Raw genomic sequence first — 1,115,251 nt, forward strand, 5'->3', positions numbered from 1 at the left:
GCTTCAGTTTCAGCGCAGTTACCTGCAAAAACTCCTGCTACCCTGGCCGGAACCTTAACAAATTGAGAATTGAGCAAAACCGACAACGACCCCGACGATGACCGAGCAGCGTTCGGGTTCGCCTCGCGTTCGGGCTTTGATCGTGTCAGGGGGGCTGGGGCGTGTTGAAACAGCGTTGTCGCGTTCCGCTGCATGCATGCTCGCCTGGTAGAAGCGGTGCACGCCGTCGCTTGCTTGTTCGACTTGCTTGACAACCAACATGGCGGCGACGCGCTGCATGACGTTGCTGAAACATTTCCCAGAAAAAAAAGGAGCAGTGAAAGTGAAAGAATTCAAACACGTCCGTTTCATTCAACTGCCGTTTTGTTCAGTCAAAAATAAAACCTTCTTTATTGTGTGAGATTGAGATTGTGTGTTGTGGAACAAACTCAAGTTTTGGAAGGTTTCATTCATTCACTGGAAATTCCTGCTCTCTACAATGGCTGTTCGGCTTTTTTTCATTCATTCTATTTGTGTGTTCGCAAACTACTTTCTCACTACCGCGATTGGATTAGAATGAAACTGAATAGTTAGTGGCGCTTGTTACTTGTTCGTTTTTTTCTTGTCGTTAGGTTCAGGAATCACAAAATAAAACAGATTTAAACCTACCGACGAATCGCACACAAACGTGTTTTCTCCCCTTAACAACTTCTACCGTGTCTGCTTATCGCTATACCCTTATCCGCTATCCAACAACAAAAAACAAATGGAAAAACAGCTACTACACACACCCGCTCACACTCCCTTCACTTTTCTTGCCTACATACTACTCAAACGGCTCATACCCATGTCTCTCTCTCTTTCCCTCACTTTCTTCAAGTAATAAAGGGCCCTGGTAAGTGTGTGTGTGTCGAACGCTTTTTATGCTGCCTTTTATATGTGTATGCTGTATATAATATGTATGAATCTACGCACTCTATGGTACACTAAAAAACTGTGGGAGGGGGGGGGAACCAGCACTATGCGCTAGCAAGGAAGTACGTTAACGATCACTTCGGGTTTAGGGGGCCTGGTATCCCTAACAAACCATTCTGGGGCGGGGCCTGGTCGAGTCCGGGGATTTGTGGTCATTTTGGAAGTATCTTCTCCATCACCAACCAACCCGCCCTTATTAACCCCGCTTCTTTTACGTCTTATTTCTCTTACGATTGAATCTACCGCTACTACTAATTCATAACACACACCCACATACACGTTCCCCTTTCGTTCCGTTACTTTTTAAGTATTTCCGGTTTTTGTTTTAATCACTCTATGACTACGATAACTGCGCATAACTTAACTTAACTTATCCTAAACTCCATGAACCGCGTGTGTGTTTGTGTGTGTATAAATAATATTTGTTTAATATATATATATACTGACTTTCTTTTTATACACCTTTTTGTATAATACGGGTTGTTTTGTTTGTTTGTTCACGTGGGCTATTCTAAGTGGGTTTGGTTTTACTTTCCTCTTCCTTCCTTCCTTCTTCTTTTGTTATACAGGGTTTCCCACGATTTATTGGTTGGTTCCCATCAATTTTTGGTGGGTTCCCATATTTTTTTTGTGCGTTCCCACGATTTTTTGGTCGTTCCTTAGAATTTTTTGGTCCAATTGTATTGATATCCAATCGGAAAATACCAATAAATTATGGGAACGAACCAAAAATCTATGGGATACGACCAAAAAATCGTGGGAACGCACCAAAAAATCATGGGAACTGACCAATAAATCGTGGGAAACCCTGTATTATTTAATTATTTTTCCTATTTTTCCTTCCATTTTTATCTCCCCTTTTTTAAACTGCGATTAAATGTAGGCGCGTTACTGTACGTGTTACTGTGTGTTTGTTTGTTTGTTTTTGTCCTAACGGGTTTGCCCTTGTTTTTTTTTTTTGTTTTTGCTTACATACTTATAAATCTTGTATTTTATTGTCTACATTCTAGAAGTACGATTCTCTCCGTCCGATGCTACTGTTTTAGCCACCTTCTTTCCTATTCCACTACACGTATGCTTTCGCCGCTACCCCTTGCGATTGCTTGATCGCACGACGCACGATCGGTCCATGATACGCAACAAACGGAGTTCTAAAACGATGGGGGCGGGGCGCACAATGCCACCGTCAGACAGTCAGAATTGACTAAACCACGCCTAAAAGTATGCAACTCGCCCGACAAAACAGCCTTGTTGGTGGCTTGCCACGTCCAAACGCAACTGACAAAATGGAGCTGAAACGCAAACACACACACACACACACACACACACACACACATACACACTCTCTCTGATATGGCAACAGCATAACCACCACCAACAGGTTAATTTAAAAAGCTCCAACAGTATAGTGATGATAAAAATCAGACTTTGCTGCAAACGGGAAGCCGATAAATGCTTGCACCATTTGCGTTCGTTTTAGCGTTTTTTCTACTTCTCCTAGCAGTACGGTTGCTGATACGATTTTTTCTTCTGATCTAGATGATTTGTGTGTGTGTGTGTGTGTTGTGTAGCTGCTGCTCGCCTTTAATTTGCTGGATATGTTCCCTTGTAATCTATTTGCGCTGCTGCTGCTGGAAGCCTGTTACGTGGTTTTGCGTTAAAACTGTCTCTTTTTTGTGTGTGTGTTTGTAACCTTTTCCCTATTTCATTGTGTTTGTAACCTTTTCCCTATTTCATACACTTTCTACTGCTACTACTCCTACTAATACGGGCAGCCCGGCATGTGATTGAGCTTGGCTGTCGTGCGTGATCGCAAAAACCGAGTAGAAAGCCGTTGCCCTTCGTTCCTCGAATATCGATTCCAATCGATGCGCACTTTACCGACAGCAAAAAAGGGTAAATTAATAGTAAAGTGGGAAGGGCTGATTACTAATGTTTGCTTTTTGATTTGGCTTCAAGTTTCCTTATCTCGAGGACGGTGGTTCGTTGATAAGTAGGTGTTGTGTACGTACGTCCGATCTGTCCGGGTGTGTCTCTAAGCTGATGCACGCTCACGGTGAGATGAAATGATGATGGTGGTGGTGGTGGTGGATGGGGATGAGAGGAAGAAACTCTCACTCAGTCTACAACACCTCCCGCCGTGCATCGCGCTCCTCCTTCTAGAGGAACGAACAGATGGTGAATAATACTGTAACGAAGAAGAACATCAGCACCACATCGCGGCGCAGGTTTCGATCCCGGTAGAAGGGGCGGGTGCTGAAGCTTTCCAGGCGCGTTTGCCGCAGCAACCACAGCGGCAGCAACAGATGCATCACGTCCGGTATCATAAAGCCCAGATCCCGCACGACCTGCAAGCAAGCAAAGTGGACAATGTAGCGATTAATCGAAGGGCTCTCCTTGGATGAAGTGGTGGGCACCACTTCGAACCCGTGTTACCTGATGGGGATAACCTTCGCCGCGAAACACGTTTGATATGAACTGATCGACACCGCTCGCGAGAATGTGCAGCAGGGCGATGCCGACGATGCTAAGCGTTTTGCGGGCGGTCACTTGATTCTCCACATTCGCCAAATGCAGCACGACACTGGTTGATATGAGCTCGGTAATCTGTGTGGCGAGGAACAGAGGAGTGCATTAGCCTGTGCAGCCTAAAGGTATGCAATCGGTCTCACAATAAGGGGCGAGCTTACGGTAAAGAAGAGCTGATGGTTCCACTGGTGGTAGTACTCGTCGTTGTAGTAGTTCAGATACGCCCACCAGGCGTAGTAGTGCGAGAAGATGGAAAGCAGAAACAGCACAATCATCGTGTAGCGCACCTTGCACTGGAGCAGCAGCTGGACGAGATGCTTGGTGCACTCGTACAGTGCGATCACACCGACCACGATCAGCAGCCACATCTTCATCGTGTTTTGCGTTGCGTTGAAGTACATGTGCTTGTAGGACGCAATGCCCGACTCGTACGTTCCTAAACATCGATGAGAAACAGAGGGGTTAACACTATATGAGGCTAGTGAATTGAAGATTAGAAATGTATTTACCCTTGAACACGGTATCCCAGCAGGAGCAGGAACAGAAGCGTTTGTCCACGAATCGGGAATAGTTTTGCCAGAAGTACCACAGCACCGCGATGTGGGCCGGTGGAATTAGCGCCGGGCCAAGGCTGCCACACGCCCCGGGAAGCCACCGAAACACGTCCATCCTCATTTTGGCAAAATGGTTGTTTTCCTAATCCGCAGGATGATTACACTTACGAGACGTTAAACCTACAATTATCGCGAGAAGGGAAGAAAAAGGCATTAATTTTAGTGATCCTGTCGTTACTACTTTTTCGGTAAAGTCTGCCAAAGAAAGATTAGTCACATCAACGATCCCCCCCGCCAGCGACGAATCATCTAACGAGGCGTTTTGTCGGAAGTCATCAAATTTACAGAAGAGCTTTACGAGACGCTACGTGACTGGAGAGTTACCCCCCCCCCTCGTTTCGCCGTCTTTATGCATCTTTAAAGACTGTGCAGAGCGCTGCTGCTACTGCTACGGCTACTGCGATTGCTGCGGGAAGTTGATTGGGAACGTGCAGCGCGCCTAAAGTTATGCAATTACCGAGACACAGCCGTCTTGGCGGTGAGCGTTATTTCGTTCTTTGTTCAAGACTGAAAGGACGATATAAAAGCAATCAAATTTGTGGCTGCTGAATCGAATAAAAATATTAAAAAAAAACAGAAAAAAAAGATTTGCTCGTGATAAATTTAACAAATGTCTGCACACAACTGCATCTCGTTTACAGGCGCGCCCAGAGAGAGGAGAGCTTTTCGCCTTCCCTCATCCTCCTTTTTGGGAACGTTATCATTTGGTCGGTGGTTCATAGGACGGGTGGGGAAAATTATTCAATGGAACGTAAAACCCCCCCGATTCGCTGACGATGCACACGATGCGCAGATGTGCCCGGAATGCACAACACGCGCGGCGGTTTGTGCAGATTGAGCAAGGGAGAAAGAGAGAGAGGGAGAGAGAAAGAGCAAAAAAAGCCTCACAATTTATTCGATCTACGAGGTACGTGCAGCCTGCAACTGGTGCTATCTCCACTGATGTTATGCGCCTCTTTTTAAAGATTTACTTTAATCTCGCTTCCCTTTTCGGCCACAGAGTTGCACACTAACAAAGCTTTAATTTAACTCAATAAATTTAGTTTAAAATACGAAGCTACGAAGCGGTAATGGCAATTTTCCCCATTTTCCTGCAGTTGCCTGCAGGTCTAAATAAGTCCCTTGCCGGCTGGAAGAAGTGTACGGCAAATGTTGTAATAAGGGCATCCGGCAAGGGAGGAGTGCAAAAATCCGCCAAACCCACCGGATGGAATGCAGTTATAAATAGTTCCGTTCGCTTCCCGTGCTTCCATCAAAGTGTTGGGTGGAGTCGTCAGGCAGCGGCAGCGGCGGCGGTGGCCAGTGGTTCAAAAAAGTGTGCAAATGCAAAACCACAACAAATTTAGGCGAGCGTGCTGCGTGCTGCACTCAACCGTGCCCTGTGTGGTTGGCTTTTACACGGCCTGGCCAAAAATAATCATTATGCACAAACACACACACACCATACTCGCCGCTCGCGCAAACATTGCAGCTGCATTTTGCCCCCTCTTTTTGGCTGGATCGAAACATGCCGAACAGTTTCATTAATCGCGTTTGAATTAATACCAAGAACGAAGGAGAAACACGACAGGGGCGGTAGGGCATCCTCGATGTACTGCTTAATGGCATAAAATTCGATTTCCTACCAAAAATTGATTTACCTGTCGAGGCGCCGGTTTTAGCGACGGTGGGGACATGAATAATTCATTAATGAATTAAATTTCATTCAATAGTTGAAGGGGAAACCGGGGGAAAAGAAAAGCAACAAGGGGATAATAATATCGGGGGAGGGTGGGTGTTGTTGGTATTCAAACATCGGTTTGAAGTAATGGTGTGTGACGAAACATTAATTAAGGTATAGAGGGGGATTTCCCACGCAAAGTTGATGAAAGCAGAGAGGCGATTGATTTGGCCCGTAATATGACAGCTTTGTTGTGTAAATTGCATACTTTTAGGCGTTTGGTCGATCGATCGAAATTAATTTCCCATTTTGGAAGTCTTCTTTGAGACTCTTTCTGTCTCTCTATTAAAGTGTCTATTTCGTAACAAGGCTCTAGAAAAGTGGTACAAATTTAACACCAAAATTGACATTTAAAGTCTCCCCAGCACACCATTAGCGACATTGATCGATGGGACAGCTTGTCGAATGCACGTCAGCAACAACCCCCTTTAACCATTCCTTCCCTCTCTTCCTATCACTCGCTGTAAGATTGTACAGTAATCGCTTCCAAAAAGAAAACCCGCTTCCCACCTGATTGCAACCAGCTTTAAGCATAAAAAATGTAACTCCTTGGCATTAGATTCTCTCCCTCCATTCCTGGGAAGGTGCGCAAATGGTGCGCAAATAATTCGCCATACCCGCTCCGCCGCCTTTCCCTGCTGCTTGCTTACGTATGCGACACTTAATTACGACAAATGGTTTAAAGTGGATTTATTTTCGAAACCTTTTCCGCTCCTCGATGCCTCCTCCCCCCTCCCCCCCAACGTTGAACTTTGTTGTGCCGACGCACCGGCTAAAGGTAGAGTAAAAGTACGTCACACGCAGCAGCCACGCCACGCCACGCCATGCCAGCGAACCAACGACAGCGCCAATGGCCCTCCGCTACCGATGAATGGGATAGGTCATGGTATTTTGGCAGCGGCTAATTATAGCCCACAAAAACCGTGTCTATCCGTTCATCCGTCACACCTCGAAGGGACAGAGAGAGAGACAGAGAGAGAGAAGGAGAGTGAAAGCTCCTGTCCTTTCTCCATCTTTACTCCGCTGTGCGCCTACTCTGATTGTCGTAGTCGTACGCATGTGACAATGACGATTGCATTGCGTACGCGCGTTGCGTTGTTGCAGGTGCATCCTTAGTAAGCGCGTCAGCACACAAAGAGATCACACTGCTGGCCGCACCTGTGTGCGTATTGCTTTTTTTTTTTTGCGCAACGGTGTGCGAAGAATATACGCAACAAAAGAAAGCAGCCGCCGGCAGTTCGCAAATCGAAAGTGTGCGCGCCCTCGTTCGGGTTCGACATCGACCTATCGATTAAACAACAAAGTCTTACCTTCCCCGCCAAACGCAAACAACCCACAATGTTGCGCGTTTTTCTGGGGAGTGGAGAGAGAGAGAAAGAGTTTGGAGGGATGGCTTCGAATGGAAATAGATTGGGTTCGGCAGTAAATTCGCCCAAAAAAAGGGGGAGGTGAGATAAATCACATCCAGCTATATTCTGTGTTGCGGTTGAATGTCACTGTCGCAATGTGAGAAGAAACAACCCGTGTAACGATCGGTTTAAATTGAACCATTCATTCAATTGGGTTTAATTAAAAATGAAACAGAAAGAGAGAGTGTTGAAAGTCCATCCGATACTGTTTCCATTTCCTTTCCCGTGTCATCCCTCACACACACACACCAACACCCACAGATCAGTCTCTTAATATCCGCTGCGCGATGAAACGTTTATACGCGCATGATGAATTATGACGAACTGCTGCACACACAGTCCCGAAGCGACCCCACGATCATTCAGATCACCCACCAGAGAGGGGGGGGGGTCGCGGATGCTCCAGGGGGTTTTCTTTTTCATCGCATCGAATATTAAAAACTCATCCGTGCGCTGTGTGTGTGTGCGTTCGAGGCAATAAAACCGACAAATGGAAACCGACGGAAAGAGTCAACTGAAAAGAAAACCTCCATAGATTAAAGGCTGGTCAGTCTGCCACAGTTTGCCAGTGCCCGGGACGAGTGTTGGGTGATTGGGGGGGGATTGGCGCTAGAACGGAACGTCTGTTTTGCCTGTTGGCCCCCCCCCCCCAGGCCAGTTTGGAGTTTATTTTTATCAGCAAATGGAGGTGGGAGTGAAGATTTATCTAACACCTTGCCCATACCTTCAGGGGGATGGGTGGGATTAGAGACGGTTTCCTAATGTAAACCAAACCAACCAACCAACCAAGCAGCAGCAGCAGTGGAAAACGATTGCTTCATTGCCTTCGCAATATCATCCGCCAGCACCAAACTGGGAGTGGGTGAGGGGGGGGTGGGTGGTATTGGAATTGAAAACGCGGCCTTTATATCGCCCTGTTTTGTAAATAATCCCAACACACGTTTGTTTGTTGGTCTCGGTGTTTGCGGTTTGCGGAGCTGTTTGATCACACGAGAGCTCGGCTCGTACGTGGAAGAATTTAAAGACAAAAAAAAGATGCAAAAGACGGTCAAAAAAATGGCCAATAGAAACACACACCCGAAATACAGAGCAGGTGTTTGGAGCCTGTCTTCTGGGAAATCTGTATTCTTCCTTCGAAAAAAATTGGGAAGGAAAAACCTCACACACATAATCAATCAGGAAAGGAAATTGATCATAACTAATCAAATCAGGCGCTGTCAAAATTTCCTCGTCCGGCTTTTCGTGTTTTTTTTGGCAGGACGTGCCGGATGTACGCTCGCCGCTCCTCGGAACTTGCTGCCTTTGCAGGAGCAGGAGTGGGGTAAATGCGATTTCATGTGCTGTTAGTTTGAAATTAAATTTTAAATATGCATGAGCGGTTGTTCCTTCCATCTCTGGTTGTTTCTCGTTTTGTTCAGTTAGCAGCAATAATTCTAAAATCCCCCCCCCCGCCACAATCGATTACAGGGTGCAATAATTTGATTACCCATCCTTTTATGTTGGCTCTCAAAGGCCAAAAAAAAAAGAAACATTTTACAATCGGCACAACGGCACACCATCTACCTTCTGCCTTCTCGAGGCACTTTGTTATAACACAAACATATCTAATTCGCTCTGGTTTTTCTGCTGTTGGAAGCAGTTGAAGGACAAAAACACACCCACCAAAGACGCCGGAAAGTCTTTTGGCCGTCTAACTCGCGCTCTCTCATCTCCTCTCTCTCTCTCTCTCTCTCTCTCTCTCTCTCTCTCTCTCTCTCACACAAACACACCCTGCCTTGATGTGGCGCGCTTGTTGGCACTGGCCTTCCGGAGGCGTCAACAGAAACGGCACCTAATTGAAATGCAAACAGGTCACCACCAGCCACAAGCCGGCATCGTCTTCTGCCGGCATCTTTCTTTTTTTGCAAAAGATTGGGGCCACCCTAGCAGGCCGGGTGTTCTGGCAGCAGGTCCGTGTTTTTCCTTTGCCTTTATAACAAAGCTCTAAAACTTTAAGCTATCCAATGGGGCACACCAAGATTAGGCGATGGTAGCTGGAAGGACTCACGGCAGAGGCTGTGGAGGAGAGACTGTCACCGATAGGTTGAGATTTATTGTCGACAACAAAACGGCACAGATGGCAGCATGCTGTGTGTCTGTGGGAAGAATAGCGTGTTGGGGTGTGTGTGTGATTGTATACTGACCTGCTGATGGTGCTGCTCCTCCTTACGGTTGACTCCAAACACTACACAATGGTCCAGCAGTATTCCGTTTCCGTGCAAACAGTGGCGGTGCCAATCATTCGGGTTTTGGAGGGCTGCTGCTGCACTTTGATCGGTGTGGAGGGGCTTCCAAGGGCGACACTAAACGCTCCGAGTTTGACAGGTCGGCCCTGCTACTGCCTTGACGCCGTCAGTTGGTAGCCGAACAGGCAGGCGTCGCGTTACTATGGCTCCTGCAGGCAACATCATTCCATATGCTCCGCTCGCTGCTCGTCCCCTTCCCGAAAGGGATGCGGTTACGCTTGACGTTGTGATTGCATTTTCCGAATGCACACACACACATACACCCTCTCACATGACACGCGCGCACTGGGGATCAAGGGAAGCTCACACGGCTCGCTGAATGAAAGCGCTGGTGAAGGGAAGAATTTTGCACTTTACTAAAACACACACACACGCGCACCTTCAAGGGCTTTTCCACAATCTCACACCTCGGACGAGGGAAGCAATTGGTCGTGTTTTGGCACTCGTGATGGCGCACCAACTCTGCCTCGAAGATGATAAAATGGAAATGGTTTTCCTACGAACGAATAATACGCATAGAGGTGGGAGTGAATGAGCGGGCTAGTGATAACGGAAGTGAGGCGTGACGTTTGGGAGGCTTCTCTGCTCACATTCGCATTTCGTAACACACATACACACACGTACACGCACACTAGCTACACGCCTGAAGGAAGAACCCACTTCAGGCTTCTGTGCTCAAGTAAGCACGTTGTTGTTGTTCCCTCCGGCGCACAGAGAAGCACTTGAAGCACACTCCCAGCAACTACAACAGCTCAGGTGTCCGGTAATATCTTGACTCCGGCACCAAACAATTCCACCCAAAACTCGTCACACACACACACACACACACACACACACACAGACGCGTCAGGCCAGAGGGAAAATCTCTTTCACCTGTCACTGAGCTACTGTCGCTAGGTCTGGCCCTGTTCTGTACGCGCAGTTGGCGTCCTGCTTGGTCGCACGACGTTCGTAGAGTGTAGCGCTGGCTGGCGGAGTACGCCTACTAAGAGCACACACAAAGAGCGCGCTCGCTAGTATCACGGACGCTCCGAGAGAGGCGAGAGAGCTCGCAACAAAGAGAGAAAGAGTGAGAGTGAGAGTGAGAGCTACACGGTGTTTGTTTACGTTTTATCCGTACAGAAACGTACATCCCCATCGGTGGGATCGCGTTCGTATTTTCCGAACTGTCAAAATATATCCTGCTGCTGCTGGTGGTAGTTGTGAACGAGAGCGGATGGGACCAGAGTCTCCAGGTGTTGAGAGAGAGAGAGAGAGCGCGTAAATTTTCACTCTTTTCCACGCCACTTTTCCGGTGATACGTGTTCGAGAGCAGCACGTTTGCGAAAAATGAAAAACAGATGGTTGTGCCCCACCGGGAGCGTGCCTACGTGTCAAAAACCTCAAGTTGTGGACGGTGAAGCACAACTAAACACCTCACCATCTACACACCAACACACACACACATACAGATGAAAGAGCCGACAGAGTAGGTGCTTGAAATTTACCCACTGCCCGCGCGGTCTGTGACCTGCGTCACTACGTCACGGCTTGACTGCGTTGCCCATCCGGCTGGGTCCATCCCATACCCCCCCTCCCCCACCAAGTCGCATGCTAATTTTTCTGTGCACTCGGTGTGTGTGTGGAAGTGTGTTTGCGCTGGTTTTATTTCTTCATTGTTTGTGTTGCGGGCCGCGCGTCGTCAAACGTTTGCGCTTCCGGTTGCGCCTTAGGCCCCCGTGTGGCGTGGCGTGTGGTAGCTGCCACGCCACGCTGTTGCATGCCTCAAGTTGACTCCTTATAATCCGGTATCTTTGTGCCTGTGTGTGTGTGCAGGTCGTCACGGAATTTAAGGGGAAATGACGGGGGTGTAAAGTGGATAATTTTGCTTTACAAATTGCACCTGACCGCAGTGGGGAGGCGAGCGCGCGCTCGCTCGCTCGTTGTTTCGCTGTGTCGCGTGTGCACATTGGGGGATAATTAGATGGAATGTTTTGACAGCGATATTTCAGCATTCCTTTGCAGAAAGATTATCATCGCAGCCTTATGGTTTCGTGGTGGCGATTTCTTCTTCGTGCCGTGGCGCGCAACAGGCGCAAATGGAGGCGCTTGGTCGTTCACGCGAAAATGCTGCCAAACAGGTTAAGATTCTTATCCACGCCCTCGGAAATGTTGTTTACAAGGTGAAGCATTGAAAATATGGCGGCAAAACGTGCATGAATAAAATAAAATTAAATCAAAGCAAATAACAAACGATCAACTGATAAATAATTTCGGCTTTCAAGCAGTAAAAGATGCATACGTTGCCGGTTTTTTTGCTTCGTGCTTTGTGACCACTTTTAACGCTTCCAAAATATATATGTATGTATATCATTGACTTTGTTTGGGTCTAACTGCGCTAAACACTAACAATACATTTATGGTTACTTTAACAGAGTGTGTGTGTGGGTGTATTTTTTGTTGTGTTGGTTGCGACAAACTAGTTTTTGCTTTTTTGTTCCTATTAGGTAAACGTTGTTTTCGTTCGATATTGAATTTGTTGGTTTAGTTTTGCTTTGCCTTGGCTATGTTTTATCGATGTGTTGTATATGGAAGAGATTGTTTGTTTGTTTGTTTGTTTTTCTTTCTAACAACAGAAATACATGTACATTTGTTCTCCATCTATAGTAAGTAGGTTCTATATACGTGTGTATGTATGTGAAATTCTTCTATGACGCCCTTCAGATCCAGCCTCATACCACTTCTTGTATGTATGCAAAATTCTTCCGAAAATAATGCACACGCACATGCATCCTCACACAAACCTCGTCGCTTTTTGTACTTTCCGTTTCTCGACTGCCTTTTTTATACTTTCGATTCCAGCTTCTGCTTCCCACCCATCACCACTAAGCTCGTTTGTCCATGCTTGCCCTTTGATTCTTCCCTTCCTTTCCATCTCTTTTTCCGCTCAGAGCGTCATTGAGAACTGTTATCTTGCTATTATCTTGCATTGGGAATGGTTTGTTTTAGTAGTGGTAATAATAAAACGAAAAACAACACACACAACATTAACTGCCACTGTCGCTGCCGTCGGTCGGTCGCGCTGCCGTTGCATTTAAGTATCATCCACCACAACCCACACACAGCACACAGCACAATAACCGTTGCGACCGTTGCGCCGGGTGTGGTCTCCTCCTAGCCTAGCGTTTAAAAAGGTTCAGCCAATTGGGTAAAATTAAGGCACAATTTTTTCAGTAACGATTTTCCTTCCCTCCTACCATCCTTCACCTACAATTTGCCTCCCGATCCCATTGTCAAAGATGCTTGCTTGCGAGATATCAAAGTGGTTCGATGCCTCGATGCTTACAAACTTTCCGCTTCGTCGCGGAAACAGACCGCGAATGGAAGGAAACATTTCAAGAAAAAACGCAAAACACACATTTTGCCAACAAGCCGACTTTCCCGAATCCCGCTCCTCCTGAAAGCTTTCTGTCAAACTTTCGGTTCAGGAGAAAGCTTCAACGAACGGAAAAGCTTCACTACGTACTAAATGATGCTTAAAGCTTATGTGGCAAGCGCCAACTGCGACGCGCCAACACTTTCGCCTTCGCCCAACAATTCTTCGTGCGCTTAGTGCGAAGTACTACAAACACAGCGAGAAGAAAGAGAGAGAGAGACAACGCGGAGGAGATGATAACGTTGTGTGAGGCTTCTTCTTCTTCTTCTTCTTCTTCTTCTTCTTCTTCTTCTTCTTCTTCTTCTTCTTCTTCTTCTTCTTCTTCTTCTTCTTCTTCTTCTTCTTCTTCTTCTTCTTCTTCTTCTTCTTCTTCTTCTTCTTCTTCTTCTTCTTCTTCTTCTTCTTCTTCTTCTTCTTCTTCTTCTTCTTCTTATTCTTCTTCTTCTTCTTATTCTTCTTCTTCTTCGTCTGCCTCATCCGTTGGACATTTAAAAACGGGTGTTTATTAACCATAGCAACAACTGCTCTACTTGTAATTGATCTAGCTTTGCGGGAAAATATAACATCGATGCGATACGAGATCTATGTTGCTCTGTGTGGTTGTGTGTGTGTATGTTTCTCAATTGTTCGTTGTTGGTGAGCTAACAGTGTTTAACAAATATAAAGCTTAGATGCTGTGTTTTAAAAATAACAACCTACACCGCACGAATGAACGAGGACGTCTCGTGAGACGCCAAAACCGCGAGAGTGTCATCACATGGCCGTCCTGTCCTGTCCTGTCCTGCCCTTCAATCGATAAACGAACTACACCGGAATGAATATTCATTCCAACAGTTGGCCCTTTATAACAGTTGGAGACGGTGGTGGTGGTGGTGGTGGTTGGTGTCACAAGTGCCGCCGCCAGAATGGTTCTCTCTTTTTGCTGCCCCCACAACTGCTGCAAGAAGTGTCTGCTGGCAGTAAGATTTACGACCACTACACACCACACACACCGCGTACATACGTTGCCATTTTATTCCGGTTAGTAACAGAACCATTTCGACGTTATGTTGCAATGGCTTAATCGTAGAACACAACACACGAGAACGAGGGGAAGAGAGAGAGAGACAAGATATGCATGATACAGGGAAACTACTTCCCCCTCCCCCCGTTAAAAGGAAACGAAAGGGAGGGGGAATGGGTAGTGAACTTTCTGCCACTGTTAACCGCGGACGGTTAAGCAAAGGTTAGTATCGCGTGGCCCGTGTTGTTACCACGTCAAGGGGATTGTGTTTTTTGTTCTTTCGTGTTTTTTTTCTTGCGCGACTTTCACTTAGCATGATAACTTCCGGTCCGAACTTTTGCACCGGGCGAGCAAGAAAACAACCACTTAATCATGTTTTGCGCCACCCCGATTGTTCGCGCCGTGACGCTTCTGTGTGTGCGTGTGTCACCGTTTTGTCCGGCCGCTTTTCCCTCCCTGCTGAGTGTACCCCCTCCTATCTAAGAACGTGTGGGATGGGAGGGGGGGTGTCTTTCTCCCTTTCTCACTCACTCTCACACACACTGTTTCATTTGTTTTTCACTCAGGATCGCTTGGTATGCCTCTTCGCCATCTCCTCTTTCCCCTCCCTTCTCTTCCTCGTTATCGTACGCACGTCGATAAATAACGGATGGTATAACAGATTGCGCGAGTACGCGACGACGAGAAAGAAAAAAAAACCACGTAGAAGAGAGAGTGAGGTGGGCTGGGGGAAAAAACACGTAATAGATTCACCAAAATACTATTGTTGCTATTCTGCGCCTTGTGTGGCGCTATTTTCCCTGTGCTCTCCATTACCACTTCCTGCCACTTTTTGGTCCTTCGAACCGGATTGACCAGATCACACAGAAGCATAAAAAAGCGCAACGTCCGCGTAGGCTAACGGCGCACCGTACCGGCTAAGGAAAGCAACTAACAATCAATCTGTGCGTAAGCTGGAAAAGTTTTTCCTTGGAAAAAAGGAAGGAAAACGCTGTGCCACACACCCAAAAAAACAAGCAAGTGTTTGATGGTGGCGAAAACAATGTGTTATTTTACGACCCATCTCGAGCAAGAGCGAACAACACAGAACACACCGGTTTAGTGATTTTACCATAAAGAATCCATCACACGGGGTGTGTGTGTGTGTCTGTGGGTGAGAAGCAATCGCTTACCGACCGGTGCTTTCGCGTAGGCCGTACACAATTACCGAGCCAAAGACCAAAGAGTGCGCAATAAAGGAAAACCTCGCGCGTTAAAACAATTCAATCAGACGCACGTGTGTGATACGCAATATTCAAGTGTGTGTGTGTATGACTTTCCTCACTCCAAGGGTTTCGTTCTCCGGCCCTATCCGAGCGTTTTGCGGATTTTCCTTCCTCCTCCTTTTACACATCTTTTCCAGGAAGCACACGAACCCCGTTTTGCCTGTTTTAAGCGGAAAATGATTCCTCTCGTTAATTCCTACCTCCATTGGTGCGCCATTTCTTTCTCACGCCAACGCGCTTTGATTCGCCAACGCCGCCCGTAATTACCAGACTCTTCTCGTTCTCCAGCCAACTTTACCCTTTAACTCGGCGCCGTGTTCTGCTACTACACTGTTACTCTCTTCCTTTCTCTTTTCTCTCTCTCTCTCTACACGAAGGCACTGTTTTCGTAGTCGTCCGTCACGCGAAGGAGCTGAACTCCTCGCCGGCAGCACTGTTACATCTCGAGCGATACCTCGAGCGATGTTTCGTCGCCATTGGAGATCTGCTTCTTGAGTGCCTTGACACCGCCGCCTCCGTTGCTGCCGGTCGCGTTTGCTCCTCCACCACCCTTGCCCGCGATCAGTCGTCCACCACCACCACCACCACCACGGACAGTGCCACCGCGTCCCAAACCAGCATTACCACCGCCGGGAGCACGACCAACACCTCCACCACCACCACCGCCGCCGGACTCTTCACCACCACCCTCCGAGTCACCACCGCGCGATGCACCGCGCGTGTAGTGCGACGTCTGGTACTGCGAGTTGCCCTGATCGGCACCCCGGTTGCAGAACATGCGCTCCAGCATCTGCCGATAGCGCGGATGGTTCATGGCGTAAAAGTACGGATCGATCGAGGCCGCAATCTTCGCAAACACCGCCGGTATCATCGAGTTGAGCGGCGTCAGGTACTGCTCGTACCCGAACACGCCCATCATCGCGACCACCGCGTACGGCGTCCAGGCGGCGAACCACAGCCCAATAATGCCGACCACCACACCGGCCAGCTTCACCTCCGTCTTGTTCTTGCTCTTGCTCGACTGGATGGCGTTCGCGTTGATGACCGCGATCAGGATGCGGGCGTAACAGTAGCTAATGATCGCGAACGGGATCAGCCAGGCGAACACAAAGTACACGAACATGAAGACGCGCGCCTTGTACGTGCGGTCGAGATAGTCGAAGCTGCAGGCCGTCAGGTAGCCCTCGGCGGTGTACCGGCTCAGCCCGATCTCGAGCGCCGGGAAGCTGGCAAACAGCAGCCCGTACGCCCAGGTGAACGCGATCAGGAAGTAGCACTTTAGCTTGGTGGTGGAGCGGTTCGGATTCAGCGGGTACACTACCACATTGTAGCGATCGATCGAGATGACGGTGAGGGTAGCGATCGCGACCGTTCCACCGACGGCTCCCATCAGCGCATACACCGTACATCCTGTGAAAGGGGGGAAGAGCACGTTCGGAGAAGGCATTAAAAGGGGAACGATCTTTTGCGTTTGGTGACACTGTAAAAGGTACTTACCAATCGATCCAAGTGCTGGACCCTGGTGGATACTGTTGTAGATGAACATTGGAGCTTCCATCATGATGATGAAGTCAGCCACCGCTAGGTTGATGACGAGATAGTTGGCAGGAGTACGCAATGACCGATACCTGGAATGAGGAGGAATGAAGAGTGATTGATAAGAGAGAGTGAGACAATCAATTCTGACAAATCGAAGCAAAACAGGCGAAGGAGGAGTTAAACGGATGTGCAACACTATTTCCAAGAAGTTTCCGAGATCGTTTATTCTGAGAAATTTAATCCATCAATCCCAAAACGTAATTCCATCAAAATCGAAACACCCCAAGAGTGAACAATCGTGCCAAAAGTTTCTCAAACAATCAACTGATTGATAAGGCGGTGTATTTTTTGTTTACGAACATTTTTATTGTGAAGAGAATGTAAGCTCACTGTCGCTACTCCGGATGTTACTTTTCTGCTAACTTTTCCGAGGCAGTGTATAGTGCAAAAGGATCAGCTCTCGCAATATACACCTCAACACTTCAACAAACTCGTCTTTTTTGATGTTGTGCCCCTGCTGCATTATTTCCAATGCATCTAATATCTGTCTTGGTAACGCCATGCCGAGATATTGACGCTTGTCGCAATTGTCTTTATCTTTCGCTAGTTTCACTTCAAATACACACTGCAAGAAATCAAATAATGTCAACAAATACACACTACACCCGACCCACTCGAGGTCGCTCGCTTTGGTGGACATGTTGCGCGGTCCGATCGGGATGGACTATCGGAGGACTAGCAGGTAGATGTCTTGGCAGCAGGGGTGCGCAGCAGCAGGCCAGTGATTTTCTCATTCAACAACTTATTTGCTCGATTTTCTAACTCTCATCATTCCCGGAGTTTGGAGCTCCAGGGAACGGTATTTTTTTATTTCATGGTCGGCTTGGAGGAGACGACACTACGTCCAATCGCGTGACACAGCAGCTGGCTCCACAGCCCCATCCGTGTTCGTGACCATTCTATACGGTGTTGTTTAGTTTAATCTCCTCAAAGTGAACGGGTTTAGCCTGCGTTCGTTTATGCGAGCCATGGAGCTGGCCAGTCCTCGGGGTGGGGGGTGTCGGGGCGCAGTCCCTGCTTCAACCCCGGGTACCGCTCAACCCGCGAAAGGGGAGGGAACAGGGGGAAACGAAGGGACACACACACACACAAACACAGAGGCATCCCGTGGATAGGCAGGTATCATCGGATCGGAATTCGCCGTAGGTCGGACATCGCAAGTTGGGCAGCCATCGACGACGGTAGAACCCGCGCAGCAGTCCCAGGCTTCGCAGGCATCACGTGGCCGTCACGCACACGGCAGCACGGAGGAGAATTGGAGGCGCTGCACTACTGTCTGGCTGTCGGGGGAGATGTTGTTGTTCAGCCAATACCGTTCTGCCGATCGTCGGTGGAGCCATTTGCGGTTTCTTCTTCTTCTGCTTCTTCTTCTTCTTCTTCTTCTTCGTTTTGCACATCCGCCTCCGGGGAGGACGGATGGCGAGCTGGTTCGGTCGGAGACCGCAGGGGGTGTGTGAGCTCCGCACGGTGGCAGGAGCTCAGTAGTGTTGGGGGAAGTTTTGTAGTGCGTGTCCCCCAGGGCACGCCGAGGTTAGTTGGCCGAGTGCGATGCACTCAGCAGCAACCGATGTGAGGGCGTGTGGTTGTGTGTGTGTGTGCAAGCACACACACGCACAGATACACTGTTTAAACCAACGTCGCATCTGACACAGTTCCGGAACTAAGACACTTCGCTGGCAGGATATGCGACGGGTAGCGGTGCGGGACAGGGTGTAGAACACACGGGAGGGCCTTCCGCAGCAGCAGCATCATCCGGGACAGGGACAGCATTCCAGGGGCACGTGTAGAAGGGGTGTGCGGGAGGAACAATGACGGTTCCATCGCTCTAATACACGCACACATCCACAGCCGTTGCACGATGACGATGAAGGTACGTCGTAGTAGTAGTAGTAGCAGTGGTGTTTGCAGTAGCAGCAGCGTCCATCTTTTCCCTTTTCACAGGAGCAAATGGTCGTGTACCATCCATCCATCTTGAGCAGCAACCGGCGGGATGAGCGGGGAATGAGTCACCGAGAGAATGCAGCTGGGGGCTAATTTCTGCGCATTGGCCTCGACTCTCGCGGCTCCAAAACTCGTTCTTCACACACCAACACACACACACGTCTCGCTCTATCACGGGGCAGTAACAGCCAGGTGTCTTCTTCTCGCCACGGCATCCCAAGCCACAACCGGCGCCCGGGAGGATTCTCGACCGGTGACGGCGAAGGGGGCACTGGGGAACGTGGGAGCGTTAACTACGGCAGTCAACGGATGCACGGCGGCGGCACACGGTGAGGTGAGGCGCCACTCGGGTGCGATCCTAATGCGACGGGAAGATGACGGTTCCAACCGGATGTTTCACGTTCGTCACTGGAGCGAAGCGGGGGCACATCACAGCGCAATCGGAACACCGGTTCTGCAGGGGGGAGGGAGGGACGTAGTAGCTGTAGCCCCGCTATTGGTGGTGGTGTCCCTTCTCCCCCCCCCCCATGTCTGCAGCCCCCTGGCTGGGGAAAAACCGGTTTCGCGCACTGGAAAGACACTCTCTGCCACACAGCGAGTGGAATTGTAACGATGAAACTGACCCTAACGACACCCAAGCAGGCTGTTTTATACTTTAACGGTTTTTAGTAGTAAGCGTGAGCGTTCACTAAACCACACACATACATGCGCGCGCGCGCCTGCACTCCGGCTGTTAGTGTGTGAGTGAGAGAGTTAGAAAAGCATTTGCATTCCACCGCACACAGCTGCCAGGTGTGTGTGTGTTTGTGTTTGTGCGGCAGCGCTGAAGTGTTGTTTTTGTTTTTGTTTTTGTTGCTTCTTTCGTGCTGATTTCAAACATGAATGAACGTGTTTTCTTTCATGGCAAAGGGTGATAATGGCACTTTTTTCTGCTCGGTCTCGTACAAAAATCACATTAAATTCACATTACACTCACCGGTTAATAAAAGTCACATTGAGTCATAGGGATGATGCAATCGTAACGATAATTTTGTCCATATCTTAATCTCGACCTCTGCAATGCTAACGACGACCCATACCCCTGTCCGGTTCCCGGTACTCCACCAGCCCCATCGCGATAGCCAGTGTGGCCACAAACTGTATCGTAACGTTGAACCCATTTGCACGTGCCACACGCCAAATGGCAATCACGATTCTAGGGTAAGCCATCTTCATCGAACAACAGGCACTGGGGCTTGGCACTTGATTAACTTCCGATCTGCAGCGATCTTCACCTGTCAATGTCTCAATATGGACTGGCCATTTCGCAAGAGCATACCCCTAATCAGCCGCGAGTGCGTCACATTGTAAACACATAATAGAAAGAAAGGAGTATTTATGTACACCTGGAGGAGAGGGTGGAGCCCACCTGGGGGTGTAACACACCCTCTGATCTGATTTGATTATCGAGTAATGAGGGGTGCGTCTGTAATTGGTGAAAATAATCCCTTCCCCTTCCCCTACTTTTCCCCGATAGTGGAGATAAAGTCGTCTTATGTGTGGCGTGATCTCTGAGATTTTTTTTTGTCTCTGGAGAGTGGGGTGTGATTATAGAGATTACACAGGTGCTGAACGCGTGATTAGGGGCGGGTCAGGCGCTATGCGTTTTGTATTGTTGCGTGGGGCCACGAGATGACACCACCCTCTCTCTCTTTGCGGCTGGTTCGGTTGCGAATCCCTCAACTCACTCCTCCCACTGCACATTTATCCACAACATTCTTGTAGGTGAGTGTTTAATGCGTTTTTAATCCCTTGTTATGTATTTATTATGAAATATGTGTTAATCCTTCACTGATAAGGGATTGAGGGAAAATTCGGAAAAGATCGAGGATTAGACGAAAATTTGGAAAAAGATCGGAGATTATAAGATTATAAGATAAAGCGATTTACGCAGAATGGAAAGAGAATCGAACCTCGTCCGGCTTTGAAAAAAGGTGCCGCATTTTCCATTACACCGAACCGGTAACGATTAATCCGGGAGTGTAGGTGGGATAAAGTATATATATTTAATGAAATTTGAACAGGAATTTTAGTCAAGTTTTTTTAGGTGCAAAGTGCAATCGTTAAGTCTTACGACCTCCCTTTAGTGGGCAAGTTAAGCCCAACCCCGTCTGAAAGGTTTTGCCTCAAATCAAGGGAAGAGAGGGAAGAAGAAGTGCTTCACAATATTTGTAAAAGTAAATAAACACACCGGTTCTGTATAACACAAATAAATAAACAATAAAATGTAAAGAAATACCTCAAACAAGTCCTGCGGAAAGTTGTGCGTTTTACCAGAAATGTTTTTTGCAGAATTTGATGAATGTTGCATCGAAACTACCCCACTTCTTTACCCCTTTAAAAATCAAACCACTTTTCCCCTTTTTGGCGAGTGCGTGTGACCTACAAATAGAACTGCATCGGATGACATCATCTGGCGTGAGTAATGCAACCCCTTCTTCCGGCACTATGTCATGAGTGTGTTTGTGTCGTTTCGCGGCGCAACACATCTATTGCCGGCTTTCTTTGTTGGTGTATATAGCAAAACCCAAACGCCATTGTGTAGGTTCAATCGTTCGCCTCACGCACACACAATCTCTCGGGGAACATAGATAGAGCGAATAACTTGCGCCGGGCGGTTCGATTCCCACTCACTCACGATCCAAACACGGCAAAAGTCGGCACAGACAAAAGTGACCGGACTCTGAGCGGGGCAACAAATCAACCACAAAATCTCCACCATCCGTTCACCATGGCCGCGGGACAGTTGATTGGCACGATACCGGAGTTTATCGTGAACTGTGACGACTGGAACGTGTACTACGAGCGTCTGGAGCAGTTCTTCGAGGTGAACGAAATCGTGCCGGAGAAGCGCAGCGCCTTTCTGATCAGCTGCATCGGCAGCCAGGCGTACAAGAGCCTGCGGGATCTGTGCCATCCGTCCCTGCCGAAGGATCGCCCGTTCGAGGAGCTGTGTGAGCTGCTGCGGAAACAGTTCAGCCCCCAGGTGGCCATCTTCCGCGAGCGGACGCACTTCTACAACGCCACGCAGAGTGTGGGCGAGAACGTGACGCAGTGGTACGGGCGGCTGAAGAAGCTGTCGGTGGACTGCAAGTTTGGCTCGAACTTGGAGGCGATACTGCTGGACAAGTTCATTACGGGATTGAGGCCGGGACAGGTGCTGGATCGGCTGTGTGAGGAGAACGAGACGCTGAAGCTGGAGCAGGCACTGGACATTGCCGTCAACAAGGAGTGTGCGGTGAAGGAAACGGCATACCAATACCCGGCCGCAGCCCCCTACGGTGGTGGTGGTGGCTGTGGACGATGTATGTGTGGTGGAGGAGCAGCTGTGGCACCGAGCGAGGATGGGTCGTACTGTGGGGAGCAGCCGAAGCCAAAGGGTGGCGCCGGAAGGAACCGAAACCGTCGAAGAAATGCCGGCCGACGAAACAATGACGATGGCAATCGTTCCCAGGCCGGAGACTGAGGGGGAAGGGAGGGAAATGGGTGGGGAGGCAAGCAATTGTTTAGCAATAAGGTAGCAATATAAGTCCACTACTACTGTTCGAATCGGTAAATAAGAGAAAAGGAGAGAGAGAGAGCATATTTAATAAAATGCAAAGCGCAAAGTATTTTTAAACACAACAAACGCTGACTTTCTGCAATTAAATTTCCGCGTAAAAAACCCTCCAAGTGAAAGAAAAACAGGAATTCGAAGAAAAAAACCCCGGCAAAACAGACTCTCACTCTCACACACGTTTGCTGACTCGTGACGGCTGTCAAAGTATGGGTGCATTTCACCGTAGCAACGGTGCAGTTGCGGAGAGCGTGCGTGTATCGTGTTTTACGCAAACCAACCTCTTGTTGTGCGGAAATTGCGCAGTTGTTTTGAAACGAGGAAGAATAGGGGAATTTTGGGGAACAAACATTCCAATAAAATAAAGATGCTACTACACATTTCCCGAAGGAAAAAGGAATATTCCCGCTTCTGTGGAAGATGGTTGAGTATGGGCAAATATTGTAATATCTAGCAAACGGCGCCTAGAGCAGGAGTTTAGAGCTTAATTTCGAGATTTTTGGAAACAATTCGTATTTGATGACTTTTTTCCTGTTTATAGCTTTCCGTGTTTGCCTTTAGTATGGCTTTTTCATGGTGATAGGAAGCAATCATGTTCCTAATGCATTAATAATGTATCATTTGGGAGGCGTCATTAGGAGACAGAGTTGAGTCATGCGGGTCATAGTGTTGGAGTCTATGAATAGAGTATGAAACAATCAACGTTTTCAACGTTTTTATACCAAGCATGTGTGCGTTGTGTTGCATTTATCGCGTTTAAATTTGACCCTTAGCTACACACCATGGTTTTACTCCCTGTGAGATAAACGAAATTCAACCTAGATAAGATAAAATGATAATTAAATCTCTTTATGCAACCATTTTTGTGGCTTTCACGGTGAGTCATTGGAATTTCCACTCGAAAACCCCTTCTCACTGGTGGAATATCTATTTCGCCGGCCGGCTACTCGGTCAATTGGTGTGCGTGACGGCGCCAGCCAATCGATTGCGGGCCCAAGTTCAACGACGATGATGTCATCCGGCACCGTGTCCGTGTTTCTACACGCATGCAGCCGTGTACTCACTCACACTGGCCATCAGCGCCACTGCCACAAACACAGTGAAGCCCTTGGTGGTGGGGACGACGGCACTGCAGTGTACGGCACACAATCGCCAGCGCTATAAACGTCGTTGCCACGGCCAGACCCGCGACCGTTCGCGACTCAGTACTGTTTCACACTCAACGCACACACCACACACTCACTCGCTCGCTTGCAAAATGGTCGGTCAAGCGATGGTCGGTTCGATTCCGGAGTTTAACGGCTTCATCGACGACTGGAACGTGTACCAGGAGCGGCTGGAGCAGTTCTTCGAGGTGAACGACATCCCGGAGGGCAAGCGGACCGCGCTGCTCATCTCGGTCATTGGGACGGATTCGTACAAGACGCTGCGGGACCTGTGCCATCCCGTGCTGCCCAAGAGTCGCACCTTCGAGGAGCTGTGTGAGCTGCTGCGCAAGCAATACAGTCCGCAGGTCGCAGTGTTCCGTGAGCGTACCGTCTTCTACAATGCGCGCCAAGAGCCGGGTGAATCGGTGACGGTGTGGTACGGGCGGCTGAAGAAGTTGTCGGTGGACTGTCGGTTTGGGGAGAACCTGGAGGCGATACTGCTGGACAAGTTTGTGACGGGATTGCGCAGTGGCATGATCATGGATCGGCTGTGTGAAGAGAACGAGGGTTTGACGTTGGAGCTCGCGCTGGAGCTGGCCGTGAACAAGGAGTGTGCGCTGAAGAGTGAAGTGGCCGGTGCGGGAGCCGGATTATGCTAGAACGATTTACTATAAGCGAATGGCCATAGTTCTTAAGTGATGAGGGGTGGGAATTTGTGCGATGATTCTGTGAAGTCTGTGGCGACTGAGTCGAAGTGGTTGGAGGATGCTTAAAAATTAAGTTTAAAATGTATTTAAGTGTACCATAAGCATAAGCATATAAAGCCACGCGATCGCTTACGTTGATCAAAATGTAAGATGTATCTTTTGAATGCAAAGTGATGGAAAATGTGTGACTGAGTCGCAAGTCATTTGAAAAATAGTTTTAAAAGCACCTTTCCCAATTCCTATAAGTGTGAAACATAAGTTGAAGCAAATAAACGCCAACGATCGTGCGAGCGTTCGATCGTTTGGCATCACAGTGACCTCATTTAAACGAATGTTCTTTGTGTTGCTTATTCAATTCCCGTTGGAGCAAATTGGAGCGTGGAAACACGTCCTCTGGGACGCAAGGAAAGAAATGATGCTTATGTTGTGGTTGATTCAAGAAGAAGGTTTGTGTGTTCAGGTTGCTTCCTGACAATCTTGCGTCAGCTGTGTTAGTATGCCAATGCCCTCTCCCTCTCTGTTTCCGTCCCTTCAACCCGCAAACCATGTGGAACAAATTTAATGAACAGCAAGTCATCGAAAAAGACGTTGAAGATGGAAGAACTCGCTTCCACTCGCTCTCGAAGCACCAAGAATTGACAAGTGACGCTTTAATCCCGCCCCCAAATAGCGTGTCTCGAAAATTTACGCACGTGCTTTGCGTGGTGTATGCGTATGTAATCAAATGACGAAAACACGTGACAACGACGAGCACGACTCGACTCGTTCCGAGGAAAAAAGTGTGTGACTCCATCCTCCCTGAAGGAATGTGTTTGAAGTGTGTGTGTGTGTGTGTGTGTGTGTTTGATTGACGAATCCTCCCCCTCCCCCCTGCCATCCTAACACGGTTCCTGATTAAGAGGACGAGAGGACGTAAAATGAGGAGCTAATTTAATTTACAACATTCAACAGTTTATGTCGCAAAAACACACTTTAAAATGTAATTTCACGAACCTTACCCGTGGTTTACACAAGAGGGTGGAAAATGAGAGGGAAATGGCAGTCAGGTGTGAAAGCGGCGTCGGGTGTGTAATGATGGATGATGACATCCATTTGCGGTGGATTTAAAGCTCAAAAAAACACAAATTTCAATGCTGGAAAATGGTCGAAAATCATGTGTGTGCAAACTGCCGTATCATTGGTTCACGGTTGAGGAAACACTTTGATTCCTCCGTGGTGTGTGTGTGTGTGTGTGATGCGCACAATTATTTTCAATGATGCTGAGTCATAGAGAAAGAATTTCTTGTTTATTGTGAAAAAATAACATTGATAATAGTCCAAGCGATAGGAACAGTGCATGACGTCAAGTACGGCGATTAGTGGACCATTCTCAACCGGGGCATGATTACTTTCGCTTCCGACAAGTTGGAACGCGTTGAGACAGGTTTTGGACGTTGGAAATGTGATGCAAACAACATGGCCACCACTATCGCCACCACTACCACACATACCCATAATGTACTTCCATCTGGTATATACAACGCCCTGTGCAAAAGGAAACGTGAAAGATCTTGTCGCGCTTTGATTTGCAACCCTCCTTTGTTTACGATCACCCCCTTGACCTCTAAAAACATGCATACGCACACACTCACACAGACATGCGCGCTACTGGGGGTTGAATTAAGTCCCCTCCCCTTACCACCCCTCGAAGATCCTCATTATGAGACTAAAAGCCGGTTATTATCTAAGCATGCGCAATCTCCCTACCCTCCAACCAAAACCCCATTTTCTCTTCGGTTTGAAGTATTTTCCAGGAAATTAGATTAACTAACACACACACACACACTGATGCGCACATGCTCGTACACGTGTGTGTGCGTGTTTGTGGTGAAATTGGACACGATGACTCATCAAGTATCTCTTTTCCAGTGTGTCCAGTGGGGGTGGTGGTGGGGTATGAAGGGATCGTACGGTGGTGTTCGTTTTGCCGGCACAAACAACCCTCGGAGACGCAACAAAAACAGTAACAGATAGCGGACAGCGGCGTAGAAGCACAGTCGCGAGTATATAAGCGCATTGGAAGGGCAACCGTTGCATCAGAGAAGCGTTGACATTCGATTGTTTGCAACAAACGACAACCCCTCAGGCTCAGTATAACAACGACAACGGTGCGTGAAGCAACAACTACTAGCGAGTCAACTTCAACCGAGAAGAGTTCGAGAAACAACGGGTCAAAGCGAGCAAAAGAAGCGAGCAGTTTGCCAGCAGCGGCGAAGCACGATGGCAAAGGTACCAACGACACCAACAATTCTGCCGGAATTTCACGGCGAAACGGACGACTGGAACGTGTACCGGGAGATTCTGGACGAGTTCTACCGGGCGAACGTTATCACCGGGGATGATCGCGTACCGGTGCTGATCAGTGTGATTGGCAAGGCCACTTACGGGACGCTGCGAAGTCTGTGCCACCCGACCGCACCGAAGGACATGCCGTACGAGGAGCTGTGCGCTGTGCTGGCCCGCCAGTACATTCCGGAGATTGCGATCTTTCGCCATCGGGCCCTGTTCTATCGGGCGGAGCAGCAGCGTGGTGAAGGTGTGAAGGAGTGGTACGCCCGACTCAAGGCCTTGTCGATGGAGTGCCAGTTTGATGCGGGCCTGCTGGAGCCCCTGCTGATAGACCGGTTTGTGGTGGGCTTGGCCCCGGGACCGGTACAGAGCCGCCTGTTCGAGGAGCAGCCGGAGCAGCTGCGTAGCATCGACAGGGCGGTCTCGCTGGCCGCTGGCAAGGAGGCGGAACTGCTGCAACAGCAACATGGCGGTGACGAGATAGCGTACGAGCTGGCCGGCCTGACGATTGGCGAGGGTGGTGAGATGCGGCACGGTAGACGCCATCGACGGCACGGAAAGCACGAGCATCGTGCATTTGGACGGGAGTATGGTCGACATGGCCATCATCATCATCATCGACACGGTGGCCATCATCCGCATCCACATCATCTTTCGGATCATGAGGCAGGCCACAAGCATCACGGACATCGCGGACATCACGGGCATCATGGACATCCAATGCACCCGGGACGTCACTTTGGACGACCACCCTATGGTCCTGGTCCCATGAACGTTCATCCGTTTGGCGATGCAATGACGCGGCGCCATCACTTTGGACCGGGTGGTGGTGGACCGTTCGGCGGCTATCCCGGAATGATGGAGCACTTTGGGCACCGGTTTGGGCGTCATGCGCGAGGAAAGGGATGTCATCATCGTCGCCGAAGCTCGTCCTCAAGCAGTAGCAGCAGCAGCAGCAGCAGCAGCGGTAGCAGCAGTGATTCCAGCAAAAGCTCTTCCAGCTCATCTTCCGGCGCAGAGGTGGAAGTTCCGAATGATAAAAAGATTGAGAAGCAGCTGAAGAAAATCCGCAAGCAATGCAACAAGATGGACAAGCGTGCAAAGAGATACCCTTTCGGCAAGCGGCACGGCCCCGGACGTCATCATCACCACCACCATCGTCACGATCACGATGAGAGCAACAAGGAGGAACGCTGTGGCAAGAAGGGTCGTTGTCGTCGGAATCGCAAGCAGGCGGAGGAAGAACCAACAGCGCCCGAGCATCCGGAACAAGTGTCGCCCACAGATCCTACGACGGAACCGGAACTGATCGAGTGAGGCACAGGATCAGTGCAGCAAATTCTATTCTATGCTTACATCACAATAATCTCAACATTACACCGGTGTAATTACTAATGGGTTATTATTACTAATCGAGCCATCCACCAAAAAAAAAGACAAAAATGAAAATGGTACATGTATAAGCCAACAACAAAAAAACACAAATAAAAGAAAAGGATGGCAAATAAAGAACAAGCAAAAAAAAACAAAAAAACATGTCAAAATACTAAAATCAATACGAGTTTCATTGTGATCGTACCAAGTGGAAAGAAATTAAAAGTAATCTGTATCCGAAAGCCGGCGGAAAATCTTGTTTCATTTTGCATTCCTACACACCAACAACGGCGAGGGTAAAAGCTCGAGATGGAGTTCCATTTTTCGAGGCAAAGTTCAAAATCGATCAAGTTGATTGATTGTGCTTGGTTACTTGGTTGAAGAGCGGGCAACACAGCAAGCCAGCAAGGCAAATGGCAAAAAAGGAATGAAAGTAACGGAAGAAAAGTAAAAAAAAAGGATTACCTTCCGGTTGCCCCCTCCCTAATTCGGTCGGTGTGTGCCGGGAACAAATATGAGCTGTGTTGTTTGTCTTCGTGGGGAGAGTGAGCAGAGGGACAAAGCAATGGACGGTGGTGGCTCGGTAAGAAAGTTTTACGTGTTTTTTCACTCCGTTCGCCGTGCGGCTTATGCAAAAGTTTTTTGCAAATTGAGGGTCTATAAAAAGCGCCAGACAAAGAAATGAAAAATTCTCCACACTTCATTGAGCAGTTCATTCATTCTCTGTTGGCTGCCCGGCCGCCCGCCCGGTCCGGTTCCGTTTTCTCCTTTCATTCACTCCCCGATTGTTTGGCGGCTTTTCCATGCTTTGCAATCGCTACTTCTCCACTCGGTGGGAGGTGGTGATGGATTTATTTTTCTAAACTTTATGATTTTCCTAGACTAAGTTTCGTTGCTACGCTTTGAAGCGGAGGGAATATAGGATAGCAAAAAAAAAGAGGGAAATTCAATCCGTTTGCCGGCGCACCCGATACCCATCCACATGAAAAGAAACCTAATCCAAGGGACTAATATGATCAACAGATTATTAGAACGATGAGAGAGTTGGCAAACAAGGGATAACATTTTCAATTCCTCGAAAAAAAGAAGAAGAAAATTTGTGGAAAAGCGTGTTATTTTTCCTTTTTCCTTTCGCTTGATTTAATGCTTGCGAAGCTCTTGTTAGAACGCGTTCCCTTTACAAGAGAGCTTTGCGTTTGCTCGAGCGCGTCATCCCGATTGCATACTTTCAGGCGTTTTAGCGTGACAGCTTTTAAGGGTGTGCTCTGCTTTGACATTTCGACCAGCCGCAGGGTGGTTGGAAGCGATAAAAAGTATCAATGTCAACGGTTGTTGCTGCTGGTGGTGGTATTGGGACAGGTTAAAACGGATGAGTTATGCATAGCATTGACCTGCAAATACTTCAAAGCGTTTGTAACATATTTTATGCAACATTTAAAGTATGATGTCCCCGCGTTCAATGGAGGGTGGGTTTTGGCGGTGTTAAGTTGTGTGTGTTTGAATCTGATTGCATATTCTATTTAGCCTAAAGGCTGCTGCAAACATTCCACCCGCTGGTAGGCGACAGTATCGGAGCGTATTTAAAATAAACAGAGCACGCACAAACAAAACAGATGGGCACTTTGGACACCGCCGCCGCCGTGGGGGCAGAGCAGATAGATTGTAATGAAAACATGCAATACATTCGCCCGCCGCAGAAGGATGCTGCTGCTGCTGCTGCTACCCCCATGAACTCCCTCTCCAATGTGCTTTGTTTACCCGAATCGCGCATCCTACGCCCATTACATAAATATTCATCACAGCATACTGTATCCGGTTTCGCTCTCCCGCACGGAACGGAAGCGCCATCGCAACGCATACCATAATCATCATCATCAGCAACAAAAAAAGGAACAGTTCCAATCGGTAGTAAATTTGTCTTCATTGCAATAAAACGGACGTCACCGAAAGGCCCAGAAGTTGGGCCCAGCGTTGCGTTGCGACAAAGATAAAGAGATACAGATGCGACAGCTTGGTTTGGTTTACATTGTCCACGGACATGGCCACTTACCTGTAGAACATAAAGACGACCAGCGCGTTGCCGATAACGCCGAACAGCATCATCAGGAAGTAGAATACGGCCAGCCCGTAGTGTTCGCCGGCCGACGGTGGATCGAACCGCAGCCAGAAGGGATTGATTTTGGCCACAAACAGTGGATCGACCGGCAGCACGTATCCGGACCGGACGACGTATTTGCTGTGGACGGGAAAAGGGACAACAAAGCTGAGGTGAGCTGATGAGAAATATGGCTGATTTCGCGACGAGGGGGAAATCCGTACCGCATTTCCTGACCCCTGCGTCCCATTGCAAACGGAGGAGGCAAGGGTTGGTGGGTTGGGGATACGGTTTAGGAATAAATTTTGATTACAACGCACGGGGGGCGAACGGCAATCATAAGCCGGGGAAGAAGTATGCGGCACTACACGGTGTCACGGTGTCTGTTTGCGACCGTTGATTTGGAAACGGTTGTGTTGATTGAGTTTCGCAAGAAGAACTCGTCTCCTTTCGCCCGTAAGACGCCCTTTTGGTCGCCGCTCCGAAAAAGGAGCCAGCGACCGAAAGCAGGGCAAGGAAAGATGATAGTGTGGCGAATTATAGACATTGCAAAACCATTCGCAACATCCGATTGTCGCGCGCTGTGCTGTGGTGTTTGGGGCAGGATTTGCTCACGGCATTGCTGGCGGCTGGCATTGCCCGATTTGCGCCTGCTCGCCCGCTCGAAAGGACACTCAGGACCACTGGGTCGGGTGGTGGAGGGTTAATGGAATGGAAACATAACAACGCGCAACCTTTGGCAAAAATGATAGTGCCACCATCTCTAAAAATAAATACCCCGCCCGGGCGCAATGGCCAATGGTACACCACATTGGGAAATGCGGCAATAACCGTTGGCCATTCCCTTTGATTTTTTTTCGTTTTTGGTTGCTTTGGTTTGGTGTATCTTCTGCACAGTTTTGCGTTGTCCCAGGTCTCAACAATAAAACATTAAATGCGCAACAACAGGGTCCCTTCGCGCACTGCTGGCAGCGCTTCACATCGTTATTGCACTGCGTCCTCCCAAAACGGTCCTTTCCTTTATCTTACTGGGGCGAACAAAGCCCACTCCCCTTTCCAAATATTAAGCTGTCCTGTGGTAAAAGAATACGTCGTTTGTTGTTGTCGTTGTTGTTGCGGGTTGTTGCGGGTAAGCTCCAGTATCCAACGAGTTGTTAATTTGTTTCACATCCCTCGATCCTTACTCCCCCCCTCCATCCGATTGCTATCAATGTACTACGCCCCGAGGATTGTTTCCCGGAATTTAGAGCGCCACATCAAACTGTAATGCTACACCGAATCTGGTTCAGCGCACTTGTGCCGCTCACGCTCGGTACACAAAAGTATCGGAAGCTGAACAAAATGATGAAAATTATCGGTCGCAAAGTTTCCCTTTTTTGTCTTACAGGGAGTAGGGAAAGGTTTTTTTGTTTGTTGTTGTTCCCCGTAGCCGATTTTGCGGCAACGGGCGGCATCAAATTAAACCAATAAACGCACCATTTTCTATGGCTTTTCCGGGAATAAAGATAGCTTTGAACGCGTTGCGAGCGTTGCGGTTTTCCGTATGCAACAACGAACGGTTGTTGGCTCAAACTGTTGCAACGTTTGTACTGAACTTGATATTCTCGAAGCAGTTCAGAAAACGCTTTGTCCTTGAAATTGCTGCCAAGCCCGAAAAAAAGAAGACATTAGATCATGTAAACGCAATCTCTTCCCGGTATCGTGGAACAATTAACGGAAAGGTAAAGAAATTCCCAACTTTTCCTCCATCGCCGGAATGCCTTTTCCTTCACACACAGTCTGCTCTATTTGTTTTTGTGTCCAGCTCGTCAGCGTACCTCCATAAAGCGTCGTTGCTGTCGGTGGCGTTACTCCCGGTGCCATTGTACACCGAGGGTGCCGTTGACGTAAGGTCAGTGCTGTCTCTTACGGAAGCTGCGGCAACGGCATCAGCAGCAGTGGCCTGCAACAGTTCCGTTGCAGCCTTTGGCAGGGTCACGGCTGCGGAAAAACGGGAGAGAGAGATAAAAAAGACAAGACTACACTGTAAACGACTGATGAATGAGTGTCCTGGGGCGTTCTCTTGCTTACCGAGCTCGTTGCCCGTCCCACCGACGGTGGCCGTTCCCGTGCCGAAACTGGCGCCAACATTGAGGCCAACGCTGCTGAGGACACGCTGTGGATCCACCATGCTGTAGCTGGCACTGCCACTGGCAATCGTAATTCCAGTGGCCAGCAGCAGGAGCACCCGGCGAACGAAGACGACCATCGTCATGCTGTACCGTCGTTGCTGGCTGTACATTGTCCGTGGTATGCGCGCGCGATACGCAGATCTGTAGTGTGCGCTGTTTGATACGGCTCTGTTTTGCTAAAATTTCTCCGCAAGTGCACGAGCGCAATCTTTCGCAGTAGCTTCAGTTTTAATTACGCGTACATCATCATCACGTGGTCGAAGGTGTCGGTGTCGATTTGGTGTGGTCGCGCAAAGTGAGCGCTATACACTGCTGTGTCGCTGTGCACGATGGAAGGATCAGGCAGCCGGCGAACGTTCCATGCTCACGACGATGCTCCCCGGATGTGCGCGAGTTTAAGTCGGCTGAAAAGAAAGGAAGAACACGGGGAAAAGTTACATCACATGTGTGTGTGTGTGTGGCTGTTCGCGGTCGGGGCACTTCATTGAAGGAGAAGATAATCGGCAGCCGGGTAGAGAGCCATACCACCATTAGTAGCAAATTTGTAACGGATATAATCCGCCGTGCAGCAAGGTTTCCCATAAATACAGAGCGTGGTTAGTGGAAGGAAGGCGGGAAAAGGTCTACCACATCCCTCCACATGCAGTATTCATTTTGCCCCGGCGCTTCTTAATGAATTCAATGGGATTGGATGGGAAGGATGGTACAAAAGAACAAAGGTACCATCCGCCACCATCGGGAGGGGCTCATCCTATTTTGTCTACTTTGTGCGATACTTTTGTGTGCGGTTTGGTGGTCTTTTTTGTTGAGCCTTTGGAGTATTGGGATGGGAGGGGATTTATGTATCACAATCCTCCTACGGCTCAGTGAATCACACGGAGGCATCGCTGCTATTGTTTTACGACTTGTGAGGCAACACAGCAACAAGCTGCACAACAGGTTCTGCGTTTGGCGAATGAGCTTTGAAAGGTTTCCTCGCTTGAAGTTGTTGCATATTTAAAGTTAGGTTTCAGGACTTTCATGGAAGTTTCTCCAAAGTATCCCCCGAAAAATCCTCACACCAGTTAGATAAGATTAGATTATTTTGTGAAATGATTGTATATTATTCGGTGATTCTCGCCTTCTTCCTTTACAACCTAATGGCGTTTTTTAGGGTGCATACAAATTAAGTTTGCTGCATGAAGTAGTAGTACCGCCTCTCTCTCTCGAAGATTCATCTTTTCAGTCAATTAAAATGTAGTTAGGATCCTTCTGGTTCATCCTTTTCACTTTATGAAGGGAGTACACATTTTGCATAATGGAGCCACTGCCGTACCGGACCCAGTGGACCGACCATCGCAACAGAAGCTACAGCGCTACATCACCAGATAATAGCTTCGTTGTGCATAAGGGCAGAAGCACCCTGATAACGCTCATGACAGACAGACAGGCAGCCGTTTGAGCGACATCAAGCCGAGATTTAAATCATACTGGAACGTTTAACATGCAAGTCCTGGGAGAACGATAAGAGAATTGATTTTTCCTTTTCCCTCTCTTTTTTGTGTGTTCCTGCCTGGCCTCTAGTGCACTGAATTGTGTATTTTGTGTGGGAACAACTCTGAAAGCGTTCTGAAACTTTACATCTCATGGTCAATGTACCTCCTGATGCCTTAGTTTCTGGTAGTTTTTTGTATGTTTTTTTGGGAGGATGAGGCTACAGTTTAATCCATTGTACATTCGTTGAATGCAAGGAAAATGCCATAAAAAGCTAGTGCCGACAGAGTGAAAGGGAGGAATAAGTGCACCACTAATATTACATGCTCTTTCCGCATTCTCGTTCCCATATAATCCAACCTCCAAGGCACGGTGGTTAAGCGTAGTTTGGAACGATCTTGTTGACCGTGTGTTGGCCGTCCTCATTATGTGTTACGTTGTTTGCTGCAACTGTAATTTGCAGAACAACCGTCTTTTTGGTGTCTGTGTGCGTGTCTGTGTGACTTGATTTTCCTGAGGCAAGATGCACATCAGGTCCAACTTTCCAGACTTCCAAAGCACTGCGTCCACTGCGTGGAGATGCCCCGATATTAACATGCGTGTGCCGTATGATTTCCGGGCAAACTTTCCACCGCGTGGTATAATGAACCCCGAATGCGTTGGCCACAAACGAGTGGTTCCGGGGAATTCCGTTCCGGCTGCATCCCCAGCTGCTCATTAAAATCTGCTCCACGTCGCAAAAGGCCAAATGAATAGGCAGCGGCGGCGCGTCGGTGGGTGTGCAAGAGCAGTGTTAAAGCAGAGAACCGTTTAATAGGAAGTGTTCTTTATCGAGTTATGATACACGAACATCGCAAACAAAATCACGTGCTATGCAGACGAACAAATAACATCGAAACGGATGTTTAGTCTGTCTGGAGCTGCCTGGTTGTTACCGGACAGTTAATTTAACCGACCCGTGTTCTACTTGTTACCCTTCGGTGGCCTTCGGACAGACGTCGGAAGGGGGTAACGATATTTCATTACCTCACCACGTTGAGGTTTGTTAGAATTCTTTCGTGACCCGCGTTTGTTTTGGACAACCCCGTGCGTCTTATTAACACTCTTTGTCTAGATGGTGGTGTGCGAAGTTTGACGGCTCTTGGGCCCACGTCAGCCATGACCCTTTGCCAACCGTCTGTCCCGTCTGTCAAAAGTTTGGCACGAGATGGTGAGAGCCGTGTCGAAAGATAATACAATCTTCGTAAGTAACGCACCCAAGACAGTTTTCTAGGTGAGTAATAGAGTCCAATGGACCAACAGGGGACAAAACCGCAAGCGACCGCTGGGTGTGTGTGTGTAGCTCGAGGTGATTGATGATTTTTTTGTTGCTTTTGCACCATTTTGTCTCCACGTTCTGCTGCCCCCAACTCACAGGGAACGTTCGAGACAGTGTAGATCAAACCATAGATGACTTGGTACTCTGGACGGCTGAGAGGATGAAAAATGAACCAAACTCCCTAAAGTGATTGGGTGGCCCCCGGGAGAGATTTGTCTTGCGACCGGCGTACCGATTAGCAAGAGGAATTATGATTTTTGGCTCCATACCTCAATAGTTTCACAATGTTGTAAAGACCTAGAGTTTGCGGGCTTGCCGATTGTTGCCCCCTGAAGGGGCCTTTTTTCCGAAGCGGACAAGAAGAACCGTTTGTTGTGACAGGCACGGCACAGCAAGATTACTGCCGCTGGGTCATATGAGACAGTTTTTCAACCGGTGTGTAAATGAGTTAATTGAAGCAAAAACACACACGCACGCACACACGCGGTAAATGTCTACAAATCTTTGAAAACAAGCAAGATGATAGAATAATTATGTCTGCGTTTCCTTTCTGCGGGCCATTCGTTGCGGCGCGGCTTAAGCAATATCGCAACATCTCACGGGGGGAGGGGAGGGACGCTTAAACAAACATGACACCTCCCGTTTAGTGTAGCCGTTCTGCACAACATTACACATCACCCGGTCTACCACGCGTAACGCTTAAAGTAACGCCACCAACTGTAGTTAAAACCGTCCCAAAGGTACGAGAGTTCGCCCAGCGGCAGATCGTTTTTTGACTTTAGTAGACAGCAGCAGATCGCGGCGCAGACAGATCGCGTCCGATGGCGTCATAATAAGCCGGCCCAGAGGTTGTGTGTGTGTAGTGCGTGTAGTGGAAGGTTGGCAAGAGGGAGAAGAAGAGGTGGGAGAGAGAGGCAGGGCTACACTCGTTTCGGTCAAGCGAGCTTAAAACCGAACCCCAACTCGTCTGGCGGCATCATTTCGTGGTGCGTTGTGGACGCGATCAGACCCTCAAACGCTTGTAGGAGCGTGTACTAGAGTGCGTGTGTTTGTGCAGAGTGTGTGTGAAATAAGCTCTCACTTTCGTGTGTGCAACCAACCTAAGAACTGCCTGTGTAAGTTGCGTGAGAACGTTTTGTTTCTGTGTGTTTGTTTGTCTGTGCTACAGATATGGGATCAAAACCGTGTTTTGCAACAAAAAAAACCCCGTCCACCAAAAGACACCATTTTGCTTGGAAGGGAATTTCGGTTCTGCGTGGCCTCTTTGTGTGTGTGTGTTGTTTTCTTTGCCGAGTCAATACAAATCCTACTAGAATATTTAATGTTGTATTAAAATCTTCGATTTCGCGGCGGAAATCACGCAGGAAGTATAAGCGCAGTAAAGCCTTCCGCCGACTGGTTTTGGGGAGAAAAGATGGAAAAGTAAAGCCCGCGATCGAGAGAGAGAGAGAGGGCCAGCGATAGAGTGCAATAGAAATTACGTATGCAGAAACCAGTTTCACCACTAGTTTCACTGTCAAGTTTCGTTTTTTTAAAGGGGAGCAGCCTTGATGTTTTGCAGGCGGAATTGGAGGATTGGAGCGGAGATGGAGGACTCCCACACAGGCTTGGCTGTGTGCTTGCTTTGGAGTTTGCTTGTACCCATGTCTCGGTGTGACATAATATGCTTTCACTGCTTTCCTCACCTTGTGGAGTCCTCGTTTGGAGCGCTTAGGAGATATAAAAGGAGGAGAAAGGGAGGCAGCATTCGTGTGTGTGTTTGCATGCAACACCAAATCCCGCATATGCAGGAAGGCAAAATAAGGAGCTGCATTATTAATGCACTCATGCCCACCACTATGGGGTGGTTTTGCAGAGAGCGAAAAGACGAAAACAAAATAATACACCTGCACGATGATGAAGAAAAGTGGGAGTCCTGAGCAGTATGAACCTGTTGACTCGGTCGTTTTTTTTTTGCTGAATAGTTCCTTGTTTTTAAGGGTTTATGTTAGATTAGTGGGTGCCTTCCCGTGGCGACTGTTTTGCACGAGGAGTGTGAAAAGCAAATCCTCTTTCATTTTTGGCTTTTTTCATGCTGCTGCTGGTGCTACTCCTGCTAGTGTCACCTGTCATCCGATGTGGAGGAGACTCAGCGGGTTTTAGCATTCATTTTAAATGTAGCAACACAACAACCAATGCACCATCAAAGAATGCACCAGCATCATCATGGCGAGTGACTGTTTGCTGCAACCGAAGCGGAGGAGCAGCTGCGGTTCTGCATTCTCACGGGTGCATTTTCCCGTGACAGTGCGAAACAACACAATCGCAGTGTGCATCCCATGTACGCGTGTGTGTGTGTGTGTGTATGTGGGATATTGTCAACCGAAATTACTCAACACGACACCTTAGGATTAACTGGACCGAAACACACTTCGTCCGCAGTGAGGCAGCCGCTTTGACGCCGCTCTATCAACAAATGACTCCGCCGTCACTAGCACTTATGTCACTGGCCATTGCATGAAGACATTTCACGTGTGGTATAGCAACGCAAGGCGATCGTTTTATTGGCAAACGCCACCACTTGTGGACGCTTTAAAGCAGGGTTAAAGCGGCACGAACTTGTAACAGGCACACGATGAAATTGGATTGGAAAGCGTTTAAAAGATCTTGATTTAGTTTGGCACACAAAAAATCATAAACAACGCATTAAACTTCTGCTAGAACCACCCAAACAAGACCACCATGTCCGAGAGTGCGTTAGAGTCACGACCTTACTCAAGCTGTTTTGGAGTAGACGGCGTACCTGTTTCTTCGCCGAGGGCGTTTTTTCGGTTGTTGGAAGCTTGCTAGGAGGGGAGGGGGGGGGGAGTGTAGGACGCAAACAAGGGAACGAAGAGTTGGATCTGGGTCGGTGCGCTAAAGCTCCATAACCAAGACGGCCACCAATAACTCGGCCGGTGCGGCAAGCAAGGCCACCGAGTTCGGTCGTGCGTGGTACGCGCTTATACTTCTACAAGTTCCCGCTGCTGCTGCTTCTACTTCTTAGCGGGCCAAAACGCTAAATCGGCTCTGGTTGTCCACGTGGCAAGGTTAAAGCGTAAAAATCTAAAAAATACAATACCGCATACTATCCACTATTCTGCAGTAATTTGTGGGAATTATTGCACATACCTAGCTGCAGGCTATTAAACGTTCCCTGCAATTTGGAAGCGTACAATATGCAGCAAAACGCAGCAAAAAACACGCATTTAATAATTACCCCCCGGGTGTGAAGGAAAGATTTTACTTTCAAATTAAACTTTTCTTAAACCCCGCTGGACGTTGATGTGTGTCTGCAGGGCTGGCTGGCTAAAAGCGCAGCATCGTAACGATCTCCCGCGCGCGCATTTTGCTCTCACTAATGAACGCAAATTTAACGACACCAGCAATTGTGGGGCGCCAAAATAGCCAGTGCCAGTGCGCCACTGTGGCAACTCCAGCAAAGCGACCGTGTCATTATGGCAAAGGAATGGCGCAATGTTTAATTCCAACCGTCGGAAGCGTTTCCATTTCCTACCAAAAAAATGGCATCCTTCTAATCAGAATCAGAATAAGGATTTCTTTTGGGGAGAGATGTTTCACAGTGCCTGACCATGGGTATTTCAAAGATGGGGGTGCAGAAATCGTATCCGGTCCTACCCGGGGACCTCCCCAAAGCAAAGCACGATGTTCCGTTGGATAAATACGCTATCAGTGCGCTTTCGGTGATGTATCCCGCCATGGGAGTTGCTCGCCCCCTCCCCATAGGGGACGTAGAAGCGATGGTCGGAATAGTGTTTACCGTGGGATCATCGGCAGTGTGGGATGTTTCGGAAATTTTCCAGTATGCTGAACATCTCATGGCCGAATCAACATTTGCCAGCACCCAAACAGTGCCTTGCGTTCGTTTCACAAAGCTCCCTTCGGAATATCCCCGCGTGTGCCCTTGGCATTGGGTACAGCTACTACACCACTACTCCTCCGAGCAAGCAAGCCGGCAAAAAGAGCAAAAATATCGTTTAAGCTTCCAGCTTCTTAGATTTATCCGTCTCTCCCGCCACCCAAAAAGAACACACTCATGGTCTGTTGACAAGTACCAGCAATGCAGCATTTCAATTCGTTGCTGTTATACTGAGAATAAGCACTCAAGAAAGACACGCCGTCGGACTGGACCGCAACTACACAGTGCAGAATGGGGGGAAAAAAACCGAATGAACATGCTGGTGGTTCTTCTACTCTGTTTTGGTGTGCATATTTTCATGGTTTTTGCGTAGTGACGAAGCGTATAATTCAAATTCACTCGACCTGTTTTGAAATGGACGTGCAACCGGACCTTCGTTCGACCGTGCTCCGTTTAATTCGTGCTAGTTTTGCTGGCAGAATTGAACCAAGAGAGCGTGTGTGAAGCTTTTCTTCCGCACGATAAGCTGTGCAAGAATGGGAAAACGTTTAATGACACCCGAACAGGTTCAACAGCCAATGGACGTCGAAGCAATGCTAATGTTGGGAAAGGAAAAGCCTGATCGCTCGCAAAATGTCGCCAAATAGCTCGCAAAGATTGTTATTATATCGAAGCCTAGTTGTTAATCAAAATTGAATCACTACTAGTGCCCACGGAACCCTCTGGATCTGATGTTTTGGACTAACAAAACAAAAACAACGCAACCCGGCGTTTCTCGGTAGTGTAACAGCGTGACATCGTTTGGTTATTAAATTACATAGCACCCCCGTAAATGTTTTTTTTTCTCTCTTTTGCTGCTCCTCTTCCAAAGGCAACGTTCGTTCGCTACTCCTCTGCCCTTGATGTAACCGAGCAGCGCGCCCTTTTTTCGCTGTAGCGAACATAATGTTGACAGTTTATTAAATTTTAAACCTCAGTTCGACCGACGATCAGCAGCGCCAAACTGGACGGGCTAGCGGGAGGGGTTGGTGGTTGTTCTAAAATGAAAGCTTCGCCCCCACCTTCGCCCCCTCTCGCGGACATTCAACTTTCAGTGTCAAAGTGATTCGTCCCTTGTTTTCCACGACAAGGGGGGAAAAACGGACAAAAAGCGTTAAAGCGTTTTACGGGATGATTTTCTGAAATTCATCGCAACGTGGTCCAACGCGGCTGCAACATAAAACCACAATCACCACCCGGTCCCGGTGGGTCGGAGTGAATGAATTAGTAAGTGCCCCCTCTCCTCATGTTGGCGAAATGTTCCGCGTTAGTTGGCAGACGATAAAAGAGCCATCGCATATTTTTGGCAAGGTAATTAGCTTTTATGCCCATCTCCTCGCTCCGCTACGACCACTGGTAGCAAACGCGGGGTACACTAAAACCGATGAATGAAAGCTCAATGAGTGCGCAATCCGGCCGCCTGCTGCAGAAAAGGTCGTAAACCCTTCGGTGATTCTGTTTGGTGGAAATTAAATCCTTTGCAGAGGAAAATGATACTTTCACGGCAGTCCCACGCTTTCGCTTTTTGCAGAGGTTATTGCCAATATACATCACCCGGAGAAGGGACGACACGAGGTGTGTGGAGGTGTGTGCGTACGTGCATAACATATTAGACGTGCTCAGGCAGGCAGGTCGCACACAAACCACTCTTGTTTACCTTTTTTTCTTGAAGGGGTTTGAAACAGCTCAAGGGTTAGGTCCTCACATCCTTCAGAGGGCAACAACACACAGATCCCTTTTTTCCTCTCTATTTATTTTGGGGTTATATGGCTATCAACCCATCAACGGTAGACACCTGGCCTGGCGTTACGCAAGGGTTTGTCAAAAAAAAAATAGGATCGAACTGATGGAAATTTAAAATCTTTCAATTTAATAAATCTGCTCCAAAATTGGGTAGAATCAATCACCACCATCCAGGGGGGCTTGGTGTGCAGAGAGTGCAAATGTCATAAAACTTGATCCGAACAGATACACCTTCCGGATGAGCATCCTACGGGCAGAGTGGTTGAGCTTGAAAGCAAGATGAAGGATGTTTTGACTTTAAATTAAATGTGACAGATGCTGTACGGTACCGAACGTGCTAACGAGCGAGCGAACGAACGGGTTGATTGCAACCATATCCACCTGTGCCCGTGGGAACCCGCTCGCTTGAAACAACAAGCACATCCTGGGAAGTTCCGGATCCGAAGCACCAGCCATGCGTGGTGGGCAAAAGGTGGTTTGTCATTTATCTAAAACCACGACTGTTATTGCGTCGCTAACACACACACACCAGTAGGCGATGGCATACGTCACAGCCAAGCAATGCCACGTCACGACACGTTCCAACTAATGAGAGCATGAGGGAGCGCAAGAAGGTTAAAGTTTTCTCACCTTCTCGCCGTCCTTTGAAATCTTTCGTCCAAACACAAATTACACTTTCGCACACTCATCCTTCTTCTTTCTCTTCTCTTCGTGCCATATTTCACAGCGGAAAGGAAGCACCGCTCACGGGACACCATGACGTCCGGGAGACGCAGCTGGATGGTGCTGGCAGGGGTGCTGCTAGTGCTTGCGGTGATTGCCGCCCCGGTTGGTAGCTATTCGCCGTTCAAGAAGGGACCGCAGCACGGTTCGTTTACTCGCACTGGCTCACCGGCAGCAGCTAATGGCGGAACTGTGCGCGAGCGGGAGCGGGAGCGCGAACGGGAACGCGAACAGGAACGGCTGGCGACACCGTACGTGGGGCCGCTGGTTGGGCTGGAGGCGGGCGGTAAGCGGGCTGCCAACGACTTCCTAGAGGACGTTGGCAAGAATGTGTTTGACACCGTTTACCACTGGAAGGTGATGGACTTCATGTACCCCTCGCTGCAGCTGCGTAATAACGCCATCCGCACACGGTAACGGCTTTTGGAGCATGCGTTACATTGACCTCAAAACGTGACTAATGTTCTCCCCTATTTTGTTACAGTGAATTCATCCCGGAAAACAATCTGCCCCTCGGTGTGGATCGGTTCCGAGACCGACTGTTCATTACGACGCCCCGCTGGAACCCGGGTGTGCCGGCCACTCTTTCCTATCTGCCACTGCCGGCTCAGGACCGTAGCCAGCCGTTGATGCCGTACCCCGACTGGAGCTACCACACGTCCCCGCGCAATCCCGACTGCTCCAAGATGATGTCCGTGTACCGCATCCAGGTGGATGAGTGTGATCGCCTCTGGGTGCTGGATGCGGGCGTTACCGACACGCTGACCAACCTGCAGCAGGTCTGCCCGCCGAAGATTATGGCGTTCGATCTGCAGAACGACGAGCTGCTGTTCACGTACGTCCTGCCCGAGGAGCAGGTGAAGGAGGACTCGCTGCACACCAACATCGTGGTGGACGTGCGCGACGGCCAGTGCGAGGATGCGTTCGCGTACGTAGCGGACGTGTGGCGCAACGGCATCACCGTGTTCGACATGCGCAAGTTCAAGAGCTGGCGCACGACGAACCATCTGTACAACCCGAACCCGCTGGCCAGCGACTACAACTACCAGGATCTGAACTTCCAGTGGTCGGACGGTGTGTTCGGCATGTCGCTCGCGCCCGTGCACCGCTCCGGCGACCGGATGCTACTCTTCCATCCGATGTCCAGCTTCATGGAGTTCCAGGTGCCGGCCTCCATCCTGCGCAACGAAACCGTCTGGGAAGGGTTTGGGCTGGCGGCGAAGGCGTTCCAGCCGGTGGGCACGCGCGGCCGCATGGGACAATCGTCCACCGCGGGCGTGGGCAAGAACAACGTGCAGTTCTTCACGCTCGTGCAGCAGTCGGGCGTCGGCTGCTGGGATCTGGGCAAACCGTACAATCGCAACAATCTCGGCGTGGTGGAGAAGAACGCACAGAAGCTAACGTTCCCGAACGATCTGAAGGTGGACCGCGAGCCGCAGCAGTCGCTGTGGGTGATGAGCAACAAGCTGCCCGTCTTCCTGTACGACAAGCTCGACTACACGCAAACGAACTTCCGCGTGCTGATGGCGGACGCACGGAAGGCGATCGAGAACACGGTGTGCGATCCGCGCGTCCCACCCAGCTTGGCGTTCGATGCCGCCCAGCTCGAGTGCGAGCTGGAGCTGTAAGGGGAGTAGAGAAGGTGCCCTCATCTTCCCTCCCATTCGCCCTCATCCTCCCGCCGACGCCAAACTTTCGCGTGACAACGCGCGTGGGTGTGAAGCCAAAAACAAACCATTACCAACACCTTCTGTCCCCTATTCTTCCCCCCACTGAAACGATCCTTATTTATCTGTTCCTTTCCGATGGGTGGAGAAGGGAGGGCCAACTCCAAAACTTTATCTCCGCCTAGAGCCCCAATCGAACGCAACGCTCGCACTCACAATCGGGACCGCGGTTAGCCATTGGTGAAATACATTCCTCTATTTAAGGATTAAGGGCACGGTTGTACCACCTTCACTTCGCGCCGAGGACGAGTCAGGAATCCGAAACATGCTCTTCTTCGATTGTTTGGGTGAGTGGGTGGAAGGGGGTTACGGACAGGGCAACAGGGACGCACGGGGCGGAGTAAACTTTCCAAAAAAGGGACCGTAGATAAATATTCCCCACATACAGCCCCCCAGGGGAATTGAAGGCCGACGGAACGACGCAACGACGACAATGCCCTATGAGATGACCCCCGCGGGTGGGGTGGAAAAGAAGGAGCACAAGGGCAATGGAAGGAGTGGGGGGAGGGGGAATTTAATCAGAAGCTGTGAATGCAGCGAACAATGTTTGCTTCTTATTGCTTGCTCATGGATGTTCGTCGGTGCGAGCAGTTCGTTGGACCGAAAGTTCTTCCACTCATCGTTAATCATCTCCAAGTGGAGTTGCATCGTTTGTATTGAACAATTCAGTGAACCGAGTTAGGAGGGTGGGATGAGGGACTGATAAAGAGATGTTGAGATGTATCATGTCTTTCCCCCCCCCCCCCGGTCGGTGCAATCAGGAAGGCATTATCGGGACTCCACCGGGAACTGAGAGCAAAAGGATGCTTCACCTGCACACACACGCGGAGACGGATTGAAAGTAATCCTTAATAAGAAAATAGTAGCCCCCCCCCCCCCCATAGGACTCCCCACTAGTCAGAGCATCGATTTACTGGGCAGTGTGTAGATAGTGAACCTTCCCCTTTATGTGATATGGGAACGTTTCTGTTGGCCAACTCTCCCCAAGCGCAAGATGGATTGTTATCGTTTGCCATGTTGGATCAATCGCAGACAACCGACCGGGTTTGGCGTAGGAGTCTCATCCATTTCGTCTAAATGGCCACAGTTCTCCCACCTCCCAGGTTGTGGGTGGTGGCATTTTATGCTGTTACCTTCAAATCCAATCTTGCGCGTTGCCGGTACTGGCTCGACAACTCACGCTGGACCATTGCGCGAGTACGCGAAGAGAGGGAGCAGAAAAATCCAATTTTCAACTCAACAACAGCGATACAAAAAAATGAGGAGATTCTGCTCCACCTTATTCAATTATACCCGGCAGCCGAATCGATGTAAGCGCGCCGAGGGCAGCAGATTTTGTGAAAGCTTCGCCGGCGACCTTGAAGCGCAAATGGTGCATTCTCGTCGAGGGCAGCTTCCGCAAGCGTGCGCTTTATGCGCATTATGCAGCGTGGTCCTTACTGCCGACCTCGACGCTTTTCAAGTGCAACTCCGCATCCTGAGCCAAAAGTATGGATGCAGTGAGGAATTTGTATGGGTGTGTGTGTGTGTAACGAAACGATTGCCGTTCTGCGGTGGTGGCGCTGGGTATACGCGGGACAACATTTTTTAATTTAAATTTTTGATTCCACTGGATGATGATTCGCTCGTTAGGTGCAGGCTAATGCAACGATCGACAGAGTTGGTAGTAAACGAGATATCAACTGCCGTGTGTGTGTATAAGCGAAGCAATTAGTAACATCGCGATGATGCTCACGAATCCAATCAAAGTTTTGGGCAAAGTTTAATAGTGATCGCGAGCAAAACATTCACCGTCGATACCGCCACTTCACGCTGGGATGACGTTGCATTTCGAAGACTACAAAGTCAACCACAGAGTGCACTTATTTATACGCTTTTCCACTTAGAGATGTCGAATGAGGGACCGTTTTTGAGGGTTTTCATGGTATGATTGGTGTACGATTTAATTTATATATTAAAAGTTATTCAAACATGAAATGATGACATCCTCCTACCAACTCACTGTAACGATGCACATCCCTGGAGCATTTCTGAGGGCCTGATAGCCGATGAATGCGTTTGTGTGTGTGTGTGTTTGTGTGTGTGTGGTCAGCAAATAAATTTAATGGTGCCCAAGCTGATTGTGGTTCTTGCCTCATTTCACGCTGCGGAACAAGAACCAGCAAAAAAAAGTATCTCTTTTATGAACCAATTAAATTAAACTGAGAATCACTTAACGTTACCACGGCCGTTGGCCGAAATGGCCAAAAAAATAACTCAACAAAAATGGAAAAAGTTTCCCTCCGTGCTTCTCACCTGGACATCATTTTATGGTTCAACTTTTTTCCCTCCAACTTCGGACATAAATAATTATGCAGGAATGTTGCGTTTGTGTGTGAGTGTTTGTTTAAAAATCATTCTGAAATTTCCTCACCATTCATCATTCCATTAAACGATATTGATTGCAAAAGGGAGAGAGTGGAGTGTTCAATGCGTTGCTGTGGGCCATTTCCTGGCAGTTTATGATAATTTGTAGCAAATGTGATTCATTCGCCCGAACTGAACGTTCTGCGGTCGACGTATTCTCCTGAACGAAAGCTCATTAATTGATAATTATTTCTTCCTGGCAGTATCCTGGTCACGGCACCGACATAGATGTTCTGTCGATTGATTCGTGCTGCTTCGAAACCCGACTTTGATTGCATTCAACTGAAAATCCCTGCTTCGTTTAACGGTTAACTAGAATGCTTAGTAGGCGTTGCTAATGCATGTTGCTTCACCAAAGCTCTGCGGATTGAGCGTGAGCTTTCAAGTATCGGCATAAAAGCATCCATTTTTCAGTTCGATTTAAGACTTGATTGCGAAGATGACTCTTCCTACGAGTGAAAGGATCAATTTCTCACGCACATCGCCTATGATACTACAACCACTACTGCTACTAAGCACACCGGTCAGTAGTAATACTTATAACCACCCACCTGTTTTTGAGGGAGGATAACGTGTCCGTATGCCTTACTTCCAGGAAGGGTGGATTTAATTTTCATCAAGAATCCACGGCTGTTCAACGGATCCATCTCCTCCAACGCAAAGGTCACGCAAGGCGGAGAAGGAGGCGGAAAGGAGGAAGGTGGTGGAATTGTAATTGAATAATTTATTCATCCGAAATGTTGAGAGCTGTGTGTGCGCGGTCTAGTGTCAGAATTTTTTTCACTATCTGTCAGACAACCGCCTGTTTGAGAATGAAGGTTAAGTTGAGATGATTTTTGATGAATTTCCAAACTAAAGCTTCAGACACTGGAGAAAGAGAGCTTGAAGGTATAATACCACACAGTACTTTTGCCCTTGCAGTACAGACGGAAGACTTAAATCCATCTAGCAAGCGTTGGCTTTCGTATGTGCGTGTGGTACTGTGCGCGTAGGACGCAAAACGGTTGGTTGGTGCGTAAAAGCAAGTGCATATAGGGAAATTAATCCTACTTTTACTCGAGAGCTCAGAAAAACCACGTACGGGCATAAAGTGCGGAAGAAAAATGCGTGTGGTGTTTCTTTTTTCCGGAAAATGTGTCTTTCACCCTCTTCCGTGGAGCAAGTTTCGTGTGCATAAGAAATTGTAGCTAGGAAAAGTCTTGGCTTTCTTCCTACGATCAAGCGTGGTGAGAATTCCGAGGACGTAATGTTACGGCGTTAGGTAATGTTAGATATGAGATGGAGAGGGATTTCGTAGAAACCATCGCAAAAAGTATGATTTATGTTACGACATTCGATCGAAAACCTAGGCAGAGCAGCAGAATAGAACGTACGACTGCTTGGTGCGTGGTTTAAACTTGGCATGGCAAGTACGCCGGCAAAACCTGAAAAACCCGGTCGTGCTGTTTACATCCCCCAAAGGACATCGCACCAGACAGGACATCTTTGTGGCCTCCAAACACTTAAAGTCGTCTCACACTCAGACCGCTTCTCGCTTTAATCGGTTTCTCCCACCCCCTGTATGATTCCTTGTGAGCCAAAAAGCAATAAAGAACATTGCGGGAGGATGAAAACACAAAAATCGCTCGCGTGTGTGAGTAAACATAATGTGCCCTCATTTTCATCGAAAGCATGCCAACAATTCGGTCGTTCGGTCCGGCCTCCCCCCAAAAATTGGACACAGCAACGAACAATCGACGCAGAATCAAATCTACCATGGCAAATGCTAAGGCGATTGGGGTTCGTTCCGGAGTTGTGCACTTACTGTTTTGATATTTTCATTTTCTTCATTTAATAATAACAAAAAAAAAATGGAATACACTAATGGTGGTGAAGGGTGGACAGACTAGGCAAGCAACGTACTACCCCGATTTTCAACACAATCAATTGTTCTCATGAGAAAAGAAAAAAAATGATACAAAAAACACTCAAGAATCTTACTGGGTAAGCTTCTTGCGAGCGTAGAATATGAAGAGGAACTAAGCACACACACAGAGAAATACACACCCATAAAAACGCGAACGAAACACTTAATAAGACAAGAGCAAGCAAGAATGACAGATAGATCGTCGTTCTGCACGAGCAAAAAGATTAATTCCATAAACCCTTTCTCTCCAGTCGCGGGAGGATGGGGGTTGTAATGGACAAAAAGTAAGTGGCGCTTGCTTGCTTCCTGCTCTTCACCTCAAGAAACAGTCGTAAAAATAGATTCGATCACGCAAAACGCTAAGCCGGGACGACGAAGACGACGACGGGCGAAAAAGGACATTCGCAAACTGGTTCTCTTCTAAATGGTTGTGCTGCTGTTTGCCGTTGTTTATATGAGGAGGAGTGAGATGAGGTGAAAGCGCATTAGCAATGGAGAGCCGGGAAAACGGGGAAGAAATAAACTTTTTTAATTTGATATTTGGCCCTTCCACTTGGGGACCCCAAAGGATCCGTACACGCAGCGCGCAGAATGTCTTATTTTAAAACACAACTTTCTTACAAAGTGACACATACACAATTAAAACGGCCACATGGAGAATTCACCCGAACGGAGGAAGGGGAGGGGGGGGTGTCCAACAGCCAGTAGTGGGGTGTGAATTCAGCGTCCAGAGGATTAGAAATGTAAGCAATGTGGTTCATTTAAGCGGATGAGTAAAACAGCTCTAAAACCCTAAGCACCACGCAAAAACAAAAAAAAAAAATGGAAACCACGGGAAAATGGGAAAAACTCTGGGAAAAAGCATCTCTCTCTCCTGGTGCGGTGAGGGAAGGACCAATGGGGATGCTTTTGTGAAATTGCACCGAGTTCCGCAAACGCCGCGGGATAACTATGGGGTGGGATTATGAGCTACTCGCGTACATTCCTGGGGATCGTTTTCCAATTTCAAAAAACAAAAAAACTACATGATAGATGAAAACAACCCCCGCGTGCACGTGTTTCTCCATACCCCCATTTATCTCGATAGGCCGGAGGCAATCTCAACTTTTAATACTAAGGATTCATGTTATGAACATTTGCCTGATAGTGTGTGTGTGTGTGTGTACTAGATGCAATAAAATTCTATGATTGCAGAGTCCCTTTTTTGCGGAAGCAGAGAGTGAGAGAGAGAGAGAGGACGAATGTTGGCATTGCAGTGATTTATATGAATTGTTTGCAGAGCGATATGGTACTACGATTGGAACATTACAGAAGCACAGAATTCGTGGAGTACTACACAGGGAGTAAAACACTATTTGCTATGTGAAAGTTATTCCAAACCTGATCAGACTTGACTTCCTGTTTATTACTGTAAGGGGAGAGGGTGCTTTTTGTGTGCCTCAGATATTGGCAAATCCATTAAAATATGATTTCCAATTGTTCGATTTCACAACTGTAGCAATGGAGATTAATATGATACTGCAAAGATACTGTCACTGTATAACTATGCAAAAAAGGAGTTGCTTTGAAGTGTTTTAAACCCCCCTTGACACAATCGACCGAACATGAAAAACATTTGCGTGCGTCAACAATACAACAAGAAGGACTTAAAGTTGTAAACGGATACACATCACACAACACACCACGGAGAACAGACATTTTCGCACGAAACTACAACTTATTGAACACTGATGATGGGAGGAAAACCTTACATTGCCACCACTGACGCTGACGAGCTCCAAAGGAAGCTGATTTCGTTTGTATCAAACCCCGAACCTGAGACGCCCGATACAGCTTCTTCAAACGATGTATCTCCAAAAAAAAATTCACACCAGCCCTAACGAGCTCCAACGAGTCCACAGGGAGAAAGTTTAACGAGCTGCTGGGAAAACAGACATGCTCCCGGAACAGTGAAACACTTTAAACAACGCTAACGTGGTACCGGGTACCGGCATCGATGACGATAAGATGTGAAAAATAATTAAACTGATCATCACCCATGGCAACATCCCAGTAGCCTTCCCACCATCCCCACCAAAGGCGTCGAGCCGCAATGTTCGCCAGCAGCAGCAGCAGCAGCCTGTTGATTGGATAAAGCACAAGCGTACAGAAAAGCTCGTGTATTTTTTCGGGGGGAGGCAAGTGAGAAAACATGCTAGAGCCTAATAGAAAACCCGGAAACGGAATACTACCCGCGCCGCCTCAGGATTAAGCATTAAAGCTGGCCGAGATTTAAACGTCCGCCGGCATCATCTCCCACGCGCTAATAATTCCTGGATTTTCATTGAATTATTTATTTATTCCTGCTGCCAATATTTAGCAGCAGGTTGGACAATTTATTGGTCCCGCCAGTGCGGCTCTCTATGCTGAGTTCTACTCTACTGCCTCGGTGCAAACAATGCTCCTAATAGTGCTCCGTCACTACACTCGCCCTGACTGAGACAGCTGATAGAGGTGAGGTGAGTACGGATGCTGATGGGGATGTAGAAGGCCTGGCAGAACCATCTAAACGGCAATATATCCGTGCGTAGGGATTTTCATAAATCATCGAGCATTAGCTGCTGCTGCTCCTGCTGCAACTGCCACACCAGTTTGAGGGAAATCGATCGGTTGAGAGATGGATCCCGGATGTCCGTCAAACAAAAAAAGAAGCCCAACAGCAATAAAAAAGGCCTCCTCAAATTTTCCCGTGAAAAATGCCCCCGCTCCTTCCTCCCCTCACCCCCCTTTCCTTGGAACGGAATGTCGAGAACAGTTACCAGAACTTCCGCATTCTGCCCACCGCAACGCAAGACACATTTGCTTCCGGGAACGGGACTCTTGCGATGCGGGACGGCCGGCTATTTGTCAGTGGCAAACAGTGGCAAAGTATTTCATAACGGGCAATTGGCAAGGAGGTGGGGAGGGGAGGGGGGTTTGGGGGAATGGGCAACATGAGCAACAAGCAGCAGCTGCTGGAAACTTTTTCGCACATGAAGGCTGACAAATTGAATGTGAAAGGCAGCCGCCATGCGGGGAGGCTGCTGCTGCTGCTGGTTCGTTGACTCGAAGTTCGTTATGCCCCAAGCCACACACACACACACAAACACGCATTGGGAAAACGGACCCTGGCAACGTGCGTGTGTGCACGAGGATGTGTATTTTGAGCGAATGTCCGTCCAATATCTGTCAATAATGTCACATTCATGTAAGTGAAGTGCGGTACTACTACGTCTCCACTACAGCTGCCCGCTGCTGTTGGTATGGTAGAGATGTGATGATCATCTCTAGTGAGGGGGGGGGGAGGGATGGGGTAAATGTATCCATTTCTAAGAAATCACAGAGCAAAACGGCTCCATATTTGGGGGATTGCTCTTGTTCTTCTCGTGCGTGCCAAATTTCACCTTGTACGGGGAGGCGGCGGCGCTCAGCGGTAAAAGCATTTCCCCCTGACCCAAAATCCATCACTGTGCCAGACGCAGGCAGTGAAGAGAGAGAGAGTGAAAGATGGGAAGGATCCGAAGAACAAATCGGGAACCGGGAGTGGAACCCACTTCCCGACACGTCGAAAAGGCAAACAAATTCCGGGACAGCCGTTGACACTTGTTTGAGTGAAGGATGAAGAAGCCGAGAGCTCCCACACCCCTCCCAGGACTTAATTCTGCAGCCAAAGCAAAAAGTGTGTCTTAAGAGGGGTCCCTGGTCCGGGGGAACTACCATGGTCAGTGGCAGCATCCCCCCTTCCCACCCTCAACTGTACTTAGTCAGCGAAAAGAATCGGAATTATAGGGCAGGAGGCCACGTTTATGCTCTCACCTTGCTTCCTTTGCCCTATTTTTTGTTGGTTCTGGCTGGTGTCACTCGAAGAAATTGCTTCTTCAGCCGAGCACGATCGGAGTTTGACACACACCGGCACACATTATCGGGGAAAAGAAGAATCGGCGGGGCAGGGCTCCACTGAAAGAACTAAAGCCACCACGCGCGAAAGCGTTTAAGTCAACGAACGAACCCGCCAAGCCCCAAGTGGCAGCAAGAGTAAGCTCTCACGTCCTTCCGCGGTTGAGGCCACTTTGCACCTAACACCTATCACCTATCACCATCAATGGGAAGGCAGTACGTCCACACATCTGCCACTGCCACGCACACACGTTTGAACCATTATGTGAAGTTTGAATTTTTAATTTCCGCTTCGCTACGCATCCTTTGGGGATTCGTTGGTTTTTTGGGCGCTTAAAGACCTCACACTGTTTGCAAAAGATGCCACAGGATGTAACTCTTAACTAACACTTCACACTCACACACACACACACACATACACTTACGTACTAAGAAAGGAGTCACGTTTCGGTAAATCGCTTTAAATCGTTTTCTTCTCTTGGCGTTAAGTACCTTTTCCTTCTTTTTTTGGGGATGCCTGTAATCCTTACATTGCTTTCCACCAACAGCAACCCCGTTACCATGCGTTACCACAACCGTTACACCACAGAGAGGGCGATCCGTTTTTTCCGGCGTGTGCGAACGACCAAAAACGCGTGTGTGTCACTGCCGCCTGCGATCCTTGCGCGCGAAAGCGTGACTGCGAACTGACTGAACTTTGCCCAACGTCAGCGAATATCTAGCACCCGAATGGGCCCCGGAGTGAAGCATTTGCAGACACTCTTGCCTTGCCTTCCCACTTCCCACGCACCAACCGGCTTTCCTTCCGCTTCGTTTCGAGTGGATGGCGGGGAAGGCGGGAGGTTTTCCTGCCTTATCCAATGCCCGAGCCTCCGATCGCTTGGGCGAGGGTGTGCAAGCGAGACATCGGCATCGGAGCGAGAGAAAATTGCTCCAGCACCAGGACATATCCTTCTTCGTCCAAACGCCCGCCAGCAGTGAGAGTGAGGATGCTGCTCCATCTCATTTGCGCTCACAGGCAAACAGGATCTCGGTGGCTCTCTCTCTCTCTGTAGCGTGGTTTTGCTCTCTTGCTCTCACCGTGTGATAACAGCAGCGCTATCAGTTGGCGGGAGCAGCTCGTGTGTGCTCGTCCTTGTTCTAGACACACTTGTTCGGCAAGGACCTTCCACTGGAAACACTTACCCCGCGGCCAGGACGGGCAAGGTGCTGCAGTAGCCGGAAGTAACCGGTCACTCGCTTCGGAAACCACCCATCAAACCTGACGACCATCGAGTTTCCTGCTTTTTGCAGCATCCTGACAATGCTGAAGGATTCTTGCGCTGTGGAGAGCTTCCGCGTTACCCGACACTCGACCGTGACCTACGCTCGACCGTTCGCTTAAGACGCAACAAGCTGGCAGTGGTGGCCGGTTAAAGTTTTGTCCAGGCTCCCCTCTTCCCTTCATCCTACCAGAGAAGAGGGATGGCGGGCGTGCTGTCAGGTTGCGTTGTCGCGGACGAGCGCATTTTTGTATTATATCCACGCTGCTTTGGGATGTCAATTTGAATAAGCATCTCCGGGGACAGAAACTCCTTAAGAATTTTATGTCCTGTCATACTGAGCGCACCACACACATACACACACACGGAAGCAACGGAAGCAGCAAGCTAAGATCAATCGTTTAGCACGGTATCAATGATGAAAACACCATTTGACATTGGCATTGGCTGAGCACAAATTTCATTACCTTCTATACACAATGAACCTGCCGCCATTGTTGTTCCCCTTGGCCGTGAGGCTGGTAAGGTTGGGACAGATCTTCGCTGGACGGAAGTGGGATAACTCCCCCGAGTGGTAGAGAGCGCAGTAAGAAGTGCAAACAATTGATCACATTGCGAGTGGGCAGGAATGTTTGACTTTTACTTGGGAAAACCTCTGCAGACTAGGGCAGAGTTTTGAGGGGGCGGAAAAGGAGCTTCGGGGGCTATCTTTGCTGAACTGTTTCCGTTCCCAAGCCCAAGTTATTGGATGTTTTTCTTCCCCGACCCTGTTATTGTAATGCGGAAATAAAATCGATCGCAAAAGGTTATTCTTATTCTCGGATTGTGTGTAACGAGGGCCGGCCGGCAGCCACTCTCCCGTTTGGGTTAGGCAAATGGCAAACGAACCGTGTAGCGGCACTTGGAACCGGCAGCACATTTAGACAAGGTGCAAGATGCTAACGTCTTTCTCCTTTCCGTGATTAGCATACTCGAAGGTAAATATACTGGGATCTGGAAATCAAAGCAGAAAACGGGCGCGAGAGTGCGTGGTGAAGGAGAATGAAGCCTGGGGGAAAGTCAAAGTTGCAAGCGAAGCACATTTCTACACCGAGAAGCGACGGCGGCGGCTCGGGTAGAAGGAAGAAGGAAAACAAATGAGACTGTGGCCAAGGAAAAGCTCGAGCGCATCTTAATACGAAGCAGTGGGCGTTTTAATCGAAACAAGACACAATCGTGGAGTGGAGTAACGAAATGAACAAAAAAAGGGAAAGGACTTTGAAGCCATTCGTTATGATGGATGAGACGGAAACGAATACAAATGTGTAGCAACAAATGGTATTCGAAACAGATAGGAATAGAGAAGAGAATATGTGAATTTTGAGACACAAGGAGAGAAAAAGAGAGTGGGAAAACTCAACCTCAATTGGATTAGCATAATCCACCCCAAAAAAAAAAGGGTTCCCCAAATAGGGAGGGAATTAATTCATTTAAACATTATAGCGCTGCAAGTGTACAAGAAAAAGGATAACAAGAGTAACCAATGTATAAATAACACTTCCAAAAACAGCAACAAAAAACGAATAAGAATAAACCGCCAAAAAGGCCGCGAAGGTCCGAAAGATAAGAAAATGGAATCACGTATCATTGCGCGCTGGGATGGCAATACAAATGACGATAACGAGAGCAACAGCAGCAGCAGGAGAAGACGAACCTCAAAATGTGTAAATGAATGAAGCCAACCCAACGCGTGTTCGACGGGATGGAGATTAAAGTGCGCAAGAATCGAAGGGATTGCGAACATGGGGAAGCTACTTCACTTTGGGGAAAATGGGAAAATCCACAAATGAATCCCCAACAAACGACCGGTGGTGGAATTGGAAACAAATTTACTTCGAACAAATAAACTCTCGTAAAGTAACTTTTGCTCGTTTTACCTCGTGTGTGTTTTTTGTTGAGTTAAAAAAGTTAGTTTTCCCGTGCGAAGTTAACGCTTTCCAATCGATCAGATTTTAGAAAACAACCCGTTCTTTGGCGCGTCCATCTCCTTGGCAACGGGGAAAGGACCCGCACCGGGAAGCTTTTTACGCAAACGGCTAACCGAAGCGGATACGCAAACACACCCACAGCATCCTACTAGTCTCCCCGACAGCTTTTTCGTCCACTCTCGATCGAAGTTGGACTTTTGGTAGAGTAAATCACGCCAAGAAGTACGTAGTTGATGGCGAAAAGTGAGATAATTTCATTTCCGTTTCGCGTCTAGTGCTCTTGTGGTAGGGAACGCGAAGCAGTAGCATGTGTGTGAGTATGCTTCTGGTGTAAAACTTCATGAAAAATTAATCCCACTTGCGTGCACTGGGCAAGTAAATAGATAGGAATGTGGCTGTGGTAACAGAAAACTAACCTGCTGGGAACCAAAGTCTAGTTTAAGACACTTTTTTAAAGCATTCTTCGCAACTTGAGTGAAAGCATTTCCATTGCGGTTAATTTTGCTGCTCCTCCGCACACCCCCCCCTCCCCTTGCTAATCACATTAAGTTTGATCATCTTTGAATTATTTGTGGTTGGATGTAAATCAAAGCAATGTCTCCCAAGCTACCGATCCTTGCTTCCTACCTCCATGCCTTCATAAACGTTCTCCGGAGAGATATTCACTAAATAACTTCTGCTACTCTGTGTCCGGTTGTCGCCGCATGTACACAGCACCTTACATAACCTACCCGAAAGCTTATCACATTAGCTGGCAACGAAAAAAGGGCAAACCGACGGAACTTCTCGGACACCGATGGACACAACTCGGATAGTCGGAAATGGGTGATTTCCTATGGCCGGTCTAGCACACTGTTGCGCATCATTTCCATCTCCCATCGGGGCAATGGCGACACGACATGGCAGTGATTGTTGGCGGCGTTAGCTCCTTCCCTATACAATCAGGACATTGAACGATTCCGATATGTCGTTTAAAGGCACGCATCGAAACTTTTTGCCTTTGGTCATTCCTGGACACACACAGGCGAACACACAAATCGAAACATCAAGTTATCGAATCATGATGATAGGATGTGAAGACACGGGCGATAAGAAGGTGTCCCATGAGAAGAGGAACAGAGTGAGAGAGAGACAGGCCTACAGCTAATGATATGGAGAACAAATTGGAAAAACAAACTGCACGCGGCCTGTGCCCAAAAGACAAACACTATTGATAATTAATTTGTTTCCAGAAATTGAAGAAAAACAATCTGATCACACTGAACACTAAGTGGACTAAGATGAAACAAAAGACGGCGTGCCCCATCGCGTGCCGTTGTTGCTTAAGGAAATGATGTTTTTTCTACCTTCTTGTTGTTGATAAAATCTCAACTTAGCTACTGTTTTGATCTTTAAAGACCGTCGCTTGCCAGTCTGCTCCCCTGAAGCTTCACTTTCAATTGTTTGTTCTGACCGATTTTAATGAGCAAAGCCGCTTTTTGAATTGAATTGCCCGGTGATGCCGGGCTTTCTTTCAATTTCTTCCAAGAACTTGCTAACAAATACACACTTCTGCATTAGTTAGAACTGAAAATTCAAGGAAGCTTACAAAGCCCCAGCACCAAGCTGTTTAAATGTTACACATTTTAAAGAACTCTGACTAAACTTCGCTCGGTGCCCATCCGAATGGGTTCGATGGGCAAATTTAAAGATGTTTATACAGGTCCGTCTCCGGAGTATGATGGAACGAACTATGGAAACGCCGAGGTTCTCGGTTTCATGCAAAGCTATATTTGGGGTGATTGACCGGTTCTGCGGAAAACATTAGCCATATTTCTGGAGAATTGAAGGTTGAAGAGGAAACGTTTTCATAATAAATCATAACATGTAACAGGTTGCTGGAAGAAGATGTGGCAGTGTAAACTTAAAAGCATCATATTCTTGGACGGAGAAGGATGTTTGGAGAAGCTATTAAGGGGAAAATTTTGGTTGTAATCAGTGTGAGATAAATCGTACAAATTATGTTGGCAAATGTTTTCATGGGAAAGGAAATTTGCGCCAAACGGAACGTTGCATGCTGCTGCCTTGGATTGAAGAAATTTTCTTGCACACAAGAGTTGTACGCAAGCTGGCATACAGCAGCCCGGTAGGGCACGGTGGGAAAATATTGGACAAAAGTGTGAAAGATGAAAAGATGAAAGAGGTAATAAAACATAATTCCATACTTCCACAAGTGTGTGTAAAATGTAATATTTACAGGATTTTCCAGGAGTTCTCATAGGAGTGGGACACTTCCTTGACTCTTTCTTATGGGAAGTAAACTTCATGTGTTGGAAATTTGACTCTATGGCACCCTTTTGGGACAGGGTCCTTGAAAATTCCTATTAGATTTGTCCAACAAGAATGCCATAGAGTCAAATTCCCATTACATAAAGTTCATTTCAAGTTTGAAAGAGTCAATAAAGTGTCCCACAGCTATAATAACTCCTAGAAAACCCTGTAAGGAGAAAAATCAGGCCATTATTGTTATAAAGTTAAAGACATGTTCAACGGAGTAAGAAAATGTAGATACACGAGCTTTGGATTTCCCACGAGAGTTTACATTCAAATTAACTTTGCAGATTAGAATGGATCTCATCAGTAGAAAACAAAAGAAACGAACAAAAAGCTGGAGATGTCCTTTGAAGAACAAAACGATACACGATTCTGACTCATGTTCATTCATATCCGGGTCAAGATCAGGAAAATGCCATGTAAATGGAGCAATTTTAAGCCGGTAAAACTATTCATTAACATTCCCCTTTATGGACGCTTTTACTCTTTCCCTCTTTGCACGAGAGAACAAACACGGAAGCAAAGTGATATCACTCTACAAACGTTAACAACTATCAGAATGCCGTGTGCACCACCATCGTTATAACCACGTTATTCCGTTCATCCTTGACCTTAGCGATTGCGCCGCAAACGAAGCAGAAGGATTGAATAGATTTCATTTATTCATTTACGACCATCCCATCCAATTTTCCAGTGAAGTTGCACTTCAAATTGGTCTCCTGTTCGAACGTCCGACTGTCCTTAAGTCATCCTGTGTTTGCATTTCCACGTGCACGCTTACCTGTCCACGCGGTGCAACTACAAGCAAAAAAATGGAAACACAGACCACCCACCCATCGTTGCAATTGCCGGCCTGTGGTTCCCAAGAGAGGCGCGTTGCATTTTTAATCGCTCCCCGCCTACCTTTTGGAAGGAAAAATGCCATTCCCCCTTTCCTAGCCGCTTGTGTGACATTGTTAATGTGCCGATGGACACAACACAAGTGACCCTCCCCCTAGGGGGAAAGGATGAACGACGCCTATGAAGCCGAGGTATCAGTTGTGTCAGTTTCCCAGGCACAACCACCCTCCCCCGAAAGGGACTGTGTGGGGGGTTGTGGGTGAGACCACAAGACCCGGGCGTTGCCGACCGGGTGAAAGAGATGCAACGAAAACAATATAAATCACCGTGCGCCAGTGTGGCCACGAAGAGACCGACCACTTAACGAAGCGACACGAGCGAACGAATAAAAAAACCAACGCGAACGCAACACTCAGCTGACGCAGGCCCGCGAGTAAAAGCAGTAGTAACACCCGCAGAGCTCGACAAATCCACCTGTGAGGTACTGTGCGGTGCTATTTACATTTTCAGCTGATTTGATGTGTTGTGGCTGTATTGAGATATCACAATGTACGTCTTGATCGATCCCCTACTGTGTTGCCTGATGTTGCCAGGGACATACCGATTGCCACATAGAAATTAGCACGTAAGGAGATAAAGTCAATGTGTCGTTGGCAGGGTGGCTTGGTGGTAGAAAGAGCATTCCAATCAAAACAAACCCAATTTTACAAGTCATCTATATCCATCTACACGTGGGCATGCCTCAAAACAGTAATTAATTAGTGGCTTCAAGGGCTATTTTAATTGAGCACGATTTTTACAACTCTTGACAGGCACAAAACTGTTTGATATTTTAGTCCCACACATGCCAAAAACCGTCCCACCGTTATGCTCTTGTTACGTGCGAAAATACGTCCGACGGTGATAATTTCCACAACCAACAAATCGAATTAGCACTGTTCGTCCAGTGCTGTTGGTGCGTGAGTGATGTCAGAAGCTTTGCAGAAGTGTGTAATCGAACGGAAGTTGTCTGACCAAATTCTCTTCTACCTCCAAACAACGTCCCAAGACCACCGTGGTGCAGGCGGATGTGTCCGATAACGAACCTGTTTCCGAGTGTCTGGGCCCCTAAAAGTAAGCAATTCCACGCTGATATATGAGTTATCCCATGCTGTGCCGGATTACAATGCTTCTTCCTCAACACGGGCGATAAGAACCGTTGCAGTGTTTCTCAAAACGTGTTCGTGCCGTTTGCCGGTCTGTGGCAGAGCGCACTCGTCATTCTCGGTCAACGATCGTCCCCCCGCCGGCGGCAAACCGAAGAAGACGACAAACCGATGACAACTTCATCCGATCCGGACGATAAACCGCGTATTGTTCGATAGAGAGCGACCGTGCGAGCGCTAGGGAGATCCATCTCGGCGGAGTAAAATCAGATCGCATTGCCTGGAAAAGCTTGCTCGCGTGCGTGTGTGTCCGTTTGGTGCCGCGGTGCGAAGGTTTATCAGTGACAGTGTCCACCCAGACGCGGCTCAGTTCTTCGCTGGACGTCGCAGGGCTAGGAGGGACCACCAACCGGAACCGTTCTTGATCACGCGCGCGCGCGCCCTCGCTTGCGTTCAGTCTCTCCTCGGCACTGCCATTACCCCTGCAGGTGGGCATCGTAAGAACACGAAAATTGTTCTTTTCACCAACAAGTCAAACTCGTAGAAGTAGTGCAGTAGTGTTGAGTTTTTAAAGGGGCAACATATAAACCAGGGCGAAAGGCGGATGCGATCGTTTCTTGTTGAGGCTTTTGGCAGTTGAGCATACATAATGAAGCATGTGGTGAACATTAGTGCATTTTTGCAGACGATCGTTCCTTCAGGCCAGAACACACACCCTCGTGCGTGCTTCAATATGTGCAAACACTTTCTGTAACTCTTCGTACGCGCGTGTGTGTATGTGCGTGTAAGTGTGTGTAACGGTGAATTGCAGCGAATCGACTTCCGAAACGGGGTGAAAGTGTCGATGTGCGTGCGATTATAATCTATTCTCCCTTCTCCTACAAACTCCATTTCCCATTGTTGTTAGGTGGGTGGGTGTCTGTGCATCAGGTGCGCCGGCAGTTGGATGAGGACTCTTGGACTACCAGTCTGCGGCTGCGACTGTCTGGGGGGAGACGGAGACGGTCCGTCAATCGCCGCAGAACGCCGGACGGGGCAGTGGGTGTTGTGTTGGCTAAAGTAAATTGATTTTATTGATTCGTCGGGCTTTGCGAAACGTTGTCAGCGTCGTACGGATTGACGATTGATTGGTTTGGGGATGGTGGAACGCGCGCGCGGTTGGTTTGCAGGGAAAAGCGGGAAAGTGAAAAGCCGTGAGCGTGTGTGAGTGATTGTGATCTTTCCGTTTATCTGTTCAATCGTTGCAGAGTGTGATCGAGCTGCGTGTGCATCAAAGTGTGATCGCGCGGTGGTGGTGTTGACGGCGCTGACTACCATTTAAGACGCTTCGCCGAATAGCTTCAACCACCAAACCACCAACCAGCATATGATGGCAGCGACTACCACTACGGAGACGACGACGACGACGATGGCGGCTCGTGTCAGCCATTGTAGTAGAAGCCACCGAAGGCGGGGCAGCAGTGGCGTTGGCGGTGGTGTTATGCTAATCGCATCAATTTTGGTATTATCAGGTAATTTTCCAATTTAACACTCCACACCCCGACCGGTTCCGTCCCTTTTGCCACAGCCGGGTGTTGAACATGTGATGCGTTGATGTGGGGAGGGGGATGGTTTAAATTTTATTTTTATTTCGAGAAGTTAGACGAGACGGGTGGGAGGGGTGGGGGACCATACAGACATATAAATATATATAAAAGGCTGTTTTGTCTGGACATTGGCTGAACCATCGGCACAATGAAGGAAATGGTAAACGAAGCGGAAAAATGTCGTCCATATGCAAAACAAATCGCTTCCTAAAAAAAGGCGTTTATACGAACTCGAATTATGTCTGAGTGTGTGTGTTTAATGACTTTTTTCTAATTTAGATTGTGAGGGAGTAGTAACCTACAGCTAGGAACGGTTAAGCAGGCAAGAAAAAGCCTTTAAAACACTCTTCCAAATGAGCCGAAACTGAAATAGTTTCAACAAGGGAGGGAGGTGTTACAAGGGCCCCGGGAGGTGGCATCGGACATCGGTGGGGCCGGATTTGGAGGCCTTGCAAAAATTTCATTCAATTGAAGCTAGTTAGACGCACTCGGTCACACCACACCATGACCACTCACTTTGTCCCCGCCGTGTGAGTGAGTGGTTTGGCGGGAAGGAAGTTTGCAAAATAATACGATTGGGATAATAAACGCATCAGGATTACACACACACACGCACACACGCACACATACGCTCTTGACAACGATCGCAGCATAGATCTGGCCCCCATTGTCTGCTGTGCGCGAGGTGAGCGCGGATGGATGCTCTCTTGTCGCTTTTTACATAATTCCACTCGCTTTAGCTCACATTCCCCGCAGATCAGCTGATACTAGCCCGCTCAATTAAACATAATCACATCCTGACAGGCACGATCACGATCATCGGCGATCGACCGAAACCCCAACCTGGTGTGATCGCGTTTGTGTGTGTGTGTGTGATGGTGGTTGAAATGCTGACAGCATTTAATTATTTACGATACTTACGCCTATAAATAGGCGCCCGCCTTGCATGTGGTAGTAGAGGGCGATCGCCACGGCAACCGAAAATAATTTGTACCGAGCAGAGCTCACTTGCTCACTTAAGAATCAGGTGGATTGTACGGGGAGGGGGTTTTCTTTATCTTTTTGCTTCTGCGACACTGTGTCACACAAAGTCTGACGGTCGGTTTGGTATTTGGTTGCTTTGGTAGGCCAACGGTTGTTTGTTCGCAACGGTCAGGGTTTTACAAATAATGATGCGAAACACGAGCCGCCCGTAACCCGTCGTAGTAAAATCATCCACTGGGAATGCTGTTTTTCACAAAAAAAGACGTTAGTAAGACCTTCACAGCAAATGGAAGCAAGACAACATTGTTCGCTTTCAAGTCCAATTTGTTTCGACGACCGCACGCGTTGAAAATGGGAAACTTTCCACGCTGACTCACAACTGAAGGGATTTTCCTCGATGTGTTTGAGTGCGACAGTTTTAGATCCGAATTAATCCGGCACGTAAATATCATCATTATTGTGGATCAGAATTCGATCTGTTGGCTGTGAATTTTCACGATAGCTTGAGAATTATACTCCCCCAAAGGGTGGGCTAGACTGTTTGGTTTGGCTTTTGCTAGCGTTTACGTGGGATTTGCCCATTGAAGAAACCGAGCGAAGGAACTTTCCGTACGTCAAGCAGCGAATATAAATCACGATTCTTGCACATGATCGTTGCCAGCTGATCAGCATACTCGCGAAAACTTGAACGCACACTCGTCACATTTGAATTGTGTAAAGCACCGCATATTTTTTGCATATTATTCCACACCACAGAACACATTTCATTTCCTGCCGATGGTCGTTGACTGCATGGTGAATATTCATCGCGTACAATAGCTGCACCCTACTGCTGCTGCTGCAACCGCGCGCGCACCTCCAAACGGCGCGAGAGCAGAAACAGCTGGTGGCGCGCGATCATGATCACCTGTTTTCGTGTCCAAATGGGAGGCCGAGGGGTCTTTTTTTGGCACAAAACGCTGTGACATAATACTGTTCTTGCTGGCATTCGCGAAAAACAAAATTAGGGAAACAAACCCCAGACACAAGAGCAAACATTAAACTTGACCTTGGACAGAGCAGCCACAAAATGCCAACAACACCACGAAACCTAATCTAGGTGGAATGACGCAGCAATAAGAAAGCCATATTCAAATGGAGCGATAAAAAGACGATAAACAGTATTGAAAGTAAATTAAAAAGTCCATCATCATACGTGGGATGAGTTCCGTCGACCGGTTGCTACCGGTTTTGTTCTGCAAGGAGAGCTGGGATTAATGCAAAAGGACGCTTCAACAAACAAACCAACAAGACACGGCAAAACATCCAAATGCATTTCAACCCCCCTTGCGATGAGATGTTGACTGATGACGCAAATTTGTCGACGATTACTGTCCCTTCCCCATCTACTCCCACACACTCGCAACACACAAAAAAGGGTCGTGATAATTCCCTCCCTCATGCTTGCAATCAATTGCAAAACGGTCCGTGTGTTTGGGGGGGAAGCGAATGTGTTTTCTTAGATATCCGGATTTGAGCGGTCAACTTCCGGATTGTGGCGCATCGGCGCGGCGAGATGAGGTGCTTTTTGTAGCAATTTATCATAAGCACGCAATCTTCCCTGGATTCAGCCACTGCAATGACCGATGACACTGGTTAAACGATTGCCCGGTTGACATTGAACCTGGGAGCGAGAGAGAGAGAGAGCGATGAGGAAGGTTAAGCGACGTTTTCCAGACATTAAATCATTTGCCTATTTCCCTCATGTCGCCATCGCTCACATGTCATGTTCCATGTTTTGTCGGCAATTCCGGTGGCATTGTGTTTGGCGTACTCACGTACTACAGCGGCACCTCAAGGGGAAGACGTTCGCAAGTCTGATGCCTGATCTCTGATACGAACCAGTACCTGAGCTGATTTCGACACTCTCAGACCACTTCGGGGTGAGGTTGGGAAAAACTTGTTGTTGTATGGAAAATTTATGTGTCATACAGGGCGCGACTGAATGCGTTCCAACACTTGGTGAGAACTTCATCAACAAATCTGCAGTGTCTTGATTGCATTTAAACGATGCATCAACGAATGGTGCATTATTTGCAATGCTCTGAAGACGTTCTCCCTCAAGGTTAAAAGAACTCCTCAAAGGTGACCACAATCGGCCCATAATGACATAATATTGCGAAATGAAACATCTTCAAGTGGCGAATGTTTCTCAAGTGCACAATCCAAACAAGCGCTCAAGTACGAACAGTACCGGAACTTGGCGTTTGCAAACAGGAATACTGCTACTTGAGTTGATTATCGTACAACTAGAAGTCATTCAATCACCACTTCCTCTACCTAGAACCGCTTTATCTACCAAGAAGATAGCAGAAGGAAAAATCAATTAAGAAGGCCGTTTAGGGGGCCGTCCAGGAGGGATGCACAGCCCGATGACTCCTCCAACCAGATTGCATAGCAAATTGCAGCCGAGCGCTTGATTGCACCTGCACCAACACCGACATTAGTGTGCACTTCAAACACACGGGGCGGCGGTGGTGTGATCGTTTGAATAAAATATGCAACATCCGCAAATACCCCCGGCTCACTTCCCGGATATGTCCCCCCAATAGATGCATTATTGATGCACCGGTTGATAAGACTGGAGTGCATTAGTAGCGCCTAACGATCGACAACAAAACAAACGGGCTCAACATCCGTCCCGAAAAACTGCGATTGTTTTCGAAACCTGAAAAGGTTCTACTAGCGTTGACAACACAGATTGGTATCGCGCAACGCATCATCACGCATCTGATCGTGTCCCCATAATGATTGACACAAAGCTTGTTGATTTATGGCTTTCAGGAAGGAAAGGCCCGCGTTAAGAAAGTAAGCGGCGGACATTACGGCCCAAACCCGCATCGAACGAGCCGAAAGCCAATGAGCCAACGATGGAGTGTCAATTGCGCTAATAATTCGTCATTAGAAGCAATTGCGCGAAGCGAGGGTGTTGCAGTCTCCACGCCGCAATCGTTTCCTTTGTGCGGACTTTGTCTCCACTGTCAGAGAGAGAAGTGTCGCTTAAACGGTGTATGGAGAGTAAATGGAATCAAACGGTTACAGTTGCAGTAAAACATATAAAACACCCATAAAACAAGGGCTGTCACACACACACACAGACATGGTCCCTGTCAATTAGTGCCGATGGGATTGTTGCATCCCAGTGAGGAGATGTTGATGCACTTGCACTTGATCTTGCTGCTGGGCACACCAGCTGGCAGAGAAAGGAGACACCCTGGCGGGTGACATTAAATGGCCGTGTGTGTCGTCCACGAGCTTCCTGTGCGATCGTGTGTGTGTGATCTATATAATTCGCTAGAAGGGCGTTTTCGGATTTCGTCCCAAGCCGGCTGGGAGTATCAAGTTGTCCCAGGCAGGCACACGTCTTCTCATGGTTACTTTCAATTAAATCAATAAAGACCATTGAAAGCAGAGCGCTCGAGCGGCGGGTTGATATTGATCCCTTTGTGTCGGCTAACCCCCAACGCGCTCCGGAGATCATTGTACCGGATGGCTTTATTGTGAGACCCTAGAACATGAAGTATCCAAGGGGGGTCATATCACGCAAGTTCAGGGTTAATCAAGAATGTGTCCGCGAGGTCAAATCAGGCGTGAGATTTACGATAGCGATCACGAGTCTGCTCATGCACGCGTCAGAACTCCAAAACTCCCAAACACAACACACGCGCGCATGGGTTGGCAATTTCATCATCATCCATGCCCGCGCAGAAAACCCGCTCTCCGCCGGCGCTTGCAACGTGAAAATTGCTACCACAAACATTCGACGGAGGTTTTGATGGGCGCGCATGTGAGCGCGTCGATCACGACACAAACACACACACACACACGGCGGGAGCGGCACGAATCAGGAAGTCAAATTGATTTTTCCAATACCGCGTGAGCGTGCGCGCCCAGCCGACCGACAAACACAATTTTCACTCCATGCCGACGTAATAGCCGACCGCATTATGGGTAGGGAGAGAGGGGGGGAGGGGAAAAATACCGGGAACTTTGTTTTTAAATTGGCCAAGACATAGTTGTCTCCAAATCCCAACCCCAAGCCCCAGGCCAACATTGAGCTCGAAACACCAGATTATGATGGGATATGTTGTCTCTCTGTGGGACAACCACCGCTTGGGCGGATGTTTCGCATCTTAGCACGGCCATGGAATGGACCTCTGACGCTCTTAACCGAAGCAATGCAGTTCATCCACGCGTGGCTCTGTGCAGTACACTCTGCAAGTGAGCTTTGTGTGGTTGTTGTGGTTTTCGAACGCTCCACACGACGCCATGGCTATTGGGGGCGAAATTGGATGCGGCCATGCGGCCGTAAATCCATGACCAGCTGGAACACCAGCTCTCTTTGTTGTATGTTGGGTGGCAATAAAGGTGGGCAATCTACTGGTAAAAACATCGATCATGCAGAAACCCATTACCAGTCAGACGTCATGATTTACGGACAATTGCTGTGGACAAACACACACACACAACAGCTCATAGATCTCGTGATCTTAACGATTGAGGTTCAATTTTCTAAACATTTATTCTTTCCCTCTTACTCTCCTTTTACAGTCCATTATGGCCACGCACAGGATTTTGGATACGATGGCGATAAAGGTAAGTGTGCAGAGGCAGGAAGAGATAATTTGCCTACAAACTGTGTCCCTTACGACTCCAACGTCTAACGTAATCATCGACCGATGTGTGCGTCGAGGAGTCTATTTTTCCATCGTGACACACCCGAGAATGATGGTAGCGTGAAAAATGCATTCCCAGCAAGCGCAATTCCGATGGCCTGCACAATTATTTCATTAAAATCCAATTCTCTACATACACACAAACACATGTGCTGCTGGTCTAACAGAACGAAGCGTAACGCTTTGTGGTGGATATCGGTGGAATTTGCTTCCATTACCGCCCTTCGTGCTACTGTGTGAGTCGTTCTGGGAGGAGCCTTCATCTAACATCTTTCACCCGCAAAAGACCGACCGAAGGCAATCCATTAGCTGGCTCACACACACACACACACACACACACACACACACACACACACACACACACACACACACACACACACACCCCATTCACAACACACCGCACGTGAACTGATCATCAGATAAATGGATCCGATCCGTTCCACCGGAAGAACCGCGATGACGTGGACTGTAACGGTGGAAGCAGAACAAATATTGCCCACACCATCAGATCCTCCCAACTGCATCGTCATGCACCTGGGGAGGCGCGCATGCACTGCACTGCTTTCACAATCGGATCAATCGGGACGGTCCCCTTCTCTCGCCCTCCCCCGCACTGCTCCCCTTCCATTTGCGTGGGATAATTAAATTGTGCACTTGTCGATGTTGTGTCGCGTACGAGTTATGAATAATTGATTCGAGTCGGTCGGCCGTCGGTCTCGACATAGAACTGGCCATCGTTTGCTTAACTCTTGCGCATCACAGTGACAAGGGATGCGGGGCGGCGGGGGCGGGGGGATGGTTGTTGTGTATATTGTGATGTATTGTCGGCAAAATTGCTACAAAGAATGTAAAAAGTGATTAATGATAACTAGAACATGGCACGTTACAAGCGCCACGTGTTCGGCGCTTACTATTTCCCACGTGTACGAGTGTTTCTAACGAAAAGTTCTTTAATATTTCTTCCCCACTTTTCCGTGCAGGACCCTCCCACTGGGGTGAACAGTACAATTCCTGCACCGGCAAGCACCAGAGCCCTATCAACATCAACTCGCTCGACGTGAAGAAGGTCAATCTGCCACCGCTAATGTTTCAGGGCTTTGATGTTTCACCCCGCGAAACGAACCTCACCAACAACGGTCATACCGGTAAGTGGCTTATGTTATATGCTTTTACATTGCAAAATGCAACTCAACAACAGTTGGTAAAGATTTCTCCCGAAAACCAAACAAAACGGCCACAAAATCTTCGATTGCACACGGAAACGGTTCGGTCACCTTCGCTGTTGCTTCCAACACTAATTAGAACCCACCTTAAACGGGTCGTTTTCGAAGGTGTTTAGATAAGGCGTGTCTTTCGTGTTCAGGAAGCTTCCACGCAGAAGGTTAATTAGTACGCTACCTCATCGCTCGTGTCGTGTCGTGTCAATTGGCCAACTTAAGGTTGGTCGTTGGTGATCACTCCCTCCCCACTGGCTGTTACATAGTAATTACAAGAAAGTATCAACAACGCTCCCCTTTAGTTCGGTGCGATCGGTAAGATTGCTTCGACAGTTCGGTACGATTGAAGTAATGCGAGACAACCCTGAGTTTGCTAATCAATTCGCCAAACCACGATCGCGCTCCCGTATCCTTCACCGACCGCCGATGGCGTCGTCTTCCGAACGCGTCGCCGCCACGTGCCACGGGGTGAACAGAATGACGGTCACGCTTAACGTGAGGTGTTTCAAATTAGCACCCTTACGCCTACGAACATTGCAAACACGCGTCCCGCCAGCACGCCCTAATGTACAACCGATTTCGCCGATTTCCTCTTCACAGTGGTCGTCACGATGGAGTCCGAGGTAACGCCGACCGTGTCTGGAGGGCCGCTAACGGGCGTTTACGAGTACTCGCAGCTTCACTTCCACTGGGGCGATAACGATACGTTTGGCAGCGAGGACATGATCGATAACCATCGGTAAGAGGGGGGGGGGGGGAGGAGGAACACAGTGCCTTTCGGATGTTGCGCTACTTCACCGGTGATCTTTCCAGCTTTCCCATGGAGCTGCACGTGGTGTTCTTCAAGCAGGAGTACAAAAACGCACGCACCGCCCTGAACCATCCCGATGGGTTGACGGTGTTGGCGTTTTTCTTCGAGATCGCACCCGACGACAATCCCATGTATCAGGAGTTTATCGAGCTGCTGGGGAATGTCACCGGTAGCCACCTTTCCGCCCGGTTCGATACGCCGCCATCGCTCAAGGACCTGATTGCGGACGATTTGCTGCATTACTACACGTACGATGGTTCGCTGACGACACCGCCCTGCAGCGAGGTGGTCACATGGATCGATTTTAAGGAACCGATCTTACTATCGCACGCACAGGTAAGCGCAAGCTGTGCTGTGGTGGCGGTGATCGGCAAGCAAGGGGAGTGTGGTTTGCTTAGTGCCTTACTGTTAATTAAATTACACCCCGCGTATCAACCAATCTATTATCTATAAAAAGATTTAATCCAAGGTGCCACTGCTTGGGTGATCGTTCGCATGGGGGCGATATCGGTGACGATGTAAGGCGATATTGTGACGCCGCAATTAACACTGATCCTATTTTTAAACCGTTCTCAGCAGGTCACGATCGCTTTTCAAGCCTACAACAAAACAATTAAATGGCGTTTGATGGCGACCAAAAATTGACCATATTGTTAATGGCTCTCCAACTCCAATTCCAGGTACAAGCATTCCGAGCGCTGGAAAATGAGGAAGGACACCCACTGACACACAACTTCCGTCCGGTGCAACCGCTCGGCGATCGGGTGGTGCTCTACAACACGGATGAGATTATCAAGCAGGTCGATCTGGATGGTGAGCAGCCGGAGGAGCCGTCGGAAGCCGGCGTTGACACCAACCAGCTCGATACGGGCCGGTCGGACGAAGCGCCAAAAGCACCCAGCGATCCAAACGGCAGAAAGCATCCGCGCAATGCTGGCACACCATCGATCGCAACCCGGTGGTCGTCCGTGGCAGTTGTCGCGCTGCCGTTGCTATGGACCGCTTTCCTTCGCTCGGAACGATACTAAAGAACTAAAACCGATCCTTTGCAGTTGTAAATATAGCGAATAGTGTAGTAGGGAAGCACACGTTAGTGTTGTAATAGATAATCCCGAGGGTGTTAGTTCCGACCGACACGCGTTACATTGTTACCAGAGAGACAGAGAGAGAGCGAGAGAGAGAGAGAGCTACTAGTGAACCGTGATACGAGCAGATACGAACAAGAGGAAGCGATAATTAAGCACAATTTTAATGCCACAAACAAAACACAAACACAGAACAGATACAGCTCGCATGTAAGATTTCTAGAATAGAGCGCATCGCTTAGGAAAATTATCAAATAAACTAATTAAAACGTATTTGAACATGTTGCCTACCTTTTAACGATGGTCATCGGACCGCAAGCTAGTAATGGATTAGTGTTTGATTTGCTCTCTTTTTTATTGTTAAATATCACACACGAGATCGGTGTACGTCGATGCTGCCCCTCCGCTGCACTGATCATCCATAGAACCCGCCCAGTAACATCCTTGAAATGTTTCGGCAACGATCTAACACATCCTCGATTCGGGGGACTTTGCGTGGTTGAAGCTAGAAGGAAAAAATGCGAACGAACGAACGGATACACGGTACTGATCGCTATCTCGCAACCGACTATCGGCTTGGGCCCGTCTCCGCGACGAGCATCAACAAACGGAGGCAAACTCGATTGATTGGATGAATGGATGGATGGTGATTAAAAACTTACCGCGCATCGCTGACCATCGAACTGAGCCTTCTCGAATTTCACCGCCCAGCTACGGTTCCCCTCCCCGGCGTCCGTCCCGTCCGTACGCGCCACCAGCTGAAGGTTATAGTGACGACAATCGTTCGCCAGGCACGTGCGCTCGCGACCCTCGTAACCGAGTACGCTTTCCAGCCATTCGAGCGGTACCGTTTGCACGCGGCTCTGGTACGCAATCGAGAACTGCTGCAGCATCCGGCGCCGGAACTGGGGCAGCTGCAGGGAGGCGACGGCCGCCTCTAGCGGACTAAAGCGGAGCAGGTTTCGTATCGCCGCGCAATAGTTCCCCCGGTGGCACTCTAGCTGCGTGGTAATGTGAAGCCGCAGCTCCGGTTCCGAGGCACCGTATCGTGCCAGCGCCGATTGTGTCGCTTCCGGGCTGCCGATATTGAACGAAAGGTACAGTCGTTCCATTTCGAACCGATTTAAATCGCCTCCGTCGAGCTCTTCGTAGCAGCGGAGCACTTTCTTCAAACACTCCTGCAGGTGTTGGGCACAGATTTTCGGATCAAACTCCGCGATCGGTGCTTCACAAAGCCGGTAGGCGCTGTAGCAGAGGAAGCGTACTATCGGCTCAAGGATGGGCAACACTTCACCGACGGACAGGTTCTGTATGACCATTTCCTGCCGGATTGCTCGCATACGATCGAAAATGAATTCATAGCGTTGATGGAACGGGCGCCGTGGGTCGGGAAGCACACTGAAATGGAAAGACAATGAGCGTAAATATCGAGTAAGATGTTTGGGCCGTCGCTATACAAACATTGTTAGGAGATAATGGACCGTTTCCAGCAGCATTCTGGGTGTGCGTATTTCCCACGGCTTTGGTTGTCGTCGGTCGGCAGCCGACCGAGTAAACTCTTTCACCATCCGACTGCGATCCGGCACACCCGCGGCACCGGCGTCGGGATCGGTTTCGAAGAAGTGTACCATCCGTTCGCGGATCCGTCTGGAAAAGACAAGAAAATTGCATTGTAATACGGAAAATCGCAATCAGAAAGTAGCAGAAGTTCAGACTAACAAATCAATCTCCGCTTTTGGACACATCTCGTCGCAAGTTCCTCGGATGAATTCGTTCATTGTTTGGAGTAGTAACTGGTAACGGTTGGATAAAATTATCTGATTAACACACAACTAGCCCTTCAACAAACATAAAGACACTTAAATTAAATTAAATCTTCTAATTTTCTAATTAATTTGCACAGTCGGCTAGTCGCGAACAGATTTGTTTGTAAACAAACGATTCCCTCGTACGAGACGTCAAAAGCGTAAAAATGACAGTTACACCGGGTTGCGTTTATGGGGTACAGTTCACTACTGCAAATGCGATTGGAACATGCACAGTGGTCGCTCCAAACAGGTTGGTTTGGACATGAAAGGTAGAATTTGAATATTATTTCATCCGTTAAAACCCGTTGAGACTGTTTTAAGAACAGAAAATTGTTTCGATTGCCAAATATTATTAAATAGTAATCCATAGTCAAATAAAAATTGCTGATTTCTTTGGATATTAGCAAGCTTCTGTTTTTAGTAGCTTCGTTTCATTACCATTCGAGCTTGAGCTCTTAACTAACGGTTAAGTATTAACTAACTGTGCCTTTTTGTTCATCTTCTTTTCAGCCTCAAAGTCAGAACTTTACTCCCAACCCAACGTCCGATTAGTCGCTAGCTGCAATGCGTTCCGAATCAATTGCTCATGACTGATTGGCACTTACACAATCACACCGATTCTAATACGCTCAATGGTGTGGGGCTCAAAGTGAATACGATTAACACAATCCACCCAGCCCTGGATGGTACCGGGCAGACTGGAATGGAGTTTTTAAACTATGGCCTTGACGCGTACAAAATAAACACGCTCCCGTTTCGGGAGTGGATTGCAAAACCGCAGCCAACAGAGCACTGCTAAGGATTCCGCGGTTGCGGTTTATTAAAAGAAACAAATGCTCAGAAAACGTGGTCCAAATTAATAAACTTGCTGCTAGGCTGTGTCCCGCGTGGGAATCGATGTGCGGTGCCGCTCCTTCGGGAGCTCTCGGGGAAAGTAGGAAATGGTTGGCCCACTCTCACGGACACACACACATGCAGTAGTTCTGTATGCAAAGATTGTACCACTGTACCAAGGAGCCCTCGGCACGGTCTGCGTCACTTGGTCTGTGGCAGCAACGCAAGCAAGTGTGTGGTAGCACGCGACAGGAAGCGCGCGCTTATCGCGGCTAAAACTACTCGGACTAAAAAGGGCACACAATCGGCCACAACGGATTCGATTCGTTGCAGGTTTTAAGCATTCGTTGTGCTGTGTGAAGTGTTGTGTTTCGTTATGCTGCTGCACCCAGCACGATCTTGGGAAACAATCGTTTGAATGTATTTCTAAACTTAATCTAACGACAGCGTGCGTTTTCTGTAGATCGTGAATAGAAACGGTGAACAACAAGCAGAGGCATCTTTAAGTGAAAAGATCACAATTGTGCAGCATTCTGACAAATTGTCCCAGAGGATCGTCCTTATCAGTATCAATTATGCAAGCCATCGGCTACAATGAGCGGTAAGTGAGCTTCGCAGAACCGCAGGAGAGGACCGTCATTTTGTGAAAGTGCGTAATAGCAAAAGGGGAATGGTGGATGGGTGCCATGTTTAGAGCGCCAACGGACAATGTATCAATCGAACGCATAATTCAATCGGCACAATTTACACTTCCGTAATCTGCCAAGATGACCTCGCAGGGGGGAAATTAATTACTGCAACGATGAGTGTAAGGAAAGGGAAGAGTAGCTGCGGAAATTCAAAGGTCCATCGATTGCGCAGCATCAACAGAGATTACCACACAGTAGTGGCGGTATAGTTGCATGATCAGTGTTCGTTGGGAGAAGATCAAGTACCGAATTCACATCACGTTCTTCTTTGCATCATCGAAACGAGCTGCCGGAACACGACGCTATCGTATACTGAGCTGATAATAAGCTCGGCAGAATACCCGTGAGAGAAAGTGGCACAGTCACGGCACGGTCTCTTATCACACCGTCATCGTTTGATGATCGTCACGTTGTGGTGCGTTCTGTCCGAGGGCGCTGAAGCGTTCCATCCCTAATCGAATGCGTTTCAGATTTTGCGCCACTAGCGTGTGTCTTTTTGTTCAAGTACTTTCACATGTGCCTTTTTTGCCCTCTTACCGACAATTGCAACCACTCGATGGATGCAACAATCCCAGGCTTAACCACAATCTAAGCCCACGGGTAATGATGGGGCAGGGCAGTGTGCGTGTGTGTGTGGTGACGAAGTAGGACGTTATCTTCATCAAGAGAGGATCACTTTTCTCGTTTTTTTATGGCTTGTGTTTTGTGACATCTCTTTAGGGCCTCACAGAGAGCGAGAGAGTGCCTTGAAAAGCGTGCTGCATGGTGTAGTTCTTCAGTCGCATTGGAGCAGCGAACCGGGACCGAGACTCTGCGGCTGAAGTTTTAAGAGAAAGTGTGTCGGAGTGTGGACAAAATAGCAAAGAAAAGGGCCATTAGAAGACTCGAAACAATGATGTAAATAGAAACAAGCACACGGATCATCTTCATCATCATCATTACTCATCCAAAAGCACAGTGATCGTTGTCCCGATCGTTCATCTCTCAACCTCTTTTGTGTTGATGCTGTTGTGTTGATTCGATTGTGTCCTATTTGACTAACCTCGTTCTCTCGCTCGCTCGCTTGTCTAATGGCGCATTGAACCGTCAAATTTCGGTGCGGTACACGAATGTTCTGTTATCAGAAAACAAATTGTCCCGGCTACTTCCATTCGTTCCATCCCGTTCCGTCCCATTGCACACACTGATGGAATGAAGAATACATTCCGTTTGTTTGGGTTTCTGATTCCAGATTTTTCGTCGACAATTACTCCACCATGGACGAGGACGATGAGCTGTATCTGAGCTACGACTGGTCATCGGACGCGATGTCGATTAAAAGTGCCGGAAGGTGAGTTTTTGTGGAAAAAAACAGGGAAGGAAGCTAAATAGGTCTTATATAATTGTTTGTTCGCAATTCTATCTCTCCCAGTGACTCAAGCAAATCGGATGACATTGACCAGAACGGCGAGCGGCTCTCGTTGGCGTACGAACGATTGTCACAGATCCCGCGCAAAATCGCCGAGAAGTTCTCCCGCACGACGACGATCCTCGATTTGAGCTACAATGAAATCAAGTAAGAGACAGAGATCAATGTAAAGGATCTTTTTCCACTGGAACTCATTTGTCCTTGTGTCTTCCTGCAGAGACCTCTCCTTCCTGACACACTTCCGGCAGCTGAACACACTCATCCTGGACAAGAACGTACAACCGGACGAGCGAACGCTACCGACCCTTCCCAACCTGGAGCTGCTCTGGCTCAACCACTGTGATATCATTAACCTGCAGAACTGGATCTATCGCATCCGCGAATGCTGCCCCTCGCTCAAGTACCTATCGCTGATGGGTAACCCGGGTGCGACCTCCTCCTTCAACGGCAACTCCACGCTCGAACACAACGACTACCGGCTGTTCGTGATCAGTATTCTACCGCAGTTGCGCTACCTGGATGACGCAGAAGTGACTGCCGCCCAGCGTACGCAGGCGAAAAGCTTCAAGCACAGCTACAACCTTAACCAGGGACCGTACAACATCTTCGAGACGGTAGGGCGTCGTCAGCAGCCGGTACTGCTGCCAAGTGGGGTCGATGCTCTAACCACAACACCACCGGTAACAGCAACAGCAACGGTTAAGACAACGCCAACGACGACCTCGACGGTAACATCAACCTCTAAGCAGTCACCAGCAGCTTCGACGAAGGTGTCCAGCACCGCACAGAAGAAACCCCGAAAGCGTCGCAACGGTGCCACACAGTCACAGGGAAATTCGTAATTACCTTCCCTACACGAGGCACGGAAGGTGGCTAGTGTTGCAAGGTGTGCTTCCATTTTTTTTGTAATAAACAATTGACCTCAAAGCATTATACGAATGCTTTGTGCACGATTACAGCAAAAACATAAACACAGCCAAACTGTTCGCATTATTAGGAAGATTGTTTTGAGAACGATCACGTAGCGTGACCCCTTGTGGTTGGTGTAGATAGGGCTCTAGTCTAGCTGCCAATGCTTGGAGCTGGTAGTGTCTGTGTGCGTTAGAGAGCGTTTTGTGGTCACCGGTCAATGTCCCGTGGCGGGGAGCAGTTGGGAGCTCTGGCTAAGAAAGTTCTTGATTGTAAATGACGTCAATCGGCTGTTGCTGATTGTGCTTTGAGTTTGTGTGCAGCAGTCGTCGCTCATCTGGCATCTGATATTTCATCGCACTGGTCACCTTGGTGGTGTAATCGAATCCACGCTCTGCTCGAAGTGGCCCCGTGTCCCGCGAAGGGAACATCCCGAAGTGCCCTGGCCTCATCGATCCACAGGTGAGATTGAAGGGGGGTTTTGGTCACGTGCTGGGTGCGAGTACGGCGCAGTTAGCCGGAGGTTCGGGGAAGTTCCAGGGAAGTTGCTATTTTTAACAAGAAAGGGCACATGATGTGCATACGCCATGCACGTCGGGTGCATCCATTCGGGTGCTCACTACGGTTGGCATTGAAAGCCGACGCAACCCGAGCAGGTCCCATTATGCAAGACGCGTGTGCTCACGTGTGGCCCTGATGTACGCGTGTACTTGGTGGACGACTCATCGGTGGCGCAGCAGGAAGGGTAGATTTTACCGATTGATACCGGTTTTGCAATTGTCACACTGTGGAGTGCTGATTTTGCTTGATTGTGGAGTAACAATAGACCACGAACCCGGAGGAAGCGAGCGGGTTCAAACCCACGGGGGGGAATTAGCACGATCGAAAACCATGTTGTCATCTTCTCTCTACCCCCAAGAGTGTGCCTTTAATTCGCACATGACTGCTAACTGAGGGTGGACAGACAACCAGTCCAAAACGAATCCTCGGAAGTAACTGTTTGCCTAAAATTATCATTAATTTTTGAGCGACTGATAATAACAAACGATCTAATCAGTACAAATGTGCACATGATACCAAATAAGCGCTCGTGCAGTACATGATCGGACATTTATGTCCACCACTGTCCACTGCCGATTGCAGTAAAATTCCACTCAAGCTTCGTCAATCAACCCGTGGTGCAGTGTTGCCAACATTTGAATTACAAAGTGGTCAAGCAACGCGTCTGTACCGGTTCGTCTGTCTGACCATATATCCCAATAGATACATCGATCCGGCGTGATAACCGTGATCTACCCGCATGCCAAATCCGCGATCCGTGCAGTGCGCGATCATGTGCTTTGCCCTTCGCGTACCAGATGCGCGCGAGAGCGTGTGCCCTTCATGTGCAGCTGCGATTCGCGACCATTCGGGGCCCTTTGTGTGTACCCGAATCGATCGATCGATCAATACCGCGATCACTACCCATCTAATGGTACTGCTGGTGGTGGTGGTATTGGTGGTAGAGCCGCACGAGGTTGTGTTTGTTTTGCGTTAGACGGAGCGCGCAAAAACACGCATACAAGCGCACAAGTGACACACACCATGCTCGAGTCGGGGCCGAGCCAGTCAGTCGAAACGGAATCGAGAAGAAACAAGGCAAGCATTTCGGTTTGTGAGGCCGTTGCGGTCGTCCACGCGTGCTCCCGAGGTGGCGTAACCTGAGGTGATTTGAGATTCAAAATTTTACAGTTGTGCTACTGCTGTGTGTGTCACCCTAAGGGAGAGGGAAAAAGGAGAAGGGGTCAAAGGTGTGGTTTGGCATTTGCTAATCGATTTTTAAACTACCGGTGACCCGTGATGAAAGTAATAGCAGACCAAGACCTGTGGTGTGGTGTGCCGTTGTGACCTATTGAAATCCATCCAGTGCAAGTGCAAGTGCGTGTCTGCAAATGCAAATTTACAGTGAGAGGCGCCTGGTGTTTTTTTGTTTTCTACAACCAACGCCACAGTAACGCGGTAAAAGGCGCACGAGGCTTGACAGCGTGACCGCAGCAGCAGCAGTGTCGTTTGTGTTGTGCCAGCTCGTGCAAAAACAAGAAAAGCCTTTCGGTGGGGTTGTTGAGTGGCGGAGGGTTAGGGGGTTTTGGGGGAGAGCGGAAACCGGTTTTTTCAGCCACCCCGGAGACAGCCCTTTCGAGCCCTTTTCTGGCAGTAGTGTCGACTCCCCCCAGCTCGTACGGGGATCCAGTGTGTCAATCTCGGGCAGACGTACTGCAGCCATTAGGAAGCGAAAACAAACTAAAAACCACTCACAAAAAAAGACGCAACAAACAAACAAAACGAATCAAACACGCACACACAAACTGTCTCGAGTGCGCTCTCGTTGTCTCTCTCCCTCCCTTCCAACACGCAACAGACGACCGGAGTGCGTGACGTAAGCGCGAACCCGTGTGTGCGCGCCAACCCGTTCGCGAGCAACCGCGCCCGGTCGCGCAAAACTGTGCGACGCGTCGTTCGTTGCGGCTGTGTCTTTTCGCTAGTGCGATATCCAGGTGTGTGTTTGTGTTTCCTATACATCATTCATAAAATATCGGCAGAATTGCGTGCCTAGAGACGAACGCCAGCGTGTTGTGTTGTTGCGATCGAATGATCTAACGGTGAAGCAAGCTGGAGAAGATCAACTTCCTCTCTGTGGCGCACTGATCGAATGTAAGTAATACACAGTGTTGACGTGTTGACGTGCTGGGGAATCGCGATCTAGTTCACTATATGGATAGGATAGGTGTCGGTCCACGTAGGCTCTAACTTTATGTGGCGGATTTGCGTAGGCAACGAGCTTGAGTTGTGTGACACAAATGCGCGTTTGAATGCGGATACTCCAGTGTTTGCGCTGGAGCGACCTTCAGCTACTTAAGTGATAAAACTAGTTCCACACAACCACATACACACACACATCCGAATGTGGTCTGAGGCAATTAAACGGATCCTACTGCGGGCTCCATACACGGCGGGAGGGGTTGCGATATAACCCCCTTATCACATCTCACCCCAGCTGTCTGGTCTTTGTGTGTGTGTGTGTGTGTGTGTGTGTGTGTGTGTGTGTGTGTGTGTGTGTGTGTGTGTGTGTGTGTGTGTGTGTGTGTGTGTGTGTGTGTGTGTGTGTGTGTGTGTGTGTGTGTGTGTGTGTGTGTGTGTGTGTGTGTGTGTGTGTGGATGTTTATGTAAGAGAGGTGTTTGAGTATGTGCATACATACATCTTTTATCAACCCCCCACACTCGCACGCGTTTGCAATTCGTAATTACACACAAATCGTCTCCCGCGCCATTGGTTCGCGCATAACGCACCACCACGCTCGGCCGTCATTCGCGCGGAGATTGTGTGAGTGATCTCGTTGACCACTGGACCGGCTAGGGGGGGTGTTAAATAAACAGCTGCCCGCGGATGAGATACGGTCGTGTATAAATCACATGCCTCCATCCACCATCCCGCCGTTGGATGCTTTCTTCCGTGCTTGCAGCGTCACGCATCTTTGTTAGAGCGCAAAGGGGTTGATCGCCGTTGATCGCACGTGGTAAAGGGTGTTTTGGAAATCTGCCACTCGCTGGCAATGCCATGAGTTGTTTGTTGGACAACGAAGTTGGGTATGAAACAAAGTCACCCTTTCCTGGCCACTGGTTGCTTACCTCAGCAGCTACCGTCCCCCTACCGATCTGGGTCAGTGATGGCGCAGCGCACCGCTTAATGCTAATCGGAAGCAGCCACGATCGGTCGAGCGCCGGCCAGACCACGACCACCCGAAGGGCACGCGGGTGCAAACGTGCCCACGTTCGGCCATCGAACCAATTGTGCTCAATTACGCCGAGCGAAGCGAATTTCCAGCGTGCTGACCTGGCCACTGGACGGAACCGGACTGGTGGTTCTACCGGTGGGGTGTAGCGACGCGTTCAATGACTTCACTTGACCCGGGGATCGGGTGATTTCATGCCGGTTTCGAATTTTCGAGCACGGTAGAGCCCTCTACACGTGGTCAATAATCCAATGGATAAGCCGTGCGGGTTGGTTAACCCTGACCTGGCACAAGCAGGAAAGCGTTTATCGTACACGACACGACCCTCTAAGACAGCCCTACAAAAGAAAGCAACATCTTTCTAAACTGTCAAGAAGAAGCAGCACAACGTATCATGTTTCTTTCGCCAAACCCTTAATAACAAGCCTTTTTTTGCTTCTGTGTGTATGTGTGTGTATTGGTTTGCTCTATCTCACTCACAAAAAACGACACAATCAAGCAAGCCCTCCCCGTTGTTATCAATATGGACGCGATGCGATAAGTCGTGACAATGAAAATGGCAATAATTGCAGCTCGGTGCATTCTTCTATCGATACACTGTGTATGTATGAGTGTGTGTGTGCCTGGGGAGTAGAAAATAACGTAATCCACTTGAAAACGTTTCTATTTGTGGCACATTTGTTGTTTGTTTCTAAGCGACCTCCTCGATCGCAAATGGAAACAGTTTCTCACAAAGATCTGTTTGTGAGTAAAGAAAGACCACCGCCACACAAAGGTGCATTGTTTGATATTTCATCCAACAAAAAAGGATACAGAGACCTCAATAGTCTCTTTCCCGTACCGGGAATCGAACCCGGGCCTTCCGGGTGAGAGCCGGATATCCTAACCACTAGACAATACGGGAGATGCATCTAACGATCAACTGCATTAGATCAGATTTGCTCTTCATTGGTTTGTACTATTTTGCTATTTTTTGCAACGAAAACTACTCGAAAATACCTTTTCAAACGCTTCAAACACCTCACAAAAGGAATCCCACTGTTAGAAAAACATACACACACCCACCTCCCGACCGGCCCCTCAGGCGGCAAGCGCCAATAATATCCCGCCTTCTCTATATTTAGCTCACACTCGATAACGATAACTACAAAACCTGTCCGACTTGTTCCGTCGATCTTTGACATGACATGAGAAAGAAGAAGAAGAACTTCATCCCCTCCTCGTATGGTGGGGTGTGTGTGTCTAAGAGGGCAGATTCGGGGGAGGGTCATCAATTGCGTCTTTTCAGCAGTGTGTTTTACTGCGCAGTGTATTAATGCGCCAATGCCTTGGAGGAGACTGTTGCGGCATACGCTGCAAAACACTTTCTACGCACGAGTCTACGGGGCGCCGGGCATACCGGAAGCACACAAACATAAAGCGTTATTTGTTCAGCTGTCTATTTGGCTTGGAACCGATAGCAAAAAGGAGAGAGTTTGCTGTATATCGCCTTTTGCAGCATCAACACATAATTAAAATGTAATAAAATAGCTACCAAGTGTGCACACGCTGTACTTGAGTTACAGTCTCCGGCAGCAGACTCATCAATCAAACCAGTTGAGGGGGAAGCTTGGGAGCAAGAACTCCATTATCAAAACCCACCTCTTCTCAAGTGTTTGTTTACAGCTCAGTTTTCATTTTCCAGTAGCATGCAGCAGAATTTGAGCAGACAGAGGGACATGAAACAGAAGCCCCCCTTGGGCAGCGGCCGTTGGGTTCCATGGTGAACTGCTTTCCAACTCGCATAAGAAACTCGCGCGATAAACAACAGACAGCATTGACATGCATTTTCGGGTTAAAAGCAAACAACTCTCACTGGAGCTGGTTGGGGGAGGGCAAAAATACCTTTTGCTAAAATAACCGGCAATTCATGGGGGGGGGCTCAAAAATAGATATAAACAACTGTGTTGTGTATGTACTATCGGAGAGAACGAGGAAGAGGGAGGGAGAGGGCGAGTACGGCGCATATTAATGTATACTTTCTTTCTTTTGCAATGTCATGTTTCCCCTTCCCTTTCCAGACACTCTACCGGACCACCGTACCCCCTGTAGCTGAAAGTCGTTTCATACGTCCTGGACACTCCCACCCCGGCCGGGACACAAGTGACCTCGATCGACCGAACAAAAAAAAAATCAAACTTCTCGTGCCACACGCTTCACTATCGCCACTATCAGCAAATTGCAATTTGTGTTGTCGAAAATCTAGTCCCCCCCCCTTTCAACACGGATTTTGGATTTATCGGTCAAAATAGACGGTTACCACCCCATAGTACGAACTCATCGCTCAAGTGGCAGGAAATCCACGAATCACAATTCCAACGGACAGACACTCGTTTGAAGTGATTTGACGTGCGCGCGGTGGGTGTGTGAGAGTGGGTTTTTTTTTCGTTGTTCGAGTAAAACCGCGTGCAAAGGTCGAACACCCTCATTCGTAGGGGTAGAATCCGCTCGGCCGCTGCGGGACCACCGTCATTAGTCTGGAATCGCCGGAATCGATAACATCGCGCTCGTGCTATCGCGCTTGTTTCAGCGAGTTTGTGCGCGTAGGCGAGCTTCTAACGCGTCGCAGAGAGATCTAAACGGTTACACTGGACACCATGACTATTTCAGGTAAGCAGTCAGAACGATCTACAACCGATACAACCTGTGAGCTCAAAACTAACGCAAAACTGTTCTTTGCAGCAATCCCACCCCCAGAACCCGTCTGGTGTTTGGACCGGCGGGACTCGGGCCATCTGTTCTGGCGCCGGGAGTCCTCCAAGGTGAAGTTCCGGTACGATGTGGAGGTGCTCGAGTTCACCAAAGACCCGTACGAGGATCAGCTGCTCATCACGGACAGTGAGCTGAGCAGGGCGAAACAGCAACAGCAGCAGGCCGGTGCCGTCTCCAACATGATCGTCGTTTGTGTGACGTGTGTCGCGGCCATTGCCGTTACGGTAGTGCTGCCCTGGTTCCTGATCGGATCGGCTTGAGCATTGGTCTTGAAAATTCCCACCCCCACACACACACACCCACTATGTCATTGTGCGCAGTGGGGGACCGTGTGTATGTGAGTGAAGAGTGTTGTGAAAAGCATGTGAATCGCTTGGAAAGGAGGTTCCCTCTCAACCCAAGCACACCGCAATTGTGATAGCTGTCCCTAGCAGAAAGAGTGAAAACAAAACGGAGTCTACGAAAGTGTTAGGGACATTTTTTCTCCAAAACAATTTTTACAAACGCTAGCCCGTAAGATAGATAGAGCTGTCCAACACGTACTAACCGAGCAAAATCCCGCCTCAACATGGTGTAATAATAAGGTCCAGTTGAATTGTGTAAATAGAAGCTCTGATTCACGCTGATACTGATAAGGTAAAGAAGGGTTGTGATAAAATGGCAACCCAGCTTTAGCGCGCTACGATACGATACGCACCGAATTACTAGAGAAGCAAATGTAATGTATTAAAGCTTAGTTAAATGTGATGTTTGCGCACGCAGCAGCAGACGTAGAAGCAACAAACCACACACACTACAAACCAATAGGGAGAGAGCGAGCCCGTGCGCAATTGTTCTTAGTGAGTTACAAAAGTTGCACCTGGTTAGTGGTTAAGTGCGATTTGTGCTTTTTTTAACACGCAGATGGTGTCAGGGAAAGGCAATTACATTTTACAACGAACAATAAAGGTTGTATTACAAACATAATTACAATTTGTTGTTCTTTTCTGATTATATGAAATAAAGCAAAGAAATTGGTTTAATTCAACGCTCTCTCTCTCTCTCGCTCTGGGTGGATGGGAACGTTAGAAAGCTTTCGTAAAAGCTTTATTCAAAGCCATTCGAAAGTTTTCAAGGTTTCCTTGTGTGCATTGCCTACATTTAGGCGTAAACTTTCGTTAGTGAAAGGAAACTGTGCAGAGCCACGGAAGCAAGCAAAGCTGGCTGGGTGAAGGGGTGCAGGGGTGCATTTATGTGCATTTTTAATAAATGCGCTTCTGCAGGTCCTGCGCAATACATATTTGATGGTGAAATGTGTTTTGATGCGTACAGAAACGTATTCTGTTTGAAACGTAGCAGCCCTCTCTCACATATCCCATATGGTCTAGTGGCTAGGATATCTGGCTTTCACCCAGAAGGCCCGGGTTCGATTCCCGGTATGGGAAGGATCCTTTTTCGTTTTTTTACTCTGGTTTCAGCTTATAACGAATATAATCGATACATTTTTGCATGTCATTGCGGTGGTGTGATTAATCACTGTGTTGTGTTCCAGTAAAACCACAATCAATCTGCGTTCGGTGTGAATGTGGGTACACTTTAAACGTTTTATTTTTCACGATTCGCTTTTTGCAAGAAAAAAAAACATATATACATACACATTTATGCTGTGGTGTAAAAAAACACGGTACACAAATACAAATACGGTAACCATAGCGGTCGAGCTAAGATCGCGATGAGGATGAGACGCTGATGATAATGGCGGCTGCTCTCTACAGCCCCACCCAACAAATGGCGATTTAGTGTGACAAAGTAAGATAAAACACAAGCAACGGCAATGCCGTGGTGCCGCCTGCGTACAATGAAAGCGAGCCAATGTGCAAATATATGTGCAGCAACAATTGGTGGTCGAGAGGTAACAAAAATAATCGTATTGAGTGTGTGTTTCTGTGTGTGCAGCATACATACAAACGATACATACGACGCAGCATCGCCACATTAAAGTGATCTGGTTGCATCCGGGAATAACACGATTCTTGTCAGCCTGTTTCCTCCCTGTTTCCTTTCCATCCCTTGATGCACTCGTAATTAACGTCGTGTGAGAGTTCGTGCGTGAGTGTGCATCACAAGTAGAATAACGTCGTTGTTATGTGTCGTGTTGGTATATTAATTTAAGCGTTTTTTTTTGGTTTCTGTGTGGCGAGGTTGAATAACTTCGACCGAGAGATTCCTTATCCGCCGTCCGCGTGAGTTTCGTGCATTAACGTGCAGCTGAGAAAGTGCTAGTGCACGAGTAAGTAGAGTAAATGTATGTGAACACCGAAGAGTGCTGAACGCGAACACGGTGCGGAACACGGAACCGGCATCGGCTACGATGTCTTGGCTGGTTCCCAAAAGCTGTGGATGACTACGGAACAACGACAATATTTAGAAAAAAAAATCCCCTTTTGCCCCCCAATCTACATCCTTCTTCAATGCGGGGCAATGCAAAACAATGTCTTTATAGAGAGATGTGTGGTCCCTGATCAGATTGTCGCTCAGCTAGTGAGCGGGACTTCCTTTCGCCTCATCCAGGTCGGCAGTTTGTCCTTGACCGCTTCTCGGATGTGCCGGTACATGATCAGCAGGATGACGGGAATAGCTAGCTTGGGATTTTTGAACAGATACAACCAGCAAGCGATCACAAACAGTGCCACATCCGTCAGGTAGGAGATGGTCGGCTTCAGCTCGGTCGCGTCCGGTACGACCGGTGGCATCGGCTCCGGTTCGATCGGTGTTTCCGGCACAGGTTTGGAGCGTGCTGGAGGTTCCGGCGTAGGTTGTTTGTTTGAGATGACGCGTGCAGTAGGCGGAACAGCAGTAACTTGAGGTGGTGCTACTGCTACTGGAGCCACTTTCGGAGCTACTGCGGTGTTACCTTGCATACCCGCTGTCCTAGCAGCAGAATTCGATCGTGATCGGTTCCGTACGCCCGAACCAGCTCGTCCTGTGCCGCGCTTTTTGTCCAACGGCCGACCAATGCGTCCGTCGGGTTCGTCGTCTCTAGCTTGCACCGGACTGCCGATTCTATCCCCCACAACAGACGGTGGCCTGGAAGCTGTCTCACTCTCGATCGACGCGGACCGTTGCCTCAGGATCTTGCTTTCCCGTGCCGGTTTAGTGCCACGCTGCACAACGATCGGATGATCCGAGGCAAGCGAAGGTGATCGAGATGTACGACCCCGCATCAGATAGGGATCCTCTACCGACAGTGGTGATCGTGAGCCTGCCCGCGAAGAGTTGCGCGAGTACTCACGCTCATTCAACCGACGCACCTCGTCCGGACTCATGTACAGCGGGAGTTTGCGTGGCTTTTTCGAGCTTTCAATCTGCTGCACCATATCGCTGTAGAAGTCGGCCACAGCACGCGACTCTTCGATGGAGTTTTGGCGTGATTCGAGACGCCTTTGGCGGGATGCTTCCGACACGATCGCACGCTCGATGTCTTGTCCCTTCGGAGGTTGCTTCTCGGACAGGGGCATTTGTTGTTCCGGAGGTTCTTCCTTCTTCGTTGGAGGAGTTGGCACTTTGACGGGGGATTTCTCCCGCTCGGGAGTCGGTTGCTTTGGAGGTTGTGGGGGACTGAGCTGTAGATTACTGCTCGATTGCTTGCTGACGACAGGTTGTTCGCCCTTTGACAATACCTCCGTCGATGGACGTTTGAGGATGGGTTTTGGCACAAAGTTAGGATCGGGCAGCGGCATCGGCTTGGTGAGCACTTCGATCGCTTGGCTCGGATCGGGATTGCGGTAAGGAGAGCGCATACGTTCACCACCCGGATGGTACGGTTCTTCGTCCGTTTCGTCGTCATCCATGAAACCACGACGCTTGGGCAGGACGAGCACTTGCTGTTCGAGCAGCTTCTGCTGCTGCTCGCGCCTCTTCAACTCCTCGATCATGGAGTTCATCGAGGAGGAGACGGACTCTTCGCCCTCCGAGTAGCCGATCGGGAGGGAGGTGAAGGATTCGAGCTGCTGCTGCTGCTGCTGCTCCACACCGTGCGACGGTTCTTCGACGATCGTTTCCTCGGCCAGTGTGGAATGTGAAAGCTGTTGCTGCTGCTGCTGAGACGGTGGCACGATCGGCTGGTCCTGCTCGAAGCTGGACTGCTTCACGATCGAGTCCTTATCGCCGGACAGACGCTTGCGCAGGCTGCTTCGTCGGTCGGCCAGTCGATTGCTGACGGTTGTGGTCGTGACCGGAGCGCCTGTTTTGTCGTCCTGAGAGGGTTCCTGTGCCGATGCTGCTGCCTGTCGACGACGGACGGCCTGTTCCTGTTCGGCTTCCTTGCGCTGGTTTTCCGATTCTTCATAGGCGACGGCCTGATAGAAGCGTGCCATTGCTCGTTCGTAGAGCAGTTCCGTTGAGCTTACGCCAACACGCATCGTCGGTGCAGGAGGTGGTTCCACGTTAAGCTCCGGTGCGGAGAGTGATAGAGGCGGTGGAGGTGCCACCAGCTCATCCAGCTCAAAGTCGAAGGTAGAATTACCTGCCAAAAAAGCAACAACATTAGATTCTGATACGATTCTGAGAAACGACACACATTGCGTTAAGTACGGTTAATCAAGTGCGTAAAGAGTGTGCTGCAAACTGACTCATTGGAGTAAGAAGATTAGATTGCGGACTAAATGGAACTCTCTATTGTATTGCGTGATCTAAGGACTCAATCTAACAGACAGTTGTGAATTCATTCCGACAGGAGGCGCGAAACACTCGCGAAAGACAATGGATGGATCCATGCAGCGTGCTTCGTTCGAGATATGTAGTGCTACCACCTAGCAGTATTCTGAAGACTCCTTGACGATCAACAGGAACTCCAGGAGGCTTCCCAGAGCGTGATCCAACACCTTGCCTAGCAAGCAGACGTTCGAGGAAGAATCTGTCCTTCTGAAACTTCCACCGATACCAAGGCGATTGCAGCGGGATGGCAAGACGATCTAATCCATCGGGTTTGCTGCTTGCTGTAACAAATAGATGTACTGTATACTACAACCAGACAACTTGAAAAGCACTTGACACACTTGGGTATGTAACGGTGTACAGGGCATGACAATAACAAGACACAAAAAACGGTGACATAAAAATGACCAAAAAACAATTCGGTTTGGTGTCGACGTTGATGGGCTTTTCATGGAAATAGCTTCAATTCAATAAAGGAAATAAAGTCTCCAAATTCGACACCTAAAATCCGACTGCCATTGTTTGGTGGCATTTTTCCCACATTTACAACAATCAAATTAACATCGCTTGCAGCAGTGACAAAATGAGTGGTGTTTTATAAGTTGCGCTGTAGAATGGGCAATAAATATTAACTGTATTTCGCACCAACATAAGTCATTGGGCCGAGCCGCACATAGACCGAGCCGTCTAACACCAAACGAAACCGAAAACTGTTGCTATTGTTTTCATTTTCGTCTAACGCGGCCGCCAAACAGTGCGCGTGAGAGATTTGGTACGGTGTTTGAAGTGTTTGAAGGTTGTCCGTTGCTGTCATTTTGTACGATCACTCACAACGAGCAACCTGTTCCGATCTGTTTGATCATGACGCTTAACACCGTCAAAAGGGAATTCAAAACAAGATATCTACTGTAACGTAATAAACATTCCAGCTCGATCGTTTCTTTGATTCGATCGCGATAGGAATCATCCGTAATGGCCAAAACACAAACTCTCAAAAACCAATAAACAACCGTTTGCCCCTGTGAGTTCTCACTTACGTGTCGATTTCTTCGCTTCTTGCTCGTTGTACAGGACCAACATAAACTCGGAGCTGTTGTGGATGGCTGCCTTCGAGCTGGGCTGCTGCTGGTTGGACTCATTTTCCGAGCCCGATCCCATCTGATCCGAACTGTTCCCGGTGGACGAAAGCTCGCGATCGGACATCTTCAGTGGGCTCGGTTCTTTGGAGAACTTTTGCATCGCTTTGAGCGAAGATGGCGCCATTCCGCGCCCATTACTGACAGGACCGATCGATTCCGACTCCGACTCGGGCTCTGCTAGTGGAGCTGGTTCGGTGACGACGAGTGCTGGCACAGGGGCGATGGTTTTTGTGTAGCCCTGCCCAATGCTACGATCTAGCGGCGTTCCGTAGGACATCTCGCGCATAACGTCCACCCGTCCGTACGGTTCGGGCGTGAACGCTTTCTTGGGCAGTGACTCGCGCATTGGTGATTGGGACAGATCACGTCGTTTGCGGGGTAGAGTGGAGGGTTGCTGTGCTTGCATTTTGGATGCATCTGTAATACCTCGCTTTGGATCGGGCACAAATAGGACCTCCGATTCTTCACTCGGATCACTCACTCCGTATGGATTTTCAGCCTTCACGCGGAACCGATACTGGGAGCCTTCGATAAGATCGCTCAGCGTCGCAGTTAGCTGACGGACGGTGGCCGCTTTTAGCCACACATCCCACCCGACTCGGTTGTATTCCACGATGTAGTTGCCGATCTTGCATCCACCATCATCGTCCGGTGCGGACCAGCTAAGTGTGGCCGTCTTGCCGTACGAGATTGCCACCGTCACGCGCCCTGGTGGCTCCGGACGTGCTGTGACCGTCACCAAGAAGGATGCATTGTCCTCACCAAGCTTGTTCAGCGCACGGATGTGATACTCGCCCCGATCCGCTCGATTAGTGCTGACGATCTTGAGCGTCGAGTTCTTGTCCGTCGTGACGATCTCGTGCCGACCATCGTTCGTCAGTGGTTCTCCGTTGTGTGCCCACTCTACTGCTGGCGGTGGCCGTCCAGCCAGGCCCACCTTCATGCGCACCACCTCCTCCGCCTCTATGATCAATCCGTCCTCGTACTGGCGAGGAAGTCGTATCTTCGGATAGGCGTCGATCGTCAGATGACAGCGCGTCACCGTATGCCCTGCCCGGTTCGTTGCCGCACACTTAATCTCACCCTCATCCGTCAGTGCGGTCTGATGGATCACGAGCACACTAACATCCGCCTCGGTGATGATGCGCGCCCGCCGACTGCTGTATATCTCAAACCCATCCTTAAACCAGCTGATCTGTGGTGCAGGTGTCCCTGCCACATGCACCCGAAACTCGACCTTCTCGTTCTCCACGGCAGTCGCATCGAACAGTTCGTGCACAAAGCGTGGCGCTGAGATGGCATTCCTTTGCAGTGTCACCGTGAGTGGGTCCGAGAGTTCACTGCTCTCCGATCGTCCGACAATGTTTTCGGCCATAATACGGAACTGATAGCGCCAGCCCGGCTCTAGGCCGCTCAGTGACAGCTCCGTCTGCTGGACGAGCGACGGACAGGCACGAACCCAGTGCGGTGAGCCGGTTCTTCGCTGTTCCACCACGTACCCGAGTATCGGCGAGCCTCCATCAGTGGTCGGACGGCTCCAGCGGATCGTTACCACATCCGGTGCGGAGGACGGTGAGCCTGGCACGAGGGCCGGTTTACCCGGTGGGCCAGGTGGTTCTAGAAGGAGACACAAAACAAGAAAAGGGTTATCAAATATACGAAAGAATGATTTTGCAAAGAAGAGAGAAAGAGAGAGAAGGAGAGAGAGCGAGAATTGAGGCAAATTATTTGAATTACACGTTCTGGTCGGGTCAATGGTACACACGGAGCAGAGAGCGTGAGATAGAAGACACAGACAGATGAGTCGGTTGTAACGGCGGCGGCGTATCTGGTTGCTCGAAGAACAGGGCCCGGGCTAAAAATAGACGGGCCCAAACTGTGAAAATCCAAACCCGCGTCAGGTTCGGTTATATGTTCGAGGCAGAGCTTCTATCAAGCGAACAGAGGGGGACAATCTCTCACCAATAGATAAGACGACAACCTACCTGCGGATTTCCAGTGTACGGCTTTCTTCGGTTTGCCCGCGGTACTGCCATGCTTAATTGCTATGCTGTGCTGATTGCCCATAGTGAGAGCTACCAATACTAAACACACACACACACACTTTTTCGGGGAGGTTGTTTTGAGGAGGGTGGTGAAGAGAAATGATCTCACAAAGCGGCCACTAACACGCACACAAACGATCCTCGGGCGTGATCGATTGATGATATTTGCATTGATTTTAAGTGAAGCTGCGTATCGAGAGGAGCACTTGTTGAGGGTTGTCGGGATTTTCACACGTTTAGGGCCAAAACTGTGTGCTCGATATCAAAATCGGAAGAGGGTTATCGAATTTTCACTTTGTTCGCAAGAGCGTCAGAACATGCAGGTCGGACACATTTTCGTTCGTCGCTGTCTCGTACGCAACCGTGACGGAGGGGTTGCGCTCCCTATCACACACGCACACACACACACGCACACGAAGGTGGAGTTGATCGCGGATCCACGCTCGATACCGCCGGAGCGCAAGCTGGTCGTAAACTGCGCCCGAGAACGAGGTTCGTTCTCGATCGTGCCCGACCAAAAGTGATTCAGTTGGCAGAGTGCGAGGAGGGAAAAGGAGGGGATTTGGGGGGACTCTAAATATACGCTGCGCCCTAGGAATGCGCCACGGATTCTGCGCATCTGTCAATATGAGCCGAGAACGACCACCTTCGCTTCGACCAGGCAACGACGACGACGGCCAGTTGTCAAAACGATTGGTTTGTTTACATTCGAGAATTGGTCCAAGAGACGGGCACATTGAAGACAAAAGATTGAAACCAAACCAAACTGTTTTTGTATCAAATTAACATTCCTTTTATTTCATCCAAGCAGTTGTCCGTGGTACGTAAGCCTTAGTTCCAGCCGAAGAAGTTGCGGAAGCGGGTGATGATCTGGTCGACATCGACGCCGAAAGCGCGCAGCTGGGCGGAGAAACGGGTGACATCCGGGTGCTCAATGACGCGGGTGAAGCCAGCGCGACGGGCCTGGGTCATGCGGTACAGCTCACCGAACTCGCTGGTCGGGTCGGCGATGAAGGTGCGGGCCAGAGCCTCGGCGCCCTCCAGGTTGGTGGCGGCACGAATCTCGTCCATCATCGCGTTCCAGGAGCGGGAAGCCGGCGAGCGAGCGTTGACCGAGCGGGTGATCGGGGTCAGACCGAGCATGGCGGCGATGCCGTTCAGGTAGTCGCGGATGCTCACGCCACGGACCTCGGTCCAGGCGCTGATCTCCTGCAGCTCCGGGGTGCCGATCAGCACACGCCAGGCAGCATCGGTCTCCTCCGACTGCAGGAAGCTCCAGATCTCGCCGACCTGGGCGTCGGTCTGCACGTAGCGCTCGTAGATCGTGCGCACCTCATCCATGTTCAGGAAGGGCAGCAGCTGATCGACCTCAGCGCGCAGGTTCTGCCCGAAGGCAGCACCGAACAGGGCCAGCAGGATGATGAACTTCATTGTCGCGTACAGTCTCAGGTAGCACTCGGGTGGTCAACTGAATCTGGTTCACTGCAGGACGCCGGCCGGCTTATATAGTACCTTTCGGACGGTGGTCGATAAGCGGGACGACAAGATTGCAGCGGTTGATAAGGTTCGATATCACAGGGCGCTTTTTTGTGGCACAAACATCGTAGATGCTGCAGCTGGAACGGATGGATGGCGGAGGAAAGGTGTAGACCAGCTGCGGAGCCCATCAATCATATCGTGCGCGCTATCGGTGGGGAGCGTTGGCAACTCCTAGCTATTACCGCAGCAAGATTGCAGCTTTGACGACATCTTCGGGGAGGTCTTTAATCGGTTCATGGAATAATCCTTTTGGGGTTATTAGATTACTCAAATAGCATCCACGTCAAGCCGGCGAGTGCACCGGTAAAGTCCAAGGTCAGCTGGGACATGTGAACTGATACTTGGTGCCAAAATGAATGTTTGATGTTACGTTCCAGGCTTTAGAAAAAGCCTCAGAAATCGATGTTTTAAAAACATATTTTAATGCTTTAAATATTTCCATTCGTATTAAACGACTTTCAGAAGAACTTACCAGATCATGATCAGGATGTCAAAATACTATCAAAATGTAGTCAATTTCTATGGGTAGGTAAGGCAAGTAAGCTAGCGACCAAAACACGTTTCTTTTACATGCATAAAAACACACACGTATATGTATTTTTTTTTTCTATGCCACTCAACTACAATAAAAATGTCTGTTGGCAGCGGTGGGATTCGAACCCACGCCACCGAAGTGACTGGTGCCTTAAACCAGCGCCTTAGACCGCTCGGCCACGCTACCCTTGTGGCGGAGGAGCAGGTCAAGTGCGTCCGGGTTGCTTGCAATTAAAGGGAATATATAATTAGATGGTTCACCGATAGAACTCCACGCTTTTGCCAATGATCACAGCAGTTTTGAATTCTTTGTCCACATTCTCCGAGAGTTACTAATGCATGATGCATCTATACTCTGTTAACACCTTTTCATTGACTGCTTGGATGTCATAACCGTCAAATGCTGAGATAGATTTATTTGAGTTGTGTCGCATATTTTGTTTCCAATAATTTACTAGATATCCAAGATCATCCGTTCCAAATATCGATCGATTGTTTTAACCAATTATTTAATGTGCTAGTGACATTATTTAAGAGTTGCTTTAAACGCCCTATTGCCCTCGATCTATAGCTTCATAACTTCATCTCCAATTGCCTTTCAATACCGAGCAAACAACACGAGGATCGTCAGCACTGAAGCCACAGCAAAAGGTGCTGCAGACAAGCAATCATCCAGAATCGAATGGATTTTTCTTGTTTTATTGCCCGATTGCAGTTTGTACGACTTTTTGTTTTATTTTTGGTCCCGAACCGAGCCCTCCCGCTGTCGTCGCTTATCGTGAACAAGATGTTATCGCGAGTTTTGTTGCAATACGGTAGCGTTCCCTGTACGCCCCGGTCTTCGCTTATCACGCGAGCGTCACTTTGGCTGGCAACGAGATTCGCTCGGACAGCTGGTTTTGGGTATAAAAGGGTCGATTGTCTGCTCCAAAAGTCACCTTTCTATTGCGCTTGCATTCAGAGTAGTCCTTCGACTCAACCGTCTAACAAAATGGTAAGCACAGGAGCAGTAAAAAGTGGATGGATTCAAGGATTCTTCAAGCTAACCGCCACTCTATATGATCTTGTTTGCAGAAATTCCTCATCCTGCTGGCCCTGTTCGGTGCTGCCTTCGGGCAGAACCTGCGCGCTGAGGTCGATCAGCTGCTGCCCTTCCTGAACATGGATGAGGTGCGCACGATCTACGAGCGCTACGTGCAGACCGACGCCCAGGTCGGCGAGATCTGGAGCTTCCTGCAGTCGGAGGAGACCGATGCTGCCTGGCGTGTGCTGATCGGCACCCCGGAGCTGCAGGAGATCAGCGCCTGGACCGAGGTCCGTGGCGTGAGCATCCGCGACTACCTGAACGGCATCGCCGCCATGCTCGGTCTGACCCCGATCACCCGCTCGGTCAATGCTCGCTCGCCGGCTTCCCGCTCCTGGAACGCGATGATGGACGAGATCCGTGCCGCCACCAACCTGGAGGGCGCCGAGGCTCTGGCCCGCACATTCATCGCCGACCCGACCAGCGAGTTCGGTGAGCTGTACCGCATGACCCAGGCCCGTCGCGCTGGCTTCACCCGCGTCATTGAGCACCCGGATGTCACCCGTTTCTCCGCCCAGCTGCGCGCTTTCGGCGTCGATGTCGACCAGATCATCACCCGCTTCCGCAACTTCTTCGGCTGGAACTAAAGTGTCGTCCTGTTAAATAAACGCAAAATTGTTATGTGATCAAACCCCCCAAAACTGGAAAGGTGTGTCGTTCTTTCGTACTCTGATATTATCCTGCACCTTGCGCCGGAAATTGGCGGAGGCGCCAGGTTGCATCCAGGAAAACCGTTAACGTCCTTGAGGGCAGGTGCGGCGCACGATCGTGACCAACGTAGCATTACATTCCCATTCTCTTGTTTCCATCTGCTGGACATCCTTGCTGTCCGCAAGGTCGTGCCTTCGTTCGCTTATGCTACAACATATCAAAGTACAAAGCGTGAACTGGCTGCACCAAGAACAGGTTTTGGGAGAAATTAGGCTCTGCTTAAGGGTGTGCTAGGCACTCACGACGATGAGAGCAGCTCCTCGACACAGTGGCTCTCACAAGGGAAAGCGATCGTACTGGCACTGGCAGTGCAAGCGAGACCACTAGCCGTCGCAGCTGTGGTGGGGAGCCTTTCAGCTGGAGATCGAGCGACCCTTCGCTTGCGCACGCAGTGTGCCGCTCAAAACAAAAGCTCGGCAACAGTGATCTCCGACGGTCGCGTGACGCGGTGTGTCTCGTGATGATCGCGGTTTCTTGACTCGATCGCACGCACGCAATGTGTATGTGTGTCGATGAGTGTGTGTCTGTGTGTTTGCATAGCCAAATTGAGCGTCAATCTCGAGGACTTGTACCTCCAACTCTCGGTGCGCCAGTTCAACTTTGATCCAAGAGGAATTCCTTTGCGCTTTAGGGAGTGCCCCGTGCGCGACTGTGGCATACTGTAAGTGATCGATGCGTGTCAACTGTGCTGATCTTGTGTGTCTGTGTGTGTGTAGTGTGTGATCTGATCCGCAGAAAAAAAAGACCGGGTGTGTCTTAGATTGCTCCACTTCAGAATCGGTTGCAGTTTGATCCCTTCTCCAATCCCCCCGTTCAGTGTTGGCATTGCCGTTTGTCGCGCTTTTAGCTTCGCTTAATGGTTTTGCATTCCCGACGCTTGATCGTAAAATGAGATCGCAGAACGGGGAGACAGGAAGTGGGGTGTGTTTGCAGTGACAGGCGTGGCTAATTTGATAAACCGGTTGCGGAGGAAAGGGTGCCGGAGCCTTATCGTGGCGCGCGGGGCCCGATCATTGACCGTTAGGTCGTCGTCATCGTCGTCGATCCACATCACCACACCACCACCCCAACCTCGACGCCTTGTGAATCAGGAATGCAAATTCGATCTCGTTAGAGTTCGAGCCCGGGACTGTGTCTGTGTGTGTGTGTTTGAGGTCACGCAGCTGGGGTTGGCGATGCAGGAAACCGAACGCAAACTTTCTACAATTAATGCGTTCGAGAGAGCTGAGGGCGAGAATGAGGGCGAGTTCTGCTAATCCCCAAAGGGGAAGAAGGTGAGGTAGTGCAACTGCTGGTAAAGCAAAAAAAGAGCAAGAAAGAAGCGTCGTAAGAAGCTTTGGAAGGGAATTGGTTATGATTTAGCATAAAATTATCTTCCCGTCGGCCGTGAGATGGCGTGTAGACGGTGCAGACACGATTTTCCCATCGATCATCTCTCCCTTTGGAGTGGAGTTTGGTGGTGGTTGAGATGGATTGAATTTTCGCATAATTCGCTAAAACGTCTGATTTCCTGTGGCCTGTGGTGTGTGTGTTACCCGATCGTTTGAGGAAACCCTTCAAAGCACAGCCCAAACCGCAGCAGACAGCACAATTACGCCGGCAAGCAGTAGGCCCCTATTGGAGATCCTAGTCTTGGGACATCGGATCCACTCCACACACTACCTCCTATTGCTCACACGATCTCGCGTGCATTGCCACACTTACACCGAAATACGCGATGAAGAATTAATTACTGCTCCCTGGCCGTTGGCAACAATGAACGGCGCTGGACGTGCCTCTTTCAGCATTGTTGCTTCTGCCTTTGACGATACCTTGTTGGACGCGCCCCGCGTGTTGTTGGTCCCGGTGGTGTGTGCTAGCGTCCTCTAGAAGTTTGTACAGGTTTTTACAGTTATTACGATCAAAGTGGAGCGTCATCAGCAGCGGCATCGTCACCGGTCCCGAGCATTGAGATAACATGCCGCATAACCAGGAAACCAGTGGTGGCGGGGTTGTTTAACCTGTTTCCGACGCGTCCAAACCCATTCTTTAATGTGGAACAGACCAACAGGCTCTCGGTGAGTCGCTCCGTTTGACGTTTGACGCCAAAAAACAGGAATCGAAAGAGCGCACAAAAGCGTTTGCGCGAAAAACGAACACGAAGATAATGAATGAAGCATAATGAAATGTGGTCTAGTTCTCGTCATCACATTACCAACTGACCACAGGTGTATAGAGATCGCGAGATCTCGAGAGAGGATCGCTCGGCAGGGTGATATCTTCACAGTGATACCAACGCCCATAGAGACGCGAGAGAGAGGGCGTTCGAGTTAGATGGCTTCATTTTGATAGTGGATTTGTCCCCCTTCTTTCGTAGTCTCCTGCCGGGTTGTTGAGGTATTTTGGGAACCCATCTAGAGGATGTAGACGACAAACGACGTAAGCAGATTATAAAAAAAAACAACTCCATAAATCATCACCACTAAGGACGAGCGCGCTTGGGCGGATAAGCTGATTGGGCGTAATGGTCGGGAGTCGATCGCTCTACAAAGCTTCCGTGGGGAAGGAAAACAAGCGATCGATTGTGTGCGTTGCTTTCCATCGCGCGTAACCTCTTTCCCATCTCTATCGTTACAATTAACCTAAACAAAGCTCTCTAACAGAACAGGGCTGCTACCTCGGCAAGGTGAGGAAAGCACGAGACAGCGCGTGAACCATCGTTAGGTACACGATAAAAACGCAGCGCAGCACAGAGGAAAAATGGTGTTGAAATTCGTTTTGTCTGTCGCTTGTCTAAATGCGGTTGTAAAACAGAGCGATAAAACGCAAGCAAGCAAACACACAGAACGTGCTTCACATTCATGGTTGTTGTTGTTGAAACGAAACGCCCGTTATGATAACACCCGTTTGGACGCATCGCCGAACAAAGAGAGACCATTTGTCTGAATGGTGCCTTGAAAAGATATCAAAAAACACTGTTCTTTCATTCTAAAAAGCTTAACGTTTTGTTGTAAAATGCATTCTTGAGCAGGAACTAATCCCCGCACAAAGTGAACCACTGTCTGTATTGGAATCGTTTAACAGCCTACGTGTAGAGTAGGAAACGATCGTTCAGGTGACAGGCGATCAGGGTACAGGTTGTGGTGATTGGGAATAGAATTCCGCCTAGGCCGTAGCCACTTCACTTCCGTCTCTGCCCTTGAAGCAGACACTTTGTCGCGTAATCTGACACTGAAATGCGCCTGCACGCCTCTCTGGTCGCATTAGTCTCTGGTTAGGGCAAGCACTCATTGAGCACTTAAGGGTGCGAAGAGCCCTATGTTTCGTATGCTGGTGTCAATTTCGAAAGCAAACATACGAGATGCGTTCTTGGGATGCTTGGATGCAGGCTCGCTCATTTACATAAAATGCAACAGAATCTATGGCTGGAACATGAGTTGGAGTTGCTCAAGTTCGAGATGAATGTAACGGGTACGGTACAGTTATTGCCAGAAATCATGATGATCATGAAGAAGAAGAAGCAGACAAATCGATGTTCATCATTTCAACGTCATGAGCATGACCTTTTTGGGGTTGTGCATATTTCTTTTTCTTTTTCGGGGAAGACCTATACCGAAGTTGCCTTGAATTGAAAGATTTGCATTTATGGGACACCCTTTCCCGTGCACAATTGCGAAAGGAATGTGAAGCGCATCGTCGTTATTGGAATGTTTTATTAAGGGTTTTCGATTGTGATGGCGATGATGAGGATGGTGTCACCGAGCATTCCTCGGTTGGCACTCTCCCCTGCATCGCAGACGCTCCTCCGAACCGGGTCGAGGAGATGAACTTTCAAGATTTCTTTTATGCACCCCAAAAAGGGGCTAGTCATCGCTGCATCCAAGACATCTCATGGGTGCGGTGGTGATGTTGGAAGGACACCTTTTTTTGTCGATTTTTTTTTTCCAAAATTATATATTTTAAATTAAAACATTCAGAAAACGGGTGATTTTTTGGAGGTTTCCCTTTTTGCCATAAGTGGCATATTGAGGACATTCCACTCCTGTTTTGCTGCCAATATCAAACCACAGCACACACACACCAGGGATGCCACTGCTTTGGAGAGCTGATTTTGCACTTCCTTTATCTTCTCATGGAAATTCAATTGATTTATGAATTCTCGACAAGTTGTCAGGGAGGGGGGGCTAGCCCCACGTAGCAAGTCGCGCACGATTACTGACACACTTTTCCCCCGCGTTGGGTGAAAGAAGAAATAGCTGAATAATGTCCCTTCTCTTCTCTCGCTTTCTCAGCGCCCTTTTACTTGGTCAGCGCCTGTGTGTACAATGCAATTCTTGATATTAAGAAGGGGCTTGACACAAGGGCAGGTGTAGCTGGCGTGGGTCTCGAGTAATAAGTTCCACGATGCGATTGCACTTGCCGCGCGGATGTTGATGTCGATGGCAAACTGGGGAAGGGAGGCAGGAGCAGCACTGAGAACTGATGGCGTCCGGCGAACGGTTCTTCCTGCGCGGAACATGCAATGGAAGTGACCGCGTTTCGTTGGTGGTGGTGCTGCTGCAGCTTGTTGCTGGCTGGCAGTACGCAAAAAAGCGGTTTTGTCCGCCCATTCCCATGTGGGGGGAAGTTGGTCCAAGAAGGGCCTGTGGAAGGAAATCGGCATCATCCGTGGCATCCGCTGTAACGGGTTTTCGCTATGAGAAGGTTATACTTTATGGTTGGAATAAATTAAATATAAATATTCTATCAACTGTCTCCCAAAAGAGTCGATAGCTTGCAAAGTTGAGCAAATCCACTAGAAGGACCTGACCTGAGGGAAGAGGTTTTTGAGGCTATTTTGAACAACTGATAATAAGTACCAACAGTTTAAAATAATCACCACGGATGTTGAAAGAGAAAGTGTACTGTTTTCGAGCAGCCGACATACTCACCGAGGTCTCAATTACATCCACAATCCACCTTCATCAGCAGATTGGGGGTAGAATTTTCACATTTGGCTATAATTAAATGCCTCCTCGAGTCACTCGCCCCCATCACCAGGTTACCATGACAACGGGCCGATTTTACGACGCACACACACATGTGTGTGTTTGTGTATGTCTCGGCAGTCTGCGTTCCTTTCGCTCGGGGGGAGGTTTAATGTTCAGGTCTTTTTTGCAAACGCTGTGGGAAATTCGACAACGGGAGTCAACCAACCAACCAACCGAGCAATCAAGCAGAATGTTTTCATGCATGCATGCATGACCTAAAAACCAGAGAGGGAAGCCCGAGCGAAAACCCGAGTAGTGAGTGGGGCAAGCAAAAAGGGAAAAAAGCAAAAAAAGAAATCCAAGAAATACAAGAGCTGAAAAAGAACGAATGCTGCGAATGCGATCCCTCAGGAAATTGACGATCGATCACAAACGGGGAGGGTTTGTGCCGACTGTTCGAATCAAAATTCGAACGAGCAGGTTTGTCACGAAGGAGAAGGGAACGTCGGTCGGTTTATTGAGTGTTGGTAGTGGTTTTGAGTGTCGCTTCTGGTCGGTCAGGTTGTTGTTGTTGTGGTCTATGGGGTCGTTCGTTTATGCTATGCAGAGCATAACTCACACGTTGTGGTTCGTTTGTTTCAGTGTGTTGACATAGCTGCGTTTTGCCTGTGCGGTGACAAACCAGAGAGAAGTGTGCAGCAAGCGACCAACCCAACAATAGTGTGAATTGTTCCGCTTGTGGTGACAGGTAAAGTGGATGTGGAGGAGCAAAAGCAACGCCACAACACACAAAGGCACAGTGAAATCATCTGCATACCGACCACAAAAACGGATGGCAGCATTGGCGTGTCAGTGATTTGCAACATAACGGATCTCTCGCGCTCCCTGTCTCGCTATGGTGCGACCCTTGGCCGTGCAGTAGGCAATGAACGGGCCGCGGGTCTCCTGGAGAACGAACGTGAACGTGATCGTAGTGTGCCGTTTGCTGCGTAGGAGAACCGAGTGGAATGTGTAGTTTGAAGAATGCAAGAGAAACGCAGCACGATCATGTTACACGCCGCTGGTGGCGACGACGAGCGGCGGCAGTGTTGGCAGTGATCGTGGCCCACCATTAAGCCACACCGCGAGCAGTGTGCAGCTACAGTGCTGGTTCGAAAGTGACAGTGCTTTGTGGCCGTTGGAAGTATTAGTTGGGGATTGTGAGTATTCACGTTGTGTTGTGGCTGTTGTAGTTGCCGGTGAAAGCGGCCAACGCTTGACGGCGCTCTTGAAGCAAGCAAGTGGTCAGCAGCAGGAAGCAGCTCCATGGAGGCGGACGTACTGAACGCGCTCAACACGCAGACGGCGTACATGCCGGGCGGTCGGGATCGGGACGGACATCCGCTCGTGGTCATACCGGTCCCGTTCTACGACAATCTGCCCTGGATGAAGGGATTCCTCGAGACGACGGTCAAGTACCTGTTGGCTAGCTTAAGGTAAGCTGTGACACGTGGAATTGGGGAGCCTCAAAGCTTACTAATTGCGTGTCCCAATTCTTCTCATCCGCAGTCCCGAAACGGTCAGCAGTGGACTCGCCGTCATTCTCGATGCGCAAAAGTGTTCGTGGCGCTCCACCCGCCAGTACATACGGCACGTCCAGCAGCTGTTGAGCTGTGAGCAGATGAACAGCTTTCTCGTGATCCGGCCCGATGCGTTCTGGGACAAGAATCGGGTGGAGAACTGTGCCCGCCAGCATCGCAAGGGTGAGGTAGGTAGCATCAACGATAGATTGTTTGAACATCGCAGAAAGGAGGAAGATCGATCAGGCGCGTGTGATTGATTGCACGCGCATTCGAGCAGCGAGATCTTAAACCCGCATCGGCAATTATAAAACCATTTTGGCGACGTGTCGAGTTGTCAAACCAACGGCCAAGGCGTGTGCGATCTTTTGCCAATTGTCGTCGTGTCAGAGATAGTGTTATCAAGCCCCATGCTGGTACAAGCTTCAGGGGGTTGTTTCCGCCAATGTGGCTTCCCCCCTGACCCTAAGGGTGACATTGAACTCTGTGCATTTGCTTGAAAGCTTGTAGAGGAGGGAGTTGTCTTGCTCTGCTTCTTCTGAGCGTGTTGTCTAAAATTGGGGTGTGTCCGGTGGTCCCAAGGTTAGGCCCGGGGCGTGGGTGTGGATCATTTGGTGGCCCCGCGGGTGTGTGTTCATGTTATGATATAACGTTTGTGGGACTTGCCTGGACGAGCTGGGGGTCGGTCCGAGCGGTTTGTTTGTTTGAGCGATTGAAAGCAAGTGATAGCGTCGAGCGCCATGTTTCGATCGTTTGGACACGATCATCGCGGTACAAGATCTGCCCTTATCGGTCGTTCGCAGTGACCTGTGGGTTAGCAAACACGCAATTACCGAAGCTCGATACAACTGTTCTAGAGAGTTCGGGTCTCTGCGTCTTCTTACAGAACGCGTCGCACTCTTGCCATTACTGCAGCGCAAGTGCGGTAATACGCCAACAATGCCCCTCATCTTGCGTACACGTAATTAATCGGTGGCTCAGATTGGGCAGATTATTGCACCGGTTTTACGATCGGGTTCTCTGTTATCGCTCGTCCTATTACTCCGGATATCTTATCGCTCCGAATGGGGGTTTTGTCGCTACCGGGGGTTGCTACTGGATTTGGAGCGGACTTTTTGTGATTGTTATTTGCCCGATTGGCTTAGCAGTAGAGCGGTTGGAACACGTGCATTGTTGCTTCTGTTCCCAACCCGAATCCAAGGACGCAATGCACCTTTTGATAAGAAGGCCAACACATACTGCGCCCAGCTGCATTTATGGTATGAAAAGAGTCGAAGAAGATCATTTCAGACGATGCAGACAGTTCGGTTTTCCGTTTTCGTGATATCTTTTTACCCACGGTGTCCCACAGTGTGGGACCGATTATCCCATGAGCTATGGGGTGAATTGCATCGAAAAGTGGCAAGACGCAAGTCCAATTAGGCTACCATTAGGGTTGGGGCAATTGACGCAAAGGCGCTCACACGTACGTACGGTGGCATGGGGAGTGAAAGATAATTTCCATTTCCCTGCCTTGCGGGGGGGGGGGGGAGTTGTGGCCACCTTTCACGCCGTTCACACATACTGACCCTAGAGAGGAGTACGAAGTGGAGCTATTGGTACGTGACGATAGCACGGTGGGTTTTCCCTTTTCTTCTTCATCTAGCAAGAGCCCTTTGCTTTCCTTTTGCAGTGCTTTGCCGTTGCTAAGGCAACTCAAATTGCACTCACACACGTCGGACGGGGACTGAGATTGTTGTTGGATTGTGTTTTGTTTGTCCGGAGGGGAGATTCTACTCGTATGACGCACCCACCATTCCTGCCTTCGTTAAGTGTCGCATAATAATTGCATAGCATTTCCGTTTCAACATTTACATACAGTGGCTAATGCGTGAACTGCTCACGGCGTATGTTTTTTGTTTTTCTTTCCGCACAGTGGCATGCCACGCATGTGTGTTTTTTGCGCTCTGTTTTTATTAGCCAGCCTTGCGCATTGCGCTGAGACAGAGATGACTAACCTTGCAGGTTAACGATGGGATTTCAGAACCACCGAGCATGTGGGGCATCATGTGGCGCAAAACAGTGGCTTAAGCTATGCTCTCTCTCATGCTTTAATGATTGACAGGGTGAATAAATTAATAGTGATGCTTTGCAAACACACATTCTTATTGGGGATATCTTTCCTAAACGGGGTGGGTACAGTTTTGACTGATCCAGGTCAGCGTGATTTAAGCCGCTGCTCATCTAATTTACATCTAAGGTCACGACTTTAGATTTCTCTACAAAAACCAGGCACTCTGTGTTGATGTTTTTGACGGAATGTTACTGTTACTTGCAACCAGCAACGGAAAATATTTATTGTTTTTAATGGAACCGTATTAACACAAAAAGACCTAAACCCCCTTTTACACCTGTTGTTTAAATAATAACTTTCGGAATTGCTGCAGCGCTCTCCATCCAGCCCGCTGCTTCAGCTGTCAATTGCCTATTGTCTGAACATTGGTGTTGTTCTTTCAATGGCCATTATTATCCACACGAGTCCAATTACGCTTGTGTGAGCGATTGTTGCAGAAAGCTTCCCGGGAGCTTTCCCGCCGCCCAAGAGATTGGTTCCGGTAAGACGGAATGTTCACCCCATCCATACCTTCGACCCCCTACCGGTTGCAGCAACTGCGTATAAAATTGCACATATGACGCCAGCCAGTAAGAAAAAAACACTGGAACCCCTCAAAATCCGTTGCACTTTCTCCCCGTTCTATGCACAAAAGGTGGCTTGGTCCGGGAAAGCAAAAACAAATTCCAGCGGGACTCTTGAGCGGTGTTTCGTGTTTTGCCTGCTCTTTGGCACACAGAGAGAGGGGGGAAATTGATAGTGGTTGGGGTTTAGTGTGCACCGTGCACAATTTCGTCCCCTACACCCTCACGTAGTCGCTGGGGTTTTGGAGGAAGCCGACCAATCAATAAACTGCGGGACTGTTTAGCTGTCTGAATGAGCTTTCCGATTTTGGAAGGGTTTTGTAGATACTTTTGCCTCGCAGAGAATCAACAAACAAATGCACGGAGAAAGCATTGACACGGGGAGGGGAGGGTGGGCTTCGGCATGCAAACATTGCATGCTAAATAGGCGCCTGAGCAGAAACGGAAAGTGTTTGTCAGTGGAACGTTTTTCTTCCAAAGGCACATTGCCGTTTGTAGCAAATTTCGTAATCGATTTTGCGTTTTTCATCTACGATGCGAACACAAACACAGCAAAGCGGTTGGAAATAATTGCACCCCTCCCCATTCGATTCCGGAGGTAGGAGGGGTGAGAAATTAGCGATTCTTCAAAGCGCGCCAAACGATTGGGGGTAATTTGTGCCCCGAAACGCCATTAGGCACGTGGTGGGTTTTTGAGTAGAAAAGTGGATAATTTTAATGCGTGTGTGTGTGTGTTGCTAATCGGCGCCATTGAGGAGGTGTGCAATGCGAAATCGAAATTACTCCACACCGCGGGTCGTGGCGATCATCCTTGTGGTACCGTTCTGGTGCGTTTATTGGATTGCTAATGGATTGGTGCTGGTGCAGTACTCGATGTAACCTAAACGTTCGACCTTCGTGATGCCCCAGTGGCCTAATGGAGAAGGCACCGGCCTCCTAAGCCGGGGATTGTGGGTTCGAGTCCCATCTGGGGTAAAAAAGAATATGGTGAGAGAGAAGGTAGAAGAACATTCTCTCAATTAAAAGAGACAATTGGTTTGCTTGTACCCATGTACACACCAACACAACCAGTTTGAATTGATTGATGAGAGTGTGCTTTTACTTACTATCTCCTCTTATTTTGATGTGTGAGTGATTGTTTCTTCGCCATCTCCGCCTTTTTGCTTACTTTTTTGTTTTACTAATTAACAAATGTAATGTAATTTGATTTTGTTTTGTTAGTTTTTGTTAAACAATGCGGTCTTAATTAAATTGCAATGGTTTTTTTTATCTATCTTTCTCTCTTTTCTCCCATTTCGTTTGTACCAGCCAACCATCATCTCAAAGTCCCGGTTGGGCAAGTACTTTGACACGAGCGAGCTACCGGAGGAGCTTGGCGGCATCATCGCTTATAATCATGAGCAGTGGATACAATCCCGCGAGGTAAGTACGGCACAAACACGCCTTGATGATCGAAAACCTGTCTAGTTGATCGTTCCCTTTTCAACGCAACGTGTCAAAAGTCATAAATAATCGCTACATGATTGCTAAATTACACTTCGATTCAGAAGAGAGTGAGAGCGAGTGAGTGAGGGCCAAAGAGAACGGATTTCGTAAAGTACTTTAACAGTTGATTGAATGAGGAGATCGTAAATGCCAAGATTATAGACAGCCAATCACCCATAAGATTCCTTTCCAATATTGTTATAAAATATCTTTATCTTTTTAAGAAACCCCTTTTCTGTAAGCATTTAAACAGTTCTCGCAGCAAGCGCATCCGTTTTCCAAGTAATTAGATAGCCCAATAGCGCTGCTTTAAACGAAAACTCGTTCCACCCTTAATATAACCATTCCAATGCTAATTGAGTAAGATTCTTGGGCAGATTAGGGATGTTGTCGTCGCCTTACCGCATCTTCACTTGGACGCAGAACTTTCTACTAACGCTTCTTGTTGCTCTCTGTCTCCCTCGCGTTTATCCTCCCTCAACACCCGATGCCAGGGTGATAAAATTCCCATTTTCAATCCGGCTTCGAATCGGGAAGGGATCGTAAAAAATCTTCTCACTCTATCCGTCTGCGTGTGCGTGTTCGTTCGTTTGGGCCATCCACTTGACCGTGCCAGCGTGATCGTTCTTGTCATGCGGTTTAACTAATGTACACTCTTGTTGTTGTTTTGTTTTGCTGTCTTTCTATCTTTCTATCCCTCCACTTTCTTCTCCAAAACCATTGGGTCATCATGCTCTAACGCTTGGCTTCCCCGGACGCTGCCTTTGACCGCCCACTCAACGAGCAGCGCATCGAAGAATTTCGAAAATCCTACGACAAAGCGATGGGCGACCTAGAAAACCTGCACCTCATCCTGCTGGACAACCGGACGGTGCGGGCCAGCGAGTCGACCGCGGCCCTCAAATCTTGCCAGCAGCTGTACGGGGATGTGCAAAAATTTCTCTCCCTAGTGATGGACGGCGGTAAGTAACGTGACTGTGGGTCTGTGGGGGAATCCTGCTGTGTTTTCGCTTCTCCATCGCACCGGAATCACCGGTTTGAAGTGGCAAGCGTGACTGAGCAGCTTTTCAGGGAGGTGGCTCCCACAGGGAATGTGAAAGAGAGACAGGGATCAAGGGACTAATGGGCACACATATTCATAAGTTTCTCCCTTTGGTGATTGATTTGTGGAGGAAGACTTGAGGCACCGTGTGGCCATGTTTGGTTAATTGAACAATCGATACGCCGATGCGTCGATGAAGGCTTCATTCGTCTCTTTCTTTCTTTCCTCGCTTTCCACGGGGCTGGGTCGATCCCACCGGAAGTGTGCCGCTGTGCCGCGAAAGCAGCGATCGTTCGATCGTCTGATCTATCATTTCCGCCCTTGCCAGTGGAGCGGCAGGCAACCTCATCTCATTAGCGGGGTTCAGGTCCAGCCGGGTGTCACAGTTTGTAGCGATCGTTTCCTTCCGCGCAAGGAGTGCCACCACAGCGTGCAGTGTAGTGTTGGACACATCGTTGCTGGCACATCGTTAATGCGCGATTGGTTGCTTAATCACTGTGGTAGTAGCAGGCTGCAGTAGTTGCGGGTTTCTTTTTCTCCTTTGCGACCGAAAAACAACCGAGAACCTGACACCTGTGCCCACAGCGGCGGGGCTACTGTTGGAGCCCAGTTTCTACAGCTCCAATAAATGCTTGCGCCATAAAGGGTAGTTGAGCTGTGCATGAAATTCTGCTTTCCCTATCAAATATATAAAAAAAAACCGTCCACTTAGCAAACGGTCGGGAGTGCGTTTACACAACCGCCACGAACTGGGTCAGTCTCGCGTGTGGCGCTGGCCCATGAGGTGGATTTCCATAACCGAAAGGGGTGCAGCAGCAAACGCTAATGGTCAACCTGACCCTGTGTATGAGGGCAGCCACCAGAGTTCCAGGCTAGCCAGTTTCACGCTGGGAACGTAGTCTAATGCAGGGACATACGAGGCTTGAACAAACAATGGGTCTTTCTTTGGACAGTTGAGTTAAGCTAGTTGTACTGTCTTTGAGGCGTGGTCTGTAATTCTTTTTATCAAATTGTTGCATAGAAATTAATTCAAATGAAAGATAACACATTGTTTCATTCAATTAAAGAGCTTGATATTGTGATAACAGTGGGTTTTAGTATCTAGACTAATTTCAATGTTGTCCACTGATCGTACCGATGCCTCCACTCTGCTTTACTGCTCATGTTCAAGTGTAGAAAAACACACACCCCAAATCCCCCTTGAAATGGTTTCTCTCTTTTGTTTTTTGGTTGCAATTTAGACAATGGTTGTAATAAATCGCACCCTCCATCAGACGCGGAACAGTTTAAGAGCAAAGCGAGGGAGGGAGGAAGCGTTAATTGAATGCATAGCAATACGGTTTAAAGTGGCTGATAAAGTTATAAATTGTATAATTATATACACACACAAACACACACATACACTCTCTTGGAGAGAGGCAACAGTGGGTGCCTTTTAATTGTACTGTCGGTTTTATTGTGAGGGAAAATAACTCCGACCTGAGATTTATAACGCATAGAGATCTATAAATGGTGAGCCACATGCTACAATTTGGGGAAGGGAAATTAAAGCTTCTGCTGGACGAGTTCATACTAAAACCGCTTTCCATTTTTTCCCTCCATTTCCGATCGGTCGACCCACTCAACACACGTGGCTCTTGTGTAGGCAAAAAGCTGCTGGCCCACTTGACCGACCTGCACAGTGCCAAGTCGGCCGTACCGCAGGATCTAACTGATGGCAAGACGCAAGTCGATCGGTTGCTGAACGCACTCGATCGCAAGCAGACCGCCACCAACCAGGCCTGGACGGAGCTGGAACGCACGGTGGAGGTGCTGCAGGAGTTGGCCACCCTGGAGGAGGGCGTTTCGCACGTGACCAGCTGGATACTGACGACGGCCGAATCGATGCTGAATGCACAACTTCGGGTCGGACATGATGTCGGTACGGCTGATCAGTTGCGGCTGGAGCACGAGATTCTGGAGCTGCAGTGCTGGCAGACGTACGGGTGTTATGCGGAACTGCTGCACAAAATCGACCACTTTCCACGACGCAAGGATACGCCGGCTTATCGGGATTTGCAGTCGCAGCGCGAGTGGATGGACTTTGTGTGTCGCAGCTTCGCCCAGCGGCTGGAGCGTCGGCGGAATGTGCTGATCACGTCGGTGCGGTTCTTCCGCCTGGTGGCTGAGTACTTCGATCGCACGAGCGAGGTGTTTCAGTCGCTGATTATGGGTGAGCGGGTGGAGGACTACGCACTGGCCAGTGCCAATCTGCAGAAACTGAATGAAAACCAACGAATGCTTGGTGAGTACTTCCATGAGAGGAACAAATGGAGTCATCTACTAATTTCCAATTATTTTCTTCGCTTATAGAAATGATGGAGAAAGAGATCATCAAAGAGGGCGAAAAGCTGAGCGACGTGTTGCTCATGCCGGTGAAGGATGCGGTCGGGCGTGACATCGACGTAGACTACAGCGAAGACATTAGCAACGTGCGCGACATTCTCGATGCGACCCGGTCCCGGTCGCGCATCTTCGCCGACAGTGTCGAGCTGCAGAAGCTGACGCTCGATCAGATCACGCACATCTTCAAGTACGAGCAGGACGCCCGGACCGCGGTCAAGTGGATGAGTGATCTGCACCAGGTGATGCTGCGTTCACACGCCCACGTCGGTGCAACGGTTCGGGAGATCCAATCGCAAAAGGATGAACACCAGACACTGCAGGAGACGGCCAAGGGCACGTACAACTATGGCTGCCAGCTGCTGAACGCGTCGCTCGCCCTGCGCCAGTCGTGCAAGCTCGAGACGGCCCAAAACATTGCCATGACCAAAGCGCTGCAGCGCACCTGGCGATCCTTCCAGGCGGTGGCGCAGGAGCAGATGACGCGACTGCGCGTCTCGGCCGTCTTTCACCGGAGCGTCGAGGAGCAGTGCGTGAAGCTGCGCGAGCTGCACGAGTGCGTGCTGCGGATCGGGGAGATCGCGGAGCAGGGCCGCCGACGGGTCCGGCTGCGCAAGTATCTGGCGACGCGCGAGCGGCTGCTGCTCGAGGTGGGCCGCATGGTGCGGCTCGGCCGGCTGCTCAAGACCCGGCTGAAGGAACCGTTTCTCCTGGACGACCGGCTCGATGCGTGAGTGTTTGAGTGAGCGGGGGACGCGTGATTTATTAATAACATACTGTTGAAGAAGGGATGCGCTCCACGGCTAATTAGCTGGTGATAGTGGGCATGGACGCATGGGAAGAGTGGCCTAAAAGTTGGCGGAGATTACTTCAGAGAGACCAGATTCTTCATGATTGTTTTAAGAGAGGTAGCTCTAACTGTTCTATCTAAATTGAGTTGATGTTGAGGTTCGTCTCCTAACGCAACGCCATAAAATGTCGTAATTTTAGCCAGTTTTGCTCGTGCATTCTTCCATGGTTCGTGTTTTATGTAACCCAGCATCTTTGCCGGTGAGCATCTCTTACCGGGGCACATGTTTTGGGGTGCCGTTGTTCGCTCAGTTGTTGTTCGTCTCGCTACTTCACCGAACTTGCCCAAAGTCGTCTTCCTAGTTGCTAGTTTAAAGTTAGTTAGCCCGGCAATTTGTCTCACAAAGTGTGTGTATATTTAGATTGCAACAAAGATATGTCTAACACCGACACCGGCGTGCATTTGTTTCTTTTCCCCAACACCAGGATGGCCAGTCCGGAGAATATCATTACCGAAAGTGATAACATAATGGCGTGCGAAGCGATCTCGACCCGGCTGGCGGAGGTGGCCCAGGTTGCGGAAGCCCTGGACAGTGTGCTGAGCGATGTGCAGGGCGGCTTTGACGACGAGGTGGAGGAGCTGACCAGTGCCGATGCTGGACAGGAAGTGGCCGCCGGCAAACGCAGTGACAGTGGAAATCAAAGTGATGTGAGTGTGTTGCCCCTGGGTTTCGTGAGAGATGATTTATTTCATTTCGTGCCCTTTTCCACCCAAAAAACCAACAGGACTGGAGCTCGAGTGTAAAGTCAACGGATGATGGATCGTTTGTGACGGCTTCGGACTGCATCTGTACGCCCCAGTCACGGTCCTCGTCGTACCATACCGCCTCGGAGTGTCGTGCCTCGCCGTGGTGGGGCGTGGAGTCGATCGAGCGGCAAAGTTCGCTCGAGAACGATTCCGCCGAAGATCCCGACCCGGAAGCGTTCCCCTCGATCAAGCTGCTGTCGGGCGTGGTGATGACTTCGAGTGCGAACCTTTCGTTCGACGAGTCGGAGCACAGCTTCCCAACTCCGGCCATTTCGCACGGTTCGGCCAGCGTGGATTCGGACGATACCGTGCCGACGGTGTGCTCGCCTACGAGTGCGATCGGGACGAGCTCCGCCTCCAGTTCCGCCCTGAACTCGATCAATCGGCGGGAAAATTTGGCCCTCTCGCTGACGCCGGAAGAGCTGGAGCAGATCGAGAACGACATACGGAACAACAATCTGCTCGCGTCGGTCGGCAGCGACGGCACGGTGGAGCTGGTGGGCAAGGTCCAGGAGCTCCAGAGCACGCAGGTGACGCCGACCAGCGAAGACAGCGGGAACGTGAGTACGAGTAGCGTTAAGCTGGACGCGGAGGACCCGGCCCGGTTCGAGCCGGTCAAGGGCCCGGGGGACATTTCGGGGCTGACGTACTACTATCAGAACATCATCACCAAGCATACGGTGAAGAGTTGTCTCTGAAGTGAGAGGATGCGGAGGAGAAGAAAGAGGAGGAAACCGTCCGTTTTTTGTGTCTTTAAAACGCCATTCCATTTGCTTGCCAGAGAAGAGATCCAGAGAGTGCCCCGATGGCAACGAACCAAGAATTAGGTAGCTTGATAGGTGATTCCTACGAGAGGGACGTTAGATGTTTAGGTTGGAAGGAAGAAGGGAAGATGAAGTAGCATCGCTCTTAGCTTGCATGGCCGTGTTTTTCGTGTTTGTGTGTATCCGCATGCTTTCGAGTGTATGTTTTCAATGAAGCTAGGTGTAAGTATAGCGCAGTTTTACAATTCTGGCTCTGTTAAGCATGTTGATTTTGTTCTGTTTTTTTGGCCGTGAAATAAAAGTGTGTCGTAAAATAATGCTTCTCTGTGTGTCGTGTGTTTTTGTGTGTTTTTGGTTTTATTTTTACGTTTATGTTTTGCTTGAGAGTTTAAAAAATCTATAAAACATACCCCAAGTTGGTGTGTGTGAAGCTATGATTATTAAACGGTATGCAGTGTTGCGCCTAAAAGTATGCATGGAGTGCGTTTTTCAAACAAATCACACAAAAGTAACGCCATCTGAGGTAACTGCGTTACAAGTTGTAGCGCAACTTGCAAACAGCATGTAATGCAAGCATGTTTTAATTAACCCTTGAAGCAACAATTCTTTCAAGGGGAAGCAACGAGCCGAAAATGAAGCCTTTTCATTCATTTCTCGAACTTTTCACAGGATGTAATACAAGTAAGAGAGTGTTAGAATGTCTTAAAAGCGCCTTTTTCTCTATAGATGGCAAAAAATTAAGCAGTCATACATTTAAAACTCCAAATTTTCCAGTAACCAGCTATTCCCCATCACCAATAAACCCGCTGACCCAACCTGGCCGCCAGCTTGCGTTCAAGTTAGTCTCTTCGCGCAAGGCGAACAGGGTGGGGAGGAGAGAGAAAGGAAAGAATCACAACACTGCCGCCCCAAATCAAGACACGCTCCGGCGCAACTCTCGCAGTCTCTCAGATGCAACCGACCAGTGCGGATCGCCCTTAGCTCCACGAAACAAGATCAAGCTAAGATTATCATCAACAACAACAACAGCATTCAGGTAAAAGGGCACGGAAACGAGTGAAAGTGGAAGTTCTTGGGCTGTCCCGCACGATCGAGGCGCGTGTTTCGGAAGGAGAAGATAAATAACCCACAGCCCGAACCCGAAAGTTTTAATGTGAAAACCGGTATCGTGCGCGCGGGAACGAGCCGTGTTTGTGTGCCAGTGCGGTTGTGTTTGTTGGCCCCCGGGGCGTGTGTGTGTGATGTGCGTCAAGTGACCGTCGCGCGGTTCCGTTCGATTCGCGGTGTGGACGCTCAAAGTTTATGTCATGCCGTTCGTGCTTGGTTTAAACTCGATCGTCACAGTTATCAAAAAGAAATTGGGGAAAGAAATAGAAGACTGCCCCCAAGCAAGCTGCTGGCAGCCGGTGTAAAACCAAAGACCGAAGACAGAGACGGGCGCGGCGGCTACGTGTGAATGAAACGTGGAAGCGCCCCGGTGGCGTCGTCGACATCTTTCATGCCAGTTTTGTTGTGCAGAGATTAGCTTTGCTCACTTTTCAACTCATCACAGGCGTATGGTTCGAATGGTCACAATGGAAAGGGGGCCAGGAAGAAACCCCCCCCCGAAAAAAAAAGCGAAACCGAATCCGCCAAGCCGCGCCCGGGATCTCCGACGAGGTGTGATCTGACGGAGCGTTAACATGCGCGTGCGCGCATCCCGCCCCGTCCCGTGTCACGAGATCCTTAAGTGTTGGTGCGTGCGTTCGAAGCTACTAGCACTGTGTGTTACACCGCACAGCGACCATTAAAAAAAGAAATGGCCCCGCCGACCAATTTGTGCCTTCAATTTTCCCGAGCGAGCCAATTTTTCAGTGTGTAATATTTCATCTTGCTTATGGTTTTTCTTGTTGTTTGCTTTTTACAGAGTTGCATTTGAGTAATTTCAGTTTTTCGACAACTTCGATTTAGTTTTTAGTGGACCGTATTTCTGTTCTCAATCGACGCATTACATCAACTACTATAACCGTGCTTGTGTGCATTTCGTGTGTTTTATGTGTTTCTGTGTGTGCGATATGTGAGTGTGCGAAAATCTGTGTGAAAGGAAAGAAAACGAAGCAGCAGCAGCCAGAGTGATCATCATCATCAGCAGCAGCGAGGAGCATTAGAACGAAACCGAAAGTTCTGATTTTGTTCAGTGTTAAAACATTTCTGGAGGGTCCTCACACGTACAGCGCCGTCTTTTAAAAGCGAACACCGAAAACCAGATAACGAAGCGATGGAGCAAACGCCACCGGGTGGAGACGGACAGTACTCCTCGCTCGATGAGCTGCAGCGGCAGCTGAACGAAGATTTCGCCCAAACGCTCGGCCCGATGACTTCACCTCAGCAGCACATGGCCACGGCGTCGGCCGCCGGAGCAGCATCGTCTGGAGCGAGTGCAACGATCGCGACCACCATCAGCACCGTCGTGCTTCAGGGTGGTCCACTGCAGCTGGTTGTGGCGATTCTAAAGGTAGGTCTTTGTATACATCTCTGCTAAGATCGCCAAGAACGGATAGAAATGAAGCGGGGGGGAATCAAAGATCACATCCAATGCACCAGAACTACGTTAAGCTCCAAGATCGAAGATCACAGTTGAATCGTCCATCATCAATCATTGACAGGGGGTGGTGGTCGTGGCTTACTACGGTTCTTGATCGTTGAAGCACGAGGTCGGCATGGGTCCCGCAAATTCCCCCTTTGCTCGACACTACAAACACCTGCCGATGTGGTTGAGTTGGCATGCAGCAAAAAAAAAGACTCGTTCTCTGGATTAGAATGAAGACTCACGTTTTGCGTATATGCATCGCGTGCCGCACACCTTAAGATGCAGAACATCGCAGCAGATTGCTCATCAGATTTCAACGATGGATTGGGGTGCAATTCCGCTCCAACGTGCTACAATCAATTAGTGATCTATGGTGAAAGAAGATGAGACTAAGAACCACCAGCTCATTTATTAATTCTTTCGTCGATAATTGGCTTCTTGTATGTTCTTCCGCTGTTGTTGTTGGCTGATGGGCGATGGTTGCTTTGATGAAGTAAGTAAACGGTTTCGCACCCGTGCACAATCGCTCGAGCGTGTGATGTAGGAAAAGTGTAATGCTTTCACATCATGCAACGTAAGATCGGGATTGAACAGTGGGTCTGCTCGGTTTACCCTATGAGAAGACATTGTATAACGAACATCTTGTACCTATACAAACACCCATGCACGGTGTATGCTAATGAAACGCACCGTCGTCAAGGTCGTCTTTGGGGGGAATGAATTTGAATTCCAACCACGCTTCCCCGACGGGTTGATGGCGGATGAAATGACCGGATTTGACAAACGAGATTCGGCTTTCCTTGGTGCTTTGTGGCGGGTGATGGACGATGCCGCATGTTAATGTGTTGGAAAGTGCAAATGCCTCACCGAAGAAGGAGTGTGTGCAGGTTGCATTCGTGATGAAGTGCTGTGAAGTGAAATGATCGTGATCTTCGATAGATCTTGTGATGGGAATGTACCTCGAAATGATACCGGACAATCAGGGAGCAAGATTCCAACTTCCTGAAGCAATTTCAATATCCGTCGGTTGATTTCTCACCTCAAGTCGTGGGTCATTATACCTTCCCCACTGACAAACCAATGGATAATTCAATTTTATTATCCGATTTCAGCGGAACACACAAACATGAAATATGTCTCATTGTTTGCACTCCAACCCGTTGAACATTGTTTGACCAACCACACTCGTCGACACATTTGAACAACAACACCACACCACCAGAATACACATAAAATTCGTCTCGCATTCCGCCGTTTTGCCGATTAATCGAGGCCCTTTCTGGCCCACATTCGCGGAAAAGCACGGATGACGCGACCGGTTGGTTGCTCGCGAACGAGTTATTAAATCGTGCGTTGTGAGAAGCACGGGGTGTCGCGGTGTGCGGAGGGGGGATGACACGCGTTACGCTGCATACTAATGTGCTCGCGCTTGCCGTCCTCCGTCGTCGTCGTCTTCTCGCTGGATCTTTGGCGATCGCGCGGATCTGACGACTATTAAAGCGGACCGTTCTAATTGCAACTTGAAACGGGCACGAGTGTGTACGAGTGTGTGTGTGTGTATGTAAAAATCAACGGCGCCGGCGTCTCTAAAATCAAAAATGGTACAAGAAGCATGCACAGGGCGCTAACGATGGACATTGAACGAAGATGTATAAAAAAATAATTAACAACTAATAGATTACGCATCACAGTCGTTGATCAAACCGTTGCACTGCACTGAAAAGAGGTTCGTCCGTCTGCTTAGAAACGATATTCTCAGAAAGCGTGCAATTAAACTGTGGTCGTAAAACAAAATATACAACATAATTAAAATTAGAGCGAGAAGTTCTTTTTTAAATTTATCACGCTGCAAAGCTGACAAGAAGCGTGATCATCGTTTGATTTTCAGGGGATGAGAGCAACCTACCCGGGGTGTTGGTATGGATGGTCGTTTTATTTGTTAAAAACGGGAAAAGGGTGAAGATCGTGATTAGCTCCCCGCCACCCCGTTGAACGAGTGCCATCGACCGGACATGAGTGCGAGTGATGTTTTATGATAAGCACAGTCCGAGCGCAAGTTATGCTGTGACCTGAAAGGGACCTCAATTCTACCGTCTAACGGACTGTCCGGGCTCTCTCCGTGTAATAAACCGGTGCATTGAGCCATTTCCGGCTAATTAGAAGCGATCCTCACACGTCTGGGGGAGCGCCCGGAGTTGGACAAATTATAATTTTACGACGCAATTAAAGGAAAAGTTTGATTTCGAACTGGAGTTAGCGCTTCTTTGGTTTATTAACTGATCTTTAATCACTCTAAAGCAGGCCCTACCTAGGGAGAGGTGTTGGTGTGATTGGAATGATCGAACTGAACACTCAACGTTCGTTTATTACACATCCAGGTTCAAGATCATGCCTCTTCCAAGGGAAGGATAGAACGATGGACAGGGCGAACACAACCATTTATCGTTAAAAGCCCAGCGGCACTAGCGAAAACTGGGAACTCGTTCCGAAATGGGTTCGCTCTTTATTTTTTATTTCGGGTCGTGTTGTTGGTCTTAATCGCGAATGTGCATGCATACAGCCACACAGACAAGAGATCGCGAAATCGGAATCAATCCACATGCAAGGGATAGGGTCCCAAGATTGCCTTGCTGCGGGTGCGTGTGTGAGTGGTTGTGCGCTTCCCTAGAAGCCGGTTTTTGTTCCGCGGCAGTGTTATTATTATTTTAATGTGAAGAGAACCTGAAGAGCTGGATATTGCCCCGAAGGATGAGCAGTACCCCGTCTGTTTTAAAGCCCTTCTGTGGAAGAATGTTGCTGGTTTGGTATTGGACAAAAAAACCACAACAAACCATCCTCTTGGGATGAGGGTTGTTTTTTCGAAACCGCATTGGCGAATGGGGCGAATCTCCTTCGGGGCAAACAACATTTGGCACCAAAAATCTGTACAAAAACGAACGATAAACGAGGATGACTTCAAACGCGATCTTCTTTAAGGGTCGTTGGGAGTCATATTTGCACCAACTGCTTTAGCTTCTTCATCTGCTCCATCATCCCCACTCCAACTGCAGACACAAAGTCCGGAACACAAGGAAATAGGGACCAGATTCGCGAATGAAATTGTGTGTGTGTGTGTGTGCGCACACATCCTCCCCCAAACGACCATGCGGTCTGGGCATAATTTATGGTCATGTTGTCTGTCTGGACCAGCAGCAGCAGGAGCAGCAGCAGAACTAGCTCGTGTTCGATTTGCAATCCGCTTTTCTTGCGCACACTCCCTGCCCGTTGCAAAAGATGCCGGCACTAGGGGGTGAATAGTAGGGAACTGTGAAGAAAGAGAATGTAAACAATGTTGCCACACTCACCACAGGCCAGGCCCTAATAACGACTGCGTGTGTGTGTGTGTGTTGTAAGCCCGTTTCGTGTGGTTTTATTCGTGTTCCTGTGCAGATTTCGTTTCGTTCGATGCTTCTGCTGGCCATCACAAAGCCGAGGTCGAAAGTATACACACAGCTACAGACACACGAGAGAGAGATAGTGGCGAAAGAAGAGTGCGATCTCTACTTGCCCCTTGCGTACGTGTGTGCATGCCAGCCTAGAGCGTTGATTGGAATTATCGCCAGCGAAGGGTAAAGTTTTTGGAGGAATGCAAAAATCAGGTCGCCCAGCCGCTGACTTCCGATACGGTGCCCACAGTACAGTGGTTTGGTTGGTTTGACGTCATCGCGGAAGGGATGTCCGATCAAGCGGGCAAAGAGTTTGTTTTTAATGTTTGAGTACGGCACAGTGTGTGGAATTATCAAATAGAAATCGTTAATAGTTGCGCTTACGCGGCGATTATTGTTCGGTCGAAATCGAAATGATTGATCACTTTCCTTACTTCCCTATTTGCGTTTGGGTGCAGTTTGAAGAAAAGTGTGTTTAAAAAACGAACCTACGATGGCTGAATGCTCTCATAAAATGGCGAAGAAAGCATTAATGTATGGCATCAAATGAGTTTGATGAGTCATTTGCTTGCGAAACAGTCAATTGAAACGGATTAATATTAAAAAGAGACCTTGTAATCACTCACCAATGCCGCATCCATACCATCGTATTGTATTATTTTCCAACTTTAAAGTAAACTAAATTCAGTGAAAATATGCACACGAGGAAGTGGAAAATGTGATCTTTTCAATGATCTTTTCACTGTTTGAGGTTTGCCCCTTTGCTCAAACAAAAGCTCGAATCATCGAACCGGTTCAAACGCATCACCTTCGCTTGAAGTGCTGATAGTTTGTTACAAATTAATTAAAACACAAAATTCCTGTTACCCAGCCACCATTGTCACGTTTCTGCTTGAGAAAGCAAACTAATTATGGGTCGAAATTGGATTGTCCAAAAAAACCCAACAATAGCTATCTATCTATCTCGTCATGCTGTATCATATGGAGAAAACCATTTCCTCCAAAGAATGTGGTTTGGTGGTTTCGTTGAATTTATATATTTTTTTGTGCGAACTCAGCGAAAACACGCGCGCACATTCCAAATGCATTTGCGGAAAACACCCGTCGTACAGGATTGTCGCCCAGATGTGTGGCGATAAATTTTCCATCCCTTTCTTCTTGGACCTTTCTTCTGTCGAACGCTTTTTGACACGAGTTGGCGCGCTTCTCGGCGTATGGCGTATTGCGCGCGTAGGCCGCGCAGAACGGCAGATGCGTAAACAAAGTAAGCCTAGCAACCGGAGGGTGTTTTGTATTATTTGTTATTAATGGCAGAAGATATTCGCCCGACCACCTCCCAATCACCCCCAGTTACCGCCAGCACGAAACCCGACTCAAGATCAATCTTCAGTTTTCCATTTTCAAACACCGGGAAGTCGCTGCCGACCGCTTCTGGTGCGTGTGTGCTGTGCGAATGTTTTTGCTAATTTTCTTCCCACCTCCGCATTTGCCATGTATTTTCCATAGCGTACGGAGTTTTTTTTATGATCTACAGTGTTTCGTGGGAGAAGAAGGTTTGAAAATTCGCACAAAAAATGGAATACGCATAACTGGTTTTCGGCTTGGTTGTTGCCTGCCGGGGTTTTCGGCGTTGATGGAGATGGTTCGCTAAGAACATTTGCTAATTGCTTTATCACACTGTTGCTTTAACGGTTCTTGCAGGTGGGGGATTTTCATAAATCCATAGAACCATAATTTTCCTCCACCTTCAAAGAACCTGCACTCACGCTCGCGAGGAGGGAAAGAAACTGGAATCTCAAGAGCATCGTGCTATTTTTTCACCAACAACTCCCCAAACGATGCTGATGTCACGCTACAGCTACACCGTCTGTGCTGGTTGGTTGGTGGTTGGTTTTGCGATCGACTTTTTCCGAAAATAAAATCACCTCAAAGTCCCGGTTCCATGTCCCCACGGTACGACACAGCCCACAAGACCTGGGGTGGTCGGCCGCCTATTTATTGCCCGCTGTACGTCTGCTTGAAGACGGCGATCGAAAAGCAGAACGATCGTGTCCATCGTCACAGTTCCAGTGCCAAAACATGCTGCAGAAAATGTTGCTTTATGTCCGCACAATAAATTGTACCACCTAAGTTGTACCAATTGTACAAACCAGTGGGGTAACATAAACAGAGATCGTCGTAAATTGCAACGGGAATAAAGTCATACTGTCCTTTCGGTTTGGTGCTGCAGCTTGAACACAATAAAAACACGCGTAAACCGTAAAGGAAAGGAAATGGGGTTAGTTTTCACATCCCACAAAACCCGAATACCCTGCGAAACCCGAATTTCGTGTCCCCTGTTCTGCCCGGTTTAGAAAAAGGGGTTGAAATTAGATCCACAGACGCCGCGTGACCAGGCCTTTGGACGCACTAAATGTGTTTATTTTGTGTTCCGAGCGGACGGAACTAAACAAAAACAAATCCAATTTGACAGTACCATTGCGGTCTGGCAAGAAATTCACTCCGGCTGAAGGGAAATTTTCGTTGTACCATGCCAGTACCGATCGACAGTTGATCGATGGCAAACGCCTACATTCATCTCGACGTTGTTGAAACGTTCCTTCACCTCCTCCTACACCGTGTTCTGGTAATTCCGGGTGCCACTTTTGGGGAAGGAAGTGCAGCAGTTTTCCATGTCCCAAATTCATGATCACGCTGACGGCTGATCGACCAGCGCCAATAGCCGTAACGGGGCAGCGAGAGCAAAGCAGCAGCAGTGCGCGCATTCTTCTGTGCTCCAATAGTTTTCGGGGCACGAAGGGGCGGCTGCTGGGCGGTTTTTCGTCGGGCTGTGCTCAATCCCGGACTCGATCGTACGCAAGCCTCACTGGACTCATAATTATGACCGAGAGTAGTAGTACCGAGCATGTACCGTTTTTCTTGCTTCCCAACTCCCAAGTTCGTGGCGTGCAACGGGTTTCCAATGCTCGTTCGGAACGAATTGCAATTTGGAAGCCGAATTTACGGAGGAGGCGTGATGTAAATTCTGCTGGAAGCAAGTGTGTTGGCCGCGTGGATTTGTATCTTGTTTCGGAAGCGTAAGCCCCACGAAAACCGATGCGCTCGGGTTTAATTGATCATCGATCGTTGTTTGTTATTTTAAGCCTGCTCAATAGGTCAATCGTTGTGCAATGGCTTTAAATCGTTCGTTCGTTTCGTCGAGTGGGCAATGTTGCTACTGCCTGGTGCAAATGCGGACAAGACCTGGCTGGTTGGTTGGTTGGTTAGTTGGTTTGGTTATCATCCCGTTGCTAATAGAATGTCAATTAACGCTTCTTTTGCCAGACTTTTATTTAATAAACGCAACGCAGTGTTGGTGATGTTGATGGTGTTTGCGTGCCCCAATACATAAATATGGCAGCCGTTTGGCAGCAAAAGTACATCGTCGTTGTGCGCTAGGTTCCGGTCATTCCCGGCGCGGTGTTGCACCAGGGGTATAAATAATCGACACGGCAAGACCCAGGGCACAATATGCGTGTAGCTCATAAATAATGCCGCGATGTACGACGGCCCCAGGGCAAACATGGCATGACAGGAGGGAAACGAAGAAGTAAACGAGCTACAACAACAATACTCAGGGTTCATTTGCGCTCCGGCGTGTCTTGCACACATGAATTGCGCATTAATTCACACCACCCGCGACCATTCGTCGTCGTCGTCACCCTGGACGCAGACTTGGAGGATGGCATCTCGTTAAGTCCACCGTCCACACCGATCGGTCGTGTTAGTCCCTCACCTAGGCCCCTATCTGACACTTTAGGCTTCCAACAACAGAGCATACTCTTCCAAAGAGGCCCTACGAAAACATTCGATCCGGGGATGGAAAAGAACTCCAAACTCCGCCGAATGTAACTAGCAAGAAATGGATTTTTGCATGTACATTCTTCGAACAAGAGATATGGAAATGATGGTACATCGATCGACTACGAAATGCTACTGCAATCGATCGAAGCAGTGTCGTCTTGCTGCAAGAGAGTGTCCATTAATCAAGAGTCTTCTTTACGGACCGAAAGCATGAAAGCCTGAGTCACACCGAGTCACAGATGGCGTGCATCTGACGCGTCGGATCTGACATTTGAACTGAGCGCACGCTGAACCATTGACTGAGATTCCAATAAAGCCGCGTGTGTGTGTGTGTGTGTGTGTGTGTTTATAAACAAGCGTCGTCGGTTATCGGAACTTCGAACCTGTTTCCTTCGAGCCCTTTCACTCTACCGTGTGCGCGATTGTGTGTTAGTAGAGGCGACCGAGTTTACAGGTGGTGGTGGTGGTGATGGTGGTTTTCATGCTTGAGACGCCTTGACATGATACCTGAGATCGCTTGGGATGCGGACAACTTCTCCCACCCAACCATCGTGTGCATATTCATTCATGCCCTCACCACAACACGCCGAGGTGCGACCGAGGTCGTGGTTTTTTGGGTTTTTTGTTTGTTTGCCTTCCCCCAATGGCATTTGGCCATATTTGGCGCGGCAATTTCATGTGCACAGCGGCTCCAGCTGGCTTTAGCGGGAGGCCAATTCGTGTGTCTGTGTGTGTGTGTGTGTGTGTGTGAGAAAGGCTGATCTTGAGCCTCCAAGTGGTGTGTGTTTGTGCGCTTGACGCTGTATGCAAAGCGTTGATTGTGAAGGTTCACGCTGGACCAACTGTCCCAGTTTTTCTGGAGCGTGCTGGCCTAAGTGTGGCCTCGCGTACACCGATTTAATGCCGGAGTGTTGTTTGTTTTAAGCGGCGACGTATTTAAAAACCCGTTTGGAGTTGCTTCTGGAGATCCAAAAGTCACTTTGCGATGTGCTTTGAGCGCGTGCATGCATTCGGTGGACCATTTCTTTGTAGATCAACACGAAATCCTCACACGCAAAATGACGTCATGATGGTGGTGGTGGTGGTGGTGCCTTTCGCTCGAATGTTGCAATGTTCTAAAATTAATCTTTGCTTCTCCGTCGGTTGCTCATATGCACACACACACACACACACACACACACACACACACACACACACACACACACACACACACACACACACACACACACACACACACACACACACACACACACACACGAGAGGTCGAGCGGACTGATCGGAAGCAGATTCAAGCTGGGGAATTGTTGTTAATGCTTACATATGTGGCGGTACACACGTATGTAAAGCGGGTCGGAAAACAGGAAAAGGGCAACAGTTTGTTGGGACGCCCGCGAGAGCCAAATGGAAGTACTCGTAATGAATTATGGGCGAGAGGCGAGAGCATCAGAAAAATTATAGGACATTGCTACCGTCTGTGGTTGCATTTTCTTCTTCCATCTCCTTCTTCATTGATCTCCTTCCTCCTGGCTCCCCCCAGAAATAAAAACAGATGGAGCTCATGAGCAACACGAAACGAACACTAAAGCCACAAACCTTCCCTATTTCACAACATTTTAGCATAGGAAAACAATTCTCGCCTCGGGCAGCGTGTGTTTTAGTAGTACCGAAAGCGAAAAAACATATGCCGGCCGCGATTGCTTCGTGTGCCGTTTCTTACTTTTAATGCTCACGCTCACCCTGCTCACCGCTTCCCGCGGCAAGACAAAACGTACAGCTGTTGACGGACGAAAAAAACAGCGCCACAACTTGATGGATTTGGCGTGAAGCACCGTGAGCTGACCCCGCCATCACGAATCATCAACCGTGTTGCTTTCGTTGCCATCAAACACCTTCAACCGTCTCCTCGGGAGAGATCGGGAGATCGGGCGCCTCTGTTTCAACGCGAAACCCGCTTTGGGCGCGCTTTTGGCAAGTCTGACGGCCCGGGCGCCTTCAAATCATAATCAATGCACACAGCGCCTTTGCAGATCTTTCTATGGTGTCCCTACCTTGTTTGGAGTGATATTTTGCTGCCGGTTTTCCAACCAGCGCACGGAGGATCACACGATCCTCCATTGGAGTGAAATGTTGCTTGGGCAGAAGGGTAAAATTATTTCCAAACCAATGACGCTATCTCATCATCACGGCGATGGTGTTACATCATCGATGGGAAAAATCGGTCCCACTCGTCTAAACCCCAAACACAACGATTGCAATCACAGCGCCTCGTTGCACAGGGCGCTTCACAAGGGTCCGTGCGACCTTGCCCTATTAAAGCTGCAATACCCCACACAGTGAGATCATCTTGAAGTAAAAACATCGATTTCTTGTAGGGAGAAAAGTAAAAAAAACACTAGAATTTCATTTCCAATGCTGGAAAATGCCTATCTGCACCCTCCGAGAGGGGTGGGTGTTTGCTTCATGTTTGTAATTTTTCATCATCACTCGTCTCCTCCTCCGTTCCCTTTGCTGCACCATCATAATGCGAACCATACGGAGCGTAAAAATAAACTTCATTCTTCCGATCCACCAGCTCCACTACTTTCTTCTCTATTGGGGAGAGCGAGAGAAAAGAGAGAGAGAGTGTCATTCCGATAGAGCATCTCTCGCTCAGCATAAGAATGACGTTCCGCGCATCGGTTGGATTAGCTTCTCGAGTGATCTCGTGCTGATGCTCTCGCCTCCCTCCGTTACAAGATCCGTTCCTTCGGTGCCCTTTCCCATTTGTTGCTTCATTTAGTGGATCTAATTTTAATTCATCTCGCACACTGCAAACACTGATCGGATGTACGTGAAAACCGGTCGCTAGAGTACGCAGCGCGGCAGGAACCACGGTTTAACGGGTTTAATTGGCAAAATCAAGGGTAGGGAGATGCCAAGGGATCACGCCCAAGGGTGGTATTTGACTCGCGCGAGACAATCACGCGCACAGGCAAGCCAATGCAAACCGCCGAGAGAATTCTTGCCCTGACTTTTCGCACCATGCCAGCGAGAGATTCCTTGGGTGGCGTTGGTTGGTATTCGGCAAACAACTCTAAATCCGTTGCTTTTTTCTCTCGCAGTGAATTTCACAAGCGCGACCTTTTCCTGCGGGTTCGGGGCATTTGATCCACCTCGGGGAGGTGTCCTGACCTTCTCAACGAGGCTCCGATAGCTCGGAGCAGCGTTCACCTAAAGAGGGAGCTTTCCATTAATCCCGTACAGACCGTAATTATCCCATTAATACCTATCCGGAATGTAATCGGGGCAATAAATATGTCCGTATGTGTCCATTTCTTTCATTCTCGGAAGAACGGCAAAAGAAGGCAAGAAGTGGTACAAGATTCCAGATAATTTTGCACGCTGTGATACACATCCCGAGAGAGAGGAGATTTTATGGAGTTGCTTTCATTAAACGAGGCGATCTTGCTGCTGCTGCTGCTGCTCGGATGTCCTTTCCCTTAACTGCAACGATCGTCGGGTGCTGATCGCGCGGAAGAAATTATTTTAGGAACGATGTTTTCCTGAACTCCAATTACAGTTCTGCTGAAGATTAATCTTCTTTCACCGGAACCAAACGACCATGTAAAAGAGATCACGAACACGGGTAAATTGAACGAGCAATTGATTCGTTAACGAGATGGTTCAATTATAAAAGCTTCACCGGCTGGCTAAATGCTTCGAAATCAAAATCCTCCTTCGCACAGCAAAGCCGCTGGACTGCTTTGTAATTGCGCAATTTAGTCTCACTTTTTCTTGTTTTGACTCCTATGCACGTGTGTGTGTATTTATTTGTTTCGAGGTCGATGGTCTGGAAACATATTTTGTTGTTCAAGACGGCACCCAACAGGCATAGACACAGGGTAACGGCAAAGACATTACGATGGAGCTAGGGCGCAAAATAAAAGCAGCAAAACCTGCAAAGCAAACAGCGTCTTGTCCATGCCCCATTACACCTTATCAGCAGGCCCGCTGGCCAGTGGGGTTCCGCCGGAGTTCCACCGGTTTGGATAGCGGGATCAACCGTGACCGTGGGCCTCCGCTGGGCGCGCGATCAAACGTGGAGTTCGAAGCAGAAGACGCACCGAAGAAATACCGTTTCGAGTTGGAAATGAAAACAGAACCGAGTGCCGGACGTGGTTTGCATAATTCCTACCATACCAGCGCGGCATTTTGTGGCGTTGGGCGTTGGGAATTGGTATTTTGTCTCGCGTTTCGGCGAGATTGATTGAGCAGCGTCTTGGGTGGGTGCGATCCGCCTTTGATCGTTGTGCGATGATACGATGGATTGTATGTTTAGAAAGTGAGCAGAAGGAGGGACGATAAAAGACTTTCAATTGTGACGTACCAAAAGGGGAGTATTGTTTGTGTGTATTCTATACACAGACCTTTCCCACAGACCCTTTTCCCGACAAGCATCGCCATCCAGGGAGGTCATCAGCGTGGTGTTTAGAAAGGAAGTTTGGTGCGAAGCAATCGATGAAGAATGCAACGGAAGAAGAGTGATGAGCGTTCTGTGGCTGACTTATCTTTCTCTTCTTTGTGAATGAACGACCACGGTGCATTACGCGGTGAAAGGGTGAAGGGTTGAAAGGCCGATAATTACAAACATATGCAGTTGTTGCCCCGTTTGCCCGTGTGTATGTGTGTGGGGTTTGTTGTTGTTAAGCTGATGTTGTTGTTTAAACCGGAGACACATGGAGATCATTCCGAGCGGTAGATTAGTTAAGGTAGCTTTTCTTGCTCTTCTTTCTCTCCAATGCACGTCTTGGGTGTTGTACGACATTTTCTTATGACTTTTCGGTACTATTAAACCATGCATAACGACCATCAACGACGACGACAGGCATGTTTTACGAGATCATAACCTTCGACGAGCCATGGAAGGTAAGCCTTCCTGTCGCCTGCGTGGAGAAAACGATCACAATAACCGTTCCCCCTTCGGAGCTGGAGCCGGCTTTCACAACTCAGGCACACTTTCTTTCACAAATCTCACCCCCCCCCATCTTCCGCTTCATTCACTCGGGCATAGAAACATTTGTGTCAAATTATTGGTCACCGTTTTTTGAGTTTGAAGCGCGTATTAGTTTGTGCCCTGATTGAGCGTGACCGTCGTTCCGGAACGGAAAAGAGTCGCACAGCAAGTCTCCGAGCCGGGCTCTGCTCCGGGGACGTGGCGGGAAATCGACCGGTGCGAATCGGTGAAATGGAACCTCGCAAAATTGATCGGCGAGAGAAGGGACAGAGCGAAAGAGAGAGAGAGAGAGACAAATCAGACGATCGAAATGGGGGATGCCCAAACCGGCAGTCTACCTTTTCCTTCTGGACATAGGGAGCTTGGCAGGGTTCCTGTGGTTATCTGAAACATGGGCAATTAATTTCGCTCCACCTTTCGCCAGCTAATAATTTTGAATTTTTGAATATTTGTATTTCGCGTTATGAATGCCAGTAGAACACTTACTGAAGGAAAAATGTCATTGCGCCCTAGCTCCAGGGTGATTGAATCGGTTTAGGCTTCTCACCTTCTCACCGATCGGATGTTCTTGGCGCTCTGTTCAGGTGCTCCGCAATACGATCCGCCCGGAGAGCGATCATGTGTCAGTGTGGCCCCCATCACCCCCCACTAACGCTGCAAGTGACAAACAAATTGCTGCCAAACGCAACGGAGCAACCTTATCCGAGGGGACATCCGCTCTAGGGGCGCCTCGGCCAAACAGAAACACACACGCAGGGCTGGTGTGGTCAAGAAGATGTGTGTCGTAGGAGATCCGCAGGGGAGATCTAATCCGGGATCCGATTACACGCTTGCAGCCGGTTGGATGTCGTTTGCGAAAACTGCAACCAGCCTCCCTCTTTTTTCAAATGAGCGTTTTTGCGCGTCAAAATGCCTCACGTTTCTGCGTGTCGTTGCGTAACAGCGTCACCCACCACCTTCATGGCATGGGTTGCTTTGCTTGCCCAATGTCAAGCAGCAGCAGCAGCATTCCGGAGGCAATGCAACAGCAGCAGGCTATGCATTCATTAATTAACCCTTTTTGCGGAGGAAGAACGCCAAACCAACGTCAATCACACATCACGGGAACTTGGCCATCGCCTCATTGATGGTCAGGGACAGGTTAATTGATATGAATATTATCCAACAGCTCCCACTCACTTCTCGGCTATCTTCTCTTATCTTTGCAGAGTGGAGAAAAACTGTACATAAAGGTGGCGGATCTGCTGCCAAAGTTCACATTTCTCGGTCCCAGTTTGGATGACGCCCTGAAGCTTCAGAATGAACACGATGAGTTGTTGCGGCAAATACAGGTACGTAACGAAGCACCCTTTGATCAATCCTTTTTCTAATCAATCTCTATCTTCTGCAACCCTTTTAGAACATGCCAACGCCATTGGAAGAGTTCTATCGAAAGATACAGGAAAAGATTGCATCGAACGAAAGGCCCAACCCAACGCTGATCGAGGAGATGGCCGCCTCGCTCAATGCCGTCTGGCACGACATCAAGCAGATGCTGGCCGAACGGCGCGACATCGTCCTGCTGAACGTAGCCTTCTTCGAGCGGTTGGGCGAAGCGTACGGGAAAATGTCCTCGCTCGAGGTCGCCTGCAACGACACGATGATCCCAATCGAGATCGACGCTGTACGAGAGTTCCTCGACTCGTTCCGAGATCTGCGCGGCGACATGTTGGCGGCTGTTGCGGCCACCCTCAAGGCCGGCCAGCAGATGCTGGACCGGTTGCGTGTCCTTTCCGAGATCGGGACGCTCGATTCCCGCCCCAATCACATCAAGCTGGATGCGGTACAGGCGATCGGGCAGGTCGAATCCTGGCTGGAGGATCTTTCCAACCGCCGTAATCAGCTCGAACAAGCGTGGATCTCACGCAAAACCCAGCTCGAACAGTGTCTCACGCTGGCGATACTTGCGAAGCAGCTGGACGAGATCGAACAGTGCCTGGCGCGTGTGCGCGGCCAAACGCTCAGTTCGTTCACACTGGGCGAGTCGGCGGAACAAGCCGCCGAGCTGCTAGAAACGTACCAAAACCTCAAACCGGAAGCGGCCCTGCTGCGAGATAAATCGCTCAAGATAACCAAAACGACCGAGGAGTTGCTTACGAGCGGATGCTTTGCCGGCGACGAGGCCTGCGCCAAGGCGTACGCGGTGCTGAGCGCTTGCTCGGAGCATCTGGAAGAGATCGATCAGCGGGAGTCGCTGCTGGGGCAGTCGCGTGATTTCTTCGCCCGAGCGGCGGCCGTTCTGAAGCGGCTGGATCAGCTCGAGCAGCAGGTCGCCGGGACGCCGTTGCGACCTGCATCACCGAACGATCTGCCGGCGCACCAGAAGCTGCTGCAGGACATTCGGGAAACGATCGGGGAAGTGCTGCAGATGGGCTACTCGCTGGTGGATGATGTGGGCCGCACCAAGCCGGAGGTTGCGGGTGTGCAGGCGATGATTGAGCGGATCGAGCAGAGGAAGTTACACTTTGAGCGTTACTGCAATGAGGAGAGTGAGCGCAATGTCCGCACGGCGCAGGCACTGAACGAGTTCCTGGAGCGGTATGGTCAACTGTTTGCGTGGTTGGAAGAGGCACGCGAGCAAAGGTTGGTGCGTGGCGATGCGATACATCGGATGGGCGAGAACCTGCCCGAGGCCAAAGACTGTCTGCTGCTTCATCATCAGCTGCTGAATGATCTTGAGGTGAGTTCAAACGCTAACGGACAAGTTGCATACAAGCTGCAAGATGTATGCAACTGATTGCAAGCGAACGATGCAATCGATGTTTGAAAATCTGAAGATCGTTGATCTTGAGACGATTTCGTAACTAGATCTGTTGCTAGATATCGTCTGAGAATGTTTTCAACGTATTTTTCTATTCCTGTTCGTACTGAGAGCCATCTTGAGTGTTTCACTGCCCAGATGTTTCATTTAATTTATGGGCGTTTGTCTCACAATCGGAAGTAGAATTTCTAACCAGGCACCGCTTTATGACACTATCAATCATCATGCAACAGATGTTTTCTCATTTTGGATTACAAATTATACGACTTTTCCGTGAATTTTCTCCGCACAACAACAAACGCACCAAACAGCTTGACAACTGTTCATTAATCCTGACGTACCTGTACCGACGCGCTTCCCTCTCCTTCCAGATCAAAGGCAACGCTATTAATAACCTGCTCGTCCGGCTGACGCCCAGCCTGGAGCATCTTTCCGACGAGCAGCGCGATGACGTGCAGCGGCAGATCGACCTCATCCGTCAGCACTGGATCGCGCTGAAGAACTGCGTCATCGAGCGGGTCGACCTGCTGAAGCTGTACATCCGCTTCCACCAGGAGGCGGAAACGTTGCGCAACCAGTTCGATGCGCACGCGATCCAGTTCGCCACGTTCAAGGACAACCCGGCGGACCACGGGCTCATCCTGGCCGCGATCGCCAACATCCGCCAGACGCTGGAGAGCCTGCGCCCGCTCGGTGGCCAGTGTCTCGATCAGCTGCACCAGGTAGGAAGGGTTCATTTCGGTATTCGCTCGATCATACCCCAAAAAGTAACACCTGTCACTAAAGGGGTGGAAAAATAATGACGACAAAACGTTACTAAATAACGTTTGCACGAGGTTGGACCATTGCCAACTTTACTGCTTGTGTGTTTTGTGTGGACGTTTCGTGGTTTGGTGGAGGAATGCTTGGAGAAGTTTGCCGTTTCTAGTGAGCATAGATGTGCATGTGTTTGTGTGTGTGTGTGTGAGTGTGTGTGGTTTTGGACGGTCATGGTGGTCGAGTTTTAACGGATGACTGCCGTTGAATAATGCCGCGGGCACGGCCAAAGCTCGTGGAAAATATCACGGACCGAGAACCGAGTTAGTAAAAATAAATTAAATGCTTTCCTTCTCATCGGGCATGATGGTGCGCTGATGTGTGCGCATACAGTGAGAGGGAGAGCTGTCGAGGGGTAGGGCAAGAGCGGTGTGTGTGTTGTGTATGTGTGTTTTTGCTTCTTTGCATGCAGTTTGGCGCTTTTCGCGCTTGTAATTTGATCGCCTTTAGACGTAGGGAAGGGGGGGATGATGTCAGGAGGATAGTTTCATGTTTCGGGAACTGCTAGTACATACAAAATCTCGTGTATCTGGGTGGCGAATGTTTTTTCTTTCTTTCTTGGCACGAACTTTGCCATTAGATTCTGGGCAGGAAAAGCCGAGTGCTAAACGATCTGTCCCTGTCGGGTGCAGCGATATCAATTAACTCTCGAGCGTGCTCGAACGGTTCGAAAATTCCGTAAATTAATATTAATTTAGCGCTCGATCGGTGTCGCGGAAATACCAGGCCAACCTAATTAGTGTCAGTCCCCGACCAGCGATACCCTTATCAAATATTAATGAAAATCGATGATCCTCACATTTCCGCAGATCATTGTTGCGCTGCTTGCGGGTCCGTCGATTTGGTCCAGAAATGTGTGCCCCAGACACCCTTTTTCCGTTTGCCGGAACTGTCTGTACGTGTGTGCTTGTGATGGTTTCCTTCTGCGAACTGTTTCGCACTACTATCGGCCACCATTTGCTCGACGGTCTATCATTCCGGTCGGTCGTCATTGGCCACCCGCGCAAACACACACTATTTTTCCAACACGGCCGCCGCAACACACGCTCGAGCACGAGAGAAAGCGAATATAATATTTCGTTTATTCCCGGCCGTTTTGTTGTGCCTTTCCCACTCACGCTCCCTCACACACACACCCACTGCGCTCGGTGCGGTTACACTAACGGTTTATCTCTTTCTCTCTCTCTCCCTCGCGCGCGCACGATCTCCGCATAGATCGGGGACGCATACTTGCAGAAAACTTGCGCAGCGCAGTGCGTCGAGCGGACACTCGCCGAATTTGCCGACCGCCAGTCGGCCGTCAGTAATGAGTGGGAAAGCTGGAACAGTCGACGACGCACGGAGACAACACTGAAGCAAATCATGGCTGCCAACATGGAGGTAAGATGTTCTGCTGGTGTGAAGACAATTCCTTGCCATGTGTCTGGATGCATTCTTCCTTCTTCACTTGCCTTCCGATAGACATTGGCCGTAGCATCCAAGCTGGAGGAGCAGCTGTATCCGCTCTTCAGCACCGCCCTGGACAATCCAGCCGATCTGATCGAGTTTATCGGCCGCAAACGTACCCAGCTGCAGCAGGATGTGCAGGTCGCTGAAGCCGATCTGACCCAGCGCTTCGACACGATCGCACAGCTGGAGGCGGCCGGTGCCGACCCCGGCACGGAACAGGACATGGTGGCGGTGAAGAACAACCTGAACTCGATCAAGACCAAGCTCCACACGCTCGGGGCCGACTTTGGCGAGCTGTCGGACGCGACCGAACACTTCCTGCGCTCGATCCTGCAGTGCCGGGACAGCATCCGGGAGTACTTCGGCACCAAGCAAACCGTAACCGGTCCGGGCAGTGTGGAAGCGATCGCGGAGGGCTACGAGCAGTTCAAGCAGGCCACGATGGAGTACTTCCGCGGGTTGCTGCAGCAGAGCGAGCAGATCATCGAGCGGGTGAAGGCGCTGGAGCCGCCCGGAGCCCGCGAGCTCGACACGGACAAGATCATCACGCTGCTGGAGAACCTGCGGACGTACTTCGAGTCGCAGACCGAGTCGGAGAACTGTGAGCTGAAGAAGCAGCACAGTGTGCTGGCGTTCGACCGTGAGCTCGGAGAGGTGCGGGCTGCGATTCGGGCGGAGGCTGAGCGGTTGGACCGGACCCGTGGACAGTACGGGGAGAGTGTGGCCGAGGCTCAGTCCGTCCGGGTCGCTTTCGAGGAGCGGGCAACAATACTGCAGGTGAGTGAGTGAGTGAGTGAAGGTGTTGGAAGATCATCAAATAGCTCGTGTGGCGTAACAGCGACTCCTATTTATCATTCGCATCAAGTTGGTGCAAGATCCTTCAAGAGCAAGGCCATCTCCGAGCGTCGATTAATCGTGCAAATTCATGTTTCGCCACGGTCTTAGGCGCCATCTTCGTTCGCCCCCTCTGTTTGATCTCGGCAAGCCGCAAATACACATTTGAATTGCGCCCCTACTGACACTAATTGCCAGCAGTGTGAGCCAAAAAGGGGAGAACCACGAGGGGAGGAAAAATAAGACCAACGGCTGTAGTTCGTCGTCGTGTTTTCTTCTACTTCTTCTTATTCTTCTTCTTCTTCTTCTCCAACCAAGAAGTTTTTATGTTTTTGATTTTTCCACCAGTGTTGTGTGTGGAATCAAAGCAAATAAAACAAACGTTCGTTTTCCCACTGTTGCTTCGGAGTGTTTGCGATGGCGGCTTACCATTTTGGATGTCATAAATTTTTGTTTTTTTTTCCTCTCCTTCTCCTCCCACCTCCCCGCATGTGTGTGTGTGGGTGTGAATAAACGGCCACGCGCGCGATTGTGTGTAGGGGTTAGAAATAGATGGAGCGCTGCAGGGTCTCACGTCCGATGAAGGATGTCGTCCCGATCAACGCACAGCTGTTGATTGGGCCAATTATTGATGGGCACACCCGGTGTCGGGAGGGGATTTTTTTTTGCTCTGTCACTGGTCCTATGTGTGTGCCGTATGGGAGGCCTATTTTTAATATCACGACAGCAGAGTAGATATAATTCCCGATGAAGCAATCGATAGCTCGCGGGTGAATAGGCCGAGCGAAACCAAACAAAACGGTCCGCTAAAGATAGCACCCACAAATAAAGTGAACACGATCGGGCGGGGATATTTGGCGCTTATTTAAACACACATACACACACACACACGTGCGCATGAGATGATGCAAAATGTTTGGTCTATAGTGCGCCGGTTCGACAAGGACACACACTGCACATGCAATAATAATTGTTGCTGCGGTGCGGTGCGCATTGCGCAAAGGTTTGTTTTTGTTTCGTTGCGCGGGACTGAGGGTGAGGTTGCATCTTGGGTCAAAGTACAAAGCATGCATGGGGAGCTGTTTACAATAGCCAGACCTGTGTCTTTCATCATAGTTTAGGGAAGCAATCTTTGGAGCTATCCCTTTGCGTACTGCAGCCGAACATTTGTTGGCACTTAGGGCGTCCAATATTGGAAGCTTGGAGCAACCAAAGACCAGAGTTTGATGGGAAACTCCCCCATCCAATCTTCTCTACCGGCGTTGATGGAGAAACGTTGTATTATTTAGACACACATCGGCGCAGCACAACGGCGCACGACAAACACATATCCAACATTGTTTTGGTTTTCAGGCTTCAAAATTAAATCCAACGCTCCCGCCACAGACATTCATTCGAAAATTCATCAACAACTGAGATGCGGTGCAACACGAACGCACCACGATGACGATGTGTGTGTGTCTGTACCACTGTGTATATCCCGTGAGCTATGTAAATATTTATAGAATCGAAAGATTTGTTTGTTCTGGGACGACCCACGGCTTCTAAGCCATCGGGGCCTGGGTGGAACATGCGCCGAACGTTCTGCTGGGGTGGGGAGAAAGAGGGAGCGTGTCCGTCCGATCTGTGAATGACGAATGAGTCGTCTCGGAGTTCGCGCCCCGGGTCCGGCCCCGAGTGGCACTCATTTCTCTGTCACTAACAATTAGCGATCGGCGCACCTGTTGCCGGTTCCACGTGCGCTGCTGCCCGTCACTGCGTCGCGTGATCATGCGTGACATTTAATTACACTACGCCTACCTTTTTTTGCGTGGAAGGTGGAAGTCACGAGAGGAACGAGTGGGAGGAAATTGGCAAAACACTTGCCAACATACGTATAGAGGACATTTTGATGATCGTTAATCACTTCAAAGTGATCGCAGGGATGATGTATCGGTTTGCGCCGCGTGTTGCATCGTTTCTTGGCGAAAGAGAAGAACATCTTCTGAAGTAGGCCTTCCGTTTAGCATCGAATGTAATATTTCTTTCCTTTTTGTACTTTCTGCCCCCATTCAACAGGATCTTGAGCGCCGTATCGATGCATTTATTAGCTCTGGAACGGAGCTCGTACGCCAGTACCCCGAGACAAGCCCTTACATCGAGTCGGAAACGCACAAGATACGCAACGAGTGGACGGACTTGCTGCGCAAGCTCGAGGAGCACCGCCAGATTCACACCATTGCGATCGAGTACTTCGAGCTGATCACCATTGTAAGTCGCTATTTCACAGCTTCCCTAACGCATGAGATTAATTCGAGATATTCCTTTCCAGATTGAGGAACATTATCGCACACTGAACGCAGAACTGATCAACGCCAACAACAAGCTCACCATACTGAACAACGCCGACGTGGCGAACGATCTGGTCGCGCAGGTCGACAACACGATCCGCACGCACGAGACGAGCCAGCTGGACGCGTTGAAGAAGATCGCCAGCCTATCGACCCAGCTGTACGGTTGCGACAAGACTGTCACCCTGTACACGGAAAACACGAAGCTCTTCCAAACGTTCTACAAAATCAAGACGGAGGTGTACGAGCGCTCGAAGGAGCTCGGCGAGGAGCAGGCCCGTCGGGAAGAGCAGCAGCGACAGGAGCAGCTGCAGCGCGAACAGGAACAACAGCGACAGGAGCAGCTGAAGCGCGAACAAGAAGAACAGCAGCGACAGGAGCAGCTGAAGCGCGAACAGGAAGAACAGCAACGCTTGGCACAGCTACAGCGGGAACAGGAACAGGAGCAGCAACGTTTGGAGCAAATGCAACGAGAACAGGAAGAGGAGCAGGAGCGATTGGCACAGCTCCAACGAGAGCAGGAACAAGAACAGCAACGTTTGGAGCAACTCAAAAGAGAGCAGGAGGAAGAGCAGCTGCGACTGGAGCAGTTGAAACGCGAACAAGAGCAGGAGCAGCAGCGCCTGGAGCAGTTGAAGCAGGAACAGGAGCAAGAACAACTGCGTCTCGAGCAGTTGAAACGAGAACAAGAGCAGGAACAGCTTCGCATGGAGCAGCTCCAGCGCGAGAAGGAGCTGGCAATGCAACAGCAACAAGAAGCAACCATTGTAGAGGATGTCCAAATCACCACCACAACGTCTCACGCTGGTTTGCCCCACCAGCAGCAATCGTTTGACGTGCAGACGATCGACGAGGAACAGTACCTGCAGGAGCCTCAAGTGCCTTTGGTCATCCAAACGGTCGAGGAGCAAGTGCACGAGCAGATCCACGAAGTCGTTACCACCACGTCGACACTGTCCACCGCCCAACCGGAAGCGAGTCTGCGTTTCATGCAACCGCTGTCTGACGTGTGCGTCCAGGAGGGTCAGCGCGTCCGGCTGCAGTGTGTAGTGGCCGGCGTTCCCGACCCAATGATCGAGTGGTACAAGAACGGCATCAGTGTGCAGGGCAATCCGGACTATCGCACCAGCTTCGATCCGGCCAGTGGCGTGTGTACGCTCATGATCGACGAAACGGTCACCGCAGACAGTGCGGACATTCTGTGCCGTGCCGCAAACGAGGCCGGAATTGCCGACACCACGGCTCGACTGCTGGTGACGGAAGCGCCTCCACCACCGCCCAAACCGGCCGGAACGGCACCGACGTTCACGATGCGCCTGCTCGACGGTGGCGTTGCCCAGGAGGGCCAACCGTTCCAGTACGATTGTGTGGTAACAGGCCAGCCGACACCGACCGTGCACTGGTACAAGGGCGAGCAGTGCGTGGACGGTTCGCCCGACTATCGGCAGTCGTACGAGCCGGCTTCGGGCGTTGCGTCCCTGCGCATCGAGCAGGTCTATCTCGAGGACCAGACGCACTACACCTGCCGGGCGGTGAACGATTGCGGCTCGGACGAAACGAGTGCGTTCCTCACGGTCAAGCGTAAGTATCGATTTAAGGGGGAAGGAAGAGGGGGTCCGATTGACTCACCGATCGGGGCGCAATCGTGGACCATTTCGTGCTCGGTGGCTGACAACAACAACTTGGTTGCAGCAGTTGACGGTGCGTGAACATGTGCTTCGCTTCGATCAAGCGTTGTATCGGAACAGTGCGCAAGAAAGATTCACCAAGTACGTGCGTGTGTGTGTGTATGTGTGTCAAGTGTACCGTTACCTCGGCATTGCATTGTTTTTTCATGGTTGCAATTGGTAGTGCAAAAAAAAGCGTGATTTTCTTTTTTGGCAATGGAGACGCCTGGTTGCTTGTACAAATGACCATGGAACTCCATTAAGTGAACTCACTTTGGATTAGTTTATGTAAAGAACCTTTGATTAACTGTTTCTAGCAGCAGTTTGTATGGCAAAGATCTTCAAAGCGTACTTATTAGCCGGAAATGGGCCCCTGTAAGCAGGATGAAGTCACCCCATTTCAAGTGACTAAGAAGCAGTGTCTCAAAGAGTGAAGTAGCGTGGAGCACTTTCGAAGGTTTCAGTTCATCCACTTAAACTCTAAATCCATCGCAAGCCCCGCAAACGGAGCGCCTGTACCACCCGCCTCGTTAGCGAGATGCTCTCCGTCACACGAATTACACGCATCGCCGCTAATGCGTGCGTTAATCTTTTGCAATAATTCTCTGCACTCAATTGAAGAAGACAGATGGAGCTAAATGGGTGGAAAGTGGTAGCGCTAGTTTGTACCTCGTTTGAGCTTGCGTCCGGCACACACACACACACACACACGCCCAAACTCAATCCTCTTGGTTTCATTTAAGATTACACGCTCGATCACATTCCTATCTGGCTAGATGCTGCTGCTGCTGCCGCTACTGCTGCGGTTGCTTGGGAACGTTCGCCGCGTGCGCTCTTTCGGCTGCACTTTGGTCGCAGTAGGCGCACTACATTGTTGCCACGATTGGCACGATGCATGATGCACCCAGTGAACGGTGATTGTTTGCCTTGTGTGGAGGGCAGGGAATATGATTTTCATTCGATAACGCGAAGACATCGCTTTGTTGGAGTGAGTGTAAAATGGTTGAGATTTGCTGTTTTCCCCATCCCCACCCGGTAGAAAGGGGATTCTTTGTACCGAATTCTAAGCACCACAGACAGAAGGTACGCGAACACATTTGGAGCTATTTTTGAAGGACCTGAGAAAGTGAGCGCGCCCGTTCGCCCGTTGTATTTTCCGATAGACACCGCACCGCACGGCTAAAAAACAGACAGGCACCATTTTCCTTTGCTTTGTAGGTGTTGGTGTTCAGTAGAGGGGGAGGAGGCAGGAGGCGTTAAACATAGACAGCACAGCAAAATACGAGTGTATGGTATGATCGGCCGCACGATCAGCTGCTCGCACCTGTTGGCACCTAAGCCTCAGAAGTTTGAAATGTCGATGTCGGTGGTGCGATGCGTTCGTTCGCTCTTCTGCTTCTGCCGCTTAATCCCACTTATTTTCTCCCACAGCGCTGGAGCCGACCGAGTTTCCCAACTTCCCGGAACCGCTGTCCAACGTGATGGCCCGGGTCGGCCAGAAGATACGGCTGGAGGCGAAAGTGAGCGGTACGCCGCAGCCGGAGCTTATGTGGACGCACGACGGCAAGCACTTCACCAACCGCGAGGTTAAAGTAAGTATCCGAAACCGAGGCACCGGGGGGGTTCGGGAGGGATCATTAAATGTCACAATAAATCTGTTTCTTTAGGTGCATTTGGGGGTTGGGGAGCGATTTGAGGTTTTCCAACGGGCGCATAATACCTTTTCTTATTTGTTGAGCTGTAGACATTACATACAAACACACACACAAACGGCAAACATACGGAATGGAAAAACATATAAATGCATTTTTAATGACATACACACATACTCACAAAGTCGGACACCCATTCCCCTTGCTAGCACGAATCTTTGCCGCAATTAAGTCATCCAGCGGGACACCACATCGTTGCGGGTTGTCAAATGAATTAGCGCATTCGCGACACATTTCCCGCGCGTTTGCAAGTTTCCGCTACGAGTCCCTTTTTCCCCCGTCTTGCCCCTCTGCCGGAGTGTGTCCCCTGCGTGTGTGTGTGCGTTTTCCTTCGTTTGTGTGGTACTCCAAGCTGTACATATCGCATTAATTTCTAGCTCTAAGTGTTCCTTCGCTGACACTTTGCTCCCTTGATTTGCCTGCTCGTCCCTTGTGATGTGATTTTCCACAATTTTTCACCCCAAAAGCCCCCTGTAGATGTAATGATTTGTATTTGTTGCAGACGTTGTCATTGGATAATGGGGGTTTTAAGGTAACTCATTACTCCAACGTGTTGTTGTTCAGCGCCAAGTACTTCAGCTCGTCGGGTTCAGTTATCGTTATTTACTCCAACGATATGTTCCAATTCTGTAGAGTTTAATTATAATAGTTAAAAATAGAAACAATTTTCCCTCTCGGTCTAGCCGCGAAGGTGCCGGACCGGACAGTTGTGCGCGTTTGTGTGCGTGCGTGTATGTGTTGCGCATGCTCTGTGGTACCCCCGTATGCAGACGAGATATGCACGGGGTGACAAACTGTCGTAAGGGGCGGGAAGAAAATCCACCAACACAGCCAGACGTATGGCCGTATATTATGACACCGACTGATGTGGTGCCGCCGTGGTGTTTGCTGTGCGCAGCCGTTACGCGATCGTTTCCAGAAGGAGCTGCACGAACGGTTTGTTTTTGTGTACCTTTTTTGCTGTGCATGAATGTGAAGGCAACATACACACACACCTGATCGATAAAAACAGATCTTTCGTGCGATCAGTTATTTGTGCTGATTGCTCGGAATGATTCTCCTCCACGCGGTTGCACAGGAGGTACTTTGAACTTGCAAGTCCTTGATTTTGTTTTCTTCCTCCCCCTTTGCAAAATACGCGGCCCACCTTTTGTCGTAAATTTTCCACCAATGAAAATTATGACGAACATAAAAACGCATTCTCGCTCGGCGTGAAGGTGTAATTGAGCGCAGCAGCAGCAGGAGGAGGAGGCGGAGGTTGAAAAACGAGACCGAGCCGGATCGGTTGAATGAACCGCCGTCTCCGTCCAGGCCCGTCCAGGCATTGGAGCACACACGAAAACAAGTGTCCACGAATGGGTGGAGAAAAAAACGTGAAAAACGGTTTGAAAATACCATCATCCGTCCTTTTCTCTTGTCGCTCACGTTCCCCGGTGCAGTCTGACTGCAGCTATGCGGGGGTCGGGAAAATCACCTCCAAGGGGAGATTTTTCTTTTTTCGATGTATTGAGACACATAAATCTGTGTTTGTATAAAGGAAAGGCTAGAAGGCAGACCGAGACAGCAGCATGTTTGCGCGTGTGTGTGGCCATAGCGATCGTTGAAATGGGGAAGGAAAACAGCGACCACCAACGAGACGACGACAGACGATGTGTGTGTGTGTTGACTACTACTACACTGACACTAGTTGCTACTACTACTACCACTACTACTACCACCTACCAACACTGTCGCAACACGCCCGAAGTAGTCCCGAGGCCCCCGTGAGTGGGGGGTCGCACGCAACCGCCCGCGAGAGTTCGCGACTGAATGTGTCCCGTTCTTCATTTTAGTTCTACTACGAAAACGGCCGAGCGCAATTGGTCATAGACGAGGCATTCCTGAAGGATGCTGGTGTCTACACGCTGACCGCCAAGAATATCGCCGGTGAACAGTGCTGCTCGTGTAATGTGGTGGTGAAGGGTCGGCTGCCGAACGAAACCAGCGACTCGGAACTAGCAAGCGATATGGAGCCAGTGAAGCCCGCGGTCCAGCTGCCGCTGCGCGATGTGTCGGTGTTCGAGGGCAAACCGGTCCGGCTGGACTGTGTGATTGTGGGCCAGCCGGAGCCCGAAGTGATCTGGTATCATGGCGAGCGGCCCGTGAAGGAATCGAACGACTTTCAGCTGCTCTTCCAGGGCGACCGCTGCTCGCTCGTGATCCGCGAGGCGTTCCTCGAGGATGCGGGCGAGTACCGGGTAGTGGCTATTAATAGCGCGGGCGAGGCGTCGAGCCAGTGTGCGGTGCTGGTGACACCGCTCAATACGGCCGAGCCGGCGGTCCGGCAGCCGGTCGAGCGGGTGCTGCCGGCGGTCGGTGCTCCGCCGCGCTTCGAGCGTCTGCTCAGCGACATTCTCGCGGACGAGGGCGAGCGGGTGCAGTTTGAGTGTGCGGTCAGTGGTGATCCGCGCCCGTCGATCCGCTGGTACGTGAACAACCGCGAGATCCCGACCGATGTGGCCGTGTCGCCGCGCGTGCACTGTGTCGTGCGGGACGATGGCGTGGTGAAGCTGATCATTGAGCGCGCCCTGCCCGACGACAAGGGCGTGTACACGGTGAAGGCCGCCAACGCGTCCGGCGAGGCAAAGTGCTTCTCCAACCTGATCGTGAAGACGATCAATGCGCCCGAGTTCGAGACGGTGCCGGCCTTCCTCACCGAGAGCCTGGTGTGCCCGACGTTCCGCGAGCTGTTTGCCGATCGCGTGGTGCGCCAGCACGAGCCGTCAAAGTTCGAGTGCATTGTGATTGGCAAGCCGCAGCCGAAGATACGCTGGTTCTTCAACGATCAGCCCGTGCAGGGGCATGACTTCTTGGTGTCGACCAGCGGCGATCGACAGGTGCTGACCATCCCCGAGGTACGCCCGGAGCTGACGGGCAAGATCACGTGTTACGCCGAGAACGAGGCCGGCAATGCGCAGTGCGTCGCGATCGTGCAGCTGCTCGAGCAGCTCGGCTCGGTTGGACCGGCCCCGATGGCCACCCTGCCGGCGGCTACAACCGAATCCATGCAGCAGATCGATACGACCGGTTCGTCCTGCGTGACGCTGCAGAAGCACGTCACGACCAGCTCGACGACGAGCTCCTCCTTCTCCTCCTCATCGATGGTCCAGCAGAACGGAGTCGCCCAGTCGCACGCGGAGGTGCACGCCGAGTCGGCGAAGCTGGACCGTTCCTTCCACCAGGTGGGCGATCAGCCGGCGCAGGTTGCCGAAGCGGCCGAACATCAGCGCTACGACAAGGTGAACGATCTGCCCGCGACTGTCCAGCACGAGGCGTCTTCGTACGTCGGGGTGGCGCCGAGCCACGAGACGATCATTGCCAACTCGGGCCAGATCAGCACGGGCAAGCCGGCGCGGCGCAACATGGCGCCACGGTTTGTGACGCCGTTCAATGGGAAGATCGTCGACCAGGGCGCAGACGTTATCATCGAGGGAATTGTGGACGGTTATCCAACGCCGGATGTGCGCGTCACGAAGAATGACGTGGAGCTGCAGCCGGATGGGGAGCGCGTCAAGGTGTCCTACTCGCTGAACAAGATCGTGGTCGAGCTGAGGAATGTGTCGCCGGCTGATGCGGGCCGATACACGGCAACGGCTTCGAATGCGGCCGGTGCTTCGACCAGCACTGCCGATTTGGTCGTTAAAAGTAAGCTTTGCCTTGTTCCGTTTGGCTTTCAAAGTACTAGAGCAGCTGATGGGGCTCCTGTTGTTCTGAATTCCTATTCTGATGTCTTTGAGGTTACCTCCAAAGAGCTCCTCCAAATAGAAGGAACCTAGGATATTCAATCCAATTCCAAAATTGAGTACAGATCATCAACACAGAAAGCTTATCGGGCTCTGTTTGTTCTCAAACAGCGCAAAAAGACCTCAACTGATAGGTGTTCTGTTGTTCTGAATTCTGAAGACATCAGAATGTCTTTGATGTCATCGCCAAGGAACTCTTTATAATATGATGTCCTTTGGAAATTCAAATCAACTTGTAAATTGGGTTCGCCCCACCAAATCAGGAAGCTTATCAGGTGCTTCTGTTTGCTCTCAAACAACGAAAAAACTTCTGCAGTTAACAGGTTTCCTGTTATTTCTAAATCCTTTCTGATATCTTTGATGTAATTTGCCGTCTTCAAACAGCTTTTCATAATTGGACCTTTGAAACAAAATCCTTTCTGATGTCTTCGATATCATCTGTTACCTTCAAAGAATTCTTCGTAATAGAAGGACCTTTGAATATCCAAATCTTTTCCAAAATTAAGCTCAGAACACCAACACAGGAACCTTATCAGGCGCCTCCGTTAAGCTCTCTAGTAGTGCAAAAAGTCCTCCATTTGTCCTATTCTCATCACATGTTTCCCATGTTTTTCTTTGGTTCTATGTGCTTCTTCCCATTTCCTGTATCCTGTATCTTGCCTGTTCCCCCCCACCCCCTGTGGTGTACATTTCGCGCTCTACCCCTCGAACTCCCGCCATCAGAGTCCATCTTTCCGCCAGTGTTTGGCAGACGGCTGCAGGCCCAAACCGTGCGCAACGGCGACCGGGTCGTGCTGGACGTGGAAGTGTCCGGCACGCCCGAACCGTCCGTCGCCTGGTTCAAGGACGGGCGGCCGGTGCAGGAAGCGTTCGCTCCCGGCAGCTACGCCCTGCAGCAGGTCGGGCCCTGCTTCAAGCTGATCTTCGAGCAGGTGTCGCTGAACGGTACGGGCACCTACATGGTGATGGCGACGAACGCGGGCGGCGAGGCGCAAAGCACGGCCGACATTGCCGTGCTGCAGTGTGAAAGTGCGGCCCAGCCGGCGCCCCAGCCCGCGCCCCAGAAGCATGTCTCGTTCGTGGACATGGTACAGCAGCAGCAGGTAAATAAGAGACGCACGCGCCTGTGTGTGAGAGTTTTCTCTCTGTGTGTGCTTTCTAGTGCAGTAGTAGCGTGTGCGTGTGTGAGCTTTGCTTTAGATCACGGTATCCTGAAGGATCGTACCATCGCCTTCCTCGCCTGCCCAGTAGTACTTGTCCGCCACTTCATCACACAGTTCTCCGCCGCAAATCCTCCAGCTGCAGCAGCAGCGTGCAGTCGGAGTGGTTGAATCCTTTGCATAATCGATCATCTACATGTTATTCTCTCTCTCTTTCTTCTTCGTCTCTGTTCTATTCTGATGCTCATACTCGGTACTCAATCTCATCGTTATCTCACGCCATACTACCACCACTACTATCATCCTCGACAAATGAACACACGTTGGGGGGCTTGCAAATGGGGGACCCCAAAAATAATAAAACACGCACTTCGCAATCGCGCAAAATGTCACCCTCGCGCACGTTCGGTGTCGGCGCACACATGTACACACATACATTTCTCGTTCGTTCGCGCATCCTCCCACCCCCGGGCAGCCCCGCTCGGAGGAGGCACTCGAGGGCGAGGGCGGTGGGTTCAGTGCCCGGCAGGAGTACGCGAGCGAGGCGAAGCTGCACGGGCCGACGACGGAGTCGACGATTGTCACCGAGACGCGCCGCACGACCGAGGCGACGATGCGCATGGAGCACAAGATCAGCTTCCCCGAGCTGCCCCCGTTGCGCCTGTCGCAGCGCACGCAAACGCCCACCGTGCCGACGGTGACCGAGGGCACGAGTCCGATGAGCGCGGCTGACCCGCCGTCGGCCGGGCAGCAACAGCAGCAGCAGCAGTGCGCGGGCACCAATACCGACCCGATCGCGACCCGCTCGGACGCAACGCAGACAGCGCCGACGACGATGACGGTCGACGTGCCGACGGCACCGAGCGTTCGGCTCCCAGCTCAGTCCGAATCGAAACGGGAGAGTAGCAGCATCAGCAGCAGCAGCAACAGCGTCACCAGCACCGTTGTGCGTGAACGACCGAATTCGTCATTCGAGCCACTGTTGCAGCAGCCGGCCGACGTCGGTGAACTGACCTCGGCACCACTGTTGGTAGGTTCGGAGCCGCGGCCGCTCTCCCTTTTGAAGCCCCAGCCGGAAACGATCCCGACGCCCCCGATCGGAACGCTGTTCCAATCGGTGGCGACCGAAGCGCCCAAGTTCCCGCCGGCCCCGCCGGGAAGCAGCAGCGTGCGGAAGCCGAGACCGGCCAGCATGTCGGAGGTGACGCGGGCCCGCAGCACCTCGCCCCGTCCGTCGGCCGACGCCATCGCGATGGAGCGGCTGTGGTCGACCCCGAAGGCGTTCGGGTCGTTCGGTGCGAGGGCGGCCGACGAGCCGCCGGTGTGCCAGGTGTACCGATCGTACCGACCGCCGCCGACCGTCTCCTCATCTTCATCCACTTTCACCAAGCATATTACTACTACTACCACTCAGCAACAGCAACAACCACCACCACCACCACCACAACAACACAACTATTCGACACTTCCGTTCGCACGCAAGCAAACGAAACCGCACCAAGAGCACAACGCCGCTAAAGCTCATTCCGATTCGATTCGATCCGATTTTCAGCCGATCTACCAGCAGCCCCCCCAGCCGCAGCCGCAGCCAGTGGTCAACGCACCCGCCCCGACCCAGATGTACTCGTCCTTCTCCTCGACGCAGCAGTTCCAAGCGTCCTCGACGCTGTCGCAGCAGCAGTACTCACAGTCCTCGATGCAGTACCAACCGTTCAAGCCGTCCCTGGCGGTGGAGGCCCCGGTGCGGGCGCCTTCTCCCGCTCCCGTGCCGACCTTTGTGCCGGCGGCGGCCGCTGCTCCACCGCCCCAGAGCTTCCCGCCGAAGATCACTCCCTTCAAGCCGGCGCCGGCTCCTGCTGCACCGGTCGTTGCTGCTGCCCCGGCGCCAATGTTCGCGCCAGCTGCTACCCAGCAGCCGCTGAACGTTGGCACGACGGCTCCAGCACCGACCTGCACCTTGACGCCGATCGCTGGCGCTACTCCGGCCTTTGTGGCTGGGCCGTCGTACAACCAGACGCCACAGCCGTTCAAGCCGCTGCCACCGCCCGCGATTACACCCAGCTCGCTTGGTAGCGCTGCCCAGCCTTCTGTTGCTGCTGCTGCAGCAGCACCGCTGCCAACCGTCAGCCAGCCAGCGTATGCTGCACCGCAGCCACAGCCCCAACCGCAAGCCTTTGCCGAGCCTACTGGGCCGGTCTCGTTGCCACCGTATCAGGAGCCGCTGTCCTTCTCGTCGAAACCGGCGGTGGAGCCACTGTACCCTGGTCAGCTGGGAGGTTATCAACAGCCACCTCAGCCTCAGCCACCACAGCAGGTACAGTACCAACAGCAGCAGGTTCAGCAGCAACAGCAGCAGCAGCAGGTGTACCAGCAGCAGCAGGTGTACCAGCAGCAACAGGTGTACCAGCAGCAGCAACAGGTGTACCAACAACAGCAGCAGCAACAAGTGTACCAGCAGCAGCAACAATCACAGCAGCAGTACTACATGGAGCAGCAGGACGAGGAGGTGTACAAGAAAAAGTCCGTCAAGGAAACGAAGAAGCTGTTCGAAGAGTCGCTGCTGCAGCAGCAGGCCGCGTACGGCGAGCTGAAGGCACCGCGCATGGTCCAGGGCGTCCGTCTGCCGGTTGCGGCGGCGGCCCCACTGCCCGCCGACTTTGGGTACGGTGCGATCGCGGAGCTGGGTCTCGAGCCAGGGCCCCAGCCGACGATGGGCTACGCTCCGAAGGCCTCGAGTGAGCGCAAGAGCTCCTACTACCGGGAGCAGATCGAGCAGTCCCTGCTGGAGAGCATGGACAAGGAGCCGGAACGTGTCCCGGCCGGCGGTGTCAAGATTATCCCGCCCAGCCCGCGCAAGAAGTCGAAACCGGCAGCGCCGGCGGGACAATCTGACACTGCAGGGGGAGTGCCTGCCCCACTCGAGCAGCCCGCAGAGCCGCAGCAGGGCCAGCAGGGTGCCATGACCAAGAGCCCGTTCACCGCCACCGAGAGCGAGTACGAGAGCGACATGGACGGAGTGACTGGTGCCCGCCGCCAGAACGGCTACCTGGCCGACACGGAGGAGGTCGTGCAGAAGACGGCAGCTGTCTCCTTCGAACAGCAGCAGCAGCAGCAGCAGACGGTACAGACGGTTGAGAGCTTCAGCAGCTCCAGCAAGGTGGAGTCACACTCGTCGGTCGTCAGTGAGGTTGTGCAGCAGCAGCAGCAGCAGCAGCAGGTCGTCGAACAGGTTGAGCAAAAGGTGGAACAGGTTCAAGAGCAGCAACAGCAGCAGCAGGTGACGTCAGAAGAACAGGTACAGCAGCCACAGGAGCCGCAGCAACCAGCGCAGCAGTCCGAGGAAGTGATCATCTCGTCGTCGGAAACCGTCCAGAAGGTTCGCAAAACGCATGTTGTGTTAGTGTGTGTGTGTATTTCTATATGTGTGTGAAAGCACTCAACTGTGATTATGAGTCTGTTGACGCATTCCATTCCTTCTGCTTCTTGTTGACCAGTCGCTCACTCCTTAACACAGAGGCCGCCTCTACCTGACGGCATTACCCACTCTGCCGTTCGTTAACTGATTTACCATTGTTCCACTAGCTGTGTGTGCGCCTTGATGTGTTTGTGTGTGCGTGTGAGTGTCATTTCGCTTAATCTTTAATCGCTAATCTAGGACGGGCCGTCGATTTGTCCCTCAAAGCATCGCACGCGTCTCCTTCAACAAAGGAAGGACCGTGACCATCAGACCAGCCCAGTAGATCTGTAGATCGCATCATCTCTCGATGTCGTTGCCTGTGTGTTACTCGTGTGTCTGTATGTGTGTGTAGTAACTACGAGCTAATCGATCTATGTCAATGTTTATTTTAGCGTGTTATTTCTTGTTTTTTTGTTGTTCTGTTCTTCGGTGCTCACGAGCTGCGACCCCGTCAAGTGCGAGAGTAGTCGACGCGATCCACAGAAGAAGCTTCTTCCTTTCGCCAAACCTTTAAAAAAAAAAACAACAAAACCTACAACGCAACATGGCGTCGGTGGTGGCGGTGGCGTGGCCCGCGCGCGACCCACGGCCGACGAAATGTGCGAAATTTGTGTGTCAATGTGAAATTCCTTTCGTGCCGAGGAGCTCTTTCTCTGTCGTGTAGCGTGTTATTTTAATTGGCTTGTTGTCTCTCTACAGCAAACGCGCCACCAACCAGCCACACTGCCTGTTTGTTGTACTAATATGTGTCTTTTTTCTTTTTTTCTCTTTTGTTTCCCTCCTTTTTTGTTCTACCACTTTTACTTCCCTGTCACCTGTTCTGTCTCGCTCTCTCTCTCTCTGTCTGTCTTACTTGCTACTTTGTATCGTTGTGTGTCTTGCCCAATCTCTCTATCCTCGACGTTGTTTGTAACGTTGAATCCGGACTATCTTTTCCGACCTGCTCGTGTAGGAAACAACGGTTGAGGAGAGCAAGAGCAACTTCCTGGTCAACAACGATCTGCCGGAGGACTTGCAGCCGGTGAAGGTGCTGCCAACGGAGGAGCCACTGCCAACGCTCAAGCATGTGCCTGTTCCGGCCGCCGTACAGCCCGTCCCAGAGCCGGCCCCAGCGTCCGAGCCGACCCCGGTGGAACCAGCACCGCAGCAGCTGCAGCAACCATTGCCGCAACAACCACAACCCGAACCGATCGCTGCGACTCCGGTGCAGCAGAACGGCTATCCGACGCCCAGCCCGGCCCAGCCGTTCCTGTCGGACTACGAGAGTGATGCCGCGGCTCCGTCGCTGGCGGGCTACAAGCCGGTCCATCCGGTGTTTGCGCCGCCGAAGCAGGAGTTCGCCACGGGTTCGGCTGCACCGCCACCGTCAGTATTCGACCCTATCGACAAGATTCAAGCGAGCCAAATCAGCGCCCCAGCGGACGCACCAAAGATCGAGAAGCCAAAACCAATCAGCTACGTGCAGCAGCAGCAGCAGCAGCAGCAGCAATATCAGTCGTACCAGCAACAGCAGACCTCATCCTTCCAGCAGCAGCAGACCTATCAGCAGCAATCGTACCAGTCGGTGCAGCCGCCAGTGCAGCAGTCGTTCCCGCCGGCGGTGCAGTCGATGCCGGCCCAGTACTACACCTCGGTCACCGGCCAGCCCGTCACCAACACGATCGAGACCACCAACTCGCTGCAGATGAAGGAGATGACCGAGAGCAGCAACCGGGTGCTGAACATGCAGCAAACGAAGCAAACTGCCTACTTGCAGCGACCGGGACGCTTCACGCCGGGCGAATATCGCGACAGCGATGGGTACGACAGCGATGGCAACCGCATCCGTCCCCTCTGGACGCCGAACCCGTCCGACAGCGATGAGCCGCACTATCGCAGCGTGCGGCCGAACTTCCAGCAGCCGCGCTCGACGAGCCTGCCGCGCCAGTACGAGCGCATCCAGACGCCGATGGAGTTCGACACGCTGCCGGTGCAGATGCCGACCAAGATCGAGCTGTCGGCGGGCGGAGTAGAGTCGAGCCACCAGCGCAGCAGTTCGCTGTCGCGCCAGAGCACCGAGATCCAGACGACCACTACGATGACGACGGAAACGCTCAAGACGCAAACGCTGGACCGGTACGCGTCGAAGCGGATGGCGACGGCCCCGGTGTCGAACTCGCGCGATGACATGGCGGTCAAGGCGCACCGGGTCGCGCCGATCAACTACATCCAGAAGCAGGCGGACGGTATGGCCCAGTCGTTCAAGACGAAGGCGTACCATTTCAACAACGAGGTCATGACGGACATCAAGAAGACGCCGATCAAACCGATCCTGAAGAACGCGTACGGTGCCCCGATGCCACAGCAGCAACAGATGGCACCGCCACAGCAGCTGCAGCAGCAGCAAGGGTCGGCTGTCCCACCGCAGGTCTACCGGGAAGAGTCACGAGTATCGCAATATGGTGAGTACCGCCACACTACCCTGCATGCTCACTACCTTTCTCCTTCACCTCATTCCCGAACGTCTTCCATTGTTCCCGACCTGTGCAGCGACAGGTCAGCAACCTAAATACTCCGCTACACCTGACTGCTGCAGTCTGCTGTTTGCAGCTGTCTCTCTGTCGAGGAGGAGGATGAGAGTTATAGAGAGGCTGAGTGAGGGTTCGATTCGGGGCTAGATGGGTCTTTGCAAACTGTCAGTACATCATTTCCTCAACTTGCATGAAATGATCCCGAACGGGGCAGGTTGAAGAACTGATAGAAAAAGCAGAAGCAGGGGAAAATAGTCAACCTAAAATAATGAAATCTCTTCTCGCACATCTTCCGTGTGGACGACCGCGATGGCGCAATGCCTGCCGAACAACGGCACGTAATCGAGGTTGACGGGTTACCGTGGCAGACGGCAGGATTGTGTGTTGTGCCGTCGGAAAGACAGGTCGTTCCGTTGTTTTCTTGTTTGCTCTCCCCTCTTGCTGTTGTTGTCACCGCACATCGACAACGATGGGATGAAAAAGATCACCATCTCATTCTACTGCTGCTGCTGCTGGTACGCTCTAGATCACGGGGTGTACGGCAGTGCAGGGTTGTTGTTTTGTTTTACCTTCTGTTCCTGCAGTCCGCCTCTCGAACACGAACACGGGCAGCAGTAAAGCTCCGAATCGAATTCCTCCGCCACTCCACTGCTCTGTACCACTCTCCTCCTAAACAGAGGTTTTTAGCAGGGCCTGAGAGCAGCTGGGTGTATGCGCAGAGAGTGTCGGTAGCGTCTATTTTTAACATGCTCTACCCGCTGTCGCGGGCGAGAAAAATCATATTTCCCCCGTTGCGTTCTCGCTCGCACACACCGCACCAGTGTTGTGACGATGGAGGGTCCATCCATCCGCATCGGTGTGATGTCCTTTGCCTGCCTGCTCTATAATTCTGCCTTCTTAGCAGCCTTCTTCTCGCCACCATCCCCCATTAGCCATTACATCAGAGTGCTCCGCCGCTCAATTTTGTTGTCTTTGCTGCCCATTACCACTACTACCTACTACTATTGCACCTTACCGACCCCTCACTACTAGGCCTCATCTAGCGGGTTGCGCTACTGCTTCGATGATCATCAGCATCACTCGTTTTCAGAGTGATTGTGGTTGTTTTTATTTTCGTTCGTTCAGCTTGCGTGTTTTTTCTTCTGTTTTTTCGTTCAGTTGTTTTTTTTTTTGCTATCGTTTGCCCATCTACATTGATTAGTTTTAGAAGCTGGTTTTTCGGTTTTTTATCCCCCTTTTAACGTTTTTAGAGTTTTTGGTTTTACAGTTTTATTTTTGTGTGTGCGTTCTTGTTTTACGATTATGTTGTTTTGTTTATCATTTCACTCTTTCACACTTTATCTCTCTTGCGGCGATGCTACTTAAGTTGCATAACCACTAGGTTAGTGATTGGCTTTTATTTTTCTACCCCGTCTGGTATCTAACCCGTACTTCATATTTCTGGACCACCTCCACTGCCACTGGAATGTGGGACATGTTTGACGTTTTCACTCTGTTATTGTGTTTCTTCTACACGACCCGTACGAAATCAGGCACGAAGCACGTCGACCCGGACACCGGAATCATTTACTTCAAGTACGATTTCGGGTACGAGTTCGGCATCATATTTCCGGGAGAGGGCCACCGTATCGTGGCCGGCCGTGCCGGCGGCGGTAGCAATGGTAGGAAGCATCCGCGCTACCAAAACACGGCCCAGTTCGCGGCAGGTGACATCGAGGTGCCGGTACAGCACGAGCGTACCGGTCGTAGCAGCGTTCCCACTGCAGGACCTACGCCCTACGGTGTACGGTCGGCTTCAGTTCCGGCGACACAAATGCACGCCAGCGCTCGGTATGGACCGCATCCCGTCCCGTTTGCTGCACCCGACCCGACAGCGTTCCAGGGAGGAATTGGCAGTGGTCGGTCTACACCGTCGCGGGGCTATAGCAATCGGAACAGCTATTGTGCCACACCAGGTAGAAAGAGAGAGACCCATAGAGCTTTGTTGTCGATGTTATTGTTGATGTTGTTGTGCAGCACGCTACTGCGAGGATTCCGTTTGCTGCGGGGGGAAGCCTTATAACAGCACACAACTGTTGCACGGTTGGCTAAAGCTGCAATGCCGGATCCTTATAACAGCGTGACATACATATGTAGCGCTTTGAATGTCGCACCTCGGAGTTCAGAGGTTACTACCGGAATGAGCAAAGTGCATTGAAGATGTCGAGCTGCTTGGGAAATCGATGTCTGGAGAAGGCGCAAGCGTTTGCGTTCTCTCCCCCCAAAACGCTTCTGTGAGCATGTTCAATGTCGTACCACTAATACCTTACACTTGTCCAACTCCTGGCACAGGATTGTTTCACGCCCCTAGCAACTGTATCTGTGTGCATTGGCTTCACCTTTTGACTGGCAAACAAACAAAAAATGGGTTGCAAATTAGAATTCCTGCAGATCATTCAACTCTTTCGACCGCGGCCACTTTCATGGGTCATCTTTGTGGCCACCCCCTGCGTTCAGGCTGTCAAGTATGCGCTCTTAACTAATCACACTGTCGACAGGCCGGTTGAAGGATCCGGTTGCGGGTGGGGAAGGTTGGGAGAGGGCACAGCATAACAATAGCGCACAAAAGCGGGGAGATCTGCTTTTGCGTAAATCAGCTTGCTGACGGGCGCCGAAAATCGACCAAATTGTCACATCGGGCGGGCGGGCCATCGTCGCCAGATGCTTCGCCGTCGGTGTCGCAAATTGTGTGACGTACGGACTAACGGACGCCGCCCTGATGACCTCCCCTTCCCCACTCACTGAGCGTATAGGTTACATAACGACAATTAAAAGGAATTTTTTTACGGGGAATATCTCAAGATTGCGCTGGTAAAACGGGGAGGGTAGATTTAAAATTCCGTGTTTTCTTCCCGCTCTCTCCCGTGTTCTGTCTCGTTTCCAATACGTGTGCACAACCCAGGGCCAGCGCCACCCGTGTATATTTTTCCTATTTGTCGAACTGACTAGCTGGTAATAGAAACATGATACGACGATGGCACGGTGCACATTAAGCAATGAGGAAACGGCCACAAACACCAGCCACACTAACAGTCTCTAGCGTAAAACTCCTCTCCCCCTGCAGTTAGCTGGCCTGGGGTCGAACCAAAATCGTGTCGGAAAGTATTTTCAGCAATCCTATCGCACCCATCCGTCCGTGTGAGTTTATGTGTGTGTGTGTCCGTGCGTCTTGCGCCCGGTTTCGTTGAAGTCGAGCAAGAAATGGGAACAGACGTTCTGCTAGCGCACTGTGACTGTGTGTTAACCGGTGCGACAACATGATCAACTTTTCCACCCTCCACACCCTTCAGGGCGGAACCCGGGCCCAGGGAAATGTTGATAATTTATTGGCACAATTGTTGGGACATGAGCATTTTCCGCTTGAACTACACATGGCCCACGGCTGGTCCGTTCGCTCTGATGCGCTGGTGCTGTGCTGGCTCGGGATTTCAGTTTATTGTTCTGAACACTGGTGAACAATTTCTCGAGTCCTCGAGACCACACCGCACGCAAGACAAACGGCCGCTAGACGGCGATACTTCTTGTGAGGCGGAGAATGATGGATCTCTTCCGCGAACTCATCAACGAGAGGGGATCGCCCAGGGTTGTAGTACCTTGGGGATGATGTTCATTCATCTTCGGTAGGGAAGAGTTTGCATGCCCATTATCTTTATATTTATGTTCGCAATAATGCTGTGTGTTTGTGTGAAGCTTGCAATGGACGTAATGAATTCCAAGGAACCAGCACAGATCTTAAGGTAAGTGGATATGCTTTTAACTGTCAAAATCAGATATAACTGTCAAATTGTACAGCAACTATCCAGACGATTCGTATTCTGAGCATGTCATATTCAGAGTAAAATATCAACTGCCTAGAATACAAGTTCTTCTGGAATAGGCTGTACAATGACCCACCCCCATATGAGCTTCCAAGCTATTGCGCATGATCATGTTGCTTCCATACTGCCACCTGTTAACCCATGAGTGTCTTTCGTACGTGTGCGTTCATGCGTGTGCGAGTGTGTGTGTGAGTGCGTGTGTATATGTAGTACGCTCTGTAAAACGATCGCTCACCCTGGCCACTCCAAATCTGCAATCTGAGCTAATCCCGAGTACCTCCACACTTTTGCGTGCATCCAGATCCAACAGCTCAGGGCTTTAATCGATCCACGACGAGCACACCGAACGTGAAGCATCAGGAAGAAGGTGTTCCCACCAAAACGCCCTTGTTCGTCGCTGTGAGTATTTACTGGTCACTTTGAACGTGCTGCTCATCTCAACCACATGGAATGATCTTTGACCGTCCTCTCTGCTGTTTTTAGCCGCTGAAAGACATCGCAGTTGTCAGTGGACAACCGGCGCGTTTCGAGTGCATCGTAGCATGCGATGCAGCACCATCGATTCGCTGGACGAAGGACGAGGCACCGATCGAGGAGGGGTACAAGTTTGTGCCGGAGTATCGCAACGGCGTCTGCCGCCTATCGCTACCGGTGGCCTATGAAGGTGGGAATGAACCGCCAACAAAGCGTTTGAAGAATTCAGAAGATATTGATCGAATGATTTCCATATCTTCCTTCCCCCCCTCATACACAGGTGACGCAGGCCGGTACTGCTGTCTGGCCGAGAACCATCTCGGGTATGCAGCGACCTGTGCCGAGCTAACGGTGGCAAACAGCGACTGGAGAGCGAACCAGTAATGAACGCCGATGTTCAATCAGCCCACGGTGCGCTCCCGCAGGAATTCATACAGTGCAGGCGCGTTGGTCCTATTATCTCGACTGTCCCGTACAATCTCGACCACGGGAAGGAGCGAATGATAATGCTTCAATGATAAGAAGTTGATAGAGTTTTTTCGTTAATTTTCATGTAGTTGTAAACGCTCTGTGTTGCTTTTATTGATCATCTCTCTATCATTTGTTTGCTATATCTATATCTGTATAGGGGTTTCCTTTCTTTCTTTCTGCTATACTGTTCACGGGTCTCTAATGACGCGCTTTCGTTTGCCAAACCTTACGTCGAACCCGTCACATCGAAAGCCAAATAAGTGTTCTGAGAGATCGCGTGTAGATCTGTGCTGTTTATGTTTTAGTCACTTGCACTGTGCCTCTCATCGGAAGGCGACAGATTGAAAGAAGTATAGAGTAATGTTTGAAAACCCAAAAAACCCTACAACCCTCGAACCGCTGCCAGGCATCCTTATAGCCCGTTGGCAGAACAAGTGAAGAAAGCAAATAATTTCACAATTACGAATTGTCGAAACACCGTTTCGATTGGATGCCCATTTGGTGTTACATATGTACCAGGTTTTGTTCTTTGAGCAATCGAGAAATCGTGTTTGATGTTTATGTTGCTGAACTGTATTTAACTCGAACCCCGCCCGAATCACCCCATGACCCGTTTCTCAAATCCCGTCTCCCGCTATACCTGCCATCCATCCCATTCTCATCTCCCAGTGTACTACAGTGTGTACTACTGTGCATCGCTAAATGATTTTGAGCCCAATATATTGAGAATCTATAAACTGTAACGAAGTGAAAAGTGCATACGAGTTGTTCTGAGATTTTTTCTGCTAATTATGATGTAAAACACAACGCAATTAAATGCAAAATGTACGAAATGAACAAGAAATAAACAATGAATTTGAAACAAAAAACAAGGGTGTGTATTGTTGATATAAAAGGGAAGGTCAAATTTGTCGATCAGATGTCGGTAAACACTGTTGAAACAATTGATTGATACAAACCATACCACCAGTGTTGTGAAATATGATCGTTTTATGATTTATGGACCCCGAGATCAGTCTTTCCAAGTACCACATTCAATACATAAACAGTGGCAGAGGTGAAATTTCTCTTTGAATGTGCCAGCGACATCTGTACGACAAAGCACCAACTTATCTGAACTTAGTGCATTCAACGAGACATCAAAGCTTCTGTTATTCCCCTCTTATCGTGTCCGATATATGGGATTAAAATTGTCTCAACAGACTGGAAATTACTCCATGCACCATTTCTCTAATTTCTGCAAATTACTCCAGCAACCATCGAAAAAAACAGTGTACAAGTTTATCTGTGCGCCACTGTACGATCGGAAAAGCGCTTCGTTGCTTTCGCTACTGTCCGCTAGAGGCGCCATTGTCTTTGGAAACGAACACCATGGGCTGATATTACTTTTATTTGGAAAAACGGTTGGACGCGTTCATTTTCTGAATAAATCTCCTTTTTATTCTCAAACATATTTATGCTTTTTAGATACTTTGATAATGTACATAAATTGTATTTATTTAGAACAAATAAGACAAAGTCTCCATGGTAATGTGATAATGATTCACACAACAATTTTGATCACAACAGTGGGGAGTGACTGCCTAGAGGACAGTAGTTGGCGCATGACGAGATCTTTGATCCTTTGATTCATCAACTATTTACAACGAACTTGATGAGCACAATTGGAAATAGCACACTGTGACTGGGTGGTTATCTCAAAGATGAGCAATTGCTGAGGTGTTCTGTCTAATTCCACCATGTTTATGACTCACGGAACCTACATTTTCGCAAGGACGTCTCTCGGTGAAACTGATTTCTCGATCTTTCTTCAGCCACAAACACACAAAGAAAAACAATCTTTAAAGAAATCAACTTTTCCCGATTGGAATAATCAACTTAACACTTCGTTCCGAGCACGATCATCATCATTATGCCGTTTCGGTACGTAGGTAATAAAAAAACGCCATTACTACTAAAGGAAGTCATCACATTATGCCTTCCAGCTATGCTAAGCCTGCATGGTGAATCATCCGTGTGATTGATTTATGACGAACATTGAAGCAGCGGCCAAGACGGGAAAGAAAAGCATATGCAATTCCGATGCGCTTTTCCATCTCTCCCGCAGACACACACACCCCACAGTAGTGTGCAATTTCTTATCCAGCGCTTACAATGTCCGCCTACCGATAAGCCGCTCTAATTAATAGGAAGAAGCAATGAAAAAAAAATACGTTGCATAGATTTACATTTTGCACTCGCGAATAAACATGCGTATCATTAGAGTGCGGAAAATGTAATGCAGTGCGTGTCAATCCGGCAGCTCCGGATGGGCGAGGGTAAGCCGGGTAGCCACTTAAACGTATGCCTCCGGATTGATGAGCGTGATAAGTATGGCTAAGCAACTCATCAGCCTTACAGACGATAATTGATTTGTTGTAGGAGAAATTTTTCGGTGCGCAAGGGATATTTTCCAAGCATTTATTTATTTGATGAAAAATGAACTTTGTTCTTCGCACTTCTCCAGACACTCTAGAGCTCGCATTCCTTTCCGATGAGTCAGATGCTTCTAGACACGTCCCATACGTCTCCATAAGCGCTCTTAGGTCGTGCAGAAAACGCGAACCGGATGCGTTCTCCAAGCTACATTAGAGCTATTTTTGGCAGTGGGACAAGCGAAAACGTACGCAAAAAACGACCAACACCGACGACGCTCTGGGAAAATGCAAAAGGAATCCACGCCCAGCAGAGTGTGTTGATGCTGCTAAAGAACACCATGCAGCGTTAGTCATCGACTCTCCCTACTTTGTACAAAACCGAGGAGCGCAGTCAAACCGTCCGGAACGTCAGAAGATCATCACAGCATCAGCTGTTTAGTGTCTGAGAAGAGGCTCGGTCTGTGGCAATGTGTGTAAGAGCGCTTGCGAACTCCTACTGCGCCGACTCGGTATCATCTATCCTGTCAGCTCGCGTGTGACGCATGCGTCTCCAATCTCAAGCCGGTGGAAGGTCCCTTCTTTTGTATACAAACAACGCGACACGATCTCCGGCCTTACCGGCGAAAATCGGCCATGTTTGTTTACATTCAAGATGACAACAATAACAAGTTGTTGTGCCGTCGGTCGCAGATACGATCAGATGGTTGGCGAGAAGGTTCGGCTAGACTTCGCACACGAGAAGATCACTCCGAAGCGAGAGAGCGAATTCGTCGGGAGGTTCGAGAACGTTCGTATCTACTTCGCTAGCGGCTGCGCAATCGTTTGATCGCTTCGCAGCCTCCGCTTCCCCGCTTGGTTCCTCCCAGGGGCCGTTGTTTACCTTTCCCTCGCCGCGGCTCAGCGCAGCGCTGCTCCGTCCCCGTGTGTGCGATTTCCTTTACCTTGACATCTTACAATGATTACCGTAATCCCGGGGGTGGATTGCACCGGCGCCATAGCTCATTCATGTTTGTGCGGCTCAAAACGACGTCGACGAGGGGTGCTCACCGTCCCTGCCGTAGTATTCCTTATTCTTCCGCCCCGAAGCAAAAGGTGGAGGAGCGATGAACCAATTTGAGGTCAATACATTGGACACACATACAGTTTGTGACAACAAACTGTCAAGCCGTTGTCAGAGTCGGAATGTTGTCACTGTTGGAGGATTCTCACAGTTAACAACATATCCCATCATGCGCTGTGCACTTATCCCACAGAAAAGGCGTAAATTGAGTTGCGGTTCAATTAAGCAAAGTGCGAAACCAGACTCCTCACGATGGTTCGGCGCTCGGGATGGTTAATTATGAAAAATGGACCGTCCGCCCGAATGTCGAAACCTCTTCGGGGGTCTGGAGGTCAGGGCAGTAGAACAAACAACGGCAAAGAAAAAAAACAAACGCAAACGCATCAATTAAACACAGCCACCACCATTTGCTTCTTTTCTTTTCGCTTCGCCGTTTCGATTTGGCAAGTTGACAAATACCGATCGCTTGGCAGGGACGATTAAAAGGCGCGTGGGTGTTGGTTCGGCTGTAAGCGACTCCGGCTTGTCGGTGATCTTTGACAGGCAGAAGAAGGCGATTATAAGGGAGAGGCGTACGAGAGGATGAAGCGACGAGGAGGGGTTATTTTTAAAAATATTGGCCACCTTTTGTGCTGTTCGTGGTAGTAGGAGTGTGCGTGAGCACTATCTTCAGTCGGACATTGTAGAGATCCACCGTAAGGTGGCGCCCTCTAGACGGCGATCATAGTAAGCTGATATTTTTTCTCTTGTTGTGCAGAGAAACCTAGCCAGCTCATTTCCTCACGAGAAGTTTCTTTTCCCACCAATAAATCTTTCTAAACTCTCCTGTGAAAAACCTAGTTAAAAAAACAAATCGGCTCTGACTGTCTTTCGGCAGGCTACATTCTTTTTCGTCACATCTCGATCCTCTTGGATGGCGATCGTAAAATAATCACAAAATGATTTAGTTCAACCTTATCTTCCACCCCAAAACGAACCAGATGCTCGATTAGAGGGAAAGCAGGAAATAACACACACAGACACACACAGCCGTTCGCAATCTTCTCTGGGCTGTTGCGTGAATTAATTATTCGCATGTCGTTTCTGGCTAGCAGTTACACCAATCTAACCCATCCTCGGCCCCAGGCAGCGGCAAAGGCAGAAGAAAAGCTGCAACACCACCATCTATCCACCGATAAAACGCGATAAAACGGGTCTTACGGGTGTCTGAACATCAATGAACCGCCTGTGGCACTGTCTCTGTCGATTTCTTGGTTGCTTGCTTTGTGTTTTTGTGCTTCCCTAAATCTGCCAGCCCATGGGGAAGCGTATAAATAAAGTAATGTCTGCTTCGAATGGGGTGAACATACAACAAGAGCAGAACAAAAAATGTGACGATCACCTACTTGATGTGGCTCACAGTAGTGCGATGGCAGCTCAAATTACACTCGATCATGAAAATCGCGTCGCACACACACACGCAACGCGCGGAAAGAACGATTATGTCACGGTGGCAATTATCACACGCAGGCTAGAGCAATAGGAAATGTCGTTTGTTGGGAAGGAATTTGTTACAGCAGCGGCTACATTTCCCTTTCCCTTTTGCGAGCATCCCCTAGGGAGGAGGAGATGGGTGGCTTTTTGGTGTGGCCAACCGTTTCGCTGCTGCTGCTGCTGGTCGTTGATTGTCGATCCGTTAGCAAGTGTCGATTCTGTGGTATGTGGTACCCGTGTTGACAAATTGCTGGCACCAAGAGGATCGTCACCAACCGCGCAAAGTCAGAGTTGGCTGATCGATGAGAGGAAGTATTGCAAAAAAAGCGGAATACCCACTGACGCTTCACTTCACCTTAAAAAAGGGCCAATTGACGTTAGCTTATGCTGACGTTTGCTCTCGAGACTTCCGGATTGTTCTTTAATGTGTTGCGCTGATGTCACCATAATGATGAGAATGATCTACGACAATTCTTGTCTTAGCTTTTTGACGGACAACATAAAATTACAATACAAAGGTGCTGGGAAGGAAGTCGAAAAGCGAAAGAGAACACAATGTTGAAATTATACGGCTCAAGGTCTTATACAAATTGAAAAACTATTCCTAGCTGACGAATTTCGAAAACAATTAGATAAAACTCACTAAAAAACTACTAATGCGCTAGCAATCCACCTGTTGATGTTTCCATCCAAGTTACGGCTAATGAAGGACAGCCTCTTTCCGCTTCTTCCACTTTCCGCTTGCTGCAAGAAGACATTTGCGCTTAATTTGATTGTGAAAAAGGAGTTCTCGCCAATAAAATAACCATTAGTACACCGATTGGCAGCTAATGCTTTCCGTTTCTGTTGCTGTTTGTGTCCCCCCGATGCGAGCCCCAATCATCGACCTTTACTTGATAAATGGTTATTTCATAACATTGTTAAGCGTAACTCGATCACGCATGCTTGCGATGCGGAGGAATTGCTCTTAATTAGTTCATTGGTGCGTCGTCCCCGTCTCGTGACAGCGCCCCATCCCACACCGGCCCCAATCGAATGCTGTAGCGCGACCACAACATAATAACGATCGGCTTGATCGCTGTGGTGCTGCTGTACGCAAACAGCGTGCTGAAGAAACAGAAAAAGGCTACACAGGCTGCGAATCACGAGAGATGGAGAGAGCATGGCTTTTCTATTTTTATTTCCACCGGTTGTCGTCGTCGTGGTCGTCTTCGTTTGCTAGCTAGAAAATCATTCTTGAACACTACTAATACTACTACTACTACTACTAGCCGTCTTAAGCTACTGCAAAACTGCACGCAACACAACACACGATGAACGCGTTTTCATGGGGACTGCTGCTGCAAACAACACGACATTTCCTCACCCCAATCGAACTGGCACGCACACCAGAGGAGGCGGGGTGTAAACGCGTGCGACATCACACCACTACGCGCGCACGCGTCACCCACCGTGTCGTCAAACGCAAATTTTCACCACCACCAAATATCGGGCAGGAAAAGCGCAAGCACGAGAGAAAACACAACAGCCACGACACGGTTCTAATTATAGCTCGTGCGGTTCGCTTCTCCTGGTGACGGGTTTTCCAACACCGCATCATCCGTTGCTTGGGTCTGTGGTGATGATGTTTTCGCTTTTCTGTAGGGAGTAGCGGGAGAGTTGGAGGGGATGGGTTAAGTTTTTCCGTTCCCGGCACGGCGAAAGAACGTGTAAAGGGAGCCATAAATTGACACTTTATGTGTGTGTGCGCAATGGGGGTGGAGATGGGCGGAAAATGCCCCGAAACACGAAAGGCGCATGAAAGTGGTTGAAATAAAATTGTTTTCGGATTGCGAGGGCGCTTACTAAGTGGGTTAGTAGAAAAGTGACATCAACAGCAACAGCAAATATTGACTACAATATTCTTGGGTCTATAAATTACACTTTGAGAAGAGGAAGTGTTTGCATTGAAGGGTCTTTTATGTGCTTTTAAATGTTAGAACACATTTTGTAGTAAGAATTGTTTCCATGGTCGTTGTAAAAGGGGACAAGCATTCTTAAAAACCATAATTTGAACGGCAGAAATATGTACTAAACTTCTTTCCACTCTTAAATCCTACGTTACTTTTCCACTAACCCACTCGGGAGTGGAAAAATCGTCCACCGAGGTGTCTTTTACAATAGAAAAAAGAATTTAACGATCTTTTGCTTCATCCACCTTCAAACACCACCATCACCCCCACTCATCCACGATCATCATATGTAAAAGTGTCTTCGCGATGGGAGTTTTCGTGAAGTTGCGAAATTTCCCCCCACGAGATCGCAGCAGGCGCGCCGCGCGTTTTGGTGTGCGTGTGCGGTCTGCTTTTGCTGCTCTAATCTTTCTAACCATTTTTCCTGTTTTCTTCCTCATTTTTCCTGTTGTAGAAGCATCATTCCACTGCTACAAGGAGCTAAAACCGAACGGACAGCCAGCAACGTCAACCCACGACAGCACGAATGGAACGAACGTCGTCCGCACGGTGCTGGAGGAAACGGACACGATCGAGAAGACGTACCGATCCATTTGCCTCATACAAACATGCGAAGGTAGGTGTCTGATCAGAATGGAATTTTAATGAATTTCACATCGAAAAAACGAACCAGCGAACCACATTTCACATTCAAGTTGCTAATCTTTCGAAGGCATTCAAGCTAACCTGCCAAAAATCTAACGGCTCCTGGGCCGGGCCAACCGGCATTGACATTTTGCATTGGAGCAACTAATGCATTTTGAAGTGTATGAACGGGGGAACGGTTTTGGTCGGCATATCAAAGCGAATCATCCATTTCCATCCATGACCGGCCAGAAAAGGGAGGGTGGTTGGGAGAAAATGGGGCGCTCTGGCATTGAAAATTTCATCACCGGGACCTTCAACGAGATCTTCCAAATTGATGTTCTATCTACATGTTTTTCACACTCTGCACTCTGTATGTGTTTTCTGTCCTGTCACTTTGCTTGCCGAACGGTTTCTATCATGTCTTTCCATCATCATCATTGTAGTTTGTGTGTCTTTAGGCTGTCTGGTGTGCCAAAATCTGTCTTGCATGGTGTGCATGGTACCCTCTTTGCGCGTCTTTTGCATGTTCTGGAACGCTTGAATCTATTCTTTTCATTCTGGTTTAGAGCTTTCATCCCCATCACGCCTCTAAAGCAACCCAGAAATTCCCGTCAAAAAATCAACCACCGTATGTTTTCTCTCTCTTCAACGTCTCATTGCAGTGACAAATGGTGGAACCAATCGTATCACTTTCCACAAACTGTAGCAAACTTGTACAGATCCACGCGTAAACGTCTGTAGCGCACAGTAAGCCAGATGATAATAAACGATCAACACGTAGATGTTCGCTTCCCCTTGCACCTCGTTCTTTCTTCGGTAGATGACTTTAGACAGCCAACCCTTCTACCAGTCCCTCCGGTAGCACTCCCTTTACAAGCCCAATTTCCACACGCGCAGCCACCAAAAAACCCAGCGCCCCGTAACGTGTCGCCATAAATTAGGCCCCAAAGTAGTTTTCACCTGTTCAGTTCCTCTCCGGATCAGTACGCCGACCGCGAAATGCATCTTCCTTCCGTGGGGTGTGTAAAGTGGCCTGGCAGCAAGTAGACCTTAACCCCTTTGAACCAACTCACCTCACCAGCCAACTTTTGTGGCACTTTTGTTGAGGGACCTGCAACAGGCATCAGGCAACGCGGCCAAACCTTTCTCTGACTGTTATTTTATTTCGCGCGCCTGTTAAATATTTATATGGCACTACGTACGTATCGGCCGGTTGATTTTCTGGCGTGTGTGAGCCATCGGGAACGGGCACGGGCGTTTTCTGCGACCGCCCTCCTGTGGCACGAAACTGTGTCACGCGAGTTGTTGTTACCTTTATTTTTTTAAATCACACTTGCTTTCTCGCGGCTTGAAAGAAAGTAAGCGAGCCACCGATATCAAATCGCTGTTGGGGGAAGGAAGGGAATGCAGCTTTATGGCCACAGTTTTGCCGAACATCCAGCGGGTCAAGCGGGAATTTGATGCCGCAGGCTGTAAATGTTTACTGGAGCAATATCTTACAGCCTTACCCTGCTTTTAATTACATTGAGTTGTAAAGGAAGAAACTGTCGATTTATTGCAGGTTTATTATAAGTGATTGATGTTTCAAAACATACTCTCGAACAATCGTGAAATGTAACAGGTAAGATGTATTGTCTGATAAATGTTATTCAGAAGACTCATGTTATTACAGTTAGCCCAACAAATGTCTATTTTCTATAGTTAATCTTTGCTATGACAAGCTTGTTTTGAATAAGATCAATAAGATCACTAAGTCTTATAGATTAGCCAAGTGATACAGCTGACTTAACATCATGCCCGTCCTGGGTTCATGTCCAATATGAAATAAGTCCTCAAACGAGAGCAGACTATCCGGCTGAGAGTGATTCACAAAGGATAAAATTATAATATTGGAGCGATTACACGGTTGTTGTTGTCATCATAAGAAGAAGAATAAAAAAGAATGATGAGTTTCCTTCTTCGATCTAAACAACAATTAAAAGGATCGTACATTGGCAGCGTGTCATTCTATCGGTTAGTCACCATCACGAGAATATCGCTCAGATGATTCATGTGATTCGCTTGAAGGCGTGGTGGATTGCTCGACATTTTCCCAGCAAACATTCTTCGTAACTCAAGCACAGATCCTCCTCTTTTCTCCTTTATATGATTCATTATACATTTTCACTGATGATAACTCGATCTATTTACAATCCATTTGAAATACAACCGTCAGGTGGAAAACACCTGTTCCGAGCAGGTATCCGTTGCTCAAACATCTCCCTCATCTGACAGCCTGACATTAGGTCAACATGGTTAAATCAACTCCCCAGTACCGTTGCTGTGCTGGAAGATTGTAGCATCGTGTAGCACATCACTCCAAACGCTTGTTGCCGTTCCGACCGGCTGGAAAGGTGTGATATGGAACTGTTGGGCACTTCAATTTCCCTCACCGCCCAACAAATATGGTGTAAAACCCGCACTAATGATCTTTCAAACGGCACTAGCTCAGACATCCCGAACATGACAACTTCCCGCACACGACGATGCCGGCGAGACGATATGATCGATGCCCCGATGGCATGCACGCCCATAACATCTACTACCTTCGGGATTCCCGAACCCGTGTGCCGTACACAAGTTGTCAGCGAATGATATAAATTTCGCCCAGTCAACGGTTTGTTTCGCTGCAAATGCATTTTCCTGACCGATCGTGAGCACTTGATAGCTCAGGTGCGATATGTGCTGAAATGATACTGTTTTGCAACACGTACGTACGTATACACTCTCTCGAGACTAAAGTGTCGAAAGGGGCTGAAGCGAAGCAAACAGGGAACATCCATAAGTGTGCTTAAACTGCGGCAAATGGCATATCTTCAACGGCGCGTGCCCCTTTGCGTGCGGTGCAAAACGATCGCAAACACGCTCGCGCAAGATCGCGCAGCGCACAGTGTCGGTGGATGTAGCATGGCAAATGGTAACATTTCACCACAAATATTTCCCCCCCACGACTGTTTGGGAAATGAAATCATCAACATGCACACAAACACACCAAGCTGGCTGCATTGTAAGTGTACGCGACTTACGGGCGCCCCAAAATTATGTGCAAAGGGGCGAATTTTGGAGAAGAACACACTGCGACCGATCTCCAAATAACAACGATTGTGAAATTCGGCCGCCCCGTGCGTTTTGGTGTGTGGGGATGGCTAGTACAACTGTCCGCCCACCGCCCAGAATGATGGAGCGCAGGACCTTGAAAGAGCAGCTCTCGTGGACAGGAGCCAAACACGATTGTTGTTTATACGTTGCGAATCATATTTCTGTAGTCTGTTCTGCGTTTCAATGTCTAGTTGAGAGGCGAATCGAAAGATCTTCTGCCTGAGTTTGTGGGATTGAAAGATTATTTGTTTGAAAAGTTGTTTGAAGCAAACGAGATCAACTTTTTGAGGTTAAGAAAATGATATTCCTTGACTTGACATTTACCAAGAACTCTTCTGCCAACAAACAAACATACAAATTATTCCCAAGGATTCCACATTTAATGAAGCTGAAACAACATTCTCTCCCCATTGCTAATTTGGCTAATTTGAATGTGTGTATTTCCCTGTGTGCAAGCACTCAACACCAGAGCAAAGGTTCCGACCCGGTTGAGTCAGCTCACCGACACAGATCCAATCCCATTTCCTTCCTTCTTCATTCGAAATAAGATGGAAATGTCTTCGTAGGTGGAAACCCCGATACCCACAGGTTGTTGGTTGTGTAGAGCTGATGGTTTTACCGTCGTACAAGGTATTCATGGATGTCATGATGTACGGTGGCCAAAGAGGTTCGGGTATGACATGCAACCTGGCTAAAAATATTCCACAACCATCAGCGTTCATCTTTTCGCCCGGCCTGACTAAGCCGCGTTGTCTTCTAGGCACCCGTTGACACCCGTGTTTTGACAGGTTGGCGATTCATGCGATTCGGCTCCTTACGGCATCCTCTCTCACACTTGTGCTCACGGTTGTGACTCACACTTGTGCTCGAGTTTTGGTGTGCGGTGCGATGTTGTGGCTGAAGTCATCTCGCAGGAATGCACTCGCCATCAAGGAAAGCATCATCATCAGCAGAACAACAACAACAACAACGATCACGATGATTTTCACCTGTTCTTCACAAGAAGATTCGCACGCAACGGCACGCTGTGTGCTTGTTTGTAGTGTTTTTATAGTTGTATGTGTTGGTAATGTTTCCTTGCGGGAGAGGTTGAGGGAAATATTTCACCATAAACACACACACAAGACACCAACAGGTATCTTCTTCGCAGTACACCTTCAAGGTGATGCAAAAGGAATGCTTCCTACCTCCCCACGAAATGAAATAAATCTTCCATCCTAATTCTGATGACGATGATGATGGAGGTGGATGGGTTTGGCTGCTTCCAAATATTTCCACGCCTGGTCTGCTAATGTTTTTTTTTCTTTTTTTTTTGCAAACGTTGGGGCTCATCTTTGCAAAAAGTAGTAAACGAGAAAAGTTTGCAGATCGCGTCGAGGTCGTGTCACGTTTATTAATAACATGAAATATTGTTAGTATTGCGAATGAGAGAGTACAGTTTGTCCAAAAGGGTGGATAGTAAGGTTGGGGAGGATCATTTTCTCGCCTGAATTGGACTTAAAAGTTAAAGAGTTCTTTATACAACTATTTAAGAGCTAAAGTATATTTAATATATGTGTATCATGAAATTATTTGCTTAAAAATATGCTCAAGTCGATCGCAAAACACTCTCCCATTAGAAGATCCTGTGCAAATCCTTAAACACATTAAACCGTTCCTCTTTTCTAGCTCTCCTCAACAATGTTGTGAAATTTGCGATCGTTTCTGATGTGCTCATTTCCCCCCTAGAGATCAGCATATCGGTTTTCTTTTCTTTTTTGCGGGGACACATTTTCCACAACTCCTCGCGCCACGCCACCTACAAACACGGCGCAGAATATCAATCGGTGCGCAACAATGATTCCGACTTTAAATGCATACCACCATCCCCCCATTTTACAGCCCACTAGCGGCAGATCATTATCAATTGACCGTGTCCGTGCGCTGGGAGGTGTTAAAAAAATGGCCACCAATTCCCCCCCACTCCCCACTATCCCCCACTTTCAAGCCGTTGTCGGGTGGTTGGCCTTACACCTACTGGTTGCTGGACAAACGATTCGAGCAAAACAAAGCAAAAAAAGAGCCATCTTGTGTGTGCCGCCTTTTAGGATAAATACTTTTTTTGCCTCCGATCGCACGAGAGCGCGCGTGTGTGTGTGATTTTGTATTTTTTTGTTTCCATTTGCACGATGCGTTTTAGTTTAACGATGCACGGATACATCCCAGGCGGACACGCACGCGTAAGTGTGCGATGAATTATTCAAACCTCCTTCCTAAAGAGGGTGAACAAAAAAAACACAACAAACTACCCCCCATTTTTTGTGAATTCTCCGGGAAAGCGATCGCCTTACACAAGAGAGGGAGGGCGAGTGCAAGTGTGTGGGAAGGAATTTTCACCAGTCGCTTCTCACTCATGGAGCGTTTTTCTCCGGGCCAGTTTGCTCCATCTCATACCCATCTCAGCCTCACGCTCACTTTTGCGCTCTCTCGCTCTCTACACTGGGGCGCTCTGGAGCTGGAGCTGAATGCGCCTGCGTAGCTCGGTACGATCGCCGCCAGTCAGCCAGCATCATTCCCATGCTCGACGTTCGAGCGCGCTGAGGTGTGGCGTGTGGCGCACATAGAACACTTCTTTCTCTACACACACACGCACACATCCTTCCTCCTTCCGCGCGTCGGCTCTCTGCCCGCCCGCCCAATTCGAAACATCGACTTCTACCCCCGCCTCCGTTCGGATGGGGACGAAAATTGGACGAGTTGGAAAACTGGGTAAAGAAAACATCATCACCGTGTTATGGAAAATCCAACCGGCCGGGAGATAGATCTGTGTGTATGTGTGTTTGTGTGTGTTGCTAGTATGGCATTCCTGGCCGGACAGGTTTTCCAACAAATCCAACAACACCCCGCCGTTGGGTGGAAATCCGTCCCACTAATGTTGCCACCACTGCAACTGAGACACCAACAAGAAAAGGAAAAACAAAAACATCCGTGAAAAAGTGTCATTATTTTTGGCATCGATCCAACCCACGTTTGTGTACTTCTGAGTGTGTGTTTGTGTGATGTGGCCAGTGCGCGCAGGCGCAAACCGAATCGGGTACGGTTCGGGACCCAAGGGGACATGCGCAAACCGGCCACCGGAAAAGCTCGTGCCCGTGGTGCGCAGTCCTGCCGATGCCCGGGTTGTGGCGACGATTTTGCCAGCCCAGAGGTTCACTCTTCGCTCGCTCTTCAAAAACGACCGACGTCTTCAGTTATTCGTCTCGGGGATGACTTGAACCGTTTTTCCTTTCCAACAAACTCGGTTCTGCGCCTGTGTGGAAAAGTGTGTGCGGGAAAGAAAAATCGTACGTACACCCCCCCCCTCGAGCCCCGGTGCCCTCGGTTTGGGTGTTTGTGCGCGCGCGCGCCCGCTCCTCTGTGTGTAAAGTGGACCCGAGTGTGAAAATTCTTCTAAGTCCCCTTTGCTAACGGGTGTTAGAGAAATTTTCGCATCGGCCTTTGGTGTGACGGCTCGAGTGACAGAGTTTTGGAGTTTCAATGTGAAAGGCACAAGGATGAAAATAGAGAGCAGTTTAGCTCAATTGTGATGGAAGTTTGTGAATGAGTGTACCAAACTGTGAGATAAAAAACAGATTTTATTGGATGTTTGTGGTTTTTCAAAAACTACTTTCTGGTCCTTCGAACCGGATTGCAAGATCAAGTGACAAGAGTTTTGTATGCAACGGAAGCTCTTTTTGTGGAGTTCCAGTGCAAATTTTGGTGATGTTTTTTTTTTCAGTGATCATGAGTTTTGTGAATTTAATTTAAATGTGTATTGGTTTTTTCCCCCATTTCGTTCTGGTTTTTCACAGCAGTTTAAGTCAGTGGAATTCAGCGGACTTATAACTTGAGTCTGATCAGCAAGAGCACGTCTCGATCGTCTATGAAAAGGGAGGCAAGCGAAATTTAGTGATTAATAGCATACCTAGTAAAGCCTCCGACCTTACTCTCCCTCGCCCCCTATTTTTGTTTGAGAAAAAAAGAAGCAATCTAAAGCCCAACCAACGCCAAGAGAAGGTGCGCCTTTAAGGCACTCTTCAATCGAAAAAAAGGAAGTTTTGTGGAATAGTGCTACAGTGAAAAGTTGGTCATTGGTGAACGCCAAAAAGAGCAAGCAAACGGCAATACAAAAGCGGGTGTGGGCGACGGGAGCAGTTTAAGGAAAAAAACAACCAAAATCCTCCTGCTGGATTTTGATTTGCAACCAAAGTTTTGAGTTTCGTTAAGTTTGAGTTTCGCTTATTTTCTGTGTGACTGTGTGAGTGTTTGTTTGTGTGTGTTTTGTAAAAAGAAAAAAAGAAAAAACAAACCCTCTCGACGTGTGCCGCCGCGACGTGTGCATTCTCCGACTGAAGGATGCAACGACCTAATCCGAATCAGCCACCGTTCCAGCTGCAACCGCAGCAGCAGCAGCAGCAGCAGCAGCAGCTGATGCAGCAGCATCAGCAGCAGATGCACCAGCAGTCGTCGATGATGATGCAACAATCATCGACGACGGTGCGCCAGCAGCAGCAGCAGTTTGTGCAGCGGCAGGAGTTCTCGCAGCAGCAGCAGTTCAGCAGCTCGCAGCAGCGCATCAGCAGCAGCCGCACGGAGCAACAGTCCGTGCAGCAGCAAAGCCATCAAGTGATGCAGCAGCGAGGTTAGTTTGCCCAACAACACTGGACACTGGACTGGAGGAGTGAACGAGCCTCGTGTAGAACGGTCCCTTATAGAGGAATTATGTAACGTTACGGACGTGTTTGTGAGAGCTGCAGTGTGATTTATTGCTGTCACAGCGGCAGCAGTAGAAAGGGATCACGTAGTGTGTGTCGTGGGGTTCGTGGGCCCGGCGACTACTCCTCACCAACCATGTCAGCCATTATTCTGACATTCTTTTGGAGTTAGTTGGCCACTTCCTCCGGTGGAAGCTATCGGTTGGAATGAACGCAACGGATGAGAAAATCTAGAACAACCTCATCCGTCGCCTTTTCCCCCGCTTACGTTCTCGCACTCTTTACACCAACCCACAGCTACGAGCACAGCTCGTTTCGCCATTGCGCCTTCGGTGCGCGGCCGCTGTGACAGTGAGACTGCGAACACGGTCTTCTGCACGGCCGCGAATGTGCTAAAAATATGCCTCCGCTGAAAAACGTTATTTTTAGTGCACGAGTACGACCAAACACACACACACACACAAACACCGCTCACGCTCGATCGGACGGGTCCGCACGATCGTCCGCACGTACGCGCAGGATCAGGAATTTCCCGCTGCGTCCTGTCCGATCACCCACCACCACTCCGTGTGTGTGTGTGTGTTTTTCTTTTATTTTTCCCTCCCCTTCTCACTGTCTCTTTTCTCGCCCAACGTTATGTTGGATGCAAGTGTGCGTGGGTGTTGCGTGGTTGTAATAGAGGCAAGATCGGCTGGACGGAGGCAGGCAGGTTGGATGGCAGCGAATGAAAAGAATTGCAAAAGGCCAATAAGAAAATCATTCGCCTATAGCGCTTTCTACTGGGATGGTGGTGGGAAGAAAATTCAAAATTATTTTAGGACAGGCGGAAAAATTCGCTATCCACCACCCTCCTGCCCATCGCGTGTTGGAATGCTTTCCCCATCGCTAGCTGTCAGAATGGTTCATTTATTTCGCATGCATACTGAGCAGCCCTCATGTCGTGGCACGTAGAGGAAAGGAAGGAATCCAAAAATGCTTTAATTTGACAAGTTTTGGAGCACGGCAGCTACACTTCTTGAGCCAAAATAACAGTCATTTGTGCAGCTTTGAATCGCATGGACACCGGTTGAATGTCGGCAGACGCCACTGTGGACACTTGACAGATGACGCCATGTTTATGAATAGACACAGGACCCTCTCCTCGCCGCACCAACGGCCAGCAGAGTTAGAATTAGAATTGTAACAATGCCAACAGCCGATTCTCTGCGTCTCAGTGCGTCATTCTATTTCGTGTGCCCCATCTGTCAAGCGCCGTTTTGGACGGTGCAAGTGTCTTAATAGAATCGTCAACTTCTTCTTGTGCGCTTTACCTTCAGGTTGGAATGCCCAACACGTGGTGTATCATTAGACTCCAATTATCGACCATTGCTTATCCGAACGACGTAAGGAAATTGGATGCCCCGTTTAGCTGATAATGCTGCTCACATTAACCAATCGCTTGCCGCATGAAACACAAAATCCCCCCCTCCCCCCTGCGATCGTCAAACGCGATCGTCTATCATTGAGATGGCGACGACGGCAGCAAACCCTTGGCACACACGGATGTCCATGCCTTTTTCCTCCCTTGTTCTAGGTCATAGCGCCGTCTCGGCTGGATGGCAGAGGGGGGAGGGAGCCGGTTTCACTTTTGCCCATCCGTGGCTGGTTCAAATTTCCAACGCATACGGCGGGCGCTCGTGGTTGCCCTCGACCGGTTCGTCCATATTTGGCAGTCGTCAGAAAAAAGGTGCCACCCGTTCCATAGGGCGTCCAGTGCGCGCGCCCTCGATTTTGAGCGCGCACTAGAACGCGTTGATTAGAGATCGTTCGCGATCGATCGTGCGGCCGTCAGACGAATGCTTTAATTGCTCCCCCTTTGGTGACTTTCCGGGTGACTGCAGTCTCGAGTATGTCATTTGGGAAGACTATAAAACCGCCCCAAAGGGTCAGGGAGAAAAATGCGGGCGCATTGTGCTGAACACGATGGCATGTAGTAATGGCGTTTATTTGGTATCGGCTGCTACTATACATATGTCACGCAGTAATCTGTTCACACTGAATTGATTTGTGAAGCAGCGGACTGATGGTCAGAGGTTGTGGAGGTTACGGACGCATGTTGTTGATTGTGTATGCGCGAGACGTCAATTTGTTTGATCGAGGACAGGGTTTCTGGGCAGTGGTGAAGGTTGCATCAGCTCACATCTTCCCGAAGTATCTCACTTTTCGCCCTGTTTCTTAACTTCAATCTATTTATTTTGATGGAATGTTGTAAGATCTCTCTCCTCTTCACACGATACACTTGATTTCAAGCTTGATCCCAAGAAGAATGTTTCCTCCAATAAAGCCCTCAGGCAATCTCACGCAATCAACGTGCCGGTTTTTGTGGTTATCAGTCATGCAGTGAATGAACCCACTTGCGCTCCCGCTGATCGATTGTAGAAGAAGCCACAAGAAACGACGGATAAAAGCAAGGCAATAATGAGCCCAAACCAAAAGGGCAAAAGGGAGCCGTCCAGCGACCCATCCATGCGAGCAGAAAATTAATGCACCCTTGTGTTTCAGTCTTTTCCTCGCATTTTGATGCAAAAACCTCATCACATTCACACAAACAAGAGCGCACGGATGTACAGTATGAGTTGCGCTCGTATAGAGTGAAAGGTGTTGAGGTTTCTTGTGGCCTGCGTGCGTTAGTGCGTATTTGCGCGACCGAATCGCTACCCTTCCGCCCGACTGACCTCAGCAGGTTCTTGCCCTTTTTCCATCCCGGAATAGGGCGGTGAAAAAAAAATGCCTCGAACGGATATCTGTCGGCCACACCAAACGCCATACGCTCCAGCGAACACTAATATGCACCTTGTGGAATACATTAAATTAATCCGCTTGCAGCACGGGAGAGGAAGCAGCAGGAGAAGCGCTGATGATGATGCAAGGTGCACTGGTAGCTAAATGAAAATGAAAATCCAAATTTCATAAGCCGTGGATTATGCCGACGCGGGACCCTTGAGAAAAGGTTGTTGATTTATCATTCGAGTGGAAATAATTGATCGATTTGATGTGATTGTGGGCAAAAGCGGCGATAATATAAGCGCACCCGTGTGCACGTGACGTGTTATGATAATACCTGTTGCGCTGCCGCAGTGCATCGTGCTTTTAATCGACCCGATGGCACACGAAAATGTTGTTGTTTACACCTCACTGAGCACAATTATACATTTCAATGCAAAAAGAAATCCTTTCATCCTATTTACAACTACGTTTGTCCAAAGGGGGCAGCAAACGCATTGCATTCGTCTGGCTGAACAAATTTTCCACCACCCTATCCGGCTGTGACTACTACACATCAGCTGCAAAATGCGGGACAACTTGTCACCAGTACCCTTGTTTGTCGATCGAGCATCGTCGACAGATTAGCCAGCTGTGTCCGTATTTGGTTCATCCTTTTTAGAATCATTCTGACTTACCAGAGATCGAGTTTTTTGTTCCACAACTTCAACTTGAGGGCTTCATTTTTAATGGAGTTTCTGTGTTCTGTGTGTGTGTGCACTACTGACCGTGTGCAGTACGGATGATGATTCCCATTTAGTGACGTCCATTCGTGACGGCACGCGTCGAAAGTGACGCACGAGTGCCTTACCGTACGCCGCCACGACGGGAGCTCCCAATGGCCTCGAAGGGTTGCCAATGTGCACTGTCCGGAAATGGAAGAAAAAAGAGAGAGATAAACAAATATACTATGCAGCTTACTAGAACACGGTTCGAGCCGAGGCGATTGGAAAGAAAGGTGGTAGAGTCGTAGACGTGTGTGCGCACAGAGACTTACGCTGATGCGCATCAGCCAGCCCTTCTTCGCGTTGATGATTGCGGAATTTGCTGATGCATTACGATGGAGATTATTTACTTAGGTTGTTGTTTTTTTTTCTTCTTGAGCTCTCCCGCCCCGGGTAAGCTCCTTACTGATTTCTTCTGGAATAGCTGATTTTACGCTGCACTGCGCATCGTGCCATAAAGATCAGCAACTGTGGCGGCGGCCACGCTAACGCGTCTTGCAGCAAACGAATCGGGAGCTGATGCGAGGTCTAATCGGTCATTAGCAGCAGCAGCAGAACGGGGATCGGATGCTATCCGACTAGTTGTACCGTTCTGTCATGTAGACAAACACACACACACACACGCACACTTATCTTCAACATGTGGGCAGATAATCGGAATAATATTTGCGCATTCTCTCGCCACCCGGTGCAAGAAATTAGCTTATCGCGATAAGAAGAGCGGACAGCAAAAGCGGAACACCAAGGGCTTTATGAATAAGTAGCAACAATTGTGTAACCTGTGTATAGAAGCACGAAGGTGTGATTTGAATGTATTTTGCAACTAGTTTCAGCCAACGTTCAGTGGATAAGGCGTACAATTTCACCCGAAGCGAAACCTTTAAGTAAATGTTCTCTTCCGGTTGCAAAGCAGCAAAACCGCTTTCCTTGTTCTAATGTAAATAATTCCGCCCAAGCTACACAAAGAGCTGTACCAATACGAACGCACCATCAACCCGGGGTTCGTCGTTTGGCGCACCGTTCGGCGCGCGCTCGTACGCGCTCTCTGGCCGCGGTAAAAAAGGGTCGCTGTTGCTGCTGCTGCAGGTTAAAAATAGTCAGCCGCGGCCACACAGACACAGACCGTCCGCGCTAGTTGCGTAATTCAACAATTTCCCGACTGCCTCTTCTTTGCCTAAAATTACATCACGCAGATTCACGGGGTCTCGGGTCCTGGGGTTTGTTGGGCGGATAATTTATGTGAAAGCGATCCGCGGTGCAGCTGTTCTCGAGCTGCTTTGTTGAGACGTCCACTCGTCCGGGTTCAAGAGACTCGTGAAGGTAACATAGGACCAGAAGGAAAGCAAGACAGATCACATGGAGATGCAAAATAGTGATAAGAATTAATAATTAAATGTACATTAGACTGATCTTCAGGTGGTGTGACCTTGACCCACAAAACCGGTGACAGTTTAGCACGCCGTGAGTGGTCCCACAACTATCTTCCCTTCATTCATGCTAGGTTGCTGAACGCTCAGGTGTGCACGTGAACTTGAACGACCCAGTTGGCACACCTTGCTGTGGTACGCTTGTTCTCGTAGTACGCCTGCAGTATGCCACTAAAAATATACGCAATTGACAGTGGTTGTTGTTGTCGGTTATGTTGTTGATGACAGAGGAAACTGGGTGAACCCTACTTGAAGCTTCTTTACTAACAAACTCCTCCTTTTCCTTCTTTCTCTTCGTGCAACAGTGCAACAGCAGCATGGTGGCTTCATTCAGCAGAGCGCTACACCGCTGGCATCGATCACGCCCGGTCTGCAGACACCAACTGGAGGTGCTCCGTTCCAGCAACAGCAGCAGCAGCCGCAGCAGCAAGTGCCGCTGCAGCCGCAGCCAACGTACGGCATGGCGGCCCCAACGCCCGTCCCAGCCGGCGCCCCTACCGGCGACTACTCGCCGCCGGTCTTCGAACAGATCTTCAAGAACTCGCGCTTCGCCCAGGGCGGCAACGCGCTGTTCGAGGGCAAGCTGAAGGGTAATCCCCGGCCGGAGGTTTCGTGGACTCGAAAAGGCGCACCCCTTCTCGACTCCGCGAAGCACCGGCTGAGCTACAACCCGGGCACCGGGGCCGTCTCGCTGATGATCAACCAGATCGGGCCGGGCGACGAGGGCGAGTACACGTGCAAGGCGCGCAATGCGGTCGGCGAGGCGATCTGCTCCGTGTTCATCCAGCCGGAGGGCATGGCGACGCCGCAGTTCCAGCAGGTACGCCGCGAACAGCAGCAGACCACCGTTAAGCAGCAGCAGCAGCAGTACACCAACGGGTACTCGCACGTGGAGGAAGAGTTCAAGGTGGACACGTTCGAGTATCGTCTGCTGCGCGAAACGTCCTACAGGGAGTCGATCACGCGGCGGTACGCCGGCGAAACGGACGCGCAGCTCATCACGACGGTCGATCGTGCGCTGGGACCGGCCACGGCCCCTCAGATCGGTCAGAAGCCGCGCAACTCGAAGCTTTCGGAGGGTTCCGATGCGGTGTTCAGCACGCGTGTGCTTGCTAATCCGCGTCCGCGTCTGTCCTGGTTTAAGGATGGACAGCGCATCATCCCGTCGGCGGACAAGTACGAGGTTAGCTACTCGAACCAGCAGGCCATGCTGCGCATCAAGAATGTGAACGCGCGCGATTCGGGCCATTACACGCTGCTGGCCGAAAATCCGCAGGGATGTCAGGTGTCGTCGGCAGTGCTGGCGGTCGAGGCGGCCCAGGAGCAGGTGGCTGTGGAGCGTGCTACTTCCTTCTCGGAGCAGCAGCAGCATCAGCAGTTCCAGCAGCACCAAGTCATTGAGACTTCGACCGAGGCTACGAAAGCGCTGTCGCCGTCGTTCATGACGCTGATCCAGGACGCGGAGACGACCGAGGGCAAGATGGTACGGTTCGATTGCCGCGTGACCGGTCGTCCGTATCCGGAGGTGGCCTGGTACATTAACGGCAACCTCGTGACGGACGATGCGACGCACAAGATCCTCGTGAACGAGGCCGGCAATCATTCGCTGATGATTACGAGCACGAACCGCTTCGACCATGGCATCGTGACGTGCGTGGCGCGCAACAAGAGCGGTGAGGTGGCGGCCCAGGCCAAGCTGGTCGTGTGCGAGCGCGAGCAGGTCGTGGCGCCGAAGTTCGTCGAGCGCTTTACCACGGTCAACGTGAAGGAGGGCGAACCGGTGCGACTGTTTGCGCGTGCCATTGGTACGCCGCTGCCGCGCATCACCTGGCAGAAGGATGGCATTCCGCTCGTCCCGGGGCCGGAGGTGCAGATCTGCAACGACGAGAACGGCTGCACGACCGTGGATATCCCGCGGGCGAAGGCGTCCGATGCGGCGTGGTACCAGTGCACGGCACAGAACGTGGCCGGTACGACGGCAACCCGCGCTCGGCTGTTTGTCGAAGCTCCGAAGGGACCGGAGCCGGAGCAGAAGCGTCTCAATCTGCCACGCCCAACGAAGGTCATTCAGCCGGAGTAAGTATCCAATTTCTATGCCGAGCGTTGCTGTGTAAGGGTTCGTCGTCTCACGGTCATCTTACAATTACAGGGCTGTTCCGGAACCGGAAATTATCTATTTGCGTCATGTGGAGCGAGCTGCTCCGCATGCGCCACCGAAGGAGGAGGAACGCACCTATCCGCCACCGAAGTTCATCGTGCCGCTGAGCGACGTTGCACAGGTTGAGGGTGGCAAGGTGCACTTCGAGGCGCGCATTGAGCCCGTCTCCGATCCTTCGATGCGTGTGCAGTGGTTCCTGAATGGCAATCTGATCCAAGCAAGTAAGTAACACAATAAAGAATACAACGAAAGACAGCCATTTTCAACGAATGTCATTGTCATTGCAGGTTCGCGTGCAAACACGACCTTCCAGTTTGGTTTCGTAGCGCTGGATCTGCTGACGATCGTGATGGAGGACAGCGGTGAGTATCTGTGCCGTCTGTCCAGCTCGACGGGAGTGGCGGAGTCGCGCGCCATGCTGAGCGTGCAGCCACGCCCACCGATCGAGCAGCAAACGCAGCACCCATCGTCGCTGGATCAGATCCAACATCTCGAGGACTACTCTAAGTACGTGCGTACCGAGAGCATCGAGGAGGTCGTCAACCAGAGACCAGGCTTCACGCGTCCGCTGCAGGACTTGGGCGAGCTGGAGGAGGGTCGCAATGCGCACTTTGAGGCGCAGATCACGCCGGTCAGCGATCCGACGATGCGCGTCGAGTGGTACAAGGATGGACGCCCGATCACGGCCAGTTCACGTATCACGGCTATCTTCAACTTTGGCTACGTTTCACTGAACATCATGCATCTGCGGGCGGAAGACGCCGGCACGTACACGGTGCGAGCGGTCAACCGCATTGGCGAAGCGATCAGCACGTCGAAGATTTCCGTCGTCAGCAAGGCGCCGGTTACCGGGGACTTGGGTATCCAGGAGCAGCGCAACTACATCCAGAAGATTGAGGAGCTGGAACAGTACCAGAAGTACCAGAACATGAAGTTCTACGAGGAGACGCCGGAGAGCACGCAGCGCCCGGAGTTCAAGAGCCCCATCTCGGATCAGTTGAATGTGCGGGAGGGTGGCTTTGCGCACTTTGAGGCGCGTCTGGAGCCGGTCGGTGATGCAACGCTGCGCGTCGAGTGGCTCAAGGACGGTCATCCGGTGGAGGCGAGCTCGCGCATCACATCGTTCTGCAACTTTGGATACGTGGCGCTGACGATCAAGCAGGTTACGGTGCACGATGTCGGCACTTACACGTGCCGTGCGTACAACTCGCTGGGTGAGGCGCACGTTTCGGCTAAGTTGACGGTGCTGACGCGCCAGGACATCATTGTCGACTCGCAGACGAGCCACATGGGCATGGAGAAGATCCAGTATCTGGAGGATTCGTCCAAGTACATGCGTACCACTCAGGAACAGGTTGAGCAGGTGGTACAGCCGCAGCCACGCTTCTTGGGGCCGCTTAAGGGTACGAACCGCATTGTTGAGGGACAGCGTGCTCACTTTGAGGCACGTCTGGAACCGCAATCGGATCTCACGATGCGTGTTGAATGGTATCACAATGGTCGTCCGCTGATGAGCGCTAATCGCATCCAGACATACCACGACTTTGGCTACGTTGCGCTGGACATTTTGGACGTTCGTGCGGAAGACTCGGGCACCTACACGCTGGTAGCAGCGAACGCGGCCGGACAGGCGCAGGTTGAAGCCACCATGGTGGTGGAAAGTAAGTTTTGAATGTCTCTCCTTCAATGGATGAATTGATGTTAATCCGTTTTTCTTGCTTCCTTCTCCAGCTCGTGCCGCTATCGATACGACCAGCATGCACCACGTTGTGGAACGTTCGCAGCAGAAGGTGGAAAAGCATTTCGTGGAGCCACAGTACCAGGTGGAGGAGCTGTGCAAGTCGAAGCCGATCTTCACGCAGCCACTGTCCGATCCCCAGCCGGTCGGCGAGGGACGCAACATCCATCTGGAGTGCAAGCTGGAACCGCTCGGTGATCCGACGATGCGCGTCGAATGGTACCAGAACGGGCGCCCGATCACGGTCGGCTCGCGCTTCAAGACGTACTACGACTTTGGCTTCGTAGCGCTGGACATTCTGCACTCGACGGCGGCCGATTCCGGCGAGTACACGGTGCGCGCCACGAACCAGCTCGGTTCGGCCCACACGTCGGCCTGTGTGCGCGTCATCACGCGCTCGGACATCATTACCGAGGCGCAGAGTGAAATGTCCGTCGAGCAGATGCAGTATCTGGAGGACGCGTCGCGCATGAGACGCGATGTGCTCGAGGACATTACCGTGATGTCGCCGCCCCAGTTTGCCCGCTCGCTGCACAACGTGGAAACGTTCGAGGGCACCAACATTCATCTGGAGTGCCGTCTGCAACCCGTCGGTGATCCGTCGATGCGCGTGGAATGGTTCGTGAACGGAATGCCTGTCAAGATTGGGCATCGCTTCCGGCCGGCGTACGAGTTCGACTACGTTGCGCTCGATCTGCTCGGTGTGTATGCGGCCGACTCGGGCGTGTACACGTGCCAGGCGCGTAACTCGCTCGGCGAAGCGGTTACCTCCTGCTCGGTGCGCATCATGGCGAAGAAGGACCTGATCCTGGAGTCGCAGTACCCGGCCGGTCTGGAGAAGCTGCAGTATCTGGAAGACATTGCCCGGTACCGCAAGACCGAGTACGTCGACGAAATCGTGAACGTGAAGCCGCGCTTCCTGACCAAGCCGAAGAACATCGATCGGGCGCAGGAGGGTGGTCATGCGCACTTTGAGTGCAAGCTGGAACCGGTCACGGATCCGAATCTGAAGGTGGAATGGTACAAGAACGGTATGCCGATCACCGTCGGTCATCGATTCCGTCCGATCCACGACTTTGGATATGTGGCGCTCGACATCATCGATCTGATCGCGGAGGATACCGGCACTTACATGTGTCGGGCCGTGAACTTGGTCGGCGTGGACGAGATTGCCGTGCAGTTGTCGTGCCGTGGATCGCAGCAGATCCTAACCAACACCCAGAACGAGATGGGACTGGAGCAGATCCAGTATCTAGAGGAGAAGACGCGCCAACAGCGCTCGGACTATCTGGACGAGATGACAACGCAGGCACCAACCTTTACGACCTCGCTGAAGCACATCGAGATCAAGGAGGGTCAGCGCGCTCACTTTGAGTGTCGTTTGATCCCTGTTTCCGACCCGACGCTGCGTGTCGAGTGGTACCACAACGAAGCGCCCGTCAAGACGGGTTCGCGCTTTACCGAAACGAACAACTTTGGCTTTGTCGCGCTGGACATTATGGGCTGCCTGGCCGATGATTCCGGCACCTACACGTGTCGTGCGGTGAACGCGCTGGGTGAAGCTGTCACGTCGGCTACCTGCGTGGTGCACACGCGCAAGAGCATCTACTCGGAGTCGCAGCATGAGCATGCGCTGACGAGTTTGCGCTATCTGGAGGACAACTCGCGCTACCAGCGTGACACGGAGGTGGATGAGGTGATTACGCAGGCACCAGTCTTTACGCTGCCGGTTAAGGACGTGAAGGTGGCCGAGAACCAGGCCGTACACTTTGAGGCACGTCTTGTGCCGGTCGGTGATCCGAAGATGCGCGTCGAGTGGCTGCGCAATGGAGTCCCAATTGAGGCATCCAACCGCACCACGACCATGCACGACTTTGGTTACGTTGCGCTGAATATGAAGTACGTCAACCCGGAGGACTCGGGCACGTACACGTGCCGTGCGACGAACGAGCTTGGCCAGGCGGTCACCTCGGCGAAGCTGGTCGTCCAGTCGAAGGCTTCGCTGGATCTGGAAACGCAGAACGAGAGCGCACTGGAGAAGATCCACCAGCTCGAGGACGCGATCCGATTCCAGCGCCGCGAGGAGGAAGATGTCGCCGTTACGGTGCCGCCAAAGTTCACGACGAAGCTGCACGGTCCGACCAGTCTGGTGGAGGGCCAGAGCGCTCACTACGAGTGCCGCATCGAGCCGTATCCGGACTCGAGCCTGAAGGTGGAATGGTTCCACAACGGACAACCGCTCACGACCGGCCATCGGTTCCGAACGACGTACGACTTTGGCTTTGCCGCGTTGGATGTGCTGACGGTGTACGCCGAAGACTCGGGTGAGTACACGTGCCGCGCCACGAACCATCTGGGCTCGGAAACGTCCTCGATCGCGCTGAACGTTACCCCGAAGGCGGGCATTGTGCGCGAGACGCAGCACGAGGGAGCGCTGGAGAAGATCCAGTACCTGGAGTGCGACGCACGGTTCGGTCGCAAGGGCGAGGACGAGATGTACGTAGCGGAGAAGCCAGCCTTTGGCCGACCGCTCAAGAATGCCAGCGTCGGCGAGGGCCTGCCGGTGCATCTGGAGGCGACACTGACGCCGGTGAACGATCCGACGATGAAGGTGGAATGGTACTGCAACGGGCGCCCGATTCAGCAGGGCCACCGGTTCAAGACGACGTATGACTTTGGTTTCGTAGCTCTCGACATCCTTTATGCGCACGCTGAGGACACGGGTACTTACATGTGTAAGGCTAAGAATGCAATTGGAGAGGCTGTTACGACATGCGCTGTAAAAGTCACAGGTAAGCGGTCTTGCGGTCTCAAAGACTTTCAATTTCTTTACTACATTGTTCCTTTCTCCTTCCCCTTCTTCAGCAAATGCCGGACTATATTTGGAGACGCTTGATGAACAGCGGCTGCAAAAGATTAAGGAACTGGAGAGCTACCAGAAACCACAAACGCAGGAAGTTGAACCGGCCAAGCAGAAGCCAGTCTTCCTCACTCCGCTGACGAGCCTGGAGAATCTGAAGGAAGGCGACTACGCCCACCTGGAGTGTCGCGTCGAACCGATCAACGATCCGAACCTCAAGATTGAGTGGTTCATCAACGGCAAGGCGATCCGTGCAGGACATCGCTTCCGCACGACGCACGATTTCGGCTACGTCGCGCTCGACATCCTGTACGTGTATGGCGAGGACAGCGGCACGTACATGTGCAAGGCCACCAACCAGGTCGGTGAGGCGGTCAGCACGTGCAACATTCGCGTCACCAACAAGCGCAACATCATCTTCGACTCGCAGCATCCGGACGGGCTGGAAAAGATCCAGAAGTTGGAGGCGCACTCGCGCCCCAACCGTCTCGAGCTGGACGAACCGGAAGTGACGGCACCGCGCTTCGTAACGGAGCTGCGCGGCACGACCGAAATTCACGAGGGCCAGACGGCTCACTTCGAGGCGCAGGTTGAGCCGATCCACGATCCGAACCTGCGCATCGAGTTCTACCACAATGGAAAGCCACTGCAGTCGGCTTCCCGGTTCCACATCACGTTCGACTTTGGATACGTCGCGCTCGACATCCAGCACGTTGTGGCAGAGGATGCGGGCGAGTACACGGTCAAGGCCATCAACGCGAAGGGCCAGTGCAAGTCGTCGATCAAGATGCAGGTGACGGCAAAGGGAGCGATCATCTCGGACACGCAGCACCCGGAGGGTCTGGACAAGATCAAGCAGCTCGAGGGCGCCAGTCCATTCCGTCGCCCGGAGGTGCAGGATGCGGTCACGAAGCAGCGCCCGGTGTTTACGCAACCACTGCAAAACATCGACTACGTTGCGGAGGGCCAGACGGCACACTTCGAGTGCCGCCTGATCCCGGTCGGCGATCCAAACCTGCGCGTCGAATGGTTCCGCAACGAGCAGCCGCTCGAGGATAGTTCGCGCATCACGAAGCAGCACGATTTCGGATTCGTGTCGATGGATCTGCAGCACGTGCGCGAGGAAGACGAGGGCGTGTACATGTGCCGTGCGATCAACCCGCTCGGTGAGGCCGTCACGACCGCCTCGATGCGGGTGCGCACCAAGGCAAGCATCCAGATGGATTCGCAGCACCCAGAGGGCATGAAGAAGATCATCGCGCTGGAGCAGCCCCACCAGCAGCGGTCGGAGGACCAGGAGGCAGCATTCGAGAAGCCCATCTTCACGCAGCTGCTGACTGGCCCGTCGGAGCTGTGGGAAGGTCAGCACGCCCACTTCGAGGCGCGTGTGGTGCCGGTCGGTGACGCTAGCATGAAGTACGAATGGTACGTGAACGGCGTCGAGCTGAAGATGGGCTCACGCTTCCGCACTACGAACGACTTCGGATTTGTCACGCTGGACATCAACTCGGTCGTCGCGGAAGACTCGGGTGTGTACATGTGCAAGGCTATTAACCGCGCTGGAGAGGCCGTCTCATCGACCACGATGAAGATCAAGTCGAAGGCATCGATTGCGGGCGAACCGCTGCTGCCGGAAGCTTGGGAGAAGATCCAGCTGAAGGAAGCCGCCATGAACCGTGTGCCGGATATGTTCGTCGACACGACGCCCCAGCAGGCGCCAGTCTTCACCACGCATCTGGAAAGCCACGACAAGCTGCAGGAAGGCCAGCACGTCTATCTGGAAGCTCAGGTGGAGCCACGTGCCGATCCGAACCTGCGCATCGAATGGTTCAAGAACGGTATCGCCATCACGACCGGAGCGCGTATACGCAGCACGTTCGACTTTGGACTTGTGACGCTGTCGATCAACGGTCTGCGCGCGGATGACTCTGCCATCTACACCTGCAAGGCTACGAACAATCTGGGCGAAGCTGTGTCTACCGCTACGCTCAAGATTGACGCCAGCCACTGGCTGCTCGGAGACACGATGCACCCCTCGTCGGTGCAGAAGATCCAGGATCTGGAGGCACCGCGCATGAACCTGCGCGACGTGCCGGAGGATCAGTTCGAGTCGCCCGTCTTTGTCGACCATCTGAACAACGTGGAGATCAAGGAGGGTGAAAACGCTCACTTCGAGTGCCGCGTCGAACCGTCCAAGGATCCGACGATGCAGATCGAATGGTTCGTCAATGGAAAGCCGTTGCCGACTGGCGCTCGCTTCAAGACTACGTACGACTTTGGCTTTGTCTCGCTGGATCTGACTGGCGCGTATGCCGAGGATTCGGGCATCTACACGTGCAAGGCCACCAACAGCAAGGGATCGGCATCGACCTCGGGTTCGTTGCGTTGCGCCAGCACCACCACGATGTATCTGGACACGCAGCACCCGCAGGGTAAGGCCGGTCTGGAGGCGGTACAGGACACGGAAGCGGCATTGGCCAACCGATACCGCCGCCAGGAGTCGAAGCCGGAGTCTGCCTTCCCGAAACCACAGTGGACGGTACAGCTGCAGTCGGAGTTCCGGCTGAACGAGGCGGAAGCACTGCATCTGGAGGGCCAGGTGGAGCCAAAGGACGATCCTAACCTGAAGATCGAATGGTACTTCAACGGTAAGGTGCTGGAGCATGGTTCGCGCTTCAAGATGACGAGCGACTTCGGTTTCGTTACGCTCGACCTGACGGAGGTGTACGAGCGCGACCAGGGCATCTACACGTGCAAGGCATACAACCAGGCCGGTGAAGCGTTCACCTCTTCGACCGTGTACTGCGTGACGAAGGAAAGCCTCATCGAGCGTACCCAGCATCCGAAGGGTACGGAGGGACTGGAGAAGATCCAGGATCTGGAGGACTCGCTGCGCCGCCCAGAAGGTGGAGAGGCCGAATCCGACGCTGGACATGCGCCACGCTTCACGTCCGAGTTCGTCAAGCTCACGAATGTCGGAGAGGGTGAGATTGCTCACTTCGATGCAACGCTCATTCCGACCGGCGATCAGTCGATGACCATCGAGTGGCTGTACAATGGCAAGCAGCTGGAGGCAAGTCACCGCGTCCGCACGGTGTACGCCTTCGGTATGGTGGTGCTGGAGATCCTCGGCACGAAGATCGAGGACTCAGGAAGCTACACGTGCCGCGCCACGAACCGCTGGGGCACGGCCGAGATCAGTGTCGACCTGGAGTGTGTCGATAAGTCGGCTGGACAGAAGCCGCGCTTCACCACGCAGCTCCAGTCGCTCGAGGGCCTGAAGGATGGTCAATCCGCTCACTTCGAGTGCACGCTGGTGCCGGTGAACGACCCGGATCTGAAGGTGGAATGGTTCCACAACGGCAAGCCGATGCGCCACTCGAACCGCATCAAGCCCGTGTCCGACTTTGGCTACGTGCTGCTGGACATTGCGTACGTGCAGAGCCACGATTCGGGCGAGTACGTGTGCCGTGCGTCGAACAAGTACGGCGAGGATACGACCCGTGCCACGCTCAAGTGCTTCGGCAAGGGTGGTGTGTACCTGGAGTCGCTGCAGCCCGATTCGCTGGCCCGCATTCGCGAGCTCGAGAGTCAGTCGGGTGCAAAGCAGACGGCGGCAGGATCGCCAGTTGGCGAGGCACCACGCTTCACCACGAAGATCAGCGACATCACCAAGCTGGTGGAGGGCCAGAGCGCTCACTTTGAGGCGCGCCTGACGCCCATCAACGATCCCGAGCTGGTGGTGGAGTGGTACTGGAATGGACAGAAGCTGCCGCACGGCCATCGCTACCGCACGTTCCACGATTTCGGAATTGTTATCCTCGACATTCTGTACTGCTACGAGGAGAACTCGGGCGAGTTTGAGTGCCGCGCGACGAACAAGTACGGCTCGGACAGCACCAAGGCGACGCTGCGCTGCATCTCCAAGGCTAACCTCATTCTGGACTCGCAGCTGCCCCGTGGAATGGAGGGCGGACTCGAGAAGATCCAGACGCTGGAGGATTCGCTGATCCGTACGCGCGACGAGCGCGAACGTACCGAGGGTGGACGTGCGCCAGTCTTCACCACTCCGCTTTCGAACATCGATTCGCTGCGGGAGGGTGAGAGTGCTCACTTTGAGGCGAAGCTAACACCGACCGACGATCCGAAGCTGAAGGTCGAATGGTTCTGGAACGGCAAGCCACTCAAGACGGGCTCGCGCTTCCGCACGTTCTGCGACTTTGGATTCGTTATCTTGGAAATCTCGCCGGTATATCCCGAAGACTCGGGTGAGTACTCGTGCCGTGCAACGAACGAGTACGGCGAGGCCGTTACTACCTCGACCATGCGTGTGCAGGGCAAGCGTAGCATCATCTTGGAATCGCAGCTGCCCAAGGGTATGGAGAGCACGATCGAGCGTATTGCCGAGCTGGAGGGCCTGGGCATTCCGCACGGAGGACTTGGCTCGCCAGACGATGACACTGGCAAGCCGCCGGAGTTCATCACCACCCCGTCGGACATGACGCTGACGGAGAATTCGCTGGCCCACTTCGAGTGTCGCCTGACGCCGATCAACGATCCGAGCATGCGCGTCGAGTGGTACCACAACGGTAAGGCGCTGTGGGCCGGTTCGCGCATCAAGACGATCAACGACTTTGGCTTTGTGATTCTGGAGATTGCGGGCTGCTATCAGCGCGACTCGGGACTGTACACGTGCAAGGCGACGAACCGCCACGGCGAGGCGACCGTTTCGTGCAAGCTGACCGTGCGTGGTCGTCAGGGCATCATCATGGAGCCACAGCTGCCGTCGAACTTCCGCACTGGCACGGAGAGCATCCAGAAGCTGGAAGAGCAGCTGCACAAGCGCGAGGAGCTGATGGCCGACGAGGAGGAGGGCCGTCCGCCGAAGTTCGTTGTCGAGATCAAGGACAACGTGGACGTGGCTGAGGGTGGTCCGGTGCACTTTGACTGTCGCGTCGAGCCCGTGGGTGACTCGTCGCTGCGTATCGACTGGTACCACAATGGCAAACCATTCGCAACTGGTTCGCGTGTGCATATGCTGAACGATTTCGGCTTTATTGCGCTGGACATGGACTACGCGTACGTGCGCGATTCCGGTGTGTATGAGTGCCGAGCGACCAACAAGTGGGGTACGGCTTCGACGACCGCCAAGGTGACTGTGGTTGCCCGTGGTGGTATCGTGCTGGACTCGCAGCTGCCCGAGGGTATGACGGCTTCCAAGCTGAAGGAGCTGGAACGTGGCAAGGTGACGCTGGCCACGCAGGAAGAGCGTACCTTCGGACCGCCCAAGTTCGTGTCGCAGATTCAGTCGGCCACGATCGATGAGGGCGAAACGATTCGCTTCGAGTGCCGCGTTGAGCCGAAGGAAGATCCGAAGCTGCGCGTGGAATGGTTCCGCAACGGCAAACCACTGCCAAGTGGTCACCGTTACCGCACGATCTACGATATGGGCTTCGTGTCGCTGGACATTCTGTCGGTGTACACGGAGGATGCGGGTGACTACACGTGCCGCGCGTACAACGAACACGGCGAGGATGTGACGAAGGCACACATCAGCTGCAAGAAGTTGCCGTCGATTGTGCTGCAGAACCAGATCCCGAAGGGCATGCAGAAGTCGGAGACGCTCATGCAGATGGAGGCGACGATCAAGAAGTACACCGAGGAGATCTTCCTTACCGAGGACGATCTGTTCGATCCGGACCGCAAGCAGCCGCCGCGCTTCGTCGTGCAGATCAAGGACCAGACCAACCTGGTGGAAATGCAGGCGACCAAGTTCGAGTGCCAGCTGGCCCCGGTCGGCGATCCGGACATGAAGGTGGAATGGTTCTACAACGGCAAACCACTGCCGTACAGTAAGTATCAAGAGGCGTTGGACTGGCAACAAACTACACTGAGCTAAACATCCATTATTTCCTATCTTCACAGAGAACCGTTTCACGCCGATCTACGACTTTGGTTACGTTGCAATGAACTTTGGCTGGATCTATCCGGAAGACAGCGGCGAATATTTGTGCCGTGCCACGAACCTGTACGGTATGGACGAGACGCGCGCCATCATCAAGACGACTGGCAAGCCAGGCATCGTCTACGACTCGCAGCTGCCAAAGGGCATGAAGAGTATCCAGAAGATCCGCGAAATGGAAGCCTTGTGGAACTTGAAGTATGTTGCTCATGATAGTCTTTTGCTTCCTTATTCCTGCCACTAATGAAACTGGGGTTTGGTCATCTCACAGCATCCCCGAGGTCATCGACGAGACGCAGAAGCCCAAGAAGGAACCAGCCTTTGTCAGCCGCCCGGATTCGATCGAGGTCGAGGAAGGTGAATGGGCACGATTCTGCTGCCGTGTCACCGGACATCCGAAGCCGCGCGTCATGTGGCTCATCAATGGACACACCGTTGTTAATGTAAGCGATCTCAAGCTCTACCAGGGCTTTCCAAACAATCTTCTCACACCAATCTCGTCCTTCCTTTTTAGGGTCAACGCTACAAGCTCACCTATGATGGCATGTATCACTTCGATATTCCGAAGACGCGCCAGTACGATACCGGCAAGATCGAGGTCATTGCCCGCAGCTCCGTCGGTGAGGCCGTTGCTAGCTGTGAGCTGAAGATTACGCCCCGCCGCGACGACTACCGCGGTGTGCTGAAGAACTCGCCACGACGTAAGTGTATACCACCACAAACACGGCCATACGATACGATCTCACTGCACCAAAACAAGCAACTATCTTCTATACTTGCGACAGCGTTCGCTGTCAGCATACATCTATCGCTATTACTCCTACTACCACTACTCTGCATCTACTCTATCTGGTACTGTTGCCACTATCTATCACTCACACACTTACTCTTTACTACTGATTACGGCCACTCGAAAGATCCACACTGGAGACTGGTGCTTTGCTTTACCGCGGTAGAGGTCGCTCCACTCCACTCACCATACTCGGAGGGAGGGTGACCCAGCTCCACTACTACTACCTACACTAACACAGAGGTGATATAAACACGCTTCACTATTCCTACCTTCACGCCTCCCGCCGCCACCATTCTTTTTGTTCGAAACATCTCAATACTCAACGGGATGCCTTCCATCGGACCACTTCAAAGCTGATACAGTATCACAACATTCCACGTACTCCGATACTCCCACCAGAGCCAGCCAAGCCAACAAACAGTCAAACCAACAGCCATTCAAATACCCCAAAAATTCCCATTCCTAGTTCCCAATACTTTCCTTTCCTTCGGAGGATTCTCCGAAAGAATCGTCGAATTTCCTAGCAATTTCCCCCCTTTAGTGACATCAGATCTAGCATATAGCAATGCCGCTTCCTTCCCGGGGTTTGAATGAGAGAGATGCAGAGAAAAGAGATCTTCGGTGGAATACTACAACGCTGACAGACTGCTGCAGACTTCTTGAAGGCGAAGTCCCCCCGGAAGCCTACCGTCAGAGCCTCGGTCCAGAAGACATCCGTCTGGACTGCACCGTATGCAACTGATTTCTATCTCTTCCACTCCGTTTTGTATATAACTGACCTCCTTGGTGAAATGGAGAACCCCATTTCCGGCTTGTTCCATAATTTCTTGCAAATTGCAAGACTCCCCTTCCCGATTTTATGCTTGCTGTTGCGCACCCGACCACTTTCTGTTTCGTATTTCACACTTTTGTCTTCTCTGTTGTTCTCACTAATTCGGGAAGCTACTAGGTAAGGCTTCTCAAGAGAGGTAGAAGTGAGAACAACAACGAGATCATTTAACGGTGGCAGTCTCTAATGTATTGGTAACCTATTTCCCACTTTCTGCATATTAACTGCGCTCAACTTCTTCCCCCGATTTGTTCCCCACACTGAAGGCATGTCTGCATGCACCGCAATCTTTCTTCTCTCTGTGAGTTTGTGTGTGGAACTTCTATTTCCTTCGCCTTTTGGCAGCGATCATATGGCACGGTGTTTGTCTCTGTACTGTAATAATATCCCAGGACCGTGGTTGTTTTGTAAAAGAACACCCATCCCATGGTCAGGGACTCCCATACTGGGATTCCCCGTCCATGTCGGTTGTACTGTGCTCAACCACCCATCACCCAATCCGTTTTTCCAAATCCAAATTATCTGATTAACAGCATGGTACGACTACGATCTAGTCGCTTATCAGAAGGGCCGTGTAGAGACGGATCTGGAGGCGACGCTGCAGGAGGAGAAGAAGAAAAAGCGCAAGGTCGTGCAGAAGGCGAAGACGAAGAAGGAGGGCGAAACCGAATGGCAAAAGACGGTCAAGCAGAAGAAGGGCGAGGAGTACTACAGCAAGCTGGCGGAGTTGGAAACCGAGCAGCTGACGAAGGAGCAAAAGATGCGCGAAGAAAAGCATCAGTTTGCGATCCCGGGCGAGAAGGTTGTCAGTCAATCGATCGCCAAGGGTATGGCAAGTGCCTACGAGCAGACGCTGTAAGTAGCAATTGCGGATGATCGGTCAACGATCACACTCTAATACTAATCGATCTTTTTTTATGCTTTGCCAAACAGGGAGGAAACGAAGGAGAGCGAAAACGTGGAACTGATTGACGCTCCCAAGAAGAAGCTGATCCCGGAGCCAACGGAAACGTCCGTCCAGGGCAAGGAGGTGCACATCTCGCAGCAGAAGCAAACGCAAAAGGAGGTGTACGATGACAAGGAGATCATTCGTAAGATCACCGCCACCGAGACGACCGAGATGGAGCACAAGGGTACGACGCAGGAGCGCGTGGTGGAGGGCCCGGTACAGCCGACCAAACCGCCCGTCTTTACGCGCAAGATCCAACCGTGCCGGGCGTTCGAGAACGAGCAGGCCCGCTTCGAGGTCGAGTTCGACGGTGAGCCGATGCCGACGGTCAAGTGGTTCCGCGAGAACTTCCAGATCAACAACTCGGCCGACTTCCAGATCCACACGTTCGGCACCAAGTCGGTGCTGATCATCCGCCAGGTGTTCCTCGAGGATTCGGCCGTATTTGCCGTAATTGCGGAGAACCGCGGCGGAACTGCCAAGTGCAGCGCCAACCTGGTGGTCGAGCAGCGCCGACAGCAGGGCCGTGGTGGAGTCATTCCGCCCAGCTTCGTAAGCACCATCAGCGACACGACGGTAACGGCCGGTCAGTTGGCCCGCTTCGATGCGAAGGTCACCGGTACGAAGCCGCTCGATGTGTACTGGCTGAAGAATGGCCAGAAGCTGGCGCCGAACATCAAGTACAAGATGCTCGAGGAGGACAACAACTACACGCTGCTGATCATCGAGGCGTACGCGGAGGACGGTGCGAAGTATGAGTGTGTGGCCATTAACGGAGCCGGCGAGGCACGGTGCGATGCGGTCTGTACGGTGGACACACCGGTGACGCCGATCATCGAGAAGCCGGCCACACCCGGCACGGAGCGTCCACCGACGCTGGTCGAGCCGCTGAAGGACAAAACCGTGCCCGAGGGACAGTCGGTCGAGTTCCGGACGCGTGTGACCGGCAAACCGACGCCCACCGCCCAGTGGTTCAAGGGTGACAAGCAGATCAAACCGTCCAAGTACTTCCAGATGGGCAAGGATCGGGATGCGTTCACGCTGATCGTTACCGAGGCGTTCCCGGAGGACGAGGGCCAGTATCTGTGCATTGCTTCGAACCCGGGCGGTGAGGTGCACACGACCGCCACGCTGAAGGTGGTCGCGCCCGAGATGCCCGACGCCGGTCCGAAGCTGAGCGAGATGAAGGACTGCCTGGTGGAGGAGGGTTCGCCGGCCCAGTTCAAGACGACCATCGTCGGCAAACCGACCAAGATGACCGTCCAGTGGTTACGCGAGGGTCTGCTGATTCCGGAGTCACCCGATTTTCAGGTAAGGCAAAAGGCTACGGCCCTCATTTCCCTCTCAATTACATTGATTTATGGAGCAACTAAGCGTGCCACGTCGTCTCTAATGACCGTGACATGACTTGGGACATCAATTTCATGCAAGAGGTGTGGATGATGTGTCTTAATTAGGGACTGTCGTGCTGGAGCTAGTATGGCAGAATAAATTGATCTGCAGTAGTTGGCACCAACACGGGATTGGCGATCTTGTTAAATGTCACACCCCTAGGACCAACCAAGTTCGGAAATGCCTCAATTCTTCCCATTTAAATGATTTTCACGCTACTCCGACCGTGTCGCTAACAATCTCGGACAGCTGTTGATGAGGCCACCGTAGCCAAGGTAGTGCACACCGTATTCATTACCTTCGCCCTGACATTTCACGTCTCGAGGGGGGGATACGTCGTCTTGTTTATCCATCAACACGCCTACGCGTGCTCGTGCTCCTTACGTTTCGAAATTAGGTTGGCAGTCGTCCCAAAACAATCCCTCTGCCAATAAAACCTCCCATAGCTCAATCTAGAGCGATGCTAATTGAACTGTGACTCTCTAGGGACTCACTCAGTGTTTTTGCCCCATTTTCTACCTTTCTTCAACGTCCGATAACTAATGCTCCGATACAAAACGCTGTCTCTTCCGCAGATGATCAACGAAGGCAACAACGCGGTGCTGCTGATCGGGACGACCTACGAGGAAGACTCCGGTACCTTCACCTGCCGTGTGACCACGTCCGCCGGACAGGTCGAAACGTCCGCCAAACTGATAGTCAAAAGTAAGAATACTCAGTAGAACCAACACCAAACAACACCCAAAACAGCAAAACACCATCCGTAAATAATTTAGTGCTCGTCCCCCCAAAAAAAGCAAGCAAGCAAGCAAGCAAAGAACCGTTTTGACATTCTCTTCTACTATTACTTGTTTTACACACGCGATTTTTGTTTTTTTTTACACAAGTACTTACTTCTTCCATTAAATGTTTGCAACGCCCAATCTGTGTCTAACACCAGGATGATAGACACAACCACGTTAACTCCCGGAGCCGGAGAGAAGGAGGATTGTTGTTTTGCTGTTGTGCTACCATTGTTGTGTTTTGATTCTCTATAGCCCCCCACTCTTAGCCCTGTTATCTGTTGTTACCAACGCGCGTGTGTGTTTTTTTTGCGCTTTCATAATGCTGCCCTAATGGCGGGTGAAATGTTGTTGGCCGCTCCGTGTGCAGCTGACAATAATTAACCAATCAAAAGGAAGCAAAAACAAACTGGTAGATTGAATTACAAAAAGAACACTGCAAATGTTCGCGCCCAAAATGACACCATCTTGAGGGCGAGAACGAGAAGAGCAAAGACGAAACAGCGTTCGCAGCAAAGGCGCAGAAGGAGAGACGACGGCAATGTCTTGTCCCAGTAATCTTAATAGGCAAATGTCCATTTCGGTACTTTGCTTTCGTTTTGTGCTTAATTTTTACCTAATTACTTAACTAATGTCCAACGTGAAATCTTAATGGCTGACACTGATGATGATGATGATGATAGTACACATGTCGGCGCAAAGGCAGGTGCAAGTGCATACATCGCGTTTTACGACATCGTTTTTACGGATATACACATTCGGATTAGAGGAACGCTCGGTTGAATGCCAAACACAAGATATATAAATGTATAAAGTAACCGTCAAGGGAAGGCAGCAGATGAGAGGAAGAGAGCGAGAGTGAGAGAGATAGAGAGAAATAGCTAGTTTACATACATTTATAATACCCACGCGCCATGTTTTTTGATGCTGTTTTACACGTACACATGATAGCTTTGCCGAATTTTAATGATCAAGTTTACTGACAATTTATATACATCCGCGCATAATTAGGCCAGCTTAGTTTTTTCGCTTAGCTTGAAGGATATGTTAACCTAATAAACAAGAAACAAAAGCGGAAAGGAAGCGCGTTGTGTCAACATTACAAGGGCCAAAGCCATGATCGCCGTGAGGGGTTGAAGGATCAAGTCTGCTATAAAGCGAACGAACAAACGAACGATGGAGACAATCGCTTCCCTACCAATATCTAACATCAAAAACACCCATCACAATGATCAACCCAAAGTGATCAACCCATACCACCACCACACCGACACGCACACAAGCACACGATACGAAACGAGGAACGAGATCCCTTCCCACCGTCGTCCGCGAGGGAGCGAAAGGGACTCTTCCCACGAGTGTCTTCGCTATTTTTAGCAATGAAAGATAGATCGAATGACACACACAAACACAAACGTGCGTATAATACACGCACAATCGTTTTTTTGTGAGCGTCACCGGCGGATTTCGATTCCGTGTGGCCATTTTTTCCAAATTCCAAACCCAGTAGCGCTCCCGCCTCGCGGCCAAAAGCGAGCGAAAGCCGTATTAACGCCTTCTCCAACCCGGTCATACTAAAAACCTACCCCATCCGACTCAGTGTACGACTTCATCCCGGTACACCATCCGTTGCGAGATTGGCGAGCAAGTGAAAACGTCCGGAATTATTACGTTTCGGTTGGTATGAAAACGAATTGAGTACGAATTGAGGAATCAATCTTGTGTTCTTTCGCTTCAATTCTAATCAGTCCATTTGTCTCCTTTTTTACTACAAAACACAAGCGCAAACACGTAACATGTACACGTTTTCATTTCCCACCACCCACCACCCACTGGGACATATTCACATGTCGTCGACCCATCAATCGTTCGTTCGTTCGTTCGTACGTGGCGTTCTCGTTTGCGAGGGCGTCAGAAAAGTATGCAGAACCCAAAAAGAACCGTCTTTAGCATCCCTCCCAAAACCTTACCAAAGCGTTTTCTTTTGCCTCGGCTCATCAAGATTAATAGCCAGCGTCTATCACAATGTCCGTTACACATTCTGTTTGGCTACGAAATGCGCACCGCACGTCACTATTCAGGGCCACTCTCGACGCGGCACCGGCACCGAAACGAAATGGGTGCAGTTTTTTCATGTTTTTTGTGGAAGAATTTTGCAACGTCCCTGAGGATGGCGTTATGCACCAACCATGCGAATCTCGCGAATCTCCCGCCCGGCAAAGAGTGCCAGGAGGGCGCAGGAACCAACTCACGATCTACCTAATTATATTTGGCCACGTCGTGTTCCACGGCTTGGAGGGCGGTGGTTTGGCTGGCTTGGTCAAATTTGTGAACGCCGCGTGCCGTGTGCAGCGCACGCGACGGATGCCCGACTTTTACTTCTCAGAGGAGGACAAGCGAAAACACACGCTGATGAGTTGCAAAGGTGTGAGCATACAGGCGTTTGGAATATTCCAACTCACCGGTGACTCAACCGGCCCCAAAATGCTTTTCGCTGGGGGGGGGGCGCGCGCGTGTAACGTAAGGTGAGCTGATGACAAACCTGACGAGATCTGTTGTTGCACCCCACTAGCAACCGTGTATTTTCGGGGTTTTTTTTTCACACGGCGGCGAGGAGCCGGACGTTCTAATTATAGGACGCCATCGCCGTCGTGCGGTATATAGCGCACCTTCTGGCGGCCACATGCGCTACAGCGTGGTTTGCACACGGAAAAATTGAACGGGCGCGTTGTGTTTGCTTCCCGGAAAACCTCCCCTTTGAGGTCCACTGGAGGGAGCGCGGATGATTCATGCTGACCTTCATTGGGGGAGAAGCTGAATTATGTTTGTTTTATGGCAGGGCGCAAATTACAGCTACTGCAGACCGCATGGTGGTGTTTTTTTTTGTTTTCATTTCTTTCGAAAGGGGTTTCTTTCGATTGATTTTCGGATGATGAGTGAAGACGGCTAGCGTAATTAAAGGTTTCGATTTGTTGTTCTTTTTGGTGCGTGTTTAGCTTTACGAGACTCGGTAGTTTACTTTATTGCGTATGAAAGATATAAACCAGAACATTGGATTTATGAGGCTCGTTACTTACCTTGAAGGTTTGGGATCGATCACTTCGAAACCGTGCAAAAGATACACTTTGGAGAGGATAGGAAGCGATGTTACTGAGGTCCAAGTGAGGCGAGATAGTGAGTAGTACACACTTCTTAACCCTTGTGGTTTGCGCAGAGCAGAAGATCATTGAAAAGCGCGCAAAAAAAGATGGCAATTGAACGGAACGGATTCAGTTTAGGAAGATCAGAAGATAGGAGAGCAGAAGGAGCGAGCAGGAAAACAATTATGTAACCCCCCCTTTCCCCTTCAGAATGCTTCAAACTTTGTGCGGCGTCTAGTGCTTCTTCGAGCTGAATAATTAGCAATAAAGATTTCATTACTAAAATAGATTTCGTTAGCCCCCGGCGGGGTGATATGGCAAGAGGAGGGACACTTGCAAGAAACTGCCGTTCGAGAGAATAATCGTTCGTATCGGGTACTGCTGCAGGTAGCACGTACCAAGAGAAATTTTCGAATGGAAGATGAACGATTGTCGAGAGATAGGTAACATTGTTGCTATGGTGCAGATGTTGGAAATAGCAGACACAGCGTTGTTGCGATCTTGATTAGCGTACAAATCGATCAACAAACTTCGATCCTCTCGAGCACTGGGGCAGGAGACTTTAGGCGATGCAGAAATATTCTAGAACCTTCTCCGGATTTCCCGCGTTCCGTGCATGAATCATCGCGTAAACTTAGTAGGGACATCCATCTCCCAGGTGGGTCAGTTGTTGACTCAGTTCCTTTCAATACAACAATGACGCTACCCACGCGGATCGAGCTTCTGGGGTGTTTTTGGACGATGATGCCATTTGCCGTGTGCCGCATTGTTGTCACACCTGTCCCGGTTCGTTTGATCTACACTTTAGCGTTGTTGTGCCGAGACCGACTTGTTGTTGACACCGATGTATGCACTTGCCCGAATGTACAATGTCTAAAGATGCTGACGTAGCGTAGGGAAGAGTAGTTACCACCGACCTGCCGTCGATATCGATAGAGCCTCCTCGCGGCCAGTTTGCACCAATCCGGCATCGCCTGTGTCCTGTTCAAAAAAGAAACGATATTCAAGCGTTAGTAAACGTTACGATCCGTCTGCAGCCGTTAATGCCGTTACCAAATGTACTGCAGCGTCCTCAAGATTGTGGTTGCAGTTTGGATGCGTACATGAGCTTGTTTATGACATCAACAACAACCGCCACAAACACACACACACACACACACATCGTAACATTAACGCCCAATTACAATTTGTTTTAAAAATTCGGTAAAAATAGATTCGCGCCTTTGTTTCGTGTTTGCCATTTGCAATCCATTGCCATCCTTTAACCCCTGCCTGCGATTTCCTGGCTGCGTAGACTCGTGCTCCTACAGCCTGGTAAAACCTGTTTGACCGCAGTACAACCGGGCGAATGACCCCGAACGTTCTGGGCAAAGTCAAAGGCACGCTACACGCTTTCGAAATCGCATAATGGCGCCTGGCAAGAGCGTTAATAGATTTGTGTGCTTGTGTGCTGACGTTGTTCTTGGTTGTTTTTTTTTGTAATTTTGCTTTCGGCTACTCAGGCCTCCTCTCAAAGGAACAACAGCCTAACCAATAAAATTCCGCTGCAGCAACTGTGGTAACAACGATAACAAGCGCCCCAGAAACAATATACTTATCTCGTCAGCTTTGCGGAGGATATTTAGTACACGCTGTGCTGCAACGCACGAACCTGTTGCATGTTGTTGCGTGTACTGCTGCTACTGCTACCACTTATAACTACTGCTTCCTTGTTCTTGCTGCTTGCTGCTGTACACCCTCCAATCCAATGGAGAGGTGTGCAGGTGCGTGTTTTGGTCGAAGAAGTTCGGAGCTCACTGTATCGAACAGGACAATATGCTAAGCTTAGCTGCGAGTACACCAACACACCGAGTAGCATTGTAGAGTAGAGTGCAATCGATCCGATCGGACTTAGGCTTAGAGCAATAATAATACGATCGAGGGTTCGATCGTGTACCCCCAACGCTTTTCCCGTTGTTACAGCTTGCCGTGTTATTAGATTGTAAGACTTATTTATTAACAAATTAAACATCAACACTTACACACACATTGTGTGGTACACTTAAGGATGATTTAATCGCGCTTTAACCAACAAAACCTTCTCTCCACACCTTTGTCACTATTGCTGCGCGATCGGCGACTAATTATATGTATGTTTTTATACGTTTGTAAGTAAGCAATAAAACCGAACCTGGAGAGTAATACATTAATAATAACAAACAACAAAAAAACAAACAAAACAACACGCTTCACTTCATTTCGACTCCTTTACGGCCCGAATCACTTCCACTTTTCCCCCATTGCTTTTTGTTCACTAACTCTCCCTTCGAGCCCCGATTGGTGACTGCCCTCTAGTGGAAACCGGAAGCATCTGCATGATGCTGCCACAATGGTTTTGGGTTTTCGGGTATGCATCCCATTTCACTATTTGCAGGACAACGAGCTGTTGACAAACATGCCATTCGCGTCATCTCCTCGCACACACAGCCCCACACGACGACACCAGCACACACAACCATCAGCGAACGACGCCAGGATTCGAGTTCGAAAACGTCACGCGACAACAGCTAGTAGATTAGAAGCCTGCTCGAATTGGAATTAGCTCTTGCTGCTTTTTTCCTTTTTGATTCCCTCGTTCCCCCGCTCCATGGTATTTGTGTTCCCCAGCCTGTGCCGCTAACTGTCCCAGCCCTCCAGGCCCCTAAGACCCGTGTGTCCGCCTGGACTCGAAAACCGGTTCGAAACCGTCCAACCGAGCTAACCACACTATATCGACTAAAGTGACCGGTCGGTTAAAAAGAGAGCACCCGGGTAACCGTTCCGTGTTGTGCCTAATGTCGTCCCGCTCGGCGCAGGCGCATCCGGTCCAAACGTGCGCTCTCGCGCGCACACAGACCATCGGAGAGATATTTTAAGAAATGCCGAAAATAATTAATAAGGGTCACTCATACTCACGGTGCTCCACGTACACACAAACTCACGGCTCCGGCGAGAGAACGAATCCCGCGAGATCGGGAGCTAGGAGCTAAAATTAAACATTTCCGTCCCGCGGTCGTCCCGCGGCCACTTTCGAAACGGTTCGACAGCAGCCGTCGCGGAAGCTAATCCGTTCTCGGGTGTTTTGCTTTTTTTTTCGCGAACCGGTTCTTGGGTTTAACCCGGGTATTTCGGATGCTGTCAGTGCTTGTCAACTTTGAGTCGCAAGTACGGCCGTACGGACTAAGCAGGATCGCCGTCGTCGTCGTGACATGACATCTTCACCGCACACACGATTGTCTGCACTCGCGGGAACGATTTATGACCCCATTTCCGCGCAGTTGGCTGTACCGTACGCCAAGTGCACTCCTTCCCTCGGTGACGGATATATGTTCAACTTTTCTTTTCGATTCATTTCTTCCACACTCTTTGTTTGCCACTCACTTTCGCATTGCGCAAGTAGTGATAACATGAGTAGCAAGAGTGTCTGCTTGTTCTACTCTTTATCCTGTTTTCGGCTCCTCTGCCTAACGATGTCGTTTAAACGCAACTTATTTTTGATGCAATATGAGACTGTTCATGTTGAGAGCTTGTTTGTCTTGCGGTTATTGTTTGCGCGCTAGACAGGAAGAGTTCGCGAGTTGCGCGCAAGTGATAAATGTCTAACAAAATTTACAGGATTAGCTTTAATTGAGGGGGAAGAATGCTCGTCGAACACATTTGTACGACGCAGGAAGGTTACAACAGCACACCTACGGCAGCAGTGTCGTGGTGTGGTGGTGATAATTCGTTGAAATGAAAAATAATTTATATCTGTAGGTCTGTCATCAAACTAATCCGCCGGCGATGCGTGCCGCTCTTGCGTGGATGAGAAGGTGATGTACCTTGACAAAGACCTCATAGTAACGCACACTTGAATGGTCCATTCATGGTCTCGTGTTTCATGGTTTTTCATAAATCTTTTGTGGTAGCTACGATAAAACAAAAACTTCCCATTATTGGGAGATTCTCCTTACTAGCTTCACAGATTGATGTAAGGGTTAGTAGTGTACGCTATAGTTGAGTACTTCATCACCAAAGGCAACACGTGACTTCAAGGATAGGATTCTAATATAGTATCTACCAAAATTAGAGGTCGAAGGTTTTGGTCAAGGCGATCGAACGCCTCGGTGAAGGGTATTTGTCAAGCGTGTTTTTCGCTTACCAACGTTAGTCACAATATATTTCCTGTACTCCTGTACCAATGTGAATCATCCGGCTGTTGTTGCCTCGTCAACGGTATAAACAACCGAATGACACACAAACTGACCATCACAATGTCAACTATTCTTCAGCGTTTCAAGGATGAAACCATCAGTGTACCATGACTAATCGCTCGCGTTTGCATAGTGACCATCAACTTGACTATTTTCCCAAAGCAATAGAATTTTAATTGTACACAAGTAGGAGGAAAACACCATGAGTAATACGATACGCCCTTTCTACTTTTCTCCGACCAAAACCAAACGATGATACATTGCACGAAATAACGACCACATTGCACTTATAGCATGTTGATGTGGGGTTACCTTTCGCGAGCTAGAATGCATAGCGCGCTCAAGGTACAATAAAGTCAGTACACCATTACATTCCTTCAACCATGACCAAGATCCCACGGCCATTTTGCACTTCACGTACGAGACCAATTCCTTGATGAGCTAATCCAGACATTCCTGCCCTGCTAAAAATAACCCATCATCTCACCTTTACTACACCTTCGAACGCAACGCAAAGTGCAAAATAACAACGTGCCATATACTCCCCGAAGAATAGAAAGTGCTTCTCTCCACCACTTTTTCCAAAAGTTCTTTCAACACTCAGCATCGCCTGTTCGTTTGTGTGGAAATGTGTATGTGTGTGTGTGTATTTGTGTAGACCTGTGGACGAATTAGACCACGTAACGCCATCTGTTTACGCTTAGCATTCCATACACCCGTTGGTTCGGTGCGCTATTCGCTTCATAAATTTTGATTCTCTCCCCACATCCGAACGGTGTTTCTTCCAAACAACTCCCGCAGGTATCTCCCCCGACTGCCTCATTTACCACTGCGCCCTGTTTATTTTTGCCTGCCGAGGTGTATGCATACACTAACACTGCTGTCCCCCCATTCCGATCGAACGGATCATCACCGTGTCAATCGGTTGCTAAATCATTAACGTTTTCGTACACTTTCCCTTTTTACGCAGAGCGTCGAAAGCAGCTGCGACAGGTGCACGGTGCTGCTGGAGTTCACCTCCAACAGCAAAAGGATGTGCAACCGACACAGCAATTTTCGTCATCGACCACCTCTGCGACTGCTCAACAGTTAAGCGATACATCGTACGATAGTAGCACCGGTACGAGCGAAGTTGACACCGAGTTCGTCCCGCAGGGTGATGAAAATTTGCCATGGAGACGATCTCGAAGCCTATCGCGAGGGCCAACCACTGAGGCTGTTGCTCCATGGCGGCGTGCCTCTCAAGATCGACGTACGTCCCGCGATCGATCACTGTCGATCGATAAACGCGAAGAGATCAAGCCATGGACGGCCGAGGTAGTTAAACTGAAGAAAACGACCAAGGAACGTAAAACCATCGAGAAAGAAAAACTCGAAACGGTACAATTGAAACCGACACAAATCCAGAAGCCGCAGATTAAGCGCGAACAGCTAGAGAAGGTCGAACTGAAGACAGTGAAACGTGAGCAGGAGATATCCGAGCTTAATATGGAAGAAATGGTTCAAGCCATCATCGGAGAGCAGGAAGATATCGACCATATAGATTATAATGTTCAGAAATTACGTCACGATGAGGATATCTCTATTCTAGAGATTCAGCAGCAGGTGGATGAATTAATTCGCAAAGACTCGCAAAAGGCGGAAGGAGTTGCCTGGCGTCGAGGGGGTCCAAGAAAGGAACAGCCTCAAACCGGTAGGGAACAGTTCGTCGAAACTGACGAGAGCACTATGCTTAAGGTAGATCGAAACGAAACAACGACAGAACTAGAACAGCAAAAACTCACTCTGGACCAGGGAGCTGGCGTAGCGTGGAGACGAGGCAAACGTCCGGAGCCAGAACATCAACCTTATGCACAGGTGGAAGATTCTACCATGCTAAGTGTCGATCATTTAGAAGAGCAAGAAGCGAAACAGCAACAGCCCGAGCTCCAGCCAGTTCCTTGGCGACGAGGACCCAAAGAAACTACACCCAAACCCGTAGAGTTTACGGAACGAGAGGACTCTTCTACGCTCAAATTGGAGCAAACCGAACAAGAACTGTCACAAGATTCGAAACCAACCGAGCAACCGGTTGGCTGGAGAAGAGGACCGAAAGAAAAGAAGCCTGTTGTCGAACCAGCAACAGAAGAGCCGGCTCCAGAAGACCAACCAGAAACGCAACTGCCTCCATGGATGCGGGGACGAAAACCAGGACCAAAGCGAGAATTACCAAAACAACCCGAGCCGGAAAAGGTCGAGCAAGTAATGCTCAAGCCTACACCTCGCCAGAAGAAGGAGCTTCCGAAAGAGGCTATTGAGGAGGTCTCGCTCAAGCCTGTCCCCAAGAAGCCAGTTGTGGAGGAGGTTGCTACTGCTGAGCCCGAGGAAGTCGAGGAAAAGACAGTCAAGATTGTCAAGAAGAAAAAGCCAAAGTCCGTCACACAACAGGAGTCTCTTGAGAAGCTGGAGTTTACTTCCACGGAGGTACCCGAAGTAGAGAAAATGGAGATGCCCGAAAAGCTGGAGGAAGTCAAGCCAATCGAGCCTGAACAAGAGCCTGAGAAGCCCAGTTGGCGTAGACAACAAAAGCCTAAGCCTCAAGAGGAAGTGCCAGAAGAAAAGCAATGGCCTACTGGTAAGCGACGTCCTCTTCCAGAAGAACCGAAGGAAGAAGTCGTTCTCAAACCAATTCCAAAGCCTACGAAAGAAGTGGAGCCTACAGAAAGCAAGGAGCCTACGATCAAACCGAAACCAATGCCAGAACTCGACGATAAACCCGAGCCTGAGCTAGAACTGGAGAAACCAGCCGTACCGGAAGAGGACACCAGTCTTCCTCCGTGGCGTCGTGGCAAGAAGCCAGTAGAGAAGAAGCCTCTTCCTCCTCCGGCTGAGCCTGAAAAGGTCGAGCAAGTAATGCTCAAGCCTACACCTCGCCAGAAGAAGGAGCTTCCGAAAGAGGCTATTGAGGAGGTCTCGCTGAAGCCTGTTCCCAAGAAGCCAGTTGTCGAGGAGATTGCTCCAACTGAGCCCGAGGAAGTCGAGGAAAAGATAGTCAAGATTGTCAAGAAGAAAAAGCCAAAGTCCGTCACACAACAGGAGTCTCTTGATAAGCTGGAGTTTACTCCCACGGAGGTACCCGAAGTAGAGAAAATGGAGATGCCCGAAAAGCTGGAGGAAGTCAAGCCAATCGAGCCTGAACAAGAGCCTGAGAAGCCCAGTTGGCGTAGACAACAAAAGCCTAAGCCTCAAGAGGAAGTGCCAGAAGAAAAGCAATGGCCTACTGGTAAGCGACGTCCTCTTCCAGAAGAACCGAAGGAAGAAGTCGTTCTCAAACCAATTCCAAAGCCTACGAAAGAGACAGAGCCTAAAGAAACTAAGGAGCCTACGATCAAACCGAAACCAATACCAGAACTCGATGATAAACCCGAGCCTGAGCTTGAACTGGAGAAACCAGCCGTACCGGAAGAGGACACCAGTCTTCCTCCGTGGCGTCGTGGCAAGAAGCCAGTAGAGAAGAAGCCTCTTCCTCCTCCGGCTGAGCCTGAAAAGGTCGAGCAAGTAATGCTCAAGCCTACACCTCGCCAGAAGAAGGAGCTTCCGAAAGAGGCTATTGAGGAGGTCTCGCTGAAGCCTGTTTCCAAGAAGCCAGTTGTCGAGGAGATTGCTCCAACTGAGCCCGAGGAAGTCGAGGAAAAGATAGTCAAGATTGTCAAGAAGAAAAAGCCAAAGTCCGTCACACAACAGGAGTCTCTTGATAAGCTGGAGTTTACTCCCACGGAGGTACCCGAAGTAGAGAAAATGGAGATGCCCGAAAAGCTGGAGGAAGTCAAGCCAATCGAGCCTGAACAAGAGCCTGAGAAGCCCAGTTGGCGTAGACAACAAAAGCCTAAGCCTCAAGAGGAAGTGCCAGAAGAAAAGCAATGGCCTACTGGTAAGCGACGTCCTCTTCCAGAAGAACCGAAGGAAGAAGTCGTTCTCAAACCAATTCCAAAGCCTACGAAAGAGACAGAGCCTAAAGAAACTAAGGAGCCTACGATCAAACCGAAACCAATACCAGAACTCGATGATAAACCCGAGCCTGAGCTTGAACTGGAGAAACCAGCCGTACCGGAAGAGGACACCAGCCTTCCTCCGTGGCGTCGTGGCAAGAAGCCAGTAGAGAAGAAGCCTCTTCCTCCTCCGGCTGAGCCTGAAAAGGTCGAGCAAGTAATGCTCAAGCCTACACCTCGCCAGAAGAAGGAGCTTCCGAAAGAGGCTATTGAGGAGGTCTCGCTGAAGCCTGTTCCCAAGAAGCCAGTTGTCGAGGAGATTGCTCCAACTGAGCCCGAGGAAGTCGAGGAAAAGATAGTCAAGATTGTCAAGAAGAAAAAGCCAAAGTCCGTCACACAACAGGAGTCTCTTGATAAGCTGGAGTTTACTCCCACGGAGGTACCCGAAGTAGAGAAAATGGAGATGCCCGAAAAGCTGGAGGAAGTCAAGCCAATCGAGCCTGAACAAGAGCCTGAGAAGCCCAGTTGGCGTAGACAACAAAAGCCTAAGCCTCAAGAGGAAGTGCCAGAAGAAAAGCAATGGCCTACTGGTAAGCGACGTCCTCTTCCAGAAGAACCGAAAGAAGAAGTCGTTCTCAAACCAATTCCAAAGCCTACGAAAGAAGTGAAGCCTACAGAAAGCAAGGAACTTACGATCAAACCGAAACCAATGCCAGAACTCGATGATAAACCCGAGCCAGAGCTAGAACTGGAGAAACCAGCCGTACTGGAAGAGGACAACAGCCTTCCTCCGTGGCGTCGTGGTAAGAAACCAGTTCCCAAAAGGGAAATTCCTGCTCCGGAACCTGCTGTCATGGAGACTGTTACTCTTAAACCAACATCAAAACGGGCTAAAGAATTGCCTCAAGAATCGATCGAGGAGGTATCGCTGAAGCCTGTGCCTCAAAAGTCAGAAGTTGAAGAGGTCCCAGCCGACAAGGTGTCAATAGCTGAGGTGAAAGATATCTCCCCAAAGAAGGTGAAGAAACCAAAACGAAAGGAGGAATTGGAACCGCTTGAAAAACCTGTCTATCCTGAGATTCCTGAACAAGAGGAAGTGCAACTGGAGAAGACGGAACACATTCCGGAAGAAGTACAAAAAGAGCCAGAAACAGTTCCAGAACAACCTCCATGGCGAAGAACTCCAAAACCAAAACCTGTTGCAACCGAGGAAGAAGAAAAGAAATGGCCAACAGGTAAGAGACGTCCACCAGTTGAGGAACCTAAGGAAGAAGTGGTGTTGAAACCGATTCCTAAACCGACTAAAGATGTCGAACCACAACCAGAGCAACAGATCACAATCAAACCTAAGCATCCAGAACCAACACCAAAGGAGGAAATTCCCGAAGTAACGCCTTGGCGTCGTGGAAAGAAGGAAAAGCCACCGGTCGAAGAGGAAGAGCCTAAAGAATGGCCGAAAGGAAAACGAAGGCCACTGCCGGAAGCTCCTAAGGAAGAGGTGGTACTAAAACCAATTCCTAAACCATCGAAAGAAGAACCTCCCAAACCAGCCGAAGAACCAACGATCGTTCTGCCTAAACCTACAGTTCAAGAGCCCGAGGAACCGAAACCGGCCCCATGGCGTCGTGGAAAGAAGGAACTTCCCAAAGAAGAAACGCCCAAGGAAGAAATAACACTCAAACCAATCCCGAAACGCGAAGAGCCCGAGCAAACGGTGCAGGAAGAGATCATCCTGAAGCCAGTTCCAGCTCAACAAGCATTGATAGAGGAAATCCCGGCACCGCATGAATTACAACCCGTCCGTGATGTGAAGATCGAGGAGACTGTAACCAAAAAGACGAAGCGCATCAAAAAGCAAATCATTAAACCAATGTTCCCCGAGTCGGGTATTGCCGAGGTGGAAGAATCGGTGACTTTCGAGGAACCCGAAGAACCGGCGCAGGTTGCAGAGACGATCGTAGACATTGTTGCGGAGGAGGTACTCGATCTTATCCCTGATCTTGCACCACGCGAAACTGCTAAAAAGCGAAAGTCACGCAACAAAAAGCATGTCGTCTTCAAGGAAGAGCTGAGCACGTTTGCAATGGAACCAGAGGAGGAAGAGGAGCAAGAAGAGGATGAAGCAGAGGAGGAGCAGGTGCAGGAGATTTCGCGTTCCAGCATAACGCTCACTCGTCCTGATAGCAAACCGGCACCAGTGCCGGTAGAAGAACTCAAGATGGAAGAACAGACCACCGAGTTCCGCAAAGAAATGGAGGTGCGCGTGCAATCCAACATTGTCAAGAAGGAAAAGAAGCGTCGTGTCTTTATCGACGACAGTCAACCGCTTCCTGAGCTGGAAATCATTACGCAGAAACGCGTCCAAGAAGTCACGGATAAGATCGCCGAAGAAAGCGTACGAGAGGATCGTCAACTGATCGAAACAACGCAACAACAAATTTCCGAGACAAAGATTCAGGAGCAAACAGTGAAGATTAGCAAACCGAAGGTACAACCGCCAAACATTGTGGAGAAGCTGCAGCCACAGATCTGTGAGCCAGACAAACCGGTTCTGCTGCGATGCCGCATCGAGGGTGTTCCATTCCCAACAGTGCAGTGGTACTTTAACGACACGGTACTGTTTGCCAGCTCCGAGTACATCATGAATGTGGTGGAAGATGTGGCCACACTGGAAATTGCCACCGTGCAGCCTTACCACGTCGGTATCTACACCTGCGAGGCGAAGAACGTCGCCGGAGTGGCTATCAGCAAGGCAAACATTGTCGTGCAGGAGAAGCCTGAGCACGGCGAGGCACCTCGGTTTGTAGTGCCGCTAAAGATTGAGCTAAATGAACAGAAAACGGTCGCAACTATCACCTGTCAGGTGGCGGGCATTCCCACTCCCAAGGTGCGCTGGTTGCGTGACGAGATTGAGATAATCGAGGAGGAGGAAGAAGAGATCGAAACATACTACGAAGAACGCACCGGACATGTGCGACTGACCGTCAAGCATCCAAAGCAGAACGTACCGGTGGTTTTCACTGTCGTAGCAGAGAACAAGTTCGGCAAAGCAGTTGGCAAAGCGAACGTGTACATTCAATCGGTAGTGATGGAGCGAGCCAAACCATCCGCCGTTGCGCCACAGATCGTGCAGCCGCTAGAAGCACAGGTGGTTCGTACCGGAAGTACGCTTGTTTTCGAGTGTCGGTTCACTGGTCAACCAAAGCCTACGGTGAAATGGTTCCGCAACAGCAAGGAAATCGTCGAGGAGGAAGAAGAAGTCATCATTACGACGGAAGAGTACTACAGCCGGCTGGAGATTCGCCGTGTGACCCGCCAAAGAGGTGGCAAATACGAGATTACGGTCATGAACGAAGCAGGACAGGCTAAATCGTCCGCCTCGGTTGCCATCTCGGACGCTACCGATACGGATGAGGCTAAGGCACCGCGCTTCATCGAACCGCTGGTGCCGAAGCTGATCGCCGAGGCCGAGGTGTGCATACTGGAGGCGTCGGTCGAGAGTTACCCAACGTCTACGTTCCAGTGGTTCAAGGAGGGTGCTGCGATCAAGTCGACCAACGAGCAGCGCATCGTCACGAAGGAGAACCGTTCGATACTGATCATCGAGTCGTTCACCCGCCGGGACACGGGTGCGTACACGTGCCGGGCGGAGAATGTGGCCGGTTCGGTAACTTCCACTGCGACCGTCCAAACGCTGGACACCATTGAAACCGAGGAGGTTACCGAATACATATCACCGCGGTTTTTGGAAACAATCAAACCGACGCGTGTTATGGATGGAGAGCGCTTAACGCTTGAGTGCCAGGTTGTGGCGATGCCGCTGCCGAAGGTCCACTGGTACCACAATGCGCAGCTGATCCAGGAAACCAAGGACAAACAGGTACAGCAGGACTCTACCGGGCGCTGTGTGCTCTCGATCAGCGAGGTATTCCCGGAGGATAAGGGTGAGTATACGTGCGTGGCCACCAACAAGATCGGCGAGGCCATTTGCCGCGCCACAGTCAACGTGGAGCCTTTCGAGTACGTGCCAGACTCGGAGCAGTTCCGTAGCTCAGAAGAGGATTTGTTGACGGATAAGGTAAGACATGAAATGTTGCCCATTTCTTGCACGATTCTGATCAAGCTTTTTTTGCGCTCCAGTCTATTTCAACACTCGAAGAGTATGCGGAACCGATCGAGTATGCGCCGCAGATAGTGAAACAACTGCCCACGATCATACACTCGCAGGAGCGCGAGTTGACTAAGCTGGAGGTGAAAGTACTTGCCCATCCGAAACCACAGATACGTTGGCTAAAGGCCGGCGAGGAAATCATCCCATCGGACGAGTTCCAGATTGAAAACTTTGACGATGGCACGTCGATACTCATCATCAATGACATCTACCCGGACGATTCTGGGGAGATTACCTTCGAAGCGCACAACGCACTCGGCGTGGCCATGACAACTACGGAGCTAGTTGTAGAAGGTACTTTCAGGGGACGGCTCACACGTGAGACAACCCGAACGAGTAGTAGTGCTCCCCGCCCGCTTGTTGGTGGTGATGGTAGCATTTGTAAATACGCTTTACTAAAAACGCTTTCTTCTTTTTTACGATTATAGTAGGCTGTGTAGATATGAAAGTCTGTCTTTTCTCTTGTTTTCTGTAGGATGCTTTCTCTTCTCTAACCTGCTCTAATTGTATTTGATTTTTCTCTATTTCTTCCTTTACAGCTTGTATAGTACTTGTTTTGATGAATTGTATGCATTAATCTTTCTCTTTTCTATATTTTCTATCAACCCTTTCTTCTATTCCTTCCTCCAATCCTAAAACCAAACACATGGGAAATAAAAACCTTCCACCCCCAGTATAATCAAATAAAACACTACCACAACTCTCTTTCTCACCCACTTACCGACAAGTTTCATCTATTTCAAAAAGAAATGAAAAAACAGTGAAAAACTTACCATAAACTGCACTCACCCCAAAACTGCCAGATATATCAATTAAACAGTACTTCACTACTTCAAAAGTCAAATGCCACAGTATTCAAACACTCGACCGGATACAACACGGCGTTCGCACTACGGCACGGAACTAACTTTCACTTTGTTGTACGCTCTTCCAGAAATTGTCGGAACCAAAGCGTATCGCAAACCAGAATGGGTACAGCACATGGAGGAACTAAAGGAGGCACTGCAAGGTAAACCATCTCTTCTAACCGAAATCGACACATCCCGTAACACCACCACCACCACGACCTCCATCGTGGATGCGGTGCAGTTGTATCATCACTTCAAAATTGTATCTTTCACAACAGTCACAATCATGTACAAACTCAAATTCACGTATTCACGTTCACCTTTGATTGTTCCGATCAGCACAATCTACCAGTTGAAGCCACCATAAACTTTTACTGTACGCTTCAACTTACGCTTCACGTAGTAGAACTGCATGCATTTGTGTTGATGTCTTTCCGATTGTTGTTTTGTTTACGTTCGAGTGTACCAACGCTATCGTTTATCGTTTTTTCACGTGTTCAACACTAACTTTATTGTGTCGTCTTTTGCTGGTTCAAACTAACACCGTTTGCACGCCCTTTTTTACACAGAAAGTAGCACCGAAGAGTTGGACGAATTTCTGCAGCTGGAAGCGTACTGTCGCGACAGTAGTCCGCCTACTAGATGAAAGCACGTCAAACACATGCATGCACCGTTTGACAGTTCTCGTTCGGACAGCTGTTGTTTGTTTGTTTGTTTGTGTGGTTGCTGTTGCACGCCAGAGTGTAGTGTTGTAATGTAAAATAGCGTGTAAATTGTTTAATTTGGTTACCTGTACTCATTCACTCACCACAACCCCAAGAAAATACTTCTCCATCCAATCGTCCATGAGCGTACACTTTTCATCAAGGCATACACTGACAGGTGAGTAATGCACAATGTACACGCTTCCACTGGCACACTAGGTGCTGGATTGCTCACAGAAACCAGCTGAATGTTCATCTCGTTCAATGCAACGCATCTGAAGTAGACTACCCGTGTATGCTTCTAGTTATTAATCACAACCTTTTCCTACTCTACTATTTCTTTGCTTGCCGCTATGCAACTTGCAAAAACACAACAACAACTCCATTACAGCCTCGTACTCTACGCCATCGTACTCGGTTGAGATCAAAGATTCGCGCGCCATGCTTGGCGAGAAGGGCTTCTTTGAGTGTCACTTCGCGGGCAATCCTAAACCAGGTAGGCCTATCGTTACTTCTTACGATTCAGTTCCGTCACCAACAACACCGACATAAGCAACATGGACAAAATGAGCAGCAACATAGAAAAACGATCAAAGCAAACACATTGCGGAACTGGAACAGTAAACAGAACCGTCACTCAAACAATTCAGTCTACAATCGAAAGCAGCCAAAACCATAGACGATGCACAGCATCATTCAAACAGTACACTGGAACACGCCACGTTATAGTTTAGATTATCTGAATGACCACCTGTCGACGTGTTTGCAGAACATGTTTCGTACAAATAATTCACATAATCGCGACTATGCCGTAGTAGCAAACTCAAAGCAAAACAGTGATACAAAACAGCATACAACACCATTTCACCGAATGAAACCCGAGTGAACTGAAACAACACATAGGAAAACGATTAAACAAAACCGTTCCATATACTGACTGGTTTCCGATATTTTAGATATTCTGTGGTACCGTAATGGCAAGATCATCATAGCAAATCAGCGAACGAAGATTTGCACGAGCGAAAACACGTCCACACTTACCATTTACCCGGTGGAGGTGGCCGACTTTGGTTTCTACAAGTGTAAGGCCATGAATGAGGCCGGCACCACCGAATCCATCGCCAAGCTGATCGAAAGCATCGTCCCCACGCTGACGGACGACGAGAAGGCGGAGCTCGATGCAGCGCGCAGCCCGAAACGGGGCAGCCGCGCCGGCATCAAGAACGGCAAGGCGATCGACAAGATCGAGCTGGTAGTCGAGGAAACCGAGGAAGAACGCCGCGCTAAAGCGGAAAAGCGCAAGAAGCGCGAAGAAAAGCGCAAGCAGAAAGAGTCGCAGCTGATCGAGGACATTGTCAAGCAGGAGATGGAAGCATCCCTGCAGGAAAAGATCAAGTTTAGCTCCGAGTCGACGACCACGCTGACCACGAGCACGACCTCCGAGATGACGCAGGACGTGAAGCTCACCAAGGACCGGGCGACGGTCAAGTTCAAGGAGCACGTGGAAACGCTGGTCGAGGAGATCGTGACCACCGAAACGGTGCAGGAGATCGAGCGGATGGTCATCCACGAGAAGCTGGACGTTTCCGACGTGGAGAGTGTAAAGAACTCGATCGAGGTGAAGGAAATCCTTACCAACCTCAAAGCCAGCGAGTTTGGCCCTGGTGAGGCACCACTGCGCGAGCTCGCCACGATCGCTTTCATGGTCAAGCACGGTGTAACGGTCAGTGAGATTACCAGCTTTTACCAGGCAAACAACTTCCCCGCCCTGCAGAAGCCCGAGTCCCAGTCGGCAATGGTGCTGCTGCTCGAGCGCGAAGGATACGCCAACATTGTCACGGAGATACTGACCGAAACGGACATGGACGAGACGCAGCTGGCGGCAACGGCCGGTTTCCGTGCGTTCATGCGCATGATCGAGGTGAACCACGCGAGCGTGGAGGAGATCATCGCACACTTCTCGCCGGACGACTTTGTTGTGCAGGAGTGGAAAACCGAAACGGCATTCGAGGTGCGCTAGAACTCTCGCTAAACTCAACCTCTTCCCGTTCGACTAACCCTAGCCCCTGATATCTCTGCTAACCTACTTGCCCTGCTCTTTCGAGTACTTTTCCATCCTACTCTCCCGATTCCTACCACTTTTCGCATGATCTTCTCTGCTTACACTGTCTTTTCGATTTTAGAAACACGAAGAAACGCGTCTGATTTCGTCGAGTGAAGTGCGCACCACTGGTAATTTACAACGCTCAAAGCCATCCTAGCAGGATCGTTTCGTCTAAAAGCTATATTTTCTTCTTCTTTTCTTCTTCTTCTAAACCGCTTGCTCCTTAAATTGCCCGCCCACTACGCAACTGCCGCATGAACGAACCTTAACCAACGCGCAGAGACCACCGTGCGAACGATGAAGGAGCTAGACATCAAAGGTTTGCAATCATAAAAGATCCTATCGCCAACCTTCCCCTCTCCAACCCGTGCACGCCCTGCTCTTCTTCCCAACAAACCTCTTCTTACCGCTTGTGTTGTGTTGTGTGTCGCCAACCGCCAACTCGTTTGCCTGCCCTGCCTGTGTGCGCCCGCTTGCTTGCTGACCGTATTGGCCCGCACCCAGTGCCATACGACTGCTCCAACTCCAACTCGCTATCTATACTTGTTGTAAACCTTTCCCTCGCTTCGACTGTGCGTCGTAGCTCACGCTCTAGTAGTGAAGTAGTGAACGTTTTTCGTAATTTTCGTTTCTATATATTATGCATAACGAAAGAACAGATGATTATTTCTCACTCTATTAGAATAGATTTTATGAACAGAAACTTACCTAGTAGTAGCATTATTGCGATGTGTGATTTGCTTCAAATGAGCTTGTAGTGTGCGTCGCTTGACAACTGTGCGAAGAAGGAATAAAGCAACTGTCTTTACGTACCAAACGATACAACGAATCGATCGTAGCCGCTAGATCTCGCTAGTGGAAGTTCGAAAGATATCGAAAGATACCGTGTTGTTGCTGCTGAAACTTATGCTTTTAGGCTTAATCGCTAACCCGTTGCTTTATTTTTAGCGCATTAAACTTGAAAGTTTGTCGCTTTGATATATGTACAACGGCCATCGTTCATCTCCACCGCTGATGGTAAGTAAAACCAGACATACGATTCTTCTACTACTATCACTTTCAAGTGCCTCAAAATTGAATGCATCCTACGATTAGAAAACAACTCTGTATGTGCAGACTCTTTACCACTAGCTCGGAATGCCTTCGTATCTATAGAACCTATGTCTGTCTGTCTCTCTTTTCCTCTCGCTCTCCTCGACCGTAGTAGAATAGTATTGATGGAATGTTATTTTGGAATGTTTGTTTCACGTCTATCGTTTGATTTTCTACGCTATATACCGTCTATACTTTGCCTGTTCTATACAAGCCTGTGGTTGCAATTTGCAAGGTTGGCCCAAATGCCAACCCAATGTTGCGCTAATGCTCGTTTGGGGCATGACACGATTGTTTGTATCCTATATATTCAGCCATCGCCTGTTAGCCATAGTTTACTACACTAGCGTCGTTAAAGCCTGCGCATCCGTTTCTTTAGGATCACCGCCGGAATGGCTGCTCTGTTGTGTGCCTGTCGATTGAAGAATGTGAATGAGTTAGACGCCAAGCCTCTTCACTATCTCTATTATCTCGATTGGATCGTTCTTTGTAGTGTCACTCGCACTGCACGAAATTCAATGTCTTCCCACTACTTCTTCGTCTGTTCTGTTCTATATCTTCTACATCTTCTATCGCAGTCTCTATGATAAAAAAACAACTCTCTGTCTATCACAAGCTCTGTCTTTGTTTCACTTTTCAACAATGGCAGTACTGCCTCCTACACCAACGGTAGGCTTCAATTGAACACATCAGTTTTACGTCACTTCACGTACACTTTGTACACTCTCTTACAACACATCATGCCACTACTTTTCGGAGACACATCAATGCACCCAATAATTTAGTACACCTTTTCAAACTGTTTAGAGTAGCTCGTAGTAACCCTCTATTGCGCGGCTCCATTGCTGCCCCCAGACCCACTGAATCCTATTGTTCCAACTTCGCATGATTCCACAGAAACACCCGATCTCAGAGAAGACGCCCATCATAGCACCGGCAGCCATACTGCGATTGCCACCACAACCATCACCACGAACAACACCACTGTCACGAAGAAAAAACACAAGAAACTTCGCTCCGACAAACGGCAGCAGCACAAACACGAAGACGAGACAGAGGTTGTCGACAGTGAAGAGTCAATCGAGGAGCGCAGGCGCCTAACGCAGCAACGTCGCAGACAGCCCCTGCATCCGCTGCGCCCTCTGCTGCCAAGCGAGGAACAGGTGCAGGAAGAGTTGGCCCCCGATTTTCTTACCTCGCCCGTCCGCGAAGCGCACAGCCTCCCGCTGGAGGTGGCGACCGTGACGAGCGAGTCGACCGTGCTGAGTCAGGTATCGAATCTGGTCGAGCCTGACACGGCAGCCGGCACTAGTGCTACGGTCAAGGTCGTGCCGGAAACGGCCCTGGTAACTGAGGAGATCTTTTTGTCCGAGCGTGAGTCCGACACGATGCTGCCGGACAGTGCGCGCCTGGCAGCCAGTCCGCACTACAAGCTGTTCGGTGTGAATGAGCCGGTTCAGGTTTCCGAGGTAAGTCCGCAGGAAAGCTCGTTTGATCGAAGCCCGCAAACGATGCCCCAGCAGGCGTCGGCTACAGCCGATTTCGCACCCGTACAATCGCTCATCGTGAGCGAGTCCACAGCGCAGGACTCGACCGCTGTTTTGGAACAGGTGGTCGAAACTGTAGGCAGCGCCACCTTACAGCTGCTGACGCACGATGCAACGATCGTGCAGGAAACGGTGTTCTCACAGTCGGAGCGTGAGTTGTCGATTTTGCAACGCCCAACACCTAGCCATGCCCACACGAACGTACTATCGAAGGAGTCGCTTCAGGTGACGGAAGTAAACCGCATCGAAAAGGAAGAAACGTTTGACGGTCACATGAAACTGCCCACCGTACAACCACACTACCAGATACTACCGTCGGAATCCATTCAGACGGAAGAGACCATCACTCAGGACGCACCGAGCCGTTACTATCCTGAGCTGGTGGTTCCGACGGAAAGTGCCCGTCCAGCAATCGTGGAACAGAAATCGTACACGACGGAGGTTATGAATGCTCCGGAAAAGGAGGACACATATCAACCAGGACGTTTGCCTCCGCAGCAGTGGGCCGATGTGGAGCTCCTGACCAAGGAACCATTGTCCGTTACGGCACAACAGGTTGGAGAGTCTGAGGTGGAGTTTTCAGCAACACCAAAGATAAGCTCCTACCAAGCCACTGGCTCTGTGACGATGTTCGAAAACCAACTCACAACGCAACTGGTTAATGATAATATCACCGCCCAAGACTTCCAGGCTCAGCCGTTTGAGTCCAAACGAGCGAACGTAGAGTTCCTGGAGCGAACGTGTGTCTCGGTGTCGAAGGTACTAAGCAACGAAGCGGAAGCATCGCTTGCACCGTTTGAAGTGACGGACAGTGCGATGGCACAGACCACTCTTACGGCACTCAAACCCGTAAGCGAATCGACGCTGCAATTCATCCACGAGAAGGAAACTCTCCATCAAGGAGCTCCTCGGCCGAACGAAGCAATTGCCGCGACACTGCTCGAACCTATCGAAAATCTTGCAATCACCGAGGTGGAGACAGCTGATACGGCTGGAAGATTCTCACCGGAAGCCATCGTCGACCGTTCCGAGCAGGCATCGACCAGCTTTGTTCCAATCCAATCACACTCCGTTACGACAGTAGATGCAAATGAGAAGGAAGCTGACCTACTTGCTAAAGCTGCTGCACCTTCGGCATATGCCGAGCAGCAGCTTAACCTGCAGCACCAGCTAGAGGTTGTGCAGCATGAAACTGCCGAACGGGAATTTACCTTCCAACCGCACGCTATGCCGCAAGATCAAACACTAAAACCAACGCCAACCGATAGTCTGAAGTCGGTGTTGGTGCAGGAAACGATCGCCAATGTATCTGCGGCTGAGCTGCTCCAAACCACCCCAACGTCCCAGCTGGCACGTCTAGTTGGGGCCGGTGAACATGATGAAAAGATTGTTTCCGAAATCACCATCTACGAAACGGTCCGGTCGCAGGAGGAAACAGTTCGACCGGAAGAGAAGACGGCCGAACTGCAACTGCCTAGTCTGGCCAGCGAGCTCATTGTGACGGAGGTCGTTAGTGGTCAGATGGCGAACGAAGAATGTAAACTGCAGGAGCTGGCCAAGGATCAAACGATCAAGCCAATCCCGACGCATTCGCTCAAGACGGTACTGGTGGAGGAAACGGTTGCCAGTGAAGGAACAGACCGGCTGGACATTCAGCAAACGCAAGATATCACGCAAGCCTACGTCAAAGGTGATGAGCTGGAGGAAACGATCGTATCTGAGGCCATGATACTGGAGGGCACACAACAGTACACCGTGCCTGATGCTCCTGCCCAAAAATCGGCCACCGCGAACGTTGAACGCCCTGTTGAAGGTTTAACCGTGACGGAGATAGTTTCGGAGCAGCGGGAACAGGAAGAAATCATACAACCTCTCAAAGATCGCTCCGCAAAGCCGGTCCCGACGGAAGCGCTCAAGTCAGTGCTCATCGAAGAAGTGCAACTGTCTAGCCACACTGAAACACTGGCAGCTGATGAAACGCACGCTTCTGAAGCAATCGTTAAGATTGGAGACGCACTTGAGCAGACGACCGTACAGGAGATGGTTATCCTGGAAGATGTAAACAATCTTAAAGAGGACAGTAAACCTGAGCAGAAACAAGCCGAAACACTGTTACAACCTAGCACCGAACTTACCATCACCGAAGTCGTCGCCGAGGATCGCGAACGAGAAGGTTTCGATGTGGCCGAAATTGCCAAAGACCATACGGCTCGTTCTGTACCGACGCACACGCTCAAATCCGTACAGGTGGAGACAACAGAAGCGGTCGACTCGGTCACCAGCATCGTGGCTCCTGCCGTTGCCGAATCACTTGCCACCATGCAGCGTGACCAGCTGGAAGAGAAGATTGTAAGTGAGCAACTTGTGCTGGAAGCGGTGAATCAGTATGAACGAGAAAATGTCGCCATGCGTCAGGCCGTCCCAGCGCTGGAACCGAACAGTGAGCTGACGGTAACGGAAGTGATGGTTGAGCAGAAGGAACAAGAAAAAGTAGACGAGCTGGCAGTGAAAGATGCACACGCTCAGTCCCTACCGACGCATATGCTCAAATCGGTTACAGTGGAGCAGGTAGAAGCTTCGGAAAGCCTTACCAGGATAGAACAAACGGTACCGGTTGAAACGCTGGCCAGTGTTCGTAGCGATCAGCTCGAACAAACAATGGTCTCTGAAATGATCGCTTACGAAGCCACCACTGGAATGGTTGAGGAGGTTAAACCGACCGAAAAGTTGGCTGATTTAACAGTGATTCCCATCAACGAGCTACTCGTCAGTGAAACCGTTGCCGAGCAGAAGGAAAGAGAAGGATTCAATGTCGCAGAGATCGCTCAGGATTATGTTGCCAAACAGGTACCGACGCATTCGCTCAAATCGGTCCAAGTAGAGGAAACGATTGCGAGTGAAGACGCATCTCAGCTTAGCCAAGCATTGGCCAGCGAGACGAAAGCAACGACCCAGAATGACGAGCTAGAACAAACGACCGTTTCCGAAACGTTTGTCTTCGAAGAGACGCCAGCACTCGAAGCTACTTCCAAACCGACTCCCAAATCAGCAGAATCGCTTTACGAGCCACAGATTGGCGTAATTGTTACAGAGATCAACGTCGGACAGAAGGAGCGCGATGGCTTCAGTGTAGCGGAGCTCGCACAAGACCACACGGCCACAGCTGTTGCTGGTCATGCATTAAAGACAGTAACGATTGAAGAAATCACCGCATCCGACACGATTGATCAGCTTAAATCTCCCCAGCAGCTGCTCAGCTCGGCTTCGGTGCGCAGCGAACAGTTCGAACAAACCACCGTCCAGGAGATGACTGTGTACGAAGGCTCACAGCAGCTGCCGGTGGATGAGATGCCGGCAGCCAAGTCAGCCGATCGGTCCTTCATCCCCAACGCGGAACTGATCGTGACCGAGATCGTAAGCGAACAGAAAGAACGCGAAGGTTACAATATAGCTGAACTGGCGCGCGATCACACAGCCACTACAACCATGACCTCACACTCGCTCAGATCGATTACGATCCAAGAGACACTTCCCGAGGAATGCGTTGACAAGCTTCGGGATGATGAGACAGCAGAAGCTACCTCTGCCGCCGTCACGGACGACAAGTTAGAGGAGACGATTGTGCGTGAAGCACTCGTTCTGGAGACGATCGATAACTACACGATGGAGTTTACGCCATCGGAAAAGCAAGCACTACCAAACATCACTCCCATGACGGAGCTGCACGTGACGGAAGTAATCGTGGAGCAGAAGGAAAAGGACGGCTACTCGGTACAGGATATCGCACAAGAGCATGTCGTAAAGATGCTTCCCTCGCATACGCTCAAATCGGTCATCGTGGAGGAGGTGCAGACATCGGACGTGGTGGGTGACGTGGAGCAGCTACGGTCCATCCCACTCACGGCAAGCGTTCGCAAGGAGCAGCTTGAATCACAAACCGTCACTGAGCAGCTCATTCTCGAAGGTCTCGAGAAGCTGGATGAACAGCAAAAACCGACACACAAATCAGCCACCACCAATATTGAAGCCATCAGTGAGCTACTCGTGACGGAGGTCATTACGGAGCAGAAAGAGCAAGAAGGATACGATGTGCAGCAGATAGCAAGCAACTACAACGCTAAAGAGGTTCCGTCGCACACGTTGCGGTCAGTACAGATAGAGGAAACACTTCCAATGGACGATGTCAAGCAATTCGTGAATACACCACACACCTCCCATGCCAAACCGCTGACGGACGAGATCGAGGAACGAGTCATTGCCGAAACGGTTGTGCTGGAAAACGTTGCTAACCTAGAACAAGTGTCCCAGCCGGAGTCAAAGCACGCGGAAAAGGTGTTGTCGAGTCAGACGGAACTTCACGTAACGGAGGTGGTTGTGGAGCAGAAGGAGAAGGAAGGATACAGCGTGTCCGATTTGATAGTACAGCAGTCGGCGAAAACGGTCCCTACCGAGCCACTGAAATCGATCACCGTGGAGGAAGTGATTCTGTCCAGTGGAACAGAAAACATTGAAGCTAAGGAAACAGCCTCCTCCACACTTGCCTCCGTACGTAGTGACGAACATCAGGAAACGACCATTTCCGAACAGGTCGTGTACGAAGCAACGGATCGTTTCGAACAACAAACTGTCCCGGAAGGAAAAACCGCATCCTCCTCGATGCAACCTCGCGAAGAGCTAGTTGTTACGGAGGTTGTATGCGAACAGAAGGAATCGGAAAGGTTTGATGTGCAGCAAATTGCCAGCGGCTACTCCGCACAGGTTGTTCCATCGCAGATACTCAAGTCAGTGGCGGTGGAACAGGTTCAAACAGTTGAAATGCACGGTGTGATGAAGGAGGAATTAACTGTTGCCAGCGAGAACCGTGCGTTGGTTAACGAATCTGAACACGAACAAAAAACCATACAAGAAACCATGGTGTACGAGATGCTGTCTGAGAAACCGACCGATCAAACACCCGAGCAAAAGCTCGCCAACATTGGCGTTCAGCCGGTGCAGGAACTCATCGTAACGGAGGTGATTGCCGAGCATAAAGAAAGGGAGGGCTTCGATGTGCATGAAATTGCGAAGGACTACACAGCTCACCCAACTACAGCCGGTTTGCATAAATCGATCGCAATTCAAGAGGTGCACTCTTCGGACGCTCTGGAAGAGCTCGACGCAGCTGTAGCTACTGCCACGGCGACTCCCCAAACGGACAACCTGCAGGAAACGGTCGAGTCGGAAACGACAGTGCTCGAAGCCATCACCAATCTGGTGCCTGACGATCATCCTGCAGGGAAAACGGCCGCCACTGCTGTGCTGCCAAACGTAGAGCTGCAGGTGTTGGAAGTTGTGGTTGAGCAGCGCGAAAAGGAAGGTTTCGATGTGAAATCGATTACTAAAGATTTCCACGCACAAGCCCTTGCAGAAGCAGAACCGATGAAATCTTTCATTGTAGAAGAAGTTCAGGTGAGCCAAGATGCAACGGAGCTGCCTTCCAGTCCTGCTCAAAAGCAAGCGGCAACTTCTACCAAAGATCAGTACGAACAGACGATCGTAAGCGAAACAGTCGTGTACGAGGATCTAGCACAACAGCAAGAGCGTCTAACGCCGGAAGAGCATCGAGCAACGGCGAGCCTGGATGCCGTAACAGGAGTTACCATCATCGAAGTTATCACCGAACAAAAGGCAAAGGAAGGTGTTGAGATAACAGAGATCGATAGTCAAAAGGCGAAACTGGTACCGAGTGATGCTCTCAAATCGCTTACAGTGGAGCAAGTGGACACACTGCAGAGTGTGGTGGATGCACCGCAAGGACAAGTACCCAAGACGAAGGCACTTGTCAAGTCCGATACCATCGACGAAACGACGGTAATCGAAACGATGGTGTTTGAAAACACGTCCGAATACAAGCAACAGCTCGAACTAACGCAACAAACGGCGAAGACACTCGCGGATGAAGACACCAAGAAATCACTTCTGGTGCAGGAGGTATTGACGTTGCAAGAGTCAAAGACGCTACCAGCCGACGGCACCAAGCCGGTTGAAGCTAGCTTTACGCCCGACCAATTGCTACAGACTACGGTGGAGCAGACGACCGTGTACGAGGGAACGGAACAGTTTTCGTCCACGCTAACGATGGACAAAAAGTATCCCACGTTCGACATGCAAGGGCTTGAGCTACCACTTCAAAGTACGGTGGATGTATCAGATGCTGTGAGTGAATTGACACCGCATCGCGAGCCCACAACTAGTGTTAAGCCTAGTCTTACAGAACAGCTTCCTGCGGCTTCCACCACGGAAACCGTGAGCCAGGACTCGTACGATAAACTGTCCACACCGAAAGAAACCACCACGCAACAGGCACAGCGCACGGTATCGAATTTGTTCGTTTCGACCACGACCGAAACAGTGCTAGGGGAAGGGCTAGATAGGGCCGATTTCAGTCTGCGGTCAGAAACCCAAACGGCGTCGATGAAGTTTACCGATATGACGGTTGTACCCCTGCAATCTGAACTACTCACATCCGACACGGCACAGCTACTTGAAGAGACCGTACAGCCACGTAAGTTTGCCTCCGCCACGCTGGAGGAAGGTTTGAGGGCACCTGAATGTTTAGAAGTAGCTAGTAATGAACAGAGCGACGCTGCCATCGACTTCGTAACGTCTGGCAGGCGGGCGTCGATTACCTTTATTACTAACCAAACGGTCCATGTTTCCGAAACGACTCTCGACGAGTGCACAGATCGGATCGAGCTTGCTCAAGAGCCAGAACAGCGGTTCGCAAGACTGACTGAATCTGCTCTGCTCACGTACGAGGAGTCTCGTCCTGTGATAGCACTGGGTAAGTACAGGGTGGGTAAAATGCATAACCAATGCCCATTTTCATCAAATTCATGTCATAAACTATACGGCTTACTAAATATCAATTTTCATTGTACAATATTATCTGTCGTTCATAAACACGGAAACATACGCTAAATGCTATACAAATGCGTACCCTTGTCAATTTTACTGCATTATTACACCATTGTAAACATATCTATAGTGAGGCAAGAACAACAGTTTACACTAAACATACACCTTTACCACTATCCCAACAGATCACACTGGCCACAAAACACGTACCACTACATCACAGAGCAAACAGATCACTAGTCAAGCCACACAACAGGAAGAACAAATCATACACACAGAAGATACACAAAACATACACATTCAGAAACGAAAACAATCCATGCCGGAAGAAGTGCGCGTCTCACAAACAGTCATTGAACAGGGTAAAACGAAAAAACAAGTAATGAAAAAGCGAGTGGTGAAACAGGTCATCGATGGAAAAGAGCACATCACAGAAATTGTCACCATCCAGGAAGATGATCAAGTGCCAATGACAACTGTTACTGTAAGTGCAACGAAACTTCCAGTACAAGAAGCCATCGAAAAATCACTGGCTAACCAGCAAGAACCGGACGCATTGCAAATTTTACAGCCGATTGAGGAAACAATGATCGAAGAGCATCCAGAAGTTGTAGAAGAAGTCAGATCTGACACCGGTGTAGTCAAGAAGAAGGTCGTTAAGAAGAAGATCATCAAGAAGCGTGTTGGGCCCAAGGAAGAGGTCACTGAGGAAGTTACCGTAGAGGAAGATGGAAAACAGCCTGAGACAACTGTCACAGTCACCGAGCATGAGGTTCCATATGAGGTTACAGAGCCTTTCGAGGAGGAGCGCAAGCCTCTCGAAGCTGTTGTGGATGAGTATCCAGAGCCAATGCAGGCAACGCTTAAGACGAAGACTACCAAGATCGTCAAGAAGAAGGTCAAGAAGATCAAGCAAGGCGAGCCTAGCTCCGAAGAAGTTCCTCAGGAAGAGGTGGACGAGTTGGTCCTCGAACAGACTCGCATGGAGCAACCAGTTATTGAGGAGCTCCCAGAGCATGTTGAGGTCGTTGAGACCATCACTAAGGAAGGAAAGCCCAAGAAGCACGTCACCAAAACCAAGGTCATCAAGAAGAAGACGGCCGGAAAGGTCGAGGAGGTCAAGATTGTGACTGTGCAAGAAGACGATCAAGTACCCGAGACCACGGTCACCATGACTGAGGAGGAGACGGCTCCTGAAACAGTTCCTACCGTGTCTGAGGAGACTCCGTCGGTTGAAGTCCTCAAACCTAAGAAAAATAAGATCAAAACCATCAAGAAGAAGGGAGAGGATACGACAACTATTGTTCAGAAGCTTCTTAAGCTCGAAGTCACTAGCACAGAACTGCAACCGTACGAACACGTCGATGGAACAGCGCCTAAACTGGACATCATACCTCAGACTGCTGTAGAAGCTCTTGAAATTGAAGAGCTTCCAGATGAGGTCAAGGTCACCGAAGTCGTCACCAAAACTGGTCAAACCAAAAAGCAAATCACGAAAAAGAAGACCATCAAGAAACGTGTCGGGCAAAAGGAGGAGCATATCGAGGTAGTCACTGTTCAACAAGACGACATGGCTCCGGAAACCACCATCACTGTAACCGAGGAAGAAACTCCCGAGCTCAAACCAGTTGATGACAAGCCCAAGCCCAAGAAGAAGAAGGTCAAGACCATCAAGACTACTGACGACTCTGACGATATCATTGAGCGTCTTCTCAACCTGGAAGTGCACAAAACTGAGCTTGAACAGTACGAGAAGATCGATGTCGATATGCCGAAGCGCTTGCGACCGGTTGAGGAAACAACGATCGAAGAGCATCCAGAAGTCGTAGAAGAAGTCAGATCTGACACCGGTGTAGTCAAGAAGAAGGTCGTTAAGAAGAAGATCATCAAGAAGCGTGTTGGGCCCAAGGAAGAGGTCACTGAGGAAGTTACCGTAGAGGAAGATGGAAAACAGCCTGAGACAACTGTCACAGTCACCGAGCATGAGGTTCCATATGAGGTTACAGAGCCTTTCGAGGAGGAGCGCAAGCCTCTCGAAGCTGTTGTGGATGAGTATCCAGAGCCAATGCAGGCAACGCTTAAGACGAAGACTACCAAGATCGTCAAGAAGAAGGTCAAGAAGATCACGCAAGGCGTGCCTAGCTCCGAAGAAGTTCCTCAGGAAGAGGTGGACGAGTTGGTCCTCGAACAGACTCCCATGGAGAAACCAGTTATTGAGGAGCTCCCAGAGCATGTTGAGGTCGTTGAGACCATCACTAAGGAAGGAAAGCCCAAGAAGCACGTCACCAAAACCAAGGTCATCAAGAAGAAGACGGCCGGAAAGGTCGAGGAGGTCAAGATTGTGACTGTGCAAGAAGACGATCAAGTACCCGAGACCACGGTCACCATGACTGAGGAGGAGACGGCTCCTGAAACAGTTCCTACCGTGTCTGAGGAGACTCCGTCGGTTGAAGTCCTCAAACCTAAGAAAAATAAGATCAAAACCATCAAGAAGAAGGGAGAGGATACGACAACTATTGTTCAGAAGCTTCTTAAGCTCGAAGTCACTAGCACAGAACTGCAACCGTACGAACACGTCGATGGAACAGCGCCTAAACTGGACATCATACCTCAGACTGCTGTAGAAGCTCTTGAAATTGAAGAGCTTCCAGATGAGGTCAAGGTCACCGAAGTCGTCACCAAAACTGGTCAAACCAAAAAGCAAATCACGAAAAAGAAGACCATCAAGAAACGTGTCGGGCAAAAGGAGGAGCATATCGAGGTAGTCACTGTTCAACAAGACGACATGGCTCCGGAAACCACCATCACTGTAACCGAGGAAGAAACTCCCGAGCTCAAACCAGCTGATGACAAGCCCAAGCCCAAGAAGAAGAAGGTCAAGACCATCAAGACTACTGACGACTCTGACGATATCATTGAGCGTCTTCTCAACCTGGAAGTGCACAAAACTGAGCTTGAACAGTACGAGAAGATCGATGTCGATATGCCGAAGCGCTTGCGACCGGTTGAGGAAACAACGATCGAAGAGCATCCAGAAGTCGTAGAAGAAGTCAGATCTGACATCGGTGTAGTCAAGAAGAAGGTCGTTAAGAAGAAGATCATCAAGAAGCGTGTTGGGCCCAAGGAAGAGGTCACTGAGGAAGTTACCGTAGAGGAAGATGGAAAACAGCCTGAGACAACTGTCACAGTCACCGAGCATGAGGTTCCATATGAGGTTACAGAGCCTTTCGAGGAGGAGCGCAAGCCTCTCGAAGCTGTTGTGGATGAGTATCCAGAGCCAATGCAGGCAACGCTTAAGACGAAGACTACCAAGATCGTCAAGAAGAAGGTCAAGAAGATCAAGCAAGGCGAGCCTAGCTCCGAAGAAGTTCCTCAGGAAGAGGTGGACGAGTTGGTCCTCGAACAGACTCGCATGGAGCAACCAGTTATTGAGGAGCTCCCAGAGCATGTTGAGGTCGTTGAGACCATCACTAAGGAAGGAAAGCCCAAGAAGCACGTCACCAAAACCAAGGTCATCAAGAAGAAGACGGCCGGAAAGGTCGAGGAGGTCAAGATTGTGACTGTGCAAGAAGACGATCAAGTACCCGAGACCACGGTCACCATGACTGAGGAGGAGACGGCTCCTGAAACAGTTCCTACCGTGTCTGAGGAGACTCCGTCGGTTGAAGTCCTCAAACCTAAGAAAAAGAAGATCAAAACCATCAAGAAGAAGGGAGAGGATACGACAACTATTGTTCAGAAGCTGCTTAAGCTCGAAGACACTAGCACAGAACTGCAACCGTACGAACACGTCGATGGAACAGCGCCTAAACTGGACATCATACCTCAGACTGCTGTAGAAGCTCTTGAAATTGAAGAGCTTCCAGATGAGGTCAAGGTCACCGAAGTCGTCACCAAAACTGGTCAAACCAAAAAGCAAATCACGAAAAAGAAGACCATCAAGAAACGTGTCGGGCAAAAGGAGGAGCATATCGAGGTAGTCACTGTTCAACAAGACGACATGGCTCCGGAAACCACCATCACTGTAACCGAGGAAGAAACTCCCAAGCTCAAACCAGTTGATGACAAGCCTAAGCCCAAGAAGAAGAAGGTCAAAACCATCAAGACTACTGACGACTCTGACGATATCATTGAGCGTCTTCTCAACCTGGAAGTGCACAAAACTGAGCTTGAACAGTACGAGAAGATCGATGTCGATATGCCGAAGCGCTTGCGACCGGTTGAGGAAACAACGATCGAAGAGCATCCAGAAGTCGTAGAAGAAGTCAGATCTGACACCGGTGTAGTCAAGAAGAAGGTCGTTAAGAAGAAGATCATCAAGAAGCGTGTTGGGCCCAAGGAAGAGGTCACTGAGGAAGTTACCGTAGAGGAAGATGGAAAACAGCCTGAGACAACTGTCACAGTCACCGAGCATGAGGTTCCATATGAGGTTACAGAGCCTTTCGAGGAGGAGCGCAAGCCTCTCGAAGCTGTTGTGGATGAGTATCCAGAGCCAATGCAGGCAACGCTTAAGACGAAGACTACCAAGATCGTCAAGAAGAAGGTCAAGAAGATCACGCAAGGCGTGCCTAGCTCCGAAGAAGTTCCTCAGGAAGAGGTGGACGAGTTGGTCCTCGAACAGACTCCCATGGAGAAACCAGTTATTGAGGAGCTCCCAGAGCATGTTGAGGTCGTTGAGACCATCACTAAGGAAGGAAAGCCCAAGAAGCACGTCACCAAAACCAAGGTCATCAAGAAGAAGACGGCCGGAAAGGTCGAGGAGGTCAAGATTGTGACTGTGCAAGAAGACGATCAAGTACCCGAGACCACGGTCACCATGACTGAGGAGGAGACGGTTCCTGAAACAGTTCCTACCGTGTCTGAGGAGACTCCGTCGGTGGAAGTCCTCAAACCTAAGAAAAAGAAGATCAAAACCATCAAGAAGAAGGGAGAGGATACGACAACTATTGTTCAGAAGCTGCTTAAGCTCGAAGACACTAGCACAGAACTGCAACCGTACGAACACGTCGATGGAACAGCGCCTAAACTGGACATCATACCTCAGACTGCTGTAGAAGCTCTTGAAATTGAAGAGCTTCCAGATGAGGTCAAGGTCACCGAAGTCGTCACCAAAACTGGTCAAACCAAAAAGCAAGTCACGAAAAAGAAGACCATCAAGAAACGTGTCGGGCAAAAGGAGGAGCATATCGAGGTAGTCACTGTTCAACAAGACGACATGGCTCCGGAAACCACCATCACTGTAACCGAGGAAGAAACTCCCGAGCTCAAACCAGTTGATGACAAGCCTAAGCCCAAGAAGAAGAAGGTCAAAACCATCAAGACTACTGACGACTCTGACGATATCATTGAGCGTCTTCTCAACCTGGAAGTGCACAAAACTGAGCTTGAACAGTACGAGAAGATCGATGTCGATATGCCGAAGCGCTTGCGACCGGTTGAGGAAACAACGATCGAAGAGCATCCAGAAGTCGTAGAAGAAGTCAGATCTGACATCGGTGTAGTCAAGAAGAAGGTCGTTAAGAAGAAGATCATCAAGAAGCGTGTTGGGCCCAAGGAAGAGGTCACTGAGGAAGTTACCGTAGAGGAAGATGGAAATCAGCCTGAGACAACTGTCACAGTAACCGAGCATGAGGTTCCATATGAGGTTACAGAGCCTTTCGAGGAGGAGCGCAAGCCTCTCGAAGCTGTTGTGGATGAGTATCCAGAGCCAATGCAGGCAACGCTTAAGACGAAGACTACCAAGATCGTCAAGAAGAAGGTCAAGAAGATCAAGCAAGGCGAGCCTAGCTCCGAAGAAGTTCCTCAGGAAGAGGTGGACGAGTTGGTCCTCGAACAGACTCGCATGGAGCAACCAGTTATTGAGGAGCTCCCAGAGCATGTTGAGGTCGTTGAGACCATCACTAAGGAAGGAAAGCCCAAGAAACACGTCACCAAAACCAAGGTCATCAAGAAGAAGACGGCCGGAAAGGTCGAGGAGGTCAAGATTGTGACTGTGCAAGAAGACGATCAAGTACCCGAGACCACGGTCACCATGACTGAGGAGGAGACGGCTCCTGAAACAGTTCCTACCGTGTCTGAGGAGACTCCGTCGGTTGAAGTCCTCAAACCTAAGAAAAAGAAGATCAAAACCATCAAGAAGAAGGGAGAAGATACGACAACTATTGTTCAGAAGCTGCTTAAGCTCGAAGACACTAGCACAGAACTGCAACCGTACGAACACGTCGATGGAACAGCGCCTAAACTGGACATCATACCTCAGACTGCTGTAGAAGCTCTTGAAATTGAAGAGCTTCCAGATGAGGTCAAGGTCACCGAAGTCGTCACCAAAACTGGTCAAACCAAAAAGCAAATCACGAAAAAGAAGACCATCAAGAAACGTGTCGGGCAAAAGGAGGAGCATATCGAGGTAGTCACTGTTCAACAAGACGACATGGCTCCGGAAACCACCATCACTGTAACCGAGGAAGAAACTCCCGAGCTCAAACCAGTTGATGACAAGCCTAAGCCCAAGAAGAAGAAGGTCAAAACCATCAAGACTACTGACGACTCTGACGATATCATTGAGCGTCTTCTCAACCTGGAAGTGCACAAAACTGAGCTTGAACAGTACGAGAAGATCGATGTCGATATGCCGAAGCGCTTGCGACCGGTTGAGGAAACAACGATCGAAGAGCATCCAGAAGTCGTAGAAGAAGTCAGATCTGACATCGGTGTAGTCAAGAAGAAGGTCGTTAAGAAGAAGATCATCAAGAAGCGTGTTGGGCCCAAGGAAGAGGTCACTGAGGAAGTTACCGTAGAGGAAGATGGAAATCAGCCTGAGACAACTGTCACAGTAACCGAGCATGAGGTTCCATATGAGGTTACAGAGCCTTTCGAGGAGGAGCGCAAGCCTCTCGAAGCTGTTGTGGATGAGTATCCAGAGCCAATGCAGGCAACGCTTAAGACGAAGACTACCAAGATCGTCAAGAAGAAGGTCAAGAAGATCAAGGAAGGCGAGCCTAGCTCCGAAGAAGTTCCTCAGGAAGAGGTGGACGAGTTGGTCCTCGAACAGACTCCCATGGAGCAACCAGTTATTGAGGAGCTCCCAGAGCATGTTGAGGTCGTTGAGACCATCACTAAGGAAGGAAAGCCCAAGAAGCACGTCACCAAAACCAAGGTCATCAAGAAGAAGACGGCCGGAAAGGTCGAGGAAGTCAAGATTGTTACTGTGCAAGAAGACGATCAAGTACCAGAGACCACGGTCACCATGACTGAGGAAGAGACGGCTCCTGAAACAGTTCCTACCGTGTCTGAGGAGACTCCGTCGGTTGAAGTCCTCAAACCTAAGAAAAAGAAGATCAAAACCATCAAGAAGAAGGGAGAAGATACGACAACTATTGTTCAGAAGCTGCTTAAGCTCGAAGACACTAGCACAGAACTGCAACCGTACGAACACGTCGATGGAACAGCGCCTAAACTGGACATCATACCTCAGACTGCTGTAGAAGCTCTTGAAATTGAAGAGCTTCCAGATGAGGTCAAGGTCACCGAAGTCGTCACCAAAACTGGTCAAACCAAAAAGCAAGTCACGAAAAAGAAGACCATCAAGAAACGTGTCGGGCAAAAGGAGGAGCATATCGAGGTAGTCACTGTTCAACAAGACGACATGGCTCCGGAAACCACCATCACTGTAACCGAGGAAGAAACTCCCGAGCTCAAACCAGTTGATGACAAGCCTAAGCCCAAGAAGAAGAAGGTCAAGACCATCAAGACTACTGACGACTCTGACGATATCATTGAGCGTCTTCTCAACCTGGAAGTGCACAAAACTGAGCTTGAACAGTACGAGAAGATCGATGTCAATATGCCGAAACGCTTGCGACCGGTTGAGGAAACAACGATCGAAGAGCATCCAGAAGTCGTAGAAGAAGTCAGATCTGACACCGGTGTAGTCAAGAAGAAGGTCGTTAAGAAGAAGATCATCAAGAAGCGTGTTGGGCCCAAGGAAGAGGTCACTGAGGAAGTTACCGTAGAGGAAGATGGAAATCAGCCTGAGACAACTGTCACAGTAACCGAGCATGAGGTTCCATATGAGGTTACAGAGCCTTTCGAGGAGGAGCGCAAGCCTCTCGAAGCTGTTGTGGATGAGTATCCAGAGCCAATGCAGGCAACGCTTAAGACGAAGACTACCAAGATCGTCAAGAAGAAGGTCAAGAAGATCAAGGAAGGCGAGCCTAGCTCCGAAGAAGTTCCTCAGGAAGAGGTGGACGAGTTGGTCCTCGAACAGACTCCCATGGAGCAACCAGTTATTGAGGAGCTCCCAGAGCATGTTGAGGTCGTTGAGACCATCACTAAGGAAGGAAAGCCCAAGAAACACGTCACCAAAACCAAGGTCATCAAGAAGAAGACGGCCGGAAAGGTCGAGGAAGTCAAGATTGTTACTGTGCAAGAAGACGATCAAGTACCAGAGACCACGGTCACCATGACTGAGGAAGAGACGGCTCCTGAAACAGTTCCTACCGTGTCTGAGGAGACTCCGTCGGTTGAAGTCCTCAAACCTAAGAAAAAGAAGATCAAAACCATCAAGAAGAAGGGAGAAGATACGACAACTATTGTTCAGAAGCTGCTTAAGCTCGAAGACACTAGCACAGAACTGCAACCGTACGAACACGTCGATGGAACAGCGCCTAAACTGGACATCATACCTCAGACTGCTGTAGAAGCTCTTGAAATTGAAGAGCTTCCAGAAGAGGTCAAGGTCACCGAAGTCGTCACCAAAACTGGTCAAACCAAAAAGCAAGTCACGAAAAAGAAGACCATCAAGAAACGTGTCGGGCAAAAGGAGGAGCATATCGAGGTAGTCACTGTTCAACAAGACGACATGGCTCCGGAAACCACCATCACTGTAACCGAGGAAGAAACTCCCGAGCTCAAACCAGTTGATGACAAGCCCAAGCCCAAGAAGAAGAAGGTCAAGACCATCAAGACTACTGACGACTCTGACGATATCATTGAGCGTCTTCTCAACCTGGAAGTGCACAAAACTGAGCTTGAACAGTACGAGAAGATCGATGTCGATATGCCGAAGCGCTTGCGACCGGTTGAGGAAACAACGATCGAAGAGCATCCAGAAGTCGTAGAAGAAGTCAGATCTGACACCGGTGTAGTCAAGAAGAAGGTCGTTAAGAAGAAGATCATCAAGAAGCGTGTTGGGCCCAAGGAAGAGGTCACTGAGGAAGTTACCGTAGAGGAAGATGGAAATCAGCCTGAGACAACTGTCACAGTAACCGAGCATGAGGTTCCATATGAGGTTACAGAGCCTTTCGAGGAGGAGCGCAAGCCTCTCGAAGCTGTTGTGGATGAGTATCCAGAGCCAATGCAGGCAACGCTTAAGACGAAGACTACCAAGATCGTCAAGAAGAAGGTCAAGAAGATCAAGCAAGGCGAGCCCAGCTCCGAAGAAGTTCCTCAGGAAGAGGTGGACGAGTTGGTCCTCGAACAGACTCCCATGGAGCAACCAGTTATTGAGGAGCTCCCAGAGCATGTTGAGGTCGTTGAGACCATCACTAAGGAAGGAAAGCCCAAGAAGCACGTCACCAAAACCAAGGTCATCAAGAAGAAGACGGCCGGAAAGGTCGAGGAAGTCAAGATTGTTACTGTGCAAGAAGACGATCAAGTACCAGAGACCACGGTCACCATGACTGAGGAAGAGACGGCTCCTGAAACAGTTCCTACCGTGTCTGAGGAGACTCCGTCGGTTGAAGTCCTCAAACCTAAGAAAAAGAAGATCAAAACCATCAAGAAGAAGGGAGAGGATACGACAACTATTGTTCAGAAGCTGCTTAAGCTCGAAGACACTAGCACAGAACTGCAACCGTACGAACACGTCGACGGAACAGCGCCTAAACTGAACATCATACCTGAGACTGCTGTAGAAGCTCTTGAAATTGAAGAGCTTCCAGAAGAGGTCAAGGTCACCGAAGTCGTCACCAAAACTGGTCAAACCAAAAAGCAAGTCACGAAAAAGAAGACCATCAAGAAACGTGTCGGGCAAAAGGAGGAGCATATCGAGGTAGTCACTGTTCAACAAGACGACATGGCTCCGGAAACCACCATCACTGTAACCGAGGAAGAAACTCCCGAGCTCAAACCAGTTGATGACAAGCCCAAGCCCAAGAAGAAGAAGGTCAAGACCATCAAGACTACTGACGACTCTGACGATATCATTGAGCGTCTTCTCAACCTGGAAGTGCACAAAACTGAGCTTGAACAGTACGAGAAGATCGATGTCAATATGCCGAAACGCTTGCGACCGGTTGAGGAAACAACGATCGAAGAGCATCCAGAAGTCGTAGAAGAAGTCAGATCTGACACCGGTGTAGTCAAGAAGAAGGTCGTTAAGAAGAAGATCATCAAGAAGCGTGTTGGGCCCAAGGAAGAGGTCACTGAGGAAGTTACCGTAGAGGAAGATGGAAAACAGCCTGAGACAACTGTCACAGTCACCGAGCATGAGGTTCCATATGAGGTTACAGAGCCTTTCGAGGAGGAGCGCAAGCCTCTCGAAGCTGTTGTGGATGAGTATCCAGAGCCAATGCAGGCAACGCTTAAGACGAAGACTACCAAGATCGTCAAGAAGAAGGTCAAGAAGATCAAGCAAGGCGAGCCCAGCTCCGAAGAAGTTCCTCAGGAAGAGGTGGACGAGTTGGTCCTCGAACAGACTCCCATGGAGAAACCAGTTATTGAGGAGCTCCCAGAGCATGTTGAGGTCGTTGAGACCATCACTAAGGAAGGAAAGCCCAAGAAGCACGTCACCAAAACCAAGGTCATCAAGAAGAAGACGGCCGGAAAGGTCGAGGAAGTCAAGATTGTTACTGTGCAAGAAGACGATCAAGTACCAGAGACCACGGTCACCATGACTGAGGAAGAGACGGCTCCTGAAACAGTTGCTACCGTATCTGAGGAGACTCCGTCTATTGAAATTTTGAAAACTAAGAAGAAGAAGATCAAAACCATCAAGAGGAAGGGCGATGACGCGGATGATATTGTTCAGGAGCTTCTTAAGTTAAGTGCTCCCATCTCTTCTGAGGAACCATTCGATCGGCCGACGATCGAGGAACTAGTCCCTGCTTCATGCGAGCTCCTGCAAGCCATCAAGCCGAAACAAAAAGGAAAATCTAAGAAGCAAACACACACTACCACTCCACAGCTTGATACACAAGACACACACTCACAATCACTTATTCTACATGATACCAAGGGTAAGAGATTAGCTACACACATCATTGCATCATATTTTTGTATATTTATTGCAACACACAACTTACAACATTCTTACATATTATTCTAGATGCCGAAACGCACGAACACACATCTCCTGAATACATCACTACATTTGAAACATGTACAGACAACAACCAGACATTCATAAAGTCCAAAAACACAAAGATCATTAAGGAACATGGGGCAGTAATCGAAGAAACATTCGATGATACCATTACTCACACTATTCCTCAAATGCCATCGGAAGTTCTGATAGAAGAGATTGAAGGTAAACATAATATTAACTAACCTATGTTCACATCAAATTATGCAAGATAAGATTAAAGGTTCAAGATTTTCCACATACCACATTTACATGATATCGTATGTCTACACATTCCATATTTTACACCATGACATTAGTATATTTATACAAAACACTCAATCTTTACCCCTCAAACTAATGTATCTACTTATCTCACAGAATCTGCACCACTACTCCAAATCACACAACTCGAAGAAACACCTCAAATCGTACAGGAAGTCGCCACAAAACATAAACCCAAGAAGAAACAAACACAAACACAAGCAAACGAACAAACTGAGACTGTAACAGTTGAGCAAGTTCAACTGATTCCAGGAGAAACAGAACATACGGCCGAGATGCGTACTGTAGTCACAAAGAGGGCTAAATCGAAAAAGTCTAAGGTTACTGTTATACAAGGGGTCACTGAAACTGTTGTTGTCGAAGATGAAGACGAAGTTCCGCTTGAAACTCAACCGGCTCCTGCTCATGAACAAGCCGTAATTATTTCTGAGCTTCCTGAGCAAATATCCGTGCAAGAAGTGATCACTGCCACTGGAGAAGCCAAAAGCAGATCACAAAAAAGAAAACCATCAAGAAACGTGTCGGGCAAAGGAGGAGCATATCGAGGTAGTCACTGTTCAACAAGACGACATGGCTCCGGAAACCACCATCACTGTAACCGAGGAAGAAACTCCCGAGCTCAAACCAGTTGATGACAAGCCCAAGCCCAAGAAGAAGAAGGTCAAGACCATCAAGACTACTGACGACTCTGACGATATCATTGAGCGTCTTCTCAACCTGGAAGTGCACAAAACTGAGCTTGAACAGTACGAGAAGATCGATGTCGATATGCCGAAGCGCTTGCGACCGGTTGAGGAAACAACGATCGAAGAGCATCCAGAAGTCGTAGAAGAAGTCAGATCTGACACCGGTGTAGTCAAGAAGAAGGTCGTTAAGAAGAAGATCATCAAGAAGCGTGTTGGGCCCAAGGAAGAGATCACTGAGGAAGTTACCGTAGAGGAAGATGGAAAACAGCCTGAGACAACTGTCACAGTCACCGAGCATGAGGTTCCATATGAGGTTACAGAGCCTTTCGAGGAGGAGCGCAAGCCTCTCGAAGCTGTTGTGGATGAGTATCCAGAGCCAATGCAGGCAACGCTTAAGACGAAGACTACCAAGATCGTCAAGAAGAAGGTCAAGAAGATCAAGCAAGGCGAGCCTAGCTCCGAAGAAGTTCCTCAGGAAGAGGTGGACAAGTTGGTCCTCGAACAGACTCCCATGGAGAAACCAGTTATTGAGGAGCTCCCAGAGCATGTTGAGGTCGTTGAGACCATCACTAAGGAAGGAAAGCCCAAGAAGCACGTCACCAAAACCAAGGTCATCAAGAAGAAGACGGCCGGAAAGGTCGAGGAGGTCAAGATTGTGACTGTGCAAGAAGACGATCAAGTACCCGAGACCACGGTCACCATGACTGAGGAGGAGACGGTTCCTGAAACAGTTCCTACCGTGTCTGAGGAGACTACGTCGGTGGAAGTCCTCAAACCTAAGAAAAAGAAGATCAAAACCATCAAGAAGAAGGGAGAGGATACGACAACTATTGTTCAGAAGCTACTTAAGCTCGAAGACACTAGCACAGAACTGCAACCGTACGAACACGTCGATGGAACAGCGCCTAAACTGGACATCATACCTCAGACTGCTGTAGAAGCTCTTGAAATTGAAGAGCTTCCAGAAGAGGTCAAGGTCACCGAAGTCATCACCAAAACTGGTCAATCCAAAAAGCAAGTCACGAAAAAGAAGACCATCAAGAAACGTGTCGGGCAAAAGGAGGAGCATATCGAGGTAGTCACTGTTCAACAAGACGACATGGCTCCGGAAACCATCATCACTGTAACCGAGGAAGAAACTCCCGAGCTCAAACCAGCTGATGACAAGCCCAAGCCCAAGAAGAAGAAGGTCAAGACCATCAAGACTACTGACGACTCTGACGATATCATTGAGCGTCTTCTCAACCTGGAAGTGCACAAAACTGAGCTTGAACAGTACGAGAAGATCGATGTCGATATGCCGAAGCGCTTGCGACCGGTTGAGGAAACAACGATCGAAGAGCATCCAGAAGTCGTAGAAGAAGTCAGATCTGACACCGGTGTAGTCAAGAAGAAGGTCGTTAAGAAGAAGATCATCAAGAAGCGTGTTGGGCCCAAGGAAGAGATCACTGAGGAAGTTACCGTAGAGGAAGATGGAAAACAGCCTGAGACAACTGTCACAGTAACCGAGCATGAGGTTCCATATGAAGTTACAGAGCCTTTCGAGGAGGAGCGCAAGCCTCTCGAAGCTGTTGTGGATGAGTATCCAGAGCCAATGCAGGCAACGCTTAAGACGAAGACTACCAAGATCGTCAAGAAGAAGGTCAAGAAGATCAAGCAAGGCGAGCCCAGCTCCGAAGAAGTTCCTCAGGAAGAGGTGGACGAGTTGGTCCTCGAACAGACTCCCATGGAGAAACCAGTTATTGAGGAGCTCCCAGAGCATGTTGAGGTCGTTGAGACCATCACTAAGGAAGGAAAGCCCAAGAAGCACGTCACCAAAACCAAGGTCATCAAGAAGAAGACGGCCGGAAAGGTCGAGGAGGTCAAGATTGTGACTGTGCAAGAAGACGATCAAGTACCCGAGACCACGGTCACCATGACTGAGGAGGAGACGGCTCCTGAAATAGTTCCTACCGTGTCTGAGGAGACTCCGTCGGTTGAAGTCCTCAAACCTAAGAAAAAGGAGATCAAAACCATCAAGAAGAAGGGAGAGGATACGACAACCATTGTTCAGAAGCTGCTTAAGCTCGAAGACACTAGCACAGAACTGCAACCGTACGAACACGTCGACGGAACAGCGCCTAAACTGGACATCATACCTCAGACTGCTGTAGAAGCTCTTGAAATTGAAGAGCTTCCAGAAGAGGTCAAGGTCACCGAAGTCATCACCAAAACTGGTCAATCCAAAAAGCAAGTCACGAAAAAGAAGACCATCAAGAAACGTGTCGGGCAAAAGGAGGAGCATATCGAGGTAGTCACTGTTCAACAAGACGACATGGCTCCGGAAACCACCATCACTGTAACCGAGGAAGAAACTCCCGAGCTCAAACCAGTTGATGACAAGCCCAAGCCCAAGAAGAAGAAGGTCAAGACCATCAAGACTACTGACGACTCTGACGATATCATTGAGCGTCTTCTCAACCTGGAAGTGCACAAAACTGAGCTTGAACAGTACGAGAAGATCGATGTTGATATGCCGAAGCGCTTGCGACCGGTTGAGGAAACAACGATCGAAGAGCATCCAGAAGTCGTAGAAGAAGTCAGATCTGACACCGGTGTAGTCAAGAAGAAGGTCGTTAAGAAGAAGATCATCAAGAAGCGTGTTGGGCCCAAGGAAGAGGTCACTGAGGAAGTTACCGTAGAGGAAGATGGAAAACAGCCTGAGACAACTGTCACAGTAACCGAGCATGAGGTTCCATATGAAGTTACAGAGCCTTTCGAGGAGGAGCGCAAGCCTCTCGAAGCTGTTGTGGATGAGTATCCAGAGCCAATGCAGGCAACGCTTAAGACGAAGACTACCAAGATCGTCAAGAAGAAGGTCAAGAAGATCAAGCAAGGCGAGCCCAGCTCCGAAGAAGTTCCTCAGGAAGAGGTGGACGAGTTGGTCCTCGAACAGACTCCCATGGAGAAACCAGTTATTGAGGAGCTCCCAGAGCATGTTGAGGTCGTTGAGACCATCACTAAGGAAGGAAAGCCCAAGAAGCACGTCACCAAAACCAAGGTCATCAAGAAGAAGACGGCCGGAAAGGTCGAGGAGGTCAAGATTGTGACTGTGCAAGAAGACGATCAAGTACCCGAGACCACGGTCACCATGACTGAGGAGGAGACGGCTCCTGAAATAGTTCCTACCGTGTCTGAGGAGACTCCGTCGGTTGAAGTCCTCAAACCTAAGAAAAAGGAGATCAAAACCATCAAGAAGAAGGGAGAGGATACGACAACCATTGTTCAGAAGCTGCTTAAGCTCGAAGACACTAGCACAGAACTGCAACCGTACGAACACGTCGACGGAACAGCGCCTAAACTGGACATCATACCTCAGACTGCTGTAGAAGCTCTTGAAATTGAAGAGCTTCCAGAAGAGGTCAAGGTCACCGAAGTCATCACCAAAACTGGTCAATCCAAAAAGCAAGTCACGAAAAAGAAGACCATCAAGAAACGTGTCGGGCAAAAGGAGGAGCATATCGAGGTAGTCACTGTTCAACAAGACGACATGGCTCCGGAAACCACCATCACTGTAACCGAGGAAGAAACTCCCGAGCTCAAACCAGCTGATGACAAGCCCAAGCCCAAGAAGAAGAAGGTCAAGACCATCAAGACTACTGACGACTCTGACGATATCATTGAGCGTCTTCTCAACCTGGAAGTGCACAAAACTGAGCTTGAACAGTACGAGAAGATCGATGTCGATATGCCGAAGCGCTTGCGACCGGTTGAGGAAACAACGATCGAAGAGCATCCAGAACTCGTAGAAGAAGTCAGATCTGACACCGGTGTAGTCAAGAAGAAGGTCGTTAAGAAGAAGATCATCAAGAAGCGTGTTGGGCCCAAGGAAGAGGTCACTGAGGAAGTTACCGTAGAGGAAGATGGAAAACAGCCTGAGACAACTGTCACAGTAACCGAGCATGAGGTTCCATATGAAGTTACAGAGCCTTTCGAGGAGGAGCGCAAGCCTCTCGAAGCTGTTGTGGATGAGTATCCAGAGCCAATGCAGGCAACGCTTAAGACGAAGACTACCAAGATCGTCAAGAAGAAGGTCAGGAAGATCAAGCAAGGCGAGCCTAGCTCCGAAGAAGTTCCTCAGGAAGAGGTGGACAAGTTGGTCCTCGAACAGACTCCCATGGAGAAACCAGTTATTGAGGAGCTCCCAGAGCATGTTGAGGTCGTTGAGACCATCACTGAGGAAGGAAAACCCAAGAAGCACGTCACCAAAACCAAGGTCATCAAGAAGAAGACGGCCGGAAAGGTCGAGGAGGTCAAGATTGTGACTGTGCAAGAAGACGATCAAGTACCCGAGACCACGGTCACCATGACTGAGGAAGAGACGGCTCCTGAAACAGTTGCTACCGTATCTGAGGAGACTCCGTCTATTGAAATTTTGAAAACTAAGAAGAAGAAGATCAAAACCATCAAGAGGAAGGGCGATGACACGGATGATATTGTTCAGGAGCTTCTTAAGTTAAGTGCTCCCATCTCTTCTGAGGAACCATTCGATCGGCCGACGATCGAGGAACTAGTCCCTGCTTCATGCGAGCTCCTGCAAGCCATCAAGCCGAAACAAAAAGGAAAATCTAAGAAGCAAACACACACTACCACTCCACAGCTTGATACACAAGACACACACTCACAATCACTTATTCTACATGATACCGAGGGTAAGAGATTAGCTACACACATCATTGCATCATATTTTTGTATATTTATTGCAACACACAACTTACAACATTCTTACATATTATTCTAGATGCCGAAACGCACGAACACACATCTCCTGAATACATCACTACATTTGAAACATGTACAGACAACAACCAGACATTCATAAAGTCCAAAAACACAAAGATCATTAAGGAACATGGGGCAGTAATCGAAGAAACATTCGATGATACTATTACTCACACTATTCCTCAAATGCCATCGGAAGTTCTGATAGAAGAGATTGAAGGTAAACATAATATTAACTAACCTATGTTCACATCAAATTATGCAAGATAAGATTAAAGGTTCAAGATTTTCCACATACCACATTTACATGATATCCTATGTCTACACATTCCATATTTTACACCATGACATTAGTATATTTATACAAAACACTCAATCTTTACCCCTCAAACTAATGTATCTACTTATCTCACAGAATCTGCACCACTACTCCAAATCACACAACTCGAAGAAACACCTCAAATCGTACAGGAAGTCGCCACAAAACATAAACCCAAGAAGAAACAAACACAAACACAAGCAAACGAACAAACTGAGACTGTAACAGTTGAGCAAGTTCAACTGATTCCAGGAGAAACAGAACATACGGCCGAGATGCGTACTGTAGTCACAAAGAGGGCTAAATCGAAAAAGTCTAAGGTTACTGTTATACAAGGGGTCACTGAAACTGTTGTTGTCGAAGATGAAGACGAAGTTCCGCTTGAAACTCAACCGGCTCCTGCTCATGAACAAGCCGTAATTATTTCTGAGCTTCCTGAGAAAATATCCGTGCAAGAAGTGATCACTGCCACTGGAGAAGCCAAAAAGCAGATCACAAAAAAGAAAACCATCAAGAAACGTGTCGGGCAAAAGGAGGAGCATATCGAGGTAGTCACTGTTCAACAAGACGACATGGCTCCGGAAACCACCATCACTGTAACCGAGGAAGAAACTCCCGAGCTCAAACCAGTTGATGACAAGCCTAAGCCCAAGAAGAAGAAGGTCAAGACCATCAAGACTACTGACGACTCTGACGATATCATTGAGCGTCTTCTCAACCTGGAAGTGCACAAAACTGAGCTTGAACAGTACGAGAAGATCGATGTCGATATGCCGAAGCGCTTGCGACCGGTTGAGGAAACAACGATCGAAGAGCATCCAGAAGTCGTAGAAGAAGTCAGATCTGACACCGGTGTAGTCAAGAAGAAGGTCGTTAAGAAGAAGATCATCAAGAAGCGTGTTGGGCCCAAGGAAGAGGTCACTGAGGAAGTTACCGTAGAGGAAGATGGAAAACAGCCTGAGACAACTGTCACAGTAACCGAGCATGAGGTTCCATATGAAGTTACAGAGCCTTTCGAGGAGGAGCGCAAGCCTCTCGAAGCTGTTGTGGATGAGTATCCAGAGCCAATGCAGACAACGCTTAAGACGAAGACTACCAAGATCGTCAAGAAGAAGGTCAAGAAGATCAAGCAAGGCGAGCCCAGCTCCGAAGAAGTTCCTCAGGAAGAGGTGGACGAGTTGGTCCTCGAACAGACTCCCATGGAGCAACCAGTTATTGAGGAGCTCCCAGAGCATGTTGAGGTCGTTGAGACCATCACTAAGGAAGGAAAGCCCAAGAAGCACGTCACCAAAACCAAGGTCATCAAGAAGAAGACGGCCGGAAAGGTCGAGGAGGTCAAGATTGTGACTGTGCAAGAAGACGATCAAGTACCCGAGACCACGGTCACCATGACTGAGGAAGAGACTGCTCCTGAAACAGTTCCTACCGGGTCTGAGGAGACTCCGTCGGTGGAAGTCATCAAACCAAAGAAAAAGAAGATCAAAACCATCAAGAAGACGGGCGATGACACCGACGACATTATTCAAAGGCTTTTGAATCTAGAAGTGAAAAAGACCGAACTAGAGCAATATGAAAAGATTGATGTGGAGTTCAAGAGTAAGACAAAGCACACGGAAGAACACGTGATTGAAGATCAGCCAGAGTTTGCCGAAGTCTCGGATGTACCTGTGCAGCGTGCAGTGAAGAAGATTACCAAAACTAAAACCATCAAACCCAAGCCAGCACTGGACGATGAGCAAAAACCTTCCATTGAAATAGTCGATGAAGAACATGTACCAGAGCTTCCAGAATCTATCCAAGAACAGGAGGAAGCATATGAGCAAGCAGAAGAATACGCGTACGAAATGCCTCAAGAACAAATTCCAGTTGTTGAGGAGCTTCCTGAAGAAATCACGGTTAATGAAGTGGTTACACTTAGTGGCAAGATCAAAAAGCAAACTACTAAGAAACGTACTGTAAAGAAAACCATTGGCGACAAGCAAGAGCTAGTCGAAGTAGTGACGGTTGAAGAGGAAGGCCAACAGCCCGAAACAACCATAACTATCACAGAATCGGAAGAACAGCCAGAACTGCCAGCTACCATTGAACAAATGGAAGTTGAGTCACCCATTAAACCGAAAGAGCCTCGAAAGCTGAAAAAGAAGAAAGTTAAGTCGATAAAGACTACGGACGATGTGGATGATATTATCGAACGATTGCTTAATCTCGAGGTGAAGAAGACCGAACTGGAACGTTACGAACGCGTTGAAGTAGAGCTCAAGAAACGCCACAAAACGCTAGTGGAAGAAACCCTGCACATGCCTGTAGCAGAGATGGCTGTGCTGGAGGTGATGGAGCTTCCCAAACCAGAAACTGTTCGCAAAACTTCCATCACCACAGTTCCACAAGAACCGGAACAAGCTAAGAAGGTTGTTAAGAAAAAGAAACCTACATCTTTACCAGAAGCACAAGTTACAGAGGAACCAGTTTCGATCCCTAGTGTAGCTCTGGAAGAAACCATTGCTTCAGAAGAAACTACCGTATTAGACGATAGTCTAAACGAAGAGCCAACAACGCCAAGTACGGCGATTATTAAAAAGAAAGTCACTAGAAAATCTGTGCGCAAAGAACAACCCATAGCAGCTGAAGATGTGCCATCTGAGCAACCTTCCGAGAAAGCAGAGGTACCAGAAACGGTTGAGATGTTTGAAAGTGATCTAACAGAAGTTGATGTAGCTCGCGAAATTTCAATAGCAGTACCACAGCCACAGGAAGCTTGCGTTGAAGAGTACGACGATTCATTCTTAACATACGAAGAGAAATCGCTCAAGAAATTACAAGAAGAAAAGCTCAAACCGACTACAGAGGCGCAAGCCGAACCCAAGAAGGTTGAAAAGAAGGTTAAGAAAAAACCCAAGAAGGACAAGCCGTCTGAAGAAGACGAACAGCTTCAGCGCTTATTGAACTTGGAGATTGAAAAAACGCAACTCGAGCAGTACGAGAAGGTTGAGCTCGAAAGCAAACCCAAGCCAGAAAAAATGAAACCAGTATTGGTGCCTCAAAAAATTGAGCGCAAAGAACAAAAAGCTCAAAAGATGCTTATCTCAGAGCCAGAAGAACAGCCACAAATGGTACGGCTTCGAAAGGTAAAGGTGCCGGAACGCAAGGAAATAGAGGAAGTAGTCGTTCCCAAGGTACTGCTCAAGAGTCGCATGATCGCGGTGGAATATCCGCCAGAAGCGTTGAAACCGGTCATTACCGATCTGACACCCGTGAGAGCAATTGGCGAGCTGTCGAGAATTGAGGAGGAAGAATCTGCTGAGAAGCTGAAAAAGATTAAGAAGATCAAAACTAGCAAGAGCAAGAAGCTGGAATTGGAAACGCCAGAAACGATGGACTATGAGGACGAAAAGCCAGAAAAGGAAGAGTTCGACCAGGAAGCTCACAGGTATCAGCGTAAACCTAAAGAAATCTCGGGCGAAAAACCGGAAGAGAAAACGCTCAAGCTAGGCAAGGGTAAGCTAAAGAAGGATGAAGACGACATTGAGCAGGTGAAGCTGAAGAAAACGCCCAAAAAGCCCAAAGAGGAAGAGCCGGAAGAGCAAAAGACCGTGACGAAGCCAAAGCAAAAACCAACAGAAGTCGAAACAGACGACAAGCAACGTCATGTCGAAAAGCCCGTCTATAAACCCACTGACATACCAGACTATACGGTTGATATGGAGGAATATAAGGCTCCAGAACCAATTCCAGACGAACCGGAAGAGGAAGCAAAGAAAAAGCCAAAGCCCAAGAGGAAACCGAAAACACCGGACGAGAAGGAAGAGGAACCGAAACCGTTGGTAATGGGTAAGGGTAAGCCTAAACCTGAAGAGCCGGAGGAAGATGTCAAGTTCAGAATTCCTGTTGGTAAGAAAGAGGATGAGGAGCCAACCGAGATCAAGTTGAAACCGTTCAAAAAGCCTGCTTCCAAAGATGAAGAGCCAGCTAAAGATGCTGATAGAGAAATGGCTCTCCCGGCTAGTACTGAAAAGCCTCAGGAACCAGAAGAGGAAACTACTTCACCGCAAAAGGTCAAAAAGATCATAAAGAAAACTAAACCAAAACAGAAACCAGACGCACAGGAACAGCTGGACGAACCGGCCGAAGAGGAAATGCCCCAATCGGTGCCAGACATTGTCGAAGACGTTCCTGACATTGTTCATGCTGTAGTGCCGAAAACTATCACCGATGAGGAGTTCCAAAAGCCGGAAGAACTAGATCTTACCCCACAGCCGCAGTTTGATTTCGTAATAGAGCAGCTGCCCGAGGAGGTTAAGGTGACGCAGGTCAAAACGGAAGCCGGCACAGTTGAGCAGCAAACAGTGAAGAAGCGCATCATCAAAAAGAAGAAAGACGACAAGGAAGAACTCATTGAGATAGTGACCGTGCAGAAGGGCGACGAGCTTCCCGAGGCAACAGTAACAGTTACACAAGTGACCCCGGACGACAGTACTACCACTGCAGCGCAGCCGGAAAGTGCTGCGAAGCGCAAGGTACGCATCAAGAAAACAGTCAAACCGAACACGCTAGAAGCGGACATTGAGCGACTCCTGAATCAGGAAATTTCCAAAACAGAGCTCGAGGTCTACGAGAAGACAGACTTTGAGCCGGCAAAGCGCGTCAAAGAGCAGTCGGTTGAAGCGGTTGCTCCCGAAACAGCCGTACTGGAAGAGCCTACTCCTACCGCACCGCAGCAGGTGAAGGTTAAGTCGAAGGCCTCCAAGAAACAACACCCAGTCACCCCATTACAAGCCATACCACTCGAACCAGCCATTGGACACGAAGCTACCCAACAGACACTCGATACCACCACACACACAGTCGAAGACAGGCGGCCAATCAGTAAGTATTTTGTATCTCCCTTCGTAAACGCTGTCGACAAACGCGCATTCGACTGAAGCCGGAAGGAGAATAGTGTTGTATAGTCTTAGCAAATACGTTAAGTTTACTATTTTATCGGTTTTATCTAACAGTTTGCGAGCTTGATTGAATAATTGATAATCTAAAAACAAGACAGATGAAATATTCCCTTCAGTATTACTACGCAACGATAAGTAGTTATGTACACTACAATATGGTTGTGTAGCATGGGTTCACTGTCTTTATTTGTGTCACCGTCATTCTTTTGTCACACATACTTATACATGTCTTTCTTTCCCAACAACCCCGTAGGTGCGGATACCGTAGATTTGCAGGAGGACACATTCGAGACGAATGAATTCGTTGAGACCGGTCCGTTGCAGGATGTTGTGCAGCCGGTCGATGTACCGGAAGCCGCGCTGGAGAAGCCGGAGGTATCGCTGAAGCCTCAGGTGGCAGCCGCTCCGGTCGAGGAGGTGTTGGACGTGGCGGTGGAACAGACGGACGCTGTGGCAGCCGAGCTTCCACAGGAAGAGCAGGCGGCCGCGTCCGAAATTCCATCCGCCGTTACCGAAACACCAATCGTGAGTAAACCCATTCTTGAAGCAGCTCCAATCGAAGCCGTTCTTGAGCAGCAGGTTGAGGAGACGGGTACGGCCGACGCACTAAAGCTGGAAGGAGAGCAGCTCGCACCGGTCGAGGTGCCCGATGACGCCACCGAGAAGCCGCTGGTGCAGGCCAAACCAACGCTCGAGGCTGCCCCGATGGAAGAGCTGCTCGAGCAGCAGGTCGAGGAAACGGACAATGTGCCTTCGCTGGCGCTCGATACCGTGCAGGTAGCGCCGAGCGATGTGTCGGAGCACGCAACCGAAAAGCCTACGGTACAGGACAAGCCCCTGCTGGAGGCCGCCCCTGTGGACGATCAGTTCGATGTGTCCATCGAGGAAGCGGACACGGTTGCTTCGCTCACTCTGAACGAGGAGCATCTGACGCCAGTCGATGTGACGATCGGAGCAACCGAAGTGCCGGCAGTGCAAGGCAAACCGACGGTTGCTGCAGCCCCAGCCGAAACCGTTCTAGAGCAAGCGGTGGAAGAGGCTGCAGCCGTGCAGGAGCCTGTGCTGGAGACGGAGTCGCTTGTGCCGGTGGAAGAGCAGCGGGCAGAGCCGACGGAAGAGGCGCTGGTACAGCCGGCCGCTACCGTCGAAACTGCTCCGGCCGAAGCGCCCAAGAAGGTGGTGAAGAAGGTGGTGAAGGTAACGAAGAAGTCCAAGAAGTCCATCGACGATGACGAGGAGCTGCAGCGCCTGCTCAACCTGGAGATCGAGAAAACGCAGCTGGAACAGTACGAGAAGATCGACGTCGACGGCAAGCCGAAGGTTAAGCCGGAGAAGGGTGAGATTGTTAAGCTAGAGCCTATTAAGATCGAACGTAAGGAACAGAAACCGATTCAGCCAGAAATCACTGACACACAAGAACCACAAACAGTTAAACTGCGCAAAACCGTCATACCAGAGAAGCGGGAGGTGGAAGAGGCAGCCGTACCAAAGGTACTGCTGAAGAGCCGCATCGAGCGGGTGGAGCTCGCCGTCGAAGGGCAGCAGCCCGAGATCGTGCAGCTGGACACCCGGCCGGGACAGGGAGTGTTGTCGCGCATCGAGGAAGACGAGGTGGAGCGTACGAAGAAGGTGATCAAGAAGGTAAAGGTGATCAAGAAGGAAAAGCCCGAGCTGGAAACGCTGGACATTGAGCGGTACGAGAAGGAACCGAAGGAAGACGAGCCGAAGGACGAACAAAAGCCACAGTACCAGCGGCAGCAAAAGGAAGCTCCGAAGGATGAACCGGAAGAGCGCACGCTGCAGCTGGGCAAGGGTAAGTTAAAGACGGACGAGGAGCATCACGAGGAGGTGAAGCTGAAGAAAACGCCCACCAAACCAAAGGAAGAAACGGTCGAGGAAGTGAAGCCAAAGAAAAAGGTCGAAGAAAAGCCAAAGGAAGAGGAGCTGGACAGCAAGAAGCGCAGCGTGGAAAAGCCAAAGTTCACACCGACCGATATTCCGGACTATGAGACGCCTCTCGAGCCGTACGTGAAGCCGGAACCAGAACCGGAGGAAAAACCGGTACAGGAACCGGAGAAACCAAAGGTACCGAAGGAGCCGAAGGTGCCCGAGGTTCCCGAGGAACCCGAGCACAAGATCGTTCTAGGTAAGGGCAAGAAGCCGGAACCGGAACCTGAGGATGAGTTCAAGTTCCGCAAACCGGTACCAACGAAGCCGGAGGAAGAAAAGGATGAGATTAAGCTGAAACCATTCACAAAGCCAACGCCCGACACAGAACCGAAAGAGCGTGAAGCAGACCGTGATATGGCGCTTCCAGTTCCAAAGGATGTGCCCGATAGTGCAGAACCGGACGCAGCTAAGAAGAAGGTAATCAAGAAGGTTATCAAAAAGCCGAAAGCACCGGCCGAGGAAGAACCTAAACTAGAGGAGCCAGTCACGGTGCCCGAAGCACCGGTTCCGATTGAAGTACCTGCTCCAGTGGTTGAAGAGGTGGTGCCTGTACCTGTTGAGGAGGTCAAGAAACCCAAGGAAGTGCAGGTGGACCAGCCCAAGGAGCTGGTACTTCCACAACCGGCCGAAGAAAAAACAGAATCTCTCCCCGTTCCACAAGTCCCAGAAGAGAAACCAATCGAAACTGTACAAGAACCTGCGCCGGAGGTGAAGGAAGAAGCCCCGGTAGAGGTACTGGAACAGAAGGAGAAGATCGTAAAGAAAAAGGTTGTGAAAAAACCAAAGAAAAAACCGGAAGAAGATGCCGAACTGGAACGCTTGCTAAATCTGGAGATCGAGAAAACGGAACTGGAGACGTACGAAAAGGTTGATCTTGAACCGAAACCCAAAGAAACACCGGCCCCGAAACCGGCCGAAGTGCCTGCAAAGGTTGAAGAACCGGTTGTTGAAAAGCCAGCCGTGGTGGAGCCAGTCGTGTCCAAGGCACAGATGGTCGAGGAAGTACTTGTGCCCGAGGAAGCACCCACTATTGCACCGGTTGAGCCGGCGAAGCCAACCGAACCGGTAACGAAACAAGTTCCGGAGGAAGTGGTAACTGCCGTGCAGGAACCGGCGGTCGTTGTGAAGACCGACGAACCAAAGCCCGTTCCGGTTGAGCCAAAGCCGGTTGAACAGCCGGTTGAGCCAGAAAAGGTGGAAGAGAAGAAACCGGTAATCAAGAAGAAGGTTATAAAGAAACCCAAGAAGGCTTCTATTGAAGATGACGAACAGTTGCAGCGTCTGCTAAATCTGGAAATTGAAAAGACGGAGCTGGAACAGTACGAAAAGGTCGATGTAGACATCAAGAAGCCACAGAAGACGGTCGAAACGGTTGAGGTGCCGCGTACGGCACAGGTGGCCGAAGTGGAGGAGCCAGAACTGGTCGAGGTAACACTGAAGCCGAAGAAGACGGTCAAGAAACCGACCGAACCGGAACCGGTGGAGGCAGAATTTAAGATCACCAAAAAGCCACGTCTACCGGAAGCCCCACAAGAGGTGGAGGAGCAGATCACGCTGAAACCGACACCGCAGAAAGCGGAAGAAACGGTTACCGTTGAGCGTATCATTAAGATCGAGGTAGAGCAGCCGGAACCGGTCGAACCGCCGACCATTGAGGAGGTGGAAGCCGATGAACCACAGCCCGTGGAGGATGTGGAAACGGTTGAGCCGGTGGTTGAAGAGCCGGTAGAAACGGTGGCTCCCGAGGAAGAGGTTGTCCCCGTGCAGCCCTTGATCGAGGAGGTGCACGATGTGCAACCGATCATCGAGGATGCCGTGATTGAGGCACCATCCGAGGAGGCTCCAACCGTGGTCGAATCGGTCCCGATACAGCCCATCGTGGAAGAACCGCAGCCAGTAACGCCTCTGCGCAAGGTGTCGCTCAAACCGGTCGAACCGAAGCCAGAAGCGCCGGCGGAGAAGAAGCCGGCCGAAAAGCCCAAGAAAAAGGTGGTGGTTGTGAAGAAGAAGAAGGCAAGCATCGACGATGATGCGGAGCTGCAGCGGTTGCTGAATTTGGAAATCGAGAAGACCGAGCTGGAACAGTACGAGCGCGTCGATGTGGATCTGCGCAAGCGGGAGAAGATGACGATCGACGACCAACCGCAACCACAGCGAGCTGTGGAATCGACGATTGAGCCGGAAGAGAGCGCACAGGTGAAGCTGCCACGCAAGAAGAGCAAACCGAAGGTAGAGGCTATTGAAGAGACGGAGGTTGAGTTTAAGATCAAGCCTAAGAAACAACCGCAGGTGGAGGAAACGGTCCAGGAAGCGACGGTGTCGCTGAAGAAACCGAAGAAGCCAGCACCGGTGATCGAGGAGACGGCAACGGAGGAGGTGGTTGTGTTGAAACCGTCCGTACCGAAACCGGAAGAGGTGGAAGATGTGGAGGAGTCGATCCAGCTGAAGCCCAAACCAGCACCGTACACGACCGATGAAGCGGAAGCTTCGCTCAAGATCGTCCGAGAAGAGGAACAACCGGCCGAACCGGAGCCTGTGAAGGTGGAAGAGAAGAAGCCCAAGAAGAAGGTTGTTCCGAAGAAGAAGAAGGACGACGATATTGATGAGATCACGAAGAAGCTGCTCGAGATGGATGTTCCGAAGACGGAGCTGGAGAAGTACGAAAAGATCGATCTCGACGTTGTGAAACCACCGAAGGAGACGGTCGACGAGGTGACGATGGTCAAGCGCAAACCAAAGGTGAAACCATCGGTCGAGGAAGAGGAAGAGGTTGAGACGAAGCTTTCTCTGCCCAAGAAGAAACCATCCATTACGGAACCGGAAGAGGCAGAGGCTACGTTTAAGGTAGCACGAAAGCCCTCGGTACCGCAGCAAGCCGAAGATGTTGAAGCATCGCTTACGATCACCAAGGAGGAGGAAGTGCCGGCAGAGGAAGAGATCACCGAGCACGTTGTGGTGCGCAAACAGCGCCCCCGTCCCAAGCCCGCCTTCCGGCGCGAAGTCCTGGACGAGGAGGAGGTGCGCATCAAGAAGATCAAAAAGGTACGCCAACCGCGGCCCGTCTTCAAGGACATCGAGCCCGAAAACGTTACGTTCCGGCCGAAGCGCACCAAGCACATCGAAGACATCGAGCAGGAGTTCAAGATACAGCTCGATTCGTACGCGCGCGAAGAAATCTCCATGTCCGGCCGGGTGAAGCTGCCGGCACCGTACAGCTACGGCGAGGAAACGGGCGAAGCGCACATCACCATCATCAAGCAGGTGGACGAGGACGATGAGGTGGTGTACGAGGTCATCTACGATGATAGTGAGCAGGACGCGGAGGAAGAGTACCGGTACGAGGACGAAGACACCGAGAACGTGGTGATCGAGCTGCGCAGACGGCGCGAAAAGCTCGAGAACCTGATCATGCACCACGAGGAGGAAATCTCACTCGATCTGACGCAGCGTAACAGATCACAGTTCACCACCACCACACACGAAGAAGAATCATTCACACTGAAACAGCCCAAGAAAGTCCTACCAACATACTCTGAAGGTTTTTATCAATTCCTTTTACTTGGTTACGTTTGGAACTTGCTCTCTCTCTTTCTCTTTCTCTTACTCTCTCGCTCTCTTATCTTCTTTTCTCTTATACTTTCCAATTTCTACTTTCTTATCTGCTGGCGAATGGTTTTATAGCGAAGTTTTCACTTTCTCTATCGCTGCCACTTATACTTCCATGCTGATCTTCACAAGCTTTCTTTATCAATATTGGCCCACTGTTCTGGAGCAATTTCTTTCGGAAGGAAAATTTCATCCCAAATTTCTTTCACATACAGCCTGGTGAACTGCTTCACCAAACTCTTCTACCTGCTTAATTCTACCTTCTACTCTTTTCAGCTTGCACACAAACTGCCAAACAGATCAAACAGATCTTACACCAAAACTTGTATAAAGCACAAAGCAAAAGCAAACACACACTAGCAAAAATGCACTACTACCGCTACCACTACCCTTGTATACCTGCAACACTCTGTAAATTATGCTCTACTTCCATCTACTGTCCGCTATACTATTACTACTACTTGGCTCCTATCCTTTACCTTACCTACTCTATCTCTTCTTCTTCTTCTTCTTCTGCCACTCTATCTCTATCGAGTGAATCCTATCGTGTGGTGATTGGTTTTGGATTTATTGAGATATTCCACCGGACGTTCCTGGTAGACTAGAAAACGATTGTATACTATTCACAATATTTTACTATTTTTACTACCACTACTTCCATTCCTACTTCACTTGTACACTAAAACCCAGAGTTGTTTTTACTTCTTGCATAATGATACTCACAGTTTTACTTCTCTGATTTACGTTTTCACTATAAAGCGGGGTGTCGGTTTTGCACCTACTAATATACTCTTTTCATTTGTTTCCCTGTCATCGCTTGGCGTTCGATTTGATGGTGTAGAAACGGCATCGCTGAAAATTATCCGTGAGGGTAAGTTTGAACACTACACGACTATCGGCGAATGCCTTTTGTTACAATCTACTTTTCTCTATACCATTACAGAAGATGCAAACGATATGTACTGCATTCAGGCTGTTGAGGCAGAGAATGAGGAAGCACTGCACATCGTGGAAGGAGAGAAGGTCTATGTTATTGGTATGTATGATTGGTCTATGTGATTGGTGCCTTTGCATGATACTCATGACCCTCTCGCATACCTCACAGAGCATAGCAACTCGGAATGGTGGTACGTGAAGCGATCCTGGTGCGAAGAGCGCGGTTTCGTGCGTCGCGAGTACCTGATGGACGCCGTCACCTATCCGCAGTACGTGCAGAAGACGCTGAACGAAAAGATCGACAAACTGCCGGTGTTTGAGAAGCCGGGCCCGGGTGAGAAGCCGCTCGCACCGAAGATCATCGAGAAGCTGCAGCCGATCACGACGCAGGATGGCTACACGGTGCAGTTCGAGTGCAAGGTGGAAGGATTCCCGCGACCGTCGATCACCTGGTTCCGCCAGACGGCCGTCATTAAACCGTCGCAGGACTTCCAGATCTACTACGATGACGACAACGTTGCCACGCTGATCATTCGCGAGGTGTTCCCGGAGGATGCGGGCACGTTCACGTGTGTCGCTAAAAACATTGCCGGATTCGCTTCGAGCGCTACCGAGCTGGTTGTTGATTCGTACAGCTCGGACCATGGTTCGGACGTTGCCACGCTGTCGCGCAAAAGCATGTCGCGCGAGTCATCGCTGGCCGACATCCTGGAAGGCATCCCGCCCACGTTCTCGCGCAAACCGAAGGCGCAGTACGTGGACGCGGGATCGGATGTGCTGCTCGAGTGCCGTCTCGTGGCCGTGCCCGAGCCGGACATTCTCTGGTACTACAACGGGGTGGAGATCGAGAGCAAGGACAACGTGCAGGTCGTGGTGGAGTCGGACATGCACATGTACTGCACCGTGGTGCACATCAAGGGCATCGACAAGCTGCAGGAGGGCTCGTACCAGGTGGTCGCCCGCAATCGGGAAGGTGAATCGTCGCTCGACATCATGGTGAAGGTGAAGACAGGCGTGCAGGAACCGCCCCAGATTCTAGAACCGCTCAAGAGTATGACGATCCGCCAGGGCGAGACGGTGATTCTGTCCACGCAGATCGTCGGCAATCCGGCACCGGAGGTGCAGTGGTTCAAGAACGGTGTGGCTTTGGACGTGCCGACGCAAGCGGATCGTAACATGTACACCGTGACGCTGGTGGCTCCGACGCACGACAATGCGGGCGAGTACACTGTGCGCGCCAAGAACGCTGCGGGAAGCGTTGAAACGAGTGCCTTCCTTACGGTCGATGAATCGAACGTTGGTAACCCGCAAGCACCACTCTTCCTGGAGCGCTTCGAAGAGCAGAGTGTGCCACAGGGCGGTACGATCAAGCTTCCCGCAAGGGTGACCGGTAATCCAGTGCCCGAGATTCTCTGGCTGCGCAACAACAACACGCTGCTGCCGTCCAAGCGCGTCAAGCAGGCGTACGATGGTGAAAACATTGAGCTGTTGATCAACAACGCCGACTCGGAGCAGGACTCGGGCAACTACAAGTGCATTGCGTCGAACACGATCGGCAAGGCATCGCACGGTGCGCGCGTTACGGTCGAGGTGGACAAGGTAACGTTCACCAAGAAGCTGAAGAAGACGATCACGGTGGAGGAAAGCCGTTCGGTGACGCTGGAGTGCGAAACGTCGCACACGGTGTCCACCAAGTGGTTCCACAACGGCAAGGAGCTGAGCGGCATGGACCATCGCATGATCGTGCAGGAGGGCAAGGTGCACAAGCTGAACATCAAGAACCCGACCATCAACGATACGGGCGTGTACCGGTGCACGGTCAAGGATCAGCAGACCGAGTGCAGCCTGACGGTCATCGAGGCGAAGCCCGAGTTCCTGCGCAAGCTCGAGGACGTCGAGACGAAGGAGAAGGAGCACGCCGTGCTGGAGGTGGAGATCACGTCCGAGACGGCCGACGTTACCTGGTACAAGGAGGGCCGCAAGCTGGTCGATACTACCGGCAAGTACGAGTTCGCCAAGAAGGGCAAATCGCGCGTACTGTTTGTGCGCAACACGTCCGTGCACGATGAGGGCGAGTACACGTGCGCCCTGGCCGATCAGGAGTGTTCGGCCGAGGTGTCCGTAATTGAGCTGCCGCCGGAGATTATCAGTGCACCGCGAGACGTAACGGTTGCCCGCGGGGAGGACGCCATCTTTGAGCTGGAGCTCACCAAGGGCGATGCGCTGGTGCGCTGGTACCGCAACGAGGAGGAGCTGTCGTTCAACGGGCACGTGCAGCTGACGATCGATGGCAAGCGGCAGACGCTCAAGATCAACAAGACGGTCGATGCGGACGGTGGAGAGTACACGTGCGTGGTCGGTGAGCAGCGTGCCAAGGCTCGGCTGACGGTGGAGAAACCGGTCGTCGACTTTGTTCGTCGTCTGCCCGAGGTTACGCTGACGACGCGCGATAACGATGCCGTGTTTGCGGTGGAGTTGTCCGAGTCGGCAGATGTGGTGTGGTACCGCAACAGCAAGGCTATTACCGCCTCCAGCAAGTATGAGCTGGTTGTGGAGAAGTGCATTCGCAAGCTGATCGTGAAGAACAGCGTCGAGGACGATGAGGACGAGTACACGTGTACGGTGTCGAACGCGAAAACGTCCTCGAAGCTGAAGGTGGAGATTATCAAGGTTGCGCCAACTATCTTCGAGGACGGTGCGCGTACGTTCACGATCCGCAAGGACGAGGACGTTACGTTCAGCGTGAAGTTTAACGCGACGCCCAAGCCGGAGGCTGAGTGGCGTGTGAACAAGCGCGTCATCATCCCGTCGGCGAAGTTTGTCTCGACTGTTACAGAGGAGACGGCCAGTCTGACGATCAAGCGTGCGGCGGAAGTCGATGCTGGAGAGTTTACGCTCAAGCTGACGAACGAATGTGGCGATGCTAGCGCTTCCTTCACGCTCATTATCAAGAGTAAGTTTCGAAAGTCTCATGCTCATTGGGAGCATAGATGTAATGGTATTTTGCTCGTTTTGCAGAACAACCCGGTGCTCCAGAAGCACCAGAGGCAACGCTCATCACCGATGACTCGATCACGTTGTTCTGGAAGGCACCAAGCGACGATGGCAACAGCAAGATCACCGAGTACTTGTTGGAATATCAAGAGAAGAATCAAAAGAAGTAAGTAAATGGGGTTTCATCACTCTATGAACCAAATGCTCACAATCTAACTTCCCTTTTTACAGATGGACCGAGGTTACGAGCATCACTGAAACGACCACCACCGTCACGAAGTTGACGAAGAATGCTGAGTACACATTCCGTGCCACCGCCATCAACGAGGTGGGCAAGGGTCCAGCGTCACCCAACTCGCCGTACTACAAGATCGTGGCACCGATCCAGAAGGAAGCCCCGACGGTAAGCGAGCACCTGAAGGATGTGCACGTCGGACTCGGCCAAACGGTAACGCTGAGCTGCATTGTGACGGGCGTGCCCGTCCCAGACGTGGCCTGGTTCCGCAACGGACAGCCGCTCAAGCAGGACGTCGTGTCGTACGAGAACGGTTCCGCCAAGTACCAGATCAAGTCGACCACGGTGGAAAGCGGGGCCAAGTACACGTGCCGCGCCACCAACGAGGTGGGCAGCGTAGAGAGCAGTTGTCAGGTGGTGATCGAGGAGAAACCGACGCTGACGGTCGAGAAGAAGCAGATCGTGCAGAAGCTGCGCGTTGGCGACGAGTGGAAGGTTGTGGCCGAATTCACCGGCTTCCCGGCACCGGAGCTGATCTGGTACCGCGAGGAGGAGAAGCTCACTTCCACCGCCGAGCATACGATCGTTACCGTGGGTCAATCGTCCACTATCGTCATCTCGTCGCTGGACCGTGCCCACACGGGCAAGTACACGGTGGAGGCACGCAATGCGGCCGGTTCGGCAACGGTCGAGCTGACGCTGAAGGTAATCGACAAGCCGAGCAAACCGGAGGGACCGATTGTGGTGCGCGAGCTCAGCCCCGAGGCGGTGGTGATCGAATGGAAGCCACCGTCCGACGACGGTGGGCTGGAGATTTCCCAGTTCACCATCGAGAAGTGTGACGATGCGAACAAGAACGCCTGGATCAAGGTGGCGGACGTGCAGCGCAACATCAAGTCGTACTGCATCCAGAAGCTGATCGACAGCACGCAGTATCACTTCCGCGTGATTGCGCAGAACCCGGTCGGTTGTTCCGAGCCGCTGGAGAGTGCGACGGTGAAGATTCAGCAGACGGTGGAGCCACCGTCGCCACCGCGTGGCCCCATTGAAACGTCCGGCATGACGAGCAGCTCATTCACGCTCATGTGGCAGCCGTCCGAGTCGAACGGTGGCAGCAAGATCACGGAGTATGTTGTGGAGGTGAAGGAAGCGAAGAAGAAGGTCTGGAAGGTGGCTGGTACGACCAGTGCGTCCGAAACGTCGCTGCTGATCGAGAACCTGGCAATGAACAAGGCGTACGACTTCAAGATCACCGCCAAGAACAAGGTCGGCTCGAGTGAACCACTCCAGACGGTGGAGTCGATTGTGGCCGGAAAGGAAATCAGTAAGTATTGGGAAGATGAAGCAACTTGTGTGCGTTTGTTCCGCGCTAACGCTTGTCAAGTGACTTTCTCCTGTTGTGTAACAACCTGTCCTTGTCCTGTGTCCTGTGAGAAATTGGAAGATCATTCATTGGGGAAAGCTCATTCCATCAACTCTCTATTGACAAATCATAACAATACTCCGCAACATTCTACCCAGTATTTACTCACCCACTTACCCACTCTTTGTAGTCCACTCTAAACCACTTACAAAAACCTACCTCCAAACAATTGACCCAACTCGTAACACCCCAAACCCAAACCAACCAGCTGCAACTAAATCAACTCACACAACTTACTCCAAAATGAAACCAATACAGTGTCTAACGATATTCTGAACACTTTCCACCACAAAACCCGTCAACCATTCTCGTGCTCGTCGTGTTCTTGTCCCGTCGTCTTCACCATCCGTCACGCCATTTCAACAACAACAGCTCCACCATCAGCACCGCGCAACCTGCGCATCACGAACGTTACCAGCAAGAGCGTCAAGCTCGAGTGGCAGCAGCCCGAAACGAACGGTGGCTCCGACGTGACCGGTTACATCATCGAGAAGCGGCTCACTACGGCGCAACAGTGGACCAAGATCAAGACGCTCGAGTCCAACTGTCTGTCGTACTGTGTGGACAACATGAAGGAAAAGACCGAGCTGCTGTTCAGGATATTCGCCGAGAATGCGGTCGGGCTTAGCTCGCCCACCGTCTCGGAGAGTGTGGTGCTCAAATCACATGCCAGTAAGATACCATCTAATCATCCCTCTCTTTCTCTCTCTGTTACTCTTCTACCTTTTTTTCTATGTTCTATGTTCTATGTTGTGCCATTCTCATCTACTCTCTATCTATCTATCTATTTCCTCTTTCTGTCCCTGCTGCATTGCTCCAACAACATGTACTCATCTCTTTTCTCTCTCTCTCTCTCTCTCTTTCTCCGTACACCCTCTCCCCCTTTTACAGCGGTTCCGTCTCCACCAACTGGTCCGCTAGAGGTACGCTACCTGGGACCGAACATTAACATCGTCGAGTGGGGCATTCCAGAGTCGGACGGTGGCGCCCCGATCGAGGGCTACACCATTGCCATCCGCAACGCGAAGAAAACGATGTGGATGGAGGTGGGCCGCGTCGCGGCCGACTGCCAGTCGTTCAACATCAAGGATCTGCAGGAAAGCGAAGACTACCTCATCCGCATCATGGCCCGCAACGAGGTCGGCCTGAGCGATCCGCTCGAGTCGGACGAACCGTACACGGTGCAGCTCGGTGCCGGTAAGTACAGTGCCGGATGAACTTCTGTTGCTTGGTGCTTGACTGCATCTCACGAACTGCCGCAACTGTTCGCTCATTACAGCTCCGGACGATGTGCACGACGAAACGACGAGAGACTTCTCCGAGCCGACGGGCACGAACACGTCGTCCTGGCTGCGGGAACACAACATGACCGCCGACATCAACAGCTACGCCCGCCATAAGCTGCTGAGGAGAAGCGAGTACTTCTTCAAGCTGTGGGTAAACGCCAAGAGCCTGTTCAAGTAAACAGAACGAGAGAGATGGAAAGAGAGAGAGAGAAAGTGGGAGAGGCAGAGAGATGAAGAGTTCCAGCTTATAGTCCAACCCCGTTATTAACCGTTATCAAACTGTTCATTTGAATTGTGGATACACAAGGTTCCATGCTCCATCAAAACTGGTGGCTTACCGGAGTTCGAGTAATATGCTAGATGTTGTATGTAAATGTTGCTGTAAAACCGAAGATATCTATATGCGAACGTCCCATTCTACCAATAGATCCTCCCCTAGCAAAGCCAAAGGGAGCAAATTGTAAGAATCTTCATGGAACTGTGATAAAAAGAGCAACAGCAGTTGAACCTCCTGCCCTTCGGTGCAGAGAGAAGGCGAGCAAAGTAGAAGAAGGAGAAAAAAAGGCAATACACACCCCTCCCCCCTCACAGCCCCAGTGGCCACTGTCCACTATCCCCGCGGCTGGGTGGCCACTGGTGTGTGTGCGTTTCGGCGGGTGTGGGTGTTGCGCCGCAAAATGTAATCATGTATGAATGTATAAATTGTAATTGAAGAGAGAGCAGAAAAGAAACAACACAAACACACGACTAACAATACGGCCGGCAACATCCCGGCAACGACGACGCAGCACCTCGACAGGGCAATCCGCAGGACCTATCCTGGGTTGGCCCTTGGCTGCGTTGGAACAATTTTGGTACTGCTTCTTGTAGCTACTCCTGGGAAGAGGAATCATCATCATGACCTTACGGCGGTCGCCGCCCCATCGTATTCAGCATCCACAGGTCTGAAGGGGGACAACATTGGTGCGAATGTTGTCCTTCATCGGGCAAACGGTTGAGAATTTGGGTAGGGCCCGTAGTGAGACACCGATCATGTATAGAGAAATGCGAAACAAAATGCTCAGGAGTAGCGAACACATACAAAAGAAAGAATGAAAAAAACGAGCTAAATACTTTCTTTGCCAATTTTATCTATGATCTTTGTTGAATTCTATGTTACGATCTGTCGAGAGGAGAGAGGAAATTTGATAAAAGAAGAAAGATAGGGAGAAAGAGATAGTTTATTTAAATGAATGTTTTGCTATACTTTCTTGTTTATATTTTCCTTTGAAGAAAAAAAAAAGAATGCCACCAACATGAAGAAGGGGCATTAGCATGTTGAAACGATGTTTTACACTGTGTGTTGAATAAAGTGAATCTTTTTGAAACTATTTAAACAAACCCTTTGGAAGCATCGAATTAACAGCAATAACATCGCGAGGTCATACACACCACCCGAAAACGGCAGAAGAGTTCAGTGACGAGTGAGGATTTCCCACAATGACCACGATCGACCGGCCGGCGGGGCAAACCGTTACGTGACGCTTGTACCCAGTAACCTACTCACTATCTCTCGCCTGCGAACCTCTGCCCAGCGATGATACGCGACGATATGCGCGAGCACTGGAGCGCGCGCGCTCGCTCACCTCCCTGTTGCGCAATCGCCGCACGCCGTGTGGCGTGTGACCCAAATCGAAGAAGAAGTTCAATGTCATGCACGAAATTCGAGCAAAATTCCACCGCCCACAACACGGATAGTCAGCCCTAGCTTTGGTGTGTTGCTGCACTATTTGTACAGCGCATTATCACTCGCTATCGCTCCCCTCCGCACCGTCTCCCGAATGCACATACCGAATGCTCGGCGGCAATGTTGGTTATGCGCCGCGCACTAATGGTGTGGCAATTATTATGCAATGCCTTCGCGATGGTTCAGCTCCCTTGTTGAGCTTTGTGTTTTGCAGTGCGGTGCAACGATCCGGCTGTGCCGACGACCGGCTTGATGCTGATGCGCACGAGCCGGCCCGCACGTAGTCGTACAGTCGTGTGCTGTACGATCCAGGGATGGTTAATCGATTTTTCTTTTCTTCTTTTTTTTTCAATTAAACCAACAACCCACTCCACCTCACTAATGGGTTAATTTTAAATCGCTTCTCTTTCTTCTTCTTTTGCTGGCTCGTTCAAATCGGCAAAACATAAGCCACTGGAAGATTAGCCTCACTAAAAGACACTACACACTACAAGAGCACGCGATTGATCGTACGAAAAAAAACAACCGAAGACGATCGTTTGAGCGAAAAATGGCTCACACTTGTTTGCGGGGCCAATCCTTACATAAGAGCTCTAAGCGGAGTCCCAAACACAAACACACACACACAATATAATCTGTGGCATAATGCGAACGCGATCGCGTATTAAACTGATAGGGCCGGGCCCGGCGTACCACCACACTTTCTTTCAGCGCAGCATTTATTGTATGCATGTTTGTTCGACACGGACGGCGGGGTCGGTTCCAACCCTTCCCGCCATTCCCAGGCATACGGCATTCACGCATTCAAGGTGGGTGTACACAGTTTAGGCGACGAACTAAATGGGCAGCAAGCAAGCATGATCGAACAACAACAACCACAACAACCGATGTGCTTTTGCATGCTTACAATTGCTTCACTTGTAACCCACTTTTTCGATTTCGTCAATTGATTTATTTGCGCTTGTAAGGGGCTGTTGCTTTGTTTCTTTGGGAAATACCAATATTTAAATACGATGCGCCAAGGCAACACGATTTGCGCACGAGCCCCGCTGATCGATCGTTTAGCGTAAGCGACGAACCTACTGGAGATGATTCAACAATTCAACGATCTTACACTAATTGCCAATGGATGATTTACCACCCTTAACAAGCGGTGACATTTTTACTCTCTTTTACTACTGCCATTTCCTAGAAGTTAGATAACCTGTCCCCTGCCCTAGACTAGACGACAAAACCCAAAACATTCGCTCGTTAGGCGCATCAAACAAGCGCAACGACGCTGATCGAGGAGTTGCCCGGGGGAGAAAGGGAATTCTATGATCACAACAAAACGAACCATTCCTTTCCCTTCACCAATTACTCCCGTTCCATCATCGCTTCTCTTTCACTCGATCCAGATCACTCTCCGCTCGTGAGGGTTGTTAGAGATCACGACCTGCAACTACGTTCAGCTAAATCGTCACCACCACCATCATCATCATCATCATCATCTCCGACGAGGTCGTTTTGTTTTGGAAGCTGCCGGGATGGGGGTATGAAAGGGAGAGTCCTCCCAGCGGTTCACGGGCCGGACCGGTTCGAAGGATTGGCTTCGAAACCGCAAGCAAGCAAGCAAGCAAGCAAGTACACATGTTACTCAACCGGCTTCTTCGAGGGCCGGCAGTGGTCTCTCTTGCAAAAGGCGCGACTAAGTGTACTACTACCAGCGAGACCTACCGACCGACTTATGGAGTAGAAGAGAAAAGAGAGAGAAAGAAACAAAAAGAAGTGTACGTCTGCGATCGCCAGCATCAGGCTGGATGCACCCACTCGAGGGAGATACCTTAACGAGATGCGTGCTGTTACAGTGCTGGATGAAATATCAAAACTTGTTTCTTTTTTGTAAGCTTTGTTTAAAGCAATAATAATAACATATCATAAAATTAAGCTATTTTAACAAAAATGTGTTTAAATAAATAATATTATCTTATACATTTTCCTTCCTTTCACACTGCACCGATCGCTTCGTCCATCACTGTACTTACCCTTTCATCGACAACGCGCCATCGAAGGCGGCTGCGACTGCACATTTAGTGCATATGAGCATACCTCCCCCCCCCACCCTCTCTCTCTCCTACATGCACGTTTTGCGCCCAACGCTGGTGTGGGAAACGCCGATCGAGCAGGCAATAAAAGCAACAACAACGGATGAAAAAAGCGAACCTCTCATAAAAACAAAACCCCTCGAACGCCCCCCCCCCTCCACCTCAAAAACGCACCCAAAGCGCGCCGCCCTCCTCCCTTTCCAGCTTCACAAGCCACAGCGAACCGAAAGGCACACATTACATCAAAAGACTTGCGCGAGAGTAAAGCGAGAAACCTTCTGTTTTTTTTTTCCTTCTACTGCTTCGAGCGGGAGCGGGTCGTCTCCCACCTTCCCCCCCACGGGGTGTAGCTTCGGAGCGGGGCGGGAGGTTTTCGGTTTCGTGGTGCGCTGGTTTCGGGCCGCATGGCAGCACCGTACCGGAGTCAGTATCCAATTGCCTGTCGGCACAACAAGACGCATAAGACGCATACGTCCTCGTGAAAGCTTTTTCTCGCTACGATCGCTGTGGGCCGTACCCCCAGCCAGCCAGCCAGTCAGCCAAACCAACCAACCTGCTTTATCCGCGAGATTGAGCGTGTGTGTGTGTGCATGTGGGTCCGATATTTTTCCCCCTTTTCTGTGGCTGACAAATAAGATTGCATTATTTTCTTGCGCGCGGTAATGACGGCGCCGCTCTTACATAAACAGTGACAGATATTTTTGCATGAAACGGGAGAGAAAGAAAGAAAAGCGTGCAAAAGAAAGAAATTCCGTGCATCAGTGATCTCACCGTCCACCCAGTTACGCCAGCGCGACAAAGTGTAAACACAACTACAAAAAACGTTGCAATTAAACCGCAAAATATCACCCAGCTTTACACAAAGTGATCTAGTGTGTCCGTAGTGATCCGTTGCCATACACGATGAAGCTGTTGAACGTGCTACCGGCCGCCGCCTACTTTTTCCTCTTCGTGCTACTCTCCTCCAGTGACTTCAACGAGCGGCGAACGCTTGTCCTCGCGCAGGAGCCACTGTTCGAGCTGCCGGTACAGCTAATCGGCTTCCCCGTGATCATTCTCTCCGTCCGGTTGGCCAACTTTGCCAAAAAGCTTGCTTACTCGCTAAATCCAAGTAAGTAGAGGGTGTGGGGGTAGGGGAGGGGCTTAGTAATCATGCTAGAGGGTCACGGGGCACACTGCTAGAACAATACAATAGTACGCGCTCTTCACGCGCCACTGCGCCATCAGTGGCTTTTTGGCCCTGGGGGGTTGCGAATCATGTAAGGACACAATTTGTTTTTCTCTATGTACCATGTACCAATGCACGCAAACTCCTCAAGGCACGCTACGAGCGCTTCTAATTAAGCGAGAACAGCTTGAGGCAGCAGTGAAATCCAATTTCGTACCGAGACCGTGGCAAGCAAACTCCCTTGAAAGTTTCCAATGCGCGGCCCTTTTGGGAGCTTGTCGGAAACACGTTTCGCTCATACAAGGTGTTGTTTGCTGCTGACGCATCCCTCCCAGGCTCCCAGTGTTTTTCACACACAATCAGTCAAATATTGTCTGACGTCTTACCTTTGGTGAAGGTAAACCAGCCAAGCTTTCGATACGCATCGATCGACGGTGATCTTGATGATCATGATGACTTATTCAAAACAAAAGATCCGTATCCGTACGCGTGTGTGTGTGTGTATGGTTTCTCGTTTTAAAAGACCTCCAGACACACACACACCTGTCGGCATGGCCCCAAAAACCACTAATCAGCTTATATTTCAAGCGCCTCAGTCATTTTCGGGGCCGCATCGTCTCGCATCGCATCACCGCATCCACACTTTATGCCAATAGCAAAAACATGATAAATTCATTTCTCTTAAAGCCATTCCTCGTGATGACGAGGCCCAGCCCCCCCCCCCCCCGCGGAGGTTGACCACTTGACCCACATTCGTGTGCCGTGCCCGGTGGACGATGCACGCACCATCTCGCGCACTCGCTCGCACACCTCACTTACGCTTTTCTTTGCGGCTGGCTGCGTGCGGGGACTGCGCCACCGGTTTTTTCGGTTTCGGCGGGGACGAAACTTCGAGTCCCGTTGCAGCGAAATGACATGAGAGGCAGCCGCGATAATGATGCATCGATTCCGCGTGCTCCAGCGAACCGTGCCGGCCTGGGTCATCCACGGAGTGTGTGTGTGTTTCGAAACGCCCGGCCGTGCCTCATATCACTCCCTAACTTTATGCCATACACCGTGGCCTTATTTCGCTTTAAAGTTGTTCCTCCCCTGCTGTTTTTCTGATGATGAGTGAGATGAATTTATGTATATGTACGTCTTTTTTAGCACACGTTGTTGGTTCGTTACTTCTCTGTGTGTCTGTGTCTTGTTGCAGTGTGGAACAAAAAGCTCGTTAAAAATCTGTTGTTTTTTTGCCAACCATCTGCTGGATACTGTGTATACGACACAGTTAACAGTACATCGCCTAACACACACATACACACACATTGCCTTAATGATCTTGAGGAAGATCAGAATGGTGAGAGTTGAAAATGGGCGTTGGAGGGGTGTGTTAATTTCACTCCCCTCCGCCAACCAAAATAACGGGTGGATGAGCAATTTGCTTACCTTTTGGCCTGCACAGGAAACGAATTCCTGGAATGGAACACCGCTTGACGGGGGCTTGTGTCCTTCTGTGGGTCGTTTCTTTAAAGCCCCAGTGACCTTATCCAGCTAGGTTAATGGAGTGGTTTTATTGGATAAGCTAGTCGTTAAAAGCATCTAGTACAGTGGTGATGGATGCAGATCTAATGCAAAACCTTCAACAAAGTATTGGACTGACCATTGCTTGAGGGTGCAAAATTGGAGTCCATTAAACGCGGGGTAACAACGTCCGGAGTAAAGCTGTCAATCCGTCAACTGCCGTCATCCATCCCATTACGGAATACAACCGCTATGACTGCACCTGTAAGTACAGGAAATCACCCCCGAATGGGGGGATAGATTAATCTGTCCAACATAGCAAAACAAAAACAACATAAACACGATCCATACCGTTGAGCATTTGGCGCCCGTCCGATCCTCTCCGATCGTTATTGGATTGTGTCGGTGTATGTCGTTTGGAAAAATTCAACGCCACATAATGTGGAAAGCCTCCGCTGTCATTTCCTTATTGGCGAGTGGTATCTTTTTTCCTGCAAAAGAAAGTGAATCTAGCGCGGCACAAATATATATTAGCCCGGTACTAATTTCTTCGTTCCTGGGCTTTCCATTATTGCGCATACGCGAGCGCGCGCGCACGGGGCTGTTGTGGCGTATTTGGTCGCCTCATTAAAAAACCTGGCCATCGAATCTTCGAACCGGAGAATAGGCTTTTTTGAAGCGAGGAAAAAGAAAATAACGACAGCCGTGCAGAGCGGGGAGCGAGAGACAGTTTCAGGCTTTCAGGCCCTTCAGGCCGCGCCGAACCGAAAAGCCCCCTTCCCTCTCTCTTTGAAGCTCACGTAATCGCATCAAAATAAAAGTCGCATTGCATAAAACCTTTTGCCTTAAAACTGCTGACTGCGGATGCGGATCGATGCTCCGAACTAAATCGGGCTTGTTTGCGCGAGAGAGAATTAGTTCGGCGTCCAAATTGACTTCTGCTGTTGTGTGGTGGAATAGGGGGCAGAAGGAAAAACGAAAGTGACTTAAGATTGGGTAATAAAATGTAGAATTTCTCGGATCTTCGGAAAGAGGAGCAACGACATCATAAAACGAGATCTAACAATGAAAGCAGCTTAACAAAGTACTTTGAACTCTTTAATCACCTGCTGGCCCTTCTCATTCTGCCCCATTCCAGAGACCTACCAATCCCGCAGCCGCCGGGAGACGCTACACCCGGAGGAGCTTTCGCGGCTAGCCATCGATGTGGCGCAGGCGGAAAGGAAAATTCTTCACGAGTTCGGACCGAAGGCATGCATCGAGGAGGAACCGTGCCGGATTCACGCCGTCAACAGTGCCCGGCTGGACAACTATCAACCGGACTGGGAAGATATTCTGAAGTAAGTCAACGCAGACCCCTTTAGATGGGAGAAAACCACCACGGCGCATGACTAATTCCCTTTCCTTTCCCACCGTTGCACAGGAATTACAAATCGCAAACCAGTGGCATGAAGCAGTGGTACTTGCTGTCCGTCTTCCTCGGCGACTATCTGCGGGATGTGCAGTTCTGTAAGCAGCTGGCGAAGCGATTAGACTGCAATCGCTACCAGCGACCGTTCCTGCGAGACTGAATTTTCATCACCATCGATCCCCCGCTTTCTTGCACCGCGGGTAGCGCGCTTGATGTGCTCTGATGGTGCTTCTAGCTGTAAATTATTTCCGTTGTACATAGTCCGAAAGCAATTGACCAAGTAAACAGAAAACGAAACGTTTAGGTGTAAGTGTAAAGCGTAAAAAGGAATAAAAGAAAACGTGTTTTAAAATTCAACTGATCATGTGGAAGATTTAAATTATTCATTGCCTTCGACGATATGAAAGAAACATTTTTTTATTTTTTTAATACCTACGAATTATGCATGAGTAATAACATTTTCACTCTGAAGGTTGCAAGTTAAAAACCGTTAGAAACGGAGCACGTGGTTCCTCAAACGGTCACATGTTTGTTCAACTCTTTTTCTAAAAAAAATACTTAAAATGCTGATGATAAGTTACTTCTAATATTATTCTCTTTTACTTTGGTTCAGTCAATGCTCACAATTATTCCTTTTTTACACCTGGTTCACTATAAACAATAAAAAAAAACCAATCAAATTCAAATTCACGTTTAGCCGCCAATACAAAGTTTTCAACTAGAGCCTGTAAACGTACACTCGTGGGCCATTTTTTCGTCAAATTTTTAATAATTTCATTCAACTCTTGTGCATTCTCTTCATAATGAATTACAAACTATTTAACTACATGACATGGAATAATATGGAATAATATGTAACTTATTAACTTTTACTCCGTATAATTCACGATTTCCAAACACGATTCACCCCCTCGTGGGGGGGTCGGCTTCGGGCAGGTTCGTGAAGGTTCGGTATTTGTGCTGTCAAAATAACAAATCGCCATTTGACAGTTCATTTGCAGCAATCCCAAAAACACACCGACCAACATCGGACCTTCCGGGAGAAAATGGGTTCGCGAGGTATTCTGCAAATTTTCTCACCGAAAAGCTTTGGCCTCCTGAACGGCAGATTCCCGGGCCGATCTGCCCCGATCGGAGTAGCCGTTCCCGGTGTTGCGACGGTGGGTGCGTGCCATTGCATCATCACGAACCAAAGCCCGATCAGCCGACACTTGTTCACACCGGCAATCACCTCCACCACCGCCGCCGCCGCCGCCAGCAGTAGTGGCCCCAGCCGTCTCCAGCGACCGTCCCCCAGTTCCAGATGTGAGTGGTGGAAGATTGCACCCGGATTACATCATGCTCGATCGATCGATCGGATCGGCAGAAAGTGCAGCAGCTAATGAGTTCGCTTTCCCCTTCCAGGCAGCACACTGCAAAGCACGCGGTCGTTCTACACTTCAAACATTCTGCATAAAAGCGACTATTACAGCACGCTCGGTGTGACGAAAAACGCGTCGCCGAAGGAAATCAAGAAGGCGTACTATCAGCTGGCGAAAAAGTACCACCCCGACACAAACAAGGACGATCCGAACGCGGGGAAGAAATTTCAGGAAGTTTCCGAAGCGTACGAGGTTAGCAACGGGACCGATGTTACATAATGAAAAAAAAGAAACAAAGGAAAAACAACAACAAAGCTAATCGCACGATGTCTTTCCCCGTCTCGTAGGTTCTGAGCGATGAAACAAAGCGCCGTGAGTACGACACGTATGGGCAGACATCCGAGCAGATGGGCCGTGCGGGCGGTGGACCAGGGCCGGGTGCCGGGCCGCAAGGATTCTCCCAGAACTGGCAGTTCCGTTCGACCATCGATCCGGAGGAGCTGTTCCGCAAGATCTTCGGCGATGGGGGCTTTCAGACGGGTTTTGACGATTACAGCGACTCCAAGTTTGGGTTCGGCGGGGCTCAGGAGGTGATGATGAATCTTACCTTTGCCCAGGCGGCCCGGGGCGTCAATAAGGACATCGACGTGAATGTGGTCGATACGTGTCCGAAGTGTACGGGATCGCGGTGCGAACCGGGCACCAAGCCGGGCAAGTGTCAGTACTGCAATGGCACTGGGATGGAAACCATTTCGACGGGGCCGTTTGTGATGCGTTCGACGTGCCGCTACTGTCAGGGTACGCGGATGTACATCAAATACCCGTGCCTGGAGTGTGGAGGCAAGGGCCAGACAGTGCAGCGAAAGCGCGTCACCGTACCGGTGCCGGCCGGTATCGAGGATGGACAGACGGTGCGGATGAATGTGGGCAGCAAGGAGATTTTCATTACGTTTAGGTATGTTCACGGGAATGGGGGTTTTCTTTCTCATTCTTTAACGCGAAACGCTTTGTTCTTTTCGGCAGAGTGGAAAAGAGTCGCTATTTCCGTCGGGACGGTGCGGATGTGCACACGGACGCGAATATTTCCCTCTCACAGGCAATACTCGGTGGCACGATACGCGTGCAGGGCGTGTACGAGGATCAGACGATACAAATTACGCCCGGTACCTCGTCGCACACGCGAATAACGCTCACCGGGAAGGGACTGAAGCGGGTGAATAGTTACGGTAGCGGAAATCATTATGTACATTTGAAGATTCAAATTCCAACCAAACTTACACCGAAGCAAAAAGCCCTTATACAGGTATGGAAAGGAAATTGTGAACCCTTGAAGATGTGGTTGAATATTAACGGTTCTTTTTTTTCCAGGCGTACGCTGAACTGGAGGACGATACACCCGGACAGATAATGGGTGTAACGTTTAAAACCGACGGTAAGTCCTCCTCTTCCACCTCATCCTCCACCTGGTCCTCATCGAACGTTTCCGACAAGCACACGCAAGGGGCCCGCGATCAAGAAGGCTACGACACGTACAAACCGCACGATCCGACCGACACACACGAGTACCGAAAGGAGCGGTTCGATTCTCGATTTTACTACGCGCTCGGTGCACTGCTCGTGATGGGTTGGTTCGTGTACTACACGCACCAACAGACGAACGCACAGTTCGAACGCGACCGGCTGGAAGCACTCGAACGGCAGCGGGTAGCCCGTGGCGGCTACAAGGACGTCACGCAACCGTTCGATGAAGCCTAGGCGCCGTGTTCAACACACAGCCCCAACTAACTTCCAACCATCCAAGCAAGCAACGATTGTTAAGTGGTGCTGTGGTGTAGGGAGTATGCGTTTGTTATTGGTGAAATAGGGTCAACAGAAGAACAGAGTGTTGTTTTGAATTCGAAACGAAAAAAAAGGAAAGCAAGCAAGCATAGCTCAATAAACAACCAAACAGCAACCACCCTTAACAATCGTTGTTTGATTCTTCTTAAGCGTGTTCCGGACAGAGGTCGTGTTCTAACGAAAATGCATCACCATCCTCCCTCGGGTCCTCGTTACAGGTGGAAAAGTGTGCTACGCGGAGCCACAGGAGCTGACGGACATTGTGCGTGAGGCGCTGAAAGATCGTAAGCCCCTTCCTACGTCGAGCGCTGAGGAACCGGCGGCCCCGCCAAAGACGAAAGAAGAGGAGGAAGCGGCCAAGACGCGTAGCAGCAATTAGAGTAGCTTAAAGCGGTAACACACAGTTTAGGGAAAAAGAAAAACACAGCAAGCAAGTCCGTTAACTTCAGCTTCCTCTCTTTTGGAGCTAAAATTATCTGTTTTAATGATAATTATACAAAAAAGAAACACACATAATACAAAAATCAGCGTAAATGCCTAGAGAAAGAGAATGTTGGCCTTAGCATGCTAGTAAGAAGAACGGCAAGGAAAGCCTTTACATTTTCTCGTACGTCTCCGAATGTCCGCAGGTCTCGCAAGAGCGCGTGTACGTATCGTCTGCCTCGTTGTACACCTCCGAATCGCCGTAGGAATGTACGTGCGCCTGAACCGTCTTGTCGTACAGGCTGCTTCGCACGTCCATTCGCAGCTCCTTCAACCGTTTGTTGTACTTTTTCACCTTCGCCACTTCGCGCTTCTCCTCGCGCTCCTCCTTCTCGCGCATCAGCTTTTCCTCGCTGCCCCACACCTCCAGCGCGCGCTTTTCAATCTGCAGGTGAAGGTACAGCTTCATCTCGCCCCACCGCACGTTGTGCGGGTTCTTGCGACTGATGAACTTCAGCACGGGCTCGCGCCGGTCCAGATCGCAATCCTTCAGCAGATACTCCTGCTTAGCCTCGGTGCGCGTGATTAGCGAATGCTGCCCATCCGGCTCACGGCACGCATCGCACACGGAATAGTCGAACGTGGTCAGCAGGTAGGAGTCGGCAAACCGGTCCCCACACTCCAGACACTCATCGTACTCGATGGGCACGGGCACGGCGTCCGACTCCGGCACCGGTTCCTCCTGCTGGTTCGCCTCTTCCTCGGTCGGATTGGTGCGCTGTTCGATCAGGAAACCGCCGCCACTGTCCACGTACTTCGTACCGGACACTTTGATCACATTGTTCACCGAAACGGCCGTTTCCGTCGGCTGCTTGCGGTCCGAGCTGTTGTACGGGTGTGTTAGGAGGCGGGCCTGCCGCAGATTGATTGCCTTCTGACGATTTTCCTCAATACGCCGGCGCTGGTAATCGGACAGGTGTTCCTGCTTCGAGGAGGAGTCGTTCGGCTCGCTCATTTTGCATTGGCGTCCTGTGCGGTGTCCAGCCGGAGACAAACAAAGATTGTGAAATTGCCGTAAACAAACACCGTTCGGCCTTGCAGCGCTGTCAAGCCAAACTCGAAAACGCACGGGATAGGAGCACGAGGAAGGGGACAATCTCTAAATGGAAAAGTGTGTGTAATTTGCGGAAAAGATTAAAAATACAGCTTTCTAAAGGATATTGAAGTTAAATTGTGATTTTTAAATAACTTTGTGGACTTTGTTTTTCATCGATTATTTTCCGCTGTCAAAATTGTCGACGAACAGCAAATGTCAAACTGTCGTCAGTGATGTCAAACGGGCAACGCACAATGAACAATTTTGCTAAAATGAAAAAGTACTTTTAAACCCTCTTTTCATCAGAAGTACTTTGTAATAAAATGAATTTGTAATGTTTTTGTATTTTTCTCGCCATTTTACACAAACCAGATGCGTTTCTTAATTTTCGTATCAATTTCCCCCTATTATTCGAGCTAATCTGTCATTCTATCTGACATGAGGCAACCTCGCCATAGGTACACATTCACAGAACGAAACAGCAGCGAACACCACCACCAAAGCACAAACATCAGTGAGCGCTGCGAGACGGGTGTGAACCTGCAAACCTAGCCTCTTCCGAGCGGTCGTGACCGGAATCATGAACCATTTTCGATAGTCGGTCGGGTCGAAGGTGCAAAAGAAAACGTAAAGAATTGCGAACAAAATCAGTAACAACGCGCGTTTGTGTGTGTGTGTGTGTGGGTGTCCGGCAAAATTAATCCTCCCTTTTTAGCCCACCAATCTGAGGGATTGTCCCACAGCCGAGCGAACCGGCCCAATTCCGTGCAACAACCCAGTCGCCTTCCATAATCGTGTGTTCACACGGGCGCACGGCAACAGAGAGCGGTGTGCCGCAGCATCTCGAAGTAAGCGCATGTGTCACGGCCAAATTTTACCAGATCCACTCTCCTCCTCCTGCTTCCCGCCGAGACGACCAAGACACGACGACGGTCGTTACGGGGTAGTTTTTTTTCTTTCATTTTGCTTTTTATTATTATTGTGTGTCTGTGTGGGGGTGGTGTAGAGTGAAAACCACGGGCACCAAGGGCTTTACTAGGTGAACCGGGAACGACAGGTCAGTGCAATCGAGTCGAAAGACGTCCCCGCGAAGGAAGGGTTCAAAGCCCTCGCCGCCAAAGGCTAATCATTCTTCCATTCGCGACAGAAAAGTCGGCAAAAGCAGCAGGTGTGTGTGGCTTACTGTGTGCGAGTGTGTGCGAAACGCGGGAGTGTGTGTTGTTGATTTGTTGTGTTGCATTACATAAAAAAGAGCAGATTTTGCTGTAAAAGCTGGAGAAGAGATCCTTTCGCACCGTCCTTGCGAATTGCGACGCACAGGTGTGTGCGTGAGTGTGTGTGAGTGCGAGCGTGCATTTCCTGTTGTTCGCAGCAGGCGCTGGCTTCGTTCCATTGTTGTGTCCTCGCCTAGCCCAGCGTTGTGTCAGTGAGCACGCGGGGCCATTTACCCCATACCTGGCACCGCACTGGTTGCGCGCGTGGGAGCGAACGGAACGGAGCTAGATAAATAGAGCACCCGCGCACCCCACCCCACCCGTCGCTCAGGCAGGATTAGTAGACAAAGGCGTGTGTGAGCGAGCGAGCGAGCGGTAGTAAGAATAGAAGGGCAGCCAGGGCAGGTGCCCGTTTCGCGCTTGTCATCGGAAATCATCCGATCTCGCCCAGAGCCGGTTTCGAGCGTGTGTGTATGGGTGTGTGTGTGTGTTTGTGCGATAGTGTGTGAGTGAGTGTCGAGACGCTGGGGGAGGGGGGGATTGTGCATTATCGTATCTTCCACCCCTTCATATCTACCGTGTCCCATTGTCCAGCTTGAATCGCTTATATCGTGTGCCCTTCCCAGCAGGCAGTAAACAGTCGGCCAGTGAAGAGGGCAGTCGTGCCGTGGGTTTGAGACCGCCGGGCCCGAAGACTCGCAGACTCGCTGACGGCGGCGAGCGTTCTACCCCCATCCACCACCACCACCACCACGCCCACCCCACAAACGGCGTGGCAGCACAACATCAACAAGATGCAACAAATAGCCACCATCATCGGGGCGAACGCCTACTACGATGGAAGCCGCGTGTTCACCTGGCTTGCCGACATGTGCGGCCTGTCGGTTGATTTGGTAAGTGTCCCTTTTTCTTTCTGCCCATAAGAAACAAGCAAATCGATGGGCACCTTCTGTTTTCTTTCCTGTTCCAATACGATGCAGAGATGCGAGTGTGTTAGTGCTGTGATTTGAGTTGAAATAATTAACCGCCGCAGCTCTCGGTGTGTGACCGCTCTGTGTAAACTACGGTGCACCACCCCAGCGCAAGATGTCGACGAAAAAGCGACGGGAAAACGATTTCGGATTTTTTTTTTGTGTTGCTTTCTTTGCTTCCGTTGTTTTTCTCATCCTGCTCTGTGTATGTGTATGTGTGTGTCTCAGTGGTGCTTTTTTCCCCGATGGTGGGGTGTCATTTTCACTTTGCTCTCTCGCCTTTTCGGTGGGACGCGCGAGGGGACTTGCAACAACACAGCACGGCACACCACAGCACAGCGACACACAATCATCTCCGCTTTTCCGATTGGAGCTATCTTTAGGGTGTTGCTGGCTTTACTTGGCCGGCATCGATTTTTCCCTCAATTTGCCAGCATCGCAAGCAGCAGCAGCAGTAGTGGCACGAGATGCTCCCGAGACACAACACTGTCAGAGGAAATTCCGGCGCTGGTCGTTATGGCGGCGGTCGAGCGGTCGGTTTTCATTCAAAAAATGTGCCAAAGTAAGCTGGGGGAGGGGGGAACATTTCGACACATCGTTAACTCATAGCTTGCTCTGTCTAATGGTTCATAAAGTTGTTTATTTCTGTCTCTGTTTATATCGATAAATCTTCTGTTCAAACTACTGTTCCGTAAACATCAAGCAAATTATCACACAATTACCAGCTTCTTCGCCACTGAGGGAAAAACAAATAACGCAAATTTAATTTTTAATTACCAAATGAATGATTTCGTTCTTCTTCATCGGGCAGAAAGCCTTTCAAAAGCTCGGCAATTAATTTAAACAATTCATACAACAATACAATGCATTGTGAAGCACCTATTTGAAGCATTATTAACAACAGTTCAAGCTCAAAACAGAAAAACACGTGCGACGACCTAGGGTGGGTTTCGTGCATTTTCACACCTTTTTCTTTTTCCCCATCCATCTGAAAAAATTATCACAAATTTGCTAAAAACCTCCACACACACAGAGGCACATATAGTGAGGGTAGTTTAACAAAAAAACACGCAAACCCCTGACACAACCTCTCAAAGGTGGCAAATTTGTCTTTCAATATCTAATCATTGCAACGACGCAAGGTTTTTTTCAACTTCAAGATAAATGGCTTTGCACCCGACACCCGGGAACTCTCGCTACTAAAACGAGTAAGCAGAAAAAAGGGCGGCAAAAGCATTTTGGGAGAAAAATGGGTTCACATTTATTATTAGCGACAAGTTTATCAACTGTCATAAATTAATCAACGGTTGATAAGTTTATCATGCTGTTTGCGTCGTTTGCATTTCGTTGTGGGCATTTTTTCTCTCTCTTTCTCTCTCTCCCTATCGTGGTTGGGCCAGTCAATGACCTTGCAAAATTGGTGTGTATGTGTGTGTGATCGTGATAAGCGAAAAATCACCCTTAAAACATACGGTTGTGCTGCGCACGAGGCAGTGTAAAGAAGGAGGAGGAGTGTTGTACCCTCTTTGTGCTCTCTAATCAACTCGTATTCGCACTCCTCCCAAACAATCTCCCGAGCCCGGGTTTGGGACGTGTAGTTGATAAATATGACCTTCCACGGCCACTGCTGAGATCCACCTACGACGCGCGGTTACCTCACACGAAAGCAGCGGAGCAGCCGGGCCCGAGTGTATAGCTCTAATCGAATAATTTATGCATCACGCTAATCCCCCGACGAGTGGGGAATCACTGGAACTTACACTGCACCAATGTAGTCGGCAGTCGTCGGGAGTAGTTTCTTTTGCAGCAACAGCACCAGTTAAGCCTCTTAAGGGAGCGGCGCGAGTCCTTTTCATCGTCCCAAGACGAATGACAAGCGATTCTCGTCGCTTTATCGTTCTGCAACTTGTGTTCTCTGCTTTGCTCGCTGTCACGCCCCGCTGGGGTGAAAGTCGCGAGGGAGGAAGGACGCTTTTGTGCCACGACAAAAGAAAAGTCATCTGGCAAATCCGCCACTGCAATGCGTCCACCCGCGAGTGCTCTCTGTTGAGACGACCCTTTTTTGTGTCTGTGTGTGTTGCCGCCGTCGTCTTTTGTTGATGAGTGAGATGAAGGTGGAAGAAGGATCGCAAGGCATGCCCCCCCCCATCCCTCCTCTTTATTCAGTTTGAAACTACTGATGCTTTCGATTTCATTTTTGAATATTCCCACTGAGACGACGACGACCCACGATGTCGGTGTGGGGGATGACTTCTTCCTTTTTCCCCGGCGTCACGCGAACCATGACGATGCGCATCGGATCAGCGAAAGCTTCAAACAAAATGCTCTCCGTGCTCTGTGCTGCTGGTCCTGACAGGGGAATTACTATTCAACGATTACTATTAGCTTACACACACACGTGCACCGCGACATTGTAGCGAAAGGGGGAGGAGAAACTTATAATTAACTCCAAAACGGTGACAAACGTGTCGGTTTTGTTTGTTGGGGAGAGAGTTTTGTTCCATTTCTCAAACGTGTTTAGAAACACAACTGCGCAACAATAGAACGAATCGGAAAGGCCCTTAAGTCGTCCTGACCGTGGTATAGCTACCTACTGATTAAACTATTCGCCCTTGCCAGACACATCATTAAAGAAAAGCGCGCGCTTTCACGAGGGAGACACACTTTCTCCAACCCCCGCGGCTTGGGAATTTTTAATTTCTTTCCACCCCCTTCCATGGGCACGGCGCATACCTCAGTGACCTTTGCAGCCCTGGCAGACCCGAACGAAAACTACTTTCGATTTTTCCCGACATTGAACTGCCCCTTTAGCTCCGAGAACAAAAAAAAACACAAGTCTACCACACGCGACCCCGTCCCGTTGCGTGGCGCTTATGTCATAGCCGGTTGGATTTTGTTGCTGCTGCAAAAAAACGCCCAAATGTGGGCCAACATTGATTTTAAAGTAACACAAACCCGTTCGACCCCCCTGCCATCTGTTTGTGCTCCATCCCCCACCATCGACTTTGGGTTGAGAAGGAGCAAAAACACTTTCAACACTAAATCCATCACAGGCGGCGGCGGTGGCGGCGTTGAGCCGTCCAATAGAGTTGAAGCCACAGGTAGTAAAACGGAAAAGGGAGAGAGACGGCCCAATAGAGTGTGAGAGTATTAGTGCACTGTGTAACCATTACGGGCAAATTGTGACAAGGTTATTGTGCAGTTGTCGAAACTGTCGAGTCGCGGGATACTTCTTGCAGTGGCGAAGTTTGGCAGCATAAAAATGGCCATCGTGTGCAGGCGCTGTTTGAGCAATAAAGTTACAAAAGTCCTCCGTGTGTCCGTCCGCGGTGGTGTGTGTAAAAGTGTGAAGAGCGCGCATTTGGCGCTTTGCTGCGGTGTGTTGTAAAGACGAAGAAGGGCTATAAATGTTCTCCTACTGGGGAGAAGGGGAACTGTTTTAAGTCTTATGACTGACGTACCGACGACTGAATAAGAAGGTTGGTAAATGACCCCTCGGGCGTGTCTCACACTGGTGCAGAGCAAGGGTATTTTGGAGTTCGAGTGTTGGAGGACTTCTAGCACGATGTAAAATTCTAACTAGAATTGTGACAAATAGTTCATTCACTTTGAAGACTCTCCTCCACTTTACAAACAAGACGTGTACAGTCTGAATGGTTGTGTTGATCTTACAGGGTTTTCCAGGAGTTCTCATAGCTGTGGTACACTTTATTGACTCTTTCTTATGTGAATCGTTCCTAATGTAATGGGAATTGGACTCTATAGCAAATCCAATAGGAATTTCTAAGGCGCTTGTCCAAAAAGGGTGCCAGAGTCCAATTTTCACCATATGAAGTTCACTTCCCACAAGATAGAGTCAAGAAAGTGTCCCACAACTGTGACAACCCCTGAAAAACCCTGTATTGCAACAATTCTGATGAATAAACAATTGTCTGCAACAGTCACTGTATTTTCACTGATTCACTTGAGTTTAATTATTTCATTTCGTACAATAATTGAGTCATATTGACCGTCCGCCAGCCGCCACAAGCAATGAGATGATTCGCTCAATCTATTGTGGCCTTACGTTACAGTGCGATCGAATTACATCACCGAAAGTAACAACATCGTCACCATCACCAACACACGATCCTCATCATCATCATCATCATCATCATCATGCTCACCAGGCCGGCAGCTTCATTAGCATTATTTCCTTCTCATCAGCACACCACCGTACGAGTGTGCCACCGATTAACCACGTTACATTCACGTGGCTTGCGGAGGTAGCAGCCACTGGGGGGAGGATATGAATGTCCACAAGATGCAGATGCGCCCGAGAGGAAAATCGTCGATCGCGCGCAATCGTACGATACTCTCTTTCTTGTTTTTGTTTTGTTTCTTCTGCTTTTGCTGCTGAATTTTGTCATCCAAACCAGCAGTCAGCGGTGATGATGGTGCGTGTGGGGTTGGTGATGACGGTGGCATTGAGAATTAAAAATAACAGTTCATGAGTTCACCTTCGAGGTGTTTTTTTCTTCTTCTTACGCGCTCGGAGTACTCTACACAACACCGTACAGGGAGAGCGGATGGACATGATCTCCACTTCAGCAACGCGTGCGGGCCGGGCATCGTACGATCAGCTGCTCGCTCGCTCGCACATGCGCTCAAGTGTCGGGGCGGTGCGGTGCGTATTGCCGCGTGCACGTGGACCTGGGTGTGTGGGACTGTTGGGCTGTGATCTGTCGCACGTGATGTCATGCCCGTTGTATGTATACTGGCTGGAATGCCACGGCTTTGCGGTGATCGGTTGCAGTCTTGCCGCCGCCATCTTCTATTACCATCTGGACGTTAATTTGAATGCGCCAACCATTTCCATCGTGTTCTTGTGGTGCGAATGATTTCTCTTGCTTACAGTAGTCACCTTGAACCTTTTGGCCCTCTTTAACCCCTCTCACCATTCCCTCTGTTCTTTGTTGCAAATCGTTTGTTTACGGTTGGGCAAAGATGCATCATTAATGCAACCAGGTTAGTGCGCGAATTGATTAACATTTCGCGCTACAAAAGGGGCTTATTTTACGAAAACGGGGAGTAGGTAGGCGACAAAAACCCAAACACACCCAAATGTGTAACTGATTCATTTATTTAACTCGTGGCAAACACTCTCACACACACACAGGAACGAGTGGACCGGAATTTAAAATAACTCAATGATGACAACAACACACCCGACGTGACATCACACTGTGTTCGGAATAGGTCACAACTCCTCAGCCATTCGCTCCAGCGTTGTGGGTATGACTAATTGAGTGCACCGCGTTGGGGGAGAGGGAAGGGATAGAATGTTTAAAGAGGGGGCTTTAGAAACAACAAAAGGAAGGGGTTGGAAATCGAACGATGCGTGTTTGAGTGTGTGGCGGCCACTCGCGATCTCGCGTTCCAAAACAAAGCACCACAACAACACACGCACACTACCACTACCACCACTAGCAGCAGCAGCAGCAGCAGCGGGGCCTGTGTATGGGTGTGCTTTTTCCAAATGCAGCGATCGCGCGTGCCACCAACCCCATCCACCACCACCACCAACCCCTTAAGTTAAGGTGTGTGTGGCACGAGTGTGTGGCTGGAGGCGGTAGCAAGTATCGAAAAAGCGCGTTTAGTATACGCGTGGAAGTCTTGGAATTAAGCGTTCGTTTTGAGACAGGCGGTGCAGTTCTTGTTGCGTGTTTCGTGTGTGTGTTTGTGTTGTTAATAGATAAGTGCGTGTGATTTAAGGAAACTTTTGTGCGCGTTAAAGTTTGATTTTCAAAGCACAGACGACTCGGTGGGCACTTGTGACGAGAGGAATAAAGAAAAAAGCCCGTCTAAAGGAGGGCAATCAGCTGAATAGCCAGTCAGTCAGTCGTGATTGTTGATGCGTTGTTCAAACCAGCGCAAACCAGACCCGGGCCGGCCTTAATTGATGTGGCCAGCCCCGTGGCGGCGGCGGCCCCCTCTCTCTTTCTCACACACTGTTCAAGTGCATCATTCGCAGTGCAGCATTTCCCTTAATTGCCTTTCGCCCGTTGGTTGTGATAAGGCGCGTTGTGCCTCGCGGAAATACGAATACGTGGCTTTTCGTCCCATCTCGTGTCTTTGATTTAAACAATTCTCAAGTACTTCTGGAAAAGATAGTGATGATTTCGATCTTATAACGAAGGTTTGTCCTCTTCTCGCCGCGATCGATAAGATTGTTGATCTGGAAGTCACCATTTCCTGCCCTGTCTCTTCTATGGGGCAGAACTCCACCATTTTGTATTAAAATGACAACCATCGCTGGTAGTTTTCAGTGCGCTTTGCGATTTCACTCCCGCCGCCGCACAACGCACTACTCATCTTCTTCGGGCGCGTTTGTCGCGTTTGTCGCGTGAGGCGCAAAATTTAATCGATGACATCATCGCTCTCAACACTCTCAAAAGCAAAAGCAAAAACAACACAAAACACAAAAAAAGGTTTACCAACGAAAACCGGATGGAAGGAGTCGGCGGTCCGTTGGCCCAACTCCGGTAATGTCCCGCCGTGCGAATGTCACGCCCCGGTGTGTCTGTGTGCCCGTTGACTTTTTTGCGTAACGACGACGCGAACCCCCCCCCCCGCCCCTCTCTTTCCCCGCAAAAGCCGCCCGTTTTCCGGTGTGTGTGTGTGTGTGTCTGTGTGGAATATTTTATTTATATTTGACCGAACGCCGCGAGCGCGCGCTCAAGAAGCAAACGCTTTAACCCGAAAACGCCCAAAGGCAATCAAACGTACCAACGCCGATAAAATGTGTGTGTGCGTGTGTGATTGAAGGGTGGAGGAGGTTATTGGGGGGCTGCTGTTTTGACGCTTGTCAGACGCCAGCACGCGACCTTTCCACGGTTGTTTTTTGGAAAGCGGTTCGTTAATTGCGCAAATGTTTAAATTTTTGGCCCTGATTTATGATTTCTCGTGCGCAAGACTCTGGTGAGGAGGGGGAGCAGTGGGAGTCGCTTGTAACTTAGAATTTTGCACTAACATAAAAGTACACTTATGGGAGGGGGGGATGAAATTCCAGCACGTAATGAAGTGGGAGGTTTTTGAAATGCTCCACTCACGCCCGCACTCCCTTTTAATTACACACCAAATCAATACACGCGAGATTGATCGGGCGTTTGCAAACTGCCACCCACACACAAAACTGTTGGAAAAATCCGCAGGCGAAAACCGTAAAACTAACACACGCCTTTGCTCCTTCCTCGCCCTCCTGGTACGCGTTTCTGGAATTCCTACACCAGCCCCAAGGTTTGACACAGCTTCCTTGGAAAAGTGCAAAACCAACGCAACCCCCAACCAGCTGACGAGTTTCACACGCATTGTGTTTGGCATTGGTTCACCAAACCCACCCGCTCGCGCACGCCCGGATGTGTGTTGATTTTAGTTTAGCAAGCGGTCGTTCATTATTATCGTCGTCATTCTACTACTATCATCATGTATGCAACATTTTCCGACCCAATTCCTTTTGATTGTGGTTCTGGGCCCCCCAACCCTTCCCCTTCGTTCGACGGGAGAGGCTTTTGGGTGCGATTTTTGCACACTCGGCACAAAGCGGACGACTCTCCCTTTCCCCTTGTAGTTGTATCTCATTATCTGCATTGCATTGCGATTAAAACTCGCTATCTAAAATTCAGGTGTGTGTTAGGGTTGTGTTGGTTCCCTATTTCCCCAAGCAACAAATAATTAGTCACAAGCAGCAGCAGCAGCAGTAGAAGCAGTATGCGGTGTTATCAGTTCTAATCTAAATTCTCTCCCCCCTTAAAGTCCACTAGCTCAACTTCGACCTTCCCAGTGCAAGCCGCCATCGAATGTGGGGCGATTTCGTAACCAATCCCTTTGTGTCCGTCAATCAATGTCATCCTCTTCGTTCGTTTGGTCGCTCGCTCGCCTGCTCGCTAGCTACTAGCCTAATCACCATGTCCGGCTTGTTGTGACCGGCTTTTGAAGTAGATAAGCTGTCTAAATCGCCTCGTTTTCCTCTAGTCTGCTCAAAGAAAAGCCTCCTCCCTTGCGTTGCCTGCTGGCGCTTGCCATTTTTACCCCCACGCGGTGGTGAATGAAGAAGCAGAGACAAGGCAGTAGTCGTCACTTTAGTTAGAGTCGTTCCTATTCTTTTTGTGTCTCGTTGTTGTGCGAAAAAAAAAACAACAAACAAACAACGAGTGTGTAGCGCGCGCTTTGTGGTGCTGCCGGTGGTTTAGAGCTTTGGATGATTTTATCCTCTTTTATTCTTTGTGGCCGTCTCTAGTATTTGGGATGCTTTTTTCCCTCCATTTTTTGTCTGTTTTTGGACAAAAGCTTCCCTTTAAGAGTTTGTTTAATTTCCTGTGCTTAATGCAGCACTGTCGCTGGGCCGTTTTCCTCCACTCCCGCTGGAAATTGATATTGTTCGCTTTGCTCCTCATCCCTCCATTTGGAATGTGTTTAAACAAGCGCCACCAAATCGATGTTGTGTTGTTTTTTTGTTTATTGACATTGACACACACAGACCGCAAGGATCGCAGTAGTAGTAGTAAGGGTGGGTCCACCACCACCACCACCAGTCGTTAAATATTCATCAAGACTTTTTAGCGAAGGAGCCCTTCGATTACACTGTGTCGGTTTTTAACTCTGTTTGTGTCGTCATCCGGTCCCGTTTTAATGGTTTTGCCTTTTTGGTGGTCTTCAAAATGTGCTTCAAGTGTCGTTGGAAAATCAATCCTCGCTCTCCCTCTCTGCCATCTGTTGACGTCACGGAGTGGGGCGGCGCAGTGTTGTGGTTTTTTCATCTCCTAAGAAAACTCCTGGAGGGTGGGTGGACTTTATTTTATGATTTATTTTGTTGAGGAGCTCACTCAGACGTCCTTTAGCCCTTTTTTGGGGTGGGGGGAGGTGAACAGCTACAGCTCACTATCTGATACGACCTCTCGGCGATAAACCTCTTCTCTAGAACGACTGCTTCTTCAGCTCACCATACGTTCGACCAAAAAAACTCAGTCTAAAGGCTGTTTAAAATGTGCCACTTTATGTGCCTAGAATTGCGGGTGTGTGTGTGTTTATCGTTCCCAAATAGCAGGCAACTTCTTCTCTCTCTCTGCTCCTCACTGCGGATGCGAAGAAAATGATTAAAAATGTATTCGACACAGCTCGTCGTCGTCCTTTGAAGATGGCGTTTGTGTGTGTCCTTCACGATGAAAGGGATATCTCCTCCCGATGAAAGGGTAAACCAAAAAAAAAAACAGCTTCACTGCATCAACACACACCCACTCATACATAAACCAGGCAAACAGGCACTGAAAAAGCGCACAGTTTTTGAGTTTTGTGCCCGAAAATATAAAAAAAAGACACCAAAACACCTCGACACAGGCATACAAGGGGCTGCAGGGGGCTGGGCTGGGAGAATGGTCGGTCATTGGTTCACCCACCGAATTGCGGCATTTTTATATCGCATAGCGATTGATCGACGTGTGTTTCTTTCCATTTTTTCAACAAAACTCCCCCATTCTGAAATTCTGAATGACAACAGCTGCAATTTTTCTGTGTGGCTGGTGGGTGGTGGTGGTGGCGTTGAGTGTAATGTGTGTGTGTGTGTGTGTTGCTCCCCAGGACGATAGAATTTGCAGACAGGCAGGCAGGCAGGCGATCTAAAGAGAATGAGGGATTTATTTTTGGCGAAGGGAAATTGTGGGGTTTTCCCCATTTCCCCCTTTTTTTGGAGTGTTTTTGTGGAGGCAGTAAAAGCTCACACGTAAAAAGAAAGCACTTCTTGGGCACACTATCTAAATCTGGATAATTTGTCCTAATCAATTGTAGTGTATAAGAGTGAGAGAGGGGGAAGAGAGGGTGACTCGTACTCCCTTAATTTGGACGCTTCAAGTCTAGCCACCGTCTAGGAAGTTAGTTTATGGTACGTTTTTCTTCTAGTTTGCTTTTCCTCGTTCTCCCAATGCCGGACGATAAAGCGACATGTATAATTAGTACTCACACACAGAGGTAGAGAGAGTGAAAAAGAGAGAGAGTAAGCAAACGTTTACCGAAGGGCGTCTCATGGTCGGTGGCACTTTGGTTGGTTGTTGCCTTCCCCGGCCGGAGTTTGTGGAACGGGTTGGAAAAGCCAAGGCCAGTGTTACCGTCGTTTTTTCCCGCCCTGGTTACTACAATCTCGTGCTGCCCCCTCCCCCGCTCCGTTTTGTATGGTTAGGGTAAAAAGCGCCTACCCGAGCAGTCCTTGGGCGGTCCGCTCCCCAGTCCCTAAACATTCCTCCCAACATTGACGCACACCACACAAACAAGCGCTCGTTATAGACGCCCGTCCTCGTTGTCGTTGGGTCCCATATATACATATCTACACAATTTGGAGGTGTTATGGAAACGGGTTAACTTTTGACCTTCTCTCCTGTTACCCCGTTTCGTTCTTTCGTACGGCAACGGTATGAATTTGCGTCGGTTAAAATGCCGTCCTCCCGTTAAATGAGAAGCATCGGCGTCCCGCAAAAAGATGCACTTTAGGTCAGCATTCACACACACACATACACAAACAAAGGAAGGAAGAGGATACGGGGCGGCAGCACATATGACATAATCAAATTCATATGCCCACTTTTCCACTGACCGTGTGCTCTTCTGTGTCCTCTTCATCAATCCATCTCAAAGGAAGGGAAAAACTCAGCCCCGCACGCACACACACAGCCTACACAGCTCCTCCCCAAGAAGGTTCGTGTTGTTCGTTAACCTTCTAACCTCAACCTCATCAATGTCACCCGATTAAATGCTGCTGGTGGTGGTGGTGATGGTGTGTACACATGCGGGAAATGTCGAAGCACGAAGCAACGGAATAAAAAACCCCCCGAAAGGAAACCAACCCAGCAGAGGCACTAAGAAGGAAATGGAAAAGCTGCTGTGTGCCTGTGGTCGGAGCGGAGGAAAAACAAAACTGTTGATGGGCGGGCTGCTACTTGTACCGAACGTTCCGTCCGAGCAAATGATGGGATGGGAAGAGAAGCGAAAACGATGAATTAATGGGCTTTCGCTTGGTTGGTGGGGAATTTTCCCCCGGTCACACACCCAGGCAGGCACCGACAAGCATTTTGCCCCGTGACGTGACTTTTGATGCGATGAAATGAGCCAACCACGAAGAACTAGGTTCTAGTGCCATCTTTTTGGCAAAGGTAAAAAGGCATTAATTTTTCGAATGATGGTGTCCTACACGAGGTGACACCTTGCCAATGGTTGAAATTAATTCATTTATGGTGTGTGTGTACCTTTCATGCTCTCGGTGTGGCCCATTTTCTTGTAAAGTTTCCGTTGGTTATCAGGTTACTGTTGTACACAACTCCCCTTCCAATCATTCATCCTCAAAGCTCAAACCAAAGGAGGGTGACCTTCACTCTTGGAAGTAGTATGCTTTTACTTAACTCCAACCGATGGAAAGCCTTTTTGCGCCTTGCTACACTACTACGTACGCGGCAAACGAAATGGAGAAACGGTGTGGTCCTATCGATTGTTAAAATAGGTCAATCGATTTGCATGCAAAGCTTTGTAGTAGTGTGCGGGGGACGAGACACCGTCTTCTACATCCTGCGAATCAAAGGCCTGGCTAAAGTACATCCTTGCTGTGCGTGTGCTGGAGACAGAGCAAGAGCGAAAGAGAGAGAGATAGAGAGAGAATGAATGATCGAGACCTAAAGAGAAACCCCTTTTTCAGTTGCCTTTATTATTTGCTGCAAAGTGGTGTATGATCCACCTCTTCTCGAGTTAAAGTCATCTAAGGCTAGCAAAGGACCACCCTTGGCAAATCCCAATCTAAAACACTTCAACCTTACAGGGCCGACACACTGTCGGAAACATGATTAGGCAGTGATTTTAAACGTCTAATTGCCATCGGGTCATTTTCAAACTTCTCGCCTCCCTTCCTTGGTGGACGGCCATTTGCCATTGGGGGGTTGGTTGAATTGAATTTCCCAAAGTTTAAGGTCCGTTTTGTTGGCCTGCGCCTTTTTGCTAGCAGGCCAAAAGTTTATCGAACTTATCAAATATGAATCCCCATTGCTATCAATCAACCATGCACAGACCCAGCACCACCCCTTCCATGCTGCTGATGATAGACAGAGGGATTGGGCAGAATCCGGCGTGCTTATCCCATTTCCTGGGTGTGTGTGTTTCTAGACAAGCTTTTGGGACGTGGCCCGTAGTTCGTTCGCTCGCTCGTAGAAACTTTGACCCAAACTTAATCCTTCGGGGGATTTCCATTTAGCAAGAGCGCGCAAGAAGGAAGCTCGCTTTTCTTTCGCACACAGTTTCTCGACCATTTCGGGCTTCTGGTTATGGTACAAATGTTCAACACGTGTAAAGGGAAAATTGGAGTACACGCACACGTACCACACTACCTGGGTTACAGGATTAATCTTCATTATTGCGTTTATTGCGTTTCATCTGCACGAAAGCGAGAAGAAGATCCTCCTCCCTACCTACCTGGTGGTGGTGGTGTGCGTTATATCCTCTCACTTCCAACGCTTCTTGTGATGCAAAACCACACCGCACCAAGAAGCCAGGGAATTCCAGCGAAAACCAACATTTTCCCGGCTCACGGCAACGGTTGTGCTCTGCTTGTACGGGATGAGCCGCTTGTTATTTCTTTCCCTCCTTTCCACTCATCAGCTCCGAGCTCCGTGCGAAGCTCTTTCGAGACACACACAAACACTCACACAGTGCAAGAACCTCCTGATGGAAATTGGAAATGGTCTGCCATGTGGCTGCTGATGACTCCGGTTTTGGGAGGGAAGGGGAGGACCGGGAAAAGAGAGCCCGTAGGGGTTGTTCGCGCTGACTACATTATCCTTTTGCCTTCCAAAACTCTCTACGCTCATCCTAGAAGGTGTGGCGGCGGCGAGAAGGACGCGTGCGTGAAGAAAATTCAAATGAAACTTCCATCCTTCTTTTCCTCTCGCACTCGCTCTGTCTCTCTCTCTCATTGCCTTGGCGAGACACACTGTCCACTGACGAGCTTTCTTTTAGCCCCACGGCTCCTTTGCCGGCCCGGCAGCGCCAGCAGTTATCACATTGAACGGGGGAAGTTTTGTGACTCTCTTTCCCTCCTCGTCTCTCTCTCTCTCTCTCTCTCTCTCTCTCTCTGGGGAGACTGTTGCCCTCGCAAACTGTTGAATGGTAGACGAAAGGTCTGTTACGCGAAATTATGCGAATCATACAGAGCGTGTTTGATGGCTGTGGAATCGCATGGTTATGAAGAAGTCGCCCAGAAGTACTTGCGCCATGGATGTTGAGGAATGGGAGCAACTAATAATGGTCGCCTTGCGTTTTAATTTCTGAGGGGGTTAAATATGATGAAGAGAATCAGTTTATCTACATCATCTACTAGCTTTTCCAAATATTCCAATGTTAGTTTTGTTAGCCCCAAGAATGGTTTCAAGTGAAATAAAAGCTTGCAATTGGCTTCATCAAAATGTGATTTTCTAATATATCTGTTGTTGTCTGAACAATTCTTTAAGGTCAACGTTTCCCACCTAAAAAGGTCCAGGTCTCAAACACCAATCTAAAAGCTCGAGTTAATCCACCATCACCACCACCACCATCTAACAATGCAAAACTCGGCGTGATCCTCGTCTGAAACGTATTGCATAACACACAGCACCAATATGTTACTGTTCTTTTGGTCCCGAATCCTTTTCCCTTCCTTCCCTCTGGTGCTAAACAGAGGCCACGGACGCACAAGAACGCCTTTAACCCCACTTCGATGCGCCAGCACGCCCTGTCCTGTCCAGGCTAGAGATGGAGCTAATGAATTTTCCTCCATCTCAACCCTTCCATCTCCTCCTCCTCCTTCTTCTTCTGGGGGAACGGAAAGATACACGCAAAAAAAGGACTCGATGAATAGTAATTTGGTTCGATGTGAAAGCAACATGTCATTACTTTTTTGACACCGCCAAACGTCCGGAGGGCCAATGTTCGAAGAGCAAAAAAGGAGGACACGCAGAACGCACACACACCACAGATCAGAGATGAAAGTTGAACTCGAACATAAGGATGCGCGTCTCGGTGGCAGACGGTGCGATTTCTAAGAGAAGAACCATCATTGCCAGGCCCTGCTCCGGCCCGTGTTCTGGCCTGCGCTGTCCCGCTCCATTCGCAACTTAATTATCATTCGGTCCGCTTTGCGATTCGGACGAACTTTTACGACCTTATGGCACGCAACCACACCACCAGTTCTGAGGGGGTAGGTTGATTGTGAATGTTAATTCGAAAAGTGGCATCTAAATATTGCCCATTTGCTGCTTCTGCTGGGCGAGCGTGTGGAAGCGGCAACAAGAGAGCGTAGATAAATTAACGCACCCGAAATTGATCCCAGTGGACCGTTATGGAGTAGTAGATTGAGTGTAGTGTGGACACAGACACACACACGCACACATTCGTAAATGGGACAAAAGGAGTTGACCCCACACACACACCCAATAACAACACCTGTTGCATACTTTATCGCTTGAATGCGTTTATGCTTGCCATAGAAGTTGTTTGTTTTTTGCGTTCGGTTTAAACTCCCATGAAGCAATGCATGAAAGCAGCAGCAGCAATGGTATGAAACATTAATTGGTCGTGGAAAATGGTAATTTCCAGAGCAATGTGAATGGCTTGGCAAGGCCCCGTGGTAAATAACAAAGTCGTTCAAATGATATGATATGTCGTTACATTTATATGGTTGGCTCGACTTTGTGTGTGTGTTGCTTTATTTATCATTTCAAATACATTTTTATTTGCTCAACAGACGACGACGACGACGACCACACTGTGTCTGTGTCTCTGAGGAAGGGTAGAATAAAGCCATCCAATGATTTTAACTGCATTTTTTGGCCGGTTTTTGCTGGCGCACATATTAAGGGGTGTCCTTTTGGCCGCGGCGGGCCATCACCATCAAAACCATTGTCAACCATTTCGAGAGTTGACTTTTATGATGACTTTTTGGTGGGTTATTCCAAGTTCTGGTTCTTTTTTTCTTACACTGTCACAAGAACCTCTCGCCCAGTTGTTGGTGTTTGTTTACAGAATTCCGATTCCCCCATGCTCTGTAATGCAGTGGGAAAAGCGAGCTGCTGTTGTGGCGGCGTCACAAGAAAGCGAACACGACCAGCTGCTGCCACTCTTGCCTTTCGATGGCGACGCTTTCCACGATGGCCCGCCATTTTGGCACCCGAATCCTACTCCCAAGGGACACCAACGCAACAGATAGACGACGACGACGATGGCGACGATGGTGACGGCGTAGTACTACTACAACACTCTAGCCTCTGTGAAGAAACACAGCAAATGGGGAAGGATATAATATCCTTCCCTACACCTTACCTCTGCCCACTCAAAACGCTTTCCTTGCGTACTGTGTGTGTGGGTGTAGGCGGGCGTCACAATTCCATTTCGTTTCGTCTTTCCCTGGTGGTCGGTCGGGTGCTCCGTGAAATTGGCGAATTTCGGAACGAGCTACGATTAGATTAACAAAAGCAATTAAGATCTAAGGCTTGCCCGAGTTCCCGCCACACACACACACACACACACACACACACACACACACACACAAGCAGCAATTGGACACGCTCGATATCGCATAACGCACATGATACAGGGGGCACAAACGCAACCACACAGTCGATTTTTCCTTCCCGTTTTCCCGTTTATTGTTTATTGTGTTTGTGTTCGGTAGGTTTTAGCCCGTCGATCCGTTTTTATAGGACAAAAATGCGGTTTCGGTTAGTTTTGCAATTATATATTGGCGATGGGGAGAGACCACACTCCACATACTCATACCACACACAACGGTAACGACGACCACAACGACGACGACGAGACTTCAATTCAATTCGCTGCTTTTTGTATGGTGTGTGTGTGTACTAGTGATGGGCGGGTCGACCCGAACCTATTGGGTGTCGGAGCCATCCTTAAGCGACCCGGAGTCATTCGGGTCGACCCAAAAGGTACAAGTAGGTTCAGTAGGTGCAACGACTCCGGTAGGTGCAAGAAAGCATAAGCGACTCCGACCCGTTGGTGCAGAGAGTTCGGGTCGGGTCGAGAAAAGGTGGGTTCATTCCGACCCGCGGGTGCAGCGAGTTCGGATCGACCCGACTCATGAGTAGGTGCGAGAAAGCACCCACTGCACCCACGGGTCAGAATCGATTCCGACTGGCTCGCTCCCGACTCCGGGTGGGGTCGTGTAATGAATCGTATAACCCACCACTAGAGTGTGTACTGTGTTTGGGTGGATGTACTTCGGCACACACACAACATAAAATAGGAAAATTGATATGACGCCGTCGAGGAAAATCGATTGCCGCCCTTTTGTGTTTCGCAAATTGTTTCGTGTGAAATTATTTATCATTATTGTTATTCAATGTGTCTCCCTCGGTAAGTTGCACTGCACGTCGCTGCTGTTATGCCTTTCTCTCACTCTCTCCCTCTCTCACTCTTCCTCCTTCTCTTGGTGTGCAAAGAAAGGGTTGTGTGGGCGCGTTCTATTTTTAAGTATGTCGAGCTTTTTTCCCCCGAAAGGAATGGCCTAATTTTCGTCCGTTTATGCTTTTAAGGTCCTGTGGTCCTGCTGTGTTGCTGGGCAATAACGGGGATAGTAGCATTCTTACTAAAAAGAATAGTTCAATGCGGGGATGAATTTTCTAATGCTCCCTGCTCTATCCTAATGTCAACCTTTGGAAAATTTGGATTAAAACGAACTCAAAAGATCGCTTCAAACATTGTATGGTGCCGTGACCAGGAGGATTCTGCTTATTTTTCTAAAAGCTTTTCCATGTACTTTTTTCCTTTGAGTAAACAACCGAGAATAAAAGTGTGTTCTCTCCTTGAAAAATAACAATATCATGTGAATCCGACACCCACACGTCGGCGTATTGCATGGTTTTTTTTCGTTCTGTTCGTTCTTTGTGCGGTATAAATTTCAACTTCTCTCCACTAACCGACCGCTAGCCCTGGGCCATAATTCATACCCAATCGGCACACACACATACCCACGCGATCGACAGGCCATGGAATCGTCACGCGCGTACCACCCACTCGGTCACCACCCCTATACCCTACCCCCTCATTTTCACCCCAATAATAATGCAGGCCAGCTTAACCTTTCCATCGGAAAGTTGATCCGCAATCGACATTTTTATTTTGCAGCGATTGGTGTGCAGGAGCAGGAGCTTTTCCAATTCATATTGAACTGCTTCGCTTCGATTGCATGATTTCGAAGACCTCTCCTACAAAAAAAGGAAAGGGTCAAACCCACCGCCACGACGGCGGACCCTTTTGTAACGCCGCTTCCATGGTGGAAAAGGAGGAAAAGAGGTTCACAACACCACACCAGCAGTGTGCATGTGCGTGCTCCGGTAGAGTGCTGCAAATGTTTTATTTTTTGGCTTTGATATGCAGTATTTCCACATCATTTTAATGATGGAGGAGGGCAGCAAACAGCAGCACCACAACCCACCCACACGGACCACCGCGTGGCCCAATGGCGCTTAAAAATGCAATACATATTTCGAGTGGCGTTTATCGTCGCCTTGCCGATTGGAGGAAGGACGGTGGTGGCCCCAACGCAAGCATATTTGGATGTGGCGGAGATTTATGTCGATACCGAATTGGGAAAGGCATGATGGGGTGATGATGTTAGTTGCACCACCTGTCTAGTGTCTGTTTTTTTCAACCTGTCTCAAATCACCGCCTGCAGAGAGAGCAGAGAGAAGACCTTGGAGCGGAAAGACATTAAAATAATATGCATCAACCAGAACCTTCATTTCAGTTGCGGGTCATTTGCTGCGCACTGGCTCAAACGCTAAACGCTCACTAAATGGATATTTAATTACAAAAAACGGAGCGCGTTTTAATAACGTTTTTCCCGTAGTAGTTTTCGCTGATTTTGTCGCTCAAATTGAACGTGATGAATTGTTTGCAACGAAGCGCAAAACACAAACAATTCGCAAGAGGTGGGCTGAAAAACGGATCTGACTGCTGATACGAGCACTGATAGAGTGAACGAGAAAGAGAGATTTCGCTGTCGTATGAATCTTGTATTTTATGAAGCATTCTTACTGTCGTTGTCATCCCTTCCCTCCCCGCGCCAAATGGCCTCTCTAACCCCCAAAGGTTGCGTCTTTGTGTGTGTGCTCTATCTTCGGATCGTATTTCCGGCTCTCCAGAGTTGGGCAAACAAAATTCCCCCAACTCATGGGGGGCAAGAAAACATCATCCCCTTCCTCGCACCCATTTCATGCTGTTTGTTTAACTTTCATCGATACGGATCTTCCTGTTACTGCTGATTTTGTTCTTGTGCCATGTAATAGTTGGGTGTCGATTACGCAAACGAGCGTCTTTCCAATCCTCTTGTTCCGTTTTTCCCGGATGATCTCCACTCGACCGACCGAACGACCGGCAGCTAATCCGATCCCTCCTTTGGGGGTAGGGAATAACTCTTCTTGGGATTTTTGTTTGTTTTTTGCAACTAAACTGTGCGCATTTACTGAGCGCGCGCTCTCCGATACTTCTCTTCCTCCATAAATGTCATATAAATCACAACGAACCAAAACAACAGTAACGCGCTTGCTGCCCTCTTCCTTTGTGCTCTAGTGATGGGAAAGGATGGCAGTAATCCGGAGTCAATTGCGATCCAAATTCAAAAAAGTTGGAACTGACTCCGGGAGCATTATCTGGAGTCATCCGGAATCGTTGTCTAGAGTCGGCCTCCGAGCTACTTCAACTCCGCCCGACTCCAGCCGGCTCTGGACGACTCCGACTCCGGACGACTTTGACTCCACACGACTCCGGATGATTCCGGATGATTTCAGGCGACTCCAACTCTGGGAAGAACTAATGGTTATCTGCGTGATATCATCCGGAATAGTTGTTTGGAATTATCTAGTATTGTCTGGAATCGTCCAGAGTTGTTGTGTGTCGGCTTCCGGGCGATTCTTACTCCGGACGACTCCAACTCTGAAAAGAACTAGTTGTTATCTGGGCGGAGTCATCCGGAATCGTCGTCTGGTATCGTTCAGAAGCGTCCGTAATTTTCGGGGACGACTCCGGAGGACTCCAGACGACTCCACGTGACTCCAATTCCAGACGGTACTAGTGGTTCCGTTTTTCCCGGAATCGGAATCGAACTAACAGTAGCCCAAGTCGGATCGGAGTAGTGGGTGCGGTTCAGACATCACACCTCTACTGAGAGCGCTTCTTCTGTAACTAAAAACCTCCTACATTCTTTAACCCCTGTCCTCTCCCCCACACTCAACAGCTCATCGATCATGGTGGGAAAGTTCGCCCGTTAAAGTCCGCCCCCAACGGTGGTGGTGGTGTTGGCGGAACCCGAATACCACCCAAGAAGTTTATAGTGTGTAGTGCAAATTCTTTGCAAATAAAGTTGAACAGATCAAGTGCCTTGTGAGCTGCTGTGTGCTGTGTGTCACACATTCCGTCATCATTCCGTTGTTCCCCTCGTAAGCTCCCCCACTCCCAGAAGGAGGTCGTTAGATGTGATGGAACGGTTGGATGCCCAGAACGCCACCGGTGGCGAAGGTGACCTGCTCCACGAACGGATACGAGGCTATCTCGTCGAGATTGGGGCAATAAAATATGTAAGTTTAAAACACAGCGGCGTAATTAAAGGATATGTTGGTGAGGGCTCTCGGTGTGTGTTGTTGAGACTGAAGTTACTTCAGTGATTTTGATCGTCAATTTAAGTATAATTTTATGTTAAAAAAAGGAATACATTTTGCAACTAAAACTCACTTCCGAAAACAACTCTCGCAAATCGTAAACTGGCTCAAGGTGTTGTGTGCGTCTGCTGGCATGTCGCTGCTGGCGGCAAGCGCTTAACCTTCTCCCCTTCCCTCTCCTGTTCGCCATGCGCCAATGCATTTTGTGCTAGTGCACGGCAAGCAAAACCCGCTTTTTTTTTGTACAAACACGTGCTTAGCTTCACTACTTATGCGCTCACCGAACCATGTCTCTCCAAGGTCTCACGCCCCAAGTCCAGTCACCACCATCGTTAGAGCTCTTCTAGCACGTCGGAAAACTATGCTCTGTTTTATGTCCCTTAGAGAAAGAGAGAGAGAGGAAGAGAGAAAAAAAATTAGCCCTTAAGTTTACTAGCTGTGCATATGTGAATGCGCGGCAAATATAGACAAAACGACCACCCCACATCTTGTGGGCAGCTTAACCCGCCCCTGCGCGCACGTTGGTTGGTGGCGGCAGCTCTATCGTTTAAGTGTGATGCGCTTAAACCCGTTTTTCTACACAACCCCGTCCGTACCGAGCTTCTCGCATGGTGGTTCATGGTCAAGGTCGATCCAAGCGCGGTGAGGAGAGAAATCTAACCCACTAAGCAGCACTCCGGCGTCGGGTATATCGGGCGACCACACGAGCACGTAATAGGGCTGGATTTGCGCAACACACACTCTTTGCGCTTTCGAGATGAGCTCACCGTTTTGGAACAAATGAGAAATGGTTGGCATTAGTCGTTTGTTTGTTTGTTTTTAACTTATAATTGATGTATTAATGCTATTATTTGAAGCAAAATGGTTTTTAATTACAGCTGATGTCTCTTTAATTTAGTACGATAACGATCTTTTAATTGTTCTAAGTCTTCATTTGGAGTTTTCAGTTGAAAAGGACTTTACTTTATTTTCCACTCAAAGAGTCCGCAAAGCATTTGAAACGTTTGCTTCAACACCCATTGGCAATCGCTTGAAAGTTCCTATTCTACTAATGCCCTCGCTTCCTGTTCTTTGCGTATTGACCTAATTATTTAAACACAACAGTAAAACGAAGCGACCAATGCCGAATGAGCATTGTGTTTGGGCTCAACGTTAAATCCTTGACCCCGATCCGATCCGCCCGTATCCAAGCCCAAGTATCCGGTCTTTCCGGATTTTCCTGGATTCGGATTTTGTTTACATTCGGTGCCAAACTCCTCCTTCTCCTCACCTAAACGTTTGTGGTGTGCCACACAGCTGGATGGTCGCACGAGGTTTTTTTGTATTAAAATCTCCTTTGCGAGTTTTGGTGCCAAAATGGGGGCCGGAAGCAAGGTGGTGGGTACCACATTGTGAGCGATATTTAAACACACACACTAAAGCGCAGGTGCTGTGGCGCTGTTTAATTTAAATTTGTGTCGAAATATGGGTCATGTAAGAAATGGTGGTCCCACCTTCCCACCTATCAGACGTGCACAAATGAAACCGTAATGAAGGAGAGTTTCTTGGCCTGCAAAAGGAACGGGGTTCGTGAAGCATGCAGACGGAGCTGAAATGGGAATATCATCAGTCCTGATAAACCATAATTCCGCCACTTCAATTGGCTTAACCTTACAATTGGATTACATTTACTTGTCTCTCACTCTCTCTCTCTCGTGTCTGAAATCGCTTAATAGATGGCATCATCATCATCTTGCCGCCGCTTCCTACTGGTCCATCCCTCAGGGCTTTGGCACAATCTCAGCATTATCATACGCGCGAGCCAACAGTTCATCACGCGGATTATCATGCGCTTTCCGTGATTGGGCTGCTGGCTGGGCTGCCAGGAAATCGCGCGCGAACTCGTTGAACTTGTCCCGTGTGTTGTCTGAGTGTGCCCCACGATAATCAACGTGTATGATGGCGCGACACCGAGTGTGTGATGGTTTGTTTGTCTGCCCCGTTGCCCTGCCCGTTGCTTATTATTAACTGGTACTGATAGCATCGTTGCAGGAGAGATGCGAGCGAAATTGATAAGTGACCCGCTTCTTTTGTTGTTGATGCCTCCAGTTATGTTGTGGGTCAAGTGGAATTTGCACTCAACTCAACTCAATCTCTGCACAGATAGTACGGAGGGCTTGATTTGTGTGTTTATAGGTTCTTTTCTATAATATTGATGCTTGACGACTGAATGTTGTGCCTTTTGCTGTGCGAATTGCATACTTGTAGGCGAATTGGATTGTGTTGCATATCTTAAGGCGTTTTTTAACTTACCCTTTCCCAATTTCTGTTTCCTATCGATTGCAGGTTAACTTTCTCATCACACAGTTCCTGGCGCTGCTGCTGGCGTCAGCCTTCCGCTCCTACCTGCACCCGTCCAAGGTGTCGGCCAGCACGCGGCACGCGATCGGGCTGGTGATCGGTCTGTTCTTCGGTTACTTCTGCTTCGGCCAGCAGGCGATCCACATCGCCGGCCTGCCCGCCGTCTGCTATGTCGTCATCCGCACACAGAACCCCCAAATTGTCCAACGGTAAGGAAAAAACGCTCCAGAATAACACACAAAACTAACTGCTCGCTTGCCCTTTTGCACAGGCTCGTCATGGTCGTGGCACTGTTCTATCTGTCCTGCATCCATCTGCACCGGCAGTACTACGATTATGGGTCGTACTCGCTCGACATTACCGGTCCGCTGATGATCATCACGCAGAAGGTGACCAGCCTGGCGTTCAGCATTCACGATGGTTTCACGCGCGAGATGAAGGATCTGACCCAGAGCCAGCAGCAGCACGCGATCCGGAAGCTGCCCTCGCCGCTCGAGTTTTTCTCCTACACGCTCCACTTCCAGGGGCTGATGGCGGGCCCGCTGGTGTTCTACAAGGACTACATCGACTTCATCGAGGGCTGCCACATCATCAAGCACACGTCGGCGAGTGTAAGTAGTTGGAGAAGAGACTTTTAATTATTGGCGTTGACTTACTCTCGCTCTTGACTCTTTACCCCACAGGCAAAGTACGACATCGAGAAGAAGATCGTACACGAACCATCGCCGGTGAAAGCGGTCGTAAAGAAGGTGATTGCCAGTCTGGTGTGTGCGCTGATCTTCGTGAAGTTTGCCACCATATATCCTATCAAAACAATGAAAGGTCAGTGTCCCCCCCTCCCCCCTCGATCGTCTCCAATCATGCCCACTAACATTGCGCGGTTTGCTCGCGGTACCATCCACAGATGACGGCTTTATCGCGAGTACGGGCTTCTTCTACTCCCTGTGGTACATGATGATGGCCACGACGGCGGTCCGCTTCAAGTACTACTTCGCCTGGCTGATGGCGGACGCGATCTGCAACAACTCCGGCCTCGGTTTCAACGGGTACGACGAGCGGGACGGCGTGACGCCCCGCTGGGACATGCTGTCCAACATCCAGGTGCTGGAGTTCGAGTTCGGCACCAACTTCCGCAACTGCATCAACGCGTGGAACGCCGGCACCAACCGCTGGCTGCGCATGGTCGTGTTCGAGCGGGTGCCGAAGCGCTACGGCACCGTGCTCACCTTCAGCCTGAGCGCCCTCTGGCACGGGTTCTATCCCGGCTACTACATGACGTTCGCGACCGGTGCGCTGATCGTGATGGCGGCCCGCATCGCCCGCAAACTGTTCCGCCCCGCGTTCCAGGGCACGGCCGGCTCGCGCACCCTGTACGACGTGCTGACCTGTCTGGTGACGCGCGTCTTCATGGGCTACGCCACCTTCCCGTTCGTGCTGCTCGAGTTTAAGGCTAGTCTTCGTATGTACCTGAATGTGTTTATGTGCCTTCATCTAGTCGCTCTGATCACTGTGTTTATTTTATCGCAATACGTACCACGGGGAGAGGGCAGTCGGGCGGCGGCCGGGGCCCGTTCGCGCTCCAAGCTGAAAGCCGACACGGAGGATGCGGATCAGCAGTCGGCGGCGGCGGCGGCGACCGGCAGCGGTCGGAAGGATGCCGACGCCCTATCGAAACAGGCTGGCACTGCCGTGGCGGCGGTGGTAGACACGGAACCTGCTGGTAGCAATGGCAGTGCGGCGGGGATCCGATATCGTGGTGCCGAAAATGGGCGTCGCAGTGATGTCGACTCCCAGCACCAGATCGTAAAGGATGTAGTGGACCCGTTCTGTCTGACCACCACCACCAGCATGATGATGATGATGAATGGCAACCACCATCACAAAAAGACTGACGATTTCCTGTCCCAAGAGGATAACAACAACAGTGCCACCATTAATACCACCTCCACCACCACCACCACCAACAACACCTCTGCCGCCGCCACCAAGAGCGGCCCGAAGCTGGCGTGCGAGCGTATCAAGGAGAAGCTCGAGCAGGAGACGCGCAACATCGAAGACTTTATCGACAAGACGGTGACGGGCTTCGTCGAGCTGAAGGACGACCTGATGCGCATGCCGGACGAAACGCACGGCGGCCTGTACATTCCACGCAAAGCGCCGCTCGTTGGCACCGCCGCCCTGAACGGCAATGGCAATGTGGTGGACGGCAACAGCAACAGCACCACGGCCAGCGGCACCACCATCACCGGGGCCACCACCGGTGTAGGCAGTAGTAGCAACGCGTTCCTCAAGAAGGAAATCGACGCGTTGAATGCAGCCGTCCAGCAGGCGAACGTATTGCCGGCCGTACTAAGCAACGGGCATGCCAAGTAAGCGGAAGAAGTGCGGACGGAGCACTGTTTGTCTCTTTTTGGTGGTGTGTCTCGGGTGTGTGTGCGTGTGTGCAACAAAAATCAGCAGCCAAATATTTTCTTCCATTGTTTTATGGTTTTTAAAACACCGATTATCCGGATGTCGTGGCGTCGAGTTCCTACGTGTGTGTGTGTGTGTGGGTGGGTGGTGCTTGTGTGTCATCCCGTTTCCAGCTTCCATTTGGATTTGTGTTCTCTGTGGTTGGAGTGGCAAACTCATTCTGTGTCTTCTATTGGAACCACCACAAAAGCACACACGCACGCACCAACTTCTGGTGATGAAATTTAAGTCTCTTCCTGCTTCATTATTGTTGGTACAACTCTTCTTCCCGTTCGATACGCACAAACAGCCCGATCCTTATGGCATCGCAATTTGCGCAAAGACGACGCAGCGTGAAGCGCACAAACTATTCTACTATCAAGTGCGCACATCAGACACGCACACACAGTCACACTCACACTCACACTCACACTATACCTATACAAGATCGAAACGTGTGTCGGGCCAAGCAAAGGATATATTTTGTAGCAGCAAGAGAAAGGATCCCCATTATTCTATATATACATACATCTATATATATTAATATTTCTAATATGTTAAACAAACGTACACATGTGTCTCTGTGTGTGTGTGAGTGTGTATCGATGCAACAAACAAAAAACGCTGTAATAATTCCACACTCTTCCAATGGCACTGGCAAAGAATAATAATATTAATATTCATAATAATATAGTTCAGTTGCTTCCAGCCTTCGTCAGCGGTGCCCATCCCCCCAACCCCGCCACCACCACCACCCATCAACCCACCAAGAGCGAAACAAAAACACTCAAAGAAGAAATGTCGTAGAAGACAGCCAATTTTTTTAAAAAAATAACTGAAATTGAAATGTATTTTCTATACCATCTTCGCATCCTTACACGACCTGTGTGTGCGTGTGTACTCTATATTAAAATTTGGTGTGTCCTTTCCATATCAGAAACACATAAAAATTATGTAAAAATAACGTAACTTCCCGACACCAACTCAACCCACCCGCTCCAACCCTTCTTCCCCCCACGAGCGATGCTTCCAACGATAAAAGTATCGTTTCGATTTGCGTTCGGGTTTTGTAAATGAAAAGAGAGTTTATTTCTTTTAAATCGATGGAATTTGTTTTTTGTTTTTTTTTTTTGGATGTAAATTTTTACGACTAGAGGAGTTAATGCGTTAAGTCACTTTGTTTTCAGTGTGTGTGTCTGTGTGCGCGCAAGCAAGCAACTAAGCCATACTCCCCCCCCCCTTCCTCGTCTCTTTCCCCCTTTCTCACACACTGCGCACAAGAGTTTTATGTTGTTTTTATCGTTTTATTTTCCCTTTTGATTGCGATTTGTTACTACTTTTTACAGCATTGAAAGAGGGAAAGGGAGAGAAAGGCAGATTTATTATATATTATTAAAAAAAACGCGGATATATGAAATATTAGATAGGAGCTAATTGACGATGTACTGATAAAATGATGAACTTGAACGGGATACAAACAAGCAGGGGCAGGGCAGAGGTGGTAAGGAGAGAGTAGCACGACCACAGAGCTCTTGCACATTTGACCAGTGTAACTATTAATAAGAATAAGAAGAAGACAAAAAAGTAATGGAAAAGAAGCATTGTTACTTTATGCGTGCATCAAAAACACACCCCGTTGTTGCGGGGGATGTGGGGGGGAGGAGACAAGACAAAAAACACGCACACCGTCGGTCACACGCAATGCCGTGGCGGAGGAGTTTTTTGTACATAAATAGTCCGTGCTACTAGCAAGAAGAAGAAGAAGAAAACCTACTAGGAAGTAGAGAAATTTTGCGCACAAAGAGTTTATCCTCTAAGCTGTAAAGTGAAACAAAAGTAACTAGCGAAACGACGGGAAGAAAGAGGACGAAAAAAAAACAAACAAAAAAACACACAAAATATATTACCAATAGTTAAGGTACAACAACTTAAAACGTAAGACAAAACCAACAAACAAACAAACAAACTACTCATGTAAAGCAGAACCTAAAAGAGAGAGAGAGGAGGTAAGAAGCAAAAGCAACAAAAACAAACACTAACTCACGTAAAACTACCAATCAAATGCGCCCGCGCATCCGCAGCGCCATCGTACGCGCAAAGGGTGCGTACGTGCGTGCGTGCGTCCCTCATAACAAAACAATACGCAAGCAAAGATTCGCTCGCACACGTGGTGCGTGGTGCGCCTCTTGTGTGTTGTGTGTAGTCAGGGCGGTAGTTGAATCGATAAGAATAAAACAAAAAACACTCTTTTTGTAGTAAATCATTACAAAATAAATACAAAATCGAAATCCCGTGTATATTTGTGCAGATATGCATCCAAAAGTCACAAAACTATCCGTTTCTTTCCCGTTTTTTTTTAAAGGGCCTCCTCTACCATGCGTCTTCATTTCGTTGTCGCCTCAGGGAAGGGTGTGAGGCGTAGTAGCCTTGTAAAGAATCCTTTATTGATATAGTAGTAATATATACAGCAGCAAATAGCAAAATATATATAAAAAATAGACGCGCAGTATTCACACAAGCGTCCCCGCTCGCCTCCTAAGATTAGCTAAAAATCGTTGCAGACACAAACACACTCACATAGAAGATAGAGTAAAGGATACACTGACGTTTCAAAATTAAATTTTCCCAGCTTGCTTCGTCTGCTGCTCTTGCCATCATCATCAATCATCGTCTCAACCGACCTCCTTTCGTGTCGCTTTCCGGTTTGGTCGTCGCGGTGAGGTGCCCACCGATGGACTGCCGCTGTTTGCTGCACCGTTCGACACTCTCGTGCGACGGATGACGGCGCTGAGGGGAGTGAGCACGATTGCGGCCCGCTTCGTTCGTATCGGGCTGGAGGTGGAGGTGCCGCCACCGCTACTCTCTGTGCCACCACCGGACACAACCTTCCGACTGGCGGTCGGTGTCTTTGTGGTGCTGTCCGATTGCTGCTGGGTGCTGGTGGTGACCGACCGTTGTCCACGCGTACGTTTGCTGCCCGACGGAGAATCGCTCTGCTGACCGGTGGAGGCACTCGTCGATGCTACCCAACGTCGTGTCGACACGGCTCGTACCGGAGATAGTGATGTACGCGACTGTACGGTGGTTTCCGACTCATCGGGCGCTTTGTTCGAGCGACGCGATGGCCGTGGTGCCGTGGTGCCGTTGTGTTTGGCAGGGGAATTCACTTCGTTCGTTGTCTTGCTTCTCGATTTGCTACCCGTGCGCCGTTCACTCGTTGGTGTTGTTGGTGTGGCCGAGGATCTACCGGTACCGGGAGCAGAAGCGTTCAGCTCGGACAGGGATTTGCGCGTCATCACCTTACTGTTGGCCATTTCCCGGCGGGCCGCGGTCCGTGTGGCACGGGGCATCGTCATGGGCGCTTCGGCGAGCTTCTTCCGCTCGAGCAACGTTTTGGCCGCCACCTTGTTTATTGGCCTCGCGTTGCGATTAATACGACTGACCTGTGGAGTGGAGTGGGTTGCGTGATTAGATTACGACGATCGTTGCCATGTTCGAAGGCTCGATTGAAACTTACCGTAACATTCGGTGAAACGTCCACTGCCTCACAGTCCGACGAAGAAGAGGAAGATGAGGAGGTGGACACTGATCTCGCAGCCGGTGTTGATGTCTTCCTGCTCGCCATTCGAGCGCCTGACCGTGTTGTGGATACCTTCCGGCGCATCGCCGCACGTGCCGACGCTGGCTGCGGAGAAGGTGTAGCATCAACAGCACCAGCATCATCACCCGGCGATTGCGTTTCCGGAATTTCAAACTCTGAGTCGGACGAACTGGACGAAGAGCTTGGCTGCCGCCTTGCGCCATCGTTTGTGGCGGGAATTTCAAAATCTTCCTCCGAGTCCGTTCCCTTCGAGGCGGTGGCGGAGCGCGATTGGCTCAGCGCTTCCCGTACCCGCGCCGAGGCGGCTTGAATTTTGCGCAATGCGGACGCATCGGGCACCTTGAAATTGCCACTGTCCGCTGTTGCTGTTGTTGTTGTTGCTGCCGCTGCATTGGCCGAATTCGTCAACAGTGACCGGCGGAGTGATTTCACACCCGAATCGGGCGTCCCGGGTGCTGCCCGGGGTGTCCTGTCCCTTGCTGGGGATGCCAACGAACCGCCCCCCGGTTGCTTCATCGGTGAGGCGAGCAGATCGGTATCGGAATCTTCCTGCAAAATGGATTTGTTTATCAGCGGCCGTTCCTCCGACCGTTCTTCGTCCTCGTTCTCCTCCTGCTCGGTTTCCTCCCCATCGCCCGGTCCCTCCTCCTTCCCATCGTCGTCATTCCCTTCCGCCTCCGGTTCCGCCTCAGCCGCTTCTTCCTCTTCACCCTCCTCTCCGTCCGCTGCTACAGGTGCGCGGGAGGACGAGAAGGTGAGCGTCTCCCGTATCTTGCCCAGCATCAGCTCCCGGAACGTGTTCAGGTTTTTCACCGTCTTCGGATCAAGCAACGGTTCCTTCAGTATCTCGTCCGCCGTACTGGCCAGATCGTTCCGCAGCACCGGATCGTCCTTAATGTCCAGCCCCAGCAGCTCCTTGCTCAGCAGCTTCAGCAGATCCTTCAGCGTAATGTTGTCCCGCATCACGCGCAAAAACGTGACCGCGATCGTGTTGTGCGGATTCACGCCCGGGCTGCAAAAGACGGGCTGCGTCGAGTCGACCACGAACTTGATCACCGTCTCGGGCCGTACCTCCGCGAGCGGGCTTTCGTTCGGCGCTTCCAGCACCATAAACAGTGTGCTCAGCAGCGCCTTCTGCATCAGCTCCTGGCGCCGCTTGGCAATCAGCCGCTGGAAGAAGATGCCCAGCATCTGCTGCATCTCCGGCTCGGTCGTCGGGTTGAAGAAGCGCAACAGCAGCTTCGACATGATGTCCGCCGACGTGCACTTGCCCCGCAGTATCAGCCGGCAGAAGCCCTCGATGATGGCCGAACAGATCACGCTATCGTTGCACGTGTCCATGAAGTGCACCGACATCTTGTAGAACTCGTTCCCATTGCACGACGACGACTGCATCAGATCGTCGTGGTAGCTGCTGTTCTGCCGGCTGAACAGCTGGCGGGAGCTTTTCTGCGTGCGCGAATCGTCCTTGCTCGTGTTGATCGCGTCCTCGCTCTCCAGATCGAAGTACTCGAACCCGTACTTGTCCAGCAGCTCGAACACGCACTCGATCGCCGTCTTCCACAGCCGCGACGAGGCGGTGTTGAGGAACTGCTGGTACAGCAGCTGGAACGTTTCCTTGCTCAGCCCATCGTACAGCATGCTGAACGCGGTCGACGTGCGCAAGGCCCAGTTGCGCGTCGACAGCTGCCCGGACTGCACGTGCCGGCTGATAAACGTCCGGTACAGATCGCAAACCGGCGGCGTAAGCACCCGCACCGAGGGACTGTTTACGAGATAGAAGCAAATCTGCAGACACTTCTCCACGGTGGCCTGCGTAACGCGGCGCGGTTTCAGCATCGAATCGCGGAACAGGAGCGTCGTGTTGGTGGTGTCATCGCCGATGCTGCTGCCACTGGCGCACGTCAGCGACATCTCCTGGATGAGCGGTTTCACCAGATTGGCGTACTTCTCGTTGCACATGTTCAGCTCGTCGTTCATGCGCTGCGCCCCGGCGTAGTCTCGCTGCGCCGACAGCGCACTTTCCTGCTCCTTCAGCTCGAGAATCTTGACGCGCAGGGCGGAAATCTGTATCTTCAGCGTGGTCAGCTCCGGGTGCTTCTCCAGGTACGTGTCGATGAGCTGGCGCGAACTGATCGACACATCCTGCCGGGACGGTTCCAGCACCGAGCTGACGAGCTCGACGAAAAACGTCAACCGCGACTCCACGTCCGTGATGATCTTCTCGAACGTTTCCATTATCAGCCGGACGTTCATCTCGAACAGCGTCTCCTGGCAGAGCATGTGGGACAGCACCTGCTTCAGGCTGTCGCGCCCAAACTCGTCGCCAAAGTCGTACATCAGCACGATCTCGAGCAGAATCTGCAGAATGTACTGCAGATAGAGCTGCTGCAGCTTGTCCATCGTTTCGGGCTGGCTGGGGGAGGAGGCCGCCACCGCCGCCACCTGATTGCTGCCGATCGCCGACGCGGTGACGTTCGCGTTCGCTTTCATGAACGCGAGCGCGGTCGGGTTTTCGACCAGCGCTTTAATGTACTCGCAAAACTTGCTCAGCTCGATCATGTAATCCTCCTGCTCGTCCGAATCGCTCTGCTGCAGGTGCTCCAGCATCGCCTGCCAACAGATGGCCCGCTCGATCGTCAGCTCGCTCAGCGGGACGGTTTTGCTTTCCTCGCCAAAGTTCAGCAGTTGAGCCATGTGTTTTACACCATTTTTTCTGGAAAAAAGGAAAAGATCAGTCTCAGACACATTTTATGGTGGAGATCGATCGATTACCGATGATGACGACTTACTTGAATATCTCCATCAGCACGAGTTTGGAGGTTTTGCGGAACCGTTCCATCTCTTTGTCGTCCGCGTCCAGCTTCAACGCTTCCACGAACCCGACGTAATCCCGCTGGTACGATTCTATCCACTGGGGAATCATGACGTTACGCATCACCTTACGTACGCCGTCCGAGTGATCGGTCAGCCCTTGCTCGAGGAACTTCAGTCGCTGCTCCACCTTGTAGTGCCGCACCGGGTAGCTGCTCATCTGCATGTACGTGTGCCGCCGGACCCGCTCGTCCACGTCCCACAGGCGCTCCAGCACGTACGGGATCAGGCGATAGTTGCGCCCGAGCGCCGAAATGATCGTCTGGCGCACCTTCGGCGACGGATCCTTGTCCAGATGGTACACGTACGCACGCACCACGGGATCCTCGGGCGAGTTCGGGTCCTGCAAGCGCTGCAGTGCCAGCACCGCCTGTACCCGCACATGCTGCGAAACGTCCCGTATCCGTTCGAGCATGTAGCGCAGAATCTTGTCGCAAACCGTATCGTCCAGTGCAGCGTCCGATCCAAGCGCGTTCAGGATCAGATTCACCAGCTGACAGATCCGGAACCGGACCAGCTGCGCACTGCTTATCGTGCTGAGCAGCCAGTCGAAGATCGAAGCCATTATCGGGTGCGTCACGGCCTGCTCGCTGTACTCGGGATCGGCCACAAACTTGGCACAAAACTTGAGCACATTGTTCGCGTACGGGTTCGTTTCCTCGTGCTCCATCTGGCGCTTGATCACCTGGACGAACGATTTCATGAACGAATCGTGCTGCACCGTCGAGTACAGCTGCTTGAGCTGCTTCACCAGCTTCGCGTGCGTCGTTTCGCTCTGCTGCGCGCTCAACACCGTCTGTATGACGGCGGTCGAGTATTTCACTTTTTCCGGCGAGTTGGCCGGTGCCACCACCACTTTTCGCTTTCGGGGAGCCATGAGTTTTCCGACGGGAGGGGCACTTTTCACATAAAAAACACACTGCGGTGGGCACAAGCGAGAACGGGGAAAAGCGACGCTCCGTCGCTTCTTGTTGTGCGTGTGGTTGCGTCGATTGCTTTGTTATGACAGGATGCGCTGCTGGGTTTAAATTGAAGCGTCTTTTTGTAACGGTCAGTAATGACAACTAGAACCAGGCTCGACAACTGTCATTTGCACGACGCCATATTCTTTTGCTGGTGTCAGTGATGTTAGCAGACAATTTTCTGAAAATTTGTTGCTTTTTCTTATTTCATTTAGACAATTTAGGTAGTTATTTGGATATTTTTATATTATTAGATGAAAAATGAAGCTCAAACATTGATATCTGACATCTGGCAAGAATAATAGTAGCTGTTTGTGATCCAACCTGCTCTGATGACATTCCAAAGCACAACAAAACAAACAGCCCTGCTTTTGCAAAACCCTCCACAAATATGTAAGTTATTCTGTAAAATTCCTAATTTTGTACGATTCTCTCGATTATTTTGACCATATTCTACCCTTTTACAGACATTCGCACAATGCCGGAACCGAGCAGTAACGACCAGAGCAACACAAACCTGTACATGCGTCTGCAACAGTCGCAGGTGGTGCGGGCCAACATACAAAACATTTCCCAGTTTCTCAACACTGGCCTCAGCCCAGAAACGCTCGATATCTGCGTGAAGCTGCTCGAGGCAGGCGTTCATCCGCAGTCCCTCTCCGAAGCGGTCATTCAGATACGCAACGAAATGGCCGCCCTCAACAATGGACAGTCGGGCGAGTGAAGTAGCGCGTAAATAAATCTTTATTTCTGTTTCAATCAATTCCATCGGCGCACATACACACTCTAATCAAAGCGTGACATATCACCGTACTTGTCGACGGGCGGTGGTGCTGGCTGGGATATCTCCACATTGGGTCTCGCAATCGGTACGGGCCTCCCGCTCTTCAACGCCTCCATAGGGTCCACCTTCGTGCGCTTCTCGTTGAACGCGTACTGCTTGATGCCCGTGTCCTGGCTCTGCGGAATGGCCTCGAAGCTGGTGAACGGTTTGGGAGCATTGACCGGCTTCAGCTTGTCGCCCAGTGCCGCCATAGAGATGAGGATCGCCTCCTCGGTGCGTATCGTACGCGAACCCTGCGTTGGAACCGTGTTCAGATACTCCTCGAACAGATCCTCCACCGTATCGACGTTCAGCTTCTGATCGTTATCGAGTGCCGGTTCCAGTCCAAGCACACCACCGAAAACGATGAGCGCGTGTTGATATGACAGACTGGCCGGTTGGAGTTCGTGAACGTTTTTTCCCCGATCCGAGGTACCGATGGTCATATCGTACCCGCCCTTGTACGGGCTCTTGGTGAATACCTGCGACAGCGAGTTGGCAATCCGCACCGTGTACCCCCAGTAAATGCCCGTCTCCTGCCGGGGCTGGGACGGAGGCACTACCTTGCCGCGAAGCTTCTTAGACTTCAAATCTGCACCCGCCGGCAACTTCACAGTGACGCGCAGATTCGGGTCAAGCTTCGTGTCTACCAGCACATCGTTCAGCAGGCCAACGTTCACAAACGCGCCGGGCTTGTTACCCTTGGTGGGTTTGGTCGTCACGATACCCTCCCGAAACACGAACTCACTCTGCTGCCGCAGATGGTGCTGGGAATCGAGCGGATTCAGCAACCCCGTAAACTTCAGGTCGTTGTGCAGCGGGAAAAAGTATTTGCGCAGATACTGCGGACACTCTAGGTACTGCAGAATGCGCGCCAGCTGGATGCAGCAGCGCCGGGCGGAGGTTGATCCCTCGTTCGTTTGAATTGTGCCCAACTTGTCCGTCAGCTGGTTGCTGGAGCCGCAATCGTCGAACACAATCACCTCGTCGACCTGAAATATGCAAGCGGCACGTGCTATCTGTCCGGCCAGATAGGTGCGCAGTTCGGGCGATTGTGCATTGTCCATGATTGAACCCGGCACGGCAATGCTGACCGTGGAAACGTACTCCGCCTCCGCTACCGGTGTGACTTCCACCTCCGCCATGCCCGCTTTCTCCCTTTCCACGTCCTCGAACTCTTGCTTCACTCGGTCCAGCAGTCGATCGTGGCGTTTGTGGCGTTTGCGCTCACGCCTTTCCATCTTTTCCCGCTCGGTTAGCCGTTTCTTCTCGTTCACTTTCATGGTGGAAAAGCGGTTCTGTAAATTGGTACCGGCCGAAAAACGTGCGCCACGAGCGATGCACACGCGGTGTAAACAACAACAGCACGGCCGCTGTTGACATTTTTGACAGCGAAGGCATGGGTGGCTGCGTGCGTAAATTGAACTTTTCGATTCGGTGCTGTAGACGGAGGCACAAAACAAATAGTAAACAATACAACTTCCAGTTCAGCTGTTTTGTGTTGTTTCCACCAGATTTTCAGGGAAAAATCGCACGAAAAGTTAATATTTCCTTCTTAAAAGATGGATGTAATGTCGCCGCAGCTTATGTGGATCGGTACACGGTGTTATCGCGTGAATCACACCAAAGCAACCGGACGAGAACAGGAATCGTTCGATGGGCCGCAGGGTTACGTTGAGGAAGACCTGTACGGCGAGGACGACCGGGAAGAGGACTACGATATCGTGCTGACCGATAATGGCAAACACCAAACATCTTTCCACGTGCCTGCGTAAGTTGGCCTATTCTATTGTTCTATACAACATTCAACTTACTAACATCATCGCTCTACTCATTTTAGTGCCTTCTATGCGATGATCATCGGTGCGAAAGGACAAACCCGCCAACGGTTGGAAGCCGAAACGAAGGCACAGATCCGTGTGCCGAAGCAGGGAACGACGGGAGATATTGTCGTTTCGGGCAGTACGAGAAAGTCGGTAGCCGCAGCACGATCCCGCATCGAACTGATCGTGATAGGGGCACGCAACAAGCAACAGTTCACCCACTTCCTGTCCGTGCCGCTGAACGTGCCGGATGTGATGAAGCGTTTCGCCGAATTTCGCCACAAAGTCGTCCGAAAGCTGCCGGTCGCGTTCAGCGTAGACGAATCGTTGTTTCAGCAGCCGGAAAAACTGCACATAACGCTCTGCACGATGGCCCTGATGGACAATGAGGATCGTGCGAATGCGGCCCAAATATTGCTCGACTGCCAGGAATCGATCATCAGGTATTGCTGCATAGAGGAAATAGGAAGCAATCAAGCAATGTGCTAATTCGAACCGTTTTTCTCGCCCCCTCACAGTCCACTGCTTCAGGAGAACGGTCCGTTAGAGATACGAGTGCGAGGGCTCGAGTACATGAACGACGATCCGCACGCGGTGGATGTGCTATACGCGAAAATCGAATCACCGGTCCTGCAGACGGCAGCGGACCAGATCTACGACTACTTCATAGCGAAGGGACTGATGCAGAAGAAGTACGAGCACGTGAAGCTGCACGCCACCCTGATCAATTCGCTTTTCCGCGCATCGCAGAGCGAAATCGTCGACGAGAAGGCGGCCGAACGGAAGCGCATTACGTTCGATGCGAGCGAAATAATGCGACTGTACGGGGATTACGATTTTGGCAGCCTGGTGCTGAATGAAATTCATCTTTCTCAACGATTTTCCACATCCTGCACGGGGTATTACGAAGCAACGGCTGTTATGAAGCTGTGAGGGGAAGGAAATAAATGATCGTGCTAAGCAAAGGAACGATTTAAATGCAAAAATGTAAAGAAACTAGAATGAATGTTGACGAACGAAGCGCTCAAAATGCGTTCCGAACGTCCCACACAGTGTACCCTCTAAGCGTTCAAACGTCTAAGGCGTACTACGTTTCCCAACTGATAAGAGGTCGTGTTTGCTTCAGAGACGATCGGAGCGATTTACTACAGCCATAAAAACTAAAACATTCCGTTAGAATGATGCGATTCGTTCCGCCATTGAACATAAACCGGTTTACTTGTCTGATCAAATTTGTGTCAAACAAAGCAAAATACGATTTGACGATGGTGAATGAGAGAAGCTCCGAAAACTACGATTATCCTATTGCCTAACCCTCCCCGTACTTAAACCATCCATGAAATGTAGCTCCTCCAGCGTGGCAGACCGTAGCTTATTTAGGAATGCTAATTCCATAACTGGACAACCGCCCAAAAGCGTTCGGGGGAGCAGCAGGCGCCAACCACCTTCGGAAGCCATTGTTTTGTTCGGTTTCATTGCCAAGTTCACCCCATTCCCACCCCCCACGCCGATGGATTATATTTCGATCCATAAACGTTCCCACCCACCCTTCCACGCCATCCCCTTACCCCCCATAGAGCGATCTAAGATAAGGTTTCGGAAAACAAACGTACGCGACCCCGAACTCGAGAGACGCGAACGAAAATAGCGAGCATTATAATCGCCACCAACCGAGCGTCCGTCGTGAGCGCATTACAAAGGTGAAAAGGCTTCTTCTCCACTGTTTTCTAGCGCTCGAGCGCTTATGGTGGTGGGGGTGCGAAATAGAAAAAAAATCCATTAGAAAACCGAGCACACGTGCAGCGCGCGCGAGTGGGCTTCGGTTGTCCGCACACACGCGTCGTTCGCGCCGTTCGCTGGACCGCTGCTGACCACGATCAGCCCCATCATCAGTCGGCAGTGGTACGGCGTCGCGGATAGTTTAGCGTTGCAAACTCGCATCGCAAAAGGCAACATGCTGCTGAGTATAGTGATAGGCGCAACGGTGGCCGTGCTGACGTACAAGCTTGCCCGGTAAGCATGACTCGCCAGTTGTTCTCGGTGGAGCGGTGTGATTTTCTAAAACCCCTCAGCCTTACCACCATGCGCACAGGCTCATCATCGAGGGTGGTCAGTTTCGGAAGGGCACACGGTGCGATGGAAAGGTGATCCTCATAACGGGCGCCAACACGGGCATCGGGAAGGAAACGGCCCGCGAGCTGCTGAAGCGTGGCGGAAAGGTGTACATTGCTTGCCGTTCGCTCGAGCGTGGCAACGAGGCGCGGAGCGACATCATCGCACAAACTGGGCTGGCCGATATTCACGTGCGCGAGCTAGATCTTGCGTCGCTGGAATCGGTTCGTAAATTTGCAAAAGGGTGAGCAGGTTTTCGGTACACTTACACTGGGGTCGGAACGAATCACCATTCGCGAACTACGCGTTTTTTCGGCAGATTCCTGGAGGAGGAGAATCGATTAGACATACTGATTAACAATGCGGGCGTCATGGCCTGCCCGAAAGCGCTCACCAAGGACGGATTCGAGCAGCAGCTGGGCGTGAACCATTTGGGGCACTTTCTGCTCACGAATCTACTGCTGGATCGATTGAAGGCTTCGGCACCGAGCCGGATCGTGAATCTGTCCAGCCTGGCGCACAAGTACGGCAAAATCAACCGGAAAGACCTGAACAGTGAGCACTCGTACAACCAGGTGACGGCCTACTGCCAGAGCAAGCTGGCCAACGTGATGTTCACGCGGGAGCTGGCAAAGCGTCTGCAGGGGACGGGTGTCACTGCCTACTCCGTTCATCCCGGAACGGTCGACACCGAACTGCCCCGCCACATGGGTTCGCTTTTCTTCCTGTTCGATCAGTAAGTAGACCAACGTGTGTGATCCTAGATAGCCATGATCGTTAACCGCATATCGCGCCTGTACTTTTGTTCTTCTAGTAAACTGGTAAAACCGTTGCTACGAGTAGCATTTAAGACGCCACTTTCCGGTGCCCAGACCACGCTCTACACGGCCCTGGACGAAGATCTGGCGGAGGAAAGCGGCAAATACTACGCGTAAGTTGATTAGATTTTCGAAGTTTTGCTAACCAAGGTCAAGGTCGTCTAATGTGTCTGGGGTCTGGGCTGTTTGTTTCTTTCAGTGACTGTCGGGAGCAAAAGCTGAGCAAATACGCACGGAACGACGAGCTGTCCGCGTGGCTTTGGGACGAAAGCGTACGAATGACGAAATTAAGCGGCTGAACTAAAGCACCTGGTGATCGTGAAGCTTTTTTGGCCGGGGGAGATCATATGGACTCACTTTGGGGAAGGCCTCTCTCTCTCTCTCACACACAGCTCTGTATCTTACTGGAGACGTTAATTTAAAACGTGATGACGTGGAGTAATAAAACAAAGTACTAACTAGTTTATGACATCATGCGTACTTTGCGCCTAGAAGTCGGATTTAATTGCTCAACGTCGCGGAGGGTTACCTATGACACGTACCCTCTCTCTGGTAAAGATCAACAGCAATTCATCAACCATCCATCAGTATGAGAAACGAACAATACTCTGATTAGCATGCAATGCACATGAAGGGTGTGATTAAGAATGCAAAACCAGTACGGACGCGTGCAGTAGAAGTACTCTGGAGAAGATTATAGACCATCGAAGAACAATTTCAGAGAGCACTCAGCCACTCATGTGGTTCAAAAGGGTGCACGATAAGTTTCACGCATACCGGCCAAACCGACCACAGAAACAAACACGCACTGCGGATTGCATTATATTGTTTTCTTCACTTTTTTAATTCAAATATCCTGTATTATGTCGGCTTTTACACTTTTTTTCCCCCGGTATGCTACAATATATCTGTGTGTATTACTTCCTGCGGCGGATACAGAAGAACGTGTTTGTGTGCCAACCGATTCGAAATCAAGCGACCGTTTCTTTTTGTTCTGTTAAAGAAGGGTCTATGACCAGGGGTTATCATCCCTTTTTCCTTCCTACTGCATTTGGCTATCGGATACGACGGATGCTAATTGCAATTAAACACTTAAACTGTTTTTGTCCCACGTTTTGTCCTTCTCTCAGTAGTTGTAGTACTAGTAGTAGTGTGGTTGGTTGGTTGGTTGGGATAGAACGACTCACAGGTTCACAATGGATATATTATATATTATGTATTGTATGTATAAGTAGGTAGATATAAGGGTTTTTTGTGTGTATCTTACAAATTGAATAACTTCCCCGGAAAAGCTGAAACATTCCGAAGCGATTTTTGATCGTGCTGTTACATTATTTACTTCCTCCCTCTCTTTCTTTGCAACTTTTGCGATCTGCAACACCACACACACACACACACCTGTGGATGTGCATTACTTGCATAATTCAATTTATCTAAACTCAACGCGGGAGGACAAAAGGGATCGAATTGAATTCCTTTTTGCTAGAAACTGCTGCTGCTGCTGCTACAAACTCACAGTTTCTTGATCTATTTTAATGCTAGGATCGTTCCCTTCTCCAACTGGGCACAGTCACTTGAGAAGGAAGGGTGTGTGTGTGTGTGTTCTCTGACTGGCTTAAAAGGGTAATACAAACACAAAAGAACACACTACTACACATTCGAATAAGTTAGTTTCCTAATCACTTCATCAATTGTATTCTATTTCCTGAATATTTTAATCTACACTTCTCGCTCCCCTCTTACACATCGCTTATATAGTTCTTCTGTGTGGTGTGGTAGCCAGTGTACGCACAATCTAAAGAATAATCTACATTTTTCTGGGAGTATGTTGTTCTATTTTCTGTCTTGCTAAAGAGCAGGTGAATTAAAATCCTTTTTGCTGCTAGGTGTAACCCTTTTCCCCCGGAGGATCGTGCATTTCCACCCCGGCTTTGAAATGCCACCCCATCGATCGATCGATCGATCGTTCGATTGCATTATTTAGAGAATTAGCTGCTTACTCTCTACTATTTTGGTTGGATTTGCGTGACTTAAACGTTAACAGATCGCGCTACACATCATTATCTGCTATGGAAGATTACACCTTACCCAAACACCTACCACCCAATCCCTCCCCCTCCCATTGCGAGTGGTGATCGTTCTGGTACAGATAGTAAATGGTTTATTTATCTCAGCAAATGTTTGCACCTTTTTGCGGCAGCCCCGATAGCTACATAGCTAGCGCACAACATCTGCTTACACTCTAAAACCGTTCTAGAAACGCTTTCTAGCACAATTCGAAACGTTAAACTATTTCAAAAATAAAAACTTCTAGTCGAAATATCGTCGTCCCTAGCATCTCCTCGCCGCGCCTGGGGTACGGTGGGGAACAAAAGGGGAACAGAAAACGATTCACGATTTGTTTGTTTTCAACTAAGTCCAACTTAATCAAACGGTAGCAACGCTCATTCATAATACTACTACTCGACGGACAATTTTCAATTGCACAGTACTTCTTAGTTGTTAGTTTCCAAAATTTCAGTCAGATTGAATCTAGCTGATATGTTGCCTAGCATATTCTCGCTCTCTTTCTCGCTCTCATTTGCTCTTTGCTGTTGATGTTTGTGCTTATTCATGACTCGTTCTAATTGATGCGACTACAGCTAAATTCAGTATACGGATGCAATAATGGCCAGAGCGCACATGTGAGGCAATCTTTAGGGCGCTCGACGAGCCAACCACTTAATCTATTTACATTCGAATTACAAACAAGGAGCAACGATGCATTGCCGCCTTGCCGATAACAGCGCCAAAAGCAACTAGTGATTCCCAAAATTGAAATAATACTGAAAATCGCCACTGGCTCTCTCTCTCTCTCTACTTACACCTAAAGGCTGGGACCTAAGCAGTATCATAGGGGGGTTTTAGGACACACGATGAGTCTTGAACTACAACACCTACCGCTATAAACACTAAACGTATCTCTCGCCCGCTCGTGCGTGTGCTCCTTCTCTTCTTATCGCCTAAATAGTGAGAAAGTTACAAGCAAAACTGGTGTTTGATTTGAATGGTTATTTCGTATCTTTTTTGTCGACCGTGCCCTGCTGTTTTGTGTCATTTTGTAACACCCAGCAAAACATCGCGAGATTTGCAGCCGATCGCTATAGGAACATGTGCCGTCAAACTGCCCAAGCTATGATGCATTTGAGTTGGTAGGACGTGAAATCGAATTACATTATAAACGGCGCGTCTAGTAGCTAGCGGTAGGTAGTAATAGTAGTAGTAGTTGTAGTAGTAGCAGTGGAGTAGGTAGGTAGTAATAGTAGTTTCTACACGATCGATAAGATTTAGGAGCTTGTTGAATTGGTAGGTTGGTAGAGCATTTGCTTTGCTGGTGTGTGTTTGTGTCCTAGAGTACTTCGACGTTCTAAACTACTTGTTCGATCCTCGGTTTGAATGTTTGCAGTAGTGCTTCAAGCAGCAGCAAGTGCGAGGATACGAATACAGCATTACATACCTATGTACATTCTTCTCTTCTTTTCTTCGGGACTTACTTAGTACTACGCCGCCAGATAGCCAACTCCTTGCTACGGGGGGACGGTCCTTGTGAGGCTTGAACCCACGACGGGCATGTTCGAGTTGACGACTGTACCACGGGACCGTCCCTATGTACATATGCACACTAAATAGACATGTACGCATAAAACATACTTACAAACACAGCCACACAGTCACACACATGGGCGCACATTTCCTATGTACATCTACAATGCGCCCGGGCAACAGTATGAGTGTGTGTGAAGTGGTACCGCCGATCTTTACAGCGCTTATTGCCATTGTCCAACGCCGGGCTGGCTCGGGTACGGTGGATAGTTGTAGTTGCTTGCTGTAGCAGCTGCCGCCGCAGCCGCTGATACCGCTGGTGGTGGTGGGTAGGAGTGGTACTGTGAGTCCGCCGGTACCATGCCGGAACCGGGCGGTGGTGGTGGTGGTTGACCCGCTCCGTACGGTCCAGCGGATGACGGGTAGTACGGGTAGGCCGATGGTGGTGGTGCATGCGGAGGATAGTAGCCCTGTGGCTGATGGTGATGGTACTGCGACGACTGGTACGGTGCGTGATGGTACTGATGGTACGCTGCCGCTGCTGCTGCTGCCGCAGCTGCACCAGGAGCATTCGCGTCGGGAATGTACGTTGGCGGCGTGTCGTAGGTTGACGCGGGTGGGGCGGCCACAGTGGACGGTGCTGCCGTTCCCATTGTCATCGCACTTTCCGGACGATGGAATGCGGATCCGTTGGCGGCTGTACTGCTACTGCCCGACGGTCCTCCTGCTGCTGACGATGCGACGGCAGCAGCGACCGTGCTGGTAGTGGTTGTAGCATTTTGACTTGCGACCGCAACAGAAGGGACGCCGTATCCGGTAGCGGACGATGGGGAGGATGAGGAGTAGGGCAGGAAGGATCCGGGTGCCGAAACGGCCGGTGGTAGCTGTTGCTGGTGCTGCTGCTGATGATGCTGATGCTGTGGCTGATGCGATGGAAGCTGGTGCTGTTGCTGATACACGTTCGCGACCGTCGATGTGTTCGACGGGGTGTTGCCAATGTCCGGGTTGGTTAGTGGTGCAGCTCCTCCCATCGCCGAACCATAAGATGCGGAAGATTGCGAGTGCATCGAATAGTCGGGTTGTACGGTCGCTGCTGCTGCTGTAGGTGTTGTATGCTGCGGAACAATCTGCTGCTGCTGCTGGTGATGCGTCGAATGCTGTTGGGTTTGCATATGATGCTGCTGCTGCTGTTGTTGAGGCTGTTGCATGTGATGCATCTGATGCTGCTGCGGTGGCGCATTTGATGATCCTCTTGAACTGCCACCCCTCAAAGATGTTGTGCCGGCCGTTGCGTGAGGTTGCGTGTAGTGTGGTGGAACCGTTTGTGACGGTGAGCCCGGGCGATGCTGGTGATGCGGCTGTACCGTCGCTGGCGTTTGATGCGCGTAACCGATCGTCGATGGTGAAGTTTCCGTTGCCAGCATACCGGTGGCAGACGGTTGTGAGGCTACACTGCCTGTTCCAGCGGAAATATGGCCACTCTCCGGTGCGCCCGGCGTTTGGTAATAGTTCGAGCGAACAGTGGCCGTCGATGTCGTGCTATTGCTGGTTGATGTGTATGAAGGACCTACGGCATGACATACCACAGATGGTAGAGACACACACACACACACACACACAAACACGGAGAAAAAGAGACAACACAAAAACATGTACAAAATCGAAACAGAGAACCCACATATAATGCGACATAGGAAAGGGTTATTATGATGAGACTAAACATAAATTTAATGATTAATTGTGATGTATCCTACTGCAGTTTGGCCTTTTCGTTCAAAGGAACATACCATCTAGCCCATGTCAAATGAAATGCGATCTTGAGCGTTAAAACAAATGCAACAACCATTTATGATTTCTTCAAGTAAAATTCCATTAAAAGCCAAATCCAATTTAACACATTTCTACTCTACGGCAACTGCTCTGCCTATGAAATTCAACTTAATTTCCTTTCTCACTCTAATACCTTTCGATAATTTAGTAATTTAGTCATTCTAAATGGAGACTCTACACAGGTTAACGCATTTTGATGCATATGAACTGAGGAACATCAACGATCGATCGATTAATTCGGCCAGTACCATCGATAATCTACTTCATTATCTAACGCTTCTTATCAGTTTACACGCAAAGTATGACAAAACAAATGTTAGTAAACCAAGAAACCCCAAATGAACATTCGAATGAGTGGAAGAAAAATAATAATCAAAATAAACAATAAAAAAAGGAGCGAAAAGGGGAAGCATTCGATTCCATCAGAATGGTACGGACGTTTACTCACCAGCGTATGACGACACGGGTGGATTGGGCACGTTTCCATAGCCAGCCACGGTAGACGGTTGCGATGCCAGTGTGTGGCCATTGTTCGTAGCACTCGTAGTAGGCGGTGTTCCCATCCCCATGCCAGCACCTGAACCGTATCCCGCTGCCAACTGTTGATGATGTTGATTGATCGGTTGTCCGTACTGATCGTAGTACAGACCTGAGGGCGGATTGACACTTGCTGACGTGGCCGCGGCAGCAGTGGCCGCAGGTGCCATCGCGGGAGACGCTCCGGCTCCGGCATGATAGCTCGGATACATTCCGGCCCCGGCGGTGGATGGAGCGGGCACAGTGTTTGTATTTTGCGAATGGTTCATCACTGCCGGCGATGCGGACGGAGAGGAGGACGCGGATGAGGAAGAGATATGCGTGTACGGTGACGGATTGTTACGCTTGTTCAGTGCCTTTTTGGCGGCATTGTAGTCGTTTTTGGGAGCTTTCGGTGTTTTGCTCTTCCCGCTGGCACCCTTCTTCGTCGATGCGGCAGCCGGTTTCGGGTTGTAGTCGATGTAGCCGTCGGTGGGTGTGGGCGACCGGGTGATGTTGCTCAGCGAGGCTTGGAATTCGCTCTGGTTTTGGTTGTTAATCAGTGCCGAGGTGGTCTTCTCGAGGAAGTTCAGGCTGGACTCGTACTGTGGCGCCGGTGGAGGTGGATGAACACTGCCGCCTGCCGCCTGATGCTGATGCATACCGAGATGATGCGGATGGGCAGGTTGATGTGGCATTCGGTGTTGCATCTGACCACCCATCGGTTGGTAATGGTGCTGCTGCTGCTGCTGCTGTTGCTGCGAATAACTACCGTGGGTTTGCATGTGTTGTTGTTGCGCCAGCTGCTGCTGCTGCTGCTGCTGGGGTAGTTGCCCGTAACCGGGAGGAGTCATCGTATTGCCCGATGAGCTAGACCCCGTTCCGCTCGCAGCTGAAGAGTTGTATGGCATCCATGAGTGATGCTGTTTGCTGGTGCTACCACTTGCGCCGGTTGAGCTATTGTTATAAGCCGTCGGAGAAGTGACACCTGCGTGGCCGACAGCCGGCTGATGTTGGCTGTGATTTTTACCAGCCAACGATCCTGCCGCCGTGGTGGCTGGTGGATGCCCTCCGTAGCCCGTTTGGTGACCGCCCGGTATCGTATGATGACTTCCAGGATACTGTTGCAGACCGCTCGCCATTGTTTCGCTGGACATGGATGGCGTGGGGTTTGTTATTGGTAACTTACTGCCCGATTGTGCCAGGTGAGAAGTTGCGGGGTATCCGCCAACAGATCCAGTTCCATGGCCAAATGCATCAACAGTGGTCGACTGATTGTTGGTCGTATGGCTTGCTGGCAGCTTATCATTGGGCATCATCATTGCCGGTTGATACATACTACTGTTGTGTGCGTTTGTACCAGAGGCCATGTTGTACATGCCCGACGCAGCATCACTAGCCGGATTAATGGTGGGTACCTCGTTCGCCTTGGTAGTGGCCACACCCGGATGCATGTTTGTGACGTTCGAATTACTGGCCACCGTTGTAGTTGTTGTGCCGGTAGATGAAACCACAGCAACCACACTGCCGACGGATGTCGGTGAGACCGTTGTACTTGTTGTGCTGATTTCCTGCACTTTGCTTGCCTTGTGGCGATAGTTTTTCAGTGAAGAAGGCGACGCTTTCGTTTTGCGCTCGACCAGATTCGGTTTGTAGACCATCTTCTCCCTCATCGGAGGTGAATCGTCGTCGATGGTAACGGTTGCCGTAGGTTGTACTACCGTAGGCGACGGAGACACATGGGACGGTCCTCCAACCGAGCCGGCCCGGTTCGCCGCAAGGCTTTGGGCCTGAGGAGCTAAAGAGTAAGCCGACTGAATCATCGGGAACTTATCAACCGTATCACTCGCCGATGCGTTGCCACTCTTAACGGGTGATGCATTCGTGAAGGTGGGCGTAGTCGTGGACGCTGTTGTAGGTACCATCGCCATGCCGCTATTGCTATTGCTCGTGCTGCTCGTACTGCTCATCATCGTGTCTGCCGTCCGCTCGCTCACGATCTGTTCCACCTCGGTTCCGTCCTTTTTCGACACAGGTTTATCCGGATAATCGTCCACACTCATCGATTCCTTTTCGCTATCGCCATCATCGTTAATCGTTAGCGGCAGCATGCTGGAATCGGACTTTTCATCATCATCCGAGTTTGATGCAATGCTCAACGAGTTGCCTTCGGAGAAATCGCCCGCACTGGCACCACTGCCACCGGCGCCGTTCTTCGACGTCAACAGCGTGGTAGAAGCTTTGGCCGTACCGAACGAGAGGTTTGATGTACGGCGACCGGTAGCTGCTGCTGGGGTGGTACTAATGATGCCTCCTTTTGCGGGTGGCGTTTCCTTACTCTGTCCCACCTTGAAGGCCGTCCGTATTGCAATGATTTTGCCACTCTCCAGCTGCATGTAGATACCCTTCGGCGACTTTAGCACCATCACCTTTTGCCCAGCCTTCAGTACAATGTTTGATTTGTCTGCGGAGCTTGTTGGAATTACCACGTCTAAGGAAGGAAGGAAAAGAGAGTAAAGTAGTTAGTTTAACGTTTGCACAATTGCTAGCGCTTCCAATGTCTCTAACCTATCGGTAGTGTCATCTCTTGGGCCGTCATGCCTTGTCGTTGCCACACCTCAGCAGCTATCCAACGAGTGGGCCGGGCACCAGTGGTGGTCGTTTTGTTCGCATCACCTGCCTGCATAGGGCGCACCTTTAAGATAAAAAAAGAACGTTTTAGCGATATGCCGCCAAGCACTACAGAGTAAGACATGTTATTTACCGATGCAACCGGTCTGTGGATGATCGAACCATCAGATGTACGTATCGCACGATAAGTGGTGCCCATCGAGGTGTACGAGTATTGCGGCTTGGTGGCAGCCTGCTTCTCCAGCTCGTAACCTCGCTGTGCCTGGCGCTTTTCTGCCGACGATAGCTTCTTCTCCTTCCGATCGATCAGCAAGCTCTCGTGTGCGAACGGAGCTTTCGTTAGCTTCTTCGAGTGAGACTCCAGCAGGTGCTGCATCACGATGTCGATGAATTTATCCTTATCCTCGCTGAAATCCTTCATCTCACCGTCCTCGCCATCGTCGTAGCAGAGGCTGGTGATCTCCTTCATCGACAGATGCGCGTCCGGATTGCACTCGTCCACGATACGGTCGGACATGCCCTGCTTGTTGATCTGCCGGTCGTAAATCTTCTTCTCGAGACAGTTGTCCATCACCAGCCGATAGACGAAGCATGGCTTTTTCTGCCCATAGCGATACACGCGGCACACGGCCTGCGTGTCGTGGCAAGGGTTCCAGCTGGCGTCAAACACCACCACCCGATTGGCACCGACCAGATTGATGCCGAGCGAACCAGCGCGTGTCGACACTAGGAAGAGGTGTACGTTCGGGTTGGAATTGAACTCGTTGATTAGCTTCTCGCGCTCCTGCGCTACGGTCGAACCATCCAGGCCTGTGAAAATGTACGAAAATTATACATTATCCTAGCAAAAGCATAAACGCTGCATACAATACTTACGGAAGTAGCTGATGTTTTTGGCCCAATAGTTCTCGGTGCCAGGAATTTTGTTGTGCTGCAGAAAACGCTCGATCAAATTCAGTGTCAGCAAACTTTGGCTAAACACCAGCAGACGATCGCCCAGCCGAATGCTCTCCTCTAGTATGCAGAAGAAAATGTCCATCTTTGGAGAGTTTTCCAGCAAATCGGGAATATAACCCTTCATCAGCTCGAACGCCCATTCGTACGGTATTTCGTCCTTTGCATCCTTTCCCTTGCCTTCCTTGGTGCCGGCAGTGGCAGTCGTCGTCGTGGTCGTAGTCGTGATCGTGGTGGAAGTTGTTGTGGATGTCGTCGTAGAAGTGGTTGACAATGGATCCTTATCTGCTGTAGGAGATTCTTTCTCTTCCACTTTCACGACCACTTCACCTTCTTCTAGCTGGGTAGTGTCGTCTTTTAGCTTTTCTTCGCCATCTGCATCCTTGACGATCAATTTCACGTCTTCCTCTACCACCTTTTCCACCTCTTCCTTTGCCTTGGCTTCTTCTACTTCTTGATCAGCTTCCTTCTTTTCTATCGGAATTTCAATTTCCTCTTTTTTATCGACACCAGACTCTTCGTCCACCTTCTTTTCCTCCATGGATTTAATGGTTTCGCCCTCGGTAGATGGTTTCTGCTCATCTTCCTGTTTAATTTCAACGTCTTCCGTTAGTTCTTCCTTCTTGATCGGCTTCACATCCTCGGACGATTCGGTAGGCTTTTCTTCTTCTTTCACCTCACCAGCCGGCTTATCTGGCATGTCTCCACACGCATCGTTTGCTATCTTTTCACCGTTTTCCTCCACCTTTATCTCATTCTTTACGACCACATTATCTTGCTCTTCTTGCTTTACCTGGACGCTTTCCGTCTCCTTTTCACCCTTGATGTCCTCCACTTCCTTCTCTTGTTTGATCTCCTGCTTAATCTCCAGTTCGTCGTCCAGTTTGTCAATCTCCTTCACATCCATGCCTACTATTTCCGGTGGTTTTTCACCCGTCAGATCAGGCTTCACAGGATCGTTGAGGTCTTCGAGCGAAGGTTGATTTGCATACTGAGCATTGGCTTGCTCTTGCGTTATAGCCGCAGCGTCTGGATTGCTTTCATTCGTTTCTGCCGAAGATTGGACAGGAACCACCAATGGTGCGTCTGTGGTAGGGGTTGTAGTGCTGGCGGCGGTAGCTTCTTGCTCAGTCACTGCACTTTCTGCCGTTTTGCTCTGGGAAAGTTCAACATCACCTCCAACTGCCGAATGGTTACCATTGTTCGATTGTTCTGCATCCCATTTGGGCAAACCATTTGCTGGCAGTGTTTCTGGTGTGGCAAAGTTATCGTACGATGGAGTTGTTTGTGATTGAGGATTCACTGTCGATGGTGCTTCCGCTGCCGACTGCTGCTCTGCATTCGGGAAGTTAAACATGCCAGAGCTTCCGTTTTGATCAGTACTTATTGGGGGCTGCTGCTGTTGGGTTCCGTTTGCCCCTTCGTATCCTGCACCATACCCCGGGTATGGCGTACCAGTTCCTCCATTTGCATCATTTGTGGGGGTCGGTTGTTGCTGTTGTTGTTGCTGTTGTTGTTGCTGTTGCTGCTGTTGCTGCTGTTGTTGGTCGTAGTAAGAGTTACTACCATTCATGTTAGCACTATCGCCCCAATAGCTATTCGATTGAGGATTTTGAATGCCCGGTTCACTGCCATTGCTAGAATACTGAGAGTTTGCTACTCCTTCCGAAGTATTCGCGCCATAAGGATACTGACTTTGATGATCATACCCACCAGTAGCGGCGGCCGAAGTGTTTCCCGCAGAGCCGTATGCAGATGATTGGTTGTAGGAAGAGGTGTAATCATTGCGATAGTAATTATTGCCATAACCACCATTATAAGGATCGGTTGCTCCTCCGGGTCCGCCGGCCTGATTGCTGCCACTTCCATACTGCCCATTAGCACCAGCGTTGGGGTACGTGTTGCCGTACACATTCGACTGATCGGTTCCCCCCATCATGTTCATACCCTGCCCATAGCTTCCATAAGCATGGTTCGGTGCCATGGGTCCTGCCCCTGGATAAGGTTGATAAGGATACGATGGACCCATTCCGGAAGCGCCCGGATACTGCGTACCGTCCGGCTGCTGTGGATACATTGCTCCACCAGCTTCCTGTTTCACGGAGCTTCCTCCTTCCGTGCCGAAATCAGGCCCACTACCTTCCATCTTGGGAAAATCAGCCGACCCTCCCGGTGCTCCTGGCGTCGTGTCCATCATCATTGCAGCTGGATCTTTGTTCACGTTGCTGGGACTGATCGTGGCTGCCGGAACCATCTTTCCATCCTTACCCACGGCTTGCGATTTATTGGTCGCCACGGTCGCCTTCTTGGACGTTCGCGGTTTTCGCGGTGTACCGTCTTTCTTCAGGGCGAGCGGTTTGGCCGGTTTCGGTACGGCTGCATTCTTTCGACCCGGCTTTGCCGGACCTCCAAGCGGCGGTACGATCGAAGATATCGGCGATACTTCCATCGTATTGGTGGTACCAGGAATGGCACCGGGAACAGCAGCAACAGCACTATCGACTTCCATTGGAGTGACCGTCCCCGAAGTGGCAGGCGTAATCCCCGTCGAGGGAATCTCTCCCGGCTTGACGGCCCCCGGCACTCCTCCCGGCACTGGTGGAGGTTCCGGCTCTTCGAGCTCGAGATCGAGATCGCGCTCGCTCTGCTTGAGGAAGTTGTACAGCACGTCCGGATGGTTCCAGATCTTGCAGCACACAGCAAACGCCTTGAGCGGATTCGGCACAGCCTTCGTCCGGACGACATCGTTCATGAACACGCTGTACAGCTTCCGCTGGAATTCCGTCATGCGTATCAGCAGCACGTACTCTTCCTTCTGCGGCAGCGAGGTTTGCAGCACCGAGTGTGATCGTCGCTGCACAAACCCGAGCAGCAGTGAGTGGAGTACGTGCGCCCGGTACCGCATCAGCTTAATGTCCTGCGGCGTCGAGTCGATGCACTGCCCGTTCTGAATCGGGCGCTCAAACATGTTGCTAAACTCCGTCTTCGTGCCGAGATAGTTCGGGCGCACAAAGTCCACCATGCACCAGTATTCGAGCAGATTGTTCTGCAGCGGATAGCCCGTCAGCACCACCCGCCGCTTGGATTTGATTTGCTTCAGCGCCACCGAGATGCTGGCATGCGAGTTCTTTATACGGTGGCCCTCGTCGCACACGACCAGATCCGGGCCCGGCTTCACCAGCGCCTCGTGTATGTCGTCGAACATGTTGCGCTGCTCCTCGGTTGACTCTTTCTCCTCCTCCAGCTCCACCGCGACGCCCTTCTTCTTTTTCTTCTTCTTCGTCATCTTCTTCTGGCTGAGGAGCCGGTACATCTCGTACCCGATCAGCAGCACGCCGCCATTGCGGGCCCACTCCAGCACCACCTTCGAGCGCGATTTGAGCGTTTTGTGGCTATCGTTCAGGATGTGTATGCGGAAGTTGCGCGGCCGCACTTCGCCATGGTTCCGCAGCGGGCTGTTCTCCGCGTCCTCCGGCAGCCAGGTGTTAAACTCGTTCAACCAATTCTGCAGCGTGTTGATCGGCATGATGATCAGGACCGTTTTGGAGCTGGTGTGCCTTAAAAATATATCACAGAAGCAAACTAACTGTAGCGTTTTGCCGAGCCCCATCGAGTGAGCCAGAATGCACCCGAACCCGGTCGACGAGTCGTACCGCTCGATCGATTCGATGATGTTATCGAACAGGAACCGCACCCCACCGATCTGGTGCGGCTTGATGATGCGCGCAATCTGCGGCGCGAGGAAGATGTCCTCCTCGCCGTCGGCGTGCCCCACGTTGATCACGACACGGCCCTGCTCGTCCGGCACGTTGTAAGCGTCGTTCACGTGCAGCCCACTGTTCTGCGGATCGTCGTCCGACTCGTCCTCCGGCTCTTCGTCGTCGTCCGACAGCACGATACAGTCGTCGTCCGACGAGCTGTCGATTGTCACGATTTCCTTCTTCTCCGGCAGCGCAATCACCTCGCCATCGCTGTCTTCGTCCTCGTCCTCGGGCTCCTCCTCCGGTTCCAGCTCCTCCTCGCTGTCCACCATCTCCTCGAACGTGCGCACTGGGATGATCGAAGGCGACGGTGTGGCCGATGCGGAGATCGTGGTGGAAGGTGGCCCAACCGGTGTTACCGCGGAAGCTACCGAGGAAGCCTTCACCGGAGCGATGCTAACCGAGGGAGTCAGGTTAGTGCTGGTCGCTGCCGTCGTCGATGCAGCGACAGTGGTCGTCGTGGTAGTGAGTAGCGAAGTCGTGGCGGTGGAAATCAACAGTTGCCGGTTCTTCGGCGGGCGACCACGTGTTTCGAACGGATTTTTAACGTAGCCCACGCGTATCGGTGTGGTGGAAGCGACCCCACCACTGCCCGAACCGCTCGCTGCCGTGCTGGACGTGCTCGGTTGCTGGGATTTCAGAATCGAGGCGTGTCCCTGCAGGAACTGCATCACCTTCTGTTCGGTTTTGTTCGTTTGCCGCTCCAGTGCGAGCTGGCGCTGCACCTCGCGTATAATGCGCTGCTGCTCCTGGACACGTGCCAATCGTTCCAGCTCCTGGCGCTGGGCTGCTAGGGTGGATGCGTCCAGCTGATTATCGTCCATCACCTCCTTGATGTTCTTGCGTAAATTGGACACCTTGCGCATCGCCGCATCCTTCTTGGTAATTTCCAGCGAAATCTCCTCGTTACACTCCAGTTCGCTAGCGCGAGATTTAGTGTTTGCGTCCGTTTTCGACACCGGCTTCACGCTGATCTCTCCCATCTCCTTCAGCTTTTCCGAAATATCAAAGTCCATGTGCTGGGTCGCACTCGTCTGTGGCTGTTGGTGCTGATCGGCAGAAGATGCTTCCGATCCGCTCGCACTCGTAGACGCACCGGAGCGATCATGTTTAGAGGAATCACTCGCTTTTGATGCCTTTGAGGACTTTCGGCCTGACGAACCACCACCACCACTAGAAGGAGCGCTACCATGATGATAATGGCTCGATTCATTGCCCTTCTTTTCACGCTCGTGATGACCGGCAGTGTGCATGTGGTGTTGACCTACTACCCCGCCTGCTCCATCCGATGCTCCATACGGTCCTCCGGCAGCAGGTAGCTGCTGTTTGGCGTTCTTGTCGTCCAGTAGGTTCGATATTTGAAAGGACGATTTCGAGCTATCGCCCGCACCTATCGCAGCGATTCCACCAGCCCCGAGAGACGGGTCCACTGGTTGACCGTAGGGGTTGCTGTGACTGCTGTTAGCATGCATGCCGCCAGCAACCATTCCACCTTCGGAAGGTGTGTTTTTGGATTTCTTTATCAATATATTATCGAGGATTTCAATCTTTCGTTTTCCACTGCTGCTGCTGCTGGTGCCTGGGCCACCACCAGGAGCAACAGCCGTCGACGGTGGATTGTTGCCCGGTATCGTACTGCCTCCTGGTGGTCCACCCATTCCGCTCGCATCGCTGCCCGACCCATTTGACCCTAGACCGCTATGTTCCTGCTGACCCATAAGCATTTCTTTATCGTCCCGATACGCACCCATCGCGGGGTTGTGATGGTGGGAAACTGAAGACGCTCCGGGATAATGGCCACCCGGCGTTAGCTGATCGGCCGCTCCCGCCAACTGTCCGTAACCGGGATACTGCTGTGCCTGACCGCCGCCATATTGTCCCATCGATGCAGCGTGTCCCGCATGATGGACGGGATGGCCCCCATGGTGGTATGCATTGCTAGCTGAGGCCTGCGAGCCGGGATAGGATCCTGGCGGCTGGTGATGGTACGAGTGCCCGTACGGATTCTGGTGTGCATGAGGATGGTGGTGGTGCGGATACGAATGCTGCGAATGCATCGAGCCCAGCGCCGACGGTGGCGGTGGTGGGGGACCGTGCGCGGACGGATGGTACGCGGCCCCTCCATGGCCGTGGTGCATCGCCGCGTACGGATCCGCGTACGGGTGCCGTCCATGGTGATGGTAATGAGAGTAAGGATCTTTCATCTGATGATGATGATGATGATGGTCCATCATCGCAGCCGCATAGCCCGACGATAGGTGGTGCGAGGGCACCTGCGAGTACTGTTGCTGGTGGTAGGCGGCTGCTGCTGCGGCGGCGGCCGCTGCTGCCGCTGCCGCCGATCCTGGTGCTCCCGTACCGCCGGATGCTCCTCCTGCTGCTGCTGCTGCTGCGGCGGCCGAGTGGGGGCCTCGTCCTCCCGTCCCATCGCCCGGTGCCCCCGAGTGGGGATGGTGGGATTCGTTCGGGTCCATGACGGAGCTCGCTCGCTCGTTCTAGCTCGGAGGAGAGGGAGTTGAAACTTCGATTCAAGTGCGAGTTCGTTCACCGCCACTCAAAGGACATCCATTTTCGATCGCTCTGGTCCGCGGAGCGTTTTCGTTTGCTGTTACAGAAGGATAGAGAAACACACAGACACATACGTAGAAATAGTAGAAATAACCAGTGAAATTGTGAAATTGTCAACAACACATCCCAAGCCTCGCTCTCTACAAAAAGGAACAGATTTCTAGTGTGTCGAAATGCATCACCGCCCGGAGGACATCGATCACTGCCGGGAGTGCGCCGCCGCTTGTGTTTGTTCCCAAAAAAAAAGATAATTCTATTCCAAAAGGAAATGGGACCATTATCGTTTCACCGTTCCACCAAACCGAGCAGAAAACATGCTGCTGCAATATTAGATACTGCCTCATCGCTGGGTCCTATCCCCCGGGCCAGGACACCACACATACACACACACAAACATACATACATGAAAGCAACTCCCCCCCCCTCCCCATTGAGCAGCGGAAACAGAAAGAGCCGGCTTATGTGGCAATAAAAGAAAGACAACCAAATCAACACGGGCACCAACCCCGCCAGTGGGAAGAAAAGGGAGAAATGTCATTCGAGAGTGAGTCAAATACAGCATCCCGCAAATACGCCACGGGGCCAGGTGGTCTGCCCGTTTTGGGGAGCCAGTGGGGGGGAGAGACACGACATTGGGGCCATTGGATCATCCCGCCCGAGATGACACACCATCACCACCACCACCAGCAGCAGCAGCAGCAGTACACACACGCAATCGGCATCGGAGGGAGGCAAACGGCCACAGTACATGCGAAATATATTTCATTCATGCGCATTCCCACGGCTATCGACTAGTGGCAGGCAGCCGAAGCAGCAGTACCCGTTTTGAGCTGTAAGCCAGGGCGGACATTTCAGAATCGGACCGCTCAGCGGACACTCATGGTTGTACAGCAAGTCTCGCTATTTGAAGGTCGACTACAAAGTAAACAAAAAGAAAGCTGATCATGCATCCTAAACAAAAAGGCAATAAATACCCTCGCGGCACAATGTACAGCCAACATAAACAACAGTCAAAGTCGGTCCCGTTTTCATACTCCACCGGGCGGGCAACAGTAAATTTAAACAATTTCATCCAAACGATGGAGCTTTATCTCATGCTGCTCTCATGCTGTCGCGCTATCCGTGCTCATTGGCTTCTATGCGACGCAATCGATACTGGTTGGAAGTGCTCTTAATTTTATGTACTTGTTGAAATAAAAGCTCCAAACGGGTACATGATTAATAATACAAAAACACATAACCAGCACCAGCTTCCTCCCTCTTCCATTGCCATCACTTCTTCCCCGAGTGGCCGTTCCGTCACGCGTGTACGCGGCGTGCGGGTATGCATGTGTATGTGTGTGTGTGCGAGGAGTACATGTTTTGCCCTTTTCCCGCCTACTTTTGCTACCCTCCCCAAACGCCAAACGCTTGCCGATATCTAGACCACGGGTTTTGGTGGATTTTGTTTGTCTAGCATGGCATGCCCGGTTAACCAACCGCCAGCTTCGTTTTGCTGCCTTGCCTCCGATAGCAGTAGCCCGAGCTACTACTACTAGCCCTGTCGTCATGGTGTCCCATATCCACCACACCACCAGCGCAGGTCGGTCTACCCCCGAGTCCACTGGCCGCCCTCCCCCACCCCCCTCCCCCTTCACCAGCCGCGAATTGTAGCAATCGCGCGTTCGAGATTGCAGCTCAACAAAGGGAGAAACGGAGAAGGTGCACGGGTGTGTGTTTGTGTGTATGTGTTATTTAGTTTCGTATGTCATTATTCGGTTTGCATTGCATTTCTATCGGCACATGAATAATACATTCGTCCCGTGCTCTACAGTTGGACACTCCCGGCCGGACGTGCACCAGCAGGAAGATGAGTCGGTGGCCCTGCTGGTCAAGTCAATCTGGCGGGGTACAGGTTCACACACACACATTGCAGGAGGAAGCTGCTGGCTGGAGTTTTTGATACAGCGCAACCCCACCTGGATGGGGCCCTCATCCTCCAGGCTAGGCTAAAGCGAGGAAAGAGCATATAGCCATCATCATCGACAAACGTTGCTCTGCCACTGCTCCAACATTCCGAGACGAGAGCGTGAGCATGCAGCATAAGAGTGAGATGAGTGTGCATCCGTCGTTCATCCCTCAGCGTTCGAAAGGTACAACATCTCTGCCGTGCGAGCGAGTGAGAGAGCGAGAGAGAGTGTGTGGCAGGCCGCTTACTCACAAGCCACCATGCCGGAGAGTGGAGTCTGCAGTGGAGAATATGGTAAAAAGGCTCCCGAGCAGGCGTCTTCTGGAAGCATCATCTCCGCTCACAGGGACAGGGACAGATTCAGCACACAGAAAAAGAACAGAAAAGTCCAAACGGAAGACGTCCGACACCCGAACTGTTCCGTATTCTGCCAGGGAGAGGGTACTGCTACTGCTGGGGCTCTGTTCTAGATTTCCTCGACGATGTCTTCGGGTATATCCTTCACGCATCGTAGCGTCTAGTAATGTCCAACTTTTCACGTTAATCAGCGGGTTGCGCTGTGTTCAGGGTTCAATGGCAGAATCAAAGATGGGCATGGACGTGCTGAAAACTGCTGGCACAAATCTGGGTACACCAGGCCGGAATGGAATGGAATGGAGCGGAGCGGAGTGTGTGTTTGTGCTCTGTTGTGTGTGGCTGCAATTAAACTCCATCGGTGCGCTCTTTTAATACATAACTTTTCCATACCCTGTGCGCTGTGGAGAGCGGGGGGATAGGGGATACATAAATAAATAAATCAGCCCGTTTCGCAATGCACCAGGGCGAACCAGGGGCATACCGGGGGTTGCTGGTGTGGTATGAGCAAAATGAGCTCCAGCACTGCTAGCAGCATGATTTCTGTGAAAGTAAGAATTGATTTCTGCTATTGCAATTTATGCTATTCGACCTGTTCAGACCGATCAGAGCCTTTAAAATGCTTATTACGCTAGTTTAAGTTCTAATTGGCCTATGTAGCAGTAATGGCCGATTTGCAGCTCTTTGTTTTGGTGGAAAAATCTTGCTCTATTTGACTGAACTAAGCATGCTATGAGAATGTTAAAATGTCCAATTGTTTTCAACACGTTACCAAAGAAACAATAGATTCCTGTTGCTTATTTTGTACATTTTTTTTCCGCCGTTTACTACCATCCGGATTCCTTCAAGGGATTTGAAAGAAAGTTGATTCACCATGACCATGATTGACTCATCCTGGGCAGGTTGGAGAAGCATATTCGCTTTCGATGGTGTTTTATCGCACCATCATCCCTCCCACCCTGCCATGTAGGACCGAGTGGTCCAACCGAAACTTCTGAGTACTGTGACGCACGCTCCTGTCCACACCCAAGACGCAGGCCCTGCGTCCGGAAGCTGGTTTCTCTCGGTTCGGGCCGATGATGAGTTGGTCGATGATTACACGCCTCAGTGTAACGTTACACCCCAAGAGAACCGTGAAGAGAACCACCGGCGCAGGCGGTCGCAACCAGCCGTGGCGGCGTACATCTTCCACTGCAAACACACATACACACACCCTCTAGCACACACACACTTACACACGCATTCACACTTCCTTGCTTCACGATATGACGATGGTAGTTGAAGGCAACTGCACCCAGCCACCCCGGGGTCGGAAATTTCCTGTCCGCCTTCTAGAACGCACCACAAGCATTATTTCGGTATGGCCACATTTCCCTCGAAAAGGGTCATCGTTGTCGCCACCGCCACTAGAAGGAACTGGTCGCACAACCAGAGCAAACACGCACACACGCACACACACAATTTAGGAGGAATCTCCTCAGCGAAGCGAACCAGACACACGGTGAAACTTGGGGCACTTTTCCCGTGGCAATTTACCTGCTTTTCTGCAGCTAGCGCGGTCCGGAAAACACTCGTACACGGTGCGTGGCGTATAGTTGGACAGTTTTTCTCACCGTTTTCCTGCCCTAGCACATCTTTCTAGCACTATTTCAGTAAAATTTCACCGTTTTTCATTCTACACCTTCTCGCGGCAGCCATTAAAACGGAACGGCGTTTTCATTGCCTTTTTCTCTCTGTCTCTCGCTTTTGCTCAGTGTGGACTAGTCGCCTTCTCGCTTTGTTCGCCAGCGAAGCAGGGCCGTAGAGTGGGCGGCTGTCTCTTTCGCACCAACGCTCGGCATACAAATCAAAACATTTTTTTCTACACATTCTTGCACACACACACACGCTCGTCCAGGCAGGCACGCACACATCCGCGCTCGTACACAGTGATTGCGCCCGGGAACTCGAACTGACTGCAGTATGAACAATTTTGTCTACAATTTGAGCTCAAGGTGGAAATTATAAATTAATATAACTGGAACTTGATTTATTTTGTGCAGAAAAGGGGAAAACATGCGTCGATGAAATATTTTTCCCGACCCACAATCCCGTTGTCCGGTGTCAAACTCGGCCCACCTGTCAAACCCGTCCGTCTGTCAAAAGAACGGAACGAAAATCCAAAGCAATCATCAAAACCAAAGTACGTACGTGAAAATCTTGCTCTTCCTGCAAAACAAACCCACTTTAACGCCTTCCCTATCGGTTCCGACCACCTTTACAGACTTCCTGACGCGCGATCACGGGGCTCCTGCGTTAGGATGGGTAACTACGTGTCGCTGTATCTGACCAACCCGAAGGGAACTCCGCTGCCGCTAACGGAACCAAGCTTCGACCCGAACCTGGGTTTCCCCCATGGCCGCAAGGAACGGGGTAAGAGAGAGAGCCCCGGCCCAGTTCCGCTGCTCAGTGGCTCACCGGCTAGCCGGTCTTTCAGTGGCAAAGGATACCAAGCATCGGATTCGCCAACGGTCGCCCAGATTGCCGGAATGTGGTCGCAGAAACTACCCTCAATTACATAACATGTCAGATTGGTGTTGTGGGAAGATGATCATCTTGCGCGTCAAAACAACGTTACGCACCGATGTTTGGCGATGGATGATGCGCTCCTTTGCGGCAATGTGTTTCTAGTACGTTTGCCCTGCTAATGGCGTCTCGTTTCGTTTGCAGTAATGATTGCCACCGAGGAGGAGATGGAAGCAGCCAAGTTGCCCCTGGAGGCCCGTGATTACTGTGCCCACAAGCTGATCCAGTACCGTGCCTGCCGGTCCGACGTGTGGCCATGGGCGTACAAATGTGCCCACGAAAAGCACGAATACCTCAACTGCGAATACGATGAGTACGTATGGCCAGGCCACTGTGTCTGAATAACAAACAAAAGCTAAGCTTTCCCTTCCATCTCTCTGTTCTTTTAGCTACATTCTCCGGCTGAAAGAATACGAACGCGAGAAGAGATTGCTGCAGCGGAAGTTGAGACTTGAAAAGAAGCAGGCCCAGGAGCTGCAAGCTTAATCCGGGGGCCGGCACAACCGGTGCATCTAATTTCAGTCCAGCGAAACTTTTTCAGTTCCGGTGCGTCCCTTCTTTCCGGTACCGTACGCGCCCCACAACGCATCAGCATGTGCATACAACAGAGTTAATAGAGAAGTACATAATTGAAACGAAAACGCGCTTTCCTCTTGGAGTGCTCGGCAGCGTTTATGCTCCAAAATAACAACAGAAAAACAAATCATCCGAAAAGGCAGCGTTTGTGATTACAAAAACGGCGTGCAGGGGAGGAGTTCGGCAACTTTATTCCACATCTCTGTTTACATTTCTCCCGCGGAACTTCATCCGTACGATATCGTTATGCCCCTCCCGGTTTCGGGCCACCTCGATCGCCCAGAACTGGATCCGCACCACCAGGATGGCGTTTTCCGGCCGGAATTCTTCCTCCGCGTCCGAGCGCAGCAGCGTGCCGTAGCTGAAATCTTCCAACCGGTTGAACTTCTCCATGTACGCTCTCCATTTCGTTTTGCCGTCCGAGCTTTTCAGCTCGCTTTCGTTCACCACCCGCACGTCCATGTCGGGGAACATCCGCCGGAACTGCTCGTAGATCTCGTCATCGTACGGAGTCAGTCGTAGCAGGCGCGGATCGACACTGCACAGGAGATTGAAGTGTACCTCGGCGTGGTCGACCGCCTTCACAGCCCACAGCTCCTCCACCGTGCCATCGTTGACGAATTCTTCCGCCGGTCTCGAGAGTACGTCCATCGCGGCGGCCTTTAATTATCAAAATATCCGGCTAATTTCTTTCGCCCACGGAAGGCCCAAACAAAACAACGTCCAGGGCGACCTCGTTGCTCGCTGCACAGCGCCGCTTGACGTTTCCCAAGCAGCAAATTTGTGCCGCTCGTCGTCAAAACGTCAAATCGGTGGCTGTTGGAGAAGGGGTGGGGTTGTGCAATACACTTGTCAACAAATGGGAGTTTGTTATGATTCAGATTCAGATTAGATGAGTCGTGGCTTGTTAAATATGGGCACCGAACTGCAGCACTACTATCTGGAGCTTTCCCCCGATCCAATTCGCTTCGATGGCACGGGTCTGTTGACGAACGTGTTTTTCGACGATGCCAAACAACAGGTAAGGAAATGGGCTCCCAAGCCCAAGTAAGCAGCCGTTTAATCCGATCGAAATCCCCTCTTCCAGGTTATCGCCGTACGTTCCGGTGGGGCGACGGGAATCGTAGTGAAGGGTGCGCGAGATGGGGAGAATTTCGTGTTCTGCATGGACCTACACTCGGCCGACGCACCCGATGCGCAGATCCGCTCGATAAAGTTCTCCATCGACAATCAGGTGCTGGCCGTGCAGCGCAGTGAAACGTCGGTGGAGTTCATCAGCTTTCTGCCGAACCATCGGCCCAACCTGCAGGAGATGCTGCTGTACAAAGGCAAAAGCATGATCAACGGGTTCGTGTGGGTGCAGGAGCGGCAGGTCGCCCTGTTCACCAACGTCGGCGTGGAGATACTGATGGTGAACTTCGAGAAGCGATCGCTCAAATCGCTCAAATCGCTAAACATCACGATGAACTGGTTCAGCTACTGTCCGAGCTCGAAGTTTGCGCTGCTCTCCTCGAACCTTGGAACGATTCTGACGCCGATCATTTTGAAGCCCTCCACGATCACCAAGCTACCCAGGCTGGAGTGTACGTAGTGGTGGAGCCATTAATTTACATTGATTTTATCAAATTCATAAACTCTCGATCTTTCAACTGTTTCCAGTGGGCATCGATCAGGGCTGCATGGGCAAGGATGTGACGCTCGCTCAGCTGTACGGCACGAACGCAATACTGATACTACGCCAGCCACCGAACCGCCCGTTCGAGGTGGTAATCTATCTGCTGAACGGTCCGGGACTGGCACCGAAAAAGTCCCACATTCTCAAGCTGGGCCAAAGCGGCCGGTTCGCCATGAACGTGGTCGACGATGTGGTGATCGTGCATCATCAGGCGACGGCCAGCTCGATGCTGTTCGACATTGCGCTTAGCAGCAGTGAAACGGAACACGGCACGGGGGCCACCATTCACTCGCCGATCATACCGGCAAAACCGATCCGACCGTTTCAGCTCGAAGTACCGAGCATTTCGCTGGACGGGAAAACGATGAACTGTGAATTGTGTATGTGGTGGACCCGTTCAACGGGTAGCTGAAGTTGCTATAATGGATATTCTTTTCCCCGCATTTCCAGATACGAAAGATTGGGTGCTCTTTCAGCCAAACATTGTGATCGACTCGAAGCTGGGCTGCCTGTGGTTCGTTCAGCTGAAGCTGAGTGCTCTCTGCGCACTCATCACGGACCGCTTGCGCTTGGTGGAGTTCCTGCTACAGCGAAGTGAGGGCAAAACCGTCATCCTTACGGTGCTAAAGGACATGATGAGCACAACGTACAGTGGCACGATGCTGCCCGTGATCGAGAGCATCTTCAACAAGCTGAACGTGCTGTACAAAAGCGTACTGGACAGTGAGCTGCAGAGCCAGATGGCACTGATGTCGCTGGCCAAATCGCCGATGAAAGTCCCCACTCCGCCGAGGGTGCTGATCGATCAGGCCGACATGTACACGATCGTGTTCTCCACCATCATCGACGCACCGCAGATGGGAAAGATTCTGCTGCTCTACCTAAACTCGCTAGCCCGCAATGGAATCAACGCGAATCACGAGCTAAGCAAGGCGCTACTGATCGACCTAGTCAGTCACAAGCAGTTCGACACGTTACAATTTCTGTTGAAATATTCAGCACTGAACGAATCGAAAGCTTTGGCCTGCTTCTTGCTGTCGCTGTCGAACGTCGACTATCCGGTCATATCGCAGATGGCACTCGACATGCTGGCACGGTTGAATGCGAACGAGATCATCCTGGAGGTGCTGCTGGAGCGGGGGCAGGTGATCGATGCGTTGCGATTGGCCAAACAGATGCCCGGGGCGGACTCGTTGCCGGCGAGAAAGTACCTCGAGGCGGCATACAAAACCGGCGATCCGTTGATCTTTCACTCGGTGTACAACTTTTTCCAGATGAAGAACGTACGGCTGCGCGGGTGTCCTGACTTTTTGAAGCGTAAGTGCAGCCAGGAAGGAGGAAAATAATTGTGTACTAAATCATTTCGATGTTTCCCTTTTTCCAGATGAACAATGTGGCGAATATGTGCAATATTATCAAAGTTTAATCGCAAACCAATGCTTGTAGAGGCAAAAGATGGGAAACGGGAAGGAAGAATGTAAAACTGTACTGTCTGTATGCATAGCATTCCATGGTGTGATCCTGTAACCATGGTTACGGAGATCATCAATGTTACACCAGTACACGGGTCGAGTCAGTTAGCGTTAGTAAGAGCTCGATAAAAGTAATATATATTTATTCGTACATAATAACAACGATGTCGTTACACGTTAAAGCAAAAAGATATCACTGATTGGTTGTGCCATCGCCTGGAATGGATTGCATTATGGTGTCATCCTAGAAAAGAGGTTTCATGTCGCATAAGAACGAAAACGCATCTGGTACATAATTCATAATTTACGGGTAAAAAGAAAGACTTACCGTTTTGAACCACATGGTGTTGGGTCGAAAAATCATCCTCGAAATGAAACCCATCTTGCTGACCGGTGCAATCGCGTGCATGTGCAGATGCTTCACGCTCGTAAACGGTGGAATGTGAAACCCAAAGGAAGCTTCCGACGGATCAATGCCCCTGCTGCTTTGCATGTAATTAACCAGCTCTCGCTTCAGTTCTTCAACTAAATCGAAGTGGGTAAGTGGGAGAGAAGAAAGATAATATTATGTGTGTTTGTGTGAAAACCCCCATTTATCTATTCCCTCATTCCCTCGGCTCATATTACGTACGCAAGGGCTTATCAGCAGCGGTGAGCGAGTTTACGTTTTCCAGATGGTGGTTCGGGATGGCCAGATAATGGAAGTCCGATGCCGGCCGGATGTCCTTGAAGATGCAGATGCGCTCATTTTGGAACACAATATCCGTCGCCGGATCATTGCCGGTGGCAATTTTGCAGAAAATACAGTTGGGCAGTGTACTTTGCACGGAAGCCATGGGTTGCTGTGTTGTGTTGTTCGATTCTGTTTCCCTGCCCGTTTTTGTATTGTTGCAAATGTCATTGATGTCATAAGGTGGCGCACAGAAGGCAGGGTTGTGCTGAAAAGCAACGTGATTTCAAATCATTTGAAATTTCTACCGTTTTCCGTTACTTTTCACCTCATGAAGGAATCATTTTCGCTTTCTATTCCACAAATTCCAAATACAACCCACAATAATGAATGTGTGGATTTTTCGGGGGGTATGTTTTATTTTCCGTTGTCGAATTACATCGTTCCCTATCACGTGACATACAGCATGGTTTTTGTTCGTTCATCGGTTTGTCACCGAATTCGGATGACCGCGTTCGCCGTAACGAATTCGCTCCAGAAAGGGGAAACGTCCATACACAGATGCAACATAAATAATTGTTCGATTCTTACTCGATATTGACTAAACACGTTCGTAACTAACAGTAGGGAATAGTAGTAGTTTTGGTAGAAATTATGCTAACAATCAGACGCTTTTCACCGCTTCAACGCCAACTCGCCGCGAAAGTGGTTGAAAGTCCGTCGTGGTGTGGTGTTTTCTTCTTTAATCCGAAGAACGGATGGATTCCGGAATGGCCACTAGAAAACCACACCACACAGAGCGAGAGAGAGAGAGGGAGAAAGAGAACGAATCCACCAGGGGAGGTGACGATTCAACCCACTCTGGGCGGAGCGCTAAGCTTCAGCGTACTGGGACCCTTGTCAGTACTCGAATCGTTCGCGTAAGGACCACTTTCCACGTAACATTCGGGCGTGCGGATGGAACACTCCTCCACGACCACCGCATCACAGCGTGGACATTTCAGACGCTTCATTACCGGCGCCTTACCCGTCCCCGTTTCGACGCTTTGCGCCGCTCCCCCATTGCCATCGGTTCCGTTGGGCGTCTCCACCGGAACGGTACAGAAGTTGGCCGCACACTGCTGATGCATGGCGTGGCCACAGTCACCCATCACGACGATCGGTTGCCGTTCGGTGTTGTAAAGCCGGCCGCGACACACGATACACTTGATCGACTTTACGGCCAATCCGCGCATGGCAATCTTGCGCTCGCGGGCCAACATCGCGTGCAGATCGTTGCCCAGTATGCGTGATGTGGTTTGTAGCAGTAGCGTTTCGTACGCCGAATTGGAAAGCATACCAATCAGCAGGTGCTTAATGTCGCCAAAGTTGCCCGTGCTGGTGCTACCGGACGACGTCAGCACCAGCTGGACCAGCTTCGAAAGGTCGACGAATTCGCTCGCCGAATGGAGAATGTTTTTCGTGACCGTGGTCAGATCGGACCGGGCCAGCACGATGTGCAGCAGCGAGAACCACAGCTGCTCCCGGTCGCTTTCCGTCAGCACGGAGGAGGCACGCGTGCACAGGGCGCTCACCTGCAGGGCGCACATTTCGGCCGAACTTTCCGGCGCATCCTTGAGCGTTTCCACGGCCACGGCGTAGGCGGACTGGTAGTCGCCCTGCTTCTCGTAGAGGTAGATCAGCGGAGCGTTCAGCTCGTAGCGCTTGATCGTCCGGACGGCATTGTCTAGCCGGTAGGAGTCGTTCGACTTGAGAAACTCGATCACCTCCTCCGGCCGGTACTGGCACAGCAGCTCCAGGTATCGCTCCAGATCCGTCGTTTCCAGCTGGACCGATTGCTTGAGCAGTGCCTCGAGAAAGCGAAATAGCCGCTCGGGAACGGCTGCCTGCTCGAGCAGCTGCAGAAAGTGGCTCAAGTAGCGCATGAAGCCATCCACCAGCACCCGCACGGCCTGCTCGCAGTTGATGTCCACCAGCTGGCAGAGATTTTGCACCACCAGCTGGTAGATCTGGCGCCGCGTATCGCTCGCATGCTGCGAGATGTACGAGAATATCTGCATGCGCCGGAACTCGTCCAGCAGATAGCAGTCGAATATTTCCTCATACCGCCCGAGCCGCTCCAGCAGATGCTCGGCCACGTGGTAGCAGCGGTTCTGCCGCGCAATGTCCAGCAGCTGCTCCGTCGGCATGTGATCGAGACAGTTCGAGCACAGCAGCTCGAGCCACGTCTGTTCGCGCTCAAAATGTTCCCGCCTGGACAGTGGTACGTCCGTCGGTGCCGTCAGGTACGCAACGACCTTCTCCAGCAGCAGCTCATTCTCCGGCAGCTCGCGAGACGCAATCTGCTGGGCGATAAAGTTCAGCAGGGCCCCGATCTGTGACCAGGTCGCGTGCTCGGGTGTTAAAATTTCCAGCAAAATGTTAATGATGCGCTGGCGCTGCGAAAGGCCCAGCTCGCCGTTAAACTCCTTCTCCTGGAAGGCAAGCGATATGACGTTGAGCGTTTCACGCGTGTCAAACTGTAGCAGGCGGCGCAAGTACGGATAGGGCAGCTCGTCTTCTGGCGCCTTGTTGGAGTGTATCACCGTCAGGCAGCGCAACACTTCGTGCTTTACGGTGGGAATGGTTTCCGGCGCAATCTCCCCGGTGGGATAGCCACGGCCGGCGAGACAGCTCGAGATGTACACCAGCACGCAGTTGCCGAGGTGTAGATCGTCCGTCGCGAGCTCGATCTGTGGAATCAGATCCGTCAGCGAGACGGTGTAATCTCCCAAGGCTTTCGTGTTGAGGTACATCTGCGCACGGTAGAGCCGTTCCTTGCGACAGATCGTTAGCACTTGATGCAGATCGAGACACTGCCAGTTTAGCTTCAGAATCAAGTTCTCCAGCCGTGTCGTTTCGCCCTTCTTCCAGAAGTATTCGCACATCACTTGCGCAACGCTCGGTGCAACCGCGTCCAGATGGTCGCACTCGATGTGCTTCGCTATGATCTGCAGGTAATGATCGGTGGTGGGAAGCCGATCGTACAGTTCCTCCCAAAGCAGTTGCCTACAAAGGATCAAAGAATGGTGAGTTAAAACATAACGGAAGCGCACGATCCCGATGACCGAAAGCACTTACTTTTCTTGAATCTCTATCAAGCATCCCACTATTGCTTCGAGGCACAGTTCCGGCGTTTTCTTCGTGACACTCAGATACTCCTCGTACATGCGCAGTATTCGGTCCTTCGAAGAAACGAGTCGCCGATGTCGTCCTGCCGCCGCCCGATACCCTTCAATCGCTAGCTCGATCGCTTCGTCCCACCGTTGCATCGAGGTAAGGTAGGATATCCGATCGCTCCACGCCCGAGCACTGATGCCGTGCAGACTCTTGCCACCCAGCAGGTACAGCTGATTGCCCTGCGACACTACCGTGTTGTAGCAAGCGGCCGCCCCAGCCAGGGCGAGCGCCGGTGACACATTGCCCCCCGTCGCCAGGCCCTTAAACTGTGCCGAGTTGTACATGAGCCCCACGTTCGACAGGTCGATCACCTCCAGCTCCCGGTTCGTGCGCACGTCGGAAAGGTGCAGCACTTCCTTCGTGTCGAGACAGGCGATCGATTTCGGCCCAAGCCAGTGGATGGCGAGCAGATTGTACGACAGCTGAATGTGCCGCAGGAAGAGCAACGATATGCGCCCGCTGTTGTAGATGATTTGATGGAAGAACAGGTCGCTGCCACGTGCCGCCGCCAGGACCGGATCGATGCTGCGCGTCGAATCGGCCGCCTGGATCAGCACCATCTGCCAGGCCAGCAACGGCAGACAGTCCGGGTAACCCGCCATGGGATGAAATTTGATCACCTTCAGCCGGGGCCGTATCAGCACGACGAAAAACTTGCTCAGCGTGGCCAGCGCCACGATGGTGTACGTTTTCAGCGGGTGTTCCTCGTCGCCGAGCAGCAGCGGCTCGACCGTACACACCTCTCCGCGGGCCCCACTGAACAGGCAGCGCGAATCGCATCCCCGTATGCCAAGCCTTCGGGTAAAGTTTAAGCTCCACACCGAGCCGCCCGAATCGGAGCAAAGAGCCAAAGCGGGCCGGTTCGTCCACTTCAGATGCAGCACACCCGTGTTCGGTGTGATCACTTCGTTCAGCGTCCTGATCACGTCGCCCGTTTGTGTGTCAATCATGAGGATGGCCCCACGCGCAAAGCCGGCCAGCAGGCGGGAGCTGTCCTCGTTAAATGCCATCGCCGATACGGCGCCCTGTGTGATTCCCTCCTGGCAGCACCACTTCAGCGTTTGCGTGCAGTCGAACGCGAGAATGTGCCCGTGCGACGTACCGACGGCAATCATCATCGAGACGGCGCACGAGGTGGCCAGCCCGGCGTCCACACGATCGACGGCCGAGGTCAGCTGGGCCGTTACACCGTGCAGCACGACGTGGCGCAGAATTGACTCGAGCTTCAGCTGTTCCTCCAGGGACGGGGTCGGTGTGGTTCCACCGCGGATCAGATCGTCGTCCGCGATGGAGGTTTGCGTGCCGGTGCCATTTCCGTTCGACTGCCGCACACCGAGCGCAGACACACTGTCCAGATCGCTGTCGATTTCGCTCAGCACACTCTCGAGCGTGGGCAGCGTATCGACGGCCGGGATTGCGTACTCTTCATCATCCAGCTAGAACGGAAGGCGGGTTGTTGGTGGGCGTTAGATATTGCTTTCCTTCCTCCCCGAGGGGGAGGATGTGATGTTAATCAGCTTCCCCGCGCGTCTCACGCATTCCAGCACTGGGAACCGTATACGTACCTCTTCGATGTCGAGCTGGAGCGATTCCGCCAGCAGACTGTCGTTCGACCCATGGTCGGAATCGAGCAGCGAGTGCAACGATGGCGCCTTCAGCGTGTTCATTCTGCGTGCTGCGTGCCGTTAAATGCGATCCATTAAACACGAGCCTGTTTCAATACTGCAACATTTCGGATAAGTAGGGAATGGAAAATAGCCCTTTATCACCTTTTTGCACTTGCACCTACTTTGACAGCTGCCTGTGACAGTTTGTTCGTTTGCGCAGCCCAAGGTGTATATAGTGTGTGTTTGTTTACATTCTTTTTTTTGGTGGATTTCGTAGAAAATGTAAATTGTGCGGGAAAATCGACTTCCGAATCCTGTTGGCGGGATTCTCAGAGGGTGGAAGTTAGTTGGAGAGCGATTTTGGTAACGTTTTTTAGGCATTCGTCAACGGACAATGGTTCAAATTCAAACCCCTATTCAATTCTATTCTACTTGGCTTGCTGACATTGCATTGTTTTTGCATCAGTTTCGCTCTCAGCTGATACGCAGTACGCAAAAGTGTGGGAATGCAATAAAATTCTCCAAACTGGTGCGCCTTCCGTCTGGTGGTGCTGTTATGCAAAGTCCCGATGAATGCAATCATTGCACTGTGCCACTTCTGTGAAGTTCATGGTAAGAATGGTGCGATTGTTGCGAGATGAAAAAAGGCTCAACCATGATCACGATGTTTACGTTTTAGGACCGGGCGCTATTTTTTGCACGCAAACGTTGCGCGAAACAAACATCCAGCAGCTCGACATAAGCTTCGATATCGACCGGAAGGGATGTGCCGCGTGCAACTCGATCGGCAACAATATCGGGCTCGTGAGTCGCGACCCGGAAAGCAATGCCAACTTTGTCAGCAGCCAAATACCGGTGCTGGTGGAGACGGTTCCGCTCGTTAAGACGGCCGCCTTCCGGAGTCTCAGCTCGGAGGTGAGCTGTACGCCTTCCGAGGGTGGGTTCGTGTTCTTTGGCGATGCCAAGCATGGACACGTTCTCAGTCACGCATTTCATTTGATCGACTCGGAGGCCCGCGGCTTCCAGAAGCGGTTCTCCATCGTGATACTGATGAAGGACAAGATGTTTCTGCTGAACACACAGCCCTTTCTGGCTGACTGTATGGGGAAGATTTCGCGAGAGCTGCAGGAGTATGCGCGTCTCGTGCACGAGGAAGATCTACGCCGACAGGGGCTGGACAGGGCGCAGCGGATCAACAAATGCTACGGAAGTGGATCAACCAGCAATGCCACGAACATTACCGCCAATCGGTCGCTGATCGAGCTGACGGGCAAGGAGTCAATTTACGCTTACGTGCATGCTCATTTTTCTTTTATCCTTTGGGCGGGTGCTCGATATTTGACGGAAAGCCTTACACTCGGCTGTCCTTCGACGCCGGTATGGTTGGGAAAGGAAACGGAGGAGGGATTTGCGATCGTACAGTCCGACAAGGAGGGTTACCAGATGCGTCGGCTCGGGCTCGGGGCTGGGGACAAACCCCCCTTCGACCAGGTGGACGAGCTAACGCGCGCCAAATACTCGCTGCGGATGTTTCGAAGCATTTTGAAGTCCAACTTCCTGTCCGTTTGCTACTGTGCGCTGACGGGCATACAGATCGTGATCCGCGGCACACCGGTGAAGGGTTACTGTTTGGTGGCGAATTTGAAAAAGTTCCTTCCCGAGGCACTGCACAAGCTGGCGCGGGCGCACGCCGAAACGTACACGTCGGCGAACGAGTTTCGCATCATCAACCTGAAGCAGGAAGCGATTGCGCCACACTCGTCGAGCAGCATTATGCGCGTGGATCTGGTCGACGATCAGGACAAGGACACGGTGGCGGTGTGCGCATGGGAGGGCGAATTGCCAAGCAAATGTAAGCAGTGGAAGCAATTGCTTTTGCTTTCTCATAGAACAGTAAATGATGCGGTGTTCTTTTGCCATTTCAGTGCCCAGTCTACTGCAGAAGATCATCAAGGCCATCGACGAGGAGTTGTTCAACGACCATGCGTTGGATAAACATTTACGGGTATTGGTGGAGGAGTGGAAAAAGTAAGCAATCTGGTGGCATAAGCCGAAATATGTTCTCTTTTTACCAACAAGAGTGGTTCCCTCTTTTCCACAGCAAAGTGGTGTGCATTCGAAAGGTGAGCTCCAACCAGGACGTGGCCAAAATTAAAAAGATAATGGGCGTTCAGCAGCAGGACCAAGTTCTGATCAACTATTGGTATAACCATCTTTAAGGAATTCTTTACACTGTTGGATGTAAAGTGTATTGGTATTATTATTAGTTCAGCGTGCCTTTCAATCAGCTTGGCTGATAATTACTGTTCGAGACAATAAATTATTCTCTTTGTCGAAGACCGTGACCATGAAGCATTCAATGGGAAAAATATCACCGAACGACTGTACAACCAGACTACTTCAATACTAAAACCTTTCCTGACCTGCACCACCTTCCAACACTGAACCGCAAACGGACAACAGACGAACTTTTCTTTCAGCAGTTCCTCCACCAAGGAACCATCGCTTCACACACGCGCACACACTCACACACGGGATGCACACCACACCACAAGGCTGTTTCATGTTGGAATCGATCTTTCTTCCTTGTATTTCTCTTCACCAACGCCTACTTACACCAAAATAGAACACGATTTGCGCTGCACTTCTTCGGTGGCTTTCCCGAATGTTATCGTAGTTGTTGTTGTTGTTCTGAGGAAGTGCAATCCAAACCGCCATCGCAGCCGCCGTCGCCGCTGCCGTCGCCGTGACAATCGAACCAGCAGTAGGCTTAGTTCTTGTAACCGCAGCTGCTGCGACGACCGCGAGCCTTCTCGAACTTGCGGCCCTTCGACTGCACGTACGGGCGGGTGTTGGAGTGCGGCACGCCCGGCGCACGGCCGAAGTGCTTGAATACCTCGCGGGCGGTTCGCTTGCCCTGCATCAGGACGGTGTTCCTTCCGGTCGGGGAGAGCAGCGCCAGCTGATCGAACGTGTAGATCTTGCCACCGTTCTTCAGGATGCGCTGGCGGGCCTTATCGGTCACGCGGAGTGCGCACACGTTCAGCTTCGGCACATCCATCATGCGCACATCGTTCGTCACGGTGCCGATCACGACCGCGACCGACTTCTCGTCCTTGCCGCGCAGCTTCATCAAATGGGCCACACGGTTGAGCGACATGGGCGGATGGTTCGTGCGGCTCATGAACAGACGACGCATCACGATCTTGTTGAACTTCTTTTTCGTGCGACGGTACAGGAAGCGGTACAGCTGGGGAGGGGGGAAAACAAGCGGTAAGTTAATCCATTTTCACTTTCCATCACCACGCCGCCAGTCCACGCCGGGTCCACACCGCAGCAACTTACCTTCACCAGCAGCGAAAGGTACACGTCCAACGACTTTGGCCGAGTACGACGGACCTTGCGGTCCCACTTATGATTGATATCGATACCCTGTGCAAGGGGAACGAGAAGAAAGAAACCATCATTATTAATTCACTGCCCAAATTCTCCAATTCTCGACCGCGTTTGGTCGATTTGGGCCGGCCAACACCATCGCCGGAGCGGTGTGTGTTGGTGTGGTGGTAGCCAACTTTGACAGACAACAACGCATGCAGCACGCAAGCAGCCGCACGGCGACCGACAACTTTCACATAATTTCGGTATCTTTGCAATCGAAACAACATCCAACACGGGTACGACGATCTGCCGGCGTGTAGCTACGGTTGTCGGTTAAAGTTACGCCACTTATTTACCATTTCGCGTGGTAAAAATACAATCTAACACAGCACTGCCCCAGAACAACTCCTTACCATGTTCAAGACCGGAAAAAGAAAGAACCAGAGCTGCCAACCTACAAGACGTCAAAGTGTGTGAAACGCCAGCTGTCAAATGAGCCGGACGCAGTCGATATTTTGCACCGGGCGTGGAGCAATGGGAATTGTATGACATTTTCATCGGGAAATGACATTTGAATTTGAAATTATGAGTTAAGCTCGGATAATGAACGTTACAGATTTTATGTTCGTAAACTAATCAGCATTCTGGAACAGATGCCATTATTTGATGGGTGTCCTTAAATTTTAATTTTTTAATTTCAAACAATTTTACATGAAAAAGTCTTTTACTACGAAATACTTACCAGCAGTAAATGAAGAGCGAATAGAAAATGACTCTTGGAATTGAGGTTCGTGTGATCAACAACAAACGGATATCCAGAAATAGTAAATGATCATTTGCTGTGTGTGAGGTATCATCATTAACTACATTATATTGCTTTTTGAGATTAAAGCATCCTGCACGGAAGAGAATGATACGAAACTTTTTACACGATTTAAGCCAACATGATTGCGTTAACGCAAACGATCCATTTTTATTGTACCTTTGCCACACCACGGTATAAAAAATATCACATTGTCAGTCTAGGTTTTTAATGTCCTCCAGCATGTACCACTTTTTAAACCGATCCACTGCCCGCTCCCATGCCCGCATCTGCTTCAATCGTTTCGCACGTTGCGCCCCATCGGGTGCGAATGTTTTGTCCACCTTCCTTAGCTCCGCCAGCTGCCGTTTCGTGCTCCAGATGCCACAGTTCAGCCCGGCCATATACATTGCCCCCAGTGCGGACGAGTCTGCCACCTCGCCTCGTTCCACCTCGATCCCGGTCAGATCGGCCAGCGTTTGGCAGATGAAATCGTTCTTCGAAACCCCTCCATCGACCCGGATGCAGGTGAAGGAGAAGCCCGTTTCCCGCAGCGCACAGTCGTACAGGAGGGCCACGCGAAACGCGAGACTTTCCAGCAGAGCGCGCACCATGTGCTCTTTGCGCGTGGAAGGCTTAATGCCAATGAATCCACTTCCGGCAGTATCGTCACGAATCGGTGGCTAGAAATGAATCACGAGAAACCATGGGAGGTCAATAAAAATAAGGCAAATAAGGAGCTAAACTACTTACACCAAGTCCACTGAACGCTGGTACGAAGAGGACACCGTCCGAGTTGGGCACCGACAGTGCCATCGCGGCACTTGCGGCCGGATCGTCGAACAAACCCACATTGAGGGCCCATTCGATGATGGAGCCCGTATCGTTGGACGAGCCCTCCATGAGGTAGATAATGTCCGGCGGCGAACCAGCTCCGCCCCGCAGCTTGTAGCCGATCAGCGGATACAGCCCGTGCACCGAGGCAAGGCACTTTGTTCCAGTGTTCACGTTCAGAAAGGAGCCCGTACCCATCGTGATCTTCACGTCGCCCCGCTCGAAGCAACAGTTGCCCCACAGCGAAGCCGCCTGGTCGCTTACCGAGGCGGCTATTTTGATTCTCGCCCCCAGCAGTGTCTCGTGCACGTGGCCAAAGTCGTACGAATTGTCCACCACCTTTGGTAGCAGCTCTTTCTGGAGATTGAAAGCGCAAAGTTACGAGAGAGAATTCCCCAATTTTTGGTTTCTAAAGGAACGTACCTTAATGGAAAACAGATTTAATGCCCAACCGGCCCACTCTTGCCCGAAAGGATCGTAAATTCCGGTCGAGGTGCAGTTGGTCACGTCGCTTATATGCTCCACCTGCTTCGTAAGATCCGTGCCCTGGCGCAAACGATACAGGAGCCAGGAATCGATCGTCCCGTACAGAACGCTACCGAGCTTTAGGTCCTCCTGCACGGAAGGATTGTTCTGCAGCACCCAGGCCAACCGTAGCGTGATCTGTGGATTCATCAGCTTGATCACGCTGCCCGCCAGAAACCGCTTACTGCGGGTAACGAAATGCAGCACGCTTGCACCGAATTTCAGCAAACGGAGCGTGAAACTCTCATTCCAGTCCTTCACAAGTTGATCGGCCCGCAAATCCTTCCAGGTGATGAAGTTGTGATACACCTGGCCCGTGTTCCGATTCCAGCAGGTAAAGCTGTTCCGCTGCGTCGCTATCGCCAAGCAGGTGAGCTGTTCGATCTTCAGGTTGGCATCTGTTTGGGGAGAGGGAGAGCAACATGCGGAATGGAGTTAATTTTTAAATCCGGAACGGGCACGTCATTAGTGCTAGGTGGTGACGTTAAGCCACTGCGATGAACGCCACTCTTTCCACCACGTTTCGCATCGATTAGATAACCGCCATTAACGATAATGACTGCTCACTGACCTTCCGTCGCATGTCGGATCACTTGCAGCACACTGGTCCACAGTTTTTCGGGGCTTATTTCAACCCACCCTGGAGCTGGATAGATCAAATCAACCTACAAAAAGTAATGCGTTAATTACTCCCCTGTTTTTTGTTTGGCGCGAACGTTCTTACATGATCATAGGCGGTGCCGACCGTGACCGGTTGTTCGTTTGTTGGGGCTGCGTAGATGATGCACCGAATCGTCGTTGTGCCAACGTCGAGCGTAGCGATGTATTGCCGATCGGTTGCTGCCATTTCGGGGGGATTGGGCGCGGGTGAATAGGGGAGGAGTAATTGGGGACCGTTGTTTGCCGCTGTTGTTGTTGCCACTTAAACACCACTTGAACCTTACGCCATCACAACAAGGAACTACGAACACAACAAACAGAGAGAGAGAGAGGGCAGAGTACGCTAGGGAGAAGCCCCTTTCGAAGGAACACAAATCACTACTTCCGACTGGGATGATAAGGCGCCGCCCCTGGGAGTGGACGACGAAACAACACGGACCACGATGTTGCCGCACCACTTGCGCAAGACGCTCTGCCAGATCGTCGTCATCGTCATCGAGCGCAGACCGGTGGTGGCGATGGTTTCAATTTAAGCCGATAAAATCGTCGATAGAAGCAAACCCCCGACGATTGTGTTGGTGGTGGGGATGGCGATAGATGTTTGATGCTGGGGGGTCAGTGCGGCGAGCCATACCCCATTCGTATGTATGCGGTGCGGTGCGTCGTGTGCTGGGGAGGAAAGAAACGGGAACCAATTCATTGATTAACGCACACTGTTTGTTGTGTCTTGCTTTGTTATGCTTCGCTGGAGAAAATTGAAGTGAAAGTAGGCGTTCGGTATGGTGATTGGTTTTGCTGTAATGAAATGGAGCATACCTTTTGTGGGGTGCGGTGATAGGTCGGGAGGGTGGCAATACGGCACAGGCGGCTATTTGAAGGAGAAGAAATTTGGACCGATTCACTGATAACAACAATTCGCCGAGATAAACTTTTTACAGCAGGGACGATCAGCTTATCACGATAATTCGCTGAGTAAATGTATTTTGCTTTCAACAAAACGCATGGAACGAAGCACAATATAAAAATAAAATAATTTTACTTCAAAACCGAACACTGCAATAGTTCCAAGTTAATGAATTTTATGATTATTCTAATTAAACTGTTCTTCTGGCCGCGTTCGTTCTACGGGACGTGTTTATCAACAAGCTCAACTCAACCCCAGTGTACTCTAAACGGACGACGGAAAATCCAAAAACCGGTTTTCGCGAGCTCGCAAACGCTTCAAATTGGTGCGATTTTCCCTCGCTTACGAGCGTTTTTGAAAGTCGATGCGAGGGTTTTTGATAGTTCAAGAAGGCCGCCTGTCAAAAAGCTCGCACTGGTGTGCGATTGTGTTGGTGGACCAAATTAAATGGCCAAAACAGTAAATACACTACACCACACCCTCATTGACCCCACGGACTCTTACATTTGTTTGTTCCATTTTACATCGATCTTTTACATTCGTTCTGCTGTCTCACTTGCTGTCGCATCAGCTGATCCGGTGGTGGTATTTTATGCATTGTCTTCATCCGTTGGTGATCTTGACGCTGAGGGTACTGTAGTCGATTTCCGCACTCAACATTTACATCAACCACCAAGTTTGTTTACATTTTCTATACGTCCATACGGCGCGAAAGAGATGACATGACACAACGAACGAGAAACTACACACCTCGTAAATTGTCACCAACAAAACGAAAGAAGTATGAAAAAAGGTAGACGAAGCATTTGAAGTCAAGTGGGAGAGGGAGGCACAAAGTTTCAACTTCCAAACGAGCACTGCAGACAAGTAAAGGACGGATAGTGAGAATGACCGAGAAGCAGCGATAACGTCAAAACCCCTCGCCATGTTGTGCGGGAATCGTTTGTTTTCAATTAGCTGTCAAACGTCAAAATCATCGCCGTGCACGTCTGTTGCGTGAAATCCGCCAAATACAGGGCGCAGGGATATGTGTTTCGCAAGCGATTGTGTTTGTTATTAGGAATAATACTGTGTGTTTTTACCGATTTATCCCTCCCTCGGAAAAGGTGTATTTTCCTACGCGGGACAGGTGGAATGGGTGGTGTTGATACGACTCGCTGGAAACCTCGCCGTACGAAGGGTACCGTGATATACAAGACACGAAACCAGTTCGCTTGGGCGGTGATAGCGGCCGGCACCGCAATCTTTGCCACCTATTAGTAAGTAGAACTTTGATATCAGACGGAAATCGATACACACGACGCATCGGGCGTTGATTTTGGGGAATAATAAGTTATTGTTGATGGTTTTTGTTTTTTCTTTCCGCACAGCACTGTCGTGAGCTACGTTGGCGGTGATGGTCTGAAGGAGCGCCTGAGGCGGGACTTTTTCGAGAAGACTGAGGAGGAGGTGGACCGCCGGAATCTGATGCGGTTTAGCTTGGTCGCACCAAAGCGAGGCGACACGATACGGAAGCTGCTCGAGGAGGAGAAGGACGATCAGACGAAGAAGTAGAGATGAGCAAACGGTTACGGTTCGCGAAGCTAAGGCTTGGCAAGCCGATCGAACCGGGCGAGCCGGCACCGGTGGCGGTTCCAGCTGAGGCAAATGTTTGGTAATGTTCTGTTTTAGAGAATTTCGGGTAGTCGGCAAGGACCATCTGTATCTGTAGTTTGTAGCTAGTCAATAAAGTAAAGGTTACCAAGGAGTTTAACCGTTGTTTTCCCTTCTATCTTCTGCTTCTTTTCAGCGTGGATAGTACGGCGAATGGTAAAACATCGAAATATTTTGCCAAGCCAGGGACGGATGTATGTGCCGAAGAGGACACGTTCATAGTGATACACTCTGAAGAATCGGGAGAGGAGAATGAAGTCAGTCCGGAGCAAAGCTCACGCAGAAGAACACAAAACCCGCCCGAAGCGTGCCCGAACGATGGTCCCAAGCTGCCAAAGCTGCGAAAGAAAACGACCGAAGGAAATGCATTGATTAGTAACTTCTTGGCCTCACAGCCAAGTCAGAAAGCGGAAGGAGACGATGATTTTGAAGAGGCAAAAGTTGGATCACCGAAATTGCAGCCGAAGAAAACGAAAGTACAACGAGCCGTCGCCAAGAAGCCGGCCAAGGCTCCGAGGAGGCCCAAGAATCAGGCCGACATTAGGAAGGTGTTTAAAAAGTACCAAAACGACCATGAGGTACTGCAAAAGCTGCTCAAGGAACACAGCGCTGCTGAGCGAATCGATCCGGAGCAGTTGCAAATAGCGCTAGCTATGTCACGATCGCTGGCTGATCAGGAGTGTAGCATCCATCCAACGACGAGTGCATCATTTGACGGCGAAGAAGATCAAATGGCAAGCTCATCGGGAACGTCCGAAGAGCGGCGTATCGTGAGCATTCGCACGACTTTGGAGCAATTCGGGTTTCGGTGCAAAAACAGTTACACTGACTACGATTTGAACGTGATCTTCGGCAGTGGCAGTGTGACTAAGAACGTGAAAAAGATCAAGCATAAACGAGCGACCAATCTGCAGCCCAGGAGCAGGGAAGAGCTTGCAGCCTTTATCGATGGGCAGGCGAAGAAACTATTCCCCTTGGAAATGATGCAAAACGCTGTGGAACTAGCTACTCCGCTGGATTTGGAGTCATGCTTGACCAGTTTATTTTGGATCGCCCAGACCGAGCTTCCGAGCGAGCAGCTAATGGAAATGTACTATGTACCGGAGCTATTGGAGGTGAATCCTGCTCCGGTGGGGTGTATGCTAAAGGATTGGAGCAAAATCCCGGGCCGTGAGTGTACACCGGAACGAGAACTTGATGGATTGGCACGGCTTGGAGAAGCTGTGGAAGTGGAACGAGGGAATGAAGGTTTGACCGGAGACGCCGATGCGGTAGGAGAAACCAGCGCTCGCATGAGCTCTCCCGATTTGTTTGATGATTCTGAGATCGATAACAATTTGTCGGAACACAAAGAGAATCAATTAGCTTCGGAAGAGTCTACAGATAAAGCTGAATGTGAAAATGAAGCAAACAATGAACAACAAGAGGAGCAATCTCGAGGATCACTAAACGAAACAGGAAAAGCTCTCGATGATCATGAAGAATCACGTGCTTTTGAGAAAGCATCAGCCTCCGACAATGTGGAAGTTGTGGAAGAAAATTGTATAGAAGCCCCTAAAGGCAACAATAATGAGCAGGCCATGGAAAACGTAGCTTCCACATCGTGTGTTGCAGACCGTAGTGTGACAGAGCAGGAAGAGGTCATTGTTCTGGACGATAATTCGGAAGAGGAGGAAGATAAGTTTGTTACTGCACCGGAAATGTCCGAATGTCCACAGCCGGTCTTTCATCAAAGCTCGGAAAACATATTCGAAGATACCGACCCGAACCCGATGGTCAGCTTCGAAGCGTATTCGAGTGAAGAAGGTAATGGCGTTTGAGTGAATTAATGAAGTACTTTCTTGTTTTCTCCTTTGTTTGCGAAGATCAATTAATGTACAATAAAATTTTCCCTTTTGTTCTACTGTCTAGAGAAGATTTCTGCAGCCTCGCGAACAGCAGTGGGAACGGTTTCAGCAAACGGTGACATTGGACCGGTAGACCAAGTGCCCAACGCGGTGGTGCGAGAGGACGATGGAAAGTGCAATACACTCAACCGGGAAGGCGACTGCCATGAAAGTGAGCAGAAAAGGGAAGTTATTAGTTCTGTAAACAAAGCAGTGGAAAACAACATAAGCCCGCCCGCAAAGGAGCCGAGATTCTTGGCGGAAAAGGATCTATCGTTCACTCGACTGGCTATAAAAGCACGCCTAAGCGAGGTGAGCTCGGTGGAAACAGTAGAACTGTTAGATAGTGCTCCGAGCAATGGAAATCCGACACCAAATCTGGAAGCATTAGACATGGAAAGTGTGGTTGGGACACAATGTAGCCAACAGAACGATACGCAGGACGATGTACTGTACATTTCCGACGATGAGGTGAATTACTCTATCCGTGGGGAACCGTCACGGGTACGTGAAACGGAATCGGAACATGAAGAAGCAGAAGGATCTGATCCAGAGGAAGATCCAGATATGACGGTTGCATATACTGTTCCTGGGCCCACTGAACAATGTGAAAATAGGGAAAGTCATTTGTCTTTGAATTCTAACCGGCCGCCCTGTTTGGAAATGGAGCCAGAAATTTTGACCATTTCATCAACCGAAAACGACAGTGAACCTATCGTGGGGGAAGTGATTGGTGCCGAAAATACATTCGCTTATTTAGGCAATCTGGTGAAAGAGTTCAACTTACCTCCGCTAAAATCGCAGCAAAACGGAAGCGCGCTTGAAGCCTCAAAGTCCACATCAAGTATCTGTTCAATTCAATCCAACGGCAAAGAGTCTGATGATGGAAGCCAGCATTTACCCATTGAAATAGATGATGATAATGACGAAAAAGAGCGTCAGAGTGGAACAAATCGTGTAGTGCAGCAGGATGTATCGGTCATTAGAAACAACGTACCTGAAATATCCGATGAGCTAGAGAACTATCTGAACAACTACGAGGAACCCAACTTTGACGATCATGAAATAGAGGCCGAAATGATCGCATCCCAGTGCCCTCGGGTTGAGAGTGTCCCCGAAGTACGAATGCCATCTGCCAAAGCATTGAGCCGAGTCAGGTCCTGCACTCAGTTTGATTCCCCGAGGGTTGCTTCGCCCTTGAGACGAACTCCTTCGGAAGCGGTCCTTCTGTCCTCTTCAACTCCAAAAGAAAAGACGGCTCTCGAACAACAACAACAACAACCATGCGGCGGAGACAGATTCGAAAGCAAATTCAGCGACTTGAAAAAGGCTGTGATAGACGTGGGCCCGGTAGAGTATGTTATTAGTACGGTGAATGTTAGTCAGCAGCCGCCAGAATATGAGAGTATGTCAACGCCCGAAATCGAACGGGAACTGTTCAAGTACGGCTTGAAATCACTGCAACGACATAAAGCCGTTCGAGTCCTGAATTATTTGTTCGAAACGATGCATCCATACGTGGTGATAGAAGAAAAGAAAGAGAACGCAATCGTACAACTAGGCGAGCTGGAAAGTATTCCAACCGCCTCGCAAGGTGTCAGAAAGAAATGTAAGCCAATTGCACCTGCAGGCAGTTCAACTGTGCTGAAACGTCCTCGTAAATGCGCCTTCAAACTGGATACTACCACCACGGACTATTTTCTTCCCTCGAAACCACGGAAAAAGGTAAGCATTAGCTGTGTGGGCACGATTCTTCGCACGGTTTAACCACGCTCCCTTGTTGTCCCTACTTTCAGATGGCCTGGTGTGCGGTTCCGCTTCATATATCTTTCTTCAATCTAGTGTCGGAAAGTGAGGTCTTACAGCGGCAGATACTACGATATGAACCGATCAATCTAGATGACATTTACGCGATACTGAAGGATGGTGGTTTACGCTACGAAACAAATGTAAGATTGATTTATGACTGATTTAGAGGTATTTTCCTAAAAAGCGTATGTGGTTCTCTCTTTCCACAGGATCTGATCGCCTTTCTCGACAAATACTGCATCACCTTTCGAACGGCAGCTTCTAGTGGCGATCGTACGGCAAAAGTGAAACCGAAGCCTGACAGCAAATAAAGAAATTCGACGTGGAAGAAAGCGTCATACAAACAGGTGATATTGTAAGTTCAGTTGTATTGTAGCAGTTGAATATCGTACTTTTGTACTTCCTATTTACTTGTACACTTCACCGTGATGACACATGTTGGGCGTATTGGCCGTACACATTCCCGGGCGGGTCGTAGTTACACACCACAAACACACTCGTACCTTTGGCAGCAATGCCAACTCCCAGTTGCTCGGAGCCCTTCCACACGACCTGTGTGAAATGGCCCACGTTGGGGAAATTGCTTCCCGGATCGGCTGCCCCGAACGTGTAATTCTTCACTTCACTATACCACGAGTCAACGGCGTCCTTTCCTTCTATGTTGGCTCGTCCGAAGCAAGCGTACAGATTTTCACCATACTTATTCGACGAATGATGCTGCAGTTTGTTTTCTGCGGCTAGTTTCTGTCAATTACAGTCACAACAGGAGTCTATCACCGATTGAGTTCTAAACTTGGAGAATGCTTGTTGTACTTACATTTGCCCATTGTTGTGCAAATTCGCAGAGATTCTTATTTAACTGCAACGGCTCTGCGGAATGCTGTGCCCTTAGTTCGTTGTGGCGGTTAAGCACTTCGAGCTGGAACTGTGTGAAACTAGACGGGAGACATTATACAAACTTTGACAATCTTGCAAGAATATCTCCTACTTACTTCATACTGTTAGAATACTGACGATGAGTCGGCTTGCACAACTGATGTAGAGTACATGGCCAGTTATCAAAAGAACCCGTGTTTATATGCATGTACCGAGACCTCGCGCTTCAGGGGCACCGGTATCATAAAGGCAGGACTTAGCCTGGGAGTATCTGAACCATATAAATTGTGATATCGTTTCCGGTTGTCTTATCAACAAGCGACCTGTTATCACTGGGCCGATCAACAGGTGAAAGAGGGGAAATAGAGATAGAGTCGTATGGGCATTGTTTGATGGGTCCTACAGATTAGGGGTGAATCATGGACACTGATTTTTAGCTTGGCAGACTGAATCACTGGCTTTTATTTCCCATCGAACATCTGCTTCCGCCTGCGCCTTACGAACGGGTTACATTGGCCGGATACTCGTTGCCAAAGTTGCCCGGAGGATCGTAATTGCAGACGACGTACACATTCTTTCCCTGCACAGCAACACCGACGCCCAGTCTGCGCGACTTCTTCCACACCACCTGCGTGAAGTGGCCGACCTGCATGAAGTTTGACGGCTGAGCAGCGCCAAACCGGTAGTATTTGATCTCGTTGTACCACGAGTCAACTGGCTCCTGGGCAGTGACATTGGTTTTGCCGAAACACGCGTACAGGTTCTCGCCGTACTTGTTGTTGGTGCGATGCTGCATGACATTTCTGCTTGCCAGGTACTAGAACACAGGCCAGGAAAAAAAGGATGAGGATGAGGTAGGTGGAAAAGTATGTACAGAGGGTGTATACTACTTACGTTTGCCCACTGCTGAGCATACTGGCATAGGCCCGCGTCAAGCATTAATGGCTGTGCCGAATGTCTCGCTCGATACACATTGTGACGCTCGAGAACTTCGGTTTGGAACGTGGTGAAACTACACCGGGACGGGAGAAGTTAGTTAAATGGGAATGTTGCGTTGAGCTGAGCCTCGTCGATACCTACCTCATTGTTGGTACTGCTTGCTCTAGACTAGACTTTGGGTAATGCGATATGAGGATACTGCTTCTTTATATAGTGCACTGATACTGTTCTGTAGACAGATAAAAGTGTGTTGGGTTCATTAAATTCAAGTGTAAATTGCATAAACAATTCTGCGAAATCTTTGGCACTGATAATGTTTTGAATCATTTATCATACTCGTATCATTACAACTAATCCGTTGTTTGAAGGAAATCCCACACCCTTGTTGCACCAATAAATTAAATGGTTTCCAGGAATCTGTTTTGATGATAAAACTAAACGCTCTTTCATTTCTTTGCTACTTCTTTAACCTTTGACCCCATTTGGCTTGCTGCAAACGAAGGTTACACATTTGACAGTGACGATAAATTAAAAATCAATCAACAATTGCTGCACTCGTTGACTCGTGTTGGCTGCAATTGCAATTAATTGAAAAATGCTTTCAACTGTGCAAAAGGCGACAATATATTAACGATCATCTGTGACAACCACACAGAAAAAGGGCTGGATGGATAATGACCGCTACACTTACTCTCTCTCTATCTCTCTCTCTTTCTAGAATTGTGTCACTATCACTATTTGCGGCACATAAGCTACACCCGAACTATCTGCGGTTTTTTTGCAAACACTCCGATCCAAGTGACCACTGCCAACTGCCTTGGGCAGGAAGTAATGATAAATTGCATTGTATGTGTGCGTGTGCGTTTTTACACCAACACCATGCGACACGAGATTGCAATAGTGACTCACTGATAGTGACCCGATTTTTCAATTGGCTCCACTGACCAAGTGCTCAGTTTAGTTTCCTCCGTTGCATCAATTGGCAGAGTGCGCACTTCGCTCCCTGTGCCTTCTTCAGTGGAAAGTTCTTGCTCATTTCTTGGTTGCAAAGTGCCAGTTCTCCCGCCCGAGGGGCATCACATCTCGAAAGGGTCGAAAGAAATGGTGCAAACTAATAAAAGCGGGTGAGTTGTGTCTCATCGTTTAGTTTACATTACAGGTCATTATAGGAGAGATTAGATTAGACAGCAATCGATTGTATAGAATGTTGAGATAGAAATTGTTTATTTGAATTATGTAAATACTACCGCATGATCGACAGCACTGCATGGATGGATGGACAGTTGGTGCGCCATATTTGTGAGTGGATGTCCCGTTCGTGGATTTAAACTGCCCCGGTTCCCATGGTCCCATCTATTGCGATGATCATGACCCTGACCATGTGTGTACTTCCCCTGTTTTCTGTTGTGTGTAGTTCGGGTTACTAGATTGCTTTCCGTGTGGGGAGAGCCGGGTTGTGGCCAAAATTGAATGGCATCCGATGGTTCGTACATGGTTGTTGCCACACGTTGGTGGGTGTGCACTGGCCGTATATCTGTCAAGAGAGGCGCAAAAGATAAGTTTATGAAATTGTAAAGTATCATGAAAGGGAAAGGTCTACCGGGGACTAGAACCGCCCACCGCCCAGAAGCAGAGTTGGCAGCTTTTGGTCATCTGTTTACGATTCCGTAGATTGCTCGGGTCGGTTCCACACACTTTATAACCACATTTTACTGCCTTTTCGATAGGTTAAAGAGATGGGGTGTAACAATTGGCTGCAGAAGAGAATCGTTTAACGTGTTTTGCGAGAATGAGAGAATGTCCCATTGGTTGTAGCAAACAAAGGCCGATCGTTTCTTATCGCTTATGTAAATAAACACGGCAGTGCGTCGGGTAATTATCTTCCCGGTGCATTCGGTGCATCGGAAACGTAATTATCACTTTTTCCCGGAAATTGTGCATTGGAACGCACGATGCCAGTCACGCACGCATGCAATCGGGTGGTGGTCACACGAATCACGCACACTTTCCGGGAGACGTACACTGACCTTTCTCGCTTTGGGTGAATTGAATCGGATCGGACAACAATCGAGCACCACTGCCATGGTCGCACGTGACCGAACGATTTCGTCCCCTTGGATCGATCGATCGATATCAAAAGGGGATGGGTGGGTGACTGTGCTGGATTGTTTGGCTTGGGGCGGTGGTTGGCCACTTAAAGACGCTGTTACATTCAAGATCAAAACATTCCAAACAGTTTTGCTGCTCTATCGCTGGGCCACAGACCAACCAGTCTCAAGAGGCCAGCCGAGCTAATCGTTTGTTAATCACGAGCCGCATCAGCATATCGGAATCTGATGCTCGCTTCAAGTGGTTCAGGCTGGAGAGTGTTTGCTTGAACGGTGGAAAACCGAACCATCGAGCTCGCCTATTAATTGTGTGTGTTTGCCAAAGTGTTTGCAAGGTAATGGAGGGTTGAGTTTTGGAGAGAGTGCGCTTTAAGTGTGTGTGTGTGTGTTTTGGCTCGCTCAATTTGGTAAGTGATATGTGTCGAATATACATTTTATTGTGCAATTGTCTATAACCATGTTAATTAAGTGAAAGAGTTTATCAATGTAAACAGCAAAAAAAAATATCGCCAAACTGATTTAACAGCAAAATTGCAGCCGTTGTAACGTATGGTGCAACAAATGCAATAAACGCTTATTTGGCGACGTTGTTCGGGACCGTTGTTGCTGCCCTAAATGCTTATGCTCACCCCTTTTATACGGAAAAAAGGGAGCGAAATAAATACTTTTATTTGCACATACACCACACATTCGTTATGCAAATTCAGCAGTTGAGAGGCGTTTGGTTTTGTCGCTTTCCTAACACAAACACACACACACGAGTGGTGCAACGATGCAGAGACACGGTTCGATCGAACCTTTTCATATGCACCTTTCCTTTTGGCACCGGTTCAATCCGCGCAATTTATGCAGCTTCGAACAATGACCTGTCTTCGAAGCATAACAAAAACCACCAACCAAAGACTATCTGTTCTTTTTTGTGTGTGTATTTTTTGCTTGTTTGTTTGCCTTTTTTGCTCCCCCTTTGGGAAGGCATAAAGCTGTAACAAATGGGTGCCCGGGAAAACGCCACAGCGCCACCGTGTCCGGGATTCCGCAGCCAATAAACAACAGGCCGCGTGTGACAGGTTTTTGGCACCCTGTGCACATAACGCTCGATGTTGGTTTGGGCAGGACACGAAGGATGCGCAAGGTTTGCGGATACACTGAACCGCCGGTCACGTGCGTCGAAGGGAGATGGCAGCATCAATGCGGATGCGTAAAGTGGGCGCGCGTACTATAATGAGTTTGTAAAACCCTGATGGAAGGGAACAGTGTGTGTCTTTCTTTGTGTGTGTCTGTATTTGTGTTGGTGTGATGGTAGTGTTCATTCATATTCAATATAAATAAAGGATGAGTTGCAATGGTTAGCTGCCTGTCCCCGGCCTTAAGGACGTTTAACTGCGGAGGGGCATTTCATCGAGCAGCATGCAGCATACAGAAAATCGATACTGCACTATTGTACCTATGTAGAGGGATTTTGTATGGCGGGGCGAGGAAACAACCGATTCGTTCGAAGCAAAAGATAAACAAAGTCCGATGCATCGGATGTTTTACGCGGCACCAAGCGTCCGCTTTGAGGTTTCGCCCCCTGTTCGCTGCACATCACGTGCTACCGGCAAGGCGGCAAGGCGGGAGAACTGAAGCATAACTCTGCGCATTTGTTTGATGTAAACCAGTAACAACACCGGCAGGGGAAGGTAATTTATCCAGCCTTTTTTTATCTCTAAACAAACGGACGGTTGTGCGGCAAAAAAGGCGGCAAATTGAAAACAAACCGCCGCCTGCTGCTGCTGCTGCTGTTGCTGCTCCCGGGATGCGTTATCGGCGTGCTATGCGTAACCTTGATCTTAGTCGCCGGCCGGAGCGAGAGAGAGAGTTGAGCGCCCAAGAGAGCCGATATGAAGCCGCTGTGAGTGTCGCTGGGGGAGCCGGTGAGTGTGTGCGCTGGAGCTCACGCGCGTATCGCGTTGTAACCGGTGTACAGTGTGGCGTTCAACAACAGCTGTAAATATGAGGGTGGGTCCATCTAATGATGTAATGCTGATAAAATAATCTGTATCTGGTGATAAGCTTTCTTTTATGACAGTTATCAGCTTCTATGAGATTATAGTTATAACAGTGTTTTTGTAATTCGTGCAAACAACATTTGAAGGATCGCCTGCACGTCACCGTTTTGAGATTAAACAATCAACCTTAAGTTAACCCCGTATCATGTCAAACATTAATATTATTTAGTAAAATGGTAAGAATTAAGGGTGCAGTGCGCGTTAGCCAGTCTCGTAGTACAGTCGTTAACTCGCACGCTTTAAGAACATACTGGCCATGTATTCAAACTTCATACGTACCGAGCCCCCTTAAGGATTGTCTATCCTACTATCAACAAGTCACATATTTTGTCAAGTTTATTAGTGTCTTTGGCAAGTCTAACCGTGAGGCCAGACGAGGTGAAATGTATAGCAAAATCAACTATTTGACAGGCTTTAGCAAAGTTAAAGGGTTGGGGTAGATACAACATCTGCTCTCGAAAATCACTTAAAAAGAGCATCTTCTTAAGCGGAACATTTACAAATGGGAAGAAATGATGAACTATTGACTGAAAATTAATGAAATACTTGATATTGAAGATTTTGAATGGATTTAGTTGCGTTATTTGTTAGAATTGCACATCAGCTGGTTGTGTGATGCGTTATCTGACCGATATTTCACATGTCAAATAGTTCATAGTTCGCTGTATATTTCACCTCGTCTGGCCTTGCGGTAATCCAACAACGACTGTTGCGTCTATTAAGAACATGAAAAAGGTTTTTATTAATATTTAATAAACGTAACTATTTATAGCAATATACCCTTAGTCGGGAGCCTTTCAATGAAGCCGGTAGACCAATGAGGCTGAAAGAGAATGGCATTATATTCGTTCCACAAAACGCGTTTGCGCATGGTGCGCCCCACAGTGTATTCCGCAGCTCCAGCGTCGGGAGCTGGAGTGCCGGCCATGCATGCTCAACCGTTCTCATCAGTTCTCGTCGAGCGCTCGGTGTTTTCGGTTTCGTTGCAGCAAATGCGGCGTCCTGTGGTTCGGGTGTTTAGGGAAAAAGTAAATTTTCCACCGTAGGCGCGCGTGGACCGCTTTTCGCGTTAGCGTGCTTTGCGTAGGTGTATGTGAGTGTGTGTCCCTCCGACATTTTCACCCCAAAGCCGAAGCCTGGGAGTCGGGTACAGCGGCATTTGGCGTTGTTTTGCGTCCATCCGACGATGCTTGCAGTCGAAGGCAGTGCGTGTAAATAATGGATTTGTTGCGAGTTTGAACGTGGCCAAACATTGGTGGTGATGGTGGTGGCTGCCTCTAAATTATCGAAGTGAATCATCGTTCTATCGTTGGATGGGGCAGAAAGTGAAAAGAAGTGAAACAATTTTTGAAAAAACACGCACACCAACACGTGCTGTGTTGTTGTGATAGAAACATTTTAGCCAAACGGGGCATGTCGTTAAGTAAGGAAAGGAACGATTCGCGATTCGTGTGGATGCATTTGTCTGGCAATCGTTCGTTGGCGGCTGGGAGGTGGAAGTTAGAATGGAGATAGGGAGGAGGTTGCGTTAGAACACTCATGTGTATCATGTGGCGAGAAATTAGACCTCCCCCCTGTGCGAGGAAGTGTGTTTCCTTTCTAGCGTGTGTTAAGACAGCGGTGGAATAGTGTTTGTTTATACATCAACTTCGGGACGATGAAGGAATTCTCGAATCGCCGGAGGGCTGGAACGGTGCCGTAATAACCCCAACCAAGACAAGTTTCTGCAAATTTCTGCAGTTCTTCTCCCATTTTGCTTGGAGGCCTTCTTGACCTTTTCCGAAGGCGTCGTTAGTTGACGAAGGCGAGAAGCGGGCGGCTTATGAAATATGAACCGACCAGACGGGGAGTAATCGATCGCTTACTTACGCGCCAGGGAAAGTGTGTGGCGCGGGAAATTGTGGCTGGTCAAACGATCGATTGATTTGCTTCCGGTCAGCGGGAGGACGTTCTTTCCCCCATTAGTAGTCGGATTTAGCCCGACCGCTGTGTTGTAGCCACGGTCGCATCGTCGCAAGGTCAATCGGCTCATTACCTTTGCAGCACAAATACGGGAAAGGGCCACCAACAAACAACAGCCCCAAAGTAGCACCCCAAAACATTGACTATAACGACCCTTTAATTCTCGTCCCTCTCTTTCTCTCGTTCTGTCTTTCTGTATGCAAAACCTTCGCATACATTAGCGCACGTCGAAGGTTCGGCAGATGAAAGTCATGAAAATGTCACACAAACGGCGTTTGTGGACAGGCCGCAGGCGGACAAATATAACATAAATAATTGACAGATTGGAACTGCTGGAGAAGGATGAGATGAGTTTCAGTTTTGTTTTCTGAGGCCATTTTACGATTCATTGTGTTTTTGATCGAGCAAAAGGGGAAGGGTGTATGGAGGCAGGGAACAAACTATTGTGTGTTTGCGATAAACTGTGAAGCACAATGATTTCGTTGCCTTTCGGTCTCTGCACATTCATTTCAGTCTGAATGAATTTTTAATTCGTTTCGCGTCCGAATTCAAAACTGTTTGGGTTTGGGTGCTTCTCCCTCTTTACCCAGGGTGGCCTCACCCTCAACCATCTCAACCTCCCACAGCGCCCGTAACCTGTTGTGCTGTGGTTGGCTTTGATTTTGGACACGCGACATACTGCCGCTCCACTCAGCAGGCCAGGTCCAGTCCAGGTGTTAATAATAACCTGCTCGATGTGTGTGTATGTGCGTGCGTGTGTACGCGCGTACGCATCGCATACTTGGATCGTATGCCCATGCTAGGAGGCCTATTTTGGGGTGACGATTTGCGATGAACACTTTCCCGGAAGTAATGTGCGGCACTCGGTGGACTCCACATATTTATAAACGACTCCGTGGCGTGCGAAATAGAACCACGTTTGCCGTTTGATTAATTTGGTTGTCACATTGCAATGGGGGGGTTGAATGTATAGGAGGAGTACTGGAGCAAATTGGCTTTTTGGGGTAAGAGTTGGCTGCTAATCGGCCCACGCAAAACGCTTGTGGTTGATTTATTGGAAATCTATTTTGAAGCGTGGAGTTGGAAATTTTGGGAGGGAGCAAAAAAGTCCCCCTCTTCCCAACAACTGTCTCGCCGCAACAGAACAGAAGCCGGAAAAGTCATTTGGACAATTTTTGCTTCCCTTGTTCGGTGTGGAATGAGGCTCACGGAACCGCAAAAAAACCTTCTCAATCAATAATACCAAACCAAACCCCCAGCAGGAAGCGCAATTCCCGCTTAGCCTCCAAAATTGAAACCCTCGAGATTGTCGTTCGTCGTCTTCCTTTTTTTGCCGGTTCGTTCCCTCTGTCTCCCGGGGACGCCGGGACGATGTGCTAAATCACCCTTCGGAAATCCTTCTCAGCAATTGCTGTGTACAAACGCAGCCAAAATAGAAGGAGGGAGACAAGACAGACGTTCGGAGCCGTTGAAACTCTGCTTCCACGTCATCTTGTAGGTTTTCGTACGGTTGCCTTGGCGACGGAAGCGAAGGTACGGCCAAAGATGGCGGTTTGCCAACAGGGCGAAACGATGCTATCTTCAGCGCATTTTCCTTCGCTTTAATTTTATTCCACATCATCCTGCGGGCATGTCCTGTACGTGTGAGAGTGTGTGTGTGTGTGTGTGTGTGTGTGTGTGTGTGTGTGTGTGTGTAGGAGAGCACGTTGTCTGCTGCTGGAGTTAAGAAAAGCCTACAGAAAAGTGAAATTACCGGCATTGAGTGACTGTGTGTGTGTGTGGACGCGCGTTTCCTGTCTTGTACAGGCAACCGGAACGAAGCTAACGAACGGAAGAGTTTTTGCCTTCTAGGACGGAGGCCCAAAATTGGGTTTCCATCATATCCATCGCCGGTCATGTTTGGGTGAATATGAAACGTTCCACTCGAAGGCTGGGAGTTGAAAAGTTCCTGCTCTTTCCGTACGTCAACACGTCATGGCGCTGTGTGCATTCTTCAAAGTTTGAATATTTCATGAACTGATGGGACGTTGAAATCAAGCGAAATCGTACGAGCCGGATGACGTCAAATTCATTCTCCAGCGGAAAGTGCAAACTTTCTTTGAATGGCTGGAAAATTCTCATTACAACGCTTTGAATAGAACAACCGGCTTATAAGGAACCCGCGCTTCCTTCGATTTGACCTAGTTGTGATTGTTGTTTACAGAGTGCCTTTTGAAAACTGAGCGACAGAGCAGCCATTGAACGAAGCGTACTAGATTATTAAAACATCGAAATGATTCATCCGGTGGAAGTTCTCTTATCGTGCGCAATCACATACACACACACGCAAAAAGATACGCCGCCGAGATGAGAACAAATATCATGACGAGGGCGCGTGTAACCTGTGCCACAGCACAGGTTCCTCGGACACAGTAGTGCCTCGGCATCGAGATGATGGCGGTCGAGGGCTGTCTATCTGCATGCGAACCAATATTTGCAGTAGAGATTGAATTGAACAAACACACACACATAGACACAGTGTGGGGAAGATGTTAGAAAACAGAGAAGAGCAGAGAAGTTATTTGCATGGCTGCTTTAAAGAAATGGCCACACACACTCGCTGTCGAACCGTAAAGTCTCTCCATTCCACCGGGGAATTAACACCGCCGCCTGCCAAGAGTGGATGATGATCAGCAGATGATAATAAATATGTTAATATTTGAGAACATAAAAACAGTGCGCAGCGCAGCGCCGTGACACTTCTTCTGCCTTCTGCCTCGGTGTCAACAGCCGGAATGTAACCGGAATCACTCCTCGGGGTGGTTGGGTTGGGTGGGTTTGCTGGCGAGTGCTTACTGATTTATGCTCTGGAAGGCTCCGAAGCTTTGCCGTTTGCGCGTTTGCCGGTTAATTGATCGCATCGGTCGCTGAGGGAAGGGTTGAGCGACGATTTGGGAGTTCATCTCGCCAATGTTTCTGTTTCATTTTATGGTTCGTGAAATTTTAATGCTTAACCTCGCCTTCGCCACTTCAGGAGGGAAGCAGTGTCACGCTCTCCGAGCTACTTACCGAGTCAACCCACACACCCTTTGCAAGCGACAAATTGCTTTGGACGTCCGAGTCGAATGTCGCTTTTGTTTAATCTCTCCCCCAAAAAAAAAAGCTGAGCTCTGGAAGCGTTACAATTTCAAGATTACGTTGCAAGAAGTCTTGGGACATTCCCCTGCAAACTGTTTGTGCAACAGTGCAGCGTTTTGTTTAAACAGACGTTCAAGCGTTGTTGTTGTGGCTTGACGATGGCGTCTCGAAGTCGTCGCCCTGGGGATTCGCACCCCACCCCCCCCCCCTACTATGGGGTGGGTTTGTGGTGCGCTTAATGGTGGTATACGCGACCGCATCGCTTATCGCACCACAATCGGCGATCATCGTGATCAATGCAATCGATCTCTCGAGCCCTCGAGTTGGTGTCGGCCGTGTGATTTCAGCTGCGTCAGCTCTGTACCAAGTCACCATACAATGGGGTTGACTTGAAGTACGGTCTCCTCCCGCAGCTCACCTGAATGAAGGGGGAGTGGGAGGAATAGGGGGCCTTTGCGAATGCCGCAAAACAGGTTGTTAAAAACACGTGCTCGGAATTGCAAGTTTAGGGACGATCGTTCGGTATCGTACATTCCCTTCCCTTCCTGTGCCGTGAGTTGTGAAAGAAATCGTGACCGTTTGCCCAGACAAATGCATCTCATCGTTGTTTCTCCCCACACACACACACACACACACACAAACAAGACCATATGGATAGGAAGAACCGAGTGGCAGTGGAAGTACAAATTTTAGTGAAAACGGTGACTATCGTAAACAAAGAACGGTGTTGGTGGTGAAGTACAGATCGCGTGTGTTTTGCTGCGTCTACGGATACGGGCGGAAATTGCCTTCCGGGCAGGATGGAGGTGTGCTGCTTAAAAATGGCATCCAGATGCAGGTAAATATACGGCAAAACGGACGCAACCCAACCCGGAGAAGTTGTGTGAAATGTAGAAGGTGTTCGCGATGATGTTAACTTACTCGCTACTTGCCTGCACAGGAATAGAAATGTGTGAAACACTGCCACCTAGTGTCTTTACTCCCCTCTAACGATTCCAGCTGGATAAATAAGTGAAGACAAATACACACACACACACACCCCTCGGAGCACTGGGTGGGGAGCTATAAGCTCAAAATTATCTGCAAACGTTACGAGAACACTGCAGTAAACGTGGCAGCGGACGTAAACAGACCCTGTCCGAGGGGGAGGCAGCAGAATTACAATTTTGGGACAAATTTTGGATGTCCAAGGGCATAAAAGATTACAATTGTAGGGGAGCGCGTGGACCATAAACATGGACGTTTTTGTGGGGGGAGAATGAGCAAGAGCATCTGGTACTTGTTTTTGCAAATACAGACACATTGTAAAAATATAGTTTTAACAGTCAGGAAGCGAGACGAGAACGATCATTTACGCGCGTGTCATCATCATCATCATGTTGATCTAGCGCCAGTTTTGGAACGGAGTAATGAAAATGAAACCCCTCCGCCCAGTAGCACAATGGCCCAGTTTCGTGCTTGTCGATACGATCGGGCGACATTGTGGAGCGAGAGACGCCCGCGAGGGCACATCGCTGAAAACCCCTATTCAGACAGACAGTGCGTTCTATTCTTCTGGCACAAACGCTTTTCCCCTCACTCCGATGATCACTATCACGATTTACGGTGGCAGCCACATGCAGCAGCAGATGATCGGTTGCGATCGGTCGCGTAAGTGCATCATGCGCGCGCCATACTGTCCTGCTGCGTACGCGTCATCTGGTAAAAGGGGCGGTAGCAGATGAGCAATTTATCACATCACAATTAGTGCGGGTTTGCAGTTCGGGAGGTGGAATTGGGGTGAGTTGCACAAAACCATGCTGCCATTCAAGCGTAAGGGGAGGAAGCTGCGCACTTGGTGGCGTACAATAATTCATCCATTGCCGGAGAGGTGCAATTACGCGCGATGGGAAAAAAAGCTAGTCGATGGGGGAAGGGAGGGAAGCTATTATTATTATTTAGTCGCCATTATTAGTCAATCGAACGACGACGTGGCCATTGTAAAGGGATGGTGGGGGTCAATTGGGGAGGTTTTTGTTGTTGTTGTTGAGAGGAAAAGATTTTTCATTTCCGCTCGTTATGCACAAAATAATAGACCACGGGATGATAGTTGGCTGAAGGTTTCGGACGATCCCACGGGGGTGCAGATAATGCTGGAATGATCGCAACAAATGGCATTGGGTTTGTTGAGGATGCTGCTGCAGTATAATAGACCGAGCGCCAATGTTTGTCAAATGGCAATATTTAGATTGGTCTCTACAGAGCGTCCCATAAAGATGAAGTATTTGCACTGTTTTTTGGCTTTTAAAGTGCGCGAGAAAACAAGCTAATTGGTTTTAGTGCACGGGCGTTTTTTGCAACAATTGAGACATAAATTTTGAGCGAAGAACCCTACTGCCGGGGCTGGGAAAGATTCGCTAATGTGCGAACTGTTTCCGTGTGTTGGATGGGAAAGTAAAGTTTGCCACCTTCCGTCAATGGTGTTAATTCGGATGCGCCACGAGTTGCGCCGTTTTCCACGGTGAACGGTTGGACGGAATTTATCGCTTTCGCGGACATTATTGAATCATGACAGCTTGGAGTGGCGGGGGGAGGTCAATTAATAAACCTCTTCATTACATCAATCTTTATAAAGCGACGCCGAACGTTTTGTTACGTCCGATACAGTCGATTGATAACGTCAGCCCAGGCGACCGTGGTGCCGTGACCAGGAAAGCTCATTTATCAAAAGCTGTTTCAATCGTTCGTTGCGCTTCGTTGTGAACGAGAACGAGACGATCGTCAGAAAATGACACGAAACCAAAGTAAACAGCAATACAAAAAACAAAAACAGTTGCAAGAAAATCGTCTGTACTGCAAACGACATCATCGCCATGCTATGTTTGATGGTGGTTGGAACGTGATAAAGTGTGCAAAGAACGCTAACAGACGCGGGTCGCTCGAAGGCTCACGAAGGAAACGAGCAATTCATTACTTCCCCCACCCCCCCCCCCTCTCCCCCAAAAAAAGAGGCAAAAGAAACACAAAAATAATGGAGGAATGTGGGCCGGTATTTCGCCAACATTGTCATCGGTTACTGTGTTTGTGTTGACAGACACGGGAGCTCCCGCAAGACGGACGGCAGCAAACATCGGATGTGCCTGTCAGGCTCCGTTTGGGGGTAAGGATGTTGTTTGTGTATCTTTTGTTACAGCAGGCCATGCTGTTTTGTCATTGGCAGTGTGTCCTTTATTATTACCCTATCGCAGTAATAATGTGGGCCCCAAATATCAATTGACAAGCTTTCCGTGTGCAATCGTTTGGCTCGAGTCGTTAAAAAGCGAAGCGATTCATAACAGCTTGGGTTGTGTTTATTTAATGGGAAGTGCTAAAACTGGTCACTTTGAGGGGGTTGCGATGCGGGTGAGAATGCCAGCTTGTAGTTTTTGACGTCTTGATTTCGTGTTTCCTAGCCCAGCCTGTCCATTTGGTGCGGAAATGTTTCGTGTACTCTCTCACGCTACGCTAACGGTGGGAAAATCTCACCGCTCGTAGTAGCATTTTCACGACCCCTTCCCCCCCTCCCACTCATCACTTTACCTTGCACTGTGCTTTGCGGTAATGGCAAAGTACAAAGTGTGACCTTGACATTCGTAGACCACCAGCCTAGATGAAGGGTGTAGTGTGTACCATGTTACCGTGCCGTCCATCATCACGAATGCATGCGGGTTGTTGTCATGGAAAGGTTGTTTAACTGGCTGCTCGCTTGGCCCCTATTCCTCATCACAGTAAGCACAGGCACGGTGGTGTGGAGTGAGAATTACCTGGAAAATGGTAATATGTTCGGAATGGAGAAGTTTGGGTTGAGATAAACATCGTATGTAAAACGTGGTTTAAAGTTGAACGATACGATACACCAGGCCCTGTGGCTTCCGGTGATGCATATTTGCATTTTCAATTTCCACCATTGCCCCTTTTGATGCATTCTGTGAGGGTGACATTGTGAGTGCATTGTGAGGACGCCGCAATACATCACCAAACAAAACAAAACAAAACAAAAACATAACTCAAAACACAGTTAGAAGCAGCGTTTTAGATTACGATTGTTATTTCTGTTCAACATGCACGGCCTGGGACAACGGTGACGGTGTGCAACGTGTGCCACTAATGGGGTTGAAAAGGTGAAAAGAACCGCAATTAAAACTTGGTTTTTGCGCCGCGCTAGCTCCGTTTGTGTGTGTGTGTGTGGGGAGGAGCAAGTGCAAGATGACGTTATTTTTGGTTTTGTTAATTTTAATTACGTTCCACGGAACTTGGTAGAAGCTGAATCCACATTATGGGAGCATTTTATTGGCAGTAGTTGTATGTATTTCGGCAACTGAGAGTAATGTTTGGTACGCTTTATCTTATCGGTGAGTTGTGCTGCTTTTTCAGTACGATAAGAACACTCTTAGCTCGGTCCTCAGCTTCAAATGGAGAATGCAGGTTCCAAGGGCGGTGCAAACACACGAAGCAATGCTTATCTTCGATTGATAAGAATTTAATTGTACCAAAAAAGGTACTTCAATTTTCGGTCTAAAGCATCGAAATTGAACGTCATCCTTGACGCAGCCGGAACTTTGAGAAAGGCAAACAACGAGTGTGTCATGCTGGGGGAGACGAATGAACTTTATTCTCTAATCAACAGACTCTGGCACCCTTCTGCTTTCTTCAACGACTGTTGACCTCACTGTCTGGGTGCTTATCGTGCTTGCACGTCTTGTTTTATAGGTGTTAAATGAAGTGTGTCCGACTGCTTGTCGGATTATATCATCTCCGTGGTGTGTGTGTGTGTGGATTGTCGGAAGGAAGCCATATCAGCAGCGACGGAAGCATAGACCCAGACGAGTGATACACGTTAGCTTCCTCTCTTACGACCTATGTGTGTATCGGATGCCATGTTTGGAGTGGCCACTTACTTCTGCTAATCTACTGTGTGCCCTGCCGGACAGCTGACATTCACACACGGTAATCGAATTCAATCGCGATCCAATATCGCCTCGCAACCAATTGGTGCATGCTGTCTCCACTGTGCACCTTCTCCCTCCACTCTTGCGAACCAGATATGCCCCCAGAAACCCTTTGGAAACCCGTCCATCGATGCAGCGCGCCCTTCTTTCTCACACACACGCGCGCCCGGTGGTGCAAAACGTGCAATCGATTAACATGTGCATATGATTTGCACTGGTGGACATTTCCTAAAGTAAACAACCGATCAACCGATTTCGCACCATGTTGGCCGAGCCCGAGCCGATCGAGGTAGGCCGAGCGGTATCGGTGAGTGCGAAAGCGATACCATTGCACTCGCGCACTGTCGCATAAAAGGGCATCGTCGTCGCGCGAGTGCGTTGCGCACGGTGGCAGTATGCAGTTGCGTATGAATATTTAACCTCAATGTATGATGTATTAATTATGGTGCTGTTACAATTATGAGATTAATTATCGCTGGTAAAGGGGTGGGGGGAGGGAGGGTCGTTGCCAGCGGACGAAGTGCATCTTGCCAGCCTTTGTCAACGCGTTTGGTTTCTATAGTTCTCTCTTATCTCTTTCACCTAAAACGGGGTGGCAGCTCAGCCGCCAATACAAGCACGTTCTACTCGCAACGCAACGGGGCTGTGGTGGAATGTATCGATCGATAAATATTAACGAAGCCCTTTTCCAAACTTCCCCACGGTCGTTTGCCCTTGCCGCGATAGCCATAGCGTTTGGGTATAGGTCCGAACAGCACCTTTCCGTTCGAAAAGATTGAATCGTCAGTTGGGTGAGAAAACGGCGACCGCCGCCAGACAAGACACAGGACCGTCCGTGTGGCCGGTGTGGCTGCTTGTGTTTCATGTGAACATCCACAGCAGCAGCACCGTTTCGTGAGTGTGCTTTCGGTGCTGGGGGAAGTTTTACATCGCGATGAGAGCATTTGTTTGCTAATTAGTGTAAGTAAATTTGTAAACGTTCAGCCGACAACGACAAGTTTGTTAAGAAGAAGAAGAAGAAACACGTGAACGAACGGTCGCCTTTGGTGGGGATTGGTACAGCAAAACGAACGGGAAGAAGTTAATTGTGATTCATGGTGCTGGGTCACGAAGAAGCCGATGGTGAAGGTGTTAAATGTCTCGAACGTGTGGAGGTTTTGTGCGTGATGTGCTAAGAAGTGGAGTTATGCGATTTCAGCGTTTGATCCGCTTGATGCGATGGCTAGAACCAAAGTGATCTAATGGCTGTATTCACAAAGCATTATCAAACATTTTAAAAGTCACATTTTACACTTGTTTGTTGGTTGGAAATCCATCGCAATCTCATGTAATGTAAAGCGCAAACATCCCTGGGAACATCCGTTCATTGACATTCTGCCGTTCATTGGAATACATTTACGGAGGCGCTACGTCACGTCAATATCCTTTTTACCCTCTTGCACACATACCCAACACCAACGAATGGCAGCAAAACCTGTGGTTTAGACTTCATTGAGAATGTAAACATGATTTCACGCGGCCCTTTTTATGCTGCATGCGGATGAGGCACAGTGTCACGTCTTCTTGAGGGAAAACCCCCATCTGGCATCTGACTCGCTGAGCTGGGAAAACTGATTTGAGCCTTTTTCCCTACCGTTCAGATCAGTGTGTGCCTTCGTCCAGCACGGTTCGTGGTGTGGAGTTGAATTCTGAAAAGCTTTGCTAAGGTTTGATTGTAATCAAAGGCGAAGGGTTCCATCCATCCATCGTGCGGTTTTGCAGTGACTTTAAGAAGATGTGGCGAACGCCCGGATTGTGCAAGTAAATCCGTTGGAGGGCATTTGTTTGATTTTTCATCCGTGAAATATTGTACTGTTCTTCTCCTTTCCTTCCTTCATTTTTTTGTTTGCTTAATCAACGTTCCAAGTGAACCGAAAATAGCGAAAGATTTTAATAATGTTTCCCGCCTCCCAACATTCCTCTCTTTTTCACAAACAGACCGACGCGACCCATCAAGGACATAACGCAGCTCTCCTCGGCCGGCTCGTCGCACGACTGCGGTGCCCTGTCGCGGGTCGTAATGGTCAGAAAAACGGATCAGCGCGTCATCAATCACAAGGGCAGCCAGAAGGTAGGTAAGGGTAGCAAAAGGGTCGGTGGGTCGCATCCGGCGCAAAAAGCGCCCGTGTGCAGCGTAGCGTTTATTTTGTTCTCCTTTCTCCAGGCTCGTTCGTTCTTTCGTGCCCTGGCGGAGAGGCATTAGTATAGAAGAATATTGCGGCATTTCCTTTTTCCGGTTGAATGTGTGTGCCGGCACGACGTATGAACGGAAGCGACTCTTTTGCACACGTATGCTTTTTTTGCACACAAAACGTGGTGTCTTGGGCGGGCATAATAATAATGTGCTCATGAATGGTCCATATTGGAACTTGCTCACAGAAGAACCATACGTTCTGATGGGTTTTTATTGAATTACACATTTTCTTGTAGGAGAAAAGGTCGTATGCATAAAACGCCTCATGAAACTTTAATGTGTGTAGAAGGAAATTGTACAAGGATTTGTGCTGCTTTTACAGGAACAATAAATAAGCTTATAAATTGGGATGGCCTACTGAGCATCAGCTGGCAGCTTTTAATGGCTTTCTTGTGGTTCCACAACTCCAAATTTCAAAATTGGTTCGCAACACCAAGTAGGCGAACGAAAGCTCTCCTTTGACACTGAAGGGTTTATGCTTCAGTCCAAACAATCAAACTGAATGAGCAGCACAGTAAATGTCGCCACCGTTTTATGGGCCTTTGATTTGGGACGATAAATTTTCACTTATCCCTTTTTCCATGCGCTGGTGGGTAGCGTGACGGAAACAAGTTTGAGCTTTTCTTCTACTAACGTTTGTTTTCTCTCTCTCTCTCTCTCTCTCTCTCTCTCTCTCTTTTTCCCTCTTTCTCTATAGGATCCACTGTGTGAGGTCATTACGATGGAAACAATACAGACGTACAAGGGTCACAAACCGGACCGGACGGTAGTGTTTAGGGAGAAGTTTGATCTCACCGGCAACGACATGTCACGGTCGCTTTCGACCGGCAAACTGTCCGTCGGTTCGCCCCGTCTCTCGATATCGCCGCTGCGCACGATCCTGACGACGAGTGCCGAGCTGGAGAAGAGCCGTGCCGCGGCAAGTGATCGAAACAACAACAGCACCACCCCTAGCAAGACGCCGACGAGCGAAAGCAAACGAGTGAATGGGCAGACTGCGGTTGGTTCGCTTCGGCCAAAGTCGCTCGACCGGGGCAACAACAATGCGAGCCCGCTGTTACGCCACTCCAAGAGTCCTTCCAAGAGTCCATCGATCGGGAGTTTGAGGCCTGCGGGCGGTGGCGGATCGCAATCGTCGCTCCGAGGCAGCACCCCCTCACTGTACACCGACTTTGAGCGGGAGTGTCTGAAGGCACACAACGAGTACCGGACACGGCACGGGGTGCTTCCGCTGAAGCTGAGCAAGCGACTGTGCCGTTACGCGGAGGAGTGGGCCAAGGTGATTGCGGCGCGTGGTGTGCTGGTGCACCGGAGCAACTCGGCGTACGGGGAGAACATCTTCTGCTCGTGGAGCTCCTCCAGCACGGGAAGCAGTGCGAGCAGTGTGTGCGTGAGTGGACGGGAACCGGTCGAGAACTGGTACAGCGAGATCGATCTGCACGTATTTGGGAAGGAACCGGCGACGCTAAAGACGGGCCATTTCACGCAGGTCGTGTGGAAGGATAGCCGCGAGTTGGGCGTTGGTGTGGCACGCAATCGGTAAGGATTTGGCTTTTCGCTATTGGAATGAGGCATATTGACCTTTTCTTTTTTTTTTGCAGTTCTGGTCAAGTGTTTGTGGTAGCAAACTATGATCCACCGGGAAATTACATCGGCAGCTTTGCCAAGAACGTTCCACCAGTGGGAGGGTTTGAAATTCCGAAGATTATCGTTGACAAACCGTCCGCCCTGAAGCAGACGTCGGTGGATGAATCGACCGGAAAGACGACCACCTCCTCCCTGCGCCGACCTGGCACGGAAAAGCCCGAAAAGCATGTGCGCATTGTGGACGAAAATGATCCGGATCAGTTCGATGAGTTTGCGGTGGCCATGTTGAAGCATCACAACGAGTACCGGAAACGGCACGGGGCAGCCGATTTAATGTAAGTGGCTTTAGGGTTTGTTTTGGTTCTGCTGAAGAGTGTTGTTTAAAACGTTGCACCTTCTTTGATTTGTTTTAGCCTCCACAAAGAGCTGGTTCGCGATGCGCAACAGTGGGCCGAAATTTTGGCCCGGGACGACCGGTTCACCTACCGGCAGAACTCCAAGTACGGCGAGAATCTCTACTGCCTGTGGTCGTCGGACAGGAACGCGCGGCCCAGTGCGCGCGACGTTTGCCGGTCCTGGTACGAGGAGGTGAAACAGTACGCCTTCACGGTGGAGCCGCGGGCCGCCATCAAGGGCGGCCAGTTCACGCAGATGGTGTGGAAGGGCACGAAGGAGCTGGGCGTCGGGATGGGTCAAACGCGCAGCGGCAAGGTGATTGTCGTCTGTACGTACTATCCGCGCGGGAACGTGCTGGGACAGTTTCTGGGGAATGTGAGCAGGGCGCGCTAAAAGGGGAAGGGAATGTATGGGGCTTTAAGGATAACTGGGGGGAAACAGACAGTACCTTTTCATCAAACACACGCGATAATCAGGGGAGAAGCCTTAATCCGAGTAGGGAAAAACACACGTACACGCACATTTGCGTCCGCGCGAGCAGTCCGGTTACCATTTACTAAACTAAACGACCCAGATATTTAGCACCCGTATTGCGATGAGGGAAGTGCAGTTATTGAGAAGCTATTTTAAAGCCTCAAATCACCTTTTTATATACGTACACATAGGCAAGCTTTCATGCAGAGCGCAAACGGACGACGGAGAGGCGCTTGCAAAACAAAACCGCACAAATTTAACAAATGCATCAATCCAAACGTGTTACCAGTTTCATGCGGCACATTTTACAGTATGCGCTTATTCACACACAAACAAACAAAAAGCATCCACGGGAGCTTATTTATTCGACATATGTATTCGCGTTGTTTTACTTACACCGCCCGATACCGTGGCTGATACCGATACCGTGCAATAAGGCGCATATGTCTATATGTCCTGTACCTGTAAAAAACAGTTTGTACCATTTTGTCTCAAGTTTCATCCAATAAAATACACCAATTAATTCACACAAACACACACATCAAAGTAGCCGTGGGGTTCGTGTCTTGCCGCAGCGCTCAAGTCTTTCCACCGATGTTTCTTTCCGCCGTACAGTACCGCCTAAATGTATGCAACCCTGCACAACGCACCGGTGTATATTTTAATCAAATCTTTATTTTTGAATCGATCAAGAGTTTAATAAATGTGTGTTTTTTTATGTTTTCTGCCTTGCCTGAAAGGCAGGTTTGCTGCTATCCTTCCTCCTCGCTCGCTACGTCCTATTTATCTCTCTCTCTCTCTCATTACCTCTCTAGCTTGCTTTCTTGTTCTTCTGAATGTTTCACTACTATCGGTATATTCCGGATGGTTGGGGATGGTGGTGGTCGTGGTGGTAGAAATGTACAGGAGTCAGAGCTAAAGCGGTGGGCCGGAAAGGAATCGAAAGGGGAAGCAGAAGCCACGTTGTACGGGGCCTACTAGCCACTACCGAAAGGGGTGTATGTATTTTCTATTACGTGTACTCGAATTGAACTCCGAAATTGGTTGCTAATGCTCGGGTGCGATTAATATGCTTAGAATGCTGCAACGTACAGGGGGTTGCTGGGTTGGTGCTTGAACAAAATTAGTCAAAACTTTACTGCGGCAATTGCGCTCTAAATGTTCCGGTAGTTTCTTCTCACCCCTTCTGAGGTGGTGCAATTATTGTTAGATAAAAAAACAAACGAGATTTTAAAATCTAAACCGTTTTCGTCTATTTTTAAGCACTAGCATATGTTATGTTGGTTTGGTGTGGTTGTTGTCCACTCTATTACTATGTGTGTGTGTGTGTTTCTGTGTATTTCTCTCGCGCCATTGCCCTTTGCTTGAGCTCTGTGCCTTTCGACTTGTGCCTTTTGTTGTGTGCCCGTTCGTGCCGGTCGGCGGCTGTTGCGCTACTACTTTCTTAACTGCTTAGTTTTATATAATACAAAATTTCCGGACCGATTCTATCTTACACAGCACAGCAATTCATCGGGCTCTCTTTTGGGTTGTTGCATTTATTTATTTAGATTTTCTTTCTCTCTCGCTCCCTCTCATATGATCGCTTGATGTGTTAGAGATTACAGTTATATTCCAAAGCTTCGCGTCCGACTTGACGCTTGACACCTAAAATTCCATTCCTAAGGCATTTTTAGTAGTTGTAACAGTTGCTTCGAACACTCTCACCAGAATGGCACCTCATTCTATCTTTCCCTCTCTCTCGCAATCTCACGCTCTCTTTTGTTCGACAGTTGACAGGTTCGCTTTCTTATTAGCAATGCAGTGTCGATTGGTGAGGTGAGCCTCTTTTCGTCTCATCTCGCTCTCTCTTTTGCTTGCTGTCTCTTTCCTAGCAACCAAATCACACGCTCGCTTTTTCTTCACGCTAATGTATTATGTAGTCGGAGGTGGGGAGAGACGGGGTAATGGTGCTATGAATTAAATATTCTTCTATCCTTCTCTTTTTTTCGCTCTTTTCTGCCTTTTTCTTACCCTTTCGATTAGTAGTTTAGTATGATTAGTATAATTAGTACTTGCAAATTATTATTTTATATTTACTCTCGTTTTCTCTCCCTTTCTTTCTCTTACGATCACGTGCTTACGATTACACAGTGCTCGTTCAAAAAGGGAGGCGTTAGTTGACTAGTTAGTTTTTAAGCATGTTGTCACACTGTCTGTCTGTCTGTCTGTCTGTCACCTCCTTCATTTTTTACATCCCGTCGAATAACGTCTACAATTATGCCTACAGTTTTCCGACTTTTCCACACACACACGCCATTTCCTTGGAGGCTGTCCTGAGAAATTTTCCTCCCTCTCTCTCTCTATTTTCTTTATCTTCCACACTCTTCCATCACCCCCAGCCACAGTTCTAGTAGCGTTCTAGTAGCCATTTGATCCGTCGATTCACCCTTGCCCATTTTGTAAAGCGTTTACAGTATACCAAAGCGATGATTTTTTTCTTACTTGAACGTGGAGCAGAAGCACCCGAGAAACCGGGTCCTGTTCCGTTGTTTGTTGATTTTTTTTAAGACCGTTGTTTGTTTGTTCAAGTTTGTTTGTTTGTTATACGAAAGTCGTACGAGAAAAATCGAAAAATCGAAAAATAAACTCTTCCTTTCTCTTAGATTTGATTCAACGCAAAGGTAGTCCCTAAGTACATTACACTATGTAACAGTAGCTTTTTGTTTGTTTGTATCTGTTTATAAATGTAGATGTGTGAGTTGTACAGCGTTTTTCCCCCGTTTTGTCATCTAACAATTGTGTTTTTAACAGAGTACTTCCAGACTTTGATAAACATTTTAACAATATTTTTGATTTAATTGAAAGAAAGACTTGATCAAAGGGAAAGAAGGTAAACGTTGGCCACAATACATGTTGAATTATTTATCACACTTTAAAGCGCCGCAAGGGCATTTGTATCTTGTTGACATAAAGTTAGCTGCCTAGGAAGCTTAAAAATTGCACACAATTGTTAGTTGACGTGAAAGGAAAACCCCGAACCCACTATTACTACAATACTTTCTCTATTTATGTATCTTATGTACAACTGCTGACTATTCTTTTACTCTGTTTTCAGTGTTACCACCCTAATATTATGCACAGTGTACGAAAAAGGAAATTGAATATTTTACTATAAACATGAGACTTTTAGAAAAATATACCTATTTATATATTCCCCTCTAAATTCAACGTTTAATCAAATCCTCTCCGCTTCCAAACACAGTGGCTTGATAAACATTTTGATCCGAAGCAGTAACCGAAACTGAGTGCATTCGGAGCTCTTAAACGTAACGGATGAACCCCTTAACAAACGTCCAAAGCAACGGGGGTTGTAGCAGGGTAGTAGCTTTAGTAGTAGTTAGACCATTTTTTGTTATTTTTTTCTTTTTTTTGTTGATATTTTTCAAACCAGCACCTGTTTTACAGGACGAGAACATGGGGAGGGTGGGTTAGGATGATAGCAAAATGATTGATAGACCAGTATCCTGAAGGATGGAGGAAGAGAGAGAGAGAGAGAGAGCATTCACAATTCAAAATCTCAAAGCAAAAGAAAGTGTTCTTTCGATGGATTGCTTCTAATGCTAGTTTTTTGTCTTCTTCTTCTTCTTTGATTCAATAAAAGACACCTGCTAGTGTACATTTTATGTACAGTGTGTTGTTTTTTGGGTAGGTGTGATTCACATTACACACTATACGATGCTAAATCATTGCTAAATCAATTCGTTCCTACTCAGCTACACACTCACACGCACTCACACACACTCACACTCTCACACTCTGTGAGTGTGCACAGTCTCTTCTAACTACTGCACTGTTGTTCACTACATTGGACCACTTGGTATTTGGATTTATAGGCGAGCTAATTACGCTACAGGATACAGCGGAGGTTTCTTCCCATCCGCCGAAGCATTTAAATCTTTTTGTTTTTTTTTTTTATTGTGCAAACCAAAACAATGCACCCTTGTAACACAAAACCAGCAACAACTGCAGGGATAACGCGCGTAATGAGAGTAATATCACTATTTACAAGTGAGCGCGCACACACACACTCACACTGAGCGCTCATCATTCGATATGATCGCACAACATACATGCATCTCGTTTTCTCTGCTCCTAAACACACACACACAAACACAATTGTATCCGAGGAGGCGCTGCCATCGCTTGCCAATTTGGCAGTATCGTTGCGGCAATGTGGCGTGTTGCTATAACCTCTCGCAGCTCGGCATTGTTAATTTTGTTGACCATTTTTCTTGTTTGTTTGTTGGTAGTGTTCCGTTTCGTTGCGTCCCCGTGTTTGGCCGTGTATGTACAAGGTATGCTCCAAACCGTGCCGGAACCAGTCCTTAATTACTACATACAAAACACACACATACAGTCACTGGTTGTATGTGGGCGTGTGTGCATCTTCTCCTCGAAAGTAACGACAACTTTACAAGCAACTGTATGGTTTCTGTTAGCATTAGTAGTAATAGTAGTAGTTGTAGTAGTAGCAGCAGCAGTCTTCTCTCTAGCACTGCTTCCTATTGTTCTGTGTGTTTGCAGTATCAATGAGTAAGTACAAAAATTTACCATTTGTGTTGCCTTCGGTCCACCTTTTTTGTCCAGCTGTGTTTAGTAAGTGTTCTTATTCTTCGTAGGGTCTAACCGTGCTAAGTGTGCTATGTATCAGTGAAATCGTGCTACGCATGGCGTCTTAACGAACCCGTTGCCATCTGGTCGTTGGTACTCTACCGGTTTGCTTTTTTTCTTCTTCTGTTCGTTGAATGCTATCGATCTAGTAGTCCTGGGTTAATGCACAGGAACAGTACAGGATAGAGGAGGGGAGGGCGCTACTGTGACCCTATTGTAAAGCTCTGACATCCCTACGGTTGAGTTAGGGAGCTAAACGGTCTCGATCGCGAACGGATGACGGATGGGCGGTCTCCTCTCTCATCTAGTACCTACGACTGCAGCGACGGGCGTTTGGCTAGCTCTATATCCACTTGTTGTTCCGTACCGCTGAGCGGAGCCTGCGGCCCCACATTAAGTTATATCATACTATCGTGCCATGCAGATGCTGGGGCTGCTGCTGGGAGGATTCGTTCTGCATCTGGATGTTCGGCGTTGAGGCGCTATTGTTCGACTCGACGGCCGTGCTCAGCCCAAGCGACGAACCGCCGAGTGTGGAACCGCCCAGCGTTGAGCCTCCCAGACCGGAACCGGGTCCACCGAGCGTAGACGGGTTAATGCCACCGCTCAGGCACGGTACACCGATGATTGGTAGCGGTTCTTCCGGTGGAGTGACCTACAACACGACACGAGTGGAGGTTAATCATTGGACCTTCGATTATTCGGCCATGTCCCCACGAGATCCTCCTTACCTCCAGTCCGATGCTACCGTTCAGAGCAATCTTGATCGGGTTCGAGTGATTCGTTGCCTGCATCAGGGTCGCAAAGTGGCTGATGCCGATTTCCTCCAGCGATGACTTCCGGCGTCCCGCTGCCCCGATGTTCGGCAGTCCCTGTCGCAGTGAGTTGGAGCGTCTCAGCAAGATGTCGCTGTCAATCTACACAGTTCAAGGAAACACACAAAAAAGAACCAATGCAGTTAATGCCGCTCGAGAGAGACACCACTTCATCACCCCCCTCGCTTACCCTCAAGGAGTTGCTCCTTCCCCGCATCTGTCCCATTGCATTAGGACTATCTGGAAGAGATAGAGAATTCGATTTTGTTGTGACCAGCGGAGGCGCCCGGGGCGTTACGTAACCTGACATCGGCTGCGGTCCACCGATGGTGTTCAGGCCGATGCCGGAGCCGCGCCGCGAGCCGGCCGCCGCCGCCGCCAGGTTGATGTTGGAGCAGAATGATATGTTGGACTTGCGGCGCGAGTTGTGCCGCTCGAACGTTTTCTGGGCCGAGAACGGAGAGGGCCGTACCAGGTAGCTGGCGAAAGAAGAAGAACACAACAGTGTCAGTGTATTCATCACGTAGGGTCAAAAGTCAAAAAGGCGTGCCTTACATGATGTCGCCCTCCTCCAGCTTCAGATCGCATGACGGGTTAATGATCACGTACGACAGATGGTTGCGCTTTTCGCTCACGTCGTCATAGTCGATGCTCGGTAGATTGAGCGACTCCATCCGACTGCGCACCAGGTTTGCGATCTCGGCCCGTTCGATCTGCTGCACGTGGTTATCGCGCGCCTCGTCGGCCATATTGATCGAGTACTGTACGATCGATCGAGAGGGACAGATACAGAGACAGGGACAACAAAAAGGATGAACGGCGCGCACGAGCGGTAATACACAGCGTTGACAATAAAGAGAATAGGAATAAAAAGAGAGAGAAAGAGAGAGAAAAGAAATCCAAACCCCGATTAGATAAGCTTCGATGTTCGCCACACTGGTGACCACGTACTGCCCCTGCCAACCCCTCGGGGCAGACAGTTGGTATCGCGCGTGCGCACACGTGGGTGTGTGTTGGAGTTAGTGACAAGCGATATTAGTTGCTGTGTCGTTCACCCCCCCTCCCGGCTACCCAGGCACCGAATAAGAAAGCACCGCGCACCGCAATAGTATAAACATATACAGCGAAAACAAATACACGCAACAAAAGAACAAATACACGCACGCACACCGAAAATAACGCATACGAGAGAAAACACGTAAACAACACAAGAGACAAATCATATCACACGAGAAGAAGAGCGGGAACGGTTGTTGTGGTGGTGGTGGTTTTGGTGATCGTGGTAGGTCGTGTGAGACGGGAATAGTGCTCCGCTCGGGTAGTGCTGTGTACTCCGAGTACACTAGCAAACTCGGGTATGTACATCTGCCGGAATCTGGGTTTGGTGGTGGGGGGTTTTGGTGTCGGTTACTAGGAACAGGAACACTGCAGTAGGCGCTGTGCAGTAGTTGATGATGGCATTTTCGTGCTGACTTTTGACAGTTGTTGGTGAGTTGACAGTTGGTGCTGTGACACAGACATAGTGCGAGTGTGTGGTACGCACAGAAAACATGTACAGGGGGAGAAGTTGTTATACAGCGTTACTGGGGGAAATGTGAAGTGAAGTGGCAACTCTCCTGGCAATCGTAGGCGAAGGGGCGAAATGGTAAGTGAACAACAATTTTGATTGTCATTTACAGCCACCGAGCGAACCGGTTCGATCAGGGAACATGAGAGTGAATGTATTTGTTTGGAAACACCCTAACGAGCAACGGGGGCATGACATCCTTTTCTGTACATTTCAATGAGTGACCAGCACGCCTAAGGTCCATATGATTGTGGGGAGAAGAAATAGCAAACAATCCTAAAAGGCTCAAACGATGCTAGATTTTTGAAACGCTGCGGATTCAGGTACATACTACCCATATGGAACTGTTGGGTGAACTTGCATGCTTAATAGCTCTCTACGCTCTAAGGCACTCCTGAGCTGCCAGAAAAAACGCAAAAGCAATCATTTCATCACTCGAGCCCTAGCCCGGGAGAATAACTTCTTGCAAAAGCTGCTCCATCCTAAGCGTTGTTTGCTGTTGAAGACAGAATGCTGAGGTACTTACCGACTTGCTGTCCCTTGCCCTCTCAAGAGAGCCTCTCATAGATCGATCTGTGTTAATCGTAAGGCAGGGTACATATGCAAATTAACTGTGTGGAATGTATGTGTATGTGTGTAGTGTGGGAGGTGTGATTTTGTGTGTCAGCTGTGTGTTTTCTCTGTGTGTGTACGCAAATTAAGGCACGTGCTGCCCATGCTGCATGTGACTACATGTGACACTTCTGGGGCACGTTGCTGAAGCTCCATTGAAGACGCATCGTACTTAGTAATTTTGAAACGGGAGGGTTCTGATCCAAGGGTAAGCACTGAAGTCTTTGACAAGAGCAGCGAATGACACACGACGGTGGTACCACAACGTATTTGCCAAGAAAGTCGAGAAGCAAAAGTTCGGTGCGACAAAGGGAGATGCTAAGCGAAAAAGAACGCACTTTCGTGCAGGTGAACAGGTACAGGTCGAGGTGGTGGCGTAGGTGGAGAATAGAGGTAGCTGGTGAAGAACAGACAGAACAAGAATTGCTCGTGTGCAACGAGAGATTTGACGTTACGAAGCGTAGAAGCCAAACTCTCTATTTGCACACTGAATTTGATTACGGTGTAACTGTGCTATTCATTACGTGACTTAAAAGTGACTAACGTGTAGGAAAAATCACTGTTCCATCAAGAAGAGGTTGAGGGTGAAGAACAGGTAGCGAGGAGGTGGAGGTATCACAGAAAAGGTGTTAAAACAATCCAAATCGACAGTGTTGTTAAAAATCACAAACAAGCGTATAACAGACACACCTTGTCATGTATGCGGATTGCAGAACATTAGGCGTTTTGTGTTATGTATGCATAAAAACGCCTGAATGCATGCAATCCACTTGCTAGTGTGTTTCTTTATTCTGTTCTGATAACTTATTGCTCATTTATGATCATTAACAAGTTTGTAGAGGAAATGGACTGCTCTCTAACTGTAAAAACAGGTGTCAGCAAACGGGGTGTAGAAAAGGGGGTGTATAAACTGATTTTTTTTCAGGCATGTGGAAGAAAACGACAGTAACGACAGTAAATCTAGGAGCAATATAACGGGATGCTTTTGTGTGGCGTGTGCTGGTGTGCTCTCTTGGTGTGGAGGGGACATAGTGAGGACATAAGTACTTTTGTGCCTACATCACTGTGTATGTGTGTGTGGGTGTGCGTCTGTGTGTGTGTGTATGTGTGAGAGAGTGAGAAAGAGAAAAGGAAGTGACAGTGAAGAAGAGAGTACGGAACTTACGCTCGATCCTTTACGGGCGGTGCATCCACCCAGACAGGACGATGACTTGCGGATTGTGGCCGGCGGCGGGCGATAGGTTACGCCCCGGAGGTTCGCTTCCGCCACCCCCTTGATCGGTACGCCGGTGGCGGAGGTGCTGCTAGCGGTGGCGGTGGTCGTAACCACTTCCTCTTCATACTACTCGATTTATATGGTTCGAATATGGATTGGTTTTTGTGTTTTTTGTTTTTTTTTTGGTTCGATTCATTACAACATGCGCGAGTTTCACAAGCACGAGCAGTAGTAGTAGTAGTAGTGGTAGTAGTAGTAGCAGTAGTAGAAGTAGTGGTAGCAGTGGTAGTAGTAGGTAGATTATCAATCAGATGCCAAATCGAATGAGAAAACAAATTAGTTCAACACAAGCCAACTGGCCAATGCAAGGCGAAATGTGAGAAGGTAACGAACGAAAGAACCCAAAATCATACACAACATGACATCAAACGGAAGTGTACGCAATGTTCGGAAAACGTTTAAAGGATGACAACAACGAAGGATACGACACGTTTGAATTTTGCTTTCATCAGGAGATGTGTAACAAAAGGAAACAAAATATCCGTTACGTTTAACTGCTTTAAAACGATTCCGGAGTGATGATTTGAAACTTCACAGCACACGGGGAAAGGCATACAACACTACGCAGAGAGACGCAAAGTTGAAAGGTCTAGCCTGGGAGCTTCTAACAGATGTGAATATCGAGCATAGAGCATGGATAGTACACATCGGTACACTTAGCAGGGGTACAGAGATACAGTTTTGGGGCGACATTGAAACTATGGTCCGGAGGCTTGAAAGGGCGTACTGTAGACCTCGGATGCAAGATAAGATCGGATAAGATTGCATTACGTATCGACATAAATTGGTAATGAAAATGAAAGTAAACGATAAAACGGAGACCTGTGATCAAAAGGGTTTGTGTGTTTTAAATTTAGGCAATAAAAAAAAAAAATTTTGCTGAATTAAAAACACTAGAGGAAGCTTTCTATACTACAAGATCGATATATCTACTTAATCGCACAAATCGAGGCCACTATGCTCAAATGGAAAACGCAAAATCTCGTAATCTAATCTAATAAGAAAAGGGTAGGAACGGTAATAATTGTTCTATAGCTAGTATATCAAAACAAATGTTACATGAAAAGGAGCTTACAACGATTGCCAGAAGGAGATTAAGGTACATGAACACACTACAGCAAACGACTGGCTAGCTCTACTGAAACGCGGGTCCCTTTCATGCAACACAATTGTACGCCGAAACATCAACTACACTTTTCTCGTCACATGGAATCAGCGATGTGCCTGGTCTGTTATCGCTCGAAATAGGTCATTGGGACCGAGAGTTTGTTGGAGAAAAGGGTTATAAACAGCAAAACAATCGCGTACCCGATAATAAATGAAGAGAAAACTATCAAACACAGTTACTAGCTTAAACCAACGATCAACTTTAACTAAATCACTCTCAAACGAATACTTCAACTTAGGATTACATTTGCTCAAACGATAAAACATACTACATATTTGGAGAGTGACTGAAAACTTGAACAATCGGTTAGTTGAATGGTTATATTGTAAAGGGTTATTTGAGTAACAGTTTCGCGATAAAAAATAAACAACACGGTCAAGAAACTGAGACAGTAAAACTAAAACAGGGGGAACAGAATATCAATACCAAGCAACTCACTGTGTGCGTGTGCGATCAAATAATTCGTCCAGCTTTGATTTTATAGAGAGATATACTTTCGCTTTCATCTGCTCTGAGATTTTTGTTTGTTTGTTTTTTGTTGTTATTTAAATTGTTAAGAGGTTTAGAGGCTATATTTATTTAGCAAGTTTAGTTGTTAGTAGTTAGGAAATCGCTGATGTTGTTAATTGATTGCAGAAAGGTAGCTGATAAAACAAACGGTAGGAAGTACAAAGAGACCACAGAGGGTTGGAGTCTAACTAAGATTTAAGGATAACGCAGGGAGGTAACAGAGGAATAGCAGTCCGATAGTATTAGTGAAATAAAATAAGAAGTTCAATGTAGCAAGAAATTAGTGCGAATTAGACTACCAGAAACAGAAGAAGATGAAAGAGGTAGATAAAGAGAGAGAGAGTGAAAGAGTTAGAAAAAAGAGTTAAAGAGCAGATAACAAAGATAGGAGGTGGCAACGAGAGAAGTTTTAGTACAAAAGGCCAGACAAAATAGAGAACGAGAGCCGAGAACGTGGTGTCGATTAAGGAAAGTTGGGTCGGATTAGATTTGCCATTACTACAAGCGGATAGGCAGTGGACAAAAAAGTTTGGCAAAAAACGGTGGAACAGAAAAGGTGACAATAGGCGACTGAAGAAACAGCAAAAGTCGGGCAATAAGTGGGCGCAAGAGGTTAAGTAAAGAGGATAAGTAAAGCTACATAACAACAAAAGAGAAAACAATATTGAAACGAAGAAGAGTGCACAGACTAAGACAGGAGAATTGAGAACTAAAACATTAAAGCAAAATAGTAAACAATACCAATTGAAACAATAACAAACGAAAACATAAAACAACAGTACAAACAAAATGAAAAGTAATAAGAAAGTAATGGAAGTAAAAACAAGAGAAAAGATCAGAATGTATTCTACTAACTTTTGACAGATTCGTGGCGTTGCTTGCATGGCAAAGTCCTCGCTAGACGCGTTGTCAGAGGCGCGTTGTTTGTTTGTTTGTGCGCAGCGTGTCAAGATGTGCGCAAAGCAACACGCGCAATGTGATGCGTTTCCATTTGCGTTTGATTGTTTGTTTGGCAAGAGATTGATTTTATCGGCGAAAAATGGAAAAGAAAACAAAACCGTGAAAACAAATGTGAAAAAAGAGAAGACGAGAAGAAAATCAAAAAGGGAACCTCACTTGGTTCCTCCAGTTGGAGGGCGCATTGTTACATTGTTTACGGACAGATTGATAAACATTGATATGTGCGAGTCACTGGAATGGAGGACAAACGGTCAACGACGGCAACGACGACATCGGTGAAGACGGGCAACTTGTAACACAACAGTTTTCCAGAATCTTGACAAAACACAAGAGGGTGGGGCGAGGGGGTTGGTTTGGTAAAAAAGACAAGATAGATAATCGATAAGGAAAATATACCGCAAAGAAGACAGTTTAACAGGACAGATCGAAAGCTGGATAGGGCACACAAACTGGAAGAAAGGAAGGAAGAAAATTCTCCATAATGCCGCCAATTGTAGAAAAGTGAAAAATGGTAAAGTCATGGAAATAATAGATCTGAGAAGACATTTAGAAGAGTAAAGACATACGATAGCCAGAAAGAGAAAGGAAGACACATAATAATGAGAGAGAGAGAGATAGTAGAAGATAGGAGAGTCATAAGCACACGAAAGAAGGAGTCACTAATTCAATAATAACTAAAGAACCATCAACCGAAGCGTTTTGGTAAAGAAAAGGGAAATAAGAGATATGAAGGTATGAAGGAAAGCTGACTGAACAGAGTAAATGAAAGCAAAAGGGCAAAATTTGGTAAAAATGACAGGACATAACACGAAAAAATAGAACCAATATCCGGATGAATGGAAAACAAAGAAACGAAAGCGAAACATAGAAAAAAACAACAGTTTGGTAGGCAGCAATAATTATTCTGGAAAAATCTTGTTTGCTTTTGTTTTTTTCTCTGTTGTTTTGTTTTTTTTTGTTTGATTTTGATTAAAAATGGTTTGATTGCATTTTTGTTTTTGAGTTGTTGCTTTGTTTGTGGATTTTAGCTCAGTTTTGGCGTTGGGTTTTTAAAAATTGGACTCACCGATGGTCGCAACCGCACACAATGTTTAAAGGTTCCGAAAGATCCAAACGGACGCCATTTTTCGGCGACTGGCGAGTTACTCACATGTGATGCATCCGCACTGGACGTGTCCTGCGTACGGTAGATACCGATCGGGATTTCGCAGGTCGTTGAGCAAAGCTTCTGATACAGCCGACCGTACGTACGTATCCACATGTCGTCCTTGGTGATCTTCATCTACAAAAAACGAAGAGAAATGTAAGTTGTGCTGGTCAGTGCCATTAATGGAAAATTGGGTTGAAAGCGTTGCTTTTAAAGTTCCATAACGCTACTATCAATAATGATTCATCATCGGGCAGCGGTGATATTGGTGTGTGAGGCCAGTATCATCATTGCCATTAATTGAGCAGTAGAGCACATCAGCCAAGGGCTACATCGTTTGATCTCTGCCGAACCCCGCGTGCCCGGGTAATTGAGTTACGGCGAGTTATCGTCTGACCGTGCGTGTATGCCCATTTCGCTCGAGAAGAGGGAACCTGAAATCAAGTGGACCGCTGCTTACCGAGGTGAGGAACCCACTGCCGGGAGCTTGATCGATGCCGAGCAGCAGCCGTACGAACGTAATCACATAGTCCTTCACGAAGGCTTGATAGAGCAGCGTGTCCAGCATCGAGGCGCTGAAGACGTTGCCGGCGGCGAAGGGTAACCGGAACATGTATGATATGTGTGAGCCTCGCTCCTTCTCCCGCTGTACGTCCCCGCACGGTTCGGAGGCATGAAGGTGGAATAGAGGGGAAAGCGAATCGTTAGTTGCCCCGTGTGGGTGCATGCGAAATGCGACGAGATTAATAGCCCATCCAGTACCTTTTCCATCTTGCTGAGGTGCAGCGCGTACTTGTCGTGGGCGCGGAACTGCATAAACCTCATGTTTGAGCTCTGGGACAGTTCGGTGATGCTACGGATGCTGGGGAAAAACCTGAAAGATTGGGGCAGATGGGGGACAATTAACAATGGCGCACATGCTGGGAGGATGATGAGGTGTGCGGATGCGACCCTACTTAAACATAGTCTGCACAGCGACGATAGTGTTACAATCCGCCAGCGTGTCCTCTTCGGCCGAGTTAGACAGCTCCTTGTTAACGACGACGACGTTCTCCGCGAGTGTAATGCCCGCCCGAAGCAGATCATCTAGGCAATCGATGGAACCCAGCATCCAATACACCTGGGGGAAAAGGGAAAAGGGAAGCATGTTATACAAACCGATCTATGAAAAGTTGTATCAAAAGGAAATGTATCACTCACCAGCGGGAAGTAGGAAATGGCATCCAGGAAGGCAATGTCGGGTCGTCGTTCGAGCAGCAGGATGATCGGGTTGAGTGACGTTTTCGAGCGGAAGTGTGCCCTCAGTGGGATGATGAAGTTGTAGATGCCGTTGGACGCGTAGTCGGCTGCTAGGATGATGGTTTTGTTCTGCCACTGGTATTCCTTCGCGTTTCTATAGCTACAGTGTTCGCAAACCTGCGGAAGAAACGTGTTCGCAATGCAGTTAGAGTAACGTGTCTGTGTATTGGTGTGCTGGTCCCATTCTCACTTGAGCAAGTTGTAGGCAGCAGAGCGGTTTCTTTTCCTTGAGTAGAAAACACAACGTTGGACTGACACCGATGAAGGGTGAAACCGGGGGAAAGCCTTTCACGATTCTGCAAAATAAAAAAAAAGACGTACAAGAGATTGTGTTGTAGGTTCGGATGAGCATAATGTGCACCAAGGTCGGTGTCCCAGCGTCCCAGGTGCAGGTGATAGGTTTGACAGATTCGTTGCCGCAACGCATTGCTGGTGATGATTGCTAATACATTAGTTTTGGTCAACATTGCTAATCCAATCGTAACCAATGGACGGAATGGGAGTACCGCTTCGTTAGTTAGTGTGAGACAATGGAGCACCGTACCGTTTGTGATTGATTAGATGAGACAAAAGGCGAGCGAGTCTTCTAACCGCGGGCGCACCGCGAAGACAATTACTGACCAACCGGGCGGGCCAACTTTAGTACACAAGCGAATGCAGCAACTACTCAAAAAACCAGCTCATACCCAGAGGACACGCTTTTTGAAATGGAGCTATGGAGCTTGTAACAAGCCAAATTTGGTTGCTTTGTGCGCCTACAGGTATGCAATCGGGATAGCATAACTGTCATTTTGTATTGTCTTGTTAGTACCGTAAAGGTTTTTTTTCAAAAAGGATGTCCTTTGGAGTAGCCAAAAACGACACAGATGAAACACATGAACGTTGTATGAGATTTCTAAACGGAACTAGTGACGCGAGCAAGCTGTTTAACGTATTTTTTGTTGTTCAACATAAGATAAAGTTGTTTGCAAATGGTACCACCTGAATGCATCTCAACAGAGTGGAAATAGCTTGAGGTAACAACACTGGAACCGACCATACATATACTCATTTCGTTTATCGCGAGTTTACGAGAGTTTTAAATCACACACAGTTTTATCGCATGAAAACAAAGGTGTGGTGAAATTTGGAGCAAGAGAAAATATTGGTATACACAAAAAAACGGAGTGAAAATGCAACAATGCAATTAAACAAAGCGCACCATCACGGTTGCGGAACAGGAAACGAACACACCCAAACGACTAGCAAAAAAAAAAAAAAAAAAATACCGCGGGCACACCGAAGCTTATTGGTACGCTTATGACGTGTCCGTGCTGTACGCCGAACATGAGGATTAATGATCGTTTGGATCGTTTTTATCGCTTCCTTGTGTTTTTTCCTCGGCTTTTATTCATACTGCACTGCAGTTGATGAGACGGTTAGTTTGCGAATACTGCGCGCAATTATGGCAGTGACTGGACACATTTGGTTCCACTGCAAAAGGCGGGGTGGATTTGAAGCGATTCATTCTCACGCCCTCAGCGGTGTTATGAAACGTGCGCTGCTGCACACTTTTGCTTTGGTGAAAATAGAAATGGAATTTGAAACCCACCCACTCCCACCGCCCTCCCCCCTTATATGATATTAGGTTGTGTTCCTGAGCGGAGCACACAGTTCGCTGGAGACACAGGCTTTGGGCAGGTAATACCTGTAAAATTTATGGTCTCGAAGGAGGAACGGGTTTTAGAAGCGCTTAGAATGATGTACATTTCCCTCCACAGTAGGCGGTGGAGTGCGAATCCCGCTTGGCGTAAGGACGTGCACGCTCCGCTTCTACTCTTCCACACGAGCGCACATCTGAGGCTCGTTCATCGGCCGTTAGAAAAGCGAACGTTCTCGGCACGGTTCGATCTTTGCGCCGCACCCGGCTCCCCGATGCGGATGCTGGTGTGCTGTTACACGCGGTTGCATTTCCGTTTTCGGATCGTTTACAGTCGCAGGCGCGTTACAATTTCGAGCACGGTGGCTCTACACAGCCCACCTTAAGCTGGCTCGGGGTTCACGTTTCACAGTGAATCGGATTTGATGACGCATCGCATCGGGGTTGGGCGAAAAAAATCAGTATCCTGAACCCCCTTTGCTACGACTAGCGCTTGGAAGCAAGATGGAGTAGTTGTGTTTCCCGTAGCGACGGCGTTTGTATCGGTATGGAACGGAAAGCATGCATTCTAGTGGCTGGAGCAAGCACTGACACACTACTTAGCAACAGGGGACAAATGTCAAAGTTTAGCATACAAAACTGAGCGCAAGAGGTGAAAGTCGAACGTTGGGCGCACTTACTATGGAGCATGGAATCAGTAAAGGATGGTTATAAATCATTGTAATGGAAAACGAATGAAAACAATGTGCATGGAAAGAGATGGGAAATGGGAGAAGAAACTAGCATAGATGTTGGAGGTTGAAAAGAGGCACAATGATAGAAAAATAGCAAGCAGTTCGGAAGCTTAAGAAACCGTTTCCCAACAAGCCAAACCAGCGATCGGGCGGGCGAGCGAGCGAGCGAGTCGAGCAGCAGCGATGAAGTGGAAAGGAAAACGAAAAAGAAAAAAACTGGAAAAACACTTACCGGGAACAGTCAGTATGCCATGCAGGGGGTGTGTGAGTTGAATCTTTGGTATCGGACGTCGAACTACAACATTTCGATTCGCCGGATGAGCTCAGAACGAGCGACACCGTTTGCAGGAGCGAAAGATCTGCACTTCCGCCACTAGAGTGTGCGTGATATGGTAGTGTGTGTGTGTATGGTCGGGGGGTGAAGGTGGAAGTAAGGACGATACGTAAGACGTGCGTGTGCATAGGTGCATGAGAATGTAAGTGCGGTTGTGTGAGTGTGTGTGTGTGTACGTGTACGTAAGTTTAGAAAGGAATATTGTTTTGATTACATCCAAATCGAATCCATAGCAATGAGGGATGATGTTTTGTGTTGTTGGTTCGTTGTTGTGTATTCGATGGTTTCGGTCGAATGCCACCGAGTTTGGTTTGTGGAAAATGGCACATGTGGGTGGGTGTGTGTGTGTGTGTATGTTTGTTTGTTTTGTACAGGAATGAAGGGAATGTATCGTATCGTGGTCGGTACGATATCGTTCATTCGTGCAGTGACAGAGAAAGAGAGAGAGAGAAAGAGAGAGAGAGAGAGTGACGTGCAGATAAAAATGTGGAAAAATAGAAAAAGAAGAATAGAAGGAAGGTTCAGGCAATTGTACAGAATCATAAAAACGGGTTCGCGGAAGTATGTGTACATGAGGATGGAAACAAAACAGTAAACAAAATGAAACACAGAGAAAATCGACCTGGGTGAGCAGGAACAATTAGCACAAGAGTGAGAGAGACAGAGAAAAAGGTCAAAGGGCAGGATTGCATTTGACAGTTTTGGAAAGAGGATACTGCTGTGCTGTGAATTGCATAACTTAAGGCGGATATGTTGAAAGTGGGACCAAATGCCTTAAATAGTGTAAAATCCGCGGTCAATGAGTCTTGTTTAGGGGAAATATCGTTTCTAAAAGATCGGAGGAAAGTGTATGAAGTTTCTGGTAGCTTGAATGTATGAATGTGTATGAAGTTCGAAAGCTTTGAGAAAACCGTAATATAATTCTAGTTCACTATGCATATAGGAAAACAGTTTAAGTCTATTTTTTCTTCTCCCAATTCTGGTAAGTTCTAGGATTAAAAAAGACCCAATAATTTGTTTAAAAAATGAGAGAAAATATTTTAATTTACATGAATTACTTACTATCATGCGCTGTCTTGATCGTCATTGGTTTCTGTCTAGGTTTATCGATTATCAGTGAATTTTGTTTAACATATAAATTGAATAATGTAAATTAATTTCAGCTGAACGAAAAGAAAAATGTACAATCCAATAAATTTTATGGCATACGAATTCGTACCAGATCCACATACTCCAGTCTGAACTTTATGAGTGGAAAGTAAACGCAACTATTAAAGTTGATGTCTAGTCTAGTTATTCTTCCAATGCACCGGATAAGAACCGCTATTCTATTGATTTTGCTTTCAACTTCACTGTTCTACTGCTCGCCCGACTGAGGCAACACTAGACAGAAATGGATAAGAACTGTCAGATGGAATAAATTTCTTAAACAAACAGAGAAGGGCAACAACACACACACACCGAGTAGAGTACACTCGCGCTCGAGAACAGTGTACAGGGTGTGTGTGTGTGAGTTTGTATGAGAGAACAATTTGCTCCCTTCAGATAGAGCAAATCCGTAAAGGGAGCGTAGACCACGGCCAGACAAATGGGGATGCAACGCGGGTACAGATGGCGTGGGGACCAACAAAGTGGGTTATTTATAGTTTAACGGGTAGATAGCACTGACCACTCATTATAAACAACGGAGCGAGGATCCTCGCCCCGCTTTGCACAGTTTATGTGGGTCCCCGTTCCCCTGCGCTCCTGCTGCAGACGTCACTGCGTATTCGAAACTGCAGCTGACAGATGCATGCTGACCGTTTCGCATCGCTTCAGCATGGAGCGAACGCTCCCAAGAGTTTAGTTCCGGTTTTTGTGCTGATAAAATCTTCATTCCCCCACATCCTGCCTTGATAGTGTCCGGCTTCACGTGAAGTATGGGCCGGTTGACCGGATGGATCAGTTAGAAGCAACAAAAAAAGGGATACGCTTATTGTGTTATGGTGAAGTAGTTGTAGCAGTAGTTGTAGTAGTAGTTGGAAAATGTCACCGATGGACAAATGTTAGCACTGCCCTTGTTCCCTGCTTGGCTTGGGGTGTAATACTTACGCAATCTTCTCCGACGGTGACCGCCAGGGCACGTCATCGTCGATCTCGTCGTCGCTCTCGTTGTCCTCGCCGTCGATACCGTCCTCGCCCGAGATGCTAAACGATGACGACGTAAACATGTCCGGCACGGGTAGAATCGAGGGTCTCCGACTGCCTGTTGGGGGTTCGAAAGGGGCGGTATACAGTGAGGCACACACAGTTTGTCGACTGACACTTACCTCGCCGCTGGTTGAGGATGTCTGGACTGAGCAGGTTGGGGTTGTTGCCGCTTGGAATCTCGAGATGGTTCGCGGACGAGATGGTTGGCGGTCCTAGCGTTGACTGGGTCGTCGTGGTCGTGGTAGTGGTATGGGCGGTCGTCGAGAACGGTGTCGCCGCACTCTCCTTGAGGTTGGACTTCGAGTCCGAGATAGTGATGGCGCTGGTGAGGGCGGTAGTGCCCGGTGCCGGGTTGCTTCCACCGGTAGTGACACTCTCCGTGTAGGTCGTTGCTGCAACGATAGGTGGGGCAAAGAAAGGTCGCGCAACGCTCTTATCGCTGGTTTGGTACGTTTTCATATGCATCCGAACTAAAGACGGGAGCTTTCGGCGGGATAGTTGGCACGGTTAAACGTTGCTAAACTTATGTGACATCTTCTAAAAAGGATCTTCACAAGGAGTTTAACTTATTTAATTAATTAAAGTGATATAAATAGATTGCTTCAAATAACTTCAAAGGAGAGCATTATAATAGAGCGTTGAAAGAGAGTTAATTGCACTCGAAAATGAAACTGAAAACAAACTTTAAACCCTATCTAAAGCTCGGTTAATCATCACCGGCACGAATCGGTTCGATTGCGCTCACTATCGCCCATTTAATTTGTGCGATAAATTCATCAACCTGTTCAAACGCGAAACAAAAACAGCAATCATATTCACGAGGTTACGCGCTTTTTGGGTCGCTTTTAAACTGCTGAAAATAATTGATTGTTGATTGAAATTAACGGAACAGTAATGGCAAAAGCAGGAAACAAAAAAGAATCGAAAAATAAGGATCGGGGAAACGCTGTTCCCTGGGATACTGAACCGCTCGTAAATTTATGCAAAAGCTCACCGATAAGCCATTGATTGAAAATTGAATTGTTTATCGGAATAAAATGCGTGGAGAAAAATCAAGAAATAGGCCAACATGACAGGGGGGAGGGAAACGCTGAAATAACGGCTATCGCTGATAAGCGATGCGGCGAAGCACTGGATGCAAACGTTACGAAAGAAACACACACAAGCGTAAACAGGCACATGCAGATAAATTGCATCCAAAACGCATACAGGAACGAGTAATTAACAGGTGCAGGTGGAAAAAAAATGCATGTTTGGTTGTGCAAGCCGTTGGTGACGATGCGCTGATTGAGAACGAGCAATAAACGAACGGCCGTGGATGATGAATGATTTTAATGTTTAAACACCAACAATCGAACGGCAATCAGCCGGTAATGATTGAACGCCTGGTGACATACATAAATAAATAGATGCTGCTACACAGCGAGGCGATGCTCGGATAAATATTAGTTTAATAATTCACACAGTCTCATTTGCTGTGGTTGCGTTCATGTTGACGGTGTTGACAGCTCAAACTAAAACTGTTTGGCAAATGTATCGTAAATAAAAATGCTTGGATGATTTATGATTTATACTTAAAAAAAAATAGTATAATAACAATAGTATATGAACGAAGCCATTGCATGAGAAGCTGTGCGCCTAAATGTATGCATTCCGCACAGCAAAAACAACTTTACTAAGACGTTTGTTAGTTCTATTAGTCTAAAAAACGTTGTGTTGTTTTCATATATATCTTAATTGGTTAAAAACAATAAACAATGCATGGAAAATTTAATAAGTTAGTAATAAAAGCGAGGAATATTGTCATGTTTCGATCCCCGTTTGTAAGTACAAAATTGCAATGAAACTACATTATTGGCATGCAGGTAGTGAAGATAGACGAATAACTACTAGACAGAGGACTTTCAACATAGTAGATGCTTCGATAGGCAACAAAGAGACAGAGGAGAGAGAGAGAGAAAGAGCTAGTAGAGAGTTTTCAATCAAAGCTACGAAGAAGAAGTAGAAGTATACGAGATAAGCTAACACAACTTATGACGATAGCATATTGTAAAGTGGAAGAAGTAGTTAGGTCAAGAATGGCATTCGAGGTTCTTGATAGTTTTGGCAGATTGATCGGGAGCTAGCTTAGAGCGTAAAACAGGCAGTTGGTTTAAGGCAACTTGGCTGCAGGCAAAGGTTCCAAACGTGGTGGGGTAACAGGTTGGAGGGTTGAGGGGAGAGATAGTTTAAGTAATAGGCAAAATTTTGGAAATCAAGTGGGGGAAAGGGAACACTCACGCACGGCCAGTGTCGTGAAGTCGTGACCGTCCAGCTTGCTAGTGGCCCGCGGCGAGCCGGGACTGTCGGAGTTGGCCGAATTGAGACTGGGACTATGCGGCACGCGCACACAGACCGAAGGCACTGGGGCCATGGGCGGCACGGAGCCACCGCCGGCACCGTTGGTGTTGTTGTTGATGTTGTGGTTGTTGTTGTTGTTGTTGTTGTTGTTCGCGGTTACTGGGTAGATCGAGAGGACAATCGAGAGGAAGACATTGGCATTAAGAAAACAGGAAACCGTATCCTGGTTTGGTGGAATGGCTGTACACAGCGCTTTGATCAGGGGTTGTTTTGTTTTACGTTGGAAGGTGGATTGAAAGAAGGAAAAAATGAAAGGGTGCTCCTTCGGTACGGAGTGCTCCGTGGACGCTTGAGGTGTAGTTGCATCAGTGGGGGAGGAGCGGGGGGGGGGGCGGTGGACTTCCCTTGCAAACAAAAGCCATACGAATAACAGAAGCCATACGAAAAAGCATAACCGAGCGGAGAGCGGTGAGTGTGCCGTGACTTGGGGATGCTAACTGGCGTCGAGTACTCCTGTGAATAAAACCAAAGCAACACAACGTCCTGGGAACGTTCAAGCAGGAACGGGTAGTGGGATAGAAGGTTGCACACTAAGAACATGTATGAGGTCCAACAAAATAGGGGGGGCCTGATTTGATGGGGAGCACTCAACACACGCAACACTCACACACGCAGCTAGCTCACGAGCGGGAACAACAAGTCACACGCAAACACACGGAAACGAAATCCACGGACTCGAACCAAAAGAGGGAAATTAAAATTTCCAAAAATTAAACTCCCACACAGGAAACGAAACGGGATGCAGATTGTTTAAACGGGTAAAACGGGCTCAGATGTTTGTGGGAAATGGGGAGGTTGTTCGTGAAGACAAACGGAAGATAAGCGTCACATTACATACGGAGATTCCAACAACGAGAATGGCAGTAAATTAACCAACAAAACAAGACAACTTAATCATTGCTTACAACCAAAAAGGCAAACAAATCGAGTAGTAGGAGTTCCATTTAAAGCCGTACACGGAGGACACACGAGAATATGGCGAGAGAGAGAGAGAGAGAGAGGTAATAGAGAGATTGATAGAGTAATAGGGGGGGAGAGACAGAGAGATAGAACTAGAGAAGAAGAGGACACCTTGCAGCGAGGGAATTCCTCCTGCAACACCACCTACCTTCCTTCGGAGGTTGATCGGGGCTTTGGTTTTGGTTCTGGTTCACCACAAAGGCCGAGTTCTCCTCCTTGGTGATGCTCATGTAGTAGCAGGTGTCGTCCTTCTTCATGATGTGCCGCGGCCCGGGATTGAGCAGTATCGTTTCCTCGTAGAACTCGGGCAGCTCCGCGGGTCGCACACCGACTAAGGCCACTCCGTATCTGTGTCAAACAGGGAAAGGGGGAGGAGGATTAGGAGAAAATGATTGGTCGGATGATGATCACCAATGCAGCTGCCACCATGCGCCGTGTCCTAACTTACTTGCGATGCGAATGAAAGCTGGCGTAGGTGAAACTTTTCCCCTCGTATTCGCCGAAAAACCGGCTGTCCCCGAGCACGATGTGATAAATCTCGTTGCCCGAGCACTTGCCGTACAGACGGTGCCACTCTTCCGCCGACTGTTGGCCCTCCCTGTTACGCGGATGTGAGAAAGAAGGGAATTGACGCAGATGATTATTTCCTACGCAGTGAGCAGTCTTGCACAAGTTGTTCGTGATGTGGATTTACGTCGTATGACACACAATTAATGTGTACGTAATGCAGCACAATTCAATTGGTTCCGTTGGCAGGGTGCGCGAAACCAGCATGGAAGAATTGTGGTGCATTATTGCCCCCTTATACTCCCTGTGGTACCATTAGGTGGAGATGATATGGTTTACTTCAGATCGTACTGGGGAAACGTACTGGGGAGCGTATAGTTTGGGTAAGCACAGAGAAGAAGGGCTGCAATTTCAACAAAGCTTCATTACAGATAACAATCTTGGTACTTGGTTCTTGGATTATGACAAACGGGTGGTACGTGGTGCTTATAGATTATGAAGAAAGTAGTAACCACATGTAACCCAAGCTCGTTTGACGTTTTAAGAGCACAGGGCAGATTCTATTGCACGGGCATCGCGTACGCTTACGATCCCTGTACGAAGAAATGCTCCTAAAAGTATGCAACTAGCACGACACGAGTAACGCTTTAACGCAATGCTCAACGCAGCGAATACGAACAAATCAGTGAAAGTTAGCATTTGAGTAGAAAGAAAAAACGATTCTTTCTCCATGTTGGTAGTTTGAAGAGTGTGCTATCTTGGATGAAATCTCAGCAGAATTGCAATCTCCCTTGCCGTATATTATTCCCGCGAACTGTTCGCCACTGGCTGGCTGTACTTACTGTCCTCGTGACGTGTGTAGCAACAGTGTGACGAGCGTGCTCGCCCCGGGGCATGTGCAGTTGTTAGCGAGCAGTGCATATTTGAACTCATCCTCGCAGACGACGTGCTCGGCAAACTTTACATGCAGCTTGTTCTCCGGTCTGGAACAAAAAAAGAGAGAGACAGAGACAGAAACGGGGGAAATAAGTTGTAAAGTCACCAACAGCCAGCAGACAATGAGCATCCTTCTTCGCCAGGGATGCAAGGGCCAGGGAGTTAGCACGCAATACTTACCGGAAAATTTGTACATACTGCGGGATATTGGGTGCGAAATCCTTCACCGCCCAGGAGCGCAGAATGGCGTGCTCGTCGGCGGCCGTCTTGTCGGCGTAGCTACGGGCAGCGAGAATGAAGCACGCCTCCGCCTCGGCCATGCGGGCCCGCGCCAGATCACCGTCCTTGAGGCAGGAACCCTGCAGATATAAAGCGAAAGCGCTTGAGGTACACCTAATGGGACAACTTGGTTCGCAAAAAGGGGTTGCTTTAAACTAATTGGACCATGTAACACTGGTGGGGTTGGGCGATGGAGATGCTGCCTTGCTTGCGTCTTGTGATGGGTAAAATAAAACCAGTGGAAGGGGGGAGAAAGGAAAAAGAAATCGACTGCATCACAAGCTGTGGCTAGGTGGGATGGTGGGTGAGAAATTAATAGAAACACGCGCAAATCGAGCACCGATTCAAACTGGCAAGCAAACTCCGGCTCCTGGCCGGGACGGGAAGCATTAACGTAATGGAGCAACGTGCGCCCATCGCTCGATCGCGTTTAATTAGATGAGGAGTCACGTTTCAGCGCCGGCCGGGACGAGACAATCACCGACACACACACACACCCGTACCTGGATGTAGATGACGCGCTGGGCCCAGATCGGCACCTGCAGGATCATTCGCATGGTGGTGTCGAGCTCCATCGGGCTGAGCAGCACGACGTAGTAGTCCTGCAACAGCGGATGAGCGTAGAACTCGTTCAGGAAGTCCATGATGGTGTCGGCGTGCAGCGTGGTCGAGCAGACGACGACGTGCTTCTCGCTCTGCGCCCGGTGCGAGGAGTAGCTGCCACCGAGCTTCTGCCGCTCCATCCACGTGAACGCCAGCTGTTCAAACTGTGGAAAGAGAGTGGAACGCGAGAAAGGAATAAAGTGTGTAAGTAAAAACGACACAGAAACGCATTAGCACCACTCGTGTGTGTGAGGGAGAGAGCGAGAGAAAGTGTGATGGGACAGCAAAATCATCTAATTAAGTTTCATTTGATTTGCCGGAATAATAATCACTGTTTCGGAGGAGCGTTGCCGAAAAATGCGTTGCGCGCAATTGTCATTTGAAGCTGTGTGTACAGCAATGGTACAGCCTTGTCAACAGCTGACGCCACAGCGTACGCCAGCCAATGGAGTGCAGCAGCTTGCGCATGGAGCGCGACATATAAGTTTATTGATTTTCATTACTTCCATTCCTCTGCACAGTGTGGAATGAAAGCTTTTAGACTGTCATGGTACATTCCGCACCGACACAGGATGGAAGTGACAGTGTGAGAAATTATTTTCATAATGGACGCTGACTGCAGTGGTAAGTGTTAAGCGACGGGAAGCGTAGAGCAACACTCTGTCGGTCGGTTCTCAATACTGTCAACGGTCAGCCAAAGTGGCTCATTAAAGTAGGCTATTTTGTGGAGCAGACTACTGTCACTATTTTTCGTTATTAATTTACCGAGTTTTGGAAGGGTTTGGTACCGCACATTGCATACCTCTAGGCGCTTTACTCACCTGCGTCGGAAGCACTATTAGTGCCACGCAAATCATAATGACCATGAACAGCTGGGAGGGCCAAATGTCGGGCACAAAGTCACCGTACCCGACGGTCGAGAACGTTACCACCACGTAGTAGGTGCTCTGGAACAGATTTAAGTGTCGATGGCCGGCCCGTTGAAAGTGCTGTATACCACAGACGCTGAGAAGCAAAAGATGCGAAGAAGAAGAGGAAAAAAAATCATTGAAAAAAACAACTACACACACATTTCAAAGTTCACGTTTTATTAAAACAGGGACACAATTCTACAGAAACTACGGGAAGTGTTCAACATTTGCCTCGTAGCACGGAAGTTCCCGCAAAACGGGGGCCGTTAAAGGAAGTGAGAAGCGGGAAAACTACAACGTTCCTTGGGATGGAAATGGATTGTTTAAATTAAATTATTACACCAGGGACACTGTAGTGAAGCGCACGATACGTTAAGACATCCATCCAGCACGCCGGAACACGGAATCGCAGCGTGAATACTAAACGAGTACCGCAGCGAGACAGACCAAGAGACGGAGAGAGAGACATAGAATAGAGCAAGGCTGACAGCGTCGGCGGCTGAACGGAAAAGCGGCGTACACATTAAGTAGCTTTATATATTTATGATACCCTCTATCCAACCGTACAGCTAGTGACAGTACGCAAAGCAACTATAACAACAGCAACAAAAAAGAGTCGAAGACCGAGAACGTACTGGAACATCGGCGTATTATTATTCATTTCACTCCATTCCACACTGGAGCACTGGAACAACAATCCTCCCGGCCACGCTGCACTCTCACGAGGGGCTCTCTTGCTCCTTCCCTTCCTCCTCCTCTCCCGGTTAACCATTAGCATAAATAGTGGAAATTTAAATAAAGTAACCCAACTGTGGAGCTGGCCTGGGGAAGTGGAATTCGGGAAGTGATGCCAAACGGGAAAAATGGAAATGGAAACGAAATCGGAAAAACCTCGTCGGGTACAGGTCGGGCCTTGCAGTCTTGACCCTGGTTCAGCGGTTCAGTGGTGGCAACCACTACCAGCGCAGCGTGAGGCGTCGTTACGGGTGGGAAAGATTTAAAAGCTCCGGTTGAGGTTATGTCAGGAACCGATTCGGTCGCACATTAATTATTGATTTTCATCGCGTGCAAAGGATTCTTACCACTGAATCGTTGGGAAAGAGTGATAGAGAGAGAGAGAACGGGAGAAAGAGCGAACAGGGTGAGGAAAGGTCTTGATAGTGAAGACATCAACGTTTTTACATGCACTAAATGAGGGTTTCGATAGCAAGGCATCGCCATCATCACCATCATCAGGTGGTTCGGTTTCCGGATGTGCAACAGTGTGCTCAGGCAGGGGAACTGGAGGAGCTCCTTATACCACCAATCAGAATGTCGGTTTAAGGTTAAGAGAACACGAAGCCGAGGAACATCTAACCTACTTAAGGATGGAAATGAAAAAAAAGCTTACCTTGTGAACACTAGGCAGAGTAGAGTCGCCGACAGGATCGTCAGCTGTTGCGATAGCGCTGATTGTGACTTCTGCATCGCTCGATGAAGATCATTCTATGCGAGAAAGGGAAAGACAGATAACCGGGCAACAGGACGCATTATTAATGGTGGCAATAATAGACCCGAAAAAAGAAAGACCACGAAGAACCAAGCAATCCTCATGAAATGGGGGAACTCCCATCGGGGGTCTTAAAATCTTCCCTAATGGACATCCAATTATACGCCCTTTTAGCAATTATATGTGGAAAGAGTGTGGCGCAGATGGGGCCGTTTGTCATTGCCCGGATCATCACTCCCTGATGACTGGTTTCACAGGAACTGGCAGGAAGGAGGTTTTATGTGTTCAAGTGGCCAGAGAGCAGCCCGGTGGCACATGGCGGCTATAACTATAGTTCAGATCAGTCATCTTATCATCAGCCGGAAGGATGATGATTGTGCGCTGAAGGAAGAAAGCAGCAAATTCACATTAAATACACATCTTTGCCGGCCATATTTGCAGCCGTCAGCAGTGGTGCCACATCCCTTCGGACAATAACGACCCACACGGGATGGTTTCCGAACTGGGAGGGCTCAACAGCGCGTGTGTGTGGGTACTGACTGGTGGGATCATAAATAAAGCACTCACTTCGAACTTTCGGCCCTGCTGGCCATTCTGGTTTGATTAGCCAACGATGCAGAATTGCACCCGAAAGAGAGAAAAAAAGCTTCACCGAAACTAACTCCGCTCATTATGATCCCTTTTTAGTACCGGGACCCCGTGCACCCCCGTGCAGAATGGGTGTACCTTTTAGTACCGGGACGCACCAGCCCATAACCCCTTCACCAAAAAGGGACACCGTTCGGCGGGGTGCTGATTGCGATTACTGCGATGACTGCAGTGGAAAACGTTGCTCTGGTTTTATTTTGCGTTCCCTTTGGGGAAACGCACGAGCAGTGGGAGGAGTTAGTAGAGCCCTAAAGCCAACGACGCTTAACACCACGCCAGACGTCATTTCTGGCCGTGTTTGTGTGTATGTATGTATGTTTAGTTTTGGCTTGAAGCGCCCTTTTGCCCTGGCCACACAATCGCTGTGCAAGTTTTTCCTTTTTTGGGGAACCATATAGCCTGCCGGGAGTGCCGGCAGAATCGTCGAATGAGCTGGTCGTAAAAATTTGATATGATAATAAAATAAAAATGAATGAACCATAATCAAAACGGTTCACTGGCGTGGCGTAGGTCCTTCTTGCATCCCCATCCTTGTTGTGTGGGTAGCAGTGGGGAGGAGGGAGAGCAGTGGATCGTCGCAGTGGATGATATGAAAGACAATGAGTATAAAAGGTTTTTGGAGCAGTGCTGGCAAACGGCGTCCGTGATATTATCGCTTCTTCATGTCGTGGAGTCAATTTGGAGCAGTTGTTCCCCCTCCTCCCCCACTTGGCATGGGACTTTGGGAGCGAGTGGATGGCTACGGCTGCCCTCTTTCAGCCAGTATGGGATAAATGATTCGTCCCGCGAGAAAGGGCGACCACAAGAGAGGGTGTGCAGGGAGAGCAGGAATGATGAAAGCGTCCGAGTCAAATACTTACGAACATGTTCTCGAGCGATCGTTTAGCGAGCCAGCAGTTCAGAAACACTGGAATGAATAAGTTCCTGAATGGGGGCCATAAAATCTGTTGCATGGCAGTGTGTCGGGGCAGAGCACGGTCATGGTGTTCCGGTGGGATGGAGGGCCAGTGGAGCCAAAGCGAAGAAAGAAAGAAAGAAAGAAAGAAAGAGAGTGAAAACACACTTCATTAATTCTTAATTCTCAATTGAATCAGTGCGCTAGACGTTGTCCTCGTAGTTGAAGTCGACACACGGCACCAGTCGGGAGCAGGTCCCCGTCCTTTTACCGTTGAACGTCTTCTTGATGGACGTCGCTGTGGGGGGGAGGCGTCGTGAACTGCGACCAACGGACGACGACGTCCTTGAGTCGAAGCAGAAAGAGAAAGTCACACGCACACACACAGACACACACACATATATACTACTAGTACTACTACTACTACTACTACTATTGCTACTAGAGACACGCAACGTAGGCTCATCAACGCTGTTTGACCAGCCGTGGGAGAAGGGACAGAGTCGTTTGTCTTACCGTCACTGCGAATGGTATCGTTGTAACGAGCTCCAGAATAAAATGAAACGATAAAATTTGCTGCCAGATGTTGCCCTGCAAAGCGAAAGATAAAGTTGATGGTGAGTGATGCGTATGAACAAAACGGAACGTTAGTCGTCCCTTGAGGAATAAAAAAGAAAAATAGAAGGAAGTATCAACAATATTCAATTTTGAGCTGTGTGTTTTACTCTTCGAGCACAGCAGTAGTGGTGAGTGGAATTGAAACATTGACCGTTTTGAAACAATATTTTACTAGCAAAGTGTAAAGATAGCTTTCGTTTGTTGATTGGTTAGTTTTACGCATGGTAGCAAGGCTGAAACATTTAACATTTTTAGCAAAACATTCCTCAAGGCTTTTTAAAAAGACAAATTTGCTAAGTACATTGCATACCTTCTGGCGGTTTACAGATAGCGAATTTTTATGGGTTTCTTCGCTGGGGTATAGCACCAGATGCTATGCAACGCACGTATAAATCATGACAAATTTATGCTGCTATCAAATCGTTTATACGTGGTAATCAGCTGCCGTTTTGAATGGTTTTTTATTCTCCACCGACTCTGATGCCCTGCTGCATATGCCGCACGTTTTTCGCTTGGTTTCCTCTCATTAAAGAAGTTAGTACACTCACTACCAGCTCTTTTACACTTCTTCTCGCAGCAGCTTCTTACCTTGTATCCGAGGTACGCCATCAGGAGCGCCTCCGTGAGCGAAATTAGCGCCAGCACCAACTGTACGGCCCACAACTCGTTAGGCCGGTTCACCCACAGGATCGCGTCCCAATTGATGATGGGATCCTCCTGGAACGCTTCCTCGGTTCGCGTTGCCGACCAGAGGAATTCCGTCTTATTGCCCACCTTGCAACCGTAGCTGGAAAACGGGAACGAAATTAATGCACAACATTCGATGTGTTTCGGTGAATTAAAGTAAACAAAAATGTATCTTCCACGTGTACTCATCAATTACATAGCCTACTAAATTCTCAGATTGTCTCAGCTACATGTCGCAGAATCACATCAAAACAAAACAGGTGTGTCGTTTGACAGACTTCGCTTGAAGTGACGACGAAAATAGTCAAGAGTTGATAGAAGAGAGAATCTGAACCATAAAGGTCATCGGCAGCTAAGCTCAAAAAACACAGCAGTAAGGTTAGTTTGGTAGTTTTGATAAGCGAGGTGGTACACCATTGTTCAATGTAGCGCCAAGTGAAACGGAAAGATCATCCCACGCACACGCTTGAGTAGTGTTAGTGAGAACGGTGCGATCTGACTGTAAAGCAGCCTACGTCGATTGAAAGCACATTCGCAGCGCACCTAGGCATGTACAATGTACAAGTGTTAGTGAGATCGATTGGTTATTTAGATCTCCATTCTCAACCGGTGGAGAGAAAGTGATCAGTTTCAGTAAAGCTTTGGATGCTAATGGATCCGTTGGTGAATTTTAAAGTTTTGTTTTCATACGGCTGGTGTATCTAATCCTATTCAATAATGTATGTGTTGGTAGTGTTTTTGTGGTACTAAGTAAAGGGTGTTGTGGTTAATTTTAATCTCCATAATCAGAGTTCAAGGTAAGTCCCACCTGGTAAGACATCAAAAACTTTCAAATGCATTCAAAATCGAACGGACAGATCAGATTGCAGGAAATCGTCCCAAAACCAAGAAAACATGGAACCCCGAGAAAGGTGTGGTGACCAAGGGAAATTTTGTCGTCCGTTGCAAATTCGGTTCGGGAAAATTCATTCCATGCTGATGTCATTTTCGGGGTGTACCTTCGGGAACGTGATTTGCTTTTATGCGACTTTATGGCTATACAGGGCGACGCACGTATGTTAAAAAGCTCCCTTTTTTGTGCCTCAACTGAAGCGAGAAAATGCGTCGGGTATCGCGCGTCAGGTTTCCAGTTTCAAAGTTCATGGAATATTCATGTACACATTAATTGAATTTGTGTTTCGATTCGGATTTCTGCCCACTGCTTCTCGGCATGCCCTCGCCCTCGGGCCTCTCGTACTGCCTTTGTTGTGCGCGATTAAGGGTGGTCGATGCTTTGTCGCTTCCCGGGGATCTTGGGACCTTTTTAATGCGCTTCGCAACCAAAGCCATGATACAGGGTAGGGCTTGCTGGAACCACGCCAAAGGATCTTTGCTTCATCTTGCTGTTACTTGGTGTGCGTGAAGTGAACACTTTAAAAGTGGTTCTTTCGTACCCGAAACTGTAAGCCAAGAATGTAGCAGTAGTGCTTGCGGCCGAGGTTGACTGGTTTCGTCTTCGTCCCGGATGACCTTCGATGGGGACCAAATTTTGGGGCTGCGAACGGTGATGGACGGTGGCATGGAGTTGTGGTTCAAGGTTAGCTCTAGAATAGATCGCCGCTTAAACGCTTACGGCGGAAACACCTTTCCACGTTCCCAGGGCCCACTACCAGGACTACCACTACCACCGAGCGATTGTTTTCGGAACCCCAACACCTCCCACCACCGCCAACAGGCTCGGGGAACGGTCCGTTTTTCGTTAGTTGAACCGAGCCGGGTTGAAAAATTAATATTCCTGCCCGAACTAGTCGTCGTCATCGCAGCAACGCAGCACCACCGCATCGATTGATATCGTTTTCGATGGCGCGTTCTTATTCATCTGAAAATGCCATTAAATATTAACATTTCCCCTTTTTCTTCTCTCCCGCGACAAGGGGGAGAGAGGGGGGGGGGCTTCTATTCCGGGATGAAAAGTCAGACACGGGAAAAAAGTTTCCATTTTCTTTGTTGCCGTTTCTTTCTCAGGGGGACGGGCATCCTGCTTATGATTGACAACGACCTGTCCAATGTTGCCTGGTGGAGTCGTCGTTTGTGTGTTTGAGGGCGCGTGCTTGAACCGGTGAAGGTATCGAATTTGTGTTTCAGAGCAGGGAAAAAGGAAATAACATACTGGGGTTTTGTTGATAACACAGTAACAGAAGTTAGTTCCGTATGATAAAGCATTCTTTTTTGCGTGTTTTTTCCGAAGCAAATGGAAATTGAAATAACGAGTTTGGTCAAGATTACCATAAACCTGACACAAACGAATGCGAATATAGTAGTGAAGTGTTGCAGAGAATAAAAGCTTACCACACCTTACAGTTTCGGACACAAAAGCTTTCAAAAGATGAAGCATGCTTCAAAACACATTACTGTTCTGTATGTGTTTGTAGATACAAACTTAAATAAAACACAAATAAATATGCAAGTACTTGCAAACCTTTTCACCTACACCTGCCTGTTGGAGTTGGTAATGAGTGTGAGCCTCGGACCCAACCCGAACAACTCAATCTACCGTGACAGGCCATTCGCCAGGCGCGCGGTGATGAGGATAGTTAGTGGTATGGATTCACACCAATCCCCATCCTGCAGCAGCTTATTACATGCAACAGTACAGGCACGCAACGAGCCCGCGCAACGGCAGCGGCAGCAACGGGCCAGGTATTATGGTTCGTTTCATAATTAGGTTAACTAGGACGCGTTTGGGTGTGAGAATGGGGGGGAAAAAGGGCTGAAGGACACCGCAGTTATAAGGGGGTGGAGGGGTGAAAAAATACACGTCCAAATCCGACCACCACTACCCGTTCGGCACATCACAAGCCGCCTGCTAGTTCCGCAGCGCTACACGCCACCTTTCGTCCACTACAAGCCGTTGACGATTATTAACACCGCCATCGACACGGAACATGAAAGTTTAAATTAATGGATTAAGTGGTTTTGTATGCCTGGCTATTGCTGCTTTTGCTGTGTGTTTCCGGGGTTGGGAGAAGGTCACTGCTGGATGGAGTACCGAGAGAGAGAAAGCGAGAGAGAGGAACACGTCCGATGAAATAGTTCCTCCATCGTTCGTGTTGTACGTGTGAGGCTAGTAGAAGGGCGACATTGATGAATACACGATTCGATATCGATTTTTAATAGTACCATGGCAGGAAATGGCTTACTTACCAGGTTGCGAACGTTGGATTCAGATCCGTAACTACCCGAAATATGTACAGTATGCAGGTTAACAACTTAAAGAATAAATTAGCGATACGTATCCTTAAACCTGTGGGTGAGAAAGAGAGAGAGAGAGAGAGAGAGAGAGAAAGAGAGAGAAAGAGAGAGAGAGCCACACACAAAATGTAAGGATAAATTACGACGCAAAAAGCTTGGTTTTCTTTTGGAGCTTTACGGAGCTGTATATGTATTGAGCACACGAACCACGATGATGATGATGGGTAAAAGATTCGATGCCTCCGAACCGTGGTCTGATGGTTTTGGTGTGTTGTGTTTCACAGCCACAACAACAACGAAGACACAAAAAAGACGTTAGCCGCTGTGTTCCCAAAAAAACGGAAGCGGAGCAGCAAAAGGGTTTAAATTTTGATTCAATTAGCAGGAAATGGAAGTGCGAGTTGCGAAGTTTCGGTAAATTGGGTTATTTGTGTGGGTGCGTGTGTGAGGGGCCAGCTACCTGCCAGCCAGCTACCAGGCAGGTGGCATGAGGCAATCGATAACCGTGTTTTATGTGAACGAAAAGGGTTGTAAAGATCACTGTTTTAGAGGAAGTGCAGCTGATGTATTTCTTGCCTTACCATGGGTTGAGCAATTTAGCTCGAAATACGTCGTACACGTGCACTGATTAATCGTAGGTCCGGCAGGACGTCACGCGAGAAACGGAAAGGGAGCACTTTATTTTACCGACAGGAGCATGTACTATTGCCCCCTTCCACGATCATACACACACACCCACGGACACACGGACACACTCATCACCATCACCGGTAATTGATTGTTACTTCGGGAAATTACCCAAAGCACGGAAGGTTAAATTTGGGATGAATTATTGAGGCAAAAGCTGCGCATCGGCCAGCGATGCAATTACTAACAGCGGAGGAGAAAGAAAAAAACATTCAACAGAAAGCGGTGAACATTCAACATTTTTCCAGCACGAATGTAGCGGTGCGGTGGAAAATGATTCATATTTTACGATTCCAGCAACTAACGCGGGGAAGGTTGTACGTGTGTTTGTTGATTTTTCAAATCTCCTTCCCGCGAAAAAAGACCACGGAAGCCGCGTTCGGAGGCAGTTGTTTGGTGCCGTGACCAGGATTCGGGCAAAAGGTAGCGCAAAGGTGTATTTATTTAAGCGCAGCGTTGATTTACTTACTTGATCTTTGATTCTTTATAAAATATAGTTGCAGTCTTTCTTTGAATGTGTTTTCATTTACATAATATTCTACCCGTACTCTGCAAAGAGAAGAGAGAGAAGGAGAGAAAATGATGAGAGGAGAACGTGTATGATCAAGGGGTGGCTTGGCACGCTGGAGGCTAATCGTGGAACGCATTTTAACGCATGATGTGGAACAACCTTGAGTAGCAACCGTTTAAGCACGTGTCTCGAGGAGTCATTCGGGACAGTAATTCGGAGAAATTGTTTGAAGGCCTAGGAAGAAAAAATAACCTATCTTTCCACTCGATGACATCTCTCTGTGCGCACGTTTACGGCTAGATTTACGTATCGGCAACACACAGTTGACCGGGTTTTGGTACCGGCTGGATGGGGTTGGGTGGAACGCGGTGTGTTGGAACGGCGTATTCACTCAACGCTGCAGATTGTTCAAGCAGAAAAGATGTGGATGTTATGGTTATGGTGTGGATTCTGTCTGTCTGTCTGAGGCGCTGAAGCTGCTCAGAACAAAGAGACTTTGCCAACGGCGGAACAAGTTCCAAATCGCCCTCCCCCCCGCCACTCCGTGCCACCAACCACTCCGTGAGTGGTTGCGAGAAGCACCGAACTCGGAAGTTTGTCGGACTACCGCGGGAGGGTCTTTGTTTCACGGAAACCGTGCCCATGTGTGCGCCATGCTGCCGACGGTGAAGGATGTTGTTTAATAAACACGGAAACATACACACGCACACAGAATAGCGGAACAATACATTCCCCATTCACTTATCCCGCTTCAAGTCAAGCAGATCGGTTTGGGGGAAAGGTTCGACATGTTTTGTTACGGAAGGTTGTTGTTTTGCTATACTTTTGCTCACTCCCCGGGTCCCACCATATCATACTACAACCCCCACCAAAAAAAAAAGTGACGTAGTACCAGGTCACGAAAGGTACGAAAGTAAATGGAATTGATCCTGGCTGCACAGCGTCTAAATTTCCACCGTGACGTCAGTGCCCATCGTGGCGATCGAAAACGTATCGGCGGGGAAAAAGAATGGTCCTTTTGGTTCGCCACAGCCGCAGAGCTATATTTAATCGTTGGGGCACGAAAATAAAACCACCGTACGGCCGGGCTATAAATAGCGCACACCGGGTTCTCTCCACCTCCCCCACGAAAAAGCATAACGCGTACACAGAACCGTCATCTTGTGGGTCATAGAATTCGTCATTCTATCCACTTCACAGGTTCGATTCTTCCACTTCCTCTGCTCCGGATCCTCCGGTGTTTCCGGTGTTTTTTGCGCGATCATGTAGTTCTTACTTGCTTGCTTCTTCCCTCTCTCGAATGAGCTGACTCGTCGTCCACTGGGTCGATGACGTAGTTGGCACAATTTCACGCTTGGTTGAGAAAACTTTTAACAAAGAAGCTTACACTCGTCATTCGAGCAGAACACGCCATGCGCCTGTGTCTCGAGTAAAACTTGCTTGCGACCCCGAACCAGTAAAACAATTCCAAAGGTCACAGTCCTTCACAGTCCGGCATCGCTTCGCATAGTCCAGCCTGCCCAACCCGTTCCTCATCCCCCCTCATACCCTGAGCATCATCATTTACTACGGTCAACACACTCCAGAGCGCTCCTTCCGGTTGCATGCCCACCCCTGCAATTCCGGACAAGCAGGTTCCACAGGTTCCGGAGGGCATTCTGCTAATCCTTGGCGGGGCATCAAATCAAACAAAACGCAGTAATCGAAGAGCGTTTTGGGGTGACCAAATCCCTTAAGCCGACGATGCAAATTGTGTGCACCGAGCCACGTTCGTTCGCTGGTGCTGGTTTGTTTTTGCGGTCAATCAGCTGGCTTTGGCAGGCTTTTGCAGTGCGGTTGTCTTGCGGAACTGGGGCTGGGATCGGTTCTGGGAAATTGAGAGTAGGAAAGCACTTTGCGTAGTAGTGTATACCTCGTTGTGTAGAAACGAGTTATTGGAAAAGGCCCAATGCTGGGTTTGGTTATGGGTGGAAGTTGCAAATTAAATGGGATAAAATCAATACACTCTCCAGGGGCGGAGTGAAATCAGATTCGAAAAGGGGCCTGGCTGTCCTTATAGGTTGACAAACAAGTTATTGAAGTGCAAGTGAGGAAGAACACTTTGACATAAATGTCAATGGTTTGAATAATGCATGTCATAGCGGATGCAAATAGGTTCAGAGAAGAAGATTAAAGTACTCTGGTTAAACACAATCCCTAACAACTGTTCTTTAAACTGCTTAAACTTACACAAAAGCTCAATCTACCTTTTCCCACTACAAAACTGCCAACAGTGCGAAGTTAAACGGTGGTTCGATTTCGAAGTAGCAGCTGAGGCTGTTGTATGAAATCATCAATTTAAATTAAACCTCAGCCTGGCAAGCGTCAGCAGCATGCTTCCGGTTTACGAAGAATTGGACCCGCTTTACGGTTTGGCGCAGGGGAAATGAAATTAAATGCGACTGCTGTGTTGCACAACAGCAACCAGTGAGTGGAGCTTTCCGGGTGAAAGCTGAGAAAAATCAATCGCTACAAATGATTGGTAATTGGCAGGGACATTTGCAAGCCAAATCGCCGAGGAAGGGTGTCGGAGGCAGCTGACTTTTGAAACACTCAATTACACAGTGCACAAGTGAATTAATTTCGCTCGAAAACCATGTGCTTGTTTTGTGCGAACTGTGCCAGTTTTTGGGCCGTCCCTTTAGCTAGAAAGCTTTTCCCTGTAAACCCTGGGATGCACATGTAAGACACACTGTAAAGACTGTGGGACAAGATTTCGTTCCGTTGGTAGCCGTGTGTTTCGAAAGGCGCTTTTGTTGCTTGCTGCTGTTGTTTCGAGCAAAAGTTAATTGAGTTATAAATTCTAATTTAAAACAAACACACCAAACTTTGGCGGTTTTCCATGCGTGCGTGCGTGTGTGTGTGTCGGTGGGTCGATTTGTGGGTGAAAGACCCGGCGGCTGATCAACTGTTATGATCGCGGCAAAACGGGCCCACCGCGACCACGCCACGGAACAACCTTTTGCCGTGCTCTCGATTTGTTTGTTGACTTGCACTTTGTCTGGGTATTAGTTAATTTGAAAAGTTTCATTTCCTTCGGCGTCACCCGAGTCTGTTGCTGTGTTGCTTGGGAGCAGGAAAATCTTCTTGTTTTTGGGGGTAGTAAAATACCATGTAGTCTTACCGCGCGAATTGGACGGTGGAGGAGGGTTCGTGTCTTGCACAAGTACAAATACAAAAAAAAACAGAGCTTTCTAATGATTCGAAGCACCCCGGGAGATGCTAGAGTGGTTGGAAACGGAAATTAATCGTAGATGGTAGCTCATTAGCATCGGATTCGTCGTGTTGCTTCAAATAATCCAGATCCTTAGCTTAGCTCTGGCACCACCAATTAAAAATGAAGAATGATTGGCGATGGCGCACGAGGAGCGAACGGGCGAAAAAGGCTGCTCGAAACGATGGGTGCGCCTGGTTGTTTGTAAACGTTGGTTGGCACAAAAAGTAAAAGTTAATATAAAACGGAACGCGGTGGCAGAACCAGTGGCGAATAAAAAGCAGCTGTGTTGTGATGTGATTTTGGGGGATTTTGAGTTCGAATTACCGCCAGGCGAAGGTGGTAAAAATTGGAAGAAAACAGACAAAACCGAGAAGAAGCTGCCCACGGAACTGGGTCGCATTTTAATGATGGGTTCATTTGCTGTTTTTTTTGGTAGCTGGTTGGGTTGATTTTTGTTTTGTTTCGTGATTGGGCTTCAGCTGTACGTACTGCTTGTAGATTTTTGCGCGCAAAAACAAGCCACACAGTGAGGCCCATTTGCCATGTTGGGACAAAGCGCACGGCAGCTTTCCATTCACGTTTCACGATTCGATTTCGAATCCAGTGGATGAATTCTCTTGAAACGTGGCAGCTGGGAAAGTGTTCCGCTTGCTTCTGCTGCTTCCCGCTCTTACCGACACACACAAATCTAGGCGGATAGCTTTCAGCGAAGGTTAAGGGATTTGCATGCGCACGTGCGTGTGGACGCGCTCGGGAATAATTTGTAGCGCGCCAGCGCTTCGTGTCCCTCGCCCTCTCTCTCTCTATCCCTCTCCGTCCACCACCGGGATGGAATGGGATTTGTAAGATAATAAATTGGATAAATTATGATCAACATTATCGAGATAAGAGCGTCTCCGTTCGGATGCTTGGAGCCGGTGGAGTCGCCTGCCCGATGCCATTGATACAGGGAAAATGCTATTTTTCATCCACCAGTCGCTGTGTCACTAGTCATTCTATCTCGTCGCTGAGAGGCTTTTTGCTAAACCAGTATTCTATGTTCGTGTACAAAAGCAGCAAACCGGCACACCGAAACAGAGCCTTAAACAGAGCTCGCCCCGGTGTAGGGGACTTGATACATGAAGAGATGGCACACTGCAGTGAAGCAGATTGTGCAAGACAAATGTGTGTCCCAAAAACTGGCCCTGCTTGTTTCTGTGTTCCTCGCGTTGTTTCGTACTACTTGATTTCAGCTACCGCACCGCACTGGTAAGCTTAGCTAAATTTACCGAAAAGATAGATTTGGGAGGATAATGTATCCGTGAAGAGGGAAGAACAAAACTGCACCGGTAACAAGTAGCTTTGTGACAGATTCCCTTCGCACACGGGACAGTACAGTTGAAATGGTGCCACAGAGCGAGAGAGAGAGAGAGAGAGAGAGAGAGAGAGAGAGAGAGAGAGAGAGAGAGAAATAGAGGGGCCAAACGGATTGAATTTGAAAATTCATTTCTCGAAACCAGTGACAGCTATCGCCAGAGAGCTATGGAAAGAGCAGTTCCGACAACCACGGAGCAAAGTCGGGGGGCCGCGTGTGTGTGTGTGTGTCTCGTGTATGGCTGCCTCCGCAGCACAACTGCATTGGCGCATGTTGCAGAAGGGGATGCATATTTTATCTGGCGGGAAGTACGGTTGAAAGGTTCGTACTCTGATGACAACGAACGGAGCCGCCGACGAGGATGGCGTCGAGCAGTTGCATAATGCAAACGTGTGCATTTGGGGAGCTTCTGCCGTGCATTCTCAATGTTTCACTGTGATAATCGTATCATTTTCTATTGTTTTGTTCATTTGCTTTGTTTTTGGAGGAAAATCAATTCCTGTTCTGTATTTGTACTATCCATTTCATCGTTTTCGATAACACTAATTTGATTTTGGGAAGGAACAAATGTATCTTTCACTACTGTTTTCACGCCGAACAAACTGTTGGCTGTTTGGTTCAAACTCTGCCCTTTACTACTGTACTCCTTCACCGTGAGCACACCACCGATTTAAACTTGGTTGGAAAAGTTGGTTGAACATCGTTTGCCGCAGCTGTTGCTGCTTGTAATAACGACCAGTTGCCCCAATGCAATGCGCGAGCAAGGTCACAATGGTGGGTTTTGCTTCCCCAAGATGCATCCCGGGAAAGGAGATTGCAATTTGGCGAATAAACAATGTTGAAATGGTGAGCAAAACGTCTCCCACATCCACCACCAACCACTCGTTGCACTATTGTATCACGTGGGCAGAGATGGCTTACAAATGCCAAGCAAGAAGTGTCGCTGTGCTACGTTCCCTCCCATTGTTTGTGCTGAGACAGACTTGTTGTTCGGTTAGCAACTTTCAGCTTCCAGAAACAGCAAACCCACTTTTCACAAACAGCAGCCATTCCTTTGTGGTTGGGCGACAAAGTTTCCCAAATAATGCATGGTACTGGTCGGACCGGGCTGGACGGACAAATAGTGGAGAAGCGCCCAGCATCGTCCCAATTATTAGAACGCCGCCCCTACGGGAAAGAACGCTTGCAGTGAAAGCTGCTAGAAATCTGTGGCGAGAGCTTTTCCTGTCAAACATTCAGGCAAAGTCATTTTCAGCAGCTTCGGTCACAACACAATGGTGTTCAAGGAGAGGTTTGTATTTGGTTCCTTGCGTTAGTATGAGTTTTTTTGTGTGTGTGCAGAACTGCGGTAATTGAAGAATGGTCAGCGTAGAAGATACACGGCAGAGAAAAGAAGGAGAAAATGGAATTAGCAGATCATTTCAAGGCCATCGCTTCTGACACACAACCACTTTTTTGGGGCAATTTGGTGTGAAACGAGCTTTTGAAACTTTCATTTCTTCAAGTTGTTCCACATTGTTGCCGGATGTGTGTGGCATCTTCCTCCGTTTCTTTTTGGTTCGTAAAAGTGTCAACCGAGTTTCTGGTTCTGCTTTTTCTTTTCGCAATTTTATAGTAATCGGTGGCTGCAGTAATTCACGAATTGAATTACATTTCAGGGTTGACGTCTTTTGTTGATTGCCACTGCAATTACAATAAAAAGAGAACGTCCCAAAACGGGGCCCAGGATTTGATCGCTGTCGCGATTGTTGCGACAAGGGACGGACAGCTGGTAATGATTTATTTTTATTTTTGGCGGGCAGCACAGCTGTAAATTGCTTGAAAAGCCATTTTTTTGGAATAAACATTGAAAAAAAAGGTCCTACCAGCGCAACTCGAGCAGAAGTTTGATAGATGACAGATGTCACAATGCGTGTGTCTTCTCTTCTAGTGTAAGGAACACTCTATTTGTAGGTCTTTTTAATGAACGATTCAAATATGGTACACGCTAAAGGATGGTTCTGTTGTGGGCAAACAAATTCAAGTGCTTCCCCAACTTGCTGTTCTTGATTCTGACCATTAACAATGTTTAGCTATTTGGTGTAATAATTTGGCACGTTTGCTTATCTTTACCCGATCTTGAGTTTGCCCTTTCTGCGTCGTTCCGTAAACAATGACTTCTATTAGTATCTCTAATGAAATGCCACCACTTCCCCAGCAGCCCAGACGCTAACAGTCGGCGTCGGGTATGTGTCTGTGGTGCCCTTGGAGAGATAATCTAACTGGCCGTTTCTCAGCAGACGAGAAAACGATAAATTTGCTCACCATAACCCACGCCGGTGATAGCCTTTTGGCAGGCACCGTAAGGCTCCGATCGTTTGTGCAACAAATCAAAGACGGTCTACTTGAACCGTTTTACCGCAACGTGGCACGATGAGAGCTCTGGCACCGTCTCGACGACGGGTGGGAGGGCGGCCGAAAATAATTGCCCAAGCACTTGGGCACTCTCACGGAAACCCGACGCCCGTGCAAGGATCGGTTCAAGGCGAGCACTTCAAATTTCACGCTCATCCAAGCTCATTTTTCATCATTCATTTGCGGTAAATTGAGCCCGCGCCAAAACTGGCAGGGCACGAGCACGAGCACACCCGACGCTTTGGCAAACTTAATTACAAATTTGCATTTCCGTGAGCTTTGCTGGTTCTTCTTTGCTGACCCAGACCTCCAACGCCCCGTGCCACCAACACCCCGTGCCCCCAACACCGTGTGTGTATGCGTGTGTCACCGGGTGCGTTCGGGAGAGAGATCCTTCCTGGGAAAACGGACGCCGGAAGAGGGACAGCGGGACGAATGTTTTTCACCTGAGAATAATATTTGCACAACCGTCCTGCAGATGAAAGCTCAGGACGGGTCGGATTACACGGAATAATAAGAGGTAATTTGTTTCGGCTTGATGGGGCCGGGGAGGCATGTAAATTGGCATTTCGGAATGTTGTTTCTTCCGGTGTGGTGCTTCGCCTCCCACCAACGGGGCCCAAATCACTTCGTCGCACGGTAATGAATGGCGTAATTAAAGTGTAACGAAAAACGCATTTCCATTAAGGCACAAACAGCCAAGCCGACTGTGCGCCGTGCTGTGTTGCCTTGGCCTTGGTTTAATATCCGTGAAATATGGGATTCTGTAAAACGGGGTGTAACAACTCTTGCGCCTCTTTTGCTGACAATGCACGAAATTGTAAATGCTGCTTACGATCCCAGCTCACCAACGAGAACAATAGCAAAGAGGTAAGCACATTTTTGGTTCGGCACATCGGGAGAAAAGGGTTTTGCAAGTGAAGCAAACAGTGCGTTCTTCTCTTAGGTCGCAAAGGAGTACAGAGGGCAGGAGAAGAAATCAACGATAATGATACACGTTTATTTGAATGCAAAGGTTGCTTCCAGCAAGGCAAACAAAAATAAAATGCTTGTGCTTTTCAAACATCGTTTCTTTTTGGGTTTCTCAGAAGAAGCCGTCTAGCGTCCTTGAGCATTGAGAATATTTTGAAGTCTCCCACGTGGAGCAGTTCAAGGGTAGTGTGTGATAGACCCACTGTGGTCACTGTATTTTGATGTAATATTTTAGATTGAGTGGTCAGACACGAGCCTGATTTGCGGAATTTTGCAATTTGCATCGATAACGTATGCTATTATGCACGCTTAGACTAATTTACTTCAATGATGTTATGATGTTATCTGGGCTTTCGTATGTAAACAACGAATATCCATTTCGTAAACAAGCTTATTATGGTTCAGAAATTGACTGTTGATGCTTCTAAAGCGTAGTTTACCAGCAAAAACCCCAACCAATAAAAACATGCTATTGCTTGCGACACAACACACCAGGAATGAACCAAGGCTATAGGTTTCTCGGAACAGGGGTTTGCAATGAATTGAGCCACACATGAAACCACCCTTTTGCCCGCTCACGGCGATGGGACAATCTTCAAAGATGCTAATCTTCAGACATCATAGCATCATCTTGTGCTGCTGTGTTGTCGCCGGTTCATTGCATTTATCCCCCACGGCAAGATTCCGGGGGAGTGTGTGTGTGTGTGTATGTGTATGAGTGGGTGGCGATTACATGGAAAACCGGTTCATCCTTTCGAACAGATCCATCCACGTGCGAGCATTAAGCGATTAAGCACTTGAAAAGGGCAAACCCGCTGCAACGACCCACAATACCCTGTACGTGTCATCGAAAGTTGGGGCAGAACGTTAGCGTTTATGTTAATTTTATGGACGTGTGTGTGTGTGTTTGGTAATACGTGTCTAGTAGATAGTTTGTGATGTTCGCTTCCCGGAAGTGAGGCACATGTTATTTGCTTTTGTCACGAAAAATCGGGGAAATTTCACCTGAACGTGGAGGCTGGATTATGGTGGGCCGGGCCAAGCCGGGCCAACCGCGTGGGGTATCGATTTGTAAGGTTATGTTTTTATTCAACGTCACCGGGAACGAGTTGAAGTACACTGTGCTCAAGTGCTCTCTTAAAGCATGGAAGTAGCTTCAGTTAAGCTCCCAGCATTGTATCCCGTACCACGAGCAAAAACGTTGGAAATTGAATATAATGTGTGCGAGCTTTTACGGTTGCTTCGCTTACGCCATGAAGAGGGTTAACATTTGAGGAAGTAAAAAAAAGACTCCCGAAACAAAGCATGTAGCAATACTTTACCTATCTTAATCTAACATGCCACCGACAGCAAAACCCATGAAATCCTTTGGGAGAACCGTGCGCGACAAAATATGGTTCATCGAAAGGAAAATGGGGGGAGGGAAACCGCTCAAAAGATCCCTATTCTCAGCATCTTGTGGTGGCGGAGGATGCGTGAAGGTGTTTTTTTTCGTACACGTTATTCCTGCGGTCAAATATCAACCAACCTTCTTCGGGTGTGTGTGTGTGTGGTGTAAAAATGGAGAAAAATGGCAACCCAGGAGCCTGGTAGACACCATAAACGTGTGGTTTATGCCATCTTTTGTTTGTCGGCGATGGCAGATTGCTGTTCTTTTGCCATTCATTCTATAATATTGCTCCATACTCGATCGTTTCGGCTAAAGTTCTTGCTACACACATACACAAGGGGCAGGGCGCAATCCTTTGTTTAATGCAGTGCGCTCACACCCGCTGGCTTTTTAGGTTCATTTTGTGGTATGTTATGTTTCTTCCCCTTTTGCCGCAGCAGGAAATCCAGCAGGGCGCGCGCACGCTCGATAACGGCGCACACTGATAGGGTTATTACGGCGCTTGTAAATTGTAGCCTTGAACTTTCTTCCGACCACCGGGCGCAACACGCAAACACACACACAAAAAAGAGTGCGATGTGATGTCCAAAAGGGTGTGGGTTTTTGGTCGCACTGTTAGTTACCGGAGACGTGCGCTGCCGTTGCTTTCTTTTTTTTTTTTTTTTGCAAAACCATATTTTACCATGGAAAGTGAACTCCCAAAATCAGCATGTCACACATGCGAGATGCCCGTAGCGAATGTGGGCGAGAATGGACCGGGAAAATTGTCAGCTCATAGGGTCCATGTGGGTGTGTGTGTGTGTGTGTGAAGGCGCATTATGGTACACCGCACCCTAAAATGATGAGCCCCTCTATTGCAGGACCGAGCAGCATTACAGTCCCTTGGCTGATTGTATGGGGCGTGTTAGTGTGTGTGTGGTGGGCTTTGTGACACTAATCATTAGTCAGAATCAGTTTGGGCCCGAAATAAAATAAGCGGGAAAGCTGCTCCATCCGTACGCGGCCGACATGCAGTCGGGATCGTGCCGGTTGAGGGGACGAGAACGAATGGCTTTGAAGTGGTGCAGGTAATGTGACGTGTGGTTAAATCAGTCCTGTATGGGAATTGATGGTTGCCTGGTATACGTATATTAAGGTCAGTAATAAACATAAACACACTAATTTGGCTTCATGTTTTAGCAAAGGGGATGGCAAGCCTTATTTGGGTTCTGAGAACGCACCAACTAAGTAATGCATTAAGATTGATAAACTTGCTACTGCTACTGGTTGTAAATCCATCATTTGGCTTTATCAGAGCAGCTAATCCTTGCTGAAACTGATAAAGAGAAAGGGGCAATGCTATAGCAAACCGGTTTGTGTTATGCGAGTTGCATACTTCACGGCGTAATTCATGTTTGAGCAAGGTATGCAATCCGCAAAACAAAAACCTGTAAGTAACCTGATTCCAAAACTAAATGCTCTTGATGAAGATAATTTCCCCAAGTATTTACTTAATCTCTTGTTTCTGTAACATTCCAAACTCCAAACTGCTCCGCTCAGGCGTTTCTCGAGAGTATAAACATGTTCTTCACGGCACATAAACTTATAACAGAATGTTATTAGAGAACTCCCAACAGATCGCTGCAGTACTCCACCAAATTACCTTGAGTTTGTTGGGGTTTTTTCCCTCTCTAGCAAGCAGGTGCATGAGAGCAAATTTAAAAGACAATTAACGAACCGTACGCCAGTTTTAGGTGCGCTCTGGGGATTGTGAAAAAGAAACACTCATACGGGGCCAAAAAACTCTTTTTTATAGCAATAATGTTTTCCACACTGCAGTAAGGCCATTTAAAGGTGAGTAGCGGCAACATTACAAAACGCAATAACGATGCGCGCATTGCAAACGAACTTTTACTTCATTTTCTTATCTGTCTGTGAAGCGCTTGTGCATCTTGGGCCAGAAAAGGGGAAGGAAAAGCAAGAAACAACGAACAATAAATGTTAACAGCGGTCGTGCCGATTTTCTGGTGCAGTTTTGCAGCACTTCCTTTCCAAACCGGCAAACTTGAGCGCGTGAACCATCGGGGTAGTGCAATGTAACTGCCGCACACTATTTATGTTCGGTTGAACAGCGCTGCGGGAAGGAAAAAGATTCCCATTTATGTTCGGGTGAGTTCACCTGGTGTCCAATAATGCCATCAAGCGCGCGAGTTTGTCACGTTTCGCTTGGATTGCAGTGCGGAAAATTCGAACTTTTCGAAGACGACACTTTGTTACGGAGTTTTGCACCAAAAAGAAAGCAAGTTTCCGTTGCAGTTTCGTTTAGTTTAGTGCTGCAGTTAAAAAAAGGCACTATACGAACACTGGCAAGAAGATCGATTACATTCGATGAATGGAGGAGCATCGGTACCGATCGCTTCATCAACCCACTTTGGCACACCTTTCATGCTGGCCGTATGCACAAAGGACACTCATAACGGGCTCCATTCGGGCATGAATCGAGGATAATACCCGTACACAGTCGGCGTTTTCCGGTTCTATTTATAGGGACGGTATTGTGAACGCTGTCCTTCTCTTCTTGCTCCTCATCACGCTAACATCATCACTATCTTTCCTCTTGTGTGGATTTAAATTTAATCGAGCCAATGATCATTATGGAAAATGAAACTGGATCTGGTCCAGTCCGACGGCCCAGCCCGTCGGCTGACGTGCGATACGTGCGCTTCGTTAAGGGGTAAATTTCATTTCAAATAAAATTACTCCGGATTAAAGCAAGCGGCGCTGCTCCCTTGGCAGCGTCGGGGGATTGCCGGTTTGGAGTTGGAACTAGTTTTCACACATGATCGCTACACACGGAAGCCGATGCCTGACTCCAGGGATATACTGCTACTCCAAGGGGGGGAGGGACCTCAGCATGGATTCCATTTAAACTCTCGAAAAGGTAATTCTGTTTCGCAAGAAAAAGCACCACAAACTGTGGCAGGCGATCGAAGTGTTTTGGAAGTGTTAGTGCCAACTCCCAGCATAGTAACCTTGGTATTTTATCGTATGAATCCCATGAGGTCAAGCAGTTGTAGGATGAGTAGCGACTGGTTGCTGCCATAATAAATTCCGCCGGACAGTGAAACGTAGACGAGCTACTCCGTGCTTGGGGCATCGGGACCGCTTTGGCTGCTGCTGCTACTGCTGCACAGGCACAGGGTTTGGGTCGAAACACGCGCCGGATTCTGCTGCACGGTGTTTTTGTTTGTTTCCGGAGTTTGTTTTTTGTGGGTCGTAGATTAATTAGTTGTGGTTGTACATGGGTGCGTGTGTGTTTTCACTGTGTTTTGTTTAGCACGAATGCACGAATTGAAATGCGCTCAACCGAACACTTCACTGGATTGCACCCGTCCGCACGTCATCCTAGTACAGCGGCGACTGTTGCTGTGCTGAAGCTTCCATTTAACACACAGACACATACACATACACACGCGATATAGTAATCCATCAGAACTATTCACCACCGACTCGAGCTGGTTCGAGCGTCAGCAACCAACTTTGGATGTTATTGTGGAATAATTTTCACATCACACCTATCCCAAAGCGTGGTTTTCGGAGGAAAAAAACACCGGCGATCAAGCGCTACCACATACAATTCCTTTTCGGGGTGAGGGGAGGGTTTCTATTTAATCCACTGGTTCCACAGGATCACATTCACAGCGGTCAGGAAAAAACACCCGTCCAAGACGTCACGTGAGGGCTACGCCGGTGGGGTGTAGATAAGAATGGTTCCCTCCTGAAGCCAGCAGCAACACGGTTCGACGCCCGTTGGCGTCATTATCGATAGTGATACGAAGCATAATCAATATTTGCTGATAGTCCGGTATGCTTGATGGGGGAGAGACACTCTTTTTAGGACGTCTGGTGTGCCGCCTGGTGCGCTGAGGCTCTACTCGGTGACTCTGCACAGTCGGCGAATCGATAAGACACGGAAACACATTGCGTTAGAATTGGCTAGACAAATGAGAAACACAGCTCAGTGTGCTACAAATCACGATTAGATACTGTAAGGATGATCAAGGATGCACTTCACGGCCAGGTTATGCTTTTGTTTTACTATTGCTTCAACGTTGCACTAACATCACAGACCGTTTCAGGTTCAGCTTTGTACACTCTGGGCTTTAATGCTGGCGATAGATCTCTGCGCACACAGAATTCGATTTTTTTTTTGGAGCCAGGATTAACTTATTTCTTCAACTCTTTGCGGCATTGCTCAGCTGCTTGCACGCGTCCAGGATGGGCTGTCAAACTCAACACCGCAACCGATTTCCGTTTTCAACGACCGCGCGCTAATTGCTTAATTGCGTACCGGAAGCCGTTTTCCATTCTACCGTTTCACACAGACACACGCACACGCGGACTCGCATATGCAGCACCAGTATGCAGCAGTTGATGCAGTAAGCATCCCGCATCGGGTGAGAGTCGGCTTGTATGGGACACGCGAGATGAGCTTCGGCTCGCTTGTGCACGCGGTAACGGTCGTTTAGCAACTGAAAAATGTGTCGTTCGCTTGGCTCGGGGAAAGGCGAGACAGTTTTCCTCGAGCCGAAGCCCGCTGTTGCGCGGCTTGGGAGTCCGAGGCAGGGGGGAGGTAGTGTGCGGCACACGATGACGATGATGTTGGAGCGAGACACAGCATGGCGATGGCGTTATGGGACGAAGCTTTTGGGGTTGCTGTTCTGGCTAAACTGTTCTACGCGTAGTTAGCGTAGACACACGCGTTATCCGCATGCCCGATGGCGTGTGAGTGCCGCGTGAGTGACCCTCCGGTTCGGGCTTTTCGTGGAAACAGCTGATCGTGCACTCCGCGCAAGCGAATGAAGTAACGGTAACGATTTGTTTACGTTTTAAATTACCACGTTGAAAGAGAAGCGAGCCATTTCAGTAGGGGAAATATAGTGGGAACTCACGGCTGTTCGTCTTGTTGGGAAGCTTTTAACACCCGAGGCAAAAAGCTTTCGGGGTTTATGTTTTCCCCTGCGATGAGTGCCGCTTCACAAAGTATGATGTTAGATTGGACTGGAGCTTAGATTGAACAACGTCCTAGAAGGGCTTTCATGCATGGAAAATGCATACATCGGCCCTTCGTTCTCGCCACTCTGTCATACAAAACTGGTCGGACGGTATCGGTACGCTGGTACGCTGATCCGGTCGCCTGTAATGGCAAGTAATGCCACTAGGGGATCTATCTCGGAGAAGCGGAAACCACTTAAAGGATAGGTGCTGATACAGCGTTTTCGGAAAGTACTGTTAGCGCTTTCGAGCCAGTATGCACGCTAAAACAAACGCATGCTGGGGAAAAAGGGCGAAGAACTGGCGTAGGGATTTGTCCCTTTTTGTGCTAGACAGGCATTGAAACATGTTTCATCTGCGCTGTAAAATCATGGTTTCGTAAAATTTATTTAGGATCTCCTCAGTATCTTTTTGTTCAAACTCATACATTCACCAGGGAGATTAAGTTTTATTGCTATTTAAACGAAGCACTTAATAATGTACAAGTATCGAGCTACAGACATTGGGCATTTAATAAGGATTCAATCTAAACTGGTATACGAAAAACGTTAACAGGTATGTTTTACTGTGCAGATTGCATACCTCACGGCGGATATGAGTTTTTTTGAGTGTTTAGGGAAGAAATTTGGATGTTTCGTTGAGAAATTAAAGCAAAATTATGTATTCTAATACAGAGTCAATGATGAGCACTCTGTATCTCTTTTGCCTTCCTCTTTAAGTTGTTTGCCATCAGCAACAAGTGACGCTGTGAAACGTGCAACAGATGACGATGAAGGATACATCGTCCAATAATCGTGTGTGGGTGTCTGTATCATTAGCCATCTAAAAAAGACCGACCCGTCCATCGATAGCTACGGCATTGATGTTGTCCTCACTCAAGGACGGTTCCGTCACGCGGTTTAGGTTTAGCCTTCTTTCCAAAAACCCTTGCTCCTCCTTCCCACAAAATTGCCCTAAAGACCCTTTCGTAAATGAGTCGTTAAACAAAGGCGGGCGGCGTGCAGAAGCTCACGGAAAGGGACTGAAATAACTGACCACCGAATAACGAAGCCATGTTTGTTCAGGATACGGTTAGTAAGTGATATGGATTCTGTTTCGTTTCGGTTGCTAACTCCGTCCCACGACGTTCTCGGCCCGGTGTTTCGTCACCTTCGCTTCCTTCGCTTGTATTTTTCATATCACATGAGAGGAACAACAGAAAGTTGATAAATATTTGATTCGAGTTTCGAGTTCGTCGAGGCATTTTTGAGCTGGCCCGGTGAGTTGTGTTGGAATGTGTGTGTGTTCTGCGGTTCCACGTACCGTTGCGGTTAGTGTAGCATGGCCCCCATCATGATGGCCACCGGCTCCACCACCACAAAAACCCACAGGCGCGCCCCCGTCTGTTTGTGTGATGTGGTTTTTAAAGCGAAAGTATACTTCGCGCTGGTGATCACTTTGTTTCGTACGAGAATGAGCAAGAAAAGAGGGAAACATTAGCACGAGAATGGTGCTGGTCATTACAACTGGCTAACGCAATCCCCATGGGAATTATCGATTCGTTCGGAGCGAATGATAGTTATTAGGACAGGATCGCTGTGAACTATCTTTCGTAGGTAATTACGGACTACCTGTCCCAGAGCTTAAATCCCACCGGGGAACGTGATGCGTTTATGATTTCGATTGATGGTGAAATAAGTCTCCTGCATGCGCTTCAAGGTGTGAGGGAATAATCGTAACTCCGGCCACACAATTCGATTATAGTTTAATAGTTCGTCCACAGTACGTGCAAACGAGGAATGCTTTTCCACCCGGTTGCACACTCGGTAGGGATAACAGGTTGAATGTGGGACCAACTGCAGGCGGGTCTGATTGATCTTAAAGCTCCAATAAAATTGCCATCAGCAAAAGCTCCCATTTGCAATTCCCTTTTTGCAGGAAGGGCAACATCTCGATGGACATTGGGGTTTTGCGTATCTCTCGAGTCTCACACAAAATATTCCCTTTAGTAGTAATCTAATTGCATGCTGACACACACACACACTGTCACTGGACGGTTGATTAGAATTATGCACAAGCCAGCGGGTAACATATTGGATGTGCATATGCATGTGCAATAAATGTATGGAAAACTGGGGCGAAACGTAATTATGGCGCTCGGTGGCAAGTTTTTGAGGACACTAGGACCGTTACACGCTGAGTTTGACCATCGTTTCCTGGGGGAGTTTTTGATGTTATTAGGGGCGTGGTTGTTTTCTAGATAAGAGGAATGTTTTGATAACATTTTTTTTATAATTTTCACCCGGAAAAGAAAGTATAATCGAATTGATGGCATTTAAAGTGCATCCTATGCAATAATCGCTTTATTTTGCGTCGCACATTGCATACATTTAGGCGCTTAGTGTGTAATACAAGCTATCTAAACGATCTGATCGTTTCACTTGCAAGAAAATGAAGCCGTAAGTCATTGACATGTTTCTGTAATGAATCAATTGGAAACCACTGTCTTAAGAGGGCTGATTACTGCTCATATCGCTCTTCGCTCCGTTCAAACAAACGGTAGACACCAAAAAAGAGACCAAATAAAGTATAAAAAGATTACAGGCTGGCTTTCACCGGACAGGTAGATGGGGAAAAAAGGTAAATAGTGAAACGGAAAGGAGGAAACCCATCCGCTGAAAAAGGTCGGAAGAGAGATAGATAATGCAACGAAAGGAAAAGTTTTTAATGAGAAAATTTCATTATTTTAAGTTTAGCGGTGACAACAAGCGCCGTGCGGGCCCCGTCAATGCGATGAAGACGGAACAGGACAGAGAGAGAGAGAGATAGAGAGAGCTGTAGAGTAAGTGAAAGATTTTTCGCCTCCCATCGAGGTGAAAGCGGTGCGATTTGGTGGAGATTGGAAAAATTGACAAACTTAATTTTGATTACAGCGGCAAAAGTTTCGGCAGCGGCGCTAATAGACAAGAACGGGCAGGTGGCGCTGGTGGGGTTGTTTTTCTTTCGGCGGAGACGATGTTTGGGTAGGAATCACTTTAAGACATTGTACATCTAACACAGAACACACGCGGGCACTCTCACAAGCTTTTTGGGGCGGTGTGTTAGTGTGTGCGATTCTACTTGAGCGATAAATACCTTGGGATCTGCAGCGCGATCTCGTCGAGACTGTCGGACGGGCTCATGGGCGTCTTCTCGAAGAGCCGCGACGGTCCGAGCGTCAGGTGGCTGATGCCGGAGTTGCAGGACACACCACGGAAGACTTTGGCACCGCGCCGTTGCCGCACGCGCTGTTGCTGCTGTTGCTGCTGCTGTTGCTGCTTTTTGCGCTTCTTGTTGGCCTCCTCGCGCTGGAGATTGTGCAACCGGAAGAAGAATAGCGACATGCTGCTCTTTGGCGCACCCCCCAGGTCCGGTAGCACACGATCACGAGTCGACAATAAGCCGACGGCGCGGATGGCGTTGGTTTGTTTGTGTTTGTTGATGGAGGTGAATTTGGGTAACATTTTATTTAAATAGTCGAAAAACAAACAAAACACAACAACATTTTTACAACAAATTGTGGTTGGAATAGAGGAGGAAAAGAAGTGAAAACAAACGGTGTAACGGAAGTACAGTGTTGTAATGAAACAGAAACACAACGAACATTATACAGCTAGGTTTGCATCATTCATTTGATGGGTTTGAGTTGCATCTTGTTCTCGCACAGGAAAGGATGGTAGTAGGCAAAAAAAAGAAACAGTAGGGACACAACTACAAGCAAAATATACATAGCATGCAACTGGAACGAGCAATATGGGCACATGGGCACTAGCAAACAGCGGAAGCGCCATTGTTGCACAGGAGATCAAACGGCCGTGTCCTAACGAACTCTGGCCGGCACTGCTTCGCTATGAACTGGAGTGGAGGTATGATGATGTGTTGGGATGATGGAGCAGCAAGCTAAGCGGGCATGCAAATGAAGCAGAACTCCGTTGCAACGAGGCTTGTCGGATGTGGCATGTTTGTATTGTGTTTCGACACAGTTGTTGAAGCAGTTAAGGTAACAGGAAGTTTTGAAAGTAGATATTGATTTCGCACAAAAATGGTGAACATCATCATGTACTGAGCGATGGTAAACGATGCTTTTACTGGTGTCAAGAATTACTGCAAACGTATTTTCGATTCAAATGTGTTTCGATGTTTCAACCAAAACATCCAGTTGTGCTTAACACACTCAATGTCAACTGATACCTTTCAACCAATAATCATTCGTTTCGATTTCGCTATCAGCGATTGCTGTATATTCATATACCAACCCACAGTAGCCGACCACGGAATGGAATCGGCGCAAGAGATATTAATTTGTGGCTACGCTTTTAATTAAAGTAATTGTGAGCAAATTCTAGCATTAGCCCGTGGGGGGCACATTTCCATTGCAAAATTAATGATGAAAAATGGCATTTCGCACAAAAAAACGGAGCAGCAGCGTTGATGCTACTAGCCGCTGGCTTTGGAAATTCAATTTCACGGAACTCGGGAGGCTGACAAGGGCAGGGCGAAAAGCGCATTAAAACCAATGTTGATAATTTCCGAATGGTTTTGTAATTTCACGCTAGGTCAACGAAACATAAGCGCACAGCACGACCTACTCCACACGGTAGCGTGAGGCTTGTTTTAAAGCAACAAATCACGAAACGCTTTGTTTCTCCCCTTCACATTTACCATTTGGAGTGTGGGAAGCAGCAGAGAAAAGCACCGGAAACGAGCCAGGAAACACAACAATCGGTAAGTGTCCGGCTAGCAATGCAAATCGTTTCCGTGCGCCACTCCATCCATCGTTCTGTGCTCGGCGGGCGGCGCATGCAGCACTTGACTTACAACAAAGCGGAACGAAAGAAAAACATGATTCTTTGCGAGTTACTAGGAAATGGTAGACGAGGAAGCATCCTCACACTGTTACCGAGTGGTGGGTGGCCATCATTATGCTCGATGTAACCTCACAATTGAAGCTCGCTTGCGGAGATAGAAAAGCAGAGCCTTTGGGACCACGATGACGATGGGCGAAACAGAAAAAAAATGAGAAAAACTCAAATCAGCGAAGCTTGAATTAACAAACTGCTGTAATCAAGCAGGGAAATGCGCCGGAAAAGCGAATCACACCAAGCTAAACACAACCACTAGCACAGTGCAGCAGCAGCAGCACTAGCAGTCAGGTTGCTGTTTGTCTGGCGGCGCCATTTAAAATGCATCTCATCGTCACTGTCCTGCAGCCACAGCATTGTTTTAGCAACGTTTGCACGTTTTCCGAAAGGCTCGCCCTCGCTCGCTCGGTTGCTCGTTCGACCCACATAAGAAAACGGTGCCAAAGGTCCCGAGCGGGCACTCCGGATGGTTCTGTAAGGGTGTCTGTATGTGACTGTGTTTATCTTTACACTTCCTGCAACCCGTGCTGTTGACCTTTTTCGATCGTGCTGGCTGCTTTGTGTGGCTTCCGACCACCGGAGACGAGGTCGGTAGCGAAGGTTGAGGGTTAGACAGAAAGAGAGAGGGAGAGGGAGAGGGAAGGAATAAGCAATAACTGACGCTGCCGCCAGCTAATGCACTAAACGGATGCACTTTAAAAGCGTAAAATAAATATCCATTTGCTACGGTGGAGTTTAAGTGCCAGCCCTGGCCACTGGCAGCACTGATGACATTCTGGAACTTCCCAACTTTATCGTTTGGGGCCAATTTAATCCTACCTTTAGTATATGCAGCGCTGAAACTAAGACCGGGAGTTTCGGGCAGCACTAGAACGCAGCCCAACTAAAATTGGACTCCGTTCTGGCTGGGCAAGTTACAACCCCCGGCCCAAAGAATGGGCTTTAAAACGAAACACAAATAAGGGGAAAACAAGGCATCGCCGGAGCGATCCACGTTGCCCGTACGTACGCAGTGGTGGGCTAATTAGAAGTGCAGCGAAATTTACCACTCAAACACAAGTCAAACCTTCAGCAGTTCGCGAAGTTTTAATCTGTTTACGCGTGCAATACTTGAGCGTAGCGTTGAAGGCGCACCTTCTGCACAGTTCCACTGGCGCTGCACTGTCTGTTGCGGGAAGTAGATAAAATCTCGCGGAAAATATGGCACGAGTGATTAATATTTCATCGGTAGGCTGGGATGAGGGATGGGCTCACAGTGACGGTTGCGCGGTAAATGTGTTGAAAGTTTTAGTCGAGTTAAAAATAGTAGCGCATTTATCATCGTACCAGCATGGTGACTTACACTACCGTTGAGCTTGAGGGTTGTAAGAGTAAAGAGTGAAAAGAATGTAAAAAAAAGATACGAAAAACTAGCCACGATAATACACGATAAGGGTTCTGGATTATTGCTGCACAATAGAGTGTTGGGCGCGGGCGGGGAGGATACGATGTTGGCAGGAATACTTGAGCAGTTTGTTGAATTCTTGGCCGTATGGAAACACGGATAAACCGGTGGGAATAAAGGCATATTGTTCGGAAACAAACAGCAAGGCGACAGAAATAGCACTTTGAAAAACAGGCGACCTTTTACCTAAATACAACTAGCTATGGACGCATTTATCGCGCGCGTTGAATGTGAGGCTATACTAACAAGCGCCTAAAGTTATGCAATTTGTTGCAAAAAACTACTTTTACGATTTGTTTACAGGAGGCCAACCAATCTCTTGAATCGTAGTAGGTCTTTTATTTTGAAATAATCTTTTCTTATGATGTTGTGTGGATGGTCTCTCCACATGGCAACCAAACTGGCCATTATATATGTCAGGCTGTGGTATATGGTTAACCTATAACCATTTACTATACCCACTTACATTTAACACCACACTATACAAGACCACTAGACGACCGCGATTGATACATTCTTCCCAGTGAGCCAACCACCTTCTGCGTCCCTTAGGTGTCCTTCTGCGTCGTGTGTTGAGGCCATTGATTTCGCTTCGGTCGACTGTTTACCCAAGCGCGCGCGCATTCACCCACACACACACACACTCTATCTTGCTAATGGCATCACTCAAACCTTCAAGCCTTCCACCGATGGTCGATGGCCGTGATTGGCGGCGTCGGTATAATTAATCTTCATTTTGATGGCACGAGCCTCCGACGAATCGAGGCAAGCAGCCGCCGTGGATGGACGAATCCCTTTCCCTTGACATGCCTTCTTCGAACTCTAGACCGTTCTGCTGCGGTTGACTTACAGTCAACGGCATGCGAGAAGTTTGCGGTTAGTGAAGGAAGCTGGCAAAGGGGCAGTTTATGATCCAGATGTTCCAGACGAGACAGTGAGGAAGAGAGATTCCATGGGGAGAATGGGGGAAAAAATGAGCGCTGGAAATATTAATGGTAATAATAGCACCATCGCCACGCATTCCTTCTGTGCAACTCCCAAGAGCCGAGAGGTTCGGGCGAAAATGGAGCGGTCCTCCCAGCGGATACGGCCGACGGCTCTTATGGACCGAAGTGTGCCGACTAATTGAGCTCAGGGGGAGAGTGGGGGCTAGCGAAAGGGTGATGGTGGTAAAATGACACGCACACACGTTGCCTGGGACGTTCGCCTAGAGCCCGAAAGCAGCACGTACGAGAGGACAAATACTGTCAATCCTCTTCGCCGTACCTGTTTTGTTCCCCCGCCCCAGTTTGGGTCTTGTGTATAAATAAAATATTTTCTCTAAAGAAAGGAACCAGCAAAAGCGACGCTTGTTGAATGTACGCACACAGACACTCAACCAGTGTACGTGGTCCCGTAGTACGTGTGCGATAATAATTGCTACATGACGAAATGCATTCCGTAGCGCAAGGGGTGTCGAGGGAAAATAGAATGTCTCCTGGTAGAATTCCCTACCCGAGCTATTTCAAAGCAGGCTGAAACAAAGCGTAGCAAGTGTCAAAGCTCAGACGAGAGCGAGCGAGCCGTGGTTGGGTATTTTTGCAGCCTCTTAATCGCCACAGGCAACACCATTCCGGGTGGTGGGATTTTGCACCGAGGGACTTCACACCAGCGAGTCTATTGTTCGTCACTGCAACAGTCGTTCATTGTCCTCGGTCGCGTCCGTCTATCCACCCGTGTCTTGGCGACACACTATCACACTGATAACCTTGTTAAGACGGATAAACGAACTGGTAACAAAGTGATAAGAAGGTAAGATTTGTTACGCCTATTGCAGCGTTTCGTGCTTGGAGATTTGTGTTGCAGATTGCATACTTGAAGGGGCATTAGTCGTCTAGGCTAAAAATTGCATCAAAAGTTGAACACAATTAAAGGATGGTTTTGTTAAGAGCCCTGTCTTTGCCCTGGAGCGCGCACACACATACCGTCAATGGGATAATTCTGTCTGCTTGGTAAGATCAACAACACTACACGGAAAACACGAGATATACTTTATCCTTTGTTTCGTTTTTGTTACTGGTACCATTCCGAGCAGGGTGAAAATTGATATAATAAATAACAATAACAACCCATTTTCTCGCTCCCCTTCTCCCTCTATTTCTCACACCCGTTCTCAGTGGAGGTGTTAGAGTTCCAGGGTTCGTCGTCTCGTCGGAAACCCCCGGAGGTCAGATCCTGTACGTGCCGAAGCACAAACACTCGGAGCTGGTGGTTATTTTTAAATACTTTCCCTTCCCGGAACGCGGGTTTGAACCCGACCGGGCGGGGAATTACACATTCGAATTCCACCGTTGGCGGTTATAGTGTGTTGCGTTGGTGTCCTTTGTCGTCCGTCTGCTAAGCGTCGACTGCGTTCACTGTTGGTGGACTGTGTACATTGAATACACAATCGATTCCCATTCGATCGGAAGGTTGGAAAGGTAGAATAGAGAAATATTTTCATTTTTATCCTGCTCGATCGACAAAGGGGAAAGTTTATCGCCGGAAAAGGGGGTAAATTGTATCAAAGAGTTTCCGCTTAATGCAGTGACACTGATGATGGACCGCTGTCAGTTAAAGTGTTCCCAGTTCCCGGTACTGAATAAAGATAATCTTACTCGATTCGTTCGCTCTCTTTGCAGCTGCTCGATATCGATTCTGCAGGAAGAAAATATGCTTCCACTGTAGTGGATTTGAGGTATGAGGGCTTCCGAGTATCCTTCAGCGAACCCATTTTACGGCTTATGCAACGGGTCAGCGAGGAAGGAAACTCAATCAAGGTAAGTTCTTTCGCTTCTTACATTGCTCAGCGTATGAAACAAAAAAGGAATGGCACACAGAACCGGGCTCAAAGGATCGGTTCCTTTGAGGACACGCACATGAATTATTTTCTGGCTCAATTGTGTCGGTTTGATGTCGTGAAAGGCTGAGACATTTTATTTTTACTTTTATTTGGATTGCAAAACTTTCCCGCCCGTGAAATGCTTTCCTGCGCTGGGTGTTGATTGGAAGAGAGAATATTTTCATTCCACGTTCGTTACCTGCAGACGCCGTTTGATCGTTGATTGATCACTCAATTGATAGATGTTTGAAATGTTTTTTTTTCGGAAAACAGTTTTTCTTTTCTACAAGACCCATTTGACAACGCAACGCCATTTGTATATCCTTGCGTGACATGTTTGGCTGCTATAACGTTAAAAGCCAATGTAAATTAGATCTTTTCCTGCAACCTTTTGGTACGGTCACACGTGTGCGGCGAAGTGATACATTGCTATAATTGTTGATACACAGCAGACCTTGAACCTTCGACCGAATGTCACCGAAACTGTGTACGACGAATGCGTACCTATCGAAGCGTTAAAGGAATGGAAAACAACTTTCCGGAAAAGCGGACAACAGAAGCGTCCTTCAATGGATCTACGCCGCTGTGACAGTGAGTGGCTCTATCTCGGGTGAGCAAGGCATGCAAAACAAACTGTCCCCCAAGAAGTAACGAAAGGAAATCCATTCGGATGGAACTAAACCGTAGGATTGCGCATTCGTTTTCTCTTCATTTTGCACGCTTTCACCGCTGTTGTCAACGGCATTTCGTTTTCTTTTTGGCTGCTTCTGCGTTTAGGGAAAGGTGAAGGTCGGTATGTCAGCATCAAACGTAATCAGTATTAGAAGCGAGGGAAATTTAAAAAAAAACATCATTGCGAACGGCTTGGTAGGTTGTTTTCGTTATATTTTGTTAAACGTTCAATGAATTTCAATTGGGTAGATGGTAAAATGGCCGGTCTCGTAGTACAGTCGTCAACTCGTACGACTTAACAACATGCCCGTCATGGGTTCAATCCCCAAATAGACCGCGCCGCCATACGTAGGACTGACTATCCTGCTATGGGGGGGAATCAATTAGTCACTGAAAGCCAAGCCCACAAGTGGGTACAGGCAGGCCTTGACCGACATCGGTTGTTGAGCCAAATAAGAAGAAGAAGAAGATGGTAAAATATTCCATAACCTCTTATTTGATCATAAATCAGCTCAGATTATATAGAAATACGCCTAAATGTATGCAATCTGTTTTACAATGTCACTGTGTTTTTTTAGATTGATGGGAACCAGATGACCCTACGTTTATTAACATAAGGAAATGGGTTTCATTTGTAGTTTTTTTTTTTTGCGAATTTTACAATCTTGCCATAGAAGAAGCTTCGACTCAAACATATTTTAACGTATTTAATTCGTTTCGTTTTCATTTTATGACCGGAATATTCCCAGTGCAGGATGCAAACGACCGATACAGTGTCCGACGTCCGGCAGTCATCGAACCCAAGCCTCACTCCCCCTTCCAAATTCTTGTCGTACAATTTATAGCCCATCTCTGACCTTTTCCCGATTGCAACCGAATGATTATGATGTCTTAAGAAAGGGGAGAAAGCAGAGCAGACCAAACAGAAATAATGGAAGGGACCACAATGTCCACAAGGTTGTAAAATACGGTTGTGCTCACTTTTTTACGATTGTCCATTTAGCGTGAAAATTGTTTCAGCATTACTTTTTAATCTCTTGCTCTCCGAAGGTCGAAATTTACTGTGCCAACAATTTAGCAAACGGAGCAGGGGGCGATGTATGGTGGGAAGCCGCTGGTGGGAACGAGTGCTGTGTGCTGGAAACGTAAAACGTGTTGTTTCGATCGATGAGAAGATTTTCACACAGCGGCGCTTTTTGCCGTCGCTTCAATGCGAGCCTGTCTGCCTGCCGGTGTGACAAGTTGTCACAGTAATGATGGTTAAATTGTTTGCCAACAGCAAGCTGCCACCATGCGCTTCCGAGCTGTTGTTTGAGTGGAATTTGAATATAGACAGCAACGCAACCCCAAACCAAACAAACCATACATTTGGTGCCGGTGTTCGCTGCTTCGCGTTAATGAGTTCTTGTGCGGTGCAGCCATTCGCGACTGTTGTTGATAGAACTTTACTTCAAGGTTGTCTCGAAATCCATCTCCAGAAAAGGGACATCTTAACCCCCTTCCTGCTAACAACGGTGTGTGCATGCGCCCGTTCAGTGTGTGTGGCTGTTTTGTGGTTGGTAAAATTTCAATTAAAACATATTGAACGTAAGCGTAAGCCTCGCTGGGTCCTTCGAGAATGAGCAAAGACCCACCGAATGGTACTGCCGCTCGCTCGGGTTGTGTTTGTGTGTTTGTTCTTAATGTTGTGGCTTTAGCAGGAGCCAACAGCAAAGCCGATTGCCTGAACGCCGGGACATTGCAATGAATAACGAATGAACTAATTACGAACGCTGAAACAATGCGGCACTAGGGGGTTACCTTTCCGGCAGGAGTGGCCACCACACCGAGCATACGGACAAGAGCCTACAACAAAACAAAAAAAGGGTAGGAAAAGGATCTTGTTGGATTTTTACCGCTCGTTTGGTGCTGTAGTTTATTATTTTTCAACAATGTTTGCTCGGGCTGGAAACATTCGTTTCATTTGTTCGTATAAATTACCCTTACCCGTATCCGTACGGAGGGCAAACCTCGCGGAAGGAAGCATGGATACGACAATACGTCCCAGCTCGATGGTTAATTCACAGTATAACTTTATGACAAAATGAGCTTTTATATCCCTTTCGCAGCAAACAGCAAACTGGCCAGCGATAAAAGCACATGCTCATTCGGTCGATTCCGTTCGGTTTGGGTTATTTTTGTTTGTTCTGTGTACTCCGCAGTAGTCGAGTATACCGCTTCGCTATCATCGAAACAAAAGTCAATGATGATGATGCTCGTTTGATCCTCTTTCGGTGCTCTCGAAGCCGGCGTATCAATAATTACGATCGTGTTGAGCGCTACTCGCTTTCACGAAATGCGACATTGTTGCCCGAGAGAACAGGGCAGGATTTAATTAATTGAAATGCACCAAATGACCCGTTCCATTTGGGGCAGGGGGAGGCACTGTAGGGCTAATAGGTACGGGAACATATGACACGGGATTTCCATTAGCCTCAGTCGCTCGGATGGTTGAAGTGCAACCAGTAATAATATCGATAAACCATTCTAAATTATGCATGAAAGAAACACATCCTGTTGGTTCTGGCGCGCACGTGTGCGCGCCTGCTTGCTAGTGAACAATCAGTCAAACGAGCATTGGAGGACGATGAGATTGGTTTTGGCAATATTTCACGCATCCCGTTGTCGGTGTCGTCGGTAAGGCGTCAAAGCCTAATGGCGGCACGCACGTATGCATATTAATATTAAATTACTCTGACCTTGCAGCTACTTTCGGGAGCGTCAGGCTTTGATCTTGTGCGATGTGCACATGTGTGTGTGTATGTGTGGTTTGTATGGTTCGATTTTTCCCAAGTCGAAAGCAAATCAGAGCGTGAATCTGGAGAACTGGAGCATTCATTCAGCAACGATGTGTAGTGGCGGAGGAAAAGCTTTTACCCCGTGAGTGGCATACTTTCCGGGTGGGAAGGGTACGCTTTTTGCACTCAATTTTGCTTATGACGGAAGGAAGAACCGTGCAAGAGAAAATGATGCCTACCGATGGGCTGAATGATAATAGATCGGTACTTTGTTGAGTGTAGAAAGAGGTTTGTGGGGATACAATCGCTACGGTTTAAAAATGTTGTCATACAAATTGCATGTTGTGAGGGCGCTGACGCCTAAAGTTATGCAATCTGCCAAACAAAATTTCCCTTAACAAACGATACGAAACGCTTACAAAGCGAACTTTCGCGTACACCTAACACAAGCGTGACAAAATGACTTCTCCATCGATATTATGGATAGGGAAAATGGAAAAAATAGACACACACACACTCACACTTTCTTGTGCCACTTCCAGCAGGAGCACATGGCTGTCTCGAATATCGGTATTGCTACCGCATTGATGGTACCGACGCAACCGAGTGCTTTGCACTTTGACACGAGCCGCCTTTGGATTTTATGTCGCTTTGGAACCAGTAGAATCCGGAGCGACACACACACATCCGTCTACCGTCCGTCCACCCTGCCCGGAATGAGGCGAGCGTTTGTAAACGTTTCTCCCGGTGGGCTAGCGAGGAATACGGATAAATGCAGCAATGGCTGACAAATATAATGAGACACTTTTACCGCAACACTCAAGTAGTCCGTGCCGTTGCATGGAAAAACTGCTGCACCATGGGGGTGTGTGTGGTACTGCTGCGAGGATGAGCATCATCATCGATCCGCAGGCGAACGGGAGCTGGACTTAAAGTGACGTGAAGGAAGCGTAAAAGAGAGACATAAAGAGCATGTAAAAAAAACGGTTGGGATTCGGAGGGATAAGATAATTCATCGGTTGCTAGCTAATTGGCGGGTTTGTGCGTCGCTCGGCAGAAGACTGTAAACTTCGCTTCGTAGCAAAAAGATAATAATAACTCTATGCTAGCGATGTTTTCGCATTTACAGAAGGAGGGACTAGGAGCCGGGGTGATAGTGTGAATTTAATTTTAATTGAAATATATAGATCTCATTAGCTGTTTGGTTCAGGCCCTGGGCATTCCGGCCAATTTCACGAAGGAGACATTTTAATGGAATTCTTCATCTTCCTCGCTTGCGCTCCACTGACTTGGCTAGGCGCTCTTTCCAGCCCACAAGCGACAGTGTCCCACGCAAAATTGATGTGCCACTGGGGCTCATCTAGGCTGTTGAACTGAGCTTCAAAAATCAATACGCGAAAAGTACGGAAAAATCCACTCGGAAAATCACTCCCAAAATCGCTGGGCAATAAGAGGCAGATCAGGGGCCGGCCTGCCAGAGCGTTGGGATGCCGCTCGATGTCACATGTCAACTGTCCGAACGGCTAACGAATACAAATGAATCGGTATCGGGGTTGAACGAGGAGCAGCTTGTAGTGAGGGAAGGCAGAAAAAACTACAAATTCACTAACCAAACAAACCAAGCATCGAAATCACAGCCCCATAACACCCGCCGGCAATGGGCGATGGGAAGGATAATGGACAAATTCTATTAGGCAAACAACTCAACCGAGTTCTCTCGTGTATATCGGCTGCGCAGCGGATATTGTCCGAGGCCGGGCACGGAATGATGAATCATTGGCACATTATCCTTTTTTGGGAGGGATTTCGAACGCAACAAAACGTAGCCGTGTTTATTTTTATTCTCTTTTTCCCCCCCGATGACGATGCAGCAACAGGCGTTTGGGAGGAAAGTGAACCATTTTTGCTTTTCTTTTTCAGGTCCCAACGCTTTTTTTTGCCGACATCGAGAATGAGCAAAGATCCATCATTTAATGCGGTGGAGGCATGGGTCGTTTCAAGGGAAAATGAGATGGGTAGGTCAAACGGAAGGCCAAATCATTGGCTTACGGTGACAACGAGCAAGTGTGAAGGTCAGAGGTCAACTTATTCATGACAGGCATGAATTTCAGAACAAAGCTTTGGCTTGTTATGAAGTGAACAAATCACTTACGAAGGTTGTCCGACACAGAACCAACTCAAAAAGCGCCTAATTGTATGCAAATCATTGCATGGATGCGACTGTTTTTTGCAAAACCGAACCCGATATAAAATTTGATTAAATGCTTGACATGTAGAACGACTAAATCTATTTTCATCTAATCGCGTATAACAACTGGAAATGAATACCATTTCAATTACTTTATCAACTTCATTTGAAAACGCCACCGGTTTCGCTTTTTCAACGTCAAACAGGTCAACTTCTAAGTGAGTCACGTTTTACGACTTCACTTTTCATCCTGAAATGGGCAATTTGCTACCATTTGAATACACAATTTTCTTTTCGCCAATATCAACCGCGCGTCTCTGGGGTGGAATTCCCAGTGCAAACGTGTTTTTCTGGGTTCTTTTTAGTTTTACAGCAATTCGTTATCTCGTCGAGTTTATCGTACCTGCTACGGAAGCAGTGCCAAGAGCGCAACGGAGGGTGATAAATCACTTCTTGAATCAGGTGAAAGAAGACGATGTCGAAAATATCATCATTGACGTTTTATAGTGAGTGTGCCTCTGTGAGGTGGCTTTAATAGGAGGTGAAATGTTTGTGCTACTGTGCACTTTCTCACTTCCATTTCTCGCGTGATTGTAGAAGCTATCGGAGCTTTTCTCAAGTGCTTTCCGTGAAAATACTGACGCGCGACTCTGTGCCGAGCACATCATTGAAGAACGTTTGGTATTCATCGTTACCTTTTCGTTCGCAACCGAATCATCCCAAGCACAACCCAAAGGAATCTCCACTGCAAACGGTAAATCCGCTCGTGTTTGTCAACTGATCAACACACTTCAAGGATTAGTTTTCTCGATTACCTTCAAGTGCTCGTTCTCGTTCACACGCGGCATTTGTTTGGTGGAGCTCTTGACATTTCGGTATTACACTGGCGCTGCGTCGCTTTGGAAGTTCAGTTTTCCTCCCATGGGAAAGGCAAACAGTAGCAGTCGACGTATAATCGCTTCCTGGGAACTCGACCACGATCCCCACGAGCACGGATCGTGCTGGAAGGTGGAATCTTTCCGAGCATAGCGCTTGGCTTTTTGATTGATGATGAATTTTTGATATGCATCAAAGGATTTGCATGCCCGAACGCGTTCCGCTGTCTTCGGTGATTACACGCTGAGATCGTGAGCGGAAGTAGAGTTCTGTACGACAGAAGGTAGCACGCTATAGTCCGAACGCTTCCGTGTTGAATGATTCGAAGCTAAGGGGATTGCTTCCACTACGCGATGCCTCACTGGACGGCTAAATCCGACGAAGCTTTAGTGGTTTGAAATAATCCATCAGAAGTTGGTTTAATACTTTTTCCCGAGAAACTCTCGGCACCTCGGTTAACGATGGCGCGATGCGAAACAATTTAGCCACCGCAAAAAGGATAAGATTTGCGTGGGATCGGTTTTGCATAAGTTAGGCGAGAGACCGTGAAAGCTGATTGAAATCAACCCCAAAAATACGACACCGTTTTTGTGTCGGATCCGAATGACCAAATAAATATTCATTTCGCTTAACGACGTTAACGTACCGCATTCTCGGTAGCGACTGGGTATGTTTCCCATCGTACACTCATGGTAGAACGATCATCTAAAACTGGACATCGTGCTGCAGCGTACGGCGGGCTGGACACGTTTCGCCGTTTAATAATTCACATCCTTATTTTCATCCGTTACCATTTTGTACTCGTGGTAGGAAAGGGCAAAAACGTGTAGGAAGACGCAAGCCATACCAGAAGGGTGCAGTGTTGATACATTTTGAATGAAATGGGACAGACAGATGGGACGTAGGTGTGTAGATAGTAGCACACATTTTACCGGGTTTTTGGGCGGGTTGTAAAATGTCGCAATTTAACGAGCACATGCACCAACGAGGGCGTTTTTAAAGATGCGCAGGGAATAAATGTTGTTGAGCTTTACATACGCATTATATGTAATATTTTGTTCAGCTTTCGCGTAATGGTACCTGTTTTTGCATACATCTTGGCGTTTAGGGGCTTCCTTAACAAATTTGCCTGAAAGTATGCAATCAGTAACATAAAAATTCCCTTTTAACGCTGTTGTTCATTCCACAGCGTAGGAAGTATCGATGACAAGGAGCTGCATTGTACTTCTAAACCACCATGCTCAATATATGAAGGTTTCTTTGTTACTTCAAGAGCTAAAGAGAAAAACATTGACACTGGGAACATTTGCAAAACGCCTGTCGGTTTTTGGAATGCTTCTTTGCACTGCTTAGGTTGCTTGTTTTTTTTCGATACTTCTTCGGAAATCAAACGATTGATCGAAACCGTTTGATTAGTGCAGACAACAGCTTTTCTTTCCACTCTTTGTGTCGGAGGCTTTGACATTGACACAGACGGTCCCGCGGTCCCATACAGGCACGTGCTCACACACTTGGGCAGCTTCTCCGGCAGCCCGTATCAGAGCGTTTTGTCTTTTATCGGATGTAGGATGTGCACCGAAATAGGAAAAATGGTATGTATCCCACCTCATAGAAAGTGAAGTGGATGGGCCCGAGAGAGAAGCGCGTCTATTCTTTGAACGGGCGACGTCCTCAGGTATCGATTCCGGGAAGGGAGTATGGTCGCATTGTCTTATCGCTCGAAATGAAGCGCCGAAGGGAGAGCCGAGTGAACAGGGAGCCAAATGTTTTGAATATAGGTTTCATTTCTTTCTTTCGTCATCTCTCCGTCTGCCTACTGCTCGGATAGAGGATTATGCTAGATTATGTTGGACATTTACTATGCTTGAGTGCGTCCTAACCCGTTCGATGTTCCGTATGGTATCGTTTGCTATTTCTAGATTGATGTAGCAAAAGGTATAATACAACATGTGTCGGATTGTTGTGTCAGACGACATCAATCAAATATTTCAGATGAAAACTGATCAAACTTGGATTAGGACTTTTCCGTAAGTATATTCAAAAGGGGTTGGCAGGAAGAAAATGTTGCTCAAAAATACGTTTATATTCAAAAGCTGACGTCCCAAAAGGGTTGTTGGAAAATTAATAATAAAATACAAAGTTGTGATAATATTGATTTGTTTTCTAGGTAAATCAACGTGACAAGATGTTACGTATTATGAATTCTACAGTATAAAATATTCGTGGAAGTTATAATCAGCTTTATTGCACTGAATGTAGAGTGAAAATTAATTAAAAACTTTTCCATGGAGCAACAGGTTCATTGAAATCAATACCTGTTAGGAATAGGTAATTGTACAGCCTACATCGGAAACGCTGACATCCATCGAACGACACAGTGTGCACGAAAGCCCGTCAAACTAATGTACATCCGTCCGTTGGTCCACAGCAAACAGTTGTGCTAGAGCAGCACAAATGAATAATAGCATACCATGCCAACGCGTTGTTCCCAGAACCTATATACCGACTTCTCTGATCAACCGATAAATAGACGCTACTTGACGTTTCACGCTCGTTACTGGCGGGGCTTTGTTAACGCAACTTCCCCTTTCTCGCTGACAAATACGCCTCAAAGTATGCAACTTCATATGGCATAACAGCTCTATGTTAGGTATCGTGCTCGTGGACAAATTGACTGTAATTCGGTTCCTGGATGCGCTGTGCATACCTTGAAGGCGCAACTGACAGTTGAATTTGTATTCCGAGGAAACGTGCTCGAGTTTGGCGTTCCAAGAGAGAGAGAGAGAGAGAGAGAGAGAGAGAGAGAGAGAGAAAGAGACGCTTCGCCCAGACACGATCATCATGGTGTCATTAAGTACCAATTCCACTGTGACTTTCGTCGCAACTGGGCCCGAAGTAAATTAGATCCGTGTCCGAGAAGATCGTAAGACGACGCACACACACGGCTTTGTCGCCTTTGTGCTGTTTTTTCTTTTCCTATGTTTGTTATCGCAGTTTAAGACTTCAGCCAGAATGTTGGTGTTGCTGCTGCTGCTGCAGGACAACAAATCGACCTATCAAGAAGTGGTCCCCATAGTACGTCTGGCTGTGTTTGGCTTTTTATGGTCCCGGGCGAAAGAACGCCAGCACGAAGACGTTCTCGTGGTGGCAAACTGTTTCCATCAAACGGTATAAATAGCGTAAACCGTACCGTTGTGGTAATCTTGCATTGCTACATGCGCCACAAGGAAAAGGAACACAATGTGCCATAAAATCAACAACTTAGAATGGTTCCGCAGGTCGTGGGTGGAGCTGGAAGCAAAGGTGTCACCGGAGGAAAAGAAACACGAGATGGATCGCTTTTCCGGCTGCGTTCGCATCTCAAGTGAAGCACACTTTTGCACGATAAGACGATTGAGGGTTCGTATAAATCTTTCAAAACAAACACAACCACAGGAACAGCACGCCACACCAGCGCCGGCAGTTGAGTTTTTAAGAAATCGTTTCTGTCACCTACTTGTTTTTTTATTTCAAATTTGGTCCTTTAACATTTACCACCGAAATAATAGCGGACCGGTTGTCACTCATTTTCGATCCGGAATAATAAACGAATTTCGGTTGTATGAAAGCAGGAAAGCAGCCTCAGGATGGGGATAAAATATTTGCATTCCAATCCGTCATCCATCCATCCATCACGCCACAGCAAAGGTGAAAGCAGTTTTTTCCCCGGACGAGAAATATCGGCTTTGCCGGGTTTGCCGGGCATAAAAATAGGTCCTTCGAAATGATTCCCAATTAACAGCCGGCAGCATTCCGAGGAATCCGTTTCGAATGGAATTCGATCCAATAAGGTAGCGAGGAATGCTGCGAAAGCAAAACGTTGGCATTCAGAAAGAGGGAAAATTGGAGAATGTTGTTTGTTTGCATTTCTTCGGCAATGATTTTGAGCCTTCCCGTTTTGTTAGGTGACGCTGTGCTGTACGGTTGGGGAATTATAATTCCAGCCCAGCTGTACTTGTAGCAGATTATACGGTACGGTTTGAACTGGTAAACATTCGCGAAGCGTAGTGTCATAGTTCTGGAAAGCGAAACATTGCTGGGTGCGAAGTGCGAAACGAACATTTAGGCGCAATTGCTCGCTTAAGGAGAGATGAATGAGAAGAAGAAACCGGGAAGGAACGTTTCTTCCGGCACGTTTGACGGATTTCCTGTCTCATTGCTTCATCTGGCACTTCATCTGGGACGAGGCGAGAAAGGTGGAGCAATAATCCGTTTACCAGAAGGAAAGCGCACTCAGAGGATTATTGGCATCATCATCAGCGTGACCTCTTTTAATGCCTCACACAGCCATACACACGCTCGTGCGGAAGAATCATCCAGATTATCCTCTCGCATTAGTAACTGTAGGAATGACGCGAGCTTGAACGTCGTAGAACATCATCTAAACGAGGTGTTTAGACGAGTAAAGGATGCACGAAACACAGACACACACAAGTGCTTATTGCGATGCCTTTAATAACTTTCTTGTCGTCATCGTCACATTCTTCTCTTTAGCCTCTAGGAAGGTTACAGTTGGTCCTTTGAGTATACTTTTCTGTCCATGAGGAATCTGATTTATCACATTTGGATGCCATTAATGTACCCTTCACTTCATACATTCGCCATCGTGAAACCCTTTTCAGTGTTTATTTATTAACGAAAGCGGAAAAGAAAGCAAGGACACAGATTTAACCCTCAATAAAACCACCGTGCCCAAAGCGACCACCCCCAGTATGCAAAGTAGAAAGTGGCCATGGACGAGTAAGAGCAATATAGGCGAGGCAGAGGCAAGCGAAGTGTTCCAGCTTAAGATCATTAGGCTCTATTTTTACGCCTTAACTGTTCCGTTTTTTTCGTTAATCCGTCCTTCCTTGTGGTGTTAGTGTGCGGTTTGGCATCGGAAGTGGTCGTATGTTAATTTTTTTGCGCTAAAGCATCCCTTTTTTGTTGAAGTACCCGTGAATAATAAGTACCAGTGTTTATTTAAAGGGCTTTCATAATTTGTTCATGATTTACGCAAATTTGATTTGCTTACCGTTGCGAATAAAGCAAACGTTGAACAGATAAACTGCTTCTAAAGTAAAGTAGAACGTGCATCTTTTTGCGAGATTGTTCTTCGACATTTGAGGAGGCATACAAAAATGGTGCAAAGATAAATTGGATTAGCCGAATGACGATTGACGATGGGAGATAGCATTATTTAAATGGTGTGAAAGATTCAAACTCGCTCAAATCACTACTCTATCCAAAAATCAATAATGCTCTAGAATTCAAGTCATGTAAATGGAATTAACTGTTGATTACATAGAAATATTCTTCACCGATGGGCAACGCACGAAACAAAGCGTGCCAGAAAACACTCTCATCGCGTATTAGCCTAAAAGTATGCAATCCGTGTATCAAAGTGTGCGCGATAAACTAATTTGTAAAGACAGAGCCGAAAGGTTCTTTTCTAATGTGAACACAACGTCTCTGGAAATGCTCAACTCTTGATCTGTGCCATACGTTTTACCTGAGAGGGCTGTTTCTCGCAAGAAAAAGAAATCTTATTAAATCATACAGCGCGGCAACGCGTCACCAATGCCACCGCCAGCTGTATTTAATTTTATTTTGTGACTCGTTTCCTGCGTCGTGTCGCAAGGTTCAACACTTCAAAGCGAAACCTTGTAATTGACGCTTTTGCTTTGCTTTCCCCGAACGGGGTAATTTAATTTTTGCATTCAATGAGCAAAAAGGTAGGTGAAATGGGCGGCCGAGTTGACTGACGTGCTGGGGTCATGCAATCGGGTAAGTTTTAATTGAGTTTGGGTGGAAAGTTACGTATGGTTTCTTGATACGGCGACAGTTAGGGGCTGCATAATATGCAAACAATATTACCCTTTCCCTTAAAAAATATTGGACAATAATAGGAAGGCTTTCCCAGGAGAAAATAGACAGCAGGATTTGTTTACTATGACAATGATGGCAAATGGATGAGACGGAAAGGGCACACACAGATCGTTCCAGAGGAAAGGAAATATTTCCATCATGATTGGATGCAGAAAAGAGATTGAATGCGATCGATCGAACTTCTGTTGGCTTCCGTTATTGATTGGTTGAGAAATGTGGTTTGTTTTTGCAAGACTGCCTCAGCACAGTCTGCCCTGTTGCTGTCAAAGTTAATTAACAAAACAACAAATCACAACCCCTCACTGCAAGAAGAACATAACACAGAATCATTAGCGAGCAGATCGATAAGCCACGTTGCAACTGTTGAATTTGCAAAGCAATAACGCAATAGCAAAAGGTTGTGCTTGTCTCGTTCTACAGTAGCGTGTACAAGATGAGCGTGTAAAGCTATATTTACAAAAAACAGTGTGCAGAAATAAAAATGAAAAGAGAAAGGACAAGAGAGAAAAGCAAAGTACTTTAGTTGAGCAAAAAGGATTGATGAAAACAGTGCAAACAAGACCGCGTGAAGCGAAAAACAAGGCAAAGGCTTCAGAACAGGAGAAGAAACACTTACAACTGATGAGTCGGATGCTACGGACATTTGGTGCAGTTAAGGTGCTGGTGGTGATGATGCTGGCAGAGGTGGTGGTGGTGGTGGTGTGGATGGTAGAGAGAGTGAATTGTGGCGGCCAGTGGCTGGTGAATGCCAGGATCGTGGCAAAGCTCACACCTACACACTCACACACACACATACACACAGACAGATACACCAACACAGTTCCTGCAGTTTGTTTTCGCTCACTAAACCATCCGGCAGCGCTGGACACCATCCATCGAAACTGGGTCAAGCACGGACTGACAACGCCGGAATGAAAATAGATAGTGCCCTCGCTTGTCTGGTTTGGGTGGAATTTTCGTGTCCAAAATTTACGCCTTTCTCTCGGCCAAGCTATCTACAAACGGTTGAACGGGCTTTTACTCTAACACTGCTGCAGTAAGGTGTGGCGTTTGTTTGTTTGTTTTTTCTGAAGCAGGTGCTTTATACACTCACAAGGAATCACAGTTTTCAGCGTAACGCTACCACCATCAACCAAATCTCACAGGACACAGCGATAAGAATAAAACAAGAACGTCTACACAACGAACGCTTAAATGTATGGACACCGCATTGCATGGATGTAGAATGTACACACGGGGAGAGCTCACACGAGGGCCCTGCCAACTAGATTTGATGGTTGCTAGTGCTTTAGGATTTATTGCATTTGCGAGCTACACATTGTGACAGTGAAGGCAAGATGGTGCTGGTACACTTAGCAAGGATTTTACCCGTTTGGAGATTAACAAAAAAACACACATAAACATGAAACAAACAATCGTCTACTAATGGACAGCGACAACGACACAAGCCACGCATAAATACACACAAACACACAGAGGGATATTGAGATGCACACACACAAACACACACTCAGCCACTATGGGATCACTATGGTAATATGACTGGTGCTGGTACCTGGCGGCTTAACGTGGCTCGATCAGAAACAGTACGTCCCCGGATTAGGAGGCCGATCGGTGTTAGTATGTGTATAAAAAAAGCTATCTGGTCTCCCTCCCCAAAAAGCTCGTTAGTTAACTCGCTTCAGCTTTACACTTTTACTTTTACTGGTTCAGTCTATCACACTGCTGCGAGCTCGCTCGGCACGTGTCTCCGTTGCTGGACGTCCGGGCACTCTGAAGATCGCTGATTATAAAACCTACAAAATCACACTCGCACATACACACACACACATACACTCACACTGCTAGGCGCGCTATCGCTTCTAATTGACACTAGTTACTAAGTTACTTGTTTTATAGGTCCACGAAGTTTCCGAAAACAAGGCAACGGGAACACAGGGAATGGTCTCCTGCCGATGGTCCACCCGGACGTTGGTTTAGTGGTGTATAGACAGCCGGGAGTAGAAAAATGTTGCCCTATTAGCTAGCTGTCCGTTGTTGGTAGGTTGCTGGCAAGGGCTTTGACGCGTTTTGTACATACTCTCTAGGTAGGTTGCAGTTAGTAAATAGACACTATGTGATATTATATCGTTACAATTTGTTTTGTTCTAAAATCTATCAGCGTTTGGTCCTAAAACGAGAGGTAATTGGTTGGTTGTCATTTATGCCGGATGCAACAGCTGGAAGGAAGGTCATGCGCTTCACCAAAATCAGGAAACATTCGTGTCTTTAATCAGAGAGTATCAGCTTAGTGAGGAGAGTTTAAGCAAAACGAACGATCTCTATATAGCACGTGGAAAGCTTATCCATTAATCTCTTTGTAGAAAATTCATACCTCAACTAAAGAGGTCAAAAGCAAGGTAAAGGTGAAGGTAGTTACAGCCCAGTTTCCTTTCCCGGATACGATCCTAATGACGATAAAGTTTTTACAAAATATTGTAAATTGAAAACTAATCCTCCACCGACCGTCTGTTGAACCTGCTTGCATCTGGAAGGCCTAAAGATTCACCACTAAAGCGTCCACCACAGATTCGCAACCGGCATTCTCGCTTCCCCGGTAATGGAGTGAATGGCGCATTTGCTTGTGGGGAAAAGTTTCCTGCTCCATCTCCAGCTGAAACGAAGTTGTTTGCATCCGCTTTCGGGCCCTACACCTGCCGACTGAAACGGTGCCAAAACTTACAAACGCATCCGGGGGTATCCCTTATCGTGCGATAGTGGAGGAGGCCAGGGCATTGATGCTTTTAAGACTGAGTGAACATTTTGTAAAAGGGTCGTCAGGTCTGGCGGCTGGTTGAGAGCGGCAATTTCATTTTTTACGTGTAAATTGGAAAAGTTTGCTGCAGACTGGCGGGACTGGTCTGGCCCGCTCGAGCTCACACGACAGGGTGACAGGAAAATGGACGGAAGAGATGGTACTTCCGGTGGTAGATGGCAGGTTCTCGTAGGGCACTTTACCAAACGGGACAGCACAGGATGAAAGTAGTTTGCACACGGTGTCAGTGTCAGGAGGTGGCTGGGCCATTAGAACGATATGTTAAACTTTCTCTACCTAGGCCATCTTGTGCCGGCTGTTTTGTTGCAGCGTTGTGTTGTAATAATTGCTCACGAGCACAAGCATAGGGTCGATATTTTAAAGCAAGTACTTTGTTTCAAAATCAAAATCGACTTAATAACAAAACGAAAACTAAAACACAAAAACGGTAATAGGATCAACAGATGACAAGACGCCTAAATGCAGGCAATCCACATGACTAAATCATCTTATTCGCTTCATTGTGGTCAATGGGGACGATTGTAAAGTTCCGTTAGAATGAAGTTATCTGTCGTACCCGACGTTATAATTAATTCAACGCACACCCACACACACACAGATACCCATATTGACTGACTGATGGGTTTCCGCTGTTCTAAAACAAAGGCACATTCTCCATTCTCTTCCAAATGGACTGCGACCAACTTTAAAGAGCGATAAGAGTGGAACCACTCCAATTATCATTCCAACAGGAATCAAAGCATCGCATGAAAGTCGACTCTTTGGCCGGTTGGTGGAATGGCTGGAGCTTCTCTTGCTCAGGCAGCAGGAACCGGAACCAGTGTGTGGTAGGTTACAGTATCGGAAAGGGACGAAAATCGATTCCTGATGGACGAATGGTAGAACTCCATTCATGGTGAGGCAGCGCCAAGAAGGAACGAAGCACCGTTCCGTTCCCGGCAGGAGGCTGTCTAACGTACAACAGCCTGGAAGATGGAAAGAGAGCAGCCAGCAGATAAAAACGATCCGATTTTCAATGCCACCCTACGACGGTGGGTGGCGTCATCTCGGACGTCAGTGATGCCCTCACTCACCTCACGGCCTTCTGACAGCTGAGACCGGCCCGAGAAGCAAGATGAGCAAAGACTCATCCGGTCGGCTTGGGGACCACCCGCTGTGTGCGTCTATCATTGGACCAGTGCCAAACGTCAACTGGCGTCGTGTTCATTGAAATTGCAGCATGTGAGTATGTGTGTGTGTTTGGCTGTATCTACACGATACCACTACTGGGCCCACTATTGCCCGAGAGTAGGCTGTCAGTTTGTGTCCCATTATTTCCCTCCGACGGGTATGACGAAATTAATGAACCACATCCAACCACGCACTCTGGCTGTTCCCCCCCCCCTACCCGAATGGTCCACCCGCCCCTCGTGGTCGTGCACAAAATCCATGCTTGTAATGATGAAACAAGCGCTGCCAGAAACAGGCACACAGGTCGATGCGTACCATAACGAGAGACGAGGCTTCCAGCAGACCTTGGCCGTGCCATCGGAACGGTACACCATCGGTCTACATTTAGGCGCAAATGGTGGTTGCTCGCTATGTTAATCAAACGAAACGGAACGGAAAGGTGTCGATTGGTGTACGTTCGTTCCGGTTTTGTGCTGTGTGCTCTCGCAACCGCTCCATGGGTAATTTAATCGTGCAAACTAAACCAACCGTAAACCTTTGCCACATATCGTGCGAAAAACGACTCGTTCCTTTGCTCGTAGGTCGTTATCGGTGGGCAAGATAAGGATCACAGGACCTGAAGCTGCTGTAGCTCGACAAAAGCGCGCACCCACTGTTTCTCGCTCTCTGTAAGTGGTGAGCTTTTTTCGCGGCACATGTTTTCGTAAAACTGAATCAAAACACAATTTAAACGTTCACAACCGTTGCGCGCGTTCCGCTATCACCTGAGCTGGAAGAGCTCACAACGCCCATGTCCCTTTGCCGCGGTTCGGATATCGAAATAGCACAGAATTTATCACCGCCCTAGCACAACGTTTTACGGTGAATTGTGTCCCTTCTTGAGCGTCGGTTTGTCCTTCGGTGGCAGAAGCTTAGTCCTGGTGACTTCCGGCCAACCGGATGCGGCACAAATAGAGTGCTGGATGGATGGATTTAGGCAACCGTTTGAACAGCAGGCTATGTACCGGTTGAAGAAGCAGCGCACTCACTGGAACAAGCGCCATCGAGGCACTGCCGGTTTTGATGATGGTTGGTACGAACGAAGAGGAAAAAAACACACATACACACAAACTTTTGTTTGCAAACAGAAGGTCCTGCCAGGCGTGAAAAGTGATTGACGAAAGCGACCATGGAGCGATGAAAAAGGATTAAGCTGCTTCTGATCTCGCCAGGGGTCGGTTCTAGCGTTTTTGGCTCAGATTTTTGGCTATAGGTGACACTGACAAAGAGGCTTTGGAACATTGACTTTAACGGACCTTGGGATACTTTGAAAGGGAAGTATAATTTAGTCCTAAATATAGATCTTTTTAATTTGAGCATGACAACCAAACTAAAATTCCAAAATTCAAGTAACCGTTAGTGATTTGAATTTCACTCGCTTCAATTGGGAATAAAATCCATCCAGGTGGTTAGTTTAAAAGGACCAAGAGCAAAAGAAACACATTTCAATTGCAAGTGATTTATAACTGAAGATGTCACATGGGTAAGGGTAATTTAATCTGCTTCTCGATTGTGGTTGCCATTGCAAAACGATGTACCAAGAGCAGCTAGGATACAAAGAATGCTATCTTGACCGACTGCACCAACCGACCTCAACGATGGCAATCAAATATTTGCCCGGCAGAAGTTAAGGGAAGGTAAGATTCTTGCGGTGACACTGTCCAGCATAGGATGCAATCGAGAAAGAATGTTAAAAAAAAAAAACATATCTACCTTCACAAAGCCCTATTCCCGGTCGAAGTACGTTCTTGCACACTCCTTTCAACGGTGTGACCAACTTTTGATTTCCCCTTTTTGCATTCTTCCTCTACATGGTTCTCCCCATTCTTGAACGGGAATACACTGCACTCGAGATTGTTGTTGAACGACTATATGTTCACAATCTCGTTGACCGTTCGTCACAAACAAAACGAAAAAAACCATGACCAAGATATTGTGAATCGGAAGCACTTTTGCGCTGTGCACACGTGTGGGAAACGTTGAGTTTTCGTGGCAGATTTACTGCTGGTTCTCAGCAACAGCACATCCCGAGCATACGAGTGGGTCCCGAGAGGGATGCAAAAGCTGAACCATAAGCTTAACAAGCTGGACGACCAATCTCGTGACAGAAACTCCAAAAAAGAACCCCCCCCCACACACACATATACCCAAAAGCAAACAAGCCTGGGGAAAGTTGGGGTTGAGGTTTCGAAAAATCCCGGCTTCTCCTGCAACTGCAAGGAATGTTCTTAAAGGCAGCTTACACACCGGTTCGCAGGCAACCCGCAGCATTCCGGAGATGAAATTGATAAATAATATATAAGGTTGTTAATTTCTTATTCCCCAAAACCCGCAACCCCGTAAGTTAACGATTGGAACGAATACCGGATTGTACCGGTGCTGTCCCACGCAGGTGATGCGCATTGGGGACGGCAAAGAGCAGTGCGAGTGCTCGAGAATGTTAGGAAATGCAAATTCTTCCACCGTAATTGGTTGCGGGATTGGTTGGGATCACGAGGCAGTGCAGGTGTCAGGGGGGGAGGGGGAGGGGAGGAGTTTACAGTTACTGTACTGAATGTTTGCCAGTTTTGCTTTCTTGTGTTGTTTTTCTCCCCTTTCTTTTTGTACACTGGTGCAGAACAGCAGAACGATCGGAAGCGGTAGAGGAAGCGGAAAAAAGGTTTTCAAACACTAAAAGCACCAAAAGCAAAAATCGGATGAAGTACATTCCAAGCAGCGGGTAGATTATGTTACAGAGTTAGCAAAGTTATTGGTGTTTTATAAATAAACCCCTATGGAAGCTGCACAGGATGTCGCTTGAGGACTTGCGACTTGCGCTTGAGGAAGCCCCATCAAACATCTGATTCCACGAAACTGCTTGGTGAAGTGTGAGCGTTTGCCGTAACGGGACAAAATTTTTCCCCTGAAGCGTCAGCAATAATTGAGGTGCTGATTTCGTCGAACTTTTTGTACTGTTAAAACGAATCAAATGTAACCGTGCTCACCTTTTTCATCAGGCATGATGATGGCAAAAAGGATCAGGCCGTTGTAGTCAAATTAGGAGCCAGCCAGTGCCTGTGGCTCGCTAATTAGTAGCAAGAGGGTCTGACAGAGAGGGTCCCAAATACTGCCTACACGTGTTTTACAAAATTAGTAGTTGATTACTTTGCGTACCGATTTGGCATTAAAATGCCATTGCTTTCTCCATTCCTTACCTTGGGCTTGGTTCCATTCTAATGCGTACAGCCGTTCACCGACAAATGCCGCGAACACGGAAATGATTCGATCGTGTATTCCCCGCCTGGGTTCCGATTGTTCGAGAATTGGAAGCAGCAATGTCTGCACCAACACTTTTGCACAACTGCTATTCTTAGCGACGTGTGCGCAGATTCGCCAGCTTGCGAAGGGAACTGGATGGCAGCGCGAACGGGCTACCCCTGTGCATTAGCAAAGTTAGTAATTAAAACAGTAAATTTAAACCAGCTCACCAGTGTACGAGTTAACGACAATGGCACTACAGCCCACCAGTTTCGGGCGGGCGAGATTTCGCGTCGGATTTATTTAACTTGTTAATACAGGTACACCCGATGTGCTTCACCCACCACACCGGAGTTACAGAAGCAGTGTTAGTGGGGGAGAAAACCGGGAGGAAAATTTCGTTTGCTCAGCAACTTTTCCAGCGAACGGCGAGCGATACCCACACCGTAAACTATCTCCATTTATCTGGGAAATCGCTAAAGACATCTGTACCTGATGACTATTTTCAGACTGCTGACGCAGACCGGGTGTGTTCATGCTCTCGAACTCTCATCCAGCGGCCAGATGCACCGGCCAGATGAGATCGTTTGCATCGAGCAGTGTGGAAACGATTCGGTCAGCTTAGATTCGATTCACGTGCTGCGATCGGTATAATTGTGCCCTTCAAACGGTCCAAGAAGGTCACAACTTTTTAGCACCTATCGTTTGCATAACACGCCCGAACCATTAACAGGGACTTAACCTACACCAAAAGTGGTGCGATTAATGGAGCGATTAAGTTGCCGTTAGCATCGCTTAACATGACGAACGGGGGTGAGCTCAAAAGAGAGTTAAAGGCAGTTAAAAATTACCCAAAAAAGTTTGAGTTTTTGTATTAGTAAGTGCTTTCTGGTTGGTCTGGTTTTTATCGATAAACTTTGCACGGAGAAGATGGAGATTATTGTTCTTTTTTAAATATGATATTGATTAAATTCGCTTAAACCAAGTTGACATCATAACGTATCAGATAAGGAAAACAAACGATCAACACAGCTCTAATAAAGTGTCATTGTGCTGCTGTTTGCATAACTTTAGGAGTTTAGGTTTACTAAGAGGATCGCATGCTACATCGCAGTTGCGACAAACTTTCCTCGTTAAAGCATTAACAATCGCTTGTTTACTGGTGTGTTTACATTCGTTTGCCAACACTTTCATCCGGATAAAGAATCAATAAACCATTAATCCCTTCATTATTAGGCCATTACACGTAAGCGCTCTTGGTTCGCTTCCGAGCAAAGTTTCCATTGCTATAACCTAGCATCAAGAGTAACCAACGGATTATACAAACTTTAGGCTTGTTTTTGAGAGCGAGAGCTTCAACATCCGTCATTAATAGTAACGCTTCCCCAACAACGAGTGAATCGTGCTCGAGCGAAAGGTCACATTTTAACGACATTATAGCGAAGCCTGATTGATTAATTGATGCAAGCCATCCGTGAAATCTGCTGCGCACAGCATTCGACACTGCCTGCGGATACCCACACTGCGATCACGATTTTATCACCGTTCCTTTTTGAAGCTTCCGCATTGTCAGTTTACCCATTTGCATAAAGATAGCAGCGTGAAAATCGATTCCGTTTCGAACGTGATTGCAGCCGAACGTGACTCCTTGCGTGCTTCCGTTTCGTTGCACACATCCTATGCGCACAGTGCAACGAACCTGACCCTCGGAGGGTCAGCTTCTCGACACAGAAACACAAATAATGTCCTCTATTCATGTGTCAGCTGTAAGCTTTCCCCATGGCAGGAGGAAATCGCTCCATTGTAATCTTGGGCGATTAATATGATTTATGGCAAGCGCTTTAAAATTGGTGCATTGGGCGCAATAGTCTTTTCGGCCGTATCCGATGCAGGTTATCGAAAGATAGAAATCGTGTTTAGCGTTCCATTTGGCAGGGTTTTTGTAAATTATGAACCACCACCACCACCACACCTTGCATCCGGGTGGCACCCGAGGGCGTAGTTTGAATTAAATTGTACACTATAATGCCCACCATTTACCGCCAACCACAAACACATGCGCACGGAGTCAAGCCAAAGTGCAGCTCACCCACGAACCATATGGTTAAACAGCTCCCAAAACACCGCTTACACACACAAGCACTCTCTCTCTCACACACACCTGCTGTAACCAGCTGCCGGGTGCTTATGAGGGTGTAAAATAATCTCATTAATTTAGATCGCATTATTGCGCATTACACAGCGCAAGAGGCTTGCGGGTGCTGTTGTGATGTTATGATAAATTGCCTACATTCAGGCGGACAGCAGAAATATGATTTGCCCGCCAGCTTAAACACAATGTGTAGGGCCGGTCCCGTATTCACAAAAATGCAACTCGTGTGAGGGTGATTGGTATAAATATTTACCACAAGCTGAACCGAGATAGATGAGTTTGTGAGTGGATGCGTAATAGTTCTATTTATTTGCGCACATGTAAGGCGCCTTTTTTGCAGTATGACAACCAAATTAACACCTTCACTTGATGGTGACCCTGAACTAAATGAAGCTGCCATTTGCATCGATTATGGAGTCGAGCCAGGAAGCAATGGAATAAGTGAAACAATTATCACCATCGCCCGTCGTGCTGCTTGCTTTGTGCTTACCGATCCGTAACGAATGGTGGCAGCAAGTTAACGATGCTAAAACACAGCGCCAAAGCTAATGGTCAGTTTGTATGTTAAACGTACAGCTCGGTCTCGATGTTTCAAGCAGCCGAGTGACTGGGAACCGGGACGGGAAAATCGATACTTTGTTTTATTTTTAAACTCAAGCCATCCCCATCCCGAGTGTCCTTTTTTGCTAGTTTATCTTTGCCGAAAAGTGGTGCGCCATGGACCTGGGCGATGGTCGCTTGTTGGTCGCTTAATCGATAATCTGATGAACATTTCACACACCTTCCCAATCTTCCGGTGCCGGGCTGGTACGATTTCGTTGGAGTTCGTGGAAGGTCGCGGCGATGAAGGCGAAGGAAATACGTCGAAAGTGAAAGTTGTCACCGGGAGAACATTTCGGAGCAGGCGGGCTCGGGCACCATTGGGTGCCGTCCATTATTAAATCGGATATAAATGGGACATGTTTCTATTGTGCTGAATTTAATTAAACGTAACGAGGTTTTCCTTTCATTTATTGTTTCCCTTCGCACTCGCAGGGACCTTTGGTGCGGCGGCGGCGGCCGCTGCTGCTTTTTCGGGTCACGATTTGTTGTGAATTAGACGATCTCGGGCAAGTCTTTTTTTCTTGGTATGAGGAAGAGAAAAAGATTTACTTTTGCTTTGCACTCTTTTGTGTTCTTTGAGAAGGCTTTAGAAATCAGTTTTGGTCAGCGGCTTGTGTACTTGATGCAATCAAAATATGAGCGGTACTACAACCGCAACCCTGCTGCGTTGAGTTTGTTGTAATGGATTGTCAACATTATTACGAAGCAAACAACAATGCAGTGGGTCACCACATGCTTTCTATTCAATTAATTTTATTCTACTGCAATACATTCTGTTAGCCTTTGGAGCAGAAATGCTGTTATAATGATTATTAGGACCATTTTGCTGTACACATTGCATACATTTTGGCGTTTATCAAATAAAAGAACCAGTTTCATATATTGTATTTCCTGTAAAGACCCAAGCAATCTATTATCCAACAAAAACCCTTGATTGATATGAAATTATTCGATTCACTTTCTATTCGAGCTTATTTTCCTCCCAATTTTCTGTGGGTCAACCTTCTAAACTTCTCCCTATGCTGAGTGTATGTGACTTTTTGTCCGAGCTAATAGGGATCAATTTCGATGCCCTTACATCCCATTCGAACTGAACCTAAACACATCTCCCAGCACAACCCGTGAGCAGCACCAACAACACCATTCCCCTTCCAATTGGGGCCGTAAATTTACGTCACCGAGGACGACCCTCGCTATTTAGCTTTTGATGGGAAATTTATTGCCAGTTCCTTCAGACACTCGAGGCACTCGGGGTGCGCGTTGATGCGTGGTACCCCTTTAACACTGCTGCCACCTGAGCTGACAACAATTATACAGCGGCATGCTTTCAACAAAGGCCCTTCCCGAGCGCCCTAACACACTTTCAAAGCCGACCGACGTCCTGGATCATCCCCTCGGTGTCAATTCACTCCCCAGGGGAAATGGAAGTTAGCCGGAGTGAGACATTAACAATCTGCCATACAACTTCTCCACCCTCGAGAACCCTCAGCAAGCCGCACCTCTTGGCGGGAACACTTTGCCCACACACACACACGTACTGGGTGGCTCAGTCCAACTAATGATGGGTTGATGCGTGTGGCAACCGTGGCTGTCGGCAGGCTTTGCACTCCGTTTAACGCTTTAAAATAACGACAAAAAGCGCTTATTATGGAAGGATACCCGCAGAGGGACACATTAACATTTTCATTGCAATGGGTTTTTATTTAAATGAGAACCCCAGCGTTAACATTACGATGTTTGGGTCTTGTAATCACTGTGGGTGTGTGGTAAATCCCAGACCTGTCGGTGGCAGTGTATAAAATTATCAAAACATCATCCAAATCCATCATCTGTCAACACGTGACCTCTTATCGGTAAAGTTTCATCTAACAATACATTGAAAAAGAAGCTCGATTGTTATCCAATGCTACCTTCCAAATGTAACGTAACTAACCTAGGGGCAACCGGGGCACTTATCGTTATCAAAAACAAATCGGGATGAAGTTTGCCGAAGAGCACTCTCGAGAAGTTGTTCAAACAGTTCCAATCCACTGTTCGGGCGCTGCCTAACTAGCTCCGGATCTTTGTAAGCACGAGTGAAAATCGGGCGAGGGGGCACGCCAACATGTAACTGATAACCAACAGGATGACTTCTGATGTTTCTGGCGCGCTGGTTTCGCAAAAACTTTTCTCTCTCCCGTCTCCATCCTGCCCACCGCCAACTGGCCCGGGGGAGCTTGGTTGGCTTTTTGCACAAGCTGGCTGGCTGATCGGTGTGTTTATTGTTCCTTTTTCTGGAGTGTGGATCGATGGCAAGAAGAGCGAACGAAGATACAGAGTGAAGAGCACTTGGCGGCGATCTTCAAGAAAGCTTCGTTTGCCGGGGATCCTTGCAAATCCAGAGTTCCAAAGAAAGCCCTTGGAATTGGACAAGTTTTACAAGCAGCTCGCCCAAGCTCCACAGCCAAAGCACTCATTATCGTCGAGGAAATGCTCGCTTCATTGGCTTACACACGCGGGACATTCGGAAGCGGGCGAACAACACCAGCACACCAGCAGGCAACGTTCAATCCAGCTGACCCGGTTTTCGCCTTCATTAGTGTCTTATAACAACAAACGGGGGGAGACGATGGTGTTGTTGTTATTATTACAATCTCGAATGAAAATTGAAATGGAAAAGTTAGACTGCTGTCGGGCCCCTGGGACGGGACAGAGGGCACTAACCATGTGACAATGCACTTAAAATTTGCAAATTTATGCTCAACTGCTAAGCAGCAGTCAACAAGCGCGTTATAAGTTGCGCGAGTTAAACTTGCCGAGAAAACAATATTACACCACCGTGTGTCCAAATTCACATTCGAAAGAACGATACGCAGAAGTCGGCTGGCTCGTTGGCTCGTTAATGAAATGGAAACAACATCCCGCACCGGCACGGGATAGTGACTTCACGAGCAATCTCAGACTTACTATTATTGTTTGGCAAACGGCTGTGGGGAGGGCAAGAGAGGGGCGAGCAACGGCGAGTTCATTGCTGCCTCATATTAAACAAACAACCCTACGGGCCCACACCCTCAAACCTGTGGAGCAGAGCCGCATGTAGTCGACGACGATTCTAATGAATATACACTGCTTGCTCCTACAACTCACCACCATCGGCCAAACTCAGTGGCACTTCTTCGCGAAACGAACGCTTGGTTAACAAGCGAAATTAGCACAATTACATTTTATTATTATGATTATTTTTTGCGCCCTTTTGCCAGGCCACTGCTTCGCCCGCATGTGTGTGGTGGCTGTCTATATTCATGGAGTGTATATTATGATTTGTTTATATGATGGCGTACGAGTGCAAACGAGGAAACTGCTGGATAATAAAAGGGAAGCGAGAAGCGGCCGCCCGGCATGGCCGCAGGACGCGATCGTTAGACAGTTAACGATACAGTAGGAAAGACTGTATCTGCAATCATCGTCTACTGATACGATTGAATGATGTGGTAGTGGAAAGCGAATGGCAAGAAAACGAAACCACAATGAGGCGTCCAACAAACGGACAGTTGTTCGTTTTCCCGTTTCCGTTTCGCGGGAGGTTGGGTTAAAAAAAGATGGCATGGCACGGTGGCAGAATAATGACTCTAACAAGGTATTTCGTTTCATGCGACACACGAACGAACGCTGGAATGTATCTGTTGCCCGCTGCCATACAACACGGTGACACTGACCCGATGGTGAATTTGATGAAAATAACAGTGCGCAAAACAACCCCATTAATTTCATATCCATTTGCTTTCATTTCTTTTGCTTGATTAAGGGAAGTAACAAGAAAAGTGTAAGAAAGCAATGGGAAAATAGCTGTCAAGGAGGGCCTAAGAAAACCTCATGCTGTCATGCAAATTGCATAGCACAAGGCGCAATTGTACACACAGTTTCAACGAATCTATGCACCTCCCTGTACAGTGCGCCTGAAGTCATGCAATCCGGACAGCAAAAGTGCTTTTGCTGTACACTCGTCTTAACGATTTATTGATCACTTTCAACAAGGCAACTCAGCTGGGCTCGGTCCCTTCTCCGTCACACAGCAGTCCGATACAACATAGCAGTCCATAGTGTCGCGTTTGATTGAGTTAACCTTGAATTTGACACCACACAAGCGGATTGGGGGAGTAGGAGCTATGAGGATAGATACTAGATGTGCCACTGGCTGGAAGGATTTGCTGCTAGGGAAAATAATACTATGCTCCACAAAAGAGTGAGAATGCGTTTTTTTCTCTATCACTCAATCTGTTTACGTTGAATTTTGTAATGTATTAGTGAAGATGTATGGGCTTCTTTAAAAAAAACTGCCAAACATTTTACCTCGCTGTACATTTACGTTTACCATCTTTTGTGAGCGTACTTGTAGCTAGTTTATTTGACAGTGAAGTATCGGCCCTCGCAGCGATCTCAACCCGCTTGCTGGAGTTCCTTTCCCAGAAATGACGCAAACTGATCCATTTGGTCCGTAATTTATTGACATTTCATGGCCCAATGCTAGAGTACAAGCATAAGCGCAAGCAGCTGATTTCCGCAAGCCACAATGCTACGGTTTTGCGCCAATAATAGGTCTTCGGGATCGGCCACATGTGGTCCGGTCGGTGGTGGTCCGCAGCATCATCTCGCCATGTTGCGTTGATCGATTTCGTTCTGCTGAACTGAGCGAAAATGGGGTGCTTCGTCCAGTTTATTTATGGGTTCCACCACATTACCGAGTTGCAGGGAGAGCTAACGGGACGCGCAGGGAAGGGTGTATGGAATGCATCGGCACCGTCCGCGCATGACACGCACGAACGCGCAATCGTTCATGGACCGTACGCAAATAAATCGCTCGCGGGCGCTGCTCCTCAGCCGGCAGGAGGGCGCACAAACAATGTAAACAAACATTCGTTGACTAATTTCAACAAATAATAATCCCCATCTGGAAGATGGCGAGGAAGAAGTGTGTGTGAATGGTCTAGAGCGCTAATTTTTTGCGCCATTTCCCACTCACCGGGTTATTGCGTGAAGAAAAACGGCTGAGTAATACGCAGATGAGTGCGTTAGTGCGATGCTAATTAGCCATTTCGCACGCCGCCTACTGCACAGTTGGAACGGAGGTCTGAAAACTTTACGATGATGAAAACCGGACTACACTTTTATTAACTCTAATTTACAGCATTGTGTAAGTTTGTCAGCAACAAGCTGCTTCCAGTCTTGGAGCCTTGAACTTCCTGGCCCTTCCTGAAGCAAGTCGTAAAAAAGAAAGTCAATCAGTGTAGGACGGCTGAAGGCGAATGGCATACACTCTTTCGCTCTAATGAATTATGAACCCTTTTCCGGTACAACCAAACAACCAGATGGCTTTCCTTCGAAGGGCTCTTATTTCAATGTCCGCCTCCCTCGGAAATCGGTTGAAAGCGGCCATACGACCGTACGACTGTTCTGGGATTGAATAATTGAAATCATACAAAACCAAGATGGCCTCCGTTCGAGATTCACTTTCGCAAAAGCCAAAGGGATTTCTCTTTCAAATCACAAACCATACCGAACACAGTGCAGCTGACCATATGGCGAGTCATCGTCATAAAACGACCGTCCAAAACCACACACACACACAGCGCTCGTTGGAATGTTGGTCCAGTGGAGTTTTTGGTTGTTAAAGTTTCTCGACATTCATGGGTCCGATGGGACGGTCCTGGGCGGTTCGGGCTCTAGGGCAATGTGTGTCTGTAACGATCTCTCCATCTCCCGGCCTTTGGGCAACGAGTCCCTTGGGAAGCTGTCAAGAACCGGTAACCGCTGTATGAAGCTAGGTGGGAGAGAATAAAAATATTCCCCAACAAAGACCCCATACCCCACTCACATTCCAAAACTGCGAATGATGCATCTCGTTTGTCGGATGATCACAATAAAAAAGCATCGTCACGTACACACCCGCACGCAAATGGAACAGGGAACAGGGTGATGATCGTAAAAAAAGCCACTTCAACGGACGTCACTGGATTAGTTGAGGGGGGGGATTAAATCGAATCGATTTGATATGTCAGTGTGTGCTTGTGTTTGATAAAGCGCTCAAAAATAAAATGTTCACATCATGAACTGGCTTTTAATCAAATACGCTCAAGCGTGTGAAAATCAAGAATGGTATCGATATACAGCGGTGGATGTGGAATGTTTGTGCCCCGTGGCATTAGCCCGATTTATCCATTTGTTCACACTTGGCCGCCATATTGTTTGATGCAGAATTAAATCCTAACCTTTCACGGGGTTGGAGAAGCAACCCGATGTATATGCATACACACGCAGGCACATCGTTTATTACTTTCCCTGATTTGGTGGGGGGGGAGAGAGACCCCGCTAGCTTATTGATTATTCATCCAAATTATCCTGGTCACGGCACCAGCCGTGAGATTCTCCCCTGTTCCCCATGGGAGGGCGGAAAGGGGTTCGCTATTTATTATTCAGCCTTATTTCCATCTTCACAGCTCGACAACTATCTCGGCATTCACTCACTCACACGCTCACGGGGGCCACTCCCAGCTAAAAGGGCGGCAGTGTTTATCAGTTTACCTCTGGGAGGTTTTTTCTCCATTTCCCATCCCTTTGCGCGTCCCTTTTCAAGGGCAGCCCGGGTGCTTCTTAAGCCGCTTATCAAAATCGACGATCGATTTGGGTGGTTCGGTTTCGAGTGGGAATGAAAAATTCATTACCATCAAGAGCGCTACAATGTATGCGCTGGAGTGTGTGTGTGTGTGTGGCTGTTGTTCTATAGCTCGGAGAAGGATAGCGCACGGACAGAATCGATCGATTGACCTCTCGTTATGGGGCGTCTAATGATGACGATAGCTTCACACCCGAGATGCGACCTAAGAGATCTATCAATGCGAACTGGCAACTAGATTGGGATGCAAGTGGGTACAAGTGTCACCCGATCCAAAGAATGATGTAGGCCCATTTATTTAAAGCACGGGCATACGTACATATGCATAAGGTCAGATGTTCGATTGATTCCAATCGTCTGTTCATGCAGAATACACTTCTCCAGACATGAACCGTTCACGCTTTTAAGGATGTCTCTCCAAAAAAACACCAAACACACACATACACCACGGTGTGTGAGTGACATTGTACCTGTTCAAGGTCAATTTTCTTCTTCGTTTCTTTGCTTCTTCTCGTGCTTCTTCGTAAGCGATGAAAAAATAAACAACACAGAGTGCTATTGATGACTTTTTTGAAGCCGTGTGAAGAACGGGTTTCGTCACTGTAACACCCCGGTGGTTCCGAAGTGAATCAAGCGAGCGGACGAGATCTGACTCATCAATAAGCCTCACGTGGAACGCATACTTTGGCTGTTGATTCACACAAACACAGAAAAGCTTCCACACCAACACGTGCTTAATAGAATCGTACCAATTTCCAATCAATTTTCGAACCGTTTTGCATCCACCCAGGCAAGTAGTAAGCGTTGAAGTAGAGCGTCCCACTGCCATCTGGTCTGGTACAGTTGCTGGTAGTGCTCATGGCTTACTTTGTTTTACTGGCATTTAGAAGCGTTTTAACACCACACCTCACACGCACCTGCACGCTGCTGAGGTGTAAAAGTTTGTTGATTCCATTAATCAATTGATCAATTTACAAGCACAAACCTACACACACACACAGCTCAGGTGGCACAAATAGGTCAACTCGACACTAATTCCTCTGAGTGTCGATCGCCTCGCCATTACAACGCCTCGCAAAGGTGAAAATCGTGTCATTGCGGGTGGATTTGTCAGCCGCATCCATATCCACCGCTGCCGCTGTGAGATACAAAATCCTAACACACACCTGATTCCACGGCTCAATCTGATAACAAATTAATGCCACCAGCAAAACACAGGCGCTTGGGCACGTCCTCGTCCGACCTGTCCGAACGGGCCAGGAAACGGGCTACAGCCTGTGCCCGCGTGTTGAATTATCGATTTTCCGCACCGTGTCAGCGATCCGCCCAACAGCACACAGCCTGCAAAACACCAAATTATGCCTCGCTAGCTGATGCTGGAGACCAGACCGGACGGTTCGGCACGGTGTCCTGTGAGTGTTTGTTTACTGTCTCCACTTTCACAGGTGGTGAGGACCGGCACACACACACACACAAGAGCGCGACCTACGTGATGGTAAACACTGACCCGCAGTGAAGAAGAGCACAACGGAAACCAGCACACCAGCTCACAGAGACACAGAATACACGTACAATATTTCTTCCTATCCGACATCCGGATGGAAGCCAAACCACCAGGAAGCCAAACCCGCCGGAAGTCATTCGAAATCCTGCCCTATGTCACAGGAGTAGGTAAAACAAAAGGACAAACACGGCAGGCTGTGTTTGGGTTTTGTGTCTCTGACCTTCGAAATTAGATTAAATGATGGAGAGAAGGTCAGGCAGGGGAGGGGCTTTCGGGGTGTGACCAGAAAAGAAAAACCGCCTCCAGGAAATCATATTTTGTTATCGAAAATCCACCATGGACTACTTCGATGCAAACAGAGGGGCGTTAAGAAAATGGGTTAAAGACACGAGAAGCACGAGGCTGTTTCCTGATTTCTTGGCGGTGGAGACGCATGGTAGTTTGTAAAGAAAAAGAACTGTGTGTAGCTGGGTTTATCACCTGGGTTAGTCGTATAAAAACACCGTTCAACTTGAGTGCTGCATTCACAGTAGTAGACACACGTACGGGAAGCGTCGCGTCGCGGTTCCGGGAGTGGAAGTGGAAAACGGTTGATTAGGCCCGGTTACATGGATGTCGTTGGTTTTGAGGTTTTCCTGCTTCTCCTCCGCCAAAAGGATGATGGTGAGTATATGTGTGGATCAAAGGGGGGACGGGGGGGGAACGGACGATTAAAGCTCTATTATTTACTCCACTGGATATCACACATTCATTTACACGCAACACACACACACATACACGCGAGCAAAAGGACGCGACGACACATGGCACTGAAACAATACGCGTGGTGGCTGTAGCGCAGCGAGCTGCCGTGCGCAATCGATGACGCTTTTTGGGTGTTAGGAAAAGCTAGGAGAAGGCGGGGGGGGGGAAATGAAACAATGAGGAACAAGAGAAAGGTACTTTTATTATACGCGTTGATTAATGCAGTCGTACATTAAGTGGATTGTTAATGGAACAGTACAGTGCGTGCTAGAAGGAGCGAGTTAGTAGGAGACGAAATGTCTCAGCCAATTCCAACAACAAGGATTAGTCACGAATCGAGCTGAAGAACCGTTCACTTGGTTGGTTTTTTGCCATATACACGATCACACAAACACACACAGATGCACAGTTTAACGAAGGTTTTCTCGACACTGTCAAACATTGAAAACGTGTATCCGGCATGCTCGATCGAACGACTTACGGTGCGTGGCGCAAGCCCGTGCAGGAAGGCAAGCGAATTGCCCAAACCCTTGTCGAAACACCCTCCCCACTATCTCTCCTTTGTGTCTTCTTGCTGGTTACAGGTTCACGGCTTCACGCGACCGGATTCACTTGCGCAAGGCCACAATCGAATCGAATCGTGTGGCGCGGAATCGAATCGGGACAGACATATCCGGTTCGCTCCGGTACTTTCCGGCAGGCAACCGTCTTTCGAGGATCGATTCCTTCCTTTTTCTTTCTAGTCCCGGGAACACGTTTGATGAAGGTTCGTTTTGTTTCCTTAAACAAAAGGAAAACACATTCAACACGGGGAAAAAATGGCGTCCCGAAATTGAGGGAAAAGAAAATAACCACAAAAATAGCAGTGAGTGAGCTGCTGCTGCACGCACTCCTTCCGGACGCACGCACGCACGCACGCGAAACGACCAGCGACCAAGCGGAACACACAACGGGCGGAAAGCGAACCACAACACACCGACAGACGGAGCAAACTTTCGTGCACGGGGACGTTAGGATCGCAACTGAATCGCGCGCTGCCACCCGAAACCGGCATGAGCCGTTGGTTGCCATTGGTGCACAGTAGTGTGGCGCTTTGTGTGGCGCACACGTTCGGCTTCGGAGCGGCTCTCGGCGTCATCATTCGTTGCGATCTGCGTTGGAGCAAATGGGTCTGTGTTTATCTTTTCTCTCTCACACACTCACACAGAATTGCAGACAGACGACGACGAGATGATCGAACTGAAAGCGTCCTCTTTTGGAAGCTTTCAGAGACGCTGCTGTGGTTTTCCGAGGAGAGCGAAAGATTTCTTCTCCTCGATGTTGTATCCTCTTGGTGTGGCGATTGAAAGTGAAACGAGAGAGATTGAAAGGCCAAGAAAGAAAGAGCACAACGCAGAGTGTATGCAGAGTTTCAGCAATGTGGAAAAACGAGACCGCTGCTGTTGTGCGCTGTTCACACCAAACTCAAGCTTTTCCCTTTCATCGGCAGGGGAAATTCCAACCCACTGGAAGGGGTTGTAGTATCGTGATGGAAAGTATGTGGCAAGTGTTCGGAATGGAGGAGAAATTGGACAAACGTGCCAGAAGCTTCGGATTTCCAGAACGTAAACCAGAGAAGATTCTACTTTCTCTGATTATCGGTGCAGATGGTAAGAATCTTTCGTTTCTCCTCCGCAAAAGCAGAATACTTTCACCAATGTTTTTACTTTCTCCTTCAGCTTCAAAAGCTTTCGTGCGAATCTTTAGTTGTTGAATGCTGAAAAGCATTGATTTGTCTAAGGTTGTGTTTGAGTTAATTTTTGAATATTTTCATTTAAAGTGCTTCATTTAACAGGAGTGTACATCTTCAACGTTATAATGAAACTTAAATGGTTGCCTTCCTAAACCAGAGGGAAGTTGTTTCATACTTTATTGAGTTTTATAGCTGTATAATCCACTCTGATTGTTAATGACCCAGAAAGCTTTGTAAGGGGTTCCATTCACTTTGAATTTGGTTATGTTAGGATTGATTTATGACAATTTTGCCATGCCTTTTATGATGTTTTTGTTCACAAGAAAGCTTTTTTGGTTTATTGATTTTATAAATTAAAAAGCTCACACTATCGTTCTTTTCAAATTCTCTCTCCAAAAGCAGTACAACCTTCCAAAAAAATAGTTTTACGCGCAATGTAGGTTACTGTACCGAAAAAAAAACAAACTGTTCACCCAGAGTTGAACCATTATTTCCCCCCCCCTTTTCCCCTTCACCCAGCACACACACACACGTCACATGATTTACACCAACGTTTACAGTGTGCCAGCAAACAGGCAAACTGCCCAGCGAACCTCTCGGCCAGCTCCGTCCAGCGTAAACCCCCTGGCAGAAGTGTACTTTTCCGCAACACGGACACAAACAGATAAAAAACTTTCTCCGTACGAAAGCAACCAACCCTCGGTGTGCTACACGATAAACTTGTGACCAAGGGTCCCTGATTGAAAACTCATGGAAACGCTGCTCAAAGATGGGAACTCTTTTACTGCTTCGTGACCCTGCGCCATAAAGTTAAAGTTTTTTCCTTCCTTTCTTTCTTCTTCCCTAGACCACGCTTCTACAAACAACCAACAAAGCGGCAACTTTTCTCTCCACCACAAGGCGCTGTTTATTCAACAACAACAACCGTTTGTGCGAGGTGTAACGCCACGTGCAAAGAGCCGTGCCCATGCGGCTGCAAGCGCAAGACACTTCTGGCGCAAATGGTTGGGTTCATAAACTTTAATAGATTTATGTTTTTGTTAGAGTTGACCTGTTCGAGAAAGGCTCATTTTAAATCTCGTTTAGTTAATTACCTTCAAACAGTCGCCCGCAATCAAGCCATCGAAGGACAGTGAGTGTCTTAGCTCAGCTCTTCTTGTAAGAAAGTGTTTGATCACTCAACAGCTTGTGCGTGTGCTGTGTGCTTCATCTGCGCTCTTGAGATGTTTATCTTTTGCGTTCGCGCACAGGAAGGTACGCACAAGCTAAAGGGATTTGTTTGAAAGAACAGACGCAAACACGCTCTGTTGCCCATTTTCGACCTGTTGCCCTATTACCCGTAATCAGAACAGCTGTTGCCGATCGCCATGTCGCCGATGATGATGATGATGATGATGATGAAGATGGTTTGAAACTTTTCCCTTTATTCAATCACTCCTCAACGGTCAGAATAATCCTTCAAAATCGATCAAAAAGTCTCCGTATCTTTCATCACCCATCGTCTTTCGCCCACCGCGGTAGAATAACGTATAAAAAAGGGATTTTTCCCTTCGATCGGTCTTGTAACGTCGTTTTGCACGTGCTCGCGCAAGCAGGAAACTACACGCTGGCATCAACAATTTGCACCTCAGAACACGGGGGAATGGAAAATCGCCCGTCAGCGGTTCGGCCCCACTCGTTCCCCCTCCAGCGCTAATGAGGCATGCAATATTTAATTAAAAATTATGATCCAACAACACCATTTGGAGCATCATTGCTCGCCTGCGGCTGCCGACTTTCGATGAGCAATTGGAAGGAATCTGAGCACGGGAACCCTTTTTTGTTATTTTTACCTCAGAATGAAACCATAGAACGAAGCCGGACACGTACCTCGTACAACCGGTTGTCTGAGGCAGAATGATCAGTAAATCTTGGTACACGTCCTTTGCGCGTTTGTTCTGTGTGTTTTACGCTAACTACCTCTCCCAGTCGCGTTTTGTACGTATTTTTTGTTCTTTATGGTTTATGCCGACATTTCAATTTTTCATTCTAACTTTCTGCTCCGGCGAGTCGAAGCCGAACGCTTCGGGTTCCCCCAGCATGCGTCTGCTGTACGAGAAGATTGTAAATAAACGTTTAACGAGTGAGGAAATGTAAACAGTGCCGTGGGTTTGGGAGCGTATACGTGTCTGGTACGGTATACGATACCCCATTCGCCTTCCAGTACGTCGGAAACGTCGAAGCCGATGATCATGCTGGTTGATTTTAATTGCAGGAATAAATTGGAAATATCATTCAATTAGTTGTACCAGAATGGACCACGTTTCTTCAACAGCTGAACGGCACGATGACACGATGTGGATAGCCGGTGGGAAAAATTGATTTTCTCACTCCCTTTGAAATGAATGCCAGGATGTTTAGGACGTGCCTTCGATCGATTGCGATCTTGTACAGTAAACGCATTTAGTTGCAATGCAATTAAAGGTGTATCAAAATTGTTCCATTGTCCATGGAGTTTGCTCAATTAATTCATTCCAGAGTTCATCTTCTTAGAACAAACCTTTCTAGTCGGCTTTAAAAAAGTTTAAAATGGGCACCCTCCCTTTCTTCCATTAAGCCTGAAGTTTTGGGCATGCTCTTTTACTTGTATTTAACAAACATCTTTAGCTCATCTTGATTTCTTTGTCCGCGCGCGCGCGCGCCAAACGACCCACCAACAACGGCTCGCGACGAAAGCATTTCGGTGTCGAACGGGATGGTGTATTACATTGCCCCGGCGACAGCAAAGCACAACCGGGACATGTTAATTATTCCGGGGAACAGTATTTTGTTCTTTACAGTCGCGAATCGTCGCCACTCCGACTCCTTCCCCGAGCCCGGCCCACTTCGCAGTAGCAGCAACAGCAGCACACATACACAGTAGTAGGCCGTGCCTTTAGAAAAGTCACCCCATCCTTAACAGCAGTAGCGCCTGCAGGAACGGCCCGAAAAACAAGCGCCGAATATATTTTGCTGATGTACGCCGGAGAAGTTACCACGCTTTCCTTTCGGACGGGAAGGAGTTTACTGAGAGAAGTGGCTGAGGCCAGCAGTTCCCAGCATTCAGACACTCGTAAGGGGGGAAAAACGCATAAACCAAACCACCAGTCATAGCCGTAAATATGCTTGCGAAGGAAGCAAACATCAGGGCTCAACTTTGTACTGAGCGAATGGGCATACAAACATCATGTCATATAATGCGCAGCCGACGGCTTCTTCTTCTTCTATGGTTATAAACCAAACCACAGAAGTTAGAGAAGCAGCGCAACATCATGGCTTGTGACGCCGGCATAATGCACAACGCAGCAGGCGGCGATTATGCACAGGAAGTGAGGATTGAAATCGATAGCCAACAATTAATGTCTGGCGGACAGAACACGCTACCGGCTTGGATTCATTTATGCGTAATCAATTTTTATGAGTGCTTTGCGTGTAGCCGTGCAATCAGTGCGTTCCAAAAATAATCCGAAAAAATCCGACCTCCAACCACCCGGTTTCGTCCCGTTCGCCACGGTCAGTTTCTAAGCCGACCTTGGCTTGTGTGCTTGATTTACGGCCTCACCTTTCAACTCGATTATACTCACAAAAACTCACAACCACGCTTTTGTCACTTTTGCTTTCCCGCTAAGAAGGCTCCACGAAGAAAGCTTTCTTATGCACGTGGGGAACAACTTTCCCCTGTCCCTCCATGCTCATAAAGATGCCGATTGACGTGAAACGAAATGGGTAAAGTGTGTCTCAGGGTTAGAAAAAACCACTGTTGGCAATAACAAAAAAAAAACGAAAAACATACACTTAGCTGAAGTCAGTACAGTTCGACAGGAGAAAGAGGGAATGAAAGTGTGTAGTGAGTCGCATACCTTTTTGCATTTCCAAAGGTCCATTTGCATATGTCCCCGGGAGCGAGGCGGGTGAGCATTCGCACCCAGGACCCGCACAAGACTCGGCAGCACTTAAACTTTATTGCATTAATTATTTATCCCATATTTGACATGGCTCGATATTTTTTCTCTCTTCCTTTTTGGCTTTGTTACTTTGAAGCGTCTTTTGCCATCCAAAATCATTGCGAAAGCTTGCCAAACCTCTGGCTCAAATTTCCACGAAAGCGTGTGAAAGCATGTGAAGCATGAATGAATGATTTATTACAAAGTGCATTTGCTTCAAGGTGTGTAAACAGTGTCGACGTCCTCAGGAGCCTGCACACTACATCGCGCGATATGGTCCAGCGATTCGGCCACAACTTCTATAGGTCAGCGCAAGTGACCCAAGGCTACTCTGGTCCGCTCCCCTGCATGCCAATATTCGGCTCGACCGATGGTAGGAGTAAAGCGTAAAGCGAAATTCTAATTAACGAGCCTCAAGCCCACCTCTCCCACCGGCCGGGAGTCACTGTTAATAAATGCCAACGATAAAAACAAACACACTTTTTTCTAATTTTTACACCCTAAGCCCTAACACCACGCTACTGCCACCGACCGACTATGCGCTAATATTTCCGTTAATGAGACGCGCTTTCGTCGTCGTCGTCGCCGTCGTTGGTGCTTCTTACGCGTGTGGAGTAATTATTACCAGAGATTAGTGGAGATGGTTGCGAAATAGAAACTGCAAATGGTCCCGCAGCACGGACGCGCACGGGTCCAAGAATAACCTTCGCTGAGTACCTTCCGGCTGAGGGCACAAACACGAAACTCGAACGCAAAAGAGAATGTTTAAAAATAAACGCAAAAAAACCCACATTACACATATATAATGAGAAGGGGAGCTTTTGGGAAGGAAATGATGATATTCAAATTCAAAGAGCTGTTCAAAGGCACGCGGCGGGCAGACGAAATGGTTTTCTACTTCGAAAAAGCTCCGGTAATGAAGCTTTCGTACTGCGCGAAATGAACACCAAGAATGAATGAATTCGAAGAGCATGTAGCAATGAACATTCGAAGATGGAACGGTGAAACATCACCAAGCGCCAACTGTCAGTTACTTAGTGTTGGCACTCAGTGTTCATGCCGCAACCATGGCACTCAGTGTTCGTGCGCATGTACACCATGTGGCACTCACGCGGAGTGACTAGTTCGTTGCCCCAAAACCCAGAGCCGCCGACGAGCGAGATCCCAGATGCATTCGCTACGTTGCGTGCGGCCAAATAACCGGTCTTGGGACCGGCGTGTTGGCGCCACCCCGTACCACCCGTTTGCGTACAATTAAACGGGCACAGTGTGTCAATGTCTCGGCTAGGCTGCGGACACCTCTTCTCCCCTTTTACACACCCAAAGACTTATTACATTTTTGTCGTAATAAATTCCATAATTGAATGCTTGTGCAACATGCGTTCATTAGTAAGCATTTTATTCCTACCCGAATGTCGATTGCGCGCCGGGTTGCGACACCCCATGCGCACACACACGCGTTGAACGCTTTGGAAGCATCGCTTGATTGGGTTGCGTGCAGTACGAGTCAACCCCTTTCGACCCGGGACATGTTTCGCATTATTACCGTGTGCGCACCAGCAACTGCAGCAGCAGCAGCACCACCACCGCTGGACGCTATGCACCGACCGAATGTGACGCTGGGGGTGATTAATATTCATTACGCACGGTGTCCCCACGGGCAGCCAGGGTTGTCCACATGGCACCTCCACACGGCTTATGAAACCTTTCTTCAACATCACTTCTTGTTCGTCGTCGTACACTCTCACCAACCTGTTAGGTCGTTTGCATGTTGCCTTATCATGCCGAGGTGGCTGCAAACAACCCTCACGCTCACGTGTGTTCCCTGTTCCCCACAGCGTCCCACATCATAGTAGGCTAGGATTGCAATTAAAATTTCCTGCAGCTTGCTGGTTAAAATAAATCTCCACAACAAACAACAACCCCTAATACTCGACGACGACGACAAGGACGACGGCCGGACTACACGCCCGTATCCCGGACCACTTTCGTTGGTTGGAGAATGACTTTAAAAAAAAAAAACAACATCACTTGCCTGTATGTAATACGACTCCACCACACTTCTTTTTGTATCGGCTTGCAGGAAATGATTGCTTTACAAGTTTGTTCAACATTTGCGTTCTCAGGCTTTCTGGAGAAGGATGTTTGTTGGGCCACTTACCTGCAAAAAAACGAAAGGAAAGAGAAGAAAACACACTCAGATAAGAGCTAAAGCAGAACATATAGGCCCTGTGGACAAAAAAACGGGACAAGATAATAATCTTGCTTCTGCAACAGGAGCAAAACTGAATCTGTCGACGACAAACGCTTTAGGGGAGCGCTTTTTCTATTTGGATTTGCACAGACTCCCTTCGAGCAAAAAGCACAGATTGTGCGATAAGATAAGATAAGATAAGATAGAGAAATTAATTTCCTTCTTCTTCTTCTATACTTTTTCCGCTAACCAGTTGAGATGTACAACGGATTATAAGTCTAGACTTGAGACGAGTGGGAAGTTTCAATGCAAGAAATTATGGAATGAACATGAAGATAAATTATCATTTTAAGTTCTTTCTAACTCGCCTGTCATCTTCGTTCTTCTCGCCAGACGCAAATACTTGCTTGCATATTACGAAATGCTACACTGACCACAGAATTAAATTACAAATTACTCTTCTCCAATGCTCGGAAAGCGTCGGGAAAACTTTATAAATCCACTCCGCACAGTAAAAGCTCCCCTTCCCAAGCTACCACCAAACCTCAGTCGCACAAATAGCCAAAGAGTTGTCGAAAAGTTCTATTGGAATTGAACCCTTTTCTCTAGCGATTGTTCCTTCTGGTTGTGAAAGCAACTGCCAGACAGCTTCGACCCAGCAGTTGAAATAGCTCACAGTTCAAGCTCGTCCTGTCTCGTGTCGTGAAGAACTATTTGTTATGGAAAAACTTTTCTGTACCGGTATAATATCAATTTTTGGGAAGTGTGGAAATGACTGGGTTTTGTGTTTTGATGCTGCTAGGGTAGACAATATCGTGCTTTGTACGAGGTCAGGGTTTGACAAACTACTTTGGTGGTGTAGGGGTAACTATTTGAATGATGAAAATCACAATGATGAATTTGCTATTTGATCATTCTCTTTCATATTGGATAGATATTTAGTGATCTTCACTCATGTGTTATACAAGTGGTCATTGTTTCAATCGATCCTACATTGACCACCCCTGACGCGATACAACATTTTGTTATTGCAGTGAGAAAGGTTAAAGTTCAGTCAATTTCCAAAGAAACATTGCTGGTAAATGAAATTATGAAATGATAAGCCAATGAATAAATCATAACTTTATCAGTCCTTCTTGCCCGCAACTGGGAGTTGTTTGAATAGTCCAACTCTACAGTAGACGGTTAATTCGATATTTGATGCTAATCAGTCTGCAGTTCCGATAGTTACCGTTCGTCCAGCCGCATGCTGCTGCGGCTGATGTCGCTCCAGGCGGACATCGAGCGGGGCCGCTGGAAAAACTTCGAGCCCCTCCTCGAACCCTCCACCGGCGTGCCATCGAAGGTTTCTGGGGGAAAATTAACGATTCGTAATGCTTTCGCACTGCTGGTCGAGTTGCAGCTTTCTTCAGACATACCCAGCGCACTGTAACTGATACGGAACTTGCTCATATTTGCCCCGCCACCTGGCACCACCTGGTGGCGCCGCCTGCCTCACCACCACTCCCGTCGAGCCCTCCGTTTGTCGCTCCGTCTGCTCCCGCCGATCGACACACGGCCGCGGCCATGCCTTACGCGACGACGCTAGCTGCGATAGCGTACGATCGATGGTACCGCATTGCGTATGGCAAACGCACGCCTCAGAGAGAGCGCGCGCGACACCCCTTAAGACGCACTAATTTAACGCTAATTAGTAACACGCTCACACACACACACACACTAATCGACTTCACTTTGATGCTTCACACACAGCTCGATTTTAATCACTTTCTTTTCCGGCGAGTATTATCTCCAGAGCGACGCGCAGCGCCACTGACTGATGAAGATCTACGGCGTAGACGAAATATTGGCCGCACCGCGATGATTGCCAGCTCGCACCGTTACTGCCACTGACTGGATCACATTGGTACGGCCGCTAGAAGAAGCCGTGCTGAGTGCTCTCCCCCTCCTCCGCCCGTTTCGTCGGTACGCACGACACCACGAGGACACACGACTTACCAACCCTGGGCCGTCGTCACACTACTTTTCAACCTGCCCTCAACACACTACATAAATCAAAACCACCACCATTACCTACACACACACACACGCACGCACTGTTGGCCACCCCCTCCCGTCCGTCTTGCTGGTTGGGGTGGTGTGTTTTTCGCTGTGAAGGAGAGCAGATGACGCTTTTCCAGACCGCTCAAAACAAACCTCCCAAGAAACGCGTACGCGCAAACATACAACGCCAAAGAAATAAACACACAAATCACGGCCGCACCGAGAATACACAACCTGACGCAGCTCCCTCCCTTCTACCTTTTCGATCGTAGGGCGTACTTTTGGATCAAGATTTTTGGAATATTTTGATTGCATTCGCCTCCGCACGCACACTGGCCTGTATGACGGGGTGAGGCCTTTATGTTCGCGCAAAAACCAGGGAGTGGGTGAAGGTAAATCACATTTTCACTTGTGTTTTTTTGGGTGTGTTTGTTGAGCAAAATTTTGACTGAAAGAACAAAGTTGTCTTGGTAGGTGTGTTTCTTTTATTTTGCGACGAAAGATGCTGGGTGGAAAATTAACACTTCATGGGTGAAATTTTACAGCATTATGTTACGAAATTGAGTTTTCTTGTGTGTCTGATAAGAGGAAAAAATAAACAAAATGGAATACAAAAACATGTCCATGCATTTGATAACGAAATAGGGGACAATTGTCCTTTTAGCTAGGTTGTTTTTCCTACATTCCCAATTTTCCCATTTTACCATATTTGCACATTTTCCTCGCCCAGTGTCAATTATCAACGCCCATTGTAAGGGATTACCATTCTTCCCGTTCCTTTGGCAATCTGTCCTCACATTTCGTGAGGAAAGTTTTGCTCACATACACACACACAAACGCTCGCGCAGCCCCGAAATGGTGTCAGTGGCGTAAGCGTTGAAAACCGTACCGTACACCGTACCAGCGCACCACCATTGTTGAGTTGAAAATAAATAAAGTGTCGGTGTAGCGATTTTTTCCTGCAAAACACTGGGATTGTAAAATGAAATATTTCCCCATGCTCTGTTTCGTGTTACACAAAAACAGAAACGTCGATTTGCTTTGCGCAGCTCCACACGCCAGAAGAGTTGCAAAACAAAGCAAACAATAATTATTGCGCACGAATGCGAATTTTGGTGAAAGGTTTGTCCCGGTTGCTGGCAGAATGAAAGAATGGATCATTTGAGGCAGAATTTGCTTATTTGTCGTTTGTTTGTTGTATGTTTTTTGTTTGATCGTAACGGCATGTAACGCAATGATTCATGACGGTGGGCCTCTTTGAACTGCACAGGAATGATGGGAGGAAATATGGCACACACAGAGAGAGAAAACAATTTGTACAATAATTGCCGGTGAATGTGTGTAGAAAATATGATGATAAATGATAGTATAAATAATCAAGTTTCCATACATTCGTTGTTGTACCGCTTTTCCCGCATCGAACAAGTCGTAATGAAAGCAAACCTCTATTCCTTGGAACTGTACCTTACATGAGCTGAAACTGATTCCATCTAATGGTTGCGGCTCTCCGAAAAGAGACCCAAATGAATCAGAAGCGATAAGCCGGCGTAATCTGGACGTACCATCAAACGCTTTTACGCTAAGCCTTTAAAAGGGTTTAATCCCCAGTAGCCATTGGAAGGTGAATTAGTTCGCATTGCCACCCAACAGATGTCGCCGGGTGTCATCGGGTAAAAGCTTCGATTAATTGTAGAAAGGTTGGCCGGGAAACGTTTCAATGTTTCCATTAACACAAACTCTTTTCACCCACAAACTGTTTGGTATAAATTGGTTTTTGCGATAAATGGCTTTCTAATTGCCCGCCTCTGCCTGCTGCCCAGTATGCATAATTCAACACCCCGGTACCATCATCGGTTGACAGATAACTTTTCTCTTCTTCGATCGATAGATTTTCATTTCTATCCTGCCCAAGCTGACTCGGTTTATCCAAAAACAAACAATTTCACTTCCCATCGGTCTTCTCTGGTGATTCTATTACATCGACGGAACGCATGTTAAATGATTCACTACGGTCAACATAGAACGATGGATCGGAGTGGGAGGATTATTTGCAGTATCTCATTAATCATCAGTTCCGATCGTTTGACCGGAAGGTTGGGCGGTTCAGGGGAGGACTGTAAGCAAGTGAAGCAAAATTACAACTACGGCGTAATGCAAATCAAACGATCGATTGGTTTGTGGAGAATAAATTAAATGTAAAGATGGTGTGTAAATATTTATAAAAATGTTTGTCGTTGATTCTGCGGCATCGAAACGAATTGTATAACTCAGTATCAAATTACGCCGTGCATTATGTTTTCATCGTTTCAATAGAACTTTCACGGTACAACTTTGTGCTTTATCGTGCATTGCGTGTTGTCCTTGGCAAGTTAAAGTGAACATCTAATACATGTCAGTGATCAATGCTATGCAGGAGAGAACATCTAATGAGTCCAAAAGGTGAACCCCTTCATCGGTGTGGATACAGGAATAGGCAAGTAAGGTCAGTCCGAGTAAACCCCATAAATATGTCACTTTACACGATCAATAAGTGTGTTACACCTGATGCCACGATGCGTCCAACGGCTGATTGAAACAGGGTTAGAAAGGAAAGGACAAAAAAAACGCCCGACCTGACCTAAATAAACGGCATCTATACTTCAGCAATTTCCTCCTCCCCAAAAGCTCGCTCAGTTGGTTCGTCAATGTCTTCTTCTGCTGTTGTAGGTTCCACCGCAGTACAACTATTGCGTAAAGAAGTTTTGCACACTGCGGAGGCGTTCGTGTTGGCACAAAATGCCTGTAAAACAACCAGGCTAACAAGTTGACGCTAAACCCTTCGCTTCCGCATACATGAATAATGTATTGTGTGATCCTTACGGTTTAACTTTCTGCTGCCCGCCTGCGTGTTTTGATTTGAAAACCCCAAGCTTTAACAGGAGCTCAGGGAATTTCCTGGAAAAGGCAAAGGATATAAACGCCCAACCCAATCCTTTCACGACGGCTTTCGTTAGGGCCCTTCTTCTTCTTCTTCGGGAACTGATCAATATTCGGCTGTACGCCTACAGAGTGATGCTATTTAAGATCAAAGCAAGCCTTGCAAGTGTGTGAGAGACGTTCAGAGGTGACAAGTTGATGAATGCTTCACTTTGAATCACCACCTACTGGGGATGGAATGGATCAATGTGTTGATTTGCTAATGATTTTTGCATAGCTAGGATTTAAGCCAACGAAGACAAGTCACACTTTACTACCATAGTATTTAATCCATACTGAGCAAAGTACAGTCCATCTTCTGGATGAAAATTCATTTCGTTTTTATTTAATTTGGCTCTGGTTTTTAATGAGGAGCTAATGCCATCGCGCTCACCTCTCGCTGTTCACGCGGTCACGTTCGTCTGGTTGGCAAAAGATAAACGAGAACACCTTCAAGCAAATGAAAAGGCCACCTCGGAGCGAGACACGCACCGTAAAACTGGAGCATGGTCATAAATCAATGATAAATCGGCCGACCCGTTGGCGTTGGTGGTGCTAAATTTATTGTCGAATGCGTTACGAAGACAGCGAGAACCGAAAGAAGGCAAATCTTTTCCATGCTCGAACAGGCAGGCAGGCAGGCAGGCAGAGACAAACTTGTTTCAGGGCAACCTTCAGGCGATGGAAGAAATTTAAAGGAAATATGATAAATATCCTTACAAAATTGTGTTAAATACAATGTGCACCACACAACAATACAGCCTTCTGCCTGACGGTTGTCTTTAAGTTCTTCTTAAGGACGGGAATCATTGTTGAAAAAACACAATCAATGGAGTATTCTTTTATTCAACAATTCAGCGCTCCCAGGAAAGAAAGCCTAATGCCTAATTCAGCATAATCTTTGCACGTGGTACGGTGTCGATGTCGTCGCGATTTAGCGACCCCTTTTCACCGCCTGGAACGATGCAAATGCCTCACCATCTCACACCTTGGTACTGATACTGAATAAATTAAAGCGTCTTTCATCTTTCACCGGAATGATGATTAGCTCCAACACTCTCGACCGATCTACGTCCTACTTCTTTCAAGACGGCTACAATCCTTGGATTCAGTGGGAAAGAGAAAAAACGAAAAAAGCAACAAAATCACCTCGAGGGGAATTAATGGCGGTTTTATTTACGGCACTCCTTGGACGTGTTTCGTATGAAATAAACGGTTTGGAAGAGTTTTAACGCCTGGATTGTGTCTTTTCGCTAGATGTTTGTCTTTTTTCGCCATTGAATTGTTGTCTTGTATTAAAACCGAACAAACTTTCTACGGAAAAGTGCAAAATTTCATACGGATTGCATATATTCAGGCGTTGTGTAGCTAAATGTAGCCATTAAGAAGTTACTCGTTAATCTTTTTAATCAAATTACTTACAACTTGATTAAATTTTCCCAACAAGACTTTATGGAACGCTCAACGCAAATGAACGGACGAAGAAAGTCGTCCTGCGTCAGCTAGCAACTATCTCCTCGTCAATCAACTGGCCATCGGACACGGTCAAAGACTACATAAGCATGGGAAAAGGATCGTATCAACCTTATTCTTATCGAGATTAGCCATTCAGCTCCAACAGCTGTTGCCGTACGTCGTTATAGAGCGTGTAGCTGGGAAGGACCGTACACATGGGTCCAAATTTATTGAGCAGCACAAATTTATCTTTGATGCTCGAAACAACCGACCTCACAAATAGACACCACCAACACAGTCTAGGCATGAAGAGTGGGTATAGCGATGCTCTTTGACATTGACAGCCAAGCGAAGAAAGGAGAGACAAGCCCTGAATATGGGATGGTAAGGATTCGAAACACTTATCTTTTGGGGCAAAATTTCATTTCGTATTCCAGTCACAGCGTGGAAGTTTGAACGCGTGAGAGAATTTTTCCTCGGGAAGCTGTTTCGTTTCACTCCGGACGATTCACTTCCCGATCGATTCCGATTGGCAATTGATTCGTATTTAGACACAGCCGGCATTCTCCGACTCAATGTTCAGCGCACGAACGATGTGGCAATAGCGTACAACTAATACAAAAAATATTGATCTTTGCTATTTGCTAGAGCTTAAAGCGATTTAAAAAGGCGTATTTAACCAAAGCTGCAACACATTTGCGTGTTTATGTTTGATCCATGCCCGCAAAGTGCTAAAAGCTTCTACAGTACCACTTTTCTGAAATAAAGCTCAATCCAGCGTTGTAAAACAATTTCCCAAGCAGGTCCAAACATACATTCAACCTCAAAAACTCATAAACTTTGTCGCCATGAGTCCGCAGGACTCATAAAACCACAATTTCCCACGACCACATTAACGCGGTGCGCTGTGTCGTGCCACTACTACCCGATGTTCTGGTCCTACTCCGGTCCCGCTTTCGGGGTGACAGAAACACGTGAAAGCATGTGATTTTGGACGCTTTCTTTATGATCCTACCATTAATGCTATAATGTCTGTTAATGGGCTTATGGTATGTTCATCAGCGCTTCCCGGTCCCCATCCGGTCCTCGGTTGCGTCCATGGTTCCGCGTTGAAAACAAAGCAATATACTTCCCAGCGGGTGTGGGAAGAGCTTTACTACAGTGCACGGTATTGTTCGAGTGAGCTTGATGGTGGTGAAGCTTTTCACATCCTCCCACTGACACACAAGATTGGTGAAAAATCACACCCAAGAGGTGAGGGCACAAATGAATGGAATGAATGGCACAAAACAGCAGGAACAGCAGCAACGACATGGACCTTATTTTGTGCACATGCACCACATTGCATCGGAAGCTTGAGCGTTTTGACAGGAAGCAGTGGGTGAGTTTGATACATACATACAGGAATTCCATCCTTGTCGTATGTTAATTAAAGTTCGGATCTTCCCACTCACTCACGGGATGAGAGCCTGTGGCAGAGAGGGGAAACGCAGGCCTGGGCTTTTATTGAAAACTATCAAGATGACATACAGGAGCGGCACAGGAGTGTGCACTACGCTGACACTAGGCACCAGTTGCGCAGCATTGCGGGGTTGATTGCGGTAGAGTTCTAATACCCACGGGCCTCACCGAGTCACCGTGTCATCGAGCCGTTGTGGGAATTGTTGGCCTGCAATGCATTCCGCTCCACATTCGAAACGTTCAAGGCTCAACACGATCGCATAATCATCTCCCACAAATGGGACTTTGTTCCGGGCTGTTGTTTTGCTTCTGTCACAACACTCGCTACTCCCAAACCCCCAAACAGAGCCACCGACGATGGTGCCCAGAGCATGGCTTTGGAACATTTTGCCACTCGGCATACAGCTTATCTCCCGACAATGGTGTCAATTAGATGGACTTTTCTGCGGACAGTAAAATCAAACCAGAGGAGAAGCGGCCGCCCACAATCCAACTGGGAGAGGATTGTTGTTTCAAATAATGGGTCTTGTATCGTTAGGTGAACGTTTCCGTTTGCAATGCTTCATGACAGGGAGCCGCCCATGCGGTGTTGGACGATGGACTGCCATGGCGCATGAAATGATTTGGGGAAATTGAAATGAAATATGAAACAATAATCTTCGTCATGTTGGCGTGCTTTTGGGAAGAAGAGCTTCTGATGCTTTACGACTCGGATCATTATTTGTTAATCATGTTTACTCGGTGCGGTTAAAAGCAATGTAAGCGATTTGAGCTTTTCTTTTTTAAGGCAAACGGACGTACAAAAACACGCTTTTCTCTTCCAACTCGCACAACTTTTTTGACGACTCCGACAACTCCGATGCCGTAAAACGCTATCTTGAAACGCCTGAAAAGTCCACCCATAATCGTAAAATGGAATCTCCATGTCGTTTGCAGTTTGTTTCGAACTGTTTGGTGTCTTTCCTCCTTCCATCCGTATCAGGTTACTTTGGAACAACAACTCACTTTCTCGCTGTTGGCAGCTCTTCATTTCTCTTCTCAACGCTTCTACCAACTACGATGGAGGTAATATTTCTGGAGCAGTGTTCTCTCCCACCGGAGCAAATCGTACAAAATTGCCCCATAATCACTGCTATCGATATTTTCACGTACAGCCATGCGAGTCTTTCGCCAGAAGTGATGGATATCCGTCCATCGGGAGGAGTTTGACATTTGATTCTACGGCGATTTATTACACACACACACGCTCACATACTGTTCGAATGCCAAAGTCACATCAAACAGATGTGGAATTGGTTTGAAAATTGAAAAGAGAGATGCCGAAGCCAAAGCTCGTGATTGCGTGATCTGCGCTGGGAATTCGCGCTCCGTTTGATGTGGTTTGATTGTGGAGCCTTGTGTTTGTGCTTCGTCTCAACGGACAGTTCAAAGCTGGACGGTGCTGGAATAAAATCAATGTTGACTTGGATTTGGGGTTTTTATTTTCAACGCCTCTGGTACATTTTCACCTAACCGCTTGAAAGCGTTTCGTCCAGTTATCAAGGGGGATAAACCTAATTCGGAAAGCTCTGGACGATTTGTCTACCAGGAGTAATCACGACATTTTTTATATGTTTGTCTGTCGATTGCCTTGTATATTTTAGAAAAAGGAATAAGAACAAATTTCAAAATACTCTCCTGTAGCAAGTCACGCAGTTACCAGATACCACTTGCTCATTTTTACTGTTCCGCCCAAACAAACGAAGAGCCATTTAAAGAGAAGGTGAAAGGAAAAATCAAATTCATTTATAATCGATTACCGGAACGGGGAAAATACCCGATTGATAAGGAGAAAGGAACGATGGAACAAATCGAGAAAGTGTAATCGATCGGAAATTATGTCTCCCCGGCTGGAAGATCCCCGGCTTGTTTCGAAGTAGGTTAACGATTGGTGCAACAACAAACGATTACCAAATCGTCACGGCATACACCGTTTCAGTTACACAATTCTGCTGAAGATGATTCTATCGATCGTTGTTGATACGATGAGGACACGGAGCTACCAGATTCTAGCGATGGTTCCTCGCACAAACTGTCATCTGGAAGTCTCAGAAACGTTTCAAGTACGAAGAAGGATGTTTTTGATTTCAAGGAACATCTTCTACCGTGCAAGACATAAGACGGACATAAAAACAGTTGAAAGCTTTGTGTTGAAAAGATGTCCATTGTATAAAACTAGTTTAAATCCAACTCAGACATTTTCCTCGGTAATCCATCAAACCGTAGTAATGGAAGCGTGGGGTTTTGTGAGACTTTTTGCTGGGTTGCCTGGGTTCAATGTCAAAACAACGTCAAACAAGTCTTCGTACGTTCCACACCGCTCCACCACCAGCTCCACATTTCTCATTCCTCTTCGTCAAAACCGGACTGAACACATGGTCGGTTTCAATGGCAGCAAAAGCAAAACGCCCAAGTAAGAAAATAACAAATGGAGTTAACGGCCCGTACTGTAAGCCCATCATGACTCCGGGAGCTTCCGTCGTATTACACGCCAGTTTTCGGCTTTCCAGTTAGCCTTTGTTGCATACATTCCAGGGGGGAGATGGTCGTGGTGGTGATGGTTCATGAGTAAGCACGGTTGCGTGACATGAGCTCATTTTTTCCCTGACTTTCAAGCGTTTCTTTAACACTTTAGCCAGAGAATGGAAGGAATGTGATAGGGGGAGAACACAATTTATAATGAAATAATTCACTGGGTTTGAAATGTTTCATTTAAGGATAATAATAAAGTGTCTGCTAACCGGGCAAAAAACTAAGCAGGAAAGAAAATGATTGTTTGTTGAATGTTTTACATACTTTTCTTGAAGTGCATGAAGGTGCTCATGAACCTAAGTATGAATTTTGAAACATAGCAGAACTTTGAACTGCAAGTTGCATACTTTAAAGCGTTATGCTGCTGTTTTTCTACATAGAGTTATTTATAACTTTGGATATCAGCGAACTGAGCTTGAGATATGTGAACAAATAACTCACAAACAAACTCAAACTACAAATCAAATGTAGCACCTGATCAGCTCCTAAAATACACTTTCCCTGCTTCAGTACGAACGTACCATATTAAACAATTTCCCTAAATACGCCACAGCAATAATTTACTTTTTGTTTAACCTAACGCTACACTTTCCCCACTGTACCATGCAGCAGAAAATATTTTCAATAAATTTAAACTTTTTCCCACCCTGCACTGCACTGTGCTGGATAACCGAAGCAAGGGCCCGTATTTCCACGAGTGGTAGCGCACGTGAAACCTCTACAGAAGTGCACAACATCAGCCCTAAAGATTTGGGGCAAAAAAATCGAACCAAAAACCTCACCAACCTCACTTGCTACCGGAAAAGTTTTCTTCCAAACGAGCAAAACGTAGAGTGTAAATTTCACTCAGACACTCGCTGTTCGCTGTCGCATCAAATTCGGAATTCAGGATCTTCCAAGGGCAAACACATTGTTTGCATGCTTGTTTGCGAAGGAGCAGCTCTGAACCATCGCCAGGGAACGTTTTGCTAGATTTGAGCAAAAGTTTTACGAGAAGCCTAGGGTAAGCCAAATTTGATCCTCATCTGTACCCCGCCAACAATTGCGTCAACGTCAATGGTTGGTTGCTGTTATATTTACCCAACTATTACGCTACGTGAAGGTGTGTTGCGTGTGAGGGTACGTTCACGCAAAGAGAGACCACATAAACATTTACTACTATGTGTGCATCAAGGGAAACGGTCCTCGTCATGCTTGCAGACGCACGAAGCCATCATAAAGCACGTGCAAAATCCTTCAAAGCAAAGCATTAAAGCACCATAGCAATAGATCCTTCCAATAAAGGGACTTCTTTGTACGAAATTGAAGCACAAATCTTGAGGTAAGCATACCCGCAAACATAATTCGAGAGCAACGAGATAAAAAGCACCACTTTCCCAGTCATCTTTGGCATTGATGATAGACCGTCCACGAAAACATCATTTCTGTCACCAACAGCAACCGTGCAGCGGCGCCTGAAAGCATTCCAGCAAAGGCAAAGTGGATATGCAAATCAAAATCCCATCAACGTGGTTTATGCTCAACCCGAATGCGAATTTGCTGCGAATGACAAAGTGCTAAGTCAGTGCTAACTTCACGGTCGGGTTGGCAATTCCCTTCAGCAGCAAACCCGGGATTTGTGAGGGGATTCTTCAAGACCTCTTCTTGAGGCCGAGATGATGGTAAAGGTATATCGGAAGATGGTTGTAAACATGTTGATATTAGGGAAGAAGTTGTTGGTTTCAGACAACGGTTTGAAAATAGTGCTTCAATAGTGACCGTTAGAAGGAAGCTAGTATACTTAACACAGGGTCCATCCATTCAGCCCTACAAACAAGTGTCATTTCGTTGATGACACGCTCAGAATTTATTTGTCAATGCTGATCGTAAACCATAATCCTCCGCTGGCCGAGCTGCTAATTAATTTGAGCGCCGGTTGCATCAAGGTAATTGATTTTTCCACAAAGCAATAATTCATATTTCAGCTGGGTGGAATCATCAGCAGAAATCATTAACGGTGGTGGAGGTAAAATCAATACTCAACACGGTTCCGCACTTGTTGCGCTGTTTGAGCGGGCTTTTTTACTTTTTTACGACTTCACCGGGAGCTTTTTATTACCTTTCTCTAATGGATCCCATTTCTAACCGAGCTCTAATAGATATTTTAATGTCGCTTTCTTATTCATAAGTTTAAAGTTTTTAAAAATGATGGGCTCTTTAGTATCGCTTTGTTCGTTGGTTTAATCGCTGAAATCAATAGCACAAGCTCGCAAAGTTTCCATAATTGCTTTCCGTGAAAGTGAAGCAAACGAAGAAAGGGAACACAAAGTAGCAGGAAACGATTCCGATATGAATCGTAACGCTTCGCTGAATACTGCTAATTGGACAAAAGAAGGTCTCCCGGGGCTCGTCTGTTCACAGTCCAACCTCAACAAAGGAAGGGAATTCCAAATGTGTGGTCGTTTTGTCAAACAAAGGCTCAGACCAGTGGACTCGTTTATTTTTTTATCAACCTAAACCTTTGCGTCCTTTATCGCACGATAATGAACCGTGTCGTACCGGAGAAAGAAGTCTCTGCTGGAAAGTGTTCCAAAGAAATGGGGATACAAATTGCACCCGCAAGCTAGCAATCTGGTAGGAAATAAGTGAAACACTTTTTGAACACAAACTAGTTGGCGAATGCAATTCTCTTGCTCCACGGGGGACACTTTGCACCTCCATGCTGCCCTTACACAGGTGCTTGCTCAGGCTACGAACGCTTGGTAATGCAATCTGGATTTGAGGAAATGGAAAAGCATGAAATGGTTCTGCCTCTGCAATCTCCCCAGTCATGCTCAAGGTGTGTTAAACAAGTTTACAGGAATGTTTGTCATTTCTCCTTTTTTTATTTTTCAAGGCACAGTGGGATAGGAGATGAAGAGCATTGTTGCAAAATTACGATAATGCTTGGTTTGGAAGATGGGTAGACTAGCGAACTACTGCCTTTATTCCAAGAAGATAATAATATGCAATTTTCTTTAGACTGGAGCACCCCTAAAAGTATGCAATCTGTTGAACAAAAGGGCGATGATTACTCTTCAAGTTGTGGCCACTCGTTGGCAGTATCCATCCCACTGTCCAACGACAATTTCACATTCAACTTTCACCAGCAGTTACTTGGAATGCTGCCGGAACGTCAAAAGGAATTTAAAAATACTTTCAAATAGTTGAATGAAAGTTATTTTAACCATTTCTCCTGAAGAACTGCACTGAAACACGTGCCACATAACGAATTCTGTTTGCTTGCAATGACAAAAAAGTGCATCTGCCTTTGCCAATTGTGAAACGCTGCAAACTCATCCATCATTTGCTGCTATCAAATGTGAACGATGAGAAATCACTTCGATACACTTCAAGCAAAAAGAGCAAACACACACACGCACACACGAAAAGCATACCTCTGCACACGAAACACGTCATCGATGCTTCGATGGCCCCCGCTAAATGAGCTTTGCGAACGACTGCACAAACGGATGGGCTTCGTAACTTTTGCCCTTTTGCCAAACATAAATTGGTTTGTGTCCGGATCCGGACGCTTGGTTTCCCATACGCCTTCCGGGGGAATAGTCGTACAGTGAATACAAAAAAAAAAACAGCCCAAACGGAAGGTAACGCAAAGTGGAGATGAAAAATTAGAATACATTCATCATAGCACATCCCTCTTTGAACGTTTGTTTCGGGTTGTTCGCCGTCCGGCTGACCTGGGCTGAGAATTGATTTCGGTTTACGAAAAGTCGAGATTCGAAGCATAAATTACCTCGGCTCGGGGGTGCCACGTTCATTCGATGGAGAAAAAAAGGAAGACCCAGCAGTAAGAGAAAAATTTATGCAAACATAAATAAACGTGCATTTTTCATTCTCCGCTTGTAAGTGCCGTAAGAAGCAAACGTTGTCTCGGGCGCGTGTTCGTGTGTTGCATAAAATGCTAATTATTCTTCGCTCAAAATTAATGCGATACTTTCCGAGAGTGAACAACACGTAACGCTTCACTGACAATAACTCTTGTTCGTATTTTCTTTCGGTGGGATGCTTTGCGACTCCCTAACTCCCTCGATTAATGTCCATGTTGTACGCCTTTGTATCGCGCGCAAAGAATCCTTTTGTTGTCCAAAAAAGCACATGTAGCACGAGAAAGGACGCCCTCGTGCCTCATAATCTAGTGCTTTAATTCAGTAGATGGTTGTTCACCCAGCAGCCAAGCTGGGTCTTTTTTCTTGGCCATTTTCTTCTCCGCTACAGCCGCTGTAGAGACAAAAAGCTTGCGGCCCTCTCACCATACCCTCTCAGCATCCTTATCCACACGCCTTTAACTCTGCTTATTGATGCTCGTTTTCATCTCTATCGTTTCCGGCGCCATGATAAAGGACATGATTATCTACGCCCTTTCATGTTGTACCAGTTCGTTTCATCATACACTTCCACCCGACGGCACACATTTGTCGCGCATTTGTGAAAGAGGTTCCTTTCGCTCGCTCGCTCTAAAATAGCCACCGCCTGCGTCCACATGCAACAGGAATAATGATGGCAGTTTTTCATGGCCATTTTTGTGTTGCCTTCATTCGCTGGAATGATGCGGAATGCATGACTTTCTGCCGTGCTATCGTTAATCCTTTCCCAATCCACAACCACAACCCTCATCAGTGAGTCAAAGTGTGTGTAGGATTTGCATGTAAAACCAGGAACCGCTTCATGATCCTTCGTACACACGCTCGCTTACGTCAACGCCTCGACGAAGGGCTAATTTATGGTTTACCCGGATTTTACGACAAACACAGCCCACGAACCACTCCACGCCTTTTAAGCAAACCATTAATTTTTACGTGCTTACGTTTCATGAGTGGGCTAGCCTTTGGACGGTATTCCAGGGCGAACATGAAGAGGCAAATTCATGATGAAAAATAGAACAATTTGCAGACATTTTGTTAATATGATGATAATAAGGGGAGCTTTGTAGTGAGTGGTTTAAATTCGAATCGATTTAAAGGACAGTATGAGCAGGGATACCGAGTGATTAATTGGTTTTAAATCGATGCTGATTGGAGGACATTTGTTGGGCAAATTTGAAGTTTAATTTATGAATTCAAAAGCACCCTAATAATTCTCCAAATTCACAGTACAGTAGCTTTAATTTCGATGAAAAACGTATTGTTTTAAAGCACTACGCTTGTGACCTTCAGAAGGAACCCTCTTAAAGACCCGGCAACCTTCCATTTTTGCCGTCTAACGACCAATCCCACGATTGTCGATTCGATTAGCAAACCCAACGACCACTGCCGGCCTTCCTCATTTGTCATTCACTTGGGGGGAAAAAAGGAAAACAACTCACACAACCATTCTCACTAACCCAAAAAAGGACTTCGAATACTGGGAAGAGTATCCAAATTGATCCAACGGTCAGATTAAGGCAAGTCATAACCCAGCCCAAGCTACTATCCATCCGTTTTTTGGGAGGTTTTCCTAGAACCTATGTTTTCTTATGTTATTTTTAGTTTTTTTTGGGTCAAATCAAATTGACCATGAAAAGGATCTCGCACAGACAGTCGCATATTTTCCCCATCCGAAGGAAATGCGGACTAGGTCTTCCCAGCTCTCAACAGCTACAACCAGAGCTGCTCCTTTTGTCAGCCGATTAATCAATCGCACAAATCTTGAACCTGTGGCAACTGTGCTGGCCAACAATTAAGTCGTTTCTTTCCTTTTCGGCGAGATTTTTTACAAATATTTCATCCTCCCCATGCACGATACGCCACAGACGCCACTCCCAGGAGAGTCGCGTCCAGAAAGTGGCGATAAAGGTGTGGAACAAAAGGAGACGAAATATTAACGACGACAGCTTCATTACAGCCGTGCGCGAAGCAAGTGTCACTTTTGTTTGTAAAAAATGTGTAGAAAATAGGGACGACAGTAACAACAAAAAATGTTACGACAAAAGTTTCTCCTATTGTTGGTCATCCATTTCTTATTTTCGGTGTACACACACAAAACCTTACAGGCGAACCCTTCTCACTTGGGATGGGATAGTCCTTGGGTTCATCGTCACTGAACTGGAAGTACTTTACGAGCAACGAAACTTTCCCTTTTATGCGGGAAAAGCCCGGAAAACCTCCTAGTGGACACGTACACACGACGCACCGTACGTACACGGCGCACGGTATTGCTCCGGATGTTCAAGACGTTCCTTAAAGCCACGTCAGCGACACTGCGAATAGATAATGTGCTGCCACGAGTTCCGTGCCGCTTCAGTTTTCTGGTGCTGAGTGCCAAAAATGTGCCTTTCGTGAAAGGGACAAAGAGCGAAAGAGACACGTTATGTGACGGCTCCAAATTGACAACGGCAACGGTCCCTTGTTCCGCCAGCTAGGATCCTAGCCAACGGAACAACGGTTCGAACGAGCCAATTTTGTTCGAGCATAAATCTCCCACCCCGGGACAGTTTCGAACCAGAGGGAATGGACGGGCGAGCAGACGGAGTTTCGTGGTTCACCGGACCAGCTGCATCGTTTTATCGATAAAACAAAAAATGACATTTTCCAACCATAGAGAAAGCTTTCCTAAGGCGTTGCTGGTTACTTATTTTCTCGGTTTCATACTCTACTTTAGATGATACTATATGAAGCAGAAGTTGCGAGTGGTGAAAATTTAACTACTTCTGGCACCAAATTCCCGGTTTCCTCTCGGTGGGAAACCCGGGAGGCTTAGCACGATGTTTGAGGTTATGTAAACATTTGTTTAGAAGCCTCTCCGACTAACGATCCTTGCATGATAGACAGTCGAGTGCTACACCCAATACACACACAAACACGCAAAAATCAATGCTCCACATGTATCGACCATTGTGTGCATTGCCATCAGCAGCCTATTGTATGGAGAGACATGGCTTCCCCGTCCTGACGGATGGGATGTTGTTTGACTTCTAAGTCCCCCGTCAACTAATCTGCTCAACAAACAAGAACACATCCGCACCCATGCTGCGAAGAGCTTTCGTGTGAGCCTAAGCTGGGGAAAGAAGAACAACAATCACACTGTCACTAAACCCATACGCATCCATGTAGGGCTCGCGTAGAGACTGAGAAGAATAAAACCATTTTTTATGCAAAATTCCCACCGTGATGGTATCGCAAAAAAAAGGATAAAAATCACCCCAAAGATAACAAAGGAAGTAACTTGATTTTCGCTTCAAACTCATTCACCACACACTTCGAAATTCGCCCAACAGACTCATGGCCCAACGATACACCAATAAACTTCCAAATGCAATTAATCCACGTTAGCACCACTTCACTGCACACTTCACTGGGGGAGGGACCGTGCGCCATCGTGCATCGTGGAAACGCACCGAGCCGTGAACCGATTCCGGCCGACACCAGCTGCTTCCGTGAGGAACCGATCACCCCTCCCCAATAGATTCGTGAAACTTTGCGACGCTTGAACTTGAATCTTTCCGGACACATAACTTCCCATTGCCACACGCCCACAATCACACTCACACACACACACAACGACAACTATGCGATCTAGTAATCCTTTCCCACGGACAACATTCGAAATCGATTATCCTTCTCCTTCCATTCTAGGCAGCACAAGGTCCGGGACGCTTGTGCGAGCAAATGAAGACATCTGCTACACTGACAAATCGGACCCTCGGCCACTCTGGGACCGGACACGGTGGTATCTGTCTTGTTTGCTTATCATTTAATCTCCTCCCTGGCAAGGGGATTCACTCCCTGCCCTTGGGATGGGATTTATTTTGCTCCAACACTTCTTCGGCTCTCCGCTTTCAATCCCAGCACAAGATTGGTGCGGTGGGTTGTACTACCACCACGAGCACACTAATTCCGAAGATCCAACGAATTATCACCTTCTTGTTTTTTTTTCGCCACTCGCACAAATTACACTCTCATTAGAACACTTTTCCGTCAAGTCACGTTACTAAGTTTTACTGGAAATGGCCAACACGACCGAGAACGCACACACACACACACACACACGTACACGTAGACGCACACACCGAAGAGGACGCTCTCCGACGTTACGCAGGACACGTTCCGGATTCGACTGACTGGCTGGCGGACTGCCACAGCCACGGGAACGACCCGGTACGGTCCCTCATCCGAGGGGTTTGGAAAGTTTTGACACCAACACAACCATGCAGCAGCAGACTTCAGCAGTAGCACCAGCACAGCCTGCTGCGTCGGATGGCTTCGACTGCGTCAGTGAGTGCTCTACTGCTTACACCAGACCATGGCTTGGCATCTGCCAGTGGTTGGAAGTTTGTTGTTTACTTTAAACAAAAAATTTTTGCAACTTTTTCTGTCTTTTCGGTTTGTTTTACCAGTTGCGCGTTTGCCTTCCGAGCTTTGTTTGTGTTTGTCCATAATTATATGCTTCATAAGGTTTATTATTTTTAATCACAATCTGTAAAAAAGATAAGGTTTAATGGGTTTTTTCACCCTCAAGCATCGATGTGCTTTCCTTTTTTTCCTCCATAGTCGCGGTGCACATCCCATAGTCGCTATGGGAGCTGCCTCACGTGATAACGAGTAACTCACCGCGTGCGGCGTGTCTGAGTTACCTCCGCGTAAACAAGCACTGTTGAATGTTGCTCACGGGAGCTCCCGAGCTGACATTACACCCGGATATCAACGAGTTCGAGTCACGTGCTCGCTCCGTTCGGCTTGACCGGCCCGATACCCGAAAGGTGTACCCCGGTGCTCGTGACGAGTCCATCGCCTGCCCCGTGGTGGTTGGTTAGCCCATCGTCCATTTGTTAGCGTAGCTTCGTCTCCATCAAAACAGTCTGTTATCCTGTCCGCTTCTCTAGCTTCTTTATGGTGTCCGTTTTGGGCCGTTTCTGGTCCCACGGTTTTATGTCACACGAGCTATCGGGAAAGTAGCGCATCGAAACCACACGGCACATCACAAAGCAAAATGTTTGTCCCTTAATGGGAGCGTCGGGATACAACTTTGTCCAAACCCCCTGCACGGACGGCCACCAGCTTCTCTGTCCCACCGAGTTCGAGAGGTTCGACTGGGTTGGTTATGTAATCGCATGTGGTCGCATTCGGCTGCTTCCCCGGGTTTTTGGCCGGGTGACAGTTGACAGCTGGTCGGTACGGATCGCGCAATAGCAACAGCTTAAACAGTTGCTGGTATTGTCCCGACAGTGTCCTCCAGGGCACATGGTTGTTGGTGTGGGTGTGTTTGTGTGCTTTGCGTATGGTTTTGACCCGTACCGTAATGCAATAACAATCACGCTAAGTGCTTTCACGAAGATTGAAAATGGGCCTGGTCGTGAACATTACTTTTTATCATACACATATATGGCACAGCGTGCGGAAGCAATACCCTTCGGGGTATGCGTCAGTTTAGGGTTGCTTCATGAGTATGTGTGTGTTTGTGTGTCCCTTCTTTACTGAGACAAGTCTTCTAGACCAAGGAACTTCGAGAGCGAGAGAGAGAGAAAAGGGAAGCGAATGATTGTCACACAAAGAAATGGACCAATATTGCTGCAACTATTCAACAGTGACTACAATGCGACCGATAACGCCAGTAACGATGCTCATTTTCGAGGATATAAAGTCTTATCGGAATGCTTGGTTTTATGCATCATTCGCTTCTATTTGTTCGTCAATATAGATCGATTTTTGGTCCGTTTGCAAAACCCTTTTCAATTATTGTATTGCACACATTTTACTGGTTGTCGTTCGTCTTGCATGTGCAACTATTCATTTCAAACTTATTCAGCAAAAAATAGAGCTATCGATGGTAAAATTAATTATCCCCGTCACCATGAATCATACCTTCCCGCCACGATGCAATGTAATTTCATTAAATAAACGTCCTCGACCAGTATTATACACGATCAACGTCAACAATAAATTCCGATACCACATCGACACACCAGTTCATGCGTTCCGCGTACCGTCCCCGCGACGCGAAATCGCGTCACACGTTTGCTTAACCTTTGCTTAACGATTGCTTAAAGGAAGACGGCGGTTAAGCAAGCGCGCGACATGATTTTGAGTGACGATGAGTGATTTTGAGTGTCTCTGAGTGCCCAGCCCCCCCTTTCCCCGCTTTTTCGTTCGTTTCCTACCCCGGACCATCCGCTCCTAGCCCCAAATGCAAAATGAAACACTCCATCGTTTCAAAAAAGGGATATATTTTAACATTTTACGTAACAATAAGCAATTTACAACGCATTATAATAATAATCTTCACTTCATCGACTAATTTATCACTCTTTCGGGGGCCTTTTTCCTTCTGTACCGGCACTTCTTCGTGTGATGATTTCCTCCGTGTGTTCATGAAGTATTTTACACCATAGTTGAATGGCACAGCGTAGAATAAATGCATTCATTGGTAATGCAGTGAAGCTAGAATAGATAACCCAAACAAATTAGGAAATAAACACAATCGGGAAAGACATTTTCCAACATACCATGGTGCTGTTGATTGCTAGCTGTTGAGCAATTTCGAGGATCCTTTTTTCGTCTTGTTATTCACATCACGCTTAGAATTTGCGACACACCTGTTAAAAAATACTTAATGGGACATTATATTACAATTTAACTTACATGAACTAGCTATTTTGCCTTGTAAAGACAACTTTTTTGGCAAACAGATTTCTTTTGCTCGCCATGGCTGCTGCAAACACCAACAATGATTGAACTGTCAAACGCGCTAACATTGCTTTGAGACAGGTCGGTCAATAATTGTGACAGCAGCCATAATGTCAATATTATTGATGGTGTATGTGTGTTATATTTCTTTTTAAAGCCTAAAACTATTTGAAAAAGGGCATTGTCGTCATTATTTTAAATTATATTTAAATCAGAAATAAATATATGTTCTAAATTATAACTTTACGGCGAAATAATTTAACAATCTCCAAGAAAATATTCACTTGAATTATTTTTAGCCTCTATATGACATAAGGTTGACTGTTTTTCATGCAAAACCTTTTCCATTCTATGTTGAAGATTCAAACGTGAATGCACTTGTTTATGTACGCCGAAACAGATTGTGGACTGCTTAAATTTTGCGATTACAATACGCTTAGTTAAACGATAATTTAGTTCACAAAAGTAAGTAGTTACCACAAATTGTTAAAATATTTCCATTTAATATTTTGGTAATGTTACAGTCAAGAACAAAATGGCGAACAATCCTGGAGAAAACATTTTGCAGGAGTTGCAGCTTATCAAATCTGCTACACAAGCAAATCTTGTGCAAACGGCACGAATGACCACGGTGGTGGCTGGCATTTCTGTTGCAATAAAGGATATTGTAAATACGAATGCATTTAAGGAAAGAAGCAACGAAACTAATCTGGAAACAGAAAGCACTGTCCAGCGACCGATGTTTCATCCTGCGGTCGTTACCAACAAGCAACAACTGGACAGTTTAGAGTCCAGTCTTTCATTAACATCTAATGCAGAAGCGTTAGAAAACTGGTTAAAAGCACAAATGCAATCAACAGATAAATTTCAAAGGATTCACGAATCATTTTACAATGTGTTCTGTCGTAAGTTTGTGGTACAGTGCAATTGGAGAGGTGTTTCGCGAAATGGCTCGGAAAAGGTAGCGTTAGTGGCATACCGAAACATTCTGAATGTCTTCAAACGGGTAGGAGGTGCCCAGACAACAGAAAAAGATGTCGAGCAATTCTTAAAAAACAAAATTAGTAATGCAAAAAGTGCAAGCTTAACAAGAGGAATAACTAAAAGCGTAGTGCATAAAGCGCACAAGCGAAACAAAAAACAAACGAACTAGTTAAGTTATTTTAGTATTGTTGACTATTACTTTGTTAGGAACATATTAGTTTTATAAGAGATGGAATAGACCTGGGCTCTATAAATAATGTTTAGTTAAATATACGTGAACTATTAAAATATGTTCGTTCGTTTACTTTTACAGTTGGTACCCATAAGCTCTTTTCTATTTTGAGTTCGATGCGGTGCCGCAAAAACCAAAGTTATTTATTTAACTGAAATTTTAAATTAATAAAAATCATGTCATTTATTAATGTTAAAATCACGATTAGTAAATAAATAAACGACTTGTTTTTAGTTGATTAATTTTTAATAAACTATTTTACATATTATGCGTTCCTAAACGTGTGTAACAAAGGAAATAAAGCTATTGAATTTGGCTGGGGTGTTGTCCTTACAGGCATTTGCAATAAAGACCGCGATGGTTTAAAAATTGGAACGAGCTTACATAGCACAGATGTACAGGGGACCTCTACCCTTATTGTAGGGACATTAAGCTTAACTTTGTAGATACAAATTTCAGTCGATGATAAATGTATATCTGTTATCACATTGTCCTCATCAGACACTACATTAAAAAGTTCCTCACATGATTCGATTAAATCGCCAACAATTATAAAGGAATCACAAGCATCTTTCTTTGCTTTTACAAATTTAATAATATTCCTTTCTTCAGTTAAAAACCATTGGTTCTGGAACTGTGTGTGAAGGGAAAAATCCTCGGTAATAAAGAAACGGCCGTTTGGTCTAAGTCTCGGGTATATAAGTTTCGCGATGTTTTTGGCTTTTACTACTTGACTGCGTTCGGTTAGACGACCAGCTACTTGTTCAACTATATTAGTGCCTGATTTTACGTCTTGCTTAATAAATCTTAAATTATTTTCATAATCGTATGCGGAATATAAATCCAGAGGCCCAAGCTTTTCAACTTCATGAGCAACATGCTGAAGGTTATGAACATTGCTGGTTATGTTAGACCGTCCATAATATTTCCCAAAGTGTCTAAAGAATTCGTCCAACATTATTTTTGCCAGAGACCAATATTGTTGATGGGCCCTTGCAGAAAATATTGTTATCGCAGAAAATAACATCAAAAAATGGTTAAATGAACCTTCATATTGATAAAAATCTTCTAGTATAACTACGCTTAAATAATGGAAGAAGATACGGTATTCAGTAGCTTTCCATTGCGCAATTTCATCAAGGGACCGGATTCTACGAGGTATTTCATAGGGAAGCCTAATTTTGATTATATAGGCAGATACTACTTCCTTCTGACGAGGATAAATATGGCCTAATAGTTCGAAAGTGTTGTTCAAAAACCCTACTAGTATTTTTTGAAATATTCCCTCATCCAATAAATGCAACCTGTCGGACACTGGCATTCCTTCGACCATATCAAAGTCATCGATGGCTTCCAAAGGACTGCACCATTCTTTATGATGAGCTTTGTCATCTCTTTGCCTAAATCCAACGTTCGTGCGTGGAGGTGCATCGATGGAATCTAAAATAATTTTTGTTTTATTAGGTCCAACCTGAATAGTTGTCCCAACACATGTGCATTTCAAGCATCCATGTCTGGCATTGAAATTCATTGTAGCTGCAAATATACGGATGGAAAAGTTGGTGAAACATATGGTATGGAAGCTATAATTACTTCCTTAGTAAAATCATGAACATACCTTTCAAAGTGGCCCGCATCGGCGAATCTGCAATAAAAGCCCGAAGAACCATTGGCACCAACTTATGCTTAAACTGAAGGCCTCTTTTTTGGAGATCGTTTATTTCCTTCACCAAAGGATTCAAAAATTCTCCAATACTATGGGGTTTCTTCGGGCCTCCATAAGTTCCAATGACAAATGGTGGAACCTTTGGTAATTCGACCACCCTTATTTGTATTGGCCAAAGCTGTTTACGGGAACTTCTAAACAGTGGAAGCCCGTCGATAGAAACATCGATGGTAAATATGTCCGGTTCAGGATCAATATCTCTGTAATATACACACATCGAATGAGAAATTTCATTTAGTACCAATATGTTTGAAAAATACTTACTCAAAATATTTAAGAAGCACTTTTTCTATGCCACGGTACCATAATTTACCCCCATTAATTGGTGTAATTTCTGATTTAATATCGGCTTCAGTTTTTAGCAAAGTTCTTTTTGTTTTAGGGACTTTAGCTTTAAAGAACTTCCTTAAGATGGCAAGGAAGCCTTCTGTTAAAAAACGTGAAGCACGGCCAAGAATGATAAGATGCACAAGTGCATCCTTCAAATTCAAATTTTTCATGAATTCGAAGCGATCATTGGCATCAGTCGCAACATCTGCCGAATCATAGATATCTTCAAATTCATGAAAATCGTTCGATGTCGTGGTTGCGTTCGATGTTGTTGTAGTGGTAGATGTTGTTGGCTCTGCCGAACTACATCCTGCAAACAACAATTCCAAATCTTCTGGTGTAACTTCTAGAGATGAAAATAAAAGGGAATATTAAAAATGATGGTTTGTATGTACCAAGGACCTGACTAAACCTCGCCTAACATGGATCCTGAATTCCAGATTATACCCAACAACTAAACGGATATTTTCCTTAAGAAATTAACTCCCCCCTCGCCAGACACACACACACACACACACACACACACACACACACACACACACACACACACACACACACACACACACACACACACACTATTTTAATCACTTTCTTTAAGCTAACGGTGGCTAAGCTGATTTGTTCGTAGATTGCTGGAAACATTCAATTTCATTGTTTCTACTTACCCACTCCAAGGTCCGGCCAAACAGAAGTCGAAGCCGTTTCAAGCGTGATGTTTAATGCATCCACATTCCTTTCGACCTCATCCATCAACCGAGCCCTCTTCTTATAAAAATTTCCCGTCTGTTTCGAACGCTTAGACATGATGGTTTATTCTAAAATAGATTTAAGTATACTTTATTAATAAATACGAGAATGCAGCAAACCGAACTTACCGCTTTGAAAAATGGAACAGAATTAAACTGTCAAAACACACGGTGAAAACAACTTCTTCGTGAACAAGAATCAAGCTAAGACTAGAAGAAGCAGCACAAAGTGAGTTCGCACGAGAAAATAACAAAAAACCAAGCAAACCATGGAGTAAGAACAAATGTAATCGCGCGACAAAGCAGAACTTGGACCAAAAGGGTAAAAAATATCGCGGAGGTAGGGAGAAACACTGCAACTTTGAGATCCGTGAGTGGGGTTCTCATATTTTGCACCGCGGGGGTCTAATTCAAAAACACCAGGCGTCTCCATGCACCACGATGTAAGGCGCTCAGTGAGTGGTGGCACTCAGTACATCAAGGATTTGCCGGTTTATTTGAGTGTTAAGAGGGGTAAAATGAGTCCAAAGTGCTGCTAGGTTCATTTATCTTATTTTTCCAGTTCATTCAGTGTTCACTCTCTTCGAAAAAGCTCACTGAAAGCTTTCGAATCAAATGGTGCGAGATGTGCAATCATTCCTTCGCGTAGCGCCATCTGGCGCAAAATGTCGCATCACAATTCTTCATCTCTTTTTGTTTTCCTCATTACTTTCACGACTTTCTTCTCCGGTTTGATCGTTCTTCCCCGTTCAACCGTTAATTGATTGCCAGACGCTCACTTTTCGGAAACAGAAATTGATGGCCATTTGATGGCTAACCTATTTGTGCTGACAATCATCATCTGTCAAGTGAAGGAGATTTAATGAAACACTCGAGAGCGGATTAATGCGCCTTTGGCGCCATTGGTAGATTCTCCAGAATGCCGTACAATTGATTCGCTAAACTTCGCACATTAATGGACGCTTGGGATGGTTTCTTTCTTTCCGAATCGTTTTACACAACAGTGAACGCTCTCATTACTGCCCGCCCTGTAATAGTCTTCCCTTAGCCACTTCAGCATTGCTGGACGTGTTCTTAGCACAGTGGTGCGCACGGTTCTTCTGTACTTCTTAAGGCACCACACCACAACCAATTGACCTCCGGGAGTATTAAAATAACACAAGTAAAAATACACCACTGTAGAGCCAGCCACCCAGCCAGCCAGAAGCTGAATGGACCTTTCTGCTGGTCGATCCTTCAGGCAAGCTGCAGCAGTTGGCGCTAAGAGTGACTTCCACCATTTTCTCAACCCTCCCCTTACTACCCAAACCAGCTACGCAATCAACAAAAAAGCACGACCACCTTTAGCCTACGCTCCTTGCTGGATTCGTACGTGTCCTCGACAGTTACAGTCGAAAACGAGTGTCGAAATGTTACTGCCTGGGTGTGCAAATGAGATTCGTGGGCACGTACCAAAACTGACACTTTTTATTCCCTCTCCATGGTTGGCTCACCCACGACTCTGAAATATCGTTACTACCAAACGTAACTTCAACAAACGGCTCCGGAAAACAAACGAGGAAATGTCCACAACTCCACTTCCGGTGAAGTCGTCCCACAGGTTCGCTGTTTGGTTGCCGTTCTGAACCGGTGTGAGTGGGGGAAATACAAAAGACTACAAAAGAAACATTTTCGCTCCCTTTCTCTCTAATGAAACCTGGACTAATGGGGGAACGGGAACGCAACAACCGGAACCAGAAATTTGCGACCGTTTGGCTACCAAATTATGAAAACGTGTACTGAATAGAGTGAATGTGCCGGTGGCAACTAAACGCAGCTGAAAGTTTTCCCTTTCCGTGGTGTGTTTTTTCACTCGTTTTATTCTAATGATTGTGTTCTACCATTCTAGACGATAAAGGAGGAAGTGTGTTAAAATAGCTCATCGGTCATCGTGTCTAAATGGTTGCCCATAACCATTGGTTGCAATTTCCATTTGCTGATTTGTTTCGCTTTTATATTCCGGTGCGATTTTGCTTTACGTTGCTAGTAAAGAAGCACCAGCAAAGTAAATTATTTTACACGATTTAATGATGATTACCTTCCGACGGAAACTGATTCTGTCTCAAGCTCAAAGCAATCGCAGCAATTAAAAGCAGTATCTCGCAGCGCTTCCAGTGCCAGTGACGTTCATCGACTTACCTGTAAAGAAAGACAAACAAAACAAAGCCTCTATTACTTATCTGCAGCATCGGCGTGACGCAAGGTATACAAACAGAAATACAAAGTATTATCCCTCCCCTCCCGGTTCCAGTGGAGAAGAAAATAGAAAATTAAGTGAGGAAAAATATCGGTCATCCATGCACCGACACGCTGCAAAACTCGGCGAACGGAGGCCCTCCTTCCCGGTAGATAATCTCGATTGTGCTGGGCGCGTTCGGCTCGCCAGTCTGTGCCTGCTGCATCGTATTTAAGAGCAAAGAACACAATCCGGATTAGAGGATTACAGCTGATTCGACCGTGACGGACGGTAGTGAGGCTCTGAGGTGCTGGCTCGTTGCTTTTTGTTCTGTTTTTTTCTTTCTGTTCAACTGCTGCAAATACATTTCATCCAACGAGTGCTTCTACCGCTCGGGCGTTTTTTTCGCAAGCAAAATCCTAGGATTGGATTCGTTCCGCAATGCTCGGAACAGATAGTTTCTCGGTCGGAGTATTTACGTTTGATTAAAGCTTCAGCGAACCTTGGGGGGAGCTTTTAAAATGCTCCATAAAACTTTCATCATCTTAAGCCCGACCAGGAAGCCGAGACAAGTAGGCCGTGACGCGGAAGAGAAATCAATTTAATCATTTTTATGCTGTTCCCCAGAAACAGGTAATGAAACATGGATAGAAATATAAAAGTTCTACAGGATTTCATGGTAAAACGGTGAAACATGTTTTCACATACAACAACAACGCTATAATTAGCGAACATTGTAGCAAAGTGTTGTTGACTTACACCACACCACCGACATTTGCCGATCGATCCTTCCAGACGAAGGAAAGGTGGCCTCTAATTTTGCACACAAACCCCGATTGTGCGTGTGCCAGCGCCAAAGAAAAAAACATCATTCTATCACGCACAATGTCCCTATCGGGGATCGTAACATCGCCGTGCGCTAAATCAGCTGACGACGGGACCCCGAACAACACACGCTCCTGCACGTTTCCTGCCCCAAAAACCTGCCACGATAAACTGGGCCAGATCACGCAACCCGGCCATAATGGTATGATTTTAATTGATTCCAAAATCGTCTCAATGCCTGCGGCGGGGCTGGCTCAGCGTGTATCGATCGTCTTGTTTCCGCACTTTAAACCTATCCATTCGAGCGTATGTGTGTGTGTTGGAGAGCGAGAGAAAGGGAGAAAGTTTGAAAAAAAAGCAACCTGTTGCAAATTTGAGTGAAACCCCAAATTCATCGTACACGCACACACACACTTTTTGCACGTTGAAATGGAACTCTGTAGAAGAGTTTTTCTGTTGCGTTTGTGAGCTTATGTGGCTGCCATTCAAAAAGGCTGTTCCGTTCTGTTCTATGGAATCAGAACATTTTTGTACGAAAACAGTTATTGCCTGTGTAACAACTTTTCTAATGAATTTCACATTCACATTTGTGTCGAGCTACGTCAGAGGTCATTTCCAACTAAAAAACCATGTACCATGAGTAACCATGTACCAATCATTTCATTCAAATCGCATTAAATCGAGCAATTGAAATGTAGATTGCAGGAAAATCGACTTTGTAGTGAAAATGCGATAATTTCTGTCAAATGCTTTAATTAGATGATTAAAGTGTGCTTTGAAATGCTCGGTTTGAACGAATGTGTCATGCAAATTGCAGCCATTTAGGCGCTTATGCATAATGGATACGGTTGTTTCGAACATCAAAACCCCTGAATTCATGTAACCTACATGACAAAGTATTCTTCACAGCGAAATGAGAATAGGAAATTTACACAAAAAGGAAAACAAGTACTGCTGCCCTGTTTAAGTTCACAATGAGCTTCTATGGGTCTGTTTTTTAACCTTTCTCTTCATTACAATCGCACCCAGTGACCAACCTTCCTTTCCAATCCTGCAATTAAGGTCTAGCAAGCAATTGTGAACCATCCGAGTGGAGGGATTTTACAGTAAAGTAAGGTTGCATTCACGCTCTTCAAATAATTCCATTTACGTGGTGGATTTCCCTAGTTAAACAGTACCATTTCTCTTCAATATTTTATCGCTGCTGGTTCTACCGCTCGCTTAGCATTCAATGCAAATTCACACACATTTCTGATGCTGCTGCTCCTGCTGCTGCTTCTCATTACAATTCATTGCGTGCGTTTGTTTGGTTCCATTAGGGCGTTCGCGCTTGCCGCAGATCTCTGCAGTGCCACCCGCTGAACATTATGCCACACACCGCACGCTTTCTCAAGCTCCTCAAGCCGTCTGATTTAATTGTATCGATTTTTATTACATCACCACTCGCCGCCACACGGGGCGCACCCGCCTATTTCCAATGGCTCAAGAAGCGATGGGAAGAAAACGCCAAGATTCCAAGTACACAAACGGTATACGGGTTCACGCAGGGTTCGGTGCTTAAAAAAATCCTTCACGCTGGCTGGCAGTTAAATTGATCGAACGGCTCCATCATAAGCTCCAAATGGTGTACGGGGGAGGGTACTTTTTCTATATAGTGTGAGTGTCTACTTTTGAAACAACTTTCCTTTCTTGCTAATGACATCCACATCAAAGGGGAAGCAAACGTTGATGAAGGTGAAGGTGAACAATATTTGCCACCCCATTCTCGCGCACACATTCCAACCCCATCGATGTCGGGAAAATGCTTTTGCTGCCCAATATGTTTTACGATGGGTTCCGCGAACCAGGACCGCCACAGCCACCGCCGCAAAGCGGATTGGCGGGTTGCGTTGAGCCCGACGGCTGCCCAATTCGTAATCGATTGCTTAGAAAAATACAGCGCGTACACAGACAAACAGAGACACACCATTGCCTGAACTGAAGGGGAAATCTTCTTTTCCCGCAAGTCTTCAAACGAGGCCCGGGGAAAAATCGCCCTTCAATGGTTTATTCTTCGAACGCGCCGGTACGAGTGTGCTTTCTTCGAATAAACATCCTTTTTTGGCAAGTGTTTCATTATTTCGGAGCGTGCTGTCAGCATGCGTTGGCCTTTACACGTGAACCGTGCTCAAGATACACGGGAAAGGGGTCCTCCAAATGTGGCATAAATTGAAGAATTCCAATAACATTCGGTACAACCCGGGCTGTTTTCGATACTTTTCTTCATTACCTTGCAGTCGGGAACGAGGGGGACCTAAAACCGGTCGGTTTCATGATCCGACAATACCACGCCAGTACCACCGATAAGGACCCTTTGTGCCACATCCGCCTGCTGACATGGACGAGCAGTTGAAGAGGGCTGGGGTCTGTAAGTGTGCCGGCTAAAAGTAATTCCATAATTCGTTCATATTTTATAGCCTATTGCGGGTCTCGCTTGAATAGCATTTGCTTTAGTCCGGCGTGAGCTCTTTTTATCCCACACAACAGCATCGGATGTTGAACCGCAAAAGGCACCTTGAAGGGCGCCTCGAAACCTTGCATGCCCTTAAAGCGTTATTTTGACGTCTTGGTTTTTTTTCGTCGACCCATCATAAAGAAAGGATAGAACGCGTGCCCTTTCGTCTTTCCAGCTCACCGAACGGTCTGCTCGGACACAATCTCTTTAACTGGAGGGTGGTGGCGGAAGTGGATCTTTTCCCTCCACCACATATCGCCACTCAAAAGAAGATGTACGAAATGGTCTTGATCGTAGCTTTGGAAGGATTTTCCCAATCGATATATTTACCTTTCATTCATTGAATTTTATTTCATCAACCATCCCTGTCCGCCCGCAAGAAAACCTTCCTCAAGGTGAGTTTAGATTTTCTTTTGTTTGGGGTACCGGTTAAGCCAGCGTAAGGGCATCTTTCGATTTAGATTTGATTCTCGCACAGACGCGCCCAAAGACTGCCTTCAGTCACACGTTCCCTTCGTTATGCACCCGGTACCCGGGTCTTATTTTACGGCTCGTAGCGTGAAATAATGGGAAACGATCGCGGGACAGGCTATTAAAAAAATAAAATACAACCATCACCCATGATTGCAAATTCACAAAAAAAACCCAAAGTTGATTGAAATGTGCGGGCTGGCGTGTAACCCCGGGTACTGTTGTTCACATAAAACCTTACATCGTTCTAACGAACCGCTGACAGAAAGGTACAGCAAGACTAGCATTTATTACGTTCTCAGGAAACGAGCCAGATTCTTCATAACGTCAACCAATTCTAAGGACATACGATACGATGCAACACCAACCAATTCCCGATGTGCCCGTTCTCAACTGTTCCGCAAAAATGGAAGAAAGGAGCTGGAGAATCATCTCACATACGGTGGAAGGAAGACACCACCTTACTAGGGCACTCGGATTCGATTCCATTCATTTCCCTTTTTATTGGGTATCTTCTCAACGTGAGCTATGTGTGCGTGTGTCGCTCTCGTACTTCGCTTTCAGTTCAAGGGTATCAATCACAGTGAAGAAAACAGATAAACACACAACAATATCACTCCCACCCTTTCCCCTCCCTGCCATCATGTACAGTTGTCAACTAACCCGGGAACACACTCCAACACACACTTAGAGTTGGATAAATAGGTGGGAGATGCCTTGATTGGGGAGGCGCAAACCAAGGGCCATCCACTTATTGCACGCCTGTACCTTCGCCAAGAAGTACTCGGAACCCCACTTACCCGGGGCGGTGTGGTAGGCTTTATTTGCGCTTTTTAAACATACCGACGACCGGCACCGTCTACTAATCTGTCAATGATATTTTCCTGTTTTTTTTCTTCACCCACACGGCAAGCAAATCTTGGCGTAGCTTGGTTGTAATCCAGGTCTTATATAAGTGCATCGATTAGACGCAAATCTGGATCGGGCGGCACTACAAATGCTTTTCAATTGTCGGCATCGGATTCACAATTCCTTCGAATCAAACCATTCCAGCTGCTTGATAATGTAATAAACCACTCGTGACCACTCGTGCCAGGCTTAGGTTGTGCCGTAGCAAACATCATAAAGCAAAAACCGACAGCCAAGATGTGCTTCCTTTCGGTACGGTTACACGTGTCTCGAGAGTGGAGTGCATACCTTGTTGACACAGATTTATTACCATTCTCACCACCACCTGTAGCTACAGCATACTCACTGGTTAATTCAATAAACTTTAATTCCTTCGGTTTGATCGCTTTAATAGCCCTCATTGAAAAGCACTTCCTGTTTGAGGACAATCTATGAAAGCGTTTAAGAATCGTACATGGAAGATTTCCATATGAATTAATGATTTAATCAGTTCTGAGATTGTACATCAGTTAATTATGGTCATTCTTTATGTATTGCCTTTTTTTGAAGTAGTTTCTATGACAATTAAAAAAAAACAATGGCTCGTTTAAAAAAAAGTCAAATTATCTTCCAATCCTCTTGTCCCACGATAACATCATGTCTTCCGTTAAAAGATACTATGGTTACTATGGTATCGGCAAGAAAAGATCTTCAGCCATTCTAAAGCGACAAAGAGCGTCAAATCTCTCACAACAATCCACTATTATCACTATCATACACCGGTCCGCTCTCAAACACTTACCGATCGGCGTGATGATCCTCGTGCGAAATCATCTTCGGTAGATGCTTACAGCTGGAATCGAACCTTCCCATCGTTCCCTGCTCGATCCTGCTAGATCCTGTTTGAACCGCACACTACCGTCCCGCAGCGAGATCGACCGAACCGAAGCGCACCTTGTTCGCCGATGCACCCGATCCAGGAAATAACTGGATCACTACTGCTGTCTGCCACCGATGTCTGGTGAGTTTTACGATTGCCGCTACACCCCACCCACCCACCGGTTGGATTGTTTTATAATTGACAACTGTCGAAGAGCTAATTTACTAATAGCAAACAGTGTCTTGCCGGTGAAGATGCCACACTTGGGAAGGGAGGAATCCCGGTGGATGGGAGGTTAGCGCGCACACGCTTATCTTATCACACGGTAGACGGTGTTGTGTGAGATGTCCAGAGGAACGGCGCAAGCACAACCTCACTATCGGACCGTCGTGATCAATCCACCCCGCCCGTGGCTTTGGACTTCTTATGGATTGTTTCGAGGCTGTCATGCATCAATCAGTAGGTTAGTTGACGCTAAGACAGAGAGAACCCGCAAGAATTCCCGCTTTCGCAAATAAAGGGCTGGGAAGTTGATTAAAGTAACTCCACACGGAAGGCAACGCTACAATGCAATTTAAATTGCAACCAAAGTGCATCAAACGTACGTTTACTTCATCCTTTCGAGCCATGACGCAGATGGGAAGGTTGCGCTTTATCGGTGCAACCCACCGAAGGGATTTCGAACGGAAAAAGGACAATCAATTTACGGTAGATAAACCACCCTTTGTCCATGTGAGATCGATTCCAGACCTTAACCTTCACATGGGAGAGTACCATCGCTGCTACGGTGGATGAGTTTCTATCATGCTTCCTTCATGAATTATTTTCCCTCGAGTGGAAAATTATTCATTCGTTTGCGATTGTAACCGGATACTGCACTTACTCCGATATAAGGATTTAATTAAAGCGTCTCTTTCAAGCCCCCGTTGCCACTTCTGCTGGGCGGAGATGCAATCAAACATTCATCACATAGTTTTACCCCTGTATGGTAGATACTGTAAAGCACTTCAACAGATACTCTACAGTCGAACGCGCGTGTGTATGCACTTTGAAAGCAAGAGAGCATGAAGCGCACGGGAACGATAAAATCAAACGAGTGATTGATTATCGAAGTAATGCTGAATAATTTCATAACGAGATGATTAAACTCTTTGGCAAGTACGTTTGGCTCTCGTTTGTGGAAGCAGTCTTCTTTTTTTCCCCATGCCATCACTGCAGCTCGTTCTGATTCTCACTGAGCATGATGCTATCGATTGAAGTAGAGAGCACAGAAGCATCTACTCCGCCCTCCATAGGCATATCGTCTGGCCAAAGCTCACCTGTCATATATGAGGCCCTTCTGGCACACAATTATGTACTACTATCAGCCTGGTTTTTTGTTGATAAAGACGGGGATAAAAAACCGAATATTTGCCTCCCATAAAATCCGCAATGATTGATGCAGTCTGCCGAGAGAATAGCTTCACGTATTTGCGCATTTTCAACCACCATCGTTCATGGCAACTGAGCTTGATGGCGCGTGAAGCAAGAAGCAAGATTAGATAATTAATGGGTTTGATTTGGCACGCTGAAACGTCATGCGACTACCTGTCACGACGATCGCGTGATGGACACGAGTCGTTTATCAATGGGAAGCTAAACAATGATTTTAAGAAAAGAAAAGAAGAAAAAACACACGCTTGTGGTCTTCAATGATAAGAACAACAATCAAGCAGATATGCTATTACGAGAAGATACTGACGCGCTATGCCTCTTGTAGTTCAATTCGCCTTAAAGTATGCAACCTGCGCTACAAAATTCACCTAATCAGAAGATCTTGTAACCGAATGACTTGTGTGCAGGGAGGTGTGATTGTCCAAACATTACTTCTCATCAGTCAACTTCACTGGCCCGATTTTAACAGCATATTAGCTTATTGCACCAGGAATGCAAAACACTTGCCGTGCACATTCCATCCCGCACACGGCAGTAGCATAATATTGAATCTAGAGCTTCAGCTATCTTGGGTAACAATTCGCAGAATCTATGGCATTGCTCCATTCCCAGCTTAAAAATACAATACCCTAAAAAGGTATGGTCGTATTTCAGTCGTGCCACTTTCCATTCGGCACCTTCTTTACGGTCCCACCGTTACCGCTTCTTGTCACCTTTTTCAGCAAAATGTTAGCACAGGGATTCCGCAAAGATACGATCGTCCTACTGTGAACCGTGCAACCGGTCGGGGGGGAAAGCAGCGAAAGCCATTGTGACACTGTGTGCCACATCTTGAAAGGTATCATCGGTTTTCCGTTCTTTACCATTACCGTCCCTCCTCCGGAAGCGACCATTTAGAAAGATACTTCTTTTTGTTCTCCCTTTTTCGTATGCCGCACTGGCGGCATGTTCCAGTTGGGTTGCTTGGTGGTTCCCACCAGCCCCCGTTAAAGGAATATTTGCGGTTACCCATTGCGGTTTTCCTCCGTGGTGTACCGGTCTTACATTAGCCCGTTGTTTCATTTGCTTCCTTCCGCTTTGTTGTCGTAAGCCGGAGCAGTAGCAGCAACATTAGTTCCCAACCGTACCGAGCACTTCAGTTCAACATGAATTCAACCGAAGCTCCACTTAAGCCATTAACGCACACTGACGACAAGGGAGAGCACGCAAAACAATCGATAAAAGGTTCTCCAAAAACAGCGGAACGATGGCACCAGAAATGTCTTCAAATCGTGCTCGTCAGAACGATGAAGCAACAACAACCATAAAGAAAAGCTCAAATCCTTGCGCGCGCGCGCGCGCGCCTTTAAAGCCATTTCCCGTTCCCATGCTTTTGTTTCCATTTCAATAAAATAATGTGTTAACCATTCTTTTACCCGTGTATCTTTCTCTCCCCATCCACTGAAATCCCCTTGTCTGGGTGTGAAAAAATGCGTTTCGAGTGATACAATTCCTCCGCAGCACAAAGGAAAACCATTTGCCACTCACCCCTTTTTTCGAGCTCACCGCCTACTGAAGATGGTGAAGACATGAAAAGTCTCCCATCCCCTCTCCTTGTACTTGTTGAAAGTCTCTTTATTTGTTTCGTTCGCAACGTGTTTGCCTCTTACGCATGGATCAGCACGTGGAGACGCCAAACGAAGACCATGCGAGAGAGCTCTCGCCGCGCCATGCCAAACAGATGGAAAGCAATTTGCATAAAGAGAAACGCTAAATTGAGTGTTTCCGTTTATGATGTTAATTGTAGCGCGCACCGTACGCTTTAAAGGATGTACGATTTATGCAAATGCAAATACCCGGGCAATACGGCAAACTGGAAAAGAACTGTACAAGAGTGTAAGCAGTGCAAGTTCGCTACACTAATGAGCACTATCAAGCACCAAATGGTAATGATGCAGATTGCAGTGAATTGGATTGGAGGAAACAGCTCTACGGCGTCCCTGTTAGCAGTACAGTCGTGGTACTGCTTTTCCGAACCTTTCATGCGATACAGGCAAAAACAGTTTGAAATGCAATAATCTAACGACTCACTGTGGACTGGAAACCCCTTAACATACTTCAGTAAACAGCACAATCTGTCAGCCGGAACATGACGGCCTGGGACCTGAGAAAAAAAGCAATCTGCCTTCCCAGGAAAGCTTCTCTCGGTTCAGCTCGTCCGCGTGCTTATTACGTGGAAAGTTCATTAATAAGAAATGCGCCTGTAACAAACCCGGGACGCCTCCAAAGCAAAGGCCGCCGGAGGCTGTTTTCGGTGGTGGTATTAATAACCATGATGATGCTCCCTTTACGGTTGGCCAAATATTTGCGCTCACGGGTTTGCTTACAGCGGCTCAATCTTCCACACCACACCACCGCAGTGGTAATAGTTCCACGGCGGAGCAGCTGCTGAGCATTAGAGGGTAAGCTAGTGAGGAATATTAACTCCAACCCGGAAACTCCGCGTTTTGCGTGTTAGCCTCTTGATATGTTTGTCAAGAAGTTCATCATTTTCCGTTGCTCCCCGTTTTGCTCGGCCGGTTACGTGCTGAAGTACCGTACTGAAGAAGTTGAATAGGCCGGATAGCTTGTCGGCTAGTGAGGAAGTACATCATTTATCATGCTGCTTTGGGCGCACGACTACTTATCTGTTTTCCTGCTCACATTGCTCTCTCTCTCTCTCTCTCTCTCTCTCTCTATCCGCCGGAAGCTTCTTACAGCTTAATCCGTTCAGCAATTCGTATAAACTGCCTTAATTTTACCTTCAGCTATCCGTCCGTGATAAATGCTTTTCGATAATTAATCGGATGATGTACGACGCGACGCACCATTGCATAGTGTTAGTGCTGCAGCTACTACGACTGCCCTGGACAACTGATGGAAACGTGAAACAATTATTAATTACTTGCCCTGTCAGCGTGCAGGCAAATTAAAGTCCCGAGCTCTCCCACCCTTTCTCCATCGTAACCCCCGCTCCTGCCCTATGAACCAACAGTCAAAAGTCGATTAATAGTCTCGGAAAACGGCTTACTCCATCGACTCCACGAGCTAATCCTTGTCAAAATACGCCATCTGCCTCCGCTTCAAGATTGATTGCACACTAAACGCTTTATCGTCTGCCCCGTCGAGAGCGTAACCAGCAGTAATCCCTTACAATCTTCGGACCCAATCTTAAGTACGCTTCGCCTCTTGACAGACCCGTCGCCCCTTCTCAGTAAGCTCTTGCAAGAGGTGACAGCTGGTGAACTCACACTTTCCTATCACCTACACCGACCGGGGTCGCCTTGGGACGGTTTGCAAAAAGCCAGAAATTAGCTTTTCCACCCGAGGAAATATTTTGGCACCTGTAAACGCAACTGTTGAATCAACCCGGAGGCGGGAGCCAAGATTAAACAGCAATTAGTGCCGGTGACCGGGCCGCTCCTGCTCCTGCTCCTCAGCCCACTCCACCTCAACCACGTCAATCATTCTCCATTTTCACGGTGATAAACTTCAAAACCAGTGCCTTAGATGGAGTGAGCGTGTTGTGAGTGTGAGTCTGTGTGTGACAGCTGACGTTACGCTTCGTAACGCTCCTTTGCTTTGACCGTGGAAATGGAGAACTGTGACTTGTGTGACTAGGTCGTCGGGCGGTTGAAAACGGACGACCTGGTGCGCTTTCGGATCGATGGAAACTATTGCATGATAGCAGGATAACAGGGTTAGGGTTTAGCCTAACTCCAAACACACACAAATACACACAAAAATACCGACACAAACCGTAGGTAAGTAGGTTCATTCATTTCGTACCAGAAAGCATCGTGGTTTGCGAAAGGTGGAAAGGTTGAATTTCCGGTCCTTTGTAAATATTTGATAACACGCGCCGAAATGGGAAGGCTAAACAGCCACGAACTACACCTTCGAACTAGCGCTACCCAAAACTTTCGAGGCCTCGATTTTAGAGATCTCGTGACCCGGGAGCAAAAAGAAACACACGCAACGAGGTGAGTTAATTCAAAGTCAAACGAAATTTAAGATCTGTGCTTTAATGTGAGGTTCTTTACCATCGGAGGTTGACCTGCACGATGTCCTAGACCTGTGGCATATTTCGGACGGGTTTTGCTGTGTGTGGGAGTGTATGTTTAAGTTTAATTAAATTAAAACGAACTGTCCAGTTTTATGCTTTCCCGGTGGGGTTCAAACCCCAGGAATAGGGTACAACAAGTAAAGGATACTACTGTTTTATGGTTATTTTGGTCCGAGAAGAAACAGGGTTATCGCGAGTACCTGCAAAACCAGTGTAATGTTCAGAAAATAACTTCTTGGAACGGGACATAAACCTAAAAAAGTATCTAATTAATTCAGATTCTTTGGTACAGCCAGAGATTGGCTGAAGATCGTGGTAATGGATAAAACGGGGCTGTGCTGTGTAAGTCAAGCTGGAACATATTTCTTCCCACTCATTTACCAGCAACCCATTATTAACCGATATCTATTAAATTTAGAACGACATTATCCATCCTCCTGAAGGCATAGCTCTGAACGCTCAAGCTTTTCCCTCCTTGAAGGTCGGCTGTGGGCTTCAAAGTTCCAACCTCAACGAACGAATAATCAAATTTCATATCTCATACTTAACTGCACCCACTCTGCGGTGGTGTCTGCGCCTTTCATATCCTATCGGTTGAATGATGAATTTCTCTCCGCAACTGCACACTAACTGCACGTGCTGCAAGACCTTCAACGCAGCCTGGCTACAGCACCATATCCATGCCAGCAAACTGGCAGCACATGAATGGGGAGTAATTAAATTCAAGACTTGTGGTTGTTTCCACGTCTCGGTGAGACGTCCGCTGCTCGTTGCACTGGGAAGCAAACACACAGTGCAGGCAATGTGTTGTCTGTCGTCATGCCTACGGTGTTGCTTCCAGCCAAATGCCCACGTGCTTTTACGCTAGAATCTTGCTTGCTTTTGTGTTTTAAGAGCTACAGTACGCAGACATAGAAGGCAGTGACTTCTCAACTCTCATCAGCAGCGTGCTCTTTTTGGTCATTGGTCTGTCTGTCCGTCTGTCTAATGACCAAGCGGGAGTGCGTTTGGAGATAAAAGTGTTCTTATTAACCAGTGTGATTTGGAACACTCTGGTGAAAGTGTACACTTCGTGTGTGATTCCCCCTGAATGGCAACACAACACGATACTCCACTCAGCCCAAAATGATGATGGATTCGAAGCATTTCCAGTTCAATCCGGAAATGAAACAACATCAATGCAGTGTCGGGAAGTTATTCAGAACTTGGTTTCGCCACGTTTCACCACCATCCTCTCATCATCAGCATCATCATCATCGAGTGAGTTTATCGATTCCAAGAACTAGCTACTCATGAAACTTTCCTCCTTCCAATTGGTTTCGCCGGGATCTGTAATGGGAAAAGTTGGGATGCAAAAAAACGCATCCTCCAATACGATCTCGGGGCGGGTCTTGCTAGCACCTAGTGACGATCTCAATCCCAACGGGGAGGGAACCCTCTAATGGGAGGAAAGTTTGCTATAAAGTGCTAATTTCAAGGTGGCTTTAGCATTAGCAACATCACGCTGGAACACTCCGTGGTCCGTGTTCTTCAAAGTTTGATGCTAGTTTGCTTGCACAGATTTCCCAACTTTTCCCGATGAAGCCAGCGAGCGAGCGAGCGAGCCAACCGAAGTAGAAAGTTGTCCGAGAATGTTGACCATCGCTTGCGTTGCGTTTTGTGGGAAAATTACGACCGATAAAACTCCCATAACTTGATCATATTTCCCGCACACCCGCTGGGCCACAGTTTGCTGACCATTCGTCCTGTATGTGTGTGTGTACTGCTGCTTTTTATGTGAGCCTTTTTCTTTTCTTCGCCTTTTTTCTGCTTTACCACACTCATACAATATTGCTATCACACGTGCGGAAGAAGTAAGGCGGTTGCAACCAACAACGGTCCTGCTCGCAAATGCTTTCACAGACGAGTGACCACAAGCATGGCTCGGTGGGTGGTGGGTTTTGGCCCAAACCAAGAAGCATACCAGGGAGTCCAAAAGCTGCGGAAACATATTAGCAAGAATCGTTCGCTCGTGAGTAATATTTGTTCGCTATTTACTTTACTATCAAAGGCGTTTGCTTTCGACATACGAGCACACAGAAAGGCTGTGAAAGTTTATTCTAAGGTTTTACCTTCATTTATGCGCAATTTGTATTGTTTGATATGATTTGATGGACTGAAGGAGCGAAACCATTGTATTAATAACAGCTATAGAACAATCATCCTTTTTTAACCATGATATTATTCTATAAAGAACTTCTTTATTTGATATTACCAAGCACATTAGTATATTAATCTATTTTCGTCCTCCTTTGTGCATGTTCTTCAGTAAACAACATGTCGGTTGGATAGAAAAAAGAGAAGAACAATTTCATTTACTACTTGCTGTTGTTCAATTGGTCCTCCAATCGCCTGTACACCCATTGTGCACAACTAATTAACAAAGCCGTGTTTATTGGAAAGTATTAATTAGTATTGTTTTCTTCGAAATTCAATGCAGCGCCTTTTGTTCCACGCCTCCCAGTGTTGTTCCCTTATCCACCGCCTTCCGGCTCTATTGTGTGGGATTTCCTTTTCTCCCATGCCGAACAAACAGCACAAGGATTCCGTAGAAAAGACAACTCTGACCAGAACGGCAGCAGCTACAATAACACCTTGCAGTGTATTCCCACCGGAACTGACTGGGTCTCGAGAGATGGAGGATGCTGTTGCCGATTGCCAAGTCTGCTGCTTTGTTTACCACATTCCAACACCACACACACACAGGGGCCGAAGACGGTGCCGGGTGTTTTTCGCCCAGCCAAGACGCCCGCAAGCGCTAAAGTTAATGATATTGTTTTGCTTCGCAATTGAACGAATTATAACTTTTAATGAATTCGTTCAATAGCTTCTTGCGCGAGAATGAGAAGCAAGCCTTATTGACGTCTAACAGAAAGGTTCTGCACATGGCGAGGAATATTGAGGTTCCAATGAAAATTGCTGAATGATGGTGCAGGACATTCGCGGAAAATAATGTTGCTTAAAATGGCGGAATCATCTTTGTTTTTCTAATTAAACGCTCCACAAGGCTTGGTAATAAGTCTCCCTGGGAAGGTGGCGCATTTCGTTTTCCTTCGCACGCCTCAGTTCGCACAATTGCCATCGTGTTGAGTTTTGAAGAAGTGGACACAGCAAAATGGAAAGGAAGTCTCAAAACAAGCCCCATTCCACTTGTAGTCTTCCGGGGGTTTTCTCTCTTTCTTTGGGCCTCCTCAAAGCGGCCGTCTTCGTGCTGAATATTTAATCGCGAAAGTCTCAACGAACCGTGCCCTTCGGCACGGGCATTTGCCGGCGGAACTTTCAGCTCCCGTGGCGGTTCCGGGTGTTTGGCTGACTGACAAATGGTCAATGGTCAGTGTCAGGCTGCCCTCTTGGTCGATTTTTCCACAACCGGCACAACCCGGGGTTGTAAATAATTCAATTCACTTTCGACGACGAAGGACGAACGGTACGCGAAAGTATCGGAAGACGTTTCTCTGCTCTGCCAATGCTCACGAAGACACGTTCCAATTCGCATACAAGCGCACAAGGGTGTGTGTGTGTGCACAACGACAAGAAAACAATCGATTTTCCTACCAGCCAACCAACCGGAACGAAGAAGAAAGATTGCAAAACACCTTCTATACGTCATAGCCGACACGAAACACGGCCGGCGCAACAAATTAAGCGCAGCAGCTTCGCAAGGAACATCGTAAGAAAGTTTTACTGGTTGTAAATCTTGCCTGTGCCGCACACCGATTCTTCGACAAGCAGCATATGGGAGATGTGCGTGCGTGTGTGTGTGTTGTGTGTCTCAAAGGGGAAAAACAGGAATCCTTGCAAAAAAAGGCCTTCGGTGAAAGATTTCGCAGCCATAAACAGCGAACCAAAATCGCCTGCCGTGGTACACTTTTTTCCTTTCTGGAACTTTTCAGACTCAAGCGGTTGTGGATTTTGGGTGGCAACTCTTTGTGTACGGTTTTATTCGGCGAGGAGAACGGCCTCTTTTTGGGCATTGTTTTGAAGTTAACAACGCGTTCGTTTACGCTCGCGGCTGAATTTTTGATGACGCAAAATTGAATTCGAGCTAAGCGATGGCGCAAACACGGGACGGACGGACAGAAGCAGCACTGCTTTAGTGGGATTTAAATTTTAAAACCAAAACAAATCGTCTGATAAGGGCGGGCAGTAATTGGAAAACATTTCTAGAGAGAACAACAGAACGCGAATGCCACAAAACGGTAAGCCCCAGTGGCGAGTTTGGTAGAGTTTTGGTCTACCGGGCATTTCAGGGAGGCAATGGGGGAATTTCATTTCCGTTTAAACCACTAGTCAGCGTGGTTCTGTTTGTATTTTATCGCGCACAGGACGCTTTGCTTAAGTGGAAACGATCTACCAGAAAAAGGGGGAGCAAGGGAAGCAACACAATGCACACACACACAGCAAAGCAATTCTGGTGAGTCTGACAGTTGATAAGAAACAGCCAAATAAACATCACTCCACGCTGTTGAGGGGAAATGCTATTAAATGATAAACAGATATCGGAATGCTGCTGTCTGATTCGAATTCCAAGCGATGGCACTTTAAATTAGCGGCACTAGTTGAATGGCCTTGAATTTAATTTGGTTTTGATAATTACTGCCCGAATAATGCGATACAAAACACCGCACGCCGGAGAACTGAGGGGAAGGGGACGGGGGAGGAATGGTTGGTATGTAAATTAGACGTGTGCGAAATGATTTCACATGAAAACCACAAATGACAACCATGAGAGTGAGCATTAGACGGGGTTTTGGGTTTGGGATGTTATTTAACGTGAGAACTATACCACGTGGGAGCCATATAGAGAGGATGTGTTTGTGATTGGGGTTAGATATCTTCCGCATAAGTGAACCGCAGCTATGGTAGGGGGTTACGAAAGGGATCCGCTTTTAAAGGGATTCAATTTTAATTTTAAATCTATTGAGATTCAAAGCCCGACATAAAGTTGAGCAGTAATTTGGCTAATTGATCTATTTGTAATTGAACTGTGAACAGCTTCCACAGTAATTAAAATAATTAAGGGTCAATACTGTACTACAAAGTCGCCCAAAAGCTCACGATTATGTGCTTCCTGAATCATCACGAGTTTTCCACATTTCAAACAGGCCACCATTTTGTTACTTAAATGAAATTATCTTTTCGCAGAAGCAGTAAAGATTTAGGAACAGTTCTAGGATAGGTGTTAGACTAAGGACAAGAGATTGATTTATCCCAGCGTCCTGATATAGGACTGAGATAACTTCTGATGTATATCCTACACTGATGAAGTTGTCCCACAATTCACCTATCTTGGGTCAAAGGTCAGCAACGACAATAGCATGGAAGCTGAGTTGCACGCAAGGATGCTGGCTGCCAACCGGTCATTCTACAGCCTGAAAAATCAGTGCACCTCAAATAACTTGTCGCGACGGATGAAGCTGGGACTATATAGTACCTATATCCCTCTTATATCCCTAAGACTGACCCAGCCCGTAAAGTCTTTTTAGGCTATTCACAAGGACAGAGGAGGCGTGGTAGGCCCAAATTGAGGTGGCAAGATGGCGTGGAGGCGTCCGCCATTAAGGCCGGGGTAACGGACTGGCAGACGAAGGCTCGAGACCGTGAGCGGTTTCGGACACTCCTGAGGCAGGCCAAGACCGCTGGAAGATCTGGAATGGATTTAGTATCTGTTCCTGGGTAAATAGAGGTTTGTTATCGGTTCCTGGAACATGATACGTTTTGAACCAGCTCCAGTTTCAATACAGATTCCCTCTTTCTAATACCCTCCCAGTGTTTGGCTACATTGCAGCTGCGTTTCGATTACGATATGATATGAATTTTGCAGAATAAATATTCAAGCTCAATTTTTCTTTCGTAACAAACCAGATATAACTTTGTGAAACTCCTCATGGCAATCATAAAGAACGCATGAAGTTCCATTATGCACCCTTCACACCCAAAGGTACACTCCCAAAGAAACAAACATCATTTTTCTTCCACAGTTCCATTCGTTATTCCAAAACCTCCCGTATTCCCTTGCATGTTCGTGTTGCGTTGCCACTTTTTTTTTGTTTGTTAGTGTATATCCCTGGGAAATAGCCATTCACATGTAACACATGTCCTCACGACCATCCCGTGGCAAAGTCATCCTGTGCGCGATGAAAAAGCGCACCCCCGAGGGCGCAAAGCCACCACCACCAAATGGGCAAAAAGAATTGTGTTTGTGCTGAATAAATGAAGCCACCTCTCCTCCGAACCATTGCCAGTGCCAACCTTAAACCTCTCCACACCGGAAACTCCGAAAGCAATGTGAAGGTCTGTGCTGTTTTGCGCAATATTCCCTCCGGTGACAAAAGAACGGGCCGCGCTACGTCATAATAATTATATGCCACCCATATTTGCATCAAAACGCGGGGGAAATGTGTCCTTTCAGCTGACATCTAATCGATTGTTGGGAGGGTTTTTTTTTGGGGGGGGGGGGGGGGGGGGTGTACTGCCACGGGTCGATCCCCAGTATCGATCCGATCCGAAGGAGTTACCGCCACAAAACAGCTAACGAGCGGTATCGACAGCAAAACCGTTCCATGCTAACCTTCAATTATCAACAATTTGCTTTAATGTGGCTGACATTCCCGGCTGCTTTTAGCTCGATGCAATGCCTCCACCATCTCCTTTTCCCCATTTAACACACACACACAGTCATCTGTTTTGTTGTTTCGTGTCTTGACTGGTTCATCGCGAGTCTTCATCGATTTTTCATTTGGCCTACATTAGTTTTATCGTCGCTCCACGTCACATTTCCCAGCGGCTGATAGCGGCTGAGGGAGAGCACGAGAGCTTTACGCTTCATCTTCCCCAATACAAAAGGGAGAGTTTACCGTGAAAACAATCGATCCGCGCTAATGGATGGATTGGCCCGGTATATTGAATCATCCACTTGGCCCGGGGCTGCCACGAAATCACATCACCTCGGGCTGATCTTTTCACCACAGGACGCCAAAGGGATCGTACGATTTGTGCCTTTGGAGAGTTCGATAATCGATCAATCCACCACAGCGTCGTATCCACCGCATCAGCTTACAACGAAACTCAAGAAGCAAGAAAAAGGAAAATCATTTCCCGTGGCAGCGCACCGTAGTAGTAGTAGCGCCGGTCCCGAAAAGCCCGAAGCGGTCCTTTAGCGGTCCTATTGAAACGGTTAATTAAATTTACCCCATGCTCCACGATATTGCTTCGATGCACCTTTTCCGCTCTTGTATTATCGCACCTTTTCTGTTTCTTGTTGTTATTTTTGCCCTCTTCGGGAAGATCCCTCGCTGGTGAACTAATTTCCCTTTTTTTCCCTCCTGTGCGCTACCAACGAACCATTAGCGCGTGTGCACTGTACCAGAAGCTCTCCAGAAGGGGACTAATGCGACTAAACTCCTTGGAGTAATGAAAGGCGAGAAGCCGGGGTAAACTTGAAACCAACCCGAAAGCTTGGCTCTAATTTGGCCACAATGTTGGCCTTCATCTTAAACCCTTAAAAGAATATCCAGTACCAGTGAAACCAGTGCGGAAAGGAAAGCGAAGTAATTTGCCACGGTCTGCGGTCATTCCCACTGCTGCGGGTTGCAATATCCTTGCCGCTATCGCATTTAACGATCCGAAGCAAATGAAATGAATTTCCCTTTTTGTCGCAGATAAAGAAACTACGCTTTTGGTGCTGTAATTCAGAAGACTTGGTTGCTTAAAAAGATTGGAATTGATTTGAACTTTTTCGTCCGCCTTTGACAACGGGACACACGGGGTACATAAAAACCAGCTACATTCTTACCCTTTGAATGCTTTCTGTCGCAAAAAAAGGATGTTTCGTCCACAGAACTCCATCGACTGCACGAAGAAAAAGGAATGCTCGTGTTGAAGAATACACATGCTCTCGGTTTGGTCATGTTCCATGTGACTCGAGTCAGCCCAACCCATCTGTAGCGTCTGTTGTACCACTGTGGAAGAACATTGTTGAAAAGTCGTAACATTATCATAATGTTTGAAAAACCGTTTCATTCCCATTATCATGTCGGTTGGGATGTTCTTCATTCGTTGCCACTGCCACCAGGGTCCAGGGGAATGATCTTTGGGGCAAAAGCGTGTGTGTGTCTCCTTTAGGGGCGGGTGGTTACAAGTTTGTTCCGTCCCTTCTACACGACGGATACAGTGACGGTACCCAATTTACATGCCAAACTTACTCTCGGTTCCTTCACAATCGATCGATTGGAACGACAACTTGGTTTGGTCCTTCCCAAAAGCTGAGGGGGGAAGGACACTATAAAAGGATTATGAGTAGGTCTCAGTTCACCATTCACTCCCGGTGGTGAACCATCATCGGAACCGGGGCGAAAGGTCTGCCAAGAAAATGTATGCAAATAAACTACTTTCGTTAAGTACACAAACACACAAATAGAGAACGGATGTGTGTGGGCGAGTGGATTCCGTCCAGAAGCGATTTCCACGAACGAGTAAAAATGTATGCTAAAACGTGGAGACACAGTCCCCCTCGTTCGCTCTTTCTCCATACCCTAACGCGGAACGACTGTGTATTGGAACTCACAAATCGATAGCTAAATTATGGAGCATCAGACATCGGGCAGAACCTTTAGTGAAGGATTATAACCACATTCGAGCCCGATTTGCATCCGAATACGAGGTTCATCGTGAGCATTCGTCTGGTGTGGTTGTCTGTCCGTCCGGAAACGGTGATGCAGCAAATCGGTCGGATAATAGTGTTTGACGTATTTTCAATCGGGATTCGATAGGCCGGGGGATGTTCGGGGAGAATACAAATAATGCCACACACACACGAACCATCTGTTTGCCCACGATGGCGCAAACAGATTAAGCTTTTCTATTATAAACCGGTGTGCTTCGGGCTGGGTTGCGAAAATAGAGGAATGAAATTATATAAATGCACGCCTCAGAATGGTTCATTTTAATGGCAAGTATTTCACAGCGGGAGCATTTCCATCTACCATCCAATCCAGGTGAGTGTTTGTGTGTGTGAGAAATAAAATATGGACATTTGTGGACAAGATATTTAGCATCACACGATCTCCCCTCGCAACTGCACAGCGGGACGTTTATAATTAAGGGGAATTGTTTATGCTCGTGAAAGAGAACGATCGTCAGGCTAGTTTGGGTAGAATGGCTCTATGCCAAAAAGCTTCATGATATGAACTATTGTATGAACGGCGCGCGCTAACAACAGCGAACAGAAAAGCGAAAACCTCGAATCGATCCATCTGGCCGCGTAGATGCGGCTGCCCGACGTTGATTACATATCGCATGCAGTCAGACTCACATACATGGCATGTGTGTCTATGTTCGTGTGTGTGTCATTGTTAAGGGATTTTCGAACAAGTCCTCATGGTTCCCCGGGGAAGGGCTCACATGCTGGCCATAATATCCAAGAACAATACCAAAAACCCTACTATTGTCCAAATGGCGATGACCACATAGTTCCAATTTCGATCGAAACGCACCGAAACGCCGGCCATGCAACCAATCGATATCGAACGACCATAGTAGAGTCGTCGTTGTGGCCAACGATTGGAGCAACTCGATGCTGTTACCAACGATAAGGAGGAGCCCGAATGTAATCAATGAGCACAGCACTTGTCCACAGCACAGGGCGGGAAGGGTTGAGTGTGAGTGTGGTTAACCGATTGTGTAAATAGAACTTTGCCAGAACTTCGTTTAAAACACCAATTAAGCGATTCGGTTGAAGTTTGTCTTCCACGAATGTAACTAATCCGTTAAGCTTCGTCCTCCCTCCTATCAGATAATTATCTCAGAGTCTTTCGGGAAGCATTCGTTCGATGGGTTAGCAAGCAAAAAGCTCCATCGCTTTAAAGGAGAGGACTTTAGTCCGAGGAAAAGAATTTACCGCACGTCCAATTCAGAACCACTCATTGTAAAGCAATGCTTGCTTGCATGTGTTTTATCGTAGTTATTTTCCCATATCTCTATTATCTGAACCGTTCCATCCGTACCTTTCTTTGTTGGGAATCCATCACAGCTACCCACACAAAACTCTATGCAAAAGTTCTTATATTCTTTGCTCGTGTGCTTGCATTGCATCGGTATGTACGGTGGCATTCCACCGTGAAGAGCAACGACAATGCACAGATTGCACTGCAAGCTAATGCAATTTCCATTCATGCTAGCGCTCTTCTTCTTCTTTTATGCCGTCGCCAAGGAAACCTTATCCAATGTCAACCGAAACTAGCTTTGTGTTCGAATGCCACCAATTTGAAGCATCCCGGCTTCAGAACGAGGGAATGCTTTTGGCCTGTCCCTGTCCTGTCGCGTTGGTATCGCGTCAATGTCCAAGTCAATCCCGTGGCAGTAAATCTCTCCCTCTCCAGCAAACTCGACAGCAACGTATATTGTACACAGAACACAGTAGTTGTCAGTTGTGAGCACCTGCGTGAGACGAGGGAAGAAGAGGAATGCGAACGCGTACACCTACCTTTCACCATCGTCGTTGAAAGCGAAATCACCGAGCAGCAGATCCCGGAAGCGGTAGCGCGGGGGCAGCGCCATCCGCGACTGCTGCAAGCTATCCCGGTCCACCACCTCGATGATTGTGTCCTCCATGACGCTGGTGCTGGGCCGGGGCGCATCCGCCCGCGGGATCACATATCCACCCGCGGCCCGCCGCGGCCGGGGGGATCGAATCCGTTGCCACACTTTGTCGGCTATTTTGGTACCGGTGCTGTGATACCCGTGCCTGTCAGAAGAGGTGCTAGTGGTGGTGGTGGTGGTGGTTAGGACCGGTCCACCTGACTCAACACCGCCAACACACCGCCAAGCTCTACCGAACCGCTCTCTACACTACGCTCTACGCGTTTGCAGTTGGATTAGATTTTTCAACTTTCCTTTGCCTGATTAGAGCGTGCGGAGAACAGGGGTATCTACACAAGGGTTAACTTCATCGCCTACACTGCCCGAATGTTTTCGAGCGTTCCTCGTGGGGGAGAGACAACTTGCAACACATCACACGGCTGCTCTACACTGCAATACTTACGCCACACCCAGGGCAGGGGGTGCTCGAAATTCAAATCACTTCACGTCACAGAAGCTTTTTCCGATTGCAACCGCAACGCACACCACTCACCACAACAGGCACCTTCCTCTTGGTGGGTTTTTGGACTTTCGTTTCATTTTGCTGCCCTTTGCTGCTGCGTACACTTGGTAACGCCCTGCCAACTACGATTGATTGAACGCACACTCATCACACCAAGCACCAAGGTGACGTTCTCGATGATGGACGGTCATTATGGCATCACATACACACACACACCGGTCACTGGTCACTGGTCACTGGGGACATTTTCGTAGGTGAAACACACAATCGGGGACACAATCACATGCACCAGCTTTCCAGGTCGATTTTGATGTCGGAAAACGAGGAAGATTCTTTTATCACTTTTCACGTACGATGTTCTGAACTTTTAATATATTGCTATTACTTCCGGGGAGGTTGTAACCTTCCTTGAGGATTTGTTTGATTTTCGCCAAAGATTTGAAAACTTACACTGCACGTGTAAGTAACAATACTTGTTTTCGAGGTCGTAAGACCATCACACCATCACACGCCGACAGTCTACGGGGTCGGTCCGGGTGTCTTAATGACCTTCACACGCTGGGTTGGTCTTGGTCGGGATCCAGGGTGTTTGTGTGTGCTCAGATCCGGAGATGGATAACTAAAAATAAATCCAAAGAATAAACACATTCAATGCTACTTACAATATCATTCAATTATTCTCTCTTACTCTCTCTCTCGCACACACACAGTTTCTCTTTGTTTTGTGCACTTGGAGCTGGTTGGAGTTGGTCCAACTTTCTGTGGATTTTTATTTCCAAAACGAAACTCGGCACTACACCCCAATGCTCGCTTGAAAGTCAAAGGGCCACAGTGTCGATCTCGCATAACATTACGACTCTTGTATTCCTTCTTTTGCTTCTCTTTGCAATCGCCTCAAGAACAAATGTATACCGAAGAAATGAATTTACCTCGAGCTGTGATTTGCCCCCTCGCTTTCGAATGATTTGTTCCCAAAAGATTCTGACCTTTTCCGTGGTGCCTGCAGGCGAACATGAAAACAGAACGGTTAATGTAATTCGATTACGGAATTAATCAAACCGGAATATCGCCCAGCCGGCGTTTGCCCCGAACCGGTGTGGCCATTTGCAAGCAGTAAGATTTTCGGAAACGGAACCCCATTTCTGTTACTGGCGGCAATCAGAGAAACAACTGTATTTGGAGAGTTTGGAGAGAAAGTGGTTACAGTATTATTTTTACTTCGGATCTATAACTCGAGCTTTATCGCCATCTGATTCCGGATGGGTAGTTTGTGGCTGGGGAAATAATCTATTTGCCGCGTTAAGTGTATTTATGTGACCTCGGTTACCAATAAACGACTCTAAATCCCTATTCAATGTCTCTGGATTGAATCGAGACATGAAGTTAGGAACTTTGGCAAATGCATTTGTTGGAGAAGATCCTTGATTGTGATGGATTACATTGCATGTAATTAATCACTTTGGATGTTCAACCACGCACAGATTCACGCGTGTGACATCAACAAAATACAAAATACTCGATTATTCCCCAGCGTTACGTTTCATCATAAATCCTCATTATCAATCGTAACTGACAAGTTGCCATCGTTCACAAACCACATAGCAATAACAAGTTCCACTAAACCACAACACAACCAGTGCTACAACTGATGTGGTTTGCCAATAGTTTTCCCACGCTCCCCAACATAAACCGAAGGTACGGAAATTGATTAACAAACAAATATGAATAATCAATGAGGCTTGCGAGCTAAATCTGCCTACCAGTTGCCACGGCCTCTCTCTCCAATTGGGGCTATGAAATGGAGCATGTATATCTGCTCCCTGCCCTACCGCCAACCGCCACCACGCATAATTGAGCATATCAAGTGTGTCAATTGAATTTTTCGCCATAATTTATTCATACCTCAACATATGCTCCCACGCGCACTGAACGATTTTACAGGCACACGCGTGCTGCTTCCTTTTGGGGCGTGATGCTTCCATTTACGCGTCCTTTCTTTTTCTTTGCGCCAAAAAGAAAAACACACACATGTATCCATGGTCTCCATGGAGATCTTAGACGGTGGTTGGCGGTGCGTGAATTGTTGCGACGCTTGCTATACGCGCTCAGCAAGTGATCACAGCGCGTACAAAGCGCAAGGGGCGGAATCTGGGGCTGGCTGGGGAGCTGTTCATATGGACGACACCTCACGCGAAGCTACTAGACGTAAGCCAAAAATGGCTCTTTCTTTGCTAGGAGAAGTTTAATATTATCCTGACTGGAGGAACGCTATTTTTATAACCTTAAAGCGTTCCTCCAATAGGCTACAGTACAGCGTTAGCTCTGAGCACATCGTTTGCAAAAGACGCAATGCTCTAAGAAACAGCTGGAAGCTAACTGTGACGCAAGCGATAGTGATGACGAATATATATACAACACTACGTCACCGTACACTGTGTGTAGTATGTATGTAGGACCGTCTAAATCCGGCACCCGCCAACATTCCTGGGCGCATCCGCATGAACGATCAATTATTTTAATACATTCTTTCCGGGCTGAAGTACACTCGTCCCATGTTCCCAGTATTCTGGACGGCAGAGAGAGAACCCTTCCCTTTTTTTTTGTTTACGTAAACAGCTTCATCGATTTTATGGTAATGAACTCCTCACATTTCGACACCTAAATCAACCTGGACCTGGTGCGACCTACCTGTAAATACCGTTTTCGCCGGTGCAATCTGAAGTACAAGTGGGGCCACCTTTCCCCCCCCCCCCTCTGATGGGACATTTCTGCCCTGCTCAACGTCATCCATCAAGAGTAAGATTCTTAACATGCAAGAACCACCCAACGGGAAGCTATAGCTGTGTATTAAAGTCCTGGAAGGTATCAGTCACGTCGCAAACCATTGAATTACGAAGCAATTCCCGAAGAAATCTACACCAGACATTGGTGCGCCCAGGACGTGAGGAATTTCTCGTCGGCAAATATTTGATTCTCGGGTGGTTCAACAACACCGCCAGCCAGGAGCGTGTCAGCTTTCTGCGTGCAGAAGATCAGGTTCTTTCTTTTTATCCTCCTCCCGTGCTGACAAGCGGTTTAATAAGGAACGCAAGTATTCCTCCGCGTGTTGCGGTTTAACGGTTACCAACGACGACGACTGGCTCAGGTTACAAACAACGGTTGCGTATTATGTCACGCGATTCCACCTGGGCCTACTACACAAACCTGCTTGCCTGCTTGGTGTTTTTAATTATTCACCCAAAGGAGAGCGCCTCGCGCCTGCAGCTTCTTTGCATATCTGGATGCTCCAATCCCAAAACCCGGATGGGTTCTAATGCCCTTTGCCCGAGTACCCGAGTACCCGGCCGATGCGTGGTTTACCTACCTTAGTATGCATATATTTATCCTGCGAGCTCTTGTGGGAGTTGATTCTGGTCGCTCTCTCTCGCTTTCGACTCGCACACAGAGCACACCAATATTTGCATAATCGTACCATGCAGGCACAACCACCAGCGCCGCCACACAGCAGACATTTAATTGCAAATGACATTCAAATGTTGCCACCTTCTGGTTCTGGTTCACCCTTTGTGTTGAACGTTCTCTTGCGTAGATAATCATTCATTGGAGTTCTAAAGCATGGCCGGAAGGCCCACGCGTATCCCGCCGCATCTCGGACTCCATCTAACCTCCTTCTAAACGAACCTCTTCTCAAAGTAATGCCGTTTTCGGAAAAGTCTAGACAAACAGCAAAGAACAGAGGGGGAAAAGGCTTGGGAGTTCGATTTGGGAAATTCAAAGACATTTCGCGCCGAGGCCGGCAAAGATTGTTCGTTGTTCGTTCTTAGGGCAGTACAGTACACACCGTGTTTCCTGCCTTCAGGTGAGATTGGTTTCAATTAACATAGAACACCGTACCGCTGGGCGCCTTTTATCTCATTACAGTGAAATTGAAATGTTTTCTAGGAACTGTTCTTTAGACAATATTTCAACAACAGCAAAAAAAGGTCACCCCTGAAAAGGGGGTCAACCTGGGACGACCTTTGTGTGCCAGCGACCAGTCACACAAAAGTTTGGCGCTTATCGCGCAGCATGGGTAGTTTATTGCAAGGATGTGGTCGTTTTTTTCTTCTCTTCTTTCTAAATCAGTTTAAAATGAGAAGAGTTTTTATCTATCCTCAAAAGAATCCTCCGTTTTCGGGGTTGAAATTGTTGCCACCCAAAGAGCAAATGGGCATTACTTTTGCTCCGTACATATCTCACACACACAGGCCATCGGGGTGCTGTACAGTCTTACAGTTAACTGTATCGGAATAAGCACTTTAAGGCACTCGGTTCGGTGAAAAAAAGGGGTCCCTTGTTCTAGCAGTTTGCTTTTGGGATGGATCCAACACACTGTGTGTTGCAGGATCGCGAACGAAGAAGAAGCTCCTCCTAGAGCAGCAGCAGCAGCAGCTACATTGCCGGAATTACAGCGCAGTGTATGCAGCAGTAGGGGAAAGTGGGGCAAAATGGACCGATTAAGGATTTTGCTGTGTATCTTATTGGTTACACCACTTTACACCGATATTTTGACGGCAATTGAATCGATTTTAACGTCTTATTCATGGATAAAAATCGGAAGTTTACGCAATAATAACAAACATATACGTTTAAAATGATTTTTTTAAATCAACGTCAAAAGTCGTGAAAATGTATTGTGCGAGGTAGAATGATCTTGCCTAAGGGGCAAAATGGTCTTACACATCAAAACTAAAGAGGCCAAATGGACCACAACATTGAACTTAAGGCTTTGGTTTAAGCTCTTGCATCGCGGTAGAATTGAGAAATTAAAGTTTAGTATTTAAGTGTTTTATTAAATAATTTAGTCAAATGCTGGAATATTTCAATAATTTACGTGTTTTCAGTATCTTATCGATGTAGTATACATACAGCACAATTGTATGCATGTAAAGCTAGTTTATTGTGGCGACCTTAGCTTATACCACATCCTCATCATGTTGCTTCTGTCAAAACATACTGATCATTTCACCCCATGTTCCCCTACAGCGAAATTTACTTCCCAGGCAAATGTTTCAAATGTTCCCGGACTGTGTTTGGAGCAAAGAACAGAGTTGCTTTAGGTGGTACAAGGGTACACCGGCTGTATTATTACTATTCGTAGTAGTAGTAGTGTTGGTAGTAGCAAATGCCGGTGGATAGATCGTTACGTTTTGGGGTGAGGGAGGGGAGGAAGGAAAAGCTTGTGTTCGCCCTTTTACTTGCTCGCTGCACAAACACGCTTTTGTAACATCCTTTCCCACGCGCGTGGCGTTAGGCGGAAGAACGCCTAAAGGGGCATGGGAGGTGGTGGTGGCGGTGGCTCGTGCCGGCTCGAGTGTGTTCCAAAAATAGTTTGTCCCTACCGAAGGGAAAATTCGTCACGCCGACGATCGAAGGTGTCGTCGTCGTTGTCGCCGTCGTCGTCGTCCTGATCGAAGGCTGAAGGCACGTCCGATGAAGCATGAATTTCGGTGTCCACTGATTTGACCTCAGCTGACAAGGGAGGCAAGTGGCCGCAAACGGAACTCGCAACACTGGCGCTGTAGTTCCCCCAAAAACAGAACTTCATCGGATTGAGCCGAGCTGAAGGGGACTCATTATATCGGAAAAAGTTGGCTCCGCAAACACACAGGTAAGGCAAAAATCGATGTAGCCGAACATTCGATGAAAATGTCATCCTTCTGTTCTGTTCGTTGGTGTGTGTGTTCGCCCCCACACAGCAAAAAAAAGTCTAGGCTTGGCGATTAATTATGCCTTCCATCCCCCGTCCGTCCCCCGTACTATCCTGCCACACGAGTGACCTTTTCCCGGTTTTGGGGAGAAAGTTACCACCTTTTCGTAGCAATCGAGGAGAAGAAGGCGTTCCAGACGACGACGACGACCACGGTGATGTGATGGTGATGATAATGATAACGATTGACCGAGTTCAACAACGTCGGTTTCTCATCGATTTCTTCTCGATTTTTTATGCCCTCCGGGAACTGTGCTTTACATGGTCGAGGCATTATTTAAGGAAGAGTGATGCGGCAAGCTTTTCGGAATCGGAAATCATCGCCGTCTATTTGCGGACGTGTGGAGCGCCGATGGACGCAAAAGCAAAAGATTGATTGACTACTGCCTCTTCTGCGCGTCATACAGATTGGGAGTTCAACATTGGGGGTGTCTTCTGTAAGCAGGCCTGTGAAGTTGTGAACGTAGAAGAGTTGATGGCCAATGACGATCACACCCGGAGCCGACATGCTAATGCTCCGGAAAAACGAAACAGATAATGGCGCAGTTTGTGTGGAAAGTGTGGGTTTTTTTATTGTCTGTTTATGAATAATTTCCCTTTCCCAATAAGCCACAAACCCTTCGCCATATTTGACCATCGCCACCAATTGCGGTCAGTTTTTGGATGAAAATGAAGGGCCCCACTAGGAAAAAGTATAATAAAATTTTGTGCGGAAACTGCACATAAAAACGGATGCCCGTATTCATTACACAACAGTAACCAAATTGGGAACGCAAGCCAAAGAGTGGAAGCAAAATTGGTTCCATCCTGAAACAAAAAAAGTGGGCTCCTCACTCGAAAATGAGATGAAAATTGCTTCTAATGATGGTAGAGGCCCACGATGCAAAAAACAGAATACTGCCAGCAAAGGATTAGCCCCAAAAAAGCGCCCTGCTTCTCGATGGATCACGGATCATTTCCGCCATGTGAAGGAGTGACAAAGACAAACCGAACTTTGTGCTGAACTTTGTTTTATGGTGCCGGCATTAAAAGGTTCACTCAAAGGTTGTTTTTTGTTTGTTTGATAACTTCTCCCAGGAGACGAAATGTGTGTGTGTGTGTGTTCCGTAATTGGTGAAAGAAGCACAATCATCAGACAGAGAACGCCCGACCGCCTCTTGTTACAGCCAGTCAGCCACACCCGGTGAAGGATAATTAAAACTGAAATCTCTGACCTCTACGTCCTTACGATCCTAAGATAGGAGGGTCATTTCGCGGAGGCGATAGCGAAAAAAAAAGGTTAATTGATAAACTGCATCGTTGAGTTGGATTTGTTTAAAAAAAGTTATGCTTTTTGGGAACCCTGTTTTGTTTGCGTCAGCATAGAATTAGTCTCAAAATGGTTCACGATGACATCATCCTTTCCTTTTTTTGTTTGTTATTGCATAAACTGCTCTTTACGCAATTAAAACAATACAGATGGCCGCGGGTGCCGCGGTGTTTAATGTTGTAAAACAGATCCGCTGTTTTCTTTTCAAACGTCCGTTGCGCGAATGTCCGAACTGTGTCCGTAACTGCCCAGGCAACCAAGCCGAGCTAATAAAATCATGGCAACCAAAGTCAGCGGCACCATCAGAGCATGGTGCTAACTAGATCGTAAACTTTGTAGCTTTAACACACACACATACAGCGAGCAAAACAGAGGTGTTATGGTGGTTTCTCTCACACTCACCCCAAATGCCAGATGTTCGGCAAGACAAGAACTGCAAGAAATTCGACATTAACTTACACCACCGGGCCCAAATCTCGGACACCATCTCGGGACACACAAGTTCAGGTGGTGGCTAAACTATCTCACTTTTTCACCTCAAAATACTACCACCACAAGACAGCTATGGAGCGCCACAGTACAGTACTAAACAATTTGATCAGACGCGCTCTGTTGACCAAGGGATGACAGTTCGATCTGTCCCATGACACCTGTACGGTGTTTATTTGTTTGTGCTCTTTGTAGCTTAATCAACGCCATGCTAGGCGTTAGAGCAAACATGCACACCGACACACATCGACGCTTTATACTATTAGATCATAGGATAGATTGTTTGTACGCGCGTTGTTTATCATTCTAGAGCACTGGGGCATTGGTCGTTATCTATCGTTTCCTTTTTTTCTATCTCTCCCTCTCTCTCTCTTTCTCTAAAAACACGTGCCAGCCATCTGTCTTGTCAGCCGTTTGATCGATCCGGGAAAAAGGCTTCGCATACATGTTTTTATTGCTTTCCTTTCATCTGCACGCGTTTGTGCAGGTCTCTCCGTGTGTGTATCTTTATGTCAGCTGTCGCTTTTGTTTGTTTTTCACTTGACTCGTTCACTCAGGTTCAGGTGCAGGTGACACATTTCCTCACCCTTTTTTTGTAAATTTGTGCAACTTATTCCATTCATTAGCACACAACGCCAGGGGGGAGAATCGTTTGAACATTGAACCTGTCTGTTAGCACACCAATTTTCGTCCGTTTCTATGGCCGGATATATCGGATGAAGAATTGTAACATGCTGAATCAAATTTATCAACGTTCGAAACATAAAAGTAATAAAAAAAATACGATCAAACTTGTCCATTTTCCCTTTCAACTCAGAACAACACACGCGCGCACACATCACACACAGAGACAGATACCGGGCCCAATTTGATGAAGCACGTTTTGCACAATCTCTTGTCGCAACACACATAAGAGTAGGCGAGGAGTAGGCAGCTGCTGCTGCTACAAAACAACACATTTGGGAGAAAGGAAAACAACACTTTTCGTTTAAAGTACGAAAGTGTACGGAGAAGAATAAAAAAAAGAAGAGGACAAGCAGTGCCGCCGCCGGCAGGATAGTGTCGTGACAATTGCCCTCGGCCACTGCCCTTCCCGTTTTTGCTGCGAAGCCTTATCGCTTGACTACACTTGATATCCTCGCTTGCTGCGATGACTACGGACACTTCACTGCACTCGCAGCATCTTCTCGCAGTGTGTTTGTGTGTGTGTGTGTTTGTGTGTGCCGTAGTGTGTTAGTGTATGTGTCAGGAGGATCACCTCCCTGACCCTGGTGGACGGAAAGTGGCGCACGTGTTGCGAGTGTGCGACTTGTGTGTTGCAACCGGTCGGTCAAGTGCTCGTGACCGGTTTGTGCAAGTGGTAGCTTGCAATTATCATTAGAAAAATGGGTACGCGGCGAAGGGTAGTAAGTAGCGAGTGTAGTGGTCCTGTTGTAGGTGCAAAACACACCAATCGGCCGACCACAGTGTCTAATCACCACCAACACTTGCTGGATTAGAATGGAAGAATGTTCTAATATCTAATTCCTAGTGGATCACAGAACACCCTTAGTATGGTCGCACAGCTGTATGAACTGCATCACTACACTTTAAACACAACTCTGATTCATTTCATCTCAAACACACATTATTACATCACGATCGTACACCAACCCAACGGATTATTGATCACACCTTTACACACCTGCAAGAGCAGCCAGCACAACGGCGGCAATTTCGACTCACGCGGCATGCACGCACGCACCACCTTTAGCGGACGAGCAAGCACGCACGAAGCAGAATTCCTCCAATCCGTTCTGGTCCGAGCAAAACAACACACTCGCGACGAGTTTGCCGGAGAAAAACGATTTTCCCGGCCAGATGTTCGAGACAGCGTACGTTTCGTAATGCTCCGTGTCAGCCGAATCAGCCGTCGGTATGGTCGCGACTGAGTATGGAACTGTAGTTGATGCTCCTGCTCTTCGAGCGAGCAAGCTTCCTTCCGAGCAAGCTCCATGCGGTTACAGTGCTGGACGAGTGTCGGCACACTACACACTTGGCAGATGATTGATCGCCAAAAAATTACATTTATTGTTGGGTTGTTTAAAATATGTTGCTAAATTATTATAATCACTTGGCTAATATATATGTTTATTTCACATTGTTGTGCTCTTTATAGAAAATGATAGTTTCTACGGTCAAATTCATGTTCCAAATTAATGTGACTTCAAAGTTTATTTCCATTCAGCAATGAATTTCTACCATAGTTTACCGAGGACCGTACGAGGACCCGACATTGAGAGTAGATTTCCCGCCTATTGCAGCCGAAATGGCTCGTGACCGGTTTGCCTGGAGTTTGCCGGAGAAAAACGATTTTCCCGGCCAGATGTTCGAGACAGCGTACGTTTCGTAATGCTCCGTGTCAGCCGAATCAGCCGTCGGTATGGTCGCGACTGAGTATGGAACTGTAGTTGATGCTCCTGCTCTTCGAGCGAGCAAGCTTCCTTCCGAGCAAGCTCCATGCGGTTACAGTGCTGGACGAGTGTCGGCACACTACACACTTGGCAGATGATTGATCGCCAAAAAATTACATTTATTGTTGGGTTGTTTAAAATATGTTGCTAAATTATTATAATCACTTGGCTAATATATATGTTTATTTCACATTGTTGTGCTCTTTATAGAAAATGATAGTTTCTACGGTCAAATTCATGTTCCAAATTAATGTGACTTCAAAGTTTATTTCCATTCAGCAATGAATTTCTACCATAGTTTACCGAGGACCGTACGAGGACCCGACATTGAGAGTAGATTTCCCGCCTATTGCAGCCGAAATGGGGGAAATTCTCCGAAATGAAAAGCTCTCCGCTTCTCCTTATCAAGCTTTTCCCATCTGCTGCTGCTCTCAGTAAGCTCCGACAATTTTCCCCTTGTTAGAATCCGCTCAAAGAACGTTTGGTCCCTTTCGTGCTGTTGTTCTGGCGTACTTTTTGAAGATTTTGTTTTAGTTTACTTCAGTTACTTTAGAGAGCTTTCGTTTTAAGGGGAGAATTTCCACTGTTACTTTCCAAAGCTCTTTTGGGGTTTAATGTTCTTGTATGATCCATGAGCTGTGTTATGCTTTGTATGATGATGTATTATACTATTAGCGTAAATAGAATGTGTAGAAATTAGTCAGATGGATATCTGTTTTATTACCTTTCATCATGCAAATTGTACACTTTTACTTTCACCAGACGCCGAAGTGCCATATGTGAAACAGCATAATAGTTTAAATATTCAACAAGTTCTTTCACCACAAACAGCTATTTTTAGCAAGCAGAGTTTATTTTAGTATCGCCATATGCTGCACAGCTACATTCTGTTTATTGTGGAGTCTTGTTTACCTTAACATGACATGCAATCAAAATACGGACCCTGAGTTTGAAACAGCTAACGGTGTCTGCCCAATGTTTGTATTGATTTGATACATAGATTTTTTTTCTTTTAAGAAGCATTGCGCTTCATCCTTTTTTATTCTTAATCAAACTTTTTCATCATTTTTTCTATACATCTAAGTTGATTATTCTACAATTATTGCTAATTTATTGAAAGCGTTAAACTGTGATATTATAATTAAAAAGCATTGCAAAAGGAATATATTATCATAACGAGCTAGTTACTGCACAGGTGCATATTAATTTATGCCAGCGCAAATGCCCAAAACCGGAAAATAAAGATTATTTCAAGGTGCTTTTGAGCAACCGTTTCCCGATCGATATGCGCCTAAATGTATGCAATCCTCTCTTCACACCTTGTTAGCGCATTGCTGCTTCCCTCATTTTGTCACCTGGGTGGCGACGTTTTGACAGGTCGAGTGGAAGAAAAAAAACATGCAACACATCAAAACAAACACGACACGGCCGGAACGACACGAAGGCAATCGCCGTTTCTACTTCCCAAAACTATTGTTTCGCATTCAATTTAATCCAAAATGCAGCCAATAGACGAGAAAGAGGACTACATTCAACAGCGGTTGAACAAAGTGCTGGAATCACGCATCGAAACAGACCGCGAAACGCTGGACGCACTGTCGGATCTGTCCACCTTCTTCAAGGAAAACACTCTTCAATCGCGTCGTAACTTGAGATCGCAAATTGAGAAGAGAAGTCTGGAAATCAATCAGGTAAGATGTTCCGTGCATTTGATGCGTTTCCTATTGTAATGCAATGTTGTTTTGCTTTTTTAGAACTTTTTAAGCGCCTTCAAGGAAGTGAAGGAAGCGCTGGACGGTATCTGCGATGACATCAACTCGATGAGCCAATCGGTCGAGAGCATGAAGTCGCAGCTGCGTAACACCGAAGCCCAAACGAAGGACCTCATCCAGCAGGCAAACACCTTGCAGGAAGAAAATGCAAAACTACAAACCCAGCAAAAGATTGCGAGTGGGTTTTTGTCCCGTTTTCAGCTGTCCGTCGCCGAGCATCAGATGCTGTACGGAGCGAAGCGGGATGCACCGATTACGGCCGAGTTTTTCCAAGTGCTGGATCGAGTTCAGCGCATTCATACCGATTGTCGGACATTGATGCAGAGTGGCTATCAAACGGTAGCGCTGGATATAATGGAGGAGATGACATTGCACCAGGAAGCGGCTCTGGAACGATTGTACCGATGGACACAGTCCCACTGCCGCAATGTGGAGTCCAACGAAATGGGTGTACTGATCGTGGAAGCGATGGCAAGATTGCAGGAGCGACCAGTGCTATTCAAATATGTCGTTGATGAGTACTCCACCGCGCGTCGTTCGGTGGTTGTGCGAAGTTTCATCGATGCCCTCACCATAGGTGGCCCGGGAGGAAATCCACGCCCGATAGAGATGCTTGCGCACGATCCGAAGCGCTACATTGGCGATATGTTTGCGTACATCCATCAAATATTGCCTCCGGAAAAGGAAAACCTGCAAATGCTGGTGCGGAACTGCGACAAGGAGGACATTTCCGAGCAGATTCAATCGGCCATGATAAACCTGTCCGACGGGGTGTGCCATCCGCTGCGTGTGCGCGTGGAGACGATCCTGAACGCGGAGAAGGACACCATCATTCTGTACTCCATCTTCAATCTGATCAAGTTCTACCAGAACATGATAAATGGCATCGTGAAAGGCGGCCAGCTGGAGCAGTGCATGGCCGATATGCAGCTGTTCTCCGAGACGACGTACCTCAACAGTCTTACATTCCAGGTGAAGCAGCTGCTTCAAGGTCCGAACGAAAATCGCTTGGGACTGGAGCCCCCGCAGACGGATCTGGTCCCATCGCCTAGCGTCGGCCGACTGTTGAATCTGCTGAAGGAGATCCTTTCCGTTGCCAGCATGGTTGCCGGCAGTCAGACGGACATTGTGAAGATTGTCGGCTGTGTCATTGATCCGCTGCTGCAGTCGGTACAAGAGTCGGCCTCCCATCTGCCCACAACGGACATGGCTGTGTATCTGCTGAACTCGCTGTATCAGATAGAAAGTGTCATTTCGATCTACGAGTACATGGAGGAGCGGCTGGAACGGCTGCGTGCTCAGTCGGACGCTCAGATCGATACGCTGACCTCGGAGCAGGCCTCATCACTGGTGGCGAATCTAAATCTGGGCCCCATTTACACCGTGCTCCAGGGGAATGCTTCACAGATCGATCAAAGACATCTGCAGACCTTTGTTGTAAGCAAGCGAAACGTTCACTATAGAGCGGTTGTTAACATTCTACTTCTACTCCTCACAGGTTAAATTGGAACAATTTCTCCAAACTCCTGAAATACTGCTAGTCCCGCAGGTGAATCTGCTGCTCAGCAGCGGACATCGGGCAACGGTGCAGAAGCGATCGTTCAACGTAATCATTGCAATCTATCGTCAAATTTACGAGCGCATCAACGATCCCAAAAATGGGTACACGAATCCGGAAACCATTCTTTCGAAAACGCCGGAACAAGTAGCAGAGCTTCTTTGTGGGTAAGTGTTTTCTCTCCGGGAGGTATTGGAGGATAGATGGTCAAACGAAATATTGTTTTAAAATAAATAATTGATGATTAAAAGGTAATGTCCATATTTCAACGAAAGAAACTGAGCATTTAAATTATTTGACGAAAGCACCAAGATGTGTATAGAAACCACCTGTCGGGCAGAATGTGTGTTGAAAGTTGTTTTCCTTCTAAAACTTTCTAATAAAAGCATCATAAGGGCTTCGTGTTATTACGGTAGTTCCTAAAATCCATTCAATATCCCCTGAAAGTTCCCTTTTTGGGCTAGAATAAAACAAAACCCCAACCGCAATTCGCCCAAACTGAACGAATCTACCACATCTATATGAACCTTGCCGAGACCCCGACACGCAACTGTCAGCTGTCAAACGGCGACGCAAGAACAGCTTTCGAAAAGCGCTTTGAGTTTTTATTTATTTTCCTCCCGTGAAACGCGCTCCTTTTTCCGTTTCCAGTTTCCTGTTTTGTTCGCCCCTCTCTCCTGCTGTGTGTCCTCGTATGCGTTCCCGCCCCTGTACGGCTGTCCCTTGTGCGGTGCGCCGCCCTTCATTTCCGCGCCCTTAGCCAAGCTAATCTCCAAGTTGCGAAGACGAACCCATCCGCCCGTCGGTGTTGTGCGCTGGTGTGTTCGTCCCGTTTTCATTCATTCAGTCCGTTGCGAGCATTCCTCCGTTCTCCGTCTGACCGTTGGTTCGTGTCGTGTTCTCTCGAGTGGAACCGTGTGTGTCACCACATACTCACACACACACGCAGACGTGCGCGCGTTCGCACACAGACCACTACCACCACCACCATCAGCCTGTGAGCTCGCCGAGGGTCTAGTAGTCTGTTTTTGTGTGTTTCGAACGTCGAACGCAACCGTCCTCCAGTGCTGGTTCGGGCGGTACGGGCCACCGTTTCGTTTGCGGTCTCGCAAAGAGGCGAAGAGAACAGTGTGTGTGCGTGTGTTTCCAAATCCAAATCAATTGCAGCTGCTTGGAATTGGCCTGCAATTGCTGCACCGACTGTATGCACTTTGGCTGTGACGGAATGGTGCAGCCCCGTAGCATTCTTTCGCACGAGACGTGAGCAACCGCAATCCCTTCATCACAAACACCGTTCGTCCGTCGCTTGCTGTGCACGGGAACGCAGTCGGAGTCTCTTGTGTGTATGTGTATGTGTGTTTGTGCCAAGGAGAAGGTGTGTAGGGGAGTGTAGCGTTGCTGTCGTCGTTGTGAATGAGCAGTGTGTGCATTGACTGTGTAGAAAGTGGCCGTGGAAAACTGAAGAGCCCATTTCGAGGGAATTGAAAACAACGGGCTTTTCAACGGGCCTTGTGCCGGAAGCCAAAACTGCCACCGGCGCGCGTTTGTGTATATGTGTATGTGTGTGTGCGTTTGTGCGTCCGGTCCCATCCGTGTTTTCTGTGGTGATCGCGTCCGACAGTGATCCCCGCCTTGCCCGCTGGCTGGCTGGCTGGCCCCCAATCTTCCCGGAGTGTTGTTGGGCGCACAGCAGTGTGTGACGTTTACACTTTGCTACCGTTTCTGCCAGACGGCGGAAAAAGTGAGAAGAAGGAAAGAAAATGTAACAAAGCGTACGTGAGAGCGAGCGTGGGAAAGAGATAGAGCGAGAGTGAGTGCGTGTGCAATTGCGATCGCGTTTGATCGTGTGTGCTCTGGGAGCGAGAGAGAGAGCGAGCAAAGGAGAAGGAAGAGGTGCATTTTTGATCGACCCTTTTTGCACAATACTCTGCAAACCTGTGTGTGTGTGTTTTGTGCGTGAGTGTTTGAATGTTGGTAAAATAAGAAGAAACAGGGCCGGGGGACAAGAGAAGCATCCCCTAATCCCCGGATCATATTCGCAAAGCAAAGCGGAAGAAGGCAAAACAACAACGAAGGAACGTCAGTTAGAAGTTGGTGGTGTTGTGTGTTATTTTCTGTGCGTTAAGTGGTGAAGGAATTCCCTGGCGGCAGAGCGAGAGAGAGAGCGAACAAAGGCGAAGCAGCGCAGCAGCCTCGATCGAGCGCGCGAGTGAACGAGAGGGAGCATCGCGCGCGCGGAGGAGCGCCCTCGGAACACAACACACACTCATCTCAAAATGGCGGATTCATATTATCAGGTACGATCGCGGACATATTTTCTCTACTGTCGGCGCTCCAACACACATACCTCGCGGGGTGTGCTGTGTGCTGTGACACCGCAGCTCCCATGGGAAGTGTTCGCCCAGAGAAAATATCACTTTTTAGGAGGATAAATTACAACGCGTCTCAAGGTGTGTGATTCACACATACGCAATTGGGGCGCCGCATTAGTGTGTGACTAATGTTATCTAAAATAGTACGCACCACTAGACGAAGGGGGGAGGGGGATGTGAGGCTTCTTCTTCTTTCCCATTCCCGGTCCCTGGAGGTGGTGCTGGTGGTGGACAAGGGCGGCTGACCGGTTTGTTTTGAGACATTTATCACAACCACTCTGCTATTTGGTTCAAATGTCAGATCTGAAGCGCGCAGGCAGGTTCAAGGTGTTTATTTATTTTTCTGCGAGAAGATTCTAGTGCGTGTGCATGTGTCTGTGTGTGTGTACGTGACTGAACTGTAGCAGGCGACGACGACAACGCATGGCTTGCTTTGGATAAGCCGGCTGGCTCTGTTAGCTGTGCGCCGGGGGGACTTTTGGCCAGCTTAAGCGTGTTTTCCCTTCGTTTTAGGATGAAGAATGTGCCCCGGGAGGTCTCTTTTTTTTTTGCATAAAATGGAGTATTTTTGCCGACGCGCACAGACCCGTTCGTCATTCGCAATTTTGTGACAATTTTTGCACTAATTGCTCTCTTGTGAAACTGCCTCGGGACAACTGTTGTGTCTCCTTCTCCGGACCGATTGGCCGATCCTCCTTCCGCCCACCATACGCAAAGTTTTTGGTCCTCCTCTTGTCTACGGTCTCTGGCCTGTGTCTCTTGATTGGCGTGACCTAGAGCATCGTTTATCTTCCGAAAACGAACGATCGACTGGCACAGACGGCAAGTGAGAGGATCGTACCCCGCCCGCTTCTACCCCAGAAAGGTAAGACGCGAAGAGTCACGGAATCACTCGCTGCTTGCTCGAGTGGTTTTTGCTTCTCCAATGGGGTGGTAGAAGTATTTAAGATAGAAACAGGTTTTAATACCTCTGCTCTCCGTCCGTCTGCTTCTCTTCTAGGTTGCTGGTGATGAGTTTTTTTGTTACCTTTTCGCTGCAAATATGTGTGGGAATAGAAGCACACACACACGACGACGACGACGAGTGTATTTCACCGGTTGCGCGATGGAAACGCGAAAACCGATCGATCGTCTTCTTCTTGTTGTCGCAAATCAACCGTCCCCCCGCCGACCCCACGCACGCCGTCGCCGACACACACACGGTGGACAGAGGACCGAAGATGGCATGTACGAATTGCTTTTAATTGCCGAGCCGGACTCAACACGCCGACGCAAATCTCTCATTTCCACCCAACTGGTGGGACGCATCGAGCAACGAGTGGCAAATTATTCCAAAACCGCAGCGGAATGTAATATCGGCCGTGTGACATGTACGTGTGGGCCGAGGAATTATGGAACAGGTGTACCCCATAACACCACTTCCCCCCTAGGGAGTTGTCTCCTTTTGCGCGTATTCCCGCATGTTTTACGCACCCCAAAAACATACGCACGGGACGGTTTAGCGCGGCGAAGAGTGATTCAGAATCGCTGCAAACCACCCCGCCCGGGGGCCGCCTGGAAAGGGAGGGGAGAGAGATAAGAATTGAAACCACGATTAGTCACTTGTTCGACACGGCATTCGCTTGTTCCGACAACGCTTCTTCACTCTTCCAACGGTGGTGTGTGTGTTGGTCCCTTCCTAATCGTTATCACACAAGTGCCGTCATTCCATGTTTTCGATACGATAGCACGAGGGACGAGGGTCTTTCGTTAATCTTGCACCTCCCGCTGTATTGGACATTTCCTCTTCTGGCGGTTAAATCCACAACAAAATCTACCCGCAAAAGGGGGACATGTCGCTGTGTGCGTCTCTCGTTGGTGCCGGAAATATGTGGCTACCGATCGATCGGGCGGATTGTGGATTGCGGCCAATGATTAGCTTGGTGTGGTTCGGGTGGAACTGGGGGATCTCATTATCACGTTGCTGGCTGCCTGCCACAAATTGTCAAAACCGCACCGCAATCGATTGACAAGAGGAGGGTGGAGGAGAGGGGAGGGGGACCATTTCCAAATCAAAATGTCCGCGGTTTGTCTCGTTTTTGCTGTCAAAGTCTGCTTCGGATGGCGTGACAACAGTCAATTCGAATGCATGGAATGAACGTCTAGAAGGGACGATTACAGCAATTCGCATTCTTTCCGGTATCTCTCTAATCGAATCGTTCTGTGAATCATCGTTGCTTCTATGAAAGCTTTTCTTCGTTTCTTCAGTTTTCGATCTTTAAAGCTCTCTGAACCAAGCATTGTTGTAGCATTTAAAGCTACAAGTACGGTCGCAATCCTTCTTCTTTGAGTCAGTAATTTAAGCATTCACTCGGACGCTCGTCACACGGTGTTTCCTAATGATGCAAAATAGTGCTTCGCTAAAGCGCCGCTTCTCCTCCCCCCCCCCCGCCTTTTGGCATAAAAATGCACACTTTACAGCTCATTAAAAAAGCGGCAAAGCCGCCCCCCAAACCGGGAAGCGAGAGAGAGAGAGAGAGAGTGAGGATCGTTGTCTTACCTGGTGGATCGGTAAAGTGGTGCTATAAAACTGGAGAAAAAGATGAAGAAGAAAAAGCGTTAGATGAGCTCGTATGCACATGGTTTTAGTAATTGCGTAACGCCATCATCACCACCATCATCACCAACAACAACGTGGTCGATCATCAAAGGGGGGGGGTCCCTCTTTAGAAAGACATTTTGCAACATTTTTGGGTGAAACCGGCTCTCTTGGTCTCTGCTATGCCATAATGCCTCTTCACGACTCGTTATCATCGCCTGTCAACGTTCGATTTGGTGGTGTGGAGGGGAGGGGGAACTATCAAACCCTTCTCCCTAAGGTCGCAAAAGTGTAGGTAAACCGAGCGGGAGATTATACGGTTCGCTTCCGGATGGACGGACGGACGGGGCGAACGTTGCGGACCGGGACCGGGACAATTGATTTATTGACCTTCGATTAGAGACAACCGCAATCAATTAAGCTGATGACCACGCGACGAGACCGATGACAACGTTGATTCGAGGTTCTCGTGCCAAGTTCCGCCAGCGTGAAGACGACTGGCCCAATATGACTGGGTTGGATGGTGTCTCCCCCTGGGTGTGGGATGTTCTTAAAGCAAAGACCCTATCAAAAAGCCACCGTTTTATCGCCACCAACCACGCGCTTATCACGCAAAGTGATTCGAATGTTTGTATATCTGCCCGATGTTTTCTTTCCTAACCACACGCACACACGCACACACACGCACCCGTGACACACCCTACGAAAATGCCGATAAATGTGCCGGGTTGTGATGTGTCCGTCCTGCGGAGTGTGTGCGCTGGATCTCTCGCTGATCCTTTTCCCACGCGTTGGTGGCGTTGGCGTGTTTTTTGGAGTTTGTTCTAGCTCTTCTAAGGATATTTTTGGCAATCCTCCTGTGTCGATTGGAGGTGATGGCGTGTCGAAAATTGTTTGCGAAAGGAAATTAAACACTCCCGGTAGCATCAGCGGTAAGCTCGAAACGGGGGAGGAAGCCTTTTTTGTGGGCCTTCCTTCAAGCCGATGATGATGATGATGATGATGATGGTTCACGCGTGTAGGTGTGTTGTTGGCACGTGGGTACGCGACACCTCTTATCGTTTCGATCGGGTTTGGGTAATGTGTTGATTTGCCATCTGCTTATCCCCCCCTCCCCACCTCTTTGACGAAGCCGTTTAACGATTTGTGTGTGTGCTACTTGGTGGTTGGTGGTTATTTTGAGACTTCCAACGCAGGAAATGTTGTTCGAAAGGATTTTTCTATTAAATCAAATGTCAATTTCCAAAACTGTGCTCAATTTTAATTACCTGATTGTGTTTTATTTTAGGCATTCCCACGAAGAAGATAGTCGATCGTGATATTACCCAAGCATTTGGAAGAAATTTAAATAAAAAACGAATTACAACAAACACTCCTCCCAGAGGAAAGGGTCTTTGGCAATTGAATCTCTTTGTCGCCTGCAGCAACCCCTTACAAAGCATGAATTATTTAGACGCATTTTGGCTCGCAACAAGACTCAACAGAGGGGATGAACGATCTGGAGACAAAGTAAATTACTATCATTTCCTCAACATATTTGGCAATCGGTCGGTCGAGAGTGGTTGTTGCACATAAAACAACACCTTTAACCCCGTGGCCATGTTTCCTCTCGGGTGCAAGTGTAACACAACTGCCGTAGCAGCCACAGCCAGAGTTGTTGCCAACAGCAACAGTAGCATTAAGAGTTCACACGTTCCCATTTCCGACCGTATGGTGTGGTGTGTGTGGCACAACCAAGCTAAATAGTCAGTAAGTAAGGCACCGGACTGACACCACCGAACAAGAAGCCGCCATTCCTCCTTTCCTTTTGCCTTCGTCGTTGTGCTGTGTTTTGGTGCTCGGAATAAAATGGAACTAAAGCTCTCTCAAAGCTCGCTTTCCAGCAGCGCCGTCCCAGTGTTTTACCACGGCACGGAGGGATCCAAAAATTGCCATTAGGGTGTACTGAAGAAACTGCCATGGCGCACCAACCTGCCCTCCGCAGTTTCTACGCGTTCCACAAGGCCCGCAAGCCCCACAAGAGTTAGACGCACTATGGCTTTTGTTGCAATAAAATGCGACGCACACACAAACACATAGTGGCAGTTCCAACTGTCGACACCTCGCGGCTCCCTTACGGGCGCTGGGCAGCTTGTGTCGAAAAGAAAAGGCACCCCAAAAAGCCCTCGAGCAGCACCGGACAGTCGCAACATTAGCCCGTTGTTTTACCGTCTTTTTTACTGTTACTGTTCTTGTTTCTTCTCTCTCTTGCTCTTTCTCTCTCTCTATCGCTCTGCTACATTTTGGATGGTCATTTACGATCTTTAGGGGGAATAGGGGAGGAGCACACGAATGAAGAAAAACAATAAAATCTTTCGGTTTATTATGTAACGACTTGTGGTGGGTTTTTTTCTTCTCTTTTTTCTGTTTTCTCGCGTTGCAGTGCTTTCTCGAGGCCAGGGAAATAGCGCCGAGAAGCGTCTCTCCCTAAAGCTTTGACAGTTCGGTTGGGGAAAAGCCTGTCCCGTCCGTCCGATTTGGGTTGAATTGGTGGTGATGATGGTGGCAGATTCTTTCGTGGGGCATGATATGCCACCCGGTTCACACCCTTCAGGCTGTCAGCATACTTCCTTTATGCTTTCTCTCATCGACATTTTGATGCATTGTTTGAGTTGATTGGGAGATTTATCAGAAAAATAGCTTGCGGAACGATAAAGGACACCCAACACAACCCCCCCAGCCTGCCTGCCTGCCCTTCCCTGCAATGATTTGCATTCCATGGCCATGAAATTTGCACGCCATAATGAGGACAAATGCGCCGTCGTGGTGCCGGTCGTCGGTCGTCTCGCTGCTTTCCATCAGTGCTTCGGCTATTTATTTTGCCATTATTTGTGTTTATCTTGGCCAAATCTTTATTTGCTCTGGAGCGCGGGCCGATCGATTCCAAGGACGACGATTTGTGTAGTGCGAATTTATTCTGTAGAGAGAAAAGGAGAGAGAGAGAGAGAGAGAAAGAACGCCTAAACGAAAAGAAGGATTATGGTTTCGTTTTTCGATGAGCTTAGGATACAGGAAAACAATTTATCTTATTTATGGGACTGTGGGTGTGTGGATTTAGTTAGCAGGTGGTGGTGGTGCTGGGGCTTCAAAACGGCTCCAGAGTGTATTCTTCACAGCCGGTGGTTTGACGGTGATATTGCAAGAAACAATCACTACGTGAATCGATTGGTCGTGGTGGTGGACCCTTCAAGGTCCGCCTCCCATCCTAACCCGCAACCCAAGATGAAGGTTCAAATTACCGTGTACTTATCATTCATGATATATATTATCAGCCTGCACACACACACACACACACGCACAGTATTCTCCTTCCTCCTTTCCGAAAGAAGAAGCTAGGTGCTGCTGTATCAGAATGCGTGAAATGATGGCGCAAAAGGGCAATTTGGGTCACAGCCAAGCCAGGGAAGATGGTGGTGTGCGCATAGTTCGCATTCCATCATCAATTAGCCGGGTGGTCGGGTGGGTAGTAGAAGAGGAGGGGGGGGGTACCAATGCTGCAATTTGAAAAAGTGGCATCTTCTCCAGACACCCTTTACCCCCGGGGGGTGCACGCGAATCTACGTGATCGCGGGTTCTCGGCTTCCTCTTCCCTAGCTACTGGTGCGCTAGGGCTAGGTGCTACTGCTCATCTCAATCATCTTCTAATTATCCTTCAATTAGCTGCACGACTCGCTGAACTCTCTCGGCCAGCGCTCGGGAAATGGAAGCCAGCGCCAGGGTAACAGGAAAAGCCTTGATTTTCTGTCGAACGGTCGTCGTCGGTCGGTCGGTCGTCGTGGGACAGTAATTTCGCCACAAACCGGTTCGGTCATCCGTGACAACAGATCGAGGAGGGAGGGAGCAAAGGGGTCTGCTCTATGAATGTGCTTTGGTTCGAAGTTTGCATTCTTTTGCTGTGCTGCTGCCACCTCGATTAGCTGCTCTCGAACAGCTTTTATCAATTAAATTAACCACCTCTTCCTACTGGCTCTGTTGATTCCTCTTGGCATCTTGGACGATCAATGGGATTGATTCCGTTTTGTTGGGTAATTTCCCAGTCAGAAGAACCCGACAGCTTGTGGAATCTATTACCAGCCAGTGCAGCCAGGTCACCAACAATGTTTGGGATTTTCCACAACATTCCACAGTTCCTGTTGCAAAATCACGGATCTTGTCACAATTTCACTAAACCGATCCGATAAGCCTGTAGCCTGAAACCCCTTCCCAATCGATCAGACGATCGCACCTTACGCAACCGTCTCGATTGAATATTTATGCTCATTTTATTCAACTCAACCAAACCAACACAGCACACATCCATCCATCCATCCATTAGGATGAAGCTGACGGCTCTTTGATGTTTTTTGCCAAACACATTTCGCTAGCGTACGTGCCTGCGCCAGTGTGTCCGTGTGTGGGCAGTAGATAATGTGACATCAGGCTGAAATAGAGGAAGGGAATCGAAAAAATAAATAATTTAAAACAGAAAACGAAAGCGAATTTCATTGGAAGTGTTGTAAGTGACCGGAAGCATCCTTCCACCGCGCGCGCGCACGCATGGCTTTTGATCCAACTCCGCTGATTCTTATCATAACACAATGTCGTCACATTCCTTCCCTCGCAATGTTGTGTCCCATTCACCTGTGACTAATCGTACGCAAACGGCGCTTAATGAAAAGCATCGGCCCGCTTCGCCGTCGAAACAGTCATTGATCGGTTTCTTGATCGCTCGCGCTCCTATGATCGATACGTAAACCGGATACACAATCCCTTCAATAACTCACACACACACATACACACTTGTGCACCTTCCACCTTGCAGTGTGTGCAATGGAGGAAGTGCATGTTTCGCATGTATATTTGCATAAAGTGCACGCGTCTTGGGATCTGGCTTGGCTTGTGCTGTTGACTTGACCGATCGACCAAGCGTGTGCTGCTGCAACCTCCAAAGGGACGCGGGCGTGCGCGTCCGAAACCAGAGCATGGCAATTATTCTGGTGCAGCACCCCACCCCCTGTGTGTCAGGGGGCTCTGTTGTGTACCGACGACCACAAGCGAGCCCAAGATTAACGACACAACACCACAGCCAACAGCCACAATGCATTGCGTACGACGCGCCGTTTTGTGGGAAATGTAATCAAGTCGGTGCGTTTTAATGATTTATGTCGTTCGTTGCTTGTGGCAAGATGGAAGAATCGACGATTCTCGTTGGCTGGCTGGCTGGCTGGCTGGCTGGTTTTTCATCACGACGCACCAAACGGTGCGTGGGCTTCACATGCCTTCTGGGAAGTCATTCCACCCATGATCGTTACAAAGTGTATAGCAGTGTGTGTGTGATCGCTTATGCTTCACGATGTTCGAAATTGACGTATGTATGTAAATACGCTCCGTTGAGTTGCTGGATTCTTTGTACGGCTGTGGTGTGTGATTTGAATTTCACGGGCGCTTGCCAAGATAAACTTGCCCCGGTCGGTCAGTCTCGGTAAAGGAGCGTGTTCATACAGTGCTGGAGCTTATTTAAATTGATTTTAATTACGTCTCTAGACGGATGGAAGTGGCTGTTTTTGCAAATTACAAGGGAATTGCTCTCTGCAGGCCACTTACTGTTGAATACACATGCTATAAAGGGTCATTTAAACCCAAATAAAATACAACAAAACGTACCTTTAAGGTATGAAAGAGCTATAATTAAATTACGTTCCATGTAATATACTCCTCGTCCTGTGCACATAAAAGGATACATTGTTAATTTAACAAAAATCAATATCCTTTCCACGCTTTCCACGTTCTCCACTGCGTATATACAATGGCGTATGGGTTTGTTGGAGCGGGAAGGGGAGAGGGTTTTATCACACTACAGATTGCTTGTTTTGAAAGTAATCAGTGTGCAGCCTGATGCGCTGTGTGTGTTTATATGCTGTTGCCTTAGGACAATCGATTAACTCTTTACCCCTCTGGGCAGCATGATGGTGATGATGATGATGATGAAACGAAGGGACAGTGTGTAATGCATCGAATCCTGGTCTGTGGTCTACATCGGAGGACTGGAGGAGAAAGAGATCGTCCGGATGTGACACAGACACACACACACACACAGAGGTATGTCGATGTCGTCAAACGGGGATAGTTCCACCTTCCTTGTTTGCAGCACCCCGCGATGAGCAATCTCGTTAAACGTTAAACGATTAAAAAGTCGTCTTCCGCAGCACGGCGTGTGTGTGTGTGTGTGTCCGATGCTTTGTGGCCGCCGCGGGTGAAAGTGTTTTTTTGTTGTCACTGCTTCCCAGTAACACTGTGGCTAACTCTGTGCGGACCTGATGGTGGAATCGTTTTGCCAATCACGTACACCAACAGCAACCGTCTCTGGATCGTCGGCGGTTTGTGTCCGTGTCCGCACGCGCAAAAAGGGACACACACACCGGACGGCCGGATGGCGGTGACGACTTCCTCGTGTGGTTGCTGGCATCTCTCCACGTCGGTGGTTATGACCGTGGCGGTGTTGTGCCTGTTGATGGGTGATAACGATTTGCCATCAGGCTTTTGTGCGTTGCGCGGTGTGTGTGTGTCCCACGGATCCTCGGGCTCGACGGGGCCGGATGACGGAATCGATCCGAGTTCATTAATTAAATTCCAATGCGAAACCATCGGGCGCATCCCGTGCTCTGGAAGACCGAAGAGAGACGGAGAGAGAGATAGAGAGCAGGTCCTGTAGGAGAAGGATGCACTAAGAGGAAAGGGAGTGGAATTTTAGAGCCTTTTCGACGCGCTCTCCCGGCGCCCGGTGGCTGTCGATAAATGGATTCGTTCCGGTTTGTGGTGGACAAAATTGAATCTGTTCGCGGGCGCGCTCGAGTTGTGTCGTGCGAAAAGGTCAAACAGCTTTCGCTGGCCGGCACCAACAAACCAGGACCAGGAATTACTGGGTGAAGTTCACTCGAGAAATCCATTTGTACCTTCAGCGAAACATGACGAAATCGGCAAATGTGTTTACCCCGCACTAAGCAACAACTTCTGGAAGGGATGATTTCAATTTCTGAGTCGTGTTCCGCAAACCCACAAAAAAAACGTGGAAAAATGAATATTTACTCTTTTTTTTGCTAACGATTGCTAACGTCAACAGCTTAACTCATCGCTTGCATTAGATTATGGTGATTCGCGCCACTCCTTCTCGGTGAGGGCTGTCTGTGAGGTCTGGGCGAATTTCGGACAACTTCCAATAATTCGGCTTATCAGCTGGACGCGCATGTAATTCGGCTGATAGTGTATGTGTGCCCATTCTTATCGGTCGTCGGCATGTTGTGCTTCATGTGCCTCCGCTACAGTTCATGGCTGTTTCGAATCGAATCGGGCTTTTGTGCTAAAGAAACTTTAGCGAATTACATCTCCCTCCCGGTCGTGCGGAATTTGTGTTCCCGTTATAGGCCGCGCTTGGGCGTATTTTGGCAAATTAGAGCTTCGCTTGACGGACGGACGGTCCACCGAAAAACCCTCATCAGTGGTCGTTTTTCATTCCCCTCTCTTTACGTGTTGTTGATCCATCCCTTCCGGCAGAGCTCTCCACCGAGGGGGGGGGGGGAGAAACAAGCTGCAAAATAAAGTCAAATAAATCTGATGTGGCAGCATGACCAATGGATTGTTTACGCCTTTCCCCGGGCCAATTAACGCCAGCAATGATGATGGCGTTTTTTTTTTTTCTTTTTGCCTCTACCTCCAACAACAAGCACCAGAGAAATGAGGAAAGGAACTGGGAAAAGGTGCCTTAGTGTGTGTGTGTGTGCCTGTGTCTGCGCCGATTACGTTAACCGTTTTGCCGCCTTTCATTTTTCCCGTTTTCCTTCCGCTCCTTCTTGCTCCCTCGACGTCCGCTGATCGTCCAAGTACTTTGGCAAATTATTCACGCAAAAAGGTGTCGATGGAAATTATTGGAAAATTCGGAACCAAAACCGTACCGAGGGCGAAGAGCGAAAGATGACGTAATGGGCAAAGAATTGTCCCAAAACTTCCGTTCGTTCGTAATGGCGAACGCCGAAGAGCGTTGGGATGATGGAACCTAATACGAGCAATTGAAGGTATTTTGGGTCATATTAAGGTTCAAATTGAGCTTATTTTGGGAGATGATTATGAAAACTAATTGTGTGCTTACATCATTTTCTCCAGGAGCTCAAACTTCTAAAGTAAGCTTGAACTTTATTGCATTACAAATATTGTCTTTTGCGGTAAATCAGTACGAAAGTACGAAACCCAAGCATTTACACCCAATCAATACCATCGACTAAAGGCAACATTGACGCAGTACAAAGTCTATACATTCGCCGCAAGACAAGTTCCTTTCCCGGTGTCTAATTTTCCGCTCCAAAGTAACGTCAAACTTGTCTGCAAAACCTCCTACAATCCCCTCTACTCCTCGAACACAGTACAATTAAGTCATAAAGTTAGCAAAGGCTGCAATTCATCGTGGCAAATGATGAACGTCTATGGGGACGGGGACTGCACATACGGTCGGGCAAGAGCGATAAGACACACAGCTTACAGTAACACTGATAGGGATGGTGCAGCAGGTGTGCAAGGCGTTGATTGATGCAGTTGCAGTTGGGCGGTGTAAATGCATCTTCTCTTAACGGTGGCGCTAAGCTAAAGCATCGCATGCCTGGGAGAGAGTAAGCGTGAAGCGCTACAGAGAAAACGAAACGGCGATTACAGCACAGGAACTCTGGCAACAAACCCCGCAGTTTCAGCCATCAAAGCCATGGGAAAATGATGAAGCAGCAGCAGATCCAGCAAACCGCCTGGGACCCCTGCTGCATGGTTGTGTGTGATCGCCTTATCAGCCCCAACCCACCAAACATTCCCACTCGCACATGGCACAACACCCCTCCGCCGGTTGCACGCCGGTCACGTCTCACACATCTTTCAAAACATAAATACCGCAAAAGTCATCATCAAACAGGCATGTGCGCGAAGTTATTCAATCTTTCGGAACGCGCAAAACGCGCACGATAAAGCGTGTGTGCAAACTGAATGAGAAGTGCGTGTGTGAAAACCGTAACAGCGCGCCAAGCAGAAGGAGGAGTAGGAACACAACCTGTGCTGCCGGAAGACAGGAGGAGGATCGGTGTGAAACTGAAGCGAAAGAGCCTGTGGGCTCTTGCGGAAAACCCGAACCAAACAGATCAATCACGACGACACAGAGCAAGGCAAGCGTCTCTTGGGAGTGTCTTCCGCAATGAAGGCTTTACACACTGGCTGAAAGGATGAAATATGATGGCAACATAAAGAGCAAAATACACATACACGCGCGTGTGTGTGATGTACGTCGAGCCGCTTCCCATTAATTCCTCATCCACGGGACGGAAAATCTCGCCACACACTCTCGCCACGTAATTGTGATCGCCTTCCGCCACGGAACAGGTTGCCTGGGTGGAAAAGCGGACGCGCAGCAACCGGGTTCCCAGCACGAGGCGTGTTATCAATGATGAGGAAGCAAGTAGATCGTTTATTGGAAAAAAGGGGCTGGTTGGGGGGGGATGCACACGATTAGCCCAGTTCTCGTGGAAAAATCTGGTTTCATTCACACCGCGCTACTAGATATCTAATTAAAAACTACTTTCTTCGATGGACGACGGTTTTATTATACGAGCACATCGCGCGAGATTGATCTTGTTCTGCTGGTCCGGCTTTAACTTAACGCACGATCGGGTCTTCCAACGCAGCCAGAAGTGTGTCAACCTCCTCGTAAACGGTGCCCTTTTTCCCTAGCCCCGTGACAGTTTGTTGCTCTAATTATCCAGAATTTTAAGCTGGAAAGGCTGCCCCAAAATGTGGCCTATAAGCCTGTAGTTCTTCGCCACAATTAACAGTATCTACAGCGCTCGAACACGAGCGCTCTGTTAAGAGGCCAGAGCGGCATGTTCAACGGAGCTTTATGTTTTCATGTTCTTTTTCGGGAGTGTCTTTCGCTTTGCTGTTGTGCTCTTGAGTGTCGAAATCATATCGCTGAAAATTATTCGCATTTCCTTTTCATTCTTCAATCTCAAAGTTTACTCATCTTTTCCCGCTTCTTTTCTTATCTCGTTGCAGGTTCGTAATCAACATGCCAGAGTAATAGACGATTTGGGAAGGAAAATAATGAACACCAAACCAGCTGCGATAACGGTGAACGCGATGGGCTGCAGTTACGTCTTGATCTTTCTCTCACTGTCTCTCCATCTCTCTCTATCTCTTGCTGATATTGGATAACACACCTTAAACGCGCAAACGAGCGAAAAATGAATTTCTCATTCGGAGGTATAACAGCTTGAACATTAAGACACGATCTGGAAGCCACGATTGCCGGAAATGTGTTGCCGCCGTTCTTTGCGCTGGTGGGAAGGTGCAGCGCAGGCATCCATGAGCTTTATGTGCCCGGTCCGATGCCGGAACAAATGCATTCCCTGGCAGCAGCACCATTTCCATCGATTACGAACATTCCTTCTGAGCGCTAATTGGCGCGCTGCTGCTGCTGCTGTGTCGATCGATCGATCTTGGCTTGAGAGGAATCAAAAACGGATGACGATTTCTTACCGGCAACGAATGCCGCCCGCCAGTCATTTGCATTCCCGGTATCGGAAATATGTGTGTGTATGTGTCTTTTTAGGTCTCGTTTTAGCGCGTTCCGGTGACGAACATTCCATTCAAAATTCCAATGCCGCCCGGTTTTCCACAACTTGTGGAGGGGGGGTGGGCTGGCTAGCCGACCGGCCGGGAAAATTCAACCATTTGCTGCTGGAAGGAAGCTGGAAATTTCGCGAATGTGTGAAATGAGAAGGAGGAAAGAGGGCAGCGGGCGGGTCCATTCTTTCGCGCTATTGTTCTTCGATCAGCCTCGCTGATCTTGATGGGATGGGATGGAATGGGGGAGTTGGTTTGAAGAAATTGATCACCTTCCGGTCCTCCTGCCGTCCTCGCTCGTTTTGGGATGGGAAATACACACACACAGACCTGCGTCAAACGAGTCATAGCGAGATAGATAGGGAAGAAAAGAAGGGAAAGAGAAAACGAGAGAGAAAGGGAGGCATGGAATTGAATTAGAGACAAACGAAGGTGCGGTTTTACCGGAAGAAAATTTATACGATTGACTTACAAGATCTTACAAAGCTTTAAAATGGGAGAATATCGACGAGGAGATGGCGTGTGTATGTGTTCTCGCCATTCCATTTTACAGTGGAAAAACACAAACCAAAGCTCGCTGGTTTAACCCCAAATATAGCAATAGCTGGGTTTTTGGAGTATTTAATCGCGAACCTCAAATCCGGGGAAGAACCCAGCTGCTGAAGTGTGTGGAGCGCGGGAAATATATTTTGAACTTTTCCCCTGCCTTCAGCGCGCTTGCGAACGACGAAACCTGCTGAATATTTCATCCCCAAAGTGGTACCTTTCCAAGCGTAGGGCAAATGATTTTTCGCACTGAAGTAAGAAGCTGGCTTGAGGCACACACAATCACAGTCGAAATCTTAAGCACGTGTATCGCGGCGCTGTGTTTTCCGACGCAAACATCTCTCGAATGAATCAGCGCCGCTCTGCTGATGTAATGGAATGACGTGCTCTACACTCGAAAGGGGATGATGATAACACTATCGCTCAAACTGTACGGGAGCGGCTTGAATAATGGCTTGGTTTTAAGAAATCCTTCATACTGTGCAGTGCTTTGAAGCTATTTTTTACGCACACACTTTAGTGTATCAAAGATTCGTGTTGTGTCCTTTCTGGAACTGTTTTCTGGAACGATTCGAACGATTATGAAGGTTTTTTTGTGTCTATCATTTTTCTTTGCATTTTTTGCTTGCACTTTTCGAATTTAATCGCTTCTAGTCATGCTTTCGCAACGATCGAGAAGCGTTTATTGCCCTTTTCAAAGCCGCAAGGGACAGGGGGAAGGAGAGCACCACATGCAGAGAGATAGGCGGGCAGGGTAGCAGCGACGAACCTTATCAGCATGACCTCGATTGAAGATTAATTTTGTTTGCATTTTCCATGTTTCTTGTGCCCTCTAGTGGTTGTTCGTTTTTGCATATTGCTCATTGTTTGTTGATTAGCACCCTCACTCTTTCTCTCTCTCTCTCTCTCTCTCTGTGGTGCCCCTTAGATCTCCGGAGCCGTCCCGCACCACCGTCTATTGGCGATAGTAAATTAAAGCTGAGCCTTGTTTACCATACGCGTACAAATAGAGTGTCTCATTTTGTCCGGATCCGTTTCCCTTGCGTTTCCTTTTTCCCCCTGTCCCCTTTAGTCGGTTCGAATCTCTTTCGCAATCAGTGCGTGACGCGGGGGTACGTGCGTTGTTCTCCAGTCGCTTTTGTCACAAGTCACACACACACGCCAGCCATACTTTACATGATGAAATGCAGCAAAATGCACCTTCCTGTCCTTTTCTTGCGATTAGTGTTTCCCCTTTGCTCCACTTACTTTCAGTGTTCAGCCCTTCGCAATCGGCCGGGCCCGTCTTATTACCGTCTAGTTAAGCCGGTTAAGTCTACAGCGAGTCTAGGGAAGCAACTATGCAACAGCAGCACACAGGAGGGGGTTTGGGGCTTTCTCACATCACACGTCGTAAGGTGGGGGCACTGTGTGGGGCTTCCATCGCGCGAAGGTAAAGCATATGGAGGCAAACAAAAACAAAAACACAAAAAAGACGGAACTGAACTCTGACTGCATATTCGCGCTCAGGAAGAGAAATAGTAACCAATCACATCGGACACATAAGACGCCGTGGAGTGAAAGAAATAGCATGTCACGAACGGGCTAAGAAGGAAGAAATATGCTGCGTGTACGCGAACGGCAGAAACATAAGAAAGCATAATCGTATAGCGCCACAGGTCGAAACCGAAAGCCCCAGCCCGGCACACACAGTCGCTGAAGGGAAGGGAGAAGAAACCACCGCCGTCTCTCCTCGTTCGCTCTGGGCTGCCGTAGAGCATCGTCGAACGCGCCTCTACGTCATATGCGCAGCTCACGCCAGAAAAGCTCTCTTCGGGTGGTTCTCTCCGGTGTTGTTGTTGCTGCTGCTGGTCGGTCGGTTGCTGGCGTTTCTCTCACTATCGCTCTTCACTGCTCGGGATCGGGGCCGCACATTTGAACGTCGCCGTCGGTTGCGTGCGGTGTGTGTTGTTGGATCGATCAGAGACCGACCGCGTGCACACAGCAAAAAACCGTCCCGTGTTGGGGCTTTTGTATCAATTGAACTTTCGTGGCGTTCGGAGCTCGGAGTTCTTCCGAGCCGATACCACGGTGTGTGCAGTACAACGTGTACCGTGGAGCGCGCGTGAGCTTGTCTCTGGAGTGAGTGTTGGCGGTGGGTTGGTGGGTTGTGTTGATGTGGAGAACGTCCGCGGCCGTCTATCATCCTCTGCGGCGCGCGTGTGTTTTACGTGTGCAATACGCGGTGCGTTACGGTGCATTTGTGCTGAGGGGAAGAGCATCGTACGAATTGTTTTGGTGTTTGGTGGATCTCGTTGTGTGAATTGTGAATCCATTTGTGAAAGCTACCGAGAGTCCGTTGCATGACTAAAATGCATGCTTTTTGTGGAGTGCCGCTGAGTCGTCACTCGTACGGTAGTTTTGTGTATTTCAGCAATTAATCGATCAGATAGTGCCAAAAGGTGTGCACCCCATAGCTTCGTGCAAAAATCGCCATCGGAAAGTGATTGTGAAGACACGGAAACGAATCAATTTGGACCGAAACACGTTCCAAATAATTATCGATGTTCGCGCGAACGCCACCACGACGACGACGACGACGACCGTGTCGAACAGAAGTCGCCACGAACAACCTTCACGATTGTGTGAAGATCATTATCGGCAATGCCCAGCTTGCGCCCGGGAGCAATAGTTTTTCGATTGTTGTTGTGCCACCCTGAATGAAGAAGAGGGATGAAGTATGGGAGGATCGAACGAGGGGAGTTTCTGCTTCTGCACTTGACTTTCGAGTTCATCGTACAAGAAACGACGACGCTGCATTTGCTGTTGTTGTTGTTGGGCCCATCCGAAACAGGCTCAATAAAACACTTGTCCGGGATGTGATGTGATGGGATGAGGGGGGGACGGTAATGGTTGGTGTGGTGGTGCACCAATTTATGAGCCACTGAAGGATATCTTCTGTTCGCGGAGAGGAGGGAACCCGGCGCCAAATAGTTGTTGGGTTGTTGTGGGCTCCTCCGGACGACTGGGCTGGGGAAACAATGCACTAAGGGCGGTCACTTATGACGACTAATGAGCCATTCTGCTGCTGTTCTGTCCGACCTTGGACGGAAGGATGGTAAATTTATTGGTTCCTGCATTCGATATGTATCTGGCGCTTGTTTGGTGTGTTTCTTCACCTGCTACGTCCCACTGCAATGCAAGACCCTGCTCCCCCGGAAGATGAGTGTGGTGATTGTTCTATTAAGCGCGGCAACTTCAATGTCACCACCACGCTATCAGTGTCTAGGAGTGTCTGACGTGTGAGGAGACACAGTTTAGACATTCCTGCTGTGGAAATTCTACTCCACTGGAACGTGGCGGCATTATTTCCATTGTAAGTGGCAATCGTGCTGCGATCGTTAATCTGACAAAACGGTGTAGCAAACAGGAAGCAGAACTGCTACTGTTCTTCTCTAGCTCCCCACCCCTTCAGCAACAATGTCTAGTGGGGGGGCGGGATCATTAAGCAAATTGAGTAGAATTAAAATAAATGAAGCAAATCGTAATGGGTATGAAACGGAAAATCGCACCACCATTAGACGTGTAGTAGTAGACCCGTGTCGTGTGTGAGTTTATGTGTGTTGAGTACACTCACACCCTCTTCAAGAGTGTCAATTAGTGAGCAAACATTTGGTTTTCGTAGCTCCATTTACGTGTCTTTTATCGTATGAGCTGGAGGAGCTGTTTCCGACATGATTCCCCAATTTTGTTTGTCGGAATTTTATCATCCAGTGGGGACGAGATTCAATAGAAAAAGTGAGCTGTTTAGGTAAATTTGCTCATGCCACAAAAGTGAACAGTAACTGCTCAACAATAGAACATTTTAGAGCCAACTTTGCTTCCTAATCGTGTCCACACGCTCCCGGACACGCTACCCTTACTTCCTTTCCGAGTACAAGGGAAAGTGGAAAGCTTCCAAGAGGGGGGGTAAGCAAAGAGTGTTGACATCTCTATCTCCTTTCCATACGGACGGAGACGCGACGCACGTCACGGGCAATTGTGTGAAGATCAGTAAATAAATGCGTACGGCGCGGCGCGGGACCATCTGGCGCGGCCAGCAGACAACTGCTGATGTCGGCTAATGTTTGTTGTGTGTGCTATTTCTTTTCGCACGACACGACGTGAAGTGGGGGGAAGGGGGAATAATACGGGATCGCGAAGGAGAAGAGAGCAATGATGAAGTGCTCACACGAACGTGCGTCAAGTCGTGTGCGCCGTATTCCTCCAACGAAAGGTCGGGATCGGTTTCGATCACTCTTTTTTTTTCGGCTGGCGCTTGTACTACGGCCCCAGTGGTCTGTTTGGCTTGGGTTATCCATCGACAGACATTTGTCTTGTCCGATTCCGCTGAAGAAGCATATTGGGTAAATATTGACTTAAAGCATTGCAAATAACGAAAAAAAAGTCGCTCAAAACCGAGCCGGGGGGACATAGATAGGGGGGCTGGGGATGAGAAATCGCACGCCCGTCTCTTTTACGGGGTTAGTCCAGAGTTTGGCAATATTTGTTTGCATAACATTAGCAGCACGATCTGTGTCCGCCGTCTGCTCAGTGGTCACGGCGCGCACGCTGGTCAAGAGGTGAAGATTTCAGAAACTTCCGGCTGCAAACATCGCGCTTAGTCAATTAGTAGCTATTTGTGGAAAGTTTTTCGCCAAGTGGATGCAGCAGCAGCGAAGAGTGTGTATGTGTGTTTTGTTCGATGGCTCGATCGCTTCGAATTCGTGCCGGTACTTTAAAATTTAAGTCGCTTGTTTTGTAGATTGTCTATTGGCAAGGGGAGGTTTGAGCCTTTTTGTGCCATCAAATCGATAATAATAGGAGAAGCGTTAGCTCTTCTTCTTGGGAATGGAATCGCTTACTTTTGCGGGATGAGATCGTGCGTGAAAATGTCGATGTCCGTAATTAATAACTCCCACTACACACTGGGGGGAAATCTCGTTCGATCGTGGTGCGTGCGTTCGTGGGAACAAGTGTGGGCAAGAAAAGTGAAGTGAACAACACCCTTAGCAACGTTCTCAGTGTGCGTTGCCATCTCTCAGACACGGTTTTTCGTCGTACACGCTTCAAGTGTTTTTGGCAGAGAAGGTCAAAGTAAACAGCAGACACTTGTTTGGTCCAAAGAGGTAGCGGTGAGGTGTATCTCTTGTAGATTCGGTTGTTTGTTTTGTCGAAGAAGGAATTCATTTCCGATTAAATAATAAGTACCTGCCGTGTGGCTGGCTGGTGATTTCTTATCAAACTAGAACGAACCCGAGAGCGCGACTGGGGGGAACATGTTTCTTGTTTTGTGTGTGGTGTTTGTCCCTGTTCAAAAGCATACAAGAGATGTCTATCGCCAACGCCCTGTAACACGGCGTGCGTGTGTGTGTGTTGTGTGGCGCAAGAGGAAGAAGAGGAAGCTATGGAAATGGCATCATATTTTGATTTCCCTTTCACTTGTGTTATCACTAGAAGCGGCGGAATAAATAGTGTGTAGTTAAGTGTAAACCAGAAATTCTTCCCCTCCAAACTGTGTGTGTTGGTGTGTGTGCCTGTGTGTTTGTGTGCAAAAAAAGTGAAAAATAAGGAATCGATCGAAATATCGTAGGTTGCTAGATTCGATGAAAAATCAACCCTCCCGTTGAAGCAGGGAAATCCGGGTCGGAGGGGGCATTTAGACGCCCCGAATTCTATTCCGAAAATTGATTTCGGTCCCTGAGGAATACGCCATCGCCTAACGATGAGCATCAACGAGCAGCAGCAGTCGCCGCAGCCGCAGCAACAGCAGCAGTCGCCGCCAACCGATTTCAGCTTCAAGTCGAACAAGCTGGTTATCCTGAAGGATTTGAAGGCAAAGCTGAAAGGCTATCTGTTTAGCGTATGTAATCCTCCAGCTACTTTACATCTTTACCTTTTTCTTCGATCATTGTTCGTGTGTTTGTGTGTTGTTTTTTTCTGTTGTTATGGTGTTACTCTATTGTCTTTGATTTGTTAAGTGCTTTCCAGTAAGAATGCCTACTATAAAAGGTGCCTTGTAAGTGGTTAATTATGTGCCTTAAATCTTGTCTTCTTGGGTCATGAACCACACGACGTCGCCTTCATAGCTTTACGAGAACGGAGAACGTTTTCGTGCCACTGATTTGCAAATGAGTGTTTATTAGTTGACCGACCGCACCCGACCCCTCTGTTTGGGGCCGCCCAAAATGGTCCGCTTTCAAGGGACGCATCGTTTCATAATCTGTTATTTACTGTCGTTCGCCCCCAAGCACTCCTTTACAGTTTAATTACCTTCCCATCCTTGAAGAACTTGTGGGATGGTATATTTGCGTTTCGTATTTATGATGGTCCCCCTCCCAATAATCTTAATAGTCCCCCCTTGTCGTCTCTGCTTTTGTGGTTCTCAGTGTGGTTGGAAATTCTCACGAGGGTATAATGCTACTTAGAAAATAATTTAAGGGAATAGTGTATTGTGTTAGGCACCATTAGCACGTTTCTGTAAGATTGTAGTTTGTGGTGGTGAGGTGATAACGAAGCCAAATATTTTGCCAAACATAAACAAACTTACGGAAGACACAGCAGAAGAAAACATGAAAACGGTGAACCAATTCTTCACCTTGATTGCTAATTGTAACTGCGAAATCTAGCATCTCTGTTTATTGGGAGGATTTTATTCTTTCATTTCCTTCATTATCATCTCTATTCTTCTTGCCAGTAAAACTGAACCGAATAATCGTACATTTACCCCGTTGGATGGAAAAATCAATCCTCCTCCCTCAGCTCGAATGTTTGGTAACAGCACCTGCCTATGTGCGAAGAATGCAGAGAAAAAGGCAGCACAGAACGATTCGAACGGTAAATTGCTCGCTCGCGGGATCGCTCCTCTACGCCCAAGGATCGGTTGATTGATCTTCACGTCTTCCCCCCTCCGGATCGGATTAATCGATCGGCCACCGTTTCCAGGTGGGGCGTTGAATCGGCCCACTTTGAGCCAGACCAGGAAGTCTACGCTTAGGTCAAAGTGCCCCAGTGTGTGAGTGCCTTCCAAAGGTGTTGTGTTTTTGCAGCTTTTCTACCCAAAATGCAGGCTCTAGTAGGCGGCGGCGGTTGATATGGGTGTAATGGAATAAAAACAACAACGCGCAACACATCCGGCCCCTACGGAGAGCCAGATCCGGGCCAGATGGGGCGAAAGAATTGAAATCAAATTCCTCCTCCCTCGCGCCCGAAAACACTTCCTCCCTCCCCAAAATAAGGTGGAAGGCGTTATAATTATAATTCACAGCGCCAGAGGGCAGAGCAGAGCAGAGCAGCCAGCTTCGCAAGCGTGATTACGTGTTTTTTTCTTCTTCTTTTCGGTCGATGGTGTGAGGTACGATTTCTCGGTGCCGCCAACAGGAGGGTTCCGTTAGAATCGGATTGGGCTTTCGGTGGATGTACACGGAGTAAAGCACACACACCGGCGGTGGACGCAGGCACCGTTGAGTGTAGTTAGAGTACAGCAGTATTTTCATGCTTTTTTTTGGGAAGGGGTACGAGTTTTGCCCCTTGGTGGCACACACTTCAGGGAAAAGGGCTGGGTGGGCGGCGGTGATCGATAAAACTTGGTCTATTTTCGAAGCGCTTTTTTCCCCCTCTGGTACTGTCGGGCATGGCTCGACTTTTCGGGGGGGCTTTCTTGAAGCTCATCCTGGGGGAGAAGCGATTGACGGCCTCAATTTGTGTACGGTTCCGTTCGTTTCGTTCGTACAGTCGTTCGTTCGGTTCGTGCCCAAATTACGGGCCTCCCAATCAAGGGTTTATGTGAAATCGATTGCGACTAAATATGTAATCCGGGGCTGGAGGGAGTAGCAGAGGGGTGGTATAGTTTGTTTTTATATACCTTCATTACTTGGCCCCACAAGCACTACGGCGTTGACCAACTTGAGCACTTCAATTCATTCATCCCTCCGTGCAACAACAACAACAGCTCAGCAGTGACCGTGGCCATCGAGTTTCTAGGTCTGATGGTCCCATTTCTGGGCCACCACTCTGGACTGGGTGTCGGATGGAAAGTCATGAAATGCATAATAAATAAGCCTAATGGTTGAGTTGTGTTGTGTTGTGTTGTGCCTTCGAATTTAATGCGAGTCACCACAACCACGCACACACAATAACTGAAGGTTGTTGGTGCATTGAAATGCGATTAGGAAAGCGACCGATGCGATGGCATTCGATCAAAGATGGGATTTCCCATCGAACATCGGGGCTTTTTGACTACATTGTAACAATATTGTCAACGGGACGGTTTATAAAGGGGACTTTTAATGTGTTTTAGATCGTTCTATCCATTACAAGTTCGTTTCTTAATCCAATTTTTGAAAAGTAGTTTGATAACAGCACTGTGATCTCTGAATTATGAGAACCATTTCTCGATTTCTCTGCCTCATTAAACGATTAGCTTTCAACAACCCTCAGAGCGAAGGAATTTAATAAGATCCTATAATGATTTAATCCTCTCCTACTACCCAACGAGGGCGAGAAACCATTTTTCTTAATGGTTTAATTTTTGTTTTTCATCCCTTATCTCGGTGTTCAGCAAAAGTGTTGTGCTTCGGTCGGCTCTCGGTTTTCGGTTGCTCGATTGCGGCAGAGTTTTGGGAGGCCTGGGACCGGAAGGTTAATGGACCGAACGGGGTTAAACTCGTTCGCACTGGCATTATTGGCAGAAAATTGGCAAAGGCACACACACACAGAAGTGTGTTTCCACAGCCAGTTTCATTGTGCCGGAGCAGTTTCTCACAAGCGCGCCCATTTTCGCGTCTGCATTTCTTCTGTTCACGCGCGGGAAATTGAGCCAAAAGAAGGAAATACATATGTATTGGCAGATCTCTAAAGGGAGGAAGGTTTTGAAGGCGAAGCGGCTGCTGCTGCTGCTGCTGCTGTTGCTGGTGGTCTCTTGGAGCTCCGCCAAGGGGCAGAGAAAGGTTAATCGATTACTTTTGTTGCCACCGCATTGCAGCCCATGCTTTCCTCCTGCAGCGGCGGCAACGGTAGTTTTTTTTCTTAGCGTTTTTTTGTTAATAGTTTGCTTTTGTGTTTGGTGCATTTTTTGTTCTCCTCTCCTCACCACATCCCTCATCCAACCTTTTCTTCAGTTTCTCGTTGGCTGTGTATGGGCGAGATTTTTCCCAGCTCAAATTAGCCCTCACTAACAAGCGGCGGCGGCACAGCAGCTGGGAGACTCCACGAGATGCAATTTGGAAGTGGGTTGGAGTTTCATTGCTCTCGGCTGTGTTTTCCCTGCATAAAAAGGGCTTACCTCTGCGCTATCGCGGGCCCTGTAACCTCTCAACCTGCTAATTACCGTGCCTATACAATATAGATCGACGGGGTGGAGCGCGGATTCCGTTTCCTCACTGTGTTTATGACCCTTCGCGTGTGCCGAGATGGGGACGCGCTTCTTGAGGTAGCCCTGGTAATTGCATGATATTATTGCTGCGTGTTGTTGCACTCTTTTTGGAGGGAAAACCTGAAACCTCCAACGCTACCGATCGGGATAAAAAATCTCATCGAACTCCTCCTTCTTTACAACGCCCTCCAAAAACCTACGCCCACACGAGGCAGGGGACACACGGCGATGCTGATGGGGGTCGTTGCACCTACTACTACTGTCAGACACAATTCCTGCCGCGTCCGGGAGAAGAAAGCACAGGGAGAGAGGCAAGCTAATCAGAAGGGAACGTGCTGGTGGAAGTGTAGAAAATCTACACAGTGTAGATCAAAATTACTTTCACCCTTGGTTTGTGTGTTGGCTGGCTGACTGGCTGGCTGTGTGGCAATAGACACTTTTGCATTGGGGAAAGAGGCCCTTTATTTTTGCCGCTCCATCACACCCCCTCCCTTCTCGGTGGGTGTCCCGTCCAGTCCTTTCTCTTTCAGCATAACTTTGTAGCATAACGAACAAACCCCGAGAGCCGCGCGCGTGCCTTTTGGCTCGGTTCTTTGTTTCTCCGCTTCTGGAGGTGCGCTGGTGATATAAGGCCGCTGATACGTCATAGAGCCGAGACTTGCGGCAGCAGCAACAGCTTTACCGCCCCAACAGTTATGCGAGAAAAGGGTATGATGGACTGAACGCGCCCGATAAGATCGCTAATTTTGTTGATACATCTCTTGTGCGCGCCGAGGAACGGTGTCGAAGTTGCCGCTGTCCAAACGATAGTGGGTCTGTGGAGATGTAGCGAAGGAAAGGGATTATGTTACCTGCTGCTGCAATGCTACGATCGACAACGGATAGAAGGTGTTGTGTGTGATTAAGGGCCTTTTCTGTGTGTGTGTTTCTGGCGATGAAATGTGTTTAGGGAAAATAACTAGGAATCTGTTTTGCAGATTGATTTCAACTTTGTAAGAACTTTGAAGGCAACATTATGCATAGTTCAAGTAGCTGGTTATGTCATGCAAATGGTTCCGAACAATGTAGTTCACGAAACGCTTCTCGATTATTGTTGTGAACCAAACCCATAAGAAAGACGTCAACAAACACTCCTTTCACTGTGAGGACCTTACACAGTTGATAAGCCTCACAGCTTCAAAGTATTTTTTATCACCATTTTTCTTCCAATACTGCTGCAACCGACTGGTGTTGAGTGTGTGTATGTCGATTAGCTGAAAACGAAAGCACGTACGCCAGAAAGTCAATTTAAACCCGACCCAACCGGCGACCAGCAAGCCTAACGTGGCTGCAGTGGCTGGCAACGGGCAACTGTGTGTGTTATGCCGCAGCGCGGCTCTACAGCAGGATATTATATCCACCGTTCGCGCTAGACGGGAGCGAGTGAGAGCGAAAGGACAAAACAGCAAGGGCGGGCTGGTTTTGGATCTTCGTCCCAAACAGTGTGTGGAGCACGCGTGAGTGAACGCCCTTATGGGGTGGCAGGTTACCCTTATGCTATCGATAAAATATATGATAATTGGATTGTCGCAACGAGTACGGGCCAACCGTCCCCAGTCCTTCGAATACCAGTCGTGTCATTCGTTTCCTCCGACCAGGGAAGAGGAGAAAGGTTGTCCATGTGGGTCGAGCCGTTTGCAGGATTCTCTCTGCCTTTCTCTCTCTCTTTTCCTGTGTATGTCCTGGTTTTGTATCCCAAGTCCAAGTCAATGACGACGGCTACAACGCTACTGCTGCTAAACCATCCCTGCCCGAGGTCGCACCCGCCCGGAGGTATTAGTTATTCTGACACCGTATGCAGTTTTTGGGTCGAGTTACAAATTCTTTCCGCCTTCTTTTTGTCATGCTTCGAGGGTTTAGAAATCGTACATGAAAGAGTAAAAGAGCATATGTTTTAGCATGACGAAGAATGTCTTTACATACTGCAACACGGGAATGAAACTCTACTACCGAGCAGACGATGATTCTGCCTCTTAGTTGGGGATGGAATGTGAATTACGTTCTTTTCCATAACACATACACTCTCTCTCGAAAGCTTTTTGTTTGAAGTGGAATGTACACAACATTAGTATACACACGGTGTCGGAGGAAAAAACGAGACATCCTTACGTACGCAACGAGTTGATCATCCTCAGGTTCTCCGGGTGGGCTGTGCTGATGAGAGCGCCTCTACTGGCAGTGGGGAGCTGTAATGAGCAAATCTAATTACCAGCTTTGCTCCGTGACCTGGAAGTGTTTAAATTGCACCGTATCGCTGTTGTGAGATGAGAACTTGCGGAGAAGGAGCTTGCCAGCTTGAACCTGCGGATGCATTAAAACCTGTCTTACGGAGGATAAGCGCACAATATTCTTCATCATTAACACCATGAAACAGTGATCCTGTTTCCCAACACGTTACCAAAGTCCAAAAAGAGGTGCGTGCAGATCGCGACATGATTTGAATACGATTTGTGTACTACTGATTTGCTAAGTCGGGTGGTGCATCGTAACACGCAGCGAAGCTCCTGGCAGGAGTTCTTCATTAGCGAAGGCATCGGTTTATTTTTTCATCCTCTTGCGCACAACTCCACGCTCGCTCTGCACGCCCTGTTGTTGTCCACAAGTGTATCATGAGGTTTTTTTTTTTGTTGTAGGCGACTAGGGGAAAGAAAAAGCGAAAGTGGGCACCCCGAAGAGCATGAAACCGGCTCTCACTCCCACGGATTCGGATTGCCATTCGCAGCAGGAAGGCGCGACGGTACGACATCCCGAACGTCGTCTCCACACCCGCGTGCGCTTCGTCGTCTGTTTGTCGAAGAAGATTGGCAAAACGATCCCGGGGTTGGAGCAATTTATCGAACGTTAATCGATTTAAGGTTCAATCGGATGCAATCTGCTGCCGCGTGGATGAATACTTTGTGTCGCCCTCGTGACTGTGGTGTCGTAGTCACTCGTAGGCACAGCAGGCGATGGCACTGCTCTTCAACTTCCAGAGCATGTTTGCCGTCTGGCTTTGAGGAGAGTTCTGGCGTCTGGAGAGTTGAGGGAGCTTATGAACGATGTTTGGGTCATTAGTGACCGGTAGTCTGTGTCTTGGAGCTCACGTTCCGCAGTGGCGTGCAAGAATGTAATATGAAGATTCGGTGAGTCTTGTCAAACCCCTTTTGGGACATTAAAACGTTTCCGCAAGTTGTCGAACTGGCGGGTGCCTCCGATAACCCGGCACCGGATGCGTTCTAACTGCGTTGACTGTTGACACAACGCGCGCGCATATCTTTCGTTATCTGGTGGCCTATCGTCGATTTGACTCCCGAACCAAACTCCTAGTGTGGTGTGCCACTAGGTAGTTCGCTTCACCATAAGCTTCATTTAGTTCGACTTTGGTTCTTACGCCGCACGGGATGCTTTCTACTGCTTAGTGGAGATGTTGGAATCGTAGCAATAAATGGTACTTTATTGTGTTTGAACAGAAAAAAGTGTTTTGTAGGTCATCAGAAAGTGAAATATAAAGCATACCAGTGTTTGTGTGTTATCACACTTCCGGTGCATCGAAGACGAGATGCATTTTTCAATCGCCGAGTGATCAACAGTCTTACATTTTGTTGTGGAACGATTTGTGGAATTTAAATCGATGTAAATCGCATTTCTGCTCAGTTGCGTGTTACTCCACAATATCTGAAATGAAACTTCGAACGCTTCGACTAAAGTGACAACGATCAGAACTGTAATGGAAAAGGAAATTGGCCCCAACGTTCGGAAAAAGTGTTTTCATTTGTGTTTATTTCCACTGACTTCTCGCACTCTCTCTCTCCATCTCTCTCTTTGCCTGCAACCATAGCCAACTACCGGAAATGAAACTTATTGACACATGCACACACGCTGTACAACCCATAGCACATGGGTTTGGCGTGTTCGGGTGCAATTTTCACATGATCTCTATCTCTCGCGTGTGTGTGTAATGGAGTAAAGCGCGCTTGCAAAACCTCAACACATTTCCTCCAGGGACGGCGGTGTACGGCAAATCCTCCTTCACACACGATAAAGTTTCAACCAAACCGCCGAACAGACCAGAACGGACAAAACTGTGGGATTGTTGGGGGAAAAAAGCACGCGAAAATAAACAATTACAAGCAGATCAAACAACAAGACTCGCATTGCACGATGTGTTTTGTGTTGATTGTGTGTTGTGGTAACGCTTCATTAGAAGCAGCTCAGGCGCTCCCTAGCTGGCTGGCTGTCTGGCTGGCTGGCTAGTAGCAATAATGTATAGGATCGGCGGTACCACCAACCGCGGGGGGCAATGTTTGGTAATGGCGCACGAGATAAGATAACATTTGCTCTGATAAAGACGTCCACCTGCAATAGCATTCTCACGTGGGGCTATAGAGACAACAACGCGTTGTATTTGGGATGGAAGCCAGACATTCATTTCGATCTCGTATTATTGGAGCTGTCGATTATGTTAGAATTCGTTTGGTGCCTTTTTGGACACACACACTGACTGTCACTCTCCCATGTCTGTATTGCACAACGAAATATGGGTATGCTGTGTGGCTAGTTGCTAAGTGTGGCAGACACCCACCACCAGCCCTGTGCTCTGTTCGGATACAACCGGTACGGTCTTTAACACCTCTGCGTGAAGAAACCGAAAAGGACGGGTTTTTTTGTTGTTGTTGCTTGCGATCACCACCTCTCACGTTCTTCCTTCGCACGCGCGCGCCGTCGTCGTCGCCGTGGCCGTGAATGGGTGCGAAGGCTGGCCGCGATGGCAATGGCCAGAAATGGCGTTCGAGGGCAAGGACCGGAATTTTGCGCTGGTCTTTTTGTTGTACCTCCACGCTTCTTCCTCCCTGCGGTGGTGTAGAGCAGCCCCATGCGCAGATACGCAAAGTTGCGCAAACGACGGTGACGATCCTTCTCCTCATCCACCTACTGCAAGCGGGCGGGCGTGCGTTTGCGCGCGCGTGTTGGCATGCGCGAAGATCGCGTGCACCACTTGTGGGCTTGTATGGGAAGTATGGGAGGGACGCCACCGCATCTCCATCTGCCTGTCTGTGTCCCCTTATATGTCGCTCGAGACACCGATCCGATCGCTGGGATGCTCCACGCCTCCGTTCGTTTGCCGGCTCACATTATGCATTCAAAGCACACACACGCGCGAGAGATGTCGACGGTCCCCAAACACACAAACCAGGGTGGACAAGACGGGCGCGTGCTTCTTCAAGAGTGAAATGGCATTTGGCGCATCGTTTGGCGCGCAAAAGCAGCAGGATTTGAGTTTGAATAAAACGGGGGCAGACTAATCTTGTTCAACTCGCTGGAGTGATAGGCGAGCGGGCGGGCACTGCTTTTACTCAACTCTCCTCCTCCACACGATCGGCGGGGGTGAACGATCGTTGACAAACGATCCACCGGAAGAGAGTAATTAGCAGTGGAATGAGTGAATGAATTCCAAAACCCTCGTCGCGCCCTCTCTAGCCTAGGTACTCAGTAGTCCGCCCCCCGCCATCAATCAGGCTCAATTGAATCGGGCCAAATTGCATCCGCCAAACTATGGTGCGCCGGAGGACCTCCACGATCGCGCAAAAGCGCGTGCAAATGCCAATGTTCAAGCCACAATACCACAAGCTCTCTGCAGCATAATAACTCGCCGTAACGACCAAAACCTACACACGGTTAGGCTTTTTGACGCCCGCTTTCGGTGTGTTTCTGATTGAACTTTTCATCGTGATTACCCCCGCAGCTAGCTATCCGCTCATTTGGCTTGGTGTGGCCCGTCGCTTTGGGGGATTTTTGTTTTTGGCAGCGACCGAGACAGAGAGCGCACCAATCGCCGTCGGAACTTTGGGGTTTTAGTTCCGCACCCCGCTGCTGTGGGCTGCAAAGTGTAGGAATGTCTATTTTATGAGACATGATTTATTGTCTCGGTGAAAGGGGAATTGGACCGCGGGAAGCACAGACTACTCTGGAGACTGTGTACCAAGCAAAAAAAAAAAAAAACAAAAAATCCCTGTATGAGTTGCGCGCTAAACTATTAAACCAAACCCCCGTTGGTTAGGTGGATTCCACTAATCTCCTAGCAGCATGGCAGGGAAGTCACTTTCACTTTCCTTGGGGGGGAGAGCGATCGACATTAGTCTGCGATTGGTCGTCCGTTCCGGGATCTATTCACCTCGGCGGTGATTGTGGTGGTGATGGTGGTGAGATGATTATGCCCATTAGTCAACCACCAGTAGCAACTCTTTATTGGTTGTGGCTGATAGGAAGCATACGGTTGGGATTATCGCCATACAGAGACGCACTAAAATAAGACGCAAGCGATCGTGCGTGCGGTGGCATATGAGATTAATGAGTAATCTGGTGTGGGTTTAGCAGCAGAAAAGGTGCGCGTGAACATTTGCCTTCAATCTAACCCTGTTAACGCGTCATTTGTCACGTTTCTTCCCCTGCCAAGGATGTCCATAAACATCCCTCGGGGGGATGGGGATGCACAGCTTTAAATATACATAATCAATTAAACTTTGGCTCGAGATAAACTTGCTCCTCCGAGCGCCGAATGCCTAATGAGACACGATATGCCATTTTTGCCTTAATGGAACAAGGGGAACGCCTTACCCGGATAGCCATGAAGTTGTGTTCGTGTCCACTTCACCATGCACAGAGTCACTTTGCTCGGGACGCCTCCGGGCATATCCGCACCGAGACGACGACGTGCAACGTGTGTCGGACGGTCCGAAATTTGGGATGTTGAACAATCTGTTTGGCAGTTTTGCTTTGTTTCAATCAAGCATCCTATGCTCGTACTCTCTTTCCCTCTCTCTCTCGCTCTCTCTCCATCACTGTCATGGCGGGGATCAGGAACAAAGTGAAAGTTTTATGCGAACGTCTATGCTATGTTCGCCCCCTTTTTTTGTTGGTTAACGTCTCATTCTTTGCCGCATAAAATTGGCATACAAACGCACACAAAGCTACAGTGTCTGTGCCTGTGGTTTGGCCATTTTTCCCATTTAGCTTTCAGGATATCGGCCGGCTTTGTTATTTCTACCACCCGCAGATCGTCCGTCAGACCACCGAGCGGGGGTGATGGTGAGTCGCCGGAAAAGCAAGAATAGACTTTGCAAACACCGTTTCGCCTCCCACACGAACCTTCCTAATGAAGGATTGATGATGACGACAATGAAACAAACACAATCGGAAAGAAAGTAAAAGTTTGATAGAATTTGCTTTTGTGCCTTTCGACGAAAGTTTTTGCTAGATGTGTGGGTGTTGGTAATTGCGTGATGGCGTGATTTGCATAATTGTCAGCTAGCTTACTGTTGATTGTGAGGCTTTAAGGTCGGAGTTGATGGAAAGGGTGTCAATTGGAAGCTTTTGCTCGAAACAGATGAAATAGTGCATAAGATCATTATCATACACTTATCAGATATCGATTAGATGATAAACTAACCAAACCAAACGCAACAAACCCAAGTGACTCAAGCTTTACTCAATGACTCACGGAACCCCACCCCCTGCAGCTTCGATTGTGCATCGCACGTTTTTGCCACACAATCGGGCTCTGTTGCTTCCCATGCTGTGTGATGATGCACTTGCGCCATACCCAGCTGGGAGGAGAGGGCCCGCACGTTGCATGTTTCATGTTTTAGCACGTTTTTTTCCTTCCATCCTTCGTCCGTTGGTCTGTTTTCTTACCTCTTTCCTGCACTGCGTAAGTCGGCGTAAGTTACACAATTGCGAGCAAAACTATCTTCTCTGGTGTAGTGGCAATCCCGGATCGGAAATGTCACTAACCGGCTCCGCTCGCTTCTTTTATCTGTGTGTGTGTGTATTTGCGGAGATCAATTAATAGACATTAAGGGAGTGCCACACGCACTGCCACAACAGACGCTGCAGCTGCGTCAACCTGTACATCTCACACCCTCTTTCCGCTACTCCACGGGATGTATCATGCCTGTGTGGACGCGGGTAGACCGATCTTCTAATGAGACATAATGTAATCGGTTTGTTGGAGCATTTCCGGTATTTTACACGGCGGCACACCAGCAGGGAAAACGAGTTGAACCGACCGACAGGGCAAGGGAGTAAGTGTGTGCTGGCTGGTCACTGCTGCGTGTCATGGCTCGAAAAGTGAAACTAATAATTTCTGGAGCTCAAGTCAAGCCTCATCAAACCGGCACGTGCATTCCCAGCGAACGATGACGAGACACACGGGGGTTTGTGTGCACAAGTGCATCCGGGTTCCGGGTTCAGAGACAGAAAAAGGGAGAGAGATAGAGAGAGTGAGCACGAGAGAACCAATGTGCAGCAGTGATCCAGCGCAAGTGATTTAATTTCGATATAAATAGCAAACAGTTCCTCTCTTGCCCTGGCTGCTCCGGCTGGCCCTCTCGGAACGGCTTTTTTCACCCATTTTCTCATCTCCACGGCAAACTAAACCACCGTTACCGCCCAGGGCTTTTGGGGTCCGTCGGTAGTGTGTGGTGGTGGTGCATGTTACGTCGCAGTGTGTGCATGTGAAAAGCGCGACTTACAACGCAATACGCGACCGAGAAACGCACGTAGTGTCGTACAGCGCGCGCACTTATGTGTGTGTGTGTCGGTGTACAGTGTGCTCTAAAAAACATTGACACATGGCTAAACGTAAAGTCACCACACTGATACAGTTTCAGCAAAACAAAACCAAGTGAGAATAAAAGAGCGAGAGTGTGAGACAGAGAGACAGAGTAAAAAGTAAATCAAGCAGCAAAGCTAACTGCACACACTACTCCCGGGGCGGGGAGAGCAGTGTTTGTGAAACAACCCCAAAAGAAGGGCACCACATTCTGTCCGCACACACAACAGCAGCAGCAGCAGCAGCAATAACAACAAAAAACCCTCCCATGGCACTGTACATAACGGACTACAACAACCGCTATCGGAAGCGGCGACGGAGCCGCGTGTTCAGCACCTGCGTCAGTGCGGCCGTCGTCGAAAAGGTAACGGAACAGTCCCGGGCAGACACACAAACGCGGAGCGCTGCTAGATCGCCCGTCGGTTCCAATCTTTTCCCGATTAATGCGCGCCCCACTCGTGCTCTCCTGCACCATCCAGATGCCTTTTTCCGATGTAGCTAATTCGCGCTAGATGACGCCGGTTCTCGCGTGACGGCGAGACATTTTGAACCCCAAAATTCATTCCCTTAGCCCGCTCCACACTGCTCTCAGCTCGCTGTATCTTCGCTGTTTTCTCACGCTCAATTCAAATTCGCCATCTCCCCTCCCCAAATAGCAACGGCTGAAGCGCTTCAGGTCGAAGGAAATAATGGTCTTTATCTTTTGCGTCTCAAACGCGCATTTTCATTTGATGGTCAGTTTGCGGGTACACAGAGATAAGTCGCGCGCACCTTCCACGGTATCATCCACTAGGCTCCGTGTGTCCAGGTCATACTTAATCTGCTAATTTGGTAGCGCTTTATTGTGGTAACGTGATCATACACCCCCCAAAAGAAACAAAAAAAAAACCGAGCCTCCAAAAGGTGGTGGACAGAGTGGTCGTTGGGGCAGCCAACAGTAAGCAACACAATCATTTCCGCTTGGTGTAAATTGGTGGTCGCTTTTTCTGCCTTCTTTTTGTTCCCCCCGTTTTCGCTCCTTTCTAACGATCCGGTGAATATAAAGCAAATTTGTTTTGACGTGACTGCTGACTTTCATTGCGATTGTTGGAGAGCATGAAAATGGCCGGACGTGTTCGGCGAATCGTCTTTTTGAATTGGCGATTATCTTTATCGAACTGCTCATGTAAGGAGAGCTTGAAAACTGATATTTATTTGGCACGTGTGTCTGTTTTTCCATCATTTTCTCGGTAGAATATGTTTGAATAAATGAGCTAATTTGATTGTAATTATTCACCCACGCAAAACCTTATTATTACAAAATCGCTACCGTTTGTAGGTGCCCGAAATGGATATTCAATTTTTTCCCCCTTTTTATAGTCGAACTGCACCCACCACCATCCTAACACACACACTGTGGTGCCATTGCGTCAGTACATAAATATCACTTTCCATCCGGGACATTCGTTCCTGAGGTTTATGCGTGTTCGGTTCGGTTCGTATTGCGACGATCGCACGGCAGGTGATGCCACACACACAACACACACCACCATCGAGTTTTGCTACATGAATATGGAAATGTGGTACATTTATGCAAAAATTTCCAAAACGTTCTCCGGATCCGGACCGCGCGGATCCGGTGGGAGACAGTTTTCCCCGCCAGGTTGTGGAATAAATAATGTCTCGCCTCGGAAATTCCATCCCAATCGCTCGGTGCTCGCGCTGTTGTGGTCGTTGTTCGTAAATATGGTGCAGCAGATAACTTTTACCGAGCATCCCATTCCTCTTCCGAACGTGTGTGTTTTCCCTGTCGTATCCCTGTTGCGTGTACTAATAGAATGCTACTAGAACCTTCTGCTTGTGGGTACACTTAAATGAAATTTAGTGTCCTTACTCCAACCACTAAAAAGCCAGCTGGCCCGAGAGGGGCCAGCCAGCCGAACGGTGTGATTTATTTGGCGACCAACTCTAGATGTCACTTTCACGGTCATTTTGGTCCTTTTTTGGTGCCTCCAGATGAAATGTATGCTACCGCAAACAGCAAGAAGCTGCGACGGAACACGGGAACAGTAGCTTTCTTTTCCACTTGGTGGCGGTGTCATCATGCTTCAAGAATCATGCTCTTGCTGGCTGCGGTCCGCGACATTTAGCGGAGGAAAAGTTTCACCATTTATCTTGCGAATTGGTGTCCGCGGAACGTCTTGGGATGACAAATTATTATTCTCTCATATCCCCGCCCAACTCTCATGTCTCTCAACAACGACAAAAACTAAACATCAACAATGCAGCGAAGCAGAAACACTTGCCCGGCGCCCCACTCGGGTCGCGAAGAATCAAGTTCAAGTTCGGCGCTTGAGTCGATTTTTCGCCGAAGCTCGGCGTAAGATGGGGACAGACCGATAAGAGGTTTTCACAGTACAAGAGCAGAAGCTCAGCGAACCGGTACATCAGCGCACTACATCCATCACGCTTGTGCGTAGTAAGCAACTGCTGTGTGTCGTTGTTGTGCGGTCAAGTAGTGCACAAATCGTGTTCAATCAGCCCGCCTGTAGATCTCTTCTCCCCGGCTCCAAACAATTCGCTAGAGATAGAGACGTAGTACACTTTTTTAAGCGCTCTTTTTATTGTTGTTTGTTTTCCATTGCGTACACCCGATATCTTCTAACCTTCATCTTTCGTTTTTCTATCCTTTACGGCAAACCTGCAGGGCGATTACATCAAGCATCCCGTGCTGTACGAGCTGAGCCACAAGTACGGCCTGCCGGACAATGTGTCCGAGCAGCTGCTGCCGGACCGGCTGGAGGAGATCAAGGAGGCGATCCGGCGTGAGATCCGCAAGGAGCTCAAGATCAAGGAGGGCGCCGAGAAGCTGCGCGAGGTCGCGACGGATCGCCGCTCGCTGTCCGACGTGGCCTCGATCGTGAAGAAAAGCAATAACAAGCTGGCCGAGCTCAAGTCGGAGCTGCACGAGCTGGAAAGCCAAATCATCCTCACACAGGGCAACAGTGTCAGCAACAATGGTGGCCACGGTATGTATCCTCAATCAAGAGTAACTAGAAGGGAATAGGTATGGTTGGGAAGAGAGAAGACATAAGAGTTTTGGCCTGTATGTGCCTTAATTAATGCGTAATTTGATTCGATGTGGAGTTTTACACTTGATAGTGCCTAAAACGCCCTATAGTATGCAATCCGCTCGACAAAGGGCGGCTTTTTTAATTTTTAGCCTTGTGTGTTGTCCTCTTTTGACAGTTACAAGGTCTCTTCCCTATTGAAATGTAATGCAATGCAACTCTAGCTAAACACATCAACCGTTTAATGACACATCTAAGTTCCAAAAAGAGAGAACTCTGACAAATCTGAAACAAACGGAACCCGAATGTAATGAGTATACCTGTGTGATACTGCTGTGTAGTACTACAATATCGCACCGACCGTGTGTCGGCACATGCAGAGCTAACAAGTGGAACAATAATCTCATCTACGATTTCAACACCGACTCATGTTTCTCAGCTGCTTTGTAATGAAACACCCACAACAACGTTCCGATGCTTTGCCGCCCCCTCCGCGCCCGCGTGTGTGCAGTTGATAAATCCATCGAAGTTGTTGACAAAACGCATCGCCCAAAACGCTTGACAGGCGCCATATGTGTGTAACAAGCGGGACAAATGTTTGGCCCGTGGTTATTACATTGCTTCGTGGAAAATGGAGGAGGCCGGACCGACTAGTACACCATCGTAAAACGAGGCATTTTTTATAGCAAATGATCGTGTTTTTGCCTGCGCGTAGGAGGGTGGAAATACACAGAGAGAGTACTTTAGCTATTTATAATTATTATAAAAGACACCCGTCGAACAAGACGGGTCCCAGAACACGACAAATTGGAAACCTGTAGCTAACCGGTACGAATGTGCAACCGAGAGATACCGCGAGGTCGACGGAATAAAACAAATGCGACAGTTTATTAAGCCTGCCCCGGTAGTGCACGACGAGCGTGGAAATGGTGATGGTTGTGTATTGGCTCAATGTGTAGGAGTTTTCCACTTGCCTTGGTGTTTGTTCCAACGCTGCTCTCCTTGGCAATGGTACACACTTCTCGGTCGAAGAAAGCCGGAGATTAATGGTAATCTCCAGAATCTGCGCAATACCCTTTCGCTCACGGAGGGGACATCTGTGCAGCTCGTTGAACGGGTGTGTGCGCGCACCATTAAAGCCAGTTGTTCGTGAACGTTCCGGCCGCTGGTAGTGGCGTGTGATTCTGAACAAAGCGACGACAAGACGAACGTAGCCATGCAATCGGATGCAAGAGGTTCGTGAACACAGTGTCACTGCGCCGTGATGGTGGTGTTGGAGTGTGCTGATCTTGAAACAGAAGAATCTAAAGGAGGGAAAGGAAAATTTGAGACAAAACGGTCTCCCGAAAAAACAAATATGGGAAGCTGATTTATTGCAAACGCTTGATCATTCGCATTCGTCACGTTTGACTTCATGACGGTGGGCCGTTTCTCTGTGTGTACTGGGTTGTGGCGTTGAGGAGTGCATTGGTAGTACCCCAAGGGACAGAAATAGAAGAGAGTCAAATCATTTGCCTACCAACCCCCTCGCTGAGAGTCGGGTCGTGTTGGATAAAGGACGCTGTAACGGATGTCTCAGTGCATCTTCGGTCGGGTTTGTGTTCAGTTGATAGGATAAAGTTGGTGGAATTTCGGTGAGTTATCTTTCGCTTCAACGCAATCCTCCGTACTGTTGCAATCAATACCAAAATGCTTCATACCAGCCAGAGTGTATATGTGTGTGTATGTTTGTGTAATTATCAGTGCGAAGAAATTCCCTAAAATACAGTTTTGAATTCCGTACGCCGCCCAGCTATGGCAGCGTTACCCAACGAATGCGTTTTCACATCGACGGGAGATTGCGTCGGAAATACCGTACCCGTAAACGTATCTCTGGCCCAGTGCCAACCCAGTTGGTATCCGCGGGCAACAATGAATGGGTTTTCCTCGCTTGCGTATCGAATGAGCATTATTCCCCTGCTCACAACGGACCACCTCCCTTCCAAAGGGTGACTTTAAAAGTAGTGGTTTGAGTAGTGACCGAGATTGAGTTATTAGGTACTTGCAATATGCAAGACCAGGGTTGGCCGGGGGTTTGCCGATTATGGTGCAGTTTTATCAACTTCTTCCAGATCCACGCCCTTTATAGATATGATAGAAGCACTTTTTTTTCTCTCTTCCAAAAATAAAGCTCCATTGGGGGGAGATGTATCGATTCCGAGTCCTCTCCATCTCCACCCCTACTACTACACTCGGTGAAGGGGTGTAATCATGCGAACGATTGCACGAAAGGGAAATTGAAGCAAGTGAAATGCAGCCGAGTGAAATGTTACACATGCATGCATAATGGCCAACCAGCAGTGGTTGATGATCGGGCATGGACAGTGTACAGTAGCGGCACAGGGCACCTCTATCTGGCTGGCTTCCAGCTCTACAGCAAACGAACCAGACAGTAGCGGGGCAGTGCAGCTAAAACATTAGGAAAAAAAACTTCCGAAGCAAAAAAAAGGAAACATCACACAAGAATTGGCGGAAAATGGGTTTAAAAGCAAACAAAAGAAAACTGTTTACCGGCTGTGTAATGTGCTTTTTTTCCTTCCTTTTGTCTGCTTGCATACGTAACAAATCTACATACTACCCGTTCGCCGTGTACTCAATTGCATTTCCCCCCCTTCCCTCCAACTGTACGGAATGAAAGAGAGCGCCAAACAGACCCGAGCGGCGTATTAGGCGTAAAGAAAATTCCCCACTCCAACAAGGGTGTGCCATCGCCCCGCCGTGTGCGTGGTGGAAAACTGGGGAGGAAAACTCTGTATGTGTGTTGGTTGGTGGTCGAAGGTAAAGTCGAAACAATAATCCAATTATAAATAATTCCAACATTTTCCTCCATTACTCAGCGCGAACACGAGTGCCAAGCACTCAATCCAACCAACCCACACACCCACCCAGCTGGTCTTTCTCTCTCTCTCTCTCTCTCACCCGGTTCCCACCGGAATAGGAAAGAATAAGTGGCCAGGGGTTGCACTTACGAGATCGCTTACACAACGCGTCGATGATTGTAGTGTGGTTGTCTCTCTATCGCGCTCATTGTTGTGATTATTGATTATGCATTAACTTTATAAAAGTATTATCACATTTCATCCTCCGTGTGGACGACCACATGGTGGCTATTGAACTTACCCGGGGTAGCGTGTTTGTGCTCTTTGAGTTTCTCTTTCTCACTTCTTGAAGAATCGTTCGATGTTGGTGCGGTACTAAATTTAATCCATTAGACAATATGTGGCACATTCCGTGCCGTTCGTAAGGCAAGTGACCACTGGCAAAAGTGTGTAAAAAATTGCTGAGAAAGAGAGCATGGGGATGAAATGTGTTTGTGCTGGGTATCAATCGTGACCCATTGCGAGTCACACTCTTGACCCAGTGAACTTGTTTTCATTCTTAATGTTCAAACAAAGCCCAGTTTATGGGTGTTTTTCTTAAGCAACTCGTTCAGGCACAAGAAAAACAATTCAAACAGAATGATGTGAACTCTCTCCCTAACGCAAGCATTTTTGTTCTCATTTCGCAGATCCAATCCTGTCCACCGTCATCCCGAGCGGGCCAGAGTTTACCGCCAACGATAAGCTGCTCATATCGCTCGAGAAGCAGCTCAGCATTGAGACGAAGGTGAAAAACGGCGCCGAAAACATGATCCAATCCATCTCCAGCGGACACCACGGTCGTGATAAGAAGCTACTGGCCGAGGCACATCAGATGCTGGCCGACTCGAAGGCGAAAATCGAATACCTCCGGCTGAAGATACTGAAGGTGCGCCAGAACAAGCTCAGCAGCAAGGGCTCGGAGGAGAATGGCGGCGAGTCGGCAAACGCGGCCAAACAGCCGCAGGAGCTGGAAACGTCGCTGGACGATCGCATCGAGGAGCTGCGCCACCGGCTGCGGATCGAGGCGGCCGTTGTGGACGGTGCGAAGAACGTTATCCGCACGCTCCAGAGTACAAAGACAATCGACAAAAAGGCCCTGCAAGAGGTACGTGCCGGGGGAGAGTCCCTTGGAATGGTTTTATTTTGTAGATGTGTTTTGTTACAATTTTAGGCTCCTTACAAACAATTTCATCTGTCAAACGTTTCGCGCTGTGTCACGCGTGTGGTGCGGGCTGTCTTAAAAATTGATTGATTTAGCGCTGAACAACGAACCAATTTCTAGATAATACTGCAAAAGCACTCTGGAACCATCTCGCTGTGTCAGTGTCTTATCTTAGGGCGCCGTTCGAAATGTGTCCACGAGATTGCATTGGAATCTTCATCAGACACCGTTACTATGCTCCGCTTTTATTGTACCTTAGCCTTACGAGACGATTTGAACACCTTTCGGTAGGCGAACCTTAACACCAGCTTAAACACCTTGAACACTACGTAAAGGATGGCGACCAGGAACGCAATCACATCCAGCGATTCATGCTGGAAGAAGTTCATATCGGCGCCCGGGTAGTGCAACTGCGGTGCGCCCCGATGCCGTGCGACATACTCCACCCAATAGCAGGCGAGATCCATGGCACTCTGCGGTCGGTCACGATACAGCTCAGAAATGGCTTTCGCCCGCTCGGCAAATCGATGCTCGCGCACCATAATGTTGACCGCACGCGAAAACGTACGCTCGTCCAGCTGCTTGTAGTCCACCTGCATCGCCACGCCGTCGTCGATCATGGACTGGATGTTTTGGTGCTGCTCGGCAAAGATGGGAATGCCCAGCACCGGCACACCGTGGTACTTGGCCTCGGCCATACCGCCCAGACCGCCGTGCGAGATGAACAGCTTAACGTTCGGATGCGCCAGCACGTCGTCCTGCGGCAGCCACGCTTTCGACAGCACGTTCGGGGGCGCGTTCGGAATGTGGTCGCTCTCCCACTTCCACAGCACGCGTTGCTTGAGCTGCGCGAAGGTTTTCAATATCGCGTCCAGCTTCGCCTGCGGAAGATCGGCCGATTTGAGGTTCGACCCGAGACAGAAGTACACGACACCGTGCTCGCCGGCACCGTCAAGCCACTCGCGGATGTCCTCGGGCAGTGGGTCCGGTTTGGCTTTGATTTGCAGTCCGCCCACCTCTACCACGTTGGGCAGGTAGGGGCGCGGTGTAGCCTGCGAGAAGTGTGTGTTGAGCAGCACGAGCGAAACATTGCGCCGCACGTCCGCATACGATGGGTAGCGACCGGGCGGGAAGAACTGTTCGTAGTACGACGTCTGCACGTAATCCGACACAGCGGTGATCACATTTTCGACACCGGCAAAGAGGAAGTTTTTGACCCGGCCTGCAAAATCCAACGCCCCTCTGCCACCGACCATGATAGCCGGGACCGTTGCGACCGCACGCGGGTTACCGACAAAGTCGGCTGTCATTTTTGTCAAGCCGGCCGAAAACAGCACCACCGTTGGGGCGTTAAAGTGCGGCCCAGTTGGGTAGTTGGGCACCGGTTTCGAAAGCTTGAACGGGCTCACCATCGTGACCTATGAGGGGGAAGCGATTGGATGGGAGCATTAGCTAATGGAACTGTTTCTCCTCTAGAGACACTCTACTTACGTCATGACCGCGCGCAGCCAAACCCTTCAGTAGTGCCTGCCCGACGAGTACATGCGATCGGCCCGAACTGGGATAGATGCACAGGATTCGGTACGCTTCTAGCTGCGCAAAACAGCAGCACAATACCACCCAAGCAATAGCAACACCTTGTGAGAGCTTCATTCTCACTACCGTTCTAGCGAACACTTGATTCTCATCTGCAACTGCTCGGTCATATGGCGTCTTAAGAGAGTGTCGACAGAGGTTGACTTTTAATCAATGGGGTGGTAGTTGTGTAGCATTGTCGACAACGCGCTATCAGTCCATGAATGGAATCTCGCTTTAGAATAGCGTAGTTTGCACAGATACACCCATGCGTGGGTCAAGCTACACTGGAACTGCAGCACCTTTTGTTAAATCAAGTGTAGACGTGTATGTGTGCACGATGTTTCCCTAATGGTACTCAACACGATCTTGATGAGCTTTACGATCAAGCGTCAACACTCGCATTGAAATTTTGCAATCTCATCGCCCGTCGTGGTGGTTGTTTGCCCGTTGGTATCAAGCTAACGATAAGATAACTCCAACATACCAACTGGCATACTGGGTACATACTGATGTGAATGTTTCGTCATTTATTTTGTGCGTTTGTGTATATCAAACCTGTACCTGTGTGGTATTTAAATTACAAATGTGAATGCCAATCAGCAGTGGTTATGTTAATCTAAGCTTTTTTCTGCTTGTTCTTCGTTTTCTGATCGCTTTTTGCTCCACCGAACAAAGCACGCTTAAGTTTTCTCCCTATAAGTACAACCGCCTTGTAGACGATATAAAGCACGCCAATTATAAATGCATACACATCCAGCAGAGCCAGCTGGAACGCGTTCAAATCGGCACCTTGATAGTGTAGATGCGGTGCCCCATGATGCCGGATGACGTACTCGATCCAATAGACGCCGGTTTCGAGCGCTCCCATCGGACGATCTTTGTACAGCAAGGCACGCCCCTGCACCTGCTCGCGGTACTTCGGATCACGAAGCACTTCCTGCACCACACCGCTCAGCAATGGCTCCGTTAGCTCGTCGAAGCTCACCGAAAGGCCCCACCCTTCCTTCACGACTTGCGCCACATTACTGTCCTGATCTCCGAACATGGGAATACCGACGATCGGCACACCGTGGTACATCGCCTCGCTAATACTGCCCAGGCCACCGTGCGTGACAAACAGTTTCAGGTTCGGGTGTGCCAGAATCGCATCCTGCGGCAACCACTTGCCAATGAAAACGTTCGACGGGCGGTTTGGCATCTCGTCATGGTCCCATTTCCAAATGACTCGCTGCTTCAATCCCCGAATCATGCCCAGGATCGCATCCAGCTTGTCCTGCCGCAAGTTGGAGCTGCGTAGATTCGATCCAAAGCTTATGAAGATGGCTCCATCCCGACCGGCACCGTCCAGGAATTGCTGCAAATCCTGTGCCATTGGATCGGGCTTGACGTTGATCTGGATGCCTCCCACCTCGACCATGTTGGGCAGGTAAGGTCTCGGTACAGTTTGCGTAAAGTGTGTGTTGAGCAACACTAACGAAACATTGCGTATTGCATCGTCATAGCTTCGGAAGCCCTTTTCGGCGGGGAAGTTTGATCTAAAAGAGAGAAAGCATTCATTGGTTAATCATTGTTTGAAGCATTTGGTGTGCAAAATCGATTGCCCTTACTCGTAGTACGGCATCTCCTTGTATCTTAGGTACGTCAGCATGATCTTTTCAACGCCATTGATGAGAGTGTTTGCGACCCGATCGAAGAATGTCATCGGATTACGCTGACCCAACATCATGTGCGGCACGGCGGCAACTTCGACCGGATTGCCCACATAGTTGGTCAGACCGGAACCGGCGGCAGAGAAGTAGAGAACCGTCGGACAACGGAACAGCTCCCCGACGCCAATCACGAAACTGTTCATGAAGAAGCCAACCAGTGCCAGATCGAACTGCTCTTCTCGCGCCAGTCGAAGAAGCTCCGGAGAATTAAGCGTAACATTGGAGGCATCATGTGTTACTCGCAAGATCTTCGGGAACAGCTTCATCATATTGCGACTGCCGCCCTGCATAAAGTCGCTCATGATGGTCGAAAAGGCGTCCTCGATCGGTATGTACACATCCCGGTAGTTCTTCGGCGGCTTCTTCAAGGGAAACGCACTAACCATTGTAACCTTTTTATTGCGTGTGTGCAGACGAGATGCGAAAGGGAATTAGCAGCTTGAAGTGTTGTGCTAGCCGGGATACAACTTCTTACCTCATGTCCACGGTGTGCCAGCTCCTTCAGTAGGGCTTGCGCTCCCAGCACATGCGACTTGCTGGCCGTCGGAAAGACGCACACAATTTTTGCTGACTCAGCGTGACCAATCACCAGCAGGGTCGCTAACAAACCCATGCTGAAGGTCACCATCAGTCTCGTCATTATATCGTTGCCTTTTCGTTTCATCTTCTCTCACCCTCTGCGGGGAGGGGGGTTAGAATATCACCAAACGCAAACACACGGACGCGCTCTTAGCACTACGATCGCGAACAAACGACTGAAACCGCACCGGGCGATGAGTGATGGTTTTAAGCCGTTCGATCCAGAGCGTATGATGATGATATGTGTGTGCGGGAGCTTCCTGGTGGGGAGCTTCTTGAAAAGACATGCAGATAATCGTCCACACTTTTGTTCATGGTCACAATCGCCAAACGTTAGGTCAACTTCTTGACGCTCCTCTGCCTCTTTCTCAAGTCGACCGATAAACCAATGCACGGTATACCCACATACACAGTTGTTTTGAATGTGTGCAAGATAAACATGCTTGTCGCTCACAGTGCGCTACACATACAGGCTCACGACGCGTTTTTGCATACATCAATAAGCGATAGACGTTGGACGCCCAGAGTGAAGCCAGCATCTAATTGGGCATATTACAAGTGTGGATGTTTCATGTTTGGCTCCCATCCAACAGAGATTATCTGACAAACGCTTCATGCTACTAGCGGTGGCGCCTTCACACACATTTTTGCGACGTAATCTGACCGATTAGCACCACCATGCTTGAAATCCCTTGGCGGTATTGGTTAGCTTGTTGTATTCTGCCTCGGTGTAGGTTATACCAGTCGAACCGGTCGTTATGACGTCACCCTTGAAACATATTAGAGACATCATTAATGTGTTGCTGTGGTAACGTTTACTTGAAATACGTTGATCACGATCACGTCTTCTCGTTGCTTGCTTTTGTGCTTGAATGATGATCTTTGATGGCGGATCTTGGGAATGTGAACACATTTGTTCCTTTTGCAATTCTTCAATCCCTCGGGTTCTTTAACTTTTTAAAGAATTTTTCTACACTTGATCACATTTTGATTAGTAGTTATAAAACGGAACCACCGGCGAAAGTCACTGAACTGTTCTGATGATGGCATCGCTTCGAAGCGGCCCTGTGACCGACGACCCCATTCGTACGACTCGCATGTGCGCGCTACTCGAACCGAAACACGATCCTTGCCCGCGATCACCCGCCAACGTGGGTCCGAGTGCGTATTTCAACCGACGTAACCACCACCACCACCACCAGCCCTGCCCTGCTGTTCCATTTCACCGCTCGGTGGGATTTATTTTTGACGTTTCGTCGTCGCGTAGGTTGAAAAAGTGAAACCTTTTCCTCGCTCTAAGCGACAGTGGTCACGCAGTAGAGGTGGTGGTGGAAATTGGCAACAAAAGAACGAAAAAACCACACAAAACATGCTGTTTGTGTGTGTATGTGTGCTGTACGTGTCGTGATGTTTCCAACCGGCGCACGGCTCGGTCCCCCAGTAAGCGGATGGCGCTAGTGGTCCGTGGTTTAAGCAAGAAGCTGGCCGACCCGAACGCGCCAATAATCTTGCGTGTGTGTGTTGTTTTGTGCGTGCAGTAGGAATAAAAGTTAAAGGTGTCGGTTAGGGAGATGGAAGACGACGGCGGATGTCGTCCTGGCCAGCTGGAGGAATCAAACCATCAACAAGCAGCAAGGAGTCGGACGAAAAAGTGCAGTCACAGTCACAACCACAAACATCACCATCATCATCAGCACCATCACCACCATCATCATCATCATCACAATCATCATAACAACCACGTGGAGGAGGTTCAGACGGATCAGGAGCAACAGCAGCAACAGCGTCACCGCCATCACGATCGTCGACATCACAAATGTCAGCATCGGCGGCAAAGATCGGCATCGGAGGTTAGTTTCGTGATCCGCCATGTCCGTGTCCGTGGTTTTGTTGCAAATTTACGCAGAGAGAGTGCAAGTTTTCCGCTAAAGCCGTTGCAAATATTGCTGAGAGTTGGCTTAAAAATAGCGCCACTTCCGCCATTCATTGAAAATTCAACGGGAGAGAAGGAGAGAGTGAAGACACTCATGGTCTACCACCAAAAACCTGTGAATGGTGGTAGGTCTGTCTGTATCCTGCAGGCAGCAATACACGCACACCTGTATGTGATTGTTGTTCTTGCTATTTCCTTCGCGTGTTGAAGGTGGATTAAGGAGTTCAAAAATAGTTTCGCGTTTTAAAATAAAATTACGTTTTTTCGGCGGAAATGAAAAGCATTCAAATGCAATAGGATGAGTTGCATTTAATTTCCTGCTCCTCGCCAAATATCCTTGGGACGTGGTGGACATTTTGCGATCAACAGCAGCGCAGAGTGTCCCCATTTGCTGTGTAGTTTGGATGTGCTCTTGTTACGTCCCTTAAGCGTGCACATGTTTGTTCACTACCTCCTCCTGCGTATTACGAAATCGAACGAACGCATTTTAAACAATGACCAAATAACTACATACACACACAAAACATAGACCCCGTTAGTCTAGAAGCTACTCGTTGATCTCTCCGCTTTGAGACGCGATCTTCCATCCCAGAATGTGTACGGTTACTGATAATATTTATTCGTTTTGCTTCGGGTGGAAGCAGCGTTCCTTTTCTTCGCGTCTGTTTGTGCATATGTTAACGAGCAAAGATGTCTAGCGTGTTGTGTATGGATGCTAGCATGTGTTTATGCTAGCAGACAACTCTAGACGTGGTGCCTTGACCGTTGTCGTAGTCCAACCGAAAGGGATGAAGGAAGTATGTCTCGCGGTTGCGCTTGTTTTATCGTCTGTCGCTTAGTTGAGGCAATCGTGTATGAGGCACATCACCCGATTGGCAAACGCGTAAATAGTGGATCGTTTTTGTTCCTGTTGATTTACCGTGTTTTGGACCGGATCAATGGAATGGACCGGACAATTCCAAGAAAACTAGTGCCCTCGTGGGTATCCAGAATAATCTGTTCATGCTGCTGCTTTAAAATGTGTGGATGTGGATGAGTTATTTTGAAATGATTTACGAAACATCGTTTGAATAATACCGACACAGTGTATAAATTACAACAAACCATGTCTGACGCTGAAACCAACTTCAATAGATTGAATATCCATTAGATTTCGTTTGACCCATATAGCAGGAATATCGTTCCGTATGTAAATAGACAAGCGTTCTGGCCTGTTAGACAAGAATCCTTTACATTAGCTGCTTTTTCATTTCAATTATAAGGTTTTTACACAACTTACCATACATGTCTCGCTCAGAAACGATCAGCATCGTGCCACGTATCACGTATCAAGGGATATAGTAAAGAATTTTTACTACACATCAAATTCCTGACGTGCTTTCTTGTGCGAGATGACGATGTGGCAATGGGCGGATCTTTAATCCTAGGACGATTAGCAAAAGAATCTCTAAAAGGGCGACCTATTATCGTTTCTCCCTCCCCCATTCGTTCAAATGATGGATCACACCATCATCTACGTCACCATCTTTCGATGACTCAATTATTCTACCATTGAGAGTTGTGACCCGATTTCGTGTCCTGTGTTGCGTGCAGCGGTAATTTATGCACTTCTCATTTCGATTCGTGTCGTAATGCCCTTTGCCTTTGCTCACTGATCTACCCCATGGCCCTTGCTTTTACACGTACTCCCCAAGTCGAACCGAAGCCAAGCTCTGACACAACCAAAATGGTTCGGAATTTATTTTGAGATAAATTGAAAATGGCTAATTGAAAGGGGGAAAAGAGGTGAACCTACATCTTCATTTCCGCACATCAAACAGGACGACACCAGACGGAGAACACGAGATATTGTTGTTGTAGCTGCGGCATGTCAAAATTCGTTAAAAGCATTCACTTTGTGTGGAAGTTTTGGTGCCGCTGTTGCAGTCTCTCATCTCAATTTCGCCACCAAAAACTGGCAAAGGTGACAGAAGAAGTAATTCTGAAAACGAAAGTGAAAAAATCAAACCTTCTGCCTCTCATTTGCCATTCTGGTAACACTCTCACACATTCTCTCTCTCTTACTCGGGACGATCGGTTTCTTTGGGTTCATTCTTAGTGTAGATCGGTTGCTTTCCAATCTGACACAGCACCAGCTGACAGTCGTTTCGATACGATCGAGCCGATCGGCAGTCGTCGGTTCAGTAGCACGTTTCGAAAGAATTGATCGATCTTCTTTTCTGCGCGACAACAACGATCATCCCCAAACGAACCCCCCGAAAAACCTCTATTGTGTGTTACGAAACAACGAATCTCTTAGACTCTCGGCGTGTGCGTGCGTTTTACACGCCAAAAGAACGTCCTGCTCAGCAGCCGGTGAGAGGTCGGTTATTTGATCGTACGCGCGCGCTCTTTGCCGTGCGTGCGTTTATGTTTATGTCTCAGTACGACATGGGCTCTGAACCAGTGACGATCATCCGTGCGTCCGTGGCCGTCGTACACTCTCGCCGTCCAACACTGCCGTAAACATAGACCGAGTCGCTGTCGATTGCTTGCTCACCCACCCCCGGGGGTGGCAGTTTTTACGCGCTTTTTTAAGGCAGCTCGACTCACCATATTCTCGCTTGTTTTTGCGGTTCGAGATAATGGACCGTGATGGAAGTGTGACGAGTGATTCGGCAAAGTGAGGCACCATTTTTATTGGTTTGATCGATCAATCGATCGACAATCATCGGGCGGAAATGTTGAATGTGAAGTGAAGAAAGGATCCATCGGCCACGTGTGTTTGAAGGAAGCAGTTGCAATGGAGACGCCCAGTGGTTCTCGATGTCAGCAGTGAAATGTGTGTCAGTGGCGTGATCTCTCCCCATAAAAGTGATCTCATACAAAGTGTCCTAAATGTGTGCTGTGAGTGTGTGGCGTGGGCATTTGTTAGGTGTTTAAAAGCAGCATTTAAAATCGAAATCCCCGGGCGAAAGTATCGAAATCATTAAAATTCGACGTTGACTCAGGTCGTACCAAGTGGGATGAGAGGTGGTGAAAACTCAGTGTGTGTTTGTGTGTGTGTGTGTGTGTGCGTGCGTGCGTGTGTGTCTATGCTCCGTTGCTGTCACGCGCAAGTGTAATCAACAAGTGAGCTCCAAAGTCAACGCCAGCGTCGGCCGATCGTTGTTAATTCGCACCGAATTTCCTCTATTTATATATACCCCGTTACAGCGGGAGCATCATCTTTTCCACTCGCTAAACGGGGCAGCAAAGCGATAAAACCCACAGAACAAAAGGTGCAAGGGTGCAGCGCGGATTGGAGTGAAGGTGGAAGGAATCACGCACGCACACGTTCGTTCGTTCGTTCGCTCGCTCGCGGTGCTTTAGTACCTTTGCTTTTCTTTCGTTTTGTTACCCATCATTACCAAACGGACCCGACGACCTGCCTGTGTTCGTCGTGTTGTGTCTACGCCACCCTAAATCCGTAGTGTTGTAGTGTTCAGTGTAGTTCTCCGGCTGTGGCGGCGGCGGCGTGGTCGTTGGAATGGAAGGTTGCCAACTAGAGCACCTCGTCGGTTAGACGCTGCAGGAACCAACCGTTGTATGGGTGTGTGTGTATACGGTTTGTATGCAAATCTGTTTGCCAACTGCACCGACAACGACGAAGAACAACCATCGTCCGTATTCCTTAGTGCTTCGTCATCACGCTCGGCGGCATGTCCGCGCCCGGGCCTCAGCCACCGCCCTCCGAAATCACAGCCGAATGGACCGTACATGCACAGCTTACCCTTTCCTCGGTACCATCCGCTTCTAGCGCTTCTACCACTAGCAACAACAACAGCAGCAGCCGCCCTTCGGATGTTGTCCCGCCACCATCCGAGGGATGCACCGAGGGCGAACCGGGGCCAGTTCCAGGACGAAACCCTGGGAGTGATGGGGCTGACGCACCACCACCACCAGCAGCATCGGCCACATCCAGCAGCAACAGCGGCGCGGTTGGGAATCCAGTGAAGGTTGTTTATAAATTTAGCACGGCTGACCATCCGCTGCAACAGAAACCGTCCACGACCGTGTTGTCCACTGGTCCACTGCCGGGTGGCGGTGCTGGTGGTGGTAGTAAGAGCAACGTTATTTTTAACACCGATCCATCATCACCTTCCTCACCTTCGGTCACGCTCGCTCAGGTGATTTTTGCTTTTGAGATACTTTCCTCCACCAGGCGCGTGTGTGTGGAACATTTTGTCGTCCTCACCAGCGCGTCGGAAGGTGTAGGTGTTATTTGGGGCATTTTGGATGCAAATCACACACACATACGCTCCCACTGCCCTGTCTCCTTTTTTTCGATCTCCGCATCGGAGTGTTTTGCTGTATTTTGCTGTGTGTCCCCGAATAGTGCTGCCACCGCCTGGTGTTGATAGACCGACTGTGCATTCCATTCGTGTACGCAAGAAGTAGCAACAAGGACAGTCGTCGTAGTCCCTCAGCTTTTTTTTAGCAGGACGCCAACACAAATACCGCCGTTTTTAATCTCATTGCCCCACCAGACACAAAACTATCTATTGACGCTACGCTAATATACGTGCCTCCCCTTGCTTCGTTATGAAACACGTGCTTTTAATGATATGTAAATATTTATTAGAATTTCCCTCCCCCACCCAGTATGTTGATATTTCGCGATTTTATTTTAATCCTCCTTCGCTCCCTTCGTTTCTACCTGCAATAATAAGATATAAAAATACATTCTGCAAACGAAATTTATTTCGTCATAAATTGAAAGTTATTTACGATGGTGGTGTGGGGAGACCCATCGTTCTAGTTAAAGTGTCTCATAAATTTCTATTAAAAAAGGTTTTGTGTAGAAATAAACGCTTCTTCATACACACTGCGATGAGTAGGGAAATGAACTGCTGACTGATTTAGCTTCAAATGTATGCTGCACGGGCCGCTCCCACTTGATGAGGGATTAATTAAACCGCTGGCTGTAATAGTCGCGTTGACAGAAATAAGTACTTGTTGCTACGAACGAATGGAAGCAGTAAGTCGCTGCGATTTTGTGCAAACATATTAATAACACACAATCATCATCATCATGCCAGACTCCCACTGGTGATGGACCTCCTCCGCCGGGTGTCGAGAATGCAGCCCAGCTGTTCCCCAAGTGTACCAGCACCTGCAGCATCGTGCTGACGGCTTGCACCGATCTTTTGCCCACCTCTGACTCGACCCAACTAAATCTCCCGATCATTGTCAACAAGTGTGAATCCACCAACAACATTGTGGTGGACAAGAGCACCAACTTCCCTGAGAAGGTAGTACGCCGCGAAAGGTGGTTTTTGATCTCCATTTGCTCATGAGTTGATCATGCTTGTCTCTGTGTGTGTGCATTCCCGATCCAGTCCCCGAACAATTCCAAGGATGTGAGCTGTCAAACGAGCGACTGGGAAACGAACAGCAAGAAGGAAGGGACGGAGAGCGGTGCCACCGCTACGGGATCGATAAAGCGGCGTGGAATTCCACAAAAATCCACCACCGATGGCTGTCTTCTGTCGCCACCGCCAAGAAGACGGGAGGATAATAGGTTCGATTCGGTTAGTAAAAGGCTGCGGAGTTGCGGGAACACAGAATTTGGCTCATCTTGAACTTTGTGTCCTCCCTTTGCAGCTGATACGGAAATCCGTCTCACCACTCATCCAACCGCTCGTCTCGCCGAGCAACACGATCCGCTCGCAGCAATCGAGCGTCCGGGGCGATACGTCCGCCGCCAAGAAGAAACCCCGCACGGTGCACATCGACGTGTACTGTACCGGGTCGGATGCGGAATCCGGTTCGGACTGTGGTTCGTGCTGCTCCTCGCACGAGGACGCCAAATCCCTTCCTTCCTCCGGTGGTTCGTCCGCCTCCTCGTGCCACTCGTCGGTGTCGTCGGGCAGTCGGTTCGATACCAGCCACATGATGGAGCTGAAGGCGGCGGCTACAGCGGCGGCGGCGGCGGCGTCACACACCCAGCCGAATGGAGACGCCGACCCAGCACAACACCACCCCACTGTGTACGAGTCGGAGGAGATGCGGGTGCGTCACAAGCGTGCCGGAAAGCATGAAATGCCCAGGCGTTTGATGCAGCAAACTATCGGTATTAAGGAGTGAGAGAGGCTTTGAGTGATAGATATTGGCTTTTCATACACGATTGTTTGTGTTTTGTTGCAGATCAAAACACGCTTTCCACCATCGGCAGCCTGAAAAGGACCGGCTCGGCACGGCACGGACGCCCCCGGAGAAACACCGCCACGGACGAGATCACCGAATCGAAGCAGATCCTGTTCAGCAAGCATCTGGGCGAAGATGTGCCCAAGCAGGAGCAGCAGCAGACGGAGGAACAGATCCAGGACGCGTTCAGCACGTACTTCCGGCGCGATGTGAGCGACGACGCGATCAGCTCGAACTACGCCCTGTCGGCCGATCGCTCAACGCGCCGTGACGTCACCGGCAGCAGTCTCTCGAGCGCGTTCGCCTGCGGTGGGTTCTACGAGGACGACGAGGAGGCGGAAACGCGCAGCAAGCTCAATCGGAGCGGCACCACCGCCACACAGTCGGACAGCTTCGAGTACGAGAACAGTGAGGATCGCTACCGCATCCACGAGATGGAGCGCGTGTGGAAGCAGCAGCACTGGAAATCGCCCTCCGTCGAGCGACGCCTGCTGCAGATGCACAACCCGTCCGTTCCGCCCGGCGGCGGGTCCTGCCCTCCGAGCCCGGACAATCTGACCGAGTCGGATCACAGCTTCGTGTACGACGAGGCGCCCCATCCGCACGCGTCCAATCCGTCCCTGGCCGAGTACAGTGACTCGAGCCCGTCCACCGTGAAGAGTGCGTCGCAGAGGGGCGGTGGAGGTGCGGATGGTCCGAGTCGGTCGCTGTTGCTTCAGCAGCAAGCCGTCCTTGCGGCAACGCTGCAGCAGAAGCGCGAGTTTTCCCCGGTCGAAGGCTACACCGACGAGTACCTGGCGATTGCACGGCGCTTCGGCAGTCTGATCACTGGCCGCCGGAAACCCGGCACCCACATGGGCCCGGTACGCAATCCGGAGTGTCCGTGCGAGCACTGTCGGCGCTGGGTGCTGGAGCGTGACTTCATGGGCGTCTCGGGAGGTACTGGTGGTTTGCGCGAGCGTGCCCTCTCCGTCGATGCGTCGGGCGAACGTGGACCGAGCGGCATCGTCGATATGCGCCGTCAGTTTCACCTGAGAAATGCGTTCGTGCGTGAAGCTTAGCTAGCCCCCCCGAAAGGAGGATGCCTTTATAGTGCATTTGTTAAACACTAACGTCTATTTGTAGCTTTCCTCCAAAGTGTGTGTGTGCGTGTTTATGCTCAACGATCGTTTTTAGTAGTAGGATTAACTGTCCGATCACTTTCCCTGTAGAAAATGAAGTCGATTGCGAGCAAATAAAGAGAAAATACATCATGTGAAGTGTCAGAGCGTCTTTTTAAACCATTTTTGCTTCCTTTTATATCGTCCAGCAATTAATGTTCTCTCTGTTTTCTTCTTCTCATCCTTCAATGCAGGCTCAAGGTCGCCTATCGGAATCATCGCGCAAGCTCGACCTGCTGCGGAAAGCGCTCGAGCTCCGGCGGCTGGAACTTCCCCCGGACTGTCCGACGGCACAGCAGCTGAAAGCGGAGCTGCAAAATGTGCAAGCGTCCAGCCCGGGCCCGGTCCAGTACACGATGCGCAACTCGTTCCGGGGCAGCGCCCAGGGCCGGCCCGCCCACAGCCAGCAGTCGTTTAGCCGGTGTGCGGCCGTCACCGGCAAGCTGGAGGTGCGGCTGATGGGCTGCCAGGATCTGCTCGAGGACGTGCCGGGGCGATCGCGCCGCGACAAGGACGCCGGCTCGTCCAGCCCGGGCGATCTGAAAAGCTTCGTCAAGGGCGTCACCAGCCGCAGCTCGTCCAAAAGCTACAGCGTGAAGGACGAAACGTCGTCCGAGATCATGGCGGTGATCAAGCTGGACAACATCACGGTCGGCCAGACGTCGTGGCGCCCGTGCTCGCAGCAGGCCTGGGACCAGCGGTTCAGCATCGACTTGGACCGGTCGCGCGAGCTCGAGATCGGCGTGTACTGGCGCGACTGGCGGTCGCTCTGTGCGGTCAAGTTCCTGCGCCTGGAGGAGTTTATCGACGACATACGGCACGGTATGGCGCTGCAGCTGGAACCGCAGGGCGTCCTGTTCGCCGAGATCAAGTTCCTCAACCCGATGATCTCGCGCAAGCCGAAGCTCCAGCGCCAGCGCATGATCTTCAACAAGCAGCAGGTGAAGAACATTCCGCGCGCCAAGCAGATGAACATTAACGTGGCGACCTGGGGCCGGCTGCTGAAGCGCAACACGACCAGCAGCGGCAGCAGCAGCGGTCCGACGACGGCCGGTGCAGCTGGAGCCGGTACGCCCTCGCCGGGCAGCGCAACGGCACCGATGGCGGGTATGATGGCAAACCAAACGCAACATGGGTCGGCGGGCACAACCACTCCCTCTACGCCCGGCTCGTACGATCCGCTGCAGGACGATCCGGTGGAAACGCTGGGAGAATCGGCCGACCATAACGTCGTCGGACTCGGCGGTGGACGTCCTCTCGGTAGGTTGAAGGGAGGGGGGATATGCCGAAGACTAAGATGTCGATTATCAAACCAGAAGCAGACAAGGCTTACAGACACAGAGGCACAGATAAGGAAGGAGTTGTTTGGTTGCTACATTGTACAACGGCAGGGGGTTTGTTTCTAGTCACTACGCACGCGATTAGAAATCCCCGCGTTAGTGTTTAGTCATGAATTTTGAATTTTGCACCAGCTTAGATGTATTTCCAAGAAAGTGTTTAAAAAAATGTTTATCACTTAAAGCTCCCTACCTTAAAGCGATGAAGTTAGCAACTGCATTCCTTTCAAGGCCTTGTATCTGTTCTCTACACAACGCCATGTGTCATGTACTGTAATATCTCTTACATCACGAGAGGGGGGGGGGAGTGTACGCGCTACTGGCTTCCCCACATCCCACCCCTCTCGTGGCATCAACACAACGCCAATTGATTGCAACGGTTTGTGTTTTTTTATCTGCTTGTAGGTATCCACGGAGTCGGCGTACTGCCGGAAAGCCCCTCGTCCCACTCCCTGCAGAATCAGGGCACACCGATGGTGGGGCGGCCCGTTCCACCGCCACAGTCCATCAGCACGCCGTCCAGCTTCCGGCAGCCGAAAAAGCAACCGATGCCATCACCGCGGCAAGCGACACCACCAAAAATCGATCCCGAGGTAAGCACCGCCGCTGCTGCCCCGTTAACGCTCTTCCGGGTATATTTGTTGGACACGATACAAGGATTTGGCGCGCGAGACGCATTGTCTCTTGTCGTATCGCTTCGGTGAAATGAAGGAAGCTTCAGCAGACTGTGTATACGCAGAAACCGTCCCCAAGGGTTTCCGCAACGATCATCGTCTCTCTCTCTCTCACTGTCTCCACACTGTCGTCCAGCTTACCGCTTATCGTGTTTGTCTGCGTGTGTGTGTGTATTTTAGCGTTTTTTTTTGTATAGTCGTTTCTTTTTCCTTCGTCGTTTACAATCCCTTTTCTCGTGTCACCATACCCCCCCCCCCCCACCGTTCACAGGGATTTGCCCCTTATCTTTCTTATCGTTGTATCTCGGGCACATGCTGTAAAATATCGACACAGTAGGACGGCGGAAATGTCCCGCACTTTCTGCACTTTCGTAGCCAGTAGCACACACCGGTCAGCGGCAACACAACACACCAGAGCTGGCAGGCAGGTGAACTGGCCAAGCAGCAGCAGCAGCAGCACGTTCGTTTCCTGGGCTGTTTACGGGTGGCATCGTTTTCCGTGTGTGTGTGTCCGTGTTGTTTGTGGTTTAATAGTGGGGCGTTACAGTGCAAGAGATGACGTTGAAGCGGCGCCACGCACTGTTCTACAGCCCCGATCGGCGGCTAGTACGCGGTGGCCGGGTGACACTCACCCTCACCAAGGAACCGACGATTCGTGGCATCGAACTGCCGCTGATCATTTCACGGTGGAGAAAAAACAACCCGGTCGGTAGTGGAATTCAGTGTCCCGGGGAGGATCTTTCGGGAATTCTTCCATTTGAAATGCACACACTTCCTTCTCTCTCTCTCTCTCCGTCCCTCTGTTTTCTTTCTCCGTCTTTACTCTTAAACGGAGCGTTTCACTGTACCTTTCCCTTCTCTTTCTCTCTCTCTCTTCATATATCTACCCCCTTTTGATGCACAGTTGGAGTACGCGTTAAGCAAGTTCGATTTCCTTCACCAGCACGATAGTCTTGGTGGTGTTAGTTTGTACGATAAACAGCCACCGTTGCCGGTAACACCGCCGCCATCATCAACAGTCGCCAGCAGTGGATATATAAACAATTGTGATAGCACCAACAACAACAACAACAGCAGCAACTACATCGAAGATGACGAAGTGCCACCGTTGCCAGCCACACCGCCCCCAGTGCTTCGTTCCACCAGCCAAATTAGTCAGCCGGCGGGCGCGCTGGCGGCCGGGGCAACCTCACCAGCAGTATTACAAAAGTCCCTGTCCGGGGATCTACTACGTCCGGTGCTGTCGATGCCACCGCCCGTACTGTACGGCGGCGGGTACAACCGGGACAGCTACTACAGTACGGTCTCGTCCACGGGCAGCCCGATCGTGGAGGAACCACCGTCGCCGGCCCCTAGTCAGTACCAGCAGCAGTACGCACCGTTCCCGGAGGATGATCTTACGTACGACAACATCATTGAGGTCAGAAGTGCAACAACAACTGCAACAACAACGCAAGCGAATGTGTGCCAAACAACCCAATTTGAACTCGCGCGCGCGCACAAACACTCATCCTTTGCTTTGCCTCATTTGACTATGTTTGCTATCATTTGCTCTGTCGGCTTCGAAATGCATCCATTTTTGTGTTTTTTGTTCCATTTGGCAGTTTACTCCTATTGTTGTGCGTCTTTTAACCTGTGTGTGTTTTTGTGTTCTTTTCATTTTGCATGTTTAATTAATTGATCAGTCTTTTAAAGTTTTGGTCCTCCGAAACACACAACTTGATAAATTCGTTCACTGTTGTTTTGTCCTTTGTTCTGTCCTAGAAGTTCAGTGTAAAACACGCACGCTTTGATCAAATAACAACTACACGTGGTCCACATAACTTCGTTTTCACAGAGAAGATTTCCGTCAATCGCGCGCGTAACTGCATTCCATGCTATCATGCTGTTGTGTAATCCAAGCATCCATTGATCTAATCTTGTGCGTTACTAACACACCCCTAAAAACACACACTATACTCACACAACTCCAAATTTCGGGAATAAAATCGAGTCAGAAAATGTTATGACCCTTTTCTTAACCTTTTAATACATCTCAACCGTTTTGTTTAACACTCATCCATTCCCTGTGCGTGTGTGCGTCTTTCGTGTCTTACTTCATGTCTTGTACGATTTTACCACACTTTCAGCCAATCCTTTTAACCTGCGTTTGTCTTTTTTGAATTAATTTCTTCCCTTTTCTTTTGCTGTTGCTGTTATTTGCTGCTGTGTTTGGTTGTTAAAGTTCTTACCTTTTTGTATGTGTGTGTGCCGCTTCTTTTTCTCCTTACACACACTTCCGCATATGTTTGGTTTTACGTTTACTGTTCTTCTACCGGACTTGCTGCTTCTTCTTCTTCTTTCTCTTCTATTTCGCTGTGTTTTGTTGTTTTTTTTCCTGTTTAAATCATTGCCCATTTTTCTTATGTTTTGCAGCTTGCCGTGCCACTTTTGTACCGTTTTTCTAACCTTTTGCTTTCTCTTCGCCTCACAGATCCTTCCGTTCGAACAGCTCACGATCGGAGGCAATGTGGTGCCACCGCCACTGCCACCCCATCACCATCATCCGTCGGCCACGCTGATGAGCCAGCAGGCATCGCTTGCTGCGGCGGCCGCCCTCCAAGCGCAACAGCAGCAGCAACTCTATCAGCAGCAGCAGCAGCAGCAGCAGCTTCTACTACAACAGCAGCTGCAGCAACAGCAACAGCAACCAGCAGTAGTACCACCTTCCCTGTTGGCCCAGCAACACGCTGCCGCCGCCGGTCAAGCATCCAGTTCCGGCATGGTTGACGTTGGTGCCGCATCGGGCGCCGTCGGTCCGCCGGTGAATCGACGTCCGGCCGGTGGACCGGCCCGTGCCCTCCAGTATCGGGACAGCGCGTACGAAAGTCGCCGCCAGTCGCAGGCGGGAGCGATGGCGGGTGCACCGGGCGCTGGCATGTGCATGGACAGCTTCCGGCTGCTGAGCGTGCTGGGGCGGGGCCACTTCGGCAAGGTGATACTGGCGCAGTACAAACACACGGGCGAATATTTCGCGATCAAGGCGCTGAAGAAGGGCGACATTATTGCGCGCGACGAGGTGGAATCGTTGCTGAGCGAGAAGCGCATCTTCGAGGTGGCGAACACGATGCGCCACCCGTTCCTGGTGAACCTGTTCTCCTGCTTCCAGACCGATGTAAGTATCCGTAGAGGGAGTGGGGGAGAGTAATGCAGAGAATTGATTGTTATTTTCTCATTTCCTCAGCAACACGTCTGCTTCGTGATGGAGTACGCGGCCGGCGGTGATCTGATGATGCACATCCACACGGACGTGTTCTCGGAACCGAGGGCCGTCTTCTATGCGGCGTGCGTCGTGCTCGGTTTGCAGTATCTGCACGAAAGCAAAATCATCTACCGCGATCTAAAGCTGGACAATCTTCTGCTGGATACGGAAGGTACGATGACGCGAAGGCGCCTGAAAGATAAGCTCAAAACAGTGGATTAACAAACGATATGTTTCCAATTCTAATTGCTCCAGGTTATGTAAAGATCGCTGACTTTGGTTTGTGCAAGGAGGGTATGGGTTTCGGTGACCGGACGGGTACGTTCTGCGGTACGCCCGAATTCCTCGCCCCGGAAGTGCTGACCGAAACGTCCTACACCCGTGCCGTCGACTGGTGGGGTTTGGGTGTGCTGATCTTCGAGATGCTCGTCGGAGAGGTTTGTGTCCTTTTTCCGTCCCTTGAGAGGAGAGTGATATTAATCATACATTTTTGCCTTGTCTTTGTGCAGTCACCATTCCCGGGCGATGATGAGGAGGAGGTGTTTGATTCGATCGTCAACGATGAGGTTCGCTATCCCCGGTTCCTGTCGCTCGAAGCAATCGCCATTATGAGAAGGGTAAGTTGAGTTGATTCTTTCTCGCTGAGATTCGTCGATTCGATTCCAATTGGATTCTAATTGTAACATTTGCACACAGTTGCTGCGTAAGAATCCGGACCGTCGGCTCGGGTCGTCCGAACGCGATGCCGAGGACGTGAAGCGGCAGGCCTTCTTCCGCAACATTGTCTGGGACGACCTATTGCTCAAGAAGGTGAAGCCACCGTTTGTGCCAACGGTTGTAAGTATCTTTTTTCTTCCACCCCACCCCGTGGAGACTTGCTTTTAATCACAAGCATCGATCCGTTTTACGCAGCGTTCCGCGGAAGATGTGTCCAACTTTGACGAGGAATTCACGTCCGAAAAGCCCGCCCTAACGCCACCGAAGGATCCGCGCGTGCTCACCGAGGTGGAGCAGACGTACTTCAAGGACTTTACCTACATGGCCGATTGGTGTTGAGAGAGAGAGAGAGAGGAGACAAGATGAGGACGCTTCTTCGTCTTCTTACTCGATTGTGTTACAGCTAGCATATATTGTAAAGAGAAAATAAGAGGCGAACACACACACACTCCAAAACGCGCGCAAACCCCTCTCGATGGCAAAATGATCAATAGGCAGGGACAAACACAAATGAGATGGGAACGCGCCGTGTCTGTGTCTGTGTGTGTGCCTTTAAACGATGGATCGCAGGGTTTGCCACTGCGCGGAACGTTCTAGATTGGAGAAGAGTAGTAAAGGGGAATTAGAGGATGGGTTTTGGATAAGAAAAAAAGCAAAAAGCAACAAACGTAACACCACACGTTCGATACGGACACATACGGCGACGGCAGCAGCAGCTTCGTGTTAGATAAGAGATAAAAGTTTACCTGTTACGCGTACCGCGAGATTAAAGAATAATGCCCGGTCGAACAAGATTGGATAAAGAAGCTCCACTTCTCCTCTAACCTATTTTGGTAAAGTGACGAGAGAGGACATTCAAACAGCTCAACTCGCACCAAGTGGCAATTGGTTTTTCTTTATTTACACGTTTGTGTTTTCCTTACTAATTCATTCACACACACACACACACACCGTCGTCCACCGTTCACCACTTTCACCACTGCGTGTAGTTTCTGTGTAGTTGTGTTTTGTCTCTTTTGTTTGTGTGTTCTATGTCCTTTTTGGTTGTAATTATTGTTTATTAAGTGGTATTTCTCCCTTAACATACGTTCGTTTCCATTATCCTGTTGTAATAATTGTGCAGAAAGCAACACAGTAAAACAAAAGTAGACTGAAAATCCTCCTCCGCATCATACAAAAAAAAAATGGAAAACACAAAGACAAATGTATGCAAATGGTGTATGTGTGTACGTATGTGTGTTTTTTTTATAAAGCAAAAACAATAGAACACACCAGAAAGCACAGCACTAAACAATGTAACATGATAAGAAAGGAAAGAAACGAGTTAAAAAGAAGAGAGAAAAAAAGAGCAAATAGGGCGAGAGAGAGAGAAAGGGAGAGAGAGAAAAAAGAGAAAGCTGTTAAATTGCGCTAGTTAGATGAAATTAGGTTTATTTCTCTTGTAAGTAGGACTTATATCTATCTCTATTATATATATAAATACTTGTTACGTTTCACGTGTTACGTTCAACATACATATATATGCGCTAGATAGAAGAAGCTGTGTTCAAGTGTGTGTGTGCGTGTCTGTGTGTGTTTTTCTGGGACAAGTCGTGTCCCGATTAAAAGCGCATCAAAACACACTCACACCCACACGCGCGGTGAGGAATCGAAAGCTACAGTAATGTGTTAGGGCTTCAGTACAGGTTTATTTACAGGTAACATTGTGCATATATGTGCGTCAGAAAACCCGTACCCCTCCTCTCCCTCCTCTCCTGTTATGCCAACCCCCTTTGGGTGGTATGCTGGGAGGGTTGGGGTTGAGTTGATTTTTTTTTTTAATTCGCGATGATGGAGTTGATGCTGTATTTAATCGATTGTGTTTGAGACGGTGTGTGCGTGTGTGTCTGTGTGGGTCTTAGTGAGTGAGTATTTGCCGGTAATTAGAGAGAAGAACAAGTGAAGGGATAGTTCCCACACAGATGCACACATACACACCCACACACACACATCGCATGTATCGATGTGTATTTTTGATGATCAAAAAACACCAGCGCGTGATTAGTTATCGGAATACATTGTACAATGGTTATTTAAAGTCAACATATTGATTAACTGTGTTTGTGTTTTTGCTTATTTATCTTTATTGCGCCTTAATGGCGCCTACTCATATCATCGGTACTATCTCTTATCTTTGCTGAACTAAATTGCTTATTTATAAAACGCCACACAACAGCACACCCAAATGATGGATTGATGGTTTGCAACGGGTAAGTAACGAACAGTGCGAATCGAGTAGATGTTCCTCTGTTTGTGGCCATTTTGAAAGAAAGAGAAAGAGCACTCCTCTTTAGCACAAAGGATAAAAATTGCAAATGGCGACAGTGATGATCTCCCGATCACGCAAACTGGTATAAAAAAGGAAGGCGTATACTAAAATCCTGACAACATCATAACTCCGCCTCCTTTTTAAGTGTTGCGCTAACCTCCTGATGGTATGTGCTCCTGTTACTTGGTTCGGGTTTTCCTTCTCGGAACACGTTCGTGGAACGGGATTGTTCTGATAGTGTCTTCGTAACTCCGCCTCTTTTTTTAATTGGATGGTAGTAGTAGTAGTGTACAGGCGGGATCTATTCGACGGACGTGCTACCTCCTGAAACTATGTTCTCCTGTTACTTGGTTCGGCTTTACGCGTACAGATTTTTCAAAATTCCTTCTCGGAACTCGATCGTGAGACGGGATGACTTCGTAACTCCGCCTCATTTTTTAATTGGACGGTAGTGGTAGTAGTGTACAGGTGGGATCTATTCGACGGACGCGCTACCTCTTGAAGGTATGTTCTCCTGTTACTTAGCTCGGGGTTTCGCGTACAGATTTGGCGAAATTCCTTCTCGGAACTCGATGGTGACTTTGTAACTCCGCCTCATTTTTTAATTGGAGTAGTAGTAGTAGTGTACAGGTGGGATCTATTCGACGGACGTGCTACCTCCTAATGGTATGTTCTCCTGTTACTTGGTTCGGCTTTACGCGTACAGATTTTTCAAAATTCCTTCTCGGACCTCGATCGTGAGACGGGATGACTTCGTAACTCCGTCTCAATTTTTAATTGGATAGAGGTGGTAGTAGTGTACAGGCGGGATCTATTCGACGGACGCGCTACCTCTTAAAGGTATGTTTTCCTGTTACTTTGTTCGGGTTTTCGCGTACAGATTTGGCAAAATTCCTTCTCGGAACTCGATCGTGGAACGGGATTGTTGTCATGGTGACTTCGTAACTCCGCCTCTTTTTTTAATTTGTTAGTAGTAGTAGTAGCAATACAGGTGTGATATATTCGACGGACGCGCTACCTTCGTACTTCATATAGATATTTACACACATGGGTAAAATTGTTTTTGTGAGATGAGGTATTTTTTATTTTATCTTTGTCATGAAAACGCATAACACATTCAAACCTAGGTTTGACAGCCCTGCTATACAATCAGCTGTTTTGCTTGCAAACCGCTGTGTCGTGCATTCAAAACGAAGACCGTTCTATTTCATTTTGGTGCCTGCTCACAGCCCGTCCCCGTCCTCATTCGTAGCAGTTTACCCTTCGATGGCAACTTTTGAGCGATTTCTTTCAATCCTGGCGTCATCCGGTAAAGAAGTACCGTTGAACTACCATCACAGATCGCCAACACGATACTCGCCGGCTTTTGACCATCGGGCAGTGTGATCGTCTCTCTGCACTGCTTCAGCTGCACCAAATTCAATGCATTTGTCGTCAACGCAGGAATGAACAGGTCGATCGGGCCATCCGGTTCCTTTCTCGCTGTTAGGTAGAACATTTGCAGCCGCTTCTCGTACGTGTACTGCACATCGTGCATGTGCTTTTCTGTAACGAACACAGAAGGAAAGAGGTCAGCTATCTGTGCTAAAGAGACGAAAACGTTTTGCTTCAACACACAATCCACACAAACCTTCTTGCAGATGAATGTAAACACGGCAAGCACCGTAACAGAGCGCATCATCTTCGCACCCTAGTGTGTAGAAGACTTTGATCTGCAGAATAACAAAACATACTTCGTTAATGCTACGCTGTACCAACTATCACCACATTAAACGTACAATTTCGTGAAAGTTTACCATTCCATCGCTGTGCTCACGGGAAAAGCCGGTCCGTTGTTTTGTTTACAGTGCGCCAAACGCCGTGCAGCAGCGGTTTGACGTTTCTGCTTCATCCGAACTGTCAGCCGCACCTGCTGCTTGCCCATGCAGCAAATCTTGCTCGACTCTGTTCTGCTCGAAATGGGAGACTTCAGCGACTTCAATTCGACAGCAAGCGATGAACTTTTTAGTCATTTTTGTTAGTGTGTCGATTAGTTTCTTCAATTCTTCGTCATTTAATTTCGGCCAGCGGAACGAATATGCTACGAACTCAGATTTGTTCGACTCGCGACTATTTTTTTATTATAATTACAGAATAAGCAGTATTCAATATAAGTATTAATCTTTGTTTTTTTGTTGTTGCTTCTTTTTCATCATGTTTCTTATGGTACTGTGTTTGTGTTTTCTTTTCTGTGTTGTACGAGGGGATTGTTTCGTTCTCACCACTCCCACCACCACACCTCTTGCTCGTGCTCGATTTTGATGAAAGAACCACATTACGATTGGAGCCACCTTCAGTGTTATCTTCTGTTTGGACGACCACTGCTGCTTTGACTAGATTTACTATTTATCCTTTATCCGCTGCCCTTCATCTTACGCATCTTACGCCTCATTTTAAGCCAGATTCCGCTTCTTAATGGCTCCCTCGTGAAATTTTCATGATGTGTTGTGTGGAGTGTGTGTTTTTTGTTGTATTCTCCCTCCTCTGCTTGTCCTAATATATGTATATATTTCTTATAGAATCTTCAATATTTGCTTCCTTCCTGATCCAATGTTTGTGTTAATTTGAACGCATCTTGGCGCGCTTGTAAAGAGGGTAGGAGGAGCAAGGGTTAGGTTTATTTGCATGTTTTTTTTGTTCTTTTTGTTTCATAGCAAGCTTTTTGTAAATTTTCTGTTTGGTTTGTTGGTTTTGAATAATTACCCTCTTTCAATAATGATAACGCACCACCTCACTTTATGCGTTATACATTACTTGTTATTACTAGTCTAGAAAAATAGATTTTGTTGGATTTTGTATTTTGTTCACTTGCTGTACTCTCTCTTCTTCTTATTTTCTTGTCTGTAAGTGTGAAAGTGTGTATTTTTCTTCTTTTTTCACCTCAGCCATGTTAATCTCTACCGTGTTCCTTAATTTTTTGTGTTAATCTATCGTTTAGACTTTCATACATGCTCGCACATGTATATACACACACACACAGCTTTCCTTTGCTTCTTTGTGTTCTCAACTTCAGTAAAGGATAATAATTTGTATATCGTGTTGCTCTTTATTCGCCAGGGCGGGCAGGAGGGATGTGCGACGGAATGGGACATATTATTCGATAATCATGCTTCCTCTCTTTCCTGCGCCTCACGCGTCGTTCTATGGACTTTCTTTTTCAAAGCAAAACGCCATTTCTTTCCACTCATTTCAGCTCGTTCACCTTTTCCTTTCGAATTTGCACTTTTCAGCCTTTCGGTGACAACGGTCATATCTTTATTGCAACAACAACCACCGCGGGTCACACGGATCTACTACTACTAGAAGCGCTCTCCCCTACTAAGTCATCATTATTACTATACAGCTTTATTTATTACACAGGAAAGTTGTTTTCTTTTCTTTTTTCACATTCATGATCTCCCCCCTCTCGGGCTAGATAAAGTCGGAAAAGGTGGAGATTGTTAAGGGGGGAGTTAAGGAGAGGGCAAGGAATGCACTAGGCTAGTACTATAGAGTAAGACAATTAGGACTAATCCCCCTCTTGCGTGTACTACCACTCGCTGTCCTAACGCTATTTAACAATGATTGTGTGAAATACGATCTGAAACGGATTTGCGCCTCACTCACTCTCTATCTTTCCCTTCCTCTAGTATAACATTGGACACACATCGAAGCACGATCGTTCTATTATCGCTGATAAGATGTAGAGAAGAGTAATGGATAGGGAGGGGGGAATCGGACCATCTTCTAATAGTATTACAGGGCAGAAGAGGAATGCACACGACAAACATAACATAAAGATATATTAAAAATAAATATACACAAACGGTGCTTCGGCAGCAGCATCCGCATGGGGAGGAAGGGGAATATGGAGCTTAATAAATGATATGAATTATGCCGATCTTAACGCAGACACACACAAAAAAGCCATATAGTTCCGTTATCAGCTATGTACATAACAGTGTTCGTTTCTTCCCGGCGGTTCCTCCTAACTAAAACATCTTCCCGTCCTACATCTCGTTGTTCTTTACAGGAAAAAGGAACGAAACAAAACCCTCCCAAACGATAAGCTTAAAATCACACAAATCGATTAGCATTTGCAACACATTTTATACTAAACAGAGCGTCGTGTAGCAATAACAAATAAACTCAAAGTCAGTGGATGCACGCGTCCCCATTTGTCTTTGCCACCCCGTAACCTTCCCTAGGCTTCTACTGGCACGCCGAGGGGGGGTTGATAAAGCCGGTGACCGTGGTAGATAACATGTGAGAGGATGTGTAGTGAGTTGTGTGTGTCTGTGTGTCGCAATTGTTGTAAACGATGTAAACAAACGAATTGTAAGCTAAACATAACTCTCTCTCCCTCTCTCCCTCTCGATTAGGATATGACGTTTCATTCATAAAGCACGCTTAAAACAAAAGCCAAAAAGTCGTTTGAGCGAACAGCACACAAAAACACAAAATTTGCTCTTGTCTAACTTAAACAACTAAATCACAATAACCTTTTCCGCTAGTTACAAGTTAAAATCACCTCTTTCGACGGGAATGGCCTACTACTGTGACCGACTCCCTGTTTCACTCCGCTCTATCTCGCTCTCGCTCTCGCTCTCTCTCTCTCTCTAACATGAAGCGCACATCTATCATCCTATGATCAAATATTGCTGTTACGTTTCCGCATTGAGTCTTGGTGTGTCTGTGTTTGTTTGTTTGTGTTGCTTTCTATAGCGTTAGCTGCATTGCTGCCTACAGTGGAAAAGGATGCACAAACGATACGCCATGATAATAGTAATTAGAGAATGAAATGTAACCGAAATCGTACCCTCAACACGTTAGCCCTTGGTGAGAGGAGAGATGGTGCTTTCTTGTTTGCCTGCCCTGGTGGTTGTTCTACGTTTTCTCTATTATGTAATACGTGTGAGCAATGTCGTACTAAATCACTATTTGAGGGACTATTTATCCAATGCTCCGCCATTGCTGTGCTTTGCTTGGTTTGCCTACACATGCTACAGGCCAACGGGGACGACGACATCGTAGGTCATCGCACGGGACAGAGTGTTTTCTCCATTATTGCAATCTACTATTCTATCTACCCAACAACATGTATGCGCCTTTCCGTTTTCCGACAAATTGCTGTTCTGTTCATCTTCTTGCACAGACGCCTATCAACAAGTTTCACTGGTGTTCCATTGTATGACTTTATCTAGACCTAAACGTTTCGTCCTTCTACGAATGTATCATAATTGCCAACATACTTTCAGTACCTTCTTGCTTATCTCCTTCGGCCTGGAGTTGTGCGGGAAAACATAAACAGCACTGGCTCAAACACACACACACACACACGCTCCTTGTTCGTTCGTCCTTACGTCTCTATCACTTTCGCTCGTTCTTAGTTGCTAATTTCGACATGCTTTTGGGCATGCTTTAGGCCGCTTCTTGCTGGAAAGCTTGCCACAGCCACTAGCAAATAATACTAAACAACAAACAACCGTCTTGTACCTCGCCTGCTTCGGTTTTGACGCTTTCGGTTGAGCTAAGCACTGAAGGGCCAGTGTTACCCTAGCCACCAAAGCAATCGTTTTTCGATCATCTTCCCCTGCTACGTTCGATCTAACGAGAAATGTGCGTGTGTGTGTGTTTGTGCAGCACTGGATATGCTTCCCCGCACAGTTAAAACCCTAGCAGTTGCTGATCAAAGTGAATAGTTCTCTACCGTGCAGATGGGTTTGTGTGACCTGAGACTAACAGTGCTGCTCTCCCCCTATGCTGATCGAATGAATGGATGCTCTACCTTCAACATACACACACACATACAGATATACAGATACACTCACACAACACTAATCTGCTGTCAATACTCGAAACGGAATGGACTGATTTGATACGAGCTTTCTTAATCGCTTCCCGGATGGAACACCAGCGCACAGGGGATGAATACTAGCGTTGCCTACTGTTGGACGTGTTGGTGTGCTGGTTTGTCTTCTAGCGGCCCTACTTTGCGTGTATGTGTGTGTGTGTGTTCAAGAGCGGCCCGTTACTTCCACGGGCACACTCACTGCAACGGAAGGAATCGCTTTTATTGCAAATTGGAATGGATTGGTTTTGCGCGTCCCGCACTTTCGTGCCAACACGGACAGAAAATTGCTCACGAGTCGTTCGCCCATCGATTCCCCTTTTCTCGTGCCTAACAAACTGCAAAGTGCTAGAACCCCCCCCTGTGCTCTACTTCTTTTCCCACTAACATAATATATAGAAAATGTACTACACTCAGAAAATGGTACGTTAGCTTTTGCTTTGTTTTACTACCTCCTCGTCCTCCTCCTCGGCGACTGTTTCTACTTCTCCCACTTCAGCGACAGCTTCACATTGAACGGACGAAAAACGTGTAGAGATTGTGTTTCAACTTTTTTAGTTTTCTATCGAAAGCGGGATGGAATCGGGTTCAAACAGTTCGAAAATGCCTATCGAAAGGCGTAAACGCTTGCGGTTCAAACAAACAACTTCAGTTTCCGCGCGAGCTGTGATCGGCATGCAACTCGGTTCAACGGTTTCGTATAAGTCCTTTGCCTGTCCTGTATTGTTGTGTGAGTGTGTGTTTTTGTTTTGTTTTTTTGGCTGGTACTTTTGTGTGATCACACCAAGGTGCAGCAACTAACATACAGATGCATTTATGCAAAACGACATGTGTAAGAAATGGACTTGTGTGAGAAACGCTCGATTCATTTTGCCTACTGACTCGGCCGCCGTACGCTCACTCTACTACTTCGCCAGCGTGACGTGTAAAACTAGATACTATCCTTCACTTTACTTCCACCGGTCGGCCGGTTTATCGCACATCTTTTTTGATAATGGTATGAGTAGTTGTAAAATGTATGTAATTTGATAAGATTACTTTAATTTTGCACCCTCTACCATCGCACGATAATGAGGAGGAAGGGAGGTAGCATCATACAGCTTACCGTATGACCCCAACATCCCCCCCCCCTTCCCCACACGTATCGTGCCAGATTGGCCATGATGGTGAGTAGTAGTATCCCATTCACTATCTAGAGCGGTAGAAGAGCGTTCGCGGCATGACTCTATTAATGCGTATGTCTCTAGTGCCTCTAGTGCCTCTATCGGTCACTGCTACTCGGTCGCGAGCTTCTAGTTCTACGTCAATGTATAGGAAAAAAGCATCTCATCAAAATATCAAGCAAACTTCTTGATAGAAGGGATGGATTCTGCATCGTCGGGCCTGTGGCTGTGTGACCCCTCACACGTTCCGTTCAAATGACTCTTTGCAATTCTCCCTGCGATTCTGCCATTCCGAAGGTACTGATGGGCTGAAGAAGCTGACGAGCGTATGAAGATTGCAAAAATCGCTGTACTGGGCTTTTCCCAGCTCTCCGTCCCTCTGGCGTTTCCGCTTCCTTGCGCCACCGGCAACCCGACTGTGTACTGTACGCGAGATGTCCTTTACTTACCGCGGTTAAATGCTGCAACGGAGGCAGATTTCGGCACAAACCGCTTCCGGCCCGTGAACGGCCTCGACGAACACTGAGCGCTGCTGAGGCCACGATTGAACGCGTATCATTTGCGTGGTCCATTCGTTGCCGTTCCGGTGCCGCCGGTCAGTGGCCTTTGTCCTCCCTTGCCACCAGCAAGTTCCGCTAAAATAGAGTTTTACATTATTAATATGATCGTTAAGATCATTCAAAGCCACATCTTCTAACAAACCTTTCATCTTTTCTGCCTTTTTCAGCTCGCGCATCGCTCGGCCACGCTTATCCAGGATCAGTTTATCGACACGCACGAAAATTCCGTGCTTTGGGCGGCAATCGAAGTACTGGATGCCTTGCACAGTACCGTCATTTTTGCCGGTAGGCGTGTCCAGCTCCACACCAATCCATGTTCCTCCCTGCGGAAGGAAATCGTTCATAGCACAGCGATAATATAAAATATTTCTATCGTCTTCATCGTGTTGTATCCGGAGAATATAATTACCTGGAAATGTGTAGCGCCAACGAACGCTATCACTCCGCTGGTGTTATACGGTCTTATTAGCACGGACTCGCCCACAACAACCCAATCCGGAATGATCTCCTGCTTGCCCGGTGTCGAGGAGAAGCTGCTTTCCATCACTAGACAGAAATGGGTTGGATACATTGTTAAACAAAATTCGATTGAAGCAACCAACACAATCACATACCATCTGAGGAGTGTTTGGTGTTAGCTGAGCTATGATCGCTTTCTTCGCTTTCATCAACCATCTGCGTGGAGTCGCTCATTGTCGTCGTCGATTCGGACTGACTCTGTTCGCCGCCGAGTCCTTCGTCCTCCTCCGATGCTTGCTGCTGCGGCTGCTCATCTTTAGCAGCGTCGAGTTGGGCACTGCTATCGTCAAATGCTTCGATATTGGCATCCTTCAGGAACGGGTTGACACGCTTCGGCATTTCACCGAGCGGGGCCCGCGTCGTGGGACTGCTGCTATAGCTGTCCATGCTTTCCGCCATCAGCGTGTGCTCAGAAGCGGTCGTTGAGGTCGTCGGAGAGGTCACTGATTCCTCCTCCGATTTGGCATTGGTGCTGCTGCTAGTAGACATGATTTGTTCTTGCATTTTGTTGGACGGTGACATAGTATCTGAAGGCATAGGAAAGGTCCCGTTCATTAACAAATCGTCCTCCGAACCTTCCGGATCTGATGCCCACTCACCTGGCGTTTCTCCGACGCTCATTGATCGTATGGAATAGGTGTCATCGTTGGTGAGGTTACTGCACGATACGGCCTGCGATCCGTAACCGCTTGAGGTGGACGAGCTCATGCTAGGTGTCATGGTTTGATACTTCGCTCCAGGGCCACCTGCACTGCCGCCAGAGACTGGCGCCGACGAGATTCCACCCATCGATGCTGACTCTGCCTTGGTCTTGCTTGCAAACTTTCCACCAGCCGAGTTCATGCCTTCACCGCCGGCCGATTGACTGCGCTTGTCGATGTCAATGAACGATTCAACCGTGTACGATGATTTCATCTTCGACAGCGACGGCTTCTTGCCCATCGGCTGTTCGTAGAAATCGTTGTATTCGGGATAGTCCGGCTCGCTGAAGTGGTCTTCACCCTCTTCCTCGTAGCAAATCTGCTTGATAAGCGGCTCCTCATGTAGTGTCGTCATCCGTTGAGCCAACTTACTGGCGGCTGGGGACGCTATACAGTGGAATAATGACATTGTTTAGAATTGGAAACAACTTCGTTACTGGTTTTATTAAAAGAAAAAGTTTAAAAAAAAAAACAGCTACATAAATCAAACAGACTTAACTTTCAAACGAATAAGTGCTGAAGAAACAAACAACAATCAAACAAAGTTAGACAAAAAAATAAACAACAAAGAAAGATCAAAGAATACTTAAAACAAAGGAGTTCAGCAGTAACGGAAAGCATATACGACACACTGCAATTGGGCTACATACGTTTAGTTGGCTGAAGTCGCAAGGAATTCAGATTGATATTGAGATTGAGGAATGTGGGACGAGCTGCATTCCATTCGTGAGAGCGTGTGTAGAATGTAAAAGTATGGTGGGTAAGTAAGTGATGGAAGGAAGAGATTTATGATGTATTATAGAGAGATGGCACAGCTCTTTTGTTAAATCTTTTCCGAAACACTGAATCAGTTTTAACAGATTTACTACAGGAGACGAAGTTCCGAGCATTGCGAGTTGTACACGTGTGAAATTTAGTATTACCACAAAAGGATATTTCAAGTACTCTAACACCATTACAACAGTTTGCCCAACTATCACAAGTAGGACAGACGATACATCAAACAAACGTCAAGGTGAGCTGGAAGAACGTCTAAAACACGACACAACGACTCTATCACAGTACACGATTGATGCCTACCTGCACCGTAACCCGAACTGGACGATTCCTCGCCGTTGTTGTTCTTCATCTTTTGCCTGCTGTTCGCTGTTTCGCGGGTGCTTTGCGCTGTAAGAACCAAAGGAATTAAGTGTTACTGTATAGTATAACTTTCATACGCGTAGATAGTAATACACACCATTGTTAAGACCCATCTTCAAGTCAGCGTACGATTCCGAACGTCCAATGCTCAACAACGATTCGAACGAGGCATCGAAGAATCGCATCTGCAATTAACGAAAGAACAAGCATTAGACATCAAAGAACAATCAAACCCGGAGTGTTTCGGAAATGTTGTTGAAGTCGATATGTTCGTCGCACGTTCGCGAATACTACAGTCGACAATCTGAAACAACACCGTTTCTACTTGAGTAACGACAAAATAAAACATTTTTCCAAACACGTTACCGAAACTGAATTACTACTACAACAGCATACACAAAACAACACATAAAAGCCTTGATTGGAAAGCTTCCAATGAAAGCGCGAAAGCCTGAAGAATAGAGGAAAGACACGCTTAACGTTGAAACTGCAAAGTGCAGTATCATCCTTTCGTTTTAATCGCGATTGAGAACAACGTTCAACGTCAAAATGAAAATTGAAAAAAGGGAAAAATATGAAGGGAAAAAAGTACGACGTAAAAATGAGAAATCTAAGAAAAATACGTTCCTTACAATATCTACCAAACTGGATTCGAATTTCGTTGTAAAGAATAAAGAACAAAACAATAATTCATATTCTTCACTAGCTAAACAAACATCCAGAGACACAGTCTAACAAAAACGAAACACGCTTTTCCATCTAGCGACCGTCTACTTACTGTCCTCGAGGTGGTGAGACTCGTACTAAGCTCCCTGGCATCTTTTACGGCCTTTTTTTACGGGGTTTAATTATCAAGATTTCGCGCGCACCCGCGTTTTGTTTGTACATTTTGTACGAACGGTAAAGGAGCGCCCCCCGCGAAAAACGGGCATCATTTGTCGATGAGCAAATTTACAAAATGCAGCGTAAAAATTGATGTTTTGTGGATGAAGGTTTTCATGTAGGTTGTGAAAGAAAAGTAGCATTTGAGGGAAAACGGTGAAATTTTGAAATGCATTTGCAGGTGCACAATAATAAGGAGTTTTGTAGTTGCATTGAAGCAAACGGATATGCAACATACACGCATACACACAGGAAAAGAAGGAGTTATATGTTTAAGAATATAGTTTAATTTGTAAAAGGGATGGGTAAAAAAGCGCACATTGATAAGGCACACAGGACAAATGTGTTTATTATTTTTTTGTGATTGCAGAAGACAGAAGACAGAGAGAGAGATAGACAGAGAAAGAGAAAGAGAAAAAGAGACGAAAACAATTGTTAGACGAAATTTACACCATAAACAAAACCAGATTAACAAGAGGATAATACATCATGGTAACTTGGAAGGAAGAAGGGATTAAAAAATTCAGGTTCAGAGTTTAAAACGCATGGATTTGGAGGGGTAGCACACGAGCAATAGTAGCAGCAATAGCAGCAGCAACAGCAGCATTAGCATTAGGGAGCGAACAAGGACGATTTAGGACAGAAATTGCACGATATGCCTTGCACCGATGGTACAGAATTAGCGTATGTTATAAATAAAGACAGAAAAGAAAGAAGTTATTGCATTGTAATGCCCAAAGCAAGGCGCGCATGATGGTAAGAAGGAAAAAAACATAGGGGAAAACATAATCAAATTCGCCAGATTAGATTTGCATGAATGCGATAATATGCGGAAACACACACACACACAAACGCGCGCGCGCGGTGTAGAGTTGGTGTGATATTAACAATTTATGGTGATTTGCTTGCTGATGAAAATGCCGATCGAAACGAACTGTGCACTGTGGCTATAACAAAAAGCTGGCTAATAATTGGTTGATTTTTATCCGTCCGCGATTCGCTGGAAAACCCCGAGACCGAACCGTTGCCAGAGAGAGTCCACCAGAGCGAACTGCGTACGCGCAGCACCGCGCAACGCAAACGGCTCCTGCACATACTCATAAAAACCAGCAAACTTTAAAGCTTCTAGTAGCTAAACTAAATAGTAGAGCGTACGACGGCCACACGCTCGTACGAAACGAAACATACAGAAAAACAAAGCGCTGCCATCAGAGCGCAGGACGGAAGGCACGGGAACGTGTGGTGTTGGTTTGACGTGGAGAGTTGACGATGGGAAGCGTACCTGTGAGAAGTTCGGCACACTGGCCGTCTTGCGCATAGAAAGTGCCGGTCCGCGGACCTGTTCCAGCTCCTTCACCGCAACGCTCTGTCGTAGCCGATCAAGCGTCAGAATGCTCTCCACGGCCGATACTCCTTTGGTATATTTTTCTGCAAAGCATACAACAAAATTAGGACATTTTCTCCATTCTTTCATCTTAACCACACATACCGATGTAGGTTTCACCATCGCTTGCCGAACAATCGTCCCCGGTGGCGGCTATTTGTGCGAGCGACTCGCGATCTTCCAGCTCCTCCGATGCCTTCGGAATGTTGGACACCACTTCGTACGTTACGCCCGACTGCAGCGACAGTGACTCCGCCCGTCCGATGCGCAGCTTCTTCAGCCGATCGGTGAAGCTCTGGCGCTTGTAGATGTTCAGGGCGAGCCGCTTGCGCAGCACCAGGTCCATTGGCGCCGGATGCGAAAGTCGTACGGTCGTCTTCAGTATCAGATAGACACGCTCGTTTGCCTCCGTGATACGGTTCAATGCCGCACAATCGTGGATGGACGAGTCCCAGCTGCAAATAGCACAAATGTCCTTGTCCAGGTGCTGGATTATCTGCAAGTTGTAGAACTTGTTGCCATGCTCTTTCGGCAGGATGGAGTTCAGCCCGGCCATCGGAACCTCATCGTTCGAGAGACCCTGCGTCGACAGATCGTCCGCGTTGAGATCGAGGAACAGGACAGGAACGTGCGGTTCCATGCCGAGCGGTGGATCCCAGGAAGCGGGTGCCCCCGGAATGCCGGACCCGGGAGCCGGTACCAGTACGGCATTTCGCTCCTCCGTCAGCGAGACCCACTGGTTCACCAGGCTCTGCTCGCGTTCCTTCTCCTGTTCCGTCTTGTCGTCCTTGTTGATCAATCGCTGGATCTGCTGGTCCAGATACTGCCGTCGGCGTCCGAGCGCTTCGCTCCACTTGTCTCGCAGCACGGTCAGATCTTCCTCCTGGTACGAATCCATCGGTTTTTGCAGCTTCGAGCGGACGGTTACGCATCCCATCGATACGTTGATGATCGACTGGCAGATGATCGGCAGTGTGCCAGAGTTTTGCACCGGCTTCACACGCACCATCACGCGCCGCTGGAACCCTTGCCGCAGCTGATACACGCCACCGGTCAGCATGTCCCGGGCGCACTGTACTTCTACCGGCGCCCAGTCACCATTGTCGTTCAGCTCGTGGATCTCCACCCACAGCTCGATCTTGCGCGACAGCTCCGCCCAACGATCGGCCAGCGAGCGGGCCTTGGCCTGCTGCTGCTCCACCTCCCAGTCCTTCATGCGGGAGAAACCGACCGATCGATGTCCCCACACCTCGATCGAGAGCGCACCGTCCGAGCAGTGCTCGAGGAACTCCTCGTTCATCGTCACGATGTAGTCCGCTTCGTGGTCGAACTTGAACGTTATGTTTTGGTTGTGACCGGCTACCTCCTGATTGGTCGCCGGCACTACCGCCACCTCGTGGTTCCAGAACGAGTACTGGCAGAACACAAAGTTGGACAGGTAGAGCGGCAGCCCGGACGCTTGCTTGATGCTGATCCGGCAGCTGATCTGATTGCTGTTGGTGGGCGGCGGCGGTGACGGCGTGTCCGGCGAATCCTCATCGTCCTCGTGGCTGTCCGCCGAGCTCTCGGAGGCCGACTCACACATACGATCCTGCGGGAAGGTGCCGGCCACGCGGCTTATCTCCACCTGCAGCCGGCCCGCCACCTCACCCTGCTGGCTGATGATCGGCGTGTGGTAGTCCAGCTTCACGTCGTGGAACAGCACCTCCAAAAAGATGTTTGCCACACCGATCAGGTTGTGGTTCTCCTGCGACTCGTAGAACGGATCCGACTTTGCCTTCGCCTCCTCCATCGCGGCCTGATGGCGCTCCTTGTAGTCCTGGTACATGTCGCGCATGTCGATCAGCTTGTTCTCGAGCTTCTCCATGCTCCAGATCTGGCTGCCCGAGTTCATGCGACGCACCAGAATGGCCGGTTCGCTCACGAACGCACCGCGCTTCCGGTTCGGGCTGAGATTGGCCGGCGGAATCTGCAGCGTAACGCTGAACTTGGTCTGCTTGTCCATCTCCTCCGCCAGCACGTTGGCTTCCTGCACGAGCGCGTTCGCCCGCACGATGTCCGTTTTCAGCTGGCCCAGCGATCGTTTGAACATCTCGTCCCGCTCCTGCGCCCACTTCTCGACGCGCAGCTGCGCCGTCGGCGTGTTCGGTGGCAGCTTGCCCAGTCGGAACGGATCATACGGTGCGTACGGTGCGTAGGGAGTCGTCGGCGACAGGATGTTGCGCAGCTGCTGGAACTGCTTCTCGTACTCCTGCCGCTGCTTCTCCAGCGCCACTTGCTTGTCCTCCTCGTGCTGCTTCTCGAGCCTCGAGATAGCCGCCTGAATCGGATTGTTGCTCAGCTCGTTCTGCATCAGCTCTTCCTGCGCGTAGTAGTAATCCATGTGCTGTGCCGGTGTCTGCGGTTCCGAGGAACCCAGTGCCGTGCTGTTTGTGGCCGACTTTGGACAGTTGACGCGGAAAAAGTGATGGTTGCCCCACAGGATACGATCGCCATGGTGCAGCGCCATTTTGTCGCTCACGACCGATCCGTTCACGTAGCAGCGCGCATTCTCGATCGGATCCATGTACAGCTCGCCGTCCTCGATCGTGATGAGACAGTGCTCCGGCTGGATGCCCAGCCCGAGCAGCTGAATGTCGGGCTGCTTGCTGCCGCTGCTGCTGCGGCCACCGATCAGCGTTTCCTCCTTCAGGTAGTACACCAGCAGCTCGTTCAGCGACGGATCCGCGTTCAGATTGACCAGATAGTACTTGTTCTTCTCCACCTTGATGCCACTGTCCTGCACGCTAATGCCCATCTTCTCCAGCGCCTGCTGACGCTCGCTTTGGATCTGTTCCGTCTTCTCCAGCTTCTCCTCCCACGTCTGCGAAATCTGCTTCATCAGGTTCTCGCTCTCCGCCAGCTTGTCGTGAATGTCGACGCGCTTCATGTCGCCAAAGTTGCTGCCCGTGGCGTGCTTCAGCATCTCGCGCAGCGTTTCCACCTCTTTGCGCAGCTCGCGGATGATGCGCGCGTTCGGATCTTCGTTCACCACCGCGTGGTTGACGATTCGCTTCGCCCGATCCGCGTACCGGAGCGTGGATAGCGTCTCCTCGTAATTGTCCGCCGCCGGTGACAGTGTGGCCAACATCACCGTCCTCGAGTTGCCGCCGAGATTGTCCTTCAGCAGCCACGTTAGCACCGAGTCGCGGTACGGCACAAACTTGTCCTTGTTCTTGCCGCCCGTACTGTCGGCCAGCTTCGATATCACCAGACCGAGCGTGGTAAGACTTTTGTTGATGTTTGAGCCCTCCTTCAGCCGGTCGCCGACGGCGCCAGTTTTCACCGCCCGCTCGCTACCGGCCAGATCGACCAGCGACACGCGTGACACCTTCTCGCCGGTAACCCCGGAAAGCGTGTCGATTAGTGTCTGCGTCAGCACAACGGTGAACACTGCATGCGACCGGGACGATTCCGAGTTCATGTTCGTTGCTGCAACCGTACGCGATTTGTTGCCCTCTGCCATCAGGTTATCGATGTCCTACGAAACAGAGAGAGAGAGAGAGAGAGAGAGAGAGAGAGAGAGAGAAGATACAATATGTGGTGCATTATTCCATAGCACACTACGACTACGCATTCTACACCATCTAACAACGTCACACGCATGCCGTTCAACAAAGCCCTTGACCGGGGTGTCAAACCGATGAATCATCGTTCGACGGGCGCGAGCAACCCCTCCCTCCCAAGGGCAACATCAATTATGCTGCAGGTCCGGTCGAGTAATTGAGTGGCAATTGCGTGCTGGTTCAACACGAACCGTGATAACAGCACACACATACACACACAAGCACAGCAGCTGCTAAGTGAGCTGAAAGGTTTGGTCGTTCCAAAACAAATCGTTCCCAGTGTATGCAAAGCGTTGAGGTGTGAGTGTGTGTGCTCACTACACGTCTGTAACAGGGCGGAACCTTTTAGCGCTAAACCTTCCCAAGAGGTTGCTCGAGGTGTCCAAATAAAATGTTGCACAATTTAAGCGTCCCAAGTCCACCATTCCGAGTGTAGAAGGGAGTATATTGGAGTGACTCTTTTGCTCTATATATCTCTAGTATGACGACGTATCCTTACCAGAAAGGACGTAACTGCCAGCTGCGACAGTCCATCGACGTACGGTCCGAGCACGTTGTGCTCGCGCACCTTCAGCGACTGTTTGGCCGTCTTTGGATCGAGCAGATCGTGCACCTTCTCGTTGTAGATCTCCATGTACGAGACCTCCACCTTGTAGTTCAGCTCGTCCGTCTGTTTGGCGGCGATCGAGGCGAACAGCTCGTCGCACAGCCGCGGTATGATGCCCTTGCTGTCCTGGCTGCCCATCATCGTGTACGATTTGCCCGAGCCGGTCTGGCCGTACGCGAAGATGCACGCATTGTAGCCCTGGAACGCGTTCTCCAGTATGTCCCGACCGATGTTGTTGAAGACCAGCTCCTGTGACGCAAAGTTGTTCGCGTTCGCATCGGTCGAGTAGAAGCAGTGATCGAAAGCGAAGATCTTCGGCGGCTTCCTGCATGAAACGGAACAGAAACAGTGTATTAGTAACAGCGTCAGTAGCAAACACATTGTAGTAGCGTTGTAAAGATATGCGACCCGCGTGCCGTAAAACCAAGCTGACACAATGACGTCCATTAAAGTGTTGCAACTGTTGGGGATATATAATGGGAGTGGGTGTGTTCCGGCGGTCTTGCAGCAACAGCACAACCATCCTCTTTGTAACGCCAGTAGTTTTCTGAACATTTGCGGTTCCAACAAAGATAATCACTAACGAGAGTGCACACTTCATCTAAAAGTGCTGAAGTGGCTTCCAGGCCACCTCGCGTTCCCTCATGTGTGCCGTGCAGTCGTTTCGCGCGAACTTTGTGCAGTTGATGCTCTTTTCTGACCTTCCCTCGACCTCCCTCCTGTATATCCACGGTACGGTGCAGCAGTCGCAGCCGATTATCTTCATGTGCACGACGGGATGGGAGAAGTTTGTTACCACCACAGCACGGTTCTGGTTGTCGGGAAGCATCAGCGCAAAACAGCGTAAAAGCGACATCTACTGGCGGTAACCAGGGAAACCTTCACAGCCTCCCTCCCTCTCCTTTTTGTCACCTTGGTACCACCATCTTTTTTTTGACGACGACCAGATTCTTCCCCCAGGGATGGGACCTCAACTTTTTATGCAAAAGTCTACTCCAATTAAATTCTTCGCCACCTTCCGAGACGGACGGGAGAGCACTTAGAGCACCATACCCACCCAGCCCAACGCTGGAAACATGACACTTTCGGTTTAATTGAAAAATAATTCCCCAACCATCTCTCGAATGCGCCCCAAAAAAACAGCAAAAAAAGAAACAAAATGGTGGGTCTCCTCCATCGTGGAAATATTCTCTCCTCCTCGGGGTGGGCCTTTCAATTTCCTCGCAAAACGACCTTCTTCGCACCGAAAAAGGAATTTAAAACTGCAGTTTACTCCAACTGTTGGAGAGATGTCGTCTTCCTCCTCTTCATTCGTTTTTTGCACCATTGAAAAACCTTATTTTCCAACAAGCCATAACCGTACCTTTTCCGAGGTGCAGAAAAGGAAAGAAAACGCACCAACATACCAAGGTCCCATCATCAAATCATCGTCCAACAACAACGAAAAAAAAACCAGGCAAAAGAAACTCACACACAGTTCAAAACGATGTAATGAAAAACGCATACCGTTCTTTTCGGGTGCCGCCGAGAGGGGAGTGCTCGTTTGTGTCCCAAGAGAGTGTGTGAGAGGGAGCGCGGTGGTGGTAAGTTTTCCGAGGTGTTCCATTTGTTGCGCCAATTGCGCCAGTAATTTTTCTTTATGGCGGTTTCTGTGCTCCATCCAGCCGATGTTGGGGAAGGACCGCGCCGAAAAGCCACTTACTACTACTATACATTTTCCATCTTTATTCGCAAGGAGGGGGGTCGGCTGCAATACTCATAAAACCCGCGTCAAACAAACAGTAACACCGAAACCAACCCCAAAACAAAAAGCAAAAACCCCAGCACGACGCCAACAAGAAGAAGGAAGAAAACAAATCGGACACCCGTGTTTCTGCTTCATTCGCTGCTGCCGTGGGTGCTTAGGCACCACCAATTCCACCACCATCACCATCTCCTTCTTCACTCTGCGTTTGTGCGTTTCGGTTCGGTTGGAGCTTTCGAGAGTTCGAGAGTTTCCTGCCAAGGTTTCGCGCGTTCGTGTGGCCACAAAGGCTTCAACGCAAAGGCAAAAAAAAGATCTTCACCTTCGGTAATCCGCACACGGGCGACGGGGTGGCACGATTTGGAAAACTACCCCCTCCCTACACTCCTTCTGAATTTTCCAACACCCCTCCCTCCCAACCCAAACAAAGTAACGCTTATACCCACACCCCCTCTCTCCCGCTGCACTGTTGTGCTGTTGCTTGAGGATCAACCGTGATCGTCGGTCAGCGTGTTTCTTGTTTTTTCTTCAACTCTATTTTTGTTTCTCTTCGTTTGATGTAATAGCGTTTGATGCATCTGCTGTTTGACTTGCATGGAGCGTATTAAATATAACATTTTACTTCTTTTTCTCTCTCCATCGCTCACTAACCGAACTGGCAGCAAAAGCTGGCGGTAATCGCTATTGGTGGCGGTGTACAGAGCGATTTCCTTCGCGAACCTTGGTGGTGGCAAGAGGCAACACAACAACAGCATGCAGAGCATTTTCATACTGCAAGCTTCAAAATGCACACGTAACCGTGGTGAGAAGGCTGATGACGCTGGCGAGCGAGGGCGATTACACACACGATTGGCATTATCAAACGATTATCAACGATTCAGACTCAATTTGTCACATAACTCGTGTGCCTCTTGCTCCAATTGCGCCACTGATTTGTGCAAAGAGATTACAATATCTCGCCCAATGGTGTCCTTTACGATAACGGGCGAAATAACATTATCATTTTCACGCCCTACATTGCTTCCTTTTTTGTTAATTTACGACGAAAATCAGTATGTTTATGGGCCGTGCAAATAATAAAGCTTAAAATTAGGCCAACAGTACCAACCCATCATCTCACACTGGAAGGCATTGTTTTTAACAACTGCAACAACGACAACGGGCTCCGTTTTTACAGCAGTGCCATATCTTTAAATTTACATCGAACAAACCACAGCGCACAGCCGAACCTACGAGCATTTGGAAAGTTAAGCTTTCCACCCTGACTCGCCCCCTCGGTGGTGGTGGTGGTGCAATTCCAACCAGCAAATTACTTATCTTTATGACGAGGAGCACACTTTATTGCACAAAGAGAGAGAGACAGAAACAGAGAGAGAGAGCATGAAACATGGATGGTGTTACTCTTGTTTGGTGGAGCAGTCGAGAGGGAGTTGTGTGGCATTTTGCTCGTCTTCTTCACTCATCTCGCCCCATTTTGGCGACCCTCGAAAAATAATACAAAAAATACATGCCGTAATTAATGCAGTTACGCACCAGAGACTTCCTCCTCCTTTGAGTTTGTGTGTAGGTCGGTCGTCGTATATTTTTTGTTTGGTCATTTTGAAGCGAACGCACAAACCCAAGACATTCTCTCCTTCAACTTTCCCATCGTGCCATTTCAACTCCACGAACTGCTCTACGAACTGCTTCAAGCGTGTTGCACGCACGTGGAACAAACACAAGTGTCAACAAAATCAAAGCAGGCAAATTAATTCCCACCATCAAAAGAAGAAGCTCCACACAGAGATTGTGCAAGCACCGCAGAGCGAACCATAATTCCCACCATCTATTCTAATACCGAACAAAAAAAAAAGCAGCACCACAACACACCTCAATTCTGCGAAAAATCTCATAAACTTCTAAAGATCCTTCCCCTCTCTCTCTCTCTTTCTCTGTTTTCCGCCCGTGAAAAGGCGTGATTAAGCGTCCTCAAGGGACTGCGTCGTAATGGGTTTATTTATTCGCTGCCGTTTATCGACGGAAATGGTGCCCGGTGGTCACGATGGCGCCAGTAGTATGCAACAGTAGCAGCAGAAGAATGGGAAGGGATGGGAATTTATGAGACAAACTAATTAAAAATATTAGCCCTACTACGCCAGCTGGAAGACCACATCGCAGCACACCACGACGAAAGGGGCGAGTAGTAGTGGTAGTAGGCGACGCACAAATAAAGTCACACATTAGTGGAAAGCAGGAGGGGGGGGGGGTTAAAATCCTTCCCCGAACACGCTTCACAACACAGGCCCAACCAACCAGTCAGTGGGCCACACCTGGTTTGTGAAGTGAGACCACAAAAACCACCGTCGCTCCATTCTCGGCCGGACACCGCACGTTGACGGACTAACTGACAGAGGGAAATACTATTTCCGACTTGATTCTCTCCTCCCACTTGGCTTCTCGATGTCCTTTTATCCGTTGGTTGGAAATTATTTTCCACTCATTCTAGGATCCAAGCCAGAACACACACACACACACACACACTGGGAATTGCGTGATGAAATGCCATAAAAGGAGGCTCATCATGCTTCTTTTTCTTCTCTTCAACTCTCCACACTCGCTGCCGAGGTGTAGAAAGGGGTAGTGATTTTCTTTTCCCCCCATTGACTTTCCGCTTCAACATTGATAGATGGATGGCTCGGCGGGGCGGCGGCAGCGGTAACGCGAAAAAAGCCGTCAAAAGCAGCAGTTATCATGCAAAACGATCTCTGCAAAAACCAGTGTGTCTGTATGTGTGTGTGTGTGTTAAACCAACACACAGCTTGAACAAGGGTGGCCATCGCCCACCCCCTGTGGGGCGTTTTTGCGCGTGTTTTTCCTCTACTACAATGAAAACACCCATCTGTGATTGAATTAGAGTGGCAAACTGGTTCGTGGCGCGAGTCGGCAAGGGAGAAAAGAACTTTTGTACAGCAACTTTTCCCCAGCGAAAGAATTTCCCTGTAAAACCACTTGTACCGTAAACACGCCACTTGTTGTTGTTGTTTGGGGGAGTTGGTCGGTCGCTAAAGATGTCTCCTAGCGATTCGTTGTACCGTGTACACTTCGGGAAAGGAGATAACCGTCCGGCCCACAGCGGTTGTATTTATCGTTTGCATTTGCATACATTGCTTAACCGATCTTGGCCGCACGACGCGCCAGCAGGCGTGACATTAGACGTGAATTTTGTATCGACATTTGAGAGGCAAAGACACGAATCGAAAAGTTCTAACACTTTCTATAGAGCCTTCGACTTCGACCGACAGACACGTATTGCATGCGTAATGAGCGTTCCCGAATAGACCAGAGACATATTTTGCATATTTTCGGTTCGGTTTTGGGTTGTTTTGGCCCCCTCCTTCTTTCTTTATCCCATTACTGTCAAACGGATAATACGGTCTCTTGCTTGTCTTTACGTGCATGAAAAGCACAAACTGACCTGCCTTAACTAGATGGTGTGGTGGTCGTTGCGAAAGGCACATCGCTTCATGCTAAACGATCTCCTTCCCATCTCCAACCGAGTCGATTGATCAATAAGTAATCTTTGCTTTTCCTTTTGTTAGCCTACACAAATCGACTGTACGTAATTGCTGCCGGTGCTGCTACTGTTTGCTATTGCTCCTCCAAACGGTCCATAATGCTTCCCCTAAATAACCAGAACCATGGCCCAAGTGCACAGCGAGTCGTCTCATTGCACAAGTCCCCGCCGTTCAACAGAAACCCAATGCCGAAAAAGCATGACAAGAAGACATTAATGTTTACGAAAAGCATACAGCAAAGATGGTCCATGGCGAGCGGGGCCATTTTCGGAGAAGGAACGATAGGGGCCACGTAATGAGGCAACTGAATGCCACAACACAGACCGATTACTTCTCTACTGCTCGATATTGGGAGAAACGGTAGAAGTGGACTCAAACATCAACACAGCACGAGAAAGCACGACCGCCCTGTTTTGTCCTTCCCTCCTAGACCAGCTTCTGAGCATCAGTAACTCTCACCCGACGACATGGAAGACGACCCGGGGACATCATCGTCTTGCTTGCCCGGGGGATGGGATGGGGGTGCAATTGAATCGTGCGCCGAACCTGTTGAACGATTTTTCGCCGGCCATGCACTAAAATTGCTATGATTACGGCCCGAACCATTCGTCCGATGATCTTTGACTCATTATGGAAGGAAGGAAGCTTCCGATTATGGCTGGACGACAGGGAGACAAGGGAAAAGGGAAGGAAGCGCTGCTGTTAACGTTTCTATCGGTTGGAGCAGCAAATAAATTGCTCAATCGCATGGGCCATGTGGCCGACAGATTCTGGATTAGGATACATCCGGAAGACATTAGCAGGATGGTTTTAGTGCGTTGGGGATTTTCGAAGAAAGCTTCCTTTTCCTAAGCCTATAACGTGCATAGTTCATGAAGTGCTGGACATCATTACGATTGAGGGTCTTATGTTGCTAACTTTCGTCGCTGTAATCATCACCCCAATAACATAGAATAGATATTTCATTCATTTTATGCCGCCATAGTGAAGAAAATAAGCCGAAGCATATTGAAAGTCGATTTCATTTAAATTGCATGGCACACTAGACTACTGTGTAAACGTGCCTCGCTTTCGATGCTGCTACATAAGCGACTGCTATAGTTACCCGTCACCCCACCAGCCCAAGCAGACGCTAATTAAACTTTAAACCGTTCTATTTTACATTATCGTGAAAGTAGCAGCGATAGTGCAGCGAAACTGGTTTTACGGTTGAGAGGTAGCCCTTATCGGCGGCCACCTCTGATAGCAATAAGCCCACCGACCGACCGACCGACCGGACAGGTTGAAATGCAATGATTCTCCCCACTACCAGGCCTCCCTCCCCCCCCCACCCTACCCCCCCTATGCTGTGGAGCACACGTTGGCATTTTTCTGTATAAAAATGTATGTTATCGCCCGGGCTGACCTGAACACGTCCATCGCACACACCCGGACTGCGGGGCCTGTGAGGGGGGGGGGGGGGGGTTTGGCGGCGACAGCCAAAGGCATAAGCTGGTGCAGGTGCCGCCGACGTACGTTTCTCGTATGCTATTCACAGGGTAGAACACAACATGGCAGGGGGAATGGCACGAAGATACACCGGATGATACTGCCCAAAAAATACAAACACGCTCGCGACCGCACATCGCACCAACCGCAGCGTCATGGGGGTTTTAAGTGATAAGAAATTGGAGCACTCGGAAAAGGGAAAAAAGCACGTCGAACCCAAACGTTCAAAAAGAAGAAGAGAAAACAAATTCCCCCATGGACGGCACCAAATACACCTCAAATGCATCGATTTTTGGTGGCAGGTTGGCCTTTCTCGCTAACTGTACTCCCTTTCCACCCATTGCTGCGTGTGCCCGCCGCCACCACTGCACCCGCGCGCACGGTTTAATGGGGCAACTTCCGTGATTGCGATGGCGTGACCGCGGATCGATCGAAATTCCCCGCAAAGACAAGTAACACACATTTTTCATTTTCCGATCCGAAGACACTTTGGGGTCGTGTCTTTCGGTAGAGAAGAGCTGGTACAAACCAACAGCTCACAAAAAAAGCTCCAACCATAACACGGTAGAGCGGTGGAAAAGTTTTTCCATCGAAAGCGCTTTGAAAATCTATCTTTCACCTCAGTGACAAAACAAACAAGCTAAAAAAAAAGAGAGAAAATACACACTTACACAAATACAGTCACAGCAAGTGCGTAATGTCTCGGTTGGGGAGGGATGGGATTTGCTTTCCTTTTTGGCACGGTAAGAAAAGAAATCCCAATTCCTGGGAGATATTCTTCCCCACGCCACAGACGGCCAAAAGGGGAAAAAGGACAAACTACGGTACGGACGAAAACGACAGGAAAGCGTACACCAACTCTTTCCGACAGATTTAACGACACTGTAGGCTCCATTATCAGCAAGGGAGGAAGAGCCCAAGCAAATGCTTCTTCCTGTCCCGTGTGAGGTGGTGATACCGCCGACCGAGTGTCTGCCCTAGACGGTGGCCATTCGGGCACAAACAACCTTTTTGCTAGCTTCTTCTTTCACACAAGCTATCGGCTGGAGACGCCCAACCGTCGACCGCGTTCCAGACTTGATGGCATCGAATTATGTGTGCAAAACCCCCTCCTCCTGCTCTCCCCGGGTTTCCGTTCCCAGCACTTCCGGAGAGAAGTGTATCCCCGAATCCATCCCCCTTTTTGCAAGAAACACGACGTTGCCAACAATGGTCAAAGTAGAAAATAAAATAAAGAAAAACGTTATGAATATAGTGTGCTATCTGTCTGTGTGCGTTTATGTCCTATTTTATCGGGATTCCAGGCTCTACGGAAGCACTTGGAAACGGGAATAGGATGGGAACGACTTTATGCTTAGGATGCGCACGAACACTAGTGGTGGTGTAGGCAAAGCAGATTGCAAAATATTACGTCCCAGCAGGCCGGGAAAAGCAGTGCCGTGCATTCATATTCAAGAGCCACCAGCCAACTGCGATATAGAAACGATGCGCCACAATGCAAATCATTGGATCCCTCCCTTCCCATCACGTGTGTTGTTGGTTGAAGCAAGAAAAGATTGAATTGCATTTTCCCGCGTCTCCAAAACCCTGTTGTCCCTGTGCTTGGGTCCCTGTGCCTGAACAAAATCCTCTCGCTTTCACACAACCAAACGGGTGGACCAGCAGCAGCGACCGTGCACGGTGTGACTGACAGGTTCGTGCTAATTTTGTTGACTTTTTGACACCTTTGCGACGGGAATGGAGGAGAACTGGCAGTGTGCTGACGGATGACAGAGCACACTGCCGCACCCGTTTGTTTTCAACCCTCCCCGCAAGGGCCAGAAAGTGAAGGTCTTTCCGAGAGAAGATGATATCAACTCGGTTAAGAAGAATTGATAACACGCAAAAAGAAACACAAGAGAGCGCGAGACAGCGCGAACTGAAGTTGACAAATAAGGGTGCGATGGGAGGCTTTAGGTCATCGATAAAATCGGTCAAAGTTTTGCGCTACCTTTCTGGGAATAATAAAAAAAAAACATAATCGACCCGGCAGCAAGCAGCTGAATGTTTTATCAGCTCGCCAATATTAAATGCTTGTGCGGTTACGTTAAAAGAAACCCCAGAATTGATTCATAACGATAATGTAATGTAAATTACCAATAAAACCGAGACCGAGCTGAGCTCGGGGCTGTGCAAAGCAAACTTCCTGCTTAAGCCCATAAGAGAGCTCCAGCTAATACGGGCGAGCGTACCACCACCACCCCACCCTAATGAAGCCCGCAGCTGAATTATTGATTGCAGAGCCAGAGAGAGAGAGAGCGCGCGAAGGAAAAGGAAGTGATTGCTTGACGATGATACACACAGTTGGAGACGGAACACACAACAATCACTCGTTCGGTTCGGTTGTCTCCTCGGTTTCTGCCTCGGAGCACACGTTTAACAGCGCCGTCTCGTGCTTCTCGCAGTGTCTTTCGATTGTGCAATGGACCGATCGAATACGGCACCCCTACCACCACCACAACGCCACGTCGACCAACGACAACTCCCAGGTATATGTATATCCTTTTTAGAAAAATAAAAACCCCACAATGATGAGCCCAAAAGGCCTTGCAGACGACCACACCACGCCACGAGCCACTGCCGTGTTCGTTCGCCTGCTTTGATTGTGTGATGGTGATGATGTACCTCTCCGCACATCGTCGAAGGACCGGCAGTGTGTTTGTGCACACGGAAGGACCTCCATCTAGCAGGCCTTTGGTCTACCTTTAGTTTCAGATTAGATGTGTGTTTGAAATTGGAGACTCACCGTCCATTTCCGGTGCAGATGGTAGTGGTGGTGGTAGTTGTGATAGTGCTACTACTACTACTACTACTACTACTACTGCTGGTAGTTATGCTACTGTACGAAAATAAATAATTGTTATTTTCAGCCCAAGGTGACAGCACTGCCCGGGCCATGCGGTTCCGTGCCAGTGCAAAAACCGTCCTTATCCAGCGTCGCACCAGGTCGAGCAGGTTGACCCATCGCCGGCGGTGGCGTCGTCCCCAGCCATCCTCGGGCGCTGTTGGTCGGCGTTGGATCACCTCTGCCAGTGCCGTCCACAGCTCGTCCTCGTCCTCTTCCTCCTCCTCGTCACCCATTCCGACACTAGTCGCGGCCACCACAGGAGTGCCACCAACACCGTATCTCACCACCGAACGAAGCGACCGCGAAGACTTGTACGCGACACACCAAAAGAAGTAGCAAATTGCACACGCGCGCGCTCCAAAAACGCTTCCTCTGCAGCAACAGAGGGGCACACACTCCCCTTCACCGTAAGCCGTGCGGGTGTGTACTGAATTCTAGCGGTCCACAAAACGACCCTCCTTCTCCTTCGCCACCCATCATCAGGTGAGTCAAACACGCGCCACTCCAAAACGCTGGTGCGGGTGTCTTTTTGGGGTCGATTTTCGATTTCGTATCAAACGGCGGCCACGCAATCTCGCGCAAAGAGCCTCGTCGAAGTGGCCCCCCCGGCACGATATTCGCCCCTCGTGGTGTATCTATCGTCGATGGGGTAGCATTTCCGTTGCAACATTTCGATGTGTGTGTGTGTGTGGATGTGCTTAAGGTTGTTTTATTTCTTGCTCATAGGCCAATGACAATACCCTCTCTCTCTCTCCCTTTCCCTCGCTCACGACGGGGTGATGACACAAAACCCACCAAGCGACGAACCGCCAACAACCCATTCACCACCTGACACAGCAACAGCAGCAAAAGGAGCTTTTGATTGTGTCGTGTTTCGCTTCCTTCGCTCGCTACACCTGTACCACACACACACCTTGAGGGCCCTCTCCTCCACCGGTGTGCATTTATATATTGCTTTCGCAAGGACTCTTCAACCATCGGACCGGTCGGAGCGATGTGATAGCGAAGCGGAAAACTCATAAACGCAGCGCAACAGCGTTTCATTGCGAAAGCCACCTCTCTTCATTGAAGGAGAGAGATACAGGATGCGCACGACGGCGATGTGATGCGAAAATCGATTCGGTGTACGTGAAACAATAGCTACGACACACAATCGCTTTGGTAATATAGGGCATGCACAAACTGGAAGGAAGGCTTGTCCCGTACTCCAAGAAATTGTACAATAATCCTTAGAATGGAGCAGGCACGGTAGAGAACGTTCGATGAAACGGGCGGTCGGTGTAGGAGTACGTCGTGGATACTACTTCAAATTATTCTACTCCTACGCTACAGCCCCCCTCTACATCCTCCACCAATTCCCCCCGAAAATGTCAAAAAGAAATAATTATGATACTGTCATATAAATGCCAAGAGAATGGCAGGCAAGAAAAGACGGTGCTTGTAAAAAAAACAGAAGATGGAGGGACCGTTCAGTACAATGGATTTTCCTTCCTTCCAACCCCGAAGGGAAATATGGCACACAGAGCGAAAACCTACCCTGGGACAAAATGTAACACGCCATCATCATCGTCGTAACGAATTTTCGGTGTGTACGTGTACCTAAACCCTTTACGGACCAACACCGACAGAAGGAAAAGGACACAGCAGCAACACAGCAGCAGCAGGGACAGTGATAAAATGTTGTCCTCTCGTTTTCGGTCTCATTAATATTTTCGCGTGATTTATGCGCCGCTTAATTATGGAGGCAAATTAATTGAGTTGCAACGTACGGCGAGAGCGCCACTGCTGACACGTTAGCAACACAAGATCGTTTATTTTACAGTATTCTAATTACAAACAGGGTTTTCAAACTCGAAACACTCTTCAACCCATCAGCTGGAAGTACAAATACAACATATTCTTCATGCATTCTTCAGTTTCAGGGAGCTTTCTTCCTACGTTTACCCTTGGAATGAATTCCCCCTAAAGGGTTTAAACAAACAACAATCGGGAAACCCAATAAATCCTCCCAAACACACCAATCCATCGACAAAAAGGCTTCTATCGAGAACCCATACTATACACGTTATACTATCGAAGCAATCACTCCGGATTCGGTGTGGATGGCGCGTGAAGAAGGCGATGACCGACCCCGGAGTTGGTGGAGTTGGATTCTTTCGTAAGTATTTTATGCTAAACTACCTCCCAGCGCACCCCACCCGTCGATGTTCATTTTATAACTCGCTAGAGTGCGTAAGAATGAAAGACCTCCAACTGGCTTGCCTCCAACCCCGCAGCGAGTCATCGGCGGCCCCACACATTGGTGGTGGTGTACATTGCGCCCCTGAGGTCCTTCCATACTTCATTCGATTTGGATAGAACAAACGAGCTATAGGGGGAACTGGGTAGGCACTTTGCTTTCCATTTCCAGGACCTTCGTCTCGTTAGCTCCTTGCCACCACCACTCTGCCCACTGCTTGATCAACGCTTGCGTGCGCGTGTGTGTGATGGTGGTGGTTGGTGCAGGTGAACGTAGAACGTGCGCTTAAATAATTCTCTGTTTTGATTTCCGTTTGCGTTTCATCGTGCTGTTTTTTTCTTCTCTCTCTCTCTCTTTACCCCTTCCTCCTGCTCCTCCAATCGACCATTCTAACCATTCACCTCGAACAACTGGAAAGCTTCGACGACCCCGGGCACACGCATATTTGGCTTTTTGGTTTTGGAACACGTTGTCGAGTTTTGCCCTCCCCATTCCCACCCCATTCAGGGTGCTGATTGGCGAGTTTAGGGGGGGAAATGTTGTTGAGTTGTGTGAAACTTGCATATTTCATGCGCTGGCGGTGACGAACCGGACCCGCCGCGGCTAGGGTAGGGTAGGAGGGTGCGGAGTTTGGTGAAGCGGCCTTACCTTTCCATTTTATCTAGGCTGGCAGGATATTTCAAAATCGTCTGTGTACCATTCATTTCTATCACGTTTTCTGTGGCCAGTTCGAGTTCTGGAAAGGAAAAATTGCACATGGAAAAAGATAGAAGGGGTGTGTGTTAGATACTATACGATTATAAAGCACGGAGGAAGGAGGAAGGAAAAAAGACAAAGCCACAACGTGAATTGGAAAAAGGCGGCACCGTCCCTTGGCGTTGGTAAATGGTTTTAGAATATTAATCCCTTATCCGGGGACTCGGCTGCGGGCAATCGGCACCGGAAGCTCTCTCTGGTAGCGCAGGGAAAATTGTTCGATCACGACACCATGTGGACATGTACGAGTCGAGCTCTGTCTGTGTAAAGCTGACTAATGATTTTGACGTCACGTCCAGCATGAGCCGCCACCAGTGGGGCACGCGGGTTCAGTCGCTTGTGAGTGATTTCTACTTTATTCCTTTGTCCGTACGCTTCCTTCCTCCTCCTCTTCTTGTCCGGTCGGCGTGAGCCGTGCGGAGGAGTGTTTCATATGGCGCGATGACGGCTTGCTATGAGTAATTCTCACCACCGACCAGCGGCAGCTGCCTGTCTAGCTGCCATGTCATAAACCAACAACCAGCAGACTGTATGACCACCTCCACCTTCTTGCCGCTTCCATTCACTTTGTGACTTTTTCTTTTCCCCTAAAATGAGACAAACTGCTCTCGTCCTTACCTCGCCGGTTGAAGGGGCGAACCCGCACGGCTACTCTGATTTTGTCCGACATGGTTTCTCACTGATGATGATCCCGTTTTCCGTCCGAGATAGAAAGTGTGCGTTGGACCGCGCGCGCGTCCGTCGTCGCTATGCTGCAGCAGCTCCGAAAACCCTCAGCCTCAGAGAGTTGGTTTTGGGGAGCGGGGGACTTTGGGATGCAATGAGCAGTTTGCGAAGGGTAATGTGTCAAAACCCTGCGCAACCCACCACCACCACCACCACCGCAACACCTGCACGAAACCGTACGCACAGGTACGCGCAGCACACACCGCACACACACTCTCTCTCTCTAGCACACGGCGCGGCACAATACACTAACAACAAACACTAAAAACACCTTGCTAAAGAAAAATCACCAATAGAGAGTAAAAACAGAGCCCAGATAAGCATAGAATTGCAGCGCTTTTTAATGAAACAAATCACACATCATCCGCGATGACGATCACCACACACGCTCGCGAGGAGAAGGAACACAAACACTCGCGCACACGCACGCACGCACTTAAAAGAGCAATCTCATCAACGTGTGCGACGATTTATTTTTTTCGCTTCTCGAGCTTCTCGAGCACAGCACACACCTTTCCATCATCAACACAATCACACACTGTCGTACCTACTGTCGCTTTCATGACATTGAATGGTTTCTTCTTCTACTCCAATGCGAAATAAATGCCTCGCGTTTCTTTTGATTCAACTTTATTCTGCCCGCACATCACCTCCCCCATTCGGAGCCAACACAACCACCATCGGCCAAGTACTGTTGCTCTCGCTCTAATTCATTGATGCTTTCTTCAAAGCTTGCTTTTCGTGCTGTCCCCACACGAGAGTTTCAGCTTTCAAGGACGCACCGATACTTGGGAAGTTTAGAGCCACAGACTCACGAAAGACCGTTCTCCTCGTCACAAAAAAGCGGGTGACGCAAATGAGTTTACTTAATCAAAAAAAAACACAGAACCCTTTCCTATTAATGTTGCGTTGCACACTCGTTATCGTTTGATGAATCATATCCCTTCCAGGAACCCTCCAAACCTAATCGTGAGTTGATGGTTTTGTGTACTCCGGCCTTCGCCGAATGTTTGACAATGACCCTTCTATCCCCGGCAAAGGTTGATGCACATGAAAAATAGGTTTCCAAAAAAACAAGTGCAAAAATGTAATAAACGGAATGAAATTCCATCAGGAAACTTGCACGCACAAATTCCGAGACACACACACACACAAACACGCACCCATCTTCTTCACCAGCACTTGCGGCCGCTCTGCTCGCAAAGACGTCAAGTCACACTCGAAGGAAGCGATTCAATAATAAACCCTACGGAAGGATGCGTTTTGCCCTTTCAGCGCTCTCCTGAATCGGAAAGGATAATCAGCACACACAGAAACGCACACAAGCAAAGCGTCCAAGGAGACACTGAGAGAGAGAGTGAGAGAGTGAGACAGGACACACATACACAGTAGCGTGCGCAAACATTTTTGGCGTGCACAAAACACCACCAACAAAAGCACAGCACCGTGTGTGTGTGTGTGTGTGTGTGTGTGTGTGTGTTTGTGCGTTTGTCCGTGTGCCGAATTCGAGAAAAAGTGGGGCTTTTAATCAACTCGTGGGCTCGTGAGGGTTAAAACAGAGAAACTAGCGAGCGCGCACCACCCCAACAGACACACCAACCCTCCAGGCAGAGTGTGTGTGTGTGTGAGAGAGAGAGAGCGAGGGCAAAGAAAGTGTGTGTGAATGTGTCTGTGCGACTGTGGGCTATGCAAAACCATCTGGAAGAGAGCGCGCGCTCAATGAAAATCTCACCAAACCGCGCTCTGGGGGGATTTTCGCTCAACCTTTCAGCACACACACATACACACACACACCGTCACCCACACCCCCCTTTCCGGGAAGGGGGGAGATAGGGATTTATTACCCTTCAAGGAGGGAGGCCTCCACAATGCAGCACGCCATCTTGCTTTTTTTTCGGGCCGTATTGTGCGAACTTCTTCCCCATTTTTCGGGGTAGGATGGGGAGTGTCCCTTGTTTCGGGCTGAAGAGAGTGGGGGTTGTTAAAGCCTCAACCCTCCCCCTCCTCACTATGACAATCCCTTTGCAGGATGGATGGATGGAGTGGGTGTTACGCATACGCAGAGTGGACGCAATACGAACGCTCTCTTTCTCTTCGCAATGGCACAAAACACCACTACACCACACCAACAACAACAACAACAGACAATCGTGTTTCACCAGACCAGCCAGCAGCAAATTGAAGTCATACGCTACGATCAAGGGCTGCTTTCCTCTAATCGAATGTGTGAATGCCCGCAACAAAGGATAGCCTTGTGCCGTTGGTGTTTTCGTGCGAGACTTGCCCCGCTAACGCTTCGTCCAGTCGTCAGGGCCAGTGTTCTGGAAGCCCCGTTCTTTCATGCCAGCTTATCTACCTCAGCCCTCATCGGAGCAGAGAGAGGGCGGGGGAGGGAAGATTAGTCCAGTTTCTTCATCAGTCCAGCACACTCGCACACGCACACGGATTGTTTCACTTTCATCACACCCATACATTCGCGAGCACAAGATTTGTTCGGTACCAGCCATACCACACACCAGTAACCTACAATTTCACCTCCTATTGCTTATTGCACCTGCACCGGAAAACGAAACAATTCCATCACAACTCCTGACTGGCACAGTTCACTTTGACAACTAACGCACCCCTGCGCTGCAAGCTGTACCCGAGGCCAGGTCGCCCCACGCCGAGCGCATTTGACAGGTTGATAGAGAGAAAAAAAATATAAACTTCATATTGACACAACGGGTGCAGTTCTCCGCGCGGTTGAATTTTTGTACCAACGCAAAGTTAGATAGGAAAAATGTTCAGTTTTTTAGCGTTAACTTTCATGAAAATTGATTTCATTTCAAATACCGCTACGAACTGCATAATTTTACATTTTTCAACCCAAAAGATGAAGTATGGCCACAAAGCGTGCGAAACATCCCATAGTTGGTTGTGACCAGATAGGTTTGATTTTTTTGCCCACATCCAGCAGACAGGTTGGGAGAAAGAAAGAGACCGAAGTGAAACAGAGCATTCCTACCACTGGCTAAAATTCAAACCAACCCTGCCAACCCAAGCCACGTGATTGCATTTTAAATTTTAAAGCTCAGCTTCTCCGATTTATTTCGGTTATTATTTTTGTTATCTTATCTCACTTACCCACCCAAGAGAGCACTAATTTTCGAGAAGAAATCACACACACACACACAAGCATGTCTATTCGCGATGTCTAAATTTTTCGTATTTATTACGTCCTATGTACAGCGGTCTTCAACCATTTTGCTATAACAACATTTATCAAATAGAAAGTTCTAAAATTCGCTTCACCTAAGATTCGATTTTCATTTCCACGAGGGACGAGGGCGGGAGGGAGGGGTGGGTGGCAATGAATTTTCACGCCACGTGTTTCCTGTTTCATGGGGTGGTCGGGTCGGAGGAAGTTTTGCAACATCTTCTAATGCCAGATAATTTAATAATTATATCAGCGCCGGGGTGCTGTTCGATGCACGACGCGACGCGCGTTTAGTAGTTGCTCCCGATCGTACTAGCGTATCACGTTGGATTTAGGAAAACTTTTGCCTACAAAAGAGAAGAGAGTATGGAAAGGAAGCACATTACAATCTAGCCATACATCGACCACCACACACCCTACATTAGACTACAAAATCTTCTGCGGTAAATTCTGTTTTATGTTTTGTGTAGATGCCGATTTTGTGTCAACATGAAACATGGCGAGAGTAGTAGTAGTACTTACCTTTCACCGGGACGTGATACGAGCGGAACAGAGGTCCAAAGGAAAAACACAATTAGTTCACGTTACAAAACTAGCGAATTTGTTGCTTAACACAATTAGGGTGCAAGAAACAGCTATGATGGTTCGCCAATTGGAGAGCATACACGTACAGGGAAAAACACAGGGCGATCTACGGGAAACGGTTTCATTCGGTGCAGATGTATGATGGACGGATGAGCACGAAGATGTGAACGATAAACGCAATGGAAATTATGTTAAAAAAACAGTAGAAACAGGACAACAGAAGAACCAGAAGGAATGGACAATTACATACGACATTACACAGGGGGGGTATGTTATGAGAGAAAAAGTTAATTTGGTCCCTCACATCTTTTGATTTGTTTTGCATTTCTCAACAATTGAATACCAATCGAATGTCCCAATAACTGTTGATGTTTATTCACTTTCAAATCAGCTTTCGTATCACATATCATGCAGGATTGTTTTTTTTTTTTGTTTTTCCCGTTTTTGTTTTTGTTTTGTAACACTAAAACCAATTTCGGTGACGATGGATGGACGTTTGGATTGGTTTAACAACTCGCACACCTCTCTCTCTCTCTCTTGGCCTATCTAAACGTATTGGAAAATGATGGAAAGCAAAAGCCCCACTAGTCGCCAGTTTCAAACCCACTGCCCCCTTGTGAAAGCAATATTGTAAAAAAAAACGCTTTAAAATTTTTGGGGTTTTTTAAAAAAAAATTACAGAAACAAAACAAAACCAGTCTAAAAGAAACACTTTAACGCTTACTGTTAGGTAGAAAATAAAAATAGAAAATAATATCATAAAATGTTTCTAAAAACAGGGAATGTGTTAGCTTGGCTTGATATTTGGTATTATCAGCAAAATCGTTTGCTTTTGCCAATTCAAAATAAATGCAAATTTCACAACCTTCTGAGCCGTGTTTTGGAAGGTAAGGATAAGTAGTAGTAGTAGTAATAGTAGCGGTAGTAGTAGTAGTAGTAGTAGTAGTAGTAGCGTTATCCTTTAGCTATGTTGTGAGATCTGATTGTGATCCCTGACTGATCTTGCCTGACTGACACAAGAGTCAAAGGGGGGAAGGAATTGTGATTAGCTACTACACGCGAAAATTGCGATCGATTGCTATTGGGTGGTGGTGTTTGTGTGTGATTGTTATTATTGTTACAGAGAAATGGTTTGGCTTGGGTAACAACAAGTGCGACATTTCTCTAGAGCTTTGCCCATGGTGTCCTAAAATGAAGGAACGGGGAGAGAAGAGAAAGAAAAACGATAACGTAAAACTCATGTTCGCACACAGCTGAATCCTTTTTTTTTGCGGGAAAAGGTGATGGTAACGGAATGTCGTTTTAAACAAAACAAATACTAAAAAGAAGAAACATGCATAACATGATTGAAGTGTGCTTCTTTCTTATACCCCACAATCATGAGTTAAACGATGCTGTAAAGAGCCCATCATAAAGATGATTTACCAAGCATACAATGTGATTTGAAAGCGAAAAGCTGGTTACATTCTTACGCCCAAAGCTTCTTCTATTGCCATTTTCATGCACCATGCACATGCCACGATAGTATTAAGGTAAATTTTCAGATTTTGATCCACAGCAAGCAGTAATTTTCAACAACAAGCGTCCGAATTGTTCTCTTCCAATTTAAAATATGAACAAATTTTTCACACATAAACTGAAACGATTATCAAAGCATCACATTTAGCGTTTGTTATAAATAAGTACCTCCGGCTACGCAGTAATAAGCATTGTTATTGTTTGCCCATATTTTATGCCATATCATTGCTATGCACAAGATGATATGTTCTATTTGTACTTTTATCTACGACTTTAAAGCTTCAAAGCAAAAAGGCACTTCTACCCTACAAACGCATCTGCAGCGCAAACAGATAAAACACAAGTCGTAAAAACAATGATGATGGGAGATTGTAAAACTGAGCCTCTACCTAAATGGAAAAGAATCATAAAAGGGTAACACTTCTGAGGAAAACGAAACATATTATTAATAACGCTGCGCTTATTTACCGCAAACATAAACTTAAATTAAAGTAAAATGCACAGTTTAAATACAAACACATCGGCAAAATCATATATTAACAGCGAATGTACACAACGATCTCGTACTATATCCATGCTTATTCACATTTACTTGTTTTGCTTTCGGGGTTTCTAGCGAAATTACACTAAACACGAACAATAAACAAACATATATAATCTAAATGCGACCGCTCCCTCTCTCCCTCTCTCTCTGTTCAATTACCTAACAACCCGCACACATCTAAGCGGTTTATCATCATCGTGATGTCACACTACTATTGCACAAATTAGCCACAAAACTGTACACAAACATACGAGCAAAAAATAAGGCAAAATGGCAGAGTGGTAGAGGGTCTACTACACCCCGTGGCGGTGGTGGTGTTATGATGAACAAACGTACCATAGGGCTGCCATATACGCATTTTGTAAACATATTATACACAAAGCGATGTTACAGGAAAAAAGAAACAAGTGAAGTGAACTAATCGCATATCTGTGTCGTAATTTAGAACAAATAAAGTATGTAAATGGAAGAGGGGAAACTTAAGAGGGGGAAAAGACATAGAAAATATCAAAGAGTAAATTACGAAAGATAACGAACTGGCAAGAACTTTCAACTGTATCGAAAAAAACAGTGCAACTGCAAAGATGCTAGCGAAGAAGAAAACACAATGTCTGTGCACAAGAGTTAACAACGCCTACTACACACAAAACCGGAGGGAGGTGTTCGAGTACAGTTTGCTATCTGCCTGACTGACTGACTACCGTAGTTAGTTGCTGGATGTTGCATCCATACTTGGTTTAACAATTTTGTTTGGTTGGTTCAGATTTGTCTACACACAAACACATACACTCTCTACTGATATCTGCGCCGGGTGCTGCTGTGCTGCTAAAGTGTCGGATTATATCCCTTAATAACGTTCAATTTTAAGGCGTTGCCCCATCTACGGGTCGCAAACAATTGTATGCTTATCTCTTTCTTTTTTTTGTGTGTGTGTATATAGATAGTTCAACAAAGCTCATCTCTACGGCTACCACACAGCAACCCGTTGCGCGCCTAACTCTACTTTCTCATATCTCTTGCTTAACTTGCAATTGCTTCCGTTTGTACTCGGAAACACTCGATTCTCGGTTTTTGTTACTTTTGTCTTTTTTGCTATTGCGCTGACACAAAACGCTACACACACCAGGCATATATTGTGAGCGAATTTTGGTCGATTTAAATGGCGTGTTTGGGCCAGCACTTTTTTTTGCTTTGTTTTTGGTTGCGTGAGAGGAGAAGTAGAAGAAGAAGAAGGAGAAGTTCGACTTACATGTGCTCCGGGTGGTTGCGCAGACAGTCCAGGAATCCTTGCGGCTTCACCGTACCGGTGCAGATCTTGTGGATGGCGGTAAACAGTGGGAATCTACAACGAAACGAGCGGATTTATTTAGCTCGCCATCGTCTAGGAAAGGAACATTCGCCCAAAACACGCACTTATCCTCCATGCCTTTGCTCTTCAGCATAAAGTTCACCTCCTCGGCAGTGATCGGGCCCTGCAGCTTCTGTCCATTGAGCATCTCGTTCTCCAGCTCTACGATCGTTTTGCCCGTCTTCACGAACGCTTCCGACACCTTACGGTTACGGCCACCTGTTCTCAGCGGGAAGAGAGTTTGTACATTAGTTTCCAGCCATCACTCAACTACACCACAATCCAAAGCGCTAAAATTCACCGTAACACGTAGTGATGAGATCAGCAACGCCGCAGCTCTCGAAGAACGTCGACAGCTTGCTGCCCGGGTAGAACACATCCACGAACTTGATCATCTCCATCAGACCTAACCGAATGACGGCCGCCTTCGTGTTGTCGCCCAGTCCCATGCCGTCGACGAATCCGGCACCGCAAGCCACAATGTTCTTGAGCGCACCGCAGATCTCGACCGCATCGACATCGTCCACCACGACCACGCGGAAGTTTGGCGTCAGGAAGAGATCGCGCAGGGTTTGCGCAATCTTCATGTCCCGGCAGCCGATGGTCGTCTCGCAGAACTTCTCCTCCGCGACCTCACCGGCCAGATTGGCGCCCATCAGCACCGAGCACGGGATCTTCAGATGCTTGGTGATCAGGTGCGAGATCAGCTCCATGCCACCGCCCTCGGCAACATCGAAGCCCTTGATCAGGGACAGACCGACGGCCGTCGGCTTGATTTTGCCGAGCAGCTGCGTGCCCAGTCCACGGATAAACTGGTGCGGCACGACAAAGATCAGAATGTCGGCATCCTTGGCAGCTTCCACCACATCCGGAACGGCGACCTAGGGTAATTGGAAAGAAGAAGGGTGAGGGGAAACACCAGACACACATTAAAAGGACCCAATCATTATCAGTAGGAAGTATAATTATATCCGAGAGCATTAGTTTAAAGAAGGCAAACCTTCTGCCAATATGTAAAATTATCGTTCTACTGGAATCAAAGAAGTCAAAAACTCATCGATTTCTTCCCCTAAAACAGCATGAACAAGCTATGATCAATCTATTCGTGACCGGCATGTTAAACAATACATCTCACCCGCCTGTCTTTGCTTACAGCATTGGCTTTTTTCCTAATGTCGAAGGTTTAAAAATAAACTCCGTGCCCACGCGAGCGAAAATGCAGCTGCACAGCCAATGCACAACGTGTTCGGCTCGTACAGTTATCCTCAAACCCCCCCCCCCCCCCCCCTTTTGTCTAAACTCTCCCTACGCCGCTCAATCATTATGTCGGCACGGGTTGACGAGCAATAGATGTGGTTCATTGATCGCTACGCTACACCACCATGTGTATGTGTGTCCGGAAAAAGACATTACGCTTGCGAACAAAGAAACAAGAAAACGATCCGTCTTCGAAAATGGCTCCGTATGATAATGGCAAGGGCGCTGGCAGACTGCGGGCGGTGCTGTTGCTGCTATTTGCATACATTTGTTTGATCAATTATCGTTATCGTTGCTTCCTTTCTTTCTGTGCTGGTGTTGCTCTTGTTTTACTGCTGCTCTCGGGCGACACCTCGGGGCAATTCCTATTTAAACACCACTGTCCCCTTACATAATCGCTATTCATCGGACTGTCGAAAGGCCCGGGTTGACAAAATGCTTCGACAGCGGACGACAGCGGGTGGTGGTCGCCGGGAAGGTTAATGATAAGCGCGATAAAGTCGAAACAGGTTCTTTTGCAAGGTCCCCCCTTTCTGCTGGGCAGGGTGGTTCCAAATTCCAACCGAATCACTTTTCACGCTCGGCGGACGAACGGAAAAAGAAAGACAAGACTGACGAACGGAATTGACCGAGGGCACTCTGGGTCGGACTTGGAGGCGTAGAGTGATAACCTTTCCTTTGCTCACAACAATCGCCGGCCGTGTTGCTTTGCTACTACATTTCGGCGGAATAGTCGGCGCTTATGTAAAGTGAGATTTGAAAGTGATTGTGTGCTTCTGTCGGTGAAAGTAAAATCGTCAAACAATAAATAAATCAATCTGCAAGGCAAGAGAACAGTGCTGACAGGAAATATATTTCCTTCGTCAAAATAATGTCCAGGAAATGATCGATGTTAGCAGCATACTCTAGTTAGTGGCCTTCCCACTTCACTTTGAGTGGATATGAGCTGGCAGCGACGGCGAACAGCGCGCCAATAGTGCACACTTGAGGTCATCCATCTAGCTTCCGCATCATGCCACGTGCAGTCACGTGCAAGCTTCTAGTGCGCTTAATTGCCCTACTACACACAACTATCCAGCAATGTATACGTGTGTGTGTTGCAAGAGAACGAGAACTCACACACTTATACACTCAACTGTTAAGATAAATGCAGTCGCTGTGTGATGCAGTCACAGTCGTTCGTGCATGCATTCACACTCCGTCGTGGAGGATCATTCAACATTGCCGCGCTATAAGCCAAGCTCATTTAAAACTCATTTACTATTCCCTCCCTCCCGGGGCTGTGGTGTGTCGGCAGCATTTTGACACATATTAAATATGTTTCGACACGTTCCCACAATACATGGAATTATTAATCTTCGAGAGCTCTAACACGATGAACCTCCCCAACCGATAAGATAACCGACAGGCTCACCATAAAAACTGTTTCTTAATCGCAGAACCAACAGCTTCGGTAAACAACCGATAAGCCATTACCTATCGGAGGGGGCAATTAATTATTCTTCCTCCATCCCGGACACACCTGGCGAGACGTGGAGGAGGTGGGAGTTTGGATGGGTTTACGGGCGCCCACGCCCACGGACTATTACGATCAGATGGAACTTTGGCACCGTGACAAAGGACAAATACTATAAATACTTCAGGCCCACCGTTCAACCGCGCAACAGGCAATATCGTGTGACGGCAAAGGGTAACACTCTCCGTTGCAATGCACAAAAAACTTACGACGTTCTCGGGCAGCTTGTGTCCAGGCAGATACTTGACGTTCTCGTGCGTCGTGTTGATGATTTCCGTTAGCTTCTTGCCATCGATCATCTCCTCGTACACGTACATCGTAACGCGGTCCTCGAACGTGGCCAGCCGCTTGGCATTGGCGCCCACGATCTTGGCGATGGCCGATCCCCTAGAATGTAGAAAAAATAGACACAAGAGAAACAAGGTTTAATTCCCGTTTGTTGTTGTCCTTTTTTTCGCAAGTCATATACAATAACATATGTAATCCTATTTGCTTTGGTAGAACGTTTCCCGGCGCGAAACATACCAAAACATTGCTCATTGGTGGCCGACCTTTTCTATGTTTACTATGACAATAGAAGCAGAGCAAAAGAACTTAACCTTCATCAACTCTGTGTCCGTCCTCACTTGAGGAGAGTAGGTCAGCTTGGGGACATCTTTTTTTGCTTTAATTGACTTTTCTTCATGCGACGAGATGTAAATACTCCCACACTGACGCGCGCATTCGTAGTATTTTTTTTTTCTCTGTGACTGTTGTTTTCATTGCTCGAGAATCGTTTCACTTTATCTCGCTTCCTTTACGTAACCCTGACCTCCCGACGGTGGAGGATTTTTACTCGCTTTACTTTTGTGGGGAAAATTTGCTCACAACAACACAACGCGCACCGCGATTGCCTTGACATTGGAGCAACGGAGGAGCAGAAATGGAAGGGGGGGGGAAGAGCTGTGTTGTTTATCCTGGAGAACAAAAACACTACGGAAACGCGCACACACACAAACACACATGTTCGCGCAAGGATATCATGCCACTGTCAATCACGGCCTACTTCTTCTAGCTATCTGTTCAAGGACTAACGATGTGATGCCTTTTTGGCAGGATAGAGAGAGGGAAAAAAACTGCACACACGCATACACACACTTTTCCGGTATCTCCAGAAGTATGGCGAACACTTACCAGTTTCCGGAACCGACGATGCACACACGGACCTTATCAGACATGGTTGCTGGCGGCGTGAGGGGCGGTATCGACTTTTTGCAGCGCACAGAGGAACAGGAACTCAAGAGTACAGGATCAGCAGCGCAGGAGGAATGAACACACCACCAGTCGGAAGCTGCGAGTTTTGGGAAATGAAGAAAACGGTTTTATGTAATGCTCGAAATACGAATCCAATCAACCGCCACGGAAGAAGTGGATTCGGGCCGTTCTCGGGCCGTTCGGGTGTGCCGTGCCGTGCCGTGCCGTGCCGTGTGCGCTGGCTACACCACACACCGACCACGTGTACGTGTGTGTATGTGTGCTTTAGTGTCTATTTTTTGCTGTGTACTGCGTTCAGCTGATCACCAGCGCCAAACACACACGATGGACCAAACCACGGCAAACGAATTTCGCGATTTCGTGTTTGAAATCTTCCCCACCGCAGGAACTTACTTTCGAAACGATGCGTCCTCTTCGCGCAAACAATTGGAAATAAGTGCAAAAAACTATCCACATCGTACGATAACACAGCACCCAACTCGCCAACCTTGTTAAGGCGCGCTAACGAGCTACTGACAAGATTATGCAATGGTGATTGGTTGTCTTAAATTACGTTCTTTAGAGCTTTTGTAATTCAAGGAGTGCATTTTTGTCCCATTTAATGGTATTTTATAATAAAAGAGAATAAACTCACTCATTAATATGTAAATATAACTATTTTCTATAGTTAAACTCCAACTTCGACTACAATCACAGCATGCCCTGTGGATTCTTAACAAGCCATGGCCCCTGGGGGAAGCACACACGATTCGGTTTTGACCGTTCGCTGTCAAAGTGGCGGTGGCAAGAAACGTCATCGTTGACAATCCCGCGCATGGTGCGTTTGTTTACATCGCTTCTTTATTTTTGCGAAAGCGCTAGCCCGCAGCCAGCACCACACATCGATTAGTATTGTGGGATAAATTCCTCCTTGCGAATTACAATTGTGCTACTGTGCCCGCAACATCAAATATACTACCCAAATAGCGATAGACTCTTTATTCGTTTACCCTAACTTTTAACGCAACGACGTCCCAAACCCCCACCGACAATCCAATGCGGTTGGAACAGCGTGGAACAGTTGTTTCGGCGAACACACGGCACGAACACGCAACGGCGAGAACGAGTAATAATACTTACGTAGCAGAGGTTAGTATTGTGTCTACCGATTGGTGCTCTATTTCGATTGCAAATCCTTAATTTCCTGCTCAATGTTGGTTCGTGCGGCACTCTCGAAGCGCTCGCTGAACTGCGCCGTCATGTAAATGCTCGGTATGCGGCTCAGCGCTTGCAGTAGCTGCAAAGAAGAAAACACAAGTTCCGCTAAACGCTTCCTGAAGATGCAGCCGGCATTCACCTTAAGGCGCATTTTATCGTAGGAACTGACATCCTCTGCCGGACATTCGTTACGAAGCTGCTGGGTGTATTGTTTGTACTCTTCCGCCGGGATACTGGCATTCCGGGAATGATAGCATGAGAGGGAGAGAGCACAACATTAGAACTAACTCCAACTCCGGTGTCCCCCCCCCCCCATACTAACTCACCCTAGTACTAGCAGGTCCAAGTCCTGAAAGTATTGCACGTCATTCTCGGATAGATCCCCAGCCTCCATCTGCAAGTCTCCCAGCAGTCGCTTTACGTTCGCTTCCAGCGTTTTCTGGAAAGATGATCCGCATTAGAAAGATCAACCTGCAGCAATTGCTTGGGGAAGGGGCTTACATTTTCAATCTGTGCATCGGCAAAGAATTCACCCACTGTCTCACAGTTCCGTGCGACACAGTCTTTGTCCGCCTCGAAGTGGTAATACTGAAACAGGGCGGCCAGCTGAATGCATACACTCGCTCCCTTTAGATGGGGAACTTTTCGACGGATCAGCTCCGACTCCGTGTGGTAGTGACGATGGCTTTGCGCGTACTGTGCCCGAAGCTTGGCCAACCACCTGTCCGCTGTGTCGGGCGCCAGTTCCAGTGCGGTGCTGATGTTTTCCCATATCGATTCCATCGGGTCCTTGTGTGTCGATCTTTCTTAAAATCTACAATAGCAGAAGGGTTGCACAAAAAGCTAATATTTTAACACTACGTCGGGTGGAGGAAAAGCTATCCTAAAGAGAGTGCAATCTTCTGCCCAGCAAGTTGTCGTGACTAATGTCATTGATTTTGCTTCTTCGAGCCTTTGTGACGGATTGAAGGAAGCGTGTAGGAGAATAGGACATGCGCACTGCGGAGAAGGTCCTCCAGAAAGGGAGCAACTACTTGCATGGTTCATACATTTCATGTCCTGCTGTCTGTAGCAGTGTAGCATCACCACCGATCGGTCTGTTTACACCCGAACAAATACAATCTGAATGAGTTTTGTTATTACAATCTTTCCACAACGCGCCAGCATGGCTCGCACTAGGGCGGGCAAGAAGCAGCAATCAAACGGGCCTCCTGCTCAACCACGTCGTAGCACCAAAAAGGAGAAACCCAACACATTCAAAGCTAAACGGAGACCTAAAAAGAAACCGACGAACCAGCTGGCACAGACCTTCGCAAGCATGGATACCCGGCAGGTTAGTACACCCCGGGAGACGAAATCCCTTTTCAAGCGACGCTTCTAACCACCCTTTATGCATATTGCAGGCAAACATGAGCCCTGGCAAGATGTCGAAAGCGATGAAACGAAGCTCGAAGGAAAATTTGCGCCGGTTGAGTGCTGTTGTGGAAAAACGTCGCAAGCAGCAAGATGCAGTAGTGCAGCTCCAAAACAAGCCAGTCGCTGCCAATCCACAGAACGGGGGTATCAAAGAGAATAATCAACGAAAATCGGCCCCCGATACGATCGTGATTGAGGATTCGGATGAAGAAAGTGAGCCGACGAGAGGTACGGGTGGTGATGCAGTGGAAAATGCTTCCACTGATCCTTTGTTTTACATCGATCGTAACCCTGGTATACGGGAGGAAGATGTTCCACTGTACGTCGTCGGTACCGATGTGGAGGAACAATCAGCATCAACGAAGGATGGTGAACCAAAACAACAACCGTCGTCTGGCAGTATCGAACCGGACCACCGACGGTCTGCCACGATCGAACCGAACGAATGTAGTGTGATTGTGCTAGACAGCACGTTCGATCAAACGATGAACAACAGCATGAAGGACATGAAGATCAACGCTGCTGAATGTGCAGCACCAATAACGGTGGGCACTGCCGAACCGTGCCCGAGTTCAAGCAGTAACAGTACCAATACCAGTGCCACTAAAGTACAGACGAAGAAGAAGATCCGTTCCAACAGTCAAGCTGCCGAAACGATCGTTACCGATGTGATCGATTTGAGCGACTATCCCGATACGGAGCAGCAACCTTCTTGCTCGTCATATGCTGCCAGCAACACCAAAACGCCAGCCTTTCCCACGCTGGATCGTATCCCGCTCGGGTACAGTGCGTCTAACGCTGCTCGAGTGAAACCCAAACGTCCTCCACAGAAGCCACACGCAAATGGCAGTGGTAGCGGTAGTGGTAGTGGTAAAGGTGGTGGTGGTGTTGGTGGAAAAGCCACGAATACGAACGATGTGGTTATTGGGTCGGCTCTTCATGTAGAAAAGAAGATGAAGCGGATGGTGATCATCGATGGAAATAATGTCGCGTATGGGTAAGATAGCGGTACAGACTGTGATGACTGTGTATGATTGTAATATTGTACAATTTATCTTTTTCTTCCAGCCATCTCAATGGGAAGATGTTCTCGGTCAAGGGGTTAGAGCTGTGTATAAATTACTTTAAAAAGCTCGGCTTTGAGGTGACCGCCGTAGTGCCTCAGTTTAAGTGCGTTTTTCTTTAAAGATAGAGCGCCGAGACGAACGCGATTTGTATTTCAAACACCTTTCTCTGTTTGTTTTTGGTTACAGATTAAAAAGGTATCAAAGTACGGACCAGGCATTGCTAGAACAGATGCATCGAAATGGCGATGTAACGCTGGCCCCGTGCAAAAGTCTTCCCGGCCAGTGCTCTTCATCGTACGATGATCGGTAACTATCGCCAAACAAACCCGCTTATTGTGATCTAATGTTTACCTTACTTACAGATTAATACTATCAATCGCTGAACAGTTTGATGGTGTGATCATATCGAACGATAATTTTCGTGATCTTCTTGACATTTCTCCAGGTACTCTCTTGAACCAAGGGACCGTTTGTTTTGTTCTATCACTCTCTTTTCTCTCGTACTAATTCGTACTTTATCCACTTCTCTCTTTCAGAATGGCGACGCATTATCGAAACGCGTGTCGTCGGTTACTCGTGGGTAAAAGACTGCTTCTTCCTGCCGGACGATCCGTACGGACGGTACGGTCCTACGCTGCAACAGATACTGTATCGCACATCGCATTAGAAGATCTCGAGGGCGTTTTTTTTTTTTTTTGATAAACCATAAACTGTGCACTGTTTTCTGTTGGTACAGTGGGAAAAACACACGTTATCAAATAATTTTATTTTCTACAAAAACATCGTGAAACACCTTATCTTCATTTTCTAAAATATCATACGGTATTGAGATTTGTTTATACTGCCGTATCGTTACTATTACTACTAATGGGTGGATCGTTCCTGCTCGTTACCACCTGATCGTACGATGGCGGTAAATCTGTAATGACAAAGAAGCACCGATGTGAATAAATCCTCGCAGAACGAGACCGATTCCCCTGCCTTAATCCATGAAGCACACGCACCTCTAGGAATTGTCGTTACAACAATCAAATTCTGGCTCGTGTAGCCACCGTACTGCGGCGGTGGACCACCACGTCCATCGGGCTCGATGCGGATGTGTGTGGCACCACTGTTCAGATCCGAGGCAGGGCGTGCCATACCGGTCGCTCCACCGTTGTTGGGTGTGTTGGAAATTGTGTACACTATACCACCTTCCTGCCGTACGTTTGTACAGGTTGTTGTCGTGGCTGAAAAGAGCATTGAATGGAGATTAGCCAATGTTGTGTCGCCATTGAAATGCGGAGTATCAAGTCTTACCCGGTGTCGATGTTGAACTAAATGTGGGTTTTATTCGTTTGTCGTACATGTACTGCAAAAAAAGGGCAAAAAGGGACGCTCGTTACAGTCTCACACACACGCTTTCGCTAATTTCACAACAAATGTTAGGTCCCATCTAACATGATAAACAAAACTGCTTTCGTGCTTTTTTATCCAATAGGCTCGCTAAGCCAACCGATAAGATATGGGAAACTTGCTTGCTTGCCGCAATCACTGTTAAAAATACCTCTGACTCAATCAACCAATCGGGTTTTGAGGTTCCTGTTCCGAGTCTACCCATTTCTATTAAGCTGAGTTTTGTTTAAAAGCACTTGTAACAGCCTTCGTCCACTCACCACCATAAACCAAATGGCCATTATCGTTAGCACGATCACCGGTATCACTATGTAGGCCGCCATCTTTCCGGAAGTACGCCTCGGCGGGATCTTCTCTCGCCAGACTACGCCACAAGACTGACCGCGCGCGTGTCTGATAAACGGAACGGAACCAAACACACATACACACGGTGGAATGTGATATTTTCTGCGGTTACGACGGTGACGGGCGTATTTTATCGAACGTATGTAGGAGATTAACTGTAATACCTATATGCTCGAAAGGTTAAGTGCATTTTTTGAAACGAACCGAGACAGACACGAACAAGGAATTACCATGCTATCATTTCGAATGTAAACTTTCATGCACATAAAGAACGGGCTACACAAACACGTTTTCTCTCTTAAGCATAATATATTCCCGTCTTGTTTACTGTCGTATCATTACCACACACACGCACACACAAACTTGTTCTCTTCTTCCCCCACGGAGTGAGAAGAAGTTTTACAACACAAAAATACAGATATAGGTCCTTGTTTTGTTCGGAATTCCTTTCTGTGCTGTTTACATTTTTATCATTCTTATTTTCTGCCCAGCTTCCATACCCAGTTGCACTGTGTTTGTTTTTGATTTGAAACACATCTCTAATCGCGTTTGCTTTTCCAAGAGAGAGAGCATCATATATCGATCGATCCCACAAACACACTTGTTTTGTACGCTGTGTGTTGGAAGGAAGGAGGGGAGCGTTGTTTTTAATCCTTATTTGGTAAGTTTATAATTCTTTATTCTGTGACCACCAGCATGACTAATTGTGAATAAGCATTTTCTTTTACCAGCGTGTGTTGTTTGGAGACAAAGGAGAGAATAAAGAGACAGAGAGAGAGAGAGAGAGTGCGTGTGTTGGACAGCGTCAGAGCAGCAGAAATATTGAATGTTTTCTATCTCATCTAAAGATTCAATTAGTGGGGCCTATTGCTATCGATCAGTTTAATCTACTGATCGTTCTGAATGATCAAGCTTCTTGCAACACATCACACCAACAACCTCGCGGCACACACCGGCCGGGGGGGATCAATTTCCTTTTCGCCGTCAAAAATAAAAACCAGCACAACGCTGGAGGGAAAGCCTTGCTTCTTCTCTTACAACGCTCTATCTATCGCTAGCTGGTTAAGTGAAATCGTTAGTCTGCTGTTGTACTGTTGCAATTCTTTAAAGAGTTAAATAGCTTCCTAACTTGCTGTCTACGTGGAATTGATGAAATGTTATGTGAGTTCGATCGATCCAAAAAAGCTACCTTCCATTCTTCACATCGCTTTGTACAGCAGAGCTTTGATATTACTTTAATTTCAAATACAGAAAGCCACACGTGTTTGTGGGCTGCTCCATTCAAAGCAACGATGCCGTTGAAGCGTCTATCAGTGCAACGACGACCTGTGCCTTGTTATCGGGGGTTTATTTGTGTAAAATTGGGCTTTAAAACTGTTTTCTTCACTCAACTCAGTTCCACTACTTGCGGACACTCTTGCTACACGCACGCACGCAAGCCAGCGGTCGAAATGAGTTCCATACTTTGCTGCGAATAGAAAGTATCATTTGACGGCGTGTTGCGGCGGCTTGTGCGAGTGTCTTCTTGCAGGTTGAGCGAGACCTGTAAAGTGACTAAACAACAACAACAGGTGCCCCCGCGATCTGCAAAATCACAAAGCATTTCCTCTGTTTGTCTTAGCTTCCTTCTTCTCGACCCGCGTGTATTGCACGAATTTCGCAAGGAAAATCCGCCAATACGCAGGCGACGACTAAACCGTTTCAAATGTTTCCAATTCTCCCTACCTTATTTATTTCGTTGTTTTTGTTTATCTTGAGTGTAGTTTTTAGTACAAAAATTCGACTAGTGAGCAGCAATTGCCTTTTCAAAGAGATGGTTAACCGGATGGTGGTGGGGAGTTTTGAGTTCTCTTCCTCTTATCGCAAACGATCGACAAGAAAAACAACACTACTTACTCTTTTTTTCTATCTAATCAAGGTAAAAATTCCTGTGCCTGTGCTTTGTTGTTGCATAAATTGCGCTAAATCGTAAATGATCGAAAAAATGGGACGTGTGTGCTTTATTATCCTGGTGAGTGAATGCGAGTGTGTGGGTGTGTCTATGTGTATTTGTAGCTAAAAATCACTGCTGCTGTTAACCGCTATTGGTACCGCCGTTTGTCGTGTTGTTCTTATGCTGATCTTATATCAAATATATGGTGTTGTACTTAGCGAATGTCTTTTAAACAGAAATCGAACCGTCTCTACGAACGGGAAGAAATCTATCATCTGTTTGCTATCTTCAAATTACTGTTTCTGTTTTATCTTGCTGCTACTTGCTTAGTTAAGCATATTTGTTTTGTTTTTATATCTCTTCCCTTTAATTTTAACTTTAGAGGAACATGTGTACACGAACATGTCGTGTTGCTGTTTCTTTCTCTCTCCTTTTATCCACTCTTGTTTTATATTGTTTTATACTTGTTGATTACTGCTATTGATTGATTCGTTTTCATTTGTGTGATTTTTTTCTTTACTTTTCCCTCCGTTTTTTTTGTAATCTTTTAACATAGTAACATTTGCATATTGCATTATTAGCTGCTCTTGTCAATGTCGTCCATTTTTTAGAGGAAACTTTTATGTCTGTCTCTCGCTGCTCGCTCCTCCATATCGCAACCCTTTACTCCTTATCACTTTATTAAACAATAGTGTATTGCGCCTGTGTGTGTGTGTATGTGTGTTTGTAAATATAAAAAGAAAACCCGGTTTACAAATCCCTCTCTCTCCCTCTCTCACTCTCTTTTCTTTTTCATATAAAAAATAAGCCATGTTTTCTTAAAAATAATTTAATAAATATACATACTCTAAATGTCTATATATATGGCATATCTGTCTCTCTGCTTGTGGGGGGGAAATGGATTTATTGGTGTGTTGGTACCAAACTGTTTTGCGTGGTTCGTCCATTAATCCGGTCTTTACAACCTTCACAGTCACGCTCTTTCCATTCGTGCGGTGTACGGTGGGGGGAGGACCGATTTTAAGGTTGCCGTTTTATGTGTTTTCTGAACATTTTTTTTCTCTAGCATTCATGAATTTTATATCATACCAAAGGTGTTGCTTGTACGGGACATTACCTTCCGGTAATGTAGGATTTACCGTTCTTAATTTCTTTATTTGAAGATTGAAAGAAAGCAAAATTCGTGCATGCGGCAGAGAAAAGTCATTCACACTCGATTATATAGGCCTGCGAGAAATAATATGAGGTGCAGCGCTCTCGTTTAATTGTAAGTCGTCGCGTATTTTTTAAGCTTAATTCCAATGGACTATACACCAAAATATATGTTTTTATCGCATTTCGCTCCCTTCCGTAGGCCCTCGTTTGCGTAGCGCACTAATACAAGCACACAACACACGGCTGGTTTGTCCCTCTGTTTTCGTCTATGTCGCCATCGCCCTGAAGCACTGTCAGCAGCAGTGTACTAGAATTTCCGTTCACTAGTACTAGCGCAGCTGGAGAAAGTCTGCCTAAAAATATCTGCTCTTTCTCCTTTTCTTGTGACCGATGGTGTTACTAATCTCTTATGAAGTATACTGTATGATGATCGGGAAGCATGATGAGCGGGTGAGCGGAACGAGGGAGAAAGAGAGGCTGTGGTTTGTTTTGCTAAGATGCGACAGAGGATAGATGATCGTGAAGTGGCGGGTGGCTAGCGGTGATGCTATGATCGGTTTTGTTTAACTGTCTTTTTAAACCTTACCTAAACTATACTCGACTGTGGCAGTCGCGTCTCCAGCACAGTTGGGGGGAGTTTTTTGTTGGGGGAATTCTGTTTTTAGTGGACGCCGTTTGAGCTGTAGTAGCAGACCGTAATGGCGGTAGTGGCGGAAGTGTGCGCCTGTGCCATTTCTATCCGGGCGGGGCATATGTTTCTATAGGGTGGATCCACTCCCGTTCGCTCTCTGCATTTCCTGACATCCCAGCCACCACACATTCATCTCGTCCGTATCATCCTTATCATCATCTTCATCGTCCGCGTCATCAATCATCGCTGGCCAATCTCCGGGTGGTAGTAGTAGTAGTAGTAATAGCAGTGTGCGCACACTTTCTTCCCACCGTCCTTTACACCACACTCTAACGGTGAGCGAAACTCTAGAAAAGGCCCTTCTTTTTCTTACCTTTGCCGTCCACAGTTCTGAAAAGGAGTCGGTGAGCAGGGAGGTAATGTTGAGAAATGAGGGAAGAAAAACAAAACGAATTTCATAGCATATAATCTAAAAGAGTATCTCTAGAAGAATAATCAAGGTGTAGAGCAAAGTGGGTATATAAAGGAAGGAAGTAAAATCTTGCAGGATACGAAAACGATTTAATCAAACGAAGGTAAGGATACGGCAAACGGAGACCGGGGCGAGTAGCTAACAACTACTGCATAGCGCCAAAGATAGATAAAGCTATGTCTGGAGGAGTAGTTTTGGTTCTGCGAAGATTTCATGTAGAGGTGTGATGATCTTGACTAAAACTCTAACTACCGAGGTGTTACCTGCCATGAGGGGAGGTTTGTTGGGTGTCTTAGTTTATCTACACAAAACCCAGGCCATGATACGAATATCCACATTGTTGATCGTATTCTAGAGACTTATAAAAGCATATCACAATAGATAATGTTGCACAACACCACAACAAGCATGTAGGTAGTAAACGTAAAATTAAGCAAGAGTTTTACGAAACAATGATAACATCCCCAAAGTGATAGCAAAAGCCAACTGTTACTAGTGAAAGGTGTATAAACTGTGCGGAAAAGGGTACATGCAAAGATAAAACAAATCATTTCGAAACGAACTTGATCTTTTCAAAACAACATGCAGCGAAAGAGGGAGAATGTAGAAGAGTTGTAGAGATAAACAAATGTATAAGAAAGGAAGGACAACTCGCACACAAATACACACACACACGCATACATGGAATGAAATGGAGGTGTGCACGTTATCATAACATAGGATACAATCTAAGGCCCAGAGATGAGAGGGTAGTATAATGTGTTAATGTATAATAGTGTCAATGTGATTCTGGTACTAGCAAGGGAGTTTACAGGATGTAAGTTAATTGATCAATACCTCAAACAGAGTGTGTCAAATCCCCCAGATGTCCAGTAACAGAAACAGATGGAGAAGATGGTTGTGGTTACAACAGGGAGAGAGCATGAAGAATGCAGGACGAGTATTAAGTATGAATAGAGAAAGGGGGGAAAGTGTGAAAGAAAAATGCCAGCCAAGAGATTGTCAGTTTGTTCGCATGAGCCAAATGGTTTTAATGTGGAAACTTTACGTTCATTGCCTCTGCTGTATCATTTATTTTGTGCCGTTTGTTTGTTTGTTTGTTTAAGCATTTTCATCTTTCTCCACAGTTTTTGGGTTAAGAATTTCAAAAACAGCAGTTTTGTTTCCTATTGCCTTTCGTACATGTAATTATTTCCTCTTCCATTTTATTATATATCAGAACCATCTGCCCTAAATGTGCCCTCCTAAAACTGTGATATTTTTTTTATATGGTTTTGTATTAATTTCCCACTACAAAAGGAGCGTTATAATGATACGGGTTTGTTTGCTTTTGGATGTAAATTAGTAGTAATAGTAACGAGATTACAAAACATACACATAGGACAAATACACGGGGGACGAACCCTCAATTGATGAAAGCACACATAAAAATTGACACATAAAATTAACCATCCCAACAATGCCTTCTCCGAGATACAGTTTTAACCAAAAACGGGTGAGTATTACATTTTCTTTGTAGAGTCGTGGTAATGAAAACATTTAAATCTTAAATCTACTGCAACCTTCTCCACTCTAATTTCCCCTCCTATAACCGTCGTGACTTGTGGGATATTTTCGAAAAAGCTCATAAATCTATACCAAATATGCTCCGCAATCTATCTTCTCTGTATAATACTACTACTACTTCGCGCGTCGTCACTGTACTGTAGCATATGTAAGGAAAGCCCTTCTCACTAGAATATTTGTATTCGCGTACGCTACATTCTATTGCATATGTGGTTGGATGATCCACCTGGTTAGTTAGGTTTGTGTTGCGATCGATTTCCCTATTCCTTTGACTGATGTACTTATTACGGAGTAAAAGATAGTTGAAGATAGCAAGCGACACACGGTGTGTGCCTCCCTGCGGGAAATATATCTCAATAGTGTGTGTCCAGCCAGACTACCAGAAGGAAACTTTACATTTACACTATCCGAGTAATGCTGCTTGCTTTTATAAATGCTTTTGCATTCTCCTTTTTTACCCTTCTAATATATATATATACCAACGTTCCGTCTACCTTTGACTATGTGTCCCACTATGTTTGCCACTCAGCATCCGCTCCACAGTGCTGATAGATATTAGCTTCGACGAACGAGTGGTGTGTGATAGGGATTGGTTAGAGTGCGGTTTATGGTAAGTAATGCGCGTTTACCTAACAGTTTCTTCACCCTCTTCATTTAGTCTACAATTGATCGCATAAATGAGATGAAAGTTACACACAAGTAAGAGTGGTTGGGTGCAGAAGAGTAAACAGTGAGGCGAGCTTTAGTAGTACGCTAGTAATTCTAGTGGCGAATGGTGGTGTGGCGACTGCGGTTGGTTTGCATGGTGAGATTTTGATATTTATGGATGGTTGTTCCGCGCTTGGTCATACACATTCACATGAAATATAGATGCAGCTACACCTTGCCGCGAGAAGCGATCTCGTTCCGTGGAGACTGTTTTACTTTGTTATGTATTTTTCGTGATGATGAAAGTCCCGGAATCAACGAAATAAACGAAACCAACCGCTCAAAACAACACACACACACACATTTACGAATCGTTATGATCTTGCGGGCTGGGTGGCACCGTGCTGCCGTTATTGTTAGCGCTAGTAGTGAGAGTGGAAGTCGAACCGGCCGCCCCGGTAACGCCACGGACGGCGTCCGGCGCCCCGAAGCTAGTGTGCCGACGCAGCAACGATCCAAACACGCGCCTGCCCTTCGACTCATCGGAACTTCTTGATGCAAGAGACGCGGTCCTGGAAAGCATTTGGGGGGCATTTGTTTTTACATCAGTTGTACATCAAGGGATTGGAGAGGTGTTACTACTTCATACAAACATACACGGGATATAGAGTTCAACTAGAGTGTGTGTTTTTTATACAAATAATGTACCAATTGTGTTTGCGCTTTGCACTATATTTCACCATCTATGCAGACGATGATCGGTTGGCTCGCTAATTGCTTGTGTGTATCATCTAATTTTACATGTATTATCATCTATTTTACAAAGTGTCGGTCATATTATAACACTTTACCATTGTTAGCAGGTACTACATGCACACACACACACAACACAGAATCTCTTTCACGCTGTGTTGAAAATTACAACTTTGAGGTAAATGTGTAACCCTGAAGTGTGTTTGGAAGTAGTGTGTTGGAGTTTTATTCGTCAGCTTTGCTTTGCTATCCAGACAGAAATGTCCAAATACCACCAAAAGTTCCGCGAATTGTTGTGAGTTTATATTTAATACCACAAGAGACATACAAAACGCTTCAAAACGAAATCTCAAATTATTTACACCGTTAATGCAATGTTCATAATCAACATTAAATATTACCACAGCACATATCCTACCCAACGCGTACGGCGCTATGTATGCAGATGCAGAATGAAGTGAGTGTGGTGGTGCTGGAGGAGTGTGATTCATGGTCTTAACCGGTTGAAATGAATTTGCCTTAACATTACACGTGGAATATGTGTCGATAAAAATACATTTTGTTTGTAAAGTGATAGCAGTATGCTCCAGCAGTAAGAAGATCGCGTCATGTGTAAGGAAAAAAATGGGTGACAAATGCTGTTTTAATACGAAAAAATGCACAATTTTGATGTTTGTATATTCAGTATATACAAAAACAAAGTGTAGATTGAAGAGTATGGAAAAGGCAAAACGGTTCGTCATGTTTACTCACACAAAAATTTCTCTTCCTGTTTGTTTGTTTGTTTGATAAAGTGTTATTTGTTGTTTTCATACGAATTATGAAAATATTGCGTGTGTTTTCCAGAGTATCCGTGTACCGTTTGTATTGAGATTAGGATAGGATAGAATTTAGAGCGCAGTTTCGTGTTATCAGTTGCACAAATTTTGGTTTCAGAGTTTGGAAAAGAAGTTTGGATTCAATGTTTTGTTTGTGTGTTTGTTTTTGTTGTTTCGTATGATGGCAAGGGTAAACAAGAGGGGAAAAGAAGAAGAAGAAAACAACCAAATAAATTTCTGTTCATAAGTCTGTATCGTATTTTGGCTGTTATACAAACACATAAAGTACAAACGTAACCGACCGATCGACGAAAAGGTCCAACACAAAACAACAATAAGCTCAATGAAGCAAACTAACATGTAGAAAGCGGAAGCAAAATGAATAAGTAAAAACAAACATAACAAACTCACTAAAATTATACAACATACGCAAATTAAATAGTACCACAAATAAGCATTAGGACAGTAGCTGGGATTTTCTCTAGACATGACACATAGGAGAATGGGAATGAAAGAGTCTGAAATAAGGCAACAGCAGTAGTTCTGGATTCTGGATAATTTAACAACCAAAGAAGATCATTCCAGTTACACCACATAAAATGCTATCCATCGAAAACAGACGAAAGTCCCGCCAAGGTTGCGAGAAACAGAAGATAGGCAAGCGAAATAGAGCAGCACGAGAGTATTGACACAAGTAAGGCACAGCAGGTAAGGCACAAAACAACTGAACAGAGCGTTGATCAAAATGAATCAAAAGGTATACAAGAACACACGGCAACATTTTGTAGTAATAAAAATAGCATCATTCATGTGATATTAAGAAAACAAATAAAATGAACAAAAAGATACAATAAGATAACAAAATCGCAACGATGCTGTACAAAACGATACCCAGACGGGTTGTTGAATAAGAATTGCTTTTGTCGTTCAAAAAAGTTTCTTTAACTAATATGCGCAGGCCCATTAGAGCATGGTGATCATGGGTAAACAAGTAACTAACGACGACTCGATCGTTGATGGGTCAAAATCCAAAAGCACACCCCCAGAAGCCTACACGAAGGTCTCCTACTTGTTGTTGGCAAGCTATTCGGTTTACATTTAATACAATCCAATCTACTGTTTACTATTAGCCTTCCTTTGGCCTGCTTTAGCCTCGAGCCCCGAATGGCCCCGAGTGTTTTGCTGATTTAAAAATGGTGGAGATCGTTGGCGAGACAGGGAAAGGGGGATTTTGAAAACTAAAAACCAAACATATTACACAGAAAAAATGTTCAAAAAAGGTATCGAAGAAAACCGTAACAAGTAACAAAGTGAGCAAGAAGATGGTACACATCTGAAAGCTACTAATACTTACTCTTTACTGTTGGCTTCGAGGCTCTTGCGGCGCAGCTCGTCAAGCGTGACACCGTTTTGCTGTTCCCATTCGGCTTTCTCCTGCTCGAAAGCCTTTCTGCGATCTTCCAGCTCACGAATTTGAAGCTCGAGTGCCTAAAAATGGGAATTGATTCATTAGATTTCATGTACTCCGTTTGTGTCAATCAACGCCAACATCAAATGATGCTGAATCTCCTCCCGGCTCGATCCATCACCTTCTTTCGTTCCTCGTGACGTCTGGTTAGTTCGGCCTCCGAGTCCTTGAGCTTTTGTTTCTTCTCCTTCACCTTCATCTCAAACACTTGCTCCATTTCGGCTTCCATTTTCTTCATCTTCGATTCATGTTCCCGCTTTTCCTCCTCCATCTGAGCCAGTGGATTCCTGTGGGACAAGTTTCAACGTTTTCGTGAGTATCATCCATTTCGCACTATTCTTTCAAAACGCGCTTTTCTCTCTGCTTGTTCTCCTGCATGCACGGTGGTACAGAAAGCTATTCATGTTTTCTTTTTTCATTAGCAACTAAATGAATGCGATAAACGAACGGATGAATAAAGAAGCCATGGATGCAAGCACAGATTATGCTGATGAGCTGTTGAAGAGTTTCATTTATGCTGTGTTACACACGCACACACACATCGCGTTTAGATGGTGAAGACTCTATCAAAATGAAATCCCACCGGAAGTGTTCCGGAGTTTTGGGTTTAAACCATTTGAGTTGAGTTGAGTTGAGCGGGATTTCACTTTCATAGAGACCACCCAGCCACTAAACGAGGAAGGGGGCGAAGGAAAGATGCTATGATAACGCTAATACCAATTAGTTTTCCCATTTACCATGTAGACTGACTTACCATCCAGTACCGTTTGTGTTAACAGTTCCAATATTGCATAAGCTGGATGAGTGATGAATATGGGGTCGTTTGTTTTGTGTTTTTGTTTTTTTTTGTTTTAAAAGGGTGAGAAATGAAAATGATTTTAGTGTTAAACCGAGCAGCAGCAGTGTTTTAAATATGCACACGCGTGTGTTATAATAAATAATAATAAACCATCATCATACACACTCCCGGATCAGCTCCGAATGGTTGCAAGAGAACGGAAGAGGGCAAAGCACCCACCACACGTTCACTCTCGTCGAACCATTCGCAGCTGGACCGTGAATTTGATGTAACGTTAGAGCAGCTATTGCAAAATGCAAAATGAAAAAATGCACAAACAACCAAGAAAGCCAACAAATTAGAAATGAGAATTAAGTTAGAAAATAGCACAGGCCAAACCGACAAGGACGAGGGGTTCAAAATTCGGTTTTTGCGTGCCCCGAGTGCTTACTTATTGCTTAGTTTGGCCTTGCCATCGGTACCCAAACCGGCCAGCTTTCGACAGCGATAGTTTTCATAGTGCACGTTGTTTGTCACATCCTTCAGGTCCTGCAGATTCGTCCGGATGACCATGTTGCGCAGAGCGATGAAATCACAATGGTCCAAATTTTCAACTAAAAGGCAAAAGGGCAAGAAATGTTTGATATAGTTTTCTACACACGAACATCTTCCCTTCGTTCTCGCATACCTTCAGCAACTCCCCACGGGTAGCGTCGTCCACGGACTTTGCGACCATCAATCTCGATAATTGCATTCGCACCGACCACAGCGAACGGCACGCGACTGCGCAGCTGGCGAAGTACTTTTGCGTCCTCCTCCTCGTCCATCGGGTCCGGGAAATCGTAGATTTTAATCTTATTTTGAGCGATTTCGTTTAGAATCTGCAATCGAACAGAACACCCCATTGTATACGTCGTCCCGTCAGTCACACACGTCAGTTGCCTCTCCACCACAAACAACATTACCTGTTTCTTGAAGAGAGTGATTTCCTCCGGAGTCAGCGTGTCCGCTTTGGCAATGACCGGTATGATGTTCACCTTATCGCACAGTCGCTGCATGAACTCGATATCCAGCGGCTTCAGCCCATGCCCGGACGGGGCAATAAAGTACAGACAAACGTGCACGCGCGAATCGGGCAGCGCCGTTCGGTGGACGCGTGACTCGGCCGTCAAATACTCCTCGTACTTCGACTCTACAAAATCCACTATCGGTAGCCAGCTGTAGAATAGAGTATAGAACACACATTGCATTCACCGCATTAGCACATAAGGAAGCTTCTCTCTATCTCCCTCTCTGCGACCTACCAGTTGCTGTTGTCAACGGCATCACCGAAACCGGGCGTATCGACAACCGTCAGCGTTAGGTTGACGCCATTCTCCTTCAGCAGCACCTTGGTGCTCTCGACGGCCACCGTCTTCTTGATGCGCTTCGACGGTCCCGGATGCTGCTCGGCGTGGTAAATGTCCGACAGGAACATCGAGTTGATCAGGGTCGATTTGCCCAGCCCCGACTCGCCCACCACCATCAGCGTCAGCTCAAAGCCCTTCTTCACCGCCTTCCGGTACACCTGGTTCGGCAGATTCGCGAACCCAACGTACCCGTCCAGCTCCTTCGGCTTCGTTTTCATCACCGGCTTCTCCTTCTCGTGCCGTTCGTTCGCTAGCTTCGCGTTCGCCGCATCCGCATGGTGATGATGACCGTGGTGACCGTTCGCACCGCTATCGTGATGGTTCAGCAGGGCGTCCCGCTTCTCCTTCAGCGAAATACTGTTCATGCTGGTCGCCAGCCCGTTCACGCCACCGCCACCTCCTCCGCCGAGATTGTTGTTCCCGGTTGCTGCCGCCGCCGCTGCTGCTGCCGCGTGCACAGCGCTGCCATTCGTGGCCGGTGCACCGTTCAGACCGTTGTGATTGTTATTGGTGACCATTGCGCCAATCGAGACCGCGGCCGGTGAGCTGTTGTTAGTGACGCCACCGCCGCCGCCGCCGCCAACCGAGTTAGTGAGCCCTGCCGTGCTGTGTTTATCGTTGGCCGCGTTTGCGCTGTTATTATGCTGCGGAGAGAGATAGAATGAGAGAAGCGAGACGGAAGTGTTGGATTAGCTGTTAGTTTGCCACATTAATAAAGCTGAATGAGGGGGTAGGGTATGGTGGATACTAAAGGCAATGTTAGTAGGCAAGTAGGAGGTTAGAGCTTGTTGAAAGCGGAATAATGCACAACGATGTGAAGAGAGCAGGAGCACAAGGAGCAAGCGAGCGAGCGAGCAAGGAGGAGGGGAGGAAGCGGGAGCAAAGTAGGAAGCCAACCACACAACGCAAAGCTCAACTCACGATCACGTTGTTGTTAGCCAGGTTGAGACTGTTCAGCCCTACCGGTGGATTTGGTGGCGGTCCGGACGGACTGTTGCTCTCCGACTTGAAGAACATTTCGCGCTTCGTTGCCAACTGAAAAGCACACATACCAAACAAAAATAAACGAATCAATTAATAAAACCGAACCAAACACAGGGTGACATACACACACACGCAACGAAGAACAACGACACACCGGGGAGAACGAAAGAAGAATTGTAAAAATGGAGGCAACGCGACGGGCACGACTATTCTAACCACACAGATCCTTATCGTTTATACGAACACTGGTTGTAAAACAAAAATACATTAATTTTTTAATTTAATAACAAACGAAACTGCAAACCAAATCAAACTTAACATTAATGTAAAACAGACAGCTTTAGGAAAAAGGGAAACCGCGGAAATGGAGCGTGAAATTAGTCATTAGTAGCTCCTTGCCTGACTGCTGGTCGGGCTTGTCTGTTCCTTTTGCACCCTCTTTCTAAACACCGAAGATGCCTTCGTTCTGCTGCAGCAGCGGGACGTGAAGGTAAAACCCAACCAGGCGCAACGTCTCGCCGACAGGCATTAAGAAACGGCACACACACACACACTTCGGGGTACAGTGAGCATCGTAACACCCGCACCAATCCCGAAGGATTGTTATTACCACCCATCCAATGATGATTACATTATCCCCCCCCCCCCTCTCCACCGCAATTGAGAGGTAAACAACCCCTTCTCAACATACGCAACTGTTTGTTTTAGTTTGTGTCTGTATGCAGAGCTCGATCTCCACCCATGATCGGGTGGTAGGCACATTTCAAAGAGCCAAAGAGCCGATTTAATGAAATAATCAATAAAATTTAACCGTTTTCCTCTCCCTTTTTGGAAAAGAAAGCACAAACACCCAATCCGGTAAAGAAGGATCATCTTCCGGCAACTGGAGCGATCGATCGATGATGATCCTCTCTTTCATCCCACCCCCTCCCCCCACAATACTACGCAAGTTGTCGCGCTTCCTCACCAGGCTAACCTTTTCCCGTTCCGCTTTGTCGATCTTGGTGAACTCGTTTCGATCGCGATCGATCTTGTTGAAGGATGACGAGTAGTTTGGCAGCTTCGGAGGTGGAATGGGCCGGGCGGCGATCGTCGGCTTCTCGTGCGTCTTGTTCGTCCCGTGGATGCCGGCCGTAATGGGGGGTGCCGCCACCGGCATACCACCGCCGCCGCCACCACCCGTCCCCTGGAAGTTGGCCATGTAGGCGCCGGGCGACGAAAGGACGGGCTTCACCGGCGGTACTGGCGGTCCACCGGCACCGGGTCCGGCCGTCTGCTGTGCTGTGGGCGTTGATGTACTCATATTTTCATACTCTGCTTATATCACCGCTTATCACACACTCACGCGTACATGCACACTAGACACAGAGAGAAAACAGGAAGAGTGATGGGACACGGGGAAACACCTGTCACACTTGCGTTCGTTCGTTCAGAGTTCTTATCGTTTTATTTCTTCGCGACACTACACAAACTAGGCTGGAAACATTCTTAAAAATTGGACGTAAGGTTAGAACTCCTGCTTGCGCAAACCGCGTAGAGAAATGCAGTCTTGAAGAAGCACGATCGATGAAGATCGATCGCTTTCAGAGTCAGAGGAAAGAGTGTCCGTCTGGTCCGGCCGACTGCTGCAGCCGTAAGCGTTTACCAGAAGGAATGCCACACACACACACACGACGCATCTTGACCCACTCACGTCACGCGACCTTTCCGATAACGCACTGGCTGGCGCGACTTTTGTGTGTGATTGTGTGCTGCCGCGAATCGAAAGCGATCACTTACGACGAGCTATAAATTAAGCCAAACGGGAAGAAGAACTGTGCTGTCCCCGCCGGGGGGTTGGTTTGCGTTGTCCCCACACTGTGTGCCGAAGCCGTTGTTTAGGGTAGGTGGTCGTAATATCTAATTGAAACAAACGATCGTCTCTCTCCCTTGCTGAGGTTATAGAGGTCTGGTAATCGTTTAGAAATCGCACACATTTTCGCACGATGTATCGCAGGGGAGTGATGGGCGGTGGGCGCGGGACCATGCACACGGGCGCAGTTGCAGTTTGCGCGGGAAACACACGCGCGGTGAAGGGACACACGGGCGGTTTATATGCATTATTAATATTTATGAAAAGATCTCCTTTTTTGCATGACACACCCCACCACCACCCAGCGTCCCTTTGGTGATGTCTCAGTTGCCCATCGTCCATGTACGGCGTGTATGTGTGTGAATGTGTGTCTAACGGGGCCGCAGACCTTAAACATAAACGGATGGAAGTGTAGGGCGAGAGAGAGAGAGTACCGTTTGTTTGTCGCCTTAAGACTCATCGTTCCGTGCCATTCTAAGCAATGAACCGATCGGTAAGCGAAAGATTAACGCTACGGCGGCAATGGAGAGCCAATAAAAGTACACACAATGATTGGCAATGATTCAATGTAAATAAATCAACCCTCTCTCTATGGGCAAAGCCCCGTAACGCACTGGAAGCGGAAAGACGCAATGTTCGAAATGGCTCAGTGTATGATTGTCGGTGACCGAGAGTGGTTTTAATTCATTCCAAATGAAACAATTTACGTTCCCCCCAGCCGAAGCCGCCGCCGCTGCCGCGTTCTGACCGTGGAAGTAGTAGTAGCAGTTGTAGCATTACTGTTAATAGTCTCTAACACCAGCAACAACGCGCGCTCTATCTTTCTTATCACTCGTATGCTTCTCCTTCATTCTCCCTCTCCTCCACGCACGGGTTTTTTTTGCCTTGACTTTACGTCACGCGCATGCGTTTTGCAGCAAGTGAATGATAATGAATGCAAGATGCATTACTGCATTTATTTCGCACCGTTTGTTTCGCACAGCGTAGTTCACCGCACATTTCATGCCCTTCATGCTGCGTCTACAGTTGCCTTTTCTCCCCACGACCCATATGGTGCTCCCGGTTGGTTGTGCTAATGGAACGAGAAAAAAAGCATCTGGGCACGGAACTGTGTCGATCTTAAGATGTGCGCGTTATGTGACACAATGTATCCGTTTGTGCTGTGGCAAGAACGTGTATGTGAGGCATTAATGTTGCCTACGCGCCGTAGCAAAATGGAGATGTAACATTCCGATAGTCCCGTCGCCGTCCATTGCTCCGATTGCATCCGATTCCGATGGTGCGACAAGGCCAGGCCAGGCCAGTGTGAGTGCGTACGTATGACCCTAGCTGATGAATCCAAGCGGAAACGGTTAGACAGCAGCAGCAGGGCACTCGGCGGGATCAATTATAAACAGAACAGAGCGAGAGAAGACGAACAAAAAAAAGATGAATCTCTGTCCATTCTCTCACGGGGCAACTCCAATATGTCTTAAGGGCTTATGGGATGGGGCGCGGACAAATAAACACGCTGTCGCCCAACAACTACACCAGCAGCAGCAGCAGCAGCAGCAACAGGACCAAGACGCGGTTGATGCACATCGCGGGACCATGCCGCATATGACCTAAAACGCGCGTTCGTTCACACTGCACTCGTCGTACATTCCCGGCTTCCCGGAATAAGTATGATCGTGATTTTTTCTACCACGTTTTGTCCAACCGCCGAATGGTACTGACTCAACCGCTTCAGCCTGCCCTTAGCGATGGCCCAACAACAACAACACATGTGTGTGGAATAAGTTGCCGCATAAGCAACTTCCTCTCCGCCCTCTCCCTCATCCCGGTGCCTCTCTTGCGTATCCCTCCAGAAGAAGAAATATGCTGAGCATTACCCGTTTCAAGTGTGTGTGTGTGTTTAAACGTTCTGCTTCCACTTCACCAGACCTTCCAAATACTGGAGACACGGATGGGCAAAGTAACAACACACCCAAGTAAGTAAGAGCTCTAAAAATGCGTATATCTCTGTTCTGCGCTGTGTCCAAAAAAATCTGGCCCCGCGTGCGGCCCCGTTTTACCTCTTTTGTGTTGACTTGTTTGGGGAACTGGAGGGGGGGGGGGATAGAGACTTCCGGTGCAATATAGTGGGGCGCGGAGAAGTACGTGCGCTCATCACTTCGCGGCTCGGTGGTGTGTACTGGGCACGTCAAAACACGGACGTGGCCGCAACAACCAAACCAACCGACATTCCTTCTTCAAGTGCGAATCAGTGTCGTGCGGCCATAGAAGCAATAGTAGCACATTGCCCCCCTCCTCGTCGGGCACGGGCCCCTCTCTATCTCCCGTGGAGAGGGCTTTTGTGTTGCTTTCTGTCTGTACTTTTTGTTTGGGCCCGATAAGAGCCCGATCCCGCTGGGCAGTTGCTTCAGGCGTCTATCAGCGCACAGCAAAGGGGATGGGCCACGGTCAAGCCAAGACAGAACGCACGATAGCGTTTGTTTTATTGCACATGGTTGTGCTTCACGCCACGACGACATTCGTCATAGTAGGCCATAACACAACATTGGCTCGGAAAGGCATGAGTGTTTTAAATCTCTCCAGAATACTTCAAAGCCTTTGCCTATGTACCTCTTGTCCATATTTCTCTTCAATTAGTTACAATCCGTTACGGAAGTGTTCCACAGTCCAGGGCAATCATGGCCAATGACTAATTCCCTGCCGTTACTTCGCGATTAGAAGAGCTCGACCCCTGCAGGCCACGCACGATGTTTGTACTTCATTACTCACGACTTTTAATGCCGCCAATGAATCAATGCTAGAACGGCTAAAATTAGTCGGAACATGCCGAATGAAAATGACCTCCAGCACCACCACCACCACCGAGGGGGGAACCGCGACCCGAACAATCGATCAAAAAGACGTTTCCTTTTTTGCGGTTTCCTCCTCCATCATCATTGGCTGGCCGCGTCGTCGTACGTGGAGTGGTTTCGGCGGTGCTGCGCTGCTTCCTTTCGCTTTTATTATTGTGTAATCAATACGCAACTTTTCGGCATTGCTCTACGGTGGTGTGGTGAACCCGCAACTAACGGGCTAAGAAGCCGCACGTAGGAGAAGAGCGGTAGGCTTAGAGAGCGACGACAACCGCCTTAATTGATATCTTTTTTAATAAAACATTTAATTGGACGCTTTTTTAGAGTGGATTTGCCGTGAGCTGGTGGTAAGTGGCACTCATAAGGTGTGTGTTTTATATTGCCATTTTAACCCGAGCGACAGCAAAAACCGTCCGAGATACGGAGGAGTATATGTGGGTAATGTTTAATTTTTGATAAGCGCAAACGCACTTCGACAGCCCCTTTCATGGCAGTTTGTTGTTTTTTTCTTCTTCCTCCTCTTTGCGGTCTCCAATCCCGATCCAATTTTGAACAGGGGAAGGCTTCACCGCGGAGTATAACTTTCGCCCAATTTCCTCCCATCAATCATGTATATGTGTGTGTGTGTGTTTTTTTGGTGGTCAGAGGCACCGGCTTCTTCCCCGGGGAAACATTAAGACACCCCACACCAACTATGGACAATGCACGGGACGTTTTCCTCCAGCCCCCACAGCCGGACATATCTCTCTTTCTGGTGGGTCCGTTGGAGTTGGACGGAATAAATAATCACTTTCACAATTGAAGCGAGGCTTTTTCTTTCCTTTTTTGTTTTGTTGCAAAAAATGGAAAACTGCATCAACAGCAGCAAGAGCTTTTGGTCCACAGCTACAAATCAAAGCAAGCCACACGGGTAAGCGCGAAGGAGAGAAACAGCGAAACAGAGGGAGAGAGAAGATAGCTGGAAACAGTTTTGCTGTCCAGTTTGCGGCTTATGAGTCATGTTTTGAATGTTTGAAAGTTATTCTAGTGCCGCTGTTGCTGGTGTTGCTGTTGTTGTTAATGCTGCGTTAAATGCTGCGACTCCCTCCCCCTCCCAGGCCAGACACACAGTTATTCTTCTGGTGCAGTTATTCTTTATGCTTCCAACAACACACACACACACACACACACAACCACACAACCACACAAGACGATATCTGGTCATACACAGTCACACACCTCCGCACGCTCCTGTGCTCGCTTCTTTTTCACACTTCTTTCCTGTCCTGTTTCTTCACCCACAAACACACACACGCACAGACACAAACACACACACACTTCGTCCTGCTCTGAAAACTGTGCAATCGTGTCGAGGTGCAGTTGTGTGTCTTGCTTTTCTTTTCGCTTCACTATTCTTTCCGTTTTTATATCCAATCTGTAACCAACCCCCAGAAAGGGTGTTGGCTTTGGGGAAGAAGAATTACTTCCAAAACTTCGCACACCAGAGCACCCTGTTTCCTTGCTTCCTTGTTTCCTTCTCCACACACACACGCCTACACCCTCATTCGCAGTACCGGTTTTGCACAAGGATTTGCACTACTTTTGCATACTTTAGCTTTAGGGCTTTGCTTAATCCGTAATCATGCAAAATGTCGCCGAAAGATACAAACTGCACTGTTACTTCACTGTTCTTCACTCCAAAGTGTCCTGGTAGCTCTCCAGCAGGCGTTGCTTTTGACAGGCTGCTGCTGCTGCTGCTGCTGCTGCTTTTCGATGTCACTGACACAAGCGCACACGGAAACGCACCATAGCCAAGGGCTGGAAAAGGATACGCACGCACACATGCACACACGCACACTCACACCGAGTTGCTCGGCTTCTTTTTGTTGTCCCCTTTTACTGCTCTTCTTCACTTCTCCACACTGCACACAGCAGAAGGGTAAATCCTATTTTGGCATACACCTAACACCCGCTCTCCTGCTTCCTTCTCTGTGTTCTCCGCCAGACCCAACAACGGGTGGACGATAAATCTTGCCTGGACAAGTTTTCGGGGCTCTCGAGAGTGTGTGTGTTTGCAAGGCGCTCTGTGTGTGGTGTGCCGTTTCTTCTTCCACACCGAAACGACGACGACGACGACAACTCTCCCTTCTGTTGCAACAACCACGTCCCGCTAACCTTTCCCGTCCACCAGAACGCACAGCACGAGCTTGAAGTGACTGCTGCCAGTGGAAATTATCACACACACTGCACGCGAGATTGCACTTGGGCTTTATGCACGACGAAAAATCCCGCACACCGAAAGTTCACACGCCTACCTACTGAAGGGAGTCGTTTTCTCTTCCTGCCGGACCGAAACGCAGCGCCACTGTAAATATGCTGTTGAATTGCCGCGATATCACAAACGACTTGTGACGCTTGCTGGATTAACCCTTCGCGGACCGGCGGGAAGGTTTGCTACTGGAGACGTCAATACGATATGCTTGAACATAGGCGATTTGTATGGCAATTGAAGCTATTTCGCAAAGATTTGCCTTGTGTTTTTACCATTTTGAAAACAGAATATGATTTTTAAACAAATAAAGACGTTAAATAACCACAAAAACATGTTTAAAAAGCGTAAATCCATAAACCATGCATTCACACACACAAACACTGCTACAGCGATTTACTTGAAAACGTCTCAGATCGGTGGATTTGTTTGCAGCGCAACACGAAGCGTTTCGACCGAGCGTAGAACAGATTCAAACTGTCCTACGCGCTCAAGTGCATTTTGAAAGTGACGGTTGATTTCAGATTTGGAAACTGAAAGTTGCATTTCATTGTTTTGTTATCGGAAAATCATTGGCAATCGTATTTCTAATTCGAATTGCCTTTTTAACAACCATGACATTTGACCAGATAACGTCTTGCCACGGTATCGTTTCACATCTTACATTAATGAGGCCATTCAAGCTTGCCGTACATCATTGCAGTAGTATTCAACAGTTCCATAATCGAGCGCATAAAAATGCGCAACAACCAGACCCACGGTTACAGCTTATCTTATCCAAACTTTCCCTTCATAAAATAAAAATTCAACTAACACGAATCAGACGCGTGTGGCCAATCGCGGGGGAAAGTAATGATTTAAGCTGCTCTGCCACGCTCTGTTAGCATTGTCGTCCACACTGGCCGTGGTCGAATTAGTCGAATTTGCTAGGCGTTACATTAATTACAAACATTTGCTTGGCTCTCTTGCACCGACACCCGCGCTCTCTTATGTCAGCAAGAGAGAGAGAGGAAGAAACGATTAAAAATGTAACTGTTCGGCTTCGGCTAACCGAATTGATTTTCGAACTAAAGGCATATTCCATCTCGCACCGAGATCATTTCAACGCACCATTGCAGCGCGCGATTTCGCCTTCCGCGGTGGCGTGTATCAAATTCAAACTGACGTAACGCGCCACGTTGAAAGACCGGCGCGCTCTCTCTCTACCAGCAGCCCGCTTGCCCAACAATGAATTCGAATTGCTTCCCTCACTTACGCTTTTTCCTTCGCGGTTACGGCGGCATTTAATGATTTTTGCAGCCACATCCGACATCCTCCTATTGTGGAGTGAATGATGCTTTTTGCCCTCCAATTCGGAGTATTTACAACAAACAAAACAAAGCAAAAAGAGGACCCGTGAAAGTGATTCAATATCGGATAAATCAACATCGGCGGCTAGTGATGGAGATAGGAGCTTTAGAAGAGAAAACATTTGGGGAAGCGTGTTATCGATCGATCGATCGACGGTAGCCGCCGCCCGAAGGTTGCACACTTTGGTCAAACAGGGCAACCGTTTAGGGCCAATCAGGCCAAGTGGCTACTTGCGTTCGGACAGTTAGTAGTACGAGTAACTGTTTCACACTGCGGCTTGACCTACCGAATTTACTCATGTTTGCTCGTAAAGGGTGGTAACGAAACGAAAGGGGGCCACCACCATGTGGCATAATTCCATAAATACCAGCTCTTCCAGCACTTCTTATGGACGCGCGCGACTAAACCACACACCATTTGCATATTCTACTCGAAGGCACGTATTGGCCTGGGCGTATGATTCTATGAAAGCGTACAAAAAGGGTGGCTAAACACACTTCTTCGCCTCCATTTGTGCTGACCGAATCGAAATCGAATTCTTCGGCGTAAAGCAAGCGCCCGCGCGCAAGTCATAGTCAATGTGTCATGCGTGGTGTTTCCATTGCGCTTCACCAAAATCACAACCCCAAAACCCTTAACGAGCGATCATCAAACAGTGACAACGACCCGAAACACCGCTTCCTGTCTGTCCGGTGTGTGGAATTGTTATTAATGACCCCGATCGATGCCGGTGGGTGGCGGTGGCACAAATTAATCGAACACTTAACAACAGCCATTTGAGTGGTTCGATCGCATCGACCAGATCGAGGGGTCATCGAAGCGATCAAGCGCGCACAAATTGTCTGCACAACTGTTTTTTTCTACCGCATCCATAATGTGGAAAAGTGTACATCCAACATTATGTGTGCAATGTGCAAAGACGACGACATTAGGAAATCATCATTCACGGCGCATTCCACAGCCCGCAGCAAGTGAAAGGACATGTGCGCGTACGGCCGCGCGCGCGCGCACACACGCGTGCGGTCTTGGCGCATCCAAGATTGTTTGGGGTTGCGCGTATAAATATTTAAGCCCCCAATTAAAAGGATACGTGACACCGATAGACGATCGGTTGTTATTTGTTTCAGTGGTTTGGATCTGAGCCTTTTTTCTCCAAACATATGCAACGCGTGTGGCGTCGTTTCATTGATTTCGGTTTCGGCTTTGATATGGTGCAGTGATTTCTGGACGACGACGACGGCGCGCCTTCGATACCCAAAACAAATGCCCAGCAAATGCAGCAGGCACGCTTGACGGTGTTACGGTAACGGTGTTTATTTGTCTTACAGCACCCAAGACACAAGCCAAATGTGTACCAAATGCCGTTTTGGGTGAATATTTCGGACGGTTGGACAACACACACGCGATCGCGATCGGGGCTGGAGAATCGATGTGTACATCAGCGCGATACACATGTAGGAAAAGAAGAATGCACGTCCCTTTTTTGTACGGACCACGGTATGGCTGCATCCATCACGGCTCACCTGGTTATGCTACTCGTGATACACGTGATGCAACCCCCCACTGCCATTTCTCTCAACTACTGCAACGTGTGCAACGACCGAACTGAACTCAACCGAAGGGATCGGGTGAAAGGGGAGGATCAGTGAACAGGAGGGATGAAGTTAGGGAGGGCAGAAACTACACACAAAAACACCTAGGCTAGAATAGTACGTGCTCTTGCTCTTGCGCATCGAGGTGGAAATGTATGTACACGTGGTGGGGCCGTAGGGCCTAGTACCTAGGGCGCGCGCAATACTTACCGCTGCAGGTTGTGGCGATGCGTTGTAACGCCCCGGCCCCGGGTGAAGGTGATGGTGAAATTGATATGTGCGCGGTGTTTTAAGATGATGATGACGACAGCACACACACACAGACGCAGGGGGGAGGTTCGTCAAGGTACCGCGCGAGAGTTGTTGTACCGTAGCGAAGATCCATCGTCCGCGAAGAAGGCGATATATGTGAAACAGGAGAGAATAAGAAAAGTATAACAGCACAAATTAGTTAGGTAGTAAAATGAGTGTAAAATCATTAAATTTTTATAGCTTTGTTTGTAAACATTATGTGTTAGTTTCAATCGAATGTTTAGTAAACCGGGTGAATTATAATTTGATTAGTGCGATCGAACGATCAACTGGGTCGTTTTGTTTGTTTTTGCCATAAATCAACCATTTTCCCCAAATTTACCCATGGAGATTGAAGAGATTCTAACCTCCAGCACTGAGTGATGGCAACCATATGTCAAACAATCGTTCAGATAAGTTCTTACAACATTGTTCGACGTAGGATCCCAATTAGCATCAATTGATCTATAGGAATCTTGCAAATCCTTTGATTTTTCAGAGTCTGGTAGGATGTCAGCTGATGATCACGCAGCTGAAGAAGTCTGGGCGTAGTAAAGGTTGTCCCCATGGACAGAGGAAGAATCAAATTGCATACTGGTACAGAGAACGAAATCAAAATCACTCCAAGACTTTGTTCCAATACATCTCTAGATGTTCAGACATTTGGAATTCAAAAGATTGCGGTTATCTTGAACGTTATGAAGACGATTACCCAAACCGGTAGGACATGATGCATCGAAAGAAAGTTGCTCACCAATAACCTTGTCCAAGCACGTCCAATGGCAGTTTTAGGCACATATCTTGAGAATCTTGACAAATATTTAGAATATGATGTGATCTTCAGCAAATCAGTTGACCATAAGATCTCCCGAAGCCTTCCGCACAACCTCGAAGCCTAAATGACCCCCATTTGGTAATTTTGGACCACTCAGAGGCTTCAACTTCTTCCAAAAACCATAGAAGCTCACCTGGAAAACCTTCTTAGTATGACTAATCCCAGGGAATTTTCCAACGACCTGCAAGCAAATGATACCGTCCAATTGGGACAATAATCCTCCTTTGGAACGCCCCATCTTGATAGTATCACCTCCATATGGAACAAATGTATCAGAGCATCCAAGCAACCATACCAAGGTTCAGACAACTCATCCCATGCAACCGACACACACACACACACACCTCATGTAAACAATGCTCAAACCCCCGTAAGCTCTGCACACACGATCGTGATCTACCACGATCTACGGTGTTGTTCTACCGTGCTGGTCGATGATTGATGGCTGTTTTTTCAAGTGTTTCTCACACGACCCGTTACTAGTGCTGTGTCTAACGTTTCTAAACAAAAAATGGGATGGGGCGGGGTGAAAGAAAACCTAAAAAAATACATTCAAACATCAACAGCAACCGGCAGACCACATGTCGTTGCTTCGGCCACCTCAATCGACAGACAGCACACACCACCGCGGTGATTGAGGATTTCATTACCGGTTCACTTTCTGGGACGGCCGAGTAACGAGCAATTTGAAACCCCCCCGGGGGTGGGCTTCCGGGCGGAGGGTTTGAGGCTTTATTGTATCGATCGGTGCGATGATGTGTGTGGCTTAATTCAAGCTGCACACTTCCGTGGCAGCAAAGTCATCTACTAGAGAGGGGAGGTTGTTTCAAGTACAGCGAATAAAAAAACACACGCGAAAAGTGATTCTAGTTAGTTAGCGATCGTGTTGACGAGTTGACGAGCCTTTCAAATGGGGCACAAATCTGCACAACACGCGCCGCATGGATAGATAATTTTTCAATTAAAAAAGGCTTGTAAAAAGCCAATCTTTTCGACAAAACTCACAACTAAACGCGTAAGGTTCGCTTCTTACACGTAAGTGTATCAAATTTCTCCCCCTTCCTTTTTTCTCCAGAACACAATCACGGAACCGTTTTCTTTTCCCTTTTCCCTCCATTTTCTTAAACATAAAAAAGAAAACAAATTAAACACCGAATAAAAAACCACACCTCCTTGGACAGTGCGTGGAAAACCTTACACCTTACACCAAAAGGCTTCCCAACCCGCCCCAGCCGCTGCTAATGTGGGTGTGAAAAGATAAAAGCCTTTCCCTTCCACATGCACTCGATCTTCGTTCGCCTCGCACGATCCCTTGCACTTTTTTGTTTGTTATTGACCCTCCTCTCCTCGGCAAGAGGGCGAGAGAGAGAGAGAGAGCACCGAAAAGCCATTCCAAAGTGAAATTCGGAAGTTGGGGTCCATGGCCCGGGAAAACTGCCGAACAAATAACGAACGACGACGACGCAACCGCAAGCGTTGGGGGGGCCACCATCGAGAGAAAGCCATTTAGATTAGATCGTTTTGTTAAAAATTACATTAAAAATTCGGACTGAGCTGGTGTAAGACCCGAAAAAATGGTGGGTGAGGGGGGGGGGAGACACAGACCCATAAGCAAGTGAAACTGAGTTTCTACAGACCTCGGGGATTGTGCCGTTTCATGGCCATTCGGATGATGGGTTTGACGAGGCGCGATGCGTCGGTTTGCTTGTAAATATATAAACACAACGATGCGGTGGTGTTGTTACTTGTCGGGGAAAAGGGCGTGTAGAGGGGGGATTTTTCTTGCCTTATCCATACTTTTCTCCGCATGATAAACCACACAACCACAGTGGCGAGCGCGAAACAGGGCAGGCAGGAAGCTTTAAATGATTAGCTTAACAAGGGGGAGAGAGAGAGAGAGAGAGAGAGAGAGAGAGAGAGAGGCAGCGCAGCACTGGGAAAGGAAGCAACGCAATTTTAACTGGAGCAGCAGCCTCCGAGCGGTTCCCCTTTTTATCTCTCTCGTATGTTTGTGTGTGATTACTTGCCGGAGGTTTGACTGCCCGGGCAGGGATTGACTAACTCAACATATAAGCTAATTTACACTACCGCGCGTCATGGGTTGGTGGATTTGGTTTACCAACTCATTTGCAAGTTTTGTCCGTCCAGCTTAGCTAATAGGCGTACAATGTGTTGCATTAGTCATATCTGCATAAAGACTTTAAGCGGCTTCGTTCGGCCAGCCAGCCACAAAAATGCATAACGTCGCCGCACGATCGTTTGTTGCTGATCGATGGTGTTTTGTCCCCCCTGCTTTTGCTCATGTTGTTACAAATTACCCCGCCAGACCCAGGCAGACTTTGGGCTGTCTCGTTCGAGGTTTTTTTTTTGCTGATTGAATTGCTTGTTTTACTCGTATGACGCCGTCGTTTGCCATTCCCACGACTTGCGTGCAGAAAATGCAGTTTTGTTCCCCAAATGTGCGACACAAAGAAATATGAAGATTGTACACAACAATATTTGTCACATTCACACACACACAGCCGCAATATACCAAGTATTGCACCGAAAGAAGGGAAATATAAAAAAACGAAGGTCCAAAAAAGTGCATTCCAGTGCGGGGGGTGTTGCTGCTGGTGTTACTCTACTTACGGGATTTCATCAGGTTATTTTTAGCGGTTTCGATCTTGAGCGTGATCTTATTTTCCGCTTTGGTAGTCATCTTGATGTCGCCTCGCCAAAGCACACGTCTCCAGACCGAAAAGGGGAAGGATGGGGGGAGGAAAAATTCACTTTACTACACACCACTGTTGGCGACGGTGTACGCCTTATTTGCTTTTGATTGGTTTCGCACAGCGCACAACGAATTTCCTTTCGTACTGGGCGCACTACTAGAACCGGACTGTTTTGCGGTTGCAACACTCCAACGATATCAACACAAACTTCTTTACACTGAAACTGCGAACGAATCAACTGTGAGGCACACGATATGGAGGGAGAGAGTGAGAGAGAGCAGAAGAGACAGAGATCAGCAAATTGCAGCAAAATCTAATTTAGCGTAAAATGTATTGCAATCACTTGATTTTGTTGTCTCTTCGCTTCGTCTGGGAAGGAGGAGGAGGCTCATCCCCGCGGGGCCAAGAAGCGTACATTCGCAATTGAATTAACACTTCAAACTAAGGGACACAGCATAACATTGAAAACAATTCCACAAGACGATCACACCAAAACACCATCACCAAACACCGGTGCTGCGCCGGCCGAAGATCGAAAACGAGGATCAAGAAGCATAAGGAAACTTGAAAAGCTGGATGATCAACGCACTCTCGTTCTCGATCTTGGTCGCATGATCGCTTGGTGTTTGTGTGTGTGTGTGTGCGTGTGTTTGTGTGGAGGGAAGTTGTTCGCCCCAAACATGGTGACAGTGGGATTGATTTAGTGGCTCTATCTTATCGTCCCTCTATCCCATCGACCACCCTCAATGTAACGATCTTCTTAGCTGCCTTTTTCTCTCTCTCTCCCTCACGATTTGTTTACGCGTCTTTTTGACATTTACAACTAGCACTAGCACATGTCGGGATTCTCGACCCGGTTTCCAGAGCAACGCTCATTTCTTCCTTCAATCGTATCTAATCATCACACAGCAGGCGCGGTTGATATCCAACCCTTGACTAAACAAACACACTCACACAACTACAACTCTCTGTCAAGAACGTGTCACATCCGCACACTAGTTTTACGCACACGCTTGCCGGTTAAGGATGCTGCTGCGGGTTCGTATCTACCTGGAGTAACAGCGAACAAAAAGGGCGCACTTTCAAAGGTAACGACGCCCTTACGCCTCTCGCGTACGATCAAACATACACACAAAGAAAAAGCACATACAAATACAGAGAGCGAATGTGTAGAGCTGCGTATTTTGCGTTGGCTTGACGGCCGACGACTCGCGATTTTGTGGCGTCCGCACCGATCCAGCGAAGAAGTTTAACAAAGCGGTTTACGCACCGCAGGCTCGGTACCTACCGTGCGGCGCAAAACATCCGCGCCAGGGGTGAGCAACTTGTCCGCGAGAGGTGTTTTAAATTTATGGAAGAAATTCAAAATCTTACACCAAATCAACCTGATAGCCTATGATACATTATCTAACCACTTTATAGCACCGAATTGGCTCTTGATTAAATGTGATAAAAATATCAGAAAAAAGTACGATGACGGACGATTGATGGTAAACTCTCAGAGGCTCTTGGTCCTTTCAAAGGTTTGCCTGTTTCCTGTTCAACTTGAAGTTAGAGAAGGTCATCTGTGAAATCATATTCTCTAACTGACCTCAAATTTTGACATTTCGCTAAAGCTCATGACTGCTCAGCGGTATCGCCCAAAAGACAAAGATCATGTAGCATATTTGATTCTGAGATTCAATCGTACCCTATTCCAATATGATGTCTGATTCAAACTAATAAGATGTCTGATTTCAGAAGAAAGTTTATGTGAAACGTACAGCACCAGGACGGCCAAGATCGAACATTCCTTACGGTACTTAGTCTAATTAGCCCGTCGTGTGGGAATAATGGCACTTCAATATGTCAATCCAACATAAAACGCAACCCAATTTCCAGCCCAGTGATGTAGTTTCTCTTCCCTGCCTTTTTTTTTATACGGCTTCGTAACCGAACGAGAAAGGCTCTCGGGGATGGGCCGGTTCGGCGATCGTGCTCGCCTACTGCTGTTTGGTTTGTGACGTCACCGACGGAGCCGTTGTAAACGATCCGAACGAATCAAATCCTAACGGCCGGCGTGTGATGATGGTAGCAGGCAGGGAGGGAGAAACATACGCATACTGCTACGCCACGAGCCATTGCGTTAACACACAACAATCTTGATCAAATTCACTCGCGTAACGCGTAACGCTAAGAGATTTCGGTTTAAAAAAACAACATCAACAGCAGACACAACGCTTGATAAAATAAAGATGAATAAATTAACGTGCATTTGCAATTCCAACGCAAACGTCAAGACGTATTAAATGATTCAAACATATAATTTAAAAGCTGGTAGTATTTCATCTTTGCTCTTTGCTTTCGTAGATCGTGCACACACACACAGCACCTTTACTTATCATACATACAGCACGTCTTTTGCACTTTCCCCCCTTTTTGAATAACAGACTGACTCCGTTGGTGTTCCGTACCCGCTGTGTTGGAACGTAATTGGATACACCCCAGGGCGCTTCACTTACTCAAACTTGGAATAGGGAGGGAGAGAGAGAATAAACCTTCTTCCCGCCAAAAAAAAAACACACAAAATCCCCTTCATAGATGCTGCTACTGGTGCTTGTGACACAATTTCCTCCCTGCGACCCCTTCAATTATTGCCGGTCAGGAAGAAACGATGACTTCCCTCTTGTATCGACCTTTTTTTTTAAAGCAACTAAATCCACCGACGACCTTCATTGGCACATTGGCACCGAGGAACTGGAGCGAAAAGAGAGGACAGTTTAAAGTAATGCCCCGGCCGGGTGATCTCCCTTCCGAAGGGCAGAGACAGTTGCTGACTAATCACAACACCATGATCTCTCTCTCTCTCTCTCTCTGTGTGTGTGTGCTCGCGGATCGGATGTCCGGGTGAGCGGACGAGGGAGTACGCGCCAGAATGTATCCGCTCACCCTCGCACACACGCGCTACACCCCCGCGGGATGATGATAAATGATGGGTTGCACCAGATAGAACCACTCCACCCCAGACAAGGCCAGGCAGAGGGGGTGTTGTTGCTTGCTGTAAAATCAGGGCGCGTGTTAATATTTGCTAGATTACTGCGAGCCCTTGGTGCGCGTCGGACACTCCATAGAGCACACACCAACACCAACACCACCACCATCTTCGGGGATGATGGTTTTGGTCCGGTGAATCAGCAAATGCCGCAAATGCGGGCAAGGAAAGTTGTGCTGTGCTAAGATAAATCAGGTTTCAGCAACAAAACAATCGCTTCATTTAGCGAACCCTCCGAAGCGAAGTTGGTGGTACCCCTTGGCAATCGAGTCATCCTTGGAAAGGAATGAAGTGCGAGTACGAAGTGCCTCCAAATCGTTCCCAAGTGGCACGTGCAACAACGGAATAAGTAACTTTTCCGACCTGCCTGACACCACGTCAATCACCTCAGGAAGAGCTACCGTGATTTTCCCGCCAGCACTCATTAAACTACCGCAGAATAGCCCAAAAGTTCTCCGAAAAGCAACGCCCTCCCTCGAAGCCGGCGATTGGCGTTAAGTTCCTCCAACACTACTAGTAGCACACACAGCCAACTGGGATTGATTTTTTGGCACGCAAAACTAATAAAAACTCATTGCTCAACTTTTGCACCGGCGAGTACCGCCCCCTATAAACATGCTCCACAAAGCCGTTTGCATGGCGTGCAGCTGTTCTGGCACTTCTTCTATCGGTGGTGCTAAAACTTATCTTCGTGCGGCACCACCAGGACACAGGCTTGCAATGGTGGTGCTGTTGTTGTTTATTGCGCCTTTGCGTTGGAAGAGTTTTGTTTTTAGTTTTTCCTTCCTCGCTGCTATTAAACGGCGCACCCGGCAACCGCCCCGCCCGGGCAAAAGGCGAAAGGGAACGGGGGGCGTAAGAACAGAGGTGTCGGAAAAGTTGTGCGGCCTGCCAGGTGTCGAACGGTGTTCACATCAACCTCGTGACCTACCTAAAAGGCACGTTGAGACCGTTGTACTCGATTTGGAGTTGCAACTGCAAGGATTGGAGCTTTTAGGGATAGTTCCATTCGTTAGTTGGTGAGTTTCCATCGTAGAGGAAGGTTCTCGCTATCCAGACGGTACCACTACTACTACTACACCGATACTACACACAGGATGGCTGTTTGGGGGAAAGTGAAAATTGCCAGTACCACCACCACGTACGTATGCCAACACGATATCAACACTTACCCTTCTCTTTCGGCTCCTGACCACCGCCGGACACGATTGCGTAACTTCCTTTTGATTTCTGTTTCCTTCTCCTAAAGCTCCAAAGCTCCGCTGGCGCGCACTCCAAGCAAAGCCGGTTCATTGTTCAGCGAAACGCTAACGGCCGCCCTGGGGAAGCGGAAGAGCAAGTTCAAGGATATTACCGACGAGCTGAACCAGCACATCAACGCCGAGGAGCGAGAGGAGCTGTACCAACGGCCCCTGTTCAACGCGGACAAGATCCGGCGCATGATGGAGCGCATCGTGGAGAAGCAGTTCGATGTGGACGAGGAGGAGATGCGCTACGTGTACAATCCGGCCAAAAATCTCAAGATGTGCCAGAACATCTCCAAACAGATCAAGGATCGGATGAAAGCGATGAACTTTAAGCGGTATAGTACGGAGGAAGCAATGGGTGCAAAGGAGCTTTACATTTTCTTTCATTTCTTCCCCCACCCCCAGACACCGTATTATCAGCATCGCAACGATAGTGGAAAAGCAGCAGCAAGGAATACACTACAAAATGAAGTACATCCTCGATCCGAAGCTGGACGACTACGTGCGTTTGTATCACGAAACGCCTCACTTTTACATCATCGCCACAGTGCTGCTTGTCCACAAGGATTAAGATGGGAGGACGCGGGAGGAGAATGGCGAAGAATGTCCTTCTTTCGAACTTCGAAACTCAACCGAATGCGATCGTTCGTTGCCTACTGTGTTAGATTGTTAGAAGTGTTCACTGTGTGTGTTAGTGTCTAAGCACCTTGGGCCTTGTTTGCTGTGATCCCGATTCTCGAGTTGACAGACGGTCTCTCGGCAAAGGCATCGCTTTAGACCCAACGTAGTACAGGCGTGTGTGCGTGTGCGTTAGAGTGTTTGTATTTTTGTGTAGCAAAACACGTGTAGTTTGGATGCCAGACAAACATCCTTCTGTTCTCGCTTTCTGTTAGCAAGTAGCATCGCTTTTCCTCGATGGAAATTCGTTGCCTTCCGTGCGACATTCCAGGCCCCAAGTGCTCGCCCCATCCTCCCGTCGGTTTGGATGGATTGAGTGTGTAACAATGTAAGTGAACTTACCGCAAAGCAGCTTACTGCAGCAAAAGACCCATTCTCTCATTATGATTCACACTCACTAATGCACAACACAACACAGGACGTCCACCGAGCTAACTGTGCCGAAGATCGAGATCAGCTTCGACACGCCGAACCGGGACCGCTTCCTGCGGGACGACTTTCGCAACAAGCGCGAATCGTACGCCGTGCTCGGGCGCGGCAGCTACGGCGTAGTCATCAAGGCGTCCTACCGTGGCCGCCCGGTTGCCGTGAAGATCCTGGAGAAGCGATCGTACCGTCACCGCTGCCGCTACGATTCGCTGCTGAACGAAGCGAACGCACTGAACCTGCGGCACGACAACATCGTGACGGTGCTGAAGATCGTGCCCGGCGCACAGTACGGGCTGGTGCTGATGGAGCGCTTCGATGGCTACTGTCTGCAGCGTATTATTGGCCACCAGCGTAACCATCCGATCGCGGTTCAGCACAAACTGCTGTAAGTATCCGATCCGTGTTCGAACTGAACTGAAGTTTTCTGAAGTGATTGTGTCGCCGATCGTTGCCGGTTTGCATTGCAGGATACTGTGCGATATTATAAGTGGATTGTGTTTCTGCCACCGGCACAACATCGTGCACCTGGACGTGAAGCCCCAGAACGTGATCGTAACGGTCAGTGGTGCTGCCGACCAGCCGGCGGCACCTGCCGCCGGCAACCTGCCGTTGCGTAAGTATCTCTGCAAGCTGTGCGATTTCGGCTCGTCGATGATGCTGCAGCCGTGGCAGCCGAACGAAACCCTAGTCAACCGTGGCACGATTCGCTACATGGCCCCGGAGCTGCTGCGCGGCACCGGCGGCTTTACCGCGCGGGCGGACATTTACTCGTTCGGCGTTACCATGTGGCAGCTGGACGAGGGACGCTTCCCGTACGAGGAGATTACCTGCAACGAGGTGATCGCGTACAATGTCGTCAAGAAGGGGCTGCGCCCGGATAGCATTACCACGATGGCGTTTGGTCGGCGTGCGACCAACCTGCCGGCCGGTTTGCGCGACATCGGCTGTCTGCATGGGAGTTTGCGTGGCCCCATTTCGCTGACCGGCGGCGGTGGTGGTGGTGGGTCGAGCTTTACCGGCCGGTTCGAGACCGATGCCGTTGACGATGTGCTCAAGCGCCAGGGCATTGCGGTGGAGTATCGGGCCAAGCGCCCGACTCGAGTCATCTGCCCGACCGAGCGCCCCGATCAGCCGATGAACGATCAAGAGCTGAACGTGGCACGGATAATGGAGATGTTTGGGGGCAACTGCACCATCGCCAACAACGAGCGCATTCAGCTGCGACAGACGATGCGCACACTGTACAGCAAGTGTTGGGCCAGCGATCCGGCCTGTCGTCCCGATGCGCCTGCCGTGCGGGCTGCCATCCATCAGGCGCTCGAGAAGATCGCGCTCGGGCAGCGTGCCGGCAAATGAGTGTTCCACTCGTGTTCGTTCCATTTTAAAATGTGTAATTTGTTTGTGTGTGTCGTTTTGTTTTGTCCTTTTAGTTTTTGTCGGAAGAAACCGAGAACAGCGGTTTGTGCGTGCGTGTCCAGCTAAGTTAATAATTTAGGTAAATTATGCAAATGTTTTTAGCTCTGTAAGGGGTAGGGCGAGGGGGGCCAGTGGGTAGTTTCATTGTTGTGCTATCGCCGTAGCCAACGTGTGTCTTATAAAAGGGAACAGTTTTCTTTTTAAAATAAATCAGTGTGATTTTAGCATAAGGCGTAATCAACCCGTTGAATTTGTTCGTTTTCCTTCTTTTTTTAATCCATTTCCGTATTTATTCCTTAAGGAGCGTGTCAAAAACCGCGGAACCGTTCGCGCTAAACGTAAGCATGCTTGCGCACTACTACACAACGGACGGGCTCCGTAACGTCGTCATCGTAGGTCGTAGTTTGCAAACTCTTATCGCTGTAATCGAAAGCTAGTATGTGTGTGAATGTGTTAAAAACTAAGAATAGAAAATACTCAATATGGACGAGGTGGACGGGTTTTACACCTCAGTGCCTCGCTCGTGTCTCGAAGCACGCGTGTACGCGGCAACACAACCGTCATAGTCAGGTCAAGGGTCGCGGCGTCCCCTAACGTCAATCTAACGCCGAGATCTTTTCTTATCGCGGAAACCGATTCACATGATCTCTTCCTCTCTCTTATACTCTCCTCCTTACTTTCTCCTGCCTCACGTGGCGACCTCGTGTGTACCGCTGAACGGAATATTGGTAGGATAGCATCTTCTGGTGTTCTATTTGACTAGATTTCCGGGCAACGAGTTCTACACGCAATAGCTCCGCTGCAGGCTCACATCGTAACGCTAAAATGCACTTTAACTCTGAATCTCCGAATCTGAAACGCCCCGGACAACGAACTGTAGTAACGCCTAATCTATCGGTAATTATTCTAAAAGGTTTTGATGAAAGTTAAGCAACACCACACACACACAAACGGTGTAGTAAAGCAACGGCCGCTGGTGTGTCTGTGTATGTGTGAAAAAGGGGTAAGGTCTTGGTCATGAAGGTCTGTGGAAGACGCTTGCCGATCTCGTTCCCGTTCCCGTTCCCGTTGACGCTTGTTTAGTGTTTGGTCCAACCCGCGCTAGCCGGTCCCAGCTCGGGCTCAGCTTTTCACGTACTCCGAGTGCAGCCGTTCGGTTTCTTGTTTAAGTAGCTAAAAACATGAAGCATGAGGTATGATATTAATCAGGGCTAAATTATGTTTCCCCCCCTCCCATTCTACACCTACCATCATCTCCTCCTGGATACGGTCGGTAATTTGCTTTCGCGCCTCCTCTTCGCTCACCGGCGACGAGCGTAACCGTTCCATAAGAGCGCTTAGGTCGATCGGATTGCCGAAGTTGTACGTTAGCTTCTTGCCCATCCGGAGGTAGTAAGGCGGTTCGTTCGGCAGCACGTCGTCCATGCCGATGTGCCAGATCGGGATGATGATGGGCAGGTCGGGTGCTTCGTAAATTATTCGCCCGACGCCCCACTTGAACCTGAAAGTGCAATGCAATGAGAATTAGCGGTCATCGATTAGAGCCGGACACACTGTGTCGGTGTGTGGAATGGATGCAATCAATATTAATTAAACCCAGCTTTGGTTTAGTTCTTACAACCTTCCGACACCTTTCTATGGTTTCGCACGGGTTTTGCGTAAGCGCTGGAAGGTCCTTTCCCTGCCATCCCGCACACTCACCTGAGATCCTCTTTAGTCATGTTAACTTTCCCCTCGGGAAACACATGCACCCAGTCGCCAAGCTTCAGCTTCTCGATGCACAGATCCACCGCCGGCTGGTACACGCCGCCGCCCCGCACCACCGGTATGCACTTCCCGTACATGAAGAACAGCGAGTGCGCCTTGCAGGTGAAGCAAATGTCGTGCGCCGCCATTGACCATCGGATGACGTTTTTGTTGCAAACATTGCGCAGCTTTAGCAGCCCTACCAACCGAGGAGGGCAGGGCAGGGGGGGGCCAGAATAATAGAAGTGAAAAGGGGGGGAAAAGAAAAAATACATTATTCATTGAGCGACACGATGCGGCCGGCGAATTGGATGAACGGAGTGGCGTGGCTGCCTGCGAACAGTTTGTTAATTTTTGGTAATTACGCCTGTCTAGTAGTCCTGTGGGTGTGTGCGTGCGTACAGTAGGTCCAGCGCACGCGTCAGTAGAGTTGAAAGTGTTGCGTCGGTTGCCCCGAAAAGTAGGTAACGAAACGTTCATGGATCAAAATACGATGCGTACACATAATGCGCAAATGGGGAATGCACATTCCGTCCCACCGATCGCCACCGTGCGTACAACAAAGAATGGGCGTTATGTTACTCGGACTTGCTTACACGCTCGGACTTCTCTCTCTCCCACGGGGAGAATAATCATGGCATGCTAGGAATCGGTTTTTTGTGTGTGTGTGTCTGTGCTACAACTACTACCTAGTGGGTTTTGGAAGAATGGTACACTGTCGTCGGTTCAACTTACCCCATATGCCTGGATCATCGAAGCACGAGTGATGATTGGAGACGGTCAGCAGCGACTTCCCTTTCGGCCGGTTCTCGAGCGCATTCTCCAGGACGTCGATGTTGTGGACGCGTGCTTTGTTCAGCCAGACTGTGCGCGGAAACACAAAAGCGCGGAAGAAAAGAACGATTTCCCAACAGTGGGAAGGTTGCAATTAATTGCTTGTTTTGATGGAAGGGGAGAGCGGGAGAGAGTGATTCGATCCACCGCATCGCTCGATTGCTTGCGTGTGCGTGCAAACACGTGGCTGCCTTCAAAGTTCCCAAACCACCGTTTTCACATAACTAGAAATCGATCTTTCTATCCCCTCGGCCCCTTTCTACCACATCGACCCTCCACCGTCCGCGTGCATTACTTGATCGTGGAGAAGCAGCAGCAGCGAAATACCACACAGCGTTAGAGCGTAACAGCAGCCACGACCACGACGACGACGACGACCGCGTGGTAATGAAAAAGGGAATGAAAAAACAAGTGCACACTGTGCCCCCTCCGCACCACACAACCGAGGGCGGGGGGTCGACCTTGAACGCGGGTCTCGGTGCGGGATTGCATGCGTTGCTGCCTCGCCCGCTGCGATGTCTTTACTCCATTTCGCACTGTTTGTTGCGCGCTTTGTTTCGCCACCAGCTACTACGCATCGCGTGTGCCCGAGGGCCTTTGCAAATGCAATTTCTTTTGTGCGTGTGCACACACTTTCGGTCTTTGTCCGCCTGCTCGGATCCGATCGCATAAGGAAGTGTTGCCTTCTGTCCGTTTGGTTCAGTTTTAGGGCGAACCATTCTGGGGTGGTTTTGGTTGGTGCAATGTTGCATACATTTGGTAAACACACGCGATGGACGTTGTTGGGTGGTGGTGTCCGAGTGCCCGACCAAAAAAAAACCGTTCCCACCATCACCGCTGTCTCGCAGTGATGTTTTGAAAAGCGAAAGGTGGCCGGTGAGCGACTTCGTCATCTTCGGTTTCGGAGATTTCGGCAACCGCGGTGATGCCGTCGCGTATGTTGTGCAACACACGGCCGAACGGGGCCGGCGACCGCCACCATCATACCCTCCTCCCACTCTCTTTTCGAACGTTGCTCTAAACACACTCATTTAAGTGGGTCAGTGGCGCGCTTAGCATGGCGCTTGATACAGATTTGCCATGTCCACACATTGGGCGAGGTATTTCGAACGATGGCGCTTGACATTCGAAACCTTTTTGCACCCCCCCCCCCCCCCCCGCTCCCAGAAAAGCGGTCATTACATAATTTGCGGTGCGGCCACACGAAAACATTACACATTACGGATGCGTGTAGTGCGCGCGCACATTCTAGCACTTCTTCTGCCGCAGGAACGGTGGCAGTTCGGGGAACGTACAACACAGTCAAGCTTCCTCATCATCCCCCTCCCAATACATACCGATGACGATTTTGGAGAAGAATCCCACCAAACCAATCACACCCGTACTGGCAATGTGCCACAGCCGATTGGGACGCCGCAGCCTCGGGAATATCCAGTCGATGTTGTACGGGATGTGTGGCTGCTGCACCGCGGCCCCGTTTGGCGGTGGTGCCGCTGGCTTTAGGAGTAGATTGAACAGAAACGAACTCATGTTAATGGCGCACACGATCGCGGAGGAAGGCTTGCAAACCGGACCGTACGATCCGCGGCGGCAGACTGAGATCGGTCCGCGTGCCGTATCATCCGACAGGGCTGCGACTAGTGCCTGCCCTTCTTCGGTTCATTGTGTTACCTTCGAGTTCATGATGCCGCTTAGAGGATGATTCCTTACACTCCGAGTGTGTGTGTGTGTGCGCGTGGTTGCGAGGCACGATTGCCTATGCCGATGCTAATTTAATTAAATGAACTGTCCCCGTCCCCGTCTCCGCCAGGCCGCCAGCTCGGCTCTATTTCCCACGGGGGGTGGTGTGTGAGCTTACACCCGCAGGAAGCGCACCTTACACGACGATGCCAACCACACACACAGCACAGCCACTATCGCGGCGGGGTTCATCGACGAAGCGGGTCCTCCTCGCTTGCCTCTTTACGGTCGCGCAAAAACCGCGTGCAATCGTAGTACGCCGATGTTTACGTATTTTTTTTCCTCACTCTTCTCTTCACAACACACAACACACACACGCTGCTTCCTGTCCTTGCGCCTTAATCAATCTCAGCTCCGCGTGCCCATGTGACGTATTGGGTAAGTGTTGGCTATCCCTAGAACAGCTGCCAATCCCCTGTGTGCTGTACCTCACTGCTGTGCCCTTTTACGCACAAATCGCTTACGCACCCTTCTAGCTAGTAAAAGCACCACTGCTGACTGTTGTAGCGGACGCGATGATCTTGAAGGGAAGTTGTGTGTACAGTTCGCTTCGTTTCCAGTGGTAGGGAGAGACGACGGCCAAGCGATCTTCCAGCGCTTCAGCTGTTTTGCTGCAGTACACACACACACAAACACACACAAACACACACACAGGCATACGCAGTGCGCGTGCAGCGCCGCACACACAAACACACACACACACTTGCTTGTTTACCTTGCATTCCATCCGTACGTTCACTGTGGGCTGTGGCTGCAGTTCGTGAAGAGTGACAGTTCATAAAACTGTTTTTCCTACAAATTAAAGATTTTAAAAGGAAATTTATTGCATTACGAGAAACTTTAATATTTTCGAATAATATTAATGCATGATAAAGTTATACTCACTTAAATGTTAACCTCTGGAGAGAGCATCCTTGAAGCACATGGAGCCTTATAGTGCACTGTGGAGTAATTTTAAGTAATTAATAAGTTTTAAGAATTATTCAATATTGCTCGCAAAATTTCATAAAAACGATACACAATTCAACACAATGCAGTAGATTGTGGTGCTGCCAAATTTAGCTGCATATCTTATCTTGAAATTGCAGTGCTCGTTTTGGATAAAGTATCGCAAATCGCTGGTTTCTGCAAATCATCCACCCCGTGAAGCTTTCTTTCAAGATAAGTAAAATTGGTACGCATTTTTCTTCGTTTTTTTTTTCTTCTGCTCAATATTCATTCGTTCGTTCGTTTCTCTGTTATCATCAATCATCAATAATTTAAAAGGATTGTGAGGAATCGACCCCCGGCGCAACTGTCTGCCACTGTCGTCTGTCTTGCCCTTCCTTGCATTCTCCACACTCGTGGGCCGGTCCAATCAATCGCTTCCAATCCAATCGGTTCTGGCAATACCATCCTTCTACATTCAAATTCTTCTTTTCGCACGGGGGAGGAATTTCTCATATAATATATAACTAACATTAAATTGTACTTGCGTCACTTTCACTAATAGATGCTACTCTCCCGCCCTCTGGTTGGTTGTGATCTTCGTCGCTCACTCGTGTTTCGCGCGCACTCAACAGTTGAATAGTGGTGGTAGTAGTAGTAGCAGCAGTAGTAATAGATGTAGTAGTAATAGTAATTAGTTTTGTTTTTTGTTTCAAATTTTGCAAATTCCCTGTTGAGGAGAAAAAACCCGACTATGTGGCCATGAAGGGGGCACACCAACGTTACTGTAAATCGTAATATACGTGTTTTGGAGGGTATATTATCATGAGAAACAACACACGAATTGCGCGCACGATCGGATCGGGGAATTCAGGATACGTGGGGGAGAAGTGGTTTCTTCGGGAAGGGGGAAAAGGGGAAGGGGATGGTTTCGTTGTTGTCCTCAAAAAACTGGATCCATTTTTGTTTTGCAATTTAATTTGTATGGTTTTTCTACCGTCGGTTTTTCTCTATCATCTACTATCTCACACATACACAGACATGCTTTCGAAGCGCTGGTTTGGTGATGTTTCCTAATTTTTTTTTGTTTTGTTTTGCCTATGAACAAATACAAATACTTCCTCGTGTATGATCTTTTGTTTTGTTTTCAGAAAATGAGTATGAATCTAACCTACGATCGCATCAATCTTATCTTAGGCCCGGTTCCTTCGGTTCCTACTTGTTTCTTGTTTTCTTGTTTTGAATAAATATCACTTTCTTCCCATCCCACCCACCCACACACACACTCGACGGGTGCTCAGAGACGTGCCGTGGTTCAATAGATCCGACGACCTGCAAGCTGCACGAATGAACACACAACCCATATGTAAACGCAAAAAAAAACAAATCAAACCACACTATGCCATTAATTGACCCGTTCTTTCACTCCCGGGCGCGAGTGTGAACGCGCGTGTTCGATTCGATCACTACGAAAAAAACGCATAGGATCTTTTCACACGCTTCCCGATGCTGCCTGACGCCTAATACACACACACACACACACACAAACAAAGCAATAATAATAATAATAATCATAATAATAGCAGCTCCGCGAGTCGAGGAATCGTGGTGGTGCCCAGCATATGGTGAATTTAAGGAATGTGCGATTTGCGGCAATTATATTGCGCGCTCACTTCACATCTTTTTTTCGTTTTGTTTTGTTTTGCACACAGACAGACATGTGTGGGCTCAAATACTATCGCAAAACAAAGGACAATACATTAAAGGGGTACACACTAACATAACATGACAGAGTACAACGTAATAAAAATGGTGCAAAATAAAACATACAAAACACGCTAGCAATAATAAAATAATAAAAAAGAGATAATAATAGTTCAACAAAACACTCAAACACGCACGCACACAAACGCATCTTCTCCTCTTTGTGTCCATTTACAATTAGGGAATACTACTTTCGCCTTCAACAAGCCCGACCGGTTTAGCGACTTTTAATTGGCCGATTAATTCTTCGGCGAGACAGTTATCAGCTTATGTGGCGTAACCGGGGAAATCTGAAACAATAAGGAACGATAAGGCGAAATTAATAAACTGAGCATAAATTGCTCGCCCGCACGCATACATACCCACAATGCTCGACTTCCGCTACCCGGGGGAAGCAAGTCGTCTGGATCGTCATCGTCGTCCAGCACCACACGATCGACCAGCCCATGGTTCTGCTGGTCGATAAACAGCAGCGTGTCCTTGCTGCACGTGTTTGCACCACGGATCAGTGAAACTGCGTCTCCCGCATCGATCACGCTCTTGTACGTGGTGAAGGACGACGGCCGATGGTGCATCAGCTCGGACATGTTTTCCCGCCACAGAATGTCCTGAAATTGCTGCGAGGAAGGGAGCGAAAAGCGACCACCACCGTTGGTGGCCACCGATCCCGTTGCCAGACCGAGCTTCTGCTCCACCCGGTCGTGCTTGTCGCTGCGAAGCGGAAGTTTCCCCTTCGTTGACTCGCTACCACCATCGTCCGCCGATTTGGACGTTTGGTTGAACCGTTCCAGCGTGTCCTTTCTCGACGACTGCTCCTCTGCCGCTACCTTGTTAGTGGGGCTCGGGGCAGCGGCGGCGCTTCTACCGGTGGCATTGTTAACGTTCGGCGTTTCCGAAGATTGTTTGGTCGCTGCTTCATCAATACCTTTCTTCTTTGATTCTTTGGCTTCGGGGGTTGCGATGATGAGTTCTTGCTTTTCCGTTGGCACAACAGCTGACGATGATAATGAAGGTAATGAAGATTGCTGATCACTTTTTATCGCAGTGACGTTGCTGACTACATCTCGTTTGGGCATTTCGTTCGATTCGCTACAAGCTTCCACCGCTTCTGGGGCAACCACAGGACCAGACAAGACGTCCGCCGTGTCTGTGACGAGCTTTTCGGCGCGACTTTTCTCGTTCACCGAAGATACCGACATCACCTCGACGTTGCTATCCTTTGCTTGTGTGGAATCACGATCGGGCGATTTTGCCGGTGCAGAATCGGGGGAAATACTGGCCGTGGTTTCTGCCGCGGAGCTCGAGGTCGGAGCTGCAGAAGACGGGGTTGGAGCTGTCGGAGCGACCGTCTCGATTGTGGGAACAGCCACTGGCAGCGGTTTGACTGCTGCTGCCGTCGTCGGAACTGGTTGCACCTTCTTGTTCCGTTCCAACGTTGCCGTCGCTGCGGCGCTGGCCGGTGCTGGTGGGACAATAATTTTCGAGACCCAATGATCCCCGGAACTGGAGCTAGAGCTGCCGGAACACTCGCCCGACCCGTCCGACGGTAGCTTTCGTCTTTGGTAGAACAGTAGGTAAGCCTCGTTGTTGATGATTTCCTCGTCGATGCGATCGTTCGGCACGTGCGAGACACGCTGGTCGTCGAAGCGGTACCATTGGCCGTCGTACGGGTTCTTGCAGGCCGCCGTATAGTGCCCCGTCTCCAGCGTGTCACCCTGGTGGTAGCACACGGCGTACAGGTCGTACCGGTTGTCCATCGCAAGCTGGCGACGGCCGGTTCCGCCGCCTCCGCCTGCTCCTGCCAGCATGGAATGTGTTTGATTGGAATGGGCACTTCGCATTATTTTGCGCCACGGACTCCAGTTGTCCGTATCGGTGTATCCCGCCGTACCCTGCGACCGGTCCAGCGTGTTCTGGTGGCTTTGCGCGGAGGTGTGGTGGTTGGATGCCTGGGACGGGTGCGACGATTGCTGGTGCGCGGAGGGATCGCGCGCTAGATGCGGCGTCATGTCGAAACCGTGCAGCGGAAACTTTACCAAATTCGTCAGCTTTGCTGCCTGCGTGCTGGCACGAAGTTGCTGCTGCCGGAAGCGCTTCAGATGTATCACCATTATGTCCGGTAGGGACCAGAGCCCGAGCGTTTTCACCACCGGCAGGTACTCCTGACAGTGCGGACACTTCCAGGCATTGTCCTGGCCGAGCGTTTCCGCCTTGGTGTAATGTTCGAAGCACTGTTCGAGCGTTAGGGCCGAGCTGGCCGGGATTTTCTCCCTCATCTGGCTGACGCTTTCGTGCTCGACGAACGGATCGCCCATATCGTTGAAGAATCGTTCCGGTTCCGTCCACTCGAGCAGCAGCTTGACGTGGGCCGGCCCTGCATCCGTTGGCAGCACCGACAGCGCCAGATCGATCATCTCCGTAAACAGTGGATGCTCGACCGTGGCCTCCAGGTAGGTGTCCGCATCGCAGGATGGGTCCTGCAGGCGCATGCGGAACAAGCTTTGAGCCGGCGTAGCGAACGTAAACACTTCCGATCGCAAAATGTTCGACATCTCCTTTAGCAGCAGCTTCTGCAGCTCGCTGTACGATACGTCTCGGTTCACCACCAAACAGAACGGCGTACCGAAGCGCTTCACATGCCCACCAAAGTCCCGCTTTCCGTTGCACAGGCAGAGCACAATCTTGGTCCCGCTGGCCGCCTCCTGGCCACTGCCGGCAGGCGGACATTCGATACAGTACAGTGGATCGTTTTCGCGCACCGACGACATGAGATGCGAGTCGCAGAACACGCGACTGAAACCCGACTCGCAAATTTCGGTCAGTATCATCCGATCGAGCGCAATGCCCGTATCCGCGTGCAGCTGTTCGCGCAGCGCCAGCACGGGCGAACCGTGCGGAATGCCCAAACCGAGCTTAACCTGCTTCGGTTGCTGCGAGGAGTAGATCACCTTCACCAGCACGGGCTGCTGGGACAGCTGGGGCAGTGGCACCGACAGACAATAGAACGGGTCGAACGTGTTGCTCTGCTTGCCGCAGGTCGGGCAGGACAGCGAGGAGCGAAACTGGGCCTGGAACACGGCCTGCACGAACGAGTTGTTGCAGCGCACATAGTTGGCCAGCGTTTCCGCCGCGATCACCTCGTCGGAACGGCCATTATTCTGCAACGGTAAGAAAAGGGAGCGGGGGGCGTTTCCATGAATGTATTTTGGGCCGGGAACAGCCTCCTATGACGGTCTTACCTTGATCGCTTTGTACTTTCGCTTCGTTGCCGTGTTCAAATCTTCGTGCACCTTGTCCAGCAGCCAGAAAAGAAACTCCTGTGCGTCGTGCTGGGTAGAGCTGCGGAACTGACTGCCATATCGATCGACCACAGCCTGATAGGAACGGGTGGGTAAGGGTGAAAAGGTGATCAGAAAACAGACAAAACAGACGAAACCAACCAACCGTTAAATTTGAAACACTTTCTACCCGACCCCGGGAGCTTTCCGGGAGGCTTCTTCTTACCTTAAAATTTGAACTATAGTCCGGGGCGTCTTTGCACGTCCACAGCGATTTTAGCACCAGAGCAAGCTGTTCCGTCAGCTCACCCTTCGTACCAAACTTTTTGGCATTAATTTTGTTGCGTCGTTTTAGATCGGCCTGCAATGGATGGATGAATGAACAAGAGGCAGTAATTAATAGACCACCCCCATTGCTACCGTGTTGCCACACACCGCCACCTCCCCTCCCATACCTTGTAAAGATCCAAAACGAAATATTGTGCCAGTATGTCCGTGTGGCTGAGACACTGCAAGACGGCGTTCATGAAGCAAGTGTTGCCGTGGTTCCGCAACCCTATCACACCCGGCACAGTGTCCGGCGGCCAGACAAAGTTCCCGCCTCCTCCTCCTCCTCCTCCTCCTTCTCCTGCTGCTGCGCCACCTCCCCCTCGTACCGTGCCATTGAGGGTGGACGTTTGGGACGATTGTACCTTGTCGAATTTATGATTGCCCTAGAAAAATGGAAGCATTATTAGTCGCGCAGTTGTATGGTTCGGGTGTACCCTCGCGTCATCATGCTGCTGATGGTCATCAAACACATGTGAGAGCATTGCGGGAGGGGCGAGCGAGCGGGCTGTTTCATCAACGCCGGCCCCACGAACGGTATGGGGGTAGCAATGGTAACGGTGCACGTGAACCATCTCCAACCTTCCTCGCGCGCCTGATTGAATGATTGAGAGCAATCAGTGGAGAAGAAGGTCAATTATTTTTTCAGCGAGCGAGTGCACAAACCGTCGAGCGCACTCCACTGCTGGCCAGGAATGTGTGGGGAAGAGTGAGTTCGGCACCCTCATCATGCATGTGATCTCACACACGTCCGGTACATCCTGGAGATATATTTGCAGGGGTTGGGAGGAGATGGTTCACCGCTCGTTGCTACATCACACACGCCCGATCGACCAAAAATAATAAAAAAATAAAATAAACCATTGGATGCGTGTTTGGCCACTTACCACCGTACGGTTGACATAAGTCATCTGTTGTGCAATGCGATTGATAAACTTTTTCACTGATAATCGGCGGAAGATCTTCTTCTCACTGCCGTTCCCATTGCCCGTTGCTCCGGTGCCTTCCCCACCACCACCACCGCTGGATGCCGTCGTAGTGGTCGATTTCTTCTGATTGTTGCTGTTGGTTAACCTCGAATCGCAGCGCGATTCGTCATCTTTCTCGCCCGTAGCGGCAGTACCGTTGCCATTGCCAACCGCTTTAGCAGGCGGGTTACTACTTCCTCGCGAACCTTGAAATGGATTGCGCGGCATTGAAAATGCTCGCTTCAACTTGCTGCTCGCTCCGCCAGCACTGCCACCCGTGGCGGCGACCCGGGCCGACGCCGCGACATCCAGCGTATTATGTTTCTCCATTTCTTTTCACTTTTTACCGGGATCACCACCACCCCCTAACGCACCGAACAGCACCAACACACGTTTTCCGTCTTACGCAAAACCACCCGCTTCCTTTCCCCGTTATTATCGCAAGGTGCACACAGACACACGGTATCTCTGTCTAGGCCTTCCGGTCCGTCCCTTCTGCTTGGCGGAAGATAGCACGCGCTACTACACAAAAAAACAACTCTCACACACACGCAGCGCGCAGGCAGGCACGTTTAGAATGGTGCGATTGGCGACACCATGACCTCGCATAGCAGCCCGTCGACACCAGTTGTGTTACGTGAAGTATGAAAACATTCGTTCGCGGTGCTTTGGCGGGTCACACCATCGCCCCACAGTGCCACCCCAGCACACACACACGCACAGTGGTTGACCACGGGAGTTGCAAATCAACCGTACCGATGAGCGGGGGCTCGCGCGCGATAGAGAAAGAAAGAACGAATCAGAAGAGGGGTGAAGGAGAAGAAAAAAATCACTCACACGAAGAAACTACACGCGCGAAAGCCAAACGATTGGGGAAGAGGGGACGATGAAAGTGATTCAAATGGCTTATTAAATTCCACTCTCTAACACACCAACACACACATACACACACGCGTGCACACGCACGAAATTTCACGCCTGCTATGCTTTACCACCGCGCACGAGAATTGGCAAGTGCTGGGACTGTTTCACACGGGGCGGTGATGGAAGTTTCCTCTCTTCCACACGGCACATCTGCATCAGCATGTTAATTTACACACAGTGTCGTATGCGCGATATCTCGCGTATCCGTCTGCCTGCACAAGCGAGCAACAATTACTTATGGCGAATCATCATCATTTCGAGCGCGTGTCGTCATTGTCCTTCACTTTTCGTGATTCCGGTCTGCTCCGCTCACTGCTGTCACGGCGGTACTGCCTAGCCTGTAGGTCACGGTCTCCTTCCGGGACGACGTGTGCAGATTCAATGCTTCACCACGGGAAAAGTTTGTGGGGGTGGGGCGGTCGTGCGATTGGCAGGAATGTTCCAGCTTTCTAACCGAGAGGTTGTTTCTCTCTTCCGCAAAGCGAATACAGCAGCGATCGGGCGAACACACCCAGACAGGGCACTCCAGGAGCAGCAGAAGCCTAAAATGTTGATTTTGTCCGCACATAAACGATTTCTTTTCCACACCGAAAACAATCTCAGCGCGTCTGAATCCACAGCAAGCAGGGAATGATGCCACACGGTGTGTATGGGGTTTTCCAGAGGATAGATGCTTTTTCACTGTTTTGTCACCTTTCTCCACATCAACACCGTTTCATTTACACACAGCAGAGATTTTCTATAACGTACGACACGAAATTTTAGCTAAAATTACAACATTTTTACACTTTCTGACTTTCGTCTGTTTTGTTGATGAGATGCCATCCATCTATTTCACGAAAACGCTTAAAATCGGGTACGTCCATCGCGTGATTTTGCTTCGCCACAGTGACAGCTGTCAGCCGTATCGCTTGCGTGTCCGTTGTGGACTGTCATCGGCAAATAATTGAAAGTTTTTATTTTCATTTCTTTTTCATTAAAATCTTACGACTGGTTGATATTTCTACCATTTCTCCGTTCTATTAAATTTGATTGAAAATAAAAGCAGATTTCCATCCACTTTGTTCCATTTCACCAATGTCGCAGCTACTGTGGTTCAACCTCTTGGTTTGCTCCTGTCTGAATCGCTTTGGTTTATTCCATACTGTTCGACAAAGTTTTCGACCGTTGCTTTCGATCGAATCCATTTCCATCGTGTCCCAAACCTATTGTTTCAAAAGCATGAAACTTTCAATCCCAGATCTTGTTTTACGAAATCACTAAGATGAAATTTTATATGAACTGTAATTATCTAGTAATTCCACACTTTTGTTTTTGTGGAAACTTACGATGATTTCCGTAATCCTCTATTGACTAGTTTCTATAGCATAGCTCAATGTCTTGAATTCCAATAAAGAACGATAAATCTCGACCAATCTGCTAAAACAATCGTCAATTGATGCCCATTCCGAAGTCATTCCGGATACATGGCAACAAAAATTCAAAAAGAATACGTTCTCAAATCCAAAAGTTCAATGAACGGAGCTACTGTATGCATTTTTGCTTATCTGACTACCGGTATGCCATGGCATGATCGCGCTCTTTTTTCGATGGTTTGCTACAAAACAAAAGCACATCAACCGTTACTACGAGACGGGCGTGATTGCCCAGGCGGGTCATACACGCTTTTCCCTTACCTTTGGCATCCGTTGCAACATCAACACTGCTGCTGCTTGATAATTCACACGCTGCACTCACGTAGATAGGCGACGATAGGATAGGGATAGGGATTTCTCGTTCGTTTTTTTTCTATCTCCCACCCACAGCAGTGTTGGTTGTGAGGAGGAGAGCAAGCGATATCGTACCGGAGATTCGGGCGTATGTTTGCGGACAGCTGAGATAAAATCCATCCCCTTATGTCCACACAGTCGGTAATGTAAGCAGTAGACCGAAGCGTGCAATGAATCAGTGCGCGAGATCATGTCCCAGGAACCGGACATGGCAGTGGTGCTGTGTGAAGTTATCAAATAGTGCGCGCGTTCAGCTTCAGCGTGATTCGGAGGTTTTAATCTACTACCGCACAGTAAAATAAAGCACGTTTGACATGCGAGCCTCCCGTGTCCCACCGGATGGTGGCTTTGGGTGGGTTGTAGTGGCCGGTTGTGCACTGGTGAATGTACGTCTCGTAGCTGGCGGACACCAGTACCAGCACCATCGTCTAAGCCGTCTTATAATCCACAGGTGTTCAATCAATCGTTGGTCTCTGTGTTTGGGCTCATGTTTGCTGACTACCTCGCCAGTCTCGGAGAGCACGCCTTTGGGGCGGCGCTGGTGATGAACGTGATGAACATTTCGCTCAACTTTTCCGGCCTCATTACCGGGCCCATTATCAAACACTTCAATCCAAGAAAGGCCGCTATTCTGGGTAGTCTGCTGACGGGCACTGCGCTCTCGCTATGTTCGTACAGTACCAAACTGTGGCAGATTGTGCTATCGTACAGTGTGACCTTTGGATTTGGACTGGGGCTAATACAGTCGTCCACGTTCGTTGCCCTCAACTCCTACTTTCGCCATCGCAAGGGACGAGCGGTGGGCTTTGCGCTGGCAGGAACCGGCATTGGTCAGATTCTGATGCCGCTGCTCGTGCAGTATCTTCTGAGCAACTTTAACTTTAGAGACACAACTCTTATCATCGGTGGACTAGCGTTTAATGGGGTAAGGGAGGGGGTGGCCCTTTGCGGTGCAATGATCAAATGCATTCAGTGCTTCGATGCGTCACCGTTTGTTTGCAGGTGGTTGGTGCCAGCTTACTCCAGCCCGTAGAATGGCACCTGAAGGATAGTGTGGCGGGAGATGATAGGGAGAGCCAACCACTGCTGGCTATGGATAAGCCGAGCTCACATGCCAATGGAACTTCTTGCAAGAAAGCATCTTGCGGTTGGTCAAAACTAGCTGCCTTGATGGATTTTGCCATTCTCAAGCAGGTTTCGTTTTTGAACTTGATTGTTGGTCTTGGACTAGCGTACACAGCGTCGACAAGTTTCTCTTTATTTTTTCCTTACTTTCTACAGGTAAGTTACCTAAAAACATGTTGAAAAATGTTGCAAACACTTACATTTATGATATTTACCCGTCTCCACTAGAAATCTGCCAATCTAACCATGCTCGAAGCGGCCAACTGCATGTCGGTGCTTTCTACGACTGATCTCATCACGAGGATAACCGTCCCGGCGTTTGTGGATAGGATGGAGTTTTCCCACCGTACCACGTTTCTGCTAGCCGGAATCTGCCTGGTGGTGGCACGCTCTGTTATGGCCGAAATGCGCTCCCTGGTGCCGCTCATGGTCACGTCCGCCTTTTACGGTATCTTCCGCTCGATCACGATCGTCAATCAGAACCTGACGGTGGCGGAATATTGCGGCGAGAGAAAGATCGAAAAGATGCTCCCCAATGCGCTTGGGTTTAATATGGTAACGAAGGGCATACTGGTGCTGACCCTTGGGCAAATCCTTGGCTGGTTTGCTGACTTTACCGGCAGCTACTCGTTGAACTTGCACGCCCAGAACCTACTGCTCGTAACGACCTGCGTGCTGTGGTTGTGCGAAATGTACTTTAAAGACGATAACTAACCTGTGGCAGACCTCTTACTAGTCGTTTAAGTTTGTTAATTTGATGATAAGCATAGAAAATACAAATTCGCGGACGTTTGCACTTGACTTGACTTGTTGTTGTTTGGATTTCGAAAACGTTCGCTAAGAACAGGATGCGGTACTGAAAACACGTCGATGACAGTTTCGCATGGCACGCTTTATCCGGGATTTTCAAATTTCAAATAACCGTGCCTTTCGCAAAGGCAGCATCATCCCGAATAAGCGGGCTACCGCCACAGCGCCACAGTGAATGTAAACAGGGGGAAAACAAGACGAAAGTGTGTTTTTTGTCCGTAATCGGTATCGAAATATCTGTGTTAAAAGTAGTTTGTCTGTTCGTTTTTGGGTGTGCATCTAACGCGCAACATGGCAGATAATTTCGATGATATGTCCAACGATCAGCTGCGGCTGAAGCTGCTCGAGTTCGGCTTGTCCAACATGCCGGTCACAAGCACGACGCGAAAGGTGCTGATCAAAAAGCTACGAAATCACATCTCCACCAACGGAGGAGGCGGAGGCGCTGGGAAGGCACGGCGTGAGACAATCCACCTTACAAAGTACTCTTCCGACGAGGATAGTGAGCCCGTCAGCAGCCAACCCGTTGGCACGAAGAAAACCGCCGTGACCGCGAAAAAGGAGCAGACAAATCGTCGAGCTACGATTGCTAGCGCTGGGACCGCAGCAGCATCAACGAAACTGCCCAAATTCATTTCTGCATCACAACCGACACCGAAGGTCTCCGAAACATTGCCACCGGAGCCGGGATCTGCGTCGAAGCGTCGATCGGGAAGAGTTACCCCGGTAAAGGATAAGGATGTTGCATCATCCGCAGCGTCCACGAAAGCAGCACCGAAAGTACCGGCAATACTCGAGGACTCGGACGACGATATGGTTCCGCTGACACAGTTGACCCAGCGTGAGCGCAAATCGAAGAGCCCTTCGCTGTCTCGCGCTGAGATACTGACTACGTCCTACATACATCAGATGGAGGTGGCCGCCCCGAAGGTTCCGGAACCAATCGAGGAAGAGATGGAGGTGGACGTACCGGAAATGGGGAAGAACGAGCAGGACATGGATGTAATCGTGCTGGATGATGAAGAGGATAGCGATCTTGCCTCGGTTTCGATGCCACCGCCACAGCAACCACCGAAACCAGCGCCAGTGAAAGAGTCCTACAGCCAAACGACATCCGAGACGCGTCGCACATTTACCACCGCCACCACGATGACCGATAGCCGGAAGGGTAAGGAGGAGCGCGTCTTTGCTGAACCGGCCCCGCTGAAGTACGGCACGACGGAACGAACCCTGCCGAAGCCTACCTTTGCATCACCATCGATCCGCAGCAGCATGTCCTCGGCGGTACGTGAAGAAACCGGTCCAAAGTACGACCCAACCGATTCTCCGTATTTAAGCGAGTTCACCAAGCGTCTGTCCCGCTTGCGTGCGGAAGCAGTCCAGCAGCCCGGTGGTGTTTCGCGCGAATCTCCCTCCAGACGGACAATGTTTGAAGGGTCTACTACTACGTCGTCGCTACGATCAACGTACGCGCCACGTGAGGAATACGAAGCTTCATCGTCCTCCCGGTACCGAGCTGGACGACAAACGATGGCTCCCACGGTGTCTACGGCAGGTCGTAGGACAGCAACCGAGACGAGCGGTGTGCGCAGCTCCATGCGGCAGGAGCTGCTGGCACTCGATCGGAAGTACTCGATCCGGAAGATCTTCTACAGCCTCATCATCGTATTGGTGGTCATTTTCCTGTTTGTATTCTTCTTTCTGTAAACTCACATATGTATGCGTTTGTAATCGTTCCACTTTGATTCCCTTTGAAGCCATTTTTAGCCAACTGCATTTCCTAGCTTGGAAACCTAGTAATACTCTCTTCGACACGGACAGTAACGTTCGTGGGTCAATTTTAAAAAGCTAAAATTTATACACGAGGCTTCGTGGCCCCATCCCACCACCTACACAAGCATGGTAGGTTTCTTTTTGTTTTTTTTTTGTTCTTTTGGTCGAATAAACGATATAATATCAAAAAGGGAAAACTGTTTGTTTTTATTATTTTACGCCTTTCACTCCTCTCCATCAAACAACATGATCAATTCACATGTGTCTGTGTGTGTGTACTATTGGTTGCACGCGCGCAAAGACGATTGTATCGTCCAGCAGCGGAGTAGGCTGGATGTAAAGTGGATCTTGTATGGACACTGTTGGCCCCCATTTGCTCCTATATTCGCGATTTTTTGTTCGATTGCTACTATCGTGTTTCGTGATAATAAGTAAACGGTACGTAGAGATTTCGGTTTTTCGTTAGTAACGTGGGTTGTTTTTTCGTTTGTTTAGTTGCAGTGGTTCTTCAAATCCTTTTCGTACGACCCTAACCTAATTTGATTTCTTATTTTTTTCGTTCACCCCTCTCAAAATGCAAGGTTTTGAATAGTTAAAACCAAGACGCTCAATTCCCTCGCAGGCGCTCCACGCACGCACCGTTGCTACTTGCTATAAATGTATACTAGCCGCGCACTAATATTACAAGCTAATAGTAAGGAAGTTTGCAACAAATTAAAAAATCGCTCTTTGTAACTAGAAACTAGCATAACTTTTCTTAAAACACAATGTCACACAACACAGTAATTATTGCACGGGACGGGGGGAGAAAGTTAGGACAGGTGTAGTTTTTCTTAAAAACTCATCTTCCAACTGGACAATTGGCCGGACATACCCATATCGTTGAACGACCGGTCGAGACGCGTTATGGAAGAGCTCGTTAAAACAAAGGTACTAGTTTAGGACAGAACAACAGAAAAATGCACTTCATCCGCCAACGGCCACCGCAAGGTACGTCCGTATGTGTCGTACCCTGGAGGCGTGAATGAAACAGACACGTGGTTCCGCACTGAGATCGGTATAACTCATTCTACACTACACCTTACACGCTAAATATGGCCAAGGAAACAAACGCTAGTATGGAATGTTTAAAAACAAACTAAACCGATGGACACTGGGTACTGGAATGTACGAACACATACAATCGGAGGACTCGAATAGAGATAGAGAGAGATAGAGAGATTGAGAGTGATTCGGCGCAGCCTACTCCGGGGCCCGCGTGTTGCAGTTGCCATGGTAGATCTTCACCGTCCCTTCGCAGTGGAAGTAACTGTCGAAGATGTCGCTGTATCCATGCTCCCGCCACCACGTGCAGAGCTGCCGGTTCCAGACGCAATCCAGCCGATAGATTAGCCCGGGAAACTCGAACCCCATCAGTGTGTAAAAGTCCTGATCGCCCAGATGGCCCTGGAAGGAGTACTTCTCTGCCATGTTTTTCACGGTGGACTCCTTGATGATTTCCTCGTAAATTCGCGACCGTCGAATTCGATCCAGGTGCAGCATAACGACGCCCGAATTCAGCCCCGGATAGCCATGGTGTCGGGGTTCGGATGCGGGCGCTTTCTTGCCTCGCGGCACATCTTTCCCCAACGGTTGTATGTCCGTTGCCGCTGGCACCTTGTCCAGGTAGTACGGGCTGCCGAAGCTGGTTTGCGGATTGTTCATCCGGTACCGGGACAGCACGTGCCGATAGACGGGCGTCAGCTCGGGCGCCAACCCAAACAGCTGGTCCGGTGCGAACTGGTCGAACTGATCGAACAGCTCCTTGACAGACGCCCGGAACACGACGTCACAGTCGATCAGGATCGCCCGGCGCATGTTCCGATCGACGATCCGGTGCAGCCCAAGCGACAGCAGAAATAAGGCATCGCTGTAGTAGCTGCCGGACCGGTAGTTGAACAGTGGCATCATGCCATGCACGATGTCGCTGATTTTCTCCGCACAGTCCCGCACGTCGTACAGCGTGTAGAATGCGGTGCGGTGAAATCGTTCGATCTGCTGCTTGATCAGCTCCTCCGCCGACCGCTCGCTCTGCTCGTCCGTGATCACGTGCAGGTGCAGCTCGATCGTGCTGTACTTGAGCAGGCTGCGCAGGAACAGCTCCAGCTGGCTGTGCAGGATCATGTTTTGGCTTTCCTTCGTGTAGATCAGGAAGATGTTATACTCGGTATCGTTCGTGCCCTTCGAGACGTACTTGACGCGCTTCAGCTTGCTGGCTGCCGCCGCCGCCGACTGCGATGCGTCACCGGTACCATCCTCCCCGACTGCCGCCGTGCCGTTCCGGTGCTTGCCCTCATGGTGCTGATGATGGTGCGGGTGCTGGTTCCGGTGCACTAGGGCGGCCGCCGCCGCCAACCGCTCCGGCACATCCTTCTGCACCAGGTGCCGATTGAAGACGCTACTGTTCGCGTAGATGAACAGCAGAAAGCCGCTGGCCACGATAAACACCAGCAGCGCCTTGTTCATGCCCATCAGACCGATCCGTGGCAGTGCGAGCCACCAGCGCCACCACCGTCGACGTCGTTGCCACCAATCGATGAGAGCCAGAGCTTGCCCGTTGCGTTCCCCCAATCACGCGTCAGCGCCACTGTGCTCCACTGTGTTTACGCTGCTCGCACGTCCCCAGGACAGGGACCTAGTTTCATAATCAGAGCTCGGAGATGGCGTGGCCTCCTTTTGCTAGCGAGATCCTTTTTCCTCCAGGTACGAGCCAAGCACACACACTCACACACACACAGACGCGCGCCGTATCCTAGAAGCACTTCAGCATTATACGACTCGGGCGCGGAATATCTCCTCCACCGTGAGATGATTGCAAATTACAGACCTTTCCAGTGCGATTCAGTGTTCTGTTTGCAGCCCTCGCATTATCCTTTTTTCTGCACTCGATGACATTTCGCGGGGGCTTTCCACCCTTAATTTGCCACCCTCTCGCGCAACTACCCTTCGGCGCAGGGTGGGGGAGGAACGATAGTTGTTGGAAAAGCTGGCCCCCGCCTGACAGCTTCGGTTGTTTTGCAAAACGTCAGCCAGGAGTGGGGGCGCTTTTGACGTTTCGTGTCAAACGGAGGGGCGGTGAGCAAGAAGAATAGAAAACGTAAATAGCAACACACGCACACACTCACACAGAGTCGAGAGGTCAACAAAGGCAATTCAGTTGTGAGTCAGAAAAGAAACGGGTGCGTGGACCTCGGGCGAGTGCGGATTCGAACCGAAGACGGTGTTCACGTTATACGCTTCTCGCAAAGGGTCTCGGTTGTTGTGTTTTGTGGTGAATGAATAGCGCTCGTTCTGTGTGAAACTGCGTGACTCGGTGTGTTCATTTCGCTCGGAGGAGCTGTCAAACGCGCCAGAGCTTGTTTATCTGCTGCTGCTGCTGCTGCTCCTGCGAGACGTCTACATCATCGATTTTTTCCCCACATAGTACGCGCACAACACTCACAGATCTCGGGGGTTTGCGGTTTTGTGAAGGAAAAGTGGCGTTTTCGCGACCCACACGCGTTTGTAAAGTCGATCGGGCACGATAGTGCAGTGAGTGTTTTTTGTGGGGGTGAAACACGGGTGATAAATCCTCCCCCTACCCCACAAAAGAAAGGAGAAAGGTGCACGATGCTCGGCAAGAGCCCCAGCAGCGGGAGCACCAAAGTGGATCACACAAAGAAATAGATCAAGAGCGCGGAAGAGCACACGGAGAGGAGAAGGGAAGGGTGCAGTGTGTGCGTGCCTGTCTGTGTGTGTGTGTGGATAGAAGAAGGCAGGCCAGCTGTTTCAGAAGACGCAGTGGAGGAGTGGCGGCGGCGAAGTTGTGCAAACGAGGCACACATGAGCGCAGCGGGGAAGAAGAAGCACACGTAAGTAATGAATGGGCGAAACTGCGCGGCGGGGTGGGGGAAGAAGGTTTATGGATAACGGATCCAAGAATATATATGCACAGGGGGGTGGGTGGATGGCACCCCAACCCACCCTCAGGCGAGGCAGCTGTAACACAAGCAGCAGCAGCACCAGCAATAGTAATGTACGTAACTACGCAAAAGTTTTTCTCGCCGTTTGCGCAGTGAGACCGGGAAGTGGTGTTACGGCAGGCGAGAGCCGCCGCCGCCGCCGCCACCGCGCCTGGGTTGTGGGTGTTTGTTCGTTCGTTCGTAATTCGATTGGTGTGGTTCACCCTGCGCGCCAGCAACACACGCAGCCGGCCGCAGATAACTGTACTGTATGGGGTTTCGCCTGTTGTTTGCCCTGATTCGCTAAAGGGGCATCGCAATTTACCTTTTGGTGTGTGGCCCCTGTCTCCCGGTAGGGGCGACTCACGTCTCGGTCGTAACATTGGGCTTGGCCTACCTGGCTTGGCCTGCGTTGGTTTGCCCAGCGTGAGCGCAATTGTGATGAGTCAGATACCGCAACCTGTCCGAATTGTTTGTTCTATGATGTGTGGGGAGGGCGGGTAGACGCGCGCACACTATCGGAATTTTCGAACCGTTCCGGCCTGTTCTCTTATCAGAAACGTAGCTCGACAGCCGCCCAACGACCAACGCACTGTACAAAAAGGGCGCATGTATGTATTTCCAATCGGATTTCCCCCGCCCGTTTGTTCTGTTCGCCTTCTCATGGAGCGCGGTGAGCGATAGGTTTTGTTGAATCACACGAAAATTGCATCAACCAGCAACCAAGCAAGCGCTGCGATGCGAGAGAACGGGCCCCGGACCGACCGACACACAATGGTGTAGTGTAAATCACCTTTTCCATGCTATTGCTGCTGCTGCTGCTGCTGCTGCTGCCGCTGTGTGCGATGGCCCTGTGCGAAGTGGATCCACAGCGCACGGTAATGATGGAGGGGGTCGTCGTCGCTTATTAACAGCCAGTCGTTGTCGTCGTGGTCGTCGTGGTCGTGGTCGTCGCCGTCGCCGCATCTAGCCACCCGAACACACTACGTTGCGGTGTGCCGTGTTGGAAGGCAGTGTTTAGGAAAAGGTGGAATTTTGCAACCTCAGGGGCTACTTCGGTTCGGTGTTCTTGGTTTGCCTGGAGGTAGGTGCACACTGCACCGCGAGCACCATGAAAACCCGCAGCAAGAAAAAGCAAGGTTGGTTGAAAGGGTAGAGGTAGAGTTGTTGGGCACCTTGAAGGGCAACCTTGACCACAGCAGCACGACATCGAATATTCACACTGTGCTTTCAGATTGTATGTGTCTGCTGCAGTTATTACTCTCTTATCGAGGGACACCAGTACGGGGAGATTGTTTACCTATCGGTGCAGCGTACAAGTGGACAGAGAGGACTGGAGTGTGTATCTTCGGGCTTGTCGAAGACATCTTCCTATTGTGTGAAGACAGTGCCAATGCATGCCCACTTATCTGTCCTTCTCAGAGTTAGTAGGTCGGTTTCGGATCGGTTGATTGGTTGCGTGTAATCTTCCATATACCACAAGCACGCACACACACACGCGGGTTGCGGCGGTATCTGTGGTTCGAAACAGGCCCCAACTAAATTGGTATCTACTGTGGGGGGATTCACCGCCACACACTGTGTGTATGTGCAGAAGGCTCTCCCGCAGCAAGGCGACCGGTTTTTGGGCTGCGGCTGTTATCACCTTTTTTTTACTTTTATTCAAACGAAAAGCACCATGCAACATGTGGTCCTATGTGCGTGTTATGTTGTTTCGCGAGCGGAAATGAGCTCTGGGGGACTTCTGTTTAAACAAACAGAGACACCCTGCCCTGGTGTTTGTTCAGCGGAGCCGTTTCTAACCGTCTTTCTTCGTTCTGTCTTTCTGTTTTAGCTCTGTTTAACGGCACAAAAAGTGGCAAAGCACCACCACCGGCAACAACAACGCCGCCCCAACCTCGGTCAATCATGGACAGTGCAACCGGGTCCGGTCTGATGGAGGAGTACGATCTGATGAAGCAGCAGAAGTACCGCGTGTACATCTCGAACATAGATAAGGCGCTGAAGAACTTCGAATACTCCAGCGAATGGGCCGATCTCATCTCGGCCCTCGGCAAGCTGAACAAAGTGATCAGCTCGAACGCACAGTATCAGATCATTCCGCGGCGGATCAAAATATCCAAACGCCTGGCACAATGTATGCATCCGGCCCTGCCGTCTGGCGTTCATCTGAAAGCGCTGGAATCGTACGACGTCATCTTCAGCAACATTGGCGTGGAGAGGCTTGCCTCGGAGCTGTTCATCTACAGTGCGGGGCTGTTCCCGTTGCTAGGCTACTCGGCGATGAACGTACGGCCTACGTTGCTTTCCATCTACGAGAAGTATTTCGTGCCGCTGGGTGAGAAGCTACGACCGGCGCTGAGCGGGTTCCTAAGTGGAGTGTTCCCGGGCCTTGAAGCTGGACAGGATCACTTCGAGCGTACCAACCAGCTGCTGGACAAGGTGTGCATCGCCGTGCAGCTCGAATGTTTCTACACCTGTCTGTGGGAGTGCATCGTGACGAATGCGTCCGTGCGACTGCCAGCCATAACGTACGTGCTGGAGCATTACGACAAGAAAGTACCGTGCGCTGCGCAGCGCGAACTGATGGGTAGCAGCGCGGAGCTGATGGTGAATGGGCTGTGCAGTTGCCTGAGCGATGCTGTTATACTGGTGCAGCGCAATACGCTGGAGTTTCTGCTGCTGGCCTTTCCCATGCACGATCCACTGCTGTCGGAGATGTACACAACCCGGCTGGTGAAGACGGCACTGAACACAATCTTGCGGCGGGATATGTCGCTGAATCGGCGACTCTACTCCTGGCTGCTCGGATCCGACACCAGCATGGGCAAACATATGCAGGGAGCGGCAGCCGTAGGTACAGCAGCCGCGTTGCAGGGAAGCTCTACCGAGCCGTACGATCCGAACACGTACTTCGAACGACATGCCAAAAAGCGCTTGATAGCCGCCTTCAAGATGGTGCTAAAGGAAAGCATTGCGCACACTCCGGTCGATCTGAGCCCGTACCGGATACTGATATCGCTGCTGGACAAGGCCGAAATAGGGCTGCGCATTCTGGACGATGTGCTGTGTGACATTATTCGTGCAATATCGCTGTGCAACGGCAATCTGGAGGTGCAAAAGTCGGCCAACTTGCTGTTCTCGACGTTTGACCCGGCCTACATCTGGAACTACATGGCGCGGCTGTACCGTGAGGCGGCAACCCGACCGGAAAGGCAACGCACCGACACGGATCCGATACGGATCGATTCCGGCCCGGCCACCACGGTGGAGGTGTGTCATCTGACCGAGTTCCTGCTGGAAACGCTCTCGCTGGAGATGTACAACGAGACCACGCGCGTCCATCTGCCCAAGTTCCTACTGTCGCTGATCCGCATGCTTACCACGTACGAAAGCAACATGCACTCGATTGAGGTGGGCTCGTCGTTGCGGTTGCTGGTAAAGATCGTCTCCAAAATCCAGCCCATGATCATGTCCGAGAAGGTGCTGGATCTTTCGATAAGCAGGGGGACCAGTGCAACGCCTCAGAATGGTGGCGGGCTGCAGAGTGGCGAGGCGGCGAAGGAGTGTAACAATCTGGAAAAGAGCAGCAGTGATTCGAAAATACACGAAACCTCTCTGCAGGTGATGGAAAATGGACCCTTTCAGCGGTCCAGCTCCAGCCAGGGACTGCATAAAAAGGGCAGGAGTGGAGGTTCGGGAGGATCGGGCAGTGGAAAGTACAGCAAGAAGAGCAAAAAGTCCAAGTCATACACAAAGCTGAGCGAGCTTAGCTCGAGCCGGGAGGGCTCACTGAAGGGTAGCAAAACGAAGATCAACCGGGCCGAGTCGGAGTTGAAGATTACTGGAGCGAGCTCGACGCCAAACTTGGAGAACGATGTCGCCGGTGTGAATGGCAGCGAGTTGGCAAGTGGCGCCGAAGAGGACACAATGGAGAGGAAACGGTTTAGCTGTAGCAGTAGCAGCAGCACGAGTAGCAGCAGTAGTAGCAGCTACAGCAGTAACTCAAACAGCACTCGAAGCCGCAGCAGCACTGGCAGTGTAGCGGAGGAAGCGGGAGTCGCGGGGAAAGGAATCATCATACAGGTGCAACCCTCGGATGCTGGTTCCGTTGGTTCGGCGATCGCGCAACTACCCGACTGTCCCATTCTGGATCGGTGCATACGACAGTATGTGTCGTTTTTCGAGCTGTACATCTGCCGGAAGCTGCTATCGCAAGTGGACGGCTCCGGCGGAGAGCATGTCAGTCTGCAGGACAACGTTATTCTCAATGCAAACGATCCCGCTGGTGGCTTGGCGTCTGCGAACGATCAGGACCTGGTGGTGATAAACACGCTGATTTGCGAGCTGGAAGAAGTGTTTGAAACACTGCTGACAAACTCCCAATCATCACGCGTAAAGCTGACTGCCATGCTGGCCCAATCGGTGGAAGGACGCTCCAGTGCGACTAGTACGAAGACGCCAAACCGAGAGCTGAACCGCAAGCAGGAGTACGAAATAGCGCAGCTGGTGCGCGGCAATGAAAAATTGTCCCGCGTGTCGCTTACTTCGATCAGCGAGTCGCTAAGAAACGCACTTAAGCTAGCGTGCAATGTGCTGACGGAAATGTCATCGTTTCCCAGCTACCGCAATGAAACAGGCAACACGGAGCGGCTGGACGATGTGCCCGGCTGGCTGAAGGCATTGACCGTGCTGGCAATCTTTGTTAACGATCTCGATACGCAACTGTCGGCAGCGCAAACGCTAATCGATATGATTGGGCTGCTGCGAACGAACGGGAAGAAATCTTCCAAGGATTCCGGCAACGGCAAAACGATCGTGCTCATGATGCCGCTGTTGAAGCTGTCGCACGTAAACTGTCTGGAAAGGCGCACGAAAGTGTTCCAAGTGCTGACCACCATGCTTTGGGACTATCTGGATGCGTCGCGACCCGAGGCACGCGCCATTAGTTTGCTGCTATATCGCATACACAATTGCCTGGATAGTCGTTTTACGGAGGACGTCATCATCAATCGACTGCTGGTGCCGCAAACCCTGTTTGACGATGATGAAACGGCCGAGGCACACTATCGCGGTGTGGTGGAGCGTACGGTACGGCGGAAGGATCCGTCCGCTCTGCACGCCCTGTGGCAAACGCCGGTGCTGGCAAAAACGGAACTGAAGATTGATTCGGAGGGTTTCCGAAAGTTTCAACTGCTGTGGAAGCTCGGCCGTGACACGTATCACGGGAATGAGTTTGAGAAGCTTCTCTTCTTGGTGCTGGATTCGCTCACCCTGCCGCGGAATGTGTCGATTCAGGTGAAAACTGCCAACTGGTTGCGGGAAGCGCTGGTGCGTGGAGATATAGGACGAATCTTGAAGTTGTTGCTGAAGATTCTGCTCAACGAAAGCACGAAACGTTTGAGCGTTTTCTGCCCGAAGCGTTTGCGTGGTACGGGAGGAGAGTTTGAGGACGGTGGGGCAGCAAACGGTGGTTCGGTGAGCGAGTGGGAGAAGGAGCTGCTAGCCGACGCGGATGTGCAGCTGAATCAGGCTTGCTTTGCGGTCAGTTCCGAAGACGGTCAGATACGGTACCATATGGATCCGGCGGCCGGATTGGGCAAGAAGCGTAGTCCGATCAGATCGATACAGAAGAAGATATTTGGTGTCTCGATTGGCGGTGGAGGCAGTGGAAGCTCGAAGGGAGGCGATCCGGGACGTTCCAGCGCTCCCGGAAGCAGTGGTCAGTTGATCGTGTCCAATTACGTGACGAACGAGAGTGTTGGAAAGAAGACGGCTCAGCAATCGTCCGAGCTGGGAGACGATGGAGGCCAGTATGGGAAAATATCGGTAATTATCAATCCACTAGAATCGGACCAACTACCGGGGTGTAGCATTGCGGGTCAACCGTCGAAAGGCAATGGAATGAGAAATCGATCCAACTCTATGGGTCTTTTGGCGGCGGGTGACATGGACAGCGGTATATCGGAACCGAGCTCACTGGCTACCCCCGGCGGAAGTTCGTCCCAGTTCGGCAAGAAGGAATTCCATCGATCAACATCCGACCTCGATGACACAAACGACAGTGAGTCTGATTTTCCAGGCCATGGACGGGGAAAGCAACGAAACGGTCGATTACGAGGCTCGGAGGGATACGTCGATAACGAACCAATCAAACGGTACGTGGAGGACGGTCCGATCGTGGACTTTATCAGCAAATCAAGCGACCGATTTCGGAATCGCAAAACGTACCTCATCTCGTCGGGAAATCTTTCTGGAGCGGGTGAAGACTCGCTACTTTCTGGATCTTCCTACACGCTGACTAATGGACTGTCACCGTCGGTAAATGGAACAATAACGACCGACGAAATCATGAACGAGGATGGAAGCATCACGATGACCACAACCACCACCACCAGTGCGTCGGGAGATTATACAGGCCATGAGGAGGACAAGCCCGCACCCAAGGTGACGTTCACACGCATCAAGAGCTGGCGAAACGGGAACAAACTGTATCCCTTCCATACGCACTTTCTCGTGTACGAGTCGGTGTTCAACACGAAGCAGGTGCTCTACACGATCGAAACGCTGCGAAACATCCTCACGAATGATGCTCGCTTCTTTCTCTGCCTCTCGGTAACGACGTCCGTCTCGAGTGGACACATCAAGTCGTTGCTGCTGCGCCACCGGCGCAACATCTTTGGCAAGGGCTTTACGGAGGCACGGGACGACTCGGAGCATCAGCATCTGTACCGTGGAAGCATGTACCTGGAGGTGATCCTCACCGTGCTGCTGTACTACACGCGCAGCTACCAGACCGATCAGGGTAGAGACGGCAAGGGAAGACAGCCCTCGCGTGACGATTTCAACACGAACGCAAAGATCCAGCTCGAGTGCATCGAGCTGATGACCACGATCTTCGGCGAACTGCTAGCCGTGGTGCGAGATGTGGGTAAAAATCTCGCCAACTACGTAGCGGACCTGCTGGAGAAGTGCAAGGTGCAGAAGATTGTGCTGTACTGCTTGGCGTCGTCGGTGAACTACTTCTCAAGCCCCGGTGGGTATACCTGTCCCGCGGACGAGGTTCTTCGCTACAGCGATCCGGAAAGTACGCGACAAAATGCGGAAGCATATCAGATAGAGCTGTTGCGCTTGCTGCTTGCCGTTTTGAAGTTAGAGCACGAAATTACACTCCAACGCGCGGATGGAGCCGAGGGAGCACCGACAACCGGAGCATCCGGAACGACCAGCGTTGGTGGCTCTTCCACGGCAGCGGCCAGCAAGGGCGGTACAGCCACCAACTCGAGCGCTTCGCCCACGAAAGTGGCACCGGAAACGAAGCGTACCTATCGATACGCTCCGAACTTGCTGCTCGCCCAACAGCCCATGTTCCTGTCTACTATCCTGTCCGCACTGGCGTGCGATCGGTTGCAGCACGTGCACAAAAACTGGACCGATATGATAACGGCCTGTTTGACCTGCCTGCCGCCCGGCAATCTTACCAACATCGTGATCAGCGTCATTCACCAGCTGTGCATCAACCTGGACCGGGTGACGCGTCGCGACCGCATTCTCGTGCAATCGATCGACTACATCGTCTCGCAGCTGGAAGCAATCACCGTTCTTGCCCACTACTGCCTGTTAGATAGCTCGCAACAGATTTCCCTAGCCAGTATGTTCAATGCGTCGACCGGTTCGAGCAACGGATTGACGGCTGCAGCCGCGAACCAGTCGGGCCAGATCATCAACAACATAATGAACGTGTTCCTGTCCTACTCGTCCTCGCTGCTGAGCGGTGGCATCAATCAGCAGGTGAAGAAGAGCCACCAGGAGGTGGCTAAAGCGGCGATCCTGAGCCATCTGCCTCGCATCATCATCACCATCGCAACGCTTTGGGAGACTAGCATCAGTGAGTTCCGGCGGGTGAAGCATCAGCTGCTCGAGTTCCTTAGCCCGATCTCGATGCACTACGGCACCAACTTCCTGACCGCGATCGCTGTTGCCTGGTATGAGCGAAGCAATAGCGATGCGACGACGTCGACGACGGGCAAGGCGTCATCCTCCACGTCGGTGGTGGGGGCAGACGGGGCGGGCAGTGAAGCGCCGGATGTGGATTTCTTCGACATTATGTCCAAAGCGCTGCCCCAAGCGAGCGACAATCAGCTGCTGCTGGTGAAACTGATCACCGGCATTCGGATCATGTCGGTGGATTCGTTCATTCAAACGATGCATCAGGTCATAAAGAGTCCACCGCCAATCTACCAGCCTCCGGCGGGACTCAACCTGGAGGTGAGCGCACTGGAGCTGCTGTACTTCTTCCTCATATCCGGTGTCTCACCTGCTCAGTACACAGACTGTTGGAGTTCGTTGTACGCGCTGCTGAAAGATTGTTTGGCGCTGCAGATAACGGCCCAGTTTGTGGCACTCTCGATACTGAACGAGTTCGTGCAGCGCTGTCCCACGATGCCGTTCTCGGACAAGAAGGATCTGCGCGATCTGCACGACGTGACGTCGCGTCTGGTGGAAGCGGTTTCGAACGTAGCCGGCTCCTGTCTCGAACAAACCACCTGGTTAAGGAGGAACCTCTCGGTGAAGGAGGAGTTCAGTTCGATCGAAAGCACCGGCAAGGATGGGCTGCTGATGCCGTCCAGCCAGCACTACTCGATACAGGCACAGTCGATTTTGGCCTCCCTTCTAGCGTCCCTGCTCGATGTGGCGTTCAGCTCGCAGGAGAAGGACAAGGTGACGACGATCGTCACCGGTGTCATGTACAATATTGTGCCTTACCTTAAAACGCACACCGTGAAGAACATTCCGACGTTTCATGCCTGCTCGAATCTGTTGGCTAGCTTGAGCACGTATCAGGTAGATATAGTTAACAATAGTGGTTGGTTGTAACGTGCACCGTAAACTAACCCACGGTTTTATCTTGTTATAGTACATTCGGAAAGCTTGGAGGAAGGATGCGCTCGATCTGCTACTGGATACGGCTTTCTTCCAAATGGACAGTCGCTGCTTGCCGTACTGGAAAACTATCCTTGATAGTTTGATGACCTGTGATAATACTACCTTTAGAGATCTTATGAGTAAGTACGCGGCGCAGGCGTGGCGCGATCTTCAGCAAATGGCAATGCGCATTCTAACAAAACGTCGTTGCTCTCTTCCCAGATCGTTTACCATTAGCACAGACGGGAACGCTGAATATATTTACGTCCAAGGAGCAGGAATATGAACAGCGTGCTCTGCTACTGAAGCGACTCGCTTTCATCATTTTCTGCAGCGAAGTCGATCAGTACCACAAATATATGCCGGAAATTCAAGGTAGCGTATTCGGTAGGGGGTATGGTCAATGATGGTGAACGTTTTTACGAATTACGATGCTGTGTCTGTTTGATTGCAGAGCAACTTGCCAACAGTTTGCGATTGCCCCAGGTCGTACCGTTGATTCAGTCGGCGGTGTTCCTGTGCTTCCGGGTGCTGCTGCTGCGTATGTCGGCGGACCACGTGACCAGCCTGTGGCCGATCATTATTGCCGAAATGGTGCAAGTGTTCCTCTCCATCGAGCAGGAGCTCATGACGGACACGGAAGAATTTAGGTATGAGTTGGGTTTTGTAACCATTAGTAACAGATTCTTCTCTACGCTTCGATGTGGATCTTTTATGGTTTAACAAATTTGTGTTTTTTATGTAGTGTTAATCCTTCTGTTCGGTTCTATCGTACTATCGGTTCTATAGTTTTGTTTTTAGATATTTTGATTTCATAATTACTCTTGTTCTTTTCCTGTAACCTCCTCTACGCTCTATTTGTTGTTGGTATGCGGGACCCCCCGGATTAGCCGTGGCGTCTGCATTTATATATTGTTTTTAGTGGTTGGATATTACATTCTCGGGCGTACTCAGTTCACTGTTGATTTGCTGACTAAATATGCGCATTTTCTCTTTGTCTTTTTCCACTGTTTTCACATACACCAAAACCAAAAAAAAATCACTGTTCCTTCATTGGTTGTTTGTATTTCGTCATTTTGATACTGAAACACCATCATCCCCCAACCTTGCAATAACAGGTCCCAATCGAGGTAAGAATGACATGAATATGCACACACAAAAAGCGAAAACCGACACACACACAATACACAGCCACAAACGCACACTTGTGGTTATTAATCGAAAACACACTGCACGAATCGGGGACGAGGGGACGTGATCGTGGCCATGACAACGCAGTGTATTTCGAAGGGATTTTAGTTGTAGTTTAGAAGCAGAGGGCGCTCGACAAGAGTACATGTTAGTGATTCTTTCTTCTTTTCTATTTTGGGGTCAACTTTTCTCAGTCAACATATTCGCATGCTGTCGGGACTGGATACGGCCTGGGTCACGAACACGAATAACGGGCTCTACTCGTACGGGCATCCGCACTGGCGAATGGTGCAGCTGGAGACGGCCAAGTTGCTAGAGTTGGGTTGCGTTTTGCCGGCCACCATTTTGCCACACTTCCAAATGTAAGCAAAAGGGGTACGCCTAACACCGTAGGATCTTTGAGAGTAATTTGTGCGTTTTGTTCGCCCTTTTTCTTGTCAGGTATCGATGGGCATTCGTTAGCAGTCAGAACGAGAACCTCCACAAAACGGGCGGTTACGATGAGAAGAAAATGGCCTTCATACCTCACGTCTCGAGAATATCTCAGTTAATGGATCTTCGCTACACATCTCACTCGCCGGTAAGTAGTCTCAGTGCGGCATGTTCCAGGCATTTTAATGCAAAATCTGCATGTCCTCCCACCAACAGAAAACGCAAACGACCAAAGGCAAGCACATCATGCTGACCTGCCAGTCGATCAACACGCTGCAGGACCTATACGGCTTCTTCTCGACACTCTCGATGCGCTGGCCCTCGCACATTTCGTACAGTGACACGGAGAAGGACACGAAGCAATGCTTGGAGGAGGTAGAGCACGTACTGGCACTGGACTTTCTGGAGAAAATCCCCTCGACTAAATAGTAGCAGCAATCTTACTTCTAGTAATAGCACTTCTTACAGTAAAAGAGTGAAAGAGAGCGCGAGCGAACAGCAGGGACACGCCACACTGGGTTAGCGCCAGTCGACGACCACGCAATCCATCACCATTCGAAACCGATTCGTGATTTACTTCAGTATTTTTTTGTAACTCTCCTCGAGTAGAAGCAGTAGGACCCATGGCAGGCCAGAGTGTGCTCGTAATTTGCTGTAGTGTAAGTGCTCCGTTCTTTCCCTCCCCTTTGGTGAGCTCCATTTCTCATAGTCAATTCGAGAGCATTGATCCTGTTTCCGACAAAGAGTGGTGAATCCTTTGGCAATTCTCTACGCTGATAAGATTAACATAATTTAGTATTTCGCGCAACCGAAAGGCACGAACTGAGTAGAAACCCGGTTGTGCCGGTCTTGAACGTGTGTGTGTGTGTGTCTCTGCGTGTGTCTAAGTATGTGTGTGTGTGTATATGTTTATGTGATTTTAAGATATTACGACCATATTTGACCTATCAATGTTTCTAAATATTCGTCTAATCGAGAGAGAGAGGGGCACGTGTTGGTTGAGAGATATTGGTAGTGTGAAAATGCAATTGCGAGGAGTAGTGCAGTGGGGGAGGTGTGTGCGTGTGTGGCGGAAACGAAGTGTGATGTTAACAAGTAAGGTCAAGATAATGATAACCGTTAGACGAATGTTGTATGTATGCTTTATCTATAGATGCAAGAAGTAATCGGAAGGGCGCAGAAGAATGTTATCGTAATTTATGATTGATGCGTTAAGCAAAGAATGATTCAATAAAATGATCAATAAAAGCTGTTTCAAATACATTTTTATCAAAAAAAAGAAGAAAATTAATTACTGATTTGCAAAACGAGAAGACACAAAGTTCCTAAACGTTCTTGTAAGTTCTGCGATACGATCGTCAGCAGTTTTTAGCGGTTGATCGCAGCAGCAAGACACCGCCGCGATCGCGACATGAAGCACTGAACAAGGCAATATAAATACAACCAGTATTTTTACCCCCTCCCCCCACAACCAGTTAGCAAGGGAACGAGAAACGGGCGAAAATCACACTTGCCGTGCTGTTGGTGGCCGTGTTTCTTCTTCACAATTTCCCGATCGGTTTGCAGAACAGTTGAGTAAACATATTGCCGCTGCGTACCCTTGAACAACGGCAGGTTGGCAACGGCGGAAGTGTTGGCCTGTTTCGAAGTAAAATGCTTCAACAATTTAGTGCAAAGCGACCTGTCTTCTGCGAAGAGGGTTGATGCGAAGACACACACAGGGGTACGTGCACGTATCCATGACGACAAGACAACACACCACGCGCCGCCCGTAGCTCGAGTGCTTTCGTTCGTTTGTTGTGTGTTTTTGTGCTCGCTCTTATCAAAATCAGTGTAGTAGCGTTGAATTCGTCATCCGATAAGGTGTGTGCTAAAGGTTCGGTAGAACATCACCGCAGCAAATGGTTGCAAAATGTACACGAAACAGAACAAAATTTTCTCCCATCTGCACCAAATGGTTCCATTTTTGAGTGGGTTGTTGATTTGTTCGGTACTTTTTACATGCACCGTTGAAGCGAGGCCACAGACCGTGAGCAGTAACGGGAACAATACCAGCAATGCACGGTTCGGTGCCCATGGTAACAAGATCACACTTCTGTTGCTGCTTTGATCGCTTCTAATTTAATTGTTTTTTCGTTCTGTCACTTCTCAGAATACGCCTACGTGTCTAGTTGGCCAATTGTGGACCGCAAGCTTGGGTCGGTGTCGGCTGTCGCTCTGGATGGCGATGGCAACGTTGTCATATTTCATCGCGGATCCCACGTATGGCAGTTGAGCTCGTTCGACACGGAAAACCGATACCAAGAAGCAACAGGTGGTCCAATAGCGCAGCCAACGGTACTCAAGTTTAACCGCAACACGGGCGAACTGCTGCAGCAATGGGGTGAAAACCTGTTCTATATGCCGCACGGACTAACGGTCGATCATGAGCAGAACTACTGGCTGACGGATGTGGCACTGCACCAGGTGTTCAAGTTCGATCTGAACCACTCGACGACGGAACCGGTGCTGACGCTCGGCACCCGATTTGAACCCGGCAACGATGCGTACCACTACTGTAAGCCAACGGCCGTTGCGGTGCTGAAGAGTGGCGAGTTTTTCGTCGCCGATGGTTACTGTAACGGGCGTATCGTGAAGTACTCGGCGGAAGGCATACCACTGCTGTCCTGGGGGCGCAATTCTTTCGTGCTAACCCGCTCCTTTAGACTCCCATCGGGGCAACCAGTGCCGGCGAGTTTCTTCGCCATTCCACACGCACTGGCGCTGGTACCGGATCGTGATCTGTTGTGTGTGGCCGATCGGGAACAGGGGCGGGTGCAGTGCTTCCACACGCGCAATGGCACGTTTCACTCGCAGTACAGCAGCCCGGAGATCGGCAGTCGGCTGTTCAGTGTGAAGTACATTTCGTCCGACGGTGGACTGCTGTACACGATCAACGGTCCACAGTTCGTGCTGAACCCGGTCCCGGTCGGTGGACACATCATCGAGATGGCAAGCGGTAACGTAATAGGGCGGTTTCAACCCAACAATCCCAAACACGCATTTAGCAATCCACACGAGCTGGCCGTCACGGACGATGGGTCGGAAGTGTACGTAGCCGAGCTGAATCCCCAGATGGTGCACAAGTTCCGTCGAATCTCACCAGCACGACTCACCGGCAGCACCACCACTACCGTGAAGCCCGCAACAAGTGTAACCCGCAACGAAGGTGAGAATACGCCCGAGAATGGCCGCTATGCCGGTGCGCCCGGAATGAACAGTGCCCTGACCGCTGGTTCGATTGGAATATTCTCCATTGTTAGCACACTGATCGTGACCAGCCTGCTGGTGATACTGATGGCCCGCGTCATTTGCTTCCGAACGGGGCAGGGATCCTCCTCGCGCGTTGACGAAGTGCCGCTGAGGAATATGGGCGACGACGAGGGCTAGAGAGGACGACCGTGCACCGTACTTTTTGCTTTCCCCACAAACTTACACAAACATTACTTACAGAACGAGAGCTGTGATCTAGCGAACCGCAACCGACGCACACTGGACTACTTAGATTGGACTGAGCTTAGCTGTAACTTAATTAATATATCAAGCCCAGCTTTTTTTTACTTCTACCAGTGCAGAGAGTATTTAATAATATTGATAACAATTGTTTATTTAAAATATATAACAAAACGGACGAACGGGCCCGTCAGTGTCAGCTAAAGCAGCGGAACGCGCGCTTGTGTGTGTGTGGTCATTTATAGGCGGTGATGACATGGTTCCGTGGTGAAAGGTACGGATCGAACAGAACATCGATACGCGCGTTGGTGCCTGCAAAGAACTCGAAGGACAAATTAACAGATTGTTCCCAAGGAAGGGTTTGATTTGGTCGTTACCTTGTTCCAGTAGAAACAACCAACGATCGTACAGGACGATCGTTTCTATCAGTGGAGCAAACATCAGTCTTATCGTGTAAAACTTTACAACCTCTTCCCATCGGCTGAGCCGTGATTGTGTTGCCGCCGAGTGGACATCGCTCTCCGGCACAGTGACTCCCAGTCCATCGACCGCTCGTTGGCAGTATTCGGCGAAGCTTACCTCCGTCGCCCTGATGCCACCCTTCAGCCCAGCATGCTTTAAATCGGGACGCAAACGAACGATAATACTTTCGATCGCAGCACGGTAAGCGTGTATCTTAAGCTCGTGATAATCACCACTCAGCCTTTCCCGGTACTGCTCAATCGCATGGCAGGCCATTTCACGCGCTTCGTAGCTTAGGGTGAGATTGGTACGACGACAAAAGTCGCTTAAAGGGAATCCATACTCCTTTGGTTCGCCGTTCGATATCGAGCTCTCGCACGAAAGCTTCATGTAGCAGCAGCAAACGAGCTTAATGAAGCGACACTCGTGGCAGGCAAGAAAGAGGCGCAACAAAGAGGGCGCTAGATCACCGCACGGATGAAGTCCAATTAGTCCGAATTGGAGTGCATCGGAATGTTGACCTTTTTCGATGTTTAGTGCATCCCGCAGCAGTTGCTCGAAAGCATTCGGGTCAATGTGATCAAGGTTGACCTTTTCGTGCAGATGGACCGGGTGTGGTGTGGCGGTGGTAGTGTTTTGCAGCTTTGGCTCGAGTTTCACTAACCGACGCCAGAGTTCTGCGTCCTTTTGTCTGTTGAGGAGGTACAGGATGAATGTGAGCATTTATATTTTGTTTTTGTTTGGCTTTTCCTATACCTTGCGGCTTGAACGAACGACTCATTCTGTTCGAGACAGCACACGCGGAAACCAAATCCGTAGGCAAGCGTGCGTGCTAGATTCCCCTGTCCCGAGCCAATATCGACCAGCGTGCGGCAATTGTTTTCACGCGAACAGTTAGTGGCAAACTGCTCTATTTCGTGACGCTTTTTCAGTTTGACCGACTTATGAAACAAACTAGATTGTTTGTAATAAACACAGTTTGGGTCGGTTGGGTGCTTTTCGGTGGTCTTAGGTTCACTCCTAGTGTGTACTAATCGGCGGAAAAGCGATCGCAGGGTAAGCACCGTCAAAGGCCACACAGTTGTTTCTGTGTTTCTGTTTTCAAAGGACAGGAGAGCTGGAAGATGCTCGATAGGGATGGTACTGAAACAGCGAATCCAGCTCGGAGGTAAACTGTTCCAGTGATTCAGGTGGAAGAAATCCTGCGATAGAAGCATAAAATGAGAGCAAAACCACGGCAACAATCACGCTCTGTATCTTACCACAATGTACGCATCGATAATAGGTCTGTAGAGATCCACAATTGTCCTAGATTCAAGGATTTTCTGCTGCAATTCTGCCTGCAAACGTGGAATGTTTCCATCCATCGCTTTGTTGTGCTCGTGGCGGTTTGTTTACAAATATGCTGCAGGTGCGAGAAAGGGATAGCTTATGTGCTGTCATCCCGTCAGGGCCCTTGTGTCAGTTCTTTTTTTCCGTGCAGGAATGTGCAATAAAACAGCAAAATGCTATAGGGACAAGGCATAAGATAAGGGCAGATAATGAAAATACTTTCTTTTTTTAATACAACGTAAATAAGCCTCTCATTTTGGTCAGCAAAAATAAATCTGTAAATTGAGACTGGTTCGTTGGTACCCTAATGTCAAAAAAGACGAAACGTCAAACTGTTGGCACGTTCCAGCACCCCTTCAGCTTGTTGTGGCTGTGTGTGCGCGAAGGAAAATTCCAGCATTTTGCAGTGCGTTGGAGGGAATAAATAAATTCCATAATAATACCACCGTTTCGCCACTGACTTCATTCGCCCACTCGAGCGGCCGTCGAAGGTGCGCATGAACGCACATCCTGGTGAATGTGGCTAGTGTGTAGTTCTGGGTAGAACTAACTCCCCCAAAAAAGGGATCCTTTCGGAAATTCCGTCAGTGTAAAGTTCGGTGTCCATCATCAGCTGATATGGAGATTGTGACAGCGAAGCAATGTGAGGTTTTGTTTACCTGCAGCAGCAAGGATAAGAGAATTTGGTGATCAGATTGCGTGAAACGGCATGGCACATACACACATACACTGCGTCTGATGCACCATTTAAGTGCATCAATCGTGAGCTCATCGTGCAGGTTGGTTTGATTTCCGTTCAAGACGTCAGCGCATTACCGCACTTGACCCGTCGTGGGAGGGGGTGGCAACACAACACAACACAAAACACCCGACACAAGTGCACGTGGGAGAGAGAGAGAGAGCGAGCGAGCGAGAGAGAACAGGTGGAGGAAGGAGTAGATTGTGTGAAGTGTGCTGCTGTTTGTTCTGTTTTGCCCCAAACGTTGTGGTGGGGTGGTGTGTGTGTGGGTGGGTGATCAGCATTAGTCGGATTCCTGCTGCAGGAAGAAGCCCACCAAGAAGGCCCCGCTACCACGTCGGAGGAGAGGCACTTAGTGCCTGAAGCGCACCGGGTGTTTGGCGTGAAATTTGCGTAAAGTGTGGTTAGTTCTCGGGAAGGAGGGTGGCATTGAAAGGTACCGAGCGAAGTAGGAAACGGTGAAGGAAGGAAACAGCTCAAGTGATAATTATTGATAGCGCGCAAAGTGGCCCCCGCTGCTGGGCTGTGCGAAGCTGGAAATCGAAAGGGAAACGGAATGAAACTGCTCGCGCAGATAATTCCCCTAAGGGTTGTGGTGCTGTAGTGTGAAGGAGAGGTAAAACAGAGGGGGGGCTTTTTAAAGTGCGAGCGTACGAGCGAGATGCAAGATAGGTAAAGATTTGTTACGTAGTGAGAACACGACACGACGCGAGAAAGAATAAGAGAAGGGGTGTGAGTGAGTGAGTGGTCAAGGGGTGGGTTGGTTGGTTGGTTGGGTGAGTGTTTCGTGCACATGTTGTGCGTATGTTGAGACAGCCCTGCACAAACACACATTCATACATACATCGCGCGCGAGAAAATTTGTGTCCGTGTGAGTGTGTATGTGTGTGACTACCCGAGCGAGAGAGAGCGAAAGAGGATGCTGCGAAGAATTCGCCAGCAAAGCAAGCAAAGCCCCAGCAGCAGCATCATCCCCAAGGCAACACCAGCAAGACAAGTGTGACAAGAAGTTGGCTGCTTCACATCGCGGTCGCCGCCGCTGTCCGCATTTGTGTGTTGATCTCGAAGCGTTTGATTCGCTGGGTCGTGTGTCGACGGCCGCTGCAGGCCGAAAAGGGGAGAGCGAAAGACCCGTGTGTGAGCGCCACACAACACCACAGTGTTGTCAAAGGTTTCGCCCAGTGTTGTTGGCCGCAAAAGTTCAGAGTGTAGGTTGTTGGTGTGGTGTGGTCTTTCCCTTCGCCTCCGTGGCGTTATCGTTGTGTTGTTTGGTTGTTTGGCTGCTGTCATTGGTACACTCCGAGAGTGGAAAAAGAGCAATTTTTCACGATGAAGTTTGGCGCTGAATTTCCCGCCTAGCGGTTTCAAGAAAAGGTAAGTAAGTTTTAGGAAGTGTTGGGGATGGTTTCCTTTGTAGAAGTGATATCGATAAAACGATGCATTGCGTATTGATGTAGATACGGGAAATAGTAAATGTCCTTTGGTGATATCAAGATTCGAACCTCGAATGGCGAATCGGTGCAGCGCATACAACAGTACGTTTGCCTACTACCCCAACAAGACCGGTCCGGGAATTGCACCGAAAAAAGTGAAACAGATCTCCAACACGACGGTACGGTTTTTGCTCTCGACCTGCGCGCTCGAAGCCCCGAATTGAAATGTCCCTGAGCTTGGATTGTGTGCGAACGTGTGCGTTTGTGTGTGTGTTAGTGTGTGTGTGTGTGTGTGTGGGTGTGCAGCAACACAGAAGTGAACGGCAAACAGTCAGAACTTGTCGAAAACTTCCGTGCACACTTCCAACGGTACCGTTGCTCGATTGTGTTGTTATGCTTTTTTGTAATTCTCTCGCAACGAATCTTCGTGCAAAAGAGGAAAAGAGGTGACTTTGCGAACCAAACACATTGATGAAATGAAAGTGACTCCATTACCGGACGCCAGACGGAGGAGCATAAAAAATGGGATACACTATTTGCATACTTGTTGCTTCTTGCCTGACAGCCCCAGCAGCCACAGCATCAACGCTCTGAGATAAGAGAACAATCTCCTTATTCGTCTACTACTCGCGCCACACGCCAGTAGTGAGTGCAGCCCGGACAGTCTCTCAACTCGCATCTCACCCGCCTCTCATCATCATCTTCCCTCAGGCGGCCTCCTCAGCAAGGCCTTTCGCTTTTCTCCGTTTCCACGGCACCCCCAGCCTGCCTACCCCCGTCTTCCGACCCCTTACATGTTGCGCTATTTGCACAACCTGGGCATTGGGTAGTTTGGCCATTATTAACAGTTACATTTCTGCAGCTAACGCGCACGCTGTGTGACATGCTGCCATTCGACCGTTATGGGACGTGAAGCCAAACGAGCTTCTAACGCACACACACACACACACACATGGAGGCTCTAACGTCACGACCAATTGCTCCCTTTCCCACCATCTAACACCGTCACCATGGTGAACGAATTTCAAGGCCGTTGCGATGTCATGTTTGCCTTCGCTTCTTTTTTCCATGCGCAAACTGTTGTACAGGCCGGCCCCCCGAACACCCACCACCACACAACCCTCCCTCCCTCTCTGGCGTGTCAAGGGGAGTAGGTCGGAAAAATGCTTTCACTGGCGGGAGCAAAAGAGAAAGAGTTCGGTGGGGGGAGGGGCAGCAGAAGCACAAATCGTGTGATGATCCTTGGCGCAGTGTCTTCAGCTTGTGAAGCCCTATCGGCGGCGGAGTACATACAAAAAAAAGGAAAGACGCAAACGCAAATGTTAGAGACTAGGGCCCGCTCTTTCCCTAAAGCCCCCCGCTGGTGGCTCCCAAGTTTTACGAAGGCGTGCGCTAATTTATTCACACAGTTTTCCGATTCGAACTGTTTTGGCGGAAGAGAGCTATAAGGAAGAGGGAGGAGGAGGTGTAATTTGCCCTTCGAGAGGAGATGTTGATTTTCGTTTCGTCTGTTGCTTATACTGTTGTAACCACCCAGCCACCCGACCCAAATGATTGCTAATGATTAATGATTAAATTTGCATGTTTTCCTCGTCTTGGGGCATTGTTGGGGAAGTTTTGGTGGTTACTGGAAGCAAGAGAAACAGCTTCCGAGCTCATGGTTTGTTGGGCAAACAGTGAAATAGACAGAGACTTGCGTTCGATATAGCGAGTATTATCCTTACTTTTGGGAGTAGTAGTGCTTCTTCGTTGCCCAATAACATCCAGCATGTTATACAATTAGACAACTGATGTACTGCAACAGGCCGGGCACAGGTTGACCGGTAAGCAATGAAAGGAAGGACAACTGCGCCAGGTTAAAAGGTGTTCTACCCAGCTACGATCGATATTCATTTCCCGCTGGCCTCCCAACTGGCACCCAAAGAGAGGTCGCACCAAACCGTGTGCGGTGGTGCACTGTCCCAGAAGATCTTTGACCGTGGACCGTGCCCGTTGTCTTTCGCACCCCTTGCTCGTAAGTATGCGTGAACCAGTTCCAGATTCGATCGAGCTTCTCCAGTTCAATATCCAAGACTGGTTTCCCTTCTTTGGAGCAACATTTGGAGCGCCCCAGTGTATAGAGAGAGAGAGAGAGGAGCGATCCAAAGCCCCTACAATGAAGACGGAAGAAGTGGCGGTGATCTTCGAAGGCACGATCGGAGGAACGCTCGGTGTGTGTGTGTGTGTGTTGTGGAATGACCTGCCATTCTTTATCGGTGGCACAAGTAGGAGAGGGGGGTTGCTTGATATCAGACGCGTTTGGGCGCTTGTAGAGTAGTGGAGAGTTATTCAACCGTTTTTCGCCTTTCTCTGGCCTGCTGGTGGTGGCTTGTGTTTCGCGTACAATCGCAACGAAGCTCATTACACACTGCAATCAACTGGGGGGGGGGGGGGGGGGGAAGGTTTGGGGTCGTAAAGAATGAAGCAAAAAGGGAGCGTGGTTAAGAATGGTAGCCCTCTCCCGGCTTGGTCCGGGTGTGTACGCGCGGCTAATGATCGATGATGGATAGGACAGGTTAAAAATGAGCTCGACGCAGCATCTTATCTAGGCGAGTTCGTGCGGCCAATCGAAGAGGAGGAAGGCTCAAATCTCGATTTACCAGTTTCGTCCTCGTCCTCCCTCCCCAAGGGGTGTCAATGAGCAGAATGTGCAAAATCATGTGCGTATGAGGAATGGGAAAGGCCGGCAGTTATTCGTTCGTATGTCTATGATGAGAAGAAGAGCGGCCTTTTATGTTGTTGTATGTTGTTTTGTACCAAAGCCGCCCCTCGTTACGATCGTAAACTGACCTCTGATGAGATCTTGTTTCCAGTAGAAGTTTTTAATAAAAGCGCAATGTTCTGACGTAGCTCCGGTGGTCGTTTTTGCAAAATTGTATTTAAAATTTTCTTATCTTCCTTTTCTTTATTCTCCACAATAAGGACATCACTTGCATGGTGTTGTTGTGGTATATCTCACCACCCTTCACCACAAAATTTTACCACTTTTTCTGGAGATGAAAGATCAAAATTTGAGGTTTAGTAGAAAAAGTTGGTTCCATTTCCCCTTTTTTTACAATTTATTACACCGGCCTTGAAGCTGGATGGGCCAACACCATTGGAAGACTGTGAAAAAATGCCATCCACAAAACCGCAACTCCCCTCGACGTGGGGTGGAAATAATTTATGTTTTTGACACATTTTGTTCTAGCTAGATGGCACAACTCTTACCTGGGGTGCGTCATTGGAAAGATTTTCTTTCTCTTTCTTTCTCTCTTTCTATCTGTGTGTGTTTGTTGGGCAATTAAAAAAGTGAAAAATGTCCTTCTCTCGACTGTATTGCGAAAGAGTGAAAGTGTGTGTGTGTGTGTGGAGATTTACTCCATCTTTTGCTCATTTCCGTAAAACAACCCCCGGAACGAAGAAGCAATTCTTTCCTCCATTTTTCTCTTGTTGGACGATGAATTTAATTTTTTTTTTGCACATTTTGGTGCTTCTTTCCCACACACGCACGGGGTTTTTGGGTAGCTTGCGAGAAAGGAAGAAATATTGGAATGTCTTGGCGCGTTTCAAAATCTCCGCAGCTCCAACATTGTCCGTGACCCTTTCCTTTTAAACGAATGAGTGCCTGTTTGAGGGGGAAGGAAAGCAAGGCAGCAGGAAGAAGGGGGGAAGCATCATTACGAAACGACATACATACACGCACGACAAACCACCTATTCCAAGCTAACAAGCAGCAGATCGGCCGGCCGGCCCAAAGGGGGAAAGATTGACGATGTAAACCATCCCAGGCCAAGCAATGATAATGGGATGCCCTGAAGAAGATTTCGACTCGCAGCGGCTCCGCGGATTAACATATTGTGCGTTGTTTTAATGTTGCAAAGTTTGTGTTCCTGTGCCCGTGTCCGTGTATGTGTAGGTTGCCCCCGCGAAAGGAAAGCGAATCGTCTCCCCGGACCCCATTAGCGAACAGCCAAAAACGAAACAAAAAAACTGGCCATCCTCCACGAACTCCCCACGCCACAAGCGCGTACGCTCGGCAGCAACCAGAGGTCGTCCAAATCGAGCTTCCAAAAACTGTGAAGTTTTGCTGTGTAGATAAAACCTGTCCCAATATCCACGCGATAGGCAGGCGCTCCTGTTGTGTGAAGGTTTACTTTCACGTCCTTTCGAAAAGTTGAAACCGATTCCGGGCGCGGGCAGATTTTGTGCCCGAATCCATTCCATCTTGTGCGATTGTGTTCTTTTCGAACTTCTCTCTCCGATGTGGTTAAGTAAAAGTGAAATTGATTCGATCCTTCCTGGTCCTTGCTTTGGGGCGAGTGAACTGGAATACACGACCAACGGACCAACGCGGTATGTGACATGCCGTGCACACGACACACAAGACCTTCAGTTGGTTTAGGTTGGACGAACTCCGCTGGTACAAGAGACAGCTTCGTTACGGAAAACTAGTAATACAAGTCAAGTGTTCGCCGGTTCTTGTTTCTGGAGTGCAGAGCAGGTTACAAGAGGAGCGGTGGTACACATGATTGCCCAGAACGTCCTATACGTTTGTGTGTGTGTTGGCGTTTGCTGTAGTACTGTTTATCGTATCGCCCCCCTTCTGAGGAACCGCCGCACCAATGTCCGAGGGCCTCGCGTCTGGCGTGTGTATCGTAAGATCTCTGTTATCCCCCGGAGCGTCGTCGTCGTGCCACCACGGACAGCGGCTGATACGGCCGACGGACGGTGGAGAAGCATCGTATATCAAATTCACTAGAACGAAAGTGCTCTCCCTTGGTGAGATATACATTCCCGTGGTGCTACTGCTACTGCTGCTGCTGTTGATGTTGATTTTCCCGCTTCACGGAAGGGGGGCCAAGGGAAAGGCAAACAACACGCCGAGGGCGCGCGCGCGCGCGAGCACTGTCTTTGGGGAGGGTGTTGTTTGAAGCGTGTTGCTTTCTTTTGAAATCTCCTGGTGTGACAAATTACAAGATCATCATCATTACAGGCTCATTATGATCGCACACTGCACATTGTTTTGTAATTGATGTTGTGCCATTATTTGTACGGCTGAATGATTATTGTTGTACACTACTCTCTGTTTGTTGCTAGAATTGGCTTTTTTCCGCCAATCGATGGTTTGTTGTTGACTGCTGCAAACGGTCAAAACTACAACTAGGACACAAAAAAGGGAGGGTTTGTTGATGTTCCTTTGGAGCCACAGAGTGAGGTTCTAATGTGACCTCAAGTCCTTCAAACTCTTTATGTGCACTGTGTCACAAAAAAGCAGTTTAAACTGTTGTTTGGCGCCATTCATCCGCAAAATTTGAAGGTACTGGAAGTGTCAAAAGAGAACGCGATCATGCTCCAAGAGCAAACTCAGGCACCGGAGAAGCGAGAGATGCGCGTATACGTTGTTTACTGCTGCGAGCACCGGACAATACTTTTGATTCTGAGCACATTCTGAGGCCTGATGGCGTAGGATGAGGGACCTCATATGGCGCACGCCAAGGGAGCATGAGGAGGGGAGGGGAGTCTGGTGTGGGTTGTACCGTGCCCGCTATGACATCATTGATCTGTGTTCGATCGTGCAAAGAGGAAACAGAGAACGAGCAGCCGGTTCACATTGATCAAGTAGCCACGGAGAATTGGGTTTGGCGTTGCTGTGCGTATGAGCGAAAGAGATGCCCTTTGTGTGAGAGAGAGAGATGAAGAAAGAGAGAACAACTGAGAGTTGAACACACGCGTTCGGGTTTGTTCAGTTGTGTGGCGTTTGATTTCGCGCACGCGTTAGTAATCGCGCCGTAGTAGAAATGTGCTTCGGAGATACCAACATAAACCCGGACGTGTGCTGCTGGGCTTCCTAACGCGTGTGTGTGTGTGTGCGGTGTGAGATCAGTCCGTTGTGCGAATCGTGAGTGTTTGGCCGGGGTGAGAAAAGCCCTGAGCTCTGTGAGTAAGCGGCAGCGCAGGCATCAATGAAACACGATTACAACAAAACACAAACTTTGCGTATCGCGTTTGCGCCTGCCGAATCAACCCGGTACGGATTGGACGGAATCGAATCAACATCTAATGCTTCACCAACACTTTCCCGGTGATCGGTCGTGGTTATGGTGTTGTGTTGGTGCTGTGAATGTGTACGCACGCGCAACAAGATAGTAAGTTCGGCGCCTTGCGCGAGTTCGCTCTCTTTCTCTCTCTCTCTCTATCGCGCTAATCTCAAGACGCTTTGTGTGTTGTGTCGGGGGGTCGTCTCTTACTTACCCTATAGGGGGGCGAATCGCAGCAATCGGCGAGCATGCATCGGGGAGGATTGCGTTTGTGTATCGGTCATTTTTTATCATCCCCTCTCTCTCTCTCTGTCTCTCACTCGCTTTCCGTGCCCACATCTCTGCATCCCAGCAGCATCACGTCACAGTGAAGACGAAGCGGCTTCGTCTGGTTTTTGGTGCGTACGCGGCGACACGGCGCCCCACAACAGCAGTAGCCGCACGCGGCGAATCGGTCATCATTGGCGTTTGTGAGTGCGCACCGCGTAGCCGCCGATACACACAGCGAGAGTGGCAAGCTCGCTCATTAGGTTTGATGATGAAGCGCAACTTGGATGGACGGTTGGTTTCGGTGTTTTTTTTTGTGTGTTGTTGGCCGAGGACGATCTTTAATGTTTTTTTTTTAAATTCTCCATGCAAGGAGCATGGACGGACTTCTATTTATCTTGTTTTACGATAATTTTACGCGAATCGGTAATAAAGAGGGCTTCAGCGTACGTAACGTTCACCCCAATCAGCAGCGTATGGAGGCAAATTGGAAGAACATTATTACCTTTAAGTGCGAATCGTACCCTGCCGCCGGTGCACAGTTTGCGTTTTCTTATCCCAACCTCGATTGTGTGGATGTAGATGAGGCTGGCTCTGTTGATTGATCAAGATGGAAGCGAATGGAAGCCGTGTGTGAATCTTCTTGGGAAGCCAAAACACTAACCTGCTCCTTCGCCGACCAAAAAGAAGAAACAGGTTCAAGGAGACACAACCGCGGTGCGAGTGCGCGCGGTGCATAGAGATCGCTGACATAACGTTTTCAACGTGTCGACCTTTTCCGTTCGCATCGAATTTCGATGGACGCATGTCCAAACGACCATCAACGCTTTGGATAAAGCTTGCATTTTGAGTCCGCTCGGAAAGGGGGGGAGTTTTATCTTTGTGTGCCATTTTTTTTTTGGTTTTTAGTTGTTCAATTTGCCTCTCTTTCTCTCGTTTGATGGGCAATATTTCGACAGCTAAGCAAAATGGTAAAAAGACACACACAGCAGCGGGGAACGAACCAAAATTATCGTTTTTCGGATGACAAAATTGCATCACAATATACAAACGGTTGGTGTTTATTTTTTTAATGGCTAAGTTGAGTGTACCGTCAGTACCCTTAGGGGGTAATTGCAGTTAATTTTTTACTCATTTCGGGGAAAAAAGCTGTAGAGATAACGATCCTCACCCTCTTATCTCCCCTGCCCTGTAGTTGCGCATCCAGCGTAGGAATCCAGCAACATTGTGGGAAAGTAATTATCGTGTTGCAAAATGGTGTAAAATAGTTGTTGAGCTTAAAGCGTATGTGTGTGTGCTGTGTGGTAAAAACGGCCATTAAACTAGGTAATTTATCAAAAAGTTGTTAAGAAAGTGTACATGAACAGTCAGAACGGCTTTTGTCGGCTTACATTGTGGTGTGGCGGGAATGTAATGACTAAATTTCCCTAAAGCATACGATTTTGTGCATCAAGGTTGATGATTTTTCGATTGAAAAGCGATTAAAGCGATATCAACAACAACAACAACAACAACAGCACACACACGTGGCAGGAACAGCTGTTTGGCAATTTGCAAAATTCTAATTGGAAAAAAGAAAAGAAGAAAAAAGCATCCAAATTCGTTCGCTTGTTAACTTTGATGAATATTTTTCCTTTCAAAAATTGTCATCTCTTTCCTTTCCCCTTTTTCCTCCGAATGTATACAATCATGCGAACAACATTTTCCAATCGAAGCAATCGAAGCAATCGTTCGAATATTCGGTGACGCACACACACGTAGACGACGACGACTCACGGTGCCAAACGCGCCGTGAGAGGCCGCGGGGCCATGGGGATTCTCAGCGCTCATTTTCTCAAGCACTCATGAGTGCTTTTGAGAAATCCTCGTTCTCAGCGTTTGTCGAATCGGAACAAAATCGGTTTTGAGAATCTTTGAGAATCTTTGAGAAAGTTGACGATGCAGCGATCGGCTAACTGAAATATAAGCAAATGTGCTATTTGTTTTTCGGTAATCACTTTGGAAAATGTATTCAATGTTTATAATTGAAAAAAAAATAAAAAAAATGCGATCAAAAATATATTTTCTATTTAAAGCTCCAAATAAAGCATGAGTAACTTTATCAGTTTCTCAAAGTGAGAAAAATTGACGACGGCCACGGGCTCGCGTCTGAGAACAAGATTTGAGTGCTAGAGAAACTTAAATGAGTGCTTGAGAATGTTTTCTCAGCTTGAGAAAGCCCCGTGGCCCCGCGGCCAGAGGGATTGTAATTTGCTAATTGGGACCGTTTTCGCTGCCAGGTGCCATGGGAGAAAGGAAAACATCTCGAACCGTCGCTGGGAAAACTTTTTGCTTTTGCCCCCCTAAAGGTGGGAAGAGTAGCCGGTAGCTGGGGGGGACTGAATCATTACCAAGGTCATTAACGATTACCAAGCGGCGATGGCGGCGGCGATGGTGAGGTGGGACTGCTCGAAGATCGAGAACCATCCGGGTAGCGCCGGTTGGTTTATCTTGTTCGCCTGGCGTGGCATATTGGCTTCCGGGAAAAACAACATGCCCGCTCTCTGCCTCCGCTCTTATCCCTCCTCCCCCATTCATGGTTCTTCTTGCACGAGGAGGGATTAGCTCTACCACGCGGAGCAGCGTTTGCTGCTCATCGCACTCTGAAGTAGATTAAATATAATCACTATTAGCTAGATTGAAACACCATCGAACACATCCATCGCGCGGAATATGGTGTGCTCTTCGTGTTCACCGATCGTCGGTTCGAATTAACATTTTGCCGTTGGGTGTGCAAAAGCGCCAAAACTTGGCTAGCTAGCGCCCCGTAATTCGACTCTCCCACCGGCGGGTACACAGAGAGTTCGCTAAAAAACATCCATCTCGACGATACAAGAGGGACGGGTAGGTATACTGACAACCTCCACCGGATGTCTGCAGGACATTCGTGGAATGGTTCTGCGAATGTTATTTCCAGCTGAGTGGCTTTCGTTACACCGGGCGTTAATTTCGACGCACAAAACCCTTGGCAGAAGAGACACCACAAGGATGAAGTGTCCTCCTGCGTCGGGTCATCGGGAATCGTTCGCAGAAAACAAAACAAAGGTCACAGCGCACAGGGAGAGTAGCTAGTTGGTGAGATTTAATCTTATTTGTCGCATAGAGGGAAGGGAAGGTTATCACACTTCTTACACCGTTTTTGCCTTCCCTTGCTAAACGCACAATTTATTAGATTTTCTGCTGTACAAAGTGGCTCTTTGTACTATTTTTTGTAAGGCACAAAAAAGCGTTAAAACTCCCTTTGACCAGAACAGATGTTTTCCATTGAAACGCCTGGACACAGCCCCCTGTGCACCTTTTCGCGCACTACTGGTTTGTCGTCATTTGCCGGCCGGCTGGCGTTCAACGGTCAGTGTTTCGGGTTCAGTAGTATGTCCATGCTTATCGGTTTTGTCCCGTCGTCCGCCACGAATTGAACTCACCCCGCTTATCGGAAGGGCAGTTTATCACTCCGTTCCGAGGCTTATCTATCGCACTCTTCCCCTCTTTGGTGAGGAAACGAAACCGCGAATAAATAAATAATAAATAATCCTCAAACCGCGTTCGCGTTCGTTCGGTCGCATCGAATGATGATGATCGGTCCGCGTCGTTCAATATGACCGTTTTATGTGTTAGAAGTTCCCTACCTCCCTTCCCCTCTCCAATTCTGTCACACGTAGACCTTGATCTTTGGTGACAAAGCTTGACGATGGTTCCAGCCAGCGCCAACCCCGCCCCGAGCAATGTCGTGGACGAATAATGTGTGAGATTGTTTTGTTGTGCAAATGGGAAGCGGCGGCTGAAGTAATGCTCTCTGTGTGGGGCCTATGTTGTGCTATGGTTTTGGCTTTTCCTCCCCCCAACGGGATGGGATGTGGTGCTACGCGCGATGTACGATTGGAACCAGATTGAATCGGATACAGTTAAGTCGCAATGGTTTGTGGGGGCGGGTAGGCGGAGACACACGGTCGCGGTATGGTATCTTATCACAGCGACTTCACGCCATGCCGTTCGTCGCGAGGGCGACGAATCTTACGCCAATCGGTCACTTCAATCCGCGTCCCATTGAGAACCGTGCCTCTGACGCCTTCCTCCTGTTCCTCCCTATCTCTCTCTCCCCTTCTTTTTAGAGTGTTAAATAATCGATGTCATATAGAGACGTTTGACCGGCGTGTGTTGTGTTTGATTGCCGCGACGTGGTACTACATCTATGAGCCGGCCACGCTGGACACGGCGGCTACTGCTGTGTGTGTTGGCTGTGTTTGAGAAGCTGGCGCACGTTTGCAGAAGTCGAAAATGTGGACGGTCGATTGATAGTAGCGGGCACACAGCACGACGAAGAGGCGAAATGTTGTAGCAACATTGTTGTAATCTATAAGGCCAAGGAATGCTCTCGCTCTCTCTCTATCTCTCTTTTTCGGTGTTTTCGTGTTGTATTCTTGCACCTTTTACAACCATTTGCACTCACTCTATCTAACGATTTGCGTATCAGAAGTTCCTTCATACGTATATAAGAAGGTCTAGTTTTAGTCTACATTAAAATAGATTAAGAAAGTGTGTGTGTGTGATTGGTCGATCTTGTAATTCGAATGGATTGGCTAATAATTTGATAAATTAGATTATCCTTTTCCAAAGGCCATATCAGCAATGATTCACACAACATCGGTGCGTCACTCTGTTGCCGATCATCCATCAGCTCAGATTAATTTCCCGATTGCGAGTGTCAGTGTCTGTGTGTGTGCGCAAAAGAAAAGCAAAAAATCCGCGCCAAAAGTCAGTCAGCTTTTGCTCAAACGTCAAAACGGGTTTCTCCATCAATCGACTCTCAATTGCGCCTGGCTATTGAGCGGGTCTATCGGTCAAGAGGAAGGCGCACCAGCAGCAATATCATTCCTTCCAGCACACATGACCCCACTGTTGGAACGGAACGTACGGATTTCCGCCTACAACGGTAGGCTCTCACCTAACGGTAATTGAACTTTGACGCAAGTTTCGGGTCCGTCTTCCATTCCCCGTGCACTGACTTCGACCTCGGCATTCCGGTTCATTGAAAATTTATTTGGGAAAATTTGCTCCCGCGGCGGCACAGCCCACTGACGTCACACGCCCCAGCAGCAGCAGCCGCTCGGCGCGCACAGCGAGTTGAGATTGTGTGTTTGGAAGAAGTTTGGAAGTGTTGCTCAATACGGCAAAAGTTGAGTGTTGCTGCTGCTATGCCCGTGGTTAGAAAAGCCTTTCTCTTGAAGGTTGCTCCTCTCCTGCGCATCCCGCTTTTCGCCCTCCGTCTGATGGTGGTGGTGGTGTGTTTGCACGTGTGTGTTCGGATGAAAGATCGGAAAAGAAATGTTCATTGCGCAAAAATTGGCATGCTTGCATTGGGGGGGTTTTCGGTCAGTTGTGTCCATCGGTCATTCGATATTAGTAAAAAAGAAGGGAAACGAAAAACAAGTCACTACATCGCAAAAATCCATCGGCCTAATGCGTTGATGCTACCTCTCACGGGAATAAGATTTCTTGGTTGTGGAAAGGGAAATTATAGACCAAAGACGCACCAGTGCCAGTGCCACCGAGAGTGGAGAAAGGAAAAGGAAGAACAATTTACCGCCATTATTTGGCGTTGATTTACTTTCCCTCCTGCTCCTCCTCCCTAGATCATCGATTAGCTATATATGTGTTTGATCTTGCTGTGATGTGTCTCCTTCGGGGAAATGGGATCGTGCAAAAGATACATACACAAAAAACGAAAGAAGAAAGGTGAAAATATGTTGCAAACTGTCTAAAACGGTGATACCTTTTTTGATCATTTAGTCTGTGTGTGTGTGTCGTGTTTTTGTGGCAGGAAAAACGTGACACTGAGCGAATTCAGCGAATAACCGCTCTTCGTTTAGCCGTGTTTTGGGACAGCCGGTTTTTCTTCCCTTTTCCACCCCCATCATCACAATCTTTCCACCCACCCATTTCTGGCAAATTGAGTGAACCTAATTGAGACGATCATTGTCGCGTGTGTGCGTGCTTGCGACGTTTTAGATAGACTATCAAATCTCACCTTCAGCCAGCAACGCGGGAGGCATGTTGGGATTGAAGGGGAAGGAGAGGGAGGGATGTACATTTTTTTTTATAAAACAATATTATATTCTCATCCCAGATTCTGCGTGTTTTCCAAGCACTCTCTAAAAGCACGCCTTCCAGGAACCGGGTTGGTATTGATGTATTTTCTGTTTTCTGCGACCCCCAACAAGAACAACAAGCAAAAAAAGGTGTACCGAAAAACATCTGGTAAATAAATGCAAAACATAAAAAAAGAATGCAACAGTTTATTTGTGTTCGCATTTGAAGCGCTTGCCTTGCCGGGGATGCTGCGAGAAGAGGTCTCTCCAGAGCCTAGAAACATTAAAGCAACGCAGCAAGCTGCTGCTTGTGTGCGCCTGTGCGCCGTCGGAAATGGGAAAAGACCGACGGGTGTCTCGAACAAGCGGCTGCCATGGAGACGCGCTTTTGAGTGTGGTATGCCTAGATTGGTCGTTTGTGCCCCACTCCGGGGAGGGAGTGTGGAGCTTATTCTCCCCGTGGATGGAAGAATGCAGATAATACAGGTGGCCAAAGATGGGCGCATTTACGCGTAGCTACATTTTCTTTTTCCGAACCGAACAGGGGCGCGTTTTTTGCACTGGTAAAGGTAAAAGTAATTTCCATTTTCAAACCCATCCCCTTTCTCCTTCCCCATCGTGCTGGGGTTGCTGGGGACAACGCGGGTAAAACGCCAACGCAAACGCTACATCAATACGCATGACATTTATCTCCGCCGAGCGTCCTCGGCGCAGCGTTCGTCGTCCTTTTTCATCAAATCTGATCGCTCCGTCGTGTTCGTTCCGTGGTGAGAAGAAGGGGGGCAGGGTTTTCTCCGGGGTCTTTGAATTCCTACAGAATGGGATGAAGGATTGTGGTGCTCTAGACCATGATGGTATGCTGCTTGAACGGATGTAAAACTTTAGAAAGCTTCCTCTCGGTTGGTGGGTTTGGTCGCACTAACCTCCCTCGTGCTACCGAAAACCGGCCCTTTTTTGTACCGGAAGCTGTTCCCAAAGTGAGAGAGGAAGGACGGTGGTTTCCGCCATTTCCACATCCTTATGATATGTATTTTTTCCCTAGCTCTCCGTTCGTTCGCTGTTGATTGAGCCATTATTTCCAAATCGTTGGTGTCTTCTTCTTGTTTGCTATCGGAAATGATCCGAGTGATGCGAGTTCCGAATGGTATTTGGTGCTGCTTTTTTCCTGTTTTTTTGGTTGCTCATGTTGATGGGTAAACAACCGACAACACCCAGGTGCGTGTGTGTGTGTGTATCTTTTGCCGATGTATCTGCCCTGGTGCCTGGGCTGGAGGATGGAGCGTTTTTGTGCGAAAATTCGAAACCCGCATCGGTGGCGTTCTTCGACAGTTTCCAGGAATTGGATCGGGCGATGATGATGATGCTGATGATGGTACGATAAGGATAGGATCCATCGTCCCAAAAGTGTGCGTGTCTTTGCAGCACAAATAAAATGAACGCTTAGGGGGGGAGCAAAAAAGGAAGAAGGAGAACAAAACACTTCGAACGTGACTATAGCCCTCCAGCCCTCCTCCCCATCATCATCATGGTTTGGGAGGAGTGACATTGATCGAAGCACCTGGAGGATGCTGACATGGTGGTACACAATGAAGCGTAGTTCCCGGAAATGATGATTTCCACCTGTTGTCGGTGGTGCGAGCTCACAGCTGAAGTCGAGCGAATTGGTGTGACTAGACACGCAAACGAACACACACTGGGACATGCCGTTGTTTGAGTTACCATTCCCATTGGCAACCGTCCCCTTGGCGCATGGCATGGTGATAGGCGCGGGATGGAGATGCTTCGAGGGGACAGATGCTTTGGTACTGCTGCATTTAAGCTTCCATATCTGCGAATGTTCCATGCCAGCGAAATCGGAGAATGCCAAGCTCGTCGTCCCCGCGAACTCTCTCTCTGCCGGCGTTCACCACCCTCCCTTAGAAAGCTTAGAATAGATCACGGGAGCAAAGCTCGAGACCAAGCGAGCAGCTTCATGGCGCGACGGCAAGGCAGAGGGAAAGCATCGAAGGATGGCATTTGATACGAAACACAAAATTAATAGCCAAGAGCCATGATCCGAGCGGCCAGGATCCTTTGCTCGCATGGTAGGGCGGAAGGATGGTGGAGGAGGATGCTCACTGAATCCCGTTGCCTCCCCGCCCTTCCCTCCCCGGATAGATTATCCTTGCGCAGGAGTGCGCTGGTGGGTGGTTTATTACCTTCATCAAGTGCGCTGGTACGAAACGTTAGATGACTTATTAAAGCAGCATTCAGAGGAAAAGCGAAACAACAGGCTATTGTAATTTATTCTGGAATGAAGCTTCCAAGACAAAAACACTTGAGCAAAGCCAAACGAATGGAACATTGCAGTCTACTTCAAGATTATAAGAGTTAATTGTTGGAAGACGTAGAGGATAGAGCTATGGCCCGGTATTCGTAAACGAAGAAAGATCTCTACGGAAGGTTGTCATCCCACTGCTAACGCTGAAGCCAGCAGAATTAGGTTTCGATTGGATCTCAAGGCCGTCGATCGTGGTGGAGTTTTGTGCCCGATAAGCGCAACCACCAACCAACCAGTTTGATGCGCAACGTTGGAAAAACCCAAACGGCGGGCCTCTCTTTGGCAGGTTTGTGCTCTTTCGCGCGCTATTCGGTTCAAGGTTGCGACATCTTCGCGAACCGATCTACTGATGTGGTATTCGAAAGATGACCACAAAGCTTGCTTCTTCCTCTTCTTCGTGTTCGCTGACCGTATGACCTTTTTTTTGGAGTGCTGCTCTCAATCCCGTTTCCCCAGTTAGAAAACGGTCTTCCGCACCTGGCGACCTGCCTCCGTTCGTTCTTCCTTGCCGACAAGACCAGTTTTGGTATGGAAAATGATGTGATGAAATTATCATACTGTAAAGCTTCTACGCGTCTCTTCTGAAATCACTTGACTCGATTGCATTTAATTTGAAGTATGCATCAAAGTTTGCTTTATCCGATTGAGATCTGATATCGAAGCTTCTTGATCTTTGTATGGATTTCTAACGTTCGTGATTGTTCGGTAATAGTCTTCCGTAGCATTACGCCAAATAAAAGGGTTTTTTGCAAAATTTTGGAACAGAATTGAATATCTTCCCCCAAGACAAAGTTAAGGTCAAACCACTTCTCACACGAAATCATGATGGTGGTGGTGGTGGGGAAAAGAAAACGAGTCAAAAAGGAACTTGATGGACCACCGAACAGGTCAGATCGTTGAATACAGGTTAAGTTTTTTCTCTTCGCACCTTGCGATCGACTGGCAGTGTGAAGTGATAGTCAACCCGGCGAGGTCGCCGTGGATAGATGGGGTTGACCATTCTACCCCAATTTTTCGCTCAAGACACTACCGGTTTGAGGATGGAAAGGATGGGAAGAAACCTGACCTATTGCCAAAATGATTTGCCAGTTTCGTACGTCTTTAATCTTGTTCTCTCAAGAGAGCTTGTTGCTTGCCCAAACTCTAACGTGTGCGTAAGCGTGGGTTTGTGCTCGCCGGTTGTTGCTTCCTTCTTCAGAGTGAAACGCAGATCATTCGCGCCGAAGATGGTTACCGACGCGTTTGTGATGTGTGATGGCGATTAGTTTCGAAGTCGCGATAAGGAAATGGCGATACATCGTGCGCATGACATTCAAATGAGCATGCCAACGCCGGGCCTGCATGCGTGTTGTTGATTGGCGATCTCTCATGTGATCGTTCTTTTAAGGGCTCAATCTCAAGAGGCTGTTCCAGGATCATGGCTAGGTGATTCGTACCGTCGCTTGGAGACGCGTTTGATGTGCTCCCATTAATTAGTGTCACCAGTCATGCGCTTGAAGGGGTTGTCTGTGCGTGTGTGCGTGTACGAGTTCCTAATGGCACAAACATGTACCTCTTCGTACCGGGGTGTCGGTGATGGACGGGTGATGTCGCTGGCTGTGTGGGGTTCGGGACGTGATCTAGGCGACGCGTTTATTGCGCATTGCGCCATCATCATGCCAACAATCCTGAGAGCGTACGAAATACTAACGATGTAGTGGTGTGTTTAGCCAAAGACAGACACTAATATATGCTCTGCTGCCGTAATCCTCAACAACTCTTGCTTTAGGGCAGATTATGAGTATCCAAAATTGAGAAACTCACTAATCCTATGTTCTTTTTTTCAATTTCAGGACTTTTTTGGAAAATGATGTACTGGATTCTTCAAAGTCTGAGATAAGTGAGGTAAGTCTTTTCGGGATCTATACCTAAAATCGGTTGTTTTGAAAAGCTCTTGATGTGTTGGGTATCCTATCATCAGGGATGTATTGATGATGGTTATTGTTTAACTCATCCAAGTCCGTTGGTGCATTGGATCAAGCTCTTGTGAAGCTCTGCGATCCTGGTGTAAGTGTTTTCGACACGGCTGCTACTCTCGCAAACGTGGAATGTGACATGCGCACTGACTCTCGGCAACATTTGGCGCGTTTGCAGTGTGCTTCCACGTAGACTGGCTACACGGCTTGGCGAGATGATGATCATTCATTTGCCACGATCTTTCGCACTCGTGGAACCCGATCGCACGGATACGAATCACGGGACGTTTGTGGGCATGAAAACCCCGTTTGGCAACCGGTCAAATTGTTGCTCGATATGGTGAAAACGGGCGGATATGGGTTTGATTATCCCCGTCTTACCCAAAGGGCTGAAATGAAATGCTCCCAAGCGAACCAGCCTCTAATACACACGCTGCTCAACTCTTTCATGCTTTCTAGTACAGTTCTTAGTTGTGAGCACATCCTTGTGTGTGTGTGCTGCTTAGTTTTTCCGCTCTGCTTGTTGTTGCATGGGAAAATCCGTGGCCCGCGGACGGAGACCGGTGTCTCTCTCTCTCCCCCTTACGCGTGTGTGTGTTTGTGTGTTTTTGGGGAGGTGAACCTGCGCCACCGGTGGAGGTATCCAATGGTGTGTTTGTGTGTGCCGAACCCGAGCGGCCGAACCTCAACCAGCGTAGACGAAGCTGTGGCCACATATTCTATTAATAGCGGTGGAAAATCGAACGGAAAATCAGTACCAAACCCGACCCGCACGTTGTCGTGTCGTCGTCTTCGTCGTCGTCGTCATCATCGTCATCAGCCGGGGGACGGACGATCGTTGAGAAACGTGGTGGATTAGTGCGCTGTGAGCTGCTGTTACCAAGGGAAAAGGAGGAGCAGGAGGATCAGAAGAAGGACAAACAAGGAGAAAACAGTTGAAGTGTACGATTGCGCCGAGGTGTAAAAGGACGCAAAAGAGGGTGGCGGTTTAGTGCTGCGCAAACGATCGCAATCTAGGCGCAGCTGCTGCGCAAGTCTTAGGTAGTGTGATGTGTGTAAGGCAGAAGTAATGCCAAATGGCAAATGGTTAGTGTGAAAGAAGAAAACATGCACGGTTAGAAAGAGACTAAAGGCGCAGGGGTAGGAGGAGAGGAGCAAAAAAAAACAGGATATACCGACGACGACCACGACTTACCACGGTGAGGGTCCGCGGAAAGGTGAGTTTCTGAGTGTGTGTTTTTTTTTGTTCTCTCGATGGTTAACATTATTGAGTGTATTTACGAGAACAAATGGAAAACATTTCCCTGTGTTCCTAGTCGAAAACTCAAGGGAACTGGAGCGCTCCGGTGCGGGCTCGAGAAGTATAAGTCACTTTATTTCCCCCAGTACATTACGGTGACTCATTAAGTGTTGCATTTCAACTCTCGAAAATGCATTCGCTGTATACGGTTTAATCCCCAACAGGGAAACACCTCTCACCCTCTTCCTCTCTCGGGACAGCAGCATCCGATTGTCATTTCTCACTCCAACCGTGTGTGCGTGTATGTCTGTGTGAGGATGTTTTTCCCTTTTTTTCTCTCGGTTGATGTTTCATCACGGCAGCTGGATCTCGCATGCGCAATACGGCCGTCTCGGGGCCTGATCGGGCAGACGATCCTCGGTTTTCTTCTCCCGCTTTTTCCTTCACCCTCATCCCATTGCTAATGTGTATCTAGGTGGAATTGAGTGTGAAATGGATCAACTTTCTCGTTCAGCCCTCCAGCCGTGTTACGTGCACAGCCATCATCATCTTCCACGACGGCGGCGGTGCGTGCCTCAGAGCAAAAACTGTCGCGATCGGGCCTGCCGCCGAGTGGAAGAGTTTCTTATTATTCTCCGCTGGCTCGCTGGCAGCTGTTCGGAAGGTTCGGACATATTTGCTTTTGCGCCACACGTCCGTCTTGCTGTGCGTTGCCAGTGTGCCCAAGAAACAGTTGCAACAGTCACCACTTAACAATGTTGGGTTCTTGTTGAGATGTTAAGAACATCCTATACTTTGTTTTGGAAATTTAATAACCTTTTTGCAACAACATCTGTCGTTATTATTAAAAAAAGTATATTTAAGATACTAAATTATCATTCGAACGGGTGTTGGGGTCTAATATCTCCTGCTGAGGTTGTGAAATTGTCACAAAACATAATCTATTCGACCTCAAAAAACACGACCAGAGTCCACCGGGCGAGCGGGGGCCGCCCAAACCCTGTGTTCCCTTGTGTCCGTGCTGGTGTCTGTGTGTTTGATGGCGCTGGTCTAACCATCCGTCCTTCGGCATCTGCGCATCTCCCGTGCTTGTACGAAGAAGAAGAAGACGAAAAAGAAGAAGAGCATCAACAACAGCAAACAGCCAGAACATAGAGACGCACAAACACAGGGGCCGCACACTAGGTGCGCATATTTTCCCAAATCTTTCCATTAGGCAGGCCCCGAGAGAAGAGGGAAGACGACCAACGGGGGCGGGGGGAATTAAAAGACACTCTTCCGAGGCGCACGCGCGCGCCGTCTCTCCTAAAGCAAAGTGGCGTTGGTTGAGCGCGCGAGCCCGGGGGTTTGGGCCCCGAGAGGATTATCGCGGGACCGTGTGCGCGGATCGTATCAGTTTTGGGTGCGTGTGCGCGGCGTACCCCCACCTCCCCAACCCCAACAGTAGCAGCAGCCGTCGGTAAATCATTAGAGTTAAGCTATGTCGGCTGCGCGAGACGATCAGATATGAAGGGGGATAAGACGACGACGACGACGACGAACGGCGAGGATCAGTTCATTAACGCATACAAGCTGCATTCGTTCTGCTGGGCTGGGAAAACGCATCCGTGGTAGAACGTCCGCTGCGTCGCTCTCTCTCTCTCCCTCTCTCGCAGGAGGCACCCTCTGGCAGCAGCGGCCGGCCGTCCATTTCGATTTGTCGGCATGCGTTTGGGTTTTCCCCTCGGTTCGGTGTGAGTTATTCTTCCTCTTGGAGTGTGTTCCTCCCCATTTCCCATCGCTTTCCACCAAGTTCCGGCCCAACGGGGGAGAAGACGAAGTAGTAGGGTGAGAGTACCTGGTTTAGGTTTCAAGATGTGTGCGCTGGCGTTTTCGGCGTTTGCTCTTTTAATGAGCAAAGTGGAAGGAAGAGAGCGAGAGAGAGAGGAAGTGCTGTATCTGTTCCGTAGAGGGCTTTACCTCTTGACTCTTTTTACTCCGATTGCTGATTGCTACAGGAAGGGCGCGACGAACAGGGAAGGGTAGCAAATGTCTCGAACTTCTCGAGATCCTAATTGCTTCTTCAGTTCCATTCTGCCGCCGTATGGGCAAAGCGATGATGATGAGATTTCAAAGTCGTCGTCGTCGTCGTCTTTGTACGGTTTTGTGGCTCTTTGCTGCTGCCTCTGCAAGATGTCATTCCACTTCCAGCGAGGAAACGCGCAATGCGCTGCTGCGCCCCTGGCGGCACACGGAGGCACGTGCTGCAGCCGCACGACGAATGCGTTTCCGGTGGCGGTTTCATGTGACATGCACGTTTTAAATTGATGCCGAGTTTTCGTCCAAGACGGCACGCAGCACGGGTCGCCAGCGCACTTACACACACACAGAGAGACAGAAGCAGCAGATTGTGTGTCTCGTGCGTACTGCGTACGGCTGCACGTTTTTTTTTTCACAGTAACTTTCTTCCCGTTGCTCCTGGTGGCGATGGTTCCCCTCTATAGTCCTGACAAGAAGGGCTAAGGAAGAGGCTGTGCGTTGTGTTGTTTCCCGGGGTTCGCTGTCATAATTACTTGGCGAGGTAGCAACGAGTGGTGGTGGTGGTGGTGCGGAAGACTGATGAGTTTCGGACGGAGCACACCCAGCTGTCAGACAGACCAACTTGCTTGCCAACTTGGATCCCCCGAACTCTGGAACGAACGCAAAAATGTCATCGCCATAGTGCGCCCCGGGTGCGGGTTGAAATACTTGCTGGCGAGATGCATTGGCTTCGTCTCTTCCTCCTCAGATCCAAGTTGGCGGGTCTGTTTTCTTGGAGTTGTTTTGCTCGCTCGCGGGTTTGCAATATTCCTGCCATCTCACCCAGGCGGCAAGGGCATGTTACTGCCCCCGGTATGATCGGCTGTATCACGTTGTGCCGTTGGTCGTCGTCGTCCTTTCCGCGTCACACAAACAAGTCAGAAGTCAACTCGCTGCGGTGCTGTGGGTGGTGAAAGAAATGGAATTTTGGGGGACAAGAAATGGAAATTTGGAAGCGGACAGAACGAACGGCCGAACGAAGTGACGTCTTTTTGAATGTTTGGAAAACATCGAACCCCAAAAACCAAGCAACACAGCACAAGCCAAGCAGCAACACAGGCGAATAATAAAAACTCTCGAAAAATACACTCTCCTCCCCCTCTTGCGCGTGTCATCGGTTTGGAGGAGCAGCAAATGATGATGAAACTCAATACGCGAACACTTACCACCGACCCAACCGAGCAGCTCGGGTTGTGTTGGGGTGTTTTGAGCCGGGAAAATGGAAAAGAAGAAAAAGTGAGCCTTTTTTGCTCGTTGCTTCTGAAAAAAAAAAGATCTTGCCCTGGCCCTGGCATGGCCGGAAAAATCGCGCATTTCGAGCCACACTCTCTCTCTCTCTGTCGGTTATGAATGTAATCAAATTATTTGCGCACGTGCACACCCCTTTTATACGCTTTTTGGCGTTCGTTCGCGTCACTGGTTGGTATTGAAACGAGGAAAACCGTTACCATCGAACGCGCTTGGTTGTTACGAATCAATCCGAGAGGTGAACCGTGCGCGATTGATCGAGATTTGGCACGGGCATAAGAACGCGTATGCCAAGGAGTGTTTCTCGTTCGCATTATTAGTATTGTATTATGAACAGTCGAGAAAGTTGTTATATTGATGGGTTCCAATGCTTTGAAAGAATCGCCGCCGATCGTCGCCTAAAGCGGAAAGCCTTTTTGTGTACTTCCGGTAACAGATTGCCTTATCCGCCTTATCCTGCCAACTGTCCTCTTATTGTGGTGACTTCTAAAAAATCTAACTTTTCCAAGTGGCAACAAAAGCGGAAGTATTGTCCTCCTTCGTTCACAGTACAAACATTCACGTTTTTTTCTTCTTTCCCGTGGCGTCGTCGTAAGCGAAGCGTCAAATTTACTCGATTCTTTAAAGAAAAAAAAATATGTTAAAAAATTGTATTTGTGAGCGTTTTTCCGTTCTTTTCATGTGCCTCTTCCCTCTCCTCGTCTGTGTTTCTCCTTACTGTTTCGTCGTCTTTTTTTTTTGGTTCGAGTTGTCATTTCGGTTGTCGAAAACCTTGGGCGTGAAATATTAATTTGTCCGTGGTGCGTACGGTACACTTCTTGGTTGAGGTTGTTTCTTTCTTTTTTCCTTTTCTCCCCACGGAGCGATTTTTCTCGCTTTTCTTCGCGTGTGCTCGCACGTACATACCGTACCGGTACCGTACCGTACACCCACATCCCGGCGACTCTCCCGGCATGTGATCTGACCTCCGTGATCTCGGCTGTGTGTGTGTGCGTGCGTGTGTGTGTGGTGTTGTCGTGTTGCGCAACCCAAAATCCCAAGAAACTGTCGAAACGTGTCGACTTCGAATGTCAAGCCTCGGCTCGGCAGCAACAGCAAAGCGTATTTTCCGAATGGAAAATGAGGTGTTTTCCGTTCTCTCTCTTTCTGTGTATGTGTTTCTCGGATGAAAAGGTGTGTACACTTCTCGTGCATGCTGTAATCGACGACCGATCGACGGTCGGTTGCCATACAGGGATGTAATGATGGCGCTAAGCGGCACAGGATCGGTAGAAGTAGAAGAAATATCGGAGGAAAAGCAAAATAATAAAATGGTTCCTAATTTATTCCGGCGTTTGAAGTGGTTGGTTGTACCGTTGCCGATTGACTTGAATCTTAATTAGGATGTCTCTGGGTGTGTGTGTGTTTGTGTTGGTAACATTTTCGTACCGTTTGATTGTATTATGCCCGAAACTTTTAGATTACCAGGAATGTCGGGTACCTACACCGTTGCTAGGGAACTCAATCATGCAATTGCTAATCAATCCACTGAATATGTAATACTTTTCGTAACCTTTACATCGACTCATTGGTAAAAGACCCCTTGTAACAGCCCCTTGTAAGGTACGCCCGATGTATGTATGATTTGATTAATCAGCATCCTATATTATGCACAATTATGATTTGCGTTATGTGAAACCCGAAAGGGCCAATGATTCATTTGGCACTTGCTCCCACCGAACACATACACACAGTCGTCCCATGCAAAACAGGGCAAACAACAAAATAATTGGCAAAACTGTTGGTTTTACCCACCAAGAATACACACAGACACACACATGTGGAATCTAAAAGCAACACTCCACGGCTTCTGTTCTTCGACTCTTGCCGTTCATTATCGTTTGCTTCATCCCTTCCCCCATTCGTTTTGCACTCTTCTGCACACACAGAAGGCTTTTAGGCATTTGAATTGCTTTGAATTTTGCTGTGCTCGGTTTGGTGTAATTTTCAGCAGATGTGGCGCTTCCGATGAGTCCGAATTTGAACCTGCCGTTTCTGCCTTGCTCGGGTAGAACAACGGGTATCATCGCCGCATCGCTTGAGAAGAACGCCGCATGCATTATCAATTCGTGTACGCAAACGGTATTGTTCTCCGGCAAAACCCGTTCCTTCCAGTTTGGCATAATTATGCTATGGTGTGCTGCTGCTGTTGATACCTTCATGCGCCGCAGTACGCTGTTTATGCCCAGTCATGCAATTGTTGGGGCAAATTTCCCAACTCTGCTAATCACTGTAAGCCCCTGATGTGTGGTGGGAGTGAGGGTTGCGCCGTTGTTCTGTGATAGTTCCAGCTGAGACAAGCCAAGCTGGCTGGAAAGAGCAGCGCGTACGTCGTGATAGCGATAGGCTGGGCAGAGGCTGGGCCGTGTAATCAAAGCCGGCACTAACTGGCAGACTGCCTTTGCTCGTACATGACCCCGTCGACACACACACATGCACACACACATACGTACATTGGCATTCACTCGTTCGCTCTGTCTCCTGCAGATCGATCGGTAGAACGGTTTGTGACACACATGTGTGTTTATCGCTTCAGCAAGCAAAAGGACTACGACCTCGCGACGACAGCGGCTCCGGGCGAGGCAATCCCCGGGACCATCGCTTCCTCTTGGTCCTCTCTCTCCCGCTCTCTTTTGTTCCGCTCCTTCGTGTCCTTTCTCTACGGCCCTCTTGGCGGGAGTGAGCAAGATGCTGATCGTCAGCCTTCCCGTTAACATCTGGACGGGAGAAGACATAACCGCTTTTGCTTCAGTCAAGTACCACATGAGTGGATGTTTTGTGTGCGAGTGTGTTTTGTTACATTTTAACCCAGAACCAGAAGTCGATTTCGCTGCTTGAAACCCAGTATCACCTCCCAGGATTTCTGGAAGCAAATTGAAAAAAAAAACCCAGTCCACCCAATTCCCTTGTAGCACCCAGGGAGCAGGAGGGGGTCCAAAGTCGTCATTCTTCGGCCTGGAGCGAGGTTGGAATTCGTTCCTGGTGGGCTGCTTTGGAAGAATTAGATCACCCGCTTCGGTCCGTGCACCATAACGACACACGTAAGGAAAGAGAGAAAGAGAGAGAGAGAGAGTGATGAAATTCAGCAGCACGTTGGTCTGTGATTATTTGGATCAGTGCTGTGGCCGCCGCGCGTCTAAGCAGGGTTTAAAGCCGAAAGGGCATTTTATGGCCAGCCGCAAAAACCCGTGAGTCAGTTGGCAAGGAATGCAGCAAAAGACGCTGCAGGGGGAGAAGAACAGCAGCAGCAGCAACAACAAAAAAACTCAACAAAAAAGCGATAAAACTTTCCCCCTTCTTACACACTCTTTCTCTCCCTCGTAGCATGGATACAGCTGGACCTAGACTGATTGAAAGCGCCCTGTGTGTGTGTTTCTGTGTGCACAAACGGTCGTTAAAACCACCCCAGCAGATGGGTATGTGTGTGCGTGTGTGCATGCAAATGGTTGCAATGAAACAACAAAAGGAAGACGTTCGATCGATCACGCGAAGGGTGAAGGGAGCGTTCGGAAACTTGAAGCGCGCATTTTATTGCCATTCGCCCATGGGGGGAGGACGCACAGGAAGGGTACTAGCCCATGCATGCATCATCATCTCCAGTGCCTGTGTCCGTTCTCCAGTGAGCTGTGTGCGTACGTGCGTGCATGTTTATGGATGTTTTTTCGGCAAGCAAAACCTCTGGTGCCGCCTCACATTCGGATAAACAGAGCAGCAGCACAGAAGCCAAGGATGCGGTTCCTTCCCCCTCCCTTGTGATCGTGTCGATCGGCTCGATCGTCGGCACGCGCGCGCACACGGATTATCCCGCCATCTTCCATGATTGTGTTTTGAAATTCGAACACGCTCAGACAAATGATGCTGCTGTTTGCAGTTGCACAAAACTCTCCATCGAGAGACCACCGATTCCCGATGCAAAAGGCAAACAAATTCGTTCACTGCTGTGGCTTAAAAGTAAAAGTCAGGCGCTACCGTTTTCCAATTGTCTATTGCACGCTACCGCAAGCGCGAATGTACCAAGGCGCGGCGTGGAGCAGCAATAATTCCCTTTCCTAAACGTTAGAGGCGCAAAGGCCGGGGACAGAATAATGACAAACGTGACTGTAAAAGTTATGGCCAGTAGAAACAACATGAGTCTCTGAGTAGGGTAGGGGTGGTGTGTTTCTTTTTGCCGTGGTGCCGTGGTGAAGCAAACTTTAAACAATTGTTTTGTCTCTCTAAAGGCGCTTCGCAATTGATGGTGTGGCGTGTTGGTTAGGGGTTAATAGAATTGTTGCGATCGAATGGTAGCATGGTGGAATGATAATAATGAAAAAACACCCAACTTCAATTCGCTAATAATCCAGGCACGATCGTATTGTTAATACGCCGCGAGGGATGTGAACAGTAAGCGACACCTCGCCGAGTTTGAAGCATAAATTTGATTGATTTCTCCGGCTTCGCGGCTCAAATGCGCTTCGCGTTTTTAAAGCAGTCAGCAGTGGTTGAGTGTGCGGCTTCACTGGAGTCGTTAATTATTATCTAGCTCGTCGTAAAAATCGCCAACCGTCATAAATGTGTCAATCATTGTGTCGGGTGGTGGCCTGTCGGGGTGGGAATGGGAGGGAGGAGGGTGGGGGGGTGCTGGTCACTTCACCCCGTTGATGTTGTTAAAACTGTTAAAACTGACGTGTGAAGGCAGCTAATTTCCAATGAACAAAACCCCATAAAGCGTGAAATGAAATTGATAATAATTTGGTGCCGTGACCAGGATTCGATGTGCAGTTTCAGCAAGCGTTCAAAGAGCTTGGGTTGGAAAAATGTCACTGGAAAACGGTATTAATTCTGCGTAGTTTATCGGATTGTTGCAATCGATTTAGGTAAGGCATTTGATCCAAATTTTATGAGAAAACCTCAGCATGTCGGTCGGACGGTTTCCCTTCATTAGATTTCTCAGGAACAAGGGCGCACGCATCCTGGAATACGAACGCATGCAACAGGTCCTTTCAACTGAACCAAGGATTGAACTTTCGCCACCGCAAGTGTTGTGTGTGTGTGCAGTCAGTTTTGCCGGGTTTGATGAAGCGTTTCGCGCCCGAACGCGACACAGCATCCAGCAGTTTCAGCACGACTAAGCACAGACACACCGACAGCAGCAGCCTACCACCATCGAGCTGCTGCTTTCATGACGAAGGAAAAGGTCAATTGATTTCCCTCGGGCGAGATTTTTCCGATCGAAAGCTTTTTGTTTCCCATTGGGGTAGGAGGGGGCCACTCTCTCTCTATGGTGCCCTTTTCGCTGCACGCCTACCCCACTCTTCCATCATTTGATTGGCGCACACCTTTCGCTTTGCTTTGCTCTACTTACTCTTCCCGCAGTGGGGGCATCTCATCCCCACTTTATCGCATCCTTTTGTGCTCGGGGGAGGGGAGATGGATGGTGGGTTCAATATTTCCGCCGTTGTTTATTGTGTTTATGAGAGTGGAGGATGGAGCCTGCGCGCCTTGGGGCGGGGTTTGTGTCTGTGCTCCGTTCGCTTTTCCCGTTCGGTGGAAACTGGAATGCTTCATTCCGCTCCATTAGTAGCCGCGGCCGTCGTTGTTGTCAGTCACTTTCGTTGGAGCGATGAGCGAACAAGGACGAGGGAAAGGGGGGGGGGAGAGAGTTGGAGGGAAAAACCCTTTATCTCCATGGTTCAACAACATTAGCCATCCCTGCCGTGTCCAGGTGAATGATTTCATGGTGAAGCACCCGAAGACTCCGTGCGTGTGTGTGTGTGTGTGTGTGTGTGTAGAGGGAAAGGACACTTCAACCCATACAACGAGAGCAGCCCCAGCTGAGTGCGTGCGTTTGTTGAGGCAAATCGAATCAGAACACGGGAGCGATCAATAAAGTGAAATACTTGTTCCCCCCCTCGAATGGAGCTGATTGGAATGTGTAAGTGGCTGGAGAGAACTCCTTGTCATCCTTGCAGGGGAGGGGGGGGGGCGCTAAGGGCGGCACACACACACACACACGCCTAACGATGCATCCTGTTTGGGATCGTAATTGAATTCAATGTAAGGCAATTCTTGTTTGACGCAAATTGAAAAATCTCGGCGCTTCTCCTCCCGTGGCAAGAAACGCGCGCGCGCTCACAAACAAGAACAGAAGACAAGACACGCTAGAGAGAGAGGGAGAGAGAGAGATTAGCCTCACCTCGTGCTCGATCGAAGCAAAGACACAGCGATTTAGATCTCTGTGTGTGTTGGCAAGTTACCACACCACATACAACAGAACAGCATCTCTCAGCTAAGTGTCGTGTGCGTGTGTGTTGAGTACATATCGACCACCACTAACGGAACCGGGTCACACAGTGGAACGTTCCTCGAAGCTCCTCTAATATCGTGTTCCATCTGCTGGGCAGCGGTGAGAGCTGCTACTACTGCCAGCAGTAGAGGGAAGACGTCCCCCTGAGATGGGGAGGTCACACGGGCACACAGAATCGCCAGGGGGAGATCAACGCATGGGCAAGATAAAACACTCTCTCACATACAGCAGCAGCAGCAGCAGCAAGCAGCAGCACTGTGATGTTAGAACGGCTCACACATGCTCGAATCTCAAACAAACCCCTCTTGACCGAGAAGACTGCCCTCACAGCACACTGTGTGAGTGGTGAGAGACCGTTGCTAGACTGCCCGACTCACCACACGCCAGGGTGCGAGCTTTTGAAGGGCAAAGGTTGAGCACCGAGCGCGCGGTCCGAGTGAGCCTGCCTCCCGCGCGGTGGCTTGTTTGTTTGGGAAATGTGGGAAGCTCGTGACAGCCAACGAGCAGCAAAACTTTAAAGTCACAAGCCTGTGGCTAGTTTTTTTTTTTGGAAAGACACGACAAACATGAATCCACGAACAGCTTTAATCGGCGTACAGCACACATAGAGGAGCTGCTATTTCGAGCGCATAAAAAAGGATGGAATATATGTTTCACGACCCCCGGTGCACGCTCGCGGTTGATGTTTAGTGCCGGGCGCGTGTGTCTCCCCGTCTGATCGATTGGTCGATACGCGTGTGACGTCAGTGGAAAAGGAAAAACGGCGATGTAGCCCCACCCCCTCCGCTCCGCACATTATAGGGTGCTCGGGCTTAAGGAAATGGCCATCATTAAAGCGTGTGTGTGTGTCTCTCTGTACTTGGAAGAAGGTGGAATGGCAAGCGAAGAGATGATTAGAAAGGCATGGAAGGAAGGAAGAAGGTCAGTTGTTGATTATATGTTTTCCTTTTTCCATAATGGCAAACGATTCATGGTCATGTCACTGTTGGGCAAACGGCGCTGCTGTGTGAGAGCTTAATCCTGCAAGAAGCAGTAAGGAAGAAATCTGTACCCCAGAAAACGGAAGATCTATTAGTCCGTTGTGGGGCTGCTGGTGTTGAGTTGGGTTCATTATTAAATACTGACCTGTGTATGTGGATGTGTGCGTGTGTGTGTATGTGTGTTCCCCCTTTCGTCGACGACTCGAGATGAATATTACGCACATCATGCGAAGGAGAATAGGTAATGTGTGTCTCCTCTTCTTTTGAATCCTTTTCCCATGAGGCACTGGCAATCGGGATCCTCCCCTGCTCTAAATGTAGGTCATTTTGTGTTCGTTTCGTTGGGAAATTATTGATCATCTACGAAAGCGCCGCTCTCCAACAGCCAACAGCCAATGTTGTGGGAATGGGAAGAAGGGCGGGCAAGCGGAAAGCATGGGACAGATTATTTCGACCCTGAGAGAGGCATATCATCGTGAATGGTTTGGCCCGAGGACGAGTCATTTCGCTTGGACAATGCTTGCGGCTTGGTGGAACTGGAGAGTGGGAGGGGGGGGGGGAGGAGTCTCCGGTTGAATTTGGAATAATTTATGAAAATGTTGTCCCGCAAACAGCAGAGGGTTCGAGGGAAAATCGATCGAAGCGGCGAACGCGAGAGACAGAGAAGAGAGATACAAGATTTATGTTTCCCATCGATTAGGGATCATTTCCCGGTCGGGATGATAGTGATTGAGGTTATCCTGGGACAGGGAAAGGATATGAGATTTCAACAGACCTCATGTCCAGGAATTGCTAAAAACCGTTTTGCGTAGACAAAGTGGTTGAATTCTTCGTCTACTTCCTTTGAATATCAAACAAACAAAAAAGTGCACAAAATTCTGAATGAACTTGGAAATAGCCGCGCTCCCTCCCTCTCTCTTTCTCTGCCTTTTTCTTCCACCGTTCGCGAGGTATGTTGTTTGTGTTTTGAAGTCGAAAATAGCCAACCGCCAGCCGCAACCGCGCACCACCACCACCCACCGTCGTCGTCGGCTGGTTGCTATTTTTTGAGCTCGTCTTTTTTATTGTGAATGAAACCTCTATTCTCCATCCATTCCTAGTCCGGTCTGGACCGGGGCCAACTTGGGGAAAGGAACAAGTTTTTCAAGATTATTCTCCCTTCGCTCCCCTCGGGTGGGGGCATTCCATCCCGACGACCCCCTGCTTTGGATAAGAAGTGTTACACCTACATAATTTACCAATTGGAAAAGAGAAACAACAACTTTTCCAATTTCCAATCCCACGCTCGCGTCTCGCTCTCTCTCTCTCTCTCCACCTCCAGGACGGCACTAATGTTGGTCAGGTGTGTCTTTTCCATTCTAATTTAGATAGATAGACATACACATCCCCCAAGGAAGGAGGTCTATTATGTTCGCGCGTGTGTGTGTGTGTTTGTGTGGGGGTGGAGAGGAGAATTGTTGTCTTGTGAGACTTCTCGCAACGTCCAGGCGGATGGAAGAAGGCGCTGGGAATCAGCAGCGGCTGGTTGCGTTCTGCTCTGTTATCGATTGCTGTGTATTTGGTTAAATATTTAACCGCTTCGTTCGTACTCGGCATTTTGCCACGAGCGGATTTTCCTGGTGGCGGCTTTTTCTTCTTTTCTTTTCTTTTTTTGCTTGGCCGCTGTGTCGGCCTCCCGTGATGCTGATAGTCCATATTTTGCCGTTCCACTTCGCCGGCGTCTGGAGGAGGCCATTGGGGGAGGCAAAGAGTGGCATACCCGCCAAGCGCACAATACAAATGGCCCAATGGAGCGCGCTTAAAGAAGAACCCGTGTGCGTGCGTTTTTTTCTCTCTTGCTGTTGCCTTTGCCTCTGCTTTTCTCTTTGCGCTTTGTGCCATCCATTTGATGCCACGCGTGGGGTTTATTGAAAAGCGGGCGCCCACGTGAACGCAACGCGTGTGGCCTACCGTGCGTCTCCATTTAGTTTTGTATTATTTTAAACCCCTCCCCCCCATATCACTACCACGCTTCGTTGTCTCCACCGATCGAACTCGTGTGCAGTTGAAGTGTGTGTGTGTTTTTTTGTAATCAAAAGCGAACTATGGGTAAAGAATGGAAGCAGACAATCAATAGTGATGGGAAGGTAAATGGAAGAAAAAACAACACATCACAACCACAGAGGTATGAGACATAGAGAGAGAAAGGGAGACAGAGGAATCAAGAGAGACCGCTGGAGCGGTTGAGGATGCACGAAACATAGCAAAGCCAACAGCCCCCTCGGCGGTTCCTGGTTTGAAATGAGGGATAGCTGTGAAGCAAGAAAGGCAAGGCAACGAGGGAACGAAGAAGAGGAAAAAGAAGAAGATGGACATCGAGGTGCAGACAAACACGCACATAATTTATCACCACCACATGGAGTGACAAATGATCGAAACATATGCTGCTCACAAATCATTTTCCTCCCATTTTCTTCCCGTGAGCGCGAGTGAGTGGGACGACGGTGTGTGTGTGTTGCCATCGTGCACGCATTTCCTTCGCTCGCGCATTGCAACAGTCAAGAGAGCAAGCGAAACACAGAGAGAGAGAGAGAGAAAGAGAGAATATGAAAATATGAAGGAAAAAACGGGAAAGTGTATGTTTCTCCTGCAACGAATGCAAGTTGCACGCGCGATAGTGAACGGACGGAGGTAGGTAAGGTGAGCCGAGAGAGAGAGAGAGAGAGAGAGAGCAGCGCTCACTTACAGCTGGAGAGATCTCACGGAAGGAAAATTGGGAAAACTGAACGAGAAATAGCAGCACCATAAATGGCAAAACTCGGAGAGCTAAAGAGCGACGGAGAGGGTTCAATGTATCTGTGCTGTGTGTGTGTGTGTTGTTGTTGTTTCACACAGGATGCACTCGCCGTGTGTCTTCCTTCCTCGAAACCATGTTTGCATTTCGTTTCATCATTTATCATCCATCATCTTCCTTCTTTTTCCTTTTCAAGAGCTCAGTTGCGTTTCGAATTGGTTTCGATTCGCTTCAGCGGTTGCTTTTGCACTGATTTTCCTCTCCCAGCGACTGTCTGTATGCGCATTCCTTCACACACAGCACAGAGCGAGCGAGAGAGAGAGAGAGATAGTGCGAGAGCGAAAGCGACGAACGCACGTGTGAAAGTGGAATTGTGTGAGAAAAGGAAGGAATGAAGGACTTGCACGAGGTTTTAGAACATATGTACCTTGTGAGCTCTGTGTATATGGTAGAGTGTGAGGATATGTGCAAATTGATGGAATTTTCCCTCATTCCTCAGCTTCTCCTTTCCGTACACCTTTTGTTAATACTAATTCTGACATCAATGTAACGTTTGTACTTGTTGTATGTTGAAATGGTCTATTAAACAACCATTATAATCAATTAAAATGTATGCACGAACATCTTAAAGAGCTAACTAAGGGACGAACGATAGCGAGAGACGGTGCTCACGGTGAATCACAGCTCATTCTCACCTCACGCGCTGTCCGCGCTCATCGCTTGGCACGGTGATAAGAAGATGATCAAACACATCACCGATAGTGGTGCTAATGACGACGCGTGCGGTGCAAGCAAAAGAGCGAAAGAGAGCGTAGATTTCGCTCTCCCATAGAAATGCCAGAAATTTCTATCTAACAGCGCGCCGTAACGCGCTCTCTCACTTCTCACTCGCGTAGCACTCTTTGCGCTCTGCTCGGCTCGGTTCGCTCAACTCGGTTCACCGCCACACACACGGGCAGCTGTGAGGCACATCGCTCTCACCCACGCGGCTCACTCTGGGATCGTAACGCGTACGGTACGGACGTGCTTTTTGTGTTGTGTGCGGCTGGCCCAGGCCCCGTTCGGTTTTTTTGCCCTTTGGTGGTGGTGTTGTGTGGTGGTCCTGCTGCTGCTGCTGCTGTTGCTACTGTGACCGTTGCAATATACAGAGAAAAATAGAGAGAAGGAGAGAGAGTGTGTGTGTTTGCATCTAGCACAGCAGACAGCAGTAGTGATGATGGCCGGTTTCTCTCGTGTGCGGTGCGCTAACATTCGCGAAAAGTGACGTGAAAATCCGTAATCCGCCAAAAACACCCGGACCAACGGACGGGCGGACGGACAAGTAGAGTCCGTGCGTAGCCCAACGAAGGCAAAAAACACACAGAGAGCAGCATTTGCTAAAACCGTGACGCGCGGCGCGTGGTCTTCTTCGCTTGTGGTGTGTATGGTTTGGTACCCCTCATTTGTGTGTTCATGTATGTGTGTGTGTGTGTCTATGGTCGTGTGAGCGATAACGTTTTGGTGGGTCTCCGCGCCGGGGGGATGCGCGATAAAGTGTGTGCAGTCCGCGAATGTGAGAATTGGGAGTGAAGCAGCAAAATAATCAAATAAGCAGCTAAAAGGCAGCAGCCAGCGTCGTCGAAGGTTTTTGTCGCGGACCATTCCGCACGGGCACACACCTTCCCACCCACCTACCCTTTGCCCCCCCCTCCCCCTTCCGCGTTTGTGCGATTGAGTGCGAGAGATAGATCTCTGTCGTCGTCGTGCGTCCGCCTTTGTCAGTCTCTCTGTGTTGTGATGCAAATATGTCAACAACGAATTAAAAAAACACACACAGTCGAAAGCGCCGTGTCTAGCCTGGCGCCCGTCGGAACTCGGTGAGGTGATAGAGAGAGAGAGAGGTAGAGGAGGTAGAGGACGAGATTGTTTGCATACGGCAAACAACACGGGCAGCAAAGAGCTTAACGAAAATGGTCCGGGGTTCCATTGATCTGTATGTGCCGGTTCGGTTTTCGGAGATTGAAGAACCGAACAATCTGACATGTTTCAGCAAGACAGAGTGACGACAACAACCCGCCTTCCCGCCTTGGAGATGGGTGTTCTGATCATCTTCGAGGGTTCGCGGGCGTGTTAGAAAGGCTGCTAAAGCAAGGGTCACCAAACAATAGCGTCACGGCGTGACCGGCGTGGAGTTTTGCATCTGTTCGTTTATCAGCAGACAAGAGCGAAGAGAGCGTGTGTCCATCCGGTGACAGAAGCTTATCTATGGATCGTAAAAAAAGAAGCGATAGGAGAAGATCTACCCTTGGTCGAGGGGGAGCGCAGTTGGTGGGAACCTTGAATGGTAGGAAGTGCAAATATTCGGTGTGCTGGAGAGGAAGGATGGAATAATAAACTCTGTGGCAGACATTTGGAGAACCCCGTTTTACAGATCGTGTGGAGCTATCTCGTGTGCAAACAAACACGCACAACAACATTTTACAGGGTTTCCCACGATTTATTGGTTGGTTCCCATCAATTTTTGGTGGGTTCCGATATTTTTTTGGTGCGTTCCCACGATTTTTTGGTCGTTTCCCAGAATTTGTTGGTCCAATTGTATTGATATCCAATTGGAAAATACCAATAAAATATGGGAACGAACCAAAAATCTATAGGATACGACCAAAAAATCGTGGGAACGCACCAATAAATCATGGGAACTGACCAATAAATCGTGGGAAACCCTGTAATGTCACATCGTGGAGAAGAAGATCTCTTCTCGTTTAGTATGCCATTAAGATCTTAATTCCTTTAAATGTTAGCAAGATAGAAAGCGAAATGATCCTCTATTCCTTTTTTTGCTAAGAACTGTTCAAAAGAACTCACGTAGTAGTAGAGCACGTGGTTCAAAAGCATCGCCGACAACAAACTCTTGCCAGACGGCCAATGATAGACGACGGGTGTGGATTAAAAATATGCTGAATAGTGTGGAGGGAAATCCCAACCCTAAAAATAATCCTAGACTTGCGGGTCTTGTGGCCATACCGTACAAACTCAACAACAAACCAAAACCTGAGCGAGAGCCTCCCATGACCAGATCCTCTCAGCGGCCGTCAAGGTCTGTGGCGGGGAAGTAGTATGCAATTTTTATGCTGAGAATGATGGAACCGCGGATACTGTGCTGCACCATCAAAGCCACCTACCAGGGAACCTTCCCTGTCCACACACACACACACCCCCTTGGTGTCCTCCCCGGCTTTTGTGGGGTTATTATTGGCATGCGTGTGTGATATTATTATTAGTTTCTCGGGGGCTATTTCTGGCCCCCTCCGCTCTGTCTGCCAGTGGGTCAGACTCATGCCAATGTCTGGGTTGTGTGTGTGTTTCACCCTCCCCCTCTCCCAAACAACCACCACGCTATTGAGGAAGGTCCATTATTGTGAACCGTTGTTGATGCGCCGACGGCATTTTACACATTGCTCGGGGAATCCCTTTTGGCAAATAAAAATAGGACCAACGGGCGTCCATAATCCTACCTAAGGTGTGCCACTTTTGGGACATGTTTAGTGGATGTTTGAGAGAGTGCTTGCCATTTGTTTAAGCTTCGTAATAACAAATTATGGAAGCTTTAAGAAGGAGCATACTTTATCAAGGAATTCCTTTTGTTAACGGAACAACGAAGTTTGAAGCTTTCCAATTTTACGCTCGAATCGAACTCCATCGAATCGAATCCAATTTTGGCCATTAATTTGCCCGCCACAAACAGCAGAGTCGTGTGTCTCAGTCGTTACAACGCGAACCTCGTTCTGTTCAACCCTCAGGCGAAGCTTATTGTGAGTGTGAGAGAAAGCGCCAAAGCCAAGGAAAGGATTAGCCGCCAAGGAAAGAGAAATGGATCGCCTCCCGTGTTGAAGCCAACGAACGCAAGAACTGTGACGCATGTGTGTGTGTCTCTATGTGCGTTCCTGTGTGTTAATTGGGAAGGTTCTCTAAGCCGAGGGAAGGGTGGAGGGTTTGTGGTGGATAAGGATTAAAACTTTGGGAGGGAAATTATTACACGTCAAAGCGAAAAGTTGTGTGGCAGAGAACTTCGCTTCAAAGTGGCTGTTGCGTCGGTGCCTAATTCTAGGAAGAGTGTGTGCGTGCGTGTGTTTAATGATGTGCTTATGCTGTTTCTTTACAGTCGTGCTGCTTTACAAGCTCTCCGGCAGCAACACTCTGAACACAGCGCCTGAACTGCTCTGGTATTAATTATTTATTCGAACTTCGACGGGTTGTCGAGTGTGGCTGTGTAGCTGGTGGCGTTTTTTGTTTTGTTCTGGCATCAAACGATTTGAAAGTGTTAATTTGTGCTAAAGTGAAACGGAACAACCGCTCCCGCAGAAGAAGATATACTACACAAGAACTGTGTTGACGTGTTCGCGAGGCGGCGAGAAGACGTCAGCTACCTCTTACCCCCCTTGGCTGTTCTGTTCTGAGCAGTGTCCTCCCGGCAACAAACACATACACACACAGAAAAAAGCCACGAGGATGTCAATCATCACCTGGCAGTAGTCACCACTACACGCTTAGCACGCAACGGGGCAACAGTGGCAGTAGTAGTTCGTCATGGCATTGCAGAAGTCGCTCGGCCGAGTACCTCGACTAGCGCTGTTACGTACCATCACCACCGACGTTGCATAATAGCGGCGCGTGGAACAGGCAACTGGACACAGCCTACCGAGGACAGAGAGAAGGAGAGAAAGAGAGAGAGACAGGTAATGAAAAGCAATAGGAAAAAGGCACCACAAAACAGACAACACTGGTTGGTTGTTGAGTTGGTTGATGATGTTGATGCGACGAAGGAGGTAGACACAACAGAAGCATTGTGTGAAACCACAAAGGAGCAACAGGAGTCATTGAATGAACTACGCCAAAGCGAGCTTCTGGGGGTCTTGAAGAAGAAGAAGGGGAAAAAACATGCAACAGGAGAAGAATGGTCGGTCGGAGTGGAGGAAGGATGGAAGGTTACGGATGAAAAATCGTTATTTTTTCATTCTTTTCTAACTCGCTGCGTGTCCGCTCGTTCGCCCTCTCCCGCCGAAAGCAACGGATTTTCCAAGGGGGAAGGCCAGCATAAATAATCAATTGTGATGACCTTCAGCGTGTGGTGGACTGGGCTGTATTGTATGCCGGGTGGTGTATGTGTGTGTATGTTCATTGTTGTCTTCGTTCCACACGCACACACAAAGGACGTGGTGCTTTCTCTCTCTTTTTTGTGTTTGAAGCGCCCTATGTTTCGTACGGCTCATAATTCTTTTTTATGAAATTTAATTTGTTGGAGAAACTTTGCTTCACCCTTCATTCAAAACACAGCCCCAATCACGCTAATAAATGCTGCAAAATCTTCACCTTTCGCCCTGGGTTGGCAGTTTGTGGAAGGAAGAAGCGAAACCCAAAACCGGCTTCCGGCTTCTTTCGTCGCGAAAGTCAAAAGATCTCGCCGCCTTCTTCCGAAAAGGTCTCAGTAGACTCTGGATTGTGAATGTGTCTCTGTGTGACTGTGTGTGTATGTGTGTGTGTCTGTGACTTTCGGGACGGTTGTTTGCGCTTCGCCACTAGCGCGATGAGGCGCATATCCTTCCATTTTGCCGAGCAGCCGAGGCTTGCGATCGTTGTTCTCTCTTTCAATTTCTCTTTCTTTTACATTCGTTTCGACATTTTGCGTCCCGTTCGAACGCACTCGTGGAGCGTGCGACCCCACCAGAGTGAGTCGCTTCCACATCCGCCCTGGTACTGGGTGGTTGGAGGGGGTGGGTGGGTGGTTGTGTGTGGGAAAAGTCGAACTCCGGTAAAACCTTCCCGTCCCAGGGGCGGATATGGTGCTATTTGAAAGCATAATGGAAATTTACAGCATATTTCCCGTATTTCCCCGCTGTTCATGTTTCCGGCCGCCGGCATATGTGTGTGTGTGTGTGTGTGGCTTGCGTGGAGGAAGTGGTCGTGAATCTTGTGCAGTTGTCGGGTCGGCCACTGCACTACCTAGCAGGGTAAGAAAATGGCTCTTTACCCCGTGGCACTTGAAGGTCGTGCCTCGGTCTCGCTAAACAACTGGGAAGACAGAGAAGGAGAGAGCGAGAGGGCATGTGGTTGAGGTTAGGATTATGGACAACCATCATGATGATGGTGGTGGTGGTGGAACAGCTGTAGAGCGAACAGCTTTACCGACCGGTAACCGGTCGCGTTCTTATAGGTTATACCGTGCCCTCCCGGGATCCTTGACGTCGTCGCTCGCTGGTTGAAGGTTTTGAAGGTTGAAGGCGAAGGACGGTCGAATCGATAGACAGAAACACGCACACACACACAGGCAGAGGGCGCTCGAGAGTGCAAATTTTCAAAACGTAAGCAACCAAACTAAAGCCGTCCTTGCGAGTTATCGTTAACGGCCTTAATCCCCGAGCTTTAGCATCATCGAAGAGCTTATTGTAGCACCTCGTCTCGTTGTTGGAATTGCTAGCGGGGCGGACAGGAAGGAACAAAGATTAGGGAAAAAACCGGACGCTGAGAGCAGATTTTTTTGCGGATTATACATTTTGCATGTTCTTGAAAAGAAGGCACGATTTACAAAGAAATAAAGGCAGTTCTTCTTGGGCTTGGGCTTGCGATTGCCTTTGGAAAATCTGTGGAAAGCTCTACTAGCAATCAATCGAGAGTTTTGTGTGGGTGAAATATTATAATTGAATACGGGAACATTTTTTAATCAGCATCGGCAGTTAAAGCTTATCGGGAGTTTTGTTTTTATTTTGGGACAAGATTGAAAATGAACCGTTTCGTTGGTTCTTTTGGGGGGAAAACATTCCTCACATCCAAGCAATCAGCTAAAAGTGTGCCAAATTATGAAAGGTACAAGGCGCCTCCATTTATCTCAGAAACGACCGGGCGCCTCCATTAGCGCAGGCAGTGTTTCAAATTTCTCGGTACAGGGTACAGGACTGTCGTTGTGATTTGCACATTTGTATATAAAATATTACAACCCTAATATTTATTACACAGAGATCTGCAGTGTCTGTTTGCTAACAGTGTCCCAACCAACCGGGCCGAAGAGACCGGGCACAACGCCTCGAGTCGACAGAAAACGCGTCGAAACGGCGAGGTGCGCTTTAGGGGCTTTTTGGGTGGGCAAGTTAAGGGCGGATAGTCGAGCCGCTGTTGTCGAGATGGATGGAGCCGTTCACAGTTGATGGATGGATGGATGGCTGTAAAGATGAATGTACGGCAAAGGCAATTGTATCCCCCGCCTTTTTCCGATGATGGGTCCGTTGGTTCGGGGGTGCTCCCTCTCTGTCGTTTGTTAAGACGATAAAGAACCCAAAGACAGGAAGTGGGGGGCCGGGTGCCGGGGCCGCGGGACGAGCAAAAACAAAACCTCCGAACGGTCGGGGTCGAGGGAGACAGAGGAAAACTCTTTTTCCACGTTTTCGGCTCGAGCGGAGATAAAATGTTTCATCCCGCGCCTACAGACCGGAACGTAAAGGAAGGAAGGAAGGAAGGAAGGCAGGCAGATGGAGGCAGCGGGGCAACGGGACAGTGGGGGTTTCATTTCGTTCATTTCAGACATTAACGTCGGTTGACTTGTCCATTTTTCTTGCCTTTTGCCCTTCCTCTCCGTCTCTCTCTCTACCCCTCTCTCTCTGGCTGGGGTCGTTCTTCCATCCGTCCCGTGCCGGGAGACTTACGCCGCATTTACGGCAGTGTATCGCACTCTTCTTCTTGAAGACATTTCGTCAAACGTACTTTCGGTTCGGCTTTCCCCGTTATTCCCCCCCCCCTCCCCCCTTGCACGCTTAATGTTTTCCTGCACGAAAGGTGAGGTCTGTCGGGGAGAGGGAGGGGGGACCTAGGGCGGTACCATTCCGTTGTGCGTTCCGCGCTGTGCTGTTGGGATAAATTTTCCTCGCAGCATTAACACACAGTCGCACACACACACACACACACAGAAAGACACACAATAAAACAAACGGAAAGAATCTTTACAACCGTCACCGTCTCCGCTGTCGTCGCCTCACCGTGTGTATGTGCGCACGAGCCAACGGCGGAACGAGCGCATAGGTGACTTAAGCGCAAAGGCGCTACCACAGTGCGCGGCTCGTCTTCCGCGCGCGCAATGTTGTGTTCTGTGTGTGTGTGTGTGGTTGTTGGGTTTTTTATTCCTCTTCTTCTACGACTAATGCACAGGGTGGAGAGCCGTATGTTGTCGCTTTCGCCGAGTACAAAGATCAGCGTAGCAGCAGCACCACCGCCGACAGCTGCAACCGAATACGATCCGTCTCCCGAGAAACACGAGTGGAGGGAGAGCAGGCATGAGATTGTGAGGGTTTGAGAGAGAGGGAGAGAGCAAGAAAGCAAAGGGAAGAGCGAAACGAGACGCCATAAAGTGTAGAGCCGTCTAGCAATGTGAAGCTGAAATGCAAAGGAGAGGGAAGTAAGCAAAGGGCAGCACGAAAAAATCTTGCGGCTGAAAAACTGAGTCAGGTTTTGCGTGAATTTTCCGACTGAAAAAAGGGGAGCGTTGAAGAAGTGCCGTGGGGAGGGAGATGTTTTTGAATTTCTCAAGCGCGCGCGAAGGAAATTGTGATGCGCTGAGCTGTAATGGCGGCGGTGATGGTGGTGGTGATGGTGGTGGCGATCGTTCACATCCCACACGGTGAAGCAAAAACACGCCGTTGTGTTTGTGTTTATGTACACGACGAAGGCATTAGTTGGGGAAATTGGGTGGGGGGCGATCGTGGGGGTCTGATGGGGCGGTAAATGTTTGTTGGGAGGAGAGCAGATTCATGCCACACCGCGTTACGAACTGATTTTCTTGCTTTCCCGCCGTGTGCCATCCCACCCAGAGGAGACGATCGTACACTTTCTGTGTGAGTGTGTTGTTGTTTTCCATCGGTTTTCCATTCGATTTATGTACCACACCAAGCGCGCTTGTACCATCACCAACACACCTTCAAACAAATGGCCGCGCGCGCGCGCCTTTCCTGTGTGTGGTTTTGTGGGGTGAACGGCTCGAGCGAGAAAAAGACGATCACATGTAGAAGAAACCCCGCTGCGCTGGGATTGTGTTTTTCTTCCCGCAAGACGACGACGATCATTGCAGAAAACGTGCGCTGCTGCGTGTAACCTTTTTTTCACACGATCATCGCGATCGCGAGTTGAAAGATGCTGCTGCTTGATCGAACTCTGATGTCCGCGTCGGTTTGGCTTTTCCATTCCCGTGGGACGGCAAGGCAAGGGCAAGAAGGGATTAAATAACGCAGAAGAAAAGAAAAAGTCACATTCAATCGATTACGGGCTCCTTCACGCGCCCGCCAGCAGCGAGCCTGAGCCGGAGCGTGAGGAATTTGGAAAGGAAACGTCGTGAACAGCGCTTGGCAGCTTGCCACGTTGTGTTTTACCTCAGCAGAAGGATCAGATGCAGACTAAGTACGAGCAATGCTCAAAGGACAGGAGAAAGAGAGGGGTCAATTGAATGTGACATGGAATCGCTATCAGCAAAGCAGGGAAGCGGAGGAGGGGAAGATAGCGAGTCGAGCGAAATCACGAATGTCTCTAAATCAATCCAGAACAGCGCTTTCTTGGCGGTGGAAATGTGCAAAAAAAGATAAAAGAAGGAAAAAGAACGAAACTTCTTCAAGAAAAACGAAAAGAAAAACCACTCCTTGTCGTCCATCGTCGTCGTCGACAGTAGCAGCAGCAGCAGACACAACCGTGACGGGTTTGTCGTCTTCGTCGGTGCGGTCGAGAAGGTTTCATCTGGAAAAGCGTTCGCTTTCCGTTCCGTTGACTAAAATCCCTTTCCTACCTTTTCCCCAAGGTGTGGAGGTTACAGACACACACTCACACACACACACACGGCGCGGATACATAGACACAGCATTCTCGAGCGAGAACGTCGTGGAGCGAAACTGTCACACACGGTGGTGTGGTGTGCGGTGTGTGGAATGGCACGGAGCTGTAGCGACACCGTTGACAACTCGGAAAAGTCACGAGTGTGACACGCGGGGATATGTGGCGTTGGGGTTGTGTGGCGTACCCGTCTTGGTCTGTTGGGAGGCAATTGGCTGATCGTTTGCTCTCTCTCGGCTGAACCCTTCACTGCCCAGCGATCCAAGCGAGATCTGTGTGGTAGTAAGCCTTTAAATGTCTGCTCAAGGTTCTATTACAATACTTTTTCTTAAACAATACTGTCTTTCCACACAAAATAACCTTATCAGTTACTCACATCATACCGAAAGGTTTGCGGTTGATGTTTTCCTTCTGCCATCACAGGATAGTTGCCTCCCCTTGGGTAGATTAGGTAGGAAAGCCAGCGAGTCAGCAGGAAAGTGGGATGATGTTTTTCCTCGCGCGCGCCGTGTCCGTGTGTCCGACGAGAAGGCATCTTACCTAACATCGGAACGGTGCCAAAAACGCGCGTCGTTGTCGTCGTCTTCATCGTCTTCATCGTTCGTCCGTCGTAGCAAGAAAGAGCTGTACTCTCCTCCCTATCCCCCTCTCCCCCGTTGTACCACAACCAACACATTCGGTTGTACTTTTGCTGGTCCCGGGGCCCGTTCTTGCCGCTTTGTGTCGATATGCGCCGTTGGTCGCGGTGGGTGGGGGAGATGGCACTCTTGGCCAGATCATCTACTGGCATCCTGTGTATCTGTGCTCCACTTATGCTTGTCGTCACAGCATAAGTGTGCAATTTACTGTATGTGTGTGTGTGTGTTTGTCTCCCAATAGAACCAGAATCATTTTGTGATTTTTATCAATTTTTAAAACTTGTCTGAGAAAGATCGTTCCAATTTCCTATCGTCTGCAGACCTAACGGACACCATTTGTTAAGATTATTGTTGGCACAAGAAACTACGCCCTGTCTGGACGATGTGGTGATTGGTTTTCGGTGTTCTGGCTCACAGTTCACACGCGATACTTGTGTCTTCAGCCTGAACTGAAACAACTCCATCAAAGTTCCACTTCATCGCTCTCTCCCTCTCGTACGGTGCAAATCGTAACAGTCAACAATTGACAAACTCATTCGTGTCTAGAATTCCAGATTTGTGCACAGCCGCTGTTGTACGAACACTGGCATCACGACGTGAAAACAAGCGACAATCAATTTAGCAATAATTATCGGCCAGGCAGACCCCCAGGGCGGGTTTGGATTTGAATTATTAGTTAGCACCGTTGCGGGACCGCCATTCCGGGGGGCTCCAGTGCCATGCGTAGTGTAGCCATCGACACATCATCGACCATGCCATGCCGGTTTCACATGATGACAGGCACAGGCGAATGGGAATTGAACCTACCGTGTTGAGGGTGGGGAAACTTCAATTCCATATCCTTCAAGAAGGAACACGGTGGTATTAACGTATCGATTAGTTTGGGAAGTTCTGTGTGTGTGTGTATGTTTTCCACGTTGTTGTTTTTTATGTGTCCCCGGTCGGTGCTGTTATTATTGCTCTCTTCACCTTGGCCCTTCGGTGGGGGGAAAAGAGCTAAACACAATCGTATGGAAAGAGAGTGTGAGTGAGCAAAACATATGCAAATATTCGCGTGGCAACGTGTGTGCAGTAGGCCGTCGGTGGGGCGAGAAAAACGCCATCGTTTGCCAAGGTTCTGGAAATCAAACCAGCTGGCTGGTCCTTTCCCATTGACCCTCCCCTAACAACCGACCTGAGTAGGCTGGTGGAATTCGCGTGCGCGCTGGGAAAAGCTCGCATAAATTCTGCCTCTACTGTGTGTTGTTGTTGCTGTTGTTGTTGTAGAAGTGAGTGGCGAAACAAAGGGAACGACTGCTAAATTCATATGACCAATGGTGGTGTGGCCCCGTGAAAACACAATGCGATTGCTGCAGTTTCAATCCTTTGCCCTTTGTTTCGCATTTAAATCCTCTTTATACCACCGTTTATGCTACCGCTGTTTTCCTTCCCTTTCCATTTGCTGTGGTGTTGCCCCTGTAAGTATGCTTTTAAAAATGTCACACGACATCGAATGTTTATGATCTGCAGTAGGCAACAGCAGGGAGTGGCAAGGTGGAAGCAAAAAACTTTCTAAACAGCTTGGGGAAAACACGGACAAATGTACTTATGCATATGCACATGCAAATTCGCTTCCCTGCCAAGCTCCAACAATCGGCAGTATAAATGGGCGCACGCGTTTCTATTTATTCATGTGTGTTTTTCTCTTCTTCTCTTCCTTCCTTTTTTTGCAGCGCAACGTGCTTGTGTGTCGTCTTAGTGCTGCAACGCTTCGACCAAGTGGTCACCGATAGTGCATTCTAAATGCGCCTGCATGGCATAGAGACGACGACGGAGTGCCCGAACCGCGAGTGCCACACGTCAGCGTAACCGCGCTCAACAGCACAAAGAGGGGGAGCAGGGGGCACAGCAGGGCGCCCTTGATCTTGACCCAGGAACAGAAACCTGTCCCCAGGTGGTCACACCAGGAAGGAGCTTTTCAATAGCTGCACAGTCCAGCACGCGCCCTAGCCCTAGCTACTAGTAGTAGTGGGTGATGCGGTATCATTAGTTCTAGCGGATTTGCGGAGTAGTGTAGCGCACTAGTACTTACACACCAACCTGTGCCATAAAGAAGAGCAAGAAAGACAACACTTTTATCCGGTGGAGAAGAGAGAGAGATAGAGAGAGAGAGGAGACAGTACGCAACCTCTTCTCCACAACCAGAACCAGTGTCGGGAAGCGTTCAGTTACGGCCGAACCGCCGGACGTCTAGATAGCGAACAGGAAGCAGCCAGAATAGCCGGCCCAGAGCAACACACTCACGATGGGACGGAAAAAGATACAGATTTCCAGGATAACGGACGAACGGAACCGGCAGGTAAGACACACACCCACACACCCGACAAGATCTTCCGAAACACCTCTCCTAACCCGGTGTGCTCTCTTATAGGTGACGTTCAACAAGCGCAAGTTTGGCGTGATGAAGAAGGCGTACGAGCTGTCGGTGCTGTGCGACTGCGAGATTGCGCTGATCATCTTCAGCAGCAGCAACAAGCTGTACCAGTACGCCAGCACGGACATGGACAAGGTGCTGCTGAAGTACACCGAGTACAACGAGCCGCACGAGTCGCTGACGAACAAGAACATTATTGAGGTACCTCTAACGGTGTGACTGCTGACCTTTTGACCTCATTGACCGAACCCGTTTATTACTGCACTGTCGGGCGTGCGTACGTTGTTGCGTGTTGTTGCGAGTGGTTGCATTCTGTTTTACACCTTCTTATACCCGTTTCTCCATATATTTTTCCTTTGGCTTTTCTAACCCCGTCGCAATGGACGGAATTGCGCGCTCGTTGCTGCAAAGATTTCGATTTCCCCCAGTTAGCACTAACATAGTAGAGAGTTTGATAGAGTTATCTGTATAAACCAAAAGTAGACAAAAAGCTTTAAACCACTTTCCCGAGCAAAAACAGCTCCAATCTCCCGTTCCCCTTTTTTGCATGTGTGCATTTTTTCCAAAAAAAAAAAGCTTCAAAAACATAATGCGCGCCAGTTTTTTTCTGTTCTGTTGTGCCTGGTTTTGTGTGCGGTAATATTGTGGTTTCAACCAGTGATGCCAAGCGTGGGAAGCGTCTCGCCGAAAGCCACCCGGTCCGTATTCTTGTAAGGCCTGTCTGCTTACAGTTGCAGGTAAACGCGCAGAAAGAAAACAAAAACGGCACGATGTCGCCGGACTCGCCGGAACCGGAGGACAGCTACACGCTCACGCCCCGCACCGAGGCCAAGTACAACAAGATCGACGAGGACTTTCAGATCATGATGCAGCGCAACCAGCAGCTGACGGCGGGCGGCGCCCGGCCCAACATGGCGACGAACAGCTACTCGCTGCCGGTGTCCGTGCCGGTGTCGGTGCCCGTGATCGGCACGTACAACGACTCGATGCTGCAGAGCAGCCCCCAGATGGCACACAATAGTATTAGTCCACGGCCCTCCAGCTCCGAGACGGATTCGGGTAAGTTTAAGCTCCGAACTCGAAACCGAAACGAACGAATGTGTATCCTATCTTCCTCTCTCTGCCCTTGTTTTACAGTGTATCCCTCCGGCGGTATATTGGAAATGTCAAACGGCTATCCCCATTCGGCATCGCCCCTCGGTGGATCTCCCAGTCCCGGTCCGAGTCCAGGTATTGGCTCTCATCAGGCGCATAACAATAACAATAACTCCCATAACACGCATAACAAAAGTAAGCATGGTTTTCCCCCGTTTTTTTATTAACTCGATTGTGTGAGTGTTTTTGCGTGCTGCTATTACCATTACCTTCCTTTCCTTTAACCTCTCGAGCCACACAACCTCTCGGGCGAGTGCGGACAAGCGGAGCTGTGATAAAAGAACCTTTTTAAAACAGCAAAACTGTGCACACTTCTGTGGGATCTGGATGGAAAAATGAAAATGAACGCGCCACCACACTTCCGGCGGGGCAAAAGTCTCTTAATTCAATTCCGATTCCAACGAGCTCGCGAAACTCGCCCATAATGTCAAGCGCACATACATAGCGTGACATTGCAATTATGATGCAGTTAGCTTCGCGCACTTCGGCAGAAAAAATGCAGAAAAAGAAAGTCGTTAATGCAAATCTATTAATATCGGCGCTAAAAAGTTCAAGGGTCATCGGGGGAGTTGCTCTGCGGCAGAGTGCAACCGGAAATGCATTTAAAAAAACTCCCAGCGTCCGATGCACACATTACGCTTGCCATTATTTGCATTCGAGTGTGTGTGTTTGTTTCTGCGTAACGATAGATCAAAGTGTTAGGACGCAAAACAGTAGGATATCGTGCATGACGCGGATAAATAATGATTGCGGCAATAGGAAACCGACCTTCCTCGTACGTTTGCTGTGTTGCTTCCTTACCCCTTCCCCTGTAGAAGTAGCTGTAGTAGTGTTCCCCTGTGGAAAAGCTCACAACTCACACAAATGTGGGTGTGTGTGGGTGACGCGAGCGCTGTTTTAACGATCAACTTGCATGCGTGTGGGGGAGCGCTTTCTTCCCGCCTTTTCTTTGTGTGTGCGTGTGTGTGTGCGTGTTTGTTAATAGCGTTTATCCATACACTAATGATTCTAATGAACAACAACAGAGTTGCACTGTTACTTATTGCGCTAGTTTAGCTTTCTGGTCTGCGTTTTACAACATGGAATGTTTTGCGAGTTGCGATACATGATACACTAACCGAATGGCACACTACTCTCCTCTTGGTGGGCTGGAAAGACTCACCGGAGTGCGGAGAGTGTGTGTGTTTGTGGGAGAGAGCGTTAAAAGTAAAGCGAAAAATGGAAATAGTAAGCACAAGTAGTAACAACAGTAATCGTCAAGTATCGTACTTTCAAACAGAGTTCCATTTCGATAATGCAGTGCAAACGATCAAGCAAAGCCCGTCGGGTGGCAGTGGCAGCTCCGGTTCGCGGTCGTTGCGGGTAGTGATACCGGCCCCGATGAATCCGACCATCACGGCAGATGACATTTCATACGTGGAAGTAAGTCGTTGTTTGATGCAGTGATCATTCTTAGCGACAGTGACTAATCAGTGACCGTTCTCGTCATCCTTCCAGCACACGCGGCAACAGACGAATTTAAACACGCCGGTCGTGGCACTGCAGACACCGATACCGGGACTCACCAACTATACCACCACGCTCGGCTCGTTCGGTGCGCAGGACTTTTCGCTCAACCCCGACATCATGATCGGCCCGTGGAGTGCGGCATCCAGTCACAGCCAAAACACGTCCGCGGCAGCCGCAGCCGCCGCCATGGGCAGTCTCCAGCACTCGAGGTAGCTATATACAAGCCACAAACAAACAAACACAAAAACAAAAACTATATGTGCTCGTTGGGAGAGGGTTATGTGTGTGTGGTGCGAACGTTCCATCTCGAATGGATGTGCGTATGTGTCTGTGTCTGTGTGTGATTAGGCATTTGGTGCGTTAATGGGCGTTGAACTTACTCAGAATACTTTTCAGCGGTTTGCCCCATCTAGCTGTGTCGAACAGTACGCCCCCGCCGTCGACTTCGCCACTGTCGGTGAAGATTAAGGCGGAACCGATCTCACCGCCCCGGGACCACCACAACACCTCCCACCATCACGGTGGCGCGCCTGGTGGTGGCAGTAGCAGCGGGGCAAGCGGTTCGGCACCGGGCGCAAATGGCGTCCAGTCGGCGAGCGGTGGCGGCGCGTCCTCCACGGCGACGGGTGTCAATGCGAACAGCGGCAACAACAGTAACAACAATGGAAGCGGCAACAGTCAGCAACAGAACGGCGCCCAGCAGCTGACCGCCATGGGCAATGTGGTTGTGACGGGAGGTGGAGGAGGTGGCGGCGGCGGCGGTGGTGCGGGGACGAGCTCACTAGGAGCGAACCTGAACCACTCCCATCTGATACATTCGCGACCTTCCTCGACCGGCCATCTAACGCCGACACCGGGTAAGTGTGTTTGTAGTAGTAGTAGTACGCAGCGCGGCTTATATTTCGAACACTGATCCAATGTTTAACGCAGACTCTTATATGCCTATCGGTGGGCACCTGGCAGGTTCCGTGACGCCAACGAACGCACCCTCCCCGGTGGACATCCGGCATCTCAGTACGGGCGGTAGCCATCTGCCCGAGTACGACGCCCCCACCGCCCAGGCACATAAAAGACCAAGAATATCGGAGGGTTGGGCCACATAGCCCCTAAAGACTGGCGGCGGCGGCGGTGGCGGCGGTGGTGCAGGCAGCGGCAATCGTGGAGCGGACGGTTCGGCATGCTACCTGGACGACAACTCAAACCACGTGGTGGTAATATCGGATGCGGACGGTAGCAATACCAGCGACGGCGGGATGGGCAGCAGCAGTGTGGCCAACTTTACGCATAAGCTTCACCAGCATCTGCACGGTCACGGTGGCAGTGCGCACCAGTATCATCATCATCATCATCTGCAGCAGCAGCAACAGCTCCACCATCAGCAGCAGCAACAACAACATTCGTCCCAACTCTTGCATCCCTTCTATAATCAACACCATCATCATCATCATCATCATGTGCAGCAACAGCATCATCAGCATCATCAGCAGCAGCAGCATCATGCTGGAAGCAGCGGCAACAACAGTAACCATGGCTACTCGAGTCAGCCCACGTCACCATATCACAACCACAACAGCAACAGCAGCGAGCCGAAGCATCTGCAGGGAAGTCATTCGCCCTCGCCGGGTGTAACGCCCGGTCCGTCCGGTTCCGTTGACGGGCAGTCGCAGGCAACAGCGATGCAGCAGCACTACTGAGGTACGCCCGACCGACCTGAGGTGCACCACCGAGAGCTTAAGCCAACACCCGGCACACAGTGTCCACAGAAGACATGAGATATTATAGTTACTGAAGTCAATGTTGAGGAGAAGTCATTATCGTTAAGAAGAAAGTAAAACAGAGGGAGAAAGAGAGAGAGGAGAGAGGTTACAGGAATCGCTACACTTGCCCGTTGCTGCTCCTACGTTTGGGAAGAGAAGAGTAGAGCTATCGATGATTGTAAAACGTCAATTCAGGGGCTGAGATTCATTGGATAGAAGAATAGTAGAAAGCTGGCAAGAGAGCATGGAAGGATGCGTGGATGCGGGAGATGGAGCCGTGAAAAACCTCGCGAGAACGTTTATCTCTCGCCATACACGATCCTTCAAACAATTCCCTTACGATTGTATAAGTTTGAGTGTGCGTGTGTGTGTGTGGTTGTATATGTGTATCTGTATGTGAGGTTGTGGCCATATTGTATGTTCTTCCCAGTGACACATATAAGAGGAAAGGCCGTGGCAACGATTGGTTTCACTACCGCTCGCTCGCTCCAAATGCTCAGCGAATCTTCCAGCTTATTGTGCGCGGCCACAGAGGACAGGCCCCGCTTCCCAACACCCACCATCACCCCAGCGTTGCATGTTGGATCCTCTACTTTCTATCTGGATGTGACGGTGTTTGTTAGCTTTTCAAAAATCTCATCGTTCACCAGCCCTATTCCGTGCGCGAGATCGGTGTAGATTGATGTTGACTTATGAGCAGTCGCAGTGGCCAGCAGGGAGAACGCAGGGTTACAAATTGGCATTAGTCCCGAGCCAAACATATCAAACATAATATGAAGCTGTCAAACGATTCAAATTGGCCCCACTACTACTACTACTACTACGACAATGATCGTACAAAACTAGTATATAAAGCTGTGTGCTTCTGGTGTTGCCAATTCTGAGGTAGATGAGGGAGAAAAAAAACAACCATGAGATGGCAAGAAAAGTCTATACAAAGTATGGAAAAGGATGAAAAGGGGAACACAAAACAATATAAATACCTAATGCTACAATCATCCAAGCTGTAAATTGTAAAGTGAAAAGCATAAAACGGTGAAGAGAAGAACCCAAATAGCTATTTCAAAACAGTTGATTTGCTGCAATTAGAGACAAGGAACAAATAAGAGAGAAAAAACCCGTCTACGTAGTAGGAAATAGGACTAGATATTTCATGTAGTGCAAAAAAAGAAGAAGAAGAAGAAGAAGAAGAAGAAACCAAGGAGAAAACAAAACCAAGCGGTGTGCACAGCAGCAACCGAAAGCGAAGGAAGAGAGAGCATGGTAGCATAAAACGTACTAAAGCAAAGCAAAACAAAAGCGTAAAAAAAGAAAAAAAGAAGAAACCTAGTTTGTGTGCCATTAATAGGATAACGTCTCTGTATATTTTACGATAGCAAAAAAAAGGTGGAAAAGTGAGAAGAAGAACAAAAACACTGCAGCATAGTACAGAAAGCATATTATGCTGCAAATTGCCGCCGGATGATGATGATGACATGATCGGAGACATGTCGCAGGACAAAACAATTTAGCCTTAGTAGTAAAACAAAACAAAAAAGTCAGTCAAAGCGTCGGCCAGGGAAGGAAGGAAGGAAGGCTGGAAAAGGGGTGGAGAGTATTGCAGGCCACTCATATACACACATTGTCTGTGTCCGCCGGTAGATATGTAATACCGTTTTCTGTGTATGTTGTGTAGCTTATGATTTTTTGTTTTCATTGTTCGTTAGCTATGTTCTTTTCCTTCCTTCGTTTGCTTACTTCCCTCCCCCGGTTTCATCCTTTTAGTTTTGTGTACGGTTTGTTCTTTTTTTGTTTTAAAAACTCGTGTAGGTACTATTTTCTTATTGTTTAGGAAAAACATGCAAAAACACACTACAGACATACACCATTGTCCCTCAGACGATCAGACATCAAACAAACAAAAAAAGCATCCAGATCAGGGGGTTTCGGTATGGGATGCGTTTCGCTGCTTAGGCAAAACGGCAAGCGGAACGAAACGCGTTGAAACGACGCAACACACGCCCCGGTGCAAGATAGTTTTGTAAGTTTTTGAATTTGTTTTATTTGTTTTACCGCTTTCACGTTCAAACGTACGTGTGAACGCATTGTGTCGCCGTATTCGCTAGCGGAAACCGCCAGTGCGTGCAATAGTAGAATCCCTTTTAGTAGGCAGTAGTACAAGTAGTAGTAGCCTAGTTGGCTATAGTGTGTAGTATGAAGGGTAGTACAAGTACTACCGGAGAGAGTTGGATAAGTTAATTGGGGTTTTTTGGGGGAGACACGGTGAAGCAGCCGGACGGGGTGAGATCAGCTTAGGTTTAGGCTAGTGCTACAAAGAATGATATTTATTTGATCTATTACTCTATTAACTACTACCGTGTAACAACAAAGTGTTAGGGGGGCTACACCCGTGTTTGCCAACCGTGTTTTAAACTCTTTTTTTTTCTTAATCTGATTCTATCACATTGAACCATCCCCCCGCTTCATGTGTGTGTGTGTGTGCGTGTGTTGCGCTGAGTTTTTGGAGTGATGTACTCCAGCAAACCATCCACTCATTTCACTTTCATTCGTATGAAATATTGTATATTGTGTAGGAACGAAAAACGAACAGCAGAGACAAACAAACCCACACAGTTAGCCAGCGAAGAACACGCGCGTGGTCAAGCCCCATTAGGCAAGGGCGATTAGGAGGGAAGATGCCATTAACAAGCACCGGTTCGTGTGCGTCTTCCAAACAAAAACATAAAAAAGGCAATGACGACCGAAGATGGTCCCCAAAGGGCATGCACGTGTGTTGGAAGAAAGTGTGTTGCAGTTCAGCGGGGTTACTACTGACTGTGCTGCTACTGCTACTGCTGCTGCTCGTATACTTCCGCGTAGGTTGAGAATAGTGTTTTCTTCCTTTCCAGTCTTTTTGTGTGTGTGAACGCGTCACGATGCATCTCGCTCCCAAGCAAACGGATTTAAAGAAAAAATGTGGCAGAACACGTTGAAAAGAATGTGAGACAGTAAAGATTAGTCTTTGATTTCTTGAATATGATTTGTTTGTTTTATGTTGTTTCGTTTTGGTTTTTCCTCCTTGTTTTGTAAGTATCTTGTTTTTTTGCCAATTATATTTATTAATTTACTTATTTATTGTTTTCAGTTCATATCCTTTTCCAAAGCTCTCTGTGCGGACACACAGCTGCTGTAGAGAGAATGCTTTCAAATGCTTCAATGCTAACATGATCCCACCACAGGCGGAAGGCGGCACAAGCGATACAGGGTGTTGAGTGTGCAACGACGATTTGTGTAGTCAGTCGGTCGGTGGCTTTGTAGTAGAATGGCCAATCGAGAGGGAGAGAAGATGCCGTGCATGGTAGGTAGAAAATGGCTGACTGTACATTATTACGCAGCAGGGGTTGCATTATGCTTAGTGAAACCAGTTCCAACCGCTCTAGAAATGCGTACATTGCGTAGCGTTGTCAAAAAGAATCCCTCCAGCGAAGATCGAAGTTTGCCACTCAAAAAAGAGAGCGATATGGGGAGCATAACATGGCACAAAGCATAGCAAACATGGCGACGGAGTGACAGTAGTGGCAAGAGAAAAACTCCGAAATTACCGAAGTTTTGAAAACCCCTGTTTAAAGTGAACGATATGTGCGTCTGTGAATTAGTGTGCGCGCGTGGATGTGTGTATGAGTATTCGTGTGTGTGTGAGAGAGAGAGACAAAAACAGGATGGAAAAATTGCTCATCAAATTAACCAGAAATGATGAAGAGGTGCACCGTGTGTGCTAGAGGAAGCTGTAGAGAGGACACACATTTACTATCTACCCCACCCTGCTGCATCTGCTCTCGAAACACCCCCCTTATTTTGTTACGGTTTATTGCACCTTCCTTCATCCCGTTTTCAAAATTCGATAGAGTCGGCAACATACACAACACACAAAAACACAAATAGTAATCGAGACAAACACACAAAACTGACGCTGTTTTTATTTCAGCGAAACGATAGCCAATTCATCTTCCAAAAACTTTCACCGCGGCTACCTAAGATAAAGGAAGAGAGAGAGCGAGAGAGAGCGGGAGAGAAAGAGAGCCAAAAGCGGAGCTCCAACAGCCCCCCTCCCCTTCCCTACTCACTTGGAAAGATGAAAACAATAAGCAGAAGCACGATTCGTCGAAATTTGTATGAATGTTAATTATTACCTCCACTTTGTAGATGCCTTAAACACAGTGCCTATGTACAAAACATGAAGAAATTAAGAAGAAACACAAAACAAGAAAAGGAAGCTAACAAGAAGAAGAAGAAGAAGCAAAACACAGGCCCCATAACACAGTGGAAACGTAACGCAAATTGGAAAATGGTGAAAAACTAATTTTCCTTTTTCTTTGGAACAAAAGCGTGCCGAGGGAAGAGGAGAGCACAAGAGTATGGAACAATATTTACACCTTTTCCTCAGAATTACTCTTGTTGATCCTGTTGTGTTGTTGCAAAAAGGATATGATCCTGCAGATGGCTAGAATATTCTAGTTTTGGGCATACACGCAATCGCCCACCCCCCAACTCCTGTATCCCCCCGTCGCAGTCACTTCCTCCCTGTCCCAAATTAAACCTGTGATTTTCAATGGAAGGCGGCCCATTAGAGATTGTGTTATCGTTTGTTAGATTTTGCCACCAGATGCCACCAAATCCTTCACGGGGTTGCTTAAACAGGGCTTAAACAGAGCGTTGAATCTTTGATATTCATATTTGTGCATTTGCTGCCTGGCTGAACCAAAGGCTGTAGAGAATAGTTCAAAGCTCCATACTTTTTCATGTCTCCCGTCGTTGGATGGGACCGCACTGTGTAGGTCCTAAGACAGATACGTCTAACACTGAAAGAGAGTTCACACAATTACCGTGCAAAAAAAACAATGGGAATAAACACAATTAACGCAGCAAAGTGAGCAGCACACGAATCCACAAAAAAACGAGGAAGCAAATGTCCGTTTTGATGATAACGCTTCTCAAACCAGCCCAGCACCGGCGGTAGAAAGAGGACACGGAAGCGTTACAAAAGCTCCAAATCCACTGGGTAGAAGAAGGCACTGCACACAACAAACAAACAAACAAAAAAAAACGTTCCCATTCTTGTTGCATGACACGATGACCTGACGATCTTCGAGCACTTATGAAACGAGCCTGATGAACCAAATTGTGTAAAAGAAACAAACCTCCGCGTACCGCGACGCGATCGCGCGCAAAAAAGATACGAAATCGAAAAACCTTACTAATTAGTAACTATCTCTTCCTGCGATTCCTGATAGCCACACCGCGAGTGCAAGCAGAAAAACCTTATTTATCGATTATAGTACCGAGGCTAGATTTATATATACATACATACATACATACATAAATAGGCAAAGATAGTGTGTATGCAAGCTAGGGAGCGAGAGAATAGTGAAAAGAAAAGAAAACCCCCCTGAAATGGGGGAAAAGCATGGGACCAGCAGAGTTTCCCGTATTAAAGTGGCAACTTTAAAGCGACACACCTAGTAGGTTCCGATAGAAGAACATAGACCGAATGAATGGAAAAGAAAGAGTTGGAAAAGTAGCGTGCTCTTGGAGCATACTAAGGAGAAACGATAAAATACACACATGAATTAAAGGAGAAAGAAGAAAAAAAACAAACCCAGGCACATATGCTGTGAAACATACTAAAGATAATGAACAAATTTAGCAACCCTCCCTTTGAGCGCCGTCGTCCTTTGACGCGTCGTCCTGTATGGCAGATAGGGGTAAAAGAACAAAAGCGAACATGATGAATGACGAATTTGTACAAAAATACAGTAAAAAACAGGACACAGGTAAGTTGGGAAAGATTTGTTAGCCGGAAAAACCGACTAAAACTAAAAAAGAAAACACAAACAAATACGACAACAAGTTGTGCCTGTTTCAAAGAAACACGTAACACGTGCAAGAAAACCAATGAAGCGAGATAAGCGAAGAAACAAACATAAAAGAACCAATAAAAGAGAAAAGGAGAATACTATGACGAACTACACAGTTCACGTGAACATGAAGAAACATAGAGGAAACTAGAGTTGAGATTATAACTAGAAGAATGGAAGGATACAGTGTTCTAACAGACATACAAACTAAACAACACACAACAACACACAACCAACTAAACCAAACTCAATGAGCTTAGTGTAAACAAGTGAAACAAGAGATCACAAGAACCAGTTGTCTGTGTCTATGTCTCTGTCTCTGTCTGTGTGTGCGTGTGTGATTCTTTGTTTGTATGATTGTATTGTAAGATTGTATGATAAAACACGATCATGCGCCAAGACACAAGGACGGAAGAGGACAATGTGCGCTGTATTTGCAAACCAAAAAAACAAAACCAAAATCAATGTTCCTTTGATGTGCAAAACCAAAAATCCCCTTTTTTGTGACGTACTGTGGAGTTCGAATCATTCTCGCAGCAAATTTAGCCGCCAGCCGCCTGCTTCGATCGAAAGCATGGTGAGGTCCAAATGAAGAGTGTGTTGTAAAAACAAACCCCAAAAACACTGTAACTAACGTAAAAGAGTAAAAAAACAAATCCCTCCTCCCCTTGTTAGGTGTACAGGATGTTTAAGTGATATACGTTACGAGGTTTTGTACGAGGACACCGGTACACAATCCAATACAATACAACAAAACACTCTAAGTGTTGCTTTTCCCTTCCTTCTGTAGGATAAATGCCATTTACAACAAATTCTATTCTCGACACTGGATTCAAACGAATTCGAGACGAACACGATATAAGGAAGAGTGTACGTGGGTGTACGTTTTTGTGTGGATGTGTGCGTGTGCATGTGTGGGTGTGTATATGTGAAGGATAAGAATGAACAGAAGAAGAAAAAATTGGTACCTTGTAATATGAAAAGAAAAATGGCGTCAATCCCCGGCTGCGATTACGTGAGACTACGTACAGTTTATGCCAACAACTAAGTTGATCATTTGTATTTGTTGAAAAAGATGCTATACTAAAATCGTTATAGATTTCATCGACGTTCAATCCTTCCGGGGCGTTCCCTCGGACCTTGATCAGTCTGTATGGTGGGGTCCTTTGAACGAAGAAAGGAGGACGACGACGGTTTGTTTCTGTTGCAATGTTTGCCAAGGGAAAGAGGGGCACTTATGAGACAAGTTGTAGGAGTAGAATGTATTTTTTTTTATATATGTTACCAAACTGTTACCCAAATCGTTAGAGAAGAGGCAGGAATGTTGTGTTGTATTAGTTTCCGATCCCCCGTATAACACAGGCCCACGGAATCCTTTTCCCATTTTGCTCTCTCTCGCTGTATTGGCGGTATATATGCATGTCTATAGCCGTGTGTACCCATCACCGAACGAAAAGGGGAAAAAGAACCGGGTGGAACTAACCTTGTATAAGACGACGCTGAAGGGTGATGGCGAAGCAGCTGCACTGAAACGAGAAAGAAGGGAAGGAAGGAAGACACAAATAAATAAATATATTAGATGTACAACAAAAAAAAAACATGCGTATTGACGACAGTACCGAGCAACAAATCCGAAAGAATGCGAATATTTCTTGAAAATCCCATTAACCAAGAACCTGTTCATTTGTTTGATGTGGAGAAGAATTCAGCAAATAATGGCCTGGTGCGATCGTGTTTGAACTTGGGGGCTAGGGAATACGTTGAAGTGTGTGAAGTACACCAACGTCAACTTGGATCGAGTGAGACAATATGCTTGGATGTAGTATGCTTTCATGAGTCAGAGTAATCAGTTGCCGCTGCGCCTAGCTCCCTCACGATGGATATTGTCGTTCTGGTGGCGTTGAAAATATGTTTCATCCTCTTCCTGATCAGTGGCTACTATATAGCGCGCTATATCAAGCAGCGGCGTATGGGTAAGTGTAAAATGCGTTGCTAAGGACAAGGAGGCGTTTGATACGAAGTGTGTCTGGGTGTGTTCTATGCGTGTTCTTATTTGCAGCACCGGTAATAGTGACGCAGGAAATTCCGGGACAAGGATATTCTCCGCCCGTTGCAGTACACGTACTGGATGCACAGCAGTACAATCATTGGGGTTTTGCGCAACTATCGGCGAACCCTACAGTTCCTGCTCCAGTTGTTGCGAATGATAAAAAAGAGCCTGTTAAAAACTGACCATACCCCTCTCTCAACAGAGGGGGAAACATGGTGGTGATGCAATATGAATAAAATTAATCAAAAATATGGAAATATGTAAATATGTAAATTCCTTAAAGCAATTCCATAAAACATTTAGTTTGTTTACTTTTTTCTTGGAAGCGTACCAAAACAAACGAACGACGATTCCCAAGTAGCCTGTCGACCAAGGTGTGAATATACGTAGAGACATTTCGCATTCAAAACGCTCAGAAAACCTGTTCCAAATTGACTGCAACCCTAGCTTTGTTCTGAGAGACTTTTGTTTCACATTTAAATCTGCTGGATTCCGATTCCGACGCCCTCTTTAACGTAAAAAAAAACAGTCTCACAACGGTGAACTAGTTGTACGAGTGCATAAACGTCAAATAGAAAATGGCCCAACTGTCAACCATCAGCTTGTAACCATACCTGAAACTAACGATGATTCATAGCGTTGCAGCTTCTCCTATTCGTAAAGATCACGCTTGATGCGCACAAAGCCGCGATCGCCTCGTAAAGTTGGTTTACGTTGAAAGTAGCTATCGGCAAAAGGAGTGTGTCGTTTTTCCGCTATTCCCTCAGCGAATACATAATTCAGATAACGATGATTGATCTTGTCATAATTACAATTTTCCTAATATTTGTGTTCTGCATTTACGGTTGCATCAAATGTTGCTGTTGCAAGAATGATCGTGCGGTGATAGTGAGTAAGTATCGCATATTGTGGTGTGAGAACCCCTTTGTTGCTTATCTGATCCGTGGTCTGATTTACATTTGTAGCACACACAACAATAAACAACCCCGAAAAGCCTCGCGATCAACCGCAATCTACAACTATTGTACCGCCACCCGGTGCTTTCATTCTTCGTCATCCGACTGGCACTGTGACGTACCCGGTATACCCAACTCCGTACATGATGCAACAGCCACACGAGCAGAACATGCAGCAGCAGCAGCAGTTCTCGGATCCAAAGTCGTCGATGCCACCACCGCAAGCGAACACTCTCCAATTTCCGGAACTTCCTCCGCAAATGTACTATCCGGTTCCGCCCAATGGTTCTGCAGCGATGATGAATCCACCCAGCTACAACCAAGTGGTGGGTGACACTAAACCAGTACAGGCTCCTTAAAAGGGTTAAACGACAATGGCCATACATACATAATCTTAATGTTAAGGAACAAACGATGAAACACAAAACAGCGGAAACGCTTTAGGAAAGGAATGTTTCCTAGTGCCATCGTAGGCAAGCGTTAGTCGCATTTGTTACCGCATCTATTAGACTGTATCGCGTAAGTTTATGTACCATGTCAAGTCAGTGGTCTAATGGTGTGGCAATATGAGAAAAATGTACTGAATTCGTCTAGCAACAAGTGCCCAAGCCGATCAACTCGTTCGTCGAAAATCGAGAGTAATGGGACGCCGTTTAGGGCCGTGGAAACGCCCATCCTATACGATTTTATAGGATGCAGCTGTCAAACGCTATTTCGGTTTATATTGCGATTATTTGGATAATTTTCATAGTCTAATCATTCATTCTAAAAAAACAATTTCGTTTGATAAAATCGCATCGGACCATCTTGCCAACATCTTTATCCACACAAGCCACTACATTAGACCATTGACAAATTTTTTGCTCCCAGTATTTGTCCCTTTAGATGTTATTGCATCGTACTTATGGAGTAGAATACTCTTGTATTTTCTTATCGATTTTCGAATTCCTACATATATTCAACTTTACCGGACTTAACCGAGTTCTAAATATATATTTTTTTTGCATTACCTCATAGTCACATCGATTACATATTTCATCTTTTGGTTAACTTTAAAGACATATCCGAAAAACAAGAATTTGGCGATTCTCAGCTAAAATATAGTAAATGTTGGTGTAAGTTTGCTTGAAATGATTTGTAAAATCTCGATCGAAAGAAATCTCTGTACCCGCGTATCTCGGAGCTTGCCTGCAGTTTATGATCATGAACCTCAATAAATCTGGTCACCCGGTGCAACCAAAAAAAAGAACAATAATTCCCAAGTGGCGGACTTGGGATCGACCGAGGTAAACAGAGACACCCTCCGTTTCGCATCCAAATGCTCGGAAAACCTATTCTAGATTGGAAAATATCACTTTGGTGTTTTTGAGGAGAGCTTTTTGATGCATTTAAAGTTGCTATTTTCGGTTTTTACAACCTCTTGCTATTAAAAATTAAGAATCAAAACACCAACCATTACGAAGCTGGTGGAACACAACTGTCAAACAGTCAAATGTCAAACTGTCAACTGTCAGGGTGTAACCGCGCTTAGCGAACAGCAAAACAAAAGGTGATTCATATCGGTTGCTTTCCTCCTCTTCACGGAAAGTTTGCTCGCTGTAGAAAATACCGCGATCGAATCGTAAAGTTAGTTAACCTTGAAAGTAGCTACCGCCAAAGAGCAGTGTTCGTTTGCGAAACGTTTCCGTTTGTAGCGAGAATAAAATTTAGTTAGCGATGGATATGATTGCTGTAGTTGGCAGTGCCATGATAGTGGGCTTCATTGTTTACTGGTGTATCAGGTGTTGCTGTACGAGGAGCAACAGTGGTGCGGTGTTAGCGAGTAAGTTGCGTAGAGATGTTGCTATTTCTTTTCGAGGATTGGCCGGCGTCTTATCCGCTTTTTTTGTTTGATTTCCATTTGTAGCACCCATTACAATAACCTCCGAAGTGCATCGCGTTGCACCACCGGGAACGACACAAACCGTACCACCACCGTCCGGTGCTATCATTCAAGGTCATCCTACCGGGACGGCGGCGTATCCGGCAATGCCGACTGCGTACCCAACGTCTTCCCCGGCACCGTACCCTGCCCAGCCGTACATGCAGCACTATCCGTATCAAACGTCCGCCGCCCCAACGTCGATGCCACCACCGCAGCCGAACACTGCCGCCTCCGTCCAATTTCCGGCCCTTCCTTCGCAAATGCAGATTCCGATTCTACCATCGGCCTCGGCTCCTCCCGCTGGTGCTGCCGGACCGGCAGCGATGATGAATCCTCCCAGCTACGACCAAGTGGTAAACAACTCGTACCCAGTGCAGGCACCCTACAATCCCGACTTCAAGGGATAAACGACGATGGCCGTACGGGCCCCAGGAGAGGAGACTTAAAGTTCAGGAACAAACGGTGAACCACAGTGAACCACACGCTGGAGGCGGTTTTGGAAAGAAAGCTTTCCTAGTGCCATCCTAGACGAGCAACTAGCGTAATTGTCGCCGTGTTAATCTATTAGACTGTACCGCGTAAGTTTATTTAGCGTTAAGCAGTTGCTTCCAGTAAGCGTGCATTAAGATGTTATTGCATCGGGTTCCGTGTTCGTGTCATGGAGTGAAATACTCGTATATTATTTATCGATTTATGAATTTGAAGATTTATTCAACGTTATAACGTATTTTCCCGGAGGGATATGAGCGAGAACAGATATATGTGAAAAGATATGGAATTTTATGGGATCTAATACAGTTAATCGAATATTATATTGTTTTGTGCATTTTGCTGTGTTCACACTGTGTTTTTGCTAGAGCAAATCCGAAAAAGAACACCAAGAAAAAACAGAAAGAACCCCACTAGTAGGATGTTTCGGCGCTACGGCAGCTGCATCACAGTAATCGGAGAAATCTTCATGATCGCAAAACGAGTGGCGAAAATTGGCTTTCGTTGCCATGAGTACCACGTGACGAGAGGTGTGGCCAATGGAAAGAAAGTCGGCAATTCATGATGTCGGTTTAGTCGCAAAAGTTTACGTGTTATTTTCGCAATTTCGCCGACGAACAGTGTGTTTCAAATAAGATTCTATCTAAAATTGTGAAGCATGACTTAACACATTCGAAGGAAATCGAGATCCAAGGTAATATAGAAGGACTCTTCTGTCTACATTTCAACATCAAGCAGGAAGATAACATACAAAGCGCGAAATTTAACATCCGGGTCAATCGATCTATAACCGGTCCCGTGTCTCGTCTCGCAGTCGTAAAGAAGGTATCGAAATCGACGAAAGGGGAATTTAAAATATGTGTATTTAAAATATATGACGCATGGGTACGACTGAAATACGTAGCAGCATTGCATTGGATTAATGATCAATGCGAAGAAATGTTCGTATTCTTGTCGTTCGAAGGCTGAAGCCCATAGTCGTGATGTGGCCTGCATGGATACATCTGGAAATGCACTCTGATATTTTACCAATACCGGTGGACACGATCGTACCTGGGAACGTTCGCCGCAATGCTCATTTTTACTCATTTGTGCTAAATCAAAATGTAGAAAATTGTCTAAGTTTTGTAATACCCATTCTAGGGATACAGCCCTGTCCACTCATGAAAATGGACGGAAACGAACGAGTTTGCCGGTACGGATGATTGTTTGTTCGTTGTTTGGCGTTGTGTTTGTTTATTCGGCTCGATTGGTTTGTTTGGAAATTATTTAGTTGACGTATTTCGTTCCTTTCCTAACGCGTACATACATATTTACTATCACATTCGTTATCAGCTTCAAAGGTTGTTTAGGTTCGCACTCATAAATGTCCCGTTTTGGGATATTTTAGGATTTTAGGACCGCCGAAGGAAGCAATGTTTTACCTGCATGTGAGGCCGTTTCCTTTGCTATTTGTTTAGGATCTTGAACATCTTGGAACTGTTAGCCATTCTCGCTGTGCTGCTGTATTGGTTAAGACTTATCAACTTGAAACAAGGCTAATACGTTATGAGCAAATTATTTCGTTTTAAAGCTGAAAATATGCGTTAAATTTAATCTCTTAAATTCCAACTGTTCCAGCGTTCGCTACAGCAAAGATTAACCAAACGCTTGCGATGGCTAGGGCAAGGACAGCCATGCACTTTTGGGCAATATTATCCATCTGTACATCTGGCAAGAATACCACCTGCATTATGTGATCAGGCGCGACGACGACGACAACGCAGTAGCCAATGGGGTTTAAAGAATTCAGTTCGAATTAGAACAGCTACGTGAATGGAATTGCAATCATCAGGGCACGATTTGTAGCAATCCAGTTGGCGGAGAGTCCAACCACAACACTGCCCCGAACTAGTTAAACCTCCAATCCGAATCCGATGCGTTTCACCAGGGGGAGGGAGGGGGGGGTGCGCTCTAAAAAAGGAATGCGTCCACGGCTCGATCCGACACTGCAACTGCTGCATTCCGATAACGCGATACACGGCCCGCAAACCAGTACACACGCCGTATTACGCCGAGTGTGTTGTGTGTGCAACCTGCTGCTTATATGGCAACACAAGATGGAAGGCGAGCAATAAAAAATACGTTAAATAGGGGGAAGGGAGTGAAAAGTATGATCCAATCTTCACAGCAAAAGATCACCTGCCCCTGTGTGCGGTGTCCCACAGAAGGGTTTGCGGTGGAATGCGCAGTCCAGTCGTGGTTCTACTACCTGTTACTGCTGTTACTAACACAAACGAGCGAGCGCGCGCGCGCGCCAAGACATAACGACGATCCGAGAATCTTCTGCGAATGCACACCAGCAGCACGGTACGATTTATTTGTAAACATTATGGCCTACTGCGCTTGAAAAACAACCCCACCAGTAGAAGGGGTAGCAGGTTCGTCGCTTAGTGTGCGAATCGTTCGGCTGTTCGGCGGGAAGCAACGGAGGAGAGCTTTCGTTGGTGGAGCTTTCGTATATGAGTGGTTTAAATTATTAAAATCTTTCTTTAAAACTTTCTTATACATTTGTAATTATACATTTGTAAAAAAAATTCACTAAATTTGCCTTCAACAGCTGGTGACAGGGGTGGTTTTGTAGAACAACCCCCCCTCCCTCAAAGCTTTGGCACAGCTTGTGGAGAGCGGGAAAAAGCTCGCAGGCAAGAAACTGGTTTCTTGGTATGTTTTCTGTATGTAGTCGTGCGTTCGAGCCACTATGGGATATTCGTTTGGAAAAATAGACAAGCATCTTAAGAAAGCTTTCCAAGCAAGAAAATGCACGAAAGTACTGTGGAGTTTTCCTGCGATTTATTGCAACATGGAATAATTGTGTAAAATAAACAAGTGAATTTAAAGCATAAAGTACTGTAAACTTAGGAAAAGCAGCTAAAAATAATGAAATTGTTTTGAAAATTCAAAACGTATCTTTCTTTCTTTTTCAGCTTGTTCGCCCATAGTGTTCGCACACCAACGAGTCCGCCACAAAGCGGGCTTGTCTCAGTATAAACCATCATCACTTCGTGGCGAGCTTTCTCACCGTTCAGTGTGTGTACCGTCCGCCAGGCCAGTTTGCTGTAGCCCCGCGCCGTGGGAAGCAGCCGAAATCAACGACAACGACGGGTGGTCGATCCCACCACCCCTCCAGCAGTAAGTCGCGACGAAAATCAGCAGCAGTCTCCTCACCTTCTGACACTTTCAGACCTTCAGCCTCCGTGCAGAAGGCTCACCGTCTCCGTCTCCGTCCTACGGCTACGGCTACAGGTAATTTGATTATTTTTGCTGCCGCGAGATGAAACGACGCACAGTCGCGGAAGGCAACAAAAAAAGGTGTATTTTGTAGCATCACGCGGCACGATTACAATCGCGGTGCGATCTCTTGACCGAACTCTCTTGCACCACCGAACACCACAACAACATATCTTCCAGCTGTAAAGTGACTGCGAGACTGTGCAATTGAAACTGTGCTAGTGTCTGTGTGTGCGTGTGTGTGCGTGTGTGTGTGTGAAGGGGTGAAGGGATCAACCTCCTTCTCCAAAGAGTGATCGAAAGCCCGGGCGAGCGCGCGCGCGCGCTCACACACTTTGGAACTGTTGTTGGTAAAAAGGGAACCCCGGTGGGTTCGAGCGCCCGCCGCACCCTTTGGAATGCCGGCGCAAAAGGAGAGGGAAAATAGAGTTGTGACAGCACGCGTTTTCGAAATCCGATCAGTTACCGCCGAAGGTGCGTGAGCTGTATCGCTAAATCCCCCTTCCCACAAAAGGGGGCGTGTGTGTGTGTCCGTGTGTGGACAGGTGCAATTTTTCGAGCGGAGTAATTAATTCCGAAATTAATCTAGCCCGGCCGAGCTCTAATGTAGCGAACTAATATGTGTGTGAGGTAAATAATTCCACTGCTAAAAAGTGCCGTTGGCCGCATGCCATCGCTTGCCATATACGTGCGAAATTCATCGATCGTTACATCATCGATATTTTTAATGTGACGACGATGACGACGACGACGACGACGATGAATGTGATGATGCCGCTCGGGGTGCCCTGTGCCTGCCTGCTGTGTGTGGCCATTCCATTCCAATCACGAGGAAGATGGCTCGGCGTTCGAGATGATGGCAGGCGGTGGCGGCACATTGACTACACGATCTCTCTTGTGCACCTTTTTCAGCGCAAAAACATTCCATGGCTCAAACATGCAGAGTGTGGTGCAGTGCATCTGGCGCAGTGGCTTAAAGGTGAAGCTGCCAAGCTGGCAAGGCAGACTACTCCGAAGAAGAAAAGAAAAAAGAATGATAAAAGCATGAGCATAACAGCAGCGGCAAGTGATTGTGTGTGTGCTGTGTGTTGTTGAACGCAAAAAACGGCACAGAAAACGAACACCTTATCCAATCTGCTGCCCCTGCTGTGTACTACACGATTCGAAACGGATCGTCCAACCTGCAAGGCAGCATAATGGGATGAAGGAGGAGAAGCATAAGCTCATCATCATGATGGACCGTGTGGGGTGCATCGCATTTCGACTTAAACACAGACACACACACATATATAGGGGGATTACGTGGTCATATTTTGCTGTCTTAAGTGCTTCCGCGATTGGTCAGCCACGAGGTTTGGACGTTTTTTTGGAGCTTCAGCCGCAAGGAGAAATATCTCAAGTACACAGCTCAAGTTTTCGGTGACTTGGCAGACCTTTATAGCTACCATCTCATCATCTTCGACTCGACCGGTTGAGATGATGCGCGGTGGTGAAAGCAGATCCCTCCCAATACCACCCCAAATCTCCAAAAGATATGTCACTGCCGGGGCCAAACCGCGTAACTCCTGGCCAACCAGTGCTCTCCCGTTGCTTTCAGTTATTTTTGGTGCCCTGGCGCAGTCTCTTCCCTCCTATGCTGCGGCCACTTTATTTTTGGTGTACCTCGGGAAACCTGTTTCTTCTGTGCTTGAACCAAAAACAGACACACAGCGGGGTGGGCAGAAGAAATTTCGAATAAAATTCCACTCCGCGGGGAGATGGCGCAAAACTTTCACAAACGACACGAACCAACCATGGCGACCGGTTAATCCGGTGGAGCGGGTGCTTATTCTATTCAAAGGCTTTATCTCCTTTACAGCCACAAACACAAAGACACACACACCCAGCGGCCGCTATCCAGTGTCCAATTATTAATATTCTAATGAGCCACCAGCATCGCATCGGGACAGGTTTGGCGGCCCCGGGGGTCTGCCGTTGCCCCACTGCAAAAGCCTGTTTTTGTGTGCAGTTTCGTTCACAATTTCCCGTCCGGCTCGCAAACAGGGGACAAGCCTTAATACTGGACACTCCTTTACCACCCGCTTTATTCCCTCCCTCTCTCAGAACATTGTGTGGAATTTCTTAGCGAGGTGAGGGAGGTGAAACGCTTTAGAAGAGCTGGCCGTCAAGATCGCCAATGGTAAGAGAAATAAAGCTAAACCAAATAACAACAAAAAACAGCTCAAGCACGCGAGAAAAATGACAACTGCGCAGCCTTGAAGCGCCTTCTCTCGCCGATCACGGATCATGCGGCGGCAGTGGGGGTGACCGCAGCGGCGGCAGCGGTGGCTTTTGCGCGTTCTGATTGGTTTCTCTTTCGCTTGGGTTGTTTGCGCGGGTCTGGCACGATCGTGATTCTAATGCCAAAGGCCTCGTCAACCAGGGGTTAGCGATGGAATGAAGGGGCGCAAGGGGGGGGGGGGGGCTACCGAGATGGCAAGCCGGGCTATGCAAACGGAATTTATATTTACTGCTCGCTTTGATTCGTTGATCTTTGAGCGAGATGTTGTTTTGCTGATGGTTTGAAGTACCGGCACACACACACGCGTACTACAAGTCCATAAATTCTGGGTAACGTTTAGGTGGTAGTTGTAATTTAAACAAGTTTCGAAGAAATATCTCACTCGAAGATCATCTTGCCTGTGTGCCGGCACCATCAAATCACATCACAGACGATCATACACCTCGATTCGGATTCGGAGTGTTGTTTGCTATCATTTTCATGACATGATCATCACCCTTAGTGCTAGCGTAATAGCCCTACAACACTTTGCCCTTAATGAATTGCAGCCCAAACATTGAATTGAATGCTGCAATTAGGCGGCAGTGGTTTAAAACCCCATCTTCGACCTTGGGAGTGTTTACTTCTTCTGCTCTCATTGCATCCCCCTCACTTTCACTACCAACTGACCATCTGCCTCTACAAATAGAAGCGACCGGTCGAGCGCTTACCGAGCTTTTCCCTCCATTTACGGACCCAACGTGCAACGACGATCGCTTTTCATCCACTTACGCAACGCAGTAAGGCAACGACGTCTTCCGGTTGGCTCGTTAGACGCATTTCAAGCACGCAGCACGCGGCATGGGAAGTAGATTTCTCATTACGCTCTGCTAATTAGTTCCCGCTGGACGTTTGATCCAGCTTTGCTCCATTCCTCCCATCCATCGTGCACCAGTTTTGCCCTTTTCTTTTCGAAAAGGGCCCTCTCGGACGCCCATTTTTAGCGCCCCTTTATTGGCGGGCACCACACGACGCTCCACTATTGATGGGCATTTCGTAGGCTCGGTAAATTTAATTAACACCTAAAAGCTTCCAACCTCCAACATGGCGCAACAGTATGGATGGACCTCAGATGACGATGAGGTGACCCCGTGGGTGCAAGAACGCAACGACATTGCAACAGAGCGCGCCGCCGCCGGCACCTGCCACTGGAACTTGATTGCCTTCAAACTGGCTGGCTGGCCGCTCTGCGTGTGCGAGATCATCTATAGAGGGGGGGACGATGACAACGGCCTACAAAAAAATCGTTTACATTGTGGGGGATTCTAATGGGAAGCAGCGGAAGCAGGGGAGTCGTGCAAGGTGAGCAACGTGACGCGTCATGTGAGGTTCGTCGCTTACTGTGATGTTGTTTCTTTTCTTGCTCTCTCTCTCTCACTCGCTGGTGATGACGTGAGCTGCAGCCTAAAAATGGAAAAGTGCAATCATTAAGCGAATCAAGCACCGCACACACACACACATACACACACTGATACACACTGAGTTCCGGTAGTGACTAGAGCTGCCGGTGGCCATGATGCGCGCTCTACGGCTAATAGATTCGCGATCGTGCTGCTTTATCGCATCAAAACACGTGACCGGTAAAACATTCAAGCCGCGGACGGAATCTACACTCAAATCTCGCATTTCATCAGTGTGTGCAGAGGCAACACCCGGTGGCGTGTTACTAAACTGACGAAACAAAATACGAACGAACACAGCACACAGCGACTCCATCCAGTGCAGTATGTATACATTTCACGCGATCGATCGCATGGATGACGGCGACAGTTCGTTCGCTTGGAAACACTCAGCCTACTACTGCTATGTGATTCGCCAGCTGAATCACAAAACTAATTTCCTTTTGATTGTTTCTTATCTTCGTTTCGTGCGAGGTGTGTGCTCGTTACGTTTTTCGAAACTGAAATTTGATTGGAAATTTGAATTGCATCTCGTCAATCACGTTTCGGTCTGCTTGAGAGTGCGAGAGTGAAAAACTTTCGCCTGCCTCCTTTCTTCCCCTCGTTTTTTACCGGAAACTGTTTGTGCAATGCAAACATTGCGAAGCGACGAGGTGAAAAGTGAAGCGCAAAACATCATCATCATCATCATCATCATCGTGCTGTCAAAATCGAAGATGAAACCAACAAAACAATCGCGCGCACCGCACTGTGATGGAGAAAAAAGGAAAACATTGGCGCACGAATCCTGGCCAGCTGCAATACAATGAACTCGTCTATGTCATGAATTTACATTTTTCCGTCCTCCATCCGGAGCGATTTCCCCATTCTTTGTGTCTCAATTGTTGCCAGCCTTCATACTGACTGCGCATACCTTCTTTCTCTTACCGTTTTTCCATTGCAGATTCCACATGCATAAGCAAAGTGTTTAACGCGGTTTCCACGGACACGGGGAGGCCACCGTACCGGCCTGCTGTCTGCTGCCTGTTGGCAGCTCATCTTTCCATTGCAACTCCCGGCAGATGCATCGACAGCTGACAGTGCAAAAACGGGCCCAACGCGCCCAGTGAAGTGTTGCAGAAAGCAGCAAAGGCTTCTGAAGTGAAATTTCTCCGCCCCATCGATCCCCGTGCCGCACATTCTACATACCACAACACAATTTTGCGATCGCAACCAAATTACCCAACAATACAATACACGGACTCTGGCGCACGCGGCGCTTCAATAGTGATCGATTCTTTTCGACACTGGTGGCAACATCAGATCACGTGCCTCGGCCGCCTTGTTGTGTACCGCCGTACTTAGTGGGTGAAGTGAATTTCTATTGCATTTGGCTCGCATTGGCTGCGTGCTTGTGTGTCTTTCCCCCCGGTGCGGCAACACAGCCCAACCAACATCACCACGTAGCAACGCGTCCATTTGTGTTTCACCATCATCAGTCAAAAAATCCGATCGACGGGTTGCTTCGATCGATCACGTTTGTGTGTGTTGCTAGCGTTTGCATTTCGTGTGTGTTGTGTGGAAAGTAAAAGTGTGGGACCGTCGTCCACACTGGATTCGATGGGTGGTGTAAGGTGAGGTGGCCAAACGAAAAAGAAAAGTTTTTTCGGTGTACTACAGTGTATGAGTGTGCGCGTTTGACAACAGCCGCTGTCGTCAGGTGTCGTGAAAGTGAAGCCCTTTTTCGGCAGAACACGGTGTTGGGCAGAGTGAGAGGTGAAAGAGTTTAAAAACAAAACCAACAGCAGGAGCAGCTAGGCCACAGTACACGCTAAAAGGCTTAATTCACATCGCATCAAGATGGCGCACAGCGTTGGCCCAGGGCCCGGATTGCCCGGGGCGGCCAGATTAATGGTACTCCTGTGCCTGCTGCCACTGCTGCCCCGCCCTGACCCGGCGGAAGCACACGTCGCACTGACGTTTCCGCCTGCCCGCAAGTACGATCTGGACTTTCTGGACAATTCACGCACGAAACCGCCCTGCGGAATGCCAAAAGGTAAGCGAGTATGTCAGGGGGAAGCAAGGAGGTGATTTTACTGACCCTGGCCGTAAATGAGTGGTCATTTCGTGGCTCGCTTCATCCCAAGAGGATGGAGTGATTCATACACGAGAAAGCGACGAACCCCATCACAACCTATCACAACAACACATTGCTGGTTTTTTTCGGCGGGTTCAATGAACGATTCTGCTTTGCTTTTAGGGAAAGATTAGCTATCAACCCCTAAAGCGATGACAACAATTTGTGCAGCTTAATTGTACACTTGGTGGGGCGGCGGTTGGTTGGAGCTTGGAAACAAAAAGTGAAAAAGCGTTACATTCCCTTCCCGTCGGCGTAGACATTTCATTTCTCTGTGCGTACTTTCCACCGGCTGAGACCGAAAATCGATATGCAAATACCACGACCACGACGACGACGACTGCTGGTGAGAGTGGTTTAACCGCTTCGGTCACTTCTCCAGGGAGTGACACCGTGGGCTACTTTCAGCGGCGAGCAGGTTGTTCCGCAAGGGAATCGTCCAACCCCCCCCGCCGGCAATGATGATGATGATGGTTTTTGAAACGGATATCTGTAATTTAAGCCTGCGTGTCGATCTCGGGAGTCCCGCTGCCTTTAAATTCGCTCAAAGACGGAAGGCACTACACTACTGGTTGGTCGCGCAGCACAACGGGAGGGATAGTTTAAGCTTCTCAGTTCAAACGACTTACAGCCCTCTGCTTGGGTCTACCACGCACCGGCAATTTGCACCCCCGTGACCCGATTCACTGCAACCGGTCTGTGCAACCGGAGAGCAGCAGCTGACTTGTTTGGACGTGCGATTGCGGTCACAAAGTGGGTGCAGCAGCTCGGGCTGCATTCGTCGCTCATTAGGCGGCAGCAACCGACCCGAGCTGCCTTTGCGATAAGCGGCTTAAGTCGCCGCGCGCACCACATGGGAGAGAGGGCCATGGGGAGAGCTCCGTTATCTGATTAGTGCTGTACCGGGAGAACTATTTTTAACCCCATTCGTGAACTGGTCGATTTTGTGGGGTATATTGCGGAGGAGAGGGCAAAACCCCCTCTGTGTTTTGGTTTCGAATTCATGAGCGTGCCCAATTGAATGTCGTAATCACTCATTTTCCAATCTCAGCGACAGACAGACAGAGGAGCATCGATCGGCGGTGAAGCGCGAGGGCAATTATGAGACCTGCCGCTTTTCCCTTCCTTTTGCTGCTTTGTGTAAGAAATTATCTTGTGGCACAAGCAATGCACACTATGATGGGTGCGCGCGCGCGCTTGCGAGTAAATGATGTCGTTTGAAATTTTCCATTTTCTCCGCCGCTGCAACTCATTAAGCAAACTTTCTTTTTTACTGCTGCGGCCGCCCTTTTCTTCCGAACTCGATCGATGGATGCAGCTTGGAATGTTGGGAATGAATTAGTAGATGTTTTTTTGTTCGTCTCCCTCACGACTCACGCTACTCCGCTTGTGCTGCGATGGAATGGATGGCGCGGTGATTTATGAAGCGAACGATTTTCGTTACAACACTTTACGATTTCATTGCCCGGGGAAAAAAACAATCACCATTCACTCGACGCCTCGATACCGTCGGGAAGCATCAGCTCAAACGCGCTTGACAATCGTCCAATCACTTCGTCAAAATTGGGGTCAAGAATTATGAGCTTCCATCGGTGGCATCGGGAGGTTCGTGTCCTTCCCTAGCGTTGAAGTCTTTCGTGTTTTGTATCGCATCAAACTACCCCAGCTCAGCCAGCTGATCACACGGCCCAGATTGGGGTGATGAGAATGAGCCTCCATTCAATTGGCAATGGGTGAACGCCGTTGCGGTGGACGTTTGCCCGAATTTTTCGAAGGTCAGTTCGCGTCAGACCCCGTCTTTTTAAAGCGCGCGCGTATTGTTTTTATGCACAGTGCGTGCTTCCACCTTGCGATAACTTTATTCACGTTGCGAAGAAGACACACACATGACCACAGCATAATGTGGATGCTCCACAAAGCCATCGGGTTTGGCGTTCTTTTTACGATCCTGGCATTATTTCATACCCCCAAACACGTATACCCGAAGGCAAACGATCTTGCAAATGTAAATTGTTGCGAAATGTGCCGAGGACCGACCGGGCTGTCTTCATTCACCTCGGACAACGACTTCATTCAAGTGCGCGCGTGTGCACAAAAAAAACGAGCATTTATAAATGTATATCAACCTCTACAACCGTGCGCTGCCACGGCGACACGCGGCGTAGAGTTGAAGGCCACCGCCGGTACGAGTTCCGCGCGGTCCACCGAAGGTAGCGTTGGCGTTCAGGTGCACGAAGCAAGAGCCCCTTGTGGAATGCTGCTGCGATCGAATGCGAGCGATTGCCACCGTGGTGTGATTGCGCCTGGAGGGGAATTGCGAATGCGTACCAGGCGTACGTTGGTTTGATTGGTAATAGTAAAAAAAAAGTGTTTCAAACAGTGCATTGCGGCCTCACAAACCTTCAGATATTCTAAGCGTGGCTCTCTTTGAGCCAGGACAAGAACCCACAAAGCGTAACATGACCGAGACCGTTTGTTCAGCCGTCACGGCAAACTTTGGATTGCATATCTATTAGTCGCTTAATGTGCCGTCGCAGGAGAGTAGTAGGAAAGGTATTGTGTGGCAATGAAATGGAAAAAATGGATGTCATTCTAAGCTAAGCTCGCATTCTATTTGCAACGGACGAAAGATCACTACCAATCGCAGCGCTGGCATGATTGACAGTAAAAGGAAGGGCATCGTCTACATTTGAAAGTAATATTGAGCCGAATACATTAAGAGACTGTGATTAGATCTCCACGTTTGGCTCCACGTTCACATGGAAAAACTTCAAACCAGAAATGGGAAACATATGATACCTTGGCGAAGCAGTGTGTCACATCAATCACAATCTCTCCGTTACGACCCTTCTTTTTGACATCTGCCAAAAAGGCTAATTACAGAATTACGACCTAAATGGGTAGGACGTGATGTTGCCGACAATTAGCAAAATTTTGTTACCGACCAAAACGACCAAATAACATACTGCACACAGACCCCGCCGCAACTAATCAACACCGACAGCCATAAAACCAAACCGCACTTGTAGTCAATCAACATTCCCTCTCCTCATTCGTCGTTCGGCAAGCAAGTTTCCACGTTCCAGCAGGCGGAGGGAAACGATCAAACCGATCATAAATCATCGCTTGACGGATCTTCCCTCCGTTGCAGTCGAACAAAATGCGCGAAAACACGAAGGCAGCGAAGCTTAGACTACAACTTCTCTGTTTTTTCCATTCTGTCCGTTCCATTCTCCGGCTGTTGAAGATGCCTGTCCATCCCACCGCTTCTTGCGCGGTAATTCTTAACCCACAAGGGGAGACTTGTCTTGTCCGACTGACCTTCATCGGGGGCTACACGGTTGGAACCAGTCTTCGTCTTCTACCGATCAATCCGGACCGTGTACACAACACTCTCATAATTTGCGGTCGTGTTTGTTTTGATCACAACCATTACCCACAGCAGCACCAGCAGCTCCGTCATTATGATGTTGGTATACTTTTTCCGCCATCATCCGTCGATGAGGTAACCCCGTTGAGGTACAGCTTACTCCACCGGGGTCTGTTGATTGAAGTATGTGTGTGTGTGTGTGCGTGTGCCATTTCATCTGCTATTCCGCACAATAAAAGTTGGTAATGTGTGCTTCCATTGCAACGATCGCGCGCACCACTTGATCGAGCCGCTTCGCAAGGAATTAATTTACAATCAAAATGAATGGAGAAATGAGGCGGCAAATCTGCCAATATAAAACACCCAGTAAAACCACAAATCACGCGGAAAGTAAGTGGAAAGCAAGAAGGAAGAGAGTGTTTGCGCAAGAAAATTGATCTATTTATTTAGCCTCGATGGGAGGAGGAGAAATGTTTGATTTATGAGCAACGCAACGGTAGGAAATCACAACACGTGCAATCACAGCGTAAGATTAGATTAGAGCCTCTTTTCAATCGACAACACTCTTGAGAACTCTCTCTGAGTGGTGCCCGCTGGGGCTTATCAGGCCTCCGACTAGGTCAGCCTTCCGTTGTCAATAAGAATGAGTTCACCTTCGGCCAAGTGCACGTTCCAGCATTGAATTACTAGTAGGCGAGTGGTAATTGCTGTTGCATGGCAACCTACCCACCTACCCATCCAGTCGTCCAACCTACTCCAGGGCTCGCCAACGTTCGCCAGGTGGAGGTCAGCACACAACGGTGGGAGTCATTGTTATGCTGACAACCTTCACCAAAGTGTACTACTACTACTATTGCCCTCCCATCGAGCATCGTCATCGGTCATGATCATAATCGATTGGTAGCGGTCAGGCGAATGGAAACGGGGGAGGGCATACAACACGCATAATTGCTCTTTCCCGGGTGTTACTGTCAATGCTTTTGATGCGTAGTAGGCGCCCTTTTACGAGTACATAAAAGGGTGATTTTGGGTGTGTGCGGTTGAAGTGGTTGGAGTTTTAAATGAATGACTCAGCAGGAGGTGTGTGTGGCAATTACATGCTAAGGAGAGCTAAGAAGAACACCTACATTGCTCACTTAAACGATCACTAAGCGCACGCACACACACCCCTTCTGCGTTGATTATAAATTCCACCAAAGCAAACAATGCACAACCGCAACATCCACAATGGCACTTCCGTTTTTGGCCGTGTGCCACCATCTGTGGCATTCTTAGTTCACACTTTCTGGATCCAACCGCAAACGCAGACTACGCGCTGGCTGGCTGGCGTTGGTGTCTTGCGCAATCGGCGCAATGTGCACTGTGGTCTCAAGCCCTAGATGAAGCGGCGGCGTCATCGAGGTGTGCTTTGAATTTCAATTTTCCGTCCACATCGACCTCCCGCGGATGTTGCGGTGCGATGCAAATTATGCACGCCTTCTCACAGCATGAATCATGGCGGGTTGATCACTTCCGGAGTGAAAGAGAGAGAACAAAACAATAGAATCGGTGTTGAAAAATGCAATTCCAGCCACTCTCAACACCCTTCTTTGCAAGAAGCTCCAAGAAGGGAAGACGCTTTTCTATAATGCATTTTGCTCCACTGTTGCCACCCTGTTTTGCTTTGTTGCTCATCGCACGGTTACTCATCGGCTTTTTCTTTCCCCTTCTGCTTGCAGGCTCACTGAAAACGTCGTTCATCGAGGGCAGCACGTTCAACGTATCGTGGCATCTTGCCTATCCGCATCGGGTAAGTACCATCATCGAGCGAAGAAGTGGGATAAGCGCTAAATACATCGTTTTTAATCCAACTGCCGTCTGCCGAATTATAAAACCAAATCGTGAAGATGTCGTGGCCCGGATCACACACACACACACGGCTACGATCAGGGTCAGGTTCATGGGTTGCACGGGAAGAGGTCAAACGCAGTTCCCAGAAGGGGTTTTATCTCACCAGTTAACGGCATACCGCATCTTGACAAACCCTCACGCTCACGCCCTCAATGGGGAGAGTTTTTACCAGACACAATCCAATTCGATTCAACCTCAACTTAACTCCGGTACAGTCATTTTTGTTTCTTTGCGGCCCTCGACAGCAATTAGTGTCTGGGTTTAGTGGTGCAATATATTTCCGTCAGAACATTTCAGCCCGGTTACGGTAGTTCGTTACGGTTCTTCTACGCTACACGCCTGTGTACAGCGCAGAATGTCATTGACAGGGGCAGAGAATGTCCCATCCAAAGCTGGTGTTCCGAAAATTCTTCACAAGAACAGAAGCTTCAGTCGTTTCGGTCCCGCTCTGTTCTTCTTCACCCGAGCCGCCGCCAGCCGCATTGTTTCGTGTAATGGGGCTAAAATATTTACATCAATTACAGCTCCAACACCCCATACCGTTAGGTGAGGATGATTTGGACATGGTTTTTTGGAGAAACGGAAACTAAAGTGTCGTGTTTGTAAGTGTATGTGTGTGTAAGTGTGACAATCTGAAGGGAAACTTCACTTGCTTCACACTTTGCACCGAGAGATTCGTTTCGAGTGGCTATGTGGCCAATCAGTTAGCAACTTTCATTCAAACACCAATTGCGAGAGGTGGTAGAACTGACATCTCTTAAAATAGTTTCGCCTTGCCTTTGGTTGCATCTCCTCCAAGTGTGCTTGTGGCCATACGTAATTATCACACGATCGCCCGTGTAAAGCGCCGCCCGGTGTTATGCAGCGCTGGGCATATCGGTTTTGCTTTGCGCGAGCTTTTCATCTCGATTCCAATTATCGATCGATTGAAAATTGGTATTTCAACGTGGTAGTGGCAGCGGATAGCGTCTCGTAACAGTTTTCCTTTTTATCCAAAATACATACGATGATGAAGGAGATGAGGATTGGTTACGAAATGAGGCCTATTTTTACCTTCGATGGTACCTAAACGGCCGTCTTGAATGGTTATGCGCCTCCTTTTTAGCCAGCAAACGGTTACAAGTCTTTTGGAAACGTCTTTCATAAGCGATCCTATATAATTCTGAAGCGATCGTTAACTTTATTGCATGCCATCCCTACACTATACTGTACGTTGAACGAACCACAGCCCGAGCAACATAACGATCCTCGCCGTGTAGCTACCGAACACGGCCGTTGCATCGCTCGTAGGTCCGGGCGTTGTTGTTCGTACGGGTGGCTCCAAATTCCCAATAGCCGAGTTCACCTTCCCGTTGCAGCCACTGAAGAGACAGACCTCGCAACCGCTCGCCGTTCCACACTCGACCTCGCGTGCCAACGTCGAACACTTCCGCACCGTGTCCCCGTTCGACTGTACGATCGTGTAGCACTTGTTGGCGGTGTCGTACGTTGGACACTCGGCCGCAGTACCGGTCTGGGCAGCCCGGCAGCCATCCCCGTCGGTGCGTGAGTCACACTGGAAGCAGCCGAGCGGTGCCACCGGGTACTGGGCCGTGTTGCAGTTGCTTGTCCGCGAATTGCACACCAAACAGTTCTCGCCGCGCGTACATGCACTTTGTGCAGTTGCCGCGAGATCACTCATACAGCCCCGTTCCGTAACTCCATCGACGAGCCGACTGTAACACTGTGCATTGGCAGGGTTGTTGCACGGTTCCGGTGCGATTTGCAGTGCCTGGGCGCGACAAAGCGAATTTAGCGAGCTGCGGCACTGCACGCAACTGCCGGAAGTGCCAAGCGTTTGCGGATCATTGCAGCCCGAGGTGGAGCACGTCTGGCAGCGACCAGTGCAAGCGGCCAGTTCGGTCTCGGTTAGTGAGCTGCGACAATCCAATCGAAGCAGCTGACCGATAGAGTCCGATTCTAGCAGGCAGCTGTCCCCGGCACGATACTCGGGACAGTACTCGAGGCGTACGTCTTGATGGGAGATGCAGGGTGGACTAACACACCGGTAGCACTGTAAGCGATCCGCCGGGAAGTTGGCCACATTGCAGCGATTGGTCGAGCAGCGTTGACAAGTGTTGCCAGCGGTCGCAGTACACTGACTCGAAACATCGGCAGGCAAGCTGGCCAAACAGCCGCGACGTGTGGTTGTTTTGCCACCGGAAGTTACCAGTGCCGTGGCACAGCTGGCACACTTTTCAAAGGTAGTCAGTGCGGCAGGGTTCGTCGCACATCGTGCGTCCGTGGAAGAATCGCAGGATCTAAAACGAGTTTAAGTTTATAAGCGAAGAATCGATCTCTTGCTCTCAATCCACAAACTTACAGACACTCGACGTAATTGAAGTTAACCTCTGCAGCATTACAATTGTCCGTGGAACAAAACTGGCAGAGATTGCTGTTGCTGGCACAGAAGGTGCTTTCCGCTGCAGTAAGCGACGAACGACAGGTACGCTTGCGAGTTCCGCTCTGAAGAAGCTGTACACAATCATCCCACGGGTTGGGGCAGTAAGCATTTGCAGTCGTGCCGATCGTACAGCGCCGTCGATCGGACGGGAACAGGGCACTGTTACACCCAGCGCCTTCGTTCTCAATGTTACAAGTCGCACAATCATGACCATCAACCGCACAGCTGGCTAGATCGGTGTTGGAACTAATGCAACCGCGCTCAGTAACTGTTCCACCAATCTGTGAAGAAGAGGAAACCCTTACATTAGAGTCATCAGCTTGAGAAGGAGCTTTTTGGTTGCTTATTACGCACAATCTTGCTGTAGCACTGGGCGTCGGACACATCCATCGTCGGTGCTGGACATTGGACGATCGGGAGCGCTCCACTGGCGGGGGCAACACAGAACGAATCCACCACGCTGGAGCAGTAACCGCAACGGTGATCAGCGCGAGCCACTAAATTACACTCCGATTCACTGCAACGAATGCATTCCGGAGCGTTACAGGCGGCTAACTCTTGCTGTGACAATTCGGACACACATCCACGCCTTGAGGGGTTAACTGGGGGCAGAGGAAAACAACAGAACATTAGAGAAGAAAAGAAACACTGGACATTGTTGTTGCTAACTGTCCCCCAACCGCATTCAGTACGCTTACATCCATCAAACATGCTAAAGCAACCGTCGTCCGTGAGCTGACAGCTTGCGAGATGTACGCTCGTCTTGAGGCAACCATTTCCCTCACACTGATAGCAACTGGTCGTCGCCGGACTTGCGCTAAACGGTGCACCATTGCACAGCTTCTTGCCACAGTAGCTACACAGGGAGGGATTGGCTAAGCAGTAGGACGCATCTGCTGCCACCATTGCGTTCTTGCACGATTTCATCACGTTTCCTGCAATGCGATGCGCGTATAAGAGTGAGTTAGAAAAGCAAGAGAGCGATACAGCGAGCTACGCACCATTTGCTCTTCTCATCGTAACACACACATCCCCAACGTCATCACAGTAGGCGGCTGTGGTGGCGTCCGAGTTGCAGCTGTCCGCATTGTCACACTGGACGCACTGGATACGATCGGCTGGGAATTCGTTCTTATTACAACCCGTGCCGATGCACGTGGCACAATCCAGTCCAGTGCAGCGGTCCACATCCGTTTGGGTTGTTATGCAGCCACGTTCGGTCACCGTTCCGATCTGTAAAGGATGAGGTGAGCATTCTAGAGGAGTACATATAAGCCAGGATGCACACTTACCACACGACTGTAGCACTGTGCCGCGGTCAAATCAACGTTAGATGGGGCAGGACACTGTACAGCAGTCAGCGCGGTTGGATTGGCCAAACAGTTTGCTTCGACTAGGGACGAACACACGACACACTGATGCTTGGGACTGCTTATCTCATTGCAAAGATCACCGATGTTGCAGGCGACACAGTTATCTCCGGTACAGGTGGACGCTTCGGTTTGCGTAAGACAGCCTCGTTTGATTGGCAGCACTAAAATAACGGTTGGCAAAATGTTAGTATCATGATGTGGTTTAGAAAAACAGATACTCACGAGTAGCCTGATCGAACTGGGTGTAGCAAAGATCGTTCGTGTTCGGACAGGTGATTGTAATACCCGCCGTAGACACCCGAACACAGCTTTCTCCATCACATGTGTAACACTCTTTTGCATCAATCACATCACAACTCAACGCACAGATGAGAACAAACACTAGCGCCACTAGCGTAGGCGATCGTAACCTTCCAAAGGATGGAGGAACAGCCATGACTCGATCGATCACAATCTATCAGCTACACAAACCGTCATAAATTCACACAGGATGGGCTCATCGTCGTGCAACCGTTATTTATAAGCAAATGGTCAACCCTCCAATCGATTGTGTGTGGTTATCTTTCGGAAGGGCGTGAAGTTGACTTTTCGATAACTATCTACCGCGCATCCCGGTGACTTCCATAAGAAGGGGGGAAAACACAATTACTCAGTGAGTGAGGGCAAATACCACTTTTAACCATTATCTTTCCCTCCGATTTTTGTTTGCAGGGTGGCTTCCGGCTGGAGATACTCGATACAAAGGAGAAGCCAATTCTGAGCCTAACGCCCAGCAGCAAGGAACGACGCTTTGTGCGTGAAGATGCGACGTGAGTGTATGGTGCTTTTCTTCGCCTTCTCCAGTGTTTTTAATAATTGCATTCTTTTGCCTTTGATCGATCCCTCCAGTGCCCAGCAGTTCCAAGTGTCGCTGCCGAGGAACTTTACCTGCCGCGACTGTACGCTGCGGTTGGTCCGGCAGGCCGACGAATGGGGCGGTAACTATCGCTTCTGGTCCTGTGCGGATGTGGACATTGTGCCGAGGCGCGAGCATCACGAAACCTGCTCCGGACATGGCAAGTTCATTGCGCGCTGCAAGTGTGACAAGAAGTACTACGGCCCTAGGTGCGAGTTCTGGGACGAGTGCGTCACCAACCAGGACTGTGGCATTCAGGGTACGTGCGTGGATTTGGGCGGTACCTCGTTGCCGCGGCGTCAGTGCTACTGCCGGCTGGGTTGGTTTGGACCGGGATGTAATAAGAGTAAGTGTACGCACAAGCACTTCTCCAGGCTGCGAATAGGGGTTGACTAACGTTCTGTTTTGGTTTCGTCCGCTAGAATCACCCATCAAGTCGACCGACATTGACTACTCCGTGTACAAGGCGAAGACACTGTCGCCGGATCTGAACGTGTACTGGCGTGTGCTGAAAGAGCAGAAGGAGCTGGAAGTGGTGCTGAAGGTGAACGGTACATCCTGGGTGGCGTTGGGTGTAAGGCCACGCAAACTTACCGCAGAATGTAAAAACTTCCCACTGATTGCTGCCCCGGGAGCTGCTGGGTCGGAGGCCGGTGTTGCTGAACCCGAGCCAGCCAGTGAGCCAACATCTGAGCCAGGTAAAGAAGGAAACCAAAAAACACTCCAAAGCCAAAGCGAGCTAATCGAAATTGTGTTGTCTTTCTCCTCTGAAGAACCCAACTCTGAACCGGAACCGGGAGCAGAACCTGGTGCAGAGCCGGGAGCAGAACCGGGACCAGAACCAGGAGCAGAACCGGAACCTGGTGCAGAGCCAGGCGCTGAGCCGGGTAAGTTTCACACCCGTTTGTGCGTTATCGATAGATAACATCTACAATGAGCAGCCTAAAGAGGCTACGTGTTGATGGACAAGGTTAGAGCGAAACCTTGAACAAACACAGCACTCTCACGAGAGCGTCACTACTCATCGTAGTTTGTTGTTTATTGATTCATTTGTTGCTCAAGTGCAGTGCAAAGAGTGATTGTACTTCAAATGTATCAAAACAACGCGCCCCAATGATTCGAAAAGAAGAGCAAAATGAGAAAGGGTTATGATTATTAAAACATTGTACTCGTTGCTCTTTTCCTCGGTTGTAGAGCCCAAATCAGAGCCAGAACCGGCATCGGAACCTGGAGCAGAACCTAACGCGGAACCAGGTTAATTGTAGAGTGGTTGGACTTTGGTCAAGAGCTGTACTAACGGTGTAATTTTTTTTGTGTATTTCAGAGCCCAAGAGTGAACCGGAACCAGGTGCAGAACCTACCTCAGAACCTGCCAGTGAACCCGCTTCCGAGCCATCGTCCGAGCCAGGTAAAAAATAGAACATGAAGGCTTCCGAACAACGCTCTTCAATTTGATGGTTGGTATAATTTTAGAGCCCAAGAGTGAACCAGAGCCAGAACCGGGAGCGGAACCTGGTGCAGAACCTGGTGCAGAACCGGAACCCAAATCCGAACCAGAACCCACGAGCGAACCAGAACCGGAGAGTGCCACCGAACCAACACCGGAGCCGAAGGGACCGGCCAAGAAATCCAAGCGTGCTGCTGCCACGACCCCCGCCGCCGAACCTGAACCAGAACCGAAAACCGAACCTGCCTCTGAACCGGCGGCAAAACCGAAACCAAAACCCACTGCAGCGGCGGCGGCTGGACCGAAGCTGAAGCTTAATCCTTACACACCACGGCACGATTTTAACCCGATGGACTGTACGGACATTGTGATCGGTACGGCACGCGGCGATAATCATCGCGTCTGGGATTACTACACCCGTGACCGGTCCACACCGCGCATGGACTCGTTCTGGGGCGGCAAGTCGGACCTGACGGCGACCGGAGGGTTCGAGCGGGACGGTGTTACGACGATCGTTTACCGTCGACCGCTCGCTGCGTCCGAGCCAACGGATCATGAAATCGTGGACGATCTGATGCACGTGATATGGGCGCGGGGACAGGAGCCGGGTGCTTACGTGCATTCGCCACCGTCGGGCGTTGAGAAGGAGACGGCTTCGGTGCGCGAATTTTATCAGCCCGATGAGCTGAAGTACCACGGCCATCGTATGCAACGCGGCGTCACTCAGATTAACTTCCTCGAGGAGGAAGTGCAGCGCAAGGTGGCGGTAGCGGCGACGAATGCGGACGGTGTTACCGCAACACCGGACGGCGCTAGTGGACAGGGTGTGATTGTACCGGCTGGACCGGTTGGACATGAGTTGGATAATGAGTGCCATGGGTTCTACAAGTACCCGCGGACGTGCGATCCCGAGCAGGCCAACTGTGAGTACTTCCTCAGCTGGCAGACGGTGGCACGCGGCGAATCGGTTCACTTCCATCTCGAGACGAAGCACACGGCCACCTGGACGGGCGTTGGGTTCAGCGACGATCAGCGCATGTCCCAGACGGACGCCATCATCGGGTGGGTGGATAAGAGCGGTCGTCCGTTCCTGATGGACACGTGGATCAATGGATATTCGGCACCGAAGCTGGACGATCGGCAGGATTTGTACAACGCCTCGGGTGCCATCCAGAACGGCCGGACGGTGCTGGACTTTACGCGAAAGCGTGTGACGGGCGATGAGAGCGATCTGGCGTTCGCGGAAGATCGCTGCCTGTACATGATGTTCCCGATCGAGGGTGGTGCGTTTAACCCGGTCAACAAGAAGCTGGGCAAGCACGCGTCCGTGCCAGTGGTGACGGATACGCGCGTGTGCATCAAATCGTGCGCCAAGCAGTTCGAGCAGCTGCTGACCGTTGCTGCGACGCCAGCGCCCGATCGTATCGCTTACGGTGCCTCGATCAAGCTGACGAATCTGGCCGCTGGCTTCCAGGTACCGGACAGTGGTACACCGGAGCATCGAGACCTTTCCAAATCGGTTACTGAAACGTTCAACGGAGTGTTGCGCGAGGTGCCTGGCTTTTACCGGACGGATGTGCAGGAGTTTGAAAAGTATGTGTTGAGCTGAGTAGCATAGAATAGTGGGGGATAAGATCAACGTTTCATTGATCGTGTATTCCACAGGGACGCCGATGGTAGTGTTGTAGTGAAGATGAACATTCTGGTCGATAAGGAGATGAAGAATGGCACCAAGAACCTGTTGGCGGACGATCCGGCGAAATTGGAGCTGACACTGCACAACCTGATGGTGAACAACCTTTCCTCGGGTAAGGTGGGTGCCTTCTCCGTAGATCCCACGTATCTGGAGTTTACCCAACTGGAAGGTGAGTGAACTCGGCGTTGATGAAGATCTTAAACAAAGTGTTCTCATTGGTTGATGTTGGACCGCTTTCCAGGACAAGCATCGTCGCCCAAGGAAGAGTATGAGCTATTGCCAGCCGGTGTACGTCTCTATCTGATTCTGGGATGCATTGCCGGTTTGGTGTTCATTGCCATCGTTCAGGCTACTTGCACCATCATCAAAACACGACGCACCAATCGATTGAAGGTATGGCGAGCTAATTTACTTGATTTTTGGAGGACAATTCAACATTTCCCTATCCTCTTCCTTTCCAGGATCAGCTAATCCCCAACTCGGCGTGGAAGGATTACTCCTCCAACACCAACTACGCGTTCGATAACTTTGAACCAGAGTCGAAGCACCACAAGGGGCGCTCATCCGACCGTGGCTACAGCAATGGCAACAGTCAGCAAACCACGCTGCAGATGTCCCACTCCCCCAACAAGTCGCAGTACTACGAGATCGATCGTACGGATGGTGGCGGTATGCCGACGCATCGGAATGGCAGCTCGGGCTATCCTTACCCACCCGGACAACCACGCCACGGATACGATCGTACCGGAGACCGTTCTTCGTACGCTGACCGCGCATACTCACTACCCCGTCCAATGCACCAGCAGCAGCAGCAGCAGCAAATGCAGCAGCGACATCATCAAGAGATGCAATCACGTCCCACCGGCGACTACTACACGCAGGATCGTCGTGGCAAGTCACGCAACAACGGTAGCCACTATGCTGGCAATGGTCATCAGCCGCAGCATCAGTCGTCGCAGCAGCATCATCATCAGCAGCAACAGCAACAGCAACAGCGACCCATGCCCGATTCCTCCGACCTTTACTTTACGCCAACGCAGCGAAAGTACTCCGGTGAGGTCGTGCGGGTATTCGTCGACTACAACAAGGACAAGAAGTAAACCGTGCAACCGTTGCTAGTCCTTCGGAACGTTCGGATGTCTTTTCAGACTTCCTCTGGCCTTAGTGTTTAGGGAAAACCGGGAGACGACAGGGGTTCAGTTTGTAACGCATAAGCTGACTGTGGGCACGTGACTGGTGGTCACAATGCCGTTACCACTCAACCATTCCAAAACGTGCAAAGGATATAAAAAAACAACAACTAAATACTCCTCAGACATGTCTCCTCAGAATGGGGAATGAGCAGCGCAATGAAACGGCGCACATTCAACCCACTGTATATAATATGTTTTTACCCATTTCTTTTTTGTTTCATTTCCATTTTTAAACCCCCTCACACTACTCCTCCAGCATTGTTTGCGTTGTTTTTAATAAAGAAAAATTATGAGTTTTATTTTGCGATTGTGTGTAAAGGACAGAAGACGACGCTGCCATGCTGCATATTCCCAAAGGATGTTGCAGAGTCCAGTTTGATGCCAGTGTCTTTTATTTTTTTGGGTTCATTTTTAGCTTGAGGTCTGTTTTATTTAGCCCAGTCTTTACACATGCAGCAGTAGTAGAGATACATTAGCCATGTGTGAATAGGCAAAGCTAGTGTCTAAGAGTGCGACAAACAGCGGTAGAGAGCAAGAGAAACAGAGAGAGAGGATAGATATTTCCCACCAGAGATGAAACCGGTGGATCTAGTAGAGGGACGTTGTGTGTAGGATATGAGTTTGTAGCGAATACCTTCGCTCTTAGCTAATCGAACAAAGTAGAGGTAGAAAACGACATGTGTCGACAGCAGCAAGAGGACGGAACAATAACCAGCGCGAATCATAAAAACACATACACACACAAAAACCGATATTTTCCCATGCTCAAGAGCATGGCGAACATAAAGCCTGCATCTACATTTTAATCGCTTTACAGGTTACAATAGTATGGTTAAAATCAACAGAGTAATAATAAAAAGAAACAAGAAAACCTCTTACGAAGAAAAAAATGCACACGGTCGAGACTGTTGTGTCTGTGTTTGTTCACTTAATTAACCGTTTTGGCTGCGCTCTGGCCCGAATATTGCAGTTTCCTTTTTAAACAATCGTTTCCTTCATCAACGGGTGGTGGGGTATGGCTCACCCTGACTCGGTCTCTGAATATGTTCGGTTTTGTTACTGCACCGCATAAATGGAATCGATCGTACAGAGGAAGAGAGAAGAAGAAAAATGCGTAACATTATCACGTATGATCACTATGATCACACAGCGATGACGAATAGAGGGAGCGGAACATTGTGGTAGGTTTCAACGGTGTTCGGCGCGTTCAATTTGTGTCGCGCGCGCCCGCGCAAGGCGACATAATCCCCATTTTTACGCAGCGCCGCATTGCGCAATCACGTGGAATGTGCTCCACAGCCACGGCGGCCCTCTGTATCCATCTCTCTCCCCGGGGTTACTTTCTTTTCATCCGAAATAAGGAACTGGAACAATCAAGCTCAACGGGGCAGCAGCTCTGCCATAATAACGCTCTTGCTCTATTCATCGATTTAAATTGTGTGTGTGTTTTACGATTCTTTTTTTTTCGTTTTTCTTGATTGCCCGACATTCCATTTGCTGCCCTGTTCCAAACGTCCCCCTATCGGACACCTGAGAGAGACACACCGGTACCCCAACCCCAAAACTGGAGCAAACTTCAGCTCCTTTCCGTCGCACTTGATTGATGCGCGACGGAGCCAGCACGCGAACGTTTTCGTTTTCCCTACGATTACCACCATCGTAGTAACCTGCGAAACCGCACCAAGACCATACCAACCCAACCAACCAACTAACCAACCACTTCGCTATGGCTACTTTGTGTGGCGTGTGCCCGTAGGGGATGATCACGGCTTTTGTCGCGGCATTCGTTTGCCCGTTGCCCTTTACGTAGGACGCGCGGAGGACACATTCACAAGAAAGGTGTCTGCTGTTCAGGTGAAGAATAAATAAAGAAAAAAACGTATCAACAAATCGTAGATACAAGGAAAGAGAGGGAGACACCGAAGGAAACATAATCAACCGGCGACCTTCTCCGTACGGTTTCGGTTCTGTGGCAACTGTCGATGGCACTTGAGGCACATTCGTATATGCACTCAGCCGGTCGGCCGGTCGGTGGGTTTTTGTACTTAAGTACCAAATAAAACTACGCATTTGTGAGTTCTTGGCAAAGGTTGGTGGTGGGTCCAATCGGTCGGACGCATTAGTAGTACTGGTGGACCGGCCACCGGCGATGGAGACTACGTTTGTCTATTACGTAAAACCGACAAACGACAAATCGCTCCAAATGGCAATATGCGGCAAGGTGCCTCAACACACACACACACACCACACTCTCTCATATGTATTTTTTATTGAAAAAATGATCACTTTTTCGATCGAACCACTCGAAATCACTCCAGATCAATGCGAGTGCAAGATGAACTGATTTTTTTTTGTTCGTTGCGTTTCGTTTTATCTCATATAACGAAAGTGAAAGATCCTCTTCCAAACACGCCCACACGGACACACGCAACAGGGGGTTTTTAGCGATAAAACTGCTCCAGATGATAAACAAAAAAAAAAACAGAAACTATACCAATGGTAATGATGCAAACCGACTCCACACGAAAGACTTCAATGCGGCATCGACGCGTAAGCGACGAACCTCTACTCCATTAGCGTTTGGCGTCGTCATTTACACACACACGGGGGGGGGGGGGAGGAGGAGCGATAAGTGACCGAATGGCCCCGCAGAGTGCGTACAACGCACTGGTCGCCGATGCAATTGACACCGATGCGTTATCTACGTTAGGGTACAGGACCTCACCACCACCCGCCCGCTCCATGGCACGCATCGCATCGGTGACCGAAACGATCTGGTGCATCGTCCTCCATTCATCTGCAGCCCGGTGGTACGTGTATAAGCTAAGCCAGCACCCGATTGCATCATTGGCATTTCACTGCAAACTGCTTTGCGCGGGAGGGAGAGAGAGCAAAGGCAAAAAAAACCATCAGATCGGCTAATTAAACTGGCTTCTTTCGTATCGTAAAAAAGCCCCGCTGTCATTCAAAAGGGCCCGCAAGATGCTTTTGATTCGTTATCGAAGAGTAATCGAGATCGTGGTTTTATCTGCTTTTCATCTGTTTAAAAACACGATCGTTGACACGATGCGATGATGCTGGCCTATTGCTGGTAGTATTGATGGGTTCGATCGACACTGCGGATCGATGCTGATCTTTTCCACCTTTCTGTACTGCGACATTCCATCGAAACGGTACACACATAGCATTGACCGAAAACGGTACGCTGAGTGCTGCGAGATCGTTTGCTAATGAGATAATTAAATCCACACTAAAGCACAGCACGGTGAATCACACGTCAAGGGAGTGCACTGCTTTCGCAAATGCATAAATGGTCACCTTTATGTTTTAATTAAAGCCATACACAAATTCTTTGCTTTGCATGCTTTAATTTAATATGTTTTTAATTTATCTTTACGCCGATCAAGATCTCTCTCCCCCTCGAATGAATGAAATCCCTTCGTACGCAAATTGTTCATTTCCCGTTTGGAAAACTGTTCGGAGATTTAGAGTGAACGAAGTGCGAACGAACGCCATGTAATGAGTACCTCCAAGCATGCCCATTATCATAATACGGCTTTTGGCGTGGAAGGCAGACTATGCGGACAGACACACTATTAAAAGGAGCCCATTTCAGGGAGCGGCCGACAAGAAGGCAAATTAGCAAAGCAAAGACTGTTTCTCCCAAGATCGAACGAGATAAAATTTGTACGCTCGAGCGGCTGGAAACGATCCCCACGCCGGTCGTCGTACGTTGCCACGGTTTTCCTTGGTACGACGATGGTGAAGTGAGCAATTTCCCAGCCCATTTGCTTTCGGCTCGGATAGGGGGAGCAAAACGAGGGAAGCGAAAACGGAAGCGAATCAGTTTGAAGCTTTTCACTTTTTCAACCACCCATCATCAAACGGGGCTGCTGTTTTGAGTTTCAATTTAATATAGGTGAAAATGGTGCATGTCATTCACACTTGCTTTGCGTGGCCCCCGTGAAAGAAGGAGGGGAAGTAACAAGACATAACAGCTGGCAGCACTTCGCTCCATCACATTTCAATTGAAAATTGACACATGAGGGACGCGTGGGAAGGAGGAAATTTTGCTCACACTTAATCTTCTCGCGTAATCCGTATCGCGTATGCGCACGACGGGGGGAGAGCACGACCGCAGCAAGTGCAGATTTTAATTTCGCGCATACGCGCATACGGGCATCCCAAAAGAGGAAGGTAATTTGATTACATTTCGAGCGTTGCTCAATCAACATCGAAACACGGGGGCACGGTCGGTTTCGCATATGTTTGGCGCTTTTTTGCCTTGTTTTGGCGTACATCCACACCCGCGTCGATTATTAATCATCCGCGTCTCGTGCCTTTTTTTGCAGCTCTCCAATCGCATCGATCGCAACCATAGCCCGGGTGACCCGCGTGCCTCTTCTTTGCGGATGAGATGTTGCTCTTGTTTTGCTGTCGATCCGAAGGATCACCGGCGGGACACAACCGAGCAGAACAATGGCAGCGAGGGAGCGAAGCGAAATCCATCTGTATATAATTTTGCATCCCATAACGTACAACAACAACGGAGCAGAGAAATGGAGGAGCTGCTGTGTTGTGTGTGTGGGTTGGCCTCAGAGTACGCGCGCGCACGCCTGAGCTTGCCTGTCTGACTCGATGCCGCTGACATAATGGGAAATTGGAGTGTGGTTGCGTAATGGTCAAAAAAGAAAAATTATGAACCATCATAAACAAAAAAAATGTTCCCCATACACCGTACAGTCGCTCAGGAAACTCAGTTTTGTTTCTTTCCGAGGTAGATTTCGATATTAATTTTACAAAGCTTCATTCCTTGTTGCTTGTTGCTTGATCGCTCATTGAAATCACCATTGAATTCCTCATTTTACTATTTATACAGTTGATCTTGATATGATGTAATGACAGTAGCGACAAATTTCAGGGACAACTGTTTGATTGATCGATTTCAAGATTTATCTAAATGCAAGAGCAAGAGACTCAAACGCCCCATCGCATGTGTTTCTAACCTCCCCTTTGTTTTATCACTTTCACTCTCAATCCCTTTAATGCACTAACCTGCCTCGATCGACGATGATCCTGTTTGCGTATAATGCAGCTGCATCCACCATGCATAGCTTGAACCAATTATTGAACCAATGACTTTAGCGCAAGCGACGAACCCTTCGTGCAGCGGTAGTTGAAGTGGAGTAAAAGAGACACCAAAAGCAGTGCAAAATGGGACTGAAGAAGAGGGCTGTGGGGCAGTTTGCAGTGCAGTGGGGGGTGAATAAAGGGGAGCAAACTGCTTGCAAAGCTTGCAAAGCATGCAAATTGTGTTTAACGATCGCTTTGAAAGCAAACACATACACACATGCCGATGAATGCGATACCTTTTCTTCCCGTGGCCACGCGAGATCAGAGTAGGCGGTGACGGGCTAGCCTACTGCTTTACGCCGATCAAGGTGTGCAGTGCTGTTACATCCGGTTCAGGGAAAATCGGGGAAAGGAAGTGTATGTGTGTGTGTGTGTGATCTTCGATCGCGCTTAGAGTGCTTTTTTTGCATCACGGAATATTATGACGGAAAACATTTGTGCCTTGACCACTTACGAAGGTCGCATTCAGGCGCGCGCGCACGCTATTGAGAATTGGACACGGTAGGCCGAGGTCATTGCGCAGACCAATTTTCCTACCTCGTGATCGTGATGCCCTTTTCAACCCAACAGGTGGGAGGAAAAATGGAGCATCAACCTTCAACGGTTTTCACTTTCATGCTGCTTTGATGGAAGGCAAGGGACGCGACGCGGGACAAGCATATCAAATCCATCAAATGCCGGACATATCACCTGTCGAAGGGCAATTGGAATTGTTTGCTGCTCCAAAAGTGGGGCTGTTCGGTCATTACACGGGGTATGGGGAAATTCGCCTGAAATGATCAACATACCAGTAAGAGCTTTATGGTGTTATACACACGCACATACACACATACGCTTTAATTAGCATCGGGGCATTCGGGGCAAACATATTGGCATGCATCTATGATTACAAGTGCAGTGTGTGATGATTGCTATTTTGCACATTGTGCTCCACGCGATCATGTAACTCGGAAATCGAATGCATCGCACAACAGTTATCAGCGAATCCTGGCTTGCGTCAAACACTGCCCCACACACACGCAGTTCCAATCCTGCGCGCCTACGATTTCGTCCGATCGCTCGAAAAAAACCGATCAAGCTTGAAGAAAGCATTTGTTTATTATGCCTCTTCTCGGCGCAGCAGTCCTTCTGCTTCAAGAGGAAAGAAAAGCAAAACAAACACGCACGCACCGAAAATAGCTCTCGCTGCCAAGTGCACTCTCGTGTGTGATCGCGCGTATGAAAAGCGAAAACCACGCAGCGCACTGTAAGCAAACAAGCAATATTAAGGGAGGAGCAGGAGGAGCGAGGAGGAGGAGAAAAAACATTCCGAAAAACAAACGAAGCTGGAGCAATTTCATAGAGTGCAGCTGAAAAACCAAAATAAAAAAAACGGCATCCAACCACCGAGGAGTTAGTAGTAGCTGCTTTCGTTCCGTTTATTAAGCTTTTCTTTACGGCAATTCAATCCTATCCCCCTTTGTGCTCCTAAACACACACGCGCGACGGCGCATGGGCTTCTTTCCCGCGAACGCGCTTTTCGCGATCACTTTCCATCGATGCTCACCCCCCCCCCCCCCCCCCCCCTCTGGGACGCATTTTATCGGCTTTCCCTATAAGTTTATGGTATGAAGAAAAGGGTTTAGGGAGGGGCTTTCATGCTCGATCTTTAGTAGCCCTCTTTTTTTCGTGCCTAAAATCAGGCAAGCTTTGGATGCCGCACAATGGTGGAACGGGAATGGGTTTGGCTCGAGCCATTAATTAATGAAAGATAAAGAAGAGTGAAAACGGAAACTAAAGGCAATATCATAATCGCAATCGCTAAATCATGCGACGGAAAAAGGGTGATGGCGCTGGATGGATTTATTTAATTATGAAAATGAATAACAAATTAAACAGTTTCTTTTTATTACTACAACAAAACGAACATAGACGGACACGCACATTCAACAGAGCAGCTTTTAAAAATGATACATTTTAAATGTTACAGTTGAATGATCGTTTAAACTGCCCGTCAACGTCAAACATCCTTCGATCAACCCGAAATGCATGAAATAATCAACAGTAAGCATTTTCCAGCATTTTTATCATTTTCTCTATTAGCATCACGAGTGCAACACGTTTTGTTTCTTTATCTTTAACAACGGCATCGCTCTCTCACTCTCTCTCTCTCTCCTGCACACTGTTTCCCTTTCTCACTCACACGCAATGATCGTACGACGGGGGACGGGGCATGGGTAGAAACGTGCAGCGCATTGGACGCTGCAAATTGCAACCCCCGAACAACCACGTCGTACGTTCGTCGTTTCGTCGTCGTCAGTTGAAGTCAGCTCGGGTTGGAACTGTTTTTGAGCCAGCTTTATTTTTCGGTAGTGGGGTACGGCTCTCAATGGGAGGCCACAGCCCGCGCAAATGGTGTGCATCGGGGAGGCGGTAAAGCAACAGGGGTGAATGGGGCGTAAGCCATATAAAACATTAAATTCGTCCGCACCGGCAGAACACTCGTGCATGAGACGGCATCCATAAAGCAACAGAGGCAGCAGCAGCAGCAGCAGAAACAGCAGACGACGAACCCTTCAGAGTTGGAGTAAAGAAGTGTTTTCAAAGAAAAGGTGTTTATTTTTTTAAGAATATTATGTGCAAAGTGTAATGGTTTAAGGACACACAAAACGAAAGTGAGAACGGGGCAGGAAAAGCAGATCCTCAAGTGTGCGAAGCTCTCTGTAGCAAAGTGACAGACACCCGAAGTGCAATGAACAATATAACAGTGCTCGATCGAGTACACGTGTTTGAGTGTGTTACTTTTGCACACTGAAGTGAAAAGCTCGCATCCCCCAAGTCAACAACCCGCGAAAAGTACATCCTCCGCATCGGCACGGAGGTGGCTTCTCACCTTTGCGGCCTTTGATCTTGCTTTCATGTTTTCCTTCCGTCCACACTATTGCACCTCTTCATATGTAGATCATCACCTTGTTGGTGCAATGTATTGTGTATGTATGTGTGTATGTGTGTTTTCCCTTTTGCTCCTACTTGTCCGTTTGCATATTACGATTCAACGACTTTCCTTCGTTCGGACGCGATCGCGCGCGCGCTCGCGCACACTGTAATATGCGATTATAATCGGAAAGCATAACAATTAAGCGCACCGAAAGGAAAGTGAAGCAGCACCCGTTTTGCTCTCGCTTTTCTTCGATCGGTTGTCGGTTGGCTGTTGTACACGTTGTGCAGCAGCATAAATCTCTTACCCAGCTTACCACCCTTCTCCTAATCATACTCACCCCATACACACACGCGCGCGCGCCGTATGCATTCATCTTGTTGCGTTTGGAATCGCGAAATTTTTAGCTCCTACTTGTGAAGGAGATAGTCGTATTAGCTCTCTTCTTCTCCCTCTCGCTGCCTTTGTCTATTTCTTTCTGATCAGGCAAATGCACGATCGCGTAGAAAAAGTAGGGGAAAGTGGGAATCGAAGTGAGCGAAAAGTTTGGTTCCTTCGGAAGCAGGCAGCCGTCCGGTGGCTACAGTTTGCGGTGTGCCGTCGTGGACGTTGGATTGATTTGGATCGCCCCCAAAAATGTAACACAAAAAACGCGTCAAAATAAATATCGCACACAAAAGCATCAGCAGCAGGTTTTAGTGCATTGAAATTGTTGCATTGTTGTGGTTTTCAATAGAGAAAGACATTCCAAAATTCAAATTATTACAACCAAAAACACCTAAAACGCGTCAATTTCTATACAAATTAAATGAAAGCTCTTCTTTTGCTTGTGTTATGCTTAATATAAAGTGTGCTTTGTTTCAGTGAAAGTGATCGAGTTCCGTTTGTTTTCCTTTTCCCTTTTACTTCCCAGTGTTATCCGGTGTTGCTAGTGCCGACAGACCGTAAGCTCAGGTGTTCAAGGAAAGGAACCACACAAACTACAAAATGAGGTACGTGTGTAAACCGTTTTGCAAACATTTCATCCTCCCAAAACATGCCCACCCAGCACACAATTGCACATTCAGACAGAAAACGACCCGTTTTTAAATTAGCCCATGAAGCAACTAAGCTTTAACACTCGATCACGACCCCATTTCCCTTTTCCTACGGGCGCTGACCCATAGCCCGAGGGGTGACACGGTGGTGACACATCAGTTTCAAGCGATACTGCGCTCCCCCCCCCCTCCCGTCCGTCCGTCAGCTCTGGTGGTCCTTTTGGCGATCCTTTCATCATGTTCCCGACGCCTCACGCCTCCATTTCGACATGCATGGGCGGCCCGTTTGCATGGGGTCTCCACTGCTCCGCCAATCAAATAATGGCCCGTCTGTCCCATGTTTCCCCCCCCGGCGGGAACACTGCTGCTTCCAATATCATTAGCTACGAAATTTGTCGTGTCCGGGGTGTTCAACGTTGCTAATGTTGACGACATCATGTCACGCCCTCCGGCGAATCATGCCGGCAAAACAAGGGCATACAGCACGCGGCGACCGAAGGGGAGGGCTGGTTCCGATTTCCCAACCCGGTGGTAAACTTATTCCAAACGTGAGAGAGAACGATTATTTCCCTTTGCTAGCAGCAGCGGCAGCAGAGTTCGAAACACCATCTGGAACGATACTGTGCTGACAGCGATGTTAGGAGGAGATTAGCAGCATTATGTTGCAATTGGGCATGGTTCAGTGTGAAATAAAAGGCGAAACCGTGCCATACCGGCCTGTCTTAGGTCGATAGGATGACAGAGCCTGTCTGGTATCATGCGAGAGGCAACATTTCTCTATCGCACGGGTCGGCCTTTTGGTGTATTCTCCTTCAGGGACTTCCCCCAAAGCCGTTCGTATCATACTCCCTCGAGGCATTACTTTACATATAGCAACGAATGAATTGCTAAACACAAAGATAGGTCGGTCCGACTAAAGGTTGACTAAGCGTCCGTTTTGCGCAAGTCATTAGCAGATCCGGGCCGGGAGCAATGCTTAACAAGTTGGAAAAAATAGCAACTCAACAGACGCCAACTGCAGCATATTTAATGTGGCAAATGTTGGTATGCGAATAAGGTACGTTTGTACCTGTTCACCATATAAAGGTGACCTTTTCCAAATATAAATCTTGCTATCAGCGCAAAATAAAATTTATCCTTCTAATAAAATTTAATACCGCCCAGAAGCCATCCATCATGAACGCGCTCGAACGGAGCGGCGCAGAAGCAATCAAACCCATTCATTAAGCCCAAAACGATCGGACGAATCTCTCGCACGCACTTTACTGCTGCCTGCAGGGCATCATTGCATCACCATCACCGCCGAGATACCCCCCCGTCGGGGACACTTCGCATTACACCCGTTTTACAAAAACAAGTTAAAAATGAGGGTAAAGAAAGGCAAAAAAACTATACCCCACACTACTGACCGACTGACCCAACCCGACCCGACCCGTTCTTTGCCAGAACGCATCTCTCACACAGACCGGGACTGGAAAGAGGTTAACATCGTACGTGCGCGTGCGTGCATTGCACCGAAAATGGATTGCAAAAGGGGCACACGAATGCACCAAGATCTGGTGTGTACACTTATCTAATACCTGTCACACTGGAACCGGACCGGGACCTGCGGCCGCCACCGGTCCCCAGCATTCCCCGGGAAACAAAACTCGTTGTCGTCGATCCAGGAATGGCTTGTGTTTGCTGTTCGGGCTACGAGTAGATTTTTCGCTTTTACTTTCTTCGTACACGATCGCTTTCTATCGAGAGTAAAGGGGCAGGAGGAGGAGGAAAAAACATGATCCCCTCGCCTACATATCCCTTCCCCTTTCGGCGATCATTTTGCGTAGTCATCGGTTCTTTTCACCGCAACCGGGGAGGTTGCAAACGGGCGGCGAGTAAAAAAGGCGGCAAGATGATCATTATTTATTATTAACATTTATGTTGCGTTTTTTGCTCTCGTTCTCTCTCTCCCTCTCTCTCTCTCTCTCTCTCTCTCTCTCTTGCTTTCATTTTGATGCTGGTTCAATACATTTCTCACTCGGGATGGTATATATGGTGCGGTTTTTGCTTTGCTTTTCTGCAAAACATACACGAGATCACGAGAGGACCTGCCATGCTCGCTAAAGGGTCGGCGGAACACGCTTTAGCGCCCGATCCTTTCCCCCCGCACACCCCCCCGTTTCTCACTGTCCCATAAATAACGCGATCGAACGACTCGTCTCTTTCGGTGGTTTACGTAACCCGAGCGACCGTGTACGACGGTTCCTTCCAGACGAAAGACTTCAATGCAAGACAGCAGCAGACGACGAACCGAGACGAAGAAAAGACAATTTTATTCGGAGTACAACAAAAAAAAACACACAAACCCCGACAGAAAAGATGGAAAATCCGAATCAGGCTGACCGGTCTTTTCACTGCGGTAGAGGCCTTAATGTCCACTGCTTCAGAAACCTGTGCGGTGGCACTTACCCACAGAGCAACTGCAGACTGTACGTGTGTGACGGTTGAATTGAAGAAGTAACGATTTCGCAACCACTTTTGGAGAAATATCAGCAGCCCTGCTGCTGCTACTTCTGACCAGTGTGTGAGGTGTAATTCCCACGACCTCCCCACATCACGCGAAACCACATCGCAAACGCATCTCAATTCCAATTTATCACCATGAGCCTCCATGGAAGCAGCTCCCCAGCTCGATGCTTGCTAAATGAGCTGTGAGGATAAAAGCCAGAGAGCTCCAGCAGCAGCAGCCGCAGCACACGGCAAATTGTTGATAAATGATCGTGTACCGCATGACGCCACGGACGAGCGCAAAAGGTCGAGTGTGGAAGCTGGCCAGCAATTGGTAAAGATCACGCCGCTACCAATACCGGCCGGCCGTGTGACGTGATGAGAGTAGCATTCCCGGACCATCCCGGGCCCCCAGTGATTAATGAACGCGAACGCGGGTTGCGCGGAGGGCAAATGAAATCGTTATGCACGGGGAGAATGTCATAAGATGGTCGTCCAGAACATCCCGCTTGAAGCCGTGCGGCGTCAGAGAGAAAGAGGAAATGTTAGATAACATCCCCAGCCCGGGCCCTTGAGGAGGAGACGGCGTCCTTGGACGTTTCTAAATCGATTAGTCAAAATCGAGAGCTTGACGAAATCGTAACCGCAAATGACGATACATTCATTTAATTCTGCCTACGAACGAAATGGCGTATCCCACACCTGGTGACCATGAAGGTAGTAGCGCAGACGACGACGACGATCAATCTCCAACCAGTGAGGCAGTGGCAGAATCTTCAAAAAGGCAAATGACTGATGCAAATGACGTGTGGCACACGCTTCGCTTTTCTCCTACGTGCGCACTAAGATGCCTTTCCCGCCTTTGGAAGCCTTTGGCTGGCATGCGCATTGCGCAAAACCGTTTAGTCACGTTAATTACTACCATTGCGGCGCGGTTTCGCACTTCGTTGCTAGAAACCGGCATTAGCATTTCGGCGGGGGAATTCGATTGCATCGGAAACGGTTTGCGCGATGCGTCTTGCAGCTGCTGCTGCTACTAGAAACTGTTCGTTAAGTGCGCCCTTTTGTAGGGCACATCTGCTTGGAGCAGTTCGAGTTGGCAAAACAGATAAATCAAGCTGTGTCCAACCGATTCCGAAACCGACCGAATGCGCAATTGAATTTCGAAAGAGAAAATGCCTTTCTTTGTAAACGCTAATCCCTTCTTCCCCTCCCCCTAAACGCAGTCTTAGAAACTGACCACTGAAAGCTGAGCGAAAGTCCAAAACGGTAGGAAAAATGACATGCGAAGAAACAACACAACAATATGATTGTGGTCATAAAAACATCACTGTACAGCCTGGGGTCTGTTGGGCCTGTGCAATGTTGCAATCCAGTGCGCGATGCATTCCCGCTGCAACCGAAAACTGCCATTTCATTTATGGCTCTCCCCGTGGCAGCTCGAACAAAACTACCGGAACTAGCGGGCAGCAGTAAAAGGCCATAAAATCCAAGCCTCAAAGTGTCATAATGAGGCGGAAAACATTCGTCATCCGGCGGTTTTCATTTCTCCGCTGCCTTACTTTGTACTGCCATTCATTCGCCGATCTTTGCGTGTGCTGTTGTGCTTTTGCTCCATTGCATTGCTGCGGTTGAGAGATTTTGCAGATTCGTGTTCACTGTACGACGGTGCAACACTTCTCACGCTCCCTCCCTACTCAGCGGAAGTGATCATTTTTCCACAGAGGTAACATATTTTTTCTATTAATTTTACCCTTTTCTCCCGTTCAGCATGATCGGTGACGATGATTTAGACTCCATTTTTGGAACAAACAGTCGAAAACGGTCGGCGGGAAACGAAAGAATAAAGCAATTGCATAAGCGAGCCACATCCGTGGTGCGCCAGTGGAGACAGTGGTGCCACCGGAAGAAATTATGACACAGGATCTGTTTTGTACGACACACACACACACACACGTTACCAAAACCTCCAAATTGTTGCGATGAAAAGCAACGAAATAACAAGCACCTTTGAGAGTGAAAGCTTTCGGTTGTTAGATTTGATCGCAATTTACCTTCCATCGTTTGTGCGACAATGGACGGTGGAATTGGACCAATTCAATCAACCAAAACTCAAAGTAAAATCTTTCTCCGTTCAGGGGTTTTCCCACCAGGTTCAGTGTACCTATTATTTGCTGCCAGCTGGATTTGGGAAAGTAATAAATACAAACAAACCGCTACGCAGTGGAAAACACATGTTTGTGGAAATAATAAAATTTTCCAAAGCATAGCTTTGATTTTCTCCCCAGCAGTGCAGCGGAAACAATGCCACCGCGCACACACACACACTCTATACTCACATGGAATGCATCATTATTGCACCCAAATGGCCTTGGGAGTACACCCAGTGCGCGCAAACGACTGAGGAGGGAATGCCCTCACGAGCCAATTATTGTTGTTTCCATCCTCATCTCCCCCCCCCGAGTGTGCCTTCGAGCCGGCCAATACTACTTCTGCAACGGATGGGTGGAGATGCGTTTTAAAGGGCTACCACCCCATTTGTCCCAGTTGATTGCCACCGGAGATACACTCAAGATCTCGGCGCAGTCGATTGTGCCTGTTGTACACCTGGAAATGTGCCTCCAACAAGATCTCATAGTGTGCAGTGTGCAGTGGTTCGATCGACTGACCGAGAACCTCGCGTAAAGATTGACCTCGTTTCATTGCCCATACGAACCATCTCGTTAGGAGATTGATCGCGCAATGTTTGCGCGCACGCACACGCTCGGCACAATCACTGCGCGGCACAACACTGCGGGAGAATTCTTCGGACATGATGCAACGCCGAGTGACATCTTCCCTCATGTGTGTGTGCTTTTGGTGTATTTGCACCGAGCCTGGGGTGATCCAAATTACCTTCTGCTTGGACAGCGGAGCACAGGCACGACACCCTGTGGCGTGAGAGAGCCACCTTGGGTTGCCGAAATCAACCGCCAGGCATCAGCTGTTGTGGCTTGGGTGATGAAACGAAATCGAAACGATTAAGTACGGGAAAATATTGCAACTTCACACTGTGCTGTGCTGAATGCTGTTTAGTTCATCTGGGAGACCCCGGTGGTATTGCACAAAAGCGGTCGCACCAGAAAGCAACAGCAATTCACACATGGTGGCGATGGTGGACATGTTGGATGCTGTCTCTTTATGATGGCTTTATGGCGATGTGAATTTTCACGCGGGAAGTGAACGTTAATCTACTTTTAATAAGAAGGAAACCTACCCCCAAATGTGTATGTGTGCCCCATCTTTGCAATCCGAGCCGGTGGAGCGAGGACAACTTTACCACTTTGCAGGCTGGCTGGCTGCAACAATAAAAGTCACGAAACACGATCGATTACTTGGATCGTATCGGCATAACCTCATCTCTCGGCGCTGCTGCACCACTAATCCTTGAAGTGACAGGTTACACATCATTCCTCAGTAGGCCGCCCCGCTCAGACCGTGGCTGTCATGGAAATACGCCTCACTTTCCTTGCCATCTATCGGGCCTTTAATCGATGATATAATAAAACAACTCGATTCTCATAACGGTTTGTCATCGTTTGTCAGCACGCTACCTGCACCACGCTGGATAGATCCTGTGGATTGTGTCCACTCTGCTACCTGAATGCTGATGTCTACCGTGCGCTTGGGTAATCGACACCGTTCCGGCATGCCGGCAGATCAGTTTGTTACTCTCGCTCCGGCTCTGGCTGGATACGCGTTTCGTCTCTGAAGGGCAAATGACACCTCGTCTAGGTGGTCGTCCCCAACAGGGAGTGAAGGTGGAGGAAGAGGCACTGGTTGCGTAAGCGTCTCTCGCCCCACACGCACCCACACGGTCGTTGCGATCGTTGGGAATCGGACAATCACCAGCGGCGATCTGGCCACACAAACCGCGCGCTCGTGTTGTTGGATGGATGCCATTTAGCGAGACAATCCTTCCCTTCCTCCCAAGTACATGATCTCATTTCCTCCTCCACCGAGACACACTCGCTCGTCAACAAGGCCCAAAGACAATCGATCAGCGATCGTTTGTGTGCAAAGTGTGTAAAAGGTGTAGAAAATTGCACCGCACATGCAGATGAGGATCGCAAATCGACGCGTTTGTGCTACGATCAAGTGATCGGTGGGAACAAACCCCCCCGTTGTTGTTGGTGGTGAAGAAGAAAAAGCTCTTAGTGGTTCTCAGCTTTCGGCGCGCACCGGTAAAGGTTATGACCCTCATCGTCGTGGGTGCATGAATCACACACACACACACACATGTGGCCTGAGCGAAAACGTCTTTTAAACGGGCGAAAGTTCACCAAAAGACTATGTTCCATCGCTCACTCCTCCCCCTTCGCTTCGCTTCTCATCGCTTTCGAGATGCATTTATGATGATGATGCGTGTGACTTTCGGGGCTGTGCAGTTTGCCAATTTTCCGCCACCTAATTGGCCATTGTCATTATGGGGGATGGGAGCGCGTACGTGGGCTCAATGTCGGAGGAAACTTTCTTTCGCCACTTCCAACTTCCTGCTCCCCTTAATCATGCGTCGAAGCGGCTCATCAGCTCAACGCAACTCCCTGCAATCAAACGTATCGCCGACACACTGATTGAAGTTGCTCATTTGGCGTTTCTTCCGTCTTCTCCTCCGACAGATTAACGCTTCAGCTTTGCTGCGGAATACTGCTGCTGTGTGTAGTATCTGGCCAGCAGTACAAGCAGCAAGCGGGTTCGCCTGCCTCCTCCGCATCGTCCGCCGCCAGCAGCTCGTCCGATGCGGTCCCTGCCGCGGCAAACAATGTGGCGTACCGTGCCCGTCCCTACTCGAACCAGTACAGCAGCAGCTCGTCCGAGGAGGAAGAGGACGACCGACCGGTAGCATCGTACAACAGTGGCCGTCAGCAGCAGCAGGGTGCCACGCTGAAGAAGAGCTTCAAGAAGCCGTCCTACTCGAGCGAAGAGCTGGAGCAGGAAGAGGAACCCGACCGGCTGACGCTGCTGCTGGAAAAGTCGCAGTTCCAGTGTACGGGCCGCACGACCGGCTACTACGCGGACGAGAGCCTCGGCTGCGAGGTGTTCCACTACTGCCAGGAGAACCAGAAGCACTCGTGGATCTGCCCGGAGGGCTTCACCTTCCATCAGGTGCACCTGATCTGCATGCCACCGTCCGGGGACAACATCTGCGAGCAGTCGTCCAAGTATCACTTCGTCAACGATTACCTCTACAAGCCGATCAACATGGAGGAGCACATGACCAAGCCTAACGTTACACTAAGGTAAGTCGGCGAGACCACACTCTCCTCAGAAGACGTTGCGATACATCAGTTGCTATTCCGCTTTCCAGGTATTCGGAGCGTTACTATCCGGAGAACTTCTACGTTGACGAGCGTCACTACGACGAGGAGCGTGTCCTGCGCCAGCACGAGGAGCGCCACCAGCCCCAGCAGCCGATCAAGCAGACGTACCACCACCAGCCCCAGCAGCAGACGATCCGCAAGCAGCCGGTGTACGCTACGACGCCATCCTCCTATCGGTTGCCGTCCTCGCCGCAGCCCACCCACAGCGTGTACCGCTCGCCGGACGAGATTAACATCTCGCTGCAGCAGCGACGACCGGCCGCCCAGCCCGGCTCGTACATTCAGTCCACCACGCCCCGCTACGAGGACGAGTCCGAGTACGATAGCTACGAGCGGAAGTAAGTGCTGCCAGCACTACCGGCGCCAGTGTGCAAAAACAGAGAAGGGGAAAAGGGGGTCAGCCCCTTCGTAGTGGCCAGTTGAACGTCACTGCCATGCATGGAACGGGAAGGAATCGCGTTGGAAAATGAAGGAAATCGTAGCGCGCCTCTTTTCTTGATCGTTTGCGCGTGTGTTTGAGCGGGTTAGGTGTTAAGCTGTGTTTTTCGTTTTTAAACCATCTTTTATCGATTATCTTAAGATAAGCCAAGTCAAAGAGTGAAACCGCCCATTGCCAAGCCAGAGCGAGCGTGGAGGGGCAAGTTTCCAATGTCAGAGGGTTTTCAACGGCTTCCTCCTCTGTCCGTCATCCGTCATCTTTACCGTGTCGTCGTTGTAGGAGAACTTCCGTTTTCACCTCTTTTCCATCACGAGAACCTCGTGACGAGAGTGAGTGTTTGTGTTTTTCTTCGTATTAAGGTTGAAATAAAGTAAAATATTTATTTTTTTTTTTCATTTATCGAAAATATTTGAGCGTTTTCTTGCTAATTTCTCAACACAGATCTAATATAGAGGAAAATTCGTTTTTCTTTTCTGTTAGTTGGGACCACCCGACATACCCAAATAAGTTGGATGTGCGTTTTTTACTAATCAACCTAGAAAGAAACATATAAAGCCGTACGATACGTATAAATAAATCCTAATAAATGTTCGAATCTCACAGACCGATCCAGAACCGATCGAGTCGCGTCCAGAATGCATTCGTCCCCTATCACTCCGATGGCCCGTTCGTACCACCGTACCCACCGTCGTCATCCTTCACTTCGGGAGAGGAAAGTGCATTTGTCGCTATAGTGTCTCTCTGTGATGAAATCCTCACTCGTGAAGCTTTCTCCTGTGGCTCCTCGCTCACTCTTACCATCGCAGTGCAGTAGCATATGTATATTCCACGGATTCCGTTCCAGCAATCCGGAGCAAGAAAAAGTGGCTTGTGTCGCATGTTGTTCTAAGGCCGCACCCGGAGCGCTCACTACTATTGCAGCGTTTCGCCTTTCGTGACGCACGCCTCCAGATAGTCGATCCGTCGTTCCAGCGTAGTTAGCTTCTCGTTCAGCACCGCCAGCCGGGATCGGCAGGACATATCTACAACAACAAGGAGGATATTGTCACCATCAAGGCAAAACAAAAGTACGCGCCTCAGCCTCCTTCGGAAGGCACTGTTGTCGGCGGACACATACCGAAGGAGTTGAGGAAATCGGTGATACGTTTGATGCTGGCCGTTATCACTTCGATGTACTCTCGATTGGCCCAGTCCTGGTGTATCTGTTTCTGGATCGCTTCCCGATGGGCATCCATGTTCACTTTGCCGCTGCACAGTTCTATTAATTTAACTAATTTAGCGAAAAAAGGCTATCTGTTCACTTTGTTGTATTTACGATAGTGACGGTGGTATCGCGATTATTCGGGGCTCGAGCTGTCATTCTTGTTTACAGGGTTCGCAGTCCAATAAACAACTGTCCACTTGTTTAAAAAAATAGTCGTTTTGAAAAGACATCGTTGGTAGAAAACTTAAATAAAATCACATTCGGCGATGCAGCAATATCAAATGATTTTGATTTTGCCGCATGGCCACATGCGGCAGATTCGCAAGTGCTGTCGTTAACGTTTAAATCCTTACAAAAGCTTAACGTTTAAAACCATTAAATCCCATACAAAAGCTTGTGGCAAAATCGCAAGCGGCGAGGTTCTGACCGTTCCCATACACCATCTGACGAATGAGCAAGGTGGTGGAGGTGTCTATTCAAAACGACTATTGTTACAAACAAGGGGACAAGTGTTTATTGCATTAGAAACCCTGTATCCGTACCGGACACGAATAATCCGTGTTGCGCGATTGACAATGTGTCATTGACTACAGTAATGCAGAAGCAATTTGGTACCATTGCGTATTGCATTTAATTTCAATAGAAAATAAACAGAATGAATAAATTTTGAGGTAACTCTGCATTAAATCTCTTTGTAATGATATCTTTGGACAAAACGACAAAAAATCTGCAGCATGATGTCGCTGCACAACTTGTGCTATTTCAATTAGAATATTGTACCCCCATTATGTTCAATTTTGTAAATAATGTATGAAGAATGGATAAAAACATCACATAATTGTCGGATGTACAGTACATTTGATTGCATTTGTGTTCTTTGCCACGCTCAGTAATAGTCTTCATGTCTCGATCCAATAAAGCTTCGTATGCAAATAATGCCAAGCTTACCGACAACAGCCTGTTTGATTCTGATCAGCTGGAACTCAAGCAAACCACGCTGACGAAAGGGCATGCAATGCGCACGTTTTCTGAGCATAACATAAAACGCTCATCTCTCCACTTGCTTCTCATCCAGACCTTCCCTTTTCCATTTTTTTGCTCAAGCCATCGTAAGCATCGTTGAATGGCATTTGGTCCTGGAAACTTCGGTCCCAATGCCGGGACCGACAGGAGAGAGAGAGAGATAGAGAGAATGGGAAGACTTCGCGAAAAGTTCGTTTACATCCGAAAGCATTCGGTCACTCACTGTGCAAGAGGCAAAACACACAAACTTTTCGACATGCAGTTGCATCAGACGAAAACTAGGGTACAGTAACGATTGCACGGAGCTTTGGGAGAAAAGTTTCTTGCAAAGTGGTTAGGGCAATATGCTTTTCTCAATCTTAACTCTTCAAATTGTTTTACCTTGGGATGTGCCGCAAAGTTCTAATATTCTTCTTCAGAAATGTGTCTATCATTTACCCTTCAACTGATTCAGGAGCTGTCCTATCAACCAGAAAATTATCTTATATCCAACATTTGTGGTTTCAAATAGTATATCCTTCCAACAAGTTCCTACAACGAAACATTCTTGTGGTGTGGAACTATCCCCACCAACACGAGATGATGCCGAGAACGTTCCTTCGAGTATCCTTCCCTGGGCGGAAATGCAATAAAACGTACTTTAATGAAACTGAACGTTGGCTTTTCCCACTTGTTACACCTTTGCCACGAGAAACATGGACGTGTGCAACGAGAACCCATTGAAAAAGATGTCCGCGTGTATGTGCGAAACGTGCGAGTTTCCCGCCGAGTTCCGGACCCGACACTGGGCCACTGTTTTCAATGGAAAGAAGGAGAGAACTATCCTCAGTAAGCCGTGGAATTCCGACTGGAGAGCAAACATCGTTCGCCGCGAAAATTCGCACTCTCTCTCTTTCTTCCGCACAAAGGCACTCTCTCCCTCTTTTACCCATTCTGGTTCGGATATCGGGATGATCCTTGATGGGTGGTGGTAGTACACGCGCTCGGCAGCCGTTGCATACGCATCAATCATCCTTGATTTCGCGCTGAGCACTCATCCCAATTGCATGCACGAACTTCCCTTTTTGGTAGACAGGGGGAAGAGAGCCCAACTTCGGCAGCCAGTGCGAGTGCCGACTGAGCTATCCCAGTCAGTTCGCCCCAGTCAGTCAGTCAGTCAGTCAGCCAGCCAGCCAGCCAGGCAGCCAGCTAGCCAGCCAGCCAGTCAGTTCAGCAAGGATAACGCTCCGACACGGTCGTCCTTGATTGCATCGGGCCTGCTCGATCAAAGTAGCGGAGCGTGCGCTTCGATTGCGCTTCACTAGGCAGCACAGTGTGCTTTCCCGGTTTGTGCTGTACGTGTATGTGTGAGTGTATGTGTGCGGGTTGATGTATTTTTCACGGAACGTTTTTCCGGACGCGCTCGAGTTTGTGTCTGTGTGTGTGTTTCAGGCTTTTTTGTCAAGTGTACGACGTTGCAAGCCTTTTTGTGAACAAGTGTGTTTGGTTGGGTTTTGTGCAAACGGAACAGTTTTCCCCCTCTCGGTTTTCCACGGAGAAAAAGCTTCGGGGCAACGGCAAAGACGGCAGCAGTGCTCGTGCTTCTCTCTGTGTGTGTTGTGGTCGTGTACGTATGCACAGGTGTTTCTTGCAGGAAGGTCTAACTCTCAACCACCAACAGCCGTTCATTGTCAGCCCCGGACTGCAGATGTTGCCCCCGGTTTACTGCGATTGCTACTGCTTCCGGGTGTGTGTGTTGCTATTTTTGTACGTCTGCCCGAAATTTTCAGTGTCAGTGTCACGGGTGCCGGGGAGCAGAGCAGTAGAATATAGGCGAGCGTTGTGAGCAAAACTGACTGACTGATTCGGTCGTTTGGTCATTACAAAACGAATAACTATCACGATTTTTTTCTGTAATGTGGGGGGAAAAAGGAACCATGATTGTGTATAAGTTCAAGTCATTGCCCTCCGATGGGACGAACCTTTTCCCCTCCCCGTCTGGGGCAGTGCTTTCTGCAGTGATTTGCATTTTTCACTCGATCCCTTGTGACCAACATCGCCGCCTCCATGTTTGCAACGGCTTCACGTAACGACCGATGGCTTCGTAACGCGTCACCACACTACTCGAGAGTTGGGATAGGGGGGGGGGGGGGTGAGCAGAGAGGTTTTTGCCTGGCCTTATGAAGGATTTCCCTTTTCTTCCGCTTTTCTTGCCTGTTTTCATGTGCTTCCTGCCTGCTTGCCTACTTCATTTAGCACTCTGTCTCTCTCCACTTCTTCCTCAACCATCACTCGCGCGATGATTGCTACGTTGCGGAAAATTAAATATTACCACCACCTTTTGCGCTGCGCCCACAAACCGCCTACCTATTGCACCACTGCGAACGCCTGCACCACTGCTCAGTGCACAGTGTGGAGCCTGCGGCGAGGACTAACGCTATCACGTCTGCGGCCTGTTATGTGATTGAGTCTCAAGAGATCCTTGTTTCCTGCTTGAGCACTTATGTGGTCTGCATTTTCTGGCTCCTCAACGCCTTCCGAAGGACTCCTAGCCCCCCCCCCCCCTTCTATAATGTGAACGTGCGAAAAAGCTTCCCCCACATCGACGGTACGTGCGGTCCGAGCAAGCAGGCAAGCAAGTTTGTTGTGCCACCAAAGACCTGCGGGAGGTTAAAAGGGCGCTCACTTTAGGGGCCCGTTGTGTGTGTGTGTGTGTGGAGCCAGATAACAAAAAACACATGACGCCGCTGGCCAGCATCGAGCACCGAACAACATGTAGTACAAGTGTGGTTTTCCCATTTTTTCTTCTTCTTTTGGCCACCCACCCACTTGACAAGTTCCCTTGCAAACATAAACACTTTTCTGCCGGAAGGCTTTACACACTATTCCATCAAGAAGATTACACGCGGAGGAACAACGATGGAGAAGGAAGGAAGGGCAAGAAAAACGATTCTTTACTGTTTTATCTCTCGATTGCTTTTTTTGTAGCAACGAGATCAAGGAAGAACGCCACCGACCTTCAAAGGATGATATGGTGGAACAGTTTTTGGACCGCGGTTTTTGCTATCTGCTAATCTTTGAAAGTTCACAGTCGAGACGCCGAAAAAAAAAGAAGAGGTAGCTGACACGCGAGACTTTGTCTCTTGTTTTCTGGTTTGTACCTTTTGCTCTAAGCCTCCCCCGCCCCAAAACGTGAGTGTTTTATGGAGTGGCTTTTGTGACGCTTCACCAAATTGCACCACCACTACGTCCCGCGGAAATGGACGCGCGAAGGACGTGCAAAAAGTGCTGAACAACTTGCTGTCTTGTGCCTTCAAACGGGGGAAGGATTTGGCAGACTAGCGTCGCGTTTTCTTTGTCGCATTAACGGTGACACTTCTGTGGAGGCTAATGGCTCTATTCGGGGCCATAAAAAGGATAAACAAAGGGAAGGGGGGAGTGTTAGAGAAAGCTCACATTTTTAAGCATTTGAGTAGCACCAGGTGTGTGGTGGAGTTCGAAACAATTAAAACCATTTTCAATAATTTGTAATAAGGCTGCTTTTATACATTTGAAGCTCAACATTTCACACAAAAATAAGGTTACTATACTCCCTTGCGTAAAATGCCCTATCATCTCAATAAATATCGCACAATTGTCCTTCCTAGCGCTTCAATGCTTTAACAACGTTCAAGAAAGCCACCGAGACAGCCAATCGAATGGCAGAAAAGACGGCTTCCCTCTTTTACCCACTTCTACGAGTGAGAGAGAATGCGGAAATCTTCAAAAATTTCGGGAACAAGGATGCTTTCTTTTCCCGAATGTACACACGCATTTTCCACATTCCAACCGCTGCCCTTTCGGAATGCTCCCTTGCGCTTCACGGGTCTTCGATTGGGAAAAAGTTTCCACAGTCGGGGAAAGTACGGGGGCGAAGTAGTGGGACGTTATTTTGCATGACAAAAAGCACACAGACACACCGAAACACAGGCCCACCCTTTCCTGCTGTCTAGGGACGTTAACGTACACAGGAAGCGAAAGGGAGAGGAAGATGGAGAGCAGTTCCGATATATTTGTTCGTCCAACCATCACCGACACCCACCGGGTGTGGGTGGTTTGCTAGCACAACTTTTCCCTTCAGAAAAGCTCCTTCCTGTGCTTGGCTGTGTTCGATTGTGTGTGTGTACAAAAAAAAGGAGAGCTAATACATTAACAGAGGTAAGACAGAAACGGCAAGCATGAATGTTTTAAAAACGTGTCCCCAAATTTGTTGCAAGCCGATCGCGCTCTAACAAGCAAAAGTATCCCCTTCCCCCTCACGAGAAATAATGGTAACGAAGCCAAATAAAGGGCAAAAGACGGAGAAAAGAAGCAGCCAAAAACGAAGAATGTGTCGCAACAAAGCGATCCGTTTTCAAATGCTCTATAATGGATATCCCGAGATCCTTTCCTTTGCACCCCGGGCGCCCATCCCCATTCGTCAAACTGCTCTGCGTTCAACGCTACACTAATCCCAGCTGAATGCCTTTTGCTACTCGATTAATCTCTTATCGTTTGTGAATCTTCCACTCGTTTGATTCCTTCGTTCGTTTTCTTATCTGTACGCCGAGCCGAGCCGCAAGGATCACACACAAGCAGGCACAGGCAGAGAAAGCCTGAGCGAGTCAGGATGATGGTTTTGGCAATTGAATTTACCTGTAGCTCCCTGAACTCACCGACACCGGCACTCTGGTTCGCTGGAACGCGCACAAAAGGAAAACTCATCCGATGGGTTTCCTCCTCCTTCTGTCCCACCTGGCATTTCTGCCACCGTCTCTCCAATGGTCCACCGTCGATGCCTTTCGGGAAGTTTGTCGTTACAGTTCGATGATGACGGCAGCGAAGCCTTCGGTGCTTGACATCAACAGCGGTGATGGTAATATTCGGCGAAAAAAGTGGAACAAACAGACAAGAAATCGGCATTTTTAGCGAGCAAGGGAGGGCTTGTTGAAGGGGCCCGCTAGGGGGAGGAGATGATAACGATGATAATCATGATTACGATGCTAAACAAATCGGCTCTATCGGGATTACTTGGGGGCGTACCAACCAGCAGCAGCCACCGGTCCGTGCAAGTGTACTGCGTACTCATAAATTGTTGGAAATGAACACAGGGAGAAGGCAACGAAGAAAAAAAGCACCCAGCAGCTCCAAAATAATGTCTTCGACGATTTACAACGATTTTCCCGACATTTTCTCGCGTTGTTCTGTCGTTTTTGTGTGCCGGTTTGCTCCATCATCACCATTCACCAGCATTTCTCGGCGCACGGCTGGCTGAATGATGGAACAAATGTCCCAGAGCCATTGTATGGTACCGCTGATGCTGCTGCGTGCGCTCGGAGACAGGAAATGGGGGAAAATTTGAATTTTCCCTCCGGTGACGATGGATTTAAAGTGATGGTTTAAAAATAAGTGATTCACATTATTAATAACAAACCATCGGGACGGAATCTGGCTCCATTAGGGCGATTTGTTCTGCCGTTTGTTGGTTGGAGAGATGATGGGATGGTGTGACGTTTAATCATAAATTTTCCACTTGGGACTCATTCATCGTTCACGACGAATGGTTCCCCTCTTTGCAGTGTTTAAAATCCAGCAGAGCAGCAGCAGATGGAGGAAATTCATCCAAATGGATTCATTATTTTAGCACTAGCGGAGAGTGTCTGCGTGTTCGGAAGACTGTCCCCGGTGCGATATTATAGTGCTGGCAAGAAGAAACAGCAGTGGCAATCGTGCCCGTTTCGTTTCAGCCCACATCTTTGGCCGACGGCCAGCTATCGATTCGCAAATAATGAAGCGAACACAAAGCGTAACTGATTGTCAGTAATTTCCCACTAGCTGTAGCTAGGTCAGCCGGGTCAATATTGTGTATAGTTCTTGTGCTGTTTTGGCACTGGACATGTCGTTATCGGCAAATGGCACAACAATGCAGGGACCGATGGTTGTTCGGATTCGGCATCCCTAAGAGAAAGACTATTATTTTGAGGAAAGGAAAAATACATTCAGGCGAACGCATACACACACAGGAAATCAACTGCCAGCCAGTGCTACAGGGCCCGGGATATCCATATCCTTCGCTCATCTGTTTCACCTTACGGACGACATTTGGGTTTCGTTACGGGTGCATTAACATGAAGACATTTGCTTTCCGTTCCAGTGCCGTCACCCGGCGCGTGCGAATTCTCCACCCATACTGAGGGGTGAGGGCACCCTGCTATAGCTCCCTGCTGTGTGGAAATGGTCTGTAGTTCGAAAAAAAAAACGGAACGTTTCACCCAAGCCATGCAGTGTGTCGCCGCCAATGTGTGCGATATGGCGGGAATGGAACAGCTGGAACCGATACATGGCTCTCCAGTGCTGCGAACAAACCTACCAGCACCAGATCATCGGAGGTCGGGAATGATTATCGGTAGATTTATTTTTTCCTACACTTCCCTACGGTCCACCTACAGGGCGCAGAGAGTGATGGCCTTACGGTTCATTTATACCCCCTCACTGCAAGCTTCAGCAAGTGTGATGGCCTCTTTGGCGGTTGATACCGATGAGTGTGTGTGTGTGTGTGAGCAACACATTACTGCAAAAGGTCTCTCCCCTTGTCCGTTCTCGATGTCAACATATCCCCTCTGCGCGGGGGAAACGCTGCTGGTGCGGCAAGGTGAAGACAAACATGGAAAGGTGAAATGAGAAAATCGATAGTGATGGATAGCAAATTCAAGGGAACGCATTCAGATCTGGCAATGTATTTGGTCAGATTGATAACGGCTGTGAAATGATAGGTCGCTTGAAGGAACGGATCCAGTGCGATCGTTGGGAACATTTGCATTCGAGTTTCGAGCAAAACGTACGGCCGATTGCATACCTTTAGGGGCGTTTGTTTATGAAAATCCAGTAATGTATGAAATTTGTATCATAAACGCCTAAAAGTATACTATTTTTACACCAAACCATACTTTCATACCTTTTTAAACGCAAAATACTGGGGAATATGTTACATCGTTCAAGAAAAGTTACGAAAATATCTAAAATTAAGTAGCGTAGCTGCCATCTCCCAGTGTCGTTCATAGATTTCGCAAACAAACTTTCCGCTATAGTAAACTTATCAATTTGTGCATGACGTTCACCGAAATAAACTATCGACACTAATACTCGACGTTGAGCTGCAGTTGACGGCAGTCACATTGACATCCACGTGCTGCGGTGGGTGGTGCTGTGAGTGGGAATTACAACGAACCCCACACCCTCCCCCAAATTCTGCCACTCCATCAGACAGCAAAAATGAAGATAAATCTACCGTACCGCACTCGTCCCCTGGCTTCCCCGCTCGGCTGGGCTGGGTGGAGTGATTTTCCAGCTCGCGAATACTGGTGGACGGGACGAAAAATCAATCAAAAACAAGCATAAATGGAAAAGAAATAACAACATCGAAATTGAGTTTTATGGTTCGATTCCATGACTCCATGTCATGAGCACATGACATGCGTGTGTGTATGTGGTAATGCTAGAGAAGGTGAGGGTTGTGCGGACGGGTAAAATCTGTTCCCGACCAAACCAACCAGACCAAAGGACAAAGTTTACGTCGTAAAGGTGCGAAAAAGCTTGGCTGCACCGGATGGAGTGTTGGCGCGACGTGCCAAACGTGAACACAGCATGATATGCTGCTCAGTTGGGGGTGAGAGCATCGCGTACTACATACAAGCGCGCACACACAATGAGCTACATTACACACCCCGCGGGCTCTTGCTCGTAGCACGCCCGCGATAATGTGCTGTATGAAGTCTTGCAGATGAAGTTTTCTCCATGTTCATTGGGCCAGTTCTAGCACGAGTGTCCTGGTTGCCGTACCGTACCGACCCCGCGCGCCGTACGCGTACCCCTCCCCGTTGATGCTATTTTATTGGCAATTTAATGCAAACGCCATTTTACGATCCCTTTTTTCTCTTTCCCAAAGCCGCCTTTGTCCTATTCTTTTCTTATCAGGATGATATGTTCGCCTACTTCCCACTCTCCCCCCCCCTCACTTTGGCTTTACTCACTCTTTCGAGATGTTACGCATAAAATTTTCCAATATATTGGCAAGCTTAATGCAATGCTCTGTTCCATTTTCTCGCGCTAGAATGGAAGGAGCGCTTAAAATTACGTTACGTACCGTCGCCTCCATCCCAGTGCCGGCGCCTCGCTCACCGCAGCGTGCATAAAAGGAAAGCATCTTTGTTCGATACCAAAATCAATTCTCACCATTTCCACACTCCCGCGTTCCTTGCAAGCGTCTTCACATAATAGAAACGCGAAACACCACCACAAAAATACAAACATACACATTTCTCGAACCGCTGTTCGCTCACAAAGAAAGCATTTGCAGTCGGATAGCAAAAATACTGCTGAACAAACACATTCGCTGTACGATTCTGCCTCGATTTGTGGCACTTCGTTGAGCGCGCGGCAAGAGCGGGGTGTTGGTGATTGTTGTGGTGAAGCGTTAAAAGAAGCGCCATTTCCACCAACCCCCGTTCCAACATTTATTTTAGATACACCTTCTTATTCAAGGCCAACATTTGCAGCACCTTCAACACAGTGAAGAAGAAAAAAAACGCCGTTATGCCTCGTTTAAAATTGAGTGCAAATACTCCTTTTCTTGGCATGCTAAAATATAACCACTTCGACGGTTTTAGGCGAGGAGATGAATTGTTATCGATTGCTATTCTTTCCGGCCCGAACCGAGGGCTGAAGGCTGAAGTGGGCGAAGTGAATGGAGAAGCAGGGAGGGGACTTTTCTTTTCCAGCTTTTCGATTTAGAATCCTTTTTTCAACTGGCAACTGCGCACACATACAGCGCGGGCATTTTGCGAGGGAACTACCAGCATTGGCGTCTAACAAGCATAAGTAATCGTTTTAAATAAATTATGCCTTCTACCTCTCCCCACCCAGAGTGTGGTGCTTTGTGCTTTTGTGGCCAAAGCTGTTCGCTGCCTGATAGATGCCGACGTGTGCGACTGGGTGTGTGCGTGTGTGTTTGATAGGGTTTCTTAATTTATTTCTAAGCTCTCGAAATCCTTTCGCCAGTGCGCCCGGGTTTGTGGGTCCTAAAGGCTGGTCTCGAATTGCTCGAAGGTTGTGTGTCGTGTTTTTTGTCTGTTTCTTCTCCTTTGGGCTTATTGGAATTCATTGGATCATTCCGCACATGGTTCCTCCGTCACCGTACCTAACCCTCCCTCCCCCCTCCGCCCTCAGCATCTCTTCGCCCGATAATCTTCACGGAATATGCTCCCCAAAGACGTAACCGAGCACCCACCCCCTCCCGGTAAGCTCGTACCACCCTACCCCTGGGCAAGGATTTTGCTGGGCAAGGAAGGCCTAGCCGTTCGTTTTCCAGACCCTTTAGAATGTATATTCCCTCCGGTGAAAAAAGGGATTCCTTTTTACCCCTCGGTACCTTTAACGCACTGCCACGCAACCGATCCGGCGGCAGTGGAAGCCAGCGGAGAATGCTTCCCTCCAACCGTTGGTTGCCATTTGCAACGGGGAATAAGAAGAGGCAAGAAAAAAAGACAAATCATGACGAAAAATTGAAGAGAAACATGATCTAACGAAAACGAACAAAAGTCCTGTATCCTTAAATGAAAATATTTATACAGCTTCTTTTGTAGGATAATTTATGAAACAGAGAAGCGAGCTTTTCGGGACCAAGGTGGCGGTGACGATGGGACAAAAAATAGGCAACATCAGCAGGTACGCACACACCGGTGTGCTTTACTAAAGGGTTGGAACAAGAGGAAATGGACAAAAGGAGGTGCCTTGCGGTGAGCCAATTACGGCGGATTTTGGGTTGATTGGTTGCGTAGCGTCTCTATTCGTCCTCTCACTCTCTCTCGTCCTATGTTTCCTCTGGTTTACCTTTAGCGAGCACATAATCAGTTGCGAAAGGAGCTGCATAAGAAGCACATTGCCTTTCATTCTATGTTCTGTGGCGATAAGAGCGCAGAAAAGGATAAGGAACAATCACAATGAATTTCATAATACCGAAAATTATTGCCCTCCAGCACGGGTATCCTTGGGCTAGGATCTAGCTGCAAGTTTGCCTACCTATGACTTCATTTGCGCGCGCTGATGCAAACGTTGGAAGGGTTTTAGAAAATTATCAAAACACAAAAAAAGAGCGCTTTATCCAAGGTAACAGGTGAAACCGTATACCACGTGCCTCTCCTTTCTTCACCATTAAACATCCTTTAATGATGCGAACGAAGTGAAAAGAAGCGATTTGGAAATTCGATTCCCATAATGGAATCCACGAACCCTTTACCTTTACCAGAAGGCGAAGAAGGCAAGGGATCTCCCGCCACCCACCAAACAAGCAGTTGCCTGATTGCGTCAATATTTGAGAACCTCGCTAACCGGCGGCAAAACAACGCCAGTAAATCGAAAGCAAAACCATCCCACACCGTCCCCTGCTGCGATATTCACCCCGCGGCTATCACCCTTGATGTTGACGGAGAGAGAAGCAAGACGGACGCTAGAACTTGGGGCAAAAGTACAGTAAATTATTACTTTTCGGAAGCGGTTCATTATCGGTTCGGTTTCCCAACATAAGCATCTCCCCTTCCAACCACCCAGCTCACCAGTGGCAGATTGCAGCGATTCGGAGATGAAGAATTTCCAAAGTAAATGACCCATCCATCCTTCGCGTTCGACTTTTCAGGGTGGCTCTTTAACTTTTGAACGTAAGTTACTTTGCTCACTTTGCACATCCGTCTTCTTTTCGGGCGGAAAGGCTTCAAGCCTCCACTCGTTTTCCTTCCTCACAAAGGCAGAAGGATTCATTTATCTTGGTGGATGGCTTTTTTTTACACTTCCTTGACACTTTCTTACGGTGAACCAGTTTCTAAAAACAAGACATCCTGTGTAGTCTGTGAAGTGGTCATCAATCTTTGCACAGAGTGTGAGAAATGCCACCAACCCGAGCTTAGCCTACTCCAGTGTCTTTCGAGCCGTGCTGTGCCCTGGGTGACAGGCACGCGGCGGCGTTGATTGGAAAACGACCGGCGAAGGATATTTGTTAGATTAATTTAGAACCCGGTTCAGGAGATCCTGTGGGCTGGCTGTGGGACAAGAACCAGGCACACTCTGGGGACTATGTATATCTTTCTCTATCTCGCTCTCTCTCTTTCTCTCTCTCTCTCTCTCTCTCGCTCTGTCCTCTTCGGTTCTTCAGACGGTGAGCGAGATTGGCTCTAATTACGGTTTAATTCAAATTAATGTCAGTCGGATCCAATTTATGACACGCTTAAAATGCGATTATCATCACTATCCCATGCTCAGTTGTTGGGGAAAGAGAGAAAGAGGATGAACAAAGCAAAACCAACCATGTCGCAGTTGATAAAAACTAAATTTATGGTAAAACTACATGTTGCTGTTGGGACAGTTTATCTGTCGTGGAAAACACTAACCCATCGTGGTGAAGTGACTGAGCAAGAGCAAATAAAAATCGTATGTGACCATGCTCAATGACAGAGATAATGAAGCTTTCATAAAGAACTAAAGGGAGTAGTTTTACTGCATATAATGCATACATTTAGGAGATTTTGTTAATATTTACGCCGTAAAGTATATTATGAATGCAATTGTTTGAATTACATTGCATACATTTAGGAGTTTTGCTTGTAACAATATGCACCTCAATATTTTACGCCTAAAAGTATACTATGTCTTGAACAAACGTTCCTAACTATGGGATTATTAGCAACCTATGCTATACATAGAATAGTTGCCCCCGTTAGACTCCGTAAATCCATCCAAGTGTTACCGTTGGTACAAATCACAATTCAGCACTCTTGTTCTAACGTTCGAGCACAAACCGATAGGACAAAAACCAACACGCAGCGAAAAAAACATCCAGCAACACGTGTCTCAGTAAGATATTGGTTCCCAGAGCACACGCGGTAGAAAGCATATCGTGCCTACCGGAACGAGATGGTTATGTGCGCCCGTGTGCAAAAGGAAAACACAAATAAAACCATTCCACACCGTGTGTGCGTTGCAAACGGGGAAACGATAGCACAGGCCGATTGGTTCACGAGCCACCGTGTTCCCAGAACGTCGTGGTTTCGAAGACATTCTCCAGATGCTGTGAGCGTACCGGGGTTCGTCCTTAATCCGGGTGAATATCTCCATCATCGCTTTAATCGTTAAATTGCTTCGGTTTGCCCGATTTGCTCGCTCGAACAAATCGAACACGACGAGCAGTGGGCTGTCAGCTTTCTCAACAGCCACCCCGGCCACCACGGGGCCTAGTCACGAACGTAACACATGCGTCGCCAAACAACGGACCCAAAGCGTAATCTGCTGCTGCTGTACCGTATGCCGGTGAAGAGCAAGTAGAGATTCTGAACAGTCTAACCATTCGAATGGGGAACGTTAATGCGGCTTTTCTATCCATTGCTCTGTCCTGTCCAGTGTTTATCCTCTTCCGGGTTGGTTAGTCTGTAGCCGTTGGATGCTGCTACGCTGGATTCTATTCCATTTCGGGAGTGGACTATTGATTGATTTCTGCTGCTTCGACCTTCAAGCCAACGGCCCCCAACCTTCCTAGAATGTCCATTCCAACGATGAGAGTTCGATATAATTTTCTGCCCTGTAATGTGCATCCGCACGACTCTCAGGGAGACGAGGCTTCCCCACACTCGACAGGATGAATCTAATTAATTAGCCTACTCGACAAGCCTTCATCGTCGTCATCATCATCATCATCATCGTCATAATCCCCTGCACCATCCATTTTCATCGGGCCCTGTCAGTCCAGTGTGTCCAGCGTCAAAGAATAAACTTATAATCTGCAGAGAGCAGGGCAGAGGAGAAGAGCTCTGAGGATTGAATAGCACGGCCTGGTGTGGTTTGTTTGTTGTGCTGATTATTTGCAAGTATTAGCCTGTTCGCCGGAACTTCAGTCCCAGACCGCTCCGCCACCACTGGCCGATTGTGTGGTTTAACTTCGACACCAAGAAGCAACAAACATAAGTGGCCGAAGTGGTCCACAGGGACTCCCAGAGTGGAGCCATCGTGCGAAGGGAGGATTGTTGAAAGCGGTTCCATTAAAGCTAAGATGTTTTCGCTGCCTTCGGCAAACAAAACATCGAACGGACGCTTGCCGGACCGTCTACCTGGCAAACAATTGCTGACCAGTGTATCTCCAAAATCCTTGGGGAGAGTTGGGAAACAGCTTACACACACCCACACACACACACACACAGGTCAAACGAAGCACGATGTTTGGCAATGGTGCCGAAGGTCAAATAATAATTCACCCCCAAGGTATTGTTTTCATTCGTGCTTTTGGAAAAATGGTTCTATTGGAAGTAGAGAAGGTATTTTGAAAGTTTCAAAAAAGTGTTTCTGACCAAGGAAGCAAAAAAAGAAGGAAAAAAGAAAAAGTCCTAGAACGGGTTTAGACTGATCAGAAGATAAGCTGTGGGTTTTCTTAATCGAAATCATAACGATACATTGTCATCTATGTGTGTCATGCCGCTGTGGGTCATTTAAAATCCGTCCCTAGCAGCAGCAGCAACAAAGAACCAAGATGTATTGGATGGCAGCAGGACCCTTGGTCTCTGCCTGGTTGAAATTCAACCCGATCTATTCTTTCCATTTCACAACAGGAAATGAACCTGCCTGAACCGTTCGTTCGACATTACTTCGGGCGGAGCAATCAACCGGAAAAGGATCCCGCCTACGTTCTCTGAGAGCTTGAGGGGTGGTTTTGTGGGTGCGGGACGTTACAAGCCGTTTTACCACACACCACACATGGTTGGCCAATCAGACCAAAGCCATCAATGTCAGGGAAATATTTCAATTACACTCATCCACCACTTTCCTGGGGTTCGTTCGCTCCGTCTACACACATTGACCACACACAGCCGCCCCTAGCGTGCTGCTGGGATGATGTGCTGTCGTGTGCTTTTTTCGGTTCGTCCGTTCTTCGATCCTTCCCCCGAGTGCCGGTGTGTCGTCAGTGGTGCCTGCCTGTGTGGCCGACGCAAGAAAACAATCCTCCATGCACAGGGCGGTGAAAATTCCTTCACACCTTTGCACACATCCATCACTGGGGCTGGGTATAGACACGTTGTTGTCACATCCATCTTTTCCGTATCGTTGTCATCGGATATTGTCAGTCGGGGGTTGCTTCTCGCACCCTCCAAACCCTCCTCCTTAGAGTCCTTTTTAATAATAGTCTCACAGCTAGTAAGAAATCCTGCTACGCACGCCATGGTCCAGGTACGATACACTTAAAGTTGCAATAAAATAGTTTCAAAGTGGACCAGTTGGTGGCATAAAAACGAGCTGTTGATGTAGGGAGGGATGGTTGCTGACACCTCAACAAGCGACAATAACAATAAAAACATCCCTTTCAACGACAGCCACGTCCACAATGTTATCCTCGAAGTGGACTGTAGTGGTGGTTGCACTCCAACGGCCATAACATCCACATTCAACGACAAGATGTGTCCAGCTGATGCAGCAATTGTGCTTTGTGTAAGAAGCTGCTTATTAGTCGTACAACGCGCGCACTCACCTCGATGACGTTGATGAACTGCACACAATGCTCGGGCAGCAACAGCGGGCAACTAGTAGTCGTACAACACACGATGGGGCTACCGCCATACAGCCTCCATACAACCCTTCCTCTGGCGTACAATGCAATTGTCAGGGAGCAACATCAACATGAAACCTAAAGTCCAACCATAGAGAGCATCCGGTAAAGCCACAAAGCCACAGCCCACAGAGTGTTCGATCTGGCAGCAAGTTCTCTCGTCCTTACTACTTCAACCTCCCTCCCTCCCACCTCCAGCCTGTCAATCCAACTCGGTCTGCTAATGGAGTCTAGGACAATGCTGGAAAACCCCAAGCTCTTCTCGCCGCCACCAACATCACACCGGCATCACACCCGGAAATGGTAATTACGCTCCACAGAACAGCGAACGGAATCGCTCCGAAAGACGAACATAATTGACTCGTTTTCACCACCTGCACCGGTCCGAACCAGGGGCAACTCGAGGAAGATGTGATAAGGCTCGATGGACGTGCGATGCACTTGAAACTTGTCTCGCATCCACCAGAGGAGGACACAGAAGAAGATTCTGCCCTTCTACCTCCGGGAAGATCGATTTGAGTTATGTATCCGGTATATTGCAACTCTCATTTCTTACGGGATGGGTTCGCTTTTGTGCCGTGCGCATCCAGGAAATGGGTTTGTTAGAATGGATCTTTGTTTGATACTCCGACAGCGGGGTGGAACATTTGATTGTACTCGGAAGCGTTCGTTCCGGTGCCGCAGGACGGGGACAATTTGCAAAACTTTATCGTACACTTTGCCTCGCTCGCTTCTAAAACTAGAGTAAAGTTTGCTCGGTTTTGCATACCATGCGCTTGAGATGCGCTCGAGAAAGTTGTGCACTCTTACAATGGAGCAGAAGGATTGCACCAGAGCTGGAAGTCAGGTGTGCCAGCTTAGCACGTCGAAAGCAATCCACGAGACACAGAAGCTTTAAATTTCAGTCTCATCTGCTACGTCTCCCGTACACCGTTCCTCTCCTCTCCGAGCGATCTTTTTTAAGGACACATCGGTATGCTCATGTTAGCGATGTTACGTACCCGCACGACACGTGCGTCCCCGTGCTAATCCAATTCAATCCAATCCGATCCGATCCCGAGCTTTCTTCTTCACCTTTGCCGTGTACGTGTGAGTGTTAGCTGGTGCGCTTTTGCTAATCAAACTGAAGAGAGCAAAATCAACGGAAAATTTTCATTAATGAAATTGATCCGGAAACGAAATGCGCCCTTCCTTCGTCCGAAGAGATCCTTCCGTACCTGCTTACCGGTTTCGGATGGATGGAAATCGAAGCAAAAGTTTTCACACAATCCTTGAGAGGCGAACGGAGCGGAAGAAGATGGCAAGAGGGATGTATTTCCCAACAATAGACGCACTTGATGAACTCATAATTTCGCGTCTTGAACCCGTCTTGAGGATCGTAATCCTGCGAGATATATTAGCTTCAAGTAGTATTGCAACTGTTCCATCGGCGGCGCAGTAAGATAGGAAATCACTCACTCCTAATGCTGCTGCTACTCCTGTGTTCGAGAGCACCTCTACACCGCAGCGGAATAAAGGTATGGCGCATTAATTAAATCGCACCCAAGCCGAATACGAGAGCAAACAGCGGCTGAAACTTTCTCCAAAGCCACCGATATTATTCGCCCGAATCACTTGAATAGGGATGGCGGGGTTTGCGTTCTTGTTCTCAGTTGTGCCCGCTTCATCATTTAATTGCACTGCAGCTAGTAGTAGCAGGACTCGTTAAATTCTTTCGATGCATACTTAAACGGGCCTCGGATGACATTCAGCGGATGGGGAAAAACGCCACTCGGTGTATTGTGATCTGTGAGCACGGTACGGGGATATACGGCATAGTATACCGCGAGGAGATGCAATTAATAATTTACCTTTCAACATCTATTATGATCCACGAGAGCAGAAAAATGCGGATGTTCTGCTCATAAATGGTAGCCACGCGTAGCCACGCCGACGAGGGTTGGGCGGAAAGTTCTGTTGGCGTTTCTCACCACAATAGTAGTGATTGTTACTATTTCATGTTATTTGATACGACTCACATTAAATGAGGTCGTTAAGGAGAAACCGACATCAATTAATGCTGGCCGCTTCTTGTTACAAATCAGTTTCACCAAATAATGAACGGTCTGTAACGTAAAACCGCTAAGATGAAAGAGAAAATAACCAAAAAAAACAGAAGATTGTATTGAAAATTGCATACATTTAGGTGTTTTTGGATCACTGATAAATTCGTTAGTAACCTCACTAACCAACGCCATATTTTGGGGGTAAAATTAAGCTATCCTTGTTGGACTACACTTAATTTGCTTTACCATGAACCAGAACACACACACACACAAACAAACGTGTGCCGGTTGAGAGAGACAGATTTAATTTCATATTTTATCCATCCCGCCGGGGAGCCCCCGGCTAACCACCAAGGGAGCGTGCCAAGGGGAAAACGCAAGCTCAACCTCAGTGTGCTTTGATTATTTGCCTCCCTTCATCCTGCCTCAATCACACACACACACACACTCACCCACCATCATCGTGAGATTGATCCTTTTGTTAATGTTCTCGCCCCGTGCGTACCTCTGCTAGCCTTGACGCACGGCCACACAATAGCACAGAATGACATTGACGATCGGCGGCTGGGCAAAACCCTCGGTTTACCCCGGCACGCCGGTGGACGCTGGCGGTGGAAAATGGCGTTTACACACCGGGTTTTATCCCTGCTTCGTCGTATCCCATTAGGTTTTCCGCTCGTATTATTGCTTCCACTGACATTGACACGGGATACATGCAAAATTAACTCGCTTAACCTGGAATTTTTATGGTCCCGCCGTGGTACCATCCCCAGAGCATGAATATATTGCGAACCTTTCCGCACTTCTCCCTCGAGGCGTAGAAAATGTGGAAATTGTGTGGTTTGTTCATGACCACGGAGCTCTCACACACCGTACCGTGTGTCGCCGTCCGGCTCTACAAAGCTTATCTTGTATCGTTCCCGTGCTCGCTTTCCCAGCGCGTACGAGAGGACCTACCTGAACCGTATTTCGCCAGTATAGACGCTATAGCTTTAGTTGGTTGCCCACTCTCGCCGCCGCCAGCGTCGTGTTGTCATCGCCGTAATCAACCCATCCCACTGTCATTATGATTGACGGAAATATGAAAATTTGCTTCACCGAAAACGACGACGACGACGACGACGACGCGCTACGCTCCAAAAACAAACACACAAACTGTCAAAATTTCATTCTCATTAGCTAAAAACCAAATCACCGCAGCTGGTGGCGTCCACCTGTCGTCAAGACAAGCCGCCATCGCCGTTCTCTCCACCCTCAACCCTTAGTTCTGCCCGGACAGCACGCTCGTGTAAATTTGTGCATAGATAAAGAGGATATTTTGTCACATCGTGCGACCGAAGGAACAAAAAAAAACCATTCTGGCCGAACCATTTATTATTATAGCGTCGCCATTCGTGGCCACGGCCACGAGAGCAGAGGTTTGCATTCCTGGAAAGTAATGAATAAAACATGCTGCCAGGATATGATGCTGCTGTTGTTGCCGCTACTAAACCCAACAACTGTTCGCTTAGCTAAAAACTTAACTGATTATACATTCGCTGACACTTTTCGACACGCGTTTCCACGAGCGTGGTTCACGTGGCACCAAAGGCGCAAACGTGAAAATGGATACTTATATTTCAGCCGAAAATGTAATACAAAAATGGAACCTAAAGCGGATGTTTTATGGAACCAAATTAGACAGAGAAAGAAAGAGAGGGAAAAGCGCACCCGAAAGTGAAAGGAAATGAAGTTCAGTGGCGTTGAGTGGTTCTCCGGACAAAGAGGAGAGGAAACGTACGTGGGACCTGTGGTCACCCACCCGTTTTTCTAGCCGTCGTGTACAAGAAAGCGTGGCGGGGAGGGATGCTACTGAGCGGATGACGGAACCGACACCGGTCCTAGATTAAATTGAAGCGATCAAAAAAAAACCAAAACAGCCAACTAGCCAGCGCAGCAGTAGCAGCAGTGGCGAATGGAAGGTTAACGAAACGGAAGAGATTAATGCGTACCTGGGTTGACGTTTAATGCCACATCGCACACTGTTGGGTGGAGATGGAAATGGCTTTTACAGCACCATTTTGGCGGTAGACGACAAATGGCGATGTCCTTTGTACTGGTTGAAAAATCGTGAGCAAGCTTTATGTGTTAAACGTGCACCAATCGTTTAAACTCTTTCAAGCGAAAATCCATCAACAAGTATAATGCGAAACAATTGCATACCTTTAGGCGGTTTGACTATTGCCTTCATTTTATGGGAGTGAACAGCGCAAAAGACGCGTCACAGCTATTTCTTTTCAACAAAATCACAGTTTGAATAAGTTTATTAAAGATGCATGTTTGTTAACTTACACAAATTGCATATTGAATGGAATATTTACGCAATTCAAAATAAAATCAAACAACCTCGGCATGCAAAATCTGAGAAGCAAAGTGAAGTTCCACTATTACTCGCCATACACCAGCCAGCGGCTACTGTACTTTTTCATCTACTTTAATGCCGGACACCAATGACGTCGAAATATAACACTCCAATACCTCCCTTCGCCAGCCCGGACTACCTAACGCAACAGCAGAAAGGAAGCAGCAAAGCGAACGAAAAGGGCAGGGAAGTTTGTTGGCAATGGCCGCACCACCACCGAACCAACCGGAAGGACGGAAATTTGTTCACGCCGAAGAAAGAGAACGCCAAACAACGCGCCCGACACTCCCGGCGCACTGCTGCTGTCACCTTACCCTTAACACTTTGTGGCAAAGCGGAAGCGTACACACACGCGCGCACACAAACGCACACGCTATCCCGGTGCGTGTAGACGGTCAGGAGGAGCGACATTTGACCTGCATCCTGTTGCTGAGGAGGAGTTTGGGCACCGCTGTCCGCAACGGTACCAACACCTCCCCGCCAACTTTGGTGGTCATCAGTTGCTTCAATCATTATTCCGTTCCAGCGTTTGACGGCGCAACAGTGTGCCGTTTTGCTTCGGCGTAGTTCACCAATTTTGGCTTTGCCATCATCTTTGCGTCGAACAGGAAGTCCACGTTACGCTTACACTGGACGATGATCGTTTGAAGGAAAGCCAAGCAGATTTTCTTATCGCCAGCTAAATTCTAGAATGTCTTTGGCTTTGGTTGGGATTCGTCCTATTCTCTCACCGTAATCAGTTTCATCGGGGGAAAGGCTGTTGTAATGTAATTTCGAACCTAGCATCCTTGATCATCACCCCGACACACTCCCTTGAAGCGTAAAGTGAGGTAAAAGGACTTTCCGAACACAATTTCCGTCGGATTTTTGGGGCCTCCATCCCATGGGTGAGGAGTCCTGTGTTGTCCCTCGGTATACCTTTTTCGCAAATCCACGCGGCATTAATGGAGATTTATCTGTGTGCCTTACACCGTGTGCGAGGCGGTCACTAGAGGTCGCTCAAATGAACTATTACTGTGGTTGGCACCAGAACATCAAATGCTTTCCTTATTTTTTGCAGTTCTAACCACAATTTAACAAACAAAAAATAGACGAGAAAAGAACAAGAGAGGAAAAAACAAGACTTCATGTGGATTTTGTAGATGGAAGGCGTGATTTACGACAACTTCCTGCTCCTTTTCTGTTCCCACTTTCACACACACACAAGGATATCTAGGAACAATAGATCCATACAAAGGGTGCCATTATTTTTCCACCTTCACACCACGGAGCGCTACGGCCTCACTTGAAAAAAGGTACTATATCATCGAAGGGATTGGCCCTGGTGGACACCTTCCCGATGGTGGCGCAGTGGGTTCTCTCTCTCTCCCCTTTTGCCCTTCACCAAAAGATTATCGTTTCTGTCGTTTTCTGTGAGCCGTGTTTTTGATGGATGGTTGTTTTCGTTCCGCAGTTGCGTTCCGCTTGGACTGTGCTGGTGTTGTTTCCTGTGTTTAGTGGAAACGATTTTCCTCCCTCGCAGAAACAGAAACGCAATCGGCCATCCAGTGGGTGAGTCGCCTGGGACACTATCGATCTGGCTGGAAATCTGCTGACTCAAGGAACTTCACGCACTAAAGCCGGCAATCACTTCCGTGGCTCCGTGGTGGTGTTTCGGTAAAATCATTGTTTGGAGGAGGCCGGGTGGCCGGGACTAATTTCGTTTGCTCGGAACAATCCTGTCTCATTGAACGCCCGACATGGGCACAGTTATGATATCTAATTCATTCAGTTTAACCGTTTTCCGTGCCGCACAGCAGTCGCAAAGGTGCGGACCCAAGTGCTCCACAGCGTATTCTAGGCATGAAATTCACCCACCAACCGACCGGGATGTGCCGTGAGTGAAAGTGATGTGCGAGAAAGTGAGGAATTGAAGCACACAGACACAGTCCGCTTTTGCCGCAATCACTGCACCATGTAGCAAAAACATGCACCGTCAGCACCACGGCATCGGAGAAGAACGCTAAAGCAACACTCCCCGCGCGGTTCCGCGCTTCAACCCAACCAAGCTCCGTGACGCGCCCGCTTTCCACCACGTTTCCAGGCATGGAAGAGGGAGGGCAGCAACAATCCCGTAAGATGGCCCTCAATGGCCAGAGCCATCCGCGGTACACGCGCGACCTGAAGAAGACGCATGCCGACTCCTGGCCCAGCACCACCAAACGAGCGTCCCTGCCGGCCAGCCCCAAGATCATCAAAACCACCGAGGACGATACGAGCGTCGGCGACGTGTTCGAATACTGCCAGCAGACGCCCGTCACTACCCCTTCGACGGTGGAGATTGATTATGGCGCGATCAGTCCCCGGTTTGAGCGTAAGTATTGCGGCTCAGGGGCAGCCGTTGCCAGTTTCTAACGCACCTCATTCGACGCTCCAGGTAAACGGTTCGAGTTTTGCTATCCCTCCGTATCGAAGGAAGATTTCTCCAACAGCATATCAATCGACACGCACGACATCGATCGTCAGAAGAAACGAATTTATCCCAGCAAGACTCCCGACAACTCACTAGAGAAGTAAGCAGCTGCTAACTCAAAACACCGATTCCCCTTTTAACTAGAGTGTAATTTTCTGTCCCCCAATGTTGCAGTGAATCCATTCTGGACGGTTCAATCGCTAGTTGCAGCTCGCCGGGCCATAGTTCCTCCACCCGGGCCAAGTCACCATCACACTCACCGAGACATTCGCGCCGTCAGCTGAACAGCGAAATCATCAACATAACCTCAAACCCCGGTTATCAGGTACGTCATTAGGGGTCACAAACAGTGCCGCCATTGTCAGCCTACTCATTTAATTCTTCTTCCATGCTGCTAGGTCCTAAGGAATTCACACTCAACGCTCGATCGCACCTGCTCCGACAGTGTCGTCTCGCTGACATGCCGCAAATCCACCAGCGATCTCACCCAAACGAGCGATCTCGGTATGATGAGCGGGATGGGATCGTCGGGCGGGGGACGGCAAGGCAGGCGCCGAAGCAGCCACAAGGGAGGGCTCGCCTTCCTGGCCAGTCGGAAAGGATCGCGTGACTCGATCAAGAGTGCCGCCTCCAATACGTCCGTCTTTTCGAACGAGGATATCGGTCCGCTAGCATTCCAGGCTTCGGCCCGCGGCCGTCAGCGCCGTACGTCCAACTTTCTCGAGCTTCCCGTGCCAGATCATGCGCGGCCGCGCGTTTGCTCACTGCCCGAGCGGCCGTACAATCCACGCCAGAGTGACGATCTCTACCGGTTGCGTCACTTTTCGATCAGCAAGGGCACGGTGGTGAACTGCGGTGACTCAATCATATCGCGCCGATCGAAAAGTAACACCAGCGTCAACTCCACGGCCAGTCGGTAAGAACGGAATGCAAGGGGGTTAGTGAAAATGGTTCATAAATTAAAAACTTCCTCCAGCGCCAGCGAAAGGTCACCGTTCGAGGGATCGTGCTGCGGTGGTGGATATGCAACCGTCGACTCACTGCCCTCCTCGCACGGCGAGGACGACGAAAGTGAACCAATCCCGACGAGGTAATATTCCACTAGCGGGCGGTGGTTTTATTCCTTTTGCCTGTGTGTGACATTGAAAATGAAACATTCCAAACTTTCCCGCTCACACAGGTATCGCGTCGTCATGTTGGGCGATTCGGGCGTCGGCAAAACGGCCCTGGTTTCACAGTTTATGACCTCCGAGTACATGCACACGTACGACGCCAGTCTCGGTAAGTAGCCGGAACGAGGGAATCAAGGGCTAGGGGAAGGGCAGGGGAAAGCCGGAACCATAAAATGGTGGAACCATTATTATTAATTGAAAAGTGTACTACTTTGTGGTGGAAAAAATGCAACCTGCGGCAGCGTTTCTGGGTGCATTAGGTAGCAGAGCAGTGCAGTGGGATGCACTTTCGTTAATGACAATGCTGCAGCAGTACGGTGCGCGCTGCTAGTTTTGCACCCTTTATGATGCACTCCGCCATTGCCCCACACTCATTGCTTGCAAGTAATATTCAGCAAATTAGTTAGAACTGGAAGACGCAGAGTGTGCAGCGTGTGGGCGAACATAACCAAGAAAAAGGCACATGTATTACATATTAACGAAGCTCATTACGCGATTTATAGCATTTTGGAGCAATGCTCGTTCATTTACTGAGTGAACTGTTCTATGTGCGTGTGTGTGTGAAAATAATGATTTATTCTCGTTTGGGGCCGACCAATATTCCAATTAGCTCGAGCAGTAATAGGAACCGGAAACAGCGCACATTGGAAAAAAAACCAACCCCCTCACACACGCACACAGAAAGCGCTGCGGGAAAAACGCGCAGCAAACAGCAAAAAACAAACGGAGAACAAGTGTTATTTTCATTTCCACGAATCATTGATTTAATTCTACCCCGTTCCATTTGTGTGGGCTGAAAAATTGAGGACCTCCGGGGAGAGAAAAAGGCAAACTGCGGCATGCTAGCAAAGAGCACTTGTGCGCTTCCTTCTTCGTCCGCTTTTCCCCAAATACGAGAACGGTTCGAAAAGCGTAGTTATTAAATTCTATGCCCTTCCTTTGCATGGTGGGGAAGAAGAAGCACACGCACTTGGCCTGGGGGTTTGGGGACTGGAAAACTCATGTCAGATTTGTGGAGGATGTTTGTGTCGGGGGGTATGTTTGTGTGTGTGTGGTAGTAGCACGAGTGGAGGAAGAATGATATTTCGAGTGGTAAAATGTAATTATCAAAAACCCGAGAGGCGATGTGAGATGAGCTTTGAATCGGTTTGTTCTTTTCTCGCTTTTCTCTTTCTCTTCGTTTCTTCTCTTTTCCATTTGTTTCTCTCTCGCTCTCTCTCTCTGTCTGTGTGTATGTGCGCCTGTTTGTGTCTTGGCAATTTCACAAAAATCCCCAAACGCGGCGATACTTCATCCGTTACATCCGTCGCTTTGTGGCCTGCAAACACTTCCCAACCGCGGACCGGAAAGATGATGAGTTTGGCGAGAAGACCGTTAGCGTGCTGCTGGACGGCGAGGAATCGGAGATGATATTTATCGACCACCCGAACGTGGAAATGAGCGTAAGTAGTCATTAGCCATCCCCCTGCTGTGCACTTCCCTATCAGCTAAATAAATTGCATTTCAATGTATACAAACACACACACACACACACACACACACACACACACACATTTAATTGAACTGAAACCCCAAACCACACCGACACATACGTGTTTGTGTTGTGCGGTTTTCCAATACGTGACCGACGGTGATACCACCAAATGTGTTGCCCGAAGTGATAATAAACCCCCTCCCGCCGCGCTTAATCTCTTGTGTTTTTCCGTGTGCATTCCAACAGGTGGAAAACTCGCTCTCCACATACGAACCGCACGCCTGCGTCGTCGTCTACTCGATCGTCGACCGGAACTCGTTCCGGGTGACGGAGGAAATACTCAACTATCTGTGGTCCGAGCACTACACCAAGGAGAAGGCGGTCATCATAGCGGCGAACAAATCCGACCTCGCCCGGGCACGAGTCATAACCACAGCCGGTAAGTGATCGCTGCTGGTGGTGGTGGTGGTGGCGCTGGACACCCAGAACCGACTCAGAATCGAGTTTTTCACTAGGCCAAAAAGCGGTTGTCGAGTCGCCTCGGCTCGTATCGGTTTGTCACATTTATCACGGCCTTTTTGACCTCGAAAGCTCGTACTGGGAATTGGTTATTCGCATGTTTGTACATGTTTCTGGCGTATCATTGCAGAGGGAAAGCAGCTCGCCACCTCGCGCGAGGCAAAGTTTATTGAAACATCCAGCGGAATTCAGCACAACGTCGATGAGCTGCTGGTGGGCGTCCTCAAACAGGTACCAGACCAATCGCCGCGGTGTTGCATTTTTGCATCAAATCAAACTGAACGTCTCTGCCTTACCCCTTTCTCTACCCCCTAACAGATACGCCTGAAGGAGCAGCGGGAAAAGCGTGCCAGCGCAACGAATCTGCGCAACTCGCGGACCCAGATGTCGCTGCACATTGCGAAGGAAATTTTGCACAAAATTTGTCTCACCGACATTACCAAATCGAAAAGCTGCGAAAATCTGCACGTGCTTTAAAAGCGCGTTGGATGAAACATTTGCGTTTGGGGTTTGTTGCTGAATGCCTGCAGAGCATGAAACCGTAATTTGTTATTCAGTGCCAAAAAGAAGAGAAGCAGCTAACAAGTGTTTTATTGGGGGACCTTGCGTGTGTGCATTCGGGAATGGAAACGTTCCTCTTTTAACTCGCCTACGAAACCGAGCCGAGCTGCAGGCCTACCGAGCCAACCCGGTCGGTCGACCTTTTGATGAACATTTGCCCACCGAGAACGAAGGAAACGAAAGGCGACCAAATCACGAAGGGAAAGACAAATCTGTGCGCAATGAGGGGGAAACCACCCCGCCATAAACGGTAAACGATGTTACATGTGTACGGTGGTGTTTCTCAAGCACAACCAAATAGAACAGGAATTTTGTGTGTGTCTGCTCTCATATAGGCGTATATAACGTAAGCGTAACGATACAAACAAACCGTCAAACATGCGTGCTTGACACGGTGGGAGACGAGCAGACGAAGCCGAACACGAGATACAGGAACACTTCAGTGCATACGGTCTGTTCTAGCATCTCTCGCAGCAAAGACTGGCTAGTATAGCTCTATTTACAATACGCACAACTCTATCTCACTTTCGCCCGCACACACTCACCCATCTCTCGGATGTAGTCATCCGTTCCCATCGCCACACCATGCACAAGAGCACTGATATAGAAAATATACAATCTGCCGTAGCAAGAAAGCAAAGCAGTTTTAAAGAAGCACGAACACATCACGAACAAGTAAATCTAATGCCGCATGAGCTGCCTAATAACGGGAGAGTCTTGATAAAGGTGAGCACTTGTGTGCCGCTCGTTGCATACATTTAGGCGTTCGATGGAGATTTGCCTAAAAGTATGCAATCGGCATACTGTACAGGGCTCTCTCTGTTACTTCAACGTTTTAGTTCATCAAGACCGATCAGGACGATCTTCTAGCAGACCGTGCGAGAGGGTCTCGACTGTTATTAAATCGAATGCAGGATATCTTTACAAACTTACTACTGGGTCATACCAATCACAGAAATCATATACATATATACAGAACAAAAAAAAAAAACACGCATATATACAAAGATATAGCTATATACAAAGAGTATACACATGTTAATAGCCTATTTATTGATATATGTGGGTGCGTGTGTGAGTGTGCGCTTGTGCGGAGGGGGCGAATGTGTTGGCCCCGGTCAGATGTAGTTATGTGTTGAAGTTGACATGCACACCCCGTTTTCTAACGCTTTTGATGGAGCAAACGCATATGCTATTTGTGTGACTGTTTGTGTCATTAGTAAAAAAAGATGGATAATTAAGCATTGATTCTTATCCTCATTACACTAATTGCAAGAACGTTTCATTGCGCGAGGAGAGATTATTCCTAACTGTATTGAGGTCAGCCCGGCAGCATTCCAAAGCTCGAGTTCGACTGACGGTGAGGAAAGTGTGCCTCGCCAACTCCGGCTACTAGCTACCGGGCTTTCTGTTTCTCTCCCATGCCCTGATCTATATCTAAGCCTTCAAAAAATGTGTCCCCTTCTGTTATCTCGCCCTCACTCGCCCAGCACTCTATTGCATGGGAAGCGTTAAGACGTGGTCGTAAAAACAAACTGGTGCGAGTTCTCTGCCTTCCGTGCACCTTCCCATTCTGGCCGTGTGCCGTAATGCGTTCCGGGAAAGAGAGCAACGTCGTAAAATGAGAAAAAAGCGGTTACTGCCAGACAAAATTAGATGCTTTCTGTGGTGCAGTGTGGTAAGCCGGTTTGCATTCGCGCATCCAGGGTTATAAAATGCAGATGCAGAAGCTTTTGGAAGGTTCTCCTATCACACACCGCTCGCACCTTGCGCCCGCTCCTTCACCTATAGATCAACAAATCAAGGAACCCTCTTGGTGTGCGTTTATAACGGAAAGGAACATTATTCCAGTAATACTCAAGCTTTAACGTATATCACAGAACGATGCGGAGTAGAAACAAAAAAGTATTTAAGAAATTCAACACATATTGAAAATTTAAAAACATTTAACAATAACTGTTTCGATATGATTTCTGTTCCATCCTAACCAAACCTAACCTAACCATCCTAACCACCTACAATAGAACGTTCGGCAAATGGTGAGAGCTTTAAATGTTGGCAAACACACATAAATCACCCTGCCCTACCCTTATCATCCATCATTGAATCAATTAGAAGAGAAAAAAAACATTATTTTTGCACACAAAGCCATTGCACTCGATACTACTGCGTAACACCCCTTTGATGTCTCTTGTTAGGTGTTGAACGAAATCGTTTTTCTTAACCAAAATAAAAAAGAAACGTAAGATCCGTAAATGCAACCAAATTAATCATTATCAAAGTTTTATCTAATCAAATGGGGGATCAATGAAGAACAATATCAAAAGCAAAGAAAAACAAACGAACTAAAACCAAACTTCGGAAAGGATGAAATAAAAACCAAAACTAAAGCTCGAACTAAAAAAAAACAATGCACTGCGGCCTAAAGGAAAGGCAACCAATCAATGCGTAAATCGAATGGTTGTCGGAGGAATACTATTAACTATTGAAAAAAAACTACATATAATAAAAGTCATTGGAATGAGGGATGCAATCTTTTGAAACGAAAACGGTAATCGTTCTACTTACGTTGACTGAACTAGTGAGTGTCTGGACACCGCATCTGTCGGTGAAAAGAGAGAAAGAGAGATATGAAAGAAACTATGAAAGTATTGTAAAACTTAGCAATGAAATGCAATGTCAGTTTCCAAAGACCTAAAACACAGAAAAGAAAAGTATAATAATGTTAATAAACTTCTGAGAGAATAAAACGAAAATATTGTTTCCGGTAGATTGTTTGTATAAAATACTGCAAAAATCTGTCAATTATTATCGCTCGGCCGGACACTCTTCTTAGTGTTACGTCTCGTTCGAAACGAGAGAGAGAGAGAAAGAGAGAGAGAAAGAGAGAGAGAGAGAGAGAGAGAGAAAATAGGGAATAAAATGGCTCTATGATAAAAACTTTCTACTCCATCTTCTTCGGCGTTTGAAGTTCTGTCCAATCCAATAGAACCGCCGTGTGTAGCAGTGTCTGTGTGTGATTGTGTTTCAGTGGTTAGTTGTTACGTACAGCGTGTAAACAATAAAAAGGATAAGAGGACGCGTTTAACGTAGCTCCTATTGCAAGAAGGAAACAAATTATATAAAACGAAACAATTTATCAAGCAGTTTTGAACGGTAGGGTGTGGGAACAATGACGAGAAAAATTGAAATCAAACAAAGTGCTTGACGTCTATCCTCCTCTTCCGTTGAACAAGTAACTGAAAAGCTCGCGCTACCGATCGAAAAGAAAATGAGGAAGCGATAATTAACTGCATCCAGTTTCGTACTCAAGCATGACGTTTTGTATAGGATCTATTTTTCGACGACCATGCACACAAAATGTGTGACATCACTCACTAATTATCTTAACAGCGAGCAAACGTACTGTGAAAGTGGAAAAAGGATAGGTCTTCTTCTTCTGAGTTGATAGCATAAAATGTACTCAAAATGAATTGAGGGATAAAAGAAGCATAGCAACTAAAACAGAATAGAAATCATAAAGCAAACCATCGGAATGCGTAATAAAGCTTCGTAATGTTTTCCGAGCTCATACTGAAACTGATGTAAACTTTCAAACTGGAATCGATATACATACACACACACAGCATACATATTATATACATACATACATATATATTTAAAACAATGTTTAATAAAAAGTAAGGAATAAACTTTATCCACTCGAGGTGAATTACTTTTCCTACAATTTCAGCACACAAAAAAATCCATCCTCCCGGTGAGCTAACAGCGTGAACAAATTGACGTTTTGCGTCTTCAAATCATTGCACCTCCCGTCTCCTCGACAGCGCTTATCAAAATAAATTACGGCCCATTTTTAAAATGCTCCAAAACATGACCCGCCGACACTGAGCCGACACCGAGTGCTTTAAAGTAAGGTTAGAAACGATGCAGCAAATCAGACAAATCGCTGCTTAAAGCTATACTCCCCCCAATGGCAACATCAGCATCATACTCCTCTCCCCCCTCCCACTTGCGATAAACTTTCAGGGCAGAAAGTTGAGGAAGGCTCCGATTGACTGAGTGACTGACTGACTGACTGACTTTTTCGAGCACGAGGAAAGGCGTGTTTGTTGCGGTTGATGGTAAAAGTCAAAACCAAACTCATCAATAATGCACCGCACACACATACAGACAGACACACACACACAGACACACAATCACACGTCTGGCGGGAGGTGTTTCTCCTCCAGCGTAACCTACATTTTAATTTCTGTTTGAGCTACACCATTGATGCCGTCGACGTGCTGGTTTTTTTTCTCCATAATTATTCAGCAGAGTCCAGATACTGCCGTAGAACCGTGCCAGGAGGAACGGAGGAAGTGTGTGTGTGTGTGTGGGTAATATAACGCAATAATGATGATAGCAATAATAAAGAATAATGACAGGCAGGCAGGCAGGCTCTTCCAAGGCTTCCAAGCCCGTCATCCCTACCACCTCAATATGCCTTCGCAGCACATGCTCAGTGACGATTAATTTCGGTCGGTTTTGAATTTCCTTCATGGTGGTGGTGCACTGTCGAAACCTATGCTGATAAGGACAAGGGGATGGGAAAGAAGGGGGATTGTAATGAGACACTTACAGCAGCAGCAGCAGCAGCAGCAACAGCTTTTCTATACTACTGATTGTATCGAGTTTTGAGCCACACCATCCCCAGTGGAGCAGCGCCTACTGCGAAGATAAGTATCGGTGTAGAGATTTTCGATTGATAATTACGACATGCTACACGAAAAGCCCGCTTGGTGTGAGTGTTTGTACGTCGGTGCAAGAGAAGGAAACGCTTTTCAAGCACAGTTTATCTAACATTTCATCGTGAACAGCTGCTTGTGCGCGGCCTCAGCCGAAAGCTGTATTGATTCATCGCTATTATATCATTCGCAAACGATGACGAGTTCAAAGTTCATCGTTTCCTTTTTCGACTTGGATGGTTGTTTTGATTCGCTAAAGCACCAAAGTAGGCCATCGAAAATGGACTCCACACACACACAAACAGGGGAAGATTAATTGTTCACACTTCTTCCAACCCTTAATAGTGTGGAGAGGTAAATCCATTCGCTTCGTACGTCGGTGCTTGTTAGATTAACATTTTCATTTACCATTCCTCTTATTCTCATTTGCATTCTAAGTTTCCCCCGTCCACCTGCGTACGTCACACGGCAAGTAATAAAAGCTCCAAACGGTAAAACAATCTTAAACGGTCATTCGTTAGCGCTCGTTAGCCGAAACGTTCTGGCCCCGCATTCCTGTGCGAAGAAGGGGAAGCGTCAGAATAGCAGCTACACGGTTGGCCTACAATTGGGGCGATTCACCCCTCTTCCCTGCTTCCCTCCACTGCTGCTGCTGCGCGATGAAAAGAAGAATGATCGAAAGATTTATGCGAAGTGATCGATTGCGATGCCGGGTTCGCCGTTTGTCACGCAGCACTTGTCGCCGCGCAGTAACGATTGGCACACATTAAACGCTTTTTGCTGCAACGGTATCGAACCATTCGCCGCGTACGAGAGTCGAATTGTTAAGTCCGAATGTGTATTCTCTCTTTCTCCCTCTCTTTGCCTGCGCTATCCGGAGTGAGGCCAAGATTAAGTAGATACTTTTTCGAGAGCCGTAAGTATACGCATCGGATCAGTTTGGGCACGCATGGAAGGAGATCTGGTTAGTACGCCTGACGCATCAACGGTTGAGGATGGTGACGCGCTGACGGCTACGGCTGGTGCGATGGATCGATAGACCGATATTGGTGGGGTTGCGGGCAGCGTGGCGAAGGAAAGCCTCTTCTTCTGTGTGACCTACATAAAATGGAATGATGGACCTGTGCTGGTGCTGCTGCCGGTGCATGTGGAGTGGCACAAGTGATACGTTCCACCGTGCGATCGGTTCGTTCGTTGTGTGCAGATCGATCGCATTGGAGTGAAATTGGAGTTAAACCCTTCGGTGTTGGGCAGTTTTATTGGTTACTTGATTCCTTAATTTCAGTTAATTTAATAAAGAAGAGTCTGAATAATGAAAAAGTAATCACCAAATATTCAATCCATGGGACATCCTTGACACTTTTTCGTCTGAGGCACTCAAGGGTTTAATGGCAAGGCAAACAGTTCGCCTCCCTCCAGCAATGTACGCAAAAAAAACCCAAACGAGAAAAAAACCCAGTACAAACACACCACCGAACCTTCTTTGGGTGGAGACAGTTCCGCCTTATAGCGACCGTCGGAGGAATCAGTGTGGCTAACATCCGTGTCCGGTTGATTGGACGCATTTGACACAGTGTGCGGCAGTTTTCCGAGCTGCTTCACCGGCAAACTACGGAGGCTGTGGCAAACGAAGAAGAGGAAAAGGGCCGATGATTGGAACTGATCTTGTTTTGGAGCGAATGTTACACTTGCTTTAGCAACGGAACGAACACGATCGTCGTTTGATTTTAATCGCGTTTGCGATCAATCAACAACAAAAGGAAGGGAACGATGGAGAGAATCTAATATTCAAAATTGTCTTGTTTGACCGCCGCTCGTTTCGGAGGTATAATCACGCAATCCATCACGATCGTGCAAGCATAGGCAAAATTCTTCACCTCATAAATAGGTCGACTTTCTTTGTTTTTATTCAAACACATTCCAACCGTCAAGGCATTGAGTGAAAATCGAACCAGAAGAAAAGATAACTGCAGACACACACACACCCTACCTTGTGACCTACTTCCGTCAAATCAAAACAAAGTCTCATCATCACCCGAGTGCTGCCATTGGCGTGGCACCAAAATATCACCAATTTGATGTTCCAATTGACACCTTCTTGCTAAAATCTTTCCACCGTCAGTCAGGACAAACTTTCACAACGCCCCGAAAATCGATATGATCACCGAGCTGGCAAACGATTTGGAACGATCATCACCTGCCGGTGCCCCGATAGAAACCGATCTAAAAGTGATGATCTGATAGAAGGAAAACGATTGCAATTTCAAATGCATTTCCTTTATTTGTGATTTTGATCATCACCGTCATCACCAAAGCTATACGGTGAGCAGATTTATTGGTCAGCCGACGGACAGTTTTCCCTCAATTTCCCAGGACAGCTTTCGTGAGGGGTTCGTCGCTTGTTCGCTTTCTATTTTGCAATGTTGCCCCCTTCGCTTCGCTGACCGTAGCTGTTTAGTGGTTCACTCTCGTTCAAGGATGAGACTCTTTTTCATCTCGTTACGCTTTATCTCGTTGTTTTCCAACCATCCATTCCCTGGTCACCGCCTGTTGCCTTCCAACCTTTCGATTTATTATGACGCCTCTCGCCTAACGAGCACAGCCGCAGAAGCACAGCCGGTGGACCGACCCGACGACGTAGAGGTCGTCCCCATGCCGAGCCAACCGCACTACTAACCTTCGAATGCGAAATCAATGAGCCAGTGAGGAAACGGTCGGAAACAGAGCAGCACCGTAGAGTGTAGAAATTCCGTCCCCTGCCTGGTCTTCCCTCTCCCTCAGGCCACCCGCCGCTCGTGGAGTTTTCCACGGTGACGTGGACCACAACCAACCACCCCGTCATTAAGCGCCGGTGTCCATTTCTCTTTCATTCATCAAAACTCAACCGAATCAAACCGTCGTCGCCGGAGATGGTTCGAAATCGAAAGCAGTTCAGGCTCGGGAGATTAATTTAATGGCGGAAATTTAAAATTAGCGACCGAAACCGCCCGAAAAGTTACTCTCGTTTGCCCGTAAGGGAACAAAAATAATAATAATCATAAAATTAACCATCGGACACAACAGCACAACAAAAAAGGAAAGAGTCCCAAGTCGTGAAGGTGCGACAGCTAATCGAAAGCGGTCGAAAACTAAAGATCTTTTCTTTCCCTCGCGCCCTCTGCTTTATCTCCTTCCAAGCAACGGGCTGGGAGCACCGGAAAACGAGGAATTAGGGTGGAAAATGCATAAATTTTTAACGCCATCGAAAGCTGCCTTTTACACGGAAAAAAGGGGTAGAGAGTGGAGTTGTTGATGAGGGCCTGTTGATACTGACTGCTTTGGTCATATTCACTGCAGTTTCGATTTCAATTTTCAAGTAGACACACTTAAAACAGATCTACAGGGCAGAAGTGCTTCAACAAGCAGTGATTTAGTGTGAGGTTTCGTTCATTTTAATTAAGCGTAAGTGATTAGGAGCAAGAGAAAATGCGTTTGATGCGAACCATCATGCTGTCAAACGATATTTCCCTTTCTATTTCCTAACACAAGGATGCAGACATTCCAAAAGCTTGATTATGTAAAAACCCACCTTTACAGATACCTTCCCACTCATTACGACAATTAAGGTTGCATTGTTTCTATTGTTTTCACCTCGCAAAAGACAACTCAGTTCCGCCAGCCTTTAGCACCAAGGGCCGGAAGTTAAAGGATAATATGGCGCTTCGCTACAGCTGCACTTCCATCTGCGGATGCCTCAAATGAGCATGTGTGAGCAGGGCACACAATCGACGGATATAAATTCACGTCATTCCTTCTTGCGCACGAGACGTTCCGCCGGTAACGAGACATTTACCCCTTTGTTTTGTGCAATTTTGTACCAAAGGAAGGAGGAAACGGTGAAGAAAAAAAAACGAGCGACTGCATGCCCCAAGAAAGCAATGAAAAATTGCACCGAAATGCTGTAATCATCCGAACGGAAGGCAGGCAATACCATTAAGCCTAAGTACGGCAAAGACAGTGCGCGCACCATTGCGTTAAGCTAAATCTACATCAACATTACCCTAATGCCCTCCATAATGTGCCCCATCAAACCTCTACCATGCTGTAACCGAAGATCAAAACCGACCACTTCCCCTCCGAATCAATGGCCAATATCTAATGCGCAAGCTTCTTATTGTGTCATTTCGTACGCAGGCGCCGCATGCGCTTTCCTGCTTTCTCGTGCGCGCTTCCACGTGTGGCTCTGTTTAAAAGCTCGATTTAAATGCCTCCAGGTGGCTTTTTTGATGCACTTGTTTTGGGGGAGATGATGTAATGAGATGAGTCGTAGCGTGGAGGGTTCTTTGTTGTTGTTGTTTTTTCCAATGAAGTAGGAAAATGAACGAGAAGTAGTTCAATTGCTACAGCGTACAAGAACGACCAACTCTGGAATCGTAATCATTCCTGACGACATGACCACATCATCTTTGCCAGAAACTCTTACGCTCTATACCTCAAGCTTGAAACCTACAATTGCTGTTCGATTTTCCATTACTAATGCTACCCCTCCGCCGAACCGAAAGCTTTTCCGTTCGTTTGAAATGGAATGAAATTATAAGCGCGACCTACCTACAACAAATATCGCTTTGATGATGCACCGAACTCCATCGTCTCGGCCCAGACTGAGACCCAGCAAGTACGTATTAAGTGAACCCTTCGACCCTTTTAACCCGGCCTTTTCCCGCCGCTGGAACCGTTACGGCTCTTCGAAACACAATCCGAAGAAAATGCTTTTTTGAATTCAAGACGCTCCATGCTTTTCCTTCCCTTCTTTCCTCCCCACGCTCTGTCTAATATTATCAGCACAATTATCAATTTGCGGTTATCTAATTATACCTAATGCCTAGTAGAAATTGGGCTCTTGGTTTGTACAAAACGACGCGGACAAGGCGGGAGGAAACGTAACGGACCCCGGGCCGTGTCTGCCGCCGTAAGCCGTTATCGAAATGTTACGTTACGAATGATCAGGAGAGAAGCGTCTTTTGTGTGTTCGATGTGGGTTCGGCTATTGAATGGATGCATTCCCTTTTGGCCGATTGATTAAACGGTACCGGAGTGTGTGTCTGATCGGCTTGTGATTGCTGCACCGTGCGAGGAGAAACTGTGGCAGTAACGTACGTTTATGGCGCAAGGCTTTAAATGAAAAGCTTTCTTTTTTCTATAAGTATCTGTGTGTGATTGCAGCCTGGTGTTTTCCGTCCGGCAGCTTGTACAAATGAAACAGTACGACAGTTATGTATGATCATCTTCTCCATCTCTTAAAAGCAACACTGTAAAGTATTCTAAGAATAGGCCCGTTGTGGTTGTTCCTTTAAAAAAACACACACAGCATCAACAATTTGCGAGTGGAAATGCTTTTTATTGCTCCCACTGCTTCTCAACACAGATGAGGCAACGAAAAAAACAGCATTACAAACCTGTTTATCTATTTGTTTATCCATCTACAAACCGCCTAATGGGCTACAGTCCTGAAGCCGATGAGTGTTAATGTTTAATTTACTAACGGATCGGATTGTTTTGCTGAAGAAAACAGCATCCATCAAACGCCCTTTCTCAGCAGTCGATCTGAAGATGGCTATAACAAAAAACTCCCCTCAAGCTGTTAAGTGGATTTTGGCTTTGGCGTGAAAAAAGTACGAGAAAGTGCAAAAAAAACACACACAGAAAAACAGAGGGAAACATAATTATCTAACAGCCACCCGCGGAACATTCGGGAGGGAATTCATAGAACCATTTAGCCCAAGGGATGGGTTGTAATGCCGAACGCCGAAGAAAAGCGCCATTTGGGGGGTTTGCCTTTCCTCCCTTGTTCCGTTATCCTTTGCGATGAAGTCATTCGGCGCAGATAAATCTCTTCTTCGCCTGCCACCCCGATTTGCCAAGGTCTTTGACTCATCAACGGATGTACGAATGCTGAGTGTGTATGTGAGGGGGGGGAAGCTGTTCGTTGTCAGTTACTCATGTGATTATGACGAAAGGAATTACAAAATACCGTACACTGTGGCCTTGCGATCACCTTTCTATCATTCGTCATAAAGGAACTGTGGAAAAAAGTTTCCTTAGAAAATGGAGTCACAACGATTGATTGCATTTCCCAACTCTACGTGAGCTTGAAATGAAACTTGTATCAATAATTTCACACCCGGAAACACCCCTATTTCCCTTTTTCATTCCTATTCTATTAACCAATAATTTGCCATACCAAATCCTCCGGCTAAAAGAACGCCTAAAGTCGAATTTTTACCGGCCCGTTAGATCAACATCACGCGCAACCAACACCACGCAATCATAATCAAACAATCTCAAACCGTTCAAGTAGCAACCATTACACACCACCACCCAGTTGTTTGGCCAGCCCAGCGAGAGAGAAAGAGAGCGGGGCTCAATCTTCTACACTTTCCCTTCGATCAATCATCCGCGATCGCGGCACGATAATAATGCCCAAGGGATGGTGTGGTTCAGCGTGGCACACAGGGATGAGCGGGGCAAGGGTAGCGATTAAAGAATTCTGACAGCGGGCAACCAAAACGAACATTACAGCATGATGGGCGGATGGGCTACGGGCGCTCACAGTGTCTGCCAGCAACCTGTCTTCTCTGGATCCATCCCTCACGTATCGGGGACGACAACACTGGGAACGAAGGCATACAGAAGAAAGAGCCGCAAAGAAAAAGAACGAACCGAGAGAAGTGACGGAGAAAAACACGAGAAAGAGAAAGAGAGCGCACTCGCTACGAAAATACCGAGGGAAGAAAGCATAACCGCGGGCTTCAGCGAGCTCCACCGGCAGCAACCCCCATCGCTGCGGCACATTCGTACGTTGCTATTCGAACGAAACGGTCGTCGATCCGGCCGGTCGGTGTGTCTGCAGCAACAGACGCAGCACCAGTGAGTGTGTGCGTGTGCTTGTGTGAGAGAGTTAAAGACGTCGTGTGAAGACATAAACTGCATCCAAGCAGCGAAGCGAGGAGAGCCGACGTCGGAGTAGGCGACGCATTGCGCTACCAACCATCATCCTACCAACACACACACAAGCAAGTATTCCGCGCGGGGAGGGAAAAACTATGCAGCGTTTTCTGTGTGTACGTGCGTTTCCTATCTGTCTGTGTGAGTGTGTGCAACTGTGTATGGGTGTGTAGAAGCTTTTCGAAGGTTTCCCTGCCCGCCGTGTCTCGCAAGCAATTTCACCTGGCCGCTTCGACGCAGAGGTGAAAGATATTCAGGAAAGAAAGTGTAGCATCATCATCTCACCAACAGAGCTTGTGGGAGGTTGTGAATGAGAGAGAGAGAGAGAGAGAGAGAGAGCGAGAGAGAAATTGTGTGTTGAACCAGTGAGTGAGTGAAAGAAAGGCAGCAGAAGAAAGTCGCTTTGCTTCGTCGTCGCCTGCAGCCGGCCACAATTTCTCGACACCACGGTGAGAAGACGACGTGTCAGGTTGCGAATAACGATCGCACTCTCTGTATGTGATCGGAAAACTTCCGACCCGCGGGCAGGGTGAACAGTGGACCGGTGGAAGCGGTGTAAAGTGTGAAAAGGCTTGGGAAAAGTCGGTGAAACTGGAAGGTGCGTACGTCAACCACCCGATAAGACCTCGAGAGAGGGTGTGGTGTATGTCTGTGTGTGCTAGGCTATCATGGCAAAGTGAAGCGGTTGAGGAGAGCAGTGGCTTCAAGTGAAATCGAAGGTGAAGGGGCTTACGGTGAACATCATCGGGGTGGGTAGTAGTAAAGAAAAAGTGACCCCGAAAGTTTTCACCGGCTGTGCAACTTCGTCGCGTTATCGGGAAAAAATAGAAACCTGTCGGATAATAAAGTTGACGCCGTAAGCGGGGGGAAATACCTTTTTCCCTTATTCGAATCATCCCTTTAATAGTGTTTTTATTATTTTCAGTTTAGAATCTGTCAACTAACTAAGTTAAAAAAAACAAGTGTCACATTGAAACAACATCGAGTGGTGAAGTGATTTAACAGCAAGAAAGCGTGAAAGTGAATGGCGGCAGCAGCTGCAGTGATTTGTGCAAAGAATTTATGAGTGAAAGAAAAAACGAAAGCCCAAGTTTATGCCATTGCCGCTGTACACGCGCGTTGCATTGAAAAGTGAACGTGCTAGCAATTGGGTGCGAAATAATTCCCGCAGCAGAATAATTCCAACTCTCAGCAGGAACCAACGGGCAGGAAAGTGAGTGAGAAGCAGAAGAAAAGAAAAAAAAGTTATATTCCAGGTTCGTCGCTTGTGCGTTGTGTGCGCTCCGCACCGCACAAGTCTTTCGTTGTTTGGAGGAGCTAAATCTTGCTCCGCGCACAAGGCAAAACAGGAACGGAAAGAGGAGGCAGAGAGAGAAAAGAATCTGGAAGTAAAAGTGAAACGCGCGTCCGGACGTGCGCACACACACACACACATAGTGCGCACAACGCGAGCTGAGAGGTTCTCTCTTTCTGCACGCAAAGGGCCGCTCGTCCAGCGAGGAATTCCAACGTTCGATCGATCCCGCAGCCGTCCCACTCACGCACACACACACACTTGTACGTGTCGCGGACAGCGGACAGCGGACAGCATCCCGTCAGCGGCGCGTCCCTTCACATCATTAAGCACGTCCCGCAGGGTGCGTGGAGGAACGATCATTTATTATTGGAAAAGAACAGGTACGTTCAGCGTCGTTTCGTTCGGCGGTTGGGTTCGTCGCCTTGTTCGACGCAAGAGAAATGCTTTCGTTTTATAGGTCAGTAAACGAACCGCCTCTAGGCTAGGCTTGTCAGATAAGAGAGCGAGAAAGAGGCTGCCAAAAGGGGGAGCAGGGTTAAGATAGCAGGGAATCTCCTCAACTCTCACACCCATCACGATCACCCTTCGATCGCCCGGTGTACGAACTCTCTCATATGGACGCATGGTGCGTATGGGGTGGCTTCACCCCTGCGGAGGGATTGTCCGTCGTATTTCTTTTACCCCTTTGTAATTTCAATGGGTGCTGTAAGGGTGTGTGTGTTTGCGTATGTCCCACGGGCTGCTATTGTATGGGTTCAGAGGATCGCAGCTCTTTTATTACGAGCCGTACCGCCGGCAAAGGATCACCCCTCTCACCCCAGCCATCGGATCGAGCTCAGAGCTTTGGAATGTGAAAACGAGCTTTGTGGCGTGTGTTTTGATCGCGCACACACACACACACCCGCCCTCTGCTGTGCACGGACATTCAAGTACCATTTATCTCGCCCTCTCTCGTTCACAATGTTTTGGACCCACCGAGAGACAAGAAAAAGGTGTGGATGGGTTGAGCGATTATACACAATATAAATAAAAAAAAGCGGTTGGAAAAGAAAACGATTAAGCCTGACCTTACCGATCCATGGAAGAGGCGACGCTTTCGGGCCGACATTGTACCTACTGACATTGACACAGGAAAAGACTCACGATGAGACTCACGTTAAGCTTTCTTTGGGTAAGCATTGATTTGGGGTTTCGGCTTTTGATATTGATCATCAAATATACGATCATGGTAATGAGATACACATTTTAAACTCAAAGTGATATAACTGTGCATAGGTTCTTAATTATTAACCGATTGTTGAGTGTTATTTACCTTACAAATCAAGCCTAGATATTAAATTAATCCATCTCATGATCTTGGCATAAACTCTTTGACGTGCATGTCGCTTTTCTCACTCACCCTCACCTCTAACTTTTCTAAAAGCCTCTTTACAAAACCCCCCTTTTGCTGCACTTCTCTCCCTGTCTCTCTCTCCTCTCGTCACCGTTCTTCGGCACGCTGTCATCGAGAGCTTTTCTTTTCATTTTACGCCAACAGCATTTCGCAAACACACTCATCGTCAGTCCACTGTTCCTGTTCGCTTTTTATGTTTTTACTGTGTTTCTTTCGCGTTGTGCTTCACCGTACTTCACACAAAACCGTTCCCTTCTCACATTGCCTTATTTGTTTGCCCTTTTGCTACTGTCTTTAAAACACTTTTCACTCCATCCGTGCGAATCTTGAGACGCGTAAACGGGTACCAAATTCGTTACTGCCTGCTTTTCATTTGCCCATTTGGCGAGAGCTTTAAAGTTTTATTTTATAATTTAATTATCTTTTCCTGTTTATTGTACTATGGTGTTTCGCCATTTTTTCTGTCGTGTAATTTGGCAAATAGTTTCGCAAATTTGCAAATTTGGTTGGGACGAATTAGTTCGTTCCTTTGCCTATTGCTGTTTTGTTGCCATTGTCTTGAAGTGTAGCGTCTTGTGACTCTCTCGCGATCGTGCACTGCCCGTGTTTTACACACCATTAAAAAGAGACAGAAAACCCTCCGGCGCATATGTGTCCGGGACCAGCACTTACACACACACACACACATACATACATACACCGCCTCATGCTCTGGTGGATTCGTCGTTCGAATGGTGAAAGATTTTGTTGTTGTCTTCTCCGAGGCGCTTTTTTACACGCCAGTCGGATCTTGCTGCGAGATCACTCCACGATCGCCCGTCACTCTCCACAATCACCCCCCGCAGAAAGGGAGAATGGGGGGGAGGCAGTGGATGGAAACTTTCTACTGCACCTCGTACCACTCCATCACTTCCCTCCTTCTTGCCTTTCTTCGCGTAGTGGATGAGAGGCAGGGTTTGTTTCACCTTTGCATCACATTGCGCTCATGATGCTCGTCAATGTCGTCCCGCACACGCCGTTGCGTTGCGTAGTCGCGAAAGTGTATTGCGGAGGCGCACCAGCACTCACAACAACAAGCAACTGAACCATTCCATTCGCGCCTCCTCTCATGTAGAGCAGAGCAACCTCGAGTAGTAAAAAAGCAGAGCTGAACTGGATTGAACCGAGCGGCAGTCGAATGTTTGTAATAGCTTTAAATTAATCTGTGCTCAGACCGCGGACTGCCCGGCAGAGCGAGGCCGCTTTCTTTGGCTCCTTATACGGAGGGATAGTATCTTCCTTTTACGGACACGATCAATCGACTGCGCGATCGACTTAAAGGTACGCGCGTGCGTCTCGTTCGTCCGATTAATCATCCTCGCTTCGTTAAGGGAATGAGAACCCCCACGCTAGCACACCAATGATTTCCATTGTTAGAATGTCTTACCCGCGATTAGTGAAGCCAGCACAAACAGTTTTTCAATCGGTCCTTAGCGTCGTTTTTTCTGCTCGTTTGCCGCATAATGACGATTAACGGTGAGCATACTATCAGCCACTAGAATCGTGAAGAACTTCGGAGTTAGGGGTTAATCCTCCGCCTAACAAGATGGATGGGTGGTGCTTTTCGGTACACTTATCACGCACAAATCAGACACAGAGTTCCCGAAACCTTCGCCCGGTGTACGGATTAACGGGAGCGTTGTGTTCGCTGGCGTGCTCTTTGATATTCGAACGAACAACAAACTGTGTTCCGTTAAACCGTTCATTGTTTTTCGGAGTTTGGGTTGAAGCTGTGATCCTCAATCATGCCCTATCTCAAGTGCCATCGTTTTGACATAACAAGAACACTTGTTTTTGTTTGAGAAATAGAAAAAAATACACAGTTCAAGTATGATAAGTAGTACACGAACTGGAAGTGGAGAGAAGGTCTAATCTGGGTGAAGCATATTTCATTCCTCACACTTGACATGGAAAACAGTGGTCCAGGATGGTCGTTGCTGTTTTTTTGCACCAGGAAGTGGTTTGGCCTTCATCCGGGCCCGGATTCCAAATCAGGAAAACCTTGGAAGAGGTCAAGCGCATGCGAAGCGCAGGAGGAAAACAGGAAATCTAAACGAAACGACTCCGTCTCCTGTCACCAGCAGCAGTAGTAGCCGCAGCAGCAGCTACAGGAACCGGTACTGACTCGGAGGAAACGTTCCAAAGGGGGGTTCCTCCCCATACACACACGGAGATGGCGTAAAGCCTGGCCATTAAAGTAGCACTGATAGCGGTACACGAACTCCCGGCAACGACTCTCTGTCGCCGGCCAATCGAAACGGCACAAACCTTGGCCTCTCGCTTATTTCTTCTGTTGGGGTTGTACGTTTAACTTTAAGCCGCTGTAGAGAAGAGCAAATAAGTGCACGAAAACAACAAAAAACAAACCCAGCAAAAGCTGTGGAAAAAAGCGACACGTAAAAAGCATATAAAAAAGTGAAATACCGTACCGTCGTCGTGTGGCAAGTGGCCAATGCCTTCTGTCTCTCTCGCTGTCTCTCTCTCTATAACTTGATTTTGACAGTTTTCTTTCCCCACCACATTCACCGACACACACACGTACGCGTGGCCGCAGGTGTAATGTGCACAGGAGATGTATGATTATTGGGGCGAAATTCTTCGTGCTTGAAGGAGTTGCAGTTTGTGTTTTTTTTTTCATCGCGGCCTACTACTGTGTGGTCACTACTACTTTCGCTCCGGTTGGCCGTCTGCTGTGACCCGTAACAACGCCACTCTGAGACCGTGCGATGTGGATGTGTGAGTTGGAGAAAAGCACACAGAAGAAAAAAAAACAGTTGTGACTGATACAGTTCATTAACTTCACTTTTGTAGCTGGAGGCGGTTTTCTACGTTTTAGATTATTAACAAGTCATCTGAACGTGCCTAAGAACACCCAAGTCTCTTAACAAGCTTTCTGGACTCGATCATTAGATTTTAACGGCCTGCTACTCCCCGCTTAGATGATTATCTCACCTCACTTTTTAGCATTTTTGTGCGAGTTTATTGCACACGTGTCATAAAACCATTTCTACCTTCTTTCGCGCCACACACTCGACGATGGCCGCAGAAAGAAAGTGCAATAAAAGTGTGCGCTTTGCGAAGGATAAACTGGAACTCCACACCGCGCTTTTAAGGTCAATGGCCATATTTTATGAGTCCCAGACCGCCTCTCCATCCCTGCACGGATTCCAATCCAAATCGATAAGCGCTACAAATAATTAATATATTTTAGCACACTGTTCCGGACGACCGGACCCCGGGTCCCTTTCGATTTTACGTTCCCAAACCGCTCCCCCGGACCAAAAGGAAAGATCGAATGAGAAATGGCATCTTCGGAAAAACCTGTTTCACGCGGCAGAACATTTATATTGCTAAATGCAAAACTAAAACAAATGCCTGGCAAATTGCAAAGTCCCCGAGCCCTGAGCGTTGCAGCAACAACTGGTGGTACGCGATTGGCTTATTACAGCAGTTTGCTCACACAACGCAACAGCCCTCGCCGAAGGTAGCAGCATAGATGCATTCGGTTAGCCTCGATAGCGTACGGTTGCCCGCAACCGTTGGTGCAAACACAATTGTCGTCGCCGCTGGATCCGGTTTAGTTCCCTCCAAGTGAACTCCAGAGCACACCATCAGGGCAGAAGAGGGGGGTATACGTTTGATAAAAACACAATTTTACGCATGGCAGTCACACACGCCAGTGGCTCAAGAAACCAGCGACGGCGCCGTGTATGCTCACCGAATTTGCATTTCGTAACATGCGCCACCCACGGTCCTCCCCCTTCTATTGCTCTTTCTCCTGCTGCCGCTCATAGCAAAAAACGGGGTTGAGTTGCTCACAATGCTTTAAACAATGCCGAATGTGTCGAAATATCATCGTCATCGTCGTCGTCGTCGACCCGGACACGCACGCTGACGCTCGGTCTCTGACGCAAGCCTTTCTTGCGCTCCCCTCGGGCGCCCTCTCTTTCTTTCGCTTTGCTTCATCACAATATACAAGCTGCAATAAGTTAGTCATCGGGAAAGTACCGCCACGCAACAGCAGCACGAGAAGGCCGTTGCAATTTTTGCCCGCCGAACCAACCAACTCAACGAAGGGAAAAAGAGTAAGCCAGATCCCGGACTTTGAGTTCCACCAGCGCTCCTTTCTCCCTGCACAGGGACTGGGACTGACTCCATCCGCAAATGCAAAACAACACACTCCAATACCGTACGAAACGTGCTCGGAAATGTTGCAACCAACCAACAGAAAAGCGTAGCAAAATCTCCTTTCGCTCGCTCGAGTTCGAGTTATCCGAGCAAAGCAAAAGCAGCAAAACTCTCAGCTGAAAGCTCAACCCAGCTCACTGGGTAATGAGTTCCGGGTGAGTAGGGAAAAAGAAGATATTCAATTAACGGGGGTTTGTTGCTGCTGCTGCTTCCCCTCGGGGTGCTTCCGAGGGGCGCAAACAGAGCACGGCCAACGACCACGGTGCGATCTTTGCTTTGTGGAGTTGGTGGAGCGCAATCGTGGGACGCAGATAACGCGTGTGGGGTTGAGGAGTTTAGTGCCGAAAAGCGTATAAAATTTCCACCTATCTCTGTTTCTCGCCCTTCCGTGCAGATCATTGTGGTAAGATTAAGGTCATGGACTTAAAACTAAAGCCTTAATAATGTAATTAACTCCATAATGCAACACCCCCAAGCGCAAGCGAGGAAACGCTTCATCTGCGGGAGGAAAAACTTCCCGTACACCATCGATTGATCGCTTTCCAAAGGCGTTCGATCGATGATCGATCTATTGTTGTTTTTTCCTTCCTCTTTACAGCACCCATCGAAAGTAAGAGTAAATTAAGCTTGAAGTCAGGTAACCTTTTTTTGGGGGGTGAACCACGGTTAAGGAAATTGATCGTTCGGGTTGATCGATCAGCACGATCACACCGCCGGGTTCGTCGCTTGTCGTTACTGCACCGCTTCTTTCTCGACTGAAGGGTGTTTGAAATTCGAGTGGCAATGCGCGGGAGTGGTGCCTCAAGTTGCAGAGGGTTACTCAACATGCACGGAAAGTGAAACTAAATGCGCAGCGCCAAATTCATAGCCCCGGGGGGAGGCTGTTAGTCACACAAACACAGCTCCAAATTGAAACTCGGGACACGTTGATTGCTACTTCCGGAGGATGAGGAGAAACGGACGACGTGTTTTCAAGTACAATTTTCGAAAGGTGTGCTTTCCGAGGGGCGTAAGAGAGTGCCAGCCGTATGATGTTATGTAAATAATGCGACCAGACGATATTAATATTTTCAATCGTGCTACGAAGCAGCGTAAATGAAATTATTAAAACATTTCCTATTGACATTTTGATTCGAATGCATTTGAACGTTATTTTCTAAGCATCAGTGATCGCTGATCGTTGGTACACTGAACTATATTTAATGCAATTTTGCGTTACGGTGATTGAATTACTTCAACCTGTGAAATAATAATTCTTCGGGAAATTTGAAACCTCTTTCTCTTAAATTGAAACGTTTCCCTCACACAATCAACACGACGCACCGATACACACACACGCAGACACCACGGTGATAGCCAACGACGGGAGGGAACGAAAAAGAAACGGTTTCTTGCCTTGTTTACGGCTCAATTGGATTGAAATCTCGTCTTACGTTCCCTTCCATTTCCATTTCCTATTCCCTGGCTGGCCCGCATTATCGGACGGAACAACCAACCAGCCCGAGTCCACGCCAGACCACCATCCATTCCGCAAAACAACAGCAACAATTTAGCCTTATTTTCCTCGCCGCACGCGCCCGTGGCCCGTGGCTCATGGTGATGCACTGTTATTTGAACTATTTCATGACCGGAATATCATCGATCGGTCGAACGGTCAGCCGGCGATCGCTCGGGCCCGATGCTGAGTTATGAGTTCCGCGCTATTATGGATGCACCGCGGGATTTCCGGTCATCGGCACTTCCATCGACCGTGTGTTCGTGTGTGTGTGTGTGTGTGTGTGTGTGTGTGTGTGTGTGTGTGTGTGTGTGTGTGTGTGTGTGTGTGTGTGTGTGTGTATGTGTGTGTGTGTGTATGTGTGTGTGTGTGTGTGTGTGTGTGTGTGTGTGTGTGTGTGTGTGTGTGTGTGTACACATTTGCATCGACACATTTTTCCGAGGAGTAAGCAAATTGAAGCCCGTTTCTGGATCACCAAAAACCGCGTGCCAGTGCAATGAAGAAAAACGAAACGAAGTTTTTCCGAACCATTCCCATGTGCGGTGGGTGGTGTGGGGAGCGGTACAATTGGATGGAAAATGCGCCCAGGCTATTCCTCCCCCCTTTCACTCACGAAGTTCGAAAATGCCGAGCAAAAAGCAAACGGAGAGAAAACGCACTGGAATTGAGTTTTTTAGCACAGCTCGCCCTCCGAATGCTGCGCCAAACGCAGGAACAGGTTGCATTTGCTGGTTGCGCGGTCGTTATCTGCCCGGATCGCGTGCGGCGGGCGAAAAGTGGAAAAAACAATTTTGCTCTCTCCCGCCGAACGTTTGTGTGGCGGGTTTTGTTTTGGGGTCAGCCGCCATGATTTGCGTTCCTGGGAGCGTTGCGCTTTGTGTGTGTGAGAGAGCATACGAGAGGCGAGATGTTTACATTGCGCGCGTGCACGCGTGTGTCCGCAATTCGCATGCCTCACGATCGTATGATCCAGATATGATCCCGAGAGGCAGCGGCAGCGGCATTAGAAGGATTATGGAGGTTATTTGTGAGTGGTCGGCTTAATTTTATCGAGTGTAATAACTAGCGCCTTATCAAGGGGTGGCGGAGAGAGATTAAAAGTAATTCTAATCCCGTACCTGCTCGCCTACATCCCACGTTTTCAAACTTGTTTGCAGAAAATGCGGCCAATTGGGATTAAAAAGAGTGGCCCAGTTTAAACGCACATGAAACTTATCAATGTACGGCAATGTTTCTTTCTTTCTTCACTTTCTGACAGATTCTTGCTCCATCCCGAAACAATCCTACGCGAATGTACTGCGCCGGGAAAAGATGAGCGTCGAAAGAGCGCAGCAGCTCTACACGGCAGCAGCAACAGCAGCATCAACACCATCCTCATCTAGTAGCTATTGCGGTGTCTTACATTTCCCAGCAACCAAGCGAAAATAGGCTCTCATCTAGTAGGCCGCAACAAAAGGACGGAAAGAACGAACGTCTTCTCGACGACGAAGGGAGGACGAATCTAATTATAAGTAAGAAGCGTCCCACAGAATCCAGCAGCAATCATGCTAGCCAAAGGATACGCTCGCTGGGATGGTCCCACAAGAGACACACAACAGATGGCGTACATCTACCGACTGATAGCAGCCATGCTGGTCGGCCTCTGCCTAAGTGCGGTGGCGACGACGGCAAGCACCTTTCCAAAGCAATCCCCTAGCTGTAACTCCCCACAAGACTGCACCACCACCGACGCTTTGGCCGGCAAATCGAAACGGTCGGCCATCATGAACGAGCTTACACCGCGATCGGCCAGCGGCGACCGAAGCCTGCTCGCCGTCTCCTTCGACAGCAACAGCAATAGTGTGCTGGAGGCCACCGGTCCGTCCGGCCGCAACGGCAAGGATCTGCTCGACGAGTCCTACCAGCGCACCAAGGAGCTGGCCATGAACATATCGAACGTTCAGCGGGCCGTCCTTGCCTCCCAGCAGAACCGTCCGCCTGTGTTTCGAGTGCCGGGACCGGCGCAACCACCATCGCAAGGCAGTCGGCAGAATCCGAACCCGGACATACAAGACATCATTACCGGGATTGTGAAGCTGCTGAATGGTAATGTGAATGTGCACGCGAATCCTCAGCCCACTAGGCGCCATTCGGCCTCACGCATCAACAACCGAGGACCTCCGCGTATATCCGAAGCTCAACCGCTGCCGAACGAGTACGAAGGAGAGCTGGGTGCACCGACCTCCTCGCGACCTTTGCTCCAACCGGACCAGCAAGGCCAGCAGCAACCTTCGGGACCTCCACAGTCGGGTCCACGGCCAGACGGTCATCCGATAAGGCCCTTCCTCACCGGAGTTCCCATTCCGGAGCAAATTGTACCGTCGATGCAGCAAACCTACCGACCTGGATTTGTGTCACAGAACCGACCGCCCTGGCAGAGACCGAAACCACGACCACCGATATCTCCCAATCGACGACCTATTCCACCGTACAAACCGTACCCAACGAGTCTCGACTATCGACCGGACAACGGGCCCAACACGGGTCCGATTGCTATTCCTACCAACAACGACGGTGGCAATGCGATCGACAACGTAACGGAGAAGGTCATTGAGGATCCACCGTACGAGGCTCCAGCAAACTATCCCACAACGACACAGCAGGGCAACACAGGGGAAGTAGATCCGGAGCAGGAGTACACGACTACAACGAGCACATCGACCACGACGTCGGAAAGCGATCAACAGCAACCAATAACTGGTCCACCGAAGCGAAAGTCCACTCCGAAACCGACGCCACCGACCGAGGTACAGTACACGATCGAGTCGGCAACGAGTGCGGCCAGCGTGATGCCTGCGACCGGTCCGAACGGGGAGGTGTACGATCCGGAAGTAGTGCCCAGCGTGTACGAGATCAACTCGATCGAGTATCTCCCATCGAGCGGTGTGCTAGAACCGACCCCCTCGACGACCGATGGCATCATTGCGACGTCCAGCACTGCTGGAATTGAACCCTCGAATGGCGGAGATCATGCGCCAACGATCACTCCAACGCCTACACTGATGTTGACGAGTGAAACGATCAAGACAGCGACTACGACCACAACAACGACGACAACAACGACCACTACAACGACGAGTCCTGCTGGTTTGTCACACAGCACGACCTCGGACGTGATTGCACCATCGAAGGCCTCGCCCGAGCCGGCCAAACCTTCCGACTATCGGTTCCAACCACGCCCCGGACTGGTGCTGGACGATCCGGACTTTAAGCCGGGAGGCGGTGCTGCCGCCGCTGGTCCTGGCAATAGTAACGCGATTCGCACGCAAAACCTGCCCCCATTCGCTAACCGGCCAGAGATCTACACCGCTCCACCGCCGGGAGCAGGATCGGGCGCACCCGGTGGACGTCCGCCGAACTATGGTGAGATCTTCGACGTGACACTGTCCGCCATCCAGGGTCCTGGGTCGGGTGGGTCCGGATCACAGCAAACGATCAAAATCAATCCGTATTACAACCGAGGACAGCCGGGTGGTGGTGCTGGTGGTGGACCGGGAGGCGAGGCAAGCATCATTCTAACAGGCACCGGCACCGATGGGTTCGTTTCGATCGATGGTAAACGATCGTACATCGATCTGTTCGGCACGGAAACGCAACGAAAAACGCAGATCCAACCCACTGCTACCCGCCCCGTTGGTCCGATTGCAGCGACAGAGCGGCCAAAGCCACCGAAGATCGGTCCAACGCCACCGGCACTGCAGCCCGGCATCATCGGCACGGGATACGCTGTGCCGGAAACGGAATCCCCCGTACATGCCGGCCCGATCGGATCGAATCAAAAGCCTCCTTCGAGTGGTGGAGCGGCCGGCGGATCGGTTCATCGAGCTCCCTCCGTACATCAGAGTCGTCCGAAGTATCCGGGCGCGATCGGACTACCACCGGTGCGTATTGACACGTGCATCGTTGGGGATGATTCTACGTGCGATCAGGCGCAGAATGAACGGTGCAAGACGGAAAATGGCGTTTCGAGTTGTCACTGCCGGCCCGGGTACGCAAGACGCAAGCACCGAGAACCTTGTCGACGCATCGTGTCCTTGGCACTGTCGATGCGCGTGGACAAGATCTACGAGCGGCGGATCCATTGGGACGTATCGTTGGCGGATCGAAGCAGCGAGAAGTACCAGCAGCTAAGCTACGAAGCGATTCGAGCGGTAAGTGATCTCCCCGAAATGTGGCCTTTCCTTCAATTTCTAACCCAATTTCCTCTCTCTCTCTCCGCTCCTCTAGATGGACTCTGCCATGTCAATGACACCGTTCTCGGACGAATTCCTGGAGGCACGCATCAACGGCATCTACACCGTCAATCCGTCCAGTGGGTCTGCCGCCTCCGGTGCCTCTTCCGGTGCCGTCTTTGTCAACTACACCGTCAATTTGGACGAAAATGCGGAAACACTGCGACCCGCGCTTCGGTCGGACATTCAGCGCCATCTGCTCGGCGTGATCCATCGGCGGAACAACAACATCGGCAACTCGGCCCTGTACGTCGAGGCACCGACCGGGGCCGTCTCGAGCGTACAGGACGTGGATGAGTGTACGTCGGACGAGCTGAACGATTGTGACGAGGAAGCGCACTGTACCAACCTGTTCGGTACGTTCCGGTGCGAGTGTAACGTCGGCTTCCGGGATCCGTGGGCCGACCAGCCGCAGCGAGCGGGGCGAGAGTGTCTGTCCTGTCCGGAGTCGTACTGCACGAACCGGGGCACCTGTAGCTACGACAATGCGAACAATCGACAGGTTTGCAAGTGTCTTGGCAGTTACTACGGGACGCAGTGTGAGATCGATGGGGAGGTGCTGGGTGTCGCTGTTGGTGCTTCGGTGGCCGCCGTCATCATCATTGTGCTGACGCTTATCTGTCTCGTTATGTGGAGGTAAGGAGGAAGCTGGCAATCCCAATGGTTTGAGCGCATTTTAACGGGAACTTCTCTCTCTCTCTCTCTCTCCAACAGCCGGAAGTGGCAGCGGGAGCACAAAAATGCAATGGGCAGCCCCGTGTTTGGGTATCTGGGCAATGGGCAGGTGAAGACACCGGTCATGGGACAGGCACCGTACCAGGTGACACTGGAGGATCGCATGCGGTGGGCGCAGATTGCGGACGTAATGGCTCAAGCGAATCATTACGCGGTAAGCTACATCGATGTACGCAACCAGAGGCGCAGTTACGCGGAAGGGCACTAACCTTACTTTCCCCTTTGCTTTCTTACCAGGCTGAGCCCGTTGCAGGACGTCCATCGTCGGCCATGTATGGCTATCCCAATCTACAGACGATCGGTAGCATGAACACGCTGTCGCTACACGGAACCTTACCCATGCACACCGGCACCTTACCGCCAGTTCCGTTGCCAAGGTAACACAGATGGCGTAGTGATGATGTGTGTACTGAGCTGTCATTCACTGAACACTTTCCTCTCCACAGAACCCTAGGACTGAACCGAAATGGCATGCGAACGTTGGAAAACTCCAGCTCCAGCGAGGAGGAGGACCGGGCCGATCTGCTCGGCCGCAACTTCAATGTCCCCCGGCCAAAGAGCCGCAGCAATGCGAGCGTTACGGTGAGTTTCTGATTTAATTCCTCCCTCCCCCTCCTTCTTTACCCCTCTAAATGCCCTTTCTCCTTTGCAGTCCGGCATCTACTACGACGTGGATTACGCACCGACGGGAGCGGAGCAGCTGTACGGTGGGGGCAGCACACTCGGCGGCACGATAGGACTGGGCGGGCAGATGGGCGGCGGTGGCGTCGGAGGAGGTGGAATGGGTGCTGGTGGCACAACGAAATCGCAAAGCAGCATACCAATGAGCACCTACACCTCTTCCGGCCGGCCATTACAATCGACGTACTACAAGTGAAGCTGAGCGAAGCGATCATTTTCCGTTTCTTCTTTTTTTGATTTTTTGGCCACACACATACACGAGAGACGGAATATGGGCACCGCGGGTCGATCTCGTTGTGATAAATTTGATTGATTTCGGAACTGATCGCGAGTCGAGGGGAGGGGGAGGGTGGAAGGTCGGAAAAAGGATCATTAGCCCCGGTCTCCCGGCGAGACGGACTGTAGACGTTGAGGAGCATGAGAGAAAGAGAGAGAGATGAAATGAGTGTGAAAAAGTGTACATATAGTGCAAGGAAAGCAAGGAACAAGTTCTGTTAGTCTGATGTTAGGCGTAGGCGTAGCTTTAAGTGCAGGTATTAAATTTAGTTGTAGCGCGAAAGGCATTCTGTATTTAACACAAATCAACACAAACACGTGAGAGCATGAAGTAAGTAGTAGTTGAGTGTAAATGATCAAACAAAAACAACACAAAATAGGCATCGTCCGTATTTGGGCCCTGATTCAGTTAGACCGGAGGACACTGACCGGAGAGGCAACAGTTACAGTAAACAGACAAAAAAACAATAAATGAATATAAACAATCTTGTGTTAATGCTTCTCGCTTACCGCTTCATTCATCAATCCGAACGCGTTCTTATCACACCCGAACTCACAACCACACCGAAAACACGACACGATATCACACAGGCAGCATTTTGAAAAATGGCGCCAAGCAGCAACGCGAACACTACGGAGACGCTTTCGATTGACTTTGTTTCGCTCTCTCTCTCTCTCTCTCTCTCTCTCTCTCTCTCTCTCTCTCTCTCTCTCTCTCTCTCTCTCTCTCTCTCTCTCTCTCTCTCGCTCTTTCCCATTTGCACAGTAGACGGCGGACCACTCTTCTTTCACTTTTCGCAATTACGCACACACACACACTGCTCCAATAAGGGACGCCAACGAGCAGCGGAATCAAACGGAATTTACAGCACTAAAACACTAACGGATGCTTTATAAACTCTTCAAATAGTGATTCACAATCATTTTATCACAGAACCACACATTAATTTCACATTTTTTCCCCCATTCTACACACACGCGACACGGCGCGACACCAGAAAGGTACGAAACAAACGACCGCACGCGACCGAACGAAGCGACTGAATGACACACTGACGCCGGCAATCACAGCAAGCCGCTTTTGGACAGGTGTGAAAACGAGAGGTCAAATGTCGTTGCAGGCTCTTCTGGTCTGCCTGCGGTTGCTTCGATCGTACCGATGTTTCGATTGGTCGATCAGAGCAAATTAACACACAGCCGTTTGTTTGTTTGTTGAGAAGTAATACTATTTATTCAACCAGATCCTTCACATATGTACAACACCTCCTGTATGATAGTTTTCAACGCGATGAACGAAATATGAACATAATGTGTGTGATAAGATGTGTATGTGTTTTTTTTTTTCTTCTATAGCAAGATGCTACTCGCAAGGATCTAGTCTCGGCAAAAAAAACGGTATCGGTACCTCTATTCGAATATAAATAGATATAGATAGCCTTATGAATGGTGTGCATTTTTGTCCTTACAATCACACACACACAGGCGCATGTTGCCTCTTCTTCTGTCTTACAATGAATAATAAAAAAACACACGCTCAAATATGTCAGGACATCGACATCGACGTTAACAAAATGATCTCTTGTTCGATGCTCTGCGATCGCCCACCCATTCTATCTTCCCTTCATTATGCGCTAAACAAATGAACTCGCAACCAACACTTACATTGCTAACATCATCCTCACTACTCGCTCGATGGTTAAAATACGGAATAAAAACGTCAAACCCAATAAAACAAACTTCAACTAACATTCAAATCTCGCGGATGTAGTAGAGCAGCCTTCCATCCTTCTTCTCTTTCTCTTCTTACTTCCTTTAAACACTTCTTCTATCGCTAACACAAACACGCACACACACAAATATGCAGTAACATGGACACATAATAGAAAACGACAATCTTTCGCACAAGTTAAAAAATAAAACCGCAAAGGACATTCCCCATCCTTTACACACAAAAAAAACGACAGATCTAACACGAATCCTCATCTCCCTCGTCTTCCTCTACCTCTGCTTCGTCTTCCTGCTCCTCCTCCTCCCCCTCCTCCTCCCCTTCCTCTTCTTCCTCCTCCTCTTCGCCATCCTCCTCCGGTTGCTCCCCTTTAGATATAACGAATCCTCCTGCTCCCGGCCCCACACTCCCATAGCATCATAATTTCCCGGCCGGCCCATCCGCACTCGACACCTGGCTGTGATAGTGCAGTGCCTCCTGGTACGCCTTGTTGACCGCCTTCCGTTCGGTCGGTTTGCGCGACTCGATCAGCTTACTCTGGTCCAGCTCCTTGTCGACACCGAGCAGTTCCAGCTTGCCGACCGGCAACCACTGCCATGTACGCTTCACATCGAAGAACAGCACCAGAAACACGGGCTCGTCGTAGTTGCTGCGCAGGGCCAACACATCGGCCGGCGGGGCCGGCAGTGGAACGCCGTTGTGCACGAACCCTTTCGGAATGTTCGGGTCGATTATGAGGGCCGGATACCACGGATAGCCCCGGCACTTGGCCCACACCAGCTTGAGCGGTTCTAGGGCGGGCTTTTCCGGGAACGATTCCACCTCCGGTTCGCTGTTGGTGGACATTTCCGAGTCACAGTACGAATCGTCATTGCTGGAGCTAAAAAGAGACCATAAGAAAGCAAAACCAAATTAATGGCCACCGTTCAAACCCTTCGCCGCAGCCTGATGCCCTTCTTCCTCCTACCCAAACTCTGATTCCGTTCCGCTGCCACTAAATCCGCTGCAGCTGCTGCAGGTACTTCCCGTAAGGCTGAGATTACTCTCCGAGTCACTAATTTCACGATCCTGCTGCCCACGGTACACCCGGAAACTGTCCGGGATGGCCTCCAGCGATTTCCGCTCGATCGGTTTCCCGTCCAGCGCCGAAGCGGACGTTGCCTCCAGGAACGACTCAATGCCTTTCCCGCTTTTGCCGATCCGCTTGCCACGGTTAATCTTCTTGGCCGTCTTCTGGAGCAGTTCCGTCGTTGTCATTGGCGTTACCGTAGAGCCACTCGGTCCACCAGTACCCCCAGCGCCACCCGACGCTCCGACGCCTGCTCCTTCCTGCTTCAGAGACGCGTCCGGTTTCTTCAAGGCCGCTTGTGCTTTGCGTGTGAACAGTACAGCCGTTCTGGAGTGAAGCGGGGAGAATGTGTTAGTATGCGAAAGAAACGAAACCTCATCGAATGCCACACTTACCTTCGATTAACACCCGACGGTGAGGGACTGTTCTGGAGCACCTTCAGTGGACTCGCTTCCGGCGTGATTTGGTGATGTTTCTGTGCCAGTGCAAGACTGCTTCCGGCGAGACCACCTAGCCCGCTTGAGGTGGGTTCCGCGTGCATGGAGTGGGACAACTTTTTCGGCGAAAACGAAGATGAAGCTGTTCCACCAAGCGAGGAGGAGCTTGCTCCCACCAGATCCGACGATATTCGACGATCGTTTAGCTAAGGAAAGGGAGAGAATGCTATCAATAATCCATTCATATTTCCGCACCAACCGCACCGCATTACTTACCAAACCACGTTCCGGATCTTTGCTAATCGCTCGCTTTACTCGCGCAATCTCGTTGCGTATCTGCTTGATGCGTTTGGAGCGCGTCAACGCATGCCGGATTCCGTTCGCTTTGCTCAGCAGCGTCTGCAGCTTGCCGATGTGCTCCGCGTTCGCCGACTGGCCCGTAATCTTGGTCAGCTCATTTTCAATGTCCATCGCAATGTTGTCCTCGGTGGAGCTACCGATCGCTCGACCAGACAGCGCGCTGGAAGCGATCGGTTCAACGGGCGCTGGCTCCTGAAACTGGCCCGACCGTTCCAGCTCCTTGCGCACCGTGCGGAACACAATTGCTCCGGCATCGCGCATCCGCACACCGGCGCGATAAAACATCGTGTCCTTGTTGTTGTACGCCAAACAGTTGCGAATCATCAGCTGGAAGTCTTGCTCCAGATCTTCGATGCGGATGTACGCACCCCGCTTAAGCTTCTGGCGCATCGTGCCCAGATCCATCGGGTGCTTCACGATGTCGGTGTAATCGGGCACCTCCTCCGTGTCGACCGGTTCGCGGAAGATTTCCTTATCGTCCTTCACCTCCAGCTGGTCCAAGATTCGATGCAGAACGCTCTCGATCGGGTTGAGCTGTGCCATCACGAGCTGTTCGGTCGTCTTGATCAGAATGAGCTTAATCTTTTCCCGCTTGCGCACCAGCTCGCAGAGTAGACGGGATCGCTCCAGATCCTGCCGAAGGCACTGCCAGTACTTGAGCTGCTGATAGAGTTCCTGCGCGTCCGGTGAACCGTCGGTACGATCGCGACACCCGGGCATGCCCGTTCCCTGCGCTTGGCCCTGCGACTGTAGCCGGCGCAGCAGCGGCACTCCATTCCGGTACTGTCGCTTCAACGTCCAGTACGCGATGAGGCGTTGAATGAATTGCTGCTTCTTCGGAATGTTTACCAGCGACGATATCTCCTCGATGCGGTTCTGCGGGATGGTAGGGATCAGGATCACCGGTGCACTGGTACGCTTCAGCGCCAGCAGCTTGCGTGCCTTTTTCATCTTCTCGCGCGTAACCTCTCGCGCATCCGTCGGCGGTCCACCGTCGGGCGAGTTGCCCGGTGTCGTCTGCAGCGCGTTTAGCGGTGTGTGCGCATCGCAGTAGGCCGTTTTCTGTACCACCACCGGGTTGCTGTCCGTGCCCTTCACCGTATCCATGCGCATGCACAATCCCGCCTGCTGCGCGCAGGTCACGTGGAACGCGGCATAGCAATACGTTTTGTTGCACTGAATGCACGCCCCGATGCCTTTCTGCTTGCAGATGTAGCACGTCAAGCGCCACCGGGCCGCCGGGATGGTTTCAATCGAATCGATCGGTTCCAGGAACACGGTATTGGCGAATCGAACCTCCGGTATCCACAGCGCACACACTACGTGGGCCCACTGGTTGTGGTCGGTCTGCTTGAAGGCACCGCCGGTGTTCGGGCACAGCACACAATCTACCGGACGGCTCGGACTCTGCAAACACCGACGGCAGAGCCACTGGCCCTCCGGGATGTATGGCACACCGTAGCAATCCTGATGCACGGCCAAGTTGCACATGTCGCAGAACAGAATCACGTTCGTGTTTTGGCACTCCCCGTCCATGCAGATGCAGCACACGGCGTCATCGTCCACGACGGCGCCGTTCTGGCCGTTGGCCGCCGCCTGGAAGAAGGACTCCTTCTCCAACCGATCCATCAGCAGCTCGAGCGAATCTACCGACACTGGTCCCACGTTCTGGGCCGCACGCCGTTCATTGATAATACTGAGCCAGGTCGTGTCCTCCTCGTCCACGTCGTACTCTACCTCGCCGTCCAGCTCTTCGCTCGACTTCTCGATGAAGCGGATGTACGCGTTCGGCCGGGCGGGGGCATCACAGATTGTGTAGTCTTCGATTTCCTTGAACTTGCCCTCCGGCAGCTGCACCTCCGGCTCTTCCGGTGGTGCCACGGCAAACGCTTCAAAGTCGGACGCCGTCTTGCACTTGCTCTCGTACTCCTCGAGCGACATCACGGGCAGTGCGTCCTGCACCGGGATCTTCACCGTCTTGCCATTGCAGTCGAGCCGCACCAAGTGTTCACTCTCCAGATAGGTAATGCCTTCCTTCGGTGGACTGCAGGCGATTTGGTTTTTGGGCGTAACGCCCACCTTCAGCTTGCGGCCCTTCTGCTTGATCGGGGTCGACACCGAGGCGGGCACGGCCGGGGACGGGTTGTCGTGGTCATAGTTGTTCAGGTGGTACTGTAGCCCAATCACCGATTTGTACGTCTTGTCGCACATGGGACATTTGAAGGGGCCACCGTCCTTCTTGAGCGTTTTGATGTAATCGTTCACCTCGAAGTCGATCCCCATGGTCGTCGTCGATGAGGGTCGTTGTTGTTGCTGTTACTGCTGCTGCTGCTGCTACTGCTAGTGATGCACTGCTGCTGGCAGGGGTTTCACACCTGTTGGTTGGTGCGTTGCTGTGTTGCCACCCTTTCAAAGAGGACGGTCGTTTGTTCACCTATTTTGAAAGTGGAATTTTAATGCGTTTTTTCGACGTAACCAGGCCTTTTCGTCACGGCGAGCTTTCCCTTTCGTTCCCTTTCTTCTTGGCTTCTGTTCGTGCTGTTGAAGCGCCTTTCTTTTTGTTTACAGCAATTCCCGAGTTGACAGCGCCTGTCAAGCTGTCAAGATTCAACCGGTTCGTTGTCAAAAGTCAACCGGTTCGTGTTTAATTGAACCGTTTCAAATCGAAACCAAAATTCTAGTTTCGACGTGACATGACCACTTTTTGTGCACTATTGGTAGTTTAAATGATGGTTTTTATGGAACGGTTTGGGTCCAATCATTAATTGATATCATAAAAGTACAATTCCTTAATGTAAATATTTCTTGGAACTCCGACACGATATCCAATTGTCAACTGTCAATGTCAGCTGTTCCCGTGCCGGCTCTGTTTTGCTCCGATTGCTTATTTACGTTTTCTCTGCGCGATAACAACACACCTTTTTGTCGTGATTTCAGTAAAAAGTACTTAATTTTATGATGCAACGAAACGACCAATTGCAGCAGCAGCAGCAGCTGGATGACGGACAGCGAAATGCATTGGTAAACAAAATGTTACATAAACAAGACAAACCCGCCCAGAACAATGTGCAATGTTGTGAAACTTTGTTTTCCCTTCTAGAACTACCAATTTTCCCAGGAAGAGTTGCGTGTGCTGCGGGAATGTAACCGCGAATCCTTCTTCCAACGATCGCTCCCACTGGGAACGCTTATGGGGTTCGGCGCATGGTACGCGGTGCACAATAAATACCTGAAGGCGAGCGTTCGTTTCGGTCCCGCTCCGAAGGTGTTGGTCGGTGTTACGCTCGGGTACTTCATCGGGAAAATAAGCTACCAGGGCAAATGTGCCGAAAAGATTATGCAGCTGCCCAACTCGCGGTTGGCGGACATGATGCGCCAACGTCGTCAAGGTACCACGGGAATGGCCGACAAATTGTAAGTTTCGGTATTGCGTACGCGAAATGACCAAGCAAACTGCAACCAGACTGACGATCGATCTCCCATTGCAGCCTTCCTGATCAGGGGTTCGGTGCTTCGAGCATGCTGACGCCGTTTGAATCTACACCGGCACGTGAACGGCATGCCGATGAATCATTCCTCAGCAATGGTTCGTTGAATCTGTACTACGATGGTCCACAATATTCGGGCCTGGATGATAGTGGCCGTCCAACGGTAGACTGTGAGTAGAAGAAAAACATAACAGCTCGTTAAAGATTTAAGTACCGACTTCTTAACACAATGTTAATTACCTTTCTATTCCAGCTACCACCAACTTTGAGGAAGATCTTCAGCTGCCACTCGCTCCAAAGGCATCCAAAAGCTACGAGGAACTACGGCGACAGAATCGGGAAGAGTATCTGAAACGACAACAGCAACCCTACCGGCCAGCGACAGTCCTCGAGGACAGTCCTCCGATTCGACGCGAGTCGATGGATCGCCGCGGCAGTATGACACCGGAGGAACAGCCGTCGTTGCCGCCGGGCCCACCGTCGATGAAGAACAAGTACGGCGATGCTTGGTCACAGTAGACACCCTCGTCAAAGCGTCCCTTGCATTACTTTTTCATGCTTAAATTAGTACAGATAGAAAGTTTCCTAAATACACACACACATTACAAATACACGTACAAGTATGTTAACTAAAACAAAGTGCCGAACATTTTATTTGCTTTCTTCCATAAGCTCTCGCGGACTGGTATTAGATTGGAAGTAACATTTCATTGCCGCGAAGCAGCAGGGAGTGATGGGTCTTAGTAAGGTGATGTATTATTCTCTCTCGTTAATCAGCCTGATTCGCATTGATCCGCCTCATTTGTTTCCTCCGATGAGGGATACCTCGTACAAGTATGCACCGAGTAGTTTGGTCTAAATGTAAACAAATAAAGCGTAAGAACATTTCCACCCTAAATCCAAACCTTTCAAACACTTACCCCTTCGATGTAGTTGCGGACATCGATCTTCTCGTTCTGCGAATGTGCTCCATCATCCGAGGCACCCATCGGAAGCAGCAGCACATTCTTGCCGGTCGTCTGCTGGAGCGTTAGTGTGACCGGGATCGAACCGCCCTCGCGCGTCATATCCGGATCGACGTTGTACACGTGCTTGGTAGCGGTACGGGCCGCCTGGTAGTGGGGATGGTTCGGATCCTCCGTCCACGGTTTGCCCCCGTGCGCCATGCGCACCGCGAACTGGTTCGGTGAGCCACGCTCAGCCCACTTGGCCGTCAGATACTCGCTCACGTACCGTTCCGTCAGCTCGGGCGTTTGGTTTGGCACGATGCGGATCGAAAACTTGCCAATCACCTTCTTCGGAATGACCGTCTTTTGTCCCGGTTCGTAAAATGCACCCTCCACACCGTGGATGGACAGGCTGGGCTGACGCCACCGGTGCATCAGGATCTTCGTTTTGTCCTCCTTGTGCATCAGCTTGCGCGCCCCGAGCTCGGCCCGGTAGCTGCCCACGTCGAAGTGGATCGCATCGTAGATGGCCTGCTCGTTCGGCAGCAGCGGGGCCACCTCCTGGTAGATCTTCGGGATGAGAATGCGGCCCTCGCTGTCGGCGAGCGTGCCGAGCAGGTACACCAGATCGTTCATCGCTTCGTACACGGTCCCGCCGAACACGCCGCTGTGAAGATCCTTGTGTGCGCAGCTGACCTCGACCTCGAAGTAGCAAATGCCACGCAGCCCGTACGTAATGCACGGCTTGTCCGTGCCGAGCCAGTAGTTGTCGGAAATGCACACGTAGTCCACGTCGGACAGGAAATCCTTCTGGCGAGCGTACAGCAGATCATCGAGCCCTTCGCTGCCGGACTCTTCCATGCCCTCGAACACGAACTTAAGGTTCACTGGCAGCGGCTCTCCGATCGCCTGGAAGCCCTCGATTGCGTGTAGCCATCCCAGCACCGGTCCCTTGTCGTCGCTGGACCCACGTCCGAACAGTTTGCCGTCCTTCTCCGTCAGCACGAACGGTTCCGTTGCCCAACCATCCTCCAGAATAGCGGGCTGCACATCGAGATGTCCGTACAGGCATACGGTCTTCTTCGCCGGGTCCTGGAAAAGACGATCGAATCGACATGTGAGGTGTAAATCATCATCGATCATTCGATTACGGTAAGTCTTAAAAGAGGTGGAGTATGCTGATAAGATACGATTTTCTATAGGATACTTCAGATTCCAATTGCTCAGAGATAATCGTTGCGTTGGAAACGTACATTGAAAGAATCAATCAACTGTCCACGGGGAGTCCATTTATTGCCTATTTAGTTCGTAAGCGAACAATGCAACAAATTGGTTGCTGTGTTGTTGTTGTGGTTACAACATTGGGCGCTTCCACTGAAGGTGAAGTGGCTGGGTGCTCGATACGACTCTCTTGTGTGCTTCCCCCTGTCGTTAACCGCTATTTTTGACTACATTTTGGTTAGTTTATCGCAACACAAAACCCCAAAACCCCACTTGATGATAATGAGTCTTTCCCCCTGGTCAACCCCATTCCCACACCCCTTCCACAACTCGCGCGGTGTGTGATGTCTCGGAATGTCTTATCAATGAAGCACAGCTCACTTCCAGCCAAGAGTGATTCCCATTGAAACGCGACACTCGGCGGCGCGTGTGTGTGTATGGCATGCATGTTAACACCCATAAACTGCTCGTCGTTTGCAATAAAGCACGGTTTGATGCTGACGCATAGCAAAATATAGCAACGCTTCCCTTTCTTCCCTTTCGCGGCGTTTCCCTACGTATTGCAAATTGCAATCGTTGCATTTGCTAGGCGTAGTAAAAAAGGGGGCAATATAGATAGGGTGCGTCATACACACTCACACACGCAGCACCCACCCGTTACGTTGCTCTTCTGTGCTAAAGGTCAGGTGCAGTTTATAGTAAACATACGTGCCGAGCCTTCTCCCATTAGCCGCATCAATGGAGCAAGCTTCTTTGGCTCGTTGGGGGGCACACAGTCTAAACAAAGTCTCAAAGAGAGTCTTGCACCACAATGCACACCAAAGACACAGGAGAGAGTTCATTGACTTTTAATCCGTTTTGCACATCTGTCAGAGAAATGGCGATCTTAGGCCGCATTGAGCACACACAGACACACACGCACATCATGGCACACTTACCGTTCCCAGCACGCCGAGGATGACCTTCGGTAGTTCGAGTTCACGGCCATCGGACAGCTTCTGTTTGCCGACGTCGGCCAGCTCCACCGTTGCGCCGAGCTTCCGCAGCCGCTCCGCGACCCACTCCACCATGCGGAAGATTTCCGGGCGAGATTCGGGCCAGGCGGACACCGACTTTATCGCCACCGCTTCCCTCAGCGCATCGATGTACTTGCTCTTGTTGGCATCGATGTGGCTGGAAAGAAAACAAACAAAGCGACAGTGGGGCAATGATAAAGCAACATTGAGAATTGCAAGCACTACTAGATTAACTTACCTGAACAGCTTGGTCAGCACAGCGGGAAGATCTGCTTTGGACATATTGATTGAGGCAGAGACAGAGGCACACACACTCGCTATTGAAGATCACACGACTGGACACTGGAGCCAACCTAGCAGCCCAACGGTCAAACCTTTTCTGGCGCTCGGAACCCGAACTACGCGAGCTGCGATCGTTCGTAGAAAGAAAGTGCAATCTCTCCCTCTCTCTCTCCCTGCTTCGTGGCCCTTCTGCCCTTGTCCGTCCTGATATCGCACACCAACAGATGACGATTCCGGCATCCGTTTACATGCGCAAGCTCCAGTACTTAAGGTACCGCTGGTGGCCCGCCCTAGCTCTTCAAATAGTGCTATCGCTACGGATGAACGAAGTTTAATCGGAGGGGATTTTGCTTCAGCTTTAAATGTATTCTCCAACAGAGAGATGTATGTATTTAAGATAATCACTAACCTGTACTCTGCTGAATGCACTTCTCGCGCCGTTCTCTTCTGTCGTGGGGCGTTCATCTCCGTTTGATGACCGTTGTAAATTTAACACTGTTTGCAGTTTGATAAACGGACATTGTCGTTCTCCTGTGGTAACAAGTAGGCTGTGCCAAAAACGATGAATAATTTCGGACTGTAAAAACACAAAGCAGTGCACTTGGTGCACAAACAGACACACACACTCTTTCTCTGTTATTGTGGATTTTGCATAACGTGGCAATGAATGTTTCGTCGTTCAGGTTTTAGTTTATTTTGTTTTTGCTTCCGTAACGGTTATTGTAGTGTTTTCATTTCCCATTCGCTTCGAACGGCCTTCTCTCTCGTCCGCACCACCGTTCAATATATTTTACAATATATAATGTTTTGCTGCAATTGTCGTAATTAACGTGCACGTGTCCTGTGTCCCGCGTCCAGAGCGTTCGTGTTGTCGTTGTGAGTTGTTGTTGTTAGATTATTCCGCGTCTTATTCGAGCAATCGCTGCTTCCAGTACTTTCTCTCCCTATCCCAACGGTCCTATACTTGTTCTCTTGATACTCGTTCCTTTTCACATGCCCTACAACTCCTTACCGTACACACTCAGCAACAATTTAACCGTTCTCTAACAACGTCTCCTCTAATTAAAGGTTCGTGTGTGTGTGTGTGTGTGTGCTTCAAATGCTTTGGAATTTTGGGGGATAAATGGATATATAAGATTTATGAATTTTGTATGTATATAGATATATTCTTTTGCATCTTCTACTCTTTGTCTTCATCATCATCATACATCATCTCGTCCTACGGTCGCTCGTACAGTACAATAACTATCTGCACAGTGGTGTGGCATATGCAGGAGAGGAGGGCATGCACGTTGTACCCTTAAATACACACACTCACACAACATAACTTGCGCAATTAATTGCTACACTTTTAAGGAGTTTTGTCCGTCCGAAAGCTCCGGTCCTACGGGATGTGACACCGGATTATAATAATGAACTGTTCCGTCACTGTCTCCCGTGGTGCACCGTCCCCCTGTGTGTGTGTGTGTGCACGTTCTGCTCCGTATTTCTTAGTATCGTAATATGCATAACGGGTTTCACACTCGAAATTGAAGTAGTATTTGCAAAAATCGAATTAGTAACACTTAATAAATGAGGAGGAAACACGTTCCCATAAGATCAGCTCTAAATGGTATAGCTGGCGCATACATACATGTATATATATCTACACACCACTAAATCGTTCAATTTTAATATGTTATCGCGAATAATCGAAATCGCCGTTTTGAACCAGAAAATACAGTCGCTAATTTATGGAGTCTTCCAAATGAGTTGCGATAACGTTAATGCTGTGTGTGATTGTGGCTCTCTGTTAATGTTTACTATTTTACTTGAGCGCGTGTCACCGAAATGGATGGGATTTAGTAGTATGTAGAGCATACGGATACTAGCGGCAACACACAGCAAGATAAAAGTATTATTGTTAGCTTCTTAAATTGTTTTGATTTTGTTCTTCCTCTTCTACTGCTGCTTTTCGCCACTCTTTTGTCTCCTCTTCCTCTGAGGCATCCAGTGGGAAGTAGCCTCACTAGGATAAATACACGTACACACGCACACATACATATATGCACACAGAAAAGGGGGCTTCTACTAACTGTTGTTATTTGCCATTACTTAAACGTATAAATATACCCTAAAAAGATACTTTTGTTTCTTCGCTCCTCTGCTGCCCTTTGCGTATGTACGGGTGCCTTCCACCAACCACCGTGTTTTGTTTGCAGGCAGGCAGGGAGGAGATGCTCGCGGTCCTGGTTCTAGCGACGATTATTATTACAGTTGCTTATTATTGTGACAGCATATTGTTATAGTGAGTGTTTGATTTCGGGTTCGGGTGCTATTCGCTGCACAAATAAGAGGGATGCGCGATAGATGGAGGGGCGCGGCGCCGTTGGGCATGACTCAACTTGTGCCTTATCGCGCCCATATCCCTTGCGTCCATGTAACCGGGTTCCCTCCCTTCGAACCGTATTGTGTTATTGATGGCGACGATTAATACGCTCACTTCATACCTAAAAATGGGTAACAACGGAGCATTATTACATTGGTAGACGACGGCAGGATGGTTTTAGTTACAAACAATACAAATAAACACTACTAAACAAACACTATATTCGAAGGAGTTCGATCTTACGCACACACAATCTTAACATGCATAAAAGGCGCTGCACATTCTAACTATTCATTACATCTACTTACATCACCACGAAAAGGGGAATCGGATCGGATTTTTCGCTTCATTTTTCCATCCCAGTAGAATGGAACGTTTTCTACAGTTTCTTCAAAGCTAAAGATACAGCAACAACACAAACAAAAACAAAGGCAACATCAATGTGGAAGAATTGTAGCCGTTGCACTTGGTGCGTTGTTGATGTTTGCGCAGGTGATTTGATCTATAAACGGATACTGGGACAACTTCAAAATTGGAGCAAATCTCCTGGGCAGAAATAAATATAACAGAACAAAAGAAAAGTCCTTAGTTTGGGGTAAAACGAAACATGAAATGAAAAGTAATGCAACGTGCTTCATAAGCCTAAAACACATAATTTATATGATCGGTTCGTGCATAGCATTTGTATGACTTAATCATATCCAAGCACAAAACAAACAATTTTGGCGATGTATATCTTGGTGCTTTGCAACACAAACAAACAAAGAGGATAATGAGAGGATCACATAAATGCACATGCATTACAACACGCTATGGCCTAATACCTACGCAACACAGTGCCAAAACTACGTAGAGGAAAAAAGATGATCGGTTTACCATATTCTTATTGTTTTTTGTTTTGTTTTTGTTTTGCTTTTTTGTGTATAACGTTTTTGTAATAGCAGAAGCTGGTTATCGAATTCCAAAACGAGATGCATTTTAGTGGCCTAGTTCCCGATCATGAACAGCATGGAATGTGAGGAAATAAGACAAATAGATAGGCATTAATATTGAACAACTGTACAGCACACAGCACACATTTCATGTTCTTCTTCTCACTGACCCTCCCCCCTTTGTTCCCACAAGACACAGCAACAACAGGCGTAATGGGATGATGAGCGGTATTTAATAACAATATACAAGCACAATAATAGACACCAACATCCATCAAATGCTAGGCGAGGCGTTGTAACGCGTGTATGTTCAATTAGTATGTGTTTGTGGGATGATTTCGGTGCATTGGATCGTTGGGGGGCCATATATAGTGCAAAGCGAAAGCCTCTCTTTTTGCTTACCTGGCGTGTAGATCGGTTGATTGCCCGTGTTCAGCCCCGTGCTCTCGGTGGCGGCTCCAGTGAACGGATTCGTCGGATTGGACGACGGCGGTGGCATGGCGTACACGGGCATACCAGCTCCCTGTGCCTGTCCCGCCTGTGGCTGTGACGTCACCGGGCCACCACTGCCTCCTCCATTATCGTCCAGATCTTGCAAATCCTCCTACAAAGAAACACGAATCAGTCAAATCGCAATTAGTAACGCAATAGTCGACCGCGTTTTTCTGTTGTTTTCCCTTTAAAACTATAAAGCATTTGGTAGTGTAGCACACGCAGCACGTACAAAGCAAATTAGCTATGCGCAGGTGGATGGGAGTGCCCCCCATGTGCCCTTCGCCAACTACTACAACCTAATTCACCAACGTTACCGCAAGCTGTAGCTGTAAACCCGTAGTGTTTTTAGTTAATAAGTGCGTTTTCGTTTGCGTTTGTTAGGAACACGCTTCGATCCTACAGTAAGCCACACATCTATGCACAAAACCATCGCCCAAAAACACTCTACTTAACTTAGATATCTTGCATTCAATTGCACCATCTCCAAGAGACCCAGCGAAGATTGTTTTTTCGGGACAAACTTACAATACTCTAACACTACACCCCCCACAATCCCTGTTAATACGCACATTCCAACCGTCGTACAGTGTTGTTAAACCACGAACCAGACGTCGATATTAGTGGATGGGTGTGGAACATTCTAGGAAGGACGTACTCCAAAACGGAGCGCAAACTAGAGCTACATACATATCTACTGATTCTAAATACAGACCAAAGACATACGGGGGGGACAGACTGAACGACTCCACTCCACTGACGAGATGACTGCTGCTGTTTCCATGCGCCAACAAACATTCCAACCAATACACATCGTACAATGATTTGGACCAATTCAAAATAAGTTCATTTTTTTTATTGTTTTAAACAGGATGTCTAACTAGGTGCAGAACTGGACCAACCGTGAGTGGTCTGTCTTCTAGTCGAATTCTATCTTCTGATATATGATGGTAAAATACACACAACCATGCCTTTTTGGACAAGCCACAACAACACATTCATTCCGATTAATTCTTCCCGGTATGCAAATACAAACAACTATGCTGCTTTTGTTCACAATAAAAAATGCTATCCTTTTCCATCTCCAACACACACAATCGTTCTACTATTGTTATAGGACGCCCCCCTTTTCCTCTCGGTTCCGTACAAATTTCCCATGCCTCAATTGAAAATAAATACATATTTCTACGAAATTGTTTCCAACTAAATCAGGGAAGGAAAAGAAAAAGAGAGAGAGAAAATCAAAAGGTAAGTAAATAGTGGGCGTAATGATGCAGGTTAAACGGATACCGAAATGAATGAAAGTTTGAATGAATGAATGAATGAAGGATGAGCAAATACTACAACGTCAAGATGGGATGAGAAGAGGTAAATGTTAAAAAAGGTGAAAAAAACTAAATTAACTGAAACGAATGTTAAAACTGTTAAAACCAAAAAAAGGGAACAACTTTAATCGTGCAGTGAATGTGAATGAGGGAGGTTGGATGAGGGAGAGTAAATGGAGTTTACATAAAACAGTACAAACGATAAACCGAATACATACTCTTCGCGTTGGCTGTTCTGTGACGGCCGTTCCTTCCCGCGCGTTGCTACTACTTGCGGCTCCATCTCTCTGATGAATGTAGAAAAAAAAACATGTAGAAAAAAAACAGGTGATAGAGACAGAGTGTGTGAATGCGGCAACGTCGTGCGCGGTGGTGTGGAGAGTGGTGTTTGGGCGTGTGTGTGTGTGTCCCTGACAGAGGCCTCCAAAGGGTTGTCCTTTGTTGGTAACAAAAGGCGAGAACGCGGAGGATACGCAGCAGTACTAATAATCAGATCCTGCTGAAGGCCACACAATCGACTGACGATGATAACAAAGTGCGCACGTGGGCACACGATCTGATGGAGCGGTAGTAGTAGAGTTAATTGAGCCATCGATTGGACGTGTGGGATAAATCGGTGAAGGATAATGCTCATTAAGGAGGCGCACACACACACGAACACGAACACAAACCTTCCGGAATGTGTCGCTCGCAGAGGGGCGGTGGCAAGGGAATTAAACTGAAGTAATATTCCGAGAAATAGTTACTCCATCACACAGCACAATCGCGGGGGGGGGTCTGTGTGCACAATCGAAAGAAAAATATGCTTTCCATCCGGTATATCGTTTTGGGTCGTCGGAAATGTCTTCTCCACATGAGTATGTCTCGTAAAGAATGAGATAGTGAGTGCAGTGCAATACGTAATAACAATATCAAAAACTCAAATACACAAACAAGCCAAACTAAATCTAGCTAACCAAAACAACAAAAAAATGGTTTTTCGAAGTGATGATTTTGAATTTTTGGTGAAGATGATGTGTTAAACAAAAAAACGAAAAAGATTAATAGCCAGATGATTTGTTTTCAGAATTTGACTTAGCGAACAGGCGTACAACACAGCAGCGCACATTACATCCAATCACATGTCCCAAACATTTGTTTACCTAAACAATAAAACGATAAGGCACACGACTCTCTCTCACACAGACACACACTGTTTGCCAGCTCTTTACGTGCCGCGGAATGAATGTTTTAAGGCTTCATCGGCCTTGTTTTCTAAGCTCCGCGATGAGCTTATTGGTGGGACAATTGTACACCATACGCGGAACACATCCTACATTCTAATAGCGAACCCCCGAGAAAGGTAGAAAGCTCCCCTTTAGCAGAGTTTTAAGGATAATAATGCTCTATCACACACGAACACACGCACAAGAGAAGCAGTGAGCAGTGAATTTGCTTTCTAAGGGATGCATTCACAGAAGGTGGTGGTAGTAAACACAGCATTAGGACTGCGTTTTTCAGCATTAGGAAAACCCCAGCTCTTCTACGGAGGAGGCTCGAGCCAAACTTTCAATGCTGGTGCTGATGGAGGTGTGCCCGCTGTTCCAGCTTTACTTACGTGTAGATGATGATAGTCTCCCGCATTCTCCGGCGGTACCGGTTTGTATTTGCCAAAGCAGAAGTTACAGCAGCAGCAACAGCAACAGCAACAATAACATCCGGTGATGATACCACAAATCATAAACAGTGCCTGTAATGGGGTTTTTTTGAGGGAAAATACAGTTGATGACATTCGAATTCGTACTAAGGGGCGCGGTGGGGCGAATACTACCTTGCACGTGGGCGACGTGACGACGAAGTAAGCATTGACGTTCTCTTCGCCAAACTGTTCCGCGATGTACAGTCCGAGCGAACCATAGTTGTCGTAGATGTTTCGCTTCGTCAAATCACTCAGAATGGAATGAGCACGATTTACTTCTTTGAACTAAAAACAAACCAAAAATGTAACGCAATGGGTTAGAAAGGAGCCGCAACGATCGGAAAGCCTGTCGGAAGGTGAACCTTATCTGCCGCATCGGGATTGTTGGGGTTCTTGTCCGGGTGATACTTGAGGGCCAGTTTTCGGTACGTCTTCTTAATCTCGTCCGCCGTTGCCGTCTTCTGTAGGCCCAGTGTCTGGTAGAGGGTGTCCCCGGATGTACTGCAAGTATTAAAAAAAACACACACCTCATTAGTACAGTTTCATTTTGGGAATTATTGATTGTGTTGACGGCCGTTCGTGTTTTTTTCCTTCTCTACAACGATGATCCCGTGATTAATACCGCGTCAAGCTCGAAGCCAAGGGTTTCAAATTTTAATGTTTACATCACGCTGTGAGTTTACCGATTTCTTCTTATCAATTATTAACTGATTAGGCACCCTTGGAACATGGAGGTAGCATAAGTAATTCAACATTCCACTTCATATGACTCCTGAGAGCCTTTTCTTTAACCATTCAAGCGACTCAATATTTAATCATACTTTACATTTTTCATCAATCAACCCCTTTCGCTTTACATTCGGAAAAGTCAAATCATTCACAGCGAAAGGATACGATATCAATGTCCCCTTGATGTCTCTCTTCCTTTCAGCCTGTGTGCCTGGGTGACGAGAGGAGAGCAAACAGTAATGGCATACGTCGAGGGCATAGCAAAGAAGGATAGCAGAACAATCGTAATAACGGCTGCCAAAAGGTCTGCTGCCCCAAGCATCAGCAGCAGCAGCTGCTTCGTTTGGCTCAGGCGCGCGCGCCTGTATGTATGCGTGCACTCTCTCCTCCTTGCTCCTTTGTGTGTACACATATATCCTTGAACAAAACGTCCAAGCAGGCCTCGCGTTTTTCGCTCATTATGCTGCACATATGATTTAGCATGCCATCCTCTTTCGTAGGTCCATTCCGATACACTCGCTTCTTCGGCGTTCCGAGGACCACTTTGCCGAATCATCCCCAGCGCCCAGGATGTTTGGCGAGTGGTTTTGCAATTACAAACTGGAAACGTCGTTCCATCTGGTAAAGCAGCAGCAGCAGCACCAGCCCCACTGCGCCCCACTGAGCTCGAGCGAGGGAAAAATCGATATTTCTCAGTATTTAATTTCACGCCACGAAACACTGGGGGACGGATGGACGGGGAGTTTTTTTTCCCTTGTAATTCCCCCCCCCCCTTCCTCCGTTTCCGCCCGTCTGATAGCGTTGGATGGAAGGCGGAAAGGTGGAACATTATTATTACTCACGCAGCAGCAGCATTACTACACGACTCTCCCTCCCCGATTCCGCCATAAAACAATAATGCAAGTGGCCCGTGTTTCACGTTTTGGCGAGCTCGCGCGATAAATCAATTGAAAAACGACACCTTTTCTTCGAGCTTCGTTACTATTGACGAACAGTTTTCGGAAGCAGGGGGTTGGAGATGTACCAGCCTGAAATGAAAGAAAGACACTTACGATAGTTTCCTTTTATCCATTGTGATAAGGTGTCTTTTGAGGGCCTGGCGCAAACAACTGTCGGAAGTGCTCGTCGGGGATGTTTTTTTCTGCTACGGTCTTCCTTCCGGTTTACTTCTGCTCCACTGGTCCACTTGCGGGTATAGAGCTCGTTATCGATGGGAATGTTCTCTTTCTTGGACTTTGGTTCAAAATTGCTCACTCCCCCAAAAAAGTTTCACCAACTTTTCACTTCGTTTCACACTGTGTTGTCTCCTGCTACAGGGAAGGGCAAGGTGCGTCGTCGGTGTAATATGAGAGGCTCCGGAAAATATGGACCCTTGATTGATTACGGGCAGACGACGGCGCGCACATACACAAGGACACGGACACTGACTGGGCGGAAGATTGGGGGGGGGGGGTAGCTTAATCCGGGCCCGTTCGCGGTTTTGTTTCCCTTCAATTAACAACTTTACACCACCAGAGCGCGTATGATTTCACCGCAAAATTGACGAACGCACACACAGCTTCACGTACACAGGCTATATGGAAGAGCAAAGCTACAACACGATTAAAACGGGACACACGCACGCACCCGCGGATCCGCGTACTTTGCGGAAAACTTTTCGATATTTCGCTGCAAACGAAATCGTGCGCCTCCGTCCCTTCCAACCTCGGGTTTGAGCTGCTAGGAGAAAAATTAACTAAAATTTTGCAGCTCTTGCGCGGCAGGCCAAACCCCGAATGTGAGTCGCCTCGCCTCGTTCGTGTTTTTCTTTCGACCCTTGCTCCGGTGTACCATTTCACGGCACTTTTCCAAGCAACAGTTCTGCAGAATGGTATACGGTAAACGGCCGGACAGGACTGCAGTGGGTAATATAAACGCAAAATGACGGGCGCGTTCCGTACCGAAGCGGCGTTGTTTGTACGGTTTACACACGCCGCAAAGCATTGGAGTAAGTTTTTCGCTGCTTTCTGAACAGCATTTATTTCGCTGCTTTCTGAACAGCATTTTATTTCGCTTTTAACAGCCCCAAATCAATATTTTTTTGGTATTTTACATCACCCGCACTGATGGTGACAAATTACAATAAAAGATAAATTATTGAAAAATTATGACCCATTGCTGCTCGTGCAATCCCACAGTACACTGCACCGATCGAAGCTGGCCATTTGACAACCGCCAAAATCACACTGTCACTTTCTGCTGTCAGATCAGGTAATCGTGAAAAATCGTCTCCAAGTGTTGGTACGGCAAAATAACACACTTTTCACGCATTCGCTAACTGGAAAACTACCTTCGACAGAAATCCAGCCAAGATGTTCGCCCGCGCCGCTAACGTTACCCGCACCGGAATGACCAATCTGGTCCGGTACTCCCATTCGCACGGTGGAATCCCTGGCGAGGTAAGCACCCCGTTCACCATCCTCCCCATCGCATGAGGCTGCTACGACGAAGCAGCAAAATGAGGAGCACCTTGTGCCTCTGACACCAGCGCACATTACATAATGGAGAATGTTTGGCTAAAATTTGCACAGCCAGCAATTGTGCAAACATGTTTTCTGTTGTAAATCATGTTGTACGCATTACTGATGCTATCCACCACCTTTTTCCACTATTCTCCCTCCCGCAGAACCTGCCGTTCAGCCTCACCAACCGGTACAAGCTGACTGCGATGTTCATCGTGTTCTTCGGTTCCGGACTGGGCGCTCCCTTCTTCATCCTCAGACATCAGCTGTTGAAGAAGTAAGAAGCTAACGTTCCCCCTGGCCCCTCCTGGGAAGCGAATGGGGCCCGCACAATCTGGCCCAGCTTCATCTGTTAGTGTGCTTGAACCGAGTGTATGTTAATATTATCCCCGCAAAGGATGAAGTAACGCAATAAAATTATCATCCAAATCTGGTGCGCTACGCAAAACTCCTGCGTTCGGTAGTACTGTGTGTCTGTGAGCGTGTATGTGGTTGGTTTGGAACTTATCACTTTGTTCCCACGTAGTTTCCGAACCCTATGACGACGACCAAAGCCGTGGAAATACTGCCAAATGTAGCCCGGGGGAATGGAAATGCGCGGCCACTCGATGACATAAGAGACGGCGCCGACGCGAGGGAAACCAATAAATTATCAATCAAAGATAAATCCGTACAAATTGAGCTACATCAGTTTTCATTTTAGCTTATCGTTGTGCAAATGTCGGCAACCTTTTTCGGGGGTGGTGACACCACAACCAACCATCGTCACAAGGGTGCTTAGTGGTGACCCTCACCCTGATCGAACTCGGCGGGGTAGTAATTTCCCGTGTGGGGGAATTTTCCAGGAAAACGGACTACTTCGTTGGTAGTCAAGGGGAGTTGCAAGTAAGCTGGATTAGCACGCTGTGAAGCTTAGATGAAGTAGGGAAAAATGTATAAATTTCGAACACAGTACCTAAACTGATTATTATTTGAATATCACATTTAAAATAAAAACATTGCATTGCATTGGAAATCGATAAGTGCGGATTTTTATAAATCAGAAAGGTCAGTTTTATGCAAGCAAATTCTACGCAATATGCAATCCCAAACCCTCATTCCCATGACACCAACCCCGGCCAAGGCTACTATGTTTAAGCGAAAACGGTTTGTTTTCGCGCTCCAGGCCCCAAAAAAGGAAAACCTTCCATGTAGCGGTTATTTATTTTCCACGCCATTCCACTACATTGACATACACACGCGTTGGGCGGGAGTGGATTAGACAGCGTGTAAGCTACCTCACGGCGGTTATTACCATTTTCAGCTTCAGCAGAACCGAGCCTTTCCACGCGAAACACGATTGGAGGATAAGGAGGGTACATTTTTGCAAACAAATTCTGCTGTCGTCAAACGTTCTGTGAAAAGGCAAACCCGGCAAAACATTCACCGTGCGTCGGGGAAGGCAACAAACGGTGAGAGTGAGTAACAGCAAACGATCCTTGATGCACGCTGTGTGTGCTAGGACGATGATGGTCATACACACACACACTCGCACGAATGAACGCACAAATCGAGTATCCTTGTGCTCTAGGGAAATCAACAGCGCTCAACGGACGAGCGGCCACTGGCAGTCAGTCCGTCGTTTAGTGAGTCGCCTTCGCGCCAACCGGTGGGTGGTCGGCCTGTTTGGTATGCCCCGAGGACGGCAAACGGTATAAATGCTCACCGTTCGTTGCGCCACGGGTTCAGTCGGTGTTTGGCGCGTGTACACGGCGCGTCGGTGGGGCATTGGCATCGCGATGGCGCGTAACAACGGACAAAAGTGCACCTCAAACGTGGTCCTGTACTTGTTGCCGATTTTAACCGTTCTACCATCCGTTGTCACCCAGTCACGCCTGGAAAATGGTACGTAGGTACACGGAGGGTGTTTTAATTAGTGCCGCCTAGTTTTACGATGGGCCATATAATCATCATTTCGGGTTGTACGGGTGCAGGTTGTGATAAGGCCGAAATTAACCGCCTCTGTCCCTGTTGGTGGGTGTGAGAGAGAATTTCGTGTTCCGTGTGACGGCCGTGTATTAATTGCAGGATTATGTGTGCTTTCCGTTTTTATTCTGCCTCAATCCTAACGGCCACCCACATGGGGACGCCTGGTGTCTTTCTCTCTCCCTCACTGTGTTTTGAAGCAACGGATGCGAAAGCGTGGTTTGAGCGCATGAACGCGGAATTACACGCACTCAACCGTGAGGCCGCCCAGTACGGATGGGATTTAAGGTGCAGTAGTAATGCTTGGATGGATGGAAGCGCTAGTTCCGACTCGGTACCACAAGCTGATGGATTGCTTTCCCTCTTCCCGGCAGCACACAGCATCAATCCCGTGTGGAGTTCACGCTCGAGAGCTTGGTTCAATTAGCTCAGCGGAAGTCCGCCTGGCTGCAGGAAGCGTGCGACGAGGGCGCCCTCTACCGCCAGCAGGGATGGCCGTACGATCGCGCCTACTACTTGCTGTGCCGTGGACCACGCAATACCCCCGAGGAGCTAAGGTACGTAAGGATGGGGCCGTGACTGACCGTACACATTTCGACCACATTTTCGACCACATTTCCTCTTTTACAGCGAAATGGCGCAGCTGTTTTCGTACATTCAGCGCATCTACACCGAGTCGGAAGTGTGCATTCCAGCGAACTGTGGACAACGTGGAAGACCTTCTGCAACCGTTCTGTGGGCCAATACGTTCGTCCAATATCCGGGTCTTAGTGTGGGACATTTGGATCTATCCTTCGTCGCTCCAGAGTCGTCGCAGGAACTCATTTCCGCCATGGCGCCAACGAAGTTACCCAAACAACTGGAATGCTTCTCCGGTGAGCCCGATCTGGAGCGTTTGATGCTATCGGACGGAATGCATCGTGTGTGCTCGGGTCGACTTCCTCCCGAAACTGTGCTTCGCTGGGCCTGGGAATCGTGGCGTATGGCTGTGGGGCCTCCGATGCGACAACCGTACGGACGGTTGATCGAGCTCATGAATGCTGGGTGTATGCGCGGTGCGAACCATCGCGATGTCGGGGAATGTTGGCGCGAGGAGCTAGAGATTCCCGAGCTACGGCTTCAGGTCGATCGTCTCTGGCACGAGGTGAAACCATTCTACGAGAAGCTACACGCCGTCGTACGTCACTTTGTGCGTGAAAAGCATCCGGCCGAGGCGGCCTCCATCGATGCTGATGGTCTCATTCCGGCCCATCTGCTCGGGGGTATGTGGAGTCACAGCTGGACGCAGTACGGACGTGACATTATCCCCCATCCGGTCGATCTTGATGCAGCGTTCGGCAAAGCGAACTGGACGTCGATGGATCTTGTACGGCGGGCGGAAGATTTGTACGCCTCGCTCGGGCTAGCGCGCATGACGGACGAATTCTGGAAGCACAGCCTCATCGGCAAAGGTGTCGATGGTGGCAAGTGTCACGGAACGGCAGCCAACATGTACGCCGACGGTGCGTCCGACTACCGCATGATCGTGTGTCCACGATCGGAGGCGGCAGCGCAAGACTTTTACGTCACCGTGCACGAGATGGGCCACATCGTGTACTACATGGAAGCGGCCAAACAGCCGACCATCTTCAGCGATGGTACGACGGCCGCTTTTCAGGAAGCGCTCGGTGATGCCATCTACTTAGGGGCCATAACGCCGCAACATCTCGTCCGTCTCGGTTTGCTCGATTCCAAACACATGGCACCGGAGAAGGAGCTGGCGTTTGGTGGTGCAGATGCCACGCTAAACTCATTCGACTATGCATTCCTGCTGCGCATGGCGCTGGGGAAACTGCCAACCATTCCCTTCGAGTATCTGATGGACCAGTACCGGTGGGACATTTTCGATGGCAGCGTCGACTACGGCCAGGATGCGAACAGTTACTTCTGGTTTCTGCTCGAACGACAGCAAGGCATTCGTCCACCGTCGTCCGTCGCTGCGCGGGTGCCACTGTTCGATCCGGCCGCTGTTTACCACCTCTCCGACAATACACCCTTTGTGCGCTACTTTCTGGCCAGCTTTTTAAGCTACCAGCTGTATGAGGGACTCTGTCGGAGTGCCCTCTTCGGCACGGTCACTAATCCGGCTAACGAAATTCCAATGCCACTACACCGCTGTGACCTGTACGGTTCGAAGAAAGCGGGCAAGCTGCTACGGAAGGCGCTAACCCTCGGGTCCTCCGTACATTGGACCGATGTGCTGGAGAAGCTAACCGGCGAGGTGGACATATCGGCCAAAAGTTTGCTCCGGTACTATCAACCTTTGAGCGAGTTTTTGGACCGATTCATCGCCCGCCATCGGCTCACTGTGGGCTGGGAACACTAAACAAAGGCAACAAAGCTACAATCGAACACGCAGCAAATCATATCGCGCACAGGTTGGAACTGGGTTGACAAATGGGAACCGTTATTTATTATTCTTGTTCTTTTTCCGCCGCTTTTGGTTTAAATCCTCCCCTGTTTTGTACGTGAGTGCGTATAAGTAGGTAGCTTACACCTTGTTTTAAGTTGGTTAACAAAATAGTTGTTCAATTACGTTTCGTTTTACCTCAATTTTTAAACCTTTTCTCCTAAACGCTCCTGTGATTGGTGCGAGCGCGCGCGCCCGCTCACAAGCAGCTGTGCTGTGGCTTTTTCCATTACAAGAGCGGCGGGCCAAGGGCTAATGGTAAAATTCGCTTTTATTTCCTTTATTTCCTTCCAGGCATTTTGGTATTGCAGCAATTAGCAAAATTAAACTGTTTTAACGAGGAGGGGTTAAATGGCCCGTCAGTAGCGCGGAACACATTCAACAACATCGTCGAATTTGGAGATTTCTAGTGCTGTGGTTTTCCACACACACACAGTGTCATTTCGCTTGCACACGCTAATAAACATCGGCTAAACGGTGGTCTACAAACTAAGCAGTAACAATCAATCGGTGAAAGATGGAAACAGTAAAAGCTTGTCGTAGAGGAGACACAGAAGGAGCACGAGGGAATGCGCGAGAGAGAAGTTGGATTGAGGATTGACTGTGCGCAGAATGGAGCATAACTATAGGCGCAAAATGTTTTACATTACTGGAATTTTCTTAATTATACTCTTTTAACGTTATCGAATGTATTCCTTCCTAACTGCTTCGAACAGTGTTCAGCAATTGTTCGTTTTTGTCCCCTTCAGTACAATATTTAACGCTTAGATAACGGAAACATCTTGTTTGCAATTTAGTAAAAATAAGTCCATACATTAGTCAATCCTAATTCCTGGGCCGTCCTACAGATCAACAAAAAGCATTAAGCGTACTTTCGTCAATTTTACTTTGTCTTTGTTTTAACCAACCATAACAATCGAGCAAAGAAACCGATTTAAACTAGGTATATTTGAACCTGTCCAGTATGAAAAGTACCCAAAAGTTTTACAAAAACAAACCCAAATGAAATAAATGTAAAAATAAACTTTTTTCAAGCAAACATAACATAAAGAAGAAACATTTAAAATCATATAGAAACAGAAAAATAAAGATAAATAATAAGAATACACTTACCAAACACGAACAAACGCACACGGGAGCAGCACATAGATGAAGCAGCAGCATGGGCGTTCAAAACTAAAACGAAAAACAACTTACGAAACATAACGAACATTAAGCATAACATAAGTACTAAAACCAAAAATAAATTATTCTCAAATTATGCATAATCTTTCCACATTCGATCCATCCGGAGAAACGGAAAGAAACATAAGAAAAAACATGTAAAAAAATAATCATCCTCACCCAATGTCGTTATCTGTGTTCTGTATTAACGTTTCGTCTTTTCTTCTCTTTATTAGTATAAAGGGTTTAATCGTTATTGTTAAACTTCGCGTCTGTTTTTCGTTTCTTCCTTTCTTTAGTACTTTCGCTTTCTCTTCAGCGCAGTAACGCCGTTTTTCGCTTATCATTATCCGCCCGTGCTGTTTTACTTCGTGTAATATGTAATGTGTACCACATTTTGTGTGATTTTGTTTTTGCCATTACGCGTTCGCTTCGTTTCGGTGCTTTGTTAAAACACCGCCAAAGGGGCATCCTGCTACCACCACTTTATGGGACACATTTTTTGTCTGCTTTAGTGTGTAGATGTGTGTATGTGTGTGTGTGTGTATTTTTCTTTGCCTTTCTTACATTTTTACAATTGTAACGATTTTTCGCTCGATTATTTGCTCGCGTCCCTTAACGTTTACACGACTAGACATCCCGAGTAGAGGTAGTCTTTCTCTCTCTCTTGTAATGTTTCTTCTTCTTCTTCACACCATCCTCCATTCCTTATCAGACAAAAGGGTTTAACATACTTAATAACTTGTTTGCATTAATTTACTTCTTTTGTTCTTCTGTTTCGTGCAGGCGTGCTTCTCACCGTGTATCGATTGTTATAGTGTGGAGATTGTACGCGACATTCGTGTCGTGATCATTGCCGGAAGCTACCATATCGCGACGCAGGTGCGCGCAGCAGAGCAGGGTTACACAAAAGCGTTTTTATTTTAATTTTTGTTTGTTCATTTTCTTGTTTGTTTTTGCAAGCACAAGCCACACCACAAATCTTCCTCCAAATCCTTCTGGAATGATATCAAATCGTTAGGGACATGGAGTATTTATACTGATCGTCAACGACACCATTTCTCTCTGCATGGGTGGTGCACACCAAAATTGCGCCACACGTCTCGATTGCAACATTAGACGGCTTTCAGCCGTATCTTTGCACGCATTTGAACGTGTTTGAATGGGCTTTCGGTTCGAAGATCAAGATTCTCTTGACGCTTAAATTGCGACATATTAGCAGCGTTTGCTTACACAACTACTATCATCTCTTCTATACGGTCGAGTGTCCTACACCAAGAGGGCCATACAATTATGCAGCGTAAAAGCGATGGAAAGCGATGGACCTGTTCATATCAGTTACATTGTCTTTTTCCACCTTTCCAACACTTCACTCACTCACTCTTGCAGCTCAGCTTTTGTTTGTAGCTCGTGTTACCTTTTTTTTTATTAAGCAAAACTTTCTTCGTAAATACTACTAAAACGGTTCGATACGGTTTAAATTTCCGGATTTTGGCCAAATTGCTACACTCGCGCCAACGCGTCAGTTGAGGTGAAACTGCGCGCGAAGCAACAGTAGCTTGTGCAAGTAGTAGTGGGTTCATGTTATTCTTCTGGTCCTATCAAATGTTCCTCATCAAATTCTTCACCTAACAATGCTGTTCAAAAATGACGTTGCACCCTCCTCTGCTCCATCCATCCAATTGCGCTCTTTCGCTCCATAATAAGGTGTTAAAAACAAACTAGCTTCAGTGTAAATGAAAGGTAGCAAAATAAGGAGCTGTTGTTGCCAGTTGCTCGTCAGTGTAAAACAAAAGAACAATCGCACATTCGCCCAGGAAGGAATACACTACACAGGCATGGATGGGGGGGAGAGTAAATTCACAGCTTAAATAGTCAGCTTTACCTACAGCACAACCGGATACAGATAGGGGGATATCATCATGACATGACATACACGCTAACACCGCACAACGCACACCGCACACCAAACTTATAGTCAAGGTCTATTGTAACGTACTCTTGCTCTTCCTTTTTCCCACCATTCCCCGCCGAAGCGCGCATAAACACATAAAAGGGATTACGTCTTATCGATCTTCGGACTTCGGTTACGGTTTCGGCCAATGGCAGGGGAAGCAGAAACAGCATTGTGTAAGAGTCGAGCCGTGAAAGCGCACAGAAAGAAAGATGTTTGCGGGGTGTTATGGTGGTGGTGCGGCGGTCAAGGGTACGTGTAGGTAGGTATAGGATTATAAATAACTTTACTCTTGGATAGCGGAGATGCTTCTACGAAATTTACAGAGCAATTTAGCAAATTTGCGTCCTTTGAATAATAATCACTTGGCGTTTTTGGATCATGACATTGCTGTCGTCGACGATCCACCCTTACTACTGCTACTGCTGCCACTGCCCATCGACTTTGCAATATACACATTTAGTAATCTGTAAGGAAATGGGGACAAAATTATTTAAAAAAAAAAAACGAAACGAACATCCTAAAGCCTAAAGAAGTCCACCTTACCTTATCTTACTCGCGTTCAATAAGGAGAATTTTGGTTTTACTTTCTCTTCGCCCATCACTATATAGAGCTTCACGATACAGAACACTGCCGCTTTCCGTACCATCGATTGACTATCATCAGCGAGCTGTTTCGAGCAGAAAAAATAACCCAAACTTGTAGTGTGGTTCGAATGACACCAACGACCTCTTCAAATTCACTTACCCTAGCTACATTTGGCATTATACAATCTAGGTGATTATCGGTCAGATCCTTGCCCTGCTTTTGCGTCAGCTCGGTAAGTATTTTAAGGGCGCACAGATTCGCCGGAAATTCACCGGTCGCAATCACCGGATTCAGTATGTTTACGGAAATGTCCAGCGGAAGTATGCCCGCAATTTTCACCACTATTATGTCAATCTCTCGTGACACCTGGAGACGACGACGGCAAACCAAAACAAAACAAGGGAAGATTAACAAACAAGGGACACTTGAGTCGCAAACATTGGTGGTGTGCCTTACCTCTTTGCTAATTTTATAACAGTCTATTATTTTTAATAGAATCAGCTCCAGGAAGTTGCTCCAGCAAGCTTTCATCTCCGTGCTGCGTACGATACGGCCGAGTGTGTGCAGCGATGCGATCAGCACATCGTTGTTCTGCGATTCCATCAGATGTAGCAACATTTTCATGATTGCTCTGTAGGGAAAGTGGTAACGAATTTAGTACAAAATATACAAAACTGTCAATTTGCAATGTTACTTACTTAAAATTCTTGATGGGTAGGTCGCAGGAACCATGCTTGATGCAGATTTGCAGGTTCTCTAGCACCTGTTTCGTGGTCTCCGGTGCCGACTGGAGTGTCAGCACGATCGCAGCCTTGATCACATCGTTCTCTTTCACACCCTCTGCAAAACAAGAAACATATGCTAGTCGTGGATCAGCGCCTTACAACTCACTCACTCGATCGAAACTTACTGTCCAGTATTAGTTCACCGTTCTCGGCACGGCTGTAGCTTTGGTGACGTTGCTGCTGAAGCATCTGCTGCTGTTGTGCTATCGTCTTGTGGGCCAGATCCATGCCATCCAACCGCACGGTGTTTTCCGGTGTGTTGGACTCTGTTGTTGTGGCTGACTGTGTCTTGGAACCGTTGCATGAATCGTCCTTTTCCAGCCTGCAAAAGAGTAACGTTTTAGTGAAATTCACAGCAAATCAAGTTACACTAAACTACAAACTTACCCTCCTAGTCCTCCCCCTATATGGCCGTTCATGCCGTTCGATGCCAGCCCGTACACACCGTGGCCACCGACACCGTCCAGCACTGTCATCGATTGCATCATGTGCGTTTCGCCCATCTGGCTAATGCCAGAATCCTTACTGTTTGCATCACGGTCGAGCTTGCTCTCGAAGCTGTAGTTTTGTATTTCGGCCGTGGTCTTGCGAAGGTTCTTGTACACTTCCTCTGTGTTCATCGACTCCGCCGCTGCCTCAACCGATGCCTGTCGCGATCGAGGACCTGTGTATGTGTGGAAGGAAGAAACAGCGGTCAGTTGCGTCAGTCAGTTGCGTGGTCCGCCCGTTCCCGGAGCATAACAAAGACAGCACAGTCGGGAAACAGACACAACACATTATTTGGACGGATGAAAGTCACGCGTACAAACTAATCGACAACTACAAGTAACTTACTAGCGATGTTCTGTAAACTATACGGCCCCTGCTGAGGACTAAGCAATGGTTTGGGGCTCGAAGACGACAGTGGAGATGATGGACTATCGTTTCCTATAAAAGCCAAAAAAAGGAGTTCCGGGAAAGCCAGGATGGTACAAAAGTAAAATAAGACATCAATTCATTCGCTGACAATTCAGAATGTGTAGCGGCTAGGTTAACTATGAGGAAAAGTGTATGATTTGATCGTAACATCGGTAGAGGAGGTTAAACAGACTAGCTGGGTAGAAGGTAATTTGTTAAAATTCTAGATGAAACTCTAGATCGGCTATCGCAAGCACCGATTCTAACCCATACCTGAAGTACTTCTTCTCATGTTCTGTTGAATGTAGATTTTCGCCGTGTCTTGGTACTGTTTTGGAAGATTTGCTAAAGCCATAGTCATCTGCAATGAAAGAGAAAAGAGTTAGCAACGGTTCACGGTGTGACCATCTTCGCCTCCTCCCCCTCTGCCTTACCTGTGAAGGATTACAATTGTAAAGTGCCACGATGCACATGCGCGCCTGCGACTTTAGCTCGATGCTCTTCTGATCAAGCGACGTCTGTATGATCTTCTGGATCGCGAGGTTCACCACCTGCTGGTTTTGCGGATGCACGACAAACTGGGAAGCCGTGCAGTAGCTTGTGGCCAACTGGGAAAGAAATTTCAGCGTCGCCTGGCGTGTCTTCACGTTCGGCGTTTGCGCATTGTCGACTAATATTCTGTGAAGCGATATTCAAAGCGGCACAATTTAGCACAAACTAGGGAAAGATTTTAGTGACATGACATGACGTACCGAAAGACACATTGGAGCTGCAGATCTGCAGGGAAGTACTCGTAGATGAGCTGAAGCGTTTTCCAGATCTTGCCATGCATCGAACCGAGCAGGTCGGTGCCGAGCTTGTTGAACAGACGGGTCAACAAGATAAACAGCCAGTCCTGCAGATCGTTCGAATGCGACAGAATCAGCTCGTTGACGGTGTCCAGGAACAGGGCGTACACCTTGATGTGCGGATCCATGAACATCTTGCGGAACAGGTCCAGCACGCACTGGAGCTGCTGCTGCGTCAGCATCTTGCCTTCGCTGAGGTATTGCGTCAAATTGATCAGCCCGTCCTTACGCTCGGACCAGTGCGACGAGGCGCAGAACTGGATGATCGTATCGATATCGTCGATCACTTGTCGTGAGCTGTCTAACCGCGTGCGCGAACCGTTCCACGAGAAAGACTGCGAACAATGCAATAAAGAAAACAGTAATGGAACGTTCGGTTTCCTCTCTCAAAGCGCACACTTACATCATTGCCCCGTCGATAACTGTCATAGCTGCGCTCGGAGCACACCGAGGAGGCTTCACTTTCATCGGACTCATCGCGCGAGATCTTCCGGTGCAGAGCCAACCGGGCAAAGTCACTGCAAGGCATATCGTGTTCGTCCCCGGGCGACAGTGCGTCGGCCAGCGCATTCTCCGCCTCGCGGCTCTGCTGCAGGATTTTCTGTGCCAGCACTGGCCGGCCCGGGTTCAGCGGTGGACGTCGGGGGCTGCTAGTACCATAGGCAGTGCGACGAAGCGAACCGAACTGTGTATGCGATCTGGTTGGGCTAGTTTCGCGAGAGTTTGCCAGCGAGCGCGGAATGCCGGACTGAGCCTTTTTCGGCACCGTGCCCGTTTGTCGATAGATGGACGTTACGCCGCTGTACATGTCACGCAGCTTGCTCGAAGGTGACGTACTTCTGGATGTTGCTATATAAGGGCAATTCAGAGAGCAGGAAGGAAGAAGAGAGATAGAGAGAAAACAACAAAAATCAAACCATGTTAGTTCAAGGGTAAGTCGCCGCTCAACAAGTGACAGAGGCTTTTGTGGACAAGTGTAGGATGCTAATTTTCCAGCCCGCTTTCAAGAGAGATGATCGCGCACATGGAAAATGGATGGAGGAGGAAGGGTGAAAGACGAGGACGTAGGTTAGGACGATAGTTTTGTGTGAGGTGATAATTACGCTGTGACTGTGATACTCCTGCCCTCGATCGGATCTTGCGCTCCGGTGTCGGAGGTTGCTGTGGTGTGGCCGTGTTGCTGGCGGAGGATGATGTGGCGGATGCTGATGACGGTGTCTTTTTAGCACGTGCTGAAGAAATAAACAAACAACGAGAAACAAACAGAGCACACGTAAGTGTTACGAACGGGTGAAGATCGTAAAGTTGTGAAGGGAAACCAGATAAAACAAAAAACGTTCTATAATGGCTTGTTTTATTGTTTGTTTGTGTTAAGAGCGCATTGTGCTCAGTTGACCTTAACGTCGCGAAACGGTATGACATTTTGAACTGAAATTGTTGTGAGTGTTAGTTGTAGAAAAAAACAGCAAAATAAAAACTAGATATTTTTGAATGATTCTCTTTTTTCCAAAGTCCAATTACAAAACCATGCAGCTAAAGCTCATGCAAATAATTTTAAAAATGCCAATGTAATGCCATGTTCCAAAACAGTACTGTGTCTCGTGAATGTTGGTGGGAGTCTTTATAAATGTGTCTTAGAATCTGTTACTAATCGCCCTCCTTCAGCAGCTTACCTTGTTGCGCGTAATGTCCTTCTAGTAAATTCAACCATACCACCACATCATAACGCCACATGATCATGTCGTGTCGATCACAGTGGACGAGGAGTTGTTGGGATCGCCAGTTTCATTGATTAGTTTGCACGTCATTAAAACACACACACACACGGTAGACATTCGCATGCAATCAGTTGTAGGTTCGGTCAGATAATCAGCGATCAATTCAAGTGAAAACGGTTTCACAATATTTGAATTCAAAATAAGAAGGCAAACGTTAGTCGAAGGAAAAGTTAAAGAGAAGACTTAAACTAAAACTTAGAAGCTTCTAAAGCCCTTATCAATATGTAAAACAAAGCATAATTTTAATCATAAAACGACAAAACACGCAATTCACTGGTCGCACTTACGCAGAGACGCCGTCCCGGAGGTCACTTTCAACCGTGCCAGGGTAGAGTACTGTGCCCTGGCCCGGGCCCGCTGGGCAGCGGCAGTATCGACGGCGGACACGCTCCTAAACCCGCCGGCAGCTCCCGCTGTTGTTGTTGATGATGTTATGGTCGCGTACGCAGCAGCAGCAGCATGAATTAGTTGTGTGGGGAGGAGCGCGCAGAGCAGCAGCAGCATCGTGCAACAATAGAAGCGCACAACACACACACAAATGGCATGAGAATATGGCGGCAGGATTGGAAGAAAAGAAGATGAGCAGAGTGGTATTGAGTAATGAGCATTGGATTGATTCATTGTTCTGACCATTTCAAAGACCATGCGGCAGCGCAAGGAACAAACACGCACACGCACACATATTAAACATAAAAAAGAAATAAGGAAACATAATCACCGGAAAGAAAGCGGATGTTAGTAACTCGATAGGAGACAAATGAAGAACGTTATTACACGCAAAACACAATCACGTAAGAGATGGACGCACAGGACGCACAAAACAAAAAGGAAATCTTTTAATATAACCAATCATGAAGACAACAACGACAAAAAAAGCAAACAAACGCAACCCAAATTTATGTACACAAATCGAAAGAAAAAAAAAACCTCAAAAAAAACGTAAGAATTTCGCAAACAAAACATTCGATTCGAACGGGAAAAATTAGGACCACAAAAGAAGGCCACAAACATCAATCATATCGTCACTCGATCGTTTCAACTCGGTACAACCTCGGGCAACCAGTGCCGGCGCCTGCTGCTGCAGCTGCTGCTGGGCCTGTTGGTTCGCGGCGTTGGCGGCTTCCCGGGAAGCGGTCGCCACGGGTATGCCACTCCGGTTGCGATTCAACGTTCTGGGCAGCGACGGTGCCCGGTGCAGGCGGGTCGAGCCAGCCGACGATGCCGATGACGAGGCTCCCGGGACCGTGGTGAGGTTTTCCGTACTGACGCTCGTGGCGCTTACTGTTGTGCCAGTCAGTAGTGGGTAGTGGGTGCGTTGTCGTGCGTGATGATGGTGGCCAATCGGGTGTTTTTTGTTATTTAGTTTTTTTTTGCGGACGGTTTGTTTCAATTTTGATCGATTGATTCGTTTGTTGCATATTGTTAGCAGTTGAACAGATGGAAAGAAGGTAGGATGAGTTCAATCAAACCCACAGACGGGGAACGAGAAGATAGACAGCGTGAAAGAGAAAAGACAAATGCCATTACGATCAGTTGATTATGGGTAGTAAGTGAGTAAGTCGAGACGAGATTTAATGCCGTAGCTAGTGCGTGCGGTTCTACACTCTAGAAGAGGAAGGAAACATAACGAGGGCAAGATTCATTGTGCAAGCAGAAGAAGCCAAAGGTAGAACTTAAATGTGATAATAGACTTAAAAGGTTAAAGAACCGCCATAATAAATGTAACTACAAACAAAAGCGATACACACAAAACGCGGAATGGAACGCATTAACACTATTATCGCTTTTACGCAACTAAGAAACGAAACAGAACTTCACAAGCGGTATGGTTTATAAAGAACTAATTTAAAAAAGAATCCTTTGGCGCAAAAGATAAGATGGAAACGGTGCAAATAGGATTGATAGAGTGTGTGTAAAAGGAAACAATAATGAGGTTGCAGCAAGAAACAGGGACAGAGAAGCGGGGTAAATTACTCCAGTAAACTAAAGAGGAAAACGTGACAGACAGAGGCTGTACAAAGCAGGGCTTTTGGCACTCTCTAATCAAAGGAGCTAGCTATCAGTGCAGTGCAGTTTCCAAACGCCGTGATCCTCTGCCGAATTACCTGGAGGTTGTGCGGTCGCGGGACTTCGCAGCCCGGACGATTGTCTTCGTTCTGTTTATGGAGCGTATTTGGTATGAGGAGGGTGGTGGTTTTGTTTTGGATATTGCATGATTGTATCGCATCGTGAGTAGTTGCCATTTGCGATGAAGAGTGTTGTTGCATCGTGGAAGTGTATGAAAGAAAAGTAAAAACGACAGAGATGAATTGTTGAGCTGGAGGATGAGAGCTCTGTGGAGGTTAGTCCATTCCATTGTAGAGGAAAGGGGGGGGGACTAGAGGATAATTTTTCAAATTTGGACACGAGGAGGAGAACACATTTGAAACGCAAGGAACAAAGCTGTGCAATCGAGTTCTACTCAATGTCAATGGAAGAGGAATAAATCTGCAACACGTTTACACAGCAGACACAGGTGAACTTCTCAGCGGCGACGATGTGAGCTGTCCATGGGATGGCCAAAATGTGAGGAAGCGAAGATGGAACCAGGATGTGGGAGGTGTGGAAAATGAGATAGAAATGACATTGAACACATACTTATCACCCCACCAGAGACAGAATTCAAGCTACTGTTGCTGCCACGTAGACTAACACTCATGGAGTTGGTACCGTTTGTTCCGAGATTGTCCCGCTCGCGCTCCAGGGCGCGCTGCGTCGAAATGTCCAGCGACCCGTACAGGTTGTCCGCCAGGTCCGGGAAGTGGCGCCGAAAGCTCCAGAACGCACTGCAATGGATGGAGAAAGCGCGTTAGTAGTGGAAGGAGTAGAAGCCTCCCAAACTCGAGCCAAACTCTATCCCTACCATCGGCTGTGTCGCCGCGCATCGTTGTCCGCATCGGCCATTCCCTTCCGAAGCGCTTCGCGCAGCAGACTGTTGTGCTTTTCGAGCGTTTTGGTCGGCCACTCCTCGAACAGTAGGCCGAGCATCTCGCTCAGCGAGCTGCGGATGTCTTTCGATTTCGAGAGCATGAGATTCTGCGTCAGGATCGGAATGATTTTCGGCGCGTGCGTGTAGCGTATCACGTACTTGAGCGCAATCGTGCCCGCGGACGAGATAACTTTGGCCGAGTTTTGGATCAGATTGATCAGCTCCTGCAATATGTAGATGGTGAACTGGTCCAGCCGATTGCGCAGCACCTTGCTCATGTACGCGAGCGTAATGCACGCCTCGCGGATCACCTGCGAGCGCAGCTCCTTCAGGATGTCGAGGAACGCGATCGACAGGTCCTTCAGCTGCTGCACGAAGGCCGGCGAGCCCTGCACGTTGATCATCAGCAGCGAGCGGATCTTTTTCAGCGCCTCCACCCGCTTCTCCCAGTCCACCCGGTTGTCGCCGATCAGCGTGTTGATCGACTTCATGTGCTCGTCCATGTCGCGCTGCGAGAAGATCGTCAGCTGCGGCACGTTCTCGAACGACGCCTCGAACACCTCGGCCGAGACGGCGCCCGCCGCTAGCAGCAGATCACCCGAGCCGGCCGTCTGCGTCTCGAACAGCGGCTTGCGCGGCGTGGCCGACGGTGTGCGCTTCACCAGCCGCGTTGGCCGCTCGACGACCGCGGCCCGGTCCAGCTCGTCGTGTCCACCGCCGCCGGCGGCGCTCGGGGCTGCCTGCAGTGCCGACGGCAGCAGCAGCCCATCGTTGCGCGTCTCGTCAAACTTCTGCTCGAGGATGGCCATCTTGGTCGGCGGCACTTCGCGCTTCTTCAGATCGACGCGCAGCTTGTCGCCGACGTGCTTGTAGATCTCGACCAGCGTCTGGATCGCGGCGTCGCGCACCGTCGGCGCCGGATCGCCGAGCAGGCTGACGATCGGTGGGATGTACATCTTCACCGACAGCGACTGTGTGCCGTACTCGTTCAGCGTGCTGACGATCGTCTGGAGGAACTCTTCGCGCACCTTCGCATTTTTGTGCTTGAAGCAGACGCTCAGCTTGTCCAGCAGCGACTGGGGCACCACGACACGGCACTCCATCAGCTTGTGCAGCAGGAGCTGTGCCTTCTCCCGTACCGTGTCGCGACTGTCGCCGAGCCGATCGATCACATGCGGCAGGATGGTCGAGGTGTACGCGTTAAAGTCTTGGCCGAGGCGAACGATCAGCTCGGTAAACGCTTCCAGGGCGCGCTGTGCGATCTGCAAAACGTAGGGAGAGTGAGAATTCATTGTTATTAATCTCGGGTAATTAAACTTAAGCCCCACATGGGAGGGAAAAGAACCCACAAGATGCAGCATAAATGAACGTGTTAATGAATTCCACCCTTAAATAAGGGACTCAAGTACTGGTTGGATAATATTTCTCCCCTTCTAACTGGAGCGCCCTTCTAACAGTTGATCTTAGCACCCGAACCTCATTTATCAGTGCCTGTCATGTTAATAAAGATAAACCATTTGTGCCTTCGCCGCCGGTACTTTGCGGCTAGTAGTTGTAGTAGTAGATAACGACCAACAAGACGATGAGCATCAAGTTAGTTTGATTTTTATCGCAACCGGATGGATGGATGGATGGTGACCGCAGTACAGCAACAGCATGTTAGCTGATAACTGATTCAAGATTTCGACCAAATTCCTAATCCATTAGCGCGTGGTTTGTGCGTCGTTTGGCAATCAACCACCCGCGGTATGGAACGGCATGGAGGAACACTCAACTCAGACCTAAATGAACGATTTTTGGCTGCGATTAAAACTTTCTCCCATCTTCACCCACCAAAATTGACCACTTTTTATCGGCCGTAGCCTAGGATGGGACGACCTCATCAAAATTGCGCACAAAAAGGTTATTGCGGACAATTTGGGGGGGGGGGCATGTGGGAGTACTGCGCTTCAATCGCAGTGACACAGCCCGCCGTCTTCACAGCGAAATTTCGTACATTCAGCGAAAGTACCATTCCCCGTGCTCCGATTGCGCGCATGATCATTGTTCAAACGTGCGCGCTGCTCCCCTAATGAAGATGAGCGCTTAAACTAGTCACATACACACACACGCGTGTGCACTGGGTCCGGGCCGCAAGTTTAAAGAAACAACCGGCCATTTCCTTCAATTGAACCAATTCGAGTTGGGAGGCCGTAAAACAGTGCGCGCACCACACTATTGCACCACCCGTTGCAACGGAGCGGCTGCTGTTGCTGCTGATTCTCTAATCATTTGCAGCAGTGCTCTCCCCCCTTGGCCTTCTTCCTCCATTTGGTTTGATTTATAAAATACGATCTTTTGCTTCGCGAATGGTAGTGGTGCAAAATATCGTAAAAAAAAAACCTTTAAATCGTACAGTGGCGGCGTAGAGTCGCCGACCTGCTTCTCCCTTCCTTCTCCAACGGACGGATGCGCTCGGGATATGCGATCGATGACCCGCGACCATCGCGCGCGTTAATGCTACTACTGCTGCCTGCAAGACAACAATCTTCGATCTTCCTTGCGGTTACGACGGGTTGGGCGTCATTCATATGTGACGAAAATGGTTTTTTAGGTTACGGGTGTGGAACACAACTTCCCCTACACCTTCCCTCTTTTTTCCCGGTGATCTCGGGGGGATTTGTTCCTTCAACGATGAAGACGACGGTGAACGATGAACTCTCCCCCCAGCTTGAAGGGTCGTGTCTTCCATTCTTTTGTGAAGCATTCTGATTTGACATGAAACCTAAAATACGCCTCAGAAAGAGTGAAACAAAATATTATTAAAAGATATTGCGCGTTGCACATTATTCCGAAGAGCCCGAAAGTCAATCAAATTGAACTGCTGCTACTCTACAACGCTCCTCACGCATACACATTCCGCCACGCCCGCGTGGAATCGAATCAGAAACATGTCTAGGCAATATTGATAAATTTCACTCGGTTGCCGCCGACAAATCGATGTGTCGATGCGGCGCGTCCAAAACAAAAACATTCCCTTCAGAAAAAAGGCAAAAGGCCCCGTCTCGTGCGGCTTCCCCTTTCGCGTCTTATCATCTCCCGGCACGCCGTGTTGAGGCCCGAGGTGTTGTATTCTAGATAGCTTATCAAGGACGGATGGACGGACAACGATGACGGGGAATTGGACCTCCAAAAATAGTGTGCCGTATCATAAAAGGTTCCACAACGCCGCTGGAACACCTTCTCCCTCCGACCAGGATGGCGTAACGGGGGCGAGTTCGGAGGGTTTGCTGCTATCTACTTTCCAAGAATTTCCGTACACCACCACCGGGCATGTTCGGGGGAGGTGAGCGCCTCAGGTTCTCGGCTCTCGGCCCGGAGAGCGCACACAAAATCAAATGAACCCACTTTAGCCTGCGGTTAGCGCCTACACACAGACGCGCGCCCGGCCGGGGGTGGGATGACGGCAGCGTGTTACTGGCTGCTCACTTAAAAAAAACTGATTCGATTAAGTAACTTGTCCATCGCGCGAAGGCCAACATCCTCTACAGACAGCAGAGACACAGAGTCGGTACACCACCGCACCAAGTGTTGGAGCTGGAGAGGTGCGTTGTTGTTTTTTTTCTATATGGAGGACACAACAATATACTCACTTTTAATTTCACAAGAAGAAAATGTTTGTAAATTCCAAGCGGATAGCCCAACGACAAGAATTCACTCTAATTGGGGTTTATCGTGGTCAGGCAAACGAATATTTTGGACGACAGTTCGTTACGTGGAAGGTTACTGCGATGGGGAAAATGCACAATTAAAAGGGCTGCTCGTTTGACACACACACTGCAGAGCATGATCTCGGATCAAATCCCAGTAAGCAGTGCCCCATGTGTCGTCACAGGCCGGTAGGGCCATTTGGGCGCTCCCAGTACAACGCAAACTCATTTTTGCGTCATTTTGCCGTTAGTTGTACAGTTTATTGACAATATTTTCAAAAGAGCGTGTAATAAAAACGTGCTTCGTTTCAGGCAGTGCGAACAAAATGAGTGGAACAAGGGTTCATGAACACATTCGAAGACTCGGAACGGTAAACAGAGATGCAGAGTTAATCCCCCCCACCCAGTCAACATCATCTCCACATGCCCGGTGGAGGGTTTGGTCATAAAATTCGATACGTTGCAACTGACCTCATCGGCGCCGTTTGGTAAGTGATATGTGCCAAAGGCTTCATTATATGTCCACCACAAACTCATACCAACGGCTTATTGCAATTCCATTCACATACGTACGTACATGCAGTGCAATGCATCTTTCTCTGTGGCTACTAAGCACTAGAGAGGTTTATTAATCCTTCGCTGTTCAAGTGTACGCGTGCACGGTTCAGGGAGGTTCACCATCGCAGGCAACCGCGCACTAAACTTGGACACAGGGCGAGCGCAAAGGTTAAAAGGACGTTGTAGCATCGTGATGGTGGCGGCGCAGGTGTACCACCGCATAGAGCAGAGTCCCACGGCGATCAATCGGCATGATTTTTTCGACCAACTTCAACCATATGGCAGTGCAGAACCACGAAGAGCTAGCTTGCAATGAGTTTTTGGCGGTCCTCTGTGGACAGTGTGGAACCTACACCACCCGCCTGCTAGGTTAAGTCTCTCACTGTTCGCGTGTGCAATGACAGTGGGGAAGTCATGTGAGTGTGTGTGTGTGTGTGTGGGTAGGCTAAATGCGGAAAGTGGCCCCCACACGACCTCCACGCCACCCTTGTACCGGTGACACAAGGTTCTTACCGCCCGTAACACCGTCTTCCTATTGCTCCCTCTCATTCTCTGTCTCTCTCTACCAGCCGGGGCGGGATGCTCTCTCTAATCACTGGCCAGGTAACGAAAGAGAGTAGCAGTCGCGGCTCCAGGGACAGAGACCGTGTCTCGCCTTTTTTTGGCGTCATCGTCGTGGCCATAATCGTCACCGGACTGGAGCTCCAGTCACACACACGCACACCACCCGTTCGTCGCCGAGCACGTAAAAGGTGCGCTGTTCATTAAAATGTTTCTCATTTTTCTTTGTCAAACCAGGCACAGGTCTGTTCGCTAACTGTGTGTGTGGTGGTTGTGTTTGGAGAAACCTCCACAAACGATCAGACCGAGCACGACGGATCGAACCCGATTTGGATCGAACTATCGCGCCCGTTAATTCAACCAACCGTATGGGGTAGGGTGAGGGGAGAATGGGAAAGGGGAGCTGAGACACAAACAGGAAGAGACAACGCAATAAAACAACCTACCTTATGGTGACTTCCGGTCATCCACGGAATCAGCCCGTCGATGAGCAGCCCGAGGTCGGTACATTCGATCGAGTTTTCCGAATCGCTCAGATACAGCACCAGATCCTCGGCCAGCTGAGCCTTCACGCGCATGTCCGCCTTCGCCATCTGCGTGACGTAGCCGTCGATGTCGATCGGCTTTTGGTACGCCATCCTGGTGCGCGCAGGTGTAGTACGGTGTGCGTCCTTTGCCTCAAATTGCGCGTTCCAGATCCTTTTGTGTTGTGGGTTGACGGCCTTCTACTGCACCGACTCTCTTTGCGTTGATTGATGGATAACACTGCGTTAACAGACCACCCACCCACGGACACGAAAGTGTACCTTGCGGGGCCTCTCTCTCTCTCTTTCTCTCCTACACACACACACGCTGTTTCCTTTTGTTGTGACTGATTTGCTGATGGTTGAGTTCAATTCAACACCAAATTCCGATCATAATTATATCTCCAATTCTCCGAAGCGATCGGTTGACTATTTTATTCAATGAACTCTTCACACCACACTGATTCCACGCGGTTCGGGGTTCTCTTTTCTCTTCGTTCTTTCTTCTTCGTTTCACTAATAAATCCATTGATACTTTTTCATGCCTTTAAGCTTGCCGTCTTGCAACGGTCTTGTTCTGTAAGGGGTGAATGTTTCCCACCCGGAAACACCGAACGATCACGACGCACGCTTACACACACGGAAAACACACTGAAAACACACACACACAAACGCGGAGGAAAGCACTTGTCGTCTTCTACGCAAAAGTAATCTTGCTGTATTGCTCTCTACACTCCGTCGGGGTATTTTTATTACAATCTGTTACTTTCGTGCAAATCTCAACCCACCGCGGCCAGATCTGGAACTTGTCATCGACTCTTCAACTCTCACTTTCTCACCTTGCCGTGCCGTGCCAAATATCTAAACACACACAGACACACACACGCGGACCCCTGGAAGTGGAGCTATTTTTCTTTACAAAGGAATTTTGGCGAAACAATTCGTCACGGGAATCACATTCACACGCGGATCGTTCACTTCACTTCGCTTGCTGTAAATTCTTCGGCATCATCGGCAACAGGCTAGCAGTAGCGGTGGCGAAGAAAATGCTCACTTTTGAAAATGTAGAAAGATAAACAAAGCGGTTGCTGTGAAGATAGTACAAATGGAAAGAATATAATGTATGGGGGTAACAATTTCAAGACTAAATCAATCATAGACACGCAACTCCAAAAATATTTGTGAAAATCTAATGACTGGAAATGTTATATTGCGAAAAAAAACGAATGGAAGCGCATAATCAGCTTCGTTGACTTTCTCCTGCCAAAAGTTATATGGATTTTCTGGAACGAGATCAAAATAGCTCCACTGTCCCCTCAAGGAGACAAAAGAAACTCTACAGTAACCCTATGTGACGTCAGCCATACATTTCAATCACAAAAATGTGGCTTTTGTGAGAATTTCAGCCACACCAATATCCGATACCTCAATACCAATCCTAATCTAATTAAAAGCTGTCATAATTCTTGTCATCGGGTTTTGCGCAAAATCTACCAAATTCCATTCCAATTCCAAAGCTTTGGGGTCCAAAGGGATTGATAGTGTGTGGCACATATCAGTAACCTAGTTGGAACGGCTTCCACACCCAACAGTGCACAGCTCGGCCTAACTTTTGGCAGAGATCCCATTTTAAATTCCAAAACTATCCGCATGCCTCTCCGGGGGTTCTATTATACAACCTTCCAACCAGCAAGATCGATCTAGAATCTGGAATTTGCATATCAGGTCAAAATCTATACCAAAAAATCTGACAAAATTTGTTAAAATAATCTGTTCACTCAAGAATATCGCTCTTAAACTGTTTTTGTTTCATGTGTTGTGATACGGCCATTGCATCATCAGCTAAACAACAATCAAGGTGAACAAAAACAACCACTGAAACCCATTAACCTATGGTCTTCTATCGTCCGCTGCAACTGGGCACAGGTTCAAGATCAAAATATCAAACCGTTAGGCATAAAATAAAAAAGCTGAACATCTGCCTTCCTCCCAACCCATTCTAGAGGCCAGTTGCAATTGAAGTTGATAATTACGACACCTACACCTCGTGTCATTTCACCTTTGCGAGCCTCTTGCCCGCTCATCAGCAAACGATTCGGTCATATATCTCCATCGAAGGTGTTTTTACACCCCGCTGGCCTCTAATTTGCTCATCAACTCCTATCAACGCTAACGGCGATGGTGTACCTAAGCTATACCGACTCGCCGAAAAGACGTGCCAGAGTGGCGGCAGACTAGACACCGTCGTCGTGACATTGCTTCCGCGCGAGGTGGTGGTGGTGCCGCAACAACACTGGTGGTTCTTTTTTTGACAATCTTCAGAAATGATCTAATCGTTGGAAATAAATATTTACATTTCGATTACGCATCACGCCGATCACGCGGGGAGCAGGGGGGGTTGTAGCATAAAGCAAAGTCACACAACCTTGTCAAACCAGTCAAAACGGAACTGTGCGCGCGTGTGTGCGTGTTTGCGTGGAAGAAGATGTGTTTGCCAAGTCCCATGCAGAGGCTACTTGCTACTTGCCAGTGACCACAATTCAATGTTGACAAGCTTGCACTTGAAAAAGGACATTTTTGTGGAGTTTTGGCGTGAAAGGGCATTTCCTTCCCGTCGTTCAAACCGCACCCCACCCCTGCGTGTACAAATTTATTCCGGGATATTACGTAGTCCCACGGCACAACAGCAACAAACCGTCTCCTTCTCCTTCGCGGTAACGCATTTGCAAGGGCAGAAACTGCTACATAACAACATCGAAGGAGGCCGTCACTGTGTGCGCGTGTGTGGGGCTAAACTCTTCCTTGGGACAACCGCCCCCTCCCCCTTTGCCTTGCACTGTTCGCGGCGGGCATTAGGGAGGCAGTTCGGCAGAGGTGGCCTCAGGGCGTGCCAGTGTGTTAGTGCAACCCGTGCTCCATTTATTGGCCCGTTTGGGGCGCGCGCTGCATGCGGCTGCCTACTCACACGCGCACGCACTGTGCCGTGTATTCACTACGCAAACCCCTACGACTGTGGGGTGCAGAAAAGGGCAGCGTGTAGGGTGGAAAGTGGGCAATTTGCACACAATGTTGTGTGTGTTTTTTATTTGTTAGCTGATGGTCCCATGTTGCTGCTTTCAGCTTTGCCACACGTTCTCCACTTCATTGCTAAATAAAACAAAACACCGGATAGGGGGACGGCGGACATCATCACCACCGTGCCAGATGAGACTGATGTGTTGTGCGGTGTTCTAATGCGTTTTGTGACGTATTGCGGAATGATGTAGCTCGCAACATTTGATTTTTCGCTTTGGGTTTTTTTTTCATGACGATAAAAAGACAAAAACAATCAATGGAAATCGTTGGACTTGTAGGCATTAAAACGACTTGTCCAGCACTCCACACCACATGTTCGTTGGTTACTTTCCATCTTTCCCTAAAAACAAGAAAAGAAAAACAACATCAACACAACATCCCGGTGGGAAGGAGAGGAGTCGAGGGTTTGAGAGGGTTTCCTCCAGCGCAACCCTCTTGGGCCTATGCTTCCAGAGGCGACTTTTCCAGGCAGTAAACCCCCCGCCCAGGGGTCGGTCGGTGGGAATTGGACCACCATCTTGATTAGCGGCTCCAAAATTTCACTCCACTCCTCTACTGCTCCATTGTTGTAAAAATGACTCTATTTGGCACTTTGGGTTGATTTTCATCGTCAACAAACGAATGAGAGCAAGCGAATAAACACAACCACTTTCCATCCTCTTGGCAAATGACGGTCGGGAGTCATTTACTTCCAGGGAGTGCGATTACAATGATTTCTGTTCATTTCTGCCAGCACATCAATGGTTATCATGTTTTTAAGCACCAAGGCACAGCTCTACGGCAACAACTCAGCCAACTTTGTTGCGACGTCATAATATGGGCGACCGTCTATGGACAACCAAACCAACAACAACACACCAGCGGCGAGTGAAATTTCGCAAATTTACTAACACACACACACACACACACACACACACATGTACACACATTCGATCCATCACCATTTCGCCCAAAATTCGCTACGCGGACCTACGGCTGGTTGACGGAGTGTACCATTTCGGAAACACCGGGCCAACACAATGCACGTACACACACACACACACTTTTGGCCCAAAACTCATACGTCCGCACACACGCACACGTACGCATGCACACGCACACATATGCTCGTACAAGCCCGCATTGGAAAAATCACGCAACTCAAAATCTTCCCACACTGCTGGGGCTGAAGGGGCTTCGCCACCAGCGGCAGCAGCAGCAACAACAACAGGAGCCTGCCTGTGGGAACAACAGGGCGGGAGGGGTCGAACGTTCTTTCACGGATTGTTTCACGAAATGGCACACAAACGAACGGGATGTGACCGAAAGTCGTGGGTTGGAGCTAAATTCATTTCACAGCTGCACAGACCGGAACTTGGCTGACTTGGTGCCGTGTCATCCAGCAGGGGTCATCTTGAGCTGGTACGGCGTTTCCTCTTCTTCTTTCGCACGATGAATGAAAAGCAACATTTGGGAAAAACTTCAAAAACTTGCTCGTTCAACGCGCACACACACACATACACATGCACAGCCTGCGCTCACTCTGGATGAAAGGAGAACTTGTTGGCGTTGGCCACCGTCGTCGCTTCCACCATGCCACCACACCATCAGCCACACACAATTTCTTCCGTAACACACACACACACTCGGGGGGTGCGACCCTTCGCCATCCGGATGCGTCTCTTTTGCTCCCGAGCAGGGCGAGGACTTGCGACAAAGCACGGCACAACTTACACTTTTCTTCCGGTTTGCTGAATGTGTGCTTAACCGTTCCGCAATCTGCCGATTGACAACATTTTGCCAATCCAAGAATCAACCTATTTTTTCACTTCACAGCTCTCTTGCAAACCTCTTGCTCGCAAACGCACACGACCAACACACGGGGACTATGCGCTAGTTTTCGAGTTTCCGTCGCTTGCACACTCTAGGTACGCAGCATTCCCTTGCGCTGTTGCGGCTGTGTGCGTGCGCTGTACGTAGTGTGGCCAGATTATTTTGGCGGTTTTCGGTAGGCGCATCCAAATTTTATCGGTAGTTTTCGGTAGGTTATAACTCGAAACTTTACTGAGTTAAAAGAAGTAAAAGCGAAATAGCGCGTGGCCACGGAGGTGACAAAACGTTGAAAAAAATTTCAACTTTGTCAAAATTGCTTGTCAACAGCCAAAAGCTCAAAAAAGTGACAAAAGCTCATGTTTTGAAAAATTTGTCAGCATTTTGTCACTCTCATGGCCTTTCGCCTTGTGAATCGGTTGGCATATAAAAAATCGGTAGGAATACAGATAAATCGGTATTTCTGGTCACTCTGTACTCTGTACTCTGGCTGTACGCTCGCGCGGCGATAGTGGCGGGTTGAGTACTGATCCCGTTGCCGCCAAGCCGTTGTCTTTGCTAAGCAATTCTTTTCATGCACCTTTTTGCGTTGCTGCATGTTTTCAAAAGATGTTGGAATTACACGAATTGTATTCGTGGAATTGTTTAATTGTAGGTCACACGTTATTTCTCACGATTTATCACTGTTATTAGCAGTTACTTCGGGGCTTTCATTCCTTTTCCAACCAATTCAGTTGTCAGGTTTCGTCGAACAAGTCCTTTTTTTCCAAGCCAATCAACAAGTTTTTTTTGCAATTAGCAAATTTATTTGCAAATTGAGAGAACAATAATTTTAAACATTTACCAGTCTCATTATTGTGGGTTTAGTTGTCACTTTTTTCTATAAAATTTATGGACAAACATCATCGTTCGATAAGCGTCCAATTGTACAGGGCTGTCAGACGGGGGACGGTGGTTGATGGTTTTTGTTAGCTGGGAATCGCTTTGGCAGTCAAAAAGAAAAACGACGGTCGCCTCTTTCTTCTTTCGCCACAGACGATAATGATAACGAAAAAATCGTAAAACAGCAACCGTGCCGAGTGTTTCCGACCACACCAAACGGGAAACAGGATCTAAAATTCATTTCACACGCTGTACGCTGTTAGTTTGCCGCCTCGTAGAGTGTTTTCTTTACTAGTTTTCCGATTCGGCATATAAACAAACCAGTAGTGCGTCGTGTACAAAGGAAAGGTAGCTAGGCGGGCACAGGTGGTGGACGGAAGGTGGCGCAATAAAGAAAATCATGCATCCGGATCGCCGATTGTATCTTCTGGTGCTGTATGTGTTCGCACTACAGTTCCGGACGTCGATAGGAGGCAATCCGCGCGACAGTGCCCAGGTCAGTGCCCGGAATGTGGCGAGCAATGGCACCAGCAGCAGTAGCAGCAGTAGCGTCAGAAGCAACAGTAGCACCAACAGTAGGTATCGCTCCGCAAGGAGGGGCATCTTGTGACCAGCCGGAACTGTTTGTTCAGCCTTTTTCATCCACTGTCTCTGTTCCAGCAGTTGCCTGTCGGGAGGATGTGCTCGACCAATGTCCCCCGAATGCGTCATGTGATAAGGGTCAGTGTGTTTGTCTTTTCGGCTACAAGCTGAATGCCGCGTATCACGGGAAGAACGCCTCTGCCAGCAGTCCGCCGCCAGCCATGCCTGTTCCGAGCACCAACGCTGCCTCCATTACGTACTGTTTGCCGGACGAAACCGGCGCCAAAGCAACCTCCCTGCACGGAGGACCTGGCAGCAATAGCAGCAAAGCGCCGGGCGACGGAGCTGCTGCCGAAGGAGATGGTGGAAAGGCGGGACAGTTGCCCCTGCGGGAACCGGTCGCTGCTCATCACATCCTCGGTGGCGTGCTGATCCCACTCGCCTTTGTCGTGATACTGATCGGCAGTGCCATCCTCGCGAAGCGTACAGATCTCTGGGCCCGGCTGCGGCAACGGTTTCTCGCACACCGGAACCGCCACCGACGGCGGCCGGCCTACGAGGACGTGGTGCTAGGTAATGATTCCGATGATCCGCCTTTGATCTAAAACGAAAGCAAACCGAACCCAACAACCACCAACCAGCATCTTCTCTCTCTCTTCTCTCTCTTTCTTCTCTATCCTTTCTTTTTCCTTGTGCCCCACTAATTCCCTCCGCACCTCACCCCCTACTAGTCACCCCGTCGGTAGAGCACCACGGTTGAGAGGTCGTGTACGGTGCAAGCATGTCGTACTAGAGCGAGTGTGTGTAGCGGCTGTTCGATGTGCTTATTGGTATTTTCTGTTTAGCGTAGATTGTCTGTCCTCTAATCCCCCTTCTCTCCCGTAGTACCACCACGGTATTATGTCCCTTCTGCTAACAAACCCTTCCATAATCGACGACTTATTACCATTATGCGTAACCGAAATATCTCTCTCTCTTTCTCTCTCACTCTCTGTTCTCTTCTTTCACTGTTCCACATCACAACTTCCTTTTCGTTACTAACGACCCCCCTTAATCAACTAAACAAAACCAACAACGACCGACAACGACGAATTGATGAGAGCAGTGGGCTTTGAGCCACAGGCGGGCAGGCTTTGAGAACGCCAAAGAGAACAGTACCATGCCGAGGAAGGGTGTGCATATAAGTAAATGTGCTTGTTTTTACATTATCGCCCCCTTATCGAGCGCGAACTTGCTGCAACCTACGTTCCTTAACGAGAAGAAGAAGAGCGCGATCCCGCGGGGTGATGTACTGAAGAAATAAGTCTAAAATCTAAGTCATTGAGGCGCGGAGGATGGTCGGAACCGATCGCACACATACGCACAACACCGTAAGATAGTGGAGTAGAAGATCGTAGCGATGAGAAATAGGCAGAGGGTGAGGCAGAGGTACCCTGATAAGAAGCTGGGAGCTGCAGCACGGGCAGAGGATAAGATAGAATCTTGCCAAATGGAAAAAAAAAACATATTCTTATTTGAAAGCGAATTAGCAGTTAAGAGAATTATTGAAAACAGAGTTGTGTTGGTCCAGTGGAATTTGGCAAGGGTGCGTTGAAACAGCAGAAACCAAATGTCTTTTTGAGGAATTAGATAGTGTAGTGTGTGTGTTTGATCACACTTTCACCAAAAAACAAAGAGAATGGAAAGACGTGGAAGTTGTAAGAATTTAGAGATTGCCGAACGGAACGATCGAGAAGTGCGGATAAGTGGATAGTTTTAACTTCAAGGACCTCCAACGCCTATTTTGGGCTACTTTGGGTTTGATCTAAACCATCAGCCTAGGAGGTCTCAGAGATTTGCATCAGAGTTTTTGATCTTCCTTCCCGGAGGGCATTAAATAACATTAATAAACAATAATTTAGGACATAGGAGTAAAAAAAGAGAGTGGGAAGTTGTAGCATTTCGTACGATAGGTTCCTTTTAGCTATCGAATGAGATTAAAGGACTAACACAAGAGGATGACGGGGAATGTACAGTCAGTATCAAAACGCACAGAAACAGAACATGAACTCATTACTATATGCATTACAGAGGAGCAGCCATATCACTGCACGCATCAGGGGGGACGAACTCGAAAAGGGACAAAAATAAGAGAAGGAATTGTAGCATTTGAAGGCAGGGCGCACGAAGATCTATTACTTACACTTACCTAACTCGTGGTTTCTTCCTATCCCCGTGTGCATTTCCCATATCATTAGGCGTATTGTTCCTTATTGTTTTTGTCACCCTTCTTTTGTTTACCCCTCTCTCGGTCGTTTCCTCATCATTTTGTTTGAGTACATTTAATGAGCCATAATTTTCGTCATACCAAAAATATGTATTCTGTGATAAATTTCAATAAATGTCTATATTTTTAAGACGGTAACATTTTCGGAGTGCCAGCGCAAGCAAGAAAGGTTACCGATTGTACTATTGTTTGTTTGTTGTTCGCGATTTATTTCTATTTTTCCCCCTATTCGATCTGTTTTGCGCCTTCTGCCGCCCGCGTTAGTACCCTACGCCGTTCGAGGTTTTTGTCGGGTAAATGCACTTCGAACGATTTGAAGTGATCGAGTATGTTTTTGACTAGTGGTTCCTTCATGTTGTAATACTCCGCTATCTTTGCCGAGGTCCACTGCTGCGGATCGGTCTGATGGTTGCCGATAAACTGTACCGCTTGCCGCAGCGTGCAACGGCCCTTCGTGACGGTGCGCGGTTCGAGATGGCCAAACTCGTACTCTTCCACGGTGGTACGGTTTATGGGAAGAGGTTTATCAGGGTCCTGCGTTTGAGCAGCCTTGGGATCGATCTGAAAATGTAACGGAAGAAAGAACACACACGTGTGTGTGTTGTAATAAAAACCGATAATCACATGAACGACGGAGGGAGGGAGCCTCTGCCACCGTACCATCACATCCTTTGAGGTAACGTAGACTTGGCGCAAGTTTTCATCCAACTGAACATTCTTACGACTCTGCTCTTCGACAATCTCTGGGTGATCTGTGCAGGATAGGAGAAGAAACCAATTAGCACCGGGGATATGCAAAGAAGGTCACGGACACACTCGCACACGGTTCCTTACCCTTGAGCACACGCTCCAAATCTCGCAGATTGGATTCAAACTTTGGAGCCGGTTTGGGTTTTGCTTGCGATATCACTTTCTGTGCCCGGTTTTCCACATTGAATCGTTGCACCTGCCGTCCAACGACGGACATTGCTTTACCCATTTTAAGTGCAGAGCTTACAGCACATCCAAATTTTGTGTTTAATATCAGCAGATTGCGTAAATATACCCGGTTTGACAAATGGTGCAGCGAGAAAATGTGATTTGACGTTTCAGCCGGCGGATGGTTTGTTTACGTTGTTGGTTTGAACCAATTTTTACTCATTAAACCGTTTAATTGTACAAAGAAATGTTAAATAACGTGAAGATTATTTCAAAAGAGCTGAAACTATTGTATTTTAGGGTATTTTTCATGCATAAAATCGTGATGATAGAGTTCGATGCAGTTTGACAATCACATTACCGATTGACATAACGTTTTCACCGGGCAGCTGTCATAGCACAATAACAAAACAAAGCACGAATTTAGCCGGCGCGAAACATGGTAAGCTCCATTTAGCTGATTTTACGGGATTTTCTCTGTTTAAACACCTTTCTGTCGAATATTTCAGTATTCTCTACTACACAAAGAGGAGGCGGCACACGAGGAAAGCATTTGGTCTTGCGCCTGGGGCCGAATAAAAGTGCGCCCGGAAGGTGCGGAAGACGAAAACGATGACAACTCACGGGATTCCACGGCCAGCAAAAAGGACGCCAGTGGCTCGCAGGCTGAGTACAGAGATTTCATCGTTACCGGTGGTGTCGATGATACGGTGAAGATTTGGGACGTGTTGCCGGATCGGAGCAAATTTAAGCTCCGCAACACCTTCACCGGACATTCGCTCGGTGTGGTGTCGGTGGATGTCAGCACCAGTGGGGAAGGTAAGCTGCGCAGAGGTAGAATTTGGAATGGTTACAGGATGATATGATAAAACATGATTTCATTTGTAGTTATCGCGAGCAGTTCGCTCGATTCAAGCCTGTGCATATGGAAAGCGGAAACGGGACAGCTGATGAATCAAATTTCGGTCGGACCGGTCGATTTGTGGACGGTGGCGTTTTCACCATGCGATAAGTACATCATTTCCGGTTCGCACGAGGGAAAGATTTCGCTCTACAGTGTAGAGACGGGCAAGGCGGAACAGGTGTTGGATCCACAGAACGGCAAATTTACGCTCAGCATTGCATATGTAAGTATTTGAGGAAAGGGACGATAATAGCAAAGTTTCATGTAATACCCATTTCAGAGCCCCGATGGCAAGTACATTGCGAGCGGTGCTATCGATGGCATTATCAACATTTTCGATGTGGCAGCGGGCAAGGTGGCCCAAACGCTCGAAGGCCACGCCATGTCGGTGCGCAGTCTGTGCTTCTCGCCCGACTCACAAATGCTGCTGACCGCTTCGGACGATGGGCACATGAAGCTGTACGATGTGGCACACTCCGACGTGGTGGGCACACTGTCCGGCCATGCGTCCTGGGTGCTGTCGGTATCGTTCTCGGGAGATGGGAAAAATTTCGCCTCCTCTTCCAGCGACAAGACGGTCAAAATCTGGAACGTTGCCGAACGCCAGTGTCTGCACACGTTTACCGAGCACGCGGATCAGGTGTGGGGCGTACGGTACAGCCCGGACAGTGCGAACGTCATCTCGGTGTCGGAAGATAAGTGTATAAACATGTACGACTGTCCACCGAACGTTGTGTGAGATTAATAAAATTCTTTCCATTTCACGCATTTTTCACCAACAAGAATTGGTTTCGAGTTCGTTTGTTTCACGTCCTATTGGAATTGGATAAATTAAATTGAATTCTTATAGAAAAATGGGATGAAACTGAGAATCGGTAGGAATTGGCACAACTTGGCATAATTTGACATGGGTACAACAGCAACACGTACGTGACATCCATTTTTATACTGGAATATTTTGGTCACTAGCTGGAAAGAATAACAATACTAGTGAAATTCTGTTAAAAATATACCCAAACGTAACCGTAAAGACAATCATTTGATTGCAGAAAAGGATAAAAAATGTCAAATTGTACAAATTCACCCAATTCATAGATAAGTTTGTGCATAAACCGCTTACACCTCTTCATAACCACAGCGAGGACGACACCTGGAATGGTTGTCAAAATGGATCGTTTTGTACTGACCTACACGGAAACCGCCTCCGTGAATTGGTTTCCATGTGGGGCTATATTTGTAACAACCATTCAATATTAAAGACTACATTAGGCCGGACGCTACCGCTCATACATAAATCAATCTTGTTCGCACTTCATTAATATCCTCCCATGCCCGTCACATGCCAATGGGAAGTGTGGAAAACGAAAGCGATCCTTTTCCTCCTGCCCTTTCGTAGGGCCTCTTCCTCACCCCCCCCCCCCCCCTTCCAAAAGTGGCAATTTTCCGTCCATTTCGACAAACAAAAACCTCTGATGGGTCGAATTTTCTCATGCATTTCTATGCTACTGTGGAAGAGAGAGAGGGAGGGAAAAAATCCCAACAGTTGGCCAATCCTACATTGCAAGGGGGAGAAAAAAAGGTTCGAAGGATATCGTCAAACTAAAACTTCTCGCCCCAATGCCCCGAGGGTGTACTACCGGTGGGTCTGTCGAATCCCATCTCGAAATCATTCGCGACCAGCCGGAAGACCGGACGACCAAATGGGGTGGGAGCTTGAGGCGTGTAATGTTTGTCTCCGCAATGGAATTACACTTCATAGGCCACTGATTTCTTCCCTTCGAGACCATTTCACATCTGAGCACCCTCCCTCTGCGGTGGACAAAAAGTTCAGTGACACCCAAAAATCCCAAAGACGGGGAAAGGGACTCTGAGCGAAGCCCAAACCAAAAAGCCCGAAGAAAAAAAGGGAAGGTCAGCACAAGTATGTGCTAATATTATGCAGCTCGTTTCCGGTGTCGTCAAGCGTTCACCAATGGGAAGGTGAAGGAGAGGAAGTCAGTAATGATGTAAACTTGTGCAGAAGGTCGCGGAAAGTACAAAACGGCAAGAAACCTATCGGCCGGAGGGGTTGCAGGAGGTCAGAGTACGGATATAGTTAAGTTGAAGTGATACGCTACATCGTACGACGGAACGACCACATGGAGGGGTGGGGGGTATGGCCAGGAATTAACGAACGGATGAAAAAAAATATGAAAAAGTTCACCGTAGTAAACATAATCGCATAATGCACGACCATTTTGTTACGGCTATTGATTGAGCAGTATAAAAAACATCCAAAATTTCAATTCAATTGTAAGACATTCTATTGCTTCTCAACATCAAATCTTGCCTCTCAAAAGCGTAACAACCACCATGTGCTTTTTCTCTTTTGCGCAACCCTAATGCAGATACTGTGCGTATGCCCGCATGGCGACTTACACGCACACTACGTTACCATGGCAGCTTAGATGCATTCCATGTGTGCTGCAGTTACAGGCTTTGTTTTTGTTTACAGTCGCACATGATGTACGGCCGACTGCCACACCACTACGCCACAAACGGAGTCCAGCCGACCGACCGATGACTAATTCCCTCCTAGTTCAAGACCGAGTCCCCCACAACCTCCGTCGGTCGATGCGATTCGCAATTCAAAGCTGCAACGGTTAATTGCGTAGTACATGAGTCTGTGTGCGTTTGGTTGGTCGTGGTGGAATGCTTCTGGTTAGGCCCTTCCGAAAACGGTCCACTTTTTATGCTCATTTGGAAGGGTTTTCTTTGTTTTCTAACCACCCCCCCCTCTGTCCGTCCGGTGTGTCGCATCGGTTCCGATTTCGATCGGTATTGGCGGAGGCTGAGCTGAGCTCATAAATATTCTAAGCCAAAGTCGCAAAACAATAAAACATGCTCAATTGAATTCGAATTGCAAAACAGTCTGCCTGCTGCCGTGGAAGCCCTTCGGGACATGTTCAATGTCCACTTGAGATAATTACCAGCGCCGAAGATTCGATTTGACCGTTGGAAATGATTGCATCTGCGAGAGTGTGTGTGCTTGCGTGTCTGTGAGAATGTGTTTGATGTGTGCATATTGCTGCATGCTACTTCAGAGGCTTTTGTGTAGGAAAATATAGCTCATCCACTGGGATCGGATTGATTAACTCTTGTTCTAAAGGAACGATTTTCAAATGCTTGGAAGTTCATTCTTTTCATTTAAAATAAATATATAAACCTCAATTTTTTATAACTCAAAACAGCAATAAAATAACCCAAACAACTCGGCATCAGATTGTTGAACATTTCCTCTAAATATTTATTCTATTTCCGTACAAATCAGTCGTAGTTGTTGTGGCTTTTTTGCTACCAAACAGCCCAGTCGACATAAAACCCGTTTATGTCGACACTAATCCAACGTTGTTTATGTTGCGACCGTTAGTAGTGTGCGTGTTCCGGCGGCTTGGTGTGCGTGCGAGAGTAAGCTCTCTCTTTCACAAGCTATCTCTTTCGCTCGTACGCAGTTGCCGTGTTCAGTGAGTGCAGCGCCATTCATCTCTTTTCAGCAAACGTATGCTTGCCCGCGGAATGAGGGGTTGTTCCTGCTATCTCTGTTACTTGCGCTTCGTGGAATGCTCAGGTACAGTGCACACTGAAGAATGTAACGGCAATGTCGGGAAGAATTTTGTGCAATTGTGCCATATTTTGTATGATTTCAAGAAACAAATTTCAAAATTTGGTTGGATTTTAATATTAAAAAGGCATAAAAATAACTCTTATTGCTTAAAAACGTCAAAAACTCCTTTTTTTCTTCCAAAAGAGCGCTGCACTGCATCACAAACATTGAAGCTGCCCTGTGTGTGCTAGCCCATGGCCGGATTCGTGGAGCTTAACGAAAGCTTTTATGCTCCAACACAGTGACCCGACGAGTGTTGAACGAACTGCAGCTAGTGGGGGAGAAGAGGGAGCGTTTGTGTGGGCAAGGGTGGAAAGAGGAACCACGGCAAGCACGCACCCCGTCCCGAGAGCGAACGCTTCCATGGCGCTTACAAACAGTCGTTGTTTCGCGTTTTCTCATGCCTGTTGGCCTCCGTCCTGACCGTGTCTCGTGTTTGTCGTTTGCGTCGTGGTCGTGGTCGGTGCAGTTGCAGGGCTCGCGTAAATTTCGCGAACGGAACACCGTAGTCCGCGCCGTGTCTGTGTGGTGTGCGTGTTTGGTTAGGAGACTTCAACAGAGCCAGCAGTAGCAGCAGCAGAAGCAGCAGCAGAAGCAGTACAAGCAGTCTGCAGACAACAGAAGACGACGCATCCTGCACATCCGTCGGCCATTCAGATTTTTCAAAAAAGGGTAATGGCCGTTTCCGGTACAAGCATTCTTCAAGTGTTCGAACCTGCTGCCGTTGCGTCAGACATGTGTGTGTATGTGTTCGTTATGATTGATCGAGATCTCGAGCGTGCTTTGTGGTCAAATTAAGCCGCAAAGAACATTGCTCCCTTCTTCATCAAGCGGCGTGCGACTGTGTACGTGTGTGTTAGTGTGTGAGAGAGTGATCGGCGTCAGTTTTCCAGGGCCAACTTTGTTTGGGGCGGCGCGTAATGTGATAGCAACGTTGAAGAGCAACCGTACCGAGGGATCAAGTGGGACCAACTACCACCGGGAGCGGTTGTTGCCCGTGTTTTATGAAGTCAGAAGTTTAGCGTGGCTTTTTCGGGTGGGGAGATATGATCGTCTGATGAACTTTAACAGTTTGTTGCTTTTTTGTGCCGTGACAAGAACTCTTCCAAATTGGTGTGTGAAATTTCTCTTTTTTGTGGTGGTTTAAAACAAGTGAGATCACACCGACCATGCCGGTTGGGTACCTTCTTAGACGCCCGGCTCCATAGGTCCATTTTCGGAAGGGTCATTCCACGTTTTAGCAGCGCCCGACGATCGTAAACCAATAATAAAAAGCCATAAACGAGAAACATCGCGCTCTTTCCAGCGTCTATTGAAAGACGCCCCAAACGAGTGTGTGCGTGTGTGTGTGGGTTCAAGTTAATGTGCCTTTATTTTGACTCTTCGAAGAAGGCAGACATTTTGCTGGACAGTGGTGGACTTTGGTCGTACAGCTTCACTTTAATCTGCCACACTCATCTCACCTTATGCTGTCCCTTGCTTCGGTTCGCTCCGCGCGTTGCTGTGACGGCTGCAAATGCCTACTAAGACCACTTTGCGAAAACGAACAAAAAAAAAAAGAGGCAACATTTGCGGTAGAACGGAACCGTACCGTGGAGCGGTTTAGCGATTGCATAAATTAATGCCCACCCCACCACCAACAACGATGCCTGGGCCTGGACTGAATGAATAAACATGACGATCGTGTCATCGACGGCCTGGGAAGAGCGGGTCGTGCTAATAACGCGCAAGGCGCGGAAGCGGAGAGATCCACAACGTCATACCCCCCTTCGAAACCGATCGTACTGGGTTGATTGCGATCGATCGATACGGCCTCTCCGTGACTCCTTCGGTGGGCCCTCGGTGTGGCGTGAGTAATAAGATCACCATGTGAAAATGATGCTAAATTGCACGTTGCAGCTTCATGACACAATCGCACTTGCGAGGAAGGAATTACAGGTGTGCCCCGCGAGTGGTGCACAGGCACGATTGGATCCGCAAGAAAATGATTCCAACGACACGAGGCGATCGTCACCATGTCCCGGTTCGGTGCGGTTTGCGAGGTCAAATTTGTGTCACTCTGAAAAAAAAAACATCCTGCCCCTTCCGTTTCACCAATGGACACAAAAAACACAAAACAGGAAAACACATCTCTACCCCTGGGACCAGCGAAAAGGCCACCGACAAGAGGAACTGCCGCCACCGCCAAATTAAAAAGGTCGAAAAATTGGATCATTTTTTATTTTCGATTGCGCTCCGATTGCGCGACTTGCGTGTGTTGCAGGAGAAGGAGGAAGAGGATCGAAGTCGAGAATTTGGAAGAAAGTCGAAAAGAGGGGGAGGGTTTTCTTTTTTTTTGGAGGGGCAGGAAACATGCCACCGTCGTCGTTGTCGTCGTCGTCGTCGTCGGGTTGTTCCAAAGACACACCGTCCGTGTTCTGGTGGTTCGGCGTGCGTTCATCGCGGCCAACGCCATCGCCTCGTAGTTGTGCCATAGTCGTCGTCGTGGTTGTGGTGTTTCTGTCGGATGCGGAACGAAAATAGAAATTTATGCCATGTGCTCCATCCAACCGACTCGTGTGGCCGTGTGTGTGCCCTATAGGGTGTACGAAAAGTTGGCCGGCCAAACTCCAACACGATCGCGTGTGTTACTGAGCAAACACCCGGAAGATGGTCGCCACGCCACCGATGTGATATTCTAATCATCCCACGGTGGGGTTCTAATGTCGGCAGACACCCATCAGCGACCATTAGCCGGTCACGCTTGAGGTGATGTGCGTTGTCACAAATCGAAATAGATCCCTCTGCTTAGGTCGGCAAGAACTCACCTTAACTGGTCTGCTGCAACAGGGAGCAACAACTTGCCCTCCACACTTGACTTGACCGCACCCCGGTGGGGTTATTGCATCGTTTATGATGAATGCTTAAAGCCTCAAGACTTTCCCCATACGGTTGCTGCGATCTTCTAGCCGGACCAGCAGAACGTACGTACGTCATCCCGAACGACGACGACCTGCAGCAGTTGGGGATTAATTTTCCACGCGTTCTTGGATGTGATTTTCGGTCGCTCGGCGTTGTGCGGCGTTTGGCTTCGCCTGTGTTTGTGTGTACACGCGAGCGTAATGGTGTTGTATGTTTTGCTTCGTTTCGAGTGGAACAACTCAAACCCCGTGGAACACACCAAAGCAAAGGGACGGGTGTACGGGGGGAGGGATGAGAATATTGGGGATCATTTCCACGAAACAACACAACGCCGTGCGTCTGTTGCCGTGCTTGTGCGTTTTTTTTAAACACGAAACAACGGCTTGGAAGAAATTGATGTTTACTCCTGGCTGGCCATCGATGGACCATGTTTTTCACGAGCAATACACTACTGTAACCGACTGTGCCAAAGCACAAACAACAAAAAAAAACCAACGACTCAACCGAGGTGTCAAATTTGGGTGGGTAGACTAACCCTCGGAAAACAATACTGTTGTGGTGCCCTGTTTGCGATAAAGGGACCCCACTCGCGCGATAAAAGGACGACTTGTGGTGGGGGAAAAAATGATATTTTTCCACCCAACAGTATGGGCACTACCACTACCAGATGGTAAAAAAAAGGTTGAAATCCAACTTTGTAATCGATTTTTCAACACTTGCGGTTAACGAACGCCCAAACGCTGCGTGTATGGTGGTCCGCCGGCCGCCTTATGGTTGGAAAACACAACACAGGGCTGGAGCGTTGAAAACAAAAGCCCAGGATCTTCATCAATTCCTCAAAAGTGCGGACAAGAGTCCCAGTGCTGGGGACATCCGCCCCATTTGCGCGCAGGTCGGTGTAATTGGATGAAACGGATTCGGTTACTTGTTGCAGTGCAGTTGCAGGGGGCACCTAAAAGAAGTGTCTCGGGCAGGAATCGACCCCGTCCCGAACACAGTGAATGAGATTTGAAACCCGCAAAGGAACAGTGGTGGGACTCCTTCGTTGCTCTTTTCTGTGCGCGATATGAGGCGCTTCGCTGTGCGCGCTTCCTGCGTTCGCGCGGATCTGTAACTCTAGCGCATCGGGGCTTGCTCGTTACGCTAAATTAGTTGATTAATCGGAAGCCCCAGCGCGTGGTGTAATAAAAAGCGCCCGATTATGGTGTTGGGCGGCGGTGAATTAGGCGCGCTTCAGTGGTGTGGAATGGCTAGAAATGCCTGTAGGTGGTTTCCGGGGGTTTTTTCGGGATTTGCCGTTTAAATAAATAATCAATACGATACCAAACGTCACGCGGCATTACGGGCCGCCGGGATGTGAGGCTTCCCGTGCCACATAAATCCCCTCTGCAGATGATTGTTAAATTCAATTACCTCTCCAAATACACTCACCGCTTCTGTGTAACCCGCCGACACCAACGTTTCGATTCCTTTGAAGCCCACAAACGGTGTAACTTTTTGAGTGCTCACATTTTATTATCCCTTTTTTCCATACGGTGGCTGGAATATCGTAGAGAAACTCTCGAAACATCGTTTCTTTGTTTGCTTCTTCTTTCTCTCTGCACGTTCCCGTCGTTCTTCTGGGTTGTGTTTCTTCTCGTTCGATAATTTCCCAATTGGCCCCCCTAGGGGAAATTATTCGACCAAAAATAATGACCACCAAATAATCGGTTCCCTGTTCACGTTCAATCACCCAGAACGCAGCACACACAACCAGGACCAGGAGTGGGCTCCAAAGGGTTTGCCTCCATAGGTCGTCTCACAAACAAAAAATCGTCTTCAGACTGCAGCTGCAGCCATTCTTCTGAACTGCTCGCCCACTGGATGCTGTGTGAGACACACACCACCAAAAAGAACCGTGATGGAGAAGAGGTTATTGGCACCAAAGGTTGGGTTGCATGGTTCCATCGAAAACGCACTCCAAAAAAAAAAAAGACGACTTCAAAACTTGTAACAAAGGAAAAGCACAAATAATGAAAACCGTAGGGCGGTCGAACTCGGCGTCCAAACTCGGCACGAAGAAACTATCGAAAAGAAAAGCGCCAAAGCCAGCCACCTGCCTTCCGGTTGTGAGCTGGCACACACACACACTGGATTGGTTGCGATCGACACAAACCCCCGAAAACTCGTGCCGTTCGTGTGTCGTTGTGTTTGTGTGTTAAGGCTGGTCCACAGAAGAAGCACAGTGCAGTGGTCCTGCTGCCCACGGGACGTTCGCGGTCGTTTCGGAGGGACTAGTGGGTCCAGACTTTTTTTTCTGTTTGGCCAAATACACTCACCACCTCTTCTGGAATAACTTTCCCTTTGGAGGTCCCACTGAGTGGGGGGAGGGGGGGGGGGGGTGGATCATACACGGACGGGCTCCAAGAACTTTTCTCTTCTCGGGTTGCACCAAGAAGAAGAAGCAGTACTGTGGCGAGGAAAGTGGCCACCCCGTCCAAGCAATCGCTGGAAATGATGTTTGCGTCGGATCTTTCGCCGTCCACAGAGTAGGCTTTGGACAGTGGTGGAAGAAAGAGTGAAAGAATGATAGCCGCGGCAGTGCTCACATATAACTATTTTATGTAGTGTACGTGCCTGATTGGCCCCGCGAGTTCTTGCCGTCGTGCCTGGCCCTTCGGCTCCCACCCCCGTGTGACCGTTCGCGAACGAAGAAGTAAACAAAGAAGCCCTCCAGCGGGAGCAACCCCAGCAAACTGGTGAATGGCGGCGTGTGGTGGTATGTTTTACAGCATTCCATGTGGTGAAGAGGTGGTAGTGGTGATGGTGGTGGCTGAGACACACCTCAGCTCCACGAGGCTGCCTACAGGACCCGTGGACTCCCCTCCGTGCAGAATGTGAAAGAGCGGACAGGGTTTGCGGTTTACGGATGATTAACCTTTTTTTTTTGGTGTGTTATTTTTAATTTCAAGGTAGACGTACATATATTTATGTGTCCGATTCCTTTCCCTGCATGACGCACGGGCACACACACACATACAAATAAACAGCCGAAAAAGCCTCACCCGATGGAAAAAGGAACGAGCCAACCAATGTAAAGACCATCCATTCGTGTGCAGACAAGAATATTTTGGTCTTCTGGCTGACGGGCTGGGCCTTAAATTTCGGAAGGTGAAATCATACCCAATCATGCTCTGGCGGTCAGGGCGGAAAGAACGTGGTAAAGAAATGGACAACACGAGAGAGAAAAAAATGTAACATACAAACGCGAACGAGCGCGCGCGAAGGCAGCAGCGAAACGAAGGCGAAGAAAATGGGAAGATGGGAAGCAGAGGAATATGGAAACTATTTACGAAGGCGGCGGGTGTGTGTGTTGTTTGGTAGCCTCAACATGAGCAAGAAGAGACGGAAAAAAGGAACCTCCAGCACAAGGGTGGAGGAGTCGATGAAGAGAGCAACGCAACGCCCAAGAAAGAGCCCCGCGATCGGTCAAAAGCGTTCTATCGTGGCGTGTTTCTCAGCTGCTGCTGTTGTTGGGCTGAGAGCATCCTTCTTCCTTCTTGTGGACATTCGGGAGGAGCGTTCGGGACAAGGGAACGGGGTAAAATAAGGGGTAGCGAGTGCGTAAGCTGCCGCTTTTTCTCCACATAGCTCCACATCCCGAACGGACACACACACACGGTCGCTGGGGTGGCTTAGAACCGGTTTATCCAGTTCTTCTGTCTTTTTTCCCCCGACACCGCTTCGTTATCTGCACACGGCGGTCGCGGGGCCTTCTGCTCGAGAGAATCGAATGCGCGCGTTGCTGCGTGAATACTTCGAGGCACCGTTTGGAAACCGTCTCGGCGTCAACCAGCCAACCATCCTCCCCCGAGAGTCACCCCTCCTGAACGGTGAAGCGTCCTGTTTCTTCGCCTACATTGTTCCGTTCTTTCGCCGTTCGCAGCGAGTGCAGCTGCACTCGTCGAGAGGCGCGACTGAAAAGCCACCTTCGACGCCAAAGCCAAAAGGGTTGGTTGCTTTGCAGCGCGCAGCCGTTTCGCGGAACAAATTGTTCTTAATCCCTTGTGCGAAGCTTACTGCGGATGCTCCACGGTGCCTTCTCGGATGTGTGTGTGTATAAGCAAGAAGAAAGAAACCTAAGGGAAGCATAAAGTACGCCGAAAGTAAGCTCTTCTGAAACCGTCTCCGCCACCGTCGGCAAAGGAAGGAAGGCTCAATGGCACACAACACGTCACTCTCCTCCTTCCCCTTTCCATTCCCGGTGTGTGCGCGTTATGCGTTTCGTTTGTGCTAAGGGTACATAGCCCCCCCTCGACCGTCGTATCCGTTCGGCAAAGAGCTTACAGAATTTATTCGACGGATGATTGCTTCATTCTTTGTACGTTTGGTCCCGAGCGCGCCGGCGGTTTCCTGATCTTTAATCAGCTGAGGCGGGCAGAAGTCAGTGCCCTTTGCCTTCGCTCCAGTGCGCTCTCACACACCCCCGGTCGATGGTTTCATTACAAGGTGCGCACATACATTATGATATAATCGTGACGTGGGATTTGGGGAGTTGCTCTCCCCGTACGGCCGCCGATATCCCGGCAATCGCAACCGAAACGCAACAAAAAGCATCGAAAACGGGGGAGAAAGAGAGCCACACACACACACATACACACCTCGTCATGGTTTGGTCCTAAGCTCTTCCTTCGCTGGCTTCCTAAGTGAAAAGTTCTGTAATCTCGTTATCATCGTTTCGGGCACTTTCCATTTTTTTGCCCACCCCTTCTCTTTCATGTGTACCATTTCTTTATGTCAAAATTTCAATGTGCGGATTTTGTGACAGTGGGCTGGTGGGCTGGTTTGCCTTTCCGTACGAATCCTTCTCAAATTCCCCCCGGAAGAACGGCACGCCTCGAGACGAAGAGTGGACAGTATTATAGTAGCCGTATAAATTGTGCCATAATCGGAATACGGTAACCATGGGAAAGCAGCCACGCGCAGCCCGGGCGAAAGAATGGTGGTGAGAGCCCCCACCATCATCACTGTCAAGCTGTAGTAGTAGTAGACTCGCCGTTAGTCGACGTCCGTTCTGGGACACAAAACCGGATTAGGAAAAATCGAGCATCAAGGGTTCTTTTCGAAAAAGGAAAACAGGAAACGAGCGTCGTCGCCTGCATCTAGCCGCTAAGGGCCTCGCAACCCTTCGACAGAGGCGTCTCACACGCACTGTGTTGATTAGAGACACATTTGGCCCTGGCCCTGGCCTCCATAGCAACGCATCACGTCAGCTGAGCACGAGCTGAGCAACAGCAACAGCGCAACGGAGAGTTCGTTCACACTTGCCCCTTTCGGAGGCTTCTCCAACGCTGCCCTTCGACGGGCGTCGCGGCCACTTCCCTTCCGCTCATCGCACTGATGATGTATTTTCTCGTTTCATTCGTTTCAGCAGCACCTTTGAGTCTCTCCCCACTTTGGAGCGTGTGCAGCCCTAACAGTGGATCTACAGCAGTAGATCAGAGTACAGCAGTGAGCAGCAGCAGTTGCCCGCATTCCCATTGGTGGTGAGATTTTTGGGATGATTCTAGGGTTGGACCGCCTGCCCCGGGGTGTGTTATCGTGTGCGTGGGCTTCTCCATCACGCCTCTAAGCAGAGCGCATCGTTCTAAGCCACAAACCGTTCTAGTGTGTGCGTGTGGGAATTTGTGTATGAGTGCAAGTGAAAACAAAAACCCAAAAGCGAAGAAGCCAAAGTGTGCGTCGAAAGGAGCGTTGTTAGTTGTTGTTGTTGTTGCAGAGAGTGTCGGCTAGAATAGTGCGCACGAATGTGTGAGTGGCAAGTGAAGCGTTGAAGCCAAGTGCTGTTGCCCCGTAACACACAGCCAGCCAGCTCGGCAGGGTTTCGGAGGCTGAGCCTCGAGGGCAGTCGAGCCGGTCCGAAGCGGCTCCAGAGCGGTGTTGTAGTTGTAGGCGGGTGCGAGAAACTATCATCCCTTCCCACCCCTGGTCGGACAACCGGAAACAGCGCATCAACATCATGCCTTCTCAACCTTACGATCTGGTAAAGGATGATCAAGACATCCGGGTTCCGCTGTATCCAGAGCAGGCGTTCTACGGCAATGGGCTGACATTTCAGGCAAAGGTAAGTTATGGCTTCATAAAGATATTAGAGCACTCACACCAGACTACCGTTCACACTATACCGTTGAACGCCCTCCGGGTTGGGTCAGTGTCTACCACACCTTTTTAAAATAAATTAATTCTACCGTGGGTATGAGGAACTGATTAAGCGAGACTGATTAATGCGAGAATTAATTCACATTCTCTCGGCTCTCTCGGCCTCAACCACCCGACGAGTACGTTTACGTGTATGCAACAGAGTTGAACCTTATACAACATAATACGCTACAGGGCGGTCGGCCAAAGGTCTGCCAGAGCACTGCCTCACTGCCCGTTTCTTGTCTTGTCGTGCTGCTCTTTCGATCAGTCTTTTTGGGTAGCCGAAGAGCCGAAGAAAGCACACGTTTACTGCACGACTATCATAAACGGTGAGATCCCCATAAACTGTGAGTGGGAGTACCCTGAGGGGAGGATGAACGTGTATGCGCCATATCCTGGGTTTCCGGCAGGTCACGCGAGTTGGATATTGCCCATTTCTCAAGATCTCTGCTGCCTCAGCCAGCGTGTGATGCTCCCGTGGGGGGGGGGGGGAGTGACGAGGCGAGAGGTCACCATTAGAGGGCAACTTCATATGGTGCATGCGGATAGTTCACTTTCCAGTTATTTTTATCGACAGTTCAAGAGTTCGCGTGTCTGATAGGGTGGTGGTGGTGGTGTTGTTCTTGCCTCACTGTTGAAATGGTTCGGAGGTTAGGTTTCTTCTCGTTCTTGCGTTCCCAATCCCCACCATATTCGATTACATACATACACACACTCACACACAGTCGGACGCTTTCTCTCATTAGCATTTGTTGGAAAGGCTTCTCAAGTCGATCGATCGATCCAGCGCGTGGAATTCAATCCCGACTCTACACACACATATATACAAGCTTAATTGCGTCTATAACGCCAAAGGGGTCCACAGGGGTCGAGCAACCCCGAACCTCGAAGCGATTGATCACTCGATGATGGCATCATGACCCCACCCAACTCCTTTAATCTATCGCCTTTTTCTCCATCGAACGCGATCTTAATGTCTGGTAGACGCAATGCTCCTGCAATGCTATGCCACTTTCCGCGGTAGTGGTGAAGGCCGATCTAATACGATCAAACGCGCTGGGTCCCGGAATTCATACTTCCTTAGAGGTTGGGGCGTAGCGCATGCACTTTTTAAAATGCAGATCGAGGTGCATTCGTACCAATCTCGTGTACCGCTGGAACTGGTTTCGGACGGGAAGTTGACAGACCACCGTGTGGTCTTGGCTGTCCGAGACTCGTGTATCACGAACTCAGAAGCTTTAGGTGCGCTTCTGGGGGGTTTTAAATGCCAAACCACCCTCTTCTAGAACACCTACACGCCCGTTTGGATTTATTTGCACAACGCCCTTGGCGCCCTTGAGAGAGACCAGGGGTAGTTGGTTGGGCCCATTTCTTCGACCAGCCCGATGGCCCTGGCCTGCCCTCAATCGCAAAGCGCCCGGAATCCGGAATGATTGTTTCGTAGCGCTGCCTGGAGGGAGGTCACCGCGTTTGGCTAGAATGTTCTGGTTCCTGGCAGTGTGTGGGGTGTGCCAATCAGAAGCCAATCGTTAGAGAATGGGGTCGCCACGATTCTGGTTCGGGACAGGATTTGGTCGCACTTGATTTGAGATCAAGCGTTGTCGCTTGGGCATTGACGCCCCACACCAAAGCCGAGCCATTTTGTGTAGTTTGCATTTATAATTGCATATTGGACGTTCTACATTGAACAGAGAGAGAGGAATGGCAGTTGACTGGTTACAAACGCTCAAAATAAAGACCCCCAAAAAGCCATCCCCATGAAGGGAGAAAGGGCACGAGCAGAACGAGAAGTGAAAAGATGAACCAATTAAACACTAACGAATTGTGCCCCGGGTATCACAATACCGGGGAGCACTTCAAACTTTAGCCGGCTGCTAATTGACCATGGCACATCAACAGGGCATTTGGGACACCGTCGAGCACCAACAGCGTCATCGGTGCGAATGGAAGAAAGGGGTGCCGCTTCCACAAAATGAAAGCGGCATTCGTTTTCGGCATTCGTTTGTTTTACATTTCTGTAATACATTTTACATTTTTCACCCTCCAAGCGCTCTCTCTCTCTCTCTCTCTCTCTGTCTCTCGTCCATTTTATCGATTTCCCTTTTTCCGGAGCTCTCGTCGTCGTCGTGTTGTTTTTGTTAAGAATTCAAACTAAAGCACAGATAAATAAAGCACAATGTATCAAACCCTTTTTTTCCCCACTGTGCGGGTATGGGAAACGGTGCAACACTCACTGTATCGGAAAGCTGAAAACGAATTATTTCGTCCGGAGTTTTTGGGGAGATGTTTTTTTTCTGTTTGCTTTCGTTGTCTTAATTTCCTACGGTACAATGGGTTGCTCTCTCCCTCTCTTCCTTTTGTGCGCGGTTTATTAATTTATGTTCAACTTTAGCCGGCGTGCCGGGCGAGATGGAACCATAAATAAATTGTCCACATGCACGTGATATGATGCAGCAAATGGCAATTTTGGGAGGAGCAAAAAATGAAATCCCAATTTCAACCCCCGGAGCAAAAGTGTCTTTGTTGTTTGTCGGTTAGTAACATAACGTGATAGAGATGTGACCTCGATCCGCCTCATCCCCCGTGTGTGACGGACGGTGTGTGTGTGTGTATGTTTAAACGAAAACAATTCCAACTCTAGAACACACGCAATTAAGCTTCAGTGTAACGTTCTGTATCATAATTTCTGTCTCACATTTTGCTGTCCACTGGATGCAAGTGGAAGAGCAATTGAGAAGTGCTGCAAACGTTATTATGTCGACTCAGTGCGACGAACCCGCAAAGTGGGCCAATTAAAAGCTGCCTCTGTGTGCCTCTTTGTGTTTCCTCAATCCACGTTCCCCGCCGACCATGCGGAGCAGATGAGCGCGCGCGCGAACGAACTGCCTCGTTTTTTGTACTTCAATTCATTTGCGCCGATTGCGCGATCGCGCAACATTCCATCCTCCCGCCATATAAGGGCGCTTCGAGTTTTGTCTTAATTCTTTTGCTACATAAACTGGACATTTCCGCAACTGGTACTGGTGGCCCTTTTTAGCCTTCTCCAACGATAGCATATAACAACGATCATTTCAATTGATGCAAACGGTTGACGGGGCGAGGCAAGGCAACCACTAAAATACGGGACAAGGGAACGAAGTAGAACGGCGGTTCCCGGACGACCGGCGCGTGACCCCATCGGAGGGGAGGACCAGAAAAAGTCAACTCATGGCCCTTAATCATTCCCGATATGGGTGGGCATATACGATGGTCGTGGGGGGGTAAGTTAGTCGGACATTTCAAAGACATCGCAGTTTTTAGAGAGGGTAAACCATGAAAGAAGTAGTGTGACGGTGGATCAACGCAAGGGAGCGAACTGAAGAAAGCAATGAAGAGGAATGATTCAGCTCACACGCTAAGCTAGAAGTTACTCTTCACATGCTGGTTGTAGCCGTGCAGGAATGGAAGCGGCAGATAAAGAAATCCATTAAATCTAATGCATCGATAACGATCGCACAACATACCCAAGATCGAGTGGCTTTAATCGTGCTTTGTCCGTTCAAGGTATCGTCGCTCGCTTTTCCAGATAGTGTTAAATGGCCACTACAAAACAACAAAAAAAGCCGTGAGACGTTTACGGAGCAACTGGAAACTCGGAACTCGACGTATGTACATGCTGCCTTTGGCGCAATTGATTAGTTGACAGTTGGCAATCGCGTAACCCATCGGAACTGAAACGGATGGAATGTCATCTGTCAAACGGTCACCATTTGTTTTCTCCCGTCGTGGAAGACAGTTTTTGCTGATGCTGAAGCCCACAGCAAGACACAGCTGCCGAGTTGCTGGTTGGGTGTTGCGGTGTTGTCGGTGCTTTGTTTTGATTTAGATAAAGAGCGACCAACGTCTTCGCGATCGCTATGTTCCATCCCCCACTGCTGTGTCACGTGTGAGCGTTCAATGAACGGCAAACATGATGATCTTGCACACTATACTACAGGTTGATTAATAACCATCCCGTGCACCACAAAGCCTCCAATCACGGTTTGCATCGATTGATCAGCAACAATACCGTTCAATCTTCAATACACAAGCGGAAGCTCCTAACAACGGTCCTGTGTTTGGGCATCGGTAACAGCAACAACACGGCAGTAGTAGGCTTTGGGTGTCGGTAGTGTGTTGCGTTCGCTGCGCAAAATGCGCAATAAAAGGACAGCACTGGACAGCAGCGGCCACATTGTTGTGATGGGACACACACACACAGAACTGCATCAGATACCTTCTCCCAAGTGCTTTATCTCAGATGCGACAACGTGTACGCTCCGGGTGCAGCTGTCAGTTTGGTGACAATTTTATGCTGCCATCACTGTTTCCTCACTCTCCCTACGTTCCCCATTTTACCGTTACAATACGCTCGCCATTGCGATGGGGTAGCCATTGCGGTTCATAACGATAATAACAATATGCCTCGCCTTGTGCCTGTACTTCTCCGCCAGCATCACTCGGACGCCTCTCTCCGCCATCTCTTCCCATCAAAACAAAACGAACGAGCTATGAAAAGAGCATCCTTTTGGCGGGGAGGAAGGCATTATTATCATTCTCGAACGTCCTGTGTGTAATATTCGTCTGTTGCTTTCGCTCGCTGGAATGGCCCTTCCTCCCTCCCTCCCTCCCCGCGGAGCGGTCCATCACCTGCCCTGACGTTGATTGGACGGGGATTGTCGTTTTATTGGAAGAAATTTATAACCTATTATTATGAAATGTGCGCACTTTTCCTGTGGCCGCCTGTGGTCGCCTGTACCTCCCGGGGGGAGGGGTGGGCCTCCACCGATAATGATAAGGCCGCTTGGGGTGCCGATCCGAGCGCGGGGGGTAGGCTCACGCCATCGTTGTTGTGTTGCTGCTCCACGTGATTAGGTGCTATCTCGACCAGAATGGGATTTTCTTTCTCTCCGGCTGATGGCTCTCGCCGAATAACCGCAGGCTTCGGGAAACAGTGGCCAATTTCGGGTCGTATCGTATTTTCTTCCGCCTGCCAGCGGTGCTTTCCTTTCTCTCTCTTCTTCTGCTGTGTTGGGCGGTGTGCGCACGCCACAAAGCGCGCTGGCTTTGCTGCTTGTGTTTTATTCCCACTATATAATATAGTTGGGGATGGAGGAGACCCGGGAGTAGTCACGACCATACGACGCTGGTCACGTAATAACGTCAGGTTCATGTCGTATACTAAAAGGGAACGCGAGGGGAGGAGGAGGATTGGAATTGGAAGAAGCTACTGGGCGAATCACTTTTTTCCCCACAGTTCTCCCTCCATCACTCAGAAGGGTAGCAGCAGCAGCAGCAGCAGCAGCGGCAACAGCAAGGCGGAAATAGAGGACACAGGCTGCTGCTCGATAACGGAACCGTTGCGCTTCGATTCAGCATCTGTGTGTTGTTCCTTGTGCCTGTTGGTAGAGGTGGGGTCCGAGCTCCCCCTCGTTCCAGATTGCGTTCGACGGTACGGGTTTGTGCTTTTTGTGCGACCGAGAAGGAACCAAAACATATCTCGTTGTCATGCTTCGCTGGGCACTTTTTCGTTCTCCCCTTTTCTCTCTCTCTCTATCTGGCCTGAATTACACATTTTTCCCTTTACTGTTCCCTTCTTATCCCGGTTGAATGGGAAAGGGTGGAACCTGCCGCTTTTGGGCCGTTCTACGATGAAAAACAGGTTCATCACTGGGCCGCCTGGAGCCGTGTGTGTGTGTGTGTGTGTCTGGAGGGAAATTCTTCGGCTCGAGTTCTTTACAGCATGTTGCACTATTTCTGCAAATGGCCCGTGGAAACGTGCTGAGTGAGGTGGTAACATGCTGTCGCATTAATGAGCACTTATGAAAAAGAATCGATGTCGTAAAAATATATCCTTCATAAAGCGCCTTTCTCGATCGCTCAACCGGATGGACGTATAAGAGGAGCATTATGATTAAACTTCTGTTTTCTTGCTAAAAAATCTACACTTCTCGACTGCGGTTGTTTCGTTTTTTCTTGTCTCTCTGCAAACGTTCGCATTTGGCTCGGTGTGTTCCGGGTGTTCTGCAGCACTTTGTTCTACGGCAACGGAGTTGTTCTGCATCAGTTACTGCGCTACACCGTTTTGCTGCCCAGTTTAAGGCCCGTTGCTACTAACAACAGGCGGTGCGCAAAGTGCAGCACAACACACAACAGCACAAGACATTACGTGGTGTGGGAATGAGATCCCGTTTTTGTAATGCCTTTCAGAGCATGCCGTTCTTGGTCAACCCTCTCTCCACACCACGGGCAAGTCGTCTGGGCTATCAGAACCGTCTGTCGCGCAGTGCAATGTGGCCGTGAGTTTGCGTTCGCGTTCGCGTGTCGCTATTATTTTCCTTTCCTGTTGAGGCGTACCGGGCCCACGTGGGGCTGGGTCTTGGGTGTTGCACAGTTGGTGAGGGGATAAAACAAACTCGCTCCACTACGAGCAGAGAGATAGAGAGAGAGGATGTAGAGGAAGGAAGGACAGGAAAGCGTAACTACCGTTTGTTTCAATGTCAAGGCATATTCGTTAGTCGTACGGCAGGGAGGAGGTTAGCGTTGGGTGAAAATAACTGCGCGGAACTGGGTTTTCTTAAGAGTTTTTCCTCTTTATCCGGTGTCTCTTCTCGCGTGATGCCCGCGAGCCGAAAAGGGATTTTTCATCCGAGAGGAACCAATACTTCTTTGATTTATCCAATCGATTTGCCGAGGGATCACAGAGAGAAGGCGCACGGCGAGGCATCACAGCCGCTACCAAAGTAACTGTCTTTATTTGGGACACATCGGAGCGGATTTGATTTAACCTTTCTAGGGACGAGGCGAGGATACCAGAGGGTTTTTGGAGCACCACCTGAAGCCATCTTGGAGACATTCCGGTTTCTGAGGACAATAAAGTGTTTGCACTGGTTTGAGGCGCACACGCCAGCAAGCACCCACGTGGGAGAAGATTATTTGCCCGCTTGCGCTTTGTCTTCCTCTTCTTTTTTGCGAATGCTGGGGGAAAAATGCCTTTTAACGAATTTCCCCCCACTACCGGTAGCATGACTTTAACGACGGAAGTTAAGCTATTTCAACTCCCGCACATCCTGCATCCCGGGCGCTTCTCAGGACAGGGAGACCTCGTTTGATTTAGCGCCGCGCGTCTACCGGCTCATAGGTCAACGCGGGTATGTCATAATAGCTTGTGCGTATCTGCTCCCCACGGAGGGAGTTTTTTGGTACATCCACACAAGCCAACTACCACAACATCACACACACACACAAGTTGAATCCGGCGAATGCTTTCAAACTCTTGAAAAAGCATGGCGCAGAACCGTTTTTGCCATATCCATCGGAGGTTATCGCAAACATTGCAAGTTAAAAATTCATGAGTCACCCCCATCGTACGGGAAGTTGCCAATACGAGCAGCAGCATTAGCATCCACAACAGCATCCGCAGCACAGCAGCACGAGCGTCGAACACAGCCACCCAAGGATGGAGGGCGCAATGGCGTTAGCGTCGAACAGCGGCAGCACCAAGCGAGCTGCAAAAGCATAAGTCCTAACACACAACTTTTCAACCATTTCACTCAAAAGCCCCCTAACCAACATAACAACACCGGGGAGAGCAAACGAAGAAAGGGGAGAGAAAAAAAGCACGCGACGAAATCTTGTTCCGAGCCGTACGAACATATGGGGGACCACAGTGGGGACCACGCTCGAGCCCTCCAGAGATCCTGGGGGCACTTCGTGGCGATGTTTGCTAGGCCCTTTAACGTTCCTATGTTGATGTGGGGGGCGAGGGCGAGTTTGGGAGAGAAGATAAGATGGAAGTTTGAATAGAAGAGTGGAAAATAATTTACCATTTGCTGCCCGTTATTGCCACAGCTTTGCACAGCTTTTGCAGGCCCGCGCGTTGCGTTTGGTGTCTTTCGTTTGGCTGCACCCGCTCTTGTGTGTGTGGTGTAATGGTCCACCGTCTTTACGATGGAATAGGAAGGGAAAGGACGAGGTAGTGGTGGTGGTGATGCATTTCTCAGAACTCCAACACTCATGGCGCACATACATACGCACATCTGCACGCTGGCACACGTGGGAGAGGTTGGATAGTGTAGGTAGGCCCCTCTCGTGGGCTCGCACTTGGTGGTGGTCTAGGGAAAAAGACTATCACCGAGGAGCGAAGGGCGCACGAACGCGGTGGATATCTCTCCTTTTACGCAAAAGCCGCACTATGGCACTAGGCTCTCACTCGTGTGTGTGTGTGTGTGTGTGTGTGTGTGTGTGTGTGTGTGTGTGTGTGTGTGTGTGTGTGTGTGTGTGTGTGTGTGTGTGTGTGTGTGTGTGTGTGTGTGTGTGTGTGTGTGTGTGTGTGTGTGTGTGTGTGTGTGTGTGTGTGTGTGTGTGTGTGTGTGTGTGTGTGTGTGTGTGTGTGTGTGTGTGTGTGCGTGTGTGTGTGTGTGCTGTCTGTCTGGTTGACGGTGGCACACTCGGGGTGGCAGCTTGGGTGTTGCATATTCTCCCCCCCATCATCTATTGCCATTTTCGCACCAAGCGCATATGCGCCGTCCTATGTCGTCCACCGTCAATGCCGGGTTCCGGTTTTCATTTCCAAATCGTGCTCACCATGTGTGTGTGTGGGGAGGTTGGTGTTCCCTCTTGTTGGAAAGCGCACACAACTTCTAAAGAAGGCCATGCTCGAGCTGGCACACCACGACGGTGGGACCACCTGATCACGCGGCTCCACCTTCTGGGTCTTCTATCGGGCTTGGCTTTCACTATTTTCAGCCATCGCAAAGCGCTTTCTTTGATGAATTTGGTGCGGTTGACAGAGTGAGTGAGGGGTGAGAAACAGAGATCATCAATGTCATAACCAGTGTGATTCCGTGCGATCTAATCCTCCCAGCACACCAAAGGAGTGGATCGCAGCCCATCACGCTTGAAGTTCATTGCCAGCGCGCTCCACCAGCGTTCCAAGAATGGAGCGCCGCTCGTGAACGTGTGGAATGAAATCTCATCCGCCGGGTCCGCCCGGAGACGCTGGCAACACGCGGGGAGGTTGAAAATGGATAAATCAGGACCGCACCGAATGACTTTCGAAAATTGGACAGGTTCCCTTTTTCAATATCTCTCTGTGACAGCTTTCGCTCGCAATCAGTGCGAAGCTTCTTGCCTCCCAAAACGGTTTTTGGAGGGGGCGCACGGTTGGGCTGCAAACATTGGCACACTATCGCTGCCGGGCCAGGCCACAACGGCACAACGACCAAATTAGCCGAACAGGGGGGCGCCACCTTTTACCACCCTTGCTGCGTTTGACGGTCAAGGGATCTTATCTATGATTGAATCGCTCGCTACATCTTCAACCGTCAATCTGTATCAACGGGGCCCGGGCTCGGGGTCGGGGTCAATGGCTGCGCAAATTCTTGCGAGCCGAGTGAAAGTCTCAAAGGACCTGTTGGCGAATCTGTGCGTCCGTGTGTTTGCGTGGGGATTTGTTTTGTTTTTATTGCAAGCAAAGCAAAAAGGGGAGAAACATTTACAGCTATTGTCGAGCTGCTGTATCGGGTTGGAAATCTTGCCCCAGAGAGAATGATAGACCATTTGTTATTGCTTGTACAGTGTATAACTTCCGCACCCAGGGCAGGAAAGTTTGATGAAGCTTAACTCGTAAAATGGGACATTAAGATGTATGTAGCAATCATTTCAAGTAGGACGATAATTTGTTAACGACAGCATCTCGGAAGACACTGCGCGGGGACGGCAGTGTCTGTCCGACGAAAATAGGAGCAATTTGGTCGGCAATAATTCTTACCACAGCTTGTCTTTCTTTTGGAGCGATGTTCACAGGACACAGTGGTCAGGACGGCAAGGTTGTCAGGACCTACACAGAGATATATCTGCACAGAGTCTAATATCGGGATAATATTTGGCTCAATCTCGATTAGTCGTCAACCTTCTCGACCGCCTGAATGCCGCCGTGCCGATCCCAAAGGCCAGCCTGTTTTGGACGTTTGCAGTTTAACCGCAATTTATCGTCACATAATGGCGCATTTTCCTTATCAGTACAGCAGTACGCTTGCGGTAGCCATAACATAAGCTGCCCCGCAGCCGTCACGGAGTTTGAAATTGGATTACTCACGCAGCTTGCACGATTTCGCACAGGTCGGGCCATGCATTATCGTTAGCCCTAGCACACAGGTCCAGCACTCAGGGCCTCACACAAAGGGCCCATGCTCTGCGAACGTATCCCGCAATGGTCAAAACCACGGGACCACTCCTTCCGCTAACCGAGAGGAGTCCATTGAACCGACGGACATTTGTCGGGTCCCGGACGCTTGACCGTACGAACTATCGCGTTCGTCCAATCTAACGATAGACCAATATCGATAGCAGCATGATTGCCCATCGATGGGCCATGAATAATAAAGCCGCCTTTCCAGGCAATGCATGGGCGAAGGCACGGGACCACGGGAGGGACAATTCTGTAGCCGTACACCACACACAAACACACACACTTACACACCACGGGGAACGGCCAGGTATGCGCAGAGCCATTTTTTGATTTGGAGGCTATCTCGCCATCATCCAGCCACCACCAGAAGCGCGAACCGATCAAGCAATAAAAATAGGAAATTGATTGCAAACTGCAGCTGCCGAAGAACGGAATAGATGCAAGCGGAATAGGGAAAAGCGGTGGGCTGTTTTTCTCCCCCTTCTCCAGTCGAGCACCTGGAAATGCGACTAATTGTCTTTTCGCTTGCTCGCCTGGGGGAGAAAAGAGGCCCCCTCCCGAGCCACGAGAGCCACCGGGACCGGGGACAAACTCCGGAAGCCAACAACACTTACACGCCCAATCTCCCTGCCCTTTTGCTTCCCTTCGTCAGCGTCAACGAAGCAAACAATGGTGTATGCATTTCGTATGCAGCTGTCGTACAAACACACACAGGGAGCGAGAGAAAGAACCCCAGGGAATGGAAGGGTTGAGAGAGGGAGGTTGAGGGTAAATGGAGAATAGAAAGACTTGCCCATTTTTATTCGATTTCCAATATGCATTTCCTCTTTCTCTCCACCACCGTCTCTGTCACGCCCGATTTCCACCGCTGCAGACCTGTCAAAGGCATTACTAAGCGTCGGCTAGAATCGGCTTGTTCGATAGAGCGTACCATTTGCCACTCGATTACGAGCTGCGCTCCAGGTGCGCAGGTGAGAATGCAAAACCCGAGTTTCCCAAACCTTCCCTCTCCCTGTCGAATACCAAATGGTAACATTTCATTGTCGCGCGCGCATTTTCGCGTCGCAGCGAGTGTCGTACCAACCATCGTGTTGTTTGGTGCGCTGCATACAACTGTGGTGTTCCCGTGGTGAATAACAAGAGTTAATGCTCGCCCCGTCGTGCACCTTTGTTAGCGATTGCATTCCGCAGCGCGAGCAGCACATACACATTCGGAAATGGATTTTATTCGCTAGAATGCGCGTTAAAAGGCATAATAGGGAAACGAGCGAAAAAAGTAAAATAGTCAAGCCTTTTTTCGCTGCTGCTGCTGCTACAGCTACTGCTGGATGCTTTCTATTGCCACTTAAAGCAACGCGGTATATGGAACATGCTTCGTTCGCGGGTGCAACATAAAAGGTCATAGAATAATGGATTCGCCTACGGGGAGTTACGGGGAGTGGAGTTGAAAAGAAAGGATGCCGCCGATAGCGGGGGGCTACATTATGCTGGAAGTAGGTTCATCACTTAATCACTGCTTGATGCTGAGGAGTGGTTCGTAATTTCTCTTTTAGAATTCATTCGAACGGATCAATCAGAGGCTAATGGAGAAACTGTGAGCTGTGGATTATGTTGTTTTTCTTTTGGCAATACGTAAACTTTTCTCTTTGCAACATTTGAAACGGGAGAGTGTTGAACTGCATTTGATTGAAATTAGAGTAGTTAGCCAGGACCTGCGCTAGTGGTCGTTGGAGTTCTTCGCTTCGAAGGAAATAAGGAAAGAGAAATAAACTGAATTAATTACAAGGATCATAGAATTAAATAATGATCCACTAAAACTCAGCAACTGCACACCCGCCCCCCCCCCCCAACACCGTTCTTCACCCGCTTTCGCGATGGAGTAAGCGAGAACCAATAAAATTTAATGAGATTCCTCTTCACAAGCCCGCATTTGCAGGGCGGGGAACGATAAATCCCCGTTTCTAATAAGACTCTAGTGAGCGCTGCCGGCTGCTGAACTGATTCGCGTAAAAGTACCATCGCGTTGCGCGTTAATTAATCGTGAAGTATTGCTCGTCTCCGGTGCTGGTGCTGCTACTGCTGCCCGAAACTGCTGCATTCCACATTTACTGCTGCACGCGCTGCACGTGTGTATGCAAATAGCACGACGACCAACAAGACGACCAGCGCACATGCGACCGCCACTCACTGCAAACGTCATCGTTTTGGCGTTATGTCAATGTGGACGCATGAGAGTGGGAGGACGGTGCGTTCGTTCGTTGAGTCGAGTTCGTTTACCTCGCATGTAGCTGCATCCTCCATGGGGGATTCGCACTCAATCGTTGTCCGGAGTTGTTGGGATTGTAAAAACACTTTAGCATTTCGCTTCTGGATTCGATCTGCAACTGGAACGCTATGTTGGTGTACTCGTAAGCTGCTGGATAAAACTATCCAGACGCATGTACGAGAAGAATGGAGTGGTGAGCCGCACACGGTCGGCAGATTTTCGCACATAAATAATTAACATTAACGCTTGTGCGCGTCCGAAGTCCAAAGTTTTGCGACTTTGGAGCGCTGCCAAAGCGAAGGCCAAGGAACAGGGTGGGTGGTGGCGGTGAACGACTTCCCCCGTTTCCCAGCAACATTTAAGCACACCATTTAGCACCATGTTTGCGGGCCGATTCGCACTACTGCTTCAATCGACGGCAAGAGCAAGAGCGAGATGAAGAAGAGCAGCAGACGATGCAGGCGCGTTGTGTTGTCCCGTATTGCCGCGATGCCACGGACAAGACAGACGATCGCAAACATTCGCTAATGGCGATCGTCCTGCAACAAAGATGGTGACCGCATCGCTTCCTAGAACCTAGGTTTGTGCGCTACTCTTCACCCCATCGGTGGTGGTGGTGGCGGTTTGTTTCTTTTGCCGCGGGTATATCGCGCACCAGCGTTACGGCTGACCTGATTCTTTCGAGCTGGACATTCGACGTTCGCGCAGTGAAGCGAAAAGAGTGCAAAAAAATGCTGACAAGCGCGTGAACAACGAACCATTAGGTGGGAAGAAGGGTAGAAGTATCGCAAAGGGAATAACCCTTAAAGAAAAGTAGAACTTTGTTGCGCAAGGCAGTAAAGCTGAGCTGTAGATTTGTAACCTTTCAATAGGAAAATCTTCCTTAAAAAGAGTTTCACATTAAGTTACAACTTTTCGCATCGTTTCTGGCTGTTGATGCACTTGCCGTTTAAGGGTTAACGTGCACTATGCTACTACTTTTCTCGCCGATTTCACGATTTGTTGCTGTGTCCGGATTCTTTCGTCCATAGCGACAACACACCCTTTCACTATCTCTCTCTTTCTCTCTTTCTCTTTCCTTTTCTCTCTCTCTCTTTCACTCTCTTTATCTGTTCTGCGGGGTGGCTAACGCATGCAAATTGCGCACACATCAGCATAAACAATGTTTGCTTTTCGGTCTGACGTTTATATTGTCTTATCCTGTTTCCTACCGACACCGCACACCGGCGACAATCCCCCCCCCCGCCTTCACGGGTTGCAACATCAGGGTAATGTTTTCATTGCTCCGACGGTACAAAACCCCGTCGAATGTCCAGCACGAGTTTGGCTTTGCTCGGTGTGGGGGGAAATTTTCTAAAGCGAGAAGAAAGGTGATTATCTTTTGTTCATTTTTTAGCCCGAGAGACCCCGTCGTACGTAGTAGCATTCGGCTGCCGTTGGTTGACAGGCCGGACGTGTGTGGCTTAATGATGGTAATGAATTGATAGAGAAACGACACACACAACAAAACGGATATTTTGTACTTTATGGAAATGTATGAGGGAGTTAGTTTTTAGCTTCATTCTAATAGCTTCCTTTCGTACGGTTTTGTACGGGCTTCTATTCAGGTGTGCTTTGCATTAATTTCCAGCAAGATCACTTCGTTTGGATGGATACGGTCCGCTCAAAACCCCAAACGCCTTATAACACCGTCAGCTTCTCTCCAACTTGCTCTCGGTCGGGGTTTGTCTCCTATTGCTGGTGGCGTTGATTTTCCTCCCCTCCCCTTCAAACGCAATTTGAAGCAATTGCTGGTTGCTGTAATGCATGACTCACAATATTCAACTCTCACCTCACCGGGCGAGATTTATCCGCTCGTGACAAGCACACGGCACACATCATAATTATGGGGTGTGGAACCTATTCATCATCCGGGGCGCGAGTGCGCGGCGGTACCTTCAATTGCATCAAATTTCAATATTTTGAGCAGCGACTGTCGATTTATGTGGATGTGACGAAGAATAGGATTTCTCCTCTACCATTTGGCACCCACCCGTCGGCGATGGCACACTTTGCATTAGAATTGAACAGGGGTGGAAAAGGAGACTGGTGGTAGTGGGTGGTTGGTGAAGTGGTTGGGGAGATATCTGTTGGAGTGGATGCTTCAAGAGCTCCACTGTGAGCGGGTAATGATCATCTTTCTCGACTCGCAATATGACTCGTGCATCGAGCGTCATCAGATGTCAGCGACTGAAGATGAAGGTACCGGGCACAGAGGCACACGGTTCGATTCCGATTGCTTGTCACGCCCGTTTTCCTTTCCGACGGAAGTCGGAAGTAAGCCTCACACCCTCCCTTTCAACCCCACATATCGAGGCAAGATGTGTCCGACACGAGGAGACGAGTGCAAATAAATACGTGACCAACTTCCGTTTCGCTTGCGCACCACCCATCATCGTTCCGAGCCGCGCCCGCGTACATCAACCATCTCCAGTTGCTGCTGCGCCGTCGTCGGTTGCGTTGCCCTGCTGAAAGCTGATACAGGCGTAAGCTTCCCCGTCGCGCCGACCGTCCGGCCGTGTGTTGTGCCGTGCATCATTGCAACAGCTGGAATGCACTTTGCATCTGACAGCAATCACTGAAGGGTCGGACTTGCAACACGCACTGCCCCTTACCACTCTGCATATGATGTTGCCCGCTCCCATCCCACTCCACAGCACTGCACTTTGTCATTTACCGGTGCACTTTGCATGGTGACATGCAGGTTTTAATGTAGGTATACGGTTCTTTTTTTCACCCCCTCCCCCCATCCTTGCCACCTGTGTTACTCTCCTCAAGCCCTGCATGTTGCAGCTTCTGGTGGCCCACTTCTTTCAGCCACTTTCTTCCTAGGGCGTCATTAGCTTGCTTCCGTTTAGCGTTTTGCCCTGGCCCTTATTGTGGTTGCTTTTGCGTGTGGTTTTCCCCTCACTCGGCCCCGTTCTCATCCCCTGAGGCCCATTGCCAAGTGCAAGTGCAATGCATTGTTACCTACAAACGCTCCCAGCGCCAGCTACGACCCTCCCCCCTTGCCACAGGCCTATGTTGAATTTAATGATTCTTTTCTTCTCCACAATCTGTGTCCCTTCCCCGCTCCAATCGTGCCATCCACCGGCTAGTGGGCCTACTAGCTAGCCATCGTTTGCATTTCAATTTTTGTACTTGAATTTTAGCTACGTTTGACCTTGTTTCTCTACTCGATTGTTTTTCCCTCTCTCCCTCTCTGTTCACTCTTTTTCTCTTCATTCATTCCCGTCCTTCGTGCGTGTCGCCTTTGTTTTTGTTCGTGATGGGGATTTTTTCCATCTCCAACGGTTTATGCTCCATATCGTCGTTAGCACTCCACTTCCATATCGCTTTCCTACTGCTGTTGTCTCTCTGTGCGTGTGTGTATGTATGTATGCATGTAGATCGTTTGTTTTTATTCGCTCTGTCGCTCCCCGATTTGCATCATCAGCAGCACCGATAACATGATGGAAAGTCACGCAACACGGGCAAATCGAGGCGCTGCAGGGAAGTGCACCGTGTAAAGTTGCTACCATTCCATACATCAGAAAGAAAGATAAAAAAGAGATCCCTTTTTTAACAACAATCGCACATAAACACTCACACACACAGAAACAGCATCGAGTACAGCACACCGAGTTGCGAGTTGAGTGCGCGTGGACTATTTTATTCGCTTTGTTGGCGTCTTTCCACCAACGGGACAGCACTCTCTCGCTCTCCTTCACCAGCGTCTAACCGCACCCATTCCGGCCGGGGTCCGTTTCGTCGCAGCCATGTTTACAATTTTCAATCAGAAAACTTCCTCCACAGAACTGCGTGTCCCCTCCCCCCTGTCGTCCTCCGCATGCACTACCACAAGGGATGTTCCCGCTGACCGATTACAATTTATCGTGGGTCGAAACGGATTTCTTTTTTGTTATTCAATTTCAATTGCGCTTGCATGTGACTGTGGTTAAAATTTGTTTTTCGGTTTTCTTTCCATTCTTCTGTCCATAGCGGTGAGGGATTAGGTGAATAAGAAAGTTGAGAGAGGTTTTGTTTTTTGGTGGCATGTGTTTATAGCAGATGGAATTCCCGTGTTCGGTTTTTCAATAGTTTTGAATTTTAAGCATAAAAGTTTGACTTATTGAATAAAGTATCATTTCGCGGGTGACTTTTAAAATACACCCAAACCATCATATATAATGACCGCTACTCGCGTGTCATGTAGTTCTCTTTTTTTTGTTGCAAATGTTTTATTTCTTCGTGTTTCTTTTTTTGTTGAACAAAAAAAGTGTATTTCATGCACGCATTCATGAACATCGAGAAGCACACATTTTTCCAGTAAAACGTAGCCCGATGCATTCCCTTCCAAAATACTTCATTATTTTAACTAGTTTTTGTGTGCGTGTGTGCACCAGCACGGATAATACGTCGGTGCCATCTTTTGATAATTTTATATCCCGCCGGGTTTATGTTTAAATAAAAATAAAAGTAAGTGCGCTATCAGCATTCCGCGCTCTCGTTCTCGTCCGGCAGTGGCGAAGGTGTACACGTAAAGGTAACAGCAAACCAACAAAAAAAAACGCACACACACAAACATGCGGGCTTCCAAACAGCTGGCTTGGCTAGTACACACGCGCATGCCGCCGCGTACATGCGTTTGATGCGAACGCACCGAGAACAAACGCATGGAATGGAATGGGCATCGTAGTAGTAGCTGCTGCGTTGCGTGCGGGAAAAATCGCTGCTGCTGCCGTTGCGTATGAAGTCTAATTTTAACCATGTTATGAAAACGCTAGTGAAGAAATAAACACGGAAAACGAGCTGGTACGGATTTAAAAAAGATTAAGTAGAGAAGGCAGAAAAAACGCATTTCACTCCACACCATCTCACCGACGCGCCGCTGCCCTTGCTCTAACCCACTTCTTCCCGCTACGAACGCACGCGTCGTTGCTGTTGACTACCAGCCTGCCCTGGTGAAAGACTGGTGGCTGCTGGCAAACACTGAACTATTAGCCTCCCGGTCAGATCTTGGCAGTTACGGGCCCCCATGTAGCGCCATGGCGATGGTGGACGCCAAGCGAGGAGAAGGAGAAGAAGTGATTATTAATGGAACCGTTTTGGGGCGTTTGGAATTGTTCCCGGGAATAGATCGATCTCCGATCGGGGGGTGGTTTTTATGAGCATACTGCACCATTTCAGCATCACTCCCATTCTCCCCTTTCGCTAGCATTGTATGCGCAAACGATTGATCGTTGTTCGATTGGAGCTGGAATCGATAGTTGTTTGCTGTTTGCTTTTTATTTTTCGAATATCATCCATCCGATCTGACTCGGTACGATGGATTGATCAGAATCGATTGCTCACTCCCCTTAGGAGAGATTGGGAATCGATGGCAATGTTAACGGGTCAGCAGCGTCCGACGTCCAAGCATCAAGAAGCAAACATCACTAGCGCACAATAATAGTTGCCGACCCTTCTATCCCTCATGCACCGTAGAACGGTGCATTCGATCGGTCCCAACGAAAGCAAGGTGGTCAGACACATCACACCGGGCACATCGTGCGCACATCACTGCTGCCGGACGTTAGGCGTGGGCGCAATCCGTTTTTTAACTCAACCTCTCCCCCAGACCTTCTTGTGCGGCGTCCATTGCGCGTTTGTTATGGTTCAGTGACGACCGGTAAACGCGAGACCCCTCAACCTCAACACACACATACACACAAACGCACACGGACACAGACGGGCACGGCAGTGGTGGGAACGATGGAATAGTTTTTGTTGCTGGGCCGGCGAAACGGCAAATAGGGAATGCAATGCTATCAGTCCCGGGAATAGGGTCGTTCCGGAAACAGTTTGCTTTCTGCTTGCAACAGTTTGATTAGAAAAAGCTTTTCTGGTTATCTGCTTCCCTACTCTGTGGATGATGACTTAGGAATAAAAAAAACTTCAGTCCCAAATTGGTTGGGTTTTCTTCATTTTTTTTCGTTTCTTTCGATGAATGGATATGGTTAGGGGGGCTAGTATGTATGGTAGAACATGCATTCTGGAGCGTATAAATGAACAAGTTGATGCATTGGGGATACTGCGGCCTCAACTTGGACCATAATGGCCGGGGTCAAATGAGCAAAGGAAAAACTCCGACAGAGCAACTTTTCCCCACACGGTGTGCAAATTTTCCCCTAACTTCAGGAACTAATTTTACGCATTCTCGGTAAGCTGATTGACAGCTCAACGTAAACAAACATGAGCAACGGTAGATCCCCTCAACATTGTAGGGTAACTTAGTATCGGTTTGTTTACGATGTGACAGGCATTAAGGTTACTAGGCTACATGGAGTAATCGACGATCGTTACCCTTTTTTAAAAGCACCTTATTCTCTCTCTCTCCCCACCGTCCAATGCGATCGACGGAATCCTACCAATGATTCATTGATCTGAAGTGTCTGGGAGTTAGTCACACAGTGCACAATTCTCACGCTTGCACCGAGAAGCTGATTCATCGAACAGGCATGCTACCACCAGCAAGGAATGCTCACCCTGAATGTATGGTCCACCACCTGGTGGCAGAAGGGTTTTCCCAGCATTGCACACACTTTCTGTGCGCCCATTATCGGGACCCCCACAGAAGCCCACCTGGCTGTTGATGGGAGGGTGGGATAAAAATTAAGGACGAAAGTACGGTTGATTGGTCACACAGCACCACACCACGCCGGGCCTAGAGGGCGCTCAGGTTAATAACCTTCGTCTTGCTTTCCTGTCCTCATTTTTGGTAGCTCCCGAGTGCATCGTTCCAATACCGAACCAGAGCTTGGAATGTGTCCGAGAAGATTGTGCTGCACAGCTGCATTCGTTGCCTGTGGTGAGTGGGTGAGTGGGTGCTACTGATGACGGTGATGATGATGATTGGTTCTGCTAAAATGGTAGGGCTGTGGTAGGCCTAGGTGCTCGCTACATTCGATTGCAATTTGTTTAGATTCTGTTACATCAGGTGCATCAAAGTCCACTTCGTCCGTAAAGGCTTTCGCCCTGAACACATCCCTGTGTCTGTGTGTGTGTGTGTGTGTGCAACTATGATTAATTTTATAATTTTCCCATCTCGTTTTTCCGTTACAGCTGATCGGATGGCAGGTCGTACCGAGGCCCAGCAATCGAACGGAAATTGTTCAGGCCATGCGAAGGATACGGGTACGTGTTGTGCGCCGGTGGTGCGGGATGGTGGCGGGAAATTGTTTCGGGAAACGTGCACCGAATCAAAAGATCCCTTTATTGGAAGTAGAATTCAATCTAATGTTTCCGTTTTCTCCTTCCATCCCAATGGTCCCTCCCTCTCTGTCTCTTTCTCTTTGCAGTACGAGTGTAAGGTTCAAAACAGCAAGAAAAAGAAGGTCACCGTCAGCATTTCGGTTGAAGGTGTTCGCGTGTGCCTGAAGCGGAAAAGACGAAAGGTAAGTCCAACGGATCGGATTCAGTTTAGCAGAAGCATCAGTAGATTGGAGGAAGCGCGCCACTGTGCCGAGCGCTCGTGCCGATTGAATTCTGGAGGCGTAAACCGACGAACGAAACCGCTCACATTCCATCATCGTTCATCAACGCTGTACTGTAGCGAGTCCTGTCAAGCGCTCGCTTTCTTGGCGCGTTTGATGTATTACGTGCCATCTCCGACCGTGACCGCTTTTCTTTTCCTGATTGCAGAAAAAGCAGCACCAATGGAATGACCCACTGGAGATAGAACTGCTCAGCCATCCCATCTACCGGATATTCTACGTCTCACACGACAGCAACGATTTGAAAATCTTCAGCTACATTGCGCGCGACGGTAGCAGTGATGTCTTCAAGTGTTGCGTTTTCAAGACCAACAAAAAGGTAAGTTTCGCTCGCTCGCTCTCTTTGTCTATTTCACTTTATTCGTATGTGTAGGTAAGACGTGGAACACGACATTTTAATTAGAAGCGATGCATTTAATTGTAGCCATCTAGCGTGTGTTTCTCACTGGCGAGTATCAAAAACCATTTCCAATAAACGTCCCAACGTGACTCTGTCGCGTGCGTGTGAGCCGTAGTACTTGAGGATGGCTTTTAACGAAGGGTCATTGCACAGACATCCACAGACATGGGGGGTACGGTCATTGACCGCGGTTTCACCTACTTTCAACCGCGCATGACTTTCTGACGTACTTCCAGCCTTTCTGACGGAGGGGCCTATCCTCGCTTTTGGAAAGAACATTTTATCTCGCTTATCTGTCAAGCGCGCGCGTGTGGCACACGTGGGAACCATTATTTTGAGAGTGGTTGTGACGGGCTGGTATAACTCACCTCTTAAAGCTGGGAAGAAGAAAATAAATGAAAATCGCGCTGCTTTCTCTGTGCTTAGATTCACGCCAGCCACTGTCGTACGCGGCGGCGGCATTAACAAAATCAGTAGCCAGTTGGCCAACAATCGGCTTTTGGTTTTAATTAATTCCGGCCGGCCGGTCACAGTAAATAAATCGCGCTAAATAGCCAACAACCGTACCCGGGAAAGGTTGGCCAGCGGGTGGCGTATGGCTAAGGGGGGAAGTGCTGCAAATCTGCTGTTGGAGCGATTGAGAGCTAAAATATTTATTCAACGTTTATTCCGTGCCACTTCCACTGCCCGAAAAATGTCCCCATTCCATCGGGCAAACAAAAATGCAATCACGGGATGTCCCATTGTCGGTGACCCAATGTTTGTCAAAGTGTCGAAAATCTACGACAATGAGGCGAGCGCACACCCCGGTGTACCTACCGGATGGGGCAGCATTTCCGTGGAATTACGAGCGGATATGGTTTTGTCAGACCAGGAGAGTAATCTCCCCACATACACACTGTGTGTGTGTCATGCGTGTGTTCCAGCGAAATTCCGTAGAGTCACCGATTGCTCTTCAATAGCGACCGCTAACTTCATTTGCAAAACGATTGTTTGTGACATGGCATACTTGGACAATAACAACGGAAAGATGACTCACTTGACACTGACATTAGGCGTCCACACCTGTGTTTGTGTGTGAGTGGTATGCGCTGGAGATCACTTCAACTTCCGCCCTCCGGCTATCCGCTTGAAACCGGTTTGGAGCGTTAGGTGCGCTGCAAGCGCTGGACGGACGTTGGACCGGCGGCTGCGGATGATATCAGCTCTGTATAATTGGTTACTCCATAAGCATTGGCATGCTGGAGCTCGCCTCTAATCTCCCGCCCGGCTGGATGTGGAGTGTTGTCAGTCTAATGAGTGATCTTTTTAATGATACGAACAATAAATGTTTTTAATTGGAGCTCGTGCGGTTAGTTCTTGCTGCTCCAAAGCACTCTCGTAATATTGTACCATTTTATGAATCGGTTTTATTACGCTTCTAGACAGATATTGCCTTCAAATAGCAAATCCCTTCATAGGACTTGTGGTAACATTTGTCACATTTTCAAAACCACACACACACGAACCCTTGTCTTCTTAGGTTTAGATGATCCCGTCGCTAGAGCCAACCTCTGCAGATGAGGAAAGTTCAAAACAAACGTCAACGACACGATGCTCTTCGGTGCTCCCTTCTTCTCACACGCAAACCGATAAACTCTGTGGGCACAAAAACAACACCACCTGGATATCAACCCTCATATTTGTGGTTTTTAAGGGTAACCCGAGATCACGATAGTTCCTGTCACGAAAACTTTGGTACGCAAGGTGAGAGAAAATAGAGAAACACACGCACATATACCCGCAGACAAGTGTGTGTATGTGTATGTGCGACTTTTATCGCTACCTTCACCATCAGCGTCATCATCATGCCAAACCAAACACCACAGCACCATCATCAGCAGTGTTTATTTTATGCAGTCTCCGAAAAAGGCTCCCCCTGCTCTGGCGGGAGCGTGTGTGGACGTGGGACGACGGTTGGTTTAATTTCGGGGCTTTTGATTCGTCGCGAGAAAGTGTTAATATCTTTACTTCCACAGCCCCGGCGGGAGCCCTTTCTTGTAGTGTGTGTGTGATTCGTCGGATTCATTGTTTAATGATAGCGTGTTTCAACAATGCAAGAAGTTGTCGGTCCCGGGTGCTTCCTCCGCTCACAATTAAACAGCGCGCAAGTGAGTGAGGCTGGATAATTTCTTCTCGACTGTGGCTTATCACTTAATCACTGAGCGAAGGAAGGAAAATTAGCTCCGATAAAGTTGAATGTGTGTAGCTCTCGGCACGCAAGCTTTGAGTTTGGCTCAACAGTGTTGCTAGCGACAGATTGTACAGGTCTTTTCATGTTTAAAATTAAAGCTCCCGACCGGTGATTTGTATTCTGCAGTGGAAAGGGGACAGGACACAGGCACGAGACAACGACAACGAACACATGGCAGTAGGTTGTTGCTGGCAAGGGGCAAGTTAATTAATTTTTCCCTGCACGACCCACCGATTCGACGGGACGGAAATCGACGTAGCCGAAAATGAAGAGTGTGGCGTCTCCAACACTCAATCAAACATCTTCCGGTTATGGAATCTTCTTCGCTCTCCCTGCCTCTGATTCTGCTGTTCTGTGTCGCTCACAACAACATTCACCCGCAAAAGGACAGGTCGGGGATGTGTGTGTGTGTGTGTGTGTATACCAGTGTCGGAGTCGATTTGTGTCGCTGGAGCAGAAATTGTCAGCGCCATTTAAATGATAATCACGCGCCATGTCACGCACGTTCTGGCGAGCGCGTCTGCATTCCTTTCCCGGTGTGCGCCCGCTCTCTGTGTGTGATGTTGTGTGAGGCAACCGAATAGAATCGACTATGGAACACAGAGAGCGTGGCAGATTAGCATACAAACCGGTGGGGCTGAACAAATCAAGCAGTCTAGAATTAGATTCTTTAGGGGTGAACTGGTGGTGGTGGTGGTGGTGGAGGTGGTGGTGATTGCGGGAGATAGCAGCAACGCTTCCAACTGACAGAGCTAATCGCACAGACATCATCAGCTTCATTGCACTGCGATGTTGGTGTTTGGAAATTAGTCGTCGAAAGTCGTCGTTCGTTGTGCACGGGAATCTTACAATCTGTGTAGAAACGTGCGGCAAGGGCTGGTGACAGGTGGATTGGAATCAACACACGACCGGCACTGTCTTAGGATGTGTACCCCCTTCCCAAACCAATCGATTCCTCCGCCCCATCCCAAGAGTGAGCTTTTCCGTCGCTGGATGATAGGAGATGTCAATTCTCATACTTTTTACGATGTTTTTTTTTGGTCTTGCATCAAATGGCAGGATGAAACTTGTCGGAAGACATTCAACACGATGATCGGGCGAAAGTAACTGCCTTGAGCTCGTAGTGGAACGAGCAAAAAACACACCCCAAGTGAGAAAGAGATTAATCGAGAGCAAATGATACGAGACGCGCACGGCAAACCTCATCGCCACGGACTGCACAGCGGGGCTGGGTGGCACGAGATGCGCCAGAGTGACAAAATTGTCGGTGAAATGTTCAAAATTATACCATGACTCAGTGGAACCAGTTTTCGGTAACGGTGCGGCGGCACACTGACTTCCGTGGAGTGTTTCTTTCCTCTGCTATCCGTTCCGTTGTTTCTGTTTGCTTTGAGCTGCTCGTGGCACAAACGACATTGGGAGTGAGATTGGTGGTTTGTTGTGCTGCTACCATTTCCGTTGATCGCGTTTTAATCAGAAACAATCGGTCGCCAATTCAACTACCTGCTGTGATCGGTGGGGTTGCAAAAAAAACAAGAGGGAGAAAAGATGCACGGAATCTGCCGGCTATAATTTCATCCACATCTCGTTAACATCGCTTTTGGGACCTTTGCTTCGGTGGATCTGTTCTGCCATCATTCTGCAGTGTGTGTGTGTTTTGAAAAGATTTTAAAAGTAACAGACACCGCAACGGTCACGGTTAGATGGCAAATTATACGCGTGCGTCGCTAGGCAAACAAATTTAACGACACACGCACACACACGCACGGGTGTATCTATGTATCAATGTGTCCGCATAGATTACACCCCTGCCGCAAAGGCAGAATGTTGATGAAGCGCTAACACCTTCACCCATCCCACTCGGTTCCACTGCCATTTAGTAGCGTTGCTTGTTGTGTTTGAATGGAAACGTTATTTCCGGGTCGCGGTGCGACGGATGTGGGGGAGAGGGGCATGGCAAACAAATTTATAAAAAGAGAGAGAAAAAAAACTGTCAACGATCGAATGACAATGTTCAGTTTTTGGGAGAAACGAAAACAAAAAAAAACAAACAACATCCAAACAATGCCGGTCTGTGACTGCTTGCGAGCATTACGAGCTTCATGATGATGGGGACGATATGGTGGCGTGATGACGATGAGAGCACGATGATGATCGTGATGAACGAGGTTTAAAATCACCAGACAAGCGAAAGACAAAACACACGACCCCACTCGACTCGAACACGACAAAAGTTAACCACTTTTGCGCCTGTTTGCATGCAACCCGCCTAACATCAGAGCAACCACAGGGGATAAAGAGCAAGCGGCTGCTGTGTCTGTTTTTTCGGCTTGCCTAATATATGCAGTGATAACAAAGCCTTCCTATTGGATATTCTGATTAGCACCTCATTTGCCAGTAGTTGGCATAGTTGCTAAAATTGGCCACTCAATCAAGTTTAATTATCACACAGCTGACTCACGGATGTGAAGTGATCGGAATAGGCTGTAAACTCCATTAAGTATCAATTTGCAGTCATATTATTAGAAGCATTGGATTTGTGTCAATAGGTAAATGTTTTTTTTTTGTAGTGCACAAACCATCTATGTACAAAGTAGAACATTCTGCCGGATAAAACATCTTCTCTTTAGACTCCGCATGTCTTGAGAATTCGCATCAAATCAAGGTGACCACCATCTCAAGCACCTCCTAATGATGGCACGGCAGACGCAGCTGAGAAGAGCAAGCAGAGGGTCTTTATTTTGCTATTGATGTTGGAAACTTAATGTGAGCTAATAAATTTAAGTGGATACCCATTCGCCGAGATGAGCTATGATAGGTCCCACGCGTTACGTTTGCGGCCGAGAGAGTACGAAGAACTCGCACTGTGTCCCACGTTGTGAATGTGCGCGCGCGTTCGGAGGGGACACTCCCGTCATCGCACTGACCATCGCACCGGCAACGCGTTTACTAAATAAACGAACGAATGTCCGCGATCTGATCTGATCCCATGACAGCCAATTTGAGGCGAAGAGAAGGGAAGGGACAGTGTCTGTCTCTGCAAAAGAACTGACCACACCAAAGAGGAAGAACAAGAGCCGAATGGTCGTGTATCGAGAGCATTAGCAAGAGAAAGATATATCTTTTGGCTTAATTTTGGGAAGGGAGAATCATCAATGTTTCCCCGTGTCGTTGCCTTGTGTCGTTGATTCCGTCCCTCGGGGACCCACGGGGGGTATAAAGATGGCAAGAGATTGGATTTATTTTTACCAGTGCTCCATCTAATGGCACACACAGACACACATAAAGCCTCGTCCAATGTGCTGGTATATTACGTGGCACAGCTTCCAAGCGAACTCTCGCGGTGCACATCATCAACGTCATGTTTCGCTCAATGATTGATACCGTCATGATGATGAGCATAATGTTGACACAAAAAAAGAATTATCACAGCAGATCCGTGAAGATGCTGTTTTAAATTATGGATAATTTGCAATCAAAGAAAAGAAAGCTATTTGCGGATTGTTGAAGTTTTTTTACCCAAAAGAGCTACCGTAACGTGACAACCTGCTGAGAAATAGTAGTTATTCAAATTTCAAGTCACTAAATCTACCCGAGCGCGTGCTGAGTGGTCTTTGGACGCTTCGGGTTGGTTACGATGATGTCTCCGCCTGTCAAACAATGTCAATCAGTTTCACCTACCAGCAGGCTTGCAGGGCAAGGAACTGCGACTGGATCGGCTAACCACAAACAACGTCTGTGCCCTCCATCACAACGCTAGCAGATGATCCCAATTACTAAGTCCATGCGCAAATGTAAACATTTACTTAGAAGTCACCCTCCAACTGAGTTTGAGCTCGAGAGAAGAGTTTACCAACCCCGCAGAGAGCTCGTGAGAGTGCGTGAGAGACAGACGACGGTGAACATCTTGCTCTGGTCAGTCAGACTCTCTCTCTCAGAAGATGTCTGAATATCCCCGATGACGCAACTGGTTGGAGAAGTTGAGCAAAACTCTCCATACACGACGCGGCCCGCAGAAGACGACACCAGAGCGGTCTCCAATCTCGTCGTCACGGGCTTTTCCATCTGGGCACTGTGTTTACTGGCGCCATCTCGCTCGCACGATCCTCGTGTAGCAAACTCCGGCACGCATGATCAGCGGCTTCGAAGGATGTCGCACGCTGTCTACGTCACAGATGACCGTCATATGGTCGTAAAAGCGTGTGAGATCGTCCCGGTGGACGCTGGGGGATTGGGTCCAACTGTTCGGTTCGGCTAGAATAGGAGGGGATGATATTTTCCTATTCGCAAAATGGAAATGGTAGTCGGGTGTGTGTGTGTGTGGGTGCGACATCCATCCACCCTACAGAACAGAGCGAGAAAAGCCGTGCTCTACCCATCAACACTTCGATCGACGTTCGACCGAAACGAAAGAAGCCGCCATCGTTGCACCAACCACCGCCTCCGCCGCCCGCACCCGCACCCGGTTGGAAGGAAAACTGACCACCGTTACGGTGTTGTTCCCTCACCGCACTTCTGCTAGGAGCGTCCTCGCTCCGACGGTGCAGCACGTTCCACCAAACCTGGTAGACGGATGCCCAGCCGCGGATCCGACACCAGAGAGTGTGTGTCCGTGCGGGGCGAGCGAGATGGAGCGAGATATTTTAAAATTATAACCAAACCAACCGCCGGCCGCGGCAAACGACGACGACGACGGCGGCGGCGGTGATTGAAGCTCTGAGTGTGTGTTTGAAGCGTTACTATGCTTTTCCACCTTACCCTTTTTTGTGTGTTGCTTCCACCTTTACTACGGGTGGACTTGAGAGTTTTCTTACCTTGCCTGCGGGACCCCCACATCCACCATGGCGGCGGGAATGCGGGAAGGCAGAGCTGAAAAAGAAGAAAAAGAAAAAAATGGCTAAAAAACCTCGACCAGTGGGGCCCCGATACAACGTCGTCGTTTATGGTGCCCCATACTCCCCCCGCTGCCCCTTAGGACCGTTGTCGTCATCGAGAGATCGTGCGCTTGCTGGGCGAGAACCTCGATCAGCCACGATCGGCGGCAGTTCAGTGCGTATGGTGTATCCCGCCGGACGCGGTTCTCTGCATTGAAGCGTCGGGCAGCGTCGGTTTGCGCTCGCTGGTCGAAACCTGGTCGGTCGGCCGTTCGTACGGGGAACTAAGGAACTACCGTGGTTCCTGAAATCAAAGCACCCAAAATCGGTTGGTTTTTTTGCGCGGGCTGCAAGGAAAAATCGATCAAAAATCGATCGAAGAACTTGAGCCGATTTGTTTCGGGGGACCCACCCAACGGAGAACACACCTTTGTTTATTTTGTTCACAACATCCCTGTGTGGAAACTGTGTGACTGTGTGTGTTATCGAGCTGTCAGCCGATTGACAGAGCGCATTTGACGCCGACTGCGAGTGTGACGCATTGGAAATGACGTTTCAATTGATTGATCGATTAGTGGTAGTCGTCGCCGTTTTAGTAGAGGGTGCCGTGAATGAACGATGTGTTAAAACGATGTCAGTGAAGAATCTTTATTGGTGAACAAAACAGGCAACACCAAGATTGTTTCGTGTTTTACAACGTTCCATAACAACAATTAGTAGTTAAAATATGGAACTGTTTTAGCAAACACTTCTCAAATGTGTATTCTTCCATCATTATCCTCGTGTTCTGCGGCAGCCGCCTTTTTGATCTCCTCGTTAGTTGTGCATCCGGTTCCTGCACCCGCTCGGATTATCATAATCCGTTATGTAACGCCGTGTGTAATGGCCGGAAAAATCGTCATCAGTTTCCTGCTGAAGAAAAATACCTTCTCGGCCAGAGCGAGGGCCCGTGGAGAGGAACATCATCGTGTGTGCATTCGTGTGATTTTTTTGTTGCTTCTCGTAGTCGCAGCAGTGTAGCTGTAGCCCGCCCGTGTTTGTGAGTGCGCTGGGCCATGTGTAAAACCGCGCTGCGGATGTTTTGTAATCAGTGCCGTTAAAGTACGGCGGTAGTTGCGTTTTCCGCTGGTTCCAAAGGTTGCAAAGTGTTTGATGCTCGGTATGGGCAGGATGAATGGCACGCCAGGATCAGAAGGATGTGTAAGAATGTGACTTGAGGAAGATCGAGCTACGTTCGTTATGTGTGTGTGAATGGTTTGTCATGAGAGAGAGAGAGAGAGAGCGAGAGAGAAAGAGGTGATGGTGAAGTGGAGAGTTGGTCTTACAAGGTCGGTGAGGCCATTCGCACTTCTGGCCACGAATTGATCCTGTCTGCCCGCAGTTTGGCACGTTGGCATTTTTTTTGCTGTGTGTTTTGTTTTGTAGTGTCTGTGGGTGATGATTTCAGTGCTCTCCTCTTCACGGTGCGGCCGGTGGCCATTTTTTTGTGTGGAATTCTTTAGTGATAAAAATCAAAACCCCCGCCATGCTTTTTAAAAATAGTCGCCGAAAAAATACCAACCAGCCGCGGAACCGTCGTAACACGCCCGATTTCGGTGACAGAGGAAAACACAAAACGGCAATATGGTGTGCGGGTTGCGGTGTGTGTGTGTGTGTGCGGTTCAGTGATGAGAAAGAGACGGCCGAACCGATGTGTGTGCGAAGTTTATTTTTTAGTTCTCTCCTCTGGTTGTTGCTGCCGAAGAAGCAGAAGAAGGGACGAAGAGTTGGCGATAGAGCAAACCTGGTGCCTAGAATCGGAATCGGCGGGTCGGCTTAGGATCGGCTTCCTTAAAGAGCTCGGCGCTTGATAAAAGCGCAAAAGAAGCGAGCAGCACTACGCAAAAGTGTCACACAGAGGCAGAACCCTCCGCCTTGGGGCGCAAAAATGGTGGCTTGCGTGAAAATTAAAGCGCACAGCGGAGAGGGAAAACTCGGAAGGCACCGAAAGGAGGGAAGCTTCACCATCACGTACGATGGGAAAACAGATTATGTCCCTTCTTTTTGATCCCTTGCAATGCGGTTGAATGGGACGGTGGAGTAGGAGATGGCAACATCTCTGGCACACACACACAAATAAACACACACAAACACACAAGCAGCATTCAAGAGCGCAAAGAAAAAGACAACAAACGATAGAAACGATAAAATCCGCGAAAAAAAGCGTACGATGAGGGAAAATAAATGAATAAATTTCAAAGTCATCAAGTGGATTGCTTTAGAGGGGGTAGAGAGCTCGTGCATTTTCACACCACCACTGTGTGTGTGTCCGTACGCGAACAACGTGTGCCCAACGTCAATGGGATGGTGTGTAGTGTAGTGTAGCACATGGTTCCGACCTCTGCCACAGCTTCTGCCATCTGCTTTCAGACTGCTGCCCGTGCCCGTCCGACCGCGCTCGAGAAGCAGCAAGTCAAGTTTTCAACGGGGTACGCGGAATAGAGCTGAGTCTCAAGTGTGGGCGTAAAAATCACAGAATCGAATAAAACGAATCTGAAGGATGTGCGATCAAGTGCACCCACCACACAAAGCTGGGATGAAGAGGGAGGAGGCGAGAGGTTGAAGCAGCAAATACAAGAGGAAGGAGCAACACCAATGAAGTCCTTGCCACCAGGATCCGATTCTTGTTGTGAAGTCGAGGTCCGCCCTCTTGTAGCAATAACAATGCACCAATCCACCGCCAGAAGCAGGCAAATACTGATGGAGTCGTGCGGGTCTTAAAGCAATAAAAGGACACATTTCTTTATGTCGTACTCTTTTTGCTTGCTCTTTGTTGTCGTCCGCCGTTCAGCTCCATCTGTTTAGCTTTCCCTTGCGTGCGCGAGAGTGGTAAGAAACAGCAGTTTTTAGCAAGACATCATTAGATTTTCCTTTCTCTTTGTGTTGTGTAGTTGTTGATGTTGTTGTGGTTGTGAGCCGCGCGTCCTGTCCTAAAGTGTGTCCTTTTATTTTGGGTCCATTTAACCGTGCTGCTCTCAAGTGCAGCGATAAAGCGATTTGCGGCAGTAATTTATGACTTGAGCCATATTGCTGGAAGTGGTGCTAAAAGATGTGGTGGTGCGCCACTCACTGATGACAAAAAAATGACTCTTTTATATGGGCACGTAGTGTGCTAAAGCGTTCCTTCATATTGTAGTAGTTAGCAGGCGTTTCCACTGACTGCAAAAAATTGCATCCTTTCAGGCGTCGACACTTGCAGCAGTACGGAGGCAAAGTCTGGCAATGTCGTGTTGGGTGCTTCCCTGCTGTCCGTTGGCACCTTTTATTAGGTGCAGGTGTGCCCGTTCAACACCGTGTTCCCATGTGTGTGTGTGCTGATGTGGGTGGAAGTGCGTCGTCCGTGTGTTTGTGTGTTAGAATTGGCCACACACTTCGGCATTTGGACAAGACTACGGGTGAGGTGGCTGGCAACGAGATGATTTGCTGTTCGCGGTCGTTCGTCCGTTTTGAGAGGGTGAAAATTATTGTTCAAGTGCCTTTGGAGTGCCGCCGAACCGGCCGTGTCCGACGTGTCCGGATTTAGAAAGGCGGGCGCCCCAGCACCCATCGCCATCCTACTTTCCCACCCGTCAGAATTGGAAAGGAGGTGAGAGAAAGAGAGGAAAAGAACGAAACATGGTTCACTTGAGCTGAAGAAACCAAATACACCGGTTCGAGGACCCTCCGCGTACTCAGGACACACACAAACACACTTGCTCGCTCTCTCTCTCTCTCTCGTTCTTTTTCTACAACTGTTCCGCTTCTCACCGTGGTCTAGCGGAACGTTTTGTTGATTGGACATTTTTCTTCATTTCGGTCCCTCTATGTGTGTGTACGAGTGTTGTTTGACTGCCACCTTCACAACCTGCTCCAATGTCAGCGTGGCGGGACAGTGGTGTTTGTCGTCGCTTTTTTTGCCGTTGGGAGGTAAAAACTCCCACCCGGGACTGCTGTTTCTCATCCCGTATCTTCACCCCTTCTCCCACCCAGCGTCCGCATTGACCACTCTCGGGAGGAATGATTTATTTTCGCACAAAACCCCCCCCGCCCGCCATAGCGCCGCACTCATCGTCTTCCTTGGGGTGACACTCACGATCACGATCGAGCTAGCTCTTCCGTTTGGTATCGCATTTTCCACACGCACACACATTTGCAGTTTGAGAAAAGCGACATTCTTCTTTTTTTTCTCAAACCACAATCCCCCCTTCCTCCCACCCCTTCCTTCCTCTGATGATCGTTTGCTCCGCTTCCCCCCCCCCATTGCTCCATTCGCTCGCATTTCCACGCGTCATCGGCGATTGTTTGACGCTACGGGCGTTTGGAGTCGTTTGGGAAAGTCGACGCAAGCAGAACCAGTGCAGAGAAAAACAAGAACACCCTTGCCGTTTGTTGACGCCGTGTGTGTGTATGTGTGTGCATGCTGCCCGTTTCATGTGTGCTTCACTTCTTACCGGTGTGATATGGGGTAGATGGACTGGATTTTTCTGTTCAGTGAACTTCGCACAACAGCGACCAAGCAAACGTAGTAGGCAAATAAACAAACAAATGATTATCGACTATCCGCATCGATGCTTCTGGTTCCGGCGCGCTTTTCTCAGCACAGTAAAGCAAGATTTACTAGTTCCCAATCGTATGTATGGGGGGGGGGGGGGGGGAGAAGGAACAAACAACCTCCCAATTTCATGAATCGTTCAGTCGCTGCAGAAGAAACTAAACCAAACAGCAGCGTTCCGATCCACCATTTTTTTCGCCATAAGCAAGATCGATTGTTTGATCTTGACCATTGTGTGTGGCACAGACGTTTGCCGTTTCCCTTTGCCTGCTGCTAACACTCTCTCCTTTCGTCCCCCTCCTCCACCCAACTTGTTGTCGCTTTCTTTTAAGTAGCAATAAATTGTGTGCCATTATTGTTTGCCCGGATCGCGTCGTCGTAAAGCAATGTGGCACGCCCGAGCGGCTGTGCCTTAGATCCTTGAAGAAATATAGATAGATTTCCCACACACGCGCGCGCACACCTTTCCCTCGCTTAGTGCAAGCCGTCATCGTGTGTCTTTCTATGCCCGGGACCGGACACACATTAAGCCGAATTGGACACCCCGATCTCGGGTGGCCGGTGTGGAAAAAAGCACATTATAAAACCCATACTCTTTCCCCATTGCGCCCATTGTGCGTTCGCTGTGTTCGCTCATTGGCCCATCAGCGTTAATGGAGGATCGCCATTCGTTACCCTAACCGCCCGCTCCGGGATCTTCCGGGCCCGATCCATCCGGTCCGTGTAAAAAAATCGGCCTAATGCCACCGTTTGCCTGCCGACGAGATGGTTTTTGATACGATCATAAATAATTCAGCAACGGCTGCGTTCAGATGTCGCCCCGATTTTATTACCCCGATTACGGTCGGGGATCATGAGAGGGGCGACGAACGCCGTGAGGAGGGGGTTACGTGGACATGGCCAGAGCCGTAGATGGATGGATGGACGCCTAGATGGTTTACCAGTGCATCATAAACCCGTCCGCGAGGTTGTAGATAATGCCGCAGCCACTTCCATACGGTGAACGACCAGGCTGCTCCATCGGGCCCAGGTTGAATTTTTCCGTTTCGAACCGTTTGAAATCGATCTAAACAGCAAAAGATGAGCCGATAAGAATCATTTCATTGGTCTGATGTGTTTTTTTTCTCTTCTCGCGAATCAAATAAATGTAAACAGTTTTAAAGCGGACCAATTTCCTCCTCTGAGGTTGGGGTTTCCTTTTTTAGTTAACTATTTTCACTTCGATTCAATAATGCACAGTGTGGAGGCACAGTGTGTAAAACGAAGCCCAAAGGGAAAAAAGATGGGCAATTACCGTACCCCGCAAATGGCTCTATTTGGGAGAAACTTTTCTCTTTTGGTTTTATCCATTATTTTGCAACACAAGGAAAAACTTTTCCCTCTGCTTTTCGTTTCCTTCCTCGCGTAAGACGAGATTTTCCACGCTCCTTATGCTCGGTGTGGTGTCTTTCCGTTTCCATACGATGCGGGTGTGTTATTGTGTTTCGAATCTTCACCGCTGGGGTTGTTTTGGGGTAGCTTTATTTATTAGCTATTTTCGGTTGACCAGCTGCCCCCGGTGTGCTTGTGTGCTGTGCTGCGAAAACAGGTACGGAAAGTAGAGAAGTGTGAGGAGCGAAAAACTGAGCCCCAGACTCCTACTGCTACTCCTCCTCCATTGGGGAAAATGCGTCAAAGTACGAAACAAAATGAGTGTGAAACAAAACAACAAAACAAGAACGGTCCCGTGACGCCATCCACACCCTTCTCGCGTCTATAAATGACAGGTTTTTGAGCGTAGCACCCATCGAAACCCAGTACCTCCCAATCCGCCCCACACTGCCCCTTTTGGTACGAGATGTAATAACAACAAAATCGAAAAGTTCGCTTTTCGCTCGTTTCATCGCCGATCGCCAAACGTGTGTTAATTCGTTTTTTGGGGCCGTCGGCGTCTTGATCGGTGGAGGTATGTTGCGATAAAGTTTTATTGGATTGTTCAGGCTGCTGCTGCTGCTGCTACGTCCCTTTCCAGCCGAGTGTGCTTTGTTTCACTTTCTCGTACAGAACTGTGTTTTGGGTACGCTTTTCCTCTTTCGTTCGAGGGATACAAACCGAACAGTGGGTGCAAGAGAAGGCAAAAAAAGAAACGGCCCGGTGATTAATTGGCATAACACTTCAGAGCTCGCACAACAGCGCCACAGCTCAGAGGCTCGAAGGCTGTTCTGATCACAGTTTGATGCTAATCGGTCCGTTTTTCCATTCTTTTGTAAGACCGGATCTACGAACGGGAGACCCGAAAGAACAGGGAGACAGGGATTATTGTACAGCGGAACAACAGCGTAGTAGCAGCAGCATCGATAAAATCACCTTCGTTCGCACTTTTTCGACCATTTGCTTTTTTGTTCGATCTGTAGAATCAACGAAAAAGAGAAGAGGAGCAATGGGAAAGGTACGCTGGAAATGGGAATTCCGGTATCGCGATTCTCGCGTGTGCCACCATTGATTGGGCGGCAAGGAGAGGGGTTTTCCCTTCTTGTTCGATTCCTCTTTTTTGCAGACCCGGAAAAACGATGATCCATCCCTGGTGCTGTCCAGTACAAACTTTTTTCCCGATTTTCCTTCCATTCACTGTAATCCCCTTGCTCGCGTACCACCGTCACAGTACAACTCGTTGTGTCGGCGGAAAATTGGCAATTTGGGCAACGGTGGGGGTAGTAGAGGGGGCTGCTTTTGTTGTTGTTGTTGCGGATGCTGGTGTTGGTTGCCTTTTCCCCCCGCAAAGGGATAAAGGGCGCGAAGGAGGGCGGTGGCAAAGGTCACCATTAATCAACCATTTGACGAATGGTTTATTTTCGATTGAACGCTTTTGCGCTTCGGTATCCCACTTGCCCTTCGGTGTGAATTAGCATTTTCGATTTTGATGTATTAGGTGTGAAAGAAAGCGGAGATACTTTTGGTAATCTCATTTCTATGTATTTTATACAGCAAAAATGTTGAAGAGTATATTTTGAAAGGAAAAGTTTCAGTCAACCGTTTTCCTAAATCTCGAGAAACTTTTACACGCACCTAATAAAACACACAATGCGAAATTATCACACAGCACGTGGTACGATGTGTGGATGGGTGTGATAACAGCTCCGATATTAAGTTCAATTGTTGCTGTGCGCTTTCGTAATGGCCCACTCAACGGGCAGCGACATGCAATTTTACCCAGGCCCAATTGTTAAGCCATCAACCAACTATGTCCGAAACTTTAACGACTCTTTTAGCGTCAATGGCATCCATCTACCCGGCGCGGCTTTTCTTTTACTATCTTTGTTTTTTGTTTCGTTTTTGCTGGCCATTTTTGTTTCACGCCAGCAAAATACCCCGTGGAAATTGCGAATCATTTCTATCATTTAATTTTGTTGCGCTCGGACAGCCCCATTCAGTTCGGTTAATGCTACCATTTTCTTATTTATTTTTGCAAGCGCTCTGCGCACATCCAGCCAGAGAGCTGAGTGTGTAAGCTCGCTTACAGCAGCAGTAAGCCTCGCTGCTACTACTTACTTGCTGCTGTCGTAAAATTGGATAAGTTTTACGACTGCTTAATTGGCAATTACTCTCTTACCGAAAGGCAGACCCCCCGAACGGATCTTGTTTGTACACTCTTTCGCATCCCTTCTCGGCGTTTCGGGTCGTCCCGCACCAGCGCGCGCTTGTTCCATTGAATGATTGATATGCCGTGCGAAACGTGACAGCGAGTGCAAATGGCAACGATAACCGGCCGGAAAAACAAAACGCGCACACACACACACGCATACACCGGGACAGAAAAGTGAAAGAATAAAGTGAAAGAACAACCTGAAAGTCGTCCTCGCCGCCGGCAAAACGGATGCTAAACTTCCCAATCTCGAATTTATGTTTGCGCTAACCCCTTTTTTGTGCCTGTGCGATCATCCCTACCCGGTTCCATCTGTGCCGCATTCTTGCGGAAGGGAGACCCAGGTGGTGGTGATGGTTTTGGGTTCTGTAAGTGAAAAATCGTGCCAGCTCTGTTTCACTGTTGCGTTGCTTCTCTTTCGCGCTCCCGCACTGTGCCTCGATCTGCCTCTGCTCGGTTATTCATAAATCATGTCCCCGACATTGCCAAACTATTAAAATGTCTCTCGTTTTTGCCACAATCCCTCTACCCTGTTCTACCTTCCCGGCTGTATGTGTACACAGGGAACGCACGTGGATGACGTGACGGATCTCCTAAATCACTCCAACCCATCCCCCTCCCTCGACCGGACCGGAGGTACGCCGCTGGTCCGGAAAAGTTTGGGCCATTTTTCCCAACAGAACGCCGTGATTCAAGGGGGGAGGAAACCAGCCGCTCCAGGAGTGGAAACGGATTTGAGGACTTTATAATTTATATGCATTTTTTCTCTCTGTGTTGTTTGTTGGATACACTCTCTGCTTTGTTAATGTTTGTTCAACCGACTCGGTGGCAGTCGTCGTATGGTCGGTGGCAGTCGTCCCGTATGCGTTTGTTCCAGAAGCTTTCGGGCATGGTTTATTTAACTTTTGTAAAATGCCGGCACAAACGTCGGTTGGATGAGGACCACTAGACACCGCTTTTGGCCAGCCGATTGGTAGTCTGTATTCGGTCGCTCTAGCTAGGCCTACGGACGGTTAACCCTATTGGATCAGCGAGCGGGCAGAACGAGAGTTTACGATGTCAATAAACACTGCAATGGCAACGGGAGGCACATGATGGAAGGTGTGCAATGCACAGCTCTTCTGAACGGTAGCCGCAAGCGCATCGATTGCAGTGAAACATTTCCGCACATCATAAATGTCGGGATGCAATCAAAGAACGGGCTTGTTAGTTAGAGAGACCCGTTGCGGGGAGCACCAGGCCTATCCCCGTTTGTGTGCTGTGATGAATGGAGAGCGAAGCGGGAGGATTTGAGGAAGCATAAAATTCGATTTATGATTTCAATTCCCTGCCACCGCTCCTCTCAGCAACCGTGCCATTCCAACGATTCGTTTGCATTTTCGAGCCGTTTGTAGCGACGACGGCGACGACCCGTGTACTCGCCATTCCAATCGACATTCCAGCGGCATTCGAGCCGCGATTGCGCGCCTGATCCCCGATGACTAATGAGTCACTGATTTAGCGGATACCGTGTACTTTCGGCACATGATCCGCACGGTCGGTCGGTACAGTAATCTCCCTCGGGTGGGGAATTTGAATATTTCGCCGTAGCCATCGCTTGTCACCTTTTTTCGCCCCCACCCCCGAGCGGGCAGGGTCATAAATTGCTACATTTTGCCGAAGCACCACGTGACCTACACACGGGGGAATTAATCATAGAACTGGTGATCTTGCCGTTGGGCTGGGAGAGTCACACGGGGCCAGTGGAGCCAGTGGTGACCGCAAAAGCCGTTGCACAAAACCATCTCTACCTCAACAACAAACGAGAGCATTATTAATCGCCCACAAGCTTCTGACCGGGAGGACGAGATTTGCACAATAATAATCATTTGCGTACTCGCGCCACGCATCATTCACGACTCGTTCACGGGCCGTAAAGCGTGTGTGTGTGTGTGTATGCGCACGCCAGGATGTGCCAATGGTCGCCTCCGTCCATTGGATTTTTGAAGCATGCTCTCTCGATGCTCTCAATGCTAAAACAAACGTCATCGAGTGACATTATTTTTCAGGTTCATTCCGCCTCCACTAGAATGAGGGTAGGGGGGGGGAGGTGAGGCTAAGGAACATCACCTGGAGGGTGGTGAGGTACTGGTGTGCAGTTGAATAATGGGTTGCTGCACCGTTTGCTTCTAAATCGCTGCACAGTACAGCACAACAACAAGCTGCAACGCTCGCCAGCCAACCAGCCAGAACCGTGTTTTGCGTCGATGTTTGGTCCTTCGAGCCGGAATATGGGGCGCACCTGACCGGCGGGAACGGTTCGGTCGGTGCAACATTCGTCATACGCCAGGCGAACGAATGCATTTCTGGTACCGAATGAAACGAAACGCCGTGTCTTGTGTGCTGCAGTTTCAGTGTATGTGTGTGTGTATGTGCTCGCCCGCGTTGATTGACACCTATGGCGTCACAGTTATCCTTAGCCTTAGACACGGGGTGTTGGATTGCGAGTAAACGGGCGACCTCGGCGTCGGCTTGCGGGGCCTTCGCCGATTTGGAAGTCGGCATATTTCCTGGCAATCGCTAGACTAAACCTGTACATTATGTTTAAGCTGCGGGCACAGGGTGGTAAGGTAAGGTGTAAGGGACGCTGTCGCTTGCTGGCAAGTAGTACACGAGTAGTACACCCTTCCCTACAGGCACATCTTGAAGGCGATGGTGTATCACCGAGAATGCAGCACCGAAGGACGCAAAATGTGTAGAAATCATTAGTTCACAACACCGGTTGAAATCAAACCCGTGCTAATAGATGACGTTGGTGTTGCTTGATCGTCGTGATCATGTTGGTGGGAGATTGTTATGTATGTTGTAATCGAGTGCAGAGAGTCACTTTCAAGACGCGACACTCTTGTTGACGATCTGACGACGCTGGTGCTGTTTGTCTCAAACCGCAAAGGTAGTTGGACGACGCTCCGACCTACCCACCAGTTCATCATCGGAGGTCTGCTGCCTCCATCGCAAACCCATCATCATCAGCAAGAATTATTTTATTATTATTTTTAAACACTCAAACACGGCACACAGCGATGTGTGTCGCTTGCCCTCCGTCAGATGAACGAACGCCGCATCAAATCATAATCTTGAAGGATATGTAATCTCCTCTATAACTTAGCGGCGAAGACGAAACCAAATGCGAATCAGTAGTATTTTGCTCCTAATCTTCTAGCCCTTGGAAATGACGAGATGTGCAGGAAATGGTTGGGTCGTAAACTTGCCCGCTCAAAAGGGCGGAAACTGCTGACGCACTTGGGTTAGTTTTATGATTTGAGAGCTCCTAGTCCCCAGTTTTGTCAGGCCATCAGGCTGCGCTCCGGTTGGCTTCTGTGGGGACACAGTTCCGTGGCGATTAGAAATGAGGTGAAGACGGAAAACAAGAATCAACGGCCAAAGCCACGAGAACTCTCCGTCCTCCCAAGGGCGGGGGTTCAATTTCTGCCCGGTGACAGGTGCACACGGCATCGGAAGCTTATGATGATGTGTTGGGCCGGGCCTGCTGCTGCTTCGCAATCACTCAGAAAAATGGTTGCCCCGAAAGCGCGAATCCGCGTTTGTATTTTTTTGCTGGGTGCTGGCTAGGTGTGCTTCGTCCTAGCGTCTTCATCGCATCCTACTCCAAGGTCGCTCGCCGGCTCGCCATGCCACCGCAGCCGCCGCGCCGGTCAGCGTGCGTTTTTCCTACACCCCTCACTCCCCCCGTGCACACATTCGGAATCACACGGCACGTCAGGCGGTAATAAATCTTCTATTTAATAGTTCACTTTTGATTGCACCTAAAATAATTACTACAATAGACGGCCGACAGCGCAGCGATGCGGTGGCGTTCCCGCTAGGCTAAGAATAACATCGGCCTGCCCGCACCCTTTCCCACATGCACCACTGCTGGGACTGCTGGGCTTAAGGGGGGGGGGACACTTGGGGGGACGGTATGTCTGCGCGGATCTGAGCGGTTGCCCTTCCTCGATCAACACTTATTAATTCACGTCCGACTCGATGTCGGCGGATTCTTCGACCTGTCGACGGTTCGAGCCGGCTCGGAGCGATTGGTAGCGTGTCTGCGGCGGGGAGGGTTAATGTATGTGTGTGTGTGTGTGTGTCCACGAGTGCGCTTGTTTGTTTAATATTTAGGAAGCGGTGTAATAATAGCCGGAGAGGCCGGCCGATGGCGAAGAAAAGAAAGAAAAAAGAAACACACAGACACAAACAGAAACTACACCCAAGCAGCGGCCCTCCTGCCCGCTCCGTTTGCACACTCCCAGTTGGACAGGAATATACCCAGTTCGCTAAAAATATACACAGAAATGTCCCCATCCTGTCAGAGGAGAGGTTCTCCTTTTTGCTGAAGATCACACCACGTCCTCGCCGGGCGGCGGCGGCGGCGGCGTCTGCGGCGGCATTTTCGGCCCCGATTGGCGTTTGATTTGCGAATTAAAGGCGAATTTGACGTGACTTGGGTGGGTGGGGGTGAAGGATGCGAGACGGGAAGCTGGTTGGGAATGTCTGGCCAGTGTAAAGTCGTGTCCTGTGTCTGTGTCTGCGTGTGTCAGTGAATCACAAATACGAGAGCGAGAGCAAGGTGTTAAGGTTTGCCATTGCCAGAGTGACGCGCCATCCAACCGGAGAACTGTAAATCACTATTATGTTGGTTGGTTGGTAGGAACAGTGGTAGGGGAAACACAGTAATGGATTTATTGGACGTTTCCTTTCTAGACAAAGCCAAATAGATGGAAGCGAAGCGCAACATTTCCAAATGGACATCAGACTTTGTCAGTCCATTAACTTCCTGCACGATTCTGGCTAGATCGTAGATCAAATGGTTACATTCTTTCAATGTTTCATATCTTCGTGTCTCCAGCTTTACCCTCCTCCCGTTTGGGACTGACACAATTTAAACATATATTCGTGTGACGCACACGGGGGTTCTTCTTCCTCCTCAGACTCGCTCTTCACTTAGCAAAGACGCGATCGTTTATGCACGCACGCACGCGACAGAATCGACCCAATTACCGTCGATCGAGGACGATTCATCATCGTGTCACTCACGGGTGCGTCAACGGCGTGTGTTCCTTAGCCGCCGTTAGTTGGTGTACCAGCCCCCCATCACCTCTTACACCCTCTCGGCCACCCATTTCGCACGCTATTTACACCATCTACACCCCGTTGTACAGCAGCGCCTACCAGTAGGGAAGCCCCTTTGATTCAGCAGAAATCCTAACCTTAAAAATAATCCACACGTAAAACGGAGGGGGAACGGTTCGTTTGGTGCACGGAAAGGTTTGGTTCCACAAGGGCCCATGGCAAGAGTTGAGGAAGAAGGTTGTCTCCACGTGAACAGTTTTCTCAAGCTGCAGCAGCAGCAAAACCACCCGATGGACACACCGAATGTGTCGGTTGCTTCAACAAATTTTCAAAATAGCAATCTATCAACAATAGTTCGCCAACAAAACCGACGGGAATGATCCACGGACGGGGCCACACGAATGCAACTGGCCCGACTCGTTGGGAGAGAGAGAGAGAGAGAGAAGGAGAAAAGGAGGGGTGGTGGTGGAGAAGAAAAAAAAACAACTCCCGACTTGATCGTCAAAATGCATCCTTGCGGACCTTCGCGGTGCAGGAATGTGGTTAGACCTATGCTTTTTTCAATCTCTATTCACCCTCTCCCCTTCTTTCTCCTCTCTCCCTCGCGAAGAAGCCACCCAAGCCAGGGTAGATGGATGATTATTCATTTTTTCTCCCCCCCGTCCCCCATTTCCACTGCCAACGTCCTTCGCCGTTGCAGTTATTGTTATGACTACGGTTGCAGCTTCTTCCTCCGTCTCTGAGAACGCGATCCGATTCGCGGCAGACCTTTCCCGTGTCATTTGTCCCGACGGTACGGTTGCATTCAAGGGAGGAGGGTGGGGGGGGCGCTAAATCCCCACCAAGAGGATGTAGGGGTGGCAGGGCAACGATTGGTAAGACAATCCGCTGCTTGAAGACGACGTGTTGGACGCATGAAAGAGGATAGTTGTGCTCGAGTGCGCCATTTTGTCATCGCAAAAGTAATGCTAGTTCGTGGTACTAGTCGCCATTGCGCGACCATGCGACAGACAGGCCGTGTCGTCGTGGGTTTGCGCTTCGGTGTCCGATTCGAAAGATTCTTCCTCGATGATTAGAACACAATAGTACAAGTAGCAGACGCAGCAATGCGTTCGATTCGAGATTTGTGCTAGTGACGTGTGTGTGTGTGCGTGTTTCCCCCCTCTTTTGCGATGTTATCCAGCGACAGATGTGTCCCGAATTCGGGATTTGTATTGCATCCAACAGCAGGTGCTGCTTTTACCGTGCGTCATGTACACACTTGTAGGTTACTAAACAGTGCAGTGTTGTTCATTATCCTTCCCCTTTTGAAGCAAAACACATGCAATCGTTCGTGGTGCAATCGCCAAAAGCAAAACAGATAATTTATGCATGCGGCAAACATCGAAAGATCGCGAGTGAGAACAAGCCCTGCCCGATGGCTGGACGAGTGCTTTGCGACTGATACACGCCGTTCTTCATCAACCGAGCACGGCACGCAACGCATCACCCAGAAGCGCGTCAAAAAATTGTGCAAAATTAGCTCCAAATTGCGGGCCCATCCCTTTGGGTGATCTGTTTCGCGCAAACGGTCAATCAGTTACCGTTACATCCGACCCGACAGTGACAGTGGTGTGGTGGCCCCGTGCTGGACTTGGTGTGCATCGCAGTGCTGGGGGTTGCAGTGGTGGCGGTGGCAGTGGCAACAACGACTGGAGCAGCAGTGAACATGATAAGACAAAAGTCGGAAGACTGGGATGGCCCAGGGCCGAGCGGGAATGGTGGCGGTGAGGGTCTCACATCGCCCGGGATGAAGCGCAAGAACGAGTCCACCTTTCGTCAGCTACAGAACGACGTGATGGGTAAGGCTCGCTCGACATTAAGCACTCTCGGCGACGTGTGGAAGACGAGCAAAAACACGCTGTCCGGCAGTGGAGGAGCAGGATCCAGCGGTGGTGGTGGACAAATGATGGAACAGTACCACGACACTGGTGGTGGGGATGGTGGCTATGATGGTGGCGGTGGAGATATGCAAGGCGGAGTCGAGGCACAGTTCTCCACGCCTCCCCGAAGTCCCAAATCGGCAAAAGACAAAAGCTCGCTTGACTTCTTCCTGTGGCCGAAGGGTAAAAGCAAAGATGGATCGTCCAAGAGCAGCCAGAAGAAGGATAAATCGTCCAAAAATCAACCGCCAACGCCGGGGTACGGTGGTGGCGGAGAGTACGAACCATCGAGCAGTTCAAAAGCGCGAGGCACCAAAGAACCGTCGGGGACGGGAACGATTCGCAAGCCGGGCCCGGGGCCAGGTTCTGGCCAGGCACGGGGAGGACCACCGAACCACCATCAGCAGCAGCAGCAACAGCCCGTCACTTCCAGCACCCAACATTACCAACACTCGTCTAGGGCGATGAAGTATCGCTACGACTATCCCGACAGTGCCGACCAAGACTTTCGGCAGCGATCGCTAGATGAAACGAGCGAGTACAGTCGATCGATGGAGGACAACATGACGTATGTGGGTCGTGACGAACAGCAGGGAGGGGGCTCCGATCGGTACGGCGATTACTACTCCTCCGACAGTAAGGGACGACCAAAGTCTTACAACGAAAAGTACTCGTCGCAGTACTACGACTATTCTCCAGGTTACGATCACCACCATCAATCTTCCTCACGATCACACCAACGATCTCATCAGCGGAACGAGCGGTTCGAGTACGACGACCAGGACGACCAAGACGATCTCGATATGCCCGGACAGGGAGCGAACGTCAGCTCTACCAACGCTAGTCAATCGAACTTACGCAAATCTACCGGTGCCGGGGGAACGGGTGGGTCCTCCAACACGTCCTCCAATGCCGCCGCTTCCCCGCCCGTCCAGAAGCACATCCTATTCAACGAAGAAAACGACATCCTTTACTTCAAAGAGAACCAGCGTCCGTCCAAAACAAAGTCCCTGAACGATCATCAAAGCCGTGGGGTGGATAAGCAGCAGCAGCATCAGCATTCGGGCACGCGTGGACCCTCCAAGTCGGCGTCATATCCCAAAGATGGACATCACCATCATCATCATCAGCAACAGCAGCAGCAGCAACAACAGCAACTATCACCGAATCAATCTCTCCAGCAAGCTCCCTCTGCCCTGCGTAAAGTGTCCCGCGACGAACGACAACAACAGCAGCAGCAGCAGCAGCAACAACAACAAGCTCCTCAACAACGATCAGCACCGACAACTCCCTCTTCCAACAACGAACCGAACATCATACGAGCGACGCTCAAGCTGGAAAAACTGTCCAGCACTGGCGCACCGCTCGGAAGTTCCGAACAGCAGCAGCAACAGCAAACGGATTTACCAAAGCCTAAAGGAATTCAGAAGCAGTTTAGCACGATTGTTAACTTGCCCCGGGGTATGAGCAATACTTTGCCACGTGGTGGCGGTGCCCTCGAGTACGGACAGTCCAAGTCGGACAGTCGCACCGGTACAATCCCGGAGGAACCGTCGAGCGGTGGCGGTGGTGGTGGTGAAGGTGAAAAGCGCACCACCGGACGGAAGATTTGCTTCCAGGATGAGCCGGTGAATGCGTCCGACCGTGTCAAGTGTCAAACGTTGCCCCGCAGTGCGGTCCGCAGCTCCGTACGGTCGTCGACGATCAAGTCCACCACCGAACCGAACATCGATCCCAGTGTGAACGAGTACTTGGACACGGATATGACTTTACCGCGCAGCGGGAGTCTTGATTCGGACCTAGAGGTAACATTGTTTGCGCGATGTTGTGTTCCACGTCCACGAATATTGTTGTTTTACGTGTAAATGACTTCAGAACCCATGTCTAATTGCCTTTTCCCTCTCTTCTCTACTATCTCCACAGTCACAAGCCATGCGGATTGTTCGAACCGTTGGCCAAGCATTCGAAGTGTGCCACAAGCTGACCATACAGGACAGCGGAGACAACCTCGGCGACGATCACTCGGAGCTGTGCGATGTCTCGGAACAGGATCGGTGCTCGGATCGTATCAGCGAAGACGACGAAATCAAAAAAGGTAAGGAATTCTGTTGAAAGCGCTCCGCCCTCAGAGAATGGGTAAATGATTTCCCTCCGAAAACGTTCCTGGAAGATATCAAAAATTGGATATTGCCAGAACCCAAATTCAATATTTATCTACCATTATTCGGGAAAGTCGAAACCAGATTGTGCCAATATCCGGCCAAACCATTGAAGTCGGTCCTCGGGCTCGAGCTCGGGCTCGATTCGCTGAAAATTTCTCTTTTTGGGCACGTACGGAATGTGTCGGTACGCGATAGCGATGATACAGATTCATTTCAATTTTGTTTGAGCCCCGAAGCGCTTCATAATGGCGTCGGTTAGCATATTTCCGCCAGCCGCACAGCACAGCACAGGCACGATTATACTAATCGAAAGCGGTAGAACTCCAACTCCACACCAACGCCGCCACCGCTGGGGACCGTTCCAAACCGATCCAACCAAATCGTTATCCTTAGCCGGTGGTAGTGTCGACTTGGAGCTTTAATTAAATTTGCACACCCTCTTGCACACAAACTCCCCCCCTCAGCGGCTCAGAATGGGTTTGATCGCATCCCGAAGAAGACTGCTGCGAAACCATTCTGGACACGGTGGGTCGTCGGGGAATTCTTGATGTTACTTCGCATTCGCATTTGTCAGCTGTGCGAAAGAAACCGTACCGAAGGTACCGAGCAAAGAAACGGCAACGGTCTGTTTTTACTGCTTTCGAAACGGATTCCTAATGTACCTACCCGGCTGGGGACGGGAATAAGGGCAATGGTTTTAACGCTCCGTTCGGTTACCGTTCACCCGGAACAGACTCTAGCGAGCCATCATCATCAAAGAACAAAACCCCGCGCGGATGGCTGACACTTCAAATGATTTCATCAAAACAGAGTAGCGAAAAAGGCCACCGACGCGGTCGCTCGTGTCTGCAGTGAATTGATTAGAATTCTTTCACAATATTACGCGACATAATTTAGTCCTCCGTGGACTCATGGCAGCTCGGCAGTGTTTGCATAAAAGCGGCCTGTCACAAAGAGTCTCTGGGTGCTGCCGTTTGCTGTAGCCGGGAAGCGGCACAATCATTCGTTTTGTGCCATTCTTTCGTCCCAGAATTCGTCGGAGTAGGTTTTCTACTTTCGCTTTCCCTCGTTACAGCCCATAAGCATCATATTCGCATAAAGAAAGTAAAGTATCTTTACCACTCCACTCACTCAGTTATTGCCCAAAAGCGGCGAGAGAAGTCTTGGAACCGTAGAGATTTGTGTTTGTGTTGTTTCGTCACATTCTGTTACACCGTCACGCAGGGAAGGTTGGCGCTTAGGAAAGCTTGTGGAACTGCTTATCTCACTCACCGTCCAATTTCGCGTCCTCACTTCACGGTTCATTTAACGCGTCCGGTCGTCTTCGCTTTGGCACAGACGCGCGAAGGCGAAACTTTCATTCCCATTTCATTTCTCTCTCTCCTCGGAGGGTTTATAAGGTGGGGGGATGGATTTTGTTTTCCACGTCATCCCCACCCATCTCGTTCTCCCGTTCCATCAGTATCAAACATCGGGAAAATAAATCTCGACAAGTCATCGCTTCAAATTAAACTTTATCCCGCGCGCGACCGTTGCCTTTTTTATCCTTTCCTGGCCACCTTTTGTTTTGCTACGTGTTTGTGTCACCTTCTTTGCGTTTGTTTCCCCATTTTTTACACACACACACACACCGGAACGTTTGTGGGATGATGTGGTGTGGGACCCACCGGAGAGCCGGATGCCGCTTAGTTCTGTTTTGATTGCGAACGCGGTGGTTTCACTTTACTTTATTTACTGTGTGTTTGCGTTCGTTAGCCAGTTTGCGCTTAGTTTGCGCTGACAGAACAGAAAAGAACCTGAGTGAATATACTTCTTTTTTCCCTCTCTCTCTCTTCTTGTTGCCAACTTGCCTACACAACAAACAAACGAACGAACGCACGCACGCACGGTAAATGTGTTTCTGTGCCTTCTCCGCAAAGGCTCGGATATGAGAAGGATGTGGTTTTTAGGTAGTCTTGAGGATTCCAAGTGAACTTCCCACGCGCTCCGGTTTTTATTTCCTTTTTCTTTGCAAGACGCATCTCAATATCCGGAGCGGAAGGTAACGCGATGTAAGACGATGCCGGTGCAATGGTGAACAGGACCGGCAGAAGCCCACCAGTCTTACGCGATTGCTTTACGTGCGTTTCTCAATTGATGTTGGGTTGGGGCGAACGGGGGGCGAACGAGCAAGTTGGGAAATTTACACTTCTGACAAACTCGCGCCACAGTACACGGCGGAAACTCTCGCACAAAACTCACGTAATTATGTTGCCCAGGCTGTGCTGCGTGTTTGTCTGCACACCTGTCCTTCGAGCGGCACACAAAAGCGAATCCGACGACGGCCAGGACCAATGGTTTCATTTGCTTTTAAAATATTCTCGCATCGTCACGCCGGGGCACGTGGACGTGGCATGTGAGCGTGAGCGAATTATCGCACCGAGCAAGGAATCCTTCGCAAGGCTGGGTGAAGATGGGGCTTCTTGGCACAGTGGGGGGAGAGAGTAAAAGAATCCTTGCTCCACTGAACCAGAACACGATACGTGGTACGCGCGCGCGGGCCTGAGCCGTTCTGCCACCAAAAGGAAGTCCCTCACTGCTGACGTACAATGGCAGATCTTATTTCTCTCGGGACATGGACAGCGGACTAGGGCAACGAGATCGAAGGGTGTGTGTGTGTGTGTGTGTGTGTGTGTGTGTGTGTGTGTGTGTGTGTGTGTGTGTGTGTGTGTGTGTGTGTGTGTGTGTGTGTGTGTGTGTGTGTGTGTGTGTGTGTGTGTGTGTGTGTGTGTGTGTGTGTGTGTGTGTGTGTGTGTGTGTGTGTGTGTGTGTGTGTGTGTGTGTGTGTGTGTGTGTGTGTGTGTGTGTGTGTGTGTGTGTGTGTGTGTGTGTGTGTGTGTGTGTGTGTGTGTGCGTGTAGTTGTAGGGACGGAAATGGCTTCTTTCAGGGTGTGATTGAAACGAGAGTCTCGTTTCCTACCTCGTTGTTTGTTGAATAAATAAACCGTCACGTACAACGTGTCTATCTGTGTGTGTGTTCGGCTAGCAGCATCAGTAGAAGAAGTAGTACATGGTAGTAGCAATAGCAGCAGCAGCAACAGCAGCAGCAGTAGAAGTAATGTTATGGACAAAACAACAACGAAATGGACGAAAAAAAAACCTTGCGCCAGCAGTAATATCTTACCATTAAGCCAAGCCAAGGCAAGCGCCATACACTATCGCTCATTCGCTCTGTTTTTCAACGGCTCTTCGCGTTGTGTTGGGATGGAGGAAGCTCCGTCTACCAGTCCAGTGGCCGGGGTTTGTGTGGTTGCCGGAAAAGCCATCGAAAATAAAAGAAAACTGGCCTGCTGGACTAGCGGCTTTGCGCTCCGGAGCTCGAGAGCGAAACAGATTGTGTTTATTTTCTTACGATCTTCGACTCTGCCCCCCGACAACCACCTCCGCCACCCATTCCCTCCCTACCAGCTGCTTTACCAGACTCGTCGCTTTCTAACCAGATGTGCGACTGGCCGGAACAGTGAGCCAATTCTCGCACCTTCCCCCCTGCTCGATCGATTACTAGAGTTTGGTCCCCGAAATGATCTGATTTACAATATCAAAATAAAATTCACAAAACCCCACCCACCCCCACCTCCTACCCTCTCCCCCCCCCCCCACACGACTTATTATTGTTTACGCTGGTGATTAATTGCCGGTTTCGATCGGTTACGCTGGCCAAATAAATCACTTCTTCCGAAGCTCACGCCGTCGGTCGAAAGGTTGTTCCACTTTCCGTCTCACTCTAATTCGGCTTGATTCCAGGCGTGAGCGTGCGCGCGCGAGTGTGTGTGTTTTCGCTGCGTGGCACACGTACAAGCGGAAATGAAAATCGGTGAGCAGGGAGAGGAATGGTGGTGATGAACGAAAATTGTGTGAAAAATCAAACGTTCCGTACCACGCCATCCACTGAAGCGTGTGATTTGATGAGGGGGAAGGGGAAGGAGCAGGGCGCAGCAGAAGACACGCAGCAAGAGAGAAAGAGAGACTCTCTCAGTGTGTGTGTGTGTCGCGTACAATGTTCTGCTTCTTGGGCCGTTTTCTTGCCCCGTTGCCAATCGTCAAAACCGGACGCGCCAAAGTCGATGAGGCGTTAATGGTTGATTGATTAAACGGTGGACACACGGAGGGAGTGTGATCTCTTTGCCATTCCCTTAATCCCTCCTCTGCGCCATTAAACCATCGGTGCCGGGAAGCCGTCTTCATCGTCGGCCAAAAACCACTCAATCACCCTCCTCGGTGTGTATGTGGAGACTAATAGAATGTTTGCTTCTTTTTAATCCCCGTACGCCTTCGATGTGACGATCCGTCGATCGCGTGTGCTGCTGCATCATCATCATCACCATCACCATGAAGTGAGCATCAGTGGTGCGTCGTGTCGTGTGTGCGTTTTTTTGGTGCGCATACACGCTTGGATCCCAATTTAGCTGCCGTGCAAAGATCTCGTGTTTGGGGGGGGGGGTTTCTTTTCACCCCTCTCTCCCTCTCTGAGCAGGGCACCCGAATTTTATCTGTCAAATGAACGTCACATTGCACGCGGATTATGGTCGTACACGTCGTCCCTTTCCATAGAGCGGCTGGCTGCTACTGCTGCTTCTGTTGCTGCGGCGTCCTAGTGGAGCATCAGCGTTTCACTCTGCACCGGACCGATCCGCCGCATGATTTTCACCCGATCGCTCCCCGGGTCCGACGACTTCAAGGTGCACAATGACGTCAGAGCGTCGGGCAGGAGAGGACCGTTACACCTACACGATGTGTTCCCTTCTCGCGCGCTGCGGGGAACTCTGTCGCTTTCAATCGGGGACACGCAAAATGAAACATGATGGCCACATGTCGGACTCTGCTCGGACACCCGGCCGAGTGAATGCAAGGGAGGGAAGTAGAAGAAGAAGTCTGTCAACATGGCGTCACGCAATGCGAACCAGGGCCACGTGGCCGCCGTGGTGATTGAGTGCATGGGATTTAACCCCCCAGAACTCTCCCCACCCCCCCACGGGGTTCAACTTGTGCGCATTCACGAGATCAACCTCGTGATCGATGGAAGCAGCGGATAACTGTTAGTGGGAGTCATATTTTTCTTCCGTTTGCTTATCGATAATATTTACCTATCCCTTTCCATGGGGTGGCCTGGGTGTGGTTCCGCCCACCTGTCCGTTTGAAACTGTTTTATGCGTGTGTTTTCTTTGTTTTTCATTTTGGTGAAAACGTGACTTTGATTTGCTATGAATTATACCGCATCAATGTCTGGGCGAGTTTGTTCGCCTTTCGCACCTACAACACCCACCCACCCATCCATCCCCACCACCACTTCGGTCGGTCAACATCAATCGATGCCCTGCAGGATCAGGATACAACTTTGAAGCCCGAAATGTATAAACAACATGTCATTTGAGAGCAAATTGAATCGTTTTTCTTGCCGGCGCGCGTCGCCTTGTCCATCTCCGCCCTGGCCATTCTTCAGCGGTGGCCACCGGCTTTCTGCTGTGTTGTTTTTAATTAGTGTATCTTTTCACAATTTTTGCTCCCTCCCCCATCAACAGCGTGTGTTGAATGTATGATTTGTGTGCGTGTGTGTGTGTCTCTGTGCGTGTGTGAAAGGCTTTTTGGAAGCAGATTTTCCACCACGGCGCACTGCGGGGGAACTGCGCTTTCAATCTCCTGTGTGTGTGTGTGTGTGTGTGTGATCTGTGAAAAGCCGGCGGGATGTTTTATGCTTTTTTTTGTCTGTGATGATTACGTTTTCATTTGCGACTTTAGCACGCGGTGAGATTTACCCCGGGCCGCGCGGTACCTCCGTACACAAACACACACATGGACTCATTCGTGAGGGGGGGAATTAAATTGATGTTACCGGTAAACGACAGACAGCATGGAGCATGGAAACGCAACCAGGAAGTGCGAGAGAGCAAAAGGGAGGAAGAGAGAAAAATCTAATTTTCCATCAGCAGCTTCCCCTTCTGCTGCGTGAGGAAAATCAAGGGAGGAACGTCAAAACAGACCGGGTAATACGGTTGGCAACTGGCGAAGAAGAAGGAAGGGTACGATTAATGTGCGAATGGACGAGACAAAGCGATGGTGATCTTTACTCTTTTCTTTTTAAATCGACGAACATTCAATATTTGTACTTGCGATATGATAGGCCGCTCGGGTATTGTACAGCGGGCCTGTTCATATGATGCCACACATGCTTTTAGTAAATGCCACCGATTGCACTAGACAAAACACAAATTTGCTGGCCAGCAGCGTTGCGATGTCGTGCTGTCGAAGGGAAGATTTTTCATTCGCTTTGCCGTGCCGGTGCCGGATTTGCGGTGTACCCGAGGGTTTCTTTTTTTGTGCTAGGAAGGGCCCGATGGCGGTGCCTGGCCATTCTTTTGCACATCTTTGATCAATCGGCTGTCAGCGAAATTGTTGCACACAGTGCCGTGCTCATGTCCAATCGTTGGTACGGGCATCAGAAAGAGAGGGATGTCACCTGTCCATGCCACACTGCATCCTCCTCCTCGTTGGCCACCTGCCGGGATTAGGACCGCTTGGACGTTCTGTATTTCCCCCCCGACCGTGCTAATCCCGCCCTATTCCAACTGGTTTGTGACCATGACAGACAGCGGTGACGTTTGCGGTGAGGACGATCTTGACTCTTCCGCCTCGAACCTCTCCACCGATTGGGACATCCAATTGGGTGGACATGGTCAGCGCTACCAGGGGCTACCAGCTGTCCAAACTCGTTCGACACTGTAATCTATCCTCCCAGCAGGGCTTAGGGGCCGCGCGCACTACACCCCAACCCCCGAAAAGGGATTCGATCGTGGCGCTGGTTGGCGGTGGGGGGTCCAACATGGAGGAGGGGGCAAACCGTAGAACGAACGATGATGTTGTCGGTGGATTGATGTTGTTGGTCTAAATATAGCGTTCGTTTCTTGTTGTCTCTGTCTCTCGCGTACCTTCGTCCAACTCGTCGCCTTCTGCGCTGCAACACAGTCAAACGAAGACGCGAGAGACGCGGACTATTCTAACCCCGTACCTCGTTTGCTCCAACACCGTTTAAACGATGCACCCGCCTCGGTTCTAGAAGACCCGAGCTGGCCTCCATCAACGACGTCATTGCACGAGTCATCGGGATCGGGCTAGCAAGCAAACCTCGCCCGCCCGACCCTGAAAACGTTGACCGGCGCTCCAAGCTACCACAGACACAGTTCAAAGCGATTGGCTGCTTGCTCCAAATCTAATCGGCAAAGCGAATTCTTGCTTTGATTCCACCCGTTTCCCACCTGGAGCCCCGGGAGCGAGGAATGTTGCTTCCCCTAAAGTGCAATGTCTGGAATTGGCTCCCTCTCAAACCCACCACCACCGCCTTCTTCAGGAATGCAATCAACTACAAGCCCTCCTCCCTCCCACTCTCTCTCTTTCTCTCTGTCCCGGAAATGTGAAGGATTTCCATAATAGCGTTACGGCGAGAAGGAAATGATGGTTCTCGGTCTAATAAATTATCGATTAATTTCAGATCCGGCGATAGCGGCACACCACAGCGATTCGCCCCGTTTGACCCGTCCGGACCATCTGGAGCTGGCCCTGCTGCAGGCCCCGGCCTCACCATCGTCACCGGCCGCCACCAGCAGCACCAGTCTGCAGCGATCGTCCACAGCACAGGTAAGCAGAGAAAGCTGGACTTTTTCCCCCACAGGACTTTGTTTTGGGTTGGTGGAACTTTCCGGCACAACCGGGCCACGAAAGTGGACGGACGGACGGGCGGTGTGGATCGTTTGTAATTGAAAAACGTGTCACACCGGGACCGAGTGATTTCAATATTTAACGACCCCCGCTCGTTCTCCCCTTCTTTGTCTGTGTTTCCTGTTTAGAGGTGTTGGTCGTCGTAGGGATTTTTGCCATCGTTTTATTGGATTGTTCTGATCCATTTTTCACTTTCATCACCTTTTTGTGTGGGAAGCTATTAGAGGGACCACCATCGTCATGCAAAGTTTTACCCCGTTTCTTCTCTACCCCGGATTGAACTTCCAACCGGATTAAATCTACCGCTTTCCGCTTCATTTAGCTTATCCGGTAATGAAATTGTGCGCTCAATGGTTTGCTGAAACTTCACGAGGAGCCCTTTAAATACATTAAACCATATTGTGAAGGTGTGGGTCCATTTCTATCATTTTTTGTGCCCCCAAGCAAAAGCTTAATTAAAGCCAATTCGACCCCCCCCCCCTTGCCAAGTTTACACAGACCGTGTTCTATATTTCACTGATTGAAATGGAATGCAAACATCATTAATCGTTTCACCGAAAACGCGTGATTGATGAAAGCGAACCTGCCTCTTGCCTCCTGCCTCCTGGGAATCGCACCATCTGCCCAGCATCGTTCTCCCGGGTGGTCTCCGAACGGAAGCTGGCCGTTTGGGACTGGCGTGGGTTCATCACTTCCGCCGATCGGATCGATTTGTTTGCTGCTTCACCGCCGCCCCTTCCCGCTTCCCTGGTTTTCGATGGTTAGCAGATTAAGAAAAACCAATCGCTGAAAAAAAGCTAACACACAAACACACACACAAAAACAGAACAAAACAAAACATCGATTCACTCACCGCCGCCTGCTGCGTTTTGGTTTTTGGTTGAAAATTGCCCGTAATACAATTTCACGCACCGATGATGCACACACCGCGCGATGATGGCTGACGGCGGTTTTGTTTGCACGGGGACGCCACGACCATCGTCCGGCAAAAGTCTTTCCCCTTCTCCTCCCCTCCGTGCCCCTTGGAGCCGTCCGCTCACCAAGGGCGGAGGAGTGTTGAATGTTTTTTTTTCCTAAGCCGCTGGAAGAACTTTCTGCCGCCGCCGCTTCGTCACTCAGCAGTGAAAAGAATAGACATTTTCACAAAATATAATTTTGCACTCCACTTCACACTTGCGCTCACACACACACACCAACACACCCTCACAAGCATATACAAACACTCCGTCTGGTCCGTTCATTCGCTGCCCCCGAGTCCCATTGAGAGGAAAAATGAAAAGGAATTTCCTTCCGTAAACGTACCAGAACCGGTGACGGGAGTACCAAACCCAGCCGCAGCATCCTCCTCCTCCTGCAGTTCTCCCTCCAGACTGCTGCCCTACGTTCTCCGGCCTCAAAAGCGGATACACTTATGCACGATATGCTTATGTATTTACATTTGCCCGCTCGACGGAAGATAATTAGATTTCCCACTGCTAATGCGCGCCACCACCAGCCAGCCAGCCAGGGACCCGCTCACACTCTGCCCTTCCCTCCCCCCCACCCCTCCTCTTGCTCGTTGACAGTTTGGCACGACAAAAGTTTGGAGTGTTCGGTGTTTCCTTCCCATGTTTTTTTTTTCTCTCCCTCTCCTGGGTGTCCCATAATAAAATTTAGCTTAGAAAGGACGCCTTTTACGGTTCCATAGAAATGGGGGACCGACCATGGGTAACTTTCCGCCCTGCTCCAGTGGCATGGTGAGGGGGAGGGGGGGGGTGGTGGTATGGGAGATAGCGAACCAGGGTGGAGGGGGTGTAGGGAGAATTTTAATTGCTTATGGGAGCGTACAGCTCCCACTCCGCTGTGCGAGGACACGCGATAATATTTGGAGATTGCGCGGCTGAGGGCGAACGATGCTACAGAGATGGCGAGCCGGGGGGAGGTGCCTCTGTCCTCTCGAACCCCCCCCCCCCCTAACCATGAGCAGCAGTAAAGTGATGGCACCTTGTATTTAATCTTAAACAAGCGTCAAGAATGTGGAACGGCAGGCAAGCAATGCGAATGCGGCCTGTGGGGGGGGAGAAGACGGGCGGCGGCAGGGCGACATGGAGACGGTTTTGCGAGTGCCATAAATAAAACCTTTTTCACAAAAGTGAGGAGGCGTGGCAGTGGTAGGTGGTGGATAGAGGGGGGGGGAGAAGGAAGGGAGCAGAGGACTTTGCGGCTGTGGAGTTGAAGAGGGTGATGTTTTCGAGCAGAACTTTTGGAACAAAAGGACACTTCGGGGGGATCGATGATGTGCAACGGGGAAATATAAACGAATTTTCCAAACCATCCTCCGCTCTCCACACCACCTGCTCCAACAAACCAGAAAAGGTTCTGATCTTCCCAGCATCTCCCAGCTTCTCCTGCTGCTCTCCCCAACCGTGCAGGGTTGTTTGTTACTTTTGTTTGCGAGATGTTTAATTCTCTCGCACGCTTTTATCCCCATCCGTATGATGTATGACGTTAATGTGCGGTGTTAAACACTACATTTACTTGGCAAGGGCCAACAATGTGTATTGACGCTTGCGATATGTTTACGATCAACCTGTCGTCATGCTGAGAAGCTTCAAATGGTCTTTTAAAAGGCGCATTATATGTCTAAGAGGGTATTTTCGTTTGTGGATTATATGATTATACACACCTTCCCCCACCAAACGACATCAAAATCATCAAAAGTCAATTTGACACTCCAGTGGTTGTTGCCGTCTTCGTCGTGCGTTCTCGGTTTCCCGGTCCGCCATTAGTAACCCTGCATCTAGTCAACCGTCCCGACCCAAGTGGCACTCTCGTCTTGGAAACGCACCATTTCCTGGCAACGCTGTACAAACGCACGTGTGCCCTCCCCAATAGAAGAACACCATTGACGACGCTCAATTTAAATCGAATCTTTGATTAGATTATTGGTTTCTCGCAAACGCGGCAGCCAAACCACTCCAAAGGCAGATGCCGCGTCTTACCAAGCCAACCTGTTAGCAGGCTAATGCGAAATCAGTGCCGGAACTGCTGCTCGTCATTTAACCTTTCATAGCCACACAACAACGATCCGAACGGCTCCCAGTAGCTGGTGGTTGGTTGTTCCACGCGTTGGGACACGTTCCACGACGCCCGTCACGTCGTCTTTGTGTAGGACTAGATACTACTGCAGGATTCCCTTGGCGCGATAAAACTAATGCACACCGCATTTATCCACTATCTCTCTATCTCTCTCTCTCGCTCTCGTGCACAGGAAAAGGAACCGCCCGAAGTGGGATCATCATCGTTGGCCAAATCTTCCCCACTGTCGGCATCGCGCGAAATGACGAACCTGCGGGACCAGCTCGACCAGCAGCAGCAGCAAACGCGCCAAGTGCTGGCCCAGCTGATGCTCGTCCGTGAGCAGCTAATCTCGGAAACGAATGCCCGCATGGAAGCCCAGGTAAGAGGAGAGGGACCGTGATACTGGGGAGAGGAGGGGGTTTTGCAGCAAATTACAATAATTTGCCGCCCAGCCTCTCACTCTCTGTCTTGATTGCAGCGCGCCCATCATCATCCCTTGTAACGGCTCTGGGTTTGCTTCTACTTAATCTTCTTCTTCTTCTTCGTGTTCTTTCTTCGCCCTCTGCAGGCACGTATCCAGCAGCTGCTGCAGCAAAATCGTGAGCTATTAGAGCACATTGCATCCCTCGGTGGCTATCACGAACCGGACCGACCGGGACTGTCCGCAACCGCCATCGGTATCGCACCTCAGGTAAGAACGAGTGAGCGAGCTTTCCTCCCCCCTCCCCCCCCTTGAGGGTGATGAACGGGTGTGGGGAGGATGGGAAGTTTCACTGTGTGTTCGCAGGATCGCCCTTTTTGCGCCTTTTCGTGTGTGTGTTTGTGTGTTTACGTTGTTGTCTTCTAATTTACCAACACCCCTACATTTTATGACCTCCTTCCTTTCCCGTCGTTATGATGCCGCAGGCGCTTGTTTGTCTGTTTTTGTTTGTGCAGTAATTTTTTCCTTCCCAACACCCTCTGGGTGTGAGTGATTGAGTCACGCGAGGCGATTCATCTCGCTCAAAAGCAGCCGCTCGAGAGGCGGAAAAGCAGAAAAGCGAGAAAGAAACAAGGGAGGAAAACAAATACCAATCGGAAGCATTAATCCCTAGTCCCCTTCTCGCCGGTCCGGTTAAGCTATATATTTTCCTACCAGTCCAATTTCCCACCCTCACTGCTCCCAAATCGCAATCATCCCCGCATCGCCCCACGCTTGTCGCCCGAAGGCGCAAACGAAACGAGTCAAAAAGCGCCCAAAGTTATGCAATCTCGCAGCAAGCGAGCGACTAACCGAACGAACCGTGCTTGCTGCTGCTTGTGTTTAGGTTTACTGTGTGTTTTTGTCTGTGTTTGTGTGTGTATGTGTGTCCATAACTTGATCGATGCTGATTAAATAGCCTGCAAGCCTAACACGATTCCAAAGCCGTCCGTGCGTGCCCTTTGAGCCGGAAGCTGTCCGAGGTAAGTTTCATGCACTTTTCGTTGCGCACGTGCAAAAACGTGACCGCTGCGCTTTGCCCATCTCTGGCTCTCCCACGTTCATACTAACACTTTTCTCCCTTCTTTTTAGTTTTCCTTCCTGCAACAGCAGCAACAGCAACAACAGCAGCAACAGCAGCAACAGCAGCAGCAGCAGCAACAGCAGCAACAGTTGACCGAACTGCTCAATCTCGGGGCAGCCGGGCTAAACTTTACGCCCGCCCTGCAGCAGCTGCACAAGCTGCAGTCACTGGCCGGTTTGGTAGCGCCCGCCGCGGCACCCACCAGCCCACTGGCCGCCCAGCAGGAGCTGTACAAGCTGAACCAATCGCTGCTAACCCAACTGTCCGGTGGCACTTTCCCCGGCGCGTTCTATCCCGGTGCCATTCCGACCAGCATCGCCCCGACGCAGCCGCAGGGTGTGACGGCGGGCGGAGTAGCCGCAGGCGTGCCAAACTTCATGTTCACAAACCCGAGCGCGGCCGGCTTCGGGGCCGGGTTGGCCGGTGGCTCCACCAGCAAACCACCGTCCGCTGACAGTTCGAGCAAAAACTCACCGACGGCAACGTCTTCCGGCTCGAGCCGGCTTATCGGTGGTGGGGCAGGCTTCCTGACCGACACTGGCCAACGCTCGAACCGCCCGTCCTATGCGTCTTCCACGTCCACGCTGTTCGACGAGCTCCGGTTAGCGCGCAGCCTCGAGAAGGGCATGGAATCGCTCCGCACGGACGACGATGGGACGAGCCCGTTCATCAAGCCACTGTCGCAGGTCGGCACACTCACCACAATCGATCCGGACGGCAAGGTGAAGGTGGTGGTACCGATTAATCCCAACGAGCAGCAGACGTCGAGTCAGTCGACACAGCAGCAGCAGCACCACCAACAGCAGCACCAGCAACAGTTAGACATTCCGGCGGTCGGACCCAGCCGGAAGTCGGCCTCCTTCTCCGAGCTGCCGACCAGCGGCGGTGCGAGTGGCAGCTCGGGCACGAGCGGCACGGCCAGCCGGGAGGGCAGCGCCCGGAACGTTTCGATCCTGAAGGACAGCACGCGCAGCAAGACATCCATTCCCAGTCTGGTCACGCTCAAGGTGACGGACGAGAGCGGCACCACCGTCACGAGGAAGCTGCCGGCGACCCCGAGCTTCATCACGCGCAGCACCAGCGAGAAGGTGCCAAACCGCAGCCAGATCATGAGCCAGGTCCAGCGCACTCAGTGGGCCCGGCACACCACCAAATAGTGACCAAGGCGACGAAGGCGGTGACAACGGCGGGTGCATGCGGACTCGGACCACAATTTCTCGTTACAATATCCTCCCTCTCTTCATCTCTCTCTTTCTTTCTCTGTATCTAGTCGGTTTTCTAACCTAAATAGCGTGTAATTATGTCGAAAGACACACCACCCGCAAGACCATCAACGACAGACTGGGTTCAGGTTTTTCGGGTCGGAACGGTCTCGGAACGTCGTTTCCATCCATCGCACTCGGTAGGAGAACGCATTACCGTGTGGCGGCGAAACAAGCGACGAAGGAAGAACTGTAAATATTAGCAACAATTTCAAATTGAACGCTCATGATGACACAATAACGGTGATGGTTACGATGATTAGCAAATAAAGGTTCAAAGTTAAGTTAACAACAACAACAAAAAGAAGACCAACTCCAAGCGGCCAATGGCACAATGGTGTTTTTTGCGTTTTCCCGGGGTATTTCTCTTCCCGTTTTTTGGCTTTTCCACCTTTTACCTTTATCTTTTTCGGGGTTTACGGGGTTGCTACCGCTAGATGACTATCTTTGGGAAATGGGATCGATCGGTGGGGGAAAATTGAAAACCATTCATTACCGACCATTGCTCCGAAGGGCGTTTGCTTTTCGGGGTCGGCATCTGCTTCTTTCCGCTATTCTTTCTCTCTCGTAGCCGTCCTCCCGACGGCCCACAGAAACACACCGGAAAAAGGCGCAATTTACTCGATACGACCGATAAATCTGTTTGTTCGTTGAAGCTTTAATGACGCTGACTTTTCCTCTTTTTTCGCAGCTCTCATCAACGGCTAAGGTGGCCCGCTGGTTCCACACGCTCCAGTGGACGAACCAAACGCAGTCGCTGTCCCGGCCCGAGTCCGGTTTCGTGTCGGGCGATTCGCGCTCGGAGCGCAACCAGAAGTCGGACGTCGATATGGTGGACCTGCTGGCGAAGGAGCATTCGGCCGGCGCCGGGGTCGACCTGTGCGACGAGTATCTGCTGGTCGAGGGCACCAGCAACCTGTGGAGCAAGCTGAGCGTAAAGAAGCGCAAGAAGCTGCTCGGCCTCAAGCTCGGCAAGGTGACCACCTTCTAGCCCCGGCGCCGCTGGCCACCGCTGGCTGGCGGCGGAGGAGGCGGTGGCCAACGGTGGTGGGGTGTCAGCAGTGGCGGTGGGGGCAGCGAGCTGCCACCGGTGCGGCTGACAACGACCGCCGCCTCACCCTCGGCGAGCGATGCCAGCGATGTGGACGACTAGAGCGCGAGAGTGTTTGGGTGGGAGGAGGAGCGGGGAGGATGTGTGACAGACCGTTTCCTTCCGGCCTTAGACTGGGTATGCTAAACCCGCGGAGGAACCACACACACCCCCTCACTCCTGCTCATCATGCGAACATACACACACAGAGACAGACAAACACACTCAAAACCCACGCCATGAAAGCGAGATTTTAGCGCCAGCAAGGAACAAAAAACTCGAAATACACACACAAACACACACGAAACGACCGGGAATTAGGAGAAACGGAACGTTCTGCCGTGGTGCACGAACGATGCTCTGCATTTTCTCCCGCCAAAAGCAACAACCAGTTGTCGCCAAACTACGCATTCCTTCCTTCCTTCCGTTTCGCGGCACACTTGGATGGTGTAGTGTAGTGAAAAACGAAGAAACGACGGTAGCTTATACGATAGAAGAGGGTGCGTTTAGGGCAGAAACGGTAGTGTACGCTACTGCTCCATACTACTTGGTAGCCTAAGCCGAAAGATAACCACCAAAACCGGTAATCCTCATTATGAAGCGGGAAGGATGACGTCCATTAGCAAGAGCAAGCGGCCCAGCTGGGCAACAAGTTATCCACCCATAGATAACTAAACGAGACGCCTAGAGAGCCTGCGTGTAAGCGCGTAACCGACACGTGTTTAGTGTGTAAAGAGGGGGTAAAGTAGCGGCAGCTTAGTGGCGTAGTGGCCCTCGCGACTCATATCATATCTGTCTGCTGTCCTCTCATATCCGCGTGCTCCCCAACAAGGCACGCGCTAATTATAGAACCTCTCCATTCACGCTTTTGCGTTTGCTGCTGCTGCGTATCTTGCTGTTGCTGCGTACACGTTCTTCGCCACGCATTAGAGTTACGAGTTGTTGCGCGCTCATCTGTTCACGTTCAGCTTCACCCCCGTTTAAGACTCTCGGACGCCGTCGAGGACGTTCTCTCATATATATCTTTAAATTAAAACGTATTTAACGTCACTTCTTCCCCCCGTCAAGACTGAGCTGGACGAACAAAATTGTGTTACTTAGAGCGCTTATAACAGTTAAGGGGGCCTATCCCCCGGCACATTCCCAATTTCGTATATTGTAACCTCTATCCTCCCATTCTTCATCTTCCACCGAAGATGATGATCCGTGCTTTTGTTGCGCGAGACAGTTTGGTTTAGATTTTTACATAACTCTTCACGTATCAGAGGCGTGCTTTTTTTTTACATTTTTCCCCCACACAACCGTCATACATCTTAGCTTGTAAGTAGTTTAATTTTCCAAAAACTCTTCCTTTTTTGCCTCTCCAAGACATTCCATTCCCATTCCCAAGCCCACATTTTCGCTTGTAAGCTTCCTGCGCGTGTGTTCCCGTCCCGCGCTACGTCGCGCGGGAAAGCGGACAGGAGAAAATTTATGGAAAAAAGATAGTAGTGAATAAAAATTATAATATTACACATTTTCCCTGTGAAGACAAAAAAAAACGCACACCCCGATTGAACCTTTGTTACTGACACTGGCTGTGGCTGGAGCGCGGAGAGCGCGGATCGTTATTATTGCATCCACGCCACAAGGTGAGCCATTTTCTTATTCTCCGCTTTGCGCCTTCATTCCTGCATTTCCGAGTGAATATATATATCACCGCAGCTCGCATTATCGTCGGATTTTTGCTATATTTTAATGAGCCTCACTAATGGCTTCGGTCGGTCGGTCGGTCGGGCACCATTATGATAAGCATGGCCTCCTACTACTGTGTTTCTGCTGATGCTCCCGCCTTTGCTAGCCAAAGGTGGAAGTCTCGTGATGCTCGTCTACGCTTCCCGGTGTGCTGGGCCCTGTGCTGCAATATTATCATGCTGTGCTGCGACCTGGCATTCTTGAGCAGCCCATCAAGAGTCCAATGTGTCTCTCGTGACATGATTGATGGCCAACATCTTTCCATCGGGGTTAGCCTAAGGGGGAAATGATCTGCCTCTTTTCTCTTTGCCTTGTGTGTTGTTTCTTTCGTTTTGTTTTCTTCTCCCTTTTCCAGCATTACTCGAAGCTTTCCGCAGGCGCTGTTGTTCTAGGCAGCGCTTCGACAACCTACCTTTTCGCTCAACCCTCCAGCCCCGGGATGGTAAGCACTGCGATGAATGATGACTTTTGGGGTGCGGGTGCGTTCGCACACTACATGCAAGCCCCACTTTACCTATCACAAGAGCACACGATTGGCTTTCGCCTTATTTATAGGTAAGTAATGCGATGTAACAACCGGCAACGGCGTTAAACGGGCGAAGCGCCAAGCAGCAGACTTTGGCGTTTGAGTTTTGTCCCTTCCAAGGCCGGCACTATACTATCGCTCTTAGGGATTACCGAAGCTGTCGTTCGTGTTTCGCAGCCTTTTTCCGACACTTTTGCCGCCTGGTCAGCCGAAGAGGAAAAAAAATAGACGAGAAAGTTAAATCCAATCTATTGTTCACTTTACTCTCCCCTATTCTTTTCTACTTCCATCAGCTGCCGTCAATTGATTTTGCAGTACGTTTCGACAAAGCACAAGAAGCTCCCGTTTATCTTTCACATTTTCTTCTGCATTTTCTTTTTGCATTTTGCTGTTCATCCGCAACACCTCAATCAATTCATTGTAATCCAATCTGTGCCTGTGTGGAAAAGCCGTTCCGCGAAAAAGCGAGGGAAACTTTGCCTTTGCAGTCACACATCATAAATTTTGCCTGCTGCTACTGCTTCTGCTGTTACTGTTGTGCGATGAAAAGTGACGCAAAAATTGCACTGCAAGGGGTGGGGGAAGAGGACACCCTGCTGCCATTGAGCGATGAACTCATCCGGACGACTCGGTCTGGTTGAACCGGTTGGTTAGGCAGGCTCACCCAAGGGTCCCATTGCGACGCGCTTTGCCACGCGGAAAAGGATGTGGCCCTTCGCTTCACAAGAGGGTAATCTATCAATGTCCTGCAAAACGACTTGATTGGCTGGGATGGCCCTCATGCCCTCGGGCGAAATTAACTCGGGCCGGCCACTACCATCAGCGCACCACCTCCACGGGGGAGCTTTTATCGTGTCTTGCCGGGAGTGGAAAAAGTTGCAAATCCACTCCTACGCTACAGCGGCTACTAAACACGTTTTCGCACTCCCGCCGCTCCGGGTTTTCCCCCCTCACCCCGTTCGTACCCTGTTCGTTTTTTATGGAGACGCCCAGTCATCGTTGTGTGGGCTGCAATGCGGAAGGTATAATTTCAGGCGAAAACTGCTCTACCTTGCTACAACCACACACACACACACCTTTTTGAACCCGACGGTACGACGATCGTGCTTGCCGGTCCCCAGGGAGGGTCCAATTTGTAGTCGCTTTGGATTTCGAGTTTGAAGCCATTTCATTTGACAGCTCGTCAGACTCGTCGTCCCGTCGTCGTCAGGCTCTTTTCCGTCGCCACGCTCAGCCACGCATGCAATTACAGGACAGAGGGGGAGCGCAACGGACAGCAGGTTCCATCACATCGAAGCAACCGGTGGCGGTGACAACACCAACGACCACGACGGGTGGAAAGCATGCTGAGAGTGGAGTGGTTGTTGTAAGCTACCACCACGACGGGTCTTGCACGACGAGGTGTGGTTTGTTGGATGACGATGTGTCCCCGGCTGTGTGTCGGTCGGTTGGAATAGATGGCAGCGAAAGCGGGTTACAGGCACGCGCGCGCTCGCTCACAGGTGCCACCCAGGTCTGATTCAGAGCCATGAATTGTAAATATTTATTGTATGAACCCCGGCGGCGTTGAAGCGGTGATGGTGGTCGCCGTTTTCTCCCTCGTTTTTTTTTTGCTTTTGCATACGTATGTGTATGTGTTTTGGCAGCAGTAGAAGCAGCAACACCTGTATCGGGCAGGCAGGCCCAGCTATCGGTCGTTGCCGAGCGTGGCTTCACTCCGGATTTGAACGTGTGACAGTTAACACAGTGGTGTGCTTTATCGTGCTGCAGAGAGCGCAAGTTTCCGTGCGTGTGTGACTGTGAAATGGGCGACAGCGGTGTACCGAAGCGAACCCGCCGGAAACCATCCGGCATACTGAAGCTGGACAGTGTGCGGCGTCGAGAGTCGTCCGGCAGTTCGCTGCTGCAGCTGGGCGATGAGGTAGCGTTGCGTCGTCATGGAGACGCCTGGTAGCTCACTCCATACAAACTGGCTGCGTACTTGCTCGGAAAATGTGCTAAATCGGTGCTGAATCGGGCAGAGCCGTGCAAACGTAATCACTACGCAGAAATTAAACAAACACAAAAGCACAAAAGCGATGGGGTCACTTTTGTTCGGGAGGGTAATTTAAACGGCAGTCGCTTCTTCTGATTAGCTGATTGGCAAACGGCTGGCAGGGCGTGTGATTCGTTGTAGAGATAATTGTTACACCACACCGCACGGAACAACCGTAGCGTGACCGTGAATCATTCACTGTGTTGGTGTGTGTGTATGAAAAGCTAACATTAGCCATTTGGCCTTTTTGCCAACGAAGCACCACGAGAAGCTGTACAACGCTTCGGAGAAAAGTTGAAAGGCTCGATTGCTTCATGCCATTGTTCGGGGCGCGCGTGGCACAAAACTCGGCATTCATGTTTTCATCACCCAGGAATGTCCGTTTGAATGCCAGTCTGTGCGTCCCTTCAACCCTCTCCGACACCGTTCATTGAACCGTGTAGCTCCTCTTTTCTTCTAAAATGAGCTGTAAGAAACCAGAATAAAAGAGACTTCGCTCCCTGCTCCCTTCTCCACACGGTTCGTGGTAAATTAATTTAGTAGCGTAGTAGAGCAATAAAAACACCCTCCACCGCTTTTGCCACAGCGGGGCCAAAAGGGGTCCGGCCAACAGGAAACGGCAGCACAAAAAAACAGATCCACACACCACCTTCGATTACTATCAGCACGCGGTGGCAATTTCCACGAAACGCCACACACACACACCACACCACAGTAGCAGCAGGTGGTACATCCTTAAATGGGGGGAGAAGGCCATCACCGCCTCCCGTATGCCCACTACTAGCCAGCACCAGCACCGGCAAGTGGAAGAAACAGCAAACGAAAGCACAAAAAAGACCGTGTCCTTTCGTGTGAGAGTGGGCTTAAGAAAGGCACAACGGAAGAAAAGGGCGTAGGAATAATAAAAACACATACCTACGTCACCGCTTGGAATGTTAAGGGGGAGCTGGAGGTGGTAGGATGGTGGTGAACGGGATCGCAGCTTTTGAGTGCGCGGTTTCTTATTGTATTTGCCGAACCCGCCATCGCCACCGCCGCCGTCCACACCACGTGCTAGAGCTGAACGCCCTTTTGTACGGCGGACAGGCATCTGGCGCGATCCAGTTGCGCTTAATCCTTCCGACGGGACGGTGGTTCCTCATTCAGGCCAGATCCAAAAGGGCTTTATAAAGGGGGACGAAAATCACGCGACCGCTGTGACCGCCACCATTCTGTGCGCCGTTCTGGGTCCGTTCTTTGCTGGTGCTAAAAGCAATAAGTTATAAGTGAGTGTTGGATGTGCTTCTTGTGCTTCCCTCTTTCAGTGCTTTAGTTGTGGAGTTGTAAATGAAGCGGCTGTGCTGAATTGTGTCTATTGTTAAATAATGTTTAAACAGTGCAGGGTTTTCTTGGAAAAGAGTAGTCCTTGGTGTGACCCGCGTTCCTATTTAATTGCAAGCTCATAAAACGCCAGCATAACAGTGTTTCAAAACTCATCCGTATTAAATTCAATCTTTCAGTGTTGTTCTGAAATAACAAAAAACAAAAATTTACGTTGATAATTATTTTAAAACAACTATTTCACAACTCTCCCGCGTATTTCCAGTGGTTCCAGTGAAAAATCCCAATTACAAGTTGAATTATTGGCAACATAATCGTAATTTAGGCTTTTTAATATCAAGCAAGCCATGCGAAAAGTTTCGCTGTAAATTCCAACCCATTGCCGGCAGCAGTTGTCTGTGTAGAGCGACATGCCTTTTCATGGCTAAAAAAGCAGATTGCTACATTGCCTAAAATCAACAGCCGAAAAAAGCACTCCCCATTCCCCCCCGCGAACTCAACCCACCTACTACCACCCACTGAAGAATTCAGTCATTCTACACCCCCTTTTCTCTCCCCCCTCCACTATTCTGCCGTTTTTATGACCTTGTAACCATTACACGCCTTTACACGCCCTCTCAGATAAAACAGACACACGGCACGGCATAAGCGAAAACGGGAGGGGAAAAAACCTGGGAAATTCCAGTTCCGTGTTTCTTTGCTGCATGAATGGAAATGGTCCCCTCTTTCCTCCTATAACACCCCCTTTTCCACACACACACACACACAGACCACCCGCGAAGCCAAAAAGACACGCTAATGACATTCGCACTGGGCGTCAGCGGGTGGGTGGGTCCGGGCTTTGTTCAGCGAATGGAATCCCATTTTTGGCCACCACCCCCCACCCCCTGTCGGGCAGACAAATGAGCAAGCTGTTTCTGGCACAGGGTGGTGGCACACGAATCGCACAACCGAAACGACTGACACTACGGTGAGGGTGGTCGGTTGGGAGTTTTCTTACCTTCTTCCAGTGTTTCCATTCACCTGCACCACACCGAACACGGAAGGTTTGAAACGTGGTGGATGAAGCATGCGAGCACGAGGATAACTAATTGATGAAACCTTTCCCTACGCAACGCTAGAGAATCAAGCATCCATTCCACATTGTAGACACGTCCACCTTGGCTCCACGTCACGACTGGGTTGGTGTAGTAGGAGGAAGGAGTCGCTCGCACGCAAAATTCCAACCATTTTTTCTCGCATCACAGGCCCGTTCGTTATCACACTGGCGCACACTTGGCCACACCACACCGTCTTTAATTCATTCCATTCTGCCATCACGCATGAACGGCGTCGTCGTCGGTTCATGCTAGTGCGGGCAGAGGCAACTTCGTCAGACGACACCGGTCGTGCTGTAACGTAATGAGAACGATTATTAATGGTGCCAGCCATAATCAATTATCGTTCGATGTAACATGCTGCTCGCCCTCGTGTTGTACCCATTGCACACGCTGGTGCGGATTCTTTTTCGTGTCCTTCCAACTCCCTCTTCCCTCTCTACCTCACCAGCACCAGGACGGCTCGTTAGCTTCTCTTTTGTTTTAGCTCGTGTCTGCGTTTCACGCGTCCGACAAGAGGGAATGTGGCACTTTAAAATCAACCCTGCTAGTACATGGGTGTGGAATGACGTAGACGTCGGATATCGATAATCGCACCCAATATAGCGTGTTCGATCGATCCAAGTGCACATTGGACGATTAGTTGCTACAGCGGCAACGTCAAACCGAGTGGTTGCGTTTGCTGTTGACTGTCTGTCTGTCTCTCGTTCTCTCTCTCTCTCTATCTCTCTCGTTCTACGTTGTGTTGTTCTATTTATATCAACTCAAAACATCGTTAGGTGAAGTTAATTGAGGTTATTTTTGGTGCGTTTGTGTCGTTTTAATCGCAACATGCACAGCCCGAAGTGTTTACTGTTGTTGTGTTGTCCCGGGAAGTGCAAGTGGCCATCGATTGTAGAGCGTCTTCAAACGTCTTCTCCCGTTTTCTCCCTCCACCCCACACCAGCTCTCACCACCTTCGTCCGTGTCGCCACAGCTCTCTGTCACGTGGGCATTCCCGCCCGTCGGCCATTCGCCGAACGATTTGCCCGAGGACGCGGACGCAGATGCCAGTGATTTGAGCACGGAGCAACAACGCCCGGAAGTCATTAGTGTTCCGCCGTCGCACGATGGCGCTAGTGGTACGCTGGTGCATGCCGCCACTGCCGGAAACAATCCACCGACGAAGGTGCCGCCACCGTACGCCGAACCGCCCGAACGTGCCAGGCGCACAGCTGTGAAGGTGCTCGCTACGACGACCGGGACGACCGGAAGCGTTATGAAATCACCGGACGTCGCTGGGGGCACGTTCTTTGGCGGGTTGGTTGTTGATAACGTCACCTCAAGGTGCTAACTTGACATATCTTAATCGTGCATCTTTTCCGTTTTTTTGTGGTGGTTTTTTGCTGCTCCACTCCCCAAAAGTGACTCAGGCTCCGGTGCTGTGCGTGGCGAATCGGAGGACGATGAGGACTATTCCGCCAGTATTAATGCGATCATACAGCGGAAAGCAAGTGTTAAGAAAAAGCGCGGAGGATACAAAGGAGCACACCATCGACGAACGTCCAGCCCGGCGAGCCAGATGATGGGACTCGGCGGATCGGACCAGTTGGGTCCGGATGGGCGCCGTCGCTCGAGCGTCTACACTACCAGCTCGGGCGAGACGGGCATTACGCTGCCCGGGGACGACCATTCGATTGGGCGCGATGAGTCGGCCGGTCGGCAGGACAAGCTGTTCGACACGATTCGACTGCACAAGGAGGTGCTGCAGACGGTCAAACTGCAGCCGATTAGCATGAAGCGCAAGTTGCGCCTCGTACAGCAAGCGAAGAGCTACATCACGCGCCACGAAGGGGCCCTGCAGGAACACTTTACCTCACGTACGGCACGTAGTCTGCTGGCACAGTTTAACATTTTCCTCACGACGGTAAGTTGTGTGCAATAGCTCTTGTCGCACCCAAAAAAAAAGGTTCATTTACATTCATCTCACCTCGACAGAAATGGCAACAGCTACTGCGAGAGCTGGCCAATTTGGCCACCTATCTGATACCGTGGGAATCGCGCATCAAGGAAATTGAGTCCCACTTCGGGTCGGTCGTAGCGTCCTACTTCACCTTTCTCCGCTGGCTGTTCTCGGTGAACATTGTTATCTCGGTGCTGCTCGTAGTGTTCATCATGGTGCCGGAGGAAATTTACGTCGATCCGGAGAAGGCTAAATGCGACATACGGAAGACAATGTCCAAGCAGGAGCTAGCACTGACGCGCAACTTTAGCACCATTTGGGAGTTTGAGGGTCATCTCAAGTATTCGCCCTTGTTTTACGGGTAAGGAGAGAAAAAAAAGCGTGAGAGAAACCGGTTTTGACTGCGCTCTCCTCGCAAGCCGAAGTTCATTTCGGTCAACGAAAAAGAGACTTCAACACTGCCGTACGAAAGGAACCTTTTTCACTTTGCTTTTGCTTTCCTTTTTCCAGTTACTATTCCACCTTTTCGGGAGCGATTGCATGGGGTTACAATCTCCCGTTGGCTTACTTCTTCACTGGATTGGTAGTTTACATCTACAGCTTTGTGGCGACGTTGAAAAAGTACGTACCGTGTTATTATATCTGTATCACAATCGCTCACGCAACGCTTTCATTCCAGAATGGCAGAAAACTCACGAATGTCAAAGTTGTCCTCCAAAGACGATGAGTACGTGTTTTCTTGGAAGCTGTTCACCGGGTGGGACTACATGATCGGCCATATGGAAACGGCACAGAATCGAATGGCTTCCATCATACTTGGCTTTAAGGAGGCGCTGCTCGAGGAAGCCGAGAAGAAAAAGGACACACGAAAGTGAGTGAACAGCGCCTACGTTGCCATGATGATATCTTCTAATGAACCCATCTTTTTGTTTGTGCTTTCCCCAGCTGGAAGATCATTCTGCTGAGAATACTGGTGAACTTTCTCATACTCGGTCTGCTAGTGATCTCCGCGTACGAGGTCATTCTGGTTGTGAAACGCTCGATGGACATCAAAGAGTCCGACTCCTGGTGGAGACGGAACGAAATCACCGTCGTCATGTCGCTCATCTCGTTCTTCTTCCCCATGATCTTTGAAGCGCTCGGTATCATCGAGTACTATCATCCACGAAAGCAGCTGCGCATACAGCTCGCCCGCATCATGGTGCTGAATATGCTGAACCTTTACTCGCTTATCTTCGCTCTGTTCGACAAGATTGCCCACATGACGGGAGAGTTGCGACGGATGAAGCCAACCAACTTTACATCTTCGGCTTCTTCGTGCTTTTTACCCGAAGCGGGCGCAAGATGGGACGTTTCTGGTGTCCCCATTGAGATGGTACATTCCGAGCGATCGATGTTGTTGGACATGGTGGCGGACTTTAATCGCAGTGGAGTTGGACCGGCTACGGTGTTGGCTAATGGGAGTAGCTGTTTTCGAGTTCCGTTCAACTGTTCGGAAGTGACCAGTACGGCAACACTGTTAACTACACTCTTGTTGACGAGTTTATCCACGACAACAAACATGCCGGAACAATTTAGCCCCACTACGGCACTGTCAACGAGTGAGTTCCCGTCAACCAGCTTCAATCCAACCACCACACTGAGAGAATATCGGTCGCCTTACGAAGGGTACGATTACGACGAGGAAGATATGGACTATTATTTGGAGTATCGAGCCCGACTGCTTCCGAACGATAAGCTGGAAGGTGTTCCTATCAACAAACGAGAGGCTGTGTATGATTTCGAAGAGCACAACGATACTGCCATCTCGGTGAATGACACCAGCAGTATGGATAATCTTACAACTGTTCAAAGCACAACGGCACCTACCGTCAGTACGGAAGACTTCCAAACGATGACGTACACGGAGCTGCACAGCTATGTCACGGGAAGATATGACGATTTTTTAGCTAATTATTACTACTATTCGGAAGCAGACGATGAGCTAGAGCAGCACGAAAGCGACGACGATGAAGAAGAAGAATATCGTATCAATCAATTTATAACATCGGAAGAAGCTAGTGCCTTTCAGACTCCTTCAACTACTGAAGGACAAAAGTTGGAGTCATCGACGGAACTCTTTCAAAGTACATTGTCTAGTGTGGATGAGTCTACCGAGGTACAGTCCGGTACAGAATCTTCATCGCACAAGCACGTTGAGATAGAGCAGACAACAGAGTTTCAAGAGAGAGCATACTCTACCAGCGATGTAACAACACAGTTTTATGGTGTTGAGGAAGATAGCCTTCCAACCACAACAGAAGGACCGACCGATCGTAAGGAATCGTCACAACCTGAGAGCAGCAGTGAGGGGGACTTTCTATCAACTACTGAATCTCCAAACACGTGTTATCGTTGGGTATGTGTTCCGGAAAACTTACACCCTCCCGATGGGCAGGAAAGCAAGTATCGAAACGCAGACATCCGGTCGCTTTGCTGGGAGACGATGTTTGGACAAGAGTTGGCAAAGCTTACCGTTATGGATTTAGTGAGTATGCGAGTAACGAGAAACGGAAGCGAGAAGGGAAATAATTCTTTAACACTCTTTCCCCTTATAGCTGGTAACGATTGTGTCAACATTGATATTGGATTTTCTAAGAGCACTCTTCGTGCGGTACATGAACAGTTGCTGGTGCTGGGATTTGGAGAAAAAGTTTCCCAAAGTAAGTTTCCTGGATGAAATGTTAGCATCAAATTGATCATTTAATCTCTTCTTCTCTTTCTAGTACGGTGATTTCAAAATTGCAGAAAATATCTTACATCTTGTGAACAACCAGGGCATGGTATGGATGGGCATGTTTTTCTCACCTGGGCTAGCCGTGCTGAATATAGCGAAGCTGGTCATCATACTGTATCTACGCTCATGGACCGTTCTCACCTGCAACGTTCCCCACGAGGTGGTCTTTCGAGCATCACGCTCCAACAACTTTTACTTCGCTCTGCTGCTAACCATGCTGTTCCTTTGCGTACTTCCCGTGAGCTATGCGATCGTGTTTCTGGAGCCATCGTGGCACTGTGGCCCGTTCTCAAACTCGAACCGTATCTATCATCTGCTCACGAACGCAACCGAACAGATCATACCGGAGATGATTACCAAGTACATTGTATCGCCGGCTGCCGTAATTCCGTTGCTCGTTCTGCTCATTCTGATTATCTATTATCTGATCTCGCTTACCGGATCGTTGCGCGAAGCGAACCAAGATCTCAAGCTACAGCTACGCAAGGAGCGTACTGAAGAGCGTAGGAAAATGTTTAAAATCGCCTCCAGCACTCAGCAACAGACACCGGGCACTGGAATGGCCGGCATCAATGGGCTTTCAAGTTCATGGCACAAGGTGCTGGATTCTACGCAACTGCGTCTTCAGTCGACAACGGACAATGCAACCGATTCAGAGAATTCCAGCTCCAAACGCAAGGAGCTGCTACAGCGCATGATGAAGAAAGCTCTCCAGAAGGAAAACTCGCTCACTACCGAGCTGGAACCTACTGCTGCTGCTGCTGCTGCTGGTGGAGGACTGCAAAGTTTAACCGCTGAGTCTCCGTTGCCTGTATCGCCACCCGTTATTGGTACGATAAATGAAAAGAACCGATCATCGATCCAAGTGAAACCAAAGCCCAAGGACCCGAGGGATGCCACCGGCTCGGATGTGTTTCGTTTCGATCGAAGTGCCGTAGAGCATATGAACCGTCAAACGGAGGGAACAGTACTGACAGCAGTGCCCACAACAGCAGGCACTGAAGGTGATGGTGGCCGGAAAAAGTTCGAACGGACTCGTCCATCAACGGCGGAACGGTTCCGTATGGCGGCACAGGCCGAACGACGTCGAATGCAGGGCAAGCTAGCACCGGCTGAGAAGATGGCGGACAAGACGGCCGATTGGATCGAACAGATTCCAGTGATAACGATCAGCAAAACGTCGAGCGATGAGTGCATCATCGATTCTGACCTGGAGGATCCGAACGATCCTGCCGCAAAACCGACGGAGCCAGGTCCGAAGGAGCTAACAGTCGAGCGTCGGCAGGATCGTACGACATTTAAAGCAAAATCGTCTAACGCATGCTAAGGGCTATGCGTCGCATTTAGAATCATTTATCTACCTTAACTCGAACAACGTGTGTATGTGAAACAACAAAAGCATCCGTGTGATCATTCATCATTGTGCACCACTTTTTGATGTGTATTTATTACGGTTACTCTTGTATTAGGTAATGGAAAGGTTTATTAGATGTCGTTAAACAATTTTCAAATCTTGAATGCATAATATATTGGATGTTGAACGTTTTTAACCAGTTTATGATAAAACAAAACCGTCGAACGATATTGTTTTATTTTTCTTCAATCCGAAAGTATTCCCTTTAAGGTAAAATAATCCTTTTTATATGAAAATTCAAGAAAACCCAGTTTCATTAAATTGATTTACGCAATGTTTGGTGTGATTTTGTAACCCTTCAGGCAGTTGATCTGATTCAATTGAAAGCATACCTGTCAATGTGCCAAAACTGTTACTTGGGTATCCACCGGTACGTCAAACACCATCGCTGATTATCCATTGAGCGAGATTGTAATTTTCATACGCAAAGCATAGTTTCGTATTGCCAAAGAGCAGCCCCTGGATATGAATTGTTGAATTATTTTCTTTCTGCATTCATCTGCATATGCGTACACCATAGACAAACGAAAGAAACGAAAATTCGAAAAACAGCTAAATTCAAAATTCAACTGTCACGATCACGAGCGCCGTGTAAAGACAGCTTAAGTTCGAAGATCCCTTCATACATCGTTCTCGCTCTCGCTCTCTTTCACTCTCTCCTTTGCTCCTCCAATGTGTACATGCGAATGTGGGTGTATGGGTGTGCGCGTGAATCTAAGCAGATGCAGCATCTTGAGGTGTGTGTTTTTTGGATGGCTCTAGCATTAGCAATCCACCACAGCGCATAAAACATTGTGGTCGTCGCTCTCCTGCCGTGCCGTGTCGTGCCGTGCATCATCTCCCGATGTCGAGTCTGGCAATAGCGGGATCGTGACTGAAGTTCGAAGGTGAAAAACTGTGTCCACTGTTGTGTGTGCAGTGATTTTGTGATTTATTTAGTGATTCTACTGCCGGGTTCTTTTAATGCAAGCGCTGAAAACTTCCTCACCTTCCGCCCCCTGGTGCAGCATAAGCAGCATGTGTTGAAAGCAGCATATTTTTCGTACGCCTGTGAACGTGTACCTCTGTGTGTGTGTTTGTGTTATACAGTGCATGTTTTTTCTTCTTTCTGTGTCGTCTCCTTCGCTGTTCGCCTTTAGTGCAGTGTATGCATTTTTGATGTTTTCGTTGAATGCCGTCCCCCGATTTCACACGCGCTCGCAGCACCATACAGCACACATTCATTACACACACACACACAGGCACACACACACAAGCCACCATCAGGGTTGGAAATATTACGGGGTGCGCGTCTGGGAAAGGAATTTTACTACGCCAACTTCCTTAGTGGTGATCGGGCTGCAGCTGCTTCCGTTTCGATTCGGCCCATTTTTCCTTGTTAGCGGGCACGTTGGCCAGCGAGTGGAGCTTGTAGAACAGTGGCAGCGACAGTCCGAACGAGATGAAGTAGAACCGCCAGATCCATTGATTCTTGTAGTAGTGCTTGTACGGGAACTGGGCTATCTTCTGCGTGTAGGTGTAGGGATATTTCACCGTACGGCTAACGGATTGTTCTTCCGACATGTTGGCAAATGCACCCCCTGAGTACTTGACGACGATAAACGAAATGGAATGGATGTTCTGAACATCGGCTGAGACTGGAATGGCTACTAGATCAAAGATGTGGTATTGTGTTTGTCGCTTCAGAGCCTACTTAGTGCCAAACTAGTGACAGAGTAGCTCAAAAACGAGTTTGCTATTGACCAAAGGGGGCTACAGTGGATGCGAATCGAAAGAACTACAAGCTACTTTACATACGGGCGGGCAGGCGATATGAAAGATCAGCAAAAAAGTATTAGCTACCCCTCCTTGTGTGTGTGTGTGCGCCCTGCTAGCGAACGAAGTTAATCGAAAGTGAAATTACCCGACCCGAAGAAGACGAACCAGAACTGCTGTGTGTGTTGCATGTGGTCGGGCAGCGTGAGAAGTGTTGTTCCGGTATGTTTGATTTCTGTGTGGCGGTTATCAATGGGCATAACAGATAAGCGCCCCGCGCTCAAGTGTGTCTAGTGTGTGTTTACTTTACCCAGCTGTGGTGTAATTGCGATGCTCCCCCCCCACTGCTACCCCGCCCCCCCGTTCAAGATGGAAGAATGAATGAAGAAAACTGTATGCTAGTATACACCATATTCTAAATCTGGACGCAGATTTCGCTCCAAAGTGCCTAGGAATGCGCGTGAATGCTATCGCAAGCGTTGTAGTTGTGTGTGCGCTGTGTCTTCCCATACTGAAGCATAAGCATAACTTACAGATCAAGCAGAATGAGGCACTGTTTGGGCGCACATTGCCTTGGAATGAAGCATATTTTAGTCCCACAAGAAGAGCAAGAGAGAGAGAGAGTGAGCGAAAGGAGAGTCTGGTTGCTGTGCAACATTGGTTAGCATAAGTGGAAAACGCACAGTCAGGTATGGGGGGCCACATTACGAATACACACGCAACAACAAATTCCGTCTACTTGGATGCCCTTTGTCGGTATGCGTAGGGCCCACTTCTTCCAGAAAATCCGATGCCCTCGCGAGATGAAAAGTTGAAACGTTAAGAGGGAGGCCTACAAAGCCAACAACACATCTGCAATCGCTCGCTCCACCCAAAAAAAGTGCAGTAAATGCCATACACTTCATGATTGCGATCATCTTTTTATCAAGTCGGATGACGCGATCTGAAAAATAAATATTTAACAGCAAGATACTGAAGCAAAATATCAACAACATCAGCAGTGGCCGTTCCGTTCCGTGCACTGTGTGATGATTGCACGCTCTGAACCTTCTCCCTGCTTCGCTTCTGGTGAAGAACAAAGTTGCTGCCAGCTCCCTCCCCTGCCTAATGTGTCGCGGGGCGGTTCGCATAAAACAACAGACACAGGCACTGGTTAGGCCATCGATGATGTGTGTCGAGTGATGAAGTCATTCTTTATTTTTCCATACTCACAGCAGATGTAAAACTATTCCGAATTTTACTCTACTACATCCAAACCAACCGCGGCCGAGCGCGCGTAATGTTTACAATTCACTCCTCCCCCGTCCCTTCACAGCCACAATGCGATCGATGATCGTGCTCAGTGATCAGTTTCAGCGACCGAATGCGCTATCGGTTCATGCCGGATACCACCAACTCACCCCCTCCTCTAGTATCGGTAGAAAAATCAACATTTGCTGCAGCAAGTACTGTGGAAGAGAAGGCACCACTGTGTGTTTATCTTGACGGTCTGTGGGTGAGAGAATGTGGAGGATTTTGTACGGATTTCTGTAGAAGAAATCTGTCGGGATCATCTTGCTGGGAGTAGAATTTGCTTACTTACAATTTCAGCCTACTACGATTTTCATCAGCAGACACAATTCTTGGTACATTCTCTCTTCCTTTCTCTCTCTCTCTCTCTCTCTCTCTCTCTCTCTCTCTCTCGCTTGTTATCTCTCAAGACACGAGACGGAGTTCAAGACTCTCATTTTTTCCTCTCTAACCTCCGACACGGTTCGTTCTTATTCCCGTCTTCATTGGGCAACATCTGGCTAGCCGTGGCAGTGGTGTATGGGAAGCTGGGCGCCCGTTGTTTTACCATTTGCCGATAAGCCGTGTTAGAGTTCGGGCTGTAAGAACCATGCGCACCAGCATCAGCGGTCGAGGTTCCTCGAGTTCTGCTGCTGCTGAGTGAGTGAGCACGCGCGCACACACACACGAACGAAGAGGAGTTTTGCAGTTTCTCCGTTTCCCGGATGCGGAAGTGTTGGCCACCGCGTGTGCTGCTTGCGAAATTAGAAATAAGTGCTCAAAGTGAAAAGTGAGAGATCGCAACGAACGAAACTAACGTGCAATTTCATATTCTTCCCTATTAGTAGTGTGCGGACAGTGCTAAAGCGTGGATAAGTGCTAGCGGTACGCCCAAGTGGGGTGGCGTACAGAGTGAAAAGTTTTGCCCCGCTTCCGCTTCCAAGATTACCAAAGGTGCCAAAGATGACGCTAAGAGTGAGAGCCCGTTTGGCGGCTCTGACAGCGGCAACGGTGTTGCTGCTGCTAGTATTAACGACGACCAGTGCTAATGAGAACACACACTATCTGCCACCGCTGGAATGTGTCGATCCTTACGGCCGACCACAGGTAAGCCAAAGATGCTGAAACCGAAGAGCTCTGTAACTAATTCAAGATGTCGTCATGACGTCAACCCGAACCCCGAAAAGTAGCCTGGTCATTGATAGTGATGGAACTACAGACCGTGCCAAAGAAACTAGGTTAAAGTTCATCACCAAAGGGGGAGTTGGTGTCAACGAAAAAGGGAAGCGATTTGATAATACGTGCGTGGCTTATCACCCCAACAGCACAGCCCTAATTCTTTCCAGCTGAAGAAACTCTTTTCAAGTCAGCCCGAAGGCATGTTCTGAATATAGACACGATCGTGATCACTGGATTAGCACCGCTCACCTCACAGAAACTGCGACTTGAAACTGCGAAATTCATGGCCATCTACAAGATCTCTCAGATTCATTGGCCCTACTAACGCTCCGACTCTTAAATGATGCACATTTTTCAATTAGCAACAATTGTTTCGGTCGCAGCACAATTAGCAACGCTCCGACTTAATGAGTACGCGGTAAACCGAAAACGGGAAACGGAAGCCACGGGACACCAACATGGGGATTGGAATAGTTGTACCACCACCAGTTGTACAATGTTGATAATGTCCGCCCCACTCGTCTTCGGGTGCGCCGGGGGGGGAAGTCCGTCCCAGCCGTCAAGTCGTGCGGCAATTGGAATCGCTCCGGAAGCGTCTTTATCAGCTATTTTAAACCGTTCTTCTTCTGCTTTGCGGCTGCTGCTGCTCCGGCCGTGATAAGAACAACAATCACGGACCTCTAGAAATGTGGCCCCCCAACACTCTAAGCTCAGTGGGAAAGTGTTTGCTTGTTGTAAAACGTTGATGGGGACCGTTGGAGTGGACCACCGATTAATGTTACTACTTTTCGTGCACATGTCCATGGCTTACCTCATGCACTAATACACTCTTCCTCCTTGTCGTTGTTGATTCCTTTGTAGCGCTGTATTCCGGAGTTTGAGAATGCGGCCTACCAGCTGCAGGTGGAAGCGACCAACACGTGCGGCGACGAAACCGATACGGACTTTTGCGTCCAGACGGGCTACTCCAACCGGAAGAGCTGTGACGTGTGCCATGCCGGGCAGCATTCGCCCCAATTCCTTACCGACTTCCACGACCCGAACAACCCGACCTGGTGGCAGTCGGAAACCATGTTCGAGGGCGTCCAGTACCCGAACCAGGTGAACCTAACGCTGGGCCTCGGCAAATCCTTCGACATCACGTACATCCGCATCGTGTTCCACTCGCCGCGGCCGGAATCGTTCGCGATCTACAAGCGCGTCACGCCGAACGGGCCCTGGATCCCGTACCAGTACTACAGTGCGACCTGCCGCGACACGTACGGTCTGCCCGATTCACTGTCCGTGATGAACGGCGAGGATGAGTCGCGTGCGCTCTGCACGAGCGAGTACAGTGACATCTCGCCGCTGCGCGATGGTAACATTGCGTTCTCGTCGCTCGAGGGACGCCCGTCCGCCATCAACTTCGATCACCATCTGGAGCTGCAGCAGTGGGTGACGGCGACCGACATTCGGATCACGCTGGACCGTCTGAACACGTTCGGCGACGAGGTGTTTGGCGACGCGCAGGTGCTCAAGTCGTACTTCTACGCGATCGCGGATATTGCGGTCGGGGCGCGCTGCAAGTGCAATGGTCACGCGAGCGAATGTACCACCAGCACCGCACTGGACGGGCAGCGGACGCGCGTCTGCAAGTGTATGCACTTCACCGACGGACCGGACTGTGATCGCTGTCTGCCGTTCTACAACGATGCACCGTGGGGCCGTGCGACGTCCAAAAATGTGCACGAATGCAAACGTAAGTACTCTCCATTAAACACTCCCCTCATCCGGGGACTGTTCGTTAACTACCGTTAGACAGAGGCACCCGAAAGTGAAGGGCTACAACGACGACGACGACGATTTCCGATTTCTGCCATATCGGCGCGATCGTCACACGGCGAGGGTTGTTACAGGTTTTTGCGCGATCTTCTCCCGTGCGCGTATGTCGAAATGCGCAAAAAGGGACCAGTTTCCTTCTATGGCCAGCACAAATCACGCAAGACGCAGCCTGACAGCGGTGCGTTCGTCACTTGTCGTCGGGGTTTGATTCCATTCCTTCGGGAACTGGTCCGTGGTGATCTTCCACATTGCTATCCTTCTAGGGCACCATCACCGCCACCGAGTGTGTTTCGCACGAATGTAGCCGCATTCGCAATCGGTAGAAGCAACCATTTGGTTGCAACTTCAGTGTAAATCCCTACCTTTGGTGCGTGTGTGTGTGTGTGCTATGAAACGGTCCAATGTGTATCTGCTGGTTCTGCTGCTCCTGTTACTGCTGCTAGCTAGTGGAACCGAACCATTTGCATTCTACACGTACCGTGATCGGAAAAGTTCTGCCAACTCCCGTGCCCGATACTTTGTCGACTGTGAGGAAGCTAGTCCAGTGTCTGGACAGACAGACAGTCCTAGTGATCACGCTCTAACCCCACATGCGTTTTCTTTCTCTCCCCCCGCTCCACTCCAGCCTGCAACTGTAACGGATACTCTACGAAATGCTTCTTCGATCGCCATCTGTACAATCTGACCGGGCACGGTGGCCACTGCATCGACTGTGGTGCGAACCGGGACGGGCCGAACTGTGAGCGGTGCAAGGAAAACTTCTTCATGCGCGAAGACGGCTACTGCATCAACTGTGGCTGCGATCCGGTCGGTTCGCGGTCGCTGCAGTGCAATGCGGAGGGCCGCTGCCAGTGCAAGCCGGGCGTGACGGGCGAGAAGTGTGACCGGTGCGACAGCAACTACTTCAACTTTGGACCGCACGGTTGCCAGCCGTGCAACTGTGACGAGCGCGGCTCGCTCGACAACACGCCGTCCTGCGACCCGGTGACGGGCGTGTGCTCGTGCAAGGAAAATGTGGAGGGCCGCCACTGTCGCGAGTGCCGCCTCGGGTACTTCAATCTGGACGCGGAGAACAAGTTCGGCTGCACGCCGTGCTTCTGCTACGGGCATACGCTCGAGTGCACGAGCGCCAGCGGGTACTCGATCGTGTCGACGACATCGAACTTCAACAAGCACAAGGAAAAGTGGACCGCCATTTCGGACACGGGCGTGCCGGTGGACGTGAAGTACAACTCGCACAGCCAATCGATCGGCGTGGGAGCGAACGGCCATCGGACGGTGTACTTCCTGGCGCCGGACCGCTTCCTGGGCGATCAGCGTGCCTCGTACAACAGGCTGTTCAAGTTCCGGCTGCAGCTCGTGGGGCAGCCGCGCGTCGAAGTTAGCCCGTACGATGTGGTGCTGCAGGGTGGCAACAGTAGCATCTCGTTGCCCATCTTCGCCCAGAACCAGCGCATGCCGAGTGAGGAATCGCACGAGTTTGCGTTCCGGCTGCACGAAAATCCGGAGTACACCTGGCATCCGTCCAACTCGGGCCGTGGATTCATGTCGATTCTTAGCAATCTGACGGCGGTCAAGATCCGAGCGATCTACGGTGACTATGGGGAAGCCATACTGGATGACGTTGAGCTGCAGACGGCTCACCGTGGTGCGGCTGGACGGCAGGCAACGTGGATCGAGCAGTGTACCTGCCCGGAAGGGTATTTGGGACAGTTCTGCGAGTCGTGTGCTCCAGGCTATCGGCACAATCCGGCCCGTGGTGGACCGTTCATGCCGTGCGTACCGTGCGACTGTAACAAGCATGCGGAAATTTGCGACTCCGAAACGGGACGCTGCATCTGTCAGCACAATACGGCCGGCGATACGTGCGATCAGTGCGCGAAGGGTTACTATGGCAACGCGCTCGGAGGTACGCCGTACGACTGTAAGCGATGCCCCTGCCCGAACAATGGTGCCTGTATGCAGATGGCGGGTGATACGGTGATTTGTCTGGAGTGTCCAGTTGGTTACTTCGGTAAGTACCGAGATCAGATAAGGCACACACTCACACAGATGCACTAATGATGCACTATTTGCACTTACTTTCAGGACCTCGTTGCGAGCTGTGCTCCGATGGATACTACGGCGATCCCACCGGTGTGTACGGTTCGGTGCGAATGTGCCAACCCTGCGACTGCAACGGCAATGTGGACCCGAACGCTGTCGGCAACTGCAACCGCACGACTGGCGAATGTCTCAAGTGTATACACAACACGGCCGGACCGCACTGTGACCAGTGTTTGCCAGGTAAGCAGCGTCGGCAGTGAAATCATCGGGGTTTATCGTGAAACGCACCTATCTTCCATTGTGCCGTGGCATTGAACCGTTGTAATCAATGTCCGATGTGCGGCGTGATAAGATAGGGTGTGATTCGTCATTTGTACGATTGTTACACATTTTCGCCAGAAAGCGACAACACGACCCTTTAGACATGCGTAACAGCTGGAAGTGTTGGTATGTTCTGTGGGTGTTGGCGTTAGTCGGTGTTCTTTCGCAAGAGCAGCAGTGTAATAATGGTACTCAAAAAAACCTATTGACAGTATGTTCTTTAACTCTCACTAATCTGTGCTTTTCTATCGTTTTGTAGGCCACTTTGGAGACCCACTGGCAGAGCCGCATGGAAGCTGCGAAGAGTGTAGCTGCTACCCGCGAGGCACGGAGCAAACGGAGAAGGGCATCTCGATCTGTGACGCCATCAACGGCAACTGTCACTGCAAACCGAACGTGATCGGGCGTACGTGCAATGAGTGCAAGAACGGCTACTGGAACATCGTGTCCGGCAATGGGTGCGAAAGCTGCAACTGCGACCCGATCGGTAGCTACAATGCGTCCTGCGACACCTACTCGGGCGATTGCTTCTGCAAGCCGGGCGTAGTGGGCAAGAAGTGTGACAAGTGTGCTCCGGCGTACTACGGCTTCTCGGAGGACGGATGCCATGCGTGCGATTGTGATCCGAGCGGCTCCAAGGGTTCGCAGTGTAACCAGTACGGCCAGTGCCCGTGTAACGATAACGTCGAGGGACGACGATGCGATCGTTGTAAGGAGAACAAGTACGATCGCCACCAGGGCTGTTTGGATTGTCCGGCGTGTTACAATCTGGTGCAGGATGCGGCAAACGATCATCGGGCCAAGTTGGCCGAGCTGAACCAGATCCTGCAGGACATTCAATCGAAACCGATTGTCATCGATGACAGCGAGTTTGCGGGCAAACTGCACGCAGTGCAGGAGAAGATCGACATTCTGGTGGAGGACGCAAAGAGTGGTTCGGGTGGGGGTGAAAAAACGTTGAACGAAATTCTGCGCGAGCTCGAGGCCCGTCTGCAGGAGGTTCAGAAGCTGCTGGACAATGCGGACCAGTCGCAGGAGGTGACAAACCACAAGATCAGCAAGGGTGGCTACAATGCAACGTTGGCGAATGGCAAGATTCAGGACGCTCGCCGTCAGCTGGACAATGCGATCGAGCTGCTGCAAACGGAGGGTAATACGGCGCTGGCACGCGCAAAGGACATCTCGGGCCATCTGGGCAATCAGACGAACCAGATCAGTGGTATTTCCCGTGAGGCACGCCAGTACGCGGACCGGTTCAAGGCGGAAGCGGACGCGAACATGAAGCAAGCGCAGGAAGCGCACAAGAAGGCATCGGAAGCATTGAAGAAGGCAAACGACGCGTTCAATCAGCAGGCCAACATTACCAAGGAGCTGGACACGAGCATATCGAGCGAGATTGCACAGGCGCGCGAGAAGCTGAACACGGTCTCGAAGCTGACCGAGCAGGCGCTGACCCGGGCACGGGAGGTGAACGACGAAGCGCTGACCCTGTTCGCGGCGGTAAATCGTACCGCACCGCCCAACATCGATATCGATAAGATCAAGAAGGAGGCGAACCAGTACAACCGGGAAGCGGACCGCATTGCTGAGGATCTTGCCAATAAGATGCGCGATCACGCTCAGCTGCTCGAAAACGTCGGCACCAACATTGAGCTGGCGGAGACATTACTTGATAGGTTAGTAAACTGAAGGGCGGGGTGTTATTGTATTCAATAATTTTAACATTCTATTTTTGGTAATTCTTTCGCTACAGAGCTTCGTTACAGAAGGAAGATGCAGTCGATGCATTGAAGCAGTTGAAGTACGCCAAGGAGCAGGCAGAAAAGGCCGTCGCGGAGGGAGATGGTACGCTGCAGAAGGCAAACTATACCTATCAAACGCTGGCCGGATTCAAGAACCAGGTCGAGGAGTCTTCCAGACGTGCCGAGGAAGCGCTTAATCTAGTGCCGAACATTGAGCGACAGATCGTCAACTCACGGGATCTTCTTCAGCGCGCAGAAGAGGTATTGTACAACAGGAGGAGCTTGAGTCATGTTTTGAAAAGCCAATGCCTACTAACCATCCATCTCTTTACTCTTTTAAGGCACTGTACGCAGCGAGCCGAAACGCGGAGGATGCACGCAAGAACGCACAAACAGCCCAGGACAAGTACGCTGAGGAAGCATCGAAGGTAAAATGGGAATTCTTGCTTGCTTGTTGATGCTCATTTAACAGTCAACATACTTTTGCTACAGCTTGCTGAAAACATCAAGAAGCGTGCCAATGCTACGAAGAACACTGCCCGCGATCTACACCACGAAGCGGACCAGCTGAACGGACGTCTCGCAAAGACGGACAACCGACTGGAGGAGCGCGAAGCCCAGATTCGCAAGGATCTGAATCTCACGAACGAGGCAAAGGAAAAGGTTGGCCAGGCACAGCTTAACTCGAATGAGGCCAAATCGCAGGTGGACAAAGCGATGCGAGAAGTCAGCCTGATCATGTCCGAGTTGGCGAATCTGCGTGAGATCGATGTCAACAGTTTGGATGACTTGGGTAAGGACTATGGCAACTGTCTGGGCATATAGATACAACTTTGGCTAATCAATCATGTCATCGCTAAACCCCCATAGAACGTCGTCTGAGTGCTGCCGAGAAGGAACTGGAAGATGCCCAGCTGACCAAGCGGCTCAGCAGTCTGGTGGAAGCGAAAAACATCCAGAACCAGAACATCCGCAGCTATCAGAAGGAGCTGGCCGATCTGCGGCTCGAGGTCGCTAACATCGAACTAATAGCGAATTCACTGCCACCGGGATGCTTTAAGCGCACGCATCTGGAACCGTAAGCAGCAGCAGCAGCAGCAGCAGTAGATAGTAGATAGTAGTAGCAGCGCAGTAGGAGATCCGACGATCCGATGCAGACGTTTGAGTTTTTATATGCTAGGGAAACGCTTCCCGCCGCGATCCAAGCCGCGGCACCAATACGCAACGCAGGGTAGCAAATACGAAATCACGCACCCGAATGCGTGCTTACAAAACAATGACAAAATGTGCCACAACAAAACCAGCAACGAAAACAAACACCTACTAAACTACTAATTGCCCCCGTGCAAACAACCCGTCTTCATTACATTTTAATGCGATAGTTTGTAAGCGAGTAATATTTAAACGCGTTGAATCCATCAATCGTCTACGACTAACCTTCCCCCCCCCCGCCCCTTAGACACTCTCCCAACTAGCCAAAACTGCCCCAACGACTGCCTCCACACGGACCGCCATAAATAAGCTGGAATGTGTTGGTGATGGCGCTTCCGCTTCAAGCAGATTCAATGATATACTGGTGCTACTACACAGAAGATATCCAGTGACTTAATTAGCGACGACTTTTCTCTTCATAATTTGTGTAGGCGTGTGAGCGTGTGTAAGTGTGTGTGTGTGCGTGTGTATGTGTGTCCTTTCCAGGTGCTATCCTATAGTAGAACGTCCGTTCGTTCGGACACTTTGTTGTCCATAGATCCAGTTTTCAATGTGACTCACCTTTAGCTATCCTTTCTACTTTCCACACACCATACTACTACCGCCCCAATCAGCTTAAGCGTGCCGCAGAAGATAACGATTCAATAAGGCAAGTTAATAAACGTACTACAACAAAAAAACCAATGAACCAATGGCCGTGCGTACCTGCGTTTTAAATGTGTGTGGAGAAGGGCTCGCTCACTCCGATAGAAGCCACCATGCATCGGACATACAGGTGGGATAGAGTGGTACGTGTATAGACTCAGGCAGGAGGACTTCAAACTCGCCACCTCCCAGCCATATGTGTGTGGCCGTTATCAGTAAGCGTCGTCTTGTACATTACTTTTTAAGTGGCAATTTTCAATTCCGTCCCCAAACCCTCTGCCTCTGCCTATCTTTTGTTCCCCTCGTAGCATCGGCCAGATCGGTTGTGGTTGGAGCACACAACCTTATCGTCGTCCGGTTATTGATTAGTTTCCGATTGTCGCTCGAAAGCGTCGAACGCGCTTGCACTTTCTTACGGTGCCGGGCCTAGCGTAACCCCGCACGTCCAACTGGTCGAATTTTGGCACGAAGATACACATACAGTTCTCCCCAAATGGATCGAAGGAAAAGGGCACCGTGCGCCGAAGGTTTAAATATTTGAACAGCGTTGTTCGCGTTGGTGATTGTAGTGTGCAAACGCCGTTGAAGAGATGTAATAATAGGGCAGATCAACAAGTGAAATCCTGAAACGTGTGTAGTAGTAGTACCGGCCCCCCTGATACTTGTTTGATGACAAGCAGCAGCAGATTGAGTGGACGGACGTCGTGTGGCTTTTGGTGAAGATGTTGGGTGAAGTAGTGAATCCCGAAGCGAACGTTTACACCGCGGAAGAGTGTGACATCTGTCGGCCGGATAGTAACGCCGACCAGTCGCACGATACCGAGGGTGACTACATTGCACTCAAGAAGTGGGAACTAGGATTTCTTAGGGTAAGGGCTGAGCTCCGGTGGCGTTCAACGTTCTCTCATCGCTCCCTTTGCATTGTTGTAACCTTTTACAGCGCGAATGTGTTAATCTAGGGCTGGAGACGTTTTATCTTAAGTATATGGAGCGAGTGCAGCGTAGCTATCTGTCCATATTTGTAGTGCTTCAAACGTTCGTCAGTATTTCGCATGTGATCGTCATCGTGACCGGAAAACCGGTAAGTACACAGACATAGAGAGTCAGGTAGAGAGACAAACAACCCCCAATTCGGAGTCGATGGCGCCCTGTCATTCATCCCCAAATCCCAGGTGATGTGCCAGCTGCCTTGACCGAGCATTAGCGATGATCAACAAGAGACTACTGTCAGGTGGAATCAATTCATCTCCCATCAATTATTCGCCCCCAATACCTCGGTATGTAGGTCTCTGTGTGCACACTGACGCCTTGTGTGTCGTATGTGGTCAAGGATCTCTCGCTTCGCAAGCTAAGCTCCCTCCCCCACCGTCCCACACAGACTGATTTATCTAGACCGTTTATGCGAAGATGACAATAATTTTAATTGATGGTGATAACGCACCAACCAACCGACCGACCACACCACCACACGGTGCATTGTTGTGTCGCTTCTACTTCGGAAGCGCCCCCTGATATCGCTCAGCGCACGCGGAGTTGTTGTTGCTGCTGATGATGTTGATGTTGATGTCGGAATCGTATCGCGATAAAGACCGAAGCGCTACCGCCATTCACGCCACCATCGTTCAATTTACTGAATCATGCTGTTTATATTGGTCACCATTGGTAGCCCCCAGGTGAAGCGTCTATTAATTAGAAATGCTTGGACTAAACTCTTCTTTTTCTCTTTGCAAGCATCCAACGGCAGCGATTCATCCCGATCTCATCTGCTACCTGTTCGGTATACTGATCGTATGGATATCGCTGTTTGCCGCCTTCAAGGAGGGCCTGGTGAAGGCCTACCCATGGGTACCGTACGTTTCCTCCAGCATTGCCGTCATCACAATGATCATCACCGATCTGACGATCCCGCTGTACCACGCGGTGGTAACGTTTATCAATCCACCGCTACGACCCTCGTACGCCAGCCATACCATACTGGCGATCTACATATTTCTTCCGCTCACGGAAAACATTCACGGCATCATACTGGGCAGTGCCACGTCCCTGTGCTATCTGATCGTAATGACACTGATCACCTACCGGTTGGAGGAGAACACAGCGCTCAAGGTGATCACCGAGCTGATATACTTCATCTGTTTGAATCTATTCGGGTTGTACTTTCGGCTCATCAACGAGGTGGCAATTAGACGCACGTTTCTCGATCGTCGGGAGCTTGTGGAGGGAAATTTGCTATTAAAGTTTGCGCGTAATCAAGAGGTACGAACTCGAAAGGTAGGGAAGAGGATCTTAGATAATTGAATAATGTGCTTTTTAATTGCAGAAAGAACTACTGCTTAGCATTCTGCCAGAGCATACGGCCGAACTAATGGAGAAGGACATACGGGCAATGATTGAAAAGATGCGCAACGATCAGCACAATGCAAACCAAACGATCAATACGCAGAAGTAGGTGGTGCAGCGCTGTGAGCTTAAACCGCTTCATTCTAATAAAGTCTCTTATTTTAGCTTCTTTCGTACAGGCACTCAATGGAGATCGATTAAGTAAGTGTGAAATTTGCATGGAATGAATCGAAGCGAAGCCTTCATTTAAGCCCTTCCCTTGCAGCAAACTGTACGTGCAGAAGCATACCAACGTTACGATCCTGTACGCCGATGTTGTCAACTACACGCACATGACTACGCAGCTGCCGGTGCGTACGCTGGTGGACGTGCTGCACGAGCTGTTTGTCAAGTTCGACGAAGCGTCCAAAGAGTTCAACGTGCTGCGGATAAAGTTCCTGGGCGATTGCTACTACTGCGTGTCGGGCGTACCGGTGCGCAATAAGTATCACGCCAAAAGCTGCGTCAATTTGGGGTTGCGCATGATCAAGGATATAAGGGATGTGCGAATGTCGCGCGATCTGAACATCGACATGCGGATAGGCATCCACAGTGGCAGCATCATATCCGGGGTGATTGGGGCGTGCAAGTGGCAGTACGATATCTGGTCGAAAGACGTTATCATTGCCAACAAGATGGAGTCAACCGGAGAGGCTGGGTAGGTAAAGCCGGCTTTAAGTTGCCCCTAGTATTACAGAACTCATTTGTTTTTGGTCGTCTGTAGTAAAGTGCACGTGACGATGCAGACTTTGGAGCTGCTCGATGGGGAGTACATCTTCGAGGAAGGGACACCACAGGCGAAGGAAGATCCCATCCTCGTGAAGCACAACATACAGACGTTCCTGATCGTCCCACAGCCAGGTTACGACGATGGTTCGGTAGGTGTGCGGAAGCCCCCTTTTGCACAGGCTCAAGACCATTTGCTACTACTCATAACGTTGATAGTTTTTTACCGTTCAAGAGCCCGGTCCCAGCAGTCGAATGTCGAGTGGAGTGAAGCGGAAAACGATCAAAAAAGAGCGCAGTCTAGTCACGAGGAACTTTATGCAAAACTCGATGGAACAGTTCCGCGAGATCATGAAGCTAACGAATGTGGAAATGGCGTATGAGCTGGAGCGAATGCCCATTGGAAGGTTTCAGTAAGTGTTGTTAGAACCCATTGGGAAATGGGCTCCATTTTTTAATCCTCTCCCTTGATCGCCCTCAACAGGTTCAACAAACTGTTCTCGTCGTACAAAACGTACATGCAGGAGCCTTCGCACACCTCCGCCCCGGCAAGAACGGTCGAAAATGGGCCTCGGTGCAGCGAGGAAGACACGAACCGGCTCGACAACATGTCACCGTTCTTCATGTGCTTCGAGAACAAGCGCTGGGAGCTGTCGTACCTGCAGGAACCGGATCTCATGCTCAAGTACAGCGTGCTGATGAGCTTCATCGTGTTCGTGTGCATCCTGCTCATACAGATCCTGAACGATGCGTCGGGCATCTACTTCTGGCTACTGAACGGCTTGTCCGGCGCACTGCTGCTCGCCTTCATCCCGATCACCTGGTTCAAGAAGGTGTGGGATGTATATACACCCTACTCGATCGACGATCTGCTGCGTGTGCGGAAGCCTCAGTCGAGGGTAATGCGAATATTTTACGACTTTTCCAACGACATCATGAGCAACTTTGTGATACGGACGGTGATCTATCTGATTACGATCGCGTTACTAGTGGTGTGTTCGTTGATGTATCTGATCGAGTGTAATTACGATCTGTTGGAGCAAACGTCTACCACCAGCATACCCGTGAGTGACAATCTAACGAGCCTGTTTAAAGAAAACCAAACATCGCTCGATCCTATGGCCAAAAACTTTTGTACAAATCCATGGGTAAGTGAGTCCAAGGCTTGTGTAATACGATCGACTAATCTGCTGTACTGCGAGTAATGTTTCGTTTCTTCCCACCAGTCAGTCACCCAGTGTCTTACACTGGCGATCGGGATGGCTTTCCTGTTTCTCCGGATACACTTCCTGCTGAAGGCAGCCGTGGGACTGCTGATCTTCTTCTTCTATTGCTGGGCAATTTTTGACGATCTGTATTATTACTTTGATAGCAGTGCAAGCATGAACCCTGGTCTCGATCCAAAGGTCTCACATCTGATGCTGATCCTCTTCATTGTGATCATATTTCATTGGATTGATCGACAGTCCGAGTACATTGCGCGGACAGATTATAAGTGGGTAGTGGTGCCAACAAGAAGGTGCTCAATCAAAAAGAAGGATGCTTCTAGCTAAAAACGATCTCTTTCTTTCTGTACCTTCCCTTTTCTAGCTGGAAGCAACAGCTCCTGAAGCAAAAGGAGGAAGCCGAAGTAACGAAACAAACGAACAAGATCCTCGTCGAGAACATACTGCCGACGCATGTGGCCGAAATCTACATCAATCGGCAGCTGAAAAACGAGTTCTACAACGAGGAGTACGAAAACGTGGCCGTTATGTTCGCCACCATCACCAACATGGAGGTCAACACGGACATTTCGGTCGAGAACGAGAAGAGCGTGCTGAAGGTGTTGAACGAGATCATCTGCGACTTCGACGAGCGGTTGCAGTACTTTGACGGGTATTTGAAGGTGGAGAAGATTAAAGTGGCCGGCTGGACGTACATGGCGGCCTGCGGACTGGATCCGGGACGGTGCGATTCATCGTCCTCGCTCAGCGGCTACCGCTCGGTGTCCGGTATGACGCGTACCTCACTCATGACCAACGGTCGCCGTAGCCTTAATCCGCGCACCTCGCTGGAGGTGGCGCACAAAGCGAGCACCAGCACGCGCAGCAATTCGAGCAACAGTCGCCATAGCAACAACGTCACGATCGTTATGGCCGAGTTTGCGCTCGAGCTGATGCGCGTGTTGCGGGACTTTAGCAATGAAAACTTCAAACAAACCAGCCCGGGATTGCTGCGGGTCGGCATTTCGCACGGGAAGGTGATGGCGGGCGTGGTAGGCTCCAGCAAGCCGCTGTACGACATCTGGGGCAATGCGGTCAACATGGCCTCGCGGATGGATTCCACCGGACGCCCCGGGCGCATACAGGTGACGAAGGAGAGTGCCGAGGTGCTGCAGAGCTACGGGTACCAGTGCGACTATCGGGGTGAGATTTTTGTCAAGGGGCGTGGGAAAATCCCGACATACTTTTTAAAGATAGGCAGCGATTTAAAGTTCCTCAAAAAGGCTTCGTGCGATAAGGCTGGCAATGGGCACGTACCCACCGAGCATATCACGACCAAGCTTTAGCTTTATTATAAAAATGTATTTATCGAAATAAATAGGTACTGATTTAAAAAAAAAGCCAGTGTTTGAATTGAAGAGAAGTGGAAATGTAACGGATGAAATATTTGAATTTGTTCCGTTCCGCCCGACAACCATCGAGTATAAACGAACATATTTTTTTCGGCGAAAATGCCAACAAAGCGTCTCAGCTGTCAAACCAAGCTGATCGGAAATTGTTATCGTTCGCCTTTTTGTGAAACATATCGCAAACATATTTAAAAACATTCCTTTACCGTATCAGTTTAAATACCAAAAGTTAAGTAAACTGTAGTCAATTGCTTTAAGCATTGCTTGCTACCTACAGAACAGGAAAGTGAAAAGGGCCATCGAGCTTCCCAGCGGACGGAAACTTCCTGTAAAAGGTGTCCAGCGAGAGAGCAATGGCAATGAAGCAGCAGGATGAAAATGACGAAAAAATTAACGTTCGCGACCGGCTTACGGATAATGTGTTGGATCTGAGTCTTATGAACATTTCCAAAGTTCCCGTGCAGGAGATTGTGAGTATTGAAGCAAAACGGAGGTTTTAAATTTCTAAATTTCCATATCAATTAATCTTGCTTTCTTCATGCTATGCCTGCTCCATATGATGTTTGGACAATTTGTGTAATATGTTTCGTAGAAAACGCTCCGACGCGCCACTATTTTGGATCTTTCCAACAATCGTATCTCCATCATTGAGGTAAGCATATTAGGCCAATCCCAAATTTCGACCGCTTCATCCTCCACCTCACTTACGGCTCGCTCCCGGCTGTTTTAGAGCAATTTTACCGACCTCACGCAACTGACCCAGATAGACCTCTCGAAGAATCGCATTACGACGATTTGCGATGATTTTGGTCTGCTCACTAACCTACGCCGGTTGGATTTGTACAAGAACCAGCTCACGCGGCTACCGCTAACGTTCGGACGCCTCAAGAATTTGAAGTATCTCGACCTGAAGGAGAACCCGCTCAATCCCGCGTTCAAGAAGATCATCGGCACATGCAGCGATACGAACGATTGTCTGGTGGCAGCGACCCGTGCGGTCGATTTTATGAAGCAAGTCGAAAGGCGCGTACTAGACGATCGCACCAAGGAGCGCAAGGTGCGGGCAGAACAGCAACGCTTGCAGCAGGAGCAAGAGCGCCAGAAGCGCGAGAGAGAGGAAGAAGCTGCCGAAGAAGAAGAAAAACCTGTTGACGAGCAAAAGTCAGACAAAGCGAAGCGCAAAAGAAAGACGACTGCTGCTGCTGGGGGCCGAGGCGAAGTCATAAACTGCGATGATCCCAAAGCGAAGGGGAGCAATAGCAAGGCGAAAGCAAAAACCAAACCGGGAGCAATAAAACATACAGCTTCGTCAGGATGTTGGCATTCTTCTATGCTGTGGATGCTGATGTTGTTGCTTTTGGTCGCAACGTATCTGCTCTACACGAGGTACAACGATGTGCTGCACATGGCCCGCGAAGGCACCGTACGCGAAGCGCGTGAAACTATCCTCGAAGAGTACATCAAATAACTGCACCCGCGCCTCACGATGATGATGTTACATCAATATTGTGCATATATAAACTATAATAATAAAACGTTAAGCGATTAAGAAGTGACATGTTTTTGCTTTACAATAAAAATACCGATTAGTGCCGGTAATAAGCTTAACCCTTCAAAACCGAAATCATTATTGCTACTTTTACTGTAGCAAGTTTTTCGCTTCGATCTGCATAAGGTACTGGTGAATATACCCTTGTACATCACAACGCGTCTGTAGTGGAAGTTTTCGCAGCACCGTACGAACGTAGCGTAAGAAAAACTTTTCAGATTCAGGCAGGATGCCAGTCGCTGGTAGCTGGCATTGATATGGCACTGACGCCTCTTGCTGGATGTTTTGCAAAATTTCAGCCTTGGAGGACTCGTCCACGGCGTTCCGTCTTGTGCGAGATGGTCCTGGTGCCATGATGCTTTGTGCTGGTTGTTGCGGATCACAGTCACCCGTGGAGTGCGACTCCATCTTAAGAAACACCACGGAGTCATCCTCTTCCAGACCGTCTTTCAACTCTTCACGCATAAATTCCATCTCGTTTAGCTGCTCCATTGGCAGGTTGGTCTCTTTTCCTTCTAAATGTTTTTTGTATTCCACTATTCTTGCCTCAAACATCTGTTGGCAGCGCTCCACTGTGCATGAACAATTGATTTGGGAAGAAGGTGACAAAGCGAGCTTAGATACGTAAAATTAAATGGACTTACCACTGTACTTCAGCTCCCTCGCGGCTAGCTTCCAGCATTTTTTCACTTCTTCTGGAGTGGCAGGATCGTTTACCGCATACAAACACTTGTATTTTCGAATGACATCGATGAATTTGGTCATTTTTCTTAAAATATCAACACTCAGTTGGCCATTTACTAAGTACTCAACTGGTCATTTAGTAAAATATCTTGGCACCTTTGCAGTATGCGTGCTGTTGCTTTGATTTGAGTTTGTGGAATAAAATGGCAAAAACCCGGCTTGCCGGCGTCTGATTGACAGAACGTGTTGCAGGGTTGGATTGAAGCAGATACATATTCGAAAAACAGTTCTAATTAAATCGGTTGTTTTGTCTTTGATAAATGAAATGTCTCATTCATTTCAATAGAACACAATTATTTGTAAACCTATTGATAGTCGCCACTCCTCCTATGACACAGAAAAATTTATACAAAAAATGGTAACGGAAACAATTTCGAACATCGAGCGCGTATTTTCGAAACATCCTAACACCCTCGAACGGTTTCGCGAGAGTTGCCTGTAATCTTTTTTTGGTGCTGTGCGGTGACCGATAGACACATTCAATCCGTACGGGAAAGTCGTGTTAGATTTTCGGCCGCATTTTCTACGCGAATCGTCACGCAAGTGCTGCAAATGAAACTGTGATCAAGTGAAAAGAATGTTTTGGTGAACTGTTCGCATTAATGTGTTGTAAAAAGGTGCCTAAAATCGAAGCAAATTCTACATGTTCCGGGTCCGTGTGGGTCGTGAATAGTGCTCTGCTGCAGCGACCGAGTGCATAAAGTTGCCAGAAGAACAACAGCTAGAAGAATACACGATTCAGAGGAGGTAAGGATGTGTGAAGAAAGAACAGCACCGAAAACAACGACTGCATGAATTATTAAATCATAAATCGAAGGAGGCCGCGGTCCACCAAGCGGACGTCGCAGGGAATTTCGGGACCACCTCTTGACGTGGGCCGGCGGCTGAGATCGTGAAGAATACGACGACGAGTACCGGTTTTCGTTCTTTTGTTCGCTCGCTTTTTTTTTTTTGGTTGCGTGCATACGGAATACTCATTCGCCACGTGGTTGTAGCCTGCCGGCGCCGGCGTACGAAAAAGAAGGGTTTAGAACACACGCCAGCCCAGCGGTAGAAAGTTAGAAAAGGATAAAACACACATCAGTGAGACAGTCTTCGAAACGGGAGAGTGAGAGTGCAAGTGAGAAAATTCTAACCGGGAGAGCAATGGAAGAGCGGCTGGCACACACACACAAATTGTGCACCAAATGTACGTAAAACGTGCGTGCGCGCGTTTCCAACCCTCCCCCGGGCGCTTTTTGAGCCACTGTTGAATGAAACTCATCGCATCCGGGGGAAAATGGAGTAATATAAGCTCAAAAAACGTTCAATTATTAGGCATGTTTGAAGCCCGAGAACAGGAAGGGAAAGCCGAGGATCTACTTCATGGCTTGCTGTTCGTTTGCTCCAACGTTACTCACACACAACAACACCTGACGTAATGGATTCCGCTTGCCTAGGCATAAGACAGAGCGCGTACACGCACTATACACGCCGAAAATAGTTTCCGACCCGGGCTGGATTCCATTTCGTTCTTTTTCGCTATCGAGAAATAGATCTGCCTCTCTGGCTGTTCGTTCGTCTGTTCCGCTGGCTGGCGTAAATTTCGCCTCATGCGTGTCCGCCACGCCACGCCGGTGCGGTTATTAGCAGCTCCCCAAAGCATGGGGGGAACCGTCGGTGCTAGCCCACATTGCCCACACAAAAAAAAACCTCCTCCATGCTGCCAGCGTAAGGCTTCTCCTTCATTTTAGCCCGCTATGAGCCGCCAGAAACTGCGCGAAAGCGGATCGCGAAAACGCGGCTTCTTTTTGTCCGGCTTTTACCGCTCCGGGCCACATTTGCTGCTACTTTTCGGTTTGGAAGCGGATAGGGGTGGAAACACAAAAAAACACACACTCAAAATGTACCAAACCGACGGATCGATACGAATAATCAGCTGAAGGGGGCAGCCAGAGAGCGGTTACAGTACAGTCCGAGTGGAGCCTCCGTTTTTTGTTTCGCCCCAGGATTACTACCCACCCGTGGAAGAAGACTCGTGGGTGGTGGGTTTTCCCTATCCCCCTCGAGCTTTTCCCCAGGCACGCAAACGCACCGCCGCCGGCTGTATGACGCAATTCAAGCAGAGGTGCGTAGCCAACGTTGACAGGAAAAATGGAAAACAAGGTCAGTGTCCAGTCCATTCAGCGGAAGCATCGTGGCGTTCGCCCTTAATTTGTTTGTCCCAGCAACAACCATCGCAGCAAGCGGTGCACACATAATCCAATACAAACTGTACATTGATGCTTGGCTTGGGTGTCTTTTTTAGGAGAGCCGCAGCGGTACGGACAAAATTAAGAAGCGCAGTTACAATGTTGTTGCATATTCCCACCCCATTGGCAGCGAGTGACCGTTATCACAATGAGGCAACACAGAATGAATCTGTAGCGAATGGAAAGAAGCCAATTTTTTCCACCCACCCCGAACAACAAAAAAAAAACGGCCAGAAAACCGGCGAAACCGTTTTATTCAGAGAAAGAAAACCACCGCTATTTTCGATTGGTTCGGATCGTCTCCGTACAACACGCAGCCCATTTTCGCGGAACTCAATCTTGCAATCAACAGCGTGTATACATATCCGTTCTGGGTGGCGTGGCAGCATTGGTTGAGGCGGAATGAATTATATTTCCCTCTTGCCTGCCGCCTTCTCATTGGCGCCAAATTTCCTCCGTTATTGCAATTTTACGGCACTGCATGGGGGTAGAGACACAGGTACACACACACATACACACCAAATTGCAAGTATGTTGTCCACAAACGGGGCGGAAAGCTGAGTCATCGTCATATGAAATGTGCAGTAAATGTGAAATATTTTTACCTGCTCACGCCACACACAAGAAAACCTTAATAGTTTCCGATAGAAATTTGTATGTGTCAATCTTGCTGCGATGGATCTACATTTAGAATGATCATCTTCATCGAATCTTGTTTGCTAATGGCTCGGTACGACGAGACATACCTGCACCGATCGAAGACGAACAACATTCCTTTGCTCTTCTGAACGCACGTGCGTCGCTTAATGGCAAACGATTCTTCGAACAAATTCCACCCTCCGATAGCCGTACAGCCGACCAAGGAACCATCACCGTTCCCAAACGCGTGTCCCAAAGTGACCGAGTTCCGATTTGCTTGCCGAATTGCGTGTATGTGTGTCTGATGATTGTGTGTCTGTTCTGTAACGCCACTCGCGACTGATTTATTTTTGGCCTAGCCCTACCTCCCCCCCCCCCTGCCATCTACTGCAATGACATCGAAAAACGCATCTCCCCTTTTCTGGCTTAAAACAAACCGGCACGAGCGGCAAATTCTTCGCCTGTAATACGCGTTGCGTTGTATTAAATGAGCAAAATGCTTTTAAATCATCAAACAGACCTTTCTCGTTTTGGTTTGCCGTTTTGCTGCTACCCCAATACGTTGAATACTGATGACAAATCACATCACGACTGGGGACGACGACTTTTCCTTTCGCTCAAGGGCGGTAACGGCTATGCGAAGTAGCGGTGGAGGGGTTTTATAAAGTTAGAAAATTAGCCTGATGCAATGATGATTCAGTGTTGGCGAAGAAAATGCACCAATGATACACCCCTCTGGCCTCTCAACCCACCAGAAGCCGGCAGTACGAACGCCCGAAGAGAAGGAAAACCCAGCGAATGAGCTGAGAAGAAAGACCCTGGCGGCGAACTAGAATGTATCAGTGCAAGAGAGAAGGAGAGAGAAAAAGAGAGAGAGAGAGTTCTGTTATGCTCACGAGTTTACTTGAAATTGAGCATAACGTCTCGGTCTAGGAGATACGAGAGAGCAGCCCTCCGCAGTGGTACCTGGGTACCTGGGTCTAGCATGCCATGCTCTATGCAATGATTGCAGAAGACACACCATACAATAAGAAACTTGGAAAGGAAAAATGCAAACACACCACATTTCGGCACCGCGGTTTCTCTCGCATTCTACTCAGGGAAAAGAATGTTCTGCGTGTCTGTGTGTGTGTATGGCGTACCCACCCATTTGCATGGACGGCGAATCAGTGTACATTCACTGTTCAACCCTGCCGGGGGGCGCACTCCCTGTGTTTTCCAACGGCCACAGAGCCACACACGCGATAAATCAAAGTGAAAGGAAGGAACTACTCGACTCCACTGTGCGCTTTCCAGTCGTATTTGCAAGAGATTCGTCGATTTCTGCACAGGGGTGAGGTTCAAGGTTTGTGCGAGTGTATAAAACATTAACTCGGTCACCGAAAAACCGGTATTCCGTTCGAGTCTGTGATCGAAGCCGTTAGACGTAGCGTTAGAGAAGAAAAGGGGGCGCGCGCACGGACACAGAAAGACAAACCGTCGATCGCGCCCGGAGTGTAATAATCGATGATCTCGTTTTGTTGTGTGGTGAAAATACTGAGGTTTGTTTATCGATCGTGTCACACTCTGCGTGAGGAATACTGTGGGAGGTATGGGGGCAATGTGAACAAAAAAAGTGTGATGTGTTATTAGTTTATTGATGGACAAGGTTCTATCGGTTACTCGAGCCCTTACACTAAATGCTGCGAGGAGGTTACAGTTTCCAACCTAGACTCAGCTCTGGGCCACAATAGGACCGATTATTGACAGCTTCGGGTAGCGCAGCATTTGTGGAATCAATTATCGAATGTCCCTCCCCTCCCCCACACGCAATGGGATGGGGATGCTTCACAGTGGGGAAGGGAGCACAGGCCAACAAGGCAACAAGGGTACAACGCCAGAGCTTTGTATTGTTTGAACAGCAATTTTGTCTTGTCTCGTGACGGAACGGAAACAAACATCTCGCTATCACCAACACATCAACACAAACACTTATACAGTGTCCTCCCTCTGTTCTTTCAAGATCATAAAGATAGAATTGTATCTTAAAAAATACAGATCAACGTATATTTTGCAACACATTTCATTGTTAAGCAAATCGTTCCCAAACGATTCTCTCTTCCCTCAGGCGAAGAAGAGGCTAAGGCCACGCTCACTACAAAGAAAAAGGGTGCGCTCTACTTCCTAGGCGTGACCTTTCTCCTGCCATTTCATTGTGATTTCCCTTGGTGATTTTGCACATGTTTACCATAACGCCATCTCCTCCCCCCCATACCGCCCTTCACCCCATTCGTTAGACGACGACGACGGAGGAAGCGTATTTAACTAGCGCCGTGACTTCGTGCTCAAACAAAACCCCCCATCTATTATAGTCCAAGTATCGATTCGATCACGCGGACACTTCGAACGCGGCCCGAGAACGTTTACATTTCGCGCCAAAGTCAATCGCCAACGCCAACGGACACAATCTCTCCTGCCTAGTCGCCATGGCAACTGGGCGTCTGAACGGGAAACTTGCACTCCTAGCTACAGTAGCTGCCAACTGTGCACCTACACTCGTTCCCCCCACTCTCTTGCTCCGTCTCTTTCTTTCTCTCTCTTTCTCTTTACGTGTCTCAAACAATCAACAGCTTTGCTCCATTAGAGTTTTTATTTGCTTTTGCTTCACAACTCTCCTTCTTCTTCCTTCTTTCTCGTAGCCACCAGTCTGTGTTCAATGTTCTAAGCACGCGTTCACTACTTATTCAAGCGAATCGTGCGTCTTATACGCCACCCCCCTTCGGCCTGTCTTTACCCCCGTCTCTGTATCACGGATGCTTAGAATCGATGGTTAATATTTTGCATTGCAAAGTGGAAGAATTAGCTTATTTGTTTAGGTGACTGCGGCTCTGCGCCCCTCCACCCGTTGTCGAGTGGGTGCCAGTGCTAAAGATGAAGTATCGCCTCCCCCAACCCCCTGTTAATGGTTGGGGATTACTCAATCGTACACGGAACGCCACATCAGGATACTGGGAATGACGTTTTGAAGTGTTTAATTTTAGCAAACAACGTTTGCGCTTGTTCTTCTTCCCAAGTCGATCAATACGCTTTCCGCTGGACCAATCAGCGTGGGTTGTAAACTCATTTCGGGAACCAGATGACGACACACCGGCGAGGCACCAACTCCCCAAGGTGGCCTACGTAATTTCGATGACGTTGCACAATGCCACCGCGTAGGAAACGCATCGGATTAGACGCGCTGAAACGCGTTCTGCAGTCCAGCGCTATTCCAGCCCTCAGCCATCCAACCCCTGCGGGTACATGATGTCGTTTTACGCTACGCCTTCTCTCTCTACGTTACACCGATAACGCTATCACCGATAAGAAGTCCCTCGTAGGTCCTTGGTCGGGGTGAGCGGGGGAAATAAATTCCGACCTTCCGACGCTGGTGTGGTTTTGGGTGTGGTGGGTGGTGGTCGCCGTTTCGTAGTGGCGTTTCCACACGATGATAACGTGTATTTTCGTTTCGCGCCTTATAAATACTACGGCTCCGACCGGATCATCGCATAGCGCAGAACCTTCAGAAGTATTACAGCATTACAACAAATCCGGCTGCCAAAAAAAACCCTCCCTTCGTAGCCGTACATAGTAATCGGCTGTGGTCTGAAATTAGTTCCCAAGTAGTAACCCTTGGATATTGCATCATTCGGCAAAGAGTCGGCAATGTGTCGGAGACACCACGCGGTAAGCGACCCCGTTGAATGCGCCAAAAACTATCGTATCGCCGGCGGCGGCGGCGGCGAGAGAGCCACACAGAACAATACCCAAAACAAGAGCAATGTGCTGGTGTGTTGGTGTCATCGATCAGCGAGAGACAGAGCGAAAGAGAATCGAATAGAGAGGCGAGAGAGAGAGAGAGCAGTGGCTTTGAAATGTGTTGGCGCGTCAGCAAATAACCGCTAGACTGTAGATAGACGAAGCGCAGAGTGGGGGGGTTGGTGGTTAGTAGTAAGTATGTAAGTAGCAATCGCATTCGGAAACACCGAGTCGAGTCGGTCCTCTCACAGTTCACCATTGCCTTGGGCATCAGTCAAGCTTTCAGTTATCGTTTGACAGTTGCCGTTAGAAGAGGTGCCTCTAGAAGTAGGTCGCGCCGCACACACTGCCGCACAACCGATTGAGAAGCGCCGAATTTCACCTTCAAATCCTGGTAGGCATTTCCTTCCTTCCGTCCTTTATTGCAATAGCACCTTCCCTCTTCGGGAACGGGTAACTAGGATTAAGGATTTCTTCAGCGACGTTGTCAGTGTTGATCAGTGTTTGTGTGTTTTGTGTGTGTGTGTGTGTGGTTGGTGAAGAAAGTGGGTTGAAAGTTGTACAGCGTTTTTTATTGGGGTGAAGAGAGTCCCCGTCGTGGTCGTAAGTGGTTCTCCGTAAAAGCAAAAGGTGAAGTGGAATTATTTACAGTAATTAGAACTTTGATAGAGAACCCTCTCTCCGCGCTTGGTGGTGCTCGTGTAGTTTGTCGTACGTCGTTAACACGACATCGAGCTGTTGTTGGGAGGTCGTTGCGAGCGGGAACGCATTAGAAAACGGCGGGCACGTGGCTTTGAAATCTAATATTCTTCAATACACAGTTGCGCTTCTATCGGGAAGGTTTGCTCCTACTCCCTTGCCACCAGTTCGAGTTCTCTCCCTACACCTCTTTTACTGCAGTTCTGTGTTTGCAGAACAGTACACGCCTGGTGTGTGCACGTTCTGGCTCATTACGCTTCGTTCCACAGAAGGGAAGTACTCAATTATTTTGCCGCGCGCATCGGGTTACATCCACGTCGCCCTAATGCTTTGCTAATACACAAGTTAGACAACCTCACCTGGTAGTAACTTTTGCGAGGAAAAGCCCCCGGAGCTCCGCTAGAAGGCTTCCGTAACATCGTCCCAGCCTACTACGCCATTTGCAGAGGTACTTATCGCATTGTTCCCGAAAAAAAAACAGGTGTTTGGCTGGACTCACCGTGTTATCAAGCTACTACAGAGCAAGAATTTCAATGAGAAATTACGCTTACTACGATTATTACTGAGGGAACAACACAGCTCAGCTGATAAGCCCAATAGTGGGGGTGGTGTGATCGCATTCGCTTTGAATGACAACATAAAAAGCTTCATGACGATGCTTCCAGAGGCAATCGGACGGGTCGTACAGAAGCTTTGTCGCTAATTTGTCGGTCGAATCGACCCAAAGGCGGTGCCGTTACGTGTCAAATGTGCTAAAAGTTAAATGCAAACAGTTTGCACCGATGCTCGAATCACTTTTAGCGCTTTTCGCGCGTGATTCCCTTTCATCCCTTTAATGTTCCGGTCGGCCTTGGCACAGAAAGGTAGCCCGTGTGTCGGCCGATTCTTGGCCCATTTTCTGCTACGAACCCTCGCCCGGCCCGGCCCGCCCGGTACCACTGTCCTGGAACTTGTTGCTTCATCTGGTTGCCATCTGTGTTTGCCAAGAAGCGCAAGGGTAGAATAACGTCAGAGAGATTGCCGGCGGGAACAGGGCGAGCTTACCAGTGGGCTGGCTTACTCGCTCGAGCCTACCATAACCAGTTTCCCAGAAATCAACGGTTCAGCAGTTCGGCTGTTCTCTTGTGTGCCTTCTTCGAAACATTGGAATCCTCCTTCCTTTCCTTCCTCCCTTCGTTTTGGGTTTGCAGTTGTCCCTACAGTCAGCAAAATTTACAAGCCCCCTTACTTCTCAAAGTTTCCGATTTTCTCAGCATGAGGTTGATAATTTTTGTAACGCTCAACAAAAAGTGTCCGTTTGGCCGTTATACGATAAACGCAAACAGGTACACACACAAACGCGCGCGCACTTCCCTTGGGAGTTGAAAATGGTCATATTTGCATTCTACAATTGTTTTAGGTTTCACCACACTCCACCAACCAGGCAAGAGGGAAAATTTGTGCAAGCTTGGCTAGTTTTTCTGGACCCAATCAGGAGGTCGTCGTCTGGGTCAGTGGTCCGGGGGGTTGGTTCGGGGGGCTACAAATGGAGTCGTATTTCACGCGCGTGTTGTAGCGTTCCTATGAATTTCCCAAACACGAGTAGGTTGCATCAGAAAACTAGCTGCACACACACACGATTTGATATGCATTGACCGACGACCACGTGGTGGAAACGATTCTAAACCATTTAGAGGTTATAACGAATAACCCCTACTCTAGCAAATGGTTGAAGAGAGGAAAATAATGATCCCAATTTTGAGCTCCCTACACATGTAATGGACATTTAAATGATGCACAACCATGAGTATTGGCCTGCGACTGTTGAGTGCTTTCGATGGAAGGTTTCTGAGGCGTAACCAGAGTCTCCATGAGATTGTGTTGGATCGATCGAAGCAACCCGTATTCTTTTTAGCACGCGCAAGATGTTGCATAACGATCATGGCTTGCTCGTTTGCTAATAGATGGCGAGAACGCTCGTAAATTCGTCTCCGAACTTCCGCAAGCCCTTCACGACACACCGGACATTCCAAAGGCCGGACATGCTTGAGGTTCATAAAGCGCCACCGTACAATGTTTGACAGTTGCGGCGTAACAGAATGTCTAAACGATCGTTAAAAAAAGACGAGTGTCGACCGTGTTTTTGCAACATCCCGCGCCCAATGGAACGAAACACAAGCGAAAATCAACAAACTAGTTCCGCCACAAACACCAGATTAAAAAATAATCAAACATACAAACAGAAGGCGGGAAACAGAAAGCCGCCTTCCAAAGTCCGGCAAAAAAGTAAATAACCCTGGAGCGCGCAGGTGGCGCTTTTGATAGCCGTGAGAGGGCGTGGGGTAAGATGTAATGTAAATGCAACGTGATCGTCACCCGGAAGTAGCCGTTCGAGTTCGAGTTCTGACTGTTGAAGGAATGAGCGAAATCAGCGACCAGTGTCTACACAAAAAGGTCATCAAAAGGTGTCCAGTTTGGTCACTCTACTGGAGTGTGATTCGCATTTCCCCTTTCCATTCTATCGATCTGGAAACCGGAAGCGTGTTGGTAACGGGGCGATAGCAGCTCGAGTTCCTGCTCACAAAAACTGCAATTTTAAATCACCACACCAATCTGCTCACGTTAAACAAGATAACGATAACGTGGAAGCGCATCCACTTACATACAACATGTTATCGATTTTGAAAAGTATCACACTCTTGTTGCCACTTCCCATCGTTCGAAGAGAATGCTTTCGACAGCGCAATTGAATATTCAGAGCAGTGGAAGAAGAGATAAGAGATACACCTCCTCGATGATAGCTGTAGACAGGACAGGAGTAGCTGATTGACAGGCCGCAATCTGCTGTGGACAGTGGAATATATTGGAACCTGGTAGTAATTGGATTCTTTGCTGACTCACGTCGCCGGTAAGGCTGTTTTAAGAGAGGGTACGTTCTATCGAAGAGGTTCTTTGCCTATTCCTCCCGATCTTTCATCCTTAATCAAGGCCTAGTGTGCCCTAGTGTGGTGCCCTCTACTAGCGTGCGATAAGAGATGTTTAAAGAGATGGGGGCTTGCTGTTGGCAAAACTGTTTTTGCCTACCGACACCCGCTGCTGTTGTTGTGGAGCGTGTTTGCGGTTTCCTTTCCACACGACCAAAGGACGAGGTTCGACCATTATCGATTGCCGTTAAATGTTTGCGACCGAGCATGTGAGGCAATGTTATTGTGGAAATAGGAAAAAGAATCACACTCGCTTATCAGCTGCACGCGATCACACCGAAGCTGACCTCTCCGGGCACCCACCGCGTCGATTGTACGCAAGGGGCCGATTTTTAGAACATCCCGATCGATAGCCAGCCAAATGGTGAGGTATATCTTCCACACAAAAGTGACAAACGTGTTAAAAGCTTGTTCTGTCGCTTCGGGTTTACGTTCGATTTCACTTTCATTCACCTTTCCGGAGGACTTGTTCCCTTCGCTCCCCCCTCGCACTGCTCAAGGGAACAAGTATAAATAGAACCATTTTGACTACGGACAAAAATCAACCACCACCATCGATTTGCGGGGTAGTAGGAGGGTGGGGGTTATGCTGACGTCAATGGCTAGCAACAGATAGGGGTAGTATGGAAAACCATTTCAAGGTCTGTACGCCAAAATAAAGAGGAAAACCCATCGAACATGATTGACGAATTTTGGTGCAAACGTCGTCCGGCGGTCGTTGTCGTCGTTGTCGTCGTCGTTTCTTATCTCTGCTGGTGGGTTCGATATGGCACCACCGGCGATAGGGACGTGCAGAGAGGGAGAGTATATGTGTCAGGCAACAGAGGTCTGACCGCTCTTGAACCGTTAGCCAAAACCTAATCATGACGGGGTGGCTGGCTCTCGAGAGTCATTGTACTAGACGCAAAAACGCGAACGACGCATTGTGCGGCAAGTTGTCGCGGTCGGAGTAGAAAAGTGGTATTTTTAGTGCATGCTCCTCTTTAAAAATAATCCATAACAGTACTCAACGAGCGGATAAGTGGACCGGAACATGCCACCGTAACAACAGCATACTATCTGTTTGCACCTGACGACCCCAAAATGCGAAGGAGGTGTGTCCTCGTGACACCTCTAAAATGGCGAGCACAAGATTCAAATTCTTTTACGCAACTAAAATAACTCATTATTGCGTTGTTGTGATGCTCCTGCAGGCTGCGCACATTGCATCTTTCTGAGACCTGCATTTAGTTCCATTAAAGCATTCCACTATCACCCAGAATCAGAATCAAAAGCTCCCGCGATCGAAATGAGTGCTTTGCTTTCGATAAAACACTGCTACAATCAATCCCGGGTCGAAGGGGCCAAGTCAAACGGGGAGGAGAGGAGGTTAGTTAGGTCTGAAATCGATTTGACCGTGATTGTTTCGCTTGATAGTACTGCGGCCGCTTGACAAGCGATATAAATATTCATCACGCTATCAGCGCGCGCCTAACAATTGGAGCCCGCGCGTTGGCGTCTAAATGGTGTAGAGTTTTGGAGTTTGGTGGCAAGGCCACGTTCGGGTTCGCTCAATCGACCTGCGGGCAAATGAATGAAGCAGACGAGCCTCCACACATTGTGGTGGGTCTGTGTGTTTCTTTTCCCTTTTTCCAACGGAGGAATTAGGCAAGACCTTCCCGTTTTTCTTCTTATGCTTGGCAAGATCGCGCCTAAATTGATCAGTAATCAGTCTAACCGCCTTGCCTTAGAACGATGCCGGCAGATGGCATAATTTGTGTCCAATTGATGTGTGGTGCCGTGTCGACATTCTATCAAGAAGCGGATGAGGACATTCAATTACTGTCTACTTTCACGCAACGATGTCTGTGAAAGTGCCTGTGTGGATGATGGTCTATTCTGACGGGATGGATCTGATCCAGTCCTGTCTGTGTCCATTAGCCAATACGTTACGCTCCATTCAAGTAATGTGCACTTTTCTGGACGATCGATTAAAGCTAAACTAGGAAGCTAGGGAGAAGCTAGCAAGGCATGTGATTGGCATTAATTGATGCGAAGATCAATAGGAAGGGAAGGACAGTCGTTGCAGCAAATCGATCACATAGCATACATGGAATAGTCTCTCATGTGCATTCGTCTATTCTGTACAACTCAAGTATTGATCGTTTTGTGTCTCTTCTTCTCTATTTCCAGCACTAATCCAACACTTCATACACTGCACTACAGGCATACAAAGGAGCCTGGGTTTTAAAAACCGCGTCCACATAGAAACAACGACACCAAAATGGTGAACGTAAGTATTGTGACACTCTGAAGTGGCCAGAGTCCCCCTCCTATAAGATGATGCCTAGAGCACTAACCTAATCTCCCGCTTCTTCTTTTACTGCTACCCTCGACGCAGGAATACACGGGACCACCTCCACAGGAAATGGAAACGTTCCTGCCCCAGGACGGAAAGAACGGAGCCACTGTGTAAGTGCAACCATAGGGTTGGGATGATATAGAATTTCAGTGAGGACCACCAAGGGTTTACTCTGTCTGGTTCGCTGAGTGTGACATTCTCATGTACTTAAATTGAAGTGCGAGTTGTCCGGATGGTTCAGCTGCTATTTCCGCTGAACTTGATCGCTGGATTAAGGAAGCGATCGGATATCGTGGATGCTTTTTCGTAGCGTGGAATGTCTGAAATGTTAAGCAAAACTTCAAAGATGTTCACCACACGACCCAACGCAACAGGTGTCCAGTCCAACGCCATTCTTGCGCGAGCCTTTAGATAATCGGCTTTAACTCCTCACATGAAATGATAACTCAAAACGAAATGGCAAAAAAAGGTTTCTTTTAATATTTTGTAATCATGCTACGGTAATATTTTAAACAAGATTCCTGTGCACGATACATTGTGCGATCTTCCCCCCTCTGAATGAATGTATAGAAAATTTCATACATAAAAACACTTTCACTATGGGCAGGCATAAATCAACTAAATTTATGTCGCACACTCCGTGGTCCATCGTGGAGGGAACGACACAGCTTGTATTTTTAAATAAATAATTTCGTCCTTCCTTCATTTCCACCACAGAAAATCCCAGCCATTGCTGGGACCAAAGAAGATTAAGGTTGTGCAACACTGTTGGATTGTTAAATTGTTGCAAATTCGGAACGTTTCATGTCCTGTTCCCCAGAACGAGAGAACGAGTTGGAGTTCATTAAAACAGCGCTACTATAAGTAATTCGCTACCGAACTTGGTCACGTCAATATCCTGGGTATGTGTGTGTGTGTGTATGTGTGTGTTGAACCCCCAAAAATGGACTAATGATAATTGATTGCGGGAACATCCCGATCGAGGAATGTACTTTTCGATTCACCCTAGGCATACGCCCGTTTGCCTGACGCTTCCCGTCCGCTTCTCAGTCCACTGTCCAAAGGGAACTGACAGTTTTGCGTATTCGCAATTCGCTGCGGGAAGCTGTTGCGATTCGATGCTTCATAATCCTCCGATCTTCTTCCAACCTGAGATGGGCGATCGACCTCTGCAGGGCGTTTTGTCGGATGGTACACGAATTTTGTACCACGCCAAGCAAACCTCATTTTCGAACCCTCATTTTAAGGTGAAACCACCGTGCGTCTGGCAGCCGAAAGACCACGCAGCATACAACAAGAAACAAATAAAACGCCTCAAAACAGCATACCAATGCGATCGGGCGCGCGATCTTTACGGAGGTCTTATACTCCGAGGTCCCTTCTGAAGTTGCTGCTCCTTCACGCCACCAGCGTACGTGATTGTGGCCCATCGTGTCGTCCTGAGGAAGAAAAACTCCACCACACCATCATGCTTCATCTTTACACGAGACCTTCGGCTTTCTTCTTGTCCTCTTTTTCCTCTGTCTTTCTCTCTATCTTTCCCTCTCTCGCTCGTATTTACTACAATTTTCTTTTAGGCCAATTTTCTGAACCTCCTTCTTCCGCTCTTCTGATGCACTCCACAAGGAAAAATTTGATAATGAACAAATCGATATTTCGAACAGGATATTGGATTGGTGAGGAGGAGCAAGAAACTCAAGAAACACGGGGACGAACGTGTATGTACAGCACCAAGCACCACGCTCTCCCTTGAGTTTGCGCGAATGAAAAGAGAACCGAAAGAAACCGGGTGTAGAGAAGGAATAACTCATCATTTTCTTTTGCACAACAGCGTTCAATGTATGGTGGGGGGGGGCGAAACTTCCGGAGGGTAGGTTTGAGGTGGAATAAATTAATTCGAGGTCTGAAATCAACATTGGAAAAGGATGCAAAGGGTCAAAAGACGGAGGGAAAACGAAACAGTGTACAATCAAGAGTCACGAGAAATGACATTTCGATGTGCAATGGGGATGTTTGTATCCTTTACTGAAGTGCAGTTAAGCGCATTATCTTGCAGCGACCTCAATTGCAGTGACAATTGCATTTTGCAACAAATTTTCAACTCTCTAAATTAATGTTTAGTATTGACAGGTTGTACATTAAATCAAACTAAACGATCGATTTTAATGAGTCATAGAAAACGAACCTGTCGTAAGTGACATCAAGAGAGTAAGGGACACTCACAATCATTTCTAATCACGACACCTGTTTATGATTATTATTCCCGTTTATGGTGCGTTTTCTTCTATGCCCATACTCGCGCGATCACTTCCCGCGTACGCGAACGATCGATCGATTATGTGTTGGCGCGAATTTGTTACGCCTGCTGCGACGCTGAGTGCATAGATTCAGCGATGCATCAAGAACGTTGCAAAACCCGACTTGCCCATCAAAAATGCATGCAAACAACAGTGCAACACTGACACACGGGCTGATTTGCATGTGCAGAAAGAAAAGTATACCACCATCACCACCACTGTCATGCCTTTGTGCGCACTTCTCTTCATCTAGAGAAAGGGGCAGACAACCCATGCTACGATGGATGGAGGGAAATGCAACCACTAATAAGAGGGTTTGTGTGTAGCAGCGGAGGCATAAAGCAATCGATGTCGCTGTCGCTTTACAGTTTATTTTTTGTCTTTGCGCCTGGCCAGTGTAAAGAGAGTCTCCCCCCCGCGTGTGTACCGTGGCAAGGAAGAAACGGTTTGCTGTGCATTGTTCACATTACAGACTATCCGGCCCGGAGTTGGGATGCAATTTTCAACTACCAGGGAGGGTCAATCTGAGAGGGAAAATCTGAGAGACTGGAGGGGGGTTCAATGGGATGTGTCGAGCAGGAGGAGGTAAGGTACTCCTCCTCTGGGGTAGTTAATAACAGCTCCGAAAAGGTAAACCGATGGTTAAACACCACCGTGTGTTGTACAAGGGATGCGGGGAAAAGTTCGAAAGACATCACTTCAGCGCATGTTCGTCTCTGTCGCTCCCTGTTTGTGGTGGTTTCTGTTGAGACGCAGCCGAAAATTATCCTCCCGTGTTCTCTCCCTCCCTCCCCCTGCTGGTCTGTTCTGTCTTGGAGTGCAAAAACCCACCAAAAAAGAAACTAACAGAACGCGGGGCAGAAAAATGTTATCATGCCATGCTTACAGGGAGGAGGGGATGGAGAGCATGTCCACCAGCCAAACCCTTGAGCATGAGGTCCATTCCCTCACCATGGGCCCTGCTCACTGGAAAGAGGGAGGAAGGGTTGGGGTTTAATTTTTGCTGCGCCAACCGCCAACTGCAACCTGCCAGGCGCACACCACACAAGAGCCAACGACCAGGACCAAAAGACTTTGCTGTGGTCAGTATGCTAACGGTCGTCCACCGAGCAGGAGGCTTCTTTCGGTAGCTCACCAAAAGCGATAGAGACCCTTTTGGAAGCTACAGTTGGACGTCCCACTTTTGTTCAACGCTTTTGTGTGTTTGTGTTTATGTTAAGAAGTTTTCAATGTTTTATTATGTTTTTTTTGTGACTAAGGTCACACCGTGTTTGGTGTTTTAAATGAGCGAATTTGAAGCGTGTGCAAAGTCTCAAAACATTCCAAACTCCTCCAGCTGCTTGCCACCTGTAGTGTGTGCCGTGTAGTGTGTGTGTTGGCAAGTGAACAAGATCGTGTAAAGCTCTCCGTCCCACAAACGCTCCACGCGGTTCGGAAGCAACGCCTCAGCAGCAACATGGCGTCGTCAAACAACAATAATAACAATGAGGAAAAAATGGATATGGATATAAGGTGCATAACAGCGCATGGAAAAGAGAAAAAGGGAAACATGGTGGAGAAATTAACGGGCAAATTCTTGGCTTCCTTTAGCGGGCTCTGGCGGACATTGGCTGATGCAACAGTTCCCCAAGCAGTGTCAGACAGTTTAGGCAGACATTCTTTCTGATTTCTTGCATAAATACATCATTAAATAAATGTTAAATTTAAGGAAAACTCCACAATTATTTGTAACCCCGAGCTAATATGTCCCCTGTCTTTTGTTCATTTTACCTATTCCCAACAGATACAAGTTTACTCCCGCCAAATCCGATGTGGAGGCCAATGGTACAATACAGTTCGATCCGTTTAAAGAGCGGAAATTAGAACATCCTACAACGTGAGTGTACAGCAACTATTCGTCATTCGTTTCCATTTTCTAATTTTCTCGCTCTCTTCCTACAGTGATGGCGAAACGTTAACGCATTTGCTGAAGGCATCGCTCGGTACGGGCATCCTGGCGATGCCGGTCGCGTTCACCTACGCCGGGTTGGCCGGCGGTATCCTGGCTACCGTTTTCACCGCCTTCATCTGCACCCACTGCGCGTACGTGCTGGTCAAGTGTGGCCACACGCTCTACCGACGCACCCACCGAACGGCAATGAGCTTCTCCGAGATTGCCGAGGTCGCGTTCGAGAATGGACCGGAATGGGGCCGCCGGTGGGGCATGCCCACGTCCTACTGCATCCGCTACGGCCTGTTCATCACGTACTTCGGTACCTGCGCCGTCTATACCGTCATCATCGCGACCAACTTCCAGCAGGTGATCGAGTACTACTACGGCAGCCCGCTGAATCTGCGCGTCATGATCGCGCTGCTGCTCGTGCCGCTGATCCTGCTGTCGTGGATCCCGAACCTGAAGTACCTCGCACCGGTCTCGATGGTGGCGAACGTGTTTATGGGCGTGGGATTGGGCATCACTTTCTACTATCTGGTCACCGATATGCCACCGGTTAACGATCGGCCGCTCTTCCTACCCGTCATGCAGTGGCCAGCGTTCTTCGCGATCGTTATCTTTGCGATGGAGGCCATCGGTGTGGTGATGCCGCTGGAAAATCAGATGAAGACGCCCCAGAACTTTATCGGCCTTTGCGGTGTGCTTAACCAAGGTATGGCCGGTGTGACGCTGATCTACATCCTGCTCGGTTTCCTCGGCTACGTCAAGTACGGTGATGAGGCACAGGGATCAATTACCCTCAATCTGCCAATCGAAGAGATGTAAGTGTGTGTGCGTGTGTGCGGAGATCGAATAATAAGTCCATGTGAGTAATGAGTGCATGATGTTCCCCATTTCGTTTCGTTTAGCCCCGCTCAAGCTGTGAAGATTCTGATCGCCCTGGCAGTGTACTGCACATTCGGACTGCAGTTCTACGTGTGTCTCGATATTGGCTGGGTCGCCATCAAGGATCGGTTCACCAAGCGCCCGAAGCTGGTTGAGTACGTGATGCGCACCATCCTCGTCACTGCAGCCGTCCTGCTGGCCGTTGCCGTCCCGACCATCGGTCCGTTCATTGGTCTGATCGGTGCGTTCTGCTTCTCGATCCTCGGACTGCTGATCCCGATCGTCATCGAGATGGTCACGTACTGGGAGGAAGGATTCGGCCCTGGCAACTGGATCGTGTGGAAGAACGTGGTCGTGTTTGTCTTCGGTATCATCGCGCTCGTGTTTGGCTCCAAGAGCTCCATCCAGGACATTCTTGCCCTATACTCTTAGGTCTGCAGCACCTTTGGGTTGTGGCGAGTTGTGGAGAAGGCGAGAGTTACGGCTAATGGTTTGAGTTGGCAAAGCACACACACACACACACGCATATACAAACACACACCCATGCAAAGCAATCACGCCGCCAACCAATACGGAACTACAGAGAAATTGCTGACTGAGAAACAAACTGCCTTTCGTTTGCTTTCCCACCAAACGCAGCTACCTTTCTCCATTTATTTTGCTATTTAGATTTCTTTTCGATTTCAGTGCACGACTTTTGTGCATCGGCGCCAAGCGCCAACCTGTGTAAGGAGGGGGAAGTGTTATTCCTCCTCCAGACGTGTGTGTGTGTGTGTATGTAGTTTAGGACAGAAGAAAACTATTGTGCTGATTGTTTGGAAACACCAGGTTGGGACCAGTCCGATCGTTAGCAAATGGGACCTGGGAAAAAGGAAAAGGACCAGATGCTCCTAGGGGGCGTGATGATGACCTTCCCGAGCCATTGCTATCAGGCTGCTACCCTTATCGTTAACACACACACACACATACACAAGTGCCTCAAATAGTAGAGCAAACAATTGATATTGTGTAGAAGTAGCAACAACAACAACAACAACAACATCAAACAGACACGCATCGTAACGCAACAAACGATATTGTTTTATCTGCAACAGGGTTTTTGGACACATTGTTGGGCAGCAGCAGTAGCAGTAGCAGCAGCAGTACTAGGTAGTAGCAATAGTAGTAGTGCGCTAGGGATTTTACGCGTTTCTGGTGTACGTGTTTTTTTCCATCACACATTGTTTTTGGTACTGTAGCGATGGAAGTTAACAAAAACAGCATTTTGGACACGTTGTTGAAGTTTTGGAACGTAGCAGCAGCAGCAGCACCCGCTCTCAGGGATGATGAGTGAGCATTTCAAGCACAGATATACAAAATCTCGCAAAACAAAACAATGCTGTGCGTAACAACAACCACAACGACGAAACACGGCAGGTCGGTCGCGCGCATCGTTTGTCGCTCGACAAAATGTTTCAACCGTTTTTTTTGTTCTCAACGCTGCCATGTGTTGCTTTTATCAACATCATTATGTTGTTGCTTTTTCTTTTCGTTTTTTCTCTCTGTTGATTAAGGCCACCGAATCTGTTCCCTGCATGCGCCTGCGATTACCGACAACCCAACAACAGGGGTAAAAGGAAGAAACAAAATTAACAAATCAGCCCCGAAAATGATTGGTGTAATCAAGTTTTTTGATCTCGTGTTTCGAGATTTTGCTATAAATCCTCTCACTTACGGCCAGTGGCGCGTCAACGATTCTTTTTATAAAAGATACGTTTTCAACGGTAATCCAACACACATGCACCGAGAATTGTAGTGCAGAAGAGGGAGAGAGAGAGTGCGCTTGTCCTTAGATAGAACAGAGTAAGATGGTTTAGTAAGGCACCTTAGGTGAGCCCGATTGGACGGGTGGACGGACGGACTCTGCACCTGATTTTGTTACAGATTCAACAAAGAAACGCAATGTTCCACAAAATTATCTCCCTAAAATGGACACGTCTCTGGGACAATCATTCGGCAAACGTTGCGCGTAAATGTGCGCACTATATCGTAAGACAATTTCCACTTGAACGCAAACAGGCAAACGCTACCGTATTTAAGACGCTCAAATTCAGTAATCGGTCGCGTTACACATTACACTTGATCGTTCCCGTGGTACAGTACCATTCATTCATTTGCTTCTGTTTGTTTGTTTTCTTTTCTCCTTCCCATTCCTATAATTATTGTCCCTACTATGTAATCATGTTTTTCTCATTGGCCCGCATTAGTGAAATAAGTGAAATACAGTCTGAACTCGCTGAGTTGAACTTTTTGATTGTCCGCCAACGATTGAACGATTGGTGCTTTTTAATGTTCCCTTGTGCGTGCTTTATAGTTGCCCAGTCAGCCAACTGTCGAACAACCAAACGCAACTAGAGCAACCAAGAAAGCGTTCAACTAGAAGCGTTCCGACTGTATTCGAATTAAGAGGTGTACGAAAATTTGGCCCGCCCGTCAGCGCGTCCTGACTGGCTACGGCCTAAGACTTACATTGATTGTAATACCGCATGTAAGAGTGAATGAAAAAATAAATAAACAAGTAAAGCGTAACATTTACTACAACAAAGAATGAAGCGTATAGTAACATCACTTACCTGACACTATCCGCTGTGCGCTGTGGAGCTTCGTGGTCGCCTTCGTGTCCGCCACGACGTTGTGCCGACGACGACGTACTTCTTTCGAGAAATGAGTGTAAGCGTGCAAACTACATTTCTTCTCGCTCTTGCGAGATCGCTTTTCATTGCAATTATATAGGACAACTCTTCCAGCCCAAAAAAAAACATACGAATCGAGCTTAACACATGCATACTGAAGGTAACATATAAGCATTACTTTAGGCGTTAGTTTCACTGTCTGCGTGATGCACTTTCTCGCTTTAAAAGGATGTAAACAGTTTCAAAATAAGCATTAGCTTTAAAAAAAAACCCAACAATTTCAAAACATAAACTTCTGCATGAGCCGCTCTAAGCGAAACCTTCGCTCGGTTCAACTTGCACTTTGCACTTATCCCTGAATATCTTCTTGCGTTGCTTTTTTTTACACACAATTTTGCCTTTTAGGAAGTTTAACCACCGTGTGGGGCATAACCACCGTATGTCGCCCCTCCTTAATCCTGGAACCGCTTCATAGAGGATATGACATCCTCTCGGTCGAAATCTCGCAAGTCCTCCAGATTGTCCGAGTCCTGTTCGATGGCCTCCAGCTTCTGGTGCTTGAAGCGTAGCTCAAACACCTGCGTGATCGCTTCCCGGAAGCACAGGAAGTTGTAATCGATCACACCCTGCCGGGAGAAGCTTTCCTCCCGGATGATGCACACCAGGGCAAGGAATTTGTTCACCTCCCTCAGGTACAGCACCGTGCTGTTGTTCATTTTGATAATGCTCGAGCTCTGGTTGTCGAACGCCGGCACATCCGGATTGTCCCGGGAGCTGCAAGCAAAGGGCAAGGGGGTTTAAACAGTTGCATAGAGCGTTCCGATCGAATGCTGCTAACTTACCCATAGATGCAGGAAAGATCAATTACCACATCAATCATGTCGCAGCACAGCTCGTAGCTTTGCATGTCCACCGGCGTTGCATCGGTTGCGATATAGATCTTCGACACCACATCGAACAAGAACGCTTTTTCGATGCCCGAATTGTGGATGAACAGATTCAACAGATTCTCGAGTGCCGCCAGCTGGGGAATTAGCTTTTGCACCACCTTCGAGAACGCCTCAAAGATCGAATGATCGTAGATCGAGGTGAGGTGAAAGTTCAGATGGACACCCTCCAGCCCGGCATCGAGCAGATCGTCCGTCGCCCGGGAGTGTATGTCCCGCTGCGACTCCATCTTAAAGTCATCGCTCACCCCGTCCACCTTGTGGATGAACACCTCAAACTTGATGCGCGGATTGACCTTGTACGCCTTGGTGACGGTTTGGTTCAGCTTCGTCAGTGCCTCGACGTAATCGTCCTGCGCATCGATTACGAACACGAGCGCCCCGCAGCCGCCGAAAATCATGTCCGAGTCGAACGTCGGATCGAAGAAATCTATCTGCCCGGGAAAGTCCCAGATCTGGAACTGCACAAAGCTGTTGTTGTTGATGTCGTCCTTGACGATTTTGTTCGTCGACTCGAGGAAGAGCGTTTCGTTGGGGGACATCTTGTGGAAGACCACCTTCTGGATGGAGCTCTTGCCGGAGCGCCGGAGCCCCATCAGCAGTATTCGAGGCTTATCATCCGAAACCCGGTTCCCGTCACTCTCATGCTCAAAGTCCCCGTACCCAAAGTCCTTCGGAAACGATCCCACCTGTTCTTCCTCATCCTGGTAGCTCTGCAAATGAGATCGACCGTCCGTCGGTTAATGAACGAAATGGAAATTTATGTTCATGACTTACCATTTTCTAGCACGGTATTGTAAGAAGGAATCTGATATTATTTACACAACAAACAGACACAATTAATTAAACCAACACAACACCAATTACGTCGCAAATCCGTACGATCGCCCCCAAGAGTTTTGTCCTTTTTCACTATCGTTTTTTAGGCTTAAAAACCTTTCCGAAATAACCATCAAATAAAAACAAAATTAACAAGCATTTACACACGATTTACTTCACAGAACATTTGGTTTTACGAGGAATTATGCGATATTTGTTCTATTGTTTCTTTCTTATCAGTGTGTTTTGATTTTGTTGCGCTGTCAAATCTGTCCCGTGCCCGGACAACATATCGAGGGTTTTTGACGTTTCAAAATCGCTGCTTCTCGTTCATTTTCTCTACCCGCCCTTTACTTGCCCCCCTCTCCTACTTTCATTCGAACGCTTCAGCCACCTTTGTACATGTGTCTTTCGTTGTGTTGGTGACAATTTACGCGCATCACATATCGAGGAGGATAGGTTCTCGCTCGTTGCGTCATGCCATCTCTTTCGCGCATGTGGACGAATGGAAAATGTAAACAAACTTAGTGGTATAAAGAGCATTATGTTTAGTTTTTTTACATGAAAAAGAACCGGCTTTGCTTGATTTCCTCAGCGTCAAGGTCATCAGCAAATGAAGACTGTTATGGGACTATACACTGGGACTATAAAAGGCCTTCTTGAACCCTCAAACCCCCTCTCAATGACTTTTAAAAACGCTCGCCAAAGAACGAAACACCCTCGCTGCCGAGCTCACAAAACCCGGTTTTTGAACGGTTTGGCGGGTGCAGATTTTTCGTTTACGAGGTGAGGTTTGAAACTTGTCGAAAACGCCACTGTCACTTGTCGGATGATTTGTTTTGATCGATCCGCCTTCATTGTTTGTGTGCTGAAGCCGAAACCACGTGGAAAGCAAGCCGCTGCGTTGTTTTGTGCCGAAAACCGTGAAAAAATCAACCATGGAACAGTACACCGTACCCAACAAACTCCCGTCGGTGGAGGTGAACGTGCTTTCGCACTGGAAAGGACGCCTGCGACGTTTGGCTCAGCGCACGGAACCGCACGCACAGCCCAAGAAGAAGCGTACCTCTTTCCGAAAGGTAATCTCGTTCGTGTCCAATGCCCGTCTCGCGGAGCGTGATGCGAAACGCATCAAACGCAACTTCCTGAAGCACGGCGTAGTGCCGAGACGTACGACCGAGTACAAAGCAAACGAGCTGGTGCTAGTGTTGCGCCACCGTGGCAAGAAGCTAATCCCCAACAAGGAGGTGATGAAGACGTTCGTCCGGCTGGGCTTACAGCACCAGCGTTCGGCTACACTGCACCGCCTGACGCCGGAGATCATCGCACAGCTGAAGGTGGTGGAGCCGTTTGTCATCTGGGGCTATCCCAACATCAGCGTAGTCCGGGAGCTGCTGTACAAGTACGTCCGACTGCGCTGCCGCCAGACCGGCGTCGAATCGAAGAAGCCTGTGCCGCTGACGTCGAACAAGCAGGTAGAGGATCTGTTCGGCTCGATCGGTATGCTGTGCGTGGATGATTTGGTGCACGAAATCATGACGGTCGGGCCGCACTTCGATGCCATCCGGGAAACGCTGCGAAGTTTCATGCTGAAAGACCCCGCCGGTGGATGGAAAAACCCACAGCACAAGGGAAAGCTGCGATCGATCGGTGGAGAGGCCGGTTTCCGGGGTGACGCTATTAATGATCTGTTCCGGAAAATCCTTTAATGGAAAAAAGCGAAGGATTTAGACTGGTATCATATTATTAATAGGGGAATCGTACAATTTTGGGGAAACTGAGCGATGTATGGGAGTCACAAAACTGAAATAAAAGATGTGTTTATACATAGCTACTGCGTTGTATGATCAATTGGGTGTTTGTTTAGAATGAGGTTGAGTTATTCACAGCTTCCAATTTGATGTCTGATAGGACGTGTGTGTGTGTACAATTCAATAACAGTTCCTGCTCAGTGACCGTGTCCGAATAAACAATCCGAACAATAGCTTTTTCCACTTCATATTCAAACATTCCTTTTTTTGGGCACTCACATTGTTCGTCCGTGATTAGCTTTTTATGCTGCTAACTCCCTATATATAGCCCCGCATACAAAATCAAACCAGCACAACCACTTGGGAATACCGCTGAACCACTGCGCTTAATATCAAATTTTCCAGCAACATGTTCAACCGAAAGTTCGTGGTCGTTCTTGCCGTCTTAGCCATGCTGGTTACGTTCATTTTAGCTGCACCTCAGAACGAGTAAGTAAAGGAGCATAAATTGGTTCTATTGAAGGCATCGCAACTTTATAACGTTATGAACTTTCGCAGCGAGGAATCAATCCGATTCGGAGGAGCTGCACCTGGAAACGACCCTGCCCAAATGGATCATGAAAATAATGGTGCGGATATGGTTCAGGAACATATTCCAGAAGACCAGGAGATACCCACCGATGTGCTTCTTTGAGTTGTCGTTTAAACTCTTTTGAAATAGTTTACGTTGCGAGTGACTTACAGTTTACGTTTGCTGCATCTAAGCCAAAGGACAGAGATGAGATTTCAACCATCTAATAAGCTTCAAAATGTTCCATAAATTCAATTGAAATAGAACATCCCGAATAAATCTCTCGTTTATTAAAGAAAACCGCAATTTTGAATCAAATTCCCGCACAATTGACAACACATTCCGAAGCTGGCCGTCAGCTTGACAGACAACACATTTTGACAGCCAGTGTACACGAGCCTTCACGTCTGTATCTGTGTGTGTGTCTGTGTATGTATCGCTGCTGCCTTTTCCTCCGAAAATCAGATGGCTTAATGCAGTGCATGCATTTTTTTCATCGTTCCCGAACCGAGTCAAAAGTGAGACAGGAGACGGCAATTTCCTCGTGCGAAATTGTTCGAAAAGTTGCTGTAGTGTCGGGAAAGTTGTGAAATCGATAAAGGAAAGCACTGCGGAAAAGGTCGAACAGCATTTGTGTGAACGAAAAAGTTGCGTTAGTTTGTCCGAAAATCCGAAAGAGCACGTCGAAAACGGGAAGTGTATGAAATCGGCATCGTTCTAGAAGCAGCATACACATCTCGTCGAGCTGCTGCTTTGGATTTTCACACTCACACCCCCCAGGGAGGTTAGCTTTTAGTTGGTAAGTAGAAGCAAAAAGCACTCAATTTGTTTAGTAAAGGTTGGGAATTTTCCAGAAGTGAATGTAGTAGGAAAATCAATAATCCTCTTGCTGAACATATCAAGAGTGAAGAGCATGCGGTTGCTTCTTCCCCGGCTCGTAAAGCACACGAAAGAGCTTGTGCAAGAGCTAAATATGTCTATTCGATTGATATTATCGATCGCTGTCGTGAGAAATTAGCGGTAAACAAAGAATGGGCCACGCGATTAAGCACGGAGCAGCTGTTGTTTTAGCCACTTTGCGCGTCTTTTGTCCGTCTGTCGCCCCAGGTTGGCGGGTGGTGGGGAGCATAGTTGATTTAGTATTGGTGTGGCCGTCCGTCGTCGTTTCGTCGGTCGGTTTCGATTTCCCCTGAACGTGCGACGCCAGACAAACGCATCACGCCATACCGTCGTACGAGTGGCCTGTTCCCATGCGTAAAGGGTTGGTGAACAGAAGAAGAAAAAGAAAAAAACCCTCCACCCTCCAGAGGTCCAGACCGGTTGAAGACTCCACATCGTACCACATCGTACCACCTCGTACGAGCGTATCGTACGACTTCCTGGATAAATCCTTCGTTGTAATTACCTCTTCCGGGAAGAAAATAGGGTGTGTCGGATGTGTCCTGAGCAGAAAATTCAACCCCCCCCCCTCCCCAGTAGGCTGCAAAAAGAAAAGGAGCAAAATCGATAAAAATGGTTCACTTCCCTTCCCGCCCCAACCCGAATCCTTTCGAAGGTCATCGATCTGTCCCAGGAGGCACACTTCCTTAGCAGAAACAGTCCTTGCGCATCACGCGGCTCTGGCGAAGACGAAGTTCAGCGAACTGTTTCGCGGCCTGGCGGCCTGGCTAGTGGCCGTGAATAAACGCGCGCAGGAGGGGGAAGGTTGGGACCATTTGAATTGCTGATTTTACCGGCAAGCAAAACCAAAGATGCACACTGCGTGAAAACGTGCCTCTGCAGGTTGATGATGACGAAGCGCAGATGATGGGCTTTCGGCTATCGAAAGCAAGCGCGAAGAAGAAAAGTGTTTATTAAGGATGAATTTCGAATCGAAACGGTTGGGAAAAGAAAGAGATGTTATTAGCTGCGAATGAGTCATCGTTCAATTCACGATTATCTCAAATTGCACGAGCAACAACAGTGGCGCATCCACAAAGCCTTGAGGAGAGCCGCAAACCACTTGAACGTGTTATTGAACATAAATTTTCCGTTCGTCCAACTTCCTGCCTTGGTTTGTACGAGAATAGCCAGAGGAAAAGGAGGGAGGAGGTACGTATCGAAACGAATGAAAAGAAGTGCATCGTTTTTTTGTGTGTGTGCTGCTCATGATGTAAACATGGAGGGCAATATAACAAAGATTCTTCTACCCCCTTATGCTGCTACTGTGCCCATGTCGGTCTGGTGCGTGTGGAAATGCAGGAACTAACATGCTCGATCCTGTGTCTGTGCATTCGTGCATCATCAGACAGCCGTGTGTGTATGCAACGAACGGTGGAAAAACGGAAAAGGCCAATAACTACAGCTGCACAATGCTGCTGCTGCTGCTGCTGCTGGGCTGCTTTGGTTGTGGTCGGTCTGCCTGTCTGGTGATGATGACTCACCGGAGAAAACAAAAGTGAATGGTAGAATCCGTCATCCTAGCAGGCGAAGGAGAATTTTGACGTGACGGTTCTCTTTGGCTGTGGATACCACAGAACGTAACGAAGCGTCATATCTCCCCAACAACCCATCGTGATGGTGCGATAATCTTTCGATGTTTTCCAATCGTTCACCGCACCTCTCCAACCATTCAAACACTCACACGAAGTTGGTTCGTGTGCTTTGCGTGCTGCGCGTTCCAAACACACTCAGCACGTGACTACACACGGTTCGACTGATTGGAAGAAGTTATACTGGTGTGCTGCTTATCAGCAAACAAGAATGCCATAACACACAAGTGAGACCTTAAGCACACCAGATCCCTTACTGAAGGTTTTGTGTGTTGTGTGCTGGAGAAGAAGAAGTCAGTGGCGAGAGTCGTGCAACACGCTTTCTAGCCGTCGCGCATGTCAATGAACGTCCATCTCCCCATGGCCGCTATATCGTAGCGTTTTTGGGCGGTGTGCACGATCTTTGGAAAACGTGGTGCAACGCGAGCAAGAACCGGTTCCGGTGCTCTTCGCACCCAACGACACTATCCGACGAACAGTTCTTGATACGCATTGGTCTGTTTGTGACCTTCTTATCCGGCTCCAGGAAGTCGTGTACAACATGTAGTAGTCCCCAAAACCTTCCCGTTTGACGTCATTCGCATGATTTGTATCAACATTATTGCGCTGCTGCAGTGCTCCACAGCCACAGCACAGTCAAACAACGATCGAGTAGATAGATGAAGGTCAGCAAAATGGAGGTCCGGATCAATCGACCGGCGGAGAGATTAGATTACCACCACCACAGAGCATATACGCATGAGGTGTACTCTCTTCCTTCTTTGCCATATTATGCCACTTCGTGGTGGCATCTCCGATTAGGAAATGCGCCAGCCGGTTGTTCCGCGCCGCGATCGTGTGTTGTGCTAGATCGCGCGACTGCATGCCACCACCGCTACTCTTCTGCTGTTTTTCCCCTACATAGACAAAACCACTTTCGCTGACGCGCACCAACAATAACACACGGGGCCCACTTCCCGGGTAGCGAGGCATTGCTTCACGCACACACGTATGCGCCCCCCGTACCTACCGGGTTTGAAAATGGGCTTGAGATTGAGAGGGTTTGGAAGAAGGATGGGTTCGGCTGCGTGGAATGATTTGTTTGTGGCAGAAAACCGGCAGCAACTACGCCGCAACTTTTAGCACCATGTAGCATTAGATGCGGAGCGTGGCGCAGAGCAAAATCGCCACCACCATCGTCATCCGTGTGCCTGCCGCCTTCCCACACCGTGTCTTAGGATCGCGGCATCACGATTCGCCATTGGTTAGCGCCAGAAAGGCACGTCTTCTAGCAATTGTATGGTAGACGTAATAGACGCGTACGTACGGTTGGCGTCGTCGTGCGGCCTGTTTTGGGTTTTGCGAGGAATGTGAGCAAGCTTTGGAGGGATATAAGGAAAGAGTTTATCGGTTGGTCTTTTCAATGTAAAACAACAACGTATGTCCAAGGTGTCTTCTAATACTTATATCTACACAGCTGTGGCACGATGAATATGGACTTTTTCGATACAATTGGTGCAAAGGAGGTTGTTATCATTAGACTAGGTAACAGTAATCAGTAACGAGCATGGTGTTTTTGTCTGTCAATGTCGTAGTCAAATGTATCTAAAACGTGAGCTGTGCCATTATTATCAGTAGCTGCAGCACCCCTTTCAACTAATACCTATCGTCCCAACGTACCGGTACCGTATACAAGCTGGGTGGTTGAAGGGATTGGTCACACCACCACCACCGCACTTCCACCAAGGGGTGAGTACGAGTTGACCTTCGTTCGTTCGTTGCTCGCGCCGCCACTTGTGTGTACCGTCGTCGTCATTCTAGCTTGTTTACGCGTAAAGTGGTCGTGCCCCCAAGGAAAGCATTTTAACGCGAAAAATATCATCCGCCTCCCTTCCATCCCCTTTAAACCACGCCGAGCAGAGGTTGCCGCCGATGTTGCTGTTTAGCAGCAAATTAGATATTTATTCCCCGACCGCGAATTGCGCGGTCGGCCGTGGGGCGCCAACATTGTTGCCGTTGGAGAAGAGAGACGGACGTGTGTGTTGTATATCTTTCAACACTGCGAGTGATTGAGACACACGGCGGCCCAACAACGGTGTGTTTGGTTTGTGGTGTACAAGAAGATGTTGGGAGCCAATAGTCAGTCGGGGGCGGAAGTAAGCTTCATAATCGATCGTTTTCCCGAATGGGCAGCAGAGCTTCTGTTTTTAAAGCTTGTCTGGATAGGGCCGTTCACGATCCTCGTCACGTTTATGGGCAGGTTCAGCGCAGCATTCTTCATTGCTTACAGTTTGCAGTTTGATCGCGGCGTTGTTTACGGTCTCGGGACGTTAGAATCCGGTCCCGCTCTCGTTGCAGTGATGTAGATGATGATGGGGGTGGTGGTGCATCGGCAGTGCGAAAATAGGAAGTATGTCCGAGCGGCACTGTATGTAAATACAACGCATTCCTTGGCACACGAACCATACACACGAGAGAGACGCGCTTATGTCGCCGTACGATCGATGGTTCTATACTGCAAGTCTCTTGCTGAGCAGGCCTTTGTTTATTGAAGTGTGTTTCTGATGCACCAGCTGCCACTTCACTTCCCAACGCAAGAGAGATTCCTTAAACGATAAATCAAATAGAAAAGTTAGCATCAAATTAATTGGCACAAAGTGTGTGGTTATCGTACATAATCTTTCTTGTTCTACGATCACACACCTCTCTCTCCCTCGCACACGTTGTATAACACACTCCGTAAACAAAACAGCAGGGTCAGTAAACATCGCATGATATACGCCAACGCACACTCCATGCGACTTGAGCGTTACTACTTTCCCATGCTGCAAGTGGTTGCCGTTGTTGTTATTGCCGCCACTATTATTGTCCCACTCAAGTGGTGCAAACCAACCACCTCCACCACGCGGTAGTACACGAGGAGCTCGCACTACTAGCTGCTGCTGCTGCTGTTCCGTTTCAGATAGTGAACGGTGAGGGGTAGATCCGTTACATTGTCACGTGTACTGCACGGAGGCAACCTGCTTGTGGTGGGTGTAGAAGAACCGTATTTCTTGCATCAAAACAACCGCATTTGGGGTGGGACGGTTGTGTTTGTTGCTTTTGCCACCTGCCCTGTCCCCTGCTAGTGAATAGATGGATAAACAACAACAACCGTTAGTCCATACGTGAGTGTCGAGGATCGTTCCGAACTACCTTGATGGATGATCGCAGCAAACGCCGCGTGTTCTAGTTGATTGAATTTATTATCGCTGTAGAAGGAAGTTGCAGGAGGCTAATTCCGCCTGCCGGTGTTTGCACCAAACACGTTCAAACATGTGGCAGTGGTTTATATTGATTTTCCCCCCTCCCTGCACTCCCCGCACCGGAAGTGTGGATTAGTAATCGATAGGTCACACGGAGAACTGTTAGTAGAGCGCTTACGACAGGGAATGAATAAATTTGAATACGATTCACCAAGCACGCACACACGCACGCACACGCACGCACGGGCTGGTATGCAAAGTAACCGGCACTGTGGCGCTGCGGGTCTAGCTAGAATTAGATTTGCAACATAACAAACGAAGAAAAGAAGAAGAAAGCTCTACTGCACGACCGTCGTCGACCCCCGGAGAATTTGGGAAGAGAAGTTGTTGACGAGCGCAAATTGCGTATCAAAATTTTGCAAATAGACAAGGGGGTGTCCGGTCAAAGCAGGCCGCGGGGGCAGATTGAGGTGTGCCCGTCGCTATGCCCACCACACGAACACACGCTGTGGTTAGAAACGCCGTCTTAGATACGCCTGAGGAAAAAAAGGTCAATTTAGATTACGCGCACATGTACACGCACGTACACGCATTTGGGGGGAGCCTATGGTGAAGGTGATCGGGTCGGACGGTGTGTGTGGTATTGGATGTGGAAACGATTTTGCAAGCCCCCCACCCTCCACTGTGCCTGCTTCCGACAGACTTTGCATGTCATTCCACATGGCCGCGCTTCCCCTTTTCCTATCTAACCAACGCGGGGTATGATGATATCTTCAGACTCTAACAACCTTCAACAGTCGCCCAACACTTGTCGGGTCAATTGCGCATTTGATTGCGTGACCGACGGTAATGCGTGTTCAAAAGAGATCAGCGTTGTGAGTGGGAGAGACTATCTCCAATAGTCTGAAGAGATGATCTTCTTTTTACAAAATGTCTACCATTTTTTCTGGCATGTGCCCAAACAAAATGGTGGAGTAGGTCATGTGGACAGGAGTGTAAGATGGCCGAAAGGGTGGTTTTGTTGGCCGCCTGTTGCCGCCTCCTTCTCATCAGGATCCTCATTAGAAATGATGGTGCACGTGCCACTTGGAAATTCGTAATCCGTTTGGACGGATTAGGTTGGTTCCCGGTCAGATGCCGGGTTGACCTTGGCGGTGAGTTGTGGTCTGTGAGAGCTGTTCTCGGAAGAAAGATACGTAAACATTCATGCGGCAGCGAACGACGAGACTACTGTTCTGTGTGTTTGTGTGGCAATTATTGTATTTTTAAAATTCTCACACTTCTCCTCAGGGTGGTTTTCTTGAGCGCGAGAGATTCAGATTATTAGTGGCAAATTCATTAAACATGTGTGTTTCATGGGTGTTTCATGTATTTTTCATTCCCGTACACAGGAGGGCGATTGTTTCACGCTTCACATCGGTCAATCACTTGTGCTGCGACCCCGGCTAGAAGCGGTAGCGAAAAACGCGGCCAATATCACGTGTTGCACATGCGGATGAATATGCGCAACAGTAACGCCGCCGCCGCCGCCGCTGTCGTCCTCGTGGTCGTAGTCGTCGCCGCACCCTTTGTGGTGTCATGAGGGTCTGCACGCGCATGGCGTTGGTTTTTCTTCGGGTCGAAACGAGCCGCTTATTGCAGTGAGAATCCATACCGATGCAAACAAATTTGTACGGACCAGGAAGCGCAGATACAACCGCAACCCTGTGTGTGGGTATGTGGCACCATGTTGGGTGGATGAGGAGCCTTTAGAGGACGTCGTTGAATTATGCGTGACTCAGCTTCGGGACGGGGAACATTAGCCTTTCTCACGTTGATCATGTCGTCCATGTGTCTGGCAGGTTGGGAAGGTTGTGCATTCGATTGAAGAAAGTAGATTAAAGCTGTAGACACAACATGCTTCCACTGTAAGCCAATCCTGTTGGCAGCAATCGAACGCCATTTCCGCTTTCCGAGCGGATTAAACACTCTAACATGAGAGAAACAAAACAACACAACCACGTCCCCCGATACAGAAGTAGTTGCCAAAAAGTAGCCCGAATGACTATTTTGGGAATATCCCGTGCAGCAGCAACGGCCGAAGCCGCTAGGTTAAGTTTAGGTTAAGAGAAAGGACGGTAGAAGGCTTCTGGAAAGGCATACAATAATTGTAACTTTACTGCAGAGACTGTAGAGACAAGAATTGTCCACGCTTCAGTGACTCCGAATTCGCCATATTGCCGTGCAGTAGAGAAACAGCACCATAACCATAACAATCCCAACGCCCATGATGCGGAAAACATATTTACCTTTCCACCACAGGCGCGTTATGTTCGTTCTCGATTAAATCAAGCCTCCTTTCCAGTGACAAACAATATTATTGTCCACTGGTGTGGACAATCATCTTCTACACGCCCCGCTGATGACGTTGATGACGATCGTTATGCTTTCGGGGGGTACACTTGATCGTGGACGCACGTAATTACGCGCAAAATTATCTCTACCGTCGGCCGCCCGTTCCGACACACTCAAGGGGTTGTTCCGAGGGAAGGTGGCAAAAGAAGGGGGCTAATGGTCGGGTTGTAGGGTAGTGCGGCTTCTCAAACAGAGCGCGCGCTCGGCTTCTCGTGTGTGCGTACCGTCTTGTAAAGCAACACAGGCATACAATCACACATACCACTACCACAACCACCACGCATCGCGATAATCTCCCTCTCCGCCGCGGCCGTGGCCAAGCATACAAACGCCGCCGTGTGGGCGATGATGGGTGGTGGGGATGTATGACACGACGACACGAACACACCGGCAAGCAAACGCGCTTAGTGTGCGGTCAGTGTTGACGGGTGGTTCGCGGTTCTGTGTCGGCCGCAGCTCCACTCATTCGAAGAACGATCGTAGACCGCGACGGAAGTGTCTTGACTAGTATCAGCTCTCTCGGACGGTTTCATCCCCCCTGAGAGGGAGAAGATAAGTGTTGTGTTCACTTCGCGGTATCCTGGAGGGTGGTTAATTGAACAGCAAAGTAAACTGTAATTTGTTGTAAGATTGCGCACGATCGTTGCTCTTACACAATGTGAACTATTAACGAGAAGGTTGTGCCCTGAACTATTAAGTTGCTGAGGTAAAAGTGAAAGAGACGCTATAATATCCTCATCTCGTGGTGTGTGGTGGGGGACATAAAAGCATAGCAAAAGAGAACCCCCGTCAATAGAGAAGAGTGAAGGCGCTTGTGCTTGTGAGATTGTGTTTGTGAGAGCAAGAAACCTCAAAATCAAAACAAAACCCTACCAAACCATTAGAGATTCTTGTCGCAAGGCGTCTTTCCGTACTACAGCGCTAGAAAGCGTAAGGCTCTTCACCGTCTTCAGCTTCGGTTACGTTTGGAACAAAGAAGAGAGTGCACTGGTGCAGAAGAGTCTAGAAGAAGGTGGGAAAGAGGTTCAACGATCACCCGTACAGCGGAGGTTAAAGAAGCTTCTGTTTTACTCCTATTCCCGTACATACGTGTTGTGAAATGTGTAAATTTGCTCTACTTTTCTGTGCCGTGCTGCTTCTCATCGTTGTGTAGAGCAGAGAGAGACAGAGGGAGAGAGAGAGCATCGTTATCAGGTGAGAATACGTAAGAAAGTGATTATTACTATTCCCATACGTTGGCTGGTGGTGTGAGACGATTTAATTGAAACATTGCGTTACTGATTGGTATTGCTGCGAAAATGTCCGCCCTAGACGATGGTAGTGGAAGCAGCTGCAAAGACCAGCAGCAGCTGCCAAGAAAACGACGCAGAGAAGATGATCTTGCGCCTTGAGTTGGAAACTTATCACTAGACCGGCATCACCAGGCAAACGCCCTTCCGGATTTGTAGCTAGCAGCAGCGATCTTACGATACCTGCCAGCTATGATCGATTTGTGTCCGATCATTTGTTCGTAAAGATCGCTACACAAACAAACTTGCACGCCGTAGCTCAAAGCCGGTGCCCGAATCCGTCGCCAGAGGCCTGGGTTGCGACCGATCAGCAAGAAATAAAACGATTTTTTGGACTAACTTGGTACGACTGCCGCCATTACGTTTGTACTGGTCCGACGATCCGGCATATGTACAGACGTTTCCAAAGAGTGCCATGTCCGGCGAAAGATACGCACACTTGCTGCGTATGATCGTGTTCTGCAATGATCATCACAAGAGCAACTCAACCGACCGTTTTTGTCCAAAATTCAACCACTTGTGGACACTTTACAGTCAAACTTTAAAAAGCACTTCGTACCGACGGAGGAGGAGGACATTGCGGTCGATGAGTCGTTAATACCGGGGCACGCGGTCGCACTGCGTTCAGACAAAAACAACCACAGTACGCGCAGCAAGGGGGCAACAAAGTGTTTAAATTGTGCTGCGGAACAGGATACACCTATGCTCTACGTGTGGTGTGTACGAAGAAGAAAGCGCAAAACGAGAGTACCACAGATGACGTGATCTTGTCTTTGTGTGAAGCCTTGTTCAACGGCGGGCACACGCTGTACACGGACAGTCGATACACGAGCTTAAGCATGGCAACGAAGCTGCATCTAGTAGGCATACTCGATCAGGGTAGGCCAGGAAACCCGCCGGCGGTGGTTTCGAAACAGTAAGCAGCAGGAGAAACGTTTGCAATGGAAAAGAGCAAAAGCATTACCGTTCTGAAGTGGAAAGAAAAGCAGCAGTAGAGGGTGCTACTTTTATCGACGAAGCATTCGTTCGAAATGATGAAAATCGAATGTCGTAGTTCTAGTAAGCGCAAACCGCGGATAGTGATAGATTATAGTCAAGGCAAGACGGCTATCGATTTAGCGGACCGAATGAACGCGTACAGTCTGACCCTTTGTAAGGCTATGCAGTGGTATAGAAAACTGGGCTTTGATCTGCTGCTAAACACGGCCGTGGCGAATGTGTACCTGCTGTACAAGGACGCGACCAACAAACAACAAGTGAGCATTAGCAAATTTCGGAAGGAGTTAACCGTCCATCTTGCGCAGTTTTGTCCGGCGGAGCCTTTCGATCCACTGTCGATAGTGGAGCCAATGATTGGCATCAAGACGCAACACTACTTTGAACGCAAGCCAGGCGTCACACATACAGTGCGACGGTACTGTAAGCAATGCTACGCCGAAAATGTTGCCCGCTTAGGTAGGACGAAGAGCAAAATAGTGACGAAAAAGGTGGCCACTTACTGCAGAAACGGAGAGGGCTAAGATGAATGTAATAATGTTTTGTTTTTTTAGGATTTTGTAACTAGTTGAACGGGACAATTGAATGTTCTATACGGACGGCGGCGTGTTTGTGTTTATCACATGCCGAGACACACGCGACCACATGTCCAACGATAGGAGGAGAGGGCGGGTTCTAGTTGATGACACTGACATCAAACCGAGCGAAACAGGGCCAGGATCATCGCGGTCAGCAAGACGAAGACGACAGAAGAGCTATAGCAAAAGCGGAAACTATTTTTGTCCTTGGCAGAGACGACGGTTTTCGTGTCAGGTTTTGTTTTTTCCGAGATCCCGTCCAATTTCCTTTACTCTACAGTAAACATAACACGACGTCGTGTACCTGGTGTGGTGGCAAACTTTAGCTTAGGGGATTTCAAGAGCGAGCAAGAAGTGCTTTTTTGAAAATGCTTAATATCTCGAACAACCTGGTTGGGACGTTGGCCAAAAATAGGATTTATTACTCAACCCCCCCGTACACCGCTCCATGCCGCACACCCAATTCCCATCAGCATTCAGCAGGCCTAAGATATGATAAATGGGAGGTGGCACGTGTGGTTGCTTTCCTTCTTTTTTCTTAATTCATTTCTAGTTTGAAGAATATTTCAAGGAAGAATTCGCCACAATGCAACACAACAACCAGCTGACGGGTAGTTTCCGGTTGGAATTTCCCTTCCCGTCCTACCAGTCAGTAACCGGAACGGGTTCCAGGTTGTGTACCTCCGCTCGAACAAGCTCCTCCCGTCGCAAGCTCGCTTAATTGTCCATTATTGGCTACTCACCCTGAGGGAACACAAAGAGCGGCGGGATTCATTAACGAAGCTGCTGCCATATTTGCACCTGATTGACGTAACCGCAAACTCCACGCAAGTGGTAGAAACGCAATCAGCTGCATCGAGCAAATGTAAGCGCAACCGGCACTCGACGACGCGCGAGAAGTCCAAAGGTCGGTGTGCGTCGTTCCCCGTTTGCGCTTCTGGAAAACCAGTCATCATCATCGCGGTTTCAGCAGCACACACCAAGCCCGAGATTGGCTAATCGAGAAGCGCGCGAAAGGAGATTGTGTTCTCCAAGCGTCTCTCCGTAGAGACGGAGAAGGAACAAGTTGTTGCACCGTTTGCCCACACTTGAACTGAACCCCCGACCGGTCGGGGTAGTGATTGTGGCGTGGTGTGTTTCGCTGTCAGCTGATCGCGTGAGCTGCCGTTGCCGAAGCCGTTGACCCAAATCCCGAAACATGCGGAGGGAACGAGTTTATTTTCGAGACGGAAAGTTAAACAAGCTGCCTGTGTGTGTCGTCAAACACAAGAACGATGTATAATGATCGATCGACTTAAGGAGAGAGAGAGATAGGTGCTCGGTTTGTACCGGTCATTGATCGGCAGAAGGGGGGGACAGTGTGTAGAATTTGCAAAGCGCGACACAAATTGTTCCGCAAATCAGCAAAATACTGTCCATTCCACCGTTCCACCACCGTTCGCTAACCAAAAACGCGTGCTGCCATTGTGGGGCGCACTATTGCAACGTGCGGACAGATTTAGCTATGCATGATTATTGCTGGCTAATTGCTTTGTGGTTGCTTTGGCTCTTTGTTGCATTTTATTGGCAAACAAAAATGACCCTCCATACGCAGCGGGCTGAAATTACCACCACCACCGCATTTCCATTGTCGAAGGTCTCGGGCGGTGGGGTTTCACTTTTCATGATGTAATTAACGTGTACAGGCCAGCAGCACAGCCCCACACACTGGAGGGAGCCTTAGCCGACCTTAGCCGACATTGCTGTGGACATGTGTGTGTGTGTTGCTAGAACCTCTCGGGAGAGGACAAAGAAAAGCGATCGTTAAGCGGGCACGATAACACAGTGTTTATCGAGGAGAAGAGCCTGCAAGGGTAGAATTATTCCTGCGTCACCATGTCCGCTTGATTGGAAATGGTTCCCGTTACTCAACCCTGCTCCGTTTGGAGCGTTTATTATGAGGAATAGAGGAAAATATGGCACAGCGTGGCAAATCCGCCACGGCATCCCGATCACGACATGATCATTCGACAACGCGAACGCCGTTCAGCTCACCCGTCCATGTTCCCCGCACTCATCTCAGCGAAAGACGTTAGCAATCAATCTCAATTTTCGCTTCTCTCGCACTTGGCCCATCGTCATCAACATCATCACCATCATCGTGCTTCCTCGAGTGGTGGTGAACGAGTTGTGTGCAAATAATTTAATGGCATTTACTGCGCGACACTCTACACATGGGGTTGGTTTGTGGTGGTAGTGATGATCGTTTTTCCCGAGAAGAAGCAATCATCTTCAATGGCCAACACACACGCACACGATCATTTGAAACAGCACACAACTGCCGGGTGAGGAGGACGGGGGAGGGGGCTTTGCGTTGTGCGGATCCGTCGGCGTGAAAAGGCATCAAGTGATTCTAGAGTGGAACATCTCGCTTGAAAAGGGGGTTGATGGGTGATGAGCATAACCACCACCTTCCCCACCGGTCAAGCGTGTGTGCTGCTGACGTCAAATGTAAGCAAAGAAAGCGTTATTGAATCATTTGCCGGTAGAGTAGGGAGCAGTCTGTTAGTCGCCAACGAATGGCAGTCCGTATGGCAGATAGATTTACTCAAAACATCTAGCCTGTTCGATGATGGGACAGTTTTAGGTTGAGTGGCCCAAACGCTGGTTTAAAAATTCGTCAATCTTCCGTTTGATTTCAAGACCCCGAGCGTCCGGAATTCCTTGTGCTGATCTACAAATGTATTTAGCCGTTGATTAAGCTGGTGCGAGCTTGGCGTCTTTATCACCTTTTTGCCGTCCCGCCAATGCTGTGTTCGGTGGCCAAAGGTTAAAGTACAATTGCACCAAGTAATCGGACCACAGCAGGTTGTTGTGTGTCCGTTATCGTCCGTTAACTACTACAACTCATCTCCCCTCGGGGCAGGAATTCACCCACGTATCGACGTTTTTATCTAATCTATGCTGCAGCCCACACTTTGCCCCACTAGATGTGTGTTGTTTATTTCATGATTTTCCTGCTTCTCCGTTTTCAATTCCAGATAGTACACACGGAAGTCTTCGAACGTGGAAGTTACGCTCTCGCAAAGCACTCAGGAATACTGCTTCTACTTAGGACCGAAACACAATTGATCTTTCGGACAAACGTGATTAACACCGATCACACCTTCAAGTTCCTCTTGTGACATACAAAGAAGAAGAAAAAAGCCTCAACATGAATAGCATAGTGAATTTGTTCAGTAATTTTAAGGAGTTCTACAGCGAAATCAACGGTGCCACACTGACCGGTGCCATCGACGTGGTGGTGGTAGAGCAGCCGGACGGTTCGTTCGTAAGCTCGCCGTTTCACGTGCGCTTCGGCAAGCTGGGCGTGCTGCGGAGCCGCGAGAAGGTGGTCGACATAGAGGTGAACGGCGAGCCGGTCGATCTGCAGATGAAGCTGGGCGAGTCGGGTGAAGCGTTCTTCGTGGAGGAATGCGCCGAAGATGACAGTGAGGTGCCGGCGCACATGGCCACCTCCCCCATACCGAGCCACTCGTATCTCAGCAACTACGAAGAGACGGTACAGCAGCGCAACGATGGGCCCGGCGGGCCCATCTTTAAGGCGCTGGAAGCGAACGAAGCAACAGGGGCGGCCGGCGGGCCCGGAGCGGCGTCCGTGGTGGGGCCCACCACCATTGAGGTGGGCGAGGGAGGTGAGGTAATGAAGATGGTGTCGAGCCAAACGGGTGCCGGCGGTGATGGTGAGGAAGAGCTGCTGCCCCGGTTGCGTCGCAACTCGGTCGACCTGTCGAACGAAAATGCCGAGGTGGAGCGGGCGAAATTCGAAAACCAAAGATCCGAGTACAGCCACCGGCGGCACACGGACAATCTTACCAACAGGCCGGACCTGTCGTTGACGAAGAAAGAGTACACCACGCAGAAGCTGCGCCAGGAGCTGAACGCCGCCGCCGAGGCTGCCGAGCAGGAGCAGATCTTTCACATGGAAGGGTTGGACGACGGTGGCCCGCTGGAGGGTGGTGTAGCCGGCGAGGAGCAGCAGTTGATGCACGCTGGTGAGTGGAAGAACAGCACTCCGCTGCCGAGTGGCGCCGGCGACCATCAGCTGGTGGAGGATAAACATTTCAAACCGATCGATGCTCAACCAACCACCGGTCAGGCGACTGAGATCGTTCCCATGGTGATGGCAACGGCACAGCCGTCCGGAGACGGTGGAGCGGCGGACTCCAAATCGAAGAAGAAGCGCAGGAAGAAGTCGCTGATGAAGAAGAAAAATACTCAGCGCAAAAATTCGGCCAGCAGCAGCTCGGGCGCTGGGTCGAACCATTCCGACCCGAACGAGGGCACGGAGACGGACAGCTTGACCGCGTCGCAGGTGACGGTTTCGTCGGCCAGCGGCAGCTCCCTGCCGAAGGAAGACGCAGCTGACGGGGGGGATGTCGATCAGCAGGTGCCGGACGTGAGCAGTCCGCTCAAGAAGGAGGGCAACGACAGTCCGGCACTCGGCAGCACAGCCATGACCTCTAGCCATCATGCCGATCTGGATATTCACTTCTTCAGCGATACGGACATTGGAACGGGCGTCAGTCCGCAGCAGTCGCGCCCGTCCACGCCCATCCAGAGCGATACGGAGTTTGAGATTTCACAGCGCGAGAAACCCGTCTCCGAGGAGGAGCGACTGATGTACGGTAACTCGTGGAACTGGGGCGAACTGCCGACGCAGGTGGAGCCGAAGGCGGGCGATGCGGAAGCGGGCAAGCAGGCGCAGCATAACTCGATGCTGACCGGGCTGATGAGTCTGATGAAGTACAACAACAAGAAGAAGCGCCAGAGCGTCCCGGACGGGATGTATCTGTCCGATCTGGACAAGCTGACCGAGCCGGAGATTGCTCAGCTATACTTTCCGTCGTTCTCGAAGCTGAAGCAGCAGCAGCAGCAGCATCAGGGCAAGCGTGGAAGCGGCGGCAGTGGCGACGATGAAGACCGCGAGAGTGGCAACGGAACGTCGATCCCTCAGAGTCCTACCTCGATGGAAGATGGTCCCGGTGGAAAGGATTCCGACTTCGAGGAGCGGGATCAGCTGCTCAAGAGCGGCGGTGCTGGTACGGTCGATCGTTCGATCGATTCCTTCGCACTCTCGCTGTGTGGTGGACTGAGCGGTGCCGACGACAGTGCCGCCGGACCGACGGACGAGCAGTTCGAGCGCCACCGGCTGCAGTACGACAATGTGCTTTCCGATCCGAGCGTGTTCAAGTCGCCCGATCTGGTCGTGCGTATCAACGGCAAGTACTACAGCTGGGAGGTAGCCTGCCCGCAGGTCATGACCATCCTTGCGTTCCGGTGCGGACTGCCGAACGAGTTTCTGGCTAGCGCGACGAAGCCGAAAGCAGACGATGGCTTGCGGGTGGACGAGAACAAGAAGGGCGAGGAGCAATCGCTGCAACAACAAACGCAGCCGCAACCAATTCAGCAACCGCAGCCTGCTGGCGGCAGTTGGTGGCGCTGGCGTCGGTCGAATGAGTCGAAGCCGCCGGCACCGGCCGGTACGCCGCAGACGCCCATCACACCGACGGCAGCGCCGGAGGAGTCGCCCGATGGTTTGGACATGAAGACGTCCGCCGCAGTGGGCACGCAAACGTCGCGTTCGAACTCGCCCGACGATGAAAGCCACGAAGGAGGCATGGACGCGACGGTACCGACGTACAAGAACGCATCGAAAACGGAGGACGGCTACAATGGGTCGCTGTCGTCGGAGGATTCCGAGCTGGCGATGGAGAAATCCATGTCGGCAGGTGGCATGCTGATCGACAACAGCAGCGAGAAGACGCTGTTCCTGCTCGGTTGCGGCGAAAAGTACCGAAAAACGCTGCGCCTGTCGTCGGAGCGCATCAAGGAGCTGAACCTGCTGGATGGTATGAACGAGATCGAGTTCAGTGTGACGACTGCCTACCAGGGAACGACCCGCTGCAAGTGCTATCTGTTCAAGTGGAAGCACAACGACAAGGTGGTGATCTCCGATATCGATGGCACGATCACCAAGTAAGTGTGCACTGTTTTGTTTTTGCGTGGAAACCAGGGCGCGAATATCTAATCATACCTCGATTGTATCGCGTTTCAGGTCGGACGTTCTCGGTCACATTCTGCCAATGGTCGGCAAATCCTGGGACCAGATCGGTGTGGCGCAGCTGTTCTCGAAGATCGAGGAGAATGGGTACAAAATGCTGTACCTGTCGGCCCGTGCCATCGGGCAGGCGAAGACGACCCGCGGCTATCTGCAGTCGATCCGCCAGGGTGATGTGAAGCTGCCAGACGGGCCGCTGCTGCTCAATCCGACCTCCCTCATGTCGGCGTTCCATCGCGAGGTGATCGAGAAGAAGCCGGAGCAGTTCAAAATCGCCTGTCTGAATGACATCCGCGACCTGTTCCCCGAGCGGAACCCATTCTATGCCGGATACGGTAACAGAATTAATGTGAGTAGTGGTGCGGGTGTGTGCTATGGTTTGGGTGAGGACAATATTAACGTTTTGGATGCGCTTGCAGGATGTTTGGGCGTACCGGGCCGTTGGTATTCCGACGTCGAGAATCTTCACCATCAACCCGAAGGGAGAGCTAAAGCACGAGCTGACGCAAACATTCCAATCGACGTAAGTTTCTCGCTAACACACACACACTTTTTTGGTACAATCTTTTCGCTCACAACACCACAAGCCCATAAATCATTCTCTTAAACACATAAACATACCCACACACACTCACACACTTACACACAGATATTCGTACTCTGTAAAGTTGCACATAGAGGATAGTGTGGCAGGAGCGAGCATATAAGGAGCACAAACAAAGCATGCTTTGCAGCTGAAGCAGATGTGCTTTGAACTGAACGGTCGGGCCTTTACATGTTGCTAATAATGTGCTTTGTTTTCGGATCGGTTGGTGTGTCTTATTATTTGGTGAACAAGTTGTGTGAATTGGATGCGGCGGGCGGGACTGCAGGTTTCAAAATTATTCAATTAACCCCATGGTAATGCACTGATCAGACAGCAATGTACACTTTGGTAGCACGAAAACATTCATTTTCAGATATATTCATGGTACACATATCAGCACACACCATTCATTGGTACATACATTAATTGAGGTTTTCAATGTGAAATCATACACACAAAAACAGCCGGGGATAGATAACAAAACGAAGGATAGAGTTGGTCATACCCTTTTGTTTTTCTCTCTCTGCACGTGGGTACTTATGTTGGATTTTTGTTCTTTTTTATTTTCCATTTACTCTGTACCTCATTTGGTGTACCTGAACAACCCTCCACACCACACCAACGACAAACAACCTAAACACAAACGCGTGCGCGAATCGCTTTTTTGCTTTTCTTGTTGTTCTTGTATCGATCGCGATCGCGCGTGTACATTTTGCTTATAAAAAACAACCCGTAAACACATTTAAACACACGCTTAGATATGCTGGCCAATCGTTGATGGTAAACGATTACTTCCCACGGATTGAACGCGAGTCTCCCGAGTCTGAGTTTTCAGACCGCGACGAGGACGACGACGACTACGACGAGGATGATGACGATGACGACGATGACTACGAGCCGCTGCAATTTGCGATCGAAACGAGCGGCGACGAGCAGCAGCAGCAGCAACAGGAGGAGCAACATCTTCAAAAGCCAACAATAAGAATAAAGCGCTCGCCCAAGTCAGGCTTTGCTGACTATCGTCCATCGGACTGCGACGTGATTATCTTGTAAGAGTAAGGATTAGCCCTCTACTTTACGTTCGCGTTACGCGTAACGCCTATTTATCTCAAACCCAATGTTATTGGGAACGCTTTTCCAATGTAACGTAATGGGCTGATCCTTACTTTTACCAACGGTGTATCCGTCATGTCGCATGTTGCTCTCTAGAGAACAGCTCCTAACACTCCTCGCCCAGCCGATGGAGTTATCTACAGTGCTCTCTATTTTTCTATAAAATATGCAAAAATGTGTGCCATCGCCCCATGCCCCATGGTTTAAATGATCCATACACAAACAATTCCGTCCCCATTCCGTTCAACACGGGAATGTGAATATGGTTTGCTAGTCAGAGGGCATGAAACAGTGGTGCCAGTCAAAATGATCATCACCAAACCCACCCCCCTCCCTCAGTTGGTCGATCTGCACGCCGGCACTTCATAAGAACTTCTAGTGTAGAGAGCTTTCAGCAAACCATTCCGGACATCGAAACCACCGGGGTAAGCATTGTGTCGACGATGGAGATGAGGAGGAGGAGGAGGAAAGTGCTGGTATCCTAACACTTATCTGTAAGGAGGCTACTTCATTATACCCCTCTGCAGCAACACCATCCCATCATTGCTTCATGGTTGTGTAACAAACTCTGCTACTACTTACCTTTCTCTGCTACTCGCCGTACACGCGATATCGAGGTGCTATCGAGTGTGTACGATCGTCTGGCTATATCATCCCCTGCCGTATGAAAACTCTCACTCTCTTTCTCTCGCAAATATCATCGTTTTCATCGTTCCTCCTAGTGCATATAAGAATCCTATATTTACCTGGGTGTATGTGGTGCTTTTATATGTGCTTTCGCATGTGTTGTGTTTGTCGTATCTGTTTAAGGTTGTTCCCAAACTAATGCTCCGAATGAATGTGATCGTAAAGGTGTGATAACAGACGATCACTAGTGCTCACTAAGTCTTGGTGGAACATAAATAATATTCATTTAGTTTTAGTGCCAATCGTATGGAAGAGGGTAGTAACTAATTGGTGTTTTTCCTTCTACTTCTTCTGCTCTTTACAGCTACGCTAACATGGCATACATCGTGGACCAGCTGTACCCGCCGATCAAGCACATCGAAGAGGAAGACAATGAGTACACCAGCTTCAACTACTGGCGCGAGCCGGTTCCCGAGATTGACTTCAATGCTTGTGACATATCCGGTTCCTCGTTGTCATTGTCGGGTGCTGCAGCTGCTTCCGCCACCACCACCACCTACCCAGCACCTATCGGCGGCAAGATCACCCCGACGGCAACGCTGATTCAGCAAGCATTGCCAACCATTCCCGAGAACTGAACCACCACCACCACCAGCGGAGACGGAGGAGAGCGAGAGCAGCACAGACATAACCAAATCCCTCAATCGGTACCGCCAATATATGGGGAATGAAATGACAACACAAAAGAACTACAGGAAAAGACGGTTACAACACACACCTTTCTACATCCCCAACAGAAGTAATAGACACAGTAATAGACAAGGACAGAGAAGAAAAGAGAGAACAAGCTAAGCTAAGAAAGAAACCAATGATTGGTACAATAATACTAATAATAATAATAATAGTAATTGATAATTATAATAATATTCATACACAAGTTTACCCCGTAAGCTTTTGAACGAGTGCGCTTTGAAGTGGTCATGGTCTCTTCTGTTCGCGTTGCTTCCATTTCGCTTTCGGTTGGATTGCTTAATTTGTGGATGAAGAGCAAAAACTAAAACAGCGATTTATAATCCAAAGGAATTGTATAAGCATCATTAGTCTTAAACAGAGGCGCAGGCTTGAGCAGGTGCAGATGATGATAGAACTAGCCAAGAAAGGCAAGAATACTAGTATGCAAAGCATCAGGAACAGGGCAGGAGGGACAGGTGTGAAGGGAGCTCCTACAGAAGAGCAGAAATGGATTAAAGCGCGAGTTAGCTGTGATCGAAAGGTAGTGATAGAACTGAACAACACACAGAGCGGAAGGTCCTACCAGGATGTGCTAAGATGGAGGATATATGGAGGAAGGGAGGAATTTAGTTTAGTAACACAGAATGTACCATTATTGTACTCATCGTTTCCACCGGCACCGGGAAGCGAGCCACACAGAGAGAAAGAGAGGGAGAGATAATGTAGGACACAGAGGGACAACAGTGGAGAGAACGATCAACAGCTTCTAGATAGAGAAAGTTGAAATCGTCCCCGCTGTGAAGTGGAAAGTGTCCTCTATCCTCTGTACGGAGGAAAGTGTGGGTTGGGGTAGCAAAGCAAACAAAAGTATGTGATAATTTTTTCTATTTATTTTGCTCTTTTGTTTTTTTTAGCATTTCTTAGCGAGTTTCTTTATTATTATTTTTTTAAACTCTAAATAGTATCTAATTTATCGCTTAAAGAATGTTTACAAGCGCAGGAGTGTGTGAAGCGTTGAACCGCGAACGACGAATGCATTAGAGGAGGAAACGGAAGCAGAAAAAGACAGATCGACATCACAAGACTGTGGGTGTGTGTCGTAGAAGCAGAAAGAGTGGAAGAAACGGATCGGTATTTAGAAGAACACTGCTGCTGAGGCATGAATAGCGACCGAGCAAATTTCAGCTCGCTCCCCTGGCGTTATTGTGACCGTTTTTAGTTCCGTTGGTTTTATTTCAAAGTTTTTCGTTACCTTTACTTTTAGGAATAAAAAATATACTGATGTGATTGGGTTGGATTAAAGCAAGGATCCGCCTGCACAAAGCGAATTTATTTTTTCTTTTCTTATGCGAATTTTTGATTTGCTGTAATTGCCGTACCGTGAATGATTATTGTGAGTACCACAGTGTGTAAGGTGTAATCGTTGCTTGCAAGCGCGTGCGAGTGATTTGAACAAGCTACAATGCAAATAAATCATATCCATCATGATGTCGGGGTTGTTATTTTTAAACATTCAACAACACTTCAATCCGAAATATCCTCCATTAAACGATACAGGCCGGTCTCGTAGTACAGTCGTCAACTCGTACGACTTAACAACATGCCCGTCATGGGTTCAATCCCCAAATAGACCGCGCCGCCCTACGTAGGACTGACTATCCTGCTATGGGGGGGAATCAATTAGTCACTGAAAGCCTAAGCCCACAAGTGGGTACAGGCAGGCCTTGACCGACATCGGTTGTTGAGCCAAAGAAGAAGAAGAAACGATACAGGAGTTCCCAGGAGGTCTCATAGCTGTGGGACACTTTAAAGACTCTTTCTTAAGTGAAATGAACTTAATGTAATGGGACTAAACCACCATTGTTGAACAAATCCAATAGGAATTTCCAAGTAGCCATAGAGCCACAAGGTAACGGTCAGTTTGAAATGATTATACCAGTGCGAATGACAGCTGTTCGCGAAACGTCAACGTGGACGTTTGTTTATTATTATGTTCATTCCCCTCAGCAGCACGCAATTTCCCGCCGCAATGGAACCGGTACACGAGCAGACGCAATTGTACAATAAAACTTATTTTGATGTAAGTATTGATGAAATCTCTTACTTCATACATTCAGCATAAATAGTACCTCATGCGGATTATATGCCCGTCCTCACAGGCTTTGCACAAGAACCAGGAGGAGACGGCACGATGGACGGCGTACAAGCAAGAACATGTGGATCTGAAAGCGAACCTACGCATGTATCAGAAAGCCCCACGGGCCGATATAATGATACCGATCGGTTCGAAAGCGTTGCTTCCAGGGCAGCTCTACCACACGGGCGAGGTGATGGTTAGCCACGGATGTGGTTACTTTTCCGAGTGTTCCGCCGAGCAGGCTCAATCGATCGCCGATCGTCGTATCCGGCTGGCGGAGGAGCTGCTGGCGAAGTACGAACGCGAGCGCGAGATGTACAGCGATAAGCTGGAAGTGCCGCTCACGAGTGAAGCATTTGCTGGCGCTGAAGGAGGCCGTGAGATCATTGAAGAGTACGACGAGGAAACGGAAAAGCGATGGCGCGAGGAGCACCGTCTTCGGGTGCGCGAAAGCAAGCAAAGGGAAGCGAAAGAGCGAGCGGCGAAAAGGGACACCGCGGAGGAGACCAGTGATAAGGAGCTGTTTGCAAAGCTGGAAGAAATGGAGCTGCTGGAAGAGTTGGAACAGGAAATGGACCAGCTTGACCTTCCGACCGGTGGAGACGGTGACGGTGATGATGATGATGATCAGCTCGGACGCTTGATGCGGGGAGAAATCCGATTGAACGAACGTAAGCGAACTGCTCATAATCCAACGGAGGATTTAAAGGAACGCAAATCTGTTGTAGACTTTCAGAAGCTGGCAGCGGGAACTGAAACGGTCCGCAATGACCAACAACGACAACCGAAAGAGAATGATACCCCAACCCCGGTGGAAGAGGTCGTTGAAGTTGAGGAGGAAATCGAAACGACCGATGATGAGGAGGGCAGTGAAGAGCGAGGGGACGACGAAGAGGAAGACGATATTTCGGCGGAATTTGCGCAACTCCTGCTCGAAACAAAGAACCACTCCCAGAAGGAAAAGCTCAAAGTCTTCAAAGCGAAGCTGAACGACGTTCGGCAGCGACTGTACCAAAATTCCATCGATCTGGTGCAGAAGGTGGACCTGTATCAGCTGCACGACGAACTGGAGGAAGCGTTAGACTTTTTGCTTTCCACGGACGAGCCAGAGAAGGAGGAGCGTAAAGCGGAGACACCGTCGGAACCAGCGAAAAAGAGTAGCAAAGAAAAGGGACGAAAAATCCAATTTGCTGAGCAGGATCAGATTAAGCTGATAGACAACCGGCACCAGGAGAAACAGGCAGATGAGCAGGAGATGTTGCACAATAATTCGAAAAATACACTCTTCCTTCCGATTGTACACTCTAACGCGTGTTACGAATCGCCCACGACGGACGAGATTGTATCGCCGGCCGATATCTATCGATCGTTTCTGGCGGAATCCATCAAGCAATCGCCAACGGAGGAGTTGAAGTCGATCCTAAAGAACCCTAAAACGACGTACCATCATAATGCTCCTCCTCCAGAGCGTCCGAGTGTCGCCAAACAGCCCGCTCGTCGGCCAGGCAACGAATCCAAGGAGTCAGTGGCAGCGCTAGAAGATGTGGTTGGGGAAATCGTCGAGCATCGCACGGTCGTTGGTGGAACGGACGAATTTGATGTACAGCAAGCGGCGGTTCAGCAGCAGCAGGAACAGCAACCGAAGAAGAAAGTGTCCCGGTTCAAGCAAACGCGCAAGTGAAATAAACTGGTTACATTAACGTGTCATCTTAAATTCGTTTTTCAAATCAATTGGTTTTGTTTCCAGTGTTTATTTTTCACACGACAACCAAGGGGTGACCTCTGTACAGAGATCGCCTTGGAGACTCCCGTGCTTGACGGGGGAAGTAGTATCGCCTACAATGTTCAGTTCCATACGCGGCCTTCTGCGCTATTAAAACCCTAACTTTTGTGATTCACCTCATATTGCTCGCTTCCCTTGCGTCATTTCACGGTAATTCTTACAATTTAAAGAAAAGGGCACCACCGTCGTCCTCCCTCTTTGTCTGTCTGTCCGTCCGTCTGACCCATCGCGATGATGGTGTAGTGGTATTCGATGGCGGGACTCTATGTGTACGGAATTCATGTATTTCTTCCCCTTTTGTTTTTGCAAATGGTTGCGATGTTCGGCAGGGAAAGGGAATGGTTTTTTGGTTCTCCTGCGCTAATAAATGCGTTCTCTCCATCTTCTCAGCCGCTTCGCTGTTTGTTGTGGTTCGTTTTGTTGCACGTTTTTGTCGTCATGCTTAGCAGGCGTTGCTTACTGCTAAAACCTTTGTTCGTGGAAAGGATTTCGTTCCCACCCTTTCCATAGCTCCGGTTTCAACAAACGGCGAGAAGAGAGCAAAAGAGAGAGAGAGACACTGTTGAGACTCACAGAGTGCTTTACTTCTCGCTGCTACCGCCGCGGGCGATTTTGCGCAACATTCGATTGCCGCAGATGAACGTAAACAGGGCCAGCGGGATCAGGTAGCGGATCGTGTCGAACATGTTCAACCGCAGCCAGAAGATGCCAAACAGCACCAGAATAGCACCGAGCCCGAGATGGAACCCGATCGCACCGAGCGACAGCGGGAAGTTCTTCACGTTCACGCCCAGCTTGGCCCACAGCCCGAACAGGATCACGAGCGGTGCGATGCACAGTGCGGTGAACAGGTCGGACACGAAGCGCGGGGGACGCTTTTCCGGCGCCCGGAACTGGTGCACAATTTCCGGCAGGGGTTTCCGCGAGCTGGCGGCCGCATCAACCGACTGCTGCTGCTGACTGTCGCCGGCGGCAAATTTCAGCTCCAGATCGGCCAGATGCCACTGGAAGGAGTTGGAGAGCAGCGCGTCGCCCACGATCAGACGCACCTCGTACAGTCCGCTCTTGTGGCCAAAGTCGGCCGCACGCGCACCCACATCCATCTCGAACTTGTACGCCTTGCTCGAGTCGGTCTCGGCAACGAAGATAATCTCCTGTCGCGTTTCCTGATGGCGCAGCAGCACGAAGCACTGATGGACGGTGATCGGTTTGCCGCTGGCGTCATCGACCAGCGCCGTCTTCAGCACGACCTTCTGCTGCGAGTCGGCGTTCAGCACGGTGGCCAGCTTGGACGGGTGGGTCACCGACTGGCGCTTCACGCTCGACGCGGCACTGTCCGTATCGCCTACGCCGACTTCCAGCGAGCTGACGCGCACCTTGCCCAGCACGCTCACCTGCAGCTGCTGGCGGTAGGAGGGTGCGGCATCGACGTCCACACGGTAGAGACCGCGCGTAGGCGAGGCCGACTTCAGATTGTACGTGTACAGAGTCGCGTCGTCCTTGCTGGGCACCAGGTTTACCTTCGAAACGAGCGCATCGTTGGTCGTGCGGGACACAACCGTCGTCGAGAGGGCGGCCAGTGCGGGCGAAAGCGGCTTACCGAGCAGGTCACACACTCGCACACTCAGTACGGGTGATTCGGGCAGCAGCTGGCCATTGCCGGCCAGTCGGACGCATACCGGAGCGATGGTTTTCTGCGAAGCCAGCAGCTTCAGCGCTTCCAGCAGCACGCTAACACCCTTCGGCGTCTGGACGGAGGCCCGCGACAGGAAGTAGGTGGCGAATTTGACCGCCTGGTCGGCCGTGATCGGGGCCGGTTTCGAGAGGCTCGTCGCCAGCTTGAAGCCACCGTTCACAATGAGGGCCGTAATGCTCAGGCCACCTTCGAACTGCAGCATCTTGCCATCGACCTCATCGGCCTGCACAAACGCTTCGCTTGCAGGTGCTGGTAACATCACCGGCCGGAAGTGCCACATTCGCGGACGCATAGTACAGTGATTGCAGATCGTTCGACTTCAGTCCCTCGCTGAACACCTTCGCAAAGCGCTCCTGGTCCTGTGCTGTGAGGTGGCTCGACACGGTACGCTGTGTGGCGGGTGTAGCGGCCAATGCGGCAACCACCAGGGCGGCCAGAGTGAAAAATCCTGTCGAAAAGGAAGGGCAAATCGCACAGTAGCATCAAAGTTTTATCGTAAACACACACACGCACACGTACACGCCCGGTGCATTGGCCTCGATATCTGAGGGGGGTAAGCCGCCGGTTGGTCGCGAACCAGGTTTTGGTGCGAGAGGTTTCCACTTACCCAAAGGATTCATGCTGCAGCCGGGTGCTCGGTATGACGACGTGGGAGCTGCAACAGAACGATTGCACGGACAGGGATAGGCAGCCGACGGGAAAATATAGTGAATTCACCGATAGTGCGATGATGTACACGGACCACGTCAGACGAAAATCGAAGTTATTGATGGTCTTGGTGTTCTTCTTGTTCTTCAACTGTCAGCGCACGAAGCGACGACTTGACAACACAACGATTTCAGCGCATCGCGCCCGTACAACATGGTGAGGGCTTTTGACGTTCAAAAATCGCTGCTTCCCGCTCATTTTCTTTACCCATCTTTTTCTCTCCTACAGTGTTCGTTTCGAAGTGTCCTTTTGTGCCCTCCTTTCCCACACGGAAAACGAGTGGCCTCATGAGAATCGGCACGGAATAATAAAACGTTAATAAAAGCACCGTTAAAAGTTCAATGACGGTTTTACCCGATTCCATAGCAAAAACGTGTACGAGCAAGTGAGACGGTGGAGCGAAGATGAAAACATGAAATGTAGAAGTCCGTTGGGTCGATGAGGGGGAGATGGAATTTATCTGCCATTTAACTTTGTCCACCAACACAGTCGCACACCAGAGCGAGCTGGTTTGTCTGGCGGCCATCTTGAACCCTCTAAAACCCTCACAACGCCTTTCAAAAACGCTCGCCAGCGAAGGAAAATCACACCGATTTGGAGCGTTTGCGAGCTCACAAACTGCAGTAATTTGTTGTACGAGCGCGCGGCGCTGTGTTTATACGTACCGGGTGCAGTTCTGGAATTGGGATTGATTTGAACGTTGCAGGAACTTTGCATGTAATTGGGAATGTTTTTGTGCTTTGGGACTTGCCATGAGTATATTATTCTGATTTGCCGACCGCACCGTTAAATTTGATACTTTTTTGTGAAGATAAGATATGTTTCCAGTGTCCATTGAAAAGCACATGTCCTTGACCTCTCCAGATTTTTCCCTAATAAAGAATTTATCTTTGCTGAAATGTGATCGGTTAGCATTTGAATAATACAATCTCGCAGCTCCTCCTGGTCTCCGCTACGCTGTTTTTATTCCACCGTACCATCCAGCATTTCATCGGAATGATTCGGAGTTGAGAGCTGAGCGAGATGGTGAGAGGATTTTGGAGAGAAAACTTGGCCGGTTATACACTTTGCAGGAATGTAATGTAAAATTGTTAAAATATAAAAAGTTTTGATGATATTTGTTTCATTTAAAGATGCTTCTTTGCGTGTTTTATGAAGTAAAATTGGTTGCACTGTATTTCGGTGTAAAATTTCCATTCGAAAACAATTCTTCTCCTCACATCCAAACTTACAACGATAAGCATCCAAGCAAGCGCTAGGGGTTTACGCTCACGCTCACTCACCGCCAGGCGAGCGCCATCTCTTTCGCGCTCAACAGTTGGGCCGGTGCGGGCACACTTCGGCTTTCGCGGGTGCACACACGAAGTCGCAGCAAGCGCGCTCGAGCTGCTCTCTCACGGAAAAAGATGGCGCACTTACTTGTGGGACGGAGCCGTTTGCGGACGACCCGTTCCGTGTGTGTCTAGGCTCCGCGAACACTTTGAGCTGGAGCAGGGAATCAGTTTTCCCCCGGCCGTCCGCAGTGTGTGCGTTTGCCGTGCGCGTCTCGCCAGACTTGTGTGTGTGTGCTGTCGCCGCCCGCGCGCGCACCCTCCCCCGTGTGTGAGTAGTGCTGGTGCTGGAAAACCATCTTCCGCGTGGAAAAAGAGGGGTACGCATTTCCCCGGTGCAGAGAACGCGCGGGTTTTTTTTTGTATTGGAACAAGTGAGAAAACAAGTGAGAAGATAAACAATAGCGAAGAATCACTCGAATAGCGAAATCATCCAGCATTCTTGTTCGAGACGGGGCAGAATCAGTGTGAGCGAGAGCAGAATAACAAACGAAACATATCGCGTAGTTCAGAGAGAGAGAGAGCGAGAGAGCGAGGGCGAATCTAAGGGGGTGTATATTGCGAGTGCGAAGTACCGTGTGGTTGGTGGCCTGGTGTTTGAATATGCGAGCTTTTTCAGCGGGTAGTTTTTGATAATTACAGCCGGAAGTAGTGATTCGCCCCAGCGAGCGTGCCAAAAAGAAGAAGAAGAAGCGTAAGAGCATGTGCTGAAAGAAGATTTACCTCGGTGGGGAGTTGTTTTTCAGTTCAGATATTCGGAAGGCACAAAAGCAAAAATAATACGAGATATATAATATTTCGCTCGCCGTTCTAATCTCAAGTTCCTATCGGTTGCGTGTGTGTGTCTATGTACACGCGTGTGTTTCGGTGCAGAGTTCTTCGTGCCAAGTGAGAAGGAAAGCAGCGTCGTCCACATGCTTGGGCTGTAGAAAGTGCACGAGCAGCAGCGCCGTACAACATAGCAGCAGGCTCAGAAGCAGCAGGTGAATTTGTTTCTATGCTTCAGAGGTGGCCAGAGCCACACACAGCATCCCAACGAGTTGAAAGCGACGAGTGCATGTGCAACGGGCAAACAAGTGCAACGGGGTGGCGAAGACACGGCGTAACCAGGCGCAGCAATCATCAAGATGGGCCGCAAGAAAGGATCGGGCAAAGCAAGTAAGTGATCAATCCGGGGGAATCCCATTCGGTTCGGTTTAAGTGATCAATCGGGAGAGATTGCTGGTGCCGTGACCAGGAGTTATGGCTTTGCTTCTTTTTTGGACGTTCCCTACGATAGCACCTGTTTATTGTAGCATATTTACAACGGCATAGGTGCACATGTATCAGTACTGGCAGGTAGAATAGGGAAGGACCTAATAATGCAGGTACAAGGGAGAATAGTAATTGTAATAGATTTCTGCTTAAAGTATGCTTCCTCCCACTGAACCAGTTTAATGTGTCATAAAGCACAAAAGGGGTAGACCATTCCAACGGTCGAGATGCTCCAGGTATTGAACGGAAAGGAGAATTCTTGACCAAGCGCCACTTTCAACGTCTCAGACACTTGCTGTGTTTTGTTTTTTTTTTCTTTTTTGCTGCTACCGTGGCGATGACTCGCATGGCGATAGATAGGATGGAAAATTCCGCACAAATGCAGTATTACAACACCCAGCCAACTTAGCATAGAATCGGGCCCGGAGAAGCTTCTCGTGCATTAAAGCGAACTTGCGTTTACTGATAAGAGTCATCGACAATCGACAACAACTGCTGCTGGCAAAGATGGTCGCGAGCGAGAGCCCGACATCGCCTGCTTGCCATGGCACAGAATCTCTGCTCGTTGCGATGGTGACGTTGGACGGACGTTCTGCAGGCCACATTCCAATCAGGTGACCACCACACACACCTCCCCACTCACTCTTCGCAACCCTTCGAGAGACGACGGTCGAACACGGGCTTACAGGGCTTAAAATATCGTCTACAACTACTTTCTGCTGCCGCCTTTGCGATTCCACTCGGTCATCTGTCTCATCATCAGCCAGCACTTTGTCGTCCTTTTGTGACCGATCGCAGCAGGCGCACGTTAGCAACACTCGCGCCAACAGTGGACTCCGTACACTGACTTTCACGAGGAAAATCCCACTCGCGGTGGGGAGTTGAGGGGGAAGAAAGGGCGGGGAGAAAATTCGTACATTTACAAATCTATTTTCGCGGACTCACCACCGAATGACCCATCGGTGTTCCGCCGTTAGGTAAAACTGGTCACCCCCCCCCCGCCAGTTGGGCGGAAATATCGTCCGCCGAGGGACACCACTTCGGCCACCAACAAAACAGCAGTTTTGCCACATCAACCGCGCACCGATCGTCTTCGTCTTCGTCGTCGTCGTCTTCGGTATGGACATTCCGACCGAGGTTGGGACCAGACAGCAGGGTGTGTGTACCTCGGGGTTGCGTCGACAGGCAATGGCTTTGGAATGTTTCGGCGTGAGTGGGAGTGAAGGGCATCACATCGGTTTTAGCATCGGCGTGCTGGCCACCGCCACCACCCCAAAAGCGGGAGAAAAATCGAACTCGTACCTCAACTTATAAGCAAGCGCTTTTATTAGATGTCTATTTAAAGAAAATTTGCCCAAAACGAACACTAGCGTAGCGTTGGGACTGTCGTGAGAGCGGGGCAAACAGAGAGGAAAAGCGTACTACAACTCGGCGCACATACACACACACACACTTGGGAGTATGCAACCGAATATCGTCCGAACCCTCGCTTCATCGCGATTCTTGTGCTTGGGAATGTGGGTTTGGACGGTGGCGTGGTTGTAGCGTGGTGGTGCAGGTTGCACAGGCTGCAGGTGCAAACGAGTCACGAGCTGCACGCGGACTGCTTTCAAGCGAAAGGCACGAAAAATAGCTACCAGCCTTGCCTCCCACCCAAAGCCCCCCCATCACCAAATATAATTTCTGCCGAAACAATTTAACACAAACCGGGTCGGTGTGTCCCCTGTTTCGTTCCGGGCGTTTTCGTGCAGGAAATAATGTCGTCCTATCGATCAGGAAGGTTGAACGGTACATACTCACCCCGCAGGACATGTGTGTGTGTGTTTGTGTGTGTGGGTAGCCTTCGATAGGCAAATAAGCTTCACCCAGGCCAGACCGCTCGGAGGTGTTCCACGGATCGTAAAAAGGACATTCGTCCTTGGTGCCTTTTTGGGATGTGTGCCGAGGGGTACTGAGGAACTGCACTGGCGCCGGGGTAGCAGAACGAGCAATGAATCGGGACCAAGGATAACCCGGGGGAATCCCTGCTGCGTGTGTGTGTGTGTGTGGTTCAAGTGGAACCCCGATATTCGAGAAACTCGTCCCTCGCCTTCTTCATCCTATTTTTCCCTCTTCTTCTTCTTCTGCACACTCCTCCGTCTGGGTTTTGTGTGTGCGTTGGCGCCAAATATCATGTGTCGAAAAATGAACATCCCGAGTTTGGCGTGTTTTGGGCCGTACCGGTTTCCTTCCTTCGCGGGGATCGATTCTAATAATAAGGATGCGTGACGGACCAACATATGTGTGTGTGTGTGTGTGTGTGTGTGTGTGTGTGTGTGTGTGTGTGTGTGTGTGTGTGTGTGTGTGTGTGTGTGTGTGTGTGTGTGTGTGCTAAAGAGGGCAGACGGGTAAATGGAAATAGATGTAGAGTTTTTGGCAAAGCTGATGAGCCGTGACAGGCGTGAAGGAAGAAAGGTTTTGACAGTTTCCGAGTAGAAGGATCGGACGGCCCAGACATTATGGGTGCGTTCGTTTGACACGTTCGAAATTGTAAACCGAACACCACACCCCCATCGTACGCATCGCGGGTGGTTCTGTAGGAAGAATGGTGGGCTTGCAAATTGTTGCTAAAAGCATGCAGAAATTGATACAACTTAGAAAATATACAATAACAAGCTCAATATGATGAGATTTTATCACGCCGTCCGTCACAGTTCCTGGTGGTGCATTGCTAGCGAACGGATGTTGTACACTGATAGTCGTGGTATTGAATCCCATCCAGAGAGAGCAAATAACAATCTGTTCCTTTTGAAACGCCTTGAATTGAAGTTCAAGATGGATTTAGAGTTAGTTTTTACGCGACCATGAGTGTATAGAATCTGTAATGCCTACTAGGCTGAATAACGGATAACGGTTAAGAAAAGGTACTAACATTCCTTAAACATGACGACACTTCCTCCATCACATGCAGTTTTTAAGTTTGAGATAAACCTTACTCGGCTCTCTATTTCCATCAAAAATGGTCTTTGTGTGGCTGCGCACGGTTCAAACGCCTGCCTTTTCCACCCTGGCGCGAATCCAAACCTAGAGGATAGAGAACCCCCCAACCTCCCCCTCCCCTGGTAAGAGGTGTGGTGGTAATGTCCTATCGGTTCAAATCCCATTCTCATGCCCCCCATCTCCACCCATTTCGTCCTCCTCAACCTCATTAGCAAACATCCGCAACAATAAAAAAGGGAAGCAACAAGAGGGCGATCTGAGACGGCGTCGTCGTCGTCGTTGTCGTTGCCGAGCCCTTGCCGCGCGCGCTCTGTTTTTGCCGGGTATGCCGTTATTTTCATAGTATGGGAATCCCCCTTACGTAATGCGGAGGGAAAGAGTGAAGCGTCATAACATCACACAACACTCACACAGCCACACGAAAACATAGATAGGGACAGACATCGGCACACAAGCAAACACTAAATGTCTGGCCCAAGGGGGAAGCCTGAGTTGTGCTGCGTGTGTGAGCGAGAGAGAAAAGGCGGTAGCGGCGCGCGTGAGAGTGTGAGTAAGTGAGTTGGAAAACTGTCGGAGCGCACCACTCTGTTGACTTGCTCACGCTGTTGTTTACGGTCGACATGTTACAAGGGGGTGAGGTGGAAGTGGAAAATAGGGAGGACACCCTTAAACACACACCAAAACCCTGGCCCGAAACTTTCTGGCCCTTCTTGCAGCTTTCTCGAAACAAAAGATTGTATGTGTGCTGGGTATGGGTGTGTGAGTGTTTGTAGGAGGGAAGCCAAAGCAAGTGTCGCACGACGAGGCAAAAAAAGGACACCACAGGCCTTTCCCGCGCCTGTCTCTTTGCCGGGTCAGTTACGATGCAGCCAAGGGACACGTCGTCGTGGGTGTATGGGTGCGTCCTTAGGCATTTCATGATTTCTCTCTCCCTCTCTCTCCTTGCTTGACTCACGTTCTCGGCCCTCTCTCTCTCTCTATCTCGTTCTCGCACGTCGCACATCGTAGAGGCCAAAGGCTGCCTCGTTTTCTACATTTCTACACCAAAGCAACGGAGCACGCCACACATGCCGTTGCCGTCGCGACGAGTTTTCGACGAGTTGCGTTTGCATTGGTGTTTGGTTTTGCCTTGCCGTCTTCCGCTCCGTCTTCAGCCAAACCCGCTGGCGCGCTATCTCCTCCTCTTCACCGCCCCCCCCCCCCCCGTCTCCTACAAAACCTTCCATCTGGCCCATCGGTATGCCTCCTGTCGTATCGTCGTGCGAACGTGCTCGAGCCTCGGACAAAAATAAATCATGACACCAGGGCGACTCAACGTCGACCATGCGGGGCGCGCACCAGCAAACGAACGAGCGAATGAACGAACGAACGAACCCCAAACGACGAAGACGTCAACGTTTTGCGAGATTACGGTGAGCTATCTGCAACACCACCACTCCATTTACATAGTTGGGGGGAGGTAGGGGAGGATGTGGGGGAGAGGAAGAATGTTTGGGGAAGCGATGAGCAACAGGGTGATGTACGGAGAATGTTGCAAACCAAGTAGAGATTCCCCTGGCGTGTTGCTCCGTCCTGCGTCGGTTTGGTTGGTCGGTGTTGTGTTGTGGTGGGCCTGGCTGGTCCCACGGTCTGAAGTTAGTACATCCAAAAAGTGCGTTTTTTCCTCGGGTGGGACACCGTTTTTGTTCTTGTTCTTGCTCATTTACTAATGCCACAAAAGACACAAAGAAGATGCAAGAGTGTATGGAAGTTGGTTCATTTGTTGGGGCCGTTACAATATCCTCCCAGAGATTGGGGAGTTCTTCTCCCCTAACGAAGACTTCCAGAAAAAACAAAATTAAATCGCTAAAATGGGTGTGGCCTTCTTCCTACGCGATTAGATGGATGTAACCATCCTTACTTGTTAGTATGTAAAGCGACAGCTTTGACAGGGCCAACGGAAATGAAACCAATTGAAATAATGCAAAACTGTTGCAAACTTACATCCTTTTCAGTAAGTTTGATACATAATGCTAGTACCACGTACCAGATACCTTCGCTTAATAATGGAACGCCGAGGAGCATTCTATTGTTGCGAGGGAAATTTCACCACAGCGCATTTTTCAACCCTCCAAAGCTCCCTCCGTGCATATTAATAAGAACAAAATGAGAGGATTCCGTAATAGAAAATCATGGGTATTCATCTCGATCCCGGAGAGTGGCGTTGGTCACGTTTCATGCCGCTTTCCCTTGCGTGTGAGTGTGTGAGTAGGTATGGTCTTTGGAACAGTGACTTTGTTCCATCGCCAAGTGAAGGGAGCGAGATTTGGGGCAGGACTTCTCCTTTCCGAAAGCGCACCACACACCCGAACAGAGCAGATTGGGTAGGGTTTTATCGTCCTACTCGGAACGCTACGCCTTACACCCAGAGCTGTAGACAGAGAAAATCCCTCTGTAACCGGCAGGCAGGCAGGCAGGCAGGCAGGAAGTGGTGCGTCATCACAAGAAAACATCACTACGCGGAGGCTTTTCTCCGTAGTGTGGGTGCGCTTGGGGAGGGATTTTCCTACATCCCGAATGTGGATGCTGTGGATGTGTTGTTGGCGGTGTTCCTTGTTTTTGTGCTTCTTCCGATGGCGTCAGCGATTGCGCAAAGGTAGCCCCATATCACCCAAACCACCCAAACGTGGTGGCCTTTGGTGAACCGTTTTCGGCGCTTTTGGCGCGTGGGTTTAGCAGCGGAAGCTAGGTGAACTGTAACAAGCGAAAAAGGAAGAAGTAGCAGAAGAAAAGGACGCCACACAGGACGGAAGCAACACAAACCGCCTTTCTGCTTTACCTACCGTTTGGAGAGCAGAACAATTCCGCCCGCAGGGTGGTGATGATGTTTCTTTGTGCGTTTATCCACCGCTCTGTGCTGGGGAGGGATTTTTTGGAAATGTTGCTTGGAAAGGTTGCAACGCCAACCTCATTACAACGGGCGCTTAGGGAAAAAGAGAGAGCAGATTAATGGAATTTGTTTGATCGCCTTCTTGCCTTTTATTTTAGTGGTAAGAACATATTTTTACACCAAGCAAGGACGAGGATGGAAATAAACCTCAATTTTGTGTCCCAATTCGTCAAAAACTCCCAAACACATCATCCCATCGAGAGCAGCAAGATGATGACGCCCTTTTCATTGCCCTTCTGTTATCCCATACAACGTTCCGTCCCATCAAATTCCAGCCCCACCTGCTGGTGTGTTGATTGTGCAGATGTAATCAAACCTTTCTGGGTGCATCCAACCGTGTTGCGGTATGGAATTTGATGAAATGCGAATCTGCACACACAGAGGGGTGCGCACTGTGTGGCCTTGAGAAGAAATGTCCCACCGACCGGCCCCGTCCTGCTAGGAAAGCTGAGAAGATTGGCTATTTTTGTCTTACCAAAGAGGGGGAGTCAGGTTAATTGCCGAACCTATTGGAATGCGAGCGCCGACAAAACTGGCCCAAAACGTGGTTCCAATCCATTTATTATTGTTTTTTTTTCTTAGTTTTTCGTTTTCCTCCAAATCCATTCTCTCTCTCTCTCTCTCTCTCTCTCTCTCTCTCTTTTATCTGTGCCTTTTTACTGTAGCATTTCCATGGGAAGTGTGTTTCCGAACCGCCGAAAAAATGGCTAGAACTGACCGAAGAACTGGCAACGGCATAAGAAGGAAGCAAACAATCGGAAGGTGTGAATGGAGCCTTTGCATTTTGTTCCGGACTTCCGGGGTGATTTGAATATAAGGCATAATTATACACTTGAATAGAGATCACCGTTGGGTGGGGATTCTTTGTAAAGATTTATTGCATTATGCTGCGTGTGTACTTGACACCGTGCTCCCTGTCATACCTGTCATAAAATCATACCTGTCATTTAGCTGTTGTGTGGCAGCTGTCATAAGCAGTAAGTATTTCCTAACCGTAACTGTGTGATGTATTTACTTTTACATGTACTTCTTAAAAAGAAAAGGGCTAACCGGCGTAATAATAAAAGCCCGATGCACATAATATGCAAACAAAGTGCAATATGCTGCAGCGGCACGTAACGAACTGTAAATGAATCATTACGACTCGGGCGGACTCCCTTTTCCGAAACAAAAAAGGTAAAAGAGACCGTACCACCGCTAGGGTGAGATGATGAATCATATTTATTTATTTATCCTCCAATACCCTCCAATGCGTCATAGTCGATGGATGGATGGGAGGTGAGCGAGAGACGCCGAGAGAGGAAGGAAGAAGACGGGCGTGGTGCAGTGTGGTAAACGTATTTTACGGTGTCTTTTTGATCGCCACTTTCGTGGCCAGTTGAAAGAGCAATTGAGGGGGCACCGGAGATGATGATGATGATGATGATGATGCGGCATGCACTGCGTGTGGAACAGGTTGAACGCATCAACACACGCACACATACACACTCGCTGGACCGGAAGCGGGCAAACCACACCAAACCAGCCTGGAGCCGCCGCCGCCGCCGCCGCTTTGTCCACACTGTGAAGCAACCGGTTCCGTTTTATTCTCATTCCTGCTCGCTACCTATTTCCCCCAATTTTCCTCCGTTCGGTGGAATGAAGGCGACTTTAATAAACTATGAGTCAGACGATTCCTTTACTCGCTCCCCTTTCTCTATACGCTTCATTTGAATGTTTTGATTGTGCTTATGTTTTTGAGTAATTCACCCCAAGGAGCTTCTCTGTGTATGCCTAATCTTGCACAATATACACACACTGCTTGTTGTATGCATTACGAAGATTATAAATCCTCTGCTCCTGCTCCGTACCGATTCCCCCCGCCCTTTTACATTCGCCATTATTATCACCATTATCCTTCCTCTTTCTTTGCGTTTTGGGGCGGCGCGCACATCCTCAAGATCACGTTTTTGGCACCTTGCTCTCAATACTTCGTTCTGTCCGTTTCCCTCTGCCCCGGTAAAAATGCCAAGAAGGTTGGTGTGTGTGTGTGAGTGTGTGTGTTTGTGGTACGCAATTTTTATTTTCGCTAGTGTATAAAGTCCGCTGGCGGCGGGGTGAGTGATTTGAAACACGTTGCGTTGGGTTTGAAGCGCTGCGAACGGCCGAGTCTCTGGTGTGTGTTGCGTGAAACGATCCGTTCAACCCTTCACCAACACGCATCGTGTGAGAGGGGGGGTCTCCCGGGGGTGAGTGAGGGTGAGTAGAGGCAAGGGACACACTCTCTTACACCGGTCGTTTAACATAAAACCGGTCTGTGAGTGTTGATGCGTGCGCGCTTGTGTGTATGGCGCATTCGTTTCGTTCGGTCGTTCGTTCGTTCATTCGTTGGGGTTTCCTTTGGCTTGTTCCCACTCTTCCTCCTCCTCCTCCTCCTCCTTCTTTCACCACCACGACCGATCCACCCCCGGACGAAAAGGGAGTTTCCTCGTGACGTGCGCGACGACATTCATTCCAACTCGCGACGGAACCGCTCGCTCCGTCGTTCCGTCTCACCGGCGACTAGATGGCGGCGGCTTCTCCGATACTTGAACGCGCCGCGGTTTCTTCGCACGATCTCACCGCGCGCGCTCGATCATTTGCGTGAGATCGTGTGCACCGTTTATCCGGTCTGGTATGTGTTTGCGCGCGCGTGTGTGTGTGTGTGTGGTTTCTTCTCCCTAAGAATGGTCTTTTGCATCTCTTTCTCCCTCTCTGTGCGCATACCGTAAGACGCAATGTAAGTGGCCCACACGTTCCTTCCTCGCCCACCTGCTCCTCCTGCTCCAGCCCTGCTGTGTTCTGCCATGATCGGTGCCAAGCGCGATCGGTGTTCTTCTGTTCTATCCGCGTTTCTTGTGCGCGCACTCTCGCGGGGATCTCGGGGGATGACCTTTTCCGACGTTGTTTTTGTTGCGCGCGGTGGCGTGCTGTGGGTCCGGGTTTTCTTCACCACCCACCCACCTCACCTACCGCCATTGCTGGACCTCCTCCATCATGCAACCGGGCGGCAATGGGATGCTTTGTATTTTTCGCCTTTAAATCTTCGCCTCCATTACACGCGCGCACTCTCTCTCTCTCTGTCTCTCACTCTGCGCGTCCGTTGTATACTTTTCAGCCGCCTTGCGTACACGTGTTTCATAATTTCTCAACTCAACCTTGCGTATACTCTAGGGGTGGGGGGGGATACTGGGGGGATATGCCATCCCCTCTCCCCAGCCGCTTTTCCACTTTGAGTAACAATTTTGTGACTGGAAATTGTGCGCTGTGGAGAGCGGGCGTCCCCCGGCATCGGCTTTTTATTTGTCGAAGTTTGGTCGCTTCTTACCGAAGAGCATGTGCGTGTGGTTCGTCTCTCTGTATCTGCTGGTCGGTTGTGGAACGGGCGGCTCAGTTTTTCGGGTTTCCCGCCACCATGTCGCCAAAGAAAACACCCGCAGCATTCTCCCCCTGGATGGACGCGATGGTATGACCATCTTCGCTCTCGTGGGTTTGTTTTGATGGTCTTTTGAAAATCGGGAACGATGGCGACGACCGACCGAGTCGAATGTGTGTTGAGCTGAAAGTGGAGTACTACGGTATCGTTCGCTCTTTTTGTTTATCACACGCTTGAAATTGAAACTAATTTGTGATAATGGTTTCCCAGTGCGCGGTCCAAGACGTCTTCATTTTCACGCCGTTGGTGCCGTCCGTCCGCCACCGCCGAGTTTTTGTGTTTGATTGTAAAGGCACGATCTTCGTATGACGCAAACATCAGGGTTTCGTGGTGGTTGGGTTTGATGACTCTGTCCACCGGTAAAAAAGGTGCTAGAATTAGCGGCGATCAAACCCCGTAGCCAAGCGGGCAGCTCTCCATAATACGGCAGCGCTCCGTTTTTGCTAACAGTGTTCATGTTTTTGCCCCAAATTGCGCCATTGCTTGGTATTCAGCTTGAAATGACGCACTTTAAGGCGTGTAGCAAAGGTTGTTTTGTGAGTGAGTGACCTAAGTGCAGAAGATTCAGGGCGAGCTCCTGATTGATTGCAAGAAATCTTCGCGAGACAGTTTTGGAATGATTGGCCCTATTTCGGAGTGTTTTGAGTATTCAAGCTCGATACATCTGTCAAGCAACAGATGCAGAAGCGAGTACCATTCGAACAAAAAAGTACTTCAAAGGGCACAGAAGACAGAAACTACCCTTCGAGCTCCACACAGGAGTTGATAGCTAGAGAGAGAGAGAGAGAGCACGATAAATGACGCAAAAGAGTCGAACCTGTTGATACTGCCGAGAGAAACAGACGCGCGTCCTATTGCGCTCCGGCTGTACATATTCATTGCTTTCCTCAGTTGGAGCTCTGTTCGAACCTCTCGTGCGCCTCCAGGGTGGGAGGGGAGATTGCAAAGCAGGCGGTGGTTGGCTGGGCGGTTGGTCCCGGGCTCTCGGGCAATCGGTATCAAAAGCTGTGTAAGTAATGGCGGAAGCCGACCACTAACCGTAATATACGCTGTGCATACAGACACGCTTGCCGACACCACTACACGTCTGTCAGTAGTCTGTCTCTGACTGTGTCTGTGGATCGCTTTTTGTTGCTTCCGTTCCTTTGCGCACCAATTCGGTATCGGTCTCAACAATGACGATGCAAAGGCATGCGAAAATCCAGCTTTAGTAGGGGACGAGACTACTCCCTGCAATGGGGGAGAAGGGGCCGGGTCGGTGGACGTTCTCCAACTTCTGGGAAGTTCCACCCTGGAGCCTTGGAGCACCCGTACCGACCGTGATACGAATGGGAATCTCCTTCCCCCGTGTTCAACCAAAGGGAGGGGGTGGTGCAGTATGATGTTCCAACAGGAGGGAAGGGGGCCAAGTAATGAGACAATCTCCACCCATCCCTACCACTTACGTATGCCGGATGGCTATCTGGCCCCGTTCGAGATGATGAGAGTGTGTACACCGCACAGCTGAGACGTCCAATGGACCGCTGTGTGACAAGGTGGCGTGGTACACTGTCCATTTGCCCCCTCACCTCTCTGGTCATCAGTACCGGGGCTTCCCCGGCATTGCAGGGGGGTTAAAGCAAGATCCCTCTGTTTTGGTCGATGGCCACACCTTACCACTTCGAAGATACGATGGATGGATGCGGTGCGGCGGATGGAAAGCGCACCCTGTGGTTGGAGTGGAGGAGGATCTTTGAAGGTCTCATGACGCATTCGGGAGACACTTTTCACTGTCGGTGGTGGTGGTGGTGGTGCTGGTTAAGAGGCAAAGGAGAATGGGAAGCCTTTTCGTTTCCGTTTGTTTTGAACGCTCTTTTAGCTCTCTCTGTGAACTCTTTTCTCCATTTTTTCCTCCTCCTTTTGCGTCTGATTCATTCCGTCATTGCCCACGGAGTGTGGTGTTGTGTGTGTGTGTGTGTTTTTGCCGCTGTTTTTGCCTTCATTGCTTATGCCAGCTGCTGTGTTGTTGTTGGCGTTCGTGCTGTTGCTGCTGCTGCTGCTGCTTGTTGTTGATCGAGGGGTGGCCCACACGATCAACGGTCGCGATCCAATCCCCTCCACGCAGACACAACACCGCATGGGCTTACCTACTGTGGGAGAACTTTACGGAAGCTTGGAACGATTAAAATATCTTTCCACCAATACCCGTTTGCAGTTGAGGCGTGCACAACACCACCACGAAGGAGCGGTTGCGGAATTCCTTCAAACTGCTTCGCATATGGCATGTCATGGTTGTATGGTTTTGTTTCTATCGATCGTTTTGGTGTGTAAAACGGGTAATTGAACAGCATAGGAATATGGGTTATCAAATCAACCAAACGAGTGTCCTTTTATTAACACGTAACGGTACCTTTGTCCGTACTTTGATGCCACAATGAATGCCAAATCGTTAAAAACGATCGGGTGCACTAAACCTGTTCAATTCTCAATTTTACAGTCGAGGCGGAATATTTTCTCACGATCGCAAGATCATTTCGTTGGTGTTTTTGTAGTCGTTTTCTGCTTTGCGGTTTTATTTGGAAGAACTGCGTGTACCACAACACAGAAACGCAATCTGCACTTGCTATAATGCATCTTCCATCCTTTCTCAAACTCGATCGTTTCCATGTCATGATCCTTTTCGTTCGCTTTTTGATCTGCTTCATCTTCTATGCGCACACAAGCAAATGCAGTGCTTATAAGATTGTCCAAAAAAGAGTTTGTCGGTGGCTTTCTTCAGGGACGCCAAACGTACCAAGAAATATGACCAGATACCCGACTTCCCCGTCCCTAAATTGCCAAAGTGTCCAGTTCAGTCCACTGTCTGCATCTCTTCGCATGGGATGGTTCCAAATAATGGCAAAAGGTGTTTCGATGCGAAGGAGCAGCAACTGCCTTTGCACACATCTCGTCCGTACCACACCCCGGGGGAAGAGGCACAGGTTGGGTAAAAGGAGCCGTCCTGCTCGAGCCACACCGCCCCGAACCCGTGGCCTCTGAGAGGGATCAGACGAAATGGGACGAAACGAAGCCCAAAAATGAAAAGAAACTTGCAGCATCTCGCGCAGTTAAAGAACACGGACACACACGGACACACACCGTTTCGTAAAAAGGAAAAGGTTGACCGGTGGGACGAAAATTTCAGTGGATGAAAAATCACGATTGAAAAAAAAAACCTGTAAAAGGAAGGTGATGGTGTGTCCCGCATGAGCCTTCGTCTTGCTTCTCAGCAAGCGTCCCGTCCAACCATCCAAGGTCCATTTAACTTGCGTGCGTGTGGACGACGAACCCCTTTGACTTGCGGGATACTCCCAAACCCCTTATGGCACATCAAACGCACACCCAGAAGACGCATGGGATCAACATGTGAGCGGCGTTTGTACCTTTGAAGAGGAGGTTTTTGTTGTTTAGGCCTTTAGCGAGACGAAACTGCTCACTTTCGGGATGTTTCACCCTCTACGTTTCTCTTTCTCTCTCTCTCTCTCACTCTCACTCATTTACACAAACGGCACGGTCATCGATACGCCGTTGGTGTACATGCGTGCCTGTGTGCCTGTGTGTGTTTGTGCTTTGCTTTGGCGCCAACCTGCCGTGCCGTGCCGTGACTGGTACGGAAACCCAGACGAATCATGCCGGAGGAGACCCCGGGGCCGTTTTTCGAGTGCGTGTCTTTCTCTGGCCTTCCTTTCCTGGCCTGTCCTCCCTATCCCAACGCCTGCCACACTTCGTCGCAGGGAACGGAGCTGGATGTGGAAAGGAAGGCTCTTCTGCTCCCGCACCATCAAATTTGCCTTTGCCGCCGTCGGTTCGCCGCCGCCGTTTCCTTCATGTACAGCAGCACGTACGACCCATCCCGGAGAAGGAATCTCCTTCTCGCTGGATGGCTGGTTTGGGCAGGTTTCTTATCGCTTCCTCCATCGCCCCTGCTGGTGAGAGTGTAAGAGCAGGATGGGGAATACCATGGGGGATGAGATTCTCCACTTGCCTCCCTTTGCTTTGGTCGGGGGGATGCTCCAATTGATACTGGCAGGTTTACTTTGGTTGAACTTGTGAGAAAAGGAAGCGTAATCGAGATGTGATTGTATTTGAAAGTGTGTAAGACAGAGAGAGAGAGAGAGAGAGAGAGAGAGAGAGAGAGAGAGAGAGAGAGAGACACTCACACGGAATCCTACCGAATATTCTCATGTTTTGTTGTCCGGCTGATGTTGCTGCTGCTGTTGTTGTTGTGCCGCTCTCCGGGGATTGCCTTGTTGTACATTGACAAAAAGGAAAAGGAAAACAACGCGCAGCTAGTAAGAAAACTCGGTTAAAAACAACAACCAAAACCTCGTCCGGCTTGGAATCCCTTTCCTGTCGCACAGACACACAGCAAGCAACACAGCCTACTACGCTGCGTTAATGAGGGAACGAGAACGCACATATACACGTGAACGACGAAGGGGCATAGTAATTATGCTCGGGAATTATGAGCGTTACAGTGTGTGTCCCCTTGTATCGCCATGAATTGATTATCCTTGAAAGCATGTTTAAACTACAGAAAAAAAAACGTTTTTCTCTGTCACACAGATCTCGCAGCCTTTGCATCAGACCAACTCTCCCCCCACTTTTGAGAGAACAAGTTCTAGTTGTATGCTGGTGGCTGGTGCACCTTGCATTTTTGCAGATTTTTATTTACTTCGTCGCCTTTCGCCCCAACAGGGTGCGACGTCCCGCTCTCTCCATGCATCGAAATCAGTTCTTTTTCGCATCCTTTTTTGGACTCCTTGTTTTGTGGTCGTTTGCTTACGAACACCACTCTCACGTGAGTTCAGGTTACGGTTGCTTGCTCAAGTTTCAGTCTGCTGAACAGTTTACATTCACAAAAAAATACTTATTTGTCTTGCGCTTGTGTCGTAAAGTAATGGACCAGTTTTCTCGTCCAGAGAGGTCTTCTCGCTGCACGATGAGGAATTTGTCTTTCGTTCGGGGGCTGTACACTGTGTATTGCTTCATTGATGTTTATGGGTTCGAACGATGCTTAACCTCTCGAAAAGCGTTGTTGTTGTTGCCAAACCAGTAAACCAGTTTGGGGTTTAAGCTGCATGTTGGGGCGCTCTGTTTGAATGAAACGAACGGTTTAAAAAAAAGCGTTTCATAACGATATTTGAGAGCGATATATTTTAAGTTGTCAGGAATTGAAGGGATTGTAGCAGTCCTTGGTGACATAAAGGTAAAATGGGAATGAGTCAAGTGCATGTGTCGATAAGCTTTTCTCAGTGGTACAAATTATTACTTCTTGACTGTTGCAAGATTTGTGTTAAAAAAGGTTAGCATTTCCCCAATCGTCAAGTGCGATAAGTCGAGCGATTTAGGCGAAAGATCGTGAAAGTCAAGGATAAACGTAAGATAAAGCACGAAACAATAAAGGATCTTTCCTTGCACCCTGGTTCCGCTGAGGTCAGGTAAAGCGACTTCGGTTCCGAAACGACCTGCAGGATTATTTTGAGGCTTTTCTTTCCCTTCATGTGGAGAAAGATCACTTTTCACCGATTACGGTTGCGAAAGGAATATGTCGAAAGAAAGGAAGAAGATTAGATGAGCTTAAAAAGAAGAAAGAAAAGTGGTCAGGCTGATGCGGTACTGTTAGATCATTTCACTATACTTTTAGGTATTTAACCTGCTGACAATTGTGTTGGTAAGCCGCGTAGAGCATGAAAGGTGAGCACACGAAACGCGAGCAGCCGCAGATGTAAACGCTGCCCTCCGCAGTTGCAGTGCAGTCTGGCTTCTGATTCATTAAAGCGCTTTAAAGCAGCCCCATCATAATAATATAAATAATAATGCTAATACTAATAATAACCTTTTTGCTGGCGCGAGACCACCAGATCAAAAGGACAGAATTGAGAGACAGCGAGACCTGTGAGGGTGGATGCAGCGGTCGGAGCCTGTGTCGGCCGGTCCAGGTCTGGCAGCTGCAAAAAACAACAACACAACAAAACCCGACAAGTGATCACTGTGTTGGGTTGAGCTGGCAGGATGAAGGGAGGGAGGCCGGTGGTGTGAAGAGGGAGAAACGGATGCCGGGTCGGCCTGAAATGATCACACACATTCTCTTTGGCCCGTCGTCGTCTCGCAGTCGCCAACCGTCGTCGACGGAACGGTCGCCGCCAAACAGTCGCCATCATCATCAGCAGCAGCAGCAACAGCATCATCATCACCAAGAGGGGTTTTGGGGTGGGTGGTGACGGTTTTGTCGGCATCGGGATTCCTTCGGGACGTTTCGGGCGTTGCAAGAGAGAGAGAAAGAGAGAGAGAGAGCGAATGAAACGGAGAGAACGCGAGCGCAAAAAATGATATAAAACAACACACAGGGTGGAAAATCAAACAACACGCGCACGGGACGAAGAAGGGGGGGTTGATTTCGACCCGGAGTGATAGGGAACGGGATTGGTAGGAGTGGAATGGGGGTACGGATTGAAATGATGGGGGCATCTTGTTCTCTCGCTCTCTTTTCCCCCCTATTAACCTTACGATTGTGAATGTGCCATGAGAGCGCTTCTGATCATGATGATGATGATGATGATCGCCCACCAACTCGATTGGGGTGGTGGGTAGTGTGAGAGGGGCGAGTTGGTTCAGGGAGATGAAACATGTTGTGAGGCGTGTGCTTATGAGTGTTTGTGTGTGTGTGTTCGTCTGTTTGGGGGGCTATCCCAAACGCGTTCCTGCACCACGCAATTGCCGGCGAGGAACCCCGCGCGCGCTGGGGTTGAGAACTGTTTTTGTTTTTTTTTCTTCTCATCGCGAGCGTAACCGCTTGCTCACCCATTCTTCTCATCGCTAATCTCACTCGTCGGATGGTCTCACCATATTCACTCTCGCGCATTCGAATACACGAAAGATGAGGGGGAGGAATCCAACTGCTGATGACGCTGTCAATGCAAAAAAGGAAGTAAAATGCGTTTTTATCGTTTAGGGGTTTTCCCGAAAGTGTGTGTGTGTGTGTGTGCTGGTTTTATGAACCAATAATCATGATGGATGTGTGATGGAATTATTCCATTTGTGTGGACACACCTTAGACGACCGACCCCCACGTCCGCTTTCGGTGTTTTTGCCCTTTTTGCTTTAGGATTTTGATAATTCGGTGGAATTTGCACCAAACCGCGTGATCCATTTAAGTGAAGGGGAAAGAAAACAGGGCGACAGGGGTTGGCTCATTACCGATGGTTTTCCTTTTGTTGTTGTTGTTGCATACCTGCGATAAGAGCGATAAGATGGCTCGGGGTCTTGGGAGGGAGGGAGACCAGATGTACTAGGTCAGTTCAATCAAAACCCTTCATTTAAGATCCAGAAAATTGTGTTACATGTACTAATCATTATTTTATGTTTCGTTTTCTCATTACAGAATCTACTGGCAGGAAAAACAGTCCAGATGTTAAACAAGCCGATAAAAAGGATGCCAAAATTAAAGGTACGTTCAATAGTCTTTGATTCCGCTACGTACGTAACATCATCTACTCCACGTTGTCACTGAGTGTGAAGGCTGGTTGGGGCTCTTCTTATAACTCACGCGCAAAACATATTTCATAAGCGCATGTGCGTTGAGCTTTGCTGACCTTGATGATAGCGAGCGTGCAACTAGCATAACCGCTTTGTTGTGGTTTAATTCCAGCCCCGTCCAGACAGGCCATTGAACCGTGGCGACCCGAAAATTCGGACCCTTGTCTCTCGCACTGTTGGTGCCTCACTGCCGATAGAGAGTCCCAAGTACACAATGTGGCTGTTTTGTTGCCTTCCAATGCAGCTGGACGTGTAGAGGGAGGAGAGCGTCGTGCTTATACCATTTTCCATGCGATAGCAATTGCGCCTTCTATCAAAAACGCTCCTCCTCGGGTGGTGTGCAAAATAGAGCAAAAAGTAAGACACTAGTATTCGTCATCTGTGTGTTGCTTTGCAGCCCGGCGAGGCTGGCCTTATAATGCCAAACACACAAACGGTTCACTTTTCAAGCAGGAAACACTTATCGCTTTGTTTCGCACTTAGGCGGCTTCCTTTCGGGAAGGAAACAATAAAACCACGCGCGCCCTGTCTGCGAGGACGTAATGTGTCGTCAGTTTTGTTGACTGGCTGCTAAAGAGCTTCATTGAGTATCAAGGGGAAGAAGGAGATGAGGGTAGTGTTTTTGGAATGCTCATCACATCGGAATCGATCGTCCGGACGTCAGGCCTAAGGTTACCCGCTTTTCCAAAAGGCGCTTTGTTTATTGTTGTCGTCGTCGCGTGTTTGCTTTGGTGACACACCAGCGCGTCGCTAGTGCCTCGTGATGTAGCCTCGTCTATCCCCTTTTTTTATCAGCGTTTGGGATTGAAATCAAGAGAAACGATTTGAGGGTTTGTGTGAGCATGCATAGTAAAGCAAATAGCAGCAGCAACACCAGGTAGTAGGGTAAGCTGTCTTCGTCTTGCGATACATTTGATGATGAGATCACGATCTCTCAACGTTGACTTGACAAGCAAGCTAAATCAAGCACGCAAATCATACGATTTTAGGCGCGATATCATTTAAATTGGTTTCATAAACAGCGGGAAGTTGTTTCGATACTCAAATCGATAGAAAGAAAGAGCGTAAAATAATCTCTACTCGAGCTCCTCCAATGTCCAAGCTCGATCGCACTGACTGTAAACCTCACATCCTTATCAGAGTGTGCCTGTTGAATTAAGCGCGTTCGGTTCCGACGAGGCCACGACAAACTGACGTAGCTGCATGGTAGCTGCGGGAAAGAGATAGAGCGAGTGAGAACGAGCGTGAGCGAATGAGAGAGAAAGAGAGACGTCGTTTTGCCCCTCGGCGGGCGCGTAAATTAAATTAGCGATAACGCCACCACCACACTACACTGTGAGCTCTCCATCACACCACGGAGGAGTCACGTCGCCTAGCAGCAGCGGAGATAGAGAGTCCACCGAGGTGGCAAGCAAAGGGGAATGATGATAAAGAGTAGGCTCTCAGGGAAGGGCAGGGAAAAAAATATATAAAATAGACCGTCGTCTCATCAGCCGCTTGCTCCATCCTGCCCTCCCGGCTCTTCTTTTTGCTCTTCTGCCGCTGACACGGCGCGACACTTGAGCGAGTTTGCTAACACCCTTCTCCGTCCTCCACCCGTCGCCGCTTCACTCTAAGCAGGCCATGCCATGCGGCATGCAGAAATCTGTCGCCAGTATGGGTGGTGCGGGAGGTGCGAGTGGTGCTCTGCGCGTGGTTCACAGACACACATTGATCTATTTATTTCCCCGTGCCCAACAGGAGTGTCTCCTGTTAGAAATCTGTGGTAGGGAAAAGAAGAAGGTCGACCTGTAGATGTATTTAACGTCGATCGTAATGTTTTTGTTGTGTTGCTAACTTACATCTTCATCGGACATCCTTCAAGATTTTGTAATATCTTTCTCCGTTGACCCATTGTTATCAATTGAACGTAACAGTGCAGCAGAGCAAGTGGGACTCAGAAGCAAGTAGGGAAGTATCCCCCATGTCTTGCTGAGAAAACGGGTAAGATGGTGAGGAAGCTACCGGTGGGGTTCTCTCACTTCCCACATGAGAAATGCGCCGTTCCCCCCCCACTCCCCCTGCTGTTATCGGGCAGAGGGTTAGCTCACTCAACGCGACTCAGCGCGGCGCGGTATGCGTATATTCGTGCGATCAGCTGTCAGAGGGCGCACGTTGACATGCCCGACTGTTGATTGTTGATGTTGTGTGGTTTGCGAGCGTTCCCGCTTTCGCTCGCTCGCTCGCTCACGATCGTGGGCTCTCTCTTTTCCTCTCATGCTCATGTTGGCTCGTTGTCAGCGAAGGTAGCGTAGTAGGCTGCAGCACCAACAGAAGCCAAAGCTTTTCAGTCTTTTCGAGTCCGAGCGGATGAGCAAGCGCGCCAGGCCCGCCATATGCTCACCGTGGTGGTCGTTTCATCAACCCCCACTACTTCCCCCCTTCCGCGTTCCGCGTCAACCATCCTCCGGCAACGTTTGCTCTGGGTCGTACGCTGCTGCTATCGGCGGTCGGTTCGCGTGCGTGCGCTCTCTGCGGCTCCGGTTGATTGATGTTTTCCTTTCGCGAGCGTCTGTTTGGTGTGTGCCTCTATCGGTCAAGATCGCGGTTTTGGGACCGTTTGTTTGTTATCGCAGTGTTGTGACGAACTCAGAAACCACCACCACCCCTCCCGCATACCCCCACCGTTGTTGGGAGTTTAGTGTTGTTGTTTGTGGAACCCACGTTTACGTTTGAATTTTAGTGAACTGTTTCAGTAAAACTGTGTCAAAGTAAAGGCTGCGTATGTTTTTGGCGCTGAAATCGGTAACAGTGTGGTAGGTAAGAACCCTTTCAAGAATTTTCTTGGCTGCACATAATTTTCTCTGCATACAAGGGGACACGATACGATGGGACCCACTCGCCGCTTGCCTAGCCGATGTTCTAACTTCTTTTCACTTATTGCCATAAAGACATCGAAAAGGCCTCTTTCTTCTTCTCTGTCTCTCTCACTCACGCTCACACAACCCCGATCAAACGGCAGTTAGTCGGCGTAGAGGAGGTCCGCGCTTGGTTTGAGTGGACTTTTGACGTTGAACCCCGTACCATCCCCGCACCCTCTAATACGAGCAGCGACGTTCTAGTTGCCGTAGTTGTGGTGGTGGTGACGACCAGTCAAAAGTGCCTGTTATCAGCACATTTCGTCGCGCTTCCTATTTCGCACTGTGCTGTTGCTCCGCCATTCGCCAAACCCCCCGACCGTGCATCAAGAGTGAGCGATCGCGTCCATCCTTCTGCAGGCGTCACCCCCCCCCCCCAGCAGTCCCCAGTAAGAATATGCGGCATTCACAATCAGACGCGAATCGGCCCTTCTATTCAAGCTTCTATCCAACCGGGACGCGAGGGGTGGCAGTGTTGCTGACTGTAAAAAAAGCGATCCGGATTCACCCATGCGATTACGCCTTTTAGCACCTTAGTTTAAGGTCGTTTCAGCGTGTGTGCGTCTGTGTGCTTGCCTGTTACGTATACCATAACGGATGACATCTTCGCCTCGATCATGGAACGTTAAATTGCAAACAAATGACCCCCCCTTCACTTACACAGGCGAGCGTTACAGGGAATGTGTCTTTACGAGCCGGTTGCGCTTCCTACATAATCCATCGTAAAGGGAACACCTCTTGACCCGCATCAGGCGCGTACAGCTCGGCGTGGCGCTGTGGCGCGTACACGTCGGTCACAGTCCGGCCACTGTCACGGTTTCTCGGAAAATCAAAAATAATTTCATCCACCCCATGGGGTCGGGGACGCAGTTTTGCTAGGCGTGTGACATAACCCGCGACCACCACCACCACCAACCGTGTGGACGACGGCCGTGTGTGCGTTGTTGTTGTTGTTGTGCTGTTGCGGCCATTCGTCCATTCATTTTTCCCTTTTGCCTTCCGTTCCTGCCAGCTCAACTGTTGTGTTGACTATCGCGAAAAAATAACAACACGATCGCCGTTTTCGATTTTTACGATCATGTCCGCTCTGTCCGGCAGCGCCAGCCGCACCTCAAGGGTAGCAGTGCAGCCGGTGCGAAAAATGTTATATTGACACAGAGGAGGCGCTCGAGATGCGCACCACCACCACCACCGGGGGCGTTACAGTGACATCAGAAAAAAGCTGAGCGACGCCGCCGGAATGAATTGGCCTGTCACGATCATCGCACCGCTCGCGTTGGATGTTTATGAGTGTTCTTTTAAATTGTCATGTCACACAAGGCGGTCGAGGGGGGATGGTAGAGGCGGTAGTTGGTGAAAATAAGAACCCAAAACGTGTATACCCGCTCATCGGCCGCGCCATCATCCATCTTTCTGCTCTCGACCAATGTCACTTGGTCACTTGGTGAGAACATTAGGACGCGAGCAGGGCGTGCACCAGCTGACAGGACGAGTTTTGCCTTGAACCTTAAAACTTCCATTCCACGCGTGGGGGCAAAGTGTTGTCGAACTCTCTTTTGCCACCATTTCCATGGTGCGCCGCCCCACCGGAGCGGACGAGTATTTTTAACCAAGTCAATGCTAAACAACGTACGTACGCTTCGTTAATCAATACCTGCGAGGGAGGTAGGTGAGCCAAACGCGTAACGACCGCATGCTTGCTGACCAACTACTGCTTCTTCCTTCTGCCCTTAGAGCGGTACACGATCGATTGTGTATCGGCGTTTGCGTGACTTGGAAGCGTGTCTACTGGCTCTGGCGCTCTTCTTGGCTGAAGCGGCACTACTAGTGCGAAGCGTTTTCGTGCTAGTGTTAGTGTTTGTTGCCCTTTTGGGTCACACGCGACCTTGATACGCGAGCGGTGGAATAAATTTCAATTGAAAGCACACCGAACCGCGCGAGCTGCCATGTTGGAATCCGTTTGAGCAAAGCGCCACACACTGCACGCTACAACGCTACCGAACGCCGTTCTCGGTTCTCGTTACAGTTCCCCTGTTCGTTTGCTACAATTCTATGAGTTTATTACTCATCAAATGCTCGAAAACGCACTCGGTAGGAGATAGAGACATCCAGAGGGATGCGATAAGTACATCGAACCAATTCTCCAAAGGTACCATACTCAGCCTTCGGTTATTCAACACGGTTGACTCAGAGAACCGCTTTCATTTGGTTTTTTTTAATCTTCAATGCCTTCGCCAAGATAAGAACGACGGCAAAGGGTGCCGAAGAAGTGGCCCGCGAGCTGTGAGATAATGGGGGCCATTCCTCACTGCGTGCCGCGTACTAGTGCTTGTGTCAGCTGTGTTTGGCCAAGGTTTTTGCGCGGCAAACGGAATTCGTCCACTCGCTTCCCACGAGGCAAGAAAGCGGAAGCAGCTGTTCTCCTTCTCCGGCCATGTGACTTTCGGAAAGGAGGTGCGGGGAGCATACACGATCGATCAAGAGAGAGAGAGAGAGAAGGTCGTGTACGAGGCACGCCGAAGGGTCGTGTCGGCTCATGCAGAAAGCATTTTGACAGCTTGGCACGGGATTTTGGATTTTCCCGCAGTTTATCGTGAGCGTTAGCGTTAGCCGAGCATCCCAACCCGCTAATGGGGGACATTCTCGGATATATTTTGGCTCACCACAACACACCACGCGACGGTTTGTTTGCTTGGGTGTAGGATAGATCGCTCGCTGAAAGCCAATACCTCAACTAGATGAGCTACGAATGACATGCGACCGTCTTTGTCTTGTGTTGAAAACATTCCACACCTGACAATGTTTGCGCAAAGTAAACAAAAGCCACGATTAATTTGTTTACATCTTCAAACTATTATGCACAAGCGTGCGCATCCGCGCCGGGAGAAGTGTTCCGTTCTGTTCGTGCTGTTCGACAACTGCTCGACTGCTCAAGTGTCCGTAAACAATTCGACGCCTTAGACGGGCGGTTAGAATGTCGTGGATGTCTTTTTTTGTTTCGCTGTTTGGCTCTTGTCCTTGGACTTTGCTCTCAATTAGATGGGTTGGGATGTCCAACGAGTGCTCCCGTGCCGATTCGACTATCTGTTCCTGTCTCTAAACTTTCACTCCACTCACTGTTCCACTGATTAGCTGCCGGTCTACGTTAAGCCTTGACGTACGTTAAGCGACTTTAAAGCGGCCTCCCCTCGCGATGACGTTGTTCCAACGGTGCTCTAAGGAAATGATCACTTGATTTCCCCCCGATTTGCTGTGCAAATTTGCGCTGCAGTGTGTTGTTGTGCATGCAGAAGGAGCGGTAACCATACCGGGGTCGGCCATTGGACAGATGGTCAGTCAGTGTGTGTGTGTGCTTGTGGATGGAAATAGCATTCGGCTGCAGTCACCGCGTACGAGCCACCTTCCCGGGACGCGGCCCTTCTCGTGCGGTTGGCATGCTTCGCCAAACCGTCTGCGGTTGTGATGGAGGAGGGAGCGAGAAAGAGCCAACGTCGCCAATGTGCCGCGCGAATCCGAGAGGTGGTACGTGTACGCGGGTGTTCCCTACTCGTCGCCCCACCAGCGAATGTGTGGCGAATGGCGCAAAGCCACCCACGTATACATTTTTCTCTTGCTAAAGATCTGGCGATCAGTCAAGCGATCGTTTTGCACCGAAAGTTTTTAATGCAGCAGGCCGAAAAACAAGCGACAAAAGTGTTCTCTCTCTGTTTGTCTCTCGATCTCACTCAGCCTGTCCGCGCCTGCGAGGAGAACCCCCTGTCTAGCGGTGCGATCGTTTGAATTGGCTCGGCGTAAAAGTTGGACACTTCGAAGCAGTGTGGCTTTGGGGTGAATGAAGAGAGTTAAAATGGGGCTGGCAGACGGGGTTGGCAAACGAGGGAATATTATTGGCAACAAGTGGACAGTAGACTGTTTCTTCGGTTGTGTGTGTGTGGGTAGGTTAAAAGGAAATGCGCTGACGAGGCACTGCTGCTGCTGCTTCTGATGGTGGCCAATGCACGGTCAATACAAAAAAAGCATATTCTCGCGAATGCGCGCGCCCACACTAAAAATGCAAAATAAGCTGATAGATCTGGATATGAGAGGAAGAAGGGGGGATAGAGGGAGAGCAGAGTGTCGTAGTATGTCATGGGTTCGCGTTTCCAACGAATGTGGAGAACATTTCTGAGAATTGGAAAACGAGGAACTACGATCAACACGATGAATCAAAGTGTGGACATTGGGTCTGAATGGATTCTCTTGGGGCGCATTTCAAGCCAATCCAAACCGATCTGGAGCAACTGCATCGTTTTGGTGCCATTTTCAAGCAGTGATCTGCCCAATCAAAGTAGGCGCACTACCGCCGTGAGGTCATTGCACAGCTGATACAGCTGCGGAAGATCTTTCGCACAGCGGGGCAAGGTTAAGACACTTGGTACTGTAACACTAATAAACTACATTATTTATATCCGTTAAATTTGAGTGTTCGTGTCTGCTTCATGATGGTCTCTTTTGAAAACAAAACCAACCCCGACCCCAGCACTGCTACTGCCGCCATCACCATCGGCCATCATTTAGCGGATGGTTTCATTTTCGAGCGCCTCATTGGTCGGAATTGGCCCCCGTACGCAACGCAGTAAAGCACCACACCACGTCTATGAGGGGAAAGGCGCAGAAGGGGGGCATCACACATGAGTGGAGTGTTCAACCCACCTTCTTTACCTTCTCTCCTTCTACCAACCTCCTTTGCCCACCTTCAACTACCTCGCTCGATTGGGGCCGGCGAGAAGCCAGAGAAACAGACGCCTGCTGCCATTATCGGGGGTACCCCTTTTAATGGCGGGCAAAAATTTGACGGCCTCACCCCCCTGCAGAAAGGGGTGTGCGAGAAAGAGAGAGGTGCCTTGCCTAGGTGATGAATGTATTTTTGCAAGCGGGACAGCGTCAGCGCTGTGCTTCTTTCCATACTTCACTTCGCGGCCGTCGCCACGATGTTGGTCAGCTTTGCTCAAGATTGCTGTTCGACCTGGGGCAGTAGGTAAGGGGCAACGTGCCACGACGGCCGTGCGATAACGGAGACACACGATAGGGGGTGAGGTTTTCGGTGTGGACGACACTCTCCGCGCATTCCCCCCCCCCCCCCCTCTTCACATTCGTCACCGGCTTGCGCGCTTGCCACACACAACGTGTTCATCCGACAGGTAAGCCGCCGACTTGGCGCTACGGTTCAGTGGATCGTTGTGAGTGTGTGTGTGTGGTTGCTTAAAAAACAGCGGACTAAACAGTGGACGGTAATTGGGGAAAGGGTGAGATGGGAGGGACTGGTGATCGTCGATCGGATGATCGTGTTGCACCGCTTTTGCTACTTTATTCGCCCAGTCCGATGAATGGTGCACGCTGCTGGCAATCCCACCACCCAAACACCCCCCTTGAGTGCTGCGAAACTGCTGCCAATTCGATTGGCGACTTTAGCAAAGCCCACCCTCCCAATCACATATGCGCCCGAGTGTACATTTGCGCGTGTGTGTGTAGGGCTGTGTGTTGATGTTGTCGCGGTGAATTTCGCGCTTGTTTTGCGTTGATGACGTGACGAGGGAGACACACAACGCTTGCGTCAACCAGAACCTCGCATCACCACACTCGAGGCGGCGTCCCCGTCGCAAACGACCAAATGGCTTTAAGGGTGGATGATGTAAGGGAGGGAGGGGGCACGGTGGTAAGCCAGCTTTACGGGGGTTGGTTTCGCGCGTGCTGCTTTTGACCGAAGAGCGCGCGGGCGCACACGCGTTCCACTGTGTGTGTGTGTGTGTTTGTTCAGCGCTTTTTTTTCGTTGTTCGATGTGTTGTTTATTCGAGAAGTTACGCTTCTGTGGCGAGCTGCTTCGATCGCGATCGATCGTTAGAGAGAGGGGATGATGCGTGGACGCGCGTCTAGGCCGGCGGAGGAACGCTACTGTGGAAGGGCAGGGGTGCGGGTGCGCTGGAATTAGTGTTTCGGTCGGGCACGTAAATGACGGTCATCCCCTAATCTCGGCCGGGTCGTCTCCACGTTCGTGAGCTTCTACGTATGACACAGCGGCAGCAAAGCACACCAACACAACGGCAGTGTGTGACACACTGAGGTGGGAATGGGGCAGATGTTTTCTGGCTGGTAATTGATCCGTCTCGCAGTCGATGTGTCGCTACCGATAGACGGGGGAATGGAAATTTTTTGTATTCGAATCAAATGGATCACCTTTTGGTCCGGCTCCAGCAACAGCTGCTTTGAGGAACATTGAATTTGACTGCGTTGTTATAGATTAAAAATGCCTTTGCTATGAAATTGGCAGCGATCGTCTCCCGATCGTCGCTTGATCGCACTCCCCTCTCCGCGCGGAAAAAACGATTATTAAGCAATAATTACCTTCACAACGCAACACAATCATGGGAGGGTGTCCGTTGCGGGGCGTTGCGTCTAAGGTAGGTCTCGTTTGCATTGCTTGCATAAGTGTTAAACCTCAAACCTGATCCCGTTTGTAGGTGGACGCGAGAGAGCGAAACAGAGAGAGAGGGGCAATCGCCCTCCTGATCGCGTCTTTCCGACAGTGTCTTCTGTCATTTCGCCCCCAACGAGGCGTCCTTCGCACATCACACACACACACACTCACTCGCACACGCTTTTTTGCTTGCTTGCACATCCGGATGTGTTCTAAGCCCTCTCCATATATCCACCGTCGAGTGCGAATGACGTCAGCTCCCATCAGAGTCGTACGGCCCCCGCCCGGAATGGGGAGAAGCTGACTGCATGAGGTAATTCCCTTGATTTGCATTTTGCGCAGCTGTGGATGGAGACAGCGGGGGAATCAACACCAGAACGCAAGTCTCGGGCCCGCCTGGGAGTAGTGTGGAGCCGATTGCGCGTGATCCGTTTGATGAGGAACGAAATGAAGCGAAGAGCGAGAAGCGGGAGGTGGTTTGTTTACTGGAAAGGCGCAACACCTACTACTGCGTTTGAACGGAAAAATTGAGGGCAATTTCTGTCTTTGTGGATGAATCATTGCATAGGGTTTTTGGGGGGTCTTAAATCGGGTAATCATCTGCGGGATGAATGACTGGGACCACGTCTCAACCTACGGCACATTATCGCGGTACGAAACTTTATCATTCCTGCCCCTCCCACCTTCGGTATGATTAAGTGGATTTGAGTTCGTCGCTTATCGCTGCAAAATTCCTGCCAAACTTGCTTTGTATCTCCCCCCCCCCTCACCCCTCCCTGGGCGACACGACAATGTGTGTCGTAGGGGAAATCCCACAACTTAACAGGAATAAAACAATATACAAGGCAAAACACACACACACACACACTCTCCCGTGAATGTTTTGGGGCTGGAACGTTCGCGATCGCGGAAATGTCAACCCCCCCTCGATCCCGATAACTGGTGATAACGCAACGTGCGCTGAAGAGGACGGCTTCGATCCACGGAATGGACTTTTACTTTTGTCCGTCCCTGCGCATTGCTCGTTTGCTTATCTCGTCGCAAGTTCGGTCAGTTGTTTGCGAATGGATTTTTAGGGGGCTGCGAACGACGTCTATGCTCGTGTATGATACCCTTTTCCCATTGCAAAGGGTTGGGACCTACTGGGAACTAGTTTGCGCTGTTCGCCACATACGCCCAATGCTGGAGGATGAAGAACTCTTGCAACAAGTCGCGTACAGGGGAACGAGAACGAGTTTTTGCCACTCGCCGCTGCATAGTCGCGAGCCGCCCAGTCTATTGCAGGTTCCACAATCCACAGTCACCGGCAATGGTGGTGACTCCACCACCGCATGTAAATATTTTCGTGGCGCTCCTCCGAGCTTCGCAATAAACCAGTTTTCCCCCAGAGACACCCCCTTGCGATGCTATGCAAGGCAAGCGCAAAAATATCCCGTTCGTTGCCTCAACTCTCACTGCTACCATGCCACCTCACTGTGACTGTGTTTTTGCGCGGGCATTATGGATACAAATCATGACGCGAAAAAGAAATCCCTTCCGCTGGCGTACAGAGCGCTCCAGCATACCAGCTAGATGCGCTGGTCTTTCCACCGCTTTACACCACTGCCACAGGAGTGTGGGGGTGTCAATTGGCATAGATTGAATGCAGTTTCCGCTCGCCTTTGCCGCGGCTTTGCAGTCAAACGCTCCTTTCGTCTAATGCTTGCGCACTGGGTTGTGGTGCACCATCTACCACTCTGTTTACAAAACGACGCTGTCTGTCGCCCCGAAACCGACGTTCGAATTAGCTCCAAACCACCCTCCGTCGTTTATTAATGCGTCGTCGTTCTGCGCGGAAAGCAATTCAGCAAAAGGTCAGCGGTGTATAGGTACACCAATCCAGTTTTACTACGCGTTGTAAGTAAAGGGAAAACTAAGGCACTAATCAATGAAGCTACGGCAGTGGTGGTGAACCTTACACGTGTATGATAGTTGGGCAAAAAAAGGGTTTAGCATTGACACCTTTTGTGTTGACCCCCGGGGGTTCCCCCCTGGTAGTAAACATCACAAACCGCCACGTGCAGCTGGGATTGTTTTCGTAACTTTCCGCGTGGCTTTTTGACCCCTGCCAGCGGTACTGCGGTTTTGTTGTTGATGCACTGTTACAATTTAACTAATTCACTTGCTTGTTGTCATATACTAACTGACCCGCATTCTCTCTCTCTCTCTCTCTCTCTCTCTCTCTCTCTCTCTCTTTCTACGAAATTGCAGATGATCCAGGTGGTGGTGGACGCGGAGGAGGCGGAGGCAATGGTGGCGTTAAACCCGCTATGGAAGTAGCAAACCACCGCACCGAAGGCAAAGCGACGTCAGTGAGTCAGCGGCAGCAACAACAGCAACAGCAGCAGCAGCAGCAGTATTTGTCCACCGCAGCGAGCACTAAGAGTGATGGTGGCGAGGACCGTCCGAGTCCTCCAGCGGCAGGGGTAGCAGGAGTAGCAGGGGCAGGGGCAGCAGCAACGCAGCAGACTTCCACGACCAACAGCACCACCAACACGAACCTCAAGTACCTGCACAAGAAGTTCAAGCGTATCGCGAGCGCCACGCTAGCGGAAGAGGAAGAGCCGCAGCCGCAGCAGCAGCAGGCGGCGACTACAACAACAACAACAACAACAACAGCAACAACAACATCATCCACAACACCATCTACCACCTCGTCCACGAGCACCACATCGAACGGGCGACCCGATGCCGTAGTAGATGCCGTTGCGTCAGCAGCTAGACCGTCGGTGGTGTCCACATGTTCAGCAAACTCGTTTCCCCCAGCCGAGCCGCCGACTACTGCTGCTACGACGCGATCGTACGAGCCGTCGAGTGTCGTTGAAGCGAGCGTAGCGGACCGAGTCGCTGATGAATCGTCGCAAATTGTGACCGTGAGGACAGGCAGCAGCAGTGGTGAGACGACGGAAGGCAGTGATCGCGTGCTCTCCGTGCACTCAGGCCCTCCGTCCACCCCTAGTGTTGCGGTGGACAAATTCGGTCCATCGCTAGCACCACCACCACCAACACAGCCGTCAGTTGATAGGGGTGGGGCTCTTATCGGTATCACTGCCGCCTTCGATTATCACCAGCAGCAGCAGCAGCAGCTCCACCACCAATATCATCAGCTCCATCCATCGCTGCATCCTGGAGTGGCGGCCGTCGCCGCATTCCCGCCCCAGTCGCTGCTCGTGCATCCGCACCATCAGCTGCTCTATGGCCACCATCCTCAGGGGCCATCCGCTGCGCAACAGCAGCACCAACAACAGCTCCAACATCCAACCAGTGCAAACAGTGTAGCGGGCAGCAGTAGTGCTAGTAGTAGTAGTGGTAGTGCGAGTGGTAGTAGTAATAGTGTTAGCGGTAACAACAGCGGTAGTAGCATTAGTACGCACGGTGCCGCGCTGCTGCCACCAGTGCCGGCCGTACCATCGTCTGGGACGTCGACGTCCCCAATCGGCGAGAACTGTGATTTAGATGTCGGTGCGGTGAATCGCACCTCCACCCTCGACAAACCGGTCGGCGGGGTGCAGTACGTGGTGAGCTATCCGCCACCGTCCCAGCCCCACCATCTTCCCCATCATCACCCTTCCGCATTGCTGTACGTGAACGGAGCAGCAGGTGGTGGTGGTGGCGCTATTACTCCGATCCCGGTACGGTCGGCCATTTCTTCGTCTTCCGGTGCGTCCTCGGGCTCCCCGTCTCCACCGACGGCCGGGTCCGGTACGCTTTTGAGCACCAATACCACCGCGAACAGCAACAACGCCGCGGCAGCATCGACGACGACCATTATCAGCTCCAACCACGCATCGCCGACGGTGGCTGCGAACAGTAGTGGTCCGGCGACCGTCACCGTGACACCCACGGGCCGGTACGTGTGCCCGTACTGTTCGATGAACTGCAGCAAACCGTCCGTGCTGGAGAAACACATCCGACGGCACACGAACGAGCGGCCATTCAAGTGCGACCTGTGCGGGATCGCCTTCAAGACCAAGAGCAATCTCTATAAACACCGCCGGTAAGTGAACACCGAGGCTTGATGTGTGGATATTGAGACCTTCCGAGGATCATGCAAGAAAATGTATCCTCTTTTTATGTTGTTGTCGCTGCTAAATTGTAATCGCTTGAGGAAAAGCACAAAGCCAACTCACAGTACACCTAAGGGGCTTGATGTGTGGATATTGAGACCTTCCGAGGATCATGCAAGAAAATGTATCCTCTTTTTATGTTGTTGTCGCTGCTAAATTGTAATCGCTTGAGGAAAAGCACAAAGCCAACTCACAGTACACCTAAGGGGTGACGGTAGCTGATACTGGAGGGTGCTTCTCGTTCCATCGGAGTCGAGTGGGTCTAAAATAGGCATGCGGTGGGGGTTTGATTGCGTTTCTCGTGACGCATTTCGCTTCTTATCAGTGTTGGGGAGTGCTGTGTGTGTTGTGTTTAGCCCGAGCACTACCACCGTACCCAGCAGCTGTGTGAGAACGCGCCGAATCCCTCTTCCCCGTGTTGCTTGTGTGCTCCGAAAGAGGGCCTAGAAGATGGGTGTCGAAAATATTTACTCTTTCTAAGCCTGTTTGCTTAATTTCGTGTGTGTGTGTGTGTGTGTGTGTGTGTGTGTGTGTGTGTGTGTGTGTGTGATTTTAACTCTTCGGCCATTGATGAATTTGTAACATTTGTGTCTTGCAGCTCCCGTGCACACGCATCGAAAAGTCAGGGCGAAGATCCTTCCAGTTTGGGTCTGCTGGACGAGGACGGCGGTTCGCTTGGCGGGTCGGATATAGACGATAAGGAGCTCAGCAACAGTGGATCGGAAATCGTAAGCAAACCAATGTTCACAACTCTTTCACAGCACGCAGCATCGGGAATAATATGGCGTCGTTTCGTTTCAGATGAACTATCGAGGATCTCCAATGGACGATCGGGTCAACTCGCCCCAGCAATTGCTGCTGGAGAAGCCGTACAAACCGAAGTTTCACAATGCCGCACTGTATACCCGGGCTGATGGTAAGCCGCATATAGGACTTACTTCCGCATCGCACCAACCGTCTGTAGGATCGTCATCGGCACATGGAGGAGGATCGTCTAATGCTACGGCCTCGACAGTACCGCATTATCTGGTAAGCAAAACGGTACAAATTGGCAAGTGGACATAGTAATTAACACTCTTCCTGTTGCTATTTCAGAACGGCCAGAACGTGGAATCACTGGAGCAACACATCTCCAAGCTGATCTCGCAGAACGAAGCCATCGTGGAGGTGGTAGAAGCACCGCTGCAGAAAAAGTACCACAAGATAACCGGCATCAGCCGTGGCATTTCGGTAAGCGGCACAAGCACTCCCGGATCGACAAGCACTACCGTTTCATCCAACATTAGTCACGGCGGTGGAGTCGGTTCCAGCAATAGTGCAATCGTTCCGATTCAACATGCCGCCGCTAGTCAAGACAGTGCGTCCTCTCGTTTGGCCAATGCGCTGCTACAGAAACGACAAACTGAAGAGTTGCAACAGCTGCAACTGCAACAGCAGCAACAACAACACCTACTACATGTTCAACAGCAACATCATCAACAGCAGTACATTAACTACGTACAACATCAACATCAGCAGCAACAGCAGCAGGCACAGCCGAATGTGATAAACTTGACCAGCAAACCGGGCGTGACGCCGAAATCGATGGTCATTTTACAGCAGCAACAGCAGCAGTTGCCTCCGACGCACGGGTCGTTGATTGCCCTCGGAGGCATCCCTCCGGCAGTTGGCAGTCAGCTGCAGCAACCGCACGATTTATCGAACGAACCGCACGATAACGTGGCGCTGACCGGTAGTAACAGTTCCTCGATGAGCCATGCAGCCAACAATTATCAGCCACTGAATCTTACTAAAGCCAACACGGCCGAACCAGTGCCGACCATCGCTAGAGCAACGAATCCTACACCATCGCCAAGCGTGTCTTCGTCCTTGCTAGTAGCGATTCCTGCACCCACGCCACCGGAAGACGCGCCAGACGCAATTCAGCATCAGCAGCAGCAGCAGCATCATCCTTTGCCTCCGTACCGCAAACGAACACGCGAACCATCGCCAGTCGTCGTAGCGAGCAGCTCTTCCCATCCTGCTGCCATGTCTTTACCCGTGTCGACGGTAAGCAACACTTCCACGGTCTCCGTTGCGTCTAGCAGTAGTTCCGTTGCATCGCAACCCCCTCACGTTCCGCTACACATTCAAGTACCGACAGTACCATCGACTCAGCTAACGTCTGCCGATCGGCCCCATCGACCGACACCAACGCCGACGCCACCACTGACGGTAGCCAACCATCCCCAAAATCCCGAACGCTCGATCATCAAAGATCTGCTGCTAAACTCGCGTGGCTTTGGCGTGGTACAGAACCCGGACGGTGAGAATGGTGAAAACCTGTACACCTGCAAAATGTGCAACTGGTCCTTCCGCGACGTAGACTCGCTAAAGTACCACATGATCTGCTACTGTCAGGGTAGCGGCAGCAGCCTGAACAGTCCATCCGCTTCCTCCAGCGCACCGATCAGCCCAGTTGGTTCGCCGTCGGCTGCGGCTGCCTCCTACATCCGCTCGCGGTCCGTGAGCAGCTTGAAAAATCTAGCCCGTTCTTCGTTAAATCCGCCCGGCCGCAATCCATCGTCACTGTGTAAGCTTGCCAAATCGCAACTCACGCGTCCGAAGGTGAAACCGGATAACATTTCGCTTCCCGCGGCCGATTCACCGTCTTCCTCGTCGAGCTCATCGCAGACGGCTGGTCCTGCGGCTTCGGGGTCGAAAGGTGGCTTCGTTGAAACGGTTCAAAATCCTCTACCCTCACCGGGACCACTGCTCGGCAACACACGCTTGGTGGAGAGTGGAAAGTCACCGCGTAAAGCCGCCTCTAGCGGCGAGGCAAGCGAAGGCTCTTCGAAGCGGATGCGAGTAGCTAGCTCGGTTGAACCTTCAACTTCTTCTGCGATCGTGTCTGGCAGTGCAAGCAACACTCTTCAGCTGTTTGGAGGAGAAGTTGAGGTGGTTGAACGTTCGCGTGAAGGTGAGTCAAAACCGAACGACGCTGCAACAGCACCTGCCAACGTGCTGCGCTATGGATCGGGAGGAACGTTTATGCAGTACAACAGCGGCGCCGAGCTAGAAGACGACGAGTCTCGTCAGCGGGAGCTGCACTTCCGTCGAACCCTACACTCTGGTGGTACGCTTGTGGAGATTGCAAAGCAACAGGAAATGCCCCCAGCGCCTCGACCCCGTTCAAACACGGCCGTCGCACCGAAGCCAGTGGCAGCACCGCCAACACATTTCCATTTTCCACCCATCAATTCAATCACAGCGTACAATCCGCTAACGCTGCCAGCTGCTCCAGCCCCGGGACAAGCATCGCAGATAGTGCACGGTGGGAAGCTGATACCGTTCGTTCAGGGTATGCCCGGACCGAACACGCTTTCCTCCGCCGGTGCGCAGATGGAGCTGATGCCACCGACGCGTACCAGCCAAGCGGGGCCGAACACACAATCGCTGCTAACCATTGTGGTACCGGGAGCGAACGGTCCAGCCAACAGTGGCCACGACTCGTCAGCAATGCACTACAAAACGCCACACCAAATGGCAAGTTCCGCCTCGTTGCTAGCTACCGTTGGATCACGCGGTCCGTATGCGGTCACATCAGTAGAACAAGCACCTGCGCCACCACAACCACCGGTCGTTCCCGTGTCGCTGGAACCGCCAAAGAAAGCGCTCAAGAATGGTCTCACCCGGTCGGAGATATGGTCACCGGCGAAGCAACAGTCGCTTGAATTCAGCAGTCCTTCACCGCCAGCTCCGAAGAAGAGCTTCAACTTTACGCGCATGGCCGATAATATCAGTCCGCGTAAGAAGGAGACGGTGACTGCAACGAAAGCCGACGAGGTTCGTCACTTCCACTTCGACTCGGTCATTGCCAAATCGGACATACTGATCAAACCACCGCCACCGCCACCTCCACCACCTGCCGTTGTATCGCAGGATGGAAGCTCTTCGGCCTCACAGGACACCGGTCTTCCAGCGCCCCCTTCCAAACCGAACCGATTCCTGCGACCGAACACGTTGCCCCTCAAGCCAGGGACGTTCACGCCGAAGCGACATCATGGTATTACCCCTACCAACAACACGATGCCCCTGATCTCGCCCGAGACGCCGCGCCCGTCGAAGAGCTGCCGGGAGCTTTACTTCAACGGCCACGCGTACACCAACATCGGGCTGAAGTCGAGCACGAAACCGTTCTACTGCACAGTCAACAAGACGCAACCGTTCTGCTTTCAGACGCAGAAGCCACTGTCGATGTACAGCAACTGGCAGGTGCATCCGGAGAACGATCCCCATCCGCTCGGGCTGAAGCAGATCACTGTGATGTCACTGTACGACTCGAACCAGCACCGTGATCGACGGTATGCTATTGCAGGGCCAAAGACCGTTCCATTGACTGTCGTAAGCAGCAGCAGTAGTAGCAGTAGTAGCAGTGGTGGCAGCAGCAGCAGTAAGCACATTGGAGCTGCCGCTCTGTCCTCTTCGTCACCTTGCGTTCGTGTCAGTCCGGTAGAGGTTAAATCCAACGTGCCCTGTCCACCAAGCTATGTGCTGGCAGCCCTGGCATCGCAACAGCCAAACAATGCAAACGCATCGACGCCCTCGTCTACGCTCGGTCAGTACGATCAGCACCGCCGATCACTGTCACCGTACAGCGAAAAGTCGAAACAATCGGACGTGCTTACCGGGGGCGGTGGTGGCGATGGTGGGGCAGTGGATAGATCATCGTCCCGTCAGCAGTCACGCAGTGCCTCGGCAGAGCGGGCTTTGTCCGGTGGGTTCGAAAGCACCGAGGAGTACACGTACGTCCGTGGTCGAGGTCGGGGCAAGTACGTCTGCAACGAGTGTGGCATCCGCTGCAAGAAGCCATCGATGCTGAAGAAGCACATCCGCACGCATACTGATGTGCGGCCGTATTCGTGCCAGTATTGTAGCTTCCAGTAAGTAGAACTAGTAAACGAAGGACCTCCAATCAACGAAGATGGTTTTATTAATTCGATATTTTTTACCTTTTTGCAGTTTCAAAACGAAGGGCAATCTGACGAAGCACATGAAATCGAAGAGTCACTACAAGAAGTGCACGGAGCTGGGATTGAATCCGGTGCCGGTGCACGTAGACGACGATGGAGCCGATATCGACATTGAGGGTGATCAACAATCGATATCCAGCGAGCGCACGTCGACGATTCCGGGCGATTCGGATACAGCAACGGATAGTGACGGCGACGATACTGATGATAGTGGTAAGTGTCTGTTGATAATTCCGTTAGTCTTGCACAAACATCTAACCTTCGTATTGTTTTTGATATTTTGCAGAGGAACTGAAGAGCCGTCTGCCAGAGCACGAGGCTGCCGAAGGATTGTTGTCGCTTTCGATGACACGTCCCACGTCGGCCTGCAGTAGCCTAGAAACGGGCCCACAACCAGGTGCTCCCGGGGGTGGTGGAGGCGAACCCGAAGCAGCTGCAGCCTACATAACTCAGCACATCAATTCGTATCTCACACCGGAACAACAGCAACGCCATGGTTACGCCGCTACAGGGTCTCCGAAGCCTCGCGCTCAATCGCCTTCCGTTGCAGCAAAGTCCGATCCACCGAGGCGCATCATAACGTACGGCGGTGGACCAAAGCTTGAGTTCAATCTGCTAAAACACGAACAGTACTATTCGGACCCCAATGTGGGCAAACGCAGACGCGACGGAGATCGATCCTTCCCGTCGGCTAGTGATGAAGCGGCAGCGCAAGCCGGGGACGCGGATGACGAGGATGACACAGCGCGACCTATTGATCTGACGAAGAAGCCGCGCACACAGTCGGTGGTACAACAACCTTCTGCCGCTTCTGCACCGCATCAGTATGATCGGGCTCCGCCGCAACCGCTCGCCATGGTAACGCCGTTACAATCGCAGCAAGCTCCAATAGAGCTACACCGCCAAACGGCTCAAATTCGGTACGATCGGGAACAAATACTGCAACCCCATCCGGTAGCGTACGAAGAGCGTCATCCTGTACAGCAGCATCAACAGCAGCAGCAGATTCATCACCACCAACAGGTGATAGTGCGTGTTTCGGATGTGCTGGCGCCAATAACCGGTGCAGCCAATCTGCTAACGACGCTCGTGTCAAACACGGACAAAATCCCGTTCGCAATGGGACCGTTCGAACCGACCGGAGGGGCAACACCCGGCGGTGCCGGTGTCGATGAGAATGCATACTTCCACGAGTACTTGAAAGAGCGTGCACTGCAGGACACCCGCATCAAGCAGAGTCAGATGAAACCGAGCACAATTGCTGGAGGCATCGCGATGCGTGACAGTCATCTGCAGGATCCACTGGCGAATCATTCGATACACGAGGAGGTGTACAGGATTGTTCCACAGGTGGCTGTTCCGATCATTGCCGCAAAGGCTACACCACCACCGGCAGTAATTCCACCACCTGCCTTAGGCGCTACAATACCTCCCAGCTGCCCACCGACTCCCACCAGTGTAGCAAACAGTGCAGTTTCGGTTGCTGCTCCGACAGTTGCAACGACATCCACCGAGCGCGTGTATCGAATCTTCAGTGGAAAGAACGAGCGTCATCGAGCGTCACCACTGGCCGTGGAAAGTGTAGCCCGTACCGAAGCGAAGAGTCCCTCATTGGCACTTGTGGAGCAGGATAAAAACAAACCGTCCGGTGAGATAGCTGTGCCTTCCAGCATCCCGACCGTTGCTTCCTCCCGCAATGACTGTCCGCTGGTGTCGGAGAATGCCTCACCGATGGACACACTGGCCGAAATAGCAGCGGGCTCGGTAAAACTCGACGTTACACGAGCGCAACCGATCGTCGAGCCGGAACCAACGGCCACCTCGCGTCCTAGATGCAACAGTACAAATTCTACCAGCACAAAGGTACTGCCAACAGTCCCACTAGTGCCTGAAAGTGCCAAAACGCTCGCTTCCGAGTACCTGAAGCTGGCTCAAGCGGTGACAAACGTACGCAAGCGTACCGAAAGTGAAAGCGCCGTGGGAACGCTCGGAACTGCCGGCTCTTCTGACCAGGAAGCGGTGTCGGACGGTGTACCAACCTCGGTACCTTCTGTCGCTGCTTCTACGACAGCTCAGCAACAGCCATCAGCCGCCGGCAGTCTTCTACCACCAGTTCCGCCGACAGTTGCTGGACCGGCGCAAGGAGGAAGCAGCACGGGCGACGTCGGCGCAAGTCTCGTTGCCCCGGCCCGTAAGGTGGTGGTGGTCGGTGAGGAAAGCTTCAAGACGGCCGGTGTTCGAGGTGGCGCGGGTGGTGAGTTTGTCGGCACACCGCCGACCGCCTTCACGCCCATGCACCAGGAAGATGGTGGCCGGCCGGTGTGCGAGATCTGCAACAAAAAGTTCCACAAGCTGTCCCAGCTGAGCATTCATATGAACATCCACTACATGGAGCGGAAGTATCGGTGCGAGCCGTGCGGTACCAGCTTCCGGTCCCAGGGGCTCTATCTGAAGCACGAACGTTCGGCGACGCATCGCAACAAGGTGTCGATGACGACTACGTTTGGCGTGGCGACGGACAGCAACCCGCGGCCGTTCTATTGCCGGGACTGTGAGGTCGGGTTCCGCATTCACGGCCACCTGGCGAAGCATCTGCGCTCGAAGATGCACGTGCTGAAGCTGGAGTGTCTGGGCAAGCTGCCGTTCGGGACGTATACCGAGATCGAGCGGTCCGGCACGAATCTGACCGAGATCGACACATCGGACTGTGAGAATTCGTTGTCCAGCCTGAAGCGGCTCGCGACGCGCCTCAATGTGAAGGATCCGGCAAAGGTTCTTCCCGGTGGAGGCGGAAATGGATCGCACGGAGGTGGTAGCAGCAGCAGTAGCAGCAGTTCTTCCAGCAGTAGTGGTGGCGCTGGCACAGCCGGGGGCACGAGCGGGAACGAAACGGATAGCTGTGAAGATAACGAAGAAGACGCGGCCCAGCCGTCGCTGTTGAATGCGAATGGGGTGAATGGCAGTGCTGCTGCTGAACGGGACGACGACCAGCGCAACATAAACAACAATGTGAAGCGAAAAGCCGACGACAAGCCGGGCTCGGATGAGGCGGCCACCGAGATGAAACGGGCTCGATATGGAGCGGAAGGAATGGAAGGGGGTGTGTCGGTACTGCAGCAAGCTCCCGTCGGCGGTACCTCGAACCATGCTCTGTCGGTAGAGGGAGCTGCGGCGAATAGCAATTGCTAGCATCGTCCAAGTAGGCATGCGGTTGGATGAGGCAACACCAGTAACTATGACTACTACTACTACTACTAATGATTAGTACAAGCACCACCACCCCCACTGCATGCGAAGAGAAGGAAAAGTGGTGTTGGTGGTGGACCGTGATGCAGTTTTAGTTCGATAAGTAACTATGTGTAACTATAGCGTTTTGTGCCAAGCAAACCATGAAGTGGATTTTAATTGCGAGTTTAGTGATTACTTTAGCGTGGTAGTGTTTGGGCGAAAGGGCCCCGGACACGTTGATTTGATCAATCTGTTGTCGAATAGTTTTATAGAAGAATAGGGGACAACACAAACACACACACAGAAACATAAAAACAGCCAAGAAAGGTCCGGTTTTTACAAAAGGTAGAAGATATGTAATACCCCTGCGCGTTTAGATTTCGAATCTGAAAACATAGCTAGAACCACCACACGAAGTACGTAAAGAAGCAGCGAATTGAAACAAGTTATCGAGAACCAAGGAGACCTGTCTAGTAGAAGAAACCGAACAGCTCGAACAGGAGAAGCGAAGCGGTACATGAAGTAAAAGAGAAACTAAACAAAGTGAAGCATATCGTTTATTAACCCACTCTCGGAAGTAGAAGGATGTACCAGAGCATAGTAGTGTAGCGGAATGTCCGTTTTTAACTATGAGAGTATTCTTGTCGTGTGGCGGGATCGATGTATGCTCACACGAATCTGAAACCACCACGAGGATTTGCAGACCAACGTATATACATCTATTTTCTTGAATAACTCCTGATATAGAGAGAGAGAGAGGATACCAACTACCAGGTACACACTTATATATATATACATACATACATACATATAACAACGTACATCTAATCCAAACTTTATATACAAGAAATGCGTATGTACCAATTGTATACAACTATTTTTATACGGGCATACCTGGTTTTTTGCGTTCCATGCTCTCACCTTGGCTGAGAAGGGGAGCTTTTATTTTGGTACAACAGTTTAGAAACAAACAAAAAACAACCTACAGAACAGTTTTTTGTATTTTTGTACCTCCAGTTCGCGCACACTCTTTGCGTGTGTGGAAAATTGAACATTCACTGTCCACCCAGTGGGCTTCGGTCTTGTCTAGCATATCAGAAACACTTGAACGAC

At 48.8% G+C, this 1,115,251-nt stretch overlaps 93 protein-coding genes, 3 long non-coding RNA genes and 4 other non-coding genes across 254 annotated transcripts in view; 55 read left to right on the top strand and 45 right to left on the bottom strand.

Annotated features, from left to right (window-relative positions):
* Positions 1 to 1,888: 1,888 nt before the first annotated feature.
* On the bottom strand, positions 1,889 to 10,753 carry LOC120908733. Of its 4 annotated transcripts, none has more exons than XM_040320048.1 (6): positions 10,385 to 10,753; positions 9,410 to 9,839; positions 3,993 to 4,217; positions 3,645 to 3,919; positions 3,391 to 3,561; positions 1,889 to 3,302 (listed from the first exon to the last, which is right to left on the bottom strand). In XM_040320048.1, the coding sequence occupies exons 3-6, from the start codon at positions 4,156 to 4,158 to the stop codon at positions 3,114 to 3,116; spliced, it is 801 nt and encodes a 266-aa protein (XP_040175982.1). In that variant the 5' UTR covers positions 4,159 to 4,217; positions 9,410 to 9,839; positions 10,385 to 10,753; the 3' UTR covers positions 1,889 to 3,113. The 4 variants fall into 4 exon arrangements, with proteins under 4 accessions (XP_040175982.1, XP_040175981.1, XP_040175980.1 ...); XM_040320047.1 differs by having other exon boundaries at positions 9,410 to 10,007; XM_040320046.1 differs by having other exon boundaries at positions 9,410 to 10,753.
* Positions 10,754 to 13,343: 2,590 nt separating this feature from the next.
* Positions 13,344 to 69,858, bottom strand: LOC120894346 (opsin-2). Of its 4 annotated transcripts, none has more exons than XM_040296868.1 (6): positions 69,517 to 69,858; positions 32,052 to 32,556; positions 31,799 to 31,961; positions 29,937 to 30,122; positions 16,692 to 16,822; positions 13,344 to 16,604 (listed from the first exon to the last, which is right to left on the bottom strand). In XM_040296868.1, the coding sequence occupies exons 2-6, from the start codon at positions 32,260 to 32,262 to the stop codon at positions 15,631 to 15,633; spliced, it is 1,665 nt and encodes a 554-aa protein (XP_040152802.1). In that variant the 5' UTR covers positions 32,263 to 32,556; positions 69,517 to 69,858; the 3' UTR covers positions 13,344 to 15,630. The 4 variants fall into 4 exon arrangements, with proteins under 4 accessions (XP_040152802.1, XP_040152806.1, XP_040152805.1 ...); XM_040296872.1 differs by lacking the exon at positions 69,517 to 69,858 and adding an exon at positions 62,011 to 62,029; XM_040296871.1 differs by lacking the exon at positions 69,517 to 69,858 and adding an exon at positions 61,335 to 61,974.
* On the top strand, positions 21,397 to 22,401 carry LOC120894351. The gene has a single exon (XM_040296877.1). The coding sequence runs from the start codon at positions 21,505 to 21,507 to the stop codon at positions 22,237 to 22,239; it is 735 nt and encodes a 244-aa protein (XP_040152811.1). The 5' UTR covers positions 21,397 to 21,504; the 3' UTR covers positions 22,240 to 22,401.
* LOC120894352 lies at positions 23,494 to 24,516 on the top strand. Its single transcript, XM_040296878.1, has one exon. The coding sequence runs from the start codon at positions 23,588 to 23,590 to the stop codon at positions 24,134 to 24,136; it is 549 nt and encodes a 182-aa protein (XP_040152812.1). The 5' UTR covers positions 23,494 to 23,587; the 3' UTR covers positions 24,137 to 24,516.
* Positions 25,022 to 27,989, top strand: LOC120894348 (sarcoplasmic reticulum histidine-rich calcium-binding protein-like). The gene has a single exon (XM_040296874.1). It carries the CDS (start codon positions 26,444 to 26,446, stop codon positions 27,827 to 27,829), a length of 1,386 nt encoding a protein of 461 aa, XP_040152808.1. The 5' UTR covers positions 25,022 to 26,443; the 3' UTR covers positions 27,830 to 27,989.
* Positions 35,739 to 43,283, top strand: LOC120894347 (protein yellow-like). Its single transcript, XM_040296873.1, has 3 exons — positions 35,739 to 36,058; positions 41,351 to 41,759; positions 41,831 to 43,283. The coding sequence occupies exons 2-3, from the start codon at positions 41,380 to 41,382 to the stop codon at positions 42,972 to 42,974; spliced, it is 1,524 nt and encodes a 507-aa protein (XP_040152807.1). The 5' UTR covers positions 35,739 to 36,058; positions 41,351 to 41,379; the 3' UTR covers positions 42,975 to 43,283.
* LOC120894349 (carbonic anhydrase 7) lies at positions 58,949 to 69,504 on the top strand. The gene is made up of 7 exons (XM_040296875.1): positions 58,949 to 59,315; positions 60,075 to 60,338; positions 65,988 to 66,032; positions 67,093 to 67,257; positions 67,930 to 68,068; positions 68,143 to 68,476; positions 68,821 to 69,504. Exons 2-7 carry the CDS (start codon positions 60,194 to 60,196, stop codon positions 69,166 to 69,168), a joined length of 1,176 nt encoding a protein of 391 aa, XP_040152809.1. The 5' UTR covers positions 58,949 to 59,315; positions 60,075 to 60,193; the 3' UTR covers positions 69,169 to 69,504.
* LOC120894350 (SAC3 domain-containing protein 1) lies at positions 69,562 to 71,159 on the bottom strand. The gene is made up of 4 exons (XM_040296876.1): positions 70,945 to 71,159; positions 70,687 to 70,872; positions 69,888 to 70,623; positions 69,562 to 69,730 (listed from the first exon to the last, which is right to left on the bottom strand). The coding sequence occupies exons 1-4, from the start codon at positions 71,001 to 71,003 to the stop codon at positions 69,641 to 69,643; spliced, it is 1,071 nt and encodes a 356-aa protein (XP_040152810.1). The 5' UTR covers positions 71,004 to 71,159; the 3' UTR covers positions 69,562 to 69,640.
* An 860-nt stretch (positions 71,160 to 72,019) lies between these two features.
* LOC120898498 (leucine-rich melanocyte differentiation-associated protein-like) lies at positions 72,020 to 74,935 on the top strand. Of its 2 annotated transcripts, none has more exons than XM_040304437.1 (4): positions 72,020 to 72,468; positions 73,788 to 73,886; positions 73,968 to 74,111; positions 74,182 to 74,935. In XM_040304437.1, exons 1-4 carry the CDS (start codon positions 72,443 to 72,445, stop codon positions 74,804 to 74,806), a joined length of 894 nt encoding a protein of 297 aa, XP_040160371.1. In that variant the 5' UTR covers positions 72,020 to 72,442; the 3' UTR covers positions 74,807 to 74,935. The 2 variants fall into 2 exon arrangements, with proteins under 2 accessions (XP_040160371.1, XP_040160372.1); XM_040304438.1 differs by lacking the exon at positions 72,020 to 72,468 and adding an exon at positions 73,184 to 73,453.
* A 1,507-nt stretch (positions 74,936 to 76,442) lies between these two features.
* On the top strand, positions 76,443 to 82,360 carry LOC120898501. Its single transcript, XM_040304441.1, has 3 exons — positions 76,443 to 77,564; positions 80,704 to 81,292; positions 81,365 to 82,360. The coding sequence occupies exons 2-3, from the start codon at positions 81,280 to 81,282 to the stop codon at positions 81,652 to 81,654; spliced, it is 303 nt and encodes a 100-aa protein (XP_040160375.1). The 5' UTR covers positions 76,443 to 77,564; positions 80,704 to 81,279; the 3' UTR covers positions 81,655 to 82,360.
* Trnae-cuc lies at positions 79,476 to 79,547 on the bottom strand. The gene has a single exon. It is a non-coding gene; the product is annotated as a tRNA-Glu (tRNA).
* A 386-nt stretch (positions 82,361 to 82,746) lies between the features above and the next one.
* On the top strand, positions 82,747 to 82,818 carry Trnae-uuc. Its single transcript has one exon. It is a non-coding gene; the product is annotated as a tRNA-Glu (tRNA).
* Positions 82,819 to 82,940: 122 nt separating this feature from the next.
* On the bottom strand, positions 82,941 to 89,763 carry LOC120898496 (titin). Of its 2 annotated transcripts, XM_040304434.1 has the most exons (4): positions 89,214 to 89,763; positions 87,127 to 88,845; positions 86,185 to 86,370; positions 82,941 to 85,898 (listed from the first exon to the last, which is right to left on the bottom strand). In XM_040304434.1, exons 1-4 carry the CDS (start codon positions 89,293 to 89,295, stop codon positions 83,908 to 83,910), a joined length of 3,978 nt encoding a protein of 1,325 aa, XP_040160368.1. In that variant the 5' UTR covers positions 89,296 to 89,763; the 3' UTR covers positions 82,941 to 83,907. The 2 variants fall into 2 exon arrangements, with proteins under 2 accessions (XP_040160368.1, XP_040160369.1); XM_040304435.1 differs by lacking the exon at positions 86,185 to 86,370.
* Positions 89,764 to 90,040: 277 nt separating this feature from the next.
* Positions 90,041 to 90,767, bottom strand: LOC120898500 (protein G12-like). Its single transcript, XM_040304440.1, has one exon. The coding sequence runs from the start codon at positions 90,702 to 90,704 to the stop codon at positions 90,105 to 90,107; it is 600 nt and encodes a 199-aa protein (XP_040160374.1). The 5' UTR covers positions 90,705 to 90,767; the 3' UTR covers positions 90,041 to 90,104.
* Positions 90,768 to 91,451: 684 nt separating this feature from the next.
* Positions 91,452 to 91,533, bottom strand: Trnal-aag. The gene has a single exon. It is a non-coding gene; the product is annotated as a tRNA-Leu (tRNA).
* Positions 91,534 to 92,247: 714 nt separating this feature from the next.
* LOC120898497 (protein G12-like) lies at positions 92,248 to 93,071 on the top strand. Its single transcript, XM_040304436.1, has 2 exons — positions 92,248 to 92,340; positions 92,421 to 93,071. The coding sequence occupies exons 1-2, from the start codon at positions 92,338 to 92,340 to the stop codon at positions 93,015 to 93,017; spliced, it is 600 nt and encodes a 199-aa protein (XP_040160370.1). The 5' UTR covers positions 92,248 to 92,337; the 3' UTR covers positions 93,018 to 93,071.
* A 6,324-nt stretch (positions 93,072 to 99,395) lies between these two features.
* On the top strand, positions 99,396 to 254,385 carry LOC120895627 (titin). Of its 3 annotated transcripts, XM_040299130.1 has the most exons (45): positions 99,396 to 99,565; positions 99,639 to 99,837; positions 103,634 to 103,747; positions 104,598 to 104,772; positions 106,498 to 107,136; positions 107,205 to 107,964; positions 108,510 to 108,732; positions 108,810 to 109,391; positions 129,257 to 129,421; positions 129,503 to 130,267; positions 132,383 to 132,574; positions 132,636 to 134,235; positions 135,753 to 135,913; positions 137,866 to 139,717; positions 140,539 to 140,918; positions 141,451 to 144,351; positions 145,385 to 146,873; positions 159,101 to 159,262; positions 172,404 to 174,174; positions 174,248 to 174,477; positions 174,544 to 175,917; positions 175,988 to 178,786; positions 178,860 to 184,706; positions 184,780 to 185,014; positions 185,088 to 185,259; positions 185,331 to 185,517; positions 186,972 to 187,293; positions 187,372 to 188,698; positions 189,355 to 189,484; positions 197,883 to 204,958; positions 205,021 to 205,345; positions 205,986 to 206,060; positions 210,697 to 217,890; positions 229,570 to 229,770; positions 235,336 to 235,536; positions 235,732 to 240,498; positions 240,829 to 246,063; positions 246,973 to 247,002; positions 247,075 to 247,167; positions 247,237 to 250,020; positions 250,086 to 250,227; positions 250,293 to 251,620; positions 252,092 to 252,391; positions 252,611 to 252,916; positions 252,999 to 254,385. In XM_040299130.1, the coding sequence occupies exons 1-45, from the start codon at positions 99,396 to 99,398 to the stop codon at positions 253,181 to 253,183; spliced, it is 57,165 nt and encodes a 19,054-aa protein (XP_040155064.1). In that variant the 3' UTR covers positions 253,184 to 254,385. The 3 variants fall into 3 exon arrangements, with proteins under 3 accessions (XP_040155064.1, XP_040155065.1, XP_040155067.1); XM_040299131.1 differs by lacking the exons at positions 186,972 to 187,293; positions 187,372 to 188,698; positions 189,355 to 189,484; ... (4 more) ...; positions 235,336 to 235,536; positions 235,732 to 240,498 and adding exons at positions 206,995 to 207,099; positions 207,560 to 208,614; positions 208,787 to 208,835; positions 208,988 to 209,026; XM_040299133.1 differs by lacking the exons at positions 99,396 to 99,565; positions 99,639 to 99,837; positions 103,634 to 103,747; ... (29 more) ...; positions 252,611 to 252,916; positions 252,999 to 254,385 and adding exons at positions 165,594 to 165,734; positions 166,242 to 167,071 and having other exon boundaries at positions 189,355 to 193,025.
* Positions 103,228 to 103,300, top strand: Trnar-ccu. The gene has a single exon. It is a non-coding gene; the product is annotated as a tRNA-Arg (tRNA).
* Positions 254,386 to 257,251: 2,866 nt separating the features above from the next.
* On the top strand, positions 257,252 to 261,254 carry LOC120895631. The gene is made up of 3 exons (XM_040299139.1): positions 257,252 to 257,926; positions 260,625 to 260,826; positions 260,910 to 261,254. Exons 1-3 carry the CDS (start codon positions 257,719 to 257,721, stop codon positions 261,055 to 261,057), a joined length of 558 nt encoding a protein of 185 aa, XP_040155073.1. The 5' UTR covers positions 257,252 to 257,718; the 3' UTR covers positions 261,058 to 261,254.
* Positions 261,255 to 261,869: 615 nt separating this feature from the next.
* On the top strand, positions 261,870 to 264,643 carry LOC120895629 (protein tumorous imaginal discs, mitochondrial). Its single transcript, XM_040299137.1, has 6 exons — positions 261,870 to 262,202; positions 262,302 to 262,510; positions 262,606 to 263,213; positions 263,282 to 263,561; positions 263,627 to 263,690; positions 264,316 to 264,643. The coding sequence occupies exons 1-6, from the start codon at positions 261,944 to 261,946 to the stop codon at positions 264,474 to 264,476; spliced, it is 1,581 nt and encodes a 526-aa protein (XP_040155071.1). The 5' UTR covers positions 261,870 to 261,943; the 3' UTR covers positions 264,477 to 264,643.
* On the bottom strand, positions 264,533 to 265,797 carry LOC120895630 (DNA repair protein complementing XP-A cells homolog). The gene has a single exon (XM_040299138.1). It carries the CDS (start codon positions 265,533 to 265,535, stop codon positions 264,693 to 264,695), a length of 843 nt encoding a protein of 280 aa, XP_040155072.1. The 5' UTR covers positions 265,536 to 265,797; the 3' UTR covers positions 264,533 to 264,692.
* Positions 265,798 to 266,111: 314 nt separating this feature from the next.
* On the top strand, positions 266,112 to 294,592 carry LOC120897691 (lysophospholipid acyltransferase 1). 6 transcript variants are annotated; one of them, XM_040302722.1, is made up of 6 exons: positions 266,112 to 266,464; positions 267,457 to 267,723; positions 289,839 to 290,062; positions 290,125 to 290,464; positions 290,537 to 290,675; positions 290,758 to 294,592. In XM_040302722.1, the coding sequence occupies exons 2-6, from the start codon at positions 267,625 to 267,627 to the stop codon at positions 292,224 to 292,226; spliced, it is 2,271 nt and encodes a 756-aa protein (XP_040158656.1). In that variant the 5' UTR covers positions 266,112 to 266,464; positions 267,457 to 267,624; the 3' UTR covers positions 292,227 to 294,592. The 6 variants fall into 6 exon arrangements, with proteins under 6 accessions (XP_040158656.1, XP_040158657.1, XP_040158659.1 ...); XM_040302723.1 differs by having other exon boundaries at positions 267,460 to 267,723; XM_040302725.1 differs by having other exon boundaries at positions 266,454 to 266,559.
* Positions 294,593 to 294,690: 98 nt separating this feature from the next.
* Positions 294,691 to 299,901, bottom strand: LOC120897690 (condensin complex subunit 3). The gene is made up of 3 exons (XM_040302721.1): positions 298,698 to 299,901; positions 295,822 to 298,621; positions 294,691 to 295,747 (listed from the first exon to the last, which is right to left on the bottom strand). Exons 1-3 carry the CDS (start codon positions 299,654 to 299,656, stop codon positions 294,977 to 294,979), a joined length of 4,530 nt encoding a protein of 1,509 aa, XP_040158655.1. The 5' UTR covers positions 299,657 to 299,901; the 3' UTR covers positions 294,691 to 294,976.
* A 117-nt stretch (positions 299,902 to 300,018) lies between these two features.
* On the top strand, positions 300,019 to 300,504 carry LOC120897694. The gene is made up of 2 exons (XM_040302732.1): positions 300,019 to 300,134; positions 300,209 to 300,504. The coding sequence occupies exons 1-2, from the start codon at positions 300,074 to 300,076 to the stop codon at positions 300,463 to 300,465; spliced, it is 318 nt and encodes a 105-aa protein (XP_040158666.1). The 5' UTR covers positions 300,019 to 300,073; the 3' UTR covers positions 300,466 to 300,504.
* Positions 300,463 to 301,962, bottom strand: LOC120897692 (putative methyltransferase C9orf114). The gene has a single exon (XM_040302730.1). It carries the CDS (start codon positions 301,845 to 301,847, stop codon positions 300,528 to 300,530), a length of 1,320 nt encoding a protein of 439 aa, XP_040158664.1. The 5' UTR covers positions 301,848 to 301,962; the 3' UTR covers positions 300,463 to 300,527.
* Positions 301,963 to 302,020: 58 nt separating this feature from the next.
* Positions 302,021 to 303,373, top strand: LOC120897693 (activating signal cointegrator 1 complex subunit 1). The gene is made up of 3 exons (XM_040302731.1): positions 302,021 to 302,335; positions 302,405 to 302,830; positions 302,906 to 303,373. The coding sequence occupies exons 1-3, from the start codon at positions 302,127 to 302,129 to the stop codon at positions 303,318 to 303,320; spliced, it is 1,050 nt and encodes a 349-aa protein (XP_040158665.1). The 5' UTR covers positions 302,021 to 302,126; the 3' UTR covers positions 303,321 to 303,373.
* An 870-nt stretch (positions 303,374 to 304,243) lies between these two features.
* LOC120906628 (retinol dehydrogenase 12-like) lies at positions 304,244 to 305,797 on the top strand. The gene is made up of 5 exons (XM_040318441.1): positions 304,244 to 304,400; positions 304,480 to 304,743; positions 304,819 to 305,235; positions 305,314 to 305,430; positions 305,517 to 305,797. Exons 1-5 carry the CDS (start codon positions 304,342 to 304,344, stop codon positions 305,614 to 305,616), a joined length of 957 nt encoding a protein of 318 aa, XP_040174375.1. The 5' UTR covers positions 304,244 to 304,341; the 3' UTR covers positions 305,617 to 305,797.
* Positions 305,798 to 306,126: 329 nt separating this feature from the next.
* On the bottom strand, positions 306,127 to 325,193 carry LOC120906559. 5 transcript variants are annotated; one of them, XR_005740123.1, is made up of 7 exons: positions 324,998 to 325,193; positions 314,753 to 321,196; positions 314,010 to 314,686; positions 313,814 to 313,940; positions 311,178 to 313,736; positions 310,863 to 311,008; positions 310,357 to 310,466 (listed from the first exon to the last, which is right to left on the bottom strand). XR_005740123.1 is itself a non-coding variant. In XM_040318323.1 (6 exons), the coding sequence occupies exons 2-6, from the start codon at positions 321,063 to 321,065 to the stop codon at positions 309,124 to 309,126; spliced, it is 11,019 nt and encodes a 3,672-aa protein (XP_040174257.1). In that variant the 5' UTR covers positions 321,066 to 321,196; positions 324,998 to 325,193; the 3' UTR covers positions 306,127 to 309,123. The 5 variants fall into 5 exon arrangements, 4 of the variants coding, with proteins under 4 accessions (XP_040174257.1, XP_040174284.1, XP_040174277.1 ...); XM_040318323.1 differs by lacking the exon at positions 310,863 to 311,008 and having other exon boundaries at positions 306,127 to 310,466; XM_040318350.1 differs by lacking the exon at positions 310,357 to 310,466 and having other exon boundaries at positions 310,717 to 310,999.
* A 315-nt stretch (positions 325,194 to 325,508) lies between these two features.
* Positions 325,509 to 326,667, top strand: LOC120906636 (NADH dehydrogenase [ubiquinone] 1 beta subcomplex subunit 7). Of its 2 annotated transcripts, none has more exons than XM_040318455.1 (4): positions 325,509 to 325,643; positions 325,725 to 325,873; positions 326,171 to 326,339; positions 326,416 to 326,667. In XM_040318455.1, exons 1-4 carry the CDS (start codon positions 325,525 to 325,527, stop codon positions 326,510 to 326,512), a joined length of 534 nt encoding a protein of 177 aa, XP_040174389.1. In that variant the 5' UTR covers positions 325,509 to 325,524; the 3' UTR covers positions 326,513 to 326,667. The 2 variants fall into 2 exon arrangements, with proteins under 2 accessions (XP_040174389.1, XP_040174400.1); XM_040318466.1 differs by having other exon boundaries at positions 325,559 to 325,647.
* An 80-nt stretch (positions 326,668 to 326,747) lies between these two features.
* LOC120906644 (protein PBDC1) lies at positions 326,748 to 327,374 on the bottom strand. Its single transcript, XM_040318478.1, has one exon. The coding sequence runs from the start codon at positions 327,251 to 327,253 to the stop codon at positions 326,792 to 326,794; it is 462 nt and encodes a 153-aa protein (XP_040174412.1). The 5' UTR covers positions 327,254 to 327,374; the 3' UTR covers positions 326,748 to 326,791.
* Positions 327,375 to 327,450: 76 nt separating this feature from the next.
* On the top strand, positions 327,451 to 329,905 carry LOC120906588 (regulator of MON1-CCZ1 complex). The gene is made up of 5 exons (XM_040318375.1): positions 327,451 to 327,623; positions 327,690 to 328,185; positions 328,262 to 328,657; positions 328,728 to 329,594; positions 329,662 to 329,905. The coding sequence occupies exons 1-5, from the start codon at positions 327,495 to 327,497 to the stop codon at positions 329,721 to 329,723; spliced, it is 1,950 nt and encodes a 649-aa protein (XP_040174309.1). The 5' UTR covers positions 327,451 to 327,494; the 3' UTR covers positions 329,724 to 329,905.
* Positions 329,851 to 330,652, bottom strand: LOC120906651 (histidine triad nucleotide-binding protein 3-like). Its single transcript, XM_040318488.1, has 3 exons — positions 330,381 to 330,652; positions 330,078 to 330,274; positions 329,851 to 329,993 (listed from the first exon to the last, which is right to left on the bottom strand). The coding sequence occupies exons 1-3, from the start codon at positions 330,583 to 330,585 to the stop codon at positions 329,943 to 329,945; spliced, it is 453 nt and encodes a 150-aa protein (XP_040174422.1). The 5' UTR covers positions 330,586 to 330,652; the 3' UTR covers positions 329,851 to 329,942.
* A 154-nt stretch (positions 330,653 to 330,806) lies between these two features.
* Positions 330,807 to 335,456, bottom strand: LOC120906581 (vacuolar protein sorting-associated protein 8 homolog). Its single transcript, XM_040318366.1, has 3 exons — positions 335,204 to 335,456; positions 333,540 to 335,074; positions 330,807 to 333,467 (listed from the first exon to the last, which is right to left on the bottom strand). The coding sequence occupies exons 1-3, from the start codon at positions 335,303 to 335,305 to the stop codon at positions 331,271 to 331,273; spliced, it is 3,834 nt and encodes a 1,277-aa protein (XP_040174300.1). The 5' UTR covers positions 335,306 to 335,456; the 3' UTR covers positions 330,807 to 331,270.
* Positions 335,457 to 335,481: 25 nt separating this feature from the next.
* On the top strand, positions 335,482 to 337,585 carry LOC120906621 (folliculin). 2 transcript variants are annotated; one of them, XM_040318428.1, is made up of 5 exons: positions 335,482 to 335,608; positions 335,712 to 335,857; positions 335,925 to 337,097; positions 337,171 to 337,273; positions 337,347 to 337,585. In XM_040318428.1, exons 2-5 carry the CDS (start codon positions 335,815 to 335,817, stop codon positions 337,462 to 337,464), a joined length of 1,437 nt encoding a protein of 478 aa, XP_040174362.1. In that variant the 5' UTR covers positions 335,482 to 335,608; positions 335,712 to 335,814; the 3' UTR covers positions 337,465 to 337,585. The 2 variants fall into 2 exon arrangements, with proteins under 2 accessions (XP_040174362.1, XP_040174354.1); XM_040318420.1 differs by having other exon boundaries at positions 335,512 to 335,857.
* Positions 337,586 to 337,804: 219 nt separating this feature from the next.
* On the bottom strand, positions 337,805 to 342,576 carry LOC120906596 (60S ribosomal protein L18). 4 transcript variants are annotated; one of them, XM_040318413.1, is made up of 7 exons: positions 341,509 to 341,757; positions 341,356 to 341,449; positions 340,683 to 341,182; positions 340,179 to 340,616; positions 339,770 to 340,108; positions 338,591 to 338,677; positions 337,805 to 338,495 (listed from the first exon to the last, which is right to left on the bottom strand). In XM_040318413.1, the coding sequence occupies exons 1-7, from the start codon at positions 341,629 to 341,631 to the stop codon at positions 338,016 to 338,018; spliced, it is 2,061 nt and encodes a 686-aa protein (XP_040174347.1). In that variant the 5' UTR covers positions 341,632 to 341,757; the 3' UTR covers positions 337,805 to 338,015. The 4 variants fall into 4 exon arrangements, with proteins under 4 accessions (XP_040174347.1, XP_040174331.1, XP_040174339.1 ...); XM_040318388.1 differs by lacking the exons at positions 337,805 to 338,495; positions 338,591 to 338,677 and adding an exon at positions 342,261 to 342,576 and having other exon boundaries at positions 339,557 to 340,108; positions 341,509 to 342,113; XM_040318397.1 differs by lacking the exons at positions 339,770 to 340,108; positions 340,179 to 340,616; positions 340,683 to 341,182; positions 341,356 to 341,449; positions 341,509 to 341,757 and adding an exon at positions 339,037 to 339,078.
* Positions 342,577 to 343,302: 726 nt separating this feature from the next.
* LOC120893437 lies at positions 343,303 to 344,101 on the top strand. The gene is made up of 2 exons (XM_040295326.1): positions 343,303 to 343,607; positions 343,719 to 344,101. The coding sequence occupies exons 1-2, from the start codon at positions 343,483 to 343,485 to the stop codon at positions 343,900 to 343,902; spliced, it is 309 nt and encodes a 102-aa protein (XP_040151260.1). The 5' UTR covers positions 343,303 to 343,482; the 3' UTR covers positions 343,903 to 344,101.
* Positions 343,884 to 348,047, top strand: LOC120893431 (structure-specific endonuclease subunit SLX4). Its single transcript, XM_040295310.1, has 5 exons — positions 343,884 to 344,002; positions 344,138 to 345,807; positions 345,913 to 347,612; positions 347,684 to 347,836; positions 347,906 to 348,047. Exons 1-5 carry the CDS (start codon positions 343,905 to 343,907, stop codon positions 348,005 to 348,007), a joined length of 3,723 nt encoding a protein of 1,240 aa, XP_040151244.1. The 5' UTR covers positions 343,884 to 343,904; the 3' UTR covers positions 348,008 to 348,047.
* Positions 347,962 to 368,940, top strand: LOC120893433. 7 transcript variants are annotated; one of them, XM_040295315.1, is made up of 6 exons: positions 354,613 to 354,760; positions 359,392 to 359,584; positions 365,691 to 365,823; positions 366,644 to 367,485; positions 367,548 to 367,868; positions 367,947 to 368,940. In XM_040295315.1, the coding sequence occupies exons 2-6, from the start codon at positions 359,547 to 359,549 to the stop codon at positions 368,320 to 368,322; spliced, it is 1,710 nt and encodes a 569-aa protein (XP_040151249.1). In that variant the 5' UTR covers positions 354,613 to 354,760; positions 359,392 to 359,546; the 3' UTR covers positions 368,323 to 368,940. The 7 variants fall into 7 exon arrangements, with proteins under 7 accessions (XP_040151253.1, XP_040151252.1, XP_040151249.1 ...); XM_040295314.1 differs by having other exon boundaries at positions 354,613 to 354,756; XM_040295313.1 differs by having other exon boundaries at positions 354,613 to 354,750.
* Positions 348,045 to 348,823, bottom strand: LOC120893435 (Golgi-associated plant pathogenesis-related protein 1-like). The gene is made up of 3 exons (XM_040295320.1): positions 348,689 to 348,823; positions 348,514 to 348,631; positions 348,045 to 348,440 (listed from the first exon to the last, which is right to left on the bottom strand). Exons 1-3 carry the CDS (start codon positions 348,778 to 348,780, stop codon positions 348,117 to 348,119), a joined length of 534 nt encoding a protein of 177 aa, XP_040151254.1. The 5' UTR covers positions 348,781 to 348,823; the 3' UTR covers positions 348,045 to 348,116.
* LOC120893436 (Golgi-associated plant pathogenesis-related protein 1-like) lies at positions 349,003 to 350,553 on the bottom strand. 5 transcript variants are annotated; one of them, XM_040295325.1, is made up of 4 exons: positions 350,457 to 350,553; positions 349,653 to 349,740; positions 349,467 to 349,584; positions 349,003 to 349,389 (listed from the first exon to the last, which is right to left on the bottom strand). In XM_040295325.1, the coding sequence occupies exons 2-4, from the start codon at positions 349,655 to 349,657 to the stop codon at positions 349,069 to 349,071; spliced, it is 444 nt and encodes a 147-aa protein (XP_040151259.1). In that variant the 5' UTR covers positions 349,658 to 349,740; positions 350,457 to 350,553; the 3' UTR covers positions 349,003 to 349,068. The 5 variants fall into 5 exon arrangements, with proteins under 5 accessions (XP_040151259.1, XP_040151257.1, XP_040151255.1 ...); XM_040295323.1 differs by having other exon boundaries at positions 350,421 to 350,522; XM_040295321.1 differs by lacking the exon at positions 350,457 to 350,553 and adding an exon at positions 350,203 to 350,404.
* A 643-nt stretch (positions 368,941 to 369,583) lies between the features above and the next one.
* Positions 369,584 to 524,532, bottom strand: LOC120893429 (potassium channel subfamily T member 2). 15 transcript variants are annotated; one of them, XM_040295297.1, is made up of 32 exons: positions 457,323 to 457,509; positions 439,290 to 440,843; positions 420,184 to 420,437; positions 402,628 to 402,707; positions 401,424 to 401,523; positions 398,142 to 398,340; positions 397,452 to 397,526; positions 396,901 to 396,984; positions 395,294 to 395,388; positions 393,814 to 393,997; positions 392,893 to 393,156; positions 392,291 to 392,469; positions 392,017 to 392,157; positions 391,116 to 391,265; positions 390,816 to 391,015; positions 389,588 to 389,806; positions 387,427 to 387,699; positions 387,209 to 387,362; positions 385,016 to 385,156; positions 382,601 to 382,706; positions 382,312 to 382,527; positions 382,068 to 382,231; positions 381,874 to 381,985; positions 381,572 to 381,757; positions 381,031 to 381,246; positions 379,860 to 379,901; positions 377,216 to 377,392; positions 374,427 to 374,632; positions 374,175 to 374,350; positions 374,062 to 374,111; positions 373,788 to 373,973; positions 369,584 to 373,711 (listed from the first exon to the last, which is right to left on the bottom strand). In XM_040295297.1, exons 2-32 carry the CDS (start codon positions 439,314 to 439,316, stop codon positions 373,460 to 373,462), a joined length of 4,908 nt encoding a protein of 1,635 aa, XP_040151231.1. In that variant the 5' UTR covers positions 439,317 to 440,843; positions 457,323 to 457,509; the 3' UTR covers positions 369,584 to 373,459. The 15 variants fall into 15 exon arrangements, with proteins under 15 accessions (XP_040151231.1, XP_040151232.1, XP_040151234.1 ...); XM_040295298.1 differs by having other exon boundaries at positions 374,062 to 374,350; positions 381,115 to 381,246; XM_040295300.1 differs by lacking the exons at positions 420,184 to 420,437; positions 439,290 to 440,843; positions 457,323 to 457,509 and adding exons at positions 514,431 to 515,667; positions 524,280 to 524,532 and having other exon boundaries at positions 374,062 to 374,350.
* LOC120893432 lies at positions 486,120 to 491,089 on the bottom strand. 2 transcript variants are annotated; one of them, XM_040295311.1, is made up of 6 exons: positions 490,747 to 491,089; positions 490,537 to 490,686; positions 489,806 to 490,217; positions 489,434 to 489,741; positions 486,419 to 489,351; positions 486,120 to 486,353 (listed from the first exon to the last, which is right to left on the bottom strand). In XM_040295311.1, the coding sequence occupies exons 2-5, from the start codon at positions 490,673 to 490,675 to the stop codon at positions 488,081 to 488,083; spliced, it is 2,130 nt and encodes a 709-aa protein (XP_040151245.1). In that variant the 5' UTR covers positions 490,676 to 490,686; positions 490,747 to 491,089; the 3' UTR covers positions 486,120 to 486,353; positions 486,419 to 488,080. The 2 variants fall into 2 exon arrangements, with proteins under 2 accessions (XP_040151245.1, XP_040151246.1); XM_040295312.1 differs by having other exon boundaries at positions 490,537 to 491,089.
* A 1,932-nt stretch (positions 524,533 to 526,464) lies between the features above and the next one.
* On the top strand, positions 526,465 to 528,628 carry LOC120896480 (conserved oligomeric Golgi complex subunit 6). The gene is made up of 3 exons (XM_040300637.1): positions 526,465 to 526,739; positions 526,803 to 528,257; positions 528,319 to 528,628. The coding sequence occupies exons 1-3, from the start codon at positions 526,548 to 526,550 to the stop codon at positions 528,547 to 528,549; spliced, it is 1,878 nt and encodes a 625-aa protein (XP_040156571.1). The 5' UTR covers positions 526,465 to 526,547; the 3' UTR covers positions 528,550 to 528,628.
* A 314-nt stretch (positions 528,629 to 528,942) lies between these two features.
* Positions 528,943 to 590,857, top strand: LOC120897508 (serine/threonine-protein kinase N). Of its 5 annotated transcripts, XM_040302459.1 has the most exons (13): positions 546,466 to 546,660; positions 550,015 to 550,420; positions 565,246 to 565,567; positions 569,157 to 569,614; positions 582,993 to 584,058; positions 584,541 to 584,728; positions 585,714 to 586,229; positions 587,283 to 587,963; positions 588,033 to 588,222; positions 588,306 to 588,487; positions 588,560 to 588,667; positions 588,747 to 588,887; positions 588,963 to 590,857. In XM_040302459.1, the coding sequence occupies exons 2-13, from the start codon at positions 550,283 to 550,285 to the stop codon at positions 589,104 to 589,106; spliced, it is 4,134 nt and encodes a 1,377-aa protein (XP_040158393.1). In that variant the 5' UTR covers positions 546,466 to 546,660; positions 550,015 to 550,282; the 3' UTR covers positions 589,107 to 590,857. The 5 variants fall into 5 exon arrangements, with proteins under 5 accessions (XP_040158395.1, XP_040158393.1, XP_040158397.1 ...); XM_040302461.1 differs by lacking the exons at positions 546,466 to 546,660; positions 550,015 to 550,420 and adding an exon at positions 528,943 to 530,675; XM_040302463.1 differs by lacking the exon at positions 585,714 to 586,229 and having other exon boundaries at positions 546,469 to 546,660.
* On the bottom strand, positions 569,616 to 571,370 carry LOC120897513 (UDP-glucosyltransferase 2-like). The gene is made up of 2 exons (XM_040302466.1): positions 571,163 to 571,370; positions 569,616 to 571,089 (listed from the first exon to the last, which is right to left on the bottom strand). The coding sequence occupies exons 1-2, from the start codon at positions 571,322 to 571,324 to the stop codon at positions 569,917 to 569,919; spliced, it is 1,335 nt and encodes a 444-aa protein (XP_040158400.1). The 5' UTR covers positions 571,325 to 571,370; the 3' UTR covers positions 569,616 to 569,916.
* On the bottom strand, positions 571,753 to 573,714 carry LOC120897512 (UDP-glucosyltransferase 2-like). The gene is made up of 3 exons (XM_040302465.1): positions 573,434 to 573,714; positions 572,857 to 573,350; positions 571,753 to 572,784 (listed from the first exon to the last, which is right to left on the bottom strand). The coding sequence occupies exons 1-3, from the start codon at positions 573,620 to 573,622 to the stop codon at positions 571,866 to 571,868; spliced, it is 1,602 nt and encodes a 533-aa protein (XP_040158399.1). The 5' UTR covers positions 573,623 to 573,714; the 3' UTR covers positions 571,753 to 571,865.
* Positions 577,325 to 582,897, top strand: LOC120897509. The gene is made up of 5 exons (XM_040302464.1): positions 577,325 to 579,618; positions 580,531 to 580,743; positions 580,831 to 581,022; positions 581,096 to 581,564; positions 581,639 to 582,897. The coding sequence occupies exons 1-5, from the start codon at positions 579,151 to 579,153 to the stop codon at positions 582,697 to 582,699; spliced, it is 2,403 nt and encodes an 800-aa protein (XP_040158398.1). The 5' UTR covers positions 577,325 to 579,150; the 3' UTR covers positions 582,700 to 582,897.
* A 1,275-nt stretch (positions 590,858 to 592,132) lies between the features above and the next one.
* Positions 592,133 to 592,960, bottom strand: LOC120898455. The gene is made up of 3 exons (XM_040304328.1): positions 592,854 to 592,960; positions 592,706 to 592,787; positions 592,133 to 592,620 (listed from the first exon to the last, which is right to left on the bottom strand). Exons 1-3 carry the CDS (start codon positions 592,872 to 592,874, stop codon positions 592,283 to 592,285), a joined length of 441 nt encoding a protein of 146 aa, XP_040160262.1. The 5' UTR covers positions 592,875 to 592,960; the 3' UTR covers positions 592,133 to 592,282.
* Positions 592,961 to 593,695: 735 nt separating this feature from the next.
* LOC120898454 (kinesin-like protein KIF13A) lies at positions 593,696 to 623,528 on the bottom strand. Of its 7 annotated transcripts, none has more exons than XM_040304322.1 (15): positions 623,435 to 623,528; positions 620,792 to 621,174; positions 620,066 to 620,153; positions 607,398 to 607,830; positions 603,399 to 606,813; positions 603,192 to 603,337; positions 601,806 to 601,856; positions 601,125 to 601,212; positions 600,968 to 601,054; positions 600,538 to 600,600; positions 599,786 to 600,274; positions 599,282 to 599,713; positions 599,077 to 599,213; positions 598,810 to 598,990; positions 593,696 to 598,742 (listed from the first exon to the last, which is right to left on the bottom strand). In XM_040304322.1, the coding sequence occupies exons 2-15, from the start codon at positions 620,841 to 620,843 to the stop codon at positions 598,663 to 598,665; spliced, it is 5,742 nt and encodes a 1,913-aa protein (XP_040160256.1). In that variant the 5' UTR covers positions 620,844 to 621,174; positions 623,435 to 623,528; the 3' UTR covers positions 593,696 to 598,662. The 7 variants fall into 7 exon arrangements, with proteins under 7 accessions (XP_040160256.1, XP_040160255.1, XP_040160257.1 ...); XM_040304321.1 differs by having other exon boundaries at positions 623,427 to 623,528; XM_040304323.1 differs by lacking the exon at positions 623,435 to 623,528 and adding an exon at positions 622,029 to 622,228.
* A 553-nt stretch (positions 623,529 to 624,081) lies between these two features.
* LOC120904515 (glycerol-3-phosphate dehydrogenase [NAD(+)], cytoplasmic) lies at positions 624,082 to 632,632 on the bottom strand. Of its 2 annotated transcripts, XM_040314552.1 has the most exons (7): positions 632,514 to 632,632; positions 632,040 to 632,196; positions 631,076 to 631,253; positions 628,395 to 628,974; positions 628,159 to 628,312; positions 627,995 to 628,087; positions 624,997 to 625,869 (listed from the first exon to the last, which is right to left on the bottom strand). In XM_040314552.1, exons 2-7 carry the CDS (start codon positions 632,081 to 632,083, stop codon positions 625,848 to 625,850), a joined length of 1,071 nt encoding a protein of 356 aa, XP_040170486.1. In that variant the 5' UTR covers positions 632,084 to 632,196; positions 632,514 to 632,632; the 3' UTR covers positions 624,997 to 625,847. The 2 variants fall into 2 exon arrangements, with proteins under 2 accessions (XP_040170480.1, XP_040170486.1); XM_040314546.1 differs by lacking the exons at positions 624,997 to 625,869; positions 632,514 to 632,632 and adding an exon at positions 624,082 to 624,445.
* Positions 632,633 to 632,928: 296 nt separating this feature from the next.
* Positions 632,929 to 636,794, top strand: LOC120904504 (NEDD4-binding protein 1). Its single transcript, XM_040314535.1, has 7 exons — positions 632,929 to 633,248; positions 634,482 to 634,650; positions 634,721 to 635,730; positions 635,802 to 635,903; positions 635,987 to 636,106; positions 636,163 to 636,245; positions 636,337 to 636,794. Exons 2-7 carry the CDS (start codon positions 634,483 to 634,485, stop codon positions 636,465 to 636,467), a joined length of 1,614 nt encoding a protein of 537 aa, XP_040170469.1. The 5' UTR covers positions 632,929 to 633,248; position 634,482; the 3' UTR covers positions 636,468 to 636,794.
* On the bottom strand, positions 633,071 to 634,363 carry LOC120904536. Of its 2 annotated transcripts, XM_040314632.1 has the most exons (4): positions 633,819 to 634,359; positions 633,644 to 633,756; positions 633,457 to 633,550; positions 633,071 to 633,396 (listed from the first exon to the last, which is right to left on the bottom strand). In XM_040314632.1, exons 1-4 carry the CDS (start codon positions 634,098 to 634,100, stop codon positions 633,277 to 633,279), a joined length of 609 nt encoding a protein of 202 aa, XP_040170566.1. In that variant the 5' UTR covers positions 634,101 to 634,359; the 3' UTR covers positions 633,071 to 633,276. The 2 variants fall into 2 exon arrangements, with proteins under 2 accessions (XP_040170566.1, XP_040170558.1); XM_040314624.1 differs by having other exon boundaries at positions 633,071 to 633,550; positions 633,819 to 634,363.
* On the bottom strand, positions 636,610 to 637,564 carry LOC120904557. The gene is made up of 4 exons (XM_040314653.1): positions 637,456 to 637,564; positions 637,100 to 637,151; positions 636,805 to 637,029; positions 636,610 to 636,719 (listed from the first exon to the last, which is right to left on the bottom strand). Exons 1-4 carry the CDS (start codon positions 637,516 to 637,518, stop codon positions 636,637 to 636,639), a joined length of 423 nt encoding a protein of 140 aa, XP_040170587.1. The 5' UTR covers positions 637,519 to 637,564; the 3' UTR covers positions 636,610 to 636,636.
* A 630-nt stretch (positions 637,565 to 638,194) lies between these two features.
* LOC120904365 (septin-7) lies at positions 638,195 to 669,291 on the bottom strand. Of its 31 annotated transcripts, none has more exons than XR_005739756.1 (12): positions 657,148 to 657,254; positions 651,123 to 651,642; positions 650,093 to 650,206; positions 649,067 to 649,815; positions 648,728 to 648,980; positions 648,451 to 648,643; positions 648,214 to 648,376; positions 647,739 to 647,780; positions 647,106 to 647,271; positions 646,871 to 647,004; positions 641,215 to 641,649; positions 638,195 to 641,047 (listed from the first exon to the last, which is right to left on the bottom strand). XR_005739756.1 is itself a non-coding variant. In XM_040314427.1 (12 exons), the coding sequence occupies exons 2-12, from the start codon at positions 668,205 to 668,207 to the stop codon at positions 644,310 to 644,312; spliced, it is 2,145 nt and encodes a 714-aa protein (XP_040170361.1). In that variant the 5' UTR covers positions 668,208 to 668,233; positions 669,182 to 669,284; the 3' UTR covers positions 642,731 to 644,309. The 31 variants fall into 31 exon arrangements, 30 of the variants coding, with proteins under 30 accessions (XP_040170342.1, XP_040170353.1, XP_040170361.1 ...); XM_040314427.1 differs by lacking the exons at positions 638,195 to 641,047; positions 641,215 to 641,649; positions 651,123 to 651,642; positions 657,148 to 657,254 and adding exons at positions 642,731 to 644,517; positions 660,254 to 660,255; positions 668,087 to 668,233; positions 669,182 to 669,284; XM_040314495.1 differs by lacking the exons at positions 638,195 to 641,047; positions 641,215 to 641,649; positions 651,123 to 651,642; positions 657,148 to 657,254 and adding exons at positions 642,731 to 644,517; positions 660,254 to 660,255; positions 663,801 to 664,121; positions 664,934 to 665,136 and having other exon boundaries at positions 650,135 to 650,206.
* LOC120904550 lies at positions 666,744 to 668,758 on the top strand. The gene is made up of 3 exons (XM_040314643.1): positions 666,744 to 668,055; positions 668,164 to 668,496; positions 668,567 to 668,758. Exons 1-3 carry the CDS (start codon positions 668,012 to 668,014, stop codon positions 668,730 to 668,732), a joined length of 543 nt encoding a protein of 180 aa, XP_040170577.1. The 5' UTR covers positions 666,744 to 668,011; the 3' UTR covers positions 668,733 to 668,758.
* Positions 669,056 to 670,934, top strand: LOC120904522 (dual specificity protein kinase zak2). Its single transcript, XM_040314569.1, has 3 exons — positions 669,056 to 669,167; positions 669,258 to 669,653; positions 669,736 to 670,934. Coding segments are annotated over exons 1-3 (1,287 nt in total). The 5' UTR covers positions 669,056 to 669,165; the 3' UTR covers positions 670,625 to 670,934.
* LOC120904523 (tafazzin homolog) lies at positions 670,930 to 675,623 on the bottom strand. Of its 4 annotated transcripts, none has more exons than XM_040314611.1 (7): positions 674,936 to 675,623; positions 674,602 to 674,761; positions 673,166 to 673,294; positions 672,796 to 672,810; positions 672,386 to 672,629; positions 671,933 to 672,185; positions 670,930 to 671,857 (listed from the first exon to the last, which is right to left on the bottom strand). In XM_040314611.1, exons 1-7 carry the CDS (start codon positions 674,945 to 674,947, stop codon positions 671,807 to 671,809), a joined length of 864 nt encoding a protein of 287 aa, XP_040170545.1. In that variant the 5' UTR covers positions 674,948 to 675,623; the 3' UTR covers positions 670,930 to 671,806. The 4 variants fall into 4 exon arrangements, with proteins under 4 accessions (XP_040170545.1, XP_040170519.1, XP_040170528.1 ...); XM_040314585.1 differs by lacking the exon at positions 674,936 to 675,623 and adding an exon at positions 674,839 to 674,915; XM_040314594.1 differs by lacking the exons at positions 672,796 to 672,810; positions 674,936 to 675,623 and adding an exon at positions 674,839 to 674,915.
* Positions 675,624 to 676,191: 568 nt separating this feature from the next.
* On the bottom strand, positions 676,192 to 684,053 carry LOC120893803 (ubiquitin carboxyl-terminal hydrolase 43). The gene is made up of 6 exons (XM_040295913.1): positions 682,188 to 684,053; positions 681,429 to 681,686; positions 681,200 to 681,334; positions 680,935 to 681,069; positions 678,058 to 680,853; positions 676,192 to 677,985 (listed from the first exon to the last, which is right to left on the bottom strand). The coding sequence occupies exons 1-6, from the start codon at positions 682,596 to 682,598 to the stop codon at positions 677,935 to 677,937; spliced, it is 3,786 nt and encodes a 1,261-aa protein (XP_040151847.1). The 5' UTR covers positions 682,599 to 684,053; the 3' UTR covers positions 676,192 to 677,934.
* A 1,061-nt stretch (positions 684,054 to 685,114) lies between these two features.
* Positions 685,115 to 686,887, top strand: LOC120893807 (monocarboxylate transporter 12). Its single transcript, XM_040295920.1, has 4 exons — positions 685,115 to 685,347; positions 685,413 to 685,886; positions 685,964 to 686,242; positions 686,315 to 686,887. The coding sequence occupies exons 1-4, from the start codon at positions 685,276 to 685,278 to the stop codon at positions 686,798 to 686,800; spliced, it is 1,311 nt and encodes a 436-aa protein (XP_040151854.1). The 5' UTR covers positions 685,115 to 685,275; the 3' UTR covers positions 686,801 to 686,887.
* Positions 686,888 to 687,017: 130 nt separating this feature from the next.
* LOC120893805 (otefin) lies at positions 687,018 to 688,866 on the top strand. The gene has a single exon (XM_040295917.1). The coding sequence runs from the start codon at positions 687,188 to 687,190 to the stop codon at positions 688,601 to 688,603; it is 1,416 nt and encodes a 471-aa protein (XP_040151851.1). The 5' UTR covers positions 687,018 to 687,187; the 3' UTR covers positions 688,604 to 688,866.
* On the bottom strand, positions 688,853 to 691,756 carry LOC120893808 (xyloside xylosyltransferase 1). Its single transcript, XM_040295921.1, has 2 exons — positions 691,536 to 691,756; positions 688,853 to 691,460 (listed from the first exon to the last, which is right to left on the bottom strand). The coding sequence occupies exon 2, from the start codon at positions 691,178 to 691,180 to the stop codon at positions 689,912 to 689,914; it is 1,269 nt and encodes a 422-aa protein (XP_040151855.1). The 5' UTR covers positions 691,181 to 691,460; positions 691,536 to 691,756; the 3' UTR covers positions 688,853 to 689,911.
* Positions 691,757 to 691,885: 129 nt separating this feature from the next.
* On the top strand, positions 691,886 to 704,460 carry LOC120893801 (protein dopey-1 homolog). 3 transcript variants are annotated; one of them, XM_040295912.1, is made up of 9 exons: positions 691,886 to 692,559; positions 694,484 to 701,493; positions 701,567 to 701,714; positions 701,797 to 701,949; positions 702,029 to 702,224; positions 702,693 to 702,704; positions 702,960 to 703,127; positions 703,207 to 703,345; positions 703,414 to 703,626. In XM_040295912.1, the coding sequence occupies exons 2-9, from the start codon at positions 694,558 to 694,560 to the stop codon at positions 703,624 to 703,626; spliced, it is 7,965 nt and encodes a 2,654-aa protein (XP_040151846.1). In that variant the 5' UTR covers positions 691,886 to 692,559; positions 694,484 to 694,557. The 3 variants fall into 3 exon arrangements, with proteins under 3 accessions (XP_040151846.1, XP_040151844.1, XP_040151845.1); XM_040295910.1 differs by lacking the exon at positions 691,886 to 692,559 and adding an exon at positions 693,507 to 693,788 and having other exon boundaries at positions 703,414 to 704,460; XM_040295911.1 differs by lacking the exons at positions 691,886 to 692,559; positions 702,693 to 702,704 and adding an exon at positions 693,507 to 693,788 and having other exon boundaries at positions 703,414 to 704,460.
* A 90-nt stretch (positions 704,461 to 704,550) lies between these two features.
* LOC120893804 (peptidyl-alpha-hydroxyglycine alpha-amidating lyase 1) lies at positions 704,551 to 706,903 on the top strand. 2 transcript variants are annotated; one of them, XM_040295916.1, is made up of 3 exons: positions 704,551 to 705,275; positions 705,350 to 706,405; positions 706,500 to 706,617. In XM_040295916.1, exons 1-3 carry the CDS (start codon positions 705,110 to 705,112, stop codon positions 706,505 to 706,507), a joined length of 1,230 nt encoding a protein of 409 aa, XP_040151850.1. In that variant the 5' UTR covers positions 704,551 to 705,109; the 3' UTR covers positions 706,508 to 706,617. The 2 variants fall into 2 exon arrangements, with proteins under 2 accessions (XP_040151850.1, XP_040151848.1); XM_040295914.1 differs by having other exon boundaries at positions 705,350 to 706,903.
* Positions 706,818 to 708,655, bottom strand: LOC120893806 (protein RRNAD1). Of its 2 annotated transcripts, XM_040295919.1 has the most exons (5): positions 708,414 to 708,655; positions 707,908 to 708,353; positions 707,385 to 707,842; positions 707,067 to 707,304; positions 706,818 to 707,001 (listed from the first exon to the last, which is right to left on the bottom strand). In XM_040295919.1, exons 1-5 carry the CDS (start codon positions 708,516 to 708,518, stop codon positions 706,929 to 706,931), a joined length of 1,320 nt encoding a protein of 439 aa, XP_040151853.1. In that variant the 5' UTR covers positions 708,519 to 708,655; the 3' UTR covers positions 706,818 to 706,928. The 2 variants fall into 2 exon arrangements, with proteins under 2 accessions (XP_040151853.1, XP_040151852.1); XM_040295918.1 differs by having other exon boundaries at positions 707,067 to 707,842.
* Positions 708,656 to 708,846: 191 nt separating this feature from the next.
* LOC120894519 (myocyte-specific enhancer factor 2) lies at positions 708,847 to 761,714 on the top strand. Of its 10 annotated transcripts, XM_040297162.1 has the most exons (11): positions 708,847 to 710,596; positions 727,259 to 727,310; positions 754,193 to 754,818; positions 754,891 to 755,094; positions 755,643 to 755,952; positions 756,031 to 756,183; positions 757,328 to 757,470; positions 757,546 to 757,766; positions 757,954 to 758,414; positions 758,488 to 758,626; positions 758,708 to 761,714. In XM_040297162.1, the coding sequence occupies exons 3-11, from the start codon at positions 754,765 to 754,767 to the stop codon at positions 759,249 to 759,251; spliced, it is 2,229 nt and encodes a 742-aa protein (XP_040153096.1). In that variant the 5' UTR covers positions 708,847 to 710,596; positions 727,259 to 727,310; positions 754,193 to 754,764; the 3' UTR covers positions 759,252 to 761,714. The 10 variants fall into 10 exon arrangements, with proteins under 10 accessions (XP_040153096.1, XP_040153093.1, XP_040153086.1 ...); XM_040297159.1 differs by having other exon boundaries at positions 755,625 to 755,952; positions 757,942 to 758,414; positions 758,521 to 758,788; XM_040297152.1 differs by having other exon boundaries at positions 708,848 to 710,596; positions 755,625 to 755,952; positions 757,942 to 758,414; positions 758,488 to 758,788.
* A 4,759-nt stretch (positions 761,715 to 766,473) lies between these two features.
* On the bottom strand, positions 766,474 to 766,918 carry LOC120894530. 2 transcript variants are annotated; one of them, XR_005738205.1, is made up of 2 exons: positions 766,828 to 766,918; positions 766,474 to 766,729 (listed from the first exon to the last, which is right to left on the bottom strand). It is a non-coding gene; the product is annotated as an uncharacterized LOC120894530 (long non-coding RNA). The 2 variants fall into 2 exon arrangements; XR_005738204.1 differs by having other exon boundaries at positions 766,474 to 766,734.
* Positions 766,919 to 767,900: 982 nt separating this feature from the next.
* Positions 767,901 to 769,230, top strand: LOC120894527. The gene is made up of 2 exons (XM_040297171.1): positions 767,901 to 768,150; positions 768,224 to 769,230. The coding sequence occupies exons 1-2, from the start codon at positions 768,048 to 768,050 to the stop codon at positions 768,571 to 768,573; spliced, it is 453 nt and encodes a 150-aa protein (XP_040153105.1). The 5' UTR covers positions 767,901 to 768,047; the 3' UTR covers positions 768,574 to 769,230.
* Positions 769,231 to 769,730: 500 nt separating this feature from the next.
* On the top strand, positions 769,731 to 770,950 carry LOC120894526 (atherin-like). The gene is made up of 2 exons (XM_040297170.1): positions 769,731 to 770,036; positions 770,121 to 770,950. The coding sequence occupies exons 1-2, from the start codon at positions 769,931 to 769,933 to the stop codon at positions 770,543 to 770,545; spliced, it is 531 nt and encodes a 176-aa protein (XP_040153104.1). The 5' UTR covers positions 769,731 to 769,930; the 3' UTR covers positions 770,546 to 770,950.
* Positions 770,951 to 773,647: 2,697 nt separating this feature from the next.
* On the top strand, positions 773,648 to 794,363 carry LOC120894515. Of its 2 annotated transcripts, XM_040297144.1 has the most exons (13): positions 773,650 to 773,912; positions 778,561 to 779,652; positions 784,822 to 784,892; positions 789,521 to 789,618; positions 789,698 to 790,050; positions 790,127 to 790,402; positions 790,478 to 790,591; positions 790,899 to 790,958; positions 791,029 to 791,112; positions 791,178 to 792,744; positions 792,817 to 793,016; positions 793,089 to 793,240; positions 793,309 to 794,363. In XM_040297144.1, the coding sequence occupies exons 2-13, from the start codon at positions 779,457 to 779,459 to the stop codon at positions 793,945 to 793,947; spliced, it is 3,810 nt and encodes a 1,269-aa protein (XP_040153078.1). In that variant the 5' UTR covers positions 773,650 to 773,912; positions 778,561 to 779,456; the 3' UTR covers positions 793,948 to 794,363. The 2 variants fall into 2 exon arrangements, with proteins under 2 accessions (XP_040153076.1, XP_040153078.1); XM_040297142.1 differs by having other exon boundaries at positions 773,648 to 773,912; positions 790,127 to 790,591.
* Positions 786,130 to 789,410, bottom strand: LOC120894517. Its single transcript, XM_040297146.1, has 7 exons — positions 789,032 to 789,410; positions 788,729 to 788,970; positions 788,438 to 788,669; positions 788,135 to 788,371; positions 787,791 to 788,038; positions 787,356 to 787,717; positions 786,130 to 787,293 (listed from the first exon to the last, which is right to left on the bottom strand). Exons 1-7 carry the CDS (start codon positions 789,243 to 789,245, stop codon positions 786,195 to 786,197), a joined length of 2,634 nt encoding a protein of 877 aa, XP_040153080.1. The 5' UTR covers positions 789,246 to 789,410; the 3' UTR covers positions 786,130 to 786,194.
* Positions 794,364 to 801,516: 7,153 nt separating the features above from the next.
* LOC120894522 lies at positions 801,517 to 811,822 on the top strand. Of its 2 annotated transcripts, none has more exons than XM_040297164.1 (4): positions 801,517 to 801,764; positions 803,004 to 803,082; positions 810,276 to 810,896; positions 810,965 to 811,822. In XM_040297164.1, exons 2-4 carry the CDS (start codon positions 803,078 to 803,080, stop codon positions 811,317 to 811,319), a joined length of 981 nt encoding a protein of 326 aa, XP_040153098.1. In that variant the 5' UTR covers positions 801,517 to 801,764; positions 803,004 to 803,077; the 3' UTR covers positions 811,320 to 811,822. The 2 variants fall into 2 exon arrangements, with proteins under 2 accessions (XP_040153098.1, XP_040153099.1); XM_040297165.1 differs by lacking the exon at positions 801,517 to 801,764 and adding an exon at positions 802,571 to 802,728.
* On the bottom strand, positions 811,771 to 812,752 carry LOC120894529 (probable protein BRICK1-B). The gene is made up of 2 exons (XM_040297175.1): positions 812,534 to 812,752; positions 811,771 to 812,438 (listed from the first exon to the last, which is right to left on the bottom strand). The coding sequence occupies exons 1-2, from the start codon at positions 812,649 to 812,651 to the stop codon at positions 812,329 to 812,331; spliced, it is 228 nt and encodes a 75-aa protein (XP_040153109.1). The 5' UTR covers positions 812,652 to 812,752; the 3' UTR covers positions 811,771 to 812,328.
* Positions 812,753 to 814,778: 2,026 nt separating this feature from the next.
* Positions 814,779 to 842,596, top strand: LOC120894518. 5 transcript variants are annotated; one of them, XM_040297147.1, is made up of 11 exons: positions 814,779 to 814,995; positions 834,521 to 835,074; positions 835,138 to 835,273; positions 835,348 to 835,498; positions 835,572 to 836,089; positions 836,150 to 836,263; positions 836,354 to 836,454; positions 837,687 to 837,787; positions 838,066 to 838,258; positions 838,469 to 838,569; positions 838,657 to 842,596. In XM_040297147.1, the coding sequence occupies exons 2-11, from the start codon at positions 834,807 to 834,809 to the stop codon at positions 838,813 to 838,815; spliced, it is 1,842 nt and encodes a 613-aa protein (XP_040153081.1). In that variant the 5' UTR covers positions 814,779 to 814,995; positions 834,521 to 834,806; the 3' UTR covers positions 838,816 to 842,596. The 5 variants fall into 5 exon arrangements, with proteins under 5 accessions (XP_040153081.1, XP_040153085.1, XP_040153082.1 ...); XM_040297151.1 differs by having other exon boundaries at positions 837,696 to 837,787; XM_040297148.1 differs by having other exon boundaries at positions 814,779 to 814,989.
* Positions 842,597 to 850,469: 7,873 nt separating this feature from the next.
* LOC120894514 (mucin-5AC-like) lies at positions 850,470 to 865,482 on the top strand. 2 transcript variants are annotated; one of them, XM_040297140.1, is made up of 8 exons: positions 850,470 to 851,208; positions 851,536 to 852,287; positions 860,281 to 863,212; positions 863,289 to 863,929; positions 864,008 to 864,197; positions 864,266 to 864,405; positions 864,475 to 864,610; positions 864,681 to 865,482. In XM_040297140.1, exons 3-8 carry the CDS (start codon positions 860,567 to 860,569, stop codon positions 864,903 to 864,905), a joined length of 3,978 nt encoding a protein of 1,325 aa, XP_040153074.1. In that variant the 5' UTR covers positions 850,470 to 851,208; positions 851,536 to 852,287; positions 860,281 to 860,566; the 3' UTR covers positions 864,906 to 865,482. The 2 variants fall into 2 exon arrangements, with proteins under 2 accessions (XP_040153074.1, XP_040153075.1); XM_040297141.1 differs by having other exon boundaries at positions 864,008 to 864,182.
* An 836-nt stretch (positions 865,483 to 866,318) lies between these two features.
* LOC120894516 (bromodomain-containing protein 1) lies at positions 866,319 to 871,162 on the bottom strand. The gene is made up of 4 exons (XM_040297145.1): positions 868,494 to 871,162; positions 868,176 to 868,423; positions 867,679 to 868,107; positions 866,319 to 867,591 (listed from the first exon to the last, which is right to left on the bottom strand). The coding sequence occupies exons 1-4, from the start codon at positions 870,858 to 870,860 to the stop codon at positions 867,129 to 867,131; spliced, it is 3,507 nt and encodes a 1,168-aa protein (XP_040153079.1). The 5' UTR covers positions 870,861 to 871,162; the 3' UTR covers positions 866,319 to 867,128.
* Positions 871,163 to 871,423: 261 nt separating this feature from the next.
* Positions 871,424 to 872,678, top strand: LOC120894523 (OCIA domain-containing protein 1). The gene is made up of 4 exons (XM_040297166.1): positions 871,424 to 871,598; positions 871,678 to 871,991; positions 872,066 to 872,235; positions 872,319 to 872,678. Exons 1-4 carry the CDS (start codon positions 871,533 to 871,535, stop codon positions 872,582 to 872,584), a joined length of 816 nt encoding a protein of 271 aa, XP_040153100.1. The 5' UTR covers positions 871,424 to 871,532; the 3' UTR covers positions 872,585 to 872,678.
* A 12-nt stretch (positions 872,679 to 872,690) lies between these two features.
* On the bottom strand, positions 872,691 to 875,828 carry LOC120894521 (cytosolic non-specific dipeptidase). The gene is made up of 4 exons (XM_040297163.1): positions 875,488 to 875,828; positions 875,172 to 875,406; positions 872,986 to 874,104; positions 872,691 to 872,920 (listed from the first exon to the last, which is right to left on the bottom strand). Exons 1-4 carry the CDS (start codon positions 875,529 to 875,531, stop codon positions 872,864 to 872,866), a joined length of 1,455 nt encoding a protein of 484 aa, XP_040153097.1. The 5' UTR covers positions 875,532 to 875,828; the 3' UTR covers positions 872,691 to 872,863.
* Positions 875,829 to 876,167: 339 nt separating this feature from the next.
* On the bottom strand, positions 876,168 to 884,879 carry LOC120894525 (dnaJ homolog subfamily C member 5 homolog). Of its 5 annotated transcripts, none has more exons than XR_005738202.1 (8): positions 884,108 to 884,879; positions 882,689 to 882,827; positions 882,459 to 882,611; positions 882,246 to 882,377; positions 880,867 to 880,935; positions 879,234 to 879,435; positions 878,208 to 878,442; positions 876,168 to 878,020 (listed from the first exon to the last, which is right to left on the bottom strand). XR_005738202.1 is itself a non-coding variant. In XM_040297167.1 (7 exons), the coding sequence occupies exons 1-7, from the start codon at positions 884,125 to 884,127 to the stop codon at positions 878,010 to 878,012; spliced, it is 726 nt and encodes a 241-aa protein (XP_040153101.1). In that variant the 5' UTR covers positions 884,128 to 884,879; the 3' UTR covers positions 876,168 to 878,009. The 5 variants fall into 5 exon arrangements, 2 of the variants coding, with proteins under 2 accessions (XP_040153101.1, XP_040153102.1); XR_005738201.1 differs by having other exon boundaries at positions 878,208 to 878,445; XR_005738203.1 differs by lacking the exon at positions 880,867 to 880,935 and having other exon boundaries at positions 878,208 to 878,445; positions 884,108 to 884,877.
* A 328-nt stretch (positions 884,880 to 885,207) lies between these two features.
* Positions 885,208 to 886,004, top strand: LOC120894528 (cytochrome c oxidase subunit 7C, mitochondrial-like). 3 transcript variants are annotated; one of them, XM_040297172.1, is made up of 3 exons: positions 885,208 to 885,305; positions 885,394 to 885,493; positions 885,721 to 886,004. In XM_040297172.1, exons 2-3 carry the CDS (start codon positions 885,407 to 885,409, stop codon positions 885,835 to 885,837), a joined length of 204 nt encoding a protein of 67 aa, XP_040153106.1. In that variant the 5' UTR covers positions 885,208 to 885,305; positions 885,394 to 885,406; the 3' UTR covers positions 885,838 to 886,004. The 3 variants fall into 3 exon arrangements, with proteins under 3 accessions (XP_040153106.1, XP_040153108.1, XP_040153107.1); XM_040297174.1 differs by having other exon boundaries at positions 885,209 to 885,335; XM_040297173.1 differs by lacking the exon at positions 885,208 to 885,305 and having other exon boundaries at positions 885,312 to 885,493.
* A 1,065-nt stretch (positions 886,005 to 887,069) lies between these two features.
* LOC120897794 (angiotensin-converting enzyme-like) lies at positions 887,070 to 890,118 on the top strand. The gene is made up of 4 exons (XM_040302897.1): positions 887,070 to 887,440; positions 887,722 to 887,809; positions 887,896 to 888,078; positions 888,152 to 890,118. The coding sequence occupies exons 1-4, from the start codon at positions 887,254 to 887,256 to the stop codon at positions 889,884 to 889,886; spliced, it is 2,193 nt and encodes a 730-aa protein (XP_040158831.1). The 5' UTR covers positions 887,070 to 887,253; the 3' UTR covers positions 889,887 to 890,118.
* Positions 890,119 to 891,320: 1,202 nt separating this feature from the next.
* LOC120897792 (CLIP-associating protein) lies at positions 891,321 to 911,275 on the bottom strand. Of its 12 annotated transcripts, none has more exons than XM_040302888.1 (21): positions 911,074 to 911,275; positions 906,208 to 907,338; positions 900,888 to 902,215; positions 900,623 to 900,810; positions 900,091 to 900,141; positions 899,036 to 899,266; positions 898,273 to 898,398; positions 897,881 to 897,901; positions 897,311 to 897,439; positions 896,611 to 897,056; positions 896,112 to 896,542; positions 895,794 to 896,037; positions 895,633 to 895,720; positions 895,297 to 895,389; positions 894,850 to 895,126; positions 894,588 to 894,784; positions 894,376 to 894,517; positions 894,134 to 894,308; positions 893,837 to 894,043; positions 893,635 to 893,759; positions 891,321 to 893,555 (listed from the first exon to the last, which is right to left on the bottom strand). In XM_040302888.1, the coding sequence occupies exons 2-21, from the start codon at positions 906,397 to 906,399 to the stop codon at positions 893,468 to 893,470; spliced, it is 4,779 nt and encodes a 1,592-aa protein (XP_040158822.1). In that variant the 5' UTR covers positions 906,400 to 907,338; positions 911,074 to 911,275; the 3' UTR covers positions 891,321 to 893,467. The 12 variants fall into 12 exon arrangements, with proteins under 12 accessions (XP_040158822.1, XP_040158818.1, XP_040158820.1 ...); XM_040302884.1 differs by having other exon boundaries at positions 906,208 to 907,373; XM_040302886.1 differs by lacking the exon at positions 911,074 to 911,275 and adding an exon at positions 910,861 to 911,014 and having other exon boundaries at positions 906,208 to 907,373.
* Positions 904,816 to 915,037, top strand: LOC120897796. Of its 5 annotated transcripts, none has more exons than XM_040302901.1 (4): positions 904,816 to 904,895; positions 904,955 to 905,130; positions 912,205 to 912,626; positions 912,715 to 915,037. In XM_040302901.1, exons 3-4 carry the CDS (start codon positions 912,452 to 912,454, stop codon positions 913,236 to 913,238), a joined length of 699 nt encoding a protein of 232 aa, XP_040158835.1. In that variant the 5' UTR covers positions 904,816 to 904,895; positions 904,955 to 905,130; positions 912,205 to 912,451; the 3' UTR covers positions 913,239 to 915,037. The 5 variants fall into 5 exon arrangements, 4 of the variants coding, with proteins under 4 accessions (XP_040158835.1, XP_040158837.1, XP_040158836.1 ...); XR_005738577.1 differs by lacking the exons at positions 904,816 to 904,895; positions 904,955 to 905,130 and having other exon boundaries at positions 912,140 to 912,626; positions 912,715 to 913,206; positions 913,365 to 913,463; positions 913,739 to 915,037; XM_040302903.1 differs by lacking the exons at positions 904,816 to 904,895; positions 904,955 to 905,130 and having other exon boundaries at positions 912,140 to 912,626; positions 912,715 to 913,206; positions 913,365 to 915,037.
* Positions 915,038 to 915,079: 42 nt separating this feature from the next.
* On the bottom strand, positions 915,080 to 915,974 carry LOC120897797 (protein NDUFAF4 homolog). The gene is made up of 3 exons (XM_040302904.1): positions 915,734 to 915,974; positions 915,560 to 915,651; positions 915,080 to 915,460 (listed from the first exon to the last, which is right to left on the bottom strand). Exons 1-3 carry the CDS (start codon positions 915,876 to 915,878, stop codon positions 915,125 to 915,127), a joined length of 573 nt encoding a protein of 190 aa, XP_040158838.1. The 5' UTR covers positions 915,879 to 915,974; the 3' UTR covers positions 915,080 to 915,124.
* A 143-nt stretch (positions 915,975 to 916,117) lies between these two features.
* Positions 916,118 to 917,503, top strand: LOC120897795 (WD repeat-containing protein 61). The gene is made up of 4 exons (XM_040302898.1): positions 916,118 to 916,259; positions 916,327 to 916,636; positions 916,706 to 916,944; positions 917,002 to 917,503. Exons 1-4 carry the CDS (start codon positions 916,257 to 916,259, stop codon positions 917,458 to 917,460), a joined length of 1,011 nt encoding a protein of 336 aa, XP_040158832.1. The 5' UTR covers positions 916,118 to 916,256; the 3' UTR covers positions 917,461 to 917,503.
* A 39,665-nt stretch (positions 917,504 to 957,168) lies between these two features.
* Positions 957,169 to 988,282, top strand: LOC120906657 (AF4/FMR2 family member lilli). Of its 2 annotated transcripts, XM_040318497.1 has the most exons (7): positions 957,169 to 957,309; positions 971,599 to 974,012; positions 974,131 to 974,302; positions 981,892 to 982,037; positions 985,369 to 985,557; positions 985,747 to 985,869; positions 986,731 to 988,282. In XM_040318497.1, exons 2-7 carry the CDS (start codon positions 971,994 to 971,996, stop codon positions 987,877 to 987,879), a joined length of 3,798 nt encoding a protein of 1,265 aa, XP_040174431.1. In that variant the 5' UTR covers positions 957,169 to 957,309; positions 971,599 to 971,993; the 3' UTR covers positions 987,880 to 988,282. The 2 variants fall into 2 exon arrangements, with proteins under 2 accessions (XP_040174431.1, XP_040174438.1); XM_040318504.1 differs by lacking the exon at positions 957,169 to 957,309 and having other exon boundaries at positions 971,213 to 974,012.
* A 6,122-nt stretch (positions 988,283 to 994,404) lies between these two features.
* LOC120898707 (transmembrane channel-like protein 3) lies at positions 994,405 to 1,002,065 on the top strand. 3 transcript variants are annotated; one of them, XM_040304911.1, is made up of 9 exons: positions 994,405 to 994,634; positions 996,733 to 997,085; positions 997,191 to 997,692; positions 997,764 to 998,089; positions 998,239 to 998,349; positions 998,408 to 998,599; positions 998,674 to 1,000,255; positions 1,000,326 to 1,000,430; positions 1,000,494 to 1,002,065. In XM_040304911.1, exons 2-9 carry the CDS (start codon positions 997,045 to 997,047, stop codon positions 1,001,829 to 1,001,831), a joined length of 4,197 nt encoding a protein of 1,398 aa, XP_040160845.1. In that variant the 5' UTR covers positions 994,405 to 994,634; positions 996,733 to 997,044; the 3' UTR covers positions 1,001,832 to 1,002,065. The 3 variants fall into 3 exon arrangements, with proteins under 3 accessions (XP_040160845.1, XP_040160844.1, XP_040160843.1); XM_040304910.1 differs by lacking the exon at positions 994,405 to 994,634 and adding an exon at positions 996,371 to 996,590; XM_040304909.1 differs by lacking the exon at positions 994,405 to 994,634 and having other exon boundaries at positions 996,371 to 997,085.
* LOC120898710 lies at positions 994,753 to 995,765 on the bottom strand. Its single transcript, XR_005738692.1, has 2 exons — positions 995,690 to 995,765; positions 994,753 to 994,875 (listed from the first exon to the last, which is right to left on the bottom strand). It is a non-coding gene; the product is annotated as an uncharacterized LOC120898710 (long non-coding RNA).
* A 561-nt stretch (positions 1,002,066 to 1,002,626) lies between the features above and the next one.
* Positions 1,002,627 to 1,013,951, top strand: LOC120898706 (laminin subunit gamma-1). Of its 6 annotated transcripts, none has more exons than XM_040304903.1 (10): positions 1,002,627 to 1,002,805; positions 1,005,788 to 1,006,049; positions 1,006,983 to 1,007,859; positions 1,008,568 to 1,009,956; positions 1,010,031 to 1,010,228; positions 1,010,569 to 1,011,985; positions 1,012,063 to 1,012,312; positions 1,012,393 to 1,012,479; positions 1,012,544 to 1,012,844; positions 1,012,922 to 1,013,951. In XM_040304903.1, the coding sequence occupies exons 2-10, from the start codon at positions 1,005,906 to 1,005,908 to the stop codon at positions 1,013,131 to 1,013,133; spliced, it is 4,875 nt and encodes a 1,624-aa protein (XP_040160837.1). In that variant the 5' UTR covers positions 1,002,627 to 1,002,805; positions 1,005,788 to 1,005,905; the 3' UTR covers positions 1,013,134 to 1,013,951. The 6 variants fall into 6 exon arrangements, with proteins under 6 accessions (XP_040160837.1, XP_040160840.1, XP_040160841.1 ...); XM_040304906.1 differs by having other exon boundaries at positions 1,005,791 to 1,006,049; XM_040304907.1 differs by lacking the exon at positions 1,002,627 to 1,002,805 and adding an exon at positions 1,005,444 to 1,005,543.
* Positions 1,002,821 to 1,003,913, bottom strand: LOC120898709. The gene has a single exon (XM_040304913.1). The coding sequence runs from the start codon at positions 1,003,479 to 1,003,481 to the stop codon at positions 1,003,242 to 1,003,244; it is 240 nt and encodes a 79-aa protein (XP_040160847.1). The 5' UTR covers positions 1,003,482 to 1,003,913; the 3' UTR covers positions 1,002,821 to 1,003,241.
* Positions 1,013,952 to 1,014,085: 134 nt separating the features above from the next.
* LOC120898708 (adenylate cyclase type 2) lies at positions 1,014,086 to 1,019,612 on the top strand. Its single transcript, XM_040304912.1, has 11 exons — positions 1,014,086 to 1,014,777; positions 1,014,849 to 1,014,989; positions 1,015,640 to 1,016,164; positions 1,016,229 to 1,016,353; positions 1,016,414 to 1,016,449; positions 1,016,514 to 1,016,945; positions 1,017,012 to 1,017,165; positions 1,017,233 to 1,017,426; positions 1,017,498 to 1,018,161; positions 1,018,240 to 1,018,508; positions 1,018,604 to 1,019,612. The coding sequence occupies exons 1-11, from the start codon at positions 1,014,631 to 1,014,633 to the stop codon at positions 1,019,562 to 1,019,564; spliced, it is 3,648 nt and encodes a 1,215-aa protein (XP_040160846.1). The 5' UTR covers positions 1,014,086 to 1,014,630; the 3' UTR covers positions 1,019,565 to 1,019,612.
* Positions 1,019,613 to 1,019,766: 154 nt separating this feature from the next.
* On the top strand, positions 1,019,767 to 1,021,183 carry LOC120898540 (leucine-rich repeat-containing protein 59-like). The gene is made up of 3 exons (XM_040304532.1): positions 1,019,767 to 1,020,097; positions 1,020,220 to 1,020,279; positions 1,020,358 to 1,021,183. The coding sequence occupies exons 1-3, from the start codon at positions 1,019,981 to 1,019,983 to the stop codon at positions 1,021,093 to 1,021,095; spliced, it is 915 nt and encodes a 304-aa protein (XP_040160466.1). The 5' UTR covers positions 1,019,767 to 1,019,980; the 3' UTR covers positions 1,021,096 to 1,021,183.
* Positions 1,021,173 to 1,022,319, bottom strand: LOC120898542. Its single transcript, XM_040304534.1, has 2 exons — positions 1,021,821 to 1,022,319; positions 1,021,173 to 1,021,748 (listed from the first exon to the last, which is right to left on the bottom strand). Exons 1-2 carry the CDS (start codon positions 1,021,939 to 1,021,941, stop codon positions 1,021,267 to 1,021,269), a joined length of 603 nt encoding a protein of 200 aa, XP_040160468.1. The 5' UTR covers positions 1,021,942 to 1,022,319; the 3' UTR covers positions 1,021,173 to 1,021,266.
* A 223-nt stretch (positions 1,022,320 to 1,022,542) lies between these two features.
* Positions 1,022,543 to 1,042,269, top strand: LOC120898538 (proton-coupled amino acid transporter-like protein pathetic). 5 transcript variants are annotated; one of them, XM_040304525.1, is made up of 6 exons: positions 1,022,543 to 1,022,667; positions 1,034,399 to 1,034,498; positions 1,034,607 to 1,034,677; positions 1,038,648 to 1,038,740; positions 1,038,806 to 1,039,618; positions 1,039,706 to 1,042,269. In XM_040304525.1, exons 2-6 carry the CDS (start codon positions 1,034,490 to 1,034,492, stop codon positions 1,040,112 to 1,040,114), a joined length of 1,395 nt encoding a protein of 464 aa, XP_040160459.1. In that variant the 5' UTR covers positions 1,022,543 to 1,022,667; positions 1,034,399 to 1,034,489; the 3' UTR covers positions 1,040,115 to 1,042,269. The 5 variants fall into 5 exon arrangements, with proteins under 5 accessions (XP_040160459.1, XP_040160461.1, XP_040160460.1 ...); XM_040304527.1 differs by lacking the exon at positions 1,022,543 to 1,022,667 and adding an exon at positions 1,025,998 to 1,026,123; XM_040304526.1 differs by lacking the exon at positions 1,022,543 to 1,022,667 and adding an exon at positions 1,026,005 to 1,026,135.
* Positions 1,042,270 to 1,042,405: 136 nt separating this feature from the next.
* On the bottom strand, positions 1,042,406 to 1,044,415 carry LOC120898539 (ras-related GTP-binding protein C). The gene is made up of 3 exons (XM_040304531.1): positions 1,044,079 to 1,044,415; positions 1,043,197 to 1,044,014; positions 1,042,406 to 1,043,128 (listed from the first exon to the last, which is right to left on the bottom strand). Exons 1-3 carry the CDS (start codon positions 1,044,079 to 1,044,081, stop codon positions 1,042,807 to 1,042,809), a joined length of 1,143 nt encoding a protein of 380 aa, XP_040160465.1. The 5' UTR covers positions 1,044,082 to 1,044,415; the 3' UTR covers positions 1,042,406 to 1,042,806.
* A 538-nt stretch (positions 1,044,416 to 1,044,953) lies between these two features.
* LOC120898541 (60S ribosomal protein L7-like 1) lies at positions 1,044,954 to 1,045,951 on the top strand. The gene has a single exon (XM_040304533.1). The coding sequence runs from the start codon at positions 1,045,059 to 1,045,061 to the stop codon at positions 1,045,827 to 1,045,829; it is 771 nt and encodes a 256-aa protein (XP_040160467.1). The 5' UTR covers positions 1,044,954 to 1,045,058; the 3' UTR covers positions 1,045,830 to 1,045,951.
* Positions 1,045,952 to 1,046,887: 936 nt separating this feature from the next.
* On the top strand, positions 1,046,888 to 1,068,100 carry LOC120898217 (phosphatidate phosphatase LPIN3). 4 transcript variants are annotated; one of them, XR_005738631.1, is made up of 6 exons: positions 1,046,888 to 1,047,241; positions 1,060,475 to 1,063,472; positions 1,063,552 to 1,063,903; positions 1,063,974 to 1,064,077; positions 1,064,899 to 1,065,678; positions 1,066,245 to 1,066,357. XR_005738631.1 is itself a non-coding variant. In XM_040303761.1 (5 exons), exons 2-5 carry the CDS (start codon positions 1,060,648 to 1,060,650, stop codon positions 1,066,516 to 1,066,518), a joined length of 3,555 nt encoding a protein of 1,184 aa, XP_040159695.1. In that variant the 5' UTR covers positions 1,055,044 to 1,055,785; positions 1,060,475 to 1,060,647; the 3' UTR covers positions 1,066,519 to 1,068,100. The 4 variants fall into 4 exon arrangements, 1 of the variants encoding a protein (XP_040159695.1); XR_005738630.1 differs by lacking the exon at positions 1,046,888 to 1,047,241 and adding an exon at positions 1,055,042 to 1,055,785; XR_005738632.1 differs by lacking the exon at positions 1,046,888 to 1,047,241 and adding an exon at positions 1,055,042 to 1,055,603.
* On the bottom strand, positions 1,050,188 to 1,052,551 carry LOC120898221. The gene is made up of 3 exons (XR_005738633.1): positions 1,052,148 to 1,052,551; positions 1,051,627 to 1,052,076; positions 1,050,188 to 1,051,558 (listed from the first exon to the last, which is right to left on the bottom strand). It is a non-coding gene; the product is annotated as an uncharacterized LOC120898221 (long non-coding RNA).
* A 509-nt stretch (positions 1,068,101 to 1,068,609) lies between the features above and the next one.
* On the top strand, positions 1,068,610 to 1,070,463 carry LOC120898218 (unconventional prefoldin RPB5 interactor-like protein). Of its 2 annotated transcripts, XM_040303763.1 has the most exons (3): positions 1,068,610 to 1,068,692; positions 1,068,772 to 1,069,420; positions 1,069,478 to 1,070,463. In XM_040303763.1, exons 1-3 carry the CDS (start codon positions 1,068,642 to 1,068,644, stop codon positions 1,070,428 to 1,070,430), a joined length of 1,653 nt encoding a protein of 550 aa, XP_040159697.1. In that variant the 5' UTR covers positions 1,068,610 to 1,068,641; the 3' UTR covers positions 1,070,431 to 1,070,463. The 2 variants fall into 2 exon arrangements, with proteins under 2 accessions (XP_040159697.1, XP_040159696.1); XM_040303762.1 differs by having other exon boundaries at positions 1,068,772 to 1,070,463.
* A 17-nt stretch (positions 1,070,464 to 1,070,480) lies between these two features.
* On the bottom strand, positions 1,070,481 to 1,073,009 carry LOC120898220 (dolichyl-diphosphooligosaccharide--protein glycosyltransferase subunit 2). Its single transcript, XM_040303764.1, has 2 exons — positions 1,072,836 to 1,073,009; positions 1,070,481 to 1,072,676 (listed from the first exon to the last, which is right to left on the bottom strand). Exon 2 carries the CDS (start codon positions 1,072,518 to 1,072,520, stop codon positions 1,071,114 to 1,071,116), a length of 1,407 nt encoding a protein of 468 aa, XP_040159698.1. The 5' UTR covers positions 1,072,521 to 1,072,676; positions 1,072,836 to 1,073,009; the 3' UTR covers positions 1,070,481 to 1,071,113.
* A 1,280-nt stretch (positions 1,073,010 to 1,074,289) lies between these two features.
* The window catches only part of LOC120894737 (serine-rich adhesin for platelets), a 42,236-nt gene continuing 1,274 nt past the window's right edge, over positions 1,074,290 to 1,115,251 (top strand). The window contains exons 1-8 of one of the 3 annotated variants that reach the window (XM_040297505.1): positions 1,074,290 to 1,075,425; positions 1,092,286 to 1,092,351; positions 1,104,043 to 1,105,828; positions 1,106,497 to 1,106,626; positions 1,106,700 to 1,106,927; positions 1,106,994 to 1,110,820; positions 1,110,900 to 1,111,123; positions 1,111,197 to 1,115,251. The exon at positions 1,111,197 to 1,115,251 is cut by the window's right edge and continues 1,274 nt beyond it. In XM_040297505.1, coding sequence (XP_040153439.1) covers positions 1,075,395 to 1,075,425; positions 1,092,286 to 1,092,351; positions 1,104,043 to 1,105,828; positions 1,106,497 to 1,106,626; positions 1,106,700 to 1,106,927; positions 1,106,994 to 1,110,820; positions 1,110,900 to 1,111,123; positions 1,111,197 to 1,114,099 — 9,195 coding nt within the window. In that variant the 5' untranslated portion in view covers positions 1,074,290 to 1,075,394 and the 3' untranslated portion in view covers positions 1,114,100 to 1,115,251. Of the gene's footprint in view, positions 1,075,426 to 1,092,285; positions 1,092,352 to 1,094,768; positions 1,095,240 to 1,104,042; positions 1,105,829 to 1,106,496; positions 1,106,627 to 1,106,699; positions 1,106,928 to 1,106,993; positions 1,110,821 to 1,110,899; positions 1,111,124 to 1,111,196 lie in introns of those variants that run through there. The other 2 variants (XM_040297506.1, XM_040297507.1) reach the window with 2 other exon arrangements.

The sequence above is a fragment of the Anopheles arabiensis genome, chromosome 2 (assembly GCF_016920715.1).
Source record: "Anopheles arabiensis isolate DONGOLA chromosome 2, AaraD3, whole genome shotgun sequence".
Classification (NCBI taxonomy): Eukaryota; Metazoa; Arthropoda; class Insecta; order Diptera; family Culicidae; genus Anopheles; species Anopheles arabiensis.

Bases quoted from the DNA above. Each gene is read 5' to 3' on its own strand.
- LOC120908733 (XM_040320048.1), bottom strand. From the start codon at position 4,158: ATGAGGATGGACGTGTTTCGGTGGCTTCCCGGGGCGTGTGGCAGCCTT. The intron at 3,920-3,992 runs GTAAATACATTT...ATCGATGTTTAG, and splicing joins CTGGGATACCGTGTTCAAGG to GAACGTACGAGTCGGGCATT. The intron at 3,303-3,390 runs GTAACACGGGTT...GCTTGCTTGCAG, and splicing joins GCGAAGGTTATCCCCATCAG to GTCGTGCGGGATCTGGGCTT.
- LOC120894351 (XM_040296877.1), top strand. From the start codon at position 21,505: ATGGCCGCGGGACAGTTGATTGGCACGATACCGGAGTTTATCGTGAAC.
- LOC120894352 (XM_040296878.1), top strand. From the start codon at position 23,588: ATGGTCGGTCAAGCGATGGTCGGTTCGATTCCGGAGTTTAACGGCTTC.
- LOC120894348 (XM_040296874.1), top strand. From the start codon at position 26,444: ATGGCAAAGGTACCAACGACACCAACAATTCTGCCGGAATTTCACGGC.
- LOC120894346 (XM_040296868.1), bottom strand. From the start codon at position 32,262: ATGTACAGCCAGCAACGACGGTACAGCATGACGATGGTCGTCTTCGTT. The intron at 31,962-32,051 runs GTAAGCAAGAGA...GTTTTTCCGCAG, and splicing joins TGGGACGGGCAACGAGCTCG to CCGTGACCCTGCCAAAGGCT. The intron at 30,123-31,798 runs GTACGCTGACGA...TCCCGTCCACAG, and splicing joins AGCAACGACGCTTTATGGAG to CAAATACGTCGTCCGGTCCG.
- LOC120894347 (XM_040296873.1), top strand. From the start codon at position 41,380: ATGACGTCCGGGAGACGCAGCTGGATGGTGCTGGCAGGGGTGCTGCTA. The intron at 41,760-41,830 runs GTAACGGCTTTT...ATTTTGTTACAG, and splicing joins AATAACGCCATCCGCACACG to TGAATTCATCCCGGAAAACA.
- LOC120894349 (XM_040296875.1), top strand. From the start codon at position 60,194: ATGATGGCAGCGACTACCACTACGGAGACGACGACGACGACGATGGCG. The intron at 60,339-65,987 runs GTAATTTTCCAA...CTCCTTTTACAG, and splicing joins ATCAATTTTGGTATTATCAG to TCCATTATGGCCACGCACAG. The intron at 67,258-67,929 runs GTAAGTGGCTTA...TCCTCTTCACAG, and splicing joins CACCAACAACGGTCATACCG to TGGTCGTCACGATGGAGTCC.
- LOC120894350 (XM_040296876.1), bottom strand. From the start codon at position 71,003: ATGAACGAATTCATCCGAGGAACTTGCGACGAGATGTGTCCAAAAGCG. The intron at 70,624-70,686 runs GTTTGTATAGCG...TTTCCATTTCAG, and splicing joins GTCCATTATCTCCTAACAAT to TGTGCTTCCCGACCCACGGC. The intron at 69,731-69,887 runs GTAAGTTTTTAA...TTTTCCTTCTAG, and splicing joins TCGATGGTCAGCGATGCGCG to CTTCAACCACGCAAAGTCCC.
- LOC120898498 (XM_040304437.1), top strand. From the start codon at position 72,443: ATGCAAGCCATCGGCTACAATGAGCG. The intron at 72,469-73,787 runs GTAAGTGAGCTT...TTCTGATTCCAG, and splicing joins GCCATCGGCTACAATGAGCG to ATTTTTCGTCGACAATTACT. The intron at 74,112-74,181 runs GTAAGAGACAGA...GTCTTCCTGCAG, and splicing joins TTGAGCTACAATGAAATCAA to AGACCTCTCCTTCCTGACAC.
- LOC120898496 (XM_040304434.1), bottom strand. From the start codon at position 89,295: ATGGGCAATCAGCACAGCATAGCAATTAAGCATGGCAGTACCGCGGGC. The intron at 88,846-89,213 runs GTAGGTTGTCGT...GTCTCCTTCTAG, and splicing joins CGTACACTGGAAATCCGCAG to AACCACCTGGCCCACCGGGT. The intron at 85,899-86,184 runs GTGGTAGCACTA...CTTTTTTGGCAG, and splicing joins AGTCTTCAGAATACTGCTAG to GTAATTCTACCTTCGACTTT.
- LOC120898500 (XM_040304440.1), bottom strand. From the start codon at position 90,704: ATGAAGTTCATCATCCTGCTGGCCCTGTTCGGTGCTGCCTTCGGGCAG.
- LOC120895627 (XM_040299130.1), top strand. From the start codon at position 99,396: ATGGAGGCGGACGTACTGAACGCGCTCAACACGCAGACGGCGTACATG. The intron at 185,518-186,971 runs GTAAGTGTATAC...TCTGATTAACAG, and splicing joins GCTGAAGAACTCGCCACGAC to CATGGTACGACTACGATCTA. The intron at 229,771-235,335 runs GTAAACATAATA...ATATTATTCTAG, and splicing joins TCTGATAGAAGAGATTGAAG to ATGCCGAAACGCACGAACAC.
- LOC120895631 (XM_040299139.1), top strand. From the start codon at position 257,719: ATGAAGCTGTTGAACGTGCTACCGGCCGCCGCCTACTTTTTCCTCTTC. The intron at 257,927-260,624 runs GTAAGTAGAGGG...GCCCCATTCCAG, and splicing joins TGCTTACTCGCTAAATCCAA to AGACCTACCAATCCCGCAGC. The intron at 260,827-260,909 runs GTAAGTCAACGC...ACCGTTGCACAG, and splicing joins GACTGGGAAGATATTCTGAA to GAATTACAAATCGCAAACCA.
- LOC120895629 (XM_040299137.1), top strand. From the start codon at position 261,944: ATGGGTTCGCGAGGTATTCTGCAAATTTTCTCACCGAAAAGCTTTGGC. The intron at 262,203-262,301 runs GTGAGTGGTGGA...TTCCCCTTCCAG, and splicing joins ACCGTCCCCCAGTTCCAGAT to GCAGCACACTGCAAAGCACG. The intron at 263,691-264,315 runs GTAAGTCCTCCT...TCCTCGTTACAG, and splicing joins TGTAACGTTTAAAACCGACG to GTGGAAAAGTGTGCTACGCG.
- LOC120895630 (XM_040299138.1), bottom strand. From the start codon at position 265,535: ATGAGCGAGCCGAACGACTCCTCCTCGAAGCAGGAACACCTGTCCGAT.
- LOC120897691 (XM_040302722.1), top strand. From the start codon at position 267,625: ATGCAACAAATAGCCACCATCATCGGGGCGAACGCCTACTACGATGGA. The intron at 267,724-289,838 runs GTAAGTGTCCCT...TATCGATTGCAG, and splicing joins GCGGCCTGTCGGTTGATTTG to GTTAACTTTCTCATCACACA. The intron at 290,465-290,536 runs GTAAGTAGTTGG...TTTACCCCACAG, and splicing joins TCAAGCACACGTCGGCGAGT to GCAAAGTACGACATCGAGAA.
- LOC120897690 (XM_040302721.1), bottom strand. From the start codon at position 299,656: ATGGCTCCCCGAAAGCGAAAAGTGGTGGTGGCACCGGCCAACTCGCCG. The intron at 298,622-298,697 runs GTAAGTCGTCAT...CCTTTTTTCCAG, and splicing joins GTGCTGATGGAGATATTCAA to AAAAAATGGTGTAAAACACA. The intron at 295,748-295,821 runs GTAAGTTTCAAT...TCCACTCCACAG, and splicing joins ACGTTTCACCGAATGTTACG to GTCAGTCGTATTAATCGCAA.
- LOC120897694 (XM_040302732.1), top strand. From the start codon at position 300,074: ATGACATTCCAAAGCACAACAAAACAAACAGCCCTGCTTTTGCAAAAC. The intron at 300,135-300,208 runs GTAAGTTATTCT...ACCCTTTTACAG, and splicing joins GCAAAACCCTCCACAAATAT to ACATTCGCACAATGCCGGAA.
- LOC120897692 (XM_040302730.1), bottom strand. From the start codon at position 301,847: ATGAAAGTGAACGAGAAGAAACGGCTAACCGAGCGGGAAAAGATGGAA.
- LOC120897693 (XM_040302731.1), top strand. From the start codon at position 302,127: ATGGATGTAATGTCGCCGCAGCTTATGTGGATCGGTACACGGTGTTAT. The intron at 302,336-302,404 runs GTAAGTTGGCCT...TACTCATTTTAG, and splicing joins ACATCTTTCCACGTGCCTGC to TGCCTTCTATGCGATGATCA. The intron at 302,831-302,905 runs GTATTGCTGCAT...GCCCCCTCACAG, and splicing joins TGCCAGGAATCGATCATCAG to TCCACTGCTTCAGGAGAACG.
- LOC120906628 (XM_040318441.1), top strand. From the start codon at position 304,342: ATGCTGCTGAGTATAGTGATAGGCGCAACGGTGGCCGTGCTGACGTAC. The intron at 305,236-305,313 runs GTAAGTAGACCA...TTGTTCTTCTAG, and splicing joins CTTTTCTTCCTGTTCGATCA to TAAACTGGTAAAACCGTTGC. The intron at 305,431-305,516 runs GTAAGTTGATTA...TGTTTCTTTCAG, and splicing joins GAAAGCGGCAAATACTACGC to TGACTGTCGGGAGCAAAAGC.
- LOC120906559 (XM_040318323.1), bottom strand. From the start codon at position 321,065: ATGGACCCGAACGAATCCCACCATCCCCACTCGGGGGCACCGGGCGAT. The intron at 314,687-314,752 runs GTAAGTATTGTA...ACATTTTCACAG, and splicing joins CAAAAACATCAGCTACTTCC to GCCTGGATGGTTCGACCGTA. The intron at 313,737-313,813 runs GTTAGAGACATT...TTCCTTCCTTAG, and splicing joins AGAGATGACACTACCGATAG to ACGTGGTAATTCCAACAAGC.
- LOC120906636 (XM_040318455.1), top strand. From the start codon at position 325,525: ATGAAATATTTTTCCCGACCCACAATCCCGTTGTCCGGTGTCAAACTC. The intron at 325,644-325,724 runs GTACGTACGTGA...CCACCTTTACAG, and splicing joins AAGCAATCATCAAAACCAAA to ACTTCCTGACGCGCGATCAC. The intron at 325,874-326,170 runs GTAAGAGAGAGA...TTTCGTTTGCAG, and splicing joins CCATGGCCGCAAGGAACGGG to TAATGATTGCCACCGAGGAG.
- LOC120906644 (XM_040318478.1), bottom strand. From the start codon at position 327,253: ATGGACGTACTCTCGAGACCGGCGGAAGAATTCGTCAACGATGGCACG.
- LOC120906588 (XM_040318375.1), top strand. From the start codon at position 327,495: ATGAGTCGTGGCTTGTTAAATATGGGCACCGAACTGCAGCACTACTAT. The intron at 327,624-327,689 runs GTAAGGAAATGG...CCCCTCTTCCAG, and splicing joins TCGACGATGCCAAACAACAG to GTTATCGCCGTACGTTCCGG. The intron at 329,595-329,661 runs GTAAGTGCAGCC...CCCTTTTTCCAG, and splicing joins GTGTCCTGACTTTTTGAAGC to ATGAACAATGTGGCGAATAT.
- LOC120906651 (XM_040318488.1), bottom strand. From the start codon at position 330,585: ATGGCTTCCGTGCAAAGTACACTGCCCAACTGTATTTTCTGCAAAATT. The intron at 330,275-330,380 runs GTACGTAATATG...ACTTCGATTTAG, and splicing joins CGCTGCTGATAAGCCCTTGC to TTGAAGAACTGAAGCGAGAG. The intron at 329,994-330,077 runs GTAAGTCTTTCT...CCTCTTTTCTAG, and splicing joins ACACCATGTGGTTCAAAACG to GATGACACCATAATGCAATC.
- LOC120906581 (XM_040318366.1), bottom strand. From the start codon at position 335,305: ATGAACACGCTGAAGGCGCCATCGTTGCACTCGCTGCTCGATTCCGAC. The intron at 335,075-335,203 runs GTACGTATACGG...CTTCCGTTCTAG, and splicing joins TCCAGCTCGACATCGAAGAG to CTGGATGATGAAGAGTACGC. The intron at 333,468-333,539 runs GTAAGTGCTTTC...GATCCTTTGTAG, and splicing joins TTGATAGAGATTCAAGAAAA to GCAACTGCTTTGGGAGGAAC.
- LOC120906621 (XM_040318428.1), top strand. From the start codon at position 335,815: ATGAATGCAATCATTGCACTGTGCCACTTCTGTGAAGTTCATG. The intron at 335,858-335,924 runs GTAAGAATGGTG...TTTACGTTTTAG, and splicing joins CCACTTCTGTGAAGTTCATG to GACCGGGCGCTATTTTTTGC. The intron at 337,274-337,346 runs GTAAGCAATCTG...TCTTTTCCACAG, and splicing joins TTGGTGGAGGAGTGGAAAAA to CAAAGTGGTGTGCATTCGAA.
- LOC120906596 (XM_040318413.1), bottom strand. From the start codon at position 341,631: ATGGCAGCAACCGATCGGCAATACATCGCTACGCTCGACGTTGGCACA. The intron at 341,450-341,508 runs GTAAGAACGTTC...TACTTTTTGTAG, and splicing joins TCGGCACCGCCTATGATCAT to GTTGATTTGATCTATCCAGC. The intron at 340,109-340,178 runs GTAAGTAGTTTA...ATTCATTTCTAG, and splicing joins CAGCGTTCAGTGGACTTGGT to CCACCGATTCGTGACGATAC.
- LOC120893437 (XM_040295326.1), top strand. From the start codon at position 343,483: ATGGGTGGTGTTGATACGACTCGCTGGAAACCTCGCCGTACGAAGGGT. The intron at 343,608-343,718 runs GTAAGTAGAACT...CTTTCCGCACAG, and splicing joins GCAATCTTTGCCACCTATTA to CACTGTCGTGAGCTACGTTG.
- LOC120893431 (XM_040295310.1), top strand. From the start codon at position 343,905: ATGAGCAAACGGTTACGGTTCGCGAAGCTAAGGCTTGGCAAGCCGATC. The intron at 345,808-345,912 runs GTAATGGCGTTT...TCTACTGTCTAG, and splicing joins AGCGTATTCGAGTGAAGAAG to AGAAGATTTCTGCAGCCTCG. The intron at 347,837-347,905 runs GTAAGATTGATT...CTCTTTCCACAG, and splicing joins GTTTACGCTACGAAACAAAT to GATCTGATCGCCTTTCTCGA.
- LOC120893435 (XM_040295320.1), bottom strand. From the start codon at position 348,780: ATGCATATAAACACGGGTTCTTTTGATAACTGGCCATGTACTCTACAT. The intron at 348,632-348,688 runs GTAAGTAGGAGA...TCTCCCGTCTAG, and splicing joins CAGTATTCTAACAGTATGAA to TTTCACACAGTTCCAGCTCG. The intron at 348,441-348,513 runs GTAAGTACAACA...TGTAATTGACAG, and splicing joins TTGCACAACAATGGGCAAAT to AAACTAGCCGCAGAAAACAA.
- LOC120893436 (XM_040295325.1), bottom strand. The intron at 349,390-349,466 runs GTAAGTAGTATA...CCTGTGTTCTAG, and splicing joins ATGCTCAGCAGTGGGCAAAC to TACCTGGCAAGCAGAAATGT.
- LOC120893433 (XM_040295315.1), top strand. From the start codon at position 359,547: ATGGAGGTGTGCTGCTTAAAAATGGCATCCAGATGCAG. The intron at 359,585-365,690 runs GTAAATATACGG...TTTCACAAACAG, and splicing joins AAAATGGCATCCAGATGCAG to ACCGACGCGACCCATCAAGG. The intron at 365,824-366,643 runs GTAGGTAAGGGT...CTTTCTCTATAG, and splicing joins ATCACAAGGGCAGCCAGAAG to GATCCACTGTGTGAGGTCAT.
- LOC120893429 (XM_040295294.1), bottom strand. From the start codon at position 439,316: ATGTCCGTAGCATCCGACTCATCAGTT. The intron at 393,157-393,813 runs GTGAGTAAAGCG...CTCTTTCCACAG, and splicing joins TAATAGTGCTTCCGACGCAG to TTTGAACAGCTGGCGTTCAC. The intron at 387,700-389,587 runs GTGAGTGTTCCC...CTATCGTTGCAG, and splicing joins CTTCACGACACTGGCCGTGC to CAACGACCTACACGGAGAGT.
- LOC120893432 (XM_040295311.1), bottom strand. From the start codon at position 490,675: ATGTCTAAGCGTTCGAAACAGACGGGAAATTTTTATAAGAAGAGGGCT. The intron at 490,218-490,536 runs GTAAGTAGAAAC...TTTCATCTCTAG, and splicing joins TTGGCCGGACCTTGGAGTGG to AAGTTACACCAGAAGATTTG. The intron at 489,352-489,433 runs GTATGTTCATGA...GTATATTTGCAG, and splicing joins GATGCGGGCCACTTTGAAAG to CTACAATGAATTTCAATGCC.
- LOC120896480 (XM_040300637.1), top strand. From the start codon at position 526,548: ATGCAGCCAATAGACGAGAAAGAGGACTACATTCAACAGCGGTTGAAC. The intron at 526,740-526,802 runs GTAAGATGTTCC...TTGCTTTTTTAG, and splicing joins GAAGTCTGGAAATCAATCAG to AACTTTTTAAGCGCCTTCAA. The intron at 528,258-528,318 runs GTAAGCAAGCGA...TACTCCTCACAG, and splicing joins GACATCTGCAGACCTTTGTT to GTTAAATTGGAACAATTTCT.
- LOC120897508 (XM_040302459.1), top strand. From the start codon at position 550,283: ATGAGCATCAACGAGCAGCAGCAGTCGCCGCAGCCGCAGCAACAGCAG. The intron at 565,568-569,156 runs GTATGTATCCTC...CTCATTTCGCAG, and splicing joins CAGCAACAATGGTGGCCACG to ATCCAATCCTGTCCACCGTC. The intron at 587,964-588,032 runs GTAAGTATCCGT...TCATTTCCTCAG, and splicing joins TCTCCTGCTTCCAGACCGAT to CAACACGTCTGCTTCGTGAT.
- LOC120897513 (XM_040302466.1), bottom strand. From the start codon at position 571,324: ATGAAGCTCTCACAAGGTGTTGCTATTGCTTGGGTGGTATTGTGCTGC. The intron at 571,090-571,162 runs GTAAGTAGAGTG...TCCCCCTCATAG, and splicing joins TGGCTGCGCGCGGTCATGAC to GTCACGATGGTGAGCCCGTT.
- LOC120897512 (XM_040302465.1), bottom strand. From the start codon at position 573,622: ATGAAACGAAAAGGCAACGATATAATGACGAGACTGATGGTGACCTTC. The intron at 573,351-573,433 runs GTAAGAAGTTGT...CGCAATAAAAAG, and splicing joins TGGCACACCGTGGACATGAG to GTTACAATGGTTAGTGCGTT. The intron at 572,785-572,856 runs GTAAGGGCAATC...TCTCTCTTTTAG, and splicing joins AAGGAGATGCCGTACTACGA to ATCAAACTTCCCCGCCGAAA.
- LOC120897509 (XM_040302464.1), top strand. From the start codon at position 579,151: ATGTCCGCGCCCGGGCCTCAGCCACCGCCCTCCGAAATCACAGCCGAA. The intron at 579,619-580,530 runs GTGATTTTTGCT...TCATCATGCCAG, and splicing joins CTTCGGTCACGCTCGCTCAG to ACTCCCACTGGTGATGGACC. The intron at 581,565-581,638 runs GTATTAAGGAGT...GTTTTGTTGCAG, and splicing joins TTTGATGCAGCAAACTATCG to ATCAAAACACGCTTTCCACC.
- LOC120898455 (XM_040304328.1), bottom strand. From the start codon at position 592,874: ATGGTAAACTTTCACGAAATT. The intron at 592,788-592,853 runs GTACGTTTAATG...GTTATTCTGCAG, and splicing joins TGGTAAACTTTCACGAAATT to ATCAAAGTCTTCTACACACT. The intron at 592,621-592,705 runs GTTTGTGTGGAT...TGTTCGTTACAG, and splicing joins TTACATTCATCTGCAAGAAG to AAAAGCACATGCACGATGTG.
- LOC120898454 (XM_040304322.1), bottom strand. From the start codon at position 620,843: ATGTCGGACAAAATCAGAGTAGCCGTGCGGGTTCGCCCCTTCAACCGG. The intron at 601,857-603,191 runs GTACGCTTCCCA...CCGTAAAAAAAG, and splicing joins GTGTGCCGAACTTCTCACAG to GCCGTAAAAGATGCCAGGGA. The intron at 601,213-601,805 runs GTAAGTAGACGG...CGTTAATTGCAG, and splicing joins GTCTCACCACCTCGAGGACA to ATGCGATTCTTCGATGCCTC.
- LOC120904515 (XM_040314552.1), bottom strand. From the start codon at position 632,083: ATGTCTGATAAGGTCCGTGTGTGCATCGTCGGTTCCGGAAACTG. The intron at 631,254-632,039 runs GTAAGTGTTCGC...TCTACATTCTAG, and splicing joins ATCGTCGGTTCCGGAAACTG to GGGATCGGCCATCGCCAAGA. The intron at 628,975-631,075 runs GTAAGTTTTTTG...CAATTACCCTAG, and splicing joins ACAAGCTGCCCGAGAACGTC to GTCGCCGTTCCGGATGTGGT.
- LOC120904536 (XM_040314624.1), bottom strand. From the start codon at position 634,100: ATGGAATCGATATGGGAAAACATCAGCACCGCACTGGAACTGGCGCCC. The intron at 633,757-633,818 runs GTAAGCCCCTTC...TCATCTTTCCAG, and splicing joins CCGATGCACAGATTGAAAAT to AAAACGCTGGAAGCGAACGT. The intron at 633,551-633,643 runs GTGAGTTAGTAT...CCGGAATGCCAG, and splicing joins TTGGACCTGCTAGTACTAGG to TATCCCGGCGGAAGAGTACA.
- LOC120904504 (XM_040314535.1), top strand. From the start codon at position 634,483: ATGGCTCGCACTAGGGCGGGCAAGAAGCAGCAATCAAACGGGCCTCCT. The intron at 635,731-635,801 runs GTAAGATAGCGG...TTTTTCTTCCAG, and splicing joins GGAAATAATGTCGCGTATGG to CCATCTCAATGGGAAGATGT. The intron at 635,904-635,986 runs GTGCGTTTTTCT...TTTTGGTTACAG, and splicing joins GCCGTAGTGCCTCAGTTTAA to ATTAAAAAGGTATCAAAGTA.
- LOC120904557 (XM_040314653.1), bottom strand. From the start codon at position 637,518: ATGGCGGCCTACATAGTGATACCGGTGATCGTGCTAACGATAATGGCC. The intron at 637,152-637,455 runs GTGAGTGGACGA...CTTTTTTTGCAG, and splicing joins TGGCCATTTGGTTTATGGTG to TACATGTACGACAAACGAAT. The intron at 636,720-636,804 runs GTGCGTGTGCTT...TTGTCATTACAG, and splicing joins TGTAACGACAATTCCTAGAG to ATTTACCGCCATCGTACGAT.
- LOC120904365 (XM_040314303.1), bottom strand. From the start codon at position 651,458: ATGAGTACATCAACGCCCACAGCACAGCAGACGGCCGGACCCGGTGCC. The intron at 648,644-648,727 runs GTAATGTTGTTT...GTTCGATTGCAG, and splicing joins TCACTCTCTTCAAGAAACAG to ATTCTAAACGAAATCGCTCA. The intron at 647,272-647,738 runs GTAAGTCAGTCT...CTTGTCCCACAG, and splicing joins AACACAAACGGTACTGGATG to GAATCCACTGGCTCAGATGG.
- LOC120904550 (XM_040314643.1), top strand. From the start codon at position 668,012: ATGGCTGTTTGGGGGAAAGTGAAAATTGCCAGTACCACCACCAC. The intron at 668,056-668,163 runs GTACGTATGCCA...CTTCTCCTAAAG, and splicing joins ATTGCCAGTACCACCACCAC to CTCCAAAGCTCCGCTGGCGC. The intron at 668,497-668,566 runs GTATAGTACGGA...CCCCACCCCCAG, and splicing joins AAAGCGATGAACTTTAAGCG to ACACCGTATTATCAGCATCG.
- LOC120904522 (XM_040314569.1), top strand. The intron at 669,654-669,735 runs GTAAGTATCCGA...TTTGCATTGCAG, and splicing joins GCGGTTCAGCACAAACTGCT to GATACTGTGCGATATTATAA.
- LOC120904523 (XM_040314585.1), bottom strand. From the start codon at position 674,886: ATGATACGGCACGCGGACCGATCTCAGTCTGCCGCCGCGGATCGTACG. The intron at 672,186-672,385 runs GTGAGTGTGCGG...TTGCACTTTCAG, and splicing joins ATGACTAAAGAGGATCTCAG to GTTCAAGTGGGGCGTCGGGC. The intron at 671,858-671,932 runs GTAGGTGTAGAA...TCATGTTTTTAG, and splicing joins GTATCCAGGAGGAGATGATG to CTACTTAAACAAGAAACCGA.
- LOC120893803 (XM_040295913.1), bottom strand. From the start codon at position 682,598: ATGGAGAAACATAATACGCTGGATGTCGCGGCGTCGGCCCGGGTCGCC. The intron at 681,687-682,187 runs GTAAGTGGCCAA...CCATTTTTCTAG, and splicing joins CTTATGTCAACCGTACGGTG to GGCAATCATAAATTCGACAA. The intron at 677,986-678,057 runs GTATGTATGCGT...TTATTGTTTCAG, and splicing joins GCGGAAGTCGAGCATTGTGG to ATTTCCCCGGTTACGCCACA.
- LOC120893807 (XM_040295920.1), top strand. From the start codon at position 685,276: ATGCGAGCCTCCCGTGTCCCACCGGATGGTGGCTTTGGGTGGGTTGTA. The intron at 685,887-685,963 runs GTAAGGGAGGGG...GTTTGTTTGCAG, and splicing joins GTGGACTAGCGTTTAATGGG to GTGGTTGGTGCCAGCTTACT. The intron at 686,243-686,314 runs GTAAGTTACCTA...CGTCTCCACTAG, and splicing joins TTTTTCCTTACTTTCTACAG to AAATCTGCCAATCTAACCAT.
- LOC120893805 (XM_040295917.1), top strand. From the start codon at position 687,188: ATGGCAGATAATTTCGATGATATGTCCAACGATCAGCTGCGGCTGAAG.
- LOC120893808 (XM_040295921.1), bottom strand. From the start codon at position 691,180: ATGGGCATGAACAAGGCGCTGCTGGTGTTTATCGTGGCCAGCGGCTTT.
- LOC120893801 (XM_040295910.1), top strand. From the start codon at position 693,761: ATGAAAACCCGCAGCAAGAAAAAGCAAG. The intron at 701,494-701,566 runs GTAGATATAGTT...ATCTTGTTATAG, and splicing joins CTAGCTTGAGCACGTATCAG to TACATTCGGAAAGCTTGGAG. The intron at 703,128-703,206 runs GTAAGCAAAAGG...TTTTCTTGTCAG, and splicing joins ATTTTGCCACACTTCCAAAT to GTATCGATGGGCATTCGTTA.
- LOC120893804 (XM_040295914.1), top strand. From the start codon at position 705,110: ATGTACACGAAACAGAACAAAATTTTCTCCCATCTGCACCAAATGGTT. The intron at 705,276-705,349 runs GTAACAAGATCA...GTCACTTCTCAG, and splicing joins TGCACGGTTCGGTGCCCATG to AATACGCCTACGTGTCTAGT.
- LOC120893806 (XM_040295918.1), bottom strand. From the start codon at position 708,518: ATGGATGGAAACATTCCACGTTTGCAGGCAGAATTGCAGCAGAAAATC. The intron at 708,354-708,413 runs GTAAGATACAGA...CTTCTATCGCAG, and splicing joins TTATCGATGCGTACATTGTG to GATTTCTTCCACCTGAATCA. The intron at 707,002-707,066 runs GTAACGACCAAA...AGTTCTTTGCAG, and splicing joins GTTGTTTCTACTGGAACAAG to GCACCAACGCGCGTATCGAT.
- LOC120894519 (XM_040297162.1), top strand. From the start codon at position 754,765: ATGGGACGGAAAAAGATACAGATTTCCAGGATAACGGACGAACGGAAC. The intron at 755,953-756,030 runs GTAAGTTTAAGC...CTTGTTTTACAG, and splicing joins CAGCTCCGAGACGGATTCGG to TGTATCCCTCCGGCGGTATA. The intron at 756,184-757,327 runs GTAAGCATGGTT...ACTTTCAAACAG, and splicing joins CCATAACACGCATAACAAAA to AGTTCCATTTCGATAATGCA.
- LOC120894527 (XM_040297171.1), top strand. From the start codon at position 768,048: ATGATTGATCTTGTCATAATTACAATTTTCCTAATATTTGTGTTCTGC. The intron at 768,151-768,223 runs GTAAGTATCGCA...TTACATTTGTAG, and splicing joins TGATCGTGCGGTGATAGTGA to CACACACAACAATAAACAAC.
- LOC120894526 (XM_040297170.1), top strand. From the start codon at position 769,931: ATGGATATGATTGCTGTAGTTGGCAGTGCCATGATAGTGGGCTTCATT. The intron at 770,037-770,120 runs GTAAGTTGCGTA...TTCCATTTGTAG, and splicing joins CAGTGGTGCGGTGTTAGCGA to CACCCATTACAATAACCTCC.
- LOC120894515 (XM_040297142.1), top strand. From the start codon at position 779,457: ATGGCGCACAGCGTTGGCCCAGGGCCCGGATTGCCCGGGGCGGCCAGA. The intron at 784,893-789,520 runs GTAAGTACCATC...TTTTGTTTGCAG, and splicing joins ATCTTGCCTATCCGCATCGG to GGTGGCTTCCGGCTGGAGAT. The intron at 790,051-790,126 runs GTAAGTGTACGC...TTCGTCCGCTAG, and splicing joins TGGACCGGGATGTAATAAGA to AATCACCCATCAAGTCGACC.
- LOC120894517 (XM_040297146.1), bottom strand. From the start codon at position 789,245: ATGGCTGTTCCTCCATCCTTTGGAAGGTTACGATCGCCTACGCTAGTG. The intron at 788,971-789,031 runs GTGAGTATCTGT...CCGTTATTTTAG, and splicing joins CCAGTTCGATCAGGCTACTC to TGCTGCCAATCAAACGAGGC. The intron at 788,670-788,728 runs GTAAGTGTGCAT...CATCCTTTACAG, and splicing joins CACAGTGCTACAGTCGTGTG to ATCGGAACGGTGACCGAACG.
- LOC120894522 (XM_040297164.1), top strand. The intron at 810,897-810,964 runs GTAAGTCGGCGA...TCCGCTTTCCAG, and splicing joins AAGCCTAACGTTACACTAAG to GTATTCGGAGCGTTACTATC.
- LOC120894529 (XM_040297175.1), bottom strand. From the start codon at position 812,651: ATGGATGCCCATCGGGAAGCGATCCAGAAACAGATACACCAGGACTGG. The intron at 812,439-812,533 runs GTATGTGTCCGC...TTGTTGTTGTAG, and splicing joins CGATTTCCTCAACTCCTTCG to ATATGTCCTGCCGATCCCGG.
- LOC120894518 (XM_040297147.1), top strand. From the start codon at position 834,807: ATGGAAGAGGGAGGGCAGCAACAATCCCGTAAGATGGCCCTCAATGGC. The intron at 837,788-838,065 runs GTAAGTAGTCAT...GCATTCCAACAG, and splicing joins ACCCGAACGTGGAAATGAGC to GTGGAAAACTCGCTCTCCAC. The intron at 838,259-838,468 runs GTAAGTGATCGC...GTATCATTGCAG, and splicing joins ACGAGTCATAACCACAGCCG to AGGGAAAGCAGCTCGCCACC.
- LOC120894514 (XM_040297140.1), top strand. From the start codon at position 860,567: ATGCTAGCCAAAGGATACGCTCGCTGGGATGGTCCCACAAGAGACACA. The intron at 863,930-864,007 runs GTAAGGAGGAAG...TCTCTCCAACAG, and splicing joins ATCTGTCTCGTTATGTGGAG to CCGGAAGTGGCAGCGGGAGC. The intron at 864,611-864,680 runs GTGAGTTTCTGA...TCTCCTTTGCAG, and splicing joins GCAGCAATGCGAGCGTTACG to TCCGGCATCTACTACGACGT.
- LOC120894516 (XM_040297145.1), bottom strand. From the start codon at position 870,860: ATGGGGATCGACTTCGAGGTGAACGATTACATCAAAACGCTCAAGAAG. The intron at 868,108-868,175 runs GTAAGTGTGGCA...GCTTCACTCCAG, and splicing joins CCGTCGGGTGTTAATCGAAG to AACGGCTGTACTGTTCACAC. The intron at 867,592-867,678 runs GTAGGAGGAAGA...GTCTCTTTTTAG, and splicing joins GGAACGGAATCAGAGTTTGG to CTCCAGCAATGACGATTCGT.
- LOC120894523 (XM_040297166.1), top strand. From the start codon at position 871,533: ATGATGCAACGAAACGACCAATTGCAGCAGCAGCAGCAGCTGGATGAC. The intron at 871,992-872,065 runs GTAAGTTTCGGT...CTCCCATTGCAG, and splicing joins ACGGGAATGGCCGACAAATT to CCTTCCTGATCAGGGGTTCG. The intron at 872,236-872,318 runs GTGAGTAGAAGA...TTTCTATTCCAG, and splicing joins TGGCCGTCCAACGGTAGACT to CTACCACCAACTTTGAGGAA.
- LOC120894521 (XM_040297163.1), bottom strand. From the start codon at position 875,531: ATGTCCAAAGCAGATCTTCCCGCTGTGCTGACCAAGCTGTTCAG. The intron at 874,105-875,171 runs GTAAGTGTGCCA...CGTCTTTTCCAG, and splicing joins TCCTCGGCGTGCTGGGAACG to GACCCGGCGAAGAAGACCGT. The intron at 872,921-872,985 runs GTAAGTGTTTGA...GTTTACATTTAG, and splicing joins TCCGCAACTACATCGAAGGG to ACCAAACTACTCGGTGCATA.
- LOC120894525 (XM_040297167.1), bottom strand. From the start codon at position 884,127: ATGGATAAAAGGAAACTATC. The intron at 882,612-882,688 runs GTTCACCTTCCG...GTTTGTTTTTAG, and splicing joins ATCCCGATGCGGCAGATAAG to TTCAAAGAAGTAAATCGTGC. The intron at 882,378-882,458 runs GTAGTATTCGCC...ACCCCATTACAG, and splicing joins TCACGTCGCCCACGTGCAAG to GCACTGTTTATGATTTGTGG.
- LOC120894528 (XM_040297172.1), top strand. From the start codon at position 885,407: ATGTTCGCCCGCGCCGCTAACGTTACCCGCACCGGAATGACCAATCTG. The intron at 885,494-885,720 runs GTAAGCACCCCG...TCCCTCCCGCAG, and splicing joins ACGGTGGAATCCCTGGCGAG to AACCTGCCGTTCAGCCTCAC.
- LOC120897794 (XM_040302897.1), top strand. From the start codon at position 887,254: ATGCTCACCGTTCGTTGCGCCACGGGTTCAGTCGGTGTTTGGCGCGTG. The intron at 887,441-887,721 runs GTACGTAGGTAC...TGTGTTTTGAAG, and splicing joins CCAGTCACGCCTGGAAAATG to CAACGGATGCGAAAGCGTGG. The intron at 887,810-887,895 runs GTGCAGTAGTAA...TCTTCCCGGCAG, and splicing joins CAGTACGGATGGGATTTAAG to CACACAGCATCAATCCCGTG.
- LOC120897792 (XM_040302888.1), bottom strand. From the start codon at position 906,399: ATGGCGTACCAAAAGCCGATCGACATCGACGGCTACGTCACGCAGATG. The intron at 894,309-894,375 runs GTAAGTAACATT...CTTTCCCTACAG, and splicing joins CTACCCATCAAGAATTTTAA to AGCAATCATGAAAATGTTGC. The intron at 893,556-893,634 runs GTAAGGTGGACT...ATTTCCTTACAG, and splicing joins TTGAACGCGAGTAAGATAAG to ATTACTAAATGTGTATATTG.
- LOC120897796 (XM_040302901.1), top strand. From the start codon at position 912,452: ATGCATCCGGATCGCCGATTGTATCTTCTGGTGCTGTATGTGTTCGCA. The intron at 912,627-912,714 runs GTAGGTATCGCT...CTGTTCCAGCAG, and splicing joins AAGCAACAGTAGCACCAACA to TTGCCTGTCGGGAGGATGTG.
- LOC120897797 (XM_040302904.1), bottom strand. From the start codon at position 915,878: ATGGGTAAAGCAATGTCCGTCGTTGGACGGCAGGTGCAACGATTCAAT. The intron at 915,652-915,733 runs GTAAGGAACCGT...TATCCTGCACAG, and splicing joins TTTGGAGCGTGTGCTCAAGG to ATCACCCAGAGATTGTCGAA. The intron at 915,461-915,559 runs GTACGGTGGCAG...TTACATTTTCAG, and splicing joins TTACCTCAAAGGATGTGATG to ATCGATCCCAAGGCTGCTCA.
- LOC120897795 (XM_040302898.1), top strand. The intron at 916,637-916,705 runs GTAAGCTGCGCA...TTTCATTTGTAG, and splicing joins TGTCAGCACCAGTGGGGAAG to TTATCGCGAGCAGTTCGCTC. The intron at 916,945-917,001 runs GTAAGTATTTGA...TACCCATTTCAG, and splicing joins TTACGCTCAGCATTGCATAT to AGCCCCGATGGCAAGTACAT.
- LOC120906657 (XM_040318497.1), top strand. From the start codon at position 971,994: ATGATAAGACAAAAGTCGGAAGACTGGGATGGCCCAGGGCCGAGCGGG. The intron at 974,303-981,891 runs GTAAGGAATTCT...GATTAATTTCAG, and splicing joins AGACGACGAAATCAAAAAAG to ATCCGGCGATAGCGGCACAC. The intron at 982,038-985,368 runs GTAAGCAGAGAA...TCTCGTGCACAG, and splicing joins AGCGATCGTCCACAGCACAG to GAAAAGGAACCGCCCGAAGT.
- LOC120898707 (XM_040304911.1), top strand. From the start codon at position 997,045: ATGAAATCACCGGACGTCGCTGGGGGCACGTTCTTTGGCGG. The intron at 997,086-997,190 runs GTTGGTTGTTGA...ACTCCCCAAAAG, and splicing joins GGGGGCACGTTCTTTGGCGG to TGACTCAGGCTCCGGTGCTG. The intron at 1,000,431-1,000,493 runs GTAAGTTTCCTG...TTCTCTTTCTAG, and splicing joins TGGAGAAAAAGTTTCCCAAA to TACGGTGATTTCAAAATTGC.
- LOC120898709 (XM_040304913.1), bottom strand. From the start codon at position 1,003,481: ATGTCGGAAGAACAATCCGTTAGCCGTACGGTGAAATATCCCTACACC.
- LOC120898706 (XM_040304903.1), top strand. From the start codon at position 1,005,906: ATGACGCTAAGAGTGAGAGCCCGTTTGGCGGCTCTGACAGCGGCAACG. The intron at 1,009,957-1,010,030 runs GTAAGTACCGAG...ACTTACTTTCAG, and splicing joins GTGTCCAGTTGGTTACTTCG to GACCTCGTTGCGAGCTGTGC. The intron at 1,011,986-1,012,062 runs GTTAGTAAACTG...CTTTCGCTACAG, and splicing joins GCGGAGACATTACTTGATAG to AGCTTCGTTACAGAAGGAAG.
- LOC120898708 (XM_040304912.1), top strand. From the start codon at position 1,014,631: ATGTTGGGTGAAGTAGTGAATCCCGAAGCGAACGTTTACACCGCGGAA. The intron at 1,016,450-1,016,513 runs GTAAGTGTGAAA...CTTCCCTTGCAG, and splicing joins ACTCAATGGAGATCGATTAA to CAAACTGTACGTGCAGAAGC. The intron at 1,017,427-1,017,497 runs GTAAGTGTTGTT...CGCCCTCAACAG, and splicing joins ATGCCCATTGGAAGGTTTCA to GTTCAACAAACTGTTCTCGT.
- LOC120898540 (XM_040304532.1), top strand. From the start codon at position 1,019,981: ATGGCAATGAAGCAGCAGGATGAAAATGACGAAAAAATTAACGTTCGC. The intron at 1,020,098-1,020,219 runs GTGAGTATTGAA...TATGTTTCGTAG, and splicing joins AAGTTCCCGTGCAGGAGATT to AAAACGCTCCGACGCGCCAC. The intron at 1,020,280-1,020,357 runs GTAAGCATATTA...CGGCTGTTTTAG, and splicing joins ATCGTATCTCCATCATTGAG to AGCAATTTTACCGACCTCAC.
- LOC120898542 (XM_040304534.1), bottom strand. From the start codon at position 1,021,941: ATGACCAAATTCATCGATGTCATTCGAAAATACAAGTGTTTGTATGCG. The intron at 1,021,749-1,021,820 runs GTAAGTCCATTT...GTTCATGCACAG, and splicing joins GAGGGAGCTGAAGTACAGTG to TGGAGCGCTGCCAACAGATG.
- LOC120898538 (XM_040304525.1), top strand. The intron at 1,038,741-1,038,805 runs GTGAGTGTACAG...CTCTTCCTACAG, and splicing joins AAATTAGAACATCCTACAAC to TGATGGCGAAACGTTAACGC. The intron at 1,039,619-1,039,705 runs GTAAGTGTGTGT...CGTTTCGTTTAG, and splicing joins AATCTGCCAATCGAAGAGAT to CCCCGCTCAAGCTGTGAAGA.
- LOC120898539 (XM_040304531.1), bottom strand. The intron at 1,043,129-1,043,196 runs GTAAGTTAGCAG...CTTTGCTTGCAG, and splicing joins GATCTTTCCTGCATCTATGG to CTCCCGGGACAATCCGGATG.
- LOC120898541 (XM_040304533.1), top strand. From the start codon at position 1,045,059: ATGGAACAGTACACCGTACCCAACAAACTCCCGTCGGTGGAGGTGAAC.
- LOC120898217 (XM_040303761.1), top strand. From the start codon at position 1,060,648: ATGAATAGCATAGTGAATTTGTTCAGTAATTTTAAGGAGTTCTACAGC. The intron at 1,063,473-1,063,551 runs GTAAGTGTGCAC...ATCGCGTTTCAG, and splicing joins ATCGATGGCACGATCACCAA to GTCGGACGTTCTCGGTCACA. The intron at 1,063,904-1,063,973 runs GTGAGTAGTGGT...ATGCGCTTGCAG, and splicing joins GATACGGTAACAGAATTAAT to GATGTTTGGGCGTACCGGGC.
- LOC120898218 (XM_040303762.1), top strand. From the start codon at position 1,068,642: ATGGAACCGGTACACGAGCAGACGCAATTGTACAATAAAACTTATTTT. The intron at 1,068,693-1,068,771 runs GTAAGTATTGAT...CCGTCCTCACAG, and splicing joins ACAATAAAACTTATTTTGAT to GCTTTGCACAAGAACCAGGA.
- LOC120898220 (XM_040303764.1), bottom strand. From the start codon at position 1,072,520: ATGCGTCCGCGAATGTGGCACTTCCGGCCGGTGATGTTACCAGCACCT.